The sequence below is a fragment of the Bos mutus genome, chromosome 18 (assembly GCF_027580195.1).
Source record: "Bos mutus isolate GX-2022 chromosome 18, NWIPB_WYAK_1.1, whole genome shotgun sequence".
In the NCBI taxonomy this organism is placed as follows: Eukaryota; Metazoa; Chordata; class Mammalia; order Artiodactyla; family Bovidae; genus Bos; species Bos mutus.
In genome coordinates, this window is record NC_091634.1 from 46,497,988 (window position 1) to 47,546,803 (window position 1,048,816).

A 1,048,816-nucleotide genomic window follows, 5' to 3' on the forward strand; every position below is an offset into this window, starting at 1 on the left:
GTCAAGAACTGCTGCTGTACCACAGACCCCCTACTTCCTCTCACCTCCCAGATAACACACCCAGCAGTACACTCAAACCTTACCTGCTTTGGCCTGTGAGTTGATGACCCTGACTGCAGTCTTACGACTTGACAAGAGTTGCAAATCAAAGGTCCACAAATATTGCCAGAATACAGAAAAACTCTTTTTTTTTTTTGGTCAAGAACAATGTTTCAAAAAAAATTCAATCTGATGGGCCCAAATTAGAAGACAGTACTTTCCTAAGTGCTAACAAGAAACATCAAGTATGAACATCTTAGAAAACTAAACTATTATGGCCAAAAGCACTCAATTACACACTATAAAGATTCTAAATACACAAAGCTAAGCCAAGACCTGCACCTTAAATGATCTCAGTCATCTGAAAATTCCAGTCCTTTGAAAATGTAGTCAAATGAGCAACAATAGCAAAACAACCAAGGTTAAACACTGAGAAAATGAACACCTAAAATTAGAGTAAAAGAAATATGTGTTCTTTTCCATTTTGAGACCTAATCATGCACCTTGATCATAGCTTCCACATTCTAGCAACTAAAGCAAGCTTTTCTGTTTGTTCTGAGTGTGTGTGTATAAAGTTCTCCCAGCGCAATCAACTACAAACAAGAAAACAAGCCCACAGTTCTTTACCCTCCCTGTGCCCATGCTCTTTGCAATGTGATGTGGTTTCTCCCCTTAAAAGGGAGGATCTATTGCCACCCTTTGATTCTGGACTTCCTGGTAAGTTTCTTTGGCCATTAGAGTAGGCAGAAGTGATGTTGTCCATTCCTGAACCTAAGCATCAAGAGGCTTTGTTCATTGCTTCTCTCTTTTAGGCCCCTGCTTCTGGAATGTGAGCAAGCTGAATTAGCTGAATTCAGAGAAGACCCAAGGCCTTCCTAAACCAGCTCACAGCCAGCTGACTCTCAACATTTGAGAAAGACCAACTGACATCAGCAGAGTCATCTACCTGCCCCACCACTGGACAGAGATTCATTAGCAAGCTTGTGTGTGTGCATGATAAAGTCGCTTCAGTCGTGTCTGACTCTTTGTGACCCTATGGACTGTATCCCCAGGCTTGTCTGTCCATGGGATTGTCCAGGCAAGAATATTGGAGTGGACTGCCATGTCCTCCTGCAGGGAGTCTTTGCAACCCAGGGATCAAACCTGTGTCTCCTGCAGCTCCTGTATTGCAGGTGGATTCTTTACCACTGAGCCACAAAGGAAGCCCTGAGTAAGCCTAGCTAAGAGCAATAAATTAATCCATCCATCCCACAGAGTCATGAATCATATAAAAGCTTGATTTGTTTTGGAGTGCTTCGTTACACAGAAATAGCCAAGTGACATACCCACCCTGGAGAATTTCAACTAGACATTAAAATCCCAAAGAAACAACTAGAAAGCAGCTAAGCTAAACTAGAAAAGACTAAGGAAGGTGACAAAGTGAACTACACGGGAGATGATTTCTCTCTCCTTGTCAACCGGGAGTGCACAAGAGCTCCCTTCTCCACATACTCACCAAAACTTACCTTTTGTCCTTTTGAGAGTAGGCATCCTAGCAGGTGTGAGGTGATATCTTACTGTGGTTTGCATTTCCCTGACGATTAGTGACGCTGAGCATCTTTTTATGTATTGGTTGGCCATTTGCATGGAAGATCTTGCTTACTAAATCCTCCTTGAGACACATGTTCTGGGCTTCCCTGGCGGCTCAGTGGTAAAGAATCCACCTGCTAGTGCAGGAGACATGGGTTTGATCTCAAATCAGGAGGATTCCCTGGAGAAGGAAATGGGAGCCCACTCCAGTATTCTTGCCTGGGAAATCCTATGTGCAGAGAAACCTGGTGGGCTACCGTCCACAAGTTGCAAAGAATTGGACATGACTTAGGGACTAAACAACAACAGAACTGTGTCCTGGATATCTGTCTCTTTGTTCACACACACACACACACACAGAGTGACAATTCTATAACTGTCTTATCAAAATCATCCCCATCTCCTGAGAGTCTCAGGAGAGAGACTATAGCTCTCTGAATAGAGAGACTATACAGACCTACTATGTAACAGGTCACCGTTGACATTTCTTCACATCATTTTGAACTGGACACCATCCAGGACAGACGACCTCCCAGAGAAAGAAGTGGTTCCAAATGTTAACAGTGAGTTGAGAGCAGCCCAGATATGTGATCAGGAACATGCAACGAAAGTAATTTTCAATAAGTTCCTGTGAATAGCAATTCTTAGAAAGCTTTCTATGGGATGCCATCTGGACGCATAACTATCACCAGGATGAAACAGCACTGGCTTCCACTCTCGCCGTGCACATCTCTTATAATTATCTATACTCCCAAGTTTTCTGAGTTTTTATTTTAAAAATTAAGGGAAACTTTATCATTTCACATTTGGTTTTCAATACAATTGTAGCACACTTTCTAAAATGCCACGTAATCTAAAAGTAATTTACATGTGAGCTAGGGATATGCCGGATTTTTAGGATATTTTCCTTCTTACTTCCCAAATTGTGCTCTGACTAATCTAGTAGTAAAATTAGTTAAATATTCAACTAGGCATAAGCTGCATGATTAGAGAGGATAGCTGTGAGAGCTGGAAGGAAACCAGGCTGATTTAAAATTTATCAAGAGATCATTTAATTCCATGCAATGAGCATTTCCTGCACTGCCAGGGAACTGGTCATCATTATTCATTAAGACACAACCCACATGGAGCTAGATTAAGGAGTGATCATTCAGAGACCTCACTAGTTTTTACATACAAATGAGACCCCATGGTCTTAACAGCACAGACCAGCCTCCAGATGGCAATTTCACCTTGTGGGTCATTAAAACAAACCTGTCCTTGGAGCTTTATCCAGCAGACAATGCCTCACCCCACTACAATCAACCTGATATGTGCAGCACGTTGCATGTTGCTGCCTTGATTAGAGTACACCAATCATCCAATTACACGGCATGATTTCTCAAGCCTCTCTTGAAACAAGCCCCTAGAAAACCAGGAGGAAAATCAAATTGAAGGAAGCCCCAGGATTTCAATAGGCTTTAACCACAAAGGCTTTAATTTGTTTATAAGTGAATAAGGGGTGGAAGGGAAACAAGGTTCTTTATTTTCTGCCCAGTCTTTCCCGGGCAGAGACACAGCTCAGCAGCAGAAGGTAAATGTGCCATGTGGGAAAGCCTCCTCTGGCCTTTCCTTTTTCCTTTCCCTCTAGGCTGACCAAGCAGGGTGCTTTCACCTTGGTTACTAACACATAAATCGAGAGGAAGCAGCTCACTTCACTGACTGCATCATTAACTAGCAAGACTGTTCTTTACATTTGATAAAGTGACCTGCAAAATAGATCTTTTGCAGAAAGCATACATCCAAATGTCTCCTTATGAATAAAAACCAAGTGTCCATGAAAAGACTCCTCTGGAGAAACATAACTAGCACTTTTTGGATTCCTGCCCTCCGGCTGACACAACATAAAGCACTGGGTGCCAGTGTTAAATTTCCTCTCAACCTCTCTAGTGGGACCTTGACGTTCAGATGGGTCTGTCCTTTGCTTATGGACAGGCAGGAGAGGCAACACAGAGTAAGAAATGATGCTGGACAATTTGATAAAACAAGCTCAGCTTCCAGTTCTTTCCAGAGGACAGGGAGACATGACTGGGAGCATGGACACTGGAAGCAGACCAATTGGAGTCTAAGTTCTAATTTTACCACATTTGGATCTTGGTAAAGCTCTTAAACTGCCCCCTATTCTGAGTCTTGGTTTCTACTGAGGTAGAGATACTCCCTTTTATCTGCTAGATCAAGTCATAATTCATGCCAAGTTTCCAGCACAGGATATGATGCATGAAGAGTATTGAGCCAATGCTGGTTATTATTATTTATCATACTATTTTCCTTGATTTATTCTCCTTTCAGTCCCTTACTGGTGTAGCTCGAGAGCTTTACCTAAAACAGCTTCCAGCAGATGGAAGTGAGAAGCAAAAGGAGATCACGTGCTGTGATGATGATAAGGCAGTAATTAAACAGGAATTACCACATAAATTCAACTGGGCAGGAGGGATCAGGTAGGAAATCTGGTCTATCCGTTTTTTATCAGAGGAAGAACTGTGCTTGTAGTGATGCTGGAGCTGGAGGCAAAGAGTGTGGGGTTGAGAGGAAATGGGAGCCTCAACACCTAGGGCTTTCACTTTGATTAAGACTCCATTCTTTGCACCACATCCTTCAATGAGAGGAACATTGAACACAGGCTGTGGTCCGAGAGACCCAATTTTGATCTGCTGGCTCCCAGAGGCAGCCATCTGCCACATCTGATTGGGGAGCAGAGATAAAATTACATTGCTGCGGCATCACTTCCCTACTCCCTAAGAAACCCGGTGAAGGATGGCAGGCTGGCTGGCTGTGGCCACTTAAGAGGACAGTCCATTCCGTGTTAATGGAGCAGAGACAAGCGGGACAGCAAAACCGGGAGAGATGCATTTTATGTTTTTTTCATGGAGGGACCTCAGGGAGAGACAACATCCCATAGCAACGCTGGTAAAAGAAATCAGAACCATGTTAGTATGGTGACATCTCTATCAGTTTCCCAGACCAGAGGAATAAGGACAATTTTGAAAAGAGAAGGGCAGCCGGAAATAAGAAAGAAAGACTTCCGCATGAGAACACTGCCAAAACGCAGTTCGCCCACAGCGCGGAGGTGAAAGCCTTCGTAGAGACAGGAGGCGCAGCTGGAGCAGGAGCAAGGGGGCCCTTGGTTGTAGTCCTTCCCAGAAGCCCTGGGGAGGCGGACAGTAGGGGTGGCAAGAGATGGTGGGTGATCTACAAAGGAGGTGCTCTTCCAGCACTTTTTTTCACACTCTGTGTTGACATAGAAGAGAGACATTAGAGGGCATAAGTGTGAAAGCAAGACCACAAAAAGCACAGAGAAAACCATCCAAAGGGGGCATGTGCTTATTACAGGCCCTCTCCCCAACCAGTTCTCCCCAACCAGTTCTCCCCGTGTTAGCACCTGCTGACGCTTGCGGCCCTAGTCCTGCTGTTAACCACCGCTGGAACTTAGGAGATTTATTTTCACCTACCAGCTAGGGGTGCTGCTGCTTGTTCTGCCTCTGAAATGTTCCGAGGTGGATTCATTTAGGGCTTTGACAGCAAAGGTGCTGTCAGTGTGCTGTTCCTCTCCAGTGAGACACAAACAAGAGAGTACATAAACCCAGATGGGAAATGGAGATTGGGGACCACCTCACCCCCTTCCTCCAACATTTTACAAGTGAGACTGTGATGGCTCAGGAAAGCTGACTGAGTTCTATAAAGTCACACACCCTGTTCAGAGGTGGACCTGGGGCTAGAAACTACGCAGCTTTAGAGAAATAAACCTCTTCATTGTTAACAAGTTCAATACTGAAGTGCGTGTGAATTAATGGGTATCTCCTTTATTGAAGGCATGAAAATCAGGATGATTTTCTTACAGTTGTGACAGCTCGCAAGAATCAAAGTCCTTCCCATATCTGAGAGTCTACCAACCCCCAGAAAACAAAACAATGGAAAAACTGAGTGTCAAAGCCAGCAGGGTTTGCAGAACAGTGTGGACTTGGGGCAGCAGATGCAGCTGGATGACTGTGAGGTGGCTGGGCAAATTCTCAGAGGACAGCAGCTGGAGTTCCCTAGAGCACAGATATAAGAACTTCCAGTATGCAAGGCACCCTTCTAGGCCTGCTTAGCTCACACAAAGGTAAGAAGGGGCGTGGAGGGGAGTGATGCTACAATGTTGGCACTAGATCACATGGATGTCACATTCATGTACATTACATCACAGCAAGCCAGCTGTGTATTGCTCCCCCTATTTTACAGAGAGGAGCCTTCATCGGTGGCAGAGAAGGAGTCAGTGTAATGTGTCTGTGTATACTCTTCATCTGCCTCCCCACAATTTAGCCGGAAAAGGATAAATACATAGAGAAACTCAGGTGTGCTCATGAAGCTGACATTTCAACAAACTAAAGGTTGGGAAAAGGAAATAAACATTCTCTGGTGTTTGCACGCATTGCATAGCACAGGGATGGGTGTGATCTTGACAGCTCCTTGCTCTCCTTCTGGACCAAAGGGGCTGCTGGACTCCCTCGTTAAGCAGAGAGCTGGTCATTTGCAGAGTATAGATTTGGAAACTTTCCCAAGAGACAGTTTAAGAAGTCTGGATTCTACTCTGTAAACAGTGGGGAGTCAAAAATGTGTTTCTCGGAAGAAGAGGAGCTGGATTAGACATGATGCTTACAGTGGAGCTAGTCCAAAAGGATAAAACTCAGGTTTGAAAATCTGGTGGGAAGAGGTAGTTGGAGCATCAAGATTAGAGGTGATGAAAGTGGAAAGAGAAAATGAATGGAATTACCTTAGGACCCTACCTTTGGACAGCCTGCATGATTAATCCCCATGAATGTGGTTCTATAACATGGTTCCATTAGCCTAGAATCTCCTAGAAATAATGCCTTTGAGCTAAAGGGCTGCTGGAGCTGGACTCTGTACCCCAGTGGGCAGCTAGTGAGGAAATCTTCCTGCAAAGGGAGGTGCTGGAGGCTCTCAAGCCCTGGAAAAGTGTCTACTGATTCCCTTAGCCAAGAAAGGCCCATCACCAGGAGTACTTCTTCCAGTCACATCAGCCAAAGAGTGGGGAATGAATAGAGAGGTGTGCTTTACTATTTCATTATCTGAGTCCATTCCTCCGCTCATGCCCAGATTCTAATCCAGTGGTGGGGTTGAACCACTTAGGTCTGCCTTGCTAGTTTCCTGAAAAATAGGCAGAGTCAGATCTTAATTTGAAGGGACTATTATGAAAGCTCTTTGATGAGTAACATTTCTAAAGTGCAAGAACAGATTTTAAAATTGTCAGTCCTGTTACGCAGACAATCCCTGGGCTTCACTCAGGGCTAATCCCATGCCCTACTTTCTTCACTGATCACAAACAGAAAAGCTGGTTAGAGATATGTCTCTTCCTCCCATACCCAATTACTACCTTGGTTCTAGCTGTCAGGAGACCTTGCTAAAGGAAGGAATGCCATAATTCAGCATTAGCTCACAAGAAAACATGAGTGGGAGTTGAAATCACAAGTAGACAGAGAATAAAGTAGAACCAAAATTCATCATGAAGTCATTTTCGCCTCCTGCACTCCTCTGTGACCCAGACAAGAACCCTTATTTGTAAAGAACATAAAGATTTGCCCTTATTATGGGTGGTTGATGCTATTTTTAAAGTGTTGGGATGTACATTCCTCTCCTGGAAAAGAGCAGTGTATTTAGAAATGCTCTGATCTTTTATCTACAATCAGCAGAAAAAAATTATAATTTAGCTCACTTTGAGGAAATGGTGTTTGGATCAGACTCCAAAAGCAGAAGATATGGATAATTGGCAATTCTCTGCCTCTAAGAACTGTGATAAATGTCACAGAAGAGCCTTGGCCAGCACTTCAAGAGGTCCCTGGGAAGCCCTTAGGCTTCCCCTGATGGAGACATGGAGGAGGGCAGCTTTTGGAACTGGCTAGTTGGCTTCAGGCACCCAGCATTTCGGTCATAGCAGTTTTGAAAGTGGAAAGTGAACTCTGCAAATGTAGCCAAGCCATCTTAATTAAGGCCAGAGCCTCTTCATTAAAAAGAAATAGTACTTGAGTTCAGAAATCCAATATGAGTTGCCACAATGAATTGAAAATGATGGAGTGCACTGGCTAAATATGCAGCTAAAGACATGTATGAATTTTAGTTGCCTTGTCTTCAAGCTGGTCTCAAATTAAAGGCCAAGTGGCTAACAAGAGGGGCCAAGGGCAGTGGGGTTGACGGTGAGAGCTAGCAACTCTGGCGCTCAGATCAGAAGCTGCACAAACCCTCAATGACCTTGGCCTTACCTGGGCCTGTCCCTCTTTGTTTCCAATCCTGCAATGAGTCCCCCAAATTCTTCCTGATTCCAAGGCATTCGTGTCAGCCCCCTGCCTAAAACCCTCCAATGTCTTCCCACGGCACTTAGACTGAAAGGCAAATCCCAGCCAAGGCCTGCAGGGCTCCCAGTGGTTTAGCTTCAACTCCACCCTCCCCACTCACATCTTCCCGCCCCGCTCTGTTCACCCCATCCCAGCAACGCTGGACTTCTTTCTGCTCTGTGAACACAACCAACTTGCTCCTTTCCTGCCTCACGGCCTTTGCACTGGCAGCTCCCTTCTCCTGGACTCTTCCAAATCTTTGCATGGTTGGTTCCCGTCCTTTGGTCCACATGTTACCTGTTCTTGGAAGCCTTTCTGACATTCCCTATATATGCAGTCCCTCCTTGACTATCTAATCACTATCCTGTTTTGGTCTTTTTTATTCAACAAACTCTGACATTACTGTGTTTGTTTATTTTTCTGTTTCTCCACATTAACATCTAAGGCCCTGGAGAACAGAGACCTCATTTGTCTCGTTCACCACTAGATCTCTAGCACCTATAACAGTGTTCAGTTGCTATGCTTAAACAAATGAATAAATCTCTTAGGAAACTCACAATAATAAAAAATCTAGAAAGCTCCACAATCATCTGAGCACATGTGGAAATGCATCAGTCTGGCAATCTTCCCAGGGAATTCTGTGTTCCATTACTGCAGCTCCAGCCTCCCCTCTGCTTAGGCTGGCACTTGACAGAAAAGAGAAGTCATTTGTAGGAAGTCACTTAATAGCAAAAAACAGGTTCTAATTTTCACTCCCCAGAACCACTTACATTCATTGGTACTTTTCACCCAGAGATGCATCCTGCAGTCAGTCCCATTAATATCTTACATAAACAAGCCACAAGAGGTATCAGTCGGAAAGTCTTTTAAATAATGTTTCAAGCAGCCTGAGCACAGACAGTAATTTCAAAGTCAGAGGGACACCACTGCTTGGGAAAGAGCAGCCTGGGATGGAAAGGAGAAACTGGAATTGGCCTCTCCTTCTGCAGTCCACTTATCTACCTGTTCTTCTTACACTTCTATTTAGATGTTGTCTAGGGTGCTGCGTACACCCAAGGAACACAAAGAAGGTGATTTGTCCAGTTAGGATGCAAATTGTGAGTGTGTTCACTGGAGCGTATTTTGTTTCATCTTGAGTCGGTGATCCAGAAAGGCAAGTAGAAAGAGATGAACTAAATGGAGCCAAACTCATCTACTGTGCTTGCTTCCCTTTAGAGTAAAATTGTCGTCGTCATTGTCTTAGTTGCTAAGTAGTGTCTGACTCTTCGGGACTCCTTGGACTGTAGCCCACCACAGGATCTCCCAAGCAAGAATGCTGGAGTTCCTTGCCATTTCCTTCTCCAGGGGAATCTCCCCAGCCCAGGGATCGAACCCACGTCTCCTGCATTGGCAGGCGGGTTCTTCACCACTGAGCCACCTGAGAAGCCTAATTCTAAAATTACAATTCTAAAATTAAAAAAAAGGTAATGGTCTCTAGAAATAAGGGTGTGTGGTCAGTCTGAATTCTCTCCTATGGCTCCCTCCCTGACTAACTGATTTCTATTGGTTACAGAATTTCCTCAAGGGTGACATGGATGTGTGTGGTACCTCTGTACCTCACACATAGCAAACAACAAGGAAACTATTCAGGAGATGTACAGTAATAGTGATGACAAAAGTAATGACTCAGCTGTATTTTCCTGGGAATCACGATGAAGGACAGAGCGGCGCACAGACCCTAGTGTAGGGACTGAGACCCTTGATGGAATTTGGCTGTTTCTGCAGGTATAGAGCTAGGCTGGGGCTGCCAGAGAAGGACTTCCATAGGGAAACTAGAGAACTCAAGGACTGAGGGGCTTGAAACCTCCAAATTCAGTGTCATTGCTTCCCATTGCAGTATGACAGAGGCTTAAGGGCATTTACATAAAAAGTATTAAACTAAGCCGGGTGGCTGACCTTTTTTTCCTAAATCTAAGTAAAAACCATCTAGAAGGCCAGACCTGCTCAGAAAGGAGCCCTGTTTTAATCCTCTTCGCCACCATTCAACTAATACTTAAGCACATGCCACATTCAGGACATTCTGTTGGGTGCTACGGACTCAATGTAAACAAGATAAACAAGTTTCCTGCCTCCTCTAGAGCTTTTGTTCTCGTGTAAGTTTGTCTTTTTCTTTTTTAATGCAGCTTTATTTAGATATAATTCACATAACATACAATTCACTCATTTTGGGTGTATAATTTAATGGCTTTTTATATATTCATGGAGTTATTCAACTGTCACCACAATCTATTCTAGAGCATTTTCATTACTTTAAAAGGTAATGTAGGTTTTAAAGGAGTTAATCTCTTAGTCAGTTATGAGCTGCAATCGGGGCCATTGCTTCTCCTTCTTTGGGAAAATGAAGTGAGTAACAGGAGGAGCTCTCTGGTCTCAGGATGCCATGGCAGCTCCCAGCAAAGTGACCCTTAAATTGTGAATTGATGGATGAGTGGGAGATAGCCAGGCAAAAGGAGGGAAATGAGGGCACAAAGTAAGAGGTTTCATGGTGAATCTGAGGAACTGAGATAAGAATTTTGAATTTCATCTTAGAAAAATTTGTTTTCTAATTTTAAAGAGTTTTAAGTCTCTCTGCTCTCCCTTCTCCCCCCGCCCCACCCTCACCATGGTCAGATTTTCATTTTAAAACTATTGATAAATCTCTTACTGATGGCTGGAGAATGGATTCAAGAGAGACAAGTGTGAAAGCAGGAAGGCAGTTAGGAACCAGCACAGAAGTCCAGACACAAGATGATGGTGGCCCAAATTAGGGTGTTGGCCATGGATGTGAGATTTTTTAGGACCTAAATTGAAAGACCTCGATAATTGATTGACTATGGGAGTGATGAATCCCAAGTAAGCTGGTACATCTAGGAATATGGTCATGGAACGAAAACTAGAAGAAAAAGGATTTTAGGATTTAGGAGATAGATCATTACAGGTTTGATATTGGATAGATTGACAATGAAGTGTCCATAGACTGAGCTGTCAAATACTTGAATATGAATCTGGTATCGGAGGTGAGATCTGAGCTGAAGACACAAATATGGACTGTTGGCCACCGATGCCCTCCCAGGCTGAGACCACCCAGGGAGAGACCACAGAGTAGAGAAGGGAGTCTTAGACAAAGCCAAGGGGAACAACTTTTTAAAAATTGAAACATAGTTGATTTACAATGTTGTGTTAGTTTCTGGTGTACAGCAAAGCAATTCAGATGTGTGTATATATATATAGTTATTCATATTATTTTCCATTATGGTTTATTATGGATACTGAATATACTTCCCAGTGCTTGCATGTGTGCTAAGTCACTTCCGTCATGTCTAACTCTTTGCAATCCTATGAACTGTAGCCCACCAGGCTCCTCTGTCCATGGGATTTTCCAGGCAACAGTACTAGAATGGTTGCCATGCCCTCCTCCAGAGGATCTTCCTGACCCAAGAGTTGAACCTGCATCTGCTGCACTGGCTGGTAGGCTCTTTGTCACTGGTGCCACCTGGGAAGCCCCAGTAGGACCTTCTCATTTATCTATTTTATATATATAGGTTGTATCTGCTAACTGCAAACTCCTAATTTACCACTCCCCCTCTTTCCCCTTTGGTAAACTTAAGTTTGTTTTCTGTGTCTGTGAGTCTGTTTTGTAAATAAGTTCATTTGTATCATTAAAGATTCCACACCTGTGATATCATATGATATTTGTCTTTCTCTGTCTGACTTATTTCTCTCAGTCTGATAATCACTAGGTCCGTCCCTGTTGCTGCCAATGGCATTATTTCCTTCTTTTTCTGGCTGAGTAATATTCTATTGTGTATGTATACCACATCTTTATCCATTCATCTGTTGATGGGCATTTAGGTTGCTTCCATGTCTTGGCTATTGTAAATAGTACTGCAATGAACACTGAGGTGCATGTGTCTTTGTGAATTATAGTTTTGTCCAGTTATACACCCAGGAGTGAGATTGCTGGATCATGGTAACACTTATTTTTATGGAACCCCCATGCTATTTTCCATAGTGGTTTTACTAATTTATGTTCTCACTAATAGTGTAGGAGGGGGGAATGTGAGCATTTTAATGGTGGGTAGAGGAGGATGAGCTGGTAAAAGAGGGTGAGAAAGAGTTTGCAGGGAAGAGAAGGTAAACCAGGAGAGTGCAGTGACCAAGGGACAATGGTGCTTTGAGGTGGGAGAGGCTATTTGTTTAAACACTGCTGAGAGATGAGGCCTAAAGAAAATTTTTAGTGACCTTCAGTTCAGTTCAGTCGCTCAGTCGTGTCCGACTCTTTGTGACCCCATGAATCACAGCACTCCAGGCCTCCCTGTCCATCACCAGCTCCTGGAGTTCACTCAGACTCACGTCAATCGAGTCAGTGATGCCATCCAGCCATCTCATCCTCTGTCGTCCCCTTCTCCTCCTGCCCCCAATCCCTCCCAGCATCAGAGTCTTCTCCAATGAGTCAACTCTTTGCATGAGGTGGCCAAAGTACTGGAGTTTCAGCTTTAGCATCATTCCTTCCAAAGAAATCCCAGGGCTGATCTCCTTCAGAATGGACTGGTTGGATCTCCTTGCAGTCCAAGGGACTTGACCTTAGTGAGAATCATTTCAGTGATGGACAGGGGAGGGGTGAAGAAAAAGGAACATGTGCAGAAAGTTTTGAGATATCTGGCTTGAATGGGAGGAGAAGGATAGTGTGGATGAAGGGTCGGGTGGGGCAAAGAAGGAAGATTTAACATAGGAGAGATGTAAGCAAAAGGCAATGCTAATAGGAAGGATAAGAGGGAGCAAGGAGAGACGTACAGATCAGTACATGTTTCCTTAGTTAATACTCTGCCCTGTTGCCTTGGGTCTCTTAAAGAATAAAAGGAACATTTCATTGGCATAATGTATTTTAAGCAAACAGTTGCCAACTAAACTCCTGTCAAGGATATGGGGCACTGGGCCAAAAGTAGAAGGAATTGTGTTAGGATCACCCTCCACCTCCATAACAGAGAAAATTAATGGCACTGCCCTGCATACCTCTGAGAAAACCACTTAACTAACTGCTGACTCTGCCAGTTTTTGTTATTTACTTCCCTGTTTGATAGAAGTTGAAAAATCACTTGTATTATTAATTTGTGTAAAACCTCTAGCTACAGAATGCGACTCTAAAGCTATTTTTACAAAGCAAAGTTAAATTCTCAGATTTTTGCTTTCAAATAACTATAGTCATTCATCAATGGTTCTCATAAACACAAGCTTACAATTATTTTTACCTTTCATTTTCTAGATAGGATAAACATGTATGGGTTTACTCTAATTCTCACTGCACAGTCATACATAAAATTACCAAAAGAGCCCTTAGTCCCTTTCCTATTTTTCGGACAATCAGACAATTACCTCTCCCCTTAAGGAAAATCTCCACTCATTTTAAATATTTATTATCCACTCTCTTTTCTGTCAATCAAGAAGCATTTATTCAACTTCAGCTACAAGTTTAGTGCTGTAGTGGGTAGTGGGTGGAGACACTCAATTTATTGAGCCCTTGATGAATGTCCTGGGTTCTAAGCAGAAGACCCTTAGTTGGACTGGGGGACTCCATTTCAAGGGAAAGGGAAGCTGCAATGCAGCAGAAGCCAAAGCAGCAGAAATGGAAGAAAATTTCCATTCTTTCCTATTTACAGTAAAAAAGATTCTTCCCCCACTGGGGATACTATTTCAGACTTTTCTTAGCCATTATTGTCATTCAAAAAGATAGATGATAGATGTTGCTGCTGCTGCTAAGTCACTTCAGTCATGTCCGACTCTGTGCGACCCCATTGATGGCAGCCTACCAGGCTCCTCCATCCCTGGGATTCTCCAGGCAAGAACACTGGAGTGGGTTGCCATATAGGCAGATAAAAAATAAAATAAACCCAAATAAGCTTTTTAAAAAGATGAGCAAAGTAGCAGCAAGCCCAGATCTGACAGTATGCAGATTTTTGATCTGACCCCAGCTCTGCCACTGAGTGTGCACAAGTGTTTAACCTCTCAGTTTCCTCAGCTGTGAAATGGGAGTAATAATAATGCCTTCACCATAGAATTAGTGTTAGGGTTAAATGCGATAAATCATACCATGAGCTTAGCAGAGGTGTAACCAAAGCTACTGATGGGTATCGTGGGGCGTGTCCCAGGTAGATCCATAGGCAGGCTCTGGGTACATGGCTCCTCAGATTTTCAGTCATCTCCTGGTGCAGCAGACATCCTTCTTCTGGGCTGAGATCTGAGTCTTAAACCATTTTCTCTCTTTGTTCCATTTATGATTTTGTGACTACAGACAGTGAGACAGGCAGGCAAGCGGTTCCACTCCCTGCTGAGGATCTTCCTCCTGGTTCAAGCCAGATGTCAAGTGGACAGTTACAGAGAAACAAGGTTGTCAGGGTTGTGGCAGTGGGAACAGGAAGATGTCAGATTCTGAAGACAGAGTAAGAAGACAATGGGACTTGGCAATCAATGCTAAGGACAGTTAAATATCACCACAGATTTGGGGAAATTGCTGATGCCCTAGAGAAGAAAGCTTAAATCCAGAACTGGGACGTGTCCAGAGTGGGGAGGGAAAACAAGTTCTACATAATTTGGACAAGAAAGATTTTGATAAAAGATGGTAGGACAGATGAGTATAAATTTCTAGTGGACAAATAAGAGATACAGTGTATACGTATACACACACGTATGTACGAGTTACGAGGATAAAGTGATAGTTAAGGCAGGAGAGTAGAGGCACCCTTTGAAAGACAGCACTTAGCAACACAGAAAGTGAGAGTTTAAAGCAAAGGGACTGATGCACTCAGTAACAGATGGAAGGTGGATTGGTACAATGGCAGATTTGTAGGGACATTCACAAATATGTAGCCCAACTCACTTTAAGGATAAAGAAACTGAGGTTCAGAGAACACTGGTGATTCATTGAATGGTCCGCATCATTCAGAAAATGGGAGGTCACAGGCCTAAGTTCTCGGACTCCCAGTTTTTGTCCATTCCCACAGTTCTAGGCAAGAGACCAGGAAATGGCTATGAGCAAGGTGAATGCTGATTAATACCACCAGAATGAAATTGGTAAGCATGAGGTTCTAAATTGGGGTAAAGTCAACTTATGAGTCAAGGAATTATGAATACTAAAAAAAGTGAGTTTCCTTTGTCCTTTGACATAAATCAATGAGAAACAACAAAGCAACAAAAAGCAAAACCAGAAAAATATCTTAAAATGAAATGGAATCTTGTTATCTGGGGGCTGATTAATGATTTCCAGGGCTGGAGAATCATTTCCCTACTTTATTCAGGATAAGGAAGTGGCAGAAAAAAATTAGGTTCAAACCATTTCTTTTTTACTTGAATTCATCATGCTTCTTGTCAGTCCTGAATCATGCATGAAGTTGACGCGAAGGAAAACTTGATTTGCACTGACAAACGTCTGGGTCATAAGCTGTGACAACTTGCAACATCTCCATTAAAAAAAAAAATTGAATCTGAAGAGCTAGTAATGCATGTTGCATGAAGGATTTCTGATTATAGCACCCATTTTCAGTCTCAGAAAACAAACAGTTCTCTAAATGATCCAACCCCTCTGAATCCGTCATCTCTACTGGTGGTGGCTCAGCCAGTATTGGAGCCAAAATTGCCACTTAAGCCTGCCCCTGTGCGTTTCCCTGGTGGCTCAGCTGGTAAAGAATCCACCTGCAATGTGGGAGTGAAAAATGAAAAGTGAAAGTGAAGTCGCTCAGTCGTGTCCCACTCTTAGTGACCCCATGGACTGTGGCCCACCAGGCTCCTCAGTCCATGGGATTTTCCAGGCAAGAGTACTGGAGTGGGGTGCCATTGCCTTCTCCTGAGAGCACAAGAGGGGAGGGTTAATTATCCACCTCGCACTGTATTTCTCTACCAAACACAGGAACATGCCTGGGTGGACGCTTGATGGTGAGTGACTGATGTTATCAACTTTTTTCATTCTCATTTTATCATAGGCTTGAAAGAAGAGTAAAACACACTCACACTGTGAACTTTCCTGCTTATTTGGTACCCTTCAGTGCATTCCACAAGAGGCAACTGGGACCTGCTTTTTCTGTCAGATGAAAATGCCCTCAAGTAATCTTTCTGAAGCAAGGAGGAGGATTAGCCAGGTTCCAGAGTAAATGTTTCTCTCGGAGCAACAGGGGCTCCAGCTCCCTCATTTAGGGAGCTCCCTTGGGTCCACACCATGTTGTTTATAAGGTGCATCACAGAGGAACCCACGCTTTTGTGAAATGTGAAACCAAACCCACGATTTGGTTGCAGCACAGCAAGAGTCCCCAGCCCTACCTCAGATTTCTCAAATCTTGAAAAACAGATGAGCTTGTTTCTTCAAGAAGCATTTTTGAACCACTCAAGTAACAAGGTTGAGAATTTTATAATGTTCATATGTATAAAAAATTTAAATCTTAAATTTCATCTGCCTCTGTGAAATAATTATTTCATCTTCTGAGTGATAATATTGTGATCTGGAATCTGATTGTTCAGACACTTACTATTTGTGGGGCCTTGGATAAGATGCCTAAACTCTGTTTCTCAGTTTCCTTGTATGTAAAATGAGGCCACAAATAGTACCTACTTCATAATATAGAGCTAAAATACTTAAAGCACTAAGCCTAGTGCCTAGGAAGTTAAATCCTCAGTAAATACAAGCTATCATTAGAACCCTTTATTACTCCATTAACCAATTAATCATCTAGTTATCTAGCACTTTCTTCAAAAAACCACCTCTTAGATTTATTCTGTTATTGAATTTCTGTTTCACTTTGTCATTTTCTTTTCTCGTGCTTTATTTATGTTTAATTCAAAATTTTTATTGCAATGAGTATTTCATTCATTTATTTCCATTCTCTCTTATTTAGTAGTATGTTTAAAAATATGAATTCTTGTTTAAATATGGTTTTAGCCTTCTTATATGTAGCAATTTGATTATAGCATAGACATTATGAAATTTCAATTTTGGTTTCAAATTTAGAAGAATTTCAAAATTTCCAAGAGGCTTTTATCCTTTCTATTTTGGCTATGAAATTAGAATGTTTTCCCTTTACTTTAAATAAGTGAATGCAGTCATTATTATTTCTAACTTTGAAATGCCTGGAGGCTTTCTTTGGCACCCCAAATTTGGTCAGCTTCAAAATATTCAGGGGAACCAGAAGGTGAGATTTCAATGTTTGAATAAAAATTAAATATTTATATATTCGTCACTATACTATTCCCATGATATCATTATTTGCTTGTAGATTTCACTTGTCTACATTTTTGTTTCTCTTTGCATTTTCAGACACTTGCTTTATGTATGTATCTTGATACTTATACTGGTTAAACTGTTTTTTGTGTTACATTCTTTCTGTCCAAATACCTGGGATAGTTTCTATCTTTTGAGAGAATACTGATTCAATAGTCAATGATGGGTGTTTTAGTAAGCAGAGTATGTGTGCCGGGGGACGGTCAAGAGACAGCCCCACAGTTAGAACAAGACTGAAGCTCTTTGGCTAGTATATTCGCCCTAGTCCTTGTCATCCCAGTCCACAGGAAGGACACAGAGGGGCAATAAGGGAGGTTTATGGGCCAGGTCTGTAAGTGGCATTCATTAGTTCTGCTCATAACCCACTAGGGAACATTCCGGGAATGTCGCAAGGCCACCCTCCATGAGAGAGATAGAATGTATGGTATATCTGAGCAGCCATATGCCCAGCTATAATTGTTACCATGGAAGTGAAGAATAGATGTTGTGATAGACAGCTAGCAGTTTCTACCACGATGGGATTTTTTGGTACATTGAATCAGGCCACTTGTATTCTAGTTTCAAACTTAATGCTTTTTTTTACTTTTAATTCAATGTTGTCTAGTAGTAAAGAAGACAGTTACAGTTAGTTATAATAGATCTAGAGACTGTCATTTTTCTTTTATTTTCTATCTGGTCAGTTTTCTGAACATGCCCCACCTTCTGGCAATTTAAAATTACTTTTGTATTTCAAATGGTAAACTTTAAAAAATTTTATTTCTTGATGTATTAACTTTAAAAAATGAAGTGAATATTGACATTTTGCTGTGAAAGATGAGGAAATTCACTCACTCAAGCTTCCTCCTTAGTCCCACTGAGTTTTATTAGCAAGATCTAGAATTTTTGTCCCAGTCCATTAGTCAGGGCCTTCCCTGGTGGTTCAGTCAGTAGAGAATCCATCTGCAATGCAAGAGACCTGGGTTTGATCCCTGGTTGGGGAAGATCCCCTGGAGGGGGAAAGGGCTACCCACTCTAGTATTCTTGCCTGAGAAATCCCATGGACAGAGGACAGAGGAGCCTGAAGGGCTACAGTCCATGGTGTCAAAAGAGTCAGACAAGACTTAGCAAGTAAACCACCACCACTACCATCATTAGTTATATTATGTTAAATTGTGAAGTTTTTCTTTCATCTTCACATTCTTTTCTGTAAATGCATATTGCTTTAATTTTACATTTTAATTAATTGCTTTTATGTATCAAATTTTCTACTCTACTCTTCATATTGACCCCCCCTGGGTTTAGTAAAATATTATTTTCAAGAAAGTGTCATAGTTGCTACAACTCCTGAGTTATTGTATATTTGAGAAATCTTCATTTGCCTTTATAACTGACCGGGAAAAAATTTAGGTTGCCTTTTTTGTGTAACATTGAACTAGTATAGAGAAATTGAGCCCTAGAAGATGATGGATTTTTTTGGTCTGAACTTCTTCAAGATGTTTCAGCATTGCTCATCTTATATCAAATTTTTTCTGAAACATGGTGTGTCATCTTTGTCTTTTAATTCTTCCTTATTTATGATAGCTTTGAATTTTCTTTTTCCTGTATCAATCATAGCCCTCTCTACCTATGGGTATCAATTCTGTTTATATTGGATCAAACTTGTCCCCCACACCACCCCATCTCTATTCTATTTGCATTTGCGAGTGTTAACAGCCTCAGTAAGGAGGCCAGAAGTCCCCAAGTGGCAGGAGGAAATCAACTGCAAGTGGCAGACTTTCTTCCCTTCTCTGTTGATGACACCTAGTTCTGCCTGAACTTATTTTTCTCAAACACTGAGCTAACCAACTCATTTTTCTTATGGGAATGTTTTTCTTAAGCTATATTAATGAAACCATGTATTTGCTTTGGAATCTGCCTTTCTTCAAATCAGCTCTGCCTAAAACTAATCTTTTTTTTTTCTTTTCTCAAATCTTGGGCTGACAATGGCTCAACAAACCAGTATTCATGTCAATTGTTTTTTGGCTGGGGATGACGCACCTGTGCCATTCTATCTTAAAAATGCATATTGTGGGAGAGAGGCCCAATGAGACTCCCCCAGCCTCGAGGTGTCTCTCTTATCTGATTGGCAGCTCACTAACAGACATAGCTTGGAGAAGGCAATGGGACCCCACTCCAGTACTCTTGCCTAGAAAACCCCATGGATGGAGGAGCCTGGAAGGCTGCAGTCCATGGGGTCCTGAAGAGTCGGACACAACTGAGCGACTTCACTTTCACTTTTCACTTTCATGCATTGGAGAAGGAAATGGCAACCCACTCCAATGGGACCCCACTCCAGTGTTCTTGCCTAGAGAATCCCAGGGGCGGGGGAGCCTGGTGGGCTGCCATCTATGGGGTCGCACAGAGTCGGACACGACTGAAGCGACTTAGCAGCAGCAGCAGTAGACATAGCTACAGTCCATGGCGTCACAAAGAGTTGGACACAACTGAGTGACTTCACTTTCACTTAACAGACATAGCAAGCGGGCACTCTTTCTGTCCCCTTCTGATGTCTATGTCAGAAGCTTTCCCAGTCTCTATTATACTTTAATAAAACTTTGCTACACAAAAACTCTGAGTAATCAAGTCTTATCTCTGGCCCCAGATCAAAATCCTCTCCTCCAGAGGTTGTGAATCCCGGCATAACACATGGCTCACAGCCACCAACTTTCACAATCACTGTGGTAATCTCTGATCTGCCAATCTCCCAGATGAAAAAAATAAAAATGCCCAATCCGAGTGTCTACTTCCTTCCTTGAGAAGCCTGACTGTGGCAGTCATGTGGTTTGCAAACTGCACAATGGTGCCTCACTGAGAGGGCAACAGAGTGCCGAAATGCAGTTTATTCTAGGTTCTCTGAGCCACTTGTCCTAGACTGGCATAGGCACATGTCCTTAGAGGAAGGATCTTCTTTGCACAAAGGTACTACTAAACCTTTGGGACCGAATGTCTCAGAAGGGGTTCCTTTCTCTAATTCACACAGCTGTCACCTGGGCTGGCCATAGCCCTCTGGAAAATAATGTGGGACTGTGGTATGTGTGGTGGGGGAAATTCCACCCTGGAAAGAAATTTCCTGTCTTTTTTCCCCTACATACTGACTCAGCTCTCATGATTCCCTTCAAGTGCATTAGGTTTTTCATAATTTATCTACTGACCCTGTACAGCTTCTGAGCAGCCAAAGGATAGGAACCAAATACAAATTCCAATGAGTCTTTTGTTTTTCTGCCGCTTTCAGAGTTTATGGTATGAGGTTGTATTGCTTCCTTAGTCTGAATGCTGCTATGTTGTTTTGCCAATTCTTTCCTTCTCATTTTTCATTCACGTTTTTAGTTTCCAAGATAGAGTACTTTTATGAATCTGGCTGTGTGTGTTAGTCACTCAGTCGTGTCTTACTCTCTGCAACCCCATGGACTCCACCAGGCTTCTCTGTCCATGGAATTCTCCAGGCAAGAATACTGGAGTGGATTGCCACTCTCTTCTCCAGAGGAACTTCCCAACTCAGGGATTGAACCCTGATCTCCTGCATTGCAGGCAGATTCTTTACCGTTTGAGCTACAGGGAAGTCCTATGAATTTGGCTGCATACTACAAATATGAAATTGAAGGAGGAAAGGAACAGGCCAAGCTGACTCCATCTTGAAAAAGAAGGAAACTCCATCTTACCTTCCCAGTGAACTTTGGACTATACGCCTGCTTACACTTTCAGTGAACTTTGGACTGTGTGCCTAGTAGCCATGGGGATAACTTACCTATGGCCGAACTGGCCTCCTGGTCTGATAAACACCAGATTCCACCAAGATTTCCCATTGTCAAAAAGAATGTGATAATCCCCTATGTAGTCAATCACCTTTGTAATCTTCATGGCACCCATTGGTATAGGCTACAATGTATAACCAGCTGACCCTTCTGATTATGAATCATGGTTGGAACCGACTGTATCTCCCTTTAACATTTTCCAGGCTAGGTTTAAGGAATTTGGGGATATGGGCTTGAGCATGTACACTTAAGGTGTACAAAGTTTTCACAAAAGTCAGCTGGGGACCCTGGGGTCCCTGGCCTGGGGTCCCAGACCTGCTGGTGTAATAAACGACACTCCACTATCCACGCTGTCCTGAGTGAATTTGTTTCCCAAAGGGTTTGGCGATAACATTTGGTGCATTGGCTGGGAAACTCCTCACTTTGAGGAGACAAGTCCTGTTTGGGGCCACACCGAGGCCTCGTGGCTCAGATCTTCTAGAAGGGGGAAGATGCCTCGCCCTTCTGGAATGATTCTGTTTCTCGATGCCCGGACCTTCCAAGTTAAGTGGGCAGTGGATGACAGCAGGAGAATTGAGTTTTCAGCTAAGGAAGGTTCCCACCCTGCGTGGTGGAAGAGGGGGCCTGATCAACTCCTAAGAGAGAGTAGGGAATGCACAGACCATAAACGTCAAGGGAGGTAGTGCAGGTAATGTCCACACGGTCTTGAGTTAAATTTATCAGGCAGTCACGAGAAGGCTTTTTGAAGAAAATTGAATGTCACGTCGTCTTGGGACAAATTATAGCCAGACCTTTGTGAGAGGGCTTTGAGGGGAAGAAGCTTGGTCTTTATTGTGTGCTCGTATTCTACTCTCCCCTAGGAGGTGTCCCATCTGCTGTGGAATTCTTAATCCCCTCAGAATGTCAGGCTAGAAGGAGAGGGATACATAAGTGAGTACGAATTGGCTTTTCCAGAGATGGCCTGGGACGTGGGATATTTAACCCATCTGTTAAATATCCTGATCAACCCCACCAAGGCAAAGTGGACTGTAAAGGTCAAGGGGGAAACAGTCTTGGACCACATGGTGTTCTGGTTTGGTGATGCCGACCAGCAGGTGAAGACACACCAATCCCCCTCCTCCCTCTGGGATCTGGCAGGTAAGGCTCTTCTCACCCTAATTAGGAAGAAGGCAGAATGGCAATTTAAATGTTTCATTGAGTTGAAATATCAGAAGTACATAGGGTACCGAGAACTTCATACACAGAATGAAAAGGAAAGGTAGAAGAAGGTCCGAGAAGGTAAGCAAGATGGGGGAAGTGAATCTAAGGCAACTGTACTGGAGTGCATGATTAAAAATTTTAAGAGTACTCTTGCCTGGAAAATCCCATGGATGGAGGAGCCTGGAAGGCTGCAGTCCATGAGGTCTCTAAGAGTCTGACACCACTGAGCTACTTCACTTTCACTTTTCACTTTCATGCATTGGAGAAGGAAATGGCAACCCACTCCAGTGTTCTTGCCTGGAGAATCCCAGGGATGGGGGAGCCTGGTGGGCTGCTGTCTATGGGGTAGCACAGAGTTGGACACGACTGAAGCGACTTAGCAGCAGCAGCAGCAGCATGGGGTGAAGATGACGCCTAACGGCTTCCACATACTCTGTCAGGTCAAATGGCCCTTTATGGGAGTAGGGTGGCCATCAGAAGGCACCATGAACTTAAAAATGGTGGAAGCAATCTATACAGTAGTCACAGGAGAGCCAGGACATCCAGATCAATTTCCACTTATTGGCTTATGGCTAGGGTTAGCTCAAGAACCCCCTCCTTGGATGAGATTCTATATCAAGAAAAGGAAAGGAACAATATTAATGGCACAAAAATTGACTAACAATAAAAAAGAAATTCTGCAGGATTTGGACTGGGACAACTTGCCCCCTTCCCCTGGATGATGACGTGCCCGCCACCCAATGCTCCACCAGGACTGGAGGCCACCTTAATGCCCAATCCAAGGCCAGGTGAAGTTCCTGCAGTAGCCGCTGCTCCTATACCAACTGTCCTGGAGATCATAGAGCCACTGTTTCAGCAGGCTCCAATCCTGGCAATGGAGACCTCTGGTCAACGCCCCCAGGATTCCAGCTCAGCCGGACATCCTAGATTGTATCCACCTCTCCCGGTGAGTACTGATGGCAAGAGGAAAGAAAACACAGGAATTAGACAGAGGCTGCACTCCACCAACGGAGAAGGCAATGGCACCCCACTCCAGTACTCTTGCCTGGAAAATCCCATGGATGGAGGAGCCTGGTGGGCTGCAGTCCATGGGGTTGCTAAGAGTTGGGCATGACTGAGCGACTTCACTTTCACTTTTCACTTTCATGCATTGGAGAAGGAAATGGCAACCCACTCCAGTGTTCTCGCCTGGAGAATCCCAGGGACGGGGGAGCCTGGTGGGCTGCCATCTATGGGGTAGCACAGAGTTGGACACGACTGAAGCGAATTAGCAGCAGCAGCAGCAGCACTCCACCAAGGAACAAGGGGAAAGAACCCCACTACAGATGCCTCTCAGAGAGCTACAGCAGCCTCCGGTTCAGGACACAGGCGGGCACTACCATCAGCCCCCTGTAGCCTATTATTACCCACCATTTTCCTCTACGGATATATTAAACTGGCAGAGACACACTCCACCGCACTCGGGGGAGCCACAAGTCATGATTAGGCTAATGGAGTCTATTTTTCGAACCCAGTGCCCTACATGGGATGACTGGGTCCTTTCAGCATTGAGGAAAGACAGGATCCTAACTGAGGCCAGAAAATGATCAAGAAATGGTTAAGATGGCACCTGAGGGTACTTCAGAGGTGGGGAGAACTAGCCACCCCCGATAGAGGCCCAACTGGGACTATAACACAGAGGAAGGGCGGGGCCACCTGGAGAGATATCAGGAGGCTATTTTACAAGGCCTCAAGGGGGGCCCGAAAACCTATGAATATGGCAAAACCCTCCAAAGTGATTCAAGGGAAACTGAATCACCCTCTGAGTTCTATGAAAGACTGTGCGAGGCCTACAGACTTTATACACCAAGAGATCCAGAGACCTCTGGGTCTCAGATGGTGATAAATGCAGCCTTTGTGTCTCAAGCCTACCCTGATATCAGACATAAACTTTAAAAGTTGGACGGGGTATTGGCCACGACTAGCTCACAAATCATTGAGATCGCTGACAAGGTATTCAGAAATAAGAGACGTGGAGGCTAAGAGGGAAGCTGAGAAAAGACAGAAAAAAGATAATAAGAGGGCAGACCAGAGGATCGTGGTACTGGCCACGGCTTTGGTAAGGCCTCTTCGTGAGCCTTCCCCAAAGCCCACTTCCTCTCTGAGTGGGGGCCAATATCCCAGCAAGCCCTCTACGAGAAGGCCCACAGCCACCCTGCAACAAAACCAGTGGGCCTGATGCCGGGACTTCAGTCACTGGAAAAATGAATGCCCTCAAAATAATGGGGAAAAAGAACTGGCATCGGCTGTTATAGGGCTGGCTGGACTACAGGCTGAATGGGGTGCCAGGGCTCAAAGACACAAGGTCCCGAAGAGCCTGTGGTGAAACTAAAGGTAGGGGACAGAATTATTGACCTTATGGTGGACACTGGGGCAGAAATGTCAGTGGTGACTGAGCCGGTAGCACCCCTCTCAATAAAAGCCCCTGCCATAGAAGGAGTAACCAGAGAAAAGATTATCAGACCATTGTGTTTACCCTGGAAATGCCAAATGAGGGGCATCAAGTGACTCATGAATTCCTATATATTCCTGAATGCCCAGTACCTCTTTTGGGAAGAGACTTGTCATCTAAATTGCGGGCACAAGTGACCTTTCCACCCCAAGAAAGACCCACTCTCCGGGTGTGGGTATTTATTATTTAAACTACCTATTTACTCTCCCTCTCGGTAACCCTTCAAGATGAATTGAGGTTACATGACCCTCCTGAAGGAAATCTGGATGGACTAGACAGCTGAGGGAAGGAACTAATCCGATGATTCCTTGAGGTTTGGGCGGAAAATTAACTCCCAGCCCCCACCCTGGGCTTGCCATACATCAAGCTCCAGTGGTAATAGAACTCAAACCTGGTGCATCCCAGTCAGAAAACATCAGTACCCACTGCTCGAGAGGCTCAAGTTGGCATTTTGCCACACATAAGCAGACTGAAACAGGCAAGCATCCTGATTGAATGCCAGTTGGCCTGGAACACACCAATCCTACCAGTCGAGAAAGAAGGGGGACAGGACTATAAACCTGTGCAGGACCTCAGAATGGTCAACCAGGCCACGGTGACTCTACATCCCACCGTTCCTAACCCCTATACTTTACTTAGCCTCCTTCCACCGAATGCTAATATCTATCCTTGTTTAGAGCTCAAGGATGCCTTCTTCTGTATATGCCCTGCCCCAGTGTCTCAACCCATTTTTGCTTTTGAATGGGAAGACCCAGCAGGGGACACCAAACAACAGCTCATCTGGACTCACCTCCCACAAGGATTTAAGAATTCCCCCAACCATCTTTGAGGAAGCCTTGGCTTCCAACCCGGACTCATTCCAGCCAGAGAAGTTCAGATGCTGGTTGTTACAATATGTGGACGACTTGCTGTTGGCTGCCAAGAATGGTAAAGACTGCTGGGAAGGAACCAGGGCTTTACTAGAGTGGTTGATGGAGTCTGGCTACCGAGTCTCGAAAAAGAAGGCACAGATCTACAAAGAGGAGGTAAGATATTTGGGGTTTGTTCTGAGAGGAGGGACAAGGCTGTTAGACCAGTTCAGAAAAGAGGTCATTTTGAGAATCCCACAACCAAGAACCAGAGGACAGGTCCGAGAGTTCTTGGGAGCCACTGGGTTTTGTAGGACTTGGATTCTGGGCTATTCCAAGATGGCCCAGACGTTATATGAACTCCTAACTGGATCAAAAGGAGATTCACTAAATTGGACTGAGAGACAGCAACAGCCCTTGAAGAATGAAAGCTGGCAATCACATCAGCACCTGCCTTGGGCCTGCCAGGCCCTGCTAAGCTGTTTATGTGACTGAAAAGGACAAGGTGGCTATGGGAGTGCTGTCCCAGACTATGGGGACATGGGACAGACCCGTGGCTTATCTCTCGAAATGGCTGGATAATGTTGCCACCGGGTGGCTGGGATGCTTACGGGCAGTTGCTGTGGTTGCCTTACTGGTCCGGGAGGCAACCAAGCTGACTTTGGGCCAAGATTTGATCGTAAAAGTCTCCCATGAGGTCAACATTCTCCTGCGAGGGGACCCCCATAAATGGCTGTTGACATTCCGGATTACTCAATACTAGGGACTGTTATGTGAGAACCTTGTTACTATTGAGCCTTGTCAGGCCCTGAATCCAGCCACTCTCCTTCCTGTGGGAGAAGGTGGGCCCTCACATGATTGCAAGGAAATCCTAGAAGTTTATGTCAGCAGACTTGACTTGAGAGACCTGTCAATCCTGGACCCACACTGGGTCCTGTACACCATTGGCACCAGCCTGATGAAACAAGGACAGTGACTGTCAGGATATGCAGTAGTCACAGAAGAAACCATCGTTGAGGCTAGCTCTCTGCCATCACTGGTCTGCTCAACAGGCCAAACTATATGGTCTAATCTGGGCCCTCTAGCTGTCAAAAGTTAAGAAGACAAACATTTACAGACTCCAGGGATGCTTTTGCTACTTTGTGTGTACATGGGGCTTTATATAGAGAGGTCTTCTGACAGCCAACGGAAAGGACGTTGAAAACAAGGAAGAAATCTTGACTCTATTAGACGCTGTATGGGAACCTGAAAAGGTAGCGGTAATGCACTGTTGGGGTCGCCGAAAGGAAGACACCCACAAGCACAGGGAAACTGACCAACAGATGAAGCCACAAAACATGCGGCTGAGAAATTTGGTGCTGCTGGTGGGAGGCCTATCAGAACCTTTGTGCTCTCAAAAATGCCTGAGTTAACGCTGACTCTCCCACAGTATACCCTGGCCCAAGATCAGCTGGCTGAAGCAGAAAGGGCCACCACGAATGAAAAAGGTTGGTGGGAACTGCCAGATGGCAGGTTACTGGTACCTGAGGCATTAGCCCCCCACACTGGTGTCTCAGGTTCACTAACCCACTTGGGACATGACAAAATGGAAGAATTAATTCGAAAATATTTCTTAATTCCATGACTTTCCTCCTTACGTAGACTGTTCTGCTTGCTCAGATGTCAATGCTGCCCCTGGACATAAACAAAAACCTGCAGGAATACAGTTAAAAGGCACTCTACCCTTTGAACATTTAGAAGTGGACTTTACTGAGATGAAACCATGCTGACACTACCACTACTTACTGGTCATGGTACGTACCTTCTCAGGAAGGGCAGAGGCCTTCCCCACCCGAACTGAAGAAGCAAATGAAGTGGTTTGCTGTCTGCTCTGAGAAATAATCCCCAGATTTGGGTTCCCAACCAGTATAGGATCAGACAATGGCCCTGCCTTTGGTAACCGACTTAATTCAACAGGTATATAAAGGTCTAAATATCAAGTGGAAATTACATATGGCATACAGGCCCCAGAGTTCCAGAGTGGTGAAAGAACCAACCAAACGCTTAAAGAGACACTTTCAAAATGAATCATAGGGACTGTTCATGGATAGATAGACTTGCTTCTGGCAGCCTTACTCAAATTAAGGGTAACCCTGCATTCCCATGGTTATTCTCCTTATGAAATTGTCTATGGGAGGCCCCCTCCCAGAAGTAAGACAGGTTTAGGCAAATCTGCCACAGGTAAGGGTGGATGGGATTTCACAGCAGATGGAACAACTGGGTCAGGTAATAAATCAAGTAACTAAGTTTGTACAAGAAAGGGTGCCGGTCCCTCTTGGGGAACAGATTCATGATTTTGTGCCCAGTGATCAGGTGTGGGTCAAGGACTGGAAACACGACTCCTTGGCCCCTCATTGGAAAGGTCCATGTACTGTTGTTCTAACCACGCCTACAGCAGTTAGAGTTGCAGGTATCACTCCCTGGATCCACATAAGGGTGAAGAGAGCATACCACGCAGACCCAGAGGACATGAGTGGACTACACCAGGGACCCCACTGAGCCCCGTGAAACCAAGATCGTCTTAAAGAAGAAGAGATGCAGCTCTACAGTCAACTACTGCTTCAAGGACTTGCCAGTATTCTCTTGAGACTACCTACAGTTTCAGCACAAGACCACGTTTTCATTTCATGGGCACATTCCTATGTTGACTTCCATACAAAATCTAACTGCTGGGTATGTGGAGCCATGCCCATGTCTGTCATGGATGGACTCCCATGGTGGGTATCACCTCTACAGAGGGGTTATATGCCTAGCTTATATGATTTTTTGCATCAGGCAAAACAACAAAAATTGAGTATAGAAACTGTAATCACAGCAGCCGCTACCCACTGGTATGATAAAAAGGCCAATGATCTGATGAATGGCCATGGGATACATTTTAATTATATTCTTAGCTCAGAAAATGCTTATCAGTATTACATGACAGCCATTAAGTCCAAACGATCAGAAATTAACTGATATTTTGACCAATTTTACTAGATATGGGATGAATACATGTGGATTACCATGAAAAGGGAAAAGGGACAACTTGTTAGGATAGCTAAAATTTGCTGGGAACAAGATGTACACACTATTGGATGTAAAAACCAAATGATAGCTAAAAAGAATTTAAAACCAATGGGCTTTCTATGGACAGAACAGTGCTATAAGACCTATAAAGTTACGTATGATCCCAGTCAATCCACCCAATGGCTTGGGACAGACTGGGGATTCAACCCCAGAATCAGGTGGATTGCTTCTAATGGCACCCATTGGTTATGTGGGACTAACTTATGGCCTTGGTTGCCCCCAGGATGGATAGGGAGGTGTACTTTAGGTCTGGCCTTTGCCCATGGAAACATCATGTCAACAATACAAGAGCCTTTAAATTTACCCTCCCTAAGGGCCAGGCGGTCTTGATCAGTTTTCCATTGATATAATTATTTGGCTGCTTTATTTGTTCCCTCATTGGGCACTACAGACATAATGATTAGAGTTGAAGCTCTAACTAATTTCACCCAAAGAGCCCTAAATGACAGCCTAAGAGCTATTCAAGCACTAAATACTGAACAAATACAAATGAGAAAAGTGGTAATTCAAAACACAATGGCTTTAGACATACTTACAGCCACTCAAGGAGGGACCTGTGCTATAATCACAGCTGAATGTTTGTGTATATATTCCTGATTTGTCTGGCAATATATCAGTCACTCTAGATGACATGAAGGATCAAGTAAAAGCTATGTCTGATGATAATCTTCCTTTTTGGACTTCTGTTCTATCATAGGTAAAGGGTGATTGGTGGAAAACTATATTAACCATTGTTATAGTTGTTCTGTTGGTTCTGTTATGTGGACCTTGTATTCTCCAATGTGTTGTTAACTTTGTATTGTAGAGGATGACTTCATTTACGCAAATATATACCAGGAAGCCTAAAATCCAGTACATCTCAATCAGTGATGCTTGCACTGGAAGTTGAGAGCATCAGAAGGGGGAATGAAGGAGGAAAGCAACAGGCCGAGCTGACTCCACTTTGAAAAAGGAGGAAACTCCATCTTACATCCCCAGTGAACTCTGGACTATATGCCTGCTTGCACTTTCAGTGAGCTTTGGACTATGTGCCTAGTAGCCATGGGGATAACTACCTACTACTGAACTGGCCTCCTGGACTGATAAACACCAGATTCCATTCCAGATTTCCCGATGCCAAAAAGAATGTAATAATCCCCTATGTAGTCAATCACCTTTGTAATCTTTATGGAACCCATTGGTGTAGGCTACAACATATAACAAGCTGACCCTTCTGATTAGGAATCTTGGCTGTTAACCCGATTGTATCTCCCTTTAACATTTTCCAGGCTAGGTTTAAGGAATTTGGGGATGTGGGCTTGAGCATGTACACTTAAGGTATAATAAGGTTTTCACAAAAGTTGGCTGGGGTCCCTGGCTAAAGAGGAAACTGCCTTGGACCCGCTGGTGTAATAAACTGCACTCCACGATCCACACTGTCCTTCTGAGTGAGTTTGTTTCCTAGAGCGTTTAGCTATAACAAGAACAGTTGTAACAGTACAGAGAGACCACATTTAAATCAAGAAGAGCCTGGACATACTGTGGTAGATGAAGCTGGCTGCACACTACAATACTTCTGGGCTCTTCTTGATTTAAATGTGGTCTCTCTGTACTGTTACAACTGTTTTCACATTGTGTTGACTCTCCTACTTGTATATGCCATCTATTTAATATGCATGCTCATGAAGAACTTTTATCTGATCCTATTCTTTAGAGTTCTGGTAAAAAAGTTTACTTAGGTAGTCTATAAATGTTGTTTGGTATCCATTAGGCACTGCAAGCTTATCATATATTGGAGATGATATCAAGGTGATTCCACACTCTGATTTTTTAAAACTGAAATATGATCTTTTCAGACTTAAATAAAATGGAAGGAAATCTGGAAAACATCATGTTTCTCAAAATGATGTTCTGGAAATGTGGCTGAATTTGATATTCAGTGAGGAGTTTCCAACAGACATTGCTTGTACAATAAACTTACACAATAAATCTGCCATTGTGATAGAGGAAGCTTTAAATTAGATTTAAATCTTGTCATGCCTGGATAAATGTGCTAATATTTTCAGTCAGTCTCTAGTACAGCTGTTAAAACATTTTGTCTCTGTAGGCCAAATGAGACTTCTAAAATTCATGAGTTCTGTGTTCTAATTCTTTTTATTTTTCACTCTTCTAATTAGAAAACAATGGCTTCTGTAGAGGGAACATCAAGATTTATTGATCCAAACATATCTTTCAGAACAACAGATTTTGAATTTCGTCAAAACACGAAGTATATACTTATATCACAGATTCTGAATGCCTTTAGTACTAGAAAACTTCAGGATTCTGCATATGTAACATGTAAGCAGGAAGTTAAAACTCCTATGTGGATTTGCAAATGGTGTTTGCTTTCAGCTAAGACAGTGGCAGATTCCATCAACTTTGCTCAGCTAGTCAAAATTTTTAATTCTCAAAAATACAACATAGTTCATCCCCCCTATATTTCAGCAAATATTAAACATTTCAAGTTTTTTATTTCCAGTTGCCCTAGCTATTAAGTGTTAGTCTCCAATTCTTTCCATGGGTTTCAACTTTAAGTTGATGCTTTTTTTTCATGCTTGTTTTATAAACTAGCTGGTTATCTTTTCATAAACTCTCCTCATATATCAAGTGTTCTTTGCCCTATTCCTCTCCTTAACATGCTCTTGACCTCGACAAAATGAAAAGATAACCTACTGAATGGGAGAAAATATTTAGAAATCATGTCTCTAATAAGGGACTAACATCCAAAATAAAGAACTCATACAACTCAATAGCAAAACAAAAAAAGTCTAACTAAAAAATGAGCATAAGATCTGACTAGACATTTTCCTAAAGAAGACACAGATAGCCAACAGCTACACAAAAAGATGCTCAACATCACTATTCATCAGGAAAATGCAAATCAAAACCACCATGAGAAATCTCACATTTGTCAGAATGATTATTATAAGAAAAAAGAAATAAAATTTTGATTCTTTTTCCTTAACATAAAAAATGGAGCTAATGGTGCTTTATTATTTACTCTGAAGAAGTACTAAAGATTAATTAGATTGGCATGGAGTAATCTGAACTCATTGAAGAAAACAGCAATAACAGTATTTTAGTGGGGAAAATTAGCATACATATAATATGCATGTATTAAATATACTCATAGAGTCTACTCCTATTTACACAATTTACACAATTTGTACAATATGTATACAAATTACAAGTTTATAACATACATATTGTATATGTATATTGAATTTGTATACACTCTCAAATTGTAGGTAAGAGTGTGAAGAAAAGTGGATCATAATGCACTGTTGGTGGTAATATAAATTGGTGCAGCAGTCACTATGGAAAACAGTATGGAAGTTCCTCAAAAAATTAAAAATAGAACCATCATTCAGTTCAGTTCAGTTCAGCCACTCAGTCATGTCCGACTCTTTGTGACTCCATGGACTGCAGCACGCCAGGCCTCCTTGTCCATCACCAACTCCCAGAGTTTACTCAAACTCATGTCCATTGAGTTGGTGATGCCATCCAACCATCTCATCTTCTGTCGTCCCCTTCTCCCGCCTTCCATCTTTCCCAGCACCAGGGTCTTTTCTAATGAGTCAGTTCTTTGCATCAGGTGGCCAAAGTACTGGAGTTTCAGCTTTACCATCAGTCCCTCCAATGAATATTCAGGAATGATTTCCTTTAGGATGGACTGGTTGGATCTCCTTGCAGTCCAAGGGACTCTCAAGAGTCTTCTCCAACACCACCGTTCAAAAGCATCAATTCTTTGGTGCTCAGCTTTCTTTATAGTCCAACTCTCACATCCATACATGACTACTGGAAAAACCATAGCTTTGACTAGAGAACCATCATACAATTCAGCAATTCCACTTCTGGGTATTCACCCAAGGAAAATGAAAATGCTAACTCAAAAAGATACCTGCACTCTCATGTTCACTGCAGCATTATGTACAATAGCCAAGATATGGAATATCCTAGGTGTTCATTGATGGATGAATAGATAAAGTAATATTCTACTGCATATTGGTGGTGGTTTAGTTGCTAAGTTGTGTCTGACTCTTGTGACCCAATGGACTGTAGCCTGCCAGGCTCCTCTGTTCATGGGATTCTCCAGACAAGAATACTGGAGTGAGTTGCCATTTCCTTCTCCAAGAAATCTTCCCGACCCAGGAATCAAACCCAGGACTCCTGCACTGCAGGCAGATGCTTTACTGACTGAGCTATGAGGGGAAGCCCTACTGCATATTATTCAGCCATAAAAGAAAAAAATCTTGCCATTTGCTTCAACATGGATGGACTTCGAGAACATCATGCTAAGTGAAGTCATTCAGAGACAGAGAAACACAAATACTGTATGATCTCTTATATGTGGAATCAGAAAAAAAAAAAAGAAAAAGCAAGCTCATAACTACAGAGGACAGACTGATGGCTGCCAAAGGTGGGGGCTGGTAAAAGGGGTCAAAGGTAAAAAGAAAAAAAAAATAAATATGATACATTCCTGAGCAACAACAACCGAGAAAAAGAAGCAGTATATGGCTTTTTATGGATGCACAAACCTAAAAGCAGGATGTAAGTAAATTATCAATTTCAGTTCAAGTCACTTTCCTCTTTAACCATAATATTACAAGAAAACTTACATTGAAATATAAGTCATATTTTAAGTAATGCCCATGCTCACATGTTACCTGTTTCCTGCATTAGTATGGGGAGGGGGTGGGAGTAAGGAGAAAAGAAAAGAATACAGTAAAAAACACATCTGTTTTACTCTAAGCCATTTTGTGTACGGTGAAATTATTTTTTCTTCTCAAGAAAATGTCATTTCTTTTTCTTAACATACATTCCAGACATTTTAACTGGATATTTTCTCAAAACTCACAAAGGAGTTCCCTGAAGTATTTTCACTACAGTAAATAAGCAAACAAAAAAGGGCAAATCTGTATATGCATGTGTTTTTTTTAAAAAATTAAATACATATGTATAAATTCAATATACATACACATATAAAAAGGAAAGGAATCTCTATATATTTAATATATGTATGTTATATGCATGTTAATTTTCCCCAATGAAATATTTTTATTGATGTTTTTTCAAGGAGTTCAGATTATTTGATGCAAATCTAATTAATCTTTAGTACTTCTTCAGGGTAAATAATAAAGCACCATTAGCTCCATTTTTTATGTTAAGGAAAAAGAGAATCAAATATATAATAATAGAACAAGGTTTCTTGGTCACTCAAAAAAGACTCAGCAAACATACAGAGTTCACAAAAAACATGTGATCTAGCCCTTCCATGTGTGTGCATGTATATGCAGTTAGCTCTCTGTGCTCCACATCCTCAGTTTCAACTAACTATGGGTGGAGAATAGCCAGAAAAAAAACTCCAGAGTTCCAAAAGGCAAAACTTGAATTTGCAGCATATTGGCAACTATTTACAAAGCATTTACATTGTATTAGGAATTAGAAATAATCTAAAGATGATTTAAAGTATACAGGAGGGTGTCTGCAGGTCATGCTGTTTTATAAGGAACTTGAGTATCCGTGGATTTGGGGTCCATGAGGGTCATGGAACCAATCTGCTGTGGACACTGTGGGGTGACTGTACAGTCTGACTTTAGTATTCAAAAACATCCACACTGCCAAATGCAAGTTGTTCTAATTATTGACCATTGGAGATAAAACACTTATTTCAATGATACCACTTTTATTTCCTATTATGTTACTGGTGGAATTTTCTTAAGAGCCAGATTTATGTTCTTTATTTCATCAATTTCTCTGAATCAAATTAAAAACAGTTCGAATGACTAGGGAGGAATTCTCTTTGAGCAATAAGCACTCACAGCATTTACAGCTTGCAAAAGTGGTTTGTAATCCAGTAAGATGATGGTTCTGGACAGAAACCAGTGATTGGTTTGGAATCAGAGACAGTGCAATCAGAAAAGATAGCCTAAAGCAAGAATTCTTGCAGAACCTAGGCGAACTCCTCCTAAACTGGGTCATTTCCCACAGTCTGAATCAACAGTTGCTGGCTTCTCCCTTGTGGATTTTACCTGGAAATGTGGCAGTCTAACACTACAGTCCCATTAGAGAGAAGAAAAATCAGAGTCTGTGGTAGATTAATGAAATATACATAGATTCTATAATATTAGTTAAAAGTACATAGATTCTGTACTATAGACACAAATCTCAATTCTTTTCATACCATAAAAGTGGAGGAATTTATCACATAATCTGGACAGTATAATTTATTTCTTAATATTCATTTATTTAGCTGCACGGGATCTTAGTTGTGGCACACAGGCTCTCCTTTGCATCATGCGGGATCTTCTGCTACGGCACGCGGACTCTCTACTCGTGGCCTGTGGGCTCAGCGGTGGCAGCATGTGGGCTCTCTAGTTGTGGCCTGTGGGCTCTGTAGTTGTGGTACACAGGGATCTTAGTTTCCCAGCCAGGGATCAATCCCTGTCCTCTGCATTGCAAGGCGGATTCTTAACCACTGTACCACCAGGGAAGTCCTTGGAGCTTAGTATTCTTAACTGTAAAACTAGGATAACAATTTCTGTTTCATATGATCAGTATACAGATTTGATAGTATAATTCATGTGAATCACTTAATACATAACAGATTCTGAAAATATTTTTCTCCCTGATTTCTTAAAACAAAAAAGTTCTATAAAGTAAGATTTTACCTTATTTTTCTCAGTTTTGCCAACCAGCACACTCTTTGCAAGTGTACCTCAAAGTTATGAGGAATGTGCCCGACTCCAGATTTTTTCACGTGCTCCTGCATCCATTTATTTGATATCAACCTGACTTGTCACTTAAGCTACTTGTCCTTTCTGTCTTAGATCCTTTCAAGACTTTATAAATGGGCTGCATTTTTTTGTGACAAGTTTGACTTTTCAGGTGAAACTCCCGTAAGACTAGTGAGAAAAATGACTCCCTTTGGGGTCAGGGCTCAAATTAATGGGCTTCATTGTAACATTCAGTAAGGAAATAACTGATGAAATTTAAATGTTTAACCTATTTTATATGTTTATTAACATTAGCTTAAGTAAATTTGGTAACAAAATACGTGTAATGGTAGGTACCATAGATTCTCTTTTATCTCCTGATCAATTAAATGAAAATATTCAGGAGTAATAAATTCAATATTGAGAATAATGAGAACAAAGAATGTATTCAGATATATTTACTAATTCAGAAATAAAATTTAATGATTTTTAATTTTGTTTTTATGAGTACAAACTAGGTTAACAGTTCATATTATTTTTACTAAGGGCACAAAGAAAATATTTGATAAGGTATAGATTTATTACTTTAGTCCAACCCCTACAGTTAGCACAAATACAAAACCATAATAATGTTTACAAGGTAAAAATTGTACAATAGCTCTGTATTCTAAAATATTACCAATAATTCAGTTTGAGAATAAAAATACCAGCTGGTTGATTTTGCTTTTATGATGCATATTAATATTTTGTTCTAGAAGCATGTTACTTAAAAAGAATTCACCATTTTTTCAATATACTTTCATTCTTGGTATGCATTATTCGTTGGAAAATTCATTTAATTGGCAGTAAGGTGGGAATTTAATCCAAAATGAGCAAAGGCCCAATTTGAAGAGTTATGTAGTCAGAAAACATGCAGTGGTAAACTTTCAATTAATAAACTATTACTACTGCTCAGTAAAGATTATTACTGTAGTTGGCATAATCATGAGAACTTATTTTCACTTGATTACAAGCATTTCTTACCATTAGATTGGTTATGGCATGCAAAAAGTCCAATAATTCCACCAAGGGTGTGGCGACCACTTCACCAGCATGGTCAGCCCACTCATTAATGGCTGCCTTGATTAAGCTTCAACACAAACAACACACTGCTGGAAAACCTGTCTTAACAAAGTCTCTACCACGTTCCTCACTAGCTAACCAGACATGGGTCATCATTGCTTGGCTTGACTTCTCCTTCCAGCAGCAGATTCATCACGACCTTTGTCAAATAGCTGCATGTTCCTCTTTTTCCCAGAGGGGGAGTGTTGTAAAAGGAAGTCATGTCATCCTATAAAGGAAAATAGTAAGTGAGTCATCTGAGTTTTTGTTTGTAAAGAGTTGACAGGTAAAATCAGTGTCAGCCGAGAGGGAAAAATAAATTCACAGGAAGATTTCCTTGTGGAAAATATGAGCTTCTTGAGTTTTTCTTTTATTTTCCTGAAGCATCTTCTCAGCATATAAAATGAAGACAGCATTTCAGTATTCTCTTTTTTGCTGATAATTTTTATTTACTTAGGGAACCTTTTTATGGACGAGAATAAAATATTAAACAGACAGCCTGGAAGGAGCTATATCAGGTAGTACACAGCACGAGGGTAGCCTGTTACTCATCCCATCCTCCCAGAATTTAATTTTATAGTCTTCTGGAATCCCTGGCTTCTTCCTGGTAAAACACATTTTAACTGCTAACTACATAAAGGAAATTTATCTCTTCTTAGATATCTTTCTAGTCAGAACTTCTTAGCTGAATTGACTAATAATTGAGTAAAAAGTAACATTAATTCCTCAAATAAATCAGACTTCCTCCTGTTTTGTAATCTGTATATCTGTTTTGTAAGTTAAATTATAAGGGATTTACGGATACTTTGAAGAATTGAGAAAAAAAATTCTACAAAAAGCTATTTTCTCTACTTACTTGTTTTTCAATTTCCTTTAGTCGACTCTCATCTTTTTGAAATTCATGAAATGCTTCTTTCACCAGTTTGTCAAGATCTACTTTGTCTTGAAATTCTAGCTCAGGGTTTCTTTCCAGTACAATGGATACGACCATTAGTAACTAGAAGGGACAGACATGGAAAGCCAATTATATGAATCATAAAAGCGACATAGTCTGCATATGTTTTCATTCTTTGCTCAGATTGATGGATGGTCCTTGTATCCCACAGCCTGTTCTGTACAATGATAGGATCATCTATGGATGGAATCTTCCTACCTATACAAGTTAATAACATGAGTTCTGTTTGGAAACCTCACTTTTTTTTTTTTTTTCATTGTCTGTATCCCTGTAGCTATATGGAAATGTTTTTTTAGTCACTTAAATAAAATTGATAACTTAGAAAAATGACTTTTCTAATCCTGTCACAGTACATAGTACCCTATAGTATCCAAAGTGTCTGAACTGTCTCTAGTCTTTAGACCTTCATGTTTGGTGGCAGGCAAGCCACTGTTTGGTGGACCAAAACAGGGTCCAGTGGGGCAGCGGCTGCCTCAGAGAGCAGATGAGTACAGTGGAGATTCTGGATCTACCCTCACGATCAAATGACTTAAGTCTGCTGCTGCTGCTAAGTCACTTCAGTCGTGTCCGACTCTGTGTGATCCCATAGATGGCAGCCCAACAGGCTCCGCCGTCCCTGGGATTCTCCAGGCAAGAACATTGGAGTGCGTTGCCATTTCCTTCTCCAATGCATGAAAGTGAAAAGTGAAAGTCAAGTTGTTCAGTTGTGTCTGACTCTTAGCGACCCCATGGACTGCAGCCTACCAGGCTCCTCCGTCCATGGGATTTTCCAGGCAAGAGCACTGGAGTGGGGTGCCATCGCCTTCTCCTGACTTAAGTCTAGCATGCCAAAATGAGTATAATTCTCTGACATCACAGTATTTCTCAGGGGACAGTTATATTTTAAACAATATACTTAACTGTGATTCTTTATGACATGAGCACTATTTGGTTTGTATAAGCTATCTTAGTTTAAGACATCATCCTATTGCTTGGTTACCGTATACTTTTATCCTAAGTAGTAATGTTCATTTTATATGACAAACTGTAATATGCAAAATTGTATCTGAGTATACAATGCTTGGTAAAGACTTTCTGATGATGATTATGGTTTCTAGTTTGTACATGAAACAGGATAAAGACATAATTTCCAACTTGGGAATCTTTCTGATATACTTTATTGAAATGTTTCCCAATTAGTACCTGAAAGAACCAAAGGAAACACTAGGAAAAAATCCAGAAGTCACACTGTGGGAGACCTTGGGGCAGAGCTTTAGCCAAAAGAATTTGAAGTTTTGCTCAAGTTCTAAAGGTAAATTTCTTCTGCAAAGAGAATGACCTCATTTTAGGGGCATCTATAGGCATGAGATACCAAAAGGTTAACTGTACAAAGAAGGCAATCACGCTTCTAAAAATCCCATCTTTTCTTCACCCCAGTCTCTGTCTTACTCCCACAAGCTATGAATCTGACTGGCTGATACTCTTACCCAAATTCTGGCCTATCATAGATGAGGCTGAATCTCACTCAGTTGACTGTAGCTCCAGACACGCTGGATTTTAGGAGGTGCCACATCCAGTCCAGCACTCACTGAGAGCTTCGGTATCAACAGGACATATTACCCACCCTCAAGAAACACAGAGTCTGATGGAGACATTCCCAGAGAAACAATGTGAGGATGAGCTATAAATTATATCCATTCAAGGGAGTCTCTATGTATTTGATATAATACTTTAAAATGGCAAAACAATATGTGTATGTGTGCATGCACAGGTGTGTGTATTTTGGCATTTAACTTTACACGCAGCAATGATGAGATACAAAATTACAGCCTTTCTCTGTTCACAGAGATGTCTGGAAAGGTGTCCCTCAAAATAATAGTGACGATCTATTGCTAGTGGATATAGAGATATATTTTGGTTTTCTTTTCTATAATTTTTTTCAACTATTGAACTTTTCTACAATAGTCATGAGTTATTTCTGTAAACAGGAGAAAATGAAAATAAGACAAACAGAAAAAGGTCACATCCTCTCTTTTACGGTACTGTTGATGCACTTACTGTGGGGATGAGTGTGTAGCTGGGAAAGTTGGCCAGTCTTTCTACCCTGATGGATTTAAGATGTTTGAATTGTTTATGTGCCTCGACTCAAGGGTCAAGGATGACCATCTCCTCCAGGACTCAACTGGAGATCTGGGTTAGGTGAGGAGTGAATTCCTGGCCTCTTAAGCAGTTTCCTTTATACTGGTTTTCAGGGAGCAGATAGAAAGCATTTCTTCAGCAATCTACATTTTTAAATACAAACCTCCACGACAATCTGTCTGTATTTTGGCTGGTCAATATTTCCCAACATGTCTTCAACAAGGAGAGAGAAATTCATCTCATACATGGTCATATCTGACAGGGTTGGTTGCTGAAAAAAATAACTCAACATTAAAATGCTGCATTGTTACACTCTGGTTCCCGCTTAACAGGAAAATTTTATTCACTAGTATCTTTTTCAGCTTCTACAAAACCTTAGAGAGCATTTTCAGCTTTATGACTGGATTTTATATATGTCAAACTACTTAAGCTAACCAGCTGACTCTTGTGATAAATTAAACCTCCTGTTTTTAGTAGTTATCTTTCCTATATTAATGTATTTAGGGAAAAGAGGACTGTATTAGGAAACTACTTCAATACACAAAAGTGAAGTGAAGTCAAGTGAAGTGAAGCTGCTTAGTCATGTCTGGCTCTTTGCAACCCCATGGATTGTAGCCTACAAGGCTCCTCTGTCCATGGAATTTTCCAGACAAGAGTACTGGAGTGGGTTGCCATTTCCTTCTCTAGGAATACACAAAAGGAATGGCCAAAAATTGAACAACACATTAAGAATACATATTGCTTTCAGAATTAACACAAGTTGTGCTTGCCATCAGACTTCAGCATCTAAGTCACTTGCTACTGAATTAACATCATTTCTGTGGCAGTCCTTCTGAGCTGGCAGTATAAAAATGCACACAAATAAGTGAAACAATATCATGTGCAGAAATGGTAAGCAAACACAGAAAAAGGCAAAACAAAAAAAATGTTCTCTAATCTCCTCTTTATATTTCATTTAAAACAAGAGTATTATAAAAATCTTCCATATACTTTCCACAAACCAAATGAAAGCAGAAAATAAACTCAAAAAAAGAAAAAATCTTGGCATGCTGGATAATCTTCAAAGGATGGAAGGAAAGGCTCTAAATGTTAGGCTTGAATGAGGGAGAGCAGATGGAGTCACCAGAATTATTACCAGAGATGAAGAGATGATGAGTCATACTTATTTGCCTTTACCTCAGAGCATGATCTACAGTGAATTTCCTCATACCCTAGAACATGTGTATCTACCTACTATTCAAAATGGGACCAAGCCCATTGTTTCCTTTCAATTAAGTGACAGCAATATTATTTTGCTTGGTGTAATAATGCTTCAGTCCTATATGCAACATGGTCCATCTATTGTATTTTGTATTCAGTACAATCCAACATACTGTCAGTGATTATAGATAGTACCTAATTCAGGGGAAAATGAAGCTGGTGGAGGCATACCTTGTTTTATTGTGCTTCACTTTACTGCACTTTACAGATTTTTGTTGTTGTTGTTCATTTTACAAATTGAAAGTTTCTGGCAGCCCTGTGTTTTTAGATGATAGTTACCAATTTTTAGCAACAAGTACTTTTAAATTAAGGTATGTACATTGTTTTCTTAGATATAACACTATTGCATGCCTAGCAGACTACAGTATAGTGTATACATAACTTTAATATGTACTGGATAACCAGAAAAAATTATGTAATTTGCTTTACTGTGATCATCTGGAACCAAACTTGCACTATTTGAGATATGCCTGCAATTATAACTGTTTAGATGTCTAGCAATGAGATTAATGGGGTTACAGAAGGAAAGGAAGATCTTTTCATGGGTTCACATCAATGTCCTTTTAATATATCTCATTGAAAAGTCAGCATAGCTAGTATGCAATATGATAATTAAATCTAGAGAAGAGCTATCAGGCTACCTTATTTTCCAGTCTCTGAAAGAAGTGGAAAGTGTAGCAGAGAAGTTAAGAGAAAAGGCTCAGAAGCCAAACTGCTGGGAAGAGGGTCACACTAGGTCAGGTGCTTCCTAGATGTACGACTTCGGGAAAACCACTGAGCTGTGTTTTAGTCTCCTCATCTGTCAAACAGTACTAATACAGTACCTACCACAAAAGACAGCTGTAAGGATTAAAGGAGCACCTAGAAAAGAGCCTGGCACTTAAAAATACTTAACACGTTGTCAGCAAGGAGAGACCAGGCGATCAGATAATTAAAAGAAAGTCTGGTAGGCATTAGCGGAGGCTGGGAAAGAAGCAACAGAAGGTTGCAACAGTCCACTGTGCTCAGACACAGGCCTAGTAGAAGCAGCAGGACACGAACAGTTGAAGTGGGTCCCTGCCCACAGGAGACAGAGGCGCTCCATACAATGGTCACAGAGAGCACCTTGGGAAGGACTGGAGCACCTATACTGACAACCAACAAAACCAATCAACAGTCTGTGAACAGCATAAAAAATACTTTTAAAAAGTTCTTATTCATTTTTAGAAAAAAATAATAGATTCACAAAGTTCAAAAATCTGAAAGGTTAAAAAGGATTATCAGTGAAAAGCCCAAGCTGTACCATAGACCACAGTCCCTTTCCCCAAAGGCAAAAGAATGCTATCGATTTCTTGTGGGTTCTTTCAGAAATACCCTATGTACATATAAACAAAATGAGTATAGGTGTGTGTTTTAAGAGTATTTTATTTTCACAGCTACAGAGATCAAACTAGTAGTTACCAGTGGGGTGAGGGAAGAGTAGAGGGCAAGATAGGTGTGGGAGACTAAGAGGCACAAACTATGCATAAAATAAATAAATATGCTACAGAACAGGGAATATAGCTGATATTTTATAATAACTTTAAATGGAATATAATCTATAGAAATATTGAATCACTATGTTGTATACCTGAAACTCACATTGTATATCAACTATACTTCAATAAAAAAAGAATACGTTGATAAAGACCTTTATTACAAATAATTTGGCTGATGTTTCAACACTATAAACAGATATAGTACTCCATTTCTGCTGCTGCTACTGCTGCTAAGTTGCTTCAATTGTGTCCGACTCTGTGCGACCCCATAGACGGCAGCCCACCAGGCTTCCCCGTCCCTGGGATTCTCCAGGCAAGAACACTGGAGTGGGTTGCCATTTCCTTCCCCAAACTCCATTTCTAGAAGGCCTAATTATTCACGTTTGTGCACAAGCAGAATGATTTAAGTGTCAGAATTAAATTAAAGAATTAAAGAGGCTGGCCAGTTGATATAACCTGGAAAACCATTTGAAGAAGGGAACACTAATTCATTCAGATCAAATGTCAGTTACCTCTCAGTTAATAAGTGATTGTCTAATGACCTAAAAGTTACTGTACTTTTCATGTTCAATCCAATTTTTAATTAGTAATTTCTAGCCACAGCATTACTAAACCACCTTGTTTCTTCAGACTGATTTGGTTTTTGAACGTATGTTTTCCTGTTTGTGAGGTTCCCTGCCGCTGGCCTATTGCACTTGGTGGTATTTCTACCATCATTGCTATTATTTCTAATCCACTTGAGCAGGCTTCTTATTTTTCTCCTTTCAAGTATCTAAATATTCTTTGAAATAAGTAGAAAGGTCATTTGCAAAGCAGAGAAGGGAAGAACTCTCTGCTTCTTTGTAGTTGCTCAGTCACTAAGTCCTGTTGACTCTTTGTGACCCCATGGAGAGTGGCACACCAGGCTTCCGGGTCCTTCACCATCTCCTGGAATTTGCTCAGATTCATGTCCATTGAGTCTGTGATGCTATCTAACCATCTCATCCTCTGCTGTCTTCTTTTCTCTTTAGGTCTCTTGAGAAGTCCCTTTTACTGACACAGACACAGTGGGGCTGTACCTGGGGCAAATGCCTCCCGGCTACAATGATTCCATTGGGTGTGCGTTCCAGGATCTGCCATACTCTGTCATAGAACCCAGGGGGGGTTCTATTCAAAGAGCCATCGATCTGCCGCCTGTTCAGCCAACATCTGTAGACCAAAAGAAAATGCCTCAGTGTTGAAAAACAAGCTTGTTCTGACAAAAAGCAGTGCTTTTATATGGATTAATTGTTCCAACAGAATGAGCAATAAAAGCCAAAATCCATCAATGATGCATATCTACCATGTGTTATAGAGGTTATTAAATATTTCATAGTGAAAACAGAACTTGCAGGAAAGGAGAAAATCCCTAAAAAAATTTAACAGGCAAAATGTTATTCTCTAGTAAGTTTCTTACAATTCACTATGTGATCAAATGAGTTTCTAACATGCATTACAGTTCAATTTAAAAACACAGGAACAGTCAATTTCAAAATAAGTTCACCTGGTCCTTATGTGCAATAAAATGTAAGCTCCATGAAGACATGGGCATTGTATATATAGTTTGGTTACTCCTATATACCTCTCCAAGAAAGGTGCTTAATAACCACCTGATAAGTGGGTGAGTGCTCAAAAAAGTATAATGTATCTAATAAAACTGTTGTTGTTTAGTCACTAAGTTATGTCCGACTCTTTTGGGACCCCAGGGACTCTAGCCTGTCAGGCTCCTCTGTCCATGGGATTTCTCAGGTAAGAATACTGGGGATCTTTAGGACCCAGGGATCAAACCCAAGTCTGCATTGGCAAGTTGATTCTTTACCACTGAGCCACCAGGGAAGCCCATCTAATGAAATTACCTTATTTTAAACCTTATATGCTAATTTAAACCTTATATTTAGTTTTCTACTTAAATACAGCCAAAGTACCATTGCTAAAATATCAGCTACCAAATCTTACACATCATAATAATTAATACAGAGTCAAAATTCTAGATCCATTATTTTAATGAATTTAAGTTTTAAATCTTAAAAATATAATAGTTACTTCAATCACAAACTGCTAAAGATATAGAATTTTCACAATCTGAAAAGAATAAACAAATGACATAGTAGTATATTATTACAAAAGCTGAAGATAGGAACAAATATAATTTTTTTATACTTGGTATTAAAACAGGCAGCAGAGTAAAATGTGTCATCAACCACAAGTAATGATCAACAATATTTCTAGGTGTGAAACTCATTATGCAGGATACAGTGATCAGAAAAAGACATTGTTGTTCTGGTGAAAGAGGATCGAGAAGTTACATCACTACACAAGTGAGGAGGTATCTCTTTTGGATTTATAGCTTCTCTTGGTAGGCCCAGATTTGTGTGGCTGGGTTCACTGCTATGCTAAAGAAAAAAGCCAAAAAGGTTCCTTTGTGATGTTTTAATTTGGATAATGGGTATGCAAACTGAATATTTTCCATGTGATTCTTCCCCTTTCTTCCTTTGTTTGGCAACAACAAAAAAGATGCTTTCAGAGTTCTGTGAAGTCATGGTTAAGACTATAAAAGGAAGATGTTTGCTTAGAACAACATAAAAGGTAAAAATGTGTGAATATTCACAGAGCAGGAATTATTTTAGAAGAATTCTCTTATTTTTATCTTTTGACTTTTTACTTAGAAAAAATTTAGGTTTACAGAAAAGCAAAAAAAAAAAAAAATGTTCCTCTACTCAGCCTCTTCTACTTTCTGTCATCTTACATAATCAATAGTACAACTATCGAAACCAGGAAATAAACATTGGTAGAATATTACTAATCTTATGGACCGTACTCAAATTTTGCCAATTTCACTGCAAATTTCCTTGTTTTGGTCCTGTGTCCCACCCAGGACCCCACACTGCATTAGTGTTCAGGTCTCCTTAGGCTCTTCTAATCTGTGACAGTTCCTCAAATCTTTATCTTTCACAACTTTGACATTTTAGAAAAGTCAGTTATTTTGTAGAATGTACCTCAATTTAGGTTTGTCAGATGTTTTCTCATGATTAAACTCAGGTTATGCACTGTTTTGCAATACCCAGAAATGGCTGTACCCTTTCTCAGCACATCGTACCAGGGGGTATGTAATGCTGACGTATCTTACTACTGATGATGTTAACTTGATCATTTGGTTAAGGTGGAGTCTGCTGGGTTTCACTGTAAAGTTACAATTTTTCCTTTTACAATTAAAAAGTATCTTGAGTGGAAATACTCTGAAATTATACAAATTCCCATTTCTCATCATACTTCCACCCACTAAATCTAGGGGTTCTTGCCTGCAATGGTTATTGTTGTACTTGCCTAATGGTGATCATTATTCCACCAACATTATCATCATTCCACCTACACTTATTAATTGGAATTCTATTGTAAAAAGAGTCCCTTCTCTCCCATTTATCAATTTATATCAGCATGGACTTATGGATCTTTATTCTACTGGATGTAATCCAATGGTATCATTATTTATTTTGTTGCTCAAAATTGTCCCAGCTTTGGTCATTGAGCCTCCTTCACATTGTCTCTGGCATCCTTCTAACACACCTCTATAGTTTTTGGAGCATTTTCTTACTTTCTGGTACAACAAGATGCTTCAGGTTTATCTTGTGTTTTTCCTGCCCCAGCCCTGCAATCAACTACTTCTCCAAGGAATCCTGGTTCTTTCCATTAGAAAGTGTTATTTGGAAATCAGTATCTGGGTACCAGGTTTGCTCACTGCTATTGGGGTTTCACTGCTTCTAGGTTCTCTTAGTGGACAGTTAGGAAAGACCAGGATGTATGCTCCCATATACATATACACATTCCCATTTATTTCTGTATCTATCCATCTTTGTAAAAACTATCAATTCACAGTGATACTTCCAATTCCAATCAAACACCACAGGGAATACTCTAGCCATTCTCCTTTCCTTATTTGTAACTATATATTTCAACATTGAAAAAAAATCTGGCTCAAATGAGCTCCACTATATTGAATTATTTATTTAACCTCAGTGTGTGTATATGTATATGCACCATCTTTGCGTTGACCAAAAAGTTCGTATGGGTTTCTCTGTAAGATGTCATGGAAAATCTCAAACGAACTTTTCAGCCAACCCAATATATAATACTATGCATGTGTGTATAAATTCCAGAATTGCTAATTCCTACCTCTGTGAGAAAAAAAAAAATTACTATACAGAGTCCACGATTTGTGTGTAGTTCTCTTTTTGTTTAGCTTTACAGTGTCTAGTCAATGTTTTCCAAAGGTACTTTGGTTAATTCTTGTCTTCCCCCCTGCTTCAGTGTGGTAATATTATTCATTTGTAATATGGTTAGGGTCAATTGTCTGTGTGTATTCTATTTTTGGTACCTTCCACATCTGGATTAATTTTCATTAATGATTTATGTTTGGGGAATAATTATTTATGTTTTAGAAATATCACAGAAGTTGGACAGTCAGAGCTATTCAAATGGTCTGAATTTGAAGTATTGCTCTCCCCTCAACCCTACTGCTGTGATCTATTTTTTTCATTCTTTCCACCCTGTTCCCACCCACTCTCTGAAGGTAACCAATTTCACTAGTTTCTGATTTAGCCTTCCTATATTTCTTCTGCAAAAATGAGCAGATATCCTCTTCTTTCTTACATGAAGAGTAGAGTACTATACTCTTTTGTACTTTGCTATTCTCAGGTATCAATACAGCCTAGAGATATTCCCTATCAGTTCATAGAGACCACACTTGTTCTTTTTCACAACTTCATAATCTCCACTGTGTGGACATTTACCACAGTTTATTCAAATAATTCCCCATGTATGAGGACTTAGGTCATGGGCATTCCAAAATTTGCAATTATAGATGATGATGCAATGAATAACCTCGTGCATATATACTCACATTGTTGGAGGCAAATCTCCAGGGTGGGTCCTTAAAAATAAGACTAAGACTGCTGGGTCAAAGGATAAGTGCACATGTAGACTTTTTTTAAGATATTATCAAATTCTCATATAGAAGGGTTGTACTCATCAGCTGTATATGGGACTATCTGTTTTCTCCACAGCCTCAGCAAATGTTCCCCATACTCTTTAACTTTGCCAGTCTTATAGATGAGAAATGGTATCTCAATGTGTTTTAATTTATATTTCTCTAATTATGAGTTAGTTTGAACATCTCTCCAATATTTAAGGTCCATTTTTAACATTTTAAATGAATTGATCAATTGTATCTTCCCCCATTTTTCTCAATTTTTAAGAGTTAGCATTAACTCTTTGTAACACATGTTTTGCTCCAGCTTCTCAGTTGTCTTTTGGCATTGCCTATTTTTTTCTATGAAAAATGCGGGTTTTAATTTTTATATAGTTTTATTAATCTTTTATTGCCCCTAGGCTTGAGTCATAGTTAGAAAGTCTTTCTCATACCAAGGTTACAGAGGAATTTACCCATGTCTTCTTCAAGCTAGTTCAGTTCAGTTCATTCAGTCGTTCAGTCGTGTCTGACTCTTTGTGACCTCATGAATCGCAGCACACCAGGCCTCCCTGTCCATCACCAACTCCCGGAGTTCACTGAGACTCACGTCCATCGAGTCAGTGATGCCATCCAGCTATCTCATCCTCTGTCGTCCCCTTCTCCTCCTGCCCCCAATCCCTCCCAGCATCAGAGTCTTTTCCAATGAGTCAACTCTTCGCCTGAGGTGGCCAAAGTACTGGAGTTTCAGCTTTAGCATCATTCCTTCCAAAGAACACCCAGGGCTGATCTCCTTCAGAATGGACTGGTTGGATCTCCTTGCAGTCCAAGGGACTCTCAAGAGCTAAGTCATGTCCAATTTCTTTGTGATTCCATGGACTATATCCCACCAGGCTCCTTTGTCTGTGGGATTTCCCAGGCAAGAATACTGGAGTGGGTTACCATTTTCTCCTCCAGGGGGTCTTCCCGACCCAGGAATTGGACCCATGTCTCCGGCCTGCATCTCCACAGGCAGGTGGATTGGCATTGGCACTGGCACAGGCATTGGCAGGTGGATTCTTTACCACTTCAGCCACCTGGGACGACTTTAGCACCAGCACAGTTTCATTTTTTTAAATGTTTAATCACTAATCTGTTTGAAGTTTATTCTTAAGTACAGTATAAAGTATGGATTTTATTTTATCTTTTCCAAGTCGTTACCCAGTTGTCACATCACTAGTTATTTAAAAAGTCTACCTTTGACCCAGTGATTTGAGGCGTCACCTCCATCACACACAATTTCCAGATGTGATCGGGGGTCTATTTCTGGACTTTCTATTCTGTTCACTAGTTCTGTTTCTCTGTTCATGTACCAGCATCACATTATTTTAATTATAAAGGCTATTAAATACTTCAACTGTCTCTCTTAGGGCAAGTCTTTATGTTTTTCTGGTTATTCTTGCATGTCTGCTTTTGCATAGGAATTTTAGTATTTACTGGTCTAAATCCATAAAACAGCTTGTTGGAATTTTATTGGAATTGTTAGACATCTTTAAAGTCTTCCTGTTTAAGAAAAAGGATGCTTTTCTGTTTGTTCACGTCTACTTTTGCAGAAGACTTTTTTCCTAGATATTTCTAGGCATATAACTATATCACTTTGGAAAGTACCAGGCACACAAATAGCGCTCAATAACTGTTTGCCTAAGTAATTACATTAAAACTGTTTTTGTCATAAAAATAACTCTTCAATTCAAAGCAATCCAAAGTATTTGCTTTACTTATATTCTAAGGTTGGTACAAGTTACATCTAAAACAGTTTACTCTGAAGAAGATTATAGTCTACTTAAAGAGACAGTTACAAGCAAGAATTTAATTAACATTATCAAACTCAAACTTGTGTGCCAAAATGTTGGGAGGAGATGGTGAGTGCTACCAAAGATTAGAAAGGGAATTGACCAAAGTAAAATGAAGTACTACATTATACACAGAATAATAAAAATTATTACAAACTATACCTGGAAAAAGTATAAAATTCAAATCAATACAAAATTACAACTGAAGATAGACATTTTAATTAGTATCTCTATGTATGCTGCCCATCTAGTATTGACACTTTGCTACACTTTATTTCTTATTAACATCTTACTAATTCCATACACACACATGTATAAAATTTTATTGTAAATCCAGAGTGTCCTGTAAGTAACAAAGGACCGTCATTACCTTCCATTCTGTTGAGGCTGGAGAATATCCAATAGAAGCTGTTTTACTTCACTGGGTGACAGCTGATATAAGTCTCTGGCTGGCTTGTTTCCACCACGGATCTGTAGTTCATACTCCATAGCATGGATGATCCACCTGAAACAAAACAAGGGAAGCATGAATCAGTAACTCTTAAAATAAAATCACCTTGTGCTTCTCATTGCAATGCCCTTAACAGCACTGACCCATCCAAAGAAGAATGAAAAAGGCTATTTAAATTTCCTGAACTTCTGATAGAATTACTTCCATCAAGATTATGTGACATGATTAGACTGTTAAAAATGAGGCCTGTTCTTGCATATGTGGTAAGGTAGTAAAACATGAAAATAAACTTAGGTTCTTACCAAATGAGATTGATGAGTAGTAGCTGTCACATTACTATTTTCTTAATAATAGATATATGAAAAAAATAAATAGGATAAGAACTCATTCTAAGAAATGAGCTGTGATATACTATTATATAAATGCTCCTTTCCCAGGAAGGACAAGTATTTCTTACCTATTACATTTATTTTGTAGTCATTCCCTTGTAATTAGAAGGGATAGAGAAGTACCTGCCTTTTAAATACAGAGACACATATAAATGTGTTAGTTAGTTATAACTTAATAGCATATTGAAAAGCAGAGACATTACTTTGCCAACAAAGGTCCGTCTAGTCAAGGCTATGGTTTTTCCAGTGGTCATGTATGGATGTGAGAGTTGGACTGTGAAGAAAGCTGAGTGCTAAAGAATTGATGCTTTTGAACAGTGGTGTTGGAGAAGACTCTTGAGAGTCCTTTGGACTGCAAGGAGATCCAACCAGTCCATTCTGAAGGAGATCAACCCTGGGATTTGTTTGGAAGGAATGATGCTGAAGCTGAAACTCCAGTACTTTGGCCACCTCATGCGAAGAGTTGACTCATTGGAAAAGACTCTGATGCTGGGAGGGATTGGGGGCAAGAGGAGAAGGGGACGACAGAGGATGAGATGGCTGGATGGCATCACTGACTTGATGGACGTGAGTCTGAGTGAACTCCGGAAGTTGGTGATGGACAGGGTTGCCTGGCGTGCTGCGATTCATGGGGTTGCAAAGAGTTGGACACGACTGAGCGACTGAACTGAACTGAACTGATAACTAGTATATTAGAGAACACACTTTATTCAACAGATTTCAGAAGAATCTATTCTTTAATAGATATTTAAATGCTGTTCATAAAGTATATTTTTATTACAGAAACAGCTTTATTATGATTATTTAGGAAAGTATTTATTGAGCACTGTTTGTGTGCCTGGTAGTTATATGCCTGGATATGCCCAAAATATTTCATCATTTTATGTGTAAATAATTTTACTCTTTAATTTGAGAAGCTTTTAGTATTTTTATAGTGTCATCTCATTTCATTTCTGTTATTCTGAGGAAAGAAGTCAGATAAACCAGTTATGCAAATTGAAGAAAACTCTGGAAATAACACTGTGCCTTAGGGAATCAAAACTCTACACACCATTAGGAAAAGCTAGGGAATTAGTTTTACACAGCAGAATCCTATACTTTATCCTTAAATCCTCTGGTGAAAACTGAATAACAGACAGGGACAGGAAAGCTTAGCATCTGGAAAGAATGTGTCTCTATTTACTCAGGTTTTGTCTCAAAAGAGGGGCTGTACAGCCAGTGCACAGGCAGAAACATTAGTTACAGCAATGAAGACTTAACACAGGGAAGCTACTGCACCCGAATATTTCAGTATCTTTCTCTTGATGCACTCCTTTGAAAGACTGCCTACAAGGCTTATCACAGGTATAGAGATGAAAAAGTTAGACGGAAATAACCAAAAATTAAAGTCTTTGTCTTTCTGCCAAGGCTGGCTTGCAAAACAATACTGCTGCATCCTTATGGAGTGACTTTAATGTCTCTCAGTGGAAGAAAATGGTAGGAAAAATGTAACAGTTTCCGGGTTGAACAGTAAGTAATATCAACCAAGCATATCGCCCTGCCCACTTAGCCAGGCCACAGGAGACAAAGCAGTGTGTCCCTGCTCTGTGACTGCTCCAATCCTTCTGATAAGGCAACTCTCGCCTCTTTTTCCTATCCTCTTCACTATTCTTCGTTGTTGCCATTTCTGGAAGTTAGGCATTTAACTAGCAGGCCAGTTGGATGCTGAGATAGATTATATAGCCATGAAGAAATACTCAAGAATAGGACATAATAATGTAAAATACATACTATTACCACTGACAGTACATGACCAATATTTAATGCTTGCTCTTTGTTAAGAACAGTAAAGATGACAAGGTATTTACAAACAACAAAATACATGTTTGTGAGTTTTCTGATACGTGCAACAGAACTTGTGACAGAGTTAAGATGTACAATTTGCACTTCTCTAATCAGCTGAAAAGAAAAATTGGACTAAACTTATATTATTGCCAAACACTAGAATTTATTAGGACTTCCTCATAGCTCAGTTGGTAGAGAATCTGCCTGTGATGCAGGAGAGAAGGGTTTGATCCCTGGGTCGGGAAGATCCTCTGGAGAAGGAAATGGCAACCCACTACAGTATTCTCACCTGGAGAATCCCAAGGACAGAGGAGCCTGGTGGGCTACAGGTTCATGGGATTGCAAGAGTTGGACATGACTTAGGGACTAAAACACCAAACCACTAAAATTTATTTATTTGTTCATCTTCACTATTATGAACTACATTTAGTCAAAATGCTAATACAGACATAAAAGTCACAAGGATACAGTTACTACTTTGGATTTTATTTTGATTTTAAAGTCGCTTATGAAATTAATTCTTACAACATTTCACTTACTGTAAACTGTTCTGTGAACTCTTTAAAATAAAAAATTCTACTTTTAATTTTAAGGTTAGACAGAGTTGTTTTCTATTTATTATTGTATTTCTTTAACATTTAAAATTTACATTTGAGGCAGCTTAGTATAATAGAAGCAACATCAAATTTCAGATTTAAAGACCAATCTTTTAAGTCTCCCCAAGCAAGTTAACATCATGAAAAGAATAATGGGGTGAGGGGTATTGTTTTAGATTAACCATGACTTAAGCGATGTAACAACTAGTGCCTTGTGGGGACCTTCTTTGCAACCCTGATTATTTATAAAACAAAGTCATTCTGGGAACAACCAGAAAAACATGAATAAAAATATTGTAATATTACAGAATCATTGCTAATTGTGTTGGGTGTGATAATGGTATTGTGGTTATTAAGAAAATTTCCTTTTCCTTACTTTTGTTGTTGTTTAGTTGCTAAGTTGTGTCTGACTCTTTTGTGACTCCATGGACTGTAGCCTGCCAGGCTTCTCTGTCCAGGGGGATTCTCCAGGCAAGAATACTGGAGTGGGAGAAACCATTTCCTTCTCTAGGGGATCTTCCTGATCCAGGGATCAAATCCACATCTCCTGCACTGGCAGGCAGATTCTTTACCACTGAGCCACCAGGCAAGCCCCTTCCTTACTTTCGATATATACTTACTAAAATTATGAGGGGTAAAAGTCAAAATGTCGTAGATTTGCTTTATAATCTACAGCAAAAAAAGAAGCAAATACAGTAAATGCAAATTACTAACAATTGCTTTTACTCATTTAAATAATGAGTACATAAGAATTTACCAAATTGTTCTACTATTACACATTGTTAAATTTTGTCAGGATGAAAAGCAAAAACAATAAAGACAGACCTGAATACCAATTCTGTCACTAACCAACTAAGCTCCATTTGCAAGTTATTTTTCAAATGGGCATACTATATTACTATTACTTGTTTAGCTCATTTTATGAAAGTATTTTGAAGAAAAAATAAGAATGTTATGTTAAAAATTGTTAAAAGGCTTTTGAAATTATAGAGTTCAATTTTTATGTTCAGATGTTATGTTCAGATTATGTTAGCAAACTCCTTTTACTTGACTCTCAGACTCAGGCTGGAAGAAGTGCCACATCAATTTAACTTTAGGAGGTACATATCCTCTTTTAAAATAAGTAATTAAAAACATTTTAAAACACTTTTTAAGGTCTTCCCAAAACTTGAGCTATTAAAACTAAACAATATCTATCACATTTACCTTTTAAAACCTTCAATGCCATAAACAAAGATAGCTGGAGATCTAAAAATTTTCCCAAGACTTCTATTCACAAAGTCTCAGCAGTTCTGTGAGCAAATTACAGAAAACATAGTGCTCAGCAGCCACCAAAGAAAGGTGACTGTTTTTCATTGATTTGAGCACAAATTAATCTTATTTGTCAGACTGTTAAAAAAAATAAATCATTCACTAAAAAATATTGGTTAAGTTAATCTGTTTAGCTTGGAATTGTTCAAAAGACTAAAACAGAGTTCATATCAAAACAGCTTTAGATATGAACTGTCAGAGACTTCGAGAAAGTAAAAAACCAAGAGAGTAAAATCAAAGACATTTTAACCAATTTTTAGAATTACTAATACAAAAGGGCATTAATTCCTTGCATGGGAAAATCTGGTTTCTTACCCTCATTGCTGCTGACAAAGTCACCAAACCTGATTTGACAATTCCAGTGTAAAAGCAGTTAATGCAAAATGGGGAAAGCAAGCAAGCAAGCAACTGTGAAAGGTCAAAAGAATGAAGGTTATCCTTGGACAAGATCCTTATAAATTCAGTCTGTCTAAAGAACCAGGGACATGCTCTACTTGCCAATAAGCAAATGAGAAAGAGGAAGATACACATGACTGACCAGATCAACCTTCAAACGTATCATGGTCTGACTTGACAATGAATTCCTCCACACTGCTAGAAAAATGTGAAGAGGCAAACTAGTATTCCTACATAGTCCTGGGAATTAGCTTGTCCTTCTAAAAACTCTGTGGGATGTGAGGTTGGTTAGCATATTGTATATGTACTGGCATTTTTCTTTCCAACCTGCCCCAATTAAGGAGTGAAATAGAAAATAAAGTTGATGGAAATCTGACATCATTGACAAATCAGAAACAGCTGACATTTTCTGAAGAAAAAAAAAATGCAATAAACAATAGCACTGATCCATAGCAAGAAACAACATTTAAATTAATTATTTTGAGTTTATTTCAAGATACTGAGAAGTATTTGCCACGTTTACTGCTAAACAAGTGAATGACTAACTGTATGCAAGCATTTTACTAAGCTATATGATAGGAAATAAGAAAGTTGCAAGAAGGGATATTTTGTTTGATTCCTATTAATACAGAGAGGGTGACAATTTAATAAGGTAAAGTGAGCTTCCTGTCTGGTAACTGGAGAACAATCACTCACCCACCCCACCTGTGATCTAATCACAACAAAAGAGAGGTGGAACTCTATCATCTCACTTTCTTACCTCGTATCAAATGTCACAAGCAAAGTCCTGTGAATGAGTATCAAACTACACTAATGACCTCAGAGCTGCATTTACCTCCTTTTCCCTATCTCCACAGGCCTGGTACCTGTGACACCAATGGACTTCTCTAAGCACTGGATGGGTGACCCACAGATGCTCCTGTGGGCAATAGAAGACATGCAATGATCCAAGTTGCTTACAGAGGATGACCTGGCAGTATGCAAAGCAGTGATGAAAGAGAGTTGATAACATATATCCTCAAGGGTTATCTCCTGAATGACAGACCTAGAGCAGAAAACAGTTGATTGGAGGTCTTTATGGTAATGGGCCTGTCAGGAACTTGATCTATTTCAACCTGAAAGCTGGAGCACAAATCAATAACAAGACAGCAAATCAAATCATTATCAGACTAGAATACCAATCCTGTGAGCAGGTTAATTTTCTTCACTGGAGTGCCTGATAGCAGTAATGTCAAAGAAACTGCACTGGCAGGATTAACCTTGGGAAAAAGAGAAAAGAAACATGGTGGTATTGGTTTAGAAATTGATGCAGTGGGTGATGTAAATAAATAAAATTAAAAACCGAAAAACCTGAGAGAGAAAGGGGTTAAAACAGAGAGATATAAGCTTATATAGGGCAGGAGAGTTATGGGTAACACATACCATGAGCAAGACAAATATTCTTTTTTTAAAAAACTTATTTTAATTGGAGGCTAATTACTTTACAATATCATGGTGGTTTTTGCCATACATTCACATGAATCAGCTATGGGTGTATAAGTGTTCCCCCTCCTGATCCTCCCTACCACCTCCCTTCCCATCCCACCCCTCAGGGTCATCCCAGTGCACCAGCCCTGGGCACCCTATCTCATGCATTGAACCTGGACTGGCGATCTATTTCACATATGATAATATACATGTTTCAATGCTATTCTCTCAAATCATCCCACCCTCACTTTCTCCCACAGAGTCCAAAAGTCTGTTCTTTACATCTGTGTCTCTGTTGCTGTTTTGCATATAGGGTCATCGTTACCATCTTTCTAAATTCCATTAATATGCATCAATATATTGTATTGGTGTTTTTCTTTCTGACTTACTTTGCTCTGTATAATAGGCTCCAGTTTCATCCACCTTAGAACTGATTCAAATGTATTCTTTTTAACAGCTGAGTAATACCCCAACCAGTCCATTCTGAAGGAGATCAGCCCTGGGTGTTCTTTGGAAGGAATGATGCTAAAGCTGAAACTCCAGTACTTTGGCCACCTCAGGCGAAGAGTTGACTCATTGGAAAAGACTCTGATGCTGGGAGGGATTGGGGGCAGGAGGAGAAGGGGACGACAGAGGATGAGATAGCTGGATGGTATCACTGACTCGATGGACGTGAGTCTCAGTGAACTCCGGGAGTTGGTGATGGACAGGGAGGCCTGGCGTGCTGCAATTGATGGGGTCGCAAAGAGTTGGACATGACTGAGCGACTGATCTGATTTGAATACTCCATTGTGTATATGTACCACAGCTTTCTTATCCATTCATCTGCAGATGGACATCTAGGTTGCTTCCATGTCCTGGCTATTGTAAACAGTGTTGCGATGAACATTGGGGTACATGTGTATCTTTCAATTCTGGTTTCCTCGGTGTGTATGCCCAGCAGTGGGACTGATGGGACATATGGCAGTTCTATTTCCAGTTTTTTAAGCAATCTCCACACTGTTCTCCATAGTAGCTGTACTAGTTTGCCTTGCCACAACAGTGTAAGAGGGTTCCTTTTTCTCTGCACCCTCTCCAGCATTTATTGTTTGTAGACTTTTTGATAGCAGCCATTTTGACTGGCATGAGATGGTACCTCATTGTGGTTTTGATTTGCATTTCTCTGATAGTGATGTTGAGCATCTTTTCATGTGTTTGTTAGCCATCTGTATGTCTTTTTAGGAGAAATGTCTGTTTAGTTCTTTGGCCCACTTTTTGATTGGGTCGCTTATTTTTCTGGAATTGAGCTGCAGGAGTTGCTTGTATATTTTTGAGATTATTTGTCAGTTGCTTCATTTGCTGTTATTTTTTCCCATTCTGAAGGCTGTCTTTTCACCTTGCTTATAGTTTCCTTTGTTGTGCAAAAGCTTTTAAGTTTAATTAGGTCTGATTTGTTTATTTTTGCTTTTATTTCCATTACTCTGGGAAGTGGGTCATAGAGGATCCTGCTATGATTTACGTCAGAGAGTGTTTTGCCTATGTTTTCTTCTAGGAGTTTTAAAGTTTCTGGTCTTATGTTTAGATCTTTAATCGATTTTGAGTTTATTTTTGTGTATGGTGTTAGAAAGTGTTCTAGTTTCATTCTTTTACAAGTGGCTGACCAGTTTTCCCAGCACCACTTGTTAAAGAGACTGTCTTTTCTCCATTGTATGTTCTTGCCTCCTTTGTCAAAGATAAGGTGTTCATAGGTGCATGGATTTATATCTCTAGGCTTTCTATTTTTGTTCCATTGATCTATGCTTCTGTCTTTGTGCCAGTACTATACTGTCTTGATGACTGTTGCTTTGTAGTATAGCCTGAAGTCAGGCAGGTTGATTCCTCCAGTCCCATTCTTCTTTCTCAAGATTGCTTTCGCTATTCGAGGTTTTTTGTATTTCCATACAAATTGTGAAAATATTTGTTCTAGTTCTCTGAAAAATATTGTTGGTAGTTTGACAGGAATTGCATTGAATCTATAGATTGCTTTGGGTAGTATACTCATTTTCACTATGTTGATTCTTCCGATCCATGAACATGGTATATTTCTCCATCTATTTGTGTCATTTTTTCTTTCATCAGTGTTTTATAGTTTTCTATATATAGGTCCTTTGTTTCTTTAGGTTGATTTATTCCTAAGTATTCTATTCTTTTCGTTGCAATGGTGAATGGAATTATTTCCTTAATTTCTGTTTTCTCATTGTTAGTGTATAGGAATGCAAGGGATTTCTGTGCGTTAATTTTATATCCGGCAACTTTACTATATTCATTGATTAGCTCTAGTAATTTTCTGGTGGAGTCTTTAGGGTTTTCTATATAGAGGACATGTCATCTGTAAACAGTGAGAGTTTTACTTCTTCGTTTCCAATCTGGATTCCTTTTATTTCTTTTTCTGCTCTGATTGCTGTGGCTAAAACTTCCAAAACTATGTTGAATAGTAGTGGTGAGAGTGTATCCTTGTCTTGTTCTTGACTTTAGGGGTAATGCTTTCAATTTTTTTACCATTGAGGATAATGTTTGCTGTGGGTTTATCATATATGGCTTTTATTATGTTGAGGTATGTTCCTTCTATGCCTGCTTTCTGGAGGGTTTTTATCATAAATGGATATTGAATTTTTTCAAAGGCTTTCTCTGCATCTATTGAGATACTCATATGGTTTTTATCTTTCAATTTGTTAATGTGGTGTATCACACTGATTGATTTGCAAATATTGAAGAATCCTTGCATCCCTGGGATAAAGCCCACTTGGTTATGATATATGATCTTTTTAATATGTTGTTGGATTCTGTTTGCTAGAATTTTGTTAAGGATTTTTGCATCTATGTTCATCAATGACATTGGCCTGTAGTTTTCTTTTTCTGTGGCATCTTTGCCTGGTTTTGGTATTAGGATGATGGTGGCCTCATAGACTGAGTTTGGAAATTTACCTTTCTCTGTAATTTTCTGGAAGAGTTTGAGTAGGATAGGTGTTAGCTCTTCTCTGAATTTTTGGTAGAATTCAGCTGTGAAGCCATCTGTTCCTGGGCTTTTGTTTGTTGGAAGATTTCTGATTGACAAATATTCTTATTTTTTATGCCCATTCAGCCTAGTGAATGTTGACATTTGGAGAAGGCAATGGCAACCCACTCCAGTACTCTTGCCTGGAAAATCCCATGGATGGAGGAGCCTGGTAGGCTGCAGTCCATGGGGTTGCAAAGAGTCGGACATGACTAAGCAACTTCACTTTCACTTTTCACGTTCATGGATTGGAGAAGGAAATGGCAACCCACTCCAGTGTTCTTGCCTGGAGAATTCCAGGGACGGTGGAGCCTGGTGGGCTTCTGTCTATGGGGTGGCACAGAGTCGGACATGACTGAAGTGACTTAAGTAGCAGTAGCCGCATGGTGTTAAAGCTGACTGAAGCTATCAATGTCTTTAATCATCAGTTCAGTAGCTCAGTTGTATCCTGCTTTTTGTGACCCCATTGACTGCAGCACTTCCCTGTCCATCACCAATTCCCAGAGCTTTAATCATACTCAACATTTAAATGACAGAAACAACAGTAAAAAGTCAATATAAATGAGTCTGAAATGCTTTAATTTATACGGAAGTGAAAAAAAAAAAGGTTTTGTATAAATCCCTTCTCTTCTTTCTTTTAAAATCATGCTACAAACAGGTGACTTAAAAGAGTAACAAATCCAACAATTTATAAAAAATTTGACACTCAAGGACTCTATAAATGAATAATTTTTCATCAATTTTAAGCAAGTTAAAACCTTTCAGGAATTAATTCAAGGTAAAATTTTAAAAGACACATAAACAGTATGTGCTTGCTGTGAGAAGTATATTAACATGCCCAGAAGCCATTCGCTTAAGGAGCTGAGGTCTGAGTGAAATTTATTAAGAATAAAGAGCAATAAAAATATACTAAAAAGATACAAAAATATCTTTTATTTCTTTTTAGAGAGGCACTATCACAAGCTCCACAGACAGGATAACTGCAATTCTCTGAGGTTGTTAAGATATCCCTTGAGTAGAGACAGGGTTCCAAAACCTTTCCATTAATATGGTGGAGCAATGTGGGTAGGCACAGGAGGATTTGTGAGTGTCTACCATGTGTTTCATGAAGTCCTACCAGGTGATGGAGGGGCAAGACCATCTCAGATGGCAGTCAAGAATCCAAAAGGAATTCTGCATCATGGTTTCTATATGAAATGCTTGGGGATCATTCCATTGGGCCTTGAATGAGAATCAACTATGGTGGAAAGGGATACTTCTAGGGTGGATGTTTCTTGTGGGAGCAGGTCTTTGAAAACCTAGAACTGGAAGATGAGTATGTGTGTGTTTGTTGGTGGGGGTGGGTGGGGCATGGGATCCTCCTCCTTGGGATTTGTGGCATGCAAAAAGAAATCCCCAAGATACTTGTTCTCCAAATGCCACAAGAGGATCTCAAATCACCAAATGTCAGACCAATACTGTCTAAGTTTTATCTTTTACAAAAGACCTTCACATTTCTTGCCTAGAACCCCATAATCTAATGAGGAAGCCAAAGCAGGGACAGCCTCCCTAGTTTATAGACATGACAGCTGGAAGAGGGATAGGGAAGCATGAACTCTGGAGTCATTCACCCTAGGTTCAAATTCTGGTTTTTGGTTTTGCAACCAAGGGCAAGTTACTTTGTTAAATTTTTATAGCATCTTAATATATCTCTTGCACTGCACAAGGGGATAACTTAGAATCAGTTTCAAATCATCCCCATTTTCTTGGTCTCATGAATAAAGGAGGCAAAATCTTATTTTTTATGGTTGTTAACTTGGAACTGTTTGGCCTCCTTAGTGTGCCTTGTACTGTACAATGCTGAACAGTACTGATCCTAGGCTGACTAATGACAAAAACCATCATGAATACTTGAATATAAAACAGGTCATGGGTTGAAACCAAGTAGAAGGGACTATATGGTCTAGGTTTTAGAAAAAAAAACCAGCAACACAGTAAGGCCTGTTTCCAAGACAAGAGCAATAGTATATGCAAGTGAAAACATGCACAATACTTAAGAACGAAGAACAAGAACTTTGAAATCAGGCAGTATGGGTATAAGTCCCAGTTCTTTCACTTACTGATTTGTAAATAAATTATACCTACAAAAAACCATATAAAAATGTACATGGGATAGAAACCTTATAACTGAAAAACAAGGGAAACTTCCAATTTTAACAAATATTTTCAAAGTCATGTGAAAATTCTACTGGAAAGAAATCATCCATGTAAGTACTATTATGGGTAAGCTGTCAGAAAATTCACAACATGAAATAAATTTTGTGCATATATTTTCTTTATAAAAAAAAAAAATTAGACTTATCCCGAACTGACAATGTCCTAGTTTTTAGAGCTGACCCTGTGAGTCCACCACATGGGGGAAACACACACAGTATTTTGGGCAAAAACCCAAAATACTTAATACCCACAATGGAATACTCTTAATACCCACAATGGAAATATAATGCCACAACTGATCCCAGGACGAGTTTCAGGACAGTGAATAAAGCTGTCTGCCAAATTTCTTCATGAAGCTTTTTTCTATCATGAGATACTAAGTCACATGCTTTGTTCTGACATTTTTATTTTGGGAGAAAGTTTAAGGAAAAAAGAATATTTCTCACAGAAGACATTGAACATATAGAACATTAGATACAAAAATAGGAAGAAAACTATTTTTAGAATAAACTGCAGAAAGTGAAGAGGAATTAAAGAGCCTTGATGAAAGTGAAAGAGGAGAGTGAAAAGGTTGGCTTAAAGCTCAACATTCAGAAAACGAAGATCATAGTATCTGGTCCCACCACTACATGGGAAATAGATGGGGAAACAGTGGAAACAGTGTCAGACTTTATTTTTTGGGCTCCAAAATCATTGCAGATGGTGACTGCAGCCATGAAATTAAAAGATGCTTACTCCTTGGAAGAAAAGTTATGACCAACCTAGATAGCATATTCAAAAGCAGAGACATTACTTTGCCAACAAAGGTCCAACTAGTCAAGGCTATGGTTTTTCCAGTGGTCATGTATGGATGTGAGAGTTGGACTCTGAAGAAAGCTGAGTGCCAAAGAATTGATGCTTTTGAACTGTGGTGTTGGAGAAGACTCTTGAAAGTCCCTTGGACTGCAAGGAGATCCAACCAGTCCATTCTAAAGGAGATCAGTCCTAGGTGTTCTTTGGAAGGATTGATGCTAAAGCTGAAACTCCAGTACTTTGGCCACCTCATGCAAAGAGTTGACTCATTGGAAAAGACTGATGCTGGGAGGGATTGGGGGCAGGAGGAGAAGGGGACGACAGAGGATGAGATGGTTGGATGGCATCACCGACTTGATGGACTTGAGTTTGAGTGAACTCCGGGAGTTGGTGATGGACAGGGAGGTCTGGTGTGCTGCGATTCATGGGGTCGCAAAGAGTCGGACACAACTGAGAGACTGACTGACTAAACGGAAACACACTTCATTTCCATGCAGAGAATGAAGGTCAGATTTGAATTCAAGAAAGAAAATTATGTTGGATTTTTGAGAGAACATAAATCAGCCTAAAATGCTGAATACACAGTAAAGGGAACACTACTAGAGGCTGAAAAATATAGCATTGTAAGATACTGGGGAACAGTTACTTTCACTCTAAAACTTTGCTTAAGTCACAGCAAAGATGACTACTGCTTTAAGAGTCTCCTGAATAGAACATTTATTACAGAGAATGTGTTTTGGAAGAGTTATAACCTATACTCCTAAATCAGCCTCAGAGAAATGCCTTAACTTGTGATAACAGAGTACTTTTAATGATTGTATGGATATGAAGAATCACATTTCAACTAGAGACAACTCACAAGAAGACCCATTTCTGCATCCCCACATGTAGTCAAAAGTTGAAGTGGAAAATTTTAGAGCTAATAGAGACTGAACAATCAGGATATAATTCACAGTTCTTATAACTGATTTGGAATACATCCTATTAATAATATTTAAAAGGAACTATTTTAAGGGGTAAAAAGGCAGGTCAAATTCTATGCAGAATGAGTTCAATTCTCAATTGAAAGAAAAAGGAGATAAAGAATAGGAAGCTCATCTGAAATATACTCTAATTGAAATTAGGCAAATAGTTTGAAAACTAATAACCTCAACTAAAATAATTTAAATAAAACTGAACACAACTTACAAAGTAGAAATCTCTCACAGAGAGTAACTGACAGTGATTTTATGTATATTTTTCCATATAGACATACATACATACACACATATATATATATACAATAATTTGATAAAATATGGAAAAAATTAGCAACTTTTTTCACTTAATTTATCTTGGATACTTATAAATGCCATCACTTCATGGCAAACAGAAGGGGAAAAAGTAGAGGCAGTAACAGATTTTTTTTTTGGGGTTCCAAGATCACTGTGGATGATGACTACAGCCATGAAATTAGAAGATGCTTGCTTCTTGGAAGGAAAGCTATGACAAACCTAGACAGTGTGTTAAAAATCAAAGACATCACTTTGCCAACAAAGGTCCATATAGTCCAAGCTACGGTTTATCCAGTAGTCATGTATGGATGTGAGAGCTGGACCATAAAGAAGGCTGAGAACTGAAGAATTGATGCTTTTGAATTGTGGGTGCTGGAGAAGACTCTTGAGAGTCCCTTGGACTGCAAGGAGATCAAACAAGTCAGTACTAAAAGAAATCAACCATGAATATTCACTGGAAGGACTGATGCTGAAGCTTCAATACTATGGCTACCAGATGTGAAGAGCCAACTCATTTGAAAAGACCCTGCTGTTGGGAAATACTGAAGGCAAAAGAAGGGGGTGTCAGAGGATAAGATGGTTACTTGGCATCACTGACTCAATGAACATGAACTTGAGCAAACTCTGGAAGATAGAGGACAGGGAAGCCTGGCATGCTGCAGTCCAGGCATGGGGTCACAAAGAGTCAGACACGACTTAGTGATTGAACAATAACAAAAATTTATAAATGCCAGTGTATTAACCTTATCTTGTTACTTGTAATGGTGGCAAAACATTTTATTATATGGCTAACAACTTATTTGAACTATTTCTTACTTATGGATATCTCAGTGTTATTCTCAGTGTTTGACTATTTCAAACAAGGCCGAAATGAAGACTGCTCTTAAGTATGTCTAAATTTCAAAAATTAGAATTATTGATCAAAGAGGCTTGCAGATAATTCCCAAAAAGCAACTAGTTTTTAATGAAATTTTTTGAAGGAAAAAAATGGGTGATCATTTTACATAAAGTGCTTCAAACTCACATCCAAAATTAAAACTAAGAAATGAAAGGGTATCAACCTAGCAATAAAGGAGAAAGAAAAAAAGTAAGAACAAAAAAGCATGGTAACTAGAAAACAAAATAAAATGGCAGGAATAAGTCGAAATAGAAATGAAATGGCAAAAATATGACATATATATTTCTATTACAAGATAATCTCAGATTAGATTAAAAGTAAATAGAGCATAGATGTTAAATATAAAAGACATACCTAATCAAAATGAAAAAAGAACACTGAAGGTAAACAAATGGAAAACTATACCAAGTTAATAACAATAAAAAAGAAAAAGTAATATTAAAAAGTAATGGTAGGAACATTAAACAAAAGGAATTCATTTGTTATATTTTATACATTGTAATGGGATCATGGTTATGCTTTTTAAAAGTCTCTATGTCTTAGAGATACATACTGAAGTATTTACAGATTAAATAATATGATGGAATCAAAGGAGACTATGGATGAGATGAATAGTAGGGAGGTATGAGTGAAATAAAATCGGCTATATGATGATATTGTTGAAGCTCAGTAATAATATGGGCTTTATTACACTATTTTCTATGCTTTTGTAGATGTTTGAAATTAAAAATAACTTTTAAAAAATAATTCAATTAGAAAATAAATGACACAAGCAAAATTGTATCATTAAAACTACAAGGTAACATGAACAAAAACAAAGCATTAAAATATAGAAAGCAAAACTGATAAAAATGCAAGGGGAAATTGACAAATTCATAATCAGGAGAACATCTTATAATTTATTAGCAATTGAAGGTCAAGTAGGACAGAAATAGTAAAGATATTGATTTAATCACAAAATTAGCATCCTGTATTCCCACTTATTCACCCTCACACACAATCACATGTATTTGTGCCTGACAGAGACTCACTATTGTTCTTTTCAAAGAGCCTATGAACATAGGAGTGCATGTATCTTTTTGAATTATACCTTTGTCTGGGTATATGCCCAGGGGTGGGATTGCTAGACCATATGGTATTAATAATTCTATTTTCAATTTTCACAGGAACCTCTAAACTGCTATCCATAGTGGCTATACCAACTTACATTCCCACCAACAGTGTAGGAAGGTTCCTTTTCCCCACCCCCTCTCCACCATTTGTCATTTGTAAGACTTTTTAATGATGGCCATTCTGACCAATGTGAGGTGGTATCTCATTGTTGCTTTGATTTCTCTAATGATTTGTGATGTTGAGCATCTTTTCATGCGCCTACTGGTCATCTGTATGTCTTCTTTGGAGAAATGTCTATTATGGTCTTTTTATTTTTCGATTAGGTTTTTTTATTGTATGAACTGTTTGTACATTTTGGAGATTAAGCCCTAGTTTGTCACATCATTTGCAAATATTTTCTCCCATTATATAGGCTTTTTTTTTTTTCTTTAATGGCTTCTTTTGTTGTACAAAGGAAGTTTGATTAGGTCCCATTTATTTTTATTCCTATTGTCTTGGGAGATTGACTTTAGAAAACATTGGTACAATTTATGTCAGAGAATGTTTTTCCCTATGTTCTCTTCTAGGAGTTTTGTGGTGCCATGTCTTACGTTTAGCTCTTTAAGCCATTTTGAATTTACCTTTGTGCATGGTGTGAGGGTGTGTTCTAACTTCACTGATTTACACACAGGTGTCCAACTTTGCCAGCACCACTTGCTGAAGCGACTGTCTTTTCCCTATTTTATATTCTTGCCTCCTTTTTGAAGATGAATTGACTGTGGGTGTATGGGTTTATTTCTGGGTTCTCTATTCCATTGATCGGCTTGCCTGTTTTTGTATTAATATGATATTGTTTTGATTGTTGTAGCTTTGTATATTGTCTGAAGTCTGAAGGAGGTATGTGTTTTTTATTCCTAAGGATCGCTCTAGAAATTCTGCATTTTTTATAGTTCCATATAAATTTTTGAATCATTTGTTCTAGTTCTATGAAAAATGTCATGGATAATTAGATAAGGAATAGCATTAAATCTGTAGATTGCTTTGGGCAGTATTGCCATTTTAACAATATTAGTTCTTCTAACCCAAGAGCATGGGATATCCTTCCATTTCTTTGAGTCCTCTTTTATCACCTTTATTAATGTTTTGTAGTTCTCAGTGTATAAAACTTTCATCTCCTTGGTCAGGTTTATTCCTAGGTATTTTATTTATTTATTTTTTGGGGAGGTGCAATTTTAAAAGGTTGCTTTCTTTTTTTTTTTTACATTTGCTGATATTTCATTGTTAGTATAAATGGATGCAATTGATTCCTAAATGTTAATCTTGTATCCTGCTACTTGGCTGAATTCATTTATTAGACCTAGTAGTTTTTGTGGAGTCCTTGTGTACATGTTAGTTACTCAGTCGTGTCTGACTCTTTGTGACCCCAAGGATTGTAGCTCACAGGCTCCTCTGTCCATGAAATTCTCCAGGCAAGAATATCGGAGTGGGTAGCCATTCCCTTCTCCAGGAGATTTTGTTGACCCAGGGATTGAACCTGGGTTTTCCACATTGTAAGTGGATTCTTTACCATCTGAGACACAAGGGAAGCCCTTTGAGTCCTTAGGGTTTTCTATATATAGTAACATGTCTGCATAGAGTGACAATTTTACCTCTTTTCTTCCAATTTGGATACCTTTTATTTCTTTTTCTTGTCTGATTGCTGTGGCTAGGATACATATTCAAATATTTGAGGAACAATCTCCAAATTGGCCATATACTAGGTTACTCTATATGCTCACACACTTGATTTTTTACAATTAGAACATATTTATGTGATATTTGTACAAAAATATGTTTTAAGAAATGAAAAGAAGCACTTATATGCAGTTGTGGCAGGTGTTTTAAACATATTACCTTGTTTGATCTTACATAAAACAATGAAAGTTGGAGGGAGGTTCAGCCCTCTGACCCCAGACTACTGAGATGATGAGCACAGGTCAGGACTTGCACTCAGTTCTGCCAGATCCCAGAGCCTGGTCACATACCTTACTGTGCTGCCTCACACAATGCTTGATGAAGAACATTCAAGATTACCAGAGCCTTACTTTCAACTTCTCCAAAGAGAACACTTATGATTTTAAGGACTAAAATTCAGATTTTGGTGGGAAACAGATACAGAAGAATATTCTTAAAAGGACCAAATTTTTATCTGAGTGTGTCTTTTTGACATCTAGCTTTACTAAAAAATCATTTTACTCTTAAGGCTTATTCACTTTATAGGAATTTTTACAAGTATTGTGCATAGTGGGGAGTTTTATTTTTTGTTTTTAACATGATACAACTGTTTAAACTTTCTTGTGTTTGATTTTATCAGAGAACAGAGTTACTTCACTACTTCTCATGTGGGAGTCAAATAAACAACGGACTTTTTTTAGGCCACTAGTATTTATTTCTTCATATCACCAGATGTTTTCTCTATGACTTAGGGGAAGAAACACTTTCCCAAATACCCACCAGATCTGAGGCAGCACTTCACTCAGAGACACTGAGGACAACCTGAACAATTCTCTTTATGCAAATGGAAAGTATTTACTCACCCAATTCGTATTTTCAGCATGCCACTGAATAATTCTGGATTATTGGAGATGATCCAGCCAATATGGATGACCAGTTCTTGTTGAATTACTGCCTCCCTCTCATCATGGGTATTACACTTGTAATAGATGATGTTCTTAATCACTCCCGGAGACAAAGGATTAGAGATAACTTCTTCTTCATGCCCAAAGGCACCCAGAGTTACCTATAGGTGGCAGAATTTTATTGTAAAAATTTCCTAGCTACTAATAGATTAAAAAAAAAAATTCAAGGCTCAGGATGACTGGCAGGCTGAAATTACTCTATGCAAGCTAGGGAATTAGGCAGAATAACTGCTCCTGCTATTTATTAAAAAGGCCTTCAAAGCATGACTCCCATTGGAGTTCATGATGGTTCAGTCTCGTCTAAAATACAAGGGCAGGTTAGGGTCCCAGCTACGGGAATGAAGGTGAGTGGATAAAAGCAGGGAAGGAATATAAATAACTATTATGATAAAATTATTCTGAATGACTTTAGGACCAGAAACTCCTCAGAGAAAACAGTTTTACTTTAGTGAAAAGTCTATACAATTTAGTATTTGAGAGTATGTTCTTCACTTCTTTTACAGTTTCTCATGTGGAAGTTTTTGCTCTTTAACAATACTAACTTTTTCAAAGGTAGGTACAAGGACATAGTTGTAGTGAAGACCCACTTTTCCTGGCACATAGTCAGGTACCCAGTGAGTGCTGAAATACTTTTGGATGTATCTCTGGCCTGTGGAGGGGAATAAATAAGGCTGCCCACAAGCCAGCGAAATGGGAAAGCACAGAGGAAACGGCAAAGAAAATTCAAAGCTAAAAGTGCTGCTGAGGCTGGGCAAGAGGAATAAATACTCTGCCCCCTCTCTCCTCTTGTCTTAGTACTCTGCCACCCAGAAGAGTCTGCATGCAGAAGAGTCTGCATCCCCTCCTTCCTCATTTCCTCTCTCTTCCTTGTACAGGGCACACTTATAAGAGGCAGGAAGAAGAAGAGGATATCAAAGAGTCCTTGTGTTTTCTGACATGAAAGGAGAAAGCAGAATAGAGGTCTTCTGCCCAAATTTTGTGATGGACTAAATTGCTAGTTTGCAACACAAGTGGTACCAACCAGTTAGTCCAAGTGCGATTACTTTTATTAAAATGTCAGCTTGTAAAGAAAAAAACAAACAGAAGCTAAGTACATCATTGCCTCTGGAAGCAATGATGACTAAACCACTATTTCATTCCAGAGAGCTTGAGGTCATCTGAAAGTGCAGAAGTAGAAGTGTAGAAGCAGTATTACTTCAGTTCTCAGGGTGGCATTTCATAAATGAGCAAATGCAAACTTGGAATGCTCCATTTTCATTTCCTCTTTTAAAAGGGTAAGATGCAGTCAGTGAATAAACTCCATACACTTGAAACAGGGCTCCAAACAAGTCTGTAACTGACTATTTCCCTGGGAGATGTGCAGGTCTGGTGGACAATAGTCCAGTTACAGCCTCAGGACAGGTTCCAAGGCGCTAGGATTTTGATCTGGGGAATTGAGTCTCAGGATCATAGGCAGCAATCGCCCTCTAGATAGGGCACAGAATGGACATGACCAACTGTAACCACCTAACCCCTCTTCAACTGCCAGATGCCAGTGACCTCAGAGATCTCCAAAACCTTCTCATTCATTCATATGTCACAGAATTAACGATATTTTCAGATATACTACAGGGGCCTAAAATCCAAGGAAAAAATAGCTTCCCAAAGCCTGTTTAGTTTCTTTAAGAGGTGGCTCAGTCCAAGGCAAAAATATAGAACTCTGAGGCTGGACTGAGGATTGCAATGAGAAAAGGCATCCAATAAGTTACTACCTGTGCCTTGGTCTATTTAGCTGATAAACAAGGATGAAAATTCTTTTAGTAATTTGGAAAAAACAGAAAATAACATCTATGAAGAGACTGAAATTTTTTCTCAGGAATTTTTTTAGTACAATAATTTTTAGCTATTAAATATTACAGAATAGGATCATTTATTCTTTCAACATTTAAAACTTTGATGTCAAGATGAAATAATTTCAATTTTAATGAACTAAGAGCCCTGAGATATGAACAATGGGTTGATTCCATCAAAGAGGGTTAAAGTTTTTTGCATTATTAAAGCTTATTACATCCCTAGGTTAATTGTCAGGAAGACATGATAAAGCACACATATTCCCAAAGAAGAGATAGAAAGCACACAGCTTTTCACTCCAATCAAATGATGATTCAGCCAAGTAATCAGAGCTTACAGAAAAACAAAAACTGAGCAGCCATATCCCACTCCACATACCCACATGCACAGGCTCAATTCAGCCCACATTCATCAAGTGCCTCGACAAGGCCATGGTGGGCACAAAGGGGTGGTGCTGGACAAGACATGGGCCCTGGCTTCCAGGGCTTTGGTCTACCCTGTGAGAGACACACATTCAAATGAACCGGGATCCAGGGCAGATGGTGAAAAGTCTAACAGGCCTATTTTGAGAACCCAGAGGAGAAAGGGACTGCTAATGGTTTTCTGTGAGCAAGAGCTGGCAAGAGTTGGCCCTGGTGGGAGGGGAGAACCTGGAAGGAGAGGGGGCCCAGAGGGTTAAGAAGGTGGGGAGCCAGTGCATTTCTAATGGGGAGAAGAGTCCTGGTGAAGTAAAAGGAGAATGTGCCCTTCACTACTCCCTGTCATTGCCCCACCTATCCTAAGCCTATCTGCAGTGCTTTAGTAGGTGTCACACCATTTTCTTTGTCAGTATTTTCACTGATCTCGAGTTAACACAGGAGCTTAAAATTAAATCTCTAAGGTGCAGCACAGATATCCTATATCTGTGCTTCTTTAAGACTAGATTTTGCTTGGGGAAGGAGCCTTCTGTAGAAATGCCTGAGCCCTGTAAATGTGGTTGTGAGAGGCCTGCGATGCTGAGACTTGCCAGATTTAAAAGCCAGGGTCCTACCCAGAAATCTTTGTGACTGTGACCCAGAGTCTGAAAATCAGCTACTTACCTGTTTGCCCTGCACTAAAACATTAGTAATGGATGGGGCCAGGCTGTCCACTAGTTTACTTAAAAGACTTGCTGCATGGCGCACCACCGACCTGGGGGCAAAGAAGAGAGCACGCCAGAGGTTGACAAATCTAAATGATGAATGATTGGGCCCCTGAATGGGGGGAATTAAAAAATCTGTACAATTAGGTCCTCGCTTAATAATATGGATGAAACGCTGACCCCAAGACACTGGACCTAACAGCTGAAATCTTCCAGACTGTAGGACTATCCAGAATTAGGGAGGGAGAGCTTCACCCTCACCTCTGCCACCAGCATTATTCCTGCCATTAACAACTTAAAAAGAAAGAAAAGGAAGCCTAACTATCCCTTTGTTAGGGAGTGGTATTGGAGGAGGAATTGATTATTCTGATTTTGTATTAAAAAATTTATTATTAAGACTGTCACGGGTACATGACACTATTCCTATAACCGCTGTAAATCAAGTTTCCTTTGGTGCCTAGTAACCAAATCCCTGGATTAGGGAATTCACTTAGTACTCAATTTTAGGAAGTGATACAATGAGATACCAGCGTTTTTTGTTTTTTTTTTTCCTTGCCAGAATGTTGAAGGAAGTTAATTCACACTACTATTTTAACATTTCTGAAAACGTCTTAGACTGTAAGGAGAACAGATTTTTAAGCACAGCACATGCAATACATAAAACATTTCCCCCCATCAAAAGTAAAAATCCATGTGGAACTTTCAGATGGAGAAAATAAAATAAAAATGTAGGTTTAAAGGTGTTTCCTTGTATTTCAGGATATCCATGGAAGTTGACCTATAAAAAACACATTGCTTAATCTCAACATAGATGAACTAGTAGAAAATTCAGTCATATCTGATAAAGTTAGTGAAACAAACACTTCCTACTTTTAGAGAAGCTTTCACCCACACACTATAAGACCAAAAGACATATTTAACCCTGAGAACGCAAATAAGCCCACACGTTTCAAGCAGCTGGAGTTTCGACAATTTGTGCATGTTACCTGTTTCCCATGTACCAGAAAAGTAGTAATGTGTGGGGCTATAGAGGAAGAAAATTTGCGTAAATGCAGCCCCGTAGCGTACCGCCAACCTGGGTGTGTCAGTGGAAAGCCATAAAAGGGAAAATACAGTAAATAAAACTTCCAGGAGTTTGTTCTTTTAAACATAACAGTCAGGACTCTAAATGTTTGCTAATGATTTATCTAAAATACAAGTATTAAACATAAAGTAAAAGTAGGTTTGCTTAACCGAAGATTATAGACCAGCTTTGAAATTTACTGACTAAAAAGCAACATCTATTTGTTTGCATGCCTTACTGTGCTGAGAATTTACAGCAAAAATCTGAGACTTAACCACAGGGTTATTACATAATTTCTTCTTGACTGGAATAGTATATTTACTATAAATTAGAGTGGAAATACTGCTAAGAGATGTTTTGTCTAATCCTTTTATTTTAGAGATTAGAAAACTGAGGTTCATTGAAGTTAAGGGAGTTTCTTATGACATGACACTTTGAGATTTCTTTTTTCAAAATTAGATAATAATGGATGTTAGATTCTGCTAGTAAAACTGTTAGAATTGCTTCAAAAATGCAGAGGGCATGCATTTAGGCATACCTACCCCACTGTGAATGTAAACCATCTTAGCTCAACTTACCTAAGTTTTCCTCAGTCTCTGGGAAGAGACTACCTCTGCAGAACATATCAGTTACTTTTTATGCAGTAACTATAATCGTTAGGATTCATTAAACTTAAGCCATGAGAGAACTATCTTCTAAGTATATTATACTTTGCTTGTGTTTAAACGAAACACTGGTCTCTTCATGACCCTCTATAACGGAACGAGTTTTCAAAATACAAATTAGAACCTAAAGCACCTTGCTGGGACAGAGGAGGTGCAGGATAGGAAAAAGTCATTAGAACATCATGCCAGTGCATCCTCTCCAGGTTCTATTTCTACAAATGTCTTTACTCCCAGACATGCTTTTAATATCTTAGGAGAGCCAAGATAAAATGCAATGTAGGCAGATCCTTAGAAAGTAGGCACTCACAGTGCTGCAACCTTGGAACTTAAAAGGGGAAATTAGAATGACTAGCCACCTTTAACACTGGTCCATTATCTTTAGGATACTGAATATGATAACACAAGTAAAAAAACATAATGACAAGGACGCTAATACGAACCAAAGTTTTTTGCTGCCAGCTCTTCTATAGACTCTCTCAATGTGATCAGAAACAGTACCTAGACATCGGATAATAGAGTCTTTGTTGAAAAAAGCTTTAATTAAATGCATAACATTTATTCTCCTTAAAAAACCTGAAATAATTAAATATGTAACCCAAATATATAGTGTGAATGTCCCCAGCCCTTGTTATAACATAGTTTGAGTATATGATTTTGATAAATATTTTATTTCTTGAAATTTATTGTTTTCTTAATATACAATCAATATATTTAACAAATAAAAATGTTATTTTAATTTACTACAGAAAATAAAAAAACAGAATATGGCAAATTGAACAAAATACTGTAGACTCTGAATATATATAACTTCTTCATTTATTTGTTCAAAAAAATGTGATGATTCTGTATATGATCAGAAACCAAACAAGGGTAAAGAACAGAATCTTTATCTTTTTACCCTGAACTTATTTTTACAGCTTTATAGCAAGTTGGATAAAATTATACTCAGATTCTGCAGATGCTTATGATTTTTAATATATAAAGTTTCACAGATTTAAAACATGTAAAGTCTTTTAAATATCTAAGTAACAGATGAATATTATTACCAAGCTTAAAAAATGGTTTGAAAAATAATTCTCTTGACATTTTCATTATAAACTATTTTATATAAATTGTTTTATTTTAAAGCACTACTAAAATACACGTGTACATGCTAAGTTTACCCTTCAGTCATGTCCGACTCTTTGCAACCCTATAGACTGTAGCCCAGCAGGCTCCTCTGTCCATGGGATTCTGCAGGCAAGGATACAGGAGTAGGTGGCCATGCCCTCCTCTAGGGGATCTTCCCGACCCAAGTGAACTGGCATCTCTTACGTCTCCTGCATTGGCAAGCGGGTTCTTTTAGCATGGCTGTCACCTGGGAAGCCTACTACTAAAATAACCATTCTGAATTCTAAGTTCCTAATGAAATGTTTGCTTTTTAATGATCCCATTGTTTTAAAGTATAAATTCTGATAAACGTCCTCAATATAACTGGGATCCTTTTCACACTTGAGTTTCAAGATTAATTAGGAACCGGAAAGATTCTGTTTGAAATCTGCTTAGAGTTCTTCTTCTGTCTTTATTAAATTAAAAAATTAAGACTGTATAATACTCAAGAAAGTTGTCTCTTAGCTACAGTAATGTAAAAACTAAGTAGACCTTAGTTTCTTTATCTGAATTGTTTATCTGAATAAACAATTATATTCAGTTCACTACCAGAACTATAAATCTTATTAATTACATTGCTGTTTAGAATATCAACTCAATTTCTAATTCTAACCAAATCAATATGCCTCACTGGACAGAGGACTTTCAGATGAGCCAAAAATTTTGGGTAGTTAGATATTAAATACTTGAAATGTAGCCTACATTATTCTATATTATAAAATGCCAGAAGTAGACCAGGATGTAGAATTCAAAGATTCCTTAGTTTTAGATTTCAGGGATAACTGGGTTTCAGCCTTAATGCACAGTGGACACAAACACAGTTAGAAACGACTTATTTTCGTAAACAATCTTGACAGTGCGTTCTATTAAATGCCATGTTCCATTCCAAATGGCTGCTGCAGACCATGAAGGAGCTAATTCTTATGGCTATAATGATTCAGTATTGTTCTTAAAAACATACAGAAAATAAAAGTGGAAATAGAAACTGTCAATAAACAACTATGGAGTCATCAGAGGCTAACAGTCACAGGCAGAATCCAGGCTCCAACACCATTAAGATAATCAGACAGACAAACAAGCATTACTGCATGAAAGCAATTCAGGAGTTCATACATCAAACAGTCTATTCCATTCTAGGGGTACGAATGAACATTTTCCTTTTAAAAAACTTTTAACTTTTAAAAATTAAAGAAGAAAGGTATACTAGAGAAGAAAATAACTTGTAACAGTTTAGCGCATGTTCATTATGCATTTCTGATATATGTTCAAAAATAGAGAAGTCTTTTTATTTAAAATGTTCTCTTAGTTAGATACTCTTACCTTCCTTTGTGATGAAGTTGGGGCCTTCTCTTTTGAGCAGTATACCCAGTAGGATGGCTTGGCTAGCCAGACAACTACAGTCCTAAAAATATAAATCACTATGAGTAACTGGAATGAAATGGGTACAAAAATTACCACAGGGAGTAACTAATCATGAAACCTCATGATGCAAAGAGGAAATATTCTGCTATGCAATTGAGAAAAGATAAAATGTCATTGATATATTACCAGGCATAAGATGACATTATACAACTATTTATTTTAGCTACCTTGGAAACAGTGGGTAGACAAGCAGGCTTCCCGGGGTAGTAGAATTTAAAAATCAAATTTTCCAGGAAATAAGATAAGTAATGAATAGAAAATATGTTGTCTCTAAGCTAATTCAGGTGACACTGATGCTGTCACCCTCTGAAAGATTTGGCCAAGTCATTTATCTGCTCCTTTTTTGACTTTACTTGTTCATAAATGGGAGACCACGTTGTTACCGACCCATTGTGGAGAGGAGGATGAAAGAAGGGGACATGTGTAGGCTGCTTATTATATGTGTTATGTTTTATGCCTATTATATCATATTCATGCTTATATAGATTTATAGGTAGTAACGATCAATCACAAGAACTGATATCTGGCAGGCTATATATTTAGCCTACTCAAATTTGGATGGTCCAATAAAATGTCACTGTGCTTATAGCTCTACCATTAGAATTATATTTCCTTTGATAGGTACTATACTATACTATACATCCTCACCTGTCCTCCTCCAAAATGCAAATAACCTCAGGGAAGGGATAATACTAGGTTGCTAACCTAATATTCACATGGATGTAGTTAAAGGATTGCTTTCTTCAGTGACTGGAGAGACTCAGAGCAAACATGACCTAAACACTGAGACGGGAGAGAAGGCCCAGACTGGGAAAAGAAGAGAAAGGGCACTGAAAGAGAAACCTAGAGATCCCCAAAGCAACTATGGTTCTTTAATGGGCTATTTAATACTTTCATACACAAGACAACCCATTTTAAGCATCTTAAAGACATTCACGCTAATATTAGATCATGAGAACTACTTCTCATTACTGCCTCAGTTATAGACAGGCCATCTACTTCCAGGCTAGTTGCTACCTTCTCTGGGAGGACATAAAGCAATATGGTTTGCCCCTGGCAGTTCCTGCTCTGTCAACCTCACTCAGGGTCATGTGGGAATTGCATCTTCCTCACATTCAGTTTTTGAAGAATTTCATGGGTGAGTTTGTTTCTCCATTCAGTCATGGTAACGTCTGGCTTCTGTTCCTGTTCGGGAGCATTGGAGGTGCTGCTTTGTCGTTTGACTTTTGAATGTTTGGGAACTTCTAATTCCTCAAAACTCTTAAATTCTGGAAGCCTAGAATTTAAAAGAAAAAGTTTCATATTTCCTGCATTCCTAATGGAATCTCAAGAAACACAATAAATAACCTAAAGGAACTTACTCTTCTATTTCACTGATTCGTAAGAAGTCAAGTTGTTCAACCACAGCTCCAGATATTAGTGTCTGAAATGCAATTGAGAAAGATTCACAACTCTTAAATTTATCAAGCAATAACGTTATGATTTATGCACATACTATTCTGTAAGTATACAATACTTTAAAATCAGACAGATTTTCACATACAACAAGCCCCCTGAAACAGAACATAAACATCCAGCTACAAGTTCATGAGTTATAATAAATAGCAGAATCAGATGAACTGTTTCTTCTTTCTATCCTCTTATTTATAAGTTCAATTAAAAACTCAGAACTTATTAAAGTGCTAAAAGACAAAAATTTGATGCTTAAAAAAAACATGAAATATTAAAACTGTATTCAGAAAATATAATGTGAAATTACTCTTTAGATTTGGCTACCATAATATATTTCAAGGCTATCCAATGATAAGATACTGCCAAATCTCCATTTTTCAGGATCATGAAGTTATTGATGATCTAGGCCAGTGCTTCTCTGTATTCTGGCAAGCAATATTTGGTCATTTTATATCCCATTGTGTGTGTGTTAGTTGCTCAGTCATGTCCGACTCTTTGCGACCCCATGAACTATAGCCCGCCAGGCTTCTCTGTCCATGGGATTCTCCAGGCAAGAATACTGGAGTGGGTTGCCATGCCCTCCTCCAGGGGATCTTCCCAACCCAGGGATCGAACCCAGGCCCCCTGCATTGTAGACAGATTCTTTACCGTTTGAGCTACCAGAGAACCCCTTGAGCAAACTAAATGAGGCCAAACTTGAACATAATAGTTGCTTGTCAGTGGTTCATGTATAAATGAATGATAACCCACAATGATTTTTACCACTAAGTGTCACTTCTAAATATCTGATGAATTGTCAGATAAAAGTGAGAAATATACTGACAAGGAAACAAGCCATAAATTGTTACTTTAAAAATAAGGTAATTCTTTAATCAAAACTGTGTTACATATATTACTTTTTCTATTTTCTCCTGTTCATTTCAAATGTGAAGCCACAGGATTTAGGGAATGTTACTCTTGTTGGTTAACCACCAGAGATGTGCTGCCTTCTCTTCTAGTGAAAATTCATAAAGTAGATGATCAACAAATATCCACTACAAATAGCAGAAGGAACATGTTACCAATCATACTAAAGCCTCCTTGCAGAGTCTGAATGAGACAGGCCAATATGCAACTAATTTGCACATTTTTATGTGGCCCAGCCACAGTCTGTGCCTGGGCAGAGGGCAGTGCCAAGCAAAACTGAAGTCTACAGAGTGGTATTTCCTAAGATGCAGACTTACCCCTAAACATGTTGCTCTACAGTTAACTAATTTATTAGACAAATATTTACTGAACACATATATGCCAAGCACTATGCTAGGTATTAAGGATGTAGCATGAACAAAATGCACATAATACACATTAATTCAGCCCATAAAGTAAATGCTACTCTGAATTAACAGATAAGTTGTAGATTTCATTAATAATCTACAGAGTTTTTGATTTAAAAAATTTAGTTGGTTGCAGAGGCTCCTAAATTATTTTTAAAATTGAATTACATTTGTAAAATATTATATGTTATAGATGTACAATGCAGTGATTCATAATTTTTAAAGGTTATACTCCATGTGTAGGTATTATAAAATCTTGGCTAGTTTTATAAAAAACTATTGCAATTATTTTGCTAGGCATTAATACTTTAGTTCTGATAGTAATTAAATAAATTAATATTGACAAATATGTGTCAAATGCAATACAGTATTCAAAAAGGTATCCTGTCAGTGATATTCAATTATATCCCCCAAGGCCCTCTCCAACTGAACATACCACCAAAGAGTGTTCTCCATCCCATTATTCTGAATCCCTATCTTGCCTTATCTTTGGTTTTGCTCTCCTACTAAAATAAGTCTCATGAGATCAGGAACTCTGTATATTTTTTTTTCACCATTATATCTCCACTGCCTAGAGAGGGCACTCAGTATTTGTTGAATCAAGGAACCAATATTTACATATTTCTTACAGAGAGAACAGTAGTGAGCAGAATACTCTGAGAATGCAGAGATGAGTAAAGCCTGGACTAATAAGAGTTTTCAATCCACACAGGGAAGCAGGCCTAAGAAACTAGTTCTACCTAAAATAAGAGCTATAGCAAAGCTCAAGGAAAATGCCACAGAAACACACTGGAAGGAGAAATTAATTCCAGACTTGGAGACTTCACTAAAGAGGTGAGATTAAGTTATAAAATTAAAGTGTATGACTTAGAAGGAAAAAAAAAAAGCAGTTCTAGAATAGAGTAATAGCATGAACAGGGAAAAAAATAAATCACATTAAAGATTTGGAAAGTACTCAGTACTCTTGGAGTGGAAAGCAGGACTGAGAATTAGCTGCATGGAGACATGTCCTGGGTGATGAAGCTAGGAAGTGATGCTGAGGCCCAGTGATGAGAGAGACTATAGATCATGGGCTGAAGACATTTGAAAGAGCCTTAAATAAAGGCCCAGAGAAGTACACAGGTGCCATTTCCATTTCCTACACTAAAGAGAAGACAAAGGCTGGTTCGAGGGTGTGAGGGGTTGTTTAATGGGTATAGTGTTTCAGTTTTACAAGATAAAAAGAGCCTTATTCTCTGGTTAAGACTGTACTCAATGGTTTAGTGCATAGCAGAGAGCAGAAGATATAAAGATTAAATAATAGTTTAAGTAAAAGACTCATAAATGAATTGATTAAAAATCGGAAAGCTGTCATTTATGTCCAAGATGTAGGTACGAACAAAGGCTTCACTGCTTAGTGATGAGAAGCTGTCATCCATTGCTCTGACTTTCAAAGTGCAGTGTTGCACAAACTCACGGTCTAGCATCTGCGCTGTTAGGATTGAGCCACTTGTGTTGCCTATGTGAAAATAATCTGTACTGTTGTAAGTATCCTATACAATCTGATAATGTACCATTTCATTGTCTTCTGAATCTGCATTGGTAGAAAGCAACAACTGAGAGATGTTTCTGATACTATACAGAACAGTGTAACACCCTGGCTCCTTAACCCAACCCTGCTCTCAGGACATGGAAGCAAAATGTACATCCTTCAAGCAGAAGGCTAGATGTTTATTTTCTGGGAACCTGAAAAACCCAGAAGAAAAAAACACCCAGATATTGGCACCTGGGGTTTTCCCCAGCAAAACTGGTCCTTGCCACTAGCTCACCTTATAAGTAAATTCACCATGACAATGATCCTTGTTCCCAAACACACAGCTTCCAATAAACATTTTATTCTCTCACTCTTAAAAATAAAGGGATATTTGGCAAAACTAATACAATTTTGTAAAGTTTAAAAATAAAATAAAATTGTAGTTGAAAAAATAAATAAAAAAAAAAAAATAAAGGGATAGCTGACAAACGACTCCAACATGAAAGACTGAGCCCCCTGAAAACAGAGAAAAGAAACCTGAAAGAGATAATGTACAAAAGAAAGATTTCCAAAGCTATCCTGTTAATATTCTTAGAAGGATAAGACAAAATATAATATTCAGGAAAAAAGGACAACATACTATAAAAGAGAAAATTAAAAACAAGATAGCTAAAACACAAACATCAGCAGAGGAGCTACATGCTAAATATCAAGGAAATTGCCCCAGAAAGCATTACATACAAAACGACAAAACAAAAAATAAGGGGAAAAGATAAAAACTTAGATAAAAATCAATTGAGTATACAAAACACAAGCAATGGTGAATGAGAATGTAAACATGCCATTTACCAGGTTACTTACATAGGTCCCTCTTTATAAATTTTCCTCTTTCTTACTCAATACTGTGAACCTACCATATAAAAGACTATGAAATGATCACAACTTTTTAATGGAAATAAGAAATTTAAGCCCATAATGGACTATAATTTGGATAGTTTATGTTAATGGTCATAAAAGGATATTAAAAAAGAAAAGTATCCTCTCTGGTCTGAGTGATTCTGCAGAACTCGCCTTTAATGTTCGGTAAGACTTCAAAGCCCAGTGATGTTGAAAGAAAGGAGGCTACTCCAGGCAGAGGAAATGGAGTGAGCAGAAAGGGGCAGAACCTCAAAAAGCTGAGAACACAGTAATTAAGCTGTACTGGCTGAAGCAGAAAGAATGTTTAGCAGGAGATAATTGTAGGCAGAGAGTCTGCTATGGCTAATAGGGAACCACAAAAGGATTCTGTTATTTAGGAGCTGTGAAAATAAAGCTGTAAAATCTGAATGGAACAAGCATTATCTCCAGGTTGGATGTCACTGTAGGGTAGGGAAAAGAGCACAGGACCATGGAGTCAAAGAACCTGAGATTATACAGGTCACTTCACCACTCTGGCCTCCAGCTTCCTCAGATGCAAAAGTAAGGTAAGAGATGACCTTTTAAAGTCTAAAGTTCTGATGGGAAACCAGTGCAATTGCTCAAGCATCAGATGGGAAGGATCAGATAAACAGGGTGGTGACAACGGGAATAGGAAGGTAGACAGAGAATAAAACATTCAGACAAAAACCTTACAAAGAATATAATTAAGAAACATAGTTGATCCTATGGATTAATTGTGCTGGAAAAAGAAACACTGAAATTCAGAAGACTACCTGTAGACGATCAACATGAACTTTGACTCCTCCAACCATTCCTTTCTTAAACGCTGCCAGCATATCTAATATGGGATTGAATCGGCTCCCTCTGAAAAATATAAACAGATAAAATGTGCATATTAACAACAGAATGAGAAATTAATAATCTAGTACTAAGTGCCCTTTATATATGCAAACCACTCTGTTACATGCTGAGATGGATATAAAAGTGTAAGGAGGCCCTGCTTCCAAAGGGTTCACAGTAACAATGGCAGCGAGATGCATGCACCTCACTTCTTTCATCAGCCTACCTTATATTGTCTTCCCGGATGAGAACAAGGAAAAGTGGACGTCCATGCATTTTCCAGTATTGCTTAATAAACTGGAGTGCATTCTGTTAAAACAAAGAATGAGGTAGGATGTAATGGCACAGTATCTGAGTTGATCAGGATGCTTAACCATTAGTGGCAAAGAGCCAACAAAACTCTTACATATCCAGATAATTTCACAATCAAACTCTGGATAAGATAGACTACTTAGGGGTAGAAACATTCTAATAACACTCAGGTTAAGCTAGAAATCATTTTGACTTTAAACTTTGTTCTTAAAAATAATCAGATCACCAGATCACACATGTCTTAAGGTTGCCTTGTTTGCCTTTTTTTTTTTTTTTTTTTGAGGCCTAACAAATACAGTTCAAGAGTAGTCTCAGGGAAGGAAAATCAACCCAAGGTTATCATCCAGAAGATTAATTCTCACTCCACAGTTTATATTACAGTAGGTAGGAGAGATTGGGCTGAATCTATATATACCATCAGAAACATGGAGAGTTCTTTATTTGATTCAATTTCTATTAGCATCATTATCACATCAAACACACACATAACATTTCACTATGTACCAGGCACTATTCTGAGGGCTCTGCATGTATTAACTCCTAATCCTCAGGACAGTCCTGTTCAGTTACATAGATGAGAAAACAGGAACACAGAGAAGTTAACTAATTTGTCCAAGATCACACAGCTGGTAAACAGTGGAGTCAAGATTTTAACAAGTAAATCTGGCTCCAGACTTCATGCTCTAGGCCATGACTCTAAGCTTCTCTACTCTGCAAATGGAAAAGGGAATGAAGGAGATTTTAACTGACTGGGTATTATGAGTTAGGTGAGGTTTTATTTGAAATTCTTCATAAATAAAATCATTTTGCTAACTCACCTTTGTTCAAAAAGAGATAAATTTACTGTTATATGAACCTGGTTTCCAAAAGTTTCCCCTCTGCTTTTATAATATATATATAATCCTTTTATTCCATTTGTAGAAGGTAGAGCAAATAAAGTCATACAACTTTATATAAAACAGAATACATCTGTTATTCTAAGGCTGCAAGTAGTTTAACTCCCCAAAACTATGCAGATGTTGTTTAACTTTCATATTTGATACTGTGTTAATCCAGTAGCATAGGCCCAGGAGCACTTCATTTAACATACGATAAAATCAGTAGAAACAAAAACATCCCCTTCAATTAAAAGGCTACCTTTATGTCATCTATCAGTAGCAAAACATCTTGAGACATGTAGAAATCACTAAGGTCAAAGATGATAGGGTAACAAACCACAGTCTTTCCTAGAATGCGATAAATCTGTAAGCAATAGTAAAAAAAAAGTCATATATCCATACACACATATATATGAAACAGACGAAAGGCAAAGGTACAATACTACAGTCTTAAAAATTAAAACTGATGTTTATTCTGAATAAGCAAATAATCTTATAAAATCTATATAATATCAAGAAATTTTAGTTTCTTAATTGAATCAGTATGCTGATAAAGTAGTTCACCTCTATTGTAATGGAAAAAATCTGAGTAAATACTACTACAATCAGATATCTTACTATGCTTAGAAGTAACAGTGAGATGCGTATTTATTTTTAGAAGAGTTCATGATAGCATACAAAACTAATTATTTACTTGTAGAAAATAATAATTGAGATAATTAGCACAAGTATGATGAAACGTGCAAATGGATGCACAACAGGTCAAACATCATTCTGGTCTGTGGTATTACAATCTGAAGACTGCTCTATAAGGAAATTTCATGAGCACCTTTGATGTACCGAGGCAGCCAATAGGTCTATCTGGCCTTCCGCAGAGTCCTAATTTTTCATTGACACCCAGATGGAAATAAGCCTGTAAGACACAAATATGTAAATCAGAGCCAGACAAATATTAATGCTTTTCGTTTTTTTTGCCCCACCTCAACCACTGCCCTGCTAATTTCTGATTTTTCCAAAGAGGCCAGGGAAAACTTTATTCAACGGACTTGCAGGAAAACAAGACAGCCAATGACATCAACTTAGATTCTGGGGCACTGGGAGATTTGAGAGTGAAACTTTTGAGATCCATTTAGCAATATTCTAAAATTCAGCACTGTTCTTATATTATCATGTCATAAATTTACAACTTGCATGGCTCTACCTGATTCACACAAGAACACAGAGAGACAGATGCTTCCTATGTGATAAAACTTTTCACTATTTAAAGTTTAAAAAATCAGGGCCACATAACTTCTACTAGATTTCCACCTTCAATTATTTCCTACCAACAAGAAAATATCTTTATTGCTTTTTCTGATTATATGAATTTTATGAAAAATTTAATCCATATCCTACAAGGGAATGATCCTGTTACTCTCTCAATCCCTTAGGCAACAACTCTTTCACTTTGGCATGTGTTAAAAGGAGTGTAATTTATTGTTTGATCCCTAAGAAACACTGGAAGTATAAAATATGGTTACATATTTTTAACAGTACAAAGATAAATATATACCCATATCATACACACACACACACACACACACACACACACACACATGCATATATTTACATAAATGGGTTCATATACTATATAATCTGGTATTCCAGTTTTTTAAAATTAGTATTGTTCTTTGCTACAAAGTAAAAACAGACCTAGAATGAACTAGATGTTAATCAGTGCCAGAGGATGAGTGCCTAATCCAATTAAGAGGTCTCCTTACCGTATTTAAAACTAACATGGATTCACCTGATGAAGGTAGCTCCCAATTTTTTGTTATTTCAAAACCAATTCAGTAACCACCTTTTGTCAGTGTAGTATTACTTCTGCAGGATAATTTCCCAGACTTGATAGAGTCAAAGAGAATATATATTCTCTTTCAAACATAATGCCAGGTTGGTCACCCTCCAGAAATAATGGACCAATTACATGTACATTAACAGTGCACAGGCCATTTTTGTCACAATGATATTTCATTTTAAACAACTGTATTCAAATATTTTGTGGTTGACCATTTTCCTATATATTTAATAGCTATTTGTATGTTCTATACATTTTTTCCTTTTATCAAATATTTTACTCAATTTGCTCATCTTCAATGTTGTTATGAAATGTGAGAATGACAGCATATTAATTCAAACATCATTTCAGCATGTGGTATTTCAATCTAAACAATTTTCTGCTAGGAAATTTCACAAGCACCTTTGATGTGCTGCTTGTTTATGCCACCTACGACTAAATTTATTTAAATGTGTCAATCACTTCCTTAATGGCTTTTTGGCACTGGTGTTACTCTAAGATTGGACTTTCCCTTCCAACAGTTATAAAATGTTCTAATTTTTCTTTTAGTAATTTTATATTTAATCACTAAAAATATTTAAATCTTTAACCTGTCTGGAATTTATTTTTGTACCTGAAGAGAGGCAGACATCTAACTTAAATTTTTTTAAATGTAAAATAAAACCAACTGTCTTTACACAATCTACTGACTATGATTTGAACTGATTTCAAGTATCAATCTCAACATACACAAAATTAACACCATTACCAGAGCTCTCTGTTCATTTTGTCATGATGCACACATGTATGTCAGAATTAGGTCTGTCTCTCTCCTTCTGCACTGACTATACCTAGAGAATAGCACCCCCTGAGTTGGCACTGTGCCTGGCATACAACTGGTGCTCAAAAAATACTTGGTGGATGAATGAGAAAGCAAGTTAACGTCCTCTGGAGCCACATGTACTGTGCATATTAATTCTGGAATAGTAGTGGTTTTAGACAAAGCCAACTAGACAGAAAAAGTTCTCTATAAAGCATTTTATTGTATAGGCTGCACTGAAACTGCCAGGCACAGCACGAGATGGAGATACCCTTCCTTTGTATTTACCTAGGTAGAAAGGAAATCTTTAAATACTACCCAATTACATTAAAAGCAGCTTCCTTAAATTCCTGAGCCACAGAAGGTCTATGACAATTAGGTAATCAGATGCAGAATGCTCGCTGTATTACAGGATGCAGATAATACTGTTCCTATGTTATATACATTCACAACACTTAATGTGCTGAAACATACAGTAGGGACAAAACCACCCAGAAACCCAGAAATACTTCATTCTCTTGGGTTGGCCAAAACTTTTGTTCAATTTTTCTGTAAGATGACTCTAGTAGCACTTAGTTGTCTAACTTCATTCAAAACAACTGTTGGATTGTATTGTGACAGCTGTCATATCAGTGTGCATAAAAAAAAAAAACAACTTAGCAAATTGGTCAATTTTTGTGTAGCCATTTTAATACTGAGGATGGAAGGGAAAAAAAAGCAACATTTTCAGCCATTATGCTTTATTATTGCAGGAAAAGTAAAAACACAACCGAAATGCAAGAAAATGGTTGTGCAGTGTATAGAGAAGGTGCTATGATTGATTGAACGTGTCAAAAGTGGTTTCTGAAGTTTCATGGTAGAGATTTTCACTGGATGATACTCCACGGTTGGGTAGACCAGTTGAAATTGATAGCAATCAAACTGAGACATCAACTGAAAACAGTGTTATACCACACAAGAGATAGCCAACATACTCAAAATATCTAAATCAAACACTGAAAATCATTAGCACCAGCTTGGTTATGTTAATCATTTTGACATTTGGGTTCCATGTAAGTTAAGCAAAAGAAAAATCTTCTTGATCATATTTCCACATGTGATTCTTTACTTAAATGTAACAAAAATGTTCTGTTTTTAAAACAAATTGTGACAGGCGATGAAAAGTGGATATAACTGTACAATAATGTGGAAGGAAGAGACTGTGGGGCAAGCAAAATAAAACCACCATCAACCACACCAAAGGCCAGCCTTCATCCAAAGAAGGTTACACTGTGTATGTGGTGGGATTGGAAGGGAGTCCTCTATATGAGCTCCTTCAGGAGAACAAAATGATTAATTTCAATAAATAGTGATCCCAGTAAGACAAACTGAAAGCAGCACTCGACAAAAAGTGTCCAGAATTAGTCAACAGAAAATGCATAATCTCTCATAGGATAATGGAAGACTGCATGCTTTTTTGATGACCAGGTAAAAATTGCTACAACTTGGCTGTGAAGTTATGATTTGCTGTATTTGTGACACTGCACCTTCAGATTTCCATTTATTTTTGTCTTTAAAAATTCTGTTAATGGAAATAATTTCAATTTCCTGGAAGACTGTGAAAGGTGCCTGGAAAAGTTCTTTGCTCAAAAAGATAAAAAGTTCTGGGAAGACAGAATTATGAAGTTGCCTGAAAAATGGCAGAGGGTAGTAGAACAAAATGGTGGCTACGTTGTTCAATCAAGTTCTTGGTGAAAATGAAAAAATGTGTCTTCTGTTTTTACTTAAAAATTCAAAGGAACTTTTTGGCCAACCCAATAAGTCTTCACTTTGTAACAGAATGCTTGCTACCACATCTGTGATTCCTCAGCACCTTGGACTAACATTTATCATAGTACAATCAAAGTGGATTGTCATTAACAATTTTTTTTCTGTCATCTCACGAGATTCAGAATTCACTGACTAAGAACACAGGCAGGGTCATTTTGTCTACGTGCCCCATATAGTGCTCTGCATAGAGCAGGTATTGCTGATGAAGGAATAAAATGCCACAATCATGTCATCTAGAGCCATGTTGGTCTTTTAAATCTTGACTGCATGTTGTCTGGTAGAGTATAGACTCTAACGGAAAGAGTTGTTGATATCAAAATTTGGCCTGAAAAAAACAGATTCAGGTTAATTTGCTTTGAAGGCATGTTTATCAAAGAATAATAACCTTTGTCTGGAGCTTTCAGTGAGAGACCTTAAAAGTGTATCAGCAAATACAGCCTGTACCTGAATGATAAGTGCACAGTGTAACAGCCTTGGATTTTCAGACCTTCCATGCTGCCTCCTCTCCTTACCTAGGGGATCCTTAACTTTCCTCTTGGACTCTTTTTGCCTCTTCTACCACGAAACCCAGCTTTCCACCATGTACTTCTTAGTGTGATTTTAAAGTGTTAACCTCTTCTAGGGTTCCTAGCATTTTCAGCCGTTATCTCTTTAATTAGGGCAGAAAAATTCTAAATTTGTTAAGGACTTTTGACGAGCTGGTGCTCTGGGTTACCTCTGGTTTTGTGGCCAGTGGGTAAGGTCCAGTCTGATTAGCAACAACACTGGGGCCTTGCATTTTCCCTGCAATGTGCGCCTCACTTCTCGAAACTTTTATTCTTTTTGTAAAGTCAAGGCTTTAATCAAAAACATTTATATCAACTTTATTGACTTCACTTTGATCACTTGAACAAACCAAACACTTCCACCAAACACTGTGGAAATTTTCCTGTATTGCTTTTAACAATTACCAAATAAAAACAGTCGTTTATTAAATAATTAGTGGAGATCAACAATTTCCTGTCCCTAATGAGCAGGAATATTTCTAAACTCAGGCACTCCTGGATACATCTGTAGAGCAGTGCATGCAGAAGGCCTCAAAAGTCACCACTTTTAATTCAATCCAGTAGGTATGTAACTGTATCAAAGATAAATTCAGTTGTCACTTTACAATTATATTGAGAACCAGCAAACCAAAGAAGATAGGAATCACTTCAAAGAGTAAGGCAAGAGAAAAGGGCAGTAGTTATTACCAACAATATTTAGGTGAGAACATTTCTTTAATAGTTAAAGGGAAAATCAATCAAATGTAAAGGTTAATTTGATACACCACTACTAATATTAAGGCTAATTTGTTATTTAATTGGTCAGTCCAGGTTAGTAACACTTTAGCAAGGAGTGGAATTAACAAGACCTATGAATATAATGCACACACACAATGCAGTTGCTTTTTAGTAACAATGTTTGATAAAGTGGGTCTCTCAGCTTAATCAAAGACTTTTGCATCAATGACCTTATTTTAGAATTGGATTTTAGCTATGCTTCTTAACTATAAGTAATCATCATGCTCTAGTACCTCTACAAAGGAGACAGTAAAGAAACAGCATCACTTACTTTCACCAGCTCCTGCTGGGCCCAGATCTGAATGGGTTCCACCTGTTGAGGAGTTTGAGTCTGAATACCATATGTGTTAAGGAAAACTTGAAGGCTAGAGAACAAAAGGAAAAAAAGATATTGCATTTATTAAAAACAATGATGAAGGGGGAGGAGAAAAGGTGAGAGACTGTGCTAGCTGGGAATGTCTTATCATGTGTTAAATACCAGCAATATGTCATCTGCACTGAAATCCACAGGCCCTCTTTGTGGGGGCGGCAGGGGAGGTTCTTCACAGAGCATCAGATGTGAGCTCTGGTGGCTGGCAGTGAGGTCAGTACTAACTTGGGGGGTGATCCCCATAATCTGTTTGCATTAATTTCTCAAAACTATATGCTGGGCAACACTGGCACAGGTCACAGACTTTAATATTTGCACCATCTAAAACAAAATTGTTTTTAAACATGAAAATGTTGTTCTGACACTTAAAGTGACATTAGTGACATCCTAGAAACCCTGTCAAGGGGTCTATGAAACTAATTTCTACCACCATACACAATATTATAAGCCTAAAGCAATCAACCCCCTTCCCTCTCTGTCAAAAGAACATACCACCCATCTGGATTTCATACCGTTGGCTTTCTGCTATGAGTGCTACATAAACAACCAAATCATTTTCCAGTGGACCCTGTAATACAGAATAAGAGAGGGGAACATTTTAAAAGATCTGATCGTCACTGACAATAAGGAGAACCAAGGACAACATTAAGCACCTCTAAGCAGTTCATTAAAATGACGGACACCAGCTGGCTCTAAGCAGTCTCCTCTCCTTCCTTCCTCTCCATTTGCCTACTAATCAATTTGATGGTGTAGACAGAGTAATGGAATACCAAGGAATGGAAAGCCATAAATCTCACCACTGCCAGAGGGCCAGAGGGGCTAGACTTTCAGGGCTATTTTGAATGATGCATAAGAGTAGTTTAGGGACTGAGAGTCATTTTCCATCATTTAACTATGATGGGAAGAGTAGGAACTAAAAATAAAAACCCAACTTACATATTCTCTAAAAAAAGTGACTGTGAGTTAAAATTGCTCATTCGACATCTTCACCGCAAAAAGCTTTCCCTTTTTTTGTTAGCCAATTTTCCTTGGGCACCTTATACATCAAAATAGCTTTATTCTAATATACAGCTTCTACAGTAGAGAATGAACTACCCAGTTGACTATATAATTAACACTGTGTTAAATACAAGCTGTTGGGCTTAATAGTTCTAATCAAACATAGTGCTGGACATTTATTATTCTTTTTTGTGTGGAAAAGATTCACTGTAGCATATATTATGCATTGTTAAAATGAACCCAATTTTAACTTGTATATAATTAACATTAAGAAGCACCAATAAACTACAGTATTAGGCTCTGAAAATACTGATCAAACATAATTTCTTTATAGTAATGAATCCAACATTCCCAATAGTATGCTGTAAAATGTTTGATTTACCATCAGTCAGCTTCTTTCTATGGTATTCAATATGCCACTAGAATTTACGTGTGACAGAACGCAAGAAACACCAGAATACATATATCAGCAGTAAATAACATACAGTAGAAGGATGGTTCTCAGAGTCATCATGAAAATGCCATTTCAGGCAGTCCTCAATGTGATTTAAAAGAACAGATGAGAGAAAATATGATGGAACAACCCCACAAAAACAAATACACATTAATAATGCTATAAATTCTATTTTTATTTGATAAAAACTTTAAAAGTTGATGTTACTCAAAAAGATGAGAAAAAGTAATTATTCAGAGTCTCAAGACTTCTAACAAATAAAAACATTAAAATTTATTTTTCTTGGATGAAATTTATTCATCAAAAGGAGAAGTAAACTTATGGTGTGCCATTATCTTGAGGACAATTGGAGTTTTTAAATAAAAAGCAAGTGAATACATCTATTAGAATGCAGACATTATTCCAAATAAAAGGTAATTTGTAGATCCTAACTGGCGATTAGGTATCTTCTTTTCGAATCACAGGCCCGTTTGGGACAATGTTGTTTCTATTTGCATGACAGAGCACTCAGATCTAAAATGCCTACTACAACATGTTGAATCAGAGTAAGCACCTGGTTAGGGAACTATTTGATGGTTGAAGAACACTTCTATTGTGAAAACAGCATTTCAGAAACTTCCAATTCACAAACCGTCTACCATAATGAGCTTAGGGTTTTAACCCTAGCCCAAGTAGGACCCTTCACCCCACTTCTTTTCACAGAAAAATTTTTGCATGATCAGTCCCACCACAACAATTCTCTTCCAAGTGACAAAGTTGGAACTACTTTTCTCTGTATTTTCATAATTCTCTTCAAATCACCAAAATTGTTGTCTAAACCAATGAAGTCTCTTTGAAAACTTCCTAATAATAATTAACAGATTCTATTTCTGAATGGTATTATTCTTCATAATATTATAATACTTTCTGCTTTTAGGTTCACAAAATATGTAAGAATACATACACACACACACACACACACACACAAATATTCGAAGGACTCCAAGATGGCACAGAGGTAAAGAATCTATCTGCCACAGAGTAGGAAATAGCAACTCCAGTATTCCTGCCTGGACAATTCTATGCACAGGAGAATCTGAAGGGCTACAGTCCATGGTGTCGCAGAGAGTCAGACACAACTGTGCAACACGACTGTGCAAGTCAGCATGCACGCATACATACTCAGTGACTCCTCTCACATAGAATACACAATGTCCTAAAGTGATGGTTACTGTTGCCATTGTTACTTTTCAATCCTGAATGTTGCTATAGAAATGAAAAGAGATGGGACTACTTCCTAGTGGTCCAGTGGTTGAGAATCTGCCTTCCAATGCAGGAGAGGCGGGTTTGATCCCTGGTTAGGATCTATTAATAAGATCCTACATGGTACAGAGCAACTAAGCCCAAGCAAGCCAGTTAGTGAGCCTGAGGAACTAAGACCTGATGCAGCCAAAAAAATTTAAAATAATTATTTAAAAAATGAAAAGAGAAGAAGATTAAGGTATTTTATCAATTACTTTATCAATTATGGTATAAGGGAAGGGTTACAGGATTTTGGTGACAAAATTGGTGCAAATTAGACGATCTCACCCTCTTCCACCACCACCCCCACATGCATACACACAGACACCCTGTTTAAAACTCTCCACTGAATTCCCATTGTTCACAGAATAAGAACCAAGCTGCTTACAACAGCCTACAAGTCCTTACATAGTCTAGCTCCAGCCTACTATTTTCTCATTCTATTCTCTTCTTCACCACATTTTGGCCACACTGGGGTCTCTCTGTCCCTTGAACATGCCAACTATGTTCCTATCAGAGGGCCTCTGCTCTTGTTGCACTCTTGCTTGGAATGTTTTTCCTTTAGATTGTTGCATGCAGGTCTCAACTATCATCCCTTCCTTAGAAAGGCCTTCATGTTCTACCATGGCAGCCCTCCTCTGTTACTTTGCCTTATTTGTCTGCTTCACAGTACTTGTCATTTCTAGAAATTACTTGATTTTATTTACTTATATGTTCACTGTTATTCATCCCTACCAGAAAACAACTCCCTGACAGCAGGCAACTTGATCTATCCTGTCTATCGCTATGGCCCCAATGCCAAGAAAACATGCCTGCCACACAGTAGGTGCTTCCTATCTGATGAATGACTGCCCAGGCAAGTTTCTCTATGTTCTTCTATGTTTATGTAAAATAAAAAATGAGAATAATGGTATAGGAGGCCTAACACAAAGGCGGAGGATCAAACAAAAGAGAGCCAATAGAAATATTTACGAACCTTGATCTGCTAAACAAATGATATTTATACTATTATTTGCTGTATGACTATATCAATTAACCTCGCTAAGCCTCAGTTTCCTCACTGGTAAATTGGGATAATAAAAGTATCTACTTTACACAGTTTTGAGGATAATACATAACATACATAAGCACTTAACTGCATCTGACATGCTCTTTTTTCTCAATATAATATACATACTTTATTTTTTATTGAAGTGCATAACAATTTAAATAATGCATATTATTATTTAAATTATAGATATACAATATGCTGCTGCTGCTGCTAAGTCGCTTCAGTCGTGTCCAACTCTGTGCGACCCCATAGACGGCAGCCCACCAGGCTCCCCTGTCCCTGGGATTCTCCAGGCAAGAACACTGGAGTGGGTTGCCATTTCCTTCTCCAATGCATGAAAGTGAAAAGTGAAAGTGAAGTCGCTCAGTCATGCCCAACTCTTAGCAACCCCATGGACTGCAGCCCACCAGGCTCCTCCATCCATGGGATTTTCCAGGCAAGAGTACTGGAGTGGGGTGCCATCGCCTTCTCCAGGTATACAATATAGTGATTCACAATTTTTAATGGTCATATTCCATTTATAGTTATTATAAAATATTTGGCATATACTCTTAAGTGTTTAAAAAACATTAGCCCTTTTATCAATCCAGTAACATGACCACAATCTTGGATCACTGTTACAGGCTTTCTGGACTTTCTGCTTCACGTTTGCTTCTGCCTATCTTTTGTACTTTATGGTCAGGTTAATTTTCTTTTATCAGTGATTTTCACAAAGGAGGTGGTCAAAAAATATTTGTTGAATGAACGAAGAAAAGGGAAGGAAGGAAGGATGGGTGAGTAACAGATTTTTATGTCATGTTTAGGATATCACTTTATACTTCAAAACCAGTATTTCCCAAATAAAGCCCCAACTTCCTGATGATCTTCACAACTTCACTGCTCCCTGCAGTGCCCTGCTTGTGTCCCCTCTGTTTGCTTTAGAACACACCATTAAACAAACAAACATCATGTTCATCTCAAGTTTCTGTGCACTGTCCTATCTTTGGACTGTTCCTTTCTGCTTATCCAGTTTCTGACTCACTCTTTTCAACCTGGTCCCCTCTACAGAGTCCCACAAACATCAGGGTGCTAAGACTACAGTCTATCACCAATAGCAGATGATGTCTGTCGGAGTCACCTGTCTTCTCTCTGCCAGGGCTTTCTGCAAGCTTATGAGTGGTCTGTATCACTACAGAGTGCACCTTTGAGGACCCTCTCATGCTCTTTTCTCACTTAGCATGTACTCAGCACCTTATACCTAAAGAAGGCAGTTGGCACCTATTTGGTAATCTGGAAGAATATTTTTAAGATAAATATTGTTACATTTTTATTAGCAATACAAAAATCTTCCCCTCAGCATAAAAATAAATATTTGCAAATTTAAACAGGATATCTCTAACTAAGGGAAAGAATCCTAACTAAATGCACACATATTTTTAATAAGCAATTAAGGAATGTATGAGCTTTCCTGGTGGCTGAGTGGTAAAGAATCTGCCTACCAATGCAGGAGATGTGGATTCGATCCCCAGGTAGGGAAGATCTCCCTAGAAAAGGAAACGGCAACCCACTCCAGTATTCTTGCCCACATAACATAAAATTTACTATCTTTATCAGTTTTAAGCATACAGTAGAAGAGAAACTTTTATAGCATACCTTGCCCATGAGCTGGGCACTATCTATATTAATACTGCAACCCATCTTGCTCAAAATTTTAAACTATGGTAATTAAAACACTGCACATACATCTGTCTAGATTCTAGTTTTCAAATTACCCAAATCAGATCAAAGAAAGTAACAAGGCTAGATTTTCAGCTAGGAGTTATAAATAAAATAGTAAAATACAACTTTCAAAGAGTATATAGAGAAACTTAAATGTGAATGTACCCTAATGGTTTCCCTTCCCCTCTTCTTTTTCAAATTTAATTTTAATAATTAATATAATTCAATTATTTGGATCATAGAAAAAGCAAGAGAATTCCAGAAAAACATCTACTTCTGCTTCATTGACTATACTAAAGCCTATGACCATGTGGATCACAAAAACCTGTGGAAAATTCTTAAAGACATGGGAATACCAGACCACCTTACCTGTCTCCTGAGAAACCTGTATGCAGGTCAAGAAGCAACAGTTAGAACCGGACATGGAACAATGACTGGTTCCAAACTGGGAAAGGAGTATGTCAAGGTTGTATATTGTCACCCAGCTTATTTAACTTATATGCAGAATACATCATGCAAGATGCTGCCTGGATAAAGCACAAGCTGGAATCAAGATTGCCAGGAGAAATACCAATAACCTCAGATATGCAGATGACACCACCCTTATGGCAGAAAGCAAAGAAGAACTAAAGAGCCTCTTGCAGAAAGTAAAAGAGGGGAGTGAAAAAGTTGGTTTAAAACATTCAGAAAATGAAGATCGCATCCAGTCCCATCAGTTTAATTCAGTTCAGTTGCTCAGTTGTGTCCGATTCTTTGTGACCCCATGAACTGCAGCACGCTAGGCCTCCCTGTACATCAGCAACTCCCAGAGTTTACCCAAACTCATGTCCATTGAGTCAGTGATGCCATCCAACCATCTCACCCTCTGTTGTCCCCTTCTCCTCCTGCCCTCAATCTTTTCCAGCATCAGAGTCTTTTCCAATAAGTCGCTCTTTGCATCAGGTGGCTAGAGTATTGGAGTTTCAGCTTCAACATCAGTCCTTCCAATGAACACCCAGGACTGATCTCCTTTAGGATGGACTGGTTGGATCTCCTGGCAGTCCAAGGGACTCTCAAGAGTCTTCTCCAACACTGCAGTTCAAAAGCATCAATTCTTTGGTGCTCAGCCTTCTTTTCAGTCCAACTCTCATATCCATACACGACCACTGGAAAAACCATAGCCTTGACTAGATGGACCTTTGTTGACAAACTAATGTCTCTGCTTTTTAATATGCTGTCTAGGTTGGTCATAAATTTCCTTCCAAGGAATAAGCATCTTTTAATTTCATGGCTGCAGTCACCATCTGCAGTGATTTTGGAGCCCCCCAAAATAGTCAGCCAGTGTTTCCACTGTTTCCCCATCTATTTGCCATGAAGAGATGGGACCGGATGCCATGATCTTAGTTTTCTGAATGTTGAGCTTAAAGCCAGCTTTTTGACTCTCCTCTTTCATTTTCATCAAGAGGCTCTTTAGTTCCTCTTCACTTTCTGCCATAAGGGTGGTATTATCTGCATATCTGAGGTTATTGATATTTCTCCCGGCAATCTTGATTCCAGCTTGTGCTTCTTCCAGCCCAGCATTTCTCATGATGTACTCTGCATAGAAGTTAAATAAGCAGGGTGACAATATACAGCCTTGATGTACTCCTTTTCCTATTTGGAACCAGTCTGTTGTTCCATGTCCAGTTCTAACTGTTGCTTCCTGACCTGCATACAGGTTTCTCAAGAGGCAGGTCAGGTGGTCTGGTATTCCCATCACTTTCAGAATTTTCCGCAGTTTATTGTAATCCACACAGTCAAAGGCTTTGGCATAGTCAGTAAAGCAGAAATACATGTTTTTCTAAAACTCTCTTGCCGGTCACATCACTTCCTGGCAAACAGATGGGGCAACAATGGAAAGAGTGACAGGCTTTATTTTCTTGGTCTACAAAATCATTGTGGACGGTGAAGTGAAGTGAAGTCACTCAGTCGTGTCCGATTCATTGCGACCCCATGGACTGTAGCCCACCAGGCTCCTCCGTCCATGGGATTCTCAAGGCAAGAATACTGGAGTGGGTTGCCATTTCCTTCTCCAGGGGAATCTTCTCTACCCAGGGATCGAACCCTGGTCTCCCGCATTGCAGGCAGACGCTTTAACCTCTGAGCCACCAGGGAAGCTCCTATAGTTAAGAGTGGACCATAAAAATCAGGTTTTACTTTTGCTTATAGAAGTAGAACAACTCAACCAAAGTCATTCAGAAGCTTTACTGCCACTGGATCAAGTAGAGCAAGAGAAGACTGTTAGCAAAGATCAGTAGGATTGGATTTTAGGAGCAGGCAGTGGGAAGAATGTGAGTCTTTTCTCGGATAATGGCACAGAAAGATGAATAGATTCTATTTACATCTTATTCATGGAAATAGCATGAAAGCCTATTAACAAGAATTACATTATCTTGTTGATTACGTTTTGTAGTCCAGTTTAGAAAGTCAAGGAATTATATCTCAAGAGTCTGCTGTATGTACTGTCACAAAAACTCCAGTTTTTAAAGATGAGGAAACTGAGGTGAAGAGAGGTGAAATAATATGTCAAAGGTCACACATCTAGTCAGGTAGAGCTTAAACCTGACTGCAGATATGTCTAAATCTAAAGTCAATGTGGTGCATGTCAGGTATGTGTTTCATGAATTATGTGCTGCTTGCAGCTGTGGTTTGTATTAGTCAGGGTCCTCCAGGGAAACAGCCAACAGGGTGCATGCATATGTGTGTGATTGTGTGTGTAAAGAGCAGGGATTTAATGTAAAGAACTGGTTCAGGCAAACATGTGTGTGTGTGTGTGTGTGTGTGTGTGTGTGTAAAGAGCAGGGATTTAATGTAAAGAACTGGTTCAGGCAAACATGGGGTGTGTGTGTGTAAAGAGAAGAAAGACATATAAAGAACTGGCTCAGGCAATTCAGGAGTCTGACAAGTCCCTCGATCTGCCAGGTGAGTGGACAAACTGGAGACCCATGAAAGCGATGGTGTAGTTCTAAAGGCCAGGAGGCTTAAATATCCCATTCTAATCTAAAGGCAGGAAAAAAGCCAATATTTCAGTTTGAAGGCTATGAGACAGGGAGAATCCACTCATACTTGGGGGAAGGTAAGAGACTCGTTTCTTTTCAGGCCTTCAGGGATAAGGCCCACCTACATTATGGAATGCAATCTGACCTGCTCACTCTACTGATCTAAATGTTAATCTCATCCAAAAACACCTTAACTCTTATCCAGAATGTTTGACCAAATAGGTGAGCACTTCATGTCTCAGCCAGGGCGACACATAAGATTATCCATCATATGAATGTCTTACAATCACGAGGAGCAATTGTTGTTTTTCAGTGTCACTCAGTCCTGTCCAATGCTTTGCGACCCTGTGGACTGCAGCACACCAGGCTTCCCTGTCCTTCACCATCTCCTGGAGGTTGTTCAAACTCATGTCCACTCATGTCGATCACTCATGTCCAGATGGTGATGCCATACAACCATCTCATCCAATGTCATCCCCTTCTCCTCCTGCCTTTAATCTTCCCCAGCATCAGAGTCTTTTCCAATAAGTCAGCTGTTTGCATCACGTGGCTAAAGTATTGGAGCTTCAGCATCAGTCCTTTCAATGAATATTCAAGGCTGATTTCTTTCAGGATTGACTGGTTTGATCTCCTTGCAGTCCAAGGGACTCTCAAGAGTCTTTTCCAACACCACAGTTCAAAAGCATCAATTCTACGGCACTCAACTTTCTTTTATGGTCCAACTCTAACACCTATACATGACTATTGGAAAAATCATAGTTTGACTATATGGACCTTTGTAAGCAAAGTAAGACTCTGCTTTCTAATATACTGTCTAGGTTGGTCATGGCTTTTCTTTTAAGGAGCAAGTGTCTTTTAATTCCATGGCTGCAGTCACTGTCCACAATGATTATGGAGCCCAAGAAGATAGAGCCTGTTACTTTTGCCATTGTTCCCCAATCTATTTGCCATGAAGTGATGGGACCAGATGCCATGATCTTCGTTTTCTGAATGTTGAATTTTAAGCCAGCTTTTTCACTCTCCTATTTCATCAAGAGGCTCTTTAGTTCCTCTCTGCTTTCTGCTATAAGGGTGGTTCCATTTGCATATCTGAGGTTATTGATACTTCTCCTGGCAATCTTGTTCGCAGCTTGTGCTTCATCCAGCCCAGCATTTCGCATGATGTACTCTGCATGTAAGTTGAATAAGCAGTGTGACAATATACGGCCTTGACTACTCCTTACCCAATTTGGAAACAGTCTATTGTTCCATATCCAGTTCTAACTTGTTTCTTGACCTGCATACAGGTTTCTCAGGAGGCAGGTATGGTGGTCTTGTATTCCCGTGTCTTTTTAGAGAAGGCAATGGTACCTCACTCCAGTACTGTTGCTTGGAAAATCCCATGGACGGAGGAGCCTGGTAGGCTGCGGTCCATAGGGTCGCTAAGAGTCGGACACGACTGAGCAACTTCACTTTCACTTTCATGCATTGGAGAAGGAAATGGCAACCCACTCCAGTGTTCTTGCCTGGAGAGTCCCAGGGATGGGGGAGTTTGATGGGCTGCTGTCTATGGGGTCACACAGAGTCGGACACAACTGAAACGACTTAGCAGCAGTAGCAGCAAGAATTTTCCAGTCTGTTGCAATCCACACAGTCAAAGGCTTTAGCATAGTCAATGAAGCAGAAGTAGATGTGTTTTTGGAATTCCCTTGCTTTTCCTATGATCCAAGGGATATTGGCAATTTGATCTCTTGTTCTTCTGCCTTTTCTAAATCCAACTGTACATCTGGAAGTTCTTAGTTCACATACTGTTGAAGCCTAACCTGGATGACTTTGCTATCATGTGAAGTGAGGGCAATTGTGCCCTGGTTTGAACATTCTTTGGCATTGCCCTTCTATGGGATTGGAATGGAAACTGACCTTTTCCAGTCCTGTGGCCATTGCTGAGTTTTCCAACTTTGCTGGAATATTGAGTGCAGCACTTTAACAGCATCGTTTTTTTAGGATTTAAAATAGCTCTGCTGGAAGGGATTAGATCTCATAGACAAGAGTGCCTGATGAACTATGGATGGAGGTTTGTAGCCTTGTACAGGAGGCAGTGATAAAAACCATCCCCAAGAAAAAGAAAAGCAATAAGACAAAATGCTTGTCTCAGGAGGCCCTACAAATGGCTGAGAAAAGAAGAAAAGTGAAAGGCAAAGGAGAAAAGGAAAGATATACCCATTTGAATGCAGAGTTCCAAAGAATAACAAGGAGGGATGAGAAAGCCTTCCTAAGTGAACAATGCAAAGACATAAAGGAAAACAATAGAATGGGAAAGACTATAGATCTCTTCCAGTAAATTAGAGATACCAAGGGAACATTTCATGCAAAGATGGGCACAATAAAACACAGAAATGGCATGGACCTAACAGAAGCAGAAGAGATTCAGAAGATGTAGCAAGAATACACAGAAGAACTATACAAAAAATATCTTAATGATCTGGATAACCATGATGTTGTGATCACTCACTTAGAGCCAGACATCCTGGAGTGTGAGGTCAAGTGGGCCTTAGGAAGCATTACTATGAACAGGGAGCAGAGGTGTGAGCAAAAGCCTCTGTGTTCTACCAAGAGTCCCTCTACATTCTCTTGAAATCAGGTTCAAAGAAAACTAAACTCCAAGTGGTGTGTACAAAACACCTATTTTCTTATCTCCTTTTTGATAGAATTTATTTCTTAAATTCTTGGCAATTAAGTTTCTTCTATTAAATAATGTGTACAGTATGTAAAAAACATAATTCTTATTTTTGCAACATTGTATTAAGCCCTGGTATAAGCAGCTTTATTTTTAACATGCTCTATGCTGCATAAAACAATCTGTGGCTGGTTTGAATGGATCTTTTACTGAAAGAAGAGCATAGGAGGAGGGAGAGAAGAAAAGAATAAAAGAAGCCAACAAATAAACAGGTCACACCCCACACAAGCTGGTCTTGCCTCAAGGGCAGTGCATTTGAAACATTCTCTGCCTCTGCTGCTGGGGCCTTACAGAAACTTATTTACGCTCATTAGCCTTCATCAGTAGGTCCTGCCAACATCCAGCATTGTTTCATTACACTCATTTTTCAGCAAAACCTCATTAGCTGAAGAAACCAGGCAGATGCTTTATATTAATACATCTCAATTTCAACTGGAGACACCACAGTCGCAGTAGTTTTGCCACAAGAGCCAAGTAACAGGCTACAGCAGTTTGAACACAAGGCACATCCTGACTCCAACACCCTGGCATCTTGTTCTGACATTTTCAACCAAGCCAAAGTAGCTACATGGAGAAAATTAATAGGGAAGCAGAGGAAAGGCAAGTGGAAATACCTGACAAATAACAACAATAAGCATAGTTAAAAAGCTAAACCTGGCTTAAGAGTGAAGCTGGCCAGGGATAAAATGGCCCTTTAGGACCCCTGAATTTATACACTGAATTAGTGATTATACTAGCTTTTAAGAGGAAAACACATGAGTATTAAAAAGTATTCCCAAACCTCAGACATATAGTTTCAAATGTCTGAATGAATAAATCAGGCAATGTTTTTGGAAAGCAGTCCTTTCAGTGACTGCAATTATCTTGGAAGAGAATACTAATCATCACTTTGTCACAACAAATTGATTTGTAAAACTGTTTTCACTCCTGTCTAAGCACATGCTGCAACTGGATGCTTCTGCATTTTTATCTTAAAGAAATGACCAGGCTAAAGGTCTTGTCTATTTTCTCAAAATAATGCTAAAATGACTACATGGGCCCAGGTGGAGAAACACTGACTCGTGGTGTTCACATACTAGAGAACTGCCAATGCACAGCTCCAAGTATGAGTGGAAATGAACAGACAGGCCACATGGACCTTCAGTACAATGTGAAAGCCACCTAAGAAGAGAGGCTTTGAAGAGTAAAAAGTATAAAAACCTGTGCTACCTTCTCTTTCAGCACTAGATGCTCTTCCCAAGGACAAAAAGACTGGGCTAATTAAACAGAGAAAGGAGAACCTGTGATAAGTTTTATAGCTGCTGGGTTAGAGATCCAACAGTTACACAGAGGAATCTAGCAAGCTCTAGAATCCCATGAGCTTTTAATTGTACAGAGCCGCCTTCACTGGTTGAGGCCAGATTATTTCTAGAGTGGATTCTCAACTGAGGACCTGACTGCAGAGGACACATGCTACCATTGCTCTCAGCAGAGTAAACCTAAATGTCTTCCATATTGATGAGATCACAACTCAGCAAGTCTGTGTACTACAAATTCTCCTGCCTTAGACCGTTTATTTACTTGTTCATTCCTCCAGGTATCATGGTAGGCACCAGGCATGGCAGAAAGACTGATGCAATGTTATTCCTATTCTTTAGGAGCTCACCATATAACAGAGAAGGCAAACCATATATGGAGTTTAGTAGAATAGTAAATACAATGCTATTAACCAGTGCTTTGAAGGCAAGGGAGGGAGTAGCTAATTTAGTCTCAGAGAATGGAGGAGAACTTTATAGAAAAAGGCATCTGAGCTGTAAGAATAAAACGGATAAATGTAAAGGGTGATACAATATAGTAACTGGAGATAGGCCTACTTTAGATTGATGGTCAGAAAATAATTCTCCTGGAGGATGTCATTAAATCTGAGACTGGCTTCAACAGCAAAAAGGAACAAGATCTAGTAACAAACACTGAGGCAGAATGAACAGCAAAGGCCCTGAGAAGAAAAGACTTGAAGTGTTTGAGGAACTAAGAGGAAACTAGTGTATTTGGAGCATAACAGGCAAGCAAAAGAAAAAGGAATAAGGGTGGAGTTAAGGCCCAAAAGGGGCTTCTAAGGCAACAAGGGATTTGGCTTTCATCTAAGTGGAATGAGAAGCCACTAAAAGAGTTTCAAACAATGAAAAGACTCAATGTAATTTACATTTTTAGAACAACAGTAATAAATACATATATAGTGCCTACTGTAGGTCAGATTCTGCCCAAGCATTTTATCTATATTAACATACATTATAATGGCTACTATATAGACATGGTTTGCAGAATGGAGAGTGGGCACAAGGATATTCATGGAGGGCTGCAGTTGAAAGATCAGAGTGGTTGGAATGAAGAAGGAGCAAGTGAAAACATATCAGGAATATTTAGGACATAGAACTGACAGGACTGGACTGGGAGGGGGACAAGTAGTGACATAGATAGGCGCAGAGCAATCAAAAATTACTTCTAAGTTTTCACAAAGTTCAAAGAAGGGAGTGTTCAATGGTGTTGAATGTCTGAGGACAATGAGACTAAAATCTGAAAAGAGATCAATGGATATGTCAATTAGGAGGTTGTGATTTTAGTAGATCAGTGGTATAAGCAGTCAGACTGCATATAGGTAGTGATTGGAAGCTGAAGAAATGGAGATCATACAAATATTTTTCTAAGATGTTTGAAAGAAAGGAAGAAGAGAACATGACAGAGGGGCACAATTGAGGATTTTTTTTTTTTTAAGGTCAGGAATAATTAAACATCTCTATAGTTGGGTGAGTTAATGCCTGCAATTCAAAAGAAAAGATCTATTCATTACTAGAGGCATCTCAACATTACTAGAATACATCAGTCTAGTTTTTTCTTATTGAAGTACAGCTGAATTACAATATTATATTAGTTTCAAGTTTACAACACAGTGATTCAAAATTTTTATAGATTATACTGCATTTAAAGTTATAAAATATTGGCTATACTCCCTGTGAAGTACAATATATCCTTATTCATTTTATACATAGTAATTTGTATCTCTTAATGCCCTATCTCTGTTAGCCTAGTTTTAATCTTTATTATCACAGACGCTCCTGAGAACTTAAAAGTCTATCTCCTACTTTTAACAATTTTTATGCAGTTGCAAGGAAGGGCTCATGCTTGGCTACACATAATTATTTCTTCATTGCCACCTTCAACTCATATATTTAGGCTAACCTGATTAGTTTCTTCAGTTTCTGATTAATGATAGAGGAGTCATAATCAGTGTTCAGTCGTCTGGCCTTGCCAGTGTTCCTTTCGCTCTCCAAATCACAGGCTCCCACGATGAAAGATGTTTGAAATAAGACTGAGGAAATAATAAAATGCTCACAAAAATAATTAAGAACAACAAAATCTGAAGGTTTTTTCATGAAAATTCATAAAATGTATCAAATTATGTGAAATTTATATGCTTTATATGAATATTGCCTAAGATCTTGTAAGCCAATGAAAGTGACTTTCAAAAGAGATATTTCCTAGGCATTATATTCTGACATCTCTAATTTAATAGTCTGAAGAAGTATGGGATGCAACAGGATAATGTAATCTGAGAAAATGCAACAGGCACTTAAGTTTTATCTATGCCAAATCAAAACCATCAATACAGGGCTAATTTTTAAAGTGGAACTATCTTACATATTTTTTAAAAAGCACTTGTCCAAATTAAAACACTGACTTGCATGTGTATAGGGACAGTCTTAATCAAAGACATACAAAGAGATAAAAGGAATTTAACAGGTCAAATACTCAAAATTTAATTTTTTTAAAATTGGATATAATCTAAAACATATATTCAAGTGGCTCCTTACTTAATGAAGCTAATCCTTCCTTTATTCTTTCCAACTCTTCACAAATTCAAATCTTAACTTCTGAAAAATAGCCCAATAATAATGTTTAATCCACAGACATTATAAAAGTTCATATAAGAAGTATTTTAATATATAATGAGCATTAATAAGGTCAAACTCTGAGTACTAAAAAAAAAAAAAAAGTGAAAACACTTTCTAAGATAGGAGAAAACAAAGGTATGACAGAAAGTAAACGTGGTTTCATATTCCAGCTGGTGACGGGTTGATAAATGACTATCTGTTGGCCTAGCTATAGAAGCACTATGCTAGCTATTGTGTGGAAGATGCACTAGTAAAAGACATGCCTACTTCAGACTATCTCTCTTAGTCATAATTAGGGACAATGAAGACATAGGAAAACAACATTAATAAGTCTCACTGACGATGATTCTTCACTTAAACAAACTTTAGTCAAGCTCCTGAACCTCCTCGTAGGCTCATCAGTGTGCTTCCTTATAAAACTCAGTTTCAGCAAGAGTCCTAAGTCAGTTTAACTAGAACCCTCACCATCTATATCTATTTGTTTACCTTCTGTATGTGTTCATATTTCTCATCTGTTTCCATCCCCCAAGTGATATCTGATCACCCTGGACTGTCTTAAACAAAGAATCTTGTTGGCTGCTGGGTTGGGTTAGACAGAATCCCCCTTACCCGTGATATTTCCTCTGAGTAATTTTCCATCCACTGACCCCAACCCTGCTCCTTGGCTATAAATTCCCTTTTGCCCATGCTGTATTTGGAATTGAATCCAATCTCTGTCCCCACTGTAAAATCATACAGCAGTGGTCTCTATACCTGTTGTGATGGTCCTGAATAATCTGCCTATCATTTTTATTAAGTGTCACTGAATAGTATTTTCTCTAATTTTGTTGTTGCTGTTTAGTTGCTAAGTTGTGTTCTACTCTTTGCGACCCCATGCACTGTAGCCTGCCCAGTTCCTCCGTCCATGGGATTTCCCAGGCAAGAATACCAGAGTGGGTTGCCATTTCCTTTTCCAGGAGATCTTCCAGACCCAGGGATCAAACCCACGTCTCCTCAATTGGCAGTCAGGTTCTTTATCGCTGAGCCATCAGGGAAGCCCATTTTCTTTAATACCATGCAGTAAATGTGCACTTTGACCATGGTATACATGGCTCACCAGCCCACACTGCAGGACACTGGGTTCCATCCTTGCATATATACAGGTGTGACCTCGGACTCTCACTTTCTGAATCTCAGTCTCCTGACCTATTTTGAGGGAATAACACAAGATGCTCTTGATAATCTTACTATTCTCTTAATATACTTTAAATATTCTATCATGTATGTGGAGTACAGTCAATAAACAAAATGGTTTTACAGTTTACATAGATACATTTGAATAAAAAAATAAAACATTCCCCAATCTAGGCTAAGGTCTATAACAATACATTCAGATCAAGGGTGTGTTAGGAAAGTTTCTAGAAAGTGATTTTCATTTTTATGATTTTTATGTGGGTATGAAAAATGGTTTTATCTTATAATCTCTTGCCTTATTTTTATTAGCTAACGAATGCTACAGAATATAAAATATTTAATTTAGGAACAGAAAAGTAGGTAGAGACCTTTAGATGGAAAGCAATTTAGTCATATCAGCAGTTTCTTAAAAATGTAATTCATGTCAATGTATGGCAAAAACCACCACAACATTGTAAAGTTTAGCCTCCAATTAAAATAAATAAATTAATTTAAAAAACATTAAATCTTAAACAGCCCTTATTAGGATGAAATGAAAGTCGTTCCGTTGTGTCTGACTCTTTGTGACCCTATGGACTATAGAGTCCATGGAATTCTCCAGGCCAGAATACTGGAGTGGGTAGCTGTTCCCTTCTCCAGGGGATTTTCCCAACCCAGGGATCAAACCCAGGTCTCCTGCATTGCAGGTGTTTTCTTTACCAGCTGAGCCACCAGGGAAGCCCAAGAATACTGGAGTGGGTAGCCTACCCCTTCTCCAGTGGATCTTTCCAACCCAGGGATCGAATGGGGGTCTCCTGCATTGCAGGCTGATTCTTGTCTCCTGCATTGCAGGAGCTCAGTTCTTTACCAGCTGAGCTATCACAGAATCCCAATATACTTCCAGAATAGAAATTATTACATTAAAGAGACAGGAAACTTGATATAGCCAAAGAAACATCATGTAGGCATTTAAAATAACATTTTATAGAAATAATATGAAAAATAACTATGATGGTGTAAGTAAGTATTAGCAAATGCAAAACTGAATATCCAGTGAGGCTACATATGATAAGAAAGCCTATGCATATTAACAGCCAATACATTGAGAATATGTTTTTCTCCAGACTTTTTAGAATTTTTCTCATTCTCACTAATGAGAAAGTAATATTATTTATAAAATAAGTTACTGGAACAAAATAAAATTAGCAATAATATTTATTTAGGTCTTATAATGTCAGACATTTTGTTAAGAGCTTTACATACACTATTACCGTTTAATTACATACAACCACATGAGTTATGAAGTATTATCTCTATTTAATAGAGGAAGAAAGTGAGGCTTAGAGAGATTAATTAAACCTTCCAAGGTCATAGAGTTAGTAAGCAGAAGAAATCAGTTTTAGAGTTAGGCCTGTACGACGCAAAGCCACTATACTATACCACCTCCTTAAAAATAAAATCTATTACATACATATGTAGTATTCTTTAATCTTCAAGAAAATAATTCATGCAAAATTTTATACACCTGTATTTTCAGAAAACAAAGTATGAAACCCTTTTTTCTTCATTAATTTGAAAAATGAGAGATCAAGTGTATATGTTTTTAGCTCAGATCTGTATAAATATGTACATGGTTTAGTAAATAAGTACTGATTTTCTTTCTAAATTTAGAAGCTTTAAGCTCTTACACTAAAAAACATTTCTTTCATATTGGTCTTTTCTCCAAAGACTGCCAAAGCAGATCAATCCATTTTAATTGGTATATTAAATGTGCTAGTTAACTTCTCAGATTCAAAGCTTGGGTGTCAATGAAAATGATAAATGTGAACCTGAATTCTCTCAAGGGTGCTTCAACACACATGATCTGCTCTATCACGATGATATGCCATAAATGTAAAATACTGCTTCAAGAGGCTGACCAAAAATACTCATATTTTATTCAGTACAATGGCAAAAATACCTGTAACTCTCTAAGGACCTTGTAAGAGCACACTGCTCCTCAGGAAGGAGGCTCCCAGGGTGGCTCCTTGTAATATGAATCATTAAAAAAGAGAGGGTTAGAATAGATACAAAGAATATACTTTTCTTCAAAGATCAAAAAGACCTTTAAAACTTTTTGAAGATTCAAAAATAAGAAAAAAGGGAAGTAGGAAAGTCCCAGGTAAATTCATAAATTTATTTATGTTTATGAATAAACAGGATTCTTTTCTCAGAGTAAAATGCCAGGAATATAAGTAGGCTCAGTGTGTTGAATCATAAGAGGGCACAAATTGATACTTGTAGTAGATTCATTAAAACAATACTAGATCATAAGTATTAGATCAAACATAAGAACTAGATCAAACAGGACCCTGCACATCTTTATTCTGGATAATAAACCTTGTTTTCTTGCTTTGGACTATTTTACTTCTTTTACATTTCAGCCATGACTATAAGAAGTTTTCATCTTGTAGATGAAATCTTTCATTATATCTCATGCCTATTATTGGAACTTTTAATTTTAACAAGTTCAGTGGGTTAATTAGAATGATGTTATTATATTTAATCTTTTTTTTTTTAACTTGAAATTTAACTTTTCTCAGGTCTGGATGCCTTTGACAAAGCATTTAATTTTCATTGGCTCTGGTATAAATACAAGTTAATAGGAGCCTTTTATTTCCCTTAAAGACTGAAGATAGTATTCCTGAAGAGAACTCATGCAGACTAGGCTTTCAGAAGCATTTCTGATGCCTTGACTATTTTATGCTGTTTCATTATGATAATCATACGAACTTCTGTTCAGCACTCAAATTCATTCCCATGCTTGTAGATAATTTTGGGTTTTTGGTCCCACACAAGCACTTTCTTTCTTTGCCAAGCTAATGAAGTAGTTTTTTTTTTAATCCTTTAAGTAGAAATTATGTCTCAAACTCGTTAAACTATTTCAGAGCCTTAGAATGAACAAATAAAACTGAGCTTCATGCAAAATTTCCCTAAATCACCTTTAAAGATTAATAAACCTTTAAAAACTGTGAACATATCTGAAACAAGAATGTAAAAAAGGGAAGCAGGTATAAATCCATATTTAGGAGTGCTATACACATATCTACTAAATTAGGATAGGCTTATAACCTGTCTTGGACTGCAGCACACTTACTTCCTGAACAGATGGTCTCCCACCGTTTAATCACTCTTTAACTCCCTACAATCTGGCTTCTGAGCACACTATTTACTAAAATCACTCAAAAGTTACCAGTAACCTAGATCAGGGAAGCCAGCAACAAAAGTGCTAGGCAGAGATTCATGAATAAGATTCAGCCAAATAATTCCACAGATTAGAGAACTGCCCTTCATAAATCCTAGGAGACCTTCTCCAGATTACACTAAGGTGAATCATGCAAGGTCTAAACACCAGCACTTGAATTTCTGCCAATGCTGTGCTGTTCTCCCCAGCCAACTAGTCAGTCAGCTTTCTTGACCCACTGTCTCAGAGTTAAGATCCTTTACACTTTCAATCCAGTGACACTGTTTTACCTTCTTGTTAGATCCTTATCGGGCCCTTCCTTGAACATTCCTTTACTCAGCCATCTGCATTACTCGTACCCTGACTTTCCAAAATTGACTGCTCTCATAGTTTCAGTTCCTATCATGAGCCATGTGCAAGAGCAACACAACCTTGTAACTTTTCATTAACTGCTGGGTATCTCAACTACCATGTTTCTATGAAATCTCTACTATTTATATTCTTGAATATTAAAACAGTATTTTCAGATCACAGTGTTTTTTTCTGTGACTCTTCCTTTGATAGTAGAATGGCTTATTTATGTAACATTTCTACTGTACTCAGTATCTATTTCAAGAAAATTCAGTTCAGTTCAGTTTTTTGCAAATTGCTTTAAAAATGAAGAAAAGAAAACCAATTCCTGGCTGGTCTTATTCTATTGCCTGTTAAACATGTTAGTTTCAGACTGAATCCTGCAAACATTTAGAAAGATATTAAGTTTGCTTTCCTATTGAACCAGGAATCTTCTGTATGTTGATTAGTATAACACATACTTCAGAATAAAGCTCATTTGCTACAGAACTCCAGAAAGCCCCCAGCTGCTATAAAAGGACGTCCTTTTAGCGTTACCTTATCCCCAGTGGAAAACCATAATGCAGAATACACTGAATATGTGAAATGTACACAGTCAGCTGCTTACAGTTTCTTCCAAATATGAATGAGTAGCAAAGGTTTGAAACAAATACAGTCTCCAAGCAACTTTCCTCATGTTGACACGGTTAGAGGCTCTGTAGTGTGAACAGTCTAAGTCTCATTCACAGCTAATCAGCAGATAGCTGGCACCAGAATTACCTAGGCAACAGAAAATGATGGGCCCCCTGAATAGGAACAAGTTAGGGTAAAAGAAGGGAGGGCAAATTCTCAAATAAAGCAGCTTATAACCTCTAAATATTATTTTCCTTTGGATAGGAAGAAGGAACTCCCTAATAAAATTACTGTTAGACTTGTGGACTTGGTCTCATCCCAGTACTAACAGGGAAGAAGAAAGTGACAATTACACCTTTTAAACATGATAAATGATATATATTATGAATCTCAACATACATTTTGCACAGATATAACATCTTTCCACTTAATTTTTCAGATCATTTCCAAAAGCCTCTCAGTGTCCTATAGCACAGGTGAAATGAGTTTTCTGTGATGTGGTATTAAGCTAGGTTGTTCAGGAAGCAAAATATTTCCTCTGTTAACTCCTTCATACCATTACAAAAATCACTGTTTCCATGCTTGACACCCCTTTCACTTTTCCTTCTTCAGTTTACAACTTTGTATTGGTTCTGCCACCTGACAACTGTACGACCTTGGAAAAATCACCAAACCTTTCTGAGACTTACACTATCAATCTATAAAACAAGTATAATAATATTTATTTCAGAAAAGCATTAAGTTCTGACATAATACATATAAAACAGTTTGTACAATGCCTGTAATCATTAGATGGCAAAAATCAATAGTGGTTTTCTATTTCTCTCATTTCCTTTCTCTGCTGCTGCTGCTAAGTCGCTTCAGTCGTGTCCAACTCTGTGCGACCCCATAGACGGCAGCCCACCAGGCTCCCCCATCCCTGGGATTCTCCAGGCGAGAACACTGGAGTGGGTTGCCATTTCCTTCTCCAGTGCATGAAAGGGAAAAGTCAAAGTGAAGTTGCTCAGTTGTGTCCGACTCTTCACGACCCCATGGACTGCAGCCCACCAGGCTCTGCCATCCATGGGATTTTCCAGGCAAGAGTACTGGAGTGGGGTGCCATTGCCTTCTCCGTTCCTTTTTCTAGCCCTGTAAAATACCAAACTAGTCTAATAGAAGACAAAGAAGAATAAGACACATGCCCTACTCTGAGGACCCCTGCCAGAGAGTCAGGCGTGTAAACCAACTACAATGACATGACACATGTTAAAACATGGAGAAAAAAATGGCAACCCACTCCAGTATTCTTGCCTGGGAAATCTCATGGGCAGAGGAGACTGGCAGTCCATACGGTCACAAAAGAGTCAAATTATTTTCAGGGAGTAATTTACAGTATGATTAGATAATATGATCTTTTGCATAATTTATCTTTTCCAAATCAAACATGACATAGGAAAGTAGGGGTAAGTAGAGCAGGCACTGTTACTCTATCTACAAAAAAAAAAGAACAGATTAACAGTTTGGTGTAAATTATCTCTTTCACACGTTTCTTTACCAAGTTGGAAAATTTGGTATTTAATTTACTTGGTTTCTATCTACTTGATTTGCATCTACTTGGGGCTATCACAACTGTTCAGTGAACATCTACTCTGCTCAAATCCCAGTGTTAGGTTCATCAGCCAAGATCTGAAGAAGCACAAAGTGTGGCTGGAGAAAAAGATACTTAAGAGAAACAATGAGAAACTAGCATGGGAAGTGAGGCTTCTAGTTCTAGACAGTGGTGTGAGCACTTACACTGAATTCTTATTCTTCTGCAGACCCCACAGAAATGACCATATAGATGCTAAAAATGACTAAATTTGGGCAAAAAATAGGACATTTCAGCACATTTCTAGTGTAAAAGATGGCAAATGGAGGGCTGAGGGGGCATCACCATAATGCTGCCAGAGGTATGGGAGCTGATCCACCAAAAACAGGGGTTCCGGAGCGGCACCTGGTTTGCAGATATAATGGAGGGCTGATGGGAGAAGTGGGGCATGACAGAGAACTGATTAAAGGCCACAGTGGCTAGCCTGAGGCCCCACACAAGAACCACCATCAGCAATAAAACGAAGTTCTTCTCTCTCTTTTTAAATATTTTACATTATCTTTTATTTATTTATTTTTGGCTGCATTGGATCTTCGTGGCTGCACACAGGCTTTCTCTAGTTGTGGTGAGCAGAGGCTACTCTTTATTGTAATGTGAAGGTTTCTCATTGCAGTGGGCCTCCCTTGTTGGGAAGCATGGGCTCTAGACACGTGGGCTTTAGTAGTTGAGGCATGGCAGGCTCAGCAGTTGCAATGCACAGGCTTAGCTGCTCTGCAGCATGTGGGATCTTCCTGGACCAGGGATCAAACCTGTGTCCCCTGCATTGGCAGTGGACTCTCAAATACTTGTTCTTTTCCTATACTAAACAAACTGGCTGGGGTGAGTTAATGCTTCCAGTCTTGGCCTCATTTGGCAAGGGTGAGGAGGGGCATGTTTGTTCCCCACCAAGATCTCCAAGAGACAAACTCTTTCTTACCTCCTGTTGGGACTGGGGGATGGGGGGTACCACTTAATACACGGAGAATAATCAGGCCATCTATTACCTAATATATCACTGAACAAAGGAGGATCACCAGGTATGTGAAAAATAGCCAACAGGAAGAAAGCAAAACACTACATCAATAAAACAAAAAATTACCTTGGGTATTATGTCTACAAATTCGCTAGACACAGAAAGACAAATATTGCATGGTTCTACTTATATGAGGTATTGAACAGACAGATTCATAAAGACAGAAAGTAGAATAGAGGTTACCAGGAGCTGGAGGGAGGGGAGTAGAGAGAGTCATTGTTTAAAGGGTACAGAGTTTTTGTTGGAGATGATGAAAAAGTTTTGGGTATAGATAGCAGTGATGGTTATACAACATTGCAAATTTAATGCCACTGAATTGTACACTTATGAATGGTTAAATTGGTAAATACCATGCAATGCATATTTTACCACAATAATAACAAAGATAAGGATCAGTCAGGAAATTCAACAAATGGTGCTCTAACAACTGGATATCCGCATACAAAGAATGGAGTTGAATGCCTACCATTAACTCAAAATGAATCAGAGGTGTAAATATAAAAGCTAAACCTATAGAATTCTTGGAAGAAAACACAGGCATAAGTCTTTGTGACCCTGGATTAGACAATGGTTTCTTAGATACGACACCAAAAGCATAGCAACCAAAAAAGAAAAAACGGATAAATCAGACTATCAAAGTGGAAATTGTCTGTGCTTCAAATGACACCATCAAGAAACTGGAATAGTAGTTCACCAAATGGGAGGGAATATTTTCAAATAATAGAAGGAACTCATATGTAGAACACATAAAGAAAAATTACAAAACAATAATAAAAATACAAAGAACCCAATTTTAACATGACCACAATATCTTGAGATACTTGCCCAAACAGATACATATACATATTCCTCCCAAAACACACAAAAAGATGCTCAATGGCTTTAGTAACTAGAGTAACTAGGGAAATGCAAATCAAAACCACATTTTACACACTAGAAGACTATAATCAAAAAGATAACAATAAGTAGTGACAAGAATGTAGAGAAATTGGAGCCCTCATACACTGCCAGTAGAAGGTCAAAATGGTGCAATCACTTTGAAAAACAGCCTGCCGTTCTCAAAATGTTAAGCATAAAATTATCAAATAACTCAGCAATTCCATTATAACCAAGAAAAATGAAAACAAGTCACACACAACTTTGTGTACCAAATTTCATGGCAGCATTAGTTACAGTAGTCAGAAAGTGGGAAAAACCCAAATGTCCATCACCAGATGAATGGATAAATAAAGGGTAGTAAATACACACAATGAAATGTTATTTGGCCACAGAAAGGACTGAAATACAGATGTACGCTCTAACAATGTTTTCTATGAACTTAGAAAACATTGTGTGGAGTGAAAAAAGCCAGTCACAAAATACCACACATTATATGAAATCATTTATATGATATACCCAGAATAGAAAAATCCATATAGACAAAAAGTAGATTTGCAGTTGCCTAGGGTTGGGATAGGGAGAGACAGGAAGGTTGAAGAAAGTAGAGAGTGACTGTGGAGAGTGACTGGGTCATGAAAATATTCTAAAATTTATTGTGATGAATATACTAAAATCCATTGATTTGTACACTTTAAATTAGTGAACTACATAGAATGTAAATTTTATCTCAATAAAGCTTCTACTAAAAATAAATGTACAGGACATCCCTGGTGGTTCAGTGGTAACGAATCAGCCTGCCAATGGAAGGGACATTGCCAATGCAAGGGACATGTGCTCGATCCCTGATTCTGGAAGATCCCACACACTGTGGAGGAATTAAGCCCGTGTGTCACAGCTACTGAGCCTGTGCTCTAGGTCCTGCAATTCACAAACACTGAGCCCTCGCGCCCTAGAACCTGTGCTCAACAACACAAGCCTCTGCAATGAGAGGCCAGTGAACTGCAATGAAGAGTAGTGCCAACTGGCTGCAATGAGAGAAAGCCTGTGCGTAGCAACAAAGACTCAGTGCAGCCAAAAATAAAAATAAATAAATAAAATAATTAAAAAATAAATGTTTAATTGTTGTTCAATAAATGATAGCAAATATTTTTAAAAAATTATTCTACAGAAAAAGACTAAGGAACAGAACAAATCTTAACTCTAATTTTTATTCACAGAAAGACTTATGAAGATTAATTATCCATGAAAAAGGGGGCAAGAAGGAACAAGACTCATATAACTTTTAATTATTTACCCTGAACATAATCCAATGGATAATGAGTCAAGAACTGTGAGGGCTAAAAAGAAGGCAGTGGACTTGGCTGGCTAACCCAACCTCAGGACCTGAAGGATGGCAATGTGGTGAGATTTCTAAGATCCAATACACACCGGGCTGAGCACTGGACAGGCCTGCAGCCTGAAATAACCAACAAGCATAGACCCAAAACATAAACACAAAAGTCTCTTCTCCCTGTCTAAAGGACTGGGAAACAAGAACCATAACAGTGACCAAGTGGAAAGATCCAACTCTGGCTCCTCTACTTGAGGGTTATCAGTTGGCCATTCTGCCTTCACCAGTAGCATCAAAGCCCTGGTGGGCCCACCTAACCTCTGCTTTACAACCAGTGCACTTGATGGGTCAGTACAACTGCAGCATCAGCAAAGAAGCCCCAGTGAATTGTCATGACCCCTACTCCACAAATCAGGTTTTAGTGGGCAGACCAATTCATCCATGATAGCAGCGGTAAAGCTCCAAGGACCACCCCAACCCTCACTCCACAACCAGCACACCAGCATGGAGTTTTGCAGCCTATAGAAGCAGCTTCACAGCAATGACAAGACTACCCAACCCCTGATCCACACCTAGAAACCAGCAAGTGAGCTGATACATCTGAGCTGATGATAACTGCATCAGCTGAGTTAGTTATCTCCTGGTCTTCCACCCAGGGGCATAAGTAGACTTAGTCCAAGAGAAATGGAATATTATATGTAGAAGAACACAAAATTGAATTGGCAAGGGATTTCTCAACAGCTTCCCTTGTGGCTCAGCTGGTAAAGAATTCACCTGCAATGCAGAAGACCTGAGTTCGATCCCTGGGTTGGGAAGATTCCCTGGAGAAGGGAAAGGCTACCCACTCCAGTATTCTGGCCTGGAGAATTTCATGGACTAGTCCAGGAGGTCGCAAAGAGTCAGACATGACTGAGCAACTTTAACTTCACTTCACTTCTCAACTGAAACTATGGAGGCCAGAGGAAGTACACAATAATTCTTACTGAATTAAAGAAAACAACCGTCAATCAGGAATCCTGCATATAATGAAATTATCCTTCAGAAATGAAAGGGAAATAGACATTATCAGACAAAGGAAAACTAAGGAATTTGCTAAAATACCTACTCATAAATAATGTCTATAGAAAGCTGTGCAAACAGAAAGAGAATTACAGAAGAGGGCAGGGACATTCAGAAAGGAAAGAACAATGAAACAGTAGAAGTTGAGATAAGCACATGACTTTCTCTAAGGGTTACATTTACATTATTCAGATATTTAGAGTCAGAGGTGAAAATCGATCTGGTTTTGTTTTAAAAAAAGACTTTTCTGGAAATGGGGAAACTGCGAACTGGTTAATACTCCCAAACGTAACACAACTGCATTGGGATATCTTCTGTATTATTTCACTTTTTACACAATGCATCTATGTAACTTTCACATGTGGGCAAAGGAAGAGACTGTATTGGGCTTGGATTTTAAAGGACTCTGTGTGAGAGGCCAGGGTTTCAGGATGAAGGTTGTACTACGAATGGAGGCCTGGGAGTGAGTGAATAGTAGATCAGCAAGTCAGCTGAGACTGTAGTACAGGAATGGTTGGGAGACATTTGCAGAAATTGCAAGATGTAAGTGAAAAACAAGGAGATGAAGTGACTATGTGAGGATATGGAATTTAGACTCTACCCTGTAGGCAACAGTGTGTCATGGAGGGTTTTCAGGAAATGAGATAAATGAACTCATACTTTATAAGATCCTGTGTTCTCAAGCACAGAGAATAAACAGGAGGAGTGATTAAAGACAGAGATTATTAAAACCATGCCATTGAGTAGTAATGAAGCCTGAGTGATATGTGGCAGTGGGAATAATTATGAAGAAACAAATGGAGATGCTTCTGTGAAGGCAAAGCCAATGTGATAACCACCTGAAAATAGAGCTACCGGTACAAGAAGACAGTCCTTATCCAAGACAGGGGCTATGAATACAAAGAAGATAAATTTGGCATCAAAAATGTTGGGTTTCTTTTTTTTTTTTAAACTACTTTACTGAGATATAATATATAACTCAATGAGTCGGACTTAAGCATACACCCAGAAACGCTGAGTTTTGCTACTAGATCTGTGGAGTACGATCACCAGGTAGGTAAAACTTAAAGTTTAGACAGCAGGAAAGATGTCACGATTAAAGAAATAGATTTAGATATTTGCATAAGTCCACTATTTCCCATGACATACCTTCCTCCCACATACACCTTTAAGCACACACAAACACTCAAGTTCAACATTGAGAACCTCCTATATAACAGGTGTTAGGGTACTATGACAGATCCTGAAGCTACAGAAATGAATAAAACATGGTCTCTGATCTCTAGGAACTTATATTGTAAGTCTGCAAAGGTTTTCTTGTTTTGTTTTCTTTTGGTCAAAATCTCACAATACTATTAAGTATATCTGCTACTGCTCACAATGCTTTTCTTTCTGTTCCTCTAAACCAGTGTTTCTTTCTACTTTTCTTTCTACTCCTCTAAAGCTGGAATTAAGATTGCTGGAAGAAATATCAACAATCTCAGGTATGCTGATGATACCACTTTGATGGCAGAAAACGAAGAGTAACTAAAGAGCCTCTTGGTGAGGGTAAAAGAGGAGAGTGAAAAAGCCGGCTTAAAACTCAAAGAAAAACTAAGATCATTGCACCCAGACCCATTACTTCATGGCAAACAGAAGAGAAAAAGGTGGAAGCAGTGACAGAATTCCTCTTCTTGGGTTCTAAAATCACTGCAAATGGTGACTGAAGCCATGAAATTAAAAGGTGGTTGCTTCTTGGCAGAAAAGATATGACAAACCTAGACAGCATATTAAAAAGCAAAGACACCACTTTGCTGATAAAGGTCCATATAGTCAAGGCTATGGTCTTTCCAATAGTCATGTACAGATGTGAGAGCTGGACCATAAAGGAAGTAGAGCACTGAAGAATTGATGCATTCGAACTGTGGTGCTGGAGAAGACTCTTGAGAGTCCCTTGGACAGCAAGAAGATGAAACCAGTCAATCCTAAGGAAATCAATCCTGAAGATTCATTGGAAGGACTGATACTGAAGCTCCAATACTTTGGCCACCAGATGTGAAGAGCCAACTCACTGAAAAGATGCTGATGCTGGGAAAGATTGAAAGCAGGAGGAGAAGAGGGCAATGGAGGATAAGATGGTTGGATGGCATCACTGATTGAATGGACATGAATTTGAACAAATTCCAGGAGATGGTGAGGGACAGGAAAGCCTGACAGGCTGCATTCCATGGGGTCGCAAAGAGTCGGACATGACTTGACAGTTGAACAACAAAAAAACCCCTTATTTATATAATGGTATTTTATTCTTCAAGTAACATCAAGAGAAAACAGTGATTTCTGACTAGTGGGAGAGCAGTGAGGAGGTTCATCCCAAATGATACCACAGTTTCCCAACCTTGATTTTAATCCCAGCTACAAAAGCAATCCCCTTTTCCTAAAATTAATTTGCTAAGAGTAATGTTAATACAATCAACAGCTCTCAATTCAGTCCTCAATGTTTTGGATTTATAATGTGCCAATAGCCCCATGCATACTTGAAGGAGGGACCTTTCTAAAGTTCTAACACACTCCCTGCTCTCTGGATTCTGGAAAATTTCCTTCTGCCATAACCTGCTGTGAAGGAATAAGCTGGTCCAGAAGGCCTGGGTTGTCTAAATCCTGAAAATTCCCAAGAAAGGCATGCTTTCAGGATGAGTATTCTGGCTTCCTGTAAGGTTCTGTCAGATAAGAGTGTTTCCGCATGCCAAAGGCCTTGGGTCATACTGTACCAGTGTATCTAGATAGTTTATGTCAATAATGTGATTTACAGAGAACATCTGCTGCTTCTCTGAGGGGTAACGAGAGCTTAAATAACTGAGGGCAATCATACAGGTGCTACACGTTTATATGACTGACCCCTAAAATAAAAACCCTGGACACTCAAGTCTCAGCAAGATTTCCTCAGCAAGATTTCCTCAGCAAGATTTCCTGGTTTGCAATACTTTGCATATGTTGTCACACATCCTTCCTGGGTAATTATGTCTCACATGATTCCACTGGGAGAGACCATTTGGAAGCCTGTGCCTGGTTTTCTCAGATTTGATTTGTGTGTCTTCACTAATTTTGTCCATTCGATCCTTTTTTTGGATTAGGTTGGTGCAAAAGTAATGGAAGAGTTAATTCTCAGGGAGGCTGATGCGGAGTCCGGGGTCCCCAAGGAAGAGGAGGGGCGGGTACCGAGCCCTCTAGGAGGAGAAAAGGACAACTTCTTGTTTTCTACGTTCCTTGTCACACATTTCCTACATTCTTAGTCACATAAAACATTTTGTTCTTTAAGCCCAGAGTTAATGATTACACAACAAAACAACTCATCTTGCTCAAAGGTATGTTTTTCCTTAAATTCTGTACCAATGATTGATTATAGAACAACAATGTATCCTGCTTAAGGACATGTTTCTCCCTCTTAAGAACCTTCTGACCAATCCTGTTATCTTAAAATCTTTATTGTGGGAGTGGGTATGGTAAGACCTTTACAACCTTGAGACATTCTTTTGATTTATTCTTAATAACCAATTGAAAAAGTATATAGTTCCCTTGCTAAGACTAGTGAGGGGCACTCTCTCTCCCCCTTCTGATGTCTATGTCAGACCTGAAGCTAAATCCTCTTCTTTGGAGATCAAGAATCCAACATCAACATCGTTCACAGTAAGCTATCAGTAATTGTGGTTTTTCATTGTTGAAATTTGCCATTTGATATTGGAATACATTGTAAAATAAATGTGGTTATGTTATACATCATTTTAATATGCATTTCTTGCTTTTTTTTGTTTATGACATTACTTTCAGCTTATTTTATATTTATTTTAGACTAGGGAAATAATGTTAGACAAAAAGCAAACTCAAGTGATTTTCTCATTCAAATTCAAAAGGGGTTGTAAACCAGTGGACACAACTCACAGCAACTGCTATGTACAGCACAGTGGACGTTCAAGAAGTTTTGCAAAGGTGATGAGAGCCTTGAAGATGAGGAACACAGTGGCCAGCCATCAGAAGTTCACAATGACAGATTCAGAGGATCATGGAAGCTGATCCTCTTATAACTACAGAAGAAGTTGACCAGCATTGGCCATTCTACAGTCATTTGGCATTTGAAGCAAACTGGAAAGGTAAAAAGCTCAATAAGTGGGGGTGCCTCGTGACCTGACATCAAATCAAAAAAATTGTTGAAGTGTGGCCCTCTCTTATTCTGTGCAACAATAATGAACCATTTTTCGATCAGTTTGTGATGTGCAATGAAAAGCGGATTTTATATGACAACCGACAAAAACCAGCTCAATGACTGCTGCTGCTGCTAAGTTGCTTCAGTCATGTCCAACTCTATGTGACCCCATAGACGGCAGCCCGCCAGGCTCCCCCGTCCCTCAGATTCTCCAGGCAAGAAAACTGGAGTGGGTTGCCATTTCCTTCTCCTATGCATGAAAGTGAAACGTGAAAGGGAAGTCACTCAGTCATCTCCGACTCTTTGCGACCCCATAGACTGCAGCCTACCAGGCTCCTCTGTCCATGGGATTTTCCAGGCAAGAGCACTGGAGTGGGGTGCCATTGCCTTCTCCAAGCTCAATGACTGGACTGAGACAAAGCTCCAAAGCACTTCCCAAAGCCAAACTTGCACCCAAAGAAGGTCATGGTCACTGTCTGGTGGTCTGCTGCCCATTTGATCCACTATAGCTTTCTGAATCCCAGTGAAACCATTACATCTGAGAAGTATGCTCAGCAAATTGATGAGATGCACAAAAACTGCAAAGCCTGCAGCCAGTATTGGTGAACAGAAGGGGCCCAATTCTTCTCCACTACAATGACTGACCACATATTGCACAACCAATGCTGCAAAACTTGAATGAATTCGGCTAAGAAGTTTTGTCGTATCCACCACATTCACCTGACCTTTCATCAACTGACGACCACTTCTTTAAGCATCTCAACAACATTTTGCAAGTAGAACTCTTGGAGTTTGTTGAATCCTAAAGCACAGATTTTTATGCTACAAGAATAAACAAACTATCTCTCATTGGCAACAATGTGTTGATTATAATGGTTCCTATTTTGATTAATAAAGATGTGTTTGAGCCCAGGTGTAATGATTTAAAATTCACAGTCCAAAACTGCAATTACTTTTTCACCAACCTAATAATAAAACTGTAAGTGTAACAGCTTCTGAGTCCTGACAGTCCTTCCAGTGAATCACTGGGGCAAAGAGTGGTCATGAGGACCCCTAACACAGCTTCCTTTGAAGTCTGAGCTGTCTCTCTCTCTTTTTTTAATAAGACTTCCCAAGATTTAATTTTTTAAACCAAAAAATGGAGAATGATCTCTTGGTGGCTCTTTAAGGGAAATTTAACTACATAAGATTTAATCATTTAAAATGGAATCAAAACACTGGCTTCAAAGCTGTACAGGAGAAACTCTAGCTTTTTTTATATCTCTGCTTCTCATGAGGTGGAATACTTCTTGGACACTCTGGAGAAGAGGCATTTTAAGCCCTTGCAATACTTCTATTTTATTAACAGATATTTAATATAAAGAATTAAGCAGACTTTTTATTGATATATAATTTACATATAGTAAAGGCATAAATGTTAAGTGTATTATTGGGTAAGTTTTGACAAATATATATACCTCTATAACCACCACCCAGAGATCAATGGTTAGAGTATTTCCACCACCCTAGAAAGGTTCGTTATACTCCTTTTCAGTCAGCCACTCCCCTGCCCCACTGCAAGATAACCGCTGTTCTGACTTTTAATATCTAAGTGTAGTGTTGCTTGTTCTAGTACTTCCCATAAACGTAATCATGCAGTAGGTACTCTTGTGTCTAGGAGATGATTTAACCATATTACTTAAATCAACAGTTTACAATTTTTGTTTCTGATTAGTATTTTGTTGTATGGATATACAATATTTCTTAACCATTCACCTGTTGTTTAACCATTTGGATTGTCAGTTGCTAAGTCATGTCTGACTCTGACTCTTTTGTGATCCCATGGACTGTAGCCCACCAGACTCCTCTGTCCATGGGATTTCCTAGGCAAGAATACTGGAGTGGGTTGCCAGGAGATGTCTCTTATTTCTGAGAAATGTCTGAACTTTACTACTCTACATATTTTTCTGACATTTGGCAGGATCAATTCCCAAAGATCAGTTAATTCCAGGATCTGACTTAGTTAATCATGATTGAAAGGCCACTGACACCAGCATTTCAAGTAGAGAGCCATGTCTGACTTCATATTTCACCAAGCCAAGTCAGCTAGTCCCAACAATGTCTATGAGCATGCTATGTCTTGGCTACTGCTTACACAGCTGAGAAAGTGGCAAAGGCACCTCACTATTTTATATACTACCACAACCAAGCTCCCAGTAGGGTAGAGCAATGACACCTCCCACCAATTTTCTGCTGCCAGCCCTTCCTATGATCTCCCTGTCAGAAACATACAACCCTGCACAGATGTAATAATCCCCACTCGGCTGCAAGAGAGAAGCCTCTGTCCTGGCCCTAGAAAAAGGCTCTTAGATAGGATGTAGCTCCACATGGGAGGCATAAATGATTTCCATATAATAAGTACACTTAGAATAAATGCTCTATAAAATTCACTCTCACTCACATGTACCCTGATTTTTTGAGTGGGCAAGAGCATTGCAAGTATATTGTATGTAAAAAATTATACATAACCCGCGGCCCTCATCATATGTGGCAAGCATGAAGTAAATGTTTTAACTATTCATTATGTTAGCTGTGTGCTTTGATGTAATCTGGTTCCTGCCCCTATACCTCAAATCTGTGACCAACAGGTCACTTTATATTCTAAAAAAGGCCTTGAGATTTCATCACCCTAGAAGTGGGTCACACATGCTATGTAAATGAAACATACCAGTCTTAAAATGGCTCAGAGTCACAGCACTAGGCAATATGAAGTAAAATACATTTCCACTTTCCCATTTCTTCAGGTAAAATTGCATGTCTCAAATACATCCAGAATGTACACTTGTACTGCAGTGAGACAAGTGTTAAATAAGGACAAAGGCCAAATCTCTTCCTTATATGGGAACTAATAGATCAGCATAAAATCTCTACCACATATTAACACAGGCATTTTTATGTTCCTGAGAAAATCTTAACATTTACTTAAAAGTCTCCCCCAAAGTTTTTCATCTATAAACCACTCATAGTAACTAGATGTTTTGTTGAGGACCAGCAAAAGCAGCAGAGAAATAGTGTGAAAGAACCTACTAATGAGGCTAGGTGGCTTTCCCTTTCTCTCATTAAAAGAAGTATTTATGTGTGTGTGTTTGTGTATTATACATATATTTAAAGTAAAAGGAGCATTTTATAATGCTAATTTGTAAGCATATTTTCTGTTACCGATGATGCTATTCTTATTAAATACATTTTAACTGCTTGGAATCCCAGGCACATACTCAGGTTCATTCCCTCTCTCCTCAGGCAGTTTCAACAATCCACACAACATTTTCATTTTAACAGTCGTCATTACTGGTATCATTTAATACTTGAGGGTATGCTCAAGTCAACATCAATCTTGCTGATCCTGCAAACACTTATTTTGTTGACACAACACAGTCTGAATCTATAGCTCCTAAATGTAAAAAAAAAATTTTAACTATTCCTTTCCCTGACATGTCACCAAGTACTAAGATCAGCTCTGTCCATCACTTAGGCCTATCACAGAGACACATCACTAGATAGACATCAAGCATGGGGTGGGGGGCGGGCGTTCATGTAACGGTGCCATCTCATCTGTCCCAGTGCTACCCACACATAAATCTTCTCAAAGACATTTGCTACTGTAAAGTCAACCACTGTGAAGGTGAAAATGTTTACCTGTGAGACATCTTGTTGGAAACATCCGACTCATACCTTCTCATTAACAAATAACCTTTACCACAAGTAAATCTTAACTAACCAGAACAGAGAAATGCCTTGCTCTCACAAGGAACAATAAAAACCCATTTAGAATAAAATTTATGCTTTAATTAAGCTTTAACTGTCTGGATGACTCTAAATCATAAAATAAAATCTCTTTACCTGATTGGAAAACCTCATGCTCACATTTCGTTGATTCTGTAGAGGGACAAAACGCTGAACAGGATCAATGTCTTTAGGACTAATTAATTCATCAGCTGAAAAAAAAGAAGGGAAATTACTAGATCAACAATGTATCTATACAACACTATAAACCAACTAGACCTAACAGGTGTTTATAGAACACTCCATTAAACAAGAGCAGAATATATGTCCTTCTCAATATGCAAGCAACATCTTTCACATACCAGACCATAAAATAAGCTTCAGTAAATATACAGGATTTAAATCATACAAAGTATATACTTCAACCACAATAGAATGAAATTAGAAATCAATACCAGAAAGAAGTCTGAGAAGTTCACAAACTAAAATTAAATAATACATTCCTAAATAACCAATGGGTTGGAAAAGAGAAAGTAGGAAATACTTTCTAATATACTTTCTGATGATGATTGAAAAAGAAGACACAACATACCAAACTGTAGGGGATTTAGGTAAAGCAATGCTCAAAGGGGAATTCATAGCTGTAAATGTATATATTAAAACAGAAGACTCTCAAATCAATGTTATATTTCACATTAAGACAACAGATGAAAAAGAGCCAAGTAATCAAAAGCATGCAAGAGGAGTATAGTATCAGATCAGATCAGATCAGTCGCTCAGTTGTGTCTGACTTTTTGTGACCCCATGAATCACAGCACGCCAGGCCTCCCTGTCCATCACCAACTCCCGGAAAACAGAAGACTCTCAAATCAATGTTATATTTCACATTAAGACAAAAGATGAAAAAGAGCTAATTAATCAAAAGCATGCAAGAGGAGTACAGTATAAATGAAACCAAATAGATTCTTGAAAAACTCAAAAGTTGACAAACCTTTAGATAGACTAACCAAGGGAAAAAAAAAAGAAGAAGACTTAAATTACTTACTCAGGAGTGAAACTAGGAACATTACTACTGATTTTAAGAATTCCAAGAGAATATTCTCAAAAAATGTATGCCAACAATTTAGATAACCAAGATAACATGAGCAAATTCCTAGAAATACATACACTACAAAAAATGATTCAAGGAGGAAAAGAAAATATGAACAGATGTTTAACAACTAGTGACTGAAACTTTTCACACAAAAAATGTCCAGGATCATGTGGCTTCACTGATGAATTCTATTAAACAGCTAAAGAAGAATTAAAGCCAATCTCCCACAAAATTTTACAAAAACGAGTAGAGGGATACTTTCCAACTCATTCTAAGAGGCCATTATTACCCTAAAACAGAAATCAAAGACACCACAAGGAAAGACAATCACAAATCAAAATCTCTTCTGAATATAGACACAAAACTACTCTATAAAAACACTAGCAAACATACAAAAATTACTACATACCATGACCAAATGGGACTTATCCTATAAATGCAAGAATGGCTTAACATCCCTAAATCAGTTATTGCAACTCCCCATATCAACTGAAAAAAGGATAAAAAACTACATGACAATCTCAGCAGACACAGAAAACATTTGACAAAATTCAACATCCTTTCATTATGGGTAAAAAGCTTTCAGCAAACTAGGGATAGACAGGAACTTCCTCAATCTGATAAAAAGGCATCTATGAAAAATCCAATCACTAATGTCATCAGTTCAGTTCAGTGCAGTCGCTCAGTCATGTCCGACTCTTTGCGACCCCATGAACCACAGCACGCCAGGCCTCCCTGTCCATCACCAATTCCTGGAGTTCACTCAGACTCACATCCATCGAGTCAGTGATGCCATCCAGCCATCTCATCCTCTGTCGTCCCCTTCTCCTTCTGCCCCCAATCCCTCCCAACATCAGTCTTTTCCAATGAGTCAACTCTTCCCATGAGGTGCCCAAAGTACTGGAGTTTCAGCTTTAGCATCATTCCTTCCAAAGAAATCCCAGGGCTGATCTCCTTCAGAATGGACTGGTTGGATCTCCTTGCAGTCCAAGGGACTCTCAAGAGTCTTCTCCAACACCACAGGTCAAAAGCATCAATTCTTCAGTGCTCAGTTTTCTTCACAGTCCAACTCTCACATCCATACATGACCAGAGGAAAAACCATAGCCTTGACTAGACGGACCTTTGTCGGCAAAGTAACGTCTCTGCTTTTGAATATGCTATCTAGGTTGGTCATAACTTTTCTTCCAAGGAGTAAGCATCTTTTAATTTCATGGCTGCAGTCACCATCTGCAGTGATTCTGGAGCCCCAAAAAATAAAGTCTGACACTGTTTCCACTGTTTCCCCATCTATTTCCCATGAAGTGATGGGACCAGATGCCATGATCTTCATTTTCTGAATGTTGAGTTTTAAGCCAACTTTTTCACTCTCCTCTTTCACCTTCATCAAGAGGCTTTTTAGTTCCTCTTCACTTTCTGCCATAAGGGTGGTGTCATCTGCATATCTGATGTTACTGATATTTCTCCTGGCAATCTTGATTCCAGCTTGTGCTTCTTCCAGCCCAACATTTCTCATGATGTACTCTGCATATAAGTTAAATAAGCAGGGTGACAATATACAGCCTTGACGTACTCCTTTTCCTATTTGGAACCAGTCTGTTGTTCCATGTCCAGTTCTAACTGTTACTCAATGGTAAAAGAATGCTTTGCCCCAAAGATCAGGAATCAAGACAATAATGTCTGCACTTGCCACTTCCATTCAACTTTATACTGGAAGTTCTAGTCACAGAAATAAGGCAAGAAAAAGTAATAAAAGGCATCCAGAATGAAAGGTAGAAGCTACAGTAATTAAAACAATGTGGTACTGCCATAAAGATAAGAGATCAGTGGAACAGACGAGTCCAGAAATAAACCCTTCCATTACAGTCAACCGATTTTTGACAAGGGAGCCAAAATAATTCAGTAGGGAAAGAATAGTTTTCTCACCCACACAAAGTACTAGGAAAGGGAATATACAAAAGCAAAAGAATGAAACTGGATCTCTTTACACAAACTACAAAAATAAAGGCAAATTAGATTAAAAAGTTAAAAGTAAGAGCTAAAAGTATAAAACTGTTAGAAGAAAATATGAGTAAATCTTTGTAACTTTGTATTAGATAAAATTACATCAAAACATATGTAACAAAGAAAAAATGAGATAAACTGGATTTTGTCAAAATTGTAAGCTTTTGTGTCTCAAAGAATACCATCAAGAAAGTAAAACAACAGCCCAAAGAATAGGAGAAAATATCTGAAAACCACATAATTTGTAAGTGACCTGTATCTTGAACATACAAAGAACTCTTACAACTTAACAATAAAAAGACAAATAACCTAATTTAAAAATGGCTACAGTATCTGAATAGACATTTCTCCAAAGAAGATTTACTGTAAACATATGAAAAGATGCTCTGACAGTATCAGTCATTTGGGAAATGCTTATCAACACCACAATGAGATAGATAAAACCTCATATCCATTAGGACAACACCAAAAAAAAAACAAGAATAAGGGTTGGGGAGGACACAGAGAAATTAGAACCCTTATACACTGCTGGTTGGAAGCCAAATTGGTATACCTACTTTGCAAAATAGTTTAGAAGTGCTCCAAATATTAAACATAGAGTTACTATAAGACTCAGTAATTCTACCCCTAGGAATCAGGGTAGGAAATGAAGGGAAATAAAAACATATGTCAAACAATAACTTGTTCATGAAAGTTTATAGCAGCATTATCATATAGTCCATAGGGTCACAAAGAGATGGACATGACTGACTGAATCTCACTTCACTTCACGTGGCATCAGACTTTACTTTCACAACCAGACACATCCACAACTGTGCGCTGTTTCCACTTTGGCTCAGCCTCTTCATTCCTTCTGGAGTCATTTCTTCACTCTTCTCCAGTAGCATATTGGCCACCTACTGACCTGGGGAGTTCATCTTTCAGTGTCATATCTTTTAGCCTTTTCATACTGTTCATTGGGTTCTCAAGGTAAGAATGCTGAAGTGGTCTGCCATTCCCTTCTCCACTGGATCACGTTTTGTTAGAACTCTTCACCATGACTTGTCCAACTTGGGTGGCCCACCACTGCATGGCTCATAGTTCAATCAGTTAGACAAGGCTGTGATCCATGTGATCAGTTTGGTTATTTATTACATGATTTGAGGTATATATAAAATGTCCAGAATAGGCAAATCTATAAAGTAGACTAATGACTGTCTAATGCTGGTGGAAGGATGAAGTGATTAAAGGTAATGTAGGGAATGACTGATAAAGGGTATAGGTTTTTTTGTAAGGGGTGATGAAAATATTCTAAAATTGATTGTGGTTATGGTTGCACCCCTTCTCCTGCCCCAGCTAGCTCTAATGGTAAAGAACCTGCCTGCCAGTGCAGGAGACATAAGAGACTTGGGTTCGATCTCTGGGTTGGGAAGATCCCTTGGAGGAGGAAATGGCAACCCACTCCAGTATTTTTGCCTGGGGAATCCCAGGAACAGAGGAGTTTGAAAGTGAAAGTCGTTTAGTCATGTCCAGCTTTTTTCGACCACATGGACTATACAGTCCATGGAATTCTCCAGGCCAGAATACTGGAGTGGGTAGCCTTTCCCTTCTCCAGGGGATCTTCCGAACCCCGGGATAGAATCCAGGTCTCCCACATTGCAGGTAGATTCTTTACCAGCTGAGCCACAAGAGAAGCCCCAAAATACTGGAGTGGGTAGCCCTTCCCTTCTCCAGCAGATAGCGGGCTACAGTCCATGGGGTCTCAAAGAATCGAACGTGACTGAAGCGACTTAGCACGCATGGTTGCACAAGCCTGTGGATATGCTAAACACAACTGAAAGGTAAACTTTAAATAGGCGAAATGTTTGTAATTTTAAGTCAGCAAAGTTGTTCTAAAATCATGAGTTTGCAGTCTCAGGAAGAAAACTAGATCCTTGAGGGAAGACAGTGTTTCCTAACACTAAATTCTGAAAGATGTTTCTAAGATGGAGCATTTTTTAGGGGGCACTGACCAGCATAAGGGCAATGTCTTTGACTGCTGTTATAGTATAATATGGAAGCTCTTTTCATGTTTTAGTTCCTTATGGTAACTCTGGATAAAATACAAAGATACATGGAAGACAATTTAGTGTGTTTGGGAGGGGTGGGTGAGAAGAAGGTACTAAGTCAATGTTCTCTGCTGTTTTCCGCTCTAATGTACCTCAGAGAGACCCAGTGACACCTGGGGCTCTCTGTAGCATGGATTCTCTGAGGGCCTGGAGGTGACTATGCTGGGAAGGAGCAGTGTGGGGGGGAGGATCCTCAAATTTAATTCTGAATAACCTCTTTGGTGTGCAAGTTGGCAGTATGTATGCAAATTTAAAGCAAGCATACTCTCTGACCCAGCAATTAGCATATCTTAAAGTTTCTGTTATGCTCAGACATGTGAAAGTTAACTGAATAATAAATCAAAAAAAAAGAATCCAACTTCTCCTAAAATGAGTCAGTAGGTGTTTATTTTTACTGCAATTAAACTATGAAAATGCTCATTTCATTTTGATCTTCAGTTCTATGCTGATTATATAAAACAGGTTGTTATGTGGTAGCCTGGATGGCAGGGGGGTTTGGGGGAGAATGGATACATGTCTATGTACGGCTGAGTCCCTTTGCTGTTCACCTGAAACTATCACAACATTGTTAATCAGCTATACCCCAATAAAAAGTAAAAACATAAAATAAAAACAAGCTGAGTTTTATACATATTTATCCAAGCATAATATTAAAAAAAATTACAGCCCATCTACCATAGCTTTTTAGGTACTGTTTTTAGGCAGTGAATAATTCTGAAAAACAAAGGAGGGAGTCAACCACAAAAATGATAGTAAATTCTTTACAGCTTTGGGACTGTTTCCCACTGTATTTCTATCCTGGGGCAATTTCAGGGCACACGTACAATGTTATCTAGTAGACAAAAAACAAAGGTGTCCTTAGAAACTCTTGGAAGATATTTTTCATAGTGATAAAAACGAAAATAATAGAATAGTAAGAAAACGGAGGAGAAACAGCAGCAGAACAGCCACAGAAGCCACCACAGCCACTGCTGCCTCTGCAGCAGCAGCCACAGCATCATTTTGCACTTACTCCATTCTTGGCATTGTTTAAGCATTTCACATACATTAATCCTCAATACGCCCTTATCTTACAGATGGCAAAACACAGGCATTGGGTGGTTAAGCAACTGGCACATGGCTAGAAAATGACAGAATTTCGATTCAAACATAATAGTCTCTTCAGAGTCTCCTGACCACATATTAATCTTACCCTTTAAGAACAATGATATTCTATACGATGGAAAAGATAACCAAGAGGTGGAAACAGTAAACAATTTAGGCCTTGATATGTCATCCTTTTCCTACCCCAATCAGGGAGTGTATTATAGGATATTCTCTCTCTCTGAAAAAAATATACTTTTGCAATTTAAACCAAGTTAACATGGGCTTGATTATGCCAAATATTGGCATGTGATTTCAATTTATTAATATTAGTTTAGTTTATGCTGCAGGGTTGATTAATACAGTGATATTCTAAATAGTAGCATATTATTTCCCCTTCTTATTTGTCTGATCACTGAGATGTGAAAAAATTTTCATTACCAACAAGCATTTTACATAATTAATGTTTCACTGTCATTCTATAGAAATGAATTGTATCTTTATTGTTATTTATAAATGATGACAGATAAATTAAGAAATCTTAAATCCTTGGAAAGCATAAGTGCTAATTTATTAACAGTGATATGAATCAAACAGACAACCAAATCTTGAAAAAGCTTATTTCTTTGCATTTCCTTCTCATTTCTCTTTTTGTACTATACCTGTATATCTAGCTTCATGTACCAATTTATACCACCTGTTCATCTATAACCCACAGGCTGTATGATTCTTATTCATGTCTATACCACACTACCTAGCATAGCACTGGCATCTGGTAGGCGCTCAAGAGACTTATTAAACAAAATAATAAATTGGTGGGTTAACAAATCTGGATACATTAATTGCCACAATCACTAATTTCCATATGGTAAAAGTGATAAATACCTTAAAAGATCAAGTTAAAAGACATTCCTCCCCACCCTGTTAGGGGAAGCACGCTGACTGAAACCGCCCACCCTGGCCAGGCCCTTTAGTAACCATTCGCATGGGTTGTTTCATGACAGCAGAGCCTGGTAAGGCATACGGAACTAATAAGCCACCACCAACCGGAAGAGTTCTGGAAAGGTCAAAAGGAGATACCGCGTGTCTGTCCACTTTCCAGAATCCCTCTCGCTAGCATCCATCTTGGCTGAACGATGCGTGCACCACCAGGAAAGACTCTGAATTAGAATGATTGGCCAAAGACCACGCGGAAACTAATCCCATCACCATAAAACCCGAGACTGTGAGCCATGCTGCAGAGCAGTTCTCCTGCGTTCCCTTACTCTACTGCTCTCCGCCTGGGTGCCCTTTCCCAATAAAATCTCTGGCTTTGTCAGCACATGTGTCTCCTCGGACAATTCATTTCCGAGTGTTAGACAAGAGTTCAGTTTCCGGCTCTGGAAGGGGTCCCCCTTCCTGCAACAACCCTACTGCATTGATTTTTTATCATTCAGGAGGCAAAAACAGAGCTCCTCATTGCTCCAACTATGGCACTGGTTTTCTGGTAAGATCCCTGAAAGAACTCACACCTGCCCAACTACAGAACATTTTAAAAAAAGAAACAAGGATAAAAGAGCAATGCCTTTTACATTTGACAATACAGTACCAAATCTCACAGAATCAAGTATTTCTATTAATATAAATAGGGACAGCTGTTTTTAAACCTTTAGAAGACAGATTAGGTTCATTAATATCTACATTTTTATACACAGAAAAGGTTTATGAAATATAACCTTGGTTTATCTCAAACAATAATTGTTGAGGGTAAAAACAAAAAATCCTTAGCTACAGTGATACATATTAGCAATTCATATATTAAGAAATGAGCTATGAAAAAAAAAAGAAAATGTAGATCCTCAATCTTATACATTATACCAAAAAAATCCCAAATTTATATAATGTTCTTAACTCAATTAACAGGGATCTAATACATAAAGATTTTAAATTTACTTCATCAAAAAACAGCACAAGTTGGGGACTTCCCTGGTGGTCCAGTGACTAAGACTCCAAGCTTCCAATGCAGGGGGTTGGATTTGATCTCTGGCCATGGACAGAGGAGCCTGGCGGGCTACAGTCCATGGGGTTGCAGAGAGTCAGACACGACTGAGAGACTAAGCACAGCACAGGGAACTAGATCTCAAATGCTGCAACTAGGACCCAGGGCAGCCAGATAAATAAATAAGTATTTATTAAAACCACAACAACAGCAGCACAAGCAAAGTTTAAGGGCAAACTAGGAAAATACTGAGAGGTTAAGTATACCTAATATATAAAATATTCACACAGACTGATGATAAAAACTATAAAACCAAGGTTAAGTGAGCAAAGTAAATAGGTAACTCAGAGGACACAGAAATGACTGAGAAATATGTTTTTAACCATCAGCATGCAAATAAAAATAGGATACAAATCAGTATCTTAATATGCTAGTAAAATTTTTGCTTTTAATGAGCACACTTAATGCCACAAAGGTTATATGTGACACACTGCCGTGGAGACTTCTGCATAAATCAACAGTTTATCAGTCATGGGCTGCATAACCTTGGGTGAGTTGCTAAATTCTTCTGAGCTTCAGTTACAGCATATTATACCCATCTCATAGAGAAGACAGGAGGATTTCTTAGGATAATATTTGTAAAAGGAAGAGCACAGACTATGACAGATTTTAAGGCAGTATTATCTCAGGGCAACAGTCTGACAATATATACATAGAGTCTTCTCAGGCTTGAGGCATCACTGGCTTCATGTTCAATTTTACTAATACATTCAAGGGTAGGATCAAAAACTTATATACAATTTTTCTAGCTCTACTAGCAATTCAAGTAAAAATTTTAGTTTTAAGAAAGTCATGGAAGAAAAATCTTTCAAGGTGCAACTTTTAAAGCAAAACTCTATTACATGTACTTTCAAGATGTTAGTGATGCCTACTGCACAGAAATCCTACTTTAGGTCACTGGCAATCTCATGGATACAATGAAAAAGATAAAAAAAGTGCTAAGAAATTGATGTCTTTCTGCTTGAAGTTTCCTGGAGGGTGATAGCTGGGAAAGCTCTTAGCAACCACAATGTAGAAATAAACCTGTATATTTTTATCTCTTTATCATTAACAAAACTGTGGGTTACACTGAGCAAGGTGTCAACTGTATTTGAATTTCAACAGACCAATGAAAATCCAAGACCTCAGTTTCTTATGTCCACATGCACACTAGGGGGCACTTGATCACTAACTTGAAACAGATTTCCAGGCTCAATCAGTGGTTTTTATATTTGAGGTCACTTGGTCAAGAAATATCATGAATAAAATCAAATACAAATGGACTTGTCTTAGTTACAGACATTGGGATTAGAATAAGCAGCGTATCAGAATAACTAACCTGCCCTCAGAAAGAAAGAAATATTTCCTAGGTTGTCACATTTGATTCTTATTGTAAAGCTACTGTGTATCAATCACAATGACTAGCAGGGAGAAGGCCTCTATAAATATCAGCTGGTTCACTGAGTAGATGAATGGTTAAGAAGCATCTAGGGATGCATTTTCTCCTTGTGATGTTCTGTGACTATCAGAGTACCTATAAAGAGAGCCCATATGCATCCTTAGTTGCCTGTTTAACAAGAACTATGAAACATGTTTTCACAAGTACTATTTTCCAAATGGTGGCTGAAAGGAGGAAGGAGGGTAGAAAGAAGGGCATGAAGTAGAAGAATCATTTAAGTATGTATTTGTCCCACAGTAAATGCTTCAGTATATTTTCTCGTCAATCCTTAAACTGATGATCAAGAAGATAAGAAAATTCAAGACACTTAAGCAGTAAGTGGTAGAACTTCTTTCCAAATCGTAAACTGTCTAGTTCCTAAGTTCATGGCCCCCAAACTCTTGATCTTTCCACTACAGTCCAAGATAAACATAAAGAAAAGGAAAGAAGGAAGTGAAACTAGAGGGAGGAAGAAGTGGATGAAAAACAAAGTAATGTCAGAGAAATAATCAGTATCACACGTTTAAAAGTTTGGTGGGTGTTACAAATCATTTAAAGTATAGTTTCTACTGAAAAATGAATTGAGTTTCAAAAAATGACTTACTAAACAACTTTAGGAACCCAAGAATTAAAGTTTGGGAACTGCATATGCATATAATATTTTAGATATTTTAAAATACTGCTTTGTCTATATCATCATTTTAAAAGTCTCTTGTTGACACTTACAGGAAATTAACACCCATCCTCAAAAGAAAAGAATCCTTTGTGAAAATTCAAAAAAAAATTTTACTCAACTGAACATTTTAGGACTTTGCATGCATTGCAATGGGAAATAGATGGGGAAACAGTGGAAACAGTGTCAGACTTTATTTTTCTGGGCTCCAAAATCACTACAGATGGTGACTGCAGCCATGAAATTAAAAGACGCTTACTCCTTGGAAGGAAAGTTATGACCAACCTAGATAGCATATTCAAAAGCAGAGACATTACTTTGCCAACAAAGGTTTGTCTAGTCAAGGCTATGGTTTTTCCTGTGGTCATGTATGGATGTGAGAGTTGGACTGTGAAGAAGGCTGAGCGCCGAAGAATTGATGCTTTTGAACTGTGGTGTTGGAGAAGACTCTTGAGAGTCCCTTGGACTGCAAGGAGATCCAACCAGTCCATTCTGAAGGAGATCAGCCCTGGGATTTCTTTGGAAGGAATGATGCTAAAGCTGAAACTCCAGTACTTTGGGCACCTCATGCGAAGAGTTGATTCATTGGAAAAGACCCTGATGCTGGGAGGGATTGCGGGCAGGAGGAGAAGGGGATGACAGAGGATGAGATGGCTGGATGGCATCACTGACTCGATGGATGTGGGTCTCAGTGAACTCCAGGAGTTGGTGATGGACAGGGAGGCCTGGCGTGCTGCGATTCATGGGGTTGCAAAGAGTCGGACACGACTGAGCGACTGATCTGATCTGATTATAAATTATAAAATTATTCTTTTTTTATCATTAGCTATTGTTGCTAACCTCTTACTATGCTTAATTTATACATTAGACTTTATCATAGCTATGTATAGAGAAAAACATAGTACATAGAGCATTTGGTACTACCCATGGTTTCAGGTATCCACAGGGGAGTGGGTCATAGAATGCATACTCATGGATAAGGGGAGGGGGGCTATTATTTATTAAAAACACAAGCTCAAGTCTGGAGGTCAGGCTTTCTTTTCAAGGCTAAACAACTGATATGTTAGTTTCTCTTTAAAAAATATTGAGTAAGAAAATATATTAGAGTTAAATAATGGTTTTGGGGAAGTTTTAAAGTTATCATTAACTGTATGTTATCTTACATTATTCTAGTTTAACCTCAAAAAATTTTCAATCTAAAGATCATGATTTTCAAATGACTCTTATGTGATAAATATTCTTAAGGTTATTTATGCAAAAAAACTCAAAAAAGTACATGGCTTTCTACAGACTCATAGGAACATTTTCTAAACTTTCAAATGTAAACAAAAATTAAAGGTATAACTAATGATTATTTTATTCTAAGACAAGTCAAATGTTATATCTGAAATAACATTTTATTTGGTTTAAAACAACATGTTTGTGGTTCATTTACCTATTTCATGGCAAACATTGATTTTCTAAAAGTCTAAAAATAAAAAAATTACTGTAATAATTAACTGTTTTCTAAGAACACAGTGGGTAGTTCAGGTCTTGGGCCAGGAAATAGCATAATGAGTCTTTCTGCTCTAACAGTGAAATAAAAGTCACGTAGCTTTGTTGTATATTATTCATTAAGGTATGTGTGTGTTAGTTGCTTAGTCGTGTCCAACTCTCTGCAACCCCATGGACTGTAGCCCACCAGGCCCCTCCATCCATGGGATTCTCCAAGCAAGAACACTGGAGTGGGTTGCCATTTCCCTCTCCAAAAGGAACTAAAGAAAGAAAGAAAGTGAAGTCACTCAGTCGTGTCTGACTCTTTGCGAACACATGGACTGTAGCCTACCAGACTCCTCCATTCATGGAATTTTCCAGGCAAGAGTACTAGAGTGGGTTGCCATTTCCTTCTCCATCATTAAGGTATACATAGAGCAAAATATTAAATTTCACCTGAATTAGTGAAGGCCATATATTATAGAATATTTTTAAAGGTTTTAAAGGTTTATGTTCTATTATTTCCATAATTCCAATTAATTGCCCACAAAATATTGTTAAGCAGATATCCAACTGAGGGTCCTTTAATGAATAAATAAGACTTTGTTCGAATATGTGGTGGCTGGGATCTTAACATCCATAGAAACTGGATGGTTCTTAGCGAGGGCACAGGGAGGGGCAAGAATACAACAGTCAAGAGCAACTAAATGATTCAATCTTCCGAGATCTTATTCATTTTAACCACTGAGTTGTTAACCAGATGACACAGAGCTAGGTCAGAGTGCTAATTAATATGCAGCATCTCTTTTTTTTTAGCAGGAAATAAGAATGTGGTTTCGTAGTTTGCAACACCACTTTTGCAGGTTCTCTACTGCCTTTTTAGAAGTACAGCAGGAAAAAGAGAAATTGACTATTTCTTTAAAGATTTTCTTTTTCAAAATGGTCATGAAACAGAGATAAAGGCATGACCTGGACTATTTCTGTTCACTCTGATCTTAACAGAAGAAAATGCTATCTCCATTCAAAACCTGTCTACATTTAATACATTTATTTTGGAATAACGAAAGTCCAATTTTTTTTACTGATTGATATTTTCAATCCTCTTTATTTTTAAAGCTCAATCTGCTTATGTAGAGTATGGTCAATTCTATATTCCCAATTAATTAGCCTTCTTACTTTTATCCTGAGACTCTGCTCAAACAGCAATCTTTCTAGCTGTATCCATCCCAGGCTGGATATATAGCAAAAAGCAGGATGAAGGCAGTGTAGATCTCAAATTATAGCCAGGTACCAGTTTTCAGTCTTATATTCACAGGAAAATTTCATCATGCTCACATGTAATTTCCAAGTATAGTATACAGAAACTTATGATTCTGATGTTAAAATTCTTGTCTTAGGTTTACTATTCCTCTTCCAAAATATGTTTTATTTAGCTTAATATCAACAAGGCTTCTTTGTATTCATGATAATAAGATGGAAATAAAATTCTAACTAGAGACAACCTTAGCAACTTGACTTGATTCTAAGAAAACTACTTCATGTATAGATTTTTTTTTCATGTGTAGATTTTTTTTCTTTCAGAAACTCATAGCAAAATCTGTATAAATAATATCAATTCCTTATCAAAGAACTGTCCCTTTAGAGAAGAACAGTTTTTAACAGGCTCTTAAATTAGCATTAAGTAAATATGGAGACCCAGAAAATACAGTTAGGAAATGAGCAAACTGAAAACAGTAATAGCTTAATTTTCTCTTCTTTGGTTAGCTTCTGTTTGCTCCTATATATCATTTTTTGCATGCATGCTCAGTCACTAAGTCATGTCCGACTCTTTGTAATCCCACGGACAGTAGTTGACCAGGCTTCCCTGTCTGCGGGATTTCCAAGGCAAGAATACAGGAGTGGGTTCCCATTTTCTTCTTCAATATATCATTTGTGTAAAGCTTTAATCGGGAATCTGGACTTTGAAATATTTTCCCCTAGTGGAATGTAAAAAAAGAAACCAAGATGATTACTCTTACAGCACCAAGAAATTCAGGTTTTAGGCAGTAATGCTAAGAACAGCAGAGACAATAACAGTGTTTCACGCAGTAAGCATTTCTTCTGGTGCAGGTGTTTACAATCAGCCTGCTTCACAGACTGTTTGCCATAAAAGAATTCTGACTAATATGATAACCTTTTTAATGGAAACACTAATAATGTTAAACATTTTATCAAGGAATGGCACAGGCAGATGCATAAAGCCTTTCTGTGTTCATTAAATTAACCTTCATTTCAGTGTGTCCAAAGATGCTTAGGCTAAAGTTTTAGGACAAGCTGAAAAATAATTCTTCAAAAGATTATGAATAATGGCCCCATTATGCCTCCCCCTTACTGAGTAAACTGCCAACATGTATTTATTGGAAAGAAGAGAACTTTGATATACCTGATTTCTTTTGCAAAGTGGATGATAGAGCTATGACCAAGCATGGTTGTTATACTAAGTCAGAATTGTATTACATTTACAAAAGAGACTACAAGTTTCCATAGCCTTCTGCTAGGAACCTATACAGTAAGCTAAATGCAGCGCCTAAATGATCATAGTGGTACCCACACACCTATTTGATTTTCTTCCCAGAAAATGTCCATCGTCATTCAGTGCAATAGACATATTAATATACTTTTACACGATAAGAAACTCCAAGATGAAAACTCCCAAACTCATTCTATAAGGCCACAGTCCCTTGATACAAAAACCAGACAAAGATTTCACCAAAAAAAGAAAATTACATGCCAATATCACTGATGACCATACATACAAAAATCCTCAACAAAGTTCTAGCAAACAGAATCCAACAACACATTAAAAGAATCATACACCATGATCAAGTGGGGTTGACTCCAGGGATATAAGGATTCTTCAATATGTGTAACTCAATCAATGTGATAAATCACATTAACAAATTAAAAGATTAAAAACCATATGATCATCTCAACAGATACAGAGAAACCTTTCAACAAAATTGAAGATCCATATACAATAAAAACTCTCCAGAAAATTGGCATAGAAGGAACCTACCTCAACTTAATAAAGGCTATATACAATAAACCCACAGCAAACATTATTCTCCCTGGTGAAAAAGTGAAAGGGTTAATCTCTAAGATCAGGAACAAGACAACGGTGCCCACTCTCACCACTATTATTCAATATAGTTTTGGAAGTCCTAGCCAAGGCACTGAGCAAAGAAAAAGATATAAAAGGAGCCCAGAGTGGAAAAGAAGAAGTAAAACTCTCACTGGTTGCAGATGACAAACATCTATACATAGATTTTTTAATATATTTTTTATACATGTATAGATGTTTTTCTATACATAGAAAACCCTAAAAAATGTCACCAAAAAAACTACTAGAGTTAATCAATGAATTTAGTAAAGTTTCAGGATACACAATTAATACATGGAAATCCCTTGCGTTCCTATACATTAACAATGAAAAGTCAGAAAGAGAAATTCAGGAAATAATCCCATTCACCACTGCAACAAAAAGAATCAAATGCCTACAATAAACCTACCAAGGGAGACAAAAAAGCTGCATATAGGACACTATAAGACAATAATGAAAGAAATCAAGGACAACACAAATAGATGGAGAGATATACTGTATTCTTGAACTGGAAGAATCGATATTGTCAAAATGACTATGCTGCTCAAAGCAATCTACAAATTCAATGTAATCCCTATCAAACCACCAATGGTATTTTTCACGGAACTAGAACAAAAAAATTCACAATTTGTATGGAAACATAAAAGACTGAATAGCCAAAGCAATCCTGAAAGAGAAAAAGAGAGCTGGAAGAATCAACCTTTCTGACTTCAAGCTATACTACAAAGCTATAGTCATCAAGATAGTATGGTACTGGCACAAATACAGAAATACAGATGGATGAAACAAGATAGAAAGCATAGAGATAAACTGATGCACCTATGACTATCTTATTTTTGACAAATGAGTCAAGAGTTTACAATGGAAAAAAGACATCCTCTTCAATAAGTGGTGCTGGAAGAACTGGACAGCTACATGTAATAGACTGAAATCAGAACACTTCCTAACACCATACACAAAAATAAAGTCAAAATAGATTAAAGATTTAAATGCAAGGCCAGAAACTATATAGTTCTTCCCTGATAGTTCAGTTGGCAAAGAATCTGCCTGCAATGCAGGAGACCTGGGTTCAATTTCTGGGTCAGGAAGATCTGCTGGAGAAGGGCTAGGCTACCCACTCCAGTATTCTTGGGCTTCCCTTGTGGCTCAACTGGTAAAGAACCTGCCTGCAATGCAGGAGACCTGGGTTCAATCACTGGGTTGGGAAGATACCCTGGAGAAGGGAAAGGCTTCCAACTCTAGTATTCTGGCCTGGAGAATTCCATGGACTGTACAGTTTATGGGGTTGCAAAGAGCTGGACATGACTGAGTGACTTTCACTTTTATTTTTAGAGGAAAACATAGGCAAGAAGATTCTCTCTGACCCACCTCCTAGATTAATGGAAATAAAAACAAAAATAAACAAACGGGACTTAATTAAACTTAAAAGCTTTTGCACAGCAAAGGAAACTATACACAAGATGAAAAGACAACCCTCATAATTCAAGCAAATAATTGCAAATGAAGCAAGTGACAAAGATCTCAAAAATATATAAGCAGCTCATACAGCTGAATATCAGAAAAACAAATAATCCAATCAAAAATGGACAGAAGACATAAACAGACATTTTTTCAAAGAAGACGTACAGATGGCCAGTAAACACATGAAAAGATGGTCAACATCACCCATTGTTAGAGAAATCCAAATCAAAATTACAATGAGGTAATACCTCACACCAGTCAGAATGGCCAACATCAAAAAAAACCCCACAGAGAATAAATACTGTAGAGGATGTGAAGAAAAGGGAACTTCCTGCACTGTTGGGTGGGAATGTAAACTGACATAGCCATTATGGAAAGCAGTAGGAAAATTCCTTAAAAAACTAGGAGTAAATCTACCATATGACCCAGCAATCCCAGTACTGGGCATATACCCTGAGAAAACCACAATTCTAAAAGACCCATGTGCCTCACTCTTTAGTGCAGCAATATTTACACTAGCCAGGACATGGAAGCAACCTAGATGTCCATCAACAGATGAATGGATAAAGAAGATGTGGTACATGTATACGATGGAATATTACTCAGCCATTTAAAAGAACAAATGAGTCAGTTGTAGTGAGATGGATGAACCTAGAGCCTCTGATACAGACTGAAGTCAGTCAGAAAGAGAAAAACAAGTATATTAATGTGTATATATGAAATCTAGAAAAACGGTACTGATGGACCTAGTAGAGAATGGACTTGTGGACACAGCAGAGGAAGGTGAGAGTGTGACAAACTGAGAAAGAAGCACTGACACAGGTAAACTAGCATGAGTAAAACAGTGGGAAGTTGCTATACAACACAGGGAGCCCAGCTTGGTCCTGTATGCTGACCTAAAGGGGTGAGATGGGGGAGGCGAGGGAGGCTCAAGAGAGAGGGGTGGGTGTGTGCTAAGTTGCTTCACTTGTGTCTGACTCTATGTGACCCCATGGACTGTAAACCCCCAGACTCCTCTGTCCATGGAATTCTCCAGGCAAGAATACTGGCGTGAGTTGCCACACCCTCCTCCAGGGGATCTTCCCCACCCAGGGATCCAGTCTGCATGTTATGTCTCCTGCACTGGCAGTTAGGTTCTTTACCACTAGTGCCATCATACATAATTATGACTGATTTGTGTTGTACAGCAAAAACCAACATAACATTGTAAAGCAATTTTCCACCAATTAAAAAAAAAAAACTCCCTCTTAACAAGGCCTCTTAACAGCATGATACACCACCCAAATCCAAAAGAAAATGCCAACAAAGACATACTTATTTCTAAAATCTCGATAAGGGAAAAAAATAAAATTCCCAGTCTTCTTCACTTACCCAGGAGTTTTGCAATGACATAAAGGGCTTGTCCCCAAAGAAACAGTTTTCCATCACGGCCACAGTTGCTAGGGAATCGCTTCTGACTACCAGGGTTTCTTTTTTCATGCTCTACAAAATCAGCTGGCACATAATAGTACTTTGGTATGACAGGATAACCTATGGAATTTAAAAAATAAGTATTTAAAGTATAACAAAATCAGTGTCCTCCCCAAATTTTCCCTTCAAAGACAGAAAGGTTGTCCAATAGAATATAGGAAAATTTGACTCTTTTCAGAAATTCTCAGTCAATAATGTGGGAAAAGTTTCTTTCCTTTAATTGGAACAGCATATGTTATAAGTTAGTCAACTTATAATATAAGTTGTACATAATCTCTTCTAACAACATTTAACACCTTTAAGTGAATCAATAAATATAAAGTATGCAAATATTTAGAGCTACAGAAGAAGCTATTTGTAATAGGATTAGTCTGTGGAAGCTTTACAAATGAGATACTATATAATCTTAAGTGAAGAATTATAACCCCGAGCAATTGCTGAGAGCAAAGAAATCCCCATTTTAAACATTAAGCCCATTATTTACCATTCAGTATCATTGAAGAGAAAAAAATCCATCTTCCTCCCATGACCAACCCATTTAAAAACATTTTTTGGTAGAAACTAAAAGTGATTTAAGACTAGAATCTCTGTGGATGATTTCAATAGGGGGAAAACCAACTTTCTAATAGTGCTACAGAAGACTTCTTGTATCATCAGCCCACAGTGAACTTAATTTTTCTAATAATACTGCACAGATTTCTGTAAAATTTGCTTCTCTATTCATGAACCAATCAACAGTGATACCTCTGTCTAAAACCAGTAAAAAGGTCTAAGAAACACAGAGAATAGTTTCAACATCACCCTTTCAATAGGATGAAGCCTAAGTGTGATACACAAACTATTACCTCAATGCATCAATGATTTTTCACTGAATACTAAAAGACCTGATTCAGGGATTTTAAATATATTCATTACAACATTCATTACATTATGTCTCACATTGGACTAGAGGTTATTTGGAGCATAAAGACAAAAATAACTTGTTTTAAACATTAATATTTATTTGAAATTCAACGTTTTCCATAATCATTTTACTACCTTAACATTATAAATATCTTAAAGGGTGAGCACATAATATAATGACTCTAAGATATTTATGGAAAACCCCGAAGAATATCATAAACTTCATGTAAGACAGGAATGGGGCCTACTGCTGTGATTGCCAGTTTTTGCATCATGTCTGCAAGACCATCCATTTTTTTAATCAACACACCACAATTTTGAAGTTCCAGATGTTGTTATTTTAATAATCCATCCAAACACCAAAGATATCTGGAACTTTTCCTTTGGAATTTTTTTTGAGAATTAGTTTTTGATTCATACAGAAAAATCACTTATGTTCCTTTATGGTCCCTGCTAGTGCTTAACTGAAACCAATACATTACTCATAAGCCTGGACCTTCTGACCATTTCTAAAATAGTAAATCCATTATCAAAGAATGACATTTAGAACTATGGCAGACATTTATTTCAAAATAATGTGTAAAAAGCCCTGAAAAAATCTCCAAAGAGGAGGCCAAAATACTCTTGGCAGTGGTAGGACTGTTAGGCCAGAGCGGAGCCTCCCTAAGTGGCCCTCTAAAGGGGGCAGCATTTGTAAACAAAGTATTTCTGGTGACATGGATAAAAATTAGTCACTTTTTATTATCATCATATTACATACAGTGAAGGAGGTTCACAGTAGGTAACAGATGAAGAACCCTGCGCACCTGGCAAACCATTGGGTAGTAACTATAGCCATGACCTCGTAAAATTCATCTCCATCTCCATCTTTTGTCTAATGAGCTCCTTTTATAAAAAACAAGTTTATTAAACAAGTTAAGAGATTATTCATTCTAATCCATTTGCAGTCCCATTCATTTTTTCAATTGAATATATACTGTTTTGTTTAAAAGGCAATCATTTATATACTTCAAAGGAACATTAAGGAAACATTGGTAGAAAGACTGTCTTGAAAAAGCATCCCAACTATACCTTCTGTGGTGTGATGAAGTACTGGAGTCAGAAGATCCTGATACTCTTTTACTTGCTTGGGATTGCCTCTAAAAACACCTAAAATGTAAAATATAAAATCCAATAGCATTTGAGCTCAATAAGCACCACAGAAATTTTGCCTTAGAAAAATTACCCCAATTGGAATTATTTTGGTAATTTTATATGTAAATAATAAAATGGAAAAAGGTAAAGCAAATAAATATATATGATAGTTTTCTGGGACACTGATTTTAGAAGATCATGTTAGCATTTAGAACTAAAAATTGAATTTTAATTGCAATTTCTCTGTTCTTCAGTGTAAATATTATAGACAGACACTCACAATGTCATAAATTGCACTGTTCATAATTCCTATGCATAAAAATTATTTGTAAAGATGAAAATATATTTATATCATTTTTAAAATATTTCAAGTATTTTTTAAATTCCTTAAATGATTTAACATTAACTCAGAAAGCAGAAGGGTAAGTGAAAGTGAAAGTGTCAGTCACTCAGTTGTGTCTGACTCTTTGAGACCCCATGGACTGTATAGCCCTCCAGGCTCCTCTGTTCATGGGATTTTCCAGGAAAGAATATTGGAGTAGATTGCCATTTTATTCTCCAGGGGATCTTCCCAATCCAGGGATCGAACCCAGGTTTCCTGCATTGCAGGCAGAGTCTTTACCATATGAGCCACTAGGGAAGCCTTAAATGATTTAACATTAACTCAGAAAGCAGAATAGCATATAAAAATGTAAAGTAGTTAACATCACTAAGTGCAGTCTATTTTGCTAGCTGAAAGGAGTCATACTTTATTTCTGCTCTTCTTTAAACTACTTATATCCTACAGTTTAAATTTCAGGAGAAAAACTCACCATCAATCATCATGTAAAGGAAAAATATGGGAAATTCACATTCAATGCCATCAAACAGCTAAAACAGAAAATAAAACATTAAAAATTTCATGAACAATTATATTAGAACAATGACATTAATTAGAACACTTGCATCATAGGAAAGTTTCTTGTAATAAAAAAACTGGACTGATTTTATAAGTACTTCTTTAAAAAAAAATTTCTCAGAATTCTTATTATTCAAAAACTCATTCATTTATTAATCCATCACACAGTAGTCATTCATTCAGTAATATTTATTTACTTAGTAATGCCAGGCATCACTAAACAGAGGGCTATGGATATAAAAAGATAGAAAATCTGCCCTAGTGGAGAAACAGGCATGTAAATAAAACAACTGCAGCACATTACAAAATGTCTATGTATGGTATATATCAAGAGTCAAGAGCATGAAGCATCTGAGCCTGCCCAGGGTGTCAGGAAAGGGTTTATAGGAAAGGAAATGCTTCAGTTAATGCTTGATGAGTTTCTCTGGGGAGATGAGCTACAGGAACTCCACAAAGAAAAAAGAGCAGTACAAACTAGAGATGCATTAAAGGGCAATGTTTGTTAAAGAAACTAACAGCAATTCTGTTTTCCTGGAACAAGCAAAGAAAAAGTAATGAAAGCTGAAGTCCAACTAGGACTAGCTCAACTAGTCCACAACTAGAACATACCATGCTCTTTAGAAGTGACAACAAAGACAGAGGCAACAGGAGGCAGGTAGGGAGGGGTTTGGAGTTTTTTTTTCTTTTTAATGATTTTCAACCTACCCCATGAAAGCATAGTCTTCAGCAATGTGAATGGATGCTTACTTTTCTGGGAGGTTTTATAATCTTCTGGGAAGCTTAAAAACAGCTAGAATAAACGCAGATGTAGGGTATGTATGCATGCTCAGTCACGTCAGTCGTTTCTGACTCTTTGCTACCCCATGGACTGTAGCCCAACAGGTTCCCCTGTCCTGGGATTTCCCAAACAAGAATGCTGGAGTGGGTTGCCATTTCCTTCTCCAGGGGATGTTCCCAACCCAGGGATCAAACCTGCGTCTCCCATGTCTCCTGCATTGCAGACGGATTCTTTATCGTTGGGGAAGCCTCACTTTGGTGGCGGTGGAGGAAAAAAAGGAAAGTGATTTACTCTGAGATATTTGAGGCTTGAGGCTACACTCATGCAATAGAATCTCCCATCTTGAAATATCTTCATTCTTTGAGAACTTGTCCATGTTCTCAATGGAAAATGATGGATGAGGGATCAGAGGACATTTGGCAAGTATTTAAGAAACGGACTCCCCAAGGGTCTTTTACTGAAGTAGCAGGCAGTTACTACTGTATATGTGTTTGAAATACAAAATCTTTAAAACTAAACGTTTAGAGGAGTGTATTTTAGAGGGAAGTGAGTAAGTGAAATAGAAAAAGAGCATCTGCTTAACAGATTGAAAATTAGATCACAAATAGATATTTTCTATTATCTTAGACAAATGGTATAGTAGGCAGGCAAAATTTGAAAGCTCAAAAGAAAAATTACTCACTCAATGAATCAGCATGGCCCAGTATGAGCAAATGGGCCTTCACACTAATGTTTATCAAGAGTTTACTATCGCCAAGCACAGTTCTAAATACTTTTATATACATTCATTGATTTAATTCTTATAAAACCTCCATAATATAGGTACTAACATTATTTTTACCAATGAACAATATTATATACAGAGAGGTTAATTAACTTGCCCAAGGTCAGACAGCTAATTAGTGGCAGAGCCATAACTCAAAGCCAAGAAGTCTATCTCCTGAAACAGTGTTTTTGATCATTCTGTTATGCTATCTGATATGGAATATTTTTGATACCTTAATTTCAGCTGGTTTGTAGTAGCGTCTGTTGGGATCTTCCAATGATGTTCTATATCCATCTCTCAAGAAACGCTTAAATCCATATTTTCCTTTTAATTTTCTAATCACTTTATCAAGCGTCTGGCTAAAGAGAACTTCATCATCCAAGGCAAACGCAGGATAACTGATGCAGGGGAGCAGGGCAGCATCTGTGTTCTAGGGGCAAGAAGAAAAAGAAGGGAATAGAAGTGCCTATAGTGATATGATCAGCACAGCCCAAGAAGAACCACAGAGATGAAAAGCCACAAAGGTTATCTAACTGACAGTGAGACTGCTGTGCTTCAAGGGACAGACAGGTGTTTATATGGCATGGTTTAGTGAACCTTACGAAGGAGATAAAACTTCATGCAGTTATAAGAAGTATTTTCAAGGTTCAACACTGGACTCAAATTTTAGTATATTACATCACTGTGTAAAAATTTTCACCAATAATTAATCATTACAACTAGTTTGTCATAACAATTTGTTCATAATAGTGAAAACCAGAAAACAATCTAAATGTCCAACAATTGGCTGAGTAAAGTAGCAGCCAATAAAATTTATATTATAGAAATGGTTACTACACAGAAACTTGTCCATTCAAAGAAACAGGTTATCAAGCATTATGAATAATATTCCTCCAGTTTTGTAAAATAAAAGTATTACATGTGTATATAAAAATACATACAAATCCAAATGTATCACCCTAAGATTATAATTGAATAGTGGAAAATGAGTGGATATATTCTTATTATTTGCTTGTTTGTAAACTCTATTTGTCTATCATAATCTTCTATTACTTCTATAAAATAGTTATCTTAAAATAACTAAATTATTCCATTTGGGGTGTTTTCAAGAATAGAGCCCTGAATAATCCCTACAAAAACTGGCAATCAGGTACTATATAGGCATATAAGAGTTTATCAGATAAAGAAAAAGGTGAGTAGAATGAGAGAAAAGAAATAAGGAAAGCAATTCTATTCAATAGAAATTTAACTTACGAAAAATATCTTTCTACATTTCTAATATATAATAAACATGACCAAAAAAAAATTCATTTTGGTATAATGTTACTACTTCCTCAAAAAGAAAAAATACATATATAGTTCTCTACAGCTCTACAAAAACTGAAAGAACAGAGCAGCTTTCTCCTCAGCTCTGCTCACTTCCTGAACACGATCTCCACAGGCCAGAGTAGTGAGTGGCAACACTCTCTCTTCTTACCTCTTCTACCAACCTCCAACACTTTGGAGCACTTTCTTGGATAAAGAAAAAAACTACACAACAATCATAAACAACGGTTCATATTATTATAAAAATATCTCACATGAGATCTTGATTCTCTGGGTAACAATGAGCACAAAGTCTGCCGGTTGCGATTGTGGGCATCGATATCCACAAATATAACTGACCAAGAACAGCCCTGGAATGAGAGAGAAAAAAATTGTCCTATATTAACAAAAAGAACTTGTAGACAACTGGGCAATCTGACTGAACTAAATTTCACATTATAAATCAATCTTACCTTAATTTACAAAAATAATAAAATTAAAAATACAAAGACAAGCAAAGAAAAGTTTACAAAAATATTAACATTGGTTGCATTTGAGAGTGGCATTACAGAAGATTTTAATTTTTTAAATACCATCAAGTATTTCTCAGATTTCTTGCAATAATATACTACTTTTATAATTATAAAAAATAAGTGTTATTATTTTTTTTATATGCTCAATAGAATATTTATATGAAAGGAAAAAATGGGATGCAAAACCAGGCAGTATGGCTCCAGAATCCACATTATATTTTCCCCATCCTGTCAGTTTTCTTATAAACCAAAATGTATTTATTACCACATAACTAATAAAGGATATTTCTTTTAATAAAAATAAAAAATAGTTTAGCTAACACTTGTAACAAGGAATTAAGAACTAATTTGGATTCACAAAATCTGAATTGTACAGACCTAGAGCAGAAAAAGAAATAAAAAGAATCCAAATTGGAAAAGAAGAAGTAAAACTCTCACTATTCGCAGATGACATGATCCTCTACATAGAAAACCCTAAAGATTCCACCAGAAAATTACTAGAAATAATCAATGACTATAGTAAAGTTGCAGGATATAAAATCAACACACAGAAATCCCTTGCATTCCTATACACTAATAATGAGAAAACAGAAAAGAGAAATTAAGGAAACAATTCCATTCACCATTGCAACGAAAAAAAGAATAAAATACTTAGGAATATATCTACCTAAAGAAACTAAAGACCTATATATAGAAAGAAAACTATAAAACACTGGTGAAAGAAATCAAAGAGGACACTAATAGATGGAGAAATATACCATGTTCATGGATTGGAAGAATCAATATAGTGAAAATGAGTATACTACCCAAAGCAATTTATAGATTCAATGCAATCCCTATCAAGCTACCAACAGTATTCTTCACAGAGCTAGAACAAATAATTTCACAATTTGTATGGAAATACAAAAAACCTCGAATAGCCAAAGCGATCTTGAGAAAGAAGAATGGAACTGGAGGAATCAACCTACCTGACTTCAGGCTCTACTACAAAGCCACAGTTATCAAGACAGTATGGTACTGGCACAAAGACAGAAATATTGATCAATGGAATAAAATAGAAAGCCCAGAGATAAATCCACGCACATATGGACACCTTATCTTTGACAAAGGAGGCAAGAATATACAATGGATTAAAGACAATCTCTTTAACAAGTGGTGCTGGGAAATCTGGTCAACCACTTGTAAAAGAATGAAACTGGACCACTTTCTAACACCATACACAAAAATAAACTCAAAATGGATTAAAGATCTAAACGTAAGACCAGAAACTATAAAACTCCTAGAGGAGAACATAGGCAAAACACTCTCTGACATACATCACAGCAGGATCCTCTATGACCCACCTCCCAGAATATTGGAAATAAAAGCAAAATAAACAAATGGGACCTAATTAACCTTAAAAGCTTCTGCACATCAAAGGAAACTATTAGCAAGGTGAAAAGACAGCCTTCAGAATGGGAGAAAATAATAGCAAATGAAGCAACCGACAAACAACTAATCTCAAAATATACAAGCAACTCCTATAGCTCAACTCCAGAAAAATAAATGACCCAATCAAAAAATGGGCCAAAGAACTAAATAGACATTTCTCCAAAGAAGACATACAGATGGCTAACAAACACATGAAAAGATGCTCAACATCACTCATTATCAGAGAAATGCAAATCAAAACCACTATGAGGTACCATTTCACACCAGTCAGAATGGCTGCGATCCAAAAGTCTACAAATAATAAATGCTGGAGAGGGTGTGGAGAAAAGGGAACCCTCTTACACTGTTGGTGGGAATGCAACCTAGTACAGCCACTATGGAGAACAGTGTGGAGATTCCTTAAAAACTGGAAATAGAACTGCCTTATGATCCAGCAATCCCACTGCTGGGCATACACACTGAGGAAACCAGAAGGGAAAGAGACACGTGTACCCCAATGTTCATCGCAGCACTGTTTATAATAGCCAGGACATGGAAGCAACCTAGATGTCCATCAGCAGATGAATGGATAAGAAAGCCGTGGTACATATACACAATGGAGTATTACTCAGCCATTAAAAAGAATACATTTGAATCAGTTCTAATGAGGTGGATGAAACTGGAGCCTATTATACAGAGTGAAGTAAGCCAGAAGGAAAAACATAAATACAGTATACTAACGCATATATATGGAATTTAGAAAGATGGTAACAATAACTCTGTATACGAGACAGCAAAAGAGACACTGATGTATAGAACAGTCTTATGGACTCTGTGGGAGAGGGAGAGGGTGGGAAGATTTGGGAGAATGGCATTGAAACATGTAAAATATCATGTAGGAAACGAGTTGCCAGTCCAGGTTCGATGCACGATGCTGGATGCTTGGGGCTGGTGCACTGGGACGACCCAGAGGGTTGGTATGAGGAGGGAGGAGGGAGGAGGGTTCGGGATGGGGAACACATGTATACCTGTGGCGGATTCATTTTGATATTTGGCAAAACTAATACAATTATGTAAAGATTAAAAATAAAATAAAATTAGAAAAAAAAAAAGAATGATCAAACTAAATGAATTTAGGTATCTAGAATTTCCGATATAAAAACTACTTGATTAAAATATGAAGACAGAAGAATCTCAAATAAAAATGTACATAATACTTGCCGTTATTCACTATGTGTAAGGCAATGTGTTTTGTGCTTCACATGGATTATCTCGTTTAATCTCCTTATGTGGACATTAGTGTCCTCATTTTACTGAAAATGATGCTAAATCTTAGTATAACAGAAACAAAGGTTCAAAATTAAGTCTCTGACACATAAGCCTTCATCTTAAGTTCTACATTAGGTAATTTCCCACACTAAAAATTATCTTTCAAGTAAGAACCAAAAACCTGAATAAAAAAAACCAAGTGAACATAAGAACCAAAAGCTTTAATAAAAAAACCAAATGTAACAAAAATGGTAACTGGTCTCCTAACCAAGTTAAAAAAAATTTACTCCTTAGCCATTAGTGCTTTCCATCTTCAATAGTACAGCAGTTAAGTAAACATGGCTTTGTCCTTTTATTAAGAACCTAGATATTTTGAAAACACAGAGAATGAAATTGGAACACAGAGACTGCTTCCATTATAAGAGAATACTCAGAAAAAAACATGAGAAGAGGAAGAACACTATCACAAATTTTATGTTGCTTCATTACCTTGCTCACCAATTTCAAAGATGCATTTGCCGTGAAGATAAAATACACTGACTGAAATACAAATCTAGCTCCTAGAACCAAATATCACACTCACTCTGTGTATGAATATGGGTTAACAGGAAAGTGTACATAGTATTAGCTCACAAACCAAAACGATTTCTCAATCCTAATATTATTTCTTAAATTTCTCTTAACTCTGACAATAAATGAACAAGGAATGAATGAGGCTGTCTCTCAACCAGATCAATGCTAAACTGTCTTTCTATTATTTCCAAGTCCCTACTTTTCATCCCTACTGTCAAAATTGAGTCCAACAATCCTTCATGCAGTAGCTGCCACTGTCAAGAGTAATGTGCCCTCTGCTTTGAGGGCACGAGACAGAACGCGACCTCTGATACCAAGGAGCTCACCCAGGTGACATACAGCCGTAAATCAGATGAATACCAAACAAAATAGCACTGCACATGGCAATACATGACTAAGTACCAGGTGAGTGAACAAAAGCTAAAGTTTACAGCAGAAAACAACACAGCAAGCTTGGGGTACTTCATGCAAAAGGTGAGGACCAGAACCACGATCTGAATTTGGGGGCCAAGGGGAGCAAGTAGAGCAGTTAGAACAAAAGTATAGAGAAATAAATGTGTATGAGACGTTGGGAGTCAAATGAATATACAAAAGAATGGGATTTATTTATCCTTAGGCTGATAAATAAAGTTAATTCCATGTCAAATCAGTCTACCTTGAATTGAATTTTTTTACAGATGCAATCTAAGTAGGATAATTTATAAGTAAGGAAGTGAAATGGCAAATTTGGCAATTCTTGTCATCATTTGATTCATATAAACAGCCAATTTCTATTCTCTCTCTCTCTCTTTAGTTGCTAAGTCGTGTCCGACTCTTGCAACCCCATGGATTGTAGCCTGCCAGGCTCCTCTGTCCATGGAATTCTCCAGGCAACAGTACTGGAGTGGGTTGCCATTTCCTTCTCCAGGGTTCTATTTTCTAGTCAGGAATAAATCGTTTATCTACATTCACCAAAGCACTTGTTCAGACCTCTTCATCTGCCAGCCTCTAAGAAATGTGTGCGAAAGGAAAAATAATCCATAATGCAACCATATTTTTACACTAAGATCAAAGGCTATTAAACGATATTATTTGATTGTCATTTAAAAACAGCACCACAGCTTTTAGGTATATGGCCTGGATTTACAGAAGAATAAAATTCACCTAAAAAACCATGAGCATCTATTTCTATTCAGAAACAAATTTTTAAAAAACTCACCAAGGAGGTCTACATATGGAATCAATTATCACCTACTTTAAATTATCAGACACATTAATTTTAGGCCTGCAAATTTCAAAGGAAGCTAGGTATGTCGGTATTGCTTTGAACACTCCACATAATACGAGCAGTCTTTTTAATCATCACCTCTGAGATTCTGACCTCAGCTCAATTTGTCAGTCTCTTGATCTTTCCAGTTAAAGACAGGAATATGAAAGGATGCTTATATATATATATATATAAACTCCCGAGTATCTGATTAACTTGGGATATTTTATTTTCATCTTTCATTTCCTGAAATTAAAACTATGCTGTAATATCCTGACTCTATTTAAAGACCATAGTTTAAGACTGACAGTTCAAACTTTACTTCAAAACTGAGTTTCTCTAATTGTTTTCTACTGTACACATTACACAATGATTCAACCTGACTTGAGTTCCAGTGGTTCCAGTGTACTAAACCATCTATTCAGGCCTCCATGACCACAACAAACACTTCTGAGATGGTACCTATGACCAAGGTGGCATCTAAACTAAAACAGGTTGGGACCTGGGACCTATGCTGCAGTGCTGGCACCTGGACAAAAATCTCCTCAAACAACAAAACACAAAAAAACTATAAGAGACTAAAAATAACTGTGCACAAACAACTGGGATAAATTCTGGACAAAAGACACAAAGAAACCAAGAAACCCAACTGCTACTTCTGAAGAGCTTGGAGCAAGATTAGGGCACTGAATGCATGCTCCCTGCAGACACCACCACCAAAGGGGTAGGTAAACCACCTAAGTCACCCCTCAGGCCTGATCCCTGGACACACCTCTAACGTAACCACATATAAAGAACCAGTTTGAGGCCCCACAGCGAGTGAGCAAGGGAACATGTTACTTGTTCTTGCTCCTCCCTGCTGCAGTAGGGAACCCAAAAAAGCCTTGCCTGAATTTCTTGTCTGGTTTATGATCAATTCCTATTGATTAAGGAGGCCAAGAAACCTGGTAGGTAACATGACCATAAGATGATCCCTTTATTTTCAATTGAAAGTGAAATGATTTAAAGTACTGCCCAGGCCTTTTTTCCCATCATTAGCCATTTCTCTGAACCTGATCTAATGCGCATACTATCCTCAAAGATAAACCAAGATGAAACTGATCAGTATATGTACCATACATGACCTTATCTATTCTCCTGGAAATAAAACCACATCACCATGATCAGGAACCTTTCTTATCTAGTTCAGCATTATAGGCTGTCCTATAGCTCTTTGGCACAGCCTAGAGACATATTCTGCAGAAATGACTTTTACTGATGGAAACTGCCCCTCTCTACTATGGCTGTGGTGGAAGTGGGCCTGTAAATAGCCAACTTTTACTTACTGGCCAAACAATAGATTCCAGCAACCCCTCTCACCGGAGGAAATCCTACTCACATATTCTTACAGGAATTTTCAGGCTATAGAGGGAGATGAACCTGAGTGTTAATTCTTAGGGTTTTAGAAGAACAGAGCTGAGACTCAGACTCAAGAATCACAAAAATGTTGCTGATGTCTGTGACATCTGCTAAGTATAAATTATGATTTATTTAAGTACTGTCAAATATCTATATATCACTATATCCATTTATATATCATTACATATATGGTCAAATACGAATAAATTTCTAAATGCTCAGTTCAGTTCAGTTGATCACTGTGTCCAACTTTTTGCAACCCTGTGGCCTGCAGCATGCCAGGTTTCCCTGTTCATCACCAACTCTCAGAGCTTGCTCAAACTCATGTCCATCAAGTTGGTGATGCCATCCAACCATCTCACTTATGTCATCCCCTTCTCATCCTGCCTTCAATCTTTCCCAGCATCAGGGGCTTTTCAAATGAGTCAGTTCTTCGCATCAGGTAGCCAAAGTATTAGAGTTTCAGCTTCAACATCAGTCCTTCCAATGCATATTCAGGACTGATTTCCTTTAGGGTTGACTGGTTTGATCTCCTTGCAGCCCAAGGGACTCTCAAGAGTCTTCTCCAACACCACAGATCAAAAGCATCAATTCTTTGGTGCTCAGCTATCTTTATGGTCCAACTCTCACATCCATACATGACTACTGGAAAAACCATAGCTTTGACTAGACAGACCTTTGTTGGCAAAGTGATGTCTCTGCTTTTCAATATGCTGTCTAGGTTGGTTATAGCTTTTCTTCCAAGGAGCAAGCGTCCTTAATTTCATGGCTGCAGTCACAATCTGCAGTGATTTTGGAGCCCCCAAAATAAAGTCTGTCACTGTTTCCACTGTTTCCCCATCTATTTGCCATGAAGTGATGGGACTAGATGCCATGATCTTAGGTTTTTGAGCGCTCAGTTTTAAGCCAACTTTTCTACTCTCCTTTTCCACTTTCAGCAAGAGGCCTCTGTTATAAACTTACTACAAAAATTAAATTGATCAAATTTTATTTTCTCCCAAACAAAAATATGTTTTGAAAATAGTTTCAGAGTAAAGATTTAAATGATGAGTCCTTTTTCTTTAAACTAAGGCAAATCTGATAATTTTTTTAAAAATTATTTTTTAATTGAAGGGTAATTGCTTTACTGAATTTTGTTGTTTTCTGTCAAACATCAACAGGAATCAGCTACAGGTATACATATGTCCCCTCCCTCTTGAACCTCCATCCCATCTTCCTCGCCATCCCATACCTCTATGCTGATACAGAGCTGCTGTTTGAGTTCCCTGAGTCATACAGCAAATTCCCATTGGCTATCTATTTAACATAGAGCAATGTAAGTTTCCATGTTACTGTCTCTATAAAAAGAAGGAAGTGTAGAAACACATAATAATGAAAGTTAAAGGCATATTCCATCCAACAATTCCCAAAAACAAAAATTAATTTTTGTCTTTACTCAAACACCAAAGCACACAAAGGGCAAGAATTCATGAAGTAGATACCTCCTTCAGAAGATCAATAATTAAGAAGAAAATGGTGTGGTAAAAAGGTAGAAGTTTCCATTTATAAAATAAATAAATCCTAGGAATGTAATGTGAACTAAATGGACTGGAATGGACAAATTGAATTCAGATGACCATTATATCTAACTACTCTGGGCAAGAATTCCTTAGAAAAAAAGGAGTAGCCCTAACAGTTAACAAAAGGGACCTAATTGCAGTACTTGAGTGCAATCTCAAAAATGACAGAAAGACTCTGTTTCCAAGGCAAACCATTCAGTATCACAGTAATCCAAGTCTATGCCCTAGCCGCTAATGCCTAAGAAGCTGAAGCTGAATGGTTCTATGATGACCTACAAGACCTTCTAGAATTAACACCAAAAAATATGTTCTTTTCATCACAACGGATTGGAATGCAAAAGAAGGAGGTCAACAGATAAGTGGAGTAATAAGAAAGTTTGCCTTGGAATACAAAATGAATCAGGGCAAAGGCTAACAGAGTTTGGCCAAGAGAAAGCACTGGTCATACCAAACACCCTCTTCTAACAACACAAGAGGCGACTCTACACCTGGACATCACTACATGGTCAACAGCTTTATGGGCTTCCCTGGTGGCTCAGAGGATAAAGTGTCTACCTGCAATGCAGGAGACCCAGGTTCGATCCGCGGGTTGGGAAGATCCCCTGGAGAAGGAAATGGCAACCCACTCCAGTATTCTTGCCTGGAGAATCCCACGGACAGAGGAACCTGGGGGGCTACAGTCCACGGGGTCGCAGAGTTGGACACAACTAAGCGACTTCACTTTCTTTCTTTCTATATTCCTTGTAGTTGAAGATGGAGAAGCTCTACACAGTTAGCAAAAATAAGACCGGGAGCTGACTGTGGCTCAGATCATGAACTCCTTATTGCAAAATACAGACTTAAACTGAAGAAAGTGGGGAAAACCACTAGGCCATTCAGGTATGACCTAAATGAAATCCCTTACGACTACACAATGGAAGTGACAAACAGTTTCAAGGGATTAGATCTAATACAGTGCCTGAAGAACTATGGATGGAGATTCCCAACATTGTACAGGAGGCAGAGATCAAAACCATCCCCAAGAAAAAGAAATGCAAAAAGGCAAAATGGTTGTTGAGGAGGCCTTACAAATTGCTGAGAAAAGAAGAAAAATGAAAGGCAAAGGAGAAAAGGAAAGATATACCCATCTGAATGCAGAGTTCCAAAGAATAGCAAGGAGAGATATGAAAGCTTTCTGAAGTGATCAATGCAAAGAAATAGAGGAAAATGACAGAATGCGAAAGAGCAGAGATCTCATCAAGAAAATTAGAGATACCAAGGGAACATTTCATGCAAATATGGGGACAATAAAGGACAGAAATGGTATGGACCTAACAAAAGCAAAAGATTTTAAGGAGAACTGGCAAGAACACACAGAAGAACTACACAAAAAGATCTTAATGACCCAGATAACCATGATGGTGTGATCACTCACCTAGAGCCAGACATCCTGGAGTGCAAAGTCAACAGGGTTTTAGGAAGCATCACTATGAACAAAGCTAATGCAGGTGATGAGATTCCAGCTGAGCTATTTCAAATCCTAAAGGATGATGCTATGAAAGTCCTACACTCAATATGCCAGCAAATTTGGAAAACTCAGCAAAGGCCACAGGACTGGAAAGGTCAGTTTTCATTCCAATCCCAAAGAAAGTTCAAAATACTGCACAACTGCACTCATCTCACATGCTAGCAAAGTAATGCTCAAATTCTCAAAATTCTCCAAGTTAGGCCTCAACAGTACATGAACTGAGAACTTCCAGATATACAAACTGGATTTAGAAAAGGTAAAGGAACTAGGGATCAAATTGTTAATATCTGCTGGATCACAGAAAAAGCAAAAGAATTCCAGAAAAACATCGACTTCTGCTTCATTAAATATGCCAAATCCTTTGACTGTGTGGATCACAACACACTGCAGAAAATTCTACAAGAGATGGAAATATGAGACCACCTGACCTGCCTCCTAAAAAAATCTGTATGTAGGTCAAGAAGGAACAGAAATGCAGATGGAACAACAGACTGATTTCAAACTCAGAAAGGAGTATATCAAGGCTGTATATTGTCACTGTGTTTATTTAACTTATATGCAGAGTACATACATCATGAGTAATGCTGGGCTGGATGAAGCACAAGTTGGTATCAAGATTGCCATGAGAAATATCAATAACCTCAAATATGAAGATGACACCACTCTTATGGCAGAAAACAAAGAGGAACTAAACAGCCTCTCAATGAAATTGAAAGAGGAGAGTGAAAATGCTGGCTTAAAACTCAACGTTCAAAAAACTAAGACCATGGCATCTGGTCCCATCACTTCATGGCAAATAGATGAGGAAACAATGGAACAGTGACAGACTTTATTTTCTTGGGCTCCAAAATCAGTGTGAATGGTGACTGCAGCATGAAATTAAAAGATTCTTCCTCCTTGGAAGAAAAGCTATGAGCAACCTAGACAGCGTATTAAAAAGCAGAGCCATTACTTTGTCGACACAGGTCTGTATAGTCAAAGTATGGTTTTCCCAGTCATCATGTACGGATTTGAGAGTTGGATCATAAAGAAGGCTGAGCGCCAAAGAATTAATGCTTTTGAGCTGTGTTGTTGGAAGACTCTTGAGCATCCCTTAAACTGCAAGGATATCAAACTGGTCAATCCTGATGGAAATCAGTGCTGAATATTCATTGGAAGGACTGATGCTGAAGCTGAAACTCCAATACTTTGGCCACCTGATGCAAAGAGCCAACTCATTAGAAAAGACTTTTATGCTGGGAGAGATTGAAGGCAGGAGGAGAAGGGGACCACAGAGGATGAGATGATTGGATGGCATCACTGACTCGATGGACATGAGTCTGAGTAAGCTCCGAGAGTTGGTGATGGACAGGGAAGTTGTGCATGCTGCAGTCCATGGGGTCACAAAGAGTCGGACACAACTGAGCGACTGAATTGAGTAATGCTAAGTTACTTTTTATTTGCAAAACTACTTTCTGAGTTAGTGCCAATATCTCTATCTTTTTCAGTGAGGAAGCTAAGACTTAGATAAATATCTAGCCAAAGTCACAAGCTCACTGGAGGAGTAGGAGCACACAGTGATCCTGTCTTGACCCTGAATACAATTCCATTCCTTTATGCCAGATTCCTACTCCACTCACACAACTCCTTTCATCCATCCTTATCTGTCTGCTGCTGCTGCCGCTGCTAAGTCACTTCAGTCATGTCCGACTCTGTGCGACCCCAGAGACAGCAGCCACCAGGCTCCCCCATCCCTGGGATTCTCCAGGCAAGAACACTGGAGTGGGTTGCCATTTCCTTCTCCAATGCATGAAAGTGAAGAGTGAAAGTGAAGACGCTCAGTCGTGTCCAACTCCTAGCAACCCCATGGACTACAGCCTACCAGGCTCCTCCTCCTCCTCCTCCAGGCAAGAGTACTGGAGTGGGATGCCATTGCCTTCTCTGTTATCTGTCTATATATATATATAAACATATATTCTTTAAATATTTATACACACATATTATACTCACACACAGATATTTAAAGAAATATACTGAGAGTAAGTCAGGGGTAAAAGGAAATTAAAAGAATTGAAGGATACATGTAGGATTTCCATGAGTATGGTGACTCTTAAGAGAGAGAGAAATGTGGTTATAAGCCAAGGGATCAAAGCCAGAGGACCAAAAGTCTCCAGAAGAGGCATAGTATTAATTCTCATCATTTTCAATAGGCTCATACACCCCCACATTTTTATGAGCTCTTATCCCTCCATTTCTCTAGCCACAGGTCTTGAGAGAAAAAAGAATGTGGAAGAGAGTGATTTAGAGTCATGTCTGAGGCACCCAGAACAAGTAACTGCTTCTGTCTATCTCCAACTTGAAACTTTCTTAAATGCAACACTTGAGGTACATAGTATTATAATTTTCATAAGAAAATCCATGTCACATTTTACATGTCTAAGTTCCTAAAATGTATCTTCATTGATTTGATTAGCATTGAATAGCTTAAGGTTAATTATGATATTAGTTGGACACTTCTTCTGCCCTCCCATTAAAAAAAAAATTATTTCTAGTTGAAGGATAATTGCTTTACAATATTGTGTCGGTTTCTGCCATATACTAACATCAGCCACAGGCATGCATATGTCCTCTCCCTCTTGAAACTTCCTCCCACCTTCTACCACATAAGACACCTCTATGTTGTCACAGAGCACCAGTTTGAGCTCCCTGAGTCATACAAGAAATTCCCACTGGCTATCTATTTATTGTTCAGTAACTCAGTAGTGTCTGATTCTTTGCGACTCCATGGACTGCAGCACGTGAGGCTTCCCTGTCCTTGACTATCTCCGGGAATTTGCTCAAACTCACATCCATTGAATCAGTGATGCCATCCAATCATCTCATCCCGTCATCACCTTCTCCTCCTGCCTTCAATCTTTCCCAAAATCAGAGTCTTTTTCAATAACTTGGCTCTTCACATCAGGTGGCCAAAGTATTAGAGCTTCATCTTTAGCATCAGTCCTTCCAATGAATATTCAGGGTTAATTTCCTTTGGGATTGACAGGTTTGATCTCCATGTGGTCCAAGGGACTCTCAAGAGTCTTCTCTAGGATCACAGTTCAAAAGCATCAATTCTTCAGTGCTCAGCCTTCTTTATGGTCCAACTCTCACATCCATACATGACTATGGAAAAACTACAGCTTTGACTATACGGACCTATGTCAGCAAAGTGATATCTCTGCTTTTTAATACGCTGTCTAGGTTGGTCATAACTTTTCTTCCAAGGAGCAAGCATCTTTTAACTTCAGGGCTGCAGTCACCATCTGTAGTGATTTTGGAGCCCAAGAAAATAGTTTGTTACTGTTCCATTGTTTCCCCAACTATTTGACATGAAGTGATGGGACCAGATGCCATGATCTTAGTTTTGTGAATGTTGAGTTTTAAGCCAGATTTTTCACTGTCCCCTTTCACCTTCATCAAGAGGTTCTTTAGTTCCTCTTTGCTTTCTGCCATTAGGCTAGTATCATCTACACAACTGAGGTTACTGATCTATTTTACATATGGTAGTTTATATATTTCCATGCTCCTCTCTCCATTTGTCTCACCATCTCCTTCACCTCTGTGTCCACAAGTCTGTTCTCCATATCTGCGTCTCCACTACTGCCCACAAATAGGTTAATCAGTACCATCTTTCTAGATTCCATATATATGTGTTAATATACGGTATTAGTTTTTCTGATTCTGATTTACTTCATTTTGTATAATAGGTTCTAGGTTCATCCACCTCATTAGAATGGACTCAAATGTGTTCCTTTTTACGGTTGAGTAATATTCCATTGTATATATGTACCACAGCTTTTTTATCCATTCATCTGTCAATTGACATCTAGGTTGTTTCCATGTCCTGGCTATTGTAAATATTGTTGCAGTGAACACTGGGGTACATGTGTCATTTTCAATACGGTTTTCTCAGAGTATATGCCCAGTAGCAGGACTGTTGTGTCATATGGTAGCTTTATCCCTAGTTTTTTAAGGACTCTCCATATTGTTCTCCACAGTTACTGTATCAATTTACATTTCCAGGAACAGTGCAAGAAGGTTCCCTTTGCTCCACACCCTCTCCAGCACCCACTGTTGATAGATTTTTTGATGACGGCCATTTTGAGGTGTGAGGTAATATCTCACTGCAGTTTTGACTTGCATTTCTCTAATAATGAGTGATACTGAGCATATTTTTATGTGTTTATTGGTCTTCTTGTCTTCTTTGCAGAAATGTCTGTTTAGGCCATCTGCCCAACTTTTGATTGGGCGGTTTGTTTTTCTGGTATTGAGTTGTAAGAGCTGCTTTTATATTTTGGAAATGCTTTGTCAGTTGTTTAATATGCAACTATTTTCTCCCTTCCTGAGCACTGTCTCTTCACTTTGTTTATATGCTTCCTTTACTATGCAAAAGCTTTTAAGTTTAATTAGGTCCCATGGTTTATTTTTATTTCCATAACTGTAGGTGGTGGGTCATAGAGGATCTTGCTGAGATTTATGTCATGGAGTGTTCTGCCTATGTTTTCCTCTAAGAGTTTTATAGTTTCTGGTCTTACATTTAGGTCTTTAATCCATTATGAGTTTATCTTTGTGTATGGTTTTAGGGAGTGTTCTAATTTCATTCTTTTACATGCACCTGTCCAGTTTTCCTGGCACCACTTATTGAAGAGAGTATCTTTGCTTCATTGCATTTTCTTGCCTCCTCTGTCCAAGATAAAGTGTCTGTAGGTGCATAGGTTTATCTCTGGGCTTTCTATCTTGTTCCATTGGTCTATATTTTTGCTTTTTCTTCTTGACATTATCATACTGTCTTGATGACTGCAGCTTTGTAGTATAGTCTGAAGTAAAGAAGGTTGGTTCCTTCAATGCCATTCTTTTTTCTCAAGTTTGTTTTGGCTACTTGGGGCCTCTTGTGCTTCCATACAAATTGTGAATTTTTTTGCTGTAGTTTTGTGAAAAATGCCATTGGTAATTTGATAGACATTGTACTGAATTTGCAGATTGTTTCTGGTAATAAAGTCATTTTCACAATATTGATTCCTTGTACCCATGAAAATGCAATATCTCTCCATCTTTTATATCATCCTTGATTTCTTTCATCAGGGTTTTATAGTTTTCTGTATACAAATCTTGCTTCTTTGGTAGGATTATTCCAAGGCATTTGATTCTTTTTGTTGCAATGGTGAATGGGATTTTTCTTAATTTCTCTTTCTGATTTTTCATTGTTAATATATAGGGATGTAAGTGATTTATGTGTATTGATTTTGTATCCTGCAATTTTACTAAATTAACTAATTAGCTCTAGTAATTTTCTGATATTTTTAGGGTTTTCTATGTATAGTATCATGTCATGTGCAAACTGAGAGTTTTACTTCTTTTCTAATCTGGATTCCTTATATTTCTTTTTCTTCTCTGACTGCTGTGCCTAGGACTTCTAAAATTATGTTGAATAACATTGGCAAGAATGGGCACCCTTGTCTTCTTCCTGATCTCGGAGGAAATACTTTCAGATTTTCACCACTGAGAATAGTGTTTGCTGTTGGTTTATCATATATGGCCTTGACTATGTTCAGGTAGATTCCTTCTATGCCCATTTTTTGAAGAGTTTTTGCCATAAATGAGTGCTGAATTTTGTCAAAAGCTTTTTCTGCATTTATTGAGATTATCATATGGTTTTTATCTTTCAATCTGTTAATACAGTATATCACATTGATTGATTTGCATATAATGAAGAATCCTTGCATCCCTGGAAAAAAACAGAACTTGATTATAGCATACTACCTGTTTAATGCATTGTTGGATTCTGCCTGCTAGAATTTTGTTGAGGATTTTTGCATTTATGTTCATCAGTGATACTGGCCTGTAACTTTCTTTTTTTGTGATGTCTTTGTCTGGTTTTGATATCAGGGTGATGGTGGCCTCATAGAATGAGTTTGGCAGTGTTCCTTCCTCTGCAATTTTTTGGAGCAGTTTGAGAAGGATAGGCATTAGCTCTTCTCTAAATGTTGAATAAAATTCACCTGTGAAGTCAGTTGGCCCTGGGGTTTTAGTTTTGGGGAAATTTTTAAATCACAGTTTCAATTTCAGTGCTTGTCATTGGTTAGCTGATAATATTTATTTCTTCCTAGTTTAGTCTTGGAAGTTTGAACTTTCCTAATAATCTGTTCTTGTCTTCAAGGTTGTCCATTTTGTTGGCATATAGTTGCTCATAATAGTCTCTTATGATCCTTTATATTTCTGTGTTGCCTGCTGTAACCTCTCCTTTTTCATTTCTAATTTTGTTGATTTGATTCTTCTCCCTTTTTTCTTAACCATCTCACTAATGATTTGTCCATTTTGATTATCTTCTCAAAGAACCAGCTTTTAGTTTTATTAATCTTTACTATTGTTTACTTCATTTCTTTTTTATTTCTGCTCTGATCTTTATGATTTCTTTCCTTCTACTAACTTTGGGGTCTTTTTGTTCTTCTTTTTCCGGTTGTTTTAGCTGTAAAGTTACATTGTCTATGTGATGTTTTTCTTGTTTTTTGCATTGCTATACTTTCATCTTAGAACTGTTTTTGCTGCATTCCATAGGTTTTCCATCACTGTGTTTTCATTGTCATTTGTTTCTAAGAATTGTTTATTTCCCTTCTTATTTCTTCAGTAACCTGTTGGTTATTCATAAACATATTGCTGAATCTCCATGTAATTGTGTTGTTTAATCTTCATGTGCTTGTGTTTGTTAGTTTTTTCCTGGTAACTGATATGTAGTTTCATAGCATTGTGGTCAGAAAAGATGCTTGACACAATTTCAATTTTCTTAAATATACTGAGGCTTGACTTGTGACCCAAGATGTGGTCTATCCTAGAGAATGTTCCATGTGCACTTGAGAAGAAAATGTATTCTTCTGCATTTTGATGGAATGTCCTGAAGATATCAATTAGGTTTATCTGATCTACTGTGTAATTTAAGGCTTGTGGTTCCTTATTAATTTTCTGTTTTGATGATCTGTCCACTGGTGTTAAGTGGGGTGTTAAAAGCCCCCTACTATTATTATGTTACAGTCAATTTCCCCTTTTTTATCTGTTAGTGTTTGCCTTACATACTGAGGTGCTGACGCCTATGTTGTGTGCATAAATATTTTAAATTGTTATGTGTTCTCCTTGGATTGATACCTTGATCTTTATGTAGTGTCTTTCTTTGTCTCTTTTAAGATTCTTTAGTTTAAGGTCTGTTTTGTCTGATATGAGAATCGGTGTCCTGTGTTTAGTTGTTCAGTTGTGTCTGAATCTTTGCAACCCCATGGACTGTAACCCGCCAGGCTCCTCTGCCCATGGGGATTCTCCAGGCAAGAATACTGAAGTGGGATGCCATGCTTTCCTCCAGGGGATCTTCCCAACCCAGGGATTGAACCCAGGTCTCCTGCATTGCAGGCAGATTTTTTACCATTTGAGCCACCAGAGAAGCCCATGAGAATTGTTACTCGGGCTTATTTTTGATTTCCATTTGTATGGAATATCTTTTTCTACCCTCTCACTTTAAGTCTGTATGTGTCTCTAGGTCTGAAGTTGGTTTCTTGTAGATAGCATATATATGGGTGTTTTTGTATCCATCCAGTCAGTCTGTGTCTTTTGGGTGAAGCATTGAATCCATTTGCATTTAAAGTAATTGCTGATATGGGGCTTACCAGATGACACCAGTTGTAAAGAACTTGCCTGCCAATGCTAGAGATGTAAGAGATGTAGGTGTAGTCATTGGATTGCGAAGACCCCCTGGAGAAGGGCATGCCAACCCATTCCAGTATTCTTGCCTGGAGAATCCCATGGCGAGAGGGGTTTGGAGGGCTACAGTCCATAGGGTCGCAAAGAGTTGAATACGAATGAAACAGTTGAGCAACTGACATTTTCTTAATTGTTTTTGGTTTGTTTTTGTAGGTTTTTTCCTTGTCTTGTGTTTCCTACCTATAGAAATCCCTTTAGCATTTGCTGTAAAGCTGATTTGGTGGTGCTAAATTCTCTTAATTTTTGCTTATCTGTAAAGCTTTTGATTTCTCTACCAATTTTGAATGAGATCCTTGCCAGGTAGAGTAATCTTGGTTGTAGATTTTTCCCTTTTGGTACTTTAAATGTATCCTGTCATTCCCTTCTGGCCTGCAGAGTTTCTGCTGACAGATCAGCTGTCAACAGCATGGGATTTCCCCTCTATATTACTTGTTGCTTTTCCCTTGCTGCTTTTAATGTTCTTTCTTCATGTTTAATCTTTGTTAGTTTGATTAGTATGTGTCTTGGTGTGTTTCACCTTGCATTTATCCTGTATGGGTATCTTTACAAAAATTGCTAAATAAAATTAGTCTACTTCTTGATCCAGAGTAATAACCAGTATTACTGCATATTATTCTTTCCATTGACAACTCAATCCATGATCACTTGATTAGGTGCAGAAATCAGTTAAAAATTTAAGGCAATCCTCAGGGTTTCCCTTTTATCTCAGAGAAAATGAGATTTAGACAAATGAATACAGTCAGTTGAGGGTTAAGCTAGTATCCCAATTTCCAATTCCTTGGCTGCACATCTGAAGCAAATTTCCCCTCTGCATGAAATATACATCTATATACATTAAATTGAAACCAACAAGGGAATTGACAAGTAAAATATTTAGTACCTAATGCAAGGAATATATAAAAATGTTGAAAGTTGAACAAAAGACTAGAGAGAGAAGCTACTGAACTTGGAAAATGAAAATTCTTCATCAAGAGTTTTATTGTTAAATTAAGCAATCTTTTTTGTTAGAAAACTAAAATTTAAGAAGCAAATTATATTCAAAGGAAAGGTTGTTCAACCCTGGGCTGCTACATAAATTTCAGACATTCTCTGATCATGATGAATGAATTGGTTAATAAATGGCCAAGTTAATTAAACATGCAAATCAAAAAATGAAGTTTGTTGTTGCTACTGCTGTTTTTTTACCTGGTTGCCAAAGAGGTTGAATCCATTAATTGCTTCTAGAGCTGCTTTTGCTAAGCCAACAGAGCTAGAAGAGAAAAGGGAATACTTTATAACTCTGATGTATTTGTCTATAAAAGAATAACTGTTATATGATGAATATTCACAAGCAAGTATTTTTATTAACACTTATAACAACTTCCCAAGAATAATGTCTAATAGACTTCAGTCTGACATTTCACTATGTTAATTTTTCTTCCTTATAGTTAGTGATCTCCAAGGAAAAATATTTCTAAGTTCACCATGATCTACACAAATGTTCATACTATTGATGGGAGTAGTCTTAATTCCAGTATCACTTATATTCAGTAACTCAAGGGAAAAAAATGATTATGTTTAGAAGAAAGTGTAGTATGATGATATTTGCATGGTAATATCGGGCTGGGCATCATCATTCAGATCAATGAATAGAGCTTTTGTCATGTCAATTCTGAGCCCTAGAAAAGATTTTGTATATCACACACTAGCCACAGAGTATGGTTTAATATACCCATTCGAATGCTCTTTGATTAAGGCCCAATGAAATGGCATTATTTTATGCTCACAGATCAAAGGATCATCATACCTCTGATTTTTTGCTATATTCTTCTCTTTGTAATAAAATGTATATTTCTTTGGCCTCTCAGATATCTAATAGTGCTGAAAAATGGGAAGACCCAAATTTCATTAAAAATATGAAACTGTCATCTTATAAATATCAACCTTTAAATATTTTAGATCTAATATCTAGTTTACTTATTGCAATTTTTTGTCTTTTTCTCAAAGCAACTGCATATTCCATTAATCATTTTTTTAATGATTTTTTAAAATTTTATTTTGTTTTTAAACTTTACATGATTGTATTAGTTTTGCCAAATATCAAAATGAATCCACCACAGGTATACATGTGTTCCCCATTCTGAACCCTCCTTCCTCCTCCCTCCCCATACCATCCCTCTGGGTCGTCCCAGTGCACCAGCCCCAAGCATCCATTAATTATTTAAAATTAATGATCTGTCATCATTTCTTTAAAGCAGTGATTATTAAAGTGTGGTTCCCAGAGCAACAGCATTACCTGGAAGCTTGCCAATTCTCACTGCTTTCTGGGAATGGGGTGTTAACAAGCCCTCCAGGTGCTTGAATGCACTTTAAATCTGAGAACCACTATCCTAAGCTATTCGTGTTATCACGATCTACATTTTCTATGGGCTGTTTACATGAAATGTTTTCAAGTAAGCATTAATTTTACTACAGAATAGTAACTATTTGGGAAACGTTTTAAAATACGTGAATGGGAAGGAATATAGCCAATGTTTTATAACTTTAAATGAAACAGAGCCTTTAAAAATTGTGAATCACTGTGTTGCATACCTAACACTTACATAATATTGTACACAAACTATACTTCAATTTTTATAAAGGATAATTAATGTATGGAGATAGTGATCAGGTGGAAGGTACAGTGAGGAAAACAAAAAAATTGTAATTCAGTGTCCTACCTAATTGACACACCTAAGAAAATTTTGACACATTAACTCTCAGGGGCCTATTTTAAGTATTAAAACATCTTGGAATTGATAAAACAATGCAGTTTATAGCAATAAAGTGAAATCCAGAAACTCAAAGATGAGCTAAGAGAAAGAAAAGATTTTTTTTTTAATTACATAAGTTAAAAGTACAAAGGTAAGTGACTTAGACTACAGGATTTTATCCACAGGTGATATAATCACAGATACAGAAAATCCTTCAGTTCAGTTCAGTCACTGAGTTGTGTCTGACTCTTGGCGACCCCATGGACTATAGCACACCAGGCTTCCCTGTCCATCACCAACTCATGGAGCTTACTCAAACTCATGTCCATTGAGTCTGTGATGCCATCCAACCATTTCATCCTTTGTCGTCCCCTTCTCCTCCCACCTTCAAACTTTCCCAGCATCGGGGTCTTCCCAAATGAGTCAGTTCTCTGCATCAGATGGCCAAAGTATTGGAGTTTCAACTTCAACATCAGTCCTTCCAATGAATATTCAGGCTGATTTCCTTTAGGATGGACTGGTTGGATCTCCTGGTACTCCAAGGGACTCTCAAGAGTCTTCTCCAACACCACAGTTCAAAAGCATCAATTCTCCGGTGCTCAATGGCAACCCACTCCAGTACTCTTGCCTGGAAAATCCATGGACAGAGGAGCCTGGTAGGCTACAGTCCATGGGGTCGTGAAGAATCGGACATGACTGAGCGACTTCACTTTCACTTTTCACTTTCATGCATTGGAGAAGGGAAATGGCAACCCACTTCAGCATTCTTGCCTGGAGAATCCCAGGGACGGCGGAGCCTGATGGGCTGCCGTCTATGGGGTCACAGAGTCGGACACGACTGACACGACTTAGCAGCAGCAGCAGCTTTCTTTATAGTCCAACTCTCACATCCATACATGACTACTGGAAAAACCATAGCTTTGACTAGACAAACTTCTGTTGGCAAAGTAAAAACTCTGCTTTGTAATATGCTGTCTAGTTTGGTCATAACTTTTCTTCCAAGGAGCAAGCATCTTTTAATTTCATGGCTGCAGTCAAAATCTACAGTGATTTGGGAGCCCCCCCAAAATAAAGTCTTTCACTGTTTCATTGTTGCCCCATCTATTTGCCACGAAGTGATGGGACTAGATGCCATGATCTTAGTTTTTTGAATGTTGAGTTTTAAGCCAACTTTTTCACTTTTCTTTTTCACTTTCATCGAGAGGTTCTTTAGTTTTTCTTCACTTTCTGCCATAAGGGTGGTGTCATCTGCATATCTGAGGTTAGTGATATTTCTCCCAGCAATCTTGATTCCAGCTTGTGCTTCTTTCAGCCCAGCGTTTCTCATGATGTACTCTGCATATAAGTTAAATAAGCCGGGTGACAATACATAGCCTTGACGTACTCCTTTCCTGATTTGGAACCAGTCTATTGTTCCATGTCCAGTTCTAACTGTTGCTTCTTGATGTGCATACAGATTTCTCAGGAGGCAGGTCAGGTGGTCTAATATTCCCTGTCTTGAAGAATTTTCCACAGTCCTAAGAATCAACAAAAATATACTATGTGGATGATACCACTCTAATGGCAGAAAGCAAAGAGGAACTAAAGAAACTCTTGATGAGGGTGAAGGAGGAGAGTGAAAAAGCCAGCTTAAAACTCAGTATTAAAAAAACTAAGTTCATGGCCTCCAGTCTCATCACTTCATTTCCTCTTCTTGGGCTCTAAAATCACTGTGTATGGTGACTGCAGCCATGAAATTAGAAGATAATTACTTTTTGGCAAGAAAGCTATGACAAAACTAGACTGTGTTAGAAGCAAAAATGTCCATATAGTCAAGGCTATGGTCTTTCCAGTAGTCATGTACAGATATGAGAGCTGGACCAGAAGGAAGTCTGAGTGCCAAAGAATTGAAGTGTGGTGCTGGAGAAGACTCTTGAAAGTCCCCTGGACAGCAAGGAGATCACACCACTTAGTCTTAAATGAAATCAACAATGAATACTCATTAGAAGGACTGATACTGAAGCTCCAGTACTTTGGTCATCTGATGCAAATGGTCAGTTCATTGGAAAGACCCTGATGCTGGGAAAGGTTGAAGGCAGAAGGAGAAAACAGCAACAGAGGATGAGATGGTTGGATGGCATCACCAATTCAATGGACATGAACTTAGGTAAACTCCAGGAGATGGTGAGGGACAGGAAGTCTGGCATGCTGCAGTCCCTGGGGTCACGAAGAGTCGGACATGACTTGGAGACTAAGCAACAATAAAGTCCCAAGAGACAAATTCACTATCAAAATTAATTTTATTTCTACATACTAGCCATAGACACTTGGAAATTTAATGTTAAAAATAAGTATCACTATAACATGAAATAACTCAAAATATTTTAGCATAAATTTAACAAAATATGTGCAAGACCTGAACACTGAAAAACATTTCTGAAAAAATTAAAAAGACCTAAACAAAGAGATGTCGCACATTCATGAATTGGAAAATTGAAGATCATTAAAGTATCAGTTATCTTCAAAATGATCTATTGATTCAATGCAATCACAATCAAGTATCAACAGGCATTTTTTGGTAAAAACTGACTAGCTAATTCTAAAATAAATGTGAAAATGTCCTGGAACAGTAGAAAGGTTTTCTTTAAAGGAGAGCAAATCTGAAGGACTACTTCAGAGGTAAAAGAGCTCCACGATAATGCTGGTAAAAGAAGACATTTCTGAAAAGATACAAAGAAACTGTGTAGGGCAGAATAGTTTTTCTTGGACTTAAATAAAGCAAGTTATTCCTTAAAAAAACATGTTGAAGGACATCTTGATTTCATGACTTAGCACAAAGCAACAATTACCAGTGCAATATAGTACAGATCACGGCAGACATGTAAATCAATAAGACAGTCTAGAAACAGACCCATATACATGATCAAACAGCTAGGTAAGTCAATGTGGAAAGAACAGCCTTTAATGGTGCTGGAATAGTAAAGTATCTATATGGGGAAAAAAATCTCAATCATTGCTTCATACTACACAAAAGTAATCTGAAATAGATCATAGACTTAAATGTAAAAGCTAAAACTATAAATCTTTTAGAACAAAACCTAGGAAAAAACTCTTCACAATCCTGAAGTGGAAAAACTTTCTAAGACACAATAACTAATCATAAAAATTTTGATAAATTAGACTTCATCAGAATTAATATCCGATCTTCAAAACATGCCATTAATAAATGGCATGCCATTTATTACCTGCCATAATAAACATGCCATTAATGAAATTAAAAGGCAAGTTGAATTCTGTAAAAAAAATTTGCAAAAAAAGAAAAAACCCATATCTCACAAAAGAATCTAAAATATATAAAGAACTGTTACAACTCAGTAAGAATACAAACAACCCAATTTAAAAATGAGAAAAAGATTTTAACAGACACTTCAAAATGCAGATATATGAAAGTAAATGGTACATGAAAAGATGTTTAATAAAATTAGTCAACAGAAAAATACAAAAAAAAAGAAAAGAAAAATACAAATTAAAATTACCACATACTCATAAGAATAATTTAAAAATTACGAACAATACCAAGTGTAGATAAAGATGTGGAGCAACTGCAGTTTCTGCCATTTGATGGCAGGTATGAATGGTAGGAATGAAATGGTAGGAATGAAAAATGGTAAATTCCTTTCAAAAAACAGTTTGGCAGTTTCTTAAAATGTTAAAACACTTATTATACAACTCAGGAATTCTACTCTTATGTATTTTCCAAGAGAAATAAAAATATATATTAACAAAAAGAGCTGTATTGAAATGTTCACAACAGCTTTATTTTAATAGCCCAAACTGTCAACAAACCAAATGCTCATCAACAGAAAATAAACCAAAGTGTGGTTTATCCGTATAATGGGATACTATTTGACAATAAAAAGGAACAAAGAACTGAAAAAAATAAATAAAATATATGAAAGGGAAGTTGGAGTAGACATAATTTTTCCTATTCCTCTAAGTACAATTAAGAACCCCAGACATAAAATAAGAGACTTGCCTGTAGCTCAGACAATAAAGAATCTGCCTGCAATGCAGGAGACTCAGGTTCGATCCCTGGGTCGGGAAGATTCTCTGGAGAAGGGAATGGCAACGCACTCCAGTATTCTTGCCTGGAGAATCCCATGGACAAAGGAATCTGGTGGGCTACAATCTATGGGGTTGCAAACAGTCACATACAACTGAACAACTGCTACTATTACCACTAGACATAACATAAACAAATATAAAAAGGCTCAAAAAGATAGTGAGAAGGCAGCCTGCCTAGGAACCTCAGGATTCCAGGAACAGCAGTATAAGGAGTCTCCTGAGTTTCCCTTTTGCATTTTTTTTTTTTTGCCTCATATATATACCAGACTTAGAACTGAATAAACCAACAACTAGGAAATACAGGTAGATACATATAGAAAAATACCCAGCAAAAGCCAATGGACCAGGAAAAGAGCAACCCAGCAAAATGGAAAACTTTTAGACCATAACCAGTCAAAAAAACTGTGACTCTATCCCCACCCACTCCGGTATACACTGAGTGGGAAATTCAGATTTCTATGCTCCTGAGACTATAATGAGGAACTGCACTCAACATCCAACCACCTCAATTGTGGTGGTGTCAGAAAAACCCAAGGACGAAATCAAGACCTGCATTCCCAACGGATGGTAAAAAGTCTCCATTCTCACATCTCAGTGTCAGTGGATATCACATGGAGAGCCTGGACTTTCATTCCTACCCACCAGTAAACAGGTGAATTGCCCCTTCCTCTGGGGATGGCACCAAAGGAAATCCAGTGGACAATTAAAACTCACATGAATGCCCAACTATAAAGAGGCCACACCTTTTTCCTTGTCATGTAAGTGGAGGTCATCTGGAAATTAGTACTGAGGTAATAATACTTCTACCTCCCAGACAGGGAGGTATTAATTGAAGCCTACTGGGGAGCTAGACCTGACGACCCAGATCCAGCAGTAATGTAGAATCTCTATCTTGGGTGTCAACACACAAAAAACTGGCAGTAATGTGGTGATGTGTTTACCCTCTTCCCCTGCCAGAGTGGTGTCAAAAAAATACAACTAAAATAAAAAATAAAACCCACAGTCTTATAATATCTTAAACGTTCATCAGTTCAGTTCAGTCACTCAGTCGTGTCCGATTCTTTGTGACCCCATGAACCACAGCACACCAGGCCTCCCTGTCCATCACCAACTCCCGGAGTTTACCCAGACTCATGCCCATTGAGTCGGTGATGCCATCTAACCATCTCATCCTCTGTTGTCCCCTTCTCCTCCTGCCCTCAGTCTTTCCCAGCATCAGGGTGTTTCAGTAAGTCAGTTCTTCGCATGAGGTGGCCAAAGTTTCAGCTGCAACATCAGTCCTTCCAGTGAACATCCAGGACTGATCTCCTTTAGGATGGACTGGTTGGATCTCTTTGCAGTCCAAGGGACTCTCAAGAGTCTTCTCCAACACCACAGTTCAAAAGCATCAATTCTTCAGTGCTCAGCTCTCTTCATGGTCCAAGTCTCACATCCATACATGACCACTGGAAAAACCATAGCCTCGACTAGATGAACCTTTGTTGACAAACTAATGTCTCTGCTTTTTAATATGCTGTCTAGGTTGGTCATAACTTTCCTTCAAGCAGTAAGTGTCTTTTAATTTCATGGCTGCACTCACCATCTGCAGTGATTTTGGAGCCCCAAAAATAAGTCAGCCACTGTTTCCACTATTTCCCCATCTATTTGCCATGAAGTTATGGGACTAATTTTAAAAAATCACTCATCATATCTAGAACCAGAACTATTCAAAATGAATAAAATCTATCTATCTGTATCAATACATACTTATACTGAGACAAGAGAGATGTGAAAATTAACAAAGACTTTAAAGCAGCTGTGATGAAAAGGCTTCAGTGAGCAATTATGAGTATGAGTGAAACAAATGAAAAGAAAAAGGCTCAGCTATGAAATAGGAAATCTCAGCAAAGTCTTTAGAACTGAAAAATACAATAATCAAAACAAAAAGCTCAGTGAACAGGATGAAGGAGACAGAAGAAAGAACAGCTAACCTGAAAGATAAAACAATAGAAAATATCTAGTCTGAACAAAAGAGAGAAAATAGACTTAACAAAACAAATAAAGAGAATCTCAGAGACCTGTGGGAGTTTAACAAAGGTTTATCATTCATGTCACTGGACTTACTGAACAACAGGAAAAAAAAAAAGGACAGAGCTTTAAAAAAAAAAAAAGCATCTGAAACAATGGCAGAAAATTTCTCAGTTAGCAAGTGACAAAAAGCTAAGTGAAACTCAAACAAAATAAAATAAAAATACCCTTTCAGGACACATCATAACTTCTAAAAACTAAAGAAAAGAAAAATCTTGACAGTATCCAAAGAAAACATGTCTACAGGGGAAAAGCAATTAAATAACAGTGAACTGCTTATAAAAAAACAAAACCCAAAAACCCACAAAGCTAAAAGAATGTGACATAAGAGATTTTAAGCATTAAAAGAAAGAACTGTCAACCCAGAATCTTATACCAGTAAATATATTCTGTATATTTATTTATTTAAGCAAGACATTCCCAGATGAAGGAAAAGTAAGAGGTCTGTCATAAGCAGATTTACCCTAAAAATATGGAAGTAAGTTCTCAAAACAGAAAGGAAATGCTAGATAGTTAGAAATGGTAAACAAAATTACTGGCAAATACAATAGGCTTTTATCCTGTTGAGTTTTATTTTTTTTACTTTATTTTTAATTTAAATTTATTTATTTTAATTAGAGGCTAATTACTTTACAATATTATATTGGTTTTGTTATACATCAACATGACTTTTATAAATTATGTTTGATAGTTACAGCAAAAGTTATAACACTGTGGTTCTAAATGTATATGGAGGAAATATTTAATATAATTAGATTATAAATGGGGGAGGGTAACAAAACACATACTGAAGGTAAAGTTTCTATAATCCCTCTACCTGATAAAATGATGACATTAATACACTGAGTACATATGTGTATATAATAATACCTAGAGCAACCACTGAAAAGCCATAAAAAAGATCATTCAAAACCGGTATAGATAATCAAAATGGAATTCTAAAAAATGTTTTAGAACAGGAAGGTAGGAAAAAGAAAACAGAGAAATGAAAAAAAAAAAGAGAGAATAAATACAAAAATAAAATGGCAAATGTAAACCAAAACATATCAATAATTACATTCAACGTAAAAGTCTAAACATGGCAATTAAAGATTGGCAGAGTTGACATAAAAACATGACCCAACTGTATACAAGAAACTCTTTTTGAATATAATAATGTAGACAGGTTGAAAGTAAAAGGATTTAAAAAAGAAGTATCATGTACCATCAATCTCAAATGAAAGCATATTTTCAAGTCCCAACCCAAAGAGACAGTATTTGGAGATGGGGCCTTTGGAAGGTAATTAGGCTTAGATTAGGTCATGAACTAGGTCATGAATGTGGAGCCCCTATGAATGATGGAATTAGTATGCCTGAGTCACACAGCATGTGGGATCTTAGTTCCCTCACCAAGGATGGAACCATGCCCTCTACAGTGAAAGCATGGAGTCTTAATCCCTGGACCCCCAGGGAAGTCCCAGGATTAGTATTTCTTTAAGAAGAGAGACCACAGAGCTTGCTTTGTCTCCCTCTCTGTCATGAAAGGACATGGCAAGAAGGTGATGATCTGTAAATCAGAAGAAAGTCCTCACCAGAGAACAGAGATGTCTGGCAACTTGATCTTGGACACTTTAGACTCCAGAATATATAAATTCCTGTTGTTTAAGCTTCCCAGTCTATGGTACTTTTTTTTAGCAGGACAAATCAATGAATACAAGTCTATATAACAGGAGTATACATTTTTTTTTTTCAAGTGCTCACATCAACATCAAGAGATCCTATCTTGGCCATAAACAAAATCTCAAGACTATAAAAGAACTGAAATCCTACTGTACTCTTTAATCACAATGGCATCAAACTAGAATCAATAATAGAACAACAACAGGTACATCTGCCAACACTTGTAAAGAAAACAATATATACCTGTCTACATAATCCACATGAATGAAAGAAGAATCTCAAGTGAAATAAAAAATACAATGAATAGAATGAAAATGAAAATATAACATCAAAATTTGTGTAGTATAACTAAAGTAGTACTAAGGGAAATTTACAGAACTAAATGTATGTATTAGGAAAGAGAAAAGCCTCAAATCAATTATCTAATCCCAATGTAATTGAAGCCAGAAAAAGAGCAAAATAAACCTGAAGCAAACAGAAGGAAATAACACAGATAACAGAAAACAATGACAATTGATACACCCACACCCACACACACAAAAAAACAGAAAAAATCAGTGGAACAAACAACTGATCTTTAAAGGGCTAAAGAAAATTGACAGAAGCCTGACAAAGATATAAGACACAAATGACCAATATTAGGCATACAACAGGAGATAACACTACAGACATTGTAGGTATCAAAAGGATAATGAGCAAATACTCTGAACAATTCAACATACATAGATTAAAAGGAATGAATCAATTCCTGGAAAAGCACAAACTTATCACTACTCACTCAATATGAAATAATTTGAATAGCCCCATTACTGTTAAGAAGTTGAATCCATAATTTTCAAATGGTCAAGAAAAACCCTTTCCATACCTATATGATTTCATTGAAGAAATCTATCAAACATTTAAAGAAAAACTGACACCAATTCTACACAATCTCTTCCAGAAAATAGAGGGGGAAAATAACACTTCAGAGTTCATTTAATTGAAGCTAGCATTACTCTGAAACTCCAGTACTTTGGCCACCTCATGCGAAGAGTTGACTCACTGGAAAAGACTCTGATGCTGGGAGGGATTGGGGGCAGGAGGAGAAGGGGACGACAGAGGGTGAGATGGCTGGATGGCATCACCAACTCGATGGACATGAGTTTGAGTGAACTCCGGGAGTTGGTGATGGACAGGGAGGCCTGGCGTGCTGCAATTCATGGAGTCACAAAGAGTCAGACACGACTGAGCGACTGAACCAAATTGAAGCTACCACTACAGAGTAAAGTGAAAAATAGTGATAACACCAAATGCTGGCAAAGATTCAGAGAATGACATCATACATTGCTAGTAGGAATGTAAAGCAATATGGGACTCTCAAAAATAGTCTTGCAGTTTCTTTAAAATCTAAACATGTAACTACCCACCAACTGAACTACTGGACATTCATCCCAGATAAGGTCATAGTCATTTACAACTATGTTTTCTTCTAAGAGTTTTATAGCTTTAGTTCTTACTATAGGTCATTGATCCTTTTCCAGTTAATTTTTGTATTATATACTGCACAAAGTAGGGACCCAAATTCATTCTTTTGTATCCAGTTGTCCCAGCACCATTTGCTAAAAAGACTATATTCTTCTCTATCAATTATCCTTGCAACTTTGTCAAAATCAACTGACCATACATGTATGGGTTTCTTTCTAGATCATCAATTCTACTGCACTAATATCTGTATCTCTTGTTATACTTGTACCACACTATTTAATTATTGTAGCAGATTACTGTAACTATAGGAAGCTCATTACTGTAGTAAATTTTGAAGTTGCAAAGTGTGGATCCTCCAACTTTGTTCTTTATCAAGCGTTGTTTTGGCTATTCTGAGTCCCCTGCATCTCCATGCAAATTTTAGGATTAGTTTGTCAAATTCTAAAAAAAAAAAAAAAAAGATTTCTGAGATGGATTACACTGAACACCCCTGGAGTAGGAAATGGCAACCCATTTCAATATTCTTGCCTGGGAAATTCCATGGACAGAGGAGCCCGGTGGTATAGTGCTATAGTCCATGGGGTGGCAGAGAGTCAGATGTGACTGAGCACACACTGAACACAGGATATCTTTCCATTCTTGTATGTGTTCTTTAATTTTTTTCAACAATATTTTATTGTTTTTGATGTACAAGTCTTGCATTTCTTTTTTAATCCCCTCTACTTTTAAAGTGAGGAATCTTAAGTTCTGAGAGATTGAATGTAAGTGACTTTCAAATGCATCCTTATTTTCTCTTTGGTGAAAACTCTGTTCCCTACTACAATATATGCAGACCATTTTACCCTGGTTCTCAAGAACAACTAAGCGAATGATCTGGCATTGTTTCCCAGGTGACCCTAGTGATGAAGAACTCACCTGCCAATGGAGGAGATCTAAGAGATGTGGGTTTGATCCCTGGGTCTGGAATATCCCTGGGAGGAGAGCATGGCAACCTACTCTAGCATATTTTGCCTAAAGAAACCCATGGACAGAGAAGCCTGGAGGGCTATAGCCCAAAGAGTCGCAAAGAGTCAGACAAGACTGAAGCAACTTAGCACGCACACACTGTTGACTCAAATCTGCAGTCCAGCATTTCACTTTCAGTGAAGAAGTACCTCACACTTCCACAGGTTGAACAAATTTCAAAACAATCTACATGGTACTTGCTAGTATACTTTAGAGAAGGGGCATGGTCTCTTTTCATAGCCAAAGTCACTTTAGAGAAATGACAAGGCCTACAACCTGGAGGAACAAAGTCCAAATGAAGAGTATATGCTAGTTTAAAATATGTCTGCCAAATCTTTGCCTTCTATCAAAAGGTGGAGTCTAATTCCCCTCACTTATCTTATTGACTCTAACAGATAGGTGTAGTGAAAGTTATGCTGCATGATTTCCAAAGCTAAGTCATAAAAAGATACAGCTTCCACCTGGCCTGTGGGTTTTGGGACACTGAACCTTGGAACCTAGCTACCACAATGTGCAGAATCTGTATGGAAAAACTTCATATAGGTCTTCCTGCTGAAGTCCCAGTCAACACTCTGATACCCAAGTACGGAAGTCTTCAAAGTTGACTCTAGCCCCAGCCACAACTGATGGCATGAACATGAGACCCTAAGGATGAACCACCGTAGTTAGCCTAGTCAACCCCCTGAACCATGAGAGTTAACAATAGTAAAAGATTGTTGTCTTGCTGTTTTATGCTTCTAAGTTTGGGATGCGTTACTTGAAACAGTAGGTAGCAAGAAAAGAACCTAAGGCAGGTTTCTTACCGTACATGCACCCAGCACAATCATACCTAGCCTTGAATAGTCCAAATGGAAACCAAATAGTACCTGCATAAGAATTTTAAATTCTTAGAACCTAAGGGTTAGAAGAGCCATAGGAATCATATACTCTGACAATGCACGCAGAAACATCGCTGCCAATTGATTTTATTGCTTAAGGACGTGTTCTCAATGCCCAGGGAGCTCTCCCTTAGTCCCCAGTGCACAAGGTTCTAGGTTTAAAAACGGTGCAGAAAGACAGCGGAGAGATGAACGTGGAAACTATCCTCTAAATAAGGCACTACAAAAGAAAGAAACATTGGATCTGGATTATAGTAAAGGTCAAGTTCTCACCATTTCAATTTTCTTTACCAATGCAATTGGTTGAATAACTGGACTTAATTGAATTTCACAAATATGTTAATTTATTATTGACTGGTTATTTAAATCTTTGGCAACAGCAAGCTATTTATGTGACTATTACCAACAGAGCATTCACCAATTTGGTTCTTTAAAGGTGTTACCTTACATTTACTTACAGGAACTAAAATAAAGTGTTTACCTGGGAGATAGTTTTTAATAAGGTGATTTATTGCATAAATGAAAGCTTCTCTAGAAAAGATAATGGGTTTGGACTAGGTGATTTAAAACCCACCATGGAATCCAAAAAATTAACTGGCAAGCGTGGAAATTAAATTCACAATCTCATATCCATTAACATTATGCTTTAACTCCCTGAGGTGCCCAATCATACTTCCTGAAAAAAAAAAAAAAAAGACTTTACAGTACTATGGTTTTAATGGATGTTCATGAATTGTTCACTACAGGAAAAATACATAAAATGAAGCAGAATGGATGGATAACTGCCTGTATTATAGCTCAATGACTAGAACATCAGAAATGACTTAAGAAGAGTAAGTAGTTACTTTAAATAACAAGTACTATATGAAATAAAATGGTCACCAAAAGTATCTTAAACTGAGTAAAGTGGTGCTATGATGGTTACTTATCAGATATTTTAGTGATAGCCTTCTTTATTGGAAAAGCCTAGAGAATAGAATATAAAATTGTATTCCTCCCTACAAAACCCCAATAATCTTTCCTTCTGGATATATATCTATTATGGGCTTCCCTGATAGCTCAGTTGGTAAAGAATCCACTTGCAATGCAGGAGACTCCAGTTCGATTTCTGGGTTGGGAAAGATAGCCTACCCACTACAGTATTCCTGGGCTTCCCTTGTGGCTCAGCTGGTAAAGAATGTGCCTGGAAGGTGAGAGACCCGGGTTTGATCCCTGGGTTGGGAAGATCCCCTGGAGAAAGGAATGGTATCCACTCCAGTATTCTGACTTGGAGAATTCCATGGACTGTATAGTCCATGGGGTTGCTAGGAGTCAGACACGACTCAGCAACTTTCACTTTCATATGTATAATAATCTTTCCATTTGGGCATTGTTATTCAGCTGCTAAATTGTGGTTCAGCTGCTAAGTCATGTCTGACTTTGCAACCTCATGGACTATACAGTACACCAGGTTTTCCCTGTTCTTCAGTATTTCCCAGAATTTGCTCAAATCATGTCCACTGAGTCAGTGATGCCATCCAACCATCTCATACTCTGTCGTTCCCTTCTCCTCCTGCCCTCAATCTTTCCCAGCATCAGGGTCTTTTCCAACAAGTCGGCTATTCGCATCAGGTGGCCAAAGAACTGGAGCTTCACCTTCAGCATCAGTCCTTCCAATGAATATTCAGGGTTGATTATATATCTGTATTACTATGTTATTACAACTTTCCTTTTTGCTTTCCAATAGGCAAAAAATTTAAAGTTAGGTTTGAGATTCAATTCATATTTTATAGAGGACTCATCTCTTCTCCACCTGTAATGCAGGAGACCCCAGTTTGATTCCTGGGTCAAGAAGATCCCCTGGAGAAGGGACAAGCTACCCACTCCAGTATACATGGGCTTCCTTGGTGGCTCAGACAGTAAAGAATTGGCCTGCAATGAGGGAGACCTGCGTTTGATCCCTGGCTTGGGAAGATCCCCTGGAGGAGGCCATAGGGACCAACTCCAGTATTCTTGCCTGGAGAATCCCCATGGACAGAGGAGCCTGGAGGGCTACAGTCCATAGGGTTGCAAAGAGTCAGACATGACAGAGTGACTAAGTGCAGCTCATTTTCTTCTCCAAAACAGTTTTGGCTTAAAGTGTTTAAAGGTAGCCCCAAGGAGTAAAAACAGCCTTACTTAAATGAGGAAGGGAAATTTTTAAATTAAAATACTGAATTTAACGTGGAACAGCTAAAAAGACCACCTGGATATGTAACTCTGGGGATTAAGAATTAGTGTTATACTTTTTGCCTGTGGATACCACTGAGTAAGCATCACTGACGTCTTCCCCCTCCACTGCCACCATGTCTAAGTCAAAGCCTCCCAAAGAGCCTGAACAGCTGTGGAAGCTCTTCATCAGAGGACTGAGCTTTGAAACAAATGCTGAGAGTCTGAGGAGCCATTCTGAGCAATGGGGAACACTCACAGACTGTGTGGTAATAAGGAATCCAAACACCAAGTGCTCCAGAGGCTGCGGGTTTGTCACACATGCCTCTGTAGAGGAGGTGGACACAGCCATGAATGCAAGGCCACACAAGGTGGATGGAAGAGTTGTGGAACCTAAGAGACCGTCTCAAGAGAAGATTCTCAAAGAGCTGGTGTCCACTTAACCGTGAAAAAGATTTTTGTTGGTGGCATTAAAGACACTGAAGAACATTACCTGAGAAATTATTCACAATAGTAGAGGAAAACTGAAGTGACTGAAATCATGACTGACCGAGGCAGTGGCAGAAAGAGAGGCTTTGCTTTTGTAACCTTTGATGACCATGATTCCATAGACAATACTGTCATTCAGAAATACCACATTGTTAATGGCCACAACTGTGAAGTGAGAAAAGCTCTATCAAGGCTTGCCTAAGCAAGAGATGGTTAGTGCTTCATCCAACCAAAGAGGCCAAAGTGGTCTGGAAACTTTGACGGCAGCCATGGTGGTGGTGGATATTGGTGGCAGCGGGGTGGCTATAACAGGTTTGGTAATGATAGAAGCAATTTTGGAGGTGGCGGAAGCTACAATGATTTTGGCAATTACAACAATCTATCTTCAAATTTTGGACTCATGAAAGAAGGAAACTTTGGAGGCAGAAGTTCTGGCTCCTATGGTGGTGGAGGCCAATACTTTGCCAAACCAGGAAACCAAGGTGGCTATGGTGGTTCCAGTAGCAGCAGTACCTATGACAGTGGGAGAAGGTTTTAATTACTGCCAGGAAACAGAGCTTAGCAGGAAAGGAGAGCCAGAGAAGTGATAGGTTACAACAGATTTGTGAACTCAGCCAAGCACGGTGGTGGCAGGGCCTAGCTGCTACACAGAAGACATGTTTTAGACAACACTCATGTATATGAGCAAAAACCTTGAGGACTGTATTTGTGATTAATTGTGTAACGGGTTATTTTAGTTTCTGTTTTATGGAAAGTATAAAGTATTTCAATAAAGGGTTTTAATGTAGCTTTTTTTTTTGCTGTTGATTGCTAAATGTAATAGTCTAATCATCATGCTGAATAAATACGTTTTTTTAAAATGTGCTGTGTAAAGTTAATCTACTCTGAAGCCATTTTGGTAAAGTATCCCAACAGTGTAAAGTCAGAATTCTTTCAGGGTGATGCCAGGTTCCACTCAAATTTATTTACAGCCTGCTTTGGTAGAGAAGCTTTTGTCTTCAGAACCTTGTTGTAGTTGAACTGACAGTTACTGTGTTGTGACCTGGAGTTCACCTTTAAAAGAGTCACCCATGCAAAGTCATGGGGTTTTTTGGTTATTAATGACTGCTGGCACATCCTATGCAATATATCTAAATTGAATTATGGTACCAAATAAAGTTATAGATGGGAATGAAGCTTGTGTATCATCCATTATCAGGTATAATCAATACAAAATTTAATATCTTCAAAAAAAGAATTTCTGTTATAATAAATAGGTAACTAATACATGAAGGAAAATGAAATTAAATCAAATAATATTAATATAAGATTCTGAAATGTAAGGAAATTTATTATAAGACTTAGAGAATAAACAGAAGAAAAAAGGAGAATTTAGTGCTAGACACCCTAGGAGAAACTAAAAGGAGTATGTTGTTCAAGGAAAAGTCAGATCAACAGAAAAATCAGGAGAGCAGGGAATGCTTGCTCAGGAAACATTCAGTTACACTGAGTTTGGAGCAATGGTTTCTTTTACCAAATCCTAAAGAGGACGAGGATGCTGCAAGAAATGGGTTAAATGGTTAAATGTAATGAGATCACTTTTTAGAAAAAAGTTCTGAAGCTTATCTAAGAAAGGCTAAATAATTCAAGAATTTGGACTAAAACAGATACAGGCAAACCTGGGGCTGAAAAGGGCAGATTAGGAAGCGAATGACAAAGGCATTAGGCTAAATCAAGCTTTACTGATTGCTAAGCAAAGATATCCTTGAAACTTAGCAAAATGTCACCAAGGTGGTACACCTTGCTGTTCTTTCAAACTTTAGGAAAACTTTTTAAGACATTAAACTACAACATGATACAGTAAAAATCACCTAGAGCCAGACATCCTGGAATGGGAAGTCAAGTGGGCCTAAGCAAGCATCACTACAAACAAAGCTAGTGGAGCTGATGGAATTCCAGTGGAGCTATTTGAAATCCTGAAAGATGATGCTGTGAAAGTGCTGCACTCAATATGCCAGCAAATTTGGAAAACTCAGCAGTGGCCACAGGACTGGAAATGGTCAGTTTTCATTCCAATCTCAAAGAAAGGCAGTGCCAAAGAATGCTCAAACTACCACACAATTGCACTCAAATCACACGCTAGGAAAGTAATGCTCAAAATTCTCCAAGCCAGACTTCAGCAATACGTGATCTGTGAACTTCCAGATGTTCAAGCTGGTTTTAGAAAAGGCAGAGGAGCCAGAGATCAAATTGCCAACATCTGCTGGATCATCGAAAAAGCAAGAGAGTTCCAGAAAAACATCTATGTCTGCTTTATTGACTATGCCAAAGCCTTTGACTGTGTGGATCACAATAAACTGTGGAAAATTCTCAAAGAGATGGGAACACCAGACCACCTGACCTGCCTCTTGAGAAACCTATATGCAGGTCAGGAAGCAACAGTTAGAACTGGACATGGAACAACAGACTGGTTCCAAATAGGAAAAGGAGTATGTCAAGGCTGTATATTGTCACCCTGCTTATTTAACTTCTATGCAGAGTACATCATGAGAAACGCTGGGTTGGAAGAAACACAAGCTGGAATCAAGATTGCCGGGAGAAATATCAATAACCTCAGATATGCAGATGACACCACCCTTATGGCAGAAAGTGAAGAGGAACTCAAAAGCCTCTTGATGAAAGTGAAAGAAGAGAGTGAAAAAGTTGGCTTAAAGCTCAACATTCAGAAAACGAAGATCATGGCATCTGGTCCCATCACTTCATGGGAAATAGATGGGGAAACAGTGGAAACAGTGTCAGACTTTATTTTGCGGGGCTCAAAAATCACTGCAGATGGTGATTGCAGCCATAAAATTAAAAGACGCTTACTCCTTGGAAGGAAAGTTATGACCAACCTAGATAGCATATTCAAAAGCAGAGTCATTACTTTGCCAACAAAGGTCCGTCTAGTCAAGGCTATGGTTTTTCCAGTGGTCATGTATGGCTGTGAGAGTTGGACTGTGAAGAAAGCTGAGCGCCGAAGAATTGATGCTTTTGAACTGTGGTGTTGGAGAAGACTCTTAAAGAGTCCCTTCGACTGCAAGGAGATCCAACCAGTCCATTCTAAAGGAGATCAGCCCTGGGATTTCTTTGGAAGGAATGATGCTGAGGCTGAAACTCCAGTACTTTGGCCACCTCATGCAAAGAGTTGACTCTGATGCTGGGAGGGATTGGGGGCAGGAGGAGAAGGGGACGACAGAGGATGAGATGGCTGGATGGCATCACTGACTCAATGATGTGAGTCTGAGTGAACTCTTGGAGTTGGTGATAGACAGGGAGCCCTGGCGTGCTGCGATTCATGGGGTCGCAAAGAGTTGGACACGACTGAGCGACTGAACTGAATGAACAGTAAAAATAACTTTGGATTTTGAAGCCGTCCACTCGGAATTCAGTTCTGGCTCAATTACCTTTTGTATTGTATCACTTAAGGAATGGAGGGGAAAAATCACAAAGTCTTCTAAACTTAAGTTTCCTCCTGTGTAAAAAGGCAGTAATGCTTCCTGCCTGGACTAAATAAAACTTACCCTGTAACTGTAGTGCCAGGGTTTAAAATCACTACAGAACCACTGGGCATGGATGCTGAAGGGGAAGCCTCTATGCTTAGAACACTATGTCTATGGGTTTTCGGGACCCAGGGGCAGTAATCATTTTTGACCAAGATGCAGTTTAGAAGGGATGTGCACTGTGTGTGGCAAAGGAGGAAAGGGACATTTACCAAGTCAGTGAGCACAAGACCCTAGTGATCGTCAAGGCAACAGATTGTGCTCTGAGTCCTGCTAAGGAGAACTGCACGGCACAGAGACAGAGATTGGCAAAGAAAGTTAGAAGGCAAAGGGCCATATGAGTACTTTTAGCAAGAATTACTATATACCATTTCAGGCTTTTCAAAATTATGAGAATAACTTAAGAATATAACAAGGATATCACATTAAGCAGTCCTTGGATCAGACCCAACTAGGCACTAGGATCAGATAATTAACTAGGATTGGATAGTTCTGGGAAGTCTTACAGTTATAGACTAAGGTTGGGACTTAATCCCTACTGGTAGGAGCTCTACATTCGACTCCTGGGCATAAGCACAGAAAGATACTGGCCTCCCACCACTACTGCCAACACTACATTCCATGAGAGCCATAGGGCTCAGGTCTCCTGCAGTTTCAAACTAGATACTGTGTCAGCAGAGGTGACAGATCTGAAACAGGCCTGTGAGTATCTGAGCTAAGAAGCATTGTGAAAAAAAAAATTTAAGTTATTTACAGCATTATACCATGGAAAATTAGAAGATGAATGTTAAATATATAAAATGCACCATCCAAAGCTAAATAACAAACTTCATTTCCCATCCGTTTGAATAAAATTGGCCTGCTACAATTAAGGTTAATTTTGCATGCAAAAGGTAGCAAAGAACATCACTTAATGATTTTCCAAGACTTGAAATAAAATCCTTAATGATTCAATTTAAAGACTGGAACCTCAGTTACAGGAGAACAAGTTGGAGTCTCTCTTTTTTCACTGTTGTCGTTTAGTTAGTCCTGTCTGACTCTTTTGTGATCCCATGGACAGTAGCCTGCCAAAGGACTTCCCAACACCCTCACTTTCTAAGATTAATGCTAACTTTTACCCAAGAGTCTTTCTGAGTTTAACAGCTTTTATAAACAGAAAAAACTGTACTCTAAATATTTTATACCGAAAATGTCAGTGGGACCACACTGGCATATATTAAATAGTTATTAAAAAGCAGAAAGGGACCTGATAAATAACTACTGAAAAGGTAAATTTTTAAAAAATTACCTTTTCCAATCTTATAAACTTCCTGTCTTGAATTTGACTGATAATTTGAAATGCCGAGAACTTACAGCTGAAATATAATATTTTCTTGCTATATTTAGTATTTGCCTGAATTTAATGTCTGAATTATTTCTCTCCTTTATTGTCTTCCTTACACATTGTTACTATTCTACTCTGTATAAACATGCCTCATATGAATCATAAAACTTATAGAAAGTTGTATGTTAGTTGACCACAGTTAAATGAAAAATCCTTTTTATTTCAATCTTTGTTATTAAAGTATTCTTAAATGTGTGAGTGTACTTTCATTTCAATGTTTACTTATGCATTGTTCAAATGCTTTATAAATATCAATCATTACAACTTCATCAAGTAGAATGCATTATCATCTTCATTTTATACACGAGGAAAACTGAGGCAGAGACGTTATACAGCAAGTAATCTGGAGCAGATTTTAGTTTTCTAAATATCTTAAATCAACTTAATCTTTTTGTGTGTGATTAGTCCTTCTATTCTGGAGAAGTCAATGGCACCCCACTCCAGTACTCTTGCCTGGAAAGTCCCATGGACAGAGGAGCCTGGTAGGCTGCAGTCCATGGGGTCGCTAGGAGTCGGACACGACTGAGTGACTTCACTTTCACTTTTCACTTTCCTGCATTGGAGAAGGAAATGGCAACCCACTCCAGTGTTCTTGCCTGGAGAATCCCAGGGACAGGGGAGCCTGGTGGGCTGCCGTCTATGGGGTCGCACAGATTCGGACACGACTGAAGCAACTTAGCAGCAGCAGCAGTAAATATACTAGCAGGCAGTCCTTCTATTCAAAAAAGTTATTGAGCTGCAGATTCCTCTTAACCAGTGTTTCGTAAACTGTTTCTCTACTTCATTTAAGTCTCGATGATCTAAACTGACCTACAGCTGATAACCTTTAGATTATTAAACGTTTTAGTGTGAAATGGATAGGACTAACTGAGCTATACTTTTTAGTTAAACAAAATATAAAGGGTGTGAGTATGTCTTGTTGGGATAAAAATCAGCTCTATAACACAAAAAGGAATTTTAGATGCAATGCATTTACAACTGCTGTTTGGCAATTTTAATGCACTTGACCTTTCAAACAGAGTCATTTAAAAGAGGAAAAAGAAAATGACTTGGTTGAACAGAAAGGTCAAGTCTTAGACTGAATACTGATATGCATGTCCTGACACGTTGTGAAGCTGGCAAAAACACTCATATGCTCTTTTCCTGCATCTGTTAATGGGTACTGAGAGGAGACTCTTCCTTTAATTTTAAGTGAATTTCACTTGAATTATATTAATATGTAGAAAAATAGAGAGATGAAAACTACACAGAAACCAAAGTTCCAACCTAGTTCTTTGATTTTTATTCACATTCCACACATTCAAATTAAAAATAGAAAACAAAACACTCAGAAATCGGCAAATTACCTCGAATGCAGCTCTGTGCTGCCATTATTATATTTGCTTCCTCTTTCCCAGACACCAAAGTCAGGCACCCGGTAAACTCTTTCTACACAAAATACAAGGTTCTGAATAAAAGAGACCTAAAAGAAAAAAAATGAAACATAAGGACACATGAAATAACAGGACCTTTAGATACTGATATTCAGATAATAATACTTGGAATCTAAAATGTCAGATGTTAAATAAGTCTAAAACTTTTGAGATAAAAAGGTATTTCTCAGTTCTAAAATGAGTCAATCTCATGTTAGATCAACCTAGAGTCTTGAGTCTATTACTCCTAGAATCTAATCTTCCTCCTGCCTTTCCTATATAGCTATAAATACCCATTTTCACACACTGTAAAGCTTACAGTTCGAGATGGGCCCAACCAATAAGCTGGGAGTCACAGCTTTTATGTAAAGATTTCAGACATCTGATTAAATTTATATTTTCAATAGTAACTATGGAAAGCAAAGATTATAATCAGTTTCTTACTTAATAAAAGTTTATTCATGTTAATAAAAACACTATCTTATGTGGGCTACTAGTCCTAATTACAGGGTTTTTAATTTAGTCATCATGTTTGATTCAATAGAGAAAAATGAATATGTGCACCTGCCTACCCTTTATCTCATTATCCCTTTTAAGTGGCAATACATATTCCTCCACCTCCACCCTACACACCTAATAAATAACATGTATGTACTTTTAAGAATGACACAATAATAACACTAAAAACCAAGGTAAGGTTCCATCAGCAGACTAGAAATGACAAATCATAGGAAGAGAGAAAGCAGAAGGAAAGAACTGATTGAGAAATCAGAGCAGAGGAAAGAAAACATAGCCTCTTAAAATGATTCTCCCCTGTCTCTAAGTCTCTAAGCCCAGAGTCAACAAATACATTGATCAAGAGTAGATTAGGAAGCAGTCTAACCTAGATCCTCTCACAAGGGATGAATGGCTGAGGCAGCTGAATCCATGACCTTTTCATTCTCAATCCCAACATAGAGGTATCTGCCCTCAGAGCCTAGAACGGCTCACACGTTTCAGTGAAGGAGAAAGCACGAGGATGCTGGAGCCTCACGGAAACATAACAGAGCCATCTAGGTTTCAAAACAAACACATCTATCCCATCACTTCTCTATCAAAGAATGGAGCATTACACGCCTCCAGTAAACTTTTTCTTACTTCAAATATTGGGGAGGGTCTTCCCAGCTTTCCCAGTTTCTTGTTACCTTACCTATTCTTGTTACCTTACCTATTTCCCTGAGGTAATAAAAAACTTGGTGTACCTTCCTAAAACCAGGTGTCTTCGGTTTCCCCCTGGTCTTTAGAGTTATTCAGATTCTATAAAACTTATAGGAAATACTTTATACTTGTCAGGTCCCCAGGTTAAAAGCTTTGAAACCATCTAAATCCTCCTTCCTCTGATGACAAATTTCTCAAGTATATAGTCCATATATCTGCTTCTTCCCCATCTTAGGAGGATGTCAGGACCAAGACTGGAGAGACCCACAAGCAAAAACAGGTAATCATGGTTTCCTAGAGCAGAGACTCAAGAGCAGAAACTGCTAAGGAATTAGTGCTGGGGTATTAAAACCTGTACTATAATCGATGAATTGCTAGAAGCTCACTTAAAAACTCGTGAAAGTTAAAAAACGCCCAGGGGATCCAGTTTTAAGGGGGGGTCCCCACAATACTGTGAGGTTTACCTCCAAGAGCTCAATCAAGTTCCCATAGAAAATATCCTAGAAAAAATCCCCTCTGGTTTGCAGCAAGCAGAGAGGATAAGGAACAATTTTGAAATACACCAAAACATTCTGTTTTTCTTAAGACAGTCTTCGCTCACGGGAAACCTGTTAACCAAAGCCAGACCTGCTGGGCTATGAACCCTCCTGGGGTTATTACATAAATAAGGTACCCTATAACCTTTTCAAAACACACAAAAATTGATATCTAAAACTTATTTGGTCTTAAACCTTTCTTCAGATAAGCAATTATGGACCAGCATAACTTTTATGAACTCAGAAATAAATATTTCTTGTACTTCACACACATGTAATACTGTGCTTTAGTAAAGACTGGACAGTTAGAGGAAATAAGCATTGGCTAGAACATGAAAATAAAGATCACAACCATTTCCAAGTCAGGGTATTTTATGTACTAATTTCAATTCTGACTCTAGTTTATGTACCTAATGTTGTTAGTCCTTTGCTCTGTCTTCACACCAATTTCTAATTTGTGCTACCTTGCTTTGAAGGCATATATCTTTTGGATACTTTTGGGGAAAAAAAACTGTAGAGAAAGATTTCTAATCTGAAACATGTTTTCTGTGGTATTTTCTGAATAAGTTTAGCTTAAGTATAAAATAATAAATCAAATATCTGAAATAGTCTCAAAACAGATCTAAATGTCACTGAAATGCAATTACATTTGGGAGATAGTGAACTGGTGTAATGATGTGTTAACAGAAAATTCTTAATGGACTTCATAAAACTTAAGGTATACGCAGTAAAAAAAAAAGTAACAAATTAGCAATTAAGATGGTCTCAAATTGATTATGCATTTCATCTATGTGAGCATGACTGTGTTGTTTATGGCCACCAAAAAAATTTAAACCTTATAAACCACAGGATAGTGGGGCAGTTAGTTCCACGGTGGCATTTATGGACCAAGGTTTCTTCCACCATTTACTCTATAATTCTCTGGGGGTTTTCTGAGGATGAGGGAAGGAGCAGGCAAGAGAAGAGAATTTACTTTTATCTACTATCCACACCAATTCATGTTTTCCTCAATTCACATTATCAGTCAAAATTTCTTCAAATACTGCCTGTCCTCAATTCTCTCTATCCTTTTCATCCTTGGACCTCATTCTATCAATTATTCTCCAACTTTCTTTCATATTTGCTATCTTTTGACATTCTGGATAATTTCCCAAGAATTATTTTCCAATACATAAATTTTTTCTTCAACAATGTCCAATCTACTCTTTAATATGTTCATTAATGTTTTAGTTGTTCATATTTATCATTTCTAAAAATATTATTTCTCTCTAGTATATTTTTTATTCCAGCACTTCACCCAGCTAATTCATACTACATTTAAATATCAATCTCAATGAGGATATTTCCTGGAAGAAAAAAACCTCCTTGATTCCCTAAGTCTGGATGAAATATCTATCTTATTCATCATTTTACCCTAGCATCTATCATTGTTTCTTATACATAGAAGTTCTTCATGAAATATTTTAACAAAATTGGAATATAATTTACACATCTGTAAACACTGACAGAAAAGCCACTGATGAGTTATTCTTGTAACGATGTTATACTATTACAAGTTATAACTGCAGGCACATCCAGTTCTAAAGACCTTTCATCCAGAGATTTCAAAGAAAAGATTATTTACGTCATCCTAGTAAATATACTCGGAGAAGGCAATGGGACCCCACTCCAGTACTCTTGCCTGGAAAGTCCCATGGACAGAGGAGCCTGGTGGGCTGCAGCCCATGGGGTCACGAAGAGTTGGACACGACTGAACGACTTCACTTTCACTTTTCACTTTCATGCATTGGAGAAGGAAATGGCAACCCACTCCAGTGTTCTTGCCTGGAGAATCCCAGGGACGGAGGAGCCTGGTGGGCTGCAGTCTATGAGGTCGCACAGAGTCGGACACGACTGAAGCGACTTAGCAGCAGCAGCAGCAGCAGTAAATATACTAGCAGGCTGCTTGGCTCAGATGGTAAAGAATCTGTCTGCAATGCAGGAGACCTGGGTTCAATCCCTGGGTTGGGAAGATCCCCTGGAGAAGGGAGAAGACTACCCACTCCATCATTCTTGCATGGACAATTCCATGGACAGAGCAGCTTGGTGGGCTACAGGCCATGGGGTCACAAAGAGTTGGATATGATTGAGTGATTAACACCTTCACTTTTAGCAAATATACTGAAATAAATTACATAATCTATGCTAGTCCAGAATACTGCAACCAACTGAAAAATAATAGCCATTTTTCAATACAGTTATAAACCAAATAATACAACTTGATTTAAAATACCCATAAAGGCCTTTACAAATTTTTAAGTGAGCAAAGTAGAATTCTCATGATACAGTAAGCAGAAAAATACTAAACTCTTAAGATAACCCAGGCAGGCAATGTGGAGACACTGAATAAAAATAAAGGTATTTCAGAACTGGAAACCAATATCCTCAAAGAATGTTACTCACAAATCAAATACCTGAATGCAAAATTTAGCACCTCATCATTAGCGACTTCATTTCCACGGTAATTGAGAATCTGTGGCTAATAGTAACAGAATCAAAATGTACTAACGTTGTAGAACTATGATTAAGGAACAAAAGAGATAACAGGTTACTGCAAAGGTTATTCTGTCACACTGTGGAATATTAATGGCACTTTTCTGTTTAACTCTTAATGAGAAATATAGGAAGATTATATATCCTAAAGTGAAAGTAAAGTCACTAAGTCATGTCCAACATCTTGCAAACAAATGAACCGTAGCCCACCAAGCTCCTCCATCCATGGGATTTTCCAGGCAAGAATAGTGAAGTGAGTTGCCATTTCCTTCTCCAGGGGATCTTCCTGACCCAGGGAAGATCCTTATGTATCTTAAGTAGCACTTAATTACATGGAAAAGGAACTGTTCAAAATTTTAGTTACTTTCTCATGGAAACTTACGTTACCATATGTAAAATAGATAGCTAACGGGAAACTGATATATGTCTCAGGAAACTCAGAGGCTCTATATCAATCTAAAGAGGTGGCATGGGGAAGGAGATGGGAGGGAGGTTCAAGAGGGAGAGGATATATGTATACCTGTGGCTGATTTATTCTGACAGAAAACAAAATTCTGTAAAGCAATTATCCTTCAATTAAAAAATAAATATTTTTTAAAAAAGAAAATAAAGGAAAAAATTTAATTACTTTCAGAAGTTATTGCTTTCCGCTTACAGTGTTGCTGTTGTTCAGTTGCACAGTCGTGTCTCTTTGTGACTCCATGGACTGCAGCACACAGGCCTCCCTGTCCTTCACCATCTCCTGGAGCTTGCTGAAACTCATGTTTACTGAGTCTGTGATGCCATCCAACCATCTCAGCCTCTGTCATCCCCTTCTCCTCCTGCTTTCAATCTTTCCCAGCATTAGAGTCTTTTCCAGTGAATTGGCTCTTCACATCAGGTAGCCAAAGAATTGGAGCTTCAGTCAGCATCAGTCCTTCCAATCAATATTCAGGATTGATTTCCATCCTTTGATCTCCTTATAGTGAGGGGACTCTCAAGAGTCTTTTCCAACACCACAGTTTAAAAGCATCAATTCTTCAGCACTCAGCTTTCTTTATGGCCCAACTCTCACATCTATACATGACTACTGGAAAAACCACAGCTTTGACTATACAGACCTTTGTGAGCAAAATGATGTCTCTGCTTTTTAACACACTGTCTAGGTCTGTCGTAGCTTTTCTTCCAAGGACCAAGTATCTTTTAATTTCAAGGCTGCAGTCACCAGCCATTTTGCAGTCACCAGTGATTTTGGAGCCCAAGAAAATAAAGTCTGTCACTACTTCCACTTTTTCCTCTTCTATTTGCCATAAAGTGATGTGACTGGAAGGCATGGTCTTAGTTTTTTGAATGTTGAGTTTTAAGCCAGCTTCCTCACTCTCTTCTTTCACCTTGTTCAAGAGATTCTTTAATTCCTCTTTGCTTTCTGTCATAAGGATGGTTATCATCTTCATATCTGAGGTTATTGATATTTTTCTTGGAAACCTTGATTCTAGCTTGTGCTTCATCCAGCCCAGCATTTTGCACGATGTACTCTGCATATAAGTTAAATAAGCAGAGTGACAATATACAGCCTTGATGAACTTCTTCCCAATTTGGAACCAGTCCATTGTTCCATGTGCGGTTCTAACTGTTGTTTCTTGACCTGCATACAGGTTTCTCAGGAGATAGGTAAGGTGGTCTGTTATTCTCATCTCTTTAAGAATTTTCCAGTTTGTTGTGATGCACACAGTCAAAGGTTTTGCCATAGTCAACGAAGCAAAAGTAGATGCTTTTCTGGAATTCTCTTGCTTTTATGATCCAACAGATGTTGACAATTTGATATCTTGTTCCTCTGCCTTTTCTAAATCCAGCTTGTACATCTGGAAGTTCTTGGTTCATGTACTACTCTTGAAGCCTAGCTTGGAGGATTTTGAGCATTACTTTGCTAGCATGTGAAATCATTGCAATTGTGCAGTAATTTGAATATTCTTTGGCATGGCCATTCTTTGGCATTGCCCTTCTTATTTCAGATTATTACAGTAATTTGGACTAATTATGAAAGTTAAATTTTATGCTATAACTCAAAAATGATCACTCAAAATGTGCTTTACAGCAAACACAACAATGTATTTTTTTTCATTTCACCAATATGAATAAATTCTACTTCATAAGAAGTCATTTTACTGTTCAAAAGAAATCTTTTCTAAAATGGATACTTTCCAAGGAAGCAAGACATTCCTTATATGTAATTCTAAAGTAATTGTAACACTGTTTAACAGATTAAATATATTATTATAAAAATTACTGATATTATATTCCTTTCTTCTAACACTTCAAATAAAGAAGTAAATTCATATTAAGCAATGACCATTTTATGAATTTTAGATAACTTGTATTTTCCAGTAATAAGTAAAGAAGCCATTCCAGCTTGTTGTTGTTCTTGATTTGCTAAGTCATGTCCAATTCTTTGTGACCCCATGAACTGGAGCGCACCATGCTCTCCTGTCCTTCACCATCTTCCAGAGTCCCGCTTACTATGCCTCATAAAATTGTCATTTGAAAAACTTTATCAGCTTTACTACAGTAACAATTAGCACTTGTGAGTATGTCTGATGGTGACTCTATTTTTTATTTGGGTAAAGAAATCTGCACCAATATACTATAGTCACCATTATAATATATATATATTATCTTGAATTGAGAGGCTATCACAATAACAATTAAAAATCCATTTTAGTCCTATGACTACCATTTAAATATCCCATCTCTTCTATATCCTATCAAAACCACACAAGCAGGACTTCTCTGGTGGTCCAGTGGTTAAGAATCCACCTGACAGTGCAGGAGCCACAGGCTCTATCCCTGGTCTGGAAGGATGCCATGTGTCCTGGGGAAATTAAACCTATGCTTCACAACTACTGAAGCCCATGTGCCCCAGAATCCGTGTGTCACAACTACAGTGTCCACACCGAGAGCCTGTGTTCCCCAACAAGAGAAGTCACTGCAATGAGAAGCCCATGGACCACAGTGAAGAGTAGCCTGCTACAACTAAAGAAAACCCACACGCAACAACGAAGACCCAGCACAGCCAAAAAGAAAGTTTAAAAACAAAAATTTATTAATTAATTAACTTAATGGAAAACACTTAAAAACCAAAACTAGCAAACAAAATTCAATTTTAAAAATTTCAGAAGATAAATATGAACCAGAAACAAATTTTTATGTGTGGGAAACATTTTTATTTGGTCAATAAACCGTTATTTTTAACAATTCAGAGAGTGGCTTAGAAAAGAGATCAAGAGATCATCTATACCAAATATGTTTTTTCAGGTATGTCCATTTTTAGCAATGATCGGAAATCATTTATATTAATAAAAGATCTGCAAGGCCCTCTTTTCCAAATACTAAATAAAAAAATCTGAATCCTCTCCAATGCCTGTAAATTCAGCTTAGATCACAGCAACCCAAACTAGGTATAGTACTTCAAAAAAGGTTTACCCATCTGTGAGTAATAATTTGCATATTAAATAACAAGTAATGATAATAAATCATAACAAAAAATCATAACAAGATACCTCTAAAATAACTTTAAAACAGTTTAAATTATATATACATAAGAATGACCGAGAGAGAGAGATGGATTATCATTTGAGGTATGAATAATGTGAAAGTTTTGAGAGAGAAAGAGAGCATGGGATGGGAGTGATATGTGGCACACAGAATGGTAGCACTGAGTTTGAGTTAAGACAGTGAATTTGACTGGACTAGTCTTCTACAGGACAATCTTCCACCAACAGGTCAACATTTTGTCTATTTTAAAATATCTGTATTTATCAGTGACTAAGTGACTAAACTGAACTGACTGACTGATCAATCTATATATTGGTTGTGTATATGGTTGGCTTGTTGTTCAGTCACTAAGTTGTGTTCAACTCTTTGTGACCCCATGGACTGCAGCACACCAGGCTTCCCTATCCTCTACCATCTCCCGGAGTTTGATCAAGTTCATGTCCATTGAGTCAGTGATGCTATCTAACCAACTCATCCTCTGCTGCCCTCTTCTCCTTTTGCCCTCTATCCTTCCCACTATCAGGGTCTTTCCCAATGAGTCAGCCCTTTGCATCAGCTGGCCAAAGTATTGGAGCTTCACCTTTAGCATCATTCCTGCCAATGAATATTTAGGAGATTTAGTTGATTTCCTTTAGGAGTGACTGGGTTGATCTCCCTGCTGTCCAAGGGATTCTTTTGAGTCTTTTCCAGCACCACAGTTCAAAAGCATCAATTCATATGTGCTCAGTTTTTTTTATGGTCCAACTTTCACATCTGTACATGACTACTGGATAAACTACAGCTTTGAATATACAGACTTTTGTCAGCAAAGTGTTATCTTTGCTTTTTAATATACTGTCTAGGTTTGTCAAATCTATCGTTGGCTTGCTGCTGCTGCTGCTGCTGCTAAGTCGCTTCAGTTGTGTCCGACTCTGTGTGACCCCATAGACGGCAGCCCACCAGGCTCCCCTGTTCCTGGGATTCTCCAGGCAAGAACACTGGAGTGGGTTGCCATTTCCTTCTCCAATGCATGAAAGTGAAAAGTGAAAATGAAGTCGCTCAGTCATCCGACTCTAGTGACCCCATGGACTGCAGCCCACCAGACTCCTCCGTCCATGGGATTTTCCAGGCAAGAGTGCTGGAGTGGGGTGCCATCGTTGGCTTAGGAGGCATTAAATCTCTTTAAGACATGACCACCACCACAACAAAACAAAATGAGGTAAAATAGACTTTCTTTAATCAAGAAAAACTGAGTTATGGGGTGAGAGAAAAGGGTAAGAGAATATCTCAAGCAAAGTAATTTCCTGATTCTTATACACTTACACTGTGAAAACTCAACACACTGTAAATGGACAAGCAAAGAAAGCAAACAACCATGTACAATAAATAAGGTGGCCGATAGCCACACGTGGCTGACTGCCATCAACTAGTCCCAATTGAGATGAACTTTCAGGGTAAAAATTTTGAAGATCTACCACAACATAAAGAATATATAAAATATATCATTAATCATTTCTATTTATTACACATTAAAATAATGACATCATAGATATATTGCATTAAATATATTATTGAAATAAATTTCATCTGTTACTTTGATTTTAGCTACTAAAAATATTTAATTACATATGTGGCTCACATTCTATTTTGATTGGAGAGCACAACTATACAGACTGGAAAAAGAAATAAATGCTTTCCCCATCTGCCTGTTCAGCTGGAGGTGGCCTTACAATAGTTCTGACCAACAGGCCTAAGTTGATGTCTCTTGGGGACTTTTGGAAGGCTTTTGATGTTTCTGACAAAAACGGCTACTTCTGATTAAAAGTAGCTAATACATCAACTTTATCAACCTTCCCCCCTGCTTTCTGCCATGATGCCAGTAGTTAGAGGAGCCATTCTGAGATGATGAAGAGAAGAGAAACTAATGGACCAAGGAGCTAACCATTTCCAACACTGCATTATATGAGAAAAACAAGCACCTTTCATTTAAGCCACTGCAGTAATCCCCAACAGACATAGGATGAAACAGTCTATTATTTTATAATGAACTATGATGTTAGAAGGGCCAAGATGAAAGAAAAATTTCAGATATTCATATGACAAGCTTCGTTAAATATGACAACCTTAAATTTATTCAATAACAGCCATATAGCCAAAAAAATTAAAAGCATTTCTATGTAATCACTTCATAGTTTTGTGTTAGTTTTTTTAAAAAGTCAGACACTAATTTGGATATAACCAAAAATTCACTGATTGTGAAATCAGTGAAGTGACAAACAAATATCAAGGTAATAGCTGAATTCTAAGAACTTCTCAAATATACCATTAAAAATGAGTATAAATATTCAGCAAAACAAACTGTATACCAATACTACTGTTATAAAAGACACAATGCCTAAGCAAAGTCCTGGCTTACAATAGGTGTTCACTCAGTATTTGAGAATAAGTGAACAGTAGGCATTTAGTCGCACATTTCTGATACATGGTACAGAATCTCAGATGGCCACTAAATGTGCTGTTTACAGATGTTTAAATGTGATTAAATGTTTGCAGAATATTGAAGCTTCTTTTTTAAAAAAACTGAGGTATAATTGATGTAACAATATTATATAAATATCAGATATACAATTGAGTTATTTTTTATTGCAGTTATAAAAATACATTAGGGTTAACTGAGTTTATAGAAAGAGTAAACTGCAGGATAAAAAGCTTTTGGGGGGGGTGAGGTATGAATAGAAAGTTACATTAAAAATAATCACAAATGGGAATTCAAGTCAGAGAATAGCAAAGATCTCAGAAAAACTAGTCATCCATAAAAGCAATAGGAATACTGACAAAAATCATACAAATCAACTTTTCCAGAACTCTGAAACTTAAACAAGAGCTTGTCACAATGCAAGGAGCATTAAATAAAGAAAAATGACTGAAATCTCATGTAAGTAGACTAAGCATAGGAATGTATTGAATTGCTTTATTTTCTATTCCCTCTCCCTTGCTTTATTGTAGCCTCATAGTAGTTGTGAAAATTAGCAGACTAAAGCCACCAGAAGGAACAAAAAAGGTATGGAACTCACCCAAATCACTGCCTTGGTAAACTGTCACTATTTGAAGAGTCTGACAGCTTCCTGGATACATTCACTCAGAGAGGTTTTCTTTAAATGATCTGACCTGGAGCTTGTACAATGCATACAGCCTTTCCCTAGGCATATATTACATAGCTGCCTAGGCATAATGAGTGCAACAATTTAATATTTAAACTATCTAAAAACTTTCTTTTTAAAAGATGGGCCATGAGAAGTCCACAGTGGGCTGTGTAAATCTCCAGTACATTCCTGGGAAGCCGTAAGGATATGCACGTGTGTACAGCTGTGCTTCCCTCGCAGCTTATCTGGTAAAGAATCCACCTGCAATGCAGGAGACCCCAGTCCAACTCCTGGGTCAGGAAGATCCCCTGGAGGAGGGCATGGCATTCCACTCCAGTATTCTTGCCTGGAGAATTCAATGGACAGAGGAGCCTGGTGGGCTACAGTCCATGGGGTCACAAAGAGTCGGACATGAATGAGCGACTAAGCACAGCACACAGTTGTGCTTATAATTAGAAAAGACCTGAGACATAATCTCACACCTCCATCTGAACTTAAAGCTTTGCAAAACTAGGAAGCAAAGGTTAAAGGAGAGTTACACACACCTACAAAGAACTAAAGATGATTTGGTGAGAACAACATCTCACTAATACAGAGAATCAGTAAAGATGTACAAATTACAGTAAGGAACCAAAATTTTAAAAAATGAGTTGAAAAGGTTAATAATAAGAATTGTATTCAATAATTATATCAAATTATTGAATTCCATAATTATACTAAAATCGCTCCAAATTATTCTTGAATTACCATGGAATGAAATTACAAATCAGTAACAGAAGAAAATTTGGAAAATTCACCAATATATGAAAATGAAACAATAGCCCGCTAAACAACCAAGGGGTCAAAGAACACATCACAAGGGAAATTAGAAAATATATTGAGATGAATGAACATAAAACTGTAATATAACAAAAATAATGGGATGCAGCTGAGCAGGCTGGAGAGAGAAATTTATAACCACAAATGTCTGTATCTGAAAAGCAGAATGATCTCAAATCAATAACCTCATCTTCTACCTTAAGAAGCTAGAAAAATAAGAGCAAAATAAACCCCTTCAAACCAGAAGAAAGGAAATAATAAGGAGCACAAAGGAAATAAATAAAATAGAAAACAGAAAAACAGTAAATCAGTAAAACCAAAAGTTGATTCTTAGAAAACATCAATAAAACTGATAAATCTTTATCCAAACTGACCAAGTAAAAGAGGAGGTATGATTTAAATTACTAAAGTAAGGAACGGAAGAGGAGATATTAAAGCCAACTTTGGAGGGAAAAAAAGGATTCATAACCTAGATGAAATGGACAAAGTCCTGGAAAGACACAAACTTCCAACACTGACTCAAAAAAAAAAAAATCTGAATAGACACTGAAACAATGATCAAAAATCCTCACAGCAAGGAAACCCAAACCCAGTCAACTTCAGGCTTCACGGTGGCTCAGATGGTAAAGAATCTGCTGCAATGCATGAGACCTGGGTTTGATCCCTAGCTCAGGAAGATCCCTTGGAGGAGGAAATGACAATCGACTACAATATTCTTGCCTGGGAAATAACACTGGCAGAGGAACCTCAGAGGCTACAGTCTAGGAGGTTGCAAAAGAGTCAGACACAAATTAGTGACTAAACAACAATAGCCAGCTTCATCAATGAATTCTACCAAATGTTTAAACAAGAATTAATACAAATCCTTCACAAAATCTTCTAAGAAAGAGGAAGAAATGCTTCCTAACCAATTGAATGAGGACTTTATTAAACTAATACCAAAGTCAAAGATGTTATACAAAGAAACAAAAACAACAAAATATACACCAATATCCATTAAGAGCACTGATGTGAAAATCCCCAACAAAAACTAGAAAATGGAATGAAGCAGTATAAAAAAATTATCTTACATGACAAAGCAATATTTACCCACCACATATTTTAGATTGATTTAAAATAAGAGAATTTGGATTACAGTCAATAAGAACATATAAATGATGAATGTGAAGATAAAAAAGCAAAAAAATTCCAAATCAAAGTTCAGTTCAGTCGCTCAGTCGTGTCCAACTCTTTGCAACCCCATGGACGCCAGGCCTCCCTGTCCATCACCAACTCCTGGAGTTTGCTCAAACTCATGTCCATTGAGTCAGTGATGCCATCCAGCCATCTCAGCCTCTGTCATCCCCTTCTTCTGCCTTCAATCTTTCCCAGCATCAGAGTCTTTTCCAAGGAGTCAGTTCTTCACATCAGGTGACCAGAGTACTGGAGTTTCAGCTTCAGCATCAGTCCTTCCAATGAATATTCAGGACTGACTTCCTTTAGGATTGACTGGTTTGATCTCCTTGCAGTCCAAAGGACTCGCAAAAGTCTTTTCCAACACCACAGCTCAAAAGCATCAATTCTTCGTAATTCAGCTTTCTTTATAGTCCAACTCTCACATCCATACATGACTACTGGAAAAACCACAGCTTGGACTAGACAGACCTTTATTGGCAAAGCAAAGTCTCTGCTTTTTAATACACTGTCTAGATTTGTCATAGCTTTTCTTCCAAGGAGGCAAGCGTCTTTTAATTTCATGGCTGCAGTCACCATCTGCAGTGATTTTAGAGCCCAAGAAAACAAAGTCTCTCACTGTTTCCACTGTTTCCCTATCTATTTGCCACGAAGTGATGGGACCAGATGCCATGATCCTAGTTTTTTGAATGTTGAGTTTTAAGCCAGCTTTTTCACTTTCCTCTTTCACTTTCAGCAAGAGGTTCTTTGGTTCTTCTTCACTTTCTGCCATAAGGGTGGTGTCATCTGTGTATCTGAGTTTATTGATATTTCTCCCGGCAATCTTGATTCCAGCTCATGCTTCATCCAGCTCGGAATTTCACATGATGTACTCTGTATATAAATTAAATAAGCAGGGTGACAAAATACAGTCTTGACATACTCCTTCCCCAATTTGGAACCAGTCTGTTGTTTCATGTCCGGTTCCAACTGTTGCTTCTTGACCAGAATACAGATTTTTCAGGAGACAGGTAAGGTGGGCTGGTACTCCCATGTCTTTAAGAATTTTCCACAGTTTGTTGTGATCCACACAGTCAAAGGCTTTGGTGTAGTCAATAAACCAGAAGTAGATGTTTTTCTGGAACTCTCTTGCTTCTTCTGTGATCCAACAGATGTGGGCAATTTGATCTATGGTTCCTCTGCCTTTTCTAAATCCAGCTTGAATATCTGGAAGTTCTCAATTCACGTACTATTGAAGCCTCACTTGGAGAATTTTGAGCATTACTTTGCTAGTGTATGAGATGAGTGCAATTGTGTGGTAGTTTGACCATTCTTTGGTTTGAACATATTTATAAAAATAGTAAAAGGGATAAGGAAAAGGACAGAAAAAAGGAGATAAAAAGATATCGGACAAAGTGTAAGGGTTGAATATACAAGTAGCTTGGTAAAAGAAAAAGAAATGCAGCACAAACAATATTTCAGTAGACCCTAGGTGAGAACTTCCCAAATCTTATCAAAGATATTAAACTAGAATATTTGAAAACTTCCACATGCCCCATGGAGGATAAATACAAAGAACAGCACAGCTAGCACATCTTAGTGAAACTAATAAAAATCAAATACAAATTTTAAAGCAGCCCGAGTAGACAATATTTTCATAAAAACAATGGAATTCAAGCTGATTTATTAACAAAAACAATGGAAGCCTAATAACAACATATTTAAAGTGTTGAAAGAAAATATCTGTCAACCTAAAATATATTTAAAATTAAAATGGAAACAAAGATATTAAAAAAAAAAATAAGGAATGGACAATGATCCCAGACAGAATATCCCAGGAAAGAAAGGTGATTGTCATAATGGTACATGGGTAGGTATATGTACAGTTGTAAAGAGTCTGTCTGATTGCGGGAGACCTGAGTTCAATCCCTGGGTTAGGAATATCCCCTGGAGAAGGAATTGGCAACCCACTCCAGTATTCTTGCCTGGAGAATCCCATGGAAAGAGGAGCCTGATAGGCTAACAGACCATGGGGGTCAAAAAGAGTCGGACACAACTGAATGACTAACACACAGGTATATGTATATGAATGAATATACAGTTCAATATTGATGTAAACATCAATAATATTGAGATTCTGTTCAGTTTAAAAATACATGTAGTATGAAAATAAATGCAAACAAAACCACAATTGTAGGTAATAAGTAGGTACGTAGAGCTAAAATGTGGTAAGGTTCTTAAATCATCTGTAAAGCAGAAAGCTAAGAAGAACTAAAGAGCCTCTTGATGAAAGTGAAAGTGGAGAGTGAAAAAAGTTGGCTTAAAACTCAATATTCAGAAAACTAAGACATGGGATCTGGTCCCATCACTTCATGGCAAATAGATGGGGAAACAATAGAAACAGTGAGAGACTTCATTTTTTTAGGCTCCAAAATCACTGCAGATGGTGACTGCAGCCATGAAATTAAAAGACGATTGCCTCCTTGGAAGAAAAGCTATGACAAACTTAATAGTGTATTAAAAAGCAGAGACATTGCTTTGCCAACAAAGGTCCGTCTAGTCAAAGTTATAGTTTTTCCAGTAGTCATGAATGGATGTGAGAGTTGGACTATAAAGAAAATTGAGTGCCGAAGAATTGATGCTTGTGAACTGTGGTGTTGAAGAAGACTCTTGAGAGTCCCTTGGATGGCAAAGAGATCAAACCAGTCCATCTGAAAGGAAATCAGTCCTAAATATTCACTGGGAGGACTGAGGGTGAAGCTGAAACTCCAATACTTTGGCCACCTGATGCAAAGAACTGACTCCTTGGAAAAGACCCTGATGCTGGGAAAGATTGAAGGCAGAAGAAGAAGGGGACAAGAGAGGATGAGATGGTTGGATGGCATTACTGACTCTACAGACATGAATTTGAGTAAGATCCAGGAGTTGGTGATGGACAGGGAAGCCTGGTGTGCTGCAGTTCATGGGGTTGCAAAGAGTTGGATACGACTGAGCAACTGAACTGAACTGAAAGCAGTCAAAGTATAAATTTGAGTAGACTCTGAAGTTGCTGTCCTTTCCTAGCCACTATAAAATAATATAACAACTGGCATAACAACAAATTCAATAAATCAAAAAAAAATGTAAGAAGGAAAAAAGGGTACAAAGAATATATCAGGCCAATAACAAACAAAGATAAAAGACTTAAACCAAGATATATCAATATTTACATTAAATGTATATGAATTAAGTACTCCAATTAAAAGAAAAAGATTGCCAGACTAGATTTAAAAAATAATAACTATATGATGCTTACAAAAGATACCAGATACAAATAAGAACACAGTTTGAAAATAAATGAAAGTTTTAGAAATGCCATACAAACACTAATGAAAAGAAACTGGTCTCTCAAGATAAATTTTAACAAAGAAATTTAATAGGAATTAAAATGGGATATTTCCAGCTAAAAAGTACAATAATTTCAAATCATGTGCCTGTAATTTTATAAAAACAAATACACATACATATGTGTGTATATATTATACATACTATAGATACAACATACATATTCATGTACAAGTACACACACATACATACATACTAATAAATCAGAAAGTTACAGAACTAAATGGAGAAAAATAAATTCACAATCACATTTGCAAACTTAATGAACATATCAGACAAAAAACGTACAACATGTAAAAGAAGAGATGAGCATAACTAACGCAGTTTACCTAAGAAATGTATAAAGCAATTTAAACCTAGTGGCATTTTTGCCATGTTTCTATGACACATTAACCAATAACTACCATCGCTTGCATAACCTGTTTCCTTATTTCATCCAGGTATTTGCTCAAAAGCTCTTTTCCAGAAAAGCCTGTCCTGATAAACTCTACTTAAAACAGTTTTATGGTTTTATTTTCTATTTTCCCCCTTACATGCTTAAAAAAAATTAAGTATCACTTCTGGACATTATAGCCTATATTTAAATATTTATTAATTCTGTTTTCCTTATTATAATACAAATTTCATGGCATTATAGACTAATATCTTTTTTCACTGCTATATTCTATTTGGTCTATTTTAGAAACTCAATAAATGTTTGCCAAATAAGCATGGTTCATGCAAGAATGCATGACTGAGTGAACGTGCAAAACATGAATAAACAGGCAAACTCTGAGTCAGCCTGGTTGCCCTCAATACTTGAACATGAAGATGTCACATGACATGTGTCACTCATATCTGTACAGAATAAGCAGAGATAGAACACTTTCAATAGAATGAATGGACTCTGGCGCCAGACCACATAGTTTAAATCCCAGAGCTGTCAATGACTATTTGTGTGATCCTGGACAAGTTACTTCTTGACTCTCCATTATTTTCATCATTTGTGAAAGGAAGATAATAACTATACCAAGTCGATAGTTTTGTGACGATTAAAATTGTTTATATGTGCAAAGTACTTTGAACAATGATAGCAAGGAATAAATGCTATTATGTAAGTGTTATGTTATTATGTTAAGAGTTAACTACTACTATTATCATTGTTATTGCTTCCTATAAATTAGAGAAACAAGAATAATAATACCTTTTTATTCTTAGAGGAAAACATCTATAAATAGTTTTGAGTAACCTATTCATTTTTGTGTGTACATTGTTGAAAAGCACGAACTAAGAATACCTTGTAACACCTTAATAATTATAGAGATTTATTCTATTAAAAGACAGAAACCCTCAAGTTCAGCTTGAAAACCATTTCACATCAAAAGATAGTCTGTAACACAAAAGTACCCACACAATAAACAGAAGCAAAAAAAAAAAGGTCTGCAGTATTTTAAGGAGAAAACATGCAAAAAAAGCAAAAGTCAAAACTCACTAAATAAGTTAAAAACCTATCTTTAAAATTAAAGTCTCAATATATAAGAGAAAAAACCATATCTTAAAGTATCTAACAAAGGTCACCTAGAAATCATTGCTTAGTATGCTGGCTCCCAATCAGACCCAATGCTTGCTATTTATGCCCTGTGCAGTCCCCTCTCACGTTGATTTAAGACTGACCAATGTAATAGAGGATACTGTAAAATGATGGAGGGTGACTTCTGAGACTAGGTCGTAAAAAAAGCACTGTACTTCCATTTTGCTCTTTGGAATCACTTTCTCTGAAAAAAGCCACCTGACATATAGAAAAGGCACTCAAGCAGCTCTATGGAGAGGCTCTTGCCCACAACCATGTGAGCGAACCATCCTAGGGCCTTCCAGGCTCAGTAAAGCCTTCAGTTAACTGTAAATCTGGCTGATTATTTGAATCCAACTTATGAGAGACTCCATGTCAGCAACACCCTGATTAGTTTCTCCTGAATTCCTGACTCACTGAAACTATGAGATAATAAATGTTTGCTCTTTTAAGCCACTAAGCTCTGAGGCAATTTGTTACTCAGAAATAGGTAGTTTATATAGTAAGAAATTAATTCCACATGTCATCCAATCTAAAAGCATTTGAAAAGATCTTCTGGGTTTTGATGGTAAAGGCATCTTTGCAAAATAAAAAGGAAATGGCACATGATACACAGTTGGCAAAAAAGACTTTTCCAGGTTTCATGTGAAACAGACACCTACAGATTTGTATAGTATTTTTATGTAGAAGGCTTACAACCTACACACTTCTACCAAAGAGCTAAAGAAATAATCATCTGACCATTCCTGAAAAAACAAGGCTTCAAACATATTTATCTAAAGGAACTGGACTTTGCAGGATCATTTGACAAATTTCCATCAGTACAACTGGTTCTATGACCACTCCAAATGTTATCCCCAGTTAGTTATGCCCTATTAGTTATCCCCAGTTAGTGTTATCCCCTATTTCCACTTAAATTTTAAGCTTGTAGAAAAATGTTTGAGGTTTCTGTTTTCAAAACTGACATGATACTGTGACTTGTGATCAATCATTCAGTTCAGTTCAGTTCAGTTCAGTCACTCAGTTGGTCCAACTCTTTGCGACCCCGTGAATCGCAGCACGCCAGGCCTCCCTGTCCATCACCAACTCCCGGAGTTCACTCAGACTCACGTCCATCAAGTCAGTGATGCCATCCAGCCATCTCATCCTCTGTCGTCCCCTTCTCCTCCTGCCCCCAATCCCTCCCAGCATCAGAGTCTTTTCCAATGAGTCAACTCTTCGCATGAGGTGGCCAAAGTATTAGAGTTTCAACTTTAGCATCATTCCTTTCAAAGAAATCCCAGGACTGATCTCCTTCAGAATGGACTGGTTGGATCTCCTTGCAGTCCAAGGGACTCTCAAGAGTCTTCTCCAACACCACAGTTCAAAAGCATCAATTCTTTGGCGCTCAGCTTTCTTCACAGTCCAACTCTCACATCAATACATGACCACAGGAAAAACCATAGCCTTGACTAGACAGACCTTTGTTGGCAAAGTAATGTCTCTGCTTTTGAATATCCTATCTAGGTTGGTCATAACTTTCCTTCCAAGGAGTAAGCATCTTTTAATTTCATGGCTGCAGTCACCATCTGCAGTGATTTTGGAGCCCCAAAAAATAAAGTCTGACACTGTTTCCACATCTATTTGCCATGAAGTGATGGGACCAGATGCCATGATCTTCGTTTCCTGAATGTTGAGCTTCAAGCCAACTTTTTCACTCTCCACTTTCACTTTCATCAAGAGGCTTTTTAGTTCCTCTTCACTTTCTGCCATAGAGTCATATAATAGCATAATACTAGAAAAGGGACATTAAAAACATACAGGCATTTCCCCATCTCCATTTATAATGATTTAGCAGATATAATCTAACACACAACATACAATTAACATTTTTTAATAGTTTAATAAAAAATAAGAGCAAATCCAAAATGTAATAGGAAAGACAAAATTTCACCCTTTGTAAATCTTTACTTTCAAAGTGTTCTTTAAGACTTAATAGTTTTGGGGACATCAAAGTCTAAAAGGTCCCTTATTTTATTAAAGAATTATGAATCTTTTCATATAATGAAGCCTTTCCACAAAAAGGAAGGAAAAATTAAACACAAAATAAAATCTCATATTTTTCCAGTAGTCATATATGGATGTGAAAAAGACTATAAAGAAAGCTGAGGGCTGAAGAATTGATGCTTTTGAACTGTGGTGTTGGAGAAGACTCTTGAGAGTCCTTGGACTGCAAGGAGATCAAACCAGTCAATCCTAAAGGAAATCAGTCCTGAATATTCACTGGAAGGACTGATGCTGAAGCTGAAACTCCAGTACTGTGGCCACCTGATGTGAAGAACTGACTCAATGGAAAAGACCCTGACGCTGGGAAAGATTGAAGGCAGGAGAAGGGGACGACAGAGGATGAGATGGTTGGATGGCATCACCTACTCGATGGACATGAGTTTGAGTAAGCTCCGGGAGTTGGTGATGGACAGGGAAGTCTGGCATGCTGCAGCCCAAAGACTCACAAAGAGTGGGACACAACTGAGTGACTGAACTGAACTGAACTGATGGGAGTATGTGAGGTTCTTTAATGTTAAATAAAATAAGTTTCTCAGGAGCCATTCCGAATGATACAGTTCCTGCTTCTTTTAATCGACTTTTAGGTTATTTATGGAGTATGTCATAGAATGTAACATAGAATACCATGTGGTAGTTCATTACTTTGCCCCCTCCAACAGATATAAATGAGTTCTCTCTATTAATAAACAGAAGGACTGACTTAGGTGAACTTTGTATTTAGTTAATAGATATATAAGATTGGTCTGATTCCCAACCCCTCCCCTACCCAAAATATTTGAGCACCACTATTTCACAACACTATAAAAACTGAGAACTAGTTGGATGAAATAAAAACATGCAGTTCTTTGATAAATAAAACAGAAGAAACCATAAGTAGTTACTGTTATTATTATTATTGCTTCTTTATTATTTACCTATATTTCTAATTAGGTTTTACTTATGTGTATTAAAAAGGCACAGTGGATGTATAAGATTATGAACTACTGGTGGGCAGGGCTACATGTACCAATTTCATAGCACTCCGAGTGCAGTCCAGTGATGACTTTACTGTTTAGTATGATAAATTGTTCTTTGTAGGAAAAAATAATAACTAATATATAACTATATAATATATCTACTCTTTGATAGAATTCTCACTGTATATGTTGGTGGTTTAGTCACTAAGTGGTGTCCGATTCTTTGTGACCCCATGGACTGTGGTCCGCCAGACTCCTTTGTCCATGGGATTTCCCATGCAAGAATATTGGAGTGGGTTGCTATTTCTTTCTCCAGAGGATCTTCCTGACCCAGAGATCAAATCCATCTCTCCTGCATTGCAGGCAGACTCTTTACCGCTGTGCCACCAGGGATGCCCTTCTCAATGTATATACCATCTCAATAATAATAGCTTTTTACTTCAACTGTGACACAATTCAAAATATGTTAGCATATGGGTCTGTCTGTATGTTTTTTCAAGCATTAGGGCCTATGAAAAATTTCTCAACTTTGTGATAGAGTTATTTTCAAATTTCCTAATAAGAATAAGAACATGATATTTATCTTTTGAAAAAAATTAAGAACTCTACTGAAGTCAAACAAAAATAACAAAACATGATAAATGAATTTTTACTATTAAAAGGATGGGTTACAAAAAGCAACAAAAGAAGAGAAGACAATAATTCTGAGAAAATCTGGAAAGGCTTTTATTTTTATAGCTACTAAAATTTCTGAAAGTTACAAGGTTTTATTTCAGAATACCTGAAACAGAGCCTTCACAGTAGAGTTTTACAACTGTTACATATTTTGTTTATTTTTTAAAGTGCTTTGCATTGATAATATAAAGACTTTTCAGCTGAGCATTCAAAATCCCTTATCTGACTATATGAATTTAAGAATAACCCAATTTACACAATTAAAAATAAGTTTTAAAAAGTAAAAGAAAAAAGTTATTCTCAGAGATGAAATTTAGCACTACAAAATTTGGGAAAATCATACCTCATCAGTGTTGTAGATAATCTGGAGTCCTGAGGAAATCATTTCCACAAGGTAAAGGAGATAGAGGGACACTGCATTTATCTGAAAACCAACAAACACTACAATAGGTTAGAGAAAACCAAAAAAATACTATGGTACAAAATTAAATGTAAAAGCTAAAATTACAAGTCATTTGCTCTTGTAGTAGCATATCTAACTGTTTTCTTTCCTATGAAAAACTAAAGGAGCTGTGGATTTAGTTCATAATAAAAATCTCAGCTTTGTATATAAAACTCTAAAATCCTCAAATTCACTGTGATGGTTAAGCTGATCAGGGGTATTTTTATGACATTTGCTTTCTAAGATTTATATTGAAACTGTAGATTTAAGCACTTCTACTTTGAAATAGTTTTGTCCCTTGGGCAGCTATGTAATGTGAATCCAATTTAAGTGCAGGTAAATGAAAAAATTATTGGACAGTAAGACATTAGGACTATGCCACCATAAAGAACAGGTAGCACATCCTGTATTCAGAGAACACAGAACTTACATCAGCAACTGTAGGAATATATTAATCAAACATTTAAAATATATTTATGAAAAAAAGTATTCTAAAAATGAGGCTCTTTTAGTTTATTAGTCTATTAAAGATAAACATTATATGCTCTAAACAAAACAAACAAAAGAAGACAATAATGTCCCCTTTAACCAAAAATAAATACTCTCATAGAATTCTGAATGGGCTATATACATTTTCTCGAGGAAATAAGCAGTGAAAGATAAATAGCACAACATGGACAAACCTTGAAAACATTACACTAAAAGAAAGAAATCAGTCACATTAGACCACATGGCATATGATTCCATTTATATGAAATGTACAAACTAGGCTTGTTCATACAGACAGAAAGTAGACTGGTAATTGCCTACAGTGGGGGTCTTTGAAGGAGTTGAGGAGTGACTGCTAACAGGTACTGGATTTCGCTCTGGGGTGATGAAGATGTTCTGCAATGTTGAAAGTTGTATACTTTACATAGGCAAATTGTTTATTATATGAATTATATCTCAATAAAGTTATCCAATAAACAAATACATGAGAAGCAGTGAAAATTTTTCATTTAGCCAGGAAACAGTTAACTTGAGGTAAAAACAAAGAGGAGGTAAGACATAATTTTCTTATCATACAATTCTAACCCAGAAGATTATTATCCACTAACAGCCTTGCTGCCTTGTGCCTTCGCTGATTCTCCTCCAATCCTTTCTGAAAAACGGACAGAAAGTTGGGGCAGAAAATTATTTGTGCCCTAGATTCCTTGGATAAAGCAGCTGTGTGCCACCGGGGCCTGCCAGTGGGGGTAACTCTCTCAGGAATCAGGACTATCCTGAATGTCTCTTGACTTCCCAGCACTCAAAGTCCAGTTGGTTTCAGGGTCTTATCAAGGTCCAAGTGGGTCACATAAGAAAATGTAGGATTCTAGTTTAAGGCGTTTTATAATAGACCAACATTAACTCTTAAGTGACTTTTCTCAGAACATAGTAAGCAAGAGCTTCATCCCATTGGGTCACCCAAATATTCTCATAGAGCACTGACACTGGCCTGTCAGAAATGATCTCAAAGAAATTTCATTTCCATGGGGAGGGAGGACGAAGGAGGGTTCAGGATGGGGAACACATGTATACCTGTGGCAGATTCATTTTGATATATGGCAAAACCAATACAATATTGTAAAGTTAAATAAAATAAAATTAAAAAAAAAGAAATTTCATTTCTATTGACAGCCAACTACAGCAATATCTCAAAGAACTCTCTGCTATGATTTTTAAGAGGCTTCTGTGAGAAAATATCAGTAAGTGGCAAAATGTACGGGGCTTCCAAATAACAGGTTGACCAGCATTTATTTGAAACCTACTATGTGCTAGGCACTAAGTTTAAATTCTGAAATACAAAAATAAATGAATTGTTATCTTCTAAAAACCCTATGTCAAACAGCAAACATATCTGTGAAAGCAAAAGGTACAGAAAACCTAATTATTTGAAAAATTATGAGACAGCTGAGCAACTACATATTTATTTATGTATAAATATATACATATTTATATATACATATACATATAAATATATACAGCTGAGCAACTACATATATTTATGTAACATTAAATCTCCATAGAACTGGTTACAAATAACCATTAAGAGTTTCTGCTGTGTAGAAATGGGGACACTGAACTTTCTGTGTTTGGAGGAGTCATTCTAAAGTAAGACATTTCAGATCTCTAGAGAGAAAGGAACTCTAAAAAGGAGATACTCGTATTTTAGTAAGGAATATATGAATAGTAAGTATTCTATTCTAAAGACAACAGAACCAAACGCTGAAGAGGAAGAAAATCCATTAAAGATAAATAGCATATATAATACTTGTATACTAGAAACAAGGCAAAGGGGTACACAGATATGAGAGAAAAAATGAAAACAAAATATGAACCTTTACAGTGTATTGTTAGCATATAAAATTTATATATATATATAAAATGTCTTTTGGAATTATCATTTTAGTGGTACGTTTTTAGCATCATTGAAGGCTGATGTATTAGAAATGGACTGTCACGTACAAAGACTTCTGATTTGTTGTTATATTACTGTCAGTTGTCTTTTATTCTCTGGTTCCTAAATATTGAAATTCCTCTAAATTGGATAATGAGCACAAGCTTTTGTCACTGAAAGAGCTGTAGGATCCGTTCTTCTAGAGAGTAGTATTCTAATCCCTCCAGCTGCCCTTTTTGCTTTTGGACCAAGAATGCAATAATATTTAATGTGCAATCACAATAACTAATTCAGTTCCACTGGGATTTCTTCATTTCATGGCTGATTCTCTACTTCCATTTTGAACAATTTAAGCTTTAAAAAATGTAAATCTAATTTTTTAAAAATGTAAATAGCCTCAAACATTCTATGATATAGAGTAAAAATGCAGAAGAAAATGTGTAGTCTTCTCTTTTTACCTGAAGATGACCGTATTCCTCATAGGAGAGGATCTCATCTCCTGTATGTACATTGAAAATGGAGTGAAGACATGTTGTTGGGCGTGGATCCTGCTTAAATTGCTGGACCTGGAATAAAATATAAAATTTAAATGATGCTACTAATTCACATTGTAATCCAAAATCAGAGATTATATATTTTTCAAGAGACTTTTTAATGGGGAAAGCTACAGCTTACAGACAGAGGATACAACAAAGCAGAATGTAACTTTTTCTAAAGAAACAAAATAGATAAAATTCATCATTATTAATGTAATACAGTTAACATGACTGTTAAATACTTAACTGATACTTCACAAACAACTGACGTATAATAGGAAGCTTGTTAATGTATTAGCATTGACTTTTGTAATGTTTTCCATCTTATTTTAGAGTCAAATAATGGTTTCCTCTATGGGACTGGATTTCACAGACTGTATCCCACTGTACTGCGCTTTGGAAATGCTTCCATGACACTCAATGAAAGAGCGCTTAAGGCCACATTCTAATTCAATAAGTTTTCAAAACACCAAATGCTTTTTCTTTCTCCAAGATTTACAAATTGATACCATGCTCCTGTCAACATGTTTTCATTTCTTTCACCACACATACTGTCATTACTAAGGCACCAATTCCAAGAGAATATAGGCCATATTTTTACTTATTAACTCAAAATAAAATTTAATCATTTTTGAATACTCATTAACTAAGTATTAAATGACAAAAGGAGACAAACTCCAAGGACAAGCAGATATTAATTCAATTTTGCAAAAATCTGCTAATAAAGTTATATGCCAAGTATGTCTACTACTAGTTCCCTGGAAATATAAGATGAATAGGAACAAAGAATGAACAGAACGACACATCGGTTCAGTTCAGTTCAGTTGCTCAGTCGTGTCCGACTCTGTGACCCCATGAATCGCAGCACGCCAGGCCTCCCTGTCTATCACCAACTCCCGGAGTTCACGCAAACTCATGTCCATCGAGTCGGTGATGCCATCGAGCCATCTCATCCTCTATCGTCCCCTTCTCCTCTTGCCCCCAATCACTCCCAGCATCAGAGTCTTCTAAAACGAGTCACTCTTTGCATGAGGTGGCCAAAGTACTGGAGTTTCAGCTTTAGCATCATTCTTTCAAAACAAATCCCAGGGCTGATCTCCTTCAGAATGGACTGGTTGGATCTCCTTGCAGTCCAAGGGACTCTCAAGAGTCTTCTCCAACACCGCAGTTCAAAAGCATCAATTCTTCACCACTCAGCTTTCTTCACAGTCTAACTCTCACATCCATATGTGACCACTGGAAAAACCATAGCTTTGACTAGATGGACCTTTATTGGCAAAGTAATGTCTCTGCTTTTTAATATGCTGTCTAGGTTGGTCATAACTTTCCTAGCAAGGAGTAAGCGTCTTTTAATTTCATGGCTGCAATCACCATCTGCAGTGACTTGGGAGCCCAAAAAAATAAAATCTGTCACTGTTTCCACTGTTTCCCCATCTATTTCCCATGAAGTGATGGGACCAGATGCCATGATCTTCGTTTTCTGAATGTTGAGCTTTAAGCCAACTTTTTTACTCTCCTCTTTCACTTTTATCAAGAGGCTCTTTAGTTCCTCTTCACTTTCTGCCATAAGGGTGGTGTCATCTGCATAGCTGATGTTATTGATATTTCTCTCAGCAATCTTGATTCCAGCTTGTGCTTCTTCCAGCCCAGTGTTTCTCATGATGTACTCTGCATATAAGTTAAATAAGCAGGGTGACAATACACAGCCTCGACATACTCCTTTTCCTATTTGGAACCAGTCTGTTGTTCCATGTCCAGTTCTAACTGTTGCTTCCTGACCTGCATACAGGTTTCTCAAGAGGCAGGTCAGGTGGTGTGGTATTCCCATCTCTTCCAGAATTTCCCACAGTTTATTGTGGTCCACACAGTCAAAGGCTTTGGCATAGTCAATAAAGCAGAAATAGATGTTTTTCCGTGATCCAGCGGATGTTGGCAATTTGATCTCTGGTTCCTCTGCCTTTTCGAAAACCAGCTTGAACATCTGGAAGTTCACGTTTACGTATTGCTGAAGTCTGGCTTGGAGAATTTTGAGCATTGCTTTACTAGCGTGTGAGATGAGTACAACTGTGCGGTAGTTTGAGCATTCTTTGGCATTGCCTTTCTTTGGGACTGGAATAAAAACTGACCTTTTCCAGTCCTGTGGCCACTGCTGAGTTTTCCAAATTTGCTGGCTATTGAGTGCAGCGCTCTCACAGCATCATCTTTCAGGATTTGAAATAGCTCAACTGGAATTCCATCACTTCCACTAGCTTTGTTCATAGTGATGCTTTCTAAGGCCCACTTGACTTCCCATTCCAGGATGTCTGGCTCTAGGTCAGTGATCACACCATCATGATTATCTTGGTCGTGAAGATCTTTTTTGTACAGTTCTTCTGTGTATTCTTGCCACCTCTTCTTAATATCTTCTGCTTCCATTAGGTCCATACCATTTCTGTCCTTTATCGAGCCCATCTTTGCATGAAATGTTCCCTTGGTATCTCTGATTTTCTTGAAGAGATCTCTAGTCTTTCCTATTCTGTTGTTTTCCTCTATTTCTTTGCATTGATCTCTGAGGAAGGATTTCTTATCTCTCCTTGCTATTCTTTGGAACTCTGCATCCAGATGCTTACATCTTTCCTTTTGTCCTTTGCTTTTCGCTTCTCTTCTTTTCACAGCTATTTGTAAGGCCTCCCCAGACAGCCATTTTACTTTTTTGCATTTCTTTTCCATGGCGATGGTCTTGATCCCCATCTCCTGTACAATATCACGAACTTCAGTCCATAGTTCATCAGGCACTCTATCAGATCTAGTCCCTTAAATCTATTTCTCACTTTCACTGTATAATCATAAGGGATTTGATTTAGGTCATACCTGAATGGTCTAGTGGTTTTCCCTACTTTCTTCAATTTAAGTCTGAATTTGGCAATAAGGAGTTCATGATCTGAGCCACAGTCAGCTCCTGGTCATGTTTTTGCTGACTGTATAGAGCTTCTCCATCTTTGGCTGCAAAGAATATAATCAATCTGATTTCGGTGTTGACACTTTGGTGATGTCCATGTGTAGATTTCTCTTGTGTTGGTGGAAGAGGGTGTTTGCTATGACCAGTGCGTTCTCCTGGCAAAACTCTATTAGCCTTTGCCCTGCTTCATTCCATATTCCGAGGACAAATAAAAGCAATGAGTTTCTTCTCCCTTTGAAAGATATAAATGATAGTATCTGAGTATTCATGATCTTGACTTGTTTTACTTGGCTAAGGAAGCGCATAGAACCATACTCTCTTTTCCATCTTCAAGTTTCTTTTCATCCTTAAAGTATTGTCTTAATAAGATCTTCTCTAATAAAGTCCCTTCTGAACCAAAACTAAAATTCCTTCCTCTGGACTCCCATACCAGGGTGCTTATCCTTTATTTATTTCTCTAGTGTTTCGTTTTTATTAGTTTTCTGTATCTCCCACTATCTTTCAAGCTTCAAGAAGTTATACTCTCCAATATGGCAGGCACTAGCTATATGTGACAAACTGAACTCAGTTCAGTTCCGTTGCTCAGTCACGTCCAACTCTTTGAGACCCCATGGACTGCAGCACGCCAGGCATCCCTGTCCTGCACCAACTCCTATAGCTTGTTCAAACTCATGTCCATCGAGTTGGTGATGCCATCCAAACATCTCATCCTCTGTCATCCCCTTCTCCTCCCACCTTCAATCTTTCCCAGCATCAGTGTCTTTTCCAAGGAGTCAGTTTTTCACATCAGGTGGCCAAAGTATTGGAGTTTCAGCTTCAGCATCAGTCCTTCCAATGAATAACCAGGACTGATTTTCTTTAGGATTCATTGGTTTGATCTGCTTGCTGTCAAAGGAACACAGGAGTCTTTTCCAACGCCATAGTTCAAAAGCATCAGTTCTTCAGCACTCAGCTTTCTTTATGGTTCAAATCTCACATCCATACATGAATACTGGGAAAACCATAGCTTTGACAATACAGACAATTAAATGAAATTTAGAAATTCAAGTTTTCAGTCACAATGGCCCCATATCAAGTGCTCAAAAGCCACATGTGACTAGTGGTTTCTCTGTTGTTCAATACAGTAACACAGAACATTTAGATCATCACAAAAAAATTTGACAGTACTGTTACAGAGGGCTATCACACCTTTCCACCCCTCCAAGAACCCTACATAAACACATATGTTATGTTATGCATGTGTGTTCAGGTGTGGCCAATTCTGTTGGACCCTATGCACTGCAGCCCACCAGGCTCCTGTGTCTGTGCGATTTTCCAGCTAAGAATATTGAATTGTGTTGCCATTTTCTCCTCCAGGGGACCTTCCTGATTCAACCCACATCTCCTGCAGCTCCTGCATTGGCAGGTGTTTACTTTTACCACTGAGCTATCTGCAAGCCCTCCCTAAGGTTGAAATCAACAAAATTAAAGTCAGGAACTATCAGCAGATAATCAGAAATGAAAGAATGAGGGTAAAGGTATGGATGTACACACTCCACCTATGTAGTGACCAAGCTATCCTATGTTAACTCAGAAAAGGTGAGATGGCTACCCCATCTCAGTGTCTGAAACTGCTGGTAACTGTCTCAGGGTACACAAATATAGAAATCAATGTGGTCATTACTTTCATAGTACCATGACTATTCTCAAAGCATTGAACATTTTTCTGGGCTCTTAAGACAAAAATGTTAAATTAAAACAGAATATATTTTGCCCACTTGATAAGTATCTAAATGGATAAGGTTTTATTAGTTTAATAAAGTGATTGCTGCAGGTGACAAAGCAGTGTTTGTCATTTGTCTTCAAGACACACAAGTACCCAGCATGAGAATTTATAATCAATGATTGTGCCTGAGGAAAGGTAACTATTAAATGATCAAAGATGATCAAACAGTGAATTATATAATTATGCTTTGAGTCTTAAAGCTGTAAAAAGACAATTTAAAATTTCAGGGGGAAAAAAGACCCAAATTCAATAAGCTTTGCAAATTAATGAAGCATATTGTATACAAAATATAGACAAAAAGTACTCTTGAGAGCAGCCAAAATCAGGAGGATATTAATTAGTATTGTATGATATCTGGCATATGGCAAGTAAAAGTAAAGAATTATTTATTGAAGTAAGAATTTCTAGATTAAAAGAAATCTAGAATAATGTTTTTTCCTTCTTGCATTTTATTTAGACTTTTCCTCAAAATTTTAATCACTGTGAATAAGCAAGTTTATCATTCAGGAAAAGGTACTGAGTATTTTGTGATGACAAAATACTCTTAAAAACATCCTTAATTTATAGACTTAAAATATACACTGAGGTAGGAAAATCATCTCATAAGGGAATCCAGGAAAAATAAATTTTATAAAAATTTAATGATTTCTCATGAATTATAAAGTACTTAGGAAGCATTTTCAGGAAATAAATTTTTTATGCAGACAATTAGGGACAGCAACATTCATAGCACACTGTAAAGCAGATCCCTATTTTCTGAACTATGAACTGTAAATTGAATCCATTTTGAAATCTGAATGCTCCTCTTTAAGAAGTATTAATAAAAATAGGTATATGAACACCTAGAGGTAAAAAATAACTAATGTTAATAGTAGAAATTAATACAAGCACAAAGAAAATAATAGAAATTAGATTGCTCTATATTCTTCAAATCAAGGAGAACTATTCACTCAAATAAATTAAAACATCCCATTTAGGTAGTATTATTAGAAAACATATCAGGAAGCATGCTTTACAACGAGAAGCAAAAAATTTTCACTAAGTCATTATTTTACGTCAGAAGATGAGCTTTAAGGTCAAACAGCACATGAACATTACAAATATGCTTTACTTTAGTTTTAAGGGAGGGCCAAAAGATAAAAGTACACATTTAAAAGTATGGTAACAATGTCTACTGCTATGAAATCATGAAGGAAATAGTGAGCACCGAGGTGAAGGTATGCTGCTGCTGCTGCTGCTAAGTTGCTTTAGTCATGTCCGACTCTGTGCGACCCCATAGATGGCAGCCCACCAGGCTCCGCCGTCCCTGGGATTCTCCAGGCAAGAACACTGGAGTGGGTTGCCAGTTCCTTCTCCAGTGCATAAAAGTGAAAAGTGAAAAGTGAAAGTGAAGTCGCTCAGTCGTGTCCGACTCCTAGCGACCCCATGGACTGCAGCCTACCAGGCTCCTCCATCCATGGGATTTGCCAGGCAAGAGTACTGGAGTGGGTGTGGTGGGAGGTAATTAGTTGCGTGCATGGTTTAGTCTTACTGAGTCATATGTGCATTGTAGCAATACCTTCTATTCCTACTGTAAGGTTATGGGGTTCAAGAAAGATTATACCAATAACAGTGTTTTAAAATTTGTAAAATTCTACATTATGTAGTATGCAGAAATACCAAACGTGATCCTAATGTGATCTGTACCTTCTTACAACTCACGTAAGTCAAAAAAAGATAATCCTTTGTAATTTAAGGAATTCAAAGATAGCTTAAGTTACATTCAAGTTGTATTCAAAAGAATACCAAACTATGAATACTTGTTAGTAAAGTTGAATAATATTTAGAAAAGGACATTAACAAGATTAAACAAGTCACAAAGAAAAAACTTTATAGTACATCATTTTCTTCCTTTTCAAAAACAATTATAACTTAAGTATGTCAACCGGGTTAGCAAGCACATGAAATTCATGGTTCACACAATGTTTTCTCGAGAGAAAAGGTGAATTCATACACATTAAGCATTCATGAAATGATAAATGTGAAACAAATAGTAAACTTCTCACACTTAGGGAAAAAAACTTTAATCACAATTACTTCAATATGTTATACAAATTTAATTCAAATATTAAATGTCAATATGACATATTACTTTATTTCAAGCATTGAAAAACCTTTATAATAATGATTTGCAAAGTCAAATCTCAGTAGACAAATTATGGGTTTTTCATATATCTCTATTATCAACTTGTGAATAAATTTACTTTCTGCAAACTAATTTTTTTTGTTGCCATATTTTGGTGACAGAATATATAGGATTTTTTTTTTTTTTTTTTTTTGCGTTTTTGACTTCAGGTCAGGTCTTAAAAAATGTGCTATCACAAAAACTTAATATAATATCCATATGATACAGATATACAAAATATTAAGTGATTAAAATTGCCTGTATTAACTACTGAAGTGCATCTTTACTAATAAATCATCAAACCTGGGAGTGGTCGTTGAGGAACCATGATGTAAATTTATTAACGTACTACAATATATTAGGACCTGGAAACACAGAGATGTAGGTAAGTAGGGGGAATATCACATTATATTTGTATAGAGCTTTATAGTTTAAAAAGTTTTATTATGTACATTGTTTAATTTCCAAAATAATCCTGTAAAGTCTGCTGTTTTCTAAGCCTTTAATTCCTGCCCTCTTTATATATAAAAGTGAATGAATTATTATATTTCTAAACTAAAGTTCAATTAGAGTAATGACATGTACAAAAGGAATTTTGATAAGGATTTTCTTATTTAATACAATACTGGTTAGAATTATGCATATCATGAGGTTCTTGGGAAACTATTTATTTGAGCAAACACCAGATGCAAAATACAAATTTAAGCCCATATAACAGTTGCCAATCAATCTTGCTTAAGCTATTTCTTCAATTTCAGTATTTCAAAACCCTGGGCTGGGAAGGCAGAGCTGTTTTAATCTATCTAGACTGCCCCCAGGATGTGGCTTTACCTTTTGAAAGTACATCCTTCTTCAGAAGATGCTATTGCTATACTGGTTAAATTAATCCCTCAGGACGATGTGAGAATTTCAGTCCATACCACAGTGTTTTACCTTATCAGCCTGACGCATGTAGCAGTAGAGAATTCCTCTCATACATTTTATAGCCGAGTGCTCCAGCTCATGGGTCCTTCCCTTGTCATCATCAATGCGCCTGGGTGAGAGAGATAACTCATGAAACAAATTGGAAATGCATTTGAAAAGGAAGCAGAGCTTTTGATAATTAAGTATTTATCTGGCTAATCCTATGTTCTGGTAACAACTACTAATTCTGTAACAGTGAAGCTTCATTTTCCCAGCGGATGTAGAAATGTTTTAAAAAAAAATCTCATGATGAAATTGTGCAAATTTCCCCTTGTCTTAAGGAAGTAAGTCAACTGTGTTAAAAATAGTGTATAATATTTTCAACACTGACTTGGCTGAAACTTTAAAGGATATTTCTATATTAGAAAAATCTACCAATGGATTTTTTAAATTCACCATTTACAGAGCACGGGCAATTTTAAATACCAATCCCTTTAGGTTATGCAATGATCACTTGGATCCAAAGAAGTGTAGATTAAGGTAGGCCCATGTCTCCTTTCTCTGCTATGTGCTTAACAATGCCAGAATGGGCACTTCAGTCAGCAGTGCCTTCAATCAAATGCATCCAGGACGATACTGATGTATTTGGGCATCAAGTTTTACATTCTCAGGTCTTAGTTTAAAATCAATTGACCACAGTTTACAACTCCTGCTTTTAAAAAACAAAAAACAGCTGACACTTAAATATTAAATTAGGTTAAGCTGTTTTTCAATCTTTAAGTTCCTTTTTTATTATTGATCAGTGGCCTTCAAAAAAGATGTTATCCACTCTTGAAAAAATAAAAGTAGCTTATTCATTATTTTACTAAATCATAAGTAAAATATCTAACTATCATCCTCACTTGACAAAAAACACTACCTGTTCCCCATAAAAAGTAAACTATCATTACTTCCTCTTTCAATTACAGATCTCATATACCAGCAGTGGAAAGAACGATGATCATTTTAATACAGTATGGTGAATGTCAGTAAAAATGTCTATTTGTCACTAGAACATCATTCTTCTTTTCACATGCAGGCATCAAAGTATAACTAGTATGATTCTGCTCTGTGATCTTTTTTCCCATGATGTCAGAACTAAGTGTTAACAGGCAAATTATGGAGTGGATAACTTTGGACTTGGCACTGATAAATGAAGGAAACAGCACATCTGGAGTAAAATGAACTCAATGAAATGTTCTGCATATAATTCCCACTTCATAAAAAACAAAGAAGTAATTCAGAAAGAAACAAAATCCAATTTTTCTAAAATTACCTTGACTGCAATTTCTCTGCCCCTAATTTCCACAAGCATTAGACCAAGACTAAAATATCCCACAATAATTTAGCCACAATAAAGAATTCTTCTATTTTAATGATGTTTTTATTTCTCCTTTCCTTAGCAAATAATAGTGGTAACCAGAAGAATATTTCTTTTCTGACTTAGCAAATGAAAGAAAAGTTGCATTTGAGTAAAAACATTTAGGCAACTAGCATATATCTATTTCCTCTCCTAAGATTTAAAATGAACCTTTTCATCCAAAATAATTCCTCTATTTTCCACCAAGAACTAGTAGGCTTTACTGATGTACATTCAAGTTTTAATATGATCTCAATAAAATGTTTAATTTAAAAAAAACAGATACATAACTTTAACTGATCACAAGCCATGTGGAGATGTTGACTGAATATTTCTATATTATTAAGTCTTAAGTTTATATTTAAATCAAAACTTAAAAATACATAACTAGTGAAAAACTAAACACTTAAATCCTATCACTGGTGCATTATTTCCCCACAGCCAAGTTTCAGGGAAAATAAAATGAGAATACTGTTTGGTCATGTAACGTGACTGTTTACAAGGACTAAGCTAGGGCCACCTGTTATATTTAACTCCTAAAATAGCAATAAATCTGACACTGAGAGGGAACAGGCCAACATCTTGCATGAAGTATTCCTCTCTCTCTCTCTTAGACAGTACTGCAAAGTATCTTACCAATACCTCTCCTTGAGTTTTTCTAACATATGCACATTTAAACAGTCTAAAGTGCTTTTTCAAATCAATACTCTTAAAAAAAAAAAAGCTACTTTTCTCAAACATAAAAAGTAAAGAAAACTAAATTCCATATTTAAACTCTAAATTAAAGTCATGCTTTTTTTCTAGAAGTAAGAACAAAAAATGCAAAAACTTAATATAATACTTTTTAGTATAGCATAAAGTACAGGTTTGGGGCTTCCCAGGTGGCTCAGTGGTAAAGAATCCACTTGCCATGTAGGAGCCGCAGGAGACATAGCTTCAATCCTTGGGTCGGGAAGTTCCCCTGGAGGAGCAAATGGCAACTCATCCCAGTATTCTTCCCAGAATACTCCTATGGGCAAAGAAGCCTGGTGGGCTAGAGTCCATGGGGTCATAAGAGGGTCGGACATGACTGAGCAACTGAGCACACATGCAAAGTATAGGTTCAAATTGGATGAAACTGGAGCCTATTCTACAGAGTGAAGTAAAGCAGAAAGAAAAACACCAATACAGTATACTAACGCATATATATGGAATTTAGAAAGATGGTAACAATAACCCTGTATACGAGACAGCAAAAGAGACACTGATGTATAGAACAGTCTTTTGGACTCTGTGGGAGAGGGAGAGGGTGGGATGATTTGGGAGAATGGCATTGAAATATGTATAATATCATATATGAAATGAGTCGCCAGTCCAGGTTCGATGCACGATACTGGATGCTTGGGGCTGGTGCACTGGGATGACCCAGAAGGAGGGTATGGGGAGGGAGCAGGGAGGAGGGAGGAGGGTTTAGGATGGGGAACACATGTATACCTGTGGCGGATGCATGTTGATATATGGCAAAACCAATACAATATTGTAAAGTTAAAAAGTAAAATTAAATAAAATTAAATAAATATATAAATAAAGGTTTTGTACAATTGACTAGTTTTAGAAACAATTTTAACCTAAATCATGTAAAGCAATATAATTATTTATAAAATAAAATAATTATAATAGTTATAATTATATAACTAAGTATAAATTTTAATTATATTAATTATTATATTTATACAGAATTATAATGCAACATAGATATAATTATAAAGTAATATAAATAGATATAGTTATAATTAGAAATAATGCAATATAATTTTAAACAAAGGTATATTCAGTACTACAACTTGATATGTGTAAAAGACATCTTAAAAAGTAAAACATACTAGTAAGCATTTCTTTCCTCCTCTAACATAAAACAAAATTACAAAGTGAAACTATAATATTGCCTTTAAGAAAAACAAACTATGTCAAAGTCTATTTTACAAATAAGCTATTTCAATGCCTCTTGCTTTTATCCAATTATTTAATTAAATCAAACCATACTCCTAATGTAAATGAAATACAAATGTGCATAAAATAATTATTTTAAGTCCTCAGTACACATGTACATACACACACATTCAAATAGAACTGAGGTTTCAAGAGATTGTTTACATGACTGATTGAAAACTAATGCAATTAGAAAAATCAAATTACTTCCATTTTAAAAAAATTAATGACTTCATATTATGCATTCATTACCAATAAGAGATAGATATAAATCCTAGCTTAATTTTTGACAAATTTTTCCTAATGTTATCTATATGATTTCATCAGCATTTATAAGTAGAATTGGAAACAGAATTCTACTAATTTTACAACATGGGGATTATCTAAACAAATCATCAAAAAAAAAAAAAACACAAAAAACAAAAAAACAAATCATCACAGCTTAATACTGTGGATAAAAACGGCTTCATCCTAATTCTGTGGTATGTACCCTTGTGTTTCTCCAAACAGAAGACATTTTGTTTGCTAGTAAAACAAAAAGTTGTTACTTTAACTATATAAGATAAATTATCCAGGGAGTTAGTAAATAGTGTCCCCAGCAAAGATCGGACTTTAAATTCTCTATCAGATTTTTGAAGGCTTCTGGGAAACGGCCTGTACTCTTGTATTTTTTTAAGCAATTTTCCCTGAACACTTTATTCAGAAAAATTTCAAATCTATATAAAAGCTACAAAACTGCTACAATGAATAAAACTCTGCTCTTCACATGGATTCAAGAGCTGATAAAATTAGCTTGAATTCTTTATCTATAATTTATTCTCTGTACTAACACCATACATATTTCAGAAGTATCCCTTAAAAACAAGGACATTTGCCTATATGACCATAATATCACGCCAAGGAGCTAATAGCATGGACATAGTGTCTAATATATACTGAATATCAAATACAATCCAATTATCCCCAAAATATACTTTGGTTCTTTTTAATGCATGATTCAATCAAGGTTCACACACTGCATTTGATTCTCATAATCTAGCCATCTTCATACCTATTTTCTAATCTTCTATGATTACATTTTTAAGAGACCAGGCAAGTTGTCTTATAAGTAGCCACAATCTGGCTTTGTCTGACTTTATTTACGGTAGCGCCATCTACACATTTTGATAAGAAGTAGATATGGGTGATGTGTCGTATCAGGAAGCACCTATCTAACATCAGTGAAACACATCAATGATTTAAGACGGAGTAATCATATTCATGTTAAGGATACAATCTTCAAATCAGAGGCACATGCATTTACTACCTTCGGAGAATTAATATTCAGAAATCCAAGTTTTTAACAGTTAAAATGTATCACTACTGACTACAAGTCAAGACCCACATCGGATGCTATCCATATATATTATTATATATTATAATATAATTATAATTATACAATATTATATATATATTATATATATTATTATAAATAAATAATGAAATAAAATAGATATTAATAATGAAAAAGAGAACTTCTGTATTGTGAAAAGGTTTATTTTTCTTTTACTTTATAAGAATTTTCTGACTTAGTGATATCCCAATGAAGTGCAGTTAGAAAAACACTAAACTGGGGGAAGGAAGGAGAGGAGTTTTGGTCCTGGCTCTATCATTAACTAGGTGTGTCATTTGGGACTACTCTGTTAACTACTCTAGGCTCTAGTTTCATCATCAATCACTATCAATTTCCTCTATGGTCAAAACAAATCAATTCAATGAGAATGGGCAATTCATTCTATTAAAGACTAAAGCTGATTTACAAACCTAGAGATGAGAAATGTTAGTCACAAAGTCATAAAATGTTACAATTTATCTAATGTAAACGCTCAGGAAAACTGAAGGGTTTAGAGGCTGAAAAGGAGATGTGAACAGCTTCAGGTTACACAGTGACTCAGAAGCAGAGCCAAAAGATAGCTGTCCAGTTTGTCTTGGGCCTACAAAACCCTATTACCCAGACTTGGAGTTACAAGGAGAAGACATACCAGCTTACCTGTATGCAAGAGCCAAAGCCCAGGCACCAGCAGCACAGTACAGACTGTCATGAATCTTGGCCTTCTGATCATTACCACATGTTTTAGTGGGAAAGAGACCTGTGGTTGGACTTTGATACAGCAGCAATGTTGACTTGACTGCAATTGAAGACAAGAAAAAGAATGAAAAAAAATCTATTTCCCTTGAGCTGAAACTCCTGAACTTTTTTAGTTTCTTTATCCTACAATTTTGTTCTTTCTAAACTTGGCTGCAGCATAAAACTTTTGAAAACGTAGAAACAACTCTGGGTAAATAATTCCAGCCTAGGTAGGGATCCACCTGGCATGAAGGGGTATTTTCATTTTTGAGTAAAGAATTCAGCTAATTGGCACATAAAAAGTCTTTAGCACATCCCTGTTAATGTCAGTAAGTGTTATAAGGCAATATCAGATACAGAAAAAAAAAAATTAGCCAAAAAACTAGGTATACTCTCAAAAATCAGTTCAATAGGGAAAAATAAAGCAAAAATATAACAAAGAGTTGCATACATTTGCTAAATCCAAAGATAACTCAATTCTAAAGAGGCCAGAATCCTGGTTTTCACAGATGACTAATTTGTGCCTGGCCTTCAGAGCAACGTATTCCTCTTATATATGGTACAGGTCAAAGATATGTTTAACATTTCAAAATTGAATTGCATCCTAATATGACATGAAAATAGTAAACAAGTAATTATTTTATGAACATTCCACTTAAGTTAAAGAAGTCTGGAATCAATGTTTTCTAGTCATTGCTCAATCTGCACAGGGATATTTCCAGGGCCTGCCATGCATGCCAAAGTTCTCAAATCCTCAAGTCCCTTATCTAAAACGGCTAGTACAGTAGGCCCTCCATATCTGCAGGTTCCGCATCTGCAGATACAGAAAGCAGACTGTATTACTCTTTATAAAAGAGTCCTAAAATAGAAAAACAGTCACACTAAAATGACATTTCCTAAAACCTATTTTATTCCTGTCTAACTATAAATGGATGAGCAATATTTTTCTCTAAAATAAATTAAGTTACTCTAATCTAGACTGGCATATGTCAACCAATTTAGAACAGTTTTTCAAAGGTTTAAAGTACTCTGTTCCATCAGAGATTAAAGAATTAAATTTCTTTTTCTTTTTCTCAGACTAAACTGACATAATCATTATCATGTCTTTCAGAATACCTAGGTATTTATTATTTTTCCCAGAGTAAAAAAACTGGTCCTCACACTGCAAAGTAAACAGCTGACACTTCTTTTAAAAGGCAGTTTAATTTCTTTAGTTAGTTATGGCTACAGAGATAAGTGGGTAAGAATCTTGAACACAATAAGCTGAACTAACGTTTTTCTTTTAAGATTTTTTTTAATGCGGACCATTTTAAAGTCTTTATTGATTTGTACAATATTGCATGTGTTTTATGTTTTAGGTTTTTGGCCACAAATAACGTAGAATCTTAGCTCCACAGTTGTCCGCTAGCTATATGTGACAAATTAAAATTCAGTTCAGTTCAGTTGTTCAGCGTGTCCAACTCTTTGTGACGCCACGACCCGCAGCACACCAGGCTTCCCTGTCCTTCACTATCTCCAGAAGTTTGGTCAAATTAATGTCCATTGGCTCAGTGATGCTATCTAACCATCTCCTTGCTCTCTAAGGGGCTCTCAAGAGTCTTCTCCAGCATCACATTTTGAAAGCATAAATTCTTCAGTGCTCAGCCTTCTTTCTGGTCCAGCTCTCACTTCTGTACATGACTACTGGAAAAACCATAGACTTGACTATACAGACCTTTGTGGGCAAGTGATGTCTCTACTTTCCCTATCTATTTGCCATGAAGTGATGGGACCAGATGCCAGGATCTTAATTTTTTGAATGTCAACTTTTAAGCCATCTTTTTCACACTACTCTTTCACCTTCATCAACAGGCTGCTTAGTTCCTCTTTGCTTTCTGCCACTAGGGTGATGTCATCTGTAAATCTGAGGTTATTGACATTTCTCCCAGAATCTTGATTCCTCCTTGAGCTTCATCCAGCCCAGCATTTTGCATGATGTACTCTGCATAGAAATTAAATAAGCAAGGTGACAATATACAATCTTGTTTTACTCCTCTCCCAATTTGGAACCAGTCTGTTGTTCCACATCTGGTTCCAACTGTTGCTTCTTGACCTATATATAGGTTTCTCAGGAGGCAGGTAAGGTGGTCTGGTATTCTCCTCTCCTCAAGAATGTTCCACAGTTTGTTGTGATCCAGTCAAAGGCTTTTGTGTCAATGAAGCAGTAGATGTTTTCCTGAAATTCTCTTGCTTTTTCTATGATCCAGCGGATGTTGGCAATTTGGTCTCTCGTTCCTCTGCCTTTTCTAAATCCAGCTTGAACATCTGCAAATTATGAGTTCATGTACTGTTGAAGCCTAGCTTGAATCATTTTGAGCTTTACCTTGCTAGCATGGTAAATTAGAACAATTTTAGCAAATTAGCACAAAATTAGCACAATTTTGCAGTAGTGTGAACATTCTTTGGCATTGCCTTTCTTTGGGATTGGGATGAAAATTGACCTTTTCCAATCCTGTGGCCACTGTTGAGTTTTCCAAATTTGAGGTATATTGAGTGCAGCTATTTCACAGCATCATCATTTAGGATTTGAAATAGCTCAGCTGGAATTCCATCACCTCCACTATCTTTGTTCGTAGTAATGCTTCCTAAGGCTCACTTGACTTCACACTCCAGGATGTCTGGCTCTAGGTAAGTGATCACACCACTGTGGCTGTCTGGGTCATTAAGGGTTTTTTGTATAGTTCTTCTGTGTATTCTTGCCACCTCTTCTTAATATCTTCGCTTCTGTTAAGTCCATACCATTTCTATCCTTTATTGTGCCCATCGTTGCATGAAATGTTTCTTTGATATCTCTAATATTCTCGAAGAGATCTCTAGTCTTTCCCATTCTATTGCCCCTATTTCTTTGCACTGTTCACTTAAGAAGGCTTTCTTCTCTCTCCTTGCTATTCTTTGGAACTCTGCATTCAGACTGGTTTTCTCCTTTTCTCTTTTGCCTTTCACTTCTCTTCTCATCTATTTGTAAGGCCTCCTCAGACAACCATTTTGCCTTTTTGCATTTCTTTCTCTTGGGGATGGTTTTGATCACCATCTCTTGTACAGTGTTACAAACTTCCATCCATAGTTCTTCTGGCACTCTACCACATTTAATCCCTTGAATCTATTTGTCACTTCCACTGTATAATCGTAAGGGATTTGATTTCGATTATAACTGAATGGCCTAGTGGTTTTCCCTACTTTCTTTAAGTCTGAATTTTGCAATAAGGAATTCATGATCTGAGACACAGTTAGCTCCAGGTCTTGTTTTTGTAGACTGTGTGAACTTTTCTCCATCTTCGGCTGTACAGAGTACCAATCTGATTTCAGTACTGACCATCTGGTTGATGTCCATGTGTAGAGTTGTCTCTGGTGTTGTTGGAAGAGTGTGTTTGCTATGATCAGTGTGTTCTCTTGGCAAAATTCTGTTAGCCTTTGCCATGTTTCATTTTGTAATCCAAAGTGAAACTTGCCCGTGTACCTGGGGACTTCCTACTTTTGCATTCCAGTCCCCTGTGATGAAAAGGACATCTTTTTTGATGCTAGTTCTAGACTATAAAGTCTTAAAGGTCTTCAAAGAACCATTCGACTTCAGCTTCTTCAGCATTAGCAGTTGAGGCATAGATTTGGATTACTATGATACTGAATGGTTTGCTTTGAAACGAACAGAGGTCATTCTTTGATTTATGAGATTGCATGCAAGTAGTGCATTTTGGACTCTTTCGTTGACTGTGAGAGCTACTCCATTTCTTCCAAGGGATTCTTGCCCACACTAGTAGATATAATGGTCATCTGAATTAAATTTGCCAATTCCCATCCATTTTAGTTCACTGATTCCTAAAATGTCAATGATCACTCTTGCTATCCTGTTTGACCACTTCCAGTTTACCTTGATTCATGGACCTAACATTCCAGGTTCCTATGCAATAGGAACAATAGCTCCACAACCAGGAATCAGAGCCACACCCTGCACATTGGAAGGCAAAGTCTCAACCACTGGACCACCAGGGAAGTCTCTGAAATAATGTTTCACATGATGCAGACACAAACAAAAAAATCCTTCTCCTCGGTGAGAGAAATCAAATTTTATATTTGACATACTAGGCCACATAAATGGCATAAGAAGCAAACTAACAAAAAAAAGCATCCCCACCTTACCATCTGATGAACAAAAAAGAGCCCTATATATATGTATCTCTAAGCTGCTTACTCATATTAAAAAACAGAACTCGCCAGGTTGATCTTGACAAAAACAAAAGAGCAAGCAAAACAAACAAACACGGACCTTATACCAGTAACAGTATTGAGACTGCCTTTTGCATCTCAATGAATTAGAAATGGATACAAAAGATTCAGGACTACATTGTAACTTTGTATAGGTAAATGAGCAAGGAATACTTCTACAAAATCTTTGTGTAAGAATTATTCAAGAAACAGCCTCTAGTTCTCAAATCTGTTAATGTTTTGGAAGGCTAAAAGGACACAGAAGACACTAGCAGCAGTTTCAAAATTATTCAAGGGACAGATATGACTTGCCAGATTCCATTTATAGTCTCCATATCAATATGCAATTGGAATATACAGCTGTCTAAGCACTGAAACTATCCCAACACTCAAATGAGAGGTCATCATCCATATAATGTATGTAATTTAACTAAGGCAGAATAGATGTTAATCATAGCTACCTAAAGACTTGCTTTCCTCAGGTTTAGCTTACCAATTCTGTAATAGTGATCCAGTTTATCCCACAGAGTTTCATCAGATCTTGGAAGATTAATGCTTTTCAGAGGTTCATAAACTGAGCCTGAAGGAAAAATGAAAAACCCATCAAGTCCAGTTATTCTCACCCAGGTAAATGAAAAAACTTCTAAACAAACGAAGAGGCATTATTTAACAATCTAATCTTCATTTTTATAGTGAATTATCATATTTCACTGTTGTCAAATTTTGGATGAGGAAAGGAGAAAGAAAAAAATACTTGTAGTTTTCCTAAATGCTACAGGATATCCCCACCCTCACTCCCAGCTAACTCATGTGCATACTGGTCCTAGCAGCTCAAATATAACCAATACTCCTATGGAAGTATAGTAGAACAATAGCTCCAGTTCCTTCTGAGAAATATATCCACTTAAATGCCCTGAAATGCAAACCTTACTCCTTATGCTCATGCTTTACCAGGAAGTTTTCTGTCCCAGGATAATATTCCTGAACCCCCAAATCATCCACTTCATGAGTATTCAAATATTGTTCATACTGAAAGCCTGAAACTTCCACTTTCTCCTAGGTAGATAATATCTGCCTTATTATCTAGATTGTAAGCAGAAACCATTTCTACTTCTCAGCCATGGGAACTACAGCAAGGCGATAACAGAGCACACTGCTCAAAAGCTACAGAATACCCATTAATCATGATAACCTGTCATAAAATGGATACAGAAAATTGTTCACTTGACAAGGGCACTTTCTCAACTTATGACTGAAAGGCAGACATTTGACCCTTCAGCCATCAGAATAAGCAGTGTCTCATTCTTGTTATAAGTACTCAGAAATTATAAACATCTCAAGGTCACAATTAATCCACCTTGGGATGCAGGTAATGCATGTCATATAGCCTAACAAAATACTAGAAGACTGAACCTATAATTTATTGGGGCAGGGGAGGGGGTCATGTTGGTAGGCATTAAGAATCAATTTTTGAAGAAAATTAAAGCATTTATGTTTGCAAAATTGCTATGTTCAGTATGCTAGTTTAAAGCCAAGTTATGTTTAAGGGAGGTTTAAGTTTTGTTTAGGGCAGGTAAGGGTTCTCTGGTGGCTCAGATGGTAAAGAATCTGCCTGCAATGTGGGGACCCAGGTTCAATCCCTGGGTCAGGAAAATCCTCTAGGGATATCCTCTTCAGTATTCTTGCCTGGAGAATTCCATGGAGAGAGAAGCCTGGTAGGCTACAGACTACAGGGTTGCAAAGAGTTGGACACACCTCAGTAACTAACACTTACTTTTTCAAAGTAAAGAACTACACATTCAGGCAACAGCCCCATTACCTTTCGTTAAAAATAGAGATGTGGATGAAAACAGGGAATATGAAATGACTTGCATGAAGATATTTTTCTAAAATAGTATTCATAATGACACCAACCAGAACGGTCCCATGTGAAATATGGAAAGGACTACTAACATAGACAGGAAAGCATCAGGACTGCAAAGGAGGCAAGGGTCCAGACATGCTCTCTGCCTTCCCACATTCAATTAGCTCTGCTGCTGCTGCTGCTGCTGCTGCTAAGTCGCTTAGCTCTAGGTAGGTTTAAGTATATTGGCAGTAATGGGCAGCCTGGCAGCTAGGGAGGAATGCTGGCCTGGTAGGTGATAAGCTCTGGGGGAAGGGGAGGTCTACATATTATCCATGAAATTCATCCATAATTAATAAACTAAAATCAGGTCCAAATCATCACATTTAAACTTTTGCATATGGATATACAAAGACTAAAGGGAACACATTTGCTAGACCAGGATGATGTTGGCTCAGATGGTAAAGGAACCATCTGCAATGCAGGAGACCCAGGTTCAGTCCGTGGGTTGGGAAGATCCCCTGGAGAAGGTAATGGCTACTCACTCCAGTATTCTTGCCTGGAGAGTTCCATGGACTTGGTAGAGGGACACTGGCGGGCTACAGTCCATGGGATTGCAAAGAACTGGACATGACTGAGCAACTAACACTAATGACAGTGGAATGATTTGTTTTTACTTAGATTTATTTCTATTTATCTTGTGGTGAAATGATTTGCTTTTATTTAAAGCACTATTATATAGCTAATGTTGTGCTTTATATAAGAAAAATAATCACCAGAAGATGCATATATATTTTCATTACAATTAGGTAAATAATACATGTGCATATGGATAAGGATTGAAACAGAATATGCAAAACTGAAATCTGCATTATAACGTAGATGAATTTATTTTAAAAGATTATTTTAATGACATTGTATTCATGGTTTTTAGAGTGAAAGAAAAAAAATTTCCCTTAAAAGCCCCTTCAGTTCAGTTCAGTTCAGTTCAGTAGCTCAGTCGTGTCCAACTCTTTGTGACCCCATGAATCGCACCACGCCAGGCCTCCAGTCCATCACCATCCCTGTCCACTCCCGGAGTTCACCCAGACTCACGTCCATCGAGTCAGTGATGCCATCCAGCCATCTCATCCTCTGTCGTCCCCTTCTCCTCCTGCCCCCAATCCCTCCAGCATCAGAGTCTTTTCCAATGAGTCAACTCTTCGCAACAGGTGGCCAAAGTATTGGAGTTTCAGCTTTAGCATCAGTCCTTCCAATGAACACCCAGGACTGGTCCCCTTTAGAATAGACTGGTTGGGTCTCCATGCAGTCCAAGGGACTCGCAAGAGTCTTCTCCAACACCACAGTTCAAAAGCATCTATTTTTTGGTGCTCAGCTTTCTTCACAGTCCAACTCTCACATCCATATATGACCACTGGAAAACCCATAGCCTTGACTAGACAGATCTTTGTTGGCAAAGTAATGTCTCTGCTTTTGAATATGTCATCTAGGTTGGTCATAACTTTCCTTCCAAAGAGTAAGCGTCTTTTAATTTCATGGCTGCAGTCACCATCTGCAGTGATTTTGAAGCCCCCCAAAATAAAGTCTGACACTGTTTTCACTGTTTCCCAATCTATTTCCCATGAAGTGATGGGACCAGACGCCATAATCTTCATTTTCTGAATGTTGAGCTTTAAGCCAACTTACCTCCCCCCAAAGACTAAAATGATTCTATCATCTAATGTTTCTCAGTAAAATCATCCATGGAGATTCTTAGAAGCAACATTAAGTATACAACATTGTATATACTTAATGTATGAACAAGTATACATTAAGTATTACGTCTGGGAAATTAAACTTTCTAAGAAAATAAATACCCATTCTGTAAGACTGAAAGAGATGTCCAAAGCAAAGCAGAAAAGTGTAAAAATAAAAATCACCTAATTCACTGAGAATCTATATATTCTTCTACAGTTCCTTTCTATATCTTCAAAGAAAGCCCACAGTGAATTAAAAATAGCTAAGTTAGACAAATGTCAACACTTTAGTGATCACCACTGTAATGTTTCTGAAGTAACTGCATAAAATTAAGTAAGGATGTTCCACAAAATTTATGGTGTCCAGTACCACAAATCTGAAGTCAAAGGAAAAGTCATGAATGGAAACATTTTAAACAAGAATTAGACATCTGGAAAGCATCAATACCAATAAAAATATGAAGGAGAAAGCAATCAACAGTGGAGCACCAATTCCCAAAGTCAATGAAAAAAGATACAAAATAACAGAAAAAATTCTAACAAATGCTTAGAGTTCAAAATGAAGTGAATTTTTAAAATATAAATATTTATTTTCCTAATTTTTCTTATTTTAATTTTGCCTAAATCCAACACCACAGAGGAAGACAAAACTTATCAGTTATCAAGTATGTAAAATGGGTTTAAACATGTCAACCCGATTTTTTACCTGTCAGTTCCCTTTGTATTAGAAAAATAAAATCTACCTCTTCATTTCATAAGACATTATGTCAAAGAGACAAAAGATAACAAAGAAGATGAAGCAGAAATTGTTATTTGAAGGGACATATTACAGCTTTATGATGAAAGAAGAAAGGACTATATACTAACAAGATTAAAGAATGAGTTGCCTAAGACATTTCTGTGAGAAATGTATAGTATTATAGAAAGAGTATAAACTTAACAAAGGTATAAGCTTTTTGAATTTTGAACTATAAACTCAGAAGGTTTCTGAGTGTTAACTGAGAAGTTTTCAAAATCACAAAATAAAACTGGTAGTTCAAAAACAAACTCTTAAAAGAATAAAAAAGATGACTAAGAGGAAATCAAGGTGGAAAACTGAGCCGCAAACCAAGACAACATCAAAAGTGTATTAATTGAGCATCTTACTTTTCTATTATTCAAAGCACTATAAGATATATAAAATATTATTAATCAATCTTGATTAATAGCTTTATCATTTTTCCATGTAAGATGGTAGGCTAAGATAGATACCATTATTTATTCATTCAGTTAACATATACAGTGAATACATAAGACTCTGGGGCATATATCTAGCAGGCTACAAAGCCTACAGATTAGGAAGAAAGGTAAAATAATGTTTTGAATAAGATATATATATATGTGTAAGATACATATGTATATAAGATATATTATACATATATATGAATAACAAGGTAGAGTGGTAAGTTCCTTAAAAGACAAAGGACAGGAAAATTCAAGTCCCCTGTGGGCCTCAAAGAACGGAGAACTTCTGCACTGCAGTTGATAAAAATAACTAGCAATTACAAATAATTACAAAAAAAAAAAAGCTCCAGAGGCTTCCCAAGTGGCTCAGTGGTAAAGGTCCGCCTGCCAAGCAGGAAACACAGTTCAATGTGTTGGGAAGATTCCATGCAGAAGGAAATGGCAACCCACTGTAGTATTCTTGCCTGGGAAATCCCATGGGCAGAGAAGCCTGACGGGCTACAGTCCAAGGGGTCACACAGTTGGGTACAACCTAGTGACTAAACAACTACAACAAAAATTTTAAGGTGTGCATTTTTTAAGGTGTATATATTTTTAATGTGTATATATCACATATACACATAATATTTAACAAATAAAGGATACCATACTGTATTTCTCATGGAAATACGTCCTTTTTTCCCCTACCTCATCCCACTTGCCCTCTCTGTCCTCAAAACCGTACATTTTCCTATGTCTCAAACATGTAGGCAGAAAAGGAGTTTGTCCTGGCTCGTTTTATAAAAGTGGGATCTTGACAAAGTCTGTCCTTGCATCTAGCTCCTTTCATTTAACAAAACACAGGGAAATCGCTAACGGTGATGGCTCTTTCTCATGGGTGCTATATATTCCAAGGCGTTGATATACTACAACTTATTCCACTAACTTCTCATCAGTGGGTATATAATTTGTTTCCTATTTTTACCATAACAACAATAAGGCAAAACACAGATATACAAAGATATAGCCAGGAATATGCTAGAATAGTTAGAATTGGCTGGAGAGTTAAATTTTATAGGGATTTTGGGAGTAGTTGTGAAACATAGCTATAACTACATATTAAATTATATAAAATTAAAATTATTAAAAACAATAGTGATAATTAAACCTCATCACTTCCTATTTACTACATATGTGCTTTTGAGGTTATTTATACCTATATAACTGTACACTGGAAATACTATGTAGTAGCATGTTAATTACAATATATCTCTTCCAAACTCTGCATTTAGTGATGTCACATAGAAAAGTAGTACTGAATTAAATGATTAATGAACTTTTTACAATAAATGACAAATTGCATCTTTTAAAAGTGCTAAAATAATTCACATTTGTACCAGAAATATAAGTACTCTATTCTATTAAAAGCTTTTCCAATTGGATAGAAGTAAAGAAGTAGCCGACTTTTACTTAATTTTCATTTCCCAGACTGTTAGTGAGCTTGAGAATCTTTACAAACTGGCCATTTGGATTTGCTCTTCTGTGAACTGCCAACATCCTGTAGCCATTTGCTATTGCTTTATCAGTGTTTGGTCAATTTCTGAAAGCTCTTTGTATACTTTGTGTACTATTTTACATTTTCATTTCATATATTTTCCCCTGATCAATCATTAGGACACCAATATTAAGATTCAAAGGTGTATACACACACACACACACACACACACACACACGTAGATATATAACAGTCAATCTATCTCTTTCCTCATTTGGTTCTAGTTTTCTTTTCTTTTAAAAAGCTTTCTGCTAATACTGAGGTGACAAATATAGTCACTGAAATTTTCTACTAAGTTTTTCTTAAGGTTTTTATAATGTTGAAAAAAATAAATTTTCCCACTTAACTACTTTATCCATTGATAAGTTGGTTTCTGAACTACTTCTAAAGTGAGCAGTAGTTCACAGCAGCACTACTTACAACAGTCAGGATGTGGAAGCAACCTAGATGTCCATCAACAGATAAACAGATAAAGAAGTTGTGGTACATATACACAATGGAAGCAAATGTGAGTCAGCTGAACTGAGGTGGATGAACTTAGAGCCTGTTCACCGAGTGAAGTAAGTCAGAAAAATAAATACCATATGTTAATGCATAATTAATGTGTGTAATCTAGAAAAATGGTACTGATGAATCTTCACAGGCAACAAAAGTCCTTAATAGTCAAAGGGACAGTTTTCCCAGTAGTCATGTACAGATGTGAGATTTGGACCATAAAGAAGCTGAGCACTGAAGAATTGATACTTTTAAATTGTGGTGCTGGAGAAGACCCTTAAGAGTCCCTTGGACTGCAAGGAGATCAAACCAGTCCATCCTAAAGGAAATCAACCTTGAATATTCATTGGAAGGACTGTTGCTGAAGCTGAAGCTCCAATACTGTGGCCACCTGATATGAAGAGCTGACTCACTTGAAAAGACCCTGATGCTGGGAAAAGACTGAACGCAAAAGGAGAAAGGGGCAGCAGAGAATGAGATGGTTCCACAGAATCAGTGACTCAGTGGACATGAATTTGACCAAACTCTGGGAGAAACTGGAACCTAGCACATTACAGTCCATGGGGTGGCGAAGAGTTAGACATGACTTAGCAACTGAACAACAACATCCAGAACAAATAACAAAGATGCAGACATAGAGAATGGAATTGTGGACACAGAGACGGGGAAGAAGAGGGCGGGAAGAATTGAGAAAGTAGCACTAACAGTATACACTACCATGTGTAAAAATACAAAGCTAGTTGTAGCCGTTGTTTAGTTACTAAGTTGTGTCCGACTCTTTTGCAACCCCATGGACCACAGCCTGCCAGGCTCCTCCTGTCAGTGGGATTTCCCGGGGGTTCCACTATGTCCTTCTCCAGGGGCTCTTCCTGACCCAGGGATTGAACCAGTGTCTCCTGCATTTGCAGGAGGATTCTTTACCACTGAGCCATCAGGGAAGTCCGATACAGTTAATGGGAAGCTGCTATAATACACAGGGAGCCCAGCTCCATGTGCTGTGATGACCTAGAAGGGTGGGTGGGGGGTGAGAGGCAGGCTCAAGAGGGAGGGAATACATACACGCTGTTGTACGGCAGAAACCAACACAACCACTGTAAGGGAAATATCCTCCAATTAAAAAAAAAAATGATTACATGTGGCACACTCCCCGAAATAAATAAATAAAGTAGTAAATTCTATTATTTTTAAAAAGATCAAATTGGTCCAATTTTTTTTTTTTTAGGTTACAAAATATTTGATAGAAAGAGCCATTTGTCCTAAATTATAAACAGAGAACATTTCAAATTATGGGATTTAAATAGACCATTTCCTCTTGAAATAATACAACTTAATTTTCAAAAGCTATAAAGAAACTCTATTATCTAATAATGTAGCATTTGGCCTACTTACATGCAAGATTTCAAACCCATCATGGACATACGATATTTAAAAGCAGCTTAGCAATAATCAGCTTCATGTGCAGTTACATTAATGTCTCTAAAACTCTCCATTACTTGAAATAACATATTGATTTTTTTTTTAAAGTAATGTATGTGGCACTCAATACTGCATACTGACAGAAAGTTAAAATGACTGAAAATGCACAACTGACTGAGCATCACTTATATATATTTTCAAGCAACTTTGAAATTTAAATTAAATCATTAACTTGAGATGATAATTTTTCATCTTACCATTTCCTTTTACTCCTCCACTGATAAAAACTAGAAGGTGCTACTATACAAAGGGCAGGTTATTCTAATAACATTCTCACCTTTGTATCCCTAATGTCAGTACTAGTAAGTTTTCAATCCAAATATTTATAGAATTGAACTAAGTGACCCACATGATTAGGGGAAGGCCTTCTTGAATTCTAGAGGCATTCTTACAGTACCTGTAAATACCTTAAGTACAGTTCTTCTTATGACATTTTATTTTCACTATTAGATTACTATGTTATACTACACTGGAAGCCAAACAAGAAACAGGGGCCGTATCTGCTGCTGCTACTGCTGCTAAGTCGCTTCAGTCGTGTCCTACTCTGTGCGACCCCATAGATGGCAGCCCACCAGGCTCCCCCATCCCTGGGATTCTCCAGGCAAGAACACTGAGTACATAGTAAATGGTAGTGAGAGTTTGATAAGAAGGAGGGAAAACAGGAAGAGAAGATGACCAAAATAATTTTCCTGAAAAATGTGTTTTCAGAGAACTTTTGATGACTAGTTTACATTATTCTCATGGGCTACACTATTTCTTGGAACTATTCCATCCAACTTGGAATACACTATACATAACTCAGTATTTTGAGCATCTTCAAGATCACCAACATCACCTTGTAAAACAAAGAAACAAATTATTTTCTTTATTGTTCAGTTCCAGCATGCACAGAAATTTCAATGTGTCCCCAGCAGAGGAATGAATATATTATCGCACCTCCATTCAGTGAAGAACCTTGAAAGAGCTTGATCTGTTTATAATATCACTAAAGATCAAAAAAACATGCTATGAAAAACTAATGTCATAGAACAAGACGGTATAACATATTCCCTGTTGCAAAAAGAAACTTGCATGTGTGATGTTTACAAATGTACACGCATATGTATTTTTTAAATATTTTAAAGAATTTTTTAAAACCTTTAAGAATATGCACCAAAATGTTAAAAATGATTAGTACTAGGGAGAGGACAGTGACTTTTACTCTACTTCTTAAGAATGTATTTATTTATCACTTGTACAATTTATGATAAGAAAGGGACACTTTGAATGCACACTATTGATACTCTGCATTGTGAAAGATACTTTATATACATTGTCCAATTTCATTATTCTCACAAAGGAATGAGGTTGGCATTAAATTGAAGCACAAAGCAGTTAGTAAAAGGCAGTCCAAATCTGAACACAGGGTTCTCTAAAGAGAAACTTTTTGTGTGCTCTTCATCCTTTACCATGAAACTTCATAAAAATGCTTGGCTAAGAAGAGTTAAGAGCTCTTAATCGGTGTTTTCATTTTCTGCTTTAAACAACAGATTATTCCAAAATTAGATGTACATGTATATACACATACATGTATACTTTAACTTACATAACCCCAACTTATTATCACAGTTCATCTGAAACCTCAACTTTTTAAGTCTAAGTTTCTGCATGGAAAGTTGGGTAAGAAACATATTTTAAAGGTAAAATAGTAAATGGCAAATGTAAAATAACAGAACTTCATAAAAATAAAGTAAAATTTGCCTCTTCAACATATCCAAGTAAGATGTGAAAAGGCCATTCCACTGTTCCCACTTTATTTTTAATAAAAACGTATTAAGTTCTTCCAGTGACCTTTAAGGAAGGAGCACAGCCTATAAAATCTATTTAAGGATATTAAATCTGGTTGATGTTTCAGGTGTTGACCTTATGAATACCAATCTCTCAATTAGCTATTTCATTTTCCTTTCTTATTTATAGTCTAGTAGAGTACCTCACCATAATATACCATGAATGTGTATGATTTCTGTGAGGTCAAACCTGTATTCCAACAGTTCTAATGTTTCTGAAAAGTTTCTGGAATTCCTTTTATGAAAAAAATGCATTCAGAAAAGGCACAGTTATTAAAATTTTTCAACAGTAGTTGTCTCATTCACTGTTATAACCCCAGTGACAACAGTGCCAGGACACAGTGAGCACTCAATAAATATTTACTGAACAAACAGAATTAATATCCTTTGATATCTAAAATATGCCGAGTTACTAGGAATCAGTTGCAATGAATAAGGTGATTCATTACAACAGATGAAGTAAAGTAAAACTCACTGGTCAATAACCTAAGCTGTGACCATACAGTAATTCAATTTGTTCTATTCTTCTATTTTAATTTATTCTGTTCTATGATTCTATTGCTGATAAAGAAGGATCTCAACGAAAACATAAAAGGATATGATTTAAAACTGAACAAATGTATACAGCTTACAAGTGAGTCACTTTATAAAGTATAATACTTAAAACTGAACATATAAGATTTCTCAAGAGACACCTATCGTCATTATTTCATGCTTATATTACAAGTAAAATTTTTCAATTCCAAGCCTCTAAGTCTTAAGTGATAGCATCTTAGATACATATGAATTGAATTATAGGGAGGGGATGAAGAACTTCACTATATACCATTCCCAAACTCCACAATATTTAATTTTATTAAGTCTTCTGTTATTATAGCAATAAAAATATATGTCATTAGGCATTTTGATGTGTCATATGTTATTCAAAGCAAGTCTTAACAGAAATAATAATTTCAAACTATTCAGAATTTGGAAAGATGGAAATGAACCATTTTCCTTTATTATTTCCACTTTGGTGAATCCTGATCTGCATTTTTTGTCTTGGCAGATATGAGCAATGCATTTAATATTAGTGTTGCTACTACTAATTATAAATTGCCCTGATAATACTTCACAGGGGAAGTTTGAACAGAGGAAGTCTTGAATGTTAATTGAAAAAAATAACAATAAACTATAAATTAGCAAAGTAAGCTAACCATAATAATAAAAATATTCTAACCAGAAATAGAAAATTAGAAATACTTCTGACAGTATAGAGTTTGTCAACAATGAATGCTAGTTAATTTTCTTCTCAATTTTCTTCTCATCAAAATGCAGTAAAGTTTAGATCACTGGCTAAGTAAAAAAGGGCAGAGATATTTTTACCATTTTCTACACTATACCATCAGACTGGTAATTTGATCCAAAGCTGTCTTGAGAGTCTGTGTCAATAAACTGTCTTCTGTGAACACTCACATATAATAAAAACATAACTGATGAAAGGTTCTTGCATGGAATTCAATCACACTTTTTAGAAGCCAACTTTTATCAAGTGATATATGATCCTAAGATTCAATCAAGTAAAAAATGGGGTTTCCCAGCTCTCCATTGCCCTTCCTTCTCTTCCCCCTAGAGTGTAAGGAAGCTCCCGGAAAGAGACTGTCATAATACCTAGGAGGTTGTGGAAAGAACATGGGCTATGAAAACAGACAGACCTTGGCTACAGTCACAGCTATGTCCACAGCTTTCTACACTTGGGCACTCTCTGAGCCAGGTCTTCTCATCTGTAAAGTGGGGGGAAAATTACTTAACCTCATTGGACTGTTGTGAGAATAAATGAAATATGTGAGGTATAGCACTGGCATAGTGTATATTAACCACTTATTGTTTTCCCTTCTCCACTTTTAAACTTTTGAATCTCCTCCAGCACTTAGCATAGTATTAACCACAAAATTAGAAATCAAAGAATTTTAATTAGTTGGCTTTGTCAGGTTAATATTAGAATCCTCTTGATCAATGCAAGGATGGATGCCCCACAGAGTGATTTTAAATTTTCAACTTAAAATCAGCAATTAAGAAATGGCGAAAAGCTGAGTGAAATTTGAGCTGTGTGATATTAAAGTACCCTTGGATTGCTATACATAATTTAATGTCTATGTGCAGAAGCCATAGGAAACCAAGATTAACACTTTCTCTAACAATGCTGGAGGAAAGAGCATAACTGAGAGTGGAAGAGCAAAAGCTCCCCTGAAGTATGACCCTGTACTACACAGGAGTGATGCTAACAGGTCTTCAATAAAATTTCATAACCAAAACCAACAATTATTTCTGAAGCATGATTATTCAGTATTAACTTTAATTTCACTAACAACCTCCATGGCCAACTGTCAAACATCCCCCCAAAACATGCCATTTATATAGGGAGACAAAACAAATTCAAGACCCTTGGCAGCAGAATCAAATCTGTCATTAAGATGTGGGGCTGGCTCAAGATGGCAGAATAGAAGGATGTGTGCTCATTGCCTCCTGCAAGAGCACCAAAATCACAACTAGCTGTTGAACAACCATCCACAGAAGGATGCTAGAACCCATCCAAAAAAGACACTCTACATCCACAGACAAGTAAGAAGCAGCAATGATATAGGAGGAGAGGCAATTATGATAAAATCAAACCCCATACCTGCCACGTGGGCAACCCACAAACTGGAGAACAAAATATCAAAGAAGTTCTCCTACTGTGGTGAAGGTTCTAAGCCATATGTTAGGCTTCCCAGTTGGAGATGAGGAAACAGAGACCCCACTCTTGGAGGGCAAAAACAAAATTTCGTGTGCAGCAAGACCCAGGGGAAAGGAGCAGTGACCCCATAGAAGACTGAACCAGACCTGCCTGCTCATGTTGGAGGGTCTCTTGTGGAGGTGTTGGTCAGCAATGGCTTGCCATGGGGACAGGGGTACTGGCAGCAGCACTCCTGGAAGGTGCCCCTTGGCAAGGCCCTCTTAAAGGCTGCCATTAACACTACCATACAGCCCACAGGCCCCAGGGCTGGGTTGCCTCAGGCCAAACAAATTACTGGGAGGAAGCACAGTCCCACCCATCAGCAGATAACTGGATTCAAGTTTTACTGAGCAAGACCCTGCCCAGAGCAAGACCCAGTTTTTCCCATTAGGAAGCTTACATAAGCATCTTAGTCTCATCCACCAGTGGGTAGATAGAAGAATAAAGAAGAACCACAACCCCATAGCTGCCAGACAGAAAAACCACAGAAAGTTGATCAGGATTAAAAAAGCAGAGGGTTATGGAGCAGATAAAGGGACAACATAAAACCCCCAAAAAACAACTAAATAAAGTAGATATAGGCAACCTTCCAAAAAAAGAATTCAGAAAAATGATAGTGAAGATGATCCAAGATCTAGGAAAAAGAATGGAGAAGACATAAAAAACGTTTACCAAAGACCTAGAAGAACTAAAGAACAGAAATGAATATACTAGAAGGAATCAATAGGAGAATAACTGAGGCAGAAGGAGAGATAAGTGACCTGGAAGACAGAATGGTGGAAATCACTGCCACAGAACAGAGTATAGAAAAAAGAACGATAAAAACTGAAGACAGCATAAGAGACCTCTGGGACAACATTAAATGCATCAATATTCACATTATAGGGGTCTCAGAAGGAGAAGAGAAGGACCAAAGAAAATGTGTGAAGAGATAATAGCCGTAAACTTCCCTAACATGGGAAAGTGAAGTGAAGTCGCTCAGTCGTGTCTGACTCTTCGTGACCCCATGGACTGTAGCCTACCAGGCTCCTCCCTCCATGGGATTCTCCAGGCAAGAGTACTGGAGTGGGCTGCCATTTCCTTCTCCAGGGGATCTTCCTGACCCAGGGATCAAACCCAGGTCGCCCTCATTCCAGGCAGATGCTTTAACCTCTAAGCCACCAGGGAAGCCCTCAACATGGGAAAGGAAAGAGTCAACCAAATCCAGGAAGTGCAGAGAGTCCCAGGCAGGATAAACCCAAGTAGGAACATACCAAGAAACACAGTAATCAAACTGATGAAGATTAAAGACAAGGATAAAATATTAAAAGCAACAAGGGAAAAACAACAATATACAAGGGAAACTCCTATAAGGTCACCAGCCGATTTCTCATTAGAAACTCTATAAGCCAAAACAGAATGGCACGATACATTTAAAATGATGAAAAGGAAGAACCTACAACCAAGAATACTCTAATCAGCAAGACTCTCGTCCAGATTTGACAGAGAAATCAAAAGCTCCCAGACAAGCAAAAGTTAAGGGAATTTTAGCACCACCAAATCAGTTTTATAACAAATGCTAAAGGAACTTCTCTAGGCATAAAACATTAAGAGAAGGAAAAGAACTACACAAAATAAACCCCAAACAATTAAGGAAATGGTAATAGGATCATACATTTTGATAATTACCTTAAATGTAAATAGATTAAATGCACCAACCAAAAGACATATACTGGATGGATGGTTAGATGGATGAAAACATGTGTTCAGTTTTCAGTTCCACTTACCACATGTGTTCAGTTCCACTTACCACATCATTTTTTGTAACTCCCAAATTGTATGTAATTATTTTTATATTGTTAGGTTAATCATGCTTCCATTATGGTTTGCAACTGCAATTATTATTTATTTTTTGTCTGAATATTGATTGTGAAAACTGATAAACACCTTTTGTTGTGACTATGTAACTATTATTTGCTTAATACCACTGTATTATGATTGGGCAACAGAAAATAACAGGATTCTATATCACTAAAACTACCATTTAATAGAAAAATCTGTAATCACATTTAAAATCCAGAATATCAGAATTATCTTGGGATTTTCTGAAAAATATAAGTGCTTAGGTATTGCTTCTTTTTCTCCAAAGCTCCAGATGTGTTTCTAATGAGCAACCATGCTTAAAAACAACTGGATTATTTATATGATGATATTTTACTTTTATCTAGTTTCTTTCAAATGGGAAGTGCTCCCATTTCATTTAGTTTGTTTTCCAATTTCTCTATGTCTTTTTTTGGTTGTTTTTTTAAGCCTTTATCAAGCTTCTGTATATATAAATACTTAAATAGTATGTATAATATACATGTTTTAGAAAATTAAAAAAAAAAGACTTCTCCAACAAATTAAATGTGATTTGGTTAAAAAAAAAAAAAGAAGCATAGAATGCATATTAGGCTATTGAACTCATGTTATAATGAAGATATTAAAACACAAATTAACCAACTTTCTAATACATACATTTAAAATTATAGACCTGGAATACTATAATAGGCATCCTTTAAGTACTAAATGTTTTCATCAAGAAATACACTATTCAAACTATCTAGTTTGGCTTAAATGTTTCATGTCTATTCTAAGCGTAGCTTAGCTGTGCGGTATTTTTTATGGGCTATTAGTTTTTTATGGAATACAAAACTGAAAGAATGTAACTCTGGGTGAATATTAAGCCTATTAAAATTTTGCTGAACTTTAATTTGCATTATAATTTAGTTGTAAGAATTTTATAGTAAAAAAAATGGAAATGACAACTGGAGTCATGACAATGGATATTTAGGTATTCGGTATAAGATATTCAGCTTATACTATTACAAATGGAACTAAACTATACTGCAACATGAAACCACAGTAAAAATCAGCTTTGAATTTGCTAGTTTTTTGCAGTTAATTTGAAGACCATTTGCTGTTTCCTCTCCTTTTCAAACAATTATATCTATTACTTAGAGCACCTACCCTCAATTTTTTGTTCATTCTGTAAGAATGAATCCTATGAATCTTATCTTATAAGGATGCCTAGAGGAAAAAATACTTTTCTAAAGGTATTATAAATTCCCTGTCTACTGGTATTATTCTGCTTGAAATGATAAACTACATGAGATATGAAAGAGGCCAGATCCTGGACACATCACGACTCCCACAACCATCAGACAGGGGCCTACGCGAAGATCTTCAAGTAATCAGCACTTCAGTTTATGAAAGAAATAGCTGTGGAAAATAAACTGGACTGAAGAAAATAAATTTAACTTCTACGGCTTACTAAATATGCCTCTTATTTTCATTCAGTTGGTTAGGCAATTCCCTGAAAACAGAAGCAGTCATTACATCCTGAAACAGAGCTGGCCACTGAAATGAAGACTATAAGATCCCCTGGACAGACAGTATCAACTAATATAATATAATATAATAATCAGCTTTCTATAATTAAAGAAATAAGTAGGACTCCCCTGGTGTCCACTAGTTAAGAATCTGCCTGCCAATGCAGGGGACATGGATTTGACCCCTGGTCCAGGAAGATTCTACATGCTGTGGAGGAACTAAGCCCACGCACCAAACTACTGAGCCTGCCTTACACAAGAGAAGCCACCGCAATGAGAAGCCTGAACTTCGCAAGGAAGAGTAACCTTCACTCCTGCTGCGGCAACTAGAGAAAACCAGAGCACAGTAATGACTCAGCATAGCCAATAAATAAATTAAATTAAGGAAATAATGTACGGTAATAACACTAGACAGAAATATAAATAAGATCCACCCACCTCCAATAACATTTGCTGTAAAATTTAACTTTTGTTAATGTATAGCAACAGGCTCAAACAAGAGTCCCAAACCAGCAACCCAAATGCCCTGCAAAGCTGAGTAAAAAGGATTTGGTCCAGGTAAAATCAGGTCAGAAGTCAGAATCTGGAGAATACCAACAAACTGGTAAAAGAGACCCATTAGAGCAAAAGGAGGGCTTCCCTCATAGCTCAGTTGGTAAAGAATCTGCCTGCAATGCAGGGACCCTGGTTTGATTCCTGGGTTGGGAAGATCCCCTGGAGAAGGGAAAGGCTACTCACTCCAGTATTCTGGCTTAGAGAATTCCATGGACAGTAGTGTCCACAGGGTCACAAAGAGTCTACATGACTGAGCAACTTTCACTTTCACTAGCAAAAGGAGGCTGTAGAAACAATCACTGTCACACATAGGAACTGCAGGGTCATGCCAAACAGGAATCAGTGATGCCAATGATAACAAATTTATCCAAAGATGATGTTTAAGATTGGGAACATGACAGACCTAATTCAGCACCCAAGATTCAGAGCCTAAAATATAACACAGAGAAGACATGAGGACTGCTGCTGAACAAGTATGGTGCTATTGAGAGACATTTCCCCCCAAAGTGTAGTCCATCCACTAGCACACTAGCAGAAGGGCCTCCCTGGGAGGTTGCTAGAACTACTGACTCTCGCGACACATGCCAGACCTGCTATACCAGAATCTACATTTTAAGGAGATCCAAGGCTCTAAGAGGTAGTTATTTCATCTTGTAAAAATCAAGAAAGGGGAGGGGAAAAAAGAGAAGAAAATGGGATCAAATAGCAACTTCATTGTCTTAGGAAAATCCAACTCCACACACCCTTGAATCTAATGATGCAAACCAACTAAAATAGCTTCAGTGGAGCTCAGTCGCTCAGTTGTGTCCGACTCTTTGCAACACCATGGACTGCAGCATGCCAGGCCTCCTTGTCCATCAGCATCCCAGAGCTTACTCAAACTCATATCCATCAAGTGAGTGATGGATCCAGCCATCTCATCCTCGGTGGTCCCCTTCTCCTCCCGCCTTCAATCTTTCCCAGCATCAGGGTCTTTTCAAATGACTCAGTTCTTTGCATCAGGTGGCCAAAGTACTGGAGTTTCTGCTTCAGCATCAGTCCTTCCAATGAATATTCAGGACTAACTTCTTTAGGATGGACTGGTTGGATCTCCTTGCAGTCCAAGGGACTCTCAAGAATCTTCTCCAACACCACAGTTCAAAAGCATCAATACTTTGGTGCTCAGCTTTCTTTTAGTTTAACTCTCACATTCATACACGATTACTAGAAAAACGATAGCTGCGACCAGATGGACCTTAGTTGGCAAAGTAACGTCTCGCTTTTAAACATGCTGTCTAGGTTGGTCACAACTTTTCTTCCAAGGAGCAAGCGTCTTTTAATTTAATAGCTTCAGTCACCATTTGCAGTGATTTTGGAACCCCCAAAATAAAGTCTGTCACTGTTTCCATTGTTTCAATCACCATCTGCAGTGATTTTGGAGCCCAGGAAAATCAAGTCAGCCATTGTTTCCACTGTTTCCCCCTCTATTTGCCATGAAGTGATGGTACTGGATGCCATGATCTAAGTTTTCTGAATGCTGAGTTTTAAACCAACTTCTTCACTCTCCTCTTTCACTTTCATCAAGAGGCTCTTTAGTGCTTCTTCACTTTCTGTCATTAAGAATTGTGTCATCTGCATATCTGAGGTTATTGACATTTCTCCCAGCAATCTTGATTCCAGCTTGTGCTTCATTCATCCCAGCATTTCTCATGATGTACTCTGCATAGAAGTTAAATAAGCAGGGTGACAATATATAGCTTGATGTACTCCTTTCCCGATTTGGAACCAGTCTGTTGTTCCATGTCCAGTTCTAACTGTTGCTTCCTGATCTGCATACAGATTTCTCAAGAGGCAGGTCAGGTGCTCTGGTATTCCATCTCTTGAAGAATTTGCCACATTTTGTTGTGATACACACAATCAAAGGCTTTCACGTAGTCAATAAAGCACTAGCAGATGCTTTTCTGGAACTCTCTCATTTTTTATATGATCCAACGGATGCTGGCAATTTGATCTATGATTCCTCTGGCTTTTCTAAATCCAGATTGAACATCTGGAAGTTCTCGGTTCATGTACCGTTGAAGCATGGCTTGGAGAATTTTGAGCATTACTTTGCTAGTGTATCAGATGAGTGCAATTGTGCAGTAGTTTGAATATTCTTTGGCATTGCCTTTCTTTGGGATTGGAATGAAAACTGACCTTTTCCAGTCTTGTGGTCACTGCTGAGTTTTCCAAATTTACTGTCATATTGAGGGCAACACTTTCACAGCATCATCCTTTAGGATTTGAAATAGCTCCACTGGAATTCCATCACCTCCACTAGCTTTGTTCATAGTGATGCTTCCTAAGGCCCACTTGTTTTCACATTCCAGGATGTCTGGCTCTAGGTGAGTGATCACACCATTGTGGTTATCTGGGTCATGAAGGTATTTTTTGTATAGTTCTTCTGTGTATACATGCCACCTCTTAGTATCTTCTGCTGCTTCTGTTAGGCCATACCATTTCTGTCCTTTATGGAGCCCATCTTTGCATGAAATGTTCCCTTGTTATCGTTAATTTTCTTGAAGAGATATCTAGTCTTTCCCATTCTATTATTTTCCTATATTTCTCTGCCTTGATCACTGAGGAAGGCTTTCCTATCTCTCTTTTCTATTCTTTGGAACTCTGCATTCAAATGCGTATATCTTTCATTTTCTCTTTTGCCTTTCATGTCTTTTTCTTTTCTCATCTATTTGTAAGGCCTCCTCAGACAACCATTTTGCCTTTTTGCATTTCTTTTCCTTGGGTTATTCTTTTCACTGCCTCCTGTGCAAAATCACAAACCTCTGTCCATAGTTCTTCAGGCACTCTATCAGATCTAATCCCTTGAATCTATTTGTCACCTCCACTGTATAATCATAAGGGATTTGATTTAGATCATACCTGAATGGTCTAGTGGTTTTCCCTACTTTCTTCAATTTACATCTGCATTTGGCAATAAGGAGTTCATGATCTGAGCCATAGTCAGCTCCCCATCTTGTTTTTGTTGACTGTATAGAACTTCTCCAACTTTGGCTGCAAATAATATAATCAATCTGATTTTGGTATTGACCATCTGGTTATGTCCATGTGTCTCTTGTGCTGTTGGAAGAGGGTGTTTGCTAGGACCACTTGTGTTCTCCTGGCAAAGCTCTGTTGGCCTTTGACCTTCTTCATTTTGTACTCCAAGGCCAAATTTGCCTGTTACTCCATGTATCTTTTGCATTCCCATCCCCTATAATGAAAAGGACATCTTTTTGGGTTGTTAGTTCTAGGAGGTCTTCTGGGTCTTCACAGAACTGTTCAAATTGAGCTGCTTCAGCATAGACTTGGATTACTGTAATATTGAATGGTTTGCCTTAGAAATGAACAGAGATCATTCTGTCATTTTTGAGATTGCATATAAATACTGCATTTCGGACTCTTTTGTTGACTATGAAGGCTACTCCATTTCTTCTAAGGGATTCTTCCTCACAGTAGTAGATATAATGGTTATCTGAGTTAAATTCACCCATTTCAGTCCATTGGATCATCCACTGGATCATCAAAAAAGCAAGAGAGTTCCAGAAAAAACATCTACTTCTGAATTATTGACTACACCAAAACCTTTGATTATGTGGATCACAACAAAATGTGGAAAATTCTTCAAGAGATGGGAATACCAGAGCATGTGACCTGCCTCTTGAGAAATCTGTATGCAGGTCAGGAAGCAACAGTTAGAACTGGACATGGAACAACAAACTGGTTCCAAATCGGGAAAGGAGTACGTCAAGGCTATATATTGTCACCCTGCTTATTTAACTTCTATGCAGAGTACATCATGAGAAATGCTGGGGTCGATGAAGCACAAGCTGGAATCAAGATTGCTGGGAGAAATGTCAATAACCTCAGATACGCAGATGACACAATTCTTAATGACAGAAAGTGAAGAAGCACTAAAGAGCCTCTTGATGAAAGTGAAAGAGGAGAGTGAAGAAGTTGGTTTAAAACTCAACATTCATCGCTTCTCGGCCTTTTGGCTAAGATCAAGTGTAAAACTCAACATTCAGAAAACTTAAATCATGGCATCCAGTACTATCACTTAATGGCAAATAAATGGAGAAACAATGGATACAGTGACAGACTTTATTTTTGGGGGTTCCAAAATCACTGCGAAGGGTGTCTGAAGCTATGAAATTAAAAGACGCTTGCTCCTTGGAAGGAAAGTTATGACCAACCTGGACAGCATATTTAAAAGCAGAGACATTACTTTGCCAACTAAGGCCCATCTGGTCGCAGCTATGGTTTTTCCAGTAATCGTGTATGAACGTGAGAGTATAAAGAAAGCTGAGCACCAAAGAATTGATGCTTTTGAACTGTGGTGTTGGAGAGGACTCTTGAGAGTCCCTTGGACTGCCAGGGGATCCAACCAGTCCATCCTAAAGGAAGTCAGTCCTGAATATTCATTGGAAGGACTGACGCTAAAGCAGAAACTCCAATACTTTGGCTACCTGTTGCAAAGAACTGCTGCTGCTGCTGCTATGTTGCTTCAGTCATGTCCGACTCTGCGTGACCCCATAGACGGCAGCCCACCAGGCTCCCCCATCCCTGGGATTCTGCAGTCAAGAATACTGGAGTGGGTTGCCATTTCCTTCTCCAATGCATGAAAGTGAAAACTGAAAGTTAAGTTACTCAGTCGTGTCCAACTCTCAGCGACCCCATGGACTGCAGCCTACCTACCAGGCTCCTCCGTCCATGGAATTTTCCAGGCAAGAGTACTGGAGTGGGTTGCCATTGCCTTCTCCAGATGCAAGGAACTGAGTCATTTGAAAAGATCCTGATGCTGGGAAAGACTGAAGGCAGGAGGAGAAGGGGACCACAGAGGATGAAATGGTTGGATGGCATCACCAACTCAATGGACGTTGAGTTTGAGTAAGCTGCAGGAGTTGGTGATGGACAGGGAAGCCCAGCACGCTGCAGTCCATGGTATCGCAAAGAGTCGGACACGACTGAGCTACCGAACTGAACTGATAACTTCTATTTTTATAAAAATATAAATATGTGATTTCTTCCATTTTCTGCTCAAGGGAAGCAAACATCAGTACACAGAAACTGCTCAAGATATTTAAGCAAGGGGCAAAAGGAAGTCAGAGACAATGCAGTTTGGCCCTGGATATGCTGTCCAAAGTCAAAGACCAATCAAGAATGCCCTAATCAAGTCCTAAACTTATTAACACTAGGTTCACTATTTTCCTTCATTTATCATACTACTTTTTTGAATTTGAACTTTGTACCTTTCTGGACTTGACCAGTGGGGTAAATATGTTTGGTGTGAAAATATGTTCTATTCAAAAATAAATGGAAAATAAAGCACTGAAGCAGAGTGGTACATCAGAGAAGAAGGTGGAAAAGTATCCAACAGTGAAATATGCTTAACAGTAGAATCCAGGTTTGAATTTTATCCTTTGGATAATGGAGAACCACTGGGGAGGTTGATGTAACGGCTTCCAGTGAGATGATCCAAACTTTAGAAAGATAACTGTTGGCAGTATGAAAGATTGCAGAAAAGTGGTGAGTCCTAGACACAAGAGTCCATTTTGGGTTAAAACATTCATCCTAGAGCCTTGAATTAAGATAGTGACAGCAGGGATGCAGAAAAGAATGAATATTCAATAAATATTTAAAAGGTAGAAAAATTTGACTGAGGAAAGGCTTATATTTGGTACACATCTTAGGCACAAATATCAAGATCATATAGAGTAATACAGGAGGAGAATCTAGTGATAAATTTCTTATCCTTAGTTTTTTATTCCTTTAAATAATAATAATTAACCTTATATCCTGCTAGGATTTTTTTTTTAATCCTTGCAGTCATTGAGCAAATGCTTATTATCAAAGCTACAAGCCTATTGAGAATTGGGATTAGGTGAGTATTAACAAGTTAATTGTGCTTTATTGAGTATTTTCATGAAAACAAGATAATATACCAAACATGAGGATCTCAGAACTGATAGAAAAACAGATGAAAACTCATAAAAGGATTCCACAAAGCAAAGACAATTACTGTCAGAACTATGTAAATTAAGAAAATAAGCAAGTATTTTGAATACCTCTTTATTACAGATATTTAACATGGACAATTCATTGTTATCAGGAGACCATTCAGAAGATGTTTAACACAAAAAAAGGTAAAGGTCTAAAATCAACTCGCTTATATGAGCCATATTTAAAAGGCTCAATCTGAATGGAATAAATCCTTTCAAAGCAAAAATTATATGTATCAATAGAAATGATCAATGCTTTCTACCAATGCCTAGCATAATACCAAATGACATTATGTTTAAAAAGTAAAATCTTTAGAAGTTATTTTTAAATAAGATATATTTTTAAAGTGTCCTTAGAAGTATGAAAGTTGGAGATGTCATGCAGTGGGACATAAATATTACACTACGTCATAAGCAAAGCCTAACGAACGATTAATGATGAACAGTGCATTTTCTCTAGAGCTCCAGGTTTCCTACTACAAATTTCTAGGTGAAGTCACTGAACAAACCCATAGCTCCAAAATGGTCAAAACCTAACAGTGTTGCCCAGTTTGGAATCAATCAGCCACGGGTTGCTTTGTTGTTCAAAACTTATCTCATATATTGTTTTTGCTTAAAGAGAGAGAATATATAGTAAGGCCACCTACATTAAGATAGCATGGTCTACAGTCAAATCATATACATACAAACACCACACACACCCCTGCACACAGGCTGCTTGATACCTGAGCCAAATTTCCATCCTTGAAATAAATATAACAGTAAATGCTTCTATCAAAATGTTTAAAATCAAACATCACAGTAAGTTTATCAGTGCAGTTCACTGACCTTAATTTTTAACCTGATTTGCACAACTGTCATTTGTTTACACAGATAAAAATTCATGACAGAAACATATTCAGAATACATGAAAAAAAGAACATATGAAACTGAAATCAGCGTAAACTAGAAGCTGTTAAAAAGCTTAGAGATAAATTATTAAAATTAATAATCAAAAAGAATAATCTGCCCTATATGTTACTGAACAACATAAGTCCGTGTGCCTGACACACAGTAAGGCCAAATAATACTAAAACACTGGAGTCCGGAAGAGAGAAAGGTTTATTACTGGGTCATGCAAAGAGATGGGTGGCTCATGCCCTAAGAATCTCAAACTTACTGAAAGCTTTCATCAAAGAGCCCTTTAAAAATCAAAAGGTGAGAAGGGCATGGTTAGTTGTTTTGCAAACTTCTTGGTGTCATATTTGTTCTTGAAGTTAGGTCACTGTCAGGTAACAATGTTTCTGTAAACCTCTACCAAAGAATGTTACTCTCTGTCCTAACAAGAAAGGGCCAAGTCTCAAGGCACAGCTTTCACCTTCCAAGGTCCTAGTAGTGGTTAAGAGGAGGCGGAGCTCAGCTGGGAGCTCCCTCAGGGCCAGATACCCAGACTCTGCCCAGCAGTCATCTCTGAGGGAGCCAGGTGCCCAACATAACTGGCCCTAGGCTCCTCAGGCCACCTGTATACTGGGGACCAGGTCCCACAGACTGTGACCCAGCCAGACTGCCACTGCTATTAGGCAGCAGAGATAGGGATAGGGGAGAGGTTTACCACTGTCTCAAGGCCTGGGCCAAGACCAGTGGATGGCCTAGGTGAGGGCTCTGAAGCCCTACAGAACACAGCCCTAAGCTTGTTCTCTGGGCCCCCAAGCTCACCCACTGGCCCAAGTCTGGGTGAGCTGGAGAGCTTCCCAGAGAAGGTCAGGATCCTCCTCTTACCTCACTCTCCACCTCACAACCACCACTCCATTGTTGTCTAACTCCCCTCACTAACTCATTCCTGAACAGTTGGAGGCTTGTAGGTGGGGCCCACAGCTGTGCTGTCCAATAGCTGAGCAGTACCACTAACAGTCGCTCACTGACAGTGGCTGCTAGTGGGCAGGACGCACTGAGGCAACAACCAATGGCTGAGCAGGACCCACTGCCTGGTGACAGGGTGCAGAGTAATGAGGCACAGCAATGGCTGCTGTACTAAGGGCTGAGCTCACTGTGCTCTGTTACATACAGACTAAAAACTCCACAGAAAAAACAGTCCACTGACTGAAGCAGCCAAAGTCATCTTTTCAGCATACTAGTGATTTATAACTATAATCAACCATCAGGTATCTATGATCAAAATTCAAAAGTTAATGTAACCACATTGAAAAAAATATAATTTAAATATATAAAAATTTCTTCAGTGGCTCAACTGCTGGAAGAGGATAGAAATGCAATTATGAATACAAGTCAAACACCTGAGAAGAGTATGTTTTCAAAACATACAAGAAAGAGAAAGAACACATATATGAAGGACTATCCAAAGCTCAACTGCCCAGCCCAACTGCCAACTCTGGGCTTGTTCTTGCCAGTCTACATTCACAGCTTTAACCACAGACTAAATCTATCACACCAATAATAACATGACAGTTCATCCTAAGACCAGGGCTTAAATATTTGAAAAAATTCAAGTCCTATAAGACTTGAATCTTAAATGGTTGAAAAGGAAGGCCATGGAAATGGTATGAGGTTATTGATAATGAAGTGCAACAATTAAAACAATAAGCTTTAAAAACTTTTATAACAAAAACTAATTGATGTATATTTTCAAAGACAAAACTAATTATGTAAAGTTTGAAAGACGACAACACATATATCAGAACCCATAAAAATAGCCAAATTCAATTATATACATAAAAAGATTCTCACTGATTCTGGAAGTCCCTATATCATATCTGTTCATCAATAAAAAGCAACGTCCTCAAGAAATTTGTGAAATATGAACTGAAAGAGAATCAAGAAATTAAAAATAAACTAGTTGTTTTCAAACGACTAAGATAAAGTCTCATCATTGTTGGTAAAAAGAAACAAATAAAAGCTATAGAAAAAAAAACTAAAACAAAAACCACCAACGTTTTCACCTTTTTAAAACAACTGCGAATCAAGGCAGCCAAGGCCAATTGTGACAAAAATAAGAACAAGTGCAAATTTATTAAAAACATATCACAGAAAATTACAATTAACAATCAAAAAAGTGTTTATTGAATTTTCAAGACTAAGTATATAACATGTGAGTTACAGTTTTCTTTTATGTGTTTCTAGTCTAGGATTACTTTCAAATCTCTTTGGGTCTATCTTCAAGACTCAAAAAAAAAAAAAAGACATATCTTAATGATATCTTAATTTCGTAAGTTTTACCAGTAAAAACAAAGAAATATTTACATCTCCTACAAACCCAATATCTTCTAACAGGTGAATCAAATGTTTATATCTCTTTCAGCCTAAACCGAGAAAGATATGGCAGCTCTTAGTGTGGTCTTCAGAAACAGAATGGTTAACCTCCACTTTAAAATATGTACAAATAATGTAAAAATAAGATGTAAATCTATTTGCTAGACATAGACACAGAAAATTTTCCTGTATTAAATTTGGCCACATTCTAAAAGTTACTCTGCTGAGTCAAAGATACATACAAAAATGGTAGATGATCAAGGTGGCCACAGTTTCTGAATCTAGACTGAATCTGTTCTGATGACAGTCAGTATTTGTGCTTTCACTGTCATTTATTATCAAAGGACTGAGTGTCCCATATGCCTAACATTGCTACTCTTAATTGCTAAATGTAGAGATAGGAACAGAGAGCATATGACTTCCACCATGAGGCTGCTCCCTGCCTTCTTACCACTTTCCAACTTATTTGCATAATAGCCAGAAGATCTTCATAAAATATTACTCAAGTCTTATCACTCTGTTATTTCAAATTTTCCATAGTTTTCCCTTCCAATTACAGGAAAATTCAGGTATTTTCAAGCCTCCCAGCACCCTCCCCCTCACAGTCATCCTCTCTTTCCCATTATTGTCATTCATAATGTTTTGTCCTTTAAGGGTATTGTTCTCAAATATCCAGCTCTATCTACCCCCAAGATCCTATACTAGGACACTCTTTACCCCAACTTCTCATTTGACTCCTATATCCTCCAGCTGAAATGTCACTTTCAGAGATGCCTTCTCTGAAGCCCCATGCTAATCCTGCAGAAAACACAGAGCTGACAAGTGGTGCTTGTCATCCAGTCGGAGGAATAACAGGATCAGTTCTTTATTTTAGAAAAATAAAAGCTTGTAGAACAGACTAAGTAGAGAGGTGGTACAATGGGAGGTGATGGCTATACGTAGCAAAGTTAAGTAGGAAACAACTACTTGTTAGAGACTATAGGCATGCAAAAGCACTGAAGCCACCTTTAACTTTGCAAAAAGTTCCATCAGGTTATAAGCTCCTCTTTAAGACCTTTATCATTTACCAGTATCTCTAAGACTAGAATTAAGACTGTCCTTTGGTATCCACCAGTGATTGGATCCAGGACCACATCACCCCTGCCAATGACACCAAAAACCGTGGCTGCTCAAGCCCCTTAAATAAAACAGCATGGCTGTGTCGGCCTTCTGCTTTCTCAGACTGTAGAGCCAACAGAGGGCCAACTCTATTACACAATTTCCACAACATCAGAGAGGTCCACTAAACATTAGTTAATTTGACATGAGTGAGTGAGAGAAGAGCAGTGAACATTTCCAAGATGCAAGCAATAATCATTCTACCACCCTAATGGCAGGAAGCAAGAAGGAACTAAAGAGGCTCTTGATGAAGGCGAAAAAGCTGGCTTAAAACTCAACATTCAAAGATCATGGCATCTGGTCCCACCACTTCATGGCAAATAGATGGGGAAAATATGGAAACTGACAGAATTTATTTTCTTGGCCTCCAAAATCACTGCAGACAATGACCGCAGCTATGGTATTAAAAGATGCCTGCCTTGGAAGAAAAGCTATGACCTAGAGAGCATATTCAAAAGCAGAGACATCACTTTGCCAACAAAGGTCCATATAGTCAAAGCTATGGTTTTTCCAGGAGTAATGTATGGATGTGAAAATTGGACCATAAAGAAGGCTGAGCACTGAAGAATTGATGCTTTCAAAATGTGGTGCTGAAGTAGACTCTTGAGAGTCCCTTGGAAAGCAAGGAGACCAAACCAGTCAATTCTAAAGGAAATCAACCCTGAATATTCCATTAGAAGGACTGATGCTGAAGCTGTAGTTCCAAAGAGCCAACTCATTGGAAAAGACCCTGATCCTGGGAAGGACTGAAGGCAGGAGGAGAAGGGCGCAACAGAGGATGAAATGGTTGGATGGCACCATCGACTCAATGGACATGACTTTGAACAAATGCCAGGAGATTGTGAAGGACAGGGAAGCCTGGCGTGCTGCAGTCCATAGGGTCGCAGCGGACACCACTGAACAACTGAACAACAAATGACAGAGAAAGAGAATGAGCTTTAAGGTCAATAAGATTGATGCCAAGATAGTTAAATAATATCATATGGCTTCCATTTCCTAAATCTTATAAGATGTCAGGGCAGGACATAGTAAGAAGAGATCAGAGATCAGGCAGGAAACAATTTACAAGTGCTTCTCAAAATTCAATCCTACATGAAGGGAACCCATAACATACCCAATATAAACCAAATATCTCTTCTAATTGTATATAATGATGGCGCTCCTTGCTGTCTGATAAGAGTTTCTATGGAAACGCTCAGAAACAATTTCTTTAGAGCTGCAATGATTACTGACAAAAATGAACAGACTTAGATTAAAACAAGTGGTAGATTCTGTTTTAATCTGATTCCATCCAATTGTATTTTATCATGACTAGCCTTCTTAATCAAGTAACTTCCATGAGTTTATGTCAAAATAAGGGAAAATGATAAGCAACCATGTTTGCTTTTGTAAAATCAGTCTTAAATACCAAACCAGCAGTATTGTTAAACACACATTTTTAGGAAAGATAAAAAATAGAATTTATTGGGCAGCTACTAAATATCAAGTGTTTTTTTAATTAATTTATTTTAATTGGAAGCTAATTACTTTACTTAGCTTAAAGCTCGACATTCAGAAAACTAAGATCATGGCATCTGGTCCCATCACTTCATGCCAAATAGATGGGGAAACGGTGGAAACAGTGGCTGACTTTATTTTTCTGGGCTCCAAAATCACTGCAGATGGTGACTGCAGCCATGAAATTAAAAGACGCTTACTCCTTGGAAGGAAAGTTATGACCAACCTAGACAGCATATTAAAAAGCAGAGACATTACTTTGCCAACAAAGGTCCGTCTAGTCAAGGTTATGGTTTTTTCAGTGGTCGTGTATGGATGTGAGAGTTGGACTATAAAGAAGGCTGAGTGCTTAAGAAATGATGCTTTTGAACTGTGGTGTTGGAGAAGACTCTGGGGAGTCCCTTGGACTGCAAAGAGATCCAACCAGTCCATCCTAAAGGAGATCAGTCGTGGGTGTTCACTGGAGGGACTGATGTTGAAGCTGAAACTCCAATACTTTGGCCACCTCATATGAAGAGCTGACTCACTGGAAAAGACCCTGATGCTGGGAAAGATTGAGGGCAGGAGGAGGGGATGACAGAGGATGAGATGGTTGGATGCCATCATCAACTCGATGGACATGGATTTGGGTGGACTCTGGGAGTTGGTGATGGACAGGAAGGCCTGGTGTGCTGCGGTTCATGGGGTCGCAAAGAGTCAGACACGACTGAGCAACTGAACTGAACTGAAGTGAATTACTTTACAATATTGTGATGCTTTTTGCCATTCATCAAAATGAATCAGCCACGGGTGTACATGTTTCCACCCAATCTTGAACCCTCTTCTCTCCCCACCCTAACCCTCTGGGTTGTCCCAGAGCACCAGCTATGAGTGCCCTGCTTCATGCACTTAATCCTCACAATAATCCCTTCAGGTAAGTTTTATGACCCTTATATTTACAGAGAAGGAAACCAAGTCTCAAAGATGTAAAGTAAGTTGCTCAAGATCAAACAAATAGTAAACAGAGCCAGGATTAGATTCAGGAATAGTTGAACACAAAATGTGTATGCTTTCCTTAGGCTCTTAGAAGGTGCCACAACACGTAACAGTTCAGGAACCTAAGGCCAAACAAAAACAAAAAAACAAAACAACAACAAAAAGAAACCCTCATTAAGTAGTTGACTATTATATTAGGCTGAAAATAAGCCTGCTATATAAGTGACCAAAAAGAAGAGAGTGTCAGACACACAAAATTAAAAATTGAGTTCTGCCCAGAATATACAATAAAATTTGACCAGGTATTGATATGCCCTTCAAAATGAAATGAAATTAATCAAAGAGCCCAGAAAGAAGTAAGTAATGAAAAAAACTCAAGTCACATGCTGATAAACTCCTTTAGATGCTGATAAACATACAGAGCCAAGATAGAGATAAACCAATGATTCATTGTAGGGTATGATTTTTTAAATTATCATCTAAGAATAAAACTAAAAATGCTGAGACATTTCTTACCTCATCACAAAATGCCATAACAATTACTACAAATACCTGAACTGTAATGTCAATTACAGTGATTGCTCTAGCCGACCAACTCTGCTAACCTAATATAGAACTGCAGTAGTCAAATGAGAAACGGAAGCAGTCTAAGTTACTGGATGCTACACTCTTTACCTAGTAATTAATTAATTCACTTTGGTTGTGGAATTTGCCTATAAATTCATTGACCTGTATGCTTTGCCCAGAGGTTCTTTAAAGAAAAACCTGGACATCGAGATCCAGTTTTGGATTTTAGCAGTCAAAATAAAGAAAGCATCTTCAAGCACAGCACATACTGACACATTAGCAGTCACAGCACAACTCAAGCACGCACACACAGAAATGAAGGACACATTAAATTCAATAAAGAGTAGAAATAAAAAGAAACATAGCAGAAACAAATCCAGCAGGAATAAAGAGGGTTGGAATGCATAAAATAATCTAGGTATATTTGAAACTAATTTTCCAAAATGAAGATACTAGCTTTCACTTTTGGCAACAATGAATAGTTTCTAGCCAAAGGTACTAAGGAAAAGCTCAGCTATAAACCCAAGACATGCTTTAAAATGATTGTTAAATGAAATCACACCATTAAACACTCTCCCACAATGATAACGTCCAATGAACTACAATAGCAAAAAAACAAATCATTTCCAACATATATGCAGTATTTCCAAATTAGTAAATAAACTATGCAAACCACTCTATTTAACAGACAAAAGTTTTTAAGTTTTGGTTAGAGAAACCCCAAGTGCCACTATTGAAAGTAATTTTTATGGAATCCATCTTCTAAAATGGTTTATAATGATTAAGTTTGGTATTTTTCTATTTTGTTTCTTGGTGCATTCTATTTCAATTTAATAATATGGTACTAGAAAAACTTCTTGTATATGGCTTTAAACACTGTGTAAGTTGCATAGTTCTTAGGTTTTGAAATTTTCAGGTATACTGATACATAAAAGTATACCTTTAGCGTTCTATTTCCCCATAACTATTGAATGACTCTGCCAGTGCTGAAAATCCACCAGCTCTTATTAGGAAAGCCAAGATGAAAAACAGAGCCTGGTGCTTAAAAGAAGGTGCAGTTCAAAGATAGATGTCCTGATGTTCTCCTAGTTCAAAGATCAAATCAGAAATCAATTGGTAATGTTACATATACTATTTTGTCATTTAGCAGATGACAACATGGATCATTTTCCTTCCTTAAAGTATAAGCTTTGTTTTCTTCTATTTGTGATTCTTCTCTATTTTCTATCTGTTCTTCAAGAATTTTCCCCTTCATCTTGCCAAAACAGGATTTGAAATACAAATCTAAATAAGTGTGTGTAGGGGGGATGGGGGGGAGAGGAGGGAGGAACCACTTCTAAATGGTTATAGTGAAGTCAAAAACAATTTTTCACTGCTAACTGGCTCATCTCACATCTACCTACCTGTTCATAAGTCCTGAGGCTTGAATATTCTGCTTAAGGCACACTAAAGACAAAGCTGTCTCTAGCCAATGGGCTTTACCCAGTGTTCAAGCACAGAACAGGTTTCAAATGGCCCAAGGTGATTCAGTCTTCATTTCAGCTCCATGGCCGCTTAACAAAGTTCTATTTAGGATACATTCAAAGGCCTGGGTTCCTAATGGGAATCCATATGTAGTATTTTCTGACTGCGTAGACCTCTTCCAGATTTTTTTTCAAAACCCAGAACATTCACCTGGGAAACAATTCCCCAGCTTTAATCCAACTTGAAAATGGTCTCTAAGAGCCTGTGCACCAACACCCCCTCCAAGCTAAGGAAGCCATGGGATAGAAGGCAAACCATGGGATAGAAGACAAACCACAAGGCCTTAAAAGGTAATAGTTTCAGGACCTGGGACAACTGCTTCAATTCTGTGGGCTTCTCTTTCCTATGAAAATGCATATAAAAATACCTACTTCACAGGGAGTTAATGAAGAGAAAATAATTGGAACGTTGATCAAAAATTTCTAATTTATAAAATTTATTTTGTTATGCAAGAAGACAAAAATTACTGAAGAAGCATTTTATCTACACAGGTGACAATTAAGGCTCCCAGATACTGAGGAATGGCCCCTGATCAAACAGTGTTAAGGCAGGGGCTCCACTCTGCACTTCCCAGGCCTCTTACAGCACAGACCACATTCAACACACAGTGCAAACTTGAGCTCAACAATAACAGAAATGGTGCTCAGGCTTGGGCCCTCCAAAGAGAAAATAAAACCAAAATGATATCATATGGTGAGAGCAACCTTCAGAGACAAATATATTTAAAATTACTGAGTGACCCTTTCGGGGTCTACACACTTACCAGACCTTAAGAAAGCTGGTGAAGGGACGACTGGATCAGGTGAGCTGGCCATTTCAAATTGTTGACTCTAATCATAAGCGTCGCAGGCTAAACTATAGCAATTTTCAAAACTGTTTAGTGAAGGTTAGAAGCAATCAGCGTTAGATTAATTGAAAGCAGTGTGAGCAGTTATTAACATGATGCAGTGTGCAACAAAGGCAATAATTGAGGTTCATTATAATTTTATTTTCTCCTTTATGACTAGAAAATTTGATTTTCTTTGCTTTGATAAATTACATTTGCTTATATGGATGAGGCAGGAAATATATAATGGCCACTTATTAAACATTACATAAGAGCAGCATCCTCTCTTGAGCAGTGAAGTGATTATGCTACTATGTAACAACGGCTCAGAACTTTGCAGTGGTGTATATATCTGAGTCAGGTTAGTCCAAGCTTCAAACAAAACTCAGTTTATATGCTCCTCTAAAAGTAACAAACAGAATCTGGAGAACTCAATGATTCACTTAAGAAACTTTACAGTCTACACAGTTATAGAAGACTCTGAAACCTCAACTAATTTGGAGGGATCTCCAATGGTATCTTTTACTGCTATGATGTAAACATATAGGAACATCCAACATTTATACAATGTATTCAGCTACTTTGTACATGAAAGTGGATTTAAGTGACCACATTCAATAATAGTTAAATTTGAATTTTTTTTTTCTCAGTAAAGACAGAGAAGTTGGTTTTCAAAGCTGACTGTTAAGACATGCAGTTCAGAGGAAATTAAAACTGGAGAAGAAAATAAACCCTATACGTGTATTAGAGGAAAAGAGAAACGCTGCAAAAATATACGTTGAAGGTAGGGCTCAGTTTCCTGTAAAAAAACTTCAGTTACTCTCTTTGATGGGATATTATCAACCCAATAAAACTTTTTATAGCCCAGACAGACTCATTGCTAGTGGTCAACTAAATAATTCAATACGACACAAAAAATTTGAGATAAGTTATTAGTTTTAAACTTATTAGTTTTTGAAAAATTCTCTCATACTTCAGTGGTAGTTTTGCTATAACCCTAAGTAAATATGTGCAGAACTATTTTTAAGGTTTAAAACAATGAAATAAGCAAGAAACACTGAATTTCTCCTGTATGATTTATTAGACACTTCAAAAAAAAAAAAAAAAAAAAAACAAGCTAAGCACTCTGTTGTTTGCACAACAGACAACTAAGAACTTCATAAATGGGAAAAGCCAAAACATAATGGGGGTGGTATTAGCTGTAAAAAATAACAACAAACTTCTGAATACCAATGCAAATGCAGAGTTAGCTTTCCTAGAGCTGTGTTTTACAGATATTAGATTATCAACTTTGACCTTAGCTAACTAATTTATATAGTAACAACAATAACTAACAACTAGTAACAACAATCCTTCAAAGGGAAGATTCTTAGTTGAAGATTTGGTCATTCCACCATCTTTCCTGTATACAGGGGCACTTCTTAGCTCGAGATTACATCCAGCCAGCCAGGAATAAGAAGTTTCAATCCTGGCTCTCAGATGAGTTACCAGCCACAAGTGCTAACTTCAAAGTCGTGACTTTGCAATTTGAACAAGTCAGTTCAGGACACTCGAACTGTTATAACTGCCTGCGCAGCGTCTTCTGATCTAGGTGGCATCGGGTTTGGGAGCCACAACTGAGAACTAGGTGTTCTGGGGCCACTTGCCCAAGGGAAGGGGCCCACTTCCTTCTGAGCCTTAACTATGCTCAGCGTGACATCCTTCATTGCCTGAGGCCCCGTCCCCCTCAATTTCTGCCACGAAGGTACCTGGCTAGAGCTCAGAGCTTGTGATGTAAAAAGGAGATACAATATAGGGCAACAAGCAACCGCCGGTTTTCTAGGACCAGACCCTAGTCATAAGAATGAAACGCTCTGACTTTCTTCTGGGAGGATTACAGGCACGAACAGCAGGCTGTCGAATGTGGTCGCCGTCTGATTTCTAAGTAAGAAGACTCCAGACTAAGTCGGCACCACCACCTATTTTTCGAGGGGGAGCACACGCGAAATATAGCTGGGGAAGCAAAACGGAGTAAAGGTGGGGCCACCACCTAATGGGGGAAGACATCAAGAGGAAGTCAGGGACCACCGTCTGCTTTCTAAGGAGAAACTCGCGGGCACAGGTTCATTTCTAGGACCCCTATCTGCCTCCCGCCCAAAGCGCTAGAGGGGGAGCACCCCTGTGGTAAGAGGGAAGGGGTGGCGTCCCAGCCAGCCAAACCTGAGCGCTTGATCCGGGCTCTTCGCTCCAAGACCTTCCAGCTCACTTCGGCCATGAGCCCCGCCATCGCGCTCGGGCCGCCGCCTTGGCCACCACCCCCGGGGCCGCCTGTCAGCTCCGCCCGGCCGGCCCCGCCCCCCCGCGCGACACTGTCGGGAGGCGCACCGGCCGGAAGTGAGCTGAGGGCCCGCTTCAACCTAGCTCCGCGGCCTCCCAAGCGTCAGAGGGGCAGCCCTAGGGCAGAGTAAGAGGAGAACCGGCCGCGGTCGTACGGGCGTCGGAGCTGCGCTCTTTCTCTCTCTGCCGGCGGCACGGTGCTTTCCGGCTGCCGTTAAGCGCGGCAGTGGGCCGGCGGGCTGGGGCGGAGGGGCTGCCATGGCGGCGGCGAGCCGGCTGCCGGACTCTTGGGTGCTTCTGGCGCTGCTGCTTGGGAGGCTCGCGCTGCTGGGAGTCGGGCCGGTCCCGGCGCGGGCGCTGCACAACGTCACGGCCGAGCTCTTTGGGGCCGAGGCCTGGGGCACCCTGGCAGCCTTCGGAGACCTCAACTCTGACAAGCAGACGGACCTCTTCGTGCTGCGGGAAAGTCAGTGCTTGCCTGGCCCCTCTCTGTCCGCGTGCCCCTCCCGATGTTCCCCACGCCCCTTGCCTGGGGGGCCGGTTCTCCTGCTTTTCCCGGCCCTTCTGTGGCAGCCCTATCTTTCTCCCTTTATCTCCAATTTCCTTGACAACCGCCCCCCCCCCACCTTTTTTTTTAAACTGTCTTTTCCAAACCCGGATCTTGGCTTCACCACTCCAGTTTGACCGCACTAGAAACACCCCAATTTTTTTGTTTTGTTTTCTAGAGAAGACCGCGGCCTTCACTCAGGCACCCCGCCCCCTTCATAGAATCACCTGCCTTCCTGAGTCCTTCCTGATCCCCAGGAGTCTTTCTAGCTTTCTGTACGTTCCTTCTCAAGGCCCCTTCATTCCTATCTGCCTTACTTCCTCCAGTCTCCCTTCCTCTTTGATGAACTGGAAAAGGTGCAACTTGATAATTTCCTCTGGTAAAGAACTTCTCCCTACCTCCTAATTAATCTGATTCACCCTTCACTCCCTTTGTCTGGGTCCCAGCTTTCTTTGAAACTACTTTTCCTTCCCAAGAACTAAACACTCCACAATTAACTCACGTATTTTGCAGGCACCACTAATAAATAAACCCAGTGTCTCTTTAGAAGAGGATTCTCAAACTGCAGCTTTTTCTCCATTCTGAGCTGCCTAGTCTTGTGTGCGGAAGACCTCCTTGCTTTGGCCACCACCCTCCTCTTCCAAATCTCTGCTTTATTTTCCAGCTTAAGGTTCTTGGGAGTTCTTCGCTTTAACCATCACTAAACTATTTTTTGGTAAATCTTGATGCTGACAGTGGGCAGTAGAGGGTCTCAGAATTCTTGAGTACCCAGAAAACAGGTTCTATTTAAGGTCAAGGCTGTGAAAGAAGGAAGTGAAGCACTTATACAAAGCTTGACAGGATCTTGGCCCAGATCTCTTGGAGTCCTTTCTGGGATCCCAGAGCTTCTGGTGGACCTTGGACTTTGGGTATTTCCCCTATTTTTATATGACTCCATTTACTGCAGGAGGGGGGCAGACTGCCTAACCCATAGCTACTCCATCCCAAGTGGAGAGAGACTCTCTCTTTAACTTTAAAGATGACATGTGTTTGGCTAAACAGTTTGAAAAGTGTGTTCCAATGAGTGCTCACTGAACGCCAGAAATGCTTGGCTGGGGGGTGAGGGGTGGATCTATAGGAGCCAGAAGGGACTGGTCTTGGAGGATTCAGGTTTTTTTCTGCTTAAATATGAAATCACACCCTTGTTACTAGTCAAATGCCTACAGTAAGAAGTTACTGTGTTCTTGGTGTGACGCATCTGTGCAGTGAACTAAACAGCCTTATAAGAGGTCGAGTTGTTATGTTTGGGTAGGGTATGACTTAACACAGGCATATTCTTTATATGCTTCCTAATTTAAGTCAGTTGATCTGACTCCTAGGAGGAGGGAGGACCAAGTTTATTTTCCATGTTCATCTTTCTAGTTTCTCTGCTGCTTTGAATATTGAATTTGTTGTATAAGGAATCACCATTCCGTTAGTGTGATAGGACCATCCTTGGTAGGGCAGACAAACTGGAGTAAAATAAAAGTTTTCTTGTTGAAAACAAGGCCCAGAAAGCTTCTTGTGACCACTGATTGGATGTCTTAATGGGAAGCATTTTTCTTTTTTTTTTAATTCATTTATTTTAATTAGAGGCTAATTACTTTACAATATTGTATTGGTTTTGCCATACATCAACACGAATCCGCCACGGGTGTACACGTGTTCCCAATCCTGAACCCGCCTCCCACCTCCCTCCCCATACCATCCCTCTGAGTCATCCCAGTGCACCAGCCCCAAGCATCCTGTATCCTGCATGGAACCTGGACTGGCGATTCGTTTCTTAAACGATATTATACATGTTTCAGTGCCATTCTCCCAAATCATCACCCCCTCCCTCTTCCACAGAGTCCAAAAGACTGTTCTATACATCTGTGTCTCTAATGTTACATATTTGCCTCTTTTAGGAAATGACTTAATCGTCTTTTTGGCAGACCAGAATGCACCCTATTTTAAACCCAAAGTAAATGTATCATTGAAGTAAGTACAGATGTGTGTGTTTCTGTAAAATTGTCATTGTTGTAATAACATGCAGTAACCAATTGCATTGTTTTTGAAATCAATTTTACTCTAATACAATGTCATGATAGAAAACCACTAGTTATGAGGTATGAAGCAAGTAACTTGTTAGGAAAATTAGTTAACATACAAAAATTTAAAGTTAAAATATAAATAATTTTGAGTGGATCCAGGTCTGTTCCTACATAAGCACCTTTCAGACCCTTGTGATCTGATATGCTTTCTTAAATGTCTTAGGGATTGTCCCTCATCCTGAGTGTGCCTGTGGGAACAGCCTGCTCACAGGCTCTTCAGGTCAACTTTGCGATCTGAAAGAGTTTGCTATGGGGTCAGTGACTTCTGTTTTAATTTTTTCCTTTATTGACTGGTAGGTGGTGACTGCTAGGGGACTAACTGGTTACTTTTGAGGAAATTCCAATCAAACTGAATTTTTTAAGTTTTCAAATAATAGCCCTGTTTTATATATATACACATATATGACTGGCTTTGCATGAAACACAGTGACTCATTCAAAGTGAGCCAACAGTTTTGAAATTACAAGAAGCAAGGATTGAATCGCTGTCTGGAAGGAGATGAGTCAGTGCAGGCTAAAATGGCAGCTTCTAGAAAGTTATGGAACTTGAGCTTGACCTTAAAATAGGTAAAATTTAGCTGAGGGCTTTCAGTTTTCAGGATACAACATTAACAAGAGATGGCAGTAAAAAACAGTATGTTGTGAAGAAAAGATGAAAAGATTTGCCTGACAGAAGTAGAGGGTACACTTTGGAGAGAGATGGACTAGAAAGATGAGATCAAGTCAGACTAAACCATCATAAATATCAGAATTGACCTCAATCCCATGAAAAATGGAAAATCATTACAGGTTCTTGTCTGAAGGAAAGATGATGAAAACGGTATTTTAAGTTGTCTGATTTACTTGTAAGTCATGTGCAGGATGAATTGGTATGTAGAAAGATCAGATATTACTTCAGAAACTGTTCCAAAAATTTAAGAAGTTCCCATATGGCCTAATGAGTCCTGAAATTCTTTAATATTTAACTTAAATTCAAACATGGAAGATTAGAAGTTAAGGCAGTTTATGGGCTGTTAAAGACTTGGGTTCCACAGAGTGGTTTTTTTTTGGTTTTTTTTAATCCCAATTAATTTCTCTTTTTTTTCGATTAATGCCATTTTATATACTTACAAATTTAGAAATTCTTGTATTTATTTAGTATACTTTTCAAAAAATAACTGTCTTTCACTGATTTTTCCCCTACTCCTCTGTTCCTCTCTCAAATACAACCACATTTAAAACTTTGAGCTGTTTTGGTGTTTATTTCCATGTTTCGGGGCTTTCCTAGTGGCTCAGAAAGTAAAGAATTTGCATTGTTGCACTCCTTCCCAATCTGAACTCTCATGCCCTACGCCTTCTTCAAAGTCACTGTTTGGAGATTTTTCCCTTTGTTATTCTTTGTTTGATCCCTATTTCTTAGATCGTGTACCATTTTGTTCTTTGCTTCTTCATTTACTTCACTGGAGTGTATCCTTCTAGAAGTTTGAAAATGGGTATGTCCTTCCATTTCCAAAACCTTTTTCTATTCACTCTTCAATTGACCTATAAATCCATTGCTGTTCTTTTTCCTAATCATTCAAATATAGCTTGTTTTATTTTTAATTTTAGAAGCTATTAGGGTGTCTTCTTTATCCCTTTTTTCTGAAATTTCATAGTATGTATTGGTATAGACTGTTTTTCTTTTATTATTCTGGGCAGTAGGTGGGCCCCTTCAAGTGTGTTATACCTGGGAGATTTTTGAAATGTTCTTATTTCTCTGATTATGTTTTTGTTTTCTCTTTAAGAAATCCTTTCTAGTTGGTTACTGGATTGCTTAACTCCATCCTTTATTTCTTTATTTCATTTGTGTCTGTCATTTTGTGGGTTTCCTCCCACCCAGGAATTCTTAATTTTATCTTGGGCCTTTTATTGGATATTTTTATGTTAGCTGTCACTTGAAGTGCAAGAAGGTTTATTCAGGGGGGAAACACAATCCATAGGCAGACTGTGGGCTGCCTCGGATCCAGGAAAGGCCGTCTGTTATACTTCTTAATCTCCAAGAAGTTTTCTTTGCTCTCTTATTATTCTTTTGTCTTAGCATGCTGTTCTTTTTTTTTTTTTTTTTAATGGATATATTTTCTTCTCATGTCCTTAAGTATAGTTTTGAAGCTTTGTTTTGTTCACTATTATCTGTTTGTTTTTTTCAGATTCTTTATTGCTGTTTGTTTGGCTGTCTTTAATATTCAGTTTTCTTTAAAAGGCAGGTAGCTCTTTATTGAACTTTATTAAGAATAAAGTACTAAAGAACTCATTGGAAACTCTGCATGGTGGGATTTGTCTCTTGCCCTGTGGATATGTTCCTGACTGACGGGCATCCTAGGGATTTGGCAGAGCAGGGATCAAAGGTCCATCTATTCCTTTTGTTGACTTTCCATTAACTCCCTGTTTTTAGCCTTAGACCAATATCTTACCATCTCCTGCAACTTAAATCTCTGACATCTGAAACTTTCCAGAAATAAACTAGTTGATGCCTTGTTGAGAAAGAGGGAAAAGGAACCATCACAGACCTTCAGTTAAATCTCTTTTCAGCCTTATGCTTTATTTTTGTCATCTGGTATTTCTGATGACTCTACATTCTAAGCTTTTCAAAGGTTCTTCAAGGCGAAAAGCTTCTTGAGCCTTTTCTCTAAGCACTTCAAGCTAAAGTGTATGTAAGCTATACAGTTGACCATTGAATGATATGGGTCTGAAACACACAGATCCACTTATACATATATTTTTTCCACTAAATCTGTACTGCAATACTATGCTGTCCACAGTTGGTTGAATCTGTGAGCACGGAACCGAGGGTGTGGAGGACCAATTGCAAAGTTATCTGTGGATTTTCAACTGCAGCTGGCCAGTGTCCTTAACCCCACGTATTCTTCAAGGGTCAGCTCTTGTTTCCTTGCGCCCTGTTAAGTCAATTAGCATCTCTCCATCTGCTGTGTCCTTTCATGATCTCTTTGTCTTTGAGGGTTATACTTAAAAAAAAACAAATTTCATTCTGTATCATTTTAGTGGGTTCTTTGAAAAAAGAGATCAGTGTATATCACAATCTGTTATTTTTTAAAGTTCAAATTCCTATTTTTAGAGCCATAAGTCAATTTTAGGAATAAAACTGGTTAGGATAAGTTCCCATCTAGTCCTTTGTAATGTATTCCTGTCTATTTCAGGGTAGCTTTTGACTGTAAATCATGGATTTATTTGAACAAGTGTTCCTGTCAAGTATGTGCAGCGTATGCATGACTGCACATCGTATATACACAGGTGCACAACAGGGCTGTGCACTTACATACAGCTTGCCGCATAGCAGCATGTGCAGTTACAGTGTCATCAGTTTTAAAGACCAGCTATTTTTCAGGGAAAGCTTAAAGTGTTTTCAGAATACTTTGAGGAAACTGGCATCACAAAAAGTATTTTATCATAATGAGAATCCATTTTAGAGGACAACACAACTGAATTTGAATTCCAGCTATTCCATTTAAGTAGCTCTTTAACTCAGAAAGCAACTTAATTGCTCCAAACCTCAGTTTCTTGGTCTATTCAATAAGAAGAACAAGACCTATTTCAGGTAATGGAGATTATCAGATAATAATAGTAGCTGTTAAGCACTTGATATAATATCTGAGACATAGTAAGTAGCTGCATTAAAATAAAGCTATTATTATATATTTTTTCTAAATCTTATAATTATCAGTATTTTCCTCATTTCACCCTAAGTAAAACCTGTTACAAATTTTTTATATTCATGATGTCATTTAGAAAATAATTATTCATAGACTATTTGGAAACTGTCTTGCTATTTGTTCTTAAGTAGAATTAAATGTAAATTGGATTTAAGGCCTAATTTTTGGTTGAGTCACTCAAACAACATTATGACCACACTCCAGAATGTCTTTTTAAAATTTTTCAAGGTTAATATAAGCCATTCTAGAATATTTTATTATTAAAGATGTAGAACTAGGTATGTATGTCTTGATAGTTTATTGCCAGGTTTGGTCAAAAGGAACATATTTTTCATTATGAATCTTGAAGACCTTTCAGAAATAAAATGATTATTTCAAATCTGCATTGAAATCCAAAATTAAGTAATTTTTAAATAATATCTTGTATAAAATGACAGTGCTACTCATTGGTGCTTTAACAGTTGATAATCAGCCTCGGTTTGTATAAACACCATTCATGGGTCCTGGTATCTCTGACAGAAGAACTAGGCGAAAGGACTAAGTCAGTGCTTACACATAGAACTGCACTTCCTCTTAATAAATATTTCAGCTTTTTCTCATTTCTTAAGACTGTCTGCATTCATCCTGAATTCTTTCATAGTCCAAGGAAACCTACATACATGAAGGATGATAAGCTATTAAAGAAGACAATGAAATTAATCAGTTCTGTAAATTTTTGTATTTTGCATTGAAAATATTTTTGCATAGTATAAAAGTGTCCTTTTCTATTATAGCCCTACTGGAATGTTTGTTTATTAAAATGTTTGTTTGTTTGTTTAGTAATTACAGTGCATTGATAACCAGTGTAGTCCCAGGGGATTATGATGGAGATTCACAAATGGATGTCCTTCTGACGTATCTTCCCAAAAATCATGCCAGTGGTGAATTAGGAGCTGTTATCTTCTGGGGACAGAATCAAACATTAGGTGAATTTGTTTTAAGTGTCTTTAATATTTGTCACTGGATATTAAAGGAAAAACATGCCTGGTATTCTTAGGTAAATGTAACAAAAATAATGTTCAAAAATTAGTTCAAAAATACAGTTCTTGTGTGTCAGTAATTGTCTCTAAAAATCTTCTTAAAAGTCTGTTTTCTGATTCTCCTTTTTCAACCTAGAAGTGATCTGCAGTCAACTCCAGGGAACAAAATCCATTCTTGTTAGCTTAAGGAAGAGAGATTTATTAAAAGGTTTTTATGCTTTACAGAGTTATTGGGTTGGCTGAAGAACACACACTAAGTTGAACTTTCAGGAACAATTCTCAAAGCCTTTGAAGAAGCTACTGCCCTTTTACCATCAGAAAGCAGTCAGTTGCACAACAAGTGCTCCCTCAGTACTTAGAATTCAGTGATCAGACGTTTAAGACAGAAATGGCAGGAACACAGCCTTCACGCCATTCCTGCCTTGCAAAACCCGTAGTGTATCTAATTAGCAGGGCTTACATTTTATTCAGAATCTTAGATGCAAGGATGTCTGAGAAATGCTGTTTTTGGTTTCTGGTCTCCCCAGTACAGGAAAGCACAAAAAGGTTAAAGGTTGAGAGTCTGTCTACCATGCGTGCGTGCTAAGTCGCTTCAGTCATGTCCAACTCTTTGCGACCCTGTGGACTATAGCTCCCCAGGCTTGTTGTCCATGTGATTCTCCAGGCAAGACAGTCTACCCTATCTTCCCATGAATCTTCAAATCTTATCTGAAAAACCAGTTAATTACACCTGAATGGGCAAATTTTTTCAAAGAACCAGATTTCAAGGACTGAGGAGAGGAGAGCATGGACATTTTAGAATCAAGTAGTTTTGCACATATTGGGTTCTTTACAGCAAAGTCTTAATTGACAGTTGCTCTAGTGGTAAACCGTATATAAAGAAGACTCATGTAAGAGATTTGCAGAATGAAGACTCAAAAGGAAGTTATTATAGTGCTGATATCTTCACTGTAGTCTGAAATGAAAGTGGTAGTCTCTCAGTCGTGTCCAGCGCTGCGACCCCGTGGACTGCAGCCTGCCAGGCTCCTGTGTCCAGGCAGTTCTCCAGGTGAGAATACTGGACTCAGTTGCCATTCCCTTCTGCAGGGATCTTCCATACCCAGGGATTGAACTTATGTCTCCCATATTGCAGACAGATTCTTTACTATCTAAGCCATCAGGGAAGCCCATAGACTTTCCCAATAGTTTATCTTTAAAAACTTGATGTCCACTTAAGTTATAGTGTCTCATTAGTGATTAATGGTGAAAGTTGGAATTAGTTAGAGATGAATCTTGGAAAAAGTGAAAGATTATTCTTGTCCCTGAGTGCAGATATAAAAATATAAAATGCCTGTTCATTTATGTATTTTCTTTTCTTTTACAGATCCTAGCAATATGACCATACTCAATAGGACTTTCCAAGATGAACCACTAATTATGGAGTAAGTATGTGCTTGCTTCCCTTTAGGTGATTTTAAAGTTAGAAACATAAAATCTTTCACGTAGGAAACTACTTTGCTCATTCGTATTGGCTCTGTGTTCATTCTCCCTTTAAAGCTGATAGGGGCCTGCCCTCTTAATTATATGATATTTACTTGCCATGATGGAAGAAAGAGAAAAATGAAATTCATTATTTTGGAAAAAGAAAGAGATTTGTCTTTTTGGTAATAGCTTTGAATGTGTCCATGATGGATCTTTATTGATCCTAGCCATGTCATTATTCAGAGAACTAAGATAACTGTTTTTGAATAAAACTGTTAGTGGTTGATTGGCAGATATGAAGGGTAGAGGATTTCCTCTAGTGACTTAGAACTATTTCTATATTAAGGAAAAACTTTGTCCTTTTTTACAGCTCTTGCTTAGTATTATCATTTATCTCCTTGAAATAGACTCCTGTACCAACATAAGGTTAATTCAAATAGCTGTTAGGATTCTGATAATGATATAGATACTGTCTTGGGGACTAAACAATGTACAGCCACATTCTTGCTTCCAGTGCTGCCTTTTGTACAGGTTTTAAAATCATAGTTGTACATCAATAGGTCAGTGACTATTAGAAGTTTGAACTTTAATCCATGGATTAATCTTTGAAAGGTTCTCAGCTTGATTTATTTTATAATTAGGTGTTTTTTCATTGTTGTTAAAATATTCAATGGCTAGTATAAATTTTTACACCATCTTAGGGATTACTTTTGTGGGTTATTTCCCCTAAGCCCATCTGACTAAATAAGGAGGAGGGTCATGATTCTGAAATTAGTCTCCTTGTTACTCAGAGATAGGCTAGACTATGCAGAGGCTACAGACAACACCAAAATCTCACAACAGAAGTTTATTTCTTGCTCATACTGCATGTCCATTGTGTGTCACTGATAGTCTGTGCTCTTTTGCTAGCGCTCAAGAGTGTCTTACAGGCCCTGTCGTCTGTGGAGCTGGGCCATCTGAAACACATTTTTAGTGCCGAGGTGGCTAGAGGGTCCACTAACAAAAGTTAAACTCGTCACTTCTGACATTCAGTTGACTAGGCAACAGATACTGTTGTATGTTTACCACACCTACGCAAAGTTTGTTTTCTAATTAAATTGGAAGTGAGAATTTAATAGAATAGCTGCTTAATGTTTTTAATGTTTTCTTTTCAGCTTCAATGGTGACTTAATTCCTGATATATTTGGTATCACAAATGAATCCAGCCAGCCACAGATACTATTAGGAAAGTGAGTAAATATGATTATAACCATGTAATTAATTGTACATGTTGGTGATAGAGGGACTGTGTGTCTGTATGAACTGATTGCTTTTACCATTGGGGAGGAAACCCTATCTTATTGGAGACCTTAATTTTTAAAAGGACATTTGGTCAACATATAAATTTCCTCAAACAGTATGGATTTGATCTGTCACTGGTTTCTGTGTAGAGCCAGTTTAATCATTTTATCCCTCTGGAAATTAGAGATATGAACTTTGCAAGTCCCCATTTAAATATTGGTTCATAAGATGTTCTTAGAAATGGAAAGATTTAATCTGAATACTATGGATAGCTGCCATCTTGATTGATTTTCCACCTTACTCATGTTAACTCCCATATGTTTACTGATAAGCCTTGTTCCTTCTGTGTTCAAAGAACAATTAATAATTGCCTGAAAATGTAAACATTTCTCTCTAAGCTCTGGAAACTTTTCCATGTATACTCTATCCTTGACCAGTATGTGTGCTTGTGTATATCCAAGAATGCCACTCTTAGGGAAAACTGCCTGTTACCTTGTGATTTGAAGATTTCCATTATAGTTCCTCTGGATTTGAATAGCACTGTCCTCCTAACACAAGAATTGATGATAGCAAGATACTTTTCATGAGATACCTTCAACTTGGTTAATGTTTTCTATATTTGATGAAGTACACATTTTAAGAGTACAGAATACTTTTTTTTTGTTCACTTTCCAGCAAGTGCAGGGAACCATCTTTATCAATTTGTCTTCCCAGGTACTATAAATCTAATGAATTTTCCTTCTGTGTTTTGGAGAAGTAATGTATTTTTATGATTAGTTTTCAAAATTAGATTCACAGGCACAAAGATGAGTAAATTGTGGAAATTTGAGCTATTCTGAGACGAAACGATCACATTTTCTGTCCCTTTTCTTTTAAAGTTCTCAGTAAAGAATAAAGAATATGAGTGTTTTTATGCTAGTCATAGTGACCTTTTAAAGACTTACTGTGACTCTTTAATGAGAAACCCGTTTTTCTCCTCAAATTTTGAAAACTGTCTGGAAGAGCACACTGCTCAAGAGAGCAACCGAATGTGGCTCTTGCTTTGCCTCTGCAGCCGCGCCTGAGAGGCACTGAGTGTGTGTGTGGCGTGGGAGCCACAGGCCATTCCCTGCCTGTTTACCTTGGGTAGGCGTGTGATGGAAAATGTGGTGGTGATTTCTGGTCTGGTGTATTTTATGGCAATCTGTTATTTTATGACAGTCTCCATTTTAGTGACAGAAATACTTGGAATATCTTTAATATGATATGGCTTGACCTTATGAAATTTAAACTTATGAAACAGTTATTGTAGATAATTGAAAAATAACAACTGCCTAGAAAAAAATAACTACCTGGATATTATGTGATAATGTCAGAAATTATTTATTTGTTCTGAATTCTACATAGTGTTTTTGTCCTCTGATGCTTCTTTAAAAACTTATTCTGCCTGAACATATATTCACTTTTACTCTTTTACACATTATACTCTGATATACTACAGTATACTGGAGTAGTACTCTGCTGTTTCAAGATATTTATCATTTAAACTTCAGTTACAGATTAAACAATAGTGGCTAACCCTATTATAGGTAACAAGTTTGTGTCCAAGATTTGTCCTGATACGACCTTTTAAAATGAAGTTATGTAAATTGGCAGCAAAGAATTTCTGTCAAGAGCATTGTTAGGATGACTATAGCTAGCATTATCATGATTTAGACAAAAGAAAGCTGAAGATTTCTGTATTGGGGCAAGCATTAATATGTTACTAAAATAAGATATATGTATTTAGTCATATCCATTTTATAATTTATAGACATATGATTAGGTGCATAAGTTAAAAAGCCATTGGTATTAACATTTTGGACTATTTGTGTGACTTCAGTTTGGCAGTGCACTCCTATCTATCAAGAAACCTAATCTACCTTTTGCAGCTTAAATATTGTGCTTATTTATGCCTGACCCCAAGATTATCTTAATCAAATTTGACTCGAACCTAAACTTCTGGAAAATTTTGCAGTGATCTTTGGATAGAGCGCTAAGTATTCCCATGGGATTGTGCTGAAAAGCCCACGGCTGTAAGTGGCCCAGTATAGGCATGGAACATGGAAAAAGGAGACTGCCCACGGATAAAACTAACATGATCTGGACTAAGCATGCAGGTGGTCAGTCTAAGCCAGCAACAGAGATAGGTAGAAGAATCCCTTTTACTTGGTACAGTGGGGTTATCTGATAAGGACAGAAATGGTGCTAAATCTCCTATGTTAAATGTGCAAAGGTGAGGCTTCAGTTTGCCCCTCCACCTCACTTCATAATGACTTGAAATAATGTAATAATGTGCCACATTATTTAGAAATAACACCTAGCTATTAAGTGTTAGAGCAGCTTTTGCAATGATGTGAGGTTATCGTTATTGAGCATTTTCTGTAAAAGGGTATTTGAAACTGATGTTGCATAAGCGTTCAGAATGTTGTTTTTAGTACTGACGTGAAAACACTTGAACCTGTGATTTTAATCAAAGCCAAATGTAATGTTGGTCTGTTCAGATTTTCTATGATTCATATACAGAATTCAAACACATAACTGGGTCAGGCCCAAGGTGTACACCTGGGAATATTAATGTAGGTATGTGACAGACTTTTGCCATACTCTTTACTTCACAAGCATCTGCTTGAATATTTTGAATGAAATATTAATGGCACTGGAAGCAGCCATTTCTAACTTAGTTATGTGGGTGGATATTTTTCCTCCATTAGCAGAAAAAACTATCTTCTATTTAAATATAGGTATTTAATCTCAATTCAGAAATCTCTTTTTTGTATGTAACCGTGTAATCTTCTCACATTATAATCAATGACTGATTTATTAAATCACCATTCATTTTTACTGCTGATTTTGTTTGCTTGCTGGAGCATTACAGAAAATACTGCCAATATTTATCTTAATGAAATAATATATTTTTCATGTAAATCTATTATTTAGAAAAAAAATATGAAAATTAAGAGATTTATAACACAAAAGGAAACCAAGTAAAAGCTCTCAAGAGAGCTTTTAACTTTATTATCAGCATCAATACTCATAATCCTAACAGAAAAGCTAGCTCTGATATGATTCATATTTTCTTAGAATTCCCCTACCAGCCCCTTCTCTTTCTCACCTTATACACCGTTTGTATTTTGAACATCGTTGTTTAAAGAAATCTATTAGGACTTGAGAAATAAGTTTTTTATTGGTATTTGCATAGAAACAGAGCATCGGTTTTCTAACTTTTCTCTTTTCCTAAAGAAACTTTGCTGTTGGAGATGAATTCACTAATTCTCTCTTTTCTCTTCTAGACCTTTTTTTTTTTTTTCTTTCCTCTCAAAACTAAGCCACAGAAATAGTGAAGAGCTTTAGCCTGATGCCTTAGAATTGTACATGCTGTCATTATTTCCAGTGACATGTTACTGAAGGATCCATAATTTTATTTCCTGGAGTCCTATCAGAAGCTTTGGGGAGTCAGTTAAATGACCCCTGATTCCCTGGTGATTTATCATACTGCTTTGTTTTATGTTCTGGTTGGCAGTGTTGTGTGTTAAGTGAACTTTTGATTTCTTCTAAGCGAATTTAAGATGTTAGTCTTAAGATTTACTCACTGTTTTTAGTTAAATATTACATTTTTTAGATGTGTTTCCTTTGTAGTAATCTTTCAGAAAAAGAGCTTCTTTTGAGTTTCTGTGTGAGTAAATTCAACAATAATAGTTCATGAATATTGATGAATTTAAAAGTGTTTTGAATTCAACATATTTCTATTAACATATATCAAAAAATGTGTTTCCTTCTTTGAGATGAAAGCATTTTCTTTTACTTATTACTTGTTGCATATGTAACGAGCACAGTTAGAGCAGCTTATGTATAGAGCAAATTTTGAGTAAGCTTGGTATATATTATCATTTCAAATTTAGGTTAAAGTGAATCAAAATAATTTGTAATTCCTGAAACTGCAGGTTAAGTCCTCTTTCATTAGCGTCCTGTTGCATGATTTAAGTATGCATATGCTGTTGAGAATGCCCTACAGGTACTTGGTTTTTAACAGTCTGGAGGCCTAGGCTCTGAGCTTCATGCAGTTCCCTGAGTTCCATAGTAGTCCTGAGTAGAGATGGGAGCCTGTGGTTCTCCTCAGACTTCCAACTCTTCCGTTTCCCTGACCTAGGATTTCTCTCAGGTATAATATTACCCTATGGACGTAGGAACTTTTGGGCAAAGTAAGGATATGGCTCAAAGAAATCTCCACGTTCTCTTTTACGAATGTAAGATGCTGTTTCTTAGAGGTCCTAAAGATTTATCTGGTCCGTCCCACACCTTTGATTCTAATAGAGGTCCAAGAGTAAATGAATAACCCATCAATTATTTACCAGAGTAATTCTGTTCTCCAGAGATGCTTCTTTTCCCACTCTTCTCTCATGTATCCAACTGTGCACCATGCCCCTCCTGAGGAGGCGTACTTCAGGTTGTACAACTTACTGTGCTCTGTAAGGCTTGGGGTTGGATGGGGAGCAATGAGAAGAAAGAAAATCTCAAACAAGCCTATTTGTATTTTTAAATAACTACTTAGTAACTCTGGAGTTGGCAGTTTGCATGGACTGTCTCATGTTTTTCTCACAACAGATAGCTATGTAGCTCAAGGAGCCAGGTAATTCAAAGGGTAAGTGACCATCGCAATATATAAATAAATGGCAGATTTGGCATTTGAATCTTGGTCTTCCAAGATTGTGCTCTTGGTCTTCCAAGTTTGTATTCTTGCCTTCAGTTATGTACAGCCATTACCATTGTTCTCATTACAGGGGGCCTTGGTGGTGCTCCAGCATGGTTAGCTTAGAATTCCTCGTAGCATAGTGGTTGTTTTCCAAGAAGGAGCAATACAAGCGGTGTAGACAGAAGCTGGAGATCTCTTTAAGGTCCAGTCCTAGCAGTAAAACAGCATCACTGCTGCATTCTAATCAAAGAACTAGCTAATATTCTAGGGAATTTGAGGATTATGGACTCTACCTGTTGATGTGAGCACGTCTTAATTGAAATGTACAAGAGTATGTGGGATAGGAAATACTCTGGCCATCTTTGGAAACACAGTATAGTGGGCTGTGTTTATTTACTTTTATGATAAGTGAAGACTTGCAAAGGAACTTGCAAACACAGATCATTTAAGCAGTTAGATCCTCAGGTTTCATAGGCACTCCTACCTAAAATTGATGAGCCTGAGTATGTACCCATTATCACAATAACTTTCTTCTTTTTCATATAAGAATGCCATATTCCTTGAGGCTTCCCTAGTGACTCAGCAGTAGAGAAACCACCTACAATGCAGGAACCTCAGGAGACATGGGTTTGATCTCTGGGTTGGGAAGATCCCATGGAGGAGGGCATGGCAACCCACTCCAATATTCTTGCTAGGAGAATCCCATGGTAAGAGGAGCCTGGCTATGGTCCATAGGGTCACAAAGAGTCAGACACGACTGAAATGACTTAGCACACCATACTCCTTACCCTTCCTAAATCTCACAAATGGTACATTTCCAGGGGAGTAAAAACCCATAGAGCACCAAATACAGATACGGTAAACTAATAGAATCTCCAGATTTTCCTCTTTCATAATACCTTCAGATGAAGCTTAGTAGCAAAAAGAGCACTTTGATCCACGTTTAAGATGTTCTGAACTCAGGCGTGCTAGAGAAGGGTTGTGGGAGTATGACAGCTTTTGTAAAAAACTTGGCCTCCTCCATTCCCTTACTACTGTCAAAGAATCTAATAATTACTGAGAGAGGGTCCTGGGAGAGCATAGCAAAGAGTATCCATGCTGCTGCTGCTGCTAAGTCACTTCAGTCGTGTCCGATTCTGTGTGACCCCAATAGACGGCAGCCCATCAGGCTCCCCGTCCCTGGGATTCTCCAGGCAAGAACACTGGAGTGGGTTGCCATTTCCTTCTCCAGTGCATGAAAGTGAAAAGTGAAAGTGAAGTCGCTTAGTCGTGTCCGACTCTTAGCGACCCCATGGACTACAGCCTTCCAGGCTTCTCAGTCCATGGGATTTTCCAGGCACGAGTACTAGAGTGGGGTGCCATTGCCTTCTCTGAGAGTATCCATAAGAAACGCCAATTTCAGTAGAGCCAACCTTTTAGCTATTCTTAGTACTTTGTCCCTAAGACACATAATTAAATGGAAAGAAGGTACTTTTCATGCCAATGTAGTTTTGGATCATGACCATGATTGTTTCAGGTGTGACTGGAATGTTCTCAAGGACCACTAAACCTATGGATAAAACTTTTCCATAATTTATTTCATTTTTGGTACCCATTTGTTGTAACATAGTAGCTAAAATCTATTTTATCAAATCATATCAAGAAAATTCCATTTAAAGTCAGATATCTTATTTTGTCTTATGAAACGTTTATTCTTTTCTTTCTCGTATTGATAGAAAATAAGCTTACATGTTGGTTCCATGAGTGAAATAATTTTTGGTAGTGTATACCTTTTTCCCTTATTAAACTCATGGGGGAAATGTGGTATGTCTAAACAAATAAGAAATAAATGGTATTATTTCTCATTTTTATGATTCAGTTCAGTTGCTCAGTTGTGTCTGACTCTTTGCAACCCCATGAATCGCAGCACACCAGGACTCCCTGTCCATCACCAACTCCCAGAGTTCACTCAAACTCATGTCCATTGAGTCGGTGATTCCACCCAGCCATCTCATCCTCTGTCATCCCCTTTCCCTCCTGCCCCCAATCCCTCCCAGCATCAGGGTCTTTTCCAATGAGTCAGCTCTTTGCATGAGGTGGCCAAAGTACTGGAGTTTCAGCTTTAGCATCATTCCTTCCAAAGAACACCCAGGACTGATCTCCTTTAGAAAGGATGGATTACTTTTATTTAATTACTCCAAAAAGCCAGATTCCAGAGTTCAGTATTCACATACATTTAATCAACTAATACATTTTTATCATACTACTATATTATAAATTATTTTAGCTGTACTTCACATTGCATTGCTTTAAGTTCATTAAAGATAAAAAACATGTTACTTTACTATCTTATAATCTGTTATGAAAGTTGTTAAATCAATTTTATCAAAATTACCTTGTTTTAATTTTGACTGCTTTTAGTAATCTTTCCTATAATATATGTGTACTTTTCTCAGCAGTTTTTACATTATTCCTTGAAACACGTGTTAACATATTTATTTTAATTGAAACAAAGAGATCAAACTCTTAACACAAAATAACCTTCATTTGGAGGTTGTTTTGACAGTGAGGACTGGATTTGTTGGTTGTATCTTATGGCAAACATTTTCCATAAGTTGAATAAGGTAAATTAGCAGCTCTAATTTTTTTTTTACTTTTCTTATGGAAAAATTTAAACATATTGAAAGGTGGAGCATATGGACAGTGAATTTGCAAGTAATATACCAACTAAACTCAGCAATTCTTGCCCAGTCTTATTTCCGTCACAACTTTTCCTTCATTTCCCTCTCTCACTCCCTCCCCTGACATTTTTTAATCTATAAATATTTATGTATATACCCCTAAAAAATAAAGGTGTTTAAAAAATACATAATCACAATGTATTTATCATACCTAAAAAACTAAGTTTAATTTAATATTAAATTTCCAGGGAGGTTGTAATGAACACAGATGAACAAGATTTCTTAATATCTGTATCCAATAAAGATGAAAAAAATATAGACTTTATGCTGAATATAGACTTTATAGTCTTTATAGACTTTATACTGTCTATAAAATATAGACTTTCTACTGTCTCATTTTAGCAATGTCATGCTATTTAAAGATAAGTAAAATTCTGAAAGAGATGGGAGTACCAGACCACCTGACCTGCCTCTTGAGAAACCTATATGCAGGTCAGGAAGCAACAGTTAGAACTGGACATGGAACAACAGACTGGTTCCAAATAGGAAAACGAGTATGTCTAGGCTGTATATTGTCACCCTGCTTATTTAATTTACATGCAGAGTACATCATGGAAAACGCCGGGCTGGAAGAAGCACAAGCTGGAATCAAGATTGCTGGGAGAAATATCAATAACCTCAGATATGCAGATGACACCACCCTTATGGCAGAAAGTGAAGAGGAACTAAAAAGCCTTTTGGTGAAAGTGAAAGAGGAGAGTGAAAAAGTTGGCTTAAAGCTCAACATTCAGAAAACGAAGCTCATGGCATCTGGTCCCATCACTTCATGGCAAATAGATGGGGAAACAGTGTCAGACTTTATTTTTTGGAGCTCCAAAATCACTGCAGTTGGTGATTGCAGCCATGAAATTAAAAGACACTTACTCCTTGGAAGGAAAGTTGTGACCAACCTAGACAGCATATTAAAAAGCAGAGACATTACTTTGCCAACAAAGGTCCGTCTAGTCAAGGCTATGGTTTTTCTAATGGTCAGGTATGGCTGTGAGAGTTGGACTATGAAGAAAGCTGAGAGCCAAAGAATTGATGCTTTTGAACTGTGGTGTTGGAGAAGACTCTTGAGAGTCCCTTGAACTGCAAGGAGATCCAACCGGTCCATCCTAAAGGAGACCATCCTAAAGGACACCTTGGCCACCTGATGTGAAGAGCTGACTCATTGGAAAAGACCCTGATGCTGGGAGGGATTGGGGGCGGGAGGAGAAGGGGATGACAGAGGATGAGATGGCTGCGTGGCATCACCGACTTGATGCACATAAGTTTGGGTGAACTCCGGGAGTTAGTGATGGACAGGGAGGCCTGGCGTGCTGAGGTTCATGGAGTCACAAAGAGTCAGACAGGACTGAGCAACTGAAGTGAACTGAAACTAATATTTTAAAACTCCATTCATCTCTTCAAAAAATGGATTTCCAGTAAAGTTTTACCTTTAAGAAGCTATCAAAGCATGTGCATTTTCATCAGTTGTACAGTAGTACTTAAAATAACCTCAAGGAGAATTTTTTTTAAACACCTGGATACAGAAAGCCAATTTAAATACCAATTTGAAGACGTACATTTCTTGGAGAGACATGATAGAGTGATCACTGAGAACACCAGATATAAAAACATTTTTACATTATCATAAAATTTTGTAAGAAAATTTAAAGTACAAGCTCAGGGATAAAAGGAAGAGGAGTTTTTTTATGTGGTTTATGGGGTATGTGTGGATGATGGTGGGTAGCAGTCAGTATGGTATCTATATTCCATATTCCACTGAATACATTTTTAAGGATAATCATTTTTATTTTTTTATTGAAGTTTAATTGCTATACAGTATTGTATAGGTTACACATGTACAATATAGTGATTCGCAATTTTAAGTGTTATATGCCGTTTATTGTTATTATAAAGTATTGGCTCTATTCCCTGTGTTGTATAATATATCTTTGCTTTATACTTAATAGTTTGTATCTCTTACTCCCCTGCCACTGTATTTCCCTCCTCCTTTCCGCTCCCCACTGGTAACCACTAGTTTGTTCTCTGTTATATTTGTGAGCCAACCTCCTTGTTTTTTATTATATTCACTAGTTTCTTGTATTTTTTAGATGCCATATACTAGTGATATCTTAACATTGTTTATCTTTTCTAACACATTTTACTGGGCATAATGTTCTCTTAAGTTTCGCCTTTTATAGATAAGTAGGTATTCCATTGTGAGTATATGTGGTTATGTGTATATACCTCTCTCACACACACAAGCACACATAACATAGATCATATCTTTATCTGTTCATGTGTTAGACACTTGGGTTGCTTGCATGTCTTGGCTTTTGTAAGTAATGCTGTTATGAACATGTATCTTTTTGAATTAGTGTTTTTATTTTTTTAAGATATATATATATCTAGGGGTGGAATTACTGGATTATATGGTAGCTCTATTTTTATTTCTTTATAATTTTTTAAATTTAATTTGTTTATTTTAGTTGAAGGCTAATTATTTTACAATATTGTAGTGGTTTTTGCCATACATTGATATGAATCAGCCATGGGTTTACATGTGTTCCCCATCCTGATTCCCATCCCTCAGGGTCATCCCAGTGCACCAGCCCTGAGCACCCTGTGTCATGCATCAAATCTGGACTGGCGCTGTATTTCATATATGATAATACACAAGTTAATAAATTTTATGTACGTGTTTATTTATTTTTGGCTGTGCAGGCTTTTCTCTAGGTGTAGTGAACGGGGCTGCTCTCTAGTTGTGGTGTGTGGGCTTCCCTGCAGCAGTCTCTCTTGTTGTGGAGCACAGGCTCTAGGTGCTCGGGCTTCAGTAGTTGTGGCTCTTGGGCTCTAGAGCACAGGCTCAGTAGCTGGGGCACAGGGGCCCAGCTGCTCCATGACGCGTGGAATCTTTGCAGATCAGGGATCAAACCCATGTCTTCTGCATTGGCAGGCAGGTTTTTCACCACTGAGCCACCAGGGAGGCCCAACTCTGTTTTTAATATTTGAGAAACCTCCATACTGTTTTTCACAGTGGCTATACCAATTTACATTTCTACCAACAGTGTGCTAGGCTTCCCTTTTCTGCACATCCTCACCAACATTTGTTATTTGTTTTATTGTTGATGATAACTATTCTGACAGGCGTGAGGTGATGTCTCATTATAGTTTTGATTTACATTTCTCTGATAATTAGCAATTTTGAGCATCTTTTCATGTGCCTTTTGTCCATCTGCATTTTCTCTTTGGAAAAATGTCTATTCAGTACTTCTATCGCAGTCAGACACGACTGAGACACTTTTACTTTTTTTTTTGTCTTTGATTAATTGATTGTCAGTACGTAGTTTTATTTCGGGGCTGTTTTGTACCATTAGATATGGTTTTAGAAAAGGCAGAGGAACCAGAAATCAAATTACCAACATCCGCTGGATCATGGAAAAAGCAAGAGAGTTCCAGAAAAACATCTGTTTCTGCTTTATTGACTCTGCCAAAGCCTTTGACTGTGTGGATCACAATAAACTGTGGAAAATTCTGAGAGAGATGGGAATACCAGACCACCTGACCTGCCACTTGAGAAATCTGTATGCAGGTCAGGAAGCAATAGTTAGAACTGGACATGGAACAACAGACTGGTTCCAAATAGGAAAGGGAGTACGTAAAGGCTGTATATTATCACCCTACTTATTTAACTCATGAGAAATGCTGGACTGGAAGAAACACAAGCTGGAATCAAGATTGCCGGGAGAAATATCAATAACCTCAGATATGCAGATGACACCACCCTTATGGCAGAAAGTGAAGAGGAACTAAAAAGCCTCTTGATGAAAGTGAAAGAGGAGAGTGAAAAAGTTGGCTTAAAGCTCAACATTCAGAAAAGGAAGATCATGGCATCTGGTCCCATCACTTCATGGGAAATAGATGGGGAAACAGTGGAAACAGTGTCAGACTTTATTTTTGGGGGCTCCAAAATCACTGCAGATGGTGACTGCAGCCATGAAATTAAAAGACTTTACTCCTTGGAAGGAAAGTTATGACCAACCTAAATAGCATATTGAAAAGCAGAGACATTACTTTGCCAACAAAGGTCCATCTAGTCAAGGCTATGGTTTTTCCTGTGGTTACGTATTGATGTAAGAGTTGGACTGTGAAGAAAACTGAGTGCCGAAGAATTGATGCTTTTGAACTGTGGTGTTGGAGAAGACTCTTGAGAGTCCCTTGGACTGCAAGGAGATCCAACCAGTCCATTCTGAAGGAGATCAGCCCTGGGATTTCTTTGGAGGGAATGATTCTGAAGCTGAAACTCCAGTACTTTGGCCACCTCATGCAAAGAGTTGACTCATTGGGAAAGACTCTTGATGCTGGGAGGGATTGGGGGCAGGAGGAGAAGGGGACGGCAAAGGATGAGATGGCTGGATGGCATCACTGACTCGATGGACGTGAGTCTGAGTGGACTCCCGGAGTTTCATGATGGACAGGGAGGTCTAGCGTGCTGCGATTCATGGGGTTGCGAAGAGTCGGATACGACTGAGCGACTGAACTGAACTGATAATCATTTTATTTTAAAAATATCAATAATTCTAACAGATTCAAGTATTTACATATTTTATAGCTATTTGTGGTTCAGATATTCAGTCTTGTCTGATTCTTTGCAACCCCTTGTATTATAGTTTGCCAGGGTTCTCTAAACATGGGATTCTCTCAGCAAGAATACTGGAATAGAGTGCCATTCCTCCTCCAGGGAATCTTCCCGAACCAGGGATCAAACCCACGTCTCTTATGTCTCTTGACCTGGGAATATATTTAAGACAATGAAAATATTTACATTGCTTTCTTAGAAATGAGCTTAAATGTATTAAGGGATATATCTGTGTTTAGTTGCTCAGTCGTTCCTGTACGAGTCTTTGCGACCCTTTGGATGGTAGAATGCCAGGCTCCTCTGTCCATGAAATTTCCCAGGCAAGAATCCTGGAGCAGCTTGCCATTTCCTCCTCCAGGGGACCTTCCCGATCGAGGGATCGAAGCTCCATCTCCTGTGTCTCTTGCATTGCAGGCAGCTCTTTACCTGCTGAGCCATCAGGTTTTTCCAAATTCTTTTAGAATCTGTTTGAGCAAAAATGTTTTAAAAGGGCTGGACTAGGCAGCTTAGAGAAGTGTACTAGACCCATACTGACAGTAGAGCCATCTCCTAGTAACTGCTTTTACCCGAGTATCATAAAACGACTCAGTATAACCTGATCGTTGAAAAGTGGGTGGAAAAAAAAAAAAAGAAAAGTGGGTGGATTAGCAGTCATTTCTAAGAGTTGTTACTATAGGCAACTAAAAGCTACAGTTGACATTAATTACATTTAAATTCATTCTTTGACAAATGCTATTCTTTGAAATTGAGGGTGATGATGCCCAGAAATTAACACTTTGACATAATTATGTTTCCTGTGTGGCGATGGCAGGGAGGAGGGTGGGGGACAAATAACTGAAATTTTCTACACAGGTTGAGACATCTTAACAGATAGATTCATCTTGGCCCTCAGAACTGCCCACTTTTTCATCTCTGCTGTTTTTTTCTTTTGTCATCAGAGCAGTTTGCATCTGTGACCTTGCCCTTCAAATGGAGTTGAGGAAATTACAGTTTATTTGGGTATAGTTGCTTTAAAAATATGGTGTCTGCTTTTTTGTTGTTGTTGTTTTGTTTTTACTATGCTGGGTTTCTGTGGTTGTGCAGGTTTTTTCTAGTTGCTGCCAGCAGGGGCTATTCTCTAGGTGCAGTACATGGGCTGCTTATTGTGGCAGCTTGGCTTTTTGTGGAGCCTGGGCTCTAGGGCACATGGGCTTTGAAAGTTGTGGCATGTGGGCTCAGTAGTTGTGGTTCCTGGGCTCTAGACACAGGCTCAAGCAGCATGTGGAATCTTCCCAGACAAAGTGTTGAACCTGTGTTTCCTGCTTTAGCAGGTGGATTCTTTTCCACCGAGCCACCCGGGAAGTTTCCTTGCATCTGTCTCTTAGTGAAAAACTGTGTGGTGTACAAAAAGCAACATTAAAGGCAAGAGGAGAAATGAATTTTATTTTCAGCTACTTAAATTTTTAAAAAATTTAATTCTGTTAAACAACTGCAGATACAGTTTTCAGTAATCTTAAAATGTACCACAAAAGAAACAGAAGCTCTTTCTCTCTCCCCCCACTTAGGTTTGATAAGTCATCAGAATGGTAAATAGACACTATTTGTAAAATAGACACTTATAGATAAAATAAACTATAAGGACCTGCTAACTGCCTTTTAAGATATATTAATGTAAAAAGTATAAAATTTAAAATACTGTCAGGAACTTTAATATTGATTTGAAATGTTCAAGATAGCAATATTACAGTTGATGTTTGAGTAGGGGTTGCAAACTCAAATGTCTGATGGGACCCAGAAGGAAAGCAAAGTGAGTGAACAGTTTGGAAAGGCTGGACCTTGACCTGCCTCCAGGCACTCCCTATGTCTGAAAAGGACCAGTTGGTTGCCAGACTTTATATTTCAAAAGAAGCTGGAAACCTTAATTTTTATTTGAAATGTGATTTTTAATTTGTTATACTTCTGAATTCAAACTTTTTAAAATAATGTGTAGGTCAAATAAAATATATCTTTAATCTGCATTTGGCCCATAGTCTGCCATTTTATACTGTTTGCTGTATCATTACTCTACATTCTTCATTTGAAATGTATGTTTTGTTAAATAGCTCCTAGGAGAAAATGTCACAAATTAGTAATTGAGGTTTTCCAAAATTCTAGGTATAACTTATTTCAAAGCAAACCTATGAAAAATTCTGTGATAAATTAAATCAATAACTGTTTGTGTTTTAATTAAAAACAGCCACATGATTAGCCTCATAGAGCTCATCTATGTAAAAGTTGTGTTTTGTTAATTTCCTTTTGGCCTATATTTACAAGCTTGTTGGGAACCTGAGAAAACTCTTCTGAAATGACTTTATGTTAAATTTTTCATAGACTGTCTAGCCTGAGTCTGATATTTTTGAACGTAATTAGAACAGTATAAAAAGACAAAAAGAGATGACACTGAAAGATGAACTCCCCAGGTCGATAGGTGCCCAGTATGCTACTGGAGATAAGTGGAGAAATTAGAAAGAATGCAGAGACAAAGAAAAAACAGCACCCAGTTGTGGATGTGATCGGTGATGGAAGTAAAGTCCTATGCTGTAAAGAGCAATATTGCATAGGAACCTGGAATGTTGTTACATCCATGCTGCTGCTGCTGCTAAGTCACTTCAGTCGTGTCCGACTCTGTGCGACCCCAGACCTCAGCCCACCAGGCTCCCCTGTCCCTGGGATTCTCCAGGCAAGAACACTGGAGTGGGTTGCCATTTCCTTCTCCAATGCATGAAAGTGAAATGAATCAAGGCAAATTGGAAGTGGTCAAACAGGAGATGGCAAGAGTGAACATTGACATTTTAGGAATCAGCGCACTAAGATGGACTAGAATGGGTGAATTTAACTCAATAACCATTATATCGACTACTGTGGGCAAGAATCCCTTAGAAGAAATGCAGTAGCCATCATAGTCAACAGAAGAGTCTGAAATGCAGTACTTGGATGCAGTCTCAAAAACGACAGAATGATCTCTGTTCGTTTCCAAGGCAAACCATTCAGTATCACAGTAATCCAAGTCTGTGCCTCAACCAGTAACGCTAAAGAAGCTGAAGTTGAACAGTTCTATGAAGACCTACAAGACCTTTTAGAACTAACACCCAAAAAAGATGTCCTTTTCATTATAGGGGACTGGAATGCAAAAGTAGGACGTCAAGAAACACCTGGAGTAACAGCCAAATTTGGCCTTGGAATACAGAATGAAGCAGGGCAAAGACTAATAGAGTTTTGCCAAGAAAATGCACTGGTCATAACAAACACCCTCTTCCAACAACACAAGAGAAGTCTCTACACATGGACATCACCAGATGGTCAACACCGAAATCAGATTGATTATATTCTTTGCAGCCAAAGATGGAGAAACTCTATACAGTCAGCAAAAACAAGACCAGGAGCTGACTGTGGCTCAGACCATGAACTCCTTATTGCCAAATTCAGACTTAAATTGAAGAAAGTAGGGAAAACCACTAGACCATTCAGGTATGACCTAAATGAAATCCCTTATGATTATACAGTGGAAGTGAGAGAGAGATTTAAGGGCCTAGATCAGATAGATAGAGTGCCTGATGAACTATGGAATGAGGTTCGTGACATTGTGCAGGAGACAGGGATCAAGACCATCCCCAAGGAAAAGAAATTCAAAAAGGCAAAATTGTTGTCTAAGGAAGCCTTACAAATAGCTGTGAATAAAAGAGAAGAGAAAAGCAGAGGAGAAAAGGAAAGATATACCCATTTGAATGCAGAGTTCCATAGAATAGCAAGCAGGGATAAGAATGCCTTCCTCAGCAATCAGTGCAAAGAAATAGAGGAAAACAATAGAATGGGAAAGTCTAGAGATCTCTTCAATAAAACTAGGGATACCAAGGGAACATTTCATGCAAAGATGGGCTCAATAAAGGACACAAATGGTATGGACCTAACAGAATCAGAAGATACTAAGAAGAAGTGGCAAGAATACACAGAAGAACTATACAAAAGAGATCTTCACGACCCAGATATTCACAACGGTGTGATCACTCACCTAGAGCCGGCCACCCTAGAATGCGAAGTCAAGTGGGCCTTTGGAAGCATCACTAAGAACAAAGCTAATGAAGGTGATGAAATTTCAGTTGAGCTTTTTCAAATCCTGAAAGATGATGCTGTGAAAGTGCTGCACTCAATGTGCCAGCAAATTTGAAAAACTCAGCAGTGGCCACAGGACTGGAAAAGATCAGTTTTCATTCCAATCCCAAAGGCAATGCCAAAGAATGCTAAAACTACCACACAGTTGCACTCATCTCACACACCAGTAAAGTAATGCTCAAAATTCTCCAAGCCAAGCTTCAGCAGTATGTGAATCGTAAACTTCCAGGTATTCAAGTTGTATTTAGAAGGCAGAGGAGCCAGACATCAAATTGCCAACATCCGTTGAATCATCAAAAGCAAGAGAGTTCCAGAAAAACATCTAGTACTGCTTTATTGACTGTGCCAAAGCCTTTGATTGTGTGGACCACAAGAAACTCTGGAAAATTCTTAAAGAAATGGGAATACCAGACCACTTGACCTGCCTCTTGAGAAATCGCTATGCAGGTCAGGAAGCAACAGTTAGAACTGGACATGGAACACCAGACTGGTTCCAAATAGGAAAAGAAAAGGAGTATGTCAAGGCTGTATATTGTCACCCTGCTTATTTAACTTATATGCAGAGTACATCATGAGAAATGCTGGGCTGGATGAAGCACAAGCTGGAATCAAGATTGCCAGGAGAAATAGCAATAACCTCAGATATGCAGATGACACCACCCTTATGGCAGAAAGTGAAGAGGAACTAAAAAGCCTTGGTGAAAGTGAAAGAGGAGAGTGAAAAAGTTGGCTTAAAGCTCAACATTCAGAAAACGAAGATCATGGCATCTGGTCCCATCACTTCATGGCAAATAGATGGGGAAACAGTGTCAGAATTTATTTTTTGGAGCTCCAAAATCACTGCAGTTGGTGATTGCAGCCATAAAATTAAAAGACGCTTACTCCTTAGAAGGAAGGTTGTGACCAACCTAGACAGCATATTAAAAAGCAGAGACATTACTTTGCCAACAAAGGTCCATCTAGTCAAGGCTATGGTTTTTCCTGTGGTCATGTATGGATGTGAGAGTTGTGCTGTGAAGAAAGCTGATGGCAAAGAATTGATGCTTTTGAACTGTGGTGTTGGAGAAGACTCTTGAGAGTCCCTTGGACTGCAAGGAGATCCAACCAGTCCATCCTAAAGGAGATCAGTCCTGGGTGTTCATTGGAAGGACTGATGCTAAAGCTGAAACTCCAATACTTAGGCCACCTCATGCTAAGAGTTGACTCTTTGGAAAAGATTCTGATGCTGGGAGGGATTGGGGGCAGGAGGAGAAGGGAACAGAAGACGATGAGGTGGCTGAATGGCATCACCGACTCGATGGACATGAGTTTGGGTAAACTCTGGGAGTTAGTGATGGACGGGGATGCCTGGCGTGCTGCGATTCATGGGGTCGCAAAGAGTCTGACATGACTGAGCGACTGAAGTGAACAAACCATGAGTATGTGCTTAAAAAGAATGTAGAAGTTTATTGGGAAGAAGTTACTGTTTGTACAACACAGACCCTTTGCATAGAGAAAATATTCTCCTGTTGAATGCTTATTCTTTTCCCCTGATTCCACCTGCAAATAAGAAATTGTCCAATTATTTCCATTTCCAAACATGGCAAACTAAATTCACAGGTGAACATTGTTTGCTGTCTCCTTAATCGGCTATTGGGTTGACAATTAAGGTGAACTTAAATACCTTTTAATTGCTCTTCAGAGGCAGCTTGTCTGGGAGTCCATGTTGGACTGGAACATAGTACTGTGAAAAAATAGCAAATTCTCACTAGAAGTAGAGAAGAATAGGACATGCTACTTGAGACTACAGTTCCGTTCAACGAGTATTTGGGAGCCAGGTCCTGGTTAGGCATCAATTCAAATTATGAAATCAGGATACCTTGGATACACTCTCAGAGAGTTTCTCTATAACTTTGATCCAAACCAAAGTACTGTTAGTGGAGAAACATATAGTAATGAAACAGAGAAGAGTAAAGACCTTTTGGAGGAAGCTGATTTATTTAGAGCCTTGACCAATGGGAATGCCTTTGACATTGGAATATTCTTCATTGATGGGGAATTATGGGGGCATGATTTTGTTTAAACTTGCTCTTCTTTCTATAGTTCCCAATAGTCTACAAGTGTGACCTTCCTGATTTTGACAAATGTACTAAGGTTATATTAGATGTTAACATTGGAGGAATTTAATGAAGGGTATATGTAAATTTTGCACTGTTGGTTTTTTAGTGAGGTAAAATTCACATTATTAAAGGTAACCATTATTGCGTACAGTTTAGTGATATTTAGAACATTTACAGTGTTGTGCAACCATCACCTGGTTTCAGTGGCTTTTCATCTCTCCAAAAGAAAACCCTGTATCCACTGAGCACTCACGCTCCCTTTCACATTTACGCCCGCACTTAGTAACCACTAATCTGCTTTCTGTGTCTAGAATTTTTATTACAGGTATTTCATATAAACAAAATCATAAAAGATATGACCTTTTGAGTTCAGTTTCTATCACATAGCGTGTTTTAAAAGTCCGTCCATATTGTACCATTTATCAGCACTCTGGTTGTTTTTATGACTAGATATTATTTTCATTGTATGGCTATGACAGTTTGTTTATCCATTCATCCATTGGTGGATATTCGGTGCTACTGAGATCATTCATGTATCAGTATTGGTTTGAATACCTCTTTTTCAATTCCTACGGGTATATACCTAGATATAGAAATGCAGAGTCAAATGGCAATTCACTGTCTGACTTTTTGAAGAACTGCCAAACTTTTTTCCATGACTAAAGACCATTTTGTAGTTCCACCACCAATGTTTAAGAGTTCCTATTTCTTTTAGCATTTTGACTCATTTGAGTTAATTTTTGGAAAATGGTATGAGGTAGGAGATCTAAACTCATTCTTTTGTGTGGCTCAAAACTTTGGAATTAATATTTTTAAAAGATAATTATCATTCTCCACAGTCTTGGGAAAGTATCACTCATGAAAATATCAAGTTACTTTTCTTACACTTAAAGAATTAAAGATAGTAATAAATGTAAGAGCTGAAACTATAAAACCCTCAGAAAAAAGCATTTGGAAATGGATTCTTATACCTGGTAGTAAAAGAAAAAAGCTACACAAGTTAAATTGGATGAATTGGATATATCAAAATAAAAAGATTTTATACAGCATAGGACACTGTCAAGAGACTGAAAAGACAGTGTACAGATTGGGAGAAAATATTGGCAAATCATGCACCAGATAAAGATCTAGGATCTAGTCTACATAAAGAATTCTTATAGCTCTAAGCAATAAATTACTCAATTTAAAAATAGGCACAGAATTTGATTAGACATTTCTCCAGAGAGATACAGCTGTCCAGTAAGCACATGAAAACATGCTCAAAAATAGGCAAAGAATTTGATTAGACATTTCTCCAAAGATGTACAAATGGCCATTAAGCACATGAAAACATGGTGAACATCACTAGACATCAGGAAAATAGGAGTCAAAACCATAAGAATCTTTCAGGATACCTATAATAAGAGGAAGGGATAGTAATAAGTGTTTACGATGGAATGGAGACCTTGCAGCATCCATACATGGCTAGTGAGAATGCTGGATGATGAAGCCACTTTGGAAAATGGTTTGACAGTTCTTCAGAAAGTATGGAGTTGCCATGTGACTCAGGAATTCTACTCTTCGGTATACTCAGAAAAATCAAAAACATATGTGTATGTCCACAGAAAAACTTGTACATGAATATTCGTAACAGCATTTACTTTTACTAGCCCAGAGAGGAAACAAGTCAGATGCCGATCAACATTTACACACAGTAACAAAAAAATGTTTTGAAATTAGATTGTGGTGATGGCTGCACATACTACACATGGTGAACATACTCTAAAACCACTAAATTGTGCACTTCAAAGGAGTAAAGTTTAGAGTATATAAAAAAAACTAAGAATAAATAAATTTTTAAAATATCTCGCTTGCAGAAATTTTTGTTTTAAAGCAGTACTCATTTGCTGTTTACCCTAAGGAAAAAAAAATTTTTTTTTTTTTTTTTTTTAGAAATTTATCATGGCATCCTGCATTGACCACTAGAAACAAAATGCGAATTCCACATTCTCATGCATTCATTGATCTGACTGAAGATTTTACAGCAGGTGAGTTGCACATAAATGTAAAAATGTCTTTTTGGATGCCAAAAACTGGTGAGATATTTGCTGTGTTCCTAGTAAACATTTTCTGTTGAATTGAACATTGAAAACAAAATGTGAAAAGGGTACAAGGAAGTCAGTGATGTCAGGAAAATGTAAAAAGTACTGGATATAATAAAATATACCTGTAGTTCTTTTTTGCTGTTTGTTAATCATATAAAAATTTGAATTATTGACTAATAAATGCTGTATATTTAATTATGAGAAAAATGTTTAGCTTATGTATTAAAAATTACAAAGATTGATTTTAATTTTTATTACAAAAAATGTTGAACACAGAAAAGTAGGCAGAATAGTATGATATACACATATTTAATCATCACCTAGCTTCAACAATAATCAGCATATGGCTAATCCTGTTTCATTTGTATAATCACCCATGATCCCCTCCCACCTAAATAAATTTATCATTTCATTTATAAATATTTCGATCTGTAGACATGTCCATCTGTTTGCAACGACGTGGGCTGTAGCCGCCAGGCTCCTCTGTCCATGGAATTCTCCAGGCAAGAATACTGGAGTGGGTAGCCATTCTCTTCTACAGAGGATCTTCTTGACACAGGGATCAAACCTGGATCTCCTGCTTTGCAGACAGACCCTTTCCTGTCTGAGCCACTAAGACAGGTTGTTAATTTTTAACAACCACAAGATCATTTTCGAACTTAAAAAAAAAAATGAACAAAATTCTCTTAATTTTTGTTGTTCAGTCACTAAGTTCTAAGTCGCTATGCCTTGAGACTCCTTACACTGCAGCAGGGCAGGCTCTTCTGTACTCCACTGTCGTCTCCCAGGGTTTGGTCAGATTCATGTCCATGGAGTCGATGATGCCATTCAGCCATCTCATTCTCTATCACCCCCTCCTCTTCCTGCCCTCAATCTTTTCCAGCACCAGGGTCTTTTCCAGTGAATCAGCTCTTTGCATCAGGTGGCCAAAGTATTTGAGCTTTAGCTTTAGCATCAGTCCTTCCAATGAATGTTGAAGGTTGATTTCCTTTAGGATTAACTGATTTGATCTCCTTATAGTCCAAGGGTCTCTCAACAGTCTTCACCAGAACCACAGTTCAACAGCATCAGTTCTTTAGCATTCAGCCTTCTTTATGGTCCAACTCTCACATCCGTACAGGACTACTGGGAAAACCATAGCTTTGACTATGCAGATGTTTGTCGGCAAAGTGATGTCTATGCTTTTTAATATGCTGTCTAGATTTGTCATATCTTTCTCTCCAAGGAGCAAGAGTCTTTTAATTTTGTGGTTGCATTCACCATCTGCCCTGATTTTGAGCCCAAGAAAAGAAAACCTTTACTGCTTCCACTTTTTCCACTTCTATTTGCCATGAAGTGGTAGGACTGGATGTGATGATCTTAGTTTTTTGAATGTTGAATTTTAAGCCAGCTGTTTAGCTCTCCTTTTTCACTCTCATCAAGAGAGTCTAGTTCCTCTAGGATTTTTGCTGTTAGAGTGATATCTGCATATCTGAGGTTGTTGATATTTCTCCTGGCAATCTTGATTCCAGCTTGTGAGTCATCCAGCCCGACATTTCACATGACGCACTCTTCATCAGTTCAGTTCAGTCCCTGAGTCGTGTCTGACTCTCTGCGACCCCGTGAACCGCAACACGCCAGGCCTCCCTGTCCATCACCAACTCCCGGGGTTCACTCAACTCATGTCCATCGAGTCAGTGATGCCATCCAGCCATCTTATCCTCTGTGGTCCCCTTCCCTCCTGCCCCCAGTCCCTCCCAGCATCAGGGTCTTTTCCAGTGAGTCAACTCTTTGCATCAGGTGGCCAAGTATTGGAGTTTCAGCTTCAGCATCAATCCTTTCAATGAACATCCAGGACTGATCTCCTTTAGGATGGACTGGTTAGATCTCCTTGAAGTCCAGGGGCCTTTCAAGAATCTTCTCCAACACCACAGTTCAAAAGCATTAGTTCTTTGGTGCTCAGCTTTCTTCACCATCCAAGTCTCCCATCCATACATGACCACTGGAAAAACCATAGCCTTGACTACATGGACCTTTGTTGGCAAAGTAATGTCTCTGCTTTTGAATATGCTGTCTAGGTTGGTTATAACTTTCCTTCCAAGGAGTAAGTGTCTTTTAATTTCATGGCTGCAATCACCATCTGCAGTGATTTTGGAGCACAGGAATATCAAGTCAGCCACTAGTTTCCCCATCTATTTGCCATGAAGTAGTGGGACCAGATGCCATGATCTTCATTTTCTGAATGTTGAGCTTTAAGCCAACTTTTTCACTCTCTTCTTTCACTTTCATCAAGAGACTCTTTAGTTCTTCATCACTTTCTGCCATAAGGGTGGTGTCATCTGCATATCTGAGGTTATTGATATTTCTCCTGGCAATCTTGATTCCAGCTTGTGCTTCATCCAGCCCAGCAGTTCTCATGATGTACTCTGCATATAAGTTAAATAAGCAGGGTGACAATATACAGCCTTGATGTACTCCTTTTCCTATTTGGAACCAGTCTGTTGTTCCATGTCAAGTTCTAACTGTTGCTTCCTGACCTGCATATAGATTTCTCAAGAGGCAGGTCAGGTGGTCTGGTATTCCCATCTCTTTGAGAATTTTCCACAGTTTATTGTGATCCACACACTCAAAGGCTTTGGCATAGTCAATAAAGCAGAAATAGATGTTTTTCTGGAACTCTCTTGCTTTTTCGATGATCCAGCAGATGTTGGCAATTTGATCTCTGGTTCCTCTGCCTTTTCTAAAACCACCTTGAACATCTGGAAGTTCATGGTCCAGATGTTGCTGAAGCCTGGCTTGGAGAATTTTGAGCATTACTTTACTAGCATGTGAGATGAGTGCAATTTTGCGGTAGTTTGAGCATTGTTTGGCATTGCCTTTCTTTGGGATTGGAATGAAAACTGACCTTTTCCAGTCCTGTGGCCACTGCTGAGTTTTCCAAATTTGCTGGCATATTGAGTGCAACACTTCACAGCATCATCTTTCAGGATTTGAAATAGCTCCACTGGAATTCCATTACCTCCACTAGCTTTGTTCATAGTGATGCTTCCTAAGGCCCACTTGACTTCATATTCAAGGATGTTTAGCTCTAGGTGAGCGATCACACCATTGTGATTATCTGGGTCGTGAAGATCTTTTTTGTACAGTTCTTCTGTGTATTCTTGCCACCCCTTAATATCATCTGCTTCTGTTAGGTCCCTACCATTTCTGTCCTTTATTGAGCCCATCTTTGCATGAAATGTTCCCTTGATATCTCTAATTTTCTTGAAGAGATCTCTAGTCTTTCCCATTCTGTTGTTTTCCTCTATATCTTTGCATTGATTGCTGTGGATGGCTTTTTTATCTCTCCTTGGTATTCTTTAGAACTCTGCATTCAGATGGGTATATCTTTCCTTTTTTCCTTTGCTTTTCACTTCCCTTTTTTTCACAGCTATTTGTAAGGACTCCTCCGACAGCCATTTTTCCTTTTTGGCATTTCTTTTTCTTGGGAATGGTCTTGATCCCTATCTCCTGTACAGTGTCATGAACCTCCATCCATAGTTCATCAGGCACTCTGTCTGTCAGATCTAGGCCCTTAAATCTATTTCTCACTTCTACTGTATAGACAAAAGGGATTTGATTTAGGTCATACCTGAATGTATAGTAGTTTTCTCCACTTTCTTCAATTTCAGTCTGAATTTGGCTATAAGGAGTTCATGATCTGAGCCACAGTCAGCTCCCTGTCTTGTTTTTGCTGATTGTATAGAGCTTCTCCATCTTTGGCCACAAAGAACATAATCAATCTGATTTCAGTGTTGACCATCTGGTGATATCCATGTGTAGAGTCTTCACCTGTGTTGTTGGAAGAGGATGTCTTCTATGACCAGTGTGGTCTCTTGGAAAAACTCTATTAGCCTTTGCCTTGCTTCATTCTGTACCCCAAGGCCAAATTTACCTGTTACTCCAGGTGTTTCTTGACTTCCTACTTTTGCATTCCAGTCCCGTATAATGAAAAGGACATTTTTTGGGTTAGTTCTAGAAGGTCTTGTATGTCTTCATAGAACTGTTCAACTTCAGCTTCTTGAGCGTTATTGGTCGGGGCATGGACTTGGATTACCATGATATTGAATGGTTTGCCTTTGGAAACAAACGGAGAGCATTCTGTATTTTTGAGATTGCATCCAAGTACTGCATTTCGGACTCTTTATTTGACTATGGTGGCTACTGCATTCAGAGAAGTTAAATAAGCAAGGTGGCCATGTACAGCCTTGTCATAATCCTTTCCCGGTGTTGTTTCATGTCTGGTTCTAACTCTTGCTTCTTGACCTGAATACAGGTTTTTCAGAAGACAGGTAAGGAGATCTGGAATTCCCATCTCTTAAAGAATTTTCCACAGTTTGTTGTGATCCACACAGTCAAAGGCTTTGGCATGTCAATAAAGCAGAAGTAAATGTTTTCTGGAATTCTCTTGCTTTCTCCATGATCCAGTGAATGTTGGCAATTTGACATCTGGTTGCTTTGCCTTTTCTAAACCCAGCTTTTACATCTGTATGTACTCGGTTCATTTACTGCTGAATCTTACCTTGAAGGATTTTGAACATAACCTTGCTGCATGTGAAATGAGTACAATTGTACAGTAGTTTGAACATTCTTTAATATTGCTTTTCTTTGAGATTGGAATGAAACGTGACTTTTTCCTTTGCAATGTTATGAACTTCATAGTTGCTTAAGTACTGTTTCTGCCAGTTCTCATCTCTTGAATCTGTTCATGACCCCCACAGTATAATCATAAGGGATTTGATTTAGTTTATACCTGAAAGACCTAGTGGTTTTCCCTACTTTCTTCAATTTAAACCTGAATTTTGCAATGAAGACTTCATGATCTGAGCCACAGTCAGCTCCAGGTCTTGTTTCTGCTGACTGTATATAGCTTCTCCATCTTTGGCTGCAAAGAGTGTAATCAGTCTCATTTCAGTATTGTCCATCTGGTGATGTTCATGTGTAGAGTTGTCTCTTGGGTTGTTGGAGCACAGTGTTTGCTATGACCAGTGCATTCTCTTGGTGAAACTCTGTTAACCTTTACCCTGCTTCATTTTGTACTCCCATGGCCAAACTTAATTCTGTTAATATCAAATACGTATTCACTATTCAAAATGCCCTAATGCTCTCCTAAATGTTGTTTATCAAATTAGGTAAACAAGGTACATCAGTCAGTCAATTCAATCACTCAGTCGTGTCCAACTCTTTGAAACCCCATGGATTGCAGCACGCCAGGCTTCCCTGTCCATCACCAACTCCCAGAGCCTACTCAAACTCATGTCCACTGCTTCGGTGATGCCATCCAACCATCTCATTCTTTGTCATCCTCTTCTCTTCCTGCCTTCAATCTTTCCCAGCATCAGGGTCTTTTCCAGTGAGTCATTCCTTTGCATCAGGTTCATACATACAAAGAAGAAACAGAATTTTTCAAAGTTGAATTTTGAAAATTCAGTTTCAAAGTTGGATTATGCCAACTCTGTTCTCATGGTGTTAATATGTTAATATGATGATGTCATCTGTTATTTCCTATAAGCCAGTGATTAGATTTGGAGTCTTGATCAGAATCGTCTCTCTTTAGTTGAGAATACTTCCCAGGTGTTGCTTTTTGTTTCAGTTCATTAGGAAACACATGATTAGGTTTTCTCTTTTGTGTGATTAAGAGTCATCAGTAACTTCAGTTTTCTTCAGCGTGGACCATTCATTATATTGCTCTCCTAATGGTTTGAGCAGCTATTGATAATCATTGTCAAGTCTTATTTTTTCAAAAGGAATTATAAAATTATAGCACCCTAAATATGTCACTCCTCAGCATATATTATTAGCTGAAATTTTCTATTAAAAAAAATAAGGAACTTCTTTCATTATCTTTTTATTCACTTAAAATACATTTTGGACAGGTAGGTTAAATGCATGAATTTTCTTCTGAGTCTTTTTTTAATTTTCCAAGTTTTTTTTTTTTTTTTTAATTTGGTAAAATACAGATAACATAAAATTTTCCATAGTGACCATTTTTAAGTGTATGTTTCAGTAATATTAAATACAGTCATGGTATTTACCTACCATCCCACTCTTTTCATCTTGTAATACTGAAACTTTATACCCATTGATTAATAATTCCTCATTTATCTCTTTCCCCAGCCTGTGGTAACCAATGTTCTACTTTGTTTTTTGACTATTATAAGTACTTCAAATAAGTGAAATCATACAGTGTGTGTTATTTTGTAACTGGCTTATTTCACTTAGCATGATATTCTTGAGATTTATCCTTCTTGTAGCATATGTCAGAATTTTCTTCCTTTTTAAAGCTGAATTTTGTATAACCACATTTTGCTCAACTTCCATATTTAACTATTGTAAATAATGCTGCTATGATTGTTGAGGTACAAACATCATTTAGAGATCCTGCTGTCAGTTCTTTTCGGGTATATATCCAGAAGTGGAATTGTTGGATCGTATGATACTTTTGTGAGGAACAACCATCACAACAGCTTTATAATTTTACATTCTCACCAACAGTGTACAGTTTCCAGTTTTTCCACATACTTGCCAATATTTGTTGTTTTCTGTTTTTTTTTTTTTATATATATACCTGGCATTCTAATACGTTTAGTGTGGTATCACATTGTAGTGTGTTGTTTTTGGTTTTTGTTTGCTTCACCATTCCACATGGCTTGCGGCATTAGTTCCCTAAGGGGAACTGAGAGATTGAACCTGGCCGCAGCAGTGAAAGTGCCAAGTTCTAATCACTGGACTGCCGAGGACTTCCCTCGTGGTAGTTTTGATTTGCATTTTCCTAATGACTGGTGATGTGGAGCACCTTGCCATGTGCTTATTGGCTCTTTGCAGATCTCTTTTTGAGAAATGTGTATTTAAGTCCTGTGCCCATTTCATAATTTTGTTGTTTCTTTGCTGTTATTGAGTTTCAGTTATTCTCTATTTAGAGTTTTGCTTCCTCATCAGATTAACAAATACTTCCTCTCATTCTGTGGGATACCTTTTTACTCCATTGATACTGTCTTTGGATGGAAAAAAACACTAATTACATGAAGTCCAGTTTTTCTGTTCTTTCTTTGTTGGCTGTGCCTTTGTTGTCCTACCCAAGAAATTATTCCCAGTTTCACTGTTATGAAGCTTTTGCCCTATATTTTCTTTAAGAGTTTTACAGTTTTATCTCTTACACTTAGAGCTTTCATCCGTTTTGACTTAATTTATGTATATGTTGTTAGATAAGGTTCCAACTTCATGTGTTTGCATGGATACCCAGATTTCCTTGTTCATTTCAGTTCAGTCGCTCAGTCATGTTCAACTCTTTGCAACCCCATGAATTGCAGCACCCCAGGCCTCCCTGTCCATCACCAACTCCCAGAGTTCACTCAATTCATGTCCATCGAGTCAGTGATGCCGTCCAGCCATCTCATCCTCTATCGTCCCCTTCTCCTCCTGCCCGCTATCTGTCCCAGCATCAGAGTCTTTTCCAGTGAGTCAACTCTTCGCATCAGGTGGCCAAAGTATTGGAGTTTCAGCTTTAGCATCAGTCCTTCCAAAAACACCCAGGATTGATCTCCTTTAGAATGGACTGGTTGGATCTCCTTGCAGTCCAAGGGACTCTCAGGAGTCTTCTCCAACACCACAGTTCAAAAGCATCTATTTTTTGGCGCTCAGCTTTCTTCACAATCCAACTCTCACATCCATACGTGACCACTGGAAAAACCATAGCCTTGACTACATGGACCTTTGTTGGTAAAGTAATCTCTTTGCTTTTGAATATGCCATCTAGGTTGGTCATAACTTTCCTTCCAAGGAGTAAGTGTCTTTTAATTTCATGGCTGCAGTCACCATCTGCAGTGATTCTGGGCCCTGAAAAATAAACTCTGATACTGTTTCCACTGTTTCCCCATCTATTTGCTATGAAGTAATGGGACAAGATGCCATGATCTTCGTTTTCTGAATGTTGAGCTTTAGGCCAACTTTTTCACTCTCCTCTTTCACTTTCACCAAAAGACTTTTTAGTTCCTCTTCACTTTCTGCCATAAGGGTGGTGTCATCTGCATATCTGAGGTTATTGATATTTCTCCCAGCAATCTTGATTCCAGCTTGTGCTTCATCCAGCCCAGCAGTTCTCATGATGTACTCTGCATATAAGTTAAATAAGCAGGGTGACAATATACAGCCTTGATGTACTCCTTTTCCTATTTGGAACCAGTCTGTTGTTCCATGTCCAGTTCTAACTGTTACTTCCTGACCTGCATATAGGTTTCTCAAGAGTCAGGTCAGGTGGTCTGGTATTCCCATCTCTTTGAGAATTTTCCACAGTTTATTGTGATCCACACACTCAAAGGCTTTGCATAGTCAATAAAGCAGAAATAGATGTTTTTCTGGAACTCTCTTGCTTTTTCGACGATCCAGCGGATGTTGGCAATTTGATCTCTGGTTCCTCTGCCTTTTCTAAAACCAGGTTGAACATCTGGAAGTTCACAGTTCAGATGTTGCTGAAGCCTGGCTTGGAGAATTTTGAGCATTACTTTACTAGCATGTGAGATGAGTGCAATTTTGCGGTAGTTTGAGCATTGTTTGGCATTGCCTTTCTTTGGGATTGGAATGAAAACTGACCTTTTCCAGTCCTGTGGCCACTGCTGAGTTTTCCAAATTTGCTGGCATATTGAGTGCAGCACTTTCACTGCATCATCTTTCAGGATTTGAAATAGCTCCACTGGAATTCCATCACCTCCACTAGCTTTGTTCATAGTGATGGTTTCCGAGGCCCACTTGACCTCACAATCCAGGATGTCTGGCTCTAGGTGAGTGATCACACCATTGTGATTATCTGGGTCATGAAGATCTGTTTTGTACAGTTCTTCTGTGTATTCTTGCCACGTCTTCTTAATCTCTTCTGCTTCCATTAGGTCCATACCATTTCTGTCCTTTATTGTGCACATCTTTGCTTGAAATGTTCCCTTGGTATCTCTGATTTTCTTGAAGAGATCTCTAGTCTTTCCCATTCTGTTGTTTTCCTCTATTTCTTTGCATTGATCGCTGAGGAAGGCTTTCTTATCTCTCCTTGCTATTCTTTGGAACTCTTCATTCAGATGATTATGTCTTTCCTTTTCTCCTTTGCTTTTTGCTTCTCTTCTTTTCACAGCTATTTTAAGGCCTTCCCAGACAGCCATTTTTCTTTTTTGCATTTCTTTTTCATGGGCATGGTCTTGAATCCCTATCTCCTGTACAATTTCACAAACCTCTGCCCATAGTTCATCAGGTACTCTGTCTATCAGATCTAGTCCCTTAAATCTGTTTCTCACTTCCACTATTTAATCATAAAGGATTTGATTTAGGTCATACCTGAATGGTCTAGTGGTTTTCCCTACTTTCTTCAATTTAAGTCTGAATTTGGCTATAAGGAGTTCATGATCTGAGCCACAGTCAGCTCCTGGTGTTGTTTTTGCTGACTGTATAGAGCTTCTCCATCTTTGGCTGCAAAGAATATAATCAGTCTGATTTCAGTGTTGACCATCTGGTGATGTCCATGTGTAGAGACTTCTCTTGTGTTGTTGGAAGAGGGCGTTTGCTATGACCAGTGCGTTCTCTTGGCAAAACTCAGTGGAGTTTTCCTTGTAACATTTATTTAAAAGACTTGTCATTTCCACATTGAATAGTCTTAACTACTCCTGTCAAAATTCATTTTACCATAAACTCAAGGGTTTATTTTGGGGTTCTGTGTTATTTCACTGATCTGTATGGTCCCCTGTCTTTATGCTAGTACCACACTTTTATTTACCAAAGCCTTGTAATATATTTAATAATCAGAAAATGTGAGTCTTCCAGCTTCCTTCTTTTTCCGCATTGTTTTGACTGTTTGAGGTGGTCCCTTGAGATTCTACATGAATTTTTGGACAGGTTTTTTTTTTTTTTTCATATGTATAAGAAGTGCCATTGGAGTTGTGATAAGGATCATTCTGAATCTATATGTCACTTTGGGTAATATTGCTATCTTAACAACATTGTTTTTCAGTTTATTAAAATGCAATGTGTTCTCATTTATTTGTCTTCTTAATGATTTAACATTGTTTTGTAGTTTTTATTCTACAAGTCTTTCACCTCCTTGGTTAATTCTGTAAATGAAATATTTTCTTAATTTCCTTTTTGGATTTTATGTTTTAAGTGTATAGAAATGCAACTGATTTTTGCATGTTAATTTTGTATCCTGCTACTTCTCTGAATTCATTTATTAGTCCGAATGGGTTTTGTTGGGTTTTTTTTGTAGAATTTTTCGGGTTTTCTGCATATAAGTTCATATCATCTATGAAGAGAGATAATTTTGCTTTTCTCTTTCTAACTTGGGCACCTTTTGTTTCTTTTTCTCTTATTTCTTGTTCTTCCAATTTTTTTTAGCCAGTTTTCAAACAGTTCTAATCTGCTTTTACAATTTTATTTTTATATAGTGTACTAATTTCAAATGAGTGAGGCATGCCCGGTGGTTCCTAAAAGTAATAAAATTTCCTTCCTTCAAAAGTATTTCATCATTAATCTCCTAAAATTTATTTGAAAAGCAAATAAGCTAATAATATTTTATAACTGAAACTTCTTATCATGGATGACTATAAACTTTATTAGAGTGTTTTCATTATTAAGATATAGTTTGCAAAGTTAAGAAAATTTTAGTGTTTGAATTTACTTTGGATTTCACTTTTTGAAACATAGTAGGTCACAGATTAAGCCTTTTGCTCTGTAAGTTTTTCATGGTTCTAAGAGTTTAGGTTCCTGAACAAGAGCTCAGATTGGAAAGAGGAGACTTTAAAAAGAAGAGGTTACTTTTATTGTGGCATATAAGTATGCTGAATCATGTGAAAACACAAAAATAAGGGAATTTGGTCATTGTCCTGGAAATTGTCTTAAAAGCTTGTTTTTTCAATATAAGGATATTCTGTAGTTATCGGCTCATGTTCTATTATCTCCTTCCATTTAATATTAGACTTCCCTCAACATACTGACTCTGCCTGTAATTAATTTTTTAATTATTTATTAGTTATTTTCAGCTGTGCTTGCCTTCTTTGCTGCACTTGGACTTTCTCTCGTGGTGGTGAGTGGGCTCCTCATCACTGTGGCTTCTCTTGTTGTGGAGAGTGTATTCTAGAGCATACAGGCTTCAGCAGTTGTGCCTCATGGGCTTTAGAGTGCTGGCTCAGTGGCTGTGGCACATGGATCTTAGTTGCCTTGTGGCATATGGTATCTTCCTGAACCAGGAATTGAACCGATATTCAGTTCATTGTAAGGCAGATTCTCAGCCATGGAAGCCCAATAATTTTTTTTTTTTTTAATAAAAGAGTAATTATGGTTATTGTCAGATGTTGGAAAATATATCCGAAAAGATAAGATATCTCAATAGATTTTTGTTTTATTTTAAAATGATGTGATTACAATTTATTTCATTACAGCAATTTGAATATCCAAAAGTAAATGCATATAATTTCTGTAAAGCATATTTTTACTTACTGAACTACTGGTGAACTTCACTAATTTATTCAAAAAAACTGTGACTGCACTGGTAATGTGAACACAGATATGTGATTTCAAGATGTATTCTTCAAAGAAATAACACCAAGACATTTTTAGTTCTGCTTTATTCTTCCATCCTGCAATCAATATCCAAGAATGAGGAATGAAAGGGACTATGGATAGAGCTGCTGGCCTTAAGTACAGCTGTAAAAAAGGTGAAACCTTTCCTGAGGTTCCTTCATCCATACTATTCTTGGCCTCTTTGACCCTTAGGGCCTCTGGTGACATTATTCTCTTTCCTTCAGTCAGCTGATGGTCTTAATCTGACCCCCAATTGCCCTGAATGTTTCACAACATTGATTTCATCCTTTGCAGTAAACTTCTCTCTTACCATTTATCCCAAAAAAATCTTTTGCTGGGTATCTGCATAGCCTGAGTGGTAAACCAGTGAAAACAAGATAAAACTTTGCTGCTGCAGATTTTCCCTGGCCACACAGCACATGAATTTCAAAAGAGGCCTTAAGTCCCATGAACATTGAGTAATATAAAAATAATTACCACTTTGTCAGAGTCAATGGGAAGATATTTTGTGATGGGCGGTTTTCTCCTCTGCCACTTAAATCAGACCTCCTAGATGACTACAGTGCTACTTGGTTTCCACATAGAATCAGAGTAGACAGGATGAACCCACATATTTAAAAGCCCTCCTCAGTGGGTCTTTGTCTTCTTCTCTTGCTTCTTTGGATTCATCCTGTGCATTCTGCTGAGGCCCCGGCCACTCTTCTATCAGAAACCTTCCCTGGTTCCTCATTATTTATCAGATGCTTTCTGAACTTCAGTTGTATCTTCTAAATGTCCTGTCCTGCCTTTCTGGTCAGTTGTTTGATTACATGCAAGATGAGCTGAGGTTGTTTTGTTCTGGTTGGTTGGTTTTACATTCCACATATAAGAAATCATATGGGTATTTGTCTTTATCTGTCTGACTTATTTCACTTATCTTAGAAAATGCCATTAAAATAGTTTTGGTGCTTTTATGTTTTTGCACTTAAATCTTTGATCCAGTGGAATTTTCTTGTTATTTTTGTTATATCTTTCGATGCACGTCTCTCTGAATTGATAGTGGTAAAAAGTCTACCTGGCAAGGTGGGAGACACGGGTTCAATCCCTGGGTCAGGAAGATCCTTGGAGGAGGAAATGGCAACCCACTACAGTATTCTTGCCTGTAAAATCCATGGAACAGAGGAGCCTCAGGGAGCTATAGTCCATGGTGTCACAAAGAGTCAGACATGACTAAACATGCACTAAGCCAGAGGGTTCTTTATTCAGTAGCACAGACCTCTTTCTAATTTCTACCTTGTTATTGAGGAATTAATTTCTGCACTTACTTACTTGTGTCCTGCCTTACAGAGCATGTGTGCCATCAAATCCTTCTTACAGGTTTGCCGTAAATAAAAGGAACTGTCTGAATCATTGGTCATTTAAACAAGATATATTTATTATAGTTAAAAGTAGACTTTCTTTAAAAGAAATATCATAAATAGTGGCATTAAAATTTTAACAAATTACAACATAGGAAACATAACCTTTGTTTTCTAGAATCAAAACTCTATGGCTTGGGCAGGTATTGGAGAAACAGAATTTAAACTTCTCAGTCAAAAGTTTTTATCTTAGTCTCTTGAGGGTTTTAATTTATTAGTTAAATATTCAGTTTTTCTGGATATTAACTCATTTCTCTTCTAGCAGAAGTGGCAACTGGGACAGCCTAAGGATAAGCTTGTATGTCCTGAAGGATTTGGAAGGAAAGCTCTTTCTTTGTGTCTTCTCTGAGGTTTCTACACCACCATGTTGATGGCCCTTATATATTAGGTGTCTTGCTGGTATTTGGCAGCTGGGGACCTCCTCATCTCTTCTGGCTCAGTCAGAACTTCATAGTCTTCCCTGGCTGACTTGATCGCCTTGAATCTAATCTTGTTTTAATAGATCCCTCTGAAGCTCCACCTCTTCCATTCAGCCTTCTCACTTGAATTGTCCATTGTTCTTCCTTTACTGTTGAGTTCATTTACTTTGCACCATAGTGGCCCATGAAAGATCCCCTGGCCCTCAACTTGATTATGGTCTGTATTCACCACAGGTGGTCTTAAGTCCCTTTGCTACGCGTGAAAATCAAGGGAAGTTTGAGAGTACTAGGTTAGACCCTCTATAATTTGTTTCTGTTCTGTGAGAATAACCATTATACATACCCCTGTCATCTCAAAAAGACAGGCTCCTCCCTGAATTCCAATAGGAAGCAGGGACTTTAAATTCTTTCTAGCTAATGACTCAAAAATTGCCAGTTTTAGAAATAAGCTGAATATTGGCGCTTTTTTTTTTTTTTTTGCCATCCTATTTGATAACCCTAATGTTTGCCAAGGCCAGCAGTTCTCTAAATGTGATCTCATTCTCTCCCAAGTGTGCAATAGAGTTTTTCAGAAATTTTAAAATATAATGATTTTATCATTCTGACAGCATGTGTGTGCTTATGTACTCTTATGTTTTAAAAATGTTTCAGTATTAAGGTTTAATATAGTAAATCATGTCAATATTGTATCAATTAACAAAACATCTTTGGGGTCCCCTTTAAGAGTGTGGAGAGATCCTGCCACCACAAAGCTTGAAAACTGCTGCCCTAAGCAAATGGATGCTTCTAGCTGACTGGGGTCACTGTGCAAAGTAATGAGAAAGAGTAATGTAATATCCTTCATACATACATACATTTATCAAACAAAGATAAGATCTTGGTTGTGGCAAGTGAGATAGATCATAACAATCCCTCTAAGCATTCCCCACCCCTCCTTCTTATTCCTGCCAAATAATTATTAGGGTTCTAGCGTCTGACATGCAGCCAAGTAGAGGAATTCAGAGGCTGATCTATTGGTGAGGTGTTCACTTCCTTCAGATGGATTCTCAGAAGTAGAATTGCTGAGTCGTATGGTAGTCCTGTTTTTAATTTTTGAGGAACCTCTGTGTATTTTCCATAGTGGCTATACCAATTTATAGTCTTACCGGGAGTGCCCAAAGGTTCCTTTTTCTTCACATCCCCACTAGCATTTGTTAATCTGTTTTTGATGCTAGCCATTCTAACAGGTATGAGGTGATATCTCACTGTAATTTTGATTTGCATTTCAGTGTTTCCTGGAAATTTCTTTAATATCACAAATACTTTTTCACTAATTCATCAGTTTCAGTAGTTATTTACTGAGCCACTGCTCTGTGAGGCGTTATACCAGAAACCACGGGTTCAAAGATAAAAAACATTGCATTCATGCTGTATTTAGAAGTTTAAACTTGATTTTTAAGCACATTAATTTCTGTCTTAAATGTTTTAAAATTCAACAGAATTTCAGACCCAGATACACTTTAACACTTGAGAGCATCATTCATTTGTAGTGCATTTATGGAGCTGTACAAGATTCCTATATTTCTTTCCTTGCACACCCATGCTAGTCTCATCACTCCAAGAATCATCTGCATTCTGATGACTCCCAGATTTATATCTCCAGGTGGTACCTCCCTACAAATTCCAAAATCACATATCCAAATATCTACCAGCCATAACTACATCTGTGTCTCATAAGACATTTCAGACCCTGTTTCCCAGACTTCTACCTCCTCAACCAATAATCTTCCCATCTCCCTCAGTGGCAACCCTGTCTTTCCAGTTCCTCAGTCAAAATGCTAGAGTCATCCACACCACCTCTTTCTTTCACACCCAACATCAAGTCTGTCTTGCAATATTCTTCATTCTACTTTCTGAATAAATCCACAACCTGACCACTTTCACCACCTCCACTGTAACCATCTTGGTCCAAGAAAATGTCATTTCTCACCTGTATTATTCTAGTTACTGTTCCCGTGCTTCCACCCTTGTCCTCCTACACCCTGTTTTCAACATGTGAACTGCTGTGATCCTTTAGAAATGAAAATCAGGTCATATGACTCTTCCTAAAGTTTCCCAGTGTTTTTTTTGTTGTTGTTGTTGTTGTTGTTTTTACATTTAAAGAACTAGCCAAAGTCCACAAACTGGCCTAATAGGCCCCACATACTTTGGCCCACAATGACCTTTCTGACTTTCTATTTTATTTTCCCACTTGATGCCTTGCACTGAACATGTAAACTCCTTGCTGTTTCTTAAACACTGCAAACAAGCTTGGGATATGTGGCTATTTTCTCTACCTGGAATATTACTCCTCTAGATATCCATATCACCTCTTTCAACTTTTTTCTCCAGATTGACTTTAGTGCCGTCAACATCTTCACTCACCTGTCATTTTGTTTGCCAGTAAGGCCTGCTGTATCTGAAATTACAACTTTCAAGCACTCCCCTTTGCTCTTTTCTTTGCTTTCTTTTTTCTCAAAAGCACTTTCACCTGCTGAAATACTATCCACTTATCTTTGCTGTGTCTTCTCATACTGTATCATAAGTACCATGAGGGCAGGGATTCTTTTGTTGTTCTGTTCACTGTTGTCTCTTCAGTGCCTGGAACAGTACCTGGCACCTCATAGGGGTTTGATGGATGTCTGTTGAATAGTAACAATTTGGGCAGCAGATCAGAATCTGAAGACAGATAGCATGTTTTTAGCTGCTCATACTATCCCTAGTTGGTAGGCCTCATTCAACTAAAGATTTAACAGCCTACAAAGGAAGCTCTTGATAAAAATTGTGTTTGTTTCCAAAAATTCAACTGTGTATGATTAAATGGGTTTTTGTTTTTATTTTTTAAACACCACAAAGGATTTCTCAGAACTATATACAAAACTTAAGCACTTTGGCTCTGGGAATTTTATCTAAGCAGATGTAGAAAATAATGAATACATTTCTCAAGAGTTTTGTCCATTTTTCTAAAAACACAAATTAAACTGTTTGAACCCTTGAGATAACATAAGGTTATTTTATAAATTGCTTCTTAATGTATCAAGTTAGAACTGATTCAAATCTGTTCTAAATCATGGTTGATCTTTATCAGCAAAGATGAAGAGACCTGTTTACTAAAAACTGAAGTTGTCTTTGATACTATCTGATAAGGATTGAGAGCACAACAGAGACATAGTATTAAGAAATGTCTTTTTTGTAAGCCTCCTGTAACTTCTCTGATGCTTTCACACATTTATACCTGAATATTTCTGAGAGAAACTTTTCAGAGATATTTGTCTTTTGTAACAATATTGCACTTGCTTATCTTATAACTATTAGTACCTATTATTTGTACCTGGTCCTAATCCAGGGATGTCCTGGTAGCTCAGGTGGTAAAGAAACCGCCTGCCATTCAAGAGACCGGTTGTAATCCCTGCATCGGGACAACCTTCTGAAGAAGGGAATGGCAACCCACTCCAGTATTCTTGCCTGGAGAATTCCATGGACAGAGGAGTCTGGTGGGCTGTAGTCCATGGGGTCGCACAGAGTTGGACACAACTAAGTGACTAACACATCACACCATCCCTTCCTCATCCCTCCCTGCAAAAGTCTATCAAATCTGCTGTAATTTTATTAATAGTTTTTATCTGAAAGTCAAGAATTAATAATAAAAATAAGCACTACCACTTATTTTAGTACTTAGAATGAACTTGACCCTAGTCTAAGCAGTCTATGTGTATTCACTTATTTAAATCATCATAACAACATGATAGAACAAAAAAACCCCAGTGCTTATTGATGTAAGCGTTAGTGACATTTTATTACTTACAGGAAGAATTCCATGCTCCTCATTATGGCACAAAAGGATCTTCTTGGTCTGGTTTCTGCCCAGTACTCCATTCTTAGTTCTCACTAACCCCCATCTCTTTATGCATCATGCCCAAAATGCTCTGAATTCCCCTTGCCCTCCTTTCATCTAGCTGACTTTTACATACCTTTTGGCTCTCAACTGAGACCTCTCTTTTTTCTGGGAAGCTTTCTCTGAACCCCAGTGTAATGGCTACTACTCTGTAATAATTGTTTGATCACTTGTGTATTTCTTCTTTAAAAGCATCAGCTCTTAAGGAGAGTGACTCCTCTCTTCTCCGTTTTAGTCCCTGCTTCTGACACAATCCTGGTGTCTAGTGATACTTATTTGAATGACTAAGGAGGGAATGAAAATGAAAGAAAGCCAGTTGCTAAGGAAGACAGTGTACTATTTTGGTTAAGAATGGGGGGTTTGGATCCAGTAAATCTGGACTCCAGTCTGGCTCTTCTACTACCCAGCTAAACAAATTCTTTTGCCTAAGCTTCAGACTCATCTGTAAAAATGAGAATGTAAATATTAATAGTTCCTACCTTGTAAGGAATAAAATTAGAGAACACACACAGAGTATCAGAACAAGGCCTATAGTATAATATGGTAATGTGCTCTGTCTCTCAGTCCTGTCCAACTCTGTGGTCCCATGAACTATAGCCTACCCAGCTGCTCTGCCCATGGAATTTTCCAAGCAAGAAACTAGAGTGGATTGCCATTTCCTACTACAGTGGATCTTCTCAACCCAGACGCGGGCTCGAACCTGTATCTCTTGCATCTTCTTCCTTGTCAGGCAGATTCTTTACAACTGGTGCCACATGGGGAGCCCATAACACAATAAAGCTAGCTGTTATTTCATTCCATTTTAATATATGAACACGTAAAACTAAAAAGCTATCTGCTTATCACTGTATTGTTTTTGACAATAAAAGCACGCATACATACATAGCTACATAACCCACTGACAGATTGCTTAATATCAAGAGATACAAGGCATACTATTATATGTGGCCTTCAACCTCTGAAAATATTAGAAAAAGTAACTGGTGTAAAACAGTTGGATAAAAATACAACTGTCATATGAGATAAAACAAAATCTGAACTTTTTATAGAACTGTGAGCCTAAGTACAGTGTATTAAAAATGTAGTTTTTAAGTGTATGCTGCATGAAATGGAAAGAGACTTTATTATAGCTGGTAACAGACTGAAAGAATGTGAGGTCTCTGAACTTGTTCTGATGGAAACTAATGTCTACTGATGTATGTCTCGAAGTGTTTTTTCTTAAAGAAGGAAAATGTGGTGTTCTGTTAAAATTCACTTAATAGTATTGCTCCATTTACCCTTTGTCTCATTTTTACTGAATCTACTATCTATTAATAGACAATACCAATTAGTTTGCTTGCACCTTGGTAACATTTCTCATACTCTCTGCAATCTGTCAGAGTAGGCCTGGCCCTGAAAATTTGATCTGTGAAGCAAGGGAAACACTTAGCTGAGCTGATTGAAAGTACAGGAAGAGAAGCTCTTTCCTTCTTGATGTTAAAAAATTTTCCCATTGTAGGTTTTATCTAGCCTGATCCATGCATGTGGTTTGGAGAATTGAGCTTCTCTTTCATGAATGTTCACTGAAACCTTGGCGCATAAGCTTTCCATGAGTGTAGAAAGAGCACCAATGAAATCATATTAGCTCTTTAATGTCACTAGGGCTCCATTTGATACACTGGAGAAGGAATAAGTGGGACTTTGATATTATGGTTATCATTCTGAACAGAATGCTTGCCTGCAGATTAAATTCTTTACCTGTCAGGAAGAATCTGATTTATTTGAGGGCATTTTTGCCTTGGTTACCTTGTTCGGTATCTAATTTGTTTTCAGGGAGAGGAACAGGAAAGGCAAACTGAATCAATTTAGTATTTTCTTCTTAGAAATATATTGGTTTGGTTATATTCAGGCTTTTATAAATTATCATTATAGAAAGTAACTGCTAACTGAAATGAGCAAATTTATGTAACAGCTAAGAAAAATGGTACAAATTTGTAAGCTTGAGTTATTAATGATTTCCTTCTTAAAGAGGAAGACTTAAAATGATTGAAGAAGTTTAGTGACCTATGTTTTGCTTTCATGTATTTCCAGAATTGAACTGTACAATTTGTACTCTCTCCAATATTCTAGCCTGGAGAATTCTATGGACTGTGTAATCCATGGTGTCGGCAAAGAGTCAGACACAACTGAGCAACTTTCACTTTCACTTTATATTATTAATTCAGATCTTTTTTCTTTTCTTGCCTCATGCTTTTTACCATTTCTTTGTTCCTCAGCATTTCTAAACATACACTGGGAATGACGAGAGAGGAAATTAAAGTTTTTCATGTTTTCTCTATTTTAAGTAATTGAAGGGGATGTGTGGCAATGCTGTTAAGAGCAGCACAGCAAAAGTCTGAATTTCAGGCTAGCCAACTGTGTATGCTTTGTTAACTATGGGATCTGATGTCTCTTATCTAGGGACTTACCAAGATAAGTAAGAAGGGACTTAAGAAGATAAGACATCAATGAAGCATTAAAGAGTGATGAAACTTTTACTTAAAAGTGCTTCTAAACTGAAAAGACAAGTCATTGATAAGACTGCAATCTTATGTAAAGCCTCCCACCTCGATGATGTTTCAGTTCTTTGCTCAGTGTTTTCCTTTTATCCTCTAAATTATCCTCTAAATTAGTTGATAGTTTCTTAAGCTGAGTACAGTGTGATCTTAGCCTCCTTTCCAACTTTATCTTCTGAAGACCTCTGCTGATATCCACCCTGAATATCCACCCTGCTGAAGCTAAACTAAAGTCATCTTTTTCCTGAATGGGTTTTCATTTTCCTCACTACCATGGCTTTGCTATGCTATTTCCTCTACCTAAGAGTTTCTCAGTCCTGGCATTACTGACATTTTGAGCTGGTTGATTCTTTGTTTTGGGGAGCTGTCACCATCTAAATAGTAGTGATAACCAGAAATGTCTCACACATCACTAGATGTCCCCTGGGAGACAAATTTCCCCTGTGAATTATTTCTGCCCTGTGTTTCTGTAGTCTCCTACTCTTTTGAGGTGTTTACCACTTAGCTACACCCACCGTCTTACAGTTTTCATTACTGACACATACCAGATTTCTGGTTTCTTAGAGACATAATTCCTCCCAAGCAGTTGTCTAGCTCCTGCCATCATTTTAGCTGATTTCATTGTCAACAGAGATGACCTAGCCCAACATAATGACCTCCTCACCTCAGCCACCTCAGTTCATTCCCTGTGCCTTATAAGTACCAGAAAATGAACTGTCCCTCAAATCACTAAGCAGATATCCCATTCCCCTACCCCACTTCCTATCCTTCTAGGATGCCTACCCAATAGTTCTTGGACCTTGCTGAGACTCCTAGCCACTAACTGACCCATCTAATTTATGTCCACCCATCCCCTTTCCAGCTTGGGCTTCCCTCTCTCTCCATGCCACATCATTACAAACATCTCTAGCAAACAACACTTAACTTCTCTTATGCTGTGATGCTCAAACCCTGCTGCTGCTAAGTCACTTCAGTCGTGTCTGACTCTGTGCGACCCCATAGATGGCAGCCCACTAGGCTCCTCTGTCCCCGGGATTCTCCAGGCAAGCATACTGGAGTGGGTTGCCATTTCCTTCTCCAATGCATGAAAGTGAAAAGTGAAAGTGAAGTCGCTCAGTCTTGCCCAACTCTTAGCGACCCCATGGACTGGAGCCTACCAGGCTCCTCCTTCCATGGGATTTTCCAGGCAAGAGTACTGGAGTGGGGTGCGACTGCCTTCTCTGACTCAAACCCTAATCCTAAGTAAACTCAATCATCTACAGTCTTTCTCCAAGAACAACACATTATAATCACTGAGTTAAGAGATTGTCCCTGATCTCACTTTCAGCATTCTAAAGTCAAACCCTCATTTTACTCTGTTTCATAGTTGCTGAACTTTCTTTTCACATTGTCACGCTTTGAAATTGAAGTCTCCTTTCTCATCTTGATACATGTCAGTGGTCTCTCTGTCTCCCTTTCTTCTCTCATTCTTCCCTCCATCCTGCTACCCTTGGAGCCAAAAGCAGCACACACATTTTAAGAACCACTGACAGTTTTTATCTGTGCCCATTTTGGCATTTAGCAGTGTACTTCCTCCAGATGCAAATGTAGCCCACTCTTTTCACCCCTGCCCCCACATAGTTAAGAAAATAAAAAGGGACAGTTAGTTCAATCGCTCAGTCATGTCCAACTCTCTGCAGCCTCATAGACTGCAGCACACCAGACTTCCCTGTTGATCACCAAACCTGGAGCTTGCTCAAACTCAAGTTCATCAAGTTGGTGATGCCATCCATCCAACCATCTCATCCTCTGTCATCCCCTTCTTCTCCTGCCTTCAGTCTTTCCCAGCATCAGGGTCTTTTCCAGTGAATCAGTTCTTTGTATCAGGTGGCCAAAGTATTGGAGCTTCAGCTTCAGCATCAGTCCTTCCAGTGAATATTCAGGATTGATTTCCTTTAGGATTGAGTGGTTTGATCTCCTTGCAGTCCAGGGACTCTTAAGAGTCTTCTCCAACACGACAATTCAAAAGCATCAATTCTTCAGTGCTCAGCTTTCTTTAAGGGACAGTTGAGTGTTTTCTAGTACTATCACATGAACTAATGAAATATCATTAGGAAAACCAAATAAATTGAGTCAGTAAATATCTTAAACTTTAGGCATTTACCAGAAGACTGATACAACAGTAACAGATACAATAGTAACAGATTATGTTGCATGGTTTGATATTTCATCACACCTGCTTTCTGAATATAGTATGTTCTTAATTTGATATCCAGGGTTGGATACTACTAATGACAAACACAGTACAATAATGTGTAATATTTTCTGCAAAAATGGAAAAAAATTTTTGAAGCTCAGCTTTTCTGACAACATTTTGAAATAGAATATTTTCATTAATAGAACTCTGCTAAGTCACTTCAGTCGTGTCTGACTCTGCGCGACCCCATAGATGGCAGCCCACCAGGCTCTGCCATCCCTGGGATTCTCCAGGCAAGAACACTGGAGTGGGTTGCCATTTCCTTCTCCAGTGCATGACAGTGAAAAGTAAAAGTGAAGTCGCTCAGTCATGTCTGACTCTTCGCGACCTCATGGACTGAAGCCTACCAGGCTCCTCCGTTCATGGGATTTTCCAGGCAAGAGTACTGGAGTGGGTTGCCATTGCCTTCTCCTAATAGAACTCTAGAATTTCATTTTAAACAATAGTCAGTGCCATTAGATACTCAGCTCTTACTGACTGTGTAATAATGAAAATAGAAGTACGTATTTTGCTTCTGTTAGAGTGCTTTACTATACTAATAAACCTCAAATAGTAATGCTTAATCACGTAAAAAAACAGCTTTCAGTCTTTGTTAATAATTGACAGAATTATAATGACAATTTAACTGTTACTAGTTACTTTTTCATGGGTTTAGGTTGTAATGTAGACTTTTAAATCAAGCTTGTTTGCTAGGGCACTTCACCTGATTTAGAATGTGTGTGACCTCCTATGTCTTTTAATCTGAGTGACAGTTTATGACATCCTTAGGCAGCACACACATTATCCCGATAAGCTTAAATGATTGTGGTTAGCTATTCATATTTTTAGTATCCAGTGCAGTTTGATGTAGAAATGGTTTGTCTGAATTACTATCTAGTCACATTCAAGATGAACTAAGTCAGTTACTATCAATTATAGTTCGTTTATTATGAACTGAAGTCTGTTAACAAATGTTCTGAACCTTGAAACTATTACATTGGTTCAATTTAAGAATAATATAAAATTAATATTCCACTTATATCATTTAAAAATCTTCAGGATGCTTATGTTTCTCTTAGTTGAGATTGTCTGTGATCATAAGACTGTTACTTCTTACTGTATGTTAGCATGCAAAACAAAAAAGTCTGAAAGGAAATGGTCAGTTGCACTGTCCTACCTCTTCCCCTAAAACCAAGAGAACTAAGTTTCCATTAATTTTTTTTTTTTTTTTCCATTTTGGAAGTCTGGCTGAAATCATGGAGTAAGAAGAAGCTTAAATTTTTAATAACTGGAGATCTAATTTTACTCTTATAGCACCTGGGATCTCAGATATCTTTCATAGGGGTCAGGTGCTTTGAGAGTATTTAGAGTGCTTTTAGTATCCATGTTGAGAAATACAAAGTAATTAAAATGAGGGGTAAAATGAGCTAAAAGCACATAAGATGACTTTTTACAAGTTAAGAGATCATCTTTTACTTTTCCATTTCCAGTTTGATTTTTTGAAGAGCTTCTGTAACAGTGCTTCTGGCAAGTAGTGAGACTTGTGCCATTCCACTCTAAGAAAACACACAGTGCCAGGGACCTGGGATCCTGTTGGAATTCCAGAAGAGAATGTGGGCTCCCCACCCCTGGAGCCTTTACCTGAAGTGAAATGCAATTTCATTTCTGAGATAAACCAAAGTGAGATTAGTCTATGTCCCTGAGTCACGATATTATAAAACAAAGCATTTTATATACCAAAGTATGTAAAATGTTTAATATCTCAAAGTATGAATCCTAATCCATTTTCATAAGCAAGCTTATAATTTACCTTGGAGTCAGTTTAAGAAACTTAAAAGCTATATATTTTAAATGACACTGACCTGTTAATGATGTTATAGTTACCTCTAGCTTTATGAATTCCCAAAACAGAAAACAGCCAGATTTTTGATGGTTTGTCATTATCTTACATTTAGTGACTAACTTTCCATTTATAGTAACATAAAGTTACTTTTTCTTAACAAAGATTTTTAAAGTTTTATTTATTCATTTTTCATTTCTATACATAACATAAAATATACCACATAACCATTTTTAAGTGTACAGTTCAGTTGTATTAAATGCATTCATAATGTTGTCCAACCATCACCATGGCCTTAACTCTTAACCATCTTATAAAATTGAAACTCTATACATATTAAACAGTAACTTCCCTGTCTCCTCTTCTTCCAAGTCCTTGGCAAGCACCATTCATTGGAGAAGATTAATTGGAACAGACCTTGATGCTGGGAAAAATTGAAAGCAAAAGGAAAAGGGGCTGGCAGAGGATGAGGTGATTAGATAGCATCACTGACTCAATGGACATGAACTTGAGCAAATTCTAGGAGTTGGTGAAGGACAGGGAAGCCTGGCACGATATAGTTCATGGAGTTGCAAGGAATCAGACGTGACTTGGCGACTGAACAACAACAAAATGATAATTCTGTTTTTAATTTTTTGAGGAGCCACCATCACAGCAGCTTTATCATGTTTTATTCCCACTAACAATGCATAGGGTTCCAGTTTCTCCACATGCCTGTCAGTATTTGTTATTTTCTGCTTTTTTCCATAGCTATCTTTTAGTTGCTAAGTCATGTCCAACTCTTGTGCCCCCATGGGCTGTCCTTTGTGCATTTTTCAATCAGATTGTCTGTGTTGTTGAGTTTTAGGAGTTTCCTATCTATTTGCTTTACTATATCTTTTTTTTTTTAATATTTTTAATTGAAGGGTAATTTGCTTTACAATATTGGGTTCATTTCTACTGCTTTACAGTATTGGGTTCATTTCTACCATACATCAACATGAATTAACCAAGAGTGTACATATGCTCCCTCCCTCTTGAACCTCCCTTCCACCTCCCACTCTTTTCCACCCTTCTAGATTGTTATAGAGCCCCAATTTGAGTTCCCCAAGTCGTACAGCAAATTTCCATTTGTGCACAAAGTCATTAACACAGTGTGTGAATGAAATGGTGTATTTCAAACAGTTATGAAATATCAATGAAATACAAAAAAAAAACCCTAAGAAGTAGCCACAAAGAAATTTTGGAGCTAAAAAGTACAATTACTGAAATGAAATTCACTAGAGGAATTTGAAGGCTGATCTAAGCAACAGAGGAAAAAACAGGTAACTTGAAGATAGGGCAATGAATATTACTGAATCTGAAGAACAGAAAAAAAAGGACTGAAGAAAAGTGAACAGAGCATAAGAGACCCATGAGACATTGTAGGAGTCTCAGAGGAAGAAGAGAGAAAGGGGCAGAGAGAATATTTAAAAGACCAAATGGCAAAAACTTGCCAAATCTAATGAAAGATGTGAATATAAACATCCAACAAGCTAAATAAATTTCTAAAAAGATAAATTCAAAGAGACTCATACCAAGACATTATAATCAAAACTTTCAAAAGACAAAGGCAAACAGAGAGTCATGGAGCTATTTGAAAGGAAATTTTAATGCATTTAGTATGTACTTTTCATGTTTAATCATTACTGATTTCTACTTTAAGAAAAATATATTTATAATTTAACATGTGAAGTTTAGAGACTCCTTTAATTCTGTAATCTTGAGGAAATTTATTTCCCTCTCAGAATTATTAGTTACTTCAAATTTCATATGGCTAGAATGGGTATATGAACAGTTTTTGTAACTGTCAGTTGTACTTTATGTATTACATTAATATGCTTTACTTAACATTTATTTTTGAATGAGATAGAGGCCTTGAATATGTCTCATTATTTTAAGAAGTTGCTTTAACCTAAAATTTCTTAGTGACTTGATTGTTTGGTTTTAACTTACTCTATATAAAAAGAGCTTTATATACTATAAAATAACATGTGTTGGTAGTGACAAAAAGTTCTCAGAGACAAGGAGCTTGCCTCATTTGTGTTTATCCCATACCTAATTGAATGCCAAGCACATAGGGGAGGCTTAAAAGGTTTTGAATGAGTAGGTAGATAGACATGAAAGAAATTTTAAAGATCATTTAGTCTTATCATACCATTATAAAGGCAAGGAAATGAAGCCTGGGGAGGTTCATATTTTGCTTTACTTTTTCCAATTTATTGGAATTATTACACTTCAAGCATTTTATCACTACACTGCTCTAGATTCAGCAAAAATATTCTCTTCCAGTATGTCTCGAAAATGATGCATAGATACCATATATATGGATTATCTCATTAAGTCCACTTTTATTCTAGTCTGCAGAAAGTTCCTGACTGGTGCTTAGAAAAACAAGTTAAGAATAGAAGACAATACAGAAATCAAGAGTTTCTAGCCTAGATGGGGAATACTGCCTACTGTTTGCTTTTGAGTAGCTATGAGTTTAAATAATCTTAAATAACTAATTTTTATGTTTAACTGTTCTGCTCTTGGACTTTTAAGAGGAATAGTCTGCTAAACCCTGCTGACCGTATATATTGTTTTGCAGTTCAGTCTGACATAGCAGTTACCAGACAGACTAACAGCTTCTACTCATAAATTTTAGATTATTCATCACCATGATTGAATTGTCCCACTTAAGAAATAAATTACTTTCAGGTTGAATTTGATTTTAAATGTCTAGCCACTATTTTTGTGAGCAAGATTGGGGTTTCTTCTCTAACCCGGGTCCTTAAATATGAGCCCGTCATGTGATGAAAACTAAGAATTCTGTTAAAAATGAAACAACTAATTAGAATTCCAGAAAAGATACATTTGGTGGGAAGGTCCTTTAGCATCAGTATAGATACTCAGAAATACTAGATGCCATGTTTCACTTGCCAGAAGAACTGGTTTTGGATAATAGTGATTGTGAAGGCAGCTTCTAAACAGCAAGTATGACATCTTTATAAGTTTGTAATATACACTTAGTGTGTGTATTATATTAATAATATAAACTTTACCTAACATTTGTTTTTGAATGAGTAGACATGATAGGAAAGTAGACATGATCCTTTCTTAAGATTAGAAAGAATCAGGATTTGGGAAAGGGACTAATGGAAGTAAATAGCTTTATTGTATAAACCGAATGTATGCAGGTTAACTTCATTGCTCTAAGAAAAATCGTCAGGCCAAATGTAGTTCTAAAATTTGTATTATAAAGCCTTCGTTCAAGAAAATTAACTTTAATGAGAGTTAATGGAAAAATCTGAAAATCTTAGTGATGATTAATGCCAAGCTCCTGCACTCCAGTTTTTTTCCATTATTAAGTATTATCATCTCTAATGAAATCTTTACCTTCTGGAATCTAGAGGATTCTTCTGGAAGGTGGAGTGTGTTCTCATATTGGAATTTTAAATTAATGTGTGTTAACACATAGAAATACTGCAAGATTGGAAAAATTAAAACTGCAAACTCCCCCAGATTCCTTAAGACCCTGATCTCATAGGAGTAGAGGAAATATGTGTCTTCAACTGAGATATTCATATAACGGAAAATCACTAACTTAACCATAATTATCTTCACTATATTTCTCTTAAAAATTTAACATTTAAGTTATAAAAAATAAATGCCCTATAATAATAAATGCCTTATGATAGTAATCTGACCCAGCAAATCCACTACTGGGTATATACCCTGTGTCTGTGTATGTATGTCTTTGTGTGTGTGTACTTAATTGCTCAGTCATGTCCAACTCTTTGTGACCCCACGAATGTAGCCCGCCACGCTCCTCTGTCCGTGGAATTTTCCAGGCAAGAATACAGAGTGGGTTGCCGTTTCCTACTCCAGGGAATCTTCTGACCCAGGGATCAAACCTGCGTCTCTTGCATTGGCAAGTGAATTATTTATTACTACCTTGAAAAAACCATAATTCAAAAAGACACACACCCCAGTCTTCATTGTAGCACTGTTTACAATAGCCAGGACATGGAAGCAACCTATATGTCTAGTTTACAAACAAATGGATAAAGAAGGTGTGGTACATATATACAATGGAATATTACTCAGCCATAAAAAGGAATGAAGTTGGGTCATTTGTAGATACGTGGATGAACCTTGAGTCTGTCATACAGAGCAAAGTAAGTCAGAAATAGAAAAACAAATATCATATTAACACATGTATGTGGCATCTAGAAAAAAACGGTACAGAAGAACCTATTTGTAGGAATGAAGGTACAGATGTAGAGAACAGATGTGGACATGGAGTGGGGGTTAGGGGAGTGAGCTGAACTGGGAGACTGAGATTGACATGTACACTACCATGTGTGAAATAGCTAGTGGGAAAAAACTGCTGTACAGTTTAGGAGCTCAGCTCGTTGCTCTGTGGTGACCTAGTGGGTGGGAATGTGGGGGCTGGGTGGGATCGAGGTCCAAGAAGAACGGGGACATATGTATACATATGGCTGATTCACTTCATTGTACAGCAGAAATTAACACAACATTGTAAGGCAACTATATCCCAGTTTAAAAATAATAACATATCATGTTCTCTCTTGCTAATCTTCATCAAATGAAAATTATAACCCCCTTAAACTCAATTTCAGGACGCTTTCAGGCTCCCATCAATCTAACTTTTTTTTATCTTACAACAAAAGTTCTTCTGATAATGATTTGACTGATAAGGGAAGCAGGGTGGGAGTAGGTTTGTTTACCCAACATTAAGGTCCTTCAGTCACATATTAATAATAATGTGTGTGTGTGTTCCAGAGTGTGGTGTCTAAGTCTCTAGTCAGAGCTCTGCTAAACATGGAGAATCTTCATGTAGGGACCAATGTTTGAAGATAGGAAAGAGAAGGAAAGGGAAAGGAAGTCTAGATAAAAGTTTATAAACTTAAAAAGTGAAATTTTAAAATGATTTCTGGAAATTTAGGCTTCTTCTTTAGGATAGTATCTTGTGAATGAGGACCCATTCAAATACATTCCTCATATCATCTACTAAATTAGTGCATTTGTACAGAATATTACCTGGCAGCATTGTTTGATATAGGGAATCTAGGAAATAGGGTTGGTTCTTTGTGAACAAATATGTAATCAAAGTAATAATCTCTCAGAGGTTTTAATCTAGTACCTCAAATTAACTCTGCAGACATGTTTTAAATTTTTTCCTCATGCTGCTTAAAATATTTTAAATTGTTTTTCAATATTTTTCAAGTGTGATTTTCCATATTTAAAAATTATATTTCTGTAGCAACAACAGTTGGCTGGAGCTAACTAGTTGCCATTCTCTTTGGTCAGTAGTGACCTATTTTTCATTTCAGTTCAGTTCAGTCACTCAGTTGTGTCCGACTCTGCAACCCCATGAATCGCAGCACTCCAGGCCTCCCTGTCCATCACCAACTCCTGGAGTTCACCCAAACTCACGTCCATCGAGTCAGTGATGCCATCCAGCCGTCTCATCCTCTGTCGTCCCCTTCTCCTCCTGCCCCCAATCCCTCCCAGCATCAGGGTGTTTTCCAGTGAGTCAACTCTTCACATGAGGTGGCCAAAGTACTAGTGCCTCTCAGTTCCCTTCCTCCTACTCTTTCTCCCATCCAGATAGCTGTAGACAGTTTGTATGCCCTGTGCCTTTCTACTATTTGATGATCTCAGTTGTAGCGGAACCTCTTAAGTTAGATCGTCATGCCTCATAGCATTTGAGTTGATGACCTCTCAGCTTCTGAATGCAATTAAACTCCTGCTATGAAAGGGAAGAGTTGTTGGCATTAGCTGGTTTATCTTAATGACTTCAGCAATCTGATGGCTCAGATGGTAAAGAATCTGCCTGCGATGCAGAGACCTTGTTTGATCCCTGGGTCAGGAAGATCCCCTGGAGAAGGGAACAGCTACCCACTCCAGTATTCTGGCCTGGAGAATTCCATGGACAGTATAGTCCATGGGGTCGCAAAGAGTCAGACACAACTGAGCGATTTTCACTTTCCAGCAGTCGTATGTCCTTTGGTACACTGTTTTATGAACAAGTGGAAGCAGATGAAAGATAATTTTATTCTATACTCTTATGCTGCCCTTTCACTAGTGTAACTGGAACTAAGAAAGACAAGACAGTACTACAGAACAGATGTAAACATGAACTTGGCGAATTCTCCTGGTTCAAACATTCTTTGTGAAAATGTCTGATGGTTCCAGAAAATACCAGTATTTTATTACCTGTGTTTTTTCCCAAATGAACCATGAACTTCTTTGGAAATACAGTGACTCTCAACATTGAAGGAGAACTTCTTCATGTAGGAACTCTAAATGACATTATGAATACTTCTTTTTAAAAATTTCCACTGTAATATTTGTCTTAAAAGATCGAAATGTACTGAAAGAATACAGTGCCAGAAATCACAATTTTTAATCTCTTCCTTCATACCATAGTATATCAAAAGGATTTTAGGTACCCATTATTAATGATTTATCTTTGTTTTGGTTTTTCCTAACATGGTTTAGTTCGCATAGTTAAACTTACAATTCAAGTTTCTAAATTCCCAAGGCTTCCTTTGGATGCCAGCATTAATCAAAGGGTTCTTCATTTGAAAGGAAGACTGTGCTGCACTTGGCAACGATTCAAATGCAGTAAAGCTTGGTCCTTTCAAACTATGAGTGGAGATAATTGAAGCATAAACCATTTAATGTTTTTGCACACACTTGACTGTGTATTTTGAGGAGAAGAAAGTGCATGTACATTGACTATTTTCACTATTTTACTTGTTAAAAGAATCTAATGAACAAGGATTCAATTGACTTTGGGACTTATATCTTGAATTTTTCACTAACTCATAATGCCGTCTTTTGATACAGCTGATTTCTTCAAATGAATGCCAGTGATGTCAGCTATCATCATAATATTTCTGTTAGCATTTTAATATTAGTTTTCAAAATGAGAAAGGCAAACCCATATCCAGAATATATAGCTTTACTCCTGTAAAATGAGTTGTTGCCACTTCTACAGTAGATGAGATCCAGTGTAATCGCCATATCCCCAACTCCTTATTGTTTCTCATTCTGCACCCCATCTTTTCTACCCACTCCTCAACCCCTACCCTCACAGTATAGTCTCATACTTACTGTCCTGGTTCCTGTCAGTGCTTGTTAGCTAGGTACTGCACTTAATTCAGGCTATAGTCCCTTTCTCCCTCAAATGACCATCACATTCCTAGTCAAGTTATCTTGTACTGAACCCATTTTTGGCTTAATGGCAGCAGAGAAGATGGGACAGACTGCAGGAAGTGAGAGCAATGTTGCCTAATGGGGTAGAAAATTTTTTCAGCAAGAGAGCTAGCCTTTAGGGGTAATTTCTCCATCATCTTCAAATGAGAGAATGTTAGCCTTTAACAGTCCACTTCTGAAGGCTCTGAAAATCCATTCAAGTGAATCTGGGGATTCAGGATTTTCATATTATCAACTAGGTGTTCCTATCCCATGGGTCTAGTATCATTTTTTACCGTCTAAGGCTCTAACCTTAATATAGCAGACCTGCTTAAGTTGAGAATTTAACCTTCTTGTCTATAGCCATACCACCGTGAACACACCCCATCTTGGAAGATTAGCTAACCTTGATACTAATCTTAATTATTAAGCTAATCTTAATACTAATCTTGATTAGTACTTGGATTTAACCTTCAGAGCTCTTCTAGGCCCTCACTCAGAGTTCTTCTGCTCTTACCATTAAGACCATTAACTTCTGGTCTTATTTCCTTGCCCTTCAGGATAGAGGTAAAAACCTCTTGTTTTGCTCCCCAAGAGGCTTTCCTTGCCCTTTAGGATAGAAGTAAAAACCTCTTGTTTTGCTCCCCAGCAGGCTTTCACACTTAGCTTTTAATATTTATTACTTATGCTCAGGCTTTGTATCTTTCCTGTTTCCTGAGTTGAGCTTTGCAAAAGCCATCTTAATTCTATTGTCTTTATTTGTCGTTGTGCAGTCTTTAAATTGTGTCCAAATCTTTGCAGCCCCATGGACTACAGCATGCCAGGCTCGCCTGTCCATCACTGTCTCCTGGAGTTTGCTCAAATTCATGACCATTGTGTCGGTGATGCTATCTAACCATCTCACTCTCTGCCACCCCTTTCTCCTTTGGCCTTCAATCTTTCCCAGCATCACAGTCTTTCCAGTGAGTTGGCATCAGGTGGCCAAAGTAATAGAGCTTCAGTTTTAGCATCAGTCCTTCCAATGAGTATTTGGGGTTGATTTCCTTTAGGATTGACTGATCTCCTTATGGCCCAAGGGACTCTCAAGAGTCTTCTCCAGCACCACAATTCGAAAGCATCAGCTCTTCAGCACTCAGCTTTCTTTATGGTCCAACTCTCACATCTACACATGACTAATGGAAAACCTATAGCTTTGATCAAATGGACTTTTGTATACAATGTGATGTCTCTTTTTAATACACTATCTAGCTTTGTCATTGCTTTTCTTCCAGGGAGCAAGTGTCTTTTAATTTCATGGCTACAGTCCCCATCCACAATGATTTTGGAGTCTAAGAAAATTAAATATGTCACTGCTTCCACTTTTTCCTCTTCTGTTTACCATGAAGTGATGGGACTAGTTGCCGTGATATTAGTTTTTTGAATGTTGAGTTTCAAGCCAGCTTTTTTATGATCCCCTTTCCCCCTCATCAATAGGCTCTTTTATTCCTCTTTACTTTCTGCCATTAGGGAGGTATCATCTGCATACCTGAGGTTATTGATATTTCTCCCAGCAATCTTGATACCAGCTTGTGATTCATCCAGCCTAGCATTTCATATGATGTACTCTGCATGTAAGTTAAATTAAGCAGGATGACAATATACAGTTTTGAGTAGTCTCAGTGACATGTCATAGCATCTGTTAGTTTTATTGAGTACATTTCCTTTAATTTTATCGTGTACAATACTCTTAACCGTATAGGATGGTAAGAACTTTATTGCTTTGTTGACCAAAATTTTTTTCAAGCTGTTATTCTCATTCAGTCAAACTCTGAGGCGTTATTCTGCATATTGAGTTGTTATTAAATAATTGTCTCAATTTTTATTTCTTTGCAAAATGAATTATTTTTCTGTAACTCCTTTATATAATTGAATGATGAAATGAATTTTTTAAAATATCTGATTTATAAGGTACTTCCAGTCCCTCATCTTACTTTACTATTTTTCAAAGTCTTATTAAATAACTAGTGAAGCTGTGAAAATAGAATCAACAAACATCGTGGGAGTAGCAAGAAATGAGCCTAGAAATGTAGGTAGGTAGGCTTTCACCTGACAGATGAGATTTACCCTATATCCTGGAAGAGAAAGAATGAGATCAAATTTGCACTTTTCTATTTTAATCATGCTGATGACAGTGTGAAGGATCCATGGGTGAAGGAGAGAAGATTGATTGTAGGTATGTCATCTTGCAAATCACAGATACTGTTTGGGAGTTTTCCTAGTGGAGTATGGAAATAAACACTTCATTAGGAGTATATGATTAAACAGATTAAAGAAATTACCATTACAAAAGACTATATTTCAGACTTTCCTTATGGTATAGTGGATAAGAATGCACCTGCTGATGCAGGGGACATGGGTTTGATCCCTTACCTGGGCATATTCCACATGCTCCAGAGCAACCACGTCTATGTGCCACAGCTACTGAACTGTTGCTCTAGAGTCCGAAAGCTGCAACTACTGAGACCATACGCTCTAGATCCTATTCTTTGCAACAAGAGAAGTTCATGCAACACAAAGAAGAGTAGCCTCCACTTGCCCCACTTGCAGCAACAAAGACCCAATGCAACCAGAAATAAATAAAAAGTCCAAATTAACCAAAGATAAAAAAAAACCCTACATATTTGTATTCATAGGCAAAGCATCTTTAGTGTGGTGAAAATAAATGTAGAGATATTTGCTACATTGACATAGACAATTGTTCCACTTTTCAGAGTTAGTTTTGGGTTCAGCTGGGCTTCCCAGGTGGTGCTAGTGGTAAAGAACTCACCTACCAGTTCAGGAGACTGAAAAGATGCAGGTTCCATCCCTGGGTTGGGAAGATCCCCTGAAGGAGGACATAGCAACCCATTCCAGTATTCTTGTCTGGAGAATCCCTATGGACAGACTAACCTGGCTGGCTACAGTCCAAGGGTTGCAAACAGTTGGATGTGACTGAAGCAGCTTTAGCACTCAGGCACGCAAGCAGCACACACAATAATAAAGTTAACAAGTTACTTAGCCTTCAGAGGGTTCTATGAAAATCTTTATCATTATGATTATTACATAAATCAGCTTCATTAAATTCGTATGAAGCCTTTACAGAAAACATATGAATGATAGTTTGCTAAACGTATTTAATGGGATGAAAAAGAAAACCTTTTCTTTGAGATAGTCATGATCTTTATACCACTTTCATCTTTTAAAAGTGTGGAAGGATGTCATTTTAATATTCCTTTGAGTCAGCTCATCATTCTAAAACTTCCATATTCATTAAATAAAATTGGCATTACACAAAGGTAATAAATGATGCTGCTAGAGTAGACTTGCAGATTACCTGGCCTTTGCATTAATAGGTTGTTTGATTTGAATGTCAACCTACTGTTTTTCAAACCATCTTTTTTAAATTCTTGCACTTTTTAATAACACTTTTTAGTTGAAATATATGGAAATAATTGTACTACTTAAAATTTGAAATACAATTTATTGCTCAGTTAACATGTGTGCTAATGATTGTAGGTGCTGTAATACTATTATTTAAAATAATGCTGAAATTCAGTGGAGACGCAGACATAGAGACCAGACTTGTGGACAAAGTAGAGGAAGAACAGGGTGGGATGCTTTGAGAGAGTAGCATTGAAACATATACATTACCATATGTGAAATAGATTGCCAGTCGGAATTTTCTATGTGACACAGGGAGCTCAAACCCAGTGCTGCATGACAACCTAGAGGGGGTGGGATGGGGTAGGAGGTGGGAGGGAGATTCAAGAGGAAGGGCAGATATGTATACCTATGGCTGATTCATGTTAATGTATGGGATTAAACCAATACAGTGCTGTAAAACAGTTACTCTCCAATTAAAAATAATAATTTTTAAAAATTAATAATACTGAAACATGACTATGATAAATAGTAAAGTGTTGCTTTTAGAGTGAGAAAGCAAAAATTTGATTATGATTAGACTATCTTTTAAAAAAATATAGCCTGTCTTAAAATGTGTAAGATATAAAAGTAGTACACATAATTGTTTTTAAAAGTAAAGAACAGAGGAGGAACAAGATGGCGGAGCAGTAGGTGGATGTGGAGTACATTTCTCTCCACGGATACATCAGGAGTACACCTTCAGACACAGAAGTGCATGCAGAACACCAGCTGAGAGTGGACAGGAGTACCTGACCAGTGGAAAAGAATATATAGAACCATGCAAAACTTGGTAGGACAAAGGAACTAGGGGGAAAAGGGAGTGAGTGTTAGTAGGACTGGACTGCCCTCAGTGGGTGGGGGAACTGAAGCAGCAGTCCGATCCCCACATCGGGGCAAGTGTCTGAGTCAGAGGAGAAACATTTAAGGCTGAGAGTGAAAAAGCTGATCTGTGAAAGCCTAAATGGAATGAGAATCAGAGTACTTGCTGCAGCCATACATACCCCGGACAAAAATGCTGGTCCCCTGGAAGGCGCAGCAGCTGGGAGCTGGAGTTTAGGGATTGTGGATCAACCCCAGGGTGAGGGCTGCTGTTGACTGCAGAGAGACAGATTGAGGGGATGTGAAGTAGGAGTTCGTGGTGGGAAATGCTAGTGGAGGAAAGCCAGGCAGTCATGGAAGCAAGGCAGTACTGCTGAGTCACGCATAGGGGGTGAAGCCATCACTATAGCCTCTCTCCCCCCACATGCCAGCATTGGCAGCTGAACAAGAGAGAGGCTGGCCTATTAAATGCCTGATGCATTTGAGTACAGAGTAGGACCCCACCCAAGGTGCTCCTCCAAGTGACTGATGCACCGAACTACAGAGTAGGGCCCCACCCAGAGTGCCCTTTTAAGTGCCTGAAGCACCAGTCTACAGAGTGGGACCCCAGCCAGGAGGGCCCCCTCTATGTGCCTGACTCGCAAAACTACAGAGAAGGACCCTAGGCAAGGGAGCCCTCTAAGGGCCTATACAGGCAGAGCTAGAGAGAAAGTTTGGCCAAAGAAACCTTCTGATCACCAGCTACAAGAGGCTTGGAAAAAGACCATAGGGCCATAACTCCTGTGGCGGAGGCAGTCTTTGTCCCTGCACAGTTGGTACCGCCAGAGTCCCCATGAGCCAAGCAGCTGCACCACCTGCACGCTCAACTCTCACTGAGGCAGAGCTGCCACAGGCAAAAAAGTCTTGCCTCTGTGCACGCAGGATAGCTTTGGTTGTGTCCAATTCTTTGCGACCCTGTAGACTGTGGCCTGCCAGGCTTCTCTGTCATGGAGGGGGCTTCTCCAAGAAAGAATACTGGAGCATATTGGCCAATAGTGGTTGCCATACCCTTCTATAGCACTATATTTCCTACTGCCCTAGCTGCCAAACCCCCTGAATACCTGGTGCTGCCAGACCCCTGCAACCCAAGCAACTGTAGCACATTTACACCTGGCTCTCACAGGTTAAACCCAAGTCCTCTGGAGCAGCCTTAGGAGGAAACCGCTGTGGACGACCCACATGTAGAGGTGGAAATAAAACCACAGTTGAAACTCAGGGGCAGTGTGGCTAAGGAAGAAGACCCAAAACATTCCCATCAGCTGTACAGTTCGGTTCAGTTCAGTCGCTCAGTCATGTCCTACTCTTTGCGACTCCATGGACTGCAACACACCAGGCCTCCCTGTCCATCACCAGCTCTCGGAGCTTACTCAAACTCATGTCCATTGAGTCAGTGATGCCATCCAACCGTCTCATCCTCTGTCATCCTCTTCTCCTCCCGCCTTCAATCTTTCCCAGCATCAGGGTCTTTTCAAATGAGTCAGTTCTTCACATCAGGTAGCCACAGTATTGCAGTTTTAGCTTCAGCATCAGTCCTTCCAATGAATATTCAGGACTGCTTTCCTTTAGAATGGACTGATTGGATCTCCTTGCTGTCCAAGGGACTCTTAAGAGTCTTCTCCAACACCATGGTTCAAAAGCATCAGTTCTTCAGTGCTCAGCTTTTTTCATAGTCCAACTCTCACATCCGTACTTGACAGCTGGAAAAACTATAGCTTTTACTAGACGGACCTTTGTTGGCAAAGTAATATCTGCTTTTTAATATGCTGTCTAGGTTCAAGCTGCACATTAAATCCACACAATCAACTAGGTAGACTCTCTGTCCATGGAATATATAAAAGGCCATTGAGAGCTCCTACAAAAGAAAACATACTAGTTCTGATAGCTGTGGACATTGGCGGCCGAGAACACACAGGAGTAAGACCAGATTAGAATCTGAGCTGTGTCCACAGCAGGTCCAGGGACCAGCACAGTATTGGAGGTCATCCTAAGGTGGACTGTGACTCCCAGCAAGGCAAAGAACTCTGACAGCAGTGATTGAACAAAAATATTTATTATTCCTTTTTTTTTTTACTTGTTCTGTAGATTCTTTTGTATTTTTTTTCCCTTTTTTCCCCTTCTCTTGTAGTTGTCGATTTTATTAGCACTAATAAATCCAGTTAAACTTTTGAGCTTTTTTTTTTTTTTTCCTCAGTCACATTTTTATTGTTTTCATAAACCTCTGCTTCTGTGTTGGGCTTTTGCAGGTCTCTGCAGTTTTCCTCTTTTTGTTTTTCTTTTTGATTTTTTGTTTTTTTGATCTCTTTAAAAATTTTAATTTTTAATTTTTTAAACCCATTATTATTTTTTCTACATTTATTCCTAGTGTTCTTTTCCCCTTGCAGTTAATCTTTAATGTATAGAAATCTTCCTCTACGTCTATTTAATTTTGCGTATCTATTCTTTCCTTTCCTCTCAATGTATTTGTTAGTTTTGTTTGCACTGCTTTATTCCCCACTTGGCACCTTGCTTTAGTTTTGTTTTCCAATTTGTGCTTTAGTTAGTTTTGTTTTTAACTGGTAAATATAATTTTTTATTTCCTTTGTTCACTGGGTCAACCTACTATATTTTTGTTGGACTGTGTTGACTTTGCTCTTGGGTGTATATGTGTATATTCCATTATTTTAATTCTAATTTGCCTGATTTTCTAACTGCCATTTGTCTGTGGTTCATCTTTGGTTTCTCATTTTTGGATATTTGTTTTAATCTCACTTAATGCCATAACAAACCACTTGTGGAATCTTTGTTCCCAACCAGAGATCAAGCACTGAGCCTTTGGAATGGTAGCACTGACTACAAGACCCTAGACTACCAGAGAACTAACCCTAGGGAGTATCACATAGTGAGAACTCACACAAAGGAAACCATGTGAATACAAGAACCAGCATCACCCACCCACCAGTAGCACCCTGTGCATCTGAACAACAAACAAAAATACAAATCCAATATCAGCAGACAGGATTACCACATCACTCAGCCTTGCCCATCAGAGGAAAAACAAACAAAAACTCAGCACAGATCTCACCCTAGAGGAAGCTTACACAAACCACTGCACCAGCTTTAGGGGGCAGAAACCAAAAGGAAGAAAGAATTCAACCTTGAAGCCTGGGAAAATTAGACCTCAAACACAATAAGTTTAAAATATATGTAATAAAATAGCAGAGAAATACTACACACATGAAGGAACAAACTAGAAACACAGAAGTCCAAATAAATCAAGAGCAAATAGGCAAAAAAGAATTCAGAATAATGATAGTAAAGATGATGAAAAACCTTGAAAGCAAAATGGAGAAAATGCAAGAATCAATTAACAAAGACCTAGAAGAATTAAAGAATAAACATGCAGAGACAACACAGTTACTAAAATTAAAAATACTCTAGAAGGACTCAATAGCAGACTATCTGAACCAGAAGAATGAATCAGTGAGCTGGAAGATAAAATGGTGGAAATAACTTCTGAAGAGCAAAATAAAGTAAAAAGAATGAAAAGAGCTGAGGACAGTCTCAGAGACTTCTGGGACAATATCAGATGCACCAACATTGAAATTATAGGGGTCCCAGAAGAAAAAGAGAGAAAGGGTATGAGAAAATTTTTGAAGAGATTATAGTTGAAAATTTCCCCAACATGGAAAAGGAAATAGTCAAGCAAGACCAAGAGGCACGAAGAGTCCCATACAGTATAAACCCAAGGAGAAACATACCCAGACACATACTAATCAAACTAACAAAGACTAAACACAAAGTAAGAATATTAAAAGCAGCGATGGAGAAGCAACAAATAACATACAAGGGAAATCCCATGCACTTAACAGTTGATCTTTCAACAGAAACTCTGCAGGCCAGAAGGGAATGGCAGGATATATTTAAAATACTGAAAGGGAAAAATCTACAACCAAGATGAATGTACTCAGCAAGAATCTCATTCAGAATTGATGGAGAAATAAAAAGCTTTTCAGACAAGCAAAAGTTAAGAGAATTCAGTACCACCAAACCAGCTTTACAACAAATGTTAAAGGGACTTATATAGTTAAGAAATACAACAGAAGAAAAAAGATCTACAAAAGCAACCCCAAACAATTAAGAAAATCACAAGTAATCAATAATTACTTTAAATGTAAATGGATTAAATGCTTCAACCAAAAGACACAGACTTGCTGAATGGCTACAAAAACAAGACCCATTTATATGCTGTTTACAAGAAACCTACCTCAGACCTCAAGACACATATAGACTGAAAGTGAGAGGATGGAAAAATATACTCCATGCAAATGGGAAGCAAAAGAAAGCTGGAGTAGCAATCCTCATATCAGACAAAATAGACCTTAAAATAAAGAAGATTACAAGAGATAAGATAAAATGATAAGATCATTACACTACATAATGATCAAGGGATCAATCCAAGAGGGAGACAGAACAATTGTAAATGTCTATACGCCCAACATAGGAGCACCTCAATACATAAGACAGACGCTAACAGACCTAAAAGGGGAAATTGACAGTACTGCAATAATAGTAGGAGACTTCAACACCCCACTCTCACCAATGGACAGATCATCAAAACAGAAAATTAATAAGTAAACACAAGTCTTAAATGATACATTAGATGAGCTGGACCTCATTGATATATTCAGGACATTCCATCCAAATGCAGAAGAATACACCTTCTTCTCAAATGCACATGGAATATTCTCCAGGATAGACCAAATCTTGGGTCACAAATTAAACCTCACTAAATTTAAGAAAGTTGAAATCATTTCAGTCATCTTCTCTGACCACAGTGATATGAGACTAGATATCAATTACAAGAAAAAAAACTGTAAGAAACACAAACACATGAAGATTAAACAACACATTTCTAAATAACCAACAGGTTACTGAAGAAATCAAAAGGAAAGTCAAAAAATCTCTAGAAAGAAATGACAATGGAAATACGACAACTCAAAACCTATGGGATGGAGCAAAAGCATTCCTGAGAGGAAAGATAGCAATACATTCCTACCTCAAGAAACAAGAAAAACATCGAATAGACAACCTAAATTTACAGCTAAAACAACTGGATAAAGAAGAACAGAAAAGCCCCAAAATTAGTCGAAGGAAAGAAATCATAAAGATCTGAGCAGAAATAAATGCAAAAGGAATGGAAGAAAGATTAGTAAAGATTAATAAAACTAAAAGCTGGTTCTTTGAGAAGATAAACAAAATTGACAAACCTTTAGCCAGACTCATGAAGAAAAAAAAAAGACAAAAATCAAATCAAAATTAGAAATAAAAAAGGAGAGATTACAACAGATAATTCAGAAATACAAAGGATTATAAGAGACTATTATGAACAACTATACGGCAATGAAATAGATAACTTGGAAGAAATGGACAGATTCTTAGAAAAGTTCAATCTTCCAAGCCTGAACCAGGAATAAATAGAAATTATAAACAATTACAAGCACTGAAATTGAAGCTGTGATCCAAAATCTCCCAAAAAACAAAAGCCCAGGACCACATGACTTTACAGGAGAATTCTTTCAGATATTTAGAGAAGAGCTATGCTGGATCATTGAAAAAGCCAGAGTTCAAGAAAAACATCTATGTCTGCTTTATTGACTATGCCAAAGCCTTTGACTGTGTGGATCACAATAAACTGTGGAAAATTCTGAAAGAGATGGGAATACCAGACCACCTGACCTGCCTCTTGAGAAACCTATATGCAGGTCAGGAAGCAAAAGTTAGAACTGGACGTGAAACAACAGACTGGTTCCAAATAGGAAAAGGAGTACGTCAAGTCTGTATACAGTCACCCTGCTTATTTAACTTCTATGCAGAGTACATCATGAGAAACACTGGGCTGGAAGAAGCACAAGCTGGAATCAAGATTGTGGGAAGAAATATCAATAACTTCAGATATGCAGGTGACACCACCCTTATGGCAGAAAGTGAAGAGGAACTCAAAAGCCTCTTGATGAAAGTGAAAGAGGAGAATGAAAAAGTTGGCTTAAAGCTCAACATTCAGGAAATGAAGCTCATGGCATCTGGTCCCATCACTTCATGGGGAGTAGATGGGGAAACAGTGGAAACAGTATCAGACTTTATTTTCTTGGGCTCCAAAATCACTACAGATGGTGACTGCAGCCATGAAATTAAAAGACACTCCTTGGAAGGAAAGTTATGACTAACCTGGATAGCATATTGAAAAGCAGAGACATTACTTTGCCAACAAAGGTCCGTCTAGTCAAGGCTATGGTTTTTCCAGTGGTCATGTATGGATGTGAGAGTTGGGCTATGAAGAAGGCTGAGTGCGGAAGAATTGATGCTTTAGAACTGTGGTACTGTACAAGACTCTTGCAAGTCCCTTGGACTGCAAGGAGATCCAACCAGTCCATTCTAAAGGGGACCAGCCCTGGGTGTTCATTGGAAGGACTGATGCTGAGGCTGAAACTCCAATATTTTGGCCACCTGATGCAAAGAGTTGACTCATTGGAAAAGACCCTGATGCTGAGAGGGATGGGGGGCAGGAAGAAAAGGGGTCGACAAAGGATGAGATGGCTGGATGGCATCACTGACTCGATGCACGTGAGTTTCGGTGAACTCCGGCAGTTGGTGATGGACAGGAAGGCCTGGCATGCTGCTATTCATGGGTTGCAAAGGGTGGGACACGACTGAGCGACTGAACTGAACTGAAGGAAACAAATCAAAGAAAACATAAATAGTTGGAGAGATATTCCATGTTCCTGGGTAGGAAGAATCAATATTTTGAAAATGACTGTACTACCAAATGCAATCTACAGATTCAGTGTTCAGTTCAGTTCAGTTCAGTCGCTCAGTCATGTCTGACTCTTTGTGACCTTTGTGACCCCATGAATCACAGCACGCCAGGCCTCCCTGTCCATCACCAACTCCTGGAGTTCACCCAGACTCACGTCCATCGAGTCATGATGCCATCCAGCCATCTCATCCTCTGTTGTCCCCTTCTCCTCCTGCCCCCAATCCCTCCCAGCATCAGTCTTTTCCAATGAGTCAACTCTTCGCATGAGGTGGCCAAAGTACTGGAATTTCAGCTTTAGCATCATTCCCTCCAAAGAAATCCCAGGGCTGATCTCCTTCAGAATGGAGTGGTTGGATCTCCTTGCAGTCCAAGGGACTCTCAAGAGTCTTTTCCAACACCACAGTTCAAAAGCATCAATTCTTCAGCGCTCAGCCTTCTTCACAGTCCAACTCTCACATCCATACATGTCCACTGGAAAACCATAGCCTTGACTAGACGAACCTTTGTTGGCAAAGTAGTGTGATCCCTATCAAATTACCAATCACATTTTTCACAGTACTAGAACCAAAACTTTCACAATTCATATCGAAACACAAAAGACCCCAAATGGCCAAAGCAGTCTTGAGAAAGAAAAATGGAGCTTGAAGAATCAACCTTCCTGAGTTCAGATTATACTACAAAGCTACAGTCATCAAGACAGTATGGTACTGGCACAAAAACAGAAATATTGACCAGTAGAACAAGATAGAAATCCCTGAAATAAACTCATGCACCTATGGGTACCTTATTTAGACAAAGGAGTCAAGAGTATACAATGCGGCAAATTCAGCCTCTTCAATAAATGGTGCTGGGAAACCTGGACAGCTACGTGTAAAAGAATGAAACTGGAACACTTCCTAACACTATACACAAAGATAAACTCAAAATGGATTAAAGACCTAAATGTATGACCAGAAACTATAAAGTTCTTAGAGGAAAACATAGGTAGAACACTCAATGACATAAATCTCAGCAAGATCCTCTATGACCCACCTCCTAGAGTAACAGAAATAAAAAACAAAAGGAAACAAGTGGGACCTGATCAAACTTAAAAGCGTTTACACAGCAAGGTGAAAAGACAACCCTTAGAATGGGAAGAAATAATAGCAAATGAAACAACTGGCAAAGTATTAATTTCCAAAATATACAAGCAGTTCATACAACTCAATGCCAGAAAAACAAACAGCCCAATCAAAAGGTGGGAAGAAGACCTAAACAGACATTTCTCCAAAGAAGACATACAGATGGCTAACAAGCACATGAAAAGATGCTCAACATCACTCATTAGAGAAATGCAAATCAAACCTCACACCTGTCAGAATGGCCATCATCAAAAAGTCTATATACAGTAAATGTTGGAGAGGTTATGGAGAAAAGGGAATGCTCTTGCACTTTTGGTGGGAATGTAAATTGATATAGCCACTATGGAAGATGGTATGGAGATTCCTTTAAAAACTAGGAATAAAACCACCATATGACCCAGCAATCCCACTCCTAGGCATTATACCTTGAGGAAATTGAAATTGAAAGAGACTCATGTATCCCATTGTTCATTGCAGCAGTATTTACAATACCTAGAACATCGAAGCAGCCTAGATGTCCATCGACAGATGAATGGATAAAGAAGTAATGGTACAATGGAATATTACTCGGCCATAAAAAGGAACGCCATTTGAGTCAGTTCTAATGAGGTGGATGAACCTAGAACCTATTATACAGAGTGTAGTAGGTCAGAAAGAGAAGGATAAATATCGTATTCTAACACATACATATGGAATCTAGAAAAATAATACTGAAGAATTTATTTACAGGGCAACAGTGGAGAAACAGAGAATAGACTTATGGACATGGGAAGAGGGGAGGAGAGGGTGAGATGTATGGCAAGAGTAACATGGAAACTTGCATTACCATATGTAAAACAGATAGCAGCAAGAATTTGCTGTATGGCTCAGGAAACTTCAGGTCTGTATCAATCTAGAGGAGTGGGATGGGGAGGGAGATGGGAAGGAGGTTCAAAAGAGAGGGGATATATGTATACCTATGGCTGATTCATGTTGAGATTTGACAGTAAACAGCGAAATTCTGTAAAGCAATTAGCCTTCAAAAAGATAAATTAATTAAAAAATATAAAATGTTTAAAAAGATGCATTTAATTGCATCATTGTGTAGGGTAGCTGCTGCTGCTGCTAAGTCACTTCAGTCGTGTCCGACTCTGTACGATCCCAGAGACGGCAGCCTACCAGTCTTCCCCGTCCCTGGGATTCTCCAGGCAAGAACACTGGAGTGGGTTGCCATTTCCTTCTCCAATGCATGAAAGTGAAAAGTGAAAGTGAAGTCGCTCAGTCGTTCCCGACTCCTAGCGACCCCGTGGACTGCAGCCTACCAGGCTCCTCTGTCCATGGATTTTCCAGGCAAGAGTACTGGAGTGGGATGCCATTGCCTTCTCCAGTGTAGGGTAGCACTGATCCCTAAAACATATTTTTGTTGTTTCATTCTATGATTGTTACCACTTTCAATCTACCAGAAAGAATATGCAGGTGGTCTTTAATTGTCTTGTTTTCTTTGCTTAGGATGACATATCCATTAGGAAAAGTGGGACTAGCTGTGGAACTATCAATTATCATTATAGAAAAATATTTTTTTAGCTTAAGAGACCTATCTGAGATTTTAATGGTACTTGTAAAAACATTGCTGTAATAAAATGAACTAGAATTATGAAAGAAAAAAAAAGTAAAGAACGCCTTTGAATGACTAGTACTAAATGCTCCCTTTAAATGCATTTTCTTTAATTGTATTAATACAGGGTCATCTGCTTTATTTTCTTTGATGGATCAAGCATGTTAAAATAAAGTTTACAGACTTTGCTGGTGTCCAGCAGTTAAGACTCCACAATTCCACTGCAGGGAGCACAGATTCCATCCCTGGCCAGGGAAATGAGATCCTACATGCCATGTGCTTAAAAAAAAAAAAAAAAAAAATACTGATAGCCTTCCTTGTTGAACTTGCAAGGAGTCACATCACCCATCATTGATGTTGCTTAGATCTAGATCTTATAAACTGTCAATAAGCATCATTTGATATACATAAATATGTGTATATATATAAAATTTAAAATATGTTTAAATACAACTGTATTATTACTGTTTTATGTATTGTATTTCTTCCGGTTTAAATGTACACATCAGTAACAAAGCTTACAATTCTGTTATTTTCCTCCTAGATTTATTCCTCACGACATTGTCTGCTTCTAGTACCTTCCAGTTTGAGATATGGGAAAATTTGGTAAGAAATCTTTTCTTTTAAGCATTTTTAAATGATGGCTTTCAATGAAAAGCACACAGTTTTAGAAAATAAAATGAAAGTAATCACTTGGTCGATTGATCTCAACAATAAATAGAACAGTTTTAAGAGCTTTTGGTTGCATTGCTGCATTCAAACTGCTGAATATTGCTGAAGGAAATGATTCATTCAGCATCAATTCCTCTGCAGGTTTTTAAGCATGACTGCCAATTAAACCAATCAGTCTGCCCTAATGCGCATGTTAACAGGGACCCTGCTAGGCTGTCAGCTGGTGAGAGAGGTGCCTGTCATTTAATTTGTCAGCATGATGGTTTGTTGAGGAAAACCCCTTTTAAAAGACTTATTTTTCCTCTTTGCCTTCAGGCTTCTATTAAAAAAAAAATAAGAACAACAGTCACTAAATTTATTGCCAAGTTGACCAGGATTAACGAACCTTCCCCAGTAATTTTTTGAATTGCAAGTAGAATATTCCCAAACTGGTGTCATGGTTTTATTTTATTTTTAGCTTGAGGTAGATTATATGAAAGATGAATTAATGCAGAATAGACTACCCCAAGTTTTAAAATTCAATTATGGGTACAAAATAGAGGATAGGATTTGAGGACAGGCCAAACTGGCCAACTGAGTGACATTCATGAAATAATGGTCAAGTATTAAACCTCACTTTTCTCATGTGGGAAACAGAAGTAGAATGTCTGCTTCATAGACTGTGAAGATTAAAATGAAACAGTGTTTGTAAAGTACCTGGCACACAGTAGACACTTGGCGAATTTTAGTTTGAGATCACTTGATTTCCCAGCTATTTACTCTAGATTGTCTCTTATTCAATCCAGATTAAACCCATTGCATTTTAAGAGATTTTTGTTAAAGTACTCATGAACAATAAATAGATCTTAAAAAATGTAAAGCACAAGCCCATGGAAGAAGATTCATTATTTGCCATCTCTTATAGCAGAGTCATAACTCAGATTTCTTCATAGGAGGAAACTAGGAAGAGGGAAAGAGCTTTGTTTAGATAAAATTAGGGCTTTTGAATATTACTAACTACACCCCAACTAAGCAATCTGATCTTTCTTTCTCTTTTAATGAGGCAAGGAGAAAGAAGAAAGACTTCTACACTGGAAAGATTTATCTTTGTTTAATGTACATCTTTTAAAAATATAGTTGAATTTGTTTTTCTGATGATAGATATATGGTGGTTATATTCTTAATGGTTACTGTATATGAAATCTTCCACTAGTAGGGGATATTCATTTTTAGGTGACCTTGAAATCAAGTGAATCTTGAGGTTTTAGAAAGTGAGAAAATCAGTCATTTTGATGGATTATTAATATCCATCTGGGAGAGAAAAGCCTCATTATTAAAAAATATATATTTATATAATCAGGGACTACTTTTAAGTATTTTATTTCCTCTCAGCCTAGGCTGATTTAAAGGTAATAAAATGAAGCAACTTTCACTGGAGAAAAATCATGAAGAGACTAGATTTTGGAGAGGGGATCTTTTTTCCCTTTGTTATTTTTTTTTTAAACAAAATTAATAAATTGTCTATTTGCCAGTAGAGACTAAGGATTCTTCTTGTGGTAAAATAGCTGGATCCACATGGTATTTGTGTTATCAGTAATATAAAACTCATTAGTACAAATTAAGGAGAATGTAGACTCAAAATTAACTAGTTCAGATTAAGTTTTGTAAAATGGGAGAATCATTTTTTAATTAGTGACTGGAGAAGTTGCAGTAACACATTCGTTGACCAAAAAGCCTTCAAAACATATAAAGTCATATTAGCTAGTAGAGGAATATGAGCTGCAGCAGATCTTTTTAGTCAGCTGTGGTGTGCACAGCCACGGTAGATGCTCTGGGAGATCAGAAACTAACCGAAGACGAGGACGAGGGCGAAGATCTGAGTGTAGGCGACTCTGACTGATGTGATGAGATGTACTAACCCCATGTTACAAAGAGTTAAGAAACAGAGCAGTTGCTTCCATTTGGTAGCAATAACCATAATAATTCTTCTAGCTATGAACCATAACAAAGTTCATACATAACTCACAATTGCCAAAACATGGGAAAAACCTAAATGTCCATTGACAGATGAATGGTTAAAGAAGATGGGGGGGAGGGTGTGTATGTGTGTTTGTGTATATATATAATGGAATCTTACTCAGACATAAAAAAGAATGAAATACTGCTATTTGCAGCAACTGGAGATTCTTTACTAAGTGAAGTAAGTCTGATAGACATACATGATATCACTTATATGTGGAATCTAAAATGCGGCACAAATGAATTTACCTATAAATCAGAAGTAGACTCACAGACATAGAGATCTGACAGAGTGTGGTTGCTAAAGGGGAGGACTGGAAATTTGGAGTTGTTAAATGCAAACTATTACATTCAGAGTGGATAAACAACAAAGTCCTACTTTATATAGCTCTGTCTAATCTCCTGGGATAAACCAAAATGTAAAGAATATTAAAAAAAGAATGTATATCTGTATATAATGGAGTCACTTTGCTATACAGCAGAGATTGGCACAATACTGTATATCAATTCTACTTTAATTTTAAAAAAAAAAAGGAAGAAGAAAAATCATCCAGCCTAAAAGGGCCAAGACTGAAAATTTCTAACGTAAAGGGTGGTGGGTGTTTATTCATGGGTTTTGATTTGCCATTCTTCTCTTAACTCTTTCCGTTCATGATACATCTCTGTTCTCTTCCTTGATTTCTAGTCCTACATTTCTAATCATTTTCTTGATATAACTCTTATCTAAAATAATTTCTTTTCCTGCTCCCAATTAGACCTTCCTTTGTGTTTTCTATTACCTTTGTGTTGGTAGGCATTCTGTGTTCTCATATCTATCCCTTATCTGTCCCTAGCATTCCACTCCTTTAATCATTCATCTGTTTCCCGGGATATAGTAAACTCTACTTATTTCCCCACCTCCAGATTTTCCATCTGATACACAGTATCCAGAGTAATTGCAACAATGAAAGCTCTATTTATCTCACTCTCAGTCCTAAAACCTTTAGGACTTAAGCTTCTCAATAAATCTTTAAAAGATCAAACTACTTAGTTTAGGAGTCAAGGCCTTTGCTGATCTTGTGTAAAGCTATTCTTCTAATCCATATTCTGGCCCAAATCAGCCACTTTCTACTCTGTGTCCTCTATTTCCTGTGCATATCCTTTCCCTACTCTTCCTTTTCTTTCAGCCACTAAAATCCTGCTCATCTGCATTAGCCATTTCAAATACCACGTCTTCCTTAAAGCCCTCCCTGATGATCCTGAGTGGACCAAATGGAAGCAACTGCTCTGTTTTTTAACTCCTTGTAACATGGGGTTAGTACATCTCATCACATCAGTCAGAGTTGCCTACACTCAGATCTTCGCCCTCCTCCTCATCTTCCGTTAGTTTCTGATCTCCCACAGCATCTACCGTGGGGCTGTGCACACCACAGCTGACTAAAAAGATTTGCTGCAGCTCATATTCCTCTACTAGCTAATACTGTTTTATATGTTTTTAGGGCTTTTCGGTCAATTAATCTTACTGCAAATTGTCCAGTCACTAATTAAAAATGATCCTCCCATTTTACAAAACTTACACTTATGACAATTCTTACAAAACTTACAACAATCATTTTATTGTTACAAGAATTGTTATGAACATAGGAGTGCCTATATCTTTTTAAGTTATAGTTTTGTCTGGGTATATGCCCAAGAGTGGGATTGCTGGATCATCTGGAGCTCTGTTTTCTGAGGAACTTCCATACTGTTTTCCAGTGGCTCTACCAATTTACATCCCACCAGCAGTGTAGGTGGGTTCCCTTTTCTCCACGCCCTCTCCAGAATTTTATTGTAGACTTTAATGATGGCCATTCTGATTGGTGTGAGGTGGTCCCTCATCATAGTTTTGATTTGTATTTCCCTAATAATTAATGATGTTGAGCATCTACTGGCCATAGGCCAGATGATTCTTTATTGTGGAGATCTGTCCTTTAACTTGTTTACCAGTATCCCTGGCCTCTGTTCCCTTAGATTCTAGAAGCCACCTCCCACTTGAAACAGTCAAAATATCTCCATACGTTGCCCAGTGTCCTCTGGAGAATAAATACACCTCAAGTCAAGAACCATTGCTTTATGAATAAAGATGTAGATACAATGATAGTCATCATATGTTGCTTCGTGATCATTTTTAACATTATAAATATGGCAGTCTAAATACTAAATATTAAAACCTGCAGGCCAAAGCATAGGTGGTCATCCATGAAAGGATACTTATTACAACATAGCACCTGTGATTGGAATTCAAGCAGAAAATGTCAACTCTCCTGTCAGTGGCAGTGTGTTTAGCTGCTTCAGTGATGGATAGCAGATATAATAGTATTACTACTAGCATTCCTAGTCAATAATTGTTAATGTTGACTAAGTACATATTTGTGCATATGCTGAACTAGTAAGCACTTTATATGCATTATTTTACTCATCTTCACAAAAACTTTGTAAAAGTTCATTTTATATAAAAGTAAACAGATGCTTGGAAACGAACAGAAATCATTCTGTCGTTTTTGAGATTGCGTCCAAGTACTGCATTTCAGACTCTTTTGTTGACCATGATGGCTACTCCATTTCTTCTAAGGGATTCCTGCCCACAGTAGTAGATACAATGATCATCTGAGTTAAATTCACCCATTCAAGTCCATTTTAGTTCGATGATTCCTAGAATGTCGACGTTCACTCTTGCCATCTCTTGTTTGACCACTGCCAATTTGCCTTGATTCATGGCATTCCTGACATTCCAGGTTCCTATGCAATATTGCTCTTTACAGCATCGGACCTTGCTTCTATCACCAGTCACATCCACAACTGGGTATTGTTTTTGCTTTGGCTCCATCCCTTCATTCTTTCTGGAGTTATTTCTCCACTGATCTCCAGTAGCATATTGGGCATCTACCAACCTGGGGAGTTCCTCTTTCAGTATCCTATCATTTTGCCTTTTCATACTGTTCGTGAGGTTCTCAAGGCAAGAATACTGAAGTGGTTTGCCATTCCCTTCTCCAGTGGACCACATTCTGTCAGACCTCTCCACCATAACCTGCCCATCTTGGGTGGCCCCACACAACATGGCTTAGTTTCACTGAGTTAGACAAGGCTGTGGTCCGTGTGATTAGATTGACTAGTTTTCTGTGATTATGGTTTGTGTGTCTGCCCTCTGATGCCTCTTGCAACACCTACCTTCTTATCTGGGTTACTCTTACCTTGGACATGGGCAAACCATTGAATATCACAGTAATCCCAAGTCTATGCCTCAACCAGTAACACTGAAAAAGCTAAGGTTGAACGATTCTATGAAGACCTACAAGACCTTTTAAAACACCCAAAAAAGATGTCCTTTTCATTATAGGGGACAGGAATGCAAAAGTAGAAAGTCAAGAAACACCTTGGGTAACAGGCAAATTTGGCCTTGGAATACAGAATGAAGCAGGGCAAAGGCTAATAGAATTTTGCCAAGAGAACACATTGGTCATAGCAAACACCCTCTTCCAACAACACAAGAGAAGACTCTACACATGGACATCACCAGATGGTCAACACCAAAATAAGATTGATTATATTCTTTGCAGGAAAGATGGAGAAGCTCTATACAGTCAGCAAAACAAGATTGGGAGCTGACTGTGGCTCAGATCATGAAATCCTTATTGCCAAATTCAGACTTAAATTGAAGAAAGTAGGGAAAACCACTAGACCATTCAACTATAACCTAAATCAAATAGATTTAAGGGACTATCTCCGATAGACAGAGTGCCTGATGAACTATGGACGGAGGTTCGCGACATTGTACAGGAGACAGGGATCAAGACCATCCCCATGGAAAAGAAATGCAAAAAAGCAAAATGGCTGTCTGGGGAAGCCTTACAAATAGCTGTGAAAAGAAGAGAAGCAAAAAGCAAAGGAGAAAAACAAAGATATAAGCATCTGAATGCAGAGTTCCAAAGAATAGCAAGGAGAGATAAGAAAGCCTTCCTCAGCGATCAATGCAAAGAAATAGAGAAAAACAACAGAATGGGAAAGACTAGAGATCTCTTCAAGAAAATTAGAGATACCAAGGGAATATTTCATGCAAAGATGGGCTTGATAAAGGACAGAAATGGTATGGACCTAACAGAAGCAGAAGATATTAAGAAGTGGCAAGAATACACAGAAGAACTGTACAGAAAAGATCTTCACCACCAAGGTAATCACAATGGTGTGATCACTCATTTAGAGCCAGACATCCTGGAATGTGAAGTCAAGTGGGCCTTAGAAAGCATCACTACAAACAAAGCTAGTGGAGGTGATGGTATTCCAGTTGAGCTATTTCAAATCCTGGAAGATGATGCTGGGAAGTGCTGCACTCAATATGCCAGCAAATTTGGGAAGCTCAGCAGTGGCCACAGGACTGGGAAAGGTCAGTTTTCATTCCAATCTGAAAGAAAGGCAATGCCAAAGAATGCTCAAACTACCGCACAATTGCACTCACCTCACACACTAGTAAAGTAAGGCTCAAAATTCTCCAAGCTGGGCTTTAGCAATACGTGAACTGTGAACTTCCAGATGTTTAAGCTGGTTTTAGAAAAGACAGAGGAACCAGAGATCAAATTGCCAACATCCACCGGATCATCGAAAAAATAAGAGAGTTCCAGAAAAACATCTATTTCTGCTTTATTGACTATGCCAAAGCCTTTGACTGTGTGGATCACAGTAAACTTTGGAAAATTCTTTAAGAGATGGGAATACCAGACCACCTGACCTGCCTCTTGAGAAACCTATATGCAGGTCAGGAAGCAAAAGTTAGAACTGGACATGAACAACAGACTGGTTCCAAATAGGAAAAGGAGTACGTCTAGGCTGTATATTGTCACCCTGCTTATTTAACTTCTATGCAGAGTACATCATGAGAAACGCTGGGCTGGAGGAAGCACAAACTGGAATCAAGATTGCCGGAAGTAAATATCAATAACCTCAGATATGCAGATGACACCACCCTTATGGCAGAAAGTGAAGAGGAACTAAAAAGCCTCTTGATGGAAGTGAAAGAGGAGAGTGAAAAAGTTGGCTTAAAGCTCAACATTCAGAAAACGAAGCTCATGGCATCTGGTCCCATCACTTCATGGCAAATAGATGGGGAAACAGTGGAAACAGTGTCAGACTTTATTTTTGGGGGGCTCCAAAATCACTGCAGATGGTGATTGCAGCCATGAAATTAAAAACCTAGATAGCATATTCAAAAGCAGAGAGATTACTTTGCCAACAAAGTCCTTCTAGTCAAAGCTATGGTTTTTTCAGTGGTCATGTATGGATGTGAAAGTTGGACTGTAAAGAAGGCTGAGCGCCGAATCATTGATGCTTTTGAACTGTGGTGTTAGAGAAGACTCTTGAGAGTCCCTTGGACTGCAAGGAGATCCAACCAGTCCATTCTAAAGGAGATCAGTCCTGGGTATTCTTTGGAAGGAATGATGCTAAAGCTGAAACTCCAGTACTTTGGCCACCTCATGCGAAGAGTTGACTCATTGGAAAAGACTCTGATGCTGGGAGGGATTGGAGGCAGGAGGAGAAGGGGACGACAGAGGATGAGATGGCTGCATGGCATCACCGTCTCAATGGACATGAGTTTGGGTAAACTCTGGGAGTTGGTGATGGACAGGGAGGCCTGGCGTGCTGCGATTCACGGGGTCGCAAATAGTTGGACACGACTGAGCAACTGAACTGAACTGAAACAGATGCTTACATTAGAACTAGCTTGCTCAGACCTCAAAACTAGAAACAGTGAAGCTAGACTTTGAACTAGGAAGTCTTGTTTCTAAAACTTGGCCCTTTAAATCATTGCACAGACATTCCAGAAACCAATTAGGTGAAAGAATAGGCAAAGGACATAATTGTGGCAGTGAGTTGACCCAGTTTTGAATTGAAGGACTACAGTGAAGGCCAGTAAGAACAGCACAGTACAGAACAGGACACAGTGTAGTAGATGAGTCTGAAATAGCAGCCCATGAAAAAGTATTTGCAGCTCAGAAGCACAGCACTGACATTATAAAAATACCTGCATAGAAGTTAAATAAACAAGGTGACAATATACAACCTGTCTTACTTCTTTCCGAATTTTGAACCAGTCCATTGTTCCATATCTGATTCTGACTATTGCTTGTTCATCTGCATACAGGTTTCTCAGGAGACAGGTAAGGTGGTCTGGTACTCTAGTCTTTTAAGAATTTTCCACAGTTTGTTGTGATGCACACAGTCAAAGGCTTTCATGTAGTAAGTGAAGCAGAAATAGATGTTTTCCTGGAATTCCCTTGCTTTTCATGATTCAAGGAATGTTGGTAATTTGATCTCTGGTTCCTTTCCTCTTCAAAACCCAGCTTGTACGTCTAAAAGCTCTCCATTCACCTACCCTTGAATCTTAGCTTGAATTATTTTGAGCATAACTTTGCTATCACATAAAATAGGTGCAGTTGTACAATAGTTTAAGCATCCTTTGATATTACTCTTCTTTGGGATTGGAATGAAAATTGACTTTTTCCAATCCTTTGACCACTGCTGAGTTTTCCAAGTTTGCTGACATATTTGAGTGCAGCACTTTAACAACATCATCTATTAGGGTTTAAATGGCTGGAATTCTATCACCTCCACTAGCTTTGTTCATAGTAATGCTTGCTAAGCATTGACTTCACCCTCCAGAATATCCAGCTCTAGGTGAGTGACCACATCATTGTAGTTATCCAGGTCGTTAAGACCTGTTTTGTATTATTCTTCTGTGTATTCTTGTCACCTTTCCTTAGACTCTTCTGCTTCCATTAGGTCCTTGCCATTTCAGTCCCTTATCATGCTCATCCTTGTGTGAAATGTTCCCTTGATGTTTCCAATTTTCTTGAAGAGATTGCTAGTCTTTCCCATTCTGTTGTTTTCCTCTATTTCTTTGCATTGTTCACTTAAGAAGGCTCTCTTATCTCTCCTTGTTATTCTCTGGACTTCTGCATTCAGTTGGGTATATCTTTCTGTCTCTCTTGCCTTTCACTTCTTTTCTTTGCTCAGCTATTTGTAAAACTTCATCAGGCAACCACTTTGGCTTCTTGCGTTTCTTTTTGTGGGGGGTGGTTTCAGTCACTGCCTCCTGTACAAACTTACAGGAGTTTGTATAAACTTATGTCCATAGCTCTTCAGGCACTCTGTCCACCAAATCTACCATGTGTGCAAGCATACCTTATTTTATTGTGTTTCACTTTATTACACTTCACAGGTAGTACTTTTTTTGTTTTCCATAAATTGGAAATCTGGCAGCCCTGTGTCAAGTATATCAGCACCGTTTTTTCTGATAGCATTTGGTCACTTCATGTCTTCTATGTCACATTTTGGTAATTCTCACAATATTTCAAACTTTTCCCATAGTATTTAATTTGTACTATTGTTCTTTGATGTTGCTATTACTACAACTTGCTAAAGGCTTGCGATGATGGTTAGTATTTTTTTTAACAGTAAAATATTTTTTAATCAAAGTATGTACATTTTTTAGGCATAATGCTATTGCACACTTAATAGAGTACATTGTAGTATAACTTTTACATCCACTAGGAAACCAGAATATTCTTGTGCCTTGGTTTATTACAATACTTAGCTTATTGCAGTGATCTTAACCAGAATTTGCCTGTATTTCCAAAATATCCCTGCATCTGGAAACATTTCTAAATATATTTTATTATGTTTAACAGAACTTCACAGGAGTAATTTATTCACTTGAGCCAGTAGAATAGGTTGATATTCAGCTTTATGTAATATGCGGCTGATGTATTTTTAGAGTGGTTTTTCCATTCATTCAAGAAGAATTGTGTCTTCGTTGTACCTGATGCTGCAATCTTTCTAGAATGCAAATTCATTTGACACTTCATTCATAAATTTGGCGACTTTGATGCATCTTTAGTATAACATCAGGTACTCGGCAAGACTAGAGGGGTATCCTAAGTTTTAAGACACTTACATATATAAGATTTCCATAGAAAAATCTTTTAAAAATGTATCAGATACTTTAATAATGGTAGGAGAAACATGTTTCTGCCTGTGAATGATGAAGAGTTAAAATGGCTGGTAGACTGCCTGTCACAAGACAAATGTTACTTACTCATGTTCCTCAGGCATTTAGTCTTAAGCTTTCTGGGTAGCATTGCCTGTCTCTGAAAATTTGGAGATGATTTCTTCAGAAATAACTTACAGATCTGCAGTATCTTTAGAGGAACAAAGGGGAAAAATATTTTAAATTTTTAAAATATTTTTAAATCCATAGTTTTCTATATGAAGCATGTAAGAATCAGGGTTAACACATCAAATAGTTAAAAGAGAAATCAGTGGTGGGAGAAGAGCTTTAAAACCAAGAGCTCAAAACCCAAATGCAGTGTTTTGGTTTATTTTTCTTATGTTCTAATATAAAATTATAGAAAGGAAAGACAATAATTTAAAGAATATTTTTGTAAGCCAGACGGTCTGTTTTGGTAAGAGGACCTGAAGCAAAAGATCTCTGATGAGTTCTCCTTTTTTGTTTAGCTTAGCCACCTCTGGTTTGGACACATCAGCTATTGTACTCCTTTGCTCCCTTTCTGATAGTGTTGGTAATGAATGCACCATTAAAGATGAATGTAATTCTCATCTAATTTGAATATCTTTACCTAATTAACCCCTAGCAAAATCTTCTTTCTTGAAATCTGTAAAATATAGTATCTTTCCTACTTACTCCTACCACTTATAAGTCTGACTTATATTTTATCTTCCAACTGGACTGTCAGCTCTTTCGGGTAGAAACTATTTTATATACTTCTTTGGACTTCCCTTGTGGCTCAGCTGATAAAGAATCCACCTGCAATCCAGGAGACTAGGGTTTGATCCCTGGGTTAGGAAGATACCCTGGAGAAGGGAAAGGCTACCCACGCCAGTATTCTGGCCTGGAGAATTTCATGGACTGAATAGTCCATGGGGTTGCAAAGAGTCGGACATGACTGAGCGACTTTCACTTATATTCCCAAAACCTTCCATGGTACTTGAAAGTAGGAGACACTCATTCTGTCTGAAATTATGATGATGATTTAGGAAAGAGTGCTTCCCAAGTGGTGCTAGTGGTAAAGAACCTACCTTCCAATTCAGGAAACATAAGAGATCCCCTGGAGAAGGAAATGGCAACCCACTCCAGTATCCTTGCCTGGAAAATCCTATGGACAGAGGAGCTTAGCGGGCTCTGGGTCTCAAAGAGTCAGACACAACTAAAGTGACTTAGCACACAGCACACACACATCATACCTGACGGTTTCACAGAGGCTCATTGGTGAAGAATTCACATGCCAAGTAGGAGATGCGGGTTCAATCCCTGGGTCAGGAATGTCCCCCAGAGAATGAAAAGGCAACCCACTCCAGTATGCTTGCCTGGGAAATCCCATGGACAAAGGGGCCTGGTGGGTTACAGTCTATAAGGTCATAAAGAGTCAGACCCGACTTAGTGACAGAGAGTAAAGAGAGAGAGAGAGATCATACCTGAACTGACAACATGGAAAGCACATCTCCAGATGCGCATCTTCAATTCACAGCAGTTTCTTTCATCTTATGATAAAAATGGAACAGAGAAGTGGGATAATTTTTTGGAGTACAGAAGTCTTAAGTTGTTTATTTCCCTGCTTTCATTAAAATACTTTGTTTCAGAGGACCTACTGTATAGCTTAGGGAACTCTGCTCAATGTCGTATGGCAGCCTGGATGGGAGGGGAGTTTGGGAGAGAATGGACGTATATGAATGGCAGCGTCCTTTTGCTGTCCACCTGAAGCTATCACAACATTGTCAATCAGCTATACTCCAATACAAAATAAAAAGTTTTAAAAATAATAGTAAAATACAGTAGTAAAATTTTAAAATGCTTTGTTTCACATTTGAAAAATGATCTAATCCATAACTTTCTGCCTCTAACAGGATGGAAATTTCTCTCTCAGTACTGTTCTTGAAAAACCTCAAAATATGATGGTGGTGGGACAGTCAGCATTTGCCGACTTTGGTAAGATTGTTTTTGTCTTTGAAAGTCTCCGTGTCTCTCTGACCTAGTCATATTAATTCTCTATATCTGAAAATAATTTAAGTATCTTCAGATCAATTACAGATATAAAAAGATGCCTATCATAGGATTGGGGCTTCCCAGGTGCTTCCCAGGCACAGTGATAATCTACTTTCTAATTCAGGAGACAAAGGAGATTCAGGTTCAATCCCGGAGTCGGGAAGATCTCCTGGAGTAGGAAATGGCAACCCACTCCAATATTCTTGCCTGGAAAATCCCTTAGACAAAGGAGCCTGGCAGGCTACAGTCCATGGGGTAGCAAAGAGTCGGACACAACTTAGCAACTGAGCACACACATACATGCATTGTAGTATTATAAGTGACATATTTTCAGGTCTTTCCTATTGGGCTGGCCAAGTTCCTTCAGTTTTTAAGTAAAAACACATTTCCGTTTTTACCAAGAACTTATTGAACAGCATATTCACCTTTTTGTTCCACTACCTTCTGCCACTTTTCAAGCAACTTCATAATTCCACTTTCCCAAAACTTTTTTTTTGAACAAAGAACTCTTCTAGGTGCCTTTTACAGTCTTCCAGGGAATTGAAATTTTTTCCTTTAAGAGAATTTTGTAAAGACTGAAATAAATGGAAATCCAAGGGTACAATATCTGGTGGATACAGCAAATAAATCAGAACTTCCCAGCCAAGCTGTAACAGTTTTTGCTGGGCCTTCAAAGAAACATGTGGTCTTGCATTATCCTGATGGAATGTGTGTTTTCTGCTGACTAATCTGGATGCTTTTCTTCAAGTGCTGCTGTCAGTTGGTCTAATGCGGAGCAGTACTTGTTGGAATTAATTGTTTGGTTTTCCAGAAGGAACTCATAATAGAAGACTCCCTTCCAATCCCACCACATACACAGCATCACCTTCTTTGGATGAAGACCAGCCTTTTGTGTGGTTGGTGGTGTTTCCTTTCACTTGCTTCATGATCTATTCTGTTCCCTGTTATTGTACACTATCCACTTTTCATTGCCCATCAACAGTTTGTTTTAAAAACAAAACGTTTTTGTTATATTTAAGTAGAGAACTGCATGCAGAAATATGGTCAGTGTTGTTGTTTTTTTTTGTTTTTTTCACATAGATGGACCTCAAACATGAAAGCAGTAACCACAACCAAGCTGGTGCAAATGATTTCCAGTGCTTGATTTGGATTATTATTTTTATTTATTTATTTATTTATTTATTTTTTGGCCACCTTGTGGAGCATTCAGGATCCTGGATTCCCACCCAGGGATCAAACTCATGCTCCCCTGCTTTGAAGTGTGGAGTCTTAACACTGGACCTCCAAGGAAGTCTTGATTTGGGTATTTTGAGTATGTCAGTTATCTCCCGTGAGGTATTACATTGATTGTTCTCAGTTAATGTCTCTATTTGATTGCTGTCAGTGTCAGCAGATCTACTAGACCATGGCTCATTGTCCAATGAGAAATCTCTAGCATGAAATTTGCAAACCACTTTTGACGTGTTCAGTCAGTCACAACACCTCGATACACTGCACAATTTTTTTTTTTTTTGCTTTTCAGCTTGTTTTTACCTTTCTTGAAATAATAAAGCATGATATACCAAAAATGTTGCTTGTTTTCTTCCATCTTTAATATTAAAGTAGCTACACAAAAATTCACCAGTTCTGATGTTTTTTAAAATGCACACTGATGTGACAACTGTCACAATACAATTTAACAAAATTGTTTCAAATGAAGTTAATTATAACTAAGAACTACTAGAGCCATCTTATGGAAAAAGCTGAAGGACTATTTTGGCCAACCCAATACAATAAAGAACAATTTATGATGTGTGTTTAAATTGCAGTTTGAATTTAAGGGTCTCCTCTTTGCAGAAGTAACCTGCACGGGCTGGCTGGTCGACCGGCCGCGCCCGAAAAAAATTAAAAAAAAAAAAAAAAAGAAGAAGTAACCTGCAAAACAAGAATACCTACTGAACGTTCTCAACTAGTGATTACCATAACATTTTTATGTAGATCCACATTATGAAACAATGAAAAAAAAATTGAAAAACTTAACCTGACCTCTTGAAACTACTGAATATTAAAAAACATTCGTGATTTACATCTGAATTCCAAAGAAGAGTACTATTTGTTATAAATCTCTGTATTCCATAAGAGTCTACACAATACATCAGGTTTAGAACTTCCAAAGCATATGTGGCTCTTTCATAATTTGTCAGGGTTATCATCAAAAGGATTAGTTAGATGAAAAAATGGTCTAGATAGCCACTGCTAAGAATCCACAGCTCACTCCCATCCTGTTTTTCCTTCATTCTACAAACAAACACCTCAGCCTGTTCCTCAAAATGCAAGTGACACCTTCCTACCTAGAAAGGCTTCAGTTTCTTTATTTATAAAATGAAAATGAATGTAACCACCTCACGAGGCTACTGTGAATAACGTAATGTGAGTAAAGCACAGTGTCAGGCCCACAGTAAATACACAGAAAATTATTGTATAATCTGAGTCTTTTTGTTGGAGATGTTTGGTCTTATTGTTGTTGGCTGCTTTTTGCTCAACTGACTAAATCAACTCATTGTTTGGTGTCATAGAGATGTGTCCCATGGCAATTAAAGCAGGAGGTTTGATAGGGTTACTTGATGAAAATTTCAACATGAATCTTTCTATTGTACTGTATTTTATTATTACATTGAACATTACTTTGCTCTTGAGCAGATTTCTGGGGCCTGATTTATTATCTTTAATGCAAATAGTCAAGTGATAGGATACATGCATTTTTCTTTTAATTTGCTGGTAGACTTGATTAGATGGATTAATGACAGGTCTCTAGGGGAAAAAGTTTATATGCACTATGTAATTCTCAGAAGACTAATAGACCTCCCTTAACCTGCAGTTAGGATCCTCCAAATCACAGATATTTATTTTCTGACTCTTATGTTTTATATGATGAAGTGCTTTGCCTATAACAAATTTTTAAGTAACTTTAAAGATTTTTTTAAATTGTACTAATGATAAACATAGACATTTACCTGTTTGTAGTGTTTCAATGTGCAGAATATAGGATATAGTTAACTAAATATAACTTTCTCCCCTGTTTTTCTTAACTTTATGTAGTATATCAGTAAACTTTTAAATATATCAGTAAATTTTAAATAAAGAGCCCACACTGTCTTCTTAAATCTTGAAATATCTTTAGCTGGGTATTATCAAAAACAAGACTACTTTTGACTCCAAACAGATGGCATTGAATGAGGTTATGGACATTAATATATAAACATAGGCACTTTCCTATACATTTGAGTGTCTGTGATTTGCATCCTGCCCTCCATCCCCACCCCTCCCACTCCTTTTGAACCAAGGTGCAGGGAAACTTACTGACAGCCAAAAAGGCAGCAAGATATCAGAAATTTGCCATTTCATAGGGGAAAAAAGAAAAGCACATGCTTTAATAAATGATATAGTTCACAGGAAGAATCCTATGCTGAAAGGTTTTTTGGGTTTTTTTTGACTTTTTTTTTAATGTTGATTTTATTTTATTTTTATTTTATTTTTTAACTTTACAATATTGTATTGGTTTTGCCATATATCAAAATGAATCCACCACAGGTATACATGGGTACCCCATTCTGAACCCTCCTCCCTCCCCATACCATCCCTCTGGGTCGTCCCAGTGCACCAGCCCCAAGCATCCAGTATCGTGGATCGAACCTGGACTGGCGACTTGTTTCATATATGATATTATACATGTTTCAATGCCATTCTCCCAAATCATCCCACCCTCTCCCTCTCCCACAGAGTCCAAAAGACTGTTCTATACATCAGTGTCTCTTTTGCTATCTCGTATACAGGGTTATTGTTACCATCTTTCTAAATTCCATATATATGCGTTAGTATACTGTATTGGTGTTTTTCTTTCTGGCTTACTTCACTCTGTATAATAGGCTCCAGTTTCATCCACCTCATTAGAACTGATTCAAATGTATTCTTTTTAATGGCTGAGTAATACTCCATTGTGTATATGTACCACAGCTTTCTTATCCATTCATCTGCTGATGGATATATAGGTTGCTTCCATGTCCTGGCTATTATAAACAGTGCTGCGATGAACATTGGGATACACGTGTCTCTTTCAATTCTGGTTTCCTCAGTGTGTATGCCCAGCAGTGGGATTGCTGGATCATAAGGCAGTTCTATTTCCAGTTTTTTAAGGAATCTCCACACTGTTCTCCATAGTGGCTGTACTAGTTTGCATTCCCACCAACAGTGTAAGAGGGTTCCCTTTCTTCCACACCATTCTGACTGACGTGAAATGGTACCTCATTGTGGTTTTGATTTGCATTTCTCTGATGAGTGATGTTGAGCATCTTTTCATGTGTTTGTTAGCCATCTGTATGTCTTCTTTGAAGAATTGTCTATTTAGTTCTTTGGCCCATTTTTTGATTGGGTCATTTATTTTTCTGGAATTGAGCTGTAGGAGTTGCTTGTATATTTTTGAGATTAGTTGTTTGTCAGTTGCTTCATTTGCTATTATTTTCTCCCATTCTGAAGGCTGTCTTAAAAATATGGAATGCTTCACGAATTTGCGTGTCATCCTTGCGCAGGGGCCATGCTAATGTTCTCTGTATCGTTCCAATTTTAGTATATGTGCTGCCGAAGCGAACACCTGAAAGGAGTTTTTAAATGGCTCCCAGCTCCCTTAAGTTGTCTAGGAACAGAAGTTTTTTGGGTATTTTTTTTAACCTATGGTGAAGTTTTTAGCTTCCAATATAAAATACTTTTTAAAAGATATCAAAAAACCTACTCTAAACTTAGGCTGTACTGGTACAGTAAAAGAGAGGGAGAGAGGGCAGTTTGAAATCAAACAAATCAGGAATTTTTTCAAATAAAACAAGGAAATAGGTACTCATACTTATGATAACATTATCTTTTCCCTTTTGTACGACAAAGAAATACTTTCCCAGAAATTAAATAAAACTATGAAATTTTACACAGGCAATAAAAATAATTATCAAATTCTTTTAGGAGGAAAGAGCAGAAAAGTATGTTGTGCAATATGATTATCTTAAAAAAATCAAACTAAGGACTTCCCTGGTGGTCCAGTGGCTAAGACTCTGGGCTCCCAACGCAAGGGGCCTGGGTTTGATCCCTGGTTTGGGAACTAGATCCCACATGCCACAATAAAAGATCCTGCATTCCGCAATTAAGACCCTGTGCAGCCAAAGAAATCATAAATATATTTTTTAAATAATCAGAATAGTATGGAATATATCAATATAATAATAATGGTTGTGTTAGAAGTAGGATGATAGGTTATCTTATTACCTGTTTTCCAAATTTTCTGTTGTGTGGTTAGAATGAGCCCTCCAAGAAAGAGAGTATGAATAGAGTTTTACAAGAATAAGGAGGAAGTAAAAGGATCACTAAAAGGTGGTCAAAAAGTTTTAATGATATTTAAAATGTGATGCCCAAAAGGTGGCATTTATAGAGCTCTTTAGCAGTTCTTGAGTCATAAAAATCAGCCAATAAATAATTGCTGCTGGTGGTTACTAGCTGGGCCCTGGCCTCACGCTTGGGATATCTGCAATCCATAAATGCCTCTACTAATAGTTAATCGGTCATCTTCTAGAAAACATGTTTTGTGTCAAACTATTACATCACCCTTTTAAACTGTGTGTTAAAGTTAAATGTTTTTCTAGGTACACTCAGAATATCAAAGTCTAGAATTTCGACAGATAAGGTAATAGTTCTTTATTAAACTACATAGGACAAAAAAGTCAAGAAAAGTAAAGGTTATTTTTTCTATCAAAATATTACATACAACCAGATTTAGAGAAAACATTAATTTTGTATGCAGTGCCAAATATAATAGAAATCAATGAAAATCTATAAAACTGAAGGGGGAACAGAAACTTTAACAGAATGTCAGAATTTCCTGTAGATTGAATCATATTTTAAATTTCGCAATATACATGGATTTATATATCCAAATCTAACTCTTGTGTACTGGCTTATCATAAAGGGATAACACTTTATTCTTCAAGTGTGGGAAGAATACTGGCACGTTGACAAAGCCTGGGAATTATCAGTCAGGCCTAAATAATCCTAAAAATAATAAAGACGTTAATGAAAACAGAAAACTTTGTCGTCTATGAAAGTAACTAACATATTTGCAAAGTATTGAATCCCTTAAATTGTGTCATGTATGATTGAAACCAAATCTTATTCAGTTGAGTATCTCAGTTGCCTAATACAGTAAATAATGAACAACATATAGTAAAGTAAAGGAGAAAGGGAGCAAAACCCCACAATCAGATTACTTTATAAAGTTTTTATGCTGCTTGATAAAAATTCAGAGTTTAACTGCAAATTAACCATAAGGTGTTAGTCGCTTATTTGTGTCCAACTCTGAACCCATGGGCTGTGGCCCGCCAGGCTCCTCTGTCCATGGAATTCTCCAGGCAAGTATATGGAGTGGGTAGCCATTCCCATCTCCAGGAGATCTTCCCAACCTAGGGATTGAACCCAGTTCTCCCACACTGTGGGCAGATTCTTTATGGTCTGAGCCACAAGGGAAGCCTAGGTATTTTATTATTTTTGATGTGATGGTAAATGAGATTGTTTATTTAATTTCTCTTTTTTGTTGTTATGTATAGAAATGCAAAAGATTTCAATATATTAATTTTGTATTCAGCAACTTTACCTAATTCTTTGATGAGCTCTAATAGTTTTCTGGTATCATCTTTAGGATTTTTAGGATTTTCTATGTATTTTCTATGCATGTCATCTGCATACTGAAAGTTTTACTTCTTCTTTTCCAATTTGGAATCCTTTGGTTTCTTTCTCTGGTGACCATGGATTTGCCATGCCTTCCGAATCTACGTTGAATAATAGTAATGAGAGTGAACATTCTTGCCTTGTTTCTGATCTGAGAGGAGGACTTTTTGTTTTTCACCATTGAGTGTAATGTTTGCTGGGTTTGTTGTGTATGGCCTTTATTATGTTGAGGTAGGTTCACTCTATGCCCACTTTCTGGAGAGTTTTTATCATAAATAGGTGTTGAATTTTGTTGAAAGCTTTTTCTTTATCTGTTGAGATAATCATAGTTTTTATTCTTCCTTTGTTAATATGATGTATAACATTGGTTTGCAGATATCAAAGATCCCTTGTATCCCTGGGATCTCACTTAATCATGGTATATGATATTTTTAATGTATTATTAGATTCAGATCACTGGTATTCTGTTGAGAATGTTTGCATCAATGTCATCAGTGATACTGGCCTGAAATTTCCCTTTTTTGTAGTATCTTTGGTTTTTGTATCAGGCTGATGTTAATCTCATAGAATGAGTTTGGGAGTGTTCCTTCCTCTGTAATTTTTCGGAAATTGTTGGAGGATAGGTGTTAATTCTTCTCAAAATCTTTGATAGAATTCACCTGTGAAGCCTTCTGCTTCTGGACTTTTGCTTTTTGGGAGTTTTATAATCATAGTTTCAGTTTCAGTGCTTGTGATTGTTCTATTCATATTTTCTATTATTTCCTGGTTAAATCTTGAGAGATTGTACCCTTCTAAGAATTTGTCCGTTTCTTCCAGGTTGTCCATTTTATTGGCATATAGTTGCTTATAGTAGTCTCTTATGATCCTTTGCATATTTTTGTTGTCCATGTTAACTTCTTTTTCTTTCTGAGTTTATTGATTTGAGCCCTCTCCCTGTTTCTCTTGATGAGTCTGGCTAAAGGTCTATCAATTTTATCTTCTCAAAGAGCCAGCTTTTAGTTTCATTGATCTTTTCTGTTGTTTTCTTGGTCCTTGTGCCTGCCTTTAATTTCTGCTCTGATCTTTACTGCTTTCTAGCTACTAACACTGGGTTTTGTTTTTTCTCTCTCTAGTTGCTTTAGGTGTAAGGTTAAGGTTCTTTATTTGAGATTTTTCTTGGTGTAGGGTTGTATTTACATAAACTTCCCTTTAGAAAATTGCTTTTGATGCATCCCATAGGTTCTAGATCATTGTGTTTTTGTTATCATGTGTCTCTAGGTATTTTTTAATTTCCTATTTGATTTTTTCAGTGCTCCATTATTTGTTTAGTAACTTACTGTTTAGCCTCCTTGTGTTTCTTCTTTTTTACAGTTTTTTCCCAATAATTGATTTCTTTTTTTTTTTTTTTAACTTTACAATATTGTATTGGTTTTGCCATACATTGACATGAATCCGCCATGGGTGTACATGTGTTCCCCATCCTGAACCCCCCTCCCACCTCCCTCCCCATCCCATCCCTCTGGGTCATCCCAGTACACCAGCCCCGAGCATCCTGTATCATGCATCGAACCTGGACTGGCAATTCGTTTCACATGTGATAATATACATGTTTCAATGCAATTCTCCCAAATCGTCCCACCCTTGCCCTCTCCCACAGAGTCCAAAAGACTGTTCTATACATCTGTGTCTCTTTTGCTGTCTCACATACAGGGTTATCGTTACCATCTTTCTAAATTCCATATATATGCATTATTATCCTGTATTGGTGTTTTTCCTTCTGGCTTGCTTCACTCTGTATAATAGGCTCCAGTTTCATCCACCTCATTAGAACTGATTCAAATGTATTCTTTTTAATGGCTGAGTAATACTCCATTGTATATATGTACCATAGCTTTCTTATCCATTCATCTGCTGATGGGCATCTAGGTTGCTTTCGTGTCCTGGCTATTGTAAACAGTGCTGCAATGAACATTGGGGTACACGTGTCTCTTTTCAGTTCTGGTTTCCTCAGTGTGTATGCCCAGCAGTGGGATTGCTGGATCATAAGGCAGTTCTATTTCCAGTTTTTTTAAGTAATCTCCACACTGTTCTCCATAGTGGCTGTACTAGTTTGCATTCCCACCAACAGTGTAAGAGGATTCCCTTTTCTGCCACCCTCTCCAGCATTTATTGCTTGTAGACTTTTGGATCGCAGCCATTCTGACTGGCGTGAAATGGTACTTCATTGTGGTTTTGATTTGCATTTCTCTGATAATGAGTGATGTTGAGCATCTTTTCATGTGTTTGTTAGCCATCTGTATGTCTTCTCACCCTAACTCATTCTATGAGACCACCAGTAATTGATTTCTAATCCAATACCGCTGTGGTCAGAAGGGATGCTTGATATGATTTCAGTTTTCTTAAATTTGCTGTGACTTCATTAGTGACCCAAGATCTGATCTATCCTGGAGAATATTTTGTGTACACTTGAGAGGGAAGTGTATTCTGCTGCTTTCGGATGGAATGTCCTATAATTATCAAGTCTATCTGGTCTAATGTGTCATTTAAGGCTTGTGTTTCCTTATTAATTTTCTGTCAGTCCATTGGTATAAGCGGGTGTTACAGTGCCCCACTCATAATCTATTTTACACAAGTATTTTAAAAATCAAATGCCTTCAAAGAAATGGATGACTTTATTACAAAAGAGGTTGTATAGGGTAAAGTTATAGGTATTGTGCTTTCTGGGCTTGGTTTCATTTTTTTGTTTATTTAAGACTACTTTTCATTCCAAAGACTTAATAATGAACTTTTGGTTTTTGTTTTCTATAGTTGAAAATTGGCTGCTCTTTTGTGAAATAGCCTTATTTTTTCACTAAAAGGGACCCTGAATTCCAGCTGACATTTAGCAATAAAAGACGTTTCAGATTTTCCCTCTTAAATGTACTATAGCACCTTCAGAACCAGTCAGAAATTATCAAGTAGATGTAAATACAATATACTTCAATATATGAAATATGGTTAACTAGATGTAAGTGCTGGATTCAAGGAATTTGAAATATAATTCATAAAATATCTTGACTTTTATAGTACAGACATATCAGCTCAGTCAAATAGTTGATTCTGTTCTTTAAAACTGTGTAGGGATCAGTTTTTCTTCCATTCAGCTTTTTTCCTGTTTTATGCTGGAAGATGTACAAGATGTTAACCAATTCAAAAATACCTTTTTTTTGAGTGCTTACTTTTTAGAATATTCTAGATGCTTGGCATGTAGCCATGAATGAAGCATATAAAAACCTTGCTTTCATGAGGTTTAAATTCTGTTGGAGAAGGAAAACAGTAAGAAGTTAGTATTTTTATAAAGTGTTAAAAGAGTTTTGAACAGATAAAAGTAGTGTAAGAGAAACTGAGAAGGCCTATTTTCTATAGCTGATTGGAGGTCATATTTGACCTTCAAGTTAATTGAAGTCACAAGAGATCTTGGAAGAATGTTACAGAGGAAACACCTAAATGTATGTTCAAGGTACAAAAAGAAGAAAGGCACTTGGCCAAGTCTCAGGGAATTGAGAACCAAGGTAAGAAATTTGGGTTTTATTCTAGATATAATTGGGAGCTTCAAGGGAACTTAATAGGACATGTAATTAATCAAGCAGTATTTTGGACATAAGTTTGTGATGTCTGTTAGACACTAGAATGTTATTCATGTGGGAGATAGAAGCTCTGAAGAGACAGAGTTGGATATCAGTATGTCCTTGTTTAAATACCTTTTAGAAGGTGGTTAATGGACAAAGAAGTACCTTACCAGAGTATCCCACCTTTCTTCCTAAAACTAAAATTGTTACTTATTCCAGCCACAGTGGCTGAGTGGCTTCTTTGATGTTCCTCAAACAGGCCAGGCACAGTTTCCCCCTAAGGGCTTTTTCCTTTGCTTGGAATGCTCTTTCTCTGGATATTCCTTGTGGTTCAACTCCCTTACCACCTTCTAGTCCCACTTAAATGTCACCTTCTCCAGACCTTCCCTGACCACTCTATTTAAATTTGTAACCCCTGCTGTGACACTCCTGACCCCTTTCTCCCTTTACTTTTTCCATTGCATTTATCACTATCTGACATATCACGGATCTGACATCACATCTACTTTTATTTTATGTACTCCATTGGTGTGTTGTTTTTTTTTTTTTTTAATTTTTTATTCCTTTATTTCTCATGTGTTCCCCATCCTGAACCCTTCTCCCTCCTCCCTCCCCATACCATCCCTCTGGGTCGTCCCAGTGCACCAGCCCCAAGCATCCAGCATCGTGCATTGAACCTGGACTGGCATCTCGTTTCATACATGACATTTCACATGTTTCAATGCCATTCTCCCAAATCTTCCCACCCTCTCCCTCTCCCACAGAGTCCATAAGCCTGTTCTATACATCAGTGTCTCTTTTGCTGTCTCGTATACAGGGTTATCGTTACCATCTTTCTAAATTCCATATATATGCGTTAGTATACTGTATTGGTGTTTTTCCTTCTGGCTTACTTCACTCTGTATAATAGGCTCCAGTTTCATCCACCTCATTAGAACTGATTCAAATGTATTCTTTTTAATGGCTGAGTAATACTCCATTGTGTATATGTACCACAGCTTTCTTATCCATTCATCTGCTGATGGACATCTAGGTTGCTTCCATGTCCTGGCTATTATAAACAGTGCTGCGATGAACATTGGGGTACACGTGTCTCTTTCCCTTCTGGTTTCCTCAGTGTGTATGCCCAGCAGTGGGATTGCTGGATCATAAGGCAGTTCTATTTCCAGTTTTTGAAGGAATCTCCACACTGTTCTCCATAGTGGCTGTACTAGTTTGCATTCCCACCAACAGTGTAAGAGGGTTCCCTTTTCTCCACACCCTCTCCAGCATTTATTATTTGTAGACTTTTGGATCGCAGCCATTCTGACTGGCGTGAAATGGTATCTCATAGTGGTTTTGATTTGCATTTCTCTGATAATGAGTTATGTTGAGCATCTTTTCATGTGTTTGTTAGCCATCTGTATGTCTTCTTTGGAGAAATGTCTATTTAGATCTTTGGCCCATTTTTTGATTGGGTCATTTATATTTCTGGAGTTGAGCTGTAGGAGTTGCTTGTATATTTTTGAGATTAGTTGTTTGTCGGTTGCTTCATTTGCTATTATTTTCTCCCATTCTGAAGGCTGTCTTTTCACCTTGCTAATAGTTTCCTTTGATGTGCAGAAGCTTTTAAGGTTAATTAGGTCCCATTTGTTTATTTTTGCTTTTATTTCCAATATTCTGGGAGGTGGGTCATAGAGGATCCTGCTGTGATGTATGTCAGAGAGTGTTTTGCCTATGTTCTCCTCTAGGAGTTTTATAGTTTCTGGTCTTACGTTGAGATCTTTAATCCATTTTGAGTTTATTTTTGTATATGGTATTAGAAAGTGTTCTAGTTTCATTCTTTTATAAGTGGTTGACCAGATTTCCCAGCACCACTTGTTAAAGAGATTGTCTTTAATCCATTGTATATTCTTGCCTCCTTTGTCAAAGATAAGGTGTCCATATGTGCGTGGATTTATCTCTGGGCTTTCTGTTTTGTTCCATTGATCTATATTTCTGTCTTTGTGCCAGTACCATACTGTCTTGATAACTGTGGCTTTGTAGTAGAGCCTGAAGTCAGGTAGGTTGATTCCTCCATTTCCATTTTTCTTTCTCAAGATCGCTTTGGCTATTCGAGGTTTTTTGTATTTCCATACAAATTGTGAAATTATTTGTTCTAGCTCTGTGAAGAATACTGTTGGTAGCTTGATAGGGATTGCATTGAATCTATAAATTGCTTTGGGTAGTATACTCATTTTCACTATATTGATTCTTCCAATCCATGAACATGGTATATTTCTCCATCCATTAGTGTCCTCTTTGATTTCTTTCACCAGTGTTTTATAGTTTTTTTTTCTATATATAGGTCTTTAGTTTCTTTAGGTAGATATATTCCTAAGTATTTTATTCTTTTTCGTTGCAATGGTGAATGGAATTGTTTCCTTAATTTCTCTTTCTGTTTTCTCATTATTAGTGTATAGGAATGCAAGGGATTTCTGTGTGTTGATTTTATATCCTGCAACTTTACTATAATCATTGATTAGTTCTAGTAATTTTCTGGTGGAGTCTTTAGGGTTTTCTATGTAGAGGATCATGTCATCTGCAAATAGTGAGAGTTTTACTTCTTCTTTTCCAATTTGGATTCCTTTTATTTCTTTTTCTGCTCTGATTGCTGTGGCCAAAACTTCCAAAACTATGTTGAATAGTAATGGTGAAAGTGGGCACCCTTGTCTTGTTCCTGACTTTAGAGGAAATGCTTTCAGTTTTTCACCATTGAGGATAATGTTTGCTGTGGGTTTGTCATATATAGCTTTTTATGTTGAGGTATGTTCCTTCTATTCCTGCTTTCTGGAGAGTTTTTATCATAAATGGGTGTTGAATTTTGTCAAAGGCTTTCTCTGCATCTATTGAGATAATCATATGGTTTTTGTTTGTCAATTTGTTAATGTGGTGTATTACATTGATTGATTTGCGGATATTGAAGAATCCTTGCATCCCTGGGATAAAGCCCACTTGGTCATGGTGTATGATCTTTTTAATGTGTTGTTGAATTCTGATTGCTAGAATTTTGTTTAGGATTTTTGCATCTATATTCATCAGTGATATTGGCCTGTAGTTTTCTTTTTTTTTGGATCTTTGTCAGGTTTTGGTATTAGGGTGATGGTGGCCTCATAGAATGAGTTTGGAAGTTTACCTTCCTCTGCAATTTTCTGGAAGAGTTTGAGCAGGATAGGTGTTAGCTCTTCTCTAAATTTTTGGTAGAATTCAGCTGTGAAGCCGTCTGGACCTGGGCTTTTGTTTGCTGGAAGATTTTTGATTACAGTTTCAATTTCCGTGCTTGTGATGGGTCTGTTAAGGTTTTCTATTTCTTCCTGGTCGAGTTTTGGAAAGTTGTACTTTTCTAAGAATTTGTCCATTTCTTCCTCATTGTCCATTTTATTGGCATATAGTTGTTGATAGTAGTCTCTTATGATCCTTTGTATTTCTATGTTGTCTGTTGTGATCTCTCCATTTTCGTTTCTAATTTTATTGATTTGATTTTTCTCCCTTTGTTTCTTGATGAGTCTGGCTAATGGTTTATCAATTTTATTTATCCTTTCAAAGAACCAGCTTTTGGCTTTGTTGATTTTTGCTATGGTCTCTTTTGTTTCTTTTGCATTTATTGCTGCTCTAATTTTTAAGATTTCTTTCCTTCTACTAACCCTGGGGTTCTTCATTTCTTCCTTTTCTAGTTGCTTTAGGTGTAGAGTTAGGTTATTTATTTGACTTTTTCTTGTTTCTTGAGGTGTGCCTGTATTGCTATGAACTTTCCCCTTAGGACTGCTTTTACTGTGTCCCACAGGTTTTGGGTTGTTGTGTTTTCATTTTCATTCGTTTCTATGCAAATTTTGATTTCTTTTTGATTTCTTCTGTGATTTGTTGGTTATTCAGCAGGGTGTTGTTCATCCTCCATATGTTGGAATTTTTAATAGTTTTTCTCCTGTAATTGAGATCTAATCTTACTGCATTGTGGTCAGAAAAGATGCTTGGAATGATTTCTATTTTTTTTTAATTTACCAAGGCTAGCTTTATGGCCCAGGATGTGATCTATCCTGGAGAAGGTTCCATGTGCGCTTGAGAAAAAGGTGAAATTCATTGTTTCGGGATGAAATGTCCTATAGATATCAATTAGGTCTAACTGGTCTATTGTATCGTTTAAACTTTGTGTTTCCTTGTTAATTTTCTGTTTAGTTGATCTATCCATAGGTGTGAGTGGGGTATTAAAGTCTCCCACTATTATTGTGTTATTGTTAATTTCTCCTTTCATACTTGTTAGCATTTGTGTCTTACATACTGCGGTGCTCCCGTGTTGGGTGCATATATATTTATAATTGTTATATCTTCTTCTTGGATTGATCCTTTGATCATTATGTAGTGACCTTCTTTGTGTCTTTTCACAGCCTTTGTTTTAAAGTCTATTTTATCTGATATGAGTATTGCTACTCCTGCTTTCTTTTGGTCCCTATTTGCATGGAAAATCTTTTTCCAGCCCTTCACTTTCAGTCTGTATGTGTCACCTGTTTTGAGGTGGGTCTCCTGTAGACAACATATGTAGGGGTCTTGTTTTTGTATCCATTCAGCCAGTCTTTGTCTTTTGGTTGGGACATTCAACCCATTTACGTTTAAGGTAATTACTGATAAGTATGATCCCGTTGCCATTTACTTTATTGTTTGGGGTTCGAATTTATACACCATTTTTGTGTTTCCTGTCTAGAGAATATCCTTTAGTATTTGTTGGAGAGCTGGTTTGGTGGTGCAGAATTCTCTCAGCTTTTGCTTGTCTGAGAAGCTTTTGATTTCTCCTTCATACTTGAATGAAATCCTTGCTGGGTACAATAATCTGGGCTCTAGGTTATTTTCTTTCATCATTTTAAGTATGTCTTGCCATTCCCTCCTGGCTTGAAGAGTTTCTATTGAAAGATCAGCTGTTATCCTTATGGGAATTCCCTTGTGTGTTATTTGTTGTTTTCCCTTGCTGCTTTTAATATTTGTTCTTTGTGTTTGATCTTTGTTAATTTGATTAATATGTGTCTTGGGGTGTTTCGCCTTTGGGTTTATCCTGTTTGGGATTCTCTGGGTTTCTTGGACTTGGGTGATTATTTCCTTCCCCAGTTTAGGGAAGTTTTCAACTATTATCTCCTCAAGTATTTTCTCATGGTCTTTCTTTTTGTCTTCTTCTTCTGGAACCCCTATGATTTGAATGTTGTAGCGTTTAATATTGTCCTGGAGGTCTCTGAGATTGTCCTCATTTCTTTTAATTTTTTTTCTTTTATTCTCTCTGATTCATTTATTTCTACCATTCTATCTTCTAATTCACTAATCCTATCTTCTGCCTCTGTTATTCTACTATTTGTTGCCTCCAGAGTGTTTTTAATTTCATTTATTGCATTATTCATTATATATTGACTCTTTTTTATTTCTTCTAGGTCCTTGTTAAACCTTTCTTGCATCTTCTCAATCCTTGTCTCCAAGCTATTTATCTGTGATTCCATTTTAATTTCAAGATTTTGGATCAATTTCACTATCATTATTCGAATTCTTTATCAGGTAGATTCCCTATCTCTTCCTCTTTTTTGTTTGGTTTGGTGGGCATTTATCCTGTTCCTTTATCTGCTGGCTATTCCTCTGTCTCTTCATCTTGTTTAAATTGCTGAGTTTGGGGTGTCCTTTCTGTATTCTGGCAGTTTGTGGAGTTCTCTTTATTGTGGCTTTTCCTCGCTGTGTGTGGGTTTGTACAGGTGGCTTGTCAAGGTTTCCTGGTTAGGGAAGCTTGTGTCGGTGTTCTGATGGGTGGAGCTATATTTCTTCTCTTTGTTCAGTCGCTGTGGGGGGGGGTGGGTGGGATGCTGCAAACAAATAACACTGGCGTGTGTGCTCGCAGTGCCTCAGCCACACTGGGTCTGCCCCCGCTCACGGCGCGTGTAGCCTCCCTGCCCACACTGCTCGGGCTCTAGGTTGTTCCACTGGGAACAATCCGAGGCTGGCCCTGGGTTGCATGTACCTCCCAGGTCCAAGCCGCTCAGGTTCAGGCACTCGGGTAGTCCTCAGAGGCGCAGACTCAGTTGGGCCTGAGTTTTGTGCTCTTCCCAGGTCCGAGCAGCTCAAGTGATGAGGTGTTTGGCGAGCACCAATGCTGCGACTTATCGCCTCCCCGCCACTCAGTTATCTGGGTATAAAACCGGCGCACCTTCTTAGGCAGATGTTAACCGTCCAGACGCCCAAAAAGTTTTAGTTAGCTAAGAAGCCTGCTTACAGTTTTATAGATAATGTCTCTCTGGGGCTGCGATTGCCCCCTTCCGGCTCTGGCTGCCTGTCACCGGAGGGGGAAGGTCTGCAGCCGGCTATCTCTGTTCAATTCTTTGTTCCGTGCGCGGGCCTGGCGGTCTTAGGTTAGGGCTGGCTTTTCGCGTGGTAGAAATCCCACAGTCTGGTTTGCTAGCCCAAATTATTTCGCTCAGATAGTGCTCAGGGTATTCAGGCCAGATTCTTACTCTAAGCGATGCAGCCCGCGCTGCGCCTCCCTGCCCAGCCCCCGCTTGCTAATGGCGCGTGCAGGCGTCTGCGCTGCTTCTCCGCTGGGGGAGTTACCGTAGGACTCGCAATCTTTGAGTTTTAATTGTTTATTTATTTTTTCTTCCTGTTATGTTGCCCTCTGTGCTTCCAAAGCTCGGCACAGATTCGGCAGTGAGAAGGTTTCCTGGTGTTTGGAAACTTCTCTCTTTTTAAGACTCCCTTCCCGGGACGGAACTCCGTCCCTCCCTCCTTTGTCTCTTTTTTTGTCTTTTATATTTTTTCCTACCTCCTTTCGAAGAGTTGGATTGCTTTTCTGGGTGCCTGATGTCCTCTGCCGGCATTCAGAAGTTGTTTTGTGGAATTTACTCGACGTTTAAATGCTCTTTTGATGAATTTGTGGGGGAGAAAGTGTTCTCCCCGTCCTCCTCCTCCGCCATCTTCCATTGGTGTGTTTTGTTCACTGTTGTATCTCTTGCCTTGGAGCAGTTCTAGTCACATTGTAAACACTCAATGAATAATTTTGAACATGTAACTTAATTTTTAAAATATCTTAATTTATTTCACCATTTAGTTTTTAATAATTGATCCCAAATTTAAGACATGTCTTAAATATCTTCAGCCATAATCCTAAGCCCAGACTTCTTAGTGCCATTCACATGATGAGGACAGAGCTAACACTACTTTTGCTCATTCTGATTAAAGTTAGGTGATTGAATTAAAAATTGTTCTAAATCTCTAAAATAGATGGATGTTGATTTCAGTAGGAGACTTCCTAGGTCCTTGTAATTTTTAATTATCAGTCTTTGTGTTTCCATTTTTCTAATTCCTGAATGCTGACAACATACATTACCTGTACTGTTTATATTATTTAACATTTAAAGAGAACATTGTATATGCACGGTTTCTGAATCTTCATAGTGTCAATTTGTTCTGACATGATCAGAGTAAAAGCAACCAATTTAAGTAGTTCTCTCTAACCTGGCAGCATGACCTACCCCTATTTCACCAAAGAAAGACAATACTATTGTAAATTTTTGATAAATCTGAAATATTTTCTATGCACACATTGCCATATGACATGGGAAGTAAATAGGCATTCTTAGAATACTCTTCTAATGTGCATCTAGTTCATTAGTGTTTCCTTTTCATTCCATGTCACTGTGGCTATTGCCTTACAATGGTTGCCATAGCAAAATTGATTAGTCCCTGAGTTTTATTTGTGGCAAAGACTGTAAGACATCTATCATTGTGAGTCACAGATGCCAGATGTGATTTTGATAAATATTTTGAATGCTTTTTGATTGGAAATGGTAATTTATATACAAATTATAAAATTGCTACTTCTGAGTCTTGATTTTATACATACTCAGTATTCAAAGCAGACTAAGCTGTACTCCTTTTATTTAAGATTACAAATATGAGGAAAAACTAGGACCCTGAGTCCATGAATTTTTTTTTTGTTTAAATTTTATATGATAGATTCTTGCCTTTCTAGGTAAGGGGGTTTGGGGTTTTTTTTTTGTACAGCTGTCTTTCTTACTTACTAAATTCTCAAAGTTATACTGTTCTTTTAATTTTTCAAAGGTGCATGGTATTATGAGTATATAATTATTTCTTTGAAAATTAAATTTAAAGCACTTAAAGAGTCCGTAAGATAGTGTTATATTTTACATTATCACATTACTGTTCTGTAATTTAGCAGGTTTTTTTTTTTTTTTTTTAATTTAAGCTAATTGGGACGCTTGTCTCTCTAAGCCTGCCCTAATTAATAGAATGGATCTCTGATAACTGGAGCAGTCCATGTAACTGATCTGTGAACTTCATCATGCATTTATCTCTTTGTTGGTTGAATGCCACAATATTGGGGAAATGGTTACTGCAGGATCTTTCCAATTCTTAGACCTTCCAGTTACATACAGCCTGGGAAAGACTAATAGTGAAATTTATTCCTCTCTGATATCTTACACGGGGGGGAATTCCCCCAATCAGAGCAGTAGAGAGTAATATACTATCAGAGCCTGAGAATAAATTGTGAAGATCCCCTTTCTAAATGTCCTACGATATTTTCAAGTAACCCAGGCTTCCATTTCAACCTTATTTTCTTTATATCTCTGCATTTTCATTCTGTGTAAATACCCCATCCATAGATAAGCAAAAGCAGAGATGCACATCTTGGATATAGGTACGTATACAGCTCTCTGTGCTTAACCTTCACCCCTAAAGAATTGAGTGATGGGTTGGATGGATCAATATGTGGTGGGTAGATGGATAAAAGCACCGTTTGCTACTTATTCCTTGTCTGGAGCAATCCATTCCCTTAATGAGTCTCACAAAGTCATCAGTTTTTCTATTCTGTTCCATGATAGCAAGTCAGTAGCCTTTTATTTCTGTTGTACTAATAGACAAATGGACATTATCTATACCTAACTTGCCCCTGCCTATAATTATACCCCAAATAACTAATGTATTCTTAGTTAATCAATAGAAAAGTTTCAAAGTTTTGTTAATCAAGGACATTAAGGATTTAGTAGTTAGTACTTTTCAAATATTTGTTTACTTCTTTTTCATAATACTTAACAGTTTCTTATTATTTGGCAGGAACTCTTTTACACATTGTGTGTTTTACCTTCATCTCAGTTAATCTTCCCAAAACTCGCTGAGGTGAGCAAATTATTTATCCTTGATATACAGATGTGGTAACAGTGGTTCAGATGTTAAGAAACTTGCCTAAGGGGACAAAACTAAGAAGTAGTAGAGCTGGAATGTGATCTTTGGCTCTATCTCACAAATGGTGAGGCACTCCTTCTGCGTTAGTTCTTAAAATGTGTGAGCATCCTTTGTTGATGTTCTCCAACAGTGACCTCTTGGTAAGCCCTTTTTGGTTTTTTAAAACCATGTATCATGTTGATAGTGAATCTTTTCCTTCTGCTCCCTGCAAGATGGCTTTTCCCTTATTACTTTCGGAATTTTTATACTGTCTGACATTTTATGATTATCCATCTCAAAAATTTAGTTTTATATATGTGTGTGTATATATATATATGTGCATATATATATCAATAATTATAAAATATATAATATTGTGGATTCCAGAAAATATCAAAACCAGGCATTGGTAATTTTGATATAGAATTCACTATGTAAAAATATCTCTTGTATTAAGACAGCTCTTCAGAATATTTCTTTATCAACTAGATAAACTTATTGTTTTTATTCAGATGAAGTCATTCGGCTGTTGAGTTCTGAGAACATGTGGGAGATCATTTCCTAGAAATTAGCTCCTTGATTTCTCTTTGATTTTGATTTTTTTCCCTACCCTGGATGTTTGCAGTTTTGCAGCCACATATTTGTATTTTCAGACAGTTTTTAGAACTCTGGCTCACTTCCAAATTGTGACTCATCATTTGAAACCAGGATCTCTCTAAATTTATGTGAACAAATTCTTTCTTAAACATTCACTAATACAGGTATAAACATTCTTTACATCATATCCTAGTTCATATTTTTTAAATCAAGATTTTTTTTGGCCTTATACAGATTTCTTTTTCTATTCTCCTTTGTTTGAAGTAGCAGTCTTTATTTGAAAGATCTGCTTATATCTGGGATGTGTTAAAGATGTCAGTTAAGTCTCCTGTGTCTCATACTTCTTATAATCTTCTTAAAATAAGCTGCTAGTTTTAAAAGTGGCATTTATCATGATGAAAAGTTAAGGCAGCAGAGAAAGGAATGTAGTAGATGGTTTAAAAAGAACCTCACTGTTTGAAATCAACCACCAGTAAAAGTGGTTGAGGGCTTATAGAGTAAGTATATTTTTTACTTTAAATCTATTGCAATGTTTATAGCAATTAGTACTATTTTCCTACTGAAGATTTGTCATAGGCTTTAGATCCACATAGATCTAGATTCAAATTTCATTTCTGGGTAAGTCATTCAAACTCTTTAACGAACTATTTCCTTATATACTGTGAGGTTATCACTAGGTTGTGGTAAACATAAAACGGTCTTGTAGGTGCTTTAGAACCTTGGCATTACATGCTGAATAAATGTGAGCTCCAACAATAATAATGTTTTAGACCATTTACTTAGAGTTTAATATCTTCTTTATTCAATATATTCTTTAAAAGATGAAAGAGTAATTCACAATCTTCCTGTAGAGCCTTTCTTCTTAGCACTCTGCCACTTCCAGTACATCTATCTAAACTTCTTCCTCTGCACTGCCTTATACTCCTCAAACCACTAAAACTCATGGAGTTTTAACCTCCTTCATATCTCCTCAAACTGTCTTACCCCATGATTATTTCTTTAACTCATCTCTCTCCTACCTTACTGTGAGATTACTGACCTAACTCCATTCTTGTACCTCTCCAAACCATTCTTCACTCTGTAGTGCTGCTTCTACACAAAATGAATCTGAAATACTAAAAGCCTTTAATAGCTCCCTGTATCATTATGATAAGGTCCAGTCTTTGCTATGGTACATAGGCCATTTTGGATCTGGCTTCTTATTACTTATCTCTAACAAGATTTCATTATTTCTGGAGTTATTTCTCCACTCTTCTCCAGTAGCATACCGGGCACCTGCCAACCTGGGGAATTCATCTTTCAGTATCATATCTTTTTGCTTTTTCATACTGTTCACGGGGTTCTCAAGGCAAGAATACTGAAGTGGTTTGCCATTCCCTTCTACAGTGGACCGTGTTTTCTCAGAACTTTCCACCATGACCGGTCTGTCTTAGGTGGCCCTATGCAGCATGGCTCATAGTTTCATTGAGTTAAACAAGGCTGTGGTTCATGTGACCAGTTTAGTTAGTTTTCTGTGTTCTTCAGTATTCTTCCTTTGAGAATTCAGTATTTTTGCCTTGAGAACCCATGAACAGTATGAAAAGGCAAAAAGATATGATACTGAAAGATGAACTCCCCAGGTTGGTAGGTGCCCAGTATGCTCTGGAGAAGAGTGGAGAAATAACTCCAGAAAGAATAAAAACACAGAGCCAAAGTGAAAACAACACCCAGTTGTGGATGTGACTGGTGATGGAAGTAAAGTCTGATGCTGTAAAGAACAATATTGCACAGGAACCAGGAATGTTAGGTCCATGAATCAAGGTAAATTGAAAGAAGTAAAACAGGAGATGGCAAAAGTGAACATCGACATTTTAGGAATCACTGAACTAAAATGAACCTGAATGGGCAAATTAATTCAGATGACCATTATATCTACTACTGTGGGCAAGAATCCCTTAGAAGAAATGGAATAGCCCTCATAGTCAACAAAACAGTCCGAAATGCAGTACTTGGGTGCCATCTCAAAAATGACAGAGCAATCTTGGTTCGTTTCCAAGGCAAACCTTTCAATATCATAGTAATCCAATTCTGTGCCCCAACCACTAATGCCAAAAGTTGAACAGTTATATGATGACGTACCAGACCTTCTAGAACTAACAACAAAAAAAGATGTCTGTTTCATCATAGAGGACTGGAATGCAAAAGTAGAAAGGAGATACCAGGACTAACAGGAAAGTTTGGTCTTGGAGTACAAAATGAAGCAGGGCATAGGCTAACAGAGTTTGCCAAGAGAACACACTGTTCATAGAAAACACTCTCTTCCAGCAACACAAGAGACAGCTCTACACATGGACAGTACCAGATGGTCAATACCAGAATCAGATTGATTGTATTCTTGGCTTGATTGTATCCTTTGCAGCCGAAGATGGATAAGCTCTATACAGTCAACAAAAACGAGACCAAGAGCTGACTATGGCTCAGATCATGAACTCCTTGTTGGAAAATTCACCTTAAATTGAAGAAAGTAGGGAAAACCACTAGACCATTCAGGAATGATCTAAATCAAATCCCTTATGATTATGCAGTAGAAGTGACAAATAGATTCAGGGATTAGGTCTGATAGAGTGCCTGAAGAACTATGAAGAGTGGCACATGACATTGTTTAGGAGGCAGTGATCAAGACCATCCCTAAGAAGACGGAATGCCAAAAGGCAAAATGGTTGTCTGAGGAGGCCTTACAAATAGCTGAGAAAAGAAGAGAAGCAAAAGGCAAATGAGAAAAGGAAAGATATACCCATCTGAATGCAGAGTTCCAAAGAATAGCGAGGAGAGATAAGAAAGTCAGCAAGGAGAGATAAGAAAGCCTTCTTAAGTGGTCAATACAAAGAAATACGGGAAAACAATTGAATGGGAAAGACTAGAGATCTCTTCAAGAGAATTAGAGATACCAAGGGAACATTTCATGCAAAGATGGGCACAATAAAGGACAGAAACGGTATGGACCTAACAGAAGCAAAAGATATTAAGAAGAGGTGGCAAGAACACACAGAAGAACTATACAAAAAAGATCTTAATGACCCAGATAACCATGATGGTGTGATCAGTCACCTAGAGCCAGACATCCTGGACTGTGAAATCAACTAGGCCTTAGGAAGCATCACTATGAACAAAGCTAGTGGAGTTGATGGAATTCCAGCTGAGCTTTTTCATATCCTAAACAATGATGCTGTGAAAGTGTTGCACTCACTATGTCAGCAAATTTGGAAAATTCAACAGTGGCCACAGGACTGGAAAAGGTCAGTTTTCATTCCAATCCCAAAGAAAGGCAGTGCCAAAGAATGTTTAATCTACCACACAATTGTACTCATCTCACACACAAGTAAAGTAATGCTCAAAATCTCCAATTGAGGCTTCAACAGTACATGAACTGAGAGCTTCCATATGTTCAAACTGGATTTTGAATAGGCAGAGGAGCCAGGGATCAAATTGCCAACATCCACTGGATCATAGAAAAAGCAAGAGAATTCCAGTAAAACACATATTTCTGCTTCATTGTGCTAAAGCCTTTGACTCTGTGGATCACAACAAATGTGGAAAATTTTTGAAGAGATGGGAATACCTGTCCACCTTACTTGCTTCCTGAGAAATCTGTATGCAGGTCAAGCAGCAACAGTTAGAACCGGACATAGAACAACGGACTGGTTCCAAATTGGGAAAAGAGTACGTCAAGGCTGTATATTGTCACCCTGTTTGTTAAATTCTGTGCAGAGTACATCATGCGAAATGCTGGGCAGGATAAAGTACAAGCTGGAATCAAGATTGCCAGGAGAAATATCAATAACCTCAGATATGCAGATGACACCACTGTTATGGCAGAAAATGAAGAAGAACTAAAGAGCCGCTTGATGAAAATGAAAGAGACGTGTGAAAAAGCTGGCTTAAAATCAGCATTCAAAAAATGAAGATCATGGCATCTGGACCCATCACTTCATGGGAAATAGATGAGAAAATGATGGAAACAGTGAGAGACTTTATTTTGTTGTGCTCCAAAATCACTGCAGATGGTGACTGCAGCCATGAATTTAAAAGACGCTTGCTCCTTGGAAGAAAAGATATTGCAAACCTAGATAGCATATTAAAAAGCAGAGACATTACTTTGCTAACAAAGGTCCTTGTAGTCAAAGCTATGGTTTTTCCAGTAGTCATGTATGGATGTGAGAGTTGGACCATAAAGAAAGCTGAGCAGCGAAGAGTTGATGCTTTTGAGCTGTGGTATTAAAGAAGACTCTTGAGAGTCCCTTGGGCTTCAAGGAGATCAAACCAGTCAATCATAAAGGAAGTCAGTCCTGAATACTCATTGGATGGACTGAAGCCAAAGCTCAAGCTCCAGTTTTTTGGCCACTTGAGGTGAAGAACTGACTCCTTGGAAAAGACCATGATGCTGGGAAAGATTAAAGGCAGGGGAGAAAAACAGGACAACAGAGGATGAGATGGTTGGATGGCATCACCAACTTGATAGACATGAGTTTGAGTAAGCTCCAGGAGTTGGTGATAGACAGGTAAGCCTGGTGTGCCAGTCCATGGAGTTGCAGAGTTGGACACACGATTGAGCATGAGCAACTTAACTGATCTCAACAAGATTTTACAGAGACAGTACAGTTCTCGAAATATATCATATTCCTTTTTCTATTTTACTTCCAGGCCTTAGTATGTGAGATTCCCTTTTTCCTCCAAACTCCTAATCCCTAATCATCTTTCAGGTTTTAATTGTTATTTTTCTAAATACTAACCGCAGTGCCTGGCACATAGTAGGCTCTCTGGAAGTGTTTGTTAGATGGGTTTAAAAACAGCCTCTCTGCTTGATTAAATGATTATATCAGATGCAGTTTCAAGTTCAAGTCACTAATACATTTTTGCTCCTGTTGCATGTACTCTGTTTTAGTACTTTCCATATTCTGTTGCGAGTATATATATGTTTTTTTGTTTTACTTTTCTTTTCACCCATAACTTGATTTCTTTGGAGACAGAGAACATGGTTTTCCACATTCTTATTTGAATGTCTGGAATATTGGTTGGCACATTAGTAAATGCTTAATAAATGTTTAATGAATAATTTCTTCAAAAGGAGTCTGCTTAAATACTTTTAAATTTTTAGCAGTTTTATCACAGTATAACTTGCACACTGCGAACGTCTCCCATTTTAAGTGTAGAGTGTAAGCTTTAATAGACTGTGATAAAACTGTGTAACCGTGACTACGATCCCAATTTTAAAACACTCTCATTAATCCAGAGTTTCTTATGCCCATATTCTCCTAGACAATCCAGCCCCAGACAACTACCAATATGCCTTTTTTTAAATTGTGGTATTAATAAAATCTATATAAACATGCAATTTGCTACATTAACCATTTTAAATACACAGTTCAATGGCATAAATTATATTCACACTGTTGTGCAGCTGTCTATATGTGCTGTTTGCAACACTTTATCATCACTGCAAACAGAAACTCTATGCTTATTAAGCAGTCATTGCTCCCTTCCGCCAGCCCTTAATAACTTCTAATCTACTTTCTGTGTCAATGAATTTGAGTACTCTAGATACTTCATGTAAGTGGAGTCCTACAATATTTGTCCTTTTGTGTCTCGTTTATTTCACTTAGCATAATGTTTTCAAGGTTCATCTAGATTGTAGCAGTTACCAAAATAAATTAATTTCCCTTTTGATTATCCATTCATCTGTTGATAAACTTGAGTTCTTTTCTCCTTTTAGCTGTCATGAATAATGCTGAACTGGAGCTTGGCATATTATTCTACCATTACTTCCTTCTTAAATTATGTGAAGTAGTATGTCATTGTTTTTTTCATTTGCATTTCTCTTATGTCTAATGATGTTAAACATCTTTTTTTTTCCCTTTTCATGCAAGATCTTTACTTGCAGCATGTGGCACCTTTAGTTGCCAGCTGTGGAATCTTTACTTGCAGCGTGTGAACTCTTAGTTGCCACTCATGGGATCTAGTTTCCTGAACAGGAATCGAACTCGGGCGCCCTGTGTTGGAAGCTCAAAGTCTTTGCCAGTGGACCACTAGTGAAGTCCCTTGAGCATCTTTTCATGTGATTTTAGAGTATTTGTGTAAATTCTTTGGAGAAATGTCTGTTCAAGTGCTTTTCTCAGTTTTTAATTAGATTGTCTTTTTGTTGAATTGTTGGAATTTATTATGTATTCTGGATGTTAAACCCTTTGTATGAATATTTTAATATGCGTGTTTAAATGTGTATGATTTGCAAGTATTTTCTCCCTGGGAATTAACTTTTCACTTCATAATAATGTCTTTCAGTGCATCAAATGTTTTAATTTTGATAAAGTACAGTTTCCCTGTATTTTCTTTTCTTCTTCTGTTTTTATTTTCATATGTAAAAATCACAAATAATCTGGGCAGTTACTGAATGAAGATTAGGAATAAACACTCGATAAAACAAGAGGAGACTGAACCAGAAAACTAAACCATTCCAAGCACAGCACTGAAAAATTCTACTAACAATACTTGGTTCACTCTCCTGCTTCCTCTCTATGCTCTAGGCTCTCCACTGAGCCAGGACACCACTTGCCTTTCTTCGATGCTGCTCCTGTCTCTTCTGTTGAATTCAAGCATTTAACTTTGAGATGGTACAAATTCCCCAGATAAAGTCTTTGATTCCCTGGCAAGGTCCTGCAGAAAGATTTTGACACTGTCAATCATCTCTTTACCACCCAAACTATCAAATACACAAAGGAGTGAGAAGTATGCTCAGATCTTTCATCAGGAAGGACCCTGCAGCTTCACTGCCACGGCTCTGGCTCCAGCTGGGCCCCTTGCCCACTGCCTGCCGGCTCAGTTCCTCTGAGCCCCTCCACTCCTGGGCACGGTCAGGATCAGGGCCGCTGCACCCACACTGAATCCCGATTATTTTAAGCTTCCTGTGAAAATGGTTTTCCTTCCCAGTATTTGATTTAGGAGTAGGCATGTGACCGGCTTTTGACCAAAGAGACACCTGGGAAAATCTGCTGGGAGACTTCTAGGAAAAACTTCGCCACTCTTGACACTCAAGGTTTCTCTTCTTTCACTAGACATGCACTGTCTAATATGATAACCACAAGGCACAGGTGGCTATTTAAAATTAAATTAATTAAAATAAAGTGAAATTAAAAATTCAGTTCCTCAGTCACACTAGTTACATGTCAAGCACTCGGTGTTCGCCAGGGGTAGTGGCTGCCATATGGGACAGTGCAGACAGAGTATTTCCATCATTGCAGAAAGTTCTGTTGGATTATTATCCTACTGGATATTATTGGATATTATCCAATATTATTCTATTGGATAAGTGCCTGGATATTTTCAGTTTGAATTTTAAACAGTGGTAGCCATCTGAAAAGCACTGAAATGGGTTAGGGATCGCAAGTGAAAATGGAGATAACCTGAGGTTTTGAAAGGTTGGCATCCCTGATAGTTCAGTTGGTAAAGAATCCACAATGAGGAGACCTGGCTTTGATTCCTGGGTCAGGAAGATCCACTGGAGAAGGGATAGGCTGCCCACTCCAATATTCTTGGGCTTCCCTTGTGGCTCAGCTGGTAAAAAATCCACTTGCAATACAGGAGACCTGGGTTTGATCCCTGGGTTTGGAAGATCTCCTGGAGAAGGGAAAGGCTACCCACTCCAATATTCTGGCCTGGAGAATTCCATGGACTGTATAGTCCATAAGGTCGCAAAGAGTCAGATAGGACTGAGAGACTTTCATTTCACTTCAAAAATCTGTTATCAAATCCAAGTCACAAAGATTTTCCCCTCTACTAAGAGTTTTATAACTTTAGCTCATGTTTGTTTGAATAATCATCTAGTTTATATTCATTTTTCCACTTTGGTACAATATATGAAGCACAAACTAACATATAGAGTTCAACAACATGAGGTACCTTCTCTGCACTGTGAAAAATATGTCACTTTTTGAAGTGTTAGTAGTTAATTATTTCACCATATCTTTTATTGGGAATCCCTGGTGGCCCAGATGGTAAAGAATCTGCCTGCAATGTGGGAGACTGGGCTTCAATCCCTGAGTTAGGAAGATCTCCTGGAGTAGTGTGTGGCAGTGCACTCCAGTATTCTTGCCTAGAGAATCCCATGGACTTGAGAAGCCTGGCAGACTACAGTTCATCGGGTCGCAGAGTTGAACACAACTTAAGCAACTTAGCATGCACGCATCCCTTAATACCAGATAGAAAGGAGTCTTATCATTCAGTGCTACCCAATATTAGAAGTGAAAAAAAATTGACTCATAACTTAAAGGAATCTTTTAGCAACTTTATAGTTGATCCTTCTATCTATAGAGAAAAGTATGGTTAAACAGTAAAGTTACGAACCATAAGGACTCAATTGACAAACTTTTTAGACCTTGAGTGAAAAAAAGGTTGAAATTGTCTCCCATTTTTATGATCAGAAATCCTTTTCTCTGTATCACAAGGGGACTTTAATCTTTAATTCACTGTTCATTAACTTACTTTCTGTTTGGGATTATGTTGTAAATTCTATCACAAATAACTCAGGAACTGTAATTTTTGCTATTTTACTCTCTCTGAAACATGTCAAAATAATACTGATCCTTCATATTTGTACATATAGACTTCTGAGAAATGCAGGCTCTCCCTCAGACGTTGTTGTTCAGTCCTTAAGTTGTGTCTGACTCTTTGCATCCCCATGGACTATAGAAAGTCAGACTCTCCTGTTCTACATTATCTCCCAGATATTGCTCAAATTCATGTCCATTGAGTTGATGATACTATCTTACTGTCTCATCCTCTGCCACATCCTTCTGCTTTTTCCTTCAGTGTTTCCCAGCATCAGGGTCTTTTCAAATGACTTGGCTTTTCACATTAAGTAGCCAAAGTATAGCTTCAGCTTCAGCATCAGTCCTTCCAATGAATATTCAAGGTTGATTTCCTTTAGGATTGACGGGTTTGATTTAGTTGAGGGAAGGACTTTGGACTACTGTGATGTTGAATGGTTTGCCTTGGAAAGCAACAGAGATCATTCTGTCATTTTTGAGATTGCAACCAGGTACTGCATTTCTGACTCTTTGCTTGACTATGAGGGCTACTCCATTTATTCTAAGGGATTCTTGCCCCCACAGTAGTAGATGGTCATTTGAATTAAATTTGCCTGTTCTTGTTCATTTTAGTTCACTGATTCCTAAGATGTCAGTGTTCACTCTTGCCATCTCCTGCTTGACCACATCTAATTTACCTTGATTCATGGACCTTATATTCCAGGTTCCTGTGCAGTATTGTTCTGTATCACATTGGACTTCACTGTACCACCAGGCACATCCACAACTGAGCATCATTTCCACTTCAGCCCAGCAGCTGCATTGTTTCTGGAGCTATTAGTAATTGCCCTTCACCCTTCCTTGATAACATATTGGATCCTTCTGACCTGGGAGGCATATCTTCCAATATCATATCTTTTTGCCCCGTTATATTGTTCATGGGTTCTTGTGACAGGAATACTGCGTGGTTTGCCATTCCCTCCTCCAGTGGACCACATTTTGTCAGAACTCTTCACTTTGACCCATCCATTTTGGGTGGCCCTGTATGGCATGGGCCTCATACATTATTTTATTCAATTCTTAAGCAGTAGGTACAATGTTGTTTTGCAGCCAGCCTGTCTCAGCCTCTAAGAGCTGATTGCTAAATTTTCAGATACAAGTTTAATAAAATTAGATACTAAGTTTCATAACTTAAAATCACATAAGTTATGTTTGAAGCAAAAGTAATAAAAAACTTTAGGTATCATATCCTATTTACCAGAAATTCTGTCAATCAAAGATTTTCTTCTACTTTATAGCTATTATTAGTCTAACTTTATTTTAATTTTTATTTTATGTTATAGTTGATTAATCATGTGTTAGTTTCTTATGTATCTGTTCCTTTTCAAATTCTTTTCCCATTTAAGTAATTACAGAATATTGAGCAGAGTTCCCTGTGCTATAGAATAGGTTCTTATTGGTTATCTGTTTTAAATATAGCAGTGTGTCCCATGTCAATACCAATTTTCAACCCATCCCACCCCCACAACACTTCCCCAGTAGCCATAAATTCATTCTATCAGTCTGTGAGTCTGCCTCTATTTTACAAATCGATTCATTTGTATTATGTTTTTTAGATTCTGCATAGTCATATCATATTATATTCGTCTTTTTCTTTCTAACTTAGTATGATAATCTCCAGGTCCATCCATGTTGCTGCAAATGCAATTTTTTTTTTTGTTAATGGCTGAGTAATATTCCATTGTGTGTATGGACCACATCTTCTTTATCCATGCATCTTTCTGTGGGCATTTAGGTTGTTTGCATGCCTTGGTTATTAGAAACAGTGCTGCAGTTAATAATATTCTGCATGTATGTTTTCAAACCATGTTTTTCTCTGGATATATGCCAAGAGGTGGGTCTACTGGATCATATGGTAGTGCTATTTTTGTTTTTTTAAGAAACCTCTGTTCTGTTCTCCATAGTGGCTATACCAATTTACATTCCTGCCTACAGTGTAGGAGGGTTCCCTTTTCTCCATACACTCTCCAACATTTATTGTTTGTAGATTTTTTTTTATGACAGACATTCTAACTGGTATGAGACAATATCTTATTGTAGTTTTTTATTTGCATTTCAGTAATAGCAACGTTCAGCATCTTTTCACATGCCTCTTGGCTGTCTGCATGTCGTCTTTGATGTTTATTTAGGTCTTCTGCCCATTTTTTGGTCTTTTTTTATACTGAGCCACATGAGCTATTTGGAAATTTTGGAGATTAATCCCTTGTCAGTCACATTATTTGCAAATATTTACTTTAATTCTGGGGTTCATCCTATCTGTGGTTTCCTTTGCTGTGCAAAAGCTTTCAGTTTAACCAGGTCCAATTTTTTATTTTTGTTTTTATTTCCATTACCTGATACAACAGATCAAAAAAAGATACTGCTGTGATTTCTGTGAAAGAATATTCTGCTTATGTTTTCCTCTAAGAGTTTAATAGAATCCAGTCTTACACTTAGATCTTTAATCCATTTTGAGCTTCTTTTTGTGTATAGTATAAGGGAGTTTCCTAATTTCCTTCTTTTACATGTAGCTGTCCAGTTTTCCCAGAACCGTTTGTTGGAGAGACTGCCTGTTCTTCATTGAATGCTCTTGCATCCTTTGTTTAGATTAATTGACCATAAGTGTGTGAGTTTATTTCTGGACTTTCTATCCTATTGTACTGATCTACATTTCCTTTTTTAGTGCCAGTGTTGTACTGTTTTGATAGCTGTAGCTTTGTAGTATACTCCAAATTCAGGGAGCCTAATTCTTCCAGCTCCGTTTTTCTTTCTCAAGATTGCTTTCTCTATTTGGCGTCTTTTGTGTCTCCATACAAGTTTTAAGATTTTTTTGTTCTATGAAAAATGCCATTGGTAATTTGATAGTAATTGCAGTGAATCTGTACACTGCCTTGGGTAGTATAGTCATTTTCACAGTGTTGATTCTTCCAATCTAAGAACATGGTATATCTTTTCATCTATGTGTCATCCTCAATTTCTTTATCAGCACCTTATAGTTTTCTGAGTGTAGGTTTTTTGCCTCCTTAGGTGGGTTTATTCTTAGATATTTTATTGTTTGTGATATGATGGTAAATGGGATTGTTTCTTTAATTTCTCTTTCTGAACTTTTGTTGTCACTATATAGAAATGCAGTAGATTTCAGTGTATCAATTTTGTATCCTGCAGCCTTAACAAATTCATTGATGAGCTCTAGGAGTTTGCTGGTTGCATCTTTAGGACTTTTGATGTATAATTCCTTTTCTTTCTTTTTCTTCTCTGATTTCCAAATCTATGTTGTATAAAGTAACAAAAGAGAACACCTTTGATTGTCTTGTTCCTGATCTTAAGGGAAATGTTTTTCAGCTTTTCACCATTAAGCACGATGTTGTCTGTAGATTAGCCATTAATGGTCTTTATTATTGTTGAAGTAGGTTTCTTCTGTGCCTACTTTCTGGAGAGTTATTATCATACCTGGGTGTTGACTTTTGTTGAAAGCATTTTCTGCATCTTTGAGGTGATCATATGCTTTTATTCTTTGGTTTGCTAATGTAGTATATAACTTGCATATATTAAGAAATCCTTGCATCCTTGGGATAAATCTCGCCTGATCATGGTTTATGAATCCTTTCAAAGTAGTGTTAGATTTGGATTGCTAGTATTTGTTGAGGATTTTTGCATTTGTGATCATCAGTGATACTGACCTGTAATTTTCCTTTTCTGTGGTATCTTTGGTTCTGCTATCAGGCTGATGTTGGCCTCTTACAATGGGTTTGGGATTGTTCCTTCCTCTGCAATTTTTGGAAGAGTTTAAGAAGGATAGGTGTCAGCTTTTCTCTAGATCTTTGATGGAATTTGCCTGTGAAGCAGTCTGCTCCTGGACTTTTGTATGTCGGGAGCTTTTTAACCACAGTTTCAGTTTCAGTACTTCTGGTTGATCTGTTGATATTTTCTACTTCTTCCTGGTTCAGTCTTGAGAGATTGTACCTTTCTAAGAATTTGTCCATTTCTTCAAGGTTGTTTGTTTTATTGGCATATAGTTGCTTGCTGTAGTCTGTTATGATCTTTGTATATATTTTGTGTCCATTATAACTTCCCCTTTTTCTTTCTGATTTTGTTGATTTGAGCCCTCTCCCTGTTTTTCTTGATAAGTCTATCTGAAGGTATATTGATTCTGTTTATCTTCTCAAAAAACCAGCTTTTAATTTTATTGATCTTTTCTATTGTTTTCTTGGTCTCCATGCCATTTATTTCTGCTCTGATCTTTATGCTTTCTTGGCTTCTGCTAACTTTTGAGTTTTGTTTTTGTTCTTTCTCTAGTTGCTTTAGGAGGGTTTTGTTATTTTTCTTGTTTCCTGAGGTAAAATTGTATTTACATAAGCTTCCTTCTTAGAACTACTTTTGATGCATCCCACAATTTTTGGATCATGTGTTTTTATTTTCATTTCTCTCTAGGTATTTTTTTATTGCCTCTTTGATTTCTTAATGATCCATTGGTTATTTAGTAGCATAATGTGTAACCTCCATGTGTTTGTGTTTTTTACTTTTCTTTTCTTTTCTTTTTTTTTTTTACTAGTAGTTGATTTCCAATCTCATAGTGTTACTGTAAAGAAAGATACTTGATACGATTTCAGTTTTTGTAACAGATTATTGACTGGAGATGTATTAATACATCTTTTGTTATTCAAACATTATTGACCAGAGACATATCAATACATATTTAGAGAGTGATACAATTAATATCACCTTGCAAAGTTGTTAGAGCTTAAAATCTTTAAGGTTCATTATACAACTTAGAATTTTCATTATCATTCACAGTTTGCTCCATTAGATTTCTGTTTCAGCCTTGAGTGCAATAAATGCATTTTTGCAATAAATGCAAATTTATTACCATAAAATTTTCAAAAACTGACACATTGTGAAATTTTTTGTGAAAAACAATTTTTCAGTGAATTTTATGCAGATACTTTCACAGATTATCCAGTCAACATATATACTAGACATACTAGACTTTATTTTTGTGGGCTCCAAAATCACTGCAGATGGTGATTGCAGCCATGAAATTGAAAGATGCTTACTCCTTGGAAGGAAAGTTATGACCAACCTAGACAGCATATTAAAAAGCAGAGACATTACTTTGCCAACAAAGGTCCGTCTAGTCAAGGCTATGGTTTTTCCTGTGGTCATGTATGGACGTGTGAGTTGGACTGTGAAGAAGGCTGAGTGCCGAAGAATTGATGCTTTTGAACTGTGGTGTTGGAGAAGACTCTTGAGAGTCCCTTGGGCTGCAAGGAGGTCCAACCAGTCCATCCTAAAGGAGATCAGTCCTGGGTGTTCATTGGAGGGACTGATGTTGAAGCTGAAACTCCAATACTTTGGCCACCTGATGTAAAGAGCTGACTCATTTGAAAAGACCCTGATGCTGAAAAAGATTGAGGGCAGGAGGAGAAGGGGACAACAGAGGATGAAATGGTTGGAAGGCATCACCGACTCAATGAACATGGGTTTGGGTGGACTCTGGGAGTTGGTGATGGACAGGGAGGCCTGGCGTGCTGTGGTTCACGGGGTCGCAAAGAGTCGGACATGACTGAGCGACTGAAGTGAACTGAACTGAACTGATATATACTAGTGTCTCAGAAGTAGATGGTTCTTCAGAATGTAGTTCTGATACAGACGATATGAATATTAGACCAACAAAAGGACAAAAAACCTTTGTGACTGATTCTAATATGGAAAGTGAAAATAAAACTCAGTCTGGAGAAGACTTTACAGGTGTTTTAGGTTAATGCTGAGTCTATTTAGATTAATACTGAATGTATTAACCCACAAGTGTTAGTGAAATAACAGAATTAATTCTGGGCTGGCCAGTATAAAATTCATCAGCCACAGGCATTAGTTTCTGCAGAAATCTCCCAGTCAATAATGAGTTAAATTTAATGAATCTCACATTGTGGCCCAGCATGTGATCAATCCTGGAGAATGTTCCATGTGTACCTGAGAAGAATGTGCATTCTGCTTCTCTGTAAATGTTGGTTAAGTCCAACTTAATGGATTGTTTAAGGCCTGTTTTTCCTTATTAATTTTCTGTCTGGATTATCTATCCATTGATGAATGTGAGATGTTAAATTCCCTCAGTATTATTGTGTTACTGTCAATTTCTCCTTTTACAACTGTTAGTATTTGCCTTATGCACATGTACTCTATGTTTGGTGCATATATACTTACAATTGTTATATCTTATTGGATTGATCTCTTGATCATTATGTAGTGTCCTTTGTCTCTTATAACAGTCTTTATTTGAAAGTTCATTTTGTCTGATATATGAGTATTGCTACTCCCACTTTCCTTTCATTTCCACTTGAATGGAATACCTTTTTCCATCCTCTTACTTTCAGACTGTGTGTGTCCCTAGATCTAAAGTGGGTTTCTTGTACACAGAAAATGTATGGCTCTTGCTTTTATATCCATTCCACCAATCTGTGTCTTTTTGTTGGAGTATTTAATCCATTTCATCTAAGTTAATTATCAGTATATATGTTCCTCTTGCCATTTTGTTAATTGTCTTGGCTTTGTTTTTGTAGGTCTGTTTTTCACCTTCCTCTTTTATTCTCTTCTCTTTTGATAAGATGACTAACTTTAGTTTTATGTTTGGATTCTTTTTGTGTAGGTATCTTTTGTAGAGTTTTATATTACCATGAGATTTGATACAGCAGTCTGTATATAAATAATGGTTTTAATTTGCTGGCCTTTAATGTCAAATGCATTTCCAGTATCCTTCATCTGTGCTGCCCTCTTCTCACAGTTGCTAGTTTTGATATCATATTTGTATGGAGATGATTTCCTACCTTTATGTTTGCCTTTACTGATAAACTTTTCCATTCATAATTTTCTTGTTTCTAGTAATGGTCTCTTCTTTTCCACTTAGAAAATTTCCTTTAGTATTTCAAGCAAACTTGGTCAGGTAGTGCTGAATTCTCTTAGCTTTTGCTTGTCTGTAAAGCTTTTGATTTCTCCATCGAGTCTGAATGAAGGCCTTTCAGTGTAGAATATTCTTGCTTGTAGGTTTTTCCCTTTTATTACTTTAAATATTTCGTGCAGTTGCCTTCTGGCCAGCAGAGTTTCTGCTGAGAAGTCAACTGATCCTTATGGGAGTTTGCCTGTAAGTTATCTGTTGCTTTTGCCTTGTTGCTGTAAAAAAAATTTTTTTTCTTTTTAGTATTTGTCAGTTTGATTACTATGTGTCTCAATGTATTCCTCCTTGGGTTTATCTTGCTAGGCACTGTCTCTGCTTCCTGTACTACGGTAACTATTTCTTTCCTGTGTTAGGACAGTTTTCAGCTATTTTCTCTTCAAATATTTTCTCAGGTCTTTTCTTGCCCTGTTTTCCTTCTGGAATCCCCATAATGTGAATATGGGTGCATTTAACGTTTTCCCAGAGGTCTCTTGTGGGCTTCCCTCATAGCTCAGTTGGTAAAGAATCCGCCTGCAATGCAGGACAGCCCGGTTCAATTCCTGGGTCTGGAAGATCTGCTGGAGAAGGGATAGGCTACCCACACCAGTATTCTTGGGCTTGCCTTGTGGCTCAACTTGTGAAGAATCCGCCTGCAATATGGAAGACCTGGGTTTGATCCCTGGGTTGGGGAGGTACCCCAGAGAAGGGAAAGGCTACCCACTCCAGTGTTCTGACCTGGAGAATTCCGTGGACTGCATAGTTTATGGGATCTCAAAGAATCGGACACAACTGAGTGACTTTCACTTTCAGAGATCTCTTAGCCGGTCTTCGTTTCTTTTCACTCTTTTTTCTCTAGTCTGTTTTGCAGCAGTGATTTTGTGATTTTGTTGTTTTTGTAAGAAACTCACATCCTTCTACTCTACCACCTTGAGGCCACTCCTTAGCTCCTGTATTTAGATCAGTTCATTTTTAGTCAATTTTCGCACATGATATGAGTTAGAGATCCACTAGATTTCTTTGCATGTGGAAATCTAGTAGCCCCAGCATCATTTGTTCAAAACTCTTATTCCCCCATCAAATGGACTTAAAATGCTTGTTCAGTTGTCCTTGGATATGTGTTTATTTCTATATTCTCAATTCTGTTTTGTTGGCCTGTATGTCTGTCCTTATGCCAGTACCACACTGCAGTGTTTTTTTGTTTTAATTGAGATATAATTGACATATAACATTTTATTAGTTTTAGGTATACAACATAATAATTTCATACACACACAACACACACACATTGCAAAATAATTATAACAATAACTTTAGTTAACATTTATCACCACACATAGTTATATTTTCCTGTGTTGAGAAGTGTTAAGATCTATTCTCTAAACAAATGTCAAATATACTATATGTCAAATATATATATATATACAAATGTCAAATTGACTATATTCACCATACTGCACATTACATTCCCAGGACTTATTTGTAACTGAAACTTTTTATCTGTTGAACACCTTCACCCAATTTGCACATCCCCTACCCTTGCAACCACCGGTCTGTTCTCTGTATGTCTGAGTTCAGCCTTCTTTTAGATTCCACATGTCAGTGAAATCATATGATATTTGTCTCTCTCTGTCTGGCTTATTACACTCAGCATAATGGCCTCCAGGTCCATCCATGTTGTCAAAAATGGCAGAAATTTCATTTTTTTAATAGCTGAAAAACATTTTATTGTATATACAGTAAGTCCCCTCCATACTGATCCTTAACATTGTGAACTTTCAAAGTTTACGATTCATGGGGTCGCAAAGAGTCGGACACGACTGAGCGACTGAACTGACTGACTCATTCTTAAAACATGAATTGTTCAACCATTGGTACAATTCTAAAAAACAAGGACAAGATCATGGAACATGTGAAGTTTGTTATGCCTGTGGTCTGTGGTATAGTCAATAATGTCAAAAGAACCTTGAAAAACTGACTGAGGAAATGGAGAAATTTTTCAGTGTATGGATGCAGGATCAAATTAAGTAGAATCCCAATGAGCTTAAAGCTGGATTCAGCAGAAAGGTAAAAGCCTTTCAGTTCAATTCACTTCAGTCGCTCAGTCGTGTCTGATTCTCTGCAACCCCATGAATCACAGCACACCAGGCCTCCCTGTCCATCACCATCTCCCAGAGTTGACTCAAACTCACATCCATCAAGTCGGTGATGCCATCCAGCCATCTCATCCTCTGTTGTCCCCTTTTCCTTCTGCCCCCAATCCCTCCCAGCATCAGAGTCTTTTCCAATGAATCAACTCTTTGCATGAGGTGGCCAAAGTACTGGAGTTTCAGCTTTAGCATCATTCCTTCCAAAGAACACCCAGGGCTGATCTCCTTTAGAATGGACTGGTTGGATCTCCTTGCAGTCCAAGGGACTCTCAAGAGTCTTCTCCAACACCACAGTTCAAAAGCATCAATTCTTCGGTGCTCAGCTTTCTTCACAGCCCAACTCTAGACGGACCTTTGTTGGCAAAGTAATGTCTCTGCTTTTTAATATGCTGTCTAGGTTGGTATAGCTGTGCTTCCAAGGAGCAAGCATCTTTTAATTTCCTAGCTGCAGTCACCATCTGCAGTGATTTTGGAGCCCCAAAAGATAAATTCTGTCACTGTTTCCATTGTTTCCCCATCTATTTGCCATGAAGTGATGGGACCGGATGCCCTGATCTTAGTTTTCTGAATGTTGAGTTTCAAGCCAACTTTTTCACTCTCCTCTTTCACTTTCGTCAAGAGGCTCTTTAGTTCTTCTTCACTTTCTGCCATAAGGGTGGTGTCATCTGTTTATCTGAGGTTTTTAATATTTTTCCTGGCAATCTTGGTTTCAGCTTGTGCTTCATCCAGCCCAGCATTTTGCTTGATAGATTCTGCATGTCAGTAATTAAATAAGCAGGGTGACAATACACACCCTTGATGTACTCCTTTCCCTATTTGGAACCAGTCTATGTCCAGTTTTAACTGTTGCTTCTTGACCTGCATATAGATTTCTTGGGAGGCAAGTCAGATGATTGGTATTCCCATCTCTTGAAGAATTTCCCACAGTGTGTTGTGATCCACACAGTCAAAGGCTTTGGCCTAGTCAGTAGAGCAGAAGTAGATGTTTTTCTGGAACTCTCTTGCTTTTTCAATGATCCAACGGATGTTGGCAATTTAATCTCTGATTCCTCTTCCTTTTCTAAATAAGGCTTGAACATCTGCAGGTTCACGGATCACATATTATTGAAGCCTGACTCGAAGAATTTTGAGTGTTACTTTGCTAGTGTGTGAGATGAGTGCAATTGTGCAGTAGTTGGAACATTCTTTGGCATTGCCTTTCTTGGAGATTGGAATCAAAACTGACCTTTACCAGTCTTGTGGCCACTGCTGAGTTTTCAAAATTTGCTGGCATATTGAGTGCAGCACTTTCACAGCATCATCTTTCAGGATGTGAAATAGCTCAACTGGAATACCTACGGCCCACTTGACTTTACATTCCAGGATGTCTGGCTCTCAGTCAGTGATCACACATCGTGGTTATCTGGGTCATGAAGATCTTTTTTGTATAGTTCTGTGTATTCTTGCCATCTCTTCTTAATATCTTCTGCTTCTGTTAGGTTCATACCGTTTCTGTCCTTTATTGTGCCCATCTTTGCTTGAAATGTTGCCTTGGTATCCCTGATTTTCTTGAAGAGATCTCTAGTCTTTTCCATTCTATTGTTTTCCTCTATTTCTTTGCATTGATCACTGGGGAAGGCTTTCCTTGCTGTCCTTTGGAACTCTGCATTCAAATGGGTATATCTTTACTTTTCTCCTTTGCTTTTCACTTCTCTTATTTTCTCAGCTATTTGTAAGGCCTCCTCAGACAACCATTTTGCCTTTTGCATTTCTTTTGCTTGGGTATGTTCCTCTCACTGCCTCCTGTGCAGTGTCATGAACCTCCATCCATAGTTACTCAGGCACTCTGTCTATCACATCTAATCCCTTGAATCTATTTGTCACTTCTATTGTATAATCATAAGGGACTTGATTTAGGTCATACCTGAATGGTCTAGTGGATTTCCCTACTTTGTTCAATTTAAGTCTGAATTTGGCAATAAGGAGTTCATGATCTGAACCACAGTCAGCTCTGGTCTTGTTTTTGCTGACTGTATAGAACTTCTCCATCTTCGGCTGCAAACAATATATTTAATCTGATTTCGGTATGGACCATCTGGTGATCTCCATCTGTAGAGTCTTCTCTTGTTATAGATCCTTGATTGCCAGCATTGGGAGTTGGAGGCTTGAATTGATAGAGCACCAAGGATTATTAGAGCAGTGAAAATACTCTGTATGATATCATAATGATGGCTATATGGCATGATACCTTTGTCTAAACTCATAGAATATACACCAAGAATGAACTTTAATATAAACTACAGGCTTTGGGTAATTCTGTGTCAGTGCAGGATCATCAACTTTGACAAACGTACTGAAAAGGGCAATGTTAATAATGGGAAGGCAGTGAACATGTGAGGGCAGGAACTATGTGGGAAATGCGTGTATCTTCCGCTCAATTTTTCTGTGAACCTAAAACTCTTAAAAAAAAAAAGTCATACTTCCTGCCGTTGTGGTTCAGAGTGTTTTATACATGTCAGTTAGGTCTAGTTGGCTTTTTATTGTTGTTTAAGTACTCTGTTTTGTTTTTTATCTTCTGTTTAGATGTTCTGCATTAGACAGTGGAGTGTTGAAATCTCCGAGTATTATTGTAGAGCTCTGTTTCTTTCAATTCTTTGAAAAATTGTTTCTCCTACATTGAGACTCTGTTTTGGGGGTAATATGTGATTACATTTGTTTCATCTTCTTGATGAATTGACCCTTTTGTCAATATATAATGTCCTCTTTTGTGTCTTGCAACAGAATTTTTTTGTTTATATTGTTTTACTTAAGGTCTATTTTCTCTGATACTAACATAGCTCCCCAGCTCACTTCCGTTAGTATTTGTATGGAATGTCTTTTGCAGTTCTTTCCCATTCAGCTGATGTGTGGCTTTAGAACTACATTGTGTCTCTTGTAAACAGCTGTATGGTTAGACCTCTTTTTTTTAATCCATTCTGCAAATCCTTTTGATTAGAGAGTTTAATTGATGAAGAAATGTCCTCATTTCTTTCTTATTTGTTTAGTTGACTTGTACTGAACTATTTTGCTTCCCTTCTCATTTTCTTCTGCATATGTTTTATACATTTTGTGTGTTTGTGTTACCATGGGGATTACATTTAAGAATCTAAGGTTGTAACATTATAACTTGAATTGAAACCAACTTAACATAGCATAGAAATAAATTGTGACCCTCAGTGGCAATTAAAACTGCTTTACAGTTGTGAAGGAGATTAAAGATGTTTATCTTCTAAGGAAAAAAAGTGCTAATTAGCTCATTAATTGTACAGCTAAATTACTAAAATTTGAGATACGTTTTTCCATGGAAATTTCAAAGTAATCATGTCTAGGGTGTTTATTTTTCAAAAGGATATTTCAAATTAGTCTATATATTTCTGAAATGTGTCCTTTTTAATGATTTTAAACTCACCTGTTTATTAATATTTAAAATATTACAAGTTATGAAATAATCTTAAAATGAGTCTCTCAAAAATACATATTTCAATGAAAGGTGAGTACAGACAGAAGTTGCAGGATACCCTAATTAGTGGTATTATCGATGTCCATTTTAATTGGAACTATTTTTCATCTTCTTTGGAAGTAACACATTCATTCATACACTCCCGAAGAATCTAATTGACCATTAGCCTTCCCTGCTTTCAGGAGTGATGTGTCTTGGTTTATGTAAAAGCTTCTGTCTTTGACATTGTAGCATCAATATTAAACTCCTTTGAGTATTCACCATCCTTAAAAAATTGCCATTTATTGATACAAAAGCTAAAAATATAGTCTCTGGAGTCAGGCTGCCTGGGTTGTAGTCTGGTTCTGCCTCTCACTAACTCAATGATTACGGTCAGATTGCTTAACCTCTTGGTACCTGTTTCTTCTGTTAAATGGGGTGGAGGGGGGGAATAGTATAGCATAGTGACACAATAGGGGTTTTATGACGTTTAAAAGAAATAATACAAGCATAAAACTTAGTTTTTGTTCAGCTGCTAAGTTGTGTCCAACTCTTTGCAACCCCATGGGTGGCAGCACACCAGGCTTCCCTGCCCTTCACTGTCTCCCAGAGTTTGCTCAGATTCATGTCCCTTGACTTGGTGATGTTGTCTAACCATCTTTTCCTCTGCTGCCCACTTCTCCTTTTGCCCTTTATCTTTCCCAGCATCAGGGTCTTTTCTGGTGAGTCGGCCTTTCGCATCAGGTAGCCAAAGTATTGGAGCTTCAGCTTCAACATCAATCCTTGCAGTGAATATTCAGGATTGATTTCCTGAATACTGGAAAAACCATAGTTTTGACTATACAAACTTTTGTCCGCAAACTGATGTTTCTGCTTTTGAATATGCTGTCTAGGTTTGTCATAGCTTTCCTTCTAAGGAGCAAGCGTCTTTTCATTTCATGGCTACTGTCACCGTCCATAATGATTTTGGAGCTCAGGAAAATAGTATCTGTCACTAGTCCCACTTTTTTCCCCTTCTATTTGCCATGAAGTGATGGGACCAGATGCCATGATCTTAGTTTTTTTAATGTGTTTTAAACATAGTAAACACTCAGTTCTTAGTAATATCATTATCATCAAAATTTAATATTTACAAGAAAATGTTGGGTTAATGTGTACATTTTATAGATAAAGAAACTGAGACTGAGAAATGGTAACTTGCCCATAGTCACACTGTTAATAAGTAATAGGTGAAATTTGAACCAAAGTCCTTCTAACACCTAAGCCCATGCTCTTGAAAACTATACTCTGTCCTTACTGAAAGTAGTCTCTTGTTAGCCTTTTAGAATGGCATATGTGGAATCTAGCCTTTTCATTTCATGGATGGAAAAACTGAATTAGCCAAGCACCTTGGTAACTGAACAGTCTTACAAAGCCAAATCTTTCCCATTCGTAATTTACTGTCCTTTTTACTGCCTTCAGACATATCTATGTTGACTGAAAAAAAATACACAACCCAGTAGTTGAGAATTATGTTTTATTTGGCAGACAAAACTAAAGACTTGAGCCTGGGACATAGAATATCAGATAGCTCTGAGAGACTGGTCCAAAGATGGAATGGAGGAGCCAGGATATATGAGTTTCTGCAAATTCCACATAGTCAGTATCTTCAAAAGATTACTGTTAATTAAAGAAAACCAGATATCGCAAGTTAAACAGTTTAGCACTTTTCTATATATGGGAAGATGCAAAAAGCTGGGCTCACTAAAACCATTCCTTTGTTAGGAACCACAGCTATCTGGGGCCAGTATCCTTTGCTTTTCTCATCTTGTATCTCCTCAGGGTACACCCTTGGGGGAGGCTGCAGCTTCTGACTGCTAGATGGTGGGCTTCTGGTTTCTATCCTGAATTCCCCGAGGCCTCACCTCCAGGGTGACCGTATTGTGATGGCTCCATAATTGTAGCATCATTTGTTTACCTGTATGGCAGGCAATACTTTTTTTCACTGATATCTTCCTATTCTGAGAATTCTTTAGAACAGATTTCATCATATACATTTTGATTGTGATATATGCCCAAATTTAAAATGCTGAATATTTGCATCTACATAAAACTTCTGAGTATAAAGACTTTTTCTTGATTAATGAAACTGATTTTATTTGTACTATCATTTTATGTTTCCTTATTTTTACCAAAACAAGAGTTTGAGCCATTTGGCTGCACTTTTTGCTTAAGTGTCGATTTTCATGTTTAAATATATTTCTGTTCTTTTGATGTTAAGGCCTTATTTCAGATGCAGGATTTTACTTATGGAAAGAGGCTAGCACCCTCCTTTCCCTAATGTATGGAGTGGATGTTAATAATTGTATAATTCAAAAAAATAGGATTTTTTTTGAATTCTTATTTGTTTTTGAATTTCAAATTATAGTTTTGACTTACTGGGAAATTTATCTTAATAGGTTATTTTGTATTTTTCTGCATTTTACCAACATGGTGTTAAATAAAATACAGTTTAATTTTTAAAGATATATTCTAGTTTTTAAAACATTATTAATATGAATATTCATTTAATATTCAGGAACATTATAGAAAAATTATACTGTGTCCATATATAGTTAAATAACCATACAGTGTTTGTCAGACTCACAGACATAGAGAAGAAATTTATGTTTATCAGAGAGTGGGGTTGGGGGATGGGATAAATCAGCACCTTCAGTCAGTTCAGTCACTCAGTCTTGTCCAGCTCTTTGCGACCCCATAGACTGCAGCACACCAGGCTTCCTTGTCCATCACCAACTCCTGGAGCTTACTCAAACTTATGTCCATCAAGTTGGTGATGCCATCCAACCATCTCATCCTCTGTCATCCCCTTCTCATCCTGCCTTCAATCTTTCCCAGCATCAAGGTCTTTTCCAGTGAGTCAGTTCTTTGCATCAGGTGGCCAAAGTCTTGGAGTTTCAGTTTCAACATTAGTCCTTCCAGTGAATATTCATAACTGATTTCCTTTAGGATGGACTGGTTGGATCTCCTTGCAGTCCAAGGGACTCTCAAGAGTCTTCTCCAACACCACAGTTCAAAAGCATCAGTTCTTTGGCACTCAGCTTTCTTATGGTCCAACTCTTACATCCATACATGATTACTGGAAAAACCATAGCCTTGACTAGATGGACCTTTGTTGGCTATAATGTCTCTACTTTTTAATATACTGTCTAGGTTGGTCATAGCTTTTCTTCCAAGGAGCAAGCATCTTTTAATTTCATGGCTGCAGTTACCATCTGCAGTGATTTTGGAGCCCAAAAACAAAAGTCTGTCACTGTTTCCATTGTTTCCCCATCTATTTGCCATGAAGTGATGGGACCAGATGCCATGATCTTTGTTTTTTGCATGTTGAGTTTTAAGCCAGCTTTTTCACTGTCCTCTTTCATTTTCATCAAGAGGTTCTTCAGTTCTTCTTTGCTTTCTGCTTTAAGGGTGGTATCATCTGTGAATCTGAGGTTATTGATATACCTGCCTGCAATCTTGATTCCAGTTTGTGCTTCATCCAGCCTGGCATTTCACATGATGTAGTCTGCATATATAAGCAGACTGACAGTGTACAGCCTTGACATACACCTTTTGAATTTGGAACCAGTCTGTTGTTCCATGTTCAGTTCTAACTCTTGCTTCTTGACCTGCATACAAATTTCTCATTCAAATATTTCCATCTCTTTAAGAATTTTCCACAATTTGTTGTGATCCACACGAAGGTTTTGGCATAGTCAGTAAAGCAGAAGTAGATGTTTTTCTGCATTTTAGGATTAGCACCTTAGGATTAACACCTTAGGATAATTAGCACCTTAGGATTGACAGATGTACACTTCATATCAAATAAATAAACAAATAAGTGCTACTGTATCACAGGTAACTATATTTAATATCTTACTATAGCCTACAATGGAAAAATCTGAACAAGTGATATGAATCACTTTGCTATATTCCAGAAACTAAGACAGCATTGTAAATTAACTATACTTTAATTTAGAAAAAAAAAACGGATCAAGAAATTTATGATTAGGAAAGCTAAAAGAATTAATTTTAGAGCACAGTTGATTCATAGACTTTAAATTCTGATTAAGAATTACAGCTCCCAAAGTACAATAAACAAAGCATTGCCTTGTAGAATGTTTTAGAAACATTTCTGTCATCATGTACCCTCTGGTGAGTGGGCTAATTTGGACCCTCTTTATTCTTATCTCCCCACTCACCAAAACAGTTGGCATTTACCTCTTATTTGCATAAAACAAAGGGAGATTTCAGAATGGGAAATTTAATAAATAGGTCATTATTTTGTTTTCTATCCTTAACTAGGGAAAAATTATTAAAAATAATAATAATGAAGCTGTTCAACATCACTAATTGTTAGAGAAATGCATACCAAAACTATAATGAAGTATCATCTCACACCTGTCAGAATGGCCTTCATGAAAAAATCTGGAAACACTAAATGCTGGAGAGGATGTGGAGAAAAGAGAATCCTCTTGGGAATGTGAATTGGGAATATAAAATGTTGGTGGGAATGTAAATTTATACAGACACTATGGAAAATCGTATGGAGGTTCTTTAAAAACCTAAAAACAGAGCTACCATATGACCTAGCAATGCCACTCCTAGGCATGTACCCTGAGAAAATCATAATTGAAAAGGCCATGTACCCGAATGTTCATTGCAGCACTATTTACAATAGCCAAGAGATGGATGCAGTGTAAATGCCCATCAACCAGTGAACGGATAAAGAAGATGTGGTACATGTATACAATGAAATATCTTTGTTATTTAGTCACTAAGTCGTGTGTGACTCATTATAACCCCGTGGGCAGTACCCCATCAGGTGCCTGTGTCCATGGGATTTCCCAGTCAAGGATACTAGAGTGGTTTGCCATTTCCTTTTCCAGGGGATCTTTTTGACCCAGGGATTGAACCTGCATCTCCTGCATTAGCAGGTGAATTCTTTACCACTGAGCTACCAGGGAAGCCCACTACAGTGGAATATTACTCAACTATAAAAGTTAGGAACAAAATTGATCCATTTGTAGTAATGTGGATAAACCTACAGTCTATCAATACAGAGTGAAGTTAGAAAGGGAAAAACAAATATCATATATTAACACATATATGTGGAATCTAGAAAAAAATGGTACAGATGATCCTGTTTGCAGCATAGGAGTAGAAATGCAGATAGAGAATGGCCATGTAGACACAGGAAGGAAAGGAGAGGGTGGGACAAATTGGGAGAGTAGCTTTGACACAAATACAATCAGTCAGAGTGTTAATCGCTTAGTCGTGTCCGACTTTGCAGCCTTGTGGACAATAACCCACCAGGCTCCTTTGTCCTTGAAATTCTCTAGGCAAGAATACTAGAGTGAGTTGCCAATCCCTTCTCAAAGGATCTTTCCGACCCACAGATTGAACATAGATCTTCTACATTGCAGGCAGATTCTTTACCACCTGAGCCACCATGGAAGCCCATATATATAGTACCATATGTAAAATAAATAGCTAATGGGAAGCTGCTCTGTAACACAAGGAGCTCAGCTCGATGCTCTGTAATGACACACAGGGGTGAGATGGTGGGGTGGGAATTGGGAAGGAGGCTCAAGCATGAGGGGATATATGTATACATAAAGCTGATTCACTTTGTTATACAGCTGAAACTAACACAACATTGTAAAGCAGTTATATTCCAGTGATAATTTTTTTTTTTTAAAGCACATAGTAATCAAAGAATCAGTATATTCAGCAAAGCAGAAAATCATCAGTAGATAAATGTCCTGGAGACATTATTAAAACTTGATGGATATTTAAGCACTGAAATGACAAGGAAAAATAATTTATCATTTCTAAAAGAAAATTATTAGAATTGGCAAAAGAAAAAGAAGTCATCATGAAAGTTTATAACCTATAACCTGACCAGCTAATCACAAAGCCTAAATCTATGTTAAAGCAAATTTAGTTAGCTTTCTATATCCTTGACCCTATCTTGGAATCTCCAGCATTACCCTGTCTGTTAGGAACCACCAGTATCTTATTAAATAATTATAGTTTTTCAGTTCTGATTGTGTTCATATTCTTTCACAATATATCTTTCTTATCACTGAAATTCTGTGAAGGCCCTGGTACTTTGTAGGCTCATCTTTAATCACCTAAGTATTTTAATGCATATTTATAGGAACATAACTTGAAAATCAACCTGGATGCTGTTTAACATCTGAGGAAAAATATGTAAAGTTATATATATACTCATAAATTTGCAGTTTATGTTATTTGAAAATGAGTATTTTGAAGAAACTAAGTGTATACTTTCCACGTGATAATGTGACTTGTTCTTTTTTTCCTATGTGTGTATGGGTGTGTTTTATAGCACCTGTGTCTTCTTATCACAGTTTGGTTCATGAGCATTTCAAAAAAAAAAAAAGAAATCAAATATTTCCATGCATGCCACCTGTTTTTTGTACTATGCATTCATTTTAAAATTCTGAATTTTCTTTCTGTAAAAAATGTAATCTTGCTATTATATTATAATCATTTTGTATCATACTCAGTTTATTTCTGTGCCATGATGTCTCTTACATTAATGATGTATTCTTCTGAAAAATATAAAGTGGTATACTTCATATACAATAAGTCCCCCACATGGAAATGAGTACCATTCCAAGAGCATGTTCATAAGTCTGATTTGTTCATTAAGTTTGACAAAGTTAGCCTGGATACCCAACTTACACAATTGGTTATATAATACTGTACTGTAATAGGTTTATAATACTTTTCAAATAATACATGAAAAACAAACACAAAAATTAAAAAAAAAACACACATTTTTACAGTATAGTACTATGAAAAGTAATAGAGTACAATAGCCTGCATACAGGGACTGGCTTCCAGTGAACACACAATAAGAATTACTGACTGGAGGAGAGGAACGAGGTGGGTGGAACATAGTAGAACTGAAGGATCATCAGTAATAGGAGACAGAGGACATACTGTTGTTTCACACATGCCTGACATTGTTGGAATGGAGAGTTGCATCTTTGGAAATTCATAACTTAAAGGCTTATAGATGTATGGGATTGTATTGAAATGTATGTATTATAATGGAAGTGATAAGGAAATGTTTTTTCTATTTTAGCATGTGTATTTCCAGCTTTATGTTGATAACAACAAAAATATATAAACATGAGTACATTATCTGATGTATGTCTCACATGTTTTTTGACAAATGTGATGGAAATGGTGCTACTTCTACCTATATTCTGGGTCTAATTTAGCAGGAAATGCAGTTTTAGAAATTTCGTATAGGAATCGTTCAGCATTGGGTCCCACATGTTAAAAGTTAAGGAAAACCTTGAATTCTGTTTAGACTCTTCTGCCATTAATTAGTTGTGTTACTTATAATATTTATATCTTGAGTATGGTGTGGCCATCCATGAGTAAATTTTCCAGATGATGGAATCATTTTGACTTACTCCCCATTTGAGCTGTCATGACATGTTCTACTGTGTAATTCAGAAATCACTGATTTATTTTTATTACTGAACTCAGAGTTCCAGGGTATTGATCAACATATTTAGTAATCTACTTACCGTTTTTTTTTTTTTTTCCCCCATCTATAGAGTATTATTCATCAGATCCTAAATTACCGCTTTCATTTTTCATGATCAAATGTTTCAGTTTCCTACTAGAAGCAGTAAGTGAGTCTTGGAAGTGAAAACTCTGAAGATAAAGCACTCTGTTCTTCTGGTAGTTATGCATGTTTTACTCTCTTACCTATCTGCTACACCAAATATACCACTGTCCTAAGTACATACAGCGTACCACAGTGATAGAAGGGGTATGTATAAAAAGTGTACTCGTTTAGGATTTTTTTACTGCTCTGTCATTTTTCCCAAGTTATTTCCCCAACATTTAATTCTCACAATGACCCCTTTCTATGTTCCTTTTGATCATTTTACAGATAAACATAAATAAAACAAGAGACATTGAGATTCTTTTCTGAAAATGATGGATCATTCACTAAGTTTTGTGAGACAGCTGGATATAACCATTTGTAAAAAAGAAAAAATAAAGTACTGTAGGATCATTGTTGTTTAGGCACTACGTCCTGTCCAACTCTTTGGTGGACAGACCCCATGGACTGCAGCACTCCAGGCTTTCCTGTCCTTCACTATCTCTCAGAATTTGCTCAAACTCATGTCCATTGAGTTGATGATGCCATCCAACCATCTCATCTTCTGTCACCCCCTACTCCTCCTGTCCTCAGTCTTTCCCTGCATCAGGATCTCTTCCAATGAGTTGGCTCTTTGCATCAGATAGCCATAGTATTGGAGCTTCAACTTCAGTCCTTCCAGTGAATATTCTACGTTGATTTCCTTCAGGAATGACTGATTTGATCTCTTTGCTCTCCAAGGGATTCTCAAGAGTCTTCTCCAGTAACACAATTCAAAAACATGAGTTCTTTGGCACTCAACTTTCTTCATGGTCCAACGCTCACATCCCTACATGACTACAGGAAAAATCATAGCTTTGACCATCCAGACCTTTGTTGACAGAGTCATGTCTCTGCTTTTTAATACATTGTCTAGGTTTGTCATAGCTTTCTTCTAAGGAGAAAGTGTCTTTTAATTTCATGACTACAGTCACCATCTGCAGTGATTTTAGAGCCCAAGAAAATAAAATCTGTCACTGTTTCCACTTTTTGCCCTTCTTTTTGCTGTGAAGTGATTGGACTGGATGCCATGTTCTTAGTTTTTTGAATGTTGAGTTTTAAGCCAACTTTTTCTTTCTATCTGCATTTCCAAGGTTATTGATATTTCTCCTGACTGTCTTGATTCCAACTTGCGAGTCATCCAGCCTGGCATTTTGCATGATGTACTTTGCATGTAAGTTAAATAAGCAGGGTGACAGTATAAAGCTTTGTCGTACATCTATCCCAATTTTTAACCAGTCCATTATTCCATGTCCGGTTCTAACTTGCTTCTTGACCTGCATACCAGTTTCTCAGGAGACAGGTAAGGTGTTCTGGTGTTCCCATCGCTTTAAGCATTTTCCACAGTCCATTGTGATCTACACAGTCAAAGACTTTAGCATAGTCAATGAAGAAGTAGACAAAATAATAATGTTCTTTACATTAAAAGGATTCATACAAATTGGCAGCAGGAAAAAAAAAAACAACAAAGAGTGTTTGTCTGTGTTCTCTTCCAGCAGTTTTTTTGTTTCAAATCTTATGTGTAGGCCTTTAAATCCATTTTGAGTTTGTTTTTATAAATGAAGTGAGGAAATGTTCTAATCTTGTTCTTTTATATGTACCTGTCCAATTTTCCCAGTACCACTTATTAAAGAGGCTGTCTTTTCTGCATTGTATATTTTCATATCCTTTGTCTTAGATTAATTGACCATATATAGGGGGTTTATTTCTGGATTCTTTCTTCTTTGCCATTGATCTGTGTCTTTTTTTAATGCACTGTCATGCTGTTTTGATGACCATAGCTTTATGGTATAATTTGAAGTTAGGGAGCATGACACCTCCTCCGATCATTTTTTTCTCAAGATTGCTTTGACCATCTTTGTTTTTTGTGGTTCCATATAAATATTAGGACTATTCTATGAAAAATATTACGGGTATTTTGATAGAGATTACATTAAATCTGTAGATTGCTTTGAGTACTATGGATATCTTAATATTCTTCCAATCCAAGCACATGAAGTATCTTTCCATTTCTTTGCATCATTTTCAAATTCCTTCATCCAGTGTTTTATAGTTTTCAGAATACATGTCTTTTACCTCCTTGGGTATGTTTCTTCCTAGGAGTTTTATTCTTTGTGACATGATTATAAATGCGATGTTTCCTTAAGTTCTCTTTCTGATAGTTCATTATTAGTATATTGAAAATTGATTGATTTCTGTATATTAGTCTTGTATTTTGCAGCTTTACTGAATTCATTTCTTATTTCTAATAGTCTTTTGGAGGAGACTTTAATGTTTTCATTATTTAATGTTTTTCATTATTTAATGTTTTCATTTATTATTTAATTATTAATTATTTATTATTTAATGTTTTCATTATTTAATGTTTTTCATTATTAATGGTATCATGTCCTCTGTGAATAATGTCAGTTTTACTTATTCTCTTCCAATTTGGATGCCTTTATTTCTTTTACTTGGGAGAAGGCAATGGCACCCCACTCCAGTACTCTTGCCTGGAAAATCCCATGGACGGAAGAGCCTGGGTAGGCTGCAGTCCATGGGATCACTAAGAGTCAGACACGACTGAGTGACTTCACTTTCACTTTTCACTTTCATGCATTGGAGAAGGAAATGGCAACCCACTCCAGTGTTCTTGGCTGGAGAATCCCATGGACGGAGAAGCCTGGCAGACTACAGTCCATGGGGTCACACAGTCGGACACGACTGAAGCGACAGCAGCAACAGCAACAGCAAATTTCTTTTACTTACCTGATTGCTGTGGCTGAGACTTCCTGTACTGTGTTAAATAGAAGTGGCAAGAGTGGGCATCCTTGTCTTGTTCCTGGTTTTATGAGTATGATGTTAGCTTTGTGCTTGTCATAAATGACTTTTATTATGTTGAAACATGTTTCCTCTATGCTACTTTGATGAAAGTTTTTATCATGAGTGGATATTGAATTTTGTCAAATGCTTTTTCTGTATCAATTGAGATGATTGTGTGATTTTTACACTTTTCTAGTGTGTATTACACTGATTGATTTGTGAATATTAAACTATCTTTGCATACCTAGAATAAATACCTCTTGATCATAGTATGTGATTATTTGTATATATTGTTGAATTTTATTTATTAATATTTTGTTGAGGATTTTTGCATCTATATTCATCAGAGATGCTGGCCTATAATTTTCTATTGGAGTGTCTTTCGTTTCGGTGTCATGTTAATGGTGGCTTCATAGGATGAATTTGTGAGTGTTCCACAAACAAATTCTACTATTCCTCATAGTAGTCTCTTATGATTCTTTATATTTCTGTGTCGTCTGTTGTAACTTTTCCTTTTTCATTTCTAATTTTATTGATTTGAGTGTTCTGTTTTTCCTTGATGTCTGGCTACCAGTTTGTCTATTTTGTTTATCTTCTCAAAAAGCTAGCTTTTAGTTTTATTGATCTTGGCTACAGTCTCCCTCATTGTTTTTTCATTTATTTCTGTTCTGGTTTTTATAATTTCTTTGCTTATACTAACTTTGGGGTTTTTTTTGTTGTTGTTGTTGTTCTTCTTCTTCTCTTTCTAATTGCTTTAGGTGTACAGTTAGGTTGTTTATTTGATGTTTCTCTTGTTTCTTGAGGTAGGCTTATATTGCTCTAAACTTCCCTTGAGCAGTGTTTTTACTGAATCCCACAGGTTTGGGGGTTTTGTGTTTTCATTAACATTTGTTTCTATGGATATTTTTATTTCCTTTTTTATTTCTTCAGTGATCTGTTGGTTATTCAGAATCTTGTTGTTAGCCTCCATGTGTTTGTGTTTTTTTAATGGTTCTTTTTTTCCTGTGGTTGATATCTAATCTTACAACATTGTGATCAGAAAAGATACTTGAAATTATTTCCATTTTTTAAAATTTACCCACACTTAATTTGTGACCCAAGATGTGATCTATCCTGGAGAATGTTGCATGTGCACTTGAGAAAAACATTAAATCCATTGCTTTGGGGTGAAATGCTCTGTAGATATCAGTTAGGTCCAACTGGTCCAATAATTTAAAGCCTATATTTCCTTGTTTATTTTCTGTCTGGATGATCTGTCCATTGGTGTGAGTGGTATATTCAAGTCCCTCACTGTGATTGTGTTACTGTCATTTTCCCCTTTAATAGTTGTTAGTATTTGCCTTTGGAGAAGGCAATGGCAACCCACTCCAGTATTCTTGCCTGGAGAATCCCAGGGACTGCGGAGCCTGGTGGGCTGCTGTCTATGGGGTCACACAGAGTCGGACACGACTGAAGCAACTTAGCAGCAGCAGTAGCATTTGCTTTATGTATTAAGGTACTCCTTTGTTGGGTGCATATATATTAATAACTGTTATGTTTTCTTCTTGGATTGATCCCTTGATCATTATGTAATGTCCTTGTTTGTCTCTATTTTAAAGTCTGTTTTACTTGATATGAGTATTTCTACTCCCAGTTTCTTTTGGTCTCTATTTCCATGAAATAACTTTTTCTAGACCCTCAGTTTCTGTTTGTATGTGTCCCTAGGTTTGAGGTGGGTCTCTTGTAGACAAAATATATAGGGGTCTTGTTTTTGTATCCATTCAGTCAGTCTGTGTCTTTTGGTTGGAGCATTTAACCCATTTACGTTTAAGATAATTATTGCTAAATATGATCCTGTTACCATTTACTTTGTTGTTTTGGATTTGCTTTTTATAGGCCTTTTCTGTGTCCTGTGTAAAGATCCTTTACCATTGTTGAAGAACTGGTTTGGTGATGCTGAATTCTCTTAGCTTTTGCTTGTTTGTAAAGCTTTTGATTTCTCCTTCTCATCTGAATGAGATCCTTGCTTGATAAAGTAATCTTGAATGTAGGTTTTTCCCATTCATGACTTTAAGTATATCCTGCCATTGCTTTCTGGCCTGTAGAGTTTCTGTTGAGAGATCAACTGTTAGTCTTATGGGGATCCACTTGTATGTTATTTGTTGCCTTTCCCTTGCTTCTTTTACTGTTCTTTGTGTTTAATTTTTGTTGCTTTGATTAATGTGTCTTGGCATGTTTCTCCTTGGGTTTATCTCATATGGGACTTTCTGAGCTTATTGGACTTGAGTGGCTATTTCCTTTCTCATTTCTCACGCCCTTTCCTTTTGTCTTCTTCTTCTGGGACGCCCATGATTCGAATGCTGATGTGCTTAACATTATCTGAGAGATCTCTAAGGCTATCCTAATTTCTTTTCTTTCTTTTTTTTTTTTTTATTTCTTTGGCTCTGCTTTATTTATTTCCACCATTCTATATTCCAGCTCACTTATCTGTTTTTCTGCTTTAGCTACTCTATTCTTGGTTCCCTCTACAGTGTTTTTAATCTTATTTGTTGTATTATTCATTGCTGGTTGACTATTCTTTATTTTTTCTAGGTCCTTCTTAAACATTTCTTGCATCTTCTCAATCCGTGTCTCTAGTCTGTTTATGTAGATCTCCATTTTGTTTTCAAGATTTTGGATCATCTTTACTATCATTATTCTGAATTCTTTTTCAGGTAGGCTTCCTATCTCCTCTTTAGTTTGGTGAGTTTTTATCATGTTCCTTCACCTGCTGAATATTTCTCTGCCTTTTCATTCTGTTTAGTTTTCTGTGTTTGAGGTCTACTTTCTGCAGGCTGAAGGATCATATTTCCTCTTAATTGTGGAGTCTGCTCCCTATGGGTGATGTTGGGTCAGTGCCTTGTGAAGGTTTCCTGTTTTGGAGAACTTGTGTCTGTTCTGGTGGATGGGGCTGGACCTTGTCTCTCTGGCAGGCAGTGCAATGTCCAGTAGTGAGTTTGGGGGTATGTGTGGGTTTGGTATGGCTTTGGGCAACCTATCTTTTAATTTTCAAGTTTGTGTTCCTGTTTTGCTAGAGAATTAGCATGGGGTATCTTTCACTGGAGCTTGCTGGCTCTTGGGTGGAGTTTGGTCTCAGTATAGGTATGGAGGCTTTTGGGCAGGCTCTCATCTATTAATGTTCCCCAGAATCAGGAGTTCTTTGATGGTCCACAGTCCTGGAGTTTAGCTTCCTGCCTCTGGCTTTCAGTCCCAGCCTCATCAAGACTTCTTAGTCCACACAGCACAGAAGAAAAAACCCCTAGGTTAATGGTGAAACAACTCTCCACAGCCAACAACATCATAGAGATTCGCAGAGTATAGAGAAGAGAAGAGGGAGGTAGAAGAATGAAGTGTCAAGGAGAAAAGGGAGAGTCAAAAGGGAAGGGAGCAATCAAGACAATAATCAAATCCCTAAGTGAAAATGGATACTAAAAATTAGACTATTAAAGATTAAAAAAATTAATAACAAAAGATCAAAAAGAAAAAATTAAAAACCCAGAATAAAAATTAGACTCTCAAAAGTGCAATATGAAAAAAGAAAGATCAAACACAAAAATTAAAGAATATGAAATTTATTTCAAAAATAAGGGTTATTTTTTTTTAGGAAGGTAAAAGTAGGCTATAAAAGTAAAAGTTAAAGTAATAAAGGACCATATTAGGACAATAGTAGGGTAAAAGCAAAAAAGGGAGGGAAGAAAGGGTGGAAAAATAAGAATAAAAATTTTTTTAATCTTAAAAATAATAATGAAAAATTTTATAGGAGGCAGGGAGTATATATACAGTGGTAATGAAATGAATGTTCATGTGATTCCTCCATTTTTCTGCCCCAGTTGAGTTGCCTACTCAGAAGGTCCTCCAGTATATTTAGGAAGGTCTCTGGAGCTGTTCTGGGCAGTGGGGAGTCAGTTCAGTCTCACATATACCCTTGTTCAGACTTGTACTTGTTCTCAAAGCCTACTGTTGCCCCTAAAGTGCACAGACTCAGTTTAACTGCAGGATTTTAATCTGTTGCACCTGCCACTTTCAGGACAGATCCCTCCCACCTTCTTTTCTTTGCTCACCTTGGGCTCCTCTGCTTGGAAGTCTCCAGGGTCTATCTCTGCCCTAACCCTAGGGGGCAGAAGTGGCCATTTATTCATGCTTTCTTGCTCTGTTGTGCTGTGGAGAGGGAGGGACACTGTAAACTCTGCTGGTGCATATGGGGAGCACTCGCAGTGGCTGGACCAGGTGGGAGTTGCCATAGCCCAAGTGCACCTCCCAGGGCCAAGCTGCTCAGGCTTCCAGGTACGCCATGAGGGCACAGTCCCAGGTGAGCCATGTGTCTCCTCAGGGGAGTTGGTCTCAGGCTGTGACACTCCCACCAGATTCAAGCCATCCAGGATCCCACAAAGATGTGAGTAGTGACTGGCATTCAGCTCACACTTGGTGACAGATGCAGTTTCTGGGGCCAAGATTGCAGCGGTCCCTTGCCTTTTACCTCTCTGCCTCCAGGTCTGTAAAGGTCAGCTGACTTACCCCACTTTGGTATTTGATAGAGTGTGATCCTTTGTTCAGTTAGCACACCAGGAGTCAGCATGCAGCATTAGAGCCTTTCTGCAGGAATGGTCTTTTATTTCTGTGAGAATCCCACGGTTTTCCCTGTTCTATCTGTGATATGACATTCCCCCTCAGAGTGTACTACTCATGGCATTCCCCGGGACAACCCAGCCCTCGCCTCCACACCCATCCCCTACTTGCTTCGGGCACACTCAAGCATGTGATGCACTTCTCGTCTGGAAATTGCCATTTGGTGTGATTTCTGTGGTGCATTTTTTTGATTTTGCTTCCTTCTGAGGTTCTTAAACTCACCACTGACCCTACCTGTGAGACAGTTTCCTATTATGTGGAAACTTATCTTTCACAACTCCCTTCACAAAACAGATCTATTTCCTGAAAACCTTTGTCATCCTTTTTGTCTTTATCCTTTGCCCTACCTCATTCCAAGGAGATTGGCTTCCCTCTCTGGACATCTGGAGTCCTCCGCCAGCATTCACAAGTTGTTCTCTGGGAGTTACTCCACATGCAGATGATCTTTGTGGAGGAGATGTATTAGTGGGAGAGAAAATGGTCTCCCCATGCTATTCCTCTGTCATCTTGGAACCGCCCCCGTTTGTAGACTTTTTGATGAAGGCCATTCTGACCTATGTGAGATTATTCCTCATTGAACTTTTGATCTTCATTTCTATAATAATGAGTGATGTTGACCATCTTTTCATGTGTTTATGAGCCATCTGTACGTCTTCTTTGGAGAAACGACTGTTTAAGCCTTCTGGCCACTTTCTGACTGGGGTCTTTGGTTTTTTTGATATTTAGCTATGTGAGATGCTGGTACATTTCAGAGATTAATTCTTTGTCAGTTGTTTCATTTGCTATTATGTTCTACCATTCTGAGGGTTTTCTTTTACCTTGTTTTTAGTTTCCTTTGCTGTACAAAACCTTTTAATTAGTTCCCATTTGTTTATTTTCATTTATTTCCATTACTTTAGAAGGAGGTTCATAGAAGATCTTGCTGTGGTATATGTCAGAGAGTATTCTGCTTATGTTTTCCTCTAAGAATTTTATACTTTCTGGTCTTATATTTAGGTCTTTAATCCATTTTGAGTTGATTTTTATGTATGGTATTAGGAAGTGTTGCAGTTTCATTCTCTTATGTGTAGCTGCCCAGTTTTTCCAGCACCAGTTAATCAAGAGGCTGTCTTTTCTTCATTGTATATGTTTGTCTCCTTTCTCAAGGATAAAATGCCCATAGGTGCATGGATTTGTCTCCAGGCTTTCTATCTTGTTCCGTTGGTCTATATTTCTTTTTTCTTGTGACAGTACTATACTGTCTCAATGACTGTAGCATTGTAGTAATGGGTGAAGTCAGAAAAATTGATTCATCCAGGTCCATACTTCTTTCTTAAGACTTTTGCTATTCAAGGTCTTTTGTATTTCCATACAAATTGTGAAATTATTTGTTCTAGTTCTGTGAAATACCATTGGTAGTTTAATAGGAACTGCATTGAATCTATAGATTGTTTTGGGAAGTATAGTCATTTTTACAATATTGATTCTTCCACTCCGAGAAAATGGTATATCTCTTCATCCGTTTCTGTCTCTTTAATTTTTTTCACCAGTGTCTTACAGTTTCTGCATAAAGGTCTTTGTCTCTTTAGGTAGGTTTATTCCTAAGTATTTTATTCTTTTTGTTGCCATGGCAAATGGAATTATTTCCTTAATTTCTCTTTCTGATTTTTTACTATTAATGTATAGGAATGCAAGGGATTTCTGTGTATTAATTTTATATCCTGTGACTTTACTATATTAATTGATTAGTGCTAGTAATTTTCTGGTGGCATCTTTATGGTTTTATATGAAAAGAATCATATCATCTGTGAACATTGAGAGTTTTACTTTTTCTTTTGCAATCTGGATTCCTTTTATTTCTTTTTCTTCTCTGATTTCTGGGGCTGGGACTTCCAAAATGATGTTGAATAATAGTGATGAGAGTAGGCATCCTTGTCTTGTTCCTGATCTTAGAGGAAATGCTTTCAGTTTTTCACCAGGGAAAATAATGTTTACTGTGGGTTTGTCGTACATGCCTTTACTGTGTTGAGGTATGTTTCTTCTGTGCCTGCTTTCTGGAGAGTTTTTATCTTAAAATGGGTGCTGAATTTTGTCAAAAGCTTTCTCTGCATCTGTTGAGATGATCACATGATTTTTATCTGTTTGTTAATATGGTTTATCACATTGTGATTTGTATATATTGAAGAATCCTTGCATCCCTGAAATAAAGCCCATTTGCTTATTTTATATGGTCCTTTTAATGAGTCTGTTTGCTAGAATTTTGCTGAGAATTTTTGTATCTATATTCATCAGTCATATTTGCCTGTAATTTTCTTTTATTTTTATGGTTTCTTTGTCTGGTTTTGATACCAGGATAATGGTGGCTTTGTAGAATGAGTTTGGGAGTTTTCCTTCCTTTGCAATTTACTGGAAGAGATTGAGCAGTGTAGATATTAGCTCTCCTCTAAACTTTTGATAGAATTTGCCCTGGGTTTTTGTTGGAAGATTTTTTATTAAAGTTTCTATTTCCATGCTTCTGATTGGTCTGTTCTTATTTTCTCTTTCTTCCTGGTTTAGTTTTGGAGGCTATACTTTTCTAAGAATTTGTCCATTTCTTCCAGGTTGTCCATTTTAATGGCATATAGTTGCTCATAGTCATCTCTCATGAGCCTTCGTATTTCTGTGTTGTCTGTTGGAAATTTTCCTTTTTCATTTCTGGTTTTATTGATTTGAGTCTTCTCCCCTTTTTTTTTCATGATGGATCTTGGTAACAGTTTCTCAATTTTGTTTATCTTCTCCAAGAACCACCTTGTAGTTTTGTTGGTCTTTGTTCTTGTCTCCTTCATTTCTTTTTCATTCATTTCTTCTCTGAACTTTATGATTTCTTTTTTCTACTAAACTTTGGGGGTTTTTGTTCTTTTTGTAGCGGCTTTAGGTGTAAGGTTAGGTTGTTTATTTGATGTCTTTCTTGTTTCTTGAGATAGGCTTGTATTGCTATAAACTTCTCTATTGGCATTCCTTTTACTGCATCCCATAGGTTTTGAGCAGTGAGGCAGTGGCACCCCACTCCAGTACTCTTGCCTGGAAAATCCCATGGACGGAGGAGCCTGGTAGGCTGCAGTCCACAGGGTCACTAAGAGTCGGACAGGACTAAGCGACTTCATTTTCACTTTTCACTTTCATGCATTGGAGAAGGAAATGGCAATCCACTCCAGTGTTCTTGCCTGGAGAATCCCAGGGATGGGGGAGCCTGGTGTGCTGCCGTCTATGGGGTCGCACAGAGTCGGACACTACTGAAGTGACTTAGCATAGCATAGCATAGGTTTTGAGTGGTTAGTTATTTACATTTTTATTTCTTCAATGATCTGTTACTTATTCAGAAGTGTGTTGTTTAGCCTCCATGGGTTTTGTGTTTCTTACCTTTTTTTTCTTCCCCCTGTGGTTGATGTGTAATATTACCACATTATGACCAGAGAAGATGTTTGAAACAATTTCAATTTTGTGTGTGTGTGTGTGTGTGTGTGTTTAATTTACCAAGGCTTGAATTGTGGCCAAAGATGTGATCTATCCTGGAGAATGTTCCGTGTCACTTGAGAAAAAAGTGAAGTTTGTTGTTTTTAAATGAAATGCCCTCTAGATATCAACTAGGTCCAGCCAGTCCGTGTATCATTTAAAGCTTTTGTGTCCTTTTAATTTTCTGTTTGGATGACCTGTCAGTGCGGTATTAAAGCCTCTCACTATTATCATGTTACGTCAATTTCCCCTTTGTCAGATGTCAGCATTTGCCTTGTGTGTTGCAGTACTCCTGTGTTAGGTGCTTATATATTTATAATTGTTATATCTTCTTCTTGGATTGATCCCTTGATCATTATGTAGTGTCCTTCTTTATCTCTTTTAATGGTCTTTGTTTTTAAAGTCCATTTTATCTGATATGAATATTGCTACTCTTGCTTTCTTTTGATTTCCATTTGTGTGGACTGTCTTTTTCCACCCCTTCACTTTCAGCTGTTTATGCGTCTCGAGATCTGAGGTAGGTTTCTTGTAGACAGAATATATAGGGGTCTTGTTTTTGTTTCCATTCAGCCAATCTGTGTCTTTTCATTGGAGCATTAATCCCATTTACATTTAAGATTATTTGTATGTATGATCTTGTTCTAGTTTATTATTTGGGGTTTATTTTTGTAGACCTCTTCTTTTTGTGTTTCTTGTCTAGAGAAGTTCCTTTAGGATTTGTTGAAGAGCTTATTTGGTGGTGCTGGATAGTCTTTAACTTTTCCTTGTTGGTAAAGCTCTTGATTTTCCCTTCGAATCTGAATGAGATCCTTGCTGGATAGAGTAGTCTTGGTTGTAGGTTTTTCCCATTCATCACTTTAAATATGTCCTATCATTTCCTTCTGGCCAGTAGAGTTTCTTTTGAAAGTTCAACTGTTAGTCTTATGGGGATCCCCTTGTATATTCTGTGTTACTTTTCTCTCACTGCTTTTAATATATGTCCTTTGTGTTTAATTTTTCTTAGCTTGATTAGTATGTGTCTTGGCATGTTTATCCTGTATGGGACTCTAGGATTCCTCGACTTAAGTTTGTATTTTCTTTCCCATGTTAGGGAAGTTTTCAACTACAATCTCCTCAAATATTTTTCAAGCCTTCTCCTTTTGTCTTCTTCTAAGACCTCTAATGATTCAAATGTTGTTGTGTTTAATGTTGTCCCATAGGTCTCTGAGATTATCCTCATTACTTTGTGTTCTTTTTTTCTTCATTGTGTTCTGTATCAGTTATTTCACCATTCTGTCTTCCAGCTCACTTATCCTTTCTTCTGCCTCAGTTACTCTACTGTTGATTCCCTGCAGTGTATTTTTAATCTCAGTTATGGCATTGTCCATTGTTGATTGTTTATTCTTTAATTCTTCAAAGTCCTTGTTAAACATTTCTTGCATCTTCTTGATCCATGCCTCTGGTCTGTTTATACATGCCTCCATTTTATTTTCAAGATTTTGAATCATCTTTACTATCATTACTCTGAATTCTTTTCCAGGTAAATTGTCTATTTGGTCTTCATTTGTTTAGTCTTGTGGGTTTTTACCATGTTGCTTTATCTGCTGAATGTTTCTCTCTCTTTCCATTTTGTTTAGTTTACTGTGTTTGGGGTCTCCTTTCTACAGGCGGCTGCTGCTGCTGCTAAGTCACTTCAGTTGTGTCCGACTCTATGTGACCCCATAGATGGCAGCCCACCAGGCTCCCCCATCCCCGGGATTCTCCAGGCAAGAACACTGGAGTGGGTTGCCATTTCCTTCTCTTAATACGTGAAAGTGAAAAGTGAAAGTGAACTCAGGCTGGAAGGTTGTAATTTCTAATTGTGGAGTCTCCCTCCCCTTGGTGAGGTTAGACCAATATCTTATGAAGGTTTCCTGGCTGGTGGGGTTTGTGCCTCTGTTCTGTGGATGGAGCTAAATCTTGTCTCTCTGAAGGGCAGTACCTTATCCAGTAGTGTGTTTTCGGATGTCTGTGGCTTCAGTATGCTTTGGGCACCCTGTCTGCTAATGTGAAGGGTTGTGCTCCTGTTTTGCTGAAGGATTGGCATGGTGCATTCAGCACTGGAGCTTGCTGGCTTTTGGGTGGAACTTGGTCTTAGTTTTGAGATGGAGGCCTTTGAAAGGGCTCTCACATATTAATGTTCTGTGGGTTTGGGAGTTCTCTAGAGGTCCAAAGTCCTGGAGTCAAGTCTCCCACCTCTGGGATTCAGGCCCAACCCCTTACTTTAGGACCAGTATTTCACAGGCCACATAACACAGAAGACAAAACCCTTAGACTCGTGGTGAAATAACTCAACAGCCAAGATCACCCAGAGAGATTCACACATTTATAAAGAGAATGAAAGAGGGGAAAAGGAGAAAAACAACCAAACAAAATAAAGATAAAAAGAAGAGAGAAGAGAGAAATTAAGCCAATAACTGAACCCCTAAATGAAAATTTATACTAAAATTTAAGACTCTCAAAAATTCAAAGACAAAAGATTAAAAAAATCAAAAACTTTAAAGAAATAATGTAGACTCTTGAAAATACAAGCTCAAAAATAAAACATCTAAAAGAAAAATCAAAAACAAATCAAAGCCATGGAATTTATTTTAAAAATAAAGTTTCTGTCCTTTTTAAAAGAGGAAAAAGTAGGTTATAAAATATAAAACTTAAAGGAATAATAAAGAACCACTTCTGGACAGTATGATAAAAAATAAAATGGGGGCAAAAAGAGGGGAAATATATAAAAAGTGGTACTGAGAGGAGTGTCCAAGTAATTTGTCCGTTTTCCTGTTCTAGTAGATTTGCCTACTCAGAAAGTCCTCCAGTATATTTAGGAAGGTCTCTGACCCTGTTGTAGTCAGTGTCGTGGTCTGCTCAGACTCAGCTCTTGTCTTCCTCCAACTTGTATTTGCTCTCAGAGTCTACAGTTGCCCCTAAAGCACAGTCTCAGTCTAAATGCTAAAATTTTAACTGCTACAGCTGTAACTTCTGGGCTTGTTTTTCCCTTCCTTCCTTTGCTCACACAGCCCTTGGTGTTCCACTTTGGGTTTAGGCCTACCTTTGATTTTAAGTCTGTCTCCCACGTCTGTTCACTGCCTAACCATGACTGGGCAAAAGCAGCCGCTTGTTTGGGTTCAGTTGCTCAGTTGTGCTGGGGTGAGGGAGGGGTTCAGCAGACACCACTAGAGTGTGTGGGGAGTGCTTGGTGCAACTGGGCCACATAGGGTGTCACCACAGTCTGGGGTGGGTCGTGCACTTTCCCAGGGGAGTTGGTCTCAAGTTGTGGGGCCCCTGGCAAAGCCAAGCTGCTTGGACTCCCAGGAAGATGTGTGTGGTGACCCACATCCACTCACAGTTTGGTGGTAGTTGTAGTCTCTGGGACTGAGATCATAGTGGGCCCCTGCCTTCCCGCACCTCCTTCTCTGCTTCTGGGGCTTTAGACTGCAGCTGGCTCGCCCCTCTTTGGCATCTGCTTGGGCATGGTCCCTTGTTCGTGAGCACATAGAATCAAAGTACAGCATTTGAACCTTCCTGCAGGAATGATCCTTTGTTTCTCTGCCAGACCCAGAGTTTTCCTGGCCTGCCTTTGCTGTGCTGCTCCAGCCCCCTCAGAGTATCTTCATGGCAGTCAGCCCCGGCCCTCTCCCTGAGGCCCAACCACTGAAGCCTAGGGCCTCTGCACCAGTCCGCCACTCACTGCAGGCAGACACAAGCATGTGAGCCACTTCTCATCAGGGAAGTGCCACTTGCACAAACTCTGTGGTGAATTTTCTCTGTTTTGCCTTCAGAGCACCTGTCTCACTATTCTGCACTCCCCTCTGAGGTTCCGTAGCTCCCCCCTGATCCCACCTGTGAGGGAGTTTCCTAGTGTGCAGAAACCAACCCCCCTACCCCCACCCCCCCTGCTTCACAACTCCCTTACTCAGGGTGCAGGTCTCTATCCTGAAATCCTTTGTCTCCCTTTTAGTTTCTATCTGTTGCTCTACCTCACTCCAATGAGATTAGTTTGCCTTTCTGGAAGTCTGAAGATGTTTAGAAGATGTTCTGTGTGGACTTGTTCTCCACGCAAGTGATTTTTTTATTTGTGGGGAAGAAGGTGTTCTTCATGTCCTGTTCCTCCACCATCTTGAAAGTCCTCCCTACATATTTTCATACTTGTCAACCAAAACAAGAGATTGAATATAAAAGTAGTATGGAAATCAAGCTTTTCTATATACCAGGCCAGATAGTGACAGTCTTATTGCAAAATGTTTTTATTTCAGAAAAGTTATTTTTTTCCTGAAAATATTAGTTATCTTTACATTTAATATATTTATGGTTTGTATTTTTACTTAAATATTTAATTATTTTTTAGTCTTAGTGTCAAGTATCCTCATAGAAATACTCATACATATAACCCACGTTAACAAAGCTTGTTGGGGTTACCCACTCTTTAAGAATATAAAGGGTTCTTTAACTAGTTTGAGAACTACTCCTCTATGGAGATTAAAATATAAACTTTAATCATATATAATCTATGAATCAGTAATTTCCATTTTAGGAATTTATAACCTCTTAAAGATGAGACATTATATGTGCAAAGTTATTCATTGTTGGATTATTTTGATTACCAAAAGATTGAAAACACATCAGTAGCACCACTGACTCGATGGACATGAATTTGAGTGAACTCCCGAAGGACAGGGAAGCCTGCCATGCTGCAGTCCATGGGGTCGCAAGGAGTCCAACATGACTTAGCAACTGAACCCACAACAACAAGAGAATTAGCTATACTGAGATACATGCATAAAATGTAATACTACATTATATATGAGGCAGATATAAATGTATCAGTGTGTAATGTTCTCAAAGATATATTAAATAAAAAATTCAGGACTTCCCTGCTGATCCAGTGGTAGAGAATCGACCTACGAATGCCAGGGACACAGATTCGATCCCTGGTCTGAAAAGATTCCACATGCTGTAGGGCAACTAAGCCCATGTGCCACAACTGCTGACCCCGTGCACCCTAGAGCCTGTGCTCCTTAACAAGAGAAGTCACAGTGATGAGAAGCTTGCTCAGTGCAGCTGCAGAGTAGCCAAAACTCACTGCAACTAGAGAAAACTCACACATGGCAACAAAGACCCAGTGCAGTCAAAATAAATATTTTTAAAATTCAAGGTACCAGAAAGTATGTAGTGTATACTACTGTTTGTACAAAATTATTTATATTAATGGTATGTGAATATGCACAGCCTATGTGGTAAAGAATACACAAGATAAACTGCTTTGGTGATTGCCATTGTAGAGGGATGCTGGGGACAAGAGGTGGAGAATTTCTGAAAACCTGACTGCGTGTCACAATCCTAAAAAAATATACAGAAACAGCTGTACCTATTCCCCATCAATCCTAATATTTTAAAATATTTTTCAGTTTTTTTCCCTAAAAGTATATGTCTAATTACTATTTAGGAGTTAAGCCAGATTTAAAATCTAAATCTAACTGCTCTTAGTTCTCCCTTTTTGCCATTACATTAAAATCTCCATATACTCTCACGAAGTGCCAAGACATTCACCAAAAACAATTATTTTATGTATAGTAGTAGTTGTTTCACTGCAGTCATGATTTGACCTGCCCAAGAGATACACAGCTTCCCTGGGAGCTCAGACAGTAAAGAATCCACGTGCAGTGCTGGAGACATGGGTTCAGTCCCTGGATTGGAAAGATCCTGTGGAGAAGGGAATGGCTACCTACTCCAGTATTCTTACCTGGAGATTTCAAAGGACAGAGTAGCCTGTCAGGGTGCAGTCCATTGCGTTACAAAGAGTCGAACACAACTGAGAGACTTTCACTTCACTTCACCTCAGTCAGTTCAGTTCAGTCATTCATTCATGTCCTGCTCTTTGCGACCTCATGGACTGCAGCGCATCAGGTCTCCCTGTCCATCACCAGCTCCCGGAGTTTACTCAACCTCATTGAGTCGATGATGCCATCTAAACATTTCATCCTCTGTCATCCCCTTCTCCTGCCTTCAATCTTTCCTAGCATCAGGGTCTTTTCAAATGAGTCAGTTCTTCATATCAGGTGACCAAAGTATTGGAATTTCAGCTTCAGCATCAGTCTTTCCAATGAATATTCAGGACTGATTTCTTTTAGGACAGACTGGTTGAATCTCTTTGCTGTCCACAGGATTCTCAGTAGTCTTCTCCAACACCACACAGTTCAAAAGCATCAATTCTTCAGCGCTCAGCTTTCTTTATAATCCAGATCTCACATCCATACGTGACTACTGGAAAAACCATAGCTTGACTAGACAGACCTTAGTTGGCAAAGTAATGTCTCTGCTTTTTAATATGCTGTCTAGGTTGGTCATAACATTTCTTCCAAGGAACAAGTGTCTTTCAATTTCATGGCTGCGTCAAAATATGCAGTAATTTTGGAGCCCCAAAAAATAAAGTCTGTCACTGTTTCCCATTTATTTCCCATGAAGTAATGGGACCAGATGCCATGATCTTAGTTTTCTGAATGTTGAGTTTGAAGTCAACTTTTTCACTCCCCTCTTTCACTTTCATCAGGAGGCTCTTTAGTTCTTCACTTTCTGCCATAAGGGTGGTGTCATCTGCATATCTGAGGTTATTGATATTTCTCCCAGCAATCTTGATTGCAGCTTGTGCTTCATCCAGCCCAGCATTTCTCATGATGTACTCTGCAAATAAATAAGCAGGGTGACAATATACAGCCTTGACATACTCCTTTCCTGATTTGGACCAGTCTGTTGTTCCATGTCCAGTTCTAACTGTTGCTTCTTGACCTGCATACAGATTTCTCAGGAAGCAGGTTAGGTAGTCTGATATTCTCATCTCTTGAAGAATTTTCCACAGTTTTTTGTGTTCCACACAGTCAAAGGCTTTGGCATATTCAACAAAGCAGAAATAGATGTTTTTCTGGAACTTTCTTGCTTTTTTGATGATCCAACAAATGTGCAATTTGATCTCTGGTTCCTCTGCCTTTTCTAAAACCAGCTTGAATATCTGGAATTTCATGGTTCATGTACTATTAAAGCCTGAGTTAGAGAATTTGAGTATTACTTTGCTAGCGTGTGAGATGAGTGCAATTGTGTGGTAGTTTGAGCATTCTTTGGCATTGCCTTTCTTTGGGATTGGAATGAAAACTGACCTTTTCCAGTCCTTGGCCACTGCTGAGTTTTCCAAATTTGCTGGCATATTGAGTGCAGCACTTTCACAGAATCATCTTTTAGGATTTGAAACAGCTCAACTAGAATTCCATCACTTCCACTCGCTTTGTTCATAGTGATGCTTCGTAAGGCCCACTTGACTTCACATTCTAGGATATGTGGCTCTAGATGACTGATCCCACCATCGTGATTATCTGGGTCATGAAGATCTTTTTTTGTATAGTTCTCCTGTGTGTTCTTGCCACCTCTTCTTAATGTCTTTTGCTTCTGTTAGGTCTGTACCATTTTTGTCCTTTATTGTGCCCATCTTTGCATGAAAAGTTCCCTTGGTATCTCTAATTTTCTTGAAGAGATCTCTAGTCTTTCCCATTCTATTGTTTTCCTCTATTTCTTTGCAGTGATTACTGAGAGAGGCTTTCTTATCTTTCCTTGCTATTCTTTGGAACTCTGCATTCAAATGGATATATGTTTCCTTTTCTCCTTTGCCTTTCACTTCTCTTTTTTTGGTAGCTATTTTTAATGCCTCCTCAGACAATCATTTTGCCTTTTTGCATTTCTTTTTCTTGGGGATGGTCTTGATCACTGCCTCCTGTACAATGTCATGAACCTCCATCCATAGTTCTTCAGGCACTCTATCAGATCTTTTCCCTTGAATCTATTTGTCACTTCCCCTGTATAATCATAAGGATTTGATTTAGGTAATACCTGATTGGTCTAGTGGTTTTCCCTACTTTCTTCAATTTAAGTCTGAATTTGGCAATAAGGAGTTTATGATACGTGTACCGGTCACTTCACTTCAAGCAATACACAGATGGGCAAATGACAACTTTGATTCAGTCTCAAGAGCTTGAAGCAAGACACAGACTGAGTCCTAAATGAATAGTGGACTATGATTAGCAAAAGTAGTTTGTTATTAATGGAGAACGTGATCAAGACAGACATAGGCTATGTGTAGCAACCTCTGGTGTTAGTGAGGACTAGCAGAAGTACCTGAGAACAATGGTTCAGTCAGAGGGCATAAGCTTTGCCCCACCCTCAGAGGTTCTTACAGAGAAGGCAATGGCAACCCACTCCAGTACTCTTGCCTGGAAAATCCTTTGGACGGAGGAGCCTGGTAGGCTACAGTCCATGGGGTCCTGAAGAGTCAGACACGACTGAGCGACTTCACTTTCACTTTTCACTTTCATGCATTGGAGAAGGAAATGGCAACCCACTCCAGTGTTCTTGCCTGGAGAATCCCAGGGATGGGGGAGCCTGGTGGGCTGCCGTCTATGGGGTCACACAGTTGGACACGACTGAAGCGACTTAACAGTAGGAGCAGCAGAGGTTCTTATTCATTAGTTCTGGACAGGGGCGTAACATTTCTAGTAAGTTCCTAGGTGATGTTGAGTCTGTGGGACTGGGAGCCATACTTTGGGAATACTGCATTAAAGAACCTGTGGTTTACAGTGTTAATGGGTAATCTGGGGCCAGAACAATGAGTTGTAATTTGATTAAATGATTAAATGATACCACAGGTCAGTTAATTTCAAGATACTGAAAATGTTATGAATGTTTAAGAGGAAACATAAATGTCACCCTTGCTCATATCTATCTTCTTTGTCCTCTGCTTAATTAAAACCAGAAAAATTATTACATCAAAATTCATTATAGTCCATTTTGATGGAACCTATTTTAGTGTTTTCTTGATTTTTAAAATTAAAGTTTTGGGGAAAGTCAGTTTGAATCATATCTATCTCATTAAAACTATCTGTTTCAGAGAAGAATTTCGTTTGAAATTTGGTTAAGGTTAACATCAGATGGAAATTAACATGTGGTTAGTGTGAACTTTAGTCTCTAGCAGTCCTGACATTCAAAAGGCCAAATTTTATGTCACATTTTATAAAATGAGTGAGTAGAAATGTGATTCCTTCTGTTACAATTTCACTTGAACCTTTGGGAAGTAATTTATCTCTCAAAGAAACCTGAGATATGTAACATGCTGAAATCCTAAGGAGAAGACAGTCTGAAGTTAATAATTCCTGGGACTTCTTTAAGAAATGCGTGCTAAGTTCACAGAGTGGTACCTCTATCAGCATGACTTTCCTCATAGTCACATTATTTTTCAGAGAATTTGCATATTACTAGTTCTTAGCCTTGTGCCTCTGACTCATATGAATCATTTTCCTGAAACTACTTTCTTCCTCAGGCTTATTAAAAAAGTAAAAAATTCCTGTCGTCTGAGGTTTAAAAACAAAAAAGATACATAGATTGTAAAAGACACAGGCTGTGAAAATATTCTAGATTAAAGGAGACTAAAAATAACTGGAAGGAGATCCAACCAGTATACTAGAAGGGCTGAATATTCATTGGAACAACTGATGATGAAGCTGAAGCTCCAATCCTTTGGCCACCTGTTGCAAAGAGCCAACTCCATGGAAAAGACCCTGATGCTGGGAAAAATTGAAGGTGAAAGGAGAAGAGGGCAGCAGAGGATGAAATGGTTAGCATCACTGAGTCAGTCCATGGACATCAATATGAGCAAACTCTGGGAGATAGTGGAGGACAGAGGAGCCTGGCATGCTGCAGTCCATGGGGTCGCAAAGAGTTGGAAATGACTTAGCAACTGAAAAACACAGCAAAAATAACAACTAAATGCAATTCTACCCCTAGACTCTGGATCCTATGTTAAGAGGGTCAAAAATGCTACAAATGACATTATTAGGTCAATGAATGAAACTGGAATATAGATATAGTACAATAGATATTGTGTGAATTAATAGTTGTACTATGGTTGTTTAAGAGAATATCCCTATTCATAGGAAATGCACACTAAAGTATTTATGGGTGAGAGGCTATAATGTATATAATTATGGTTCAGAAAAAACAATGATTTCACAGAGCACACAAATGATCAAATAAATGGCATAAAATGTTAACAGGTCAATCTGAACAGGTCAATCTGGTTAAAATGTGTTCAGGACTTCTTGTACTACTTTTATTATTCAAGTTTAAATAACTTACAAATAAATTTTTTTTTTTTAATGTAGAAAAGTGAAACGTGGAATTTAAAAGTTTGTTGCCTTTAAGAGAGAGAAAATTTCCTTAGGACATGAAGTTGGAATCTCAGAAATCCTTTCTATCACTGAGGAAGTGATGTGTCAAAAAATAGCGCCTAAAGAGTCAACATAAGGAGCACCTTCTTTGATAGAGTTCTAGATTTCTATGGCCATATCTATAAAATATTACTGATAATTCTTACAAAAAGGCATGTTTATGATGTTATGATATGAGTTAGTTATATGTTTAACAGAGGTTATTTGCCAGTATTAAATTTCAGCCAAGTCATGGCCAAAATACTTGGGGGAAATAGGAAACTACTTGGAAGAAAGAGAAACTAGGAGAAAAGAAAAGTGTAAATCAGGATCTAATCTGAGTATTTTGCCTTTGGGGTAAAAATGAAAGACAGAGACTTGTTAACTGTCTTCTTCTGATTAGTCCCAGAATAATCACAGTAAATGATTTGGCTTTTAATGAACCTATGATAGGAAGACCCAGTTTATAAATCACATTTTGCATTTAATTCTTACTTGGTGAGCTCTTGTTGTTTTTTTGTTTGTTTTTTTTTCTAACTATGATATATGTTTCTGTCCTTGGAAAGCCTTCTCCTTTCCAAGTATTCCTGCCTAGAGTTGCATCTCTCTTTCAATAGCTTTCACAATAATTCAGATGTACTACTGCCATATCACAGATATTTTCTATACTTCCGTTATTAATTCAACGGTTTTATTTAGTGTTGTACTCCTATAAGTAAGGGTTTGTTATCACACAGAGTATTACCTATGAGAATCATAAGTAATTAAACCATGAAATTAAATCAAAGAAACTCATTTTTCACTATGCCTTTTCCTTGCTGAGGTCAGCTTCCATTGGCTAGCTTTTCATCTCACACAACCTAAATTTTTTTCCTTTTGAATACATTATTGGATACTTGATAGACTTGTTTTAGTTATATATCTCTCTTAATATTGGTACTTAAACCTACACAAAGAAGGACTTCTTTAATTGTTAACCCTTATATAGCCATCCAAGTGAAGGAACTAACTACCTTGGCACACATTAAATGATACATTAAACCATTGCACATAAATCCATATTTATTCCAAAGAAAACAAAATAAGGCCCTAAATTTAAAAGCTACATGATTACTTCATTGTGTGAATGTCCCTGTAGAGATTTAACTCTATGACATCAAAATTTGTAAGCTTCCATCAGGTAGGGGCGGTAGATAGGAGGGAGCACTAGAGGAAATGACTCCCAAGTTCCTCAGTAACATCATCTCTGGAAGTCTTTGCAGACCATTGTGCAGCTGTTTAAAAATCAGCTGGTTGGAAATGACGAGTGTATTCCCTTCATTTGCTTTTGTGTGTGTGTGTGTGTGCGTTTGTGTGGTTTTAATATTTTTTTAATTTAAATTTATTTATTTTAATTGGAGGTTAATTTGGTTTTGCCATATATCAACATGAATCTGCCATGGGTGTACACGTGTTCCCCATCCTGAACCCCCCTACCACCTCCCTCCCCGTACCATCCCTCTGGGTCATCCCAGTGCACCAACCCCAAGCATCCTGTATCCCGCATCGAACCTGGACTGGCAATTTGTTTTTTATATGATATGATATACATGTTTCAATGCCATTCTCCCAAATCATCCCACCCTCTCCCTCTCCCACAGAGTCCAAAAGACTGTTCTATACATCTGTGTCTCTTGCTGTCTCACATACTGGGTTATCTTTACTGTCTTTCTAAATTCCATATATATGCGTTAGTATACTGTATTGGTGTTTTCCTTTCTGGCTTACTTCACTCTGTATAATAGGCTCCAGTTTCATCCACCTCATTAGAACTGATTCAAATGTATTCTTTTTAATGGCTGAGTAATACTCCATTGTGTATATGTACCACAGCTTTCTTATCCATTCATCTGCTGATGGACGTCTAGGTTGCTTCCATGTCCTGGCTATTATAAACAGTGCTGCAATGAACATTTGCTTTTTTATTGATAAAAATATACTGGTTCTTTTTAGAATCTAGATTGCAGAAAGCTTTATAACTCTTGAAATTTATGCTGTATAAAAGACAGTTGAAAGTATATGTAAAGACATCCAAAATAAGGCAAATAATAATGGGTTACTATTGACATGCTTAGTTTCCTCCCATGGCAGCAATGATAATTGTCTGAGTCACAAGCTACATTTTTTTAAGTGATGATTTTAACATTAAAGCCCTGAAACAAGGTGTTTTTCCAACACTGGATAAATATTTAACCAAAGAGAAGTGAGCAGTTTAAAACCAGTCATGTCCAGGTAACAGATAGCAAGGGCCAGAGTAATTCTTTAATTGAATCACATAAACTACAAAACCATGCGTCAGTCAGATTCCTCAGTTTATCTAGTGATGCAGACTTTGAACAAATAGGAAATTTAATCTGTTATGTAAGAGCACCATTTTGTGGCCATTAATGAACTTTTTATGTTTCTTTTGGCAGATGGAGATGGAAACATGGATCACTTGCTGCCAGGTTGTGAAGACAAAAACTGCCAGAAAAGTGTCATTTACTTAGCAAGATCTGGAGCAAAGCAGGTATATCTACTTGTTTTTTAATGTAAGTAAGGTTACAATCTTGGAAAACAATTTCAGAGGTTAGAAAAGTATTTGAAGAATCAGAAAAGAGAAAAAACAAAATAAGTTTACTTCCTCATTTTAACTTGTTGTTCAGTCACTAAGTCGTGACTGACTCTGCGATTCCATGGACTGCAACATGATGGGCTTTCCTGTCCTTCACTGTCTCCTAAGTTTGTTCACACTCATGTCCATTGAGTCAGTGATGCCATCCAACCATGTCAATTCTCTCCTGCCCCCTTCTCCTGCCCTCAGTCTTTCCCAGTATCAGGGTCTTTTCCAGTGAGTTGGCTCTTAGCATCAGGTAGCCAAAGTATTGCAGTTTCAGCATCATTCCTTCCAATGAATATTCAGGACTGATTTCCTTTAGGATTGACTGGTTGGATTTCCTTTCAGTCCAAGGGACTGCCAAGAGTCTTCTCTAGCACCACAGTTTGAAAGCATCATTTCTTTGGCACGCACCCATCTTTGTGGTCCAACTCTTATCATACTTGACTACTGGAAAAACCATAGCTTTGAGTATACTGCCCTTGTTGGCAAAGTGATGTCTCTACTTTTTAATATTCTGTATAGGTTTGTCATAGCTTTTCTTCCAAGGAACAAGTCTCTTTTAATTTCATGGCTAAAGTCACCATCCACAGTGATTTTGGAGCCCAAAAATAAAATCTGTCACTGTTTCCACTTTTTCCCCTTCTATTTGCCATGAAGTGATGGGACCAGATGCCTTGATCTTTGTTTTATGAATGTTAAGCTTTAAACCAACTTTTTCACTCCCCTCTTCCACCTGCATCAAGAGGCTCTTTAGTTCCTCTTTGCTTTCTGCCATTAGAGTGGTATCATCTGCATATGTGAGGTTGTTGATATTTCTCTCAACAATCCAGCTTGTGAGTCATCTAGCCCAGCATTTCACATAATGTACTCTGTGTATAAGTTAAATAAGCAGGGTGACAATATATAGCCTTGACATACCTCTTTCCTAATTTTGAACCCAAGTAAGGTCTTCATTCTCCTTAGGAGGACTCTTGTGTTCATATCAGCTTTTCTCCCATTAGTCTGTCTTTGAGTGTAATTCTCAGGCTCAGACGTGGCACCTTACTTTCTATATGACAACCAACACTCTGCCTCCATTTTAACTTAATAAAATGCATTTAAATCTATTTTTGTTGGTTTACTGAGAGAAAAAGTACTGCAATTGGAATGTATTGCAATGATTTCTCATAAAGAAAACCCATTCCTGTTTTTAATATTTATTTATTTGACTGTGTGTGGTCTTAGTTGCGGCATGTGGGATCTTTTGTTGCAGCGCACAAACTCTCTAGTTGTGAAATGTGGGCTTACTTGCTCTGTGGCATGTGGGATTTTACTTCCTCAACCAGGGATTGAACCCACGTCCCCTGCATTGCAAGGCAGATTCTTAATCAGTGGACCACTAGGAGAGTCCCAAGAAACCCATTATTGATCCTGCAGTTATATGGTCTGTTAGCCATTTATATGCTGGGAATATGGTAAGATACACGATAACTATAATAAAGAATTATGTAGAAGAACACCGTATCTAGTTTCAAGGCTAATCTTGTTTTTATTTGTGATGTCTAGATCTATTTTGTTCTTTTATGTCAACTATTCCTGTAGCTTGTTGAGAAACAATTCAGAATCTGATAGTCCCAGCAGAGAATTAATGTGAGAATGATAAAAAAAAAAATTTTAATGTGGGAATGATAGTTTATGACATTGAGAATTTTTCAATATTGATAACACCTGAAAGGAAACCAGTAATACAGTAGTAGAATTAATTATATTTTCTATTTGGGGGTAAAAAAACGATAGAATGACATCTTGATTTTTATAGCCCTTATGGGTAGGAAGTATCACCTTTCATACTAAGACACTAGAGAAAACAAATCTTCAAATCTTCCTATAGTCAACATTCTAAAAACATTTAACTCTTAAACCCATAATCTGTATTATCTTGAACTTTTTGAAAGTTTTGAATCGCTGAAAATATTAGGTCAAGAAACTCCTCATCATTGGTTCATAGCTGTAAATATACCTAGTAATTGCAGCCTGTCTTCAAGTGACAGACTACTATATTTTCAAATTATGCAGTCATCTCTCTCTGGGAAGATAAATGTCACAGTTCTTTGTTGACTGTTAAGAATGTCACATTAATGAAAAATCTTTTTACTTCTTAGACCTTAATACATTTACCTTAACAGAAGTACTTTATCTTCATTAATAAACTGTCATCCTCTTCAGAAACTTGAGATAACTCGACATTTTGTGAAATTTCTCATCCTCTTCCAAAATAAAAGCAGCGATTTTTTTCAGTCATGTGAAATGTTAAAACATTTTGATGATATATAATACTTTTGCTTTAAGAAAGATTGAAAATTTCATTAGATGCATATCAGTTTTTTAAGCTGCTTGTTTTCTATACATTTGCCTTTATAGTTAAGCCATATTTTTCTTTTTACCTTGGCAAACTGTGCTTTCTTTGAATACATAGAAAACGTTTGGGATGTTCTATATACTAAACACTTTTCAAGAATTCACTTTTTATGTAGTTTGGCTTGGAGCCACGTATATGAGCCACCTGCTTACAAGGAAAAAAATATCTGTCGGCATGTTTGACCTCCTGTCATTTTAAGCCAGCTGCACCTGCTTCTGTTTAGACATCTTTAGGTTATGTGCCAGTATCTAGCAATAGTAACTATTGTTAGTTGTGGACACATCTCTAATTTTCATGTATTGATTTCCAGTCTTCAGATTTTTAGTTCAGCTAGGTTATTGAAAGTAAAGATTTGGGCATTCAGAAGAGAACAGGCTTTACCAAAGCTCATTTTGAAATGAACCTATTCTCTGTGTTTTCTTCATTATAATCAGTAGAGAAATAAAGAATTTATGTAAAATGTAGCTTCCAGCTGTTTTGGCAACAAAGCTCATTCTCCTGGGCTGGGACGGCTTGTCAGGGCTAGTATTGTTTGGAAAGCCTCAGAGCTGCTTGTTTCTGAGTATGGTGACTAAACTCATCATCATGTATAAGAGGCAGAGCAGAACAAGGGAGACTCTGTCATGTTCTAATTTTCTTCCTAAACTGGTCCTTCCAAAGGACATCAGTATTAGATATTACGATTTTTTAAATATTCATTTATGTTTATACTTTCACTCATCACATATTCTGTTTATTCATTTGTTTAATTTTATTTTTTTCTGAGCTGCATTGGGTCTCCATTGCTACACACGGTCTTTCTCTATTTGCAGAAAACGGGGCCTACTTCTCTAGTTGTGGTGCATGGGCTTCTCATCGTGTTGGCTTCTCTTGCTGCAGAGCACAGGTTCTGGAGCATACAGGCTCAGTAGTTGTGGCTCACAGGCTTAGTTGCCCTGCAGCATGTGGGATCTTTCCAGACCAGGGATTAAACCAGTGTCCCCGCATTGCAGGGTGGATTATTAACCACTGGACCACCAGGGAAGTCCCCAACACACGTTTTTAAATGGACAGTTCAACTAAATGTTTGATAATATCATTTCAATCCTAAGATTCCATATTCTGTGAAAAACTTTTTAAGGTTCTATATGCTAGTTCAAGGAAAGATGACTACTGATAAATTTTAAGGTAGACTTATTTTTTTTAGAGTGTCAGTTACCTATTTATCAAAGTAAATTATAATACTCTGCCATTTTGCAGAGATACAACTTAAGAAAGATGATACATATCTTGAGGATTTTTTGTGGATCATTTGTTTTACAAATGGTGATTTTTTTTTTCTAAAATGACTATAATGTCTAATTTTTTTCTCTTAATCCACAGTGGATTCCTGTCCTACAGGATTTTAGCAGTAAGGGTACACTCTGGGGCTTTGTGCCATTTGTACATGAACAGCAACCAACTGAAATACCAATTCCAATTACCCTTCATATTGGAGATTACAACATGGATGGCTATCCAGATGCTCTTGCCATACTGAAGAATACATCTGGAAGGTATGGAAATTAAGTCAAAAGGAGAAATATGTGTAAGGTACCTTCACTATGACACATTATACCTGAATAGCACCTAAATAAGGTACAGTCCCTTAAATAAGGAACACAGTGAATTCAGTTTCTGTTTTTCACATGGTCCCTGAACTTCTCCCAGCTGCTTAGAATACCTGTTCTTGTTCTATTTTATAGACCAGTGAAAGGCATATTTTCACTCAACAAGCTTGGTCTTTAAAAGGTCAAAATTTTTATAAGCAAATGACTCAGTTACATTTTGAGTCTAAAGACTATGGATGTCACGAGTTCAGCCTAGGCTTAACTCAGTCCAGCCATTTAGCACCTGTGTGACTTGGGCAGCTTACCTAAACCCCTCATTGAGAGTAATAATTGCACCTCTGTCATGGAGTTATGGTGGAAAAATGTGAGTTAAAAATAAATGAAGCAATTAACAAGATACTCATCATATGCCGACTTATAGTATCAGTGAATGTTGCCTTACTGTTACTTGTTTTATAATGGTATCCAGAATTTACACATGACTGTTGATAATATTTGTAAATACAAAATTGTTTAGTACATTTATTGCATTATCACTAATTTTGAATGTTGTTGCTATTTTTTCACCTTAAATAGAAGTACCAGTAGCTAAACCAATGTAGTTAAATTCACAGTCTGTTCTTGGCAGATTCTATTAATATGACTCTTCTGAAATTTTAATGCTTTATTGTATTTTTCATATTGCAGTTAGTTGTGTTTCTTACTCCTTATTCTTTCTTGCCTCTTAAATCATATCTATCCATAGTTTTCCTTCTGAGCATTAATTCATTTTTTGACTCTGGAATTTGTGATGATTCAGCTCACATTTACTACCAGGCTCATAATGTAATACAACTGTCCTGGGGAAAGAAACTAGACTATTGTTAATTTCAACATAAAACAATGTTATCTAGAAATGTGATTTTTAGGAAACCATACATTATTAGTGATTATCCCTAAATATTTATAAAATATTATGAAGAATTGTACTTTAACTTTTCTGAGGACCTTGATTTGAATTATAGTCACTCTGAGTTGTATTTACAGAATTTTCCACAGATATGAGCATCATGCTCTGTAATGCAGAGTAGTATATACCACTCATCACCTATGTGTGAAGCACATCTGATAGAACCAAAAGAAATCTCTGAGTTGAATGTGATTTTTCTTCCTTTTAAATATATAGTGCCCTATAAAAGCAAAGAAATGTAAAAATCGCTTTAATTTGAACATTTACCCTATTCAAAAGAATAAGAAATTACATCTCATTCATTTAAGTCCGTGATTACTTATTCTTAGAAAAACATTCAAACAATTTATATTTTGTCATAAAAGTTTTTTTATCAACATTTTCTCCTTCAAGCCATCAAATATTTAACTTACCTTTACCATTCAGTAATAATGACAGTGAATTGAATTTGCATGCGTTGTGTCCAACTCTTTGGGACCCCCATGGACTGTAGCCCACTGGCCTCCTCTCTCCATGGTATTCCCAGGCAAGAATACTGGAGTGGGTTATCATTTCCTTCTCCAGAGGATCTGACCCAGGGATCAAACCCACATCTCATGTGTCTCCTGCATTGGTAGGTGGATTCTTTGCCATTGAGCCACCAGGGTAGCCCATAAATAATAATGATGCTATCAGCAGCTAATTCAGTAGTGAACACTATGGCTCTATAGGAAACATTAAGTAAAAGGCAGTCATAGATTCTTAGAGCTTTTATAAAAGCAGCTGTTTAAAGCCCGGGGTTTCTTTTTTATTCTTTTGGGATAGATGAGAATTGAAGGATAGATTTCATTGCATCTTAGTGTTCATTAAATCACTAGATGAGAAAGAGTCCTATACTTGAGAGATGCGTGTCTAGGAGAATTCAGCATAATACATTCTTTGAAACATAAAAGAAGGAAAATAAGACATAGTGTGCATTATAATCCTTTTCTACTATTCAAATTTTGTTGAAAAAGCATTTTATAACTTTTAACTGATTTCAGGACTGCTGTATTGCTAAGAAGTCGTACAGGGTTGCAGTTTATATTTTTAAGGGCTGCTACCTGGAGAATTCTTCTTTTTTTCTGCAGATTTTGAAAATTAGGTAGAGATTAACTACACAGATGAGACTAAAAATCCACAATATGTGTTTCATGAAAAGAAGTTCTAAAACTGTGGCTTGTAAACTTGTATTTTTTTGTTTTCAGAGGAGAGTTGCTGTTTGGGCCTATGTTTGTTTTTTATTTTTTATTAAAGGTCTTAATTGTTTAAAGTTAACCTTTAAAATCATATTACATGAAAAATCTCTATTAATGACATTTATAGAGGCAGCAAGTGACTCTAAACAAAACAGTGTGGTCTGAGATCAGCCATTTTATCATCTGTCATCAGACACCACTGACTGAAAACCGTGGTTTTTCCCTTGGATGCCCTACTGCCGCTCAGTTGCCCTGTGTTTACTGTAATCTTCTATGTGTAGTCATCTTATCTTACTTGTCTGAATTTTCTTCTTTTTTTTTTTTTGAGAGAAGAAGAGCAAAGTTAGAATGAGATTATTCCATACTGTGCTGTTAAGCTAATAATAATTCTGTTTTTATAAGTTTTTAATTTTGTATATAAGGAAAATCAATAAATGCAATATATTCCTTGTCAGTTAATGCCAGGAATTAAAAAAAAGGGCTTTAGTTTATAAAGTGTTTTTCATGCATATTAGTTGACAATAATTTTTATAGGATGGTATTATCTGCATTTGGTAAATACTGGAGTGGGTAGCTGTTCCCTTCTCCAGGGAATCTTCCCAACCCAGGGATCAAACCCAGGTCTCCCACATTGAAGACAGATTCTTTACCAGATGAGCCAACAGGGAAGCTCAAATATGGAAGCAGTCTCACATAAGTCAGATTGCTTGTCCAAGATCACACATTTGCAGTCAGGACTCTAAGCTTATAGAATCTAAATCGTTTTCCTTTCCCTGTAAGAAAAAAATTTAGAAGGAAGTAGTAGATAACCAAAATAATACATTTTTAGCAGAGGTTGGAGATGATGATTTGAGCAGACAGTAAAGGTCACTCTGACAAGAGAAAGAAGGAGCAAGCTAAGGACAAATAAATAAAACCCATAAACTTTCTGAGAGTCACTGTCAGAAGGGCTTCCCAGGTGGCTCAGGGGTAAAGAATCAGCCTAACAATGAAGGAGACATGGGTTCAATACCCGGTTTGGGAAGATTCCCTGGTGAAGGAAACAGCAACCCAGTCTAGTATTCTTGCCTGGGAAATCCCATGGACAGGAGAGCCTGGCAGGCTGCACTCCATGGGATCGTAAAAGAGTTGGACACGACTTAGCAACTGAACAGTAGTGGTTAGAGGAGATTGATCATGTACAAGCATGTATTCTCTTTTGTTAGTTAATTTGTGTTTTGTTAATTCGGAAACCAGAGGTATAATTTGGGTGTGTTGGTGGTATACATTCAAGCTACCCTTATGAAAGACTGAAAAATAACCAGAAACAGGTTGGGATCTGGAACTCTGTCAAAAAGAATTACTGGGCACTTTTGCAGATATTAGCTAATTACCCATTCAATATAATCTGCATTTTCATCTTGACCCTCAGGTTTTTAGAATAATTTAAGTTCATATTGATACCCTGAGTCACCAAAAAAAAAAAAAAAAGGCTCTATTTTGTTTCAGATGTTCTGCTTTAGTAGGTAAGGAGATTGATGGTACAGATGCCTTATCCACTTCTCCGTTTCTAGCCACTGTTATTTTTCATTTTTATTATGAAATGTAACAGGATTTATCATGCTTTTTAATTAAATCCAATATGTTACTAATTTTATGTTTTACACTTCAAATGCTTCACCATAGTCTTTTTTAAATGAAGTTAATCACAGTCTTTTCCATGAATGTGAAGATGTAACAGACTTCCTAATTTACAATAAAAGAAAAAACTTACACAGAATAAATCTTGATAGGCTAAGTCACATATTTCCATCTCTTCAAATGATTACTTCAAATGGGAGGACAGCCTGTTTCTAACATTACAACCTAGATTACTAAATCTTAGGATCTAAATCAGTAACTAACCCTTAGTTAATGAATAATAACACTGGGTAGGGAAGTTATCTGCATTCACAGCTTATTGAAGACAAGAATATTTTAATAAATTTGCTTAGGGTGTTTTATAGAATTATACATAGGGGTAGAGCAAGGTTGATTTTTTAAATGTTTCTTTTTCAAAATTAATAAAGATACTGAATACAAGAATCATATTCACATACTTTGGACTTAATAAAATATATTACTTCCTCCTAAGCAAATTATTGCCTCCAGAAACATTCAGTATGTGATTTTTTTTAAATCAGTTTTTACAATATAGAATATCTTATCAAGCTTAAATTTACTTTCATTTTTACACTATTTCTGATTGCACTGTCTTATTCAGTAGATTCTATACCTCAAATGAAGGAGAATACTAAATTAGTCCAAAATTATATGGCAGAGTAAGAAATTTACAGTGTGTTTGAAATCGTACCCTGGATACCTCATCACTGAAGAACTCACACTATTTAATCACTGAAGAACTCATACTATATTTACTCACAAACCGATTTTAGCTTCAGTAGTTGAAATTTGTAAAGATAAAATTTTTCTACAATAAGGTTGCCTATTCTTCTGCCCTAGTGAATATCATATTACAATTTTTCATCCCATACTAAAATGAAACAGGATTTACTAATTAATTATTAGGGAAAAAATTATGTAGATGATAAAGCACTGGCAGTCTCTGTTAATTCCTAAAAGAATATATATTAAATATTATTTATTGGCAATCAGTTTTAATCACTCTCTCAATAATTACTCCTGCATATTGAGTTTATTGTCATGATGTTGCATTCTTCTATAATTTTTACATTTCCTTTGAATCCATAGGTGTAGGCCCTTTGTGTTTGTAATTTTATTTACCTGTTATATTTTATTCATCAGAATTAAGGCTATTCTATTTTATTATTTCATTAATATCTGTGTTTTTGTTGTTGTTATAGTTGCTTTTAAAATTACTCCTATTTTCAATGTTAACATGGGTTTTTTCCTAAATATTTTATTTCTGGTTCTGTATTTAATTCCTTCCCTTTTTGCTTTCTTTAGATTTATTTTTGTTTTTCTTTTAGTTTATTTCATTGAATACTTAATAGAATTTCTCCCATTTTCTTATTTTTTAATAAATGATTTTAAGACTATTTTCTATGTACTTTGCCTCAAACCACGTATTTTGATAATTAGTGTTTTTATTGTTCTCTTCTTTTGTATTTATTTGAAATTTCTTTTAACCCACACATTATTCTGGAAGATTTTTCAAATGTTCATGTAAATATGTTCGGGGAGTTGTTTTGTGTTGTTTTCTTACTGTTTGAGTCTGTTGTTTATTGTTCATTAAGGTTATTGCATTGCAGACATGGAACTGTCTTGTGCAATACTTTCCAACCTTCTTGAGAGCTTTCTGGTAGTTTGATAGATAACTGAATGAATGGTTATTTGAAATATCATTTGTGTTAGTTGTGTTATTTAAGTCTTCTATATATCCTTATATATTTTTATCTATTTTTAAAAGTATATTAATCCTCTGCTATGGAAGTATACGGTTGTCAGCTTCTTTATCAATTTTTAATTTATGGACTGCAACCTTGATTACTAGGTGCATAAGGGTGTGTCCTCTGACTTCTTTTGTTAATTGTGAACTATCTATTTTTTTTCTTTCCTTTTTTCTTTTTCTTTAATGCTTGCTTTGAATTATTCTTTGTGGTTTTTTTTTTTTTTTTTGGTCATACTGTAATCTCTGGGCTTCCCTGATAGCTCAGCTGGCAGATAATCCACCTGCAATGCAGGAAACCCTGTTCAATTCCTGGGTCTGGAAGATAGCCTGGACAAGGGATAGGCTACCCATTTCAGTATTCTTGGGCTTCCCTCGTGGCTCAGATGATAAAAAAAAATCCAGCTGCAATGCAGGAGAGTGTGTGAGTGAAAGTCACTCAGTCATGTCTAACTCTTTGCGACCCATGGACTGTAGCCTCTCAGGCTCTTCTATCCCTGGAATTCTCCAGGAAAGAATACTGGAATGGGTTGCCATTCCCTTCTCCAGGGGATCTTCCCAACCCAGGGATCAAATCCAGGTTGCTATGCATCAGACCTGGGTCCATGGGGTTGCAAAGAGTCTGACATGACTGAGCAACTAACCATAGCACAGCACATAATCTCTATCTTGTTTCTTTTTGTTAGCATTTACTCTGCATACATTTCTACCCATTTTAGCTTCTATATGGCATTTTATTTTGGAAAATTTTGCACTCAATAAAATGCAAAAATGTTAAATATACAATTTGATGAGTTTGGCTAATGTTTACACCTGTGTACCCGGTACTCCAGTCAAAATGTAAAATGTTTCTATGACCCTAGTTAATACCCAGCCTCGACATACCCAGTGTTTTTGATTTCTATCAACAAAATTCAGTTGTACCTGTTTTTGAATCCCAGAACATTACTGAGAGTAATTTAAAAAGGCCCCCTCAAAAAAGAGAAATATCATATTTACACATCAGATACTCAATATTCTCTGTAGAGAACAGACTTTCTTGATCTTTCAGCTTGATCTATATATGTTATTTATCTGATCTATAAATTGGACACAATTTCAATCAAATTCCCCATTCACTTCAGAAGAAATTTATATTTTCATTCTGATATTTATATGTCAAAAACTAGATTAGCTCGATTTTGTTGTTTAGTCGCCAGGTCATGTCCAATTCTTTCATGACCTCGTGGACTATAGCCCACCAGGCTGCTCTGTCCGTGGGATTTCCCAGGCAATAATACTGGATTGGGTTGTCATTTCCATCTCCTGGGGATCTTCCCGACCCAGGGACCAAACCTGCATCTCCTACTTGGCAAGCAAGTTCTTTACCACTGAGCCACCAGGGCAGTCCATTAGCTCAATTAAAACCTGGGTTAGTCAGAATGCTTGAAGAAACAACAAGGTGGAGGAATCATTTCTGCCTGACTTTTAAGACTTCTTGTGAAACTGCAGTAATGAAGACACTGCGGTATTTATGTAAGAATACATATAGAGAGCAATGTCTGAGTCCAGAAATACAGCTGTACATATTATGATCAACTAATTCCTTTTTTTTGCATAGGCACTAAGGCAGTTCAGTGGAAAAGGTATACAGATGGCCAGTAAACATATGAAAAGATATCCAATATCACTGATAATTAAGGAAATGCAGTTAAACCCATATGATACACTTGATAATACCCCCTAGAAGGGTTGCAGTTAAACAAGGCAATAACACAAATGTTGGTAAGGATGTAGAACAACTGGAACTCTTACACATTTTTTATTAAGAATGTAAAATTGCACAATCATTTTGGAAAACTTGCAGTTTCTTATGAGGTTAAACATGTACCTTTCCTGTGATCCAGCAATTTCATTTCTAGGTTCTTTTGTGAAAGAAATTAAAACTTGAGTTTACAAAAAGATTCTGAAAGAATGTTCACAGTATCTTTATTCACAGTAGCACCAAATGGGAAGCAAAACAAAGGTCCATATCAAGGAAATAAATAAACAAGTCATGGTATATTCATACAATTTAATAATGCTTGGCAATAAGAAATAATAATAAATTACTGAAGAAGGATAGTTAGCAGCATGGATGAATCTTCAAAACCGTAGGTTAAGTGAAGAAAGGACCATATGATGGGAATTTTAAAAAACTGAATGTATGAATCTCTGTCTTAGTGGATAAAAAGCATATACTGTGGAGCCTAGATTCAAATTCTGTCTCTGTTATTACCTGTGTGATCATGGCAAATAACCTATCTCAGTTTTAATATCTGTTAATGAGAAAAACAATAATACCTACCTCATGAGGTTATTGTGAGAATCAAATGAGAATTTGCATCACACATGGCATAGCATAGCGTGAATTCTATGTAATGTCTGCTATTATTTTAATTATTAGTATATTATTATATGGTCAAATATACCTTGATTTATCCTTGCCATTTTATCATTGTATTCATCATTTTCCTTATTTTTCTGCCTTCTTTTGGATCATTCAAATTTCTGTTCCTTTTCTAGTTCCTAAGATGATTTGTATATTATAAATCTTATTTCTATTATAGTTGTTACATTTTTTAACAAACTATTAGAGACAAACTGTCCTTAAGATTTTTAGCATACATTCAGTTCTCTTTCGCCTACCCTTTCTTTCATTCAGTGATGTCATCACCATGTTGATATCATTTAGGACTCATCTGTTTATATGTGTGTTTATTTTCACATTTTATTGTTGCCATTATTTACAATTGGCTGCAAAGTTTACTGGTTTCTTTGATCACCATTGAACACATCCATCTTCCATTCTTTCTTTGATTCATCTGTTATTTTTCTGGGTATGTTGGCAAGTAATTTTATCAAGGAGAGTTTGTAGATTTTTCTGAGACCTTGCAGATGTGAACATTTCTTTATTTTCCTCCAGCCTGCCTGCTAATCTGAAGAGTATAGGATTCTAATTTTTTTGAGTGTATGCTATGTTGATAAATTTCATTACTTTCATTACACTGTTGCTACCAAGATAAATTCCAATAAGCATTTCCTATATAACTGATGAGTACGTTGCCAACTTTGATTTTATATAAAATTATACTATTATAAGTGTGAGGTTGAGACCTATAAGTATGATATGAGACCTATAAGATCTTCTAGAACTAACATCAAAAAAAAAGGTATCTTTTTCATCATAGGGGACTGGAATGGAAAAGTAGGAAGTCAAGAGATACCTGGAATAACAGGCAGGTTTGGCCTTGGAGTACAAAATGAAGCAGGGCAGAGGCTAACAGAGTTTTGCCAAGAGAACACACTGGTCGTAGCAAACACCCTCTTCCAACAATACAAGGGACAACTCTACACATGGACATCACTAGATGGTCAATACTGAAATCAGATTGATTATATTCTTTGCAGCCAAAGATGGAGCAGCTCTATACAGTCAGCAAAAACAAGACCAGGAGCTGACTGTGGCTCAGATCATGAACTCCTTATTGCAAAATTCAGATTTTAAATTGAGGAGAATAGGGAATACCACTAGACCATTCCATTATGTCCTAAATCTAACCCCTTATGATTATACAGTGGAAGTGATAAAAGATTCAAGGGATTAGATCTGATAGAGTACCTGAAGAACTATGGATGAGGTTCATCACATTGTACAGAAGGCAGTGATCCAAACTGCCTCAAGAAGAAGAAATGCAAAAGGCAAAGTGGCTGTCTGAGGAGGCCTTACAAATAGCTGAGAAAAGAAGAGAAGCAAAAGGCAAAGGCTAAAAGGAAAGATATATCAATCTTAATGCAGAGTTCCAAAGAATAGCAAAGAGAGATAAGAAAGCCTTCCTAAGTGAGCAAAGAAATACAGGAAAGCAATAGAATGAGAAAGACTAGAGTTCTCTACAGGAAAACTAGAGATACCAAGGGAACATTTCATGCAAAGACTGGCACAATTAAGAACAGAAACAGTATAGACCTAACAGAAGCAGAAGATATTAAGAAGATGTGGCAACAATATACAGAAGAACTATACGAAAATGATCTTTATGACACAGAAAACCATGATGGTGTGATCATTCACCTAGAGCCAGACATCCTAGAGTGCAAAGTCAAGTGGGCCTTAGGAAGCATCACTACAAACAAAGCTAGTGGTGATGGAATTCCAGCTGAGCCATTTCAAATCCTAAAAGATGATGCTGTTAAAGTGCTACACTCAGTATGGCAGCAGATTTGGAAAACTCAGCAATAGCCACAGGACTGGAAAAGGTCAAGTTTTCATTCCAATCCCAAAGAAAGGCAATGCCAAAGAATGTTCCAACTACTGCACAATTGCACTCACCTCACATGCTAGCCAAGTAATGCTCAAAATTCTCCAAGCCAGACTTCAACAGTATATGAACCATGAACTTCAAGATGTTCAAGCTGGATTTAGAAAAGGCAGAGGAACCAGAGATCAAATTGCCAACATCCGCTGGATCATCAAAAAAGCAAGAGAATTCCAGAAAAACATCTACTTTTGCTTTATTGATTACACTAAAGCCTTTGACAGTGTGGGTCACAATAAACTGTGGAAAATTCTTCAAGAGATGGGAATACCAGACCACCTGACCTGCCTCCTGAGAAATCTGTATGCAGATCAAGAAGCAACAGTTAGAACTAGACATGGAACAGCACTGGTTCCAAATTGGGAAAGGAGTATGTCAAGGCTGTTTACTGTCACCATGTTTGTTTTACTTATATGCAGAGCACAGCATGCAGACTGCTGGGCTGGATGAAACACAGCTAGAATCAAGGTTGCAGGGAGAAATATCAATAACCTCAGATATGCAGATGACACCACACTAATGGCATAAAGCAAAGACGAACTGAAGAGCCTCTTGATGAAAGTGAAAGAGGACAGCAAAAAAACATTCAAAAAACAAAGATCATGGCATCCGGCCCCATCACTTTATGGCAAACAGATAGGGGAACAATGGAAACAGTGACAGACTTATTTCCTTGGGCTCCAAAATCACTTCAGATGGTGACTGCAGACATGAAATTAAGACACATGCTCCTTGGGGACAAAGCTATGACCAACCTAGACAGCATATTAAAAAGCAGACATTACTTTGCCAACAAAGGTCCTTCTAGTCAAAGGTATGGTTTTTCCAGTAGTCATGTATGAATGTGAGAGTTGGACCAAAAAGAAAGCTGAGCACTCAAGAATTGATGCTTTTGAACTGTGGTGTTGGAGAAGACTCTTGTGAGTCCCTTGGACTGCAAGAAGATCAAACCAGTCCATCCTAAAGGAAATCAACCCTGAATATTCATTGGAAGGACTGATGCTGAAGCTCAATCTCAAGCTCCAGTACTTTGGCCAACTGGCCAATGGTTAGAACTGACTCACTGGAAAAGACCCTGATGCTGGGAATGATTGAAGGCAGGAGAAAGGAATTATAGAGGGCAAGATGGTTGTATGGCATCACCAACTTGATGGACATGAGTTTGAACAAGCTCCAAGCTGGTGATGGACAGGGAAGCCTGTCATGCTGCGTAAGTCCATGGGGTTGCAAAGCGTCAGACACAATTGAGCGGCTAAAATGAACTGATACTTTTATAAAGCAGATTAAGCTTCTTAACTTTTAAATCATCAACGTATACAGTTACCTCTTACAATTTTGGGGGAGATACTAGAAAAAGAAAAAGCATTCTGGAATATGTACTTCCACTCTATGACATTTTAGTCAGCTTCCTTCCTAGAATAACACCCACAAAGTTTTATCACCTCTCAGTAGCAATAACAGAGTTCCTTTACAAGAGCATGGAAGATTTTGAACTTCTATGTTTGTAATTCTTACCAGCTGTATAAATTAGACTAATGGTGGTAGAAACTGATAGTATGGAATCAATTTCCCAACCTGACAGAATCAAAAATGCCTCTGCATAAAAAGGATAAAACTTTAATTCAGACCTCTCTGTTACGTTATATACTTGCAGTCAGGTATATTAATTAAAAGAGAAATAAAACACAAGTGAATTTTCCTTTTCAAAAAAATTTTTATTGAGGTACCATTGGTTTATAACATTGTACAGAGTTCTTGTGTACAAAATTATATTTCTGTTTCTGTGTACACTATAGTATGCTGCTGCTGCTCCTAAGTCGCTTCAGTCGTGTCCGACTCTGCGACCGCATAGACGGCAGCCCACCAGGCTGCCCTGCCGCTGGGATTCTCCAGGCAAGAACACTGAAGTGGGTTGCCATTTCCTTCTCCAGTGCATGAGAGCGAAAAGTGAAAATGAAGTCACTCAGTCGTGTCCAACTCTTAGCGACCTCATGGACTGCAGCCCACCAGGCTCCTCCGTCCATGGGATTTTCCAGGCAAGAGTACTGGAGTGGGGTGCCATTGCCTTCTCCATACTACAGTATACTCACCACCAAAAATTTAGTTTCCATTTGTTATCCACCATAGAATTGATACCCTTTAGCCATGTTACCTTCTGCCCTCCTTGCTCCTTCCCCTTTTGTAACCACTACTCTATTCTTTGTAGCTACATTTTTGTTTGATTTGGTTTGACCACTTATCTCCATCTTTTGTTTGTTTGTATATTCCATATGTGGTGGGTGCTTTTGTGCCTTTCCCATGTCTGTGATCTCCTGAGTCACAAGCTTCATCACCACAGAGAAAGAAAGGCTTAAGGGAGCCAAGGTCGTGGGCATCCATTCTTTGTCCCTTGTTTTCTGGTTCCTGGGCACCACCTTTGCCCAAGGAGATGGGCTAGAGTCTTGGGTGCCTCCACAACTAAAGGGGTGGGATTCTAGGCCTTTTGCCACTGCCGCCCAGACCACCACAGCAGCCAGGAAGCCAGAGTCATATGTGCCACTTCCCCTGCTGCTGCTGGGTTCCCTGGTGCTGTGGTCTCCACTTCATTTTTCGCCCTTACTCACTTCCTCTATGCGTTCAAGTTCACCCACCTTTACGTCTACAGATGTGTGAAATTCTCTAGAGTCCTGGTGTGTTGGGCAGAGGCACCTGTGTTGAATTGTGGATGTTTTATTGGTTTTTGGTTGAAGGGTAGAAATAAGGGAGCATTTCAGTCCATCATAATGCTGATACCCTTTTTTTCCAGTTTTTGACAGCATTTATCCCAAACGGAATTTGAGTTAGGGTACATTACAAAATACATTTCTTACATATCACATGAGGTTAAAAGAAAAGTTTATTTCTAAGTGCAGCTTAGCATGGAGATTAAAAAAAGAGCATGGCCTTTAATCTTCATTTAAATGCCAGTGCTTAGGAGCTCTGTTTCCTTCAGCAGTGTATTTAGCCTGTCTGTATATCTGTACATCTATAAAATAAGAATTAATATACCTACCTGCAAGTTTCTTGTGTGATTAAATGAAATACTATTCCTTCCTCTTCCCTTCAAAGCTTACCTTATTAAGAACATTTAAATTAGAATGTCAACAACATGAATATCAACTTTAATTCCAAAAGATCTATGACAGCTAAGTGACTTCTTACCACTAAGAGAACACAGATTGTCAGAGAAAGGACTGATGGATATTTTATTCCTGTTAATTTTATACCACAGCAGCTTTCAAAGGAAACTTAAAAGATATTAGCAAAAAGTTTTCTTGTGTTGATTTTAGGAAATAACTTAAAATAGCCCAAGTCTGATACTCATTTTACAGGCTTTGTCCCTAAAGCTGAGAGATTAAATGCTACTATTTTCAGTGGTGTTACACATGAATTAAACAAAAAACATAATAGGTCTCTGGTATAACAAGACCTATCTTTTTATAGATAAATGGATTCGTGTATTTTGGTCTTCACTGACTTTTTTCACTTATTATAGTGTTTTCAAAGTTTACCTTTTTTGTAGCTTATATAAATAGCTCTTTCCAGGTATGGATATACCACATTTTATTTACTCAAGCTTCAACTGATGACTGAAACAGTATTGTAGAAGAGTATTGAGAATAACAGTGGATTGTATATTAGTGTATTACCACAGACATAGCATCACATAAAAACACAAATTCACTCTTGTCACAATTCTGGAGGTCAGAAGTCTGAAATCAGTTTCACAGGCTACAGTCAGAGTACTGGGAGTGCTGGTTCTGCTGTTAACTGAATTTCTTCATTTGTCTTTTCTAACTTCTCAAGGCTGCCAGCTTCCCTTGACTCATCGCCCTTTCCTTCGTCTCCATTGTCAAAGCCAACTATTAGCATCACTGTATTATTCAGAATTCTCCAGAGAAACAAAATCAACAGGAAATAGATAGATATTGGGGGAGGGGAGAGGAGAGATTGAGAGTTTTGGGGTTTTTTTAAGGAATTGGCTCACATGATTATGGACTAAGAAGTTCTATGATTGGCAGTTAGCTGGCTGAAGACCCAGGAGAGTCAATATGCAGTTCCAGTTGATATCTAAACCAGGAAGGTTGATAGTTTAAGTTCCAGTCCAAATTCCAGCAGGCTCAAAACCCAAAAAAAGTCAGTTTTTCAGTCTGAGTCCCAAAAAACCAAAAATAAACCAATGTTCTGACTCAACAATGGCACGAAGAGTTTCACTCTTACTCAGCTTTTTTGTTCTATTCATGTCTTTAATTGATGGGATCAGACCCACCTACATTAGAGAAGGTGATCTGTTTTAGGAAGCCTATCAATCTGTACGTTAGTTTTACCCAGAAACACCCTTAAAGACATGCCCAGAATAATGTTAAACCAAATATCTGAGCATGGCCCAGTCAAATTGATATATAAAATTAACCATCAGAATCTTTTCCCTTTTCTTAGCTCTGCTTCCATTCTTCCACTCCCTTTTATAAGAAACATTGTGGTCTCTGTAGAGTGAATAACATGGCTTCTCAGGTGGGCCCAGTGGTAAAGAAACTGCTTGCCAACACAAGAGACATAAGAAACAAGGGTTCGATCCCTGGGTCAAAAATATCCCCTGGAGGAGGGCATGACAACCCACTCCAGTATTCTCATCTGGAAAATCCCATGGACAGAGGAGCCTGGTGGGCTTACAGTTCATGGGGTTACAAAAAGTCGGGCATGACCAAAGCAACTGAGCATGCACATACCATGGTCTAAGACCCTCTGACTCCCTAAAGATAAAGTCTCATACTGCATGCAAAATACACTCCATCTCATCATCCCCCAAAGTCTCAATCCATTAGTGTATCAACTCAAGTCCAGAATGTCTTTTAAGCTTATCAGCTCAAAAGTCGCAGTTCTCATCATGTAAATTATCTAAATTAGGCACAGGAAACGGCAACCCACTCCACTATTCTTACCTGAAAAATCCCATGGACAGAGGAGCCTGGCAGAGGAGCCTGGGAGGAGCTCCAGGAGTCTAAGAGCTGACTCATTGGAAAAGATCCTGATGCTGAGAAAGATTGAGGGTAGTAGGAGAAGTGGGGGACAGTATGAATGGTTGAATGGCATCACCCACTCAATCAAAGGACATGAGTTTGAGCAAACTCCAGGAGATGGTGAAGGACAGGGAAGCCTGTTGTGCTGCAGTTCATGGGGTCACAAGGAGTTGGACATGACTTAGCATCTAAACAACAGCAACAAGGCTACTGGGGTAATTAATATTACGGCAGAATTACTCTTCATTTATGGATCTTTGAAACTAGTAAACAAGTTATTTGCTTCCTGAATACAGTGGTGAGACAAGTAATAATTACAGGTATTGCCATTCAAAATGGGAGAAAACTAAGGAACAAAGGAGTTAATGGTCTCAAGCAATTACAGAATCCAGCCACACACATACTGCTTTTGGTTTTAGGGGCTGAGTCTAATCCTCTATGGCACTCAGCTCCAACCAAGGGCCTATGGCTCATCTTCTTTTCCTAAAGGGTAGTTCATGTTTTCAACTGAGTAATTGATCAGCTTCTTTCCTGCCTGTAGAATTTGTAGACTCTTAACAACCTTCTTTCATTTCATTCTCTCTCTGTTCCTTTCCGTGCAAGCTGGCAGTATTTCTGGTAGCATAGCATTCTAAAAATCTTGGTGAGTCTTCTGCATGGGTCTAAGCAATTCTCTCCATCAGACAAGAGCCTTCTCTCCAAATCTTTCTTAAATAAACCTGTCTCCATTTTTGGCTTCTGAGATGGCTGATGGATCCATGAGTTATAAACCTAATCTCTTCAGAGAGCACTATTTGTAATTGAGTTCTTTGATTTTTTGATTCTTCCAAGACATTAACAACATTTTATCCATATATGTCTTTGACACTTTCTCCTGAACATGTTTTCCTGACTGAATTTCCTAATTTTTATATCTTTTCAACCTACATAGGCTGATGATTTCCCAAATCATCAAGTTCTGGTTTCTTTGTGATTAACAGTCCTCCCCTCAGTGTTTTTCCTACCTGTCATTTTTTTTTTTTTTTTTTTACAAACAGTGAGACCAAGTTTTTCCTTCAAAAGTCTTCTTCAAAATCTTTTCAGTTAAGTGTCTACATTCATCACTTACAGTTCTGCCTCCCATATAATTGTTGGACACAAGTCAGCTAAAGCTTTCTGTTTCTTTATAACAAGCATCATCTTTCCTCCACTGTCCAACAGTAAGTGCCCCCTCTTTTTGAGCCCTTATCAACAGAACTTTTAATATCTTTTTCTACCAACAATCCATTTATGATGATTTAGGTGTACTCTGTTAAGGTATAGTGTTTTTTTTTATTTTTTATTCTTACCCTTCACCATCAGTCTTTAACATCCATATTTGTACCAACCACAATCTCCTCAAAGCAGTTTAGGCTTTTTCTATTGTGTTCCTCAAAATTGTTCCAGCCTCCACTGGTTACCTAATTTCAGAAGTCACTTCATATTCTTAGACATTTGTTACAGCACTACACCACTTCCTGCACCAAAATATGTATTAGTTTCCTATTGCTATTGTAACAGACTATCACAAATATAATGGTTTAACAATGCAAATTTTGCAGCAGAGCTAGAAGTCAGAATTTCTGTATAAATCTTATAAAACTAAAACCGAACTGTTAGTAGGGTTACTACTTTCAGCTTCTAGAAGCTGTCCTTGTTCTGCAGAGACCCACATCAGCTATTCTGTTGGTGCCACACACATCACCTTTTTTCCCCTCTGCTTCTGCCATCACATCACCTCTGACTATCTTTGCCTTCTTCCTCTTGCTCATAAGGACCCTTGTGATTACATTGGACCCACCTAGATAATCATGTAAAACACAGGAAAATCTCCATACTTCAAGATCCTTAATTTGACCCCTTCAGAAAAATTCCTTTAGCTATGTAAGCTAAGATATTCAGAAGTTCTAGGAATTAGGATCTGAGCATCCTTGGGTGGCCATTATTCTGCCACAGGTTGTATTGGTACATTTTTCTCAGGATAATTGCTAATGCTTACTGAGCATTGCTAATGTATTCTGGTATTTTTCTCAGTTTTAAATATGATATTTCATATTTGATCCTCACTACTATCCCAGTAAGCTGTTACTACTATTATGCCATTTTGCAGATAAACTGACGTTACTATAGAATGAACTAAACACACAAGATGACATATTAGAGATGACAGATGTTCTTTAAATGCTATATTTTCAAAACCTAGTAGAATAGCCAAAACAATCTTGAAAAAGTAATGTTGGCAGTCTCAGACTTCCTGATTTCAAATTTCACTAAACCATAGTAATCAAAACAGCTTGAAACCTGGTATAAAGACAGACAATACAATAGAATAAAAAACTTAGAAATAAACCCTCACATATATGGTCACATGATTTTTGACTGAGATGCCAGACTATTCAATAGGAAAAGGACACTTTTTTCAATAAATGGTATTGGCAAAACTGAATATCTATATACAAAAAAGAGAAACTGACCCTTTACAATATATATAAAAATTAACTCAAAGTCTATCAAAGACTTAAATGTAAGTGCTAAAACTATAAAACACTTAGAAGAAAATCTGGGATATCTTCATAGCTAGGTATTTGGCAGTGATTTCTTGCTTATGACACCAAAAGCAAAAATAGACAAATGGAACTACATCAAGATGAAAATTTCTTGTGCTTTAAGGGATACTATCAACAGAATGAGAGAAAAATTTGCAAGTCATATATCTGTTAAGGGGTTAATACCACAATATATAAAGAATTCCTACAAGTCAGCTACAAACCACCACCATCACCTTCCCCACAAAAGACAATTAAAAACTAGGACTTGGATCCATATTCCTCCAAAAAAGATATGGTCAATAAGCACATGAAACAGTGTGGTAGGGAAATGCAAATCAAATGCAAGATACCTCTTCTCATCAGTTAGAATAACTATTTTTTAATAAAATAAATTAACAAAAAAAGATAAATAAAATTAACAAATTTAGGTAAGGATGGAAAGAAATTGAAACTATTGTGTGTTTCTAGTGAAAATGTAAAATGGTGCAACTGCTACAGAAAATAAAGGTGGTTACTCAGTTAAAAATAGAGTTGCCGTATGATCCGACAGTTCGCCTTCTGAATGTATAACCAAAAATTTGAAAGCATGGACTTTGTTCACCATGTTCATAGAAGCTTTATGCACAGTAGCCAAGATGGAAGCAGCCCATGTGCTCATCAGCAGATGAATGGATTTTAAAATATGATTTTTACATATGTTGGAATATTATTCAACCTTTGGAAGGAAATGTTGACACGTTACAATATGAGTGAACCTTTAAATATTATTCTAAGGGAAATAAGCCAGTCACAAATGGAAAAGTACTATATGATTCCACTTATATGAAGCACCTAGAGTAGTCAAATTCATAAAGATGAAAACTAGAACAGTGATCATCGGGTTGGGAGGAAGAGGGAAAGGAGGAAATAGTGTTTAATGAGTACAGAGTTTTAGTTTCTGAAGATGATAAGTTTTCTGGAACTAGAGAGTGATGATGATTGTACAACAATATGCATAATGCCACTGGACTGTACACTTTTTAAGTTGTTAAAAGGTAAATTAGGTATATTTTCCACAGTTAAAAAACATCATTGAAAGTTAAGAGGGTTTTCTTCAATTGCAAAAGTGGAGGCAATAAAATATGTTGTCTAAGAGAAAAAAAAACCATCATACCATGCGGTGGTTTCTTCCGTAATAACCTTGAAATACCTAAAATATTCTTTGAAGCAACTAAACTTTTGTCTGTTTTCATTTTCTTATATCCTGATCTTCCTTTTATATCAGTTCGTCAAGTATTTTTTTTTTCTTTTAAGCAAGTTATACTTATTCATGTATTCATTCACTTGGAAACTAACTAGTACTGGACATTTTTTTCAGATGCTAGAGATACAAGAGAAACAAGAAAAGATAAAGCCCTTGCTCTTATTGACCTTTATATTCAGTGTTTAGCACTGAGGCCAAGATGTCTACTTTAACATGTTTGTCAAATAAGGCATTGCCAAAGTAATAACATTTGAGATTAAGCTAAAATGATAAGAAGGAGATAGCCACATAAGAACTACTGACTGCATCATAAAACTTGGTCATTAATTTACTCATAGAACAAATTTTATTAGGGGTATAACATGTTCATGGCCCAGTCTGGAAATAATATCAGCCTAGAGCTGATACTGTAATGGAAAAAAATACTGCAGACAAATACATGTAGATATAAGCTGTAAGAAATAAGTGCCACGAAAACAAAATTAAGCAAGCAGTTGTGTAACCAGATAGGAGTGGAGGACAGCTAAGAGGTGGTAGATAATTTGGGATAATAGAAATCAGATGAGACTTTTCTATGGCCATGATATTTAGCTGCTCACTGAATGCAGTGGTCAGGAAGCCTTGGGAATATCTAAGAACATTCTAAGTAGAGGGAAAAGGTCCTGAAAGATCATGTTCAAGTATTCAGGGAAGTGACTGGCTGGAGTCAGTGATCCAGAAAATAGTAGGAAATGAGTCCAGAGAAGTAGCCTTGGGACAGACCATTTACAGTTTATGGGCCATGGAAAAAGGCTTTGGATTTTACTTGAGGTATCATTGGAAAACACTAAAGGTTTGGACAGAAGCAGGATTTGAATTTTTAAAAATCATTCCTAATTATTCTTGTTGCTGTTTGGAGAATGCATTTGAGGTGAATTTGCTGAAGATTTGAAAAAGGGAAACCAGTTAGAAAGCTGCTGCAGAATTCTAGACAAGAGATAATGGTGGATTCAGATGGTATCACTGAAGTTGTGGGAAAGTGATACGTTTTGCTGTATACTTAAAGGTAGATCCAATAGGCTTTCCTTATGAATTAGATGTAGAGTCCAAGAGAATGAGAGGAGTCAAGGGTGACTCCTTGGTTCTTCCCCTGACTGAGTGAGCAGGAGTACCATTTCCTGAAGTGGAAAGCAGTAGAGGAGAGGCAGTTCGGACACTGAAAAAAAGAATGTGTATAATCTGCTTGGAATGTGTTTAGGTTGCAATGTTCGTTACTCATCCCAGAGGAGTTGTTGCGTAGGTAGTTAAATATGCAAATATGTAGTTCAGGAGTGATGAAGTTGAAGTGAAAAAAAAAGTGAGGAACAGTCTGCTTATATATAGTATTTAAAACCTTAAGGCTGAATTAGATATTTTAGGTAATTTGTATAGATAGAGAGGCAGACTGATAGCTGAGCTATCAGGCCCTCCCACATTTATAAGAAAGGAACAAAAATTAGCCAGCAGAGGAGACAGGAGATCTGGCCAGTGAGGAAAACCATCACAGTGTGGCTTTCAAATGAAAGTGTGTCAAGGGGTAGTAACTGATCTACTATTAAAAGTTGCTCAGAGTCTGGATAAAACGAAGCTTGAGAATTCACCCTTAGATTTAGCAACACAAAGCTCTTAGTAATTTGGACGAGACTGTTTTTAAAGTATTAAAGTCCAGTGGGAGTGGATTCAAAAGTAAATGAATGTTTCCAATTTCAGATAAGATAGGATAATCAAAGTGCATCTTTTATCTCCTAAAAATTAAACATAAAAATATATAAAGTATGAAAAACAGTTATTATAAGACTCTGAAAGACAAAAGGAGATAAACTGGCTAGGACCTATTTGTAGTTAGTTGGGAGTTTGGGTTGATTTTTCACTTGTTTTTTTATTTCATAAATATATCGTGGCCTGCCTGACACCAGAGTAACCTGAAGTTCAGAAATGCCATTGAGCAAAGGCAGAACAAAAAGCCCTAAGACTCTCAAACCAGAGGACTGGGAAGATGGAGAACTTGGACAATAGAAATTCCCAAATATGTTATTTCTCACAGGTTAGGAGGCTGGAAGCCTGACATCCAGGTGCAGTCTGGGTTGGTTTCTGGTGAGACCTCTCTCCATTACTTAGAAGCAGCCACCTTCCTGCTGCGCTGTCTCATGAACTTTTCTCTTTTTCTAGTGACTCTTCCTCCTTTTATAAGGATACCGGTCTCCTATAGGGTTAGGGTAGAGACCATAAGACATCATTTTACCTTAATCATCCCAAAGGGTCTATCTCTAAATTCAGTTGCATTTTGTCTTAGGGCTTCAACATACGAATTTCAGGGGTGAGGGGGACATGATTCAGGCTAAAACATCTGCTCTACTCCAAATGAGCACCATGACAGAGCCACCATCTCCTCACTGGGTGCCATGGAAACTGGAGAGTGGAGCTTTCTGAAATATGTCGAATGTGCATTACGAGAGGCATTCCTCTGCTTCTACTCATTTGGTAAACAGACTGAGGCAAACCCTGTAGAGCATTCCCACCCTCCCTAAATAAAGTGGTGTACCACTCTCTCGAGTGCATTAGCAACTTAAGAATGGAGCGTTATTGACCATTCCCACCCAACTATAACAAATGTCATCAAAGAGTCAGTGCCCTGTCACCTACTAACAACAGAATGGAGAAAGGATTAAGGAGAGGAGAGAGCTGGAGAGATTCTTTAAATCTGCGTTTGAAGTCATGGGTATGCCTGTAGGTAGCCATGTGTGAAAATGACAAGGGTCAACACAGGGTAACTTGATAATTGAACTACGATGTGCAATACTGCCTAGGTTCAAAACGGCCCCTGGTAGCAAACAACACAGCCCAGGAGAACAATGCAGTAATAGTTTCAAAATCTAAGTTGACACTGACATAAAATTCCACAAAAGTGAATTGAAACATTCATTCTGATTGACTTCTATAAAACGATTTCCAAAGAAAGGCAATGCCAAAGAATGCTCACACTACTGCACAATTGCACTCATCTCACACGCTAGTAAAGTAATACTCAAAATTCTCTAAGCCAGGCTTCAGCAATATGTGAACCGTGAACTTCCTGATGTTCACGCTGGTTTTAGAAAAGGCAGAGGAACCAGAGATCAAATTGCCAACGTCCGCTGGATCATAGAAAAAGCAAGAGAGTTCCAGAAAAACATCTATTTCTCCTTTATTGACTATGCCAAAGCCTTTGACTGTGTGGATCACAATAAACTGTGGAAAATTCTTCAAGAGATGGGAATACCAGACCACCTGATCTGCCTCTTGAGAAATCTGTATGCAGGTCAGGAAGCAACAGTTAGAACTGGACATGGAACAACAGACTGGTTCCAAATAGGAAAAGGAGTACATCAAGGCTGTATATTGTCACCCTGCTTATTTAACTTATATGCAGAGTACATCATGAGAAACGCTGGACTGGAAGAAACACAAACTGGAATCAAGACTGCCGGGAGATATATCAATAACCTCAGATATGCAGATGACACCACCCTTATGGCAGAAAGTGAAGAGGAACTCAAAAGCCTCTTGATGAAAGTGAAAGTGGAGAGTGAAAAAGTTGGCTTAAAGCTCAACATTCAGAAAATGAAATTCATGGCATCCGGTCCCACCACTTCATGGGAATTAGATGGGGAAACAGTGGAAACAGTGTCAGACTTTATTTTTCTGGGCTCCAAAATCACTACAGATGGTGACTGCAGCCATGAAATTAAAAGACACTTACTCCTTGGAAGGAAAGTTATGACCAACCTAGATACATATTCAAAAGCAGAGACACTACTTTGCCAACAAAGGTTCATCTAGTCAAGGCTATTGTTTTTCCTGTGGTCATGTATGGATGTGAGAGTTGGACTATGAAGAAAGCTGAGCGCCAAAGAATTGATGCTTCTGAACTGTGGTGTTGGGGAAGACTCTTGAGAGTCCCTTGGACTGCAAGGAGATCCAACCAGTCCATTCTGAAGGAGATCAGCCCTGGGATTTCTTTGGAAGGAATGATGCTGAAGCTGAAACTCCAGTACTTTGGCCACCTCATGTGAAGTGTTGACTCATTGGAAAAGACTCTGATGCTGGGAGGGATTGAGGGCAGGAGGAGAAGGGGACGACAGAGGATGAGATGGCTGGATGGCATCACTGACTTGATGGACGTGAGTCTCAGTGAACTCTGGGAGTTGGTGATGGACAGGGAGGCCTGGCGTGCTGCGATTCATGGGGTCGCAAAGAGTCGGACACGACCGAGCGACTGATCTGATCTTATCTCATCTGATACTATTGAACAAGGAAAATCTCAAAAAGACAATTGATAGCTGCCAACAAGAAGATAACACAGATATTGGAATTATCTAAAATGTTTTACCAATTGCCTTAAAAATGCTTCATCAAGCAATTACAAAGCCTGTTGAACTAAATAGAAAAAAAGCAAAGAAAGGGAAGTGGTAAGGTAGACCAAAATGGGAATTTTAGAATTCAAAATTACATTCACTGAAATTTAAAACTCACTGAATGCTTCAATAGCACAATGGGTATTACAACATAAATAATTATTAGTAGACATTATCTAGCCTGATAACAGAAAATATGGATTGAAGACAAGATGAACAGAGCCTTACAGTTTTGCGTGATAGTAATAAAATATATAGCTTTCATGTCATTGGAGATCCAGAAAACAACAGAAAAGGATTCAGGACTGAAAAATATTTGAAGAAATAATGGCTGAAAACAACCCAAGTTTAGTGAAAGATACAGACTGAAGAAAGTAAGCAGACTTCACACGCGTTGCGTGCATTGCATGCATGCTAAGTCACTTCATTTGTGTCCATCTCTGTGTGACCCTGTGGACTAGCCTACCAAGCTCCTCTGTCCGTAGGATTCTCCAGGCAAGAATACTGGAGTGGGTTGTCATGCTCCTCTCCAGGGGATCTTCCCTACCCAGGGATCAAACCCACATCTCCCGTGTTTTGTGCATTGGCAGGCAGGTTCTTCATCACTGGCACCACCTGGGAAGCCCCTCATAAACAGCTTACACCCAAAGAAGTCCACATATCATATTTAAACTTTTGAAAACTAAAGATGAAGAAAAAAATCATGTAAATGATCAGAGTAAAAGGAATCATTACCTTTAAAGGAACAGTAATTCAACTGACTATAAAAAAGATGGGAATACCAGATCACCTGACCTGCCTCCTGAGAAATATGTTAGAACTGGACATGGAACTACATACTGATTCCAGATTGGGAAAGGAGTACGTCAAGTATTGTCACCCTGCCTTTTTAACTTATATGCGGAGTACATCATGAGAAACGCTGGGCTGGATGAAGGACAAGCTGGAATCAAGATTGCCGGGAGAAATGTCAATAACCTTAGATAGGCAGATGACACTACCCTTATGGCAGAAAGTGAATGAAAGTGAAAGAGGAGAGTGAAAAAGTTGGCTTAAAACTCAACATTCAGAAAACTAAGATCATGGCATCTGGTCCTATCACTTCATGGCAAATAGATGGGGAAGTAATGGAAACAGTGAGAGACTTTCTTTTTGGGGGCTCCAAAATCACTGCAGATGGTGACTGCGACCATGAAATTAAAAGATGCTTGCTCCTTGGAAGAAAAGTTATGACCAACATAGACAGCATATTAAAAAGCAGAGACATTACTTTGCCAACAAAGGTCGATCTAGTCAAAGCTATGGTTTTTCCATTAGTCATGTATGGATGTGAGAGTTGGACTATAGAGAAAGCTGAATGCCAAAGAATTGATGTTTATCAACTGTGGTGTTGGAGAAAACTCTTGAGAATCCCTTGGACTGCAAGGAGATCCAACCAGTCGATCCTCAAGGAAATCAGTCCTGAATATTCATCAGAAGGACTGATGCTGAAGCTGAAACTCCAATACTTTGGCCACCTGATATGAAGAACTGACTCATTTGAGAAGACCCTGACGCTGGGTAAGATTGAAGACGGGAGGACAAGGGGACAACAGAGGATGAGATAGTTGAGCATCACTCACTCAATGGACATGAGTTTGAGTAAACTCCGGGAGTTGGTGATGGACAGGGAGGTCTGGCTTGCTGCAGTCCATGAGGTCACAAAGTGTCAGACATGACTGAGCAACTGAACTGAACTGAACTGATATATTTCTTATCAGGAAGCATGGAGACTAGGAGGAATTGGCACAACATTTTTGAACAGCTGAAGAAAAGAATAGTAAACTTATAATTCCTATGCTTAGCAAAAATATTCATAGTGATCAAGGTGAAATATATTCTCAGTGGACAAAAGTCTGAAAATTCAAAAGCAGCATACCTTATGAAAAACATTGTTAAAAGAAATAGAAATGAGATTATTTTCTTAATTTGTCTTTATGATAAGATTGTTGTTAATGTTTAGAAACAATATATTTTTGTAATTTTATGTCCTACATCTTACTAAATTCATTAGTTCTAATAATTTTATGCCATTTTTAGGATTTTCTATATGTAGTATTATGTGATCTGCAAACAGTGAGTTTTACCTCTTCCTGTCCAATTTAGCTGCCTTCTATTTCTTTTTCTTTTCAAATTACTGTGGCTAGGATTTCCAATCCTCTGTTGAAAACAAGGGGCAAGAGTTGACATCCTTGGTCCCAATCTTAGAGGAAATGCCTTTAGCTTTTTGCAACTATTATATTAGCTGAGCACTTCTCATTTACAGCCTTTATTATTTTGAGGTATGTTCCTTCAGTACCTACTATTTTTATTTTTTATTAGCATAAATGGGTTCTAAAATTTGTGAAAAGCTTTTTCTGCACCTATTGAATGTTCATTTGATGTTTATTCTTCAATTTGTTAATATGGCATTATCACATTGACTGATTTGAGCATCACTGACTCAATGGACATGAGTTTGAATAAACTCCAGGAGTTTTCATCCCTGGGATAAACTCCATCCTTTTCATCCCTGGGATAAATCCCGCTTAATCATAGTGTATGATCCTGTTCAGTTCAGTTCAGTTCAGTCGCTCAGTCATGTCTGACTCTTTGCGACCCCATGAATCGCAGCATGCCAGGCCTCCCTGTCCATCACCAACTCCCAGAGTTCACTCAAATTCACGTCCATCGAGTCAGTGATGCCATCCAGCCATCTCATCCTCTGTCGTCCCCTTTTCCTCCTGCCCCCAGTCCCTCCCTTTTAGTTATTGTTAAATTCAGTTTGTTAATATTTTGTTCAGGTTTTTTGCATCTGATCGTCAGTGACACTGACCTCTAATTTTATCTGTCTGATTTTCATAGTAGTGTAATACTGGCCTCACAGAATGAGTATACGTGTTCCTTCCTCTTCAGTTTTTCGAAATAATATGAGAAAGATAGGTATCAACTCTTCTTAAATGTTTGGTAAAATTCACCTGTGAAGCCTTCTGATCCTGGACTTTTGTTTGTTGAAAAATTTTTTAATCACTGATTCGATATAATTACTGGTGATTAGTCTGTTCATATTTTCTATTTCTTTCAGTTCAGGTTTGATAGATTGCATGATTGTAGGAATTGGTTCATTTCTTGTACCTTGTCCATTTTATTCCTATACAATGTTTATACTAATCTGATCCTTTGTATTTCTGAAGTGTCAGTTGTAACTTCTTCCCTTTCATTTCTGATTTTTTATGTGTGTGTATGGGCCTTCTTTTTCTCATGAATGTGGCTAAAACTTTGAAGAAGAAACTTATAAAGACAGAAATTGCAAGGCCAAGGTGAGCTGGCAAGAAGGGTGCTTGTTAAGCAAGGATTTGTGGGGTCTGAAATTGTTGCATAGTTACAAGGGGGAACCTTGAAACAATAAAGTTGCTACTTGTGGTGGTTCCAAATACATCAGGTGGTGTCCTTGGTTTTGATACATTTCAAAGAAAATTTAAGTTATTAGTGACACAGGGATATGTTTCAGATCCTCAGTGAACAAATGACTCCATTTTTATATGCCTGAACTATGATTATTTCATTATAATTTCAATGTGTCATCAGATGTAAGTGGGGTATTAATGTCCCCCAATATTATTGTTACTCTATTACTGTTTCTTCCTTTGTCTTTGTTAGTATTTGCTTTATGTATTTAGTTGTTCCTATATTAGGTGCATATATAGTTATATATTCTTGTTGGACTGATCTTTTGATTATCATGTAATTCCCTCTTTATCTCTTGATACAGTGTTGGTTTAAAAAGTCTTTTCTGTCTGATACAATTTCTGCTACACAGCTTTCATTTCATTACCATTTCCATAGAATACTTTTTGCACCCCCTCCATTTCAGTCTGTGTCTTTAGATCCAAAGTAAGTCTCTTATAGGCAGCATATATGCAGGTGTTGTCTTTTTTTATGCATTTAGCCACTCTGTGTCTTTTGATTGCAGCACTTAGTCCATTTACGTTTCAAGTAATTATTGATAATGATGTACTTACTGGTATTTGCTCATTGTTTTGAGGGAGGTGGAACAGAGTTGTTGTAGTTGTCTTTGTTTCTGTCTTTATTTGTTCCCTTCTCTTGCAATTTGATGACTGCTTTTTATGTTAGTGATTATTTTATTATTTTATGTTGCTGATCTCTTAAGTTCAAACACATTTTAACAATCCTACATTTTCATTGCCCTTTCCCACACTGACTGTTTTTCACATCATATATTACATCTTCTTGTGTGTTTATCCCTTAACTACTTATTATAGAGATAGATGAATTTACTCCTTTTGTCTTTTAAACTTCCGCTATCTTTGTACATTGATATACTACTACCTTTACTGTACATTTGCCTTTCCCAAGAAGACTTTTCCTTTCATAGTTTTCATACTAGTTGTGGTCTTTTATTTCCAATTAGTAAAAGCCCTTTAACATTTCATGTGAGATCATTTTAGTGGTGCTGAACTCGCTTTGGCTTGTCTGTAAAACTTTATCTCACCTTCAAGTCAATGATAGCCTTGCCATATAGAATATTCTTGGTTTTAAGGGTTTTTTCATATTTACTTTGAATATATCATGCCATTCCCTCTGGCCTTCAAAGTTTCTGCTGAAAAATCAGCTGATATTCCTTGAAGCCTCGTATGCAACTGGGGCTTCCCTGGTGACTCAGATGGTAAAGAATCTGCCTGCAGTACAGGAGACTCGGGTTTAATCCCTGGTTCCAGAAGATCTCCTGGAGAAGGGAATGGCTACCCACTCCAGTATTCTTGCCTGGAGAATTCCACGGGCAGAGAAGCCTGGCAGGCTATAGTCCATGGGGTCATAAAGAGTCAGACACAACTGATCGACTAACACTTCATATGTAACTAGTCCAAAATTACATATACTTTGTATGTAACTAGTACGTAAAACATCCTTTGTATGTTTTAACTGATTAAAAACAGTCCCTTGCTGCTTTTAACATTCTTGATCTCTAATTTTTGCATTTTAATTATAGTGTGCCTAGGTATGGATCTCTTTGGGTTAATTTTATGTGGTACTTTCTGTGCTTCCTAGACCTGATATTCACTTACCAGGTTAGAAAAGTTTTCAGCTATTATTTCTTCAAGTAATTTCTCTGCCCCTTTCTTTTTCTGCAACCCCTATAATATAAATTTTAATATACTTTATGTTGTCCCAGAAGTGACCTTGTATAGGAGTTGTAGCAGCATATATCCCTCTATGTGTCTTAGGTATATGCTCTAGGGATACCCCATTTATGGACTTACGGGCCCTTCTCTTGTGGCAGGCTGACTGTTACGGGCATGCTTATGGACAGAGCTGTCCCCTAGACCAGTTAGCTGTCAGACCCTGCCTCCACGGGAGGCTGCCTTCCGCTGGTGTGCAGGTCCAGATTTTGGAACTGCTGGCTGTACAGCCTGGAGAGTCCTGTGGCTAGTTCCAATCTGGTTATTTGTGGGTCCCAATCCCTGGGTGGCTGGCTTCAGGATTCACATTCCCATGGTTGGCACCAGCCCACTGGTGCCAGGATGGCTGGCTGAAGGGCCTACTGTTCTCAGATTTAGGGCCAGCCTGCTGGTGAGCAGAACCAGGTCTCATGGCAGCTGTTCTGGGACTGGAGTGACCTGTTGGTGGCTGTAGCTAAGTCCATGGGTGGCTGTCTTCAGGGTCTGGCGTGTCCTGTGGCTGCTACTGGCCTGCTGGTGGGCGACACTTGTTTCTGGGATGGCTGGCTTGTTGGGACTTGGAGAGACCTCAAGTTGTGCCAGCCTGCGAGGGCATGAGGCTATGTCTCCGCATGGCTGGCTACTTGATCTGTGCATTCTTGACACTGGTGCTCACTAGCTGGTATGTATGTAACCCCGAGCACTAATACATTAGTTGGAGTAAACAAATGATGCTTGTCAGCACCATGTTATCGTAGTACTAGCTTCCAGGAATGACTGCCACCAGCATCTGTATCCCCAGGACTAGTCCCATTGGTGCCTACTTGTCCAGGAGGCTCTCTAGGATCAGCGAGTATGTATAACCCAAGCTCTTTTCAAATTACTGCCTCTGTGCTGGGTCTTGGAACATGAGAGATTTTTCTTGCACCCAAGAGTGGAATATTTGTTTTCCTGAGTTCTCCAGCTCTCTAGTATGGAAATACTACTAACCTTCAGTGCCAGATATTCTAGAGCAGGGGTCCCCAACCTCTGAGATCTAATGCCTGATGATCTGAGGTGGAACTTACGTAATAATAATAGAAAGAAAATATACAATAAATGTAATGTGTGTGAATCATCCCAAAACTGCCCCCCACCAAGTTTATGGAAAAATTGTCTTCCACAAAATCAGTCCCTTGGTGCCAAAAAACTTGGGGACTGCTGTTGTAGGTTATCTTCTCAGTGCAGTTTCAGTCTGGGGAGCCCACCTGGAGCTTGGGCCCTTCCCTCCTTGTGGAGAACCTCTGCAATTTTATCTTTAAATTTGTGGGTCATCTGCCTACTGCATAGGTCACTACTATACCACTTCTCTGCCTTCCCCTTAGTCTAGTTTTTCTTTCTTTGTATCTTTAATTGTGGAAAACCATTTTTGCTAGTCTTCAGGTCATTCTCATTGATACTTGCTCTGTAAATAGTTCTAATTTTTGCTGTGCCTCTGGGAGGAGTTGAGCTCTTCATCTTCCTACTCTGCCGTGTTGGCAACTCCCCTCAGAATACATATTCTTTTCATGCAAACACATGGGACACTTACCAGCACAAAACAAACCTTACCATATTTACTTGTACAGCATAGGACCATAGTGAAATCAAAACTAAGAATCAACTAGTGGTAACAAGAATATCTCTAAACACTTGGAAATCAACCACACTTCTAAATAATAAGTGAGTCAAATAAAAAGACTCAGGAAATTTTTAATACATGTTGAACCAAATGAAAATGAAGTTACAACTTTTTCATGGGATTGTTTTTCTGCTGTTGAGCTGCATGAGCTGCTTGTATATTTTGGAGATTAATCCTTTGTCAGTTGCTTCATTTGTTATTGTTTTTTCCCATTCTGAGGATTGTCTTTTCAGCTTATTTATAGTTTGCTTTGCAAAAGCTTTTAAGTTTAATTAGGTCTCATGGTGTATTTTTGTTTTGATTTCCAGGTCATAGAGGATCTTGCTATGATTTATCTCAAGAACCATCCAGCCTATGTCATCCTCTAAGTGTTTTATAGTTTCAGGCCTTACATTTAAGTCTTTAATCCATTTTGAGTTTATTTTTGTGTATGGTGTTAGGAAGGTATTCTAGTTTCATTCTTCATTCACGTAGCTGTCCAGTTTTCCCAGCACCACTTATTAAAGAGCTCTCTTTTCTTCATTGTATATTTTTTCTTCCTTTGTCAAGATAAGGTCTCACAGGTACATGAGTTTATCTCTGGGCTTTCTATCTTATTCCAATAGCCTATATTTCTGTTTTTGTCTGTTTATGTTCTGTTTTTCCATACTGTCTTGATGACTGTAGCTTTGTTGTATAGTCTGAAGTCTGGAAGGTTGATCGCTCCAACTCCCATTTTTTCTCAAGATTGCTTTCAGTTCAGTTCAGTTCAGTCACTCAGTCGTGTCCGACTCTTTGCGACCCCATGAATTGCCGCACGCCAGGCCTCCCTGTCCATCACCAATTCCCGGAGTTCACTCAGACTCACGTCCATCGAGTCAGCGATGCCATCCAGCCATCTCATCCTCTGTCGTCCACTTCTCCTCCTGCCCCCAATCCCTCCCAGCATCAGAGTCTTTTCCAATGAGTCAACTCTTTGCATGAGGTGGCCAGAGTACTGGAGTTTCAGCTTCAGCATTATTCCTTCCAAAGAAATCCCAGGGCTGATCTCCTTCAGAATGGACTGGTTGGATCTCCTTGCAGTCCAAGGGACTCTCAAGAGTCTTCTCCAACACCACAGTTCAAAAGCATCAATTCTTTGGTGCTCAGCTTTCTTAACAGTCCAACTCTCACATCCATACCTGACCGCTGGAAAAACCATGGCCTTGACTAGACGGACCTTTGTTGGCAAAGTAATGTCTCTGCTTTTGAATATGTATCTAGGTTGGTCATAACTTTCCTTCCAAGGAGTAAGTGTCTTTTAATTTCATGGCTGCAGTCACCATCTGTAGTGATTTTGGAGCCCAAAAAAATCAAGTCTGACACTGTTTCCACTGTTTCCCCATCTATTTGCCATGAAGTGATGGGACCGGATGCCATAATCTTCGTTTTCTGAATGTTCAGTTTTAAGCCAACTTTTTCACTCTCCTCTTTCACCTTCATCAAGAGGCTTTTGAGTTCCTCTTCACTTTCTGCCATAAGGGTGGTGTCATCTGCATATCTGAGGTTATTGATATTTCTCCTGGCAATCTTGATTCCAGCTTGTGCTTCTTCCAGCCCAGCATTTCCCATGATGTACTCTGCATATAAGTTAAATAAGCAGGGTGACAATATACAGCCTTGATGTATTCCTTTTCCTATTTGGAACCAGTCTGTTGTTCCATGTCCAGTTCTAACTGTTGCTTCCTGACCTGCATACAGATTTCTCAAGAGGCAGATCAGGTGGTCTGGTATTCCCATCTCTTGAAGAATTTTCCACAGTTTATTGTGATCCACACAGTCATAGGCTTTGGCATAGTCAATAAAGGAGAAATAGATATTTTTCTGGAACTCTCTTGCTTTTTTGATGATCCAGCGGATGTTGGCAATGTGGTCTCTGGTTCCTCTGCCTTTTCTAAAACCAGCTTGAACATCTGACAGTTCACGGTTCACATATTGCTGAAGCCTGGCTTGGAGAATTTTGAGCATTACTTTACTAGCGTGTGAGATGAGTGCAATTGTGTGGTAGTTTGAGCATTCTTTGGCATTGCCTTTCTTTGGGATTGGAATGAAAACTGACCTTTTCCAGTCCTGTGGCCACTGCTGAGGTTTCCAAATTTGCTGGCATATTGAGTGCAGCACTTTCACAGCATCATCTTTCAGGATTTGAAATAGCTCCACTGGAATTCCATCACCTCCACTAGCTTTGTTCGTAGTGATGCTTTCTAAGGCCTGCTTGACTCCACATTCCACGATATCTGGCTCTAGGTCAGTGATCACACCATTGTGATTATCTGGGTCGTGAAGATCTTTTTTGTACAATTCTTCTGTGTATTCTTGCCACCTCTTCTTAATATCTTCTGCTTCTGTTAGGTCCATACCATTTCTGTCCTTTATCGAGCCCATCTTTGCAAGAAATGTTACCTTGGTATCTCTAATTTTCTTGAAGAGATCTCTAGTCTTTCCCATTCTGTTGTTTTCCTCTATTTCTTTGCATCGATTGCTGAGGAAGGCTTTCTTATCTCTTCTTGCTATTCTTTGGAACTCTGCATTCAGATGCTTATATCTTTCCTTTTCTCTATTGCTTTTCGCTTCTCTTCTTTTCACAGGTAGCTATTCCTATTCAGAGTCTTTTGTGTTTCCATACAAATTGTGAAATTATTTATTCTAGTTCTATTTAAAAAAATAGGTAGTTTTGTGTGAATTGTACTGAATCTGTAGATTGCTTTGGGTAGTATAGTCATTTTCAAAATATGGATTCTTCCAATCAAGAACGTAATATTCTCTCCATTTATTTGTGTCATCTTTGATTTCTTTCATCAATGTCTTATAGTTTTCTGTATACAGGTCTTTTATCTCTTTAGGTAGGTTTATTCCTAGTATTTATTTTTGTTGCAGTGGTGAATGGGATTGTTTCCTTAATGTCTCTCTCTGATTTTTCATTGTTAGTTTATAGATATGCAAGGGATTTCTATTTATTAATTTTCTACCCTGGGACTTTACTGTATTCATTGATTAGCTCTAGTAACTTCCTAGTGGCATCTTTGGGGTTTTCTACCATATACTATTATGTCCCCTACAAACAATGAGAGTTTTAATTTTTCTTTTCGAATCTGGATTCCTGTTCTTTCTTTTTCTTCTTTGACTGCTGTGGCTAGGACTTCCAAAATTATGTTGAATAATAGTGGCAAGAGTGGGCACCCTTGCCAAGAGTAAATTCCTGATCTTAGAGAAAATGGTTTCAGTTTTTCACCATGGAAAATAATGTTTGCTGTGGGTTCATCATATATGGCCTTTATTATATACATAATGGAATATTCAGTTCAGTTCAGTTGCTCAGTCATGTCCAACTCTTTGCGACCTCATGAATCGCAGCACGCCACACCTCCCGGTCCATCACCAACTCCCAGAGTTCACCCAAACTCATGTGCATCAAGTCAATGATGCCATCCAGCCATCTCATCCTCTGTCGTCCCCTTCTCCTCCTCCCCCCAATCCCTCCCAGCATCAAGGTCTTTTCCAATGAGTCAACTCTTACTCAGCTATAAAAGGGACACATTTGAAACAGTTCTAATGAGGTGGATGAACCTAGCTTCTGTTATTCAGAGTGAAGTAGGTCAGAAAGAGAAACAACGATATTGTGTAGTAACACATATATATGGAATCTAGAAAGATGATAGCTGATAAACCTATTTGCAGGGCAGCAAGGGAGCCACAGATGCAAAGAACAGGCTTGTGGACAGTGGGGAAGGAAAAGGCAGGATGGCTTAAGAGAGTAGTATTGAAACATACGCATTACCATATGTAAAACAGATAGCCAGTGGGAAATTGCTGTTTGACACAGGGAACCCAAAGCAGATCTCTGTGAGAACCTGGAGAGTGGGATGGGGAGGGAAGTGGGAGGGAGGTTTAAGAGGGAGAGGACATATGTATGCCTATGGATGATTCATGTTGATGTAAGACAGAAACCATCACAATATGGTAATGTTATTATCCTCCAATTAAAAATAAAATGTAAGAAAAAAGAAATCTCCAGATCCAGATAATTTCACTGGCAGAGTCTATCAACCCTTTTTAAGAATAAATAACTCTACACAGTCTCTTCCAGAAAACAGAAGGTAAGGAACACTTCTCAACTAAATTCATATTAGGAGGCTAATATTTTCATGATACCAAACAACACAGAGACTGTACACATACACACAAAGAAAGAAAACTACAGAGTGATATTCTTCATTAACAAAAAGGCAAAATTGCCAAAGTATTAGCCAGTTGAATCTGATGCTCTGACACCAAATAGGTATCCAACAATTCAATCCTTTTCTGACAATACTGTTCCAGGTAGTTAGTATAGCACAATACATATTTAAGGTTTCTCTCAGGTCAGTATCTAGTCCCAGATGTCCAGGGTGCCTGGCATTCTCTCTGACTTGGTTATGAATTTAAGTTTCGACAACATCCTCACCTTTCATGTTTGATAATTTTGTAGAAACTAAGCATGCTGCTGCTGTTGCTGCGAAGTCACTTCAGTCGTGTCAGACTCTGTGCAGCCCCATAGATGGCAGCCCACCAGGCTCCCCCGTCCCTGGGATTCTCCAGGCAAGAACACTGGAGTGGGTTGCCATTTCCTTCTCCAATTCGTGAATAGGAAAAGTGAAAGTGAAGTCACTCAGTCATGTCCGACTTTTCGCGACCACATGGACTGCAGCCCACCAGGCTCCTCTGTCCATGGGATTTTCCAGGCAAGAGTACTGGAGTGGGTTGCCATTGCCTTCTCCAAGAAACTAAGCATAGGACTCATTAACATTTTATTTTCACTGTTACAGGTTATTATAAAAGATACAAATGAATGACCAGATAAAAAGGCACATAGAGTCCCAAAGGGTCCTAAGCATTGGACCCTCTGCCCCTGTGGAATTGTGGTACGCCACCTTGAAAGCACCCAGATGTGTTCAGCAACTTGGAAGCCCCCTGAATTCAGCTGTTCAAGGCTTTTATGGAGGTTTCAATTTTTTAGGCATGATTGATTAAATCACTAGCCATTGGTGGATGAGCTCCTGTCCTTCTACCCTTCCCTGAATTTCCAAGGCTTGTTCTTTCTCGAAACTAGTCACCATCCTGAAGCTATTGAGCCTCACCACCACCACCACGACCCCCCAGTCATCTTATTAGCATTAACTCAGATATGGCTGAAAGGGGTTTGTTTGAATACCAAATGGCATTCCTGTCATGCAGTCCAAAGGTTTGAGGAGCTCTGTGCCAAGAACTGGGTTCAAAGGCCAGATATATATTTCCTATTACAACAAAGAATTCCATCAGTGTAGCAAAAGAATAATAACATCATGACCAAATAGAGTTTATTCTATGAATTCATTGTTTGTTGTTGTTCAGTCACTCAGTCATGTCTAACTCTTTGCAACCCCATGGACTGCAGCATGCCAGGCTTCCGCCTGCTTCACTGTCTCTCAGAGTTTGCTCAGATTCATGTCCATTGAGTTGGTGGTGCTATCTAGCCTTCTTATCCTCTACTGCCGCCTTCTCCTTGTGCTTTCAATCTTTTCCAGCATCAGGGTCTTTTACGGTGAGTCGGCTCTTCACATCAGGTGACCAAAGTACTGGAGCTTCAGCGTCAGTCATTCCAGTGCATATTTAGGATTGGTTTCCTTTAGGATCGATGGGTTTGATCTCCTTGCAGTCCAAGGGACTCTCAAGAGTTTTCCAGCATCACAATTGAAAAGCGTTAATTCTTTGGCACTCAGCCTGCTTTATGGTCCAACTGTTACATCTGTATGTGACTACTGGAAAAACCATAGCTTTGACTAGACAGACCTTTGTCAGCAAAGTGAGGTTAGTTTAATATTTTAAAAATTCTTCTATCCCATTTAATTCTCTAAATGAGGGGGAAATAGTATCAATTAACATAGAAAAGTTATTTGACAAAATTCGTGATTAAAATAAACACCTCCTAGAAACATGAAAATACAGGAAACTTCATAAACTTGGTGAAGAACTATAAAAATATCTATAGCTAACTTTATACTTAATGGTAGAAGGCAGACTCATTCTGTTACTGTGTCCAGGCTCACTCTGCTCACCACATGATGGGCAAGTAAGTCAGGAGATGAGGTGTTGAGGCAAGGAATAATGACTTTATTCAGAAAGCCAGAAGACTGAGAAGATGGCAGACTAATGTCACAAAATAACGAGTTTCTTTCATAGAACATAGGTTTGGGGGGGAGGTGAGGAAGTAAAGTAAAAAGGCCATTAATCTTGCAAACATGTCCTGGAATGGTCAGCCTCGGGGAGGGACTGTGTTAATTTCTTCTTTCTTGCAGCCATTCACAGGTGGACAGGATCAGGATGTCTCCCTGAACAAGGGCACTTTGTTCTAACATTCAACCAGAGAAGCTGGGTTCCCCAAGGCAGGATATTATGTATAGATAGTATCTGTTTACTGAACAAAAGCAAGGGAACCAAAGGTTAAAGTAAAAGAAACAGATTCTCCCCTATAACAACCCTTTGTTTTTAAGATTGAAAACAAGACAAATATGTATACTCTCTTGTCATTAAACATAGTAACAAAAGTCTTACCCAGTGCAGTTAGGCAAGAGAAGAAAATAAAAATCATAGACACTGGAAAGGAAGAAAAAATTCCCTGTTGCAGGTGACAGGAGTGTGTAGAAATTACAGAAATTTTAGAAAATAAAATTTAAGTGAGTTTTGTAAGGTTGTAGAGTGAAAGATCAATACACAAAACTAATCTTATATATTAGCAATGATTGGATGGAAAGAAATTAATAGCACAATACAATTTAAACTAGAAAAATGAAGTACTTAAGTACAAATTAATTTTGTAAATATATGCCAATGACTCCAAATGCTAATGAAAGAAATCATAGAAAACTGAAGAGATAAAACACTCAGATCAGTGGAACAGATTAGTGTTATACAAGTACATGTAACTGATTCTTGATGAGAAAAGCAGTAGCTTTTCAGTCTTTCCAATAAATGGTGGTGTTAGGGGAGGCACACTGACAAACCACCAGCCCTGGCTAGGCAACATAGTAACCATTTGCATGAGTGGTTTTAGAACAGGAGGTCCTGGTAAGGAACATGAAACTAATAATCCACCACCAACTAGAAGAGTTCAGGAAAGATCAAAAAGTGACACCTCCCAGAATCCTTCTCACTGGCATCAGCATCCATCTTGGCTGAACAGGCACCACCAGAAAGGACTGAGTCAGAATGATTGGCCAAAGACATCCCGAGAACTAATCCCATCACCATGAAACCCTAGCCATGTGGCAGAGCAATTCTGGGTTCCCTTACCCTCCTGCTCTCTGCCCAGGTGCCCCTTCCCATGAAAATGTCTTGCTTTGTCAGCAAAGCAAGATGTGTCTCCTTGAACAATTCATTGCTGAGTATTAGACAGGAGCCCACTTTCAGGCCCTGGAAGGGGTCCCCCTTCCTGCAACAGCGCTGGAACAATTGGATGTCCATAAGCAAAAAAAAAAAAAAAAACCTCAACCTAAACGTCACACCTTATACAAAAATTAACTCAAAATGGATTACAAACATCAATATAAAATGATGTAAAGCTTTTGAAAAAAAACATGGAAAATCTTTGTTAATTGAGGAGCTCTTAGATATGACATCACATATGCAATAAAAGGAAAGAATGGTGATTAATCTTTATCAAAAATTCAGATCTTTTGCTTATGCAATTAAAAAAAAAACAAGCCACAGACTTGGAAAAAATATTTTCAAATCCTATATTCAGAAACAATTTGTATTCATAATGTATAAAGAACTCTAAACAGTACAAAAACAAAATTGAGAATGTAGCCTGATGCCTAAGTTTTTATGAGGTTTAAACTGGGAATAAACGAGTTATGATTTAAGACTTTCATAAGTATTCACCATTTCTGAAGTTACTGTCTTATTATGGATTGGACATAGCTGTGTTGTCAGTAATATTTAGTGTGATGTTAATTCCTATTAGCTGATAATAATCACTGTTTCTACTCTAGTTGCTGGGTTATTTTCTCCTCACATATGGTAGGTATCTCCCTTCCATTGCCACTACTGGTTTTTTCCCTGCAATCGCATCATTAAAGATTCTGAAATGAGTTTCACAAGTATTTTCTATACAGAAATAACATTTTTTTATCTAAGCCTGAGTGTTACAGAAAAGCAGTCAAATTGTTTTCCAGGCAGGAATAGAAAGAACAAGTGCGCTTGCCTCATGCATACTCTTCTCTCAGCCCCTCTCCCATTTCGGCTCTGGGCACCAGTGTATGCCATCTGAAATATGGAGCAAAGCAGCAGTAAGTTCCTGGTCTGATTATGAACCTTACTAATCCTAGTCATGATGTCTGGAAAGGAACATTTGTAAATGACTTCTTCCATTCAATTGGCAAATTTCTACCACTCAAAGAAATCCAAACTTTCTCATTTTTGCTTCACATCATTTAGATACAGCTGAGACCTCTGAATACTGGGTTCTACTGTCTCATCTTTGTGTCTCTTACTGACATGTAGTATGTACTAACACTCCTATACACAGAATCTCCATTTGTAATCTCTCTTAAATAGGTTTGTTTGCTTTAAACAAAGACTGGAAACAGTACTCAGGACCCACAGATGAACAAATTTTGTAGCTCCCTTCTAGACAATAGGAGTATCAGGAAGCAAGGAGAAGATAATTTGAATAAACACTTGTTATAAAGTTGAAACAAATTTCTAATTTTGTGATACACTTTAAAGGTGATCTATTTGCCTAAGATATTCTTTCCGATTATAACAATTCTTAGCTTGAACTGGAAACATAATCTCTCTCCTAAATCTAAGAGCTAGAATAAATACACTACATATCACACAGAGCCATCTCTTTACAGCATAGGAAATGTAAGTAACATTCTTCAAAACACTGTTTTGTTATTGTAGTCTGTGTTTCATGCATGTGTGCTAATTCTTCAAAACTCACCATGTATTTTACATTATGCACATTTGAATATGATCTAGCCACATTTCATTTGCTCAGTAGCCATAGGAACCTAATGGCTACTATATTAAATAGCACAAGTCATCACATTCTTTGCAGCTTGAAAATTCAAGTTTTTAGTTATAAAGCCAATTTTTTTATTACCATTTTAAAATGTATGTTAAACTGCTACTGCTAAGTCGCTTCAGTCGAGTCTGACTCTGTGCGACCCCAAAGACAGCAGCCCACCAGGCTCCCCCATCCCTGGGATTCTCCAGGCAAGAACACTGGAGTGGGTTGACATTTTTTTCTCCAACGCATGAAAGTGAAAATGAAGTCGCTCTGTCGTGCCCGACTCTTAGCAACCCCATGAACTGCAGCCTTCCAGGCTCCTCCGTCCATGGGGTTTTCCAGGCAAGAGTACTGGAGTGGGGTGCCATTGCCTTCTCTGATGTTAAACTGGTCATATCTAAAATTTTCTCTTTAAATTTCTAGGTATTATGTTCATTATAAATATATTTTTGTAATATTTAAATTTTGTACTTGGGAAATAAAAATACATGGATTATGTTTCTGATAAAATTAGCAAACTAGATTTAACACAGTTTTATGTCCATTACAACCTATGTAGCTCAGTTGAATATACTATAGAATGAGTGTAAGCTATGACAGTATTAGTGATAACCACCAGCATTCAGTAGACTCTTATTGTGTTGACAGAAGATTCCAAATAATAATAATTCTATCCATTTTAATATTAGAAGTGTATACATAGAATCAGTGTACATTATGTTATATGCAGTCTAAGTTTTCTTCATCTTATTTTGGTAATGCTAGTAATATACTGTGGTCCTAAAGATATTTTCCTATATTTTATCATAAAAATTTAAAAGTTTTTCCTTCACATTCAGGCTCTTAATATGCCTGCTGCTGCTGCTAAGTCACTTCAGTCGTGTCCGACTCTGTATGACCCCATAGACGGCAGTCCACCAGGCTCCCCCGTCCCTGGGATTCTCCAGGCAAGAATACTGGAGTGGGTTGCCATTTCCTTCTCCAATGCATGAAAGTGAAAAGTGAAAGTGAAGTCGCTCAGTTGTGTCCAACTCTTAGCGACCCCATGGACTGTGGCCCACCAGGCTCCTCCGTCCATGGGATTTTCCAGGCAAGAGTACTGGAGTGGGTGCCATTGCCCTCTCCTCTTAATATGCCTAGTTATTTTCTAATTATATTCTCTTATTCTTGGGTAAAAGAATTGTCCACCGCTGATAGTAACACCCCATTTGTCATCTACCAACTTTCTCTGTGTACATGGTTCTGTTACCTTGCCTTCTATTCTAGTGCCATACCTGTCAGTCTCTATACTCATTTTGCATTGTATTAATTATTATAGCCCTAAAACAAGTTTGATATCTGATAGAGAAAATCTTTCCATGTAATTTTTTACCTAAATTGTCTTGGCTATTCTTGCTCCATTTTTTATCCACATAAATTTTAGAATTAATTTTTCTTATTTGACCATAAAAACCTCTGTTAGGCCTCTGATGGATTTGATTTCATTGTACTTAAAGATTAACTTGTGAAAAGCTAGCATATTTGTGGTGTTGATTCTTCTAGTTTATCCATATTTTCTTTAAAAATTGTTTAGTAATGTTTTTTCATTATCTTCCTAAAACTCCTACACATCTTTTATTGGATTAACCCTTGATAACTTACAGATTACATTGTTACTATGAATGAATTTTTTTCCTTTTTATTTGTTTTTTGGACATGCCATGTAGCATGCAGAATCTTAGTACCTGACCAGGGATGGAATCCATGCCCCTTGCAGTGGAAGCCTAGAGGCTTAACCAGTGGACTGCCAGAGAAGTCTCTGAAGTAGATTTTTTTCTATAGATGTTCTTTTTCTAGGCCTATTATTTTTTTTTATTTTTGTATTATAATTGGTTTACTGTGTTGTATTAGTCTCAGTTGTACTATAAAGTACCATCAAGTGATTTAACAGTACATGTACAGATATCCATTCTTTTTCCGATCCTTCTCCCATAGAGGTTATCACAGAATATTTTCCTGTGCTAAACAGAAGGTCCTTGTTGATTATCTTTTTTTTTTTTTTTTAATAATTTGGCTCTGTAGGGTCTTAGGCATGTGAGATCTTCATGACTGCGTATGGGATCTTTCATTGCAGTACGTGGGCTCTAGGCTGTGGCGCTCAGCTTCTCTAGTTGTGTTGCATGGGCTTCCCTCTAGTTGTGCGCAGGCTCCAGAAAGCATGGATTCAGTAGTTACGGCAAGCTAATTTAGTTACCCTTCAGCATATGGGATCTTAGTCGCTCACCAAGGGATCAAACCCACGTCCCCTGCATTGGAAGACAGATTCTTAATCACTGGATCACCAGGAAAGCCCCAGATCATCTATTTTATATATAGTAGTGTGTATATGTTAATCCCAGTCTCCTAATTTACCCGCTACCTTTCCCCTTTGGTAACCTAAGTTTGTTTTCTAAGTCTGTAAGTCTGTTTCTGTTTTGTAGATAAGTTCTTTTGTATCATTTTTTTAGATTCCACATAAAGTGATATCATATTATATGTGTCTTTCTCTGACTGACTTCATGTAGTATGATGATCTCTAGATCCATCCATGTTCCTGCAGATGCCATTATTTCATTGTTTCCATGGCCAATATTCCCTTATATACGTGTACCGTGTCTTCTTTATCCATTCATCTGTCAGTGGACATTTTTGTTGTTTCCACGTTTTGGCTGTTGTTAATAGTGCTGTGGTGAACATCGGGGAACATTATCTTTTTGAAGTATGGTTTTCTCCTGATACATGCCCAGGGATTTGGATCATATGGTAGCTCTATTTCTACTCTTTTAAGAAACCTCCGTGCCGTTTTTCCTTAATGACTGTACCAATTTCCATTCTCACTGGCAGAGTAGGAGAGTCACCTTTTCTCCACATTCTTTCCAGCATTTATCATTAGTAGCCTTTTTGTGAGGATGGCCATTCTGACTGGTATGAGGAAATACCTCATTGTAGTTTTTTGAAGCGACTTAGCAGCAGCCGCAGCAATGCTTAGCCAGGTGGCTAATGCTTAGCCACCTGGACTTCCCAGGTGGGGCTAGTGGTAAAGAATCCACCTGCCAATGCAGGACATGCAAGAGACGTGGGTTTGATCCCTGGATTGGGAAAATCCCCTGGAGGAGGCAATGGCAACCACTCCAGTATTCTTGCCTGGAAAATCCCATGGACAAAGAAGCCTGATGGGCTACAGTCCATGGCACTGCAAAAAGTTGGACACAACTAAGTGACTAACACAATGCTTAGCCATGTTGAGCACCTTTTCATGTGCTTTTTGGCCATGTGTATGTCTTTGGAGAAATGTCTACTTAGATCTCTTACCCATTTTTTGATTGGGTGATTTTTTTTTTTTTTTGATTGAGCTGCATGAGCTGTCTGTATATTTTGGAGATTAATCCTTTGTCAGTCACTTCATTTGCAAATATTTTCTCCCATTCTGTGGGTTGTCTTTTTATTTCCCCTATGGTTTTCTTTGCTGTACAAAAATATTTAAGTTTAATTGGTTCCCATTTTATTTTTGTTTTTATTTTCACTATTCTAGGAGGTGGATTAAAAAAGATATTGCTGCATTCTGTCTATGTTTTCCTCTAACAGCTTTAGAGTATTTGGTCTTATGTTTACATTTAGGTCTTTTAATTCATTTTGAGTTTATTTCTGTGTATGGTATTAGAGAATGTTCTGATTTCATTCTTGTACGTGTAGCTGTCCAGTTCACCCAGCTACATATTGAAAAGACTGTGTTTTGTCCGTTGTATATGCTTGCCTCCTTTGTTCTATATTGATTGACTATAGGTGCATAGTTAATTTCTGGGCTTTCTATCCTGAGCCATTGATCTATAAGTCTGTCTTTATGCCAGTATAATACTGTTTTGATTATTGTAGCTTTATAGTATTGTCTGAGGTCAGGGAATCTGATTCTTCCAGCTCCATTTTTCTTAAGATTGTTTTGGCTATTTGGGGTCTTGTGTTTCCATACACATCTTAAGGAATTTTTTGTTCTGTATCTGCAAATGATGCCATTGGTAATTTGACTGATATTGCTTTGAGTCAGGAGATTACCTCAAGTAGTATAGTCTGTTTTTTCTTTTTTTTTTTTTTTTAACTTTGTATATAGTCTTTTGACAGTATTGATTGTTCCAATCCAAAAACATGATATATCTTTCCATCTATGTTATCGTTGATTTATTTCATCACCATCTTACAGTTTTTGGAGTACAAGTCTTTTGCTTCCTTAGTGGGATTGTTTCCTTAATTTCTCTTTCTGATTTTTCATTGTTAGTGTATGGAAATGCAATGGATTTCTATGCATTAATTTTAACATACTTTAACTTTATCAGATTCATTCATGAGCTCTAATAGTTTTCTTGTAGCATCTTTAGGATTTTCTACATAAAATATTATGTTAGCTGCAATTAGTGACAGTTTTACTTCTGTTGATTTTCTAATCATTATTGGTATGTGAGCAAACTGCTGAATTTGCTACATGGATCTTGTATTCACCAATCTTATTTTATTCTCTTATTTTAATAATTTGTATATTTTCTTGGGCTTCCCATGTATATTTTCATTTCATTTGAAAATGAAGATAGTCAAGGCTCTTAGTATACAATTGTTTTTTCTCTTCTTTCTTTTTCTGGTCTTATTGCATTGGCCAACTTTCATTATAGTGCTGAGTACTAGTGGTGTCATCTGGAATCATTGATTTGTTCATGATCAAACATGTTTTATCCAGAAGAGAAATTTATTTTATAATATGTAACAGAAGCTGGCATGATTTACTGGAAGGCTAATATGGCATTCTCTGATTTGGTAGAATGTATGTTTTTCTAATAAACACAAATTATAGATATTTCAAAAATAAAAATGTTTTAAATATCCATAATCACTTTTCCCAGAGATGATCACCATCTGCATCCTGAAAACGGCAAAATTATTCTGAAAATCCCTTAAATCATATGGAAGTTAGAAGAGCTACGTGAAAGTCACTCATTCGTGTCCGACTCTTTGCAACCACATGGACTATACAGTCCGTGGAATTCTCTACCCACTGGAGTGGGTAGCCTTTCCCTTCTCCAGGGGATTTTCCCAACCCATGGATTGAACCCAGGTCTCCCGCATTGCAGGCAGATTGTTTACCAGCTTAGCCGTAAGGGAAGCCCAAGAATACTAGAGTGGGTAGCCTATCCCTTCTCCAGGGAATCTTCCTGACCCAGGAATGGAACCAAGGTCTCCTTTATTGTGAGAAGATTCTTTACCAGCTGAGCTACCAGGGAAGCCCATAAGAGCTATAGAGAGAAGTAAATGGATCTGGGCAGTTCTCTCTGTACATTTATACTGTGAAATGAAATAACAGAAGAATACATATGAAAATATAATTCTTTAGCCTGTTTTCTATACTTTTATTGTTGTTACTGCACAACAGATTATATAGCATTCTCTCACAATGCACCAAGCATTATACACATAGTTGAACTCAGGATGTTAAATGTATATGGATCAATTGCAGTATTTACATGATTTACTGACTTGAGCACCTGTGCTTCTGCAAGACTCAACTCCTTCATATAAAATGTACTATATTTTATAAATACCTATTACTATATATTTACTTAATAGCATTTTTGTTTATATCCATATTTAACATTTCAAAAATGGTATACTTTGTAATAACAAAAATTAAATAAATATAATAGCAAGGGAGAGACCTAGGATTCTCATGTTCCAAGAAAATATATTGTCTATTCTAAATCTTTTCAGAAGATGGACAACCAGTGTCAGCCAAACAGTAGAATAATAAATTGATACATGCTCAATTTCATGTGGGAAATTTAGCAAAAAATTTTTGAACATGAATCTAATCAAGGGAAACAAATATGAGATATAAAATCTATGTCAGCCAAGCTTTTAAAATGCTGTCGTTCATAGGTCTTAGAAACTCTTTCCTCCTTTCCACATAAGTGAACCTCAGAAACCAAGTAAAATACCAAATGAGAGTGATACATAATGATCATTTTTCATATACTGTAGAGTTTGATATGGTTCTGAAGAGTGAAAGAGAATCATGGATTGCCTGAATTCAAATTCCCTTTGCATATAGCCATTATAATTAGGGTATTTAAACAGTCTTACTCGGGTTTTTTTCCTACAGTACATAAGCTGAACTCATGGCCTTTCCCACAGTAAATATAGTCTCTCTACATCTTCAGCAACTTATTGTTTGTTAGCATGAGAATCACCGTTTATTAGTGATATTTTCTATAAATTTTCATTATCATAGGTATGCTATTACTCCGATGTTTTAAATCCATCGTTATCCCCAAAAGAAAATTTTGTCTCGCATTCCAGTAATGGTAAAGTAAATTTGAGTAATGAGCTTAAATCTTAAATTGGGTCACTTCAGGTCACTCAAGGCCAAGAAAGACCTGACATGAGAAAAGGTTTTAGCTTTATAGAAGCACTAACTGTTTTACATCTGCTTTTTCTTTCAGAGTTTTAGTTAATTATCTTTATTTTTTGTCCTCTGCTTAATAAAAGGTTTAATAGGTGATTATGTATACATTCCTGGTTTAATCTTATTTTAATTATTTTCACTGATGGGATAATTCCCTTTTTTTAAGGTATGTAATTACCTTAACACAGCATGTTGTCAGGCTTTTCCTAAAAAGGAAAATGTAGTTTGTTCTTCTATCTCACAGGTATTCAAGTACAGAGGATTTCTTACCTTTCATGAACCAATGAATATTTCATAGATTTTAGAATATGGTATAAACATGAAATATAGCTGGTGACAGGACAATTTGTTTTCCTTGATTGAATTTTATTAGTATCCCCAATTCTAAATGAATCTGACTGATATTTATCTAAAATACTGATGACTCAACTTGTCCAAAGGAGTCACCTTGTTAGAAGAAACATTTTTTTTTTTTTTTTAATTGAAGGATAGTTGCTTTACAGAATTTTGCTGTTTTCTGTCAAACTGCACCATGAATCAGCCATAGGTATACATATATCCCCTCCCTTTTGAACCTGCCTCCCATCTCCCTCCCTACCCCACCCCTCTAGGTTGATACAGAGACCCTGTTTGAGTTTCCTGAGCCATACAGCAAATTCGCATTGGCTATCTATTTTACATATGGTAATGTAAGTTTCCATGTTACTCTTTCCATACAGTTCACCCTCTCCCTCCCTCTCCCCATGTTCGTAAGTCTGTTCTCTATGTCTGTTTCTCCATTGTTGCCCTGTAAATAAATTCTTCAGTACCATTTTTCTAGATTCTGTATATGTGTGTTAGAATACGGTATTTCTCTTTCTCTTTCTGACTCACTTCAGTTTGTAATAGGTTCTAGGTTCATCCACCTCATTAGATCTGACTCAAATGTGTTCCTTTTTATGGCTGAATAATATTCCATTGTGTATATATACCACAACTTGTTTATCCATTCATTTGTTGATGGATATCTAGGTCGCTTCCATGTTCTAGTTATTGTACATATTGCTGCAGTGAACAGTGGGATACATGTGTCTCTTTCAATTTTGGTTTCCTCAGGGTATATGCCTAGGAGTGGGATTGCTGGGTCATATGGTGGTTTTAGTCCTAGTTTCTAAAGGAATCTCCATACCATCTTCCATAGTGTCTGTATCAAATTACATTCCCACCAACAGTGCAAGAATCTTCCCTCTTCTCCGTGAAAAGATGCTCAACATTGCTCATTATTAGAGAAATGCAAACCAAAACTACAATGAGATAACACCTCACACCAGTCAGAATGGCCCTCATCAACAAGTCTACAAACAATAAATGCTGGAAAGGGTATGGAGGAACATTTCTTTAATAATGTTTAAAGCACCTGAGAAGTTCTTCAGTAGGAATTGGCTATATGGAGAGTGGTTGCTAATGGGGATGGGATTCTTTATGAGGATGATTGGAATTTAGTAGGGTTGATGATTGTACGGCTTTGTGAATGTACCAAAGACTGCTAAATTGAACACTTTAAAATGATGAATTTTTTGGTAAATTGTCTGTTAAAAATAAGTCAATTAAAGAACCAGACTCACAAAAGTCTCACTGTTTTATATATTTTTTTTTTTTTTTGTATAAATATTCCAACTCTTTGCAGCCCCATGGACTGTAGCACACCAGGCTCCCTGTCCATCACCAACTCCCGGAGCTTGCTCAAACTCTTGTCCATAGAGTCAGTGATGCCATCCAACCATCTCATCCTCTGTCATCCCCTTCTCCTCCTGCCTTCAACCTTTCCCAGCATCAGGATCTTTTCAAATGAGTCTCATTGATTCTTTGCATCAGGTGGCCAAGATTGGAGTTTCAGCTTCAACATCAATCCTTCCAATGAATATTCAGGACTGATTTTCTTTAGGATTGACTGGTTTTTTCTCCTCAATCAAACCAGATCAAACGAGATCAAATATCTCACTAACCAACATATTTACTGACCTTAACCATAATACTAGGGTTTCCCAGGTGGCACTAGTGGTAAAGAATCCGCCCCAGTGCAGGAGACATAAGAGTCATGGGTTTGATCCCTGGGTCAGGAAGATCCCCTGGAGGAGGAAATGGCAACCCACTCCAGTATTCTTGCCTGGAGAATCTCATGGATAAAGGAGCATGGTGGGCTACAGTTTATAGGATTGCAAAGAGTCAGACACAACTGAGCATCTGAGTACATATAGCACACAACTGTAACACTTAAAGTTTACACTTACTGCTCACACTGAAGAGTCACCATCACTGGGAATGTCAGAAGATTCAACATCTTCTGAAGGCATCCTCAAAGAGGATCCCAAAACTGTCCTCAACAATGACATTGAAGTAAGTATAGAGCATCACGAGGAGCTTGCTTGGAGGACACAAGATTTGTGCGTGCTGTGGGATGATTCTTTTGTAAAAATCAGTTGTAGTAACTTATTACATTCAGTTTTTCTTGTGCAGCAATCCCAGGCTACTCTGGGCCTTGTGAGGTATCTCACGAGGCAGCGCAGAAAAGTATTTGGCCCTCCTCAGAGTCAGGCTCTTCACAAGGGTGCCAGTAGACTGCATCTCCATTTTCCTGTGCTTCTAACACGTTTGCTGCTACTGCTGCTGCTAAGTCGCTTCAGTTGTGTCCGACTCTGTGTGACCCCAGAGACGGCAGCCCACCAGGCTCCCCCGTCCCTGGGATTCTCCAGGCAAGAACACTGGAGTGGGTTGCCATTTCCTTCTCCAATGCATGAAAGTGAAAAGTGAAAGTGAAGTCACTCAGTCGTGTCCGACCCTCAGCGACCCCATGGACTGCAGTCTTCCAGGCTCCTCCATCCATGGGATTTTCCAGGCAAGAGTACTGGAGTGGGGTGCCATTGCCTTCTCCGCTAACACATTTGATTACTTCAAAAATAGAGGACCTGAGGAGAAAGATGACCGTGCTTAACAATAAATTAAGCTTTTAGTGTTTATTTTCTTGTTAAAAAACATTACCTATTATCTTTTACTTTAAAAATATTTATTGAGGGCCCATTCTACTGAAGCAGATTCTGAGTGCTGAGGATACAAGAGTGAATGAGAGAGATAAATTTAGGACAAGCAAATCATAAATAAAAATATAAAGTATTGCTAAATCTGCACAGTGAATTGAAGTAGGTGATGTAGAGTGACTGGTAACTACAAGAAAATGTTGTTTCCTGCCTACTACAAAAATCTACATACAAATCAAACTACTTAAAACCCTGGCCACCAAGAGATAAGCACTGTTAGCCTGGCTGCGTATCCTTCCAAACCCTGCTCTGTGTGCTCAGGAGTATGTATAAAGATGTATGTGACGTTTTGTATATATTGTAAAACAAAATCATACTGCTTTTTTCATTTAACATATTATGAACTATTTTGCATGTCAGTAATACTACTTTTATAATGCTGTTTTAACAATTATAAAATATTCTATTTGGTTGATTTAATCAGTTTTCAGTTATTGGATGCTTGGAGTGTATTGCATAACTCAAAAAATCACATGAAAGGATGTCGTATTTAGCTGATGCACACATAATTAAAAATATTATTCATTTATAATGTTGAATGATACAAGTTTCTCTCCATCGCTGCTAAGATACATACTTTTCATTTTTCTGGTTTGGTTTGTTGTTTGGGGTTTGCTTGGTTTTTGTTTGTTTTATTGTTGTTTTGACTGCATTGCAAGGCATGTAGGATCTTTAGTTACCCGACCAGGGATTGAATCTAATACTCAAACAGAAGTGTAGAGACTTAATCCCTGGACCACCAGTGTAGTCCTGGGTGTTTTTTTTTTTAATCTTCTATCTACCCCCTGGGTTCAAGGCAGAATCTTCAGCTGTTGACTTCTTTCCCCTGTATTTCTTTCCTCAGCTATTGCATTCATATTTACAGCACAGGTTTCTTAAATTCTAGTTGATAAACCCCTAGATCTTTATCTCAAACCTTGTAATCTCTGCCACATGGCTGTCTGACCATCCCCCCAGTCTTGTCACAAACCAAACTTAATCATACCTGCTTGACTCTTCAAATCCAACTCTTCCTCATAATTTCACTATTTATTACAAAGATATCATCATGGCCCCAATCATTTTAGCCTAGAAAAGTTCAATTACCTTTGACTCCACGAAGCAGGAACAGTCTTCTTTCATAATGTAATTTTCAGGCATCTTTTCCATCAACACTGCCACCTCCCTAGTTCAAGACACTTTCTGCTTAGCCTGAATTATTATTTTAACAGTTTCCTTCTTGATTTTTTTTTTTTAATTTGGTAACTGCTTCCTTTCAATTCTGCCTGTATCCTCTGGATCTTGCTCCATCAATTATCCCCACTTTGTCTTCAGAATCTTCTCATACTACCCTCTTTTCCCTCCAATCTTTATTTAAATATGTACAAGTCTCCCTAAACTTAAAGATGTTTTTGTGACTCTGGACAGCTGTCTCTACCTTATTACCTGTAATTTACCCTTAATCTGCCACAGTCTGGCTTCAGGCCATCCTACTCTACTAAACCTCTCATTCGGTCCCTCTAATTGATAAATCCAGTAGATACTTAACAGTGTTTGTGTCACCCAGTTTTTGTCCACGTTTGCTGTTGATAACTTACTCCTAAAACTTTTCTGGTTCTCTCTATATTCTAACTATTCCTATACCATCTCTTCTGAGAACTCTTCTTCACCTTGGCCACTTTAAATGCTGATATTTCTTAGGGTTCCATGCTCAGCCCTAGTTCTCACTCTGCATATTCTTCACCTACTTTGGCTACTTCAGTTACCGTTTAGAAGCTGAGCACTTCTACATCCTGGGGTCTGGGCCTCACGTGCGTGTATTACCGCCTAGTGCATCTTCCCCTGGGTGCTCTACCAATGGCACCGCAAACCAGAAACTATCTTCTCTTCCCTAAAACTGTTCTTAGTTTTCTGTTTATCTCAGATGGTGTTACCATCATTCACCCAGTCATTCAAATCAGAAATATTGGAAGCCATTTTTCATTTCCCTTTCATTTCATCCTTCCCTTTCCCCTCATCTAGCTCATCACTGCATTGTACAGTATTCACAACTAAACAAGAACTAGTGTAATTTCCTAACCAGTCTTTGTTCCTCTGTGTATATACCTCATAAGTTGTGCTGTGTCCATGAATTCCTTACACTGAAAGTCTCAATATTCTGTTTATATCATTACCCAACTAACAAACAAAAGGACCATTATATTTCACTTTACATAATTTAAAACACAAATATAATACATGGAAAGAAAAATGTTGCAGTGGCCACCAAATTAGCTCATGTAAGGAATGCCTTTGACTAAAGATAAAGTAAAACATGACAGGATCTTTTCTAGCCACTTATTTGGCAGGAGCTTACCAGTCAGTCTTTCATCGTATTAAGTTTGGCCTTTTCAGTTGGCCTTGCTCTGCTGAAGATGCTTGCTTCCTCTTTTCATTCAAGAAATGTTTACTTTTTGCCCACTGACTCTCATAGCTTAGCTGCTATTAGGGCAATAAAAGTGTTGCTTTGCCCAGACCTCAAGTGAACTTTACTCTGGACATTATCATCTCTTTTCATATATATATATACACATCACCTATACATATTACCTTAGCTTAAGATTTAGTGTTTAGCATTTACCTTAGCATTTAGCAATAGCTGGGCAGCATGGATTTCAGAGCAACAACTCATAAAAAGAAATATTTCATTCTTTTTAGAGAATTCTTAATTGACTTATTTGTATCTCTTCTTAATTTGTTTTTTTTCTGTGTGTAGAACTGCCTTTCTTAATATTTACACAGAAAGACAGACATATCCCCAAATTGAAGCTCCTTTCCTTCCTTGTGAACCTAGGCTGATAATGAAATTGGAGAATTAAGAGAAAGAGAGTTATGGACCATCTAGAAACGCAGAATTCACTGGGTATAGAAATGACTAAAGTAGACCCACAAGCTCTTAGAGCAGCCAGGAAGAAAATCAAGCTTAAAAGTTAAATGGTCCGTCAGCTACCTTTCTTAATGAGAAATAAGACAGATGCACACAGCATATTAACAGTAACAGCTTAAAATGACCCAGTTTTTCAAGTGGTATCCAGTTTTATAGCCATGAAGAGACATTAAAACCAACCTCAAGGCTGCACACTCAAAGTGTAACTATTGGCCTGTTCAGAGAAGAGGCATCTGATACTGTGCATTTTGCATATTATGTCACTTAAACATTTCCTATGGATATTTTTTGTGGTTTAAAATTTTCTGCACACATTGTGTGAAATGGAGAAGACAAGTGTCAAAACCATTGAATTTGTACTTTTTTGGGGGGTGGGGGTGGTTTGTTTTTTGCCATGCCGCGCAGCGTGCAGGATCTTCATTTCTGACCATTGCTCCCTGCAATGGAAGCACAAAGTCCTAACTACTGGACTGCCAAAAAACACCTTATTTTTATTAACAGCTTTACTAGGCAGTAATTCACTTACTGTGTACAATTCAGTGGCTTTTAGTGCACTCACAGAGTTGTGCATGCATCACCACAATTTTAGAACATTTTCTTTGTCCTAAAAAGAAGCAACCTGCCTTAGCCACAACTCTCCAATCTCACTAGCCCTAAGAAATGACTCATTTTATCTCATATTTGCCTATTCTTAGCATTTCATATAAATGCAATCATATAATATTATTACATAGTAGTCTATAACTGGCTTGTTTGACTTGGCTTGTGTTTTCAGGGTTCAAGTATATGGTAGAATCTATCAGTACTTCATTTGTTGTTGAATAATATTTCATTGTATGGATACACCACATTTCATTTAGTCATCAGTTGGTATGTTTTCAAGTTATTTCTACTTTGGGGCTATTTTGAATAACAATGCTGTGAACGTTCATATACAAGTTTTTGTGTGGACATGTTTTTGTCCTATTAAAATATACATAGAAATGGAATATACTTAGAAATAGAACTCTTTGTTGAACCATTTGAGGAACAACCAGACTGTTTTCTAAAGCATTTGTACTATTTTACATTCCCGTCAGCTATGTATGAATTCCAGTCTTTCCATAAACTTACCAGTGTTTGTTATTACCTGTCCTTTCTATTGTCGCTATCCTAATAGGTATGAAGTGTTCGCACACTGTGGTTTACAGTTTCCTGGTACGTGATGAGGTTGAGCTTTTTGTGTGCTTACTGGCCATTTGTGTATCTTGCTTGGATATTTATCCACTTTGATCCTTTACCCATTTTTAAAATTGAGTTACTTGTCTTTTTATTGTTGAGTTATAATAATTCCCAACAATATGTGTGTTGGTGAGTATACTTCTTCTCTGTCTATTCTGTTCCAATGATCTGTTTCCCACCTTTGTGGCAGTACTACATGTTTTAATTACTGTTGGTTTATAATGAATAGTGAATTAGTGTAGTATAAATCCTCAAACTTTATTCTTCTTTACCAACATCATTTTGGCCATTCTAGGTCCTTAACATTATCTGTAAATTTCAGGATCAGTTTTTCAATTTCTCAGGGAAAAAGTCTCCTGAGATTTTGATTGACATTACATTGAATCTGTAAATCAATATGGGGATAATTAACATCTTAATATCAAATTTTCTGCCCAATATCAAGTCTTCTGCCCATAACTGCTATGTGTGTGTATGTGTCCTTTTTTTTAAATTTAGGTCTTTAATTTTCTCAGCAGTATATTATAGTTTTCAGTTTACAGGTCTTGTGCATCTTATATCACTTTCCTAAGTATTGTATTCTTTATTGCTTTCTCATTCATACATTTGTACTGAAACTGATGATTGTTGTTTGCTAGTGTATAGAATGGAGAAGGAAATGGCAACCCACTCCAGTGTTCTTGCCTGGAGAATCCCAGGGACGGGGGAGCCTGGTGGGCTGCTGTCTATGGGGTCACACAGAGTCGGACACGACTGAAGTGACTTAGCAGCAGCAGCAGTGTATAGAATACAGTTGACCTTTGTATGTTGATCTTGTATTCTGCCACCTAGTTAGCCCTATGTGCTTATTATTTCTAATAGTTTTTTGTAGATATTAATAGGATTTTCTAAATAGGTGGTGAGAAAATTTATGAGCAAAGACAGGTTTTTTTTTTTCTTTCTTTCCAGTCTTGTTAGCCTTTTATTCATTTTTCTCACCATTTGCAATAGCTAGAATGCAATACAATGTTGAATGGACGTGGTGAGGGTAGATATCTTTGTCTTGGAGGAACAATGCTACTAGGAGAACAGCATTCAGTCTTTTTTTTTTTTTTTTAATTTTATTTTTAAACTTTACAATATTGCATTAGTTTTGCCAAATATCGAAATGAATCCGCCACAGGTATACCTGTGTTCCCCATCCTGAACCCTCCTCCCTCCTCCCTCCCCATACCCTCCCTCTGGGTCATTCCAGTGCACCAGCCCAAGCATCCAGTATCGTGCATCAAACCTGGATTGGTGACTCGTTTCATACATGATATTATACATGTTTCACTGCCATTCTCCCAAATCTCCCCACCCTCTCCCTCTCCCACAGAGTCTGGAGAAAAGGGAACTCTCTTACACTGTTGGTGGGAATGCAAACTAGTACAGCCACTATGGAAAACAGTGTGGAAATTCCTTAAAAAACTGGAAATAGAACTGCCTTATGATCCAGCAATCCCACTGCTGGGCATACACACTGAGGAAACCAGAAGGGAAAGAGACACGTGTACCCCAGTGTTCATCGCAGCACTGTTTATAATAGCCAGGACATGGAAGCAACCTAGATGCCCATCAGCAGATGAATGGATAAGAAAGCTGTGGTACATATACACAATGGAGTATTACTCAGCCATTAAAAAGAATACATTTGAATCAGTTCTAATGAGATGGATGAAACTGGAACCTATTATATAGAGTGAAGTTAGCCAGAAAGAAAAACACCAATACAGTATACTAACGCATATATATGGAATTTAGAAAGATGGTAACAATAACTCAGCATTCAGTCTTGAACTGTTAGTATGATGCTCATTGTACGTTTTCTGTAGATGCCTTTTATCACATTGAGAAACTTCCTTCTGTTCCTAGTTTGCATCGGGAATGGATATTGGATTTTGTTAAATATTTTTCTACTTTTATTGAGATGATCATGTGGTTTTCCTTTTTTTTGTTTATTAATCTGCTGAATTAAACTGATTTATTTTAAAATATTAAAGCAACTTTGCATTCCTGCAATATATCCTACTTGATCATGATTTTTTTATCTTTTTACTCTGTCTGTAGTCCTCACTTTGAGAGATACTTAGTTCACTGAAACATGTCCATGTCAGAATCATGTCGTATCTTTTCATGGTTCTTTGGATATCATGAAGCAGAGACATGATTTCAAAATGCATGAATTTGAGTGAACTCTGTATCGGGCAAAGCATAATCTGAATCTACTGTTGAATTTGATTTTCTAGAATTTTGTTAAGATTTTTTATATCTGTGTTCATGAAGAATATTGGTCTATAGTTCTCTTCATAATATCTTGGTCTAATCTGATGTATATAATGTGGCTTCATGGACTATTTTCTCAAGAGTTTGTGTAGAACTGTTATTATTTCTTCTCTAAATTTTTGGTAGAATTCATCATTCAAACCATTTTTACCTGAAGTTTTTCAGGGTTTTTTAGAAGGCTTAAAATTACAATTCAGTTTCCTTATCTTCTGAATTAGCATTGGTTGCTTGTGGCTTCCAAGGAATTTGTTCATTTCATCTAACTTATCTATTATATTGGCATGAAATTTTCATAACATTCCTTTATTATCCCTTTAATATCAGTAAAATCTGTTGTGATGTTAACTGTCTCATTTTTGTTATTTGTAATTTCTGTCTTCTCTCTTTTTTAAAAAATAACCATTCTAATTGGAAGTTTATTAGTTTTAAAACTGTTCTTCCCAAAGAAACTGACTTTTGGTTTTATTGATTTTTACTGTTTTTCTGTTCTTTACTTCATTGCTTTCCTCTTTGTTACTGTTTCCTTTCTTCTACTTATTTTAAATTTTATTTGCTCTTATAGGTCGAGTTTCTTAGGATCATTCATGTGAAATCTTTCTTCTTTTCTAATAAAGTGTTTAGTGCTATAAATTTCCCCTTAATACTGGTTTAGTGACATACTGCAGATCTTGCTGTGCTGTCTTTATTTTCATTCACTTCAAAGTACTTTGTGATTTCTCTTCTGCTTTCTTCTTTTGCTCATATTAATTTAGTGGTGTTAAATTTCCAAATATTTGGAGATTTTCCAGATATCTTTTATTGATTTCTTTTTTTCCTACTCTTCCAGTTTTATGAGACATAACTGACATATACTGACATTATGTAAGTTTAAGGTTTATGGTATTATTTGATAAATGTATATGTTGGAAAATGTTTACTACATTGAGGTAGTTCAGTTCAGTCACTCAGTCGTGTCCAACTATGCAACTCCATGGACTGCAGCACACCAGGCTTCCTTGTCCATCACCAACTACTGGAGCTTAATCAAACTCATGTCCAGCAAGTCAGTGATGCCATCCAACCATCTCATCCTCTGTTCTTCCCTTCTCCTCCCTCCATCAATCTTTCAAAGCATCAGGGTTTTTTCCAGTGAATCAGTTCTTCACATCAGGTGGCCAAAGTATTGGAGTTTCAGCTTCAACATCAGTCCTTCCAGTGAATATTCAGGACTGATTTCCTTGAGGATGGACTGGTTTGATCTCCTTGCAGTCCAAGAGACTCTCAAGATTCTTCTCCAACCACAGTTCAAAGCATCAATTCTTCAGTGCTCAGCTTTCTTTATAGTACAACTCTCATATCCATACGTGAGTACTGGAAAAACCAAGGCTTTGACTAGATGGAACTTTATGGACAAAGTAATGTCTCTGCTTTTTAATATGCTGTCTAGATTGGTCATAACTTTCCTTCCAAGGAGTAAGCGTCTTTTAATTTCATGGCTGAAATCACAATCTGCAGTGATTTTGGAGCCCAAAAAAATATTCTGTTTCCATTGTTTCTCCATCTATTCGCCATGAAGTAATGGGACCAGATGCCATGATCTTAGTTTTCTGAATGTTGAGTTTCAAGCCAACTTTTTCACTCTCCTCTTTCACTTTCATCAAGAAGCTCGTTAGTTCTTCACTTTGTGCCATAAGGGTGGTGTCATCTGCATATCTGAGGTTACTGATATTTCTCCCAGAAATCTTGATTCCAGCTTGTGCTTCATCCAGCCTGGCATTTCACATGATGTACTCTGCATGTAAGTTAAATAAGCAGGGTGACAATATACAGCCTTGATATACTCCTTTTCCGATTTGTAACAAGTCTGTTGTTCCATGTCCAGTTCTAACTGTTTCTTCTTGACCTGCATACAGATTTCTCAGGAGGCAGGGAAGGTGGTCTGGTGTTCCCATGTCTTGAAGGATTTTCCACAGTTTGTTGTGATCCACACAAAGGCTTTGGCATAGGCAATAAAGCAGTACATATTTTTCTGGAACTCTCTTTTTTGATGATCCAAAGGATGTTGGCAATTTGATCTCTGGTTCCTCTGCCTTTTCTAAATCCAGCTTGACATCTGGAAGTTCACGTACTATTGAAGCCTGGCTTGGAGAATTTTGAACATTACTTTTCTAGTGAGAGATGAGTGCAATTATGCGGTAGTTGGAACATTCTTTGGTATTGCCTTTCTTTGGGCTTGGAATGAAAACTAACCATTTCCAGTCCTGTGGCCACTGCTGAGTTTTCCAAATTTCCAAATATGCTGGCATATCGAGTGCAGCACTTTCACAGGATCATCTTTTAGGATTTGAAATACTTCAGCTAGAATTCCTTCACCTCCACTAGCTTTGTTCGTAGTGATGCTTCCTAGGGCCCATTTGACTTGGCTGGCCAGGATGTCTGGCCCTAGGTGAGTGATCACACCATTGTGGTTATCTGAGTCATGAAGATCTTTTTTGTATAGTTCTTCTGTGTATTCTTGCCACCTCTAATATCTTCTGCTTCTGTTAGGTCCATACCATTTCTGTCCATTATTGTGCCCATCTTTGCATGAAATGTTCCCTTGGTATCTAATTTTCTTGAAGAGATCTCTAGTCTTTCCCATTCTGTTGTTTTCCTCTATTTCTTTGCATTGATCACTTCAGAAAACTTTCTTATCTCTCCTTGCTATTCTTTGGAATTCTGCATCCAAATGAGTGTATCTTTCCTTTTCTCCTTTACCTTCCACTTATCTTCTTTTCATAGCTATTTGTAAGGCCTCCTCAGACAACCATTTTGCCTTTTTGCATTTCTTTTTCTTGGGAATGGTCTTGATCACGCCTTCCTGTACAATATCACAAACTTCCATCTGTAGTTCTTCAGGCTCTGTCAGATCTAATCCCTTAATCTACTTGTCACTTCCACTGTATAATCGTAAGGGATTTGATTTAGGTCAAACCTGAATGATCTAGTGATTTTTCCCTACTGTCTTCAATTTAAGTCTGAATTTTGCAATAATATATTATCTCACATAATTGCCATTTTCTTCTTAATATGGTTAAAATGTTAACTCATAGCAGCTTTCTTGATGGCTCAGATAGTAAAGAATCCATCCATGCAGGAGATCTGGGTTTGATCCCAGATTGGGAAGATCCCCTGGAGGAGGGTATGGCAATCCACGCCAGTATTCTTGCCTGGAGAATCCCCATGGACAGAGGAGCCTGGCAGGCTACAGTCCATGGGGTCTCAAAGAGTTGGACACGACTGAGCAACTAAGCACAGCACAGCACATAGTATTATTAACTGTAGTCACCATGCCATATGTTGGATCCCCTGAACTTAATCATCTTATAACTGAAAGTTGGTGCCCTTTGACCAACAGCTCCCCATTTCCCCCACCCTTCAGCCACTGGCAACCACCATCCCACTCTCTGTTTCTGTAAGTTCATACCACATATAAGCAATATCATACAATGTTTGTCTTTCTGCATCTGATTTATTTCACTTAGCATAATGTCCTCTAGGTTCCTCCATATTGTCACAATGGCAGAATTTTCTTCTGTTCTTTAAGGCTTAATATTCCAGTATATGTGTATACCACATTTTCTTTATTCATTCCTCCATTAATGGACACTTAGATTGTTTTCATATCTTGACTGTTTTTGCTACAACAAACATGTGAGTTCAACTCTCTTTGAGTTCTTGATTTCAATTATTTTCAATATATATCCAGAAGTGGGATTGCTATATGGTAGTTCAGTTTTTAGTTTTTTGAGGAAACTTTGTATTTTACATCTGCTTATGTCATTAACAGCATATTGAAAAGCAGAGACATTGCTTTGCCAACAAAGGTCCAGTATAGTCAAAGCTATGGACATGACTGTTTTTCCAATAGTCATGTATGGATGTGAGAGTTGGACCATAAGGAAGGCTGAGTGCCGAAGAACTGATGCTTTTGAACTGTGGAGTTGGAGAAGACTCTTGAGAGTCCCTTGGACTTCAAGGAGATCAAACCAGTCAATCCTAAAGGAAATCAATCCTGAATATTCATTGGAGGGACTGATGCTGAAGCTGAAGCTCCAATACTTTGGGCACCTGATGCAAAGACCTGACCATTAAAAGAGACCCTGATGCTGGGAAAGATTGAAGGCAGGAGGATAAGGGGATGACAGGACAGAATGGTTGCATGGCATCACCAACTCAATGGACATGAGTTTGAGCAAGCTCCAGGAGATGGTGAAGGACAGGGAAGCCTGGCGTGCTGCAGACCATGAGGTTGAAAAGAATAGGACGCAACTGAACAACAAAATATCATTAACAGGCCTTCAAGGTGGCTCACTGGTAGAGAATCCACCTACCAGTACAGGAGACACAGGAGATGAGGGTTCGTTCCCTGGGTTGTAAAGATCCCCTGGACAAGGAAATGATCACTCACTCCAATATTCTTGCCTGGGAAATTCCATGGTAGTGGAGCCTGGCAGGCTACAGTCCATGGGGTTGCAAAGAGTCAGATATGACTTAGCAACTAAACAACAATATCTTTAACACTACACTGTGTTGTTTAATTATCAGTTATCTTTAAAGAGACTTAAATAACAGGAAAATCTTTTCTATTTGCCTGCATATTTCACATTTTCACTGCTCTTCATTCATTTTTGTAAATGCACATGCTCCTCTGATGTTTTTTTCTATCTGCCTGATAGATTGTCTTTAACATTTACTATAGTACATAAGAAAAATATTGGCATAAATGAGTATATACGTATTATTATAGGGCTTCCCTGGTAGCTTAGACAGTAACGAATTTGCCTGCAATGCAGGAGACCCCGTTTTGATCCCTGAGTTGGGAAGATCCCCTGGAGAATATGATCCACTTCAGTAGTCTTGCCTAAAGAATTCCACAGACAGAGGAGCCTGTTAGGCTACAGTCCATGGTGTCACAAAGAGTCAGGCACGACTAAGTGACTAACACTTTCACTTTCATGTATTATTAATCGTTTAAAGAAACCATACATTAAAAAGCAAAATAAAAGGCTGGAGTGACATGTTTGGAACATATCAGAGTAATAACATCACATATAATAACAGCAGATATTGAAAATATTCTTTGCTATGTTCTGGGCACTATATTAAACCATAAACCATTTATCATTTATTTTCTCGTGTAATCCTTACAACAGCCATTTTAGGTAATGTACTGTTTTTACCCTCGTTTTACAAGTAAAGATATGAGAATCCCAGGTAGGGGCTAATGCTCTTAACAATCAGAGATCTAAATACCAATAATTAAAAAAATTAAAGTGCCAGTTCTTAAATATGAATAGATAATAAACATAAAGGTAATACTCAGCATCTCTCATAATCAGGAAAGTGAGATAATTTTTCATTTACCCAATTGCAAAAATAAGCAGTGTTACTAATATTGGCAGGATAAGAAAGATACACTTATATACTACTAGACGTATAAATTGGTACATTTTTTAGAAGACCATTTAGCTTTCCCCATTGATATTTAAAATATGCATGTCCTTTGACTAGATGACTTTATTTGGAAACCCTTATACAAATTTTCAATGAAAAATAATGTGTGTGTGTGTGTGTGTGTGTGTGTGTGTGTGTAAGCAGTATCAGGGTGTTAAAACCAAATGATGACTTAGCTATATAATGGAGTAAGCATTGAAAAGGACACGCATGTGTGGAAACAGGCAGCTTGATGTTCTGCTGCTGAGGAATATAAATTGGTACAACTTGTCTGGGGGGGAATGTTCAAAATAGACATCAAAAGTCCTCATTCGGATTGTATCCCTTTTCCCCATGTGTATGCTATATTATTGAGTAGAAAGAAAAATACTGCAGAATCATACATATAGTAGAACTCAATTGGGGTTGGTTTTTGTTGTTGTTGTTGTTTTTGAAGGATATATGTACTTAAATTTTCTATGTTCCCAGAAGAAGGTTTGGAAAGATGCTCACTACATTATCCCTGTAAAGAAAAGATCTCAACTTTTTTAATGCCTCTATTGCTTAAATTTTATAATAACTTTTGAAATAGTCTTTTTTTTTTTTATATTGGTTGTAAGTGTGTAATTGCCAAAAAACATAGAGCAATTGACTCAAAGAAGCAAGACCATTTCCCCCGAAGGGTTTCCAAACCTAATGAATCAGTATTGTGTCTTCCTGGGCTTAAATGGAATTTTATTTTTTATAGATGTGGGGCTCTACCTATAGGGCTCAGTAGAGCTTAAAAGAACTGAAATTTTTCAGACCGCATGTTGCTGAATACAAGACAAACCTGTTTAGTGAGCATGTAGCCAAGAACTGTGATATGTAGCATTTGTAATCTTTGCAAATTCATATCAGAAGTTAAAATGACATATTAAATTATTCAACTGCGATTAGAGTTTTTGTTGCAGGTTACATTGTGTATTTGAAACTATGGCTAGAGTTGTAATACAATAATGAAATCCTTGCATCCCATTTTGAAAAGGGAAACCAGAGGCAAGTGCTCACTCAGAATGTTGCCAGTGTGATGCATTGGTCACAGAAGATTGTAGAAAGGCTGCACTGGCTCTCCAGTGGTTAAGACTCAGTGCCTTCACTGCCATGGGCCCAGGTTCAATCCCTGGTCAGAAATCTAAGATCCCACAAGCTGCATGGCGTATCCAAAAAGAGAAAAGTCACCTTTATCACTGGTTCTAATGTTTTAATATTATTTAATAACAAAATAGAGTAGTCTTCATTTCTGTGAAATATACAGTAAAATTGTTTAGCTAGAAAGGTAGGATGGGTAAATACCTGTAAAAAGGTATTACACTGGTGCAGAAATAATTGCAGTATTGCATTGTTGAACTTTGCCATTTGATAGTGGAATATATTCTTATGGAAAAGAAATGCAAAAAAGCAAAATGGCTGTCTGGGGAGGCCTTACAAATAGCTGTGAAAAGAAGAGAAGTGAAAAGCAAAGGAGAAAAGGAAAGATACAAACATCTGAATGCAGAGTTCCAAAGAATAGCAAGAAGAGATAAGAAAGCCTTCTTCAGTGATCAATGCAAAGAAATAGAGGAAAACAACAGAATGGGAAAGACTAGGGATCTCTTCAAGAAAATCAGAGATACCAAAGGAACATTTCATGCAAAGATGAGCTCGATAAAGGACAGAAATGGTATGGACCTAACAGAAGCAGAAGATATTAAGAAGAGATGGCAAAAATACACAGAAGAACTGTACAAAAAACTTCTTAACGACCCAGATAATCACGATGGTGTGATCACTGACCTAGAGCCAGATATCCTGGAATGTGAAGTCAAGTGGGCCTTAGAAAGCATCACTACGAACAAAGCTAGTGGAGGTGATGGAATTCCAGTTGAGCTGTTCCAAATCCTGAAAAATGATGCTGTGAAAGTGCTGCACTCAATATGCCAGCAAATTTGGAAAACTCAGCAGTGGCCACAGGACTGGAAAAGGTCAGTTTTCATTCCAATCCCAAAGAAAGGCAATGCCAAAGAATGCTCAAACTACCGCACAATTGCACTCATCTCACACGCTAGTAAAGTAATGCTCAAAATTCTCCAAGCCAGGCTTCAGCAATATGTGAACCGTGAACTTCCTGATGTTCAAGCTGGTTTTAGAAAAGGCAGAGGAACCAGAGATCAAATTGCCAACATCCGCTGGATCATAGAAAAAGCAAGAGAGTTCCAGAAAAACATCTATTTCTGCTTTATTGACTATGCCAAAGCCTTTGACTGTGTGGATCACAATAAACTGTGGAAAATTCTGAAAGAGATGGGAATACCAGACCACCTGACCTGCCTCTTGAGAAATCTGTATGCAGGTCAGGAAGCAACAGTTAGAACTGGACATGGAATAACAGACTGGTTCCAAATAGGAAAAGGAGTTCATCAAGGCTGTATATTGTCACCCTGTTTATTTAACTTATATGCAGAGTACATCATGAGAAACACTGGACTGGAAGAAACACAAGCTGGAATCAAGATTGCCAGGAGAAATATCAATAACCTCAGATATGCAGATGACACCACCCTTATGGCAGAAAGTGAAGAGGAACTCAAAAGCCTCTTGATGAAGGTGAAAGTGGAGAGTGAAAAAGTTGGCTTAAAGCTCAACATTCAGAAAATGAAGCTCATGGCATCCAGTCCCATCACTTCATGGGAAATAGATGGGGAAACAGTGGAAACAGTGTCAGACTTTATTTTTCTGGGCTCCAACATCACTGCAGATGGTGACTGCAGCCATGAAATTAAAGACGCTTACTCCTTGGAAGGAAAGTTATGACCAACCTAGATAGCATATTCAAAAGCAGAGAAATTACTTTGCCAACAAAGTTTCGTCTAGTCAAGGCTATGGTTTTTCCTGTGGTCATGTATGGATGTGAGAGTTGGACTGTGAAGAAGGCTGAGCGCCGAAGAATTGATGCTTTTGAACTGTGGTGTTGGAGAAGACTCTTGAGAGTCCCTTGGACTGCAAGGAGATCCAACCAGTCCATTCTGAAGGAGATCAGCCCTGGTATTTCTTTGGAAGGAATGATGCTAAAACTGAAACTCCAGTACTTTGGCCACCTCATGCAAAGAGTTGACTCATTGGAAAAGACTGATGCTGGAAGGGATTGGGGCCAAGAGGAGAAGGGGACGACAGAGGATGAGATGGCTGGATGGCATCACTGACTCGATGATTTGAGTCTGAGTGAACTCTGCGAGTTGGTGATGGACAGGGAGGCCTGGCGTGCTGCGGTTCATGGGGTCGCAAAGAGTCGGACACGACTGAGCAACTGATCTGATCTGATCTGATCTGAATACTCCATTGTCTATATGTACCACAGCTGTCTTATCCATGTAACATAAAGGGACATGAAGGAATGTAAATATTAGAAAATGCCTAATACAGGAGTATAATCTCACTATTTACTAAAGTTACTTCTGTATTTAAAGAAAATATTTTTACATGGCATGGTGTTGCACTCCATAAATAAGAGTGATGATAGTATAAACACTTTTACTAAGATTGAACTGGATGGCAGGAATTGTTGTAAGTGCTTTGCAGTCAGTATTTCATTTATTTTTTATAACAATTCTATAAGTACTTATTACTCAGCTTACAAATAAGGATCTGAGTCTTCAAGGGGTGAAATAACTTTTTTGAGGTCACATAACTGCTAAATGACAGAAACATAATTTGAATCCAGGTAGTCTGATTCCAAATCCAAATTAATAAGCACATTGCCTATAAAATAAAATTTTCAAAAGGGAGGACTTCATAGCTATGCAAAATACAATACTTTTTTTTCCCCTTTTATCTGAGAGGTGCTCAGCCTACTATCCATCTGGGAAGCTAAAATTCTATCATTGTAGACTTACTGCTTTGGGTTTGTAAGACTTCAGGATGTCAGGAATCTCCAGTTAAAATGCAAGTATTCACCTGAGAAATTATACACATCTAATGGGATTATGATAGTGTCCAGGAACTCAGTAATGAAACATGGGTTCACTGGCTGTGGAGCAGCAAAGGAGAGCAGAGAGATAGACTTGGAAACCAAACAAGGAGAGAGAGAGGCCAACAACTGACTAACCTGAGGATTTTTGCCAAAGGCTGAAAGAGGATAGCCAACAATTTAAGCTTTTTATGGCTCGGGACAGCAATTATTAAGACATTGAGGTTTTTTTCATATTTCTTCAGTATAGACCATTTACCATCTCTTTGATTCTAGGAAATACAGCACAGCTGATGCTAGTCGGCATTGATATGTTTTATTATTAACTAAATACCTCTCCTTTGTCTCACAGCAATCAGCAGGCCTTTTTACTGGAGAATGTCCCTTGTACTAATGCAAGCTGTGAGGGGGCGCATCGTATGTTTAAAGTCTACTGGGAGCTGATGGACCTAAACCAAATCAGAGATGCGGTGGTTGCCACCTTCTTTGACATTTACGAAGATGTGAGTTCAGAGCTCTTCTTTGTGTTCAGAATCTAATTGCCTTCTACCTTGTCTCACTCTCAATTCACCCTATTTAACCAGACAATAGATGCGATAATGAAAGCAAACGAGTTAATTAAAGAAAACCCCTTTTAATGTTAAATGACAGAAAGAACAAATTAATTGATACCACTGGCTGATCAGAACAGTGAAATATGAAAGCGTCTTTATCTCATTTTATGCCTGTTTAGATGAAACCACTAGAGAATTATGCTCATGGCAGTTGTGCGTGTGCTCAAATAGAGAAAACAACAGCCGACAGATGACAGACCCTTAAACCTGAACAGGATCACAGAAGAATGAGTTCAGTGTGTACTCTCTCTTAACCTTGTGAGCTAGAGGTGGCATCTATTGCCCCAGATTCTTGTGACTGTCCTCAGTTCCAGGTGGCCTGGGAAAGGCACACAGGGTCCTGGTTTTCTTCTTTCTAATGTCAAAAACCAGTTTTGGGGGAAAAAGTAAATTCTGATAAAAATGTGTTAAATTCCAGAGTTAATATGTCACAAAATATCTTTGTAAAATAACTTGATTATTTTAAAAAGTTAAATCTCCATCAGGACAATTATGTCCAACACTAACCCAGTTGGTTTTGTTTGGCTTTTTGTAGGAGGCTGATCTTCAATTACAAGTATCTTCCAGGTGCTTGTTTTCCTCTGTCTCTCTGCTACCAACTCTTGTATTGTTTCACTTTTTATAAGCAATTTCCAAGCATAAAAGTAATTGGGTAAAAATATAATGAGGAAAAATCAGTAGAATTAACTATAAATCAGCTTTTAATTTCTGTACATAAAACCACAGATGAAATTTAAAATTGCATCTAAATCTAGGAGATAAATTAGCTATGAAAGAGTTAAATAATTAACATTCTTAACATGCGTGTGTGTGTGCTAAGTGGCTTCAGTCAGGTCCAACTCTTTGTAACCCTATGGAATGTAGCCTGCCAGGTTCCTCTGTCCATTGGATTCTCCAGACAAGAATACTGGAGTGGGTGGCCATGGCTGCTTCCAGGGGATCTTCCCAACCCAGGGATCAAACCCATGTCTCTTATATCTCCTTCAGTGGCAGACAGATTCTTTACCACTAGCACCACCTGGGAAGCTCACATTCATAACAGGCTGTGCTGTGCTTTGTCACTCAGTCGTGTCTGACCCTTTGCAAGCCCATGGACCGTAGTCTCCGCCAGGCTCTTGTGTCCTTAGGGAGTCTTCAGGCAAGAAGACTGGAGTGGGTTGCCATGCCCTCCTCCAGGGTATCTTCCCAACCCAGGGATTGAACCCAGATCTCCAGCATTGTAGGTGGATTCTTTATCATCTGAGCCACCAGGGAAGCCCACATCCATAACGGAAAAAGGATTTATTCAAACTGATACAAGTCACCAGAAACTCCCACTGGAAAAACAACATGATTAAGTCAGTTTACAGAAAAAAAAAAAGATGTGAGTAAAAAAAAGCTAACATGAAATATGGATCCTCCCTGTAGCTCAGACGGTAAAGAATCCGCTTCTAAAGAATTCTATTTAGAAAATAGAATCTGTTTTCTAAATCCTTAACAATTACAATGCAGGAGCCCTAGGTTCGATCCCTGGGTTGGGAAGATCCCCTGGAGAAGGAAATGGCAATCCACTCCAGTATTTTTGCCTGGAGAATCCCATGAATAGAGGAGCTTGGCGGGCTACAGTTCGTGGGGTCGCAAAGAGTCAGACACGACTGGGTAACTAACACTAACTAACTAACATGTGAAAAGATATGATAAATGATTGATCTCATTAAGAGTTAGCAGAATGAAAGTTTAAATGAGCACCTTTTTTACCCCCAATAAAATTAGCAAAGCTTTCCACTTTTTTAGGAAAAAACATAAGAAGCAGCGCAAATGAAAAGTAACCTTCTTTCCCTGATGATTGGAAACACTTCGGTAGTTCATGTCAAAGGCCTTTAAAAATTAATACATGGGGCTTCCATAGTATATCAATGGTAAAGAATCCTCTTGCCAATGCAGGAGACATGGGTTTGATCCCTGATCTGGGAAGATCCAACATGCTGTGGAGCAACTAATCTGAAGTGCCACAACTACTGAGCCCGTGCTCTAGAGCCTGGGAGCACAAGTGCTGAAACCTCACAACCTAGAACTTGTGCTCCACCACAGGAGAAGCTACCACAGTAAGAAGCCTGTACACCGCACGCGACTGGAGAGTAGCTGTGTGTGCAGGCTGTCTGCAGTGGGAGAAAAGCCACACAGCAACAGAGACCCAGCACCATGAATAATAGAGAAATAAGTTTTATTTTTTTTTAATTCATGCAGATATGCCTGGAAGGAAATACACAAGAGTAACATTTATCCTCAGAGATTTAAATTACAGTTTTTTTTAAAATTTTATTTATATTTAATATTCTAGGTTTTATATTTTTAATAGTATCTTTATTTTAAATATCAAGTTGAATAAGTAAGGTCTGTATTTACATGATAAACATGTCATACGTTTTCATCATTTTTTTCAGTCAGTCCAGTAGTTTCTTACCATTTTTATGTTTTTTTCCAGGGAATCTTGGACATTGTAGTACTAAGCAAAGGGTATACAAAGAGTGATTTTGCCATCCATACCCTAAAAAATAACTTTGAAGCAGATGCCTATTTTGTTAAAGTCATTGGTGAGTATTTGTTTTATATGCTTTATTATTAAGTATTAACATCTGATTTTGTATTCTGTCAATGCACATTTTCCAAAGAGTAAAACATGCTTCTGTGTAACAACTCTCCAAAGCAGACAGATCAACTTCAGTACAACATGACCACCCTGTTCAAATTTGCCATCTGTCCCACCAGTGGCTTTTTCCTTTCTGATCCAGAGGCTGTTCAGGAATACTACTGTCACATCTGCTCCAGTCTGGAACAGTTCCTTTTCATGCCCTTAGCAGTTGTAAAGAATACAGGCCTGCGTTCTGTAGTGTAATCCTCTTTCTTCCTTACCCAGTTCAAGATACACATTCTTTACAGAAACGTCACTACATGGAATTTGGTGGAACCTATGCTGTGGCCTTTCGATGCATCATGTCAAGAAACACATGAAGTTGCCCTGACCCACCACCATGATGATACCCTTGATCATCTGGTCATCTTGATGACTGCTAGTTTTCCCACCTTAAAGTAACTTTTCCCCTTTATAATTAGTGTTTTGTGGAGAGGTATTCTGATACTTAATGTACTTTCTGCATATCAAATTTTTACCAGTTTTAGAATCCATTGACAACTCCTGCCTAAATCAGCCTTCTATATGACTGTTGTCAATGAGTAGTTCTCTGTTTCCAGGGCTCCTGCATTCTTCAGTTGGCATTCTACTCTACATCTGCCATCTCCTCCACCTAACACTTACGTTCATCATAGAGATCCTGAACATGTTGTGTTAAGTGTGTGCCTGGGTATTTTATTTTCTTTGACATGATTATAAATGTCACTGTGTTTTTAAGTTTAGTTTCCACATACTTCTTTTTAGTGTATAGAAACACAGTTGATTTTTGTGTGTTGATCTTATACACTGCAACCTTGCTCAACTCACTTATTAGTTCCAGGGGGATTTTTTAATTTTTATTCTGTGTAACTTTATTTTTTTCTAAACTTTTTATTTTGTATGGGGTATAGCTGATTAACAATGTTGTGATAGTTTCAAGTGAACAGCCATGGGACTCAGCCATACATACACAAGTATCCATTCTCCTCCAAACGCCCCTCCTGTCCAGGTTGCCATAGAACATTGAACAGAGTTCCCTATACTATACAATAGGTCCTTGTTGGTTATCCACTTTGAATATAGCAGTGTGTACATGTCCATCCCAAACTCCCTGACCCTTCCCCCACATCCTTCCCCCTGGCAACCATAAGTTCATTATCTTAAGTCTGTGAGTCTCTTTCTGTTTTGTAAGTAAGCTCATTTGTATCCTTTATTTTTAGAGTCCATATAAGGAATATATGGACACATATAAGGCATGTCATATGATATTTCTCCTTCTCTGTCTGACTTACTTCACTTAGCATGACACTCTCTAGGTCCATCAGTGTTGCTGCAAATGGCATTATTTCGTTCTTTTTAGTGGCCAAGTAATACTCCGTTGTATATATCTACCACATCTTCTTTATCCATTCTTCTGTCGGTGGACATTTAGGTTGTTTCCATGCCTTGGTTACTGTAAACAGTGTTGCAATGAACACTGGGGTATATATATCTTTTCAGATCATGTTTTTCTTCAGATATATGCCCAGGAGTGGGATTGAAGGGTCATATGGTAACTCTGTTTTTAGTTTTTTAAGGAACTTCCATACTGTTCTCCATAGTAGCTGAACCAATTTACAGTCCCACCAACAGCATAGGATGGTTCCCTTCTCTCCATACCCTCTCCACCATTTATTGTTTGTGGGTTTTTTGATGATAGCCATTCTGGTAGGTGTGAGGTGATATCTCATTTTAGTTTTGATTTGCATTTATCTAATAATCAGAGATGTTGAATATCTTCTCATATGCCTCTTGGCCATCTATATGTCTTGTTTGGAGAAATGTCTATTTAGGGCTTCTGCACAGGCAGAAGGATATAAAATTATCCTTCTATCTGTGCCCTTACTGATTCCCACAACAGCACAGATCCATAGAATGCTCTTCAGACAGGAGACTTTCTGTGCTACAGAATTGGAGGGGTTCCCTAGCTCCCCTGAATCAGAACTAGCTCCTAGCTCTAATTGTTTTCCTCTTATTCCTGTCAGCTTTTAGAGCTTCTCATTCTGATTCTACTAATACTTAGCACAAATTTCTAACAAACATATGTGAACCGGTATTTCCTTGGATTGTTAAAATTTTAACAGTATCTTCACCTTTCACTTCCCAAATAAGATGAGACCTTTCAAAAGCTTTTGTCCCCTGCCTCCTTCCAGATTTTGTTGAAATAATGTGGAAATTTATTTCTGAATGATTGACTTAGTTTTACCTTTTTTTTTTTGAAGGATAATTGCTGTACAGAATTTTGTTGTTTTCTGTCAAATATCAACATGAATCAGCCATAGGTGTACATATGTGCCCTCCCTCTTGAACCTCCCTTCCATCTCACTCCCCATCCCACCCCTCTAGGTTGATACAGAGCCCCTGTTTGAGTTCCCTGAGATTTCACAGCAAATTCCCACTGACTATCTATTTAACATATGGTAATGTAAGTTTCCATGTTATTCTCTCCATACATCTCACCCTCTCCTTCCCTCTCCCCATGTCCATAGTCTTTCTCTGTGTCTCTTTCTCCACTGCTGCCTTGCAAATAAATTCATCAGTACCATCTTTCTAGATTCCATATATATATATGCGTTAGTATGCAATATTTCTCTTTCTCTTTCTGACTTACTTCACTCTGTATAATAGGCTCTGGGTTCATCCACCTCATTAGAACTGACTCAAATGTGTTCCTTTTTTAAGGCTGAGTAATATTCCATTGTGTATATGTACCACAACTTCTTTATCCATTCATCTGTCAGTGGACATGTAGATTGCTTCCGTGTTCTAGCTATTGTAAATAGTGCTGCAGTGAATATTGAGGTACAAGTGTCTTTATCAACTTTGGTTTCCTCAGGGTATATGCCTGGGAGTCGGATTGATGGGTCATATGGTGGTTTTATTCCTAGTTTTTTAAGGAATTTCCATACCGTCTTCCATAGTGGCAGTATCAATTTACATCCCCACCAACAGTACAAGAGTGTTCCCTTTTCTCCACACCCTCTCCAACATTTATTGTTTGTAGGCCTTTTGATGATGGCCATTCTAACTGGTGTGAGGTGATACCTCATTGTAGTTTTGATTTGCGTTTCTCTAATAATGAGCAATGTTAAGCATCTTTTCATGTGTTTGTTAGCCATCTGTTTGACAAAATTCAGCACCCATTTATGATTAAAACTCTTCAAAAAAGGGGCATAGAAGGAACCTACCTCAACATAGTAAAGGCCATATATGATAAGCCCACAGGAAACATTATTCTCAGTGGTGAAAAACTGAAAGCATTCCCGCTAACATCAGGAACAAGACAAGGGTGTCCACTCTCACCACTGTTATTCAACAAGTTTTGGAAGTCCTGGCTACAGCAATCAGAGAAGAAAAAAAAAAAGGAAAGGAATCCAGATTGGAAAAGAAGAAGTAAAGCTCTCACTGTTTGCAGAGGACATGATACTATACATAGAAAACCCTAAAGATAGTATCAGAAAATTACTAGAGCTAATCAGTGAATTTAACGAAGTCACAGGATACAGAATCAATACACAGAAATCACTTGCATTCCTATATAGTAACAATGAAAAATCAGAAAGAGAAATTAAGGACTCAATCCCATTCGCAACAGAAAGAATAAAATATCTAGGAATAAACGTACCTAAGAAGACAAAAGAATGTATATAGAAAATTATAAGACACTGATGAAAGAAATCAAAGACAACATAAACAGATAGAGAGATAGTCCATGTTCCTGGGTAGGAAGAATCAGTATTGTGAAAATGACTATACTGCCAAATGCAATCGACTCAGTGCTATCCCTGTCAAATTACCAATAGCATTTTTCGTAGAACTAGAACAAAATATTTCACAACTCATATGGTTTTACCTTTTGTACCTTCTATTTTCTAAATCCTTAACAATTTATAGCCGTGTTAGCAATGATCATTTATACTTAACAAGTTACTAGCTTTACTGTCACCTTATACTTATATACTACATGTTTGCTGCTGCTGCTGCTGCTAAGTCGCTTCAGTCGTGTCCAACTCTGTGCGACCCCATAGACGGCAGCCCACCAGGCTCCCCCGTCCCTGGGATTCTCCAGGCAAGAACACTGGAGTGGGTTGCCATTTCCTTCTCCAGTGCATGAAAGTGAAAGTGAAGACGCTCAGTTGTGTCCGACTCCTCGTGACCCCATGGACTGCAGCCCACCAGGCTCCTCCATCCATGGGATTTTCCAGGCAAGAGTACTGGAGTGGGGTGCCATTATCTTTCTTCATTCAAATTCTGGAGTGTTTCTTCAAGAGATTTTCAGAAAGGTATACATAGGTTAATATATTTTCAGAGTACTGGTATGTTTTAAAATATCTTTTATTAAGCGTAGAATTTTTTAATTTAAAAATTTTAATTTAAATTAATTTTTAACTTAATTTAAAAAATGAATGAAAGATAAGTAATCAATAACAGATAAAAAGTTTTCTATATACAGTCTAAAATAATGTCTAAATGACAAGAATGACTGAAATGGGAGTCTTTATTTCACATGTGCTATTTGATTATGACATTTGCTTTGTATTCATGTGTTTTCAAGAAACAAAAACTAAAGACATTTTCAGAGAAATGAATGTGAATAGCCACCCATAATCCAGGCAAGGATTTTTCATTTCAAATGTTACTAAAACCATTATACAGTATTGACCTTTAGTTTTGACTTTCTATCATTCTTCTCCCCACCTGTACATTTATCTAGTGTGACAGTATTTATGCACAATTACTGCAGTTTTCTTCGAGTTTTGGCATTTGTGTAAAGTAGCTAATGTAAACTGAATCACAAAACCAGAAGTGAAAGTTTTATACTTGAAATATCTTTAAGTATACAAAGACATAATGTAAAGTGTGGTTTGGCATGAAATGTTAAGGTCCTGAGCATTGTCGTTTTAAGGAAAACTTACAGATTTTACATCCCATTGGTCATGTTTTAAGCTAATTTAATGCACATAGCTCATTAAACATTTTAATTGCAGTTTTTCATTTAACTGTGACTAGGCTGTCTTCTTAAATTTCATTAATCGTTTTTAAACAACTTTGGTTTTTAAAGTCTAGGGGTATTAGAAATTACTTTTTAGAACAGTTTATTTAAAGGGGTATTATAAAATGCTATAATAAATCTCTTTAGACCTTTATGATGTGGTTATAAATACTAATAAATTATAAAAGTTGATGAAGTTGTTAAAAATCCTTAAACTAGACCTGAATCAACCAAGGTCACCTAATTAGTAGGAAAACATTTATTGACAACTTAAAATGAAAAACATTATGTTTAGATTTGACAGGAAACAACAAAATTCTATAAAGCAATTATCCTTCAATTAAAAAATAAATTTTAAGAAAAAAAAATGAGATACTTCAAAACTAAAGAGTTAAAAAAGAGTTCTTGATATCAAGAAGCTCACAGTGGCAAAAAAAAAAAAACCACACAAATAGTAGGAGGCTGAAATTATATACCAGTATCTGTCCTGTTGGGGCTTCCAAGTTGGCTCAGTGGTGAAGAATCTGCTTCCCAATACAAGAAACATGTGTTTGATCCCTGGGTCAGGAAGATTCCCTGGAGAAGGAAATGGCAACCCACTCCAGTATTCTTGCCTGGAAAATCCTATGGACAGAGAAGCCTGGAGGGCTTCAGTCCATGGGGTCGCAGAAGAATCAGAACACCAACTTGTTCAGTCGCTCAGTCAAATAAACTATCAATAAGAATTGATTAAATTATGTTGTATCCATACTGTTTTGTTTTTCAGTTGCTAAGTCATGTCCGACTCTGCAATCCCATGGATTGCAGCACGCCAGGCTTCCTTGTCTCTCACCATCTCCCAAGAGCTTGCTCAAACTCATGTGAGTGATGCATTCCAACCATCTCGTCCTCTATCGTCCCCTTCTCTTGCCTTCAGTCTTTCCCAGCATCAGGGTCTTTTCATTAAGTAAACAACAACAACAACAAAAGCTATGCTGCTAAATTTCCCTTTCCCATAATGGGCCCTTTTATGTGTTTTAGCTGTTCCCAGTTTTTGTTATAGTTGCTTACGAAAAATGTTTTACTGTACTTATGTGTGCTCAGACACTCACTCAGCAATGTCAGACTCTTTGCGACCTCATACCTGATGTGAAGAACTGACTCATTTGAAAAGACCCTGATGCTGGGGAAGATTGATGGCGGGAGGAGAAGGGGACGACAGAAGATGAGGTGGTTGGATGGCATCACCGACTCAATGGACATGAGTTTGAGTAAACTCCAGGAGTTGGTGATGGACAGGGAGGCCTAGTGTGCTGTAGTCCATGGGGTCGTAAAAAGTCGGACATGACTGAGCAACTGAACTGAACTGAACTGAAATGATCAGCCCCCAGGTTCCTTTGCCTGTGGGATTCTCCTGGCAAAAATACTGGAGTAGGGGGCAATTTTCTCCTCCAGGGGATCTTCCTAACCCGACATTTCCTCCTCCAGGGGATCTTCCTGACACCAGGATCAAAACTGCAACTCTTACATCTCCTGCATTGGCAGACAGATTCTTTACCACTGGTGCCACCTGGGAAGGCCTTTATTATACTTATAGCCACATGTTTTAAACAAAAAATTTAACTGTTCCACTTGTAGGAATTGAGCTTTTACTATAATAATAACTTCTACCTTGGAACATTTAGGAGTTGTTTGTTTTGTTTTGTTTTCTAACTAAAGCAAAAAGGATGGAATTTTTGTTTTGATGTCACTGAGAAAATTACATTCTTGCACTGATTTAATTCACTATTGGTACTTTTTAGTTGTTCCTTAGCTTGACTTTTGGAGTCTTAAAATAGTAATTTCAGAGTGACGTTTATAAAAACATTTCCTTTTGATTATGTAAGAGACTTTTAAGGCATTATTCTTTTTTATTTGTAAATTTTTAATTTGGTATTTATTTTGCTTTTTCATTATAAAAATAAGGCAGCCTATTGTGAAAACATTTGAAAAGTCTGGAAAAGTATTAATATTTTTTAAAAGCTATGATCTTTTTACCACTTATTAGATACAACTATTCTGAACACTGAGCATTCTGGTAGTTCCTAAAGTTTCAAAAGTAGCTGCAGCAATGAAAGCTGATGCTTTTCAATCCTGGAATCCATAATGATAGAATCTATAATTTATTTTAAAAGACAAACAAGAGTAGCTAACATTTATTGTTTATCATGTGCCAGGTCCTCTGTGTATTTTGCATGTGTTATCTCATATACCTATACATGGTAATTTTTAATGACAATATATGTGAAGTATAACTTTTCAAAATATTATAATCTTACATATTCTATAAGGAGAAAGAGAAAGTACAAAATTTAGCTTACAAAACAACAAGTTATACCTCTGGTTCTTTTCTTCATTTCTGAGTTTAGAGAGCATGTATCATCCATGATCCAGCCTCATTCATTCAGACTCTGCCTGTTCAAGGCTCCCACTTTTCTAGATAATTTTCTTGTATGTGAGCAGACTTATACAAAGTGAAAGTGAAGTTGCTCTGTCATGTCCGACTCTTTATGACCCCGTGGACTGTAGCCTACCAGGCTCCTCAGTCCATGGAATTTTCCAGGCAAGAGTACTGGAGTGGGTTGCCATTTCCTTCTCCAGGGGATCTTCCCAACCCAGGGATCGAACACAGGTCTCCCGCACTGCAGACAGACGCTTTACTGTCTGAGCCACAAGAACCCTTTAAAACCAGACTATTTCCCTCTGTGCCAGGTCAGAGTATTAAGCACCCGAAGCAAGATAGATCCCGTTTGGAATGATAGGATTTGGAAGCTTTTGTAAACCTTATAAATTATTTTAAAACAAGGAAAGGTGAAGTGATTTGCATTGACTCACACTTAATGGAATATCCTATACTGCATGATTAGAAAGCCTAAAAAGAGCTGAACTTCAGGTTTTTAGCCAGTGTTAGTATCAGGTAGTTACTTTGGGATTTGTTCTTGGTGAGTACTAATGACCTGTATAGATTTTAGTATGATTAATCTGATATGTACTGAAACTGACAACAACAAAAATCCTGTTAATAACAGAAAATGAACTACTAACACATATAAAATGTAGGCTGTATTGTGCTTCTCAGCAACATTTGATTCAGTTCTTTCTTTGTTTTTGAAGAAATTACATCTAATTATAATATGTTTAAACATTAAAGCTATGTTTAAACCATACTGTGAACCTGTCACATTAATATACTGACAAAGATGAGAAGAGAAATGAAAATAAAAATTTTCCTTTTATAGCCTATTATTTGAAGAAACCTAATGCTTTTCAGGCTTTTTAAAAATTGTATTAGTTCAAGGGAGAAAGACAGTAAGATGTATGTATGTGAGTAGGTGTGTTCCTTTTTTTCTAATGGTAAAACTAAAGGAGGGTCACAGAGGGATTTAGAGAGAAAGCCAAAGCTAAGTAAAATTTCAGTGTTCCTTAACAAAAGCAGTAGTATAATGGCTGAAAATAGCCAAAGACATTTTTTTTCTGCCTTACGTCAAACGTACATAGTGAGTGCAGCCCAGGAATGATACAGTCTAAATATGCCTTTCCTGCTGCAAGTGCCCATATGGATGTCCCTGGAAAAAAAGTCAGGTTGTTTCATAGTGAAATAATAATTTCAGGCTAAGAACAAGTTAACCTTTGGGAGTTCTGCATTCCTAATTAAACAGTTAGCAATATTATCAACAATATTAAACAATAAACATTCTTAAACAATAACATTAAGGTATTAACAATAACATTAATTAATTGTGTTAATTAACACAATATCTGAAGGAATAAGTATTATTCCTTCTTGTGTCTTTAGTTGCAAAACCCAAGGAAATGCATATTCTATCTGTATTATGTAGACAACTTTTTATAAGACATATATGTGTGCAGACACACCTCAGAGATACTCAGGTACTTGGTTACAGATGGCTGCAATAAGTGAGTATCGCAATAATGTGGGTTAACAAGCTTTTTGGTCTCCCAGTGCCTATGAAAATTATGTTTATATTATGCTTTATTAACTGTTCAACATCATTATGTCTTAAAAAATTATAATTGTAATTTAAAAATATTTTATTGCTAAAATATGCTAAGCATCGTCTGAACTTTCAGCAAGTCATAGTAATAACATCAAATACCGCAGATCATTGTAATAAATGATAAAGCTTGAAATATTGTGAGAATTACCAAAATGTGACACAGAGACACAAAATGAGCAAATGCTGATAGAACAATGGCCCTGACAGATTTGCTTGACACAAGGTTGCCGCAGATCTTCAATTTATTTTATAAAAAACACAATATCTGAGAAGTGTAATAATGCAAAGCTCAGTAAACCAAGATATACCTATATATGACATATGTATGATATGTATATCTATGATACATTTAAATCTTCTCATTATGACCCTATTTCACACTATTACAGTGTGAAACTTCAAATTTAATAGAGGAAGTCTTGTTAAAAACAAAAATAGATACAGGAACTCAATTTTTATTTTGCTATATATAAAATGAAAGAGACTCATGTAATTTCAAATAAATACTCTCAACTATGCTAAACAAAACACAGACATTTTATCTTGTACAGAAAATAAAATAATTCAGTGGTTCATTGATTTCCCATCTTATATAAATATAGGAAAATGTGTTTTTTAAATGAGTTAGTGTCTAGTGACCGCATGGTCTTTCTAAAGAGTGTCATTCCCTTTCTGACCTTGAGTAATGTACTGGCCCAAGCTTCAGTTTCTGCTCTTGAAGAAAAAAGGGTGGGAGGAGGAGGGTAATTAGACTTACTTCACAGCCTTGCTATGAGGATTAAGGTAGAGCATATATGAAGCTTCAGCATATGAACTTTTGGGGGCGGGGTGGTACACACATTCAGTCCATGACAGTGGATTATAGTAAGTTGGTAACAGTATCTGGATAGTTCGGTTAAAGTGATTTTTATTTTCTCCTTTTTCCTTCTCTATATTTTTAAATTTTTTCTCGAATAACATATGTTATTATAGAAAAGTATTCACAAATATATATAGTAAATGAATGGTAGATTAGTGGTAGCTTTGGGTGGGAATGGGGCATGACGGCTGAAAGGTACAGGGTTTCTTTATTGTGATGAAAACTGATTGTGTTGATGACTGCACAATTCTAGGAATTTACTAAAATCCACTGAATAGGACCCTTTGAACGGGTGATTGCTCTGGTGTGTGAATTATATATATCTCAGCAAAGTTGCTATAAAAATGAATGTATGAAGGGAGTTTTGGAAATACTGTAGATCTGTTTATTAGCACTTACAGTCACTATATCCAGTATCTTCTCCCACATTTGCACATTATTGTCTTCACTTTGACTGCTACTTAGTTTTTCTCAGTGAGGATCTATCTTATGTAGCAAGCATCTGTTGCTGTCACCTTGGAAGAGGAAGATGTACACATGTAAAAATAGCTAAAGAACAGTGAAAAGAACTTTATACTCAAATGTTAAATGGAACTATATGTATATAAGATTATTAAGATCAAAGAAGTCTTCTGTGAAGATGATAGTTGAGAACCTAGATCCTTGACAGATGGTTAAGGTTTGGAAAAACCAAAATGAGTAGTGGTATAACATTCTAGGAAGGAGAAGCCATGATCATAGTAATAAAGAATGAGCAGATAGAAAGAAGTAGAAACTAACTCACCTCCATGTACTGTGTTGAAGAGTAATAAGAGAGAATATTGATAGTATCATTGATAAATGGGCACCTATGGCAAAGAAAAGATTTTGTCAGTGACCCAATAACTACAGAGACTTACTGAATTAATCAAGATTCTCCAGAAAAACAACGTCAATAGAATACAGAAAAAGAGAAAGATTTATTGTAGGAAATTAATTCATAAAGTTATGGAAGCTGACACGTCCAAAATCTGCAGAGCCAATGCCCATTTTGAGTCACAAGGCCAGCAGGCAGCTGTAGAACCAGGAAGAATGGTGTCCAGTTCATTGGGCAGGAAAAGGTGGTGTTGTAGTTTGAAGACCCATCAGGCAGGAGGCTTCTTCCTCAGGAGACGTCAGTCTTTTGTTCTGTTCACCTGGGTGGATGAGGCCCGCACATTATGGAAAACAATTCGCTTTACCCAGTTTACTGATTAAATGTTAATCTTATCTGAAAACACCCTCACAGACACACCTAGTTGGCACATAAAATTATCTGTCACACTTACTATTTAAATTCTTCATCAAAAAAGTCTGTGATCAAGTGTGCTGATAAAGAAGATGAATTTTACAGCAATGTTCAGAAGGAAAAAATAGATGTTCATTAAAAAAATTGATGCTCTGACCTGCGGGCTTTGACAAGAATAACCACCTAGGAGTACAGACATCTAGGTGTGAGCTGACAAGACAGTGGAAATACAGTTGTAGCAATGGGTGTTCAGGTGTATAGCTTGATAAGATTTTACACAGGTACCTTCCCTTATAGCCACACTCCAATCAAAATAAAATATTTCCAGTACCCAAGAAGGGCCCCTTCCTTATATTCCCTGCAAAAGTATAACCACTGTTCTGATCTCTGTCACCACAGTTTTTCCTTTTCTAGCTGTCACATAAATGTAATCATATAGTATATACTCTTTGTGTCTGACTTCTTTTATTTAATATTATATCTCTGAAATTCAGCCAACATATACATTTGTAAATGTAATCTTACTGAACATATTTGCCTTTGTCTTTTTTTTTTTATTTTAGCAAGAGAGTATAAACCCTCTTTCATGTCAACACTTACACTTACGCAAACCCTCATGTCATGTCAACATGACATGAAAGTGTTGGATGGAATCCATGTCATTCCATAAAACTATAGATGTTCCATAATTTATTTAGCATTTTCACTCTTAGTGGACACATAGGTAGTTTCTAATATTTTATATACATGAATTTGATGAGTTGAGAGGCTGTGTTTTCAGTGTTAATAGACAATACTAAGTTACCTTTCCCAAAAATCACAGACATTTATATCCGACCAGCATAACACTGTCCAGTTTACCACATATCATCTGAGCGCTCTGAATTTTTATTTCACTAAGAAATTTGGTTTTTTAAAATTTTTCACCATGCAAATGGTAAAAAAAATACAGGAGTCTATAATAGTGAAAAGTCCCTTTTGCACCAGTGTTTCCCAGTGGTCCAATTCTTCCCGCCCAAAGCAACCTCTTCTTTGTGTCTGTCCAAGATATTTTATGCACTTAAACAAGCACACGTGTTTATATGCTTTTATTTTACGTAAGTGGTAGTTCTAGACTTTGCTTTCTCCATTTAACAATGTATCTTAGAGATTATGCCTTAACAATATAGTCTAGAGCTACCTCATTGTTTTAACTATCAAACAGTATCATGTAGTATGGATACTGTTCATGTTCATGGGTTCTCAAAAAATGGAGAAGAGGGCCGCAAAGGATGAGACAGTTAGATAGCATCACCAACTCAGTGGACGTGAATTTGATGGTGAAGGACAGAGAAGCCTGGCGTGCTACTGTCCATGGGGTTGCAAAGAGTCGGACATGACTTAGCAACTGAACAACGACACTATGTATACAACATAATTTAATCAGTTCTTATTGATACCAGTTTATTTTCATTCTCTTGTTATTATAATTAATACCTGTAGAATAAATTCCTAAAAATGGAACTACTAAAAAATAATATATGTACACTTTTAAAATAAACTCTGTTGAACTCTACATGTAGAAAAGTGTACATAAGTACAGAGGTCTACACGTTTCGACAAAGTAAATATACACATGTAAATACACCCAGATCAAGAAAAGCATGATACCAGCAACCAGAAGCTTCCTCATGCCCACCCTTTCTGCTAAGCCCAGTTCACCTGAAGGTAACCAGTAATTTAATTTCTAACACTTTAGATTAATTCTGCCTGGTTTTGAATTTGTAAGTATTTTTTATTTTAACAGATGTCCCTTCATGAAAATTTGATGTTGACACTGCTACTTCTATATAGGAGAATTCACATTTCCTAACACCTTTACCAACCCAAAAGATTATTAAACTTTTTGAGTTTTGCCAACTATAAAGTGAAAAGTGTTGTCTTATCTCACATTCTTCTTACACTGAGTAAAGTTCTGCATCTTTTCATATGTTCAAGAGCCATTTGTACTTTTATTTCTATAAATGGGTCTGTCCTTTTTCATTTCCTTAATGATTTATACCATAGTATATATTAATCTTTTGTGATATATTTTGTAAATATTCTTCATAGTTTATCATTTATCTTTGGTTTTGTTTTTCCTACAGACATTTTTATTGGTCTTTCATTTTTTCCTTTCTGTTAGGGTATAAAATTGATTTTTTTTTCCTGACTAGTGAGGCTGAGTATCTTTCATCCTGGTTTTTTTATTATTTGTACTTTCTCTTCTGGATATTGCTTCTCTATATCCTTTGTTTTTATTAGATTATCATCTCGTCATCCATATCTAGAAGCTCTTTGTATGTTAGCAAGTATCTCTTTGTATTTTTTTTAAAAGTTCATAGCCCCTTGTCATTTTTTTAATTTTATGGTATCTTTTATTTTGTAACAGCTTTATTGAAATGTAATTTACATACCATACCGTTTGCCCATTTCAAGTATACAATTCAGTGGCTTTTTGCATATTAACAGAATTGTGCCAATATCACCACAAACATTTTCATCACCACAGAAGAAGCCTATACCCCTTTAAAAATTTTTAATTTTATACTAGAGTATAGTTGATTAACAGTGTTGTGATAGTTTCATGTGTACTGCAGACTGATTTAGTTATACATGTATCTATTCTTTTTCAAATCATTTTCCCATTTAGGTTGTTATACAATATTGAGCAGAGTTCCTGGTCTTAGACAGTAGGTCCTAGTATAGCAGTATGTACATCTCAATTCCAAACTTTCTATCCCTTTCCCTCTCTGCCCCGCCCCGCCCCCCCCACCCTGCTCTCCTGGTTCGTTCTCTAAGTCTGTGAGTCTGTTTCTGTTTTGTAAATAAGTTCATTTGTACCAGTTCTTTTTTGATACTGCATATAAGCAATATCATATTATGTTTCTTTCTCTGACTTCACTCATTATAGCAAAAACTAAAAATAGAGCTACCATATGATCCTGAAACCCTGTACCCTTTAGCTGCCACCATCAATCCCCCAGCCCCAGCCCTCGGCAGCCACTACTTTCTGTATTCATAGATTTATCTGTCCTGGATATGTCATATAAATGGGGTCATATAATATGCGGTCTTTTGTGACTGACTTCTTTCACTTGCCATAATGTTTTTAAGATCCATCTTTGATGTAGCATGCATCAGCACTTTATTCCTTTTAATTGTCAAATATCCACATGAATTGTCAAATATCAATATGAATATTCCACATTTTGTTTATCCATCAGTTGATAGACATTTGGATGATTTCTACTTTTTGGCTATCGTGAATAATACTGTTGTGAACATTCATGTACAAGTTTTTGTGTGGACATATATTTTAATTCCTCTTGATATATACCTAAGAATGGAATGGCTGGGTTAAATGGGATTCTTTGTTCACCTTTTTAAGGAATTGCCATTTCCAAAGCAGCTGAACCATTTTGCATTCCCATAGAAATGTATGAGTATCCAGTTTCTCCACATCTTCACCCAAATTTGTAATCTGACTTTATAATCATACCCATTCTAATGGGTATGAAGCCTGGTGTGCTGCAGTCCATGGGGTCGCAAAGAGTCAGACACAACTTGGAGACTGAACAACAACAAAATGGGTGAGAAATGGTATCTCATTTGTTTGTTGTTTAGTTGCTAAGTCTTGTCCAACTCTTTGCGACCCCATAAGACTGTAGCCCACTAAGCTCCTCTGTCCGTGAGGTTTCCCAAGCAAGAATATGGAATGGGTTGCCATTTCCTTCTCCAGGGGATCTCCCCAGGGATCAAACCCAGGTCTTCTGCATTGGCAGGAGAATTCTTCACCACTGAGATACCAGGGAAGCCAGTATCTCATTATGGGTTTGTTTGTTTACAATCTTAACCTTTTAGTGTGTGCAGTTAAAAAAAAAAAAACAACATAAAATTTACTGTCGTAACCATTTTTAAGTGTTCAATAGTGTTAAGTATATTTATATTGTTGTGAACCAGATTCCAGAACTTTTTCATCTTGTAAATTTGAAACTCTGCACCCATTTAACAGCTGTCCCCTCTCCCTCCCCCTAAACCCTGGCAACCACCATTCTACTTTTTTTCTCTGAATTTGACACTTAGATACCTCATGTAAGTGGTATCTACATGTATTTGGTATCTACATGGTATCATACAGTATTTGTCTTTTGATGACTGGCTTGCTTAGCATAATGTCCTCAAAGTTCATCCATGTTATAACATGTGACAGGATTTCTTCCCTTTTTAAAGTGAATAATATTCCTTCTGAGTGTATACCAAGCTTTGTTTGTTCATTCATCTGCCGCTCTTGTTATTGTTCAGTCTCTCAGTCAGGTCTGACTCTTTGCAACCCCATGGACTGCAACATGTCAGGCTTCCCTATCCTTCATTACCTCCCAGAGTGTGCTCAGATTCACTTATCTGCTAATGGACATTCATTTGGGTCGTTTCCACCTCATGGATATTGTGAATTGTGTACATTTCTTTGTGATTTTGCTATACATTTCCCTGATCACTAATGATGCTGAGCCTCTTTTCATGAGCTTTCTGTATCTCTATATCATCTTTGGAGAAATTCCTATTCAGATCCTTCGCCCATTTTTTAACTGGGTTGGCTTCTTATTACCGAAGCACATGTGTGAAGTCACTCAGTCATGTCCGACTCTTTGTAACCCCGTGGACTGTAGCCCGCCAGGCTCCTCTCTCCATGGGATTCTCCGGGCAAGAATACAGGAGTGGATTGCCATTTCCTTCTCCAGGGGATCTTTCCAACCCAGGGATTGAACCCAGGTCTCCTGCATTGCAGGCAGATGCTTTATCCTCTGAGCCACCAGGGAAGCCAACTGAAGCATAAGAGTTCTTTATTAGTACTGTCTTTGCCCAGTGTAATTTTCATGTTATGAATCAAAGTCTAACTTTATTTTCCTCCAGGTAGCCAACTATCCAGTACCATTTATTGAATAATCCATCTTTTACCTTTTCTAACAAGCATTTATTGAGCAAATACATTTGGCTAGGCCCTAAAAACATGATAAAAATTATGCAGAACTTTCATTCTGGTACAAAGACAGACTTGTGAGTAAATAGTGTACTGTTTAGCAAGATAATGTTTTAATGAAGGCTTAGGGAAATCATTTTAGGACAAGTGAAAAATAAGTACTAATGTCTGCCTAGAGTTGAACCCATGGCTGATTCATGTCGATGTATGGCAAAAACCACTACAGTATTGTAAAGTAATTAGCCTCCAATTAAAATACATAAATTAATTTTTAAAAAGGAGAGGGAGAATTAAGGTCATAGAGTGAGAATAAGAGAGTGAGAACTAGGCACTGTGCTGGGGTAAGGAACTTAAACATTAAAAACTGATTTGGAGGTATAAAATATTTTTTTCACTGGTTCCTCAGGTCATATTTAATATAAACGCTCTGTAGTAAATAAACAGGTGATTTCCTTTGTGATGAAATATGTCATTCATTGTTTAATGCCTTTGCATTTTATATACCCTTCCCAAGTATAAGACTTCTGTTAGAATGACTATCATTTCACATTTGTGGAATATGAATAAACATATAGAACCATTTTCCTATGGATATATTTAAACTAGCCAGTAATCACAATTATTATTCATACAGTTCATTACTGAGCGGTATTATCAGTTATTTTCCTTTAATTTATAACATATAGAATATTTACTAGCACATAAAGTGTGCCCTCTTATAAAGAAATTCGTTTGCATGAGGTGCTAGTAATATAGTCATGTTTCAAAGCTTATATTAGTTATAGAAAGAATATTCAGATATCCTTTGTGGTGGTTGTTCAGTCACTCAGCTGTGTCCAACTCTTTTGTGTCCCCATGGAAATAAGCAAGTTGACAATATATACAGCCTTGACATGCTCCTTTCCCAATTTTGAACCAGTCCGTTGTTTCATGTCTGTTTCTAACTGTTGCTTCTTGACCTGAGTACAGGTTTCTCAGGAGGCAGGTAAGGTGGTCTGCTATTCCCATCTCTTGAAGAATTTTCCACAGTTTGTTGTGATCCACACAGTCAAAGGCTTTAGTGTAGTCAGTGAAGCAGATGTTGTTCTGCAATTCCTGTGCTCTTTCTATGATCCAGTGGATGTTGGCAATTTGATCTCTGGTTCCTATGCCTTTTCTGAATCTAGTTTGTCTTGTACATCTGTAAGTTCTCAGTTCACATGCTGTTGAAGCTGGTCTTGAAGGATTTTGAGCATTACCATGCTAGCATGTGAAATTAGCACAATTGTGTGGTAGTTTGAACATTCTTTGGCATTGCCCTTCTTTGGGATTGGAATAAAAACTGACCTTTTCCAGTCCTGTGGCCACTGCTGAGTCTTCCAAATTTGCTGGCATATATAGTTACGTTTTCCATAAAGGTTATCAAGGGTGCCTAAATTCTTTGACCCAGAAAATTTGAATAGATAAATGGTAACAATCTGGTTTGAGATATGAAATATTAAATGTTCTATTTGGTTTTTTTCAATATAAGTTTTAATTGGTTTGTACTTCTCTGTCAGATTCTAAGTCATCCTTGGAATGTAGCTAGCCAGCTGGGAAACAGGGCCAACAGGTATCTTATATATCCATGATTAACTATATCACCTATATATTTCAAAAATGGCATCAGCTTAACTGCTTAATAAAGGCTTTTGAAATAACTGGCATAAAGTGAACACAGAAATTTAACTTACTCAGATCTAAAGAAACTGGGTTGATTTTTACTTGTGATCATGAATCAACAGGGCATATTAATAGATTTTAGGGGGAAATTAGAGCTCACTTTAAATATAAGCTTACATTATAACAGTAATAACAGGCTTTTTTAAATTTTTCCACAGTTCTTAGTGGTCTCTGTTCTAATGACTGTCCTCGTAAGATAACAGTAAGTAACCTTAATTCTTAGTTGTAAATATTTCTGTTAAAGTTCTCTGCATGATAGATACACACAAAATAGTTGTTATAGGCTAAATCAAATTGATGTTACTTTTAAAAGTGATTAAAATGTCCTTCATTGCTCAAGTAAAGTTTCCTAGGAATAAAGTTCCTTTCCTAAAAACTTTCTCACCTCAAGGTTTATTTCCTTAATGAGTCTTCTCTGATACACTTGGAAAAATGACCACAGCTCCCATCATTTCTGGGCATCCTGCTGCCGTTTCACATGTGTAATACTTGGTCACACTTTCTCTGTTCATATTTAATGCATTTCCCCAGACTGTAATCCCTTGAGGTCAAGAACCGTGCCATCTTTGAATACCTCATTCATAGCACAGGGTCAAGCATATAGTAGATAAGTAATGGATTTTTGGTATAATCTTAATATTGACTTGCTGTCTAGTGGAATGTTTCCATGAAATAACAAAATGTGAAAATAATAAGAAACTGTCAATTCACTTAAATTGTAATGAGAATACTAAATTTTATTTAAAAGCATGAGTGCATTCACAGGTGTGTGTATGTGTGTGTGTGTTGGTATATTCTTGTTTGAGTCCTTGTAGTAACCTTTGTTACATAAGGAATTACCCTGAATTTAAAGATGAGAAAACTTGAGGCTCAGAGAAATAAACTGTCCAAAGTCATAGAGCCATTAAATAGTGTAACTAAAACACAGAACTAGGTATTCTGATTATAGCCTCATATTTTTAACACACCTTTAAAGCACTGCTTCATCATCAACGTCCTGTGTATGGTTGGGAAACGTCCTATATTTAACACATTTGGAATCCCTGACCCAGAGGTTTGCATGCAAAGATTTAATCTAGATTCTTCTTGAGAGCAAGACCTCTGGAGAAGTGAAGACTGTCAGAAGAAGTTGGTCTGTGAGTTGTGAAGCAAAGATGGCCCAGATTGAAGCAAAAGGGCCATGCCTTTGTATTCTGCATCAATCAGACATTGCATGCAGGCAGTCCCCAGGAAGGGGTTATAATTTGTACAGGCCAGCTCCCTTTGGCTGAGAACAATTTTTAGGTTAAGAACTCAGCTGTGAGCTATCCTCAACCAATACTTGGAGCAGCTCAGGGAATACTGTCTCACTCCTAAAGGGGACGTCTGTCACCACAGCCACTATGAGTACCACATGAGTACCTGGTCAGACATATCTGCTTTCATATCAAAAATGTGGACATATCGAAGGGGAGGTCTGAGGAGGAGAGATGCAGAGGGTACATGGGAATTCTTGGAAAACTTTGCACTTAATTTTGCTGTGAATCTGAAACTGCTAATAAAAATAATGTCTGTTTTTTTTTAATTAAGTTCAAGTCTGACTAACTGGAGGCCAAAGATTAACTTGGCTATTCAAGAATTGTCTACCCAGTTTGTGAAACATTCAGACCCTTTGTTCCTCTTTTCTCTGATAGTCCCATCATGTGGCTCTTTCATTACCCTAGTCAAGCAAAGTTTTAGCAGAAAAATTGGTAGAAAAGGCCGTTCGCTTAAGGCAGGTTATATTTCTGAGATCACTAGTGCTCCCATTCTCCATATCTTAAATTTAGGAGAACAGAGTCATTGAGAAAGTCACGTAAGTAAAGTGCAGCATGCAAAGCGGCTCTTACAGTGGTCATCTTAGCAGTCCAGCACCTTTGGGCTTTTCTGCAGGTGATACACCTGCCTCCCACTCACTCACTGATTACTTTATTTGAAGTTCAGATCCTATTGAACTGCCCTTCACATCTATCATTTTCCTTCCCCACTTATCAGTGATCACAATTTTGTGGCAAACTAAAAGAAACAAATATACACTATTCTACCCCAGTTTTCCATATATCAAACGTATGCCCACTTGTGAAATTATTTATTTCATGATAAAGTGGGCCTTCTTGATATTGCTTTGATATCAGATCCACTTGATCATAGTAGAAAATGTTATGATAGATATGACCCAGTATGAGACTAAGAGGAAAAGGTGCATACCATATGGTATTCTTACCACTTGAGTTAAATCATGAATTGAATAAATACTGTTCTGCTGCCTATATATTCCCAGCTGCTACAGGCAACCTGTCTGATACATGGAGAGAGGAAAGAATATTTAAGTCAGCAATTAGTCTCACCCAAATTTCTTTATTTCCAGATTCCTTCATTTTCATTCAACTTTAGCTACTCACTCCCATGTCTAACCTTGTGCTTTGTTTGCTTTGTGTTCAGTCGCTCAATCGACTGATGTCCAACTCTTTGCAACTCTGTGCGCTGTGGCCCACCTGGCTCCTCTGTCCATGGGATTTTCCCAGCAAGAATACTGGAGTGGGTTGCCATCTCCTCCTCTAGGGGATCTTCCCAACCCAAGATCAAACCCGTGGCTACCTGCTTCTCCTGACTTGCAGGTGGATTCTTTACCACTATAATGATAAACCTTATCTACCAGAAATGTTTTACTTTTGAAATCTCAGTGCCACCATGTTTAACTCCCATAAAGCACTATGCTTTTACTCTACCTGCCTGGCAAAGTTACACCCCTGGGTTAATCCAACTGTCTGTTTTGTTCACTCCCAGCTCTAGGCTATTAGGCATTTCTAAAGAAAAATAAACAGCCCTGAATGTTGTCACCACCACTGACTCATTGTCGTGAACCTCAAATGAGTATTTCTAATTGTATCATAGTGTTACATGGATTTCTGGACACCTTTTCTTAGGGTACTTTCAGGATTTTCTCTTTGTCTTTGATTTTCTACTGATTTGAGTGTGATAATGTATAGATATAGGTTTTTAGGTATTTTTCCTGTTTGGTATTTTCTAAAAACTTCCTGGATCTGTGGTTTGGTTTCTGTCACTAATTTTGGAAAATTCTTATATTATTTCCTCAAATATTTCTTGTTCTTTTTTCCTGTTTCCTTTTGGTAGTCCCACAATACATATGTTATACCTTTGATAACTGTCCCACAGTTCTTAGATAGTCTGTTCCAAATTTTCATTAGTTTTTCTCTTTGCAATTCAGTTTTGGAAGTTTCTATTGATATATCTTCAGGCTTGCTGATCCTTTCCTCATCTGTATCCAGTCTACTGATGAGCTCATCAAACGCATTTTTCATTTCTATTGCAGTATTTTTTGTTTGTTTGTTTGTTTCTTCCAAACTTTAAAGTCTTTATTTTTTATTTATTTATTTTTTACGTGGTTTGGATCTATTTTTTTTTTTTTAATTTTATTTTTAAACTTTACATAATTGTATTAGTTTTGCCAAATATCAAAATGAATCCGCCACAGGTATACATGTGTTCCCCATCCTGAACCCCTCCTCCTCCTCCCTCCCCATACCATCCTCTGGGTCGTCCCAGTGCACTAGCCCCAAGCATCCAGTATCCTGCATCGAACCTGGACTGGCAACTCGTTTCTTACATGATATTATACATGTTTCAATGCCATTCTCCCAAATCTTCCCACCCTCTCCCTCTCCCAGAGTCCATAAGGCTGCAGTATTTTTTATTTCTACCATTTCCTTTAGATTCTTTCTTGGCATTTCCATCTCTCTGCCTGTATTAACAATCTTTTATTGCATATTGTCTACTTTTTTCCATTAGAGGTGTTATCATATTAATCAGTTATTTTAATTTCTGGTCTGATAAATCCAGCATTCCTGCCATATCTGAGTCTGCTTCTGATGCTTGCTTTGTCTACTCACACTTTGTTCTCTGCCTTTTAGCATGCTTTGAAATTTTTGTTGAGAGCCAGACATGAGGTATTGGGTGAAAGGAACTGTGGTAGATCAGCCTTCACGATGAGGATTTATGTTTATCTGCTAGGAGCTAAGACTGTGTTACTGTTTGCAGTAGCTCTGCTGTCAAGAGACAGAAGTTCCCTCTAGCATCTTTGTTTTTGTCTCTATTGTCTTTGTGTCACCCTACAGACTTCTCTTAAAGGGATCAGAGGTCTTCAGATCTTTTAACTGTAATCTCATTATTAGCAACCCAATTGATGTGGTGGTGAAGTATAAAACTATGGTAGGAAAAGCATCCTATAATCCTCTGATTAAATCTCAGACTTTAGTGAACCTGTGTCCCTAAGCTGTGACTTGCACAAGTGCTTCTCAGCTTGCCCTCCTCTACAGGTTAAATAGGAACTCTCAAACTAGTTCACACTGATTCTCCAGCAATGTTTCAATCACAGTTTAAGTGTTCCTCCCAGTACTGGTTCTAATTTCACTCTTCTGCTTCTGGGCTTCTGCTCCCAATAAGCTGTGATTCCTAAAACATGTTAAATGCTATGATATAAGGGGTAAGAGGGCTTTCCCAGTGACTCAGTGGTAAAGAATCCTCCTGCCAGTGCAGGAGATGCAGGTTCAGTCCCTGGGTCAGGAAGATCCCCTGGAGGAGGAAATGGCAACCAACTCCAGTATTCATGCCAGGAAAATCCCATGGACAGAGGAGCCTGGTGGGCTGCAGTCCATGGGATGGCAAAGAGTCAGACACAACTGAGCAGCTGAGCATGCATGCCTCCCAAAGGGTAAGAAACCAAACACATAGGCTCAGGTATCAGTCATATCATATCCAATGGTAATGCAGAGTAAAGATTGAATTACTCATATGTACATAGTACAGAGCAGCAGTTCTCAAAACTTCTTAATCTGAAGACTCCAAATAGTTGTTCTTATGTGAGTTTTGTTTATCAGTTTTCTATTTGAAATTAAAACTGGAACAATTTTAAGTATTTCTATTAAATCATTTTAAAACAATAAAACCATTACATGTTAACCTCTGTTTTATTAAATAATAATTTCCCGAAATTCAACAGTGGCAGTTACTTAAGTTAGTTGTAATGTGGAATTTGAAGCTATATCAGTGAATTTTTCCAACTCTGTCACATAACTTACTGGTTATTTAGAAGTCTGTTGTTTAATTTCCACTCATTTATTAATTTCTCATGTTTCTTTCTGTGGTTGTTTTTGTTTTGTTTTGTTTGGCCACACTGAGTCTTCATTGCAGTGCAAAAGCTCCTCATTGTTGTGAGTGGGCTCTGTTACTGATTTCAAGTTCAATTCTGTTGTGGTGAGAGAACAAACTGTAAAAATTTCAGTACTTTTACCTTGATTGGAACTTGTTTTATGGTCTAGTGTATGTTTCCCCTTAGAGAATGTTCCTTGTATGTTTGAGAAGAGTATGTGTTCTGCTAAAGTTGAGGAGTGTTCTAATCTACAAAATCTATTCTAGTGTTGGCCAAGTCTTTGCTTCATTGGTCTATCCATTAATGACACTAGTGAATTATTAGTAATTCTAAGAGTATCCCCTATTGTTATCTATTTCGACCATCAATACCTCATATATTTGAGAACTCAATTAGGCACATTTATGTTTATAATTTTGTCTTCTTGATGCATTGACTCTTTAGTCATTATAAACTCCCATTTTATGTCTCCAATAACATTTTTATGTTAAAGTCTGTTTTGTCTGATATTAATATGGCTACTCCAGCTCTTATTTGGTTACTGTTTCCATGGTACATCTTTTCCATGCTTTTACTTTCAACCTATTTGTTGTAAAAACATTTGTTTTTAAAGTGTGTCTTTTATAGACAGCATATACTTGGAAGATGTTGTTCTATCCTGCTCATCTCTGCCTTTTGATAGCAGTGTTTAATCTATTTACATTTACTATAATTACTAGTAAGGTAGGTTTATGTCTGCCATTTTGCTATTTTGTTCCTTAGTGTTGCTGCTGATTACCCACACTTGTTACCAATGGGGTTTTTGGACTCCAGGGGTCCTTGTGCCACACTTTGAGAACTGTTATATGGAGGAATCATGTCTGGATTTCTGGATTCTTGTTTTTCAATGTCAGAGTGACTGGTGCATGGTGGGAAGTTAATTTCAGCTCTAGGCCTCATAACAGAGACTTGTTTATATGATTTTTTTTAATTGACTATAGGAGAAAAGAAAAAACTTATAAAATCTGTAAAATAAGATAGTATAGATAGGAGTATGAAATTTCCAAATGTGAATTAGAAAAAAATATTCAGGAATTTAATTGGGAAGGTTCACAAAATACAGTACTTATAGCCTAAGATACCAGTCTTCCAGTACAGAAACTAGACCATGGGTAATAAAATGAATCTGAGGTTACAACACTGTGATAAATATAGTCTCACAAGTATTATCTCCAAGCCTCACTGCAATGAGACAGGTTTAAAATATTAAAGGGCATTCACCATTCCAAAGAAACAAACCCATAAGAGATGAAATATTTTGTGTTAAGTATATATCACATTAGTGATGTTTGTTACTAAGCATGTGAAGTAATTTACAGCTAGTAGAAGTGATAAATGTTTGTATTTATGCATTGGGTGACATATATAAGAATGCCATGTTTATCATGGCAAAAAAAATGGAAATGAGTGTTGATCAACAAAAGAATGAAAAATATTTGTGCTATAATCATGCAGTGGAGTACTCCCCACCTGTGCATCAGGTGACATACATAAGAATGCTATGTTTCTCATGGCCAAAGAAAATGGAAACAAGTGTTGATCAGCAAAAGAATGAAAAATATTTATGCTATAATCATGCAGTAGAATACAACCTTGAACTATAGTACATGCTTAATCATGGATGAGTCTCACATTAATGTATTTTTTAAACAGTCACAGAAGGATACATAAAGTATGGTTCCATTTACATAGAAATTTAAAAGAGGCATAACCAAATATATTTTAACATTTATATATATGATAAAACTCACATCTTCCTTAACTGGAAAAGAATGTATTCTCTAAGTCTAGTGCAGGATATAAAATGTTTTAGAACAACTCATCAGTATTTTTTATTCTATTAGGATTACAATGGATGGATTTTATTTATATTTACTGGGAAAATATAAACTATTCCAGTTCATTCCTGAAGGGAAAAGCAATGCTATAGTCAACAGAAATGTCATAATAAAACTACTTAAGGTGGGACCAAAAGTAGTAAAGAAAATTCTTCCTAAAATATTCATCTTTATGTAATAAGGAAGAGACATTATTAGATTTTAGAACTATCCAATAAAATCAATGAACTATATAAATAAAATTATCAAATCATTTAAAGTTAAGCATTTTCTACTAATACAAGGTTTTTAATAACCATAACACTGGTTATCTATTTATGAACATGTTCTCTAACTGCTATCTAATATGTAAGAATTTTATATAGAAGTATTTACTTTTTGTAATAGATTTGCCTGAAACTTCCGATGATGCACTTACTTTCCAAGGCTTAACTATTTCTTTTTTATTGTAGCCCTTTGGAGTAAATCAACCTGGACCTTACATCATGTATACAACTGTAGATGCAAATGGCTATCTCAAAAATGGTTCAGGTAAGACTAGATATGCATAACAGTACATTTAATCAGTATATTGGGTTGGCCAAAAATTTTGTAACATCTTCCAGAAAAACCCAAACAAACTTTTTGGCCAACCACATATTAACAAAGTAAACTGAATGGCAAAAATTTCGTTGTGTTTTCACACTCTTTATAAAATCTTCACTTTTTATATTATACTTTGTCTTTCTGTATACTTACATCAGTAGATTACAAAAAGTCCTCATGACAAATATATTAAAACTAAATTCTTTATATATGCCTATTGTATGGAGCCAAATCATTGTCCTTATTTTTCAGTTGAAGTAACAGAGATTAGGAATGATTACTTGAGACATCTTGATCAAAGTGGTGAATTTGTTAACAGAGCTCATCTTAAAAGAAGTAAAAATTAGGAATTCAATCTACTATATTAATCCTAGTTTTTTTATATGTCGAATAGAAACTGGAATATTATACAAATTTATATAATATGTAAATTGTTTTGATATGTGACTATAAAGAAAAATCTTGTTTTACATTTGAATAAAGGGAAATGCAATCAAAGCAAATGGGAAATAATACAAAGCAAAGGATGTCTGATCTTAACAGATGGCTTAGCTGACTGAGATAAGGTCCAAACAGTTCAATTCTCTAAGAAGGAAAAGGAATCCTAACATACACGTATGCTTCTTTGAGACTGCTAAAGTCCTAACCGTGAAGAAGTACATGTAAACAGAGTTATTGTTACTCCTCCATTTTTAAATGAACTAAATTAAAAAGAACTCATTATATGGCAATTTTCATTTTATACAATTTTATTAAATATGCCAGAGTGTACTTCATTTTAAGCTAATTGTACACATTTAACACTGTCATCATGCTACTTCATCAGCACAGAAACATTCCATAAAACAAGAACTGAAAAAGTCAAGGAGAAACTGACAAACTCAATCACAGTCTACCCCTGGACAACACGGGAGGTCAGGCGCGCCGACCCTGTGTGGCTGGAAACCCTGCCTGTGATCTATAGTTGGGCCCAATTCCTCCATATCCTTCAGTTCAGCCAAGTGTGCATTCTGTAGTACTGTAGTATTACTATTGAGAAAAATCTGCATATGAGCAGACCTGAGCAGTTCAAACTTGTGTTATTCAAGAGTCAATTGTATAGTCAAATATGTTGATACACCACTGTCAGTCAGAGAAACAATCTGGATATAGATGATTTGAATAAATTACTTATTTACACTTTAAAACATACGTATATTAAACTATACAATAGATTCCAGGACAAACTGGTTTTATTTTTTATCAGCGAACTCTTTTAGACTTCTTTTTTAAAAAGTATTTATTTTACTTTTGCCTGCACTGGGCCTTGGTGTGGCACACCGTGGTGCACTTGCTCCAGAGAGCATGGGCTCTGTGATGGTATCACAGCTGCCCCACAGCATGTGCGGTCCTGGTTCCATGATCAGGGCCTGAACCCACGTCCCCTGCACCAGAAGGCAGATTCTCAACCACTGCACCACCAGGGAAGTCCCTCTTTTAGACTTTCAAGATGCTGATAATTTCAGTTCTAGATTAAATGTTTCAGAATGCAGAAAAAGATGAAGTTATTCATTCATGTTATGAAGCTAATATAACTTCATAAAGCTGATATAATTTTATAGCTAGTTTACAAAGCCACTCTTGTATGGATCACAGCCTTGTCATGGCAAAGGGGCTGCCGTAACTCAATGAAACTATTACCCATGCTGTGCAGGGACACCCAAGATGGATGGGTCACAGTGAAGAGTTCCAACAAAACATGCTTCACTGGAGGAGGAAATGGCAATCCACTCCAGTAGTCTTGCCACTCCAATCCGGAGACTACTGGAGTGGATCAAAAAGCAAAAAGATATGACACCGGAAGATGAGGCCCCCAGGTCAGAAGGTGTACAGTATGCTTCTTGGAAAGAGCGTAGGGCAATTACTAATAGTTCCAGAAAGAATGAAACGACTGGGCCAAAGCAGAAAGAATGTCAGTTGTGGATGTGAAAATGATGGTGGTGAAAATACAGTCCAATGCTGTAAAAACAATACTGCATAGGAACCTGGAACATTAGGTTCATTAAACAAGGTAAATGGGATGTGGTCACGCAGGAGATGGCAAGAGGGAACATCAACATCTTAAAATCAGTGAACTAAAATGGATGAAAATGGACGAATTTAATTCAGGGAACCATTGTATCTACTACTGTGGGCAAGAATCCCTTAGAAGAAATGGAGTAGGCCTCAGAGTCAACAAAAGAGTCCTAAACACAGTATTTGGGTGCAGTCTCAAAAACAACAGAATGATCTCGGTTCATTTCCAAGGCAAACCATTCAGCATCACAGTCAGCATTACAAGTCTGTGCCCCAACCATTAATGCCGAAGAAACTGAAGTTGACCAGTTCTCTGAAGACCTACATCAGTTAGATCTAACAATAAATGTCCTTTGGTGTCCTTTTCATCACAGGGGATTGGAATGCAAAAGTAGTAAGTCAAGAGATACCCAGAATAACAAGCAAGTTTGGCCATGGAGCACAAAATGAAGCAGGGCAAAGAATAATAGAGTTTTGTCAAGAGAACATGCTGATCATAGCAAATATACATTTCCTATAAGCCAAAAGATGACTCTACACATGGATATCACCAGGTGGGCAATACAGAAATCAGACTGATTATGTTATTTGCAGCTGAAGATGGAGAAGCTTTATATAAAGTCAGCAAAATCAAGACCTGGAGATGATTGGGGCTCAGATCGTGAGCTCTTTATTGCAGAATTCGGCATTAAATTGAAAGCAGGGAAGAGCACTAAGCCATTCAGGTATGACCTAAATTAAATCCCTTTCATTTATATAGTGGAGGTGATGAATAGATTCAGGGGATTAGATCTGGTAGACAGAGTGCCTAAAGAACTATGTATGGAGCTATGTAACATTATACAGGAGGCACTGACCAAAGCCATCCCAGAGAAAAAGAAATGCAAGAAGGCAAAGTGGTTGTTTGAGGAGGCTTTACCAATAGCTCTAGAAAGAAGAGAAACCAAAAGCAAGGGAGAAGGAAGATATACCCAACTGACTGCAGAGTTCTAGAGAATAGCAAGGAGAAATAAACAGGCCTCCTTAAATGAACAATGCAAAGAAATAGAGGAAAACAATAGAATGGGGAAGACTAGAGATCTCTTCAAGAAACTTGGAGATACCAAGGGAACAGTTCATGCAAAGATGGGCACAATAAAGGACAGAAACAGCAAGGACCTAACAGAAGCAGAAGAGCACTGAAGGCTGAGCACTGAAGAAGTAATGCTTCCCATTTGTGGTGTTGGAGAAGACTCTTAAGAGTTCTTGAAATGCAAGGAGATCAAACCAGTCAATCATAAAGGAAATCAACCCTGAATATTCATTGGAAGGACTGATGCTGAAGCTGAAACTCCAGTACTCTGGCCACCTGATATGAAGAACTCATTGGAAAAGACCGTGATGCTGGGAAAGATTGAAGGCAAAAGGAGAAGGGGGCAGCAGAGGAAGAGGTGGTTAGATAGCAACAACTCAGTGGGCATGAATTTGAACAAACTCCAGGAGACAGTGGAGGGGAGAGGAGCCTGGCGTTCTGTAGACCATGGGGTCACAAGGACTCAGACACGACTTAGAGACTGAGCAACAACAACAATACAAACTCAGCATATCTAAAACCCAAAATTTAGCCCACTTGCAAGCTATCAATCAAAAATGCTATCAAAAATACTATTCATTTAATTATATTTTGAAAGAATTTCTTAAGACCATCAATCAGGTGATTATCACAGGAATGTACTGATGGTTTAAAATGGGGGAAATTTCTTTATTTTCATAAGGGTAGATCAGTTTTTTAAAGACCTGTCTTCTTTTTTTTCATATAATAATATATTATTTAAATCTTTTCATGTCCATATAGCTAGTTATAGATTAAAATTAGGATTTTTTTTAAATTGAGGTATAGTTTATATATATATATATATATATATATATATAACACTAAGTCAACTATACTTAGTGTTATATTAATTTCAGGAGTACAATATAGTTATGCAGTATTTTTATACATTATATTTCACTTAAAGTTGTTCTAAAATATTGGTTATATTTCCTGTGCTGAACATTATATCCGTGTATCTTATTTGTTTTATACCTAGTTGTTCTTAACTTTTAATTCCCATCCCCTCTATTGCCCGTCACCTCACTGCTCTTCCCTCTGGTGGTGATAGTGGTTTAGTTGCTAAGTTGTGTCCGACTCTTGTGACCCCATGCACTGTAGCCCATCAGGCTCCTCTGTCCATGGGATTCTCCACGCAAGAATACTGGAGTGGGTTGCCTTTGCTTCTCCATGTCCCTCTGGTAACCACTAGTTTGTACTCTGTATCTATAAGTCTGTTTCTCTTTTGTTGTATTCGTTTGTTCTATTTTTTAGACTCCATATAAGTAAAAACACAGTATTTGTCTTTCTATGACTTATTTCTTTTTTTTTTTATTTTCCTTGTTTATGTCTTTTATTTTATTTTTTTAATGAAGATTTTTTTTTTTTTTTATTTTATTTTTAAACTTTACATATTTGTAAAGCATAATACCCTCAAAGTCCATCCTTGTTGTTGCAAATGGCAAAATTTCATTCTTTTTAGTTCTAGTTTCCTGTGAAATTGTCTTACATATGGATACAGTAACTGGATAATTTGCTCCTTTTTTCCCAACTGTAAAGATAACTAAAGATATATTTGATATATTTTAGTGTGCTTAAATGAATAATACTTCACAGGAAAAAATCTAGAAAAATACTCATCAAATTGTTAACATTTATCTTGGGAGAGCAAGATTTCAAGAGATTCACGTCCTATTTGTTAGATTTTCATAACTATTTACTACTTTTAGTGCTTTTTTTTTTTTAAGGTAAATTTTATGCAAATTTAAACCTACCAAAATACTCTTAAAATTAGATACAGAAAAAAAATTTTTAATAGGGATTGTTGTTCACAATATATATTTATTGAACTTCTGTTACAAGCCAGGCATTGATACCTAGTAATATATCTAATTAGATGTTAAAAACCCATTCAGTGATATTTACTACTCCTTGCTGTTTTTTTAAGCGAATGGAACAGTATTTCCCTAATGTGATTGCCCAAAACAAAAATGGAACTTCGGGTTTATTCTCACTCCATTAAATTCTTCCCTACACTGGGAAGGAATCTGTAAGCATAAAAACAAAGGAGAAAATATCTATAGAAAAACAAATACAACTGAATGAATAAGTCAAATAAGTGCATACATTTTCATGGCCAAAAATAAAAGGCAGTAGCAAACTGGGAAAATCTAAATGTCCAAAAATAGAGAAATAATAAATTATGACATTTTATTATAGTTTCCAGCCTGTGAAATATTTTAGAATAATTTTTGATGAAATGAACAGATGTTTAGGGTCTAACACTTGGGAAGGAGGCATATCTGTGTGCATAATCTAAATTGTATGAGTGTAGATGTTTTTAGTATACCCATGTGTAGGGAAAATATAAAAATAAAATGACATATAGAAATGTTACTAGGATTATCTTTTGGTTGTGGGATTTTCTTTATGTAGTTTTTGCATTTTAGTTTAGTACACTGATCATATGTTGCTATGAGAAATATATTTAATTTGAGAAATATGTTAATAAATAATCATAAATATTTTAACCATATGCTATATTTCATGCATAAATATACATTCTAAACAGGGAAGTAGCAGTTAATTAAGGAAGTACTATTGTGAAAACCTATGCCAAATTTTAAAGGATGAAATTTCTACTTTAAATGTTAATTAAGCATGTTGATGGGCTTCTCTGATGGCTCAGATGGTAAAGAATCTGCCTGCAGTGCGAGAGACCTGGGTTTGATCCCTGGGTTGGGAAGACCACCTGAAGAAGGGAATGGTAACCCTCTCCAGTATTCTGGCCTGGAGAATTCCACAGACAGAGGAACCCGGCAGGCTACAGTCCATGGGGTCACAGAGTCAGACATGACTGAGCAACTTTCACTTTCACTTTTCAGGCATGTTGGAATCTAAAGAAATTGGTTAAGCCATACCTTCCAACCCATCCTGCCCCACTTGTAGAGTACTTTCTACTCTAGGAAGAGAACGACCACGTAAATAGCCCTGGTTTTCTTAAAGAGCAGCTAAGGTCACTACTCACTAGTGGGTCATGAAATGATTTTAATGACTTTTGATAAGGACTTTATATTTAATAGAATAAAAGGTAAAAAATATCAAAAGTATCCCACATTAGTGTTGTTTCATGAAAGTTTTAGTATGTGTTTGTGTTCATAAGTGGTGATGACATGAAACTTAGTTTTTATTGTGGACTGCGGTCAAAAATGTTTGAAAGCCACTCTCAGAAACAGTAACTTGCCTTAGTGTTATTCAGAAAAGGCCTGGCCTAATTATCCTTTTTGCTTATAGACAGATTTTATCATTATTACCAAGTATTCTGTGGTCCTACTCTACTTCCTGGCAAAGTCAATAGCTAAATGTTATTAGACAATTATATTACAGAGGAGTCGTTAATTTTCTAAATAACTGTTTACTACTTTTATAAATTAGCTAGAAATCTACAATAAGGACCCAAATTTCCTAAATAATATTAAAGAAGAACTTAGTAGATAGGAGCATGTAGGCCAGATTGTGTGCATTAGTGAGTTGTTGGTCATTTCTAAATAATAACATTATTAGACCAACAAGTATTTTTCTACCTCTTAAATTGCTTATTTAGCCCTGCTGTTATAAAATTATTTCCCGTTAACATATCTGAGAAAAGCATTAGTAACCTTTACCTACTATACACCCTTCATCATAAGCCTCAAATATAAGAGCAGTTAAAATATATAGCAGACTAATGTAAAAGAAGCACTGAGGAAAAATGATTTGTTGTAACACATAATAAGCACTTTGTCTTTCTAAAATTTTAACCTTTCAGGTTTCTCCATTTTAATAAATAGCTGTCAATTAATTACATCTTCCAGTGTCCAAAAAAATGTATTATTCTTTATGTCCATTTCTCACCTACATATTTTCTGAAATTATCTCCAGAGTATAGTCATGTTCCATTTATCCACAGATAATTATCTATAAAAGAATTTTTTAGTCCTAGGTCATTTTATTTTAATCATTCATAATATTTTAAATTGTCATACCCAGAAATTTTAGCTTGAGTAATACTTAATCAGGCATATTTTTGTGTCAAAAACTGTAATTCATAACAAAAGAGAATGGAGTTATTATGCCCTGCTGGGTTATCCATGACACTCTTCTTATCTTAAAGAATGAATTCTTCTTACAAGAAGAATCATTCCCTTTCCTTAATCTTATACCAACTTAAGATCTGATAGGGACTGTCAATTCCACAGAGATTAAGATGAGAGCATGGCTAATAATGATTTTTTTTTCAGTGGAATGAAAGAGAAAAATGGAGGGAGGGATATATGAAATAGCTCGTAAACAGTACTGATATATCCTCTTTATTTAATTGTAAGTTGAATTTATAAATTAATTAATTATAAGAAATGCAGAAAGTCTGAGAAACTGCAAGGGAAGTTTACAAATTATTCAGCTGTTGAGCAGTTAAAAATCCCATCTGCACAGTACAAGTGAGTCAAAGTCATATTCTGGGAAACCAAAAGAAAGAAAATAAGAAATTATAGTGTCAATGAAACCAAAAAATTTGGTTCATGAAATTCTATTTATGAACTGAGTTCTAGTATTATAGATACTAGACTGTAATACTAATACTAAAGGGCAAACTACCACATAACAGCTTTGAGAACAGAAAGTGGGGGAAAGAAGATAATTTGTCTATTCTGTGCTTTCTGCTAGCAAACGTTTTGTCATCCTACAATGTGTAAATTACTCAGCAAACTCTGTCTACATGTCAGTATATTTGGTACAGGAATTTAATTAAAATCTCACTCATTACTCAGTAATACTATTCCTTCTCATTCCTAAGTCTTACTTAAGGACTATTGTCATTAGCCATGTTTTCCTCTAACTTCAAGTTATGCACAACAGGAACCATAGAAAGCTGCTAAGAGCTACAGTGAAGATTTAAATTCACAAATATATTATGTATACAATGGCTGTTACATAAGAACCACCCAGTATATCCTGAACAAATGCAAGAATGAAATAAAATTCTGGAGATGAAATAGAATGGCATTTGGTAAAAAGGGGAAAAAAAGAAGGTATTTGGGGAAAAAAAAACTAGATTTTGCATCTCCTTAATTAATTTTTCACCACTCCCTATCTTAAATTCATTAGAAATACAGTATAAGGTAAAGTCAAATAAGTAAATTTAAAGAAAGTACTAATTTAATCACAAATTATATTTTTAACAACTTCCTCATAAGTATTTCCCTTTTTAAACTAGCTCTACCCTAAAACAAATTGTAAATTTTTATCCTCTCATATGTTTTTTCCATTATTGATCTGGACTTTCTAGACCACAAAAAAACAAATGTATGTTACAGACCCATAATGATAATGCGCATACTCAACATAATGCCTCATAGGTCCCCACACTACTCCCACAAAGACCTAAATCATGGATCAATATTTTCTCATCTTCCCATAATCTCTTGACAATGCTCTCTGTAAATTTAGATAGCAATTGCCTGAACAGTTGTGCTCAATAACATAGAGATTAGTTTCTAGAATGTTGAGATCTCTTAGAAATCTAGTTTCTTGCTTTTATATCCCAAAGTGGCTTCCTACTGCCTAAGAATCAAGGGTTTTCATAATTGAACCCTAAATTACCTACCAGCCTTATCTTTTCCCTTTATGCATCTGGTACATATCCAGCTTGGTTTCCCATTTATCCAGCTTCAGAGACATTCCAAAATAAAGGCCTTTGTTCATGTTTTCAATCTCTAACTCTTCCCCATTCTTATATCTCAGAACTTCAAATGTGACAATATCAGCACCATCCCATTGGCTCTCAAAACTGGAAATAAACTCTCTTTCCACCAAATGTCAATAGAATATTATCTTGTACTTCTCCTTACAACACCTACCACACTCTACCTCGTATCATTAGTTTTGTCTTATCTCCCATGTACTGTAGGTACACTGAAGAGTGTATTTTGTATTTATGTGTGTTGCCCATTCTAGGACATCCAAATAGTTGTTGAATGAATGATTACATAAAGTCAGTACTAAGACTTCCATTTCTTTAAAATAAGATTTAAGGCAGAAAACTTCACCAAAATCGATTTAAGTGACAGTTCTTAACTGATTATAAACAAATTTTTAAAAATCTAACATAAAGTAGTGGGATTAGTTCATAGAAACTGAATTAAGATTACTAGAGCTATGGATGTTTATTATAAAGCCCCTGCCTTGTGCTGGACACTATTCAGACCCACTACATGTCATCTCATTGGACTTCACAGTAGCCTTACTAGGCAGTCCTCATTCTATAGCTGAGACTCTGAGAACTAAAGTAATTTAGCTGTGTCATTCAGCTGTTAACTAGTCAAGCTAGATTACTCAAGACTAACTACAAACCCACACATTCTTAACAGTACTCCAGTATTTTTAAATGTCATCTTGTCCAAAGCTTAGCATATTCTAAAAAAGGAAATCATCCCTAACACTTTGTTTCATTTCTATTTAAACTATGGTAACTGTGTAAAGTGAAATGGTGGCTACAATTTAACAAACACAGCTTTGTTTTATGATGCTTCTGTTTCTTTTTTATTGCTATGGGCTTATGATTTTTGTACTTCATGATCTTTTACTTTTCATAATGATTTCAGAAACAGCACTTGGGTAATGGGTACATTCCTTGCTTTCTGGGATGTTGCTGAATTCCTCCCTGCTCAATACCACCTTACCACTACACATAGGCTGAAGAAATAAAGCAAAAATCAGAACCAGACTCAGATAAGTCACAGATTTTGGAATTATCAGATGGGAAGGATACAATAATTATGATTAACATGTAAGGGCTCCAATAGAAAAAGTGGACAACATGTAAAAACAGATGGATAATGTAGGCAGAGAGATGAAAATTCTAAGAAAGAATTGAAAGGAAATGCTAAAAATCAAAATAGTGGTAACAAAATTAAAGAATGCCTTTCTTTGATGGGCTCATCAGTAGAGTAGACATGCACAAGGGAAAAATCAGTGACCTGAAGACATGTCGATAGTAATTCCCCAACCTGAAATGGAAAAACAAACAAACCAAAAAAAGAATAGGGGAGGAAAACTACAACAGAACATCCAATAACAAATTCAAAGTGAAATATATATATATATAATTGGAATATAAAAGGAGAAGAAAGGACAGAGCATAAAAAATATTTGAAGAAATAATGTCCAAGAATTTTCCAAAATTAATGACTTACACCACAGTCCTAGGAAGCTCAGAGAACATCATATGGGATAAATGTCAAATCTACACCAATGCATATTATAATCAAACTGCAGAAAACCAAAGACAAAGAGAAAATCTTAAGAATAAGCCAGAGGAAAAAAATACCTTACATCTAGCAGAATAAAGGTACAAATTACAGCCAACTTTTTGTCAGAAACCAATGCAAGCAAGAAGGGAATGAAATATTTGAATTGTTGAGAGAAAAAGCTATCAACCTCGAATTCTATGTATAGCAAAATTATCTTTTCAACATGAAGGAAAATAGACTTTATCAGACCAACAAAAACTGAGGGAAGCATCCTCAGTACATTTGCTACCTAAAAATAGTTAAAGAGGTTCTTCAGGGAGGACTAGGACAGGTCAGAAACTCGTATCTACATAAGAAAGGAATAAATATACTCCGAGAAGAAATAAATGATGATAAAATAAGCCCTTTTATTTCTTCATTGATGTAAAAAATAACTTTTAGATTGTTTAATGATAGTAACAGTGCACTGGGTGATGACAGCATATGAAGAAGTGATATGAATGACAGCAGTGTCGGAAGAGATCGGAGAGGGAATTGGGAATACTCTGATATTTATTTAAATTAGTCCTTTCCATTTATTTAAATGACAATCAGGATATCCTTACCAACAGATTTGCATAATAACCTCTTTCAGAGAAACAATAGTAGGTTATAAAACTTAAATATACTTTATCATTATATTTAAATTTACCACATTTATTTGTTCACCACATATATTTATCACAGCCTCCCTGGTAACTCAAATGGTAAAGAATCTGCCTGCAATGTGGGAGACCTGGGTTTGATCCCTGGGTTGGGAAGATCTCCTGGAGGAGTACATGGCAATCCATTCCAGTATTGTTGTCTGGAGAATTCCATGGACAGAAGAGCCTGGCAGGCTACAGGCCATGGGGTCACAAAGAGTCAGACACAATTGAGCAACTAAGCACAGCACAGCATACTTTTATTGGTGCTTCCTTGGTACCGATTTACCGGTCCAGGGATAAATGCAGGGGACATGAGTTTGATCCTAGTCAGGGAACTAAGATCCCATGTGCCACAGAGCAACAAGCCCCCGCACCATTACTACTGGAGCCCACGTGCCACAACTAGAGAGAGTGTGCACCATGAAGATCCTGCATGACACAACGAAGATCTCGATGCCACAACTAAGACCCAATGCAGCCAAATAAATATTTTTGGAAATTGTAATTATAATTATGTATATTGTCTTAGAATGGGAGCTATGCATACAGCAAATTGCACAGTGATAGTGGTTTGCTGTATGAAGATTTTTTATTGTTATTCAAAAAATATTTATTAAACATACAAGTACAGCCTATAACCCTAGATACTTTTAAAAAGTATGAAATACAGTCAGGGGCTTCCCTGGTGGCTCAGTGGTGGAGAGCCCGCCTGCCAGTGCAGAGGACACAGGTTTGGTCCCTGGTCTGGGAACATCCCACATGCAATGGAGCAACTCAACCCGTGCACCACAGCTATTGCGCCTGTGCTGTAGAGCCCAGGAGCTGCAATTATGGAGCCATCCTGCCAAAACCACTAAAGCCTGTGCACCCTGAGCTCCTCAGCAAGAGAAGCCACTACAATGAGAAGCCCACAACTGGAAAGGAGCTCCCACACTCACCACAACTAGAGAAAAGCGTGTGCAGCTACGAAGACCCAGCACAGCCAAAAATAAGGAAAAAGATTCACAGTTCACATTGAAATATATACGTATAGTCATTATCCTCAAAAAGCCTACAGTTTATTTGGGGAGTAAAGTCAAGAAAAAATAAAATGATAAAATACTAATGAAAGATGAAATATTTGTAGAAGACTGATAACTTTCTGGAAGATGACTGACTTCAGTATTCACAGATGTCTTCTATGAGACTTAGGTGTCTAGAGTACAATAATGAGAAAGGACTACAACTCCATATCATTACCTACAAAACTAACTAGAAATCTGATATTCTTCTCCTTGGTTTGCCTGAATAACTTAAGATGATACTTTGCCAAGTGCTGTGAATGTGCAAAAATATTAAGACATGGTTACTTTATATTTCAAATATCAGGAACTTTATATTTTAAGAACTAGACATATGTTTTAAAATATCTTAAATAGGAATTACAAAGCAATAAGCATCGAATTATTGGCAACAATAAGTGTGACAGGAACTCAAAGAAGGAAGAGGCCATTGTAGACTGATTTACAGGTGACATTTTTGTGAGGGAAATCATTTGAAGAATTGATGTATAATATGGATAACACTAGAAAAGTCAAAACGTGAAAAATGTAACTTTATTAGTGAAAGTGAAAGTCGCTCAGTCTTGTTCGACTCTTTATGACCCCATGGACTACATACAGTCCATGGAATTCTCCAGGCCAGAATACTGGAGTGGGTAACTTCCCTTCTCCAGGGGATCTTTCTAACCCAGGGATCGAACCCAGGTCTCCCACATGGCAGGTGGATTCTTTACTAGCTGAGCCACCAGGGAAGCACAAGAATACTGGAGTGGGTAGCCTATCCCTTCTCCAGCGGATCTTCCGGACCCAGGGATCAAACCGGGGTCTCCTGCATTGCAGGCGGATTCTTTATTAGGAGTGACTCAAAAAGGATTTGTCAGTCAGTCAAGAAAATCTTATTCTATTTGTTAAAATCTGTTTTGTACACACAAAAGCTATCATATCTTTGAATATTTCCTTTTTATTTTCGTAAGTACATTGAGGAAAACTGTAGAAGCCTAGATAGATGTTCCCTCTGGTTTTATTTAGTTGCTTCAGTGTTTTTGTGTCACTTGGCAAATGGCCTGGAACTTAGTTCAGTCATTGGTCTTTACACAAAATATTTATTATTTTAAAATTTAATTCAGTGAGCAGTTTACTAACCATTATGATACATTTTACTTAATCGTGTATGTTTATAAAAAGTATCCGAAGAAGGCAATGGCACCCGACTCCAGTACTCTTGCCTGGAAAATCCCATGGACAGAGAAGCCTGGTGGGCTGCAGTCCATGGGGTTGCGAAGAGTCGGACACGACTGAGTGAATTCCCTTTCACTTTTCACTTTCCTGCATTGGAGAAGGAAATGGCAACCCACTCCAGTGTTCTTACCTGGAGAATCCCAGGGACGGCGGAGCCTGGTGGGCTGCCGTCTATGGGGTTGCACAGAGTCGGACATGACTGAAGTGACTTAGCAGCAGCAGCAGCATAAAAAGTATCAATTTAGAATATGAATGCTACTTATTTCAAGATTTTATATTGTTTTAAAAATCAATGAACAATGTAGAATAGACCTGATTGCCCATTTGCTAAAATATATTTTAAAATGAAGGAGAAAGAAAAAAAGTGAATGAAAAATCTCCATTTAACAAGTACAGTATTGGAAACTTGTGGTTTCTGGACCAGCATGTCAAGAGCTTAGAAATCATACTCCCATCCTCCCCTTCCACCTCACCCCACCCCCCCTAACACCCACCCCCACCTGCCAAAAGATGACCAAAATGAAAATCAATAACTCGTGTTAGATCCATTAGAGAATTGAAGACATGGGGCAAACCCTGCCCCAACACTAGAAAGACAGACAAATGCAGAGAATGACAGCTTACCAGAGCAGAAGCTACAGCTAGGACCAGCTACAGGCAGGAACACTTAAAGTGTAATTCTGGAGACTCAATTTGAGAGGTTAAAAAATCCTGTCCTTGGGGACCCAAACTTTCATGATTCTTACCTCAGTGAGCCACACAAAGTTCTCAGGGTCAATATCTAAGAAAAATTCCCTTGTGTTTCTGTCAGAAAGAGAGAAAATTGTTGTTGTTGTTGTATAGTCATTAAGTCGTGTCTGACTCTTTGAGACCCCATGGGCTTCAGCATGCCAAGCTTCCCTGTTCTTCACTGTCCCCTGGAGTTTGCTCAAACTCATGCCCATTGACTCGGTGATGCCATCCAACCATCTCATCCTCTGTCGCCCCCTTCTCATCCTGTTCTCAACCTTTTCCAGCATCAGAGTCTTTTCCAGTGAATCGACTCTTCACATCAGGTGGCCAAAGTACTGGAGCTTCAGCTTTTGCATCAGTCCTTCCAGTGAATATTCGTGGTTGATTTCCTTTAGGATTAATTGGTTTGATCTCGTTGCTGCCCAAGGGACTCTCAATAATCTACTTTAGCATCACAGTTGAAAAGCATCACTTCTCGGCGCTCAGTGTGTTTATGGTCAAACTCTCACATCTGTATATGACCACTGGAAAAACCATAGTTTTGACAGTATGGACCTTTGTCAGCAAAGTGGTGTCTCTGCTTTTTAATACACTGTCTAGATTTATCATAGCTTTTTTCCCTAGGAGCATGCTGCTTTTAATGTCATGGCTGTAGTCACCGTCCGCAGTGATTTTTGAATCCAAAAATTAAGTCTGTTGCTGTTTCCATTTATTCCCCATCTGTTTGCCATAAAGGGATGTAACCGGATGCCATGATCTTGGTTTTCTGAATGTTGAATTTTAAGCCAGGTTTTTCACTCTCCTCTTTCACCTTCATTAAGATGCTCTTTAGTTCTTCTTCACTTTCTACCATTAGGGTGGTATTATCTGCATATCTGAGGTTGTTGATATTTCTCCCAGCAGTCTTGATTCCAGCTTATACTTCTCCAGCCCAGGATTTTGCATGATGTACTCTGAATATAAGTTAAGTAAACAAGGTGACAGTATACAGCCTGACATACTCCTTTCCCAATTTGGAACCAGTCTTTTGTTCCATGTCTGGTTCTATCTGTTGCTTCTTGATCCGCAGGTTTCTCAGGAGGCAGGTAAGGTGGTCTGGTATTCCCATCTCTTGAAGAATTTCCAGTTTGTTGTGATCCACAGAGTCAAAGGCTTTAAAGTAATCAATGAAGCAGATGCAGATATGTTTTTGGAATTCCCTTGCTTAAGTTGGAAATTTGATCTCTGGTTCTTCTGCTTTTTCTAAATCCAGCTTGTACATCTGGAAGTTCTTAGTTCATGTACTGCTGAAGCCTAGCTTGAAGGATTTTGAGCTTTACCTTGCTAGCATGTGAAATGAGTGCAACTGTACGGTAGTTTGAGCATTCTTTGGCATTGCCTTTTTTGGGACTGGAATAAAAACTAACCTTTTCCAGTCCCGTGGCCACTGCTGAGTTTTCCAAATTTGCTGGCATATTGAGTGCCATGCTTTAACAGCATCATCATTTAGGATTTGAAATAGCTCAGCTGTAATTCCATCACCTCTACTAGCTTTGTTCATAGTAATGCTTCCTAAGGCCCACTTGACTTCACTCTCTAGGATGTCTTGCTCTAGGTGAGTGACCGCACCATCATGGTTATCTGGATCATGAAGATCTTTTTTTTATAGTTCTGCTGTGTATTCTTACCATCTCTTCTTAATAGCTTTTGCTTCTGTTAAGTCCTTGCCATTTCTGTCCTTTATTGTCTTTGCATGAAATGTTCCCTTGGTATCTCCAATTTTCTTGAAGAGATCTCTAGTCTTTCCCATTCTTTTGTTTTCCTTTATTTCTTTGCATTGTTCATTTAAGAAGGCTTTCTTAACTCTCCTTGCTGTTCTCTGGAACTCTGCATTCAGTTGGGTATATCTTTCCCTTTCTCCTTTGCCTTTCGCTTCTCTTCTTTTCTCAGCTATTTGTAAGGCCTCCTCAGACAACCAGTTTGCCCTCTCGCATTTCTTTTTCTTTGGATGGTTTTGGTCACCATCTCCTGTACTATGTTATAAATCTCCATCCATAGTTCTTCAGGCACTCTGTCTACCAGATCTAATCCGTTGAATCTATTTGTCACCTCTACTGTGTAATCATAAGGGATTTGATTTATGTCATACCGGAATGCTCTGAGATTCCCTGGTGGCTCAGATGGTAAAGAATCTGCCTGCTATGCAAGAGACCTGAGTTCCATCCCTGGGTCAGGAAGATGCACTAGAAAAGGAAATGGCAACCCACTCAGGTACTCTTGCCTGGAAAATCCCATGGACAGAAGAGCCTGGTGGGCTACAGTCCATAGGGTCACAAAGAGTTGGACACGACTGGGTGGCTTCATTTTCACATGCATACCTGAGTGGTCTAGTGGTTTTCCCTATTGTCTTCAATTTAAGCCTGAATAAGGGGGAAAATAAACATTTTCAAATACTCCCAGAGCTACTGTTCTCCTTAACAAGGGCCTGCCCTCGAGGGTAATTATTTTACCAAAATGTAGGCAACTTTGTTTTTACCAGAGCCTGACTGACTTGATGGAAATGAAATATGCAGCTTGAGCCCTCTCCAGTCTCCCTGCCTCACCTATGAGGATGGATTGGAGGTAGAGAAGCACTAGGAAAGTCACAGCCCAGGGCCATAGATTCACAAAAAACTGAGACCTAATCTTAGGACTGGAGAGCACTTATCCTCCCTTTACATCTTACCACCACATCAATCAGGTTCCTGTATAACAACAGGATTACAGCTGAGCAAGGTAAAGGAAACCCAAAAATAACAGAAGAGACAATAACAAGGACATGAGAGGAAATTTTAGCCTCTGACACCTACAGTTACAGTAACCAGTAAATGCAATCCAGTTCATAGTCAGGTAAACATAAAAACTAAAGGCCTCTTTATCTTAGTTCTTTTTGCTCGAAACATCAGCTCCAGCTTTCAACAGAAAATTACAGGACATGCTAAAAGGCAAAAAAAGAAAAACTGTACTTTGAATAGACAAAACATTAGACCCAGACTCAGTTATGACAGATTTTGTAATTATAAGGCTAGGAATTTAAGATAATATGATTATCCTAAAGGCGCCAATGGAAAAAAATTGAAATGCTAGAAAGCAAAAACACCATTAACAGAAATGAAGAATGCCTTTGATTGGCTCAGCAGAAGCTTGGACATGGTCAAGGATAGAATCAGTGAGCTCAAAAATGTGAATAGAAACTTCCCCAAAAAAGGAAAGTGAAAAAGGAATACAAAATATAGTACATCTTAATGAATATTCAGGTATGAATTGCTACACTAATGGCCACAATGACTCATAATAGTCTTGTTCCACATTCACTCTGTTTAACCAAGGGGACATCAGCAAACATGACACAAACAGAGCCTTGATAAACTCTTAGACTTTGAGACCTACCTTTTTAGAATGCCGCCCTGAAGCCTGCCCAGTCTAGTCAGCTTAAGAATGAAAGATTGTAAAGAGAGAAGCCTACTCAGGCATTCCAACTGACCTACCAGCTGAATGCAACCATGTAAGTCCAGCCAATCCACAGAATCAAGAGAAATAAAATGGTTAGGGTTGTAAGCCACTAAACTTTGAGTTGGCTTGTTATACAGTAATAAATAATCACTAAAAATAATGTATTCTGTTTGCTTAAGAGCCAAATATGAAAGAATTTACAGAAATGGACCTATCAACATTATTAAAAAGGTACGTTTGGGAAGTACAGTAAATACTAGTACATTTGAATAGACAGTAAAAGGAAAGAAGTATGGAGAAGGAGAAAATGAAAACTTAAGAGTTTAAGAGAACATGCTTACTGATATTCACAATTTTAATCACATCCTCTAGGGAAAAGGTACATGTGAAAAAAGTGACTTTAGTAAAGGAAAATTTATAAGGTATTTTGGGGCTTTGTGTCTATTGATACCCAAGAATTGCATCTACCTCTCTGCAAGTTGACTAACATGTGACATCTACCTACTCTAATACACATTTACTTTTAAATCACATTTCATTAAATAATAACCTATCTTGCAATTTGAAACTAAAAAATGGCTGCCTCTCACCTTTGGTTTATAAAGTAGTCATGTGTCGTTTATCCCTATATCGAACTAAACAGTTTTACTCCCTTCTGGTTTTCATCACCACCAAAAAAGAGTTTGTAGCAAAACTCTGTGGCCTATTGGTTTGCCTCTCAAAGGGGCATAGATCTCCAACTTGAAAAATAAAATGCACTAAAGCACAAGTCAAGCTATTCCCATTAGCTCATTTATACCACATTGTCCACTTTGGAAATCAGAGTTTTATCTTTTTATTCCAGAGAATGACAGCTGAAATATAATAGCACATAATCTCAGGAAGGTTTACCTCCTGTATACAACTCTGTAAAGGAGAGCAGACCATTAAATTAGACCTCCACAGGCAATAACACCCGATGCAGTTCAGCTTTATGAGAGCTGTGGATATGTTTTATTTTTTCCCTTGGCATTCTTTTTTCATGCATTGACAATGGCTTTTATCATTCCTTCATTAGATGCTTATGTGCATTAGGTTCTAGAAAAGCAGTTATCAAAATCAAACTACTCAGTTACTTAAGAAGCTAATGAACCATTAATTCTACTCTTTGATATATTCCCAAGAGAGTCTAAAATATATGTCACACAAAAATTTCTACATGGATATTCATAGCATAATATTCGTATTCATAATAGCCAAAAAGTTCAATAAACAAACCAAATGTCCATGAACTAACAAATGAATAAACAAAATGTGGCATATCAGTAAATGGAAAATTATTCCATTAAAAACATGAAACATGCTATAACCTGGATGAACCTTGTAAAACATTATTCTAAGTGAAAGAACTGAAGTGAAAGAAACCAGATACAAAAGGCTTCATATTACATGGTTCTGTTTATATTAAACGTCTAGAAAAGGCAAATCTGTAGAAATAGAAAGGAACTGGCAGTGTGGGGTACCAAGAACGGGGCTGGAGAAGAAATGGGAAGTGACTGCTAATGGGTACAGGGTTCCTTTCTGGAGTGATAAAAAATGTTCTGAGACTAGTGGTGACAGTTGTACAACCTTGTGACTAGAGTAAAGACCACCGAATTGTGTACTTGAATCTGGTGAACTTTATATGTGAACTATACATCAGTTTAACAAAAGAAAAGGAACGAAAATACTCACATTATAAATTTATAATTGGAAAGCAGGTTGACAGGTAAAGCTTGAATCAGGATTTTAGCCTTCCTCATTTATTCCAAATGAGAAATCAAAAACTTCTATGAAAAACCGGTGTTACGGTGTTTTTCAGGAACTAATATCAAGTTGAAATTCAGCCTAAGAAAAAAACAGAAAATATGAGGAATGAATAATCAAAATAACAAGTAACATTAGTATAGTGCTTTGCAGTTTTTAAAGCACTTTTATATACATTAAAAGTCAGTTCTGTTGTTGTAATTACCTCATAAAACTGTTCAGTAAGTGGTATTGTAATTCTAATTTTATAGATGAGGAAACATTCAAGTTACATTTTTCTGTTGCTATATCTTTAAGCACCCCCAAGTCAAGATTTGCCTTTTTCATCTCTGTTAAAGGCCTACAATGTACATTCAACAAATGTTAAGGTGAATGAATAAACAGGTAAATTAAGGCTTAGAGAAGGCAAGGAACTTTCTAAAGATCAAACAAAGCAGGGTCCACTACTGTCTTTGGCATTCAAATCCTGTGTGCTTTCCATCATATCACATCACAGGTCTCCTCTGTTAAGGAAAATATTTGTTCAAGTTCCAACCTTTAAGCTGGTATCAAAGTTATTTTAATTCAAAGCCAAAATGGAGGTCTTCAACAGCAATCATTTATATGGCATATTAGTAAACCTCAAGAAAAACTAAACAGTTGTACACATTATATTTTGTTATTTACTATCAAACCTTCAGGTAAGTAAAGCAGACATTTACCAGATGCCTGATATGTGTCAGCCACTATGTGAGCCCTGGTAATGGGGCATTCAGTTCAGTTCAGTTGCTCAGTCATGTCCAACTCTTTGTGACCCCATGGACTCAGCATACCAGGCTTCCCTGTCCATCACCAACTCCTGAAGCTTGCTCAAACTCATGTCCATCAAGTTGGTGCCGCCATCCAACCATCTCATCCTCTGTCATTCCCTTCTCTTCCTGCCTTCAATCCTTCACAGCATCACAATCTTTTCAAATGAGTCAGTTCTTCGCATCAGGTGGCCAAGGTATTGGAGCTTCAGCTTCAGCATTAGTCCTTCCAATGAATATTCAGGACTGATTTCCTTTAAGATTGACTGTTTTGATCTCCTCACAGTCCAAGGGACTCTCAAGAGTCTTCTCCAATACCACAGTTCAAAAGCATCAATTCTTCAATGCTCAGCTTTCTTTATGGTCCAATTCTCACATCCATACATGACTACTTGAAAAACCTCCAGCAAAGAAATGTCTCTGCCTTTTAATATGCTGTCTAGGTTCGTCATAGCTTTTCTTCCAAGGAGCAAGTATCTTTTCATTTCATGGCTGCAGTCACCATCTGCAGTGATTTGGGAGCCCAAGAAAATAAAGTCTGTCACTATTTCCATTGTTTCCCCATCTATTTGCCATGAAGTGATGGGACAGGATGCCATGATCTTAGTTTTTTGAATGTTGAGTTTTAAGCCAGCTTTTTTACTCTCCTCTATGGGATGGGGCATACAAATGAAGAAGTCACTAGATTGGAAACACCTAAGTACCTGTTCTTTTTATTCTTTTTTTTTTTTTTTTTCATTTTTAAATCATTTTACTGTTTATACCGTAGTCACACTTGAATTGGCAGAACTGTTTCCATGACAGACCAGAAACCTGTTATTCAAGGAAAAATAAGTGAAGGTTTTCCTAAAGCTTAAGGAGAGACGTCCCATAGTAACTAACAAAGAATGGCTATAGCGATCTCAGACAATGGTGCCAAGGTGTGTGAGCAGGTAGGAACAAAGGGTGCTCCAGAGTGGCTGGCCTACAAATGTGTGTTGGCCTGAGAGCACTGCTGCTTCCTAATGGGATTTTCTTATTATGTTATTTTTTAAATAATGAAAGTATGATAATACATTTTCAGGAGATTTGGAAAATACAGAACAAAGTTACATATAGTTTCACTGTATATTACAATTATGTTCTAGGTAGATAAATGAAGGTTTTTAGTTGGAGTTTCAATATCAAACTCTCAAAATTAATAGGACAAATACACAGAAAAGTAGAAAGATATAGTAGGCCTGAAAAGCACCGTGAACCAATTCAACATCATTAAGACTTCTACAGCTTTCACACAACAGTAGGATGCAAATTCTATTCAAGTCCCCATAGACTGTAAACCAGGGGACGCTGGAACGTATCCAGGGACATAAAACAAGGTACCACATTTGATGGTCTAAAGGCTGAAACCATACAGAGTCTGTCCAGTTATCATTGTGGAATTATGTTAGAAATCAGTATCAAAAGACATTTGAAAACAACTTACATATTTTCAAGTACAATGTGACATTTACCAAGAGAGACCTTTGATTTAGCCATTGAAAGCCTCAATAAGTCAGAAGACTGAAAAAACACAGAAGGTGATTGCAGAGAAGAAAGCATTTTATCAAAATGTGAAACTAGTATCAAAGATACTTTTTTAAAACCCAGGTATTTGGAAATTAAATGTCCACTTTTAAACGATTGGTTTATCTAAGAAGCCAGAACAAGGAAAATTAGAAAATATTTGTAACAGAATAAAAATGAAAAGAGAGTTGACCAGAATTTTTTGCATGCAGCTGAAGCTGCTCAATGCAATTAAATACCATTTGGAGTCTTGAATAAGGTATGAAAACAAATAATGGACTCTAGCATAAAAGTTTGAGAAATTTGAATAAAATATAATAATACTGTATCACATGGTAATTTACTTTTTTTTTTTTTTACAACATAGTATTTCTCCATATTCTCAGAATTGGACTAGAAGTTTCAAGCCTCATTCAAAAAAAAAATTTTTTTTAAACCACTAAAATAAACTTTCTAGGCTTTCAGCAGGGATATTAGATGCCAAAATACATGGAACTATATCAAAGTTTTGAGTGACTATAATTTAGAAATCTAGCATTCTATTCATTCTAAGTCAAACAATTGGAATTCTAAATGTCATAAATTTTTTAAGTTAGGCAAAAATTCATTAAGTTTTCTAAAATATATTATACATACTATTTATGTATATGTGTTGTGTTTACAAAAGCTTTTCTACTATGATTGATGAAGACCTAAGTACCTGTTCTTATGGAGCTATTTTCAGCCTAGTAAGAGATTCTTCTACGTGTTTCATCACTTTATCTTTGTCAGTTATCTAGAAGCTGGGTTCAGAAATAAGTCAGAATACTCCAAAGGATAGTCAATGGATTCCTTTACTCTCCTTTAAAAGCCCCCCATTGACTACAAGGAAAGGAAGCCAACCATTATTTTAAGAAATTTTCCATAAATTGCTACAATACTTACTTCTGAAGCCCAGGAATTCAGCATTTAGGCATGTAGCTTCATGAATTCTCGATGCAGTGTTTACTTACTGAAAATACAGGCTCTTTCTACTGGATCTACGTTCAAGAGTGCCTGGTAACACCACATACTTTTTAAAGATCTTAACTACTTTCTATACATGGATTATGCCTTTTTATGAAGACATCCTATTTCTTATTTTTAAGATGATTACTAAGTAGGACTATTAAAAACCAAAGAGTATGTATACAGTTACATTAAATTAACATGTGTCTTAGATTTATAATTTGATCACAAATTGATTAAGCTGATTCTCCAGTCAACAGAGTACCTGATATATAGCAGGTGCTTAAAATCTATAGAACAAACAAGCTAATTAATTAATCACAGGCTTTAATAAGTAAGTGATTAGTGAGAATCCATTTACACTCTAAACTAGGTTTTCTAAAAGTAAAAAAAAAAAAAAAATTTGTCTTAGTCATATAAACCAGTAGAAGATTTTACCATCAAGCAGAAAACTGCTTCATTTATATTTTCTGTATGAGTTGCCATACATTTAATTTAAATCAGTGAATTTTAAGACAGAAATAAGAAGACAAGCTATGATTTAGTGAATGTTTTAAATGTCAAGTGTCTGTAGCCAAATTTTAAAATTAAACACCAATATTTTTATTATTCTCAGTCAAAATTTTTTTGGCTTCTCTTTCCAAATCTATGCTGTCCTCTTTTTTCCCCACTTCTGAATTCTGGTGTCACATTAGAATATGATGTTAAGAAGCACAAGTAAGTTTAGCCTGTTGACAATAAGTAACCTTTCTTATGACTTTTCTATATATAGGAATTAGCTGTCTCCCTAAAACTGACTAAACACTTCAGCAATGAATTTAAATATTCAAAGTTGTCACTGTTTTAATACATTTTATCAGTTTTCTCTGACTGCTATTATTTGTTGGTAATTTATTATTTAAAAAGTGATCATCTGTATATTACTGGAAATCATCCTATTATAACAGCTATGGTATTTTAAATTTTCCAGAAATTTGGGACAGTGGGGTCTCAGATCAACTCAAATATTTTTTAAGCCACAAAGGTCACCTCAGATTTTGTAATTAATTTCACATAATTAGAATATATATATATGTAACATCTGACATAGAGATTCTTTTTCTGTGAAGTTCACATATAAGTTGTTTGAAACTTTTAAAATATCAGAAAAAAGATTATATTATCATAGTAGATTATAAATAATTTCATTGCTAGACTTTTTCTGGCTAGGATATCTGATCTGATTAACATTTACAAATGCCATGTTGACTGGAATGACTACGTAAAAAATGTTACAGATTTCCAGATCATATCCTAGGACCCCACAAATACAGAGATCCAAACAGTAAAAGAAATGAGCAATGGGCATTGGCGGTGGAGGGGGTGCTATTTTGTCATTATATAGAGCATTTTATACAGCAGTAAGGCAAATATCAGTGCTTTTCTTCCAACTGAATAAAAAGGATCACAGGTAATGATAAAGAGTGTGGAATTTGGAATTAAGCTGCCAAAGTGAAAATTCCAGCTCCATCATTTAGTAACTATGTAGTTTTGATCAAAACATTTGACCTCTTGATTTCCTCACAATAAAGATAATTGATACTATAAATGCTTTTTATGTATTATTATAAAATTGCTCAAAATTCTTATTTATAACTGATACTTTACCTTTAAGTAGACTATCTTTCTGTACTGGTATCTATGTGGTATAAATTGATACAGTATCTCAGGTTTGACACATTTGGAGGGTAAAAGTTCTTTCATTGATTCCTTCATTCATTGAACAAATATGTACTGAGTGCCTAATATATGTTAGACCAATTCTAGACTCTTTAGGTAGGTTAATAAAACAGACCAATTTCTTGACCCTCATAGAGATTACATTCTAGTAGGTGAAAAGAGGCAATAAATCATATAAATAAATAGTTATGATAAGTTATTTAATACTATGTAATAGTTAAGAGGTGATATCTACTCTGGGGGGAATAAAGCAGGCTAAGAAGGATAGAGGAGTCATCAGATTTATGTATGGTGGTCAGAATGGGCTTCTTTGAGAAAATGTCATTTGAACAAAGATTTGAAGACTATAAGGGAATCACACATGGTTATTTTAAAGAATATTCCAGGTAGAGGAGAAAGCCAGAGCAGAAGCCCTAAGGTATTCCTGGAATCTCCAAGGAACAGTGAGTGAAGAGACCCATGTCTTGCAGTAGAATGAAAGAAGGGGATTTAAGGAGTAGAAGATAAAATCTGAGTTAAATGAGGGAATGTAAAGTGAAACAGTATAGGAAGAACAACAGCTAACACAGGGAAACTGATCAGAAAACTATTAAAATAATTCTGGTTAGAAATGATGGTTAATAGCCATGGAGGTAGAAATAAGTGTTTGGATTGTGGATGTTTGGGGATTGTGTATGGATCAGTGGTAAAGAATCTGCCTGCAATGCAGGAGCTGCGGGAGACTCGGGTTCTATCCCTAAGATCGGGAAGATCTCCTGGAGGAGGACTTGGCAACCCATTCCAGTATTTCTGCCTGGAGAATCCCACAGACAGAGAAGCATGGACAGTTACAGTCCATAGGGTCACAAAGAATCTGGCACGACTGAGCACGCACACACAGTGTTTTTAAACCACGGAAGTAAGAGATACTGAGCTTAAAACATGGAATAATAGGTTGGATATAAGAACTTAGAGTTCAAGGATTGTAATTCTAAGCTGGAGTTATAAATTTGGGAGTATTAGGGACTGACCTAAGTTAAGTTGGCCACACAAACTCTTAGGTTCTTTTTGAGGTAAGTTTAGTCAAGGAATTCATTGTCACCAACGATTAGCAGCAACTTTCCTTACAGGAAAGAAAATCTCAAACCAATTTTGTGCAAATAAAGATGTTAAATATAGATTCATTGCCAAGTAGACACAAAATTGTTACTATAATCTTTTACATTACTTTGGATGAATGGTTTGCTCATGGGAGATGAGACTATATATTAGTGAAATTAGAAAATTTTTGGAGAAGAATGAAAACAAATGTAGCATACCAAAACTTACGGGATGCTGCAAAAGCAGTAAGTACTCAGAATTTTATGGCTGTAGAACTATGTTAAAAACAAGGAAGAACACCATGTCAACAACCTAACTTTAGACTTTAAGGAACTTGAAAAAGAAGAGCAAACTAAACCTAGAGCCAGTAAAAGGAAGGAAACAATAAAGATTCAAGCAGAGATAAATGAAATAAAGTGCAAAACAGTAGACAGAATCACAGAAATCAAAAGTTCGTTTTTTGGAAAACCAACAAAGTTGACGCTCCTTTAGCTAGGCTGAATAAGAAGGAAAAAAGACACAAATGAACAAGGGGACATTACTACCAACCTTGCAAAAAATGAAAGGATTATAAGTGAAACCGTGAACCAATTAATACATCAACAAACTAATTTAGATGAAGTGGGAAAAAAATTTAACAGACACTCACTGGAAGGACTGATGCTGAAGCTGAAACTCCAATACTTTGGCCACCTGATGTGAAGAACTGGCTCATTTGAAAAGACCCTAATGCTGGGAAAGATTGAAGGCAGGAGGAGAAGGAGAGGACAGAGAATGAAATGGTTGGATGGTATCACCGACACAATGGATGGACATGAGTTTGAGTAAGCTCCAGGAGCTAGTGATGGACAGGGAGGCCTGGAGTGCTGCAGTACGTGGAGTTGCAAAGAGTCAGACACGACTGAGCAACTGAACTGAACTGATGCCTATATTGACTCAGAAAGAAATAGAAAATCTCAACAGACCTAAAACCAGTAAATAAACTGAATCAGTAATCAAAAGCCTCCAAACAGAAAAATCAAGGATCAGATGGCTTACTGGTGAATTCTTCAAACCATTAAAAGAAAAGTTGGCATGAATCCCACCCACACTCTTCTAAGAACTAGAAAAGGAGGGAACGTTTCCTAACACATTCTATGAGGCTTATATTACATACATATCAAGCCAAATAAAGATGCCACAATAAAACAAAAACTACAGACCAGTATTGCGCATGAATACTGATGTAAAAATCTTCAGCAAAATGCTTACAAGCCAAGTCTAACAGGACATTATCATAAACTGATCAGTTGGTCCCAGGAATGCAAAGCTTGTTCACATAAGAAAAATCAGTTAATCCATCCCAGTTATAGAACTGAGGGAAAAAAACAAATGATCCTCTCATGTGTTTTCATAGGAAAACCATTTAACAAAATTCAGTACCATTTCTTGATCTAAGAAAAAAAAACTTGGAATAGATGAAAACTTTCTTATCTTTCATAAATATAAAGGTCATTTATGAAAAACCCACAGCTGACATCATCCTCATTGGTAAAAAATGGAAAGTATTCCCCCTAAAATTAAGAACAAGACAAGGATGGCCACCTTCACTACTGCTATTCAACTTTGACTGGAATTCCTGGATAGAGAAATTAGGTGAGAAAAAGAAATTAAAACCATCCAAATTAGACAACAAAAAGTGAAACTTTTTTCACTTTTTGCAAATACTATGATTCTGTATAGAAAACCTCTTAGAATGCACACACAAGAAAAACCTCCAGAGCTAATAAATGTATTCTGCAAAGTTGTGGGGTAAAAGGTCAACATCCCTAAATTAGCTGTGATTCTGTACATCAGTGAGCAATTCAAAATGGAAATCTTTTTAAATTGTTCAATCTACAGCAACTCCAGAAGAATAAAATACCTAGGGATAAATTTAACCAAGGAAGTGAAAGACTTATACACTGAAAGCTATAAAACATTGCTGAAAGAAATTAAATAAGACCTAATAAATGGAAAGACATCCCATGTTCATGGACTAAAAGACTTAATAATGTTAAGACAGCCATATTCACCAAAGTGCTCTATATATCCAGTGCTATCCTTATCAAAATTCCAGTGTTCATTTTTGCAGAAATGTAAAAGGCAAAGTTCAAACTCATAAAGAATAACAAAGGGCCCTGAAAAGTCAAAACAATATTGAGAAAGAAAAACAAAGGGGAGGAGCTATACTCCCCAAGTTTAAAACTTACTTAATCAACTGTGTGGTGCTGGTGTAAAGGTAGACATACAGACCACTGGAATACAATTGAGAATCCAAAAATAAACCCAAACATCTCTGGACAATTAACTTTGACAACAATGGTGCCAAGGCACCATTAAATGGATATGATGCCAAGGCAGGTAAAAACCCAGGTAAGACAGTAGGAACTGAGAGAGGGAATCAGAGGGCAGACAGACTTAAACCACAATCACAGACCACAGCCTTGTCTAGCTCAGTGAAACTAAGCCATGCTGCGTGGGGCCACCCAAGACAGACAGGTCATGGTGGAGAGGTCTGACAGAATGTGGTCCACTGGAGAAGGGAATGGCAAACCACTTCAGTATTCTTGCCTTGAGAACCCCATGAACAGTATGAAAAGGCAAAAAGATAGGACACTGAAAGAGGAACTCCCCAGGTCGGTAGGTGCCCAATATACTACTGGAGATCAGTGGAGAAATAACTCCAGAAAGAATGAAGGGGTGGAGCCAAAGCAAAAACAACACCCAGTTGTGGGTATGACTGGTGATAGAAGCAAGGTCCAATGCTGTAAAGAGCAATATTGCATAGGAACCTGGAATGTTAGGTTCACGAATCAAGGCAAATTGGAAGTGGGCAAACAGGAAATGGCAAGAGTGAACATTGACATTCTAGGAATCAGCGAACTAAGATGGACTGGAATGGGTGAATTTAACTCAGATGACCATTTATATCTACTACTGTGGGCAGGAATCCCTTAGAAGAAATGGAGTAGCCATCATGGTCAACAAGAGTCTGAAATGCAGTACTTGGATGCAATCTCAAAAACGACAGGATGATCTCTGTTCGTTTCCAAGGCAAACCATTCAACATCACGGTAATCCAAGTCTATCCCCCGACCAGTAATGCTGAAGAAGCAGAATTTGAATGGTTCTATGAAGACCTACAAGACCATCTAGATCTAACACCCAAAAAAGATGTCCTTTTCATTATAGGGGACTCGAATGCAAAGTAGGAAGTCAAAAAACACCTGGAGTAAAGGCAGATTTGGCCTTGGAATACAGAGTGAAGCAGGACAAAGGCTAATAGAGTTTTGCCAAGAGAATGCACTGGATATAGCAAACATCCTCTTCCAACAACACAAGAGAAGACTGTACACATTGACATCACCAGATGGTCAACACCAAAATCAGATTGATTATATTCTTTGCAGCTAAAGATGGAGAAGCTGTATACAGTCTGCACAAACAATACCAGGAGCTGACTGTGGCTCATGAACTCCTTATAGCCAAATTCAGACTTAAATTGAAGAAAGTGGGGAAAACCACTAGACCATTCAGGTTGACCTAAATCAAATCCCTAGAGTGCCTGATGAACTATGGACGGAGGTTCATGACATACTACAGAAGACAGGGATCAAGACCATCCCCAAGAAAAAGAAATGGAAAAAAGCAAAATGCCTGTCTGAGGAGGCCTTACAAATAGCTATGAAGAGAAGAGAAGTGAAAAGCACAGGAGAAAAGGAAAGATACCCATTTGAATGCAGAGTTCCAATGAATAGTAAGGAAAGATAAGAAAGCCTTCCTCAGCAATCAGTGCAAAGAAATAGAGGAAAATAGAATGGGAAAGACTAGAGAACTCCTCAAGAATATTAGAGATACCAGGGAACATTTCATGCAAACATGGGCTCAATAAAGGACAGAACTTGTATGGACCTAACAGAAGCAAAAGATATTAAGAAGAGGTGGCAAGAATACACAGAAGAACTGTACAAAAAAGATCTTCATGACCCAGATAATCACGATGGTGTGATCACTCACCTAGAGCCACACATCCTGGAATGTGAAGTCAAGTGGGCCTTAGGAAGCATCACTACGAACAAAGTTAGTGGAGGTGATGGAATTCCAGTGGAGCTATTTCAAATCCTAAAAGATGATTCTGTGAAAGTGCTGCACTCAATATGCCAGCAAACTTGGAAAACTCAGCAGTGGCCATAAGACTGGAAAAGGTCAATTTTCATTCCAATCCCAAAGAAAGGCAATGCCGAAGAATGCTCAGACTACTGCACAATTGTACTCATCTCATACGCTAGTAAAGCAATGCTCAAAATTCTCCAAGCCAGGCTTCAGCAGTACATGAACCATGAACTTCCAGATGTTCAAGCTGGTTTTAGAAAAGGCAGAGGAACCAGAGATCAAATTGCCAACATCTGCTGGATCATGGAAAAAGCAAGAAAGTTCCAGAAAAACATCTAGTACTGCTTTATTGACTATGCCAAAGCCTTTGACTATGTGGATCACAATAAGCTGTGGAAAATTCTTCAAGAGATGGAATACCAGACCACCTGACCTGCCTCTTGAGAAACGTGTATGCAGGTCAGGAAGCAACAGTTAGAACTGGACATGGAACAACAGACTGGTTCCAGTAGGAAAAGGCGTACATCAAGGCTGTATATTGTCACCCTGCTTATTTAACTTATATGCAGAGTACATCATGAGAAATGCTGGGCTGGAAGAACCACAAGCTGGAATCAAGATTGCCAGGAGAAATATTAATAACCTCAGATATGCAGATGACACCATCCTTATCGCAGAAAGTGAAGAACTAAAGAGCCTCTTGATGAAAGTGAAAGAGGAGAGTGAAAACGTTGGCTTAAAGCTCAACATTCAGAAAACTGAGATCATGGCATCCAGTTCCATCACTTCGTGGCAAATAGATGGGAAAACAGTGGCTGATTTTTTGGAGGGGGGACTCCAAAAACACTGCAGATGGTGATTGCAGCCATGAAATTAAAAGACACTTATTCCTTGGATGGAAAGTTATGACCAACCTAGACAGCATATTAAAAAGCAGAGATATTACTTTGTCAACAAAGGTCTGTCTAGTCAAGGCTATGATTTTTCCAGTGGTCATGTATGGATGTGAGAGTTGGACTATAAAGAAAGCTGAGCTCCAAAGAATTGATGCTTCTGAACTGTAGTGTTGGAGAAGACTCTTGAGAGTGCCTTGGATTGCAAGGAGATACAACCAGTCCATCCTAAAGGAGATCAGTCCTGGGTGTTCATTGGAAGGACTGATGTTGAAGCTGAAACTCCAGTACTTTGGCCACCTGATGCGAAGAGCTGACTCATTTGAAAAGACCCTGATGCTGGGAGAGATTGAGGGCAGGAGGAGAAGGGGACGACAGAGGATGAGATGTTTGGATGGCATGACCGAACAATGGACATGAGTTTGGGTAAACTCTGGGAGTTGGTGATGGACAGGGAGGCCTGGCATGGTGCGGTTTATGGGGTCGCAAAGAGTCAGACATGACTGAGCGACTGAACTGAACTGAAGCCAGGGCACCGTTAAATGTATATGATGCAATCTCAAAATGTCAGAATGGTCTCAGTTTGCCATTCATCCTCACAGTAATCCAGGTCTATTCCCCAACCACTGATGCCAAAGAAACCAACACTGACTGGTTCTATAAAGACTTAAAACACCTTCTAGAACAAACACTAAAAAAAGATGTCCTTTTCATCATAGGGGACTGGAATGTAAAAGTAGGAAGTCAAGAGATACCTGGAGTAACAGGCAAGTTTGGCCTTGGAGTACAAAATTAAATAGGGCAAAGGCTAACAGTTTTCCCAGAAGAACACACTGGTCATAACAAACACCCTTTTCCTCCAACAACTCAAGAGATGATTCTACACATGGACATTACCAGATGGGCAGTACAGAAATCAGATTGATTATATTCCTTGCAGCTGACGATGGAAAAACTCTATACAAGACCTGGAGCTGACAGTGGCTCAGATCATGAGCTCCTTATTGCGAAATTCAGGCTTAAATTGCAGAAAGCAGGGAAAACCACTCAGCCTTCAGGTATGACCTAAATCAAATCTCTTATGATTTTTCAGTGGAAGTGATAAATAGATTGATGGGATTAGATCTGGCAGACAGAGTGACTGAAGAACTCTGGATGGAGGCATGTACACTGTACAGAGGCACTGACCAAAACGACCCCAAAGAAAAAGACATGAAGAGGGCCAAGTGGTTGTCTGAGGAGTATTTACAGGTAGCTGAGGAAACAAGAAATGTGAAAGGCAAGGGAGAAAGGGAAAGATATAGCCTACTCAATGCTTGTGAAAGCCCAAAATGGTGAAGTAGAAGGGTATGTGCTTATCTTCCCCTTTAAGAACAAAATCGCAATTAGCTGTTCAACAGCCATCAACAGGAGGACGTTGGAACCCACCATAAAAAATACCCCACGTCCAAGAACAAAGGAGAAGCCACAACAAGATGGAAGGAAGTGGGTACATTCACATTTAAAGTCAAATCCCATACCCACCGGGTAGGTGACCCACAAACTGGAGAACAATAATACCAAAGAAGTTCTCACACTGTTGCAATGGTTCTAGGCCCTGCATCAGACTTCCCAACCTAGGGATCTGGCAAATAGACTGGGAATCCCCAAGAAATCTGACTTTGAAGGCCAGCAGGATTTACTTATAGAACTTACATAGGACTGGGAGAGAGACTCTTGGAGGGCACAAACCAAACTTTGTATGCACCTATATCCAAGAGAAAGGAGCAGTGACCCCACAGGAGAATGAGACAGACCTGTTTGTGCGTGTTTGAGGGTCTTTTGCAGAGGCATGTGCTGCCAGTAATTTGCCACCAGGACAGGGGCACTGGCAATAGCAGTCCTGGGAGGCACATGTTGGCATAAGTCCTCTTGGAGGTCACCATTAGCCCTACAATAGAGCCTGTAGACTCCAGGACTGGGTCTTCTCTCGCCAAACAACTAACAAGGAGGGAGCACAGCCCCATCCATCAGCAGGCAAATGGATTAAAGATTTACCGAGCATGGCCTTGTCCACCAGTTCAGTTCAGTTGCTCAGTCGTGTCCAGCTCTTTGCGACCCCATGGACTGCAGCATGCCAGGCCTCCCTGTCCATCACCAACTCCCAGAGTTTACTCAAACTCATGTCTGTTGAGTTGGTGATGCCATCCAACCATCTCATCATCTGTCATCCCCTTCTCCTCCTGCCTTCAATCTTTCCCAGCATCAGGGTCTTTTCAAATGAGTCAGTCCACCAGAGGAAGACCCAGTTTTCCCCACTTCCCATCAGGAAGCTTGCACATGCCTCTTATCCTCATCCGTCAGAAGGCAGACAGAAGAAACAAGAACTACAGTCCCACAGCCTCCAGAATGAAAACCACAATCACAGAAAACTAACCAAAATGGTCACATGGATCAGACGTGGGTACTCAATGAAGCTATGAGCCATGTCATGCAAGGCCACTCAAGATGGAGAGTCATGGTGGAGAGTTCTGACAAAACATGGTCTGCTGGATAGGGAAATGTCAAACCACTCCAGTGTTCTTACCTGAAGAACCCTCATGAACAATATGAAAAGGCAGAAAGGCGTGACACAGGAAGTTGAGACCCCCTCCCCTAGTTGGTAGCTGTCCAGTATAATACTGGAGAAGAGTGGAGAAATAGCTCCAGGAAGAATGAAGAGGCTGAGCCAAAGCAGAAATGACACTCAGTTGTGGATGTATCTGGTGGTGAAAGTAAAGTATAATGCTGTAAAGAACAATATTGCATTGGAACCTGGAATGTTAGGTCTACGAGTCAAGGTAAATTGGATGTGGTCAATCAAGCAGGACATGTTAGGTCTACGAGTCAAGGTAAACTGGATGTGGTCAATCAAGCAGGACATGGTCAATCAACATCTTAGGAATCAGTGAACTAAAACCAAAGAAGAAATACAAATGACCAACAAGCAAAGACATTCAACATCATTGGTCATGAAGGAAGTGCAAATCAAACCACAGAATTACCACTTTACAATCATTGGGATGGCTTTAATGAAAAAAGAACAAGTGTCAATGAGGATGAAAATATAAGAACTCTGAATCATTGCTAGTGAACATGTAAAATGGCAATTTCTTAAAAAATTAAACAGAATTACCATATGATTCAGCAGTTTCATTGCTAGTTTAATAAATACCCAAAGGAAATTGAAATCAGGGTCTCAAAGTGGTATCTGTACATCCATTTTCATAGCATTACTCAGCCAAAAAGTGGAGTCAAGCCAGATGTCTATATATGGATAAATGGATAAGCAAAGTATTTTAATATACAAGGAATATGAGGCTTCCCAGGTGGTGCTAGTGGAAAAGAACCTGCCTGCCAATTCAGGATACATAAGAGATGGAGGTTTGATCCCTGGGTTGGGAAGATCCCCCGGAGGGGAAGAGTCCCTGGAGGAGAACATGGCAAGCCACTCCAGTGTTCTTGCCTGGAGAATCCCATGGACAGAGGAGCCTGGTGGGCTACCGTCCATAGGTTTGCAAAGAGTTGGACACGACTGAAGCCAACTTTGCATGTGCACACACACATAAGGAATATTATTCAACCATACAAAGGAACAAAGCACTGATACTTGCTATAGTTTATATGACCCTTGAAAACATTACTATAAGTGAAAAAAGGCAGACACAAATGATCATGTCTTACATGACACATGTGGAAGAGACAAATCTGTAGAGACTGAAAACAGGTTTGAGAATACCAGGGGAGAGGAAATAAGGAGTTATTACTTATGTGAGTATGGAGATTAATGAGAGCTGTGGTTATACAATATTGTGAATACACTAAAGGCCACCTGATTTTATACTTTAAAATGGTTAAGTGTGTATTATATGAATTTCACCTCAAAAAAACAAAGAATAGAATGAAAAGGGTGCTTTCATTAAAAGCTAGTGTTTGTGTAAAGAGTTACAATCTATTTTTAGAAATCAGGTTTTCCCTTGCATGTATTCATGCCCATGTCCCAACACCATTTGTTGAAATGATTTACCCAATAAATGCTCCATCCTCTAGTATTCCGTGTATAAGAATGTTAAGAAAATAATTTGGATGCAGACAAATATTGGGATGCAGAGATGTTCACTAAAGCATTGTTTATAATAATGAATATTAGGAGAAATCCTTAATATCCATCAGTAAAATGTTAATTTTAAATTATGGAATAAGAGGATACTATGTAAACAATGAAGTTATGTTTCTTATAACATCTGTATAGATACACTTTTATAAAAATAATTTTTAAAGGCTTGTGTATTGTCTGTCTTTTAACTGTTATCTTTGGTTTTCTTTTAATGGGATTTCAGTGTTCCAATAATCTTTCTCTCTGCATATCTATTTTTAAAAAATGTTAATAACATGAGAATATTTATGAAATAACATTGAGTGAAGGGCAGTAATACTAAAGTGTGTTAATGTGTTTACTTGTTCATGCACATGCCTAGGCAGAAAATTACATGATTAAAAGTATGCTAAAATTTTTTAAAAGTATGCTAAAATGTAACTATGTCTTCATTTTGAGATTTTTTGATAATTTATTTTCATTATTCTTTTTAATAGTTTTTAAGTTTTCTTAGGAAATATACAGTTTTATTTGGAATTTATGTTCTATGATCTTCTTAACAGAGTATTGATAAATGTTTTTATTTGGTTCTTTTCAGTGAGGTAGTTATAGAGAAACGGTTTATAAGTCTAGTTTGATGTCTATTAAGTCAGTCTTTGCTAAGTATAATGAAATATGTATATATTGAACATTTACTTTAACAGTGTTTACTATATTTGAAGCACTCTTTTAAGCATTTTCATTCAATCAGCTAAGTCTACAAGGCAAAGTAATTCCATACCCCTTGCAATTAACTATATTGCTTTATAGTTTTACATACATAAACTTTATTAACAGTTATCCCTAAATTCACTGTTCCTTTTCATTATACCTTTCTCTTACTAACATAAGAATTATATAAAAAATTAGATATATATACTTTCCAATGATTTCATATTTCTGGGTAACATTAGTAGATGTTTAGCAGACTCCATAGCAGATTATAGTATTTAGATATTAAATAACCCTGTCATTTAAATAGTTTGTCTAATTATGTTGAAAATACCTAGCAAGTAAATAACAGTCTTTAAAAGTGAGTTATAATAGGAGAGATTGATTTTTGGAATGCCAGTGTAAGGACTTCATGAACCTGCTGTCCCCTCCCCCCACCAATAAGCAAACAAAAAAAAAATGCTGGCTAAATAATATTAACTATTTCAGAACTCTGGAAATTAACCAAAGCCACAGAATGTTCTAAGCACTGTCTATCCAGGAGGAACTCCTGATTCTTAAGACGGCAGGGTCTGGGGCATTTTAACGTGAACTGTTTCCATCCCACCTCCCCTGTCTACTAAATGGTGCAGCAGCCATAAATAGCTAGGAGCCTCACAGTCAGTGGACAAGACTGACCTTTGGAGCCCCATTAAAATTCTCATCCCTATAACACTATCAATATTTGTCTAAACTAGCAACTCCTTATTCTCCATTCTCAGAATGTTGGGGCTATCAGATTTGACTCAGAGTTCAACCTAGCAGGGGGAAAAAAAAAGCCCAATCCCTCCAAAACATTACCAAAAACCCAGATGTAGTAAACAAAAGCCTGGCCAAAACATAAAAGGAAGTCCCAAGGCACTCGACAACCATAGGCAACTTGAAATGCTGGAACATCTTCTTGGACATCTAAAAACGTGCCTAGAAGGGAAACTACCTCATTTAATACATAGCTTGATTATGCTACCTTGAGGCACTGCTCAAGCAAGAAATGAAAGCGAAAGCTATCTTGTAAAAACACATACACATTAAAAAAAAAAAATGCAGACAACAGAAAATGTGCACAGTGATGTTAGACTTAGTTAAAAGAACCTGTGAATTGGCTATTATAAACATGCTCAAAGACCTAAAGGAAACTAGGATTAAAAAACCTAAAGTAAGCATGACAACTGTGTCTCACTAAAAGAAGATACAAATAAGAAGTAAAGATCATTTTTAAAAATCAAGTAGAAACTCTAGAGTTGAAAAGTACAATAACTGAATCAAAAATTTCTGTAGAGTACGCAACAACAGATTTGAGCTGGAAAAAGAATTGTTGTTCAGTCGCTAAGTTGTGTCCAGCTGTTTGTGACCTCGTGGACTGCAACACACCAGGCTTACCTATCCTTCACTACCTCCCAGAGTTTGCTCAAACTCAAGTCCATTGAGTTGGTGATGCCATCCAACCGTCTTATCCTTTGTCATCATCCCCTTCTCCTCCGACCCTCAATCTTTCCCAGCATCAGGGTCTTTTCCAGTGAATCAGCTCTTTGCATCAAGTGACCAAAGTATTGGAACTTGAGCTTCAGCAACAGTCCTTCCAGTGAATATTCAGTTCACTGGTTTCATCTCCTTGCAGTCCAAGGACTCTCAAGAGTCTTCTCCAGCACCACAATTCAAAAGCATCAATTCTTCAGCATTCAGCCTTATTTATGGTCCAACTCTCATATCTGTACATGACTACTAGAAAAATCATAGCTTTGACGATATGCACCTTTGTCTATATGCATCACTATATGCAAAGTGATATCTCTGCTTTTTAATACGCTAGTTAGGTTTGTCATAGCTTTCCTTCCAAGAAGCAAACATCTTTTTAGCAATCCTAAATATAGGTTAATTGCAAGTTTACAGAAAGAAAAAAAACCCTCAGAACCTGTGAAACCACCATCAAACATACCAATGTATGCATAAAGCAAGTCTTAAAGAGAGACAAAAGTGAAAGTGGTAGTCATTCAGATGTGTCCAACTCTTTGCAACCCCATGAGCTGTAGCCCGCCAGGCTCCTCTGTCCATGGGATTTCCCAGGCAAGAATACTGGAGTGGGTTGCCATGCCCTTCTCCAGGGGATCTTCCCTCCCCAGGGATCAAACCCAGGTCTCCTGCATTGCAAGCAGATTCTTTACCATCTGAGCCACCAGGGAAGCCCAAAATAGAGAAAGGGGCAGAATAAATATCTGAAGAAGTAATGGCTGAAACCATCCAAATATGATGAAAAACACTAATCTGCACATATGAGAAACTCAACAAACTTAAAGTAACTCAAAGAGTCACCACTGAGACACGTAAAGTATGAAAAATAGAGACAAAAAGAGACTTCATAGCAGCAAGAAGGATGCAGTTAGTTACATGTGAAGGAGCCTCAACAAGATTAACAGCTGACTTCTCATCAGAAACCACAGAAGGCAGAAGGGGATGATACATTCAAAGTGCTGAAAGGGGGAAAAAAAACCTGTCAATCAAGAATTCTGTTGGATTGGCCAAAAAGTTCATTTGGGTTTTTCCATAAAAGCAGAGAAACCCAAATGAACTTTTTGACCAACCCCATATATGTGCCAAAGCTATCCTTCAAAGGAAAGTTATGACCAACCTAGATAGCATATTGAAAAGCAGAGACATTACTTTGTCAACAAAGGTCCGTCTAGTCAAGGCTATGATTTTTCCAGTGGTCATGTATGGATGTGAAAATTGGACTGTGAAGAAAGCTGAGTGCTGAAGATTCGATGCTTTTGAACTGTGGTGTTGGATAAGATTCTTGAGAGTCCCTTGGACTGCAAGGAGATCCAACCAGTCCATTCTAAAGAAGATCAGTCCTGGGTGTTCTTTGGAAGGACTCATGCTACAGCTGAAACTCCAGTACTTTGGCCACCTCATGCGAAGAGTTGACTCATTGGAAAAGATTCTGATGCTGGGAGGGATTGGGGGCAGGAGAAGGAGACGACAGAGGATGAGATGGCTAGATGGCATCACTGGCTCTATGGACATGAGTTTGGGTGAACTCCGGGAGTTGGTGATGGACAGGGAGGCCTGGAGTGCTGCGATTCATGGGGTCGCAAAGAGTCGGACACAACTGAGCGACTGAAATGAACTGAACTGAGATAAAAATAGAATTCATCACTAACAGCCCACTCTTCAAAAATACTAAAGGGAGATTTCCTAAGTGATTTACAAAACAACTGCATAAAGTAATTACAGATTTGTGTTGATGGGCTGAATATATAAAAACATAAATTTGTATAATAACAATAACACAAAAGGGTGGGAACTTTGGAGCAAAGTTGTTGTTATGTGCTGGGTATTAAGTTATTTTTTTAAGTTAATATGCTAGTTGCAGTTCCCAGGGTAACCACTAAGAAAACAGCTCAGAAAATATATAATAAAAGAAACTACAGAATTAAAATGCTGTAATAGAAAACAATTAAAAGAAAGCAGCAATGGAGAAATAGAAAAGTTAAAAAGACATACAGAAAACCAATAGCAAATAGCAGGCAAAAGTCCTACCTTATCAATAATTACATTGAATGTAAATGGAATAAATACTCATATCAAAAGGCAGAGATCAGCAGAATGGATATTAAAATATGACTCAACTAGGTGCTACCTGCAAGAGAAACACTTTATATTTAAAGATATAAAAAGTTGAAAGTTTTAAAAAATGGGATAAATTGTACCATGAGAGTAACCAAAAGAGTTGAGTTTCTCTAGTTGCAGACTTGCCCCCTCTCACTGAAACTAGAGAAAGCCCATGCACAGCAAAGACCCATTAAATATAACCCATTTAAAATATATATCTGGAAATGAAACAACATTCCTAAAAACCCAGTGGGTCAAAGAAGAAATCACGATAGATACTAGAAAATAGGTGAATGAAAAAAAAAAACAAAAAAAAAAAACAGCATACCAAAATAAATGGGATGCAGCTAAAGCAGTTCTTAGAGGGAAATTTATTATACCTAGAACAGTCTGAAATCAATAACCTAACCATCTATTTCAAGAAACTATAAAAAGAACAGCAAATTAAGCCCAAAGGAAACAGAAGACAGGATATAATGAGAGAAATATGTCGGGGATAGGAAATCAGAGAAAACCCAGCTGAACCAAAAGTTGGGTTTTTTAAGAGTAACAAAATAGACATACCTTTAGCTAGACTGTTCAAGAAAAAGAGAAGACTCAAATTACTAAAATCAAGAATGAAAGACAACTATAAACTTTGAGACCTAAAAAGGAAGCTACAAAAATGGCCAATAAGCACATGAAAAGAAAACAACATTAGTTATTAGGTAAATGCAAATGAAGGCCACAATGATATACCACTTCATAACCACTAGAATGGCTGTGATCAAAAGATAGAGAAAATATTGATAAGAATATGGAAAAACTGGAACCCTCATATATTATTCTTACAACTGTGGAATGATACAGCCATTTTGGAAAACAGAAGTTGACACAAAAGCTTGTATGTGAATGTTCACAGCAGCATCCTTCATCAAGAGCACACACTACATGATTGCATTTATATGAATCTCCAGGATAGGCAAATGTATTGATATAAAAAAGTAGACTAATGGTTACCTGCATCTGGAAGAGCAGGGGTTAGAAATAGGAATAATTGCTAATGGGTATGGCATTTTTGGGGATGATGAAACTGTTATAAAATTTGATTGAAGATACTCAGAATCACTCAACTTATACTTGAAATGGGTGATTTTATGAAGTGTGAATTATTTCTCAATTAGCTGTTATCTTTAAAAAGTGAATTATTACTATTTATTATGAACCAGGCATTTCATTTCACATTTTTATCCTTATAAAGGTAAGTTATAGAAACCTAAATTTTTAAATTTTATAATTTTAATATTTGATAAGAACAGTGTCTCCAAAGATGTATTGTTCTTTTTTCTTTTTTAAAAATAAATTTAGCTGGACAACTTAGCCAGTCGGCACATTTAGCTCTCCAACTACCATATAATGTACTTGGCTTAGGTCGAAGTGCCAATTTTCTTGATCATCTTTATGTTGGTATTCCACGTCCATCTGGAGAGAAGGTGAGTAAAAATTTACAAGTAATCTGTTTTTTAATATTTACTGTTCAAATATTGAATCTAAATATTTTCATTTCCTTTAAAGAATTTTAAAAATTCACTGGTAGTGACTGATCTAAGCTTATCTTACATACAGAACATTATAATTTGAAAATATACCTTAAGACTTCCTACCCCTCTTCTTCCCTGCTTTTTCTCATCATTTTCACCATCTAACATACCAAATATTTTTATTTTTATTACTGTCAGACTCCACCTCAACTTGAATTTTAGTTCCAAAGCAGCATTTGTACTTAACACTTTGAACAGTGCCTGCTACAAAAGAGTGTTCTATAAATACTAGTTGAATTAATGTATCCATAAGACAGAAATATAATCCTTCCCTGAAAAGATGAAGAAATTTTTGCAAATAGGAGCCCTATTTGGAACCTTATATATATAAATTTAGCTTAATCCATACCTAGGATTTCAATTTATTAAAGAATACTTAAGCTTTTTCCTTATTTAGAATAATCATGTTTTTAAAGTGTACTGAATGTTAAATGTTCTTAAATATTCTTTTTCTAGTCTGTACGAAAACAAGAATGGACTGCAATCATTCCAAATTCTCAGCTAATTGTCATTCCATATCCTCCCAACGTTCCTCGAAGGTAATGTCCTTGCTTGAATTGAATTTGGTAAAAATACTGTCAACTCTGAATCATAGATACATCTTTTTAAAGCTCTGTTTCTGTTGTGTTCCTATGAGTGTCATCACTTAAGTTTGCTTACAGCAAACTTTAAATGGCTAAACATACCTATACATAAGATCCCTGACATTTTCCACGAAGAACAAATTAGACCTTATTAGAAAAACAGCAGGTTAACTAGGGATTTATACATGTTCTGATTAAATAAGCTGGTCTTCAGTTATTAAATAAGCTGATCTGATGCGAAGAGCTGACTCATTTGAAAAGACCCTGATGCTGGGAAAGATTGAAGGCGGGAGAAGGGGATGACAGAGGATGAGATGGTTGGATGGCATCACCAACTTAATGGGCAAACTCCGGGAGTTGGTGATGGACAGGGAGGCCTAGCGTGCTACAGTCCATGGGGTCACAAAGAGTCGGACACGACTGAGCAATTGAACTGAACAGAACTCAGCTTACTGGCCATAAATTCTACAATTTTAGGCTGCTGAACTTCACAAGCAATGATCTTTTTAGCAAATGCTTTGAGAAGTGGTTTATGTCCCACAGTGGTTAGGCAGAAATTTTGAAGTTCAACACACCCAGGCAAGAAACTCAAATCTACTGCTAGCTGACTAAAACAGGAAGCTATTCCTTGTTGTCTCTGAAGGACTGTACAGTCCATGGAATTCTCCAGTCCAGGATACTGGAGTGGGTAGCCTTTCCTTCTCCAGGGAATCTTTCCAACCCAGGGATTGATCCCAGGTCCACTTGCAGGCAGATTCTTTACCAGCTGAGCCACAAGGGAAGCCCTTCTACACTGTAGAATGGGAGGTAAAATACCTGCCTTACAAGGATGAGGACGAAATGTGCTTAACACAGTACCCAGCATATATTGTTTTCAGTGAATGATAGGTATTTTTAGCCTTACTAGCAGAAGGCAATGGCACCCCACTCCAGTAGTCTTGCCTAGAAAACCCCATGGACGGAGGAGCCTGGAAGCCTGCAGTCCATGGGGTCGCTGAGGGTCGGACACGACTGAGCGACTTCACTTTCACTTTTCACTTTCATGCGTTGGAGAAGGAAATGGCAACCCACTCCAGCGTTCTTGCCTGGAGAATCCCAGGGACAGAGGATCCTGGTGGGCTGCCGTCTGTGGGGTCGCACAGAGTCAGACACAACTGAAGCAACTTAGCAGCAGCAAAACATGTTCCTTTTATAATGTAGCATTTAATTCTAAATCTTTATCTGTTCATTTTTCTTTAACTTATTAGGTTGATTCCATTATTTCAAAAAGTAGGTGATAAAGGTATTCATTAACACTTAAATTTCATTGGGAAAAATAGAACTTGTTATTAAGGTCATTCTGATGTCAATATGAAAAAAATAACCTATGAGTATGTGCCTAGTGGCTTATTATATTTCTTCTCAAAATACACGCTACACTGTTTTCTTCTTCCAGTTTTATTGAGATATAATTGACATACAGCACTATGTAACTTTAAGGTATATGGCATTATGATTTGACTTAGTTACATCATGAAATGATTATCACAGTAAGTTTAATGAACATCCATTATCTCACATAGGTACAAAGTTAAAAAAACAGAAAAAATATTTTTCTTGTGATAAGAACTCTTAGGATTTACTCTTTTAACAAATTTCATAAATAACATGTGGCAGAGTTAATTCTGTTTATTGTGTTGTACATTACATTCCTAGTATTTGTTTATCTTATAACTGGAAGTTTGTAACTTTTGACTGCCTTCATCCAATTCCCTCCCCTCATACCTCCCATCCCTGGTAACCACAAGTCTGAGCTTTTTCTATGATTTTTTAAAAATAATATAACTGACCTACAACACTATGTTAGTTCCTGTTACACAGTATGTTGTTGTTTAGTCACTAAGTCATGTCTGACTCTTTGTGCCCCATGGACTGCAACATGCCAGGCTTCTCTGTCTTTTACCATCTCCCGGAGTTTGCTCAGACTCATGTCCATTGAGTCAGTGATGCCATCCATCCAACCATCTCATCCTCTGTCGTCCCCTTCTCCTCCTGCCTTCAGTCTTTCCCAGCATCAGAGTCTTTTCCAGTGAGTTAGTTCTTTGTATCCGGTGGCCAAAGTATTGAAGCTTCAGCTTCAGCATCAATCCTTCCAATGAATGTTCAGGGTTCACTTCCCTTAGGATTGACTGGTTTGATCTCCTTGCTGTCCAAGGGACCCTGAAGAAGCTTCTCCAGCACCACAGTTTGAAAGCATCAATTCTTCCACACTCAGAATACAGAATACAGTGATTCGATGTTTCTGTACATTTCAAAATGATCACCACAGTCAAGTCTGATTACAGTCTGTCGTCAAAGACATTACATAATCATTGACTATATTCCCCACATTGTACATTTCATATCCATGACTCATTTACATTGCAGCTGGAAGTGTGTCCCTCTCAGTCAACCCCACTCATTTCTCACCTTCCCTCTCCCCTCCCTCTCCCCTCTGGCAAACACTTATTTATTCTCTGTAACCCTGTTTTGTTATGTTTGTTCATTTGTCTTATATTTTTTAAATTCCATATAAATGAAATCATACAGTATCTGTCTTTCTCTTTTTTCACTTAGCGTAATACCCTCTAGGTCCATCCATGTTGTCACAAATGGCAAGATTTCATTCTATTTTATGGCTAAGAAATACTCCATTGTGTGTATGTGTATATGTATAAATGTGTGTATGTGGAAAGAGAGTGAGGACTCACGTTCTTCTTTATCCCTTCATCTGTCAATGGGTACTTAGGTTGCTTTCACTATCTTGACTATTATATATAATGCCGCAGTGAACATAGGGTTGCATGTATTTTTTCTAATTAATGTTTTCATTTTCTTTGGATAAATACCCAGAAGTGGAACCAAACTACTGAAGAAAACAACTCTATTACAGCATTATGTTTGAAATAAGATAACATCAATAATGCCAGTTACGGTCTGAGTTCAGACCTTTTTAATGAGTCTATTAAAATTTTGAAATATATAACAAAATGAATCTACACAAAAAAACTATATGAATTATAGTACTTCTAGATCATGTAATATCATGACATAGAACAATCTCTTAAAAAGAGTGGTAAAATAAAAGACAATAAAGGGAAAATGCACTTAGAATATATATAATAAGCAATGATTTGTGATTTTAGAAGATAACTATGCATATACATTTATATATATAGATAGATAGATACATAGATAAGAAACTGAGAAGAATGACTGCTTCTGAGTAAGAAACTGAGTATTGGCCTTTTAGTATTTTTTATTACCAAAATTCCTTTATTCATTTTTAATCTATTTTTAAATTAAAACCACCCAAAAAATCTCATGAAAGGACTTTTTCTTAAGTATGAAGTAAGGTACTGAGAATAGTTAACCTCAACTAATTAACAGTATTTAAGGTTTTCTTCCTCTGAGTTTCTGGGAAATTCTGTTACAGCCTTTATTCAATAAGCTCAACATTCTTCATGTTTCTCTTGCTCTTTCTGAAAAACAAATGTTCCTTTCAAATTTATGTACATAATAAAAACCAAATTGATTTTAGTTTGAGGTATACTTTGAGATTTATTGACGAGAGGCTAACTTACGGATCAGTAAATTTAATTATCCCCAAATAAGTCAATCACTGCTTGCAATTTATCAGAATAATTCTTACCTTTATTAAAATTTAAAATGAAAGTATATCCATTATCTGTTTTCAGAGAAAACAAAAAGTTCTTTACATATAACCACCTGCAGTGTTGGTGATACAGACTTCAGTTTTAGGTTTTTCATGGTTTTCAAGGGTTTTGAGGGTTTTATGTGGACTGTTTTAGAAGAAAGAGCTTGTTATATTATTTATGCTAATGCTTGTATATTGCCATTGAAGGACTAAAATCATTTTGTAAGAAGTCTCACAGTGCCATTGTAATATTGTAAACCTTCCAATATGACACTTTGCACAAGTACTTATCTACACCTGGGGGACATAGGGTTATTTTACTTAGTCATAGTAAACATGTGAATAGGGGTCAAAAACTAAGATACAGAAATCTTATCAAAATCATGTGACAATTTAACCTTAAAGTTCAAGGTTTCAAATTCAGCAAGTCAAACAAGACATAAAAAGAATGTCTAAAATTGCCCAAAGTACCCTTAATAAGTTTGTCATAGAGGTGCTGGTGGTTGTTCAGTCACTAAGTCGTGTCTGACTCTGCAACTCCATGAACTGTATGCAGCACGCCAGGCTTCCCTGTCCTTCACTATCTCCTGGAGTTTGCTCAAGAATAATTCTCACATGAGCAAGGAAAAGTATCAAAGCATCTCAATCAAAAATTCTTTTCTGTTTCATTTCTTTAAGTAAAATCTGAACTCTGCTGGTTTGTCAATATTCTTAACCCTATATAATTTTAATTGCTTTTGTTTTACTTGTAATGAATTGGATATAGGTGGAAGAATTAATGAATGACTGAACTGATTATTAATTAATAAGAACTTTTGCTTTTTGGTCACAATAGAATTTTGTTATTTTTAAGTTAAATGTGGAATTTTAATTCTTGTCTTTTCATCTACAGCTGGAGTGCCAAACTGTATCTTACACCAAGCAACATTGTTCTACTTACTGCTATCGCTCTCATTGGTGTCTGTGTTTTCATCTTGGCGATAATTGGCATTTTGCATTGGCAGGAAAAGGTTTGTTCACTTAAATGAAACTTTGATTATTTATAATAGTAATATGTTGCTTTTTTAACATTTTTTAAATTAAAAAACTATCTTCAACTTTTTCACATGACTAAGATTTTCTGATTTTTCAAGTTCTGTCCATATTATTGATGATAATTTCTTTCATCTCCTTAAGTTACTAATGTCTCAGTGATTCCTACAAATCAAAGAAAACTATGTATTTTAAAATTTTGATACTACACAAAAGTAATAAAGTGAATACCCTCAAATCAACAGGTATATCAAAATGCTTAATTAGAAGTAATTTCATAATGGCCTTAAAAACAATAATCATTTCTTAAATGAACCTGTGTTCATTATTTACTGTTAATAATAAAGCCATGGACTTTTCTTCCAGGGAATAGTAGCTATCTGTTTATAAACAATTAGAGCAGAGAGAGTTTAGGTGGGAAGTAACAGGGTGATAAACATCCTTGCCATCTATTAATAGCAGGCATGCTTTGCATTAAACAAGACTGATTTCTGTTCTATAGTATAACACCATAAATAATAATTAAAAACAAAACTCCAGACGTATAATTTTATATAATGTTAATGAGGAGAAACAAAAGGCTTTCATATAAATTTATTAGTTATTTAGATATAAAGGGGAAAAGTTAATTTCTATTTGTATATGAATTCATTACACAACTAGGAGGTTCCAAAAATGTTCTCCAAAAAGGGCTTCTTTGTCACAAAGATGTCTTCCTTTTTTGCACCTATTCCCTTTAGACTGTTATGCTTATAATGATCATTTTTTAACTAAAATTACCATCTGTTTTATGTTACCAGTTTTAACTATGAAAGAGAATATATTATTGTTCTAATAAATGTTCATAGGTTTGTCTGTCCAAAAAATCACTCCTTCCATATAAAAAATGATAACAAAGTTACATATTCAGTTGCAACTTAAGAAGATAGATCATGGCAGAAACCAACACAACACTGTAAAGCAATTATCCTCCAATTAAAAATAAATGTTTAAAAAAGAAGAGGTAAGATCAGAGGTGACCCTAATTTACTTTCATCTGAAGTTTCAGAACATAGTATGAAATATTATATAGCTCTAGACCTATGAAGGAAAAGAAATTAATTTTATTAATTTTACAATAGGTCTGATTACAGTATAAACAGACTCACAATGATGATACAGTGGCTAAAAACTAAAGTTTTAAATACAAGAATGGATCGAAATACATATTTGTAAACTGCCTCTTCCTGTGGTACTGTGGTTCTTCTTCCCCTTGGACCACTTCTCTTTCACCTATTGGCTGTTCTTTCTGCCACAGTGTCTGCCCTATGCCCTCTTCTTTATACACATTCCCCTGCCACTTTCAGCTCACTTCAGTCCTCAGTCTTGTCCGACTCTTTGCGGCCCCATGAACCCCAGCATGCCAGGCTTCCCTGTCCATCACCAACTCCCAGAGTCCACCCAAACCCATGTCCATTGAGTCAGTGATGCCATCCAACCATCTCATCCTCTGTCGTCCCCTTCTCCTCCTGCCCTCAATCTTTCCCAGCATCAGGATCTTTCCCAATGACTCAGTTCTTTGCATCAGGTGGCCAAACTACTGGAGTTTCAGTTTCAACATCAGTCCTTCCAATGAACACCCAGGACTGATCTCCTTTAGGATGGACTGGTTGGATCTCCTTGCAGTCTAAGGGACTCTCAAGAGTCTTCAACACCACAGTTCAAAAGCATCAGTTCTTCGGTGCTCAGCTTCTTTACAGTCCAACTCTCACATCCATACATGACCACTGGAAAAACCATAGCCTTGACTAGACGGACCTTTGTTGACAAAGTAATGTCTCTGCTTTTGAATATGCTGTCTAGGTTGGTCATAACTTTCCTTCCAAGGAGTAAGCGTCTTTTAATTTCATGGCTGCAATCACCCGCCACTTTAGTTTTATCTAAAATCATGGCATGAGCTATCCTCAGATATGCCCAGCCTTCAGTTCAGTCGCTCAGTCGTGTCCGACTCTTTGTGACCCCGTGAACCGCAGCATGCCAGGCCTCCCTGTCCATCACCAACTCCCAGAGTTCACCCAAACCCATGTCCATTGAGTCGGTGATGCCATCCAGCCATCTCATCCTCTGTCGTTCCCTTCTCCTCCTGCCCTCATTCTTTCCCAGCCTTCATCTCTCTCTAAAGCTCCCTCCTTCCAACTGTCACCATGACACTTCTACCCAGATCAATTACAAACAACTTAAAACTAGTTTCTTTCTTACTCACTACAGGATTTACCAGTTGCCCTCCTGTATGTGCCTTCATACAATCTCTGAAGCTGACTCCACTTCTGAATTCCTTACATCAGTACTTTAATTTAGTTGAGTTCAACTCCTTGTTACATCCTCCCTGTCCTCCCAAATTCCATTCTCTCCCCTCCACTCCATTTATCACAATGCTGCCAGATTACTCATCTTTTAGTCTTAATCATGTCACTCCTCTGCTCAAAAACCTTTGGTGCCTACCCCCTGCCTAAAATGTGTAACCCATTAGCCTAGCCTTCATGGTACAGTCTTCTTGTGACTCCACCATACACTTTTCCAACCTTTCTCTTAATAGTTGCTTCCATACATCCCATGCTCCTGCCAGATTTCCCAGGATTTTCCTGCTCTTCCCCCATCTTATAGTGAATGTCCCTCTTAATTTCCATAAATGCTGTCTTTCAAAGCTTTCCCTTTCATCATGCCAACCAAAAGTAATCTCTCAGAATTTTGGTAACATTTTTCAGCTTTTATCCTGAAAGAGTTATTGCTTATGTTTTAGTAACATTTTTCAATTTTTATCCTGAAATAGAGTTATTTAGTATGTTTTTAGTATGTTTTTCATTCTAGGCTTTAATAAACTCCATGAGAGCAAGATATAAAACTGAAGAGTTTTCTAATCCCTCAAAATTCTAAGTACATGGGACTTAACCTAGTGGTCGAGTAGTTAAGAATCCATCTTCCACTGCAGGGGGCACAGGTTCCATTCCTGGTCAAGGAACCAATATCCCAATGCAAAATCAATAGGTTAACCCCAAAATAATTAATGCACTTTAATATAATTAGATTCAGCAGTATTAAGAACAGGAAAAATGTAATAGTTGATTCCATTCTTAAAAATCTAATGTTTACTCCTACTTTCAAATAAATAATATATAACAAACTAAGCTTTTAAGGAACAATGCTTGTTGGTTTTTTAAATTCAATTTAAGAAATCATTAATTATAGAATAACTACTGTAAACTATAAAAATATTTCATAAGATTATTGCATAATAAAATCACACTTTTACCTACTAATTGCTGAGGGCTTTTTTAATTAACCATTTCATATTTCAGAAAGTCTTTGACATTTTCTTATCATTTATAAACCAGTCTAAAATTCTTTTTCAGAAAGCAGATGATAGAGAAAAACGACAAGAAGCTCATCGATTTCATTTTGATGCTATGTGACTTGCCTTTACTACTGCATAATGGAACAGCTATTCACTTGATTAACTGAAATGCTAAACTTGGCTTATAGAATAAAATAGGAGATTTTGACTATTACTGATAAATGATACATCCCTTGGTAATTATTGGAAAATGTTCAAATAAATATGGCCTGAATGTGTTACAAGGTCTTTTTTTAAAGTACTTTGTTTACAGTAGTTTGGTTCTTTTTTCACTTGTGCTGTACATTTTTTTCCCTTTGTGGAATGTGTTGCATGTACTCAGGTGTTTATGTATTTATAATCTTATTAGAATAATGATGATGGGAAAAGACGTGTAAATAAAAATTATTTAAATGAGCAAGGTTTTTTGTGTTCCACTTGAATCAGTCTTGCTTCTTAGTCTAACAATGCAAATTATACTTCTGTGACTGTATCATAGGTAAGTTCTTAACCGTTCACCCTCATGATAGCAGGTGAGGGGTCTTTCACTGATGTCATACAATATAGTGGTTGGGTACTCTGGCTTTGGAACCACAGTCAGGCTTGCTTTAAACTCTTGGTCACACCATTTACAAGCTGTTTGCTGAACTTGGCTAACTGCTTAAGCCTGTTTTCTTGTTTATAAACAGAGCTAATACTATTACACAGTTGAGTTATAATATACATTAGATAGGATAATGTATACAAAGTACATAGCTTGGTGCCTAGCACAGAGTAAGGTTTCAACACGTGGTAGTTGTCGTTACAATTATTCTTAAATCGTTTTTTACAGACTTCTGCAACTAATTATCAAAATATATAGACTTCATAGGATTTTCTTTTCAGGTATTTGGAAATCATAGTCTTAGGAAAGCCTAAATTCTTCATGGTTGACACCCTATATAAAGGTTTATTACTTTCTTATATTAACTGAAAATTATAATACCCTTCAAGAATTAATGTGCCCCAGTAATTTTCATTTGAACATAGATCCTTATCACATGGTAGTGAAAAGCATTTGATTTCTTGAAACATCTGGGAATGCAAATCTTCAATCACATTTCTATTCTCAAACGCTTGTAAGAGTCTGTAATTTACATTCAGACTTCAATGCAAATTTTTGTGAACTTCATCAAAAAGTTGCATCTAAGTTTATATGTCAGTGCTAATAACTTCCTAACATGCAAACGAACATATGATGGATATAAAATATAAAAACTTGTTTGAAAACAATTTTGTTTGTGTTATTTTTTTTTCTTACAGTTTACTGAGAATGGCGTGTGTATAAGTGGTTTACTTTATGTACCTAAGCATGGCTTTGTTTACCTAAGTCTTCTAATAAATATTCTGTATTGAAACAAAGTAGTTTGGGGAATGTGTAAATAATTACTTTGGCCCATGATAAGCCTTAGAGGTTATGAGGTCCACGCTAGACAGGCATCTCCCAACTATAATACCCAGTTAAATTCACTAAACCTTCATCAGCCTACAACACTGTGCCAGGCTCTGTTTTACACTGTCCTTAAAGACAGGTAGGTTTAGTATCTATTATCTGATACAGCATGAGTTTTAAAACTCATTGCAGTCAGAGTCTATGAGGAATAGTGTTACAGGCAAATGAAATATTAATGACAAAAATACAATCAGTGACTTTGTTTCTGTATCTTGATACTAACCTTCAATGCAACATCAATGCCACTCATTAAGGGACAGCAAGTAAATGTCACAAGGGTCAGCTGAATTAAATACAGCTGACCCTTGAGCAAAATGGGTTTGAACTGCACAAGTCCTCTTAAAAGTGGGTTTTTCAGTACTTATGTACTGCAGTAGTACACAGTTGGTTGAATCTGCAGATGCAGAATCTCAGATACAGAAACCCAACAAGAAAGTTACACTTGGATATTTGTGTAGAAGGTCAGCACACACACTGTTCAAGAGTGTAGTGGAAAGAGCACAAGACTTTGAGGTCAAACTAATCAGGATTCAGAGCCTAACTCCCATTTTGTGACTTTTAGTCAATCACTTTACCTCTTTGAGCTCTGGTTTCATACTGAGTGGTACCCACCCTAAAAAAACTATTTTAAGTTTTAAGTAGCAATATGTGCACAGAAGATACTTGAAAAGTGCTGGTTCTTTTCTTCTCTCCCACTTCCCATTGCAGAGACAAACAATAACTTAACATTTTGACTCTCTTCCACTGACCTATACTTACATAATCCTCCTCCTCTGGGGAACTAGGAGTAATCAAGACTTAATAACCATTTGAAGATAACAATCACATGCAAACTTTTTTTTACTGTGCTTCAGTTTACCGCATTTCACAAATATTTTGTTGTTTTAAAAACTGGATGTTTGTGGCAACCCTGCATTGAGTAAGTCTATTGGTGCCATTTTCCAACAGCATTTGCTCACTTGATGTCTCTGTGTCACATTTTGGTAATTCTTGCAATATTACAAATTTTTACATTATCGTTATAGTGACTTGTGATCAGTGATTTTTTTTTTTACATTACTATTATAACTGGGGTTTGTTTTTTGTATTCTTAAGGTATGTACATTGTCTTTTTCTTTTTTGCTTTTTTTTTTTTTTAATTTATTTTTTGCCACACCATGGGGTATGTGGGATCTTAGTTCCCTGATCAGAGGTCCAACCTTCATCCCCTGCATTGGAAACATGGAGTCTTAACCACAGGGAAGTCCCTAGGATGTACAGTGTCTTTAAAAAGACATAATGCTATTACATAATGCTATACTGTATAGACTGCAATATAGTGTAAACAATGAGAAACCAAAAAAGTTCATGAGACTTGCTTTACCATGATATTCTCTTCATTGGGGTGGTCTGGAACCAAACCCATAATATCTCCAAGACATACCTATACTTGCAAATACAATAAATACATTGTTGTTAACACACCATTTATTTGGACTAACCCTTTATATTTCTCCATCTACCAGCCAAAAAAACTATTTATTTTCAGAAACTTAATTCTCAAATAGTTTCTCCAAGAAGGCCTCAGGATTAAAGATAATAACTTATGAACATACTTTTTATACTCTCCCTACTCTTGATACAGTAGGAAGCTATTACAACTAGATATACCTAGAGATTCACCCTCAGATTAAATATCCATAAATCTGTGACGTGCATCTCTACTAAAGACAATGGTTACTAAACCAGCAAAGGTAAAAATGAACTGGCATCAAAGATACAGCCTTTTCAAGCAGAGAAATCCAATAGCAAAATGTTTCAAGATAGAAGAAAAATAAAATCACTAAGGATACTAGATTAAGTTATTTTAGAAAAACTAAAAATAATTTTACATATCACTAAAAATAAGATCACCAAGATAAATTAAGACAGATTTATACAAAGGTCCAGTGAATTCATATAGTAATTGCAAAAAAAATGAGTTCTATTCCATGTTTCAATTTTTTTTTCCTTTTGTTCTTTAGAAGATCTTAAAGAATAAAAGTCAGGAAATATTAATTTTTACAAATAGCTAGAACTGACTACTCAAAACTCAAAAACTTGAAATGTGTCCAAGAGACCCTGATTACTGAGGCTTAAGTTATGATTTTTGTTCAGCTGCTAAGTCCTGTCCGACTCTGTGACCTCATGGACTGCAGCATGCCAGGCTCCCCTGTCCCCTACTATCTCCTGGAGATTGCTCAAATTCATGTGCATTGAGTCAGTGATGCTACCTAACCATCTCATCCTCTGCCACCCCCTTCTCCTTTTGCCTTCAATCTTTCCCAACAGCAGGGTTTTTTCTGAGTCGGCTCTTCGCATTGGTGGCTAAAATATTGGAGCTTCAGCATCAGTCCTTCCAATGAATATTCAGGGTTAACTTCCTTTAGGATTCATTGGTTTGATCTCCTTGCAGTTCAAGGGACTCAAGAGACTTCTCCAGTACCACAATTGGAAAACCATTCTTTGGTGCTCAGCCTTCTTTATGGTCCAACTCTCACATCCATATATGACTACTGGAAAAACCATAGGTTTGACTCTACAGACTGTGAGCAAAGTGATGTCTCTGATTTTTAATACACAATCTAGGTTTGTCATAGCTTTCCTTCTAAGAAGCAAGTATCTTCTAATTTCATGGCTATCACCACCATCCAGTTTTTCTGCAGCCTAGGAAGATAAAATCTATCACTATTTCCACTTTTTTCCCCATCTATTTGCCATGAAGTGATAGGACTGGATGCCATGATCTTAGTTTTTTGAATGTTGAGTTTTAAGCCAGCTTTTTCACTCTCTCCTCTCTCACCCTCATCAAGAGGCTCTTTAGTTCCTCTTCACTTTCTGCCATTAGAGTGGTATCATCTGCAGATCTGAGGTTGTTGATTACCTCCCAGAAGTTTTGATTCCAGTTTGTGATTCATCCAGCCTAGCATTTTGCATAATATACTCTGCATAGAAGTTAAATAAGCAGGGTGACAATATACAGTAGTCCTTTTCCAATTTTGAACCAGTCAGTTGTTCCATGTCCAGTTCTAACTGTTGATTCTTGACTCATACAGATTTCTCAGGAGACAGGTAAGGTGGTCTGGTATTCCCATCTCTTGAAGAATTTTCCACAGTTTGTTGTGATCCACACAGCCAAAGACTTTCACATGATCAATGAAGTAGATGTTTTTCTAGAATTCCCTTGCTTAGCAATTTGATCTCTGTGCCTCTGCCTCTTAAAAACTAGTTTGCACACCTGGAAATTATCTCAGTTCATGAACTGCTGAAGCCTAGATTGAAGGATTTTGAGCATAACCTTGCTAGCATGTGAAATGAGAGCAACTGTACACTAGTTTGAACATTCTTCGGCATTGCCCTTCTTTGGGATTGGAATAAAAACTGACCTTTTCCAGTCCTATGGCCATTGTTGATTTTTCCAAATATGCTGACATATTGAATATAGTACTTTAAGAGGATCATCTTTTAGGGTTTTAAATGGGATTTTAAATAAGCTAGGATCAGATCAGATCAGTTGCTCAGTCGTGTCCGACTCTTTGCGACCCCATGAATCGCAGCACGCCAGGCCTCCCTGTCCATCACCAACTCCCAGAGTTCACTCAGACTCACGTCCATCGAGTCAGTGATGCCATCCAGCCATCTCATCCTCTGTCGTCCCCTTCTCCTCCTGCCCCCAATCCCTCCCAGCATCAGAGTCTTTTCCAATGAGTCAACTCTTCACATGAGGTGGCCAAAGTACTGGAGTTTCAGCTTTAGCATCATTCCTTCCAAAGAAATCCCAGGGCTCATCTCCTTCAGAATGGACTGGCTGGATCACCTTGCAGTCCAAGGGACTCTCAAGAGTCTTCTCCAACACCACAGTTCAAAAGCATCAATTCTTCGGCGCTCAGCCTTCTTCACAGTCCAACTCTCGCATCCATACATGACCACAGGAAAAACCATAGCCTTGACTAGACAAACCTTTGTTGGCAAAGTGGTAACTCCTTAGTATAACAGTGAACTAATGAGCTTCCCTGGCAGGTCAATGGTAGAGAATCTGTCTGCCAATGCAGGGAATATGTGTTCAGTCCCTGGTTGGGGAAGATCCCACATGCTACAGAGCAGCTAAGCCACAACTATTGAGCCTGTGCACTACAGCCCAGGAGCCACAATTACTGATACCAACATGCTCTAGGGCAGTGCTTCCCAATGAGAAGCCTAAGCACTGCGACTAGAGATTAGCCCCTACTCACCGCAACTAGAGAAAAGCCAGCACAGCAATGAAGACCTAGCACAGTCAAAAATAGTGAATTGGGATGACCCAGAGGGATGGTATGGGGAGGGAGGTGGGAGGGGGGTTCAGGATGGGGAACACATACACCTGTGGCAGATTAATGTTGATGTATGGCAAAACCAACACAATATTGTAAAGTAATTAGCCTCCAATTAAAATAAATTTTAAAAAGACCTACCACAGTCAAAAAATAGTGAATTAAAGTTAACCAGCCCTTGTGACGACTTGCAGCCTATTTGCATCACCTAGCCAGTTATTTTAAAAGACTAATAAAACAGATAATAGATTAGGAGTGCTCTTGGTCAACACTTGTACTGAAGAAAGGAAGGAAGCAAAACTGGGCAGAGGTAGAAATCAAGTTGTGATGCATTCTCAGTGAAATGCCTCATACAGTGCTACAGTGAGTATTGAGATAGGATGCCTACCTCTGTTTCCTAACCTGTCCTAAGTTAGGGTAAGAAGGCTGGGCATTTATACCCACCACATTCATCAGTTATTGGCTATAGGCTGTCCCAAGAGCCTCTGTCAAGGAAAACAAAGCAGGCAGAAATAACAAACATCAGAAATGATAAAGAAGATCTAACTATAAAGTATACATTAAAAATCGGAAGAGGTTAAGAACAATTTTATACCAATGAATTTGAAAGTTAACAAAACAGACCAATTCCTATGAAAACATACTAAAACAGATTCAAACAGAAAACCTGATTACTTCTCTGGTAGGTGCTATGATGTCCAGATCCTCCTTCAAAAATAAAGGATTTATTATCCTAATTTCTGAGAGTGCCTTCAATAGATGGCTGTCAGCCCCTTTGGGGCACTGCATTAGCTAAAGAGAGTAGACTCAACTAAGATCACTCCTCTCTTCTTGACACAGAAATCCTAAATGTGTATGAAATAAATATATAAAGCAAAACAGACACATAAGGAGAAAGAGACACACCCCAATTTAGGTTGGAAATGTCAATTCCCTTCTATAGTGAGTAATAGAAAATGTAGGCAGGAACTCAGAAAATTTAGAGATGACCTGAAAAGCATTACCAATCAAGTTAACCTAATGAAGTAGAAAACACTTCAACAAGAGCAAAATACAGAGTTGCCATACATGCACACTGAACATTCACTAAAAGAGATACTAATCTGGGCTATAAAAGAAACCTCCCCAAATTTAAAAGCACAGAAATTATACAAAGGTCCTCAGACTAAAACTGAACTAAATTAAAGAGACACCTGGAAAACACTCAAACATTAGAAATTAATGCACTTTAAAATAACCATGGGATTAATGAAGAAGTTGCAAAGGAAATTTTTTAAAGTTTTTAACGAAATAAAAATACAACATAAAATTTGTAGGAGACAGAGAAGGCAGAGCTTAAAGGGAAATGTATAGCATTAAATGCATATATTAACAAAGAAAAAAGATCTAAAATCAGTAACCTAAGCTTCCACCTTAACTAGATTAAAAAAAAAAAGATTAAATCTAAAGCAAACAGAAGATAGAAGAAAATTATTAAAGCAGAAATCATTAAAAAGATGGCTCTTTGAAACGATCAACAATATTGATATACCTCAAACCAGGGGAAAAAAGGAATAGACACAAATAACCAATATAATGAACGAAATGGAAGACATCACTACAGATTCCACTGACATTAAAAGCGTACTTTTTTAAAAATATGAGGAATTATCTATGCCCATGAATTCAATAAATTAGATTAAATGGACCAAATCCTTAAAAGATTTGTTGTTGTTCAGTCACAAGTCATGACCGACTGACTCATTGTGACCCCAACAGATTGTAGCATGCCAGGCTCCTCTGTCCTCTACTACCTCCCAGACTTTGCTCAAATTCATGTCCAGAATGTTGGTGATGCTATCTAGCCATCACTTCTCTGCTGCACCTTTCTCCTTTTGCCTTCAATCCTTCCCAGTATCAGGCTCTTTTCCAGTGAATCAGCTCTTTGCATCAAGTGGCCAAAGTACTGAAGCTTCAGTTTCAGCAAGTCCTTCCAATGAATATTCAGGCCTGATTTTCTTGAGGACTGACTGGCTTGATCTCCTTAAAGTCCAAGGGACTCTCAAGAGTCTTCTCCAACACCACAATTGGAAAGCATCAATTCTTCAATGCTCAGCCTTTTTTATGGTCCAATTCTCACATCTGTACATGACTACTGGAAAAATCATAGCTTTGACTATATGGACCTTTGTTCGCAAAGTGATGTGTCTGATTTTAATATACTGTCTAGGTTTGTCAGAGCTTTCCCTGAGTAAACATCTTTTAATTTCATGGCTGCAGTCACCATCCACAGTGATTTTGGAGCCCAAGAAAAGAAAATCCTTCACTGCTTCCAATTTTTCCCCTTCTATTTGCCATGAGGTGATGGGACTGGATGCCATGATCTTAGTTTTCTGAATGCTGAGTTTCAAGCCAGTTTTTTCACTCTCCTCTTTTACCCTCATCAGGAGGCTTTTTAGTTCTTCTTCACTTTCTGCCATTGATACAAACTACCAAAACACACATAAGCAGAAATCAATAAACACTATATCTATTTTTTAAAGTTAAATTTTCATATTAAAAACAAACTTTCCACCAAAGAAAACTCAATGGAGCAGATGGTTTCACTGGCAAATTTTACAAACATCTAAGAAATAATACCTATTCTATCCAGCATCTTGAAGAAAAAGAAGAGGAAGGAATATTTCATAACTCTTTTTAAAAGGTCAATATTTTCCTAATGCTAAAACCAGACAAAGACATTATAAGAAAATAAAACTACAGGCCAATATCCCTCATAACACCGATATAAAAATCCTCAACAAAACAGTAGCAAATTTTGTGCACAAATATATAAAATAGATAATATATCATTACCAAGTGTTTTTCATCCCAGAATGCAAAACCAGTTCACTGTTTGAAGGGGAAGAAAGCAATATAATTTACCATACTATTAAGTCAGAAAAACCGTTTTATTCTCTCAATAGACACAGAAAGATAATTTGACAAAATCTAACATCCACTGTCAATTTTTTTTAAAAAACTAAGTAAACTATGAATAGAACCTCCCGAACCTATTAAAGGGAATTACTTAAAAAAGAAAAAAAAACTACAGCTAACACATACTTAATGGTGGGAGACTGAATGCTTTCCCTCTAAGATTAGGAACAAGGTAAGGATGTCCTCTCCCACTGATAATTTTTACCATAATACAGGAAATCTTTTTTTTATATCTGTTTTAATATAAGGTCTTCTGTGAACAAGACAGCAAAAGAGACACTGATGTATAGAAGAGTCTTATGGACTCTATGGGAGAGGAGAGGGTGGGAAGATTTGGGAGAATGGCATTGAAACATGTAAAACATCATGTATGAAACGAGATACCAGTCCAGGTTCGATGCACGATACTGGATGCTTGGGGCTAGTGCACTGGGATGACCCAGAGGGATGGTATGGGGAGGGAGGAGGGAGGAGGGTTCAGGATGGGGAACACATGTATACCTGTGGCGGATTCATTTTGATATTTGGCAAAACTAATACAATTATGTAAAGTTTAAAAATAAAATAAAATAAAATAAAAAAAAAAAAGAAATATAGTTGATTTACCATATTGTGCTAGAAACCTTAATTAAAGTAATAAGCCAAGAAAAGAAAAGAAAAGGCATACGGACTGGAAAGGAAGAAATAAAACAGTCCCTATTAGCAGATGACACAGTAGTCTAGAAAATCTATACACACACACACACAAGCTCCTAGAACTAAGTGAATTGAGCAAGTTCAGGAGGATACGAGGTCAACACAAAAAATCAATCATATTCCTATATAAATGCCATGAGCAATTGGAAATTGAAATTCTTTTAAATATCACTTAAAATAGATCCCCAAAATGAAATTCTTATGTATAAATATAACAAAGCATGCATAGGATCTATATGCTGAAATCTATGAAAGAGCGATGGAAGAAATAAAGGAAGACATAAAAGTAAAGACACTGCATTCATAGACTGGAAGATCCAACCTAGTAAAGATGTCAACACTCCCCAAAGTGACCTACGGATTTAACAACATCCCTATCAAAATTCCAACAGTATTTTTTGGACATAGATAAGATGATTATAAACTTTATACGAAAGAGTAAAGGAGCTAGAACAGTTTCAAATAATTTTGGAAAAGATGGCAAAGTTGAAGGTCAAACTCCTGATTTTAAGACTTATTATGAAGCTATAATAATCAGGATAATGTGGCACTTGCAAAAAGACAGCAACATAGATCAATGGAACAAAAAAGAAAGTCCAAAAATAATCCCACACAAATACAGCTGTTTGATCTTTGACAAAAGTTTAAAAGTAGTTCAGTGGAACATGGTCTTTGAAATAAACATTACTGTTAGAATATTTGGTCATATGGCAGTTCTATTTCCAGTTTTTTAAGGAATCTCCACACTCTTCTCCATAGTGGCTGTAATAGTTTGCATTCCCACCAACAGTGTAAGAGGGTTCCCTTTTCTCCACACCCTCTCCAGCATTTATTGCTTGTAGACTTTTGGATCGCAGCCATTCTGACTGGCGTGAAATGGCCCTAACCCTAACCTTATTGTGGTTTTGATTTGCATTTCTCTGATTATGAGTGATGTTGAGCATCTTTTCATGTGTTTGTTAGCCATCTGTATGTCTTCTTTGGAGAAATGTCTATTTAGTTCTTTGGTCCATTTTTTGATTGGGTCGTTTATTTTTCTGGAATTGAGCTGCAGGAGTTGCTTGTATATTTTGAGATTACTTGTTTGTCAGTTGCTTCATTTGCTATTATTTTCTCCCATTCTGAAGGCTGTCTTTTCACCTTGCTTATAGTTTCTTTTGTTGTGCAGAAGCTTTTCATTTTAATTAGGTCCCATTTGTTTATTTTTGCTTTTATTTCCAATATTCTGGGAGGTGGGTCATAGAGGATCCTGCTGTGATGTATGTCGGACAGTGTTTTGCCTATGTTCACCTCTAAGATTTTTATAGTTTCTGGCTGGGCATACACACCAAGGAAACCAGAATTGAAAGAGACACATGTACCCCAATGTTCATCACAGCACTGTTTATAATAGCCAGGACATGGAAGCAACCTAGATGTCCATCAGCAGATGAATGGATAAGAAAGCTGTGGTACATATACACAATGGAGTATTACTCAGCCATTAAAAAGAATTCATTTGAATCAGTTCTAATGAGGTGGATGAAACTGGAGCCGATTATACAGATTGAAGCCAGCCAGAAAGAAAAACACCAATACAGTATACTAACGCATATATATGGAATTTAGAAAGATGGTAACGACCACCCTGCATGTGAGACAGCAAAAGAGACACAGATGTATAGAACAGTCTTTTGGACTCTGTGGCAGGGGCGTGGGGGGATGATTTGGGAGAATGGCATTAAAACATGTATGATATCATATAAGAAGAAAAATAAATAAATATAGCAGCATGTAAAACAAACAAACAAAAAAAAAGAATATCTGGTCATCCGTATGCAAAGAAACGGAGAAGGCAATGGCACCCACTCCAGTACTCTTGCCTGGAAAATCCCATGGATGGAGGAGCCTGGTAGGCTGCAGTCCATGGGGTCGCTAAGAGTCGGACATGACTGAGCGACTTCACTTTCACTTTTCACTTTCATGCACTGGAGAAGGAAATGGCAACCCACTCCAGTGTTCTTGCCTAGAGAATCCCAGGGACGGGGGAGCCTGGTGGCTGCCGTCTATGGGGTCACACAGAGTCGGACACGACTGAAGTGACTTAGCATAGCATAGCATAGCATAGCATGCAAAGAAAAAAAAGAACCTTGACCTAAACCTCACACCTCATAAAATAATTAACTCAAAATGGATTATAACCTTAAATGCAAAACATAAAACTATCAAACTTTTAGAAGAAAACATACAACAATACCTTCATGAACTACAGTAAGCAAAGAGTTCTTAGAAATAAGACCAATAGTATGATCCATAAAAGAAAACAGTCTAAATTTAAAATCATTTTCTTTGCCAAAAACACTTTCAAGAGAATGAACAAGCTACATATGCAACGGAAATATTTGCAAATCATATATTCAATAACAGACATATCCAGAATGTATAAAATGTAAAAGAACTCTCAAAACTAAATAACCCAGTTTAAAAGTGAGAAAGAATTTGGACACTTCCCCCAAAAATGATATATGAATAGCAACTAAGCTCATGAAAAGACACTCAACATCATTTGCTACTAGGGAAATGAATATTAAGACCATGGAAAGATACCACTACATGCCTATTACTGTACCAAGAGACTTGCATTTGTTTCAGTTTTAGTAAAGAGGATTAAACATAAAGTAAACATCTTTCAAAATGATATTCTGGCTTTTCAGAAAAAGATACATATACGTTAACAATGTTATTCTAAAATATATAATTACAGCCTAAGTTTCTCAAGTAAATGGATGACCAGAAATCTTCCTGATAAAGTTGAAACACTTAAGCACTGTTAGAATATAACGTTTCTTAAAATTTTTCTTGCTTTGCAATTATACTAAGCAGAAATTTGAAAACAAGTTTCAGTTCAGTCGCTCAGTCGTGTCTGACTCTTTGCAACCCCATGAATCACAGCACGCCAGGCCTCTCTGTCCATCACCAACTCCCGGAGTTCACTCAAACTCATGTCCATCGAGTCGGTGATGCCATCCAGCCATCTCATCCTCTGTCGTCCCCTTCTCCTTCTGCTCCCAATCCCTCCCAGCATCAGGGTCTTTTCCAATGAGTCAACTCTTCCCATAAGGTGGCCAAAGTACTGGAGTTTCAGCTTCAGCATCAGTCCTTCCAATGAACACCGAGGACTGATCTCCTTTAGGATGGACTGGTTGGATCTCCTTGCAGTCCAAGGGACTCTCAAGAATCTTATCCAACACCACAGTTCAAAAGCATCAATTCTTCGGCACTCAGTTTTCTTCACAGTCCAACTCTCACATCCATACATGACCACTGGAAAAACCATAGCCTTGACTAGACGGACCTTTGTTGGCAAAGTAATGTCTCTGCTTTTGAATATGCTATCTAGGTTGGTCATAACTTTCCTTCCAAGGAGTACACATCTTTTAATTTCATGGCTGCAGTCACCATCTGCAGTGACTTTGGAGCCCCCAAAAATAAAGTCTGACACTGTTTCCACTGTTTCCCCATCTATTTCCCATGAAGTGATGGAACCAGATGCCATGATCTTCGTTTTCTGAATGTTGAGCTTTAGGCCAACTTCTTCACTCTCCTCTTTCACTTTCATCAAAAAGGCTCTTTAGTTCCTCTTCACTTTCTGCCATAAGGGTGGTGTCATCTGCATATCTGAGGTTATTGATATTTCTCCTAGCAATTTTGATTCCAGCTTATGCTTCTTCCAGCCCAGTTTCTCATGATGTACTCTGCATAAGTTAAATAAGCAGGGTGACAATATACAGCCTTGACGTACTCCTTTTCCAAATTGGAACCAGTCTGTTGTTCCATGTCCAGCTCTAACTGTTGCTTCCTGACCTGCATACAGGTTTCTCAAGAGGCAGATCAGGTGGTCTGGTATTCCCATCTCTTTAAGAATTTTCCACAGTTTATTGTGATCCACACAAAGGCTTTGGTATAGTCAATAAAGCATAAATAGATGTTTTTCTGGAACTCTCTTGCTTTTTGCACGATCCTGCAGATGTTGGCAATTTGATCTCTGGTTCCTCTGCCTTTTCTAAAACCAGCTTGAACATCTGGAAGTTCACGGTTTAGGTGACATCATTACCACATGACCCGGTTTTGACTCCCTGGAGATAAGCCTTCTTCAATATCATTGGCACAGGGATAATTTTGGTCTATGACTGTATGGACTGAACTGCCTTTCCCCCCACCCAAATCCTTATGTTGAAGCTCTAACCCAAAATGTGATTATATTTGGAGATAGGGGCTTTAAGAATGTAATTAAGGTTAAATGAGGTTATAAGAGTAGGATCTTAATACAATCTGACTGATATTCTTATAAGAAAAGGAAAAGACATGAGTTTGTGGCTATGTGAAAACATAGCAAGAAGTCTGCAGTCTGCAAGCCAGGAAGAGAGGTCTCACCAGAAACCAACCCTACTGGTACCCTAATATTGGACTTCTAGCCTTCAGAACTGTGAGAAAATAAATTTCTATTGTGTAGGTCACCTAGTCTATAACATGTAGTTATGAGAACCCAAGCCAACTAATTCAATAAACTAAAAAATATCTTCCTCTTTTCCTTCCTTTAAAAACCCCACTGAAATCTTCATATACTGAACTCTTCATACAATGAGATTCTATATGATTTTGCTTTTCACTAAATTTCATCATTGTAGTCATACGTGCACATTGTATGTGCACATACAAAAAAACAGTATAAGACAAACCCCCCCCCTTTTTTTTTTTTACTAATAGATTTTCTATGTATCAGTTTGGTTATGTGTCAATTCCTATATCTTCCTTAGTTATGGTATATCTCTGTATTAGTCTGCTCAGGCTGCAGTAACAAAATGTTATAGATTAAGTGACTGAAGCAACATTTATCTTCTCACAGTTCTGGAGGCTGGAATCCCTGATTAAGGCTCTAGCCAATTTGGTTTCTTCTAAGAGGGCTTGCAGGCTGCTGCCTTCTCATCAGGTCTTCACCTGGCACTTCCTCCATGCCTGTGCTCTCCGCTGTTTCTTCTTATAAGACACTAATCCCATCGGGTCAGAGTCTCACCCTTATGACTTCATTTAACCTTAGAGGCCTAATCTCCAATACAGGCACACTGTTCAAACCACAACACATGTATTTTGAGGGAAACATTCAGTTCATAACCATCTCTAAAAATAACCTGCCTTTCTACGCTATCATTTAATAAAATATAGAGCTCCCAAACTCCAGCAATAGAGAGAGACAATAAAAATCTGTTTGGTACATAAACACGGAGATAAAATGCAGCATTTTTAAAGTAAGTCAATGCTCCACAACACCATTCAAGTGCTACAGAAGACTTGGTCAGAGAAAACAAAATGTAAATTACAGGAATGATCTTGAGGAGTTTCAGAGGCTAGATCTATGCCTGAAAGATCAGGCAAGGTGCAATGAAAGCAGAGTTCTCAATCACCTGGGCACTGGACGTAATCTGGGAACAGATTGGGTGCTACTGGGTGGTCTTCCGGGGAAATAATATTTCAAAAACAGAACTCCCCAGCTGAGAGAGATGCAAACGGCTTTCCTTTTAATTTAGTCAACATATGGTCACACGGTAATCTCAGCTATGATCTGTGCTTTACCACATTCTGTGGAAAATCTACTGTAGACAATTACATCCAAAAAATAGGTGTCTTAATAGGTAGCCACAAAATGAACATTCCCAAAACATTCCTTGGGAATCTACTCCCCAGCCAACATACTACAGAAAAGACTTCTTGCTGCTGTTGCTGCTGCTAAGTCGCTTCAGTCATGTCCGACTCTGTGCGACCCCATAGATGGCAGCCCACTAGGCTCCCCTGTCCCTGGGATTCTCCAGGCAAGAACACTGGAGTGGGTTGCCATTTCCTTCTCCAGTGCATGAAAGGGAAAAGTGAAAGTGAAGTCGCTTAGTTCTGTCCAACTCTTAGCAACCCCATGGACTGCAGCCTACCAGGCTCCTCCATCCATGGGATTTTCCAGGCAAGAGTACTGGAGTGGGGTGCCATTGCCTTCTCCAAAAGACTTCTTAGGTTTCACCAAAATGTTACTACTGGTAAGAGGTACTAGACTAAATAAAACAGTACTATGTATATACTTTGTTTTAACTACAGTTGATTTAATCTGTCCCCTTTTATCTTCAACTCAACTGCCAGATTTATCTTTCCAGAATTCCACTGCTGCACTATTAAAAACTGCCCCTCTGGCCTCCTGAGTCAGGTATAAACTCCTTCACCTAGCAAATAAGCAAAATCCCCATAGACAAAACCCACCATATTCAACTTTATCTTCACTACCAATCACCACATTTGCCCCCAAAAAGATGCTTGCTGCTGCTCCTTGCCTGATGTGAAAGCTCTTCTTCCCTCTCTCCTCTCCACTTGGCATCCACAGCCTTTTCATTCTTTGTGTGTTACCTCCTTCACGAAGCATTCTCTGATGACATCATACACACATGGATTCTTTCGTCAGGCAATAATTATCCATTCAGAACCATTATTCCAAAGACTTCCCTCATGGTCCTGTGGTTAAGAACCTGCCTTTATTGGCAGGGGCCCCGGGTTTTTGACTCCCAGTCAGGGAACAGGGGAACTAAGATCCCACATGAAGAGGGGTAACAGAAGGCTGCTAGCCACAACTACCGAGCCCTTGCAACGCAAGGAAGACCCAGCAAAGCCAAAGAAAAAGAAAAAGTGCATTAAAAAAAAAAAAAAAAAGAACCATTATTCCAGAAGCTGAGAGGGCTCCTTCCTCCTAATTCTTTTTGTCCACCACTGTCTGTGACTTAGGTTTAATAATCTTAATACTGTCCTAGTCTCTCAACGAGTCACTTTATTCTATCAGTGGAAAAGGCTCCTAAAATGCTTTATTTACTAGTTGGTTCTTGTGTGCAATATCAATTTAACTGTTGGTAATTTGTCCTTAGGAAGCCAAATATACACATCATGTATCTTTCATGGCACATGGTGAAGGGCTACCTTAATATTAACTGATGTTAAATATGCTTTCACTTGTAGACCTTGTTAATACTTTCTGAGGGATAGAAGGAAAGAGTTTCAGTTGCCACAATTTGTCCTTAACTTTAACTTGTTAGACAAATATTTATGGAGTTCCTACTATGTGTCAGATACAGGTATAAATATTCTTTTACTCTAGGGCCTTAATCATGGGCGTTTCCCCAGCACCTGTCACAAGCAACTTGTTTAAATAGTGCGGTAAATGAGACTCAGGTGATGAACAAATTAGTAGTAGATGGGCAAGGTAATTTCAGAGCATGATAATCACTACGGAGAAAATAAAACAGAATTAATACCACATACTATGCAGCTGTTTACAAAAGTGGAGATTTCGTTATCAGCAGAGTCAAGTGACACTATCCGCATGGCTTGGTGGTAAATAGAGTATTTCTGTAGTCAGATGTGTTGGGCTCACCACCCTGCCTCCCTCCCTGTGTGGCTCTGAACAAAGAACTTAACCTCCCCCGCCTCCTCTTTCCCATCCCGCATGAGGTGAATCGAGGATTACAGAGTTGATACGTGAAGAGTTTGGTGCTGTGCCTGGCAACTCGGGAAGCGAGTCGGTAACTGCTAGTAAACATTACCGTTGGTCACGTTAACTCACCTGATGCTAAAGGCAGGTGAGAACCTCAGGCTCGCTCGGTCCCGAGCCTCGCCCAGGTGCGCGCCCGCCCGCCGAGGCAGGTAGTCGAGCAGGGCTGAGGAGGGCGGAGTTCTGACCTTGAATTGAGGTCCTAGGAGACTGAGGGGTCAGGGCCCCCTCTCCGTCTGCGAGGGCAGACGGAGGTGGGCAGGCGGGCCAGGGCTGCCGAGTCCAGTGGGCGGCAGAGCCCCATCCCTCCCTCAGGCGGAAGGCCTCGAGGACTCGGATCTGCTCACCCCGCGCCCCGCGGGGGCAGGGGACAGGCCGAGCTCTCCCTCCGCGCCCGCCTCTCAGAGCGCGGGCGAGGCGCCGGCGCCCCAGACCTCCTGGCCCCGCCCCCAGCCCAACAGCGGCCCGCGGGGCGCACCGCCCACCCAGGGTGCGAGGCCGCGGGCGGGCTCGCCCGGCGATTGGCCGGGAGGGGTGCGAGGGGCACACGGGCGGGGGCGGGGGGCGGGCACATGCGCGCTAGCAGCGCGGCCGGCACGCGGCGCTCGCGCTCCCAGCTTAAATGAGCCTGGGATCCCAGCGCCCCGCACTTCACCCGGGTCCGCGCTGCGGCCGCAGGCGGAGCGGCCGGTGCCGGTGCTGGCCCTCGCGTCCGCGCTCTTGGGCTCCCAGGCGGTCGATGGGACCTAGCGCCGTGAAGCAGGAGGCGGCGGCCGTCGGGGGGCTGGGTCAGCGAGAGAGCCCGCCGGGGGGCTCGGGCATGGCGGGCCGCAGGACCTGAGTCCTGCCCCGCGGGGAGCAACCTGGTGGCGGGCGATGGGGACGGAGCGGGGCTGCAGCCGCGCCGAGCCGTGAGCGCCCCGCTTCCGCCGCCGCAGCCGCCGCCGCCTCATCGCCGCCTCGGCCCCTCGCGAAGCGCCGGGCCTCTTGGGATCATGGCCCTGGAGCAGCTCTGCTCGGTCCTCAAAGGTAAGCGCCCTGGGCCGCGGACGGCGCCCCCTGGGGGCGAGACCGGCCTCTTCGCGTCCCTGCCCGGCGCCGGGCGCCCGACGCGCCCCTTTGTCTGGCACGAGCGGACCGCGGATCCCCGCTCCCGCCGGGATCCACTTGTTCCCCGAGCGCTTCTTCCCAGCCCTCTGCGTGTGCCTTGGCGGGGGACCCGGGAAGCGCATCGGGACTTAGCGGCCCGGCCGGCCCTGCGAGCCGTGCCCTCGCGCTTCTTCCTCGGAATTCCGTACATCGCTTTGCAAAGTTGTAGGATTCGTGTGAGTGGAGCGAAGGCCGCTCTTTTCAGCATTAGTAACAGAAAGTCAGTCCCAGCGAACAATAAAAAGCCCAACTGAGGCGTCGCGGAGCGGTTCTCGAAAAGCCCCGCGGTAGCGGGCGGCGAAACGGCCTTGCCCGCCGGCCGGGTCCCACCTGCTGCGGCCACGGAGGCTGCGGCACCACTGCGGGCGCCGCGACCCGGCCCGGGCCGGAGACGCTGCTCGGGGCTGTGCCCCGGCGCTTCCCGGGACCTCAGATACCCTGCCGCCGCTGTCTGATTCTTTCTGATTTGTTGTACCGGGAAATAAAACAGTCGGCTTGCCAAGTACACAAAGCTCCAAAACATACTACAGCTGCTTTGCATTTTCCAGGAGGTGTAATATTAGATTAAAATTTATGTACATGGATAATTAAGATTGTGATTCAAAGTTGTTTCTGAAAATCGAACTGAATAAATCCTTTTTTTCGGCCCTCGGAGGAAAACACCACTACCAATAAAGGGCTTCTCTTTTCTGCTACTGACTTAGATTGAAAACTGAATAGCTGTGTATTTGTAATGTTACGAAATGTTCTCTTCTTCAAAATATAAGGTAAGGCGTTAAGGCATTGACTGGCGGTACTATATATCGCTTTTTATTGTGTCTTAATATTTGTACAGTGAAAAATGTTGGGTTTTTCCCACCCATTAACACTTTTGAATTTTGTTTTACTGGAAAATTCAGTTTAATTTCCATTAAATTTTAATTGCAAAAATTACTCCATATATTTCTAAATTTATAATTGAAATATCAGCAATTTAGCTATCCACTGTATATGTATAATTTGTACAAAGGTAACCTAGGACTTTGGCAGTCACTCCATAAATCATTAATGATTTCCTCATTATATTAAAATGTTAAAACTCTAAAATTAATTTCGGTAGTCTTTCCTGTCTGTAATTCCCAATTTACATCGCCATTCCTTGGAAATTAAGATTTTGTTTTACTTTTTCAAAATAAATCATTCGCACAGTAGGGTTTGTGATAGTGCTCCTTATCTGAATTTGCTTCGTTGTCCTCATTCCCTTAGGATGTTCAGTATAATAAGCACATTCTATCTGAGTAGCCCCCTCTGGGGAGAAATCACGTAGATCTGTTATACAGCTTTACCTGCAGAACTTGACGAAACTGAGCTGGATAGGACGGAATCTCTGATACTCCTGGAATGGTGAAGGGTTTTGCAGCTTTTCTGCCTTTGCGTTTGTCGTTGGTACACACTGCCCTCTCTGGCCACCAGCGTGAAGCATTTAGTGTTTGCACCTTTCAGGAAAGGATTCTGTGGTTGATGGCAGAGCTACAGTGGAAACAATGAATTTCAGTAATACCTGGCTTTTCTTTTCTTCATGTTATGCAGCCTACTATTTTTACATGCTGGTGTATTTTTAAAGCTTAGACTAACCTATTGTTAGGCTTACTAGAGAGAAAGCAAGCTATTTTTAAGTCTTCTAAAGTTCATGGATATGTGCTTGTACATAGGAATCCCTCTGGAAAGATTCAAGAAATTAACAAAAGTTGATTCTAAGAAAAAGATCTAAGAGACTGAGAAATAATAAAAGGAAGACTTCCGTTTCACTGCCCACCCATTTGTATCACTTTTTTTTTTTTAACCAAATGCATGTGTTACCTATACAAACATTGGTGTTTTTAATCTTAAAAAATTACATTTTAAAAAATACTGGCTTTTTCTAGTGCTTCCATTCATTGTGTGCACCAGTGCATGAAAAAGTAGCTCTTAAGGTGTAAATTGTTTCAACTTTGAAGAGGTTCTTACCAGAAGCAGTTATTTAACATCTGCATAATTACAGATATTACCTACCAAAAGCCTTGTTTTGGAATATTATGGTCAGTTTCTACTAAAACAAATCAGCCATAATGGGTGTGTGGAATTTTAAGTAGAAGGTAATTTTCTTTAAGATGCCATTGATTCTTGGTTTTACTTTCAGCAGTAAGAACAAAAGGATAACTCTGCTAGGCTTTTAAACCTTTCATATATTGTTAAAACTGAATAATGCACTTTTAATGGTTTATGATCACTCCAAGTCTAATAAAATTTGACTTGTCTTTTATCAAAATTAAGTATCATGGTCACATGAAAATATTAGGCTTATAAACCCATTTTTCACTGTTCATATTCATTCTGCAGACTTGTGTCAGGAGAATCCTATACTCAGTTATATTTAAATGTGTATAAACTGTGGTTAAATTTATGGTGTTACAGTGTGTAACTGGCACTGTATTTTAAAAATCTTATTTGAGACTGTGACAATAACTCGTGTCCTGCATTCTTAAGTCTTTTTCAAGAAATTAAACAATACAGAAAAGTACCATAATGAAAAGTTATCCTTTAAAGAGGGAAGTTTTTAAAGATAGATAGCCTTGATAAAAGCTAACTTTATTCCCCCCCCACCAGGAGTTAGAGAAAATGTTTTATTAGTATAGTTGAGAAATCTGACTAAATGATGGTTTTATTATAATTTGATAGTTTGATTACTTGAATCCAATTATCTGTTTTGAAACCAAACTGACCTTTTAGGAAAAACATACAGTGCTATAATACACACACATGCACATTACAAGTTCAAATCAAAGCCATTTTTCAAAGCCCATTTAGGAATAAGATAGAAAAAAGATTATTATATAAGTAAAGTTCATTATCTAAAATTCTGAAGAATAATTCAAGTTCTGCTCTTGGTTACTACCCATTCAGCACAATCCCCTGTCATTTTAAAATTTATGATTCTTCAGAATAATTTATTTTTTTAATGTGTCCCTGGGGCATTTTGAGATCTCACTTAGAGGGGATCCTAAGGGGAATCCTAAAAGGTTTCCAAACTCTCCTTAACGGAACTCCCTCAAAGGAACTCTTGGTGGAGGGAGGAGAGGTAGGTCTCAAAACTCAACACAAGCGAACAGGGTTGCTTTGATTGCTGTGGGGCCTCACCCTCTCAGTCACTCATCAGAGTGACCCAGATTAACTGACACGTATTAGCATATTTGTTCATAATTACAGGGTGTACTAATCTGAAGGTTCAATTTGTCCTAGTCAAAATGAGATTAAAATATATTGGTTTAAGCATGCCCAGAATAATATATTGGAAATTACAGTGTTAGTGGGTGAGAAGACATCAAAAATACTCATCGAAATGTGACCTGGTCATGTTAAAATCCAATGGTAGCTGCTGTGGATGTCTGAGGAAGACTCCAAGTATGATTAGAGCATACAAGTATACTGCCATCTCCAGAGCGTTTTGACTAATGAGAAGGTTGTCACATTCTGCAGGCAAGAAAAAGCATTTCTGCAGTTATGCTTTCTTTGAAGTAATTGGCAGTGTGATTAGCATGAAGAGGTTGGAGTGATCCCAGAGTTCTTCAAGCTCCATCTTCCTTCTTAACTAAAAAGTAAAATTGAGTTTGATTAAATTAAGGTATTTTTTTGTTCTTTGGAACAAAAAGTTACTACTACCTCAAGTATATGGACTCCAATTGAACTCCATTCTGCTTCAGAAAACAGATGCAGGGAGACCAGGTAGGCAGTTGTTACATTATGGGATCTCATGATAAGTTTACCAGACCTTACCTTTACCGCTTAGATACTGAAAACAGGAAAACTTAGAAAGAGGTATGTTTAATTACTAACAAAGGTAAAGGGAGTTGATAAAAGTAAGAGAAGTAGCATATCTGAAAAAGAAAGAAAGCTATTGTTTTTCTGTCCCCTGACTTATGCTCAAAAAAAAGAAGCTGGGTCACCTGTGTGCCTATTCTTAACCAAGTTTGTGGTTGTTAATTTGTTAGTGTGGCTATCTGTGCTGTATGTTGTAGTTACAAAGGAGGTATAACCAGGATTATGCTTAGTCACTTCATATATTCATCTAATTTTGAGTGCTGTTGTGGGCCAGCCAGTCTTCTAGTCACTAAAGATACATAAGTGAATCAGACAAGTCCCTCTTTCTAGTAGGAAGAGACAGATAATAAGAAAATAGTGGATAATATAAGTAGTAATTGAAATGCTATTTATGCATTTATTTATTATGTATTATTTATGTATTTATGTATAAAACAAGATGAAGAAGAAAATATGGAGCTTCTTTAGCAGTCAGAGAGCCCTCACAAGACTCGAATAAAAGGAGGGAACCAGCCATGCAGAGTGTGAGTCTAGGCAAAAGGAATAACTAGTCCCTAAGGCAAGAATTAGCTTGGTGTGTTGTGGAAAGAAGGCCTGTGTAGCTGTAGATAGCAGTCGGAAGGTCAGCGGGATGGTCAGGACATAGGACTTCTGAAGTCAGAGTAAGAAGTATGGATTTATTCTAAATGGAATGGGACTCTGTTGGTAGGTTTTATGAAAGGCTGTGATGTGATCTGATCTATGTTTTGAAAGGATCACTGGCTGGTGGATACAGAGTAGATTATAAGGGACTATGGCAGAAGTAGCCAGTTTTCTTCCAATATCCATTTTACCTTTCAGTGGATCTCTGAACTTTAACCACACAATCACCCAAAATAAATACTAGATTTTGCAGTTTTCCTTGGGATTAGGTGTGGCCATGTGACTAACTCTGACAGTTACGTGTGTGTTCAACTTTGGGGGAGTGGTGGTGTTTTTGTCACTCGGTTAGAATTTTTATTTTGACATCATGGTAGATTCTAAGCAAATGTTTTTAAAGGAAGGAGGAATGCCCTGTGGCATTTCTTCATTCTTGCTAAGTGTAATGCAGGCGTGGTAGCTGTAAAGATATAGTACCTGGCACTCCAGCATCTATACTGGCCCATCAGATGACCTTGGGAATGAAGTCATATACAACTGAACAGTAAGATAGAAGAAGCTTAGCCTCTTTGTTTCTTCCAGTAGACTATCACTCTCCTGTTGAAGTTGTCTTTAAAGTGTGGTTCCAGGGCCAACAGCTTTAGCATCACTAGGGAATTTGTTATAATGCAAGTTTTCAAACCCCACCCCAGAATTCCTGGATCAAAATCTCTGGAAGTAATGCCACCCCCACACACACAAGTCTGTGTTTTAATAAACCTTACAGATGAATATGATCCACGCTAAAGTTTGAGAACTACTGTCCTAGTGATTTATTTCTCAAACATGGAAGAACTGAGTAGGATGTGGACATTTTTAATCCTTGATATATGTTACCAGATCAACCTCATCAAAGCTGTGACAGTTTACAGTCCAGTGACAACATAAGTCAGTTTCCTATATCCTGACCAATACTAGAATCTGTATTTTTATATTAGAAAGGCTGAATTTTTCCATTGTTTTTTCTTGGCACTTTAGTGGCATAATCTTTTTTCCCATTTATTTGTAGTTTTTATTTATGTTTTGGTCTTTTGTGAATGAAGTTGTTCCCTACCCAAAAGTATGAATTCACCTTTCTTTTCATTCTGCTATTAAATTTTCTATTTAGCTTGAAAAGGGGATCTACTTTTTTCCAAATAATTAACAAGTTATCGCAGAACTATTTATTAAAACTGCCCTCTCACCAAGTATTTCAAATATTATATAAATCATAATAAATTCTGGGATATATATGTCTGTTTGGGGCTTTTTTCTTTTCTTCCAGTTTCTAACCTAAAAGCCCATTGAGAATAAGGACCATGTCTTTTTGTTTCACTGTAGTTCCAGGGACTGAGTCAACTACCTGTAATACAGTGAATGCTAGTAATGTTTGTTGACAGATACCAGTTTCTTCCTCTACCATTGCTACATTTTATAATTCTTGTAGCTTTATAGTAAGCATATTATTTTTATGAATTTTTTTATATTTTCCTTGGCAAATATGGAAACGTCTTTAAGATGACCATCAGAAGCATTTTAAGTATCTAGAGAAAAGCTAAGATTTTTATTAAAACATCATTAAATATTATCTGACTTACTGGGAAGAATTGTTACCTTTACAATTGTTTCATTATCCAAAATGTATTACTTCTCTATTGTATTACATTTATTTACTTACTTGTTTATTTTAGTCTTATGCTCTTCCCTTAATAGGTGTAATAGTTTCCCGGTAATTCTCTTGGGACTTGTGGGTTTTAAAATAACATTGTCTATAAGTAATAGTTTTGCCTCCTTTCCAGTATTTATTGCATTGGCCAGAATTGCCACTATTAAGTAACAGTGAAGAGAATAGACCTGACCTTGATTTTTACTTGATTGAAAAGTACAGCCTTAAACTGGAAGTTCTGGAGACAAGATTGCAGGTAGAATGCTAATAACAGTGATTCAGGGTTAAAAGGAGTAGCTTGGAGGATTTGTGTTTAATACCTTGAATAGCACCTGTCTTTATCATTTAGGCCTTCAAGTCAGATCTGTATAGTACTCTATGCTAAACTCCAAAGTCAGAGGTGAGAACGTACATGGTGGGTACGACTTTTTTCAAACATGAGATCACAAGCAATTCTCTGCGTGACTATACTTTAGGGTTGTGGAGTTTAGAATCTTTATTTTGGCATGGATTTCTTTTCTTTTTTTTTCTTGGCATGGATTTCTGCTTTGAAGAATCAGTGCCTTCCTGGGTACGTTGTTTTTGAATTTGAAGTGTGAAATTTTTCTGGATTGGAGAAATTATTGACCCTTTGGTAAGATATAGACGGGAACAAGTGACGCATAGATCGGGACTAAGGACAGAGCAGAGCGCCGCAGCACTGCTTCATGTACTAGGTAATGCCAGTGTTTGGCATCAGTGGAGTTTGTTTTAATATCTCAGCCTGATTATAGCAAGCAATTTGCAAAGATCCTATTGTACAACTGGGAGAAACTATGTTTATTATGATACAGAATTTAGAATGATTAATCGTTAGAACTGTATCACCACAGCTATCACTATATATTTCTATCCCCAATTGTTCAAACTTGCCTTATTCATTCCTTTTATTCAGTGGCATAGTTCATTTGGTTGTGAGTAGTAACATTTGGGGAGGGGGATTATGAGCAACACCCTATATAAAGTAGAAGGAATAAAAGGTTGTTTGGTCTAATTTATTTTTAATATGATTTTTCTACCTCAGTTGTATATTGTGTGCAAATTACCTAAATCATGTTTTAAAAAGACATGCTTTTTTAAGTCATTATATAGTGTAATTTTCCAGGCACAATTCATCTTTTTGCCATAGTTTTACTGTTCTCCTGGTTTTGATTTATTGATTTCTTACTTTCCCTTTCTGCCTGACTTTGTATTACTTACATACTGTGAATTACAAATGTGAGAACTGGTAAATTGTTCTGCCTGTGAATCAGGAGGAAAGGTACAATGAGCACAAAATTTTGACCAGTTGTATACCATCTGAATGGGATGATATTCCTTGCGAAATAGTGTCCTCTATCAAGATTCATTGATACAGTTGTGGTATTTGCTGAATTGTCAAATATCTGTTATTATTCTAGTTTGTTTTTCTTTTTTTGGCCGTGTCTCACAGCTTGCAGGATCTTAGTTCCCAGTCCAGGGATTGAACCCAGGCCCTCAGAGGAGAAGGCTCAGCATCCTAGCCACTGGACCACTAGAGGATTCCCTAATTTTTCTTTTTGATCAGGAATCTTCTGTGTTTTGTTTTTGTTTTTTTAAATAGTGTTTCAAAACTCCATTCTCCTAACTCTGATCCAGTACAAAGATGTGAAGAGTCTGGAGGAAGGATTGTTCCTACATAGCGTGAGATCTTCAGTACGACTAGCAACCAGAGAGAAGGAGGGGTAATTAGAGTTGTTGCAAGTTGACAGAGGAGACAGAGGTCAAGGAGGATACAGCTAAAATGAAGATGTATATGCTTAGATTAGAAGATGTAAACAGCACAAGATCCCAAGAACTCTGTACATTGGTGACTTTGGGGGGTAGATGCCTAGTGCATGGTACTGAGTGAAGAACGGCTTGGCCATCTGCCAGTCCCTTCACTAGCCATCTCTTCTGTGCCTCCATGTCCATCACCCCTAAACATCCTTTAAGTTACCAAATGCAGTTTACACTACATCTGAGTCGTAATCATGTCATAAATCTCTCCTCCTTCCCATTTATATTACCACTGCTCTGCTTCAAGACCTTAGCGTCTTTACTTCCTAAATGACCTCTCTTTTTAAAAATTTAGATTCCACACCATCATCAAGATAAGTGATCTGAAACACAAATGTGATAATGTCACTGTCTAGTTTAAAAAATGAAAACTCAGTTATTTCTCCTTGTAGTCAAAGGTTTAAACTCTTTAGCATGGCATTCAAGGCTTTTTACAATCAGATCTCATCCTACTGTTTTTTTGTGTGTTTTTTTTTTTTTTTTTTGCCTTCACTGAGTCTTTGTTGCTTTGCTTGGACTTTGTCTGGTTGCAGCAGGCTGCAGCCACTCTTCATGTCAGTGCACAGGCTTCTCATTGCCGTGGTTTCTTGTTGTGGAGCACAGGCCCTAGGCATGCGGGCTTCAGTAGCTGCAGAAGGCAGGCTCAGTAGTTGTGGCTCACGGGCTTAGTTGCCTTATGTGTGGAGTCTTTCCTGGCCAGGAATCAAACCCATGTCTCTTGCACTGGCAGGCAAATTCTTATCCATTGCGCCACCAGGGAACACCCTCATCCTATTTCTAACCTGATGTATCCCTTTTCCCCTCCACATGCTATCTGTACTATCCTACTCAGAATTCACTAACACTTCCTAGGTAAGTTTTCATTGTCTAAGCTGTTTCTTTCTCCCTCTCCTGGGTAGAAGTTCTATTAGGTTTCACTAGAATAGATCTTTTTTCCCTGAAGTTTTCCTCACTCTGTTCCTCTTAACCCCCAGCAGAATGAACAAATGGTTCCCTTTTCTGCTTCCATTGTGTTTTCCATGTAACCCCTGCTAAATTCTTTTTCACCTTGTAGATTGTCTTTGACAATACGTTGACTCCTTAAGGATGAAAGTTTGTCCTAATATCCATGGTTTAGCAGAATGCCTAGCACATATAAAGGGCTCTGTGCAATGTGCATCATCTCATTTCATTTTCACAACAGCCTGTGTGGTTGGTGTTATTAGTACAACATCCCCATTTTACAAATAAGTAAACTGAGCTGAAAAGGTCTCACAACTGGTAGAAATCAAAACTTGAACCCCAAACCTAGATCCACCTAACTCCTGAAGTCCATTCTCTTATAACTGTTTTGCTTTATCTCCTACTTTATCTTTTGCTTTATCTTTGCTTTGTCTCCTGCCTTAATCTGTGCATCCTCTGTGCCTGCTATCCAGTAGGTACTCTGACGTGCTTCCTGACTGACTGAATGAAAAATAAAAACTCCAGTTCACACAGGAGGCTGATAATGTGGTTTTCATTGAAAGAGTGAAAGATACCAGTGCACCATTCTTAAAAAGAATGTGTTATCGTCAAAACACAAACATACAAAACAATATATTATTCATTGGGGATCAGAAATGTTAAACTTAGGGGGAGGGGAGAAGCTCCATTTTCTAAATAGTGCCAGCTTTTGTAATGAAGGACACAGCTATAGAATGTCTTGAATTGATTTCTAGGAGACTGCTGCCCCCTTACTTCTATTTTTATTAAGAATGTTCTCACAAGTCAAATAATCTAATTGAACTTTTACTGGCATAACATATTGCAAAGCTAGCCATAATGCATGTAAGGTCTGAGGAGGTAGAGTGCAGTAAATATAGAATAATTGGGATCAGCACAGTTCGTTGTACAAGAAAAAAATGGTATGTATTTTTGCATCCATCATAAATTGAAAATGTACTTATTAGTGCTTGTATAAATGAGTGTGATATCAATTGTATTTTTTCTTGGGTTGTCTTGTCAAATAGTAACTCAGAACATAACAATTAATAGTATTGAGTGTGAATGTTAGTAAGAAATAGGGGGGTTTAGTATTTTTTTTTTTTTTTTGTCATCTGATTTTTCTCATAAACTTGGTAAAATCTAATACAGATTCAACTTTTTAACTTATCTTCTCTTATTTTTCTAGTGTTGTTAGTAACAGTACTTGTAGTGGAAGGAATTGCTGTGGCCCAAAAGACCCAAGGTAAAGAATTTACAATGCTAATTTACTACATGTTCAGAGCAGTAGGATGGCTTTTTGGAAGGATTACAACTTTTGAGTACTATTTCCATAATCCCTCTGGGGTGTTTCAGTGACCTAAGGCTTTCTGTCAGTCTATCAGCTTTAATTCAGCCAGGTTCAGCTGCAGTTAACTAGAGTAAATTGTTAACATAAAATCTTACACTGATAAATTTTAAAAATTGGCATAACTAGTGACTCCTAGAACACTATGGATTATGTCCAAAAATAAGATTCATGCTTTATCACCAAGCAAAAACAAAAATCCCTTTTTTCCAGTGTAGACAAATGAAACATTTCCATCAATATCTTATTCAAACCCCTGAGGACATGTTCCAGTTATTGTTTATGAAAGAGGATTAGCTAGAATGATGTTTGAGCCAGATTTCTATTTCAGAGTTTAGTACATTTCCTAAATAACCTGACTTATTTTTATTTTCATCAAAGTTACACATACACCTGACAAAAATTAAAGCATTCTAAAACGTTAATTAGGAAAAATCAGTCTACCAGCCTCCCAAACCCCACTTCTCCATGGTAATCTACCAGCCTACCAAACTGCTCTTTTGGCTGATTCTTTTGGTATTTTCCTGCATATTTCTGAATAACAAAGTATATGGTTATTCTCAGTTATTTCAGTTTGAAGTAGTAGGTAATTTTCCCACCATGGAAGATAAGAATTTAGCTGTTTTTTGCACCTACTCTTCACCTAACTTTTGCACCTAACTACACATAAATGTTCTTTTTAACTTTGCACCTGCAGTACCCACGTCAGTATTTTTACAATTCTGGTTACATCTGTTCAAGTCACCACTGGGCTTTTTCATATGAAAATTTTATCTTTGGTTGTAGGTTGTAGGAAATTTTTCTTTCCCTTTTTTCTTGTTTAATTTTTAAAATTCTCTTTTCTCCATTTTCTCTCCTGTCTTTAAGGAATTCTTATTATTTGGTTACTTTTTTAAAAAAAAAATCTTTTCTATTTTTCCATTTCTCATTTAACTGTTGTCTTCTCAGTAGTCTTCATTGAGACTTCTAAACCAAGAATTGGAAAACTTTTTCTATAAAGGGCCAGATAGTAATTGTTTAAGACTTTGCAGGCCATTATAGTCACAGGAGCATCTACTCAGCTCTGCAGCTGCAGGGTGAAAGCATGAATGGGCATGTATTTATTCCACTAAATTTGATTTTCCAGTAACAGGCAGCAGACCAGATTTGGTCCAAGGCCATAGTTCATGGAAAGTGAAAATGTTAGTCGCTCAGTGGTATCTGACCCTTTGCAACCCCATGGACTGTATGTAGTCCACCATGGAATTCTCCAGGCAAGAAAGTCCATTCTCCAGAGAATCTTCCCGACCCAGGGATCAAACCTGGGTTTCCTGCATCGCAGACAGATTCTTTACAGTCTGAGCCACTTCTGCTCTAAACTTTTTTTTTTTTAATTCTATTTTTAGAAACTTTCTTTTGTTTTCTAAATAATCTCTTTGTTTCAGAGTATGCTGTGTTCTTGTGTTATAGATATGCGTTTGACCCTTGAACAATGCAGAGGCTAGGGTAAGAGTTTAGGGTTAGTCAGAAACCTGCCTGTAGCTGCTGGCGCCCCTCCGTGTTTGAGGTTCTGCATCCTCACATTCAGCCAACCACAGACGAGCACCACGTGCATCCACGTGGTTCAAAGGCCAGCTACTCCGTTGTTCTCTGAGAAGATTAAAGGGTAGTTTTGTTTAGTGCTTTTTTTTTTTTTAAGTATTCTATAATCTCTGCTTCTCAGAGTCGCTTTTTTATTTGTTTTTAATCTGTTTTTCATATTGGAGGCTTCCCTCTCATGTCTGGTGCTCCTTGAGTGTCTCTCATAGTTATGAAAGGAGCACGCAGATCTGCTTGTTAGCCATCTGCAAGTGTAGACAGGGCTTCTTTACTGCTGCCTTTCCTGGTGAATGATTGAATCCACCTATGAATCTTTTTCTTTGGACTCATTAGTTTCCCCAGAAAAGGTTAAGATTCCATTTCCTGCTTAGAGGCTCTATATCTGACCAAGAGGCCTTTGGGGAGTTGAGTGGGGGAGGAGAAGGGGAGTGTGGTTCAGCATGTTAACATTCACCTCATCTCCCTGTTTTCTTGTTGGTATTTTCACCCTCTGCTGTGCCTGATGTTCCCTGGTCCAGCAACCCTGTTCACTTTCTCCAAAGAAATAGTATTATTTTCTGATGCGGTGATAGAGCATCATCTACCTGGTTTGTGGAGTGGGAGGGGGTATTAGGAGTCAAACTGATTGCAGACTTTTAACCAAGCCTCATGTTTTTAAAAATACCCAGCTTCACCACTTCCACCCCCACTTCTAGAGATACCTACCACTGCCAGAAGTTATTATTGCAGCTACCTATTTGTACTTACGGGTTTATGCCCTTTAAAAAATTATTTACTGTTGTTTAAGTGGGCTTTGAAGAAGGAGCAGAGCTAAATGCATGTGTTCAATCTACAAGCTTTAACTAAAAATCCCTTTGCAATCTTTGAATCTTATTTCAGCTTGAGTTAAACTAAATATAGAGGTACCATACCTGAGAGAAACTCCTGGAATTCTTTTATTTTGTGTCAGAATTGAATTTTATAGAGTTTTACTAATTTATCAGATTCTCCCACATGGTTTTGCCTTTGTAAAATCTAAGCATTTTATTTCCCTGTTGTTTTACATGGCAGACTTGTCCTCTAGAGCAAATGCTTCTGCTGTATTCAATCTGTTATACTAAATTTGACAATAGTTCTTAAAAATTGCTTGTGTGTGTGTAACTCAATTGGCAGTTGTTTGGGGAAGTTGTAGGGGAAACTAACTAATGTTTTAAATTTTCCATAAGATGGACAAAATATTGGAATGAAGCACGTTCCTGCAACCCAGTGTGGCATTTGGGTTCGAACCAGCAATGGAGGTCATTTTGCTTCACCAAATTATCCTGACTCATATCCACCAAACAAGGAATGTATCTACATTTTGGAAGGTATTTGACCAATTTCTATCTTTCATTGGATGAATGTTAACTTTTTTTGTGAAACTAAATAATTGGTTAAATGCTCTTTTTAAACCAATTTGAACAAAATTTAAACATGTATTTTAATTAAATCCTAGTCATTATAAATATTTCTTAATACTGCCAACATTAACAAAATAATGGTTGAAGTTTTATAAGAATTTTTAATCTCCTAAAATAATAATTAACTAGATGCATCAGTATATATGAGAAACTTCTCTGATAAGAAACTTACACTTACTGACATCTCTTATTAGGCTTTATGAAATTTATGTCCATGGTTATATTTTATGTTTCTTTCATTTCTTCTGTTTTTCTGTTTCATCATGGTACATTGTATCTCATGAATCAAGCATTAGCTTCTCAACTCTTAATTTTGAGCATTCCACTATATTTAACTAATTTAATATATAGCATATGCCAAAGGGAAAGATTACTATAATTCTACAGATAGCATTAACATACAATATAACAGTTATTATGAATTTTATATGTAATAACAGTATAATCCTCATCTATAAAACAGTAACAGAGCAGTTGTGCTTTTCTCACTGTGTCAGGACATTTTTACTTTTTCTTGTTCACATTGCCCTGATTTACTTACTCTTTCTTTCTAGCTGCTCCACGTCAAAGAATAGAGTTGACCTTTGATGAACACTATTATATAGAACCATCATTTGAATGTCGGTTTGATCACTTGGAAATTCGAGATGGGCCATTTGGTTTCTCTCCACTTATAGATCGTTACTGTGGTGTGAAAAGCCCTCCATTAATTAGATCAACAGGGAGATTCATGTGGATTAAGTTCAGTTCTGATGAAGAACTTGAAGGACTGGGATTTCGAGCAAAATATTCATTTATCCCAGGTAAATAACTTATTGTTTCAGTAGCAAGATCTCACTCTGGTTTTAGAATCTTAAGACTAGAAAACAGAAAATCCAGTCAAGTTTATCAAATAAAGGTTTTTTAAAAATTACCAAGATCAAAGGGAAATCAGCCCATGAATAAATATTTAATAAAAATTAGAAATAGAGCTGTATCACTTGAATTTTGAGGCACATCATATATGGTATTACATTATTTCTTAGATTTAAGTTTTATAACATATATCAAGGCCAAAGACATCATAATAAACACATTTTAAAAGTAATTCAACAAATTTGTCTTTTCATGATCTCTACCAAAAATTATTTTGGCAGGTTTTTTTCCTTTGGAATGGTTGAATTAAACACTTATTTGAATAAACAGTCCCTAGAAAATACTGAACAGTAGAAAGAATAGTGCTCTGTACTTGAAGGCAAAAGATCTGGGTTTGAATCCTTTCTGTGCCACCTGCTAGCAATAAAATTTAGTATTAAGCTTGGACTTGTGCCTGAGCATTGCTGTTGATAAGACAAGAATATCTTCGTGAGGCTGCCATAAGTAATTAGCAGAAACTTGGCAGCTGAAAACAGTGGTAATTTATCCTCTCAGAGTTCTGGAGGCCAGCATCCAGCAGGGTCACTTCCCTCTAGGAACTCCAGGGGAGAATCCTTTCCTAGCCTCTTCTTCCTCTGGTGGCTGCCCCAGCATTCCTGCACCTGTGGCCTCATCACTCTGATCTTTGCCTCCATCTTCACATCCCCCCAATCTTCTCAGAATGCTTAGCTTAATCACACCCTTTGCCTTAGAATGTAATATTCACTTTTTCTTAACCTTATAAGGTAATAAGGTAGCCTTTTAACCTTATAAGGTAATAGTCATAGGTTGTGACAGTTGTAATGTCACATATCATCATATATTTGGGTGGTGGGAGAGGGTCTCCATTCAGTGCAGTCTACCCTTCTTACCTACCACAGAGTTATGTGGAAACACTTTGTAGTCCTCAGAGCCTGTCCACTGTAAAAGTATGCATATCCCTAATGCAGAAGCCCAGAGATACACTAGTTATTACTCCTGTCTTCAGAGAACTCACAGACTTAACAAGATGAAAAAGTAACAATGTAAGAATCATATAATCTTTGATGTTTTTATGCAAGAAATTTACTAACTTAAAAAAAAATTTTAATTACAACAGCCAAATGAAAATATCATAACCATATCACCCTATAAATAAAAACCAATATAAGCAATATGGTATGTATCACTTCAGATGTTTTTATCTTTTTATTTTGTTTATTTTATATAACAGAGATCATGCTATTCTTTCAACTGTGTTACCAGTCTTTTTTTTTCTCCTGAACAATATATTCAGCTTTTTTTCCCGTTTTAAGTGTCACTTCAGATTTAAGTTCTTAATGTCAAAATGATAACATTTTCAGAAAGTGAAATTTATACTTTTTTTTTTTTTTAGAAATTTTAGGCTTATAGCAAACTGAGTAGAAAGTACAGAGTTACGGCATACCTTCTAACCACCCCCGCACACACACAGGCAGTGCTGAAACCTAAGATGAACATCCAGCACCCAGGGTACATTTGTTACAACTCAGGAACCTGCAGTGACACACATCATCACCTAAAGCCTGCAGTTTACATTAGCGTTCACTCTTGATGTCGTACATTCTGTGACTTTGGACAGATGTAGTGGTGTAATGATGTATCTACCAGTACATGGTCATATGGAGTATTCCAGCTGCCCTAAAAGTCCTGTGTGCTCCGTGTATTCATCCCTCCCACTCCAGCCCTGGCAACCAGTGATCTTTTTACCGTCTCTATAGTTGTGCCCTTTCCAGAATATCATGCAGTTGGTATCCTACAGTGTGTAGCCTTTTCAGATTGGCTTCTTTCACTTAGTAATATTTGTTTAAGGTTCCTCTGTATTTTTCATGGCTCGGTAGCTTTTCTTTTTTTTAGTGCTGAATAATATTTCATTGTATGAATGTACCACAGTTTGTTTGTTTATTGTGTAGAAGGATATCTTGGCTGCTTTCAGGTTTTAGCAACCACAGATAAACCTGCTATAGACATCCATATGCAGCCATTTGTGTGGACAAGTTTTTAACTCATTTGGCTAAGTACCGTGGAGTGCAATTGTATCATATTAAAATTTGTCTTAAATTTTTCCTTAAATGGAGAGTGGTGATGTTTGCACAGCATTGTGAATATACATAATGCCACTGAACTGTACACTTAAAAATGGATGAAAGGGTAAATATTTTACTACAATAAAAATAAATTTTAAAATTACAAACAGGTGTCTAAAAAATTTGAAAATTCAGATAGACATATAAACTTGTCAGAATGAAAAAATTGCTAGTCTAAAATATCTTAGACTAATTAGCCTATTTAAACCTATTTTAATTGACAGTTTTTATATGTAACTGATTGCTTAATTCTTGTTAATTTCTTTTTTTTTTTTTTTGCCATGCTGCATGGCATGTGAAATCTTCATGACCAGGGATTGAACCCATGCCCTCTGCAGTGGAATCTTAATCTGCACCAAATCTTAACCATTGACTTTCAGCATGATTATCAAAGTACATGTTGAAAAAAGTAGGAAAAATTTTAGCCTAAATTTAGAATACATCACAGAGACTATTCTTTTTTAACTAAACCCAACCTCCCTAAGTAAAAGAAAGTAACAACACTTCACCAATTTTGCAGAGATGTGTCAAAGATAAATCTAAATCTTAACCAGCATTAGAGTAAAAAAATCATAGCAACTATCTGGCAAGTGAATCAGAACTTCACACGTAGGCAAGAATTCTAGGGATATTGTCATTGCACTAAAATTTTCAGAGTTATTCCAGTTACTTCCAGGAAGTAGGAACCCATAACGAGCCTCTGCCTCAACAAATATCACCAGTAGCTCAGAGAATTTCATGTATTTAAAAGATACTAGTTTCTCATCGTTAGTAGGTTTCATCCACATTCACAAATCCCTGGACAAAATTTATTTTATAAATATGGCTTAAATAACTAGACAGCCATGATTTAGCTATTTATGAATTACCTATTTATTTTGACCTTTTTTTTTTCTTTAGTAGTCAGATTGTGGCATCCTCACCCATGTTATAAAAGTAACACAATAGAGAAAGAAAAATTGTCTAGAGAATTAGAGCTAGTCCTGATTTTGCCATTATATTATCCAAAATAGTCATCATCTCTCTCTGATTCAGTTTCCTCATCTATAAAATAAAATATTACATGATCTTGATGTTATTGTTATTAGCATAATATTAAACATAAGGTATGTAGAAACTCTGAAGTACTATAAAATGCAAATGTAAGGTAATTAGTCTAGAAATCTTAAACATTTTCTTTTTATTTTAATGTGTCTATATTTTAACCATAAACCATATGAAGTTGCTCTCATGGTACATATAATAGAAGAAAAAGAGCTGCTTTTCTTTCAAGCATCTTTACATATAAAGATGCCTGGCTTTGTTTTTTAATATTTTTAAAAGCATTGTTCAAATGATTAAGATACCTTTTTTTTTCTTTCAGGTAGTCTAAACATATTTGCAAAAACCTGACTCTATGTAAGACTTTTTTATATAATGTATTTTTGGTGCTGAAGTATCAATTCAGTTAATTGATTTAGTTATTAAAAATCAAATACCTGACCAATTTAATTAAATCAGTTATTTTAATATAAACTATTGATTGTCAACTTTCTGTGAACTATTTCACAGGGAAGAATATACCGTATATCATTTAGTCTTCTTTCTTTTTACTGCCATTGTGAAAATACAGCTCATTAAGCTACTACAGTGGGCTTCCCAGGTTGCTCAGTGGTTAAGAATCCACCTGCCAATGCAAGAGACGCAAGAGACATGGGTTTGATCCCTGGGTCAGGAAGATCCCCTGGAGAAGGAAATGGCAACTCACTCCAGTATTCTTGCCTGGAAAATTCCAGGCAAGACAGGGGAACCTGGTGAGCTACAGCCTATAGCTTAGTCACTCAGTCTTGTCCAACTCTATGACCCCATGGACTGTAGCCCACCAGGCTCCTCTCTCCATGGGGATTTTCCAGGCAAGAATACTGGGTTGGGCAAGCTGCCTTGCCCTTCTACAGGGGATCTTCCCAAACCAGGGATTGAGCCCAGGTCTCCTGCATTGAAGGCTGATTCTTTACCGTCTGAGCCACCACGGAAACCCAAGAATCATAGAGTGGGTATCAGGCCTACCTGATTCCCTGAGTTACCAGGGAAGCCCGGGCTACAGCCTATGGGGTCACAAAGAGTTGGACATAACTGAGCACACACACACACAGCTACTACTATGGTGAGGAGGAGTAAATTATGTGTAACATAAAATTCACTGTTTTAACCCTGTTAAGTGTACAAGTCAGTGGCATTGAGTACATATACAGTGTTGTGCAACCATAGCCACTGTCCATTTCCAAAACTGTTTTGTCATCCCAAGCTGAAATTCTGTCCCGATTAAATACTTAACTCCCATTACCCTATCCCTACAGCCCCGTGAAAACTATCTCTATTAATTTGACTAATCCAGGGACCTCAATAAATGGAGTCTTACACTGTCCTTAACTGTCTGGCTTATTTTACTTAGCATAACGTTTCAAGACTCATCCATGTTATATAGCATGTGTTAGAATTTCATTCCTTTTTAAGACTGGATAATATTTCATTGCAGTCTGTATCTTTCTACTAGCTACTGCAGTTGAGAAAGAGTTGTGAGTTTCAGGTAGCATAAATAAGTTATTAATTCATAATGTGATCAAAAATTTAAGCATTATCATTTTTAAAAACATCAATCCTATAAGTGAGCAGTGCTTTGTAGTATACACCAATGAAAGCTTTCTCTTGCTTTGTTGTTAAATGCAGCATTAGATATAACATAAGACATTAAGCCTTAAATTAACTCTAAAATATCTCGGTGCCAATCACTTTCTTCTTTTCTCTGTTACAGATCCAGACTTTACTTACCTAGGAGGTATTTTAAATCCCATCCCAGGTTTAGTATATTACCTCTTTTTTTTTCTCTTGGCATCTTTGATTAGTCTTATTTTCCTTTGAACATCATTCATCTGTCCTTTCTAGATTGCCAGTTTGAGCTATCAGGAGCTGATGGGATAGTGCGTTCTAGTCAGGTAGAACAAGAGGAAAAGACGAAACCCGGCCAAGCGGTTGATTGCATATGGACGATTAAAGCTACTCCGAAAGCTAAGGTAGTATTAAGTACGCAGTCACTTCTGAGGATGATATAATAAGATGTGATTTGTACATTGTGTTATTTGGTTCATGCAGATACCTACTGGTTAGTTAAACTGATGTTGCAACTTTTTTTAAATTTTATTTCAGTCACATTATTGAACACCTAACATCAGCATTGTTGTAGTTAAATAAATTACAATATAAACTTTAGGAATATTACACATACATTAATATTCTTATTTTAAGATTCTTAAAATCTGTGTATTCCTAACCAGACAGTACAGGTATTGATCAGTGTGATCATAGATTCATAAACATCTTTATGAGGAGGTAAAACAGGCCATAAGAGGTTGAAGTGTCTTGTCAGAGATCTCAGTGTTGGTTATAACAGTGTCAAAACCAAAACACAAATTGTCTTAGTTCTTAGAACATTGAACATTAGAACTTAGAACATTGTCTTAGTTCTGTGTTCTTATCATGCTGTCCTCTGCTAATCGTGTAGAATTTTTATTGGAAAGTACCACAGGGAAGGATGCTTTTATATAACTGACAGATTGAGACTGGTTCCTAACTACTGCTGCTTTTTGCTTTTAATTTGTACTTCTGGGAATAGTAACAGTTAAAATTGTATTTATTGTATGTATAATGTAATAAGAGGGGAAAAAAGTGAGGGTAAGAGAACAAACCTTTAAAGAATTAACAAAAATTTAAAGTTGCTGGTAATGTGATGGATTAGATAACCTGAAAACCTACCTGTTACAAAACACCTAGAAACATTAAATAATATGTAATAGACATCCTTTTTAAAGCATAGATAAACCCCCCAAAAGAAGATAATTCTTATTAACTAGAAGTGCAAGAACTATAAACCAGAGCAATAAGCTGAAAACTGCAATTGATGGTACAAATGCCAAATGCCCCTTGCTGATTTCAGTAACCTGTAACTACTCGGGTGAACGTGCCAGGAGCCTGATATTACCCACACGGAGACAAATAAAAGGCCTAGGGTTCATGTGGCCTTTGCGAGGTTCACCACATAAAGCTGGAACCCACAAAGGGAGATGGTCGCCATGAAATGGTAAAAAAAAGTCTTCCATGAGCACAAGTTGTAACAAAAGAAGCTTATCTTTTGGGGCTCAGTCTCAGGATGGGGGTGAGGCTGAGGTCTCCCCTGACAGTTGATACCTAGAAACCTATCTTTATTAGTTTGGGGTGCAAATTTATGTTCCATGCTCAGCCCAGGAATCACTTAGCCCCAAAATGAATAAAATGGTCCTGGGCTTATTACACCTTTTGACTCATCTGGCACAGATAAATACAAATAGCCATGTAGGCCACAAGATTGCCATAGATAAAACAATAGACCCCCGAATTAGCGTCTAGGTGAACAACTCACCGCAGGTTGAGTTAGCAGGCGTAACAGCAGGAAGTTCCTTAGATCCCCAAGATCTGAAGTGTTTTAAATATCCAACAAGTAGGTATCAAAATATGAGAAAGAAAAATACCAAGGAAACTTTAAAAATAACCAAACAGATCTTCCTCAAGTAAAAAGTACAGTATTGAGAGATAGATTTGAGAAAATGACCCAGAAAGTAGCTTGAGGATGGGAGACAGTGGCAATTTATTAAGAAAATTGTAAGAAATAACAAAAGGCATTGACATACAGTGATTCTCAAAGCAAGGAAAAAAAGTGTTACTTGACCCTGAGTTACAATCGGCATCACAGACAACACAAATATCTCCAAAACATCTAGAGGGAGAAGAGACTACCTAGAAAGAATAATAAAGGAATAACCAATAGCTAAATAGAAGCCAGAAAGCAATAGAATAACATCTTCAAAGTGCTAAGGGAAAAAATTAACCAGCAATCTGAAATTCGAACATTCCATGTCCAACTAAACTGTCTTTCAAGAATGAGGGCAAAATTAAGGTATCGGGGGCAAAAATAATCAAACCAAGTGCTACGGTTAAAATCCAAATGTATCTGTTTTAGGTTAACTACAGAAAATTTTGAAAATACAAAAACCAGAGAAATAGATACTAAAAGAGCTAGTATAACTATTAAAATTGAAATCAAGATGGTCACTAATTCATAAGGAAGATATATTTTAAATTTTATGTATTAATATAGCCTCAAAATACACAAAACATGAATTGACAGTTGTCAAGGGAAAATTGTGACAAATCCACAATTATAATGTGTAATTTTTTTAACCTCTCAATAATTTAATCAAACATGCAAAAAAAATTGTCAAGGCTTAGGTTTAAACATCACAGTGTGCCTAATGGAACATGGTATCCTAACTCCCAACATTCAGAGATTTTACATTCTTTACAGGCATGCATGAAACATTTATGGAAACTGATCCATACACTGGATGGAAAAAGGAAGTCTGACATACACACCAGTGCTTGGTATCATACAGAGCATTCTCTGACAAAAGTACAATTAAATTAGCAACCAGAAACCAAAAGATAACTTTAAAACCCCATATGGTACTAGTAAAGTTGGATAGTTGCTTGTAGATCAGTGAAGTTAGAACCATCTTCATACCATACATACACAAAAATAAACTCAAAATGGCTTAGAGACTTAAAACAAACTTTGAAACTCCTAGAAGAGAACATAGACAAGCATTCTCTGACATAAATCGTACCAGTGTTTTCTTAGGTCAGTCTCCCAAGGCAATATAATAAGCAAATGGGACCTAATCAAACTTACAACCTTTTGCACAGCCAAGGAAACCATAAACAAAATGAAAAGACAAGCTACAGAATGGGAGAAAATATTTGCAAATAATGCACTAACAAGGGCTTAATTTCCAAAATATTCGAACAGCTCATACAACTCAACAAAGAAACAACCCAAGCGAAAAATGGGTGGAAAGCCTGTATAGACATTTCTCCAAAGAAAAAATATAGATGGCCTGTAGGCTTGTGGAAAAGTGCTCAACATTGCTAATTACTAGAGAAATGCAGATAAAAACCACAATGAGGTACCACCTCACACTGGCCGGAATGGCCATCATTTAAAAGTCTACAAATAACATATACTAATAAGGGTGTGGAAAAAAGGGAACCCTCCTACACTGTTGGTGGGAATGTAAGTTGGTGTAACCACTACAGAAGAGTGTCCTCAAAAAACTAAAAATAGAACTACCATGTGATCCAGCAGCCCCACTCTGGGCATATATCCAGATAAAACTATAGTGGGTTCCTGTGTTCCTGCTGCTGCTGCTAAGTCACTTCAGTCGTGTCCGACTCTGTGCAACCCCACAGACGGCAGCCCACCGGGCTCCCCTCCCTGGGATTCTCCAGGCAAGAACATTGGAGTGGGTTGCCATTTCCTTCTCCGATGCATGAAAGTGAAAAGTGAAAGTGAAGTCGCTCAGTCGGGTCTGACTCTTAATGACTCCATGGACTGCAGCCCACCAGGCTCCTCCATACTGGAGTGGGGTGCCATTGCCTTCTCCGTCCTAGCAGCACTATTTACCTTAGCCAAAACATGGAAACAATGTAAATATCCATCAACAGTTGAAAGGATAAAGATGTGTTACATGTATGCAATAGAATACTACTTGGCCATAAAAAAAAGCAAAATAATGCCATTTGCAGCAACATGAATGGAACTAGCTATTATCATACTAAGTGAAGTCAATCAGAAAAAGATAAATACCATAGGATATACTTACATGTGGAATATAAAATAATACACAAATGAACCTGCCTGCAAAACAGAAACAGACTTACAGACATGGAGAGCAGTGGAGAACAAACGTTTGATTGCCTAGGAGGAGGGACAGTGGGGCAGAGATGGAGTGGGAGTTTGGGGTCAACACATGCAAACTATTACATGTAGAATGGATAAACAACAAAGTCCTACTATATAACACAAGGAACTATATTCGATAGGTATAGTTGAGTTAAACCATAATGGAAAGCAGTGTCTTTAAAATGTGTATATCTACGTATACACACATGCCTATATATGTGTATAACTGAATGGTACAGCAGAAATTAACACTGTAAGTCAACTTCAATTTTAAAAAAATGTTCAGAAATAATAATATATCATCTAGTAATTGATACATCACAGAAGAAATTAGAATGAAAATTTGAACACATTCATAAAAAAAAAACTTAGCAATAGTGAAAATACTACATATTGTAACTTGCAGGATATCCCTAAGTGTACTTTAGGGAATTTGTGATCATAAATACTAATTTTAGAAGAAGAAAAAGATTTAAATTTAATAAGCTGAAGAATCCAAAGAAAGGATAATAACAGAAGACCAGAGATAAATGAATTTCAAAATTTACAGAAAGGAAGACTCAACAAAACCAAAAGCTGGCCTTTTGTTTAAAAAAAAAATAGCAACAAGCATACTTCTGGCAAGAGTAATGTAGAAAAAAGACAATATTAGAAGCGGGAAAGGTCATTCACTCAACTACAGCTGATTTAAAAAAAAAAAAAAGCATTGTAAGACAAACTATGAAGAATACTTGCTGAACAACAGCAGCAAAGAATAGCATTTCCTCAATAAATAACAAAGGGAAAAAGAAAACCAGCAGGGGAGTGTACAGATTAAAAAAGTACAAGTCAAATGGGTTTGGATTCAAACAAACTACAAAAGGCAAGGAACATTAAGAGACAATTAGAAGTCTGAACACTAGAATTTGATACTAAGGAATTATTCATTTGGTTAATAATAGTATGAAGTTATTTTTTAACATCTTTAACCTTATATATGAAACTAATTACACATAAAATGATATCTCTAGAATTTGTCTTAGAATAATATGTGAGGCAGAAGTGAAAGTATGAAGGGTGTGAATGTGAAAGTTGCTTAGTCACGTCCGACTGTGCGACCCCATGGATTATACAGTCCATGGAATTCTCCAGGCCAGAATACTGGAGTGGGTAGCCTTTCCCTTCTCCAGGGATCTTCCCAACCCAGGGATCAAACCCAGGTATCCCGCGTTGCAGGCAGATTCTTTACCAACTGAGCTATCAGGGAAGATAAAGCTAAAGTTAGGGAATGGGTAAAATGAGTTTATGACACTATTTTGTCTGCTTTTGTGTGTTTGAAATTTTCCGTAATCGAAATACTTTAGATTGTTCTTTGCTAATATATTTGTGAACAGTCTAAGTGAACAATTTACTGAAATATATAATGTATGTGTATGCGTACATGTTTACATACATATAATTTATCAAAGTCAAAGAAATAGAAAAGCTAAATAAACTCTTAACAAATTGACAAAACTGATTTTGTATTAGATTGGTACAAAAGTAATTGTGGCTTTGCATTGTTAAACTTTGCCATTTGATACTGGAGTACATTCTTAAATAAATGTTGTATTATAATCATTTTAATATGCATTTCTCACTGTATTTTTTGCTAATGACTTTATTACTTGCTGTTTATTTTAGACTATAGAAATGATATTAGACAAAAAGCATTTTTGAGCAATTTTCTTATTTTGAGTTCAAAATGGGTCAAAAAAGCAGCAGAGACAATTCTCAACATCAGCAGTGCATCTGGCCCAGGAACTACTAATGAGCATACAGTGCAGTGGTAGTTCAGAAAGTTCCACAAAGGAGATGAGAGCCTTGAAGATGACCATAGTGGCTGGCCATCAGAAGTTGATAATGACAAGTTGAGAGCCATCATTGAAGCTGATCCTCTTAGAACTACACAAGAAGTTGTCCAAGAACTCAACATCAACCATTCTGTGGTCATTTGGCATTTGAAGCAAATTAGAAAGGTGGAAAAGCTTGATAAGTTGATAGCTCACGCCGCTGCTAAGTCGCTTCAGTCGTGTCCGACTCTGTGTGACACCATAGACGGCAGCCCACCAGGCTCCCCTGTCCCTGGGATTCTCCAGGCAAGAACACTGGAGTGGGTTGCCATTTCCTTCTCCAATGCATGAAAGTGAAAAGTGAAAGTGAAGTCACTCAGTCGTGTCCGACTCTGTGCAACCCCACGGACTGCAGCCTACCAGGCTCCTCCGCCCATGGGATTTTCCAGGCAAGAGTACTGGAGTGGGGTGCCACTAACCACAAATCAAAAGAATTGTTGGTTTCTCTTATTGTACTCAACAACAGCAACCATTTCTCAGTTGGATTGTATATGACAACCAGCAAGGACCAGCTCAGTGATTGGACCAAGAAGAAGCTCCAAAGCACTTCCCAAAGTTAAACTTGTACCCAGAAAAGGTCATGGTCACTGTTTGGTGGTCTGCTGCCAGTCTGATCCACATAGCTTTCTGAATCCTGGCAAAAGCAATCCATCTGAGAAGTATGCTCAGCAAGTCAATGAGATGCACCGAAAACTTCAGTGCCTGCAGCTGGCCTTGGTCAACAGAATGGGTCAATTCTAATATATAGTGGAACTACATGTAATCTTGTTCTGTATTTTCCAAGTCTACTGTAAATGTGCTATCATACTTTCATAACGTAAAAACATAAAAATTTTATAAAAATGAGCCTTGTTTTTCTCCATAATATCTGATTCTGACTACATGTTGCACAACGTGCTTCAGAAGGTGAATGAATCAGAGGTTTTGCCTCATCCAGCGTATTCACCTGACCTCTAGCCAGTGGACTGCCACTTTTTCAAGCATCTTGACAACTTTTTGCAGGGAAAACACTTTCATAACCAGCAGGATGCAGAAAATGCTTTCTGAGAGTTTGTTGAATCCTGCAGCATGGATTTTTATGCTACAGAAATAAACAAACTTGTATCTTGTTGGCAAAAATGTGTTGATTGTAATGGTTCCTATTTTGTCTAACAAAAATATGTTTGAATCTAGTTATAATGATTTAAAATTCACAATCCAAAAATGCAATTACTTTTGTACCAAGCTAATACTTAAAATATGATAACAGAAAAACTGCCCTAATTAGATTTTACCAAATATTTAAGGAACATGCTATATAAAACTGTTATATAAACTGTTTTAGAAAACTGAAGAAGAACTTTCCCCAGCCTGTTTTATCAAAACTAAATAGATAGCATGAGAGAATTTTAAAACAGAGACTTATTTGTAAAATGAAGGAGAGAGAAAAAGACCCAAAAGACTAAGTAGCAACAAACTAAACCTAACAAGTATTTTTTAGAAAACTTGACCAAAGATGGGCTTATCTTTGACATTTGTGGACAGCTTACTGTGAGAAAATAGAAAATCAAATGATATGGTTTAGCATATTGACACATTAAAGGAGATAAATCCACATATATCAATAGATGCAAAAAATCAATAAAACTTAAAATCTATTGATGAATGAAAATCAGTAATTCCAACATAGGATATATCTTCAGCATGATGAAAAATATCTTCTAAAATCCTATAGCAAACATCATAATGGTGAAACCTTAAAATCATTTTCTTTAAGCTTATGTCTATTGCCAGTACTTTATTTGGTGGTGGTCAGTGCAACAAATGAATGCAGTGACGGATTTTATTTTCTTGTCCTCCAAAATCACTGTGGATGCTGACTGCAGCCATGAAATTAAAACATGCTTGCTCCTTGGAAGGAAAGCTATAACACACCTAAAAAAGCAGAGACACCACTCTGCCAACAAAGGTCCATATAGTCAAAGCTATGATTTTTCCACTAGTCATGTACAGATGTGAGAGTTGAACCATAAAGAAGGCTGAGGACAAAGAATTGATGCTTTCAAATTGTGGTCCTGGAAAAGACTTGAGAATCCTTTGGGCTGCAGGGAGATGAAACCACTCAGTCCTAAAGAAAGTCAACCTTGAATATTCATTGGACGGACTGATGCTGAAGCTCCAATACTTTGGCCACCTGATATGAAGAGCCAGCTCATTGGAAAAGCTTCAGATGCTGAGGAAGATTGAAGCCAAAAGGAGAAGGGGCAGCAGAGGGTGAGATGCATCACAGACTCAATGGATGTGATTTTGAGCAAACTCCGAGATAGTGAAGGACAGAGGAGCCTGGTGTGCTATAGGCCATGGGATCATGAAGAGTCGGACATGACTTAGCGACTGAACAACAATGTGACAAGAGAAAAAAAGTTCATCAATTATAAAAATAAATTGCTTTCCAAAAGTAATTTGAAAGTGAAACACAAAATCATACCAGGAAGTAATTTTTCAAATTATATTGAAATACAGAAAAGAAGACCTACAGAAATGGGGGAAATCAGAGAGACATACACCATTTTCATGTATGAGAAGATGGAAATGTTTATTCCCAAATTAATCAATTTAAAATTGCAAGCCAAATCCCCATAGGGCTTTCTGAGGGAACTTAGCAAGCTAATTCTGAAATTCACATAAAGAGGAAAGGGTCCAGAAGAACCATGACAATTTTGAATAAAAAGAAAGTGAGAGTACTTACCTTTGAGATGATACTGTGGTGGTTGGATGGAATGCATTTATCACTGGGGTATGCAAACTGATAAAACTGAATAAAGTATCAAAACATAGGACCTCGTATGTATGGAAGCTTAGTATATAATATTATAGCATGCTAGATCAAAAGGAAACACTTAATAATTGATGTTACAACAATTGACTATTGATGTGAGATAACCTGTTTTGCACTTGGCATAAATGTTAAAACTAAAACTTCTAGAAGAAAATACAGGAGTATAGTTATGTAACCTTTGGCTGGGAAACAGTTTATTAAAAACAGAAGACACAAAGTACAAACCATAAAGGTAAAATTTATCAATTTTATTCCCTTAAAATAAGTGACTTCTAGAATCAGCCAAGATATTATAATCCTACTGTAGCTTATGGCTCTTATTATAACTGAAAACTAGATAGAGTACAGAAAGCAATTGCATGAGGATTCTGAAAAGTAACCATTAGAAAGTGGGTTGGAAGGGAAGTATTCAAAACTTGAATACTAATACCCCCTTTTGGGGTTAGTATTCAACTAACCCAAACAACAAACTACTAGTTGTGGGTTTTTTCTTTCTCTTTGTAGAACAGACAGCAGGTATAGACACAGAAAGTTTGCTAGCCAGAACACTGAGAGAGGGGCCCCCACAAACTGGATGGGGCTTCCCTGGTTGATTTGTTTTTTTCCCCTTACTAACTCTGCCCAAAGTTAGCACCAGTCACAGCAGCTATAGTAACAACTAAAACCCCGAGAGAAACCCCATGTCCTAACTGGTGGACTTTAGGAGAACATAAGGTGATGTATGGAGGAAATTCCCATTGTTCTTGTTTTTTTTCCTCTTTGTGCTTAGTCACTCAGAACTCACAGCAAATCGGGAGACTAAAAACTGAGGAAAATTTATCTTTCTAGCCAGCAGAGGAACCAGGAAGAGGGAACCAGGTTATCCAGAGAATGAGAAGGAAGCCTTGGAGAGCAGGGAGCTAGAGAAAGGAAGGTACTAATTCTGGCTTAGCCCTGAGCTACATATGCACGCAGCAGGCCCGCAGAAACACGGCAAAGGTATTGAGGACCACAGTGCATTGTAAACACTGCCCAGGTGCCTGAGCAGGGTATGCCTCGGGCAAGTCTGCATGGCATAGCAAAGGCCTTGACAACTGAACCAGCACGTGGAACTCACACCCAGACAAAGAGGCAGTACATGCAGCCTGAACCGCACTGAGTAGGCGTCCTGAAAAGCAACAGAACTCAACATTTTCCACAGGTTTTTAAGGACCCAGAGTCTCAATATTATATTCAAAATGTCCAGGATATAATTTTTTAATTACAATATAAAGAACCAGGGAAATGTGATTATTTCTGAAAGGGGAATACAGGAGATCCCAACCCTAACAGTAGTCAGATGACAATTATCAAAAGATTTTAAATCAATAATGTAACCATGTTCCATGAGATGAAGGTAAACATTCCTGAAATGAGTGAAAAGATAGAACTTAGCAGAGAAGTAGAAGCTATAAAAAAGAACCAAGTGGAAATTTTAGAACTGAAGAAATACATCTTAAATTTTTGAAGAAATTATTCGGTGTGTGGGCCAATATAAGAATGAAGGAAAGGCAGTAAACTTCAAGAGGGTTCAGTAGAAACTACCTAATCTGAATTGAGAAAAAAAGATTGAAAATAAATTATGCAAAAGCTTTAGGGACCTGTGTGGACAATTTCAAAAGATGTAGAATTCATGTAACTTAAGTACCAGAAGAAGAGGAAAAGATGTTACAGAAAAAACATTTGAAGAAATAATTGCAAAAAATTTGGTGAAGGACATAAATTTACAGATTCGTGAAGCATAGCAAACACTAAACAGGATAAAAAACAAAATACAAAGCCTAGTCATATCAAATCAAATTTCTTGAAACCAAAGGTTGAAAGCTTTGAGATCTGACAGAAATTATGCATTATATAAGGGAACGACAATTTAAATATTCAGACTATGGATTTCTCTGCAGAAATTATCAAACCCAAAGACTGTGTATCAAAACCTTTAAATGCTGAAATAAAGAACTGTAAAATTCAGAATTTTATATCCAGCAGAAATATCTTTTCAGAAATGAGGGCAAACAAAGACAGAGCCCCAGCAAAGACAAAGAATTCATTGCCTGCTGTTGCTGTGAAGTCGCTTCAGTCGTGTCCGACTCTGTGCTACCCCATAGCAGACATGCTATAAAAGAAATGCTAAAGGAAGTTCTTTAGATAAAAGAGAAATGGCACTAGAATGAATCTTCAAATATCATGAATGAAAGTGGGGAATATGGTAAATAATTATGGTAAATGTAAAAATACGGTGTACAGAAATGGTAAATAATCTGATATAAACCATTTTACCAATATCAGGAACAAGAGAGGATATCATTATAGACCCTCCATTAAAACAGTGGACCTTTCTGTGCCCAAATTGAATGTCTCAAATGAAATGACAAATTCCTTAAAAGCCTCAAGCTGCCCAAACACATCTAAGAAGAAATATGTAATCTGTATGACTATGTATTTGTAATGAATTCACAGTTTAGAACCTTCTTACAACACAAATTACATCAAATATTTAAAGAAGAAATGATGCTGATTCTTCTTAGTCTCTTCCAGGAAGTAAAAGAAGAGGAACACTTCTAAATTCTTAAGACAAGCATCACACTGAAACCACCAAAGACATTATATGGAAACTACTGATCAGTATTCCCCCTATGATGTTTTGCTTGATAATAGGAAATACATATATTTGGTGTTCATCCCCATTTCTGGCACAGAGCTCACAAAACCCTTGAAATTTCCTGAATGGTAAGAGCAATGAGAGCATCTTATGTTAACAACATTTAGTCTCTTATTCTCAGTTTCTGAAAATGTTTCAGAGCCTTTATAAACCTGAAGTGGGTGTGTTGTTATTAATAACAAGCTCCTTTCAACCACAAGTGAGTTTATTTTAACGAGGTGACTTCTGGAAATCCATTGAATATGGAAGCTCATTACCAGGGTAGCCGGTAATCTTGTAAGTAAACTGATGTTCTGAGTCCTGTAAGCCACTTTATTAAATTAAATTAAACTTTTAAATTTAAACTATTAAACACTCTATTAAACTAAATTAAAGGAATCCAGAAATTAATGCTTTTGAGCTGTGGTGTTGGAGAAGACTCTTGAGAGTCCCTTGGACTGCAAGGCGATCAAACCAGTCAACCCTAGAGAAAATCAATCCTGAATATTTTTTTTAGAAAGGCTTATGCTGAAGCTGAAGCTCCAATACTCTGGCCACCTGATGCGAAGAGCCAATTCATTAGAAAAGACCCTGATGCTGGGAAAGATTAAAGGCAGGAAGAGAAGGGGACGACAGAGGACAAGATGGTTGAATGGCATGACTGACTCAATGGATGAGAGTTTGAGCAAGCTCCAGGAGATGGTGAAGGACAGGGAAGCCTGGTGTGCTGCAGTCTGTGGGGTCACAAAGAGTCAGACACAACTGAGCAACTGAACAACAAGAATGAGACCTTAGGAAACTCAGACTTGTAGTGAGTCAGTATCACGTGACAGCCTGACCTTGTGTTTGGCCTCTGAAGTGGAGGCCATTCCCCTGGGAGTAAGCCCTTAACCTTTGAAATCTGATGCTGTCTCTGGATAGCTGGAGTCATCACTGGATTGAATTGTAGGACACCTAACTGATATTTGAGGATTGCTGTTGTAGTGGGGGTATGCAGAGCAAAGACCCACATGTTGGAATTGGCATCATAATTGTTACTCCAGAAAATAGATACAAAAATCCCTAACAAAGTATTGACCAGTCTAAATCAACATATTAAAAAGTATAATACGTTGAAAAACTATAACCAAGTGTGGTTTATCCCAAGAATGCAAGGCTGATTCACATTTGAAAAATCAATATGATTCAATATGTTAAGAAAGAATGCTACATGATTATCTCAGTTTGTTAAAAGAATCAACACCCATTCATGATGAAAATATCAGAAAATTAAGAAGAGTGGAACTTCTATAACCTGATAAAGGATGTCTACCAAAATGTACAGCTGACACCATACTGAATGCTTTTTCCCCTCAAAATTAGCAACAAGATAACTGCCACTGAACACCATACTGGAAGTTGTAGACAGTGAAACGTGGCAAAAAAACTATTTTTCCAGATGACATAATTATCTATGTAAAAAATTAACATGAAATGTACCCTCAAAAAACTCCTGGAATAAAGAAGTCAGTGTAGCAAGGTTGGATAAAAGGCCGATAGATAAATGTCAGTTGTATTGTTTTATATGTAGTTGATACTTGAATAAGATGTGTTTGAACTGCACTGATCTATTTTCACAGAGATTTTTTTTTTTATGGATAAATACCTACTACTACACCATCAATGGTTAGTTGAATCCACAAATGTAGAACCAAGGATACTGTGGGATGACTGTGAAGTTATACATGGATTTTTGACTGCAAGGAGGGTCCACGCCTCTACGTCCCATGTTGATCAAGGGTCAGTTGTATTGTCTGATTGAATATTTGAAGAATGAGCAATTGAAGTTCAAAATTAAGAAAGCAGCAATACCATTTAAAGTAGCCCTTGCCTCCCCCCACCCAAAAAAAAAAAAAACACAGCCTGTATAAACTGCAGAACCCTGATAAAAAATTAAAAGACCTGAATAAATACGTGTTTTCATTCCAATCCCAAAGGCAATCCCAAAGAATGTTCAAACTACCATACAATTACACTCATTTCTCATGCTAGCAAGATGATGCTTAAAATCCTTCAAGCTAGGCTTCAGCAGTACATTAACTGGGAACTTCCATATGTGCAAGCTGGATTTAGAAAAGGCAGAGGAACCAGAGATCAAATTGCCAACATCCGTTGGATCATAGAAAAAGCAAGGGAATTCTAACAAAACATCTGCTTCATTGACTACACTAAAGACTTTGTGTAAATCACAACAAACTGGAAAATTCTTCAAGAGATGGGAATACCAGACCCCCTTACCTGACTCCTGAGAAACCTGATTGCAGGACAAGAAGCAGCACTTAGAACCAAATGTGGAACAACAGACGTTCCAAATTGGAAAAGGAGCACTTCAAGGCTGTATATTGTCACCCTGTCTGTTTAACTCCTATGGAGAGTACATCATGCAAAGTCCTGGACTGGATGAGTTATAAGCTGAAATTAAGATTGCTGGGAGAATTATCAACAACCTCAGATATGCAAATGAAACTACTGTAGTGGTCTAAAGTGAAGGGGAACTAAAGAGCCTCTTGATGAGGGTGAGAGAGGAGAGAAAAAGCTGGTTTAAAACTCAACATTCAAAAAACTAAGATCATGGCATCCGGTCCCATCACTTCATGGTAAATAGATGGGGAAGAAGTGGAAACACTGACATTTTATTTTCTTGGACTCCAGAATCACTGTGGATGGTGACTGAAGCCACGAAATTAAAAGACAACTTGCTCTTTGGAAGAAAAGTATGACAAACCTAAACAGCATATTAAAAAGCAGAGACGTCACTTTGCTGACACAGGTCTGCATAGTCAAAGCTATGGTTTTTCCAGTAGTCATGTACAGATGTGAGAGTTGAACCATAAAGAAAGCTGAATGCTGAAGAATTGATGGTTTTGAACTGTGGTGCTGGAGAACACTCTTGAAAGTCCCTTGAACAGCAAGGAGATCAAGTAAATCCTAAAGGAAATCATCCTTGAATATCTACTGGAAGGACTGATGCTGAAGCTTCAATACTTTGGCCACCTGATGTGAAGAGCTGACTCGTTGGAAAAGACTGATGCTGGGAACGATTGAGGGCAGGAGGAGAATGGGGAGACAGAGGATAAGATGGTTGGATGACATCACTGACTAAATGGACATGAGTTTAAGCAAACTCTGGGAGATAGGGAAGGACAGGGAAGTCTGGTCTGCTGCAGCTCATGGGGTTGCAGAGTTGAACACAACTTAGCAACCAAACAACAGCAATACTGTGTATACCTATTGAGGTGGACTCAGTGGTGTTAACAGAAGTTCTTCTGAAATAGATCTGTATAAACAAGCACAGTTCAAATTAAAACCTCTGCTATGTTTTTGTAAATGTAGACAAACTTTTTAGAGTATAATGAAAATGCGAGGAATTACAAAAGCCAAAACAGTGTTCAAAAAATACAGATACTCACTACCTGATTTCAGATCTTCAGTAACCAGAACAGTGTGGTACTGACAGATGACAGACACAGAGATCAGTGGAACAGAACAGAACTCAGAAAAGGATTCACACAAATATGATTTATTTTTTTTAGAAATACAATGTCAGTTCAGTGGATAGTCTTGTCTTCAACAAATGGTGCTAAGAACAACCAGATAACCATATTTAAAAAAAAAAAAAAGAATTTTAACCTATACCTGTATTTATACCTTATATTAAAAATTAACCTAAACTGGATTATAAACACAAGTAAATACTGTAAAACTTAGAAGAAAACATAGGTGAAAACTTTGGGTTAGGGAAAGAGTTCTTAGATAAGACATCAAAGAAGAATCTATTTTAAAAAAACTATAAATTGAACTTCATTAAAATTAAAGCTTTTCCTTTTCACTGTTGAATGAAAAGAAAAGCCACTAAGAGAAAATATTTGTAAATCACTTGTCAAAAGATTTCTTTAATCCAGAACTCAAAACTCAACTATAAGAAAAGTACCTAATTTTAAAATGAGTAGGAGATTTTGAACAGGCGCCAGAGAATATTTCAGCATTTGAAAACTGTAAATTAAAACCACAATGGAATAGCTCTCTACCTCTATTACAGCACTAATATTTTAAAACAGACAATACCAGGCTCTGGGAGCTATATAGAGCAATTGGGAATGTGGTAAGACTCCTGGTAGGAATACAGAATGATATAGCCATTTTGGAAAACAGCTTGGTGATTTCCTATAAAGTTACCATGTGAGTGAGCAGTCTCCTGGCAGGGTAGCCAGGAGAAAGGAAAACATGTTTACACATAAAAAAACTTGAATGTAAATGTTTACAGTAGCTTTATCCATAATAGACAAAAACTGGAAACAGTCCAAATACTCTTCCGTTGTTAATAAACTGTGGTACATCTGTGTAGTGAAATCTATTCAGGAGTAATGAGATACAGACTATTGGGGAGGCAGGTGCATAGGAGAATCTCACATGCATTGTGCTAACTGAAAGAATCCTGACTCAGAATATACTATGATTTTATTTATATGAAATTATAACATTTATGGGAAAGGTGGAAATACAGGACAGCAAGAGACTGGTTGCCAGGAATTAAAGTTGAAGATGGATTTGGACTGCTGAGGAGCTGGAAAGGATTTTCGCAGGCGGAGGGTGATGGAACTGTTCTTGATTATGGTGTCTGTCACTTGACCCTGTGCATTTGTCAGAGAATTTTATATTACTTGAGATGTGATTGAATGTCTTGATGTGACCAAGTATCAACAAGGATTGAAGAATGGAGATGCTCTCAACTTGCTTTGGGAGAATAAATTGCTGCAACCACTTTGGAAGGCCATTGGGCATGCCCTGGTGAAGATGAAGATGGTCACGTCCTATGACACAGCAGCCACGCTTCTAAGTGTACCCAGGTGCTCACTGTGTGAGAGCGCAGTCAGAACGCAAGCATGTTTACAGCAATATTTAATATTTTAAAAACTGCAAGCAAGCTAAATGTCCAAAAGGAAAATGGATAAGTAGTGACTTATTTCAACAATTGATACAAGATTTTAAAATACACAAATAAAAATATACAAAAATACTATATGTTTTTATAGATACATAAATTTAAACGGAGAAGGCAATGGCAACCCCACTCCAGTACTCTTGCCTGGAAAATCCCATGGACGGAGGAGCCTGGTAGGCTGTAGTCCATGGGGTGGCTAAGAGTCGGGCACGACTGAGCAACTTCACTTTCACTTTCCACTTTCATGCATTGGAGAAGGAAATGACAACCCACTCCAGTGTTCTTGCCTGGAGCATCCCAGGGACAGGGGAGCCTGGTGGGCTGCCGTCTATGGGGTCATACAGAGTCGGACACGACTGAAGCGACTTAGCAGTAACAGCAGCAAATTTAAAAGTCTAAAAATGTACATAGTAATTATAAAAATTATACTCAAAACAGGGAATGTAGGAAAGATAGTAGGAACATAGATGGCTTTAGTTGTACAATTGACCCTTGAACGACATAGAGGCTAGGGTCACTGACCACTCGCAATTGAAATTCTGAGTATAACTTTATAGTCAACCCTTGGTATCTGAGGTTCCACATCCTCAGATTCAACCAGCTACAGACTGTATAGTACTGTGAAAGAAAGTGAAAGTGTTAGTCACTCAGTCATGTTCATCTCTTTGCAACCCAATGGTCTGTAGCCCTCCAGTCTCCTCTGTCCATGGAATTCTCCAGACAAGAATACTAGAGTGGGTTGCCATTCCCTTCTCCAGGGAATCTTCCCAAACCAGGGATCGAACACAGGTCTCCCACATTTCATGCAGATTCTTTACCATCTGAGCCACCAGGGAAGCATAGTGTAATACTATAGTCTGTGATTACTGAATACCACTTAAATGGACCTGCATATATGAAACCCATGTTCAAGGCTCAGCTGTACACAGAACTGAACTGTACAAGTCCACATATATAGGTTTTATTTGGTAAATATTATAGTGCTATAGAATCTGCAGTTGGTTGTGTCTGTAGACACAGAACCACAAATACAAAGGTTGCACTGTAGGACTTGAGCACCTGCAGATTTTGGTATCCAGAGCAGGACCTTCCTAGAGCCAATTACCCATTGCTACTGAGGGATGACTGTGCAGAGGTGAGGTGGGTTTGTGGGTTTGGGGGGTTTTTTAATATGTAATAATTATTTAAATACTTAAGTGAAATTAATACTTTCAATGTGGCTCTTTTATAAAATAGCTCATGAAGAAATGATTTTATATGCATATGTTTTTTAGGAATGTAACCTAGAATGTTAAATATTGAAGAAGGTTACTTTTAATATATAAAAGTAAATTAATTTTTTAAAGTTAACATAAAAAACACTTGACATAGAAATTGGATCAAAATTTTTTAATTGGGTTCAACTAAAAGAGTAAACAGATGATTTCATTTTAAAAGAGAAAATGTTAAAAGACCACAATAACCCTTGAATACTCAAAATGGGGTAAACTAGTTTACAGGTGATATTCAAGAAAAATTCACTTACGTATAAAAATCGGTATTCGCATTTAAGTAGTGTTTTAGTTTTATCAGTGGCCTTTCCATAAAAATAACAGCTTTCTGAGGATCTCATTGCATTTCTTTTGCGGTCTTTGGGGCCTCTAATAAAAAGCGTCCTTTTCCCCATTGGAGTTATGAACCAGTTGAGACAGTGGAGCTTCAGAATAGCCCTTTTATTGTAATAAAGGCTAGGAAGCAGCTTATAGTGAGACCTGCTAATTCCCTACCCACCAGGTCCACCTCCTACCTAAGCCTAGGCTGGAACATCCCACCTGAGGAAAGTGCATCTACAGAAGAGACCCGCTTACCCAGGTCACTGTTATTCTCATTCATTGGTCCAGGGAAGGAGGAAAGGGAAAGTGACCAAATACCATCCCTGATCCAGGGGACTCTCTCCACTTCCCTGGGAGGGTGTAGGAGTAGGTAGGAGGCCAAGAGTGTTTATGTTTAATTAAAGATCTTCTGCAGTCTGGATGAGAGAAGAGTAATTTGTGCCCCGATCCACCCATTTCAATTTGTTAGCCTCATAATGTTAGAAATATTTTCTGAAGATTAGTTGAATTAAACTATTAATGTCAATATTTAACTGTATTCACAATAGGAAAGAATGTTATTTTTGTCATATGACTTACCTTAAAACTTTGATTTTTAAAAGTTACATATTTAAAGTGCATTTACTATGGCCTTACACAAGTATGGTGTTTCTTTGGATTTAAAAAAAAACAATAGAGAGTAAATACTTCAGACTTCTTGATGGTCTTCCTGATATTCAGCTCTATCAAAACTAGGTTTTACAAACCTGTTCACTTTTTCATTGATTGCTCTTCCTAAGCAAGAATTATACTGGATAGCACATTGACACTCTCATTGGAAGACCATACAGTCCAACGGAGAAGACAAACAATAACGAATATTAGTGATACTCACCACCAGACAACCATGAGCAGAATGTCCTGGTTATATAAATGATGGAGACAGGAATGAAAACAGATTGTATATTTTAAACAAACATATTACTTCTGTGTTAAAATACATTTATGAGGTTTTGTGAAGTTTTGAAATGGAAGTACATTACCAGTAATTTTGCTCATGAAAGTGGCAAATTGGTCATTTCAAATAAGCCAGAGTTACTGGTCAAAATTTAACTCAGATATATTTTTGAGTTTTTGTTCTTAGTTTTATGTCATCAAGGTATTTGTGGGGCAGGGGGGAATATGGTTTTGTTTTATGAAGCCCTTTAAATTACAGTGTAGGTGTGTCATCATACTGCTGCCTCAGAGATAGCAATCAGCAAGGTGACCTACTAGACATCTCCAGTGGCAACCAAAGAAATCTTTATTCTTCATTCATTAAAGTTTTACTTTAGTTGTAGAGTCACATATGAACAAGCTTTAGGTTCCTTATGAGCACTATATCCAGAAATGAACCATGTATGTGAAGAGTGTGTGGATGTGTCGTGCATGCATGCACACACATGAAAGGCATCCCAGGGAATGTGAAGACCACACATCTTAATAAGATTCAGACCAGCTTAGGTTCACATCCTCGCCCTAAGTAACCTTGGGCAAGTTCCTTAGTCCCCGTGAGCCTTAATTTCCTCCCAGCCCTTAAAGAACAGTACCTGTTTCACTCTGTTCTTTTGGAGATTTTGCTCAAGGTGTTTCTAAGCCTAAAGTCTAATGGAACTCTTCAAATAAGAATGCACATTTTAAGAAGACTTGAGTGCTGGGTAGCAGACTGCCTATGAAATTTGAGGAAAGGGGATACTAGGCAATAGAATGCTAGTGCTTATTTTGAAACTCCAGTTTAAGTCTTTGCGACTAAAAATTTAGAAATTGTTAATCTATGGAGTAAAATCATAAAACCACTTACATGTGCAACAGTAGGATAGTGGGTAAATAAATGACATCATAGGAATGATTACAATTATGAAGCGATAGGTAAGTTCTGATGTGTTACAGCAAAAGCAGAGTGTGTGTATCTTAAAATTAAGCTCAGATTTTAAAAATGTGAAAAACTGAAAAAAGTTAATCATAGTAATTGTCAGAGTGAAAGAATTATGAATGTTTCTTTTATTTTCCCAGTTTGTCAGTACCGTAAGATTGTTTTTATAATAAGGAAAATATGTACGATAGTCATGCCTCGTGAAGCAAAAAATTTCTCTTTATAGACAAAACGTTTGCAAGCTTTAGGTTCCATAACGCTTGGTTCCGTTGTTAAGACAACCAAAGAAACAGAACATTAGTCTTAGTTCTTTTTTACCTTCTTAGGCGTCAGCCTTTTATCTATTGTTTTTTCTGTCAGCTGTTACAATTCAGTTCAGTCCATGTTACATATTGATTGGATAATAGAACTAGAAAATTAAAATGAATGTCTTTTTAAAAGCACTGTTTTTCTTTGTTTTAATGTTACAGATTTATTTGAGGTTCCTAGATTATCAAATGGAGCACTCAAATGAATGCAAGAGAAACTTCGTTGCCGTCTACGATGGAAGCAGTTCTATTGAAAATCTGAAGGCCAAATTTTGCAGCACTGTGGCCAACGATGTAATGCTTAAGACGGGAGTTGGGGTGATACGCATGTGGGCAGATGAAGGTAGTCGGCTAAGCAGGTTCAGAATGCTCTTTACTTCCTTTGTGGAGCGTAAGTAAATACTTTCTATAGCAGTGAGATGTTTGTATATGCTCATTTACTCAAAATATAGTTATTGAGCATTTCCTTTTCACAAAGACTGCTAGTCACAGAATGTAGAAGTAAGTAGGTCTTAGTGTGTATTAAAGAATTGACTGTCATGGGTGAAAAAAAAGCATAGTAATGCATAAATTGCAACACTACCAGTTAGAAAGATATATAGTAGGGACTGCAAAAAGTGGAGACTTCTCTCAGGATTTTCAAAATTAAAAATAATTATCAGTAGTATGAATTCATCTTGGTAAATAATTGTGAATCCACCAAACCATGCTCCCCAAAGATTTAGATAGACTGTTTTCTTTTTTAAATTTTTTAAAGTAATTTTAAGCTTATAAAAAGTTGTAAAATAGTAGCGTTCTCCTGTGCCCTTCACTCAGATTCCCCTAATGTTAACGTCTTACAATACCATAGTAAAGCTGAATGTTAACACTGATGCAGTATTATTAACCAGTATATAGACCTTACTCAAAACCCACTAATTTTCTCATTAATGTCCTTTTCTGATCCAGAATCGCACATTGCTTTTGTCATGTCTCCTTTAGTTTGCTCTGTTTGTGGCACTTTCTCAGTGTCTAATGACCTGAATGCAGTTGAAGAGCACTGACTAGCTACTTAGTAGAATGTCCATCGGTTTAGGTTTCTCTGATGGTCTCTCTCTCGTGAACTGAGGTTATGCGTGTCTGTCAAGAATACAATAGAAATCACATTCCACCTTTCTCAGTACATAATGTGGGTTTGCCTCACACTAACTTGGATCATCTGCCACATTTGTACACTATAAACTTAACAGTTTTTCTTTTCAAATTAATAACTCTGAGAGTATGCAAATACCCTTTTGCTCACTAACATTAGCATCCATTAATGGTTTCTGCCTGTAATAACTACTACTATAGTATTTACTTCAAGGTGGTTTTCTGTTTGCATCATTCTTTCTACATTTGTTAATTACAATTTTGTGAGGAAGAGCTATTCTTTCCCCCACATTTATTTATTCTATTTGTGTCACTATGAGCTCATGGATATTTATTTTACTCTATTATATATATATATAAAATTCTACAATAGCATTTACTTTGGTGCTAAACATCCCAGCTTTGGCTATTGGGAGCTCCTTCAGTTTGCATCCTGTACTCTTTGGGTAAGCCTGTTATTTTTTAATCGCTTCCTTTTCTGATACAGAAGGTAAGAATGAACCAGGCTCAACGTTTGTTTTCTCTTTTGAGCCTTAGAATCAACCATGTTTCCAAAACACCCTTTCCTTCTCTTCCAGTGAGAAATCTGACTCTGATTATCTACGGTATATTTATTTGTTCAATTCTAGAATATACATTGGGCTTCCCTGGTGGCTCAGACAATAAAGAATTCGCCTGCAATACAGGAGATGCATCAATTCTTCAGTACTCAGCCTACTTTATGGTCCAGCTCTCACATCTATACATGACTACTGGAAGGACCGTGGCTTGTTGGCTTTGTCAGCAAAGTGGTGTCTTTGCTTTTTAATGCGCTATCTAGGTTTGTTATAGCCAAGAAGCAAGCGTCTTCTAATTTCATGACTGCAGTGACCATCTGCAGTGATTTTGGAGCCCAAGAACAGAAAATCTGTCACTGCTTCCACTTTTTCCCTTCTATTTGCCATGAAGTAATGGGACCGGATGCCATGATCTTAGTTTTTTAATGTTGAGTTTTCAGCCAGATTTTTCACTCTCCTCCTTCACCTTCATCAAGAGGCTCTTTAATTCCTCTTTGCTTTCTGCCATTTGAGTGGTGCTAATCTGAAGTTCTTGATATTTCTCCCAGTAATCTTGATTCTAGCTTGCTACTCATCCAGCCTGGCATTTTGCATGATGTACTTTGCATATAAGTTAAATAAGCAGGGTGACAATATACAGCCTCAGCGTACTCCTTTCCCAATTTGGAATCAGTCTGTTGTTCCATGTCCAGTTCTAACTGTTGCTTCCTGACCCTCATACAGGTTTCTCAGGAGACAGGATAGATGGTCTGGTATTCCTATCTCTTAAAGAATTTTCCACAGTTTGTGATCCACACTGGCAAAGGCTTTGGCATAGTCAATGAAATAGAAGTAGATGTTTTTCTAGAATTCCCTTGCTTTCTTTATGATGCAGTGGATGTTGACAATTTGGTCTCTGGTTCCTCTGCCTTTTCTAAATCCAGCTTGTACATCTGGAGGTTCTCAATTCAAGTACTAGTGAAGCCTAGCTTGAAGGATTTTGAGCATAACCTTACTAGCATGGGATGTGAGTACAATTGTCAGATAGTTTGAACATTCTTTAGCCCTGCCCTTCTTTGGAATTGGAATGAAAACTGACCTTTTCCAGTCCTGTGGCCACTGTTGGGTTTTGCCAAATACCCTTCTAGAATGGTTCTATACATTTTTAAATTATGGTAAAATATACCCTAAGCCGTTTTTAAGTGTACAGTTCAGTGGCGTTAAGCACATTCACAACATCATACAACCATCACCACTATCCACTTGCAGAACTTATGTAACATCCCAAATTAAAACTCTGTACCCATTAAATAATAACTTCATTCCCTATTCCCCCAACCCCAGGTAACCTCTATCTTACTTTCTGTTTCCATGAATTTCCCTATTCTAGATACCTCATATAAATGGAATATTTGTCCTTTTGTGTCTGATTTATTATACTTAGTATGTTTCTAAGAATTTCAGTCCTTTTTAAGGCTGAATAATTTTCCATCTTACATATACATTTTTGTTTATCATTTCATCTATTGATGAACACTTGAGTTGTTTCTGCTTTTGGCTGTTATGAATAAAGCCACTATGGATACTGGCATAGAGTTATCTCTTTGAATCTCTGATTTCAGTTTTTGCATATAGGTATTCAGTTTTTGCTTCTAGGTATATACTATACCTAGAAGTGGAATTGCTGGATCATATAAATAGTGTTTATTTTTAAGTTTTTTATTTTTCACTGGAGTATAACCAGTTAACAATGTTGTAATAGTTTCAGGTGGACAGCAGAAGAATTCAGCCATACATGTACATGTTTCCATTCTCCCCCAAACTTCCCTCCCATCTAGACTGCCACGTAACCTGGAGCAGAGTTCCTTGTGCTGGACAGTAGGTCCTTGTTGGTTACCCTCTAAATACAGCATTGTGTACATGTTGATTCCAAACTCCCTAACTAAATATGGATATTCTATATAGAATATTAAAATTTAACATCAGAATATTAATGGCACCCCACTCCAGTACTCTTGCCTGGAAAATCCCATGGATGGAGGAGCCTGGTAGACTGCAGTCCATGGGGTCGCAAAGAGTCAGACACGACTGAGCGACTTCACTTTCACCTTTCACTTTCATGCATTGGAGAAGGAAATGGCAACCCACTCCAGTGTTCTTGCCTGGAGAATCCCAGGGACGGCGGAGCCTGGTGGGCTGCTGTCTATGGGGTCGCACAGAGTCGGACATGACTGAAGTGATTTAGCAGCAGCAGCTGTTTTCACAGCAGCCGTTCCATTTTACATTCCCTCCAGCAGTGAAATAGGGTTAGTCCCCATCCTCACCAAAACCTTTTTTTTTTTTAACAGTAGCCATCCTAATGGCCATATGAAGTGTGATTTTTTTCATTTGTGATTCCAATTTGTATTTTCCCTAATGATGACTGACGTTGAGTATCTTTTCATGCTTCTTGGCCACTTGTATACCTTCTTTGGTACATACCTCATTTTATTGCACTTCACAGACACTGCATTTGTTTTTGCACGTTGAAGTCTTGTGGCTCCTCTGCCTTGAGCAAGTTGGTCAGCACCAGTTTTTCAACATTTGCTCACTTCATGTTTCTGTGTTACATTTTAGTAATTCTCACATTACAAACTTTTTCATTATTGTATGTATTATGGTGATCTGTGATCAGTGATCTTTGATGTTATTATTGCAAAAAAATTATGACTTCCTGAAAGCTCAGATAGCAGTTAGCATTTTTTAGCAGTAAAACCTTTTTTAATTAAGGTATGTGCATTATTTTCTTAGACATAATAGTATTATGTACTTAATGCATTACAGCATAGTGTAAGCGTACCTTTTATATGCAATGGGAAACCAGAAACTTTGTATGACTCGGTTTGCTACAATACTTGCTTTATTGCAGTGGTCTGCAAGTGTGGCATGCTTGTATTTAGTCCTTTACTCATTCTCTAACTTGAAAGTGAAAGTGTTAACCACTCAGTTCATGCCTGAGTCTTTGTGAACCCATGGACTGTAGCCCACCAGGCTCCTCTGTTCATGGAATTCTCCAGGCAAGAGTACTGGAGTGGGTAGCTATTCCCTTCTCCAGGAGATTTTCCCAACCTAGGGATAAAACCCAAGTTTCCTGTATTGCAGGCAGTTTCTTAACCATTTGAGCCACCAGGTAGGTTCTTGGTTTTTTGTTAAGTTGTAGAAGTTCTTTATATATCCTGGATATTAATCGCTTATCAGGTATATGATTACAAGCATTTTTTTCCCATTCTGTGCATTATCTTTTCACTGTCCTGATAGTGTACTTTGAGAAAACAAAAATTTGATGTTATCCAGTTTGTCTATTTTTTCCTTTTTGTCTATGCTTTTGGTGTCATAATCAAGAAATCATTGCCAAAGACAGCATTATGAAGCTTTTCCTCTATTTTAAAAAATATTCGCTAGCGAGTTTTTATTAATTTCTAGTATTATATGTCTTGTGTATACAGTGTTATATTTTTATTTTTGTATACACTGCAGCATCGTCACCACCAAAAGTTTATTTTGCGCCTGTCACTGTACAGTCGGCCTCTTTTACCCAGTTATCCTCCCCACCCACCATAACCACTGCTCTGCTTTCTGTAACTGTATGTTTGGTTTGGTCTGCTCTTTGTGTTTTTTTTTTTTAAATAATCCACATATGAGTGAAATCCTGTGGTGTTTGTCTTTTTCCATCTGATTTATGTCATTTAGTGTAATACCCTTTGGGTCTGTCCATGTTGTTGCAAATGACAAGCTTTCATCTTTTCTTACAATTGAGTACTAGTGCATTTTATATATACATATAGGCCACATGTTTATCCATTCATCCACCAGTGGGGCTTTGGTTCTTTGGATATCTTGGCTATTGTAAATAATGCTGAGATGAGCACAGGGGCATAAATCTTTTTAAATTAGCATTTTCTTATTCTTTGGATAAATACCCAGAAGTGGAATAGCTGGATCATGTGGAAGTTCTGGTCCTTAATTTTTTGAAGAGTCTCCATACTGCTTTCCATAATGTCTGCAACAACTTACGTTTCCACCAAAACCGTATGAGGGTTCCTTTTCTTCACATCCTCTCTAGCACTTGTCATCTCTTACCTTTTTGATAATAGCCCTTCTGACTGGTGTGAGGTGGTATCTCATGATTGTTTGGATTTGCATTTCCCTAATAATTAGTGAAGCGTTAAGCATTTTTTCATGTGCCTGTTGGCCATTTGTATGTCTTCTTTGGAACAATGTCTATTGAATACCTCTGCCCATTTTTTAAATCTAGTTCTTTGTTTTTTGGTTGTTGAGTTGTATGTGTTATTTCTATTGTTTTATATATTAACCCTATATTGGATATATGATTTGCAGATATTTTCTCCTATTCACTAGGTTGCATTTTCATTTGTTGATGGCTTCCTTTCCTGTACAAAAGCTTCTTAGTTTGATGTAGTCTCACGTTTTATTTTTGCTTTTAATTCCTTTGCCTGAGGAAACATATTCAGAAAAATGTTTTCGAAGACCAAGAGCAAAGAGTGTACTGCTTGTTTTCATCAAGGAGTTTGTGGTTTCAGGTCTTACATCCGAGTATCTCATCTGTTTGGAGCTGACTTGTGTGTGGTGCACGGTAGTGATCTGGTTTCATTCTTTCTCATGTGGCTGTCCAGTTTTCCTTGTGCCAGTTATTGAAAAGACTCTTCTGTCTCATTATATGTTCTTTGCTTCTTTGTTTTAAATTAGTTGTTCATATACGTGTGGGTTTATTTCTGGGCTCTCAGTTCTTTTCCATTAGTCTCTGTGTCTGTTTTCTGCCAGTAACATGCTATTTTGAATACTGTAGCTTAGTAATATAATTTGAAATCAGGGAGTGTGATACCTCCAGTTTTGTCCATTTTTCTCAGGACTGCTTTGACTATTGAAGTTTTTTATGTTTCTATATAAATTTTACAGTTTTTTGTTCTGTTTCTGAGAAAATGTCCTTGGAATTATGATAGGAATTGCATTGAATCTATAGTTTGCTTTCAGTAATTTGGACATTTTAATAACGTTAATTCTTCAGTCCATGAGCACAAAGTATATTTCCATTAATTTCTGTCTTCAGTTTCTTTCAACAATAATCTTACAGTTTTCAGTGTACGGGTCTCATACCTCCTGGGTAAGTTTATACTTAAGTGTTGTATTCTTTCTGTTGTGATTGTAAATGGGATTCTCTTAACTGCTTTTTTGTTAGTTCATTGTTAGTATATAGAAATGCACCATATTTTTTATATTGATCTTATACCCTGCAACTACTATATTATTTTTATTATTTCCAAAAGTTTTTTGGTGAATTTTTTAGAGTATTCTGTGTATAAAATCTTGTCATCCACAAGTAGTTAGTTTTACCTCTTGTTTTCCAATTCAGGTACCTTTTATTTCTTTTTCTTGCATTATTTCTCTGGTTAGGACTCCCAATACTGTGTTGAATAAGAGTGGCAAGATTGGGCATTCTTGTCTTGTTCCTGATCTTAAAGGAATAGCTTAAAGTTTTCATCACTGAGTATTGCATTAGATATAGGTTTGCCATATATGGCCTTTATTATATTTTTGGCACATTCCTCCTATACCAATTAAGAGTTTTTTATCATAAGTGAATATTAAATCTTGTCAGATGCTTCTTCATCTATTGAGACAATCATGGTTTTTATCCTTCATTTTGTTCGTGGGGTGTATCTTATTGATTAGTTCATGGATGTTTAAACACCCTTGCATCCCTAGGGTAAATCCCACTTGATCATGTTGTATGATCTTTTTCATGTGTTGTTGTATAGTTTGCTAACATTTTATTGAGAACTTTTGCATCTGTGTTCATCAGAGATACTGGCCTATAATTTTCTTTGAAGCATCTTCCCTGGTTTTGCTGTCAGTGTAATGATGGCCTAATGGGATGAGTAGGAAGTATTCTCTCTTCTTCAGTTTGTTGGAAGAGATTGAGAAAGATAGGTATTAAATCTTGAATGATTGGTAGAATTCACATATAAAGCCATCTGGTCCTGGAATTTTGTTTTGGGGGGGAATTTTTTATTATTTTGACCTCTTTACTAGTGATCAGTCTATTAAAATTTTCTGTTTCTTCATGGTTCAGTCTTGGAAGGTTGGATGATTCTAAGAATTTTTCCATTCTAGGTTGTCCGATTTGTAGTCATATAGTTGTTCATAATATTCTCTTGTCACCCTTTATATTTCTGTGGTATCCTTGTTATTTCTCCTCTTTGATTTATCAGATCCTTCTCTCTTTTTTTCTTAGACTAGCAAAAGTTTTATCAGTTTTGTTTCTCTTTTCAAAGGCGCATCTCTTAATTTCATCTATCTTTCCTGTTGTCTTTTTAGTCTCTATTTCACATATTTCTGCTTTGGTTTTTATTACTTCTTGGTTTCTACTGACTTTGGACTTCGTTCATTCTTCTTTTTACAATTCCTTTAGACATAAGGTTAGACTTGAGACTTTCCGTGTTTCTCAGGGTAGGCCTGTATAACTGTAACTTTCCCTTTCAGTATTGCTTTGGCTGCATCCCCATAAATTTGGTATGTCATATTTTCATTTGTCTTCACGTATTTTAATTTTTTGTATGTGATCTAATTCTTACACTGTAGCATTTGTTTAGCCTTCACATATTTGTAGATTTTCTCAGCTTTCTTCTTGTAGTTGATATCTCATCTCACACTTTTGTGCTCAGAAAAGATACTTGATATAATGCCATTCTTAACTTGATTGACGTTTGTTTTGTGTCCCAGCATATGGTCTGTTCTTGACAATACTTCATGTGCACTTGAGACGAAAGTGTATTCTCCATTTGGATAGAATGTTCTGTACAAATCTATCCAGTCCTTCTGGTTTAATGCGTCTATGTTAAGTGCATATATATGAATAACTCTTATTATGTCTTCTTGATGAATTGTCCCCTTTATCATTATATGATGTCCATATTTGTCTCTTGTTATCTTTTTTGGCTTGAAGCCTGTTTTTTCTGACGTGAGTTTGGCTACTGCTTTTGATGGCTACCATTTCCTTGGAGCATCATCTTCCATCCCTTCACTTTAAGCCTACTTGTCTTCAGAGCCGAAGTGAGTCTCCTGGAGGCAGCACATAGTTGGGTCTTGCATTTTAATTCACCCAGCCACTCTGTGACTTTTGATTGGTGAATTCAGTCCATTTACATTTAGCATGAATATTGATAAATGAAAATATAGTACTGCCATTTCAGTTTCATTTTTTGTTTCTGGTTGTTTTGTATGCCCATTGTGGTTTTTTTCCTTATGTTTCTGTTTGGAGCTTTTCTGGGATATTTTTTCAGTTTCGTCTTTTTATGTTTTGTTGTTACTGTAAAGTTTGTATAAAATATCTCATAGTTAAAATATCCTTTTTTCTGTTGACAGCATCTTGTTTTTACTTGCCTATATGAGTTCTGACCTTTTCCTTCTCCCCTTTTATGTTTTAGGTGTCCAAATTTCTCAATTATTTCTTGTTACGAGTTTGTTACCAAATTGAAGCAGCTATAAATTATTTTTATAAATTTTTTCCCTTTAACCTTTTTTCTATGATAAGTTTAATATTCTGATGTTAGAGTTTCAGTTTTCCCTGTCACCCTACTCAAAGTTTTGTATACTTTTTCCTTCTCGTTTCAGGTAGAAGAGGTCATTTCCTCGTTTTTTTGTAAGGCAGTTATAGTGTTGATGAACTCTCTCGGTGTAGTTTGGGGGAAAGCTTTTATTCTTCATATTTGAGTGATAATTTTGCTGAAAAGAATATTTTTGGCAGTTTTTATCTTTCAGTATCATGTGTAGAATATGCCACTCCCTCCTGACCTGTGGAGTTTATTCTGAGAAGCCTGCTGATAGCTTACTTTGTAAGTTAACATCTTTCCTACCCGCCACCACGGCTGGCTGCCTGTAAAATTCTTTTTCTGCCACTGAGTTTCAATAGTTTTAATACAATGTATCTTGGAAAAGGTCTTTCTGCATGAGGTAATTAAATGTTCTCTTAGTTTCATGAAATTATATATCCAGTTCCTTCCCCAGTTTGGGGAAGTTCTCAGATATTATTTCTTGAAATAAACTGTTCTTTTCTCCCTCTGTTCTCCTTCTGGTATACCCATTATCCTAATGTTGCCCTTCCTAGTAGACTTAGTTCTCATACAATTTCCTCATTTTTTTAGTCTTAGTTCCCTCCTTTTCTACCTGTATCATTTCTAGATTTCTATCTTCAAGCTTCCATATGGCCTGCTGTCTTTCCAGTACTTTCTTCATCTCATTTGTTAAGTTCTTCAGCTCCAGAATTTCTTTTCTAGAGTTTCAGTCACTTTTATAAAGTATTACTTCTGTTCATTAAGTTTATTCCTGAACACATTGAACTGCCTTTCTGAGTTTTCTTGTAGCTGGTTGAGTTTCTGTCTGACGGTTCATTTGAACAGTCTATCAAATCTCATTGTTCTGAGACAGAGTTTGGTTTCTAGAGACCTTTCATTTTCTTTTTGTGATACCATGTTACCATGGTTCTTCATTGTGCTTGACGAGTTGTTCCCCTTCTGGCACATTTGAAGTACCAAACATCTTTCTTTTTCAGTAAAGCTTCCCCCAGCCCACCCTACTTGAATCTAAGAATTCTACAGGTTGGAAATCAGAGGCCTTTCTCTGGTTTTTCAGTAGGTGGCGCTATAGCACAAATTTTGGTTTCTCTACCTGAGCTGCCTCTGGTTGTATTTGAGAGTTGGCACTTTCCTTGTCATTTTCTTTGTTGTCATTGTGCCTCGGTGGTCTTTGGTGCCTTGATGCTGCTGGCATTGACGCTCGGGGCACAAGGATCACAGGCACTTCACCACGTTTGGGATCTACCGAGTTGCAGGCTTTTTTACTGTGGGAGTACGGGGAGGGGAGAAGGGGAGCTGGAGTGCAGGTGTCTCTGCTGTGACCAGGATTGTCTGGTTTCCAGGCAACACCACTGCAGGCAAGAGGAATGGGGTAGCAGACCCCCGTGCCCTTGGTTCCCTGTGGCTGTGAGTGCCACTGCAGCCAAAAGGCTGATGGTACATGGACCACCTCCCCTGCTGCCACCAGCTTCTCTGGGGTTGCTGGCTCCGCCGTAGCAGCAAAGTGGTGCCGGCAGTGATTCTGCCACTGCCTGGATTCCACCTCCTGTTGGTGTTCCATTGTACCCACCTTTAGGTATAGACATGTACAATTCTCCAACATCCTGGTCTGCTGGGCACAGTTGAGTTATGGATGTTTTACTGGTTGTAGACTGAAGGAAGAGACAGAGGGAGCACTTGAACCATCATTAAACTGACTGTCTCCATGTTTTCTTTTAAAAATTTTATAGTTTTCACTCTTACATTTAGGTCTTTGATTCATTTCAAATTAATTTCTTCAGCTTCATTCTTTTGCATGTGAATATACAGCTTTCCAGAACCATTTCTTGAAAAGACTGTCCTTTCCCCTTTTAATCGTCTTATAACCCTTGTCAAAAAATCAGTTGACCATATATTAATACATGTGACAGTTTATTTAGAGGCTCTTTATTCCATTGATCTATTTGTCTATCCTAATGCCAATTACTTTGATTACTGTAGCTTTGTACTAAGTTTTGAACTTAAGAAGAATCTTCCAACTCTGTTCTTTTTCAACTTTGTTTTAACTATTCAGGGTCCCTTGAGATTCCATGAATCTTACAATAAGTTTTTCTATTCTGCAAAAAATACTTGTGGAATTTAGATAGGATTACAATGAACCTGTGGATTGCATCATCATTTGTTCCTTTCTAGTGTATAGATATGTGACTAATTTTTGTTGATTTTTGTATCCTACAATTTTGCTGAATTAATTTGCTCTGAATATATGTCTGTGTTGTGGTCCTTATTTTAAGTTTACCATTTGTAAGATCATGTCATCTGCCAACAGAGATAACTTTATAGTTTCCCTTCCAATTTGAGTACTTTTGTTTCCTTTTCTTACCTAATTGCTCTGGCTAGTACAATATATTAAACAGAAGTGAAAACAGACATTCTTGTCTTGTTCCTGATTTTAGGGGGAAAACTTTCTACCTTTACCATTGAGTATGATGCTAACTGTGGGGTTTTCATATATAGCCTTTATCATATTGAAAAAGTGGTCTTGTGTTCCTTCTTTATTGAGGTTTTTTTCAATCATGAATCGGTGTTGAATTTTGTCAAATGCTTTTTCTGATTCACATGAGTTGATCATGTGAGTTTTTCCTCCTTCATTCTATTATTGGGGTGTATTACATTAATTGATTTTTATATATTAAACTATCCTTATATCCCACTTGATCCTCACATTAAAATGTTGCTGAATTCAGTGCTAGTATTTTGTTGAGGATTTTTGCATTGATATTCATAAGGGATGTTGGGATATTGGTCTGTAGTTTTGTTTTCTTGTTTCTTTGTCTGGCTTTGATATCAAAGTAATGCTGGCCAATAAATGAGTAAGAATTGATCTCGCCTCTTCAACTTTTTGGAAGAGTTTGAGGATTGTTGTTAATTTTTCTTATGTGTTTGATAAAGAAGGCATCTCATCTAGGGCTTTACTTTGTTGAAACATGTTTGACTACTGATTCAGTCTCCTTGCTGTTTAGAAATCTCTTGAGGTCTTTTTTCCTTTTTGTCAGTTTTGGTAGATTGTGTGTTTCTAGGAATTTGTCTGTTTCATCTAAGTTAGCCTTTTTTTGGTATACAAACTGTTCTTAGTATTCTTTTCTAATCCTTTTTATATATGTAAAATTTATACTGATGTCCCAACTTGCATTTCTAATTTTAGTAATTTGAGTCTTTAATCTTTTCCTTAGTCATTATATCTAAAAGTCTGCCTAGTTTGTTGATCTTTTCAAAGGGCCAAGATTGGTGTTTTTTATTTTCTCCAGTTTTTTCCCCCTCTATTTTATTTTTCTCTAATCTTTATATTTTAATCCTTCTGACAAAGACATGGAACTTTTGAGTTTGGGGAGTCTGTTAATTTATTGAGTAAAATCAAAATCATTGTCAGACATTAAATTTGGTTCAAATTTGGCTGATGTCCATTTGCAGCAGAGATGAATGGAGGGGAAAGGAGGACAGTGATGCTGGCAAGGGGACACTGAACAAGACTATCTTCCTTTAATTGTAAAAGCAGGTGTCACACAGCCAGCATGAGTCACGTAGCACAGAGGGGGACGTGAAATTTAATAATCAGTGATAAAACCAACATAAGTGAGAATTTGGAAGAGAGAGGCCACAGCTTTCAGAGGACAAGATGCAGCAGAGGCTGTGTGGAAAACAGCATTGGGTACAGAACTGCTGGCTCATTCGGGGAGCACGGTGATCACAGCGTAGCCCTCTGGTGGAGTGACTTGCTCCTGGGTGTGCTTTCCACAGTAGATCTGATCCTCCACAAAAAAATGACCCTTCTGTTTCAGATTGGTGCCGTAGTTGGTGCACACGTAACACTCGGGGTGGCGGTGACGGTCCCGCAGCTTCACAAACACACTGACAGTGCCGGTGCCACGTTTGTCGTACATGAGCAGCTTCTGGGCGTTTCTAGTCAATGTAGCCACTTTGGTGACTGGAGGCTTAACGCTTCTGAGTCCTGAGGGCTTGTTGGGATCCCCTTTCTCCTCAGCCTCCAGGGTTTCCTGCAAAACCAGGAATGAAGTGGGCTGTCTCAGAGGCTCATTTAACTCATGTTTCTCCAGAAGCATCTTGTAAACTTCAGATTCTTTGCCAAAGACAAGTCTGCTTGGAAGCTGAGAATGGTCTAAAGCTCTGCGTTCATCTGCCTGCTGGCTGCTCTTTGACTCCAAGGTGTTGTTAAAGTTTTAGACATTTTCAGAGGAGTAGACGCTAACTGGGTTGTTGCACTGGTTTGTGACGACCCTGGGGGAGAGCTGGAGGAAGGTGAGGTGGTAAAGGGCAGAACTCTGGTTTGGGGTGCTTCCTATGTGTAGGATCTCTTGGGGTTCAGAGGCTAATTCATCTTGTATGAGTGATGTTTCCCTTCCTATGTCACCAGAGGAGACCATATTTCTGTTCTGTTGCTACTGTGAGAGTCATGTTGTCTGTGCAGCCCTTGATTTTGTTCTGAGCTTCTAAGTACAACATATTGCTGGTATTTTCCCCATCAGGGGCTGTGGTTACATCTCCAACACATACATTAGCTATTGCAGCCTTGATTCCAGGAATGACCTGGGGAATGAGGAACACCTAGTTTGCTCTACTTTTTCTGGTTCTCTATGATTTGAAGTCTTTCTCCTTTATTGTCTCCTTTTTTAAATGTAGGCATTATGGCTTTAAATTTCCTTCTTATCACTGCTTTCACTGCTTTCTGTAAGTTTCATATGTTGTATTTTCATTTGTCTCAAGGTATTTTCTAATTTCCCTTGTGATATCTTCTTTGAAATGTTGGTTAAGAGTATGTAGTGTAATTTCCACATATTTGTAAATTTTCCAGTTTTCCTTCTATTACTAATTTCTTGTTTCATTTCACTGTGATTGGAAAAGATACTTTGTATGATATCAATCGTTTAAAATTAAGACTTTGTGTGGCCTAACATATGGTCTGTCCTAGAGAATGTTCCATGTGCACTTGAGAAGAATATCTTCTGCTGTTGTCAGGTGGGGTTTTTATGTCTGTTAGGTTCAACTGGTTTATAGTACTGTTCAAGTCCTTTATTTCCTTATTGATCTTTTGAGGGTGTGGCCCTCACAGCTTGTGGGATCTTAGTTCCCTAACGGGAGACTGAACCTGAGCCCTTGGCAGTGAAGAGTGCAGAGCCCTAACCACTAGACCACCAGGGAATTCCCTCCTTATTCATCTTCTGTATGGTTTTATTCATTATTGAAAGTAGAGTATTGATGTCTCCAACTGTTATCATAGAACTGTCTAATTCTCCCTTAAATTCTAACAATGTTTACTTCTTATATTTTAGGGCTCTGGTTTTTGGTCCATATACGTTTATAATTATTATATCTTCTTGGTGAATTGACCCTTTTATCAAGGTACAGTGTCCTTCTTTGTCATTTGTAACAGTTTTGACTTAAAGTCTGTTTTTGTCTGATACAGGCATATCTTAACAGATACTGCATTTTTTACAAATTGAAGGTTTGTGGCAACCCTGTATGTGTTCAGTTACTCAGTCACGTCTGACTCTTTGCAACCTGGACTATAGCCCACCAGGCTCCTCTATCCATGGTGTTTTCCTGGCAAGAATACTGGAATGGGTTTCCATTTACTCCTCAAGGGATCTTCCTGACCAGAAATCAAACCTGTGTCTCCCACATCTCCGGCATTGCAGGCAGATTCATTCCTGCTGAGCCACTGGGTAAACCCTATGGCAACCCTGTGCTGAAAAATCTACTGGCAGCATTTTTCTAACAGTTGCTCACTTCACACTTTGATAATTCTCACAGTACTTCAAACATTTTCACTATTATTGTTTATGGTCATCAGTGATTGTTGATGTTATTGTTTTAAAAGACTTGCTTAGATGATGGTTAGCATTTTTTAGCAGTAAGATGTTTTTAAATTAAGGTATGTACATTGAGTTTTTTAGATGTACTTGTGCACTTAATAGTCTACAGTAAAATATAAATGTAACTTTTATATGCACTGGGAAACCAAAAAATTCATGTGAGTCCTTGAATAATTGCTTCATTGTGGTAGTCTGAGGCCAAACCAGCAATATCTCTGATATGCACCTGTATTTATATCACCATCTCAGCTCTCTTTGGTGTCTATTTGCATGGAATATCTTTCTCTGTTCTTTTCCTTTCGACCTAATTGTGTCTCTGGATCTAAAGTGAATCTCTTATAGAACATCATATAGTTGGATCTTGGTTGTTTTTTTTCCTTTTCTGCTAACCTCTGCCTTTTAAATGGAACGTTTAATCCATTTACATTTAAAGTAGCTACTAAGGAAAGACTTCTACAATTTTGCTGTTGATTTCTGTATGCCTTACAGCTTTGTTATCCCTCATTTCCATCATTACAGTCTTTTGTGCTTAGTTGATTTTTGTAGTGACACATTTGCGTTTCCTTCTGTGTATATATTCCTCAGACATCTTCCTTGTGATTACAATATATTCTTTAGACATCTTCCTTCTGATTACAAAGGAGATTTTATCTTTTTTCTGATTGTTAAAGTCTTTAAAGGTGTCTTTATTATTTTATGAGCATGTGGGAGCTTTTTCACATTAAAGGATGTTGTAGTTCATGTGTAGACACACAAACCCAGCTTATAAGTGGAGAAACTTTGAGAACAGATTTTAGAATTCTTCCCTTAAAAACTTGATATGTGTGTGTGTGTTTTAGTTGCTCAGTCATGTCCAACTCTTTGTGACCCCATGGGCTGCAGCCCACAAGGCTCCTCTATCCATGGAATTCACCAGGCAAGAATACTGGAGTGGGTTGCCATTCCCTTCTCCAAGGGATCTTTCTGAATCCAAGCCGGGTCTCCTAGACTGCAGGTAGACTCTTCACCATCTGAGCCACCAGGGGAACTCTTGTTAATTCAGATGAATTAATCATCACAAGGCAAAATGGTTCTGTGTTTTGGAAAGTGACTTATCAGCAGTTCCTAATAATTATTTTGTTGACTTTGCTTGTAAGTGCAGATCATATTGCATTAGCTTTGACAGAAAACTGCTTTCACACCATCATGTTTTTGACTTGGTTTTGAATGGCCCTTAACTTTCATGTACATTTAGGCAGGACTGATTCGCCTGTTTAACAGGTTGCTTTCCTCACAGTCATCTCCTGAATGAAGAAAGTTGGCATATGAAAATTCACCCAAACTTCCTGGATATAATTACATGTATATGTTCACATTATATATATTTTTTAAAATAAGTGGCATATCGTATCTGTTGTCCTTATGGAACAAAGATATTTTGTATCCTGACTGATGAATATGGTATAATGGTAACCTATATGATTTCTGCAACTTCAAAGTTAATACATATTTCAGTACCCTAGTAAGATATTATCAGTTATTTTTCTTGAGAAATGTGGGAATTGATAATTTTACCCTTTAGTTATAATTTCAAGGTATTATATTAGTACTCCCTGCATTCTGTGTTAAAATCATGTTGTATGTGACCATATACAGGCTTTATTATAGCTGAGCTCTTCTAAGATCTTTTTGAATTGCCAGATGGTCAGTTGGATTATGAAGTTAATTTAGCCAACCAGCCTTCCTACCTGCCTTCCATTCATTTATTTAACTTTTACCATATGAAGTGTTTGCTATACAAAAATGGATGATACAATCCCTGTCCTAAAGGATCTTACAGTCACTTAAGTGAAGTGACATATATGCAAATAAAATAAATATAGAATTGACTACAACAAAGACCATTTAAGACAGAAAACAAAGTGCTTTCTTATTAAATAGCCAGGTTACTTCGGCAATATTGTTTATGGGCAAGTAGTCCTTGCAGAAAGATCCTTTGAGTTTATCCTTGAGGGTAGGTTGATTTTTTACAAGGTAGAAATGTTAAGTGAGGTTGTTATTTTCAAACAGAGTTGCTGTAATGGAAAAGGTATAGAACCAGAGCTAATTTGGGCCACAGGAAGTAGTGGGAGAGAACAGAGAAAAATGAACCAGGAATGGTAGATTAAAGCTAGAGCTTGAAGACCTTTAAGCTAAAGGCTGAAGTTAGACTTCATGTTAAAGGCATTGGGGAGTTTTGAAGGATGTTATTCTAAAAAAAGAGCAATGCTTTTATTGGGGCATGGAGGCTATTTGGGAGGTTACTTCCATGGTTGAGGTGGGAAACCAGGAAGTTCTGAATCAAACAAGTAATGGGTTGAAAGAAGAGTTGTGGAGAGACACTCCACAAGGATGCAAAGTCACAAGAGAGTGACTCAGAGGTACTTAAAACATGGGGCCTCACTGACTTGGAAAATGAAAATTGAACAGATAAAAGGAGGAAATGGTGAGTTATTTTGAGTGTAGTGAATTCTTCCAGCAGTGGGGAGTCAAGAGTTCAGCGGTGGTGTTTGCCGCAAGTAGACCATGCTGTTGCTTCTTTTTGACCTATAGATACGACCTCAGTTTGTTTCTAAAAAGTGTTTTATTTTGAAAACTTTCAAGCTTGAAAAATAAAAGGCAATCCAACAAAGGTTGTTTCATTGTTTCAAGTAACTACAAGTCAGCACTTGATACAAGGATGTAGTTAGCAGGAAAACCTTTTAGCCTTCTTACTTTCTCCTCAGTGCCTGTACTCCCAGCCTCTGTGCCCACGCTGCCCAGGACAGGGTCCAGCAGCCGCGTGTGGCCGGTGAGCACCTGTAGTGCAGCCAGCCTACACCGAAATGGGCTACAGTTACAGAGATATATACCAGATTTCAGAGACTTGGTGTGAAATAAGAATGTAAAATATGTTCTTAATAATGTTTTATATTGATTACATGTTAAAATGATAGCATTTTGGATATTGTTTCAGGTTTCCACAGCACCACCCATATGTTAGCTGATTTCTAGGACCAGCATATATTCATTTTAGCAGCTAAGATTATTACAGTGAAAGGGAAAAGACTGCCTTTGAGTTTGGAGAAATCCTTTCACAGGGATTATGCTCACCCCTCCCAGGAGGGGCACACTGAACATGTTCATTTCTCCAACAACCAAAAAATATAGTAACCTGTTCAATATTTCTGCCCAGAAAAGCCGACTTTAGAGATTCAGCACCCAAGGTTTTTACTGGGGACTGTTCACATAGGCACTCTCTGCCTTGAATATACCAAAAGTCTAGACTCACAGAAGGAAAGCAGTTGTTAATATTTGGCATAAATGATATTAACACAAACTAGGCACCACGAACTACCCTTGTCAGTCAGGGAATGGAGGAAAGCCAAGTTTCCAGACGCCAGCTAAGGGCCACCCTTGCACACAGACCCTTCTAAAGGCAGCAGCCTTGGTCCTGCTGTATCAACTTTCTGCACAAATACATTAGGTTAAATAAACTATCAGTGGCTTCCCTGATGGCTCAGAGGTAAAGAATACACCTGCTAATGCAGGAGCCACAGGTTGCATCCCTGGCTCAGGAAGATTTCCCTGGAGAAGGAAATGGTGACCCACTCCAGTGTTCTTGCCCAGGATATCACCTGGACAGAGGAGCCTGGCTGGGTATAGTCCATGGGATCACAAAAGAGTCAGATAGGACTTAAAGACTAAACAACAGTCAGTAGAATTAATTCCACCTGTTTCTTTTTAAAGACTAATATGGCTACTTGCTCTCATTCTTGACTCACGTTATATTTATTTTGGGTAGCAGTTGTCTGAATCTTATATGTAAAGTTCTAATCTAATGTGTTTTAGTTATTTTCTCTGTAAAACTAATGATTTCTCTTTAATACAGATCTAAGAAGTAAACAGGTGACACACCTCCTTCAAGTGCTGTGTTTATCCTAATCATTAAAGTCCAGACTAATTGAAGGCTACAGTGGGCTTAACTCCATATCCCACGGGTAGCTTTATTACCCAAGAACAAAAAGAAACACCCCTCCAAAAAAATGTGTGTGATCAGAAGAAAAGAATTTTGTGAACCCTGATAAAACAAAAGTTTCCATTTTAAAATGTCCACTTGATAAGCACATTTGAGAGCTTCAGTATTCTTTTCACATACTTGTCATTAATTCACACTGTTAACTCTCTTGTTATTCTCCAAACTGTTGTTTAGTTGCTAAGTTGTATCTGAGCTTTTGCCACCCCATGGACTGCAGCACACCAGGCTTCCCTGTCCTTCACCATCTCCTGGAGTTTGCTCAAACTCTTGTCCATTGAGTCAGTGATGCCACCCAACCATCTCATCCTCTGTTGCCTGCTTTTCCTCCTGCCCTCTATCCTTCCCAGCATCAAAGGTCTTTTCCAATGAATCAGCTCTTCGCATCAGATGGCCAAAGTATTGGAGCTTCAGCATTAGTCCTTTCAATGAATATTCAGGATTGATTTCTTTTAGAATTGACTGGTTTGATTTCCCTGAGGTTTGATTTCCTTGTATTAACTCTAAACTGTTAATGGTTTGTAATTACTATGAATCCATCCATGAATATATTTCCCAGGAGATTTATATAAATGCATTAATTCTGCATAAGAGGTTCACTTCCTATCTATTCATTGACTGTAGACTGCAGATGTGACTAAAATAGTACAACTTGGCCAAAATGCATAATACAGAATAGCAACCAGGATATGTTTGACTTCTTCCCAAGCACTGAGTTCTAATATATACCTTACTCTTTAAGGAAGGGAACGGCTTTAGGAACGTGATTTCCAGGACTAAAACTGTGAAAGCAGCAGAAGATATTTTTGTTAGAATAAATCCATAATGTGATTTTCAGTGACATATTGCCCTAGGTCCCCTGCAGGCTTAGTTGGAGGACAGAACCATCTCTCAGCATCATTGCCACATCTCATCAGAAGTAGAGGGAAGCTAGAATGGCAGCCCCCTCCCCTCTCCTGCACATGACCCAGCAGTGAGTACAGGGGAAAGGAGAAAGTCCTCAGGCTGCAAGCAGAGAGCAGTTCATAACTGGCAGTGTTTTTGCTATTCTCTTTGTCCTTTATTTATGTAATTCAGCCATTTTATATAGTTTAGAATTGAAGCATGTCATTAGCAACCCATGTCAATAACTGATACTTGCATTCTCATCATGAACAGTTATGCTTGTCCACTGAAAATCCATAAAGCTTAATACATTTGTGGTTTTCAATATAACTCGCATTTCTACAAAACAAAAGCTGACAATATCATTGCTTGCACTGCTTTCTAATTGCTTTAAATAATGTGGAGAGCAGTTATAAAGAACTCTATGATTAAAGGAAAAAAAGGGTACTTTCCACTCACTATTCAATCAGTAAGAAACACTGAGCAGGAAACCTGGCTTTTTGCCACTTTTGAAGCTGTGAAGAGCCATCAAGGTACTGTCACATAATGTTTTGTTGATAAACTATAAGAACGAATAATAGTTTGACTCAGAAAATCAGAGTACAATGCTGTTTATAACTTTACTCACTTTGTCTTGAAAACAGCTTCCTTGTATTCCCACTTGTGAACTGGATAAAATAGGTAAAATAAGAGCTCAATGTGTAATATGATCTAGTATATAATAGAATTGTGGTATGATAATTAAACAACAGAAAACTCCAGTTTTTAGAAATGAAGAATGTAAAAATACTATATATTCTTTAGGACATCTGTTATATTTTAAAGTACACACATTTGTGTGATACAGTTTTATGACATATATGTCACAACAGAAGTGGGTACACCTGCTAATTTTGTAATTGACTAAAATACCACGCTACATCTTCATTGGCTTTTCTGTCCATCTAACAGCTTATTTCTGTATCTAATATTTATTGTCCTTGTGATAAGCTTTGAGACCATTAAGGATTTTTAAAGAATTATACCAAATATGAAATTCAATGGCATATATTCTATATGTCTACTGTTTAAAAACTTTTTTTTTAATTCCAAGGAGTGCTTTTTTATTTTGTCTGTGGTCATCCATTCATCCTTCAACAGACTTTTGGGTTGCGTTCACCTTTTGGCTCCTCTGCATTATATTGCTGCAGTGAACAGCAAGTATCTGAGTCTCTGCCTTCAGTTCTTAAGACTATATACCTAGAAATGGAAATGCTGGAGCTTATAGTAATCTATATAAATTTTTGAGAACTATTTACCATTTGCCATACTATTTACCACAGCAGCTGCACCATTTTACATTCCTACCAGCAAAGCACAATGGTTCAGTGTCTCCATGTCTTCACTAATATTTTCTTTTACATTTTGAAAAAAATGTTCTGTGTACTAGTTTCATAGGACCTGTATCAAATACGGTTGAGCCCTGAGTAACAGGAGTTTGAACTGTCAGGTCAGGTCCAGTTACCATGACTTTTTTCAGTAGTGAATACTGCAGTAGTGCACGTTCCACGATTGATGCAGAGGGGCCGCCTGTGGGCCTTGAGCGTCTGCACATGTTGGTGTTGGCCACAGGTCCTGGAACCAATGCCCCACCGATAACGAGGGCTGACCATATATTCATATTGTTATTACACTAAAAGCAATCTTTTGGTGCCCGACCTTGGTAAAAGTTTACATGAGTCAGCATCAGAGAATACGGGCCTTTGTCTTATTGTTTGTGTAGTACAGAGTATATTCACAGAAAAGCCTTTGAGATAGGATATTGACTTTATAAGAGCAAATGCAAAATAAATCAGGATGTTATCATCTGCATGCTTTCTCTTCTTAGCAACAAAGTTTTCTTTTTTTCTCCAGCTCCCTGTACGGGCAGCACTTTCTTTTGCCATAGCAACATGTGCATCAATAATTCTTTAGTCTGTAATGGGATTCAAAACTGTGCATACCCTTGGGATGAAAATCATTGTAAAGGTGAGTCTGCTGGTGAAGGATAGCCCTTAGAGGTGTGGCCATAGCCTTACACTAAGAAAAAAATCTCTTTTTCTACAACTGTACTTGGCATAACTGCTTTGGCAGAAGACATGTAAAATCAAGGTTCTCCTTAATGAAAAACAGACCCCTGGCATGTGGTAAAACTGAATATTATTCTCAATAAAAGCAATTTTTATAGACTATATTTTTTACCTAAAAGTTGTCCATAAGTTAATTATGGTCATTTATATTGTAAAGATACCTTATTGTCATAATAATGTAGATTGTAACCTACAATATTCTTATTTTTAAAATTAAATGGAAATACTATTTAGTAAAATTCAACTGATAGATTCAGTCTTACAGTGTAAAACAGACTCCTTATAAGGACTGCATTTTTTATTCCATGAATTTCCTATGCTGTATTTCAGTATATATTCCCTGAAAGAGAAATATGCCTTGGGGTAATGCTGGTTATCACTGCTTCAGTACTACAGTTTATCTCCCCTTTATTCTCCCAAGAGTTCAATAAGTAACTATGGAAAGTTAATGTATGATATTGCTGCCGTAAGTACTTGAGAGGAAGTATTTTCAGGTAACCATTCAAAAACAGTGGACCATGGTTGTAAACATATCTGAGTGGGTCAGTGAAATAATTTTTGTTCTCCTTGCTTATGGCCATCAGTAGGAATACTATGGGTTAACTCAAATCTGCCATAGAGCAGAAAGCAAAACTTGATAAAACAAGAGTATTTTGTTTTGACATTTTCTATATTCATGTATTACTTTGATTTGCAAACTGTATGTGCTTACATGTTATTGTTGTTTAGTTGTGTCTGACTCTTTGCGACCCCGTGGACTGTAGCCCACCAGGCTCCTCTGTCCATGGGATTCTCCAGCCAAGAATACTGGAGTGGGTTGCCATCTCCTTCTCCAGGGGATCTTCCTGACCCAGGGATCAAACCTGCGTCTCCTGCATTGGCAGGTGGATTGTGTGCCACTGAGCCACCGGGGAAGCCCATGTACTCACATACCTTCTGAGTAAAGAACCAAGTCCTTTTCCTTTTTTTGTAGTCTGTCTGGCTGCCTTATGATTGGTTAGTTTTATTTTGTTTAAAAACCTAATCTTAAATTGCATTTTCTGTGTTGTATTTGACCCAGGTGTTCTGCTTTACCTAAAAATATTTTGCCAATTTGTGACAGGAATCATGAATGAATTTTCAAAGTCTCATTGTTTTTCTTTTTCTGCAGAAAAGAAAAAAGCAGGACTGTTTGAACAAATCACTAAAACTCACGGAACAATTATTGGCATTACATCGGGGATTGTCTTGGTCCTTCTCATTATTTCTATTTTAGTACAAGTGAAACAGCCTCGAAAAAAGGTCATGGCATGCAAAACTGCTTTTAATAAAACTGGGTTTCAAGAAGTATTTGATCCTCCTCATTATGAACTGTTTTCACTGAGAGACAAAGAGATGTCCGCCGACCTGGCCGACCTGTCGGAGGAACTGGACAGCTACCAGAAGACGCGGCGCTCCTCGACGGCCTCGCGGTGCATCCACGACCATCACTGCGGGTCACAAGCACCCAGCGCCAAACAAAGCAGGACCAACCTCAGTTCCATGGAGCTTCCTTTCCGAAACGATTTTGCACAACCACAGCCAATGAAAACGTTTAATAGCACCTTCAAAAAGAGTAGCTACACTTTCAAGCAGGCACATGAGTGCCCTGAACAGGCCCTAGAAGACAGAGTAATGGAGGAGATTCCCTGTGAAATCTATGTCAGGGGGCGAGAAGATTCTGCACAAGCATCCATATCCATCGATTTTTAATCTTCTACTGAAGGTGACGTTAATTATTAAGTATGTACGTATGCAGCCTACAGAGCATCCATGTTGTTTTCAACAGCCAACCCTTTTCTCCTGGCAGAACTAGAAAGACCTTCATTTCGCAGTAATGTAATGGTGAAGTTTTTATTATCTCAGGCAGTCTATATGTTAACCCAACCAAGAAACTTGGTCCATGCAGTAAAAAACAAAAAATAAGCATCTCTTGCTCAGTGTCCTACAAACAAAGCTCCAGTTACATAGTAGCATCTGGAGAGGGGAGCCGTGGTGCTGCACCAGGCTCAGCCGCCTGCTGGTGTTCGCAGCAGGAAGACGCTTCTTGATTGATTCAGCTCTGTCAAAATTTTGATCCCACAATAAGTTTAAACATAAGATTTTTCTTCACATTCCTTTTACTTTTTCTTTTCTCTAAATTTAATTTGTTTTAGAAGCCAGTAATGTTGCCGTTTCAGTTTCTTATATAAATGGTTAACGTTTCACATGTATTTCAGTATAGGCATTTGTTCTAGAATTTGTCAAAATATAACTAGTTACTGTTGTAAGTGCCAGTTAAGACACAGAATTATGTTTCATCCATCTGTTTCTTGAGTAATTTCCATACTGCTGCCTTTTAATTACTGGATCCTTAACCTTTATTTTCTGTGATATGGTTTAGCACCTTTAAGTCATATTTTGTTTTGGTTATATTATACTAGAAAGTTTCATAATCCTGGGATGTATGCACCATTGCCAGTTACGACTAAAAACTTAATTAAAATTTTTTGAAATTTCCCAGGTTTTATCACATTCAGTGATAGCCCATTTTTTCCCGTGAGTAAAAAGTCATTTAATTCATTTTGGGGGCGGCCTATCATATTTATTTCCAGTGTTACTCATTACTAGATCTGTGTTTCCTATTTTTATAAAAAAGTTATTTTACTCCCTTTGTACTGGTTTGTCCTATAGCATATGGTAACCAAGGTTGTATGAGAGTTAAAGGAAAATGCCTAAGCAACTGTTTAAGCCTTTAGATTGCTTCTTACTTGGGACAATACATTTTTCTAGTTCTTACCAAGAATAACAATTTCCACTTTTTTTTAAACTGCACTTTTGACCTTATTTTTCTTATGGTATATAAACAATAATTTATAAACATGATATACAAAAATCATTGTGTTTTTTTAGACTTTTGATATTATTTGATACTGTACAAACTTTATTAAATCAAGGTTAAAGACCTCCACGACAGATTTCTTTTCAGTGTTCACAGTAGCGGCTTTGTATACAAATATGCTGTGATGGAACTGCACACTATAATTTATTGTAAAAATCTTGGTAATGTGTACATAAGCTTTTGTTTCCTCTTGTTATTGCACTTAGTTTATGATAAATTTTTCACTGGTATCTGTTGATCTAAATCACTACACAAATCTGATAATTAAAATATACATTGTTACAAGATTCTTCAATCATATTATTTATAGCACTGAGATTTAGGATCTTAAGATATATGTGGAAAGGAATCCATTTATTGAATTATGACTAATACAGGCATGACATTTAAAAGATAAATTCTCATGTTTGATATTTTGTGTAGTTAAATTTTCCATGAAATGAGAAATTAAAGTTTCACTGGATTTCGTTGACTTTTTAAAAATATCACATCTTTACATTTTCTCAGATTAATGAAAACTGTGACCTTAAATATGATATATATATATATAAAATACTCCTTCAAAATGCTTATTATATCACATTTTTTTAATAAGTATATACTATCCAGAAGATAGGAAAACTTACACATAGTATTGTCTTAAGTTTTTTTAAAACTCAGTATAATTTCCAATTTTAAAAATACAACTTGGGAAGGTAAAGACTTAATGAATGTAGTATTCAGTGAACTAATGAACCAGAGCCAGATTAGATAGTTAAATCCTTTCAGTAGTTTTGTTGAATAGGCGTTTTAGTAGATAACATGCCAGACAACATTTAGTAAAAACAACTGTGATCTCATTCTTAGTGAAAGGGAAATTATCACATTTCCTATGTAAAATTATATTCATTAAGAAAACAAATACATCTCTAACATCTATAGTAGTAAATAATACAATATGCTTAAGTAGCACTTGTATTTTTATTTTTGAAATTTGTGTCCTACTCTCTTCAAAGGGCATGAAGGGGCCTACAAAATACAAAGCCGTCAAAGAAGACATTTAACATTAAAACAGCACAGAAGTACATGGTTTCAGACCACTAAGAAAGTAAAGCTTGGACAAAAAAATTGTTTCTAAATTTTCCTGCTTCTAAAGCAGTTTTTGTTTTTCATAGTAGAAAATTCAAACTTACCTGCAAGAGGCTAGTTTTCTCTTAAACTAAAGAAAGGAGGGTCTTAATAGTGAATGACATTTCCTTGTAATTTAAAGAAAATGAAAAATACACAGAGAGGCCTTAATGGTAAATACTAACCCAGTGAAGGCACATCTCAGTGTGGCCTAGGGACACTGGTTTCTCATCAGTTCACCTGCAGGGATAGAAGTAAAGAACCAGAGCATCAGTAACCACACCAGCCTGAGACTGCCATATGTTAGTCTCTGAGCTGTGGGTGGTATCAGATCGCATTTATTTCTTAGTCAAACATTTGGCAGTATACAATATGAAGAGAATGGAACTAATAAATTTTAGGCATTATTACCAGAATAATGCTCATTGCTGTATATATAATCTTTCGTCTTTGACATCAGTGAAAAAACTGCAGATTGTTTACTAATGTGAAAGCCATAAATTTTAGTAATTTAAGAAAAAATTTAGCCATCTTGTGGAAGTTATTACACCCTTCACAGAGAATATGGTGCCCAGTGTTAAACACAGAACAAAAAAGGTGAATCTGGAGGAGTGTGTGCAGCTCAGGAGCACATCTGTCAGGCTGTTGATTCCAGATTTACCACAGGGTGTCAACCCCCAAGTGCCCTCGGATTGCAGGAACCCTACTAATCCCAGCATCTAAAGTACGGAGGAATCAAGTGCCATGTACCTTTTGTGAGGGGAAACGTTTGACAAAAAGCAAAGGATTTTTCCACGTTTCCAATCACAAAAGAGATCAGAAACACTTCTTTGACTTGGACTTGTTAACAGCTTGTGTCAGTGTCTCTGTCACATTTCATGTGATTATTAGGCGTTAAAACAACCTCCTAAATGCCTGAACATTTTTATAGCGGTGCTGTTGTCTGGTGAGGATGCTTCCTTGTTTCAGGAGTGTGTCAGCTGATGAACAGGATAGGAAAAGCCTAGTTGTGATCATAGGAATAATTCTCAATCCAAGGAGAGTATGCTTTCTTCAGAATGTTGTTCATGATCAGAAGGAATCTTGAGATTTGGGTTTTTTTAAGATTCAAGAAAGATTATCTGCCCCAGTGTTATTGATGAGAATACTGAAGCCCAGAGAAAAGAAGGTAGTTCCCCGTGTCTCAGACCTCGATCAGCACCCTTCCCTTGCTCTCTGCTGTCTCCCTGCTTTTGCTTGCTGTACGTTTTAAAAGCCGCTCCAAACAGCAGCCCAGATGATTCTTGTAAGCTTGTCAGTTATTCTGGTTTAAAATGTAATTTATTCTACATTTTTTTCCAAAGCATTATATTTTACTTTTTTTTTCCTGTAATACTTTGTTATTCTTCAATTTTGTTGCCATGATTCCTTGGCACCTGCAAATTCTGGAAAACAATTACTCTTTATTCTTAATAAACAATGTTTGTTAACAATTTATAGCCTTGACACTAGACAGAAAGAGCTTTCACTGGTTTGCTTTTGTGATCTTTTCTGAATCTAAAGGAAACAGTGTACAATCTAGAAATTAAAACACGTGTGTGTGTGTGCTCTTTGTTGAGTTTGGAGAATGATTTGAGTTGTGAGCTAAATAATATGACAGGTTGATTTTGGATATCTTTTTTTAGCTTTCTGCAAAACCAGTTGTCCATGTTTTATATACCTCTACTAATAACAAACTCATAATTCTGAATGTGCTTTTTTTTAAAGCAGCTTTTACTTATATTTCTGTGATTGACTTAATGACTACAAAAGCCCGAGAAACTAATGACTGAGGTGCATGTTTAGTATGTGCTGTCTTGAGTATATTCTTCTGAGGCAATGATTTTTCTTTAAGAGGTGAACTTCCAGACCGTATAAGACTTCTTATATGGATTAATATAGTATTAACTTATTACTGGATTTGATACTTCACAGTAAAGAATTTGGTCCTTAAACTGGAAATAAAACTTGTTCTTTGATTCCTTACTTGCCTCAATTTCCAAAATCTCTAAAAGTGGCAAAGAATCCTAATTTCCTTCCCAGGAAAAGTTGGCATTTCCTATCCAGTCACGTCCAGACTAATCATAGTTATGATAAAAAATAAAATCATTATATTTTCAAGTGAATATTCAAGGGAAGAACGAAAAAAGACACGTTTAGTCTTAGCTTGCCTGCAGGATCCAGGCTGCTGCCTCCAGTCACTGCAGTGACCGTGAGGTCTTTCGTAGTACAGTGGGCTGTCAGAACACGCTGTCTGTTGAGGGACAGGATGCGTCGGTAGTGGCCACAGCTTAGTGAGGATGGGGGTGTGGGTCTCATGAAAGGGGCACCCTGAGGAGAAAGCAAAGGAAGGCAAAACCTCTTGAGTTGTGCAGTCACACAGATCAAGGAGCCAAAGAAGAAGAAAAGAAGGGTAGTTATCACTGCAAATAGTCACAGAGCAATTTTAGTGTTATTTAGGATCAGGAAACAGCTTTTATCTAAAAGTTGTCTCACTCTCCAAGCTTTGTCATACTCTGTAACATCTGGTGCCTGCAGGTCACTGAGCTGGTACATTCCTTCTTGAAATATTTGGAGTATCTGCTGTTTGCTAGAAGGAATTTCCATCAAAAATCTCGATATTGAACCATGCTTTTCAAATCGTGTTCAATGCTTCCGTTGATGACTTCATCTGGGATTTGTATTAAGCTTTGTATTAAGCCGTGTTTTGGAGAAGCGTTCACAGGTTTTGAACCCAAAAATAGTTTTGTCAGTCTGTTATGTGTCATGCCCCAAGGACAATTTAGCTCCGAAAATGTGCACAAGTACTCGCTGCAACTAACTCAAATGTATGGCCTCCGCCTTTCGCATTCATTGTCTGAAAGCAGCCTTGCATTCTCAATCAGTTTTTAATATTAAAAAAAACCTTGTGATAGGAGAAAAAACCTTCTAAGGTGGCTCCCATGGATCCTTGCTTCCCAGTATTCACAATCCTGTATCGTCCCCTCTCCTTGAACGGGAGCTGGAGCTAGTGACCTGCTTCTAATGAATAGAATATGGCAAAAGTGACATGTCTTTTCCTTGATTAGGTGACAGAAAGACTTTGTCTTCTGTCTTGCTTGCCTTCTATTTCTGTCATGCTTTCCTGCTCTGATGGAAGCCAGTTGCCATGTTCTGAGATGCTCTGTGGAGAGGTCCATGTGACAGGAAACCGGGGTTTCCTGGCAACAGCAGAGTCCCCCAGTCTAACCACATGCAAAGAACTGAATCCTGCCAGCAACATGTGATGGGTCAGGAAGGGGATCCTCCCCTCACTAGAGCCTTGAGATGACCACAGAAAACACTTTGATTATAGCTTTTGTGGGACCTTGATCCACACCCAAATTACTCAGAAACCCGAGATAAATAAGTCTTGTATTAAGCTGCTAAACTTAGAGGTAATTTGTTATGCAGCCATAGATAATACGAAGCTGGAAAAGACATGGCGGTTCCCAATTTTCACTCCTGGGGTAAAAGTATTGATGAAATCTAACATGATGTTTTATGTTTGTGTAAGAACTATCAGTGCAGTGGGCACATATTAAACCTGGCATCATGGAATGAGGAGAGCTGGTCTTCCTCTTGCATGAGTACAAGTCAGCCATTTTAGCCTCCCAACCACCAGGAAAAAAACTTAGATCCATTCCCTCTCAAGTATGGCAGAAGATACTGCAATTTGATTCTGCATTTGAAATGTAAATAAAATTACATTAAACCCTAACTCTTGAATAGTGTCCCTTTTAAATCACTCATCAAGTCTCCTTTGAGTAAGGTGAATCTATCTTAAAATGAATAAAGGATAAAATTCTATTCAACGTCTATATAGTAGTCCCATAATTTAATCAAAATCTTTCATATTTCCAATCATATTCACACTCAGTTTCCTAGACTGCAGAGTTAGTATCATTAGCCCACTTGCAAATGTGATCCTTGGGAAAACTGACTAAGAAGAGCAGTGGAGCCCCACTTTGAAACTTTGAAAAAAAGTTGGAGGGGACTGCACTAAGAAATAAATCTTTCATGTCCAGAGCCACCCTACAACCCAAATTGAGAAATATAACCAAAACATTTCTATACAGAGATTTTTCTATTGTGATGAAAAATAAACTGATTTCCTGGAAGAGAATACTCTTTTTTTTTTTTTTCCCCACTCTGGTCAAAATGATGGAAAGGCCAGACCAACTCCACAAAGTTTTTTCTTTGTGAAATTGTTTTCACATCTGGCTGACAGCCAGCCACAGCTACCTGCTACAAAGATAAAATTGTATCTTTTCTTGTATCTGTGTATAAATATTTCCTTTGAATTGGAAGCTGCTATTGCTGATTTTGTTTTGCCCAGTGGGTAGAATTATGTCCTAAATCCTTTTCTAATGTGAATGCGTCAGACCTTAGCCTCCAGAAATAGGGTAGTACCTGTTGCTTTGGAAGCTTGACGTTTTACCCTAATCTCTGCAAGAGAGGCACCAAATGAATCTAGTCTTCCCGTTTGCCATTCTTAATTGCTAGATGGCAGGCACTGACTAGGCTTGAAGTTGTATGGCTTTTTCTGCAGGATTGGGAAAAGGGCCTACCTTTCTGCTAGGAGCCTGTGGTTTAAAGTAATCTACCACACACACGCTGTCCAAAAACTCCCCTCTCCTGCTATAGCTCCCTCCTTTCGTGAGGATACAGTGTTTGGTTTTATCTTCCCATTACCCACACTCAGAGATTTTTTGAGGAAATACTACAACACCAAACCAGGTTCTCTGAAGAAACTCCCAAAGTTTGTCCATGAAAATGAGGGAACTTCTCTGATTGGTACAGATCAGTGCTAGGCTGAGAGGTGTACAGAGCGACTGCCTTTATCAAAAGCCACGTCTTGAAGGATGTGCCAGGGAATGCTTCTATTATTTTATAAATATATATATATTTTAATATTTACATATATTTTACACATGTAAATATATATATAGTTTGTCATGCAACATGTATCATGTGTCAGCCATGTCACACAACATGTGGGGTCCTAGTTCCCCGACCAATTGAACCCACACCTCCTACATTGGAGGCAGAGTCCCAACCACTGGACTGCCAGGAGTGTCCCAATACTTCTGTTTCAGGCTGACACTTTCACCTCTCCACCCTAGAAAAACAGCTCGTTTCTCTTCCTCTCATCAGATAGGCAAAGAAAGCGCTTGCATACTTTTTAATTACAGGCAGACATAAACCTACAATTCTAGAGTATTGATTTGTTAGACCGTAATCTACACACTGAACTGCATTTGGCAGCATGCCAGGTGTGTAAAGTTGGAATTTAATGACAACGTCTCAGTAGCAGCCCCAGAATTTTGTACAATACCACTGTCGAATACTAATGTAACAGTAGCCAGAAAACAAGTAGAGAAAAAAGCTGCTTTCTCAAGTTACCTTTTTTTCTCTTTCTTGGATATGGAGCAACTGAAAGCAATTAACTATTTCATGGAAACTTCATCTCATAAAGAAACTTCAGTCAAAAGCAAACCGTGGTCATTGTTGCTATGTTCATGGAACTTTATCAATCAACCAAAGGCAAGTTCATTTTTGACACTTTAAAACATTAATTATACTGCCTACTTATGAAGTTTTTTCCTGAAGAAGTTATCAAGCAATTTTACCTTCTGAAAATATAGATGTCAGAAGTATTGTGAATGACATCACCATGTGATCACATTTCTGGTTCTCATCATTTTCAAAATGGAGTTCCATTTCCTTTTAATTAGAAGAGTGATAAAATCTAATTTTGAAAAAATGACCTTTCTTATCCTGAAGAATGGGATTTCTCAAACTCAATACTGTTAACGTTTTGGGCCACATGATCCTTCATTGTAGGGGAACCACTCTGTGTGTTATAGGATGTTTAGCGGTGTCCCTGACCTAGGTTCCAATAACACCACCCCCATTTGTGACAATCAAAAGTGTCTCCAGGTATGGCCAAGTGTCCCCTGGAAAGAGGAGTCAGAATCAACACAGGTAAGAACCACTGCTTAAAGAAACTGAAGGGCTTTTAAAAAATAACTAAAAGCTGTTGAATTCTATGTTGAAGAAATACTTCACCTACTCAGCCATAAAAAAGAATTAAATTTTGCCATTTGCAATGATATGGATGAACCTATCAAACTCAATGGCACCCCACTCCAGTACTTTTGCCTAGAAAATCCCATGGACAGAGGAGCCTGGTAGGCTGCAGTCCATGGGGTCGCTAGAGTCGGACACGACTGAGCGACTTCACTTTCACTTTTCACTTTCCTGCATTGGAGAAGGAAATGGCAACCCACTCCAGTGTTCTTGCCTGGAGAATCCCAGAGATGGGGGAGCCTGGTGGGCTGCCTTCTATGGGGTCACACACAGTCGGACACGACTGAAGCGACTTAGCAGCAGCAGCAGCATCAAACTCATCATTGGTATGGAAGGTATGATGCTTAGTGAAATAAGCCAGAGAAAGACAAGTACTCTATGTTATCACCTATATGTGGAATCTAAAAAGTAAAAATATAACAGAAACACGCTCCCAGATACAGAGAACAAACTAGTGGTTTCCAGTGGAGAGAGGGATAGGGAAGGGGCGTGACAGGTAAGGGATAAAGAGGTACAAACTACTATGTATAAAGTAAGCTCCGAGGATATGTTGTACAGTGCAGGGAATATAGCCAATATTTTATAATAACTTTAAGTGGAGTACAAAATTTAAAACTTTGAATCACTTTGTTGTACACGTGAAAGTAATATTGTAAATCAACTATGTTTCGATTAAGAAAAAGAAATGTTTCAGACTTCTGAAAAGAGGTGAAGAATAGTGAGCACCTACATGCCCAGAACACTGCTTAACGCCCTCCCGGTTTTATTTCCTTCCTTCCTACCTCATCCCCCAGAGGTGCTGAACTGGGTGTTTATGCATACTGTGTATGTATTATACATATACTATGTATATTATTAGTTAGAAGTTGCATACTCAGGGGACTCCCTGGTGGTCCTGTGGTTAGGACTCCACACCGCCAATGCAGGGGCTGCGGGTGTGATCCCTGGTTGGGAACTAAGATCCCACACGCTGCACAATGCAGCACAGCCAAAGAAAAATAAATAGAGGAAGCTTAGTTGCTCAGTCATGTCTGCCTCTTTGTGATCCCATGGACAGTAGCCCACCAGGCTCCTCTGTTTATGGGATTCTCCATTCAAGAATACCGGAATGAGTAGCCATTTCCCATTCCATGGGAATCTTCCCAACCCAGGGATTAAACCTGGGTCTCCTTGCAATGCAGGCAAGTTCTTTACCATCTGAGCCCCCAGAGAAAGTGGTGAAATAAATAGCTAGGTAAATATTTAATAATAAATAAAAGCTTCCTGCTCTGGTCACTTCTTCAGTTCTTCATTGTCTTGTGAAGAATCTAATTAAAAACTTTTCTTTAAAAAGTTACATATTCTATTTCTCACTTTTGTGGTTAACATTCACACTTTCTCATGTATGTAAGTCTAAAATTATATTTCTACTGTCTTTCTGAAAAGAACAAGAGTCTGCCTTATCTGCATCACTCCTTTTCCATGTTGCATGTTATTTTATTTCTGTGCTGTTCTTTATGTCTCAAAAAAATGGTCCATAGTGACCAATTTTTATAGTGAACAGACTTCTCTCCATGCCTCCTGATTCACTTGCTCTTCATATCTTCTTGCATCCCAGACCTTACTACTGGAATCACTTCCCTTCTGCTTTCCTTTTGAAGTTATTTACTGACACTCTGCCTAGTAATCTGTCCGATTTTTACTTTTCTAAAAGAAAAATCAACTTCTTCCTCATGATTTGTATAATTTATCCGGGTATAAAATTGATATTGACAGTAATTTTCTCTCTGTGTTTATTTTGTGAGTATCTGGCTTCCTTTCTAAATCTAAATTCCTTTATCTATCAGTATAACCTGTCTTTTGCCTCTTACGTGAAGTAAAGTGAAAGTCACTCAGTCGTGTCTGACTCTTTGCAACCCCATGGACTATACAAGTCCATGGAATTCTCCAGGCCAGAATACTGGAGTGGTGGCCTTTCCCTTCTCCAGGGGATCTTCCCAACCCAGGGATCAAACCCAGGTCTCCCGCATTGCAGGTGGATTCTTTACCAGCTGAACCAGAAGGGAATCCCTTTCCCTCTTAACTAATTTTATAATATTCTCCACTATTTTGCCATCACTGTGATGCATTATGTCTACATATGGATTCATTTTTGTATTATTTTTATAATATGTGGGCTTCTTGAATCTGAACATATATGTTTTTATCATTTATAGAAAATTCTTTGTCTCTTAATCTCTTAGTACTCCCAGTTCTTCATATTTTGCATATGCTACATATTCTATTTAGCCATATCTATCTTCCGTTTAACTCATGGTAGTTGGTTTTCTTGGGTTCCAATGAGTCCTTAACTTGATTATATTGCTTATTTCTAGAAATTCTATTTAGTTTTTTTCTAAATAGACCTGCTCCTTTTATGGTATCTTTTTCTTTTCCTTTGTTTTTATTCTCTTTTTAACAATTTCATACATATTTTATATTCTGTATTCCACAGTTCCACTACCTAAATTTCTTGAGGGTTCTTGTTGCCTCTGTTGACTAATGCAAATAGTAGTTGGTTTGCTTGGGTGATTGTTAATTTTCTTTTTATTGTCAGTGCATCTACGAAAAGGCATTGTATCTCTAGGAATTTGATGAAGGCTGGTGTGAGGTATATTTCCTCCAAAAAAGATTTGCATTTTGCTTCTCTGAGATACTCCCAGAGTACTTTCAACCAGGATAAATTTAGATTAATTTTGCATATTGGGATTTTCAAAAAAATTATAAAATTCTTTTTTACTAAAATATAATTTACATTCAATAAAAAGCATACGATTTGTGTCTAGTTGGATGAGTTTTCATAAATATATGCACCCATATAGCCACCATTCCAGTCAATATATAAAACCTTTTTGTTAGGAATTTGCTGGTGGACCACTGGTTAAGATGTGGGCTTTCACTGCCAAGGGCTTCAGTTTGATCCCTGGTTGGGGAACTAAGATCCCACAAGCCACTCAGTGTGGCCAAAAATAAATAAAACCTTTGTTCTCATCCCAAAAGACTCCCTTGAGCCCTGTCTCCTAACCCCTACTAACACTGATTTACTTTCTGTCACCATAGTGTTGATTCATATTTCCTAGAGTTTCATATAAATAGAATTATGTGTTAAGTATTCTTGTGTGTGTACATTTTTTTAATTCAAAATAATGTTATTCCCATTCATCTATGTTGTTATATATATCTTGCTGCTGCTGCTGCTAAGTTGCTTCAGTCGTGTCCGACTCTGTGCAGCCCCATAGACAGCAGCCCACCAGGCTCCCCCATCCCTGGGATTCTCCAGGCAAGAACACTGGAGTCCTACCAGGCTCCTCCGTCCATGGGATTCTCCAGGCAAGAGTACTGGAGTGGGGTGCCATTGCCTTCTTGGTGAATACTTTTTATTACTTAGTAGTATTCCAGAGTTGACTATGCCCCAATTCATTTATTCTTTTTTTGATGAATGTATTGATTTCAATTTTTGGCCATTATGAAGAATGCCTCTGTATACATTCATGCACAAATCTTTCTGTGGATGTATATGTTTATATCTCGGTCAGTGTCAAAGGGAGTTTCCAGGATGACACTAGTGGTAAAAAACAAAAAAAACCTGCCTGCCAATGCAAGAGATGTAAGAGATGGGTTTGATCCCTGAGTCAGGAAGGTCCCCTGAAGGAGGAAATGGCAACCCACTCCAGTAGTCTTGCCTAGAGAATCCCATGGACAGAGCAGCCTGGCAGGTTGCTGTCCATAGGGTTGCAAAGAGTCGGACATGACTGAAGAAACAAACACAGTATCAAAGGATAGGATTGCTAGATCATATGTAAGTTCACATTGAACATTTAAAGAAATTGGCAAACTGTTTTCCCAAAATTGCTGCACCATTTTACAACCTCACCAACAATATATGAGTGTTCCATCTGCTGTACATGCACATGAACACTATAATGATTAGCCATTTTAATTTTAACCATGCTAATGGGGATGATATCACACTGTTTTAATTGGTATCTCCCTAATGACAATTGATGTTTGCATCTTTACAAGCACTTGCATATCTTCTTTAGTCAGCTTTTATATAAATATTTTGCCAATATTTTAATTAGATAGTTTTATTATATGTAATATATATGTATACACACAAACATACATATATCCCAAATATAAGTCCTAAGTCAGATGCATGTATTATAAAATTTTCTGGGTTTTATTCTTTTTTTCTATAAGTATTTTAAACAGAATAGTTCATATTCTGTGTTCATGGATCCTGTTATCTAAACTTTCAGTTGATTGCTGCTGCTCAATAGAAATGCAGTTGATTTTTGTGTACTAACTTTGTAACAATCTTGTAAAACTCATCCTAGTGGTATTTTATAGATTGCTCTTGATTTTTTATGTATACAAACATAACATCTTTGAGTAAAAGCAATTCTAGATCATGTCATTTTATCTTTTTCCTGCCTTATTACACTGGCTAGGACCATCAGTAAGATTGAAATAGAAATGGTGAGACTGGATATCCTGTTAATGGTTTTCATCTTAGGAAGAAAGCATTCAGTCTTTATCAGCATTTAATTTTATTTAGATATACATTTTTCATAGATGCCTTTTATCAAGTTGAGGAAATTCCTTTTATACCTAGTTTGCTATGAGATTTCGTATACATAGGTGTTGAATTTTATTAAGTATTTTCTCAGCATCTATTGAGATGATCATGTTTCTCCTCTTTTTATATGATAAATGACATTGCTTGATTTTTCAAATGTTAAACCAACTTTGCATTCCTGGGACATGTTTACTTGGTTACAATATATTATACTTTGCACATACAGCTAGATTTAATTTCTAATACTTGTTAAGAAGTTTTTGCATCTGTATTTATGAGGAATGTTTGTTTTAAGCCTCATGATATGAGTTGGGAAGTAATTTACTTTCTTCTGCATGTTCTAATTACATGTTAGTGTAATTAGAATTAGTGTTGCTGCTGCTGCTGCTGCTAAGTCGCTTCAGTCGTGTCCAACTCTGTGTGACTCCATAGACGGCAGCCCACGAGGCTCCGCCATCCCTGGGATTCTCCACGCAAGAACACTGGAGTGGGTTGCCATTTCCTTCTCCAGTGCATGAAAGTGAAAAGTGAAAGTGAAGTCACTCAGTCGTGTCAGACTGGTAGCGACCCCATGGACTGCAGCCCACCAGGCTCCTCCATCCATGGGATTTTCCAGGCAAGAGTACTAGAGTGGAGTGCCATTGCCTTCTCCGGAATTAGTGTTATTCATCCTTAAATGTTTGATAGACTTCACTAGTGGAGCCATCCTGCCTGATGTTTTATTTGTTTAAAGATTTTTAATGGGAAATTTATTTTTTTAATTGAGATAAGGTTATTTAATTTCTTGTTTCTTCTTAAGTCAGCTCTAGAATTCAAGGAATTTAAGTACTTTATTTAGGTTGTTGATTTTTTGGCATAACATTTTCTTATTATTCTTTAAATATCTGTAGAATCTGCTGGGATGTCTCTTCCTTCCTTCTTGATAATAGTAATTTGCATCTTTTCTCCTTTGTTTTAATCAGTCCAGTTAAAGGTTTACAACTTTCTTCATGTTTACCAAGGCCCAGACTTTGGTTTATTTTATTTTCTCTCTCATTTGTCCATTTTCTAATTTCATTGATTTCTATTTCTGTACTCTTGTTTTCTTCTTTCTATTTAATTTGGGTTTATGTTGTTATCTTTCTAGTTTCTTAAGGTAGAAGATTAGATCATTGATTTTAGACTTTTCTATTATTAGTGATGTTTCTACTACTGATTTCCAATTTAATTCTTCTGTGGTTAAAAAACACATCTTGTATGATCTCTGTCATTTTAATTTTTAAAAACTCACTTTATGGCCCAGCATAGGTCTCTCTTGGTAAACATTTCATGTGAAATTTAAAAGGATATATGTTCTGTAGTTGTGGGTATATTCTAAATCTTAAAAGCAATCAGAAGAAGAGGCTGATTATATATACACATATGTGTAATGGTCTAAACAAATAATTAGATGGTTAATCTTCATTACATCATATCTATCGCTTTTCAGTCATTATTAAGATAGGTGTTTTGAAATCTCAAATTGTAACCTAAGACTTACCTATTGCCCCGTTCACTTCTGTCTGGTTTTGCTTCATGTATTTTGAAGTTCCCTTGTAAGTGTACTCATTTAAGATTGTCTTCTTGTTGAATTATTATAAAGCTCTCCACTTTGTGCCTGACAACATAACCACTGTCGTCCTCTACATTGTAACCCTGGCAGTGTAGACCATTTACATACAATGTAATTTTTTGTGGTTAAGTTTTAATTTACCATCTTGCTAATTTCCTGTGTGGCCCATCTGTCCCATATCCTCTTTATTATTTTTCTCTTTTTCTGATTTCAGTGGAAGTCAGAAATAGATTTAAGGGACTAGATCTGGTAGACAGAGTGCCTGATGAACTATCAACAGAGGTTCCTGACATTCTACAGAAGACAGGGATCAAGACCATCCCCAAGAAAAAGAAATGCAAAAAGGCAAAACAGCTGTCTGAGGAGGCCTTACAAATAGCTGTGAAAAGAGAAGCGAAAAGCAAGGAGAAAAGGCAAGATATACCTATTTGAATGCAGAGTTCCAAAGAATAGCAAGAAGAGAGAAAAAAGCCTTCCTCAGTGATCAGTGCAAAGAAATAGAGGAAAATAATAGAATGGGGAAGACTAGAGATCTCTTCAAGAAAATTAGAGATACCAAGGGAACATTTCATGCAAAGATGGGCTCAATAAGGACAGAAATGGTATGGACCTAACAGAAGCAGAAGATATTGAGAAGAGGTGGCAAGAATACACAGAAGAACTGTACAAAAAAGATCTTCATGACCCAGATAATCACGATGGTGTGATCACTCACCTAGAGCCAGGCATCCTGGAATGTGAAGTCAAGTGGGCCTTAGAAAGCATCACTACAAAAAAAGCTAGTGGAGGTGATGGAATTCCAGTTGAGCTATTTCAAACCCTAAAAGATGATGCTGTGAAAGTGCTGCACTCAATATGTCAGCAAATTTGGAAAACTCAGCAGTGGCCACAGGACTGGAAAAGGTCAGTTTTCATTCCAATCCCAAAGAAAGGCAATGCCAAAGAATGCTCAAACTCCCACACAACTGCACTCATCTCACATGCTAGTAAAGTAATGCTCAAAATTCTCCAAGCCAGGATTCAGCAATACATGAACCATGAATTTCCAGATGTTCAAGCTGGTTTTAAAAAAGGCAGAGGAACCAGAGATCAAATTGCCAACATCTGCTGTATCATGGAAAAAGCAAGAGAGTTCCAGAAAAACATCTATTTCTGCTTTATTGACTATGCCAAAGCCTTTGACTGTGTGGATCACAATAAACTGTGGAAAATTCTGAAAGAGATGGGAATACCAGACCACCTGACCTGCCTCTTGAGAAACCTGTGTGCAGCTCCAGAAGCAACAGTTAGAACTGGACATGGAACAACAGACTGGTTCCAAATAGGAAAAGGAGTACGTCAAAGCTGTATATTGTCACCCTGCTTATTTAACTTCCGTACAGAGTACATCATGAGAAACGCTGGGTTGGAAGAAGCACAAGCTGGATTCAAGATTTCCAGAATTATCAATAACCTTAGATATGCAAATGACACCACCCTTATGGCAGAAAGTGAAGAACTAAAGAGCCACTTGAAAGTGAAAGAGGAGAGTGAAAAAGTTGGCTTAAAGCTCAACATTCAGAAAATGAAGATCATGGCATCTGGTCCCATCACTTCATGGCAAATAGATGGGGAAACAGTGGAAACAGTGTCAGACTTTACTTTTTTAGGCTCCAAAATCACTGCAGATGGTGATTGCAGCCATGAAATTAAAAGACACTTACTCCTTGGAAGGAAAGTTATGACCAACCTAGACAGCATATTAAAAAGCAGAGCCATTACTTTGTCAACAAAGGTCCGTCTAGACAAGGCTATGGTTTTTCCAGTGGTTATGTATGAATGTGAAAGTTGGACTATAAAGAAAGCTGCTGCTGTTGCTGTTAAGTTGCTTCAGTCGTGTCTGACTCTGTGCGATTCCATAGACGGCAGCCCACCAGACTCCCCCATCCCTGGGATTCTCCAGGCAAGAACTCTGGAGTGGGTTGCCATTTCCTTCTCCAATGCATGAAAGTGAAAAGTGAAAGTGAAGTCACTCAGTTGTGTTCGACTCTTAGCAACCCCATGGACTGCAGCCCACCAGGCTCCTCCATCCATGGGATTTTCCAGGCAAGAGTACTGGAGTGGGGTGCCATTGCTTTCTCCGAAAGAAAGCTGAGCACCAAACAATTGATGCTTTTGAACTGTGGTGTTGGAGAAGACTCTTGAGAGTCAATTGGACTGCAAGGAGATCAGTCCTTGGTGTTCATTGGAAGGAATGATGCTAAAGCTGAAACTCCAATACTTTGGCCACCTGATGCGAAGAGCTGACTCATTTGAAAAGACCCTGATGCTGGGAGGGATTGAAGGCAGGAGAAGGGGACAACAGATGATGAGATGGTTGGATGGCATCACCGATTCAATGAACATGGGTTTGGGTGGACTCCAGTAGTTGGTGATGGACAGGGAGGCCTGGCATGCTGCGGTTCATGGGGTCGCAAAGAGTCAGACATGACTGAGTGACTGAACTGAACTGATTTCTTTTGTTTTAGGTTTTTCCCCACCATTATTCCTTTTTTATCTTGACCCTGCCTGCCAATGCAAGAGATGTAAAAGATGCAGGTTCGATCCCTGGGTAGGGAAGATCCCCTGGAGGAGGACATGGCAACCCACTCCAGTATTCTTGCCTAGAGAATCCCATAGACAGAAGAGCCTGGTGGGCTACAGCCATAGGGTCGCAAAGAGTCGGACGCAACCAAAGTGACTTAACACACACACAATACCTTATTAGCTATTACAGCTTTGCCATTTTTTAATGGCTTGCTCTAAGGTTTACAATATACATTGTTAATTTATACAGTCTATCTTCAAATAATTTTATTTCATTTCAGACCTAATGTCAACCTGACACCAGAAGCATTTATTTCCCCATTTCATCTTGTCTACTCTTATTATTATACATTTTATCTCAGTAAGGCCCACAATACATTATTATTACTTCAGCTTAATCAATCATGTTTTTAAAATTTTTTTCAGAAAGGGAAATCTCTTGTATTTACCCACATATTTGCTATCTCCTACACTCTTTCTTCCTTTTTAAAGATCCAAATGTCTGTCTAATATCATTTTTCATCTGCCTGAAGAATTTCCTATGCCATTCATACTACATCTCATAGCATTTACTTGTCTAAAAATCAGTATTTTGGAAAATAAGTTTGCTGGCTGTGTAATAATTCTAAGTTGACTGATTCTCCTTGTCTTTTAGCATTTTAAAGATGGATTATTATTGTCTTCTGGCTTGTATTGTTTCTGACAGGAAGTCTGTGGTCATTCAGTATTTCTGTATATAATGAGCCTCTTTTTTCTGACTACTTTTAAGATTTTTCTACTTTTCACTTTATCTGCATTCTGGTGGAGTCCACAACCTCTGCTGACCCTGTGGATCTCTAGAGAGGCCCAGCAAAGCATCAGTTGGAAGTCTTGGTTACTTTTGTGTTTAAATATGACTAACTGACTTGGTCTGTAGTAAACTTGTCACAGTATCATTTACATTTGCAAATGCCAATAAATCAAGCCAAAAGGCTGGGCACTGCACATTATTGTTTATCTATGTGAATATTCAAAAAACCTACTTCCCTATATTAAAGAAACACAGAATCTGACAGTTATTAAAGTAGTAAACACACATTTTATTAGGAACTGTTACAATAGAGGAAAAGAGACTTCAGTGTAGAACTGGGCTCAACTCCAAATACAGCATGATATAGTGGTGATTTGTAACTATGGAGCAGGTTGAGGCTCAGTGGATGAAAAATTACTAAAACATCAAGGAGAAGGCCTAGTTAAACAGACTTAAACAGGATTCTTTGTGAGGGCAGGGTAAGGTGATAAGACATCATCTGGAAAATGGTGCAGATGTGAGGAATTTGATCAGAGATTGAGAGTGATCAGATATCAAGGATGGAAGGTTTTCTCTAAACTAGCTCAGAATGATTCTTGCGACAAGCAGGTGATGCAGACCTGACAAGGACAGATGCCAAATTGGGGCCTAGAGATCTTAGAGGAGACTGAATAAAATTTAGTCAAGGAGGGAACCTCTGTCATTAACAATAGCAAATACACATCTCAAGTATACACAGAACTTTTTCCAGAATAGACCACTTACTAGGCCACAAAACAACTCTTAACCAATTAAAGAGGCTTGAAATCATGCAAACAATCTTTTCTAACCACAATACAATGAAACTAAAAATCAATAGCTGGAAAATCTACAGAAATGTACAGATTAAACAACACACTGTTAAACAACCAAAGGGTCAAAGAAGAAATCACAAGAGAAATTATAAAATGTCTTGAGACAAACGAAAATGAGAGTACAACCTACCAAAACGTATGAGATGCAACGGAAGCAGTGCTAAGAGGGAAGTTTATAGCCATAAAAGCTTACATTGAAAAGGATCTCAGATCAACTACCTAACTTTACACCTCAAGAAGCTAGAAAAAGAAGAACAAACTAAACCCAAAGTAGCAGAGAGAAAATAATAATAAAGATTAGAGCAAAGGTAAATGAAATAGAGGGTAGGAAAAAATCTTTTATTTCTTCTTACAAATTTTGTGAAACTAAAAACCTTAAATTGGTCACCCTCTCTCAGCCTTTCTGTCCTAGAAAATTCACACCACAAGTATATTCTTTGCAGCTCTGTTTGCTCAACTTGATGATGAAATACTAGACAAACCCCAGAATCTATTAAACTGCCCTTGAGCCCCTTACTCCTTGTTTTTTCTGTGATGTTCATAGGACACACTGTTCTTTTCTACTAGTACTGTACTGAGAACTCAAATAAAAGGGCACATGTAAGAAATAACAAATCCCAGATTTATCAGCACTGAAAGGAATTAAGCCAGAAGGCTTCTTGTAGTGCTCTGGGCAGTTTTTGGAAGGAGGAGGAGAAGGACAACCTGATCAGAAGGTAGGCAGACTTTCCGAACAATAGGAAGACTTGGATCACAGAGGGATTCCTGAAGCTGGCAATGAACAAGGAGCCTGCTTTGTGTTTGAGTAACTGTGAGCAGCCCTCTTCTTGTAGCTCCTCCAGGCAGGAAGGACTGCACAAGCCTCCTTGGAAGGTCTCACTCACCCAGGCATGTTTTTTAAAAAATTCTGTGATGATAAAGGGAGTAGAATGTGGGTGCCACATTATTAATTCTGATTGCTCAGAATATGCTTATATACTTTCATACACATCCAGAATCTAGGATCTCACACCATCACACCTTTTCATAGTGCTGAGCTGGAGATGAAAGGGAATAGAGCAAGTGCCAAGGAAGCCAGAAGAGATGAAAGGATTCGTTTCTTCAAATAACTCCAAAGACTTGAGAGACTCAAATTCTGCTTGATGGAGTGAATGCTGCAGATCACATCAGCAATCAATAAGACAGAGTGTATCTCCAGAGAGCTTTGAATAGGAAAACAATGAGCCCTAGCCCCGCAAAGTTGGGGCTTCTTTGATCTTGGTCATTATGTTGGGAGTGCTACCCCACTGGGGAGACTGTTCCTTCTCAACCAACAGAATGGGCAAAGTTTTACAATTGATCACACAACCACCTTCACACCTTTACAAAGAAAGCAATTGTATTAGTCAGGACTCTGACTTGGATATAACACAGCCTGATATAAATCAGTTAAGTAAAAAATGGAAATTTATATGACTCACATGGATGGGAAGAATATAGGAAAACGTGCATAATACAGAAGTTCTGCAGGAACCCGGGCTTCAGAGGCAGCAACCTGGGACCTGACACTTCCGTCTCTACACACAGCTGCTTCCCAGTGTTAATCTCATTCTCTCTTCCTGTAAGCAGGCTTCCTGCATATGGCAAGTACATGCTAACATTCTCTCAGCACCTTTGTTTCAAAGGTAAAAATGTCCCAGGAAGGAATGTCACGGGCTGATTATTGTACCACTTCCTGAAGCCAGTGGGTCAGCATATTCTAATGGGCTCGGTCTTGGTCACTTGCCTGCCTCGTGGTGTGCATGGACACCCTCACCTGGAGTAGGAGGAGACTTTCCTAAAGGAAAAGGGTGTGTGGGTGCTTTTACTGGGAGAGCAGAGCAGACATGCTGAGTGGCTGTGGTACAACATGATGCTCTATCTGCTCTTAGGTGCTTTTTGTCTTTTATCTTCCCCACACTTCCCACACAAATGGCATTAAATAATGCCCTGGATGCTTCATTTACTACTTAGGGCATGCGGTTGGTAAAAAAAATTATTCCCAAGACAAATGGATGGTAACCCAGAAGCCCAGAATTGAGATGAGAAGTTGCCTAAGGAAATTCAGGGAAAGGGTTGAGAGAGAGGCATGGAAAAAGCATAAGATCAGGGCAAACTTTAATATTTATTGAGCACTTACTAAGATTTATTAAGTGCTTACTCTGTTATAAACTTTACTCTGCCTTTTCTTCACACCTCTATTTCACAGGTGATATAACTGAAGCTTAAAGAGGTTAATCAACATTCAGAGGACACACAGCTCCTACCTGACTGTGTAAGGAGTTCCAGAGCCCATTCTCTCAATCAGTTTTCCACATTGCCTCTCAGGTGAACTAGATGTCAAAAAGACTGGAGGTTAAGCAACGAATGGGTGGGTTATTGGAGTGGGTGCTTTTTACTTTCATATATTTTCTAGATTTCTTTTCATGAGTGTATATTACTTCCATAATTAAAAGCACCTTGTGCAGAAAACAGTGGCACTTGGGCTATGGCTGTGAATCTGCTCTGAACTCACTTCCAAACCCTGACAAACTTTCTTTCCCCAGCTCTGGGCCTCAGTCCTAGATCATATCTGTGGCTGCTGACAGCTCAGATTTCCTGGGATCTTTTTCTGACCTCCACTCCCAGGCTTCCCTGGTGGCTCACATGGTAAAGAATCTGCCTGCAATTCAGGAGACTCACGTTTGATTCCCTGGGTTGGGAAGAGTCCCTGGTGAAGGAAAGGGCAACCTACTCCAGTATTGCCTGGAGAATCCCATGGACTGAAAAGCCTGGTGGGCTACAGTCCATGGGGTTGCAAAGAGTCAGGTACAACTGAGAAACTAACACTTCCCAGGCAAGCAAGGGGACCAGTTTCTGGAACTAAGTTAGGTGAAAAGACTGGATCCATGGATGCAGAATCCAAAACAGAAAGGAACCAGATCAGATGGTCCAGGAAGCCAACAAGTTCCAGGCACAGAGTCCAAGGCATGGGACGAGGACAACCACCTGGGGTGAAGGAAGGGCTGACAGAGCCCAGGTGAGACAGCCCAGCTGACGCAGGAGAGGCTGCCACTCAGCCAAGCTGAGGCAGGGAGCGCGAGCATCATGGACACTGCCCTGCCTCCATCTGCACCCTTTCCTCTGGGGAACTACCCCTTGCCAGGGCACAGTGTCAATAGGGCCTGTCCCTCCCGAGCAGAGTGTTAGAAGGACTGAGGACAGATGAAGCGCATGCTTGCTCATGGGGACACGTCACTGTTTCTGATGTCACAGCCCCAGAGCTGTGCTCCTTCCCATCTGACCCAAAGACTGCTGCTTCCACTTTTCCCTCAGTTTGCTTAAGTTCGCCAAAGTCAGTCTCTCTTGCTTGTAACCAAAGAACCCTAATAGATACAACTCTGTTTGAATAATATAATTTTGCTCTGACAAATTAATAATCACTTAGTCCCACTGAGTGCCACGATCTGTGCTGAGCACTGCCACACGTGCAGTCACTTCAGTCTTGTCTGACTCTTTGAGACCCTGTGCACTGTAGCCTGTCAGGCTCCCCTGTCCATGGGATTCTCCAGGCAAGAATACGAGTGGGTTACCATGCCCTCCTCCAGGGGATCTTCCCTACCAGGGATTGAACCCACGTCTCTTAAGTCTCCTGCATTGGCAGGCGGGTTCTTTACCACTAGCGCCACCTGGGAAGCCCCAACACCCTTCTACCGAGGCCCAAGCCAGAGCCCAGGATCCCACAGGACCTCGTGTGTCCTCGTGGTGTTCCCTTGAATGTGAAACAGCCACATTCGGGTGTCAGTTAGTGACAGCTTACGGTGAGTGGTGCTGCAGGATTCGTGGTCGCTGAAGATGCAACTCCAGAACCAAAGACAGTTTCAGTCACTCAGAGCTTTGTGTAGATTTTTATTTAAAGTGAAAATGAGAGAAAAAGCTCTGACATACATATCAGAAGGGGACAGGAGAGCACCTGCCTCACTAGTTTAAGCGGGGCCTGTATACTTCTCAACTGGCTGCTGAGAACAGATAAAAAGAATACCTCAAGGTTGTAAGAGTTCCAGCAGAACTTTCCCAAGGCATGCGTCCTGAGATAACTTTGGCACAAGATTAGCCAGGGAGAACAGTTCCTGCAACGTCCCTCGGCTAGATATACTGTTGCCGTGTAATCACGGATCTGAGGCTTGAGAAACAGGTTCCCAGTCAAGATTTGTTACAATTATAATCATTAACACAGAGCCCAAGAAAAGCATTTCCATGAGTAAGACATTGTGCTGTGTGATTATTAGTTCTGCGACCTAAAGAAAGGCCAGTTCTTGGACAAAATACATTGTTGCACAAGGCTTAAAGGAAAGCATGAGCGAACATGTTCCCCTCCTCCTTAAAGGGGCCTAAGCTTTCACTCAGGATTTCCCAAGTCAGCTGGAGATAGGACTGTGGGCCCGGCAGACGAGACACTTCCTGGGGCGGTGCCTTAAGGTGTTAGAGAAGTTCAGCTGAGTCTTGAAGAAAGCTTCATCCCAGCACCTAGCAAACAAGATGGAGGTGGGAAAATTTTGCCGATTGATTGATGATTGCTCCCAGGGCTGGCCCACAAAAACAGAAATTTCTCCTCACCTGAGCCAGCCAGTCTCCAAGCAGCCCTGGCCAAAGAAAGGGGTGAGGTGCCCAGACTGAGAGGGTGGAACTCGAGCTTGAGAGGCCGCCCCGGCCCTGGAACTCAATTTAGAGTTCCTTCCTCTGGCCTGATTTTAACCTCCATTAGCCAATTTGTCTCCCGTTTCCACCTCTCTTCCCTCAGACTTTTCTCCTTATGCAGATGCTGATCCTGCCTCCTCCTGACTCCCTGGCAGAGAGACCCAGCCCTAGGCCCTCCCCGAGTCCTTTCCTTAAGGGTGGTGCCAGCTCACCTGAGCCCGCCAGGTGGGCCTTGGGCCACAAAGAGGGGAGTTCTGAGGAAGTCATTAGTCTTCCACAGGGAACATTTAAATATAATCTTCCCTTAAAACGTGTCTTACTGAGAAAACTGGTTCAGACTGAAAGTAATGTGACCAAATGGAAAAAACTTTTTTAAAAAACAAAGGTTACAAAAATATCAGAACTGATAGTTGCACAATGACACTCAAGAGGGGTGGGAAATTCAATTTTAGATGTAACTCAAAGTAATACTCACACGTTTCCCCCCATGCCAGCACAGCACTGGAAAGTGAAAATGTCACATGGCTGGTGGCCATAAACAGACTCTGGGTGCCCTGAACCAACAGCCAGCCCAGCATATCCACCAGCAGGTCAGCCCCATCTGGTGCCCAGTGGTCGTCTCCCATCAAATGATCCCATTTTTTTAAGCCAGTATCATTTCAGTCTGAGGCTGAAACAGCCAGTGGAGGAAGGGACACTATTGAGATTTTAATCTCACTCACTGGGGGTAAGGAGGAGTTGGCCCCCTTCTCCAAGGCACTGCCCTCTTGGACCAGAGGGAGGCTCACCTTTATCTCTACCATAGGCCTTTATGAATTATCTTAATAATCATTCATTACATAAGCAAAACATGTGAGTTTTAGCAAATGAAAATGTTGACAAGCAAAAGTGAAGACTACACATGTCCAACCACTCTGAGATTACCACTCTAGCTCTTTAGTGTGTAGCCTTCCAGATTTTTTTCCATGTACGGAAAAACTACAACAAACCTAGACAGCATATTAAAAAGTGGAGACATTACTTTGCCGACAAAGGTCTGTCTAGTCAAAACTATGGTTTTTCCAGTAGTCATGTATGGATGTGAGAGTTGAACCATAAAGAAGCCTGAGCACCGAAGGATTGATGCTTTTGAACTGTGGTGTTGGAGAAGACTCTGGAGAGTTCCTTGTACTGCAAGAAGATCAAACCAGTCCATCCTAAAGGAAATCAATCCTGAATATCCATTGGAAGAATTGATGCTGAAGCTGAAGCTCCAATCCTTTGGCCACCTAATGCGAAGAGCTGACTGACTAGAAGACCCTGACGCTGGGAAAGATTGAAAGTGGGGGGAGAAGGGGACAACAGGACAAGATCATTAGATGGCATCACCCATTCAATGGACATGAGTTTGAGTAGGCTCTGGGAGATGGTGAAGGACAGGGAAGCCTGGCATGCCACAGTCCATGGGGTCGCAAAGAGTCGGACACGAGTGAGCAACTGAACAAAAACAACAGCAGATTTGTACATGAATTGTTTTTACCGAAGTGAAGTCACATTTCACGTTGATTCTTTCTCTCAACTTTTGTTTTGAAAAACTTTCAAACCTTCAGTAACTTGAAGAACTAATATAACAAGGATCTGTAAGAATTTCATCTAGAGTCATAAGTTGGCACCATTTTGCTACATTTGTTTTGTCTCTGTCTCCCATACCGATATCCAGATGTAGATAATGTATGCCTCTATATACAGATATCTAGTTAGTGAGATCTATATAGATAAATATAGCAATGCAGATATATAAATACATGTTAATCAAATGGAGTAAGTTGCACACAGCACAACCCTTCCCCCCTAAATACCTTAGCATTTCTCCTAAGAACAAGGATAGTCACCTACACCACTGCCATACAATTACCACACTCACAAAATTTAACACTAATATAATACTATTAACTAATATATAGCCCATAGTTCCCTAATCACCCAATACTGACCTTTATAGTTAGTCACAGGTTGAGTTCTTTAGAAACCATACATATCGAGATGGAGTTTGGGGCACAAGATGCTTATCAGGCATCTTACACCTGTGAAAGGGAGCAGGCGGAAGCAGGATCAGGCAGAGGAAGAAGTTGAACTTCACAGTCCTGGCAAAGCCTCTTTCTACTCTACGGGGAAACTCTGGAAGGAAAACTGCCCAACAGCGTGTCCTGTATGGAGCCAGTCACTCCACAGGGCTGCCCTGGGAAGGGCCTGGCCTGGGGGCAGGAAGCTCTCTCGATGGAGCAGCTCCAAGGTGCCAGCTGCTGGCCACCCTCTGTGGTTGGGGAGCACACCTCCTGATCTCCTAGAGATGGACCTGTGATTCCCTTTAAAGTCTGGATCCAATCAAAGGTCACTTATTGCACTAACTTGTCACGTCTCTTGTGTCCTTCACTGTAACACTTCCTCCACTATTTTTGTCCTTTAGGATATTAACACTCTGAATGGCCCAGTCAGTTGTGTTGTAGAATGTCCTTCAATCTGGATTTGCCTGCTACAGAGTTTCCCAACCTCCTTTGTTCAGCCAGCAGTCTCCTTTTCATTTTAATAAATTTCATGTCGTGTAACAGCCAAACTGATCAGCCGATTCATCCAACTGGTATCCAATCCTGGACCACAAACTGCATCTGGTAGTAACGGTCCTTAGGTCTCTTTCCATCTAGCACAGTAGTCTTTTCATGTGAGTAAACCTCGCGGAGAGACCAGACTGCATGGCCTGCAGACCCCGTCCTCTGAGCTGTCTGACTGCTTCCGTGTGGGTGCTCTACCCTCTGACTTCCAGTGATCAACCCATTGGGCTATCATAGGTGGTGATGTGGACTTTGTGAAATACATATTATTAATACCTGATCAACGTGCACTCTGAATCTTGAACCAGGGGTCTCTCACCAAGCTGCCAGTGCTCACCGTCCCCTCTCCTGTTTTTACAGCTCCCTGTCCTCTTTCAGTATTTACAGACACTGATGTGCCCAGTCACACCCAAGCTCCCAGTAGGGAGCAGCAGAGTAGGTGTCAGGGAGGAGGGCAGCCGTGTTCCCACCCTGAGTCTGTCCTCACCGTTGTGTGTGACTCAGGTAACACCTCTGACCTCTCCTCTCATGGAACACACAAATACTCCTTGCCCAGATTAAGCCAACTTTCAGAGAAGGTCACACACCAGCCTGCTCCTGCCACCCCTGCCCAGCTCGCCCTCCCTCCAGTGACTGGCAGGCCTGAGCTCAAACGGCAGGAACAGAAAAAAGGCTTCAGACCCCCAAGGCTGAGCTCCAGGAGCCTCAGCTGGAACCTGCCACCGGCAGACTGACTTGCGGGCAGGCCAGGCCAGGCCACCTTAGATTAGAAGAGGCCCCTCCAAGTTCAGAGGAAGCAACCCGCACACGCCAAGGATCCCACACAGACCAGGTGTGAAATGACTGAGAGGAAGCCGCAGTGTCGAGCTCTGGGGCCCAGGGGAAGTCCATTCCTCTCTCTCCCCAGAGTTTTAGGGGTGGGAGACTTGAAATGAGGAGCTACTGAAGTCTCATAACCGGGATTCCCGTGGTTAAATAGTGTGAATATTTTCCCTGGTGGAACAGCCCTTTGCAGGTTTGCCGACCAGAGGCCCTGTGGCCTGGTCAGATCTGTTCGTTTAGCCAGTAGCGGGTTGCTGCTTCCATGGGAGCATTAGTGCCATGTACCTCCTCTCCCGTGGGCCACAAACACCACCACTCTCTATTGTCTCAGTTCAGTCCTGTGCTCAATTTCACTCCCTGCCCAGTCCCTGGAGGAACTGAGATTGCAATCCCGGAGGCAGGCGCTGCTCATTTTAACATGTCCTCCAGGCAGCAGGTGCTGGCCCCAGGCTGAGAATGGAGACTCCGGCCCCCAGAAGGGGACTGCTGCTCAGGACTGCAGCCTGAGTGCCCTCAGCTGTCTGCACCACCTGTGGTCTCATTCCTGGAGATTCATCCTTGAGGTTAAGTGCTGATTCCCTCAAGAATGGAGGAGACCTATTTCCTCACTAACAGTGTGATATAAATTGGTTCATCAAATATCAGGAGAGAAAAAGGAAGGACACTGGCATCTATTAAGAGTTTGCTCTGTGCCAGGTACTGGGTATACCATCCCAGTTAGCTTCCCTGACACTGTAAGATAGATGTTATCACACTGTACAAACTGGAAAACCAAGACAAATTCGCTTCCCCTGAATTGCACAGACAGTAAAAACACAGCCAGTTTTGAACTCTGATCTACACGAGAAGCTGTGCTCCTTCCTCTCCCCATACCATGCCGCCCTGAGCACCTACCGTGTGCTGGACACAGAGCGAGACACAGCCTCTGTCCTCAGCCAGTTCCCAGCCTGGCAAGAGGAGTGTTAGCTTGTGAGTGTGGCCTGCACTCTGCCCTTTCTCCTTCACCCGAAACTCAAGCCAAGGTTTTTCAAAGACTGGCAGCTACCATTGGCAGGACATGAGGTGATTTTAGGTGAAACATAACATGAACTATTTTGTTTCAGAAGCTACATATTCAGTATAAAAATACAGGTACTTCATAAATACATGTTTTCCAGACATTGCTGCAGATGAGGCCCCAGGGGTTGGCCCTGTGAGGTCCATGTAAGGCCAGAGACAGGAGAGAAAATTGCTGCTTGTAAATCAGTGGGACACTGTGCCCCTTCCGGACAGCGGGTCCTCACCATCTCCTCCAGGCACCTGCCCCTCCCGAGGTTGCTGAAAACAAGACTTCCTCTTCAAGTCCAGGACCCCTGCGGCTCACTGCGGGCCACACCTGGTGACCTCTCTCCCGGACTTGTTCCCCAGCCTGTTTCAGCTCAGGGAGTTGGTTTGGGAGGGCAGCCAGGTCTCTCGGGCACTGCTTCAGACCCAGCACAGCCAAGGGGGGAGTGACAGTGCAGGAAGGACTCGCCACTGCCCTCTGCCCAGCTTAGAAGGAGTCACTGAGAATTTACCACTCCCAGTCCTGGGACCCTAGTCATCAAACATGTGTGCACACACATGCATGCAACATGCATGCACACACATGCACATATGCACTCCAGCCCTGCCATCATCACTCTTTAGCAACCACAATACAACTAGGACAGCATTCTGGGAATTCAAGACTCCTTGGAAAGGGAAATAGCTATAAATGATTGAGAGCAGTTCTCTTGATAAGAACTCATCAGGAGGCAGAGATGTCAGTTAATTAAAAGAATAAATTGGGGTCTTCTCTGGGCCAGGGCATCACCACCAAGCCAAACCAGTGCCCCACAAACTGTGTGATTCCCAGAGCCCTTTGCAGACACTTCCTTTCCGGAAGGAAGGGAGAGCTGTGCTCCCATTGCCAGGGTTAAGGAGAGGAGAGAATAAAAGAGACAGTCAGAAGGACAGAAAGACAAGGCAGAGAGAGATGCTTCTTAAAAATTCAGCTCAGAGGAGAGGCCATGTAATCAGACTAAGAAGAGCTGACATTTCTCAAGCACTTGCCTTACAGCCCCCAGGTCCTGTTCTAAGCCCTATAGCCATATTATCTCATGTAACCTTCACAACCACCCTGTGGGTTGGTTCTGGTATTTTCCATTCTCTATTTTACAAACAAAGTAACTGAGACTCAGATGGGATAAATTATTTGCCACAGGTCCTACTGGTGAGAAGTAGAGGGAAGGTCTACTTTCTGTGGAGACTTTGGAAACTCTAAAAAGGGCCTAACCATGTTGTTTTGTTTGAAATTGCAGCATTAAAAAGCCCCATTCTTTAAGACCAAACTCGTCAAAAATATCTTACTAAATTACAAACAAGAAGGCTGAGTGCCGAAGAATTGATGCTTTTGAACTGTGGTGTTAGAGAAGACTCTTGAGAGTCCCTTGGACTGCAAGGAGATTCAACCAGTCCATTCTGAAGGAGATCGGTCCTGGGTGTTCTTTGGAAGGACTGATGCTGAAGCTGAAACTCCAATACTTTGGCCACCTCATGCGAAGAGTTGACTCATTGGAAAAGACTCTGATGCTGGGAGGGATTGGGGGCAGGAGGAGAAGGGGACAACAGAGGATGAGATGGCTGGATGGCATCACTGACTCGATGGACATGAGTCTGAGTGAACTCCGGGAGTTGGTGATGGACAGGGAGGCCTGGCATGCTGCGATTCATGGGGTCGCAAAGAGTCGGACACGACTGAGCAGCTGATCTGATCTGAACCCCATTTTCAGTGCTGAAGACCTCCAGGCTGAGTCTGTAGGACTGAGTTGGAGCACAAAAGCAGAGACACCATGTGATCTTGGGGCTTCACATGGCCTAAGAAGAGCAGTCTGTACCCTGGGGTACACCAGGGAGGGCTGCAGGGCTCCCAAAGGGAAGGCGAGCCAAAGGCCCCCACACCCCAGGATGCCACAGCTGTGGCCCCACCAATGTCCCAGTGGTGCGGCAGGAGTCTCCCCGCTAGGCCCATCACAGCTTCCACTGGCCACCTGCATCTCTGCAAGCAGCATGCCTGCCGGGAGCAGGGAGGGTGCAGGGAGAGACCCTGTCTGTGAGCTCCGTTCCTCCCAACTGCAGGAAGGCAGGGACCGCTGTTTGTTTCCGCAGCCAAGGGTGGGGGAGGGGCACCGGCACGGTGCGGCATGGAGCGGGGCGTGGTGCGCTGTGGGGGAAAGCGAGGAGGACGGTCGCTTTTGGAGACAAACTACGAAATGAGCTCAGAGTAAAGCAGAACCATGCATTGTCACCCAAGGGAGACGCACCCTCAGTCCACAAGACCAACCCTGAGTACTAATAACATGTCTAAAGACAGACTGTCTCTGTCACAGCAGGGTGGCCAGCTCTGAAAGCATAGGAAAAGGGAGTCACCGACAGACCAGCCTCTCCTGAGCAGTGTCCAAGGGAAATGGTGGCTCCATTTCAGCTGATCAAAAATAGAAATGGTAACTAAGTCAAAAAGAGAAAGACAACATATGGTATCACTTATACATGGAATCTAAGAAATGACACAAATAAACTTATTTATGAAACAGAAACAGGCCCACTGATACAGAGAACAGATCTGTGGTTGCTACCGGAGTGGGTAGCCTTTCCCTTATCCAGGGGATCTTCCCAACCCAAGGATTGAACCCAGGTTTCCCACATTGCAAACGGATTCTTTACCAACTGAGCCATCAGGGAAGCCCTCAAAAAAAGGGGGGGGAGTAGGGTGGGGAATTTGGGATTAGCAGAAGCAAACTACTATATGTAGGATAGATAAACGATAAGGCACAATATAGCACAGGGAACTATATTCAATATCCTGTGATAAATCTTAATGGAAAAGAATATGAAAAGAATGCACGTATAACTGAATGACTTTGCTGTATAGCAAAAATTAACACAATATTGCAAATCAACTATACTTCAATAAATATTTTGGAAATAAAAAGTCATTACACAAAAAAAACCAAAAGTAAAACAAAGAAATGCTTGACTTCAGAGGTTCTGGAGGAAGGTGGGGCCACATTGGGAATGGTGGCTGACTCAGACCACCATTGACCTCCCAATGTGCACAAGTCATCGCTGCGTGCCCACTATGACCCTTTCTGATAACCAGGCCTGCCACATGACTGGCCAACAGAAGGAAAGGCTCTGGTTCAGGCCACATAAACCTCTGCCAGGCAGTTATAATTCTCACCAGTGACTAACCAGTGGATGTGTATGATTCTGCCTCCCTCTTCTGTGGCTTTGGAGGTGTGGGTCAGCTTCCCTGAGTCCTATGGGCTTGAAGACGCTGACCAGATACAGATTCTGAGCTCTGAGGGCGTTGGACTAGGGGCTACGGGAAGTCCACCCAAGGAAGAACTACCCTATAGATTCAGCCTCTCCCCCAGTGTCTGCAGGCACATTCTCTACCCAAAGTGGGTGCTTGGTGTAGGATGGATGAGAGGCAGATGGACACACAGAAGAACATAAAAGTTACTGCAAGATTAACTAATCTCCTGGCCTCAAGAGCTGAGACTTGCTCACCATGTGGGACAGCTCCTTGGCTGTATCTTTGTTCTTTCCTCTCCCCAATGTGCCCAGCCCATTTGATCTGGAATCCAGCAGCAGGGTTGGGGCCAGTGAACTTCACAGAGTCGGGAGAGGAGACTGTCCTCCTCACTGGAGGTCACCCCTGTCCAGCTCTAGAAAGGAGGAGTGGGTGGGATAGGAAACCCATTCCTCAGGACAGTGCCCTGCTTGAAACCATGCAACTCAGATTGGGACTTGAACCCACAGACTTTTAACTGAGATCACACACCTGGTCTCAGGACTTAGTAAAGCTCATGTTCTTGCTGTCTTATTACAGAAAGAATTCAGTGAGAGACAAAGTGATAGGTAAGAAATGGATTCATTTAGAGAGAAACACACTCCACAGACAGAGTGTAGACCATCTCAGAAGGCGAGAGGCCCTGAGACATGGGGTAGTTAGTTTCTAGGGACTGAGTACAAGCTTCCTCTGTCCATGGAATTTTCCAGGCAAGAATACTGGAATGAGGGCCATTCCCTTCTCCAGGGGATCTTCCTGACCCAGGGACTGAACCCAGGTGTCTGTGCATTGCAGGCAGATTCTTTACCATCTGAGTCACCAGGGAAGCCTCAAATAGGCTAATGGGTTGGGAGGATTATTCCAACTATTCTGGGGAAGGAGGGATTTCCAGGAATTGGGCCACCACCTACTTTTTGGCCTTTTATGGTTAGCCTCGAACTGTCATAACTCTGGTGGGTGTGTTATTTAGATGCTAATGCGTTACAATGAGCAAATAATGAGGATCAAGGTCCACTGGAAGTCAACTCTTTTGCTTTCACGGACCTCGTTGGTTTTAACCAGTTTTGTCATGTCCTCTGGCTATGTCATTCTTTTAAAGTTGTGCCCTGCCCCCTTCCCTCCTTTTTCATCCTGAGAGCCACATTTCTTGGGCAGCCATCTTCTGGGACCATCTGTGGCTAATAACACAAGAGATAGGAGTTTTTTAGAATTTGTTTGTTTTGGTATACAGCATGAAGAAGTCTTCACCAAGCTCTGGACATTGTCCAGGCAGTCAGCATGGACATATGGCAAATGGTTCTGAAACAGGAGGGAAGAGGGCAGGGCACAACCTTTGAAAATATGAACAGAGCTCAAGGACAAAACATAAACTGATTAGAATCAAATGGGTCTGAGATGGCAGACAAGTCAACTTCCACTAGACCTTGATCCTGAGTATATGCTCATTGTAACACATCAGCAAGCTAAAAGACACACCAAGAGGCACCGTGACAGTTCCAAAGCTGACCATCAAAGACCAAAAATTGGGGGTGGAAATTGGGCCCAATTCCTGGAAATCCTCACCCTGTCAACTGCAAATTGGCACTTACCAAGAGCACTGCCCATGACTGAACAACAAAGGCATTTGCCCCCTGCTTCTACGGAGATTGAACCCCATGCTGCTCTAGCTGTTGACCTTCAACAACCCCTGAGGGAGTTCAGGGTGGAGTGAGGCACTCTGTGCTCCAGGGAATCTGGTGGGATAGGTCTTCAGACAGTTGGATGTTTTAGGAACAGATTTTATGATCTCAATCCTTGCATCTCCTCATATCTAGAGAAGCACTAAATCCCTTCATGGTGACATCAGACCCTCATGACTAACAAAAAACCTTTTGTAAATTGAGTGCTTCATGGTATTGAACTCCCCCTTCACCAAAACCTTATATATTGACCTTTCCATACTGCTGCTTTGGAGCGGTCTCTCAGAGCCATCTGAGATGCTGCCTCCCGGGCTGCAGTCCTCATTTTGCCCCAAATAAAACTTAACTCACAACTCTCAAGCTGTACATCTTTTTTTAGTTGACAACCACTTCCCCAAAACAGTTGGAATAAGCTTCTCACTCATTAGCCTATGAAATTACCTGGCCCATAAAAACTAACCACACCACCTGCTGAGGCCTCGTTTGCTCTCTGGAATGGCCCACACTCTTGTCTGTGGAGTGTGCTTCTAAGGCTGCACTTGCCCTCTGAGATGGCAAACTCTGTCAGCAAAGTGTTTCTCTCTAAATAAATCCACTTCTTACCTATCACTTTGTCTTTCACTGAATTCTTTCCCCAATGAGACATCAAGAACCTGAGGCTAGGTCCTAAAACCAGGTCTATGATCTCAGTTGGAAGACTGTGGGTTTGGGCTAGCTTTGAGTACAGGCCACATGGATTCAAATCCCAAACTGAGGGAAATGGTTTCAGATTCTGCCCAAGGCAGTTCTCAGTCTGTACCTGACAACACCTTACCCAGAGCAGAACCAGGCACCCCAGGACCAGAGGATAGAGAATCAAACTTCTCAAACCGTGTTCACTTTCATGATTACCATGGTGTTCCCCACCCTTCCCACTGCCCCATTTTTTTTCTGGACTGTTCTACGGGTGGAAGGAACTGGGAATTTGGAGTTCAGAGACCATGGTTCCAGACCAGTCAGGGCTTCTGGGTACATTTGTATGCCTTGTACCCCCAAATAACTGGCAGATCGACTTCTGCTGCTAGCTGTGTATCTATAGGACTGAGTTCATCCAAAGGTACTGATACCAAGCTGGACCCTTTGACCCCCATTTCTTGATTACAGGAAATACGCGTCATTCAGCCTCTACGACCTTCCATGAGTTCCAAGGAGCAGGTTCAAACTGTTGCTAATCAGGGAAGGGAAAGAATGTAGAGATAAGGAACAGTCAAAAGAGATAATAGTGCAGCCTTGGGGCAGGGTTCTGACTCCCCATCAAGGGATACACATATGAATATCTTTGAGTTGTTTGGAAGATACTGAAACCCCCACCAGTTCAGTTCAGTTCAGTCGCTCAGTTGTATCTAACTGTTTGTGACCCCACGAATCACAGCACGCCAGGTCTCCCTGTCCATCACCAACTCCCGGAGTTCACTGAGACTCATGTCCATCGAGTCAGTGATGCCATCCAGCCATCTCATCCTCTGTCGTCCCCTTTTCCTCCTGCCCCCAATCCCTCCCAGCGTCAGAGTCTTTTCCAATGAGTCAACTCTTCGCATGAGGTGGCCAAAGTACTGGAGTTTCAGCTTTAGCATCATTCCTTCCAAAGAAATCCCAGGGCTGATCTCCTTCAGAATGGACTGGTTGGATCTCCTTGCAGTCCAAGGGACTCTCAAGAGTCTTCTCCAACACCACAGTTCAAAAGCATCAATTCTTCGATGCTTAGCTTTCTTCACAGTCCAACTCTCACATCCATACATGACTAGTGGAAAAACTATAGCCTTGACTAGACAGACCTTTGTTGGCAAAGTAATGGCTCTGCTTTTGAATATGCTATCTAGGTTGGTCATAACTTTTCTTCCAAGGAGTAAGAGTCTTTTAATTCCATGGCTGCAATCACCATCTGCAGTGATTTTGGAGCCCCCCAAAATAAAGTCTGACACTGTTTCCACGGTTTCCCCATCTATTTGCCATGAAGTGATGGGACTGGATGCCATGATCTTTGTTTTCTGAATGTTGAGTTTTAAGCCAACTTTTTCACTCTCTTCTTTCACCTTCATCAAGAGGCTTTTTAGTTCCTCTTCACTTTCTGCCATAAGGGTGGTGTCATCTGCTTATCTGAGGTTATTGATTTTTCTCCCAGCAATTTCAGCCCAGCATTTCTCATGATGTACTCTGCATATAAGTTAAATAAGCAGGGTGACAACATACAGCCTTGATGTACTCCTTTTCCTATTTGGAACCAGTCTGTTGTCCCATGTCCAGTTCTAACTGCTGCTTCCTGACCTGCATATAGGTTTCTCAAGAGGCAGATCAGATGGTCTGGTATTCCCATCTCCACCAGGTGGGAGAAATTAACAAAATGCTGCCCACAAGACCAGTTGTGGGTACTTTCCTCCCGCTTACCTCACCACCATCCAATCAGAAAAATGTCCTCAAGCTGAGCATGCCCTCTTTGAACCATTACTATTGATATAAAACCTCTCACTACACGCTCCAGGTTAGGACACAGGGTTCTGAAGGTATTAGCTGCTATACCTCCCTTTGCCTGGCAAAACAATAAAGCTATTCTTTTCTGCCTCAACCAAAACTCTGTCTCTGAGAATTAATTTGGGCTCAGGGCATAGAAGCGGATTCAGCTTCAGTGCCATATGGGCTGGTAGGGGTTAAGGCCCTCCCATTACTCAGCTGTGAGGGTTTAGGAAAGCCATGGCATCTTCTCCAGGTCTTAGCTTTCTCACCTGTAAATTGGGGGTAATGTTGATACCCTGACCAACTCCAAATTCACTTTCCTTGCTGCACAACAGGTCAATAAATCCTAGAGACAGAGTGTTAAGGCAAGGAGTGTGACTTTATTGGGAAAGCCAGCAGACCAAGAAGATGGCAGACTAATGTCTCAAAATAACCAAATTATCAGGGTCTGGATGCGAGATTCTTTCACAGAAGAGAGACGAAGGGAAGTTGGGAAATAAAAGGGCAGACTAGAGGAAGAGGTGGTGAGGAAGTAAGTTAGAAAGGGCTATCAATCTTGAAAACCACTTCCAGGAATGGCCAGTCCATGGAAGGAATGTGTTAATATCTTCTTTCCTGTTCAGTTCAGTTCAGTCACTCAGTTGTGTCTGACTCTTTGCAATCCTATGGACCGCAGAATGCCAGGATTCCCTGTCCATCACCAACTCCTGTAGCTTGCTCAAACTCATGTCCATCGAGTCAGTGATGCCATCCAACCATCTCATCCTCTGTCGTCCCCTTCTCCTCCTGCCTTCGATCTTTCCCAGTATCAGGGTCTTTTCCAATGAGTCAGTTCTTTGCATCAGGGGGCCAAAGTATTGGAGTTTCAGCTTCAGCATCAGTCCTTCCAATGAATATTCAGGGCTGATCTCCTTCAGAATGGACTGGTTGGATCTCCTTGCAGTCCAAGGAACTCTCAAGAGTCTTCTCCAACACTACAGTTCAAAAGCATCAATTCTTCAGTGCTCATCTTTCTTTATAGTCCAACTCTCACATGACTCCCAGAAAAAACATAGCTTTGACTATATGGACTTTTGTCGGCAGAGTAATGCCTCTGCTTTTTAATATGCTGCCTAGGTTGGTCATAGCTTTTCTTTCAAGGAGTAAGCATCTTTTAATTTCATGGCTGCAGTCACCTTCTGCAGTGATTTTGGAGCCCCCCAAAATAAAGTTTGACACTGTTTCCACTGTTTCCCCATCTATTTCCCATGAAGTGATGGAACCAGATGCCATGATCTTAGTTTTTTGAATGTTGAGTTTTAAGCCAGCTTTTTCACTCTCCTCTTTCACTTTCATCAAGAGGCTCTTTAGTTCCTGTTTGCTTTCTGCTATAAGGGTGGTGTCATCTGTGTATCTGAGGTAATTGATATTTCTCTTGGCAATCTTGATTCCAGCTTGTGCTCCATCCAGCCTGGAATTTCACATGATGTACTCTCTATAAAGAAATGCAGAAAAGCAAAATGGCTGTCTGGGGAGGCCTTACAAACAGCTGTGAAAAGAAGAGAAGCGAAAAGCAAAGGAGAAAAGGAAAGATATAAGCATCTGAATGCAGAGTTCCAAAGAATAGCAAGGAGAGATAAGAAAGTCTTCCTCAGTGATTAATGCAAAGAAATAGAGGAAAACAATAGAATGGGAAAGATTAGAGATCTCTTCAAGAAAATTAGAGATACCAAGAGAACATTTCATGCAAAGATGGGCTCAATAAAGGACAGAAATGATATGGACCTAAGAGAAGCAGAAGATATTAAGAAGAGATGGTAACAATACACAGAAGAACTATACAAAAAAGATCTTCACGACCCAGATAATTACGATGGTGTGATCACTCTCCTAGAGCCAGACATCCTGGAATGTGAAGTCAAGTGGGCCTTAGAAAGCATCACTACGAACAAAGCTAGTGGAGGTGATAGAATTCCAGTTGAGCTATTCCAAATCCTGAAAGATGATGCTATGAAAGTGCTGCACTCAATATGCCAGCAAATTTGGAAAACTCAGCAGTGGCCACAGGACTGGAAAAGGTCAGTTTTCATTCCAATCCCAAAGAAAGGCAATGCCAAAGAATGATCAAACTACCGCACAATTGCACTCATCTCACATGCTAGTAAATAATGCTCAAAATTCTCCAAGCCAGGCTTCAGCAACATGTGAACCATGAACTTCCAGATGTTCAAGCTGGTTTTAAAAAAGGCAGAGGAACCAGAGATCAAATTGCCAACATTTGCTGGATCATTAAAAAAGCAAGAGAGTTCCAGAAAAACATCTATTTCTGCTTTATTGACTATGCGGACTATTTCTGCTTTATTTGACTGTGTGAATCACAATAAACTGTGGAAAATTCTGAAAGAGATGGGAATACCAGACCACCTGACCTGCCTCTTGAGAAATCTGTATGCAGGTCAGGAAGCAACAGTTAGAACTGGACATGGAACAATAGATGGGTTCCAAATAGGAAAAGGAGTATGACAAGGCTGTATACTGTCACCCTGTTTATTTAACTTATATGCAGAGTACATCATGAGAAACGCTGGATTGGAAGAAGCACAAGCTGGAATCAAGATTGCTGGAAGAAATATCAATAACCTCAGATATGCAGATGACACCACCCTTACGGCAGAAAGTGAAGAGGAACTAAAGAACCTCTTGATGAAAGTGAAAGAGGAGAGTGAAAAAGTTGGCTTAAAGCTCAACATTCAGAAAACAAAGATCATGGCATCCAGTCCCATCACTTCATGGCAAATAGATGGGGAAACCGTGGAAACAGTGTCAGACTTTATTTTTGGGGGCTCCAAAATCACTGCAGATGGTGATTGCAGCCATGGAATTAAAAGACTCTTACTCCTTGGAAGGAAAGTTATGACCAACATAGACAGCATATTAAAAAGCAGAGACATTACTTTGTCAACAAAGGTCTGTCTAGTCAAGGCTATGGTTTTTCCAGTAGTCATGTATGGATGTGAGAGTTGGACTATAAAGAAAGCTGAGCACCGAAGAATTGATGCTTTTGAACTGTAGTGTTGGAGAAGACTCTTGAGAGTCCCTTAGACTGCAAGGAGATCCAACCACTCCATTCTGAAGGAGATCAGCCCTGGGTGTTCATTGGAAGGATTGATGCTAAAGCTGAAACTCCAATATTTTGGTCACCTGATGCAGAGAGCTGACTCATTTGAAAAGACCCTGATGTTGGGAAAGATTGAAGGCAGGAGGAGAAGGGGACAACAGAGGATGAGATGGTTAGATGGCATCACGGACTCAATGGACATGAATTTGAGAGGACTCCAGGAGTTGATGATGGACAGGGAGGCCTAGCGTGCTGTGGTGTATGGGGTTGCAAAGAGATGGACACGATTGAGCGACTGAACTGAACTGACTGAACTGAACTCTGTATATAAGTTAAATACAGCCTTGACAAATTCCTTTCCCAATTTGAAACTGGTCTGTTGTTCCACGTCCAGTTCTAACTGTTGCCTCTTGACCTGCATACAGATTTCTCAGGAGGCAGGTCGGGTGGTCTGGTATTCCCATCTCTTGAAGATTTTTCCACAGTTTGTTGTGATCCACACAGTCAAAGGCTTTGGAATAGTCAATAAAGCAGAAATAGATGTTTTTCAGGAACTCTCTCGCTTTTTGATGATCAAAAGATGTTGACAATTTGATCTCTGGTTCCTCTGCCTTGTCTACATCCAGCTTGAACATCTGGAAGTTCACAGTTCAGATACTGTTGAAGCCTGGCTTGGAAAATTTTGAGCTATATTTTGCTAGTGTGTGAGATGAGGGCAATTGTGCACTATTTGGAACATTCTTTGGCATTGCCTTTCTTTGGGATTGGAATGAAAACTGACCTTTTCTAGTCCTGTGGCCACTGCTGAGTTTTCCAAATTTGCTGGCATATTGGTTGCAGCGCTTTCACAGCATCATTTTTTACAATTTGAAATAGCTCAAGTGGAATTCCATCACCTCAACTAGCTTTGTTCGTAGTGGTGCTTCCTAAGACTCACTTGACTTCACATTCCAGGAAGTCTGGCTCTAGGTGAGTGATCACATCATCGTGATTATCTAAGTCATGAAGATCTTTTTTGTATAGTTCTTCTGTGTATTGTTACCACCTCTTCTTAATATCTTCTGCTTCTGTTAGGTCCATACCATTTCAGTCCTTTATTGTGCCCTTCTTTGCATGAAAACTTCCCTTGGTATCTCTAATTTTCTTGAAGAGATCTCTAGCCTTTCCCATTCTATTGTTTTCCTCTATTTCTTTGCATTGATCACTGAGAAAGGCTTTCTCATCTCTCCTTGCTATTCTTTGGAACTCTGCATTCAAATGGGTATATCTTTCCTTTTCTCCTTTGCCTTTCTCTTCTCTTCTTTTCACAGCTATTTGTAAGCCCTCCTCAGACAACAATTTTGCCTTTTTGCATTTCTTCGGGATGGCCTTGATCACTGCCTCCTGTACAATATCATGAACCTCTGTCCATAGTTCTTCAGGCACTCTATCAGACCTAATCCCTTGAATCTATTTGTCGTTTCCACTGTATAGTCGTAAGGGATTTGATTTAGATCATACCTGAATGGTCTAGTGGTTTTCTCTACTTTATTCAATTTAATGATCTGAGCTACAGTCAGCTCCTGATCTTGTTTTGGCTGACTGTATAGAGCTTCTCCATCTTTGGCTGTAGATACAATCAATCTGACTTCAGTATTGACTATGGTGATGTCCATATGTAGAGTCTTCTCTTGTGTTGTTGGAAGGGGATTCTCTTCTTCAGGATCCTGACTTGCTGAGAGATCAAGGAACAACTTTCTCAGCTTCCTTTTCCTTGATCCCAAGTTTACAAACTCCTTTCCTGCAGCACTGATGGACAGGGTCATATTATCTCCCTGGGAGCTGAAGAAAGGTGAGTGACTGTTAACTTTTGTTAACAGTCATGCAGGTTCTCTGAGGCAGGCCATTACATATAAATATATTTTCAAAAGCAAGAAACAGTTCCAAGACAGAGTCAGAATTGGCTCTTCCCTGCAACAATACTTGTTCTGCCCACTTGGCAGGCATAGGTCAGTGACACGTGGGACCTCAGTGTTTTGTGAATCATGAGGATGCTGGCCCACTTGGGCAGGCCCTCCTCCAGCGCTCTCCTATGACCCCACCCTGGCCTCCTAGTGTGCCTGGACCCTGGTCCAGCTCCCCTCCGGAGACCTGGCAGGGCTCTGGGACCCTGCCCCTGTTGTATCTGCTCACATCCCTATCCTTTTATTTCTCCTTCAAGACATCTTCTCAGTTTACTGTTAATTTTCTTAATTGATTCATATTTTCTTAATTATTATAAAAGTAATCAAATGTCCTGGTTAAAAAAAAAATGCAAACAGCTCACTGAGATAGAAGATGAAAAGGAGAGGTTTTCCTTTTCCAAGCTTCTCAAGCCCCTCCTGTATCAGTAGCTTCAGTTCAGTTCAGTTCAGTCACTCAGTCGTGTCTGACTCTTTGTGACCCCATGAATTGCAGCACGCCAGGCCTCCCTGTCCATCACCAATGCCCGGAGTTCACTCAGACTCACGTCCATAGAGTCAGTGATGCCATCCAGCCATCTCATCCTCTGTCATCCCCTTCTTCTCCTGCCCCCAATCCCTCCCAACATCAGAGTCTTTTCCAATGAGTCAAATCTTGGCATGAGGTGGCCAAAGTACTGGAGTTTCAGCTTCAGCATCATTCCTTCCAAAGAAATCCCAGGGCTGATCTCCTTCAGAATGGACTGGTTGGATCTCCTTGCAGTCCAAGGGACTCTCAAGAGTCTTCTCCAACACCACACCTCAAAAGCATCAATTCTTTGGCGCTCAGCCTTCTTCACAGTCCAACTCTCACAGCCATACATGACCACTGGAAAAACCATAGCCTTGACTAGACGGACTTTTGTTGGCAAAGTAATGTCTCTGCTTTTCAATATGCTATCTAGGTTGGTCATAACTTTTCTTCCAAGGAGTAAGTGTCTTTTAATTTCATGGCTGCAATCACCATCTGCAGTGATTTTGGAGCCCCAAAAAATAAAGTCTGACACTGTTTCCCCATCTATTTGCCATGAAGTGATGGGACTGGATGCCATGATCTTCGTTTTCTGAATGTTGAGCGTTAAGCCAACTTTTTCACTCTCTTCTTTCACCTTCTTCAAGAGGCTTTTTAATTCCTCTTCACTTTCTGCCATAAGGGTGGTGTCATCTGCATACCTGAGGTTATTGATATTTCTCCCGGCAATCTTGATTCCAGCTTGTGCTTCTTCCAGCCCAGTGTTTCTCATGACGTACTCTGCATATAAGTTAAATAAGCAGGGTGACAATATACAGCCTTGACGGACTCCTTTTCCTATTTGGAACCAGTCTGTTGTTCCATGTCCAGTTTTTTTTTTTTTTTTTTTTTGTGCTAACACGTGAAATACATTTACTAATTAAGACAACCAACACTTTTATTTGCATTTATTTTTTGCGGCATTTATTCCTGGGCCATAAGTTTTTGTTTCTTCAGTTTCTTCTGGGATATCTTTTTCTTCTGTGCAACCTCCTCTTCTGGTTTAGGAACAATCTGTTCTTTTTCAGTAAGGATCATCTCAATGTGTCATGGAGAGCTCATGTGTGGGTTGATCCGACCGTGAGCTCTGTAAGTCCTGCGCCGCATCTTGGGGGCTTTGTTCACTTGGATGTGCTCAATGACCAGAGAATCTACATCTAAGCCCTTAAGTTCAGCGTTACTCTCTGCATTTTTGAGCATGTGTAGTAAAAATTCAGCACTTTTTTTTGGGCCGCCGACCCTGCGTCCAGCCCCACTGTTTAGCCTGTGCACACCTACCAACTCCACCGTTGTAACGACGGAATGGCACACATTGTTTCTTTAAAGTGACATCCTTCAGATACTTGTTGGCTTTTCGGATATGCATACCCTTCATGGCCTGGGCAGTTTCACGAGTGTTCTTAAAGTGAACACGAAGATTTGAACCTCTTGATTTGCATGATTTTGTGGGGTTTTCTGGGTCAAGTGAATAGCGCACCATTTTTAGGGGTCACCTCAGGCCGCTTACCGGAAAAGCCATGTCCAGTTCTAACTGTTGCTTCCTGACCTGCATACAGATTTCTCAAGAGGCAGGTCAGGTGGTCTGGTATTCCCATCTCTTGAAGAATTTTCCACAGTTTATTGTGATCCACACAGTCAAAGGCTTTGGCATAGTCAATAAAGCAGAAATAGATGTTTTTCTGGAACTCTCTTGCTTTTTCCATGATCCAGCGGATGTTTGCAATTTGATCTCTGGTTCCTATACCTTTTCTAAAGCCAGCTTGAACAACTGGAAGTTCACGGTTCACGTATTGCTGAATCCTGGCTTGGAGAATTTTGAGCATTACTTTACTAGTGTGTGAGATGAGTGCAATTGTGCGGTAGTTTGATCATTCTTTGGCATTGCCTTTCTTTGGGATTGGAATGAAAACTGACCTTTTCCAAAAAAAAAAAAAAATGCAAACAGCTGTCTGAGATAGAAGATAAAAAGGAGAGGTTTTCCTTTTCCAAGCTTCTCAAGCCTCCCCTGTATCAGTAGCTTAGCATCCCAGCTAACTCCTTGTTCTCTCCATACAGCCCAGGGCATGAGACAGTCTCTGCTTGCACAGACCCTACCCTGCCCTACTCAGGGAAATTGGCTTGCACAGGCAACCTCACCAGATGTTTGTGGGGATGGAAGGCATATACACCACTAGCCCCTCAGCACAGAAGTCTGAGCCCCCATGCTCATCTCTGGGCAGCAAGGTGACCAGCATCTGCTGGGTGCCTGGCGCTGCTGCCCATACCCCAGCACTGGGGGGAGAAGGAGTAGGAGAGGGGGCTCCTGGCACTGTGCCTGCAAGGGAGTTGCTGACTGGGGTGGTTGACAGCTTTTTCTGAAATGCCAATAAATCACCAATCTCTGCCTGGCTCACTAGGATAGATTCCGTCACTTAAAAACTCTAATCCTCAGAAGCTCATCACCCCCTATCCAGTGTCTTTATCTTCCCATGGCAGTTGACACACATAAGACCTCTGGTTGGTGGTGTCAATTATAAAAATATATGCACAACCTAAAAGTTGAGTTATATTTTATTCAGTGGAAGTTTCTAGGACTTCAAGCCCAGGAAGCAGCATCTCCAAAAACCCTGAGAGAACTGCTCTGAGAAGGCTAGTTGTGCAGCCAGGTTATAAAGAAGTTTTGCAACAAAAGGCAAGTAGTAGAAACAAAAGATTAATTAATTAAAGCTAACTAGTTCCAAAGAATAGCAAGAAGAGATAAGAAAGCCTTCCTCAACGATCGATGCAAAGAAATAGAGGAAAACAACAGAATGGGAAAGACTAAAGATCTCTTCAAGAAAATTAGAGATACCAAGGGAACATTTCATGCAAAGATGGGCTCGATAAAGGACAAAAATGGTATGGACCTAACAGAAGCAGAAGATATTAAGAAGAGGTGGCAATAATACACAGAAGAACTGTACAAAAAAGATCTTCACGACCCAGATAATCATGATGGTGTGATCACTCACCTAGAGCCAGACATCCTGGAATGTGAAGTCAAGTGGGCCTTGGAAAGCATCACTAGGAACAAAGCTAGTGGAGGTGATGGAATTCCAGTTGAGCTATTTCAAATCCTGAAAGATGATGCTGTGAAAGTGCTGCACTCAATATGCCAGCAAATTTGGAAAACTCAGCAGTGGCCACAGGACTGGAAAAGGTCAGTTTTCATTCCAATCCCAAAGAAAGGCAATGTCAAAGAATGCTCAAACTACCACACAATTGCACTCATCTCACACGCTAGTAAAGTAATGCTCAAAATTCTCCAAGCCAGGCTTCAGCAATATGTGAACCGTGAACTTCCAGATGTTCAAGCTGGTTTTAGAAAAGGCAGAGGAACCAGAGATCAAATTGCCAACATCCGCTGGATCGTCGAAAAAGCAAGAGAGTTCCAGAAAAACATCTATTTCTGCTTTATTGACTATGCCAAAGCCTTTGACTGTGTGGATCACAATAAACTGTGGAAAATTCTTCAAGAGATGGGAATACCAGACCACCTGACCTGCCTCTTGAGAAATCTGTATGCAGGTCAGGAAGCAACAGTTAGAACTGGACATGGAACAACAGACTGGTTCCAAATAGGAAAAGGAGTCCGTCAAGGCTGTATATTGTCACCCTGCTTATTTAACTTATATGCAGAGTACATCATGAGAAACGCTGGATTGGAAGAAGCACAAGCTGGAATCAAGACTGCCGGGAGAAATATCAATAACCTCAGGTATGCAGATGACACTACCCTTATGGCAGAAAGTGAAGAGGAACTAAAAAGCCTCTTGATGAAGGTGAAAGTGGAGAGTGAAAAAGTTGGCTTAAAGCTCAACATTCAGAAAATGAAGATCATGGCATCTGGTCCCATCACTTCATGACAAATAGATGGGGAAACAGTGGAAACAGTGTCAGACTTTATTTTTGGGGGCTCCAAAATCACTGCAGATGGTGATTGCAGCCATGAAATTAAAAGACACTTACTCCTTGGAAGAAAAGTTATGACCAACCTAGATAGCATATTCAAAAGCAGAGACATTACTTTGCCAACAAAGGTCTGTCTAGTCAAGGCTATGGTTTTTCCTGTGGTCATGTGTGGATGTGAGAGTTGGACTGTGAAGAAGGCTGAGCGCCAAAGAATTGATGCTTTTGAACTGTGGTGTTGGAGAAGACTCTTGAGAGTCCCTTGGACTGCAAGGAGATCCAACCAGTCCATTCTGAAGGAGATCAGCCCTGGGATTTCTTTGGAAGGAATGATGCTGAAACTGAAACTCCAGTACTTTGGCCACCTCATGCCAAGATTTGACTCATTGGAAAAGACCCTGATGTTGGGAGGGATTGGGGGCAGGAGGAGAAGGGGACAACAGAGGATGAGATGGCTAGATGGCATCACTGACTCGATGGACATGAGTCTGAGTGAACTCCGGGTGTTGGTGATGGACAGGGAGGCCTGGCGTGCTGCAATTCATGGGGTCGCAAAGAGTCAGACACGACTGAGCGACTGAACTGAACTGAGATATCTAATTAAAGTTAATTAAAGAAAACTAGATATCTCAAGGAATTTAACAATTTTCTACATATGGAAAGATGCAAAAGTCTGGGCTTACTGAAATCATTCCTTTGCTATGCACCTCAGCTATCTGGGTCCAGTATCCTATGACTTCACATCCCGAATTTCCTCTGAGATCACCATAGGGAGTGGCTACAGCCTGGTGGCTGCTAGACGTCAGGTATTTGCTTCCTTCCTAAGTTCCTTTGGACCCACCAGCTCACTGTTGGCGGTGGCTGAAATTGCTGATGACTGTGACATCCTTTGTTTACTGATATGTCAGGAAATATTCCATTTCTCAGAGGCATCACATCTGCAGACCTTTGGCCATGGGACTAGGCATGAAGGGTGAGTGTACTCTCTCTGGGTCTTTCTAGGATATAACCACTGGCCAGATGTGCCTGATTTCTGGTCCCAGTCTGTCCTGGCTGCAATGAAACCTTGAATGGAATGCTTTCCCTGGGAGAATGGCATTGAAACATGCATAATATCATATATGAAATGAGTCGCCAGTCCAGGTTCGATGCATGATCTGGATGTTTGGGGCTGGTGCACTGGGACGACCCAGAGGGATGGTATGGGGAGGGAGGAGGGAGGAGGGTTCAGGATGGGGAACACATGTATACCTGTGGTGGATTCATTTTAATATACGGCAAACCAATACAATATTGTAAAGTTAAAAAATAAATAAAAATTTATAACTCAAAAAGAAAGAAGAAAAGTGAAAGTAAAATAAATAAATAAATAAATTTACTTAGGAAAAAAAAAAGAAATGCTTTCTCTTTCTTTATCTCAGTTTCCCCATCTTTACTAATCAACATTGATTGAATTCACTGTTTTACTTGTAAATACAGTTTATTTGGGAACTTCCCAGTGGCTCAATCAGTAAAGAATCTTCCTGCGATGCAGGAGACATGGGTTGGATCAGGAAGATCCCCTAGCGAAGAAAATGGCAACCCACTCCAGTATTCTTGCCTGGGAAATCCCATGGACAAAGGAACCCAGAGGACTACAGTCCATGGGGTTGCAAGAGAGTCAGACACAACTTAGCAACTAAACCCCCATCAGTGGCTCAGAGGTATAGAATCTTCCTGAAATGCAGGACACCTGGGTTTGATCCCTGGATTGAGAAGATCCCCTGGAGAAGGAAATGGCAACCCATTCCATTCAGTATTCTTGCCTAGAGAATTCCATGGACAGAGAAGCCTGGCAGGCTACAGTTTATGGGGTCTCAAAAGAGTTGGACATGACTTAGGGGCTAAACAACACTTTATTTATAATATCTTTGAGTCCTAATACTCATTCCTTAAGGCAGGTACTCACTTTGTCCTTGTCCTCCATGTTGTTACAAATTTTACAACCTAAGGCATGGAGAGGTCAAAGGGCATCCCTATAGGGCACAAGACCAGTGGGTGGCAGAGCTACGGTTTGAGCAATCTAAGCACAGCCCCCATGTTCTGGCTTGCCGACTCAGGAGGCCAAAAGGGGAATTCTTCAGTCCAGCAGGAGCCCCAGGTCCTCTTTTCACAAGGGACTTGGGGGATGAGGAGAGAGAGCAAGCCTTGGAAAGCACTTGCCAGCTTCATACCATTCAGGGAGGCCCATGAGTAGACGAGGAAGGCTGGGGACCCTCCAAGCTGTGGAGTGAGAGCCCCCAGGGGCTTTCACAGACAACACAGGCTTGGGCCCGGAGCAATGGCCAGAGGCTGGTTCGTAGACATCTTCACCTCCCCCACCCCTCACCCCAAGATGGCTGTGGCCACCTTCCTCTCAAAATCTCAAAGCCCCAAAGTGAAACAGGAGGGAATGGGGCAGGGTACAATCTTTAAATACATCTAAGATGGTAGATGAGTTGACTTCCACTAGGCCTTAAGCCTCAGTATACTCTCACCGTGACACAACAGCAAGCTAAGTGATACACCCACAGACGACATGACAGTTCCAAGGCCAACCATCAAAACCCACAAGTGGACAGTGCCCCCATTCCTGGACATCTCTGTCTCTTCCTCAAAATAGTTGGAATAACCCTTCCACTCATTAGCCTATGAAATTACTCAGCCCATGAAAACTAAGCACACCATATTTAAGGGCCTTTCACCTTACAAGATGGCCCACACTCTGTCTGTGGAGTGTTTCTCTCTAAATAAATCCACTTCTTACCTATCACTTTGTCTCTCATTGAATTCTTTCTACAACAAGATATCAAGAACCTGAGCATCATTAGGTCCTGAAACCAGCTATGTGATCTCATTTGGAAGACTGAGGCTTTGGCTTAGGTTTTGGCGAGGTCCAAATCCTAATCTGAGGTGAACAGTTTCAACAGGGCCAGCCCCACCAGTCACCTGAGCATTTCCCCCTAGTGCAGTGGTCTGGGGCTTCAGCTGAGGATGCAGCCTTTGCTCACTTGTCCTTCCCTGGGGCTCTTTTGCAGGCAGGGGGACCTACGGGCTCTGCTGCCGAGGAGGGGGGTGACAGCAAGAACTAGTGGCCCATCAGGGCTGTCCCCATCCCCCCAGACATGTCTCGAAGGGAGAGGCCCAGGAGGCCCTGGTCACTGGTGCAGATGGAAAGGACTCCAGTCCCTGTCACATACACACCTCCTGGGGGAACCACGCTGAGGACTGTGATTTCAAGAGAGAGAAACCTGAATCCAACAAGCTCCAGAAGAAGGGGGTTTGTTGGAAGCTACTGGGGCTTCTCACCACTCATGCGCCTCAGGGACAACTAGAATAAAAGACTCAAATACTACAGGGTGCGGCCCACCCGGCCCTGCCCTGTTGCTACATCTGTCTTCCCGACTTCCTCCACACGGGAGTGATCTCAGATGGCCTCGGCCAGCAGCGGCCTGAAGCAGGGTTTCGATTCCTGGCCAGAGGCTGAGTCCAGGCCACAGTGGTGAGAGCATCATATGCTGGTACTAGACCAGTGGTCAGTGATCAGGCCTTGGCTCTTTGGCTTTAAGGAAAAGAATTCCCACAAAGACAAAAAGGAGTGAAACAAAGTATTTATTAGGACAAAAAAGAGTACAGCACCTCTGGATAGACATACAGGCAGACTCAGAGAGAGCTGGGCCCTCATGGAGGTTTAAATCACTTTCTTTGGGGTTTCCTTTGGCCAATTATTTTGATTTGCCTGGTTCAGAGTCCATATTTGGAATATCTCGATCTTCCCATGTGTGTAGGTGCATCTCTTAGCCAACATGGATTCTTCTGAAGAGGCCTATGGGTAGTCATCATCACTTGCCTTTTGACCATCAGGGAACATTCATTTCTCCACATGTGTAGTCAGGGAGGTCTTCTGACTTTGAGAAAGAGAAATACGTGGTCTCTTATCTTCTATCAGAGCAGGGCCCAGACTCCTCTCCCTCCCAATTTTCCCTCGCCTTGAATATATATTATATTATATATATATTATATATATATATATATATATATTATAATATATATATTATATTATAATATATAATATAATATATATTAATCCATAGGGAACAAATCTCCAATTGCTCCTCTAGGGTGAGGAGGGGGCCCGTCAACCCCCAGCCACAGGAAATACAAGGCTGCCACAGCTCCAGCCATCACCAGAGGGGGACTGCTCCCTTGCCTTACTTCCAGCCTGTCAAATCCAAGAAAGGGGCTTTGATTGGCCAAGCTCGTGTCAGTAGCCCATTCCTAGCCCAATCAGGTTGCCGAGAGGGCAGGACAACATGACATAGGCAAAGCCATTGGCTAGAGAAGGAAACTGGAGAAGGAGACTCACTGAGGGCCAGGAAGTCAATTCAGTTGTTTGTATCTGTTACACCTCTGTGAGATTTCATTTCCTCACCAGTGAATTGATGCTGATGTCAGTGACCACTTCATGGGTGGTTGTAGTTTAATGATAAGATAGTGAAGTAAATAGTTTGGTGCCTAGAAGTAATCCACAAATATTGGCTTTATTATTGTTGATGTTAATAGGATTTGCTGTAGCTAAGTGAGGAATAAGGTTCCCACTGAGAAGGTTGTGGGTGGAGCAGGGCCTCAGCTGTCGGTCCTGCCTGAACCCCAGTATTCTTGACGTCACTCGCCCGTTAACACGCCCCAGGCAGCAGAGAGGAGGGCTCCCTCCCCAGCTGAACCCCACCCCACCCCATCTCAGTTTCTTGGTCATCAAACGGACAATAATCCAGACTTGTTTTCCTTTGCTACAGTTGCGAGCAGCAAGCATGAAAGCCTGCAAAGGGGAAACTGCAACGTCTTACTAACAGTTTATTGTTGTTATTAATTATCAGCTCCAGAAAACTGCTGGGATTATGAGCGGGTATTTTCCCCACGTTTCCTCTAAAGGCCATTACAACGAGGGAAGCCAAGCAGACTTAATTTGCTAATGCCAACCACTAAATTATGCAAAACCAGATCTGCTAATGAATTTCTCCCCTCTGGCTGCCAGTGCTGATTAGTTTGGGGTGCCTTGTTGGAGGGAGAGGCAGGGAAGGGGCCCAGTGCTCAGCTCCCTCTTCCACACCCAGGCAGCCTGCACACGCCCCCTGGATGAGGGCCTCTTAAGATGTGACTCCCTACCCGAGAGGCCTCGAGGGGGCTGAGGAGCTTCTTTGGTAATTCAAGATGGTTTTCGGTTTCTTCGGTTTGAAAAGAATCTCATAGCTTATTTCAGAGGAAGAAAAAGAACACCTTTGAATTAAATGTGAGCCCACAAATGACTTCTCTCTTTCTCTGCTTTATTTCTGACGACTATTTATAGATCTGAGTCCATCACTGCAAATGAAGGACCTTTTCATTCTCCCTCAGCCTCCACTGCTCCCATCCCAGCTTGTGAGGATGATGGTCATTGAGGGGCTCAGCTGAGGCTCCCCTCCTGACAAGGAGCTCCTCCAGAAGAGGGGTGGGGCTGCATGCCCAGGGCCAGGTGAGGCAGGCACAAGCCTCATATCCACCTGGTAAGTCATGGCAAGCTAAGGAAAAACTCTTGGCTTACTTAGGCCAAAGAAGGTAGTTTATCAGAAGGATGCAGGCAGCTCACAGATGAAGAGAAAGGCCTGAATGACCTTTCCCAGCCTTGGAAAGGGCAGGAGCGGGGCAGCCTGGGGACCCAGGTGACAGGAACTATATTTTCAAGGCGCAGTTCTTCCCCAAGGAAATCCAACCAGTCTATCCTAAAGGAAATCAGTCCTGAATATTCATTGGAAGGACTGATGCCGAAGCTGAAACTCAAATACTTTGGCCGCCTCATGCGAAGAACTGACTCACTGGAAAAGACCCTGATGCTGGGAAAGATTGAAGGCAGGAGGAGAAGGGGACGACAGAGGATGAGATGGTTGGATAGCATCACCGACTCAATGGACATGTGTTTGAGTAAATTCTGGGAGTTGGTGATGGACAGGGAGGCCTAGCATGCTGCAGTCCATGGGATCGCAAAGAATCAGACACGACTGAGCGACTGAACTAAACTTAACTGAGATACTCCCCAGTTGTTCTTAACTGAAGTGGTTCAAATCCCTCAGTGCCAACCCCGTGTGTGACCTTGGCTGGGTTTCTGACTCTGTCTGGGGCTAATTTATTCTGTGAAATGGGGCTCACAGAGCCTTTCTCCCCACCTCTCACAGTTGCTGTGTGTATAACCCAGATGCCAGCTGCAGTTAGACACTGTTCTTTGAAATTTAAATTAAATTGGCTAGGACTTCAATCCCTTGTGAACAGGAAATCCAATATTTTCCCCCAAGATTTCTGTGACTCCCTGGGGACGGCTGCACTCAGGGCCACCCCCTGCCCCTGCTGGCCTCTCCTGCTCATTTGTATCTCACTCCCGTGGCTGTTTTGGCGTCTGCTCAGTGCTGATCCCCACGTGCAACTCAGCACCTCCCTAAAGGCTCCCAGGAGACATTTACGCGTGAAATTTACTGAAAATGGGGGCCGGGGAAGAGGAGGTTTACTCGGTCAATCACAAACAACCACATATAGCATATTAGACTGTTTTCAAAGACACAGAGAGGCAACGTAGCCTAGTGGTTAATAGCTCAGGCACTGGGAGGGGGCCCGTGGAGGCTCAGATCCCAGCATTGCCACTTACTGGGCATGTGGCCTAGAACAAGTGACCTCATATCACTTCCCTACAGAGTGAGGATTAGAAACTTCATGATGTGTGTGTGTGTGTGTGTGTGTGTGTGTGCATGCACGTGCACCACTTATGACACGCCCAGGACACAGTAAGTCGTATAAGGGTTACGGACTCTTGTGAAGAATCAGCCTCCTGCCCTCTTGCCTGGCACTGCCCACCCCACCTCCTTTCCTCTCCTCTGTCCCAGTCCCACCTGAAGTCTCCTTGCATTTCTTATGTAGAGCAGTAGGATGCCTCTTTGCTTCACTATCACCTTCTAAACCAGGATATCACCTTCCACCTCTGAACTGTTTTATCAAGGGCTTTCCTAAAGTTGGTCTCCTCCTTTAGCAGTGCCAGTCATCAAAATAATTGTTTCATATTCAATGCATGAAGAGTGTATAAATGTGAAAACGCTTTGAAAACCCCAAAGTACAGCCCACAGATGAAGCGTCATTTACCTGTTTCTACAAGTACCCATTTTGTGGACAAAGCTTCCTCGGAGGTACCTAAGTTTCTCTTGGCTCATGTTACTGACATCCATCTCTTCCCATTGTTGGTCATGAGTAAGATGGTAAGGATTTTTCTGAAAGAATCCTTTTCGGGCTCAAAATGAACTCAGTCCCCTGAAACTAAACAAATCTATCTCTAACCACCCCTTCCCAAATTTTAAACTTCTTACTGGAAAATAATTTACATAGGGAAAGTCATGTCGTCAACTTTCACACCTGCACCACCAGCCCTGCGCTCAAGACACGGACAATGACCCACTCCCAGAAGCATCCCTGTGTTTCCTTCCATCTGACCCCAAAGGGAGCCTGCCAGCCATCCTGACTGCTACCAGCTCCCTCAGCTCTGCCTGCTTCTGACCTTTACATGCACGGAGTCTTACCTTGTACATGATACTGCGTCTGGCTCCTTCCCCACATGGCTGTGAGATTCACGAATATTCCTGCAGGTCCCCGTTGCTGCACAGAACTCTCTCCTGCGCAGTGTCTACTGCTGATGAACACTGGGGTAGTTCCCACTGCTTTGGACATTCTAGTTGTTTTTCAGCACACATATGGATGTATTTCTGTTGGGTATATACCTAGAAGTAAAACTGTTGACTCACTGGTACCCTTGTGTTCATTTTAAATAAAAGTTGCCAAGTATTTTTCTTCCCACCTTCTTTTCTGAGCATCTGCTCTCAGACCACATTCTGTGGGTCATACCCTAAATAGCAGTGCTGGGATTGGAGTCTATGCTCAGAGGCTGACCTCCTAACCAATAGGCCACACTGCCCTCCCATGTTTCTGAGAACAAAGACTGTAGTATACAACAGAAAGTTGTGTGTAGATTGCAATGTAAACCTCCACATGCAGTGGGCATGTCTGCTCTTCACTCCAAAAGGAAACACTACCACTCTCTTCTAAGGTTGTTTGCTATTCAAACATCCTGGAAATGACCATCTGGAACGTGCAGTGGGCATGTCTGCTCTTCACTCCAAAAGGAAACACAACGTGCAGTGGGCATGTCTGCTCTTCACTCCAAAAGGAAACACTACCACTCTCTTCTAAGGTTGTTTGCTATTCAAACATCCTGGAAATGACCATCTGGAAAGAACGCAATCAGTGCCTGTGCTCACGAAATGTGCAAAGTACGAGAGACCCTAGAGGATTATCTCTAACACCCGGCTCCTCGGCCTGGAGGCTGGGCTCTGGCCACCTGCAGCATCTGCTGCCTCCGTCCCCAGCAGAGGTGCTCGGGGTAACACAGCCGGAATGCCTGGGAGCTAGCCTGGAGGGGTTGCAGTGCCATGTGGAAGACACCAGCTGCTGCCACACTTGGGGGCAGGGGGCACACCAAGGCCTCAGCCCAGGCCCTGCAGGGCTCTCCCCATCTCTCCTCTGCCCTTTGCCTCCCCCTCCTTCATCTCTGCTCCCCTGACCCTCTCTTTCTCCCTGTACTTTACCCTCTCTTCATTGCTGCTTCTCCTTCCCTCCTTCTTGCCTTTCATGTATCTCTCTTACTTTCCTTCTCGTGCTTTCTCTCTGGATGATTTTATCTCAGGGACTGTGAGACTTTAAAGGACAAACTTTAAAAAACAAATTAAACAAACATGAACCACAAATGTGAGGAAGCAAGCGAGACTCACCCACAATCCCCCACCCAGAGATAACCACCGTGAACACCAACTCCAGAGTTTTATACACACACATGTCCGCACCTATCAACACACTTCCTACCAAATTGGGATCCTAAGTAGACAGAGCTCACACTTCCTGGCTACTCCAGAGAAGAGGAGGCTTGTGGAAGGAGCTAAAGGAAGGCTTTCTTCCCCTTGAGAAAAAGAATGAGAAGGAATCCAGGACCACTGCAGACTGCCCAGAGCGTTGAACTTCCAGGGCCCAGACAATCCTAAGCCCCCTCTCCCAGCCCATTCCTGTCAGCAGGGTGAGGCCAGGGGCAAAGTCAGAGAGAGGCCTTGGCAGTGGGGGGTCCCAGGACTGGCCTGGGGCAGAGAACCACATGTGAGCCCTCAACCCAGAGCAGAGGCCAGATCAGAGGCGTGTGTTGGGGGCAGGAAGGTAACAGGTCTGGTACGTGTGTGTGCACATGCTCACACAGCAGCCACTGGGGTCCCTGCCACGGCCGCACAATTCTCTTTTCTTTGACTCAACTCTGGACTGATTCCCACCCTTTGATGTGTCTCACCTTCGACCCTATTGCAGGCTGGGCTGGAAGGGCAGCCTGACTAGACAGACTGGGGAGACCTCCAGGGTTGGCCTGGGGCCTTTGGATTGTCTCTACATTTTCCCTGTTACAAACGTTCCATTTCCAACGTTCCTGAAGGATAAGGATTGTTACAAGAAACTCAGCAGCCAGTATCACAGAATGTTGGACGTTCTCCCTACCCTCCCCTTCTTCAATTCCACTCCCCGTGAAGGTGACCACCAGAGACAGCGGTTAATACCCTCTCAGAGTTATCCCTCACAGAAACCAAAATATGAGCCCACGGGACATTTTGTTCCCAGCGCACTGGCCTGCAGAGTTCCACAACTTCCCTTTCACTCACTCATCAAGGCTTTGGAGGCATTTTGCCAGGTCAGCACACACAGAGCTGCTTCGCAGTCGAGAGGGCTGCTCAGAGAGAGAACCCCGTCAAGATCTGGCAGGTAAGAACTATCAGTCTTTGCACATCTGCGTGTCCTGGGCACTGTTCACAGCCTGAGCAAGACGCAGACAGCCCCATGCTCACAGTCCCCACCTTCCAGCTGTGCGGCCCTGGAGAGGTCACTCGACCTGAGGGCCTGCCCGTGGTGCTGTGGGGATTAAGTGATCCTCTGTGTGGGAGGCTTGGCAGAACCAAAGCGTGCACGACTGTGGGAACCACGACAGTTACCCCAGAAACAGACAAGCGAGGGGAGGAGTGGCTGGAGGCATGCAGCCTCTTCACTCCGCTTGTTTCCAGTTTTCCACAGTGTTCTCATTTATTCCACAAACAAGATCACTTTCCTCCTGATGCACTTATCAGATCACTATGTTTGGAGTGTTAGTCTGAAAAAGGCTGTTAGTCTGACCACTCTCTGTGGTCACCTCGGGCAGCACTTGGGGTCCCTGAACCTTGCCTCCTGTCTCTAAAATGGAGAAATGGAGAAATCAATCCCATCCCTCAGCTGCCTAGATGACAGGAGAAACTTCCTATAGAAGTGCTCTGTAAACTGAGGTCTTGTGGACCTAGGGGGGAATTGTGTGGGGTACAGGCTGTGCCCCACTAGAAGGTTCCCTCTTGTGAGGATAGAAACATGGACTCAGTAAATGCTAGCTGCATAAACGAAGAAGTCCCTAGAATATTTAGCAAACGGACAGGAGGGAAGAGGAAATGCTGATCACACCTAGAGTGTGTCTCCTGCCTTCTCTCCTCTCCCTTCACTCTTTCCTCCTTCCCTCCCTCCTTTCCTCCTTTTATTCAACACAGTGTCCCGACTTTTTTAGGGGAAGAAGAGATTAACAATGACACTAGCTGACAGCTCCTCCATATCGCACACATTTTGTGGTTTACAAAGCACTGTCACATGGTCACATGCTTTCTCTTTTGACCACTGAAATTCAAATTTAAGTAGGCCATCCAGTGTTTTGTCTGACAACCCAATACCCAGCCTCTAGGAGACCTCCCCTCAGCTCCCACAGGCCCGACCCAGGGCCTCCCAGTGAGATAAACTCCCCTTCCTGGTTCATCTGGAGTTCATTGACCCTGAATATTTATTGGAAGGACTGATGCGGAAGCTAAAACTCCAATACTTTGGCCACCTGATGCGAAGAACAGACTCATTGGAAAAGACTCTGATGCTGGGAAAGATTGAAGGCAGGAGGAGAAGGGGACGACTGAGGATGAGATGGTTGGATGGCCTCACTGACTCGATGGACATGAGCTTGCGCAAGCTCTGGGAGTTGGTGATGAACAGGGAAGCCTGATGTGCTGCAGTCCATGGGGTCGCAAAGAGTCGGACACGATTGAGCAACTGAACTGACATTGACCCAGGCTTCAGAAATGGCCCAAGCATCCCCCACCTGCCCAATGGCTGTGAAGACAGCCCTGTGCCAGACTCTTCGGGGTGAGATGACCTGGCAGGGTCTGCCCTGGAGAACCTCAGTAGGAGAGGAAGGAGGCATCTATGAGCAACACTGTTAACAGGCGGCAAGTGCCAAGTACATCCATGATGTGGAAACTGAGGTCTGAAAAAGAAGTTACACAGTCTAAGTGTGAAAGCCATGGTATGATTCCTACACCACTTTCACTATGCCTCTCTCTTTCTGAAACGTTCCCCTTCCCTCCTGTGCCCTCCTACCCCTTCTCCTTCCCAGGCTTCCCTCTAGACCACCATCGGCACCCCGAATGCTTGGTTCTCAGTGCTTCCCTTCCTGGAGGGCCATTCGTTCTCTTTGAACCTGTGTTTCATCAAGTGTCTTTCGTGTGTCAAGCCCTGGGCTGGACCGCTGAGATCACCACGTGGGTCCTGACGCAGCGAGAACAGCGGCCTGTCCTCTCTCCTTTACCCTTCTTCCCTCCCGCCTTGCCTTTCCTTCTTCTTTCCTTCCTCCCTCCTTTTTTCTCTCTTTCCTTTCTCCATCCCTCCCTCCATCCCTCCATCCAGTCCCGTACTCCCTGCCCACCGCCTAAGTGCACCTCTGAGCCCCTTGCTCTCATGAGGCTTTCAGGAAGACCCCTCGCTGCCACAGAGGAGGGGATGTACCCTCGGTTTTCTCTCCTCGTTTAGTTTCAGAGGAAAGAAAGAGAACCTCTAACCTGAATGAAACGAAGGGCGTTTTCCTCCTGGTGGCGGAGAATCATTTCACAAGCCAGCGCGCCCTCTGGTGGCCAGAGTCGGGGCCCGGCCGTGGTTGCGTTACCCCGACGAGCTCCGGAGGCTGGGCTTCCCGCGGCATCGCTCCGCCCTCGCTCCGCGCCCCCGCTCTCCTGGTCCCTAGGTGCCACCCTCCCGCGGGGTGTCCCCCTCCGAGACCACCTCCTCCTGGAGCCTTCCGCCCCAGCCCACCTCAATTCGGGAGTCAAAGGCGGCACTTGTACTTGGAGCTTCCCACGTTGTAACAGTGTTGCGCTCCCACGGAACTGGAACCGGGGGTTCACCCAGGCAGACCCTGCCAGGTCGTCTCACCCGCCAGAGAGTCTGGCACGGGGCTCTGTTCACAGCGGCTGGGCTAGGGGTCGGGGGTGGGGGATGCTCGGGCCATTTCTGAAGCCCAGATCAATGAATTACAGATAAACCAGGTACCAGGCGTCACTGGGAGGACGTGGGCCAGGGCTTGCTGGAGCTGAGGGAAGTCTCTCAGAGGCTGGGTATTAGGTTGTCAGATAAAACATAGGACATCCCAGTTAAATTTTAATTTCAGATAAACATAAATGAAAAAAACATTTTTCCCCCTTTGGTTTGTTTAAGTTCCAAATACTGTAGGGTGCACACATACTCAAGCTAAAAAACGTTGTTGTTGTTCGTTTGAAATTTGAATTTAAGTGATGTCCTGTAATTTATTTGCTAAAGCTGGCGACCCTACTTAGTGTAATGGCCATATGGAGCCCATCTGGACAAGGTGGGGGCGAACTAGAGGGAGGCTGGGCAGACAGGTCCCCAAAGGAGCCTGGGGCAGGTCAGGTGTGGGGTGGGGGGAGGGGGGACAGTGGTCTGAGTCTAAATCCTGCTTGGGACCACACAGAACAGTAATGCAAACTTCACATTTTTACATGGAATTTACATCCACATCATGGTGGTGAGGTGTGGGTGAAAACAAGGAGAGCCTTGTCTGTTCTCAAGGTTCTGCCCAAATGCTGACCTTTGCAATCCCCCCTGCTTCCCTGGGACTGTAATCACACACCCATTAGCAACATTGTTACCAGCCAAATACAGATAGACTTTACCCATGTGGGACTTGAGGACTGAAAAAAGTTATACAATGTAAAAGCATCAGTTCAGTTCAGTTCAGTTCAGTCCCTCAGTCGTGTCCGACTCTTTGTGACCCCATGAATCGCAGCACGCTGGGCCTCCCTGTCCAGCCCTACCATTCCTCCACTACTTTCACCATTCCTCTCTCTTCCTGAAGTTTCCCCTCGTTCCTGTCCCCTCCCACCAGCGGCCCTCCCTTCAACATCTTCAAACTTGTGTCTGCTGGGCACACCAGCACATACCACAACCAAAATCACCTAGAGCGTATCATCAAAAATTGGCGTGAAACGAATGGATGTCAAGAGGAAAAGTTGAGGCATGGGAGGGCTACCTCCAGGCCTACCTTGTAAGGTAGGTAATTGGTGTCAAGTCCCTAGAATGATAACCTGGCAACCCAGTCAGTGCTCTGTAAACCTCAGCGCCTTCTTCCGTGACAGCTGTTAAAACACTGATTCCTTAGGGGCGTAGCCACTGATTTTTCTCCTGGAATAATATTGCATTCCACTGTTTTCCCACCTTTGATGGCACCCTTTCACAAGACATTCTGGGGAGATTTCCTTTGCTTTCTGAACAAGGTGAGTCTTGAGAACACAGTGTGATCTCACATTCCCTCAGAGAAACAATCTCCTGGCCTCATTTCCCGGTGACCATGGCTGTGCATCTATGTTTCTAGCAGTATTAGAGCTCGTTTATAATGATTTACAGTAATTACATTAGACAGGAGTTTGATGGCCATTAGGCCTCTTTATTTGGCTGAAAAACATTTGAAGCGTGAAGCTGTGTGAGAGAATCAGCGCCAGCACCATCACGAAACATCCTTGTATTTGGAACCAATTTAGAGTGTCATTTTTGATATCGCAAATTATCCATCTTCGGATTCCAAGTCCTTGGTACCTGTGCTCTCCTGCTCTGGTATTGGGAGGACAGCCAGCGGCTGCAGGCCTGCCCCGGGAGTGAGCAGACAGGCCAGCACCAGCCCTGGGATCTGAGTTCCCAGGGGACGCTGGGTCACCTAACACTCGGCATTTTCACCAGCATCATTCCACCTCCCGTGAGCAGCAAGGCCCTAGGATAGCTGGAAATGCCATCTAAAGTCCTACTTCAGTGTCCGCTCCTCTTCCCTCCACTCACAGAGTGAAAGGGTAGCCAGGACTGCCACCGGCTGGTACACGTCGATGCTGGCTATTTGGGGCTGGCATTCATGCCAGACCTGATGCTCAGTATTTGAATATCACTCAAGCAGAATGGCCATGGAACTGGCTGTGAAGAATCTCTCAAGCTGTGACTATACCATGCCAAAAATGCTGGTTTGAAAAGTGAAAAATTAATAACAGGCCAGATGTTTAATATTCCACAATGACAAATAGAATGTATTTCATCTAGATGTTTCTGTGTAAATATACTCTGGCTTTTTTTCAGATCACTGCAACCTGCCCACACCAACACCTAAGAGATAGTTTCATATGTGTACATTCTTATAAACACAGGAAAAAAGTGGATTCTGCCCAGGAAGAATTGAAGTAAGGCCATGAAAGTGCAAGATTGACCCACGGCCACTGCCATTATCGTGACTGCCCCTGGAAGGGCGCAAGGGCCCCTCCACTCTCTCCAGGGCCCCATGGGAAAATGTCTCTTTCTAAAAGCAAGAACAGCAAGTGCCATATGGTTTGTTTTACCATCATTTTAATGGGAAAGAACAATAAGGGAGCGATTACTGGGCTGAGAAGCTAGCTGCCTGGGCCTGGCAGGTCCGATTCATTTATCCTCCTTTTTTTTGGAAAACTCAGACTGACTTTAATGATGAGAAATAAAGTGGCTTCCAGCAGCCTCTCTCCACACTAACGGAGCCTGGGCACCCTTTCTTTAAATAGACATTGAAATATGCAAGCGTATCTATGTCATATGAACACCCCTGGACCGAGTTTTGGACACTTTAACTGCTCTTGGTAATTGGATTCTGTACAACTTCAGCCATTTTCCTGTCTCCATTTGCTGGGTGAAATTCATTGTTTTAATATTCACAGTAAACTTAAGGTTTCATTTCACAGAGAAAACCTATGAAACAGAAACTGGAGATAAGGATGGGAAAACTACTTTAGTGTTTGCATGGGTGACTTTAGCATTTCCCTCTCTTTCTGCCTCTGCCTGGGCTGGGGGAGTGCTTATGGGGCCAGCAGACATTGATGGTTTCAGGTCATCTGCTCCCTGTTTCTTCCAAGGCTGAGACGGGAAGCCATTTACCTGAGCCTGGGGAGGGTGATGGCTTCAGCCTCCCTCCAGAGAGATGGCACAAACCTGCAGGCAGGTGTCCACCTGAGTGCCCTGGTCCGGAAGCCAGGGTTCAAGGAGCAGGGACCAGGGGTTTAGTTAACTGCGCACCCTCAGTGCTGACCACTGTCCTCACCCCAGCTGTGGACAGTGGATGCCTGGCTTCCTAGAGCCCGCTACTCTCTCTCCCTGGTACTTCCATCTCCACCCACAGCCAGACATTTCCTCTGAGCCTAAGAGCCAAAATTCCTACTGCCTTCTTGACATCTCCACGTGGATGAGTCAAGCTCAACACGTGCAAACCAAACTCCAGTGCTTCCCCCACCTACTCCCATTCCAGTGCTCCCTGTCCCAGGGAACTGAAAGTCCCAGAAACCTGAAAGTTCACCTGTGTACTTTTGAAATTATCCTTGTCCAACCTGTGTCCCTAAGAACAGATCATGTTGTAATGACGCTGGCATACTTCCAACCTCCAGGATCTACATGAAGAAACCAGGGGAATCCATTCTTCTAGGCAGGGCAGGCTGGAAACACCAGGAAGGTAGAACACTCCAGGAGCAGCCTTTGGCCACTGACTGATGGCACTCTGATTCTTCTGAGCTGTGTGTTTTATCTCATTTCACCAAGCTTCCTGCAGGATTAAGCTCCAGTTGCCCAAAGGCAGGATGGGCTTCACCGACTTGCAATGTGCATGGGACTCCATTGTTTAAAGGGCCCTGCGCTTGACTAAACACTCTGCTGCTTTCATTCTGAATTTCTCAATAATTTATGATTACAAGGCCTCACATTTTCATTTGTACCAGCCCTGCAAATTGCACAACTGGTCCTGCTAAAAAGGTAGCTGGCTTGAGAAGACACTGGCTGCATTCCCTCCTTCCTTCCATGTCTCTCTTCCCTATTCACCTGTTTGTATTTCCTGAGCCCAAATAAACTACTTGACATGAAGTCCTTGTCTCAGGGTCTGCTTCTGGGGGGAAGCTGACACTGACGTATTCATTTCTCCAGAATCTGTCCACTGCCCTTGGTTTATCCTCACCTCACCATGACACTGTCCCTCCTGGACTACTGCAGTGGCCTCCCAACTGGTCTCTCCATGTCCACTTCATTCCCTCCAACTCCTTCTCCACAGTAGCCAGAGGGCTGGTTGGTGGGTGGGTTTGAATATAAAGTTAATCATATCACTTTCCTGCTTGAAACATTTTAAGGGTTAATTGCTGAAGCTGGGTGATGGTATTAGGTACCATAAAAGTAATTATGGTGCCAAACCATAAAAGTAATGAAGGTTTCATACCCTGAATTTAAATCATTATAACTAGGCTCAACACATTTAATTAATCAAAATAGGAACCATTACAACCACCACATTTTTGCCAATGAGAGATAAGTTTATTTCTGTAGCATAAAAATCTGTTTCAGGATTTGATGAACTCTTGGAAAGCATTTTCTGCCTCATGCTGGTTGTGGAAGCATTTTCCCTGCAAAAAGTTGTCGAGACGCTTGAAGAAGTGGTAGTCAGTTGGTGAGAGGTCAGGTGACTATGGCAGATGAGGCAAAACTTCATAGCCCAATTCATTCAACTTTCAAAGCGTTGGTTGTGCATCGTGCGGTCGGGTGTGGTCTTGGAGAAGAACTGGGCACTTTCTGTTGACCAATACCAGCTGCCGTTGTTACATTTATCAGTGCATTGATTTGCTGAGCATACTTCTCAGATGTAATGGTTTCTCTGGGATTCAGAAAGCTGTAGAGGATCAGACAGGTAGCAGACCACCAAACCATGACCTTTTTTTTGGTACAAGTTGGGCTTTGAGATGTGGTTTGGAGCTTCTTTTGGTCCAACCACTGAGCTGGTCATCAACAGCTGTCATATAAAATCTACTTTTCATCGTGTGGAATGGTTTATTGTTGTTGCATAGAATATGAGAAGACAACTCTGGAAAAGGACTTTTTTTTTTTAAATTTGTGGTCAGCTCATGAGGCTCCCACTTATTGAGCTTTTTCACCTTTCCAATTAGCTTCAAATCCCAAACAACCATAGAATGGTCGACATTGAGTTCTCGGGCAACTTCTCATGTAGTTGTAAGAGGATCAGCTTTGATAATGGCTCTCAATTGGTCACTGTCAACTTCCAATGACCAGCCACTATGCTCCTCACCTCCCAGACTCATCTCCTTTGCAAAACTTCTCGAGCCACTGCTGCACTGTACATTCATTAGCAGTTCCTGGGCCAAATGTGTTGTTGATGTTGCAAGTTGTCTCTGCTGCTTTGCAATCCATTTTGAACTCAAATAAGAAAACCATTCCGATTTCCTTTTTGTCTAATATCATTTTCATAGTCTAAAATACATAAACAGCAAGTCATATTTCATTAGTAAAAAAACATAAAACAAGAAATGTACATCAAAATGATGAATAACATAACCACATATCTTTAAGAATGTATTCTAATATCAAATGGCAAAGTTCAAAAACAACAATTACTTTTGCACCAACCTTAATATATAGGAATCTGTGATCTTTTTCTTTCTACTTCTGCATATATTTTTAAAACTCTATAATAAAAGTTAAATGAAAAATAAAGTCTCAATCACTTCTCAATGCTATTATGAGAATAGACAAAATCACGGTGCCCTATGAGGCCTGATGGGCTGACGGCCCTTGTTTTTTTGCAGTCTGTACAGTAGCTGTCCTGGCCTTTCCCCTTACATGTACTGTGTTCTTTTTGGCCTCAGGGCCTCTGCCAGGAATGCCTTCTCTCATAATCTGTACTCCCAATAGTTACCCGGCCTCTCTATTTCTCAGATTTTCCTCATATGTAAAATAAGAATGATACTAGCTTTTACAGCACAGGATTTTCTCATAGGAGTATTATTAGCATAAAAGTGCCTGGAACAAAGAAAACATTCAAAAAACAAAACAAAACAAAAAACCACCAGCTAGTAATATTGTAAAAATGATGCTGCTTCCTCCAGGATTTGAGTAACACTGACGATCCAGGAAGCCTGGTCATGTTTATTCTGAGTTCCCTCAGTGTCTGCACCTCAAGAAGATCCTAGGCCTGCCAGCTGCTGTCTGCCTCCCACTCATTACGGTGAGAATCAAGTTAACTTTAGAGATATCGAGGGCCTACATGCATGAGGCATGAATATAGCATGCTTGAGGGACCCAAGAGGAGTTATATCACTCAGTGAATCAGAAGCCCCAAGGTTCTGCCAGCCTGCTTAACTGGTTCCTTCTAGTGCTGTTGGCCTTTGATTGGGCAGCCACACTCCCAATCAAGTTCAACCTGAGATTATCAGAATTAACCAGATGTCAAACACTTCCTGTCTGATTCAGCCAGCTTCTTGACCTTCTATGTGGCTCTCTGATTATGGTTAAATTGAGTATCATCACACCCACAGGAATCCCAAAGGGCATGAGGTGCTGGAGTTAGGAAGGAGAGAGCAGCCCATGGTGCCTGCAGTAGACTGAATGTTTGTATCCAAATAAAATTCATATGTTAACATCCAAACTCCCAACATGAGGGTATTTGGGAGGTGGTTAGGTCATGAGGATGGAGACCTCATAAATGAGATTGAAGTGAAGTGAAGCGAAAGTCACTCAGTCGTGTCCGACTCTTTGTGATCCCATGGACTATACAGTCCATGGAATTCTCCAGGCAAGAATACTGGACTGGGTAGCCTTTCCCTTCTCCAGGGGATCTTCCCAACCCAGGGACTGAACCCAGGTCTCCCGCATTGTGGGCAGATTCTTTAGCAGCTGAGCCACAAGAGAAGCCCAAGAATATTGGAGTGGGTAGCCTATCCCTTCTCCAGAAGATCTTCCCAACCCAGGCATCAAACGGTGTCTCCTGCATTGCAGGCAGATTCTTTACCAACTGAGCTATGAGGGAAGCCCTGAATGAGATTGATACCCTTATTAAAAAGACCCCAGAGAACTCCCTGGTCCATTTGGCCATGTGCAGTTACAGGACAGCTGTCTATGAACCAAAGAAGCAAATCCTCACCAGACACCAAATTTACTTTAATCTTGATCTTCTCAGCCTTCAAAAAGGCTGTGAAATAAATGTTTATTGTCTAAGCCAGCTAGTGTATTGTTATAGCAGCCTAAATGGACTGACACAATTACCAAGTGCCTAATAATGTCTAGTTTCTGTGCAAACCTTTTGAGATCATCCCAAAGTTACTATTCTTAGGGGTTCTAAGGTTCAGAAGAGTCTGGAAACCTGCTTCAGGTCCCACTAGCAAGATTCAAAACCAGATCTATCTGGCCCTAAGCCTAAATTCTTTCTCCAGGGTTCAGCAATTCTCAAACTCAATATTCCTAGGCTCCCTACACCCACTGCTAATTCAGTAAATTAGGAATTTGTATAAATTCCCAGGCCTGGGTATTTGTATTTTTAAAGTCCCCTGTGTGACTCTGAAGATCATCTAAGTTTGAGGACCATTTGTGGGGGCCGCTGTATTCCCCCAAATCCAAACAAAATGGCCCCATGAGGCTGTTCATGAGCTGGGCCCAAGTTCACCATTCACCATAAACAATTAGTTAGCCATTGTATTTTACATCATGCCTGTCTTATTTCAAATCAAGTCTTTTGACATCTAAACAAAAAAGTCCTTTATTTATTGACCAAATCTCTGTCGTAAGACAGCATTTGTTCTGTGACTACATGCACTGCAGACCCCTCTGGTGCTGTGCCCTCTCTCATACTGTAGCTGCCGAGAAACAGAAATTGAGCATCTTTCATCTCATCTGTACAGAAAGACACATAATACATGCCTCAGCCCAGCACATGTGGCTTGATAGGAAGAGATGTCTGCCTTGTCATCCTCCAAGATTAGTTCCTGGAGTTCTATAGGCTCCTTTCTGGCATGGAAGTTAGAGCAAGAGCAGCTTTAAAGATACAGTTTTATGCCCTCAAAGGCATTAATAGACTGGAATCATGTAGGAGCTTTCTAGAACAGAACCATGTCTGCAGTCAGAGCTGCAAGTATGAACCAATTCAGGAGAGAAGTTGCTGCTTATGAATAGGGACTTGCTGAGTTTATAAATGGATTTTTTAAATGAACTTCTTGTCCCACCTCTGATTTCAGGACTGGAGCGTGCTAGATTATGCTTCTAATGCCTTTCCCAATTCAAAAATTATGTTTACAATAAGAACCACTTTTAATAAGTCAAGGAATTTATCTAAAGAATGACTTATTTCATGCAGACTGCATTCCTCTCTATTCAAACACTATAACCCTCTTGTTCCACTACCTTCTACAGAAAGCCTCAAGGAGCAATCACTAACTTAATAGCTAAAATAAATGTTTAAATTTTCTGTATTAAAAATAATAATGTTGCTAAAGTTAAACTTTAAAAAAAATTATTGGCTCTCCTGATAAGTCTCTTTCCTTCAGCATTGGCCAGAAAATATATTTAAAATGCCCCCACAGAGTTAAAAAAAACTCACTAGGAAAGGCAGACACATGATTCTGACAGTATAAATGATGATAAAACTTTTTAATGAAGAGCAAAACTCAGTCAATTATCTCCTGTCTGTTCTATGCCAGGAAATGTGTTTGATCTTTTCCCGGTGATTTGTGTTGCTTCTTACTAAACTAATTTGGTTTGCCTGATCAAGACTGTGTGTTTACCACCTTCATCAGTGGAAGTTAACTTAGTTCCTACATGTATGGGGATGTCCCTGGTGGCTCAGTGGTAAAGAACCTGCCTGCCAATACAGGAGATACAGGTTCAATCTCTGGGTCAGTAAGACCCCCTGGAAAAAGAAATGGTACTGGGAATACTCCAGTATTCTTGCTTGGGAAATCTCAAGGAGCATGGTGAGCTACAGTCCACGGGGTCACAAAAGAGTCAGACATGACTTAGCAACTAAACAAGTACAACTCCATGTATGGTGGAGACGAATAATGTATGGAGTGTGGTTGGCCTTGCTTGTCTGGACATTATATCACTTGGACTTGGGGACCAGCGACACGCTAAGTACTAGCCCCAGGTTTTAGCCACTGTGACCTTTTCGCTAGGGTCACTAGACTGCCACTATATGGACATAAACCAAAGGCACATTGAGGAAGGGACTTGACTGAGCTAGGGATGGGGAGACGTGGAGGCGTTTCACCGAGAGGGGACTTTGCAGCCACACCTTGAAGGATGACTAGACCAACTGGCTGATCACGTCTCAGAGACTGAATAGCCAGCCAACTGCGGCACAGCCAGTGCAATCATTTCATGCTGCAGAGCCAGTGCAGTTGAATTCTCTCTCCTTGCAAAAGTCCTCTCCTCTGAAGGAAAATGTTACTGGCAAGAGATTTCTGCTGGCACACATCCTCAACTTTCTAATTCTCAGTCTCCATGATTTCCTTTGCTCACCCAGTGGACTGGCTCAGGCAGCACATCCGTGGCTGTGGTGACAGGGAGCACTTCCCTCCCGTTCTCCTTGTGATTGTCCATTAGCACAATCAGCCCCCAGGCAGGGCAGGACCCTGCGGGCAGCTCTCTTGTCAGCTTGACTGTGTCCCCCTGCCCAGTACTCATTTTCAGCTACTCGAATCTTTCTTAAGTCTACCTACAACCAGTGTCCTGTGCAGACTCGGGAGAAAAGACTTCCAGTGGGCCACCAAGGTCTTAGGACTCTGGGCTGAGTCTTGGTCCAGGCATCTGAAAAGTGGTGATCTCTTTGGTCAAGGCTCCAAAACCATTTCCAAATGGTACTCCTTGTGTGTGATGGGCTCCATTTTAAGAACACTCAATTTATGAAAACCTGAATTGACAAAACAAATACCTCAAAGGCACATATGTTTGACTCTACATTCAGGCTGCTTCTTCAATCTGAGATTCTTGTATTTCATCAAGTCTGACTATTCTTTTTCTGTAGGGTCATTTCTCTTGTTGCTTAGCTATCTCAGATTCTCAGGGGTACTAATTTTTTTGTGATTGTGTCTGCTGCTATTCTCTAATGGTCTATGAATTTCACATGTGAGCTCATCTTTCCCAGGGGAGTTGTGTGTGTGTGTGTGTGTGTGTGTGTGTGTGTGTGTGCACATGCGTGTACACACACACACACATTTTCTCACATGTTATACCCTTGTGTGCATGCTCAGTCATGTCTGACTCTTTGCAAACGTCTGTGTGTACGCCCTCACACATGTTCTATGGACTGTAGTATGTGAAAATGGCCAAACAGAGCAAGTCTAAGTTCTTCTTTGCTGGACACCCAAGTATTTCACCTGTCTGTGGTTAGTTTCTCTCAATTTATTGGCTCTATATTGCTAAAACAAGCAGGAAGAGTAAATTTGGATTCCACATCCTTGCATGGAGAAGGTTTGGGGTTTCAATTTCTCAAGAAGCTCCCTTTTTTCCATCCAGAGTCTTGACAAGATAAACCCCCATGCTAGGGCATGTGTGTAGTGTTTTGGGTTCCCTAATCACAGAGATGCTGCCATTTCAAACCCAAGTTTACACAGGTGTCAATTCCAGGTCCCCACCACTTGTGGTTGAAGGCCATGTCCCTGTCTGACTGTGACCAATGAACTGTTTCAGTCAGTATCAAGGTCCACTGTCCCTGGGCTATCATGGCACTGACTTTCACGAGCAGCAATCTCGTGTGAACTCCTCTTCATTGCTGGCACCCAGGGAAATCTGTTTATTTTGTGCTTGCCCTTGAATTTGAACTTTTCAAAAAATATTTTACGTTACTATCTAAAGTGGGCTTCCCTTGTGGCTCAGCTGGGAAAGAATTCGCCTGCAATGAGGAGACCTGGGTTTGGATCCCTGGGTTGGGAAGATCCCCTGGAGAAGGGAAAGTCTACCCACTCCACTATTCTGGCCCGGAGAATTCCATGGACTGTATAGTCCATGAGGTCACAAAGAGTTAGGCACAAGTTAAAGCAAGAGGGGGGACTCCACATTAGTTCATCATACTGTATACTGAAATCCAAACCAGAAGTAATATGTTAATGGTAAAATAGTTCAACAAACAATTACAGAGGGCCAGACAGCTTCACTGATGAATTCTACCAAACACTGAAAGGAGAATTAATACCAATCCCTCTCAAATTCTTCCACAAAATGGAAGAGGAAGGAGTACTTCCAAACTCATTTCTCAAGGCCAGCATTACTCTGATCTCAAAACCAGTACATCACAAGAAAAAAATTAAAGACCAATATCCTTCATGAACATAGATCCAAAAATCTTTAGCAAAATATTATCAAACTGAATTCAACAATATGTTAAAAGGATCATATGACAGAAGCAGAAGATATTAAGAAGAGGTGGTAACAATACACAGAAGAACTGTACAAAAACGATCTTCACAACCCAGATAACCATGATGGTGTGATCACTCACACTCACCTAGAGCCAGACATTGTGGAATGTGAAGTCAAGTGGGCCTTAGGAAGCATCACTGTGAATGCTAGTGGAGGTGATGGAATTTCAGTTGAGCTATTTCAAATCCTAAAAGATGGTGCTGTGAAAGCACTGCACTCAATATGTCAGCAAATTTGGAAAACTCAGCAGTGGCCATGGGACTGGAAAAGGTCAGTTTTCATTCCAATCCCAAAGAAAGGCAATGCCAAAGAATGCTCAAACTACCGCACAATTGCACTCATCTCACACACTAGCAATGGCACCCCACTCCAGTACTCTTGCCTGGAAAATCCCATGGATGGAGGAGCCTGGTAGGCTGCAGTCCATGGGGTCGCTAAGAGTCGGACATGACTGGGTGACTTCACTTTCACTTCTTACTTTCATGCATTGGAGAAGGAAATGGCAACCCACTCCAGTGTTCTTGCCTGGAGAATCCCAGGGACAGGGGAGCCTGGTGGGCTACCATCTATGGGGTTGAACAGAGTCGGACACGACTGAAGCGACTTAGCAGCAGTAGCAGCAGCATACACTAGCAAAGTAATGCTCAAAATTCTCCAAGCCAGGCTTCAGCAATACATGAACCGTGAACCTCCAGATGTTCAAGCTGGTTTTTAGAAAAAACAGAGGAACCAGAGATCAAATTGCCAACGTCTGCTGGATCATTGAAAAAGCAAGAGAGTTTCAGAAAAACATCTATTTCTGCTTTACTGACTATGCCAAATCCTTTGACTGTGTGGATCACAATAAACTGTGGAAAACTCTGAAAGACATGGGAATACCAGACCACCTGACCTGCCTCTTGAGAAACCTATATACACGTCAGGAAGCAATAGTTAGAACTGGACATGGAACAACAGACTGGTTCCAAACAGGAAAAGGAGTACATCAAGGCTGTATATTGTCACCCTGCTTATTAACCTTATATGCAGAGTACATCATGAGAAATGCTGGGCTGGAGGAAGCACAAGCTGGAATCAAGATTTCTGGGAGAAATATCAATAACCTCAGATATGCAGATGACACCATCCTTCTGGCAGGAAGCAAAGAAGAACTATAGAGCCTCTTGATGAAAGTGAAACTGGAGAGTGAAAAAGTTGGCTTAAAGCTCAACATTCAGAAAACTAAGATCATGGCACCCGGTCCCATCACTTCATGGGAAATAGACAGGGAAACAGTGGCTGGCTTTATTTTGGGGGGCTCTAAAATCACTGCAGATGGTGATTGCAGCCATGAAATTAAAAGACGCTTACTCCTTGGAAGGAAAGTTATGACCAACCTAGACAGCATATTAAAAAGCAGAGACATTACTTTGTCAACAAAGGTCTGTCCAGTCAAGGCTATAGTTTTTCCAGTGGTCATGTATGGATGTGAGAGTTGGACTGTGAAGAAAGCTGAGCGCTGAAGAATTGATGCTTTTGAACTGTGGTGTTGGAGAAGACTCTTGAGAGTCCCTTGGACTGCAAGGAGATCCAACCAGTCCATTGTAAAGGAAATCAGTCCTGGGTGTTCATCGGAAGGACTGATGTTGCAGCTGAAACTCCAATACTTCGGCCACCTGATGTGAAGAGCTGATTCATTTGAAAAGACCCTGATGCTGGGAAATATTGAGGGCAGGAGGAGAAGGGGATGACAGAGGATGAGATGGTTGGATGGCATCACCGACTCAATGAACATGAGTTTGGGTGGACTCCGGGAGTTGGTGATGGACAGGGAGGCCTGGTGTGCTGCTGTTCGCGGGGTCACAAAGAGTCGGACACGACTGAGAGACTGAACTGAACTGATACCATAATCACACAAGATTTGTTTATGAAATGCAAGGATGGTTTAACATTTGTAAATCGTTGTTATACACCACATTATCAAAATGAAGGATTAAAATTATACAATCATCTCAATAGATACAGGAAAATCTTTTGAGAAAATCCAGCATTCATTTATGATAAAATCTCTGAACAAGTAGGTATAGAGAAAATATACCTCCACATGATAAAAGCTATGTAAAAGACAAGCCTATAGTTAACATCAAACTCAGTGGTGAAAAGCTGAAAGTTTTTCCTCTAAGATAAAGAATAAAACAGGGGTGTCCATTTTGCCACTCTTATTCAATGAAGTTTTAGGGGGGAGGAACAAAGTATTGGAAGCTCTAGCCATATCAATCAGAAAAGAAAAAGAAATAGAAGATCTTCAAATTGTAATGGAAGAAGTAAAACTGTCACTATTTGCAGATGATATGATACTATATGAGGCCATCCCTGGTGGCTCAGTAGTAAAGAATCCACCTGCAACGCAGGAGTCTCAGGAGACGGGTTCGATCCCTGGCTTGGGAAGATCCCCGGGATAGGGGCACTCCAGTATTCTTCCCTGTGGAATCCCATGGACAGAGGAACCTGGAGGGCTACAGTCAATAGGATTGAAAAGAGTCAGAAGCTACTGAAGTGTCTTGGCATGCACACATGCATGATACTCTACATAGAAAATCCTAAATATGTCACAGAAAAACTACTAGTGCTCATCTATAAAGCCAGAAAAGTTGTAGAATATGAAATTAATATGCAGAAATCTGCTGCATTTCTAAACATTAATGACAAACTATCTGAAAGAGAAATTAAGGAAACAATCCCATTTACAAGGTATCAAAAAGAATAAAGTACCTAGGAATAAATCTACCTGAGGAGATAAAAGACGTGTACTGAGAAAACATTAAGACACTGATGAAATAAAATGAAGATGACATGAACAGATGGAAAAGGTATACGGTATTCATTAATTGGATTAGTTAATAGTTTAAAATGACCATACTACCCAAGGCAATCTACAGATTCAATGCAACCGCTAATACAATATCAATGGTATTTTTCACAAAAACCCAAACAATCCAATCAGAAAATGGGCAGTAGATCTGAATAGACATTTTTTCCAAAGAAGATATACAGATGGCTAACAGATATATGAAGAAATGCCCAACATCACTAATTATTAAAGAAATGCAAATTGAAATAACAATGACGTATTACTTCACCCCTCAGAATGACTATCATCAAAAAGTCTACAAATAACAAATATTGGTGAGGATGTGGAGAAAAGAGAACCCTGGTTCACTATTGATGGGAATGTAAATTGGTGCCACATAATGGAAAATAGTATACAGCTTCCTCAAAAAACTAAAAATAGAACTACAAGATGATCCAGCAATTCCAACCCTGGGTATATATCCAAAAAAACCCCATTAATTTGAAAAGATATATGCACCTCAATGTTCATACATTTATACATACAATGGAATATAACTCAGCCACAAAAAGGAATGAAATCTTGGGACTTCCCTGGTGGTCTAATGGTTAAGAATCAGCCTTGAAATGCAGGGGATGCAGGTTCAAACCCTGGTTGGGGAACTAAGATCCACCATCCCACATGCCACGCAACATGGCCAGAAAAAACAATGTATGGACCTGGGAGAGATTATGCTCAGTCAATAAGGAGAGACAAATGCTGTATATGTTCACATATTTTTAACATAAGAAAAATTAAAATATAAATATAATAGAGCAGAAGCAGACTCTTCGAATAAATTAGTGGTTACCAGTGGTGAGAGGGTTTCTGAAAAGAGACAATACAGAGAAAAAGGATCTTAAGGAACAAACTACTAGGTATAAAATAAATAAGATACAGGATGTAATGTACAGCACATGGAATATGACCAATATATTCTAATAACATTAAATGCAGTATAACCAATAATAATATTGAGTCATTATGTTGTATATTTGAAACTAATGCAACATTATAAATCAACTACACTTTGTAGTTCTACCAAGTTAGATCTTAGGGTTGTGATAGATTTACCATGGCAATGTAGGATATTAAGAATAGGAGAGATGAGGTGAAGGGTTTGTGGGAACCCTCTGTAGTATCTCTGTAACTGTTCTGTAAATTTAAAACTCTTCTTAGTTTATGAAGCCCATCTTCCCCTCTAAAAAGGATGGCCAATATATGCTTTCTTCTGGATCTCTGATCAGTTAGAGACTAGGCAGAGTCTGCTCCTTTTTGGATGTATGGGTAGATCAACCCTGAGTATCCTTATTTCTCAACATTTTTGCCCTTTAAGTCATTTTTCAGTTCAATTCAGTTCAGTCGCTCAGCAGTGTCTGACTTTTTGCAACCCCATGGACTACAGCACACCAGGCTTGTCTGTCCGTCACCAACTCCTGGAGCTTACTCAAACTCATGTTCACTGAGTGTGTGATGCCATCCAACCATCTCATCCTCTGTTGTCCCCTTCTCCTCTCACCTTCAATCCTTCCCAGTATCAGGGTCTTTTCAAATGAGTCATCTCTTCCCATCAGGTGGCCAAAGTATTGGAGCTTCAGCCTCAGCTTCAGCATCAGTCCTTCCAATGAACATTCAGGACTGATTTCTTTAGGATTGACTGGTTTGAACTCCTTGAAGTCCAAGGGACTCTCAAGAGTCTTCTCCAACACCACAGTTCAAAAGCATCTATTCTTTGATACTTACCTTTCTTTATAGTCCAGCTTTCACATCCATACATGACTACCGGGAAAAACATAGCCTTGACTAGATGGACCTTTGTTGGAAAAGTAATGTCTCTGCTTTTTAATATGCTGTCTAAGATTTTCATAGCTTTTCTTCCAAGGAGCAAATGTCTTCTAATTTCACAGCTGCAGTCACCTTCTGCAGTGACTTTGAAGCCCCCAAAATAAAGTCTCTCACTGTTTACATTGTTTCCTCATCTATTTGCCAAGGAGTGATTGAATGGGATGCCGTGATCTCAGCTTTTTGAAACTTTTAAGCCTGCTTTTTCACTCTCCTCTTTCTCTTTTATCAAGAGGCTCTTCTTCTTCCCTTTCTGCCATAAGAGTGGTGTCATCTGTGTATCTGTGGTAACTGATATTTCTCCTGGCAATCTTGATTCCAGCTTGTGCTTCATCCATCCTGGCATTTTACATGATGTACTCTACATATAAGTCAAATAAGTGGGGTGACAATATACAGCCTTGACATACTCCTTTCCCAATTTGGAACCAGTCTTTTGTTCCTTGTCCGGTTCTAACTGTTGCTTCTTGACCTGCATACAGATTTCTCAGGAGGCAGGTAAGGTGGTCTGGTATTCCCATCTCTTGAAGAATTTTCCACACTTTGTTGTGATCCACACAGTCAAAGGCTTTTGCATAGCCAATAAAGCAGAAATAGATGTTTTTCTGGAACTCTCTTGCTTTTTCGATGATCAGATGCTGGCAATTTGATCTGTGGTTCCTCTGCCTTTTCTAAATCCAGCTTGAACATCTGGAAGTTCACGGTTCACGTACTGTTGAAGCCTGGCTTGAGAATTTTGAGCATTACTTTGCTAGCGTGTGAGATGAGTACAATTGTGCGGTAGTTGGAACATTCTTTGGCATTGTCTTTCTTTGGGATTGGAATGAAAACTGACCTTTTCCAGTCCTATGGCCACTGCTGAGTTTTCCAAATTTGCTGGTATATTGAATGCAGCACTTTCACAGCATCATCTTTTAGGATTTGAAATAGCTCAACAGGAATTCCATCCCTTCCACTAGTTTTGCTGGTAGTGATGCTTCCTAAGCCCACTTGACTTCACACTCCAGGCTGTCTGGCTCTAGGTGGGTGATTACACCATCATGATTATCTGGGTCATGAAGATGTTTTCATATAGTTCTTCTGTGTATTCTTGCCACCTGTTCTTAATATCTTCTGCTTCTGTTAGGTCCATACATTTCTGTCCTTTATTGTGCCCATCTTTGCATGAAATGTTCCCTTGGTATCTCTAATTTTCTTGAAGACATCTCTAGTCTTTCCCATTCTATTCCTTTCCTCCATTTCTTTGCATTGATCACTGAGGAAGTCTTTCTTATCACTCCTTGCTATTCTTTGGAACTCTGCATTCAAATGGGTATATCTTTCTTTTTATCCTTTGCCTTTTGCTTCCCTTCTTTTCTCTGCTATTTGTAAAGCCTCCTCAGGCAACCATTTTGCCTTTTTGCATTTCTTTTTCTTGGGGATGGTCTTGATCACTGCGTCCTGTAAAATGTCATGAACCTCCGTCCATAGTTCGTCATGCACTCTGTCTATCAGATCTAATCCCTTGAATCTATTTGTCACTTCCACTGTATAGTCATAAGAGATTTGATTTAGGTCATACCTGAATGGTCTAGTGGTTTTCCCTGCTTTCTTCAATTTAAGTCTGAATTTTGCAATAAGGAGTTCATGATTTGAGCCACAGTCAGCTCCCAATCTTGTTTTTGCTGACCATATAGAGCTTCTCCACCTTTGGCCGCAAATAATATAATCAATCTGATTTTGGTATTCACCATCTGGTGATGTCCATGTTAGTCTTCTCTTGTGTTGTTGGAAGAGGGTGTTTGCTATGACCAGTGCGTTCTCTTGGCAAAACTCTGTTAGCCTTTGCCTTGCTTCATTCTGTACTCCAAGGCCAAATTTGCCTGTTACTCCAGGTATTGCTTGACTTCCTACTTTTGCATTCCAGTCCCCTATAATGAAAAGGACACCTTCTTGGGGGTGTTAGTTCTAGAAGGTCTTGTAAGTCTTCATAGAACTGTTCAGCTTCAGCTTCTTCAGCCTTTTGGTCGGGCCACAGACTTGGATTACTGTGATACTGAATGGTTTGCCTTGAAAACTAACAGAGATCATTCTGTCGTTTTTGAGATTGCATCCAATTATCTTTTCTTAATTTTCATATTTCTGTTGTTGGTCTTTACTGCTTAGAGAAGTCCCTTTAGTATTTCTTGTAAAACCAACTTAATGGTGCTGAAATCTTTCAGCTTTTTCTTGTCTGTAAAACTGTTTGTCTCTCCTTCAAACCTGAATGACAGCTTTTCTGGGTAGAGTATTCTCAGTTTTAGGCTTTCTCCTTTCATCACTTTGAATACATCATGCCACTTCCTTCTGTTCCACAAAATTGCTATGGAAAAGTCAACAGAGAGTATTTGGGAGTTCTCTTTTAAATAACTAGTTGCTTTTCTCTCCTGCTTTAAAGATTCATTATCTTTAATTTTTTCCACTTTAATTTTAATATGTCTTGGTGTTGACCTCTTTGTGTTCATTTTGTTTGGGACTCTCTGTACTTCCTGGAGTAGATGTCTGTTTACTTTCCTGGATAGGAAGTTTTCAGCTGTAATTTCTTCCAATAAGTTCTCTGCCCCTTTCTTTCTTTTTTCTTCTTCTGGGACCCTTATAATGTGAATGTTAGTATTCTGACATTGTCTCAGAGGTCTCATAAACTATCTTCATATTTTTTAATTCTTTTTTTTTCTGTTCAGCTTGGGTAGTTTCCACTACTCTGTCTTTCAGTTAGCTCATCTGTTCCTCTGTATTACCTAGTCCTTCTAGTGTATTTTTACTTCAGCTATTGTACTCTTTATCTCTGTTTAGTTATTCTTTATATTTTCTAAATCTTTAACTTCTCACTGTGTTCATCTATGTGTCTCTTAGTTCATTAATCATTTTTATGGTCACTACCTTGAAGTCTTTATAAGGTAGATTTTTTATCTCCACTTCATTTAGTTCCTCCAGGATTTTGTCTTGTTTCTTCATCTCAAAAATATTCCTCTGTTGCCTCATCTGGCCTGGTTCTCTATGCTTCCTTCCATGAATTAGGTAGTTCAGTTCCATTTCCTGACCTTGGAGAAGTAGCCTTAGTAGCAGACACCCTATGGGGCCCTAGAGCACTCTTCCCTCTAGTCAGCAGAGCTATATGCCCTAGGAGGGCCCTCTATGTGGGCTGTGTGGGCCCTTCTTCTGTTATGATGGGGCTGCCTGCTGTAAGTGTCCTGGTAGACAGGACTGGCCACTGACCTGGTTGGCTGCCAGGCCCTGCCTTTTGTGATGGCTTCTGGCCCATGGGTGGGAAAGACCAGGTTCCACCACAGCTGACTATATAACTCAGTGTCTTGGGCCCGATGCTGGCCTACTGGTGGGTGGGGCAAGGTTTCAAACTAGATGACTAAGCAACCCGTGAGGTCCCAGGACTGGTGCCAGTTCACTGATAGGCAGGGCTATGTCCTGGAGCAACTGGCTGTAGGGGCCAAGGGAATCTTGGTGCTAGTGCCATCCCGTTAGTGGGCAGAGCCAGGTGTCAGGATGGCTGGCTCTGGCACCTGGGGTCCAGGAATGGTACTAACTCACTAGTTCGGGGGGGGGAGGCTCGGTCTTGGGGTAACTGCTTATGGGGTCCACTCGTGAATGAGGTTGGGTCCCAGGACTGCTGCTGGCCCATTGGCAGAAGGACTGGGTCCTGGGCTCATGAAGACCCACTGGAAGGTATGCAAGCCCCTGGAGATAATAGGCTAGAGGGAAGACTCCAAAATGGCACTTGTTAGCACAGTGCTGTCATGGCAGAACAAATCCCCCCAAAATGGTTGCTGCCAGCATCTGTGTCCCCAGCGTGAATCCCAGTACCCTCCTATCTCTGCAGGAGCCTCTCCAAGATGAGCAAGTAGGTCTGACCCAGGCCTCTTCCAAAGCACTGCCTCTGCCAGCACTCAGAGGGTGTGAGCTTTGGGGAGTGTCCTTTCAGAACAGTGTGTTTCCTGCAGCCCTCCTGCTCTCCCACACACTCCTGCTGGCCTACAGTGTTAGAAGTCCTGGGGCCTTGTCTTCCTGGTACAAGATCCCTGGGCAGGGGAGCCCAATATGAGACTTGGGCCCCTTACTCCTTGGGGACACCTTTGCATTTGTGATTATCTTATTTGTGGGTCCCCTACCTGGGGGCTAGTGTCTTGACTATGGTGCGTCTCTGTTCCTTCTACCTGTCTCACATTTCCTTCTTTATATTTTTAGTTTGGAAAATCTTTTCTTCTAGTCTTCAGGTAGTTCTCATAGAGGGGGTCTCCATAATTAGTTGTAATTTTGGTGTGCCTGTGGGAGGAGGTGAGTACAGGCCCTTTCTACTCTGCCATTTGGTGATGCCTCTGTCACATCCTTTTCTAAAAGACATTTTCCCCCATGTTCAAATTCTTTTAGTGAAATTTTTTTGCTCTATTCTTATTCTCTGAAGAAAGATGTCAAAATTGCCACTATTTGGAGGGAGTTTCAATTTCTCACTCTCTTTCCTGGATTAAAAATATGTTCTCTAATGTCTGTATTGATTTGGCAAAAATCAGCCAAGATCTTCCTTATGGAGTCTCATAGTTTAATTTTAATAACAGAAGTATTATAAACCATAATGTTGAGAATAGAAGTTTCAACCAAGTGACCCATAAGCCAAATCTGGCATGAAGGTTTGTTTTGGTAGGCCCCACGTAATTTTAAAAAAAGTTAATTTCTCATGAAAATTTGGAATTTCACATTGTCTTGAAATAGTAATTCTGTCAACATAAGACTCATATTTTTCTTCTTTTTTTTGTTTTTAGCCATGTGACATGTGTGATCTTAGTTGCCCAATCAGGGATTGAACTCATGTCCCCTACGGTGGAAGTGTGGCATCTTAACCATTGGACCACCAAGGGAGTCCCAGGACTCTCATTTCTATCTGGTTACAGCTAGCTGGACCTGAAAAAGGGCTTCTTCATTTTGTTGATATTTAAGTCCTTCCCATTCCAGAATTCTTGCCTGCAGAATTCCATGGAGGAGCCTGGTGGGCTACAGTCCATGGAGTCACAAAGAGTCAGACACGACTGAGTGACTAACTTTCACTTTCACTTTTCAAGTCCTTCAGAATGCCACAATCCTCATCTACCCAAATTGTAGGACCCTCCTTGGAAGGAAAGCTATGACCAAACTAGACAGCACATTAAAAAGCAGAGACATTACTTTGCCAACAAAGATCAGTCTAGCCAAAGCTGTGGTTTTTCCAGTAGTCATGTATGGACGTGAGACTTGTACTACAAAGAAATCTAGGCACCGAAGAACTGATGCTTTTGAACTGTGGTGTTGGAGAAGACTCCTGAGAGTCCCTTGGACTGCATGGAGACCCAACCAGTCCATCCTAAAGAAAGTCCTGATATTCATTGGAAGGACTGATGCTGAAACTGAAACTCCAACACTTTGGCCACCTGATACATAGAACTGACTCACTGGAAAAGACCCTGATGCTGGGAGAGACTGAAGGCAGGAGGAGAAGGGGATGCCAGAGAATGAAATGGTTGGATGGCATCACTGACTTCATGGACATGAGTTTGAGCAAACTTCGGGAGTTGGTGATGGACAGGGAAGCCTGGCGTGCTGCAGTCCATGGGGTCGCAAAGAGTCGGACACAACTGAACGACTGAACTGAACTGAACAGTTCACCCCATTTGCGCCTCTCTGCAGCTGATTAAATTTCCAAGTCCTGACCTAGAATACCAAATGCCTTCTTGTCTAAATGATTTTCTTTGGAGTATCATAAAGAGAAAGAGAAAATAGTTAAACATATGAAGCAAAATGAACCCTGTGCAAACCCTATAAAACCAGGTTAAAATAATCAGTTTACACATTTGTAGAATAAAGTAATAAAGAAATTAGCAACTTATTATAAATGTACTAATTTAGGGATAGTACTATTGAAGCTGCCAACCAAAGTTTGGGGTTCTTGGTACTCAAGGCAAGAAACAAAGTCAGTTCCCAGGATTCACCTTTGCACTTGCTGTGGGATTCAACACAGTCCTTAGACTTTAAATTACATGCTGAATGTTTTTCTAAATTTGAAGTATAATTATGACTGGAAAACATCAGTTCACAGATGATGAAGTAAGGTCAATGGTGTTGAAAGAGGGAAAGAGAATGAATGAATTTTCTGCAGCCTTTACCATAGTGACAGTACACTTATAGACAAAGCCTGCTCGGGGCAGAGCAGCACAAACAAGGCAGAGATGCATGCTGCCAACCCAGTGTCTCAGACCATGTTGGACACTGGCTTTTTAATGTCTATGTCACGAACAGAACTTTACATATTTTCACTTCTTTCCTAAAGGCTTAATCTTTGCTAATATTATGGGCTTCCCCAATGGATCTGCAGTAAAGAAACCGCCTGCAGTGTAGGAGACACAGGTGACATGATCCCTGTGTCATCCCATGTTCGATCCCTGGAGAAGGAAAGGGCAACCCACTCTAGTATTCTTGCCTAAAAAATCCTGTGGACAGAGGAGCCTGGTGGACTACAGTCCAAAAGGTCGCAAAGAGTCAGACACGACTGAGCACACACATGCACGCATACACATGATAATACTACATAGTAAACACAAATGGAAAAAAGAAAGAAACTGAGTTTTTCAGCCCAATAGAATGTATATACTGTTTCTTGTTTAGTGCAATGAAATTAATTTTGTCTTAAGCATTTCTAAATAATTCTGCCACATCTTAGAGCCCTGAATCAAGAGTCATACACACTATGTATTGGACTTCTCTCTAAAGCAGGAGTTGGTAGAGATGTATCTGGAAAGGCTTGAAAGAAGGAAACCACAAAGCCTAGTTGTCCCAAAGATAGATAGGACCAATAATGAGCTGGGGAGACATAGGTGGTTGCACTGCCCACATCCCAAATTGTTCATCTCCTGGGACCAAGACTTGATCCAGCTCACTTTCTGGGCCTTCTCAGATGTTCGCTTAGGGCATTACCCTCCAGGAGCAGACAAAGAACAGATTTTACTGTCCTCGGGTTCAGGTTTGCCAAATACTCTGCCCCCTTTAACCCTATGAATTCAGATACAAAGAGGAAGACTGAATTTTAACAAATAGAATCCTCTGGAAAGTTAAATGCTGACCAGGTAGAGCACTTCTAATGGATTTTCCTTTATACGATGTAATAGGAGGAGGCTGATATGCTAGGGCCAGAAGGGAGGGGGCCAGATGTAGATGGAGGGAGGGCCAGCTGAGAAATGTCCCAGAACAGAAGCCTAAAAGAAATGCTAAGAGATTTTACCATAGCAGAATAATGACCCCTTTTACCTCTTGGCTCTTTATCCCCTGCCCATCTACATCTATCCCAGACTAAAACAAAAGACACCCTGATTGAAGACTGGTAGCTTGTTGGGGACACAAGAGAAATGGAGAGAAACCGATGAAGGTTTAGACACAGTGAAAACCGAGGGAACGGGGCTGAATGCTGTCTGATGAACAACGTGGAAAGAAACATGCTAAAACCTCAGAGTCTGAGAACAAATCCACTTGCATCCCCTTATGTGGAGAAAGTTGCAAAGCCCCAGAGAGGAAATGAGTGCGAAGGAGTCTGGGCGTATGTGGCTTCAGAGAGGCACAATTCCGCCCAAAGCCCAAGCACAGCAATGAAAGCAGCAGCAACGCTGCCATTCCCTACAGGGTGAACTTGGCTACATGACCTGAAGGGACCAGCAGATGGGGAAGCATGGTTTCATGGACACCTAGTAGGCAACAAAGAGGGCACCCCAACTTTGTGGTACGACAAAAGCCCCTAGAGCTTAGACGTAACCACAGGAAAAGGAGGAACTCCATGTTTCCACAACCTTGGTCAAACAGAGGTCTCAGAGATTGAGTTATAGAGCAACAGAAAAGTTCTGTTTCTTGCCCACTGCAAAATGTAAACTGCTCTGGTCTTGGCCAAAAATGATAACACTGCGAAGCTGAAATCATAAAACATTTGTAGCAACACACAACCATGGTCAATGTATCTGAACTGAATAATGTGTGGTGTTGCACTGCTTATCGGGAATGAGTGATTTATTTTATGATCCAAATTTTAAATCCCTTAATACGCCCCCGAAGGGGTGCTCTGGTAGGAAAAATTAAAAAGGAGTGAATAACTAATGAATGAAAAAGACTACAGAAAAAGTAGAAACTGTTTCATTGAATTTTTTTCTAACATGAATTGCTTTGACCAGAGAAGGTAGATTAGTAAACCAATCTGTTCCTAGGTACAATTTTTATTAAGATTTGGTGGAAAAAGAAAACTGCATTCTATGCAATTATTTGTGAATAAAATGTATATATGGTTACATGTACATAGAAAATGCCTGAAATTATGCATAAGAGAGTGTTATTAACAGAAATAGCTTCTAAGGAAAGGCTCTGAGAGTCTGGAGCGAAGGAAAAGTAATATTTTATTCGTGAATATATCATTTTAATTTAATTTTAAAGTAACCTTTTTCCCTTCTTTTATTTTTTTGGTTGTGCTGGGTCTTTAATGTGGCATGTGGGCTTTCTCTAGTTGAGACATGTGGGCTTAGTATTTATGGCACATGGGCTTAATTGCTCTGCAGCATATGGGATATTCCTGGACCAGGAGATTGAACCCATGTTCCCTGCATTGGCAGGCAGATTCTTAACCACTGGATCACCAGGGAAGTCCCCCCAAAGAGTTTAAAATTAATTAATATGGGAATGTAACATATTTAGAAAAATCTACTCACTTACTAAATGTGTATTTAGTGTCTACACTATGCCAGGTACTTTGCTAGGAAATAGAGAAATAAAAACATAAGTCACAAACCTTACCCATTAAGAGCCTAAACTCTATGGGGTTTAACATTCAAGTTAAACATACACTAGTGTGGTAAATGCTAAGCAGATGCACAAGTCAAGAAATTGGTGGGGCATGCTATTTTCCACTACCTGTTTTTATGGAGCATTATATTTTTGCTTTACACGTGTGAATAATGTTTCAGTGTAACATACTGTGGTCCAAGACTCAACTCAGCACCAACTGTAAGCATTTGCCCATGGTTCTCACCCTTCCCTTTTTTTCACACCTCACAACAGATCCGTAAGCTATTACTTTCTTTGTTGTCTGCAAAAATCAATCTAGAATTCAGCCACTGATAAATATCTGGCACCAATAACACCCTGGACATCTCTTGCCTCAGTTCAGTTCAGTCGTTCAGTCGTGTCCAACTCTTTGCAATCCCATGGACTGCAGCATGCCAGGCTTCCCTGTCCAATATCAACTCTCGGAGCTTGCTCAGACTCATGTCCATCAAGTCGGTGATGCCACCGCCAACCACCTCATCCACTGTCGTCCCCTTCTCCTTCTGTCTTCAGTCTTTCCCAGCATCGGGGTCTTTTCCAAGGAGTCAGTTCTTTGCATCAGGTGGCCAAAGTATTGGAGTTTCATCTTAAGCATCAGTCCTTCCAGTGAATATTCAGGACTGATTTCCTTTAGGATGGACTGGTTTGATCTCCTTGCAGTCCAAGGGACTCTCAAGAGTCTTCTCTAACAACACAGTTCAAAAGTATCAATTCTTCAGTGCTCAGCTTTCCTTATAGTCCAACTCTCACATCCATACATGCTGCTGCTGCTGCTAAGTCGCATCAGTCGTGTCCGACTCTGTGCGACCCCATAGATGGCAGCCCACCAGGCTCCTCCATCCATGGAATTATCCAGGCAAGAATACTGGAGTGGGTTGCCATTGCCTTCTCCATCCAAACATTACTACTAGAAAAACCATAGCTTTGACTAGACGGACCTTTGTTGGCAAAGTAATGTCTCTGCTTTTTAATATTCTGTCTAGGTTGGTCATAGCTTTTCTTCCAAGAAGCAAGCATCTTTTAATTTCATGGCTGCAGTCACCATCTGCAGTGACTTTGGACCCTCCAAAAATAAAGTCTCTCACTGTTTCCATTGTTTCTCCATCTATTTGCCATGAAGTGATGGGACTGGATGCCATGATCTTCATTTTTTTGATTGCTGAGTTTTAAGCCAACTTTTTCAGTCTCCTCTTTCACTTTCATCAAGAGGCTCTTTATTTCCTCTTCACTTTCTGTCATAAGGGTAGTGTCATCTGCATATCTGAGGTAACTGATATTTCTCCCAGCAGTATTGATTCCAGCTTGGGCTTCATCCAGCCCAGCATTTCACATGATGTACTCTGCATAGAAGTTAAATAAACAGGATGACAATATACAGCCTGACATACTCCTTTCCCAATTTGGAACCAGTCTTTTGTTCCATGTCCGGTTCTAACTGTTGCTTCTTGACCTGCATACAGATTTCTCGGGAGGCAGGTAAGGTGGTCTGGTATTCCCATCTCTTGAAGAATTTTCCACAGTTTGTTGTGATCCACACAGTCAAAGGCTTTGGCATAGTCAATAAAGCAGGAATAGATGTTTTTCTAGAACTCTGTTGCTTTTTCCATGATCCAACAGATGATGGCAATTTGATCTGTGGTTCCTTTTCCTTTTCTAAATCCAGCTTGAACATCTGGAAGTTCATGGTTCATGAACTGTTGAAGCCTTACTTGGAGAATATAAGCATTGCTTTGCTAGTGTATGAGATGAGTGCAATTGTGTGGAGTTGGAACATTCTTTGGCATTGCCTTTCTTTGGGATTGGAAATGAAAACTGATTTTTCCAGTCCTGTGGCCACTGCTGAGTTTTCCAGATTTGCTAGCATATTGAGTACAGCACTTTCACAGCATCATCTTTTAGGATTTGAAATAGCTCAACTGGAATTCCATCACCTCCACTAGCTCTGTTGGTAGTGATGCTTCCTAAAGCCATCTTGACGTCACATTCCAGGATGTTTGGCTCTAGGTGGGTGATCACACCATCATGGTTATCTGGGTCATGAAGATTTTTTTTTTTTTTTTTTAGTTCTTCTGTGTATTCTTGCCACCTCTTCTTAATATCTTTTGCTTTTGTTAGGTCCATACCATTTCTGGCCTTTATCGAGCCCATCTTTGCATGAAAAATTCTCTTGGTATCTCTAATTTTCTTGAAGAGATCTCCAGTCTTTCCCATTCTATTGTTGTCCTCTACTTCTTTGCAATGATCACTGAGGAAACCTTTCTTATCTTGCCTGGATTATTGTAATAACCTCTTAACTTCTGCCCTTATTGCTCTTCAATCCATTTGCAATGCGAGAATTGATGCTTTTGAACTGTGGTGTTGGAGAAGACTCTTGACAGTCCCATGGACTACAAGGAGATCCAACCAGTCCATTCTGAAGGAGATCAGCCCTGGGATTTCTTTGGAAGGAATGATGCTAAAGCTGAAACTCCAGTACTTTGGCCACTTCATGCGAACAGTTGACTCATTGGAAAAGACTCTGATGCTGGGAGGGATTGGGGGCAGGAGGAGAAGGGGACGACAGAGGATGAGATGGCTGGATGGCATCACTGACTCGATGGACGTGAGTCTGAGTGAACTCTGGGAGTTGGTGATGGACAGGGAAGCCTGGCGTGCTGTGATTCATGGGGTTGCAAAGAGTTGGACACGACTGAGTGACTGAACTGAACTGAAAATACCCTTTGAAAATGTCCATCCCAGCACCTTGCTTCCCTGCTCAAAATCTTTCAATGTATTCCCATCTAATGCTATGTAAAGGCCAAAGTCTACACAAGGAACATAAGACTCTGTATGTCCTGTCTTGCTTTACCTTTCTAACTTTGGCACACTCCTTGGCACACTCCTGTCACAGGATTTGTACACATGCTGTTCCTTCTGCTTGAACTGGAATGTTCTTTCCCCAGATATCTGGCAGATCCTTCCTTCTTCATTTATATCTTGGCTTTACTTAAATGTCACCATCTAGGGAGGTCTTCTCCGGATATCATATCTACAATTTCAATACTATATCCTTCTCCCAACATTTCTTATTCTCTTTCTCTGCTTCTTCTTCTCTGAAGCACTGGTCTCTATCAAACTTAATATATATTTTACTTACTTATCTTGTTTACAACTAGAATATAAGTTCCATGAGGATAGAAGTTGAATCTGGGTGTTGTTCACTGACTTTTTTTCCCCAAGTGCCTAGAACGGTGTCTATATAAATATTTCACTTAGGTATTTGTGAAATGAGCAAATGGGTGAATACATGAATATTTTATACAAGGAATTCATTGTTATTCATTATCCATTCCACAGATAATTGACTGCTTTCTTTTGAAAAATATTCTCTCATTAACCAAACTTTACTCAGATTCCCCTGAACTTTTTTCAGCTCAACCTGACTTCCAGACTTCTGTGTTCATCTACTGCATTGTCCAATTTAAACAAGAATCCTGATAAATCAGTTTAGCCAGAATCTTCCATCCTGCATACCTCATCACCCTCTATATCTTAGCAGCTTCCTCAACCACTACGATCTCTCAGATGATGTCTGATCACCCTAGGCTGCCTTTACCAAGAAGCCTATTAGGTCAGTTTAGCAGAATCTCCCGTTACCTCTGATGTTGTTTCCCAGTAATTTTCTACCCACTGATCCCCACTTTGCTCCTTGACTATAAATTCTCACCTGTCCATGCTATGTTAAGAGTTGCTATGTCCCATCTTTCTCTCTCACTGCAAATTCTACCCAGTGGTACAATACCAATTACTACATTGCTCTCCCCTCCCTTCCCCCCTGTAAAGTTTTCCTTACTATGGCTAACTGTCATTTTAATACTTTACCACTATGTACAAAGCACTTTTTAAAGTAGAGGAAATAAAACAAGCAAGAGAGATATAATTTCTGCTCCCCATGAAAGTTACAGAAAAGTAGGAAGTGATCTTTAAATTACTTTCACCCTCAGAAAACTTACTGCACAACAGGACATGAGAACCATGACTTTGGTCTTTGCACAATCTACAGGTGGGCATTTCCTTTAGCCTAATAGAGCATCCTGGAACCTACAATTACAGTATTTATACAATTATAGTTATAGTATGCATCTCCCATCTCCAAAGAGCAATTGAGATCTTTTTATTAGTGATAAACCACATTCACATCTCAATGTTCCTCCAATTGTGGAATCCAACTGCTGGAAAACACACAGTGTTGAAGCTATCTTCATGATGATTTCTTTGAGGAAAGAGGCCATGCCTATTCTATGGTACCTGGTAGGAGTGAGCGCTCAATAAATGTTAGAATGTTAATTGCTGTTACTGAGGACCACTTCAGCAAAGGAGAACAGCCACAACTTGTGGACTTTTTGAAGTTGTGGAGCAATTTTTAGAGGACTAACAACCAACTTTTAAAACTTAATTAATCCTGCTAAGAAAAGAGATAAAAGAACTCTTACAAGAAATTCTTGCAGGAGTTGAGGTGGGGCACTTCACTTCAAGTCACCATTGGCTTTTTAGATAACGAGAGCTATTCATTCATAAACCTTATTAGTCTGCAAGCCCCCTAATCTGGCTGGGAAAAAAAATTAAATAGTTAGATTTGCTGAAAGAAAATTTCAGAATGGAATCTTCTTTCCAAGGAGACACAGACTTTAACAACAATCATTTCAGTGAGTTTTATTGCTCATGGAGATCCCCCTAAAGACTATTCTATTGTGATTTCTTTTAGAGCAAAAAGAGGGCTTCCATCGTCAAGGCCAACAATCTTCTGGATTTCTTCTATGTATTTTTCCAGTTGGACCTGAGTAGTTTGTTTCTTTAGAAGAATAAATCTGCTAGCCAAGTTCACAGCTAAACCACAGCTAAAGAAATGTCTCCATTACGTTGACCTAGAATTCTAGGATATCTGAAAACAATACCTTCTGTTCTTAAGAAAATTTGAATTTTTCTTTTGATTAAAGCAACTTCCTTTAAAAATTAAGCTATCAAAAATAAACTCAAGACTTTTTACACCCTTGTAGAATACTGCTGAAGAATTTGATCCTATTTCCTGAAATTGGTAAATAAAGAATAACTTCTAAGGTATTTTCATCTCTGGGATAGATACATATCTTAGTTATCAGATAACAGGTCAATTGTCCATCAAAAAGAGCTAATTAAATAAATCATGGTACGTTCTCACAATGTATGTTGCTACAAAAAAGAATGAAGAGTTCAAGATGGTTGAGTAGAAGGACGTGTGCTCATCTCCGCCTGCGAGAGCTCCAAAATTGCAACTAGCTTTGAACAACCATCAGCAGGGGGACACTGGAACCCACCAAAAAAAGATACCCCATGTCCAAAGTCAAAGAAGAAGCTGCAGTGAGAAGGTAGGAGGAGCGCAATATCGATAAAATCAAATCCCATACCTGCCAGGTGGGTGAACCACAGACTGGAGAATAATAATACCAAAGAAGTTCTCGCACTCTTATGAAGGTTCTGAACCCCCTGTCAGACTTCCCAGCCTGGGGATCCGACAAAGGGACTGGGAATCCCAGGGAATCTGGTCTGCAGGGCCAGTGGGTTTTGATTATAGGCCTTCCAGAGGACTGAGGGAAACAGAGAGCTCAGTCTTAGAGGGCACAAACAAAATTTTGCATGCTCCTAAACCCAGAGGAGAGGAGCAGTGATCACAGGAGACTGAACCAAAACTCCCTGCTAGTGTTGCAGGGCCTGGGTTGGCAGGGGCTCACCATAGGGATGGGGGCACTGACAGGTCCCTCTTGGCATAAATCCCCTTGGAGTTCACCATTAACCCTACCACACAGCCCTAGGCCCCAGCACTGGGTCGCCTCAGGCCAAACAACTACCAGGGAGGGAGTGCAACCCCATCTATCACCAGATAATTGGGTTAAAGCTTTACTGAGCAAGACCCTGCCTACCAGAGCAAGACCCAGTTTTTCCTACCACCAGTCCCTCCCATCAGAATGGTGGAAATCACTGCCAGAGAACAGAATATAGAAAAAAGAATGAAAAGAAATGAAGACAGCCTAAGAGATCTCTGGGACAACATCAAATGCACAAACATTCGCATTAGAGGGGTCCCAGAAGGAGAAGAGAAAGAGAAAGGTCCTGAGAAATATTTTTGTTTTCTAGGAAACTATTTGAAGAGATAATAGCTGAAAACTTCCTGAATATGGGACAGGAAATAGTCAACGAAGTCCAGGAAGCACAGAGTCCCAGAAAGGATAAACCCAAGGAGACACACACTGAGACATATAGTAATCAAACTGACAAAAATTAAAGACAGAGATAAAATATTGAAAGCAACAAGGGAAAAATGATAAATAACATACAAGGGAACTCCCATTAGGCTACCAGCTGATTTCTCAATAGAAACTCTACAAGCCAGAAGGGAATGGCACGATATATTTAAAGTGATGAAAGGGAAGAACTTACAGCTAAGAATACTCTACCCAGCAAGACTCTCCTTCAGATTTGTTGGAAAAATCAAAATATTTCCAGACAAGCAAAAGTTAAAAGAATTCAGCACCACCAAACCAGCTTTACAACAAATTGCTAAAGGAACTTCACTAGGAAGGAAACACAAGGAAAGGAAAAGCCCTAAAGAAAATAAACCCAAAACAATTAAGAAAACAGTAATAGGATCATACATATTGATGGTGGTTTGGTGGTTTAGTTGCTAAGTCGTGTCCGACTCTTGCGAACCCATGGACTGTACTCCTCCAGGCTGCTCTGTCCATGGGATTTTCCAGGCAAGAATACTGCGGTGGATGGCCATTACCTTCTCCAGGGGAATCTTCCCAACTCAGGAATCGAACCCAGGTCTCCTGCATTGCAGGCAGATTCTTTACCGACTGAGCTATGAGGGAAGCCCATACATATTGATAACTACCTTAAATGTAAATGGATTAAACGCAACAACAGAAAAAGACATTGGCTGGGTGGATGAAGCGCATGTATGCACTTCTACTTACCACATCACTCTGCTTGACACCCCCTGCCAAATAGCATGTAATTATTTTATATTGTTAAGTTAATCATGTTCCCATTATGGCTTGCAATTGTAATTATCTTTTATTTTTTGTCTAGTTATTGATTGTGAAAACTGATAAACATCTTTTACTATTATGAGAGAAAAAAAGAATGAGGAAAATCTCTATGTACTGATGTGGAAGGATTTTGAGGATTTTAGTTCAAATACAGTACAGAGCAAAGCATATATTTATAACATTATACTTCTATATTAAAAAGAAGTGGAGATAAGAATATAAATTTAAATTGCTTGACTTGTATAAAAAAATGATGGAAAGACAAGAAATACAGGCAATTGGTATGAGGTAAAAAGGGGTGAAGAGGACAGGGATGGAAGCAAGATTTCTCCTTGTATAATTTTGAATGACATAAATATATTAATTAAAATAAATTTTAAAATAACTTTATTGTCACCAAGATGTCTACATTCATAAATTCATAGGTATAAGAACATTTAAGTTGAGATAGATGAAACTGAAGAATAGGTGATTTGAAAATCATCTAATGAAATGATTAAATGATTATAATCATTTAAGTCTACTCATTCAGCCTACTCTAAGGTAGGCTGAATCAAGTTTTCTTTTTCTTTCTTTCTTTTTCCTTTAAGAAACTGATAAATCCTTCAGACCCAGATATTTAAAGAGAAAGTGTTAGGACTCTTGATTACGCTAGAATTGGAAAAATAGCCAACATCTTTTGATTTAATTAAAGTTCTGCAATAAACCGTCCTGGAAAACCATTTTCCATTCTGGAAAAACCAAAGCTATGGTTTTTTTCCAGTAGTCATGTATGGATGTGAGAGCTGGACCATAAAGAAGATTGAGTGCTAAAGAACTGATGTTTTTGAATTGTGGTGTTGGAGAAGACTCTTGAGAGACCCTTGGACTGCAAGGAGATCCAACCAGTCTATTCTAAAGGAAATTAGTCCTGAATATTCATTGAAAGGACAGATGCTGAAGCTGAAACTCCAATACTTTGGCCACCTGGTGCGAAGAGCTGACTCATTGGAAAAGACCCTGATGCTGGGAAAGATTGAAGGCAGGAGGGGAAGGGGATAACAGAGGATGAGGTGGTTGAATGGCATCACCAACTCGATGGACATGAGTTTGAACAAACTCCGGGAGATGGTGAAGGACAGGGAAGCCTGGTGTGCTGCAGTTCATGGGACTGCAGTGTCGGACATGACCGAGTGACTGAACAACAACAACAATAAACCATTCAAGAGTTTTCATAGCCAGATCACACCAGATTTGAATTGGAAAAAATCTGAAGTAGTAAAAATTTAAATTCCTGTCGATTGGGTCTAAACTAATTAAGTCTGAAATTCTTCCTCTCTGCCCTCTGGAATTCACTGCCCATCAAAATTCCCATAGCCTCAACTCCTATGAACTTTGCCTTCTTATTCAGATTGAAAGTGAAGCCCTCTTAAACTGTGACTGTTTTTCCTCCTTTCCCCTGGGCCTAGAAGGTGACTTCAACCACTCCCCAGACTTTGAAAGCCACCTGGATAACTGTTGCAAAATTTCTATCCCAGCCTTGACCTCTTCCTTGAGCTCTAAGTGATTAATTAGATTTGATTCCTTAGTCTACATTTCTAGTCAGATACTGGAATTTCAAATTTAACTCTGCCAAAATATTTAATAGTCTTGATTCATACAACCACCAAATCTGCTCCTTCCTTAGCCTTTTTCATCTCTGTAAATGATTTTACCACCACTTTCGTGCCTCAAATAAAAATATGAAATCATTTCAATTTTTCTCATCTTTCAAACATCTATTACTATATCAAATCCATCCCCCTATAGGACCAGGACCCCATAATCCATTGATAGTACTACATTCTGATATCCACAATCAAACATTATCATCTCTCCACTATACACTTTAAAAGTCCTTGTTCCATTCTCATAATGGTCTCCACTTTGCTAAATCCAATCCTGGTGTGGTTGAAAGATTGTTGGGTTCAGAGTATTAGAGGGAGTGGAAAGATAAGTGGTAATCAGTGAATGAGATTAATGAGAGTTTGGCAATGACAAAGTTATAAAACCACCAGAGTAAGTAGCTCCATGGCAATGGAGGACAAGACCATTGAATGTGAGTTCAAGGAAGTGAGAGGCCAAGGTGTTAGAAGGGTCATTTACACATGTTTCAAGCTAAAGATTAAGACAGAAGTGAAGCTGGAGAGTAAACAAACCAAGAGCTACAAGAGAAATAAGAAGAATAATAAGGGTCAATAAACTGACAATCAGGTAGTAAATGATGTTATCTGGTGACTAAAAACTAAAGGCTTTATGTTTTCAGGAATGTGGGAGGGAGAAATACCTGGAAATAGCAATGAGATTCATCCATATTATCTGGGAAAGATTGAAGGCGGGAGAAGGGGACGACAGAGGATGAGATGGTTGGATGGCATCACTGACTCAATGGAAATGAATTTGAGTAAACTCTGGGAGTTGGTGATGGACAAGGAGGCCTGGCATGCTGCAGTCCATGGGGTCGCAAAGAGTCGGACACAACTGAGCGACTGAACTGAACTGATACCAAATTCATTCACGCCTCTCCATTTTTACCGTTGGCATCCTAGTCCATACTGTCTGAATTCCTGCAATTGAGCTTCCTAATTCCATACCTAACAGGGAAGCCCTGATCCTTGTGTACCAACATTTTATACTGTGTGTCTTTGATACTGTGATTTGTTTTAACCTGATGAAATGTACTGAGAAAAAAGGTATCTGATAAGAAAATTAAGCTGACTTCCAGATTGTGATTACCTTAATGACTAAGTCAGAATTGAATGAACTTTCTGGATTCTGTTCATTTACATTGTTTAATTAGAAGAAATTCTTAGCAACAATTTATTCTGATTAAACAATGTTAAGACCTTTAAGTACTATGTCTAGGAAAAAGATTTGACACTTCAATGTCACTATAGATTTTGGATGATTTTCCTAATTTATATTATCAATTGTTTAATAACAAATTGATGCTTTTGAACTGTGGTGTTGGAGAAGATTCTTGAGAGTCCCTTGGACTGCAAGGAGATCCAACCAGTCCATTCTGAAGGAGATCAGCCCTGGGATTTCTTTAGAAGGGATGATGCTAAAGCTGAAAGTCCAGTATTTTGGCCACCTCATGCGAAGAGTTGACTCATTGGAAAAGACTCTGATAATGGGAGGGATTGGGGGCAGGAGGAGAAGGGGATGACAGAGGATGAGGTGGCTGGATGGCATCACTGACTTGATGGACGTGAGTCTGAGTGAATTCCAGGAGTTGGTGATGGACAGGGAGGCCTGGCGTGCTGCGATTCATGGGGTCACAAAGAGTCGGACACGACTAAGTGACTGAACTGAACTGAATGAACTAAGGTATGGAAATTTTATTTTTAAAAAACCCACACTTTTAGAATATTTTCAAGGCTATTGCCAAGCCCTTTGCCAATTTTTCTGCCCTCCTGCTGAGTATTAGCCAATCATTCCACGTCCTTTTCCCATCTCAGCAGTGAAGTGAAAGTGAAAGTTGCTCAGTCATGTCTGACTCTTTGCAACCCCATGGACTATACAGCCCATGGAATTCTCCAGGTCAGAATACTGGAGTGGGTAGCCTTTCCCTTCTCCAGGGGATCTTCCCAACCCAGGGATCGAACCCTGCTCTCCCGCATTGCTGGCAGATTCTTTACCAGCTGAGCCACACGGGAAGCCCAGAATATTTTAAGATTTTATGCCAGAACAAAAGCATGTGTTCTTCAGGAGTAAATTGACAAAATGAAAATATTAACAATATTCTAGAAATGTATCCTATGAAAGCAACTAAGAATACGCACAAAAATTAGACTATAAGGCAGTTCATAGAAGCATTGTTTACAATGTTAAAAAAAAACACATTGTAATGTAAAAAAACATTTACTATGTAAAAAAAAACTATAACAATCTAAGTATTCAAAAATAGACTATTTTAAAAAATGTAATGCCTTCCTCTATTTCTGATCAGTTCAGTCAGGACCTCTGGGAGGACATTGGAATCTTTAAAAAGTTCCTCCAGGGGTTCTAATGTGTAGTTACTGAGTAAACTATCATAGGTGAGATTAGCAAGTCTTAAGTTATATACCATCAATGTGTTGAGGGAGTCCTCAATTTACATCTAAACTTCAGCCTAAACTGCAGCCCTTCCAACTCCATTCTTATAAACCCACTGCTTACTCAACATTGCTCCTTGAATGTATGATAAGCATCTCTAATTTAACATGAATGCTTATTTTTACCATTACACCCCAGATTTAACTCTATCGGTTCCAAATTCAAAATATATCCAGAATCTGACCTTTCCTCAGCAACTTCCACCTCTTCAACCTGGGCCCAAGTCATTCCTCCCTTGGGTTTTATTACAATAGATTCTCAACACAGTTACTGGATGCATTTATTTGTTTAATATTTATTTATTTGGCTGCACTGGGTCTTAGTTGCAGCATGCAGGACCTTCGGTCTTTCTTTCAGCATGTGGGATCTAGTTTCTTGACCGGAAGCCAGGCCCCCTGCATTGAAAGCTCACAGGCTTAGCCACTGGACCGCCAGGGAGGTCCCACACCCCATTTAAAATGTCACTTAGTTTCTGTTTCTCTTCTGGTCAATCTTGTTAAAGGCTTCCCATCACACTCAGAGTAAAAGCCAAAGTCTTTACAATAGACCTAACTGGGTCTTTGACAACATCTCTGACTTTAGCTCCTTGTACTATCTCCTTCACTTGCTGTCACCCAGCCATCCTGGCCTCCATCCTCTATAAAGAACATGCTTTACAGCAGGCATGTTCTGCCTTAGGGCCTTTGCTTGCCCACTGCCTGGAAAGCTTTCTCAAATATTCCTGTGGCTAACTCCATCACTTCCTTTAAAGTTCAAATGTCACCTTATCAATGAAGTCTTCCCCAAATATTGTAAATAAAAATACTGTCCAACCCCAATACTTCCTTATCTTTCTTCTTTTTCACCTGTTATACCATGTATTTACTTGTTAGTTTACCTCCTGTCTTCACCGCTAGAATGTACGTTCTGTAAAGGAAAGGATTTTGTTTTGTTTATGATTGTATCCCTTACCCTAAAAAACGCCCAACACAAAATGGGTCCATAATACATATTTGTTGAATGAGTGGATAAATATATAGACATATTTTCCCCATTATTTGTCCCTAAACAAATGCTTTAACTTTCCAGTTTGTCTGCTTACTATACCATTGCAATGATATAAGCAAACTGAAAAGTTAAATGTGCTAATTGACAAGAAAGGTTTGACGTGACAGGGTTTAACAGGTTAGCTGTGGAGCTATACAATGATGTACACCATATGTATATGTGTATGTATATAAATGTATATATGTGTGTGTATATGTGTACATACACACATATATATTTAGATATAGATATATTTGATACTTAAATGTCAGTATAGATTTTGGATGATTTTCCTAATCTATATTGTCAATTGTTTATTAACAATTGTTCTAACACTTAAGGTATGGAAATTTTATTAAGCAAACCCACAACTTCAGAATATTTTAAGATTATATGCCAGAACAAAAGCATGTGCTCCTCACATGCAAATTGACAAAATGAAAATATTAACAGTATTCTAGAAATGTATCCTATGGAAGCAACTAACAACATGCACAAAAATGAGACTGTAAGGCAGTTCATAGAAACACCGTATTGTGTATGTACAATATATACACACACATATACATATATACCCTATATAACCACGCTGCACTATTACTAAACAATCTAGTTCAGGAACTGCAAGGAACGCAGATTATCCAGCCATCCAAACTCCACAATTTTTTTTCTCATAGTACCAACAATCATCAATTCTAATTGTACTAACATCCTCATGACAAGGGTATGTCTTCTGTATACCCTGACAAATATTTCAACTGGCATCATCTGCTCTGTACATTCAAAACTAGTTAGATTTACAGAACATTCCACACAATAGCAGAATAAACATTCAAGTGCACACACACATGCACACACACACACACACACACACACACACTAGTTAGGTAAAAGGCAGAAAGCAAAACTACTGTCTGAACTGCCTGAACCATATATTTACTGCTGTTGCTGCTGCTGCTGCTGCTAAGTCGCTTCAGTATATTTAAGACTATTTAAAAGCATGGATCTCATGGTACTGTATTCACTTAGTTGTGAACAATATGAAGGGCCTTTCTGGTTCCTACAGTCTCTCCCTAGTCCTTCTCCACCTCCACCCCACTCCCAATCCCACATTACACAAGCACAGTAAATTTAAAAAAGAAAAAGAAATTGAACAACAATATAAACCTGGCAGAAATCTGAAATCACTCCAACTTCAAACTTTAAATCACTTGCCTAGTGAGAGCAGCCCTCAGATGCACTGTGACTCAGCATTTTATGATGCCTGAAACATGAAATGAGATAAAGATCTTGTTCCCTTCACGGCATTAGCTAAATATGGAGCTAAAATAAATGAGCTATCTTAAAAATACAAAGTCAGTGGCTGAAAATGTTACAGTGCTCACCCTGACCCAGGTTTGACTCAGTATGTGATGACAGGGAGGAGAGCATGTGTCAGCTGAAGCACACAGAACTCTTCTGAAATAACTTGTTGACCTATAACATTAGCAAATAACAATGCTGACTACAATTAATGCTCAGAAATGGAGGAATTATTGTAAGTAAATGAAAATAAAAATATGAGCTGTGACAACTGATTTAAGTCAGGTAGTAAAGTAAATCTGACCTGGGTGGGAGTGGTGGTGGTGGTGGGACTTACCCAGCTATTCTTCACTAGAAAACAGAAGCTAAAATCTAACCAAGGGAAAACCTTTGCAAAAAAAAAAATTAAGTAAAACTGAAACAAATAGAAGTTTGACTCTTTATGGACAGAAAGAAAATAAGATGAAAATAAAATAATGAACTATACAAAAGTTGCAATTCAGACAAAGTTTTTAGTTCATAATCTCATGTGGAACAGGAATGGATGGAGGAAGGAGAGAATCTGGTAATCAGCAAGCAGGGAGAACTGGATAGCCGAGATCACCAAGAAGGACTGAGGACTATTCCACATAGGCAATGAAGTTGGGAAATGAAGTTGGGAAATCCCACTTGGAAAGCCAAGAATTTAGATAAAGACAATGAATAGAGATGTGGTGACAGTTTATAGGCAAAATGGGCAAAAAAAGTTGCTAATACTTACTTGGTTTTAGCTCATGTTTTCAGTACTGTATATCAACTCTTTTAATCATCAGAATAAGTCAATGATATAAAAACTATTAAACCCCATTTTACATGTGAGGCAACAGCCTCAGAAAAGTTAAGTAACTTGCTCAAGGTCATGTTGTTAATAAATGGCAGAGCCAGGCTACCAGCCTACGTGTTTTAACTCCTCCACAACTTTATATTGCCTCTTATGAACCACTCAAAATGTGAAAAGGAAGTGGAGGAATTGAAATTATCGGGGCCTTTACTGCATTCAAAACTAGACCATCTGCATTCAAAAACAGAAGAGTGAATTTCCCCTAAGGAACCTACTAATGGAGCTCAGACTCACAGCAAAATACCATTCAAGTCCCACAAGCCACGGGTAGTGGGGATTCAAATAAGAAAGCAATGTTCAACTGGTTATGGAGTCAAGAAGGACTTCACTCAAAGAGCAGCATTTTGGTCAGGATTTGAGAAAAACAGAAGAGTTAGGTGAAAAGAGAATCATGACTTCAATTACTCCCCAGGGATTTCAGGATAAATTTCAACTCCTTGGCTTGGCACTCAAAGCCCTCCAAACTAGGTCTGGAGGAATGCCAGGGAGAAATGGTTATCCTAAATGAGATGCCTATGCTGGAGTCTTTATTACTATACTAGATCAGGTTCCAAAGGATCGGAAGATGTTTTTTTCTATCTTCATAAATCATTAGTGAGTTTAAAAGCTAGGCATTATGACTTATTCTTCTGTAACACTCCCCTCCACCAGGAGACCATACATCTTAGCACGTGGTAAACAGTGAAAGTCGCTCAGTCGTGTGGGACTCTTTGTGACCCCATGGACTATAGAGTCCATGGAATTCTCCAGGCCAGAATACTGGAGTGGGTAGCCTTTCCTTCTTCTTCAGGAGATCTTCCCAACTCAGGGATCGAACTCCGGTCTCCTGCATTGCGGGCGGATTCTTTCCCAGCTGAGCCACAAGGTAAGTCCATGGCTAGGTGCATAGCAAACATTTTCTGAACCTAAATCATGGGCAACAATCATCAGATGACTATGCGCCCAACCAGGCTGCTGCTACCATCTAGATCTCTGACTGACTAATTTTAAAGTTATTATACACCAAGTAAGAGACTTAGGCACTTGATCCAGATGCAAGGGGTGGAACTTGTGCATCTAGATGCTACGAACCAACTGTGAAAGGACATGGGACAATGGTGAAAGTCTAAACAGTCCCTTAAAAATTTGCCTGCAATGCAGTAAACCCAGGTTCCATCCCTGGGTAGGGAAGATCCCAAGGAAAAGGGAATGGCTGCCCATTCCAGTATTCTTGCCTGGAGAATCTCATAGACAGAGGAGCCTGGCAGGCTCCAGTCCCTAGGGTCGCAGAGTCCGACATGACTGAGCCACTAGGCTCAAATGCAGATTAGGAATTAAATGAATTCATTTCATTACATGTGGGGATGTGACCCTGCCTTAAAAAATTATATGTATACACACACACAGAGTATTTATAAACGAATGATTTCCCTTAAGACACTGTAAGTAGGGGGTATGGGGGAATACATTAAACAAAATCGGCAAAATGCAGCTAACCGTTGAACAGTTTAATACACTACTTTTGGTGAATGCTTGAAAATGCCCTAATAGAAAACACCATTCAAGTCCTACAAGATGTTTTTTATCTTAAGCCCGGAGGGAACCAGACCCACAGGGTCCGCGCGCGGCATCTTTTAACTCTGAGGACGACCTCCGCGAGCCCGGAACAGACTTTCTCTACGGCGGGACTGGAAGTGGACCGAAGGGGCGGGCGTGGGCCGCATCGGCTTCTTCATCCTTTCAGTACCCCCAATAAATGCCTCTGGAGAGAGCTAATGTCCCTGAGAGCCCCATGAAGAGTTAGTTCTCCGGGTTTCTACTCTGGACCTCATCTGGCGGCCCATAGCTTCAATCTAGAAGAGTACCCAGCATGCTTCCTCACCACCCACGACCCCAACGGTCCCCTGCGCTCGCGGCGGGCTCTGCGCAGCGACGTCACGGAGCGCCGTGCGTCAGGTCAAAGTTTAGCCCCACCTCCGCTTCCTCACTGTCTCCGCCTGCGCTGCCGCCACCTCTGCCGCTGCTTAGGGCCCGGTTCCGCTCCTCCTCCTTCTCCGCCTTCTTTCCTGAGCGTTGCCCGGCCGGCCGCCATGGCGAACGTGGCCGACACGAAACTGTACGACATCCTGGGCGTCCCGCCTGGAGCCAGCGAGAACGAGCTGAAGAAGGTATTGGGGCGCGGGCCGGCTGGGCAAGGTGTCAGGGGCGCGGGCCTGCGCGACTGGGACGGCCAGGCCGCGCTGCGGGCAGCCCGCGAGCCGGCAGCGGCCGGCCCAGGCTGGGGGCCGGCGGCGAGACCGGCCCGCGTCGTGCCGCGCACTCCGGCCTCGGCTGACCTTGGGCCGCCGTCCCCGCCCGCCCGCCCGCAGATGCAGCAAATAAAACCCACCTCTGCGCAAACACTACGAAAACGCTTCCTTCCTCCCTCCCCCGGCGAGCGCCGGAGGCCGGGCGCTCCCGGGAGGCAGCTGCCTGCCTGGCCTTGCTCATGCGGAGGTCACCACCCTGGAAAAACAGGTTGGACCAAGGCGCCCAGCGCATCCTAGCCCCAGGAGAGGAGCTGACCACGCCGCGGACGTCGGCGCCCGAGCCGCATTGGGACTGATTTGGGGCCTGGTGGAGGGGTCGAGGCCGCCCCCGCTGGCTGCTTGGGGAAGCTTAGGGATGTTTCCTGGGAGCCGCGGCTGGGGAGCTTCTCCGGCTTCCTCCCTCGCCTGTCGATCCGGAGGTGGCGTGGGTCTGTGTTTGGGTGCATTGTTCTGTAGGCAGGTAACCCAGATGTTCTCTACCAGCTTCAGGAAGAAGCCATGGGTCCCAGCCAAACACCTGAGTGTACACTGACTAAAAATAAATAGAAGGCCTCATTATCGCTCTTTGCAGTGCTGCGACTCTTTCCTCGCAGGATTTCAAAGCATTTGAGACGTTTAAGTCCCATAGCATCTTCACGGGGCTTAGAGTATCCGGATTTGTAAGCTTAGAAAAATGAGAATGCTTCTTAGGCAGTGGGACGGGTGCAGTTCAGAGTAAAAGGACTTCCTGTTACCTTACCGGAAATGCTGTTCTCTATTACATAATTCATCTATCTGTGAATGAACGCTTAAGTGGTTTATAGCTCAGTCACCCAAATGTATGCAGCTTCGCGAAGACTGAAGTCACGCCAATTGAGACCACAGTCAATTCACCGTATGAAAATAAACATGACATAGGAGATTGTCTTGGATTTTTCCTGATACTACAATTAGAGGAGCCATCATGAGCCTGGATTCTTACCTTAGCTTAATTTTTTAGAGTTTATTGGAGTCTTCTTGGTGTGGTTACTGGCCATCAAAGACGTTTGACAACAGTTAAAATATGGGATGTTTCAGTGTTTTGTTTTTCTCTGTGGTTTTGTTTTATTGTTTGCGTCTGTCTTTAGTATAATGTGTTTTCTAATGTAACTACTGTTTACTTTGTTATTAGTGAGTAAATGGTATTAAGATGGGAATGTCCAACAGTGCCGATGGAAGTATTGCTTCTCAGAAATTTGGATGTGAAAGTTAGTACTCAGCAGGTCTTTAAACTGGTCTTTATATGTAACCTTTTTTTTTAAATCTTTTATTGAAGGCATACAGAAAGTTAGCCAAAGAATACCATCCTGATAAGAATCCAAATGCTGGTGACAAAGTAAGTTATTCGAGACTTTTTCCCCCTGAGATTTTTGTTTTAAACTTAAATTGCCCTTTTTGGACAAAAAGGGAATGTTGTAAGGAAAGTCCACTTATGCCCGTAGAGCACGTTTTTATGTTAATATTTTGGACTTCATAATAGGGATACTAACATTCTGGGTAGTGGCAGTTGGTAAATAGGACCACCGGTAACTTTTTTTAGAATTAAATGAATTCTAGATTCCTGTAGCCTTTCCCTAGTCCTTTATTTGAAAATCCAACTGTTTTCCTTTTTCCCTTTTTGTTCATAGTTCAAAGAAATAAGCTTTGCATATGAAGTACTATCAAATCCTGAGAAGCGCGAACTATATGACAGATATGGAGAACAAGGTCTTCGGGAAGGTAGCGGTGGAGGTGGTGGCATGGATGATATTTTCTCTCACATCTTTGGTGGAGGATTATTTAGCTTTATGGGTAATCAGAGCAGAAGTCGAAATGGCAGAAGAAGAGGAGAAGACATGATGCATCCACTCAAGTGAATATCTCTTTTTTTCTTTAAAAATACTAAGCACTTTCTTTCCAAGTAGAAGTATTCAGTACAGGAGAGGAAAAGTATCAAAAAATATTCTGTCTTTAATCAGAAAAAAAGTCTTCCATTTGCCATACTGTCCTCATAGGATGACTAAGTTGAATTTAATAACCTGGGTGTTGGTATTTGGTGACAGATCTTAAAGGATGGTTAGTGTTTTTACAGAATGGGAAGGTGGTTTTGGTATATGCTTTTGAGGCTTCTTGTTTTTAAAATTTCAATTAAGATTCTTTTCTCTGAAGTATTTAAACCTTCTGAGTTAGTTTTAATTTAAAAACTTAGAAAGTGAGTGACCATCCGACTGGTTGGTTGACATGTTACAGTCACGTATTACTTGATCCACAGTGTGAGCTCTCCTAAACTGATTTTCATGGAGCTTGCTGGCTTCAGGCCTGACATTAATCTGCCAGCATATGAATGGTATCTTACCTTAATCTTAGACTGTGAACCCAAGACGAAAATAGCTATTTTACTTTGCACATTCTGTGAAATCTTTTATCTGTTAATTTTTCATGAACCAACAATGGTTTTACTAGCAAATGCATGACACTGAAGTTCAAGTGTGTATTTAAAATGTTTCGTATTATCTAGTTTATACATTTGAGTAGATAAGGGGACTGTAAAGCATGATTTGTTAAAATTTTCATTACAGTGTTTCATTTTGGATGTCTTTATAATATTGCATTCCGTGATTTATTTATTCATTCCCTTTTCTATAGGATGTTACCAGTTTTTTCCCTATAATGAATAGTGCTGCTGTATCTTTATATACAGCTTTGTCTCTCGTTGGTAGGGATTCCTGAGGTGTCAGTGTTTTGAGGCTGATAGATAATACAACTATATTGTCTTTAGAGGATGTGTCAGTTTAGCCCCACTGGTGGAGAGTGCCAGCTTCCCTAGACCATTACCCGCATTTTTCTTTCTTCGCCATGTTTATTGAAATAACGATTTTTCTTGCTGACCTCTTATCTACATAAGAGATATGATGTTGCATACTAATTGCGATTTAATATGTAAGGCAAAGAAGACCTACCTATCATGTAAATGGTTAAAGGTTCTTAGGAGGAGGAAGATAAAAGGCTGATGGAACCAAGTACTTTGGTCTAAGGTCTAGATATGCCGTAGTTTAGAAGTGTTGGTAATGTTTTGACCTTAAGTGCTTTATTCTTACACTATTTATAATGTACAAAAATTTTAGCTTCCAATGCTGCAGAATAATGTAGGTGCTTTGCCAAGTAGTTTTAACTTTTTTGTTCCTTTATTTAATTTTTTAAAAAATATTTTTGTTCCTTTGTTTTAAAGTAAATTGAGCGACTTCACTTTCACTTTACTACTAAAGAAGATTTTAAAACACTATGAAAAAAAAAAAAAAACACTTTGAGAAAAAAAAAACACACTATGAGAAGGGTAAAACCAAGTTAAATGCAAGCTGTTTTCAAGTTGTAAATGAATATTTTTGAGACTTTGATGTAAATAGATTTTTTTTTTTTTTGAGGTTTATTTGAAAATGAATGGTCCTGCAGTTCAAATATGTTGTGTGAATAAAAGCAAGTTGGGGTTTATCAGTTGGGATTTTTAATAGGCTTTTTATCTGGACCATTTGGGGGTCATGGACCCCTTTGAAATTTTTGTAAAAGTTGCTCAAATTTTGCTTGTAATTCTCTGGGTTTTTCAGACATTGAAAGCTTGTAGGCTTTCTATTTGGAAACCCATTCTCTATTACAGTATAATAAAGCCAATTTTTTTTTTTTTTTTTTTAAAGAGATAGCCAATCTGAGCGTCTCCCAGAAATTGTAATATAACTTTGTAGCCTTTCTGAATTGTCCTTGAAGGAGACAGAGGCTTACAAGTAGAGCATGGACTCCGGAGCTAGACTCCCTGTGTGATCTTGGGCCAAGTTATTTAACCTCTCTGTGCCTCAGTTTTGTCCTCTAAAATGAGGATAATAATTTTGCTTCATTCAAAGGGTTGGATTAGGTGAAGGTTTTGTCTAAAGCTAGAAGAAGGTGTAATGTTTTGAATTTGTGTAGTTATCAGCTTTATCAGAAAATACAGCACAATCAATTATTGGCTTGATCCTTTACATTCTGGCTTTAAGTATTTATAGCCATAAACAATTTGAGCTACAAAATAAAATCTCACTCAGTTGACTTAATGTAAGGTGTTCTTGAATTCTTTGTTTAAAAGGTTATAGTGAAATTAGCTGTATCAGCTAATGCTTTCTTGTATTTAAGACAACTTGGCAAAATTTGGATCTAATTCTTTTCTCCACAGAGTATCTTTAGAAGACCTGTATAATGGCAAGACAACCAAACTACAGCTTAGCAAGAATGTACTCTGTAGTGCATGCAGTGGGTGAGTGTGTTTCCTGGTTATGAAATACATTTCATCTGTTGTTTGAGTAACTTGTTGAGTCTATATCAAATAAAAATTATTCATGATTTCAAACTGACTACCCAACCCAGAACAGTTTCTGATACCTCTGAAAGTTGGTTAAAATTCCAGTCTTTGGGGGTTGAAGATGAAGGTGAAAAGCACAATTCCCATTTTTCATGACCTAGGGGGGAAAAAGTCTAATTTATACTTTTGCTTGCTTTAGCCAAGGTGGGAAGTCTGGAGCTGTTCAGAAGTGTAGTGCTTGTCGGGGTCGAGGTGTCCGCATCATGATCAGACAGCTGGCTCCAGGGATGGTGCAGCAGATGCAGTCTGTGTGTTCTGACTGTAATGGAGAAGGTACGCATGCCAGTGCTTCTCTGCCCTTCTGTTGGAATGGATTGGGGGTGCAGAAATTGGAGAGGCTTACAGTTTTTCTTTTTCAACGTGTTTTTATATTCATCGTATTGTAAAAAGTAGAGAGTTATTTTTAAAAATGCAAAGATATTATTTCCTTTTGCATAGGCCCAGTGAACACCGATAAACAGTAAATTTATATTGTGTTGAGTGGAATGTTAGTCTTTTTCCAAAAAGATGGGCAAAATTTTTTGTCCTTTTGGATTTTGTTGTTGTTGTTTACTTATGCTTTATGTATTAAAAGGTAAAAGGGAGACAGCAAATTGTTTAGTTCTCATTCTGATAAGTAGAGAATTTTACTGTAAACTTTAGTTAGCTTTTGAGGATAGATCGTTATAATTGAAGCTTATTTTACAGAAGTAAATATTTTAGGTTTTTGTAGGTTAATGGTTTTTGAAACTGCTACTCTTCTACCCTTTTAGCCCTTTTATAGCCACAGACAATATGTAAATAAGTGGGCATGACTGTCTTCTGGATAAACAGTATTTACACAAACAGGCGTGCCCAGTTTGGCCTGTGAGCCTTAGTTTGCCAGCCCTGTTCTAGAGCGGTGCTGTCCAAAAGGATTTTTCTGTGCTGGAAAGGTTCTGTGTGTGTGATGGCTACTGTAGTCGCCACTAGCCACCTGGATGTGGTTGAGGAACTGAGCTTTTAATTATTTTAAACTTAAATAACCTCAGGTGGCTAATGGCTGCTATATTGGACAGTTCTAGAACACCCTTTTCCAAATTGCTTCTGAAAGTGACAAGATAATTTTGAGAAGCCACATATTATATTTCCCTTCTGAAGAGTCTTAGTGCATTTTACCTTATTAAAGTTGCTGACATTTCCCACTCAAGAAATTGGAGTTGACTGAAATCTTTTCCCATGTGCCATTACCATTTTAAGGAACTGGTGCTTTGCAGAACATACCTTGCAGAAGCAGTGTTCCTAAAGTCATTTATATGTCACCTAAGCATTAAAGTGTGCCAATAATCAGACATTAGAAATTGATGGTATTTTTTTCATGATATACTATTGTATGACTTCAGTTTTATTTTCTTATACCACTGATCAAATATTTCAGAATACATGGAAGAAAAAACTGTTGGAGTCATAAAGGATGTTTAAATTTTTATTTGGGTTGTCGCTCCATTGTTAAATTTAAATGAAACTAAGACAAAAAATGAAGCATTTGTAGAAGTTCTAGTGTCTGACCACCCATTTTATTTGCTTGATCCTCAGGCTTTGTTTTAACTTTAGGAAGTAGTGTCAGGAGGTAAGATAATGTTATTTAAGATACTTTATACTCTGGAATAGAGTAGCTGGGTCCTTTAGGTAATCTGCAGTAAGATGTGAGTTCTGTTCCTAAGAACGTTCATGAAAAGTTCAGGTAGCAGTTTAAAGAAGTACAGGAAATTTATTTAGTGAATAAAGGTGTTATCAGGACCTGTCTTACTTAAGAGTGCAATATAGTACTCTTGCTGGAAGTTTGAATGACCTCTTTTTCCAGGAGAGGTAATTAATGAAAAGGACCGCTGTAAAAAATGTGAAGGGAAGAAAGTGATTAAAGAAGTCAAGATTCTTGAAGTCCACGTAGACAAAGGCATGAAACATGGACAGAGAATTACGTTTACTGGGGAAGCAGACCAGGCCCCAGGAGTGGAACCAGGAGACATTGTTCTTTTGCTACAAGAAAAAGAGCATGAGGTAATTTCCTTTTTGTTTTATTTTTGCCTCAGAGGATCAGAAATGGGTCTTGTATGCAAGATACAGGTTGGTGATGGTTTTGTTGCTAAATCGTGTCCGACTCTTGCGACCGTGTGGACTATAGCCCCCCAGGCCTTTGTGTCCATGGGATTCTCCAGGCAAGAATACTGGAGTGGATTGCCATTTTCTTCTCAGGGGATCTTCCCAACCCAGGAATCCAACCCGGATCACCTGCATTGCGGGCAGATTCTTTACCTACTAAGCTATGAAGGAAGCCCAAGATACAGGTTAGATCAGTTTGAGTTCCCTGAAGTAGCATTGAATATAGATGAAGTTGTTAAGTGGTTTGGCTGAGTTCATAAGAACTGACTTGCTTAGTAGACCAGCAAGACAGGTGCTGTCAGAAGGAGGAGCTGACCTTAGTCCCAGCTCTGCCGTTGACTGGCACTGTAACCTTAAGTAATCCTGCTGTGTCTGTTCCCCCGTTTCCTTGTTTATGAAGATAAGGCGTTGGACCAGATAACGTAGGCAGCTTAGTTTTCACTGTGAGCTCCTTCGACGGTCGGTGAGTTGGTGACGGTGTCAGTCCTCAGTACTGCTTTGTTGATTTGTTCTACATAACTGGGTATCCATGTGAGCTTTTCTTGAAAAAAAAGTTCTTCAGTTTTAAAAACATTGCATTTTAAATTTCTCGTTCTCTTTTTGGGGGTAGGGGAGGGCAGGGGCGTCCTGTGGCTTGTGGGAGCTTAGTTCCTTGACCAGGAGTTGAACCTGTGCCCGCTGCAGTGGAAGTACTGAGTCCTAACCACATGACTACCAGGGAACTTCCTGTTTTTAAATTTCTGACTGACTCAGTATTGTATCTGTTAACGAAGGGTCTTCAACCCCTGGACCTTGAGTGGGGCTGTATATGCTGCTCCCTATCATTCCCCATGCTTGCATTACTGCCTGAACATTATTACACCACCTCCACCCCACAGTCCAGGAAGAACTCACAAAACTGGTGCCCAAACGTTTGGGGACTGCTGTGTTAATGTACTTGGGAAAATGAACTGAGCTAACAGTGTGGTCTGGAGTATGTTATTTTGATTACACCATTGCATCTGTATGTTTTACATGTGCCGTGGAGTATATTATAGACCTTTTCATTCATGAAGAACATGCATGGAGCTTTGGTGCCCACCTAGTTCTTGAATGGCTTCCTTGGTGGCTCAGACGGTAAAGCGTCTGCCTGCAATGTGGGAGACCCGGGTTCGATTTCTGGGTCGGGAAGATCCCCTGGAGAAGGAAATGGCAGTCCACTCCAGCACTCTTGCCTGGAAAATCCCATGGACGGAGGAGCCTGGTGGGCTACAGTCCATGGGGTCACAAAGAGTCAGACACGACTGAGCGACTTCACTTTACTTCACTTAGTTCTTGAATATAGAAGCATTTGACAGAATCCTGGCTTTGTATTTGATTGCATTGCTATTTTGAGTTCCTTTGGAAGTCTAGATCACAAGTCAGCCACCTTTTTTAGTTCACAATAAAATTTTCTCCCATATGATGGTGATTTCTACAAATAAATTTTTAAAATTCCTCAGAATCCAGTAGAGAATAAAGCCATATTGAGATGCAGATTCTGGGAATTTGATTAGATTCATTCCTTCACTAGACTGGCTTACTACTACACTAGCCTTTCTCAAGGAATGGTAGTCAAATTTATTGCCTCAGCAAATATGTGAAAGTGAAAATCTATGAATTGCAATATATCTTGTCCTTTTGTGAGTATTGCCAAACCTACCAATGACAAGGGTCCCTAGATTGCTTTTTTTTTTTTTTTTCAAGGAATAATTTCTAGAATTCCATCTTATGGGTTGAAATATTCTGTAAGTATATTGGGTTTTACAAAATAGAAATCACTGTTCTTAGAGACAAGAGACTTAAGTTCTGGCTCCCATGTACTACTAGTTTTGATTTCCCTGGACTTGGCTTTGCATACTTAAAAACAAAACTCATCCGTCAGAAAGATAGTGTAGAATCAAATGAGATAAAGAATAACCTGCTCTTCTTTCTGGGAACTGTGAGGAGGCATTTGGAACTAAATCAGCCTCTAAAATTATTGGCTACAGTGGAATTGCATGGAATTTCTAACAAATAGCAGATGCTGCTGCTGCTGCTGCTAAGTCACTTCAGTCGTGTCCGACTCCGTGCGACCCCATAGATGGCAGCCCACCAGGCTCCCCCGTCCCTGGGATTCTCCAGGCAAGAACACTGGAGTGGGTTGCCATTTCCTTCTCCAGTGCATGAAAGTGAAAAGTGAAAGTGAAGTCGCTCAGTCGTGTCTGACTCTTTGCGACCCCATGACTGCAGCCCACCAGGCTCCTCCGTCCATGGGATTTTCCAGGCAGGAGTACTGGAGTGGGGTGATAGCAGATGCTACTGGTTGTCTAAAGTAGAAAATAGACGATGATAAAGGCTAGAATGGAAGTTCATCTAGTAAGAGGTCAAAGATTTTTCCTTCTGGGTTTTATTGACTGGTAACGTAAATTTGAACCCAAAATGAGATTTAAGCGTCTTGTTTAATTTATACCACTGAGAATATTCTAAACCCTCTTAAGAAAAATTGACTAGTTTGAACTAGTTCATGAACAAGCTTGTATTTTGCTTGGGGCTTTTTGTTTAAAAATTGTCAACACTTGTAGGAATTGTGAGGCCATGAGATCAGGGTGGCTTCTGTAGCTTGAAACAGAATGTAAATCTTCTGATAAAAAGTAGTGCAATTTTGAGAGTAATGTGTATGCATGTGTATCATTTTTCAGTATAGGTATGTGTTTGTTTTTGGTAATTTTGCTGTCATAATGAAGTTGTACAGCAAAGAACCACAGTGGTGGGTAACATTGGGTGATACTAGTCTCTCCTCTATTTTTCAGAAATTATTTCAGCTTTTAAGTGTTTTATTGTCTGGTCCTTGGTAATCTCATTAGTCTTGTTTTTCAAAAATTTCCTGGCCATGTGCCTGTTTATTTTCTGTTTGAATTTTAGCATCTAATTGTCTAATCTAACCACCCTTGCTGCTGGCCCCCTACCTCACAAGAATCAACCCTAATACCATTTTTTTTTTAATTAGTTTGAGTTCCTCTATCCAAGAACATAGTATGTCTTCTTGCTCCTTCTAATATTGCTTTAACAAAATGATACTTGGTTAAGGATGGTTCCTGGAACAATAATACAATGAGATGTTCAGAAACACTTTGATTTTACAAATTTGCAAAAGCATGAAAAAGTCCTGCATTAAAGAAACCTTACTTAAATCAACTTTTCCTCCGATTGTAAGAAAGACGTCAGTAAACTCATTGTAGGTAATATAAATTCAGTGGTTCTTAAGCTTTAGTATACGTTCTAATCCCCTGGAGGGCTTATTAAAATGACAGATTGCTGGGCCTCACCTTCATAGTTTCTGATGCAGTGGGTATTGGATGGTGCCCAAGAATGTTCATTCCTAACCAGTTTCCTGGTGCTGCTGAGGCTTCTGGTCCAGGACCAATTGTCAAGATAATGGTTTGAGATTAACTTTACTCGTAGGTAAGTTTAGGAGGATAGTTTAGGAAAAGAGTCTATCTTTCAGATTTCCTTTCCTCTGAATTAACCAGCCAGCCTTACTCTTTGGAAGAGAGGCTATTGAAAAAAATCTAGGTGACTGTTCACTGCAGTTAAGTTTATTTCAAGTTAAATTTCAAAAGTTAGTATAGATATTTGAAAATTCTAAGAAGCAGAAGTTGTAAGTTGGGTATGTGTGAAATTGGATGTATTTTTTCCTGCATGTTGAATGCTCAGAAACATTTTTTTAAATGCTTGTTGAATAATCTTTGCATTACATAGTCCATAGGCTTATAGTGCATTAATAAGCCAACTTCCATTAGCATTTGGTTTGCATTCACCTAAGCAAGTTTTGTATCTTAGGTTAGGTAAAACTTGTTCGTACTTAAACGAAGTGTGGGATTTGAGCCCTTTTACTGGTTGAGCTGTTTTAGTTGAGCTTGGGCCTTCCCCTTCCCCTCTTAGAATCATGTCTGGAGGAAATTCCAGGTGAACCTGTTCTACAGAATCCCACTGGGCCTTGTACACCTTTCCCTCATGGTTCAGAAATGGGCCATAATTGTAAAATATACTTGGTTCTGTTTTTTAAGCTTCAGCTGTGCCTTATGAGCCATTGTATTCCCAATTCCAATTCTTTCGTGATCGAAGTTTCTAGCATATTACTTCTGAATAGCTAGATTTCCTTATATATATTGATACATTTAGAGAACTTAGGGATGGTGGCAATTTGACCTTTGCAGTAAATGGTAGAATTAAGGTTTTGAATTGATTCAAGTAACACAGCACAACAGAGCATGCCTCCATAGTCCCGCTATTTCTTGTTTGCTTCATTTGTAGGTGTTCCAGAGAGATGGGAATGATTTGCACATGACATATAAGATAGGACTTGTTGAAGCTCTTTGTGGGTTTCAGTTCACATTTAAGCACCTTGATGGACGTCAGATTGTGGTGAAATACCCCCCTGGCAAAGTAATTGAACCAGGTAAATCTTGATTTTTGTCTGATCTAAGATTCTCTGTAATCTTCTACAGTGGGTGACTCTCAAAAAACATTTATTATTGAGCACTTTCTTGGGTAAAATTCTTAATATCTTCCCCTTTATTTACTCAAATAATAGGATGTGTTCGTGTAGTTCGAGGTGAAGGAATGCCACAATATCGTAATCCCTTTGAAAAAGGTGATCTTTACATAAAGTTTGATGTGCAGTTTCCTGAAAACAACTGGATCAACCCAGATAAACTTTCTGTAAGTATTAGGCAACAGATGACTTAAAGGTTAATGATAGTTGTTTCTTTGTCACTTACCATTTGTTTTGGGTGCTAAGATTAGATCACGTAGTTTATTAATTTGAGTGATTGATGGTCTGGCCTCATTGTTTTTTAAAATGGAAATAGCTGATGTGAAAGTTTATGGGGCCAAGTCGGGAATAGTGAAGGCATAAGCAGACGGTGTGAGATGGGGGTAGGAGGATTGGGACTCTGGAGAGCAGATCTCTTACCCCAGCTTAGCATCTCCTGGTCGTTCATGCAGGAAGACATGTCTAATGTGAAGTTTTCCAGTGTTTAAATGTTAGCGATTAAATCTGTTGATTGTTTTCTAATCAGTAGATGGGCTGCACAAAAGATGTCTCGATTTGGTCTGTGGGTCATCCATTTGTGATCTCTGGCTTAAAGTGCAAAGGTTTTAACTGTCAAACATACACCTTGGATTGTATCAAAAGGGAAATTGATAGTAGATAATAATCTTCAAGCTAATCTTATTTTTGTTCATTTTCATGAAGGAATTAGAAGATCTTCTGCCATCTAGACCAGAAGTTCCTAATATTATTGGAGACACTGAGGAGGTAGAGCTTCAAGAATTTGATAGCACACGGGGCTCAGGAGGCGGCCAGAGGCGTGAAGCCTATAATGATAGCTCTGATGAAGAAAGCAGTAGCCATCATGGACCAGGAGTGCAATGCGCCCATCAGTAAACTCTGCAGACAACTTGCACAGGGGGGTTTTCTCTCCACATTGGCCTGGTTTGTTTTCCGCAATCCAGCTGGAGGGTCTGGTCAACCCAGATGAACTGATGGACATCTGTTGGTCTATGTGTAACTTTTAAAATTGATATAGTATCTACAGAGTGTATAATTTAAACTAACCACAAAGCTTTACATCTTCATTTCGACTGTTCTATAGCAGAATAAAGCACTTGAAAGGAAACAAGACTCCCTTTCACACATGGGTTATAAGTTTCAGTCCTGATATTTGTGCTTGATTTTTATCAGTTTTGTGTAGATTTTATGTTTCATATTTTAAATTCAATTCCCACATTGTAAAGTTTGTGTACAGTTTGTCCTGAAGCTTTGTGTTTGGCTGCACCTGCATAAGCTGCTACAAATAGAATAAAGAATCTCATAGCCTGTGTCTATCATTTAGATGCATGGGAAAATGGGCTTTGCACACAATGGGTTTGGAGCTGACTGGGAACAATGGAAAAAATATCATTAGCTGAGCTGTGTTTGTAAAGTTTTGGGTGGGGTCGGGGTGTTTCTTTTTCTTTCTTTCTTTCTCCCCCGCCCCCACCTGTTTTTTTTTTTTTTTTTTTTTTTTACCATCTTGTGAAAGGTTTCTGGAACTGAATAATAAAAAGCAGTTGGTGTAAATTACTCTTTGTCTCAACATTTTTAGAAAGAAGAACATATTTTGAACTGTAAAATCTTTCCTTAAGGACATAATTTGAACTGTAAAATCTATCCTTAAACTGGAGAATGTATCCTAGTTTTGGTTCTTAAACAGTATTTAAAAACCCATTGGCCTGAAGCTTATGCCTCAGGCTCATGCCCATTTTATAGTTTCAAAAGACAAGAGAAAGTTTGATATATTGGTAGAAACGGGCTTTATTGGCTTCAATTAATGCTTTGTAGAGTCAAGGACATCTAAGTTATGTAACTCATGATCCTGAGTACTGGGGCCAAGTTAACCTGGCCTCTGTATTTCCGCACCCAACTCTGTTGAAAAAATAAGGTAACAGCAAATCAGTATTAGAACCATGTCTGCATAGAACCTGTTAAGATGCTGTTTTCATTAAATGTTAAGTTAAAGATTCTCTTGTCTCCATTAAGTTGAATATTTGAGACTGGGGGAAGCATTGATTACTATTCTTTTACAGAAAGGTAAGACTCTTAGGCTGGTATGAGAAAAATCAGGTAAAACTACTATGAAAAGGATGTACTGCTTTTTCATTTTCTATTATCTTCTTTTCATTTTCAGAGTAGATATTTTTAGAACACACTTAGGGAAAAAATAGATGAGTTGTAGATACGTTTGTAAAAGACAAATGGGAGAAAACTGAAAATTAAAAATTTTAAATATGCCATCCCTGAGCCTATTTGTAGTACTTGTAGTCTATTTCTAGGTCTTCTAGAGCCTGAAGAAAGAAAAAGGCCCTGGCGTTAATCAAGGCGTGAGGTTTAAATTATTGCCCTATCCACTCTACCTCTGTTGTACAAAAACTTGCACAACCAGCCTGGGCAAGATGCAACAGCCTAGTAGTTTTGTATCCAAGGTTACTTCCCCCACAACACTTTAAGCAAAAGAAATGCAGTGGCAATACAAAGTCTGTAGCCTTTCCAATAAAGGTTTGTAAAACAGTTGTACAGTGTAGTCTTTCTTTCAGTTCTATCCAGATTTTTGAATTGTAGTAGTGAACTATGTGAAAGTTGCTACAGTCGTGTCCTACTCTCTTGTGACCCCATGGACTATACAGTCCACGGAATTCTCCAGGCCAGAATACTGGAGTGGGTAGTTCCCTTCACCAGGGGATCTTCCCAACCCAGGGACCGGGCCCAGGTCTCCCACATTGCAGGTAGATTTTTTTACCAGCTGAGCCACCAGGGAAGCCCAAGAATACTGAAGGAGGTAGCCTGTCCCTTCTCCAGGGAATCTTCCTGACCTAGCAATTGAACCAGGGTTTCCTGTATCACATGTGGATTCTTTATCAGCTGAGCTACGAGAGAAGTGAACCATGTAGAAGGGGAATAAAACCTTGTTAAGGTTATTTCACTGAAGCTACTGGCTCTGTTGTAGAGCATCTGTCTAAAGAAAAAGCATGTATCATCAGTACAAAGAACCTTTTACAACAGCTTTATTGAAATACATTTTATATACCTTTAAATCTACTTTTTAAAAAAAAGTACAGGGAATTCCCTGGCTGTTCAGTGGTTAGGACTCCATACTTCCAGTGTTGGGGTCTTGGCTTCAATCTGTGACTGGAAACATATCCCTCAAGCCACATGGCCAAATAAAAGGTGTGCAATTCAGTGGTTTTTAGTGTATTCACAGATTTGCAACCATCACCACTGATTTCAGACCATTTTCATTACCCCAGGAAAGGAATCTTAAGTCTGTTCGTATTTGCTCCTCATTCCATTCCCTGCCCCTTTGGTGCAATCTCTAGTTTCTAAGTATTTGCCTGTTTCAGACATTGTCTCCAAAATGGAATAAATAGTATGCAGCCATTTATGACATGTTCATTTAGCAGTTGATCGCTGTCATAGCATGTATCCATATTTCATTTTTATAGCAAAGTAATACTCCATTGTATAAAATACCGTGTTTGTTTACCCATCCATCAGTTGGTGAACATTTGAATTTTTTCCATTTGGAATAATGCTTCTATGAACATTAACATACAGATTTTTGTGGGGGCATGTTTTTAAGTTCTTTTGCATAAATCTAGGAGTGTAATTAGTGGTTCACGTGGTTTAATCTTTTGAAGATCTGTCAAACTTCCAAAAAGTATGCACCATTTTACAATACAATATTTGAAGGCTTCAGTTTTTCCATGTAACAACCAACATTTGCTATATTTTAGTATAGCTGTCCTAGTGGGTATGATTTGCATTTGCCTAATGATGTTATATTTTAAACATCATTTCATGTGCTTACTGACCATTTGTGTTTTGGGAGAAATGTCTCTTCAAATCCTTTTCCCATACTTTATTCAATATGTTTTCTTATTCTAACATTTTTCTGTTCCAGGACACCATATTACATTTAGTCATATCTGCATAGGCTCTGCTTGGCTGTAACAGTTCTCAGAGTTTCTTTATTTTTGATTGATGACTTAGAAAATTTTGAGGAGTCAAGTATTTTATAGAATGAACAATGTAATATTAGTATTACATATGTAAAAGTTGATTCTAACAGTACTAGTTACAGGAATGAATCAGTGTAATGCCTAAAAGAAAAACCTGTTTCTTCTATTCAAAACACTCTGACACTACCTGGAGTTAGACTCCACAGGTTAAGGGTTCAGGTCCCACAAGACTGCCTGATCTTCAGACACTAATCACAGTTCCAGGTTGTCATTTGTACTGACCAAGTGGTTATAAATCATGGGTACCCAGAACCCTCTCCTCAGTTCAATAATTTGCTAGAATGGCTCATAGAACTCAGGAGCACCTACCAGATTAGCGGCTTATTACAAGTGATACAACTCAGGAACAGCCCAATGGAAAAGGACGTAATCATTGTTCATTGACGACTGAACTGTCTCAGCCCTTCTCTTTCCCAGAGGTCTAGGGGCGAGATGGAAAGGTCCAACCTTCTTACCATATTGTTGGTTCCCTCTGGTAAGCCCCGTCATTAACATAAACTCAGGAGTGATTGAAAAGGGCTTGTAATAAAAAGATACTCCACTAACTCCTATTGGAAAACTCCAAGGGTTTAGGGAGCTCTGCCAGGAACCAGGGATGAAAACCAAATACATTTTTCTTATTCTATCACAATATCACAGTGTTATTTTGTGAAACACAAAAGCTGCATATTACAAACTCTGTCAAGGCACATGTGTAAAAGTTATTTCTAATAGTTTTGCATGAATGAATCCATGTGGTATTACTTTGGTAGAAACCTTGCTTTTATCATCTGCCAACTTTCTGCTGAATTGTTCAATTCTAGTATAAATGAATGGTAATATCCATTGTTAACCCATACCCACGTGGGAAAAAAACTAGGTCAACTAGTGTACAGTGCTAAGCATCGTTTCTTTTGCCTTTAATTTTACAGACTCTATTTTCAAAGTTATTTAGGCCAACACCTTTGCCCCACCCCCTTCCTTGAGAACTGTTTCGTATGTTTGTAATACCGCTAAATTATGTGCTTGCCTTCTACGAGCATTCTGCATTCTATCCTAGGTGCCACCCCACCACCACCTCCTAAATGATTTTTAAAAACCTCCATACAGGGATACCCTGGTTGTCCAGTGGTTTTTAGGACTTCACTTTCGCACTGAAGACATGAGTTCATTTCTTGGTTGGGGAACTAAGATCCTGCAAGCTGCACTGCATAGTCAAAAATAAATAAATTCTGGGTTCCTCCCTGGTGGTACAGCGGTTTAGAATCCACCTTCCAAAGTGGGGGACATGGGTTTGATCCCTGGTCAGGGAACTATGATTCCACATGCTGCAACTAGAGAGCTTGTATGCCACCACTAAGCCTCTAGAGCGCGTGTGCCACAACAAAAGGCCGTGTGCTGCAACTACAGAAAGCCTGTGCCCTGCAACGGAGAGCCCACGTAGTGCAGCAAAGACCCAACACAGTCAAAACGTGTGAAAACCTGCATACATTAAAGGTCACTCTTTGTGCTGTGCAGTTCAGTATGTTTTGACAGGTGCATAGTGTCATGGATTTACTGTTACGCTATACTGAATTAAAAAATCCTCTGGACTTCACCTATTCAACTCTCCCCACTCCTGAACCCATGACAAACACCTACTGTTTTGCCTTTGCCAAAATTTTATAAAATTAGTCATATAGTATGTAAGCTTTTCAGTCTTTCACTTACTTAAGGTGTGTTCATATCTTTTTGTGGCCTGATAGCTCACTTATTATTTTTTTGTTGGAGGATGATTGCTTTGCAATAGTGTGGTGGTCTCTGCCTACATCAGTACGAATCAGTGAAAATTACATATATATACATGTATCTCCCGTCCCTCATGAGCCTTCCTCCTCTCCCCTAATTCACCCGTTAGGTCGTCACAGGGTGCCAGGCTGGGCTCCCTGTTACACAGCAGCTTCCTGCTACTTGTCTGTTTTACACATGATAGTGTATATATGTCAATGCTACTTTCTCAATTTGTTTAATTCTTACCATTGCTGAAAAAGTTTTCATTGTATGGATGTATCAGTTTATTCATTATCAGATATATGATTTGCAAATATTTTTCCCATTCCATGGTTGTCTTCACTTTCTTGATAGTGTCTTTTGAATTTAACACAAAGTTTTAAATTTTTCATTAACTCCAGTTTATTTTTTCTTTTGTTACTTACATAAAATTTTCAACCAAAGTGTGTTAAAACTGTGTTTAACACTGGAGATGACCTTACCAAAGGTCATCTTCGTTGCGAAACAGTAGCTTCTTTTTTACATACAGCAGTCATCTGGCTCTGGCTGGGTGTATGTAAGACATTGTAGATCTTATTTGGTAATTGATAATTTATTTGGGAATCCACATGAAGGTACCGTTCAACAGTTACATCAATTAGGTCTTGAGTATTTTGCCCCAAGTACTGATTATACTCACTCATTTTCTTTGTTTTTCCTTCTAGTTTTATTGAAATATAATTGACATACAGTACTGTATAAATTTAAGGTATGACAACATAATGATTTGACTTTCATACATTATGGAATGATTATTACAATAATTTTAGTGACCACCCATCATCTCATATAAATAAAAACAGTAAAGAAATGGACAAAAATAATTTTTTCTTGTGATGAGAACTCTTAGAATTTACTCTCTAAACTTTTATGTAATGTGTAGCTGTGTTAATGACATTACATCCCTAGTACATTACAACCCTACTACTTATAACTGGAAGTGTGTACCTTTTGACTGTCTTCATCCAATCCTTTCTCCCCACACCTCTGCCTCTGGAAACCACAAATCTAATCTCTTTGTCTATGAGTTTGTTTGGTTTTGAAGTATAATTGACTTCTGACACTATGTTAGTCCCTGGTATACAACATAGTAAGATGTTTCCATACATTTCGAAATGATCACCATGATAAATCTAGTTGTCATGTGTCACCATACAAAGGTGTTACCACATTACTGTCTATTCCCCACATAGTGCGTTCCCCACAATGTACATTTCCTATCTGTATTCATTTATTTTGTAACTGAAAGTTCATTACCTTCCTCTCCTTCATGTATTTCTCTCATCTCCCAACCCCTTCCCCTTGGCAACCAGCTGTTTGTTCTCTGTATCTATGATTCTGTATCTGTTTAGTTATGTTTGTTCATTTCTTAGATTTCACATACAAGTGGTTGCTGTTGTTCAGTTGCTCAGTTGTGTCCGACTCTTTGCGACCCCATGAACTGCAGCTCACCAGGCTTCCTTGTCCTCCACCGTCTCCTGAAGCTTGCTCAGACTCGTGCACTGAGTCAGTGATGCCATCCAACCATCTCATCCTCTGTCGTCCCCTTCTCCTCCCGCCTTCAATCTTTGCACATGGTGTATGATTCCATGTGTGGAATCATACACTATGTCTTTTTCTGTCTGGTTTATTTCCCTTAGCATAATACTCTCTAGGTCCATCCATGTTGTTGCAAATGGCAAGATTTCATCCCTTTTAGTGGCTGAGTAATATTTGTATATTTTAATACCTATATACATATATATTATATATATACCATATCTTTATTCATGAATATATATTCTATAGAATATGAATATACGTATACCAATCTTTATCTATTCATCAATAGATAGGCACTTGGGTTACTTCCATAGCTTAGCTATTATTTTTAAAATGTTAAATTAACATAGGGGTACATATATCTTTTCAATTTAGTGTTTTTGTTTTCTTTGGGAAAATTAATTGCTGGATCATGCATATGGTAGTTGTAGGTTTATTTTTTTGAGAACTCTTCATACTGTTTTCCACAGTGGCTAGTAAACTTATTCATTTTTCTGCCTTTCTTTGCTTATGCCACACATAGTAAGTTATCCATAAACCTAATCTTCCTTTTTTTGGCTTACTAGCTCACAAGTTTTTATAGTCTTTTATTATTAAGTAAGCAGAGTTTATATTAATATAAATAGCTGGAGTTTGATTACAAAAAGATGCATGTTCTCTAATAATAAACACTTCTTGGAATTCCCTGATGAGCCAGTGGCTAGCACTACGCACTTTCACTGCCAGGGTCTGGGTTCGATCCCTGATCGGGGAACTAAGATCCCATAAGCTGAGCAACTCGGCCAAAATAATAATAACAGTAAAAACTCCCAAAGTCTTGTGATTAATTCATCTCCAGTTGCAAGGGATTTGAATAAATTCTGAAGCCCACATAATCTGATGCAGGCTTCTAGAGAATATTATTAGCATAATTCTTGTCTATAATTTCTGAAAGTTCAGTTAAATCTCTATCAAAGTGGGACAGTTGGGTCAAGCTAAAGATGCCAGAAGACTTGACTTCTCAGCTCTAGGAAGGGAAGTGCCTGAGAAAGCTCTTTAGCCAGGGTAGGTTAACCTTCCATCAATGATGTACTTTAGTCTGTGTGTGAACAGCTAATTCCTTCTTGTGAACCACAAATTATTGTCTTTTCTGTTAGGAATGCAGTACATAACCATTAAAAAAATCAAACCTTACAAAACTATGTGACTTAGGAAAATAAGTAATGCAGCGCTCCCATCCAATCCCGTGTTTATGAGACTACGAATACAAATGGAGTTATCTTTATTCTTCAAGATTTTTAAAACTGCATATAGAACCAATTGTAATTCCCTGGTAGCTCAGCTGGTAGAGAATCCACCTTCAATGCGGAAGACCTGGGTTCTGATCCCTGAGGTGGGAAGATCCCCTGGAGAAGGGAACAGCAACCCACTACTCCAGTATTCTGGACTGAAGAATTCCGTGGGCTATACAGACTATGGGGTTGCAAAGGGTCAGACACGACTGAGCAACTTCCACTTTCACTTTTTTCATAGAATCAAATCTCCCATCTTTAATCCTCCTCCCAGATGCAACCGCTTTTTACCATTTTCTCATGTGTTTATATAGAAATTGGATATAACTTATTTTACAACTTTCTTTTGGTCTTATTCCTCCTTTGCTACATTTGCATGTAATACATAAAGATCTATGTTTTCTTTTTAATGATCTCAAAGTTCTATTGTTTGAACCTTTATTCATTTTCCTACTGATAGATAATGAGATGGTTTCCAATTATTTATTACAATGATATGCATAGGATCTTCATAAATATGACTTTGTGCATTTGTACACAATGCACAGATTATAAAGTTAAGCTTCTAATGCAAAGAACACTGGCACATAGTAGAACCTAAATAAAAATTTACTAAATGAGAGGTGTGCCTCTGGATCTCCTGAACCATAAGATCTGAAGGATCTAAAATAATGACCTAAATCCCTGAATAGGAACTCCAAAAAATAATATATCCTTGTAGGAAGTAGATTTCATCTATAAAAGATCTCAACTGACATCCTTTTGAAACTTACTACTACTCTTCTGTGTTTTTGATGGGCTTCCCTGGTAGCTTAGACGGTAAAGCATCTACCTACAATGCGGGAGACCCGGGTTCGATCGCTGGGTCAGGAAGATCCCCTGGAGAAGGAAACGGCAACCCACTCCAGTATTCATGCCTGGAAAATCCCATGGACTGGGGAGCCTGGTGGGCCTGGTGGGCTACAATCCATGGGGTCGCAAAGAGTTGGACACGACTGAGCGACTTGTGTGTGTGTGTGTGTGTGTGTGTGTTAGTCGTACAGTGTTCACACTATCAATTTCTCAAACAGTTCACCACCAAGGACCTTATGCTGAAATACTATTTTGCTTGCCAAATTAGTCATGATGACCCACATTTTTACTTTATTAAGGTGCAATTTTCCATCTTGAAGGCTATAATGTAACTCACAGTAAAACCAAATCTATAAAATATGAATGCATATTTTAAAACATCTACTTGAGAGGACACAAGTTTTAGTTAAGGAGAAAGCCTTTATATACCACCTGCTGAGGCACGACAGGTACTCCTTCAAGGACACATTCCACTAAAGACAGTCCAGTATGTCTTTAGCCTCAGGTACTAATCCCAGTGCCATTGGGAACCGGACTTCCCATGTGGGTAACTGGTTTCAGCTGGACTCAAGTCTTAAAGGTTCTGGCCTTGCTCAGGCATCTGAAAGGTGGATTCTACAGAGCTCACCAAGAGGGTTGAGCTATTTCCTCAAAGGCACATCTCTTGTCCTCAAAAGCTGATCTCTGTCCTCAGTGCTCTGAATGACCAGGCTCTGCAGACAAGCCTATCAATATGGATGGCTGTGGCTGAACAGGGCAACATGGTGACACCCCGGCCCATTAACCTTCTCACCCTATCAATCCAGGAATGTCTTATGTAAAGCTCCTTAGGTTCTAAGTCCTCTCTCACTTGATCCTAGACATCAGTCCGTGGCTAATTACCCAGAATGGTCATCCTAGGAAAGACAGGCAGTGTTGGATAGTCCCTGTATATCCCAACAGTCTAGAGATATCCACTATAATGACATGCTTTGAATACTTCATTTCTTGTTAAAAAAAAAAAAAAGATTCAACTATTGGTTAGGCGCTTGTCTTAGCTGATTGCTTCAGAGATGGGAAAGTTCGAGGATCAATTATGAAGAAGCAGTGCTCCACTGGCCATCACTCCTTTAGAAGCCCTCTGATTTCTCATTTTGAGAATGGCTCTGGCCTCAAAAAGTTTGTTCATAGAGCTTCCTTGTTCTTCTTTGTATTTATTCACAGAGGACTATTGACTACATTTTTTCAACACAAGATTCCTTAAATTATTTAATGTTTGGTCCATGTATAATCTTTAGAATGCCTTTGCCAATGGTATACATTTTTGTCTGACCAAGACATTTCAGAACAAGTTGATTAACTTTCTGCTTACACTGATTAGTACACATTTGCATCTAAGACACCTTGTGGTTGCAATGAACAAAACAATACAGTTGTAAGAAGCAGTGAGGAACACCTGAAGGAGGGAGAGTCCATAATATATAATATATTGTATTGTTGAAGGTCCAAGAGTCTTGATCTGTGAACAATCATGGGTCCAGGGGTCTGCCTGTTAAGAGTTAACATAAAGAAATCAATGCTTATAAAGAAGAAAAACGTCAGCACACAAGCTTCCCAGTGTGATCTTTATACTTTTTCAAGGTCTTGAATTTGAACTCCTGGTATAGTAGAGAAAAAATTTTTCCTTGTTCTGTCCATGTAGACTGGATTCCAGGCTGCTGTTCCTGCTGCTGCTAAGTCACTTCAGTCATGTCCAACTCTGTGCGACCCCATAGACAGCAGCCCACCAGGCTTCCCGGTCCCTGGGATTCTCCAGTCAAGAACACTGGAGTGGGTTGCCATTTCCTTCTCCAATGCGTGAAAGTGAAAAGTGAAAGTGAAGTCGCTCAGTCGTGTCTGGCTCATAGCAACCCCATGGACTGCAGCCTACCAGGCTCCTCCATCCATGGGATTTTCCAGGCAAGAGTACTGGAGTGGGTTACCATTGCCTCCTCCAATCAGGAGTGTTAGGGACTTATAAAAGGATTTTTAGGTATTTTGGCTACCTTCTTTCAATCTTCTCCCTCTGGGTATTTATACACTGGTTTTCCTCTAAAGCCAAGGGTCAGCAAACTATAGCCCATGGGTCAAGTCATCGACCACCTGTTTTTGTAAATAAAATTTTATTGGAACACAGCCATGCTCTTCTTTTCCATATTTTCCATATTGCTTTTGTGCTACAATAGCAGGGCTGAGCAGTTACAACAGAGACCATGTGGTCTGTAAATCCTAAAGTATATACTATCCTCCCCTTTATATGTAAAATTTCCTTACTTCTACTCCAAGGGGCCAGTACCTTCTTCACCCTCAGTTCTTGTGAATTAGAGCTAATGGTGAGTTTTTTTTTCACTTGGCAAACCAACTGAGTCCTACCTGACACAAGGCTGGCCCAGTTCTAGAATCACTCTGCTCCCGGAATGGCCTAAATCACACACCCAGAGCAACGGCTCTAGTTCATCCCCTTCAGAGAAGGACAGGAAGTATGTTCTTCTGACCAGAAGCTGCAATTCGTTTTCTGTCAACAGGGTCATATATTTGAAATTGGGAGTTCCCAGAAAATCCCAGGAGCACGGTCGTCATCTGATGATGCCTCATTTTATATACATGTTGACAGTGGAATATATATGTGTGTATATGTTTGATGAGAGGGAGGTAGTGCTGTGGACGAACAGGCTTAGCAGGATGGAAGCTTGCTGTCTCTCTCTACATCTCAGGGTACGGATGGTGTCCTAACTGCCAAACAAAAGCTTGGAATGACTGATATGTGCCTGGCTTAGGGCTTAGTGTTTTGCATGTGTTACATCACACGAACCCTACAATAACTCTGTAAGGTGGAAATTATTACTGCCCCGGTTTACGAGTGAACCAACCAACCAATGAGCACTCAGTCATGTCTGATTCTTTGCGACCCTATGGACTGTAGCCTGCCAGGCTCCTCTGTCCTTGGGATTCTCCAGGCTAGAATACTGTCATGGGTTGCCATTCCCTTTGCCAGGGAATCTTCCCAACCCAGGGATTGAACCTGGGTCTCCTGCATTGCAGGCAGATTCTTTACCATCTGAGCCAAAGGGAAGCCCCAGGGAAGCCAATTCTTAGAGATATAAAGAAATTTCAGAAAGGTCACATGGCCAATAATGAAGATAGGATTCCAATTCAAGTCCAAACTCCAACACCCAGGTTCTTCAACATGATGCTCTACAACCAAGTCAGCAAGCCTATAAAAGCAGCAGCTCCCTCTCCACCCTCCCACCGTAAGTCCTGGGTGGGGCACCCACTGGGCTGGTGTTAGTCATGTGCCATCCTTGAACCAATCACTGGGGTTAGGGGCAAACCTGGGTCCCATGCTCACCTGTGAGCCTGAGGTGGGACCATTCTTACCTAAATGACATAACCTGGCCTGTGGCAGTGGCATATTTTCACACTGAAGGGTTCAGGACTGGAAGGTGATAGCATTTATGTGATTGAGAAACATCAATTGTCCACATTTTTGGGGAGGAGGGCAGGGAGAGGCCGGGAAGGAGTGTGCTGCCTCCACTTCTGGTCATTGTGCTTCTGTCCGTTGTCATCTGTGATCAGCTGAAATGTTGGGAGGTCAACCCTAGAGGACCCTTCCTGACAAAGAGATGTGTGTCTGTCAGGGATACAGCCTGTGCGGCAGCACCCGCATTAGGATCTTGACAACCTCTGAGGCAAGTCAATGGTTAAATGTCTTGGTCTCCTTCCCTGCAATCTGGTGAGAATCTGATCCAGCTTTCAAAGCTAGTCAAAGGGTCAAAATAACTACAAGACAGCCTACAAAATAACAATGTAGCAGAAAGAATCACCTGTAGGCTAAAACCTGCCAGTGAGTCATAAGGAAACAAGTTTTCCCCTAACTAGAGTCTGGTGTGCAGGCTCATCCCTCTGCCCAGCACCCAGCCCAACCTCCCACTGCACAGAACCTCTAGATTGACACAGTTATCACTGGCACATGTCTATAACTTCTATTTAATCTATCGTGGTCTGTCTTGGTAAGAGGGTTTCAAAGATTACAGGTTCAGTTAAATGTTCCTGGGTGTCAGGTATTAAACAATGGGGCTGTGTGCCCAGCTGTTTTGTACTTTCATCGCAGAAAGCTGAAATATGAAACAAGAGATGGGCTCAGCTGCTAAGTTCAAGGACGAGGGTTGCTTTCCAACACACACACACACACACACACACACACACACACACACAGGCTCTCGGTAGTGGATAGGTGACCAGCTCCCCCTGGTGCTTAAACATTTTTGCATCCGGAAATCCCTTTCTGGGCCTCTATCTTGGGAAAATTATGACTGTGCAAGAGTCAGTGTAAGAATATTCATTGAAAGATTCTGATTGTAAGGAATTGAAAATAACCTGAACGTTCTTCCATTAAATTTTGATGCATCTATTCAATGCATAGCATGTAGTTGCTAAAAAACAATGTTGTAAAGAATGTTTTATGGCTATGTTAATTATATAATAGAAAATGATGTTTCACTATGATATTTTTAAAATATATGCCTGTTGATATATGTCAGAGACTAACACAATACTATAAAGCAATTATCCTCCAATTAAAACCAAATTTCAATTTAAATAAAATAAAATAAAATAAAATATATACCTGCATAACTGTTCTGATAGGATGTACATGAAACTGAAAATAATTATTTTCTCTGCATTTGAAGGTTGCAGGTGTTTAAAAAGATTTTTATTATGAAAATATACAGAAAACTCAAATAATAAAATGAACGTCTCTACATCTACTATTAATTATCATTAATCCAAATCATTAATTATCATTAATTATCATCAATATTTGGCCACACTTGCTGCACTTATTTTTTCCAATAAAGAAATACATTTAGTCTTAAAATTTATACTACTTTGTTGAATAGTAATATTTTCACACCTATTTTTTTTCACTGGCCTCTCTTTTCTAAAGTATTTTAAAGCAAATGTCAGACACCACTGAATGTTATTCCTATATACTTCAACATGCATCTTGACATTTCTGGGACTTTCCTGGTGGTCCAGAGGTTAAGAATCTGTTTTCCAATGCAGGGGATGCGGGTTTGATCCCCGGTTGGGGAACTAAGATCCCACATGCCCCGAGGCAACTAAGCTCCCAGGTCATAACTACAGAGCCTGTGCAGCGCCAAAACTGAGCCCGCACGCTCTAGAGCCTGTGCTCCACAACTAGAGAAGCCCATGGGAGAAAGCCTGCGCAAGGACAAAAAAGGGAGAGGGAGACATTTCTTATGCGTTTGCAATGCTGTTATCACATCTAACAAATTAACAATAAACCCTTCCATTTCTGCATTATCTGCATTATATTCTCATTTCCATGAGTGATTTTCTTTTTCTTTTTCTTACCTGTGTTTTCTAATTTTTTACAAACCAATATAAGAACACTTATTAAAAAGCAACCATTAAAAAAATTAGAAATCCTTTGATTTACACATTTTTTCTTAGGAACATAGATTGCATTCAGCAACTAAATGTGAAATCTGATGAATCCAGCAAAGCTCTAAAGACAAATAAGGGTTTGCAACTTTTTAGCAGCTTGATGATTTTTTAAAAATTCTTCTTAAGAATTTGCCAGCTTAAGTATTTTAGGGCAGAAAAACATTATGAGGGAAAATCCTTCATCTTTAAGAGAGAGACAGAGACATGGAGACTGAAAATTAGACACAGAGCAAATGAGAGAGATTGATTTCCATAATCAAATACTAGTCAGGTACATCACTATCTCAAGGTTAGCCAGGAGACTCCTACTCCTCACTCAAAAATCACATTCCTACCTTTAAACAAAACTAGCCCCAGCCTCACTTACTGCTCTGATGAACCAGGCAGCAGTTGTGGATAGCTGTGGTTGCACCATTTCCTCCTCCAAGTTCCCTTTACTAAAAAGTAAGCTGAGTGAGCATCTGTAGACCATACATGTGTACATATATATATACACACATGAAACTCTTTCCCCCTAGTCTTTCCTTATGTGTACACTAACATATGCTTTGCCTGCAGCAATAGGAACTTAACTCCAGCTAACTTGGCCAAAAGGGAGACTCTATTGGCTCTTAGGATCCAATAGCATGGCGATCCACTCCAGTACTCTTGCCTGGAAAATCCCATGGACAGAGGAGCCTGGTAGGCTGCAGTCCATGGGGTTACTGAGTCAGACACGACTGAGCAACTTCACTTTCACTTTTCACTTTCATGCACTGGAGAAGGAAATGGCAACCCACTTCAGTGTTCTTGCCTGGAGAATCCCAGGGACGGGGAGCCTGGTGGGCTGCCGTCTACGGGGTCACGCAGAGTCGGACACGACTGAAGCGACTCAGCAGCAGCAGGATCCAATAAATTAGATAACCAAGCCACGGGAGCAGTGGGGATGTAGCTGGGGACACTGAAAGCAACTGAAGCAAAAGGGCAAAACCCATGAAGGCCTTTGGACTGTGAATTCTCATCCCTGATTCTCTCTGAATGTCAGTTTTATTGTCTCATTAATGAGCACTTTCCTCTATGAGACAAGATCCATGTTTACCTTTAGGGCTTGAGTTTTCTTTTATAAAAATAATTTAGCCTTTCAAGAATTAGACTCGGGGTTTCAAATTGGACAATCCTGTGAATGGATTTACCCACCTGCAGTCTAGGGGTTGCGGAATCACCTTAGAAGGCGCAGACTCACTTTAGAATGAGGGAATCCTCTGATGTAGGGGGAGAATATTCCCAGGATAGGGTGAGTCTGATCAGACAATACCAAGACTGCCCTATGGATGGCGATTGCAATTCTACTTCAGTTTAAAAGTGGATCTTAGATGACTTTTCAGGGCAGTAGCTACAGAGGTACTAATCTGGATTAACAGTTGCATGACATTCTTTTGGAGGGATACACATATCCTTCATTAGTGTGTGTGTAAGTTTCTCCCCTCTTTTGCTCTGCTGGCATGAACATTCTTGAACACAGTCGTAGAAAAGTCAATTAACTACCAAGTTAAGAAGAAAAGAGGGGGAATTTTATTCAAGCCAAACTGAGGATTATAACCTGGAAAGCAGATTCTCAGAAAGCTCTGAGAAACTGTGTACCTGCTAGAAGTTGAAGGTGCAATCACATACATTTTTGATACAAAGGAACTGTAAGGATGTACCTGGGAACTTTGAAAATTACATGCTATTTTACATAAAGTTCACCAAGGATACAGAGCCCTTATACAAAGTGAGCAGCAAGTCATGGTGACCCCTTACTGATGCCCTACAGAGCTGGAAAAGAACATGATTCTTTTAAGAAGTTACACTGCTAGTGTCAGAAGGCAGGGGAGAGAAAAAATCTTTCCAGTTGAGCCTGCTCTCCCATCTTTGAGGAGCTCTAGTTAATGTGCAGTGAAATGCACACTGCACATCAGGGAGGGAGGAGGAGGTCCAAACAAACACACAGAGAACTGTGTTTAATTTTTCTTGTCCTGCCTTAAAATAGAAATTTTACTTCATATATATATACACATCTTTCACAAGTGGGAAAATGTCCAAGGATAAATTCCTAGAGGTGAGATTTCTGGATCAAGGGATGCATGTATTTCCCGCTAAGTTTTTGTTGAGTTATAATTTATTTGCAGTGAAATACACAGATTGTAAGTGGACAGCTGTATAAGCTTGGACAAATGTAACCCACAGCCCTCTAGAGATACGAAACAGGAAACTTTTGCTCCAGGCTATGATGGATTAACAGGCACTAGATTTACTCAGAACCTGGAGGAACAACCCCACGTCCGAGGTCAGGGGCAGCAGCCAAGAGGAGCTATCACACGCCCGAGGTCAGGGACGGCAGTCTAGAGGAGCAACCCCATGTCCAAGGAGCGGCAGCTGCATGGGCGCAGGAGGGCCGAGAGGAGCTACTCCACTTTCAAGGTCAGGAGGGGCGGTCGTGAGGAGATACCCCTCATCCAAGGTAAGAGAAACCCAAGTAAGATGGTACCTGTTGTGAGAGGGCATCAGAGGGCAGACACACTGAAACCATACTCACAGAAAACTAGTCAGTCTGATCACATGGACCACAGCCTTGTCTCACTCAATGAAACTAAGCCATGCCGTGTGGGGCCACCCAAGACGGGCGGGTCATGGTGGAGAGGTCTGACAGAATGTGGTCCACTGGAGAAGGGAATGGCAAACCACTTCAGTATTCTTGCCTTGAGAACCCCATGAACAGTATGAAAAGGCAAAATGATAGGATACTGAAAGGGGAACTCCCTAGGTTGGTAGGTGCCCAATATGCTACTGGAGATCAGTGGAGAAATAACTCCAGGAAGAATGAAGGGATGGAGCCAAAGCAAAAACAATACCCAGTTGTGGATGTGACTGGTGATAGAAGCAAGGTCTGATGCTGTAAAAAGCAATATTGCATAGGAACCTGGAATGTCAGGTCCATGAATCAAGGCAAATTGGAAGTGGTCAAACAGGAGATGGCAAGAGTGAACATCTACATTCTAGGAATCAGCGTACTAAAATGGACTGGAATGGGTGAATTTAACTCAGATGACCATTATATCTACTACTGTGGGCAGGAATCCCTTAGAAGAAATGGTCATGGTCAACAAAAGAGTCAAAAATGCAACACTTGGATGCAATCTCAAAAATGACAGGATGATCTCGGTTCGTTTCCAAGGCAAACCATTCAATATCACAGTAACCCAAGTCTATCCCCCGACCAGTAACGCTGAAGAAGCTGAAGTTGAATGGTTCTATGAAGACCTAGAAGACCTTTTAGAACTAACACCCAAAAAAGATGTCCTTTTCATTATAGGGGACTGGAATGCAAAAGTAAGAAGTCAAGAAACACCTGGAGTAACAGGCTAATTTGGCCTTGGAATACGGAATGAAGCAGGGCAAAAGCTAATAGTGTTTTGCCAAGAGAACGCACTGGTCATAGCAAACACCCTCTTCCAATGACACAAGAGAAGACTCTATACATGGACATCACCAGATGGGTCAACACCAAAATGAGATTGATTATATTCTTTGCAGCCAAAGATGGAGAAGCTCTATGCAGTCAGCAAAAACAAGACTGGGAGCTGACTGTGGCTCTAATCATGAACTCCTTATTGCCAAATTCAGACTTAAATTGAAGAGAGTAGGGACAACCACTAGACCATCCAGGTATGACCTAAATCAAATCCCTTATGATTATACAGTGGAAGTGAGGAATAGATTTAAGGGACTAGATCTGATACACAGAGTGCCTGATCAACTATGGATGGAAGTTCGTGACATTGTACAGGAGACAGGGATCAAGACCATCCCCATGGAAAAGAAATGCAAAAAAGCAAAATGGCTGTCTGAGGAGGCCTTACAAATAGCTGTGAAAAGAAGAGAAGCGAAAAGCAAAGGAGAAAAGGAAAGTTATAAGCATCTGAATGCAGAGTTCCAAAGAATAGCAAGGAGAGATAAGAAAGTCTTCCTCAGCGATCAATGCAAAGAAATAGAGGAAAACAACAGAATGGGAAAGGCTAAAGATCTCTTCAAGAAAATTAGAGATACCAAGGGAACATTTCATGCAAAAATGGTCTCAATAAAGGACAGAAATGGTATGGACCTAACAGAAGCAGAAGATATTAAGAAGAGGTGGCAAGAATACACAGAAGAACTGTACAGAAAAGATCTTCATGACCAAGATAACGATGCTGTGATCACTCACCTAGAGCCAGACATCCTGGAATGTGAAGTCAAGTGGGCCTTAGAAAGCATCACTACGAATAGAGCTAGTGGAGGTGATGGAATTCCAGTTGAGCTATTCCAAATCCTGAAAGCTGATGCTGTGAAAGTGCTGCACTCAATATGCCAGCAAATTTGGAAAACACAGCAGTGGCCACAGGACTGGAAAAGGTCAGTTTTCATTCCAATCCCAAAGAAAGGCAAGGCCAAAGAATGCTCAAACTACTGCACAATTGCACTCATCTCACACACTAGTAAAGTAATGTTCAAAATTCTCCAAGCCAGGCTTCAGCAATACATGAACCGTGAACTTCCAGATGTTCAAGCTGGTTTTAGAAAAGGCAGAGGAACCAGAGATCAAATTGCCAACATCTGCTGTATCATCGATAAAGCAAGAGAGTTCCAGAAAAACATCTATTTCTGCTTTATTGACTATGCCAAAGCCTTTGACTGTGTGGATCACAATAAACTGTGGAAAATTCTGAAAGAGATGGGAATACCAGACCACCTGACCTGCCTCTTGAGAAACCTATATGCAGGTCAGGAAGTAATAGTTAGAACTGGACATGGAAAGACAGACTGGTTCCAAATAGGAAAAGGAGTATGTAAAGGCTGTATATTGTCACCCTGCTTATTTAACCTTTATGCAGAGTACATCATGAGAAACGCTGGGCTGGAAGAAGCACAAGCTGGAATCAAGATTTCTGGGAGAAATATCAATAACCTCAGATATGTATATGAAACCACCCTTATGGCAGAAAGTGAAGAGGAGCTAAAGAGCCTCTTGATGAAAGTGAAAGAGGAGAGTGAAAAGATTGGCTTAAAGCTCAACATTCAGAAAACTAAGATCATGGCATCTGGTCCCATCACTTCATGAGAAGTTGATGGGGAAACAGTGGAAACAGTGTCAGACTTTATTCTTTTGGACTCCAAAATCACTGCACATGGTGATTGCAGCCATGAAATTAAAAGACGCTTACTCCTTGGAAAGAAAGTTATGACCAACCTAGAGAGCATATTGAAAAGCAGAGATACTACTTTGCCAACAAAGGTCCATCTAGTCAAGGCTATGGTTTTTCCAGTGGTCATGTATGGATGTGAGAGTTGGACTATGAAGAAAACTGAGTGCCGAATAATTGATGCTTTTGAACTGTGGTGTTGGAGAAGACTCTTGAGAGTCCCTTGGACTGCAAGGAGATCCAACCAGTCCATCCTAAAGGAGATCAGTCCTGGGTGTTCATTGGAAGGAATGATGCTAAAGCTGAAACTCCAGTACTTTGGCCACCTCGTGCAAAGAGTTGACTCATTGGAAAAGACCCTGATGCTGGGAGGGATTGGGGACAGGAGGAGAAGGGGACGACAGAGGATGAGATGGCTGGGTGGCATCACCGACTCAATGGCTGTGAGTCTGAGTGAACTCCGGGAGTTGGTGATGGACAGGGAGGCCTGGCGTGCTGCGGTTCATGGGGTCGCAAGAGAGTCGGACACGACTGAGTGACTGAACTGAACTGAACTGAACCTCATGAAGAATTCTGTGTAACTGGACCCAGTGTATTTTTATTTCAGAAAATGTGTGACTGCAAAAATAAAAAGGTTACCACTGACCAAAAAAATATCCAAATAACTCACCTGTGTACTTTGTCTAGCAGAATATATTCAGCAGTCCTGGGAAAGAGGCTTCACTTCCTCTACATGTCATTTTCATACTGTATCTAGCGTGCCAAGAGCGTAATTTCCCCTTTATTTAAACATGTATTGAACATGTATCATATCAGCACTGCTCTAAAAATTAATCAGACTATCAAAGAAAGTAATCAATAAATAAACTACTTGCCTTGAGCTACGCTAAGTTACACACACACACATGCAAAACACCCACATTTTCCTGTTCGGTGCTCACTGTCGTCCCATTATTCCACAAGCGGGTACTATCAGCCCTGTTTTGCAGACAGCAATACTGAGGATGAGTGATCTCACAGCTGCTAAGTGCTAGAGCCAAGGTCAAGGTGTGTACCATGATCTGCTGAGCTCTGAACTCTGCCTCAGAGACAAAGTCCCTGGAGGTTCATGGAAAAAACCTACTCCTGAGCATGTTCCACAATAAGCCATGACACAGGAGCCAGGGAGGAGAATACCCTCTCTATGCACAGATGTATTATGTGGCATTATTTTTAAAAACCAAGAATTTATGTTATCTAAATGTTTAAGCGTGTAGCTAACCAGTAGTTAATATGGCTATTTATCCATAGAACTCATGAAGTAGCCACCCAAACTGCTCATCAGGCACTTTAATCATGTTCTAATGTTGAAGGGGAAAAATTAGGATCCAAACACACAGCCATAAAAAATACCTTCAGGAAGAGGACAGTAAGGAATGTTGGGGGAATTCCCTGGCAGTCCAGTGGTTGGGACTCCACTCTATCATTGCTGAAGGCCCAGGTTTGATCCTGGTCCCAGAACTAGGATCCCAAAAGCCATGCAGCACAGCCAACAAAAATGAATGTCAGGCTTGATTAATTCTGGAGGATTATAGGGGATTTAAAAAATTTCTTCCATGACTTTATTTTCTAGTTTTTCCACATGAATATCTTTACTTTGATAATCAGAATATTTTTTGTTTTAGGCTTATTTAATGTATACTTCTGTGCACTGACCTAAGCATCACTAGGATTCTGGACGTTTTTACAGATTTGAAATTGAATATTGTCCAAAGGACTTCAAGGTTATGCACTCAGAGCAAAGACAGACAAAACTGGGGAGGAGACAAAAGAAATCATGAGAGTTAACCCTCATATTTATGAACTGAACCAACCTCAGATAATTTTTTTTTCTAGAAAATTCCAAAAAGCAAAAGTTGAATTTGTTACACACCAGCAACTATTTACGTTGTATTTACAACTATTCACATAACATTTACATTGTATTAAGTATTATGAGTAATGTAGAAATGCTTTAAAGTATATGGGAGAATACATGTAAGTTATATTCAAATACTGTACATTTTATATAAGAGACTTGAGCATCCCCAGATTTTTTGTATCCTAGGGGATTCTGCAACCAATCCCCCCTTGGATACCAAGGGATGACTCTTTATCTTCTAATCTTTTTACTGATCGATTTTTAAAAATTGTAGTTAACTTACAATATTAGTTTCAGGTGTATAGCATTGAGGTTCAGTATTTTTATAGACTATACTCCATTAAAAATTATTACAAAATAATGGCTATAGGTCTCTCTGCAGTACAGTATATCCTTGTTGCTTATCTATTTTATATGTAGTAGTTTGTATCTTTAATCCCATCCTCCTGTCAAGTCCTTTCCCCTACCCTCTCCCAGCTGGTAACCAGTAGTTTGTTTTCTATTTTGCTATGCACATTCACACATTTATATGTATATATACCATATCTTCTCAAGCCAATCATCTTATCATGGGCATTTGGGCTGTTTGCATGTCTTGGCTATTGTGAACAGTGCTGTAATGAACATTGGGGTGCATGGATGTTTTTGAATTAGTGTTTTCATTTTTTCCCAAATATTATATCTAGGAGTGAGATTGTTGGATCATACGGAAGTTCTAGTTTTAGTTTAGTTTTTCTTTTGTCTACGCCACACATCTTGCAGGATTGGACCTACAGCAGTGAAAGCACGGAGTCCCAGCCACTAGGTCACAGGGAATTCCCATTTTCAGCTCTTTGAGGACCCCCCCGCCCCCTCGCACTGTTTGCCATCGTGGCTGCACCATTTCCATTCCCACCAACAGCGCGCAAGTGTTCTCTTTTCTCCACACCCTCTCTAGCATTTGTCCTTTGTAGACTTTTTGATGATAGCCATTCTGACCAGCGTGAGATTTTTTTTTTTTTTTGCTTGCTTGCTTTTATCAACATAGAGAGCATCTTTTCATGTATCTGTTGGCCATCTGTATATCTTCTTTGGAAAAATGTCTATTCAGGGTTTTTGCCTATTTTTTGAATTTTTTTTTTTTTTACATTGAACTGTATGAGCTGTTTATAGATTTTGGATATTAACCCCATGTTGGTCAAGTGATTTGCAAATATTTTCTCCCATTCAGTAGGTTGTCTTTTCATTTTGTCAAAGGCTTCCTTTGCTGTGCAAAATCTTTGAAGTTTAATTAAGGCCTATTTCTTTTCCTTTGGGAGACAGATCCAAAAAAAAATTGCTATAATTTATGTGAAAGAATGTACTGCCTATGTCATCTTCTAGGAGTTTTATGGCTTCGGTTTTACATTTAGGTTTTTAATTCATTTGAGCTCATTTTTGAATATGGTGTGAAGGAGGAAATGTTCTAATCTTGCTGTTTTACATTTTCTCCTGCATCACTTATTGAAGTGACCGTCTTTTCTTCACTGTACATTCTTGCCCTTTTGTCAGAGATTAATTGACCATAGGTATGTTGGTGTCTCTTATTTTTTTTCAGTAGGAGAATGAAATCTCAATAGGAAACTCTAGCTGACCTGTTCCTCTTAAGGAAAAGAACTGGTTGGGTACCTAGCAGTAAGTTTCTTTTCCTTTTTCTTGAAGAGTCTCCTGGCTCAGTGGCAGGATGAAGGCTAAAAGCAAGACCTCAGAAGGCACTGTGGAAAGAGTAGGGGTGGGTAGAGGCACCCCAACTTGGCAGAGAACAGAATCAGCCTCTCCCTCCTATGCATCACCCATATGCTTCTATTAAGCCCAGCACCACTAGGTGGATGGGATTTGAGCAATGAACCATTCAGTGGTCATTCCATCCATAGGTTTTTTGAGGACAGTGACCACCTCTTATTAGCTTCTGATTCCCCATTCCCCAGCAGTCTGTGGGCTTATGCTAGGTCCTTATCAAACATTCAAAAGCTTTCTAGATGTGGTTAGAGCAAACACTATACCAAAATAATTTAGAGCAGGTCCCCCCCCGACCTGTTAGGAACTCGGTCACACAGCAGGTGAGTGGTGGGTGAGGGATGGAAGTTTCATCTGCCACTCCCCACAGCTTGTATTATCACCGGAACCATCCATCCCCATCATCTCTTGCATTACCGCTAGAACTTTCCCTCCCCTACCACACATCTGTGGAAAAAGTGTCTTTCACAAAACCAGTCCCTAGTGACAAGGGAACTACTGCTCTAGAATAACTGTATCTCCCAATATTGTCTATTTAATAAACCCTTTGCATAATGTACTACACATAGTTTGCTCACCAGACAAGATGTACACTTCCTGGGGTATGTGTGCAAGGACAGTGTGTGTGTGTGCAGAGCATCTCAGTCCCCTGTGTTACCAACTAGTAATGACTTTCAACCTGCCTTGAACACACCTCCCCCAGCTTCCCTCTGAAGAGCCACCTGTGGTAAATGAGGTTTGTGGGTGCAGCATCACCTCCACCCCTCATTCCTATGGGTAGCAGCTTCTCCTCCAAAGGCCCTCATGGGGCTGGCAATTCTAGGCCCTTCTCTACCTCTGCTCATACACAGGGCCAGCCAAAACACTCTATTCTCAAAGGCCACAGTTACTGTTTAGGGAAGGGCATGTGGACCAAGGCAGAGCCCTTCTATGATATTTTTCAATATAGCCGGACAGGCAGGCAGGCTTTGCTCTTAACAGTATACATCAAAACTAAAGTCAGCATCCCTCCAGGATTTCAATAAATTCCTTTTACATGACCCAATAAATTCTCTTCTGCTTAAGCTACTTTCAGTAAGTTTCCAAGCCTTCCACCCGAAAGAATCTTACTTTTTAAAATTATATATATTTCCAGACTTTCTTTAAAAAAGAAGTTTCAGTTTTAAGTGAAAAATAAAGTTTTGAATTCCAGAACCACACATTAAAATTGACGTGGGTCTGGGAAAGCCTGGGGCAATGAATGAAACCCCTTGTCTGGGCAGCTGCTCCTTATCCCCGGCCTCAGGGCTGTTTCTCCAGCTCCCCCTGCCTGCCTGGGCTCCCCCGCGAAGCTGCTGCTAGTTCTAGTTCGTTTCATTCCCATGAGAAAATCAAGGTCTGTTTTCATTTGAACAGCATTCTATTTTAAAAGAATACATAAGCAATAGAAAGCAGCCCAGGGTCCTTAGGGTTGATGCCTAAGAAGAAATGGAAACCGAAGGGCTGTGCCTTAGCAACATAAGACTTCAGGTGTACAATCAGTGACGTCCGTTTGGTATTCAAAATACAAAGAAAGTTAAACACAGTCACCATTTTGGACATATATTTTATTGTTTAGAAATTTCCATCAGAGCTATCATGAAGTACCTTTGTCAGGAGATGCCTATGAGAATCCAGACTGGAAAAAGGACATGTAGGCCTGTCAGCTCTTCCTGCAAATTCACAAACACGGGGACAACCGGTCTGGCCACAAGGTCATGGACCACCACAGTATAGCCCAGCATCCCCCCAACTCCCATGCAGACCTAGATGAACAGCAGAAAACTTTACAGGTACAGATTTAAAGTGCAACCTCAAACGACAAACAGCTTACTCTGGTGGTGCCCAAACAAGACACCACAATCTGCAGAAAATCAAATCTATCATGATCAGAGTTCCTACCTGAATCAAAGTTAATCTCCTAAATCAACTAGCTGACCTTATTAAGTATTTACTTGTTTTTAAAAGCAAACCAATGTATATGGCATCTTTTTTAAAAAATCATGTAAACGTTGCAAAGTTTTTAGGGGTTACTTATAATCTGAAGAGATTCATTTAAAAAAACTACTGGACTTGTTAAAACTACAAATACTAACCCCAACTCCCCCCCCATGAAAAAAGCAATTGTTACAAAAATATAGAAAATATACTAGCTTCTACTATTTAACCTTTTCACCAGAAATCTCAAGCTCTGGGATACATCCTGGCTTATATACCATCAACAAGCACAAGTGCAACTTCCTCGAAGTTTTAAGGAAGAAAAAGTTCTAAAACATTCCCTTTGTTATTTGAGATTGTGGCTACTTTCTTCATAGGGGCTGTGATGCTAGTGGACAGGGGCAGTCTGAAGTTTCCTACTGCATCCCATGCGTGGACCTGGCGTGGAGATTACAGGACAGGAGGCTGCTTTCAAAGCTCACTCCTTTAGCCTCTTCAGATTTCTCTCTTGGGTCCCTTCAATTCCACTTTAGGACTTGCTGGATCCCCTGACTCCTGAGCTGGCCTTGGCTTCTCAGGGAAGCCCACCAGGGACGGCCCAGAGAAGAGGGCATAAGCCTGCTGCGGCCTGAGGTGCCTACTTCTGGGGAGTGTGGGTCAGGCTCCCCACCCAGGTTTGCTCATGGCAGGGAAGCTGCAGGCTTGGGGGATGATCCCCCACCCCTACCCCCAAAAGATGACTGATGCTATGAGCCTGCATATGAGCCTGCTGGAGGGGAGCCAGCAACAGATGTGGAGGCAAAATACTTTACTTATAGAACACTTTTATAAACTTTGAATAGGATCACATGTTCAGAGCAGCCATGCTACCAGGCACTTGGACCAATTAAGAGCTAGGATAGGGACCAAATTCTGCTTGGTCCAAAGAACAAACACTACAGGAGGGGCATGTGGTTTAACTGTCTTCATGTCTCTAAGGATACCCTCCTTCACTAGGACATTTTCTGAGTTTCCTTGTTCTACTATTGCCTAAAAGCTCCCTGAAGCCCTTGGGTGAGGCTGGCTGTTGGGTAACAGTGGGATAGATCCACACACCATCAGGCAGAATCCCCCACAACTGAGATATTGCTGGGCTGATGAACCCCGTGCTCCTGGAGCTCAGGGAGACCTCAAGATGGGTGTCCCAGCCTAAGAAAGCTCAAGAGAACCCTTCACCTGCAGCTCCCCTGTGGGCAGAGTCCTCACTACCTGCTGTGTGCTCCCGGATGGAGGCCTGGTTCACCTTGGAGCCTGGCTCACACCCACGCCTCCCCGGCAGGACCTTCTGGCCTTGGCCATAATCCCCACACCCATCACCCCCTAGCCTGGCATCTTGTGCTGCTACCCTCACCATTCTTGTCTGAGAGCAGGATGCCTGCCTCCAGGTCAGAAGGATGGCCCTCTCTGGGCCTCCAGTGGACTCCAGGCTCTCCTGTTTGAAGGAATAGATTTTCACACCGCTAAGGGTTTTATTTCACAGATCACAGCGGTGAGTTTGGGATTTCCAGTCTTCATCATGGTTAAGTTATACATTTCCTAATGCCTTGTTTCTGCAAACCTGAAGCAGCTCACCCAACACACCCAGGCTGTTTTAAACCCCAAATGAATTTTCCACAAGCAACAACAACAGACTCACATATGCTGAGTGAGTCCCCTCTACTTTGGCTGCATCAAAGAAACAGGGCTTCTGAGGCATCCCGATTCACATTTGCTCAGAAGAGAGGTGCTCCCAACATCAAGGCACAAAGAAAGAAGTGTCCTGGGGAAAAATGACGATGAAAGCGACCAGTGACCTTCATAAGGCCTGAGGCGGAGTCGCTGCGGGAGGCGAGTCTGGGCTGGGCTGGGCGGGCATATCAGGAGGCAGGCCGAGGGCCCGGTCTCCCTCTGGGGCCCGAGGAGTCCTCACGCGTACTCCTCCAGGAACTTTATGTGAAAGTCCTTCACCTTCTGTAGAACCGTCTTTAGTTTCTCCACCGGAGGAAGAATGGTCATTCTGTCAGGAAGGAGAAGAGCATAGTCGGACACGAATTGCTCTGGAGAAGGGGACGGGGGTGAATCTGGCAGGTCCCTCCTCTACCTGCAGCTGTGGAAACCACACAGTGCAGGCAAGCTTCCTGGGGAGGGACAGGCCCTGGACAGCACCTGGCACTCGTTGAACCACTTTCCTTCATCATTCACATATTTTTTTAGCCAACTCATACATGTGAACAAATGCAGTAAGCTGGTGGCGGCATCTCAGCTTACTTAACCCATCCACCCATAATCACAGGAGGCCCACCCAACACTCTGAAAGGTACACAGAACTTTTCTCTGGAGCCGCCCCTACTCCAGCTAGACAAGCCTTTCCCATCTCCACTATCAGTCTCATAGTGAGAACCTTCAGTCACAACTTCCCTCCAAACGAATCCCCAAGTTGCCATGGTAACTAACTCCTCCCTCCAATGCTGTCAACCTGCTTTCCATCCCTAAGGGCAGCTCTCAAGAAGTAACCACTTCTTGAGTGAGCCACAAATTGCCAAGATGAACCCAACTAGGGTGGAAAGGCTATCCACACACATTTGTCCATTGAGGGGCACTGCCCATGACCTTCACTGACTCAAAACTCGCCCCAGGTGCTAAGCCCAAGACATTTCTTTTTTTTGACACCTGCTGCAGGAATCATTGGAGAGGCTTTTCAGAAACAGACCTGGCCTTGGTGGGAAGCCCTGGCTGAGCTGTTCAGCTGACCTGGTAGAGTCCCGTGCCTGTGAAAGGCGGCACAGCAATTTCACCGTATCTCAGAGGCAACATCTCAGCAGGTTTTTGGCTCAGTGGACAAGCTACTGAGCTCCTGGATGCAGACTGATACATCATGGAGTTGAAAAGGGACAAGGGGAGAAAAGAAAACACAGCACTGGGAACACCGCAGAAAGCTTGTGATAGATGGAGGCAGTGGAGGGGGAGACAGCGGTCAAGGAGATGACCGTGGAGTTCACCCACAGTCTTCCTTAGGCCCTGGGCAGGGTCTCAGCTATCTCTGCGGCAGGACAGAATGGGAGTGGGATGAGTGCACAGAGGCTTCACACATCTCAGTCTCTGAAGTTGCCTTGCTGTTAAGAAGCCCAAGTTTCCCAAGACAAACCAGGACCCACCCCTCAGGGGTACCTGAGGGTGGAACCAGGCAGTGGTACCTGAAGTGGTAAGTGCCTTCCCTCTGCCCGAAGCCGCTGCCAGGCACGACACAGATGCCCGTCTCCTCCAGGAGCTTCATGCAGTAGAACATGTCAGGGGCCATCTTATGGGCCTGCAGGGACGGGGCAGAACTTAGGAGTCATTCCCGATTTCACACTGCACAGACACACCATTACAATCTCAAAGCCCAATATGCTTGACATGGTGGATTCTTTCCCAGGGCAGGGCCCCTCCGCCCTCTCTTCCTGCGAGAAACAAGGCAGGACCCTGGGTACGCAGGCAGCTGGGGCCGGGAGCAAAGAGCCCAAAGGCCGCTTTGGGACAGCTGTGGGCTGTGGGGCTCCTGCTGTCCCCTAGGGAGTGCCAGCCCGAGTCCTGTGTGCTGTACCCCCACAGAGTAGCTCCCCAAGCATTGGCCTTGGCCTCCTACACACCAAGCCAGGGCCCTGCGGTCTGTGCCCAGGGGAACCTTAAGGAACAAGCCTCTCGGGGCCCTGCTGATGGTGCTTCTCACACTTCAGTTTGCACAACCAGGCCACCTCTTAAATAGATTCTTGGGCTCCAACACCAGGGATTCTGATTCAACAGGCTGAGGGATGGGGCCCGATTTTGAATGTTTAACAAGGTAGGTTAGGGGGTGTGAGGACACTTTCAGAGATACGGCTCTGGCCCTTGATCCTCAAACCAGGGTCAGTGGCACCACCTGAGAACTTATTGGAAATGCAGAACCTTGGGCCCCTCCACAGACTTCCTGAACCAGAACTGCCATTTTTCACAGGGCCTCGGGTGATCCATGTACACATTCGAGTTTGAGAAGCGCTACTGTAGGGTACGGTGGCCAGGCAGAGGAGACAGCTCTTGATGCTTCTCCAGTTTCTATTCAGTTTTAAATGCATCACATCACACCTGGGTCTGCCCTCACGCCCACCCCATCACCACAGCGGCTGCAGGGCTGGGTCTCCGGGAGCCCGTTATCTTTATACGTTAAGTACCATCTGACCAATGGATACACCAAGTTCAGAGCCTCAAGGGCCAGCACTCATGCTCCTCAAGGCAAGAAAGAGTTCCAAGTGAACCTGCTGAGAGAGCCAGCCCAACCCGGCACCTCTGACCTGAGCTGCCTCCATGGCTTTCGCAGGGATGAAGATTCGAGGAAAGGCGTACATGGCCCCCATCAAGGGGTTGCAGTGAATTCCTGGGACTTGGTTAAACATGTCTTCTGTCAGTTTAGCTTTTTTGGCCAAATTACCCAAGACGGACTCTTTTTCCTAAGGAGACAGAGAAAGCATAAGAGTCAGCATCTCCAGATACCATGGCTCCAGACACTGAAAACCATCCCTTCAAACTAGGGCGTCCGGGCAGACTGGTGAAAGGCAAGCTGATGTGTGCTTGAGCAGCAAACCAGGGAGGCGGGCAAGACACGTGTCCCTCTGCAGAATGTCCTCCACAGACACTCAGCCCATGGGGTGGCCATGGGCCCTGGGCAGGGGCACATGAGTCACAAGTAGGTCCTAAGTAGCTTGTGTCATGGGTTCTACTCTCGTACCAAGACGTCATTTCCGAAAACAAGAAAAACCAGCCCCTCCCCATCAGCCTGAACGAACTTGGCCCTGGACGGAACATCCTAGAACATGCTTCCAGGAGACAGCCCCACCATCTAATTCTGGGGAGCTACCCTTCCCCCAATCCATGTGACGTGCTGGGGCCATGTGAAGTGCAGGCAGAGCACATCAGGGACAGGCTGGGAGCTTGGCACGTGGCCAAAGATGCAGCAGGCAGCCCAACACTTGTGCAAGCACTGCTGGACCGGGGGGTGAAGCGGTGTGCCCTGCAGATGAACGAATCACAGAACACAGCACGTACACGCAGTGGGACGTTGCCCTGCCTTCCAAAGGAAGCACATTCTGACACACGCCATGGCAGCGACAAACCTCAAAGACACCGTGCCGAATGAAATAAACCAGCCGCGAGATAAATGCTATACATGAGCTGCCTAAAGCAGTCATATCCTCAGAGACAGAAAGTAGATGAGAGGTTACCAGGGGCGGGGGAAGGGGGAAATGAGGAATTCTTGTTTAATGGGTACAGTTTCAGTTTGGGAAAGGGTTCTGGAGATGGATGCGGGTAATGGTTGGACAATGTGAATGTACTTTATTCACTAAACTGTTCAGTTGAGAAAGATCAGAGTGGCAAATTTTATGTTCTGTGTAATTTGCCACCATTTAAAAAGAAAGATTCTGAATCTAAAAGAGCCGGGAGCTGACTTCTCCAATAAGTTCCGTTTGTGTTCAAACTCGTTAGAGTTGGGCTTTTGTCACCTGCGGGTGAAAGGGTCTGTCTGCATCACTTCAAGCTACAAGGACATCTGGTTAAGGCAGGTCTGCGGTCTAGAATCAATGGCATGCTCATCCATTCCCCCTTTTACTTTAGTAACAGAATCATCACCCCCTTCCCTGCCCGCTGTGTCCTCAGGACATGAGGCCATTCCCTCTGAGCGCCTGCCCTTCCGTGGTGCTCACAGGTGAGGAGGAGGAAGAGGTGCCCACACCCACCATGCGCACAGTCCTCCCACTTCAACCACAGCCCAGCTACACCCTGAGACTTAGCCTTACTGGGGTGGGTCAGGCACCATGTGGAACCACAAGCGTGCCCTGGAGCTCATCTGGAGACAGGCTGGCCACGGAGACTATGCATGGTGAATGCCGGCCACAGCAGTGATACGGACAGGCCGTGGGACGCAGCCGACTCACCCTGCTGAACTGCTCAAAGGATTCCTCTCCTGGCACCGGGGGGTTCACAACGATGTCCATGGCAGCCTGCCCAGACACTGGCGGGCACAGACGCACCGAGAGCAGCTTCACCAGCTGGCCCTTGATTTCAGGGTGCAGGTTGATCACCTCCATGTAGCCTCCTCTGTAGCCACACCTAGAATGTCGAAGCGGGAGAGAGGACCCACCAGTCACAGAGAGACCTCTACTAAGTGCACCCAGCCGGCCAGAATCTCCTGTAACCAGCCCCATGCCCAACACTGAGCTGCCAGGTATGGCCAAGTTCTTGCCAATGGAAAGTGAATATAAGTGACATGTGCCAATCCCACATCACTTCCTTAAAAGCATGCAGTCTTGTTCCTTTCTCCCACTTCCTAAGAAAGGCAGACACCAGAGCAAGAAGCCTCAGTGCTAGAGATGATGCCACATGTTGAGAAGACAGAGCCAGCCCAGCAGCCTATCTTTGAATGACTTCGTGGGGTAAAGCCAGTCCCAGACTCCCCCTGCCTCTGAACTGTTATCACAGAGACACACTTCCACCTTGTTTGAGCCACTGGAGTTTTGTTTTTCTGTCATTTTCTTTCACCCTTCTAGATTGTCAAGCCCCTGCTTGAGTCATATAGCAAATTCCCATTGGCTATCTATTTTACATATGGTAATGTAAGTTTCCATGTTACTCTCTCCATAATCTCACCCTCTCCTTCCTCCCCTCCCGCCGTGTCCATAGGTCTGTTCTCTGTGTCTGTTTCTCCATAGCCACACTGAAAATAAACTCATCAGTACCATCTTTCTGGGTTCCATATACACGCGTCAGTATGCGATATTCACATTTCTCTTGTGATATTCACATTTCTCTTTCTGACTTACTTTGCTCTGCATAATAGGCTCTAGGTTTGCTCACCTCATTAAACTGACTCAAATGCATCCCTTTTTATGGCTCACTAATATTGTATGTATGTACCACAGCTTCTTTATCCATTCATCGGTTGATGGACATCTAGGCTGCTTCCATGTTCTAGCTGTTGTAAATAGTGCTGCAATGAACATTGGGGTACATGTGTCTTTTTCAATTTTGGTTTCCTCAGGGTATATGCCTAGGAGTGGGATTGCTGGGTCATACGGTGGTTTTATTCCTAGTTTTTTGTAATAAGCCATTATCAGTTCAGTTCAGTCACTCAGCTGTGTCCGACTCTTTGCGACCCCATGAACCGCAGCACACCAGGCCTCCCTGTCCATCACCAACTCCCGGAGTTCACTCAGACTCACGTCCATCGAGTCAGTGATGCCATCCAGCCATCTCATCCTCTGGCGTCCCCTTCTCCTCCTGCCCACAATCCCTCCCAGCATCAGAGTCTTTTCCAATGAGTCAACTCTTCGCATGAGGTGGCCAAAGTACTGGAGTTTCAGCTTTAGCATCAGTCCTTCCAATGAATACCCAGGGCTGATCTTCAGAATGGACTGGTTGGATCTCCTTGCAGTCCAAGGGACTCTCAAGAGTCTTCTCCAACACCACACTTCAAAAGCATCAATTCTTAAGCGCTCAGCTTTCTTCACAGTCCAACTCTCACATCCATACATGACCACTGGAAAAACCATAGCCTTGACTAGACGGACCTTTGTTGGCAAAGTAATGTCATTATACTTAGGGTCTATAAGTCTTCTATAGTGAGCCGCTGTACTTTGGGGCCTTTTGGTTATAGCAGCTTAGCCTGACTGCTAACTAGTATCATACTAGCTCTGCTCGAAAGGGGCATATGATTCAGGCCAGGCACCCCTTGCACAGGTTCAAGAAGTGGGCATGTGAGCAGCAACCTGAGGATTTTGCTTCAACTTTCTGATGCCTGACAAAGCGAATCCAAAGGAAAGCAGAGCAGGGAATTCCCTGGCAGTTCAGTGGTTAGGACTCTGTGCTTTGACTGCCAAGGGCTCACATTCAATTCTTGGACAGGGAACAAGATCCCATAAGCTGCATGGTGTGGTCAAAAAAAGGGAAAAAGAAAAAAGAGGAAAAAAAGGGAGAGGGGGTAGGAAAGCAGAGCTGAGAAAGAAAACAGGACAAAGCCAGGAGTAGAGAGAGAGACCCACTGACATTTTTAAGCCCCCTGATTCAACGTTACTCCTTGACTTTTTACTGATATGGATTTTTTAAAATTCATTTATTTTTAATTGAAGGATAATTGCTTTATAGTATTGTGTCGGTTTCTACCAAACATCAACGTGAATCAGCCACAGGTCTACCCATGTTCCCTTCCACTGGAACATCTCTCCCACCTCCACCCCCATCCCACCCCTCTAGGTTGTCACCGAGCCCTGGCTTGAGTTCCTTGAGTCACACAGCAAATTCCCATCGGTTATCTACTTTACATACGGTAATGTATGTTTCCATGTTACTCTCTCCATACATCCCACCTCTTCTTTCTCCCCCTGACCCTGAGCTGCGTCCGTAAGTCTGTTCTCAATGTCTGTGTCTCTGTTGCTGCTCTGCAAAAAGGTTCATCGGTACCATCTTTCTAGATTCCGTATACACGTGTGAGTATATAATATCTGTTTTTCTCTTTTTGACTGACTTCACTTTATATGTGTTTTTTTTAAACCCTCTTTCATGTTGAGCTTCTGTTACTTATTGCCAAAAGGATCCTGACTGATATAGAGTCAGATCTCATGAAAATAAGCTGAAATCATTAAAAAAAGCAACAACAACAAAAAACAACTTTCAGAAGCAAATCCGCTCCATTAGCCATGCTTCCTGCTCTGGACTGTGACTGATAACATTCAGACTAATGACCACAGAAATAATGGTATCAGCTACCTTCTTCTGTATGTGCACCACACCCACCCAACCTCAGACCAGCTGATACGATGAGAACTCAGCAAAACACTTTTGGGATCAGGCTGTAGAAAGAACTGGCAAAGACTGAGCCCCATCTGATCCATCACCTGGCCTTTCCAAGGCAGGAAGATAAATTCTGGCCTCTTGGAAGGGATTTTGGTAACAAAAGTTGAAAGAAGAATCTTCCTGCTTTACCCTCTGCTCATAAGCAGAAAATCAAATTGGGTAAATCAGTCTGAGCCTAGGAAATCAGGATCTAAGGGCAACCAACTCGGGTTACCAATATCCAGAGTAATCAATATCACAGATGGAGCAATGGGTAGGTATGTAATAAACACACTTGAGTTTGAAAAATGAGTTAATAGAGAACATATTTGTTTAAGAAAAGCAATATACAGCACATGAAAGTTTAGCAAGGAGGCACCACAGCTACCAGGGTAAACCAGAAAGAACAGCATAAACCAACTCCTGCACACAACAAATACAGCCAAGAACAGCTGGGCAGCCATCCCAGGGGATAGCTCCTTGCGTGTGTGTGTGTGTGTGTAAGTCACTTCAGTCATGTCCGACTCTTTGCAACCCTATGGACTGTAGCCCAGCAGGCTCCTCTGTCCATGGGATTTTGCAGGCAAGAATACTGGAGCAGGTTCCCATTTCCTCCTCCTGGGGATCTTCCTGACCCAGGGATCGAACCCGTGTCTCTTACATCTCCTGCACCGGCAGGCAGGTTCTTTACCACTAGCACTACCTGGGAAGCGCCCTTGACCTGGTCAATATATTTCTTGGAGCTTCATAGTTACACTGGCCTCCAGACCCTCTCCCCTACCCTGACATCTGGCACACAGTACGACTCCCACATGCTGGGGAATGAACGTCCTTGGCTGTAAATGCACGGGCCTGGCCATCTCAGTCTAGTTTGCAGGTTCCTCCTCTCTGCCCCTAACTTTTGAGCAGTGACGGCCGGGCCCAGTCCCTGGACCTCTTCTCTAACTATACTCCTCCCAATGAGATGTCTAGGCTCGGAGATCTAACTAACAACTCAAACACTGACATCTCGTAAACTTGAATCTCCAGCTGGGTATCAGCCCTGAGCCACAGACTCACATATCCACCTCCATCTGGACATCCAACAGGCATCTGCAAATTTTACACATCTAAAACCAACTTCCAAATTCCACTCCAAAACCTGCTTTACCCACAGACATCCTCATCTATTGAGGGCAACTGTATGCTTCCTGTTGTTTGAACAAAAAACTTGGCAGTCATCCTTGACTTCTCTCTCTCACACCCTCCTTTTCGTCAAGCAACACCCATCAACTTCACCTTCAAACATACCCAGGATCCAACATCTCCCCACGTTTACCCTGGTCCCCAGTATCTCCCCTGGACTCTAACAGCCTCCTGACTTGAGTGCTCGCTTCTTTCCTGCCCTCATCACGCAGCAACCAGGAGAAGTCACACCTCTGTGCAAACCCTCTAAGGGCTCCCATCTCATTCTGAGTAAAAGATGACCTAAGTGGCCCAGGCGCTCTGGCCTCCTGTGACTTTTTGGTCTCAACTGCGCCACTTTCCCTCTCACCCTTTTCTAGTCTCCTTGCTGCTCCTCGAACAGCTGCTCCTTCCACCCAGGGCCTTTGCAGAAGCGGTTTCCTTAGACGTCTGCATAGCTCCCCACCTCCCCTCCCTGGGTCCAACTCTTTAGTGACCAGACGCCGCCTCCCTGCATTCCTACCTCTTCTCTGATTATTTCTGTCCTTGACACATCGTGTTCATTTGTCTATTGCCTCTGACCTCACTAGAGCATGACTCTGAGGGCAGAATGGGTGTGGTTTGCTCACTGCTGTAACCTCACTGCTGAACTTCTGAACTCATAGCAGATGCTCAATAAATATTGGCTGAATGAAGAAAGGGTTGACTGACGCTCTGGCCCCACAGGTCACAGGGTGCTCAGGCAGGGTACATACAGATCTCCCACACACACAGCTTGGCCACTGGCCTGACAGCATTTGTTCATTCAACCTGCCATCCCTGCCCCTCAGAGTTCAGTCACGTGTCAGCAAGGGTGACAAAGCTGGCAGAAAACACTAGGGCTGGAAGCCGCTGCAGGTCCTGTATTCATTTTCGTCACAGCCTTATTTTACACGAGCCCTTGCATAGGGGATGCCCTCACACCAGTGCACTCCCCGTGGGGAGACATGGCCTGCCTCCTCCTGCTTCTTAGATCAGCTGCAGCTGTAGATGAGAGTAGCCACCTCTGTCCAGTAGGTTGAGGCGGGGCAGGGTGGAGAAGCAGTGGGACCAGGCAGGCCCAGGAGCAGCAGGAGGGAGGCGGGGGCACACATACTCGCCCATGTAGCCCTTGGAGGTGGAATGGAAGGAAGCGAGCTCCACATTGCTGGAGTACTCAGGCCCCATCTCATAAAGCACCTTCTTAAAGGAGTGGAATTTGCAGTCCGAGGAGTACACGTTGTCCTGGTACACCTGCAGGAGGGGACAGGACAGGGACAGTCAGCCACGTGCCCCAGAAGCTGAGCCACCCGGGCTGCAGCCTGGGTTGCCTGCAGTGAAGCTGGCCTTAGATACCACATCTAAGCCAGATGTGCCCAAGGGAACCTTCCAGAACAAGCAAGGGCTGGGGGGGAGGGCACGGGCTGGATGCCCACTGGATTCTCCCACATTAGCCCCACATAGTCTCCAGATCTCCTTTCTGCCTCATGTGCCAGTGACACCCGGCTGGCCCGAGCAGGCTTTCCTCCCAGAGCGTGACGCTCACCCTGTCAATAAGATGAGTGCTGAAAGCAGTTCATGGACCCGTCCTCTGACCTCCCCATCCGAAGAGCTAACCGTGCTCCTCAGCGCTTCACGGCACTCACCCAGCTTTCCATCCACCATCACTGTCATTCTCTCCTCCCTGGACTGAGCAGCGCCTACACCTCTTGTCCCTCCCCGTCTATACAGTCTAGCAGGCACGCGCTCCATCTGCCCTGGGAGATGAACTTCCCATGCCCAGTTTGGAGATCAGGGAAACCGAGGCTCTCTGAGGCACTGTAGGTCAGCAGGAGGGTCAGGCCAGCTCAACCTTCAACAAGCCAGGCAGAGCTCCCTCCCCTCCCCAGCTCCTCCATGGCCTCTCCCTTCCCCATTCACCCCCCCTCGCTTCCCAGACCCTGAGTGAAGAGGTTCATGCACCAGGTCACTCTACTGCCCCTTCTTTCCTTTAGAAATGAAGATTTAAGTATCTGCTATTGATCACAGCAGTGATTTGGTGGATAACCTCTGTGGTGGGGGGCTGCTAAGGAGCACAGAAATGAAGCTCACGTGCTAGAAGCTATGACTAACCAGAAATCAACAGAAATGAAGTGAAAATAGGATTTGACAGGTCTTTAATTGCTTCTTGCAAAGCAGGAAAAGAATGGGCAGGTTTGTCTCCAGATCTAGGGTTCAGGAAGCAGCGATTCTGGGGTTGATAAGATTCCCCTCCTCACAGGACACAGCATTCAGCCCACCCAGCACCCACTCTCCCTTCTTGAGAAAGGGGCCCTTGATTTGCTTCAAGGAACATCCTCCCCAGCTCTCTATCTGCACATTTGGGGGCATAGGGGGAGCCCCCAACCCTTGCCTAGGGCCTGGTCAGTCTGCATATTGCAACCACTGGGCCAGAATAATCAGTTCAGTGATGGGTGTTTGACCTAAACTGCACCAGTGAAGCTCAGTTCTGAGCTTCGTTGAAACGACCAGGAAGATAAATTCTGTTTCTAGGCTGGGAAGATAGCAGGCCCGTGTTTGAGGCCAAGGCAGCAGGATGGAACAAGAGGAGCTGGAAGATATGATTCGAGTCCCTGGATCCAGCCCCACTCCTGAGATCCCACCACCGCGTTAAGTTTAAAGTAGTTTGGGCTAGATTTTTGAAACTTATAACCAAAATTCCAAACCAACATGGGATGATTTCAGTCACAGTCTCACAGGTTGTTTAACACTGAACATCCTCAACCTTGTTAGAATCTCTCCTCCAATATCTAGAAAGTTCTTTTGTCTATAGAACAACAGACCTGGTTCCCTCCCCCAGAAGAGAAAGCACACCCTCACCTCTGAGAGCCCAGGCTGCTCTTACCTCATCAGCCAGGAGAAAGAGCTTCTCCTCCCAGGCAAAGTGAATCACATCTTCTATGCACTTTCTGCTCTGCACCTGACCTAAAAAGTCCCAAACAAAAGCAGAAGGTAGGTTGTCAGGGTGTTTCATTTGTCCCTAGGTGAGAATTCCAACCAGAATCACTCAGATGTCTGCGTTCCCTCGTGATCTTACAGGACCACCCTCCCTAGCTGCTGTCAGCCTCCAGGGAGCCCCTAGGGTCAGCTCTATCCCTCTGACTCACTTAAGCCAGGTATGTGTAGGGAGTTGTGTTTCACACCCAACTTTCTTGTTATTCTTCTCAGAGGTATGTGTGTGGAGGGGGAGGAGGATATATGTGTATTATTCTGTGCTAGAGGACAAGAAGACACGGACGTATCATAAACAGCAGGAAAATAAAACCAAAGGAGCTAAATCATCCAGCCCCGCTCCCCTCCTCCCCCCTCAGCAGCCACACCATGAGAAATGCACCGGCCATACCTTCTCCCCACACAAGCTCCGTGAGGCAGGGACAATGTCTCTGGCCCAGCACCGACCCTCAAAGCCGGCATCCAGCAGGGCCCTCCCTAGTAAGCACAGGGGAAGAAGTTCTAAATGAATGAATGAGCCTGCCTACCAGCTCTGGCTTCTCCAGTGACCATGTGGGAGCTGTGCCTGCTGAGGACGCTGGCAGGCACCCACGGTGTCCCTGCCAGGGTCTCCCTTCAGGGCTGGACTCATCACTCCATCCACCTTAGAGAAATGAGTGCCGGCAGCAAAATATTCACCCACCAGCTCACAGGAAATACTGCAGGTTTCAGTGGGGAAAGGAACAAATGCCTCAAGGTAGAAAGGAACCCTTTCCCAGACTTCCTGGGGCCCACAATGATGTGGCCCTGGGATGGTGGACTTGCTCACACAGCTTCTGGAAAAGTACTAGGCAGGCCTGCTGATGCTCACAAGGACATAAATGTGCACCTATGGGTGTTACATGTATGTATATTATCTACGTATGTATGTATATTATCTACGTATGTATGTATGTGCACATGTATTACTGACATATGTATCTACATCTTCATGCAAAGCAGTATGGAGAGTATATTACCTTTTTGTTAAAAATAAAAATAACTATATTCTTACCCATGTAAGAATAACAAGACTAAGTCTTAGAAAAATATATTGATGTATCTTATAAGAGCATGGTATGATTCAGCCAGGATTTCAGACATAATCTAAGCCACAAACCAGTTCCTTTACTAAGGGACCAACCTGTCCCTGCCAAACAAAGGCCGAGCAGGCTTCCTATGAAGCAAGCTCACGCTCTGGGAATTAGGAAGGGCAGCACCCTGGATGCTACAAGTAATCAGCTGCTGTGCCCATAGACACAGGGGCTGTCCATCCTGGCAGCCTGTCTGCCTACCACATGCTCCTGGTCTTCCCTCCCAGGGCTGCGATGCCACCAAGTGTACCCTGTTAGAATGCAAGCAAAGGTGTGAGCATCCAGAGTATCAAGGTGTTGAGCAGGGTACATAATGCCAGTTTAGTTCAGTTGCTCAGTCATGTCCAACTCTTTGCAACTCCACGGCCTGCTGCACACCGGGCTTCCCTGTCCATCACCAACTCCCGGAGCTTGTTCAAACTCATGTCCATCAAGTCGGTGATGCCATCCAACCATCTCATCCTCTGTCATTCCCTTCTCCCCCCGCCTTCAATCTTTGCCAGCATCAGGGTCTTTTCCAAAGAGTCAGTTCTTCGCATCAGGTGGCCAAAGTATTGGAGTTTCAGCTTCGGCGTCAGTCCTACCAATGAATATACAGGACTGGTTTCCTTTAGGATTAACTGGTTTGATCTTCTTTCAGTCCACTGAACTCTCAAGAGTCTTCTCCATAACGCCAGGGGGAGTGCAAGAGCCGGGCCTCAGGAAGCCAGCAGCCCAGGAGAGGAAACGAGACCTGCTGTGCACAAATAATCCCCCATGTGACAGATGCAAACTGTGGGACAAGGACAGAGCTTATTTCTCTCCAGTGCCTGGGACGAAGCAGTCACTCAGAACAGGCCTGTGGAGCAGAAGGAGCCACATAATCTCCAGAGGGCAGGGCATGCCTGTGCCCAGCAGGGGGAGACGTGTGCACACCACAGAGAAGACGCAGCTTTGCTAAAGGCCCCAAAGGCTGCGGAGGGGTCTTCCAAGTGCCCCTTGCCAGAGGGTGGGCCAAGGGAATGTCCCACACACTAATGGGGATACCTGTTGCTTACACCAGCCCAGAGTCCTGCCCTTCTCTGAGCAACAGCACACAGCTGTCCTAGGGGAACTCCCTCTCTTTAAACTCCACCAGGGACAGAGACCCAGCCAATCAGTCTCAGTGATTTAACTAGGTCAGGCACGGGCAGGTGTCCCAGTGTGGGCCAACAGAATCTGGCCCGGGGCTTCAGTTGAAACCAGGGGTGAGGTGCCCTGTGGGGGACGCTCAGCTGCTGGGCACTGACTGGACCTGTGGAAGGCCACTCCCAGGATAGGTGCTTCCTGAGGATTCCAGCCCAGAGCAGAGCTGGGTCATGGCCTGAGGTTCCCATGACGACGACGTTGATTCAAGCATGCTGCTTTACCCTGGACTTCACAGGTCCACTCCCTTCAAGCCTCAAGGTGAGTTTCTGTCTCGAATCCCAAAGAGCCCTGTTAGCCACTAATATCCCACTCCATGTCGACACCTTTCAGACAAAGTGGTCACAGTGTGTGGTCCAGACGAGATACATGGTCATCACAGGTAGGTCTCCATTTTCCATCCTCCATCCTCCAATAGCTGCTTTTCACACATTAAGACCCCAGAGGGGAACTGCCTGGTGGTCCAATGGTTAAGACTTGATGCTTTCACTGCTGGGGTTCAAGTTTAATCCGTGGTCAGAGAACTAAGATCCTACGGCTGCGTATCACAACCAGAAACTAAAAAAAAACCTCAGAGAGCAAAACTAGCCTGAGCCTGCTTGTAACTTATTTTTTAGAAAAACTGCTTGTTGTTGTAGTTCAGTCGCTAGTCTCGTCCGACTCCTGCAACACACCAGGATTCCCTGTTCTTCACTATCTCCCAGAGTTTGCTCAAACTCATGTCCATTGATTCAGTGATGCCATCCAACCATCTCATTCTCTCATTCTGTTGCCCCCTTTTCCTCCTACCCTGGATCTTTCCCAGCATCAGGGTCTTTTCCAATGAGTCAGCTCTTCACATCAGGTGGCCAGAGTACTGGAGGTTCAGCATCAGCTTCCAATGAATATTCAGGGTTGATTTCCTTTAGCATTGACTTATTTGATCTCCTTATAGTCCAAGGGACTCTCAAGAGTCTTCTCCAGCACCACAGTTCAAAAACACCAGTTCTTCAGTGCTCAACCTTCTTTATGGTCCAACTCTCACATTCGAACATGACTACTGAAAAACTGCTTATATTAATACCACACTCACATGACCCCCACTTTGACCCCAAATAGGAAAGTCTCTGGTGCAGTTACTTCTCCCCAGACAGCCAGAAGATATATGTAAGCTTCTGGTCAAGAAGTTACCAAGCCTACAATATAAACTAGGTATACAGAGTATTTCCTAAGATATAGGATCTACTACTCCAAGTTTGGGGCCAGTAGCATCAGCATCACCCAGGAGCTTGTTAGAAATGCAAATTGTCAAGTCCCACTCCAGCCTGATTATATCAGAATATCTAGATGTAGGGCCCAGCAGTTGTGTTTTTAACAAGCTGAAGTTTTAGAAGCATCATCCAAGGGCAGTGCTTCTCATCCTCAGTTACACAGAATATCGATGCCTGAGCCCCTTCTCCAGAGATTCTGGGGTGTGGCCTGGCCTCTGGCATTTTTAAAAGCTCCCTTTTTGATTCTAATGTGCAGCCAGGATTGAGAACTCAGCTCTGTCATTTTCCTACAGTACCCTGGTTAGGTTCCTCATCCCTTCCCCCAAGCAGTCGGTGTGAATAAACCAGGCGAGCAGCTGCGCCCATTTTCTGCACCCAGGAATTCAAGTGGAGCTTTCAGCTGATTGAAGCATCATTTGATGTTCCCAAGGAGCAGATTCCACAATCAACTCCACCACGCTTTGGCCCTGACCCAGTTTATCTCAACAAAGGAGGAGAGAGGAGCCCTTGTTCTCGGCATCCAAATAGCATCTGGGGCATATGAAGCCAGCAGCCTGGAAAGATCAAAACAGCCAGAACTGTGCATTTTTTTTGTGAAGAAAAATATGCAAAATTAGGAGAGCTTTCCAACTTCTGGAAACAGGTTTTTTTGGTTTGCTTTTGTTTTTAATATGGCATTTCCTTTTCAGGCCTCAAAGTACACAGTAATGCTGTGTCAAAGAAAAACAAAAACGCACACACCAGCAAATCTAAAAACTGGTTCAGAAATACAAGTAGGAGTAAGGGTAAAATTAGGCCTATAATTAACGGTGATGATTTGTGTGTGACCTCAAAGAGTAGGTTCTTTGTACATGGACGAACAGGAAAAAGAACTGGTCTTAATTACAATACAACCCTGCCCAGGAAAAGGCCTGTATTCCTAAGATGGCTGGCAGCCAACTTTATGATCTTATGTTAGCAAATCTGGAGTTGGATTGGGAACCTGGGAGCAAATAAGACTTCATTATTTCTTAGCTCTTTAGCGTCCAGACATCCAATACACCAGCCACCCTGCTCCCCAAGAAACTGGCGAGGAAGTAAAGCACAGACCTGTGGGGTTCCCGGGGTTGATGATGCACAGCACCTTGGGGTTACAGTGCTCTTTGGCCTGCTGCACGGCCCGCCGGAGCTCGTTCACATTCAGGGCCCAGCAGTTGTCCTCATCCAGGTAATAGTTCACCTGGATGGCATCGAGTTCGGAGATGACCGCTGAGTAGAGTGGGTACTGTGGGATGGGGATCATCACGCCTGTCCGTGACTTGCCGCCCCCGGAGACCAGGATCTTCAGGATTGTCTGCAACAGAGAAGTCACGTCTTACAGGGTCACTGCTACTTTCCACGCCCAGGGGCTGAACAGCGGCAGAAGCCAGAAGACCCCAAACCCCGCCTTTCACCAGTCACCCAGCGCCTGCCTCCAGCACAGCCACACGTGGGTTTCTGAACTCCCCTGAGTCTACCTCTCCTCCTCTGTAAAATGAGGTCTGCTACGAGGAATAAGCAAAATGTTTTAAAGCTTTTAGCACAATGCATGGTACCTAAAGACTTAATACCTGTCAGTATTTTTAAAAGAGGTCTTTTAAAGAAGTAGCCCAAAAACTAGACCTGCTCAGAATTATTGTGACCTCACCCCTGAAACTCATTATATATGTCTGGGGTGCAGCCTGGAATCTGTCTGATCACTAACTTATCAGAGCCCAAGACTTGGAAAGACCAGTGAACAAAGGAGTGTGAAAATGGGATAAAATACCCAGCTTCTGCCACCAGGTGGCGCTTCAACCTGGCTGTTTCCAAAATTGAATGAGCCCTAGGTTTACAGGATTCCTGAGAAATCAGGCCTGGGGAGTCCTGTGGGGCATTAGTGGGGGTGGCAGTAATTCACTGAATTATAAGCCCAAACTCTTCTGGGTGAGTTTTACTTTTCTAAGCCTTACATGAAGACTTAGCGCCTTTCTCAGGCTCAGTTCCTTGCTACAACAATGCCAGTGTAACGGCTTGATTCTTTTCACTAAATCTTGAAGACTCTTCCCCACACCTGCCTCTGGAACCTCTACCCATACCTGGGCTTCTCTGGGAACGGAGAGGCGCCGCGATGGCAGCGTACAGCGGAAGATGCCGTGGCTGGGGGCCTGAGTCCAACACTAGAATCTCCAATGCCTCGAGAGGCTCTTAACAGCAGGCAGAACCTAAGGTTTCTGGGCCTCAGTTTCCTCCCGGGCTCAAGGAAGAGTTTAATGCACTTAGAGGCTTCAGCAAAGGACAAAATCATTTAATAAACATCCGAAACAAGAGCCTTGGAGGTCAAGAGACACAGACAAACATAACTTATTAAAAGAAGGGAGGACAAGTGAGCGGATGGCCCCCAGCACTGACTGGGCGTGGGGGGAGGGTGCTGGAAGGGAACAGGCTGCAGGTGAACCTCAGACCACAGGTTCAGCCCCTTCTCCTATCGACCCCTTGATACCAGCCCCTCTTCACCTCATCCACGGCTGATGCCCAGCCCAAGCCGCCTCTTCTCTTGTCTCCTAAACACTCTCACATCTACTATGCTCCCTCCTGCCACAGTTTAAGCTTAAGAACGTAAATCTAATTATGACCCTGTCTGCTTCAGATCCTTCAGTGGCTCCCACGGCTCTTAGGACAACAATACCTTAGGACTCAGGCTCCACCTGCCTCCCAGCACGTTGCTGGTAACTGCCCCTCCCCACGTGTGCTTGCCCCACAATGCTCCATTTCCAAACATGCAGCCTCCTTCCAGCCCAAGGCCTCAGCATATGTTGACCTTCTGCCCTGAATCTGTCCCTCCCTGCCTCCCTGAGTTCACATCTACGCAGTCTCCAGATCTCTATCTGCTCAGCCTTCCTTGGAGAAACCTTCCTGCCCTCACCAGCCCCAGGTCAGAGTTCCTGCTGCTCCCTTCTGTTAACACTTTGTCCTCATCCAGAAGAGAAACTGAAAGCTTGCGATCTGACATGTATTTATGTGCTGTTAGTGCTAGTCGGATCCAGTACTGATGTCTAAGCAGAGACCAAATGTGTTTGGTTCCCCACGACTTCCCCGCACCTGGCACAGTGCCTGGCAGAGGAGAGACAGCATATATGCTGAGTAGGAGAAAGGCTGATGCCAGGAAGATCACTCTCAAGTGCCCCGTGACTTCTCCCAGCTGGAGGAGGGAAACTGAGGCTGCAGGAGTGTCCAGGTTCACAAAGACTTAACACAGTAAGGAAAGCAGGCTACCATTTCTCTAAAAGCTGCACCACTTCTCTAAAAGTTCAGGTGGGGCAGACAGCAGGGAGCAGAGGGTGGCCAACCTCTCTGCCCAGGCCTGTCCCCCCTTTAACAGCCCACAGGCTCACGCATCGGCCCTAACGCGCAAGGCTGTTCATGTGGGTGAACAGTGAGCAACAACGAGCCGCTCCGACACGTACAGAAATGCCGTCACTAGCTCCAGTGGTCAGGTAAATGTTATCCGGGTCTGCAGGCACACCGCCATCTCTCCTGGTGATGTAGGCAGCTACATCTTCACGGATACAGTTGACGCCCTGGCTAGCACTGTAAGAGCCTGTAAGACAGCAAGCAAGACAGTGACTAGAGGGAAGATCTGGCTCCGTGCAGTCTGAGATATCCATATAATTAACTGGGGGTGGGAGGCTGGGGGAGGTCAAGGAGTCTCAGTGGTGCCCTATTCCCACGGCTCTAGGTTCTGGAATTGTGGCAAGCTGCTTAACCACCTGTCTGGGCTTCATCCACCCATCCTGTCATCCCTCCACCTACCCAAGCGTCTGCCCACTCATCCAACCATTCGCTCATCTGCTATCCATCCATTCATCCACACACCCACTCACCTGCCCGCCCACTCACCCACCCATCTGCCCGTCTGTTCATCTACCCACCTGAACCTACTTATACTTCAAGCATTATCCCAGGCCCTGACTTCTAACCAGTTAAATGGTGCTCATACCTGCTCTACCCACCCTGCTTGGCTTTACATGCCTTCCGCAACAGCATGAACCATTACAGCTGGGACTGCTATGGTTTTATCACTGCTGCCTACACACGGTTCCAAAGAACTTGACAGAAGGGTCACCCCAAAATGGCACCACCTGCCATCCCAGGAATCTAGAGCCCTGACAGGCACTAACCACAGGTTCTTTGGGGCTGCTGGGCATGACGCACCTACCCTCACCCTATGGCAACAGCATGCTCAGGCCGCCAGTTAGGAGCCAAATCCAAACCACCAGTTAAAGTGAAGTTCAAAAACAGCGGTGACCACTTTGGGCTTGGGAGTATTTTCGGCAAAGGGGCACACAGGGGCCTTTTGTGGCGCTGAGAGCGTTCGTTGTCATGATCTGGGCACGGGTTACACAGGCATGCACGCACAGGTGCTGTACATTAGTATCTGTGCATTTACTGTAGGCATACAAATGTTTTCAGGATGTCAGGCCACTACTTACGTTTTTGAAAAAAAAACTGAAAATAGGTGCCTGCACATGCACAAAATCTTTCTAGAAGGAGACTCAAACTGGCGAGGCGAATTCTCCGGGGACATGAACCAGGAGGCTTGGGCTCAGAAGTGGGAGGCAGATCTTTCACTCTATATTCTTTTATCCCATTTGAGTTTTATACCACGTTTAAAGAAAACCAGCCAACTTCCTCCTAAGGACTGCAACAGCACCACCAGGAGGCGCCCGGTTTAAGGGCCTGTGTAGCACTGGGCTGGCCTATCCCCTCGGATAATTGTAAACTAGGCGGGGGAAGTGTAGCACTGGGCTGGCCTATCCCCTCGGATAATTGTAAACTAGGGGGAGTGTAGCACTGGGCTGGCCTATCCCCTCGGATAATTGTAAACTAGGCGGGGGAAGTGTAGCACTGGGCTGGCCTATCCCCTCGGATAATTGTAAACTAGGGGGGGGAAGTGTAGCACTGGGCTGGCCTATCCCCTCCGATAATTGTAAACTAGGGGGGGGAGTGTAGCACTGGGCTGGCCTATCCCCTCGGATAATTGTAAACTGGGGGGGAAGTGTAGCACTGGGCTGGCCTATCCCCTCGGATAATTGTAAACTAGGCGGGGGAAGTGTAGCACTGGGCTGGCCTATCCCCTCGGATAATTGTAAACTGGGGGGGAACGGCACCACTCCTCTAAGAGTTCAGGTGGCAAACATTAACACGCACCAAATCTGGGTGGAGAGTAGAGTCCTGTCACGTTCTTTGGGGGTACTCGAAGGCATCTGCAGACGCCACTGTTAGAGAATCCTCCTTCCACTGGGTGTCTTGATATTTCCTGGGCTCCCGAGCCCAGAAAGCTTCCCGTGCTGTTTCCCTCTGCCTTCTTTCACTGCCCTCTGCTCCACTCCATGGGGCCTGGCCACTTCCACACCAGCTAAGCCTCCTCTTCTTCCTGCCTCTAGTTCATCTGCTTCCCTGCATTCCCAGGCCTTTCCCCACTAGCAAGCTCTCTGTTCCTGCCGGCCACAGGCTTTCCATCTTCTGTTTTGTTCTGAGGTACCCTGATTCTTCAGAGCTCAGATCTAGACTCTCAAGAAGTCTGAGAAATGGCTTCACCCCAGCCTTTCTGATTTCTCCAGTTACCTTCCACAGATGAATCCTTGCCTCCCCATGTTGACTTGCAGGCAGGAACCATCACCTATTTCTTCTGTGCATCTCTGCAGCACCTACCCCCAGCTAGGCCCGCCCCACCACACTCCTGTGTAGGACACTCTGCCCTGAACCCGACGGCAACCTGCCTCCCACAGTCCACAGATCAGCGACAGCTGCCAAATCACCCAGCGTCATTGCATCCAAACCCCTTCACTCAGTCACACTCAGCTCCTAAGCCTCAGGGCCTTTGCACACACCATTTTCTCTGTCTGGGATTCATTAGCAGATACTCTTACTCATCCTCTACATGGACTTGAAACACTTTCTCCTTAAACCCTCCCTCTCCATTAGAATCCCTTGTTCAAACCCCATAACTGTCTGCTTGTTCACCAGGAACTCATGAAAACTGGGAATTATGTTTTTGTCTTAATTCTTTTCCATGTTTGTTTCTCCCAAATATGACAGCGAGTCATGAGCACAGAAACTCCACCTGCCTTCCCCAGTGTCCCTCAGGGCCTAGAGCAGTGCCTGGTCCACAGCCTGGGCTCCAAGAGGGGCTGGAGGAGGGCGTTCTCTCCCATCTCCCGCCACCCCCAGATGTGTCTAGGTTTCACCTCAACCCCACTTAAGATTCAGGACACAACCTGAGAACTGGATTACTCAAACAAAAAATAAATGAAGCCCCAATAAAAAATAACTTTAAAGGGCATGATAAAAACACGTCCAGGTGAGCCCCTTTATAATCCTTCCTTGGGTCAGGGTGGCCCTGGGTGTAGCTTCCATTTCCTTCATTTTTGTGGACAGTGCTCAGGTTACCCAAGCCTTCGCTGACAGAGCGCCACTCCCATTGTTCCACCCTCTGCCAGAACACTGCCCTTCCTCCCACAATGGGCAGAAACAGGTAGTGACCGCCAGGGTGGGGCTTCTCCACACGTGACGAGCAGCACAAACAGCAACTTGCCTGCAAGCCCAGGAGGTGGGTACAAAGTATCTCCTAGTTCAAGGATGAGGAAAGAGGCTCAGAGAGCACTTCCCTCACCCATCCTGCTGAGCTCCTCATACAGAACGCAGACAGGCCTGACTCACATGGACATGGCCTCCCCACATCATTCCCCCAGCCCTGCCTGGCTGACACAGAAAAAACTTGTTGATGAGGCTTGTCCCTGGAACAAGATCCCTTCCCAGTTCCCCAGACATTCGCGCAGACAGCAACCCCCCTCCCCCCACCTCTGGGTTGCGCTTCCTGGAGCCTCAGGCCGAAGGCCACGGATCTCTGAGAAGCGCCTTTGTCCTCTGGGCCGGGCAGAGGGTGCAGAGGGAAAGAGCCTGGAGGCCGGGCCTCTGAGCTGTGGCGCTGCCCTCTGCCAGCTTGTGGTTTAGGCCTTGCCCCACAAGGTGCTGGCCCACACCCCACCCAGGCTGGCTGGCAGGGAGGCAAAGGGCGGCGGGCCCCTTCCTGAGAGGGACACACGAAGGACACAGGCTTGGACGGAGGGCTGGTGGGGTGATCACAGCCAGGAAGGCTAAGCCTAGTGATGTCCATAAAGGGACAGAGCAGAAAGGGGAGGGGAAAGGCAGGGAGGTGACGGAGAGGCCGAGGGCAGCTGATACCCTGCTGAACGAGCCACAAGAATCCCTGTCCCAGGTTTTGGAACATTCAGGCAAGCTTCCTAAAAAGCCCTATGGACAACTTCTCCTCAGGACAAGGGGAGCCGGATTCCCTATGTATTCCACTGGGCAAAGGAATGAGGCAAAAATAAACAAGAAAGAGAACATGAGATGAGAACAAAGAGCCAGCCGCCCAGGGGCTGGAAATCCACCTCAGCAGGGAAGGGAGAGAAGATGCCTTCACATCCACAGGGCCTCCCCACTCAGAGCCCCCTGGGGCCGGGCGTGGGCTCCGGGCACAAAGGGGCACAGGCCGGTGTCAGGAACACAACACACACGTGGTGGGTAAAGGGGGGCACCTCCACAGCAAGGAAGCCACCAAAGGGGGCCACAGCGGAGTGAGAAGCTGGACCAGCTGGGCAACGTACCTCCTTCTGGCCTCCCGGCTCAAGCTCAACCTTCTGCCCTGAGGGTGCGGTGGGCTCAGCGTCACAGCTGGCTCCCCCTGGAAACCCCAAATCCTGCCAAATGCAGACTCTCGAGCCTGAAGTGCCCCCAATCCACCAAGAGACAGCACTGACCCCATCAGCTCGGCAAACAGGAGGCTCACAGAGCACGGACAAGGAGAGTATTTTTCCCTGACTCGGCCTGTCGGCCACCCCACACACACTCACACACTCGCTCAACGCATAACCCGCCGTGAGGGGCCCGGCCAGGCCCATGCTGGGAACACACGTTCTTTTCACGCCCGCTGGGACCTGGCAAGTCGGGGCCTCACCCAGGCTGTTCCCGCCGCAAGCCTGTAGGATGCGCCGGGCTCGTTTCTTAGCATCTTCTGGGAAGCTGGGGCTGTCCAACAGGTTCGGGTAGGTGCACAGTGCCATTACCTGGGGGAACAGAGGCGTGGGCTGGGCTCTCCGCAACCTCCCACCCCAGAGGGGCACAAAGGATGTCTCTGAGGGGCAGTGTCACCGCCAGACTCTCCACGAGGGCCCCCGCCTGTGGGGAGGGTCTGGGGACGGGTGGGGAGGAGGATGCTCTGCAGCGGAAGGGAGATGGTGAGAGGCAGGGTCCCTGATGACCTGGGCTCGGGCCAAGGGTGGGCCACCAGAGGAGCCAGGGAACAAAACGAGGCTGCTACTCGGCCCAGCTCCTCCATAAAGGCCAGCGGCTCACATAGCCAAGGCCATAGAACCAGGGGTTCCAGAGCAGGGAGCTGGGACTGAGCAGGCAGGTACACCCCAGCTGACAAGACTGCAGAGACCCCCCTCCTTACAGGCTGAGCGCCCCCCCATGCCCCGCCCCCACCCCTCCTCACCATCACCCCCTTTCCTGGCCAGAAGTGAAAACCAAGTCAGCTTTTTCACCTCTGTAACAGAGAAAATCACCCTAACCTCACAAATTAAGAGGATTACGCAAGGAAATGTTTGCAAAAGTGTCAGTAAACCCCCGCTCAGCAGGCAAGTCTAAGCTGGAAGCTTAGGAGCAGTGCCAGGAGCAACGAGATGAGGTGGGGCTCACGGCTCTGACACCAGCTGGGGGCTTCGGGCAGGCTCAGGCTTCTTGGAGCCCGGCTTTGCCTCAGATAAATTTGTGCAACGGGCGGTGACCTGGCTTGCCCTCCCGCTCTGGGGCGCTTATGAAGGCTGGAGGAAGCCAGCACCAGGTGGCAGAGGCTGGGTCCGCTGTGGCCAGCAGCAGGGCTGGATCTGGGAGTGTGCCAGCCAGTCAGAAAAGGCTGAGGCAACAGGAGCCTGTTCACACCCAGAGCCCCAGGCACGTGTGGGGAACCTCTGCAGAGCGAGGCCACTTTGGACCTCTCCTCTCCTAAGCTATGTGCTTCCAGGACAAGCTTTCAGGACAGGCAGGATGCTCTAACGTCCTCCCACCTCCACCTCCCGCGCAGAGCCACTCTGTCTGGTCTGATCCACTTCCTCATCATGGGCCCAGCTTGAGGCCTCTGACACTCACAGGCAGCTGGCACACTCCTGAGTCAGCAGCAATGCCACGGGAGTCCATTCAGTGGACGTTCCTGAGGTCATCACCGGCCTCAGTTCTTCTCCCCATACCCTGTGTGAATTCCCTGAGGGCCTGCAGGCTGAGGCCCTGGGGCCCCCAACACCTGCCATCCAGAGAGCAGGGCAAAGTTTGCCGCTCCTGTGTGCCAGCCCCTGCAGCAGGAAGTACCGGCAGGAAAGGAAGACCGGGGTGTTCAGCACTCAGCTTTCCTGCCGGCCTCAGCCTACGAACCTTAACCACACAAAGACCAAATTTTGCTCCAGTATTGGCCCCATTTCCTCTCTAGGAAAACGCCTTCCCCACAGCTGGTCTCCAGCCTCTATCTAGCAGATGCTGTGGCACTCTCCCACCTTTTCTTTTCCCCCAAGCCCACCAATCTCACAAGTTGGGCCCATGCAGCATCTTTGCAGTTGGCACTCAAACTGAAACACGGAAATGTGCCTCTTGAAGGCCGTCATGTTCATCATCTCATGGAGGTCCCCAGAAGTCCTCTGTGGCAGTGCTCTGGTGACTTCCACTTGCCCAAGGCCACCCAGCTGATCAGCAACAGAGCCAACACTCAAATCTGGGGATTCTCACTTGGGAAACCATATCTAGATCCCCACGCACCACCTCCCAGCCTTCATCTACTCTCTGATGCCCTCAGCAACCCAGGTCCAAATGCAGCATCCAGGACCATTCACCTGGGAGTCTTGTACACTACAGCGACCTCAGAATGGGCTTAGGGATTTTAGACAGCCTTGGAAGGAAGGGGAGGAGCCTGCTGGAGAGAACCAGAGGAGCCATCAGGTGCTGGAGGGGGTTGCTGCTTCAGTGGCATCTCCCTGTGGGATTCTAGTGCCTGCTGGGTCTTGAGGGGCTGGACAGGCAAGGAGGAAGAGGCAATTTAATAGGCTTGGCTGTCAGGTTGCCTCCCTGCTACCCCAGGGGCCTCGGTTCCTGAGGGCCAGCTCACCTGTCGCAGGAAGGTGATTGGCTGCTGGCCCATGGCCTGGGCATCCCCGATGTTGGCACGGATGACCTCAGTGAACGGTTTTTTGATACCCTGAGTAGAGAGAATGCAATAGGTGGTTACTTAGGGATTCTCAGACCCTAGATTTCAGAAGCCGAGCAATGGTCAACAGGACATTAGTAAGCAGCCCTATTCTGAGCCTTGCCAGGTGCCAAGCGCTTGATATGCTTGGTCCCATTTAACCTTCACAACCACCCCCATGAGGAAGGGCTTGTATTAATCCCATTTTATAGATTGGGAAATTAAGGCTTCAAAAGGTTATCCACTTTCTGAGAAGGCTAGAAGAACTTCCCTGGGCTGCCAGAGAACCCTGAGGCAGCTATAGGTCCATGCTGACCCTGGGGCAAATGCGGTGGGAAGGAGGGAGGGGGTCAGCAGCAGAAAGCATCAGGAGAGGGTCCCACAGCTGCCAGCTCCACCTCCACCCCTAAGTGATTGATGGGACACTGCAGCCAGCCTTCCTGCCAGAAGACACTGATCCGCAGGGACCTCTCGGGGGTCATTCTCTTGCAACCCTGTCTTTGAAAAATGAAGAATGTGGACTGAGCTTCATACTGAAAAGAAAAAAAAAGCATCAGGGATAAAGATGTCTGGTTGAAGAGCAAAAGTGAGGCCACTGCCTGAGCAATGTGTTTACACAGAGCAGAGATGGCAGAGAGAGAAGGAACTCGGAAACCGTAGCAACAACATCGCTGGGAAGTGACTATGGGACACCCTGGCTGCTGCAAAGGAGAAAATATGGTTTGGAAGGAGAACTGTGGGGATCTGGAAATATGGGAGCTCCACACAGTTCCCTGATAAATCCAGAATTAGCCACTATAAGAGAATCAACCGCAGGTTCAAGAACCTCCCAGAGCAGCTGAAAGGATTATCTGAGACAAACAGTATGAAAGCACTTGGCAGAGTACAAATATCATGTTACAAAGCTGGACCAGGAGCAGGACTGCAAGGGTCACATGGGGAAGAAGGCGGTGCGGCAAGGGGTGGCCTGCGCGGAATGGCCACCTTCCCATCTCCAGCTGCCCTGTTCCCAAAGGCATGCTAAATACAAATTTTAAGGGTACAATTCTATGATTCTGATACTTGTCTTCTCCGTTTCACATGTGTGAATAAAAGCAACTTTAGAAAACGTTCCCCTTTTTAACTCAGTAAGACACACCTTAAAGTAAAGACCAGTGGGCTTAAGGAATGAACGCAGCTGCCAAACAAGCTTTCTTGACTCTCATTTGCCACCCCTAAGCCCTCCCATATGGAATTCTCCAGCTGCTTTAGGAGCCAGGAGGCACAAGGGGCTGAGGAGGGCACCCAGAAACAGCCCTGTGCTGTGCTCAGTCACGTCGAACCCTTTGCAACTCTCTAGACTGTAGCCTGCCAGGCTCCTATGTTCATGGGGATTCTTGAGGCAAGAATACTGAAGTGGGTTGCCATGCCTCCCTCCAGGGGATCTTCCCAATCCAGGGACTGAACCCACATCTCCTGCACTGCAGGCAGATTCTTTACCATCTGAGCCACCAGGGAAGCCTGGAGGCAGCCCTGGACTTCCATAAACCAGGCCTAATGAGTCGAAAAGCTCTGTTTGGGTTGAAGGGGGTAGAATTCCCTTCTGCCCTTTTCACCAAGTTCTTCAGGGCTGGCAAATATGGAAAGACATCTCGGGGTAGGGGGTGGGGGGTGGCAAGGAAGGGGGTAACACTGCCTACTGCCCAGGACTGGGCCAGGGGTGAAGTCAGACACGCTGGAGACAGACTGCAGGGCGTGTGGCCTCAGGGCTCATCCCACAGGCTGAGCAAGCCAGGCCACTGTGTGCAAAGGGTAGGACTCCCCCACCCACACTGGCCTGAGCTCCTGGCGTGGGACCCTCTGTTAGTCTGACTCCATCGCCATGGCCCCCTAGGCCTGGCCAGCTGAACTCAGGTGATTTCCACGGTGTGGGCACAGTCCACTCTTTGGTGGGGAGTAAATCTGTTCACGGTCGAGGGCAGGACATATACCATAGCTGTGGGCCCTGGGCCAGCCCCATGGAGGGAGAAAAATAATCAGATCCCTGGATGTTCCTTGTCCCCTCCACCCTGCACTGCTCAATCAACTCAAGCAGCCTGGGAGTATGGAGCATCTCCTTTCTTGGGTCTGGGTACCCACAGGCTCCAGATACTTTGCTATGATGGATGAGCTAGTGGGTGGGAAACTGCCTCCTCTGAATGGACTGGGCTGCCCAGCTAAGGGCCACCATACAAAGGAGACTCCTGTATCTATGTACTTGAGTTCTACGTGGGTTGGGAAATACCAAGGAGCCAGGGGCAGACTTCTGCCCACAGTGACTCATCCAAGTCTGGCAAGCACACCCAATGGAGACCTCACCTCAGCCCTGCCCCCAGGAGCCAGCCAGGGCAGCACGTAGCTTCTTAGTTCCAATTCCTAGCATCCTAGAGCCCACGTGTCTAACTCACCCACACACATCCTGCCCAGAGCTGCCTCACCGGAGGGCACTGAGATGAGATCCATCGCAGGGGGGTCCCTTCCCACCATTCAGGTCAAGAAAGGCTCAGGGAGCAGGCCCCCAGGCTCTGGAGATGGCATATTTCAGAAGGTGTTATTGGGAAGGAAAAAGGAAGGACAATGATAACGCCTTTATCATTGTTATGACTGTCCTTCCCAGTTCATAGGTGCAGCATTCGAACAATGGACAATTCCAACAGGCACAGGCATTTTCCTCAAGGTAGGGGTGGCTCCTGTCATTTCATGCGACATGCCAGTGGGGAGGCTTGGTAGGATGGTTACTCCCCAGAGAACCTCCCTTTCATTCATGAAAACTTATGAATCATGCTCTGTGACAGAAGTGGGCAACATCGGAGAGGCCACCACTTTCAGAGTGCTGGCTGATGAAGAAGCAGGCTCAGAGAAGGGAGAGAGGGCACAGCTGGCCCCAGGCCAGAAAGGCCATGTGAAAAGACCTCAGGACCAGTGAGCAGCACTGGGGCAGACATGAAGTCCCCCAGAGGGCTCCAGAAGGAAGTCTCAGGGACAAACCCGACTAGCCTCCAGGGTCCTTGAAAACAGCTGCGCTGCATAGCAGAAGAAACGAGACTCAGCACAGGGTCTGGCCCTAGCCAACGTGACAAACAAACCTGGAAGAAACTGAGCCAAACCTACACAGGCCTGAGATTAAGAGAAGGTGGGAACTCCAAGGGCTGAATTTTCTAACCACGGAAGCGGGGAAGGCTGGACGAAAGGCTCCTGAACTGTGGGAGTCTGTGGGAGGGTCAACCGTAGAAGCAGAGATTTGCAGGGCAGAGCAGGGATGAAAGGTGAATGAGCTCCAAACAGGATAATTTAAGGCAGCAAGCCTAAGCTGCAGGCAGGAGGGAGCCAATCCTACAGAGCGCATTCCTAGACCCAGAGACTCAGAAGGAAGGCAAGGAAAGAGGGACCCTCGGCACCTCTCCTCCAGGCAACTCTCGTTAGCTTGAAAACAAGACCCTGAAGAGTTCTGATTGGGAAATTCCCTGGTGGTGCAGTGGCTGGGACTCCACGCATTCACTGCTGAGGGCATGAGTTCAATCCCTGATTGGGAACTAAGATCCCGCAAACCACACAGCACAGGCCAAAAAAAAGCCAAAAAAAAAAAAAAAAAAAGAGAGCAAAACTAGCCTTTACTTTCTCATAAAGTTTTTTTTTTTTTTTTTAGAAAAACTGCTTATATTAATATAAACTCACATAACCTTTTGACCTAAAACAGGAAAGTCTCTGGTGCAGTTATCTCTCCCCAGACAGCCAGAATCCTGATAGGGTTCTAGCTATTCAAACCATCATCACTAACCATCTCCAACTCGTCTTCAGTGGAAATAAATTGGCCCTATTTTACAGAGGAATAATTGAGGCCAAGGTGTTCTGAACGATGCGAAGCCCACAGCACATAAAGGCAAAGCCCAGGATGCAGGTCCCTGGTGACTTGGGCAAGGCGGATGGATGGAGGGTTCATCCAAACAGAAGCCTATGTTACAAATTTCTTTCATTCTACGCTCTAAAGAAAATAGCCTATGAAATTTGCTTGTGCCTCACACATCCAGAGTTTCCACTCTTAGCTAACTATCAGCAGGTGCTCCAGCATTCTCCATTTTCATCTGTTTCTCGGTGCAGCATTCAGTGATTTTAATATATTCAGTGTTTCCCTTCATGAATGTTTTGCCCTGACTCTGTGTACTTTTTACAAACAAAAGCCATTCCTGTCTCCACTTATGTCAACCTCCTTTCCTCCTCCCATAAAACGAGGGAAAAGGAAGTAGGTTGAGGAAGAACTGACAGATCTTTTCAAAACTCCTACTAATGGCAGTTTATTTTTAAGTGCTGCTCCCAGGGAACACCAGGATCTGAAAAGCTGATAGGTACTCCCCCTTGGAGCTGCTGTCAGGGAGAAACAGGGCCTCCCTGACAGCACACAGACCAGGCTGGAGGAGAATGGCCCCTTTCACACGCTCTTAGCCAAGTGCCCCTCCTCCTCAGGCTCTCCTGAGCATTTTCCCCCACTCCTACCACAATGGACGGGACTTGTCTGGCATGCCACGCCACAGGCAAAAACCAGAGCCATGTGTCCAGCCAAACAGCCGGTACTGTTAGCAAAGCACCTGGTGAAGTGATTCCATAAGGCAGTACAAGGCCTTCAAATGGAGAAAGAGGCACAGAAGTCAGGGCCTGGGGAAACCCTGGGCCCCCCAGACCACTGCTCTTCTTTTATAGACTAGGGAAACCAAAGCCCAGAGAGGACAAGAGATTTACCCCCAAGTCACTCAACTCCCTACATATCCCATCTCTAACCAAGTCAAACCCTTTAAAATAACATCAGTCCAGTTTCGATCATTAGAGTTCAAAACAGAAGTCAAAACCTGAAGCTGTGCAAAGCTAAGCCAAAAAAAAAGACTGAGAAACCCTGAGAAAACATGGCTCTCTCAGAAGAGGACATGCTTAAGCTAGCAAAATGGAGAGGCTGTCTTTCAAGAATGAAAGATTTAAGCGAGGCTATACTGGCTTGGCTGGGGCTATTATCTCCAGCACCAAGAGTCAGGCAACTGAGACTCGACGAAGTGAGGAGAGAACAAGAAGGGATGAATTTGAATGAAAGTACCGGAGAATGTAGATGGACAGAAAGAATGTCTCAAGTTATTCAGGGGTAGGACATGGCAGTGAAGCCATCTGTCCTAGAAATCACAGTGTGTTTCCAGCCCAAATGACCAAGAAATTTCTCTAGCTCAATGATGGAGTCATAACCCTGTTGGAACATCTTCTTAGTTGCCCACTGCACACCAAACTTTGAATTATAAAGTCCTAAGCCCAGCACACCAGACTCCAGTCCCTCCTTTCCATCTCATTCATTTAGCATATCCCTTGCCAGACAGTGCTCTCTAAACAGCACCAGTCCCCTCCCCTATTTGCCCAGAACTTCCCAACCTTGTTTTTGCTCCCAGCCCTCCTTCCACCTAGAATGCTCTCACATTTTCTCTACCTGCTAAAAAAAAAAAATAAATAATAATAATAACCACCAATCCTTAAAGAATTGGAGGAAGAGAAGTTCAGGCCCAGAGAACAACATGGCAATCAGTTCCATGAAGGCAAAGACAGTGTCTCCCTTCTATTCTAACCATCCTCATACTTCATGGAGTCCATGCTATTTAACAGAAGGTAGAGATAATCCCTAGAACCCCTACCAGCTCTGGAACCAGAGAAATCAGTTGTAAAGTGCTAAACCGAAACAATTTAATCTCAGGTTTAACAGGGAGACTGTTGTCTCAAGGAGGGCCAGCTCCAGTCTGCCAGATATCAACAAGGAGCAGAAACCTTTTTTCTGCCTGTGGTCCACTTTTGGGACAGGGAGGCACAGAAACCAAGCCAGCCTTTCAAGGACCAAGCTTTAAACTTAGCCTTGCAAGGAGTCAGAGGGAGACACTGGACTTGACTTATTCAACTCAGTTTTGAGTCAGCAGAACTGGGTGTCCCAATGAAGTCTCAGCAAGTCGTGAGCTCATCAAATGCCCCAAAGTGCCCATGTTACAGTCATGGTCCCATCATGGCTTCTTCTCAAGCATTCAAGGACCATTAAGTGACCAACTCACCCCCAAGGACGTTCAGTTCTGGTGCCTATGAGAGTAAGATCAAAGAACCCTTCCCCCTTCTGGGTTAGGTCTACCTTGAGCAAGCAGCTGGGTGACTACTTCATCTGCTCATATAAATCTTAGGAATATATACATTTTTTACATTATCCTCTGGACTCTGCCTCCTGAATTCCACCAGCGTTAGAACTCTGGTAAACTACAGAGGCATTTCTTTCACCCACCCGAGCCACCTCGTTGTAGGGGGACAGGAATCACTACCAGGTGTGTGGTCACTTTACACACAGCTGTGAACTCAAGATTCCAGTCTGCCGGCGGCCAGGGGGAAGAAAGTCCCAGGGCCACCCTGCCAAGGCCCCAAAGGCCCAAGCCTCTGCTACCCACTGTGGGCGACTGTATCCTCAGAGAACAAAATAGGGCTGTCAGTCAAGGTTCCAAAGGGGATCTAGGGGAAGGAACTGTGCCGGACCACTTTTGTCAGGGAATCATTACTGGAAGAATGACAGAGAAGGTCTCAGAGAGAGAAAAAGCTTCGGGAGAACACCCAGGTCTCTTCAGAGCCTTCATGGCACCTCTGGTACCTAAGGTGATGTCTGAAATTCTCCTTTATGTCTTTCCTGCCTGTCGTTGTCCTCACCCTCACGCCCCAGTGGATCTTGGTTCCACTCAAGTAGGACAGCCACATAGCAGGCAGTGCCTGGCACTAAGGGCCACTCGATTATAATTGATGAATTCAGTTCAACAAGTGAACCATATCTGAGGGCCTTACTTTGTGCCAGGTGCCGGGGACTAGTGAGGGAAGGGTTGGGGGGAGGGCATTCTCTCATTTCAGTCAAGACTGGCCGAATGAAGGAGCTTGGCCACGCGGCTGGAGGAAGTACAGCAGTTGGACCCCAGGAGGCGACAGCTGCTACTCCTCCCCCCTCGCCCCCACCCGTGCCCCCTGGCCTCCCGGGGCCCTCCCGCCCCACGCGGGCTCGGGGCCCGCGCTCACCCTCTGCAGCTCGAGCTCGATCTCGCCGGCCTTGAGCACGATAGGTCCCCGCACCGCGTACTCCACCGCCTTCACCTGCGGGTTCATGGACTCGAGCGTAAGGATGCGCTCGCGCCGGCTCCGCTCGGGCCGCACTTTGAGCACCGCCGAGGCCTCGGCGGCCGCGCTGCTCTGACTGCGGCCCCAGGGGCCGAGGGTCCGGGGGCAGCAGCCCCGCCGGACCAGCGCCGCCGCCCGCTGCATCGCGCGGCCGCCGAGAGAAACCTTGGGACAAATAGGGAAAGAGAACAAACACGTCGCGCACAGCCCAAGGCAGGCACGCGGGCACCCGCCCCCAAGCTCAGCCAAGGGCTCCTTCAGCGAGAGGTGCCAGCCTGGCTTCGGGGACGGGTGCCCATCCCCCGGCGACTCGGACCCTGCACCTCGCCGCTGCATAACCATAGCGCTGCACAACCGGATTTTGCAAAGGCTGAGCCCAATGCATGCATGCAACGTGCCTGTCGCCGCCTGGTCACCCCTTCGTCGAGTCCGGCTAGAAAGCTCGCCTATAGCAGCTCCTCGGCTCAGGCGCCGGCAGCCGCATCCCAGCTCCCGCACGCAGCACCGGGCCCCCAGCGCTCACACACCCACAGCCCGCGAGTCCGCCCGGGCCTGCCCGCTGGCTCCTGGGCCTTGTAGTTCCCTTGTCGTTTTTCAGAACAGGTGTGGCGAGCTGGTTTAACTACAAGTCCCATAGTGCCCCGCGCTGGCCTGATCTGGGGGCGGGGCTGGAGGCGGGAGCGAGGGTCTGGCTCTGCCTTGGGCTGGGCGGGCTCTTTGTCTGGCTGAAGAGTCTGGGATCCCGGAGGGGTCTGGCGGGGGCTCTTCTCGCGGCTTTCTGCGAATTTAGAGCTATTTGGTGCTTCTTCCTGGAGGCGCGTCGTTCATTCCCCCACACAACCCTTTCCCCAACATCTGCAAGGACACCGGCGGAGAGATGGTGCAGTCCTCGCCCCAAGTTTCATCATCCAGGGTTCAGTGGCCGCTCAACAGGGGCTGGTAGGAAGCAAGGGTGGGGTGGGGGTTAGGAGTTTGCGACTTGACTGCCAATTTTACCCTTCTCAACGTCAGTTTTCTTGTCAAAAGGGACATCAGCTCTCAGCCTTTAAGGATTGTCCTGAAAATTAAAGGACCAACAGCTGGTATATACCAGGTGGTCAGGCTTTCTGACAGCTCCATTTGAAACGCTACCCCACCTCCACTACCTCTTTTAATTTCTTTTCTAGCATCAGAAATTTAGATACTTTTTACTGGCTCCCCCGTTAACCATGTAAGCTCCAGAAGACAGGAGCAGCGTTTTTCTTGTTCATTGTATTCACAACGTATTCACCTAACGTCTGAGTGTTAGCAGCACATAGTAAGAATTCAGTAAACGTTTGTTGAGAATGGATGCTCAGCTCTTTGTAGCTTTTTTTTTTTGTAAAGGTACTTGCTGTTGACTAAAAAAAGATGTACAACTTGAGAGTTGTGAGCTAAGTTTTATTTGAGGCAAAATGAGGACTGCAGCCCAGGAGGCAGCATCTCAGATAGCTCTGAGAGACTGCTCCAAAGTGGCAGTGGGGGAAAGTCAACATATAAGGTTTTGGTGAAGGGGGAGTTCAATACCATTAAGCGCTCATTTTACAAAAGGTTTTTTGTTAGTCATGAGGGTCTGATGTCACCATGAAGGGATTTAGTGCTTCTCTAGATATGAGGAGACGCAAGGGTTGAGAGATCAGCCCTGGGTGTTCTTTGGAAGGAATGATGGTAAAGCTGAAACTCCAGTACTTTGGCCACCTCATGCGAAGAGTTGACTTATTGGAAAAGACTCTGATGCTGGGAGGGATTGGGGGCAGGAGGAGAAGGGGACGACAGAGGATGAGATGGCTGGATGGCGTCACCGACTCGATGGACGTGAGTCTGAGTGAACTCCTGGAGATGGTGATGGACAAGGGAGGCCTGGCATGCTGCGATTCATGGGGTCCCAAAGAGTTGGACACGACTGAGTGACTGAACTGAACTGAAGGGTTGAGATCATAAAATCTGTTCCTAAAAACATCCTACTATCTGAAGACCTGTCCCACCAGATTCCCTGGAGCACAGAGTGCCTCACTCCACCCTGAACTCCCTCAGGGTTTGCTGAAGATCAACAGCTATGGCGGCATGGGGTTCAGTCTCTGTAGAGGCAGATGGCAAATGCCTTGTTCAGTCACTGGCAATGCTCTTGGTAAGTGCCAATTTGTAGTTGACACGGCCCCCTCGTGGCCATAAATCGTACCATACTTTGGGGTCTTTTCATAACCACTTTGTCCCGCGTTGCTGGGAAGGCTCATCCCCAGCATCATCCCTGAAGAAGGTTCCCTGAAGAAGATTTTTGTTGATAAGACACTCAATGTGCTATTACTGGACTAGGTCTTAATAGTCAAAGATCTCCGGACACCTGTCTTCTAGTTATGGTCCAGGAAAGTATTCCCTCTCACTGCATCTTTTCATACCTGCTGCTGCTAAGTCGCTTCAGTCATGTCCGACTCTGTGCGACCCCATAGACGGAAGCCCACGAGGCTCACCTGTCCCTGGGATTCTCCAGGCAAGAACACTGGAGTGGGTTGTCATTTCTTTCTCCAATGCGTGAAAGTGAAAGTGAAGTCGCTCAGTAGTGTCCAACTCTTCGGGACCCCATGCACTGCAGCCTACCAGGTTCCTCCATCCATGGGATTTTCCAGGCAAGAGTACTGGAGTGGGTTGCCATTGCCTTCTAGAGTTACACTATTACAATCATTGATCATATATTGAACTGTACATTTGATCAACTGCTTCAAGTCTAGTCTTCATTTCCATTGAAGGCTCAGTCATATACTTGGTAATACAAGAAATAATAATCTTGTGAAACAAGCAAAATACAAATGGTATAGTTAATAACATTAGTGGAATTAAAAGTAAATATTTTAGCCATGAGCCTCCCATACCAGATTTTTTTAAAGATTGTCAAGACTAGGGAATGGGTCACTTAGAGCAGAAAGGCTTAGATATGGTCAATTAAATCCTCCAACCCCATTGAAGGCACACACACACACAAGCTGCTAAATGGTCATACCAGTAGAATACAGATCTTCGACCCATTGACATCATACCAGTGCTAGATTGGTTAGGTTACCTCTAACTTGTTAACATGTATGACCTTAAATTCCTGGGAATCCCAGGCTACACCTTCGTATCCATCCCTGTAGATGTGAAGGCCATAAATTAGTGCCACAAATCCACTGAGTTCCATACCAATCACACTCTCTAAGGGTAATAATAGACACAGTTCATAAAGCACCCAGCCTTGTTTCATAATTACCAGGTTGATCATTTTTAATATGATTTAACCCTTCCCAACGTAGAGGAGCTTTTAAACTTAAATGACCATAGTCTGCTGTTAACCATGTAGATCTACCCCATAATTGTGGGATTTTACTTTTCATAGATGAGAGGTTAATTTTTTAATGGAGACTTAGCTCATCACTCCCTTTGAGTTTAAATCACCCTAAGAGAAATCTTAAATCTATGGCCAGGATCACAACAGGTATTATTAACTGGCCAGGTGAGAGAATCCCATCTAGTAATATCATGAAGATAGAACAGGACTGAACACTCATCTAAAATAAATTTCCTTGTGAGTATCCCTAGAGAACAGAAATCCACCAAAGTAATCCAGAAGTACTAGACACAGGTAACTGGCCACAACCGAATAACTGGATTGCGTTTTAAACTAGCATAGAATCGTGTCCATGATAGAAAAATTTGATTAATAGGCATAGGTCCAAGGAATCAAGAAAACATTATAAATGATCATAAAAGTCAGATCAGCATCTTGGGCAAGCTGTCTGCTTCTGATGTCATCTTCTTCTCATCCTAGGGTAGTGTGCTACTGCTGAGTCACTTCAGTCGTGTCCGACTCTGTGCGACCCCAGAGATGGCAGCCCACAAGGCTCCCCCGTCCCTGGGATTCTCCAGGCAAGAACACTGGAGTGGGTTGCCATTTCCTTCTCCAATGCATGAAAGTGAAAAGTGAAAGTGAAGTCGCTCAGTCGTGTCCGACTCTTAGCAACCCCATGGACTACAGTCTACCAGGCTCCTCCATCCATGGGATTTCCCAGGCAAGAGTACTGGAGTGGGTTGCCATTGCCTTCTCCCTCGTGTAGTATAGTTTCCTCTGTTTGAGCACTGTTTTAAGGTGATTTTGAGGTCAGCAGGCCTCTCTATAGACCAGTCCAGCTTAGGGGCCTTTTGGAAGTGGGAGTTAACCCAAGAGTCAATTTCCCTTCAATTTCACTGGGCATGAGCTAGTTAAGAGTTCCTGATGGAAAGGTCCTTCCATCCAGGCTGGAGACAGTTCCTTAAATGATATCTTCTTCCAGTCTTGATTGAAGGTCATGTGTGAGGCACCTGATCTTCATTTAAAGACAGATTACTGAGATAAGCTTCAGAAACAACCCTAGAGTGTCCTTTAATAATTCAATTTTATGTTAATATACCCTAACAGCAAAGAACCACCAAGAAAATGAGTCTTAGTAGATACAGAACTCCATTAACAAACTAGGATTTAACATTCATTGAAACATCTCTTTCTACCTAAACTCACTGTCATTTTTACCAAATATAACCAAATTGAGACCTGTTTGTAATATAGGTCTGCTCTCAATAAACTTGGCCTGATGACTTATATAACCATAATTGGTCATAGACTTCTTTGCTTTGCTGAGACTTTTATAGCATCTCAGACTGAACTTTTAAAATAAGAGCTTTCAGGGCTAGGAAAGTCATGCCAAAGGCTTATCACAGATTTTGCCTAACAGATCTAAGTAAACTCCTCCCTTCTCAAGGTCTCCAAAATTCCTTGAGATTTCTGTACCTGTTATTGAGATAATCTTCCTAACTTATCTGATAAATTTACTGGAAACTAAGGGTTTCCAAGCTCTGGAGGGTTCAGATAGAGAGAAAATATTAAATGTTTCAATTTGTTTATAAAATATAATTTTACCAAATTACTGTCATAATTCATTTGAGGGGAAGGTTTTTTTACACCTGGAAAACACAGATTCAAATCAGTAATTTTTCAGAGAGAAACCATAAAACTTATAAGCATATTCACCAGTTCATTCAGTCCTTTTGTTAAACTTTGTGAAGTCATCAGGTTTTCTATTAGAATTTTTACACAGTTCAAAAACTGGTATTTATCCAAAAGTCCTTTTTATAAATCTTCTTGAAGAGGCAAAACGTGGTTAGTGCTATGAGAATATTTTGAGATAGTAACTAGAATTATGCCTGGTAACATTTTACCCAAACATATCAGAATTTTAGGAACTTTATACAGTTTCTAGTGTATCTATATTAATAACATTTACCATACAATATAACCCGAGACTTATTACTAACTTGACAATACCCTCCATGTAACTCTATATACAAAATGAACTTAATTAGTGTAATATCTCTCTCTGGGATGTTGCTGGGAATCCCCGGGGAGCCTCTGGAAACCATCCCAGAGTTAGCTAGAAATCTTCTTCTTTGGGAATGATTTAGGAGTTAGCTAGTTTTGTGAATAAATGATTTCAAAAGCTTTGTTTCAAAAAGAACACTCAGTCAGATGGGATTATAGGTCATTGTGAAACAAATACTATTAATTTAGCCAAAGTAACAACAAGGGATTTTAGAGCAGATCATTTAAGAGATAAAGAAACTTAAATCTATTATTAAAGGCAGTTCGATATCTGAAGAAAAGGTGTCCTCGTAACAGAGAGAAAAGCTAAATTCAAGTTTTTGCACCAGCTTAGAAAGAAAGTGAAGTCACTCAGTCGTGTCCAATTCTTTGCCACCCCATGGACTGTAGCCTACCAGGCTCCTCTGTCCATGGGATTTTCCAGGCAATAGTACTGGAATGGATTGACATTTCCTTCTCCAGGGGATTTTCCCAACCCAGGGATTGAACCCGGGTCTCCTGCATTGTAGACAGACGCTTTACCATCTGAACCAGCAGTCAGTACTTTACTTAAAAGGTAAACTTCATTAACTTTATTTTAAACTTTGTCCTAACCATATACAAAACTCTTTCCTCATGGTTCACTTTTCACAAACCTTATCACTTTCTGTACCCATTACTGTGTTCTTACACCCTAAAAAGCCACCTGTAAGGCAGGCTTACTTCCTTTTCCCTTCACAGAATGCAATTCCATTCCTCACACCTTCTTTACTGAAAACACATTTCCTACCTCCCTTAAGCAACCAAGAACTGACTTTTATATTAGCATTTTATAGATTGATGAGCATAAATATCAGTGATAATTTCTAAAATCTTTGTTTTCTTAGAACATTTTAGGATGGCACCAAACATCATTTCTTTTTAATCCCAAATCTCTTTAGTTTCTCTGTAAGAGGTAATTAGTGTTTAGTAGTAAATGTTTCTGGAGAAGGCAATGGTAATGATAACCCAGTATGCGAGACAGCAAAAAATCCCACAGACGGAGGAGCCTGGTCTTTTGCAGTCCATGGGGTCAGGCTAAGAGTCAGATGACGACTGAGAGACTTCATTTTCACTTTTCTGCATTGAGAAGGAAATGGCAACCCACTCCAGTGTTCTTGCCTGGAGAATCCCAGGAGGGATGGAGCCTGGTGGTGGAGGGCGTTCAGGAGGTCGAACAGAGTCGGACCTGTGGCAGCGATGTTGACATTAGCAGCAGTAAATGTTTCAAAATCTTACTTTATTTGGAAATGACTTAGCTATTCAATAGACTTCCAACACTTAGCTTAGCACAACCCTTAGAAGTTCTAGTTACCCCAATCTGGATAGACTATTTTAGACAGACATTCCTAAAGCATAATTATTCCTAATAGAGTTTATCTAAAGGCTCATATCTCATTTACATTTTTTTAGAAGTTTCTTCACTCAGCAAGATAATTTCCTTGCTGACAAACTTGTAACAGATATAGTAATATTTAACTTAGGTACTATGAAAATATTCTGCTTAATGTTAATTACTCTTAGACATGTCTACATTATTTAGATCAACAAATAAATATTAATATTAGGTATTTAACACTGAATATTTCCCAGTTCACATGAACCTGAAAGTCATTTAGATTAATTTCTCTTGTATTTAGAATTATTTGATTTGTAAGCAATTTTTTTTTTTTAAGGCCAATTAGATTAGAGCTTATTTACAAACTGATCTCAGCAATCAGCAATATTATCAAAAAAACAAAAGACACACCCTGAGACATACATACATCCAAATAGACACAAGAGATCCTATAGCTTTGTTTTCCAAACTTAGTTATGAATAAAAAATGGTTGGAGTAAGATTTTAAAAGGGTTTGTTCCCCTTTTGGGTTTTTTGTTCCTTTTGATTTCAGGAATTAGATATGGTCTAGATAAGTGATCCAGAGAGCTCTGGTCTAAAGGTATAGGAAGAGTTGTTTCCTCAGGGCAAGAATCCTTAAAGAGGTAATTTTTTTCCTTCAAGCTTCCTCTGGAGTCTAAAGAATATTGTGACCACATTGTAAAAAAATTGTGTTTTTTTTTTTTTTTTTTTTTTTTGACCATAGTTTATAGCCAAAATTTAGACCAGATAGTGCTCAACTTGGCCCTGATAACAAGGGCAGAATGGTCCCAGCAGGGACATTGTCCCTCTGGGAAAGTAAGGGGTCTTAGTTTGATCAGCCCCAGGCTGTTGATTACAGGAGGAAGTCCTGGATATAAGGGAACTTAACTTGATTTTCCTATCCTATGTCAATAAAGATCTAATATTTTTAGGCCATTTTTCTTGTCATTGGATCATAGCAATAGATGACTATTTAAAAATTTTTCCCAAGGGGTTCTCTTAGAGATGTCTGGATTATTTAGAGTGACAAAATTCATTAATATTAGTTTAAACAGTTTTTCCCAGATGTCTGTGCACTGAAAACCAAACCAACAAACCAAACTGAATCAGAATTTCACCAGCCAGGAGTCACTTTTTTTTTTTTCCAAATGAAACAAAAGGCAAAGAGATGCCCTCAAATCAAAAGCCATCTAGCAAAGGGTATTATATATAAAGATGGTAAAGTGATGCCCTAAAATCAAAAGCCAAATCGCATAAATGCCAAACATGACTTCCCAGTTCAATTAGAACTTATGAATAAAAAAGTTAGTGCTAAGCATTTTTTCAGTTTTGATATAGTTTTTTTTTTTTTTTTTGATTTTCTGTGACGTTAGTCTGTTGAAGGAGAAAACAGACAGAGCTGGACTCCATTTTAGGCCAGCCTGCTAACATTAGGCTACACGCATGGTCACCCTCCCAGTGGACTCTGAACTTTGGGCTTCCCCTGTGTCTATAGAAATGGCATACCAATGGAAAACCATCGTTTGGATGAAAGAGCCTCAGGACTTGTACTTGGACTCTCTGTTGCCTAAAAGAATATGCTAATTATCTCTGTTACAGAACAAAGTGGTAAATTCCATTATGTTTATTGGGATTTGACCACAGGCCTCTTGATAAATATCCACTGTTTATCTAGGCTTGTGACACATGAATCATGGGTTAACTTTGATTGTATCTCTCTTTTACCTAGTCCAGACTAGTTTCAAGGAAGTTGGGGAGGTGCATTTGAACAAGTACCCTTAGGGTATATAAGGTTTTCACAAAAGCTGGTCAGAGTCCTTGGCTAAGAGGAGACTGCCTTGGGCCCACCGGTGTAATAAACTGCACTCCACTATCTGCATTGTCCTCCTGAGTGAGTTTGTTTCCTGGAACACACGGCTACAACACTATCATTTCCTGTTTTAGAAGTTTCTAGATACCAGTCAAAGCATGGCTGACCTTGTCTAATTGTGCATGTAAAAAATATCAATTTTAGAATATCAAAAGAACCCAAATCTGGCCATTTTAGATTGAGATCTCTTTCAGTATAATTTCTCCAATTAACTTGCAAGTACTTGCAAGTGTGAGCTCTGTATGTATTGTACATGAATCTGGCTCGAGTGTTAGTCAGAGGCTGGCTTTCTGACACCTCTTTGTTTCTGTTGAGAGATTGTTTCCCATTTTAAGCTGAATTTGTCAGGGATAAAAGTCACTAGTGAACCTGTGTAGTGGGCCCATGTGCTGCTTGTGAGTTTAACTCCCCTAGGAGTCACCCTCAGAGAAGGCAATGGCACCCCACTCCAGTACTTTTGCCTAGAAAATCCCATGGACGGAGGAGCCTGGTAGGCTGCAGTCCATGGGGTCGCTAAAAGTCAGACACGACTGAGCAACTTCACTTTCACTTTTCACTTTCATGCTTTGGAGAAGGAAATGGCAACCCACTCCAGTGTTCTTGCCTGAGAATCTTCAGGGACGGATTCGGGTTGGCTGCCGTCTGAATTTGTCGGACAGAGTCGGACATGACTGAAGCAATGCAGCAGCAGCAGCAGCAGGAGTCACCCTAGAGTTATTTCAGCTCATCTTACATGTCTTGGAGTCTGTGTCCGGCAATCTAAGACCACCATGGCTGCTCAGGTAGCTGAATGGCCAGTGTGACCCCTGGACGAGCAAGTATTTTAATTAATGAGTGGGTTTCCCTATGGGACCACCGCACGATATGAGGACTAGGCCTCCATCACTCCAGTAAATTTCTCAGTCACCTGAGAAAACCGAAACTGGCCAGGAGGAGTCTTGTCCCTTTTCATCAGAGCAAAGCTCTCATGTATTTCCCTCACTTTTATCCTGAAAAATTCTATAATGGCAGTCAAATTGAAAAAAAGTGTCAGATCAGCCTCTTAACCTCTCAGCCAAGACCATTCAGTCCCCTACAATGGAGTGACCTCAGCATCTTTCAGCTGAGCCCCGCGTATTCCTCGATTTTTTCCAGTCGAGCCCTCCCTGCCCAGTACCTTTCCACTGGGCGGGCAATTCTCCTGGCATCTTTCAGCCAGCCCCCCACCAAGGATCTTTTGACTAGGTGGGAATTTCTCAGGATCTTTCAGCCGAGCCCCACTCAGTGTCTAGACCATGAGTGGATATGCCCCGGACGCTTCACCCAGAGCCCCCCGGTATCTTTCCTACTAGGAGGGGGCAGGTAAACTGCTCCACCGCCAAATAAATATCAGAATCTCAACCAATATGGGAGATTCAAGAACCAAAAGAGACCCCAAACTTTTCTGCACTCCCCAAGGAGACAGATGGGCGCACGGGGCCACTGCTGGTACCAAAGCTCTGGTTCCTCTTGGAGTCCAGTCGAAGGAAGGAAGTCCACTCTGGGTCCCTTCGTTGTCACCATAAGTGTCAACTAAAAAAAGATGTACAACTTGAGAGCTCTAAGTTTTATTTGGGCCAAAAGGAGGACTGCAGCCTGGGAGGCAGCCTCTCAGATGGCCCTGAGAGACTGCTCCAAAGCGGCAGTGGGGGAAAGTCAATATATAAGGTTTTGGTGAAGGGGACGTTCAATACCATGAAGCACTCAATTTACAAAGGGTTTTTTGTTAGTCATGAGGGTCTGATGTCACCATGAAGGGATTTAGTGCTTCTCTAGATATGAGGAGATGCAAGGATTGAGATCTTAAAATCTGTTCCTAAAACATCCAACTATCCGAAGACCTGTCCCACCAGATTCCCTGGAACACAGAGTGTCTTACTCCACCCTGAACTCCCTCAGGGGTTGTTGAAGGTCAACAGCTAGAGCAGCATGGGGTTCAATGGGGTTCATCTGCCTCTGTAGAGGCAGATGGCAAGTGCCTGGTTGTTCAGTCACTGGCAATGCTCTTGGTAAGTGCCAATTTGTAGTTGACACTGCAGGCAAAGGCATCCTGGCTTCCCCAGAGTAAGTGCAGGGCAAGAGCAGAAATGGAAGACACCTGTGCTGAGACGCCGACGTCGACAGAAAGGATGTGGGAGAGATCACTTCCCTCTCAGGGCCTCAGAGTCTCTATCTACAAAATAAGTTGGATTAACTGACTTGTACGGTCCCTCAGGGGCTTGGAAGTTGTGTTGTAGGTGTTTTCAGGCAGATGAACAGTCCAGAACTCCCTCACCCCAACAAACACCCACTCACATTAGCTTTGTGAAGGGTCGGGGCAGGGGCACTTAAACCCAGCTGTACCGGGGAGAAGGTACTAGAAACTATGGGTTTGAATATAGGTACATGTAGCCACTTATCACTTGGCTGACTGAGCATGTTTCTTAGCCTTTGTAAGCCTAGTTTCCCCATCTGTGAAATGAGATAACACACCTATCTCATGGGACTGTGGGGAAAGTTCAGTGAGTTAACTAAAAGTCAAGAGTTTGGAACCTGGTGCTGTGGATCACTCTTATTCCTCTTTGTCAAGAGAATGCCGTATACTTTGATTAAATAAATTGATTACCAGTGGAGGGGAAAGGAGGATGGGGAGAGCAATAGAAACCAAAGGTGGCGCTGAGTATTCCTTTGTTAGCAAACTGAGTTGGCCCTGGAGGGCTTTTCATCACTGGTTCCACCCTCAGAACCTGTGTCTACACTAGCTCCTTCCCAGCCTCTGTCTCAATAGATAGGTGTTCAGCCTCCAGGTAGAAGATTCTCCCCCAGGGAACTTCGCTTCTCTAAGGATGCCACTGCCTTCAATGTCATATTCTTACCTGCTCTGCTCAGCTGGGGAGATAGCACACCCATGCATTCCTCTCCATCTCCAAAACTCACTTAACCTTGACCTGCATAGACTGTAAACACAGTCCCTTCCTGCTGTCTTCACCCTGATCAGGACAGTGGGCTGGGAGGCAGGGTGAGTTTAGGTGAGCATAAATCCATTTGTGCAACTGAGAAAAGCAAACTTCCAGGGCACAGTCCATCTACGTGGGCTCCCATGTCATCACTGCAGAAAACAAAATAGTGTTCCAAAAATGCCTTTTGCCAACCTGCCAAGATTGCGTGAGAAGAAAGTTCCCTTGCATTCCTGTAAACAACACTATAATTTGCAAAGCACTTTCTTGTCTATTACTGCATTTTAACCTGACTTCGATGAAAGAAAAAGGACAAGCATTATCCCCATTTTACAGTTGAGGTTCCGAGAGATTAAGTGACTTCTGGTGGCACAGGTAAGAGTGCAGCAGGAAGTGGGATTCCTAACACAGTGCTGCAGCCTATACATGCGGGAACTGGGCTTACGTAGGTCTCTGGGTTTGGAAATTTGAGCTATCCATTGCAATGCACTGAGCCCTTAAAAGCTTTTGGGTGATAGTTGTGATGATGGTGGTGGTAATAGTGTGAATTCTGCCTTTATTTTGCCTTCTAGACCAGGTCAGGGTGGAACAGGAGACAGGCTCCTAGATATTAAAAATAAAACCTGATTGAAATGGTCATAAATGCCCTCCCTGTGAGCTGAGAGCTCCAAATAAACAGCAAGCTCTTGATGACACACAGTTAAGAGAATCATACTGTGCAAGACATGGTACCAGTCTTTAATCCTTTCCTCAACAGGTTTCTACTGGGCACCTACAAGGTGCCAGGTACTGGCTGAAGTCTGGGTCTGTAGTCTCACAGACCATCCTTGTCTATACAGAACGTATAGTTTCTTAGGGGAAGCAGATGTTGATTAGATAATTGTACACACAACCATGATTACAAACTGTGATAATTGCTAAGATTTATGAGCACTTATAAATCTCCGTGGTGACCTCAGAGCACCACGTCCGAGGTCAGGGGCAGCGGCCAAGAGAAGCTACCTCACACCCGAGGTCAGGGGCCGCGACCGGGAGGAGCAACCCCACCTCCAAGGATCGGTGGCTGCGCGGGCGCAGGAGGGCCTAGAGGAGCTATTCCACATACAAGGTCAGAAGGGACGGCGGTGAGGAGATACCCTTGTCCAAGGTAAGGAGCAGCGGCTGCGCTTTGCTGGAGCAGCCATGAAGAGATACCCCATGTCCAAGGTAAGAGAAACCCAAGTAAGACAGTAGGTGTTGCAAGAGGGCATCACAGGGCAGACACACTGAAACCATACTCACAGAAAACTAGTCAATCTAATCACACTAGGACCATAGCCTTGTCTAACTCAATGAAACTAAGCCATGCCCATGGGGCCACCCAAGACGGGCACATCATGGTGGAGAGATCTGACAGAATGTCGTCCACTGGAGAAGGGAATGGTAAACCACTTCAGTATTCTTGCCTTGAGAACCCCATAAACAGTATGAAAAAGCAAAATGATAGGATACTGAAAGAGGAACTCCCCAGGTCAGTACTGGTGCCCAATATGCTACTGGAGATCAGTGGAGAAATAACTCCAGAAAGAATGAAGGGATGGAGCCAAAGCAAAAACAATTCCCAGTTGTGGATGTGACTGGTGATAGAAGCAAGGTCCGATGCTGTAAAGAGCAATATTTCATAGGAACCTGAAATGTCAGGTCCATGAATCAAGGCAAATTGGAAGTGGTCAAACGAGATGGCAAGAGTGAACATTGACATTCTAGGAATCAGTGAACTAAAATGGACTGGAATGGGTGAATTTAACTCAGATGACCATTATATCTACTGCTGCTGGCAGGAATCCCTCAGAATAAATGGAGTAGCCATCATGGTCAACAAAAGAGTTTGAAATGCAGTACTTGGATGCAGTCTCAAAAACAACAGAATGATCTCTGTTCGTTCCCAAGACAAACCATTCAATATCACAGTAATCCAAGTCTATGCCTCAACCAGTAATGCTGAAGAAGCTGAAGTTGAACGGTTCTATGAAGACCTACAAGACCTTTTAGAACTAACACCCAAAAAGGATGTCCTTTTCATTATAGGGGACTGGAATGCAAAAGTAGGAAGTCAAGAAACACCTGGAGTAACAGGCAAATTTGGCCTTGGAATACGGAATGAAGCAGGGCAAAGACTAATAGAGTTTTGCCAAGAGAATGCACTGGTCATAGCAAACACCCTCTTCCAACAACACAAGAGAAGACTCTACACATGGACATCACCAGATGGTCAACACCGAAATCAGATTGATTATATTCTTTGCAGCCAAAGATGGAGAAGCTCTATACAGTCAACAAAAACAAGACCAGGAGCTGACTGTGGCTCAGATCATGAACTCCTTATTGCCAAATTCAGACTTAAATTGAAGAAAGTAGGGAAAACCACTAGACCATTCAGGTATGACCTAAATCAAATCCCTTATGATTATACAGTGGAAGTTAGAAATAGATTTAAGGGACTAGATCTGATAGACAGAGTGCCTGATGAACTATGGACTGAGGTTCGTGACATTGTACAGGAGACAGGGATCAAGACCACCCCATGGAAAAGAAATGCAAAAAAGCAAAATGGCTTTCTGGGGAGGCCTTACAGATAGCTGTGAAAAGAAGGAAAGTGAAAAGCAAAGGAGAAAAGAAAAGATATAAGCATCTGAATGCAGAGTTCCAAAGAAGAGCAAAAAGAGATAAGAAAGCCTTCCTCAGCGATCAATGCAAAGAAATAAAGGAAAACAACAGAATGGGAAAGACTAGAGATCTCTTCAAGAAAATTAGAGATACCAAGGGAACATTTCATGCAAAAATGGGCTCAATAAAGGACAGAAATGGTATGGACCTAACAGAAGCAGAAGATATTAAGAAGAGGTGGCAAGAATACACAGAAGAGCTGTACAAAAAAGATCTTCACGACCCAGATAATCACGATGGTGTGATCACTCACCTAGAGCCAGACATCCTGGAATGTGAAGTCAAGTGGCCTTAGAAAGCATCACTAGGAACAAAGCTAGTGGAGGTGATGGAATTCCAGTTGAGCTATTTCAAATCCTGAAAGATGAATCTGTGAAAGTGCTACACTCAATGTGCCAGCAAATTTGGAAAACTCAGTAGTGGCCATAGGACTGGAAAAGGTCAGTTTTCATTCCAATCCCAAAGAAAGGCAATGCCAAAGAATGCTCAAACTACCGCACAATTGCACTCATCTCACACACTAGTAAAGTAATGCTCAAAAGTCTCCAAGCCAGGCTTCAGCAATACGTGAACCATGAACTTCCAGATGTTCAAACTGGTTTTAGAAAAGGAAGAGGAACCAGAGACCAAATTGCCAACATCTGCTGAATCATGGAAAAAGCAAGAGAGTTTCAGAAAAACATCTATTTCTGCTTTATTGACTATGCCAAAGCCTTTGACTGTGTGGATCACAATAAACTGTGGAAAATTCTGAAAGAGATGGGAATACCAGACCACCTGATCTGCCTCTTGAGAAATTGTATGCAGGTCAGGAAGCAACAGTTAGCACTGGACATGGAACAACAGACTGGTTCCGAATAGGAAAAGGAGTACGTCAAGGCTGTATATTGTCACCCTGCTTATTTAACTTCTGTGCAGAGTACATCATGAGAAACACTGGGCTGGAAGAAGCACAAGCTGGAATCAAGATTGCCGGGAGAAATATCAATAACCTCAGATATACAGATGACGCCACCCTTATGGCAGAAAGTGAAGAGGAACTAAAAAGCCTCTTGATGAAGGTGAAAGAGGAGTGAAAAAGTTGGCTTAAAACTCAACATGCAGAAAACGAAGGTCATGGCATCTGGTCCCATCACTTCATGGGAAATAGATGGGGAAACAGTGGAAACAGTGTCAGACTTTATTTTTCTGGGCTGCCAAATCACTGCAGATGGTGACTGAAGCCATGAAATTAAAAGACGCTTACTCCTTGGAAGAAAAGTTATGACCAACCTAGACAGCATATTGAAAAGCAGAGACATTACTTTGCCAACAAAGGTCCGTCTAGTCAAGGCTATGGTTTTTCCTGTGGTCATGTATGGATGTGAGAGTTGGACTGTGAAGAAAGCTGAGCGCCGAAGAATTGATGCTTTTGAACTGTGGTATTCAAGAAGACTCTTGAGAGTCCCTTGGACTGCAAGGAGATCCATCCAGTCCATTCTGAAGGAGATCAGCCCTGGGATTTCTTTGGAAGGAATGATGCTAAAGCTGAAACTCCAGTACTTTGGCCACCTCATGCGAAGACTTGACTCATTGGAAAAGACTCTGATGCTGTGAGGGATTGGGGGCAGGAGGAGAAGGGGACGACAGAGGATGAGATGGCTGGATGGCATCACTGACTCGATGGATGTGAGTCTGAGTGAACTCTGGGAGTTGGTGATGGACAGGGAGGCCTGGCGTGCTGCGATTCATTGGGTCGCAAAGAGTCGGACACAATTGAGCGACTGAACTGAACTGAACTTATAGCCCAAAGGTCTGAGCAAAGGTTTCCCAAAGGAAGTGGCCTGCCAGCTGGAGCTGCCTGGCAGATGATGAGGGATAGCAGTCCTGGCAGTTGAGATAGACACAGCGATGTGCCCTAACCTGTCAAGAGAGAACTTGCCTTCAACCAAGGGGTGCAGTCAGCAGACAGCCTTGCATAGCATTTGCACAGAACTGCCTTGCCTGAGGTCACTGCCACACCCTAACTGCAGAAGCCCATGGGAGGTGCTGGAGCAGTATTTGTTCCAGGGCTTCCCCAGGATGTTGGCTGAAGCTTTGGCAGGCCTGCTTATGGGTTTTCTTTCTCTGCCTGATCATGCTTCCTCCTACTTCATCTTACAGCAGTGGATTCTTCATATTCATCTTGCACCTCACATTCCATCTTAGCATTGTTGGGACGTAGACAGCATCACAAGTCAGGGATTGCTGGAGGCTGAGATGTCTGAAGAGCATCAGGAAGTCTAGGGTGATTGCAGTTCAGACGTGAGGGATGGGCAGGACTGGAAGACAAGGGTCAGAGATGAGCTGTGGTAGGCCAGGTAGGCCAGGTTCTAATTGTAATAATTTTGGTTTCATTTAAAGAACTATTAGAAGCCCCTGGAAGGCTTAAAATAATAAGAGAATTACATGATCATATTTATATTTAAAATTCTGGTGATTGGAAGATGAATTGGAGGAGGGCAACGGAGGGTGCAGGAGGATTACCTATGGCACAATAAGGTCCAGGGTTGGCCTGGACTAGAGTGTGGGTGATGGGAAATGGACGGGCATCCTGAGGACCTGGTATAATACCTGGCACATGGAGGTTTTCAATAAATTTTCATTAAATGAATGTGGAAGTTGATTCTACAAGGCTCTCAAAGTACTTGCAGTCCAGTAGGAGTTGGGCAGTTCATGGTAAGTGTGGAAAAGGCAGCTCCTAAAAGTGTGGTACAGCCAGCTCTTGGAGTAAATGAGGGCCATTCCACTCAGTGAGGATGATGAGAGACGTTCATAAGTAACCACAGAACAGAACAGAAGGTGAGAGGTTCTTCCCAGAAGAGCAGATGGGCACTGTAGTGTTGTAGGGAGAGGTAGATGACCTCTCGGAAGAATGTCAGATCATGCTTGGGCTGAGTGCTTAGGTAACTCGAGGGTAGCTCTGAGTCCTTTGCTCCCAAGGACTCTTAGGAAGCTGGTAGAAGTTAGCACTCTCAGCAATCAAATACCTTGACTTGCCCCTTGGAAGGAGGGCTATGATAAACCTAGACAGTGTATTAAAATGCAGAGACGTCACTTTGCCAACAAAGTTCCAGATAGTCAAAGCTTTGGTTTCTCACTGTAGTCATATAGTTGTGAGAAGTGGACCATAAAGAAGGCTGAGCATCAAAGAATTGATGCTTTTGAATTGTGGTGTTGGAGAAGACTCTTTTGAGTCCCTTGGACTGCAAGATCAAACCAGTCATACCTAAAGGAAATAAACCCTGACTATTCACTGGCAGGACTGATGCTGAAGCTGAAGCTCCAACACTTTGGCCACCTGATGTGAACAGCTGACTCACTGGAAAAGACCCTGATTCTTGGAAAGACTGAAGACAAAAGGAGAAGAGGGAAGCAGAGGATGAGATGGTTAGATAGCATCACCAACTCAGTGGACATAAATCTGAGCAAACTCGGAGAGATAGTGAAAGACAGAGGAGCCTGGTATGTTGTAATCTATGGAGAGGTTGCAAACAGCCAGACATGACTTAGCAACCGAGCAACAAAGGTCTAAGCCAGTGATTCTAAAGTGGTTTCCAGAGTTTTGGCTTAAAATGTAAATTCCAGAGCCTTCGTACAGACTTGCTGGTTCTGAAACTCCAGGGATAGTTTTACCCAGAGATTTTCCTTTAATCAAGATTCTGATGTGCACTAAAATTTGAGAACCACAGGTGCAGGGCAAGGCAGGGTACTATCATGGTGGGAAAAGTCCAGATCAGGAAAGTCTGGATTCTGGTTCCGAATTTGTCACTAATCAGATGTATGACCTTGAACCAATACTATCTCTTCTTGAGCCTTAAACTCTTCATCTGCAGAACTACTTGCATTTGTATGTGATTTCTAAGTTACTGGCTCTTCTGAGAGCTTAAAGACAGTCAAGCTTCCCCCTCCATTGCAACTGACTCCCCCAATCACAGCTGCAGCCTCTGTTCACTATGGTTTCCTTACCTGTCGGCGAGGTGACAACATTATCTGCCTCAGAGAATTACTGAGAGGATTAAAATGACATTTTAAAAATTTATTTTCCTTGTGGATATTTGGGTAGATTAGAAAGTCCGAAAGGATATACACTCTATTGTTAAAGATGCTTATCTTTGAGTGGTGGGATTATTGGTGATTAAGCTTTCTTTTTGCTTAATGTATTATCAATATTTTAATAAATGATAAATTTAAAAAGGAATGTTAAAAATAAAAATAAATTAATTAAAATTAATTAAATTAAATTAAAAATAAATTAAAAATTTTATTATAAACATGGAATTAGCATATAATCCAGCAATTCCTCTTCTGGGTATATACACAAAAGAGTTAAAGGCAAGCAGGGACTTGAACAGATATTTGTGCACCAGTGTTCAAAACAGCATTATTCACAATAGTCAAAAGGTGGAAACAACCCAAAGCTCAGACGAATGGATATACAAAATGTGGATAATCAAAATAAAATGAAATATTACTCAACCCTTAAAAGGAAGGAAATTTTGACATACCCTATTACATAGATGAAATTTAAAGACATTATGTTAAGTGAAAAGAATATAGGCACATTATACAGACACAAAAGGACAATTATTGTATTACTTTGTGTTTAAAAGAGGCAACTATAATAAGAAAATTATAGAGACAAAAATTAGAATAGATTAGCAAGGGCTGGATGGAAAGTGGAATGGGGAGTTACTTTTTAAGAGGGGCACAGTCTCCGCTTGGGAGGATGAGAAAGTTCTAGAGACGGATGGTGGTGATGGTTGCACAACAGTGGAAATGTACTTAAACTGGACACTTACAAATGTTCGGAATGGTAAATTTTACATTATGTATATTTTACCACAAAAACTAATGACCAAGGATTTCCTATGCCATGCAAGAACGTTTAAAGAAGGAAACAATATAAATGCTGATGGTTTCAGACACGGCTATGGAGCTGCTTCTGGAGGCATTGTGTACGTTTCTCCCTTTTCCTCCCTACCCCCTCTCTCTTTCTGCCACATACCAGTCAGCTCCCATCCTTGGTCCTTGTACTTTCCTTTCTAAATAAGAACCTCATTTTTGAGAAGTCGGGCTTCAGTTTTTAGTGGAAATTTAGGGGGAGGGTTTCTTTGAGATCCCACTTGCTCTGAGTGTCTTTGGAACAACTAATTTCCTCTCTAACAAGTAAATATTAGTTGAGGTGAGCTGATAGCCAGGACACATGTACTAGTAAGCTTTCAAAATGACGTGCAAAGTAGGTTAAAGATAAACTTGTGATACACAGCCAAGCTGGACACAGGCGACTGGTGCATTTGACACAGTGGAATTCGTGGAGATTGGGACTGAATAGAGACATTTCACAAAAGCCATATTTGCAGTTCAGTATTGCACTGATAACATTTCAAAACGGAGGCAGACGTGTTGTGGTCTTAGCAGCTGACGCAACAAAACCAGGTATCAGAGAACAGGGGTAGGGCAGGGTAGAGGAGTGGAAGAGAGCAATTGTATAACATTCAGGAGCAAACATAACCCCCGTCAATCAGGGGGTATTTATTGTTCCACATCCTTTGATTTCCTGCTCCCTGGATTTTACTTTTTCCATAGAGGGCATTTGGGAAAAATTTCAGAAATAGCTCTAGGGATTAATATAAAGAGAATTCTTAGCAGGAAACTCAATGACTTCAGCTATTCAGTGCCCCCAAATAGGCACAATATTAAGTAAGCAATGGCTCAAATCAATACTTTGACTGGTTTACTCATTCAGTATCCCAGATATTTTCTTCATGAAGCCACAGAATCTTTCACCTAGAGAAGCTTGCAAAATAGGTTTGGGACCTCAGAAGTTAGGAGAAAAAATACTTATGCAAATACAAACAACATAAGCTGTTGTCATTTGTTGTTCTCATTTACTCCTTTAGTTTTGGGGGGTTTTGGATTCTAATTCTGCGTGCGTATGTTTGGTGAAGGAAAATGCAGCATTTATTGTAAAGGCACCAGTACAAGGAGGGTGGGTGACTAGTGTTCTAAAACCCTGCCCTAGGGAACCTGGACCTAGAGAGGTGGGCTGGGGGAAGTGGGAAGGAGGCTCAAGAGGGAGGGGATATATGTACACTTACAGCTGATTCATTTTGTTGTACAGCAGAAACTAACACCACATTGTAAAGCAATTATACGCCAACAAAACAATACAAAAACAAGAAAGGGAATCTGTTTCCTATTTTATGCCTGGAGAAACAAGCATAAATTATCTGTGATTTGGGTTTAGCATCAGAGTGACCTGGGAAAAAGCTGTCTTCATTAGCAATAATATTATTATGATAGGGACAGAGTAAAGGGACAAAGTGGGTGATTAAATTCCACTAGGGGATTGTAAGTATAAAAAATACAGGCTATCCCTGTAAGTCAATGATTACTCAAAAAAGTAGGTTTGCTTAACCACAAAACAGGTTGTTTAGAAACAAATCTTACAACAGAAGTGTGAGAAACGCTCCAAAACAATATAATAACGGTGGCATGAGACCCACATCCTGCCCAGTGAGCTCAGTAAGTTAATGATCCCTAGGGCATGCTCTTTGCACACATAAAAATAATAATTTGTAGACCTAGCTTGACCATGCCAGGACAAGAAAACTCCTCTGCCCAACCTGGAGGAGGAGCTGATGGTGGAAGCATGATGTCTACTCAAGAAAGACAGATTTTTCTGCCTCCACTTTTATTTTGATTATAAAACTGTGGCCCACAAGTTCTCGGGCATGGCATCCTCTCACCTGCTCACTTGTAAGCCTCACAAGTATCCTGTTCTAGTAAGTTATTTCTTATCTATCACTTTGCCTCTTGCTGAATTCTTTCTGTGCTGAGACATAAAGGACTATGACACCAGAGCTCTTCAGAGCCTCCAAAATGACACCAAATGGTTTCAATTATAGCTAACATTTTTATTAAGCATTTTTAATGTGTCAGATACTGTGCTAAGCACTTTACTGCATCATATCAAACAACCCTCAGAACAACCTTATGACATATTTACTATGATCCCTATTACACAGATAGGAAAATTGATATTCAGAGAGATTGGGCTACTTTTCAAGATCACATAGCTAATGAGTGGTAAGACCTTCGCTAAGACCTGAACTTCAGATCTCAAAGGTTAAAGGCTCAGTCCCACAAGACTGCCCCTACTTTAGATACCAGCTGCGACTCTTCACTCAGATTCAGTAATTCTCTCGGATGACTCACAGAACTCAGGAAGGTTCTATGCTTATTATAATTTTATTATAAAGGATATATCTCAGGAGCAACCAAATGGAAGAGATGCATAGAGTGGGTGTGGGGAGGGGAACAGCAGCACGAGACGCAGAGGAGGGCACACCATCCTGCTAGCAAATGGATATGTTTGCTAACTAACCAGCATCCACCTGCAGACACACAGCAAAGCCAACCTACGGATACCAGGTTGTGGTGGAGGAAAGTATAGCATTTATTATAGGGCACCAAAGCCAAGGAGTGGAGAGAAAAGCCACAGAACCATTCCAACTTGATCTTTGAAGTTTGGGTTTTAAAAAAAATTTTGTTTTAACTTATACGCAAATATTCTTTTCTGATTTTGTATTATTGTTATTTTATTTTTGTTTTTTGTCCATGCCATGCTGCATGTGGGAATCTTAGTTCTCTGACCAGGGATCAAATCAGTGGCCCCTGCATTGGAAGCACAGTCTTAACCTCTGGACTTCCAGGTAAGTCTCTGGGGTTTTTTCTTTTTTTTTTTAAAGGGAAGAATGAAGAGGCTGGGATTAATCATCTTCTGACATTTCTGTGACATTTCGTAATCAGAGTTTTGGGGGTAGGGATGTCTCTGGTTTACAGTTCTCTGGCCAGGAGATCCAACAGATAGGAGGGCTCATCTTGCCCTGGAGAAACAATCTGAATTTGTACATTAATGATGATACCTGTAATAGCAATGTTACTACACTGACGATGTTATCTTAATGATGTAGTTGGCTCAGCAGTGAGGAATCTGCTTGAAATGCAAGAGATGCTGAACACTCAGTTTCGATCCCTGAGTTGAGAAGATCCCTTGGAGAAGGAAATGGCAACCCACTCCAGTAGCCTGGCAGGCTACAGTCCATGAGGTTGCAAAGAGTCAAACACAACTGAACACAGCACAGCTTAATGATATTATTGACAACAGCAATTTTAGTCATCTGGCTGTTTGATTAGTGTTCCGTTAGCACAGAATTGAGGTCAGAGGGGATAAGAAAAGAATAAAGTTTTGGATAGACAGATTAACCATAAACTCAGTAATGGGGGGACTTGGTTTCATGTTCACCAACTCATAAGTTCCCCAAGGCTCCTTGTTCAAAAGTTTTGAACTTTTGATTGTTGATTACATCAATCAATGTAAGGTAGGCACGATTGATTACATCATTGACCACTGGTGATTGAACTCAATCTCTAGACTCATTCATCTCTCTGAAGTTTGGGAGGTGGGGCTCAAATTTCTAATCAAGTGTGTGGCTGGCTAACTCCTCTCTTGAAACTATCTAATGGCTCATGTTGAGCCACCTTGTCACCAGAAAATGCTTTTAAGTGTCTCACTCTGCTTTTTAAGGGGCTCTAGTGAGTGTAAAGTTGGCTTAAAGCTCAACATTCAGAAAATGAAGATCATGGCATCCGGTCCCATCACTTCATGGGAAATAGATGGGGAAACAGTGGAAACAGTGTCAGACTTTATTTTTGGGGGCTCCAAAATCACTGCAGATGGTGACTGCAGCCATGAAATTAAAAGACGCTTACTCCTTGGAAGGAAAGTTATGGCCAACCTAGATAGCATATTCAAAAGCAGAGACATTACTTTGCCAACAAAGGTTCATCTAGTCAAGGCTATGGTTTTTCCTGTGGTCATGTATGGATGTGAGAGTTGGACTGTGAAGAAGGCTGAATGCCGAAGAATTGATGCTTTTGAACTGTGGTGCTGGAGAAGACTCTTGAGAGTCCCTTGGATTGCAAGGAGATCTAACCAGTCCATTCTGAAGGAGATCAGCCCTGGGATTTCTTTGGAAGGAATGATGCTAAAGCTGAAACTCCAGTACTTTGGCCACCTCATGCGAAGAGTTGACACACTGGAAAAGACTCTGATGCTGGGAGGGATTGGGGGCAGGAGGAGAAGGGGACGCCAGAGGATGAGATGGCTGGATGGCATCACTGACTCAATGGACGTGAGTCTGGGTGAACTCCGGGAGTTAGTGATGGACAGGGAAACGTGGCGTGCTACAATTCATGGGTCACAGAGTTGGACACGACTGAGTGACTGAACTGAACTGAACTGAACTGAGTGAATGTTAGTTACTCAGTTGTGTCCAGCCCTTTGCAACCCCATGGAGCATAGCCTGCCATGATCCTCTGTCCATGGAATTCTCCAGGCAAGAATACTGGAGTGGGTTGCCATTCCCTTTGCCAGGGGATCTTTCTGACCTAGGAACTGAACCCTGGTTTCCTGCACTGCAGGCATATTCTTTAGCCTCTGAGCCATGAGGGAAGCCCTAAGGGGATCTACGTGGTCTCTTGAATTTCTCAATCAGTAATCTTCTGCTCCAGGAGTATATGGGTCTGTAGTCCCCTTGTGGCTTTCATGAGCTACGTCCACTACTTTCCACAGCTTTTCCCAACCTGAGATCTGAGCTGTGCCATATTTGGCCATCTGAGCTCCAAGTTAGGCAACACAGGGACCAAGCAGACAGCTCCCACACTGGTTAAAATGTTGAAAATTAGGTCCACTCTTCCTTCTCTAGTTCACAGAAGAAAACTGGGAAATGGGTAGCTACTCCCCTAAACTACTATCTGCCATGATGAGGAAAGGGTGTGGCAGGGACAAGTAAAAGCACCATAAAACTTCTTCTACTTTGCATGTGGCTTTTTTGACTGATTTGTAGAGCTCTTATTAAGCTAGTTTACCCAATCTCTGATTGTTGATTTAATGTTTACATGGGGGAAATGAGGGCCTAGAGCCTACTAATCCACCGTCTTGCTGATGTCAGTCTGACAGAAACAGAGTAAATGGATAAAAACAGGTAATTAAATAGTTAATCCCACTAGAGGATTGTAAGTAAAAAAAATATGGGACACCCCTGTAAGTTAATGATTACTAAAGACAACAGGTTTGCTTAACCATGAAACCAAGCAGGCTTGCTTAGGTATAAAACCATGCAACAGAAGCATGAAACATGTTCCCACACAAAACAATGGTGGCATGAGATCCGCATCCTGCCCAGTGAGCTCAGTAAGTTAATGATCCCTAGGGCATGCTCTTTGCACACATAAAAAACTATAATTTGTGGATCTAGCTTGACCATGTAGGGACAAGAAAACTCCTCTGCCCAACCAGGAGGAGGAACTAATGGTGGAAGCATGATGTCTACTCAAGAGAGACAAAGATTTTTCTGCCCCCAACTTTTCCTTTGATCATAAAACTGTAGCACAGTGAGTTCCTGGGCACAGCATCCTCTTGCCCCTCTGCTTGTTAGCCTCACAAGCATCCTATTCTAATAAATCATTTCTTATCTATCACTTTGCCTCTTGCTGAATTATTTTCTGTGCTGAGACATAAAGGACTATGGTACTGGAGCTCTGTGGAGCTGTGAAATGACACCAAATGGTTTCAAATCAAAAGGTCTTTTAGTATTATGTGACCATAGCAAATTCCCTGTGGTCTCCACCAGGTAGATAACAGGTGAAGTGGGACAAACCAGGGCTCTGGTAAAAACACGGCGAAGCTGGTGTCTATATTTCCTCCATACTGAGAGAAGGCCAGAATGTCAGAATCAAAAGGGCCTGCGATTATCCAGTCCCCACCCCCATGAAGATAGGGGCCAATGAGGGTTATCACCGCCCCCCATACCCTGAGCCAATTGAGATCTGAGATGAAGTGTGTGAATGAAAAATGTCATCTGCCAGATCAGTAAGCAAAGCATGCTTCATCCATCAAACTAGTAACCATTGCAGCCACCTCCCACTGTGTGCCCTGAGGGAATTCAGAACAGAGAAAGCAGGACACTGGCACTGGATAACTAAGATGCACGTGAAAGGAAGGATTTCAATGAGCCCAGATTCTTGCATCCTCCTAAACATAGAAAACCGCTAAATTCACTAACTTGAGGTGTCTTGTTTTCTTTAGTTAGCAGTAAACTTCTAGTCAAGGCTATGGTTTTTCCAGTGGTCATGTATGGATTTGAGAGTTGGACTGTGAAGAAAGCTGAGCACCGAAGAATTGATGCTTTTGACTGTGGTGTTGGATAAGACTCTTGAGAGTCTCTTGGACTGCAAGGAGATCCAACCAGTCCATCCTAAAGGAGATCAGTCCTGGGTGTTCATCAGAAGGACTGATGCTAAAGCTGAAACTCCGGTACTTTGGCCACCTCATGCGAAGAGTTGACTCACTGGAAAAGACTCTGATGCTGGGAGGGATTGGGGGCAGGAGGAAAAGGGGACGACAGAAGATGAGATGGCTGGATGGCATCACCAACTTGATGGACATGAGTTTGGGTAAACTCTGGGAGTTGGTGATGGACAGGGAGGCCTGGCGTGCTGCAATTCATGGGGTCACAAAGAGTTGGACATGACTGAGCGACTGAACTGAACTGAATCTTTTAATGGGCTTCCCTGGTGGCGCAGACGGTAAAAAATCCTCCTTCAGTGCAGGGTACCTGGGTTCAATCCCTGTGTTCGGAAGATCCCCTGGAGAAGGAAATGGCTACCCACTCCAGTATTCTTGCCTGGAAAATCCCATGGACAGTTCCAACTACCTGCTTTTTATTGCGGAAACTCCTATATATCCTGGTTCCTCCCTGACCTCTTCAGAGCAGTCCCTCAGAGCTATCTGAGAGGCTGTTTTCCAGGCTTAAGTCCTCAGTCTTGTCTGCCAAATAAAACATAATTCTTAACTTCTAGATTGTGTTTTTATTTTTCAGTCAACAAGTGTTTTTCTCTCCCTTCTCAGGAAAAAGTTAACTGCTCACGTTGAAAGTAATTTTACAGTCTGCTAAACACTTTCCCTTTTGTTTTCTTACTCAATTTTCAACCACCCTGAGAGATGGGTGCTATTAACCCATTGTACAGATAAGGCAACTGGGTGTGGAAGAGCTGCAGATTTCTTCTCGGCCACATAGTTTATCTAATGACAGAGTCAGAACTTCCCTTTGAAAACCTATTTCTGTAGGTTTCCCCTTGCTGAATTCTTTTCTGTACTGAGACATAAAGGACTATGGTACTGGGGCTCTTCAGAGCCCTGAAATGACACCAAATGGTTTCAACTCTAAAGATATTTTAATAATATGTGACCATAGCTGTAATTCTGCCAGTGGCTAAAGTGATATATGCAATGTGGAGTCCCCTTCTCTTCCTCCATGAACAAAGAGCCTGTGGGTTCTTCCTAAAGGTGACAGAACTGGGAAAGCCAGATTCCAGGACAATAAAGGAGTTCTGATATTCAGGGTCATTTCTGATGGATGATACAGCAGTGATGCAAGTCCCACATGATGAGGACAGGGTCTAATGGTCACAGGCTTTGTCCCAGTAAGTGCAAAGAAAAGTGCCAGCTCTCAAGCCAGAGGTACCACTCACAAGGAGCAACTGAAAGTGTTTTTTTACTTAGAAGACCAGCACCTAGGCCTTCCAGCTTCAAGGCTCTGATTCTGGGCTCCCAACTTTCTTCTCTTGCCACAGGCTCAGGCATTCCACTTGCCGGGTTAAATGCTTGATTAGACCCTCTGGTAACAAGTACAGAGCTTCACTTTCTCACTGCCTTAGGACACAGAGGACAGAAACTCTGGGCTTTTGAAAAGTTTGGGAAAATAGAGGGAAGAGAAATAATACATGTGAGAAAAAGGCAAATCTTACAAAGACCTGATAATCACCTGTTACTTTATCTTGAGTGTCCAGGTCCCTGCTATAATCAGGGCCTTGCAGAGGAGAAGGAAGACTCCAGCCCATTCCATTAGCTAAGGGTCACTTTACCTAAGGGGGAAAAAAGGTCAAAACAAGATATCACAATTGTGGTATCATTTGCTTATATATTCAGTAAACTTTTTTACATAAAAATTTTCAGACTCAAAGAAAAGGACACCCATATATACCACCAACAAGCTTCAACAACTGTTAATATTTTTGCCATATTTGCTTCAGTTCAGTTCAGTTCAGATCAGTTGCTCAGTCGTGTCCGACTCTTTGTGACCCCATGAATCGCAGCACACCAGGCCTCCCTGTCCATCACCATCTCCTGGAGTTCACTCAAACTCACGTCCATCGAGTCGGTGATGCCATCCAGCCATCTCATCCTCTGTCGTCCCCTTTTCCTCCTGTCCCCAATCCCTCCCAGCATCAGAGTCTTTTACAGTGAGTCAACTCTTCGCATGAGGTGGCCAAAGTACCGGAGTTTCAGCTTTAGCATCATTCCTTCCTAAGAACACCCAGGGTTGATCTCTTTCAGAATGGACTGGTTGGATCTCCTTGCAGTCCAAGGGACTCTCAAGAGTCTTCTTGAATACCACAGTTCAAAAGCATCAACTCTTTGGTGCTCAGCTTTCTTCACAGTCCAACTCTCACATCCATACATGACCACAGGAAAAACCATAGCCTTGACTAGACAGACCTTTGTTGGCAAAGTAATGTCTCTGCTTTTCAATATGCTATCTAGGTTGGTCATAACTTTCCTTCCAAGGAGTAAGTGTCTTTTAATTTCATGGCTGCAGTCATCATCTGCAGTAATTTTGGAGCCCCCAAAAATAAAATCTGACACTGTTTCCCCATGTATTTTTCATGAAGTGATGGGACCGGATGCCATGATCTTCGTTTTCTGAATGTTGAGCTTTAAGCCAACTTTTTCACTCTCCACTTTCACTTTCATCAAGAGGCTTTTGAGTTCCTCTTCACTTTCTGCCATAAGGGTGGTGTCATCTGCATATCTGAGGTTATTGATACTTCTCCCGGCAATCTTGATTCCAGCTTGTGCTTCTTCCAGCCCAGCGTTTCTCATGATGTACTCTGCATAGAAGTTAAATAAACAGGGTGACAATGTACAGCCTTGACGTACTTCTCTGTATATAATACACTTCATCAAATTAAAGGTGACATTGACTATAAGACACTCCATTATTTTATTTAAAAAAAAAGAAGAAAACACTGCCATTTAATTGTTAAAACACTACCAATTTCTAAGATACATTCCAATTTCAGGATATTAAAAATGTAAAAAAAAAGTGTGTCTAAAGAGTACGTATTGCATGATTCCATTATGTGATGGTCTAGATTAAGTAAAACTAATCTATGGTGAAAGAGATCATCAGAACAGTGGTTCCCTCAGTGGGGCAGGAGAGGGGATTCATTGTGAAGAGCCAGGAGAAAATTTCCTGGGGAAAATATTCTGTATTTTGATAGAGTAATGGCATTTGTCAAAAGTCATGTAACTGTAACACTTAAGGTCTTTATGTAATATATAATATATTTTATACCTCAATTAAAAATTAAAGTAACAAATTGCATATAATCAGTTTTGTTTTACTAGAACATTACAGTAAATTTTTTAGCATGCATCTCCAAAAAATAAGAACATTCTACTACATAACTACAGTACTATTGTAGCATACCTAAAATTTACCAATAGTTCCTTGCTGCTGCTGCTGCTGCTGCTAAGTCGCTTTAGTTGTGTCCAACTCTGTGCGACCCCACAGACGGCAGCCCACCAGGCTCCCCCATCCCTGGGATTCTCCAGGCAAGAACACTGGAGTGGGTTGCCATTGCCTTCTCCTTAGCCCATATTCAAATCTCTTGAACAGTAATTATTTTATTTTCTTTGCTTTTAAACTTAATATAAAATAAAACACATTTGAAAAGTGAAAAGTATGGGCTTTCCTGGTATCTTAGACAGTAAAGAATCTGCCTGCAATGCAGGAGACTCAAGTTGGACCCCTGGGCTGGGAAGATGCCCTGGAGAAGGGAATGTCAATCCACTCCATTATTCTTGCCTGGAGAATTCCATGAACTAAGGACCTGGTGAGCTATAGTCCGTAATGTTGCAAAGAGTAGGACAAAACTGAGCAACTAAAACACATTTACGGAAAGCTATACCAAACATACATATCAGTTCAGTTCAGTTCAGTCACTCAGTCATGTCCGACTCCTTGCGACCCCATGAATTGCAGCACGCCAGGCCTCCCTGTCCATCACCAACTCCCGGAGTTTACCCAAACTCATGTGCATTGAGTTGGTGATGCCATCCAGCCATCTCATCCTCTGTCGTCCCACTAACCTCCCTCCCCTAATCCCTCCCAGCATCAGGGTCTTTTCCAATGAGTCGACTCTTCTCATGAGGTGGCCAGAGTATTGGAGTTTCAGCCTCAGCATCAGTCCTTCATTAGTGATTATTGTAAAGTGAATACTCTTATAGCCACCACTCAGGAAAAGAGATGAAACTTTGCTGGCCTCCATCTGTATGACTCATCTCAATCACAAACACCACTTCTTCAAAGAGACCAAAAATCTAAGCAAGATTCCCTGAGTTTTTGCACGTTGATAACATGTTGTTCGTTTTTTTGCCCCTTTACCCGGTTGGATACTCAGTTCAGTCGGATACAAAGCCTTTGATTTATGTTTCTTTCCTTGATTATCTTATATATATGACTTATCATTTTCTTTTGGCATAAAGCACTATTGTTGAAAGTTTAATGAAAAATCTACTTTTCTTTCCATCAAAGTTCACTTGGCCCTCTTGCCTTGGTGCAAAAAAAAGGGGGGAGGTGCAATTTAATTCTTTTCCTTTAAGGTCTAGAATATTTCTTGGTGTTGGTCATTTTGGGTCAAAGGTGTGCCTCTTCAATATGTAGTTTCAAATCTTATTTCAAGACAATTTTCTTGAATTACAGTTTTTAGTACTTGTCATATTGTTCCCTTGTTTCATTTTCTTTCAGAGTTGTGCTTAGTCACAAGGTGGTGTCTGACTTTTTGCTACCCCATTGACTGTAGCCCTCCAGGCTCCTCTGTCCATGGGGATCCTCCAGGCAAGAATACTGGAGTGGGTTGCCATGCCCTCCTCCAGGGGATCTTCCCAATTCAGGGATCGAACCCAGGTCTCCCACATTGCAGGAGGATTCTTTACCAACTGAGCCACCAGGGAAGCCCTGTTATAATATGTTGGATCTCATTTACATGGCTTCACTATTTGTCAGTTTCTCTTGAATCCTTTTTCTTCCTTTCTTCTTTTAATTTAAAACTTTTTTCACTTTCTACTTCTCATAAGGCAATATCTATGATATGTATTCACTCTTTTTTCTTTTTTATTTAGTTTCATTCCTGAGATAACTTTTATTCTCAATGTTTCCTGAGATTTATTGCTTAACTGCTATAATTGTCTAGTTCTTATGTTAACTTTTGATATCTTGTATCTTTTGAATCGAGACCCTTTGTACTCATTCAATATTGGAGCTGGCAAAAGGCCTGTTTCTTCAACTGCTTTGCTCAAATCAGCCCATTCTGCCTTTCTATGAATACCCTTTTGCTGGCCCATCAGATGCCCTGTTTCTTCCCTGTGCTTTCTTCTGCATAAATGTAAATATCCCACAGATCTTGTAGTGCTGGTGAAACAGGAGGGAAAGGGACAGGTCATAACTTTTAAAAGAATGACATAGACATAGGACATGACAAAACCTGATTAGAACCAACTGGGTCCAAGATGGTGGAAGATTGGACTTCCATGGGACCTTGTTGATCCTCACTGTAATCTCTCTGTAAAACATTAGCCTGTGCTAAACAACACACCCACCAGTGTCATGACAGTTCCAAGGCTAACCATAAAAGACCAAAAAGTGTGTGGTGGCCCAATTCCTGGAAATCTCTCTGTCTCCTTCCCCAAAACTTGGTATAATACCCCCACTCGTTAGCCTATAAGACTACCCAGCCCGTGCAAAACTAATCGTGCCATATTTTGGCACTCTCTCACCTTGGGAGATGGCCCGCACTCTGTGGAATGCGTTTCTCTCTAAATAAGTCCACCTCTTACCTATCAGTTTGTCTCTCACTTTCTGAAATGAGACGTCAAGCATCTGAGCTTCTTTAAGTCCTGAGGCCAGGTGTGTGATCTCAGTTAAAAAGCCATGGAAATAATAAGCGACCACCTACCGGAAAAATTCAGGGAAGGTCAAAAGGAGAGGCTGCATGTCCTACCACCTCCCAGAATCCTTGCCGGTGTTCATCTTGGCTGAGCAATACGTGCACCACCAGGAAGAACCGAGTCAGAATGATTGGCCAAAGACGACCTGGAAACTAATCCCACCACCATAAAACCCAAGACTGTGAACCATATGGCAAAATAGTTCTTCTGGGTTCCCTCATCCTACTGCTCTCAGCACGGGCGTGCCTTCCCAATAAAATCTGTTGCTTTGTCGGCAGATGTGTCTCCTCAGACACCTCATTTCCAGTGTTAGGCAAGAGCCCATTTTTGAGCCCTGGAAGGGATCCCCCTTCCTGCAACACTGCTGCTTTGTATTTCCAGTATTGTTAGGGAGGGAAAAAGCCAGGAGAGTTCAGGAAGAAAATATTATATTTGCTTCCATGGCCAGACCAGGACCAAGTACCAAGTACCTGACTCACATTTAGGTGTGAAGAGGAGAAGGTGTTTCCCAGAAGACAAGCTACCACGTTTTTAAAATTCTATACCAAAGAAACAGAAACCCAACAGATGCTCACTACAGTGTTCCATGTAATATTTCATTTGACGAGTTCCATTATTAAAAAAAAAAAACGAATCTAAACACTCAGTTCAGTTCAGTCACTCAGTCGTGTCTGACTCTTTGTGACCCCATGAATCGCAGCACGCCAGGCCTCCCTGTCCATCACCAACTCCCGGAGTTCACTCAGACTCACGTCCATCGAGTCAGTGATGCCATCCAGCCATCTCATCCTCTGTTGTCCCCTTCTCCTCCTGCCCCCAATCCCTCCCAGCATCAGAGTCTTTTCCAATGAGTCAGCTCTTCACATGAGGTGGCCAAAGTACTGGAGTTTCAGCTTTAGCATCATTCCTTCCAAAGAAATCCCAGGGCTGATCTCCTTCAGAATGGACTCATCTGAGATCATGCAATTACATGACTTGTCCTTTAAACCTATTTATTGTTTTTTTAATTTTTAATGAAAAAAAATTTTTTGGCCACACAGCACACAGCATGCAGGATCTTCTTTCCCCAACCAGAGAACAAACCTGTGCCCGTTGCAGTGGAAGTGTGGAGTCTTAACTACTGAACTGTCAGGGAAGTCCCTAACCCTATCTGTTTTAAAGTTAATTTTTATTTATGAACAAATAATTTACAAATGCATTCCTTTACAAGAGATCCACACATACATAAGGTTTAAGTCCTGTTTGGACACTCCTCACCAACACAAGTCTCCTGGCTTTTTCTTCTTGATGCTTGGTTGACTTTGCCCCTTCTTCAACAGACTTCTGATCCATGACTCTCTGCCTTGCTGAAGTCATTTTAACATTAACCAGAGTTCAATGTAGTTAGAAAAGTGAATCCATTAACAACTATTTTGGAGAATTATTTGAGCTGCTCTTGTCCTCCATTTGTACAAAAATGTAAAACTTGAGAACGGTTGGGAATGTTAGGAATTTAGCCTTTTCTCTGTTGTCTAGCGGGGTGGGCACCTTGAGGCATGATTCATCTCTGATCAGCAAGACTACTGTTTCATCATAGCATTGGTAACTAATGGACGTTTTGACCTAGCCATCACAAGGTTTATTGAGATTGTTTTAATTAGGGTGCATTCTGACTCAAGTTGCAGAAAATCATCCTCACATTGACTTTTTATTTATTTAAAAAATGTATATTTATTTATGGCTATGCTGGACCTGTGTTGCTGTGTGCAGGCTTTCTTTAGGTGTAGGAGGGGGGCTACTCTAGTTGCAGTGCTCAGGTTTTTCATTGTGGTGGCTTCTCTTGCTATGGTGCATAGGCTCAGTAGTTGTGGCCGATGGGCTTAGATGCCCCGTGGCATATGGAATCTTCCCCGGCCAGGAATTGAACCCATGTCCCAAGCATTGGCAGGCAGACTCTTAACCACTGGATCACCAGGGAAGTCCCACATTGACTTTTATTTTTTTAATTAAAAAAAATTTGTGTGTCTGTTATTTATTTATTATTTTTTGTTTCCCTGGGTCTTTGTTGCCACAAGCAGGCTTTCTCTAGTTGTGGCGAGTGGGGCGGGGCTGCTCTTCATTGAAGGGCAGGGGCTTCTCATTGGTGGAAAGCGTCAGCTCTAGGGTGCACAGACTTCAGGAGCTGTGGCTCTTAGGCTCTAAAGTGCAGTCTCGTGTACCTGTGGTGGATTCATTTCGATATTTGGCAAAACCAATACAATATTGTAAAGTTTAAAAAGAAAATAAAATTTTTAAAAAAATTAAAAAAAAAAATAAAGTGCAGTCTCAGTAGTAGTGGCACATGGGCTTAGTAGCCCAGTGACTTGTGCTATGTTCCCAGACCAGGGATCAAACCCATGTCCTTTGCATTGGAAAGCAGATTCTTAACCACTGGACCACCAGGAAGGGCTTCCCTGATAACTCAGTTGGTAAAGAGTCTGCCTGCAACGCAGGAGACCCTAGTTCGATTCCTGGGTTGGGAAGATCCTCTGGAGAAGGGATAGGCTACCCACTCCAGTATTCATGGGCTTCCCTTGTGGCTCAGCTGGTAAAGAATCTGCCCACAATGAGGGAGACCTGGGTTTGTTCCCTGGAGAAGGGAAAGGCTACCCACTCCAGTCTTCTGGCCTGGAGGATTCCATGGACTGTGTAGTGCATGGTGTCGCAAAGAGTTGGACAAGACTGAGCGACTTTCACTTTCCACCAGGAAAGTCCGTTACATTGGCTTTTTTAAAAAGGGATATATTGACTCATGGAACTAGAAATTGTAGAGGTACTTGGCACTTCAGGAGTCACTAGATTCAGGGCTCAAATCAGGTCTTGGCAATATGCTTTGCCAACTCCGGAGGGCCTCATTATATTGTGTGGCATGAGTCCAACACTGTGTACTTTTGGCAGTGCCCCTGGAGTCCTGTGCTTTGGGTCCCTCTCTTTGTTCTGTTTTCTCTGTTTGTCGACTCCCCCTTAAAGACCTCCCTTCCAGGCCTCAGGAAAGTCTGGTCAAGACTCACTGACTGATCCGGTCACAGGACCAGCCCTGAGCCAGTCACTGAGGCAGGAAGGTGGGTGATCGGCTGGTGCCTGGTCAAGGTCAGCATCTTCTGCAGAACCCCTTGAATGAAGAGGGAAGGAGGAGGGAATCAGGTGTGGTTAACAGAGTGGGTTATGACAAGGCTAGCTCAGCTCTGCTTATTTTGCACCCCTTCTTATGAGGCATCATAGTGGTTGAGAATGTGGGCTATGGAGCCAGATGACTTTGGTTCTAATATTGGCTTTGCCATTTAAGGGCTGTATGACCTTGGGCGAGTTAACAAACCTCTGGCCTCAGCTTTCTTATCTGAAAAGTAGGGGATGATAGCATATCCCCCACAAGATTGTTGTGACATCAAATTAATTAACTATGCATACAGCACTTAGAGGCTTCCCTGATAGCTCAGATGGTAAAGAATCTACCTTCAATGCAGGATACCTGGGTTTGATCCCTGCAAAGAGTTGGGCACAACTGAGCAACTAACTTACAACAAAACAACAGCAACACTTAGAAGAGTGACTGGCTTGGGACAAGATCCAGAGAAGCCTTTGCTCTTACTGAGAGAGATTTAATTATCTGGAGGGAGAGTAAGAAAAATTCTCTGTATAGCAAGTACTGAACAAAGAGGGTAGGGTTCCTTGGCCTAAGGCTGTGATGCAGTAATTGGAAGAGGTCCCTTTCAAAAGCTTAGTTTAGAATGAGGAGCTTCCAGGTTCAGTGCATTTGGATACTTGGGGCTGGTTCACAGAGATCTGGAGGTAAGGGCCTCACTGCTGAATGCCAGGGGGAACGATTCATTGTGAGATTCACAACAAGTAGACTCTGATTCATGATTTTGCTGCCAGCCTGGGGAGCAGCAACTGCTTCAATTTGTGACAAAACAAACTGATTTTATTTATAATTCTCCTCTCCTCTTAACACAGCCATTCCACAAATGATTCAGGTTGCAACTATAAGCTGATGGGGGGTTCCCTGGAGAAAGAGAACCAGGCATGGCTTTTTTGACACAAGGGAAACCATTTTTGGCCTAAGTCATTTTGTTATGTGCGTCCCATGTGGCGCAGTGGTAAAGAATCCGACCACCAATGCCGGAGATGTAAGAGACACGGGTTCGATCCCTAGGTCAGAAAGATGCCCTGGAGTAGGCAACAGCAATCCATTCTACCCACTGCAGTATTCTTGCCTGGAAAACCCCATGGACAGAGGATCCTGGTGGGCTACAGTCCACAGGCTTGCAAAGAGTAGGACGTGATTGAACACACACACACACACATTTTGTGATCGAATCCTGGCCACAATGCTTGTCCTTGAACAGATCTCTAATTAATGATCTTAAAGGAACAAAAGAATGCAGAAACAAACAACTGTTGTCTGGCAAGAGAATCTTGGCACTAGCAAAGATATTAGTTGCAAAGAATCCCAATTCTGTTTCAATAGTAAAGATTAGCCTGAAGTGCTCAATCACCAGGCAAACTGGAACTTGAGGGATGATGATGTTGACCTTTTCTAACCCTTGTGACTTCATTCAACAGAAACTTGGACTCTGCTTATTTCCCAAGCCCCTTCATGAATATGCATGTATGCTTAGCTTAAAACTTCTCCAATTTTGCTGTTAAGGGAGACACTGCTTTGGGAAAGAGCCCTAGAGTTCTCCCTACTTGCTGCAAGCAATAATAAATCCTTCCTTCTCCCAGTCTTTGGCTTTGTTGTGTCTTTTGGCTGGACACCCACTGGTTTTAGGCTAACACAACTTATGGGGAGTCTGGGGACTGTGACTGAACTTTCTTTATAATGAGTGAAAAGTGTCATTTTGAATAGCTCTTCCATCATAAATCCCAGATCTCAAACATGGCAATTAAGAGAAGCCTGAGGAACAAAAGAGGCTTGTGTTCCAAGCCTTCTCTTCAAACCCCTAAACGTTGAATTCTCTGTCCCTGTTTCTTGGCTTGGCATGTGATTTCCCCCCACAGCCTCCTCCCACCCCTTTCTCAGCAACAATCTCCAATCCTGGCAGCAAACGAATAGCATGTGAAACTGGGCACATTTTTATTCCACAGATAGGGTTATATAAATCTTGTTTTACAGTATTTATTTTTGCCTTTTATTTCATTTGTTTCATTCAGCAGTTTGCTTGGATTCTTAACAGGCCATATCCTAGGTTGGTTTTGTTTTCTGTTTCAAGTGAAATATATCAATTCCAAGGACTTTCATTCCGGTAGTCACGTATTTATCGAGGGCCTACTACTGGCAGTTGCCCTGCCAGGTGCTATTATAATCAGAGGGCTTCTCCATAGTCTTTTAAGCTAGTTTTTTGTCCAAAAAATTCTGCTTTTGATGCCATCCTCTTTTATTTTCTTTCTTTTAAAAAAGGGGTTGGTTTAGCTAAAAGAGATAATTCTGATCCGGTTACCCCCTGTCCTGAAGGGTCAGTGCTCTGAGACTGAGACTACATCAGACTGTGTCACACTTTCTTGTCTTCCAATGTGCTTCTGAGGGCATCTTCATCTTGCTGCATATGTCTTCTTTTTTTTCCAAAGTTAACGCAACACAATGACTCTTCAGGGAAATTTCCTGGACTACTCTGATTGAGACGTTTCTCTCCCAGGCTCCCTTGAGTCCACCACTCTTGCAGAAATCATCGCAGTTGACCTGTGAATACTGCTTTACTTGTCTGACTCCATCATTAGGATAAAAGCCAGGTGGGGGCCATGTCTGGTTGGACTTGCTATCCCCTAATAGGAAAGGCAATGGCACCCCACTCCAGTACTCTTGCCTGGAAAATCCCATGGATGGAGGAGCCTGGTAGGCTGCAGTCCATGGGGTCGAGAAGAGTCGGACACGACTGAGCGACTTCATTTTCACTTTTCATTTTCATGCATTGGAGAAGGAAATGGCAACCCACTCCAGTGTTCTTGCCTGGAGAATCCCAGGGATGGGGGAGCCTGGTGGGCTGCCGTCTATGGGGTTGCACAGAGTCAGACACGACTGAAGCGACTTAGCAGCAGCAGCAATAGGAAATATAAAATCAATGAATGAGCACATGTTTACTGAGTACCTACTATGTGTCAGTCACTGTGCAAGGATCTAGGGGTACCAAAATCTAAAGGAAAGATACATACTAGATTAATAATCATACATGTCACTACACAATCTTGAACTGATCAGTGCTTTGAAGGAAAAGAACAGGATGTTAGAAGACTGTGTGGTAGGAGTCCTTGAATACTCAGGACTTTCAGCTTGGCAAGAAAGGAGAGGGAAAGCTAGCAGGTGTACTGGATGAGTCAATAGATAAATGAGGGAGTGAAGGGGAACGTCATAGCTGCCTGGTCATCATGCGCTTCTGCTGACTTGGCTTGTCCTATGTACCTTGCTCAGGTGAGAGTACTTCAACTTTTTTCTTGGAAATCCAAGCCTCTTTCATTTTCATCCTGACCTATGCCTCTTTCTAGCAATGGGTGCTTGACCTAAACAAATTGGCTATGTCATCTCTCAGGCCCTGTCCCATGTGATTAGTCTAGGGATCTTGGCAGAACTATGGAGAAATACATTTCTTTCCTTGAGCACTTGGGAGTTTGTGCTCAAGAGAGAAGAGAAAAGATGGATTGAGACAAACAGATTACTAATAATTCTTTTCCTTAGCACCTGAATCCAGACACGCCTGAAACTCATCATGTAGATACAGCTGTGAGTAAATTCACATATGTATGGCTCTTAAGTCTATTGACTAAACAATTCTCTTTATTTGGCTTAAGCTCATTTTCATAGGGCTTCAGTTAGTTGGCAATTTAAAGTGTCTCTCTCTCTTTTTTTTTTTTTTTGGCTATACCATGTACCTTGTGGAGATCTTAGTTCCCTGACCAGGTATTGAACCCCAGGCCCTCAGCAGTGAAAGTGCAGAGTCCTAACTACTGAACTGTCAAGGAATTCCCTAAAGTGTCTCTTTTAATACAATGATTTTAACTAATGTCACTTGTCTGCTATATCCAAAGGTAGTAGGGGAGGCCTGCTAAAGCAACTGAGGAGGTCACTGAGCCAGGAAGAGCATAACCCAAACACACCAATATTTCCTGCACCAGGAGGGATTCCTCCTCAGGTTCTACATTCTAGAGTCTCTTTCCCATAGACCCAGACCCTTGGGTCTGCATCAGTGTTTGAGTGTTATAGATGTGAAAGTCGATCATCGTGTCTGACTCTTTGCGACCCCATGAATCGCAGCACGCCAGGCCTCCCTGTCCATCACCAACTCCCAGGGTCCACCCAAACCCATGTCCTTTGAGTCAGTCGGTGATGCCATCCAACCATCTCATCCTCTGTCGTCCCCTTCTCCTCCTGCCCTCAATCTTTCCCAGCATCAGGGTCTTTTCCAATGAGTCAGATCTTCATATCAGATGGCCAAAGAATTGGAGTTTCAGCTTCAACATCAGTCCTTCCAATGAACACGCAGGACTGATCTCCTTTAGGATGGACTGGTTGGATCTCCTTGCAGTCCAAGGGACTCTCAAGAGTCTTCGCCAACACCACAGTTCAAAAGCATCAATTCTTCGATGCTCAGCTTTCTTTATAGGCCAACTCTCACATCCATACATTACTACTGGAAAAAGCATAGCCTTGACTAGACGGACCTGTGTGGACAAAGTAATGTCTCTGCTTTTTAATATGCTGTCTAGGTTGGTCATAACTTTCCTTCCAAGGAGTAAAAAAGTGAAAGTCGCTCAGTTGTGTCCGACTCTTTGCGACCCGTGGACTAGTCCATGGAATTCTCCAGGCCAGAATACTGGAGTGGGTAGCTTTTCCCTTCTCCAGGGGATCTTCCCAACTCAGGGATCGAAACCAGGTCTCCCACATTGAAGGCAGATTCTTTACCAGCTGACCCACAAGGAACCATCTTTTAATTTCATGGCTGCAATCACCATCTGCAGTGATTTTGGAGCCCAAAAAAATAAAGTCAGCCACTGTTTGCACTGTTTCCCCATCTATTTGCCATGAAGTGATGGGACCAGATGCCACGATCTTCGTTTTCTGAATGTTGAGTTTTAAGCCAACTTTTTCACTCTCCTCTTTCTCTTTCATCAAGTGGCTCTTTAATTCTTCACTTTCTGCTATAATGTTGGTGTCATCTGTATATCTGAGGTTATTGATATTTATCCCGGCAATCTTGATTCCAGCTTGTGCTTCCTCCAGCCCAGCATTTTTCATGATGTACTCTGCACAGAAGTTAAATAAGCAGGTGACAATATACAGCCTTGACATACTCCTTTTCCTATTTGGAACCAGTCTGTTGTTCCATGTCCAGTTCTAACTGTTGCTTCCTGACCTGCATACAGGTTTCTCAAAAGGCAGGTCAGGTGGTCTGGTATTCCCATCTCTTTCAGAATTTTCCACAGTTTATTGTGATCCACACAAAGGCTTTGGCATAGTCAATAAAGCAGAAATAGGTGTTTTTCTGGAACTCTCTTGCTTTTTCGATGATCCAGCGGATGTTGGCAATTTGATCTCTGGTTCCTCTGCCTTTTTAAAAACCACTTGAACATCTGGAAGTTCGTGGTTCACGTATTGCTGAAGCCTGGCTTGGAGACTTTTGAGCATTATTTTACTAGCATGTGAGATGAGTGCAATTGTGTGGTAGTTTGAGTATTCTTTGGCATTGCCTTTCTTGGGACTGGAATGAAAACTGACCTATTCCAGTCCTGTGGCCACTGCTGAGTTTTCCAAATTTGCTGACATATTGAGTGTAGCACTTTCACAGCATCATCTTTCAGGATTTGGAATAGCTCAACTGGAATTCCATCACCTCCACTAGCTTTGTTCATAGTGATGCTTCCTAAGGCCCACTTGACTTCACATTCCAGGATATCTGGCTCTAGGTGAGTGAGCACACCACCGTGATTATCTGGGTCATGAAGATTTTTTTTGTACAACTCTTCTGTGTATTCTTGCCACCTCTTCTTAATATCTTCTGCTTCTGTTAGGTTCATTTCTGTCCTTTATTGAACCCATCTTTGCATGAAATGTTCCCTTCGTATCTCTAATTTTCTTGAAGAGATCTCTAGTCTTTCCCATTCTATTGTTTTCCTCTATTTCCTTGCATTGATCACTGAGGAAGGCTTTCTTATCTCTCCTTGCTATTCTTTGGAACTCTGCATTCAGATGCTTATATCTTTCCTTTTCTCCTTTGCTTTTCACTTCTCTTCTTTTCACAGCTATTTGTAAGGCCTCCTCAGACAGCCATTTTGCTTTTTTGCATTTCTTTTTCTTGGTGATGATCTTGATCCCTCTCTCCTGTACAATTTCATGAACCTCAGTCCATAGTTCACCAGGCACTCTGTCTATCAGATCTAGCCCCTAAAATCTATTTCTCACTTCCACTGTATAATCATAAGGGATTTGATTTAGGTCATATCTGAATGGTCTAGTGGTTTTCCCCACTTTCTTCAATTTAAGTCTGAATTTGGCATTAAGGAGTTCATAATCTGAGCCACAGTCAGCTCCTGGTCTTGTTTTTTGTGACTGTATAGAGCTTCTCCATCTTTAGCTGCAAAGAATATAATCAATCTGATTTCAGTGTTGACCATCTGGTGATGTCCACATGTAGACTCTTCTCTTGTGTTGTTGGAAGAGGGTGTTTTCTATGACCAGTGTATTCTCTTGGCAAAACTCTATTAGCCTTTGCCCTGCTTCATTCTGTACTCCAAGGCCAAATTTGCCTGTTACTCCAGGTGTTTCTTGACTTTCTACTTTTGCATTCCAGTCCCCTATAATGAAAAGGGCATCTTTTTTGGGTGTTAGTTCTAAAAGGTCTTGTAGGTCTTCATAGAACTCTTCAACTTCAGCTTCTTCAGCATTATTGGTCAGGGCATAGACTTGGATTACCATGCTATTGAGTGGTTTGCCTTGGAAATGAGCAGAGATCATTTTGCCATTTTTGGGATTGCATCCAAGTACTGCATTTTGGACTCTTTCATTGACTATGATGGATATTCCATTTCTTCTAAGGGATTCCTGTCCACAGTAGTAGATATAATGTTCATCTGAGTTAAATTCCCCCATTCCAGTCCATCTTAGTTCACTGATTCCTAGAATGTTGACGTTCACTCTTGCCATCTTCTCAGATACCCCACATCCAAGGTAAGGCAAACCCAAGTAAGATGGTAGGCACTGAGAGAGGGCATCAGAGGGCAGACAGACTGAAACCACAATCACAGACAACTGGCCAATCTGATCACGTGGATCACAGCCTTGTCTAACTCAATGAAACTAAGCCATGCCGTGTGGGGCCACCCAAGATGGACAGGTCTTGGTGGAGAGGTCTGACAGAATGTGGTCCACTGGAGAAGGGAATGGCAAACCACTTCAGTATTCTTGCTTTGAGAACCCCATGAACAGTATGATAAGGCAAAATGATAGGATACTGAAAGATGAACTCCCTGGGTCGGTAGGTGCCCAATATGCTACTGGAGATCAGTGGAGAAATAACTCCAGAAAGAATGAAGGGATGGAGCCAAAGCAAAAACACACCCAGTTGTGGATGTGACTGGTGATAGAAGCAGGGTCCAATGCTGTAAAGAGCAATATTGCATAGGAACCTGGAATGTCAGGTCCATGAATCAAGGCAAATTGGAAGTGGTCAAACAGGAGATGGCAAGAGTGAACATCGACATGGACTATACAGTCCATGGAATTCTCCAGGCCAGAATACTGGAGTGGGTAGCCTTTCCCTGCTCCAGGGGATCTTCCCAACCCAAGGATCAAACCCAGGTCTCCTGCACTGCAGGTGGATTCTTTACCAGCTGAGCCACCAGGGAAGCCCTTGAGTGTTGTAAGCAAACAGCAAATTAGCCAAGATAGCGGTGGTGGTCAGGCTTTCTCACCCCACAGCCTCTCGCCCCACGTTTTGTAAATACATGGTTATGTAACAGTTGAGATCACTTATAGCACTGCATATGCGCGTCACAATGTACTCACTTGGCCACAGGCCGCTTTTGTTCTGTTTGCCTATATAAGCTCCACCTGAAAAGCCCTTGTGACTGCATTATGGCTGCGTCTGCTGGGTCAACTGTGAGAGAACACGGCATGTCTGCTGCTACAGCTGCTGTGCTAGTCAGGAGAAAATAAACACGTTTGCCGTTCCTACAGCTCCTTGAGTTTTCTTCCAGCTTCTCCGCTCTCGCCTTGACTACCGTGGGTTCAGCAAACAGTGAGATACAGCAAGACAAGCGTCCAGCAATAGATGTATTGAGGGACGGCCGATAGAAGGAGATACAAATAGGAACCTTCCCAGGCCCTGGTCCAAGGTTCTGAAAAACCTCAAGCTGCTTCTATGTTGGAAGAATGTGGAATAACCTTGATTTAAGAGTGGAGAGCTGGCCGGTGAACTGGCTTTTGCTGGACTGTGTGACTCGAACCTGCAGGCTTCTGTGAGCAGCAGTGCTGGTGGGTGTGGCTGCCATCTAGTGCCAGATGTCACCTTCTGCAAGTTGTTTACTTGCTGTTTCTAGCTGAAAGGCATTTGGGGAGCCAAATGGAAGTAGGAGGTCATTACCTCTATCATCAGGAAGATGATAAAATCAGACTTTTGATATTGTCTCTAATTTATCTTATAGATACAGTCCAGAATCAAACTGATTGGATGGGATAAAAGGGCAATCATTTCACAATATAAAATTTGTGTCTCATTTCAAACCTCTAGGTTACTATGAATTTCGTAGATGCTAGATAATCTTTTTTATAAAGAAATCCTGGAATGGTCACATTTATGATTCAGGAGTCTTGTAAGAAACAGGTAGCATGCTTCAAAGGGGTGGCTGGGGAGAGTTTAATGAAAGGGCTACTCAGAAAGGATGGGAAGGGACCCAGGGAAACAATCAAGACCAGGAAAGCACTGTGGAGTTAGTGACAGTCGGAAGCAGCTAGCACTCACAGGCCAGATGGAGCAAAAAGCAGAAGAGGACCCAGAAGGACCGTTCCACAGGAGAGAGCCACTTGGCAGATGCTGTGGCCTCAGCTGTGGTTCTTGGTCGGGAAGCACACCCTTAGAGGAGGATTCACGTGAAAGCAGTGTAATAAGGAATCCTTGGACAGATGGGAAGGGGTGGGGGCGCAGAAGCAGGGGAGAGAAGGAGAGATCAGCAAGATGTTATCTCAGGCAGAGTTCTGTGGAAGGCAGTGTTAGCCTGACCCCTTAGAGGAACTTTGAGAGGTAGGTTGTTTCTCAGAAGGTCTACCTGGAGGCAAAGAGGCTTGGCATTGAGACTCTTAACTTGCCAGTCATTGGTCAGGTGGATGGGGATGAGAGGAAACAGGGGATTACCCAGGACCTGGACCTTCTAAATATTCAGTTAGGGTGAAGCTCTAACTCTGGGGCTCTGTGAGCACTACCTGGGCACAGCTGAAGGTTCTGGGTGTTAGAAGAACACGCTGAAAATCACTACAAAGGCATCCAAAGGGATCTGTGTGAAGCAAGAGCATCTGTTTCTACCGGGGATTAAGCCAGTGAGACATGATGGTTCAGTTAACTCCTGAAGGAGGAAGACACTGAGATGGATTTGGAGTACCAGAGGTTTATTTAGGGGAGAGGGTAATGTCTGATACAGGGGGGCCTCAACACAATCTGAGCTGACATTCTCAGCCAGTCCCACAGAAACTCTAAAAAAAAGATTGTCCATTAGAGGAGTTATGCAGTGGGCAGAAGTGACCAGGCCCTCGTACCCCTTGTATGCCCAGGAATTGATCAGACCAGGAAGGGCACGGATCCTGAAGATGGTACCGCTGGAGGCTCTTGGCTAAAGGTGCTCCTTGTGGCTGAATGGCAAGTTCTTTTACAAGGGAGGTCCAAATGGAGCACTCCCTCAGCTGCCACACTTAATCAAATGCAGTGTTGCTGTTGTCTCAGCCACCTCCCCAACACCAGGAAAGAAGAGCTTCCTGCACGGAGTAGAGAAATGAGAGGCGGAGGGACCTCCCTGGTGGTCCACTGGTTAAGAATCTGCCTTCCAATGCAAAGGATGTGGGTTCGACCCCTGGTTAGGGAATTAAGACTGAGTCTACATGCTGCAACCAAAGTCCAAACATCACAAAAAAGATCCCATGCCCTGCAACTAAGACCCAGTGCAGCCACATAGATGAAATAAATAAATATTAAAAGAAAAGAAACAATAGGCCCAGAGAGAAGTGTTGTCTTGGTGGCTCACTTGAGTACATAGATTCAGCTACAGCTGAAGCCCAGTCGCATGCTTGGCTTTTTTGGTTATGTGAACCAGTGAACAGTCTTTCTGCGTAAGCTAATTCGAGTTTGAGTTTTCTTTTTCAGCGAAAGAAACCTTCCTGATTAATATGCTCTCTGAGCTTTACTTTCCTTAACTGTAAAATGTGACTTGGGGTTTGAGAAGGAAGAAGGACAACTAATATAAAGCACAGGCGCAGAGTAGATGTCCCCAGATAGTATTTAATACTATCAGAGAAAAAGGAAAAGGAGGCAAAGCAAGGCAAGGGACACCTCTGGAGGGCCCTCTGTGTCCAGGGCCGGCCAGTGGGCTAAGTTCGGTGCTCAGCAAAGGCTGGTACCTGTCTTGAACTTTCCAGAGGTACTCAGCTATCAAACAGGGCTTGCCTCTTAAGTTGCTTTGAGCCTGTGACTTTCCTGCGGTGAATGCTCCCTGATCCAGTGTGTTACCGGCCTTATAGGAAGATAAGAAAAGCTCTCTTTCAGGACAAGATGAGAGAGTCTTCTCACTCTCTTTTTCTTTATATGGACACTTCTCTGTATTTATTTTTGTTACTATTATTGTTTGTAGACTATTCCTTTGTGGAAATATGTGAAGTTTATAGCAAAATAAAAAGAATAAATATGAAATGACACCTTTGCAGTGTTGTGATGATGCCAACGCTTTAGGGGGAAAAACCAAGAAAGCACAAAGACCTATAATTTATAACTCAGGAGTTATTTTTAGTTTTCCAAGAGGAATAAGAAACTTTATATTTTAAAGATCTGCTGAGCTTCCCACTGTTCTTCTTCTCCTCTCCGCCAAAATTATAACAACTTTGACTCCCCAGTAGAGATTTTGTGTTCTGAATATTAAAACAATGACAGGAGTTGGGGAGAGAAGGCGCTGTTACATCTAAATTCTCCCAATCTCCCTGAGGAAGCGCGTGTTCTAATTACAGGAGTGAACAAAAAGTGGCTTTGCGTAGCCATTTTGGTTCACCAAGTACTTAATACCTATTATTAAAGAAGCTTCTGACTGTCTAATTGCATATTGTGAGACTAGAGCAACTACAGGTACTTTAGCAGCACACGTGAAAGATCTTGAACAAAGTTAGAAATAGCATCAAAAGCCAGTGGAAAGTGGACTTCTCTGCCATCTGTCCTGGTTCTTTCTTACTTTCTGTCTTTAAGTCAGGGATAAACCAGATAACCTTTACCGATCCTTCTCATTTTTCTCAGTATCTGTGAGACCCCAGAAGCCCACCTCTATATCATTTCTTTACGAAACCCACCCCAGAATGCCCTGGCAGAATTAGTTATTACTTCCTGCATACCTGTGGTTGCCAGCACCCAGGATGGCTCTCAGTCATGTTCCTGGGATACACGCCCTCATTTACTTTCTTGCCTCCTTGGATAAAGCTGACCTGTATAACCAATAGGAAACTGCAGACATGACAGAGTGTAGCTCCTGAAGTTAGGCCATAAAAGGTACTGTGGATTCCTTGTTGTTCTCCCACCTTCGTCCACACTGAGAGGCCAGCTGCCATGTCATAAGGACACTCAAGCACCCGACGGAGAAGTCCACACGGCTTTTCAAGAACTGAGGCTTCTTGCCAGTAGCCAGTGTGGTGGCTTTAAAACACGTCCACCATTTCTTTTATGCATCTCTCTTAAGAGTAGAGCTTAATTCCCTTCTTGAGTATGGACTGGACTTGTTAACTCACTTCTTTTTAAAACAATTATTTACATTGTCATACTGTTTTTGCTCATTTTGAGCTTTTTTTTTTTTTTTTGGTATCCTGAACTAATGGGAATGGAATTTTTATTCACCACAGTAGTTTAATGAAGGTAAGAATTACAACTCTTATTTTGGCCATGCCTGCGGCATGAGGGATCTTAGTTTCCCGACCAGGGATTGAAACTTTGCTCCCGTTAGTGGAAGCACAGAGTCTTAACCGCTGACCACCAAGGAAGTCCCAACCCACTTCTAATAAATAGGATATAGAAGACAGGATGGTTTGTGACTTCTGAGACTTGGTCATGAGCGAGATGGCAACTTTACCCCAGCTCTCTTTCAGATCACTTGATCTGGAGGGAATCTGCTGACATGTCATGAGGATACTCAAATATCCCTGTGGATAAGACCACGAGGTGAGGAACCGGGGCCTCCTGCCAACAGCCACATGTGAGTCACCTTGGAAGCATATCCTCTAGCTCTAGTCAAGTCAGATGGCTGTAGCCTTGTTGACAGCTTGATTGCCACCTCCTTATGAGAGATTCTGTGCCAGAACCACGTGGTTAAGCTGCTCCCAATTTTATAGTCATTTAAGTTTTTAATTAAGTCTTAAAACTATATATCTAATTTAATATTGATACCATTGGCTAAATTAGAGAAGGAAAATTTATTTATTTTCACTCCTAATGTGTCAAAACAAACTTTATTATTTCTGGGTTATTTTTGTCAATATACATGCCAAACTTAACAGTTAAGAGCTAAGACTGCAGTGTATTATTTGTGGAAGTATACTGACCAATGAAACAATGAAACTGTCAAAACTTAAATAGCATATACAAACAAAACACAAATAAATTAATTAAAAATAAATATAATCTTTTCTCAATTGAAGTACAATTAACAAATTGTTTCAGGTATACCACACAATGATTTGATATTTTGTAAATACTACTAAATATCAAATCATTAAATTATTAGATATTAGGTGAGGCTCTAGATAGCTTATGATCACCACAATAAGTCTAGTTAACATCCAATACCATACATAGTTACAAAATCTTCCTTTCTTGTCAAAATAACCTTTCAAAAGAAAGATTACTGAATTAAGGAGGCAACAGAAAAATAGCTGAACTGCTTTGAAAAACAGGTTGGCAGTTCCTTTAAAAAGTTAAATTTAAAGTTACCGTGTGTGCTTGGTCCCTCAGTCTTGTCTGACTCTTTGTGACCCCATGGACTGGGCCTGCCAGGCTCCTCTGTCCATGGGGATTCGCCAGGCAAAAACGCTGGAGTGGGTTGCCATGCCCTCCTCCAGATAAAGTTACTACATTATCTTGCAATTCCAAACCTAGGTATATACTTATGAGAAAAGAAAACATGTCTACATAAGAGCTTTTGAATGTTTATAGAAACATTGTTTATAATAACTAAAAAGTGGAAACAACCCTTTCATCACAAAAGATGTCCATCAACTGTGAATGGATAAACAAAATGTGGAATACCCATACAAGGGAATATAATACAGCTATAAAAAGAAACAAAACAGGGGTACTTTCTACAACAGAGAAAAACTTTGAAAACATTATGTTACATAAAAGAAGCTAGTCATAAAAGACAACACACTCTATGTGATACAATAAGATCTTCTCCCAAGTTCCTGTTACAGAGTTTCAAAAACCCTTGGAATTTCCTGAGTGATAAGGGGGACAGGAGCAGCTTTTGTTATTCACAAGCCCCTTTTGACTATACCAAGCTTTATGCTAGTCAGATATCTCTTGGTGAGGCTCTAGATAGCTTCAGAATGGAGGCTGGTTGCTAATGCAACCTAGCATATGAATCAGAGGGTTGGAACTTTCAGTTCATCTCTGGACCTCTTGGGAAGGAAGAGGGTTGAACACTGAGTTTAATCACCAATGGCCAATGAATTAATCAGTCTGCTTATGTAATGGAACCACTATAAAACCCCTAAGTGATAAGGTTTGGAAAGCTTTCCCGTTGAGGTGCCAGGAGGATGGTGTGCCCAGAGAGGGAGTGGAAGCCCTGTGACCATAGCCCCATACCTTGTCCTATGCATCTCTTACATTTAACTGTTACTGAGGTGTACCCTCTTCTAACAAACTGGTAATAGTAAGTGGTATGTTTTTCTGAGTCCTGTGAGCTTTTCTAGAAAATAAAACTCTGGAGGGGATCATGGGGACTCTGGATTTATAGTGGATTGGTCAGAAGTACAGGAACTTGCAACTGGTATCTAAAGCTGGGGTAGTCTTATGGGACTAAATTCTTAAAATGTGGGTTCTGGGCTAACTCCAGTTAGCATCAGTAATGTTAGTGTCAGAAATGTATTGTCCTATCCACTTCCCTGGTAGTCCAGTGGTTAGGAATCTGCACTTTAGTTGCTGAGGGCCTGGGTTCAATCCCTGGTTGGGGAACTAAGACCCCGCAAGCTGTGCAGAGTGGCCAAAAAGAATAAATGTATAACTGTAGGACACCCAGTTAGTGTCTAGTGAGCAAGGGAATTGGTTAATGTGGGGAAAAAACTCCCCTCATACTCGGTGCCAGAAGGGGTGTTGGAAAACACTACAGGCTATATGATTTCATTTATACAAAGTCATCAGAAAAGGTCTAAGTTCACAGAGACTAAAAGAAGATTAGTGATGGCCTTTATTAGTCCGGTAGTCCTCAAGAAGAGTGTTGAAGTGCTGTCTGGTGTTTGAGTGCTGGAGCTCAAGAAGTCTGCAGTTGTCTTACGGAGGAAATAAGTGTATTAGAAAAGCTTTGTTCTGGTATGAGTTAGAGTGCCATTGGCTGTTAGATTAATGCAGAAGGATCAACAATATATAGTAAATAAGGTGTCTTTAAAAAGGAAACAAGCATAAAAATAAGTTATGGATTAATCAGTTGGCAAAAGTGTTGTGACCAGAGGCTTGCAGGAACCCAACTTTATATTTCCTCTGGAAGCAATGGTTCAGTATTCACTAATTCAGTGTTCATGGTGACTTTGTTGAATTCATCTATTTATTTAAATTTATTTTTAGTTAATTAAGTTAATTTAGAAAACTTGGAGAATTTAAATACTACAAATAATGACAACTGATGATATGTCCTTGTATAGTTCCCTTTCATAGTGAATATGGCCCAGCCCTGTGTTACCAACAGAATACTGTGGAATTAATTTCCCCATTACTTTCTGAGCCCATAAAAGATTTGCATGCCCAATCTGCTCAAGGACAATACCAAGTGACCCATCTAGAACCCCAAGCTAAGCTGACTGGTGAAGAACTGACTCTGCCAAAATGAATCTGTGAAGTCTGAAAGAGGAGACAGTTTACACAAACGGGCTTATACCAACTAAAAGGAATCAAGGACCTTGAAGAATCAGGTAAACATGAAAAAAAAAGAAGAAAGACTATGGGACTTATGGGACACTATCAAGACAGACCACATTCGCATTATGGGAACCTTAGGAGAGGCGAAAGAGACCAAAAATATATTTAAATCAGTAATGGCTCAGAGCTTCTTTAACATGGGAAGAGAAATTGACATCCAAAAGAGGCCCAAAGAATACCCCAAAACTGAATGGAAAAGGACCACACAGAGACTCACTAGATTTAAATTATTTGAAATCAGAGAATTTGGGGCTGTACCCGCCCTCAGCAATGGCCTGCACTCTTTTCTGTGGAGTGTGTTCTCTCTAAATAAATCTACTTCTTACCTAAAAAAAAAAGAGAGAGAGAATTTTGAAAGCAACAAGGGAAAAGCGACAAGTTACAAACATATAAGGGAATCCCATGGAACTGTTGAAAGATTTCTCTACAAAAGCATTTTAAGCCAAGAAAGAATGGGATGGTGTATTCAAAATATTGAAAGAAAAAAAACAAACAAACAACAACATCAGCCAAGAATACTACACCTGGAAAAACTGCCTGTGAGAAATGAAGTAGTGATAAAAGACTTTCTAAAGTAAGCAAGAAGAAAAAAAAAAAGAAGAAGAAAAAATAAATAAATAAAGTAAGCAAGAGCTGAGGGAGCTCCTCGCCACTACTCCTTCCTTACAAGAAATGCTCAAGAAAGTTTTTCAAGTGGAAATAAAAGGACACTAACATCATAAAAATATATGAAGGTAGTTGTGTAAAACTCACTGTGAACAGTAAATATGAGGTCAAAGTCAGATTTTCTAATATTGTGACGGTGGTGTGTAATTCACTTCCAACTCTAGTTTAAAAGTTAAAAAACAGCAACTTCCCTGGTAGTCCAGTGATTAAGACTCCACACTCCCAATGCAGGGGGCAAAGTTTCAAGCCCTGGTCAAGGAACCAAGATCCCACATGCTGCACAGCATGGTGTGAAAAAAAGTTAAAAACAAACATATTAAAAATAACCATAACTAAAATAATTTGCTTTTGAATACACACTATAAAAATGTAAACTGTAAAATCAAAAACCTAAAATTTTAGATGAAAGTGAAAGTCGCTCAGTCATGTCTGACTCTTTGAGACCCCATGAACTATACAGTCTATGGAAATCTCCAGGCCAGAATACTGGAGTGGGTAACTGATCCCTTCGCCAGGGGATGTTCCCAACCCAGGGATCAAACCCAGGGGCCCTGGATTCTTTACCAGCTGAACAACCAGGGAAGCCCAAAAATACTGGACTGGGTAGCCTAGCCCTTCTCTAGGGGATCTTTCTGACCCAGGAATTGAACCAGAGTCTCCTGCATTGCAGGCAGACTCTTTACCAGCTGAGCTCCCAGGGAAACCCATGTGTAAAGTAAAAATGTCAAGTTTGGGAATGCTATCAAAGTTAGGCTGTCTTCAGTTTAAAATAGAATGTTATAAATGTAAGATATTTTATATAAACCTCATGGTAACCACTGGAGAAGGCAATGGCACCCTACTCCAGTACTCTTGCCTGGAAAATCCCGTGGACGGAGGAGCCTGGTAGGCTGCAGTCCATGGGGTCGCTAAGAGTCAGACACGACTAAGCGACTTAGCAGCAGCATGGTAACCACAAAGGAAACTCTGTCATAATAACAAGAAGATGATGGTAACAGAGTCAAAGTATACTGCTACATAAAAATATCAGATCATAAAAGACAGCAAGATAAGAATCAAGGAATAATGGATCCACAAAGCAGTAAACAATTAACAAAATGGCAATATTATGGGAATACCAGACCACCTTATCTGCCTCCTGAGAAATCTGTATGCAGGTCAAGAAGCAACATTTAGAACTGGATATGGAACAACAGAATGATTCCAAATTATGAAAGGAGTACGTCAAGGCTGTATATTGTCACCCTACTTATTAAACTTATATGCAGACTACATCATGTGAAATGCCAGGCTGGATGAAGCCCAAGCTGGAATCAAGATTTCCAGGAAAAATATCAATAACCTCAGATATGCAGAGGACACCACTCTTATGGCAGAAAGTGAAGAACTAAAGAGCCTCTTGATGAAAGTGAAAGAGGAGAGTGAAAAAGTTGACTTAAAGCTCAACATTCAGAAAATGAAGATCGTGGCATCTGGTGCCATCACTTCCTGGCAAATAGATGGGGAAACCATGGAGACAGTGGCAGACTTTATTTTTTGGGGCTCCAAAATCATGACAGATGGTGACTGCAGCCATGAAATTAAAAGATGCTTGCTCCTTGGAAGAAAATCTTTGACAAACCTAGACAGCATATTAAAAAACAGAGACATTACTTTGCTGACAAAGGTCTGTCTAGTCAAAGCTATCGTTTTTCCAGTGGTTGTGTATGGATGTGCTAGTTGGACTATAAGGAAAGCTGAGTGCCGAAGAATTGATGCTTTTGAAATGTGGTGTTGGAGGACTCTTGAGAATCCCTTGGACTGCAAGGAGATCCAATCAGTCAATCCTAAAGGAAGTCATTTCTGAGTATTCATTGGAAGGACTGATGCTGAAATTCCAATACTTTGGTCACCTGATGCAAAGAACGGACTCACTGGAAAAGACCTTGATGCTGGGCAAGATTGAAAGCAGGAGAATGGGACAACAGAGGATAAGATGGTTGGATGGCATTACCAACTTGATGGACATGAGTTTGAGCAAGCTCCAGGAGTTGGAGATGGACAGGGAAGCCTGGCATGCTGCAGTCCATGGGGTCGCGAAGAGTCAGACAGGACTGAGTGCGACTGAACTGAATTGAAATCCTTACCTACCAATCATTGTTTGAAACATAAATGGATTAAATTATCCAATCCAAAGATGATCCAATGAAATATTGTCTATAAGACATCTAGTTTAGTTTTTAAAGATACATGTAGATAGACTGAGAATGAAGAGATAGAAAAAAATATTTCAAGCAAACAGTAACCAAAAGAAATCAGGGGTAACTGTTCTTTTTTATTTTTGTTTATTTACTTATTTTTTACAGCGGACTATATTACAGCTCCCTGGTGGCTCAGAGGTTAAAGCGTCTGCCTGCAATGCGGGAGACCCAGGTTCAATCCCTGGGTTGGGAAGATCCCCTGGAGAGGGAAATGGCAACCCACTCCAGTATTCTTGCCTGGAGAATCCCATGGACAGAGGAGCCTGGTAGGCTACAGTCCACAGGGTCACAAAGAGTGGGACATGACTGAGTGACTTCACTACCTATGTTACAGCTTGGTTACAGCTCAGCGTTTTCTTTGGCAAACAAAGGATAGTATACCCTCGAGGTGTGAGGACCCCAAAGGAGAGGCCTCTTTTTTATTTTTATCTTTTAATTGGAGTATAGTTGCTTTACAATGTTGTGTTAGTTTCTGGTATACAATGAAGTGAATCAGCTATATGTGTAGGTATATCCTTTCCTTTTGGACTTCCTTCTCATCCCCCTCCATCTCACGCATATAGGGCACCACAGAACACCAAGCTGAGTTTCCTGTGCTATACTGCAGGTTCCCAGTAGCCTTCCATTTGATAGCTGTTCTTATGAGACAAAACAGACTTTAAGCTAAAAATGATCTAAAGATACAAAAGGTCATTTTTGGTTGCTATGTCATGTCCAATTCCTTGCAATCCCAAGGATTGCAGCATGCCAGTCTTCCCTGTCTTTCACTAGCTCCCGGAGTTTGCTCAAATTCATGTCCATTGAGTCAACGATGCTATCTAAACATGTCATCCTCTGGTGGTCTCTTCTTTTGCCCTCAGTCTTTTCCAACATCCAGGTGTTTTCCAATGAGTCGGCTCATCATGGAGCTTCAGCTTCACCATCAGTCCTTGCAATGAATATTCAGGGTTGATTTCCTTTAGGATTGATTGGTTTGTTCTCCTTGCTGTTCTAGGGAATGTCAGCAGTCTTCTCCAGCACTACACTTTGAAAGCATCAATTCTTTGGTGCTTAGAATTCTTCATGGTCCCACTCTGATATCCGTACATGACCACTGGAAAAACCATAGCTTTGACTCTCTACAGACCTTTGTCAGCAAAGTGATGTCTCTACTTTTTAGGACACTCTCTATGTTTGCCATACCTTTCCTTCCAAGGAGAAAGTATCTTCTAATTTCATGGCTGCAGTCACCATCCACAGTGATTTTGGAATGCAAGAAAATACAATCTGTCACTGTTTCTACTTTTCACCCTTCTACTTGCCATGAAGTGAAGGAACTAGATGCTACGATCTTAGTTTTTTGAATGTTGAGTTTTAAGCCAACTTTTTCACTCTCCTCTTTTATCCTCATCAAGAGGCTCTTTAGTTCTTCTTTGTTTTCTGCCATTAGCATGGTATCATCTGCATATCTGAGGTTATTGATATTTCTCCCAGGAATCTTGATTCTAGCTTGTGATTCATCCAGCCCAGCGTTTCACATGATGTACTCTGCCTGTAAGTTAAATAAGCAGGGTGACAATATACAGCCTGTCGTACTCCTTTCCCAATTTTGAACCAGTCAGTTAGTCCATGTAAAGTTCTAACTGCTGCTTCCTGACCTGCATACAGATTTTTCAGGAGGCAGATAATATGGTCTGGTATTCCCATCTCTTTAAGAATTTTTGACAATTTGTTGTGATCCACACAAACGCTTTCACATAGTCAATGAAGCATAAGTAGATGTTTTTCTGAAATTCCTTTGCTTTCTCTACAATCCAAAGAATGTTGGCAATTTGATCCCTAGTTACTCTGTCATTTCTAAGCCCAGCTTGTACATCTTGAAGTTCATACTGCTGGAGCCTAACTTGAAGGATTTTGAGCATAACCTTACTAGCATGTGAAATGAGTGCAATTGTACAGTAGTTTGAACATTCTTTGACACTGCCCTTCTTTGGAATTAGAATGAAAAGTGACCTTTTCCAGTCCTGTGGCCACTGCTGAGTTTTCCAAATTTGCTGCCATGTTGAGTGAAGAACTTTAACAGCATCATCTTTTGGGATTTTAATTAGCTCAGATGGAATTCCACCACCTCCACTGGTTTTGCTTGTAGTGATGCTTCCTAAGGCCCCCTTGACTTCACACTTCAGGGTGTCTGGCTCTAGGTGAGTGACCACACACACCTTCATGTTTATTCTGGTCATTAAGACCTTTTTTGTATTTTTGTATTTTTGCCATCTCTTCTTAATCTCTCCTGCCTCTGTTAGGTCTTTTACTGCACCCATCCTTGCATGAAATGTTCCCTTGATTTCTCCAATTTTCTTGAAGAGATCTCTAGTCTTTTCTATTCTATTGTTTCCCTCTACTTCTTTGCACTGTTCATTGAGAAGGCCTTCTTGTTCCTCCTTGCTATTCTCTGAAACTCTGCATTCAGTTGAGTATATCTTTCCCTTTCTCCCTTGCTTTTAGCTTCTCTTCTTTCCTCAGCTATTTGTAAAGCTTCCTCAGACAACCACTTTTCCTTCTTGCATTTCTTTTTCTTGGAGATGGCTTTGGTCACTACTTACTATTATTCACCTCTGTCCATAGTTCTTTAGGCACTCTATCTACTAGATCTAATCCCTTGAATCTTTTCATCACCTCCACTGTATAATCTTAAGGGACTTGATTTAGGTCATACCTAAATGGCCTAGTAGTTTCCCTAATTTTTTTTTTCAATTTAAGACTGAATTTTTCAATAATGACAAAGGAATCAATCCATCAATAAGATATCAAAATTTTAATTTTTTATGTACCCAATATTAGAGAACCTAAATATGTAAAGCAAATACTAACAGAACTAAAAGAAGAAATATACAGTGATATAATAATAATTGAGGGGAATCAGATGCCATGGGACCAGATGCCTTAAATAATAATAGGGGACTTTAGTACTCCATGATTGGAAAATTCTTAAAGAGATGGGAATACCAGACCACTTTACCTGCCTCCTGAGAAATGTGTATGCAAGTCAAGAAGCAACAGCTAGAACTGGGCATGGAACAACATCCTGGTTCCAAATTGGGAAAGGAGTACAACAAGGCTGTATATTGTCATCCTACTTATTAAACTTATATGCAGAGTACACCACGTGAAATGCCAGGCTGAATGAAGCTCAAGCTGGAATCAAGATTCCTGGGAGAAATATCAATAACCTCAGATATGCAGATGACACCACCCTTATGGCAGAAAGTGAAGAGGAACTAAAGAGCCTCTTGATGAGGATGAAAGAGGAGAGTGAAAAAGTTGGCTTAAAACTCAACATTCAAAAAACTAATATCATGGCATCTGGTCCCATCACTTCATGGCAAATAGATGGGTGAGCAATGGAAACAGTGGCAGACTTTATTTTTTGGACTCCAAAATCACTGCAGATGGTGACTGCAGCCACAAAATTAAAAGACGCTTGCTCATTGAAGAAAAGTTATGACCAACCTAAACAGCATATTAAAAAGCAGAGACATTACTTTGCCAACAAAGGTCCGTCTAGTCAAAGCTATTGTTTCTCTATACAGAAGCCTCAGTTCAGTTCAGTTCAGTTCAGTCACTCAGTCGTGTCCGACTCTTTGTGACCCCATGAATCGCAGCACACCAGGCCTCCCCGTCCATCACCAACTCTCGGAGTTCACTCAGACTCACGTCCATCGAGTCAGTGATGCCATCCAGCCATCTCATCCTCTGTCGTCCCCTTCTCCTCCTGCCCCCAATCCCTCCCAGCATCAGAGTCTTTTCCAATGAGTCAACTCTTCGCATGAGGTGGCCAAAGTATTGGAGTTTCAGCTTTAGCATCATTCCTTCCAAAGAAATCCCAGGGCTGATCTCCTTCAGGATGGACTGGTTGGATCTCCTTGCAGTGCAAGGGACTCTCAAGAGTCTTCTCCAACACCACAGTTCAAAAGCATCAATTCTTTGGCTCTCAGCCTTCTTCATAGTCCAACTCTCACATCCATACATGACCACAGAAAAAACCATAGCCTTGACTAGATGAACCTTTGTTGGCAAAGTAATGTCTTTGCTTTTGAATATGTTATAGGAATATGTATATTTTCTCTAAATTTTTTTATTGGAGTGTAGTTGATTTAAAATGTTGTGTTAGTTTCTGCTGTATAGCAAAGTGAATTAGGTATGCATATACAAACATCCACTCTTTTTTAGATTCTGTTCCCATATAGGGCAATATAGAGTATTGAGAAGAGTTCCTTGTGCCATATAGTAGGTCCTTAGTTATCTATTTTACATACAGTAGTGTGTCCATATCACTCCCAATATACCAATTTATCCTTCCCCTTCCACTCTGGTAACTATAAAGTTTATTTTCCACATCTGTGTCTTTGCTCATTTTTAAACTGGATTATTATTTTTTATTGCTCTTGAGTTGCATAAATTCTTTAAATATTTTGGATATTAAGCCCTCAACAGATATACCAACAAATGTCCATCTAGTCAAAGCTATGGTTTTTCCAGTAGTCATGTATGGATGTGAGAGTTGGACTATAAAGAAAGCTGAGCACTGAAGAATTGATGCTTTTGAACTGTGGTGTTGGAGAAGACTCTTGAGAGTCCCTTGGACTGCAAGGAGATTCAACCAGTCCATCCTAAAGGAAATCAGTCCTGCGTGTTCATTGGAAGGACTGATGCTGAAGCTGAAACTCCAATACTTTGGTCACCTGATGTGAAGAACTGACTTATTTGAAAAGACACTGATGCTGGGAAAGATTGAAGGGAAGAGGAGAAGGGGAGGACAGAGGATGAGATGGTTGGATGGCATCACCAACTCAATGGACATGAGTTTGAGTAAACTCTAGGAGTTGGCAATGGACAGGGAGGCCTGGCATGCTGCAGCCCATGCTGTCACAAAGAGTTGGACACGACTGAGTGACTGAACTGAACTGAATTCACAACTGCCCAAATTTGGAAGTAACCAAGAAGACCTTTAATAGGTGAAATGGATAAATAAACTGTGGTACATCCACACAAAAGAATATAACTCAGTGCTAAAAAGAAATAAGCTATCAAGCCCTAAGAAAAAGACATGGAGGAAGCTTAAATGTATATTACTAAGTGAAAGAAGCCAATCTAAAAAGGCTGCATACTGTATGATTCAAATTAAAAGAAATTCTGAAAAAGACTAAACGATGGAGATAGTGGTTGTGAGGTGTTAAAGGAGAGGGAGGAATGAACGGAAGATTCCTAGTGCAGTAAAACTATTTTGTATGAGACTATAATGGTGGACGTGAGTGTGTGCATGCTCAGTCACTTCAGTTGTGTCCAACTCTTTGTGACCCTATGGACTGCATCCTGCCAGGCTCCTCTGTCTGTGGGATTCTGCAGGCAAGAAAATGAGTTAATTGCCATACCCTCCTCCGAGGGATCTTCCCAACCGTGGATTGAAGCCATGTCTCCTACATTGCGGGTGGATTCTTTACCACTGAGCCCCCAGGGAAGCCTCATAATGGTGGATACATATCATTATACATTTGTAAAAACTCATAGAATATACTTCCCTGTGGCTTCCATGGTGGCTTAGATGGTAAGGAATCTGCCTGCAATGCAGGAGACCCGGGTTCAATCCCCAGGTTGGGAAGATTTCCTGGAGAAGGAAATGGCAACCCACTCCAGTATTCTTGCCTGAAAAATTCCATGGACAGAGGAGCCTGGTGAGGTACAGTCCCTGGGGTCTCAAAGAGTTGGACACAAAGTGAGTGACTAACATTTTCACTTTCACATAATATACACCAAGAATGAACCCTAATCTAAACTATGGGCTTTGGGAAATAATGATATGTCCATGAAGGTTCATTGATTATGACTAACTATTCTGTTGCCCTCTTTTAATAGTTGGAGAGGCTGTGCATTTGTGGGGACTGTGTATATATGAGAAATCTGTGTACTTCTGTTTAATTTTTTGTGAACCTTAAACTGATCTAAAAATAATCTACTAACAAAAATTGTATTCTCTATATGCTGTAAATGAAAAATCAGTGTTAGTCATGAACAGAAGGTAACCCTTCCTCCCTCCTTTCCATCCTTCTCTCTTTCTTTCCTTCCTCTCTCTCTCTCCCTTCCTTCCTGCAGGGTTAATTCCAAAAGCCATAAGGTGGTTCTAAGCAAGGTAAGTCTGTCTGGGCGTGAAGCAGCTCAGCTGTCAGTCAGTTCAGTCGCTCAGTTGTGTCCGACTTTTGCAACCCCATGAATCGCAGCACACCAGGCCTCCCTGTCCACCACCAACTCCCGGAGTTCACTCAAACTCATGTCCATTGAGTCGGTGACGCCATCCAGCCATCTCATCCTCCATCATCCCCTTCTCCTTCTGCCCCTAATCCCTCCCACCATCAGAATATTTTCCAACGAGTCAACTCTTTGCATGAGGTGGCCAAAATATTGGAGTTTCAGCTTTAGCATCATTCCTTCCAATGAACACTCAGGAATGATCTCCTTTAGGATGGACTGGTTGGATCTCCTTGAAGTCCAAGGGACTCTCAAGAGTCTTCTCAAACACCACAGTTCAAAAGCATCAATTCTTCGGCACTCAGCTTTCTTCACAGTCCAACTCTCACATCCATACAAGACCACTGGAAAAACCATAGCCTGGACTAGACGGACCTTTGTTGGCAAAGTAATATCTCTGCTTTTTAATATGCTATCTAGGTTGGTCATAACTTTCCTTCCAAGGAGTAAGCATCTTTTAATTTCATGGCTGCAATCACCATCTACATTGATTTTGGAGCCCCCCAAAATAAAGTCTGACATTGTTTCCACTGTTTCCCCATCTATTTCCCATGAAGTGATGGGACCAGATGCCATGATCTTTGTTTTCTGAATGTTGAGCTTTAAGCCAACTTTTTCACTCTCCTCTTTCACTTTCATCAAGAGGCTTTTTAGTTCCTCTTCACTTTCTGCCATAAGGGTGGTGTCATCTGCATATCTGAGGTTATTGATATTTCTCCCAGCAATCGTGATTCCAGCTTGTGCTTCTTCCAGCCCAGCGTTTCTCATGATGTACTCTGCATATAAGTTAAATAAGCAGGATGACAATATACAGCCTTGATGTACTCCTTTTCCTATTTGGAACCAGCCTGTTGTTCCATGTCCAGTTCTAACTGTTGTTTCCTGACCTGCATATAGGTTTCTCAAGAGGCAGGTCAGGTGATCTGGTATTTCCATCTCTTGAAGAATTTTCCACAGTTTATTGTGATCCACACAGTCAAAGGCTTTGGCATAGTCAATAAAGCAGAAATAGATGTTTTTCTGGAACTCTCTTCCTTTTCCCGTGATCCAGCAGATGTTGGCAATTTGATCTCTGGTTCCTCTGCCTTTCTAAAACCAGCTTGAACATCTGGAAGTTCACGGTTCACATATTGCTGAAGCCTGGCTTGGAGAATTTTGAGCATTACTTTACTAGCGTGTGAGATGAGTGCAATTGTGCGATAGTTTGAGCATTCTTTGGCATTGCCTTTCTTTGGGATTGGAATGAAAACTGACCTTTTCCAGTCCTATGGCCACTGCTGAGCTTTCCAAATTTGCTGGCACATTGAGTGCAGCACTTTCACAGATTCATCTTTCAGGATTTGAAATAGCTCAACTGGAATTCCATCACCTCCACTAGCTTTGTTCGTAGTGATGCTTCCTAAGGCCCACTTGACTTCACATTCCAGGATGTCTGGCTCTAGGTGAGTGATCACACCATTGTGATTATCTTGGTCATGAAGATCTTTTTTGTACAATTCTTCTGTGTATTCTTGCCACCTCTTCTTAATATCTTCTGCTTCTGTTAGGTCCATACCATTTCTGTCCTTTATCGAGCCCATCTTTGCATGAAATATTCCCTTGATATCTCTAATTTTCTTGAAGAGATCTCTAGTCTTTCCCATTCTGTTGTTTTCCTCTATTTCTTTGTACTGATTGCTGAGGAAGGCTTTCCTATCTCTCCTTGCTATTCTTTGGAACTCTGGATTCAGATGCTTATATCTTTCCTTTTCTCCTTTGCTTTTCGCTTCTCTTCTTTTCACAGCTATTTGTAAGGCCTCCCCAGACAGCCATTTTGCTTTTTTGCATTTCTTTTCCATGGGGATGGTCTTGATCCCTGTCTCCTGTACAATGTCATGAATCTCCGTCCATAGTTCATCAGGCATGCTATCTATCAGATCTAGTTCCTTAAATCTATTTCTCACTTCCACTGTGTAATCATAAGGGATTTGATTAAGGTCATACCTGAATGGTCTAGTGGTTTTCTCTACTTTCTTCAATTTAAGGCTGAATTTGGCAATAAGGAGCTCATGATCTAAGCCACAGTCAGCTCCTGGTCTTGTTTTTGCTGACTGTATAGAGCTTCTCCATCTTTGGCTGCAAAGAATATAATCAATCTGATTTCAGTGTTGACCATCTGGTGATGTCCACGTGTAGAGTCTTCTCTTGTGTTGTTGGAAGAGGGTGTTGCTATGACCAGTGCATTCTCTTGGCAAAGCACTATTAGCTTTTGCCCTGCTTCATTCTGTACTCCAAGGCCAAATTTGCCTGTTACTCCAGGTGTTTCTTGATTTCCTACTTTTGTAATTCCAGTCCCCTATAATGAAAAGGACATCTTTTTTGGGTGTTAGTTCTGAAAAGTCTTGTAGGTCTTCATAAAACCATTCAACTTCAGCTCTTCAGCATTGCCGGTTGGGGCATAGGCTTGGATTACTGTGATATTGAATAATTTGCCTTGGAAATGAATAGACATCATTCTGTCATTTTTGAGATTGCATCCAAGTACGGCATTTCAGACTCTTTTGTTGACCATAATGGCTACTCCATTTCTTCTAAGGGATTCCTGCCCACAGTAGTAGATATAATTATCATCTAAGTTAAATTCACCCATTCCAGTCCATTTTAGTTCGCTGATTCCTAGAATGTCGACGTTCACTCTTGCCATCTCCTGTTTGACCACTTCCAGTTTGTCTTGATTCATGGACCTAACATTCCAGGTTCCTATGCAGTATTGCTCTTTACAGTATCGGACCTTGCTTCTATCACCAGTCACATCCACAACTGGGTATTGTTTTTGCTTTGGCTCTATCCCTTCATTCTATCTGGATCTCCAGTAGCATATGGGACACCTTTCGACCTGGGGAGTTCCTCTTTCAGACATTATAGGGAAATTCTCCTCTAATTTGTGAAACCTCAGCTGAGCTGTTCATGGGGTTCTCACACCATGAACAGTTTGAGAACCCCATGAACATCTCAGCTGAGGTTTCACAAATTAGAGGAGAATTTCCCTATAGTGTCTGAGCCTGTGTGGGGGATTGGGGGAAAGGAGGTAATGGCCCAAAGCAAGCTGTTGAAACCTGACAAGAATGAAGAATATATCCACCTGTTGGAGAGGGGGCAATAAAAGGAGGGATGGTGGAGTGTTGGGCTCAAGTGGGTTAAAGAAAGCAAATATGGAGAGTTGGAATTCCAGGTGGGTAAGGAGAGCATGCATAGGGAAGGGTGATAGCAACTAGGCCAAGGTGTCAGGTCCAAGAAGGGGGAGTAGGGTAGTAGTGTGTATTGTAGTGTGTGTGTTTGTGGGGGGGTGTTATGGAGTGGCAGTTGACATGAAATGGTGGAGCCATTGCAGAAATACGACAGGGATGGAGAAGGTATGATCTCACTTACATGTGGCATCTAAAAAAAGCTGAACTCATTGAAACAGAACAGATTGGTAGTTACCAGTGGTAGGGATAGGAGATGAGAGAAATGTGTGAAGGCAGTCAAAAGTAAAACTTCTAGTTAAAAGATAAATAAGTTCAGGGGATATAATGTACATTATGGTGACTATACTTAGCAGTACTGTATTGTATATTTTAAAGGTGCTAAAAGAGTAGATCTTAAAAGGTCTCATCACAAGAAAAAAATGTAGGGACTTCCTTGGCAGTCCAGTGGTTATGACTCCAAGCTCCCAATGCAGGGAGCACGGGTTGGACCTCTGGTCAGGGAACTAAGATCCTGCATGATGCATGGCATGGCCCAAAAGAAGAAAAAAACTGAAAATATGTGGGGTGATGAGATTAATTAAACATGTAATCATTTTGCAATATATACATATATCAAATCAGTATGTTGTACACTTTGAATTTATACAATGTTGTATGTTGATTATATTTCTATAAAACTTGAAAAAATAAATCTATTAAAAAATTCTCCCCCTTCTCTCCCAGAAGCACCTGGTAACTAACCACTGCTCTGCTTTCTGTGTCTATGAATTTGACTACATTAAGTATTTCATACAAGTGGAACTATATAATATTTGCCTTTTTGTGTCTGCTTTATTTCACTAAGCACTGTTTTCAAGTTCTATCCATGTTGCAGCAGATATCAAAAGTACATTCCTTTTAATGCCTGAATAGTATTCTATAGTATGTATAGACCACATTTTGTTTATCTGTTCATCTGTGGAGGGGCATTTGGGTTGTTTCTACCTTTCAGCTATTGGCGATCCATGGTGCTATGAAAACTGCTATACAAATATCTGTTTGAATCCCTTCTTCAAAATATTTAGTATATATCCACATGTGGAATTGCTGGATCAAATGGTAGTTCTTTATTAAATGTTTTTAGGAATCTCAATGCTGCTTTCCACAGCAGCTGTCCCATTTTACATTTCCACTACATTTCCCCAGAGGTTCTGATACCTCCATGTCCATAACACACCAACACTTGCTGTTTTCTGTTATTGAGTGTTCTTACCATGAAAGGGTCTTGACCATACACAAAAATAAACTCAAAATGGTTTGAGGACTTAAATATAAGACACGACACCATAAAACTCCTAGAACAGACCATAGGCAAAACAAAACATTCTCTGACATAAATCATAGCAGTGTTTTCTGAAGTCACTCTCCCAAGGCAATAGAAATAAAAGCAAAAATAAATAAGCAAGACCTAATCAGATTTATAAGCTTTTGAGCAGCAAAGGAAATCATAAACAAAATGAAAAGACAACCTACAACTGGGAGAAAGCATTTGCAAAGAATGCAACTGACAAAGGCTTAGTTTCCAAAATATACAAACAGCTCACACAACTCAATAACCAAAAAACCCCAAACAACCCAAACAAAAAATGGGCAGAAGACCTAAATAGACATTTCTCCAAAGAAGTCGAACAGATGGCCAACAGGCACATAAAAAGATTCTCATCCTTGTTTATTACTAGAGAAATGCAAATCAAAACTACAATGAAGTATCACCCCATACATCAAAAAGTCTGCAAATAATAAATGCTGGAGAGGGTGTGGAGAACATGGAACCCTCCTACACTGTTGATGGGAATGTAAATTGGTGCATCCACTATGGAGAACAGTATGGAGATTCCTTAAGAAACTAAAAAATAAAGTTACCATATTTGGAGAAAACTCTAATTCAAAAAGATACATGTACCCCAACGTTCATAGCAGTACTATTACAACAGTGAAAACATGGAAGCAACCTGAATGTCCACTGACAGATGAATGGTAAAGACGTTGTGTTATACAGTTAAGTCTCCTGCAGGCTGCATGTCCAATCATGCAAGTTAATGCAGGGGTCTGGTGTACATTGTCACATGTATGCATCCTATAATACAAGTGGTTGTACTTTTGTGTACTTTACTGTGGAGTACTGTATAGAGTACAGCAGTACAGTATCTTTATTTCAAGGCCAGGATATCCAGAAGCAAGAGTAAAAGCAGGAGTGATGTAGCTGGTATTGCTAAGAAGTGCCAAGGGATAATGATGAAATGGCAAAAGCCAACACAATATTGTAAAGCAATTATCCTCCAATTAAAAATAAATTTTAAAAAACAAGGAAAAAACTGAAAATAATTGAGAGACCAAAGAGAGGTGAAAAGATGGCAAACATTGCTCATTCTTATAACACTGAACTTGCTGTGCAACAACAAGTGAAAGTGTTGGTTGCTTCAGTCGTGTCTCTTTGCAACCCCATGTGCAACACGAGGCTCTCACCAATGAAGACCTGATGGAACTGGAGGCCCAGAGAAAGGATGAAGAGAGACAAGAGGAAGAAGTAACTGAAGAACCAAAGATTCACGATGCAAGAAACGGCATGGGGATGTTCTTTATCTGAGGAGGCACTGTTGGTTTTTGAGACACAGGATCCGAACATAGAACAGTGCATGAAGTTTACAGCAGCCGTTCAGAATGCAATCCAGTGCTACAGTATCACCTATGATGAGGAAAAGAGAGCTAATCACAGTCAGCACTAAATGGTTTTTTAGACAGAATTTAATCCAACAAGGAACTAGAACCTGTGCCTCAACATCAGGCATGAGTGAAATTGCAGCTTGCTCTCCATCTCCTGTTGCTGATGATCCTTCAGCTCTACTATCTCCCACATCGTCTCCCTTCTCCAGTCAATAACTCTTCTTGTCTGTCCACTTGATGCCAGCCCCTATGTGCCAGCTGTTGTACTGTACTATTTTACTTTTCAAGGTATTGTACTGTAAGATTACAAATGTCTATTTTTTTGGTTTGTTTTTATGTATTATTTGTGTGAAAAGTACTATCAATGTATTACAGTTCAATATTACATAGCCAATTGTGTTATTTAGGTACCTAGGCTTACTTTCTTGGATTTACAGACAAATTGAATATGAACAGGCTCTTTTAATAGAACCATTTGTTGTAGGGAACTTATTGTATATATACAATGGAATATTACTCAGCCACAAAAAAGAATGAAATAATGCCATTTGCAGCAACATGGATAGACCTAGAGATTATCATACTAAATGGAGTAAGTCAGAAACAGAAGGACAAATATCACATGGTATCACTTATATGTGGCATCTAAAACATGACACCAATGATCTTGTTTACAAAACAGAAACAGACTCACAGACATAGGAAATAAACTTTGGTTACCAAAGGGGAAAGTGTATGTGTGGGGGAGAAGAATGAACTAGGATTTGGAATTGGCAAATGGAAGTTACTAAGTTTGAAATAGATAATTAGCAAAGTCCTACTGTATAGCACAGGGAACTATATTCAATATCTTAAACTATAATAGAAAAAAAATTTTAATGGTGTTGAGTTTTGTTAAATGCCGTTTCCACCTCAGTCAAAATGGTCATGTGATTTTTTTTTCCCCTTAGTTCTATTAATCTGGTGTATTACTTTTTTCTTCCAACTTTATTGAGGTATAATTGACAAATAAAATTATATATATTTAAAGGGTAAACATGATTATTTCCTATATGTATACTGTATGAAATGATTATCACGAACAGATTAATTAACATATCCATCATGTTACATAGTTGTCTTTTTTGTGGCAAGAGTGCTTATGATTTACTCTCTTGGCAAATTTCAAGTATACAATAAAGTGTCATTAACTAAAGTCACTATGCTGTACATATATTAGATCCACAGAACTTATCCATCTTATGATTGAAGGCTTATATCCTTTGAACAGCATCTCGCTACTTTCCCTATTCCCTGGTAACCACCATTCTACTCTCTGTTTCTATGAATCATACCTTTTGGGGTTTTCTGTTTGTTTGTTTGTTTTTTAAATTACACATAAATATTTATCTTTAGGTAAGATGATAAATATTCATCTTTATGTATCTGACTTATTTTACTTAGCATTATGTGTTTTAGGTTCATTCATGTTTTAACAAATGGCAGGATATCCTTCTTTTTCATGATTGAATAATATTCTAGTGTGTTTATGTGTATGTATGGAATTTGTCAAGCCAAGTAGGCCTTAGGAAGCATTACTACGAACAAAGCTAGTGGAGGTGATGGAATTCCAGCTGAGCTATTTCAAATCCTAAAAGATGATGCTGTTAAAGAGTTGCACTCATTATGCCAGCAAATTTGGAAAACTCAACAGTGCCCACAGGACTTTTCATTCCAATCCCAAAGAAAGGCAGTGCTAAAGAATATTCAAATTAGGGAGAAGGCAATGGCACCCCACTCCAGTACTCTTGCCTGGGAAATCCCATGGATGGAGGAGCCTGGTAGGCTACAGTCCATGGGGTCACTAAGAGTCGGACACGACTGAGTGACTTCACTTTCATTTTTCACTTTCATGCATTGGGGAAGGAAATGGCAACCGACTCCAGTGTTCTTGCCTGGAGAATCCCAGGAACAGAGGAGCCTGGTGGGCTTCCGTCTATGGGGTCGCACAGAGTCAGATGCGACTTAGTAGCAGTAGCAGCAGCAAGCTATTTAGACAAAGAATGGAATGAGCTGAAAGCAATTGCTTAAGTAATTAGGAAAGTACATCTTTATAATATTGTTTATCACATGGAATTGAATATATATAATACTCAGGTACCCTGATTTTTATCATGGAAAAGTCACATGTTAATCCCATTAATCATGAAAAAGTAGCATTTTAAATTACAAGCTTTCTATGAGGCTCTTGAAAGTGATCCCATTGTTTTACTGTTTTAGAGTAATATTTATGTTCTTTAATTCCACTTCTGCCAATGTACTATTCCTCTTTTATTATGTTACTGAACAAACTTACTACATAAAATTCTTGGCAATTAAAAAAAAAAAAAAAGAATGTTCAAATTACTGTACAATCACACTCATTTCACATGCCAGCAAGATTATGCTCAAAATCCTCCAAGCTAGGTACGTGAACCGAGAACTTCTAGACATGCAAGTTGGATTTAGAAAAGGCAGAGGAGAGGGACCAGAGATCAAATTGCCAAAATACTCTGGATCATAGAAAAAGCAAGGGAATTCCATAAAACATCTACTTCTGCTTCATTGACTATGCTAAAGCCTTTAACTGTGTGGATCACAACAAACTGTGGAATATTCTTAAAGAGATATGAATATCAGACCACCTTACCTGCTTCCTGAGAAACCTGTATGCAGGACAAGAAGCAACAGAATTGGACATGGAACAATGGACTGGTTTCAAATTGGGAAAGGAGTACATCAGGTCTCTATATTGTCACCCTGCTCATTTAACTTATATGCAGAGTACATTATGTGAAATGCCAGACTGGATGAATCACAAACTAGAATCAAGATTGCTGGGAGAAATATCAACAATCTCAGCTACGCATATGATACCACTTTAATGGCAGAAAGTGAGGAGGAACTAACTAAACAGCCTCTTGATGAAAGTGAAAGAGGAGAGTGAAAAAGCTGGCTTAAAATTCTACATTCAAAATACTAAGACTTTGGCATCCATTCCTATCACTTCATGGCAAATAGATGGGAAAATGTGGAAACCGTGTGAGATTTCATTTCCTTGGGCCCCAAAATCAATGAGGATGGTGACTGCAGCCACAAAATTAAAACACTTGCTCCTTGGAAGAAAAGCTATGACAAACCAAGACAGTGTGTTATAAAGCAGAGGTATCACTTTGATGACAAAGATCCATATAGTCAAAGCTATGGTTTTTCCAGTAGTCATGTAGGGAAGTGAGAGCTGGACCAGAAAAAAGGCTGAGTGCTGAAGAATTGACGCTTTTGAACCGTGGTGCTGGAGAAGACTCTTAAGAGTCTTTTGGACAACAAGGAGATCAAACCAGTCAATCCTAAAGGAAATCAACCCTGAATATTCATTGGGAAGACTGATGCTAAAGCTGAAGCTCCAATACTTTGGCCACCTGATGTGAAGAGATTTCTTGTTGGAAAAGACCCTGATCCTGGGGAAAACTGAGGGCAAGGGAAGGGGGTGACAGAAGAACTGACTCAATGGACATGAGTTTGAGCAAACTCAGGGAGATAGTGATGGATAGAGAAGCCTGGCATGTTGCAGATCATGGGTCACAAAGAATCAGACATGACTTAGCAACTGAACAACAACAATAATATGTATGTATTGCATATGTGTAATATATATGTATATATATGTACATTTATGTATATATATATATATTCATCTTCTTTATCTATTCATCCATTTGCAGATGCTTAGGTTGTGTCCCTATCTTAGCTACTGTGAATAGTGTTGTTGAAACATTGTTGTGAAACATTGTTGCTGTTGTTTAGTGACTAAGGTGTGTTTGACTCTTTTGCAACCCCATGGACTGTAGCCTTCCAGACTCCTCTCTCCATGGGATTTCCCAGGCAAGAATACAGGAATGGATTGCCATTTCCTTCTTCTGGGGATTTTCAATCCCAGGGATTGAACCTGTGTCTCTTACGTTGGCAGGTGGATTCATTATCACTGTGCTACCTAGGAAGCCCTCAACAAACATGGGAGTAGATAATCTCTGCTGCTGCTGCTGCTGCTAAGTCGCTTCAGTCGTGTCCGACTCTCCCCATAGATGGCGGCCCACCAGGCTCCCCCGTCCCTGAGATTCTCCAGGCAAGAACACTGGAGTGGGTTGCCATGTCCTTCTCCAATGCATGAAAGGGAAAAGTAAAAGTGAAGTCGCTCAGTCGTGTCCGACTCTTCGTGACCCCATGGTCTGCAGCCTACCAGGCTCCTCCGTCCATGGGATTTTCCAGACAAGAGTATTGGAGTGGGGTGCCATTGCCTCTCTGAGCCAGTGAGTTTATTTCCTTCTTATATATGCCCTGAAATGGAATTGCTGGATGGTATGTTAGTTACAGGGCTTTCCCAGTGGCTCAGTGGTAAAGACTCTGCCTACAATGCAGGAGACACAGAAGACTTGGGTTTGATCTCTGGATTGGGAAGATCCCCTGAAGGAGGGCATGGCAGCCCACTCCAGTGCTTGCCTGGAGAATCCCATGGACAGAGAAGCCTGGTGGACTACAGTCCATAGGGTTGCAAAGAGCCAGACACACCTGAAGTGACTTAGCACCCATACATGCATGCATGCATGGTAGCTATAATAATTTTCATTATTTCAGGAATGTCTATACTATTTCCAGAGTGGTTGTACATTATGCACATTATTTTATTCACACAACCAGTGACAAGAGTTCCCTTTGTTCCATATCCTCATCAATACTTCTTAATGCTTGTCTTTTGATAAAATCCATCCCAACAGCTGTGAGGTTATAGCTCACTGTGGTTTCGATTTGCATTTCCCTACTAGTTAGTGATATAGAGCACATTTTCTTATACTTGTTGGATATTTGTATATATTTTTTGGAAAAAATGTCCACTTGGATCCTCACTAATTTAATTTTATTTTTAAAATTTTATTTGTTCAAAAGGAAAGATGTTTAAAAATTGTCATTATTTTCAGAACATAATTTTCTATACAGAAGCCTAGAAATATGTATATTTTCTCTAATTTTTTTTACTGGAGTGTAGTTGATTTAAAATGTTCTGTTAGTTTCTGCTGTACAACAAAGTGAATTAGGTATACATATACAAACATCCACTCTTTTTTAGATTCTGTTCCCATATAGGGCAATATAGAGTATCGAGAAGAGTTCCTTATGCAATATAGTAGGTCCTTAGTTATCTATTTTACATACAGTAGTGTGTCCATATCACTCCCAGTATACCAATTTATCCTTCCCCCTTTCACTCTGGTAACTATAAAGTTTATTTTCCACATCTGTGTCTTTGCTCATTTTTAAACTGGATTATTATTTTTTATTGCTCTTGAGTTGTGTAAATTCTTTAAATATTTTGGATATTAAACCCTTAACAGATATACCAACAAAAGTCCATTTAATCAAAGCTATGGTTTTTCCAGTAGTCATGTATGGATGTGAGAGTTGGACTATAAAGAAAGCTGAACACCAAAGAATTGATGCTTTTGAACTGTGGTGTTGGAGAAGACTCTTGAGAGTCCCTTGGACTGCAAGGAGATCCAACCAGTCCATCCTAAAGGAAATCAGTCCTGAATATTCATTGGAAGGACTGATGCTGAAGCTGAAACTCCAATACTTTGGTCATCTGATGTGAAGAACTGACTCATTGGAAAAGACCCTGATGCTGGGAAAGATTGAAGGCAGGTGGAGAACCGGATGAGAGGATGAGGTGGTTGGCTGGCATCACTGACTTGATGGACATGAGTTTGAGCAAGCTCTGGAAGTTGGTGATGGATAGGGAGGCCTGGTGTGCTGCAGTCCATGGGGTCGCAAAGAGCTGGACACGACTGAGCGACTGAACTGAACTGAACAGATATATAGCTTGCAATTTTTTTTTTTCCCATTTTGCAGTTGCCTTTTTGTTTTATTGACTGTTTCCTTTGTTGTGCAGCAGATGTTTTAAAATTTGATGTATTTTCATTTATTTTTTATTTTGTTGCTTTGCTTTTGGTGTGATGCCCCAAACATCACTGCCAACATCAATGTCAAGGAGAACTCCCTCTATGTTTTCTTCTGGGAGTTTTACAGTCTCAGGTCTTATACTTAAGTGTTTAATCCATCTCAAGATAATTTTGTAGTATAGTTTAAAATCAAGATGTTTGGCATAGTTTGGGGGTCTAGTTTCATTCTTTTGCATGTTAATATCCAGTTTCCCAACACCATTTACTGAGGAGATGATCCTTTCTCAGTTGTGTGTTGCACGGTGCCCTTGTCAAATATCAGATGACTGTATATATGTTGCTTTATTTGGGGGCACTCTATTTTTTAAAAGATAATTTATTTATTTGATTTGTGGTTGCACTGGGTCTTCATTGCTGTGCGCAGCCTTTCTCTAGTTGGGAGAGAGGCGGCTACTCTCAGGTTGTGGTGCACAGCCATCTCTCTGCAGTGGCCTCTCTTGTCACACAGAACGGGCTTTGGTGCAGAGGTTTCAGCTGCAGCACATAAGCTCAGTAGTTGCGGCTCGTGGGCCCTCGAGTGTTCAGGTTTCAGTAGTTGTGGTTGTTGTGTAAGTTGTGGCTTCGTTGCTCTGTGACATGGACATGTGGAATCTTCTTGGACCAAGGATTGAACCCATGTCCCCTGCATTGGTAGGCAGATTTCTATCCACTGTACCACCAGGAAAGTCCTGGGCACTGTGTTTTGTTCCATTGATCTATGTGCCTAATTTTATGGCTATACCATACTGTTTTTGTTTGTTTGTTTTGTTTTATTTTTCATGCACATGGCTTGCAGGATCTCAGTTCCCCAACCAGGAACTGAACCTGGGCCATGGTAGCGAAAGCTTGGAAAACCATAGGTGACCAGGGAACTCCTGAACCATGTTGTTTTGATTACTGTATCCTTATAATACAGTTTATTAAAATTTTTTTCATGGGAAAAGCATTTTATTTTAAATATCACAGATTGCACATGTCAATCTCAAACTCCAGTCTATCCACCCTTCCCCTTGGTAACTATAAGTTCATTCTCTAAGTCTGTGAGTCTCTTTCTGTTCTGTAGATAAGTCCATTTGTATCATTTTTAAAAAGATTCCACATATAAATGATATCACATGATACTTCTTTGTCTGACCTACTTCCCTTAATAAGATAATCTCCAGGTCTATTCATGTTTCTGCAAATGGCACTATTTCATTCTTTTTTTTTAACTTTAATTTTTAAAAAATTTTTATTGGGGTATATCCAATTAACAATATTGTGGTAGTTTTAGGTGAATAGTGAAGGGACTCAGCCATACATATACATGTATCCATTCTCCTCCAAACCTCACTCCATCCAGAATGTCACCTAACATTGTGTAGAGTTCCATGAACTGTACAATAGGTCCTTGTTGGTTTTCCATTTTGAATATAGCAGTGTGTACATATCCATCCCCTGCTCCCTAACTATCCCTTCCCCCTGGCAACCATAAGCTCATTTTCTAAGTCTGTGAGTCTCTTTCTGTTCTGTAAATAAGTTCATTTGTATCTTTTTTTTTTTTTTAGATTTCATATATGAAGGATGTTATATGATATTTCTCCTTCTCTGTCTGACTTACTTCACTCAGTATGACCCTCCCTAGGTCCATCCATGTTGCTGCAAATGGCATCATTTCAGTCTTTCTAATGGTTGAGTAATATTCCATCATACATATGCATCACATCTTCTTTATCCACTCAGCTGCTGATAGACATTTAGGTTGCTTCCATGTCTTGGCCATTGTAACCAGTGCTGCAATAAGCATTGGGGTAAATGTATCCTTTCAAGCCATGTTTTTCCTCTAAATATATGCTCAAGAGTGAGATTGCAGGACGATATTGTAGACCTATTTTTAGTCTTTTAAGGAATCTCCATACTGTTCTCCATAGTAGCTGTACCAATTTACATTCCCACCAACAGTGTAGGAGGGTTCCCTATTTGCCACATCCTTTCTAGCATTCACTATTTGCAGCTTTTTTGATGATGGCCATTCTGTCTGGTGTGAGGTGATATCTCATTGTAGTTTTGATTTGCATTTCTCTAAAAACTAGCAATGCTCTCTAAAAGTTGAGCATCATTTTATGTGTGTCTTGTCCATCTGTATGCCTTCTTTGGAGAAATGTCTCTGTAGGTTTTTTGCCCATTTTTGGACTTTTTTTAAAATGTATTTTTTTATATAGAGTTACATGAGCTGTTTGTAAATTTTGGAGACTCATCCTTTATTGGTCACATTGATTGCAACTGTTTTCTCCCATTTTGTGGGTTGTCTTTTCATTTTGTTCATGGTTTCCTTTGCTGTGCAAAAGCTTTTCAATTTAATTAGGTCCCACTTGTTTATTTTTGTTTTTATTTCCATTTCTCTGAGAGACAGATCAAAAATATAGTGTCAACATTATGTCAAAGAATGTTCTGTCTTTGTTTTCCTGTAAGAGTTTTATAGAATCTGGTCTTACATTTAGGTGTTTAATCCACTTTGAGTTTGTTTTTGTGTATTGTGTAAAAGAATGTTCTAATTTAATTTTTTTTTACATGTAGCTGTCCAGTTTCCCCAGATCCATTTATTGAAGAGACCTTTCCCCCATTTCATAGTCTTGCCTCCATTGTCAGAGATTAATTGGCCATAGGTGCATGGGTTTATTTCTGGCTTTTTTATTCTGTTACCTTGATCTATATATCTGTTTTTGTGGTAGTACCATACTGCTTTGATGACTGTAGCTTTGTAGCTACACAGTCTTCACAGCCCAACTCTCACATCCGTACATGACCACAGGAAAAACCATAGCCTTGACTAGACAGACCTTTGTTGGCAAAGTAATGTCTCTGCTTTTGAATATGCTATCTAGGTTGGTCATAACTTCCCTTTGTCTGAAGTCAAGGAGCCTGATTCCTCCAGCTCTATTTTTCTTTCTCAAGATTGCTTTGGCTATTCGGAGTCTTTCATGTCTCCATACAAATTAAAAAAAAATTTTTTTTTTGTTCTACTTCTGTGAAAAATGGCACTGGTAATTTAACTCAAATTGTACTGAATCTATAGATAACCTTTGGTAGTTTAGCCATTTTCACAATATTGATTCTTCCAGTTCAAGAACATAGACTATCTCTCCATCTGTCCATGTCATCTTTGATTTCTTTCATCAGTATCTCAAAGTTTTCCAAGTATAGGTCTTTTGCCTCCTTCAGTTCGGTTCAGTTAAGTTGCTCAGTTGTGTCCGACTCTTTGTGACCCCATGAATCGCAGCACGCCAGGCCTCCCTGTCCATCACCAACTCCCGGAGTTCACTCAGACTCAAGTCCATGGAGTCAGTGATGCCATCCAGCCATCTCATCCTCTGGCGTCCCCTTCTCCTCCTGCCCCCAATCCCTCCCAGCATCAGGGTCTTTTCCAATGAGTCAGCTCATTGCATGAGGTGGCCAAAGTACTGGAGTTTCAGCTTTAGCATCATTCCTTCCAAAGAAATCCCAGGGCTGATCTCCTTCAGAATGGACTGGTTGGATCTCCTTGCAGTCCAAGGGACTCTCAAGAGTCTTCTCCAACACCACAGTTCAAAAGCATCAATTCTTCGGCACTCAGTCTTCTTCACAGCCCAACTCTCACATCCGTACATGACCACAGGAAAAACCATAGCCTTGACTAGACAGACCTTTGTTGGCAAAGTAATGTCTCTGCTTTTGAATATGCTATCTAGGTTGGTCATAACTTCCCTTTCAAGGAATAAGCGTCTTTTAATTTCATGGCTGCAGTCATCATCTGTAGTGATCTTGGAGCCCAATAAAGTAAAGTCTGTCACTGTTTCCACTGTTTTCCTATCTATTTGACATGAAGTGATGGGACCGGATGCCATGATCTTAGTTTTCTGAATGTTGAGCTTTAAGCCAACTTTTTCACTCTCCTCTTTCACCTTCATCAAGAGGCTCTTTGGTTCTTCTTTGCTTTCTACCATAAGCGTGTTGTCATCTGCATAACTGAGGTTATTGATATTTCTCCTGGCAATCTTGGTTCCAGCTTGTGCTTCATCCAGCCCAGTGTTTCTCATGATGTACCCTGCATATAAGTTAAATAAGCAGGGTGACAATATACAGCCTTGACGTGCTCCTTTTCCTATTTGGAACCAGTCTGTTGTTCCATGCCCAGTTCTAACTGTTGCTTCCTGACCTGCATACAGATTTCTCAAGAGGCAGATCAGGTGGTCTGGTATTCCCATCTCTTTCAAAATTTTCCAGAATTTGTTGTGGTCCACACATTCAAAGGCTTTGGCATAGTCAGTAAAGCAGAAAGAGATGTTTTTTTGGAACTCTCTTGCTTTTTTAGTGATCCAGCGGATGTTGTCAATTTGATCTCTGGTTCCTCTGCCTTTTCTAAATCCAGCTTGAACATCTGGAAGTTCATGGTTCACATATGGTTGAAGCCTGGCTTGGAGGATTTTGAGCATTACTTTACTAGAGTGTGAGATAGTGCTACTGTGCAGTAGTTGTAGCATTCTTTGGCATTGCCTTTCTTTGGGATTGGAATGAAAACTGACTTTTTCCAGTCCTATGGCCACTTCTGAGTTTTCCAAATTTGCTGGCATATTGAGTGCAGCACTTTCACAGCATCATCTTTTAGGATTTGAAATAGCTCAATTGAAATTTCATCACCTCCACTAGCTTTGTTCGTAGTGATCCTTCCTAAGGCCCACTTGACTTTGCATTCTAAAATGTCTGGCTCTAGGTGAGTGATCACACCCTCATGATTATCTGGGTCATGAAGATCTTTTTTGTATAGTTTCTATAGTTCTTCTGTGTATAGAGGAAAACAATAGAATGGGAAAGTCTAGAGATCTCTTCAAGAAAATTAGACATACCAAGGGAACATTTAATGCAAATATGGGCACAATAAAGGACAGAAATTTTATGGACCTAACAGAAGCAGAAGATATTAATAAGAGATGGCAAGGATACACAGAAGAACTATACAAAGAAGATCTTCATGACCCAGATAATCACAAGGGTGTGATCACCAGCCTAGAGCCAGATATTTTAGAATGCAAAGTCAAGTGAGCCTTAGGAAGACTCAGGAGTTGCAACTCACAGACTGGAGTTCAGGCTCAACAGTTGTGATGCACAGGCTTAGTTGCTCTGCAGCGTGTGAAATCTTCCCAGACCAGGGATCGAACCCATGTCCCTTGCATTGGCAGGCAGACTCTTATCCAATGCATCATCAGGGAAGTCCTTATAGTTGATTTCTAATCTCATAAGAGTTGTGGTTGGAAAAGATACTTGATTTGATTTCAGTTTTCTTAGGTTCACTGAGACTCACTTTTTAGCCCAGGATATGGTCAATTCTGGAGAATGTTCCATGTGTACTTGGGAAGAATATGTATTCTGCTGCTTTTGGATGGAATGCTCTATAAATATCCATTAAGCCCACCTGATTCAATTTGTCATTTCTTGCCTTTGTTTACTTATTGGTTTTATGTCTGGATGATCTGTTCATTCATGAAGTAGGGTGCTAAAACACTATTATTGTGTTACTGTCCATTTCTCCCTTTAAGCTCTTAGTATTTGACTTATATATTGAGGCTCTCCTATGTTGAATACATATGTATTTACAATTGTTATATATTCTTCTTGGATTGATCCCTTGATTATTGATTGTGTAATGTCCTTCTTTGTCTCTTGTAATAGTCTTTATTTGAAAAAGTCTATTTTGTCTTAAATGAGTACTGCTACTCTAGCTTTCTTTTGATTTCCATATGCATGGAATACTTCTTTTCCATTACCTTGATTTCAGACTGTATGTGTCTCTAGATCTGATGTGGGTCTCTTATAGACAGCATATATATAAGTGTCTTGTTTTGTAACCATTTAGCGAGTCTGCTGGGACATTCAGCCCAAGCCCACCAGGACTGCTGGTTTCCCTGCACTGTGGAAAGGAAGAGAGCAAGGGCCAATGACTGACCAGGTCCTCTGGCCCACACTTGTGCCAGTGATGGTGGAGGACCCAGGCATGGATTAGTATGGTGGCGTGCACATACCACCACCATCTCCTGGCCCTGAATTCCCTCCATGGGAAAGGGGCCAACGGAGTCACCCACCAATACCGTTTCTCATCTTCATCTGCCTCTCCCCTTTCCCCAGTGCCACCAGCTTTGTTCTTTTTCAGGGTTCATCTGGCCATTCAACATCTTTTGTGATTGCATGTGAATTTTTGGCAAGCAGATTCTTATCCACTGTACCACCAGGAAAGTCCTATAATTTTTATATCCAGTGGTAAAATATCTGCTTGCAATACAGGAGACCTAGGTTTGATCCTTGGGTCGGGAAGATCCCCTGGAGAAGAGAATGGATACCCATCCTAGCATTCTTACCTGGAGAATTCCATGGACAGAGGAGTCTGGTGGGCTACAGTCTGCGGTGTCACAAAGAGTCAGACACAACTAAGCAACTAACACTTTCACTTATAATTTTTAATGTAGAGATATTTCACCTCCTTGGGTAAAATTATTCCTAAATATTTTATTACTTTTGATGCTATTATCAATGGGGCTGCTTTCTTAACTTATCTTTCTTGCAGTTCATTGTGTTTAAAAATACAACTGATTTTTTAAAATATTTATTTAATTAATTTATTTGGTTATGCAGGGTCTTAGTTGCAGTACATGGGATCTTCAATATTTGTGGTAGCATGTGGGATTTAGCTTCCTGGTTAGAGATAGAAACTGGGGCCCCTGCATTGGGAGCACAGAGCCACTGGATGACCAGGGAAGTCCCCTGCAATTGATTTTTTATTTATTGAATTTTTTTGTCCTGCAACTTCATTGAATTAATTTACTAATTCTAATGGCTTTTGTTATTGTAGTTTTAGCTACAAAAGATCATGTCATCTGCAAACAGAGACAGATTTTCTTCTTCCTTTACTATTTATTTTTGTTGTTCAGTCTCTCAGTCATGTCCAACTCTTTGTGACCCCATGGACTGTAGCACGTCAGACTTCCCTGTCCTTCACTGTCTCCTGGAGTTAGCTCAAACTCATGTCCATTGAATTGGTGATGCTATCCAACCATCTTATCCTCTGTCATCCCCTTCTCCTCCTGCCTTCAATCTTTCCTAGCATCAGGGTCTTTTCCAATGAGTCAGTTCTTCGCATCAGGTGGCCCAAGTATTGGAGTTTCAGCTTCAGCATCAGTCTTCCCAATGAATATTCAGGGTTGATTTCCTTTAGGACAGACTGATCTCCTTGCAGTCCAAGGGACTCTTAAGAGTCTTCTCCAACACCACAGTTCAAAAGCATCAATTCTTTGGTGCTCAGCTTTCTCTGTGGTCCAATTCTCACGTCCTTACATGACCATTGGAAAAACCACAGCTTTGACTATATGGACCTTTGTTGGCAAAGTGATGCCTCTGTTTTTTAATGAGCTGTCTAGGTTTGTCATAGCTTTTCTTTCAAGAAACAAGTGTCTTTTAATTTCATGGCTGAAGTCACTGTTCGAAGTGATTTTAGAGCCCAAGAAAATAAAGTCTGCCACTGTTTCCATTGTTTCCCCATCTATTTGCCATGAAGTAATGGGACCTGATGCCATGATCTTCATTTTTTGAATGTTGCATTTTCAACCAGCCTTTTCACTCTCCTCTTTCACCTTCATCAAGAGGCTCTTTAGTTCCTCTTTGCTTTCTGCCATTAGGGTAGTGTCATCTGCATATTGGAGGTTGTTGACATTTCTCCTGGCAATCATGATTTCCGTTTGTGCTTCATTCAGCCTGCCATTTCACATGATGTTACATAACTTATTTAAGTTTATATTATATATGTTAACTTATATAACTCCTCATATAAGTTAAATAAGCAGGGTGCAATATAGAGCCTTGACATATTCCTTTCTCAATTTTGAACCAGTCTGTTGTTCTTTGTCCAGTTCCAGCTGCTGTTTTTGACCTGCCTACAGGTTGCTCAGGAGGCAGGTTAGGTGGTCTGTTATTCCCATCTCTTTAAGAATTTTCCAAAAATAATTTCTATTTATGTAGGCTATATATCTTTTTATCATTTAATTGCTCTGGTTAGGACTTCCAGTACCATGTTGAATAGAAGTGGTGAGAGTGGGCACCCTTGTCTTGGCCTGGTCTTATGGGAAAAGCTTTTAGCTTTTCACTGTTGAGTATGATATTAGCTAGCTTTGATGCAGATGGCAGATTAGAAGAATGTGCTCTCATCTTCTCCTGTGAAAACAACAAAATCACAACTAGCTGGTGAGCAACCGTGTATAGGATTATGTTGGAACCCACCAAAAAAAGATACCCCATGTCTAAGGACAAAGGAGAAGCCACAACAAGATGGTAGGAGGGCTTCAATTACATTAAAATCAAACCGCATACTTGCCAGAGACTCTCGGAGGGGACAGATAAAAACTTGTGCTCATCAGTACCCAGGGTACTCACCAGTACCCAGGAGTATGTCAAGGCTCACCAGTACCTAGTATGTCAACCCAAGTATGCTCATCAGTGACCCCCATAAGAGACTGAACCAGACCTGCCTGTGAATGTTTGAGGGTTTCCCACAGAGGCATGGGTCAGCAGTGGCCTGCTGCAGGGATGGGCACTGGCAGCAGTAGTCTTGGGATGCGTGAAGTGGTGGCATAAGTCCTCTTGGAAGAGGTCATCATTAGCTTTACCATAGAGCCACTGAGAGAACAATTATACCCAAGAAGTTCTTGCATGGTTGTGAAGGTTCTAGGCCCCACCTTAGACTTCCCAAACTAGGGCAAAGGGACTGGGAATCCCATTTTGAAGGTCAGTGGGATTTAGTTACAGAACTTCCATAGGATTGGGGAAAACAGAGACTTTTGGAGGACACAAAACCTTGTGTGCACCAGGACCCAGGGGAAAGAGGAATGATAAAAGTCCATACAGTTAAGCTATAGTTTTTCCAGTAATCATGTATGAATGTAAGAGCTGGACCATAAAGACGGCTGAGCACAGAAAAATAGATGCTTTCAAGCTGTGGTGCTGGAGAAGACTCTTGAGAGTCCCTTGGACAACAAGGAGATCAAACCAGTCAATCCTTAAAGGAAATCAACCCTGAATATTCATTGGAAAGACTGATGCTATAGCTGAAACTCCAATACTTTGGCCATCTGATGCGAAAAGCTGACTCACTGGAAAAGACCCTGATGCTGGGAAAGATCAAAGGCAGGAGGAGTATGACAGAGGATGTGATGGTTGGATGGCATCATTGACTCAATGGACATGAGCTTGAGTAAACTCCGGGAGCTAGTGAAGGACAGGGAAGCCTGGGGTGCTGCAGTCTATGGGGTCACAAAGAGTCAGACACAACTGAGTGGTTGAACAATAACAGCAACAAAGTTATTAGCTATGGGCTTATCATATGTGGCCTTTATTATCATTATACCTAATTTGTTGAGAGTTTATCATGACAGACGATGAATTTTGGCAAATGCCTTTTCTGCATCTGAGATGATCGTATGATTTTCCTCCTTGAATCTATTAAGGTGGTATATCAGCATTATTGATTTGTATATGTTGAATCTCAGGGTTAAATTCCACTTGCTCATCACCATATAATCCTTTTACTATGCTGTTGAATTCATATTTCTAATATTTTGCTGAGGATTTTTACATCTATGATTTCAGGGATATTGTACTGTTATTTTCTAGTTTTCCTTTCTTGTTTTGATGTCAGGGTAATGTTGGCCTTCTAAAATAAGTTTAGAAGTATTCCTTTGCCTTCAATTTTTTTGCAAGAATTTGAGAATGACTGGAATTAACTTTTTAAATGTTTGGTAGAATTCACTAATGAAACCATCTCATCCTAAGCTTTTCTATTTGAGAAGTTTTTAAAATTACTAATTCAACCTTCGTGCTTGTTACTGGTTTGTTCAAGTGTTTAATTTCTTCATGATTCAGTCTAGACCCTGAACTGACAGAATCAATTTTACTTTTCTTAAGAAAGTGAAAATCACTCAGTTGCTCATGACTGTTTGCGACCCCATGGATTATACAGTCCATGGAATTCTCTAGGACAGAATACTGGAGTGTGTAGCCTTTCCATTCTCCAGGGGATCTTCCCAACCCAGGAATCGAACCGAGATCTCCTGCACTGCAGGTGGATTCTTTACCAACTGAGCTATCGGGGAATGTTGAAGTTTGTTTGCTTTCTCACAGTCTTGCAGAGTTGGGCCAGCTTTATGCATGTACTCACAAGCTTTCTGCCAATGCTTGTACTTGCCACCTCAGGGGCACACACAGGACGCTGGTTGCAAGGCAGAAGACTGTGTGGGTGAGGTGTGGAGAGTGTTGGGAACGCCTTTGGGCCAGTTGGGGGGATCTGCTGGTAAGGCTTCTTCAGAGGTTTGTGGGTGATCCTCTAATGGAGTCTACAAAACAGAAGAATTCACATCTCTTTGATGCATTTCAAGCACTGCCTACTGTGTTCCCAGCCTCTCCCCACTCTTAGCTGTGTAACTTACCTCATATTCTGGATAGGGCCAGAAAGAAGTGGGCCTCTTTGGGAGTGTCCTGCACAGCTGGGGGAGAAGCTGGGCACTCACTCACATGCTCTCACTTGCTGCTGTGAAAGAAATTCCAGCCCTAGGAGGTCTCTTTTGCCTCTGAGACGTGCTACACTGAGGGAGGAATGGCACAAATAATGTAAAACTGCTTTTTTGGTCTTTAGTGGGTCTTTAGTGGATTTGCTTTTTGCTCCAAGGATGTGCTAGAACTTCTTCACTGGACTCCTGGACTTCCACAAAGATACCCTCACTTGTGCATGTTGTCAAAACTAGTGTTCTTTGAAGGGAGGATGGTAGAAAACTCCTACTCCACCATTTTGTTGCTGTTACCACTGTGGGTTATTCTACTGAATGGTTTTTGTATGTTGAACTTCCCTGAATTCTGAGAATAAATCTCATTTGGGTCATGACATATAAACCTTTCAATATGTTGCTAAATTTGGTTTGCTACTATTTTGTGAAGGATGAAAGGAGTGAAGTGCAAGTGTTAGTAGCTTAGTTGTGTCCAGTTCTTTGTGACCCCATGGACTGTAACCCACCAGGCTCCTCTGTCCATGGGATCCTCCAGGCATGAGTACTGGAGTGGGTAGTCATTCCCTTCTCCAGGGGATCTACCTGACCCAGGGATCAAACCCAGGTCTCAGATTCTTAACTATCTGAGCCACCAGGGAAGCTTTTTGGATTTTAATGTATCAGTGGAAGGGAGGAATGCAAGTACAGCAGTTAAGACTGAAGAACAAAAATTTAAGTTAGAAAGTTGGAAGAACATGTATTGTTATTTCATATTCTAACAATAATTATCAGTGAAAGAGACTATGAACTTGACATTGCACATATGTGAAAAATTATAATTAAATATTATACAAATGTTATAGAACAGTTTGAATTCACTTTACCTCAAAAGAAGATCCCCATACAGGAAAATCATGGATCTGGAATCAATTTATTTCACTGAAAGACATTTTAAATTCTAACCATTACTCTCTTGGATAAATTGTCAGATCTAGCTACTCATTAGGATTGAATATGAATTTCTTTTCTTGTTCCTTGGCATTTTTTTTTTTTTCCAAAATTGCAGCTAAAGGAAAAAACTCAATGGCAGCCCTGGGGAGATCCAGCCTGAAAACAGAGATGCAGATTTGGAGTCAAGGTGTTTCCTAAACATCTTGACTCCACAATCCTTGACCACACAATACAGAACAGAGGGCAGTACAGGTCCCCAAGGCCTGAGTGGCAGGGCTAGAGGCCAAGATGCCTGAGTCAGGCCCTTATGACTTTGGGAGTGTAATGTGGGGGGACCAGAGTCCCAGGTTCCTCCATCTTTTATTTCATATCACTTCAGGTGAGTCATTGGTATGGAGGTAAAGGTCCAACTGGGCTGGATGCTGCAGGTCGGTGGTCCCTGGAGTGAGTGGTTCGGCATAGCCTGCAGCACTGCACCGGGAACATCCTTTTGTGGGCTTTTGATCCCTACTGGATCGCCTTCAGCTCCTTATGGAAGTGGAGGATAAGCTCAGCCCATTTTCCTTAGTGGGAATGTGGAAATGCTTGCCTTGGTACAGGATTCGATGCATGTGGCAGACCTGACAAGCAGTTCCTCCAGCGCCTGCAGGAACATATTCATGGTGATCTTACACTCCACAGTCTGGAACTCACCCCAGGTCCGAGCCAGGTCCGGCAGACTCTGTCGGACTAATCAAGGCAAGATGACACGGTCCAGTGGTGGGATCACCAGTTCCAGCGCCCCATAGTTGTAGGTTCAGAAGACAAAGATGTTCATGGTGCCCACCTCGATGAATTGGAGGTCAGGCCCGTATAGCCAGAGGACCTGTTCGCAGTCCTTCTTTTGTGCTTCCTGCTGCACGAACACAGTGGGCGCTTAATTTTCCCTCATCTTGCAGTCGCCGACCCCACCTACCCAGGCTCAGATGAAGGATGGATCCTCCAGGAGGGAGCCAGGGCTCAAGGCATAGCCAGGGGAAGATTGCAGACATGTAGTGAGGGCTCCTTCTGGATTACCACTGGCAGCATATAGAGGCTGGAGCCTATGTCCTCAGGAACCCAGTCCTTGTCTTCTTTCATTAGCTGGCGGATGCACTCCAACAACTCAGCTTTGTCAAAACTGCAGGCAGAGGCACAGAGCTGAACACAGCATGAGTTCCACGTTGAGCCAAGGTCGGAAGAGGCGCACGCGCTGGTCCCCCGTCTTTGAACGCGTTCAGGTCTTCGAAGAGCTGCAGGGAGTAGTGGAGAGCCGAGCGGGCCGAGAGCAGAGTGAGGTTTTGGAAGGGCTGGATTTGGGGCTGACCCCAGCCCTTCTCCCTGTTCCGTCCCACTATCAGCATGTGATCGGTGAACACCTTCCTGAACAGCAGGGGCTGGCTGGGGTCAGGCTTCTTCTGAAGCTCCTGTGTCATTTCCAGCTGCCTGTCAGCAGCCTTGAAGCTGGATGAGGCATATCGTCTGGGACCACACAGAAGCCAAAGAACAGAGAGAAAATTTGGGGTCCAAATCTCTCTCCCTTCATCCCCTCTAAAGCCTTGTGCTCCTTTCTGAGGGGGCTCCTCCTCCTTTGAATATGAATTATGAAACTACATCATCAGTTCATTTTGGAGAAAGGGTAAGAATGAATCATGAATGTACTAAAATTGCTTTAAAATCTATTCTTCCATCACCATTAACATAGTTTAATGGTTTAAGATAGTTTTCCTGCCACAAGAACCCAGAGACAGTTTCGACGTAAATTTTTCTCTACAAGTGGTGCTTTTATCAATCCAAACTCATTTAGGTGAATGAGTAAACAAGAAACAACCTCATTTGTCACACTGAAAACTTTTTTTATACATTGTCTTTTTATATACATTGTCTTCATTCAAAGTGTGCTTACAGACATTAACATGTAGAGTAGAAATTTCACTAATGCCTTTGCTTTCCTTAAAATTGTAGAACAGATATCAGTGCAATACCCATTGTAATAAATGCTCATTGGCAAATTTTGTCAGAATGAAGTTTACTTTCTTAAATTATTTTCTTTGTTATGTTTGCTCCAATTGTTGAAATGTAATTTTTTAAGTGTAGTTTTATGGCTGTCGAATTCCACATTTAAAAAATGAACTTGTATTTTGTATATTTTTTTTTCACTTCATTTTACGAGTAATTTTTTTTTCCTAAAAATACATGATGAATTTAAAACAAACTGGTCTTTCATTGTGGGCTCTTAAGTAGTAACCGGAGAAGGCAATGGCACCCCACTCCAGTAGTACTGGAAAATCCCATGGACTGAGGAGCCTGGGAGGCTGCAGTCCATGGGGTCGCTAGGAGTCGGACACGACTGAGCGACTTCACTTTCACTTTTCACTTTCATGCATTGGAGAAGGAAATGGCAACCCACTCCAGTGTTCTTGCCTGGAGAATCCCAGGGACGGGGGAGCCTGGTAGGCTGCTGTCTATGGGGTCGCACAGAGTCGGACACGACTGAAGCGACTTAGCAGCAGCAGCAACAGCAGCAGCAGCAAGTAGTAACAGATCTAAACAGCTAGATGGTGTTTGAGGGCAGACAAATTGCATATTATTCAAATTTGCCCGATAGTGGGCCTTAGGCAATTATTCGTTAAACGAATGAATTTTTAATCCCCAACCCTGGGTCCAGGGCATTAATGACATCTCTACTCCAATTCCTCAATGATTAGACTTGCGAAACGGAAGTTTATCAAACATCAGGATCTGTGCCAAGCACCTCACTCTCCACCTGCTTTTCACTCTCTCTTCTTCCTCTCAGAGACGGGGCGTGCACAGCACCATGATCCTGCTGCTGCTGCTGCTGCTGCTGCTGCTGCTGCTGCTAAGTCGCTTCAGTCGTGTCTGTGCTCAATACCACGACCCATTCGTTGGTCGAGCCCGACGCCCTTCACTGCGGAGTCGCGGCCAAGCCATGTCCCCATGCCGGCCTACAGGGGGCGTACCCATTGTTCAGCCAGAAGATCCAGGCCAAGTAATCTTGCGAGGAGCCGATCCCTGTGAATGGGAGCTGTGCCGCAGACCCTCAGAGCCGGCGCACGTCGTGCCTCGCCCCTTCGGCCCGCAGGCTCTGAGAGAGCTTGCGGACGCTCCCGCTCTTACTCGTCAGAGCCTGGGTCCGGCTAGCCTGGACCTGGCGGGCTGAGGCTGGGCGCCTGAGGTACGAGGGGCGAAGCCCGAGCCGCCGCAGCCGCTGCTGCTGCCGCTGCCTTCAGAGAAAAGCATGTCTGCAACTCGAGCTAAGAAAGTGAAGATGGCCACCAAATCATGCCCCGAGTGCGACCAACAGGTGGGCGTCGGGGGCCGGGCACCGAACACGCGGGCCAGCGGAGCGGGTGCGCGCGGGCAGGCGGCCGTTGCCTGTGGCCGTTGGCTGTGGAGAGGCCGCCTCGCCGGGGTCCTGGCGGCCGAGCGAGTGGGCCGGCCCTCGGGCTCTGTGGCCACCGCGGGAGCCCCGAACCGGCCCGGCCGAGCCTAGGGGTTGCCGGGGAAGCGCCCGGAGCCGCGGCCCGGCCGGTGTCCACCTGGCGGCGGTCAGACGGGCGAGTGTCGTGCCCTGTGGCTGGGCTGCGTGAGAGGGGGCGTGGGTTTACCCTGAGCAGACGGGGCGCCCTGTCCGGAGCCTCCCCGAGTCGTCTGGCCGGTTCCGGTGACAGCGGCAGGAGTGGGGCAGCGGCCCAAGTGGACGAGAACGGTCCCTCAGGCCCCTCCTGCCCCGACGAGAGTGCCTGATGTGCAAACTCCCAAGTCAGGGCTCCTGGCTCCCAAATCCCCCTCCTACCACTCAGGGTTGCTTTGTTCCCATTTCAGATGTGTACGGTGGACCCCCCAAACTGTCCCCCTGCCACCTGGGCGGATGCTTAAATGTGACAGTAAGGCCTGCAGTACAATGATGCTTTCCTCTTAGACTTAAATAATTGGTGATCTATATGCTTTTAAATAATTTGCATAATAGGAAAAGGAGTACGTCAAGGCTGTATATTGTCACCCTGCTTATTTAACTTATATGCAGAGTACATCATGAGAAACGCTGGGCTGGAAGAAGCACAAGCTGGAATCAAGATTGCCAGGAGAAATATCAATAACCTCAGATATGCAGATGACACCACCCTTATGGCAGAAAGTGAAGAGGAACTAAAAAGCCTCTTGATGAAAGTAAGAGTGGAGAGTGAAAAAGTTGGCTTAAAGCTCAACATTCAGAAAACGAAGATCATGGCATCTGGTCCCATCACTTCATGGGAAATAGATGGGGAAACAGTGGAAACAGTGTCAGACTTTATTTTTCGGGGCTCCAAAATCACTGCAGATGGTGACTACAGACATGAAATTAAAAGACACTTATTCCTTGGAAGGAAAGTTATGACCAACCTAGATAGCATATTCAAAAGCAGAGACATTGCCAACAAAGGTACTCTTGCCTGGAAAATCCCATGGATGGAGGAGCCTGGTAGGCTGCAGTCCATGGGGTCGCTAAGAGTCGGACATGACTGAGCGACTTCACTTTCACCTTTCACTTTCATGCATTGGAGAAGGAAATGGCAACCCACTCCTGTGTTCTTGCCTGGAGAATCCCAGGAACCGGGGAGCCTGGTGGGCTGCCGTCTATGGGGTAGCATAGAGTCGGACACGACTGAAGCCATTTAGCAGCAGCAGCAGCAGTCAGGGCTATGGTTTTCTCCTGTGGTCATGGATGGATGTGAGTTGGACTGTGAAGAAGGCTGAGCGCTGAAGAATTGATGTCTTTGAAGTGTGGTGTTGGAGAAGACTCTTGAGAGTCCCTTGGATGCAAGGAGATCCAACCAGTCCATTCTGAGGGAGATCAGCCCTGGGATTTCTTTGGAAGGATGATGCTAAAGCTGAAACTGCAGTACTTTGGCCACCTCATGCGAAGAGTTGACTCGTTGGAAAAGACTCTGCTGCTGGGAGGGATTGGGGGCAGGAGGAGAAGGGGATGACAGAGGATGAGATGGCTGATGACATCACTGACTCGATGGACGTGAGTCTGAGTGAACTCTGGGGGTTGGTGATGGACAGGGAGGCCTGGAGTGCTGCGATTCATGGGGTCGCAAAGAGTCGGACACAACTGAGCAACTGAACTGAACTGAATAGTCATTAATTTGGTCTAGTTTTTAGTAGACGCTTTAAAATACTAAGTCCCCATTAAAGTCCTATTTTTCTGAGTTCTCTCCTCTTATAATGTCGCATATTCTTCTAACTTTTTAAGAGGTGAATTTGCCTTATGTGGTTTCTTGAACTTTTAATATCTGCTTTCTAAACTAAATTCATTAGGTCATGCAGTGGCTTTATGATTGCTGTTGATCTGGGGTTCAGATAGACATTTAAACTTAAAAGCTCTCAGCTATGACAGTAAACACTGCATGTGGTGAGAACAGCATTAGAATCGTGGTCAGTAAGGATCCTCACAGCATTCCTGAGGCTTTCTCTGCTTTCCTAAATGACAGCCCAGGTGTAAAGAAGAAGAAAAAAAGCTCATGCCAGTGGTTGCAAGTTGTCATGGCTTGGTAATTTCATGTTTCTTAGCCCATGAGCAAGGCCTTGACTTCCAAGGTTTTCCAAAGAATGGAATGATTATACTGCATTTAGGGAAGCCCAAAGCTGTGGCTTCTCACCAGGAGCCTTCCAGTCCAGATGCCAAAAAAGGGTCAGTTTTACTGTAAGCAGGATTGCTTATTAACACTGCTGCCATTCCATCTTTATTGGGCTGATAGGGTTAGAGGGATAGAAAGGTAACCAAAGGTATTTTTTCTCATGATGCAGTTTTGTTTACCCCTTACTAATGTTTACCCCTTACTAAGGTTACTTACATAACCTAATGGAAAAAAATTTTTTACTGACTCCTATATGTATAAAATTTGATTATTCTTAACTAGAAAAAGTAATTCATTTCAAGCTCTCTCAATTAAAACCATTTGTAAGACATCTTTTATGCCAAAATGCAGACTTTAATATATGTTTCTTTTAAAATTATTACTTCTTTTTTTATTTTCTCTCTGAGCAAGAGAAATTTACTGCTTCTATTTTCTCTCAGCAGTGCTTTATTGTTTTCAAAGTATAGATTTTGTACATATTTGTGAAGTTTATCGTTGTGAATTTAATTTTTTGGATGCTACTATAAGTGGAATTGTTTTAAATTTTTCATTTTATCTATGTTCATTAATTATATATAGAAATAAAATTTATTTTTTTATTGAAAAATATAAAATTCACCATATAAACCATTTTAAAGTATATATATACTTCAGTGGCATAATATATTCACAGTATGGTATAACCATCACCACTGTCTAGTTCTAGAATATTTTCATCATTTCAAAATGAGACCCTGTTTTCAATTAAGCACTCGCTTCCTGATTCATGCTCCTTCTAGTCCCTAGTAACTACGAATTTGCTTTCTGTTTCTGTAGATTTGCCTATTATTGATATTTCATATAAATGGAGTCATGCAATGTGTCCTTTGATATCTGACTTCTTTCATTTAGTTTATCCATATTGTACTATATATCAGTACTTTGTTCTTTTTTATGGCCAAATGACATTCCATTGTATGGATAGTTCACATTTTGTTAATCCATTCGGCAGTTGATGGACATTTTGGTGGTTTCCACCTTTCGCTTATTGTGAATAGTGCTGCTGTTAATATTCATGTCCAATTGTGTGTGTGTTTAATATATTCTTTCTAGGGCATTACTACTCAATTTTTGTTTTTTGGCTGCGCCGTGTGGCTTATAGGATCTCAATTCCCCAACCAGGGATTGAACCTGGACCATGGCAGTGAAAGTGCTGAATCCTAACCAGTAGACCACCAGGGAACTCCCACAAGTTTTAACATCTGTTTTCATTTATTATATTCCCATGAATGAAGCAGCATGATCATACTGTAATTCTGCATTTAACTTATTGAGGAACTGCCAAACTGTCATTCACAGGAGTTGTTGCATTTTATATTCCCACCAACATCATATGAAAGTTCTAATTTTCCCACATCCTCACTCATACTTGTTATTTTTCATTTTTTAAAAGAATTAGTGTAGTTTGACACCAAAAAAAAAGAAGGAAAATTGTCATGTTCAAAAAGCTTTAAGCTGCAGTGTTGGCTCTTTACAACCATAACCAAATCCAACAATGGAGAAAAATGGATACTATGATATTTTCCTAGTTCTGGAGGTTCCTCTGAAATGTAATTTCCTAGAGCTTGTTATTAATTTAACAAATATTTATTACGTACTTGCTTTGTGTCAGAGACTGTTCCAGTTCAGGAAATAAAACAGTGAATAAAAGAGACAAATAGTCCTTTCTGCTTGGGGAGGTGGGATTAGAATAGTCATCCTAGTACATGTGAACTGGGATGTCATTGTGGTTTGCATTTCCCTAATAAAGACATTGAACATCTTTTCATGTGTTTCTTGGTCATTTATATTTGTTCTTTGGAGAAATATCTATTCAGGTTCATCGCCCATTTTTTTAAAAATTAATTTTATTTATTTTTGGCTGCACAGGCTTTTTTCTAGTTGCAGCAAACAGGGACTACTCTTCAGTAGTGGTGCTCAGGCTTCTCTTGAGGTGGCTTCTTGTGGGGCACAGGCTCTAGGGTGTGTGGGCTTCAGTAGTTGTAGTACATGGGTTCAGTAGTCGTGATTCCCAGGCTCTGGAGCACAGGCTCAATAGTAGTGGCACACAGGCTTACTTGCTCTGCAGCATGTGGGATCTTTCTGGATCAGGGATCCAACTTGTGTCTCCTGCATTTGCAGGCAGATTCTTTACCACTGAGCCACCAGGAAAGCCCTCATTGCCAATTTTTAATTGACTTGTCATTTGGGTTGTTTTATTTGAGTTCTAAGTGGTTTTGTATATCTTGGATACTAGATCCTTCAGTTCAGTTCAGTTCAGTTGCTCAGTCATGTCTGACTCTTTGCAACCCCATGGACTGTAGTACGCCAGGCTTCCCTGTCCACCACCAACTTCTGGAGCTTGCTCAAACTCATGTCTATTGAGTCAGTGATGCCATCCAACCATCTCATCCTCTGTTGTCCCCTTCTCCTCCTGCCTTCTATCTTTCCCAGGATCAGGGTCTTTTCCAAAGAGTCAGTTCTTCGCATCAGGTGGCCAAAGTATTGGAGTTTCAGCTTGAACATCAGTCCTTCCAAATAACACTCAGGACTGATTTCCTTTAGGATGGACTGGTTGGATCTCCTTGCAGCCCAAGGGACTCTCAAGAGTCTTCTCCAACACCACAGTTCAAAAGCATCAGTTCTTTGGTGCTCAGCTTTCTTTATGGTCCAACTCTCACATACATGACTACTAGAAAAACCATAGCTTTGACAAGACGGATCTTTGTTGACAAAGTAATGTCTCTGCTTTTTAATATGCTGTCTAGGTTGGTCATAGCTTTTCTTTCAAGGAAAAGTGTCTTTGAATTTCATGGTTGCAGTCACCATCTGCTGTGAATTTAGAGCCCAAGAAAATAAAGTCTATCACTGTTTCCATTGTTTCCATATCTATTTGCCATGAAGTGATAGGACCCGATGCCATGATCTTCATTTTTTGATTGTTGAGTTTTAAGCCAGCTTTTTTACTCTCCTCTTTCACTTTCATCAAGAGGGTCTTAAGTTCCTCTTTGCTTTCTGCCATAAGGGTGGTGTCATCTGCATATCTGAGCTTATTGATATTTCTCCCAGCAATCTTGATTCCAGCCTGTGCTTCATCCAGCCCAGCATTTTGTATGATGTACTCTGGTGCTGCTGCTGCTGCTAAGTCACTTCAGTCGTGCCTGACTCTGTGCGACCCCAAAGACGGCAGCCTACCAGGCTTCCCCGTGCCTGGGATTCTCCAGGCAACTGGAGTAGGTTGCCATTTCCTTCTCCAATGCATGAAAGTGAAAAGTGAAAGTAACGTCGCTCAGTCGTATCCGACTCTTAGCGTCCCTATGGACTGCAGCCTACCAGGCTCCTCTGTCCATGGGATTTTCAAGCTAAATAAGCAGGGTGACAATATAGAGCCTTACTGTACTCCTTTCATAATTTGGAACCAGTCTGTTCCGTGTCTGGTTCTAACTGTTGCTTCTTGACCTGCATACAGATTTCTCAGGAAGCAGGTAAGGTGATCTGGTATTCCCATCTCTTTAAGAATTTTCCACAGTTTGTTGTGATCCACACAGTCAAAGTCTTTAGTGTAGAAGTAGATGTTTTTCTGAATTCTCTTGCTTTTTCTATGATCCATTTGATCTCTGGTTCCTCTGCCTTTTCTAAATTCAGCTTGAACATCTGGAAGTTCTCGGTTCATGTACTGTTGAAGCCTCACTTGGAGAATTTTGAGCATTACTTTGCTAGCGTGTGAGATGAGTGACTTATCAGACATGATTTGCAAATATTTGCTAATACCCATTATGTGGGTTGTCTTTTTACTCTCTTGGTGGTACCCTTTGATGCACAAAAGTTTTTCATTTTGATGTAGTCCAATATGTGTATTTTTTCTTTCATCGCTTGTGCTTTTTGGTGCCGGCACCAAGAAACTATTGTCTGACCCAACATTATAAAGATTTACCCTTTCTCTCATCTAAGAGTTTTACAGCTTTTGTTGTTATATGTATGTCCTTGATTCATTCTGAGTTGATTTTTGTATATGGTGTGAGGTAAGAGCTCAGCTTCATTGTTATATGTGCATATTTCACTGTTCTAGCATCTTTAGTCGAGACTAGTTTTTCCTCATTGTGCGGTCTTGGCACCATTGTCGAAAGTCAGTTGACAGATCAATGCATTTATTTCTGAACTCTCAATTCTATTCCATTGATCTATATGTCTGTTCTTATTGCCAGCATTACACTCTTTAGTTTTTCTTTTCTTACTGATACACAGGATTCTTTTAAAGACTGTTTAAAAAAATTGAAATATAGTTGATTTACAATGTTGTGTTAGTTTCAGGTATACAGCAAAGTGATTCAGGTGTATGTGTGTGTATATTTATATATCTTTTTTCAGATTTTCCCATTATAGGTTATTGCACAATATTGAATATAGTCCTTGTGCTATACAGTAGGTCCTTGTTTTTGTTTTTGTTTTTTTATTTTATATATAGTTATGTGTATCTGTTCATCACAAACTTCTAATTTTTCCCCCTTCCCTTTTTGGTATCTTTCAGTTTATTTTCTATGTCTGTGAGTTTGTTTCTGTTTTGTAAATAAGTTCATTTTGTATCATTTTTTTAAGATTCCACGAATAAGTGGCATCATATAGTATTTGTCTTTCTCTGATTTACTCTACTTCATATGATAATTTTTAGGTCCATCCATGTTGCTGATAATTCTATTTTAGGAGGAGTATTACCACATCTTTATCCATTCATCAATTAATGGACACTTAGGTTGCTTCCATGTCTTCACTATTGTACATAGCACAGCTATAAACATAGGGGTACATGTATCTTTTCGAATTAGAGTGTTGTTTGGGTATGTATGCCCAGGAATGGGATTGCTGGATCATATGGTAACTCTAGATTTTGAGGTCCCTCCACACTGTTTTCCATTATGTTTACATTCCCACCGAAACTGTTAAGAGGGTTCACTTTCCTCCACATCCTCTCCAGCATTTATTGTTTGTAGAATTTTTTGATGATGGCCATTCTAACTGTGAGGTGTTACCTCACTGTAGTTTTGATTTGCATTTCTCTTAACACTTAGCAACGCTGAGCATCTTTTCAGGTGCCTGTATTGGCCATCTGTATATCTTCTTTGGAGAAATATCTATTTAGGTCTTCTTCCCATTTATTCAGAGAAGGTGATGGCACCCCACTCCAGTACTCTTACCTGGAAAATCCCATGGATGGAGGAGCCTGGTAGGCTGCAGTCCATGGGGTCATGAAGAGTCAGACATGACTGAGTGACTTAACTTTCACTTTTCACTTTCATGCATAGGAGAAGGAAATGGCAACCCACTCCAGTGTTCTTGCCTGGAGAATCCCAGGGACGGGGTAGCCTGGTGGGCTGCCATCTATGGGGTCGCACAGAGTTGGACACGACTGAAGTGACTTAGCAGCAACAGCCCATTTATTAATTGAATTGTTTGTTTTTTTGATATTGAGCTGTAGGAGCTGTTTATGTATTCTGGAAATTAAGCCCTTGTCAGTCACATTATTTGCAAATATTTTCTCCCATTCCATAGGTTGTCTTTTCATTTTGTTTACAGTTTTCTGTGCAAAAGCTTGTATATTTGATTAGGTCCCATTTGTTTACGTTTGCTTTTATTTCTATTGCCTTGGAAGACTGATCTAAGAAATGTCAGAGAATATTTTGCGTATGTTTTCTTCTAGGAATTTTATGGTGTCATGTCTTATATTTAAGTCTTTAAGCCATTTTGAGTTTGTGTTGTGAGGGAGTGTTCTAACTTCATTGATTTACGTGTGACTGTCCTGCTTTTCCAACCCTACTTGCTGAAGAGACTGTCTTTTCTCCATTGTATATTCTTGTCTCCTTTGTCTAGAATTAATTTTTAAAGACTTTTAAAAAATTGAGGTGTAATTAAGGGGGGATGGGCAATATAGGGGTAGGAGATTAAGAACTACAAGCTGTCATGTATAAATAAGCTAAAAGGATATATTGTATAATGGCATATAGACAGTATTTTATAACTACTGTAAATGGAGTACAACCTTTAAAAATTTTGTATCACTATTTTATTATATACATGTAGCATATAACATTGTACATCAACTATAATTCAGTTTTAGAAATTAAGGTGTAATAGTGTATAATATACATAATTATGATTACATGTTGTTTAGTTGCTAGGTCGTGTCCAACTCTTTTGTGAGCCTATGGACTGTAGGCTGCCAGGCTCCTCTGTTCATGGGATTTCCAAGGCAAAAAGACTGGAGTGGGTAGCCATTTCTTTCTCTAGGGGATCTTCTGGACTCAGGGATCAAACCCCTGTCTCCTGCATTGGCAGGCGGATTCTTTACCACTGAGCCACCAGGAAGTCATATATATTACAAACATAATTATAAATTTAATATATAATTTTGGAGAAAATAATTGCAAATGATATGACTGACAAAGGCTTAATTTCCAGAATATATAAACAGCTTATCCAACTCAAGAACAAAAAAAGAAGCAACCCAGTGAAAAATAGGGAGAAGACCTAAGTAGATATTTTTCCAAGAAAGACATACAGATGGCCAATAGGCACATGAAAAGATGCTTATAATCACTAATTATTAGAGAGATGCAAATCAAAACTACAATGAGGTACCACCTCACTTTAGTCAGAATGGCCATCATTTAGAAGTCTGGGGTAGGGGACTTTTAGCTTTTAGCTACTCTGTAGCTCAGAGTAGGGGGCCTGAAGAAATGGCTCCTTTGTTTACAACACACCCAACAGGAATCTGGGTTCATTGTAACAAGAGGCACAAAATTTCTGGCCTTCTATGAATGAGTATCCAACACATGTCCCCCTGTACCTCCACGTGGCTGCTGGGCAGGACCAGTGGGACAGGGCTCAATATTTGAAGGAAAGCTACAATATTTAGTAGGTGAGTTTGCCACCTAGAGTCTATTTGGTCCATACATGGGTATGCCATGAGCGATCTTACAGACATAAAAGCTTTGAACCTCTCTGTTTAAGGGAAAAGAAAGAAAAAAAAATAGGTTCTATATGCTATTCTGGAAAAGACAAAACTATGGAGACAATAAAAAGATCAGTGCCAGGAGTTTGAGGGGAGTGAAGGGGAGATGAATACACAGATACAGAAGTTTCTACGAGCAGTGAAAATACTTTGAATGACATTATAATGATGGTTATATGTCATCAAAGTTTTGTCCAAATCCATAGAATGTGGAACACTATTCATTTCATTAAAGGGAAACCTAAAGGTGAATTGTGGACTTTGACTTTGGTGCTATGTGTCAATGTAGTTTATCCTTGTTTGTTTTTTTTTAAAGGTACTAATCTGTTGATATTGGTTGTGCATGTGAGGAGAGGGGTGATATGGGGAATTTGCCTTCCTGTCAGTTTTGTTGTAAACCTAAAACTTCTTTTAAAAAGCCTCAAAAAAATTAACATTCAGGATAGAAGTTTTTGGCAAAACTTTTGTTTCACTTTTATAAATATATGCATATTATATGTGTGTATGTGTTTGTTGGATTGTGATTTTTTTTTAAACATTAAAAAATTTCTAGGCCACTGTAGTTAAATTATACTGGCAAATAAAAGCACAAATTAACCTAAAAAAAAAGTCTACAAGTAATAAACGTAAGAGAAGGTGTGGAGAAAAGGGAACACTATGGTTTGGAATGTAAAGTGGTACAGCTACTGTGGACAACAGTGTAGAGGTTCCTCAAAAACTAAAAACAGAATTACCATATGATCCAGCAAGCCCACTCTTGGGCATATAGCCAGATAAAACTATAATTTGAGAAGATACCTGAACCCCTATGTTTATTGTAGCACTATAAACATGGAAGCAACCTAAGTATCCATCAACAGATGAATGGGTAAAGAAGATGTGGTCTATCTATACCATGGAATATTACTCATTCTAAAAAAGTGTGAAATAGTGACATTTCCTGCAACATGGATGGATCTAGGGATTATCATACTAAACGAAGTAAGTCAGAGAAATACAAATACCATATGATGTCACTTGTATGTGGAATCTGAAATACAACACAGATGAACATATCTATGAAACAGAAACAGATTCACAGACGTGGAGAACAGACTTATAGTTGCCAACAGGAGAAGGATTGGGAGTCTGGAATTAGCAGGTGCAAACTGGTGTATATATAATGGATAAACAACAAGGTCTTCCTGTGTAGCACAGGGAGCTATATTCAATTTCCTGTGATAAACCATAATAGAAAAGAATATGAAAAATAATGTATATGTATAACTGAATTACTTTGCTGTACAGCAGAAATTAACATTGTGAATCAACTATAATAAATATTTTAAAAATTGACGTAATGTTATATTAGTTATTTGTATTAGTAATAGCACTGGGTTAGTTTCAGGTGTATAATATAATGATTTGGTATTTGTATATATTTTGAAATGAACACACAGTAAGACTTTATTTATAGCAGTTTTAGGTTCAACCAAGTTGAGAAGACGATACAGAGATTTCTTATATATCCTTTGCCCTCCCACATGCATAGCCTCCTTCATGATTGCATCTTCCACTAGACTGGTAAATTTGTTAAAATTGATGACTCTACATTGACACATCATTGCCACCTGAAGTCCATAGTTTACATTATGGTTCACTCTTGGTGTTGTACATTCTGTGTGTGAATAAATATATAATGACATGTACCACCATTACATATATAATAAATATAATAAATATATAATGACATGTACCACCATTACTGTGGAAAATTCTGAAAGAGATGGGAATACCAGACCACCTGACTTGCCTCTTGAGAAACCTATATGCAGGTCAGGAAGCAACAGAACTGGACATGGAACAACAGACTGGTTCCAAATTGGGAAAGGAGTACGTCAAGGCTGTATATTACCCTGCTTATTTAACTTATATGCAGAGTACATCATGAGAAACACTGGGCTGGAAGAAGCACAGCTGGAATCAAGATTGCCAGGAGAAATATCAATAACCTCAGATATGCAGATGACACCGCCCTTATGGCAGAAAGTGAAGAGGAACTAAAATGGCTCTTGAAGAAAGTGAAAGTGGAGAGTGAAAAAGTTGGCTTAAAGCTCAACATTCAGAAAACTAAGATCATGGCATCTGGTCCCATCACTTCATGGGAAATAGATGGGGAAACAATGGAAACAGTGTCAGACTTTACTTTTTTGGGCTCCAAAATCACTGCAGATGGTGATTGCAGCCATGAAATTAAGACGCTTACTCCTTGGAAGGAGAGTTATGGCCAACCTAGATAGTATATTCAAAAGCAGAGACATTACTTTGCCAACAAAGGTCCGTCTAGTCAAGGCTATGGTTTTTCCAGTGGTCATGTATGGACGTGAGAGTTGGACTGTGAAGAAAGCTGAGTGCCGAAGAATTGATGCTTTTGAACTGTGGTGTTGGAAAAGACTCTTGAGAGTCCCTTGGACTGCAAGGAGATCCAACCAGTCCATCCTAAAGGAGATCAATCCTGGGTGTTCATTGGAAGGAATGATGCTAAAGCTGAAACTCCAATACTTTGGCCACCTCATGCGAAGAGTTGACTCATTGGAAAAGACCCTGATGCTGGGAGGGATTGGGGGCAGGAGGAGAAGGGGACGACAGAGGATGAGATGGCTGGATGGCATCACCGACTCGATGGACATGAGTTTGGGTAGACTCCAGGAGTTGGTGATGGACAGGGAGGCCTGGCATGCTGTGATTCATGGGGTCGCAAAGAGTCGGACACGACTGAGCAACTGAATTGAACTGAAAAACCATTACAATATCACTGAATATTTTCACTGTCCTAAAAATCCTCTGTGTTTTGCCTGTTCATCCCTTCTTCCCCGTGATCCCTGGGAACCACTGATGTGTTTACCATCTCCTTAGTTCTGCCTTTTCCAGAATGTCAGATAGTTGGAATCATACTGGGTGTAACCTTTTCAGATTGGCTTCTTTCACTTAGTAATATCTCTTTAAGCTTCCTCCATGTCTTTTCAGGGCTGGATAGCTCTTTTTTTTTTTTTTTTTTAGAGAATAATATTCCATTTTCTGGAAGTTCCACAGTTTATCCATTTGCCTACTGAGGGACATCTTGATTGTGTCCAAGTTTTGGCAACTATGAATTAAGCTGTTTTAAACATTGTGTTCAGGTTTCTGTGTGGATATAAATTTTTAACTGTTTCAGTTGAATATCAGGAAGCATAATTTCTGGACTGTAAGATAAGAGTGTGTTTAGATGTGTAAGAAATTGCCGAACTGTCTTCTAACGTGGCTGTAGCATTTTGCATTCACACCAACAATGAATAAGTGTTCCCATTGCTTTATGTCCTTGTCAGCCTTTAGTGTTGTCAGTGTTCCCGATTCTGGCTATTCTAATAGATGTGTACTGGAGTCTTAGGAAACATTACTATGAAAAAAGTGAGACAAAATTCCAGCTGAGCTATTTAAAATCTAAAAAATGATGCTGTTAAAGTGCTTCACTCAGTATGTCAGCAAATTTGGAAAACTCAGCAGTGGCCACAGGACTGGAAGAGATCAGTTTTCATTCCAGTCCCAAAGAAGGGCAATGCCAAAAATGTTCAAACTACTGTACAATTGTGTTCACTTCACATGCTAGCAAGGTTATGCTCAAAATCCTTCCAGTTAGGTTTAAGCAGTACATGAACTGAGAACTTCCAAATGTACAAGCTGGGCTTCAAAGAGGCAGAGAAATCAGAGAACAAATTGCCAACATTTGTTGGGTCATGGAGAAAGCAAGGGAGTTCCAAAAAACATCTACTTATGCTTCAATGACTATGCTAAAAACTTTGACCATGTGAATCTCAACAAACTGTGGAAAATTCTTAGAGATGGGAGTGCCAGATCACCTAACCTGTGTCCTGAGAAACTGTATGTGGGTCAAGAAGCAACTGGACATGGAACAACTGACTGGTTCAAAATTGGGAAAGGAATACAATGAGGCTGTATATTATCACCCTGCTTTATTTAACTTACATGCAGAGTACACCATGCAAAATGCTAGCTGGATGAATCACAAGCTGGAATCACGATTACTGGGAGAAATATGAACAGCCTCATATTTAGGTGATACTACTCTAATGGCAGAAAGTGAAGAACTAAAGAGCCTCTTGAGGGTGAAAGAGGAGAGTGAAAAAGCTGGCTTAAAACTCAACATTCAAAAAACTAAGATCATGGTATCCAGTCCTATCACTTCATGGCAAATAGATGGGGAAAAAGTGGAAATAGTGACAGAGACCATGTTCTTGGGGTCTAAAATCACTGTGGATGGTGACTGCAGCCACGAAAGTAAAAAACACTTGCTCCATGTGTAAAGTTGTCTCTTGGGTTGTTGGAAGAGGGTGTTTGCTATGACTAGTGTGTTCTCTTGGCAAAACTCTGTTAGCCTTTTCCCTGTTTCATTTTGTACTCCAAGGCCAAACTTGCCTGTTACTCCAGGTCTCTTGACTTCCTACTTTTGCATTCCAATCTCCTATAGTGTAAAGTAGATCTTTTTTTGGTGTTAGTTCTAGAAGGTCTTGTAGGTCTTCACAGAACTGGTCAACTTCAGCTTCTTCAGCATCAGTGGTTGGGGCATAGACTTGAATTACTGTGATGTTGAATCGTTTGCCTTGGAAACAAACAGATCATTCTGCTGTTTTTGAGACTGCACCCAAGTACTACATTCCGGACTCTTTTTTGTTGCTTATGAGGGCTACTGCATTTCTTATATGGGATTCTTGCCCACAGTAGTAGATATAATGGTCATCTGAACTAAATTCACCCATTCCCGTCCATTTTAGTTCACTGATAGGTCCTAAGATGTTAATGTTCAATCTTGCCATCTCCTGCTTGACCACATCCAATTTTCCTTGATTCATGGATCTAACATTTCAGGTTCCTATGCAATATTGTTCTTTACAGCATCAGACTTTACTTTCACCACCAGACACATCCATAGCTAAATGTCTTTTCTGCTTTTGCCCAGCCACTTCATTCTTTCTGAGCTGTTAGTAATTGCCCTCTGCTCTTCCTAGTAGCTTGTTGGATACCTTCCAACCTGTGGGGCTCATCTTCCAGTGTCATACTTTTTGCCTTTTCATACTGTCTCTGGGGTTCTCCAGGCAAGAATACTGGAGTGGATTGCAATTTCCTTCTTGAGTGGACCATGTTTTGTCAGAACTCTTCACTATGACCCATCCATTTTGGGTCCCCTGCACAGCATGGCTCATAGCTTCATTGAATTATGCAAGTCCCTTTGCCGTGATAAGGCTGCAATCCATGAAGGGGATTGACCCTCTTGGCAGTGTTCAAATAAGCATAATATCATTTTGGCTTTTTGAGCTTTTGAAGACAACACATTTCTCATTTATAAATTTTACTTAAGCCTATTTATGCTATTACTTACAGATACCTTGAATGGAGATTTTATAACAAAATGCTCTGAAATTTTGTCCAGGTTGAAAAAAACATGCAGTCCCCTTATGTCTTGGTGCTTGCATGGTTCACTGAACCCAAGGTAGATAAGGTGCGACTGGGGAAGCTGGAAGAAGACTCGAGGAGCTGTGGGGACTGCAGACATGTTTATTCTCTCTGGGCAACAGCAGCCAGGAGTCCTCAAATAGCACTGATATACTAAGAACAAAAGTGGCCCATGGTCAAGTGGGGGTGCAGGCACAGTGCTCCAGCTGCTACATAACCATGCAAGGTCAGCAACGTTGTTTACAGAACATAGGTAAGAGGGCGTGAGGGAGTGGGGCAGGAGAGCCTGACTGATGCCATGTTGCCTAAATACTTTCCCCACACCTTAGTTCCCCCAAAGACCTCTTCACTGCAGAGGCTTTAGCAACTTCTTCCTTTGCTGCCTAAAGTCTCTCAGCTACCCATTATGGCCATAAATTGTCTGGAAACTTTTGATGCAAGAAGTTGCCCTCCTTGATCCTATGCTATACACCATTAGTAGTAATTGTTGGCTACATACTGATTTTACTGGAAAATCTGATAGGTCCTAAGACCATGACCCTTCCTCCTCAGATGCCTATTATGCCTTAGTGCCGAGGTCCAGCCTCGGCTGATCCAGGGAGTTCGAAGCGGGGACGGCGTCGGCGAGGGTCAGGATACGATAGCTTCAATTAGATATTAATTAGAGATATAAAGAGTAATAGAATAAGGATAGCTCAGTAGGAAAATTCAGTGGAGAAAAGAGGCTGAGTAGCTTGGTTTACGCGGGGGACCAATAAAACTTCAAGACAAGAAGCTTGCACCACTTACGTAGGCCGCAGGCGTCCTTCCGTTCTCCCGAAGGAGAGGAGACACTGAGGCCTCCCCGGTCGGATCTTAGAAGCCCAGGCAAAATTAGTAAGCTTGGTGGGTTCCGCGCTCCAGATGGAGACTCAGCCAGAGGGAGAGAGAGACATGGGGAGACCAGTATTTTGAGAAACTGATCCCAATTCTTTATTTTCCAGAGTCTGTTTTTATACACTGAGATGTTATACAAAAGTCACGTGGGGACAGCAGTCCTGACTTTTATTAAAGTCAGGTGCTTCACACAAATGTATACAGAGGTCTTAGGGGTGTTACATCATCTTCTGGCCAGGGGGGCCTGCTGACAATTTACGACCCTCTCCTTGTGACAGCGGTCAGTCAATCAGGACACTTATTTCTCCAGGGCTGATTATTCTCAAAACAGACGCCACCCAAATAAAGTTACATTCCTACAGGGTGAGGGTGTAGTGGGTTTTAGTTAGGGAAAGAATTTACTTAGCCTAAGGTCTAACGTGATTAATATCAAAGGTTAATTCTATATATTCATTAATGTGTGTAAGGGCAGGGGATGTGGAGACTTAGCAACAAACATTGGCTCAACAAATGAAAAACCCTTCACCAACACAATTTCTAATCAGCCCATTATACTTATACTAATAGTTTTCTAACTTCTCTAAAGAACCTGTTTTTAGAGGGTTTAAAGCATCTTGTGCCTCTTACGGTTGGGAGGCTGTGAGCAATTACATGTGGCCGGAGAGCCTGTCAGGCAGGCTAGAGAACCTTCAGAGGAGTTTGTAGGTTAAAACACTCTTATCACGCCCAGGAATTATTATTAACTGGAGCTCTAGGTTAACTCCTCCGAAAGAGGTGGTGGGGGACAGCCCCCCGTAAAGTCAGACGTGTAGGTAAGAGCACAAAGTAGTAAAGTAGGCAGGCTCTGGTTATGGGGGTAGACGCTCGGGGATTTCCAGGGGGACTCCTGAGGCTCGATCCCGCCTTTGCGTATGTCGAGCCTCCTTCCTCATGACCTTTGCCATGGGCGGAGTACCTCACTCTGGCCCCCAACACCTTAGGTCATGGAAGTACTCAGTACGTCATCAAGGCTTCCTTCCCAAAACAAAAGCAGTACAGTATAGTTAAACCTGAGCCTCTGGCATATTCCACCTACAGGAGGGATTGGTCTCCCTCGTCCTCAGTCCTTTGCTAGATGCCATAGTGCTGGAGAATGTCGCCCTTCTATTGGACCTTTTAGATACTTGGGGAGCCCCGAGAATCAACTGAGTGAATGTTAAAAGGAGTTTGTACAGTTTGGATGGCATCACAGTTGATGGAGCCCATGGGAAAGCTGTTGCTATTAATTCCTTAAGCAGGATGTTTCCTGATCAAGGGCAGGATCTGAGGGTTGGCACTCCTGGCCAAACTCCACACAGTTATCTTAGCACTATATGCTCTACTCAACAGTCAATTCTCTCTCACATTTTTTCTGACTCTTGAGCCATGGCCAATAGTTGGTTGTCTGGTCCTGCCAGTGACAGCAACAACAACTTACCCAAGGTTAATCCTTTAGGTAAAAAGAACTCTGGGAACCTCTTGCCTTACAAGACACCCAGTATTAACCAAATATTTCTGTGCATGTGCTAAAGCCACAGAAGCCTCATCAAGACATTCTTTATTTCTTTTGGAGTTCCAGATATTATCCATAGTGACCAAGGCACTCATTTCACTTCTCAAAATATACAATGCTGAGCTGCTGAACGTGGCATTCAGTGGAACTCTCATCTTTATTACTCTCAAGCTGCCAACCTCATATAGTGCCAAAATAGCTTAATTAAAGAAGTTCACATTCAATTAAGTGAAATGTCACCAGTTAAGTATGAGGAGTGAATTGTAATAAAACACCTGACTTTGATTTTGATACTTGATCACTAACACATTTGAAACCCTAGCACTTCTATCCATTTCTGTCCTATATCTGGGGAAGTTGATGAGAAAGCTCAGATGCTTTCTTCTTTAATGAACAGAAAGTTCAAGCCATGTAAGCCACAGCTGCTCACATACAGAAACCCTCACCCCAGTCCCTTTCCCTAACTACAGTAAAAACAGGACCAATTTCTTTGCCTTGCTCTCTCAAACCATTTTAGACCTCCTTAGGAGCCTTCCCTGCTCTCCCCAAAAAGACACATTATGAAACCCTTTACATACCTTCCAGGTACTGGACGGTATCATCAGGGTCAACATCTGAACCAAATTTTGGATAATAGGTCCTTTCATCTCTGTAGGGTAAGCACAGTGCTAGAGAGAGGATTTTTTTCAACAAGTGGTGGTGTAGTGGATAGAACATGCAAAAACTAAAAAAAAAAAAAAAAGAGAACATTTTTCCCCACTTGTTTTTGTTGTGGTGAGATACATATGACATAAAATTTATCATCTTAACCATTTTAATTATAACTGTACATTTTAAGTTAAATTTTAAACTATGAAGCTTCTAGAATAATGTTTATGAACATAAGTTAGGCAAACGTTTGTTAATTACACACCAAAAGCATGATCCATAAAAGAAAAATTGATAAAATGATAAATTTGACTTCATCAAAATTAAAACTCCTGCTTTTTGAAAGACACCGATAGAGGACTTGTATCCAAAATAAAGGACTCTCAAAGCTCAATAATAAGAACATCTAATTAAAACACGGGCAAAAGTTTAAATAGATGTTATACCAAAGTAGACATATAGATGGCAATAAGCACATGAAAAAAATGTTCAACATAATTAGTCGTGTGGGATATGCATATTACCATAATGAAACCCCACTACCCCACTAGAATAGCTGAAATTAAAAACTGAACCTACCAAGTGTTGCTGAGGATGCTGAGGAACTGGAACTCTCATATACTGCTGGTGGTGATGCAAAGTAGTACACTTTGGAAAGTAGTTCTGCAGTTTTCTTAGAAAGTTAAATATTTACCTACTATATAATCCAGGAGTAGGAAATGGCAACCCATTCCAGTATTCTTGCCTGGAAAATTCCATGGACGGAGGAGGTGTGCTCCAGTATCCTTGCATGGAAAATTCCATGGACAGAGGAGCCTGGCAGGCTACAGCCCTGGCGTTGCAAAGAGTTGGACACGACTGAGTGACTGGGCACACATATAATCCAACCACTAGACATTTATTCAAGAGGAAAGAAAGTATGTCTGTACAAGGACATGTGTTTGCTGTATTCATAGCAGCTTTATTTGTAATAGCTAAAAACTGGAAATAGTCTATATGTACATCAGCAAGTTGATGGATAAACAAATGATGATATATCCTTACATGGAAGAGTATTTACCAATGAACTTATTACATGGAACACTATGGATAAATCTCAAAATAGTTATGCTGAGTGAAAGAGGCTAAACAAAAAAAAGAGCATATACTTATGATTCCACTTATATATAACTTTAGAAAATTCAAACTAATCTGTAGTGACAGAAAGCTGGTCAGTAGTTACCTGGGGATGTCCTGAGGTGACAATGTATGATAAAAAGTAGATCTAGTGAATTAACCAATTTATAAATATCTTTGTTATAACTGATATGAAAAAACAGCATCTTGGACATGGAATTGTTAAACCATGTCTGAGAAATGTATGTCAGGACTTGTCCATTTAGTTTGGCAGCAGAGGGGCAGAAGGAAGTATAAAGGGAGAGATGTATGTGGATGTGTTCATGTTTATATTTTAATGAAAACCACTGTTGTGTGTGCATCTCTTGGCTGTACTGTAGGAATGCACTTTTAAGTAATTCGGTGGAAACACCTGTTTGCTAATACTTGAATAATTTAGATTGGATAATGAAGCATCTTAGAAGCATTTACTTTATGTACTCTGTTGCTTTATGTCTCATTTTTAACTGAACATTCAGGGAATGCGGTATATTAATAACAATTCTGCCAATATCTTTATCTAGAGGCCTGTTGTCATTTTTGTCTTTTCTGAAATTTTTGTCACCAGAAGGCAGGAAATGCAGGATTACAATTTTTTTCCTTCCAGGTTGACTTGATGTAGTGTAATCTTGGTTATCGAAATACTCATAGCTTTGGGACTTTGAAATGATAAATATTCATGATGTGTGAAACAGCATGATACATAACTATAGGATCTTAATTACATAAAAATGGATGCTTAGTTGTGAAAATACACAGTGAGACCCGGAAGGACACGTCAAATGGTAAACTGCTTGTGATTATGAATGACTTTGTTTTTTGTTTCTCGTGTTTTTTTATTTCCTATTATGCACATGTTACTTTTAAGAAATGTTATTTTAAAAACTTTAAAAAAAGGGAAGGGCAAGAGGGGAGGTTACAAAGGGACATGAGGAAACTTTTGGGGATGATAGATATATTTGTTGTCTTGATTGTGATGGCTTCATGGGCATATACACATGTCAAAACATATTAAACTGTACATTTTAAATGTATGTATTTTATTGTATGTTTGTTATACCTTAGTGAAGTTGTTAAAGTGATAGGTTTTTTGTTTTTGTTTTTTCACTTAAAAAATGTGTAGAAATCGAGGCTGGCAGGAAGACTGTGGAGCAGCTGGGAGCTCGCCTGACTCCCAGGACTGCCTCCATCATCATTCAGCACTCTCATCTTGAACTGTAAACTCTTTCCTGGAAGAAGATCAAGTCTTCAGAGAGAACAAGATGGCGGAAGAGTAGGTGGACATGGAGTACATCTCTCTCCACAGATACATCAGGAATACACCTTCAGACACAGAAGTGCATGCCAAACACCAGCTGAGAGAGGACAGGAGTACCTGACCAGTGGAAAAGAACCACTCAAAACTCAGTAGATGAAGGAACTAGGGGAAAAACAGGAGTGTTAGTAGGACTGGACCTGCCCTCAGAGGGTGGGGGAACTGAAGCAGGGGTCCGATCCCCACATCAGGGCAACTGTCTGAGTCAGAGAAGAAACATTTAAGGCTGAGAGTGCCACAGCTGATCTGTGGCAAACTAAATTGAATGAGAATCAGACAGTCCTTGCTGCAGCCATAGATACTCCGGACAGGAACGCTGGTCCCCTGGAAGGCGCAGCAGCTGGGAGCTGGAGTTTAGGGATTGTGGAGCAATCCCAGGGTGAGGGCTGCTGTTGACTGTAGAGAGACAGGTTGAGGGGATGTGAGGGAAGAGATCCTGGTGGGAATTGCCCGTGGAGGAAAGCCAGGCAACCATGGAAGCAAGGCAGTACTGCTGAGTCACTGTAGGGGGTGGCGCCATCACCACAGCCTCTCTCTCCCCGCATGCCAGCATTAGTAGCTGAACAGTAGAGAGGCTAGCGCATCAAATACTTGATACACCGAACTACAGAGTAGGACCCCACCCAGGGTGCCCCTTTAAGTGCCTGACACACCGATCTACAGAGTAGGACCCTAGAGAGGTGGGCCCCCTCTATGTGCCTGATGCCTCGAACGACAGAGAAGGACCCCAGGCAAAGGAGCCCTTTAAGTGCCTGAATGGGCAGAGCTACAGAGAAAGACCAGCAAAGAGGCTTTCTGGTCGCCAGCTAAAAGAGACTCAAAAAAAGGCTCTGATAGGGCCATAATTCCTGCAGCAGACGCAGTCCGTGTCCCTGCACACTTGGTGCTGCCAGGGTCCCCACAAGCCAAGCAGGTGCACCACCTTCACACTCAACTCTCACTGGGGCAGAGCTGCCACAGGCAAAAAAAGTCTTTCGTCTAGGTGCACAGGGTTGCTTCAGTTGTGTCTGACTCTTTGCGACCCTGTAGACTGTGGCCTGCCAGGCTTCTCTGTCAGAGAGGGGTTTCCCCAGGCAGGAATACTGGAGCATATTGGCCAATACTGGTTGCCATACCCTTCTGCTGCTGCCACTAAGTCGCTTCAGTTAAGAGGAAAGGAGGAAAAGGAAAGAAAGAACAGATATGCAAAGTTAAATAGAGGTAGATAAAGGTTACTGCTGCTGCTAAGTTGCTTCAGTCGTGTTAGACTCTGTGCAACCCCAGAGACGGCAGCCCACCAGGCTCCCCCGTCCCTGGGATGCTCCAGGCAAGAACACTGGAGTGGGTTGCCATTTCCTTCTCCAATGCAGGAAAGTGAAAAGTGAAAGTGAAGTCGCTCAGTCGTGTCCGACTCTTTGTGACCCCATGGACTGCAGCCCACCAGGCTCCTCCGTCCATGGGATTTTCCAGACAAGAGTACTGGAGTGGGGTGCCATCACCTTCTCCAGCCATACCCTTCTAGAGCACTATATTTCCTGCTGCCTTAGCTGCCAACCCCCTTGAGTGCCTGGTGCTGCCAGAACCCCTGTGACCCAAGCAACTGCACCACCTCCACACCTGGCCCTCACAGGGGCAAACCCAAGCCCTCCAGGGCAGCCTCAGGTGCAAATCTCCAGTGGATGACCCACATGTAGAGGTGGAAATAAAACCACAATTGAAACCCAAGGGCAGTGTGGCTAAAGAAGAAGACTTTCCCACCAGCTGTACAAGCTGCAGATTAAATCTACATGATTAACTAGGCAGACTCTGTGTCTATGGAATATATAAAAGGTCATTGAGAGGTTCCCACAAAAGAAAAAGGACTCTGATATCAGTGACTCAAGAAAAACATTTATTATTATTATTGACTTGTTCTATAGATACTTTTGGATTTTTTTTCTTTTTCTTCCCCTCCTTTTCCCCCCTGTTGTAGTTGTTGATTTAATTGGCACTAAGAAATCCAATTAAGCTTTTGAGCTTTTTTTTCCCCTCAGTCACATTTTTTATTGTTGTCATAATCCTCTGCCTCTCCATTGGGCTTTTGCAGTTCTGTGGAGTTTTCCTCTTTTTTTCTTCCCCTATGTTAATTTTAATTTTCAATTTTTTTCTACATTTATTCCTTTGTTTGCTTTTCCTACTGTGCTTTTCTCCTTGCAGTTAACCTTTAATGTATAGTAACCTTTATCTCGGAGAAGGTGATGGCACCGAACTCCAGTACTCTTGCCTGGAAAATCCCATGGACAGAGGAGCCTGGTGGGCTGCAGTCCATGGGGTTGCTAAGAGTCGGGCACGACTGAGTGACTTCACTTTCACTCTTCGCTTTCATGCATTGGAGAAGGAAATGGCAACCCACTCCAGTGTTCTTGCCTGGAGAATCCCAGGGACGGGGGAGCCTGGTGGGCTGCCGTCGATGGGGTCGCACACAGTCGCACACGACTGAAGCGACTTAACAGCAGCAGCAGCCTTTATCTGCTGCTGCTGCTGCTGCTAAGTCGCTTCAGTCGTGTCCGACTCTTAGCGACCCCATGGACTGCAGCCCACCAGGCTCCTCCATCCATGGGATTTTCCAGGCAAGAGTATTGAGTGGGGTGCCATAGCAGCAACCTTTATCTACCTCTATTTAACTTTGCATATCTGTTCTTTCTTTCCTTTCTCTCCTTTCCTCTTAACATATTTGTTAGTTTTATTTTCATTGCTTTATTCCCCAGTTGGCACCTTGCTTTAGTCTTATTTTCCAGTTTGTGCTTTAGTTAGTTTTGTTCTGGTAGATATAATTTTTGGTTTCCTTTGTTCGCTGGGTCAATCTATTGTACTTTATTTTTGTTGCACTGTTTTGATTTTGCTTATGGGTGTATATGTATATGTGTATATTCAGTCACACTTTCTATTGTTGTTATAAACCTCTGTCTCTACATTAGACTTTTGCAGGTCTGTGGAGTTTTCCTCCCCCACCTCTCTTTCTCTTTTCTTCCTTTTTTTTCTTTTCTTTTCTCTTTTTTATGATTTTAATTTTTAATTTTTTTAAACCTATTATATTTTTTCTACATTTATTCCTTTGTTTGCCTTTCCTGCTATATTTTTCCCCTTGCAGTTACTCTTTAATGTATATAAGTCTTCTTCATCTACCATTAGTTAACTTTGCATATCCTTTCTTTCTTTTCTTTCTTTCCCTTCCTCTCAACATATTTGTTAGTTTTGTTTTCATTGCTTTATTCCACACTTGGCACCTTACTTTAGTTTTGTTTTGCATTTTGTGCTTTAGTTGGTTTTGTTCTTAACTGGCAAATATAATTTTTGATTTCCTTTGTTCACTGGGTAAGTCTACTGCACTTTATTTTTGTTGGACTGTTTTGACTTTGCTCATGGGTGTATATGTATATGTGCATTATTTTGATTATTATTTGCCTGATTTTGTAACTGCCATTTGTCTGGGATTCATCTTTGGTTTCTCATTTTTGGACATTTGTTTTAATCTGACTTACTGCCATAATAAACCACTTGTGGAATCTTTGTTCCTGACCAGAGATCAAGTCCTGAGCCTTTGGAGTGGGAGCACTGACTCCAAGACCCTAGACTAGCAGAGAACTAACCCTAGGGAGTATCAAATAGTGAGAACTCATACAAAGGAAACCACATGAATACAAGACTGGGCATCATCCAGTAGAACCCTGTGCAGGATGCCTCATCTAAACAACAAACAAAACAAAAATACAAACCCAGTCATCAGCAGACAGGATTATCACCCCACTCAGCCTTGCCCATCAGGGGAAAAACAAACAAGCAAAAACTCAGCACAAATCTCACCCCATATGAAGCTCACACAAACCACTGGACCAACCTTAGAAGGGCAGAAACCAAAAAGAAAAAAGAATTCAACCTTCTTCAAGAAAAGAATTCCACTTTCCTTGAAGCCTGGGAAAAGGAGACCTCAAACACAGTAAGTTAAATAAAAAAATAATGTAGAGGCAGAGAAATACTGCACAAATAAAGGAACTAAGTAGAAACACAGAAGTCCAAATAAATGAAGAGGAAATAGACAAACTACCTGAAAAAGAATTCAGAATAATGATAGTAAAGATGATGAAAAACCTTGAAAACAAAATGGAAAAAATGCAATAATCAATTAACAAAGACCTAGAAGAATTAAAGAGTAAACATACAGAGACAAACAACACAATTACTGAAATTAAAAATACTCTGCTGCTAAGTCACTTCAGTCGTGTCCAACTCTGTGCGACCCCATAGATGGCAGCCTACCAGGCTCCCCCATCCCTGGGATTCTCCAGGCAAGAACACTGGAGTGGGTTGCCATTTCCTTCTCCAGTGCATGAAAGTGAAAAGTGAAAGTGAAGTCGCTCAGTCGTGTCCGACCCTCAGCGACCCCATGGACTACAGCCTTCCAGGCTCCTCTGCCCATGGGATTTTCCAGGCAAGAGTACTAGAGTGGGGTGCCATTGCCTTCTCTGAAAAATACTCTCGAAGGAATCAATAGCAAAACATCTGAAGCAGAACAACGAATCAGTGAGCTGGAAGATAAAATGGTAGAAATAACTTCTGAAGAGCAGAATAAAGTAAAAAGAATGAAAAGAATTGAGGACAGTCTCAGAGACCCCTAGGACCATATCAAATGCACCAACATTTGAGTTATAGGGGTCTCAGAAGAAGAAGAGAAAAAGAAAGGGTATGAGAAAATTTTTGAAGAGATTATAGTTGAAAATTTCCACAACATGGAAAAGGAAACAAGTCAACCAAGGAAAGGAAAAGTCAATCAAGTCCAAGAGGCACAGAGAGTCCCATACAGGATAAACCCAAGGAGAAACACACCAAGACACATACTGATCAAACTAACAAAGACTAAACACAAAGAAAGAACATTAAAAGCAGCAAGGGAGAAGCAACAAGTAACATACAAGGGAAAACCCATATGCTTAACAGTTGATCTTTCAGCAGAAACTCTGCAGGTCAAAAGGTAATGGCAGAATATATTTAAAGTACTGAAAGGGAAAAATCTACAACCAAGATTACTGTACCCAGCAAGGATCTTGTTCAAAACTGATGGATAAATAAACTTTTCAGACAAGCAGAAGTTAAGAGAATTCAGTACCACCAAACCAGCTTTACGACAAATGTTAAAGGGACTTATATAGTCAAGAAATACAAGAGAAGAAAAAACATCTACAAAATCAAACCCAAACAATTAAGAAAATGGCAATAGGAACACATATATCAGTAATTACTTTAAATGTAAATGGATTAAATGCTCCAACCAAAAGACATAGACTGGCTGAATGGATAGAAAAACAAGACCCATATATATGCTGTCTACAAGAAATTCACTTCAGACCTAAAGACACATATAGACTGAAAGGGAGAGGATGGAACTATATATTCCATGCAAATGGAAAGCGAAAGAAAGCTGGAGGAGCAATCCTCATATCAGACAAAATAGACCTTAAAATAAAGAAGATTACAAGAGATAAGGACACTACATAGTGATCAAGGGATCAATTTAAGAGGAAGCCATAACAATTGTAAATATCTATGCACCCAACATAGGAGCACCTCAATACATAAGACAAACACTAACAGACATAAAAGGAGAAATTGACAGTAACACAATAATAGTAGGAGACTTTAGCACCCCAGTCACACCAATGGACAGATCATCAAAAGAGGAAATTAATAAGGAAACACACATCTTAAGTGATACATTAGATGAGATGGATCTCATTAATAGCTTCAGGACATTCCATCCAAATGCAGAAGAATACACCTTCTTCTCAAGTGCACATGGAACATTCTCCAGGCTAGACCACATCTTGGGTCACAAATTGAACTTCAGTAAATTTAAGAAAATTGAAATTGTATCAAGCATCTTCTCTGACCACAATGTTATGAGACTAGATATCAATTACAAGGGAAAAACTGCAAGAACCACAAACACATGGAGATTAAACAACACGTTTCTAAATAACCAACAGGTTACTGAAAAAATCAAAAGTGAAATTAAAAAAATTCTAGAAAGAAATGACAATGAAAACATGACAACTCAAAACCTATGGTATGCAACAAAGGCAGTCCTAAGAGGGAAGTTTATAGCAGTACAATAGCACCTCAAGAACCAAGAAAAACATTGAATAGACACCCTAACTTTACACCTAAAACAACTGGAAAAAGAACAAAAACCCCCCAAAATTAGTAGAAGGAAAGAAATCATAAAGATCCAAGCAGAAATAAATGAAAAAGAAATGAAAGACACAAGAGTAAAGATTAAGAAGATAAAATTAACAAGCCTTTAGCCAGACTGATCAAGAAAAAAAGAGAGAAGAATCAAATCAACAAAATTAGAAATGAAAAAGGAGAGGTTACAACAGACAATGCAGAAATACAAAGGATTATAAGAGACTATTATGAACAACTATATGACAATAAAATGGATAACCTGGAAGAAGTGGACAGATTCTTAGAAAAGTTCAATCTTCCAAGACTGAACCAGGAAGAAATAGAAATTATGAACAACTCAATTACAAGCACTGAAATTGAAGCTGTATCCAAAATCTCCCAAAAAACAAAAGCCTAGGACCAGATGGCTTCACAGGAGAATTTTATCAAATGTTTAGAGAAGAGCTAATGCCTATCCTTCTAAAACTCTTTCAAAAAATTGCAGAGGAAGGAACACTTCCAAACTCATTCTATAAGGCCCCCCATTACCCTGATACCAAAACCAAAGACAACACACAAAAAGAAAACTACAGGCCAATATCACTGATGAACATAGATGCAAAAATCCTCAACAAAATTTTAGCAGATAGAATTTAGCAACACATCAAAAAGCTCATACACTGTGATCAAGTTGGTTTTATCCCATGGATGCAAGGGTTCATGCATGATTTATCCCATGATAAAATCATTTATCCCATGATTTGCAATATATGCAAATCAATCAATGTGATACACCATATTAACAAATTGAAAGATAAAAACCATCTCATTATCTCAATAGATGCAGAAAAATCCTTTGACAAAATTTAGCACCCATTTATGATTAAAACTCTTCAAAAAATGGGCATAGAAGGAATGTACATCAACATCATAAAGGCCATATATGATAAGCCTGCAGCAAACATTATACTCAATGGTGAAAAATTGAAACCATTCCCTCTAAGATCAGGAACAAGAGAAGGGTGTCCACTTTCACCATGTTATTCAACATAGTCCTGGAAGTTCTAGTTATAGCAATCAGAGAAGAAAAAGAAATGGAATCCATATTGGAAAAGAAGTAAAGCTCTCATTGTTTTCAGATGACATGATACTGTACACAGAAAATCCTAAAGATAGTATCAGAAAATTACTAGAACTAATCAGTGAATTTAGCAAACTTGCAGGATACAAAATCAATACACAGAAATCACTTGCATTTCTATATACTAACAATGGAAAATCAGAAAGAGAAATAAAGGAATCAATCCCATTCACTATTGCAACAAAAAGAATTAAATATCTGGGAATAAACTTACCTAAGGAGACAAAAGAACTGTACACAGAAAATTATAAGACACTAATCAAAGAAGTCAAAGATGACATAAACAGATGGAGAGATATTCCATGTTCCTGGGTAGGAAGAATCAATATTGTGATAATCACTATATACTACCAAATGCAGTCTACAGATTCAATGTGATCCCTATCAAATTACCAATGGCATTTTTCAAAGAACTAGAACAAAAAATTTCACAATTCATATGGAAACACAAAAGACCCCAAATAGCCAAAGCAGTCTTGAGAAAGAAGAACGGAGCTGGAGGAATCAACCTTCCTGACTTCAAATTATACTACAAAGCTACAATCATCAAGACAGTATGGTACTGGCACAAAAACAGAAATATAAACCAATAGAACAAGATATAAATCCCAGGAATAAAGCCAGCATGTATAGGTACCTTATTTTTGACAAAAGAGGCAAGAATATACAATGGGGCAAAGACAGCCTCTTCAATAAATGGTGCTGGAAAAACTGGACAGCTATGTGTAAAAGAATGAAATTAGAACACATCCTAACACCATACACAAAAACTCAAAATGGATTAAAGACCTAAATGTAAGACCAGAAACTATAATAATCTTAGAGGAAAACACAGGCAGAACACTCGACATAAATCAAAGCAAGATCCTCTATGACCCACCTCCTAGAGTAATGGAAATAAAGAGAAAAGTAAACAAATGGGACCTGATTAAACTTAAAAGCTTTTGCACAGCAAAGGAAATTCTAAGCAAGGTGAAATGACAGCCCTCAGAATGGGAGAAAATAACAGCAAATGAAACAACTGATAAAGGATTAATTTCCAAAATATACAAGCAGCTCATACAACTCAATACCAGAAAAACAAACAACCCAATCAGAAAGTGGGAAAAAGACCTAAACAGACACTTCTCCAAAGAAGACATATAGATGGCTAACAAACTCATGAAAAGATGCTCAGCACCACTCATTATTAGAGAAATGCAAATTAAAACAATGAGATATCACCTCACACTGGTCAGAATGGCCATCATCAAAAAGTCTACAAACAGTAAATGCTGGAGAGGGTGTGGAGAAAGGGGAACGCTCTTACACTGTTGGTGGGAATGTAAATAGATATAGCCATTATGCAAGGTGCTATGGAGATTCCTTAAAAAACGTCGAATAAAACCACTGTATGAACCAGCAATCCCACTCCTAGGCATATGCCCTGAGGAAACCATAATTGAAAAGACACATGTATCCCATTGTTCATCACAGCAGTATTTACAATAGCTAGAACATGGAAGCAACCTAGATGTCCACTGACAGATGAATGGATAAAGAAGTTGTGGTACATAAAGTTACTCTGCCATAAAAAGGAATGCATTTGAGCCAGTTCTAATCAGGTGGATGAACCTAGAACCTATTATACAGAGTGAAGTGAGTCAGAAAGAGAAAGATAAATACCATATTCTAACACATACATATGGAATCTAGAAAAATGATACTGAAGAATTTTACAGGGCAACAATGGAGAAACAGACATAGAGAATAGACTTATGGACATGGGGAGAGGGGAACAGAGGGTGAAATGTATGGAAAGGGTAACATGGAAACATATTACCACATGTTAAATAAATAGCCAATGGGAATTTGCTGTATGGCTCAGGAAACTCAACAGGGACTCTGTACCAACCTAGTGGAGTGGATGGGGAGGGAGTTGGGAGGGAGGTTCAAAAGGAGGGAATATATGTATACCTGTGGCTGATTCATGTTGAGGTTTGACAGAAAACAGCAAAAGTCTGTAAAGCAATTATCCTTCAATAAAAAATAATTTTTTAAAATGTGTAAAAATCATGGACCACTTCAGGTAGTAAAGGAATTTAGAAAAGAAACAGAAAACTGCAGGGCTTACAGGATTTGTTCAAAGTCTTTCCTCAAGCAGAGACTAGGAAAACCTATGTCTCAACACCTTTTTTGTAGTCTTCCATGTTATTTACCCTCAAATTGGCTGTTGTGAATGATCCTTTTTCTATAATTGGCACTAACCCTCTTCTCCTCTCATGTTTGAATTCTTACATTCATTTTCAGTTCTGTTTTATTATCAGTAATTTATTTGTCTAAGTCTTACTCCTTACTCCCTTTTGAAGTCTGTCAAATGTTATCTTTTTTTTTTTTTTTTTTTAATACATTCTATCAGCACTGCAGAACAGGCCAACAACTTCTCATTCTGGGATTAATGTAATAATTTTCTAACTAATTCCTTTCTTCTCATCTAATCCATGTTGTAACTATTCTGAAATTGACATTTTAGGGAATCCATTTTTTGTATTTCACATTCTTCCCCTGGCTGTTCACATATTAAACATTTACTAAATATGTGCAATTCTAAAGGACCTGGAGAATGGGAAGGACATGATTCTTAACTCTTATGAGGAGGCATTTAAATATAAATGTAATTTTTACCTTCAAGTTACTATTGTTTAGTTGAAGGTACCACATAAATACTTGAAAAATTTAATAAATAGTAAAATAGTGATTTTTTTTTTCATTTCCCCCCCATGTTCCTATTGCATATAAATCTTGTCCCTATGGTAATGTTTTTATTAATCAGATCAGATCAGATCAATTGCTCAGTTGTGTCCAACTCTTTGCAACCCCATGAATCACAGCACGCCAGGCCTCCCTGTCCATCACCAACTCCCGGAGTTCACTCAGACTCACATCCACGGAGTCAGTGATGCCATCCAGCCATCTCATCCTCTGTCGTCCCCTTCTCCTCCTGCCCCCAATCCCTCTCAGCATCAGAGTCTTTTCCAATGAGTCAACTCTTCGCATGAGGTGGCCAAAGTACTGGAGTTTCAGCTTTAGCATCATTCCTTCCAAAGAAATCCCAGGGCTGATCTCCTTCAGAATGGACTGGTTGGATCTCCTTGCATCCAAGGGACTCTCAAGAGTCTTCTCCAACACCACAGTTCAAAAGCATCAATTCTTCAGCGCTCAGCCTTCTTCACAGGCCAACTCTCACATCCATACATGACCACAGGAAAAACCATAGCCTTGACTAGACGGACCTTTGTTGGCAAAGTAATGTCTCTGCTTTTGAATATGCTATCTAGGTTGGTCATAACTTTCCTTCCAAGGAGTAAGCGTCTTTTAATTTCATGGCTGCAGTCATCATCTGTAGTGATTTTGGAGCCCAGAAAAATAAAGTCTGACACTGTTTCCACTGTCTCCCCATCTATTCCCATGAAGTGATGGGACCGGATGCCATGATCTTCGTTTTCTGAATGTTGAGCTTTAAGGCAATTTTTTCACTCTCCACTTTCACTTTCATCAAGAGCTGTTTTAGTTCCTCTTCACTTTCTGCCATAAGGGTGGTGTCATCTGCATATCTGAGGTTATTGATATTTCTCCCAGCAATCTTGATTCCAGCTTGTGTTTCTTCCAGTCCAGCGTTTCTCATGATGTACTCTGCATATAATTTAAATAAACAGGGTGACAATATACAGCCTTGACAAACTCCTTTTCCTATTTGGAACCAGTCTGTTGATCCATGTCCAGTTCTAACTGTTGCTTCCTGACCTGCATACAGATTTCTCAAGAGGCAGATCAGGTGGTCTGGTATTCCCATCTCTTTCAGAATTTTCCACAGTTTATTGTGATCCACACAGTCAAAGGCTTTGGCATAGTCAATAAAGCAGAAATAGATGTTTTTCTGGAACTCTCTTGCTTTTTCGATGATCCAGCAGATGTTGGCAATTTGATCTCTGGTTCCTCTGCCTTTTCTAAAACCAGCTTGAACATCAGGAAGGTCACGGTTCACATATTGCTGAAGCCTGGCTTGGAGAATTTTGAGCATTACTTTACTAGCGTGTGAGATGAGTGTAATTGTGTGGTAGTTTGAGCACTCTTTGGCACTGCCTTTCTTTGGGATTGGAATGAAAACTGACCTTTTCCATTTTTATTAATAGGAAACCTCTAAAAATAAAACACTCAGAGAAATTATCACCTTGTACAGGTAGTTGTGAGAGTTTACCATCTTTCTATCTTTTATGTGTCTATTATTTAAATTTAAAACTAGTTTTTGTGAGTTAAAAAATTTTTTTTGCTCATGAAGTTATGATATTGAAGTACATTTTTAGCTTTTACTGAAACAGTAAATCAATTTATGATGATTTGTTTTTATCCAATTTAAATGTTAACTCCTTCACAATACTGATAAACTTTGTAACAATTTTAATAAGAATTTTAGTTTGAGAGTGTTAACTGGAAAAAAGAGAATTTTAGTTTTATTATTAATATAATTTTCAAAAGTACTATTTTGTCCAGTTTGCTGATTTAGATTATCTAAAAATTTGCTTATTTTAATTTTGAGTTTATAGCTTTCTCTTTAAAGTTGACAAACCTTGATTTATTCAAGAAGTGCATTCAGAGAAGGTGAGTTTTTGTTTTTCTTTTCTTTCTGTGATAAGATCAGATTTCTGACAGTGAACCCCAAATGGGAGTATATTTATTACAAACACTTATTGAGGCTAACATGTGCCAGGTATTCTGTCTCTTGGCAAAAAAAATCTATTCCCAAGACAGATTCAGTGCTATCACAATGGAAAAAATATATATATAGGAATGTACATATGGAACATATAGGAAAAATAGCAGCTAGTAATAAGTCTAGGGAGGAAATTAAAATAGGGTACTGTTTTAGAGGATGACTGGAAGATAAATTTTGCTTGTGTGTCAGGCAATGCATATCTTGAGGAAGTAATATTTTAGCTAATATCTGAATAGATAAAGGGGCTAAACATGAAAACCAGGGAAGTCAAATTTTAGGCAAGGGGAAAACAAAGGTAAACATTCTAAGGCTGGATTTATTCCGGAGTCCAAAGTTGGTACTATGGGGGAAAGGAAATTTCCCCTCCATTTCCTCTTTGTTCTTTTTGCTTAGCAATTAAAATGACATAAGGCAGATTAATAGGAGAAAATCAAGTTTATTACATGTGCATGGTAATCCATATAAGTATAGAGAATTTCACAGAAAGCAAGGAAAGGTCTGTAAATATATATTCTGGACTAAGGAGAAGGTGGTAGGGATCTGAAGCTTCAAGGGAAAATAAAGTAATTCACAGGAAGAGAAAAAGAGATAATGTTTGGTTGACAAATGTTTGCTGGGCCGTCCAAAGCTAATGGGACACAAAGAGGACTTTGATCAAATGGGCTTTGCTAGGTTCCTCCCTCTACCACACCTTATACTTTTCTACAGTTATATATGGTGATAGCTTCTTCCTAGGACAGAGCTCCTATCTTAAATTCCTTTAGGCAGTTAAGAGGGAAGTTCAAAGGTTCTTCCTGAGTCATTTGTGCTTTGATTGTTTTCAGCTCAAAATAATCCACAAGTCAGAGTGGCAAACTTGGCCCCATCAGTGTAATATAAGGAAATCTATTAATAGCATATCAACACTGATAAAGTCTTTGGCAATATTCAGTGCCCATTCATGATAGAAACACTCAAGAAAATAGGAATTGAAGAAAAATTTAACAAAGTATATGTTGTGTGTGTGAAAGTTACTCAGTCATGTCCGGCTCTTTGCAACCCCATGGACTGTCCTGGAATTTTCCAGGCCAGAATACTGTAGTATTCTTTGTAACTGGGTTAACTGTTCCCTTCTCCAGGGGATCTTCTCAACCCAGGGATTGAACCCAGGTCTCCCACATTGCAGGTGGATTCTTTATTGTCTGAGCCACCAGGGAAGCCCAAGAATACTGGAGTGGGCAGCCTATCCTTTCTCCAGGGTATCTTCCTGACTAAGGAATCATACTGGGGTCTCCTGCATTGCAGGTGGATTCTTTACCAGCGGAGCAACAAGGGAAGCCCTTAATAAAGTATATATTTTAGTGTTCGTGTCTTACTTAAATGGGAAAATATTATGAAAGTGAGAGTGAAAGTGAAGTTGCTCAGTCATGTCTGACTCTTTGCAACCCCATGGACTGTAGCCTACTAGGCTCCTCCGTCCATGGAATTTTCCAGGCAAGAGTACTGAAGTGGGTTGCCAGTTCCTTCTCCAGGGGATCTTCCTGACCCAGGGATCGAACCCAGGTCTCCCACATTGCAGGCAGACACTTTACCTTCTGAGCCACCAGGGAACCTAAGGAAACACTATAGGCATATCCATTATATTGGGAGCAAGGCAAGCATCCCCACTATCTCCACTACTGTTCAGTATTATATTAGAGGCAAGTTAGCCAAGACAGTTAAATGAGAGAAATCAGTAAGAGGGATAAGAATGAGTAACAGAGAAGTAAAAACCAGTAACTATTTGTAGATCATAGTGTCAGGCGAGTGTATGCTCCTCGGTTCTGTCTCATCACAACAAAGATTTGGAGTGACGGACATTAAAGCCCTCGGCGCGTTACAGCTCTCGGGTCTTGGACAGACAGTGTTATAGCTCTTAGACAAATCAATGTTACAGTTCTATTTTATTTAGAAGATAGCAGGAGAATCCATCCTGGAAGTGTGAGGGCATGCCAACCCAAAGACGCAAAGACAAGAGAGTGGAGGAGCGCACCAGCACATGGGAGAGAGAAAGGGGGGTGGGGGCGGGGGTGGTGAGGAAGAGACAGAGGGAGAGAGAGGGAGAGAGAGGAAGAAAGAGAAAGAGTGCACACACGCAGTGGGGAGAGAGAGAAAACACTTTGGCTCCTCCTTTTATATGTTTTTTCCTCTGCCCTATGCAAATTGGGCTTAGCCAGGAGTGCTGTTTGTTCTACCTGAGGTCTTAACTCCGGTCCTTGGACCTTCCTTTGACCTTCCTTTCTTCTATTTTCGCGGGCTTTTCCCTTCCTTGTCTTTTAGCCACTGCCATTTTGGACTCCTGTTTCCTATTCTAACTATCTAACATAAGGTCACCCAAGGGGTCTCTAAAGCATTGGGGATTACTTATTATCTCCATTGTACCTGGAGGTCTCAGTCTTCAGGAAAAATAGAAAGAGCCAACCAATTCTTAAAATCAGCAATGAAAAAAATAACCCAAACCTCCCTGGGATGGAAGGAGGCTTTACCAATAGCTCTCCTCCACACCTGTATTGCCCCTAAGGAACAGGTTGGTCTTAGTCCTTATGAGATACTATATGGGAAACCTTTTGTTTATGTCAACAACCTCTTCCTAGATCCAGAGGTTCAGGCCCTCCAGTCTTATACCATGGCCTTTGGGCAATTCCAACAGGATATATGCTTGTGGGGTATGAACCAGGACCCCAAAGACTCTAAGGAGTCACCACTATATGCTCCAGGGACACAAATCCTAATTAAAGTCTGGAAAGATGGGTCCCCAAAGACTTAACTCCAGCCCACATGAAAGGGCCCCTACCCTGTAATTCTTTCTACCCCTGCAGCAGTCAAGGTACCAGGACATGATTCCTGGATTCACTACTCACGAGTCAAGCCGTGGAAGAAAACAGAAGAGGACACTCAATACACCTGTGAGCCCCTGGGAGATCTCAAATACCTATTCAGGACTACAAATGATTGCCATTCTAATGAACACCCCCAAAATCTGGTTTCTGGGGATAAGATTTCTCAGGATAACTCTAAAGAGCCAACACAGCTTGACAGAGACTGTACTCCAAAACAGACAGGAGATAGATCTTCTGATCCCCGAACAATGCGGGACTTGAGCCATCCTGGCGATGTGAATTTAGAATTAGCTAATACCCACTCCAGTGTTCTTGCCTGGAGAATCCCATGGACAGAGGAGCCTGGTGGGCTGCGGTCTATGGGGTCGCACAGAGTCGAAGACGACTGAAGCGACTTAGCAGCAGCAGCGATGCCCCTACTAGTCCTTGTTACACCATACTGATGCTGCTTATGATTGTTCCATGTATTATCAATTGTCTAACCTGTTTTGTCTCTGCTCAGGTCAACAAGCTAAAACATGAGGTGCCAGTTCAGCAAAGATACAAAACTACAGCCGACCACGGAAAATATCACACCCTTAGATGGACACCGCTTTGAGGACTCTGAGGCCTGAGACTAGCAAGAGGGGGAGGCCCAATACCACTCGCCATCCCAGTTCAGCAGGAAGCAGCCAGAAAGACCTCGACGCCCCTATTCCCAAAGAATTGGGCCTCCCATCTCTTGAGGGGGGAATGTTAGGTAGTTAGAATAGGAAACAGGAGCCAAAATTGTGGTGGCCAAAAGACAAGGAAGGGGAAAGCCTGCAAAAATAGAACAAAGGAAGGTCAAAGGAAGGTCCGAGGACTGGAGTTAAGACCTCAGGTAGAACAAACAGCACTTCTGGCTAAGCCCAATTTGCATAGGGCAGGCCCAGGGGGAGGAAAAAACATATAAGAGGAGGAGCCAAAGCACTTTCTCTCTCTCCCCGCCGCGTTTGTGCGCTCTTTCTCTCTCTCTCTTTCCCTCTCTCCTCCCCACCCCACCGCCCCCCTCACGCTGGCACGCTCCTCCACTCTCTTGTCTTCACGTCCTTGGGTTGGCATGCCCTCACGCTTCCAGGATGGAGTCTCCTACTATCTTCTAAATAAAATAGAGCTGTAACACTGATTTGTCTAAGAGCTATAACACTGTCTGTCCAAGACCTAAGAGCTGTGACGTGCCGAAGGCTTTAATGTCCGTCACTCCAAATCTTTGTTGTGATGAGACAGAACTGAGGAGCATACACTCGCCTGACAATAGTATACCTGGACCCTCAGAGAATCAGTAATAAAACTAACTCAAACTGAAAGAATTCAGTGAAGGAGCAGGATTTAAAATTAACAAAAATTGGCTTTCATAAGGCAGGCATACCATATTTTGCTTCACTTTATAGAGTTTCACAGATAACTGCATTTTTTACAAATTGAAGGTTTGTGGCAACACTGCATCAGACAAATCTCTATGTGTCTTTTTTCCAATAGCATTTGCTTACTTTGTGTCTCTATCACATTTTGGTAATTTTCGCAAAATTAGAAGTGGAGTTTGAAGATGTGACTGAATTGCTGCAATCTCATGATAAAAACTTTACAACACTCAAGGAGTTTCAGAGAAAGTGATTTCTTGAGATAGACTTTATTCCTGGTAAAAATGCTGTGAAGATCATTGAAATGACAACACATAATTTAGAATATTATATAAACTTAGTTATTAAAGCAGAGGCAGGGTTTGAAAGGATTGGATCCAATTTTGAAAGAAGTTCTCCTATGAGTAAAATGCTGTCATACAGCATTGCATGCTACAGAGAAGTCATTTATGAAAGTGTTAGGGGAACCACTGACTGCAATCACCCACCCTGGCTAGGTGAGATACTAGCCACTTGCACGAGTCACATTACAGTAGGAGGTTTTGGTAAGGAATATGGAACTAACAAGCTACCATCAACAAGAATTTGGGAAAGGTCAAAAGGAGGGAGGAGATGCCAGTCCATATGTTCTACCGGCCTCCCAGAATTCTCGCTGGAATCCACTTTGGTTGGACGATACGTGCACGCCACTAGGAAGGACCCTGAGTGTCAGAATGATTGGCCAGAAACAATCTGAAAACTAACCCCATCACCATAAAACCTGAGACTGCGAGCCACAGGGCACAGCAGTTCTCCTGGGTTCCCCTACCCTGATGGTCTCTGCCCTGGCACTCCTTCCAATAAAGTCTCCGGCTTTCTCAACACGTGTGTCTCCTCAGACAGTTCATTTCCAGGTGTTAGACAAGAGCCTACTTGGGCCCTGGAAGGGGTCCCCCTTCCTGCAACAAAAGAATGAGTTAATTGATGTGGCAAACTTCCTTTTTGTCTTATTTTACGAAATTGCCACAGCCACCCCAGCCTTTCAGCAACCACTGCCTTGATCAGTTAGCAGCCATCAACAGCAAGGCAAGACTCCACAGCAAAAAGAGAATGACTGAAGGCTCAGATGATGGTTAGGTTTTTTTAAAGCAATAAAGTAGTTTTAAATTAAGGTATATACATTTTTATACATAAGGCTATTACACACTTAATAAACTATAGTATAATATAAATATACTTTTATAAACATGCACTCGGAAACCAGAAAATTTGTGTCACTTGCTTTATTGCAGTATTCATTATTGCCATGGTCCGGAACCAAACCTGCAATATTTCTGAGGTTTGCCTGTAGTAAGCAAAACATAATGTTAGAGAAAAGCCCATTTACAACAGCTAACTAGAAGATTAAATACTTATGAATAAATTTAATAAGGTGCAAAACCTATATAAGGAAATTTAAGACACCCCTGAAAGACATTAAAGCAAATTTAAACAAATAGCAAAACATGAATATGTCAATCCTTTCTAATTTATAAAGTCAATGCAACCTTACTAAAAATTCTAAGAAGTTATTTTACTGAATTAGACTGATTTTTTTTAAGTTCATATGGAAAAACAAATATGCAAAAAATAACCAGGAAAATTGTCAATTGACTTTCAGTAAGGGTCCCAAGGAAACTAAATGGGAAAGAAAAGTTTTTCAGCAAATAGTATTAGTACACCCTGCTGGATATCTACATCTGAAAGAAAGCAGTTGGGCCACTATGTCACAGCATTCACGAAAACCAATTCAAATTCTATCATAAGCCTAAATGCAAGAGCTAATCAAGCTGTTGAGGCAGTCTGAGTGCAGGTTGAAAAAGAATTTCCAGATGTAGAGAATTTCAGAAGGGAGTGAGTTTATTAAGAGCAAGGAGCAGAGATAATGAAGGCACTGTGAGCGAAGTGGGCTGACCTCCTGACAGACCAGGGAGAGTGGACAGTTTCTGTGTGTTAGTGGCCAATTTTTATAACCTCAAGACAAAGAAAATTCCTGCTGGAAGGTTGGCCCTAGAGGACTGGTTAGGGTGCTATAGAGTGACTACTGCAGTGGGCATCTTTGCCTAGTTTGGAATCAGGAAGCCTGCTGGTGATGATCATAGAGGCTTTTGGTAATGGTTACAAAGGGGCTTAGCTTTGGAGTGACCTTGATTCTGGGCTCCACTTCTGTGGCCTTGGTACAAGGTCTTGCCCCTGTGGCCTTGGGGCAAGACTCAACATTCCCCCCTCTTCTTATTAAGGGGCCAATTTTTGGCCCCTTAATCCCTGCTCATGTCTAACTACCTGCCTATCCTCATCTCAGATCATGGGGAGCCAGGTCATTGGGGAAAGGGGTGGAGACTGCTCTGGCTTCTTCCTGCTGGACAGGAGCATCATGGGGTCCTGGGTTCCAAAGCCTGCTCTCTGTCAGGGTGCATTTGAGGAGGAAGATGAGAGTCCATGGAAGGATCATACGGCTTGTTCCAGTGTAGTCTGTGTGCTAACTGGCTGCTATCCTTGTTGTAGCATCATCTGGAGGTTTAGTTATATTCTAGAAGAAACAAACTTTACAAGAAAGTTAGATATACATGGCCCAAAGATCAATAGAAGCAGAAAAGCTACCAAGGGGCCTGGAAGAGGGGCTAGCCTGGAGAACCAGGACCAGATAGACATTGGTTTGTGATGTTAGTGTTTCTCTCGGTAAGAGAAGATGAAAGAATTGGGGCTTATGAAAATCTTCGTTTGAAAATACCTCATTTCCCAGAACACAGAGTGCCTTATTTCTGATTTCTACCTGAATTCCTTTCAGAAGATGTTGAAAGTCAGTAGCTGCAGTGGCTCCTGATTTAATCTTTGTAGAGGCAGACAGCAAGTGCCAGTTCCAGGTTAGCAGGGCTCCTTCATGGCAGTAAATTTGACCATCGGTGTGGGGGCATTTTATGATCATTTTGTCCCATGATGCTAGGAATGCTCATTCCCAGATCTAGTGACGATTTTTCTGATAGATCACTTAATATGCTGTTACTCGACTTCGTCATGAAAATAGTAAAAGTTCTGGACCATAGCTTCCTTATTGCTACTGCTAGGTCACTTCAGTCGTGTCCGACTCTGTGCGACCCCATAGACAGCAGACCACCAGGCTCCCCGTCCCTGGGATTCTCCAGGCAAGAACACTGGAGTGCGTTGCCATTTCCTTCTCCAATACATGAAAGTGAAGTCGCTCAGTTGTGTCTGACTCTAAGTAACCCCATGGACTGCAGCCTACCAGGCTCCTCCATCCATGGGATTTTTCCAGGTAAGAGTACTGGAGTGAGTTCCATATGAGGTCAATGATCATAATTATGTAACTCATAATTATGGGAAGAAGCAACAAGATGGAATAGTAAGGAAGCTAGTAGTCTCTTATAGTCCAGGAAAATATTCCATCTTGTTGCTTCTTCCCATATTTAGAGTTACATAATTATGATCATTGATCTCATATGGAACTATATATCATCATTTTATTAGAGACTCAGTCACACATTTGGTAATATAAGAGACAACAATTTTATAAAATAGGCACTATAGATAGCCATATAGCTAGCAGTAATAGTAACTTCACAAGTAAGAATTTAAGAATTTTTATTAGGTGTAGCCCAGTATATACCTAGGTTAGCTGACTTAATCTGTTAAATGACTATAGCCAGTGTTAACCTGGTTGTTGATCATGGTGCATCTGATCTTTACCTAAAGATTGATTATGAAGTTAGGTTTCAAAAACAAACTTAGAGTGCCCTTTATTAACTCGGTTAAATCTTATAACAGTATAACAGCAAAGGACTATCTGGGAAGTGAGTCTTGGTAAATATAGACCTTATTAACAAAACTAGAATTTAATATTTGGGCTTTCCAGGTGGCACTAGTCGTAAGGAACCTGGCTGCCATTGCAGGAGATATAAGAGATGCGGGTTCAATCCCCGGGGTCAGGAAGATCCCCAGGAGGAGGGCATGGCAACCCTTTCCAGTACTCTTGCATGGAGAATCTCATGGACAGAGGAGTCTGGCGGGCTACAGTCCAAAGGTTTGTGAAGAGTCAGACACAGCTGAAATGACTTAGTACAGCATACAGAATTTAATATTTAGTGAAACTCTTTTTTCTAAAATTATTCCCATTTTTATTAAACATAGCCAAGACTGATTTGTTTTTTAAATAAGTTTGGTCCATTGACTACAGATGTCATAAACCTGTCATCAGATTTTATCTAAGTGGATTTTTTTTCTTCTAGAGGTCCCCAGTATACTTTGAGATTCCTGTTTATATCAGGAGACAGTCTTTTTATTTACCTGACAAGGCTCTTCAGAACCCAAGTGTCTCCAGTTTCTGGAGAGACAAGGCAGAGAGGAAAGATAAATGTTTATTTTACCCACAGGTATAAATTACCAAATTGTTTTGAACCATAAGTAGCTTGAGGAGGAAGAAGCTCTTCTCCTTAAGATTAGAAGCCAGTAATATATCAGACAAAAGGTCATGAACATTGTAATCTTATGTAGCAGTTTATTTAATCCCATGTAATTAATTGTTCTGTTGTCCTTGCCTGATGATTGAGGATGATAGTGACAGTGATAGTTTTAAGAAGTTTGTGAAGTTTTTGTTAAGATTTATATATAATTTGTCCGATGAAGTGGGTGCCTTGATCACTGGAGATTGTAGAACGTATACCCAAGTGGAAGACACACTTTTAATAATTTTTTCCTCCATTGTGAGAGCATCAACCCTGCAGCCAGAAAAGGCTTTATCCCACCAAATAAAAGTGAAGTTTGTCAGGGAGCCAAAATCCAAGCAGCCACCTTGGATTTCCTATGGCCCTGACTGACTGATTTACAGCATGGAGGAGGAAATGGCAACCCACTCCAGTAGTCTTGCCTGGAAAATCCCACGGATGGAGAAGCGTGGTACGCTACAGTCCGTGGGGTTGCAAAGAGTCGGACACGACTGAGCCACTTCACTTATCCATTTTAAATTCCCTGATTTATGAGTAGATGAAGGGTTAATTTTTGTATAAGCAGAATGAGCTTTGCCTGTGTGCCATAGTCCTCACAGATCATTTGAAATTCTTATTTATCACAACAAAAGTTGTAACAGTAAGTTTTAAAAACAAATATAAATCACTTCAAGGTGAAGAAATGTACATAGTCTGTTATCAAAAGCTGCCTTCCAAGAAAACTTTGTTCTTTTAACAGGGAGAGAAAACCAAATTCCAGTTTGGTACCAGCTTATATTCACTGTGGAACAACAGTTATTCACTTAGCCAAAGTAACAATAAAAGATTTCAAAGGCAGTTTAATATTTTAGAAACTTGTACCATGCACAAAACTCTCTTCTGTGGGTCCATTTTCCACAAACCTTTTCTTTTTTCACTTTCTGTGTTCATCACTTTATTTGCCCATTCAAAGAACAGCCACCTGTAAGTTTAGACTTACTTCCTTTTCCCTTGACAAAATGTAATTCCATTCCTTATAACTTTCTTACTGAAAACATGCATCCTATTTTCCTTAAGCAACCATGAACTGTACTTTATATTGCCATTCTGTAGATTGGCAAGCATAAATTACCCAAAGCTGTTATCTCATTTTCTTTTCTTAAAAGTTTCTTTATAGCAAGTTATTTTTCTTGTTGGCAAATCTGCAATATATATATTCAGAGTTTAGTTTATTTAAACGTAGGCATAATGAAATTATTACACGTAATGTTGATGAACCTTAAGATATATCTATATTGATTAGATCAATAAACATTAATATCAGGTATTAAATTTAATATTGAATATTTCCCAGTTCACATGAACCTGAAACTCATTTAATTTCTCTTATATTTAGGTTTGTTTGTAAGTGCTTACTTTAGACCAATTAAATTAGAGCTCATTTACAAATGAACCTCAGCAATATTATCCAAAGACAAAGATACACACTGAGACATACATATATATATATCCAGACAGAGATTTCACAATTTTCTGTTTGATGTTTAAAATGTCTCTTTGACCTTTTTTTTTTCTTCTTGGCTTGAAGTTCTACTGATATGCCCAAAGCTGAAGTCTCAGGCAGAGTGGGCTGTGTATCTCAAGGACATAAGAGTTAACTTCACGCTTTTTCCTAAGCATGTTGCTGTTTTCTGAGGCAGGATCAGAGCTCCAAAAAAAGTATTTAATAAGCCAGGTTTTTCTAATTGCACATGCAAAAAGAAACAGTTTTGTAATTTCAAAAAGATTTCATTTTAACCAGTTTTCTCTGGAGTCTAAAGAATATCATAACATCCAGTGTCCAAAAATGTCATTTTTCCTTTTTGCAGTTATAGTTTCATAGCTAAAATATAGACCAAATAGTGTTCAAACTGGCTCAGATGACAGGGGCAGACTGACTGATAAGATGTTGTTCCAGAAGGTGTTGTTCCTCTGGGGAGGTGGAGTCTTAGTTTGATCAGAAGAATCTGAAGGAGTAAGGGAAATAGCAGGAATAGTGAGTGGAAGCTTGGTTCCCGCCCTCTATCCACCACCACCCAAAAGATTGGAGAAGGGGATTCTTTAGCGTGTTAGGAGAGTCTTTTTTTGTTTTTTTTCAGACTTTTGACTGTAGGAGAGAGTCTTGGGCTAGGAGATCTGATGGAAGGAGAGACAGAGGGGGATAAGGGGATAGGGCAGCAACAGAAAGACATAAGCAGTATGAGTCCCTTGGGTCCAGATTCTGAGTGAGTGCCATTAAGGTTTGAGCATAAGGAATGATAAAAGAGACCAAGTTGGAGGATTGTGTTTAATTTAGTGTATCGTTAAGAAGCCATTTTTCTTGGTCCCCCAATTCATACTGGCTCCAAGTTTTATTGAGAAAGAATGTGAACCTTTCTTTTTAAGATTTTCAGGATCAATTTTTTTCCAGGTCCTGAGAATACAGCCTAGAGGTGAGTCTGAGGGAGGTTCTCGAGATGTACCTGAGCCCATTCTTAATGGAGGTACTGAGAACTCACCAGCCACAGAAGGCGTCCCAACTGTCCCAATGAACACTCTGTGTGCGACAAGGCACTGTGTGGCTAATGGTACAAATGGCCAGCCATCCCGACAGTTACGTCCAACAGAGAGGTAACCCCTGAGCATGTGATGTGGCTAGGCACAAGCCTAGGCACTAACTGTGTGAAAATGCACCAGGCAGCTAGGGCAGGAAATGACAGAAAAGAACTTCCTAGAACCAACCATGACTCACTCTTTAGCGATTCCCTGAAATGTGAAAGGCACCCTTTGGGATGATTCAGAGGCAGCTCCTAGGCTCTTGTAAATTAATCTGCACCATGGGAGGACAAGAAAGACAGGGAAGACAGGCTGAGGAATCTGCCCTGCAGTCCTGCCAGGAAGGTGGTGGCCTGGAGAACGGGCTTAGTGTTTTGCTTGAACCAGTATGTGCCTGACATGGTGCACGGAAGTTGTTTTGCTGGGGGCAGACACTTCTGATGGCCTGGTGTGGTCTATGACCCCCTTATCCTGTCACAGGAGTCTTCAAGCGGCAGGTGCCCTAATGGCTTTTAGGTACCTGAGCTGTGTCTGCATAATTTTAATTGGCCTGGCCCTCAGCTTAGGAGGAGGAGGAGGAAGAGGAAAAGAGAGCCCTTGCCCACTTGGGTGGCAGCTACTGGCCCAAAGTGGGCAGTGGAGACTTTGAAACATGCCAGAGAGTAGCCCTGGCCAGAGTTCCTCAATTGCTTCCATAGACACTTGCCTGTTCACAGAGGGTTTGAGGAAAACGAAAAGAAAGAAGAAAGGTGAGAGTGGGGGGAGCCCCCTAAAATTCATGTACAGGCCACCAAATGTTGAGGCATTCCGAGTGTGGGTTGGAAAAGAATTTCCAGACAGAACGTTTCAGAAGGGACTGAGTTTATTAAGAGTGGGGAGCAGAGATAACAAAGGTGCTGTGACCTCCTGACAGACCAGGGAGAGTCGACAGTTTCTGTGGGTTAGTAGCCAGTTTTTATAGTCTCAAGACAAAATTCTGGCTGGAAGGTTGGCATTAGGTAATTGGTTAGGGCGCTATCGGGTGACTACAGGGGTGTGTATCTTTGCCTAATTTGCAATCAGGAAGCCTGCTGGTGATGATCATGGGGGATTTTGGCAATAGTTACAAAGGGGTTCAGTCAGATTTGGAGGTGACCTTCGTTCTGGGCTCCACTTCTGTGGCCCTGGTACAAGGCCTTGCACCTGTGGCTTTGGGGTGGGACTCAACACAAACCATAAAAGCCTTCAAGGAAAACAGCAGTAAGTCTTTGTGACATTAGGCTAGGCCATGGTTTCTTAACTATGACACCAAAAGCACAAGTGACAAAATGAAAAATAAATTAGCCTATATATAAATTTAAAACTTTTTTTTTTTGCTGCAAATGCTATGAAGAAAGTGAAAAAACAATTCACAGAATTGGAAGAGCTATATGCAAATCACATATCTGATGAAGGACTTGTATTCAGAATATACAAAGAACTCTTGGAATCTGAAGTCAAGTGGGCCTTAGGAAGCATCACTACGAACAAAGCTAGTGGAAGTGACGGAATTCCAGTTGAGCTATTTCAAATCCTAAAAGATGATGCTATGAAAGTGCTGCACTCAATATGCCAGCAAATTGGGAAAACTCAGCAATGGACACAGGACTGGAAAAGGTCAGTTTTCATTCCAGTCCCAAAGAAAGGCAATGCCAAAGAGTGCTCAAACTACCACACAATTGCACTCATCTCACACGCTAGTAAAGTAATGCTTAAAATTCTCCAAGCCAGGCTTCAGCAATACGTGAACTGTGAACTTCCAGATATTCAAGCTGGTTTTAGAAAAGGCAGAGGAACCAGAGATCAAATTGCCAACATCCGCTGGATCATGGAAAAAGCAAGAGAGTTCCAGAAAAACATCTCTTTCTGCTTTATTGACTATGCCAAAGCCTTTGACTGTGTGGATCACAATAAACTGTGGAAAATTCTGAAAGAGATGGGCATACCAGACCACCTGACCTGCCTCTTGAGAAATCTGTATGTAGGTCGGGAAGCAACAGTTAGAACTGGACATGGAATAACAGACTGGTTCCAAATAGGAAAAGGAGTATGTCAAGGCTTTATATTGTCACCCTGCTTATTTAACTTCTATGCAGAGTACATCACGAGAAACGTTGGGCTGGAAGAAGCACAAGCTGGAATCAAGATTGCCGGGAGAAATATCAATAACCTCAGATATGCAGATGACACCACCCTTATGGCAGAAAGGGAAGAAGAACTAAAGAGCCTTTTGATGAAAGCGAAAGAGGAGAGTGAAAAAGTTGGCTTAAAACTCAACATTCAGAAGATGAAGATCATGGCATCTGGTCCCATCACTTCATGGCAAATAGATGGGGAAACAGTGGAAACAGTGGCTGACTATTTTTCTGGGCTCCAAGATTGCAGCCATGAAATTAAAAGATGCTTACTCCTTGGAAGAAAAGTTATGACCAAGCCAGACAGCATAGTAAAAAGCAGAGACATTACTTTGTCAAAAAAGGTCCATCTAGTCAAGGCTTTGGTTTTTCCAGTAGTCATGTATGGATGTGAGAGTTGGACTGTGAAGAAAGCTGAGCACCGAAGAATTGATGCTTTTGAACTGTGGTGCTGGAGAAGACTCTTGAGAGTCCCTTGGACTGCAAGGAGATCCAACCAGTCCATTCTAAAGGAGATCAGTCCTGGTTGTTCATTGGAAGGACTGATGTTGAAGCTGAAACTCCAATACTTTGGCTACCTGATGCGAAGAGCTGACTCATTTGAAAAGACCCTGATGCTGGGAAAGATTGAGGGCAGGAGGAGAAGGGGACGACAGAGGATGAGATGGTTGGATGGCATCACCGACTCGATGGACATGGGTTTAGTTAGACTCCGGCAGTTGGTGATGGACAGGGAGGCCTGGCGTGCTTCATTTCATGGAGTCACAAAGAGTCAGACACGACTGAGTGACTGAACTGAACTGAACTGATCTTGAACCTCGGTAAAAAAAAAAAAAAAAAAAAAACAACCCAGTTTTAAAAATCGGCATAAGATTTGAATAGAATTTGTCTAGAGAAGATACGGTGGCACTAGTGGTAAAGAACCCGCCTGCCAGTGCAGGAGACATAAAGAGACGAGTGTTTGATCCCTGGGTTGGGAAGATCCTATGGAGGAGGGAATGGCAACCCATTGCAGTATTCTTACCTGGAGAATCCCATGGACAGAGGAGCCTAGTCGGCTTCAATCAGTAGAGTCACACAGAGTCAGACATGACTGAAGCAATTTAGCATGCACGGAGAGAAGATATTCAGTTCAGTTCAGTTCTGTCATGCAGTTGTGTCCGACTCTTTGTGACCTCATAGACTGCAGCACACCAGGCTTCCCTGCCCATCACCAACTCCTGGAGCTTACTCAAACTCATCCATTGAGTTGGTGATGCCATCGAACCATCTCATCCTCTGTCCTCCCCTTCTCCTCCCACCTTCAATCTTTCCCAGCATCAGAGTCTTTTCCAGTGAGTCAACTCTTCACATCAGGTGGCCAAAGTACTGGAGTTTCAGCTTCAGCATCAGTCCTTCCAATGAATATTCAGGACTGATTTCCTTTAGGATTGACTGGTTGGATCTCCCTGCAGTTCAAGGGACTCTCAAGAGTCTTCTCCAGCACCACAGTTCAAAAGCATCAGTTCTTCGATGCTCAGCTTTCTTCACAGTCCAACTCTCACATCCATACATGACTACTGGAAAAACCATAGCTTTGACTAGACAGACCTTTGTTGGCAAAGTAATGTCTCTGCTTTTGAATATACTGTCTAGGTTGGTCATAGCTTTTCTTCCAAGGAGCAAACATCTTTTAATTTCATGGCTGCAATCATCATGTGCAGTGATTTTGGAGCCCAGAAAAATAAAGCCTGTCACTGTTTCCACTGTTTCCCCCTCTATTTGCCATGAAGTGATGGGACTGGATGCCATGATCTTAGTTTTCTGAATGTTGAGTTTTAAATCAACTTTTTCACTCTCCTCTTTCACTTTCATCAAGAGGCTCTTTAGTTCCTCTTCACTTTCTGCCATAAGGGTGGTGTCATCTGCATATCTGAGGTTATTGATAATCTTCCCAGAAATCTTGATTCCAGCTTGTGCTTCATCCAGACTGGCATTTTGCATGATGTACTCTGCATATAAGTTAAATAAGCAGAGTGACAATATATAGCCTTGAAGTACTCCTTTTCCTATTTGGAACCAGTCTATTGTTCCATGTCCAATTCTAACTGTTGTTTATACAGATTTCTCAGGAGGCAGGTGAGGCTTCCCTCATGGCTTAGCTGGTAAAGAATCCACCTGCAAATGTGAGAAGATATTCAGATGGACAATAAGTACATGAAAAGATACTCAGCACTGGAGAAATGCAAATCAAAATCATGAGATACTATTTTACACACTGATGGCAATAATAAAAAAGACAGAAAATAACAGGTATTAGTGTAGAAATTGGAAAACTGAAACTCTTGTACACTGCTAATAGAAATGTAAAATGGTGCAACCACTTTGTAAACAGCCTGCCAGTTTCTCAAAGAGTTAAACAGAGTAGTCCTATGTGCTCCAGCAGTTTGTTAGGTATATACTTAACAGAACTGAAAACCTATGTCTACACTAAAACTTGTATGTGAATTATGCTTGTACATGCTGCTTTGGGGCTTCCCTGGTGCTCAGATGGTAAAGAATCTGCCTGCAATGTGGGAGGCCTGGATTCAGTCCCTGGGTTGGGGAAGATCCCCTGGAGAAGGAAATGGCAACCTGCTCCAGTATTCTTGCCTGGAAAATTCCATGGACAGAGGAGCCTGGTGGGCTACAGTCGATGGGATTGCAAAGAGTCAGACATGGCTGAGCAACTAATATGCTGTTATTAGCAGCCTTATTCATAATACCTAAAAAAGGAAAACAGTCCTTATGTCTATTTGATAATAAATGTGGTATTATTACCAATAGAAAGTGGTATTTTAAAAGTAGGAATGCTCACTCCTTTGAATGAGGGGTCAAATGAGTTTAGGAATGAAGACAAGAAGATGCTCTGGCAGCAGCAGTCCTGGTAGGCATGGCATGTGGCATAAGTCCTCCTTGGGTGAGTGAGTGAGTGAGTAAAGTCGCTCAGTCATGTCCGACTCTTTGCAACTGTAGCCCACCAGGCTCCTCCATCCATGGAATTTTCTAGGCAAGAGTACTGAAGTGGGTTGCCATTTCCTTCTCCAGGGGATCTTCCCAACCCAGGGATTGAACCTGGGTCTCCCGCATCACGGGCAGATGCTTTACCATCTGAGCCACCAGGGAGTCCTCCTTGAGGAGGTCGCTATTAGCTCAACTATAGAGCCACCAAGCAGGCGACTCACAACCTGGAGAACAATTATACCAAAGAAGTTCTTGCACTGTTATGAAAGTTCTAGGCCCTGCAACAGATTTCCCAACCTGGGGATCCAGCAAAGGGACTCAGAACCCTCATGGAATTTGACTTTGAAGGCCAGTGGATTTGATTACAGAACCTCCACAAGACTGGGGAAACAGAGACACTTGGAGGGCACAAACAAACCCTTGTGCTTAACAGGACCCAGGAGAAAGGAGAAGTGATCCCACAAAAGACTGAGCCAGACTTGCCTGGGTGTGTTCGGGAGTCTCTGGTGGATGCATGCATCTACAGCAGCCTCCTGTGGGGTGAGGAACACTGACTGCAGCAGTCCTGGGAAGCACGGCATTCTGGCATAAGGCTTGTTGGAGGAGGTCTCCATTAGCCCTACTACAGTTTGGCCTCAGGCCAAACTACAGGGAGGAAACAGCCCCACCCATCAGCAGAAAATTGGATTAAAGATTTACTGAACATGGCCTTGCCCACCAGAGCAAGACCCCGTTTTCCCAAAAGCCAGTCTCTCAGGAAGCTTATCTACAGCCTCTTACCCTCATCCATCAGAGGGCAGACAGAATGAAAATGACAGTCACAGAAAACTAACCAAACTGACCACATGGATCACAACCTTGTCTAACTCAATGAGGCTATGAGCCATGCCATCATATAGGGCCACCCAAGATGGACAGGTCATTGTGAAGAGTTCTGACAAAACGTGGCCCACTGGAGAATGGAATGGCAAACCACTTCAGCATTCTTGCCTTGAGAACCACAAGAACAGTATGAAAAGGCAAAAAGATATGACACTGACATGGAAAGCTGAACTCCCCAGGTTGGTAGGTACCCAATATGCTATTGGACAAGAGCAGAGAAATAGCTCTAGAAGGAATGAAGAGGCTGAGCCAAAGTGGAATCAACACCCAGTTGTGTCTGGTGGTGAAAGTAAAGTCCAATTTTGTAAAGAACAATATTGCATAAGAACCTGGAATGTTAGGTTCATGAATCAAGGTACATTGGAAGTTGGTCAAACAGGAGATGGCAAGAGTGAACATTAACATTTTAGGAATCAGTGAAATAAAATGTATGGGAATGGGTGAATTTAATTCAGATGACCATTCACATGACTACTACTGTGGGCAAGAATCCCTTAGAAGAAATGGAGTAGCCCTCATAGTCAACAAGAGTATATAATGCAGTACTTGTGTACAGTCTCAAAAATGACAGAATGATCTTGGTTTTTTTCCAAGGCAAGCCATTCAATATCACAGTAATCCAAGTCTATGCCCCAACCACTAACGCAGAAGAAGCTGAAATTGAACAGTTCTATGAAGACCTACACCTTCTAGGACTAATGCCAAAAAAAAGAAGTCCTTTTCATCATTGGGGACCGGAATGCAAAAGTAGGAAGTTGAGAGATTCCTGGAGTAACAGGCAAGTTTGGCCTTGGAGTACAAAATGAAGCAGGGCAAAGGCTAACAGTTTTACCAAGAGAACACACGAATTATAGCAAACACTCTCTTCCAACAATAAGAGATGACTCAACACATGGACATAACCAGATGGTCAATACTGAAATCAGATTGATTATGATCATTGCAGCCAAAGATGATAGAGCCGGAAAAGCTCTATGGAGTCAGCAAAAACAAGACCTGAAGCTGACTGTGGCTCAGATAAGGAACTCCTTATTGCCAAATTCAGACTTAAATGGAAGAAAGTAGGGAAAACCACTAGGCCATTCAGGTATGACCTAAATCAAATCCATTACAATTATAAAGTGAAAATGACAGATTCAAGGGATTAGATCTGATAGACAGAGTCCCAGAAGAAATATGAACGGAGGTTCCTAACATTGTACAGGAGCTGGTGATCAAAACCACCTCCAAGAAAAAGAAATGAAAAAGGTAAAATGGTTGTCTGAAGAGGCCTTTCAAATAGCTGAGAAAAGAAGAGAAGTGAAAGGCAAATGAGAAAGGGAAAGATACACCCATCTGAATGCAGAGTTCCAAAGAATAGCAAGGAGAGATAAGAAAGCCTCCTTAAGTGAGCAATGCAGAGAAATAGAGGAAAACAATAGAATGGGAAGGACTAGAGACCTCTTCAGAAAAATTAGAGATACCGAGGGAACATTTCATACAAATATGGGCACAATAATGGACAGAAATGGTACGGACCTAACAGAAGCAGAAGATATTGAGAAGAGGTGGCAAGAATACACAGAAAAACTATACAAAAAAGGTCTTAATGACCTGAGTAACTGGTAACAATGGTGTGATCACTGACCTAGAGCCAGACATCCTGGAGTGTGTAGTCAAGTGGGTCTTAGAAAACATCACTACAAACAAAGCATAACGATGATGGAATTCCAGCTGAGCTATTTCAAACCCTAAAAGATGATGCTGTGAAAGTACTGCACTCAATATGCCAGCAAATTTGGAAATCTCAGCAGTGGCCACAGGACTGGAAAACACCAGTTTTCATTCCAATCCCAAAGAAGGGCAATGCCAGAGAATGTTCAAACTACTGCACAATTCCACTCATTTCACATGCTAGCAAGGTAATGCTCAAAATTGTTCAAGCTAGACTTAGATTTCAACAGTTTGTGAACTGAGAACTTCCGTATATATAGGCTGGATTTAGAAAAGGCAGAGGAACCAGAGATCAAATTGCCAACATACACTGGATCATAGAAAAAGCAAGAGAATTTCAGAAAAAAATCTACTCTGCTTCACTGACTATGCTAAAGTCTTTGTGTGGATCACAACAAATTGGAAAATTCTTAAAGATATGGGAATACCAGATCACCTTATATGCCTCCTAAGAAATCTGTATGCAGGTCAAGAAGCAACAGTTAGAAATGGACAGAGAACAACGAAGTGTTCAAAATTGGGAAAGGAGTACATCAAAGCTGTATATTGTCAGCCTGCTTCTTTAACTTATATGCAGAGTACATCATGTGAAATGCCGGGCTGGATGAAGCTCAAGCTGGAATCCAGAAAGCTGGGAGAAATAGCAATAACCTCAGATATGCAGATGAAACCACCCTTATGGCAGAAAGGGAAGAAGAACTAAAGAGCCTCTGGATGAAGGTGAAAGAAGAGAATGAAAAGCTGGCTTAAAACTCAACATTCAGAAAACTAAGATCATAGCATCTGGTCCTGTGACTTTATGGCAAATAGATGGGGAAACAATGAAAACAGTGAGAGACTTTTATTTTCTTGGGCTCCAAAATCACTGTGGACGGTGACTGCAGCCACGAAATTAAAAGACGCTTGCTTCTTGGAAGAAAAGCTATGACTAAATGAACAGTGTATGAAAAAGCAAAGACATTACTTTGCTAACAAAGTAATGGACAAAGTAAGGACAAAGGTCCTTATAGTCAAAGTTATGGTTTTTCCAGTAGTCATGTACAGATGTGAGAGTTGGACTATAAAGAAGGTTGAGCACTCAAGAATTGATGCTTTCAAACTGTGGTGCTGGAGAGGACTCTTAAGAGTCCCTTGGACAACAAGGAGAGCAAACCAGTCAATCCTAAAGGAAAGCAACCCTGAATATTCATTGGAAGGACTGATGCCAAAGCTCCAATATTTGGTCATCTATGAGAAGAGCTGACTCCCTGGAAAAGACCCTGATGCTGGGAAAGATTGAAGGTAGGAGGAGAAGGAGATGACAGAGGACGAGATGTTTGTATGGCCTCAGTGGACATGAGTTTGCGCAAACTCCAGGAGATGGTGAAGGTCAAACAGGCCTGGCATGCTGCAGTCCATGGGGCTGCAATGAGTCGGACACAACTGTGCAACTGAACAACAACAAAAATGTTGTATATCCATATAATGAAATATTATTTGACAATGAACGGAGAGGAAGTAATCATATATGCTACAATGTGAATGACTTGAAAATATACCATGTGAAAGAAGTAGTCATAAATGATCACATAGTGTAGGATTCCAATTATAGGAAATATCTACATAGGCAAATTTATAGACAGAAAATAGATTTACAGTTCAGGACTGGGAAATGGATAAAGGGAGAATGTGGAATAACTTTAATGGGTACAGAGTTTTTTTATGGAGGTGGAGCAAAAAAATGTCCTAAAATTAGATTCATAGCACTGAGAATACACTAAAACCCACTGAATTATACTTTATTATAATTTTTGTTCCATTCATTTTTTCTTAAGGCTTCCCAGTAATTCCATGTGATCTGGCTGGCTGTCTTCAGGATTAAATAGTCTTCTTTAAGGTAACTGTTAAATTTTGCCCTAAGCAAAGAGCCTCTCAGGTTAATGCAGAGTCTATTAGGATTTATTCTTGTTTGTTTCTTCCATTTTTATTGAGATGTAATTGACATACAGCATAAGTTTAACATATGCAGCACAAATATTTGACTCTCATACATCATGATATGACTACCATGGTGAATACCCATCATTTCATATAGATACTAAGTAAAAGAAAGAAAAAATTTTTTCTTCCGATGAGAATTTTTAGGATTTACTCTCTTAACAACTTTCATATGTAACATACAGCAGTGTTAATTATATTTACCATGTTGTACATTACATCACAGGTGGCACTAGTGGTAAAGAACCAGCTTGCCAGTGCAAGAGACAAGAGAGATGAGGATTTGATCCCTGGGTTGGAAAGATCTCCTGGAGGATGGCATGGCATGGCAACCCACTCTGGTACTTTTGCTTGGAAAATCCCATGGACAGAGGAGCCTGGTGGGCTACAGTCCATAGGATCAATGACTCAACACGACTGAAGCAACTAAGGAAGCAAATGTATGCACATTACATCCCTAGTACTTATTTATCTTGTAATTGGAAATGTGTACATTTTGTGTACTTCATCCAATTCCCCCACCCTTTTCTATAAGACTCCGGTAAACACAAATATGATCTCTTAAGTCTTTGAGTTTGTTTTTGACATGTAATTGGTCTATAACACAGTGTTAATTCCTAGTATACAACATAGTGATTCAGTACTTCTGTACATTACAAAATGATCACCACAATAAGTCTAGTTACCATCTGGCACCATACAGCCATATACATTATTATTGACTGTATTCCCTACACTGTGCATTTAATACCTTTGTTTGTTCAGTCACTCAGTTGTGTCCAACTCTTTGCAACCCCATGGACTGCAGCATGCCAGGCTTCCCTGTTCTTCACCATCTCCTGGAGCTTACTCAAACTCATGTCCATTGTGTCAGTGATGCCATCCAATCATCTCATCCTCTGACGTCCCTTTCTCCTGCCTTTGACCTTTCTCAGCACCAGGGTCTTTTCTAATGAGTCGGCTTTTTGCATCAGGTGGCTGAAGTATTGGAGCTTCAGCTTCAGCATCAGTCCTTCCAGTGAATATTCACAGTTGATTTCCTTTAAGATTGACTGGTTTGATCTCCTTGCAATCCAAGGAACTTTCAAGAGTCTTCCCCAACACCACAGTTTAAAAGCATCAATTCTTTGGTGCTCAGCCTTCTTTATGGTTCAACTCTCACATTGATATGTGACTACTGGAAAAACCATACCTTTGACTATACAGACCTTTATTGGCAACGTAATGTCTCTGCTTTTTAATATGCTGTCTAGGCTTGTTATAGCTTTTCTTCTAAGGAGCATCTTTTAATTTCATGGCTGCAGTCACCATTCACAGTGATTTTGGTGTCCAAGAAAATAAAGTTTGTCATTGTTTCCATTTTTTCCCCATCTATGTGCTATGAAGTGATGGGACCAAATGCCATGATCTTCATTTTTAGAATGTTGAGTTTTGGGGAATTCCCTATATTCTGAGTATTAATCTCTTGTCAGATACATGATTTGCAAACATTTCCCCCCATTTTGTAGGTTGTCTTTTCCTTTTCTTTTTTATTTATTTGGCTGTGTCGGGTCTTAGTTGCAACAGATGGGATCTTCGTTGTATCACGCAGATCTTTTGTTACAGCCCATGGACTCTTAGTTGTGGCTTGAGCAGGCTTAGTTGTTCCAACTAAGATCTGTAGGATCTTGGTTCCCAGACCAGAGATCAAACCCATGTCCCCTGCATTGCAAGGTGCATTCTTAACCACCAGACCACTGGGGAAGTCCTTTTCCCTTTTTTATAGTGTCTTTTGACACACAAAATTTTTAAATTTTATGAAGCCCAATTTATCTACTTTTTGTTAATTTGTATTAATTGTGGTAAGGTGCTTCAGAAGTAAAGAATCTGCCTGCAATGCAGGAGACCAGAGTTTGATCCCTGGGTTGGGAAGATCCACTGGAGAAGGGAATGGCTACCCACTCCAGTATTCTTTGCTGGAGAATTCCATGGACAGAGGAGTCTAATGGGCTACAGTCCATGGAATCCCAAAGAGTCAGACACAACTGAGCCACTTTCACTGAGATACAAAATATAAAGTTTACCATCTTAACCATTTTTAAATATATAGTTTAGAAGTATTAAGTGGCACATCTTTGTGCCACTGATCTCTGTAACTAGTTTATCTACCAAATCTGAAACTCTATACCCATTAAACAACATCTTCCCATTTTTCCCTCCCCTCAGCCTCTGGTAACCTACCTCTATTTTACTTTCTATCTCTGTGAATATGATTACTGTATGTACCTCACATAAGGGGAATCATACAGTATTTGTCTTTTTGTGACTGGTTTATTTCACTTAGCATAATGTATTCAGGGTTCATCCATTTTGTAGCATGTGACTTAGTTTATTTCCTTTTTTAGGCTGAATAATGTTCCACTGGGTATTTACCATATTTTGTTTATCCATTCATTGTTTGAATGACATTTGGGTTGCTTTTACTTTTTGGCTGTTGTGAATAACGCCACCATGAATTTGGGTGTACAAATATCTGAGACACTGCTTTCAATTCTTTTCAGTTCCCAGAGTGGAATTACTGGGTCATATGGTAATTCTATTTTTAATTGTTTAAGGAACCAATATACTGTTTTCCATAGTGGCTGCACCATTTTCTTACCAGCAGTATCCAAGGGTTCCAATTTCTCTGTATCTTTGCCAACTCTTGTTATTTTCCATTATTTTGTTGTTGTTGTTAGCAGCTTTCCTAATGAAAGGTTGTTGCTGAATGAAAAGACGCTGGGATTCTTGGCCTCCAGAGGAGAAGAATTCAATCCGGGGCCAGAGACGAGGCTTGATTGCTCAGAGCTTTTGTGTAATAAAGTTTTATTAAAGTATAAAGGAGATAGAGAAAGCTCTTGACATAGGCATCAAAAGGGGGCAGAAAGAGTACCCCCCGTTAGTCTTCAGTTGGATGTTATATAGTCACTAGCAGTCTGTTAATGAAAGAAAGGAATGTCTTAAAACTCAGAATAGCACCAGGCCCCTCACCCATAAGATGTATTTTGGGGTAATCTTGGCACCAGACGTTTCATCCTGGGCCATAAAATGATTAACTTGAATCTTGTAGAAGGGCAGATTACCATACACATAGTCTCATTTACATAGATTAAGGGAACAATATCTGAGTATAACATACTGGTTTGTCAAGTAGGTTCTGACCCATTAGGCAGAACCGACTTGAAGACAGAATTTGCGGTAAATGCATAGCACATTAGCATAGCTTAAGACAAACATTTCCATAAGAAAAATGCATTGGTGAACTCAAGGTTTGAGAATAGTTATCTTCAGTGAAACCAGGTGTCATTATGGCAACACAGTATTTTAAGAGAAACCTCCTTTTAAATTTGTATAGAGAAGAAAAAAATATCACTAGTTTGTTTCCTACTGCTGCTTAAGAGAGATAAAAATGTCTGACACTTGCAGGCTATTTCCTCCGTTTGGAGACCCCTGGCCTTCCTGCCTGTTACCCTCTCACTGATGGGTGTGAGGTGATATCTTATTGTCGTTTTGACTTGCATTTCCCTAGAAAGTATCACTACGAACAAAGCTAGTGGAAGTGATGGAATTTCAATTGAGCTATTTCAAATTCTGAAAGATGATGCTGTGAAAGTGCTGCACTCAATATGCCAGCAAATTTGGAAAACTCAGCAGTGGCCACAGGACTGGAAAAGGTCAGTTTTTATTCCAATCCCAAAGAAAGGCAATGCCAAAGAATGCTCAAACTACCGCACAATTGCACTCATCTCACACGCTAGGAAAGCAATGCTCAAAATTCTCCAAGCCAGGCTTCAGCAATATGTGAACCATGAACTTCCAGTTGTTCAAGCTGGTTTTAGAAAAGGCAGAGGAACCAGAGATCAAATTGCCAACATCTGCTGGATCATCGAAAAAGCAAGAGAGTTCCAGAAAAACATCTATTTCTGCTTTATTGACTATGCCAAAGCCTTTGACTGTGTGGATCACAATAAGCTGTGGAAAATTCTGAAAGAGATGGGAATACCATATCACCTGACCTGCCTCTTGAGAAATTTGTATGCAGGTCAGAAAGCAACAGTTAGAACTGGACATGAAACAACAGACTGGTTCCAAATAGGAAAAGGAGTACGTCAAGGCTGTATATTGTCACCCTGCTTATTTAACTTATATGCAGAGTACATCATGAGAAACACTGGGCTGGAAGAAGCACAAGCTGGAATCAAGATTGCCGGGAGAAATATCAATAACCTCAGATATGCAGATGACACCACCCTTATGGCAGAAAGTGAAGAGGAACTAAAAAGCCTCTTGATGAAAGCAAAAGAGGAGAGTGAAAAAGTTGGCTTAAAACTCAACATTCAGAAAATGAAGATCATGGCATCCAGTCCCATCACTTCATGGCAGATAGATGGAGAGACAGTGGAAACAGTGTCAGACTTTATTTTTATGGGCTCCAAAATCACTACAGATGATGACTGCAGCCATGAAATTAAAAGATGCTTACTCCTTGGAAGGAAAGTTATGACCAACCTAGATAGCATATTGAAAAGCAGAGACATTACTTTGCCAACAAAGGTGCGTCTAGTCAAGGCTATGGTTTTTCCAGTGGTCATGTATGGATGTGAGAGTTGGCCTGTGAAGAAAGCTGAGTGCCAAAGAATTGATGCTTTTGAATTGTGGTGTTGGAGAAGACTCTTGAGAGTCCCTTGGACTGCAAGGAGATTCAACCAGTCCATTCTGAAGGAGATCAGCCCTGGGATTTCTTTGGAAGGAATGATGCTAAAGCTGAAACTCCAGTACTTTGGCCACCTCATGCGAAGAGTTGACTCATTGGAAAAGACTCTGATGCTGGGAGGGATTGGGGGCAGGCGGAGAAGGGGACGACAGAGGATGAGATGGCTGGATGGCATCACCAACTCCATGGACGTGAGTCTGAGTGAACTCTGGGAGTTGGTGATGGACAGGGAGGCCTGGCATGCTGCAATTCATGGGGTCGCAAAGAGTCGGACACAACTGAGTGACTGAACTGAACTGAACTGAATGATTAGTGATGTTGAGCATTTTTTCATATGCTTGTTGGCCATGTGTGTATGTTTGTTGGAGAAATATTTATTCAGGTCCTTTGCCCATTTTTTAAAATCAGGTAATTTTTTTTTGCTGAATTCTAAGAGTTCTTTATATATTCTGAATATTTAACCATTTATTAGATATCTGATTTGTAATTATTTCTTCCATGCTATAGGTTGCCTTTTCACTCTGTTGATTGTGTCCTCATCACTGAAGTTTTAAATTTTGATGTAGTTCAATTTACCTATTTTTACTTTTGTTGTCCTTGTAATATTATTTAAAAGTTCACTTCAATCCACCGCTAACATAAACTAGCTCCTCTATAATCTTGGTTTAGAAAATAAGGCTTACTGTGACTTAAAATCCAGAAGCATTAAAAGAAAAGATTTATAAATTTCACTAAATTCAATTCTTGCATGACAAAAGTCCCATAGACAAAGTTTGTGGGGAAAAATATTCACAATCTATGCCATAAAGATGATAATTTTTTAGATGAGAATACTTCTACAATTCTTTATTAAATTAATTTTTATTTATTGGAGTATAGTTGATTTATAATATTGTTTCTGCTATATAACATAGTGTGTATATTATATATTTTTTAGGTTCTTTTTGTATATAGGTCATTACGTAGTATTGGGTAGAGTTTCCTGTACTTTATATTCAGTGCTTATTAATTTTTTAATCTATAAAGAGGTCTTAAAAATTGAGAGATAAAATTCTAACAACCAGATATAAAAATGGTAATTAGACACTTTGTTGGTGAAACTGTGGGGAAACAGGCACTGTCATACATTGCTTGTGAGAATACAAATTGCTGTAACTCTTCTGAGGGGAGATTTGGCAATACCTACAACCCACTCCAGTATTCTTGCCTGGAGAATCCCAGGGATGGGGGAGCCTGGTGGGCTGCTATCTATGGGGTCGCACAGAGTCGGACACGATGGAAGCGACTTAGCAAAAAAAAGAAAAAAAGTTACATAGTACTTTTTTTAGTATTTATTTACCTTTTGACCCAGCAAGACCATTTCTGAGAATCTACCATGAAGATATATCTCCAGCAATATGAAAACACATGTAGATATTTACTGCAGCATTGTATGTAACTGCAAAATATTGGACACAATCTGAATGCCTGTACATAGGAAAGTAATTAAACTGGTATATCTGTACAGCAGCATAATAGAGCTATATTTTAGAAATGAGGATAATCTTTATTAATTTATCTGAAGTGTTTTCCAGAATACCAGTTCAGTTCAGTCACTCAGTCACATCTGACTCTTTGCAACCTTATTGACTGCAGTATGCCAGGCTTCCCTGTCCTTCACCAACTCCCAGAGCTTGCTCAAACTCACGTCCATCGGGTTGGTGATGCCATCCAACCATCTCATCCTCTGTCAACTCCTTCTCTTCCTGCCTTCAATCTTTCCCAGCATCAGGGTCTTTTCTAATGAGTCAGTTCTTTGCAGTTCTTTCCAGAATATACAGTTAAGTAAAAAAAAATGAAGCATAATAGTATTTATAGTATCCTACCTTTTATGTAAGAAAGGAGACATAAGACAATACATATATGTAGTTGATCATTTGTCCAAAATCAATGCCAGTGGAGTTAAACCACAAAATGAAGTGACTGGCAATCTATAGGGGTGTAGGGAAATGGAAAGATGGGAATTGGGTAGTGGAATGAGGAAAGAGTGACACTGAATAGGATGGGGAAGAAAAGAACTAACCCAAGCAATTGTGGAAAATACTATCTTGAGTAGATACAGTAATGTTAAAGACATCAAAGAACCGTGGGTTAATGCTGTAGTCTAGTCAGTAAATGTATTTCTCACAGGGGTATAGATGAACAATTCTGTGCTTTATGTGTGTACTCAAACTGAACAAACCGGTAAATATGTTTTAGATAAGAACTGGGTTTTTCATAAGGAGAGGACGAGGCTAAAATGAACTCTTCTGGGTTGGACTGGAATCTGAGCTATCACTATACGTGTCAGTTAGTATGCACACATATTTTTCCTAACTGTTCAGTGTGAGGAACTAGAAGTGATGACACCTCAGCAGTGATGAAGAAACTTAGCATCCAATCTTTAAGTATGATTCTTCAATAAAAGGAACCAGGGATCTTTAGAGAAGAGGTCAACTACAGGACTAAGATGGGATAAAGCTGGCTGGAAAATCTTTAGGTGTGCCAGATAATTAAAAAAAAAAGTTTTGTTTTTTTTTTTAAAGAAAGAAATGGGAGAATATTGCTGAAAGAACACAGGAGCCAAACTAAAGGAGTTCCTAATGGCCAAAGCTGGACTAGTTTGAGCAAAAGAAATAATGTTATCGTTGAATTAATAAAGTATATATCTGTGAGCCCTACTGATATAAATTTTAAAATGAGGGGAAAGGGACAGCTCTTCCTTCATAGTAGAACTTCAGTTTAATAACTGTGGAAGAACTACAGGAAGTAGAAAACCAGCATTAGCTAAACAGTAATTTTTGTTGCAGACAAGATGAACTGATAGGCAGTAAAATCGGTGAGTGAAAATTTGAAGAAAATAAAAGTTTTGTAACAGAATCTAAATATACAATTTTGTATATGTTCAGTTTTCTTTGATGATTGAGTTTTTATTGTTTAAGGACATAGTGCAGCCATGGCAAGTAGAAATATCAATTCTGTCTTTGGGAAAGGCTCTGTTAGTGCTGGATGTTAGTTTGAAAAATTTTGTTCTGGGTCTGAAAAATGAGCCTTTGGGGAAACCCAAATCTGTTTTAAATGAAGATCAGTTGAGAGCTATGGTAGAAGCTAACCCCAAAACAGCAATTCGAAGTCTTGCAGCAGACTTTAGGAGTTTCTGCTACAATAGTTTCTCGACACCTGGCTGCAATAGGAAAGGTTAAAAAAAAATGGATGCATGGGTAGGTACCACACCAGTTAATGGATGATCATAAACTCAGATGGTTAGAGATATTCTCATCTCTTAAGATTTGAGAGAACAGAGACATATGTTGGAGAGGATCATAAGCTTTGACAAAAAAATGACATTGAAGGTGATCTGGACAATGGATAGATGTTGATGAAGTTCCTGAACATGTGTTCAAACCATCACTGTAATAAAAAAAAAAGGTTCTGGTAATGGTATGGTGGTCTACAAAGACTGTTTCATTACTGCTTTTTAACCCAGGTATAACTAATGGTAGCATCTTATTGCCAAAAAGTTTAAATTATATATAAAAAGTTTACCTAAAAGTACTCTGTATTGGTTAGCAGACATGAACCTATATTTTTCCATGACATCTGACCACAGAAATCACAAACCACCATAATTTTTTAATTATTAATTAAATTGATTAATTTAATTGAGCTAAGAAATTTTACCACATTCATCATATTTACCTGACTTTTTTTCAACCAATTACCACCTTTCCTGTCATTTGGAACTCTAAGAAACAAAACTTTCTCCAACTGAGAAGCAGTAATTGGAGGATTTGAATAAATATTAATAATGCTGAATTTTATAAATATAGTATATACCATTTAATACTGGGGGAACCTTACCGGTTGGGGAAAGCAGTTAATGCTAACAGTGCATATTTTGGTTGAGTATAGCATTTTTTCTCCAAAATATTTAACATTTTCATTTAGCCCATAAAAAGGCAATTTCATGTGGTTCAACTTGATACCTTCCCAGAGCCTGGCAGAACATGAATATGGAAAGGAACCTAGGGTGCTGGAAAACTACAAGCTGCCCCTGAGTTTTGGGCTGCTTCACTGGAGGAATGTGGAGCCCAGAGTGTATGTGTATGTGAAAGATGCTTAGGAGTCAGTCATGCAAAGGTCTGAGTAAAGTGGGTTCCAGAGAGATGAGCTGCCTCATCAGAGGCTCTCAGAAAATATTTTTTCACTAAAGAAATGAAAGCATGTTTCTAATACTAAATGCCATGCACACACGGCTCAGTGATGCTTTGGGATGATAATACTCATTCTGTCCCACAGAGCCAATCCTTTCATTCATATATTTTCCATTCTGATTTTATTATTTTTTTAAATGTAAGTGGCCTGTCAGAGGCCATAGCTAATGGCCTCTTTATGATTTTGTAACTAAATTGCAGTTATTCTTTGTGGCATCCAGGGATTACTGCTACTGCTGCTACTAAGTCGCTTCAGTCGTGTCTGACTCTGTGCGACCCCATAGACGGCAGCCCATCAGGCTCCACCGTCCCTGGGATTTTCCAGGCAAGAACACTGGAGCGGGTTGCCATTTCCTTCTCCAATGCATGAAAGTGAAAAGTGAAAGTGAAGTTGCTCAGTCGTGTCGGACTCTTAGCACCCCATGGACTGCAGCCCACCAGGCTCCTCCATCCATGGGATTTTCCAGGCAAGAGTACTGGAGTGGGGTGCCATTGCCTTCTCCGCATCCAGGGATTAAGTTGTGATAAAGATACTGGGATGGTCCTCTTTCTGCCTCTTTCCCTGCTGACAACCTGCTCTGTCTAATCCATGAAAGAGAGGAGAGTTAAGGAATCTTGAAAGGTAAGAGGTAAGAGGACATTCTGGAATGAATCTTAACCTGGACAGGGAGAGAGACACTGAAAGGGAGGGAAGGAGAGAAATGGAAGAAGAGAGGGCATGGAAATTCCCTAAAGCAAAATTGACTATGATCCCAAGGATTAAGGACAATGGGACGTATTGTTGCAGAAAAGGAAAAAAAAAGTGTTCTTTCCTTGGGGTAGCTGCAGTCCTGCACCATGACACAAGGCTTGGTGAGCAGAGCATAGCCTGCTTCTAGTCTTAATTTACTCTCTTTGCTGGATGCCCTGGTTGGGAGTCACATGCTCGTTGTACTACTACATCTATGGGTTTATCAAGGAATCTACAGTTTCTGTGGACTCTTGCTTACATCCAGGACAGTGAAGCTTCTGATTTAGTTCAGACTGATGGGGTAAGAGGACTAAGACCAAAAGTGTGGGAAGGACTTTATTTCAAAGGCAGCACAGTTCAGTTCAGTCGCTCGGTGGTGTCCGACTCTTTGCAACCCCATGGATTGCAGCATGCCAGGCTGCACTGTCCATCACTAGCTCCCGGAGTTTGCTCAAACTCATGTCCATTGAGTCATGAGTGATGTCCAACCATCTCATCCTCTGCCATCCCCTTCTGCCTTCAGTCTTTCCCAGGATCAAGGTCAGGGTGAGGCTAAATGGTAACAGGGCAGAGAGGCAGTGGCTTGGCCATTGTGAAAGAAAGTGCTGTTGTAAAGTTACTTACTCTGGATGGTAGTTGTTCTGTGACCCACCCATCCTTCCCTCAGTTCCCAGACTCCCTGTAAGATTTCCAGAGCTGGATGCTGAATTTTGGTCCAAAATAATCAGTGGATGTCCTTGTCCAGCCCAGATGAGTGATTCTGGTATAGGTAGGAAAACCAAACAGAAGCAGTGAAGTGTAATGAGACAGGAAAAGGAGCAAATATAGGATGGTGAGCTACCTGAGCCATCTTTCCTATCACCTCCAAGAAGGGATGTAGACCCGAAAGACAAAAATGGATGCTGTTGTTTGTGTGGGAACATGGATCCAGTTGTGCCTGAAACTGGTACTGCTGCTGCTGCTAAGTCGCTTCAGTGTCCGACTCTGTGCGACCCCATTGACGGCAGCCCACCTGGCTCCCCCGTCCCTGGGATTCTCCAGGCAAGAACACTGGAGTGGGTTGCCATTTCCTTCTCCAATGCATGAAAGTGAAAAGTGAAAGTGAAGTCGCTCAGTTGTGTTGGACTCTTAGCGACCCCATGGAATGAAGCCTGCCAGGCTCCTCCATCCATGGGATTTTCCAGGCAAGAGTACTGGAGTGGGGTGCCATTGCCTTCTCTGGAAACTGGTACTACTATTCATGTTTTTTGGTCACGTGAGCCAGTAACCCTTTTTGTTTAAGCCATTTTGATTTGGGTTTTTTGTTTGGCAAAAAACAACAAAAAAAAATTCCTGACTGATAATGCTCCTTGAGCCTTTATTTAACTGTATACTCTGCAGGATTTGGGGAGGAAGAGGAACATAATGTAAGGATAGGCACAGAGTAGATGCCCAATAAAGTAATATTTAATACTATGAGAGAAAAAGAAAAAGGAGGCAAAGCAAGGCATGGAACACCTCTGGAGGCTCCTCTGTGTCCTGGGCAGGCCAGTGGGCTGAGTTCAGTGCTCAGTGAAGCCTGGTACATGTCTTGAACTGGCCAGAGGTACCCAGCTATAAAAGAGGGCTGGCCTCTTGAGTTGCTTTGAGCCTGTGGCTTTCCTGCAGTGAGTGCTCCTTGATGCAGTGTGTTATTGGCTTCGTGGGGAGAAAAGAAAAGCTCTCTTTTAGGAGAAAGATAGCATCTTCTTTGTCTATTATTTGATATTTCTTTTTTTAAAATCATGGACTGTTCCTTTTTGGAAATCCAGAGTATAGTGTTGTGAACAGAATCAACACAAAATGACTACATTTTCATCATTGTGATGATCATCTCTCCATTGCTTTGGAAAAGTAGGAACTACAGCTTTAAACTTTTAACTCTTTAATTTAGGAGCTATATTAGATTTTCAAGAAAAATGAGAAATTTTAAGGAAATCAAGACCTCCCAGGCAGCCAAGTGCTTTCATTCTCCTTTCCCAGAAAAGAAAGAGAAGCTTTAAAGGGCTCCTTGGTAGAAACTTTGAGTATCAAAATAAAGGAATGGAGATGGAGGCTGTTACGCCTCACTTCTTCTTACCACCATCCCTCCTCCCCACCACCTCCCCGCAGCTTGGGTATACAAAAGGGTATAAAGAACAGCTTTGAGGGAATTCCCTGGTGGTCCAGTGGCTAAGACTGCACTTTCATTACCGAGGCCCTGGATTTGATCCCTAGTCAGGAAACTAAGATCCCACAAGCTGAGTAAGCTCAGCCAAAAAAAAAAAAACAACCACATTTAAATGGCCATTTTGGTTTCTCAAGTACATAATCCCTGTATTAAAATATTATAGTTCCTGTCTGGTCTAATTGCTTATTATGAGACTAGAGCACCTACAGCCACTTTAACAGCACATATAAAAGATCTTGAACAAAGTTAGAAGTAGCATTGAAAGCCAGTGGAAAGTAGATTCTCCAGCACCCATCCTCAATATGTCAGATTCTCTCTTCCTCTTTCTCTTGGTGCTTCAGCAACAATAGCTTCCTTTCACTTCCTTTTACCTCAGTTAATTTGCCCAAGCTGCTCTTTCTGGCTGAATATTTGCTATTCCTCTTTACCTCGTTAACTCTACTTATCATGCACATTTCTTCTTTGATTACTCCAGGAAGTCCTCTTTGATTACTCTACTCTACCATAGGTCAGATCTCCATGTGATGAGGGACTGGGGCTTGCCAACAATCAAATGAGTAAGCTTAGAAGTAGATCATGTATGGATGTGAGAGTTGGACTATGAAGAAAGCTGAGTGCCGAAGAATTGATGCTTTTGAACTGTGGTGTTGGAGAAGACTCTTGAGAATCTCTTGGACTGCAAGGAGATCCAACCAGTCCATCCTAAAGGAGATCAGTCCTGGGTGTTCATTGGAAGGACTGATGCTGAAGCTGAAACTCCAATACTTTCGTCACCTGATGTGAAGAGCTGACTCATTGGAAAAGACCCTGATGCTGGGAAAGATTGAGAGCATGAGGAGAAGGGGACGACAGAGGATGAGATGGTTGGATGGCATCACTGACTCAATGGACATGAGTTTGGGTAAACGCCAGGAGTTGGTGATGGACAGGGAGGCCTGGCATGCTACGTTCATGGGGTCGTAGAGTCGGACATGACTGAGTGACTGAACTGACTGAGAAGTGGATCTCCCCATCGTTGAGCACTCACAGATGAGATTGCAGAACTACATCTGTATTCCTGACTCACAGAAACAGGTATGTTTTAAGCCACTAATTTTGGGGGTAATTTTTTATGTAACAATATATAACCAATACCTCATTGTCTCATTGTCATAAGATGGCTGCTTTACCTATAGGGCCTCAAGTTCATGCTCCAGAGAGTAAGAAAAGTGTGAAAGGCAAAGGACTAAGAGGTTTTTCTGGACAAGAATTGCTTCATTTTTATCAGGAACTCAGAGCCTTTCCAAAAATCCCACTCAGTGGACTTCAGTTTATATCTTATTGGCCAGCGATAACACATGACCCATTCCTACTTAGAAGATGGCTAGAGAGAAGGGAGGGGGGGCCTAGATAGAGTTTGCATCAGTCAACTGTCAGTTTCTGCCAAAAACCCCACAGAGATAAAGACCTCTTCCTTACCCACACCAACCAAGTGCCCTTTTGGGGAGAGTTTCCTAAAAAGGACCTAGTCAAATGCAATTTTCAGAAAACTCCTCAAGGCCAGGATTACAGGACCTGGGTTCCCAATTCATGGCCTACACTATTCTCCAAGGAAAACTGAGGTACTATCTTCCTCTGTTACTTCTATTCCTCCATTTCTTTGTATTAGAAGTTTGAGAGTCATCCTGGAAATATCCATGGCCGCTGCTCTCCACCAACAAAATAAAATAGCTCCTTAAGTTTTACTAACACTATGGCCTTCATATTTTTAAAATTCCTCTCCTCTATTGTCCATCCTCTCCCCATGCCTCAGGTCGTAATATCTGAGGTATTTTACTGGTCCAATCATTACCAACTTCAAATATAACCCTGTTAACTCCCCAAACTAAAACCTCTACTGCCCCACTGCACTCAGGAAGAAGACCAAACTCCCTCCCATGGTAGCAAAGACCCTGTCTGCCCAGCTGGATATGATCCACATCGCCAGTCTTAACTCTGTCTTGCACTTGGTGCACTCACAACACCAAGCTACTGACTTCTCTGCCTTTGCTTACTCTGTCTCATCTGCCTGGTGGTTTCTCACCTCTGATCGGGCAACTCCACCTGACTTCCTTCAGTTCAGTTCAGTTCAGTTCAGTAGCTCAGTCATGGCCAACTCTGCGACCCCATGAACCGCAGCACGCCAGGCCTCCCTGTCCATCACCAACTCCTGGAGTTTACCCAAACTCATGTCCATCGAGTTGGTGATGCCATCCAACCATCTCATCCTCTGTCGTCCCCTTCTCCTCCTGCCCCCAATCCCTCCCAGCATCAGGGACTTTTCCAAGGAGTCAACTCTTCTCATGAGGTGGCCAAACTACTGGAGTTTCAGCTTCAGCATCAGTCCTTCCAATGAACACCCAGGACTGATCTCCTTTACAATGGACTGGTTGGATCTCCTTGCTGTCCAAGGGACTCTCAAGAGTCTTCTCCAACACCACAGTTCAAAAGCATCAATTCTTCGGCGCTCAGCTTTCTTCACAGTCCAACTCTCACATCCATACATGACTACTGGAAAAACCATAGCCTTGACTAGACGGACCTTTGTTGGCAAAGTAATATCTCTGCTTTTGAATATGCTATCTAGGTTGGTCATAACTTTCCTTCCAAGGAGTAAGCGTCTTTTAATTCCATGGCTGCAATCACCATCTGCAGTGATTTTGGAGCCCCCAAAAGTAAAGTCTGACACTGTTTCCACTGTTTCCCCATCTATTTCCCATGAAGTGATGGGACCAGATGCCATGATCTTAGTTTTCTGAATGTTGAGCTTTAAGCCAACTTTTTCACTCTCCTCTTTCACTTTCATCAAGAGGCTTTTTAGTTCCTCTTCACTTTCTGCCATAAAGGTGGTGTCATCTGCATATCTGAGGTTATTGATATTTCTCCCAGAAATTTTGATTCCAGCTTGTGCTTCCTCCAGCCCAGCATTTCTCATGATGTACTCTACATATAAGTTTAATAAGCAGGGTGACAATATACAGCCTTTTCCTATTTGGAACCAGTCTGTTGTTCCATGTCCAGTTCTAACTGTTGCTTCCGGACCTGCATACAGGTTTCTCAAGAGGCAGGTCAGGTGGTTTGGTATTCCTATCTCTTTCAGAATTTTCCAGTTTATTGTGATCCACACAGTCAAAGGCTTTGGCATAGTCAATAAAGCAGAAATAGATGTTTTTCTGAAACTCTCTTGCTTTTTCGATGATCCAGTGGATGTTGGCAATTGGATCTTCTTAGGGATTCAGCATTGGAGATAACTCTACTAGAAAGCCTAGGAACACAAACTCCCTTGACAGTGTGTCAGCTGACTTCAGTAACTGTACAAATCCTTTTCTCTTTTGCGGGGGTGGAGGAGTGGGTGGGGGTGAGGGGTTGTCCTATGTTATATTAGGTTAACCTGGTAGACAATTCACATTAATACAATACTATATGGAGTATGTCTCCCTCCTCTTCCTGCCCTCCACTTTCTTTTCTAGTATCTTAATGTATGCTGCTGCTGCTGCTGCTAAGTCACTTCAGTTGTGTCCGACTCTGTGCGACCCCAGAGACGGCAGCCCACCTGGCTCTGCCGTCCCTGGGATTCTCCAGGCAAGAACACTGGAGTGGGTTGCCATTTCCTTCTCCAATGCATGAAAGTGAAAAGTGAAAGTGAAGTCGCTCAGTCGTGTCCGACTCTTAGCGACCCCATGGACTGCAGCCTACCAGGCTCCTCCGTCCATGGGATTTTCCAGGCAAGAGTACTTGAGTGGGGTGCCATTGCCTTCTCCGGCTCTTAATGTATATGTAACCATAAATATATTTTCATGTTATTTTACACAATCTTAAACAGGTGTAGAGTACTTTGCTCTTCCAATTAATACTATTTTGGAGATCATTATATCACTTCATATAGAACTATCATTCTTTTGAAAAACTGCAATGATAATTCTGATGTATGCATACCTAAATTTGCTCAGGCAATTTGTTGGTGGACACCCGGGCTGTTTCTGATCAAGCTGTGCTGCGAAGTGCAACATCTTTGCACAAATGCATTTAAGCACAGCTGGAGAATATATTTCAAATTCTTAGGGAGGATATCTTTTCAAATTCTTAGGGATGGGATTGCAAGATCAAAGGCGAGGTGAATTTTAAATTTTGATATTGTAGTCAACCGAATTACTCCTCCCAACAACTCATTTCCCCTGTATTCGAATGTTAGGCCCTCTACACCTCTAGACTACGTGTTTGAGGACAGGCACCTCCCAGTATTCAAATTTGTCTGGCAGATTTGGCCCTCAATACATATTTGACTCAACGAATTTCACACCTCCCGGTGATGAGCTCAAGGCTGGCATCTAGCAGACTCATCAGCTGTATATTATAATTTATCAGTGATTAGACTTGCTAACATTTATTGAAATCTATCAAATGTCGGTATCTGTACGAAAAGTCTTACCTCCCACCTGCTTTTTCACTCTCACCTTCTTCCTCCGGGGAAGGGGGCGTGCTCAGCACCACGACCCGCCCTTTCTGTGCTTTCGTTGGTGGAGCCCGACGCCCGTTACTGCCGAATCCGGCTAAGCCACGCCCCCACGCCGTTCATCCGGCCGAGAGAGGGCGTGTCCATTGTCCCGTCGGAAAATCCATGTGTGTCTTCTCGTGAGAATCGAGACCCGCTGGAGGACCGGAGCGGTGTGGGTGGAAGCGTCTTCCGCAGTTTCTTGGAGCCGGCGCACGCCGCACCCCGCCTCCTCGGCCCGCAGGCTCTCCTCGAGTTCGCGGACGCGCGCGCGCGCGCACCCGTCAGAGCCTCGGTCTGGCCAGCGGGGATCGCGCGGGCAGAGGCTGGGCTGCTGAGGTACGAGGGGCGGAGTCCGAACCGCCGCCACCGCCGCCGCCACTGCTGCTGCCGCCGCCGCCGCCTGAGAGAAGCATGTCTGCAACTCGAGCTAAGAAAGTGAAGATGGCCACCAAATCATGCCCCGAGTGCGACCAACAGGTGGGCGTCGGGGGCCGGGCACCGAACACGCGGGCCAGCGGAGCGGGTGCGCGCGGGCAGGCGGCCGTTGCCTGTGGCCGTTGGCTGTGGAGAGGCCGCCTCGCCGGGGTCCTGGCGGCCGAGCGAGTGGGCCGGCCCTCGGGCTCTGTGGCCACCGCGGGAGCCCCGAACCGGCCCGGCCGAGCCTAGGGGTTGCCGGGGAAGCGCCCGGAGCCGCGGCCCGGCCGGTGTCCACCTGGCGGCGGTCAGACGGGCGAGTGTCGTGCCCTGTGGCTGGGCTGCGTGAGAGGGGGCGTGGGTTTACCCTGAGCAGACGGGGCGCCCTGTCCGGAGCCTCCCCGAGTCGCCTGGCCGGCTCCGGTGACAGCGGCAGGAGTGGGGCAGCGGCCCAAGTGGACGAGAACGGTCCCTCAGCCCCCTCCTGCCCCGACGAGAGTGCCTGATGTGCAAACTCCCAAGTCAGGGCTCCTGGCTCCCAAATCCCCCTCCTGCCACTCAGGGTTGCTTTGTTCCCATTTCAAATGTGTACGGTGGACCCCCCAAACTGTCCCCCCGCCACCTGGGCGGATGCTTAAATGTGACAATAAGGCCCACAGTGTAATAGTTATAAGTTTTGGCGAAATATGGAGTTTTTTTCTCTTAAAACGTATTATTTTTGCCGTAAATAATCACGAATCTTTTCTGTACATTGTTTTAAATGGAATATAATTGAATTACGTCCCCATTGAAGCCCTTCCTTTCTGGGCGCTCCTCACGTTCCCCTACCCGCCGCGGTATCCACTGTTAAAAATTTAGGATTTCTGCTTCCAGATATTCTAAAAAATATGTATGTGGTTTTATGAATTTTAAATGACTGCTTTCCACACAGAATTAATGGTGTCATAGCTGTAATGTTTTAAATCTCATTTACTCTTTTAGTTTAAGAATGCCTCATTTTTCACCCGTTCCTCTAAAACCTTATAATCTAATGAGTTAAAACTCTCAGTTAAAAGCATTAGTAAGGGCCCTTGTTTCTCGCCAGCATGCTGATCTGGGTGTGTTTTTTCCTTTTCCACTGGGAGAATTTTTTCAAAATGACTACCTCTCTCCTCCCCCTTTCTTTTTCTTTCTTTTTAAAATGAGGAATAATTTGAAATGGCTGAAGATTCTTTTAATAAGCTGATTTTAGAGCATTCTTTAAGGAGCAAGCTTAAAGATTGAGCAAATCTTTTAACAGAAAATGTTACATGTTTTATTCAGTATCTTTTATGGGCAGTGGTAGATATACTGATTAGAGGAAGGCTGTGCAAGGAGAATTATGGTTTATTGATTTTATGAATTTATTGAGTATGCACTTTAAAAACAATTTAGCCATGTTTTCCAAACCAAAGTTAAATTTCCATTCTTACCATTGAACTAAATTTGTTAAATTCTGAAAAAATTGGACTTCTTTATTTAAGTCTCCTTGTCGAAGATTATTTCAGTATTTAAATCATTTCCATTTGTTCCAATTGTGCAGAAATATAAGGTTTACATGGTATGCATTATGCATTCCAGTGTCTGTAAGGGCATCAATTAGTGTGAATCATGACCTTGCAGTACTTGGCATGAAGTAACCTTAACCTGTTTTGAATATCCTGGTTGAAGAAAGAGGAAAGGATTGTAAACTTGTAGGAGTCTTTGTATCTGTTCATCAAAATGTGATCAGCATTTTATTTGGAAATACCGTATTTCATTTTGTTGTTAACACACACACAACCCCTCTTCCAGCTTTCCCATAAGAAAATATGGGAAAGAAAGAAACCCCTTTCCCATAAGAAAATACTGTAGATTGGGTGGCTCAAACAGCAGTAATTTATTTTGTCACAGTTCTGGAGGCTGGAAGCCCCAAGATCCTGGCAGAAAAGGGAGCTTTCTGATAGCTCTTCTAAGGACACTAATGCCATCATGAGGGCCCCACCCTCATGAACTCATCTAAACCTAATTATCTCATCTTTAAAAACCATTACATTGAGGAGTTGGGGCTTTAACAGATGAATTTATTGCTGGGATGTTTTTGGCAGGGTGGGGACACAATTCATTGCATAGCAAGCTACAACATAATTTAAAATGTAGTTTGTGTTGTCCTTTATTCTGAATACTTAAGATAACGTAAATGATGACTAATTCAAACTTTTGGTAATTCTTAAAAGCAATTTGTCTTTTACTAAAAGTAACTCAATCGAAGAAAGTAATAGATTAATTTTAGCTTTCTAATTATTTGAAAGTATAGATTTCTTATAAATGAGAAAAATCATAATCCTGAAAGCCATTTTAAAAAAACTAAAAATACTGCTGTTATTCTAAGTTGCCTGGTGAACATTAAATTACAATTTAAATACAGTGTATAAGCATAAATGTAAAAATCTTTAAAGTTTGAGGAAGTTGCCTCAGCTGAGTAGATTTACATGTGTTCTGTATGTGTAAGTTTAAAAACGGGTACAGAGATCAGTAAACAAGAAAGACCTAGATTTTCAGTTGCTTTATAACATCCCCTTTTACACGCCTCTATTGAAAACATAGTTTTGAAACATCTAAACCACAATACTTTTCATTTTTAATAGGTTTCACATCCACTAATTCAAATTACTGAGCCATTTTGAGTATAGTAGTAGTCAAGATCCTTATTATTTTTCTGGTGTCTTTGGTGTATCTGTTTTTGCATTTTTGTTTTCTCCTTTATTAGATCAGCTTTTCCCCTTTTTGGAAAAAAATTTTAGAAAATTTTATGTGACCTTTAGCAAATATGTCTGCTATAGGTAACTTTCCCCTTAGCAACAAAGAATATAAATGTATTCTCCATAAAATGGTTATTTTTTTAGCTTTTTTAAATCAGTGAAACAATATAGGGCCAGGATTTTGTTTTTTGCAGTTTTCTTTAAGCTGTCTTACTTGTAAAGCATGTGCAAACAATCCAAATACCTGTTTTTCAAGGAATAAATTGATTCACAAGCCATCAGTAAACAAAACTTTAAATTTTTTTCTTCCATTTTAAAATCCTGAAAGTATAGCATTAGAACTTTCATTACTGTTGTTTTTGGCATTACAACTGAAATTTAAAGGAAGTTTTAGATTTTTTTTGAAAAATCTAAATTATACAATAATTTAAAGACACTAATATTACTGAAGTTGGCCACCCTGCTTAATAATTCTTTTTACAGGATCTGTATTGTGATGGTGGTTAGTTGGCTTTTTTCCAGGGTTGGTGTGAGGGAAAGGAACTTTCCATTTTCAAAAGGCCCTTAGGGTGATTTAGCTCAGGCACCTAAATGTTCATTGCACATAAGATGCTTTCATTAAGGGATGTAAATCAGCCTATCGATTGCGTTAGTCATCTGAAAGCCAAATGTTATATTTCTCATCTAACTGTAGCACCCTGTTAATTCTGGATTGGATTGATGTATTTTTTGTGTATGAGACACAGAATCAAATTTCAATTTGTTGAGTTTCAGTAGCTGAAAGAAAATGGCTGTTGAGTAGCAAAGGATCTGTTGAATAAGAACATCATGTTCTGTTGTTTTTTTGGGTAGCCTTAACTTAAAACAATTTATATTACTGCTATGCCCTTAATGATGTGTTTAAGTGTAAAGGAAATGAGTCAGTACCTTTGAGCTTGGTTTCTGTGAAGATGTGAAATTTTAAAATGACAAAACTTACCTATTTTAGGCATATTTTTCACTATTAAGAAATGTAACATTTTCTGCCGTTTTTTAAAGAATCTCATTATATTCTTGATAAAGGAACCTGTTAGACATACTGGAGTTTGATTATTTTAATAGGATTCATTGTTATTTTTCATGAATACACAAGTTCGTTCTTTAGTTTTTTTACTGAAAAGGAATTCTCCCAAAATTATGATTTAGCTTATTTAGATCAAATGTTTATATTCTGTAATATGAGGCATTCTGAACATAAATGGATGAAAGCTTTATAATCATAATTAAACTTTTACGACAAATGGAATTTATCTTACAAACCAGAATTGTAATTACTATTTTGTGAGTACTTTTTGTTGAGATTAATTTCTGGTTCTTAGTGGATGTGTCCCCAGTCCAAGGAACATTAAGGTTAATATTATGAAACAATTGTAGAGGAAAATCTAAAACTTTTTTCAGTAATTTTCAGTAACATTTGACTTAAAAAAATATTTGTATGAAATGGAGAAAGGACCCTCTTGTAAAAATATTTTATAGATTTTGAAACAGAAGCCTGGAGAATTTAAGTGTTTTATCAAACTTCCTTCCTGGACCTGAGATTATAAAATCCTAGATCTCAACTCCTGCTTTGTCCTACATTCTCTGTTGTTTATACTGTACTTTGGCCTCTCAAACTGGTTGTTGTTAACTATTTTGTTTTCCTGTCAGTAGTAATTGGCATCTTACCCTCTCATGTTGGAACCTGGGTTGTTTTCAGTTCTTTACCCTCTGAAATGTCTTACAGATCTACCTTTTCTCTATTTCTAATCTCATTATTCCAGTGAGGCCCTCAAGATGTTATGCTGGGATTACTTTAATGACTTCCCAACCATGCCCCCCCAACTTATTCTATTATCAACTGCTATCAAACTAATATTTTAGGAAATGCTACCTTTTTTCCAATATATTTTCCTTGGCTCTGATCCTATTGTGGTTTTCTGTTATTCACTTACATCAGCACACTTTTATCGTGTATTTGCTATAGTCTTAGTGTTGTAATGTGTTAGTAGAATGTGAAGATGTAGAGGACCCAATACCCATCTCATCATTTTTATAAGGAGTTGGAGTTTAAATAAACCCATGATTCCTACTTCAAGTAATTTATCATTCAGCTCAGGAAACTAAATAAACACTGAGAAGTTTAACAACAGAAAAGTAGTAATAATAAATTGTGTTGTTTTTTTTTTTGTCTATAGGTTCCTGTTGCATGTAAATCATGTCCCTGTGGTTACATATTTATTAGCAGAAAACTTTTAAATGCAAAACACCCAGAAAAAGCACCATCTTCTACAGGTAATTGTGAGTTTACCATATTTTTAGCTTTTCGATGTAGAAATGTAAAATTAGTTTTTGTGAATTTACTATTCAATTTTTGTTGAATTTAAATAAAATCTATTGAAATATGTGTTTGGTTTTTATTAGCTATTGGAAATCAGCTTTATGACATTAATATGCCATTCATTTTATTTTATTTTATTTTATTTTATTTATTTATTTTTTTTTCTAATTTTATTTTATTTTTAAACTTTACATAATTGTATTAGTTTTGCCAAATATCAAAATGAATCCATACAGGTATACATGTGTTCCCCATCCTGAACCCTCCTCCCTCCTCCCTCCCCATACCATCCCTCTGGGTCATCCCAGTGCACTAGCCCCAAGCATCCAGTATTGTGCATCGAACCTGGACTGGCAACTCGTTTCTTACATGATATTTTACATGTTTCAATGCCATTCTCCCAAATCTTCCCACCCTCTCCCTCTCCCACAGAGTCCATAAGACTGTTCTATACATCAGTGTCTCTTTTGCTGTCTCGCATAATCGGGTTATTGTTACCATCTTTCTAAATTCCATATATATGCGTTAGTATACTGTATTTATGTTTTTCCTTCTGGCTTACTTCACTCTGTATAATAGGCTCCAGTTTCATCCACCTCATTAGAACTGATTCAAATGTATTCTTTTTAATGGCTGAGTAATACTCCATTGTGTATATGTACCACATTCATTTTATTTAAATGTTCATTTACCAATCTGGTAAAGCTTGTGACAGATTTTCTATTTTTTGTTTTTGGAGGATGAAAAGCCATTGAAGGGCTTAGGGAGTGACCTAATCTAAGAAAAAAAATTTTTTAATGTTTAATAAAGGTATAATTGATATCCAATAAATTGCACATATTTGAAGTGTATCTTTGATAAGTTTTGTTTACACTAATCAAACAATCACCACAATCAAGATAATGAACATGTCCATCATTCCCATAAGTTTTCTAGTTCCTCTCTGTGATCTGTCCATCTTATTTCCCCTTCCCTCAGATAACCACTGATCTGCTGTTACTGTTTTAGAACTTTGTATTATATAAATAAAATCATATAGTATGTACTCATTTGCCTGGCTTCTTTCACTAAGCATAATTTAAGATTCAGCCATGTTGTTATATATATCAATAAGAATTCATTCCTTTTTATTGCTTAGTTTTAATAGTATTCTTTGTGTGGATATGCCACAATTTGTGTACTTGTTTGCTGCTTGATAGACATTTGGTTTTTCCCCTCATAATGCTGGTAAAATTTGTAACAACTTTAAAGTAATATTTTTTAAACTGATGGCTGAAAAATATACAACCTGACTTTGATGTGAATATAATTTTTAGATACATTAATTCTGATATAGAATATCTAAAAAAATTTTTTTGTTTGAATTTTATCTTCCCATTAATATAGACAGATTGGGTGTATTCAGTGGATGTATTTATTAGAAATTAAATTTTGTCATCTTTGATAAAATAAAAGAACTTTGTATGTTTTTGAACCCCAAATAAGAGTAGACTGATTACAGATGTATACATGAGCACCTGCCGTATGCTAGGCACTGTTCTAAGCCTTGGGTCTAAAGTAATGACTCAATCTACTCTCAAGGCAGGTTCACTGCTGTCATAGATCTTACTACATTCCTGTGGACAGGAAATAGAGAACAAATAGGGAGAATATCAACTTGTAATAAATGCCTTGTAAGGAATTAAAATAGAGTGCTGTGGTGTGTGACTGTAAGACTGCTTTTGCCTTAGTGACTGGGGGCTTGTCTGTTCAGTTCAGTTGCTCAGTCGTGTCTGACTCTTTGTGATCCCATGGACTGTAGCACACCAGGCTTCCCTGTCCATCACCAGCTCCTGGAGCCCACTCAAACTCACGTTCATTGCGTCGGTGATGCCATCCAACCATCTCATCCTCTGTCGTCCCCTTCTCCTCCTGCCCTCAATCTTTCCCAGCATCGGGGTCTTTTCCAATGATTCAGTTCTTTGCATCAGGTAGCCAAAGTATTGGAGTTTCAGCTTCAGCATCAGTCCTTCCAATGAATATTCAGGACTGATTTCCTTTAGGATTGACAGGTTGGATCTCCTTGCTGTCCAAGGGACTCTCAAGAGTCTTTTTCAACACCACAGTTCAAAAGCATCAATTCTTCTGTTCTCAGCTTTCTTTATAGTCCAACTCTCATATCCATACATGACTACTGGAAAAACCATAGCTTTGACTAGATGAACCTTTGTTGGTAAAGTAATGTCTCTGCTTTTTTATATGCTCTCTAGGTTGGTCATAGCTCTTCTTCCAAGGAGCAAGCATCTTTTAATTTCATGGTTGCAGTCACCATCTACAGTGATTTTGGAGCCCCAAAAATAAAGTTTCTCACTGTTCCCATTGTTTCCCCATCTGTTGGCCAGGAAGTGATGGGACCAGATGCCATGATCTTAATTTTCTGCATGTTGAGTTTTAAGCCAACTTTTTCACTCTCCATTTTCATTTTCATCAAGAGGCTCTTTAGTTCTTCTTTGCTTTCTGCCGTAAGGGTGTTGTCATCTGCATATCTGAGGTTATTGATATTTCTCCTGGCAATCTTGGTTCCAGCTTGTGCTTCATCCAGCCCAGCATTTCGCATGTTGTACTCTGCATATAAGTTAAATAAGCAGGGTGACAATAATAGGGCTTCTCTGAGAGGTGACATTTTAAGTTGAGACTGAATAGGAACATGGCAGGGGGGTAGTAGCCACGAAGAAGACCATTCTTGACAGAAATCGCAAATGCAAAAATTCTAAGGTTGTTAAAAGTTTGATATATTTTAGGAACAGAAGGGCCTGCATGGTTGCAATGTAGACAGTAAAACCAGGAGAGTTTGTGATGAAGCCAGAGGGATAAGCAAGGGCCAGATTATTTAAGTCTTTTAAACTAGAGTAAGATTTTGGTTTTTGTTCTTACCGTGTGAGAAGAAATTATCCCTGGGTGGTGGGATGAGGTTAGGGGACGGTGGCATGCTTTGATTTGCCTTTTAGAAAGATCATTCTGACTACTATCTAGAAAATAGTTTGTGGGGTTACAAGATGGAAGTGAAGGGCGCCAGGTTAGACAAAGAATAGTTATAGTAGGAGGTGATTCAAGGATTGTTTATATTTATGTCTGTGGGAGGCCTGTTTATCCGAGGTCTATGGAGAGATGGGTGGAAAGTTTTTTTTTTTAAAGATTATTTCCTTCTTTCATTTTTTTAATAATTATATTTATCTTTAATTGATTTAGTGATTGCTTTACAATATTGGTTTGATTTCTATCATACAGCAAGATGAATTAACCATAGGTGTATATATGTTCCCTCCCTCTTGAACCTCCTTCCCACCCCCCAGTTTGAGTTCCCTGAGTCATACAGCAAATTTCCATTGGCTATTTATTTTACATATGTTAGTGTATATGCTTCCATGCTACTCTCTCTATTCATCTCACCCTGTCCTTCCTCTCCCCCGCCCTTGTCCATAAGTCTGTTCTCTATGTCTGTGTATCCATTATTGCCCTGCAAATAGTTTCTTTCTGGATTCCATATATATGCATTAATATACGATATTTGTTTTTCTGCTACTGACTTCACTCTGTATAATAGGTTCATCCACCTCATTAGAACTGACTCAGATGCATTCCTTTTTATGGCTGAGAAGTATTCCATTGTATATATGTCCCACAGCTTTGTTCATTCATCTGTTGTTGGACATCTGTTGTGTCCTAGCTGTTGTAAATAGTGCTACGATGAACACTGAAATACATGTGTTTTTTTTAGTGTTGGTTTCCTCAGGGTGTATGCCTAGAAGTGGTAATTGCTGGGTCGTATGGTAGTTTTATTCCTAGTTTTTTAAGGAATCAACATACTGTTTTCAAAAAGTTGTTTTAATTCCATTTCTGCCTCTGAGTTTGCTCCTTTTCAACATGATAATGCATTTACTACTAATTCGTTAGTTCTTAAAGACTGTTGCTGGATTGGGTTATATAGGAATCATCTAGAGAGTTGTTAAGAATGGATTCCTGGTTCTTACTTCCTAAGAGTTTGATTCAAGGAATGGAAACTCTGGAATGATTCACTCTGTAGATTTTCTGGGGAGGCATGTCAACTCATTTCTGAGTCTCCAAAATGAGTAAGACGTGGTCCATGCTGTTAGTGTTATTTTATTTTTATTGGACAAATATCTTTGAGATCCTCTGTATACCAGTTATTCAGGTGAGAAGTGAGGTAAGGTGGAGACCTAATGAGGACAGTGGAAAGGGTCAGATACTCCAAGTGTTAAGAAGTTAGAATCAGTTGAAGGAGAGGGAAAGCTTTAGAATGACTCCCAGATTTCTTACTGGGATTAGTGGCTAGAAAGGGAAGATACAAGGGAAGACAAGTTTTGAGGGAAAGATGAAGAAACTAGATTTGGACATAGTTGTGAAATACCATTTATGTAGATTTTTTTCCCCAGTTGGAGATATAATCTGGGAGTAGCTCAGGGAGTAGCCTTAGCTAGAGATAAAGGTTTCAAATAATCATGGTTGTTGACATCATGGGAATGGATGGGCTAGTTCTACAGTCTATAGGGAAGGAAGAGAACTCTGGCAGACTCCAGTATTTATGGGTAGAAGTAGGTAGGGAGGTCCTGTCAACTGAGGAAAAATGTCAGCTGTAGGAGAACAGCCAACAGTGGCTTTTACATGTCAGGGTGATAAGTGAGAAGCAATTCATTATTATTTTACATTTGGCATTTCCTAAATGTTGTTTAATAAATTAGAGTAGCCTTGTGGCCTTGAAGTACAGATGAAACACTGAAGCCTAGGAATCCTAGGGAGGAGGAAGAAGAACCAGCAAAATAAATAAAGAATAGAAAGGACAGAGAAATATCAGAGATAGACTTTGCTATCTAACAGGCAAGTTGGGCCATGGAGCATAAGATTAAGCAGGGCAAAGGCTAACAGTTTTGCCAAGAGAACACACTGCTCATAGCAAACACCCTCTTCCAACAATAACAAGAGATGACTCTACACATGGATGTCACCAGATGGTCAATACTGCAATCACAATGATCATATTCTTTGAAGCTGCAGATGGAGAAGGTCTATAGTCAGCAAAAACAGGACTGGGAGCTGACTGTGGCTTGATCATGAACTCCGTATTGCCAAATTCAGACTTAAATTGAAGAAAAGTAGGGAAAACCACTAGACCATTCAGGTATGACTTAAATCCCTTATGATTGTACAGTGGAAGTAACAAATAGATTCAAGGGATTAGATCTGATAGAATGCCAGAAGAACTATGAACAGAGCTTTGTAACATTGTACAGGAGGTGGTGATCAAAACCATCTTCAAGAAAAAAATGGAAAAGGCAAAGTGGTTGTCTGAGGACACCTTACAAATAGCTGAGAAAAGAAGAGAAGTGAAAGGCAAAAGAGAAAAGGAAAGATATCTGCATCTAAATGCAGAGTTGCAAAGAACAGCAAGCAGAGATAAGAACGCTTTCTTAAGTGAACAATGCAAAGAAATAGAGGAAAACAATAGAATGGGAATGACTAGAGATCTCTTCAAAAAAATTAGAGATACCAAGGGAACAGTTCATGCAAAGATAGGACACAATAAAGGACAGAAATGGTATAGACCTAACAGAAGCAGAAGATACTAAGAAGAGGTGGCAAGAGTACACAGAAGAACTGTACAAAAAAGATCTTAATGACCTGGACAACCATGATGGTGTGATCACTCACCGAGAGCCAAACATCCTGAAGTGTGAGTGAAGTCAGGTGGGCCTTAGGAAGCATTACTATAAACAAAGCTAGTGGAAGTGATGGAATTCCAGCTGAGCTATTTCAGACCCTAAAAGATGATGCTGTGAAAGTGCTGCGCTCAATATGCCAGCAAATTTCGAAAACAGCAGTGGCTACAGGACTAGAAAAGGTCACTTTTCATTCTAGTTCCAAAGAAGGGCAATGCCAAAGAATGTTCAAACTACCATACAGTTGCACTCATTTTGCAAGGTAATGCTCAAAATCTTTCAAGCTAGGCTTTAACAGTTCGTGAACTGAGACTTCCAGATGTACTGGCTTTATTTAGAAAAGGCAGATGCTTTCCAATTTTGGTGCTGGAGAAGACTTGAGAATCCCTTGAACTGCAAGGAGATCAAATCAGTCAATCCTAAAGGAAATGAACTCTGAATATTCATTTGAAGGACTCATACAGAAGCTCCAATACTTTGACCACCTGATGCACAGAGCCAGCTCATTAGAAGAAACCCTGATGCTCGAAAAGATTGAAGGCAGGAGGAGAAGGGGGGACAGAGTATGAGATGGTTGGATGGCATCACTGACTCAGTGGAGATGAGTTTGAGCAAACTCTGGGAGATAGTGAAGGACAGGGAAACCTGATATGCTGCAGTCCTTGGGGTTGCAAAGAGTTGGACACAACTGAGCAACTGAACAACAAGCTGTGCTATAGAACCAGAGGAAGAAAGGGTTTTAAGAAGGGCTGTTGTTTAGTCTATAAGTTGTGTCCAACTCTTTGCGACCCCTTGGACTGTATAGGCGCCTCTATCTATGGGATTTCACAGGCAAGAATCTTGGAGTAGGTTGCCGTTTCCTCCTCCAGGGATCAAACCCACCTTTTCCAACCCAGGGATCAAACCCACATCTCCTTCATTTAACAGGCAGATTCTTTATCACTGAGCCACCAGGGAAGCCCTTAAGGACTAACAATATTCAGAGCCTGGAAATCAGTTTGGTATAGTACAGACATGAGCTATATGTTGTTACATGGAAGATCTGGCTTCAGATTCAGATTCTAGTTTGGTAAGTGTAACAGATTAATTAACCTCCATGAGGAGCTGCTGTTTACTTGTATATACATAGATTTATAGTACCAACCTTCGAGAACTAAAGTGTAGATGAAGTGCATATGAAAATGTCTAATGTAAAGAACTACCACACAATTGCACTCATCTCACATGTTAGTAATGCTCAAGATTCTCCAAGCCAGGCTTCAACAGTATGAGAACTGTGAACTTCCAGATGTTCAAGCTGAATTTAGAAAAGGCAGAGGAACCAGAGATCAAATTCCCAATATCTGCTGTATCATCGACAAAGCAAGAGAGTTCCAGAAAAATATCGATTTCTGCTTTATTGACTCTGACAAAGCCTTTGATTGTGTGGATCACAATAAACTGTGGAAAATTCTGGAAGAGATGGAAATACCAGACTATCTGACCTGCCTCTTGAGAAATCTGTATGCAGGTCAGGAAGCAACTGTTAGCAACAGTTGTTCCATGTACACAGGACATGGAACAACAGACTGGTTCCGAACAGGAAAAGGAGTGCATCAAGGCTGTATATTGTCACCCTGTTTATTTAACTTATATGTAGAGTACATCATGAGAAATGCTGGGCTGGAGGACGCACAAGCTGGAATCAAGATTGCCGGGAGAAATATCAATAACCTTAGATATGCAGATGATACCACCCTTATGGCAGGAAGGAAAGAACTAAAGAGCCTCTTGATGAAAGTGAAAAAGGAGAATGAAAAAGTTGGCTTAAAGCTCAGCATTCAGAAAACTAAGATCATGGCATCCCGTCCCATCACTTCATGGCAAATAGATGGGGAAACAGTGTCAGACTTTACTTTTTTGGGCTCCAAAATCACTGCAGATGGTGACTGCAGCCATGAAATTAAAAGACGCTTACTCCTTTGAAGGAAAGTTATGACCAACCTAGACAGCCTTAAAAAGCAGAGACATTACTTTGCCACCAAAGGTCTATCTAGTTAAAGCTATGGTTTTTCCAGTAGTCATGTATGGATGTGAGAGTTGGACTGTATAGAAAGCTGAGTATCGAAGAATTGATGCTTTTGAACTGTAGTGTTGGAGAAGACTCAGGGTCCCTTGGACTGCAAGGAAATCCATCCAGTGCATCCTAAAGGAAATCAGTCCTGAGTGTTCTTTGGAAGGACTGATATTGAAGCTGAAGCTCCAATACCTTGGCCACCTGATGCAAATAACTGACTCATTTGAAAAGACCGTGATGCTGGGAAGGACTGAAGGCAGGAGGAGAAGGGGACAACAGAGGATGAGATGATTGAATGATATCACCAACTCAGTGGATATGAGTTTGGGTAAATTCCGGGAGTTGGTGATAGACAGGGAGGCCTGATGTGCTGCAGTCCATCAGGTCGCAAAGAGTAGGACACGACTGAGCAACTGAACTGAACAGAATATAAAGAAAGCTTGATATGTTATAGGTACATAAATACTAATTTTTACAATTAAATTTCTTAAAAGTAAGATTGCCTTGGCTAGTCCATTATGTATAGGGAATTGAGTATAATTTTTAAAAAAATCTCCCCAGTTTTATCAAGTTCTAATGAATGTTGTCAATAGGATCTAGAACATTTCAGTTTTAATTACCAGAGAATTTATAGGAGAAATGAAAATGGATAATATATACCTGTAAAGATAATATTGACAGGCAGTTTTTGGTGAGAATAAACTCAATTTGTTCCAAATCTTTAAATTTGGTTTTCCACATGGGTGTTCCTGGATGGTTTAGTGCATCAAGAATGCTATTTTGCACTAAATAGCAATGGATATACCTTTTTCCTTTATACATTTTTTTGTTATAAAAACTGTAAAGAAAAAATAAACTCAAAAATCTAAATGAGATACTAGTTTATAGAAGACTTCCTCTAAAGGTAAGAAAAAGACTTAATAAGATATTGGGATAGCTCATTTATATTTAACTGTTAATTTCTCAGTGAGTACAAGCTTTAGGTTAAGCAACCACCTCCCCAGTTTTTACTGGGAGAAGGAACAAAGGGATAGAAATATTAAACCCAATTTTTAAATTATTCTCTAAGTTCATAGGCAAAGGCTGGTAAGTAAGCAAAAATCTACAAATTGCGTACTCACTTTTGTTAAGGAAGAAAAATGAAGAAATTATTATCACCAATACCTTTTAGAAATCCAAAGTCAGTCAACATTAATTCAGTAGTAAGTTATCCTTAACTCTGAATTACTTGACAGTGAAGATTTGGTATTGTTATTTCAGAAAAATCGTTCCTTACAATTTTATTCCTGATTTTAGATCCACAGCAGAGCTGTCATACTAAAATTTCTTTCCGTTGTACTACAAGGATAATCTCAATTTTTCTTACATACTTTAAAAAAAAAACCCATGTGTTTTTATTTCTGGAACTAATTTTCTAAAAATTGTTTTAGACCTGAAAAAATTTTCATGAAAGATACGTGGTGGTACATTTCCTGTCTTCCATTGGAGAGAGTACCTTTACTTTGTTGTTGTTGTTCAGTAGCCTGGTCATGTCCGACTCTTTGCCACACGTGGACTACAGCACACCAGGCCTCCCTGTCTCTCACCATCTCCTGGAGTTTGCCCAAGTTCATGTTCATTGCATCAGTGATGCTGTCCAGCCAACTCATTCTCTGACGCAGTCTTCTCCTTCTGCCCTCAATCTTTCCCAATGAGGGAAAGATTTTTCCCTTGAGGGACTTTTCCAATGAGTTGTCTGTTCATGTCAGATGGCCAAAATACTGGAGCTTCAGCTTCAGCATCATTTCTTCCAGTGAATATTCAGGGTTGATCTTCCTTAAGATTGACTGGTTTGATCTCCTTGCTGTCCAAGGGATTTCCAGGAGTCTTCTCCAGCACCACAGTTTGAAGGCATCAGTTCTTTGGCATTCTGCCTTCTTTATGGTCCAGCTCTGAGAACTTACATAACCACTGGACAGACCATAGCCTTGATTATATGGACCTTTGTCAGCTGAGTAATGTCTCTGCTTTTCAACACATTGTCTAGGTTTGTCATTGCTTTCCTGCCAAGAAGCAATCATCTTCTGATTTGTACTCACAGATTGCCTTTACTTTGTACTCACACTTAAATGTCATTGTCATTCTTCCTTGTTACTCAGTAAGTCCTTTTCATCCGAAGGCTCAAGTCTTCAGCTAGGGAAATTTTTACCTATTTCTTTCCCCCATTCTCTTTTCTTTCTGGCATGCTTATTGGATAATTGTTGTCATGATCGCCATCCATGGAAAACCTGGTTGACACTGGATTGGACAAATAGTTTACTTTTCCTTTAGTGAAGAAAAATAAAGTTGGCATTACAGTTGGTCCTCTGCATCTGTGGGTTTCCATGTTTGCAGGTTCATTCAACCATGGTTTGAAAATATTCAGGGGAAGAAATTCCGAAAAGTTCCAAAAAGCAAAACTTCAATTTGCTGTGCCCTGGTATTTATGTAGCATTTATATTGTATTAGTTATTATATCTTGAAATGACAGACTATACAGGTAGATGTGTGTAGGTTTTGTGCAAATAATATACCATTTATATAAGATACTTGAACATCTACAGATTTTGGTATCTGTCAGGGGTTTTTAAACCCTTATTGATACCAAGGGACCACTGTACAGGACTGTTCAGTGTTGTCCCCAAGGACCTAAGCTCTTCCCTTTCTTGAGAAGATGTGGCTTTCATGCTCATTGTTGTTCAGTCACTAAGTCGTGCCCAACTCTTTGTGATCCCATGGAATACAGCACACCAGACTCCTCTGTCCTTCACTACCTCCCAGAGTTTGCTCAAATTCGTGTCTATTAAGTTGATGATGCTGTCTAACCATCTCATCCTCTACTGCCTCCTTCTCTTTTTTTCTTCGGTCTTTCTGAGCATCAGGGTCTTTTTCAGTGAGTCAGCTCTTTACATCAGGTGGCCTAAGTATTGGAATTTCAGCTTTAGCATCAGTCCTTCCAATGAATATTCAGGGTTAATTTCCTTTAGGATTAACTGGTTTGATCTGCTTGTAGTCCAGGGGACTCTTCAAGCACCACAGCTAAAAGCATCAATTCTTTGACTCTCAACCTTCTTTATGGTCCATCTCTCACATCCATAACTACTGGAAAAACTTTGACTATATGGGCCTTTGTTGGGAAAGTGATGTCTCTGCTTTTCAATACCCTCTCTAGAGAAGGCAGTGGCAATCCACTCCAGTACTCTTGCCTGGAAAATCCCATGGGTGGAGGAGCCTGGTAGGCTGCAGTCCATGGGGTTGCGAAGAGTCAGACACGACTGAACGACTTCACTTTCACTTTTCACTTTAATGCATTGGAGAAGGAAATGGCAACCCACTCCAGTGTTCTTGCCTGGAGAATCCCAGGGACGAGGGAGCCTAGTGGGCTGCCATCTATGGGGTCGCGCAGAGTCGGACACAGCTGAAGCGATTTAGCAGCAGCAGCAGCAGCAGCAGATTTGTCATAGCTTTCCTTTCAAGGAGCAAGCGTCTTTTAATTTCCTGTCTGCAGTCACTGTCCACAGTGATTTTGGAGCCCAAGATAATAAAATACCACTGCTTCCACTGTTTCCCCTTGTATTTGCCATGAAGTGATGGGACTGGATAACCATGATCTTAGTTTTTGGGATGTTGTGTTTCAAGCCAACTTCACTCTCCTCTTTCACCCTCATCAAGAAGTTCTTTACTTCCTCTTCATTTTCTGCCACTAGAGTGATATCATCTACATATCTGAGGTTGTTGATGTTACTTCTGGCAATCTTGATTCCAATTTATGATTCATCCCGCCCAACATTTCAGGTGATGTACTCTGCATCTAAGTTAAAAAGCAGGATGACAGTATACATCTTTGAGTACTCCTTTGCCAATTTGGAACCAGTCAGTTCATGCTCATTGTTACAAAGTAATTGTTGTACATCCAGGCATCTCTTAAGTATTCTAAGCAGAAAGAATAGAGACAGACACAGACAGGACAAAGCAGCCATGTGCTGTGCTTAGTCGCTCAGTCATGTCCAGCTCTTTGCGATCTCATGGACTGTAGCCCACCAGGCTTCTCTGTTCATGGGGATTCTCCAGGCAAGAATACTGGAGTTCGTTGCCATGCCTTCCTCCAAGGGATCTTCCCAACCTAGGGATCATACTCCTTAAAAAAAATTTAAAACTTTCTGGAAACCTTAACCAGTTCCACTATATGTCATTGGTCAGAACTAAATTTCATGGCCTCTTCACCTGTAGGAGAATCTTTGAATGTGTATATTTTAACTGGGCACATTTTCCTCTTGACCAGAGCAGGATTCTATTCTTAAGGAAGAGGGGGAGAATGAATATTGGGTAGATAATTACACATTATATTATAGATGAGTATTAGATTTCTTAGATCTTTCCTGTATTTCTCTTCCCTTGTTGTCATATATTCTGTTTTCATTTTGTTCCAGGAAATTTCAGTATTTTCCTTTTCTCATAATGGACATGCCTGAATTCTGTGTTCAGACACGTCCATTATTTTGTCTTTTTAAGAATTAAAAAAAAATGTATCTTTTTGGCTACATTGGGTCTTAGCTGTGGCACGTGAGCTGCTCTCTATTTGTGATGCGCAGGCTTAGTTGTCCTGTGGCATGTGGAATTATAGTTCCTTGACAAGGGATTGAACCTGCATTGGAAGGTGGATTCTTAACCACTGAACCATCAGGGAAGTCCCTGTTTAACTTGTGTTTTGCACTTGGTTATTAGCAGTTCATTTTGTTTTTTGATTTCTTCTTTTTCGTTGAATCTTATTTTTTCATATCTTTTATTATAAAATTTAGTATTTTAATAATTTTAAATTGTATAGGTTAGTGGCATTAAATACATTCATTATCATGTGCTTAATCTTCACCATTATCCTTTTCCAGAACTCTTTTCATCTTCCCAAACTGAAATTCCATATACCTGAAACAGTAACTCCTCATTTTCCTCCCATCCCCATATCACGCCCCAGACCACCTGTGTTTTTCCTGTGCCTGTGAATTTGAATTTGACTGCTGTAGTTATCTTCTTACATGGAATCATACAATATTTGTCCTTTTGTGTCGCATAGCATAATGTCTTCAAAGTTTATCCATGTTGTAACATGTCAGAATTTCCTTCTTGAATAATATTTTATTGTATTACATACCCCATTTTGTTTATCTCTAATGCACTGATGGGCGCTTGAGTTGCTTTCGCCTTCTGGGTGTTATGCAAAATGCTGCTGTGAGCATGTGTGTACACACTGCTCAGTGCCCTTCTTTCGTTTCTTTTGGACATACACCTGTGTGGGGAAACGCTGGATCATATAGTAATTGTTTAATTTTCTGAGGAAGTGTCATGGTGTTTTCACTGTTTTTCTTTACCACCAGCAATGCAAAAAGTTTCCTATTTCTCCACATCCTCAGCAACACTTGTTATTTTATGTGCTTTTCCTATTAACCATCCAGTGGGATTGAAGTGATGTCATGTTGTGATTTTAATTTGCATTTCCCTTATGATTGGTGATGTTGAACATTTTTTCATGTGTTTATTGGCCATTTGTCTATTTTTGGAGAAATGTTTGTTGAAGTTCGACCTTTTTTTCGTTGTTGAATTGTGGAAGTTCTTTTTATTCTGGATGTTAATTCCTTACCTGATACATTTTTGCAAATATTTTTTTTCTTGATTTCATGAGTTGCCTTTCTGTTTTGTTGATAGTGTCCTTTTGATGTACATAAGTTTCTCAATTTTAAATGAAATCCAAGTTGTCTAGTTTTTATTTTGTTGCCTATATTTTTGGTGTCCTATCCAAGAAATCACTGGCAAATCCACTGTCATGAAGCTTTTCTCCTATTTGTTTGTTTTTTTCCCCCAAGCCTTTTATGGTTTTAGCTGTTATATTAGGTCTTCAATCCATTTTGAGTTAATTCTTGTAGGTGGTATAAGGGTCCACTTTCATTTTTTTGCCTCTGGCTATCCAGTTTTCCCAATTACCATTTATTGCAAGTTCTGTTTTTTCATGGCTACCGTTCCTGAAAACCATTTGACCGTGGATTTATTTCCGGATATTTTATTCTGTTGGTCTGTTTGTCTCTGGTAACACAGTATCGTATTTTTTGATTACTGCAGTTTTGTTAGGAAAAGTTTTGAAATCAAGAAGTGTGGTTCTTTGTTCTGTTCTAAGATTGTCTTTCTATATGGGGTTTTGAGATTCCATATGATTGGAATGGTGTTTTCTGTTTCTGCAAAAGAATGTTAATGGTATAATATTCTCTGAAGGTATCATCTGAAACATTTTAAGATGTTTTTGTTTCCTAGAATACCTTTGTTCCTTATGGGTTTGTTGTTGTTGTTGTCGTCTGTTTTTAGCCTTGACCAGGGATTTAACCTGGGCCTCAGCAGTGAAAGCCCAGAATCCTAACCACTAGGCCACCAGGAAACTCCCTGTTGCTCATGTTTTATCTTGTTCCTTCTCTCTTGCTCTCTTTATTTTCCTCAAATAGCTGGTAATCCTTAATTTTCTGTTGATGCTTGTAAATGAAGGCCTTGGTTTATCAGTGTAGGTAACTTGCATGCATATCCTACACTTTAAAAAAATATTTATTTATTTATTCATTCATTCGTTTTTGACTGCGCTGGATCTTTGTTGCTGCACATAGCATGTAGCTCTTCCCGGACCAGGGATTGGCAGGTGCATTGGCAGGTGGATTTTAACCACTGGACCACCAGGAAAATCTTCTCACACTATTTTGAAGGTCCATTTGACATCGTCTTTTTAGTGTATAATTGGAAGGAGTTTATTTTTAGTGTGTATTTGGAAGAAGCTAATGTTTGAGGTTCTGTATAATTGGAAGAAACAGACTTTAGATGTAAATTAGGTAAGCTGGGAGATGCTGTTGAAATCCATGATTGCCAAAATAAGAAAGGCGTCATTCTGAGGCAGAATGTGAAATCCTTTATAGTGTTTCTTTTTTATGAGGAACTACTTTTTTTTGTTTATTTCTTATTTCTGATGTGTGTGCCTGCTCAATCGTGTCCAGCTCTTTGTGACACTGTGGACTGTGGCCCCCTAGGCTCCTTTGTCCATGGGGTTCTCCAGTCAAGAATGCTGGAGTGGATTGCCATTGCCTCCTCCAGGAGATCTTCCTGACCCAGGGATTGAACCGAAGGCTCCAGCGTCTCCTGCATTGCAATTGTATTCTTTACCACTAGTGCCACCTGGGAACCCCTTTCATATTTCTATGATATGGAAGTTCAGAGTTCCCTTGAACATTGCTTGGTTCTGAAAAGCTTTATTTCTTTGTCAGTTGCTTTGTATACATAGGCCCAACTGTTCTACAGTAGTTGTAGAGTTATTCTGATGATCACTCTGTGGCCTACTCTTCCTTTCTATACTTTTTGTCCTATCCTGGGAGTGTCTTTGGGAAGAACAGCTACCCCTTCTATAGGAGCCACCTCATAGTCTTATTTTGAATTTTAGTTTCTTCTTTTCTGGTTACTTAATCAGAATCTGTCAGTTTGCCAGCTTGCTGGAATTCTGTAATTTCAGATTGCTAATAGCACTATTTCCTGTTTCAAACCCTGCTGATTTATTTTCCTTTTTCCTTTTACCCATGTTTATTTGCATTTCAGTAGAATTTTTGAGAACATAGTGAGATAAATGCATGTACTCAGTCTAATTTTGTTTATTTAGCACCACTTAACATGCGTACATAATGTTCTAGTTTCTTTGAATGAGACAGACAAACAAGTGTCCCAACTTTCGTAGAGCTTATACTTTGATGGGGGAGACATATTGAGCATATATGTAAATAAAAACCAGACTATAGTAATAGTAGAAGAAGCAAGTAACTTGGGCTTGGAGACTTGGAGTGACCTGTAAATTGACATCTGAAGGAAATATAGCCTGTCTCATGAACAGTGTTGGGAAGAGAACTCTAGGCAGAAGGATTAGCAAATGCAGAGCCTCAAGAGGAGGAAGGAACTTGTTTTAGAGGAAGACATGTCTGGAGAGTAGTGAACAAAATGGCTAGTGGTATGAAATGAGATGGGTGAGAGGTGAATGTCAGGTCTCATAGTGGGACTTGTAGTCTTCTGTCAGGAAATTTGACTTTATTTTAAATAAAGTGAAAAGCCTAATGAAAGATTTTAGAAAAGGAACTTATATAGTCTGGTTTTTTCTTAAAGGTAATTTTGACAGCTGTTTAGGGAATATATTTGGTTTGGATGTTGCCCACAGAAGTGGGAAAAATGAAATTGTGGATATATTTTGCACAGAGTACCTGTGGACTTTTGTGATGATGGAAGAAACAATCTGAGTCACAAATGACTAGGTTATTTGGCTTTTGTAACTGTTGGTGCTATTTACTATTATAATGAAGGTTGGAGGAGGGAAAATCAAGAGTTTTTTTTTTGGGCACTTTTGAAATGCTTGTGAGTCATACAAGTGAAGCTGTCAGGTAGGCAATCTAGAGCTTTGGGAAGAAGTCACAGCTGAAAGTATGAATTTTAGAACCATTATAACAGCAGCACTTAATGTTTTGGGTCCATGGAGTATCTGAGTTCAGGACAGAGTCCTAGGACTTTAATATTAGAGATGGAAAAGAATCTACAGGGAGGAGAAGACTCCAAAGGAGATAAAAAAGGAATGGCTGGTATGATGGGGAGCCTGGAGAACCTGAAAAATCAACGAAATTAATTTCAAGGAAAAGAGTAGTCCTCTTGAATTTTTTATGATAATACATTTATTGGAGACTTGGAAAATACAGATCAAAGTTACATATAGTTCCATTATATTACAATTATTTTTTAAGTAGATAAATTAAGATTTTTTAGGTGGAGTTTCTGCATCAAAATCTCTCAAAAATTAATAGAATGAATAGACAGAAAAGTAGAAGGATATAGTAGACTAGCCTTATGAGCCAATTCAACATAATTAAAATTTATACAATTTTCACACAACAGCAGGGTACAAATTCTATTGACGTTCCTATAGACTATACACCAGGAGACCCTGAAACATATCCAGGGACATAAAACAAGGTGCAAAAATTTCATCATCTAAAAGTGTTGAAATCAAACAGAGTCTATTGTTCTCTTATAACTGTGGAATTGTGTTAGAAATGAATATTAAAAGATACTTGAAAATAGTCCACATATTTTCAAGTGCAGTGTGACATTAACCAAGAGAGATCTTTGTCTTACCCATTGAAAGCCTCAAGAAAGTAAAAGACTGAAAAAACACAGGGTGATTGTGGAGAATAAAGCATTTAAATGAGAAATTAATATAAAAAATACTTTAAAAAACCCATATTTATGGAAATTAAATGCCTACTTTTAAATAATGGGTGTATCTAAGAAGCCGTAACAAGAGAAATTAGAAAATATTTGTAAAGAATAAAGATGAAAAGAGAAGTTATCAGAATTCATTGCATGTAGCTGAAACTGGTCAATCCAAGAAATACAATGTGAAATCTTGAATTAGGTATGAAAACCAATAGTGGACATGTATAAAATTTTGTGAAATTTGAACAAAATCTATACTTTAGATAATAATACTGGAATCACATGTAAATTTCTTGTTTTTTTAAACAACATCATATTTCTTTATATTTTCAGAATTGGATTAGAAGTGTCAAGCCTCATTTAAAATTGTTTTTTTTTTTTAAATCACTAAAATAATAAGCTTTCTGCCTTTAGCAGTAATACTAGATGCCATAATAAATGAAACTGTATCAAATCAATTTTTTATTTTTTTGAGAAATTCTAAGCATGCACTGTCACATCCACATCCATTTCTTGTCTTTGTATATCATTTTAAGCAAATCTCATATAATTTCAATTATAAATATTTCGTTATATGTTTCTGAAAGGTTGACCTTTAAAAGCTGAAGCACAGGGCCTTCCCTGATGGTCCAGTGGCTAGGACTCCATGTTCCCAATGGAGGGGGCCTGGGTTCAATCCCTGGTCAGAGATCTAGATCCCACATGCTACAGCTAAGACCTGGCACAGCCAAATAAATAAATAATTTTTAAAAACTTACATGCAATAAAAAAATAACACTAATTCTGTAATACCAAGTATCCAACTGGAGTTGACATTTTCAGGTTTCTCATAAATGGTTTTTAAAAACAGATTCCAAATAAGGTCCTCACATTGTATATGGGTGATATCTCTTTTGACTCTATTATTTTCTTTTTTATTCCTTGCAAATTATTTGTTAAACTAAGAACTTTCTTACAATCTGGAATAATTAAATGTTCTTGCATTATCTGGTGTATGTCTCATTTGAGACCTGGAATTAACTAATTTTCTAAGGATATGGTATTTGGAAATAACTATTAATATTTTACTTAAATTTATTTTGCTTTATAGTACCTATTAAGCATACTTAATTTATATAGCCTTTGAATTTTTTCCCTTTAGTGTTTGGGATATGAATTTTTTAATTTGTTTTGCCCCTTTACCACCATTATTTTAGGCATTTGAGGAATTTTCTTTCTTTTAAAGTCAGGTATGTATTAAATTTATTGTTTGTCTTACCCAACCTTTGAATCTGTTTGGAGTGAGAAGGATGGCTTCTTGCATTAATTAAATCACCATGTTGAGTAAAGTTCCCCTATTGGATTCTAATTGGGATAAATATGCTCTTAGAATGTCAGAAATGACCTTGTCTGTAACTAAAGTGAAACTGCTTACTTCCCTAGTGTTTTTATGTTTTCCCTAGATACTTTCTGTTTGTTTTTTTCCATAACATTAATATAGTATAGCTAAGGTCAGTTTTACTTCTGTGTATTTTATATATTTCAATCTGTGATTTGGGTAGGGGGAAAAAAGGAATGGAATATTTATTTTCCTTTTTAATACTTCACCATTTTTAGCTTAGAAACAGAGAAAAGGAAAAAGGCAGAAAGGTTGCCTTGGAATTGTGTGAATTTACAGGGGCTGAATATCAAATAGAGATACTTGTTTTCTAATATTCCTCCTACCTTACATGTTAATATGGATCTGAATTCTGTTGTTTCTTTTTTTTCTGCATGGGTTTCAAGGGCATAGATGTTATGGATGTAATTTTATAAAATATACCAGGCAGCAAACTCTAGCGCTATTTAGAAAGAAAAAGAAGAAGGCATTGTGAACATGGGCAAACAGTTCTTGCTTAAGCCCTAAAATATATCACTTTTATTCATCCATACAGAAAACAAGCATGAGGCCAAGAGGAGGCGAACAGAGAGAGTTAGGCGAGAGAAGATAAATTCTACAGTAAATAAAGATTTAGAAAACAGAAAGAGGTCTCGAAGTAACAGCCATTCAGATCATATCAGACGAGGAAGAGGAAGACCTAAAAGTGCATCTGCCAAAAAACATGAGGAAGAAAGAGGTATGAGTAAATCCAAGCAGTTTTTTTTTTCCCCCAAGTATTAAAGTTTTCTAAGATCTTAATTAGATAGTAGTGAAGAAAGTATTTGGTAGGCATTTAACTCCTGGATTTAAAATTCCAACTTATATTTTAGTTTGTAAAAGCCTTTTCTCTCAGGTAGATACTTGTTTTTTTTTTTTTTTTTAATCCATAAATTTAATTCTTTTTTTTTTCCATAAATTTAATTCTTACTGGAAAAATAAAGGCTTAAGTTAGGTAAATTCACTTTCCTATAAACTGATGATAGTAAAGTTCAGAGACAATAATTTGTGTATGACATCCTGAATAAGTCTGTTAAAATGGTTACACTTTTTTAAAAGATAAATCCAAATTCTGTTAAGATTTGTTTCAAACTATTATACTGTGAGTTTTAAAAATTTACTATTGAAAGTGTTCTTCAGTATGAATTTTCAGTGTTCTTCAGTATCCAAAAGCTAAGGTGAATTCTTCTTTGTCTAAAACATATTCATATTCTCCTTATAGATTTTCTCTTTTCTTTGGATAACTAGTATGCCTACCAATAACCATCAACCATGATGTTTTTAACCATCAACTTAAACTTCAGCTTCTTTTTCTTTGATTTTTGTTTATCTTTTAAAAAACCTTTTATTGTGGAAAATTTTTTAAATTACACAAATTAAAAAGAATAGTATAATGAACCCCCATATGCCCCTAATTTCAAGCCAGTAATTAAATGAAAAAGATAGTTGCTTTCTATAATTCTTTTAAAGTCTCTATCAAGTAAATCAACTGCACTTTAATTAAAAATAAATAACAATGTTATTAGACATCAAAAAAACCTCTGTTAGACTAATTTCATCTTCAGTTAAATGCGTTTATAATTTTTTATGTTATTTGTGAGCTACGCTATACTTTTCAGGCATTCAGTCTTAAGTATTCAGGTATTCACCCATAAATATATTATAGACATTGAGAATTTCTTACCTGTTCACCATTTCTCCCTGTTTTGTGTATTTCTATTTGAATAAAATTACTACTGTTAGTGTAAATAACTTCATCTTTATAGCTTTTATCAAAGTTAAAGATTTCTTAATATCATATGGCTAAAGAATTAAGGTTAATAATGTCTTTAAGTATATTCTGTGAAGACTGTGCTTAGATACTCCTTAATTCCTTGGCTAATTTTACTACTTCTTCTCTTTTCTTCTATTATGCTGGTCTTCCAGAGAGTTTGAGTTTTCTTCTCAGTTTGAATGTGCTTCTTTAATAATGGGGTGACCAGAAAGTATATGCCAAAGACTATCTCAATAGGGAAACTAGGTAAAGGAAAGTCTAACAGAGAAAAAAGAGAAAAGGAAAATACTGCTTGGCCCAGAAAACAGAACATTCTTTACAGTTGAAGTAAAGAGAACATAATCCAAAGAATGGAAAAGGAATGCTTCTGGTGGTGGGTCAGAGGAGATGAGAAAATAGATAACGACAGTCTTTTCTTTGGGGAAATGAAGACTCTGTAGTTCTGGTACTCACTGTGCAGGTTTGAATCTTTTATTTTGTGTTAACTTGAAAACAGAAGCATTTATTTGGCTATACATTTTTTTCAGATATTTTTAGTTTGTTATAGAAAAGGTTTAAGAAAGTTGTTTCTAGAGTAAGATATGCTTTTACTACAAACAAGGAAGACCTCAAAGCAATTTTTGTATAATCAAATGGAATCTTTTAATGTAGGTCAGGAACAGGGGCAGTCAGCAAGCTTTTTATGTAAAGAGCCAGATAATATTTTAGGGCTATAAAGTCTCTGTCAAAGCCACTCTGCTCTGTCATTGTGTCTGGAAAGCAGCCATAGAAAATATGTAAATGAATGGGCATGGCTGTGTTCCAGTAAGACTATAAAAACAGGTTGCAGACTAGATTTTGCTCTTGGGCTGTACTTACGGTCCCTGAAGGCACACCATGTTTTCTAAATATAATACTGGTGGGAAATATGAACATTTAAAATGTCTATATATTTTAGAATAGACTTCTTTGATATACTTCTTATTGTTTGCTGCTGCTGCTGCTGCTAAGTCACTTCAGTCGTGTCCGACTCTGTGCGACCCCATAGACGGCAGCCCACCAGGCTCCTCCGTCCCTGGAATTCTCCAGGCAAGAATACTGGAGTGGGTTGTCATTTCCTTCTCCAATGCATGAAAGTGAAAGTGAAGTCGCTCAGTCGTATCTGACTCCTAGCGACCCCATGGACTGCAGCCTACCAGGCTCCTCCGTCCATGGGATTTTCCAGGCAAGAGTACTAGAATGGGTTGCCATTGCCTTCTCCTCTTATTGTTTAGTAGCCACTTAAATTCAGTATTTTTCCCTGCTCATAGGACACTTAAAGAATTTGAAGCAAGCTTTACCTTTATTTTAAAAAGGAAAACCTTACAATGTGTCTAAAAGCACATTTTTAATTGACTTTATTTTGTATATTTTGAGAAAAATAGAAGAATGAAAGGAAATCTTTTTAGACATCTAGGTAACAACATCATAAAAGCCAGTCATTAAACTTAATTTTTGGTTGGTTTAAAATAAGTCTTCATTTTATATTAGGGGTTATGATTATTTTGGATATTAGTAAGAGTGACATTTTCACTGATTAAAATTTATTAGCCAATTTTGAATATCTTATTAATGAACATAGAGAATTAAGGTAGACTTCAAGTTAAAGATGGTAGATTGAATAAACACATCTAGCTCTGTGCTCTCCCCAAACCCTAGTAAAGTAGGAAAGGGACTTTTTGTTTTTCAAGGGCAAAGTTCCACAAGGAGAGGGAATAGGAGAAACAGCAAAATTCTGGAAAGTAATAGCTTCTTTAGTAGACCCAAGAAACCTAAATTGTAAGCTCCTTTGAGAAAAGCTAAGAAAGAAACTTTTTTTTGTTTTACATCTTCCTTAAGGTCAGCAATTTTTGGTACGAGTTATGTCTGGAAGTGTAGAGGTGAAGGTGAGGCTAAAAAACTTTATTTGAAAGTCTTTTTTTAATATCTTGCTAGGGCTGTTTATCCTTTGATAAAAGATAATGCAAAAGAGTTTCTGGTCTCGGAAATACCAGGCATCATTGAGGGCAGGGCTATCAAATTAAAATGAGGAAAGTTAGGTGAAAATTAGAGATGTAAATATTGGGTTCTCCAGTCAGGCTTTCATAAAGGAAAAAAAAAGTAACTTGGATGAGTTTTTCCAGGGTGAAAAAAAAATGAAAACTGCCATTAATATTCTTTGTAAGAGAAGTTGTGGTAGTAATGAAACAAAAAGGAATTTCCTTTTTCTCAAAAGGAAATTGAAGATGTCAAAAAAGTACCTGGAAAATGAACTTTAAAATGAGAATCTTATATATATATATAAAATGTAACTTTAAAATGAGAATCATATATGTGTGTATGTGTATAGATATGCCTATATGATTTGCAAAAATGGCAAACTTTAACGGAAATCTGATAGACAAAATTGAAGAAATGTACCAGAATGTATAGCAATAGGAAAAGAGATTAAAAATAGAATAGGAAACATAAGAAATTTAGAGGACCAGTTTGAGGTCAACATATGTAAATAATTGATGTTGCAGAAAAAGAACACAGAAGATGAAAGAGAAGGAAGCCATCAATGAAATAATTCGAGTAATTTTCCCAAACCTGAAGGACACTGAATTTCTGTATTGAAATACCCCACCAAATTAAGTGAATGGTTAAAACAAGATATTATGCAAAATTATATCATCATAAATTATCTCTCTTTGGTTAAAAGGAAAATCCTTCAAGTGTTCAAAGGAAATAATCAAAATGGTACAGTGAAATACTATCCAGCAAGGAACAAACTACTTGTGATGAGCAACATCAACAAATTTCAAAAGCATGTTGAATGAAAGAAGCTAGACACAAAACAGTACATATTATACAATGCCACTTATATGATGTTCAAGAACAGGCAAAATGAATCTATGGTGGTGGACTAATATTTCTGGTAGGGTGGGGAGGGATTGACTGGAGAGGAGAATGAGAAATTTTCGTATCTTGATTGTGGTGTGGGTCATCCAGTTGTACACTTAAGATCATATATTTCATTTTAGGTAAATTAGCAACAACTTAAAAAATAACTATAAAAAATGGTATAGAATTTTCTTAGCAGTGGCACCAGTATTTGGAATATAGTATTTTGCCTTTAAATACTAAGAGGAAATCTTCAGGTCTTTACTTAATCACACTAGTAACTAGTATGAAGAAAGACTCAAGACACTTTCTAATATTTAGGATCTCAAAAAATTTGCTACCCATACTCCCTTTCTCAGGAAGCTACTGCAAGATACATGGCATCAAAATGAAGACGTAAACCAAGAACGTATCCTGAACTTAGAACACAGGGTCCAACTCAAGAGAGATAAGAAATCTCCAGCATGATATTGACGAGGGATCTCAACATGATCATTGTGCAGTAGGCTTAGAAAGCAACCATGTCAGATTGGAGTATAGCAGAAGACTTTCTTGAAGAATTTCTTCAAGAAGATAAAACTGATATATGTAAACATTCTGAAAGATTTATCCAACTAGGAGAGAATTTGGGTTCAGTTAGTAATGAAAACTAAGCAAATGAAGAAAGAGAATCTTTTCAGGGAAAACAATGTACATGAAAAGTGAAATAATTTATGTTATGAATAATGTAAGCACAATATTGATCTCATCAAAATGATAATATAACTGTAATGGGAAGATGTGATAAGAGTATGATGGCAAGAGACAGAAAACAATAAATCCTAATTTTTCACGGTGGAAAGTCAGTTTATAATGCCTGAAACCAGAAGTCCAAGATGTTGCATCAGATAAATGCTGTTAAAGTGCTGCACTCAATATGCCAGCAAATTTGGAAAACTCAGCAGTGGCCACAGGACTGGAAAAGGTCAGTTTTCATTCCAATCCCAAAGAAAGGCAATGCCAAAGAATGTTTAAACTACTGCACAATTGCACTCATTTCACATGCTAGCAAGATAATGCTCAAAATCCTCCAAGCTATGCTTCAGTAGTATGTGAACCGAGAACTTCCAGATGTTCAAGCTGGGTTTAGAAAAGGTAGAGGGACCAGAGATCCAATTGCCAAGATATGCTGGTTTGTAGAAAAAGCAAGGGAATTCCAGAAAAACATCTACTTTTGCTTCATTGACTACACTAAAGTCTTTGACTGTGTAGGTCACAGCGAACTGTGGAAAATTCTGAAAGAGATGGAAATACCAGACCACCTTACCTGCCTCCTGTATGCAGGTCAAGAAGCAACAATTAGAACTGGACATGGAACAACGGACTGGTTCAAAATTACGAAAGGAGTGTGTCAAGGCTGTATATTGTCATCCTGCTTATTTAACATATGCAGAGTACATCATATGAAATGCCAGGCTGGATGATTCACAAGCTGGAATCAAGACTGCCGGGAGAAATATCAATAACCTAAGGTATGCAAATGACAGCACCCTTATGGCAGAAAGTGAAGAGGAACTAAAGAGCCTCTTGATGAAGGTGAAAGAGGAGAGTGAAAATCTGGCTTAAAACTCAACATTCAAAAACTAAGATCTTGGCAAATAGATGGGGAAACAATGGAAACAGTGACAGAGTTTATTTTCTTGGGCTCCAAAATCACTGCAGATGGTGACTGCAGCCATGAAATTAAAAGATGCTTGCTCCTTAGAAGAAAAGCTCCTTAGAACAAACCTAGGCAGCGTATTAAAAAGCAGAGACATTACTTTGCCAACAAAGGTCCATATAGTCAAAGCTATGGTTTTTCCAGTAGTCATTTTCAGATATGAGAGTTGGACCATAAAGAAGACTGAACGCCAAAGAATTGGTGTTTTCGAACTATGCTGTTGGAAAAGACTCTTGTGAATCCCTTGGCCAGCAAGGAGATCAAACCAGTCAATCCTAAAGGAAATCAACCCTGAATATTCATTGGAAGGACTGATGCTGAAGCTGAAATTCTTAATATTTTCCTGACATGAAGAGCTGACTAATTAGAAAAGACTGATGGTTGGAAAGATTGAAGGCAGAAGGAGAAAGGGACAACAGAGAATGAGATGGTTGGATGGCCTCACCGAATCAATGGACCTAAGTTTGACCAAGCTCTGGGAGACGATGAAGGATGGGGAAGCCTGGCATGCTTCAGTCCATGGGGTCGCAAAGAGTCAGACACGACTGAGCGAGTGAACAACAAAAGTAAACTATATACATGTTTAACTGATTAAAAATCAAAGCATAATAAAAAATCCAGACAAAAGTGGAATTATAGTCAGTCAGTCAGTTCAGTTGCTCAGTCGTGTCCGACTCCCAGCATCAGGGTCTTTTCCAGTGAGTCAACTCTTCGCATCAGGTGGCCAAAGTATTGGAGTTTCAGCTTTAGCATCAGTCCTTCCAATGAACACCCGGGACTGATCTCCTTTACAATGGACTGGTTGGATCTCCTTGCAGTCCAAAGGACTCTCAAGAGTCTTCTCCAACACCACAGTTCAAAAGCATCAATTCTTCAGCACTCAGCTTTCTTCACAGTCCAACTCTCACATCCATACATGACCACAGGAAAAACCATAGCCTTAACTAGATGGACCTTTGTTGGCAAAGTAATGTCTCTGCTTTTTTTGAATATGCTATCTAGGTTGGTCATAACTTTCCTTCCAAGGAGTAAGCGTCTTTTAATTTCATGGCTGTAGTCACCACCTGCAGTGATTTTGGAGCCCCCAAAAGTAAAGTCTGGCACTGTTTCCACTGTTTCCCCATCTATTTCCCATGAAGTGATGGGACCAGATGCCATGATCTTCGTTTTCTGAATGTTGAGCTTTAAGCCAACTTTTTTACTCTCCTCTTTCACTTGCATCAAGAGGCTTTTTAGTTTCTCTTCACCTTCTGCCATAAGAGTGGTGTCATCTGCATATCTGAGGTTATTGATATTTCTCCCGGCAATCTTGATTCCAGCTTGTGCTTCCTCCAGCCCAGCATTTCTCATGATGTACTCTGCATATAAGTTAAATAAGCAGGGTGACAATATATAGCCTTGACATACTCCTTTTCCTATTTGGAACCAGTCTGTTGTTCCATGTCCAGTTCTAACTGTTGCTTCCTGACCTGCATACAGGTTTCTCAAGAGGCAGGTCAGGTGGTCTGGTATTCCCATCTCTTTCAGAATTTTCCACAGTTTATTGTGATAGTAGAACCTGAAAAAGTAATTTGTAATCCACAAAGATGTTAATCATGATTTTAGCTGGCTTGAGATAAATAGGTGGTTTTTCTTTTCTATTTTAGTTTTCTGTATTTAAAAAAAAATTCTACCATGAGCTTGGATTACATTTGTAATCAGATGGGGCAAAGTAGAAATAAGTGTTGATTATTCTTATATTCTGTAGAAGGGCTAAGGTGAAGAATTTATTATATTCATAAAGGCACCATTGATGTTCAGAAGGGCCTGTATTTATGGTGAGGAAATTCATTTTGATTGAGACAAGGGACCTCATGCTACTGAGAAGAAAGAAATATTTGAGATTCTTACAGAAATATTAGACTGTGTATATAGAAATATATATCCAGTCTCTATTTAGTCTTAGAATTAAGTTAATGCATTTTAGTAACGCCTTTGTATAATTTTAATATTTCAGTTTAATAACATGATACTTTATATAATTTAGTATGCATCATAGTATTATGTGTAGTATTTATTGTCAAAGAAATAGTGAAAACTTCAAAAAATTACTGAATCTACTGCCTTTATGTTAAAAGCTTTCCCTTTTTCTTTTAACAGAGAAACAGGAAAAGGAAATTGACATCTATGCTAACCTCTCTGATGAAAAGGCTTTCGTGTTTTCAGTCGCCTTGGCAGAAATAAATAGAAAAATTATTAATCAAAGACTTATTCTCTGATATTTGTCTGCAAAATGTGTTGAAACTTTCTTCAGGATTACATCAGCAAATTCTCAAAACAGTTGTGGACTCTCAGGAGCATTCTGATTGCATCAATAAGGGCCATTGATTGGTTTTTTTCCTTATCATTTAGCCTGTGCCACACTTTTGGAGTGAAGCTATAGGCTTGGACTGTTTTGGGATTTCCTTGTTTACCAAGGAGTATTGTCAGTGTTTGTGTTTGGGATATAGTGTATTTACTCCAAAAAAGAAAAAAGAAAAAAAAGTAAACAAACTGGTTGGCTGTTAAAGAATTAAAGGAGAGGGTTGGGAGTAGAAGTTTGAAAACCAGAGAAATAAAATGATAGTTTTCAGGTTTGCCACCAGAGATGCAATATTTTAAATACTTTGAGAAAGAGTGACTTTTAAAAATATATATTTCAGATTTGAGCACTAACATTGCATATTTACAGTTCATTTAATAAATTGGCAATTAATATTTTATTGAATGGGGAATTAATATAAACTGTAAGTTTTGTCTTAAATTGATTTTTTTTTTGCCTTTTATTTTTATGACTTAAGGTATGGGTTATATTTTAGAAGCTACTTTCTAGACAGTTTGGAAGTTTGGGTGCTATGTATGAAGAAAAACATTTAAGGATATATCATACTTCAGATATAAACACTTTGTTTTTTTGAATGTAATTTATTTATTGGTTAAAAAAAACTTTTTTGCTCTCGAGATGGTGCCTGTTAACCTAAACATAGAATATATTTATTACATGCAAAATATTTCTTAGCCACTTTTAAGCAGTAATGTTCGTTCTGAATGGATGTTCATTTATACATCCTGAAAATTATTTAAGTTGTTACTTAACCTCACTCTGGAGGAAAAAGAAAATAAACCTTAATATTGAAACGAATAGATTAAATAGTATGCTATAAGCTTTTTGTTATAGTGAAATTTGTGAACTGTATTTAAATTATTAATTTCCTAGTGTTAATGATAATTGTTTATAGTTGATTTGTTTTATACTTAATGCTTTTGCATTTTTGTATATCAATTTTGCGCTTAACACATTCAAACTTGGTAATGACTTTCCTTATTTTAAGTTGGTTGTGGCCTCTCCCACCTCCCCCCTACCCCCCAAATCTGTTTGGAAATTATAAAGCCTTATTAGGGAAGGTAGCAGCAGTTAGACTTGCCCTTGCTTAGGGAGAATTTTCCTTTCAATTTCAACAACAGCATTGTCAGCTTCAGGCTGTTTCTCCCATTACTGCTCCAAGGAAAAGAGGTTTACTTTTTTTTTTTTCTTTATTTAAATGGTAGCCAGCAGAGGGAGCTTAAGAGGTACTCTAGGTAGGATATAGGATTTTTCCTAAGAATTCCTTTTCCCTCAATCTCCATATTTACCTGCAAGTACTACTACATTTATCTTTTATGCATTTTAAAACCCTGGTAATAAAGTTTATTCCCAGGAATGTTAATGTGACTTTTATCTATGAAATAAAATGATAAGAAGCTTTTCATTTTGAGAAGAAAAGTTATATGATTAATATCTTAAAATGCTTATGAACTTATATAGGCATACCTCCAAGATATTGTGGGTACAAATCCAGACCCCTCCAATAAAGCAAATACTGTGATAAAGCAAGTCACATGAATTTTTTGGTTTCTCAGTGCATGTAAATGTTATGTATATATTGTATGATATTGTAATTTATTGTGTATAATAGTATTATGTCTTTAAATATATATATATATGTACACCTTAATTTTAAAAAATACTTAATTGCTAAAACATGCTAACCATCATTTGAACCTTCAGAGAGTCATAGTCTTTGCTGGTGGAGGATCTTAGCTTGATGTTGATAACTGTTGACTGATCTGGGTGAAGGCTTAAGGTGGTTGTGGCAATTTCTTAAAATAAGACAGTAATGAAGTCTGCCTCATTGACTGCCTCTTCCTTTCATGAACAATTTCTCTGAAGCATGTGATTGGAGTCAGTCCTCTCACCTTTATTACCCTGCTTTGTTAACTAAGTTTATGTAATATTCTGAATCCTGTGCTGCCATTTCAACATTCTTCACAGCATCTTCAGTAGGGGTAGAGTTCATGTCAAGAAACCACTTTCTTTACTCACTTATACAAAGCAGCTCTTCATCTGTTAAAATTAGATCATGAGGTTGGAGCAATTCAGTCACATCTTTAGGCTCCACTTAGGGTTTTAGTTCTCTTGGTATTTCCATCACACCTTTGGTTACTTCCTTCCACTGAAGTCTTGAACCATCCATGAGGGTTGGAATCAACTTCCAACCTTCCAATGTATGTTGATATTTTGACTTTTAACCATGATTCACGATGTTCTTAATGGCTTCTAGGATGGTGAATCCTTTCTAGAAGGTTTTCAATTTATCCAGACCTATCAGAGCACTCACTGTCTGTGGCAGCTATAGCCTTAAGAAGTATATTTCTTAAATGGTAAGGCTTGAAAGTTGAAATTACTCTTTGATCCATGACCTACAGAATGGATGTTATGTTAGCAGACATGAAAACAATATTAATCTTGCTTGTACATCACCATCAGAGCTCTTTGGTGACAAAGGTGCATTGTCAATGAGCATTAATATTTTGAAAGGAATCCTATTCTGAGGAGTAGGTCTTAATAGTGAGCTTTAAATAGTAAATAAATCATGTTGTAAACAGATGTGCTGTCATCCAAGCTTTGTTTTTCCATTTGTAGAGCACAGACAGAGTAAATTTAGCATAATTTTAAAGGGTCCTAAAGGTTTTCAGAATGGTAATGAGCTTTGGTTTCAACTTTAAGTCACCTATTGCAGTAACCCCTAATAAGAGAGTCAGCCTGTCCTTTGAAGCTTTGATAGCAGGCATTGACTTCTCTTTACCATGAAACTCCTAGGTGGCATCTTCCAATATAGGCTGTTCATCTACATTGAAAATTTATTGTCTTGGTGTAGCCACCTTCATTAATTATCTTAACCTAGGTCTTCTGGATAACTTAACAGCTTCTACATCAGTATATGCTGCCTCACCTTGCATTTTTATGTTATAGAGACAGCTTCTTTCCATAAGCCTCATGAACCAACCTCTACTACCTTGAAGCTTTCTTCTGCAGCTCCCTCACTTCTTGGCCTTCACAGAATTGAAAAAGAGGCCCTTGCACTGGATTATGTTTTTGCTAAATGGCTGGTTTGATCTTCTGTCCATATGGAAGATCTTCATGTCGGCCATAAGGCAGTTTCCTTTTTCATTTATGTGTTCACTGGAATAGCACTTTTCATTTTCTTCAAGAAATTTTCCTTTGCACTCACAACTTTGCTGACTGGTACAAGAGGCCTAGCTTTCAGCCTATCTTGACTTTTGACATGTTTTCCTCACCAGGCTTAATTATGTCTAGTTTTTGATATAAAATGAGAGACCTGTGACTTCCTTTCACTTGAACCATTAGCATCCTTTTAGAGATACTAACTGACCTAACCTTAATATTGCGTCTTGGAGGCCAGGGGAAAGGCGGGAAGACAGAATGATCGGCTGGTGGAGTGATCAGAATACATATTTATTAAGGTCATCATCTTATGTTGTCAAAGTTCATGGCACCCCAAAACAATTACAGTAGTAACATCAAAGATCACTGATGGCAGGTCACCAAAACAAATACGAAAATGAGAAAATTCAAAATGTGATGAGAATTACCAAAATTGACACAAAGTGAGCGAATGATGGGAAAATGGCACCTATAGACGTGGTTGATGTAGGATTGCCACAAGCCTTCGATTTGTGTTCAAAAAAAGGCAGTATCTGCAAAGCTCAGTAAACTGAAGTATGCCTGTGCTCATTTAGGTCCCCAGAAAAAGCAAGAAGCTTATGGAGTACGTATCTCTATAAGAATTATTGATGTCAGAGCCAACATGTTTAAAGCTGAAGACCTCTTAGAGGAAAGTCATGTTAAAGTACTCATTGGAAGGACTTCCCTGATGGTCCAGCGGTTAAGACTCACTGTTTCCACTCCAGGGGGTGCGGGTTCAGTCCCTGGATGCAGAACTAAGATCCCACATGCTGTGCTGCATAGCCAACATAAATCTTTAAAAACAAAAATTAGTCATTGGAAACAGGAAGGGAGGAGATGGGTAACGAGGCTGGAATTTGCCACATAGAAAAGTAATTGTTTCAAATGTTCAAATATTAAATCATTGGCTTATTTAAAAAGTTCTTTTGAAGGGCAAATCTTAGGCTTCCCTTGTTTGTGATGTAACCTATTTAACCAATTTCTCTAAAAGGCATATTTGTTGATAAATATGTATATAAGATAACTCATAAAGATGAATTTGTCTAGGCACATTGTAATGGTCTCAAAACAGTATTTTGTCACTAATGTTGAAAAAGGCTTTCTTGCCAGCAGATGTCCTAAAAGCATAATTATAGTAATTTTAATTATATAATGCAAAATTTGTCCTGCTCTAATATTTGTAAGTGATATGATTATTCAAAATGCCCTAAAATGATTCCATGATTAGGTCAGTTGAAGGTATGCTATGCTATGCTATGCTAAGTCACTTCAGTCGTGTCCGACTCTGTGTGACCCCATAGGCAGCAGCCCACCAGGCTCTCCCGTCCCTGGGATTCTCCAGGCAAGAACACTGGAGTGGGTTGCCATTTCCTTCTCCAATGCATGAAAGTGAAAAGTGAAAGTGAAGTTGCTCAGTCGTGTCCGACTCTTAGCGACCCCATGGACTGCAGCCTACCAGGCTCCTCCGTCCATGGGATTTTCCAGGCAAGAGGACTGGAGTGGGGTGCCATTGCCTTCTCCGAGTTGAAGGTATGGTCCTTCTTAAATGTGAGCAAGATCAAATAAAACTATTTGAGGGTTGCTAGGCAAACCTATACAAACTTGTATCTTTACCTTCCTAGCCAACCCCATACTGTTCTAAAATGGTTCAGGGGGCATGTGAATGCTTGAGATTTTGTATGCTTAGTGGTGGTTTTTATTTAAGTATGAACATTTCTTACATGTTTATGGGCAAGTTTAAACTATCTAAAAGGAAAATACTACAGATGACTTCTGTGGCAATCAGTGGAAATGATCACACAGCTTGAAACAATTTATATCATGATGAAATAAAAATTTTAATTACACATGACTTAGAAATTTAGCCAAAGTAAATTCACATGTCTTTAAATTTCAGAAATACTTAAAGAATAACGGTAGGTATCCCATTACATCTGTTCAGTTCAGTCGCTCAGTCGTGGAATTTTTCAAAAGATTCCAAGATAATTCTTATATGCATCTGGATTTTAAAAAGTGATTACAGGTTTTTCTATTAAATGCTAGTTTTGGTGGTATAGAATTCTATAAGTTTTTTGTTGACAGTTATGATACAATGATACAACGGTCAGTTCAGTCACTCAGTCGTGTCCGACTCTTTGTGAACCCATGGACTACAGCATGCCAAGCTTCCCTGTCCATCACTAACTCCCAGAGCTTGCTAAAACTCATGTCCATTGAGTCAGTGATGCCATCCAACCATCTCTTCCTCTGTCATCCACTTCTCCTGCCTTCAGTCTTTTCCTGGCATCTGGGTCTTCTCCAGTGGGTCAGTTCTTCACATCAGGTGGCCAAGGTATTGGAGCTTCAGCATCAGTCCTTCCAATGACTATTCAGGACTAACTTCCTTTAGGATTGACTGGTTTGATCTCCTTACTGTACAAGGGACTCTCAAGAGTCTTCTCCAACACCACAGTTTGAAAGCATCAGTTCTTTGGTGCTCAGCTTTCTAAGGTCCAACACTCACATCAATACATGGCTACTGGAAGAACCATAGCTTTGACTATATGGACCTTTGTTGGTAAAGTAATATGCTGTCTAGGTTCCTCATAGCTTTTCTTCCAAGGAACAAACGTCTTTGAATTTCATGGCTGCAGTCACCATCTGCCTTGATTTTGGAGCCCAAGAAAATAAAATCTGTCACTGTTTCCATTGTTTCCCCCTCTATTTGCCATGAAGTTATGGGACCAGATGCCATGATCTTAGTTTTTGAATGTTGAGTTTTAAGTCAGGTTTTTCACTCTCCTCTTTCACTTTCATCAGGAGGCTCTTTAGTTCCTCTTTGCTTTTTGCCATAAGGGTGGTGTCATCAGCGTATCTGAGGTTATTGATATTTCTCCTGGAAATCCTGATTCCAGCTTGTGCTTCATCCAGCCTGGGATTTTTCGGGATGTACTCTGAATGTAAGTTTAATAAGCAAAGTGACAATATACAGCTTTGATGTATTCCTTCCCCAATTTGGAACCAGCCCGTTGTTCAATGTCCGGTTCTGTTTCTTGACCTGCGATACAGATTTTTCATGAGGCAGGTAAGGTGGCCTAGTATTCCCATCTCTTTAAAGTTTTCCACAGTTTGTTGTGATCCACATAGTCAAAGGTTTTGGCATATTCAATAAAGCAGAAGTAAATGTTTTTTTGGAACTCTCTTGATTTTTCTATGATCCAGCAGATGTTGGCAATTTGATCTCTGGTTCCTCCGCCTTTTCTAAATCCAGCTTGAACATCTGGAAGTTCTTAGTTCATGTACTGTTGAAGCCTCGCTTGGAGAATTTTGAACATTACCTTACTAGTGTGTGAGATGAGTTTAATTGTGCAGTAGTTTGAATATTCTTTGGCATTGCCTTTCTTTGAGATTGGAATGAAAACTGACCTTTTCTAGTCCTGTGACCACTGCTGAGTTTTCCAAATTTGCTGGCATATTGAGTGCAGCAATTTAACAGCATCATTGTTTAGGATCTGAAATTGCTCAGCTGGGATTCCATCACCTCCACTAGCTTTGTTTGTAGTGATGCTTCCTAAGGCCCCCTTAACTCCAGACTCCACGATATCTGGCTCTAGGTGAATGATCACACCATTGTAGTTATCTGGGTCATTCACATCTTTTTTGTATAGTTCTTCTGTGTTTCTTGACATCTATGTTTCTTGCTAAAAGTACTATTAGAAGTGATGTTCCTGAGATAAGAATTATAATAGAAAAGTAACTTTCTAAGTTTTGGTAGTTACACTTGCTTTTCTAATTCTGTATGTAGAAAGGTCTTAGCAATATACTTAACTTTTACTTTCCTCTCAAGTTGCATCTTTGTCCTTTAAATTTGAAGAAATTGAGCTCTTTACATACTTTATAATAAAGCATTAATCAAATTTGTTTGATTCTGCATACAAAATATGCTCAAGATACAGATTGTCACTCACACTGCAAATTTAATGTGTTCTTCCCTAAAAGATTTGTCTATTATTTTTTGAAATTCCTTTAATATTATTAATAATATTTTGGTACTTCCGTGGCAGTTCAGTGGTTAAGACTGCAGCTTCCACTTCAGGGGGCTCCAGTTTGATACCTGATTGAGGAAATAAGATCCCACATGCCATGCAGCATGGCTGAAAAAAAGAAAAATTGCTATTTCTAGTGTACCTTCTGGTTTTGGTTTGATGCCTTATTTTCTTGAAATCTCACTAGCATTTTCTATCTTTTTAGCCTTTAGAACATTTTTTAAATAAATGAATCTCATTACAATTAAAACTTTGTGTGTGTAGCTGGGTTCCCCCCCCCCCACCCTTAATACCGTTATATGCCTTGTTTTCACATTTGGAGATATACGTAGTATCTATACGCCTGTCGTTGTTGTTCATTTGCTACGTTGGGTCCAACTCTTTGTTGACCCCATGACTGCAGCACACCAATCTTCTCTGTCCTTCCTTATCTCCTGGAGTTTGCTCAAACTCATGTCCATTGAGTCAGTGATGTCATCCAACCATCTCATCTGTTGCCCCCCTCTCCTCCTGCCTTCAGTCTTTCCCAGCATCAGAGTCTTTTCCAGTGAGTTGACTCTTCACATCAGGTGGCCAAAGTATTGGAGTTTCAGTTTCAGCACTAGTCCTTCCAATGAATATTCAGGGTTGATTTCCTTTAGGATTGACTGGTTTGATCTCCTTGCAGTCCAAGGGACTCTCAGGAGTCTTTTCCAGCACCACAGTTAGAAAGCACCAATTCTTCAGCAGTCAGCCTTCTTTATGGTCCAGCTTTCACATCCATACATGACTACTGGAAAAACCGTAGGTTTGACTATACAGACCTTTGTTATTAAAGTGATGTCTCTGCTTTTTAATAAACTATCTACATTTGTCATAGCTATTAAAAGGAGCAAGTGTTTTTTAATTTGTGGCTGCAGTCACCATCGCTAGTGATTTTGGAGCCCAAGAAAATGAAATGTAACTGTGTTTAGTTTGTTCTTTTTCTAGTTCCTTGAAGTGTAAAGTGAGGTGGTTTATTTGAGATCTTCCCTGTGTCTTAATATAGGCTTTTATCTCTGTAATCTTCCCTTTTAGAACTGCTTTTGTAGCATTTCATAGGTTTGATATGTTGTGCTTTTGTGTGTGCTCAGTCATGTCTGACTCTTTGTGACCATGTGGACTGTAGCCCGCCAGGCTCCTCTGTACATGGGATTCTCCAGACAAGAATACTGGGGCAGGTTGCCATTTCCTCCTCCTGGGGATATTCCTGATCCAGGGATTGAACTTGTATCTCCCGCAACTCCTGCATTGGCTGGCAGATTCTTTACTAGTGAGCCACCTGGAAAGCCCCTGTTATGCTTTGGTTTTCCCTTTTTTTCATATTACTTGATTTTCCTTTTGATTTCTTCTTTGATCCATTGATTGTTTGGGAGCATGTTGTTTAATCTCCACATATTTGTGGATTTTTAGCTTTTCTCTGTTATTGACTTCCAGCTTTACACAGTTGTCAAAAAAGATACTTAGTACGATTTTAGTCATCTTAAATTTTTAAGTTTTATGTTCTATTATGTGACCTACTCTGGAGAATGTTGAATTTGTGCTTGAGAATAATGTGTATTCTGCTGTACTGGGTGGAAGGCTTTACATTTGTTAGATCTATTTGCTCTAACCTGTGATCAAGTCCATTTACTTGTTGATTTTTCTGTCTAGATGTATCCATTATTTAAAGTGAGGTATTGAAGTCCCCCTAGTATTGTGTGTTTCTCTCTTTAGATCTGATAGTATTTGCTTACATATATTTAAGATTTCTGATGTTGAGTGCATATATATTTATAATTGTTGTATCATCTTGATGAATTGACCCTATTATCATCGTATAATGACCGCCTTTGTCTCTTGTAACCATTTTTGACCTAAAACTTATTTTGTCTGATATTAGTATAGCTACTCCTTTTTTCTTTTGGCTTTCCATTTGCATAGAATACCTTTTGTCATACCTTAACTTTGAATCTATGTGTATTTGTAGAGTTGAGATGAATCTTTTATAAGCAGCATATTGTTGGCTTTTGCCTCTTAATCTTTCCAGCCTCTGTATATCTTTTGATTGGAGAATTCAATCCCCTGACATTTAGAGTAATTGATACTTGCTAATATGGCACCCCACTCCAGTACTTTGCCTGGAAAATCCCATGAACAGAGGAGCCTGGTAGGCTGCAGTCCATGGGGTCGCTAAGAGTTGGACACAACTGAGCGACTTCCCTTTCACTTTTCACTTTCATGCATTGGAGAAGGCAATGGTAACCCACTCCAGTGTTCTTGCCTGGAGAATCCCAGGGATGAGGGAGCCTGGTGGCTGCCATCTGTGGGATCACACAGAGTCGGACACGACTGAAGTGACTTAGCAGCAGCAGCAATACTATCTTATTGTTTTCTAGCTATTTTTTAGTTTCATTTTTTTTCCTCCTCTCTAGCTGACTTCTTTTTAAGTTGATGTTTTCCTGTAGTAGTAGTATGCTTTCACTTCCTTTTCTATGTCTTTTGTGTGTATTTTGTAGATTTTTGCTTTGTGGTTACCATGAGGTTTCCATAAAACATGTAATAGGCTTAACAGTTTATGTTATGCTTAAAACAGTTAAACTTATATCATGTGTAATTACTCCCCCTTTTGTGTTTCTGATGTCACCATTTACATGTTTTGATTGTGTATCTATTAGCAAATTGTTACAGACATAGTTATTTGTAATGCTTTTGTCCTTTAACCTTTATTCTAGAGTTAAGTAGTTAGCATATCAACAAATTGCAGTATTAGGGTATTCTGAATCTGACTGTTTCCTTACCTTTACCAGTGTGTTGTATGTTTTCATGTTACTAATAAGCATCCTTTTGTTTCAGCCTAAGGGACTCTTCTAGCATTTCTTGTAAGGCAGTTTTAGTAGTAGTAGTGTAGTGTTAATCGTTCAGTCATATCCGACTCTTTGTGACCCCATGGAGTGTAGCCTGCTAGGCTCCTCTATCCATGGAATTCTCCAGGCAAGAATACTGGAGGAGGTTGCCATTTCCTTCTCCAGGGGATCTTCCCAACCCAGGGATCAAACCTGGGTTTCCTGCATTGCTGGCAGATTCTTTATCATCTGGACCACCAGGGAAGCCCAAAGCAAATTTAGTGGTGATGAATTCCCTCTACTTTTGTTTATTAGGGGAAGCTGTAATTTTGCCTTTAATTCTGAAGGACAGTTTTTCTGGGCTAAGTATTCTTGGTTGGTAGTTTATTTCTTTCAGCACTTTGGATATATTATCTCATTCTTTCTTGGGCTATAAGGTCTGTGCTGAGGCATCTGCTGATAGCTTTATGGGAATTTTCTTGTATGAGAGAGATTTTTTTTTCTTGCTGCTGCTTCTTTTTTTAATCACACTGTGTGGTATGCAGTATCTTAGTTCCCCAGCAGGACTGAGCCTTTACCCCCTGTAGTGGATGCATGAAGGCTTAGCCACCAGACTGCTAGGAAGTCCTCTCTTGATTCTTTTGAAATTCTCTTTATCTTTAGTTTTAGACGATTTTATTACTATGTGTCTTAGAGAAAAATATTTTGGATTGAGATTTTGAGTTGACCAATTTGCTTCATGAACTTCTGCCCTCATTTGAGGATTTCTCAGCCATTATTTGTTAAGGTTTCTACTCCTTTCTCCCCATCATACATTATTTCTTTTGATAGTGTTTATAACATCTATAGGCTTTGTACATTCTTTTTCATTCTTTTTTCTCTTCTGTTGTAAAATTTCAATTTGTCCTTTAGACCATGAATTTGCTCTTCTGCTTGTTCAAGTCTGCCCTTGAAGCTTTCTAGTCAATACTATATTTTAGTCTTTGTATTCTCCAGCTTCAGATTTTCTGTTTGGTTCTTTTTTTAATATTTTCTTGAGTTTCTTATTTTGTTCTTTTATTATGTTCCTGATAGCATTAAACTTTTCATCTGTGTTTTGTACCTCTCTGAGTATTCACAGAATAATTATTTTGAATTCTTTGTCAGGCATTTCCTGGATATTCATTTATTTGGAGCCAGATACTGGAAGTTTACTGTATTTCTTTGGTGGAAACATATTTTTCTTGACTCTCTGTGATCCCTGTAGTATTGTATCAGTATCTGCACATTGGAAAAAGCAGTCACTTCCTCTAGGCTTTATGGACTGATTTTTTTGCAGGAAGCCTTCTACCTGCTGATAGGGACCCATACTGGTAATGTTGCCCTGGTCTAGTGATGCAGAGCACCATGTGTAAAGGTGCATTTGACACTAGGTCCAATGATATATGATGTCTCTTTGGCACAAGGACATTGGGGTCCATGGTATTGACAACTGTGTGGCTTTTGACAAGCTTTGCAGAAATTCTGCTTCACTTCAAGATCTTTTGGGCTAAGTGGCACCTCCAAGACTGGTAGCAGGGCAGGAAGTGGTAGTTGGAGCCAGTGAAATGCACAAGCTTGGCTGCAGGGGCCAACTGCATGTCCCTATATAGTGGCAGAGGTTACTTGCAGATAAACTCTTAGTGAAAGGGACTAGAGCAGATAGCAAGGGCTAAGGCTCACTGGCATTTTTCATGCTGTTTTTATGCTAGTACCATACTTTTTGATTACTATAGCCTTAAGTGAAAGTGAAGTCGCTCAGTCATGTCCGACTTTTTGCGACCCCATGGACTGTAGCCTACCAGGCTCCTCCCTCCATGGGATTCTCCAGGCAAGAGTACTGGAGTGGGTTGCCATTTCCTTCTCCAGGGGATCTTCCGGACACAGGGATCGAACCCGGGTCTCCCGCATTCCAGGCAGATGTTTTAACCTCTGAGCCACCAGGGAAGCCCACTAGAGCCTTAAAGTACACCTAAAAATTATGAAATGTGATGCTTCCACCTTTGTTCTTCTTTCTCAGCATTTATTTGGACATTCAGGGACTTCTGCATTTCCATGTAAGTTTTAGGAGGCTTTTGTTTGCTTTTACTTAATGCAAACTTCTAAAAAATACCATTGGAATCTTGATAGGAATTGCATTGAATCTATAGATGGCATTTTAACAGTATTCTTCAAATCCATGAACATTGGCTACCTTTTCATTTATCTGTGTTTTCTTCCATTTCTTTCATCAAAGTATTATAGTTTCAGAGTAGAGCTCTTTCACCTCCTTGGTTAAATTTATTCCTATATATTTAATTATTTTGGTGCTACTGTAAATGAGATTGACATCTTTTTTTCCTTTTTCAGAAAATGTGTTGTTAGTGTATAGAAATGCTATTGCTTTTGTATGCTAATTTTCTGTCCTGCATCTTTACTGAATTCATTGATTAGATCTAATGGTTTTTAGTTTCATCTTTAAGATTTTTTGCTTCCCTGGTGGTTCAGATGGTAAAGTGTCTGCCTGCAATGCAGGAGACCCAGGTTCAATTCCTGGGTCAGGAGGATCCCCTGGAGAAAGAAATGGCAACCCATTCCAGTACTCTTGCTTGGAAAATTCCATGGACTGAGGAGCCTGGTAGGCTACAATCCATGGGGTCGCAAAGTCAGACACGACTGAGGGACTTCACTTTTAAGATTTTTCATATGTATGATCATGTCATCTGCAAGCAAAGACAGTTTTACTTTTTCCTTTCTAATTCTGATGGAAATGGAAACCCTCTCCTGTATTCTTGCCTGTAGAATTCCATGGACAGAAGAGCCTGGTGGGCTACAGTCCATGGGGTTGCAAGACTTGGACACAACTTAGCGTAAACCACCTAAACCACCAGTCCAATTCTGATACCTTTTATTTCTTTTTCTCCCACCTGATTTTTCTAACTAGGACTTCCAGTACTATATTGAATGGAGTGGTGAGATTGGGCATGTTCTCTTCTTCCTGCTTTTAGAAGAAAAGCTTCTAACTTCTCACCACTGAGTATAATGTTAGCTGTGGGATTATGATATATGGCCTTTATTATGTTGAAATACGTTTCTTCTGACTAAATTGTTAAGAGAGTTTTTTTTTTAATGACTGGATGTGGAGATGATAACTCTTTTCTTTCAATTAATGTAATATATCACATTGATTGATTTATACACATTGAACCTTCCATGCATCGTAGGGATGAATCCCACTTGACTATGGTGGTGAATGACCCTTTTAAGTTGCTGCTGAATTCGTTGTTAGTACTTTATTGAGAATTTTTACATCTATACTATATTCAGGATATTGGTTTATAGTTTTCTAGCAATGTCCCTTTCTGGCTTTTGGTATCAGGTTAATCCTGGCCTTGTAAAATGAGTTTGAAAGTGTTCCTCTTCTTTATTTTTGCTTGTTTGTAGCTTTAATATGACATCTATTGGCTTTATTTTTTTGATCTTGTCTCAGTTTAGTTTTTCATCCAGTTTTATGGAGATATAATTTGACACACAACAGTATAAGTTTAAGGTGTATAGCATAATGATTTGTCTTACATTCATCATGAAATGATTACACAGTAAGTTTAATAAACATCCATCATCTCATATAGATACAAAATTAAAGAAATAGAAATTATTTTTCTTTATGATGAGAACTCTTAGGATTTACTCTCTTAACAACTTTCACATAATATACAGCAATGTTAATTGTATTTATTGTGTCATGCATTACATCCCTAGTACTTATTTATGTTTTTTTTTAATTTATTTTAATTAGAGGCTAATTACTTTACAATATTATATTGGTTTTGCCATACATCAACATGAATCCACCACGGGTGTACACGTGTTCCCAATCCTGAACCCCCCTCTCACCTCCCTCCCCATACCATCCCTCTGGGTCATCCCAGTGCACCAGCCCCAAGCATCCTGTATCCTGCATCAAACCTGGACTGGCGATTTGTTTCTTATATGATATTATACATGGAAGTTTTTACCTTTTGACCATCTTCATCCAGTCGACACGTGCCCCCCCCACCCCGTAATCACAAATCTGATCTCTTTTTCCATGAATATGTTTGTTTTTGAAGTGTTATTGACCTATGACACTGTGTTAGTTCCTGTTACACAACATAGTGATTTGATATTTCTATATATATCAAAATGGTCACCACAAAAAAGTGTGGTTGTGATTTGTCACGATGTAAAGATATTACATAATTACTGACTTTTCTCCACAGTACACATTTAATACTTGTGACTCATTTATTTTGCAGCTGGGAGTTTGTACCCCTTCTCTCCTTCACCTCTTTCTTTTCTCCCCTCACTCTACCCTAGCCCTCAGCAACCATCTATTTGTTCTCTCTAGCTATAACACTGTTTCTGTTGTTATATTTATTCATTTTGTTGTTTAGACTTCACATATAAGTGAAATCATGCAATATTTCTCTCTTACTTCACTTAACATAATGATGGACCTCCATAGGTTCATCCATGTTTTCACAAGTGGCAAGTGATTTATTTGGGACCTTTCTTGCGTCTTAATATAGACATTGATTGTTATGAATTTCCCTCATACCATTGCTTTTGCTGCATCCCATAAGTGCTGATATGTTTAGTTTTCACTTTCATTTGTCCCAAGAAACTTTTGAATTTCACCTTTAGTTTCTTCTTTTATCCCTTGATTGTTCAGGAGAGTGTTGTGTAATTTCTGTGTGTTTATTAATTTTCCCATTTTCCTCTTGTTATTGATGTCTAGTTGAATACCATTGTGATCAAAGAAGATACTTGGTATGAATTCAGTCTTCTTGAATTTACTAAGGCTTATTCTGCAGCCTAACGTATGGTCTTTCCTAGGAAATTTCCATGTGCACTTTAGAAGAATGTGTTTCCTCTTGTTGGATAGAATGTTCTGTATGTGTCTATTAGGTCCATTTGTTCATAGTGTTGTTCAAGTCTGCTGTTTCCTTACTGATTTTCAGAATTGTTGAGGGTGGGGTATTAAAGTCTCCAACTATTATTGTAATACTTTTACTTCTTTTTTTTAGCTCTGTTAGTTTTTTTTTTTTTTTAAAGATTTATTTTTATTCTTTTGACTGTGGTGGGTCTTCATTGCTGAATGTGGGCTTTCTCTGGTTGCTGCATAGCTCTATTGTTTTGCTTTATATATTTAGGTGCTCCAATTTTGGTTGCATAAATACTTTAAATTGTTATAAATTCTTAATGGAATGACCCCATTATTATGTAATGACCTTTTTTGTCTCCTTTTAAAACTAAAGTCTATTTTTTCAGATATAAGTGTAATTAGCCCTGCTTTTTTTTTTTTTTTTAAGAAAAAAATGATATGTAGGTATATTATCTTCTGATTGGAGAGTTTAATCCATTTATTTTTAAAGTAATTATTGAAAAGTAAGGACTTCATTGACTTTCCTTAAATGACATTTAAAAAATTGTTTTCTGGTTGCTTAATTAATTGATTGTTAAGATGAATTGTTCTTGTTTTTTATCCTGCCCTCTTTTTTCATGTTTTGATGTCTTTTGTATTAGTATATTTTGACTTCTTTATCATGTTCCTTTGTATAATTGCTATAGGTTTTTCTCCTTGTGGTTACCATGAGGTTTACATAAAATATCTTAAAATTATAACGTCCTATTTTAAACTGATAACTTCAATATAATTTCTAAACTTTGCACTTTTTCTTCTTCTCCCCTTCACATTCTTGTTTATTGCTGTTAATTTACACATTATTCTGTTGTGTAACCAATAACTAATTATTGTAGTTATGGTTCTTTTTAATATATTTAGTTTTTTAACCTCTAAACTTAAGTTTTAAGTGAACTATGAACCATCATAACCAAATTACAGAACCTAAATTTGTACATTTGCCATTTGTTTTACACTACCTTTGAATGATGTTATTTAGTGTCCCTTACTTCCACTCGTAGAATTCCCTTTAGCATATCTTGTAAGGTAGGTCTAGTGGTAACTCTCGCACTTTTGTTTGTCCAAGGAAGTCTTTATCCCTCCTTTATTTCTGAAGGACAGCTTCACTGGGTATAGTGTTCTTGGTTAACAGTTTTTTCTTTCAGTATTTGGAGTGTGTTGTCCCATTCTCTCTTGGCCTGAAATGTTTCTGTTGAGAAATCTGCCTTTAGTCTTATGTGGGTTCCCTGTATATGCTTTCTCTCTTTTCATTTGTTGTTTTAAAAATTATTTCTTTATCTTTCACTTTTGACAACTTTAATTATAATATGTCTTGGTGTGGCCCTATTCAAGTTCAACCTGTCTTTTAGCCTCATGGATCTGGACATCCATGTATCTCCCTAGGTTTGAGAAATTTTCAGTCGTTTTGCTTTAAATATACTTTCTTATCATTTTTCTCTTTCTCTTCTGGAATTCCCATAATGTGAATTTTTTTGTTTTCTTTTTTTTTTTTCATTGTGTACCATAAGTCTATAGACTTTCTTCACTCCATTTCATTCTTTGTCTTTCTTTGACTGGATAATTTCCAGGATCCTATCTTCCAGGTCACTGATTCTCTTTCTTGCATGGTTGAGTCTGCTTTTGAAACTCTCTAATGAACTCTTCAATTCTATTATTGTAGTCTTCTACTCTGGGATTTCTGTGTGATTATTCACTTTGGTAGTTTTTGTTGCTTTGTCAAACTTTTTTATTTATGCATTGTTTTCCTAATGTCTTTTAGGTATTTGCCTGTGTTTTTTAGTAGTTTACTGAATTTTAAGAGGATTATTCTGAATTCTTTGACAGTTTGTAGATCTCTCTTTACATCAGTTATTTTTGGCGTTGTTTCTTCTGATGGTGTCATATTTAGTTTTTCATGACCCTTGATTCCTTATGTTTGTGTCTGCACAGTTGAGTACTTGGATTTCTCTTACAGTCTTATCAGTTTGCTTTCGAAGAGACAGATTTTCCCCAGTCAACTCAGTTTAGGTTTCTGGGCATGTCTGCTGATAGTGTCCTTGGGCAAGTGGAGCCTATTATTATGATCTCATTTTCTGAGAGATAACTGTTTGAGTTCTGAGGTTGGGAATGGGGGGATGTGCCACTGGATAAGAACAGTTGGGTAAAAGTGCTGGCTTGATTCCCTACCCTAAAGCTAGCCTATGGGAGGGGCTCTGTAGTTGCCTGGATTCTCTGATCAGGCTTACTAGATGGTCAGGACTGGGTACTATACTCAGTGGTAGACAGGGCTATGAATTAGCTTCTCTGTAGGATGGGACCCAGGCCTGTGTGGCTTGTTGTTTGGGAACCTGAATTAGGTGAGAGGCCGCACTGAATTCTCTGGTCAGATGACGCCACTGGTTTTGCTCTGCAGATGAAGAAATCTACAGGCTGTGCCTCTGTTCAAGTGCTACTGTAAGCAGGGCTATTGGATAGGCTATGAAGCTTCCCATCTGTTCAGATTCCCAGATCAGGCATGTTTGAGACTGTATTCAGCTGTGAGCAGGGCTACGAATGTTTCCCTATCCAGGCACAGTGGCAGAAGCAGCTCTGGTAAAGCTGGTAAAGCTCTTTATTGTCTTAACTCAAACTGACCTGCTCTGCCTGCCCTTCTATTGGCCTGAGCACCACTGGGCCACACAGCTTGCAGGTGTTTTTGCTAGTCTTTCTAATCACGTGGGGCCAGGAGGGTAAGAGGTCTTTAACGTGGGGTTTTATATAAATGTGAGTTGTGATTAATGCATCACATTCCATAGTACGCGTAAAATATTCTTATGTAGCAAATACACAGTCACATAGAATCTCATTTTCTGTAGGTATTTGAATGATGATATTTTGCATATCTCTTGCCACATCATGTCATGAACTACTAGTGTCCTTTTTACTACTGAAGATAGATTCATTAGTGCCATCAATAAGATTAGAGAATGAATTCCAGAAAATCTAGAATCAATTTCAAAAACTCATCCTTAAGATTCTGTTTCTCTAGAATCACTTCTGGTATCAAAATCTATATCAGTCTGGGTTCAACTAGAGAAGCAGAAACAGAAGTATATGTATATTAAGAGATTTATTGGAAATAATTGGCTTACATGATTGAGGGGGCTGGCTAGACAAGTCTGAAATCCACAGGACAGGCAATCATGAGGGCAGGTTGGAACTCTCAGGCATGGGGTAAAATTGCTGTCCATAAGTGGAATTTATTTGGGGAAGCAAGGGATGTAGCATAGTACCTGGAAGGTGTTCAAAACTAACCCTAGTAATTATTACATGAAAGAAGTTAGAATAGAGGAGCAAAAACAGGCTTTTAGAGTCATGGAATTGATCTTTTTACCATTCTGCTTTCATTATATCTGGTATTGATATATTCCTTTTTAAGCAGAGAAAAGAACATCTAATGTATAAATATCCCAACCCCTGTCCTTACTGGGGTGGTCAAGGAAAGCTTGGGTTGTAACTAGGATTATCTTCTATTAGGTCTTTGGCACTGTACCTTGCTGACTTCTTTGACAAGTCAGTAATGTTTAGAATGGTGGAACTTCATAAAATGAGGGACTCAATTTTTGACTACAGATTTCAGGCACTGATATTAAAGCCCCAGGGATATAGGAGGTAGTTGAGGATTGACTTTTTTCTTCCTTTCTCATCTCTCTAAGACAACAGTATGATGATTGGAACAGACTTGAATCCCAATGGGAAAAATTGATCATATCCTTAGATGGATGGTAATGTCCTTGATTATATCTTCACTTTTATTCAGCCTTCCATCCTAGTGATAATCCAGTTTGGGCATTTTCAGTTCAGTCGTGTCCAGCTCTTTGTGACCCCATGAACCGCAGCATGCCAGGCCTCCCTGTCCATCAGCAACTTATGTTTGGGCATTATCTCTATCAATTGACTGTACTCTTTATGTAATCCACATGTTTCTGGTGATGGTGGTGGTTTAGTTGCTAAGTTGTGTCTGACTCTTGGAATCCCATGAGCTGTAGCCCACCAACTCCTCTGCCATGGGATTTCCCTGGCAAAAATACTGGAAGTGGGTCACCATTTCCTTCTCCAGGGGATCTTCCTGACCCAGAGATTGAAACTGCATCTCCTGCATTGCAGGTGGATTCTTTACTGCTGAGCCACCAGGGAAGCCCCTGCACTTTTCAGAGTCTTCTCTAAATCTTCTCCTGGGGACATAATCTCTTGGTTTGTCCCTAACTCAACTCCGCATTTTTTGTAGTTGACAGTGAGTGTTCACCTGATAGACCCTTCACTTGGCTGTAATATGCCCTCCATATATAACTTGGTCTGTAAATTTTCTAGACATCACTACTGCAAGGAACTGACTAGACAACTGACTTGCCCAAGGTTGTTCTTATTAGTCATGTGAACGTGAACAAGTTACTTAGCCTTTCCGAACTTCTGAGGTGGACATAAAAATTGTACCTAATTCATAAAAAAGATCTTCACGACCAAGATAATCACGAAGATGTGATCACTCACACTCACCTAGAGCTGGACATCCTGGAATATGAAGTCAGGTGGGCCTTAGAAAGCATCACTACAAACAAAGCTGGTGGAAGTGATGAAATTCCAGTTGAGCTATTTCAAATCCTAAAAGATGATGCTGTGAAATTGCTACACTCAATATGCCAGCACATTTGGAAAACTCAGCAATGGACACAGGACTGGAAAAGGTCAGTTTTTATTCCAATCCCAAAGAAAGGCAATGCCAAAGAATACTCAAACTACTGCACAATGGTACTCATCTCACACGCTAGTAAAATAATGCTCAAAATTCTCCAAGCCAGGCTTCAGCAATACGTGAACCATGAACTTCCAGATGTTCAAGCTGGTTTTAGAAAAGGCAGAGGAACCAGAGATAAAATTGCCAACATCTGCTGGATCATTGAAAAAGCAAGAGAGTTCCAGAAAAATATCTATTTCTGCTTTATTAACTATGCCAAAGCCTTTGACTGTGTGGATCACAATAAACTGGAAAATTCTGAAAAAGATGGGAATATCAGACCACCTGACCTGCCCCTTGAGAAACCTGTATGCAGGTCCAGAAGCAACAGTTAGAACTGGACATGGAACAACAGACTGGTTCCAAATAGGAGAAGGAGTACGTCAAGGCTGTATATTGTCACCCTGCTTATTTAACTTATATGCAGAGTACATCATGAGAAATGCTGGGCTGGAGGAAGCACAAGCTGGAATCAAGATTGCCGGGAGAAATATCAATAACCTCAGATATGCAGATGACACCACCCTTATGACAGAAAGTGAAGAAGAACTAAAGAGCCTCTTGATGCAAGTGAAAGAGGAGAGTGAAAAAGTTGGCTTAAAGCTCAACATTCAGAAAACTAAGATCATGGCATCCGGTCCCATGACTTCATGGCAGATAGATGGGGAAACAGTGAAAACAGTGGCTGACATTATTTTTTGGGGCTCCAAAATCACTGCAGATGATGATTACAGCCATGAAATTAAAAGACGCTTGCTCCTTGGAAGGAAAGTTATGACCAACTGAGACAGAATATTGAAAAGCAGAGACATTACTTTACCAACAAAGGTCTGTCTAGTCAAGGCTATGGTTTTTCCAGTAGTCATGTATGGATGTGAGAGTTGGACTGTGAAGAAAGCTGAGCATCGAAGAATTGATGCTTTTGAACTGTGGTGTTGGAGAAGACTCTTGAGAGTCCCTTGGACTGCAAGGAGATCCAACCAGTCCATCCTAAAGGAATCAGTCCTGGGTGTTCATTGGAGGGACTGATGTTGAAGCTGAAGCTCCAATACTTTGGCCACCTGATGCGGAGAGCTGACTCATTTGAAAACACCCTGATGCTGGGAAAGATTGAGGGCTGGAGGAGAAGGGGATGACAGAGGATGAGATGGTTGGATGGCATCACCGCCACAATGGACATGGGTTTGGGTGAACTCCAGGAGTTGGTGATGGACAGGGAGGCCTGGTGTGCAGCGATTCATGGGGTCGCAAAGAGTCGGACACAACTGAGGGACTGAAGTGAACTGACCATACAATTGTTAGAGGATTAAATGAGTTTATGTAAAGCACTTGGTGCCTGACTGGTTTTAGGTGCTTAAAGGTAGTGTGATTATGCTGTTGCTACTGCTGTAGACTGTTTCAGCTTTAAAACTTGCACTTGCTTATTTCTTCACTGACACTAAGCCTTTGACGACTAAGCCCTTTCTCTGTGTCATCATCTTTCTCTATCAGGAGCCCTAATCCTTTAGCTGCCTGAGTGTTATGCTGAAGAATGGAAAGTTCCTATGTTTTTACTGTGCCATGCCTTCCATTTCGGGGGTGGGGTCCTGAAGGGATGGAATGCCAAACTGTTTATAACCAAAAGGCCAATAAAAGTGTCTTCCCAAATGAAATATTGATCTTCTTAAATCTAAGATATCAAGTGTGAGGCACACCCTTATTTTATGTAATGCTAAAGAAGTAAACCAATTAACCTTCAGAATTTTTTATCTTATACTTGATTAAAAGTTATTTTGATGCAGGTCTGTGAGAGCACGCAAGAGGCTGCCTGGTCCCTGGAGAGACCCCTCCACCAGGAGGACCCGTACAACTCATGGACCTTTCCAGGCCCAGGTGCAGCCTCTGAGGGAAACTGGTCCTGTGGCATGGGCCCATGTTCAAGGGCTGGGAAAGTGTGCCATGACAGATGACCTGCTGATCAGGGAGTCTTAATTAAGTGACACAGGAGCTACACTGTGTGGGTAGAAGCCATCAACAGGACCTAGAGAGCAACTGGCTGGCCTGAGATTCGAGAGTTGGAAATCCCAGGGATCTCAGTCAATACCAGCTCCACGGCAGAGAACATGGATTCCGTGGCTGCCATCTGCCACTCCAGTGCCACTGACGACAAATGGTATGTGAGTTACTCACAGGTATCCAACTATGACCCAGACAGCAAGACGCTCATCGTCCAAAGGGTCAGCATCTGCAACACACCACTTCAGTGTGGGATGGAAATCCTCCCACACAGTATTGAGAGAAATGAAGTCATCTTTCGGACAATTACCTATGGGCCCTCCAGTGTGCTGATCAGGAGTAAGCCTAGTAACCTAAATGGCGAACTGACTGCTGAGATTGGTTCCAGTGGAGATGGAGTATAGCTCCTATTCCAGATCAGAATCCAAATGGATCCACAATGGCTCCTTTCTGAACTCCTCAGAGAAAAAATTACCCTCCTGAATCTGACCTGGGACCAGATGGGCAGATACAGATATCAGGAAGTCCAGCTCCAGGTGCCCGGGCAAAGTTTTCGCCATCTCAGGATCCTTGCTGGTATTTCTCATCATGGTGACAGTAGTAGGTAGTATCCGCTCCTGTGCTTTCCTCATCCGTACCCTGATCAGACATTACTGTGAAAGTCACTCAGTCACGTCCAACTCTTGGTGGCCCCATAGACTATGCAGTCCATGGAATTCTCCAGGCCAGAATACTGGAGTTGGGTAGTCATTCCCTTCTCCAGGGGATCTTCCCAACCTAGGGATCAAACCCAGGTCTCCCACATTGCAGGTGGATTCTTTACCAGCTGAGCTACCAGGGAAGCCCACCAGGGTAAATCCACCAGGGCAAATCAGCCTATATGACTATCCACCTCAAACCTGGAGGACAAGACCAGATCGGTAAGGATTCCAACTCCTCCACTTCCTTAATTTGGCAGCATGCAATCATCAGATATGCCCCATCTCAACATTGCCAGGGACAGAGAAATGGAACAACCCATACATGCCCAACAACTGGGAACTGCTTATATGGGATGAAGTACGTGTTGAGTGAATCTATCTTTGTTAGATACCATGCTGGGGAAACCTGCTTACTGATGCAGAGAACGTTCACAACTTGATGCCACATTAGAAATGCATAATGCAAACCTGCATCTGATAGGATCGTGTTGTGAAAAGTATAGATTAATTAAATGATATAGATGTAATATCATAGGATGAATGTATGTATTTTCCAGTTTTATGTGTCCACACACATGCATATATATATGTATATATTTTACGCATATATATACACCTGTGCAAAAATTGTGAAAAATGTTAACTATCAACAGTGCTGTCTCAGTTTCCTTCTTTACAATTTGTTGTATATTCTAAAGTAGTTTTTTTCTTCACAAAGTATATGTTGTTCTTGTATAAAAAAAGTAAAGTTAAAACAGCATGAAGTTTAAAAAATAAGTTATTTTGATAGAGATTATTTGGTCACCAAGGACTGGGGGTGGGGATGTTGAGAACATACTATTTAAGGGTACCAAATACAAATAGTAGATAAATAAGTTCTGGAAATCTGATGCACAACATAGGGGTTATAGTCAACAATACTGTATTACAAATTTTAAAATTGCTAAGAGACTAAATCTTACGTATTCTCACTACAAAGAAGAAATTATAAATATGTGCCATTGTTAGCTAGCACTACTGTACTTATTATATGGCAATATATAAATGAGTCAAACCAACACATTGTACAACTTAAACTGTATAGTATTATATGTCAATTATATCTCCATTAAAAAAGAAAAATATGTCTTAACTTTTTTAAAAAGTTATTTTTGACTTATTTAGACATAGAATCAATGACTATGAATGGCTGTGGCTGAATTCACTCATGTGGACTGATCACCACATCACTAACTGCTGCCTGGGTGATGGTCAAACACTACTGATTGTGAGATGCATATGAATTTCAGAGATACTAAAATGTGAAGAGTGAAAAAGTACATCTGAAAGTTAGTGAAAGCTATTCTGTTTCCCTTCAGCCAGTCCTCTAGAATGTAGAAACTTTATTTTCTTGGTATTCTATTGGTGGTGGTGGTGGTTTAGTCGCTAAGTCGTGTCCGACTCTTGCAATCCCATGGACTGAAGCCCGCCAGGCTCCCCGTCCATGGGATTCTCCAGGCAAGAATACTGGAGTGGGTTGCCATTTCCTTCTCCAGGTCTATCGAAGACTTCAGGTATTTAAATCGTCCTAGTTTTAAGAGAAAATACCTTGGCTGAGACAAATGTTGTTGATTCTCATCTCAATCGTAGAGGTTCTGTGAACATACATATTAAGGATTTGATCTTTTTCATTTTATTAAATGGAAAGCAAACTCTAAGTTATATCCTTCCTCAAGAGATGTTTGTGCTTGATAAAAGTGAAAAAGTGAAGTCGCTCAGTTGTGTCTTACTCTTTGCGACCCCATGGATTGTAGCTTACCACACTCCTCCATCCATGGGATTTTCCAGGCAAGAGTACTGGAGTGGGTTTCCATTTCCTTCTCCAGAGGATCTTCCTGACCCAGGGATTGAACCCAGGTCTCCTGCATTGTAAGCAGACACTTTACCATCTGAGCCACTAGAGAAGTCCTTGCTGCTTGATACTTAGCCACAATTTCATAACACTTTAATTTGATCTCAGGGTTGTATAAAGAACAACATTTTGGAATCAGATAGACTTAGATATATATTCTGTCACTTACTAGCCACGTGACTATGTATATTACATTACCTTCCTAGGCCTCAGTTGCCTTATCTGTAACCTCATCATAGATTAAATAGAAAACGTATATAAAGTGTAAAATATTTGCCTACAATTGCTGTCCAGTAAACCGCTGTTTTGATGAAAATGGTGTTCTACTGGAGAGCTGAGAATATGTTCTGTGGAAAGCTGGATGTCAAGCTTGGCAGTAGTGTTGCCAGAGTCTTGCCTGGGGTCAGTCTGGCCTGGAAGCGTTTTCTTATAGGTCATCCCTCAAGAAATGGTTAGGTAACTTCACTTTTAGACAATGACAGTACTAGGAAATGCCATATTGTTCAATGGCAACATTAATCTTGGAGCAAAAGGAAACGTTCAGAATGCAGAAAGAATCGTTTTGATCATTTGAGAGGGATTTTGAAATAGGAATTCATTACTAAAGGTTGCATGCTCAGTCACTCAGATGTGTCCAACTCTTTGTGACCCTGTTGACTGTAGCCTGCCGAGCTCCTCTGTCCATGGAATTCTCCAAGCAAGAACACTGGAGTGGGTTGCCATTTTCTCCTCCAAGGAATCTTCCCGACCCAGGGATCGAATCTGTGTCTCCTGCACGGGGAGGTAGATTCTTTACCACTGAACCACCCGGGAAGCCTACAGGTTAGGAATAGATAAAATTACTCAGTCACCCATGAAATATGTATTGGGTACGTTCTCAGGGTCAGGTGCTCTGCTAGGTCCTGGGAACACAGTGCCTGTATGTTCTAGTGAAGCATGTAGACAAGGGCCTGCCCTTACATTGAGGGGAAAAGTAGGGATATGTAAAAAAAAGTAAACAGTTTTTAAGACAAGATGATTACATAATGCTACTTTAAGGTTTGACAGTAAGGGAAGGCTTCTCTGACATTTCAACTGAGACCTGAATGACAAGGAGTGATTTTTTATTTTTAATCCTTTGGGGGTCCCTGAACTTCTTGTATATGTGGATTTATAGTTTTCATCAAATTTGGACATTTTTTTGACCATTACATCTTTCCCTCTCCTTTGGAGACTCTGCTTATACGTATATCAAGCCACTTGAAGTCTCATATCCCACTATTGCTCTCTTCTTTCTTTTCTTTTTTAAAAGTGATTTTTTGGGGTTTTTTTTTTTTTTTGGTATTTCTTTTTACACAGTTTCCATTGCTTTGTCTTCAAGTTCACTAATCTTTTCTTCTGCAACATTTAACCTGCCTTTAATCCCATCCAGTGTATTTATCATCTTAGATGTTGAAGTTTTAATCTCTAGAATTTCATTTTGAGACTTTTTACAATCTTCCATGTCTCTACTCAATACATTCTACTTTTTTTCTAGCTGTCTGAACCTGGAGCAATCACTGGGTTCACTGGTCTTGTTCCCATCTGTCACGCATCACAGTCTTTACTACCTGATGGCTAACATCTTGAGAACTGTTCTTTCATATTTTTTTTGTCCAGATTTTTAGTTGTTTCAGACAGTAAATCCAGTCTTTACCCCATCTTGGCTGAAAGTAGAAGTATCCTGCCTCTGTTATTTAGCTCATAATTATTCTCAGGCTTAAATATAGACAAAAAGGCTTCTTATTGGTTTTAACCAGTTGCTATCAGTAGAAAACACATTAGAGTCTGATTGTACGTGTTTTCCTGATATGTGATAAAGCACATGCCATCTCTTTGGTCTCTGAACTAATCTTTGTTCAGAATCTATTAAAAATATAACCATCAAAAATCTCTAATATTTCTTTTTTTAATTCAAAAAAATCCTGTTGTTTTAAATGAGTAAGAGAAATCTGCTGCAGAGACTTTTGGTATTTATTGTACTATTACAGTATCACATTCCTGGGCTCAGCTGCTTGCCAGATGTAGTTATAAAACATTTTTATGGCATTATACATGGGCCAAGGGCTTTAGAAGCCTTATTTTACTTTTTTATGTGGGTTAAGATGAGTTTTTTTTTTAAGTTTTGGTTGAAGTCTACATAACAAAGTTTACCATTAAAAAAAATTATTTACTTTAAATGAAACAAGAATGAATATTTTTAATGATAAAAGGTACAATTCACAAAGAAGATCATAAATCATTAGACACCTTAAAAACAAAGATACATAAAGCAAAATCAGAAGAAATATAAGAAAAAATATATAATCATAATGAGACATATTAACATTTGAGAATATTTTATCAAGTGCAGAAAAAATAAGAATAGGAACATCTTGAATGATGTCCTTAATAATTTAAATATAATAGGTTTATATTTAATTAATTTATATTAATATATCCTACACAAATATATTTAAAATTCTGTATCTCATATGTTGTTATTAGATGTCCATAGGACATTTAGAAAATCTGACAAAAAGATAAATATTACTAAATTTCAAAAAGTAGAATTCTTTTCTGTGTGTGTGATTTAGTTATACATAGACACATATGTTATTTTTGAAATTATTTTCCATTACAGGTTATTACAGGATATTGAATATAGTTCCCTGTGCTATATAGTAAAACTTTGTTGCTTGTTGCATATCTATTTTTTTAACTAGAAACCTAGCATTCTATTCATACTGAGTCAAACAAGTGGAATCTAAATGTGATAAATTTTTAGTTAGGCAAAAATTCATAAGTTTGCGAAAATATATATATTATGCCCATTATTTATGTATATTTATATAAAAGTTTTTCTACTACTTGATAAAGGTTTGAAAAAGAGTATAAAAAAATGGAGACATTGGAAAATATAAGCTAAATGAAATGGAAGCACTGAATATGAAATAGAAAAATCAAACAAATTAGATAAAAGATCTTCATATAGTCCAGTGTTTAAACATGGCTGCTCATTAGAAACATACCTGAAATTCTGGCAAAAAAAAGAAATACCTGGGTATTTGTATTTTTCAAAAACTCCAAGATAATTCTGTTATGTCTCTGGATTTTAAAAAGTGATTACAGGTTTTTCTATTAAATGCTAGTTTTGGTGATATAGAATTCTATAATTTTTCTGTTGACCGATCATGATACAATGGTCAGTCAGTTCAGCCACTCAGTCGTGTCTGACTCTTTGTGACCCCATAGACTGCAGCACACCAGGCTTCCCTGTCCGTCACTAACTTGCACAGCTTGCTTGAACTCATGTCCATCAAGTCAGTGATGCCATCCAACCGTCTCATACTCTGTCATCCCCTTCTCCTCCTGCCTTCAGTCTTTCCCAGCATTAGGGTCTTTTCCAATGGGTCAGTTTTTTGCATAAGGTGGCCAAAGTATTGGAGCTTCAGCTTCAGCATCAGTCCTTCCAATGAATATTCAGGGTTGATTTCCTTTAGGATTGACTGGTTTGATCTCCTTGCAGTCCAAAAGACTCTCAAGAGTCTTCTCCAACACCACAGTTTGAAAACATCAATTCTTTGGAGCTCAGCTTTCTTTAAGGTCCAACACTCGCATTCATACATGACTACTGGAAAAACCATAGCTTTGACTAGATGGACCTTTGTTAGTAAAGTAATGTCTGTGCTTTTTCATATGCTGTCTAGGTTTGTCATAGCTTTTCTTCCAAGGAGCAAGCGTCTGAATTTCATGGCTGCAGTCACCATCTGCAGTGATTTTGGAGTCCAGGAAAATAAAGTCTCTCACTGTTTCCATTGTTTCCCCATCTGTTTGCCATGAAGTGATGGGACCGGATGCCATGATCTTCATTTTTTGAATGTTGAGTTTTAAGCCGACTTTTTACTCTCCTCTTTCACTTTCATCAAGAGGCTCTTTAGTTCCTCTTCACTTTCTGCCATAAGGGTGGTGTCATCTGCATACCTACATATCTGAGGTTATTGATATTTCTCCTGGCAATGTTGAATCCAGCCCAGGATTTTGCATGATGTACTCTGCATATAAGTCAAATAAGCAAGGTGACAATATGCAGCTTTGATGTATTCTTTTCCCAATATGGAATCAGTCCATTGTTCTATGTCCAGTTCTAACTGTTGCTTCTTGACCTGCATACAGATTTCTCAGGTGGCAGACAAGGTGATCTGGTATTCCCATCTCTTTTAGAATTTTCCACAGTTAGTTGTGATCCACACAGTCAAAGGCTTTAGCGTAGTCAATGAAGCAGAAGTAGATTTTTTCTGGAACTCTCTTGCTTTTTCTGTGATCCAACAGATGTTGGCAATTTGATTTCTGGTTCCTCTGCCTTTTCTAAATCCACTTTGCACATCTGGAAGCTCTCAGTTCATGTACTGTTGAAACCTAGCTTGAAGAATTTTGAGTATTACTTTGCTAGCATGTGAGATGAGTGTAATTGTGGGGTAGTTGGAACATTCTTTGGCATTGCCATTCTTTGGGATTGGAATGAAAGCTGACCTTTTCCAGTCCTGTGTCCATTGCTGAGTTTTCCAAATTTGCTGGCACATTGAGTGCAGCACTTTCACAGCATCATCTTTTAGGATTTGAAACAGCTCAACTGGAATTCCATCACCTCCACTAGTTTGTTCGTTGTGATGTTTCCTAAGGCCCACTTGACTTTGCACTCCAGGATGTCTGGCTCTAGGTGAATGATCACATCATGGGTTATCTGTGTTATTCAGATGTTTTTTGTATAGTTCTTCTGTGTGTTCTTGCCACTTCCTCTTAATATCTTCTGCTTCTATTAAATCCATACCATTTCTGTCCTTTATTGTGCCCATGTTTGCTTGAAATATCCCCTTGGTGTCTCTAATTTTCTTGAAGAGATTTCTAGTCTTTCCCATTCTATTTTTTTTTCCTCTGTTTCTTTGCATTGATCACTTTATCTCTCTATGCTGTTCTTTGGAACTCTGCATTCAGATGGGCATAGCTTTCCTTTTCTCCTTTGCCTTTTGCTTCTCTTTTTTTCTCAGCTATTTGTAAGGCCTCCTCAGACAACCATTTTGCCTTTTTCATTTTTCCTTGGGGATGGTCTTGATCACTGCGTCCTGTACAATGTTACCAACATCCGTCCATAGTTCTTCAGGCTCTCTGTCTATCAGATCTAATCCCTTGAATCTATTTGTCACTTTACTGTATAATTGTAAGGGGTTTGATTTAGGTCATATCTGAATGGTCTAGTGGTTTTCCCTACTTTCTTCAATTTAAATTTGAATTTTGCAATAAGGAGTTCATGACCTGAGCCACAGTCAGCTCTTGGTCTTGTTCTTGCTAACTGTATAGAGCGTCTCCATCTTTGGTTGCAAAGAATATAATCAGTCTGATTTTGGTGTTGATCATCTGGTGATGTCCATGTATAGAGTCGTCTCTTGTGTTGTTGGAAGAGGGTGTTTTCTATGACCAGTGTGTTCTATTGGCAAAACTTTATTAGCCTTTGCCCTGCTTCATTTTGTACTCCAAGGCCAAACTTGCCTGTTACTCCAGGTATCTCTTGACTTCCTACTTTTGCATTCCAGTCCCCTATGATGAAAAGAACATCTATTTTTGTGTTAGTTCTAGGAGGTCTTGTAGGTCTTCATAGAACTGTTCAACTTCAACTTCTTTGGCATTAGTGGTTGGGCATAAACTTGGATTACTGTGATATTGAATGAATTGCCTTGGAAATGAACAGAGATCATCTGTCACTTTTGAGATTGCACCCAAGTACTGCGTTTCAGACTCTTTTGTTGACTATGAGAGCTACTCCATTTCTTCTAAGGGCTTCTTGCCCACTGTTGCTGCTGCTGCTAAGTTGCTTCAGTCGTGTCCGACTCTGTGCGACCCCACAGACAGCAGCCCACCAGGCTCCCCTGTCCCTGGGATTCTCCAGGCAAGAATACTGGAGCGAGTTGCCATTTCCTTCTCCAATGCATGAAAGTGAAAAGTGAAAAGTGAAAGTGAAGTCGCTCAATTGTGTCCCGTGTCCGACTCTTCGTGACCCCATGGACTGCAGCCTACCGGGCTCCTCTGTCCATGGGAGTTTCCAGGCAAGAGTACTGGAGTGGGTAGCCATTGCCTTCTCCATTCTTGCCCACGGTAGTAGATATAATGAATTAATTATCTGAATTAAATTAGCCCATTCTGGTCCATTTAGTTTACTGATTCCTAAAATGTCAGTGTTCACTCTTGCCATCTCCTGTTTGACCACTTCCAATTTGCCTTGATTCATGGACCTAACATTCTAGATTCTTACACAATATTGTCCAAAAGCATCAGACTTTCCTTTCATCACCAGTCATATCCACAACTGGGAGTTGTTTTCACTTTGACTCAGCCTCTTCATTCTTGCTGGAGCTCTTTCTCCACTGGTCTCCAGTAGCATTTTGGGACCTACCAACCTGGGGAGTTCATCTTTCAATGTTACATCTTTTTGCCTTTTCATACTGTTCATGGGGTGCTCAAGGCAAGAATACTGAAGTGGTTTGCCATTCCCTTCTCCAGTGGACCACGTTTTGTCAGAACTCTCCACCATGACCTGTCCGTCTTAGGTGGCCCCACACAGCATGGTTCATAGTTTCATTGAGTTAGACAAGGCTGTGATCCAAGTGATTAAGTGAGTATTAGTTACATAATCACAATAGTAAAAGTTGTTTATCAGTTTTCGCAATCAATAGCCAGACAAAAAATGGGTAGCCTTTCCCTTCTCCAGGGGACCTTTCCAACCCAGGGATCAAACCCAGTTCTCCCACATTACAGGCATATTCTTTACCAGCTGAGCCACAAGGGAAGCCCCACATAATCACTATAGTGAAAGATGTTTATCAGTTTTCACAATCAATAGCCAGACAAAAAATATAATTACAATTTCAAGCCATAATGGGAACATGATTAACTTAGCAATATAAAATAATTACGTATAATTTGGGGGGTCAAGCAGAGTTTTGTGGCAAGTGGAACTGTATAATGCATATGTTTTCATCTGCTCAGCTAGTCTGTGTCTTTTGGTTGGTGCTTTTAATCCATTTACATTGAAGGTAATTATCGATGTGTATGATCTTATTACCATTTTCTTAATTGTTTTGGGTTTATTTTCTGTAAGTAGGTCTTTTCCTTCTCTTATTTTCTGCCTAGAGAATTTCCTTTAACATTTCTTATGAAGCTGGTTTTGTGGTGGTGAATTATCTTAACTTTTGCTTGTCTGGAAAGCTTTTTATTTCTCCATCAAATCTGAAGGAAAGCCTTGCTGGGCAGAGTATTCTTGGTTGTAGGTTCTTCCCTTTTATCACCATCATCCCATTCCCTTCTGTCTTGTAGAGTTTCTGTTGAGAAATCAGCCGATAGCCTGATGGGAGTTGCCTTGTATGTTAATTGTCATTTTTCCTTGTTGCTTTTAATATTTTATCTTTGTCTTTAATTTTTGTCAGTTTGATTACCAAGTGTCTCAGTGTGTTCCTCCTTGGGTTCATCCTGCCTGGGACTCTCTGTGCTTCCGGGACTTGGTAGATTATTTCCTTTCCCACGTTAGGGAAGTTTTCAGCTAATATCTCTTCAAATATTTTTCAAGTCCTTTCTCTCTTCTCCTTCTGGGACCCCTATAATGCAAATATTCATGTTTTAACACTTCCCTGGTGACTCAGAAGGCAAAGAATTTGTGTGCAATGAAGGAGACCTGGGTTTGATCCCTGGGCAGGAAGGCCCTCCTGGAGAAGGAAATGGCAGCCCTCTCCAGTATTCTTGCCTGGAGAATTCCATGGACAGAAGGACCTGGCAGGATACAGTCCATGGTTTTGCAAAGAGTCCTACATGACCATGCAACTGACACTTTCACTTTCAGAGGTCTCTTTATTGTTGTTCAGACATAACTACATGACTGTTGCTCAGTTGTGTCTGACCCTTTGCAACCCCATGGATTGCAGTATGCCAGGCTTCCCTGTCCTTGGCCATCTCCCAGAGCTTGCTCAAACTTATGTCCATTAAGTCGGTGATGCCATCCAACCGTCTTATCCTCTGTCATCACCTCCTCCTCCTGCCTTCAATCTTTCCCAGCATCAAGGTCTTTTCCAATGAGTAGGCTCTTCACATCAGGTCTCCTAGACTGTCTTCATTTCTTTTCTTTTCTTTTCCTATATTTTGTTTTGCCCCAGTGATTTCCACTATTCTGTTCTCCAGGTCATTTATCTGTGCTTCTGCCTCAATTATTCTGCTATGGATTCCTTCTGGTCTATTATTCATCTCTGTTTGTTTGTTCTTTAGTTCTTGTAGGTCTTTGGTAAACATTTCTTGCATCTTCTCAATCTTTGCCTCCATTCTTTTTCCAAGATCCTGAATCATATTCACTGTCATTATTCTGAATTCCTTTTCTAGAAGGTTGCTTCTTTCCACTTCATTTAGTTGTTTTTCTGGGATTTTATCTGTACCTTCATCTGGGACTTAACTTTCTGCTTTTTCATGCTGATAAACTTTTTGTAATGTAGTTTTGTTTTATTTGTTGTGTGATTGTGGTTCTTCTTGCTTCTTCTGTCTGCCCTCTGATGGAGGAGGCTAAGAGGCTTATGTAAGCTTCCTGATGGGAAGGACTGGTGGTGGGAAAAACTGGATGTTGCTCTGGTGGGCTCTGCTTCACTTGCTCAGTAAAGCTTAAATCCAATTAAAGGGAGGGGTTACCCTCCCTTCCTGGTAGTTTTTTGACCTGAGACAACCCAACCCTGGGGTCTTTAGGCTCTATGGTCAGGTTAATGGAGAACTCCAAGAGGTTTTATGCCAAAGGGGACCTTCCCAGACAGCTACTGCCAGTACCCCCATCCCTGTGGTGAACGCCTGCTGACCCATGCCTCCACAAGAGACCCTCCAACACTAGCAGGTGGTTTTGCTTCAGCTTCCTGTGGAGTCACTGCTCCTTTCCTCTGAGTCTTGGTGCATGCAAGGTTTTGTTTGTGCCATCCAAGACTGGAATCTGTTTCCCCCAGTCCTGTGGAAATCTTGTAATCAAATCCTACTGGTCTTCCTGGTCAGATTCCCTGGGGGTTCCCAGTCCCTTTGTGGATCCCCAGGCTGGGGAGCCTGATGTGGGATTCTGAACCTTCACAACAGTGGGAGAACTTCTTTTTTATTATTGTTGTCCAGTTTATGGGTCACCCTACTGGCGGGTATGGGTTTGATTTTATCATGATTGTGCCCCTCCGACTGTCTTGCTGTGGCTTCTTCTTTGTCTTTGGATGCACCGTACCTTTTTTGGATGGGTTCCAGCGTCCTCCTGTGGATGGTTGTGATTTTGGTGCTATCACAGGAGGAGATGAGCACAATCTTCTATTCTGCCATCTTGAACTGAAATTTACAAAATTTACCCTTTTAAGTGTATAATTCAGTGACATAAAATACATTCACAATGATGTATAAAAATCACCACTATTTCTGAACTTTTTCATCACCCCAGAGAAATTCTATACCCATCAGAATAACTCCCCATTCTCTCCTCCACCCACCTCCTGGTAATCTTTATTCTGCTTTCTCTCTTAATGAGTTTGCCTCGTCTGGTACCTCATGTAAGTAGAATCATATTAATATATTTGTCCTTTGTATGCTCAGCTGCTCAGTCACGTCCAACTCTACAACCTCATGAACTATAGCCTGTCAAGCTCCTCTGTCCACAGAAGTTTCCAGGCAAGGATACTGGAGTGGTTCTTATATCCTTCTTTAGGGAATCTTCCAGACCCAGGGATCTAACCCACATCTCTTGCGTCTCCGGCATTGGCAGGTGGGTTGTTTACCACTGTGCTGCATGGGAAGCCCCTCATTTGGCCTTTAGTACCTAGCTTGCTTCACTTAGAATAATATTCAATTCATCCATACTGTAGGTGTATTAGAATTTTATTCCTTCTTAAAAGGCTGAATGATATTCCCTTGTATGTATATAACACATTTTGTTTATTCATTTGTTGATGGACACTTCATTTATTTCTACCTTTTGGCTATGAACTGAGTATATATGTTCATATATTTATGTATTCTGTGAACATGAGTGTATAAGTATCTACTTTCAGTACTTTTGGGTGTGTTCCTAGGAGTGGAGTTGCTGAATCACATGGTAATTTTATGTTTAATTTTGAGAGATCACCGAACTGTTTTACATAGTGGCTGCACCGTTTTACACGCCTACCAACAATGCACAAAGGTGCCAGTTTCTCCACATCCTCACAATACTTGTTTTTCTTCTTTTCCTTCTCTCTTTCTTCCTTCCATTGAAAAAAATAGAACCCATTCTATTGGGGGTGAAGTTGTATCTCAATGTGGTTTTGATTTTCATTTCCCTAATGACTAGTGATACTGAACATTTTTTCATGTGCTTACTGTCTGTTGTATATTTATTCAAATCCTTTGTGCATCTGTTTATTTTGTTTATTTTTTAAAATTGATTTATTTGGCTGCACTAGATCTTAATTGCGGCACAGGGGATCTTTCTGTTCCAGCTTGTGGGATCTTTAGTTGTGGCAGATGGGATCTAGTTCCTTGACTAGGGTTCAAATCTGGGCCCCTTGCATTGGGAGCACAGAGTCTTAGCCACTGGACCACGAGGGAAGTCCTCCTTTGCCCATGTTTGAATTGGTTTGTTGGTTTAGGGGGAGAGCTATATGCCCAAATTATTTGTTCTTCAAAGATCTTCTGGGAGTTTTGATGTTCACTTGGTATTTTATGTCTGTCATATCTAGAAAATGCTCCACAGGAAATTTTTTCGTGTTTCTATGACAATGGTGTCCCTTGTGTGGCAGATCTTCCTTTGTAATAGATGAAGCAGACAGTGATTCCAAGTTGCTTCCCGTGTACCTGGGCTGTTTCCAGTGTTCTCCTCTTGTTTCTGTATGGCATACTTCCAGAAAAGAATTATTGACCAGACTGATCTGAAGTGACTTGTGTGTTGCTCCCAAGGCTTCAGTGTTAAAACTTCACTTTTCTTTGAGTTTGAAATTTTTATTTCAGTAAACAAAAACATCTTCACTCTTTGACTCGCAAATGAGAAATTCATTTCTGATTGAAAATGAGTTTCATTTTCTAATTGAAATTCATTTTCTAATTTGAAATTCATCCAAATTCAATTTCACGTATCAGTATTGAGAGAATCTGCTTCTGCTCCAGCAGTGGCAGCTCTGACACAAGTTTGCCACATGCTCTTCTAACTTAAAAGCTATGATACAACCCAAGAGCTAAATAAATTTGGTGCTAGAGATACTGATAAATGCAAATAACTTCTGACCTTTATCAGAAAGCTCAAGGTTAAAACTTTTATGTGTGATTTTGAGGCTGTAGAACTATAAAGCACATTTAAAAGTGTCAAACATGTTTGTAACAAAAAAATCAATTGAACACATCTGAGTACATTTCTTTATGTCTTTTATGGTAGTGCTAACATGTGGGTTCAATTAAAAGGAACAAGAGCAGAAACAATAGAAAAGAACTACCATATATGGAGTACTCACTACATCCCAGGCACCATGCCAGATATTTCCCATGTATGATTGTGTTTAAAGATTACAAATCAGGAAAATGAAGCTCTAAGATTCAAGAAAAGTGCTCAGGTCACATACTTGATAAATGGCAGAGACTGGATATAAAATCAGGTCAGTGTGACTCTATAACAGAAATACAACAGCTGGATGGAGGAAAAACAAAGAAATACATTTCAAATAGTTTAATATTATTGTGACTGGCTGAAGACAAAAGGGATGTCATCTAGAAAATAGGAGATTTAAGTAGATAGACTTTTTCTTTAAACTGTGTTGGAAATGTTTCATAAAAATGAGGAAAGCCAATTTCTTCTCTAAGTGTGTTGCAGTTTTTCTTTTCATTTTCAAATTTTGGATTAAAATACTTTGCTTATGTTTGGATTGGCTTTTGTATTGTCTATTATTCCCTCCTCATTGGCCTTACTACTTCTTTCTGAACAAAATGCTACTTCAAATGTCTCCTTTCCTAATTCTTACCATGCCCCCATCTTTCAACTCAAAGCCTTTCCCTAAACCTGTCTTTAATGGATTCAGTTTGCTCATTTGAAAGTCTCCAGTTAATATAGCTTTGTCTCTATTATAGTTTTTGCTTCTTGACATCCATACTTTTGAGACTTTTGTCTTATAGTTCCTCATTTGTGACCTTTTTTGTTTTCCTTTTGTTTGTTTTTGGCTTTTTTCTACACTGTCTTTTTGAATTTGTGGCCCTTTTCTTTAGGTAAAAGCCTAAAGAAAGAAATTTCTAGAATCTCTCTTACTAGACCAATTTTCAACTTTTTAGAATGTAAAAACTAGTTTTTTCAAATTGATCGTAAATCTACTCTTGGATCAGTCAGTCATGACCAGTTGGGTAGGGACCAGAATCCCATTCTACAAACGTGGCTGCTGGGAGTCTACTGATACAGACTCTGTTAGGGGCATCCCTAGAAAAGACAAAATGTTTACTAGCCAGGTACTCATCAAAGAGGTGCCTTCTACACTCTGTAGACCAGGGGATAGGAAAACTTTATGATGTCCTTGTAAACAAGATGGAGAAACATAAACTGAATCCTGGGGAATTGGGTGCAATCGTAAGTATTTGAACAACCAAATGCAAAGAGGGTGCACTGATGCTACCCTGCAGGCAGGTCATTAGTGATGAGCTGGAAGGCTCTGCTCAACCAGACCTGATTTTGGCATTGCTTTCAGTGATTCAGATGAGCTCTCACTGGAATGCAAGTGCCCACACGATCAGAGGCTATGGCCCTGGCTTCCTTGGTGCTATTCAGGCCACATTAAGAAAGTGTTAGTCATTTGTCATTTTCTGACCACCCTCGACTCCCCTTCCAGAGTATATTATCCTCCAGTCTTAAAGCAACTGCCATTAGCGCTCCCCTGGGAATAAGTAATGCCAAGATAGGGAAATGGCTGGAGTTCACTGGTCTCCCCCACCCCTACTCCCAGCCTTTTCTCTATTCTATTTTCCTGGGACACCATTTACTGAACCTTGGGCTTTTGGATTTCATCTGTTCTTTCACATTTCTCTCTTTTCATCCTATGCTATAGGAGATTTCCTCCCTTTTATATTATAATTTGTGAACATTTTATTTCTGTTATCACATTTTAAATCTCTAATTGCTTCTCTAATTATTCTTTTTTAAATCTTATGTTTTTATAAAATCTTTCTTAACTCTCTTGAGTCAACTTTTATTCTATTCCCTGATAATTTTGTTTCCACCAGAATTTGTTTTTCACATTTATATATCTTGATCTTTCCCTCTCTAGCTGCTAGATCTGCCATTATCTTGGTGATCTTTGCTTACCTGCTCATATTTAAGAAAGAAGGTCCATATAAGTAGGGTGACGTCTCTCCACTGGTAATTCTGACTGGGTGCTCTGGGCATGAGATGGGAGAGTTGAGTGGAAGTTCATTTTTAGGCTGAGGTCACCTGATGGCCAGAATGAGAACTTTACTGTGAGACATAAAGTTGATGACTAAAATCCTTAGATCTCCAGTGTGGAGAACTGTCTAATTTGTTTAGAGAAGAGCTGTCTGGGGCTTGTTTACTTTTGCCTGAGGGTAAAGGCCAGTTGCCTGTACTTACTACATGTGAGGGAGGGGCTGGAGGATGGAAGTGGGTGGTGGAGAAAAGCAGGTGGGTACGGTTGATCCACCTTCGGAGCTTGCCTGTTCCCTGGGCTGACTGACAGCCATTCTCTGCAACCCTCATAGCTTGTTCTGGGCTGGCCGTCTAAGGCTTCCTTTACCTGTAAGCCTCTTCCATCAACTCTCTGGCTTCCGGATATATGCCAACTGTCTCATCCCCAAGTGATACCTCCTTACTCCATTCTCCATTAGATACAAGTTTATTCCTTTGTGTACTTTTGTTCCTTTTGTATAAAGAGTCAAGGCAGAGAGAGCATGTCTGGTTCATTAATAAAAAACA

General features: G+C 39.3%; 6 protein-coding genes, 2 non-coding genes and 4 pseudogenes across 11 annotated transcripts; 6 read left to right on the top strand and 6 right to left on the bottom strand.

The window, feature by feature from the left end:
* Window positions 1–35,860: 35,860 nt before the first annotated feature.
* PHKB (phosphorylase kinase regulatory subunit beta) lies at window positions 35,861–263,774 on the bottom strand. 2 transcript variants are annotated; one of them, XM_070388472.1, is made up of 32 exons: window positions 263,551–263,679; window positions 261,289–261,398; window positions 229,241–229,327; window positions 224,431–224,569; window positions 219,065–219,164; window positions 211,187–211,294; window positions 208,211–208,291; window positions 186,303–186,418; window positions 164,652–164,715; window positions 146,486–146,581; window positions 145,138–145,335; window positions 143,276–143,333; window positions 142,401–142,478; window positions 140,328–140,486; window positions 122,607–122,701; window positions 88,673–88,728; window positions 88,062–88,155; window positions 82,853–82,936; window positions 82,283–82,387; window positions 81,060–81,142; window positions 80,767–80,857; window positions 76,159–76,220; window positions 75,911–76,073; window positions 74,696–74,777; window positions 72,667–72,724; window positions 70,458–70,548; window positions 67,447–67,649; window positions 49,542–49,676; window positions 43,417–43,546; window positions 39,745–39,852; window positions 37,365–37,505; window positions 35,861–36,737 (listed from the first exon to the last, which is right to left on the bottom strand). In XM_070388472.1, the coding sequence occupies exons 2-32, from the start codon at window positions 261,338–261,340 to the stop codon at window positions 36,600–36,602; spliced, it is 3,255 nt and encodes a 1,084-aa protein (XP_070244573.1). In that variant the 5' UTR covers window positions 261,341–261,398; window positions 263,551–263,679; the 3' UTR covers window positions 35,861–36,599. The 2 variants fall into 2 exon arrangements, with proteins under 2 accessions (XP_070244573.1, XP_070244572.1); XM_070388471.1 differs by lacking the exon at window positions 261,289–261,398 and having other exon boundaries at window positions 263,551–263,774.
* On the top strand, window positions 179,524–180,766 carry LOC102270279 (heterogeneous nuclear ribonucleoprotein A1-like; annotated as a pseudogene).
* Window positions 263,775–263,783: 9 nt separating the features above from the next.
* On the top strand, window positions 263,784–572,462 carry ITFG1 (integrin alpha FG-GAP repeat containing 1). Its single transcript, XM_070388473.1, has 18 exons — window positions 263,784–264,133; window positions 266,140–266,212; window positions 270,830–270,975; window positions 272,393–272,450; window positions 273,645–273,719; window positions 293,968–294,062; window positions 339,587–339,648; window positions 351,643–351,724; window positions 424,389–424,483; window positions 428,334–428,506; window positions 493,375–493,525; window positions 496,101–496,209; window positions 514,340–514,383; window positions 521,699–521,777; window positions 562,167–562,291; window positions 562,856–562,938; window positions 567,552–567,669; window positions 571,081–572,462. The coding sequence occupies exons 1-18, from the start codon at window positions 263,926–263,928 to the stop codon at window positions 571,138–571,140; spliced, it is 1,836 nt and encodes a 611-aa protein (XP_070244574.1). The 5' UTR covers window positions 263,784–263,925; the 3' UTR covers window positions 571,141–572,462.
* On the bottom strand, window positions 356,302–356,408 carry LOC138991895 (U6 spliceosomal RNA). The gene has a single exon (XR_011467790.1). It is a non-coding gene; the product is annotated as a U6 spliceosomal RNA (small nuclear RNA).
* Window positions 572,463–588,681: 16,219 nt separating the features above from the next.
* NETO2 (neuropilin and tolloid like 2) lies at window positions 588,682–654,107 on the top strand. Of its 3 annotated transcripts, none has more exons than XM_070388475.1 (9): window positions 588,682–589,119; window positions 599,385–599,441; window positions 602,327–602,467; window positions 603,115–603,363; window positions 608,351–608,395; window positions 608,482–608,609; window positions 628,647–628,875; window positions 650,464–650,577; window positions 651,829–654,107. In XM_070388475.1, the coding sequence occupies exons 1-9, from the start codon at window positions 589,086–589,088 to the stop codon at window positions 652,407–652,409; spliced, it is 1,578 nt and encodes a 525-aa protein (XP_070244576.1). In that variant the 5' UTR covers window positions 588,682–589,085; the 3' UTR covers window positions 652,410–654,107. The 3 variants fall into 3 exon arrangements, with proteins under 3 accessions (XP_070244576.1, XP_070244577.1, XP_070244578.1); XM_070388476.1 differs by having other exon boundaries at window positions 608,351–608,374; XM_070388477.1 differs by lacking the exon at window positions 650,464–650,577.
* LOC102273708 (PDZ and LIM domain protein 1-like) lies at window positions 641,487–650,230 on the bottom strand (annotated as a pseudogene).
* A 40,220-nt stretch (window positions 654,108–694,327) lies between the features above and the next one.
* On the bottom strand, window positions 694,328–694,940 carry LOC102274856 (large ribosomal subunit protein uL22-like; annotated as a pseudogene).
* Window positions 694,941–750,973: 56,033 nt separating this feature from the next.
* On the top strand, window positions 750,974–763,688 carry DNAJA2 (DnaJ heat shock protein family (Hsp40) member A2). The gene is made up of 9 exons (XM_070388478.1): window positions 750,974–751,157; window positions 752,593–752,652; window positions 752,945–753,168; window positions 755,497–755,577; window positions 755,822–755,955; window positions 757,505–757,701; window positions 762,118–762,262; window positions 762,398–762,525; window positions 763,061–763,688. The coding sequence occupies exons 1-9, from the start codon at window positions 751,080–751,082 to the stop codon at window positions 763,250–763,252; spliced, it is 1,239 nt and encodes a 412-aa protein (XP_070244579.1). The 5' UTR covers window positions 750,974–751,079; the 3' UTR covers window positions 763,253–763,688.
* A 24,095-nt stretch (window positions 763,689–787,783) lies between these two features.
* On the bottom strand, window positions 787,784–822,736 carry GPT2 (glutamic--pyruvic transaminase 2). The gene is made up of 12 exons (XM_070388479.1): window positions 822,595–822,736; window positions 822,098–822,361; window positions 814,946–815,035; window positions 812,750–812,858; window positions 808,194–808,327; window positions 805,819–806,062; window positions 801,097–801,176; window positions 799,330–799,466; window positions 794,138–794,312; window positions 792,500–792,655; window positions 791,387–791,499; window positions 787,784–790,209 (listed from the first exon to the last, which is right to left on the bottom strand). The coding sequence occupies exons 2-12, from the start codon at window positions 822,338–822,340 to the stop codon at window positions 790,119–790,121; spliced, it is 1,572 nt and encodes a 523-aa protein (XP_070244580.1). The 5' UTR covers window positions 822,341–822,361; window positions 822,595–822,736; the 3' UTR covers window positions 787,784–790,118.
* An 82,291-nt stretch (window positions 822,737–905,027) lies between these two features.
* Window positions 905,028–906,169, bottom strand: LOC102274002 (branched-chain-amino-acid aminotransferase, mitochondrial pseudogene; annotated as a pseudogene).
* A 10,857-nt stretch (window positions 906,170–917,026) lies between these two features.
* LOC138991883 (small nucleolar RNA SNORA11) lies at window positions 917,027–917,153 on the top strand. The gene has a single exon (XR_011467781.1). It is a non-coding gene; the product is annotated as a small nucleolar RNA SNORA11 (small nucleolar RNA).
* A 60,831-nt stretch (window positions 917,154–977,984) lies between these two features.
* C18H16orf87 (chromosome 18 C16orf87 homolog) lies at window positions 977,985–1,012,017 on the top strand. The gene is made up of 4 exons (XM_070388480.1): window positions 977,985–978,266; window positions 983,176–983,272; window positions 1,002,287–1,002,469; window positions 1,010,265–1,012,017. Exons 1-4 carry the CDS (start codon window positions 978,201–978,203, stop codon window positions 1,010,381–1,010,383), a joined length of 465 nt encoding a protein of 154 aa, XP_070244581.1. The 5' UTR covers window positions 977,985–978,200; the 3' UTR covers window positions 1,010,384–1,012,017.
* The last annotated feature ends 36,799 nt before the right edge of the window (window positions 1,012,018–1,048,816 follow it).

Coding starts and splice junctions, on each gene's coding strand:
- PHKB (XM_070388471.1), bottom strand. CDS start 263,617: ATGGCGGGGCTCATGGCCGAAGTGAGCTGGAAGGTCTTGGAGCGAAGA. Junction 88,729..122,606: donor GCATGAGGTTTTCCAATCAG/GTAAAGAGATTT, acceptor TCTGTATTACAG/GGTCCACTGGAAAATGATTT. Junction 39,853..43,416: donor CCGGGAGGCATTTGCCCCAG/GTACAGCCCCAC, acceptor TATTTTTTTCAG/CAACCAACCCTGTCAGATAT.
- ITFG1 (XM_070388473.1), top strand. CDS start 263,926: ATGGCGGCGGCGAGCCGGCTGCCGGACTCTTGGGTGCTTCTGGCGCTG. Junction 264,134..266,139: donor CCTCTTCGTGCTGCGGGAAA/GTCAGTGCTTGC, acceptor TGCCTCTTTTAG/GAAATGACTTAATCGTCTTT. Junction 424,484..428,333: donor CAAGATCTGGAGCAAAGCAG/GTATATCTACTT, acceptor CTTAATCCACAG/TGGATTCCTGTCCTACAGGA.
- NETO2 (XM_070388475.1), top strand. CDS start 589,086: ATGGCCCTGGAGCAGCTCTGCTCGGTCCTCAAAG. Junction 589,120..599,384: donor GCTCTGCTCGGTCCTCAAAG/GTAAGCGCCCTG, acceptor TTATTTTTCTAG/TGTTGTTAGTAACAGTACTT. Junction 603,364..608,350: donor AAAATATTCATTTATCCCAG/GTAAATAACTTA, acceptor TCTCTGTTACAG/ATCCAGACTTTACTTACCTA.
- DNAJA2 (XM_070388478.1), top strand. CDS start 751,080: ATGGCGAACGTGGCCGACACGAAACTGTACGACATCCTGGGCGTCCCG. Junction 751,158..752,592: donor GCGAGAACGAGCTGAAGAAG/GTATTGGGGCGC, acceptor CTTTTATTGAAG/GCATACAGAAAGTTAGCCAA. Junction 753,169..755,496: donor GACATGATGCATCCACTCAA/GTGAATATCTCT, acceptor TTTTCTCCACAG/AGTATCTTTAGAAGACCTGT.
- GPT2 (XM_070388479.1), bottom strand. CDS start 822,340: ATGCAGCGGGCGGCGGCGCTGGTCCGGCGGGGCTGCTGCCCCCGGACC. Junction 792,656..794,137: donor CCTTTGAGCAGTTCAGCAGG/GTGAGTCGGCTG, acceptor CTGTCTCCTTAG/GAAAAAGAGTCCGTCTTGGG. Junction 790,210..791,386: donor GAAGGCACTTACCACTTCAG/GTACCACTGCCT, acceptor CCTTCCTGACAG/AATGACCATTCTTCCTCCGG.
- C18H16orf87 (XM_070388480.1), top strand. CDS start 978,201: ATGTCTGCAACTCGAGCTAAGAAAGTGAAGATGGCCACCAAATCATGC. Junction 978,267..983,175: donor GCCCCGAGTGCGACCAACAG/GTGGGCGTCGGG, acceptor TTTTGTCTATAG/GTTCCTGTTGCATGTAAATC. Junction 983,273..1,002,286: donor AAAAGCACCATCTTCTACAG/GTAATTGTGAGT, acceptor TCATCCATACAG/AAAACAAGCATGAGGCCAAG.